Source organism: Pogona vitticeps, chromosome 1 (assembly GCF_051106095.1).
Source record: "Pogona vitticeps strain Pit_001003342236 chromosome 1, PviZW2.1, whole genome shotgun sequence".
Lineage (NCBI taxonomy): Eukaryota > Metazoa > Chordata > Lepidosauria > Squamata > Agamidae > Pogona > Pogona vitticeps.
Window position 1 is genome coordinate 87,198,634 of NC_135783.1, and position 1,030,237 is coordinate 88,228,870.

Sequence of the window (1,030,237 nt, forward strand, 5' to 3'; positions counted from 1 at the left end):
CACATCCCATTCTGAGTATGTGATGCGCTTGGTATGGGCCGTTACCCTGAGAGCTTTACAGTTTAATATTGTGGTGCATGCAAGGCACACCACGGGGCTAGACAATAGCGTAGCTGATGCCCTATCCTATCAACAGATTGACTGATTCAGGGAGGTAGGTCCGGGGGTCAATTAATACCCCGGGACATCACGACCCGAGGTTTGGAAAATTGGAGGGATGACAGCAACCGAGCGATAGGTTTGGCGTTGACACCACAGACACGCAAGGGGTACGCAACTGCGAGTACAGAGTTCCAGGAATTTTGATGTTCAATAGGGTTGGAACAGATTTGGCCAGCACCTGTGGAACATTTACAACAGTACATAGTTTACCTAAATAGGAAAAGGTTGTCACCTGGCTCAGTTCAAGGCAAAATGTTGGCCTTGGCCTTCTATGTCAAGATCCGGGACTACCAAGACTTTACCACAGACTTCTGCATTCGGAAGGTGCTGGAAGGGTGTACTAAGGAGAGGGTGTGATCACTGGATACTAGGGTGCCTATTTCTCCGGCAATATTGAAGAAAATTAATCATCAGTGGGGAAGCATATGTACGGATGCATATGAGGCAGCCTTGTTTAAGGCTGCAACTTTACTATCACTCTTTGGAGCCCTGCAAATAAATTAGGTGGTAGCTGGGAGCAAGGCTAACGCATCACAGGTGGCATTACAGATGCAAGATGTCTTGCTGGCTGAGAATACTGTTTTTCTACACATATGTAGATCCAAAGCTGAACAAGGAGGAAAAGGAGCAGATATTGCGCTGGGCAGATGTTCAGTAGAAGACATATGCCCCATTAGAGCCATTGCAGTTTACCTTGGGCCCTGGGGGGGGGGAACACCAAGGTTATTTCTTTTTGCATAGAGATGGTTCACCTTGACTAAATACCAATTTTGGACGTTAACAGATAGGGTGCTGCAGCAGGCAGATCTATCGGGTTTACACTTGGAACACACTCATTCCGCATAGGAGCAGCTTCTACAGTTGTGGCTCTCAGCTATGGGAGGCTGGGGCAATGGGCCTTGGGCTCTTTTAATTGTTATGTCCGTGCTCTCCCACAGGTTTAGGTTTGTTGCTGGTCTTGTTTCTTTCAATACAGGTTCAGTGGTCCCAAGGACAAGACTGTGTGTCCTGTTTATCGGTCACAGCTACTCATTTTGGGCAGCACATGATATGGCCAGATCGGTATGGGGACGCAATTTAGGCCTTGGGGCAATTGCTCAGTTGGAATGGACTGGACGTAGGGGCATGCTGTGGGATGGGTTCTTACAAGCAGTGTCTCACTTCCCTCATAGTTTGCTTCCTGATATATTGGTTGTGCATTTGGGAGGCAACGCCTTGGCTAAGTGTAGCAGCAAGTTATTGATAATTGATATCATACATTATTTGAGTTTATTGAAGGCGGAACACCTGGCAATGAGCATCTTGTGGTCAACAATAGTACCTCGGTCGAGCTAGAGAGTGAACTGTTCCCCACAGCGCATCAACACAGTCCTCAGAAGAGTCAATAGGGAAGTCTGCCGAGCCGTTTGTAAAGGGCTGGGAGCTGTCATTGAGCACCCTAATATTTGCTTGGATAGGCCTGAGCTTTTCAGGAATGATGGGGTACATCTGTCTGATCAAGGAGTGGTGCTGTTCCTACTGTGCCATGGCCAGTAGTGTGGAATGAAGTTGGGTCAGTGAGTCCTGGGGAGAGCACAAGGTTATAGCTCATCCAACCTCCCAGAGCTGTGGATTCTGAGATTACAGTGTGCGAGGTGGGGGAAGGATGTGCTGGGGCCACACCAAGGACCACCAATAGAATTGGGAGCTTCAGGCCCGGGGGTTGTCAGAGCAAGACCAGCCAGGGCTGTGCTGTCTATAGGACTGTGCAACCTTGGGGCATGGGACTCACCTGTTTTCATGAGAAAGGGGTCTGGTGAGACCCAGTTATACTCGTTCTGCACTATGGCAGGCCCCTCTCTGTTGTTGGAGTGTTGAAAGTATGACAACGATTAATAAAGCATGGTCCTGGTTTCCCCCATCACTTTGTGTCTTGCATCATTATTCTGGGGTGGTGGGACAATGGGTGCTGGAGAAGCAGGGACACGTGTAAACCATGCCTCCTACATCCTCATCCCACATGGAAATCAACAAGACATTTACATGTTTAATACAAACATCTGCACAAGAGTCCTGTTAAGTGTGTTCAATGGAATGCTGTTGGGGCCCTTCAATATGCGTTTTGGGTAGAATGAGAATTCTTGTTCCCATTTCTAATTCTGGAGCAGGAATGTGCTTATTTCATATTTACTCATGTGGTGCATAGGGGTGTGATCTTTAGAGAAATGGCTTCAATCCATGTTCATTTCTTGTGAATGCTTAAGCGTCTTTTAAACAACAAAAGAGTGCAGGGGAGGTGTAGATTCTCCCCGCTCCAGTGACTAGCTCTTCAATAATTATGCTTTTCATTTGATTAGAGCGTGTGATTTTTGAGTATCTGGCTTTTGCCATAACTGAACCAGATGTTAGACTATATGGGATATATAGTCCCGTCTATGATGTGTTCCTCCTTGCTTTCAGGTAGCAAGTTGCTTTTGCTTTCAGCATCTTCCTGGTTCAAATTACAGACTGGTTTTGACCATGTGCCAGATGTATACAAAACAAACAGATGGCTTTTATTTACAAGGCAGGTCCACCCACCTCCTTCCTAAATCTTCATGCTGGAAGAATAATAGACACATGTCTCCAACTGTAAGCCTGTCATTAGACAACATAATATTAGCACATTGCCATATATCTCCTCCTTCAAGCTTAATTAAATGTTGCAAAAGCAGCAAACCTTGTTAACCATTGCTTAATAAAACATGCAGACATTGACAGTGAAGACCCACATATATTTGAGATACCCAGAGTCTGTTTCCTAATTTTTCATCTTGTTTTATCTTCCCTTAAGGAACAGATAAAGGACAGTAGAATTAGTTGTCCACGTACAGCTCTTCTGAAACATTTTAACAGAGTTAAACTACGGGCTACTTTGGTGGGAATTAGACAAGACATGCATTGTAACAGGTTTTATACCTGTAACAAGACCATTTATGGAGATTCCCAGAGCTCAGTGACAGGTCCTGACTCCAGTGTGAGACCAAGATATAGAGGATTTTTTTCTAACATGTTCTTTAGAATTTGCACAAAATCCCTCTTGCAGAAAACTGGTGTCTCCTTCCTTTGGGCAGTTAAGTAACCCCATGACAAGGAGAAAAGGACTGACTGGCGGTTCCAGACCTGATTCCTTCTCACATACTCAACAAGGCAATGCACTAATCCAGGTACAGTGTGTTACACTGGTGTTTTAAACATCACGGCCACTATTCTGTTCACCACAGCCAGAGAGTAAATTTCCGTCTGCAAGAGCTTCTACCATCTCCAGTGCATTTTGTGCTTATTTCCCTAGTTCTGTGCAGCTGGTAGGAAGGCACAGGGCAAGAAAACAAGCGAACCTGGACATGAAAGTAAGGAACAACAGTGTTGTGGGTGGGGAAATGGAGCTGCACCAAGGCCAGGCAAGGCTGAGGTGTTTTTCTGCTGGCAAAAAGAAGCACCAGCCCGTGTCCTCCTTTCCTTTTCCCCACAATAACTTTACTAACACTTGGAGTTCAAAGTTTGGCTACTTGTTGCCTGCCATGTGTCTTCTCACTTACTGCAGAAAGTAACGGTTAAGTAAGCATTGGGATGATGCTGGTGCAAGGCGCCTCCGGACACCTCCTTACGCACAGTAAGGGATAAAATTCTGGCCCATGTTCACTTGTTGTCGAAAAAGAATACTCGTATTAGCAGCAAAAATTCATGACTCTGTCCTAGTTTTTTTATAAGCAGGGAATTTCTGTAGTCCTGGGAATACATCTTTGATAGGGACATGATCAAGAAAATTCACAAAGGTTATAAAAAATTAGTTAATAGCAACATCAATCACCAATTTATTAAGTCCCAAAGGACATATTCTAACAAAAGTTAAGCCCATATTAATTTCACTAGGACAAATCTAAACTGTTGTTTAAAAAAAAAAAAACTCCCACCATTTTAATGCAAACAAATAATAGTAACATCAAATCATAAATTAAATGTTTAAAAATACAAATTGACAAAAAGGAACAAAAATATATGAAGAAGAATATTAGAACACTATGACTCAAACTGTCTTCCCTAGTTAGGCCGGCATGACTTTCAAGGTGAATTGCCTGGAGTTAAGAAATCAACATAGCCATCATTCGTTGCATACTGAATCGTATGACTCAGCATGCGACTTATATTGTCTGCAATGATTTCTTCACTCAGGACAATTTGCCTCCAAAGTTGCACCGTTTGTGTTGCTATGCAAGAGAATTTTAACCCATACATATAGTATTTCTCCTACCAAATTAAGACAAATAAAAGTTTACAAAAATCCTATACAGACTTTGAATCTGGAATAAGTGCCTAAACATGGAGTGGAAGGGAAATAGCATACATGTATACCCACTGTGGTAGACTGTGTCTACCTTGAGCCAGCGACCTTAATCTGCTGTGGCAGGTGGTCTGAGCTGCTGTTGTTGGTTCAGTCAATCATCAAAATACTTCTGTACAGATTCTATGATATTTAATTTTTGTGTCATTAACTGAATTGACAAAGAATGAAACATTTAGTCACAGCTTTCCACATCCTTTTCCATATCTACTTATGGAACTAATGGTTGTGCCATTTCAGATCCCTGCCCTATCACTGTCGAATAACTAGAATACCACAATTAATTCTGTGTACAAGATCATACTGACAAATAGGCATATTTGCAATAACAACTAAATAAAGTTAGAATAGAAAGCCTGGCATAAGAAAACAACACAGGCATTTTACAAGCACGACAATTTCCCGAAAACTAACCTGCACACTGAAACTTTGTTTCAAATGATACGGATGACCATTTGCAAGAAGGATGATGTTGCAATAATGACAGGCAGTGAATGCCTTGTATGTAGTATGAGGGTGAAGGATATGAATCCTTTTAGGATAGCCTGTCCAGCCTTAAGACAAATGAGGCAACAGTGTTAGGGATCATGAAAAGGCAACAAATTGCTAATTCATAATTGGTTGTTATAGTTTCTTCACTGCCAGAAATCTGGACAAAACAGCTTGCAGTATTTTCTGCCTCCAGTGGCAAAATAGGCTGCTTGTTCCTCTGTACTACGTGCCATATTTGGGTATGTGGGTGTGGGTGTGCCATTTGCCCCTTTCCACCAGGCAGCAAAATGTCCTGTGCCAGCTCCAAACACTTTAAATCTTAGTTACATTCAGCAGACCATACTTCGGGGGGGGGGGGAATCCAGCAGGCCGACACAGCTGTATCCTCTGTTTGAGATTTATTCATAAGCCACAACAAGGCCCAACAATTATTGTGCAAAATTTTCTTCCCAATTCAAACCAGATAGTTTGTATGTTCTATGTGCTTTTTTGTTTTAAGTCATGCTGGAATCTATTCTGAAAGGAGAACAGGGATGAGGCAAAATGGGACCAGGGCACGTATTTGGCATGGGTAGTTCCCAAATATTTGTGTTTTGAATGGAAAACAAACAATTTCAAATGGCTACTGGCGCTTGCTTTGTGAAGAATTCCAGAACAGCAGTCTCTTGTGGCAGCCCTCCTGGCTTCTGTTACTGAAGAACTGGCTGATCCCAATGCTCTCAAGGGATTGTTAACAGTCAAGTTGTTCATACCGCATCAGATATGTGGTACATACTCTATTTTGGAGTGCTGTCTCTAGCAGACATTTTAAAAAGCAAGACAGGTGGGCAAGACAGTTTTATGATCCTGATGTGCTGAATGACTGCTATCTCTGGACCAACAACCAGAGAACCAATGACAAAATAATAGTTAAAGAAACAAAATTCAAGTATAACAACACAGACTGACTCCAGGATTAGCTGTAGGGTCTTTGAATATCCCACTGCTATATATGTTTTTTGCATTAATAATACCCCACACACACACATACCCATGAGTCACACATGTCGATTTCCTTTGGTAGTGCCTTTATAGTAATGTCTAAATGTCCCATATTATCCAGTTCTCCAATATGGGTACCTGTATGCTATTGGCTAAACACACTGAGTAAGCATCACCCTCAACCACTTTGGTCACACACCACTTCTCTCACTGGCTGTGAGATCGTCATAGAATTGGGGGAACTGCTGGAGCAGAGCGAATGCTTCCACAACTTTCCTTCTGGCCCATGTTCAGGTAACAGAATACTGGTCAACGTTGTTAACAAGCCGATCACACCTCCCTGCTTTCCATCTCCTTTCCCCCATCCAATCCAAGTAGAATGATGGAGGGATCAATAATGGACCGGTTGAGTTTCAGCCCATACAAGATACGAGGTGCTGTTTGACAATTGATTAATACAATGAAGGAAGAGGAATTAGATCATCTTGTTCTGTAGGAGTGCGCTTTCAAAGAGGTAACATACCACCAGTCTGGTTAAGAGAAATGTGCTTGTTTCACCAATAAAGGTGGATGTACTCCTGTCATGTTTATGGGTTCATGGTAGACCTTTGCCTGCCTTTGGAGGAGAGGAGATGGTTTTGGCCAACAGCATAGACACTCAGTATTTTTCATACTCCTGAGAAGCTGGAGAACATCCCTGAAAGAACATAAGGAAACAAATACTCTCTCTAAGTACACTAAAATCACAACTGCCATCCTTGCTCCCCATAGCATGGTAAAAGCTGAACTTTACACAATTAATGCATCCAATGTTTTTCTGTACTGTAACTATATATTGTGTCATCATGGGAGAGTCTGCTTTTTTCCAGTAGAGATGATCGTTATTCCTATTATTTGCTGGAATTAACAGACAACATATTTTTCCACTGACACACGTCCAAGAGCAGGAACGTTATTCTGGACTTGATTCTTGCAACTTGTTACAGAAAAATTTAGATACAGCATAGAACTAATCACAGGCCACATTTTGGAGCAGCTATGTTTGTGCTCTGGGGAGAACCACACAACAGCTGGAGTTACCTTTCAAATTTTTAACAGCTGCATCTCTCAGTACTAAAGAGATGAAGTACATCGAAGGTATCTCACTGCAAAGATGCCAGACAAAGGCTGAGTGGCATGAAGAATTTAATTTTCTGTACACAAGCAGCTTCTCTGAAATACGAAGAACTAGAACCACCCGCTACACTGTGATAATGAATTGAATTTCAATGAATTGTGCTGGAAACATATTTGGTGGTACTTTAAACAAGAAGGTAAAATGGAGGTAGATAAAATAGGACAGGTAGCATATGATTAGGAAGGAATATCAGGGGAGGGGAGAAGCTTTCTAAGATTTGAATCAAGATGGGCCATCTTGACACAACAAAAATCATGAGACTATGCTGCCAATCGATATTTTTCCCATCATAGCATTTTCTAATTAGCACAGCATGCCTTAGAACAAACAAAATATGTTTCCTTCATGTATGAGTAGATGCACACATGTGCATGCACAAATACACATATATATGCATGGAGAATAAACTCAAAAACAGCTGATTGATCATGAAGACATAGAAAACCCACTCCTAGCTTTTCCTTTATGATCAATCAGCTGATTTTTAGTTTTTGCTAGGCAAATTTCCCAGCTTTGCAAGTTTACAGGAATGCACAAATAAGGAGTCTTTAAAAAGTGTGTGTTCCTTTCAAAACCAACCCTCCTAATACCTCACTGTCTCTTGTTGAGAGCTCCTCTTCCTCCTCCTCATGTTTCATCTCATTTATTATGCAAGGGTGAACCAGGTCAGGATTCACACCTGCATTGGCCTTCCAACTCCAGTTCTCATCATTTCCAGCCAGCAGGGCAATGTTCAAGGACAATGGAGGTTGTAGTTCAACATTATTGTATTAGATGACAGATTTTTGCTTGTTTGTCTTTATTTATCTATTCACTCTGTATGCAGACCATGTAATAAGAAAAACCAGACTACATTAAGATGAAGAATGAGTGAAAATTAGTGGAAGACACATCAGTATTCTAAGATATGTGAAGACACCATCTTACTGGCAGAAAGCAACAGTGACTTGTAATGACTTTCAGAGAAAGTGAAAAAGGAAAGGGCCAAAGCAGGACTGCAGTTGAACATTAAGGCCATAATCATGACTACAGAACTACATAACTTTAATGCTGAAAATGGAGAAATTGAAATTGTTAAAGATTTTTTGTATTCTGGTTCAATCATCAACCAGGATGAAGACTGCAGCAGAGAAATCAGAAGACTGAGACCAATATCATCCACACTTTTGTATTTCCAGTGACCTTGTACAGGAGTGAAAGCTGGACAGTAAAGAAACTGACAGGGAAAAAATGTATTCATTTGAAATTTGGTGCTGAAAGAGAGCTTTACGGATACCCTGGGCTGCCAGAAAAACAAACAAGTGGATCTTAGATGAAATCAAGCCTGAACTCTCTCTGGGGGCAAAAATATTGAAACTGAGGCTGTCCTACTTTGGACACATCATGAGAAGGCAAGATTCTCTGGAAAAGACAATAATGCTGGGAAAGGTGGAAGGCAGCAGGAAAAGAGGAAGATCAAATATGAGATGAATCGACTCCCTGAAGAATCGACTCCACTGAAAGAATGTCCAGTGTTAACAATATGTAACATTATAACCAACTGCAATTTTAAAATCACAGAGTGGAAACCAAGAACAATAAGAAGGAATAAAAATGTAAATCCATTGCAAGCAGGGAGCAAATAAAAGTCTTGTCACAATAAAAAGGGTCTGAACCCTCCATAATCAGGAGTGGGCAATTAATTTCTATAAGGGGGCCACATGAAAAATCTGAACTGTGTTTGGGGGTCGAACCCACTTTATTTGACAATAAAATGAAACAGTGATGTTGTGATTGTTTTTATTTTAAACTTGTTAATCTTCACAAATACAAAAGAGTTTTTTTGCGGCATGTTAAAGATAAGCAACTGATCAACTTTAGACAAAAAGCTATAAATGGTTTTGATGTTCAAAACTGTCCACGGGCCGGACAGGAGCAGCTCGCAGGCTGTATGTGCCCCTCGGGCTGCACTTTGCCCAGGTCTGCTCCATATGTAGACTATCAGTGGGGAGGGTCTCTTGCTGGAGCACCACAAGAAGGAAGTCCCAATCTATCATCTCTCTACCAGTGTCACAATGTTTGCATCTTTTATGTCCTGTGGTACTCCACCTTCCCTCCAGCAGAGATGAAAGACTTCATACAGTTCGGTGGTGATGTTCACCTTACAGCACATCAGCACTTCAACAGGGATGTTACCCCTTCCAGGTGCCTTGCCAGAGGCAAGGGAATCCAAGGCCACTTTTATTTCTGCTAAGGCTGGTTTGCTGTCCAGCTCTTCCAAGACAGGTAGGCACTCAATGTTATTTAATGCTTCTTTGGTTACTACATTCTCTCTGGAATATAGCTCAGAGTAGTGCTGCACCCAGCATTCTGCTGTGCTCGGTCCTGGATGATCACAGCTGTAGCAGACTTCAAGGGAGCAGATTTCTTCTGCATTGGACCTAAGGCCTGCTTGATTCCTTTGATGTTACCTGTGTCCACTGCTATCTGTATCTGAGAGCAGAGCTGAAGCCAATAATCGTTGGAGCATCTCCTGGCAGCCTGTTGGACTTGGCTACGAGCAGCTCTCGTAGGACAGGCTTTGTATGCTGCTAGAGCTTTCCTCTTATCCTCGATGGCTGGCATTAACTCCTCCAAATGGGCTTCGAACCAGTCAGCCATCTTTTTGGTCTTCTTGCCAAATGTGGACAAGACGGTGTTGTAGACAGTGTTCTTGAAGTGTTCCCATCGTTCAGGTTCATTTACATTAGCCGGACCTGGAAGGGTTTCCTCAAGCACCTGGGCAAATCCCTTAACTTTTCTTGGATCAAGTGTCTTGCTGATGTCAATACGTGGTCTTCCTTCCTTTTTCATGTGATTCAATCTCTTCGTTTGCAGTTTTACTCTACTACACACCAGAGAGTGATCAGTATTGCAATCAGGATAAGTATGACTTGATAGGAATAACTGAAACTTGGTGGGATGACTCCCATGACTGGAATACAGCAATTGAGGGATATAAATTGATCAAAATGAACAGAGACAATAAAAAGGGAGGTGGAGTTGCAGTATATGTCAAAAATATGCATTCCTGCACAGAAATACAGGAGGAGGGGATTGGCTGTCCCATCGAGAGCATCCGGATCAATCTAGTTGGGGCAAAAAAAAAAAAAAAAAAAAGGAACTTGTTAGTTGGAGTCTACTACTGACTGCCCAATCAAAGAGAGGAAGCAGATGAAACCTTTTGAAAAACAAATCGCAGGGCTTTCAAAGAGACATGATGTAGTAGTGATGGGAGATTTCAATTATTCAGATTTTTTGGGAAGCAAATTCTGCCAAGTATGGCCCCTCTAAGAAATTCCTGGCTTGTGTGGTGATAATTTTCTCCTACAAAAAGTGGAGAAAGAAACTAGTGGCCAAAAAAAGGCCACTGTGGCTTCACAGAAAGCTTGGGGAGGACCTAAAAACCAAAAAAGACATGTACAGGAAGTGGAAAGAAGGCGAGGCCACCAAGGATGAGTACAGACATGTAGCAAGGAAATGCAGGGATGGCATTAGGAGGGCAAAAGCTGAGAATGAACTGAGGTTAGCTAGGGACACTAAAAGCAATTTAAAAAGCATTTATGTGAGTAGTAAAAGACAAACAAAAGACATAACGGCACAGTTCCGCAATAGAGATGGAAAAATGGTAACAGAGGACAAAGAAAAGGCAGAGATGCTCAATTCCTATTTTAGTTCAGTCTTTTCGCATAAGACAGACTATGAACTTCCAAACAAATTCGAAGTGCAAGCGGCAGGATTGTAGCTGGAGACTTATAAACAAATAGTCAAGGAATACCTTACCACCTTGAATGAGTTCAAATCACCAGAGCCGGATGAACTACATCCGAGAGTACTGAAGGAACAGGCTGAAGAACTCCATTATTTTCTTGAAATCATGGGAAACGGGTGAGATGCCAGAGGACTGGAGAAAGGCCAATGTTATCCCTATCTTCAAAAAGAGCAAAAAAAGAGGAATCTGGGAACTACAGGCCAGTCAGCCTGACATCAATCCCAGGCAAAGTTCTGGAACAGATCGTAAAGCAGTCATTGTGCAAGCACCTAGCAAACGAGGCAATAATAACTACAAGCCAACATGGATTTGTCAAGAACAAATCTTGCCAAAGTAACTTGATCTTGTTTTTTGATCAGCTCACCTACCTGATAGACAGAAGGAATGCTGTAATATATCTTGACTTCAGCAAAACTTTTGACAAAGTGACCCATGATGTCCTGATTAGCAAGCTGACTAGGTGTGGGCTGGATAGATCAAGTGTCAGGTGGACACACAATTGGCTACAGAATCATACTCAGAGGGTGATGATTAATGGATCCTTCTCTAACTGGAAGGTGGTAACAAGTGGGGTACCACAAGGCTCAGTGCTGGACTTGGTGTTTTCAATATTTCTATTAATGACTTGGATGAGGGAGCGCAGGGAATGCTTGTCAAATTTGCAGATTTGCAGATGGGTGGAATAGCTAATACCCTAGAAGACAGAAACAAAATTCAAAATGACCTTGATAGGATGGAGCACTGGGCCGAAAGCAACAGAATGAAATTCAAAAGGAGTAAGTGCAAAGTACTGCACCTCATAAAAAGAAACCAATTGCAGTTACAAGATGGGGGAATACCTGGCTCAGCAAAACAAGTGAGAAAGAGCTTGGAATTGTTGTAGATCACAAGATAAATATGAGCCAGCAATGTGATGTGGCCACAAAAAAGGCTAATGCTATTTTAGGCCACATTAATAGAAGTATGGTTTCCAAATCCTGTGAAGTGCTAGTCCCCCTCTATTCAGCACAGGTTAGGCCTCACCTTGAGTATTGTGTCAAGCTCTGGACACCACACTTCAAGAAGGATGATAACAAATTGGAACAAGTTCAGAGGAGGGCAACAAGGATGATCAGGGGGCTGGAAACCAAGCCTTATGAGGAAAGGCTGAAAGAATTGGGCATGTTTGGCCTTGAGAAAAGAAGACAGTGGGAGTGATATGATAGCACTTTTCAAATATTTGAAAGGCTGTCATACAGAGGAGGGGCAAGATCTGTTCTTGATCATGCTGGAATGCAGGACACGCAACGATGGGCTCAAGTTAAAGGAAGCCAGATTTCAGTTGAATATCAGGAAAAACTTCCTGACTGTTAGAGCAGTATAACAGTAGAACCAGTTATCTCAGGAGTTGGTGAGTGCTCCAACACTGGAAGCATTCAAGAAAAACCTGGAAAATCACCTGGCAGATATGCTTTGATTGTATTCCTGCATTGAGCAGGGGGTTGGACTTAATGGCCTTGTAGGCCCCTTCCAACTTCACTTTTCTATGATGGAAACTGAAAATTTTCCTACCAATATGAAAATGTATGCGGATTTATTTAAAGAAAAAAGTGATTAGATTGAAAGATTGGAACAAACATTTCAGAATAGGAGTATTTCATGGTCGATTTATATACAACTAGAAAAATGGACTAAGGAATGGGTAAATAAATATAATAAAGGTAGAGAATATACAAAGTATGAACATTTTTTATTGTCATATGAGGACATTTAGATGACTGACTCAGTAAAAGGCACTATGAGTAAAATTTACTTACTTCTTAATTTAGAGGAAGAAAAAAGTAAGAAAGAAGAATTGAAAATAGTGTAGGAACAAGACATTGGAAAAAGAATAAATGAAGAAGAATGGAGGAAGATATGGAAAATGAGGATTTTAAGATTTATGCCAGTGAGAATAAGGGAAATTTTTTTAAAACTCAGTTTAAGATGGTATTTAACACCGTTAAAATTAAACAAGATTAATGCCAATCATCCGAATGTCTGTTGGAAATGTGAGAATCACCTAGCAGATATGCTTTGATTGTATTCCTGCATTGAGCAGGGGTGGGACTAATGGCCTTGTAGGTCCCTTACAACTTCATTTTTCTATGACTCTATGATTCAAACAGAAACTGAGCTAATTTTGTTCCTTTTCTCTCTCCAGGCCTTTATTCCTTTAATGATCATTTTAATTTTTAAAATGTATACATTAATCAAAGAACGGCACAATGTGACCACCAGCTGATGTTAAAAAGGGATTTTCTGAAGTTTTTTAAAATTCAGAATTCAAAGTAATAGTGATGGACCAACATGAGGATGGGCATTAGCAATGTCTGGTGGTGAAGTGTGAGAGATAGTTTTATCTTGAGTCCTTGACCTGTGGGTTCTGCATACTTTGGGTTGACTGATCACCATGACAGGCAAAACGGGAAGGAATTTTCTCCCTCATTCATATAGGGATTTGAATTCAAACTTGTTGCATCTCTCAGGAGAACGGCACTTTCCATGCTTGGATTGATCGATCGATCGATCTAGCTAGCTAGCTAGCTAGCTACAGTATAGTATGAAATGTTTTATATAGGTATAATACACACACACACCAAAACAAAGATACCTTTATGAAGGCACAAGATAGCCACCTTTACTTTATTAAAAGTATTTTCAAATCTTCCCAGTCCAAGTCCATTTTAAAGATAAAGAAGTCAACACAAAGAGAGCAGAAGTCAGAAGAAGTGGCTCATCCACAGCAAGCACCAGAATGGAAACTGCACAGGTCTTCTCCACTGCTGTGGGAAGATTCTGCTTCTGTTTCAATCACTATCAGACCTACTTCTAAAACTGCACCACCAAGCTTAAATGAGTGTCTATATCTTGTATGCAAATATGTGTCCTCTTTCATCCTCTTCTTTTACCAATTGATATTGTATCATTGACTACCTTACCTTTCATCTCTCCTATGGACAGTCATTTAAAGGCCTTTTTCCTTTTGGAAAATACACCACTGAACTATTATTGGTGTTGACCATTTGTGTGCTTGCTGCTAAAGAGAACTTTGCAGGGAAGGACCTGCTTTGGTGATGGTGGCCCAAGTAGGGTTTTCAAGGTGCTTTACTGTAAACATGGACTTGGTTTTCCACTCTCACTCTTAACATGCTCTCTCACTCTTAATATCATCACATTGATGGAGAATGTCTGTAAGGAAGTTATCAGGTGGAAGCATTGGTCTTAGGTATTACAGTATTTCATCCTCAGAGGTATATTATCCTCTGCCTGCTTGGTTAAAATGTTCACACCCCTGTTTTTCACCATTTATTTCCTCAAGGGATCTGACAACCAGAATTTAACATAGAATGCCAATCCTTCAGTAAACCAAAGAAGCAAACAACATAGCACTGTCTAGTGTCAATATGGGTACTCAGGTCGATATCATCTGAGAGCAGACCAGGATTAATGATGGCTATATATTGAAGTGAATCAGGCAGACCTGGCCTGTCATGTGAAAAATGCTAGTACCAGGTGAGAGGTGACTTCCATAATAAGGGATACTGAGAAACAAAAACCTCCCCAATCACAGCCATTTGGGCTGTGCAAGCGTTCTCCATGAATCTGCATGGTTTGCAAGGATTGGCAAGGAATTTGAGAATGTTATTTTCAAAGAATTATTTCTTTTGTATCTATTGCTGGAGCTCCCATGCTGCTATTCAGTACACAATACGAGTCACATCTTCTTTCTTCCTAGAATGCTCAGCATCCGAAGCATCATTTTAAGTTTTGGAGAGGCTCGTACAAGCAACATGTCTCAATGAGCTGGGTCTCTTCCCATTTAGATCCTCCTGGATATGTTATGTGTTTGAACTCCCAGAATTGCCCAGCCTGGACATTTTAAAAGTCATAATCCAAAAAAAAGGAATTTTCCCAAGCAGTGTTCCAGCTACAAATTGAAGCACATATTTCACAGATGTTATTTGGTGTGGTTTTTTTTTGGGGGGGGGGTAGAGTGAAGAAACTGGCAGGGAGAGCCAGCAGGTGAGAGATGCAAAAGCCACTTAACTCCTTGACACAGGGCAGTGAGGAAAGTCAAAGAGAATGGACGGAATGCCCAACAGAGGGGCAAAAGTGTTTCCATCTTGGCGGCCATCGCCTCCCCCCATACACAGGTATGGACAGGTTTTATTTGACTGAAATCCTACAGCCAGCCAGAAAACCACAATTTCTTTGCAACTGCTGCTGTTTGATCACATAATGCAACCGGATTCTGGCCATCGTACCTCACATTTTTAAATGGCAGAGAGTTCTCAAGGAAAACTTTTTCTTTCCTTTTTTTTTTTTAAAAAACATGGCCAACAAGATGCCTCCAATGAACTGGTCCCATTATTGTGCCTGATGAGCCCCTCACCTTGTTAGTTCTGCTTGACCTCCCACTTGACTCTGTCACACCTCGCCTGAGAGGGAAGCCTGAATGGATTTCAGGTCTCCACTTGGGAGTGTTGAAGTGTCAGCCCTGCCATCCAGCGTGCAAGTGGCTGGTTCAAGGGATGCATGTGAAGGAGAGGGCACATTCCTGCCATGACAGATAACTGTCCAGCAATCAGAGGCAGGCTGATCCAAAGGTGAAGAGCAGGGTCAAGACTTTCGATTAAACAGAGGGAGCCTTTTGTAGAGCCTGCTGATGCTTCTGAGACAAAATGCTGGATGTTTGCCCTTCTGTCAACAGTGAAATGTTCCTCAATGAGCTTTTAGGTGATCAAGTCTCAAAGATGTATCAGGATTCTAAATGTATTTTTTGGAAAGTAAATTTTGCTGCAATGTTTGAAAAATGCTTTAGCACCAAAGATATTATTTCCTCAGATCTTTCTTGACTCCTAGTTGTACCATCAATAAAGCACAAAGCATGGTCTTATCACATGAATAGATTAGTCTCTGAGAATTAAATACATATATAAAATTGCTCTTCCTTCCTTCCTTTCTACACCCCTGTGATTGCTTGCTTCTTTATGACTTCCCACTTCTCATACATATTTTCTTTATCCTTGCAAGTTTCTGAATAGTGCTGTTGGATCAATTTGTCTTTCTCTTGGGATGAATGTTTCTGGGAAGATTTGCTGTCTTTGGGAAAATGCTTTGCAACATGGCAGTGAAGCCTTCAGGCAGGAGCTTACAAGGCCAGGTGCTTCATCATAATGCTGAAAACTGTGCAGGATGTAGCTGCTGCAGGTTACTCCTGCACTTGTTGCCAATTTCACGTCTCTGTACCACATACCTTTTGTGTACACAATACATGCTGCATGTCACAAATTGTAGCACAATTTATCTTATTTCTTACTTTCAAGAGAAAGTTAAAGCCATCTGTTAGATATGCTTTGACTTGGATTCCTGTATTGAGCTTCTAACTCTTATTATTCTATGATTCCTCAGATATAGAAACTGGGATAGGTGTGCTATTTAAGATACATATTGCTTCTACTGCATCTGTTATTTTAATTAATGTATGCATTGCCTCTGTAAATCACTCAAACAGTTGGAAAAGCAGCAGAAAAAAGGCTCATTCTCTCTTAATACTGCTTAAGCTTTTCCATTATTATTTTTTTCTGAACACAATGAGCTGATTTCCTTCTTGAAAGGAAAAAAAAACCTTTCCTTGTTACAATCTTAGCTAAACATCTCCCCTCCCCCTTACAATAGCTGTCTTCCAGCTCCTAACTGCGGGGCAGACCAAGATGTTGCACAGTTGAACAACGTGCAATCCTGCCAGGGACAATGCCACACAATGCCAAACAGAGCCCCCTTCCTTCTCATTGTAACTTACCTTGTTCCTGATTTCACTTTCTCATTACAGTAATATATATGGGGTGGGAAGAAGCAACAGGCCAACAGATGTTACGCTGTGCAAACCAATGATGAGTGAGGAAACAATGCTCAGAGGAAGTTGGGGAGACAAAGGAAGTGCGAAAGGACAATTATGAGAGGGGTGGGAGTTGGTAATGCATTCTAGCTAAGCACACAAATAAATTAGCAGAACAAGCAACAAACAAGACTAGATAAAATACAGTGCTGCACCTAGAATCTCCTATCTGAAATTAATTTTGTTCAGGAATATAGGATGTTGCTCTAAACACACTATTTGTACATCAGACTAAGTAGTGGCTTTCTACTTCTCAAACTCAGGATATCAGGAGTTGGCCACAGGAGTCAGACCAATCATCCATCTTGGTCAGCACATGAAATAGTAAAGTATCTTGAGCTCTGAGTGGAAAATTGGGGTAGAATGGAAGGAAGGGAAGGAGGGAGGGAGGGAGAGTGAGTGAGAGAGAGAGAGAGAGAGAGAGAAAGAAAGAAAGAAAGAAAGAAAGAAAGAAAGAAAGAAAGAAAGAAAGAAAGAAAGAAAGAAAGAAAGAAAGAAAGAAAGAAAGAAAGAAAGAAAGAAAGAAAGAAAGAAAGAAAACCATTTACTCCAACAGAATGAGGCTGTGCACATTTATGATTGTGTCCATGGTGCCCCATCTCTAGAAGGGATTTTGTAACTCTACTGCGCTCTGATGCTCCAAAGATTCAGAGCTGACTGGCTAGATCAGCTATGTATCAGACATAGGCAAGCAGGAAACCAACTCAGTCTTCTGTTTTCTGTATATTCAATTTTATTCTGGTGAACAAGCAAACATGTAGGATGCAAAAGGGGTTAATAGAGGACAATGGCTACAGAATTCATCTGAATGAAAATGGTGTGGGATTCATAACAATGAATGCTTTTTGAAGTTTCCTTTACCACAGTAGAATTGAGATCATAACCTTTTGGATTTTCTAGATCCAGAAAGTAAAACACTCTTTCTCTAAGTATGCTTTCAATGCACTCAAATATCAGCCCTATTTTGGGGTTTGAAAGAAATATCCATGAAACAAAATATATCCACTCCTGGAACCTTATCTTAACAAGCGGCAGAGAACTGTCTAGCCCACTATCAGCACCTTGCCAAAAGAAACAATGAGCCACCAAAGCAGACAGCCAGGCAAGTGCCAGTACAACACCCTCCCTAGAGAATGGAGGGAATGAAAGAGTGCTAATCATCACCCTGCAGGGAACGTAATCATCCAGAGGTAAGCCAGCGCAAGAAGCAGGAAGGGTGTTGGGCCGGATCTGAGCCCAGCTGCAGTTTGGCTCACGGTGACTGTTCCCACAGGCTTTGATCTGCATGAGCATATGGGACTTTCTGCCAACAGATTAACAAATTCACTGAATTAGGGTGTGTTTGTGTTCTGTGGGGAACACTCTTAATTTGGCTCCAATCACAGCCCTTTGTCTGATGTGGCAAATACATTTAATCCACATCTCTTCCGTGACTGGGTTGGCCATGTCTCTGTGCGCCTCTGCTCTCTCCTACCCAGGAGCTATATGTACAAGACAGGCAATGAAGAGTGGACTAGGCAATTGGCAACCCTTTGTCTACAGAGGTGGGGAAAAAAAATTCACCCTGCAGTGTCTGAAGTGAAATCTGATACCAGAAACTAGGGCCACACAAGCTTGGACTCTCCATCTCGAGGCATTATTTGAACTCATCGATTTCTAGCCTGTTCCTCCCCCACCCCCCGATCCTAGCCTCTCAAGCTGTGTAATGCCTAACCTGACAAAGAGTCTTGCTGGGCTGAAAAGGTCACCAATGTTTAATCATCTACTGGTCCAATAAAGGTCTTACCCAACCTTGTTTTGGAAATATGTTGAAAGAGCACACAACATTTTCCCCTTCTCTTTTTCATAGCTTGAGGTTCAGTCTTCACACCAGTTTTCCAGGAGTCAGAAGTCAGAATTTTGACAGCTATGTATACACCTCTTTCCTACAGCTCTTCAGGACCTTTGTGACGTTACTGCCCTGAGAAGGACTGAGAAAGTGGCAGAATGTAGACCCATCTTCATCCTGCAGGTAGAATCAGGAAAGACTGTGGACTCAAACAGTGGAGAACCGTTGCCAATCAAGGTAGAGTAGCTTTCTCTGCCTGGTGTCCTCAAGAGGTATGTGGTTACAACTCCCATTCCATTGGCTGTGCTGGCCGGGGATGGGTGAGGGAGGTGCTGAGCTACTAAATGGGCTGGAGGTCTGACTCCTATGTTTTCAGTGCACACAGATGTATGCGTGTATGCATGTGTGTGCACACGCATACACACCCACCCACTATCAAATCAATTCTGACTTACGGTGATTCTTTTTCAGGGTTTTCTAAGTAGAAAATACTCAGAGTGGTTTGCCATTCTCTTCTTCTAGGGGCATCCTGGGACTGTGCAGCTTGCCTAAAGTTACGCAGGCTGGGTTCTTCTCTCAGGAGGCACAGTGGGGAATTGAACTCCCAGCCTCTGGTTCTGCAGTCAGATACCAAAACCACTGAGCTATCCAGCCAGCTAGTTCTGAATATATAAAAGCAGAGCACAATCCATTCAGTGGCTTCTACTGGCTTATTCTCTTCTCCCTATAGTCCAGTAGAATTAGCAGATACCTAACGGGGAAGAGCTCCCATCGCTTGTCCCAGCTCCTGCCAACCTAGCAGTTAGAAAGCAAGTAAATGCAAGTAGATAAATAGGTACCACCTCGGTGGGAAGGTAACGGCATTCCATGTCTAATCACGTTAGCCATGAGAACACGGAAACTGTCTACGAACAAACACTGGCTCTATGGCTATGAGCACTGCCCTCTAGAGTCAGACACAACTAGACTAAATGTCAAGGGGAAGCTTTACCTAACAGGGAAGAAAACAGGACCACCTCAAGATACGTTTCTGCCTAAGGCAAAAGACAAAATGGCACTCCATAGAAGTTAATGGGACTGGCATTTCTATCTTACCAACCATGGTGACAAGACAGGACCCAAGGAGAATGGGCTTGCTTAGGGGGCAGGGGGCAGGACATGCAGCAGATATAACTCTGTCTTCCTAGAGGTCGCTGCTCACTGCCCCTTTACTATCTGCTGCCTGAGGCAGCTGCCTCACTCTGATTAGTGGCAGGGCCACCCATGGGGAAAAAAAACAGGAACAAGATGCAGAGAAGGATCAGCATGAGCCACCTGTTGATATTTTATTTGGTTTTAGAGCTACTGCCATCTGACCTACCCCCCACTTGTTTTCATTGAACCGTGGACTTGCTTTCTTGCCTTCTCTTGCCACCACAGTGACTGAGGCCTTCAAAGGATGGTGCCAGGGTAGTCAACCCTGGCACACGTAGAAGAATGGCTTTGCTAACTGCTTTGGTGGCAGGGGCTCACAATGCTTCTCCAAGGTTTGTGAAAAGGAATTGAAAGAGGTTCAGGGTTCAGCTCCATAGAAGATCTCAGGCCAGATGAATCACAGTGTCATTTTCAATCCAACTTCTGAGGACGGAAAATTAAAAATAAACACTTTAAAAGAGGAGGAAGAGGATGATTGTCCCCTATTTGAGTTCTCCAAGAAAAGCTACAAAGGGATCTTTCTTGGTTTCAAGGGTACAATGGTTTTGTACATGCAAAATAAAGTCATACTTGATTCTATTAAGATGCAAGCACAAGAAACACCTATCTTCTCCAAGACAGGGCTTTGGATATGTTTCTAGGAAAATATTTCTTTGCTTCTGTAAATTTGCTTCTTGCATTTACATTGCATACAGGATGTGAATGTAATTGCTAATAAAAATGACCTTAATAGAGATGGCTCTTGAGTAATTTCTGGTTTCCAGACAATCCCATCACATCTTAATGCCTTCTTATGAAATAATATTTCCCCCCCGCTGGCTAGGATTGAAAGTTAGACCTATGAAAAAGGAGGAGGAGAAGCATCCAGTAATGATAACAATTTCAAACATTAAGAAATAAATCATATGCTCTCTCTGTAATTAATTGAAAGCTTAACAATGCATGTTTTTTAACCCACATTAATAAAATTATAACTACTTAGAGAAGCAAAGTTTTACACTGTATATGCCACACCTCACAGCAGTACCAGCAACAAAACAGACAATGCAAGTGATAGTGGACATGGAATCATATATGTAGCCATATATTGTAGGCATTAATGCATGATATGTTTTCCAAGCCTAACCAACCCTGCTGAGCTTTGGTGTGATGGAGGACTTGTAAATAAATTAAGAAATCATCTACATCAGCCCAAAGATCCAAGCGGGAAAAAAAATGTTCCCTGATAACTTACAGTAATGCAAATAACCAGAAAACATGTCTTCCAGTAACTTATATAAATCTATGGAAGACTTTCTGAAAATGAACCACTTCCTTTTCCCTTATTTATTTATTTGAATTAATTGCTGGAATTTCATTGCAGGCAGGAAATTAACAGCACTACTACTTAATATTTTAATGTTATTTGTTGTGTATCATTGCTAGTCTCTATATAGGTTGAAATTAATATTCAATCTTCATACAAACCAAATGAACACAGTTTAGGAATTCACTGCCTTAGGGTCAAGTTTCTGTTTCAGGCTCCCGTCCGTAATGAATAACTAATAACTAATACAAAAGCTTGGGACATTACTTTTTAGAAGTAGCACATTACTTGTCACTTTTAAAGCATTAAGTATTACTGTTTATTGTTGCTAATTATTTATAAAATGCATTTTTAAAAAAAGCATGTAAACTTTTGACAATGGCCCCCTCCCCAAAATAACATTTTAGGAGCAATAAATAAACATTGCCCTGAATACTATTGACCATCCTTATAAAATAATAGGGATTACTGAGGTAATGAGTGCGCCTTTGAACCCACAGAAACCAAAACCTGAAGCTACTATCCTTATCCCTGTTATTATTATTTTCGTTGTCATTATTAATCAGGTTACAAAAATGTCACTGTGGCTGATATGAGGTTATGAAATGTAATAATGCCATGGCAAAATATTAAAATAGATTTCTCAAACAGAAAAGAGTAGCACAAAGGAAGGGAAACAATACAACACACACTCAGTCCAGTAAAATGTTTTGGGAAGTTGTTGTTCTTAAAATGTCTTTAGGTGCTTTTAAAAATAAAAACGCCACTTCATATGTGCTCACTCTCAGTGTGTGAGAAAAATTGTGATCCATAATCAATGAACTGAATGTTTTGCTGTAGAGGCCCATTAAAACCTTTTTTACTTCATGAGTAAATTTGTGTCTTTTCCTTGCTGTGAAGAGAGGTAAATGTTCCTCTCCTTACTTGCACATGGAATTAAAACTTGCTTCAACTCCCAAGGTAATGGAAAAGCACAGAGTGATTTCAATAAACATTGACATGGGACATTATGCTTTATAGGGAATAATGAAAATGTTATGGCAAGGAATCAAACCGCCTGCAAACGGACAACGTTGGTGGAACGGTTTCTCACCCATCCCTTTCAAAGGCATGTGACCAGTTTGCTCCCTTCCCAGACAGTCAGACATGCAGTAAAAAGTAACACCAGCCATGAGAATTATAAATGGGGGGAAAGGACATGTCTATAAACAGGGATAAACATCTTTCTCTAAGCAAAGCTGTCAGATCCATTTAAGCCGAGACCTGCATGTGCTTTTCCTCTGGGGCCCCTTTTTCCTGTCTGGGAACCATTGTGGCATTGCATGTCTGCTCCCAAGTGGCTACCACTGAAAGGTTTAGATAAGGCAAAAGGTTGCCCTCAATAGGCATCTAATCCTAGACTTGATCAAAATGGAAAGCTATACCAGTCTGACAAAGAAGGAGGTGCCAGTGGGGAAGTGAGCAGGGGTGGGAAGAAAATGGGGTTTATGTCTGCAGTCCCAGGCTTGCCTTATTTTATCTTCTAGGAAATATCAGTCCCTTCCAATCATCTAATTGCTTTCCTAGGTTTAAATGACATTTTCACAATATTCAGTAACATGGCAGCACTCAACCAACCAAATAGGCAGCTCCTAAGAATCTAAATAGACAGTAGATTTTCAAAATATGCACAATATACTGTACAAGAATGGTTAGGAATATGCTGCATTCTGAGCTTTTTTTTTTATTTGATGGTGGTATCTTGGATTAATGTCAGCAGCAGAATCCAACCTGTGCATACTCACATATGTAGTGCTCACTTCAGCAGCACATATACTAAAATTGGAACTATTCATTTGTGTGGACCTGGGGAGGTGTCTAAAGCCAACCAAATCAAATCATTGGTCTGTTTAACTCTGTATCATTTACAAGGACTGGTTGTGTCCCTTCAGGGTTTGAGTCAGGAGTTTTCCCCACCCCTCCTTGAACTAGTCCACGGCTGAACTTATGACCAAATTTGTTCTTCCTCAGAGGCCAAGAGGATACATGTGGGTGTACCTTCACAAGAGAAGATGTCACAAACGATGGCATAAGAAAAACCATAGTGGAGAAGATATACAAGAATTAGCCTGGATCAGAACTGCCACATTTTGGCCTCCAGAACCAGAGGCAGAAAAGGTACTTGCTAGTAGATGCTAGTAGAACTGTGGCCCAAAAATATCTTCCCCAAGCTCTATCCAAAATATACCTAAGTCCATTTTAGGAATTGTTCAAAACTATATCTAGAAATATCTTACTAAGATTCATTTATGTAGCAAAGGATTCACCAAAGCTCAGGATTAGGTTAATCTTAAGGAATGAATGGGTGCTATTGTGTTGAGTCATCGGATATGTAACATATAGTTTGGAATGGAGACTGCAAGGGAAACGATACTACACATTGTGTTTATAATTAGGAAAACATTCTTTCCTGTTGTCAAGATTGCATTCTTCAATCAAATCTCCACCTCCTCCTAATTGATGGTTTGAAGATTCCCTGTTCCAAACAGTGACAAATCTGTGGGCTCTCTATTTACATACCTGAGACAAAAAGACCCCAAGCTTCTTTTTGAAGTTAATTAAAGTTTCAATGGTATTCAAAAATTTCCGGATAAGACCATCTAGATAGGGTGTGACAATAATCTCTAGTACTTCCCTCTGTGATCTTTCTCAGACAGATCTGGAAGGTGCTTGTCCAGCTGGGACAGATAATCAGTAGAGATGGCACTAAAGAATACAGGAAGAGTGCTGGACTTGGTATTGCCTTCTTAGGTGAGTGCTATCAACTACACTTGTGAAGGTCCAAAGATTCCTAATCTCTTGCAACGGAAAGTGGCCAGCTGCCCCCTTCAACCTGAAAGGCGGTCTGGCCATCTTAGGTTCGCAGCATGTGTGTTTGAAATTGTCTACGAGCTCCTGGTTGTTTTGTGTGGAAAACATTAGCTAGCACTCTTTTAAAAAAACACCAGCAACTTGAAAACCACTTTTATATGCCAAAGGCAATATGAAACAACACATCCAACCTGCTGGAAAGTCACAAGGGATGTAGGAAGCCTGATTTCCCTTGGAGTGGATTTGGAAAAAACAAGGTACTGCCACATCGAAAATCCTGTCTCAGGTGCTTCCCAACTGAACTTCACCTGGTTGTAGGGCATGCATCAAGAGCTGTGTTGAAGATCTCACATTTTTGAAAGTAAAATGTCAGTAGGAAAGTCAATAGGTATTTTGGAGGCTTTCAAATGAGATTTTTATCGTCTCATTCATGGAATTTTACAGGTGATCCAGAAGTTATTGGCTGAAATCCTAAAGCATCGCTCCTCATGTGTAATAATAATGGTGTCAGAAGCAGCAAATTAAAGGCTTCCATTGCAATTTTAGGGGGCACACAGTTTTGTTCACATTGTGTGCAAGTTGTATGACCCCCAAAACAGCTTTAATCAGCAGCAATTAGCCCTTTCCACTAGCTGCCCTTGCATGCCTGTTGTATGACTTGGTGTGCAACTGAAAGTGAGAGAATTTATTAATTCATGAGAATTTGCTGTTGTGATTTGTGTAATTATTGTTTTTACATGCTGTTAAGTGACCTCCGATTTATGGCAACCCTATTAATGACTAATCTTCAAAATGTCCTGTTCTCCACAAACAGGCTCAGCTCAAACTCAAGCTTGTGGGTTCCTTTAGGGAGGCTATCAATCTCATATTTGGTCTTCCTCTTTTCCTGTTGCCTCCCCCCTTTCCCAACGTTATTGTCTTCTTCAGAAAATCTTGCCTTCTCACAATTGTCAAAAGTAATACAGTCTCAGTTTCATCATTTTTGCCTCCAGATATAGTTCAGGCTTGATCTCCTCTTGGACCCACTTGTTCATCTTTCTGGCAGTCCAGGTATCTGCAACATTCTCCTCCAGCACCATATTTCAAATGAATCAATTTTCTTCCTTTCAGCTTTCTTACTGTCCAACCTTCACACCTGCACATGGTGATCAGGAATATAAGAGCATGAATTATCTTGGTCTTAGTCTCCAATGACACATCCTTACACTTGACAGTCTTTTCTAATTCCTTCACTGCTGTACTTCCATCTCGGTCTTCTAATTTCTTGGCTGCAGTCTCCATTTGGATTGATGATTGAATCAGAATCTTTCACTATTTCAGTTTCTTCATTGTCTACATTAAATCTATGTAGTTTTTGTGTTGTGATTTTTGTCTTCTTCATGTTCAACCACAGTTCTGCTTTGGCACTTCCCTCTTCCACTTTCACTAAAAGCTGGTTCAAGTCATTGCTGCTTTCTGTCACTAAGATGGTGTCACCTGCATAAATGATTGATGTTTCTTCCATAAATTTTCATTCCTCCTTCATCTGAATCTATGTTCTGCATGGAGATTGAACAGATGGGGATAAAATGCATGCTTGTCTGACACCTGTGTCTACAGAAAACCATTCTGACTCTGCATATTCTGTCCTAATGGTAGATTCTTGTCTAGGTTATGCAGTAGGACAATCAAATGTAGAGGCAAACGCATTTATTTCAGATCCATAGAGTGCCTCATGATCCACATAGTCAAAGGCTTTGCTGTAGACTGATCTTCTTCTGAAATTCTATGGTGTGCTCCATTACTTGTAATATGATATTGAGTGCCTCTTCCATTTTGGAATCCAGTTTGAATATTAGACATGTTTTGCTCCATATAAGATAAAAGCCTCTGATGCAACACTTTGAGCATTACCATGACATTTGCTTGTATGGGAAGATTTGTGCAATTATATTGGCATAAATCAACAGTAGGAATCCCTGCCAACATGTTTAGGATACAGGGAGCAGTAAAGTGAAGTGTACTTCTAGTCCAAAATCTAAGATATGAGAAAAAGCTTGTCCCTAACCCTCTCAGAAATGCCTCTTCCCCTTTCTGTGCTTTCTCTCACTCTCTCTTTCTTTTTTCTGTTATCACCAGTGTTGATACAGGCACACAGAAGGCTGATTTATCAACGAGTTCTGCTGTTGGTCCATCTACATTAGTATTGCTCACACAGACTGGCTGTGGGTCTTCAGGGTTTCAGGCAGGAGCATTTGAAGCCCTTCCTTGAGATATGCTGGAGATTGAGCTTGGGGTATTTTGCATGCAAAGCAAATACTCTGTTAGTGAACTCCTTTGCCTTTACAGGCAATTGTCAGGTCCCAACGCCCCAGGCAGAACCCATTCCTCATGTTTGCTTTATCTCAGTCAAACATTTTTCCTAGGTTTCTGAAGAGCCTAGGCAAGTGTCTGGGATCCTCTGTTTTAATTTCCCACAATATTTCTGATGTTATGTCTCTCAAGGGCATTCTCATAATTTAGACTCTCACTGCTATCTGCTAATAAGTAAACCTTTTAAGGGGTCCCATCAACACAAGTAGACACCTTGCCAAGGACCTCCATTAATTAGAAGTACTTAAAGTTCTCTACATAAAGTCAGAGGCCTGCTTACTTCAGGATCCCATCTCTCCACACTAGGAATATGAAAAATAGTCGCTAAATTCCTTGTCTTTTTCAGCTTAGGCGATCTCAACATGATGGTAAACCACATCAAGGAATTTACAAGCTCTACAAGATTCCACCCCTGCAGTACATGAATGAGACAAGAAGCATTTACCCCCATGAAGGTTTCTACAATTCGACAAACGTCTCTGTGACAGAATGCACAAAACTAGTGTCCTTTCTAAGATGCAAACAAATGTACACAGCAAGCAAAGGCGGAGTGGCTAATTAAAAAGGCAAGGAAACCCATCCAGCCCATGCCATAACGTAGTAGCTATTCTGGCTTTGAGGAATTTACCAGTTACTTCAATTTGTGCAAAAACTTTTCTCACCAATGCAAGAAAACTTGTTGACAGTATCAGAAAATATCTGTTATAGTTGAGACCATTTTTGCAGTTTCTCCCCCAACAAGAAAGAATTTCTGTCCCTATTCCACAAAATCAAATATTTGAAACAGTTTCTTGTCTCTGGGAATAACACTTCTTCCCCATCCGCACGTCTTCTTCACTGTCAACAGTATTTCTACACAGAATAGGTATGTATTACTTCTTTTCAGAGAATAGTTATTTTCTCTTGTTGCTCTCCTCAGGATGCCCAGAAAAGACAAGAGGAACACTATAATGACAAGAAGCAGTTTTCACAGACTCTGTGTTAAAATACCATGTGCAAATTTCAAGAATACTTAATTGCTGTTGTTTTGTTAACAAGAACAATGAATTTCTGAGCAGTAAATGTGCAGACGCATATACAATTTTTATCAGCCATAAATTATGCTCCTTAGAATTTGTTAGAGTTAGCAAATAGACTGTCATATCATCATTTGTGGGAAGAATGGCAAAGTCAGGTCTCTCACTGGTCTGCTGACTCAGTACGTTCCCTGACCTTTGTCTGTAGTTTTAGTTAACGCTCTGTCAGTCTTCTGGAAATGTCTTTTGGACAAAAAATTGGAAACGTGACTTGCACAGACTCATAGAAGACAGTATTGTGTGGTCATGTTTTGTCAGCATGCTGTATTATATGAAAGAACCTCATGAGCTGTGGTGAATAAACTTCATCAACTGGCAGGCAGTTTGCAGAAAGCAGTTCATTATTACACAAGTGCAATTGAGGCCATTTAAGGATAGGAACATTATTCATGGAGCTTCCTATTGAGACCAGATGGCTTGAATGTATTTATCAATTATTAAATGCACAAATTACGTGAGGGAAAGGCTCTGAAACGGACAACAGTATGAACAGCAGTTTCAGAAATGAATGAAAACTGGCCTTCAGGTCCTTGAATATCTAATGTAATGCTGGGGAAACTTAGCTAAAAGTATTCTAAAAGTCAAATAAGAATTCTGAAATCATGCCAGATTAGTGGAAACAGTTGGCCAGTGTTTGCTATGGAAGCAGTAAAGATGAGTCTTACTTCTGGTTTCTATCAGTATTGCATTTTTCCCAGTTTAAGATTCAGATGAAAAAGTTTTGTGACAGTTTGCAACTTAATGGAAAAAATCCACACAAAAATCTGTCTCTGTGTTAGTTTATATTTTCCCATATGTACTAATTTTGTATGCATCTTTGTAATGCAATGCCATTTTTGTGATTTTTTTTTCACCAACATGCACATTTTTGTGCCCACTTTCCAAAAATATACACATTTTCCCTTACAAATGTTTACCTTAGAGACTCCATTGAAAAATTCTGAAAAGTGTGCCAAGAGATACAGTAGTTGCATTCCGGTTCAAATATTATTCAGGAAATGCAATAAGTTTTGTAAGTTTTTAATCAAAATCACATAGAACAAATTTCTTTCCCATGCCTCACTGCATAAAAGATTTCACTGTTAGCGAAGCAAGTATATAGACTTATTGTGCTGGGTCTAATTCCTCGGTTAGGGATATGTCATGTTTTCACTCGAATGTATAAAACCGGAGCAAATCAGAGACACTCATGAGATTCTAGGGTGGTTCAGGAGTGGGATAAAGAGCCTCTGGTCATTGCTGGAGTGGAGCAATACATTTAGGCATCTTTTGTTTTCTGTTGAGCATTTAAACATTTTAAAGGAAGCTCAGTTATTTGAATTGAGAAAAAGGGAAATTAGAAGCTGCTGACACCAAAGAAGAAGATGACAACTGACATCTGAACACCCCAATAAGACCCACGATTTCCCTTGGACACTCCAACATCTGAAGTACTAGCGAGGGCTTATGAGATCACTGAGAGGGGCACCTCACACTATAAATATATATATCCACTTGTAACAGTTTCACCAGTAATTTTGAAGAATTGCAGGGCAAAGTTCAGCAATTCTGTGGTTCAGCTGCCTTTGCATTCTAGAATATTCCTCTCCCCCTTCTTATTCTCAGCTTAGTTTTACCTAATACACTATCAATTGCATGCTCCAGTCTTAACCACTCACTTCTTTTTTTCCCTTAACAGTCAATCAGATGGCAGCGGCTATCTTCAAAAACAAAGGACAAACTATCACATTGGGACTCATTGTGGAAGGATGTTTAGTGCATTGGCTTTGAGTGGCTACATCACAATGATTTGGACATTAGGATCTGTCTTTCCTCTGCCCTGGCCACTTACTTCTTCCCGTTTTAAAAACTTGATGTCATATTGGTGCAAATATCACTGTCTGCTGGCCTTTCTGCCACAAGATGTCTAGGAAGTCAGCCTTCCTCTGCATAGCAGGAATGGGGACTTGCAACTCAAGACTTCCTGTCAAGTTGGACCTAGGTTGCATCTGTGACTTGACTTGAACTCAACTTGGGAGTTTCTGGGTGTGGCATTTAGCTCTGTTCTCACCTGTCCGTCACAGCTGGGCAGGGGAACCTTAGCCAATGAGAGGATGGAGGGTGGTGCAGAAGTGGGAGGAGCTGGGTTATATAAGGTGTGTGTGATGTGTGAGAGAAGAGCAGATCAGTTTGGAAGATGAGTGGTTAGAGAGATTGATAGAGAGTGAGAAAGAGCCTGTCAGTGAGGGAAAAGTCTGTGTGAGCTAGTGTCTGAGAAACAGTGATTGACTAATTGATTTAAACCTGTGATTTACTCCTTTTATTTTGTGTAATCAATAAACACTTTATTTGTTTTGAAAGAAACACTTGTCCTTTTGATTTTAAGGATAGGTTGGTGGCAGCAGTTTTGGTGAGAGGTAGTGAGCACTCTTAGAGGCCTGGATTGGTAGAGGCTTGAGAGTGGCCTGCTACACTGGGGCAACTTGAGATTTGACTCATGACTTGGATCCATTTGTCCGAGTTGCATTGTCAGGTCCCTATGGCCCCCCGCACTCCCACCAGTCTACTTGCTACCATTGCCACCATCTTCAAATGCAGCACACCAGAGGGCTTTTCATTAGTGACATTCTAACCTGCTGTACTCCGAGGGCAAGTCTTCTGACCTGCCTCTTCCTGTAAGTTGCCCTGATGGTGCTCTAGCATGCCATAGAGCACCATCACAGTGACTTACAAGAAGAGGCAGGTTGGAGGACCTGTCCTCGGAGTACAGCAGGCTAGAGTGTCACTATGAAAAATCCTCTGCCTTCCTCCTGCTTCAGTGGGCCTGTCTGTGCTGGCCTATCAGCTGGTCTGCACATGTGTCAGGGGAGGCACTGACCTGACTCCCGAATAGAGGCAGCAGCAATAGGTAGGCAGATGGCAGTGGGGCCGGGCACCCAAGTCTTTGGTCCCAAGCCTTGAGGGCAGTGCAAGCGACTTGGGACTTGGGACCAATGACTCAGACTTGGACTTGGGACTTGGGCCCCAAGACACAGACTTGGACTTGAGACTTGGGTCCCAAGACTTGCCTCCTTTCCTCCAGCTTCCTTGCACAGGATTTGAGGACATGTGCGAGCCTGAAAAGGATACTTGGAGATGAGTAACCTTAAAGATTTGCCTGTGCAGGATTTGGGGGCTAAGCAAAAAGACACAATTCTTTCTTTCTTTCCTGGCTCAAACAGAAACATAACCTTGGAGGTGACTTGATCCCAGAACTTAGAAGTTACATGTCCCATGATAGTTCACTCCACTCAATATTTAAGCTCTACCTTGTCCCCAGAATAGAAGGCTCTGTGCAGCCCTCCACCACCATCTGCAGATCTTAGCCGTATGCATCTCCCCATTTGTGAGATTAAAAAACCCCAACAAATACCATGGTCTCACACAAATCAGGGAATGGTTGGAATGTCTCCTAAAGGGTACATGGCAGGGCAGCCTTGCTTTCTGTGCCCTTTATTTGGGCAGGAATTGGGTTACAGGGCTTGCACACATCCCCGACTTGAAATATGTGTGGATGGGTTATCCTACAATGCTATATTCACATACCTTAAAATAAGCCTTATTCACTTGCATTTGTTTCATTAGCATGTACAGGTTTACACTGTGAGATAACCAGAGGTGTACTTTGCAGATGTAACTGCTTGTTGCTTCTGTTAGCGAAAAGTTAAGCTACTTCAAAGTCATCTTCAAGCTTCAGCTTTCCCATCTCTGAAGCCAAAGACAAGGAATACAGTCTATCTTAGAGTTTACTAGTTGCCAGATATATTCATGTTAAGGGGCAGGGGGAATAAAGAGGGGGAAGAAAACTCTCTTTTGATTGCTATAATTGCAGCCACATTCCTGCGGTAAACTCAAACGCTAGGACAGCTTGCCTGAAACAATGTTTCCTTCATACAGAAGAAGTCAGTTGACTGAGTTGTTATGTCTAAAGGGTGTGCAAATACCATCCAATTGAATCTGCTCAGATTTATTTGTTTTACAAATGGCAACCAATTCACTTTGAACTGATTTGTAGCCTGTCCAATTAGATACGCAACTGGATATTTAAAAGTATTGATGCATATTTGTATTTGTCTAAATAATGAAAAAAAATCAGGCAGAAATAAAGAGCAGTGTCCTGGGATAGCGGAGAAGTACTCAGTGCCATCAACTACTGCTTGACCTTCAGTATGCAGACAAAGCTCACACAAATTTCCTTCCTTCCTTCCTTCCTTCCTTCCTTCCTTCCTTCCTTCCTTCCTTCCTTCCTTCCTTCCTTCCTTCCTTCCTTCCTTCCTTCCTTCCTTCCTTCCTTCCTTCCTTCCTTCCTTCCTTCCTTCCTTCCTTCCTTCCTTCCTTCCTTCCTTCCTTCCTTCCTTCCTTCCTTCCTTCCTTCCTTCCTCAGACTTTTTTGCACTGGTAAAGTTTGAACTGATAGCCCCCACAGGTGTGAGTCCAAAAATGCGGGAGCTGCGAGGACTACAGCAAAGATCCAAAGTTTTTCAGATATTTTTTGAGCAAAAATTCTGAGATTTGCTTCTTCTTACTCCCATAGAAACAGGCCCCTCAGCAGAATTATTTCCAAAATTTCTCTTGGCTTTTTTTAATGAATTGCCACTGACAGAATGTCATTAAGTAGGAGATCTTGCTGGGGAAGCATATTATAGACCAACACAGTTCTAGTTCTTCTTGCTTACAGTGGCAGTACAAAAATGACAAATCCTTCATGTTGGTTGGGGAGCACAAGACTGTGTTATAGCCACTGCTAATGGTGAACCCTTTGTGTAAGAAATTGTTGGAGAATGTCTCCTTCTTCTGGAGAAATTCAGTGAAATTTTCCTACCATTTCCCCCCTCACATCAATAAAGTATTTGAAAAACCATTTGTGCACAGCTATACAATAGAACTTGCTGGTTTTCATCTAAAAAGCCCTACAGGCCAATGTCCTAGCTCCGACTTAGGCACATTAAAGACACGCAATGAGCAAGCAGGGGGTAAAATTTTAGTATAATTCCGGAAACAGAATCCTTTGCTCTCAGAAAAGAACATTATATTTAACCTTCTAATGGAAGACTTTTCCTATTCTTTTTAGTACAGTATATTAGAAGCCCACATACAATGGAAATATTCTTGCTCTCCAGGAGATGAAAGGAGAGGGAGTTTGCATGGCTTTGCTTTCTGAAATGTTTTCTTTTTAACCCAACCTCAGATTTCTCTCTCTCTCTCTCTCTCTCTCTCTCTCTCTCTCTCTCTCTCTCTCTCTCTCTCTCTCTCGGAGACTGCTGACTTCAATCTGAGTAGAAAAGAAATTATACAATTTCTATTAACTGCAGCTCGAGCATCCTTCTCTCACTCCTCCTCTCCCCCCACCCACACACATACTCCCTCCATTTCATAACAAATGACTTTTTTTCTTCAGTTTCCTGGAGCTGAAGCCAATGGCTTTACAGCTTTAGGGGCCATCCACAGACCATGAAGAACTCAGCAAGCATTTGCTCTTGCCCATTTCAGTTCCAGCATATCTGCCATTATATCAGTGGTGTCGAACTGTGGCCCTCCAGATGTTCTTGGACTATAACTCCCAGAAGCCTTCACCACCACCTCTGCTGGCCAGGATTTCTGGGAGTTGAAGGCCAAGAACATCTGGAGGGCCACAGTTCGACACCACTGCATTATATCATCCTTGTTAGTGGTCATTTCACAAATTGCTGTTGTGATACTCAGAACAACTTTGGTTGTCCAAGTTGCCTTTCATCATGGCTAGACCGAGAGCTTTTGCTGCCTGAGCCAAAGGATAAGATGGCCTCTTCTCTCCTGTCCAGGTACAGAGATTAACAGCTGAATCTGAGGGCCAAGCTCTATGATCCCACATATCTGTAAGCCATGGTTAACACCAAAATCATGTTAATGTCCAAGCCATGGGGCTCTAACAGATCTTTCTGGCTGAGAATTTCGAAATAAAGACCAACAACAGACACAAATCAAATGAATTGTCAAGGTACAGGAAGTGAGAAAAGCTCCTGTGATAATCATATGCTATCTGCTGCATTTTGTTTTTAAATCCTTCTACTAATGATGGGTTATCAGTAATGCACAGCACAGCCTAGCACTGGTTACTGGATAACTGTCTTCCAACATGCTTTGGTCAAAGCAGAACACAGCTCATTCAGGACAGACCATGTGGCATAACATGGTCTGTTCATGTGGAGAAGAGTTGGTCGCTCAGGAGGCGTAGCCAAAGGGTGAGGGGAATGTGGCCTCTTTAAGCATCTACCTAATGGTAGAGCCAGCCCTAACATCTTAAACCTATACAACACAGAAATCCACCATACCAAACATGGAACATCAGCATGGCCTGCCATATGTTTGGCAATCCACTTTTTATGCAATTCCTAGCAGATGGAGAAGACAGAAGGCTCGTCAGCACTATCGTACTATGCTATACATAATTAATAGGCTATATTTGGAGTGGTGTATTGCTAGTTGGGCAGGCCTTAGCCCAATCTAAACAGCTAGATTATCCCTATTAAATCCAGATAACTGCAAATGCTGGTTACAGAGTTAGGCTTCTGCTCCCATTTTCTCAGTCCCATCACACCACCCAATATAACCATCATTGTTAAGAAAATAAACTAGCTTGTACATAGATTGATCCCACATATCTGGCTAGTTGCTACCAGGTGACAAGAAAGCCCATGACTTGTTCAGAAGGTGCAATCTCATGCCGAAAATAAGTGCTTCAAACAGATACATTTACCTAGTGAGAGCGTGCAAAGAAATGATCACATGCACTTACAAACTGACGGCAGTGAATCTAGTAGTGAAAGTGTTGGTCTGGACCTTGAAGATCTGGGTTCGGGTCTCAGCTGAGCAATAAACCTCACTAGGCATTCCTGAGCTGGTCATTTTATTTTAGCCTAACCTACCTTACAGGGTCATTGTGAGAATAAAGTGTAGATGAGATTGCACTAAGCTCTTTGCAGAAAAATGAGATAGAAAAGTAACAGAGAGCCTGACTACACAGGGAAAAATTTGTGAAATGCTAGGGGGTGGGATGGGGGTGAGTGATTCCCTTTTTTCCCATTGATCAAATGATGCAATGGGAAATGCAAATCAGGCTAGAGTGCCCCATCCAAAGTTTCCCCTGCTTTCTAAAAGCCTTCTACTTTTAAAAAAATCTGAATCCTTTCAGATTGATTGCATGATTGCTTGAACTGATACAGAAATGAAAGATGAGCCAAGTGCGCGCACACACACACACACAGAGGAAACAGTGCTTTGCCAAAACACCTTCCCCCATGTCTCTTGCCTCATGCAAGAGGATGAGGTAAATGCATGCAATCTCTCTCTCTCTCTCTCTCTCTCTCTCACACACACACACACACACACACACACACACACACACACATCAAAGCAAGTGCACCAGCATTCACTGTCTTGCCAAAGCCTCTCTTCCAAGCCATCACAACCACCACTACTATCACTATGTCTCTTCCTCCTCCTCCAAGGTGGAAAGAGCTTTTGTTTGTTTCTGTATTTGTTTACAGCTTAATGGAGCTCTCCAGGTTGGCAAGATAAGAGGAAATGAGTAACTGAGGAAGGAAAAGCCTTCAAAGTCAGTTCCTTCAAACTTCACCACCTACAGGTGCTTCAATGGAACTGCAATAACAAAGCTTTTTCTGTCTGTGTAGCCACCTAAATCGAAGGGAACTGAATCCCACGGAACAATTTTACAGTGAGAGAATGTGAATGAATTTGCTTTTCCCTCACTGTGTAGTCACATACTAAGAACTAAAAATACTAATACAAAACATGATAGTTGATGTGAGGAAAGTATGTCAGCATAGGATTCAGAAGACCTGGGTTCAAATCCCTGCTCAATCATAGAAGCATATGTAAACCACTCTTTGAACATCTCAAATCCCTCAAAATTCCTGTTAGGGTCTCTGTAAGCGACCTTATGGCACATAACAATCAGAAATGGTTTAAAAAGAAGCAAGAGGCTGATTTTAAGAGAGGAGAGCAAGAATGTAGGATGGTATTCCTTTCAAAGTAACAGCAACTCTTATAGTTCATTCAGAGTTCTTACTCTACTGTTCATGGAATGTACTCTGCACTTGTTGAACCATCGTATTCAAAACAAGTATATACATTTATACATTGGAAACACTCTCTGGCCTTGATTAACCCTATAGTGACTGATTTCAGCACACAGACAAGTGTTAAGTAAAATTATGTACCCGTTTCCAAGAAGCTTTCAAGATACTGAAAAGTTAATCATCAGAAGGTTTAAAGCGGCATGGTAAGACTGACAACACATAAACGTGGTGGAGACCATGTAGTCTTCCAGATGCTGTTGTGCTCCCACCATATATATATATATATATAGCCTTTGGCCATGGGAAGTGTACTACATCAACATCTAAAGGGCCATATATCCTCCACCTCTGACATAAATTTAACTAATCACATAATTTTGACATTACTCCTCAATAACTTAACCACTGAGAACACTGAACTTATGTTGGCGTGTTATTTCAACTCTAGCTGGGATTTCCCCACAACGCAGTTTGACATGCAGCTCCACTCTATTGCGCTACCAGGATTCAAAGGCTAACATGTGGTGGAAAAAAATGCTGGCCTTTTCAGTTTCATAGCTGCTGAGATGTAACAGATGCTAAAATGAAACAATGGCCAATTTAAAATGACAGTTATTTTATATTTTTTGCAAGCAAGAAATAGCAAGCAACATCTAATCCCTCCTAACATGCAGATCTGATTTGTTTGGATTTGTACTTTAAGCTTCATTACATTCTTTTTCAAATGATGAAGCATCTAAAGTCCTTTTTAAAATTATAATAATGACAGTGCATTGCTAGATTAAGCATTTCATTCCCTCTATAGCTGCATCCAAAGGAAACTGTTGCTTTGATCCAAACATGTTTTAATACCTACACAAGAAAGCTATCGTAAGACAAAGAAAACAATTTAATTCTGTGGTCTGATCCTATATTGTCTGGGGATATGAAAATATCATTCTAACATTTACCCTGAAAAGGATTCATTCATACAGAAACCAAATGGAAAGGAAGTGGGGAGTTTGTTTGGCTCTAGCTTGTTAAAAAAAGAGAGAGAGAGAGAGCTTACAGGCACAACCTAATGCTGGCTTATTGGGTTGGATGATTCTTCATTGTATGAAATAACATCTTTAAGGAATTATGAACATTCTGGTGGCTTAGTATGAGCATTCCATTTTTGTTTGAATGAATTAAAGACCACTCATATGCATGTGCATGAAAGGCAACAGGAATAGATTTGGCATTTATTTATTTTAATTCAGTCTTCTGATGTTTACTTTCTGGCAATAAGAGTCACATATTATCTATTTTATTAGGAGAGAAATGGAATAAAAAGGAAGAATTTAGTGCTTATGAGAAGCTGCACTGGCAAGATGCTGCTGCAGATGTAGAATAGCACAGTACTTACTTACTTATTTATTTATTTATTTTATTTCTTTGCCACGTTTTTCCCTGTGAGGGGACCCAAGGCAGCTACAATTGCAACTGAAAACCCAGCTCTCAGCTTGCTTACTCTTTTTGTTGTTGTAACATGTATACCCCAATCTTCCTCCAGCAGTTCAAAGCAGCATTCATGGGACCCTTCCTCCCATTTCATCCTCAGAGCAAACCTATGAAGTAGGACAGGCTGAGAGTGTGCCACTGGCTCAGGCTTGTCCAGGTGCAGGGGGACCTGAATGCAGGTCTGTGATGGTTTGACTTTGGGCTCCTTTGTTCGCTCAAATAAATCAGGAGATTTATGTGGTTTTGAAACAGGTGTAACATTTATTGGGGTGTTCAAAAGGTAACCAGTGTCATTGTTTATCTCCTTCTGACAATGGGTCAGCAAGAGGGTTCCAGTCTTCATTCAGGAATGGGTTTCCTTCACCTTAATTCCATGGACCCAACCAGTCCAGCGATAGGTTTGGGTTTAGTGTTTGTCCTGTCTCACCCTCCAGCAGGGGCACAGTGTCATCGTCCCTGTTGTCCATCCACACGGGGTCTTGAGTGGATGTGTGTGTCTTCCAGGGTTCCCCCCTGTATCGCCTCATCCTCATTCCGCTCAGCCTTCATTTGAGTCTCTCTCTTCTCTCTCTTCTCTCTCTCTCTCTACCTTCTCCTCTTCTCTTAGTCTTCTCCTCCACTCCTTAGCCTCTGCCTCTCCCCAGTACGAGGGTCTGGGGGGAATCTCTCTCCTTTTCTGTAATCAGCCTCCTCTCTCGGGACTCTTAGTCTCTCCCACACTCCGATCCAGGGATGCTCCATCCAGACCCACTCCCAGCCTGGCGGCAACTGTTCTAAATAATATAAACAAACACACTTTTTAAATAATTTAAACAAATTACAATGTGTAGCAACTTAGCATATATATATATAAATTAGAAACAGTTCATTTTAAAATAATATTTATATAAAAACTATTTTAAAACATTTAAAAAGGTGTAAGTTAATTAATATGCATTCATGAGACACTTATTGCTTAAATGCCTGACTGAAGAGGAAGGTCTTTGCCTGACGATGGAAGGATAAGAGGGAAGGGGCCAATCTGGCTTCTTGGGGCAGTGCATTCCAAAGCCTGCTAACCCCACATAAAGCATGTTGCAGCAGTCCAGCTGGGATGTAACTAAGGCATGTGTCACCACCATGGCTAGGTCAGACAACTCAAGGAATGGGCACAACTGGTGCACCAGGAGTTAATTGTACAAATCTACTCCTGGCTGCTGAAACCTGTGCATTCCAGCTCAGAGTTGAGTTCAGGAGCACACGAAGCTGCAGACTTAACTTTTCAGGGGGAGTGTAACCCTATCCAGTACAAGCTGAATCCTGTTTCTTTGATTTGCCTTGTGACCGAACAAGAGCACCTCTATCTTATCTGGATTAAGTTCCAGTTTGTTAGCCCTTATCAAGTCCATCACTGAGAGCAGACACTGGTCTAAGCACAGAACAACTTTATTGGAATCAGATGGAAAGGAGACGTAGTGCTGCGTGTCATTATGGCATTGAAAGCCAAAACTCCAGACAACCTTTCCTAGTGCTTTGTGTAGATATTCAGTAACATGGGGACAAGGCTGAACCTCAAGGAACATCACAGACCAATGGCCAGGATGTCAAATAGGATTCTCCCAACACCACCCGCTGAGTCTGGACATCCAGGAAGGATCAGAACCACTTTAAAACAGTACCTCTAAGACCCATTCCAGAAAGGCACCCCAGAAAGATACCGTGGTTGATGGCACTGAAAGCTGCTGAGAGGTCCAGCAGAACCAGCAGGAACACACTGACCCTGTCCAGTCCCCAGCATAGGTCATCCACCAAGGTGATCCAAACTGTCTCCATTTCATAACCAGGCTTGAAGCCAGACTGAAATGGATTTAAATAATCTGCTGGATCCAGGAATCTCTGGAGCTGAGATGCGACAACACACTGCAAAACCAATATTCCAAAAAATGGAGATTGGCTGAAAATTATCCAGTACAGTGGCATTCAAGGAGCAGTTTTTTAAAACAAAGGTCTTACTGCACCTTCTTTAAGACAGTCTGGTACCCTGCCTTGTTGCAAGGAGGCATTCGCCACTCCTCTAAGCCATTCCGCCAGTCTCCCTCTGAAAGCTTTTATAAGCTGGAAAGGGCAAGAGTCTAGCACACTTGTGAGGGATCTCACTCCTCCAAAGATCCTGTCCACATCCTCAGGCTGCATCAACTGAAACATATTCATTATACCAGGACAAGAAGGGGCCAGTGTTACATCCACAAGGCCTGCATCAACGATAGTATCTACGTCAGAGTGGATTTGAGTGACTTTCTCTGCTAAGTATCTTCACAGCAGACCATTCAGTAATCAGTGTCCTTCCCCTGGGACCTTCTGTGCAACAGGACCTTCACCACCTGAAAGAGCTCTGCTTGGACATGCAAAGGTGACAGAGAAGAATAGCTTCTTTGCTGCTACCACTGCCACAGAATAGGCTTTCCAATGAGCTCTAGCCCATGTTCAATTGGACCTGCTCTGAGTTTTGCATCATTGTCACTCTATTCCGAATGGACATAGTAAATCTTCAGTTCTCCACAGGCCTCCTAGGTCTTCAGGACATGGTTGGAGGTATCTCCAGACCAGATTTAGGGGCCTGCAGGGAACTGGGATCTGAGCTGAGTACCTGCAGTTGTCCTCTCAGTGTTTGTGGGTGGAGGTCTCACCCTTCCACTTTGTGAGGATATGGCCCTGTTGCGTGGGCCATAGGCTACCCCTGAGAGAGGGATGAGGAAGAGAACTTCCTGCTATACTGTTAGACATCTTCCAGCGTAACCTTGCATTTAGCTTAATATTTCATAAGAAACTGTTTAAATTTAGCCCCAAGCAGAGATAGCATGAAATAACAATTTTGCTCTGTCAGTTAATTTGTACACAGTTCAAGTGATACACAGCTATAAGGTTAGCACCTCTCACAACAGATTTTCAGCTATATTTATTATCTCATTAATGGGGTTATTCACAAAGTAGTCTCTGCTTGCTGTGTGATTTGTTTTCTAGGCCTTCCTTAGAGACCAGCAGATGCAGCCCTTTACCTTGGGACAATGGATCTGGATCACAAGTTATGAGGCTTTTGGTAACAGCCACATATTGGCCGAATTCCTATGTTTTATCTGCTAACCTGCACTTCTGCTCTCTTTTAAGACATGTCTTTCAGTCTTCTACATCCAAAACTCCTTATTCTATTGGTCCTGGAGAAGAAGATAAGCTGTCAGTTGATGGCAGTTACTGGAGCAATGAATGCCAGATTTCCAAAATGCTGGATGTGACCTGTTGAGTCACACTTCAGATATGGCTATCCAAAAGAATATTCACAATTCAGAGCCAGGAAATTGTGTGTTTTAAACATTTTGTAGCCTATTGTTTAACTCTGTTATCTCCAATGTGTGAGGACAAAAAGCTAAGCACACACACAGGTAGTCTTCTTTCTTAATGAAAATACTACATCCACAAGAACAATGAAAAGTACAATCAGTCCACACCATAATAAATAAAATTGGGCGGGAGTGGGCAAACAGTCCTCGTTCTCTCCCCCACCCCTTCCTTTCCTTTCCTTTCTTTGGCCCTGGATTACTTCTACATTTTATTACATTTGAATAATGTTAATGGACATATATTAGGGAGGGAGGGAATTTAAAATGTTTGCATCTCACTTAAATCAACAGAATATGTATGAGTGTACCAACCACACTCTACGTGTGGTCCTCAGTGGAACCACGTTTACATGGAAGGAAGTGTGCAGTGGGGTCCCTGAAGGTTGTGTCTTGGGCCCAGTGCTCTTCAACCTCTTCATAAATGACCTGGTTGAGGGGATCAGAGGAGCACTCATCGAATTTGCTGATGACACAAAGCTGGGTGGAATTGCTAATAGGGTACTTTGGAAGATAGACTCAACATTCAGAAGGATCTAGACAGACTTGAACATTGGGACCTATCCAATAAGATGCAGTTCAGTGGTGGGAAAATTAAGGTCTTGCACTTAGGCAGGAGAAACCAGATGCACAGGTACAGGATAGGTGGTACCTGGCTCAATGATAGTACCTGTGAGAGGGATTTAGGTGTCCTGGCAGACTGCCACCTAAGGATGAATCAGCAGTGTGCTGCAGCTGCCAAGAAAATGTTTTGTCTATATCTAAATTTTCTTTTTAAAATTTATATTTCTATTAGGCCAAATATCAGTAATGAAACATATGAAATGAACATGAAATGAAAAAGCAACATTACAATGTAGATATATTTATGAATTGTTTTTTTAAATCAAAACACAATTCCTTCATTAATATAACTGCAACAAAACCTATAATTGGTATTCCAGTTTTGTGTTTCTGAACAACCAATGATTATGTTCCCCCTCATCAGCAAAAGGATTTACTGCCAGTTCTATGTACTTTTCTCGAGTTCAGATTCATTGCTATCTTACTTGTGCAGATTCATTACTGTGCAATATGGGCTGGACCAAGACTGACTTAAGAAGACAACCGGCTGTCATGGCCCATCACCAGGTCAATGTGCATGTGTATCAACAGAGGACTCTTCATGTGTTTTGTTGGAATGGGTATCCAATGCATTGTCATTATGCTTAGCTTTTCTCTAACTCAGAAAAGTATTGTTGAATGGCTATTCAAGCGTGCAGTGGAAGTAATTGAAATACACATACTTCACCACTGAGCAGTGGTGCTCTCTTCGGTCACATTTATCAGTGTTCTAGGCAGAGCTAGAAACGCTATGTTTTTTTTAAAAAAAATCTCATTGCATTACTCATTGCTCTTCAGCAGCTGTTACTGTTATTGTTCTTCAGGTCAAGTATACAACTTGTTGAACTACACATTGTTAACACATCAAGCTGTCTTTAGGGACTAGCCAGAAAAATTTATTTATTTATTTATTTATTTATTTATTGGACTTATATACCGCCCCACAACGCTACAAGCACTCTCCGGGCGGTTTACAATTTTAATTATACAGGCTGCACATTGCCCCCCCAGCAAGCTGGGTACTCATTTTACCTACCTCGGAAGGATGGAAGGCTGAGTCAACCTTGAGCCGGCTACCTGGGATTTGAACCCCAGGTCGTGAGCACAGTTTTAGCTGCAGTACAGCGTTTTAACCACTGCGCCAAATACATGGAAATGCTCTCTGGTTCTTTCTAGTGGCCAATTTCAATATTGCATCTTGGAAATTTTATGACAGTTTGTGCTATCTGCCATCAAGCTCCATCCACTTAAAGCTACCCTAATAGAGTTTCCAAGGTATGTAAGTTACTTAAGGAGTAGTTTCATCAGTGCCCCCCTTCCATGAGTTTCCATGACCAAGTGAAGATTCAAACCCACTTCTTTTGAATCCTTGTCCATCACTCTGTCCATTACACCACATTGGGCAGTTTGATAAGACTACAGAAGTCAAAGCCAAGAATACTTCTCATTACATAGGATTGATAAGAGAATGCCATATAAGAAATTTGTGTCAAAAAATCCAATAAAATACTTTAACATGTCCTTTAAAAGTAATTCTCGAAAGACGCCAACTGTTATTTATTGCACCTAAGGGACTTGAGTGTTATTTTTTCTACCTCAGAAATAATTGTAACTACTATATCAACAAGAAACACAAAGCAAAGCAAGAGGAGGAGGAGGAGGAGGAGGAGGAGGAGGAGGAGGAGGAGGAGGAGGAGGAGGAGGAGGAGGAAATTGTTGTGGGACCTTAAAGACTAAGTGCTATATTTTAATGTGAGCTTTTATGGACCATGTCCACTTCTTCAGACATGTCTGACAGGTCTGTTCCATGAAAGTGCATATTAAAATATAGCACTTAGCCTTTAAGGTCCCACAACATCTCTGTCTTTGTTTTCTTCTTTGCCTCCTTTTCTTTTGTTTGGTTTTTCTTGTTGGTATCCTTGCACAGACTAACAGAGCTACCACTTCCAAATCTGTAACTACCAGTCACATTATCTGTTACCCAAATGTAACTACATGACCTGCATCTAGTCACTTCCTAGCTCTGGTTCTAGTCCTCATCCAACCTGGTTAAATTATTATCGGGTAGAAAAGTACATCCCATACTATGATCTTCCCAGAATTAGTTTGGTCTATCAAGGTAAATGGAATGTTCCATGGAAAAATATCCAGGCTGTTTGAAATCATAGTTTGACTTCACTATTATGAAAACACCTCCTTGAGCAAAAAAAAGAATTGTCTCTGATGAAATCTCTTGCAGTGATCTCTCGTTGCTGTGATCTCTAGCATTTGAGAATGCTTCTTCACATTATTCCTATCTTATTATATGCCTTATAAGACATAGTAACTGGAATGTATTTTCTCTTATTCATACTCTCACATGTATTATATCGCGAAATCACTTTCAACTCTTCTGGAACTACTTCTACTGAGCCAGATGGAAATTGTAAGCACTGATGTTTTAGCTCCTTAAGTATGCTTCATTGTTCCCATGCTTCCAGCATCAGAAGGTTTTAGCAGCCACACTGGCACCTCATGTCATATTACATCTTATGAGGAATGATAAATATCAGCAGAGACTAAAAACTGTATCCTTTGTTTGCATATTTCTGTAAAAGTTCATAGTCTAAAATGCTTTTTTAAAAATTACCTGCATAGACTCTCTTAAACCTCTTTGAAACTATTTGGAGGATATATCCTCAAGGATATATATTCAGTTTATATGTAAACTCCAAGCATTACTTCCAGGGCCCCTACTGTAGGATGGGATACTCTGGGGCAAGGAAAATCCACCTTTCCGTAATTATTCTTTGATTATCAATACTGGGTCATTTTCAATGTAATAACAAGATTTTTTTCTGTTTCTGTGCTTGTCCACAGAACCCATATAGACCTTTATTTCTGCAGCTCATTCAATTAAAATAGGCTGAAATGCCACTCAAAATACCAGGATGGATGCATTTATTCAGTAATTAATAAATACTTTTAGACTACATGCACAAATAAATTTTCATTTTGAAATATCAGATATGTGAGTCAAACTAAATCACTTGCAAAGGAACCTTGCTGATTAAACATTTTATTGTACCCAGGCTGAGTGGCTCTAATATGTGCTTCATGAGACTACACTAAAAACTTCAGCTGGAACAGAACATGACCACCTGAGTATTGGTGGAAAAGGTATGTGTGACATTTCTACTGAGCCAGTTACACTGTTGTTGTTGTTGTTGTTGTTGTTGTTGTTGTTGTTGTTGTTGTTGTTGTTGTCGTCGTCGTCGTCGTCGTCATCGTCATCGTCATCGTCGTCGTCATGTGCCATGACAAAACTTGTCATTAATAGCCTCTTGCAAACTCAAGACCATGACTTCTTTTATTGAATCAATCCATCTTGTAGTTTATCTTCCTCTTTTCCTGCTACCTTCAGTATTCTCCAGCATTACTGTCATTCCCAGCCAGTTTCATTATCTGCTAACAAGTTTCTGAGGTTAATTCATAGTGCTGGTTTTCATGTTTAATGTTTAAAGCACAAAACGTATTGGGATTAAGTCACTCAAAGAATGCTGTTTTTCCTGAATCAGCTGTCTGTAATGAAAAATCTGTAAGAGAGACCCTTTTCATATATCTGCTTCTAAAAATAATGAGGTTCACAGCAAAGAAAAGAGAGCACCTTTTCTGCAGTGATTCCATATCACTGTGGAATGTTTTGTTTGTTTGATTGATTTTTATACCACCCATCTAATCCATTGGTTATTCTGGGCGGTTAACATGAATAATAAGAGCACAACAAAAACATTACATACTGTATTTTTCTGTGTATAAGATGATACTTTTTTCTAAAATAGAGTAAAAATTGAGGGTCATCTTATACACGTAAGTAAGGGGGAGGAAGGGATCAAAGGGCTGCAGGATCTCAGCTCTTTGATCATGCAGCCCTTTCATGGCTGCTTTACCCAAAGTAGGAACAAAGTAGACGGCCCCCATTTTTCTTATTTGGGGTTGGGAAAGTGGGGGTCGTTTTATACATCAGGTCGTCTTATACACGGAAAAATATAGTAGTCACTGGCAGCATAAAATAAATAACAAGTTAAATTTATTAATAAAACAATTAAGACATTTAAAACTTGTAAATTATCATTAAGAAATTTTAAAAGGCAATAATTAGATAAAAGGCTAATGCACTCAGGTCTTAATTTGGTGCATTCTGAAAGGCCTGGCAAAACAAGAATATTTTAAAGAGCTCTTTAGGACATCATAGAGATGGATTTCAAGTGGTAAATCATTCCAGCGGCAGGGCCCAACTCCAGAGAAGGCCTGTTTTCTTGTTCTCTCTTTCCAGGCCTCCTGTTGGGTCAGTACCCTCAGCCAGCCAACCTGCAAAGTGCTTGTAGGATGGGCAGTCCCTGTTGGGAATAGGCGTTCTACCATGTTTTGAGGGCTCAAACCACTTAGGGCTTTATAGGTTAATACCATCACCTTGAAGGTGATGTGGAAACAGACAGGTAGCTAGTCTGTTGGAGAATTATGATGATGTTTTTTTATTCCCTTCACCAGTATGGCCACTATATCCTGGGCCTGTTGAAGTTTCCACATCAGCCTCAGGGGCAGCACCATGTAGAGTGGGTTGCAGTAATCTATGCTTGAGATTACCAGTGCATGGACCGATATGGTGAGGGACCTGGTGTCAAAGAAGGGATGCAGTTGTGCAATGTGCCTTAGATGGAAATAGGTGCACTGGACCACAGACACTATCTGAGATTCCATCACAGTGCTGAGTCCAATAAAATGCCCACACTACAAATTTCATTCTTTGTGGAAAGAGTAGCCCCCTAAAAAAAAAAAAAGTTAGAGAAGCAGCAGGAGCCCCCACCCAGAGGACCTCTATCTTGTCCAGATTCAATTTCACCCTGTTGGCCTCCATCCATTCCAGAACCATTTCCAGGCAGTGCTCAAAGGATGGGACAGCATCCACTGTCAAATAGTGGAAGGAGAGACAAAGTAGGGTGTCATCCGCATATTGGTGACACGAAACTCCAAATTTCTGAATAGCCTCCCCTGGTGGTCTCATGTAGATGTTAAATAGTAGGTGGGAGATGATAGATCTCTGAGGGACTCCACAATTTAGTTGAACCCCAGCAGGTCCTATCATCGCAGGCATTTACAAGGTTGTAACTTTAGCCATGATGGCTGGGGGGATGCCAGGAGTTGTAGTCTTGGGAATAACATTTCCAAGCTCTTACTTGCGGGCAGGTGCCCTACAGAATGAGGTGATCTATGCTCCAGGGGAGGAGGATCCCAGAAAATCAGTGGAGGTATCTTGCATGAGCAGAACGTCTTCCCTATGTCAGTAGTTCACCACCTTGGGTCTCCTGGGTTGGGAGTTTTGGACTACAGCTCCCAGAAATCCCTGCTAATGGTGAAAACTTCTGGGAGTCTTAGTCCAAGAACATTGGAAGAGCCAAGATTGGGAACCACTGCCCTAAATCCTTCATTTAAACCATATATTTGGGGGCAGTTTATTCATTTTCATTGCCCGCTCTTCCACATCTAAATTAGAAGATCATCTGCTTTTGGTTGAAGGGTTTTTGTTTGTTTGTGCTTGGGGGTTTTTTTTTTTGTTTGATTGTTTATGTTTGGTGATCAAAAAGGTGGGGAAGAAAAACTGCCTGGTGAAGACACTTGATACTAATTTGCTGCACCAACAGCAATTAAACGCCAACTGTGCTGATATCCCCCAAACCACAGTAGAACACCACACAATGAGCTATAATGTAGCATCCCACAAATACTATGCAACAGCACAGGAGAAACAACTGCAAATGTTTAGGATAGGGGTGCCCGCTTTCTTTCTTTCTTTCTTTCTTTCTTTCTTTCTTTCTTTCTTTCTTTCTTTCTTTCTTTCTTTCTTTCTTTCTTTCTTTCTTTCTAATCTTACCTTTGTTTGTTTGCCTTGTTTGTTTTTGTCACACACAAATTTTACAAACTGCTGCACAACCACTGAAACAGCTATGGGTGTATACAGTGCCTGCTAAACAGGAAAGGAGGGGAAAAAACCTGGCCCAATTTGTCAAGGTCTGAATATGGCAGCACTTGTGAGTGGATGCTACAGACGTCCATGAGACTTTCTGGGCCCATAAGAAATGGCTGGGTCATAATGCTGCTATGCAAAAAATTTTATTTAGCAAGGTGGCACCATGAGGTTTTTACATCCTTAACCTAATGATGTTGTAGATAAAGCCAAAGGTGAAGTCAGTTTTTTCAGAGAAGGAAGAACGAGTAAAGAATCCGAAGCAGGACAAAAGCCAAGGGTCATGGGAGGAAACAATATGGTGGTTATTACAAAAGCAAACTAATATTACTGAATCGGGGTATTATTGGCTTTTCGGGTCCAAATCTCATTTCTTTGCCAGAATATAATTTTATTAGGTCTCTCCCACACAGCATCCTTGGACAGCTGCCCAAGGTCCCAGCTGATGCCTGTCCCTGAGCCTCTTTCAAGAAGCACTTGGTAGGCAGCAGTTGCCATTTAAAGTTTCTACAGTTTCATAGAATGACACTGCATTTGTCACATTGTGGGGAAATTATCTGGCTATTCAAAGTGCTGCTACTCAACTCTCATGCCACAGAAGGGGCATTTTGACAGTCATTTCACCAGTACAAGTCTTGCTTGTTGGGAATCCTATCAGAAAATGCACAAGGCTACAGTTATACTAAGTTAATGCTTCGTCATAGTCTAATGATTAGTATGTAGGCCTAGGAATACACAAGACCAAGCCATTTTTGTGGGGCATTTTCTATTCTTCAAGACAGGTAATCAAGACTCTAGTAACTATCTGATATGATCTATTAATTGTGTATAACTCTCTTCCAAGACGTTTTGTTTTGTTTATTTGTATTTTGCCTGTCTTCCAAGAGCAATAGAAAGGATGCCACTGCCATAAAGACAGCTTCTTGGAGTACTAGTCAAAAAATACAGTACATTTTTTCTCTCTTTTCATCATCAGATTTTTTTTGTGGAGGGAAGAAAGCTGGATGTAGTGAGACCATAAGAAAGTTACAAATGATGGCTACGAACATTTCCAGGGAGGAAATTTCCCTTGGCTAGCAACCAGAAGCATTATGCAGCTCTTCTGTCTTTTTCTAACTTAAAAGATGTTCTATGGTAAGGAAAAGAATTAAAATAGTAGGAGGAAAGCAGGGGAAGATTTCAAGTGGAGGACTGGTCACGCAAAGCTCCCATAAAACTCAGTGAATGAGGCACCAAGATGAAGGGATAAAAGCCTCATCTGGCGTTGCTCTGTCATCTGGATTCCCTGTAAAACTCTGCAAGTGAGACCAAGGAGTTAAACAATAGAAGGTTTGTCTGGAAGGGCCCTAAGGCTACTGTTTTAAAATGATACAACCACCCTTTAATTTAGCCAAATCACCTTTGGGCTAGTTCTGTTACTTTTGGTGAGAATGCCGTGATATTAGATAAACCAAGGCAAACTATGTCCAACTTTTCTCTACTCGCTTATTCAGATAATTTTTGAGTCACGAATTACATGTGCCTGTGATACGTGACATGAAGAAATTCACCAGAATCCTTAGATAGCTAACAAACAAGTCTGTTGCATACAAACACACAATCAAATGCCACATATCTCACAAGTTGCACTAATATGCACATTATATATATTTAAGTGCTCATCTGTGATTTCTGTAAGAATCAAGTATAAATGATATGGAGTTCCATTTACGCAAAATCACAAATGCAAAAACCAGCGTTGCTTAATATTTCTTACTATTCCTTATCAATTTTACATTGGTGCCCTCTCAGCTGTGCTGTTAAGGAATAGTCCTGTGTGGAACAATTGAAATGATGTCCAGCTGCTGAGGCCTTACACTCCAACTTACTCATAACAGAGTTTTGAGATCCCCTGCAGAGGCCTTGCTGCGTGTGCCTCTACCAAAAAGAAGCAGATTATATGGCATATTATGGAAATTGTCCAGGATGGGATTTGCCTCAGAAATAATCACAGATTTGGGCACATCGTTTACATCAAAGCTCATGAAACGGTTATGGCAAATCTGTGGAATTAAACACAAGGAAACCACTGCCTATCACCCCGAAAGTAATGGGTTAACGGAGAAATTCAATGGGACTCTGATGCGCATGATTAGGGCTTACTTGGCAGAGAATCCAAACAATTGGGACCAGAAGCTGCAATCCCTTTTGTTTGCTTATCGATCAGTGCCCCAAGCCAGTACCGGGTTCAGTCCGTTTGAACTTTTGTCTGGGAGAAGGGTGAAAGGGCCACTTGATTTAATCAAACAAAATTGGGAGCAGATCACCCAGGATGACCCACAAGATGTTGTGACATATATAGACACTTTAATGACTGACCTGAAGAGAAACCTAGAGCTAGCAGCAGAAAACCTGCAAGCTCAGAAAGTCAGAAAGAAAACCTGGTATGACCAGCAAGCCAGGGAGAGGCACTTTAACCCAGGGGAGGAAGTGCTTTGGCCTAGGCCCTGCAAAGAGAACAAACTGCAGCTGGGTAGCCCAGAAATAAAATACTTGGGTCACATAGTAGGGGGAGGAGTGATCAAACCCCTAGAGGCCAAGATAGAAGCCGTTCGTGATTGGCCCAGACCCAACACCAAGAAAAAGGTCAAGTCGTTTCTTGGGTTGGTGGGCTACTACAGAAAGTTCATCCCGAGGTTTAGCGAGATGGCGACTCCGCTGACCGATCTGACGCGGAAGAAGACTGATGACCGCATCCCGTGGACCAGCGACTGTGAGGAGGCGTTCCGGAGGTTGAAGGAGGCGCTCATCAATTATCCAGTGCTGCGTGCTCCAGACTTCGACCGGGAGTTCATCATCTACACCGATGCGTCTAACAGCGGGGTAGGAGCAGTTCTTTGCCAGGAGGATGAAAATGGTGACCAGCATCCAGTGTCCTACCTGAGTAGGAAACTCCAGAAAGGTGAGAGACATTTGGCAACCGTGGAAAAGGAGTGCCTGGCCATAGTGTACGCGATCCAGAAGGCCAAGCCTTACATCTGGGGAAGACATTTTGTTCTGTGCATCAATGTGACAACCCCAGACCTACCGGAGTGTGCCACACTTTAACTAAGCTGCCACCAACCATTCCCTATAAGGAGTCACACAGACCAGGAATGGATTTTAACAAATAAAAGAACAAGGTTTATTTAAATAACAAACAGGGTAAATAAAAAGATCAAGTAAATAAGATACTGTAACGTGGCATAGACTCAATCACAGACATACAACAGTTTGGTTCACACAGAACCCTTTAAAGTAAAGCACAGACCCTGAACCTATCAGTTCTGGCTACCTATAAAGAAACCTGAACCTATCAGGTAGGTACCAACTGACACACAGTTGTACTCAGTCTGACACACAGACTCCCACTCCAGCTTCTTCTAAACTTCTCCACACAAGCTCCACCTATATATACAGTACAGCACCTCCCCCTGATGTCCCGCCTTCCACTCCCCATAGGATGGAACTTTCCCTCCAAACCCATGACAGACAGGTACCATCAGTGCAGTATGTAACAGGTGCCCTCTCAGCTGTGCTGTTAAGGAATAGTCCTGTGTGGAACAATTGAAATGATGTCCAGCTGCTGAGGCCTTACACTCCAACTTACTCATAACAGAGTTTTGAGATCCCCTGCAGAGGCCTTGCTGCGTGTGCCTCTACCAAAAAGAAGCAGATTATATGGCATATTATGGAAATTGCCTCCTTGATCTGTCAAATAGCTTCCCAGAAGAGGCTTACCCAGAGCCATCTATAGATTTTTGGTATCAGGTGAAGATACCTTTTACTCAGAGAAGTCCGAGATTTTAAACAAACAGCAATCCATGCTGCTACTATGTGAGCTATGCTTTATTTCACAAACTGAGCTATGAAATAGTCGTATTTTTCATTCTCAACTTGGGTTAATTTGTTGAACTCAGAATTTGCTCCATTTACCAATTGAAATGGGATTTGAACTGGGTTATGCAAATATATTCCTATTTCTAGCTATAATACAAATATGTTATTTACCAAAAAGAATAACTTAACTGGTTTGAGCATATAAGCTGGCTATCTCTGTTTCCTCAGTCTACATAATTCTTCCAATGATGCAGGTGCAACCACTCTTCGTGGTGATTGTGTTCAGAGATGCTGTGGCCCATTCATCACCTGTGGTCAATCTTCTGGTGATGAGCCCCTTCATACTTAGCCTGGCTGGTACTTGGAGAGCAGACATACAGTCTCCCTCACAGCCATCCTTCAAACTTTGCCAGCTTGATATAACCTTCTAAAACATGTGCTCCATTAACACAGCCTTTGAGAACCAAGGTCACTTCTATGCCACAAATTGAGGCAGCAGGATAGAATTTTGTGGCAATCATCAGCATTGTCTTGTGGAAAACATTATTCTCACTCCCCTTTCTTGTGGATTACTGTTCACATGTTAAGATTTTCCTTAGCACCGAGGAAGATAATACAAATTGGTATAGCATGTGGTTAAATGCTCATCATATTCGGTCATCATCACTTAACATATGGTTGTCTGTAATTTCCCACTCTGTATTCATGAAGTCAGTATTTTAAATGGGTATACACACTGCCCCCCAAAATGTCTGCTTTAAAAATTCCAGCAAAGAAATACAGACCCCCTCAAGTGGAACAGAAGAACAAATATATGTATGACCCAGAATTCTGTTGTGGATGTATGCCACTAATTAACAAGTTGTTGCTCACATTCCTAGTTGCCTACCCAATCACCAAATTGACTCACAATTAGGAATGTGTGTGGCAACTTGTTAATTAGTGGCAATTTGCACCACAAATTATGCAATTGCGCTTAACACTGATGAAAATCCAGAGCAGAATGTTTGTCACCGTATCCCTTGGGCTAAAGAGGTAGTAGCTAACAACACCCAGCCTCTGCAGCTTCCCACAGTCGTAAGTGAACGTTGTCCACAGTCTGACCTTTTGCAATTATTTTTCATACGAAACTCTTTTCAGCACACTCATTCATTTATTTGGATGGTCATATGTTTGCAGTCAGGAAATATTTTTCATGGGAACTAGTATGAAGAATGCAAGGCTTCTTGTGTCAAATACATAGACTTAGATGCAATTTTTGTCAGGGCAGATTTATAATATGCGTTTAGGCTAAGCCTTCATATCAAAAATTGTTAGATTACTGTAAATGTGATGAGAATAGTTTCCTTAAAGGCAAGGGAAGGAGAGAGGGAGGGAGGGAGAGGAGAGAGGGAAGGACGGAAGCTTTTCACAAAATGTCAGCTTCTCATCTTTTCTGTCTGTGAGGCTCTGATATGCTTCCTGTCCTCCGTTCTCACTGTCCTGCACAAGGGCAGCTACTTTAGCAAAGCCATGCAATGTTGTGGGCAGACAACTCTGGGAGGTATCGGATGGGGGGAGGAGAGAATGAAAGCCTCGAAGGCAGCACAGAAGACTAACTTGCAGCTGAAGCTGCCTGTGGGTTAGCTGTGGCAGCTAAAGGTCCTGTGAAAAAAGGCTGGGCGTCCTTCAGTGGGTTGGCTGGCCTCCAAACAAGAGCCGTTCACAGGCCTTTTCTCATACTTGCCTGTTCTAAAGGGTCTAAAGGGGAACAGAAAATGAATTGGTTTTTTATTGACCTCAAAGAGATCCTTTTATGGGCAAGGCCTACGCCTGTCATTCTTATTTGATCCCACTCGAGAAGTTGACCTCTGCTGCCTGCGGAGTCTGCCCTTCTCCAGGCAACAGGTGACATTTCCAGCCAGTGTGAGCCTCAGAAGGCTGCCCCTGCCTCCTTGTGCTGCAAGTAAACCTAAGGTAACCTCATGACTGATCCAGCATTTAGCTTGAGCCACAGCCTAGGAGTACCAGAAAGCTGCCAAGCATGATATACTGTATCTGACGTAGAAGTACGTACGCTCTATTGTATTCATCATACCTTCCGAGAGAAGTGGCTGCATATACAAATTCTATCAAGTGTACACCTACACCTATAGTAAACTCTTACCAATGACAATATATGATGATAATGACAACAATGATAAAGTTTGATATCATAATGAGCTTAAGGCAGTGCACATGGCTTCCTTTCTTCTTGCACTATCATTAACAGTGAGAACTGTGTGTGAAAGATTGAGAGAGAGTGAATGATCCAAAGTCATCTTTTGTTGTTGTTAAGTGATGATGACAGAGACTTTTGGGTAGTGTGGACGGCATATAAATTAAATAAATAAATAAATAAATAATAATTTAGTCATGTCCGACTCTTCGTGACCCCATGGACCAGAGCACGGCAGGCCCTCCTGTCTTCCACTGGGTCAAATTCATGTTGGTCGCTTCGGTGACGCTGTCATCTAGTGAAGGTCAAAGTAGATTACAGTCGTGCCTCGACTTACGAACGTCCCTAATTACGACCATTTCGAGTTACGACCAGCTCCGGGCTCAAAATTTTGCTTCTACTTGTGACTGGAGCTTCCACTTATGAACAGAAAAAAGGCAGGGGAAAAAGGTGGGAAATTCAAATTGCTAACTGTAGGTGGCGACGAGGCTGCTTCTTTGTAGCTCTTTCGCCCCAGCAGTTAGAGAGTGTGTGATCAGAGAAGGCTTGAGACTGTCTCGCTTCTGCTTCTGAGTGAGTATTTGTGTGTGTTTGCAGGGAGGCTTCAGGCTGCCTGGTAAGGTAAGGTGCTGTTTTCTGCTTTTTAAAAACTGTCCTGGGTGTTTTTGCAAAATGGTTTTGAACTGGGGGGGGTTATGTTTCTGCGCTGTGATGGGTATTGGGGGGTTTCTTTTTTTTGTTTCCCTCCCCATTTCCATTGGGTCCTGGAGTTTTTTTGTTGCTTTTTGGAGCGTTTTTTCTGATTTCTGATGGGTCTTGGGGGTTTGTTGGTTGGTTGGCCCCCCCTTTTTTTCTTTCCCCCCCTTCAGCCGGAAGGGATTGATCATGTTTCCAATGAATCTTGCAGTGATTTTTTGGGGGGTGTGTGATTTTTTTTCCCTTCGGCTGGAATGGATTAATTGCATTTCAGTGCATTCCTATAGGAAATGGTGCTTCGACTCACGACCATTTCGAGTTACGTCCATCTTCTGGAACGGATTATGGTTGTAGGTGGAGGCACCACTGTATATTCTTAGTGTGTATTCATAAACAGTACTCCCTTAAGCAGTGAAAAGTATTTGCTTATCCAAGCATGCATTTTCCTTCATGTCTTTATTTATTTCAGTATGCTTGGTTCTATGATCAGTCACCAGAAGGAAAACATGGGCTTGGCTGGTTTATGAAACTGGGCTCCTTTAGGCTCTGGAAATCCCTTGCAAAGGAAGCTAAACTGGCTTACTCTGTTTTCTTTCAGCTGATAGCAAACATCTTTATATTGAAGTCGGTCTTGAGAAGATAAGTCCCAGCTTCATATTATATAAATCATCATCCTCCTCCTCCTCAGCTGATATTCTTCTTTCTCTGTTGTACAGTAGGTCTTCATTGCTGAACGGCCAAATTAGGTTTTCTTCAATTCAAATTAATAGGCAGGATAGCAAAACTGGAACTTTATTTTCTGAGGGAAACTTGCCTTCAGTCACTAGGTTGACCTGCTGAATTCAGTTTTTATTGATTTTCTTTGCCTAATGCTGCATCTAAAATGGCTCTATAAAGACAACTTAATTGTCATTATAAAGACTTTGTAGTAACATTATTCTCCACTTATAAGGAATCTGCGGGATTTGTAATGGACAAGAACAGTTCTGAGTTCACAGAGTGGCTTTGTGTTTTCAAAATGAAGGATCAAATTCTTGAAATGAAGACTGCCGTGCCAGGCAGATCACAAATTAAAATACTGTACAGTTTTTGAAAACAAAACACAAAAAGAAGAAGAAGAAGAAGAAGAAGAAGAAGAAGAAGAAGAAGAAGAAGAAGAAGAAGAAGAAGAAGAAGAAGAAGAAGAAGAAGAAGAAGAAGAAGAAGAAAAAGAAAAAGAAAAAGAAAAAGAAAAAGAAAAAGAAAAAGAAAAAGAAAAAGAAAAAGAAAAAGAAAAAGAAAAAGAAAAAGAAAAAGAAAAGAAAAGAAAAGAAAAGAAAAGAAAAGAAAAGAAAAGAAAGAGGAAGGATAGTCTGGAAGAGCAGTATGCTCATTTGACCTATCCTGGTTACAGGGCTGAATTTTACCCTTCCTTTACACTACTCTGTTGAAACTTAACACCCCTGTCCTACCCACTGAATCTTGTTTCCACATACAGGCCAAAAGTGTCTCATTTCAGAACATATGTATTATTCGTTTGAATATATGTATTATTTGTCTGAATATATGTATTATTTTATTTTTATTGTGTTTTATTTTATTGTCTTTTGATATTGTGTTGTTTATCTTGTTGTTAGCCGCCCAGAGTAGCCTGGTTGCCAGATGGTGTAACTCAAATAAATAAATAAATAAATAGATAGATAGATAGATAGATAGATAGATAGATAGATAGATAGATAGATAGATAGATAGATAGATAGATAGATAGATAGATAGACAGACAGACAATCAATCAATCAATCAATCAATCAATCAATCAATCAAAAAATGGATTACATTGGGCTTATTTTCACTTCTCATTTGTTCCAATGAGTAGGCTCATAATTTGTTATCCTATTCATGCATATGCGTCAGTTGTTGGGAGCAAGGGAGGTGTTTCTCCACCAATGGTGAGAACCAGATTGATTCCAGTGGCTTGTTTTGGCTGCCATCATTTTACTTTCCCAGAATACCTTACATATTCCATAATTCCAGAGCAATTTAAAGAGGGAGGAGGGAGGTGACTGCCATTACTAGGAACCTACACCTTTTCTGGCAGCTATCATTTTTTTCTTAAAATGGACCATTCTACAGTAATTAACTGATGGCCCTTAAAAATAGGTTACTAAAATCATATCTGTTCCTGCTATCATTGTAGGCATTGGGGGAAAGGAAAGTGAAACAGATGTGAAGAACTAACCAAAGGTGATGAATGACAAAACAGATGATTTTTCTGAAGGAATTTTGAAACAAATGACTACCACAAATGAATATAATAATGATCTGTCATGGTCCTAGGATAGACTATTGTCACTGAACTAGAAGGTGTCAGCGCAGACTTTTCTCAGTGCCTGTTTAACTCAACCCTTGTACATGACTCAAAGCTTTTCCCACTTATTCAGTGCAGACAATGGCTTTCTTTCTGTCTTTCTTTCTTTTGACAATTGTCCGGGCATTTCCTGTTTTCTCCTCACCCATGGCTTCAACCAGGGGTTAGCCCGCCCCAGGACTACAGGAAAGGAAGAGGTCTCCTGCTGAGGTTGTGCATTGTATCTGTGAACTGGTGGCTGCACTCATTTGTTATACTGTGATGGTGGGAGGGGGGGAGAGAGAGTGCTGTTGAGTCAGAGGGTCTGCGGTATCAATTGGACTGGGGAATTGTCTATAAGGAAACTGCAGAGAGACAGGCCCCAGTGGCTGCATCTGGCTGCTAATGAGCTTTCTGGTGGCAGCACCATTCTCATCAGCCCCATTTGTTTTTACAGGCTGCCCTTTGTTGACTTTAAGCTTGGGTGGCTCTTCTCCCCCCCCCCCCCCCGCCACACAGTACAAACATTCTCAGGCGTTAAGCTTTCCTTGCCTTGACTGCCTCCTGTTCATCTGGGACTGCGTGGGAGCTAAATTTAAACTTGATTGATAGCTTTTAACCCAGAGAAGGTCAGGATGCTGTTTTCCTTTATAATGTTTGCCCAACTCTACTCTCAGTCTCCCTTTCCATCCCTCCTTCCCTGCGTGGTTTTGTTTGTTTGTTTGTTTACAGTTCTCTTTAAGGCACTATCGCTTCCTTTCCAAAGGGCGGGTCTTGTCAAACTTCCCTCTGAAGGCTGGTTTGTCTTTGTAAGTTGTATAAAAAAAAAACCCACAGGCAATGTGTCCTCTGTAGCCAGACTCTAACCAGGATATCTGAAACCTTCTTATCATAGTGTATGGTAGACGCCACATCCACAAGCCTAAATGTTCCACCAGGCTGGTTACGGCTGGATACAGAATTGGATATGGAGTCCCTGAGTGTCTTTTTTTCATGCTCTCCTGCTCAGTGCAAAATGTCTCCCATCTTTTATGTAACCCTATGAGCAGCTTCATATTCATAGCTTTCTAGGGATGTTATGTCTTGCCAGCAAAGAAACCAGCAGCATCGTTCAGATTAATTGGCAAGAGGAAATGAAGCGAGAAGGTAGGACCAACAGAAGGGACAGCTCCAACACTGACTTTTACTAAAAGTTCAAGCTTTTTCCTTCATAGCACATCAAATAACACCAGAGCGATTCCCATACCTTGTCACTTTCCTCTGAAAGGCTGCACAATGAAATACATCAGATAGCCACAGCATTAAAAGCAGCCTCTTTGCCAGAGAACTGGAAGAGAAATAACTAGCAATTTTCAGAGGATTCAAGCAGAGTAAAGATAATTCAAGTTCCAGAAGTTCCAAAAGAAGCAAAAACATATACCTTTAAAAATATTAAAGAAGCATGCTTTCCTGTTGGAGCTTTTTGTTTGAGATCTAACTGAAAGCTCCCTAATGAGATGCTTCAACCAAAGATTTTAAACTGATGTGTTGGACACACATATCTCATGTGGAATTTACAGTTCCATCTTACCTTGCTGGCACTCGCTTTCAAGAGCCCTGGGCACCACATCTGGCCAATTTTTGGACTATTTGCCTTAACTCTGAATTTAACACCATCTTGGTTCTCTGATGAGTTCTGGGGAACTCAAAAGTTTGCCTAGTTTGTAACTTTTTAGTGATTAAATAAATTCTAATTCCTGTCACTGGATGTCCGTATAGACTGCTCAGCTCACTCTTCTTTCTATCAGCTGTTAGACTGATATAATGGGATATAAATATAGGGCAAGGCACTCTTTTTAAGCACATTGTGGAAATAAGAATTGATTGAATAACATGGTCAATGCCTTATATTAAAGTCTACTGAATTTTTACTAAGAAAATTATTTGATCCAGGATGCTAAGAATGTGGGGGGAAAAACCATGGTAAAACTGAGTATCAGACCCAGTGCCTGCCAGCACTGGAAAAACCGTTGGGCCAGAATGGGTCTGGAAGTTATGGAAGGGAACAATGATATATGGGGGCGGAGTGGCATGGTTAGAAATCTCTCAAGCTGGGGGTGCTGATTCCAAGTATTTTGCCGAGGAAATTATCAAAACCCAGAACTAGATCTGGCTAAGATTATCAACCAGATATCTGTCTTCCATCATGATAAAATATAAAATTTCCATAAATTAAGAAAGGATAATCTTATTTTGTTACCTGCCTAGAAATGTAACCAATGACACATTTGTCTGTGAGTGGCATGGTAAACTCTGCCACAATCACTAACTTATAATGCAATTCTACACAGTTTCTCAGAAGCAAATCCCATTGTGTTCAGTCAGATTTACTCTGAAGTAAGGGGGCATAAGACTTCAGCCATACTTATTATATTTATAAGTTACCACAGGAGCCTGTGGAACCTCAGAGCAACTTCTAAGAAAACTGCTAAAAATAATTGAAAACATTTCAACATTCCGAACATTGTAATAAAAGAAACATCACAATGAAATCCGGAGCTCAGTGTTATTTTTTTTAAAAAAGATTAAAACTGCCTGGGAAATCCTGAGAGTTGTAAATTTTTTTAAAAAAACTGTTTTCTAAGCTGTGACTAAATCAGTAGGATTAATAATTATGTTCCATCAGCTCATTTTCAACTTATGGCAACCATTCCCACAGAAGTGGTTTACCATTCATTTCTTCTGGGTCACTCTGGGACTGTGCAGCTTGCCCAAGGTCACACAGGCTGGCTTTTTTCTTGGGAGGCATGGAACAGAACTTTACCCCTAACCCTACTCACTGAGCTGTCCATCCAGCTATCCAACCAATTAAAGTAAATCAACACATCAGCAGACAAAAAAGGCTGAGAGCTAAGTTAGAACCGACCATTTGCCTCTCCTGCCAACAGATACCAGAAGGCGAAAGTAATGCTGGCCTGGTAAGTTTCTCTAGGGAGCATCACTGACAAAAATAGTCCCATCACCAGCAGCCCAATATCACCTAAATTGTTTCCAGCGATGCTGACAATGCACAGTAAGACAGTGACAGGAAAGGGGCAAAATCCAGTGCCATGCAAAATTGACCTTTGCTCAGGCAGTGGAACGTCTCCTTCCTTCCTGCATCACACAGTTCCACAAATGTGCCCTCAAGTTGCCCACTCCCAGCATCTAGCAAAAACTTTTTCACAACCCAGTACTTTGACTGAGTACAGATTTCACAGCTTTTCACTCCACATACCTCTACAACTCTCCTCATCTCACCACTGCTTAACAAGCTTACTAACCAAATTAAAAATTCTAGAGAATGCAAAAGTTTCCTATATGGTGATTGGTCTTGGCAGATGTATTCCTGGATCATGGATAGAGGTCAACGGCATACGCATAGTTTATAACTTTGGTGGGAATCATCATAATTTAGAAAAATGGAAGTTATTTTCCAAAGAGGGGTGTATCATGTTAGTAGGTGCATCCACAGCCAGTGCTGTGAAATGTGAAAATAACCTACTTTTTTCCCTCTTAAATACTTTTCCCTTCCTTTTTTGGTTGGTTGGTTAAATCTCAGAAGCAAAATCTAGCAGATCCCAATTGTAACATGGAGGAGGAGGAACAGAAGGAGGAGGAAGTAAGAATCATCCATGTTTCCATGTACCTCCACCTAGAATTACACTTATTATTTTGGATTCTAAAATCTAGATGTTATCATGATTTACATATGTTATAATTTAACTGAAGGAGTGCAGAAATCACTCTCTTTGCAGGGGGAAGTAGATAAGAGATCTATTAAAACTTGAGTTGGCTTAGCAAGTTCTTTGCCCTCTATTTCTTTCCATTCTAGGACTGTGATTTATAGCATGATGGGCAGCTTCTATGGGAAGCTGGTAATATACTTCAATATACAGCTGGTAATATACTTCAATATGAACATGTCCATAGATTTTACAGTAGCAATGTGGCATGATGTATGTGTTTGTGTGTCTGATTTATCCTTGAACATTTTCCTCCCTTTCTATTATTCTAATTATTCTATTATTCAATAAATAACAAATGGCTTCTCCAAATACGAGATGAAAGTGGTGATTTATTCAAGGACTTGATTTTATCATTAATAGTTTGTTGTAAAGCACGGCTGCCAACTTCTATGTGTATATAGATCAGAGACCTAGACCAAGATAGGTATCTATAATCACAGGAATTAAGGCCTTCTTCTCTTTTCCCTCCTTCTATGGCCACCCATGACATCAGAGAAAACTACTCAAGAGATATCCCAGCTTTCCAGATCAGGATTTGAAGGACACGGAGGTTTGTAGGAGGCAGGGAAAGTCATCAATTCTGAAAGAACCAGCATGACCCCACAGAGGTACACCACTGGGTTCTGGCTCTGGACTGTACTTCCCTGAACACTATATCTAGGAGCAGATCCAGATGAAAGGGGGCTCGCCCCCATATTTTGAGTGAGGTGCTCTCATTGCTTTGATCGTGGAGCACTTGTGGTTATACAGACCATGAAAGCCGATGCCTGGTAGTCTCATGTTGTTTTTCTGCTACAGACTCAACATGGCTGCCCTCTTGGAAAAATACATTTCAACTGCAATCCTTTATTCCATCAGAGTGGGACTAGACATGGTGTTTGCCACACCATTAATCATGGCATGATTTAACTCCCACAGTAACAATCTAAACCATAACTGCTCTTTTCAGCATTTTCTCCTTGCCTTAAAGGTATTACAAAGTACTGTATTATATAGAGAGTGGAATCGTGGCTACTACAGTTCTGCGCATTTAACGAAAGACACTAGAAGCTATGTTGTGGAAGTCAAAACAGATTCTCATATATAAATGGAGTTTTTCCTAATATTATCCACAAATTTCTCCTCAGCATAATTCCCCCCTCCCCTTCCGCTTTGTTTGTAGTCAAAATTTAGCTAGATGGACTGGCCATCTGGTGTAAGGCAGCTTCATGGAATACTTCTGTGTAGGTAGGCATTGGGATTTACTTAGAAAATTCGTATGGCACTTTCTGTTCCTTAACAGGAACCCAAAGACGTAAATGTGCAGAAGGTGGGTGTGACAGAGTGGAGTATGTGATTCAGCTTAAACATTATACCAAATCCTTGTGGCTGAAAACAAGCCACAACAGTCAAACCACTTCTTCCTAAGCCTCCAGGCCTCACTCTTGTGAGTTTTTTGTTTCTCTCTTATTGCACAGGGGAGAACATTCCTATGTGGAGGCTGGCAGGGCGAATGGATCTGAAGGTCTCTCATTTTGTCAGCTTCCTGTGGCCCTGGCTATTTTCCCTTAAGATGTATGTTAAGGGAGCGAGGGGATGAAAGAAACAGTGGAGAAAATCTGGAAACTGGAGAATAGTTCTTTCAAACAGTTGAAGGTGAACATCACTGTTGGTGTGCAGGAGTCACATCCATCTCACTATTGCCTCCATTTTCATGATTTTGGACATACTTTAAAAGCTTGCAAACCATATTCAGTGAGAGATTACCATACAGGGAAATAAAGAGAGATTATGGACAGCCCAGCAAATGCTATCATTCTACCTCCAACTCTTCAATCCTGTCGTCTTTTCCAAGCCAGCAAAAAGATATCTATAAAGGGAAGTCAGATTAACAGGAAATTTGACCAGAAATATGGCTTTTAAAAAAAAAAAAACATGGGCACTTCAGACTTCTCACCTAACACAAGAGCACACACCCATAGCGCGAAGCAGCTCCAGTGGTGTCGATCTGAAACAACAAATGCTAAGGGCAAAAGAAGTGCTGATATGTGGCTACTGATGTGATAATAATTACATGACATTTTTATAAACCTTATGTTGATAAAGAAGTTTCAATGATGTGGCAGGGTATTTTGGCCTGAGTAGAACCAACAGATTATGCTGCAGTACTTTAAAGTACTTGTTTACTTATGTTTTAGCCCACCACAATGGCATAAAATTACATGTTCAGAAATAAATCTGTGATTGATTTCCGATTCACTTGCTGAAGCCAATGGCAAGCAAACTTGGGGAACTTCCTGGAAGCCTTGGCTTACCAAATAGAGACCTGAATCCAAATTCATTCCTTACCTACTGCCCTGGAAACCAGAGGGCAGGGGGAGAAGAAGGTTAGCTTATGAAAGCGTTGTGTGCAGTTGCTGTAGAGGTTCAGATCAGAGGTTAAGAAAGTGAAACAAAAAACAGTGGAAATACAGCATATAGCTTGATTACTGGAATACAAAAAAACTTCACAAAGAGAAGTAGTTTAATTTTCATGGTATGAAAATAAATAATGTAAAGCCATGGAAAATGCAACCACCTGTGCTGACAGATGCCAATTCTACTGTCTGACAGATGCCAATTTTACTGTCTGACAGATGCCAATTCTACTGTCATTGCTAATTCTTATAATGCAAAAACACACACACAAACAGCTGGGTCTGTACATGGTAGTAAAACATTTTTTATTAATGATTGACTGACTCACTCACATCTGAGATCTTCCATTCTGTGTAGATTGATGTGCTATTTTAACCCAAGGATAAGTAGCTAGACTCCTAAAATAAAATAAAAATGACCCACAAATGACTTTCAAAGGCACAGTTTATTTCCTTTTGTCTATTTTGGTACAAGAAGCCTACTATAAATGCTTTCTCTTTCCTGAATGGATAATGTTGTCATTCTTCCTGCTACGGCCTTGTTGTCTCATGGCTGGCGCAGGAAGTCATTTATCTTAGGTCATGTTGTTCAACAGTGATTCAGCTCCTGAGTTCTCCTCCTAACCCAGATTTCGCCTCAGTCATCTGTCACGTTTGCAAGCGCTAGCCTTCCTCTGGTTGTAGAACAAACAGGAAAGGGGGACTCCACTGTCTCAAAGGCAAGCCTCACACAATGGATTGACATGGGAGTGCAGGCAGGACCTTTTAAGTGTTCCACACAATTTCCCCACCATTGATGCTGACAGACAGCCTCCCACCAGTTCCCTAAGACAATCAGCATGCTACAACAACCAAGCACAAGTGGCTGGGAGGAATCATTTTTTAAAATTCTGTAACAAGATGGTGGAAATATTTCTTTTAAACAAACAAACACTAGGCAATTTTTTAAATCTACCTGCGACTTGCTGACTGGGTCACAAATAGTAGTAATTAAGAGAAGGGCCACATTCAGGTGACTGGACTTTGACTGAAAAGCTGGCAGTGCTGTGGAACACATCTCCTCACTCACTCTCTGGAGTGCACAACCATTTGTGAACAAGCAAAGCTATAAATGTTATGTCTCATCATGGATATAGGAAAGTGGGGTCAGTTTGTCAGTAAACATTGCACAAAACCCTTAATGTAATGATGTTCTTGTTTCTAAACATGTCCTCAAATATTACACATCGTTAAATACAAGGAGAGGCATTATTCTCTTACAAACAGATGCATATTATATGGGTCTGAGAAACATAAAACATATAATTTACTTTTGGAACATTCTTATACACTGTAGTATCCTAAGGGGGAAGAAAAGGTTCTCATGATACTCCTGTTACAAATAATGCAGGACTTTCCTTCCATGTCTGACAGTATTATGAACAGAAAGGTTTTCAAATACTCTTGGGTATTTCCAGCAGATGCTTTTTCCAGACAACATGCTCACTGTTGAGAAGAGAGAGAGAAAAAAGGAAAATGAAGCTGAAGTGCAAAAATAAATGCAAGCAATATCTGTTACAATGATATTGCAGTGAGATGTGCAGTTGTTCCAGATCAGCCTTCTCCAACCTAGCTCTCCAGAGTTATGCAACTACAACCCTCGTTATCCCCAGGCGCATAGTTATAATACTAATTTTCAGACAGAGATTATTTTATATACATATATTTGATATCTCTGTGTACTAGTAAAATCCTCTTGAGAACTAGCTCAAGAACCTCTTGAGTTTGAGATATTGGAACAATTTTTTTACGATGTTTTTCTATCCTGGTTCAAAAATCCCTTATATGTACCTCACAATGTATATTATTTCATACCCACATCAGGAGAACAAATTGGTAAATGCTACAAAGGAGGATTAGGATCTAAAGAACTGTGCAGTTAATTTGCCATGTGGCATGGCGCTGTTTGCTGAAAATAGTGAGAAATTGGAATGCATTTGTCAGTGGAATAAGGACTTCTTTCGAAAACAGCAACTTCCCATTCAAATACGTCCACCAGAGTTTGGGGGAAAATTACTTTCTGAACTACAACTCCAAGGATGCTTCAGCCAGAATCTTCTAGTGATCATGCTAGCTGAAAAATTTCTCATAGTTCTGCTCCAAAAAAAGTATGTCTTCTGTGCTCTAGCTTCTACATCATACCATTGTGTGCCTGCATACAACATAATGACATTTTGCCATGGGTATCTGATCCATAGGGTTGGCTGGATAACTCAGTGGTTTCAGTATCTGGCTGCAGAGCCAAAGTTTGGGAGTTCAATTTCCCACTGTTCCTCCTGGCAGAAGAGTCAGCCTGTATGGCCTTGCGCAAGCTGCAAAGTCTCAGAAGTGTCACCAGAAGAGAGGAATGGGAAACCACTTTGGTGTATCCTTTACTTAGGAAATCCTGGAAAGGGTTACCATAAGTCAGAATAGACCTGACAGTATGCAATTATTTTTATCTGATCCAGTCCCTGCAAATTCCGGTGTAGGGCAGGACTCAACATGGACTTGCCATTCTTAGCACCAGCTCCAGACTTTATCCAGTCTGAGTTCATCAAACTGATGTCTGTTTCCTTTAAATGGATACCAACAAGCAAAGAGAGTTAAGGAGGGGGAGGAATTCCTACAGTACAGATGAACTGCATTTTGGAAATCCCTTAGACATTCTGATGAAATGCTGAAGATGCAGAACTGGGGTGTTTCTATGCCAATGGAGGCTTCCCTCCCAGTGCCCAATACATATGGGAGGGCACGGGGATTTTTTGTTGGGAATATAGTTTTGGGAAAGGGCTAAACTATTCCCTCCCAACCTCTCATGGTTCAGATGCTCTTCTGGCTCCTTTATGTCTGGTGCTTACACTTCTTAAAGATGTGCAGTTATCCTTGCTTTCATTCCATTAATGTCATATCTGGTTTTGCCTTAAGAATGTACAAGAATCCAAACCAGTTCGTGCTAGTTCTTATCCAGCTCAGTATCCTCTCTGGCAGTTTCTGCATTCCTCAGAAATATTATCACTATGGTAATGTTGCAGTTCATACAGGGTACCATGATAAAGGACTTATTTCCCTGCCATTAATTCCCAGGCTCATGGATGTAATAAAACAACACAAATATCATAACCCAAACAGTTGACCTACATATATATCTAAAACATGTAGGCTGATTGTTTTTATTCTATAACCAACCTTGCCTAACCTGGGGCCCTCTGGATATTTTGGACTACAATTCCTATCAGTCCCAACCAGGATGAGCAAGGGGCTCATATATTGTTCTGACTTTGTAAACTATGATTTACCACATTGAACAGTCTTCTGATTGGATCAGAGGTTTATCTCTGTTTTATGAAGCCAAATTGATCTTTTTCAATAAATATTGTGGCAAGTTCCTCCAATCTGTTGGAGTGAATTATCTGGCATCTTGATTGAATAGTGTAATTGGGCAATAGGAATCAACTTCTGTGGGATCTTAATTTGGTTTGTTGATTAGTATTATTCTGGCTAAATTCCAGGAGTAAGACATTAGATAACCATTCATAATTGAGATATACAGATTAAGGGAAAAGGTGACATCTGATCTTTAAACATTTTACAGAAACATGCATTAAAGTCATCCAAACCAGGTGCCATGTGTGATTTAAAAATTTGAATTTATTCAGGTACCTCCTCAGATGTCACTGGATCTTTCACAAGAACAGTCTATGTGCTTTGGCTGTCAAATTGTTAATTTTAGTTTCATTAGAGTTTGATGTAGTGTACAATGAATATAATTTTTTTAAATTATTATTTATTTCTTCCAAGAAAATCCTGGCTTTTTCTCCTACAAAAACTAGAGACAGAAAGTAAAGGGCTAGCTAGCTCTGATTTGATTCTAACTAATAGAAACAAGTTGGTGGAGGAACTGGCAGTAAGGGGAAGTCTGTGCAGAGTAACCATGCTCTAGTTACTCTAAAATGGAAATTCTAAAGGCAAAACTACAAATAATTCCTACAAGAAATAGAAAGTGGGAAACAGCAAAAAAAGGCCAGTGTGGCTTCACAAAAGTCTCAGAGAGGACCTAAAAATATAAAAGGACACATATAGAAAGTGTAGAGGAGATCAAGCCACAAAGGAAGAGTGGCTTCCTTACACATAGTAAGGAATTGCAGGGATAGCATTTAGGAGGGCAAAAGCTGAGAATGATCTGAGGTTAGCCAGAGACACTAAAAGCAACAGAAAAGCATTCTTTGACTATGTACATAGCAAAAGACAAAGAAAAGAAACAGTGGCTCAGTTACTATATGGAGGTGGGAAAATGATAACAGAAGACAAAGAAAAAGCAGAAGTGCTCAATACCTATTTTAGCTCAGTCTCAGTCTTTCCCCAAAGGACAGATTATGGCCCTCCAGACAAATGTGAAGTGCAAGTGAAGGGCATAGGATTTTAGTTGGAGACTGATAAACAAGTAGTCAAGAAATATCTTATTACCTTGAACAAGTTCAGATCTCCAGGACCGGATGAACTCATCCAAAAGTATTGAGAGGAACTGGCTGAAGAACTTTCAGGATCACTGTCTATTTTTTTTTTTAATGTGGGAAATGGGTGCGGTGCCAGATGATTGGAGGAGGGCTACTGTTGTCCCTATATTTAAAAAAAGGACAAAAGGGAAGAACCTGGGAACTACAGACCAGTCAGCCTGACATCAATCCCAGGAAAAATTCTGAAACAGATTAAAAAGTGGTCACTATGCAAGCACCTAGAAAACAATGCAATAATAACTAGAAGCCAACATGGATTTCTCAAGAACAAATCTTGCCAAACTAATCTTATCTCATTTTTTGATTGAGTACCCTCCCCCCCCCCGATAGACAGAGGGAAAGCTTTAGACATTCCATAGCATAGTGATAGGTACTGTACGTTGTTCTCTTTGATATAGTTCCCAATTGCCTTTTAAACATTTTCTGTAGTTACTTTTCTATGTAATAAAACTGAGTTCAATGACCATGAAAAGGGCTTATAGGTCGTGGTCTGAAATGATGAAACGTTGCTTGGAATGGTGTGTGATCGGAAGCAGTTAGGGATCCAATGCCTGCTGGCCATGCATTGGAAACCACTATATAATCTATCCTTTAATAGGATTTATGATGTTTGGAAAAGGAAAAGTAGTCCTGAATGTAGTTCTTCTCTCCAGGTATCTTTCAAATTGAATTCAATGATGAGTTGTTGCAGCGAAGCATGATTTGGAGCTTTATTAATACTACTGTCCAAGGCACTTGCAGTTATATTAAGGCCACACCCAAGCAGGATCTCATCCTCCTTGAAGACAAATAGTTTTGACACTGTATCTCAAAGAAATGAAATCTGCTGCATGTTTGGGCTATATATGGATCCCACTGCTAATTTAACTTCACCAATAGACCTCTTTACAAAGAGGGAACTGCCATTTTAGTTTTTAAACTCTCCTTCACAGTAGAAATTTATCCATGGGAAGAAGGAGATTAGTACTCCACACAATTTAGAACATGCAGCTGAACGATAGGAGCTTAATCTAATTTGTGCTATAAGGGGCAATGAGTTTCTTTTGTGATTGGTTTCTTTCATCATTGGTATGTCAGGGCCTTCATGTTTTATTATGCTCTGGATTTGCCTTTGTTTAATTGAGGATCGAATTCCATTGACATTGGAAGTTTGTCACTTTCAGATCTGGCATCCTAATTTAAAATGGGAAGGTTCCTTGAGTTGACCTAGGAAAGGCTGTAATTTAAGCACCATAGAAAACTATTCAGATGTCCAGATAGTGATGAAGACAAAACATTTAAAACACAAAATATAATCTGTACCAGTGGGGGAAAAACATTTGTGGCTGTGGCGACCACCCACATCAATCATGCCATTCATATACATGAGCTGATTTGCATGAACCTATGAGAGGGCTGGAGAGGTGGAGTCAGCAACTACATGAGGCTTGGCGGGAGAAGGAGGAGTCAGATAGGGCTGGTTAGTCAGGGAGAAAACAGATACTGATAGAGATAGGGCTGGTTAGTCAGAGAGAGGGGACAGATACTGAGATAGATTAGGAAAATAGGTAGAGAAGGTGGTAATGGGATTGCAAGAGAAAAGAAGTATGTAAGTAAGACTTGGCAATTAAAGACTTGGCTCTTTAGGCAGGCCTTCCCTCCTGTCAATACTTGACTTTTACTTCTTACTTAATCTTTTGTTTCATATTTTCCATCTTGATTAATACAGTGGTGCCTCGCTTAACGGGCGCCCTGTTTAATGACGAATCCACATAGCGATGTGGATTTTGCGATCGCAAAAGCTATCGCATTGCGATGTTCCCTATGGGGAAAAATCGCTTTGTGATTTTTCCCCATGGGCCCCATTTTTCCCCAGCTGACCCGCGGGGGCTTCGGAAGGGCTCCCCCACGGTCCTCGCAAAGCCTCAGCCAGCATTTTCCCCCAACTGACCGGCGGGCGCTTCGGAAGGACTGCGGCCGCAGTCCTTCCAAAGTGCCCGCTGGTCAGCTGGTGGAAAATGCCAGCGGGCACTTCAGAAGGACCACGGGGGAGCTCCCCCGCGGTCCTTCCAAAGGCCCCATTTTCGCACAGCTGATTGGCGGTTCCAAAATGGCTCCCGGATGAAGAAAATGGCTGCCCGCAGTGTTTTCACGCCGATTCCTCGCTTACCGAGGCAGCGAAAATGGCGACCCTATGGAGGATTCCCGCTTAGCGGTGAGTTTACCCCCCCCATAGGAACACATTAAACGGAGTTTAATGCATTCCTATGGGGTTTTCTATTCCGTACAGCAATGTTTCCAGATAGCGACGTTTTTCCTGGAACGGATTAACGTCGCTATGTGGGACACCACTGTATTAATATTGTCAATGTATATCATTGTTTTAATAGTTTTTATGAATAATTTTCTTGTGAGCCTCCCTGAGTAGACATATGTCTAGAAGGGTGAGATAAAAATCTAATAAATAAATAAATGTACCGAGAGGACTGTTGATGATTTGCTTATGTATAATGTGTCTGAGAAACGTCTGTTATTATTCAATCTGCTTCACTTCAATAAATAAGTTCTGTTTCTGTTCACAAGACAAGTGTTCTGATATACATCATTTATATTGTGGATTGAAATAATCCACTGGGGGCAGCGAGAAGAGAAAGCGACGTGAGCTTTTGTGAGGGAAAAACAAGCAAAGACCACAAGGGTAAACGCCACAGTGGCACGCTAACCGTGGCCACAAAAGCCCCTCTAAAATTTGTCTGAAACAGCCCTTTATGTAATGAGTTTCGGGCTGCTATCCAAAGGACAAAAGCAAGGAAATGGCAAAATGTGGGATAATGTAGATGGGACAACAATAACATTCTTTTTATGCGTATACAGCAATACTAATACTGTAAATCTTGTGAGACCATTATTTATAAAATATGCAAAGAAGAACAGTCAGAAGTCAGAAGAATTCTAATTAAACAAAATTCTGACAGAATTAACAGTGTGGGGTGGACACTGTTGCATCTGGCTTGCCCTTTTTCTTTGCCACTCCATAGGAAGTACCAGCAGTGATAGAAAAGATTCCTTTTCTGGCAAGTTGGGAGATTATATACAAGGAGAGGAAGAAATCTCATGCCTCACAGGGTGAACTGAAAATGGTTCTTTTCCCATGACGATTAATAATAAGTTCTGTTGAATGCCCCATCTGTATGCGATTCCATTTACATATAAGAGGCTCATGAATGGTTAGTATATTTTGCCATGTTGCAAAGTTAAGGAACAAAGATCTTGAAGAAGCTACAGTTTATGTTTGCATTCTGGAACACAAGAGGATTCTTGTTTTTAAGAGCCACTAAGACAGCATCTTTCCTATGTTCCCTTTCCTATGTGACAACTATGTCACCAGACTTTCTGTTTCCCTTTACAGAAGGAGGAGAAATTGTGCATGCTGAAACAAAATCCTCCTTTGAAATATGCAGTCCAGGACACAACTCAATAAACAGTTGGAAGGTTAAAGCAATCAAATCAGTTGCAGATTCTGAAGAATTGACTCCTCTCACTCTCAGATTGGGGCATCTCTCTTTATTTTTGAGGAATTCGATGGCAATGTGGGCCTGAAGATGTGCCATTCAGCCTGTCAGATATTTTGTAGACTGTTGGTGCTCAATCCAACTCCAAGTTTTGATTAGCAGCATTTGTTAGCCCTGATAGTTTCTCCAACAGATCTATAACCACTGTTTAAAGAGGATTAATGGCAACAGGCCATTCTTGCAGAAGTTGTTTTATTTGTACAACTACCTCATATATTAGATCCAAGCTACCTGGAGGCTCTGTGACTAACATCTCCCCCACGATAGGAGAGTCAACTCTACCTGCTAGGCCTCTGTTTTGCAAGCGGTTTTTTGCTCCAAAAATGAGTCTAATGAAGCTTCTTTGATTTCTGTGGATTCCTGAATCATATTCTAAACAGTTCCTTTATTGTTAGAAGTTTCAAGCATTCCCCTTTATTAGATTAATTATAAGGTTTTCAGTGTGAGTCTCAGGAGATCAGGCAAAAAGCAGCCATTTTCTCAGTGTCATCACAGCAGCCCCTGCGAGACTGTATTCTAAAAGCATCTGGATGACACCAGTTTGTGTGAAGGCTGTAATATGCTGAAGGAAAATAATTAACACCATCTGCTTTTGCTACCAAACTCTTCTGACAAGCAAGACAGAATAGCCGTACAACATTTTTTGATGTAATTGCTACATTATGTATAAGGAACTGTTTGGGGGCAAGCACCCTGCCTACCCTCAGGTCATAAAATGCGGCTGCATGAAATGGAAGAAACTGCAGCTTTCCACAAGCTGGTATTTGCCAGGCCAAAGAAGCAACTTGACAGCTGCCTTTAACTCTGCCATGTTCAGATGGAAAGCTGCTTCATCCCTGTAGTTTTAAAGATGTGAAGGGAAATGGGTTCCATTAGAAGGGCAGGGATAACTTACATACATACACACCAGTGCTGTAAGTAACCGTGGGGGCATCCCTGGGTTCCCATGAGAAACTCCACAAATATTGCTTATCTGCGTCACAACAGTGTGCAGACCAGAGGCCAAGGCAGTTTAAAAATACCAGCAGTGCCACAGATTTCCCAGGCCATATATAGTTCACACATCTCATAGGAGAAGGAGAGAGTTACGAACACAGAGAGAGAGAGAGAGAGAGAGAGAGAGAGAGAGAGCACAAAGAGAGGGAATGCAGCAGGATGTGAACAAAAGCTAACAAAATATGCGCAATGCTGCCAGGACAGCTTTTTAGCAGAGTGTATGGTTTGTCTACGTTTTACAACAGACAGACAGCGGGCAGGAAGGAAGACCTTGTTTTCTGTAAATACAGAAGGAGACAATTACAACCACTCTTATTTTGACAACGGAAGGGCTTTCTGATGTTTCAGCAGTGATTTGCTCTTGACAGGGACAGGGTTTGAACTACTGGCTTTCTCAAGGAATCCTAGGAAGAAAGATTTGGGGGAAAGCAGGGGAAAGCAGTACAAATAGGTCCCTCATTTTGGTTCAGGGGAAAATTTGGATCTTCAAAATATATCATAATTTATTCTGAGATGATTTGTAGCCCATCTAATTCGATTTGTGCTCCAAATCAAAGGCACGCCTGCCAATACACCTCCCATTGACTATGACAGACTCTAGAGAGGGAGGAAACATGGTAAAGTCAAGCAACAAGCTTCAGAAGTTTGTATATTAAAGTTTGTTGCTGTTTTTTTAAAAAGACTGGAGTGATAAAACCAAATTTGTAATATTCCCTTCTGTCCACTCTGCTTTAGTCTAGGCCTCACACAAATTAGTCCAAATCATTCCAGGGCTTTGGGCTTTGGCCAGATCTTGTTCACAGCCCAGGTATTGGTACAATCCTGAATACTCCAGTGTTAGTTACTGATCTCTCAATCTCTTTTGGTTTTCTGTTGGAGTTTAAGATTTTCCAACCTCAACCCTTTATTTTTTAGCCAAATGGTTAAATTAAATATGAATATAAATGCAAAATTACCTCAACCAATCTACGTTATTAATTTGAACAAAGGGTTAAATTTAAAAATTAATAAATAAAGCAATGTTAAAGAAGGATGCATAAGGTGCTCCAATCTTTCCCCACCTTAAAGTGTGTTGGACCACAACAGCCATCATCCTAATCCACCTAGCACGGGATGATGGTGATTGTTGTCTAACACTTTTGCAGATCTGGTAACCTATTTTGAAAAGAAAGAAGTCTCTTCTGTGGACAATAGTTATAAACAGACACACATTCCAAGATAATGAGTGTAGCTGACATTTAAAATATTTGCTATTATACATTTTGGCAGATTCATCCATGTAAAATTTATACTTATTTTATTTCTCAAGGAAGTGGTGGAGCTATTTAGCATGTGACTTGGAAATGTACACAGGGATCATTTCTTGAGAATTAGCTTGCTTGTGAAAGGCACTGGATTATATACCCTTACAACTGATTAGTTCATTGAATTACAAACAAACCTATATAAACTAAGCAAATAAAGCAAGTAATCAAGGAATAAATTATAAGGCCATTTGTGGGACTTAGGTGTGTAAAGAAATGGCTGTAAGGAGTGTATCCTTTGTTTAAATCAAGGGCTGTTTGACTGGGGAACCTCTTTTGTGGTTGTGTGAGTCTGACACAGACTGGAGGATTGGGCCATAGCTTTTGAGGAACTACTAGCCATGGTTAAGGGCTAGGTAAATTAGGGGTCCTAAATCTTCTGAGAGAGTTTGGGATTAATCAGTTAAATTGTTGTGTAGCAGCCATGTCTGGTATATATATATCATATATATATATACCAGACATGGCTTGGTTGGTGTTTGATGAACCAAGCTTGGAAAAGTTGCTTTTTTGGATTACAGGACCCAGAAATCCTATAAGTTCTTTTGAAGAATATATTCTTCCCTCTGATCTCACATTCACCTGTTTGTATGGCAACCTTCCATGCTTGCTTCTTAGCATGGGCTAAACAGAGCACTTTATAATGTGACGTGTGGATGGATGGTCTTTTAGGCAGAACGCCTGGCAACAGTATTGAACCTGGATCTAAAATTTACAACTGGAAAAATAGGGAAAGGAGGGCAGGAACCCACCACTATCCATCCATGCCTGTTCTGGTGAGCCTTGTCCTTAGAAGTTTTCGCATTCAATGTGGCTTAAAGGCTTGAATATATCCAAAAAAGATCAGTTTGGAGAATGGCTTGTTTGCTTTGTTTTGTTCACTTTCACTTAACTGCAGGATCTGGGCCTGAAAGTATGTAAAATCTAAAACTAAAAGAAAATCCACCCTGCTCTAAGGAATAGATTGTCAGAGCTAGCTGTGAAATGTGCAGTTTTACATCTCACTTCAGTCACTGACGTGTTTGACAAACAGCTATTTTTTTTTTACACCATGGCTGAGCTGGGATATTAACTCTGATCTCATGCCAGGCACTTACCCACTAGACCTCCTAGATTTGAATTTCCAAAGGCTGGCTGGAGCAATTAATATGCTTTATCCATAAATAATTCCTAATGCAGGAGAAAAAAAAAAGATCCCTCTTGTGGAAAGAAGACAAGAAGAAAAAACCACACAGGCACAATTATATATCCCAAAATATTTGCTATAAAGTTGAGAAGTCTTTCATTTTTTTGTCCATGGATTTTGGTCTGACCATTTTAGGGCACCAGTTAGCAAAGAGTGGCTAAGCCTCCCACCTTTAATGAAGACCAGTGCTAATTAACTGATGGTAACATGTAGCTGTTTTTTGGCTGCCTGTAGATCTCACAGAGGCCATAACGGCTGTTGGTTGTGTAATTTATTGCTCTGGAAAGTACTTTGAGGTACAGTGCAAGGAGACTTGCTTGGGAAATGCCAATGTAGTGACAGGTCAGGGTTTTCCGTTGTTCCATAATTCCATACTTGCTACAAGTTGAAGTAATAAAGCACTGGAGATGCACGCTGGCTCAGAAATTAAAAAATCAGCTGAAAGACTTTGAAATGTATCCATGATAGTTTTAAGGGATGGGCTGTTCTCTCCAGGAAATGAGTGGGACAAAGGGAAAGAACATTACCTTCTCATTTGTTTTTTTTTCTTTTTCTTATTTTTAATAAGTCATTTTTAGATTAAGATACCATTTTGTTCCATAGAAAGAAACCCAGGAGAAACACAAAGAACTCCACTGTAAACAGGCTGGCAACTCTCTTGCAGGGCAGAGGAGTTTTGCATAGCCTATTTTAGGGCTTCTGGTTGTACTCTAGTTGAACCCGGTTAAATTAGCCATCCGTGATGCCACATTCCCTCTTTTCTACAGGGATAAAAGCTGCTGGACCAGATCCCAGTCTGCCGCAGATAGAGAGGTCACAGGATATGTTCACACCTCTTTGCTACTTCTAATACAACAATGTTACATATTCCAATGAATCTCTGAGTATGAGCACACATACATAGGCAAGTCACTTCCAGTCACATTTGGGTTTTTTTAGTTATCAGAGCTAACCTAATCATTTAGGGGCATTTTTCTGTGGATTCAGGTTTTATTATATCCCATCTGACACCCTACAGTTTTGTAGGCTCCTCCCCCATATCCGTCCGTCCGTCCGTCCGTCCGTCCGTCCGTCCGTCCGTCCGTCCGTCCGTCCGTCCGTCCGTCCGTCCGTCCGTCCGTCCTTCCTTCCTTCCTTCCTTCCTTCCTTCCTTCCTTCCTTCCTTCCTTCCTTCCTTCCTTCCTTCCTTCCTTCCTTCCTTCCTTCCTTCCTTCCTTCCTTCCTTCCTTCCTTCCTTCCTTCCTTCCTTCCTTCCTTCCTTCCTTCCTCTGGTCCCACCTCTGACAATTTGATAGGGAACAGAAGGGAGGCATAAAAATGAGAAATAAAAGTAAGGATGACCCAGTGATTAGTTGACAGGATGATCTAGTTCTAATCTTATATATGTACATTTTTAAAGGATGATGACTAAAGGAGAGGATAGGATGCAGTGTTCCCCCAATCCTGAATACTATACCCCAACTGCCTACATCACTGAAGCACTACCTACAGACATGCCCCACATCTTTACAAGAACATATCATTACTAGCTGCACTGAAAAGGGCCTGTTCAAATTGTTCCAGCTTGAAAAGGTAGAAGCCCCCCAAGCAGCAGAGAAAAAAAGCCACTCTGAGAGTGAAAAGAGCTGGACTGATTTGAATCAGTAAATGGTACTGACCATTATGTGATCAGTAAAAAAATACTTTGAATCCCCATATTTTATAAGAGGAGTGAATCCCACAATATTTGGCCATGCAGTCACAAAACTAGAGAAGATCTATTGAAATTAGTTGGTCTTCAGTTACTCATGATTCATCACCTAAATGGTGGTGATGGTGATGATGATATAAACCTTGCATTGAGCAAGCTGTGGAACATTTTCTCATCCCAGTGAGAACACCCAGAGCCAAAACTAGCAATTTTGGCACCTGGCACACACAGCATAAAATGTGCCCCACAAATCAACTTTGTAATTCATGGTGGGAAAATAGCACAAGAAGTAATTAGAGCACTGAACACTTGCCAGACTCTTCCCTCTTCCACAGGAAATGAAGCCACACCATGTATTGAGCCTGGGGCAAACTAGTTAACCAATAGGGGATGGCCTGATCTGGGTAAGCCAGCTTTTCCTCTAGATTAGCCCTTCTCAACAGGAGCCTCCCTTGGGGACCCTGGCACATTTGAAGGGGCCACAGGCTGGAAACAATTCTTCACACACTACCTTATAAGGTTTGTTATGTGGCTTATACAATCCTGATTCAGCCCACATTTCTTTCATATTATGTTTATGGCCATGACCAAAAAAGTCTGAGAATAGTTGTTCTAGATCAGTGGTTCTTAACCTTTGCTTACTCGGATGTTTTTGAACTGCAACTCCCAGAAACCCCAGCCAGCACAGTTGGTGGTGAAGGCTTCTGGGAGTTGCAGTCCAAAACTCCTGAGTAACCCAAGGTTAAGAACCAGTGTTCTAGATGATGATGATGATACCTCCTGCTCTTCCATGTCCATGCAGAGGCATAGTCTGTGGAGCCTCAAGCAGACCTGCTTTCTGATTGGGAAGACATAGCTTACTGTTTCCCAGGTAGACATTCCCTCTGATGTCCCTAGTTATGGCCCTGAGAATTTCAGTATATTCATAGTTAGCATGAGGATTTTAGGTTGCATGTGCAGTTCCTGCATGTAGTTGTCCTAATATGAAGTTCATTATTATCCCCTCCACCACTGAATGCAACCAACAGACAACTGCAACATGTCATTTCTACTTCTCTGTGTAAAGTTTACCAAATATATATATTTTTAAAAAGAGAGGGGCATGTGACATTTTTGGTCCAATACTGAGAACCACTGTAGAGTGGTAAGCCAGTATAGTTTAGCAGATAGAGTGAAGTGCTAGGGCTCAGAAGACCTGGGTTGAAATTACTGCTTGGCCATGGAAACTCACTAGTGGATGGCATTGGGTTAACTACTCCCTGAACATCTCACATATGTTAAAAACTCTATCAGAGTTACTACACTTTCAAATCAAGTTCAGAACAACATAACACTGACTGGGACATGTTAGAGGGGAGTCAAGACACATTACGGTAACAGAGAGAGAGACAGAGAGATTGTATTTCTAAAGGTATCAGATTTACTTACTGTGTAGGTTATTGAACAACCCGAGCCAAAAACCAGTTGTTTCTGGACACTTTGTCTTCATCATTGTATGACAGCAATACTTGCAAGTTGCAGCTATTTTTCCAAGTTGTTGTTAGTTAAAGCTGTTTCTTTCAATAGCCATAGGCAGTTCCATAAAGTAATGGTGTTCTCAGTTTGTATCTGCTGAGTCCCATTTCTACAATGCCAGAATAGTCTCATTTTGCCTTCACTTTGCTGTCGTTTGTAATGCTAGACGTTTATGCTGAAATTGTTCTGGACAAGTAAAGCATCTGTTCCAGCACCAAGATGTGTGGCAAAAGGAATGATACATAGGCACACTTGGATGTGTTGTACTGTGCATGAATAGAACACTGCACATGCATGGTAAATGGAATGTTTTCCCAGATGATTAGTTGACAAAAGCAGTCAGGATCACTCCACTGTGCTGTAGAGAGATTCAAATTCTCTCTTTGATTAATCAGCCCCCCCCCCAAAAGGGATTTTCTCAGAGATATGTTCCTCAGTAATCAGACTTTCCGATCAGACTTTTGTTAAATGCAAAATACATCTGTGAGGAAAATTGTGTGCTAAGGCAAAGAGAGAATTTACCCCTCCTGAAAGAGCATCTCTTCTAAAAACATGCTAAACATATTATCTAAATTGACTTGGAGTGTCATTGGCCAGAATCCACTTAGGGAAATTATACAAATAGTTTCCCCTTTTGGCAGAGTGTCTATCATGTGACCCAATGCAAACCTGTTGAAAAAAAATTGTCTGCTGTGTTGCCCAACTGGACATGAAGTGGATACACACACACCACCAAAGGAGGGAATCCAGTTGCATGATTACTATCCTGCTTTCAGCAGGATTCTGACCACTTAGTTCAGCAAGACTTGCTGAAATTGCTTGACGATGAGGTTTTTGCGATCGCTATAGTGATCACAAAACAATGATTCAATGGTTTTTTTTTTTCGTTTTACGATTATTGCTTCCCTGCTGCGGGAACTGGTTTTTCGCATTACGACGATTAAAAACAGCTGATCGTCAGGTTTTCAAAATGGCTCCCTACCGTTTTCTGGACCTATTTCCGGAAGACAGTGATGCAAAATGGCTTCTCCTATGGAGGATCTTCACTGGATGAGCGGGTATTTCCCCCATTGGAATGTATTGACCAGTTTCCAATGCATTTCAATGGTGTTTTTTTTTTTTTTGCTTGATGATAATTTCGCTTAACAGCGATTTGCCTGGAACGCATTATCGTCGTCAAGCGGGGAACCACTGTACATGCATGTACTGTGTAGCAGTGGCCCCCAACTTGGGGCCTCCAGATGTTCTTGGATTACAACTCCAAGAAGTCTTCACCATCTGCTGGCCAAGATTTCAAGGAACTGAAGTCCAAGAACATCTGGAGGCCCAAGATTGGGGACTACTGCTATATAGAATAGCAACTACAGATAGTTTAGGGAATAAAATTACCATGTTTCTCAACCAAAACTATTAAGAAACAAATATAAATAACCAGATCAAACTCAGTTTGGGTTTTGTTCACATTAGCATTTCATTACCAAAGAGCAAACGAAGAAAGTTAGAAGACCATAAAATAGGAAACATTCTATCTGGAAACGAATTACATTTAAACGTATTTATTCAACATGGTCACCATCTCTCCACCAAACTCATTCCATTCAGTAGCAAATTTCTTTTGGATTTTTTTAATATACAGAAGTAACTTTGAGATAGCAGGACTCTTACTGACATCATTTGTAGGAAGCCAACCTTATTCAAAAACAGGATGAGTTATTCATATGGTGAAGATTTAGTCAGTGGATGGCCTGGTCATTAGTTTGCCAAAAGGTCAGCCAATTTCTGTTATCTGAAGCAATTATGAATGCCACCAGCCTTAGCCTTGTGTCATTATTTGCCATCCCTCCATTGAGTTAAGTATAAAACAATGAACATGATTCATGTTGAAACATTCTTAAAGTATTGCTATAATCTTGCTAATGTCATCACTGTGACTTGTTAGTACACAAGATGCACCGTTACATATGATGTCTATGTGCCATTTTATCAGAATATAAATTCCTTCTGTTGGAATCATTTTTCTGCCAACAGTCTTGAAATACATCCTGTCCTAGGATCTTTATTATAAGAACAATTAGGTACATCAAGGTGAGATTTTAAAAAACAACAACCCAACAAAAACATACAAAATGTATCATGTCCATAAATTGGAGAGAGTTGCAAGGAATAAGACTCAGTTAACAAAATAGGTGAAAAAAAGAGTATAACTTTCTTAACAATAACATGCATAGTTTGCTGATTAGTCTTGTCTGATGATTAGTTCTTGCAGGTTGACTGGTGTAAAAAATGGCAGACACAACCATGGACTGCTGCCATTAGTCAACACCTTGGGCATGCAATGGCTATGTACCATTCTTGTTTGTGAGACTGCTTTAAATGTCCAAAGACACTTGTGGAATTTTGCCTTGAGATACACCAGCATCCACTCATCCTTGTCTATTCAAACTGAGTGAGCCCCTGCCGACATACCCCTGTTATGACTCACAAAATAAAAACAACACAGTTCTTCCTATCAAATACCTGCAAGGAGGGGGGAAATACCCTAAACCCTAAGATGAATTAGGTCCGTCCTCTCCTTGCCCTATACTTCACCCTGTATAACTATTTTATAAGCAACAAGATGGCCAAGTGCAGAAGCTCTGCCATAAATACACATGGGCCAGAATCTTCCTGGATCTGTGTGTTCACATTCTGAACAGATGCCATGTTCTATCTTCTGTATTGTACAAGGCACAATATCCCCTTATGATATGGGTTTCTTGACTTACCATAACATCCCTACAAGCTGCTCCTCACAGAACAGATCATTGAATGAAAATGTATCCAATAATTTCAGCTACTGAAATAGCAACAGTTCCCTGTTGAGATGTAGGGCAGGACTTCTTTTGGAGGCCTGATAGGAATGGACATTGGCCTTATTTCAGCCTTGTGTTAAAACCCAGCTATATACCTGGACTTTGAGGAGAGAGTGGTCATAGCCTTAAAACAATGTAAACTGCTTGATTTGGTAAACTATTTTACTTATTCTACCCAACATGAGACCTTTGGATATACAGTGGAAGGAGGTGGTGGTCAGAGTGGTCAAAAGGTGTTTCCTTTCCAAAGGATATGCCATGCAAACAGAATAAGCATTGCTGGAGCACAATTTTACCAGCAACAAATACTAATCAACAACAGTGGTGCCTGCTATAAAGCACATTGTGGAGTTCAGGCTCTTCTTAATAGGAGGCCCTGTGAAGTTTCCAGAAGTTGGTGCATTAAGGAATGAGAGTTTTTTATCCACAAAAATGACAGCAAATGACCTCATATGTACAAAAACATAAGCAAAAATGTCCATTCATGTGCCTCCAGTTTTTCTCCTTCATGACTAGCTTGACTCTCAGGAAGGGGGAAAAGCAAAAGCAGAAAGAGTTTTACACTTTATTCACTGCTGACCACCAGGAACATATATCATAACAATATGTACTTGACTGTAGGCCACATAAACATTGCTCTTTTATTGCTGATGAATGCTGATAAAGTGTTGTTTTGAATTATTCTGTCATGAAATAAAAACAAAAATACTTCCTGTGCATGGGGTATTACAGTATGTTCCAGAGTGCTCTCTCTAACCTGGACAAAAAACTTTATTTTTATATATAACAGATGCCTGCAAAATACTATCTGGCAATCATGTTCTCTTCCTTTTCCATGTGCCAGAGAGATAATACCGCATCTAAGCATCACATCCATTGTCACTGTGCCTGTTGCACGGAATCCAAACATGTGTGTTGTGAACATCTATAACTCTCATCTAATCAACAACGGTAATGAGCAGAGCTTAAAACAGCCACTGGCCATGGTGGCTGAGCAAAGCTGAAAAGTCAAACTAGGAGCTTCTTCTAACTCTGCTAATGTGAGTGACCCTACTGGCCACTGTCCCCATGAATTTTGCTTCCCCCCCCCAAACCATATGCTTCCATAGCACTGCGGTGCTATTTTTGTTTGGGAAGTGACATCTAATGGCAAATCCCTGCTGCTTTCCAGATCCCTGCTGTTTCACATTTAAATGATTTCTGCCTGACCATGTATTCAATTCTTTTGAAAGCATGATTGTGTACACAGTCCCTCAACTCTGGCAAGCTCCCCCTTTGAGTGCCAGTTCTTGAACTAGAGGTACAACTGGTTCTATGATAATTTGTACAGTGGGAAGGCTGTGCAGCAGGAGAATGCTTTTTAAAAATTCCCTTATTCTCAGAATAGGATACTGGCCATTGGATTCAACAGTGGCTCTTTCACAAGTGTGTCACGTGCCAAATTCAAAGTGTGAGAAAGAAATACAGTAGGGTATTATATATATTGTTTAACCATACATTCCTTACTTTGCTTAACACCTAGTTTGGTGGAGAAGCTAGTGAAGCACTTTGGGAAATGAAAAAACATATTATTTTTGTGGTGTTTGGTCTGGGCTAAATACAGGTATTTTGATTGACAAACTTTGCTTATCTATCTGTCTATCTGTCTATCTGTCTATCTGTCTATCTGTCTGTCTGTCTATCTATCTATCTATCTATCTATCTATCTATCTATCTATCTATCTATCTATCTATCTATCTATCTATCTATCTATCTATCTATCTATCTATCTATCTATCTATCTATTTATTTTATTTTATTTTATTTATATCCCACCTATCTGGTTGGATCAGGACCACTCTAGGCGGCTATATAGTCAGTTGTTGGAGGAGAGCTTTGAAGGTACTGTTGACTGCGAGAAACACAAATAAGTTGGTTCTAGAACAAATGAAGCTCAAACTCACCCTAGAAGCAAAAATGTCTAAACTGAGACTATGATAGTGTGGGTACATTATAAGAAGACAAGACCCGTTGGAAAAGACAATAATGGTGGGGAAATTTAGAGGCAACAGGAGAAGAGGAAGACCAAATAAGAGATAGAAGAAACCACGGCCTTGGGTTTGCAAGAGTTGAGTGGGGCTATTGATGATAGGAGGTTTCTGAGGTCACTCATTCATAGGTTGCCATAAGTTGGAAACAACTTGACAGCACATAACAAATGCATTCAGTTCTTTTCAAAGGTGGGAATTGCTTTTGCTTGCTGATCAGAAGGTTTTTTAAAATGTTCATTTTAGTATTCCATGTTCATACAGCTTTTTTTTTTTGACCCGATGATAGCATATGTGGATATATCCAGATGTGTGCACAGGGCCATGCTGTAGCAAATAAGCAGAAGGCTCCCGGTATCATAAGCACTGCTGCTTAGAAAACTATTAATGTTTTGAAGACATCATTTCAAATAGTTCTGTGTTACTTGCAATATTTCATGTGTTTACATGAGAACAGATTATTCTCAGCTCAAACAAAAAGAAAAGAAAAATGTTTCACTTATCATGGAAAGGAACAATCAGCACGATAGGAAATGCCCATGTTGACATACTCTCATTGGTGCCATTTTTTTTGATCCTATCAGGGAAGGAAATGACCTTACAAGTACAATTTACAAGCTTGGGTCAACAGCCTCTGCAAGGCAGCAGCCAGGCCAGGCTCCATTCTGATCTCTGTTCTCATTCAAAAAGACACTCATCTTCCTAGGGTTTTCACCTATCACTCACTTGTAGCCTGCTACTTCCAACTCAGTGCCCTTAACAACAAATCCATGCCTATATTTTGTTTTATAGCTTTTAATAAGATATAATCCTTAACATGTTGTCATTAAGATTCAACAGGGATGAATAAGCAATACTGTATTTCTTATTTTTCTTTCTTCATTTAAACCCTTTGAAGTTTAAAGAAACTGGGTCTTTCAAACCATACATTTACATTTTATAGTTTAACTAGAATTGGGTGGTGAGAGAAATCTACAGAAATATCCTTCTAGGGTGAAGAACAAGGACTAGGAGAATTTGGTTTCAAATATATCCCAGTGGAAGATCTATCTACTCCAGGGGTAGGCAACTTATGGCCGGTGGCCCACATACAGTATCCTGCACCCCATTTAAAAAACATTAGCTCAGAAAATACCTTTCTACCCTTTAAATGGAGCAATGGGAAACTCTACCATCTTTTGAGGGCTCCAAGCAACTTGTCTCCTACATCCCCCAATTATTCATTTGTTTGTTTGTTTGTTTGTTTCCATTTCTATACTGCCCCATTAGTGCGAACACTCTGTGTAGTTCAAACATATACAACAAAAATACAATATAAACCCTGTCACTAGCCAAACCATTAAACCCACCTTTACATTTAATTACACAAATTAAAACACATCTAAAAGGGCCACAACTGAGAAAGCTCAGTTCCTGATGCTAGTTCTTTTGGCCTCCTTGGGTGTCACAATTTTTAATATCAAGGACCATGAGGAGCAAGTGGAACAAGTAGCTATTTTGTGAGAGAAACATTCTGCCAAGTATCAAGTCATGTATAAGTCATGAACAGTACCTTGAATTGGGCACAGAAACTAAAATGAAGCCAATGATGTCATACCAAGACTGGGAATATATATACAGTATTCATATCTTCTGGTACTTGTGATCAGTCTGGCAGCCACATTTTGGACACGCTGAAGTTTTTGTACTGATGTCAAAGGCAGCCCTACATGAAGAGCATTATAGTAGTCTATTTTAGATATTACTAATGCATGAACTACTGTTCTAGGGCATTTCTTATCTAGGTAGAGGTGAAGCTGGGTAATCAGCCAAGGTTGATAAAAGGTACTCTTGGCCAAAACAGGTGTTTGTGCTTCCATAGAAAGAGGTCCGAGACTACCCCCAAGCTGCAAACCCAACCTTCAGGGAGAGTATAACCCCACTGAGGCCAAGTAAAATGTCCCTCTAACTGGTCCGACAATCCTCCCAACAGTAGGATTTTCATCTTATCTGGTTTCAGTTTCAGTTTATTGGCCTTCATCCAGCCCATTACTGACACTAGTCAGTGCTCAAGGACCTGTACAACATCACCTGTAGAGGAAGAAAAGAAGAGATGGAGCTGCGTGTCATCCACATATTGATAAATTGAAACTCTCCATATGACGTCTCCCAGCAGTTTCATATAGATATTAAAAAGCTGTACCACCTACAATTCACCACTGACAAAGGATTGGAACCACTGAGCAAGAGAGACTAAGTCCTAAACCTGATATCCATCTCAGAAGAGCCAGCTCCATTTTTTAAAAAAATGTCCCTAAAGGTAAAGGCTCCCCTTGACAATTTTGGCCAGTCATGTCCGACTCTAGGCGGCGGTGCTCATCTCCATTTCAACCCATAGAGCTAGCGTTTGTCTGCAGACAATCCTCCGTGGTCACGTGACCAGCGTGACTAGACACAGAATGCCGTTTACCTTCCCACCGAGGTGGTACTTATTTATCTACTCGCATTTTTGCATCTTGCATGCTTTTGAACCGCTATGTTAGCGGGAACTGGGACAAGAGATGGGGGCTCACCCCGTCATGTGGATTCGATCTTACGACTGCAGGTCTTCTGACCTTGCAGCACAGAGACAGTGGTTTAACCCACAGCGCCACCACATCTCAAGAAATGTCCACTAGAGGGCAAAGAGAAACTTTTTCAGAAGTGTTTGTAAGAAAAAAGGTTGCACAGGGGGGATGCAGCCCTCAAACAACCAAATGGGAGTATGCATGACCATTGGACCTCTACAGATTTAATCGTTCAGGCTGTTAACCAAATTTGTTATGCTCTTTAACTCTACATAGGCCTCCCTTGCTTTTATTATAAAAGAGCATGCTGGCTGGGGTGATGGAACTCATAGTTTAATATATCTAGAAGGCACTTTATTGGGGTAGGCAGAAATGGCTAGTTGAAGTGATATAAATAGCTTCCTCGTTTCTCCCCCCCCCCCCCCATGTGGGTATCATTAGCCAAGCTTGCTTTTATGCAGCTATAAAACAGCAGTTTGGTTTGGTTCCATCCCAGTTCTAATAAATTCAAAGCACTAGTGGACTATTGCCCCATTTGTGCTTTATAAACTAAAAGCAGATTTTCTAAGCATAAGTGTAGGTGCTGCTCTTGCTGTCCACCAATTCAGAAATGACCATCCCACCCCCAGATGTACTGCAGTGAGAAAGGTTTTGAGTACTAAATTGTACTAGGCCTCTCTATAGGGCATGGAACAGAAGCAGTAAAAATGATGGCAGCCTTTCTGTTTTAAAACAAACCATCAAAGAAAGATTTCTCCCAAATTTTGTGGCTAGAAGAGCTTAGCTCACTCACAACTCTTTGATGGATCCAGCAGATTGTGCTACCCTAATAAGTTTCAGGTTTTAGAAGATGCTATCAGCAGTCTTTTGTGCTTGATGATCATTTGCAACATTCCCACTGCTGATGACAAATAAACTGTGGGTGAAGAACAATAAGGAATTAAGGGGCAAAGAGTAAGTGGAAAGGAAGAATTTCAAGCCACCACTGTGTGGCAATAGGAGGAAAGAGATTAAAAGATATATGTTGCAGCTGGATTTTTTCAGCAAGTTAAGAAAGAAAGAAAGAAAGAAAGAAAGAAAGAAAGAAAGAAAGAAAGAAAGAAAGAAAGAAAGAAAGAAAGTTGCCATTCTGCACAGAAAAACATTTATTCCTCTGAAAAAAACATAACACACACTAGAAAATGTATTTTAAAAACAAAAAACCTCTATTCCACCGAATTGGAGAAGTGAGCAGTCCATCTTTACATCAAGTACTGTAGGTTAATTCAAAGGACCCCAAAAGGGACAAATGGGGACTTCCTCGTCATTTTTCTGTGAAACAAGAAGGGAGCTGCCCTAAAGCAGTTCTAAGAAAAGGCAGCTTAAATTCCAGTGAATCCTTCATGAAGAGGACATTTCAAATATGAAGAGACATACTAAATGGATGGATTATATATAGCATTGCCTGCTTGGCATTCCTTGATCTTCTCCCAAAAAATAAAAAAAAAGGAAAAGGAAAGAAAGAAAGATGTCTTTCAAAATGTTAAACCTTCTGAAAGGATGCCAGCATTGTAAGCCATAAATGAAACCATGTTTTTAAAAGGCTGCTAAGCATAAGTGTAGCTTTATGGCAAACTGGGCAAATGTATACTGATTTAGGTTAGAACAGAGATACTCTTGGCTTTCTGATGTGTCAGGTATAGGACTCAAACGAAATCTGTCCTTGGCAAACCTATTTCACTACAAATCATTCAGGAAGAATATTTTAAAAGGGCTTGAAAATTCAAGATCATGTTATGGAAATATGAGTAAATTTTCTGGATTCTTTTGTTTTGTCACTTGGGTTTTGAACTTCACTCTGATGTAGCATTTTCCAGGTTTTCCTGAGCAATCACCAGAACTGGAGCACAGTAAATAAAAGTATTAAAAATATATACGAACAAGCAGATATGTCCTTTCAGATGTGTCCTCCATCCCTTCCCTGCATATATTTCATCGAATTATTCGGTTGCTCCTACATATCAGAAGATCAATTTATATTAAGTTTTGTTTCAATTTGTAGATGCAGAAGTATCATAAATATCACACTCATGGTTCATGCATGGTATCCCAAACATGATTGAGAGGCTTGGGAAATCTCACACATGGACAGTAAGCTTGCCTATCCTCATTTATGGAAGGATATTAGAAGCAATAATTATCCACCATCCCAATGTATTTAAATCCTAAGCACATCTTAGATGTACCCTGCTCAATCTTCTTCACTGAAGTGCAGCTGCTGTCACTGTCCTCATCACCATGGTGAAGCAGGCATAAGAACATCTCAAAATTGCTAGCGCCATAACAGCTTTGAAAATATCAAATGCAGGCAAAATATGCTTGCAATTAACTGTGCCTCCTTCATAACTTTGTTGAAATTTCAGATAAGTTGGAATTTAAAATGAAGCTAGAGAGGAAGCACACACATTTTCTCACCATGGACCAGTCAAAGGCATTGGGGCCTTAAAAGAAGTGACAGCCAGAAGTAGGACCGGCTCCTTCATGAAATCTCTTGCCGATTAACCATTCTATTGGCAAAGGGCGCCATCTGTCCCAATGGAGAGGAATGACTTGCACATGTAACAATCCTAGCAAAACATCGAGAGGATTCGATCCTACGACTGCTGGTGCATTCTACTTTTACTGTATCTACTTCTGCGGTTTAACCCGCAGTGCCACCACGTGGAGCATCTTAGAGATTAACACATTTAATTTGGCACAAGATTGGGTGGGCAATAGTCCATGGGTGGCAGTAACTTTATCAGGACGAAGGGCGCGCGCAAATTGCCTGCAATGTTGTCAAATATTGAACAATATATTTGATACGGTAAAATGCAGTCCCCGTTGATCGCTGCGAAGCTGTAGCTCGGCTGTGGATTCTTGGATGACATGATGCCCGCGCTCTTTTCTCCTGTTTCACCCCTTCTGGGCAGTGGCGTTCCCATGCGCACCACCCACCTGCCCACGTTCACACCGGGGCTCCACGCGTCTCACCCGCGTCCTGTTCTCCACCCCGAGGTTGCCCCACACGTTCCCCACCCCGCAGGCTCGGAGAGACCCAGCCTGCGGTCTGTGTGCACAACCCCCTCGCACAAGGCAGGCCGCCTCCCCGCCGGCGCCTGACGACCTGCTTCGGCCAGCCACACCCCTCCCCGTCCAAGGCCAAAGAACCAAGCCAGAAGCCCGTGAGCCGTCGCCGGGGCCTTTCCGTGTCGGTTCAAAAGCTTCGGGGATTCAAATGGCTTCGGACGTGGAGCGGCTTGCTCCTGCTTCTCGTCCGCCTCCCTGAGCGCGGAAAGTGGAACCCGGCGGCCAACTTGAAGGAGGGGCGCCTTCTTTCTTTCTCTCTCTCTCTCTCTCTCTCTCTCTCCCCCCCCCCGCCCCCACCAAGCCCGCTCTTGTGAAGGAGTGCGGCTGGCAAGGACGCTGAGCAGATCCGGTAACAACGAGTGCTGGGGGGATCAGGAGGCTTCTCCGGAACAGAAGGGGCTGCCCCGGCGAGCGGGAAAATGGGCCGGGGCCGGGGTTTCTCACAGCCCGGGTCTCCTCACCCCCACCACCCCCGCTGTCGCCACTGTTGGGTGCGGCGTAGTAGGCGCGAGCCTGAGAGGCTCTCCTTTGGAAGGAGGGCTAAATGCGCGGCAAGCAGAAAAACCGGGGGGAGGGGGGGAAGGATACCGCCACATTGATTCACAGGAACAAAGGCATTTGAGAATCCACAGATGGGCAGTGCCTTCATTAAGATCAACAGGAAAAACATTTTAATGTATCAAACACATGTTGTCAGTATTTTTGCAACATCTGCACAATTTGCATTTACGGTTTATCAGGTTTCAGGCAATGCCAGACTGAGAAGTGCAGCTAATACTGCAGAAGACAGAATCAGGATGCAAGATGACAGTAACAGGTTGAAGAACTGGGGCAAAACAAACAACATGAGCCTCAACAAGGGGGAATGTAAAATTCTACAGTTAAACAAGAAAAATCAGATGCGCAAATATAAGATGGATGACAAATGGCTTGGCAATAGCATGTATGAAAAGAATCTAGGGGTCTTAGTAGAATCAACAATGTAACATGGAATCAGTAAAAGCAAATACCATGCTAAGTGACATCAAGAACAGTGGTGCAATTAAAAGAATTAGCAATACCATTGCATTCTACTTTTATCTACTTTAAGAATTATATCCACAAGCTGTAACATGTCCAGAGAAGGGAAACCATGGTAAAATGTCTGGAAACCAAGAAGAAAGGTTGGGGGAACGTTAGGAAAAGAGAAGGCTGAAAGGTGATATAGTAGCAGTCTTTAAACATTTGAAGGGCTGTCATATGGAAGATGGAGTACGCTTATTTTCAGCAAGCTCTGGAGCCGAAATGCAAAGCAATAAAGTCAAGTTACAAAAAAAAAGAGATTAGCAATAGTATGTATGATCTAGGGGTCTTAGTGCTCTCAACAGTGCTCTGTCTAGGGGATGGAACTGATAAGCTTTGGTGTCCCTTCTGGCTCTGAAATTCTCTGTTTCTACAAAGATATTGCTTCCCTGCACACTGCAATCTTTTAAATCCTAGCCTTTAAAGAACCACAAGACATGCTCTTTTGCTGCCACTAACATGGCCACCCCTTAGGAATTACTGGAAAATGCAGATTTTCCCCCTCCAGTATGTTCACAGTCTTGAGATGTAAATCGTTATTTATCATTGTGATAGATGGCCCCTGGCCAACAGAACAGTTATCTGGTGAAATACAGCTAATTGCAAGGAGCATTTTTCTTTTCTGGAAAACAACAAGTCCCTCAGTACTCATATGTATAATTCTCCAGAAAGATGGATAGTCTACAAAGCTGCAGTGAATATTTTTGAATGGTCCTAACAATGAGAAAATGTAATTTTCAGGAATATTGTACAACAGAATGCCAGGTAAATAACTACGTTTCAGGGAAAATATTAGGAGCAATGGTGGGTACTCATGTTAAGTAGAACAGAGTCACTGAAATTAATTATCTTGGTTCAGAAAATAGCCTGATCCTAGATTATAATGAGAAAATCTAGTTTTCTTCTGAAAATAAATGACAAACTTTACAGAGGTGAAGAAAACAAAACATGCTGAAAGGTTCTCACAAAATTATAATTATATCAAGAGATTTTTTTTGTATTTTTTAAAAGTAACCAATAAGAAACAGAGTTCCAGACTTCCAGCTTGCCGCTGCAACGAGACAGCAGCAGGAGGACAGAGCTCCATCTCCTGAGCTGAATTCTGACCTCTTTGGGACCCCCCCAGGGGGGTTAAAACCACCCCAAGGAGGTGGTGAAATGGGGGAGAAGCCTGTTGATCATGGAGGGGGGGTACAGTGGTTACCCACGTTTGATCCAGGAAACTCCCCAATCAATCAGCGGGTGGAAACAAGCAGCTGAATAAGCCTGCCTGCTAGTCATTGGCAGCCGGCAAAAGAAGAAGAGATAAACCAGCCAAATTAAACATCGTCGTTAACATTGGGTGACATACAAAAGCTTAATTATACTACTGTATAAATATCCCTGGATGGAATAATCCCTTTAACAGGAAAAAAAGAGGGTCTCTTAGCCCCAACTCTAAATTAAGCAGCTGTGGATCTGGAGAAGGGAAAAGAGACACAAAGAGAAGCAAAGAAAATGAATTGGACATTAATTAAACAATTATACTGCAAGGAAAGAAATTCTATATTACCTTTGGTGTTAAACTTAAGAAATTTTCCTCTTAAATTGTTTTTGCAAACAACGCTCAGAGTAATGTTTATCTACAGTGTTGGCAAATAGCCTAGAAACATGACCTTGAAAAAGCCTAGAAAGCTGATTTGAAACTATGTTTTGTCTTTCTTTTTTCTTCCTTTTCTGAGAACTGACTAAAACATAGACAATTAACTTTGGAAAGTATAATACAAACATCGAGTGAACGGGACTGCCAAAATACATTGGAGACTGGATTCAATTAACCCTAAAGGTCATCAACCTACTGAGGAAACTATTGAAGGAACTGGACTGACTGCTCTAAGCTACTAGACATTTTTCACTTGAAATACAAGTACCTGTCATCTGACCACATAATGTCACAACAAGGGAAATTCTGGGAGGAAACAAAATCTACCCTGCAAGCAATCTTAGAAATAGTGAGATTCCAGAACCAACATACGCAATCATTCACAGAAGAACTAAAGGAGGACTGTATTCAGCAAGAGACAGAAAATATCGAACAAATGTGAAGGTTGAGGACGATGTATGCCAAAGAAAAGAAGGACCGGAGGAAATCAGAGGGGGGAATTCAGGAGAGCTGGAGAGAATCTTAGCTGTGTTAAGGGAAGATAAGGGGGAGTGAGGACCAGCAGCGTTAAAAATATCCTGGAAGACCTATTCGAGATAGATCAAATTCATAAAGACCTATTGGAGATTGATCAAGTGTATAAAATGCTTTCAGATTACACAAACAATGGCAGAATATTTAGGGAAACAGAAGTAAGAACTGGGAAAATTCAAAAAAAGAGAGAAGGAATCACTTAGAAAAGATGAAAAAGAGGGAAATATTAAGGTGGCATTGTTGAAAGCATGTATTTATTTATTTAATTTATACCCCACCCATGTAGACACAAGTCTACTCTGGGCAGCTAACATCTGGAATTGTAAAGGGGCATATCTTATTGTGATTGGATTATTTTGAAACTAATGGTAGTTCCTCACATTTGCCGGGAAGAAGAGACTGAGACCGAATTGGAAAATTCTCATTTTCTACTTTATTAACACATGGAGTATCAACTATGATACCAACAGGGTCAAAGCAAGATAAACCTGGTAAATGTCCATAACTAGTCAATGCGGACCTTTCTTCTAACAACAGTCCATTCACTGTGGGGCTGGACCAAACCGTTCGCAATCAGTGATTTTGCACAAGGGAGCACTCCTAATCACGTATATCATGCCACAACACGGGTGACGTGCCCAATCTCCCTCCTTCAGTGGGATCGGGGCATATCAGCTTTTTCCCACATCCTTGCCTGTGCAGAAACACTATCACAGTACATTCCTGGGTTTTGTAAACCATTTCTCCTTCCCTTGGAACTTCTGGATTTGGGAGTAAACCTCCTACTTTCAGATTGGGAAAGTCTTTATTTATTTATTTATTTATTTATTTATTTATTTATTTATTTATCTATCTATCTATCTATCTATCTATCTATCTATCTATCTATCTATCTATCTATCTATCTATCTATCTATCTATCTATCTATCTATTTATTTGATTTATATCCCGCCCAACTGGTATCTTTATACCACTCTGAGCGGCTAACAACAAAAAATATACAATTATAATAATGTAGGTCACGTGCTTTCTCATACTTTTGATTACCTTTCTCTGATTGTACTTCTGTCTTGCTCTCTTGATTCTCGTTCTCCACTATTCTGCTCCAGAATCTCCTTTCTCCCACTTCTTTTATATCCTCCCCCCAAAGAGTTTTAACTCATCCCTTTTTCTTCCTTCTCCCTCCTCCACTAAGCAGAATTCTATGTTCTTCTTCCCTTCCCATATGTATGTAGGCATCAGGCTCGAAAAACTATGGTAACGAGCTCTGTATGGAGGACTTGGAACAGTGTCTAGTGTGGCTGAGGAGGCCAATTCGAGAGTGACAATCTCTTCCACACTGAAGACAAATCCAATCTGTCCCCTGTCCAGCTCCCTGATTTGGCCGGCTTCGGGACTGCCTCTTTGCCTCAGCCTGCTGGGCAAGGGTCTCTTCAAATTGGGAGAGGGCGTGATGTAACGCCTGCCTCCAGGCTGAACGCTCAGATGTCAGTTTCCCATCTGTTGAAGTCTATTCCTAAGGCCTTCAGATCCCGCTTGCAGATATCCCACACCCTTCCCATAACACTCGTCATTCCCAAGACACAAAGAACAAATTATTGCAACACAATGTTTAACAAGCATGATTAAACGTAGATTGAAAAATTAATGTAGATAGAGTGAAAAATTAATGTGTTTTTTAAAAAAGGAAACAAGTTTCTAGGGAGTAACCCAGCCAGCTTCTTGTTGTGTTTTGATAATACTTGAATATTTTGGGTTCATTCTGTTGGAGTTGTGAATTTTTGGTAAAATTCCTCTAGTGGCACAGCAGAAGTGAAGGGATTCCAAGAGCAGAACCATCTCATGTTGCCCGGAGTAATCTACCCCTTTTCTCATCAACTGCCATTTACAATCTCACAATAACACACTCTGAGGTACGTATTAATAGGAGAATTTTAAAAAGTATTATCTACAGATGAATAGTAAATTGACAGACATGACTACAGACTCAAGAGAGGGAAAAGGCACACAGAGGCGGTGATCGCTTTGAATTCAGAGGCAGGAGGGGACAATTGGTTAGTGCTGGATTGAATGACAGTCACCCCAGGCCAGAAAAGTCCCTCCCAGCGAGGATGTAAAGATTCCCAACTTAACAGTCATCACAACCCTCCTTTTAATGTTTTGCTTTCTACAGATTAATCGCATTATTAACAATGACAAAGCCATTAAGAAAAATCCCTTCCTGGTTTCTAAATGACCTAAATATCTGTAATAAAGAATGAAGTGCTTTGACGGAGCACAGTGCTAGGATCGAGTCAAATGAAGGCAAGGTCTTAATGCGACTCAGTAAAGAAGGTGCGGGGTTGGAATGGCGTTTGTGGCGCCCCATAAAAGATGCTGGGCTAAAACTCCCATCCGTCATTGTTTATAGGCCAATCCGGCCCCGCCGCCTAGCGCAGCAACCCCACCGAGGGACACCGACACCTCCTCCTGCTTCGCCTTTCGTCGCGTCCGTTACTTCTCATACTCGAAAAGAGAGAGGCGGGGGAAGAGGAACGAATGGAAGGCGGGGACTGGTTCGAGAGAGTGTCGTTCAGCCACAGAGCAGCGGATTGGAGGAGAGGCCCGGAAGCGGAGCTTGGCGGCCAATGGATGCTGCTTTCTCTTCCGTGTAGCTCTGCCGCGGAGGGCGTGTAGCTGGTCGCTGTAGCAACCATGGGGAGCTTGTTACAGTTTCTGAAGTTGGTGGGGCAGCTGAAGGTGAGCAGAGTGGGGTTCCTGTGGAGCCTAGGGAGGGAGTTTGGGGGGGGGGGGGTCAGGGCCGCTGGTGGTATTTTCTTTCCCTCGCGGGCGCTTGTTCAGGGGGCAGTCCTGGGAGGAAGGGACGGCGAAGCCCAGAGGAGGCCAGGCTGCAGCCCCAACCAAGCCCTGCGCAGGGAAAATGGGTCCCCCCCCCCGGGCTCCGGGCCGTGCGGCGTGGCCTTGGGCGAGCTTTTTCCTTTCCTTTTGCGCCTGGGCCCCCTTCCACGGCACTTGGGAGGGCTTCTGGGCCCCCTCGTGTCATTTAGGAACCAGGTCCAGGGATGCCCTTGGGCCTGGGGGGGGGGGAAGGAGGAGCGGCGTGGCAGACGGGAGCCGGGAAAGAGCGTGGCCGGAAGAAAAGTTGCGGAAGGACGAGAGTGACGGCTTAAGAGAAGAGCGACGCCGTGTGGATGAAGAATTGGAAGAGAAAGCGGAGGTGCAGGTGTATGTGGGGGGGTCTTCATGTGCACAATGCACAACGTTCCGTGCAATTGCTTATTTACTTACTTTCCCGCTAGCGCACGTGCTGCTCTGGGCGGTTTACAAGGTTTTTTAAAGTCTTAACTGACAATCGGTGCATAGTGATAAATTCAGCTTGGTGCTGCAAGGACTTGTTCACATGTTACACTAAGAACAGATATAAAGTGTCTGTACCCATTGCAATATATTGGTTGAGGTCCCGGTAGGATGAGGCAGTATGCATAATGCCTCTGGCTTTGGGGGCTGGGGGAAAACTCCGGGTCTGGCTTTTGCGGCCAAAAAGAGACTGCACAGGTGCATATTTAAATGTCTTCTGCCATGACATTTTTTTGTTGTTTTGAAATTCACTTTTAAATCACTAAGTATCTATTTCAGTTAATATAGATCTTAGATGGCTGTGAAGTACATTTTTGCAAGGTGTTTTTGACTGTGTTATTTAAACTGTTTTTGACTAGAGAGTGCCACGAACAGGCTGGGTATACAGAAAGGTAGCAAATCCAGAGAGTGTCTCGGATCATATGTACAGGATGGCAATCATGGCTATGGTAACCGAAGATGAAACACTCAATAAGGACAAGTAAGTGATGGTAGTATTTGTGCTTAGTCATTAAATCATGTCCGACTCTTTGTGACCCCACGGACCAGAGCACGCCAGGCCCTCCTATCTTCCACTGCCTCCCGGAGTTGGGTCACATTCATGTTGGTTGCTTTGATGACTGTCCAGCCATCTCGTCCTCTGCCGTCCCCTTCTCCTCTTGCCTTCACACTTTCCCAACATCAGGGTCTTTTCCAGGGAGTCTTCTCTTCTCATGACATGGCAGTAGTCATTCTTTAATTTATATGAGGAACTGTAATTATGATGCATCAATTGGTTCATTTGCTCCATCAGTTTGGTTCCTGATGGGAGCAAGTTAGCTGTTTTCAGGGGTAACTGGCTCTTTACACATAGCTATCTCTTTTTAGATCCAGGCTGATATATCTGCAGTAGTAACAATCAGTATTGTAACCTTCCAAAACCAACAATTAACAGATAAATCAGTCGTATTTTATTGACATAATATTAAGTCATTTTTTTCTCAGAAGGGAATTATCTGCTTGGAAAACCCTGAAAAGGATCGCCATAAGTCAGAATTGACTTGATGGCAGATAATCATTATTATCTGGATATGTTGAAAAAGCTGGCAGTTGTTTGATAACATTGACTTAATGTGTGAATTAGTAAAAAAAAAAAAAGGCTATAATGGGACATGTGTTCACTAATGTATATATTGCCCTAACACACCATAGTACCTATGCTGTTTGCTCTTACACGTCCCTAGCAGAATAATGGCCTTTATTTCTCTATTACAAGCTGAAAAATCCAAGCTACCTCCTTGAGCTTTATCCCTTTATTTTTTTGTATGTATAATAGGTACCTTGGAATAATTGGATTCTAATTAGCACTAGCCATTTTAAGTATAGAATTGGATGGTAAAACTTTCTCTAAGTTTATTAATATATTAATCATCACTTCTAGTTTTGTGAATGTAGTGTCAGCATAGTAAATTTGCATTGTAAGTCAAGGTAAATTCTAAAGTTCAGCCTGGAGTAGTTGATGGTTACAGTTTTGTCAGACTTGGTGTTGAAACTTACCAGGCTGGAGTATTAATACTGCCTAAAACATCATATAGGTGGTTAGCAAGCTCTTTATTAGAATAACTCTTATTGAAGCTGGAAATTTAGTTTTAAAACTAAGTTAGAATAGGGAAAAAAAACAGAAAACATGGAGCTTTTAAATCATACACTAAAACTTCATTTCTTCTTACATCTCTACCTTTTAAAACTCCTATCTCTAGTAGGAGTTCTAGAGTTTTATCAATTCATTGTAAAGGTTTGATGTTTTGAGAGCCAGTATGGTGTATGGGTTGAATGTTGGACTAGGGCATAGTAAAACATTCTTTGCACAGCTCACATTTCTTGAAAATGATTTGGTTCACCCTGACTTGGAAGTAATAGGACACTACATAACTGCAGTGTGTGGTTGTAATAAAAAATACCATGCTACTGTTGCTTTTGGATTTTTATTCATGGCGTAATACAGCCTCATGGTGCAGTGGTTAAACTGCAGTATTGCACCTAAGACTCTGCTCATTAGCTAAATTCAATCCTGACAGGCTCAGGTAGCGAGCTCAAGGCTTACTTAGCCTTGCAAGCTTGGTAAATTGAGTAGAATATGTAGCCTGCATAAGTGTAAACTCTCCAGAGTGCTTTAAGTGGTACAGGATGGTGTATTAGCAGCACACTTTGCTTTCGTTTTTTCATCTACGGGTAATAGAATGGTACTTGTATCACCACTTACATGGCGTTAACGTTTTCATTTATCATGCTTTATTGTCAGTTTGGAGTATTTTGTGGAACACACAATCATTGGGGGGATTTTTTCATACATTTGGAATTTATGTAAGATCAGTAAGTAAGACAGTCCCTGCCTGTGGGCTTATAGTAAAAGAAAATGGGATGAGATAGTAGTTCTCCTGATGACCAGCTGGAAAAAGTTGGGGAGAAGAGACTGATGGAGCTGGTCTGATTACAGCTGTTCGTTTGAATGACAGTTGTCAGGGGATTTAGCATATGAACTGGATCTAAAGTTACAAAGTTACTTCCTCTGGTTCAGTGATTATTACATCAGATGATTCTGTATTTGCCTGTTAGTAATCTTGAAATAGACAGACAATTACATCTTTAAAGATTTTTACTTTCTCAGATGTATTCGACTGGCTCTGGTTCATGATATGGCTGAATGTATAGTTGGCGACATAGCTCCTGCTGACAATATTTCCAAAGAGGAGAAACACAGAAGAGAAGAGGTCAGTATTGTGGCACTAACAGCAGAATAGCCAATAAAGGTCGGCAGGCCCTCATAGTGCTTTTTCTGGAATTGCTATGTGGAAACTATTTGACTAGTTTGACAACTTGTCTTCTCCCCCTCCCCCCCCCCCCCCAAATATATTCTGTTGCTCTTTCCATGAGTTATCTATAACCACACAGTACAAGCACTGACTTGTGTGGGACTTTTAACTTGATATGCATGCAAGAAGCCTTTAATATGTATCCACATAGGAGTGACTGTTATATGAGCTTGCACATTTTAAAACCTTTTTGACAAAATAGACCAAAGGTGTCAAAATATTCAAATTATAAAGTAGTGGCCACTAGAGGGCAGATGTTTCTTTTTACAGCAAGAACCTTGTTAAAGGAAATAAGATATATTTATAAAAACATAAAAATAATGGTTCTTTCTAGGAAAAAAATTCAGTGCAGATCCAACAATGCTCTTTCCCTGCTAGTGTGGCTGTAACATAGATGTATCATGATTCCAAACAAAGGGTACCCCACACAATCTGAGGTGGCATAATAATTATATGCCATCAAGTCTGTTCAGATTTACAGTGACCCAGGTCTTTTTAGGTACAAAACAATTATAAATGGTTTACCAGTCTGTCCTTCTGGCACTATGCATTGGGACTATACAACCTTCCCAAGGCTTCATAGGTGTGAGGGCACGTAACCCCATCATCCATGCACACTGGCTCATCTCTAGGAAGACACAGATTCAGACTCCTGACCATGGTCGTGCAATCGGGTGCTTCCACCTCTGACCTATTTTAGTTCTTCTGACCCTAATAGGGTTTTCAAGGTAGTGAGATATTTAAGGAGTGGTTTTACCAGTTCCACTGCCCCAGTGAGTTTCCATGGCTGAGCAGGAATTTTAACCTAGGTCTCCTGGGTTGTAGTCTATTACTCTACTCACTACACCACACTGGTGTCTAAATCCCAGATGACTGCTGTGAAAACTGAAATTATTGCTGTCTGTGTTGTATGGAAATCATAGTTATCTAATCATGTAATTCTATACTTTTTTCCATGAGCATTGGAGTTTCTCTGGAGAGAAGCTCTGTTATGGAGAGATCTTTAGTGATGGTTAACATTATTGTTCCAGTTGCAAAATGTTTCAAAGCAGTTTATTTTCTTCAAAAAGCAGAGAAGCACATTTTGACATCTGACTAATACCAAATGAAAAGCTGGACATTTCAATTTTGTTTTTAGGAAGCTATGAAACATTTGACCAAATTGCTGTCAGAAGATCTGAGAAAAGAAATTTTTGACTTGTGGGAAGTAAGTTTAAATATATAAAATTGTTAAATGTTGATATATTTTGTGCTAAGTTGAAGTGTTTCCAATTAGTACTTATAGAAATAAATCTATAATAGCTGCCACTCAGTGATGGGTTTGAGAAAGAAGGCAATAACACCTGGTAGACGGCTAGCCATCTGAGCTAAATATTCTCGGGTGTGGGAGCCACCCTATATTTTGCTTCTCTATTGTTGTATTGTGGCTGTATTGCCATGGAGCTGTCTTGGGGTTGGTGGGCTACTACTGGTGGCAGCTATATGGTCCATCTGAGATAGTCTTACCAAAAATGGCAAGAGCTTCTTAAAAGTTGGTGGCCTTATAGATGTATTTATGACAGTTAAGAATTATTTTCATAGATACATTTTGAAACTCTTTAAAGTATTAAAGGGTGTAATGTATAAACTTCTTCCTGTTTCTTGGAACAGGAGGTAAAGTGTCTTAGTCCACAGGAGTCTCGTTAACTGTGCTTCTAGCTTTCAGCCATGAATAGGAACACATCTTGAGCTCCTGGCCATCAAGAATTAAGCATGCTCCTTTAAGATGTATTTTAAAAATCCCGTTCCAGTATGCATAATCCAAAGCACTTGTGGCTTGTTTTAGGCTTACAGAATAACTGAGGTGCAGGTGAAGATTTCCTTCCATCTGCAGTGTGTCATACTGTTCATTTCAAGGGGAAGCAAAAACAAGCACCTTTGTCCATGAGCAGATAAGAGACAACACTAAACTGTATCTGAAATGCCTCCGAATGTTTAAAATGCTGGTATGAAGTATGGTTGAGTCACATAAATTTCTATACACAGATAAAACTTGCAAAAATGAGAGGTTTCAGTACTAGCAAGAGCCTTTGATTTTTACAATTATATTGATTTTTTTTAGCTAAATCTGGTTTTACCAATATTTATTCTTTTAAACACACTATATATGAAACTTGCACATCAGTGTGTACATCATGTGAGTAATCCTTGCCTCTCAGTGAGAGGGTTAATTAATTTCCTCTCTTGTACATCCCATTAGGAATATGAATGCCAATCTAGTGAAGAAGCAAGGTTTGTAAAACAGTTGGACCAGTGTGAGATGATCCTTCAAGCCTTGGAGTATGAGGAGCTAGAGAAAAGACCTGGAACACTTCAAGACTTTTATGACTCAACAACAGGTATCAGCCGTTTTTGTTTGGAGCACTTACATATGAAACTCAGTATTTATATTGTGGGATCTGCTGCTAAATGTTGCAATATGCTTGATCAATATGCCTGCCAATCACCTAATCATACAGTGGGGTCTTGACTTGAGAACTTAGTCCGTATTGGAAGGCGGTTCTCAAGTCAAAAAGTCTGTAAGTCAAGTCTCCATTGACCTACAGTGCATTGAAAACCGATTAATCCCGTAACAGGCCGTTTTTGTTCCATTTTGGTTTTTTTCGGGTCTGTAAGTCAAATCTCAGTCTGCAAGTCAAACCTAAATTTTGCGGCCAGAGAAGTCTGTAACTCAAAAAGTCTGTAAGTCAAGCCGTCTGTAAGTCAAGGGTCCACTGTATCTTAATTCACAATTTTGTATTCCATCCTCTCCCCAGTGGTTTAGAGCTGCTAGGAGGATTTTTGTATCCTTTTAAAAGCTTTTAATATGTTATTTTCCTCCTCCTGCAAACCTTGTAATTCCTTGAACATGTTGGTTCCTCCTCCATTATCAGTAGCCCTCTATTAATTATATACAGTACCTGACAATTCAGTATCTGAGTTCATGTTTTAAGGATGGACAAAATATGGCCCTCTAGATCAGCCCTAACCAGCAGTGGTGAAGAATTCTGGTAATTGCAGTCCACTGGGCTCAAGGTATTATTAATTATGTTGTCATAGTATGTAGCAGAGCAGGCAAAATGAAGACTGTTGAATTGGCTTTTGAATTGTTTTGTACCTGTTCCTTGTCTTTAGTGTAAGTTAAAAGATAACTGAAGGGCTAATAGCATACCCACTTGTACTTAATATATATTAAAAATTTAAAAATTCCTTAATAGGTTAAAACAGATATTTAAGCCAGTTTTAAAAATCCATTAAAACAGAGACCACAACACAAGCCAGTTCTAGAACCATTAAAGGCCATCCAAAACAATGTAGTTGTGACTGTGCACTGGAAGCTCATCAGGAATGCAGTCAGCCTGACATCATCTGGAAGAGAGTTCCACAGCTGTTATACTGTTAGGCCTGGATTATTATTTATTTATTTTCATGACGGCTACTACCAAGAATCCTCCAGCCAGAATTCTGGCACGTGTAGCCAAAAAAATCAAAGTCCTCAGAGGATCTTCAGTGCACACATCTGAGGCTCATCATATTCTCCTCCAAAGTCATTGCAAAGGGAGAGATTAAGTGGAACTTGCTGAGCTCCATAAGAACTACAAGGAGCTGTGGGACTGGTAGTTTCTCTGCACATTAGCCCTGCAATCTCCTATAGTTTGGATGGAGTTTAGCAAGTCTCACCCACTCTTTTCCCTTAGCACTGGCTGCAGAGAAGAACATGCTGGGCCTACGGATGATGTACTGAAACGCCTTTGAGAAATTACGTTTTTTCATTACAGATGACAGAGTTCTGGATGGGGAAATTCCTGGTGAATTGTAGTTGTAGAGAGAAAAAAGACCCTGAAAATCCCAGGCCTAAGTATTGCTTCAGAGAAGGCCCCAACTCATGTAGTTACCACCCAGGCTTTTTGAGGTAGTGGGACAGGCACCAGGGCCACCGTTGAAAATCTGAAATTACGGGCAGTTGCACTGTTTACCCTAGTTTAGCACTGATATTTTTTACCCTACATAAGATTCCCAAAATATGCACTTCTAGAAAGCAGGTAACAACTTCATATCAGAGCTCATAACTTGCTAGAGGTAGATTATGGGGTCCCCCCATCAGATATTTTGAACTACATCTTTATAATTCCTGGTGTTGTGAATTGCAATTCAAGGAGTATCTCTGCTTCTGCTACAAAGTGATACTCCACTGCTACCTGATACTCAATTGAAAGTGTGCAAAATGGGCTGAAAGGGTTAAGGAAATGACAGAATACAAATATGAGATGTTTAGATTTTTTTCATGCTGTATTGTTTTAGCAAAGAATACTTTTTAAAAAGCTTATGTAGGTGAGCAAGTCAATACTGCAACACACTGAAAAATAAGAATTTCTTATAGAGGAGAGTTTTTACGAATATCACTGCCATATTCTCAGACTGAGAAAGCATGTTAACTAACCATGATATCTTGATCTACAGGAAAATTTAGTCACCCAGAAATAGTCCAGCTTGTGTCTTCGATAAATGCAGAAAGAAGTACAAAAATAGCTGCGGCAAACAACGATCTTCCATCCTGAGTCACCTATGAAATGTATTTAGCTGTATCTAAAATAAATTATTTTATGATCCCTGTATTTGTGTGTTTGGCTTTGTGGCATCATATATCTGAAAACTATTTGTTCACCAAATAAAAAATGGCAACAAATAAATCTATTATATAGGAAGTCCGATATTCTAGCATTCCATCTCCAGATAACGGCAGACCATCAAGTTATTTGTCTGAGGTATTGGCTGAATTGCAGTTTGGAAGCTGCTGCTCTAAGACTATGGCTGAAATCCTGTTTAGCATAAGCCACAACTAGAGTAAGCTCATTGAATCAGTGGAATGTAGGGGGGGGATTGAGTCCTCAAATTTGATTCATTGGACCTACTCCAGTTGCAACTTCCTATACTAAGCATACATGTCTTTATTTAGCATGCAACTTATACACACACACACACACACACACAGAGAGAGAGAGAGAGAGAGAGAGAGAGAGAGAGAGAGAATTTCCCCAAAAATAAGACAAGGTCTTATATTAATTTTTGCTCCAAAATACATTAGGGCTTATTTTCAGGTTATGTTTTTTTTTCATGTGCAACAATCTACATTTATTCAAATGCAGTCATGTCATCTGGTTGTTGCACAATGAAGAGTGGAGTTTCACTTAACTGGGGCTTATTTTGGGGGTAGGGCTTCTATTATGAGCATCCTGAAAAATCATACTAGGTCTTATTTTTGGGGAAACAGGCCGCACACAGACACACCCCGAGATATGGACAGATATCTGTATTTCTGGACAGAAACATTTTTACATTTGATTCTGATTCTCCTAAGAAAAGACTACAGCAGAATGAAACATTTTGTATCTATACCCTAAGTCTAAGTGTGGAGTGCTATCTTTTTCAGATGACTAGTATTTTATTGAAACAGTTGTTACTATAATGCAAAATTTAAAAGCCAGTATTATCTGTCCTACCACAATATAAACCCAGTGCATGTAGACGAGATGAAAAAATGAGAAATTCCACAAGATTCCTCTGTGTTCCAGACAATTTCTGGTTGAGAAATCAAGATTCAGATAACTCCAAACAGATACTGTACTACAGGAATTATTAATAGCATCACACTGATTTAATCTAACCAGTTGTGGGGGGGGGGGGCAGATGCCAGAAGTCCTCAGTGGTAGAGGCTTTAGGTAGAAAAGCAGCTTGCAAAATTTATGGGTATTTAACATGTCCTAAATTAGGTGCAGAAATGAAAACTGTCTTTACTTTTGGAAGTTGTCTTTACTTTGATAATTTGATGCTCCACTTATATAAATTAAATCATGGGATTTGCAGTCAGTCTTGTGTTTGCCTAAATACTTCTGACATTAATATATCCACACAAGCACCTGACCAGCAAAGACAGGAGGTGCTTGCATAGCAGAAATCTTGTTACAATCTGCGGCTACTCTTAAAAACAGCAACTGTGGTTCTCCTTCCCACACAGGCAGTCATTCACACTGTAGGAAAGTAACATCACTTAAGTAGCCACCACAGGCATGTGACATTGCATATTCACCAAGTTACTGACTTCAGGGTTGTGATCTAGGGAGGCAGAGTACAATGGTAACACAGATCATCTTTAAGGAAACATTACCACTGGCAGGAGAAGGAGCTATTTCCTGTCTGTTTCTTATGGTATGCAGTTGGGGGTCTGTCTTAGTTATAGATCAGAGACCTTGGAACACTTGAAAAATGTTGACCCTTAAACATTGTAAAACTTTCCCTCCACTGGCCAGTTTAACAACAACAAATGGAATATTTTTAAAAACACAAGTCTTAATACCTCAGCTCTCTCACACCATTTACTTTTTGACTCTGAAAAGAATAGCAATTTGCAGATACTTGCGAGGAAAAGCTAGCTGTACTGGAAAGAGATAAGTGCTTTTGCTATGAAACCAAGAGAAGAAAAGAATTTACTGTGACTCAGTGCATCAAATGGAAAGGATAGAACAATAGTGCTTAGTAATCTTATGCCTTAGGCAATGGCATATCTGGTAAATAGTCTGACCTTTAAAAAACAACCAAGTACTCATATAAGAGAAAGCAAAAACTACCTGGTCACTTATTTGAAAAGAAACCATATGTTTTGACAATGAAGTATTTAAACTGATTACTCAGAAAAATTCAATATACACCTATGAACCAATTTCTGCAACACAGGTGGAAACCATTTTCAAAAGTCTTGTCCTGAAAAAAGCTGTGTGAAGTGAGGCCTTGAGCTTTTCCTACCTTATAAGACCCAACTTAATCCTCCATGGAATCATGTATGTAGGCAAGTGACCATATTACAAAGGAGAATTCTAAACTGAATAGTAAGTAGAGACAGCAAGCACCAATTTCTGTAATAACTACAGTTTTCTATTTTCTTCAGTCACAAGAGTCATTTGCAGGCATCTCCAAGTACTGCCTACTTCAATTTGTCTGTATCAGCTCTCTACAACCTGGTGCTCTGCAGATCTATTGGGATGGCTATACTGTCTAAAGATGATGAGACGTTTAACCAGATACTTTTAGAGAACACCAAGTTGGAGAAAGCTGCGTTCTGTCATCATACACCTACACATGCAGTCTTGTGGAGTAATAAACAAGAGTTTAATGTGTGAATAGGCTCTAGGTAGTGGAATGAGGAAAGGCAGGCTCTCCTGCAGTCTAGCACTGGAGTTCCTCTTCTGTTTCTGGGAGACGAGCGCTTACAACAGAACTCTCAGCACTGGCATGGGCAGCAGAACTAAGAACGTCTTCAAAACATCCTCCACTATGGATTGTCCCTCCAACCTTTGTCTGAAAAGAATAAGGGCAGTTAGTAAGTTATTCTGTCTAAATATATTAACTCATTTCTCCCACTTTTCTCAGCTAAACAATGCGCATTATAATCATGAGAATGGGAGTTGTGATCTTAGATGCTAAGAGAGTTCATTTGTGTTATTTTTTGTTTCACCAGCTCACAACGTAGCTAAATAGTGTTAGGTGCTTTCTGGAAGAAAAGGCAGAAAAACAACATCCACTTGCTTGGTGCTAGAAGGTAGGCTGAATCTGAGAATTATGTATTTCTATAACAACTACAAAAATGTGAAAGGCAAGGTGAAAACTAAAATATGCATATTAAACATCAGCATGGCTAAAACTAACTTTCTGTTATAGAATTGGTTCTGTTTCATTCTACAGCTCATAATAAATGTTTTCTAACATTAAAAACTGGTTGATGAGGTATTCTTAAAACTATACGCAAAATCAGTTTTGAATCCAGCTGCCTACTCTCATATATCAGTCTAAACTTCTAAAATCTAAATGCAAGCAAAACAGGAAAGCTATCCTGCTGACAAACATTATTATAAAACATAAGGTTTCAAGATTATCAGGTGACAGTGGTTTATAAATCTGTAGCGCTTAGTCTATTTCCAAGATTTATAAATTTCTAATAGCTCCTAGGGCAATACAGGAGGAAAACAGAAACGTTAGATTAATAAAATAAAAAAAATCCTTTGCAATGTCTGCCTATTTATGACAAGCTTTAGTGAACAGTAGGACTTACTTGTGAGTAGTTATGTATAGGACATTTGTAAACATTAAATTTGGCTGAAAGCTGAATGTACTTGAAAAATTGGAAAAATTATCAGGTGCTGAAAAAGAAAGTGAAGATTTCAGGGAAATCTAAGCAGCATTTGACACAAGTGCCAGGAGAGACTGCTAGGTGTTAACAAAGCCAGCTCCTAATACCATGTTTGTACCATAATACCTCTTGTCATATTTAATTTCATACAAGTTTGTCCCTTCTAAATTGAAAGCATTTCATGAGTATTTTGTTGCTTTCTGTGTTCTGAGCTCAGGCATCTTTCTTTCTAAACAATGTTGAGGTTCTCAGCTGGGTATCACAGACCAGTAATATGACCTTTACTTTACAAATGCTTAAAGTAACCTTTAACAATCTGTGGTGAGTCATCTTTCTTCTTTTGTTGTTATAATCAGCGTATTTTGGATCATATGAATACTAAACTGCGACTGCATTAAGGCTTCCTTAATCTTCCTGAAGATCATTGTAATTACTTGCTTTTAAATATGTTTACAAGGAATATAATACTGTCACAACAAATAAAACAGGCTTGGCAGAGTGCTTGTTAAAGAATGATGTAGTATGATTAATTCTAGTAAATGAGGGAGCCCTGAGTGTGAAGTGCACATACATGCATGTGTGCATCTATCTACACATGCATTTACTCTAAACTTATTTAATCTTGGCTCTTGAACATTGATGCAATCAGGATACTTAACACATGAGAACATGTTTAGACTTGGACTTTGATGATCCTCCAGAAGGAAGTTCCACAGTTATGGTCCAGCTCCAAGAACATCTGTTGCCATTACTAAGAGTAGGGGCATAAATTGTTGATTCAGAAAAATGCTCTGAATTGATCTGAGAAGTCATGATAAGATGAATAACAGAATGCAAGCACAGTAGTTGTTTGGCATTAAGAGTGTACTAACTTGTATACACCCCCTGGAAGGAACAGTACATAATTAATTTTAGCATGAGGTGTAGATACTCAGCCTTTTGCACTATGTTGAGCAAAAGATCCTAAAGAAAACCTAGTACAAACATATCCTTTCTGTTTGTTCTTATTCCTTACCTTAAGGCTTGTGACAGTTGTCTCAACCTTCTCCTCAAAGGATTTGAATGTAGGTGAATTCCTAAAGCAATAAAACCAAAAGAAACATTAACTTTCCTTAATGTAGTCATATTTTTCTTTGCTTCTCAATGTGGCCAGAACTGAAGGAAGGAAGGATGCTTGTCAGAATGCATTCCAGCAATCATAGCATGTACTAGTTTTATATATTTATATTTATAATTGATAAAAACACATAAAATAACTATGTGCAGGCCTAGATCTTGTCACTGTTTTTTCACACCAATTAAATCACTATGCGCTCTTTCAGTGGCTGCAAGAATTCTATGGTTGTTGTGGGTTTTTCGGGCTCTTTGGCGGTGTTCTGAAGGTTGTTCTTCCTAACGTTTCGCCAGTCTCTGTGGCTGGCATCTTCAGAGGACAGCATTCTGAAGCTGGGTATCCAGAGCACAGAGTGCTGTCCTCTGAAGATGCCGGCCACAGAGACTGCCAAAAGGTTAGGAAGAACAACCTTCAGAACACGGCCAAAGAGCCTGAAAAACCCACAACAACCATTAGATCCCGTCCATGAAAGCCTTCACAAATAGAAGAATTCTATGCTATGGAATAGATTCAATAACTGATAGTACAGGAGTTTATTTAAATCCATAAAATACTATCAAAATAATTATTAAATGATTTTGACTAAGATTTCTGCTCAACTAAGCTATTTTTGTTTTATTTCTGCAGCATTTGTTTGATTCATTAATAAATATTACTATCCTTTTCTGTTATCTTTTATTTCTTGGAAATTTTCGTATTGGTAAACTTCAGCCTCAAAATGTTTTCCTTCTGCTTTCCTGAAACAGGAACAGAGCGCTCTCTTTATGAGGACCTTATATCTTATTCTGTCACAAGTCTTTTTCTAACGAAATAAAAATACAGATCAGGGAAGGTTTAAAATGCCCAATTAGCATTCTTTTAATTTGTGTAGTTGCACATAATTCTTCCAAATGCTCACTAAACAGTAAAAGCAGCACGGTCAAGATCATTAAAAAAATAGTCTTAGTGCAAATAATGATAAAACATTTACCTCATAGCAGGCATACTTATGGAATGGCGGATAGAGTAACTGTTTCCACAGCATGAGACAAAAGAAAGAAAATATAAAACTATTAATATAGGTTTCAACTGACCAACGTAAATTTAGTTTATGTGCATATGTGCTTGTGCACACGTGTGTGCACTATATGCTGTTACATTGATTCCAATTTATGCAGAAACTTCTGGGATTTCTGGGGACAGCGAATCCTCAGAGGAGAGTTTTCCACTCAGGTCCTCCTTCTGGCGGAGCTGTGGGACTGTAGTTTGCCCAAGTCCACACAGGCAACAAGCAATGTTAACTCCCATCAGTGGGACATGCTGTAGGTGATCTCAGCTGGCCCCTCAGACTAACTGCATTTCTGGGAAAGAACAAGGCACATAACTCTATACAAATCAACAAAAAATTGCATGACAGTTTCCAAGAGCAGAAGAGTGAGAAGGGACTATGAAGATGAGGATAGGAAAAAGGAAGCACTAGGAAAAAGGGAGAAGAGATATCTTAAAAGAGGCAGCAAGGACCTCACAGACACTTTTGAGCACAGGATCATTGGTCCTATACATGTGTTATGTGTTGATCAGCACATAACACATTCAAGGTTTCTGAGACTGATCAGAAAGCAGAATATGAATCAGGCCAACATTCCACATATTATTTAAATATTGTATCTGTAAATCCATTTTCCATAATAATACTATGAGCTCTTGCCTAGTAAGTTAGTGGCTGAAAACAAGTCAACAGTTATGCAAAAGGCAACAGTTTAAGATGTAAACTGCTGTACGTTTAGTAAGATTTGGATTCATTATCTGATACATGCCAAGTCATGTCTCTAGAAATTGTGCCTTTTGTGTTAGCTGCACAAGATATCAGCCAGTGTTTGCTAATTAATTATTTAATAATTTGTGCATAGTTTCAAGTGCTGAAACTATGCATGCAAATCTGTGCAAGCATATCTCTTTTCCATATACAGAGGACAAAACTGAATGAATGTTGTCCTGTACTTTTATACATATCCTTGAATACTCATAGAAGTTTTTTTAAAATGGAACTGAGAAGTACATGTTTCTTCTCTCTAACTGATCTCCTTTATCAACAGCTTTGTTTTATACTAACATTTTAAAGTTTTCTTTTCAGCCTGTTTGTCAAGATGTGAATTTCTGTATGTATAGTGTTAATAAAATCCAGGTGCCAAATAAAAAATAATCCCGAAAATGAACATGCTTTTAAAATTGAGGCTTGAACAATAGTTTACTATAGTCATTCCAACACAAACAGCTGGCTCTCCAGCTGAGCAAGGTCACTCTACAATAATGTTCTTAACAGCTGAACATATTTTAGAGATTATAACAAAGCATAAACAAAGGATGTATGTCTTATAACTTGCAGTCCTTGTAGTTCAATTCCTTGTAACAACAACATTCTGGTGTTCCAGACCCTTGGAGTTACAGTATCCTGGAGCATCAAATGCTTTACTCCAGAGAGCCTTATTTCTTTAGGGCAGTGGTTCCCAACCTTGGGTCCCCAGATCTACTTGGACTACAACTCCCAGAAATCCTGGCCAGCACATCTTGTGGTAAAGGCTTCTGGGAACTGCAGTCCAAGAACATCTGGGGACCCAAGGTTGGGAACCACTGTTCTAAGGATTGCTAAATTTTACTCAGAAAAATAACATAATTGCAGTGGCAGCCTGCCACATATTAAGCTACGGACCCCTGGAGTGAGAAATTTCTGCAGGAACTACTGAGATTCCTATTTTAAAAAGTCTGGGTATTCCAGGCTTCTGAAACCCCAAGCTTTGTTGTTTATAACTGATAAAGAAAAGGTAATGGTTTGAATAACAGCCAGAAAAGATAGCCAGGGCAAGGAGCAAGGGATCCTAGGAAAGCAACATTTGAGGGGCAAAAACTGCCAGAGGGGGTGAATTTTTTCCTACCTGTTGTGAGTTTATAAATTTTTATGCTTTAGTTTAATCTATTAACTACCTAGCTTGTTAAGATATTTTCATAGATGTGATTAAAGTGAGAGTTCAATTTTTATAACTTAGAAGGTATGCCTTTAATTTTTTTAATATTTACTATTCTGTAACACTTTAGGTACAGTCTTATTATTATGGAATATATAAGTAACTAACAAAACTTTAAAATGTTCTAACCAAAATTAATATGATATAATGAAGTCATATTAATTTTGGTTAGAGCATTTTAAAGTCTTGTTAGTTATATTTTCCATTTAGTTCATTTCATTTTTATAGATAAGATTTTTTTTAATCATTAGACAGTCAACCACATACACAGTTTATATCTGCTTGCATGTGCCTGTTAAATAAAAAGAAGGCATTTTTTTGAACATTTGGTTTATTTGTCTTGCATGGAACAAATACATTAAAGGATGTTCAGAAGAACGGAGAATTGTACAAGATGCAGAGAATTCCTTTGGATCATACTGGAATCAACCTTTTTGAGATAAATACCAGCCGATACCAGGCTTCTGATTTTTTCCTGGGGGTCTATGAAGTTCTGTAAGACTCTTAGGGAGAGGTTCAGGTGTCAGTTTATCTGACCTGACACATTCACTTTCACTTCAGCAGATTGAACTTTCTTTTTGATAAAGCCCAATTAGCTTTACGTTCTACACTGATGTGTAAGAGACTAGAGAGAGCAGGTGGATTTAGGTAGCTTTAGAGAATAAGAATTTCTGTAACAAATTAAGATCTAAAATCATGATATGAAATTGTTCTAAGATGCTGGCTTGTATTGAAGCTAGTAATCATCATTCTCCAGTCCAAATTAAACAGAAAACTGTATTTGTAAACATATGGATTTGTCATAAGAAGCAAGGACAGGTTAAAACTTGGTTGTGTGTTATTATATGCCATCAAGTCATTTCAGCTTACAGCAATCCTACAAACCAATTGAAATCTCTCAATTTAAGACCATAGTTTCCATAGTGAATCAATCCATCTCAGTTTAGGCCTTACTGCTTTCCTACTGCTTTTCACTTTTCCTAGCATTATTGTCTTTTCCAGTGAGTCTTCCTTCCTCATGATAGGTTCAAAGTATCAAAGGCTCTGCTTAGTCATTTCAGCTTCTAGTGAGACTTCAGTAAAGTTCTCTTCCAACATCACATTTCAAACAGATTTGTTCAAAATATAAATAGATCTATTTGCTTTTGAGAAACACATTTTGAATGCCTTCATCATACGAAATGAGAACTAACCTAATTAAAATGCCTTATGGAGTTTTCTTCAGAGACTTAGTTTAAATAATAATTTCTAATCTTGCACCCCACAGAAGGAAAAACATATTGCATCGTTTTACACAAAACAAACTACATCAACTACAGCAACAACAGACATTTCTCTTACCCAAGTGAATATGACCTGGAAAGCCAGCATAAGGAAAAAGGAAGAAGAATTGATTACAGGTATATTGTCACTGAAACGATGTTTTAAAACTTGACACTGAATATGGAACATCAGGAAGAATGCATTATTTTGCTTAGTGTTCATGCACTAATGCAAAGCCTGCAAACTCTGACAACATCCAGATTGGTCATGTGGTCAGTAGGTATGTGTAGAAATGGTGTGTGTCTGGAGGCCACAAGAGTAGACCATCAACATTCCAAGTATGGAAGCAAGCTATTATGAAGATCCTTTTTGCCTAACTAGAAAACCCACAAAGACGGAATTGCTCAAAAGCTGAGAAAATACTCAGTTTTCACTTCACATAGTGGTATTTTCAAATTGCCATTTTTCATAATCTAAGTATGTGCATGCTAAATGCTGGTAAGTCACCTAAAAAACTGCTTGTAGCCATACTGAAAAATATGGTGAGCTCCTTGCTGCCACAACCAGCTGCAATCTCAGATTGGGTTGATGACAGAACATAATTCAGTTTGCAAATGTAGCTCCCAAAAGACTGCCAATTAGCTATGAAATTCTAAGTAATTCATGCCTATTACTGAAGCCATCACATTCCACATGCAAATTCATGTGCACAGAACTACTTAACATAAATAGCCCTGGTCCATGACTCTCTTAAAGAAGTGAAATGGAACAGAAAACACGTAATTATTATTTTATGCCTAAAAACCATATTAATATTTAAGGAAGGGTATTGAGAGAAGAGAATATACTGTATGTGTATCTCCATCTAAATAAATAATACACAAGGGATGTTTCAAAGACTTCCAATTCACTGTTTCTGTTCAATCAAACTGACTGCAACAGATGCAATTTCATGATTTACTGGTGCCAATTTACTTACAAGATTAATGATCAGAGCAGATTATGAAGCAGAATTAAAAGCAAGGGTGTGCTAGAAGCACTAGGAATTGTTTGCTGTGTGAGGGTTAATCTACCAAATACTGCTGCTGTGCATATCTTAATGCAATAGGACCTGTATTAAGCAAAATCAATTGGAGTAAATGGAAGTTGTGCAGTGGTGATGCTTGGTGGAGTTCACCCTTGGCAAATACAGTTTGATACAACATGTTCAGTTAGTGGTTTAAAAAGTGACAGTTCCTGCAAAGGCAAATGCCCTGCTGATCTAAACTAGATTAGCAAATAAATTCAAAAGCATGCTGCTTGTATACTGCCCATCAGCGCTTAAAGCACTCTCTCAGCGGTTTACAATTTTAATTATGCAAGCTATGCATTGAACACACCCACCCAGTGAACTGGGTACTCAAGTTACTGACTTTGGAAGGGTGGAAGCTAAATGAACCCAGGTGGTGAGCAGTTTTGGCTGCAATGCTGCAGTTTAACTACTGCGCCATGAGACCCCTTGGTGGTGGGAACCTTGTTGCATCCTGAACTTGGTTACTTCGTAAATAGTGTCAAAGAAATTAGAAATTGTTACCAATTTTTCATTCTTCATCTAAGGAACACATACTATTTTTGATTCGATAGCAAATGCTGCACTTCCTTATCTAATTAAATGTCTATTTAATTCCTAGCTTTTCTTTTTTGACATCTTCACCCTCATTTATTAAGGATCCATTAAGAATAACAGAGGGAAGAGGACCATTGCCACAGGGCTTCTGTGCCCAGTTGGAGATCCAACTCTCTGCATCAGCATCCCAAGTGAGAAGAGACAGTAGAAGCAAAAGCTTTTGCAGTGTTATATCTCCTATTGAATACACCTTGTAATGAGTGACTGAGTGAGAACCACTGTCTCTCACTCATTCACTACAAAGCCTTTAATCCTCCCAATGGCCACTTCAAGTTCCTTATGCCTGTGACCCTCCAGAACAGCAGAAACTTTCTTCTGGAGTCTCAAGTGCTTACTCTGCTACAAATCTAATGTGAGGGATACTGAGGCCAAAGATTTATGTTTGGGGTCATCTCTAGGGCAGGAAACCAAAATATGTATTTCCTCAGATTTTGCACAAGGTGTCTAGTCTTTCTACAAGCTTCACCCATTTTAAAATTTTAAAAAAAACCTCTCAGGCTTCATTTGTGAGGGGGGAAAAGCTTTAAGCTCAAGTATGCTCATAGTTTGAATCCCACCTCTTCACTTGGTTGTACCCACCAGTAAAATGTGACCCTCAAAATTTTTCAGAAATTGAATTTAGCTCTTGCTGTAATGAAAGTTATCTTTCCTGAAAGTTTGTCACGAAATATCCTTTACATTCAGATACATATAGTATTTACACTGAAATGATTTACTGAGGAATAAGTTACACTGAGTTTAATATTGTTTAGAGCAAAACCCTATTATTGACTTATGCTGGTATATGAGAACATAATCAGCAGCTTGTTAATGAGTGGCAGTTTACTGTCACAACTTATGCAATGTAAGTGTAAATTGACCAGAGGATTCTGATCATTAAATGATGGGCAGGTTTCACAGATTAAATACTGCAAACACTACTCCATTATCAGGTCTTATTTCTCAAACCTATTGAAATAAATCCAGACAGACTGCTCTAAATCGAACAATAAATGAGTGACCTTGACATACCTTGTTATGTATAGCACAGCTCAAACCTAAAGGCTCTGGGGACGAAGGCACAGGTCTGTATTGCCTTGGCCTCTGAACATTTAGGGGAGTTAAAAAGCAGTTATTGACTCAAAACACTAAGCAATGACTTCTTGGTCTAAATTTATCTTGCCAGGCTAATCATCAAGCTGTAATCAGCCCTTCAGTCTCCCTGCACAAAACCTGCCTTCCAAACTACTTTGGTACATTTCCCTGATAAATTAAATAAAAAATGGTGCTCTCAGATCCAAATTGGCAAGGAAGGTATTCTTTAGGAAGCTATGCTGTGAATAGTAAGCTTGTGAATGAAATAAAACAGACATGCTTTCTGAACTGTCTTAAATTCATTTTAAGTTTTTGACTTCAAAATTCTTCAAGAAGTCCATTTGTCCCAAGTGTGTGGAGCAATTCTGCAATCTTGTGAGGAGTTTCCTGTACCCCTTGGAGTTCCACTTACTCCCAATTTAAAAAAATATAAGGGATATGTTTTTGTTGCCCATTTGAGAACATGAGGGGCCTTTCTCAGTTTAACATTTAAACATTTCACCCTATTTTCAGTTAACTAAATCCACTGTAGCAACTCTTGCAAGTATATAATTACTCCATAGTTTTTTTTGGGGGGGGGGAATTAAGCAAATTAGGGGGTGCTCCCAGCAGATCTGAAAAACAGCTCTCAGTCCTGCTGAGGTTATCTACCCCTTAAAAAGAGGAAGGTAAGGAAAGGAGAGAAGGAATAATAATTGACAGAGAAAATGACTACAAGTTCAATGAGATAATGTGGAGTCCATTTGCTTTGTTTCAGCTGTGAAACAAGGAAATAAGAATGCCAGCATTAACAGATAATTATCAGAATCCTGAAATAAATGGAAGTAAGAGACAGGGATCTCCCCACTACCACCACATATTTAAGTCAACATGAGGTTTTCCACTACAGCCAGGAATGCAGATGCAACTTCCAGGCCATATATGATGTGAATCTGGATTTCTTGTAATTTTTGTTTTATAAATCTGTAGTTCTAGGATGCTCTTTTGAAAACTTAGAAGTAGCTCCCTGGAGGAGCCACTTCACTGAATCATCCTGTACCCTCTTAGTCCAAATGCCTGCCTATAATCAAACCTGCTATTAAGCCGTGGTAAGTGGGATGAGGTAAGGTGGATACAGATTTAAAACAGTTGTCCTATAACCCTGTAGGTCTGAAGAGTGCTTCTTACTAGTCTAATGCAGGGATATTCAACAGTTACTTCTACTTCCAAGTATCACATGCAGAAATCTATTTGCTTACTAGTCTAGGTGACTTACAATATAGCAATGAAACATAATTAGAATTCAATAAAAATCAGATTAAAATAAATAAAAAAAACCTAAACATGTAGTAACTATATACAAAAATAGCCGACAGAACAGATAGCAGCAAAACAGAAACAATTAAGAAAATAATAAAGTGATATCAATTCTGCAGACCAGTCTCTTGAAGATGGTGAAGAGAAGTGTGAAAGACAATGGATTGTTTAACAGAAATCTACTGCCTTGGAAATCTGAAAGAATATGACAATCACTGTATTGGTATTTCCAAGCATAGCATGGAGGCAAATATATCGTCTTCAAACATTTCTGGAAAAGAATTAGGTTAAGGCTTAACATTTTTAGTACCGTTTATGAAATGGAATTCTAATATTCTTCAGCTTTTATGGCAATGTGCTAAGATCTTAAATTAGAGATACTTCCTGAAAAAGTAAAAGTTGGCTGAACAAAAATTTAATTTACATCTCATAAGGATGTGATTCTCTGTGTGTCGTAGTGAATAGAGTAACACACCAGGACTCTGGAGAACAGGGTTCAAATGGCCATGGAAACTCAATGGGGGGGAGTGAAATTGGTAAAACTACTCCTTAAATATTTCACTTACCTTGAAAGCCCTATTAAGGTCATTGCAAGTCGGTTCCAACTTGACCACACAGAACACACACACAAGGATGTAAAATAATAATCAGGTAAGACATGACTGAATTTTCTCCTAGAAATGAATCCCACATTCTGTACCTCATATCTCCAAACTTCTTACTGATGACTGTTCCAACATTACTGATAGCTGCTGTGGCCTTTTGCCCTGCTTGACTCAGAGTCTCCTGTGTCTTCTTATATCTGAAATTAAAGGACACAGTATAAATATTCATTACAATATAAAACAAGATTTAGCCATTAAGCCACAGTAATAAAAAGTTGTCACTGCTGCATGTTAAGATTTGCCACCAAATCATCACTTTTGTATATGAAACTGAGATAGTAGAATGCTAAATTCACTTGACAGAACAGTATAAAAGTAGTATGTCTTTTAATAATAGTGTACTAAATCGTTTTTCAGTTGAAATTTGGGGTGTTGGCATATGGTCCCTGTAACTTGCCATGGTTAATTCTGGTTAACTGACAAGGTAGCAGTTATAACAAGATGAGATATAACAAGATGCTCATCTATAACAAAGCCACTAGCTGAAGTAAAATAATAATGGACTTATGTAAGGATCCATTAAAAATTGGAAATGCAAGTAAGAGGGAACATTTTTTGTGTGTGTCAATCTGCCCACTACCTCTTCTCAAACACTTGGAATTAATAAAAAAAATTGGACCATACCACGTAAGAAGGCAGGTTTTTAAACATCCCTTTCCATTGAAAATGTCTACCTACATGGACATAACAACATATTAGCAAGGTCAATGTGTTGCTGAGGGAAGGTTGAAGCAATGCTTTTCCACACACCAGAGCCCCCCAGACAGACACCACACTGCCTCCCATGCCCAGACCCTAAGCAAAGTACTTGCACTGTGCCCCAGCTTTCACACTGCTTTTTCACCTTGGAACAAATCAAGTCTCCGTCGTTCATGGTTGCTATGCACACAAGCTACTTTTCCCCCAGGTGCCCTGTACTTGTACTCAGGATGCTTCAGAAGAAAGACAGTCTTTGTTCACCAACTGTAGGGAAAACAGAACTTCCAAGAGAAACATTCTGCCTGTCGTGGTTCCATTATCATTCGACCCTGAGCCAATCAAAACACAGCTATTTGTGCCTCAGTGGGGCATCTCTGTTCAGAGGCATAGCTAGGCTGGGGAAACAGTTCAGCCTCATGTTGACAGCAGTAGGTGGCAGAGCCCATGGCCTGGCACAAAAGAAGCTGCTGCCTTGCGCATGCCTGGCACTGTGAAGTCACAAGTAGAGTCACTGCTGCTTTTGCCTGGACGACCTGTATGCCAGTGTGCTCACTCAGGTGTGTAGGCCATGGACCAGAACCATAGAGTGGAACAACAAATAATAACACTAACACTGGGTTTATTGATTGCAGCACCTCAAATTCCTGCAGCTGGGTATATGTAATTTCAATTGTCACTACTATGGGGAATAAACCGAAACTCTAGCAGAATCTATTTCATAATCTGACATTTACTATTCCACTGTAACAAAAAAGTGTGCTGCTTATTTGTTTACATCTATTTTGGACTCCTGGTTTAGGCAAGGTTGCTTCCTTATCTGTGTTTTCCTTATTCCTTTCATGTGTCAGAAAAGAGGTTTGCTTTTAAAAATATTACTGGGCTTTGATTCTTATAATATACCAAATATGGTACATTGGATCACAGTGATGTTGAGGGGTTTCCCTTTGCCCATGAGAGGAAGGCAAGATTCAGAACTGGACAAGAAGCTATGTTTTGCCATATGTGAGAAAAGTAGCCAACAGCAATTTTTTTTTAAAAAAGCAAAGGGTACACAAAAGCAAAACTGAGATTTCCCTGACTTTTTATTCAAAGTTTTTTTTAATAAAAAATAATTAATTTTTATCCAAAATATTATTTAAAGCCTCCTTGTATTTAAGTGAGATGAGCTGGGCCTTCAGTGATTATGAATGAGGAGAGGATGACGCACCAAGAAAGAGCTCTTGCTGTTTTGGTTTCTGTCTTGTGGGCTTGTTGCCTCTCTTTTTATTCTTGCATATTTCCTCATGTGGTTAAAGACAAAGTTTATCCTTCCCAATCCTTTATACCAATGTAAGTTAGAAAAACAAGGAAACAACTAGAATTATGTGATGCATTCCTCATCAGTAGGCTGTTCCAAATACAGTTTCTTTCTTTTTACATGTATCAACATTCCTATGAACAGTAATACTTGAAAAACCTCTAGGTGGCCCTCAGTACAACTCTAGGTATGTCGACTCTGAAGTAAGCCTCTCTGAATTCAATGGAACCCATCTGCAATTAAATGTATAAAAAGTGCAGCCTTAGGCTTTTAAAAGGTACAAATTCTTCTCAGTCATTTTGCAAGCCTTAAACCTTTTCCAAAGACCATTCCCTGAAAAAACAAAATGCATGAGAAATAATTCCTTTCTGCCTACATGTATGAATCAGTTCACTAAATATCATAAGGTGCTAAAAGGTAAAGGTAAAGGTTCTCCTTGACAGTTTTAGTCCAGTCGTGTCCAACTAGGGGGCGGCGCTCATCCCGCTTTTCAAGCCATAGAGCCAGCGCCTGTCCGAAGACAGTTTCCATTGTCACGTGGCTAGCATGACTAGGGAACGCTGTTTTACCTTCCCACCAAGATGGTACCTATTTACCTACTCACATTTACATGCTTTCGAACTGCTAGATTGGTAAGGAGCTGGGACAAAGTGACGGGAGCTCACTCTGTCACATGGATTCGATCTTACGACTGCTGGTCTTCTGACCCTGCAGCACAGGCTTCTGCGGTTTAGCCCACACCGCCACCATAAGGTGCTACAGTAATGCTATTTCCTGCCACCGAAAAAACAATACTGCATTCTTTTATCCATTTACTAGAGAGTAAGCTCACTATATTTAGCAAGATTAACTTCTAAGTAAACATGTATATGATTGTAGTGCTAACAAGTATATCCTTCTGCATTTAGAAGTACCATAATATCTAATTCTGGGGGGTCATGCTGCTTCTGAAAGCACCCTTAAAAAATCCCACCAGCATGCTCCACTCCTGAATTTCACTGACAAATGGGGGGAAAAATTAAAACATTTAAAAATAACAGTTTTGTCTGCTTTCAATGCAGGGGTTTGCCACTTATTTTAAGCGGCTTGTAGTAGTTCAATATTAGTTTTATATGCTTTGTTACGATTCAACTACAATGCATTTAAGGCAAGCAATGTTTCCCTCAGTTGCTCCTGAATTTCAGTATCAGGGACAGGGGGGATGCACCCCCACATCACCTGCTGCAATTACTCACCCTGATCTATATTTTAAGTCGTTTCTTAGCAGTGATGACAGAGGTGACCCAGTTCTGGACAGAGCCAACTGAAGACAATTCCACTATTCCAAGTGACCAATGCTTAGCTGCCTTCCTGATCTTATGTATCCTACCGCACATCTCTCTTTCTCTGCTTATCCTAACTCAGCTTTGTCTGCCCTCTCCTCTGTTCCATTAGCTGCCACTATTTAAGACTACTATGGCAGCAGTCGCCAACTTTTTTGGGACCGTGGACCAGCTGAGCCTCTGAGGAAGGCACCCCCCGCAGGTGCACGCACGCTCTCAGGCACATGGGGAAAGCGGTGGGGGAGCGCCCACCTGCCCACACCTGGCGTGGGTGCTCCCCCACCCCTTTGCGCATGCACAGGGGCACCTACCTGCCTGCCTGCCCACCCACCCACCCACCCCTTCGCATGGACACTCGGGTGCATGCGCAAAGTGGTGGGAGAGCGCCCACCCGCCAGCGTGAGCACTCCCCCACCCCTTCGCACATGGGCACCTGCACACCTGCCCACCCACCCCTTCCCGCAGGCACTCGGCACTCAGGCACATATGTGAAGGGGTGAGGGAGCACTCATACTGGCGCTGGCATGCGTGCACGTGTGCAAAGCAGCTGTGGGGAGGGGAGTGCATGCGGGGGGGGGAGGAAGTCTGTCTTCGCAGCCAATCCGGCTCAGGCCATGGACCTGGGGTTGATGACCTCTGTACTATAGTATGTAGTTTCCCCATATATGCTAGCTGCTAATTATTTTATATGTACTGAGAGATTTTATGTAGAAAACAGTAAAAAACATTACAATTCACCAGCACACTGAAGAGAGATCCAGTATAGAATTCTACTGCCTCTTTTTGTATAGTGTGTAGGAAGGCACCAAGACAAAGGAAACAAGAGTTAGCACCAAAGCACAAAAACAGGCTGTATTAAGCACATAGCAAACCACAACAGCGGAACGAATCTGTGTAAGCTTGGAACAGGGTTGGATTGGTTCAGATCTCCACAGAGCCATGAAAATTCACTGAATGGTCATTGCACATCTTTACCTGCCTCACAGGCATACATTATATGAGGATAAAATTGGAATCCGCAGTGTCCTTTACAGCTCCTTGGAAGAAATAGGGACACAAATATGATAATTAAAGAATGGTTGATCATTTAATTAACTTTGTTTAGTGTAATGGTTCTTCAAGGATTTCTTGAGGAAATCCAGACAACTGCTGAAAGCAGTTCTCTTAAATTAGCCACATTATGCATGGCATTTTTGAACAATCTTCTTAAAATCTGCACATGACTGTTTATAGGACATGCTCTGACTTGTTACACTTGCATTCTTCATCAGTGCTGCTAAGCTGCTTTAAAATCCAGAGATTAGATATTTCATCACTAATCTATTTGCTGAATATGCTTCATCTCGCAACTCTCTGTTCCTATTTACTGTCCAGCGGTATATACAGTGGGCCCTCGACTTACGAACTTAATCCATTCTGGAAGGATGTTCGTACCTCGAAAAGTTTGTAAGTCGAAGTACCATTTCCCATTGAAATGCATGGGAACGGAATTAATCCGTTCCAGCATTTCAAAAAACACACACAAAAAAACAAAAAAAAAAACATAAAAAATAAAAAGAGCAAGTCCCACGTTGGGACTGCAAAAACTATCTCTCTCACACACACAAAACCAGAGAAACATAACCCCCCAAGTCCAAACCCACCCTCCAAAACCCACACAGAAAAGTTTTTAAAAAAAGACTTACCAGCCCAAAGCCTGCCAGTGTTCCGCTGCCTCCACGCGGCTGGAGGTGAGCGGCCAAGCACCCGGCCAGCTCTAGCCTCCCAGTGCTGTATGAGCTTCGGTTGCTCCGAAGCCAAAAAGGCAGGGAGAAAGGGCGGGAAGTTCGAATTTCCTGCCCTTCCTCCCTGTCTTTGAAGCTTTCAAAGGGCTTCCTCCGATGTCGGGGGAAAGCCCTTTGAAACCTCTGAAGGCACCGATCGCGGCGGCAGGGACCTGGTTAGGAAACACTAAGAGATTCTTAGGGGGTTTTGTTTTGTTTTTTTAAAATACGGAAGCTTTGACATCTTCCTAAATTTCTTGCAGGATGTCACTTTAAATGCCAAGCTAATATTCTGTGAGGAGGAATTTGCACCTGCATAAATCCAGATTTGCCTTTTATAGCGGATGAGTAAAGAAGTCTGGTATAGAAAACAAAGGCTGGCATCTGAATGAGTTACATGTTATGTCAAACAGAATGGTGTACACAGTTGTTTTTGAGCCAAGAAGTAACCAACATTTTAAAACTGAAGAGGAGCTTAGGTGATCTTGTAGCGATCAAAACAAGAACCCAAACTTTATCAAAGTCAAGGACCTTTCCCACTCTATGCATACACTTCCTCTTCAATGCTGACATTATAATTAATTTGGCAATATAGTTTTCTAAATGAAGGATTTCTCTTTCAGAGACAGTTACTACATGATTTGAAAACGTATGGAATGAACATTTTTATACTTAAAACTTTAGGCCTTGCAAATTAAATTGCTGACAGAACAGAAGCAGCCTGGGATTTAAATAATCATGTTTCCCCACAGAGCGTACTGTGGAAGTCAAATGGAATTATAGTTTGTCCAAAGGAATTCAACACACGCTGTATTCAACAAACAGTGCTCATTGAATAATCCACCCTGTAAGTTCTGCTTCTTTGTTTGATCTGTGCATCACAGATGGACAGGTTCCACAATAAATATATCCCCAAATCATAAAAGGTATCCATACATCCTTGCCTTAAACAAACATGTTAAGTGTAACACTAATATGTAGCTGAGAAATTAATCCAAAATTCTTTCCATTGAATAGTGACAGTAATTATATTGTATTTTAATTGTATTTTAATTGTATTTTAATCATTTTATCTTTTATTGTATTTAACTTTAATTGTTGTGAGCCGCCCAGAGACCTCTGGGTAGATTGGGCAGCATAGAAACAAAATAAAATAAAATAAAATAAAATAAATTATAAGAGAAATGCTGTTTGGCTGAAGAGTGTTTTAATAGAGATTTTCAGTATTGTTATGTCTTTAATTGTTTTTTAATATTATATTTTATGGTGTTTTTAATTATGACTATTTGTGTTGTTATATAAATTAAAGGAAGGAAGGCAACTTCAACTGACTGTGAGCTGCCTTGAGCAACTTATGATGAGAAAAGTGGCCTATGACAGACAATGATGTCGAACCTTACTTTCTTGCCTGGTGTGTGTATCCCTCTTGCCTCAAAGAAGAGCACACTGCATGGCCCTTTCGTTTTATCCTTCCATTTGCTCTGTGAGATAGGTTAAACAAAACACAGGGACGTGTGCAAGGCCACCCAGTGAGCACCATGTGTCCATGGAAGTTGCAAATCAGGTCACTCAAGTCAAGTCCGGTACATTTGCCACATTATTTATTTATTTATTTATTTATTTATTTATTTATTTATTTATTTATTTATTTATTTATTTATTTATTTATTTATTTATTTAACTTATATGCCGCCCACACTACCCGAAGGTCTCTGGGCGGCTTACAGCATTAACTCTGAGGACCCCTGAAAACAGGACAAACAGCTACACAAAGGAGAAATGGTGAATATGCAGGAAATTTGAACTTACGCAGTAGTAGTTTGCACATCATGCCAGCTCTTGCTGAAGTTCTGTTTCAGTTCATTCATCAGGTTGATCCCCAGCTTTTGTTTTATTTCTACAAGATGCTTCTCTTTAGCAGCTAACACTTGACGCAAAGTTGCAATTTCATCCTTTAGCTAAACAGAATTAACAAACAAAAAGCTCTTCATTGTAAATGCAAAACAGTTTTGGTGATACACTTTCTTCCACAACAGAAAAGCGGTAATACAGGGCATCTTTACTCAGCTACCAAAAACTTAAGGCCTGATGCAGTAAAATACTTCCACATGTATTTCATTTTCATATTTACTAATGAAGCATTGTTTATGAAAGTGATTGTTACATTGGAAAAAAGAACACTATCAAACTGCATATTATGAGTGTCTCATAATGCTCAGGAGCATTTTGCTTTGGAGAAATGAAGAAACTTGCTATGGCTGGCATCTCAGCAGGAGGCAATGCACAATGCAATTCATTTACCTGAATAAACACTGAAGAAAACCAAAGGAAACCCTGCCACCACCCAGTAAGTTGGAAGTAGGGGAAAAAGCAGAATAATAAAAGAACTGAAGGGGTGGTAGGAATGCACAGAGGGAGAAAGTGAAGGAGGTGGCAGAGAAAAAACACCAAGCAGGAAGAAAGAATCAGGTGGCAGCTGAGAAGCAGCCACTGCCATTTATCCGCTTCTTTGGCACAAGTGTCCTTTGACCTGGAAAGGCATTGGATCTTGTAATAACACTCCCAAAACTATTATGTATGTCTCTCTGCTCTAGAATTGATCACTCACAATGGATTCTAGGGCAGAGAGGGGGTGTTGGAGAGGGTGTTTAGGACACAATCGCTCCTAAACGCCCTCTCCAGCACAGAGCTCGGCCTGCGTCCTTGTTTAACCAGGACCTATGACAATGAAGCAAACTAGAAGGCTAGAGAGCAAGTGGAGACGAAAACCGATGGTTTATAACCGAGATGCTGTCAGCATCTAACCTTTACCTTGCTAAGGTAAGGGCTGCTAGCAGAGTACATCTTGTTGACCGGATAAGCGAAGCTTCAAATCAGCAGGTGGAGCTTTTCCGTATAGTCCGCGACCTCCCTCTAGTATCTCACCAGACCAATTTGCAGCATTTAAAAAATCTAAAGTGGAGGCCATCCGTCAGGAGACCTCTCCTTTTTTGGACACAGTGGATCGAGCAGAGATGTCCAGTACTCCACCTTGCCCAGTGAGTATTGATTTCTTTCATCCTGTGACGCCAGATATTGTGGACAAAGCGCTTGATCGCTGTTGAGCCACCACCTATCCCTTGCCCCCTGCCCAGCTGAGCTCATCAAAGTAGCCAGACCTATAACAATGGAATGGGCCACAGCAATAATTAATGGGTCTTTCCTGGAGGACAAGGTTCCTCTTGCCCTCAAGGAGATACTCATTAGGCCCATAAGGAAGAAATCTAGTTTGGCGGCGGACAATATTGGCAACTACAGGTCCATCGCCAATGTTTCTTTCATTAGAAAAGTGGTGAAGAAGGTGGTGGCTGATCAGCTTCAGGTTCATTTGGATGAAACAAATGCCCTGGATCCGTTCCAGTCAGGATTCAGACCATGTTATGGTACAGAAATGGCATTGGTTGCCCTGTTGGATGACCTACTGAGGGAGGCCGACAAGGGTAAAACGTCTCTGTTGATCCTCCTCGATATCTCAGCGCCTTTGATATCGTGAACCACGGTATCCTCCTGAGGAGGCTCTCCGAGTTGGGAATTGGTGGCCTGACACTCGGCTGGCTCCGATCCTTCTTGGAGGACCGTCCTCAGAGAGTGCAGCTTGGAGAGAGGGTATTGGCCCCATGGAGCCTCAATTGTGGGGTTCTGCAAGACTCGATTATCTCTATATGAGGCCGCTGGGAGGGGTCATCAGGGGGTGTGGAGCATCGTGCCATCAGTATGCTGATGATACCCAGCTCTATCTACATCTCCTTTTCTATAGCCACAGTGGATGCCGTTCTGTCCCTTCAGCGCTCTTTGGAGACTGTACTGGAATGGATACAGGAGAATGGGCTGAGGCTGAACCCAGACAAGACGGAGGTTCTGAGGGTGGGTGGCCCCACCATCAGCAGTTTGGGAAACTCCATCTCATTGGGGGGGGGGTGTGACTCTCACTGCGAAGACTGAGGTTCGCAGCTTGGGGATCCATCTGGACCCGGTGCTCACCATGGAAACTCAGGTGGCGTCAGTGGTCCGCTCCGCCTTTTTCCATCTTGGCAGATTGCCAAGCTGCGCCCCTATCTCGATGCACTTGTAATCTTGAGGTTAGACCACTGTAATGCACTCTACGTGGGGCTACCTTTAAGATTGATGCGGAAGCTTTAGATGGTGCAGAATGCGGCGGTCAGACTTAGTGGGGTGAGAAAACATCATCATATCTCTCCCACTCTGGCCGCTTTGCATTGGCTGCCTGTTCATTTCCACGTCGATTTCAAAGTTTTAATGATTACGTATAAAGCCTTAAATGGTTTAGGACCTCGATATCTGCGGAACGCCTCCGCCCACCTAAATCTACCCATATCACTTGATCTAGTCAGGAGGTGCGACTGAGGAGCCTAACGCTGAGGGAGGCCCGAAAGGAAAAAACAAGAAACCGGGGCTTCTCGGCAGTGGCTCCTCATCTTTGGAATAACCTCCCTACAGAGATATGTATGGCCTCCTCGCTGGGTATTTTAAAAAATCAATTGAAAACCTGGCTGTTTAGGCAGGCATTCCCTCCAGGCACTACTTGATTTATTTTTTCTCTTTATTTTCCATCTTGAATGATTGTTTATTGTTGTTGTAAATCACTGTTACTTTTAAATTGTTTTATTTACTTGCTGTCAGCAGCCCAGAGTAGTCTATGACTAGATGGGCGGGGTATAAGTATAATAAAATAAATAAATAAAATAAAATAAAATAAAAATAATAAAAATAAATAAATAAAATCGAATGCTAAGAACAGTAACAGCAAACCTGGCATATTTATGTGTGCCTAAGTACAATCATGATGGTCTTTAATCAAAACACTACTCAAGGACCATGATTTACGTTTTTTTAAAAATAATAAATATAACCAGTGATAACCCCTTCCAGTCAATCCCTGATGTTTTCCTCTTCTCTCTTTACTGTGAGTCACTCTGTTTTCCATCTTGTTGCAGCTGTTTATTTATAATAATTAATATATTTATATATTTTATGTTGTACACCACCTAGAGTGGTCGTAACTGACTAGATAGGCGGGATATAAATTCAATAAATAAATAAATAATAATAATAATAATAATAAAACCAGTCTAAAATCTAGAACATAATGTAGAAAATGCCTATACCATGCAGTATCACGAAACACTGGTACACTGCTACCACAGCGAGAAAATTTAAAAAGTATCAAGAACATCACAACTGTGCCCGTGCAAATTTGCATATGACCATTTATTTAAAAGTATGCAATTTCTGGATTAACAATAAATACAGAAACAGCTGTGACATGTCTAGAACAGCTAGGCAGCAATAATAGTTCAATAATAGTTTCAATCAAAGGATCTTTATACATGGCTCCAGTGAGCTAAACACACTGCCATTGAATGGATCTGCATGTAGACATGTATGGAGCAGATGGCTGTGAAATAATCTTCCCTTTTAAGAGAAGCTTTTTAGGTTAACAATGCAGATCTGGCTCTCACCAGTATAAGCCAATAAAGCAAGAAGTCATCTTAGCAAGAACCAGCTTGGCAAAGGGCAAACATTTATTTCTACGTTGCTTATAATAAAAACATTTAAATTAAAGAGAGCGGTCAATTAATTTGTTCAAGTAAACCAGGACACTGCAGGGTGGGGGAAGAAACGAGTGGAAATAGCATTCACTGACTGAAACCCAGCAGTAAGTCGAAACTACAGTAGGCCCACTGAATCAGTGGGGATTTGGTGAGTTTGCTATTCTAATCACATACTGGATTTCAGCCACTACATTTTAAAATACTGTACCTTTGGAAAACCTGATCTAGTTTATTAAAGTAGTATCTTCTTTAGCTATCTTGTATAACAACTGTCATTAAATGAAATATATTATACAAAGAATAACATGAAGTTAAGATTAAAAATTTTAAAAGTAATTATATTAAGGTAATTCTATACATAGATTTGTCCAGCAAAGGACTGGTGTATGTGCACATATATACTGAAGAATTTAACTGTTAGTAGGTATCTGTAATTTTTATGTGTAAATAAAAAATTTCCACATAGATTGCATGAAAGATAATAGCTATATACATAGGATGAAATTATCTCCATTCAGAAGTAATAAATTCACATTTAAATACATTTAAAGAGCACTGAAATCTTCACACTCACTGTACAATTTGTCGTTTATTCAGCAACATAAAAATAATAGGGGAAATCTTTTAAAATGTACGCATGTAATTGTGAAACTGAGGTGAGGAATCTCCACTTACCAGAACAGATACAGTTACTGATTTTAGAATATTCTTAAGATGGGAGTGAATCTGTTCTAAGGAGTTTATTACCGAGATATAGAAATATTTTCAAAGCAATTGAGTATCAGTAGGCAAACAAGTCCCACTGGAAGCACAGCAATTACACTAAGGAAGCATGAATTCATTAGAGCTTCAGAAACTGTTAATTCTGAAAAGAATCCAAGAATTTTTAAATGCGAGTCCCTAACACAGTTCCTTGGAACCATATCATTATAAAAGATTTGAACTCTGAACAGTTTAGAACAGTTTTCTAAGGAAAGCTTACCTAGATTCCATAACTGCTAAGACTACAAAGTAATCTATACTGTGACATGTGCCTTCAGGATGAAGGCCTTAACCTCTGCTTACATCAATGAAAATGAACGGTCTGGTGATGAAGATTTATACAGTAAAACATAACACTGCAGATGCCTACTTTTCATCATCTCATTTCTTTACCTTTCTAAATGTAACTTTAAAAGACAAAGGTTAAGGAGAGGGATGGCAGGCAGGTGACCAAATAAATGGAAAGGTTATAATCAAAGTATTCTATTACATTATCAAAAACAGTGTTTGTATAAACAGAACTGAATATATTCTATATTACTTATATAATCAAATTTATATCCAAGCCCCTGCTCCTCCAAATAATCTTATGAAGTATATAAGGATAAAACATCGAAACATGCCCAATACCACAAAAGTGCTTTGTCTAAGATAGATTTAGTACAATACATTACTTTCTTAATAAGTCTATGTAAGAATATTCCTCTTCAATTAAGCCCCTCCTGATGTACACTATTTGGCTAACCAATCACTTTCTAATCAGAGAAAGGCTGAACTCAATTCAATTTGTTCAGAAACCTCTAGGTAGAAATAGTAAATCCTATAGATTATATATACAGTGGTGCCTCGCTTAACGATTACCTCATTAAACAATGAATCCGCTTTACAATTTTTTGCGATCGCTATTGCAATTGCAAAACGATGTTCCTATGGGGAAAATTCAATTCACAACGATTGGTTTCCTGCTTCGGGAACCGATTCTTCACATTACGACCTAAAAACAGCTGATCGTTGAGTTTCAAAATGGCCACCCGCTGTGCAAAATGGCTCCCCGCTGTGTTAAGGACGGATTCCTCGCTATACAGCACCAGAAAATGGCCGCCCTATGGAGGATCTTCGCTGCACGATGAGGTATTTCGCCCATTGGAACACATTGAATGGTTTTCAATGCATTTCAATGGGTTTTTAAATTTCGCTTGATGACGATTTCGCTTAACAGCGATTTTAACGGAACGCATTATCGTCGTCAAGCGAGGCGCCGCTGTAATTCGACAGGTATTCATGGTACTTTATTTGGACAACCAATTGCAATCAGTTATTTGCTCAAGGACAATTATATGGTGGGGAGAAATGGTTATTTCCTGACCAAGATGTTATTTAAAGATGTTATAACCAAGGTATCAAAGAATATTACCTTGTCAAGTTCAGCTTTTAACTCTTCTCGTTCTTCTTCAGAAATCATGTTTGTAAGATAAACATCAGTAACTACTTCTTCATCTGCTTCACTCAAGGCTTGTCTTTCCAACAGAGCTACAAAAAATAAAGATGACAAAAATGTGTAGATATAATTCTGAAGGTAAGGCAAACTTGTGTGGTAAAAAACAATTCAGAGATGTCTGACAATTAATGTTTTCCTGAAGGAACTTAAAACTGGTTTGGAATTATCTTTAATTCTGTCTCTCAAATTTCCTATTCTCCCGCCCCCTCCGAATTAACTGGATTCTTAATGGTAAGAAAAACAAAAAAGCCAAGCTGGATCCCTACCATTGCCAATTAACAGCAGGTCAGGGTGCAATGGTGGGAAAGACCTCTGCCTGAAGTTGTCTACTTCAAGCAGACAACTTGAAGTTAAATCCACCCTTTAAGCCAGGGTGGATTAAAATCAATGATTAAAAAAAAATTAAATCAGATTTTTAAATTTTAAATCAAATTTATTTGAATGAAACTCTTTTGGAGGAAATATCTATCTAAAGACAGTTTCTTTTTAAGTTAGATTATAGTTCAAAGGTTATTCAGCATTAAATAGAGGTTACTTATGGAGCATGAGGATGTATCTTCATACAATATAGATACTTCTGGTAAACTAATTCAATTAATCCATATTATCAATGCTAACATGCACTTTTCCACAGTAAAAAATGTTTTAAAAAAAGTTCAGGAAGACCTTAATCCCATTGTTGTTCTGTGAATCTATGTGCAAACAATGAACATACAGTGGTGCCCCGCAAGACGGGCACTCCGTTTAATGACGAAACCGCTTGACATCGATGTTTTTGCAATTCTCGCAAAGCGATGATTTTTTAACAGCTGATCAGCGGTTTCAAAATGGCCGCGCTATGGAGGACCTTTGCTGGACAGTGAGCTTCCAGCCCATAGGAACACATTAACCGGGTTTTAATGCATTTCTATGGGCTTTTAAAAATTGCTTTACGACGTTTTTGTTCTACAGCGATTTCGCTGGAACGAATTAACATTATAATGCGAGGCACCACTGTATTACAGTAGGACAATGGTATCTGTTGGGGTTCAGTTCCAAGCCTCCCTGCGCATGCCGAAAAATGCGGATGTAACGAATGCTATACACTGCATGGGCTTTGGATCCCTCTAGTGGTCACTTCTGGTAAATACACCCTGGAAATACATATACAATAAATGCATATTTTGTGGGGGGGATTAGTATTTTCAGAAAGTGGAGAAGAGAATAAATGGATTTTGATTCCGTGGATGGGGAGGGGGTTCCTAGTGCACTTTGAATGCTAGGTTTGAAGACTGGAAGGAACTTACACTGGTTTGATTTTTAAAAAGATACATTGTTTAACCACTTCACTTAATAAACATTGATGTTTAGGCAAATACAAGAATATGTATGCTATATAATGTTACTGTTTGGTTACATAAAACAATTTAAGCAGTTGTCCAAATGTGAGTGATTAACCTATTAAACTAACATCTGTTCTGATATACAGTACAGTGGTGCCTCGTATAACGAGTGCACCGTTGAACGATGAATCCGGATTGCGATGCGGATTTCCCCATCGCTAATGCGAGGGCATGCTCGCATTACAATGGGGGAACAGCTGTTCAGTGGTTCCAAAATGGCCGCCGGAACACAAAAAATGGGTGCCGGTACACCCAAGATGGCCACTGGAACTCTCAAACTGGCCACCGGTACAACCAAGATGGCCGCCAGAACACAAAAAAAGGCTGCCGGTACACCCAAGATGGCTGCCGGAACACAAAAAATGGGCGCCGGTACTCCCAAAATGGCCACCGGGATGCTCAAAATGGCCGCCGGTACACCCAAGATGGCTGCCAGAACAAGGGAAAACATCGGAGAACGGTGAGTTTTGGGCCCATTTGGAACGCATTAAACTTTGTTTAATGAGTTCCAATGGGTTTTTTGGATCCATTTTACGATGTTTTCCCATAGCGAAGGTTAATCCGGAACGGATTAACCTCGCTAGGCGGGGCACCACTGTAGTTGTTTTACTAATCTGGCAGGTTATTATTCTAAACATGAAATCTTCAACTGGTTGCAAATATTAAAGTTTATAACTACCATCAAGAATGAGTCTTTTACATTTAAAATATTTAAATTTAATCTTACTGCCTAGTGATTTAAATTGATTTGCTACAAGCTATATCCTGGTCAGCAAGAACTCATGGCCAGCAAATTACAATAAAATCCCAAAGTAGAAAATACCTAACTCTTTACCAATCTGAATACCACATTTACAATTTGTACAAGATAATCTGACACTTGCCTCCTTCCTCTTAGAATAAACAGGGAAAATACATAAATGGAAAATCAGATTGGTCTAACAGATAGTGTTTGGCTGGGTTTTAGGAAACCCAGTCAGGTTCAAGTATTCAGACATGAAGTTCACTTGATGTCCCACAGTGAGAGAAGTCATGTATGCTCTTTTCACATGCTGAAGGAAAGGTAGAATATAAATGTTGTTAGCAACAACAGCAATAACTGGTGCATCCATGTATAGTAGATGATATGTGAACACAAAATGCTGAACAGAAAGGTGAACTTTGTAGGTTTTTACTCATGGTTCAACAGCGGTATGCAAGCCAAATTTTTATTTCACTGAATACCATTTCACATCACTGGAAACATACCTTCAAATTGTGCATGGGAACTAGAAGTCTGTAAGAATTCAAAGACCCCAAAATTACCAAGGTACATTAACAGAAAACATCAACACAATATACCTTTGATGAAAAATGTAGACTAGCAGCATTTAACCAACTCTTACATGCATAACAAAGTGAAGTATACCTTCAAAGAGTCACTTGTTTTATTATCTGTTGTGATTACACTCTAATGCCAACAGAGATAAGAACACACATTTTATCACAATTTTCTTTGCCAAAAAGTTTAGTGAAAACATTAACTTTGCATCTCAAAACACTTACGTTGTCATTATACTGGAGAGGGTATGTTTGCCTACTGCTTTCACAAGAAAAAGCCATTTCAAATAGGGTTTAAGGAATATTTGTTGTATAGTAATGATCATTAATCTATACGTGGGACAGGAAACTACAGTTAGAACTGGATAAGGAACAACTGATTGGTTCAAAATTGGGAAAGGAGTACGACAAGGCTGTATATTGTCCCTCTGCTTATTTAACTTATATGCAGAATACATCATACGGAAGGCTGGACTGGAGGAATCCCAAACCGGAATTAAGATTGCTGGCAGAAATATCAGACCCTAACCAACAACCTCTGATATGCAGATGATACCACTCTGAAGGCAGAAAGTGAGGAGGAATTAAGGAACCTTGTAATGAGGGTGAAAGAGGAGAGCTCGAAAAACAGTCTGAAGCTCAACATCCAAAAAACTAAGATCATGGCCACTGGTCCCATCACCTCCTGGAAAATAGAAGGGGAAGATATGAAGGCAGTGACAGATTTTACTTTCTTGGGCTCCATGATCAGTGCAGATGGGGACAGCAGCCACAAATTAAAAGACACTTGCTTCTCAGGAGGAAAGCAATGACAAACCTTGATAGCATCTTAAAAAGCAGAGACATCACCTTGCCAACAAAAGTCCGAATAGTCAAAACTATGTTTTTTCAGTAGTGATGTATGGAAGTGAGAGCTGGACCATAAAGAAAGCTAATCGCTGAAGAATTGATGCTTTTGAATTGTGGTGCTGGAGGAGGCTCTTGAGAGTCCCCTGGACTGCAAGGAGATCAAACCTATCCATTCTAAAGGAAATCAACCCTGAGTGCTCACTGGAAGGACAGATCCTGAAGCTAAGGCTCCAGTACTTTGGCCATCTCATGAGAAGAGAAGACTCCCTGGAAAAGACCCTGATGTTGGGAAAGTGTGAAGGCAAGAGGAGACGGGGACGACAGAGGATGAGATGGTTGGTGTCATCGAAGCGACCAACATGAATGTGACACAACTCCGGGAGGCAGTGGAAGATAGGAGGGCCTGCCGTGCTCTGGTCCATGCGGGTCACAAAGAGTCGGACACGACTAAACGACTAAAAGACAACAAGAATGGTTCTAACACGTATTGAGAAAACATGAAAAACACAACAAAAATCAAAAGAATAATGGAAATGACTAACAAATGCTTTGCAAATTTATCTTTAGCGACACAGTCTGCAACTTTCCAAACAAAATCTCTTTGCCTAGAAAAAATCCCAGAACACTTTGGAAAATTTCAAATTACTCTAAAGGTGTCTATTTCTGCTTTTGAGGTTTTTTTTTTTTAACCTACTCCGTTTGCTATTATCTCTTATTAATTGAATAACAGGCAGAAACAAAGCATATAGGTTGAAGGGCAAATTAAAGTGAAAATATATTTCGCCAGAATACCTGTCTTCCCCTTCAAAAAAGGAGTTTCAGAAAAACATTTTTGAAAGTTTTACTATTTAAAAATTACATTTAGGTCATCTTTAGGGGGAGGGCATGCAGTAGCATCATGTAAACATGTCCCATCCACTTGTACTGTGTCTTCCAGTTCCAAATTTAATTTGCAAGTGGCTTCCCTCTCCCTGTAGAGTTCCAGTGTTTCAAAGTAAAGCTGTTTTTCTACAGGAAAAAAAGCAACAGGGACTGTATTCTTTATTCACTTAAAGCATTTTTATTCTGCCCTTCAGCAGAAAAGCCACCTAATTATACATAATACACAGATAGCCGTCCCTGCCTTCAGGTTTACAGGCTAAAAGACAGAAAAAGCAACGGTGGGACAGGAAAAGGGAAAATTAAAAGATCCATCTACCAGCTGTTAAAGTTACCAAATCCTTCTAAAAGGTGTATTGAATATGAACATTTGAAAAAGAGAAACAGTCAAATGGATTGGACCTTTTAGGTAGACGAAGCCCTGCTTCCCACTGGTAGTAGTTACAAGAAAAGGATGGTAGAAACCAAGTGAGGGTGCAGTCATGTGTTGTAATACTCCTGGTTTTCCACTGGGTTTAGCACACTTGAAAACAATTTAAAAATTTCTGCCTACAGGATGTACTGAACAAATAAGCACAGATTTTTTGGAAGGTCAGGAAGTGAATTATTTTAAACAGCCATGAGAGGGTTCCTTATTTTAACTCAACAGTACAAGTATTGGATGCCAGTATCATGGGTTTTGGGCTGCAGAGAAACCTTGCAGTCTAATCTGGTGTGTGTGTGTGTGTGTGTGTTTTTTAAAAAAAATCTCTAACAATGCTATTCCACTTTGAAAAAATAATTTAAAAATTAAACAAATATTAAAAATAACACCACAGTAGAGCAAAAGAATATAGAAAGAAATCAAAAATAGGTTGCATGGTCTCCTGAGAAACAATACAAATGCAGAAGCAGGCAATACCTTTATTAGATCACTGGGAAAAAATCAAGTAGATTGCAAGGTTTCAAGAGTAACATATTCCATTTCCCCCAGGCAGATTCAAAAGTTTCCTGGAGTGGTTATTGTAGTATGTGCCAGGTAAGCATTCTTGAGCAGCATGTAAACAACTTGTGGAGTGGATGGGCAGAAATCCCCCATCAAGTAGCATTAAATAGCATCTTGGAATATGTAATCCCTTCAAACAAAGTCACCAAGCAGTCTGCCTCCCTACTATAGCTTTTCCTTTAAAGCTGTAGGCTCCTATATAGTCAGAGAGGGGAGAGCAATACCCTCTCATGGCAGGCCTCCATCAGAGAACTTGGAATAAGATTGAGTTTAACCACAAAGGAAGGCCAATTACCTTTACAGCCAGATTACCTAGTGGGTGTTTTCTTTAGTGCCCAGTACTGCTCAGCTGGTGTCAAAAGTCCATGTTGTTTGTTTCCTGACTGGCTATTCAAGGTAATTATCTCTGTCCCAATTCCTTTGACTCTTATGCTTTCTCCTTTCACTATAAACTCTGAAGGGATTATTTCTGGATGGCATAATGTCACTTGAGAGCATGAGTCTTTTAGAGCTTGATATTTAGTTTCATTTATATCAATTGTATCCCCAGAATATTTCATAAGTTCCTGATTATTCTCAATCAAGTAACAGTGGAGGATTTGCACTACTGGGAGTTGTTCTTGTTGCTCTGGGTTTTCTGCTCTGCCACTAACTGTGGTTGCCATGGCGCCTGCTTCGTATTCTCTCACTTTTTCCTGAGGCATCCGGGCATATATTTCAGCGAGTTTGCCACTAATTTGGGTCCTTAAAAGGATCATTTTATCAGATTCTTGGATTTTATAGTCCCAGCAGGCTCTCTCAAACAGAATCAGAAATGCCTCTGGATTATCCCCCTTTCTGAATTGTGGGAATTTCTTAAGGTCTACTTTTAAAATCTCTTCACTTGCTGAATTGTTATTATTCTGATTTAAGGCTGTTCTCTCTAGTTGCCTCATTCGTAATTGATGTTCCATCTCCTTTTCCCTTATGGCCATTTCTCTGGCTTCAGCTCTTTCTTTTGCTTCTGCCTCTACCCTCATCTTTTCTTGCTCCATGGCTAATTGTCTGGCTTCAGCCCTTTTTCTGGCCTCTGCCCTCAATTGTGTCAGTTGATATTCCTTCTCCCATTTCCACTTTTGAAACTCCAAGGAGGTTAGAATAGCTTCTCCTTCTCCCTTTGAGGCATCCTCCTCCTCCTCCTGAGTAGCATCCTCCTGCTCAGCTACCTCAAGAGTACTTTCCTCTTCGTGAGGTAACCCTTGTCCTTAAGGTACCTTCATTGTTAACTTCTTCCCTCTCTTAGGAGACATGGCTTATCTGTGTTCTCAGATTCAAAACACAAGCTTTGTTTTAAAAAGGACTTAATTTTTTTTTCTCTGTGCTAGGGAGAGATACTTAGTAGCTTAGACAACCTGCTCTAGGCTTGCTTCGCTACTTTGTTATTCCAGGCACCCTGCCTGAGCTCCTTGTGGGATACACTGTTTCTTTTTGTTTTTTGCTTTCAGCCACACACTTACAGGTATTACTGTTTATTTTTTTCAGTTTCCAAGCTTCTCTGCTTGTTCTTGTCCCCCTCAGACCTGTTTGACCCCTGGCTTCCGCTTCTTGTTCCCTCAGCCCTCTCTTCTCAGAGCCTAGGACCCCAAAGCTAGCCCACTGGTCTTTCACAATCTTGAGGTAAACCTTAAACTGTTGAATTTTCCCTCAGAGCTTCCCCTTTTCTGTAGTCTTTCTCTGGTCTGCCCTCAGGAGTCCCTTTTTAAGCTTTTCAACAAGCTACTTTCAAGGGTCCCACCCCTACCCTGAGACCACCAGACTACTAGGTTCCCTAAGCTCAGGAAATTCAAGTTTTCTTTGGTTTACTGTAATCTTTTGGCTCACTGGATTATATTTCGAATCCCACTTTGCTGCCACCACTTGTGGCGATCCCCCTTGTGCCCTTTATATCTTGCTGCCACCAGGTATTCTCTTAAGACCAATTCAAATCCCACACACATATAGGAGCTGATCATATAACTTAGGAATCAGGGGTTTTCAATTAAACATTCTTTTATTAATGAACAAATCATCAGGAGAATCAAATATATAACTGTTTCAGGTGTTCATGTATAACAAATCATGCATTCAATCACTGGTATTTCTTATATTATGTTTATGAGTTCATTCCTGCTTGCTCAATGTTTTACTCTTTCAACTTCGTTTCTCAACCCCTTTTTAGCTATTTCTAAACCCTAGCACTCTCTCCACATCTTCTTGTCCCTACTTCTCTCTATCCCTATCTTATTCCAACTCCATTCTAACTGTCTCTTCCAGCTGTCTGTCATTCTGACTCCGCCCCTCCTGCTCTATCCTTTGATTGTCATGCAGGAATCACGTCAAAGACGCTGTTGAAAGAAAAATTGTCTTCAGAAATGAGGACACTGATACCGGTAAGGTTGCTGGGTGGAATATGAGTGTGCCGTTTTGCGGATTTAATGGAGATTGTCCATTACCTCGTCCGTTTTAGTAATGAAAAGGCCAGCACCATCAAAAGGAAGGTCTTCTATCCTTGCTCTAGTATCATCTGAGATACCTGCCTGTAGCGTTCACCCTTATTATGTTAAGTAGTTATGAATATTCATGTTGTAGGCTAATGTTGCTGAGAGGCGGAGCTGAGAGATGTGTAATAAAGAGGCAGAGTCAGAGAGTGAGTCAGTCAGAGTCAGAGAGAGTGGAGAAGGAGATAGAGTGTGGTATTTAGGAGATCTGAGTTGATTAGAGTGAAAAGTGAATAAGAACTGTGATGACAAATAGAAGGTAGAGATTGATGATAAAAGAAGTTACCTATGATTAATAATTGTGGCGATCCCCCTTGTGCCCTTTATATCTTTGGGCTCCACTTTGTTTGTTATTACACTTTTCCATTGCTTACCATTCTTTCTAGCATCTTCTTTTCTAGCACCTAGGAGCTCTTCCTCCCTTCTATAATCTGGTTGATGATAATAGAAGTTACCTATGATTAAAGGCATTTTATTTAAAAGACAATGAAGTTTGGACCTGAATCTTCATCCTTCCATAATTAATGTTGATTTAGTGATGAACTGGTAGCAGTGGGGGGAAAGGAGTAGTGGTTTGCCTTTGTGTGCTCTGTGTTTGGGCAGTCAAGCAAGGGGCACGAGGGCGAATGACGCCACACTGCCAATCTCAGCCAGGCATGGCGCCTCAAGGCAATAGATGTGGACATAGCCTTAGAGGCAGCGTCTGCGGTATGGCAGGGAGCAGTTGTTTGCTGTTTAGCTAAGGCTGAAGCCTCGGCATGGATGTTCAGGGCTTTTGTCTTGGTGGTGTCTGGAGCCACTTGGATGATAGGTAGGATCCTATTCCATAGATGGCGGTGGTACGCCCCCATAGCAGCTTGGTAGTTTGCGACCCTCATGATAAATGATGTAAGGGAATATAGTTGTCTTCCCAGAATGTCAAGTTTCCTTCCTTCTTGGTAGGTGGGAGCCACAGATGATTTGTTACGTGCTCTTGATTGGATTCTACAATAATTGAATTTGGTGTGGGATGTTTGGAAAAGAAAGCTGTGTCGGGGCTGTGAGTTTTATAATGAGTTTTTACTCATTGTGAAATCTGAAATGATGAGGGGGGGTTGTCCCATGATTCCTATACTAGATCGAGCATGGCCGGAATGAAACTGAAACTAAGAGGTGGTGTTTTTTCTTGATTAAGATAATCGAAGAATAGGTCCTGTTTCCGAGGCGGTGGTTATTCGATGTTGAGTTGTAATGATTTTGCAATTTGTATAACCAGCTGGGAATAAGATGTGAAATCTTCTGATGGGGATGGAGGGTGGTTTTCACCATCAGAACATGGAGTAGGTAAATTAGAGGGTGATTCCTGGGACATACCGGATGTTGAATCTTGAGTGGAAAAGGATGATTGTGAGGCTGATCGGTGTAGTGGTTTGGTCACCAGTGCCGATGGTAGTGATGGTGGAGATAGTTGTGATACTGGATGTTGTTTGATGTCAGGGGAGGAGGTGGGGGCCCTTTGTAGGTGGTGATGACTTGGAGAGAGGTAAGGTGTCGAGAGTGCTTGGAAGAGTGCTTAGCTCATTTGGGTTGCGGTTGAGAATCTGGTACTAGGAGAGTACGTTTGAGGGCCAATTTTGTAGGGATCAATGTATGGTGAGTCAATATTGGGTATGCTGAGGATGAAGTGTGTCGATGTTGTGGTGGTGAAGGTGATATGGAAGGTGAATATCACGGTGGAGAAGTATATCTCACCCTCCTTGGTTCATAATAATATACCTGTTCAGTCAGGTCTTCAGAATAGTAGGGATCATAGTGATGGTACCGCTCCCCATGGTCATCTCTAGTTGGATACCGAGATGGTTCAGGATAATAGTAAAATTCCCTGTGCGAAGGGGGATATTGGATTGGAGAAAGGTGTTGTCTCTTTGTCCTATGTTTGCGGAGAGAGTGATGTGACGACTCCGAGCCAGAGACCTGAATAAGTATCACCCACCCTGATGATCTAGGGCTTGAATGGGCTGAGGCTGGGCTGGAATGAACATCAGCCAGAGATAGACCAGTACTCAGCAAAAGGCTAGCAATGGAGGCTGCAACCTGAGCCAATGTTAGAGTTGGCTTATCTCTATCCTAGATCAAACCAAGGGCATATCTAGATGACTCGAGGATGGGTGATGGGATCACCAGTTGAGGTAGATCTATATGAGTCAATTTTGTAGGCTTCTTAGTTTTCGTTTCTTCTTTCTTTTTCTTAGACGAGTAATTGGGACAGGTTTGGGTTTTTGATGTGGAGGTCAAGGTTGACTTTGAAGTGGACTTCGAAGGGTCCTTTTGTCGAGGTGACGGAGTTGTCGGGCTCGATATCAGGTGAGAGGTTTCTCAAGGTTCTGGATGCGGAGTTGGAGAGGTTGCTGGATCCATGGAGGTCGAATTAAGAGACCTTTTTCAAATGTAAGAGCAAAGCCTTTGTAGGTGTAGTTTAAAGCGGGCTTAGTAAGCTTTTTGCACTTGGGGCAGGAGTGCATTTGGTGTTCTTCCCCTAATCAGAAAAGTCAACGGTCGTGACCATAGGTAAGCGGGATCTAATCTGTGCAAAGCACGCACCGCTTGAAGGGCCCTGGGGGGCATAAAAGGTAGGGGAAAAGGGAAGGGAAAGGTGGCGAGGGAGGGAGAAAAAACTGCAGGAAGAAGAGAAAACGAATGGAGTAGATAAAAGAAAAAAGAAGCAAGTAACTTACAGAGGAACATCCAAAAAAGAGATGACTGAAAATAGCTAAACTGGTTTAAAGGACTGATCTCAGTAATTGCTCTAACGTTCTGAAAGAAGTCCAACCGAAGCGGCAGCAAAAAGAAACTGAGAGGACTTTTGGAGGGCGGAGCATGTGCTCCATAGGAGAACGTCCTACTAATCACGTGTCTTTAAGCTCTAGAAACTTCTGAGACGTCCTGTGCAGGGGCAGAACCCATTTGTGTGCATTCACAGAGCCACGAAGAAGAAGCATCATTTATGCACATAACATACTTGCGATATTGAGATCCTAAGCTAATAAGATCCCTTTTCAAGTATCATTCTCTAGAACTGAAAAAAAATCTGAGAAATGCTTCAGCTAGGGCCAGTTTCAAATATGAATTAAAGTTAAAGCAAATAAAAGTATGTCAAGAGGCTAACATGTACTTATGTATGCATTGTATTATATCAAGTTGATTCTGATGTATGGTGACCCAACGTTTTCTAGGCAAAGAATACTCAGAAGTGGTTTACCATTCTCTTCTTCTGGGGATGTGCAGCTTGCCCAGACTACACAGGCTGGCTCTTTTCCTAGGAGGCACAGTGGGGACTTGAATTCCCACTCTCTGGCTCCACAGCAAGATACCTAAACCAGTGGTTCTTAACCTGGGTGATATCACCTCCCAGGGAGTGATTTCATTTTTCAGGGGAGCAATGGAACAAAAAGGGGCAATGCAAGGGTGAAGGAACAGAAGGGGGGCGATATGGGGGCGATGGAGTGAGCCAAACCTGAGAAGGTGGCTGCAGCTGCAGTGCTGGCAATGGATCCGGCAGGAGGATCCAGAGCAGCTGGTGCTGGCAGCAGATCCGGGGCTGCCGCCCTGGTGCTGTCACAGGGGCGATGATAACTTCCTCAATGGCTCAAGGGCACATTAAGAACCACTGACCTAAACCACTGGGCTATCTAGCCAGCTAATATGTCCTTAGATCCCATTTAAAAAAACAACTGGGAATTGTAAACAAAATTATGCAACGTTTAAAAATAATATATTTAGAGCTAATATTTATAACTTAATAAAAATATTCTAAAACTTTTTTCATTATATACACTAAGACACAAGATTCTGAGATGTGACATTTTACAAATTTTAAATTAGTTTAATAAAAATAGATAAGTAAATGTAAGCTCCTTATCTCCTTATGACTGATTGCTTTCAGTTTACAGAAACCAAGGCAATGTGAAATTTTCCTATAAAACTGAAGAAATAAAGTATATATGGTATAATTATGAGGCTTCTATTTCTATTTTTCTTCTTTTATTTAAAGAATGTCACAACATTCAAACAAAAACTAGCATGCCATTTGAAATCTACTGGACAGACAAACCAGGGTTAAATCCAATAGTAGACCTCCTGAAATCAATAGAATATATTTTACTAGGAAGTAACAACTCCCATTGATTTCAATGAGTCTACACTAGTAGGAACTAGCACTGATATTAGCTCATGGAAGTTAAACCATGCCTGGCCAAATTTTAGGTAGTTAAGATTCCAAAATATGTGAAATATAAACATAATTTATACATTTTTAAAAAATAAATATTTCAATACATAAATATTCAATAAACACCGTGTCTCTGGTCACCCACAACCAGGGGCATGAATTCAACATCACAAGTGTCAAAGGTGTCTACTTGCCTCCAAACACAACATCTCTAATTCAGTCTCTAGGTCATATGCTTTGCAGATATGTTTTGGAGGGCATAAGAGTTATGCATGGATTTAGAACTACGTGTGTGTGTTTAGTCTTTTAGTCGTGTCCGACTCTTCGTGACCCCATGGACCAGAGCACGCCAGGCCCTCCTGTCTTCTACTGCCTCCCGGAGTTGTGTCAGGTTCATGTTGGTTGCTTCGCAGACACTGTCCAGCCATCTCATCCTCGGTCGTCCCCTTCTCCTCTTGCCATCACATTTTCCCAACATCAGGGTCTTTTCCAGGGAGTCTTTTCTTCTCATTAGATGGCCAAAGTACTGGAGCCTCAGCTTCAGGATCTGTCCTTCCAGTGAGCACTCAGGGTTGATTTCCTTTAGAACTGATAGGTTTGTTCTCCTTGCAGTCCAGGGGATTCTCAAGAGCCTCCTCCAGCACCACAGTTCAAAGGCATCAATTCTTCGGCGGTCTGCTTTCTTTATGGTCCAGCTCTCACTTCCATACATCACGACAGGAAAAACCATAGCTTTGACTATTCGGACTTTTGTTGGCAAGGTGATGTCTCTGCTTTTCAAGATGCTGTCCAGATTTGTCATCGCTTTCCTCCCAAGAAGAAGGCGCCTTTTAATTTCAGGGCTACTGTCTCCATCTGCAGTGATCATGGAGCCCAGGAAGATAAAATTTGACACTGCCTCCATATCTTCCCCTTCTATTTCCCAGGAGGTGATGGGACCAGTGGCCATGATCTTAGTTTTTTTGATGTTGAGTTTCAGACCGTTTTTTGCACTCTCCTCTTTCACTCTCATTACAAGGTTCTTTAATTCCTCCTCACTTTCTGCCATCAGAGTGGTATCATCTGCATATCGGAGGTTGTTGATATTTCTTCCGGCAATCTTAATTCCGGCTTGGGTTTCTTCCAGTCCAGCCTTCCGCATGATGTATTCTGCATATAAGTTAAATAAGCTGGGGGACAATATACAGCCTTGCCGTACTCCTTTCCCAATTTTGAACCACTCAGTTGTTCCATGACCAGTTCTAACTGTTGCTTCCTGTCCCACATATAGGTTTCTCAGGAGACAGATAAAGTGGTCAGGCACTCCCATTTCTTTAAGAACTTGCCATAGTTTGCTGTGGTCCACACAGTCAAAGGCTTTTGCATAGTCAATGAAGCAGAAGTAGATATTTTTCTGGAACTCTCTGGCTTTCTCCATAATCCAGCGCAAGTTAGCAATTTGGTCTCGAGTTCCTCTGCCTCTTCGGAATCCAGCTTGTACTTCTGGGAGTTCTCGGTCCACATACTGCTGAAGCCTACCTTGGAGGATTTTGAGCATAACCTTGCTAGCGTGCGAAATGAGTGCAATTGTACGGTAGTTGGAGCATTCTTTGGCACTGCCTTTCTTTGGGATTGGGATGTAGACTGATCTTTTCCAATCCTCTGGCCACTGTTGAGTTTTCCAAACTTGCTGGCATATTGAATGTAGCACCTTAACAGCATCATCTTTTAAGATTTTAAATAGTTCAACTGGAATGCCATCACCTCCACTGGCCTTGTTGTTAGCCAGGCTTTCTAAGGCCCACTTGACTTCGCTCTCCAGGATGTCTGGCTCAAGGTCAGCAACTACATTGTCTGGGTTGTCCGGGATATCCACATCTTTCTGATATAATTCCTCTGTGTATTCTTGCCACCTCTTCTTGACGTCTTCTGCTTCTGTTAGGTCCCTCCCATTTTTGTCTTTTATCATGTTCATCTTTGCACAAAATGTTCCTCTAATATCTCCAATTTTCCTGAACAGATCTCTGGTCTTTCCTTTTCTGTTATCTTCCTCTATTTCTTTGCATTGTTCATTTAAGAAGGCCCTCTTGTCTCTCCTTGCTATTCTTTGGAAGTCTGCATTCAACTTTCTGTAACTTTCCCTATCTCCCTTGCATTTTGCTTCCCTTCTCCTCTCTGCTATTTCTAAGGCCTCGTTGGACAGCCACTTTGCTTTCTTGCATTTCCTTTTCTTTGGGATGGTTTTCGTTGCTGCCTCCTGGACAATGTTACGAGCCTCTATCCAAAGTTCTTCAGGCACTCTGTCCACCAAATCTAGTTCCTTAAATCTGTTCTTTACTTCCACTGTGTATTCATAAGGGATTTGGTTTAGATTATACCTGAGTGGCCCAGTGGTTTTTCCTAATCTCTTCAGTCTAAGCTTGAATTTTGCTATGAGAAGCTGATGATCAGAACCGCAGTCAGCTCCAGGTCTTGTTTTTGCTGACTGTATAGAGCTTCTCCATCTTTGGCTGCAGAGAATATAATCAATCTGATTTCGATATTGCCCATCTGGTGATTTCCATGTATAGAGTCGCCTCTTGTGTTGTTGGAAAAGAGTGTTTGTGATGACCAGCTTATTCTCTTGACAAAACTCTATTAGCCTTTGTCCTGCTTCGTTCTGAACTCCAAGGCCAAACTTCCCTGTTGTTCCTTTTATCTCTTGGCTCCCTACTTTAGCATTCCAGTCCCCTAGAATGAGAAGAACATCTTTCTTTGGTGTCAGTTCTAGAAGGTGTTGTAAATCTTCATAGAATTGTTCAATTTCAGTCTCCTCAGCAATGCTGGTTGGTGCATAAACTTGGATTATTGTGATGTTGAATGGTCTGCCTTGGATTCGTATTGACATCATTCTATCATTTTTGAGATTGTATCCCATTACAGCTTTTCCCACTCTTTTGTTGACTATGAGGGCTACTCCATTCCTTCTACGCGATTCTTGTCCACAATAGTAGATATGATAATCATCTGAGCTGAATTCACCCATTCCTGTCCATTTTAGTTCACTGATGCCCAGGATGTCGATGTTTATTCTTGCCATCTCCTGTTTGACCACCTCCAGCTTCCCAATGTTCATAGATCTTACATTCCAGGTTCCTATGCAGTATTTTTCTTTGCAGCATTGGATTTTCCTTTCACTTCCAGGCACGTCCACAGCTGAGCGTCCTTTCGGCTTTGGCCCAACCACTTCATTAGCTCTGGAGCTACTTGTACTTGTCCTCCGCTCTTCCTCAGTAGCATGTTGGACGCCTTCCGACCTGAGGGGCCCATCTTCCAGCGTCATATCTTTTAGCCTTATGTTTCTGATCATGGGGCGTTCTTGGCAAAGATACTGGAGTGGCTTGCCATTTCCTACTCCAGGTGGATTGCGTTTAGTCGGAACTCTCCACTATGTCCTGTCCGTCTTGGGTGTCCCTGCACGGCATAGCCCATAGTTTCTCTGAGTTACTCAAGCCCCTTCGCCACGACAAGGCAGCAATCCATGAAGAAGTTTAGAACTACACAGGGACCTAACTCCATTTATATTGAAGGGAGTAGTCTTATACACACTTATCTGGTGCAACCCTGCAAAGAACAGAATGATAGAGATATACTGTACACAGGATTGCATTATTGGTGCTGGGCTGTCGATTAAACTTACTATTTAATGCATCTGGATTTATTAGGTTAATGTCTTTTCTTTGTTTTTAATTTAATTTAATATTTTGTTTTGTTTTTCTGAAAACATAATTGTCCTGTACTGGCAATTCTACAGTGGATCAAGGCTGTTTTGGGGATGTGAAAGCAGTCAAACCTCATCTAAACTTCTTTACTGAATAAAGAAATGTGAATAAACCAGAACCAATTTTAGAATTGTTCTGCTGAACTTCTTTAATATGACTCACTACTTTTGTGTGTGTGTGTGTGTGTGTGTCTGTCTGTCTGTCTGTCTGTCTGTCTGTCTGTCTGTCTGTCTCTGTGGGGGGAGGGCATCAAACAGCGTTCCTACCAAACACCCAAGTCTCTTCAGCATGTCTGTGGGGACTGTAGCCAACTGGATCATTTTACAGATAGAAGTACTGTAAAATGTTACCAGGAACATCAAAAGTCAGTACCCATTACAATAGAGCAAAATGCTTCCTGCAGTACTATTTGGTTCTAAAATGTTTTTACATGTGATACTAGAACATATGCATATCTGTCTTCTGTTGTACAACTTTAGGAGTTAAACTGTGCTTTTTTCTCCTTATTTGAAATGCAGTTTTATGCTAGTCATTTATGCTCATATCTTAGCTCTATCACAGTACAGTACTTAAAGTTTTATTTACACCCTGTTGAGAATTCATATTTTGTTTAGCCAGATCTCTGGCTAAACAGAACACCGAATTTATTCTTTGCTCTGATTTCAAAAGATGCTGCTTAGCAACAAGCAGTTCAGTTCCTAAATCCTAGCTCTCTGTGTGTGTATTACTCTGACCTTTAGTCTAAAAAGGAAAATAAAATGTCATTAGGATAGTGTGTCATGAATTTCCATATTAGAAGGACCAAAATGTAACTACAACATAGTCATAAAACACAGAATAAGATACCCATCGTAGCAACATACTGTTGCAACATCTTAAGCTTGTTCAGACTGTGGAAATAAAACTGGTACAGTATTTCAATTTTCTGTTGGTTGCTTCACTGATTAAGTCCAACTAAAAGCAGAGCCATATATTCAGATCTTGGCTCCTTGTGAAACGGAGCAATGGATCAGATAAATATCTTCAGCTGTTTCACTCCCACAAATAAACACATCTCTAGGCATAAGCAACGTTGCTGCACTGCATGGAACACTTGTTCGAATCAAAGAAAAATACGGGCTCCATTGCTAGTAGCATTTCTCATGCTTGTGCTTAATTTTTTTCTGGAACAAAGCTAAGGATGAATTAGCCAGAGAGGGATCTCAACTGTTACTTCAGTCTATTTATTTTGAGCTCCGATTTAGCACCTGTTTCAGTTCAAATGAAGAGATGGCAGGCTTGAGAGAACCTACTGGGGGAAGAGGCTTGTGCTGGTTTCTGAGACAACACTGCTCTATTTAATAACTGAGAAATTTTATTTTCCAAAGCAAAATTATGGTAATTTAAACCAAATGGTTTATACTGGGCCAATATCCTACTGGATACTGCAGTTATGGAGTTTTGTTGACTATGAGGGCTACTCCATTTCTTCTATGCAATTCTTGCATAGTAGATATGGTAATCGTCTGAATTGAATTTGCCCATTCCCATCCATTTCAGTTTACTGACGCCCAGGATGTCACTGTTTATTCTTGCCATCTCCTGTATGACCACATCCAGCTTACCAAGGTTCATAGATCTTACATTTTTCTTTGCAGCATCGCCCTTTCCTTTCACTTCCAGGCACATCCACAGTTGAGCATCCTTTCGGCTTTGGCCCAACCACTTCATTAGCTCTGGAGCTACGGAACTTGTCCTCCGCTCTTCCTCAGTACCATGTTGGATGCCTTCTGACCTGAGGGGCTCATCTTCCAGTGTCATATCTTTTAGCCTTTTGTTTCTGTTCATGGGGTTTTCTTGGCAAAGTTACTGGAGTGGCTTGCCAGTTCCTGTTCCAGGTGGACCACGTTTAGTCTGAACTCTCCATTATGACCTGTCCGTCTTGGGTGTCCCTGCACGGCATAGCCCATGGCTTCTCTGAATTACTCAAGCCCCTTCACCAGAACAAGGCAGCATTCCATGAAAGGAATTCCAAGTAGATGCCAATAGATAATACAATATAAGTGGGTAGATAACAGCAGGAAGCACTTAATACAAAATACAAGAATTATTTACTACATATTAATAAAATATTTCTAGTATCTAGGTTTGGCACCCAGGAGCAAGAGACTCGGAGAGTGTTAGGGGAAGGCATAGGAAGCATTTCCCAACCACAGTGCACTAACCTCCTGGACATAACCCATCCAGGCAGAGAAGGCAGTATGACACACACACATACACACACCTGTGGGTAAATAAAAACTCCTTCACAAGGATAATCAACATTGTAAGCAAAGGGACATTATTGCTGCACAAGAGACTGTAAAACCTTATTTCACAATTAGATATTTTGACTACGACTCTGTTCAGACTTTTCACATAAAACACCAATGTGAGCATGTTTTAAATGTTTTATTTGTTTGTTTATTTATTTAGCTTGTGCAAAGAGGACCCAAGACTTCCTTCTGCAAGTGGAAGTACGAGAAGAATAAGAGACAGTTCATCCTTGCACAACACCAAGTCTGGGAATCCAGCATTAATACACTGGTGGAGTGTTCCCTTCAGTTAGCACTCCATGGGATCCCAGCCTTTATATATATTTCAAAAAGTCAATGATAGGTTATGAGTGTTTGATGAAGAAATATGGAGCTCAAATGTTGTAGGAATACTGTAAAATGTGAAGTTCAAATTTTCTATAAAGAACACCACAGGCTGACCCAGCTAACATATGTTCTTCCCTTGCTGCCTGAACTATATTTCTATTTCTCTCCATCACACTAAAATCTTCTCTCTTCACCATCATTTTTTACACCTAATTAATGCAGAAAGTATGACAATTTAAACAGCATGAAGAACCTGTTAGAAAGCACAGAAAGAATAAAGAAATTTTGGGAGGAAGGAAAGAACCCTACAGTTTCTAAACAGCTGTTCAATTATGAGAAGTTGCTGAATGCTCTTACATTCCTTTCAGCATTTTTTGTTGAAATGCCACCTTTCAGCAGTACATACTAAAGGCAATTACACAATTTCATTTCTTTATAGGCAGTGCATAGACTTATTATACTTCTTTCCTACTGCTTAAATGAATATTTGAAGTCAATGGATCTTTAAAAGAAAATTGCCACTGCTTTGTTGGTTCAATGCTAGAATGATGTTGTGAAGGTTGAGGAACATTTCATAATGCTTCTGAAAATACTCTGTTTCAGGGCTACACAATTTTCTTCATTGCAATAGAGGTCATTAAAGAGATGCAGGTTCAGTTCTCAACAACAGCAATTAGGCTTAGAAAGCGTAGCTGCACTAAAATATACGAAGTAGGCTTTATTCCACAAACATTTATTTATTGTTAAATGTTAGCCTTTGACTATCAGTTCCTTTGGGTGCAACACACTAACATGGTTAGCCTCTAGCAAGAGGAAGGACTTAGCTTGGGAAGGAACATTAAAATTACTATCAAAATCACTTTTTTCAGGTTGAAGAAGTTACTCTGAACTAAGTTGCTCTTCTCTTATTTCCAGGAAACGATCAATCAAATTTTCGTAATGGTACCTTTAAACTTACTAACGGAAGTAATCTTATGCAAACTCAGAATATATCAGGGTTGGCCTTCTTTTGCTGTAGACTGAAGCTGCTGCCTCAGGTGCAAAGTTGAAACACTGGGGCCAGGAAGCTACTGCTCCTGGGCTGCTAGATCCCTGTCACTAACTTCAGATGCTCAGTACAAGAACCTCCCTCTTCTCTCCCATCACAAATGAGTGGCAGCACTGGATAATGCTATATTACTGTTGTTCTTCTTTCCAGTCGATACACATACACACCACTTTAGGAACAGAACGCAGAAACTACCTACAGTGTCTCCTCTCCTGCAGCATACTGGAGGGGCAAAGGAGAAAAATTGTTGGGATTTTCTTTCCTTCATTTGCTTCCCCACCACCACCCATTTTCTTGCTTCTGACAGCAAGTTTAAACACCAACAACAAAACTGCTAATTGCTGGAGAGTACACACACAGCAATGGCTAGCTATGTTAGCTTGTTGCCAAAGCAACTACGAGCAGTGTCGGCTTGTGCATTCAGCCCATGAAACTGAATTATCCAAGAACCCCTTGTGTAAAGAAATCACGTTCACACTACTTCCTAGGAAAATAAGAAAGTTTGTGCTTATTAGAAAAATACACTTAGGATAGGAAAGGTGAAAGAAGTCCTAATTCTAGCTAGCCATATTGCTGGTGTCAAGAGACTTGAGATGAACTTTTCATCTCTAGAGAACAAAGGCAAGATGTCTTTTGCTTGAAGGGACAAGAGAAAGGAGTGAGAAGGATGGGCATTTCGTGTGTGTGTGTGCATGCGCGTGCACACACATACACACACTAAAACTCCCAAAAGCTTTCACTACCAGCTATGCTGGCCATGATTTCTGGGAGTTGTACTCAGAAAACATCTAGGGACCCAAGATTGGCAACTAGTGTTATAGTAGTTAGTTGAAGTCTACCTCTCTCAGAGTGCCGGTCACTGACATCGAATTGGAAACCTATAATAATAATTTAGCTACATACAAAATAATCATTGTATCTGGATTTTTCAGGATAAAGATGAACTTTGCTAATGTTTATCAATAAAGATGTAAAGTTATGACAAAAAATCTCTATTATTACAACAGAAACGTTATCCTGTAGTCTCAAAGCACAGTGAGACAGAAACGGGGCTCACAAACCAGTGTGAAGCCTATCATTATATAACAACAACAACAACAAGAAGAAGAAGGTATGGTTTTCTAGGTACAATTTAAAAAATCAGAGTCACCACTTGCAGATTTATAACTTGGTAACCAATGCCATCTGCCACCACCACCTCCATAGACAGAAAGAAGTCCTAACAAAATTCCCACCTTCATACCTGGCCCTTTGAGGGAATGCTATCCAATCCAACACCAGTCTTATGCTGTCACACAGATGAACAGGTTTCCATACTTGCAATACTCCCATCTGACCTGAATTAAACCCCAGTTTGTTTGCTCTTACAGTATTCATACCCAAATTGTCCCCCAGTCCCATTCTGGCTAGGTATCCCAAAAGAATGCCACAATTGATGGCCATCTGTTCCTCAAAATACCAGGACTTTGACAGACTCTATGACATTAACTGTCTGGCAATACATTCAGTGGACAAGGCCCAATTTTTTTTAATAATAATTGTGGACTTCATCATTCACTACGGTCACCAAGGCTGCATTTGTCCTAAAACCAGGTCAGAAGCAAACTGGTAATAATCCTTATCACCCAAACCCAACTGGATTTAAGAAGCCACATCATTATCTTACTCACACCACTGTCTCACTCCAAATGGTAGATTAGATAACAGGCCCAAAATCAAATTTTGCTTTTGTTTCTGCCAGTAAGGGCTTTACGAACTGCCACATCAAAAACAAGGGAACTATACCCTCCTTCAAATAGGCATTAATCACTTCTAATGGAAAGCCCAGTCCTGTAAGGACATGGCTCTACACAGCAGGACATAAACCACAACTTTCTAAGTAACTTGCCAACATCATTAGGCTGCATAAGGTAAAAGTATCCAAACAACATAATTTTATTTATCCTTGTCGCTGTCAAAACAACAGGATCCATCTTAGAATGGCTAGAAGGGAATGTGTCACCAAAACAGGATAGAAATATGTCACAGTGAGCCCTTGAAGGTTCCATTTGAACTCCTCCTCTTACAGAGAAAAGGCTTTTTACCACTTGAAAAAGCCCTGCTGATTTACGCTGTACTGCATACTGTAATGCATTGGTGGTGAAGAAATTACTGGCAAAAGTAACCCTAAGATGGTTTGTGATGTGTGTTGGATGATTTGCATCGTGACCTTTTCATTTTTCTAGTTAATTCTACAATTTCACACCCCTCAGGTTCTCAAAATGCCAAAACACTGAAAGGTTCTGTAAATGCAACTTGTTGGCCATTTACTCAAGAGACCAAAACACCCATGTCCCTTATATTAACAGATCTCATTATTTGGGAAACCACTTTATTTATGTTCATCATACTTCTGTGTTTTGTCTCATAATGCTATTTATCTTCAAAATCAAAAAGCAGATGAGGGCTTTTTCTCAGAACAACAGTGTAAGGTGATAGGAAGTGTTAAACACCATCTGTTCTGAACTGCTTTCCTTACAGATGCTGCTGCAGCTACTATTCACTGTCAAATCCCTTCTGAACTACTGTGACCCTATAAATTAAGGACCTCCGAAATGTCCTATAGCAATAATCTTGCTCATGCCTTGCAAGTGAAAAACAATGGCTTCCTTTATTTAATCAATCCATCTCATACCAGGTCTTTTTGTATTCCTACCACCTTCTACTTCTTTTCACTTCCCGTGAGAGTTCAGGTTTGATTTTAACTAGAATAGATTACAGTAATTTATATCTTTCTCTCTGTGGTATTTATAAAACCTTCCCCCACTACCACATTACCGTATTTTTCGCACCATAAGACGCACTTTTTTCCCACAAAACAGGGGGGTGGAAAGTCTGTGCATCTTATGGAGTGAAGAAAACAGATTATATTTTCCTGTTTTCTTCTCCTAAAAAATTGGTGCGTCTTATGGAAAGGTGCGTCTTATGGAGCGAAAAATACGGTATACATTCCTTCCCTCCCTCCCTCTTCATTGCCCAGCTTTTCTGTCAATACATCATATTTAGGAATACAATAATATGGATGATCTTGGCATTCATTTAGTTCCTTCAAATCTGACCTTCAAAATCTCAGTCATCTCATTTCTTAACTGCAGCCTTCATTTAAACAATAACTGAACTGGGATGTAGAAAATCTTACACAATAACATTTGCATTTTGAACATTAAAGCTGTGCAATTCTTCTGGTATCATTATTCTGACTTCTTTACATTCAACTGTATTCCTATTTTGCACTTTTTAATTTCATTTTTATCAACAGTCCTTTCAAGTCACTGCTATTTCTGCTAGTAACATGATGTCACCACTGTATTTTAAACAGCTGGTGTTTCTTCTACTAATTTGTGGTGTCCTTTTATCTGAATCTTATCCAGCTTTCCATATGAAATTATTAACATTTTAAAAACCATGAACCTTTCTGTTCTCAGGTATCCTGTATCTGTCATGTCCAGCTGAGCCCAACAGGTCTTTCAGCTGAGACATGGCATTCAATATATTTCAGTCAGAAGTTTTTGGATTAGTTACTAAAGCCATGAGATGGAATTCTTTGAATGCCAGAAATATCCGCCAGCTGCAGTTTTTGGTAATGAAAGACTTCCCTCTTCCATCCTGCTGCTTCCACAGCTTCTATGTGATAAAAGGGATTACAAGGGAGGTGGAAAATCTGTGGGACAGAAATAGGAAGTTTTAATTACCAAAAATTATACCCTGCTGGTAAAATCATCACCCTTCTCCAGGCATAAATGACACAAGATTTCAGTCATTACAAACTGACAGGCTCCAACATCTACTCCAGATTAACTTCTGTCTGAAATATCTTGAATGCCACATCTGACCTGAAAGGCCTATTGCACATGGGCCCAGCTGGACATGATACAAGATACATATATGAGAACAGGAAACTCAATGGAATTTAAAGAATCAGTAGCTTTATGTGGAAAACTGTATTAGATTCAGATAAAGGAGGACAAATTGGTAGAAGAACCATCGGTCTTCTGTAGGCTTAGTTATGCCAACAGGATTTCACCCAATATATTTCCAACTCTATTTTGTGATGAAGTTAAATATTTTAGGGTAGCAACAATTTCCTATATTACTGATCAATATCACTAACAACATTGGAAGATGGTTAAAATGAAATCATTATGTTTCAGTAAGAGTTTGTTGAATTATTAGATAAACCAAGAAATGTAGTTCAAAATTCTTTCCTTTTTTAAATCAATTTCTTCCCAGCATTACACGAAAGGCTTAAGACACATGTCTGTTAGTTAAAAACAGTATAACTTAAACAGTATATAGTAGTAACACTTTCCTCTCCTTACAAAACACTGAACAAATACAGTATTAAATTCCCTTTCAAAGGCCTTATGTGATTTTTCATAACGTATAGAAGGCATGTGAGAAACACAGGCACTACATATATCCTGTGTAATCCTCCAAAATAAAGTTTAATTACTAAGTCATTGTGCTACCTCTCTTTGCAAGTGGTGAACTGAGAGTGCTCTAATTTCTGAGGATTGTTTTGACAATAATAAATACAATATATAGAGTAGAACCATAAAGTTCTATAAAGTGGGAACAAGCTATGGCAATGCATTTATGCACTACAGTGGACCCTTGACTTACAGACGGTTTGACTTACAGACGTTTTGAGTTACAGACTTCTCTGGCCGCAAAATTTAGGTTTGACTTGCAGACTGAGATTTGACTTACAGACCAGAAAAAAACCAAAATGGAACAAAAACGGCCTGTTACGGGATTAATCGGTTTTCAATGCACTGTAGGTCAATGGAGACTTGACCTACAGACTTTTTGACTTGAGAACCGCCTTCCAATATGGATTAAGTTCTCAAGTCAAGACCCCACTGTAATCTGACTCTAACTGGGGACAAAAGGCTAACACAAAGGTGTCAGTGAGCAGCAGTGGGTAGCTATTCCTTGTACATGTATTTCAATGCATACTGTAAGAACAAGGACTAGGTCATGTCGTCCCCAAGGTTTCAGAAATGCAAGAGTGGGTGATGCCTTTGATTGGACCACCAAAAAAAAAAAAAGAGTAGCAAACTTTCATGGATGAAATCCACTTCCTAAGGCTACGCACACCTCCTTCATGGACAGTGCAGAAAAGCTGTAAATGAAAATCCAGAAATTGATTATACAGGTCTGTGAGAGATGATCCAAGTCTTCTTGAGGCTAGGCTTCTAGTGTATCTGCATCAAGGTTTGGAATTTTTACACCCCTGCTCTTGAGACCATAAGGCTGCCAATTACCCTGTTATTATACAGAGAGAGAGAGAGAGAGAGAGAGAGAGAGAGAGAGAGAGAGAAAGATTACTTGAAACATAAAGTTCCTTTTTAGCATGTATTGCAGTAGGCAGCAATACATTAAAAATGGCTGTGGATCAGCTAAGTCTTCTGAGAAAAAAAAAGTATAGGGTCAGCACTTCCGCAAGAAAAATGAAGCAGCTGCCTCAGTCAGTTTCCACGGGGCAAAGAGCTACATGTGTCACCACCACTTCTGAAATAAGACTCAAGGACCCATCTGTACTTACCGTAATTGTCTACCATCTTATCTACCACAAGCAGCAAAAAAAAAAAAAAAAAAAAAAAAAAGGTCTGGGGCTAGCCCTGAATGATTATGACTACAGAGCCTCACCTGGGACACACAATGGTTTTTGTGATGTTTACCCCTAAATTGCATCTGTACAACTTCCCATACACTTAATTCCACCTTTAACAGATTTTCAAACATTACAGTGTCAAGAGTACATACTCACACTTCCAGCCTATGAATAATTACTCAAAAAAATAAAAATAAAGGAAAGGAAAAGGAAGAAAGACACGGTTGCATTTAAATTTAACACTGCTTCCTTTGGAACACACACACACCAAAAAACAAACAAAAACATACTGAGTGGGACACTGTGTACATATGCACATAACTGGGACTGGTAATAACCATGTCTCCATAGTGTGTAAGCAACGATCAAACACATTTCTGCATTTGCTGGAGCAAAGAATGCACATGAAAAAATAGCACATGCCCTAATTATATCCCAGCTGGATTACTGTAAAGCGCTCTACGTGGGGCTGCCTCTTAAAAATGTCAGGAAACCTCGGGGAGTCCAAAATACAGCAGCCAAACTGCTGACAGGGACTCGTTACAGGGATCACAGGGAACCCACTCTTACAGCAGCTACACTGGCTGATGATCCATTTCCAGGTGCAATTCAAATTGCTGGTTTTAGCCTATAAACCGCCTGGGTCCAAGCTATATCAAAGACAACATCTCCCATTATGAGCCAGCACAGGTATTAAGATTCACCCCCCCAGAAGCCTTTCTCATGGTCCCACCATCTTTACAGGTGCATTTGGTGGGGACACAGGAGAGGACCTTCTCTGTTGCTGCTCCCATATTCTGGAACTCCCTCCCACAGGAGAACAGACTGGCCCCATCTTTTCTGCCCTTTCACAAGCAGGCAAAAAGCTTTTTCTTCAGGCAGGTTTTCCCTCAGTGATTGGGTGCCTAGGTCGGATTTTTAGTGCTTTGAATGTGTTTTTAGTATTGATTTTGTTAACCATTTCTCAGAGTGGTATTTCTTTGATCTTTTTTTAATTTTGTATACTTATTGTATTGAGCTTTAAACATTGTTTTTAATGACGTAAACCACCTCTGTTTACTCATTTTGTTTAGCTTTAAATACTGTCTTTTAATGATGTAAGCCACTTTTGTATGTTATTGTTTTTCGCTTTAAATATTATCTTTTAATGATCTAAGCTGCCTTGAGTACTTTTTAAGGAGAAATGTGGGGTAAAAATATTTAAAACAAACAAATAAATACATAGTGTAAAATATAGTAGCTTAATCACTTGGAAATAAATACAGTTGAGTAACATAGGCTTTACTCTGATTTAAATATTACCAGGATTTATCTGTGAAATAGTGTCAAATAACTGAGACACTATTTATTGAGGCCAATAATTTTTAAAAGATCAGCTTGAGGAAAGCCAATTCTGTTGTTCCCCGGACTAGATATCAGCTTATGTTTTAAATGTCAAGGGACTTTTAAGAATCAATTCCCATCCTCTGTTAGGGAGAGATTTATAGTGTTCTTTTTCAGAAAAATATCTAATATTTGTCTATGGACTCAGATCTCCTATACTTGAGACTTGTTCCTACCACATTACATGTTTAAATGAACACAAAAACATTCCTCATCACTTTAAAAATGGTATCTAATAACAATTCCTTTATTTTGTCAGCCTAGAAACTGAATAGAATGTATGTGACTGACCCAGTCTCGGGAAGAGGATTATAGTTTCCACTGAGGACAAAGGTCATTAAGAAGCAAAAGCTGCATGGAAAAGCCCTAATTTAACTAGAGATTCCACCACTAACAACAGGCATTTTAATGTTCCAGCTTAAAGACATTAAAACATGTAGTAAATCTGGCATATAAAAAGAATTAGCCAATATAGAAAACTGTTGGCCAATAAAGAGGAAAAATAAGTGAGATAATAAAGTAAGAGGAAGGGTATATGGAGGAATAGATTTTAACATATATTATCAAGTTTTGTCTACATTGTCGAGTCTGTTGCACTGCAAACCCCTAGACTGATAATACAATGGCTTTCACAGAAAGATATTTCTTATGTGCAAGCAGATGATTAGGGGAATAAAACCACAGAACGCATTTTTAATGCCATTTCATCCTCTAAGCCTAAAACAGCTTTTAAATGAACATGTCTATTGCATTCCTTGCATTTCATACACAAAGTCAACAAATGAACTTTTGTTCTGCAAGCAACAGGTATCCGATCAGTCCTTCACATTTAAGGAGATAACAGAATGCCAGTGAAAAATGCAAATATTTCTAAAGGAGATTTGGAGTAGCATTGAAACTTGGACTACTGCATACAAAATTGATCGAAAAAGTCATTATTTCAATTTCAAATGCAAGTAAAGAAGAGAGGTAGGAATGGCAGAGAAACATTACTGACTCAGAGATGGAGTATAGATCTTACACATATTGCAACTGAGATAACAATAAGGACACAACACTACTGCTGTTTATAAAGGGCATAAGTCCCACTAAACACACAAGGATCTACTCGTTTTACAAGTTATACCTTTCCTATGTACAGTATATAACTTCGGATGCTCCAATGAAAACAAGTTCTCAGAAACCATGCATTTGTTTGAGCTGTAATTGGAGGAAGGCAACCTTTCATTTGTTTTTGTTTTTCCTACCCAATAATCTTTAACTTTATTAACTTGGCAATATTTTCGCAAGATCACAGTCAGTCACTCACGCAAGGCCATCAGGTGTGCTCGGCTCCCAGCTCAAGTACCTCCAAATGATGTCGGATAATGACAGTTGAGCAACACCTTGTAGCCCGCCCCACAACTTACAGATGTCAAAATATACCTTGAAAACAGAGGTTTGCTTTCCCTCTGTAACCCCAGGAAGGCATAGAAAACAAAGGTAGTTTACATCCTAAATAAATGAATCATTTTTAGTAATGTTTATCATCATCATTATAGGTATCATCACCATTATATAGCCATTGGGGGTGTATTCCCAAAACTTTTTTATTTGCTCTAATCTTGGCTTCAAATCCCGAAAAATCACTAGACAGAAACTCTTAAGGGGGGGGGGAATTGGGAAATATAGAAATTACAGGAAAGGGGGAAAGGTGATCAACAGAACTGGGTGACTTCGCCCAACATCTGCCATGCGAAAGAACTAACCTTGCGCCTGAGCTTCCATTTTTTTTTCCTCCCCTCCACCAAGCCTCCTCTTCCCCTTGACAGCGCCTTGCTCCGGGGGAGCCTCGCTGCGCGTCTCCGCCAGCAGACGGCCACGCCGCAACTGTTGCTCCGGCGATTTACCCGCCGCTACCGGCTGGCGCTCGCTCTCCGCACGGCCTGCCTGCGCCCGCCTCCTTCGTTCTCCCGAGGCCGGGAAGACGCTTCAATATTATAGCGCCACCTGCCGGTCTCGTTCCTGCTCTGCACTTAAAAGCGTTCTCATCCCTCGGCGTTACCTTTTCCCGCCTTGAGCCTTGTCCTGGGCGGGGTGTTTATAGAGTGCTAATACGGTGGGCAAATGCTCGCGTGTGTGTGATGAGAGGGAGACAGACTTAAAACTGTAGACGAAATACGCCTTCGTATGCCTCCGGCGCAGCTTCTCACCGTACAGGGCCCCGCGCTGAAACTGGTTTGCAAATCATCGTACGTTACGGGAGAGGGTTTAAAATTGAGAAGGAAGGGGAAGCTTCCTCTTGCCGGCATATTGTGACATACATACACACACACGCTCTCCTTATCGCACCTCCCACTTCAGTTGAACTGAAGAAAAGCAGATGCTACTCCTTACCACACAGCCCTACCTTGCCATCTTGGCAGTTAAGGCTAGTGGCAGCATTGCCCGCTCCCTCTGCCCTGAGGCGTGAACCAGCAGCCAGTGAATAAATCAGAGCTCTGTCCCGGGCACCAAAATTTAGAGGGCTCTGAAATCCCCTCTTGGTGCCTCTGTATTCTATTTTTTTAAAACAAACTTTTCCTTTCTTTTGACGGCTTACCAACGAGGAAGAGGTTGTGGTGTGGCCTCAAATTATTATTTTTAAAGAGAAATTTTGTTTTCAAACCTGGGTACTTAAGGGGAGGAAGCAAGAGGAGTTGTGTTTGTTTTTCTCTCATTTATCAGTAGATTCACACCTAGATTTCAGGGCCCTCTAAATTTTGATGCACTGGATAGAGCCCTGTCTTATTTGCAGCCTGCTGTATACTGTACTATTTTTTCTAGTGTGTTTCTTACCAGTTTATTGCAAGCTCCTACACTATTTGAAAGTCTTCTCTCTCCTCCCTACATAGAACTTGCCGCTTGTGATTTTAACCATTCCCTCACACACAGAAGATGGGGCAGTTTCACATGTCACTCCTACCGTGTTTCCCCGAACATAATAAGACAGGGTCTTATATTAACTTTGCTCCAAAAATGCATTAGGGCTTATTTTCAGGGGATGTTTTGTTTTTTTCCATGTACAACAATCTACATTTATTTAAATAGTCATGTCATCTTCTGGTCCTGCACAAAGGTAGAGAGGATGGGGTTTCACTTGATGGGTTTATTTTTTGGGTAGGGCTTATATTACCAGCATCCTGAAAAATCATACTAGGGCTTATTTTCAGGTTAGGTCTTATTTTTACAAAAACAGGGTATGTCATCCCGCCTTTAAAACTTTACTGCATAGGGCACTATCTGATCCAGACATGCAGCTAAAATATACCAGACAACTGCAATTTATTCAGTTGAGCATCAGTTGAGCATATTAACATTTTGTATGACTTTACTCAATATATGTATAACAGCAAACTTAATGTTATTGTAAATAAACATCCAGTAGTTTCTTTGTAGTATTTATAATCTTCATTTTCCATTTATCAAATGGAAAAGAAATGGCCCAGCACAGAAAACAATTGAACCTGTTGTGTAGTAGTGTAAAATAAATGATGGATGTTACAGCTTGCTCCAAACATAAAATTAGGTGATGGTCTTCTTAGAATGGTATTTCAAAAGCACTTTGTAAGAAAGAAGACAGAAATGCTATTGTCAATTCTAACACCCGCTGCTCCACATCAAGGAGCCTTCCACAGAGATATACAGTACCATTGTCTCTAAGCATTCTGAAATACTGTAAATAATTTTATATTGCATCTTAATTTCTTTGCACAACGTACAGTATGTCCAAGGCACTCTTGATTTCCTCTGTTTGAAAACATTTAACTGAAATCTGTCAATAAACTGTTTTTTGAATCTGAATTTGAAGCTGATGACATTTCGGCGCCAGGTCAAAACCTTCCTGTTTCAAATGGCTTTTAACTGAAATAATATCAGCTGTAGGTCTGATGGCAATTTTTAGAATATATATTTTAATTGCATTTTAATTATTTTGCCCTTTTATTTTGCCTTTTTATTGTATTTTAAATGCTGTAAGCCGCCCAGAGACCTTCGGGTAGTGTGGGCGGCATATAAGTTAAATAAATAAATAAATAAATAAATAAATAAATAAATAAATAAATAAATAAATAAATAAATAAATAAATAAATTTATGTGGAAAATAATTATTAAGAGCTTTCTTGGATTAGTTGGTCCCACTGTGCTTTTTCATTTAAATCATAGTGTTTAAGTACATTTATGGAATCTAAAATACCTAGAGGTTGCTACAACATTTAAAAATAGTATGTAATATATAAAAACAAGTGACTACAGTATATGGAAAATATATGTATACAATGTATGTAGAACAAAATTAAATATTTCATTCTATGCAAATTTAAACAATTCTGTTTAATTAAGTATTCCTTACGTAAAATTAATTTGCAGTGCACATGAATTCCCAAACCCAAACATAGGCACATGTTAATTAATATAAGCAGATACTTCTGGAGTTTATTCTGATACCCTGGGAATTTCAATGTATTGCAGGGTATGAGTGACCCGAGTCTAAATGCCACATAAAAACGTTTGTGGGTACAAAACTAAGTGTACAGTATTCCATGATAATCAAACATCTAAAGCCTGAAAATGTATGTTCATATGAATTGGAATGTTTTGTTTTGAGTAGCTGACCACTTTTCTTTTTCAAAGAAACTCTGAAGGAAAACAGCTGCTTTATTTGCAGGAAGATTTAGAATAAATGGTCATGTGGGACAGTTTTACACTCAATAATTAAATAGGTCTCAGATAAATGTTTCCCAATGATGATCCATTCTTTATGCCAAGTAGCCTCGAGACAAACAAAGAATATCACTTTGCTGGTGCTTGTAAGCAAATTTTCTGCACAGTGTACTTTCTGCTGATTTATTAACTGCCAAGAAGAAAGAAAAGGAGGTATGTTTTTTTGTTTCGAATGGTTCCACCGTATAGCAAATCTTCTGCCATTTCATAGCAGGCGAAAAAATAGCTTTCCACATTTTCTCCAGCGTAGAAATATGGCTCAGTCAGTGTTGTTAACACACTGTAACACAGAAAAAAACTATGACCAAACTTTTAAAGTGTTGGCAGTTTTAGAATGTGGGCAATGATATACTTTTCAGCCCCACAAATGAACAGCATTAAGATGACAATAATACTGCAAGGCTGTCTTTAATGAACACTCTAGTCCAGTGATGGTGAACCTATGGCACATGTGCCACAGCTGGCACACAGAGCCCTTTTTGCGGGCATGCGAGCCATAAAGTCGCTGGATTGCTACTCCCCCCCCCCCACACACACAACCAAACCTCAGGAGGCGGCTGCAGCCATGGTGCTGACACTTCAACAAGTGGCGGGCTAGGATTCGGAACAGCTGGTGCTGGCAGTGGATCCAGAGTGGGGTCTCGAGGCACCTCTGTGCCCAGCATTCCCCCTTCTGCCACCACTTCTGGTTCCGCCACTGCCACTTCCAGTTCCGCTGCCATTGCAGCCTGCTGCAGCCTGCCACCTGCTGTTTTCCCCCCTGCCCCAGTTTGGGCTCTAGAGCCCAAAAAGGCTTGCTGCCACTGCTCTAGTCTATCCATGTACTACTCTGTTCGTGTTTAAGTGTCAAATTAATAATTATTTATTAATGCTTAAGCTATCACTATTTTTATATCTGTTTCTTGTTATATTAACACTTCACACTGGATTTATTGTAAAAGAATTGTTCTGCTAATGTTAAACTGAAGGACAGCATAGATACAATTTTAAAAAGCACTTTGACAGAATTAACTAAACACCTTTGCCAATATAGCTTCACAAAATATGAATCTCTGTTCATGTACCAATGTTGCATGCTGAAATCTAACTGTAATACAGTACTCAATAATATAGAACAAAATGATCCATTAAAGTCTAATAAGTATTTATGAAAATGACCCTCCCCATATAAACATAAAATAAAATTAAAACTCAGATCAAACATTATTCAGATCAAAAGTACTTTATTGAAAACACTAATGTGTTCGTATTTCTCAAACCACTGTGTAGCATAGTCTTCTCATCTTTTTACAAAAAGAGGAATTTTATTTTGTCTGACTTCTTCAGTTTTTTATATATAAGCTTATCTATTTTAATAATTTCTACCTCCATAATTGGCAAAAACCTTTTTTTAAACTATCCATTTTGTCTATTTTAACAATATTTACTACTTACTTCAGTGATTCTCACAACAATTTTCTTCACATCAGGAATATCCGATAACAGTGCATTCTCTAGCACATTACTCCTTATTACTTATTGTGATCCAGTAACACATTTTAATGGAAATATGAAAAAGGTTTTTAACTCTTTCATAATCAAGACTGGGGCATTTATTTACTTGCATCATTTACTGAATGGCTTTTATCAGTTTTTTAAAAATGAAAAGAAGTAAACATAAATGACAGTGAATCTACTAAGTCTATTTGTATTTCATGGGATTATTCATAGGTATATGTACATCATACATTATAATAGTTCCTTTACAAATATGTGCAAATAGAATTTAGTATGAGCTACAGTATGCTTATACAATTACTTCTCATGAGTGTTTTAACTCCAAAATCATTTATATAGCAATCTTCTAAGAATGACTATGTTAACAGAAGACCAACAACCATTCTTCAGTTTCCATTAAATAACATAAATATTCTTCAAGGTTTGTATATGTCCAAAACAATATTTGTAAGGAATCAAATCTTGTTTAAGCAAATTAGTATCTTCCAGTACAGTGATGCCTCGCTTGACGATGTTAATTCATTCCAGTGAAATCGCTGTAGAGTGAAAAAGACATCAAGCGAAATAAAAAAAACCATTGAAAACCGTTCAATGCGTTCCAATGGGCGAAATACCTGCTTGTCCAGCAAAGATCCTCCATACAGCAGCCATTTTCTGGTGCCTGTAATGGGAGGAATCCGTCCCTAACACAGCGGGGAGCCATTTTCTACAGCCGGTGGCCATTTTGAAACCCGACGATTTTGTAAAGCAAAAAATCGGTTCCCGAAACAGGGGACCGATCAACGTTAAGCAAAATTCCCCCATCTAAACATCGTTTTGTGATCACAAAAGCGATCACAAAAGCTTCGTTAAGCGGATTCGTTGTCAAGCGGGGTAATCATCCAGCAGGGCACCACTGTATTGACTATGGTATCTGTCACTTATTTGAGATTCTTCATTGACTTTGTCATTTTGGAGATTTCATCCCACTTTTCTGATGGACTAGATGAACAAAATGCATGCCTTATTCTTAATGCTGACATTGCTTCATCCAGCTGCAACATCTTAATGGAAATTTTCTTTCTCAGCAAGCTAAACAAAGAACATTGTGAATGTCAGTTAGTGATGTTGCCTGAATGACAAACTGCTTGTCTCGCCAAGCAAACCATTTAGATAGTGTGATTACGGCCTACTTCTTTCTCATAGTGAAAGAAAGAAAGAAAGAAAGAAAGAAAGAAAGAAAGAAAGAAAGAAAGAAAGAAAGAAAGAAAGAAAGAAAGAAAGAAAGAAAAAGGAAGGAAGGAAGGAAGGAAGGAAGGAAGGAAGGAAGGAAGGAAGGAAGGAAGGAAGGAAGGAAGGAAGGAAGGAAGGAAGGAAGGAAGGAAAGGAAAGAAAGAAAGAAAGAAAGAAAAGAAAGAAAGAAAGAAAGAAAGAAAGAAAGAAAGAAAAAGGAAGGAAGGAAGGAAGGAAGGAAGGAAGGAAGGAAGGAAGGAAGGAAGGAAAGAAAGAAAAAAAGAAAGAAAGAAAAGAAAGAAAGAAAGAAAGAAAGAAAGAAAGAAAGAAAGAAAGAAAGAAAGAAAGAAAGAAAGAAAGAAAGAAAGAAAGAAAGAAAGAAAGAAAGAAAGAAAGAAAGAAAGAAAGAAAGAAAGAAAAAGAGCAGCTATGATCTGGGTTCATATCACAACAACCAAAGAAGTTGGTTTGGTGCTCAGTTTGGAGCTCAATGCTCAGTGTCTCCTTTTTCTTAAGAAAAAACAGGTGAAAAGTCCTAATCCTATTTTTAAATAACATGGTTAATTTAATATGCAAATTTTATCATTACAATGAGAAGGAAATTTTGTTTCTTAGAATAAGTGAACAAACCTTTGAGGGTCAAAGATATACTTGAATGAGGTCAAAAGGTAATAATTATTTAGATTTTTGGTACACATATAATAACTGAAAAAGAATTCTGAAAAAGTAGAAGTTTGGTGTACTGATTGTTTCCACGTTTGGCAACTGTTTTCCATTAGAAGATTTTCTCCCTCTCTCATTTCAAGGCTGCCTTTCTCCTGATAAGGGGACTCAGATACATATCTTACGAGTATTCTTAGATTCATCTTATCAATGAAGTCTCAGGGTGCTTTTGGTCAGTTCTCTTGATCCATCAGCTGTGATCATGGTTAGGAATGGATAAACTAGTCACAGAACTCCCTGGACTGGTAACGTCCCATCTAGGTTACAGTAATGCATTCTAAGGGGCTGGCCTAACAAATGCAGAAGCTACAGCAAGGGCAACATGGTGGAGGGTAAACTGCTATTGAGAACATCAAGCAGAAATCACTGAACAGTGGTTTTAAATTCCATTGGCTGTCAATGTACTGCTAATTTGACTTCAAGGTGTTACTGATTATGAAAACCTTTATTTATGGCACTTATATTTCAGGAAGTTATTTCCTTTTTCACACCTTCCCAAGTTTTCTAATCTGCTTGAGGGGGCTTTCTGCTGTGTCCCAATGTTAGGAGTGGTACATGTGGTGATGCAAGAAAGTGCCTTCTCAACTCAGGCACCCCAACTGTGGAATGTTCACCCTCCAGAGCAGTGGCTTCCATAACCCTAGTGTTCTTAGACTGCAATTCTGAGAAAGAGCAGCCAGTACAGTTAGTGGGGAAGGCTTCTGGAGTTGCAGTCCAAGAACACCTGGGTTACCTACGGAAGGGAATCGCTGCCATAGAGGCCTGACCGGCACCAGCACTAGCTATATTTTGACAACAAATTAAGATGTACCTGTTTATTCAAGCACTTGGGTTTTAATAACTATAGCTTGGTTATAGGGTATTAGTCCAGATCTCATATTGCATTGTGTATTTTTGCTGTTGGTTTTCATTAATGAAAAGCAGCCCTCATATCCATTTATATAATGGGGTTATATAAAGTTAACTGAATGAATGAATGAATGAACGAACGAATGAATGAATGAATGAATGAATGAATGAATGAATGAATGAAATTACATATGCCAGTATTTAGGCTGAGGTACATGCAATGTGAAAAAAATAACATATTCTTCCTATCCTTCTCTCTTTCCTGTGTTACTTTTCACAGTCCAAGTGACTCTATCCACAGTCACTCTATCCACAACAGCTTTCAAAAGGCCCCAAATCTGTTTATATAATACATGGACTTGACAATAATTTCTCCATGTAAGAGCTTTGTTTGAGCTTGGCCTAGAACTGATTTATTGCCACTTCCCTCATTTCATGGTACAGACTGAACTAACATTTACCTGCTTCTGTAGATCAGATGCAAGATCAATCAGCAGAGATTTATCTCTTTTTAACTCCATATTGTCTAGTTCCTCTTTGTCTAATACAGCTCTAATTTCAGTTATTCTGCTGTTCATGGTTGCAATTTTTAAGTCATGAAAGGTACTTCCCTTTTCCAAAATGCTAATCTGTGAGAAAACCACAAACAATAAATAAATAAGGAACAGAAACAATAAAATCTCTCAAGAGTAAATGTAAAAAACATAATTAAAATGCTCCACAGATGTTTTGGACTGTATAGAACAGTGGAGTTGAAACAAAAGGGTATGTTTGTTATATATTTTCAGTGGAACTGAGATCTGGGAAGTAAGACACAGGGTCAAGATGATGGTGATCAAAATCCACAGAAATCTAGAAATCCCCAGGTGCTCTGGAAAAGATGGATGAGATACTTTTTTTTCTTTTTTGATGCCAAATGTAGGTCTGATTTCTTACAAGGCTATCCGTAGGTTTGCCTTCTTACTAGTTCTATGCACAGCCCTGTCATCTGCGCATCAGTACCACAGCGCTGAAAAGCAAAGGATCCATTAATAGAGTGGCAGAAGCAATATGGCCTCAGTGATCCTCTAAAGTGTGTGATATTTGATCAGACTTGGAAATTTTAGTACAGTTCCAGATCTTTCCAAACTCTCACTGAAGCTGGACTATTTGTTCCTTACCAATGAACCAATAATTTTTTTTCAATTATTTTCAGGAGAATAAGAAAATGTGAGGAAAATCTGCAGTCATACAACCTTATCTTGAAGGTCTCGGAAGGTACTCTCCTCCTGCTCCAGGAGTTCTTGGTACCTCTGAATCTCTTCCTTCAGATGATTTTCATGATCTTTTACTGCAAGGAACTGCATGATACCAGCAGAAAGGGCTGTATAGCTCTCCTCCTTGAGTACTCTCTCCTGTAATCAGTTATAAAACAAGGATGTGTAAAAAGTGGGATATTACAGTTCACTCATATAGCTCTTGAAAGCACACTACCAATCAATGAAATGGTGACAAGAGCAAAAATAGTTTAAAAGCAATGGGCTGAAATAACTTAGTCATGGAACTGGCATTTGTTTATAATATATTTTTCACTTCAGGTTCTATGTCAGTGTCTGAGGGTTCCTTATTTTTGGTGGGAAATGACAAGAGAGGAGATTCTTTGAACAAATCTTTATTAACAAAACTACTGGGTCTCTCATAACTTCAACAGGATCAGTAGGTTCAACATTAAGAGGCAAGTCAGTCCAAAACAAGGGTACAGTATTCTCATAATTGTCTCTTTTCACCCGAAAGATTGGCCAAAGCGTTCTAGATCCATAGGCTTCCTCAGACAGTCACTCCTTATCACACAGATTGCCCCACAGCAGGGATGGCGTGCTCATTCTTCCTCGGGTGGTTTCTCGTGGGGTTGGACCAGTCTTCCAGGGATCCTGTCCTTGCGGGTATACTAAAACTGTTCATTCTTCTGGCCCCAATCCTTCAATAATTGGTTTCTCCTCTCTGACCTTTTTATTTGTCTCCTTGAAGTCTCTACTCTTCAAACATATCCCTTTCTGTGAGATTTGGAACACTCTCAGTTCTCCCCCCTCTTCTATCCATTCCTCTTCCCAGACCACCACTTTCCTCATTCCTACCCATTCCTTTCCCTCTTCCAACCTTAAGAAAACATTTACCTCCTTTCTTTCTCTCTCCTGACTCCTCCCCCTGTCCTCCTGCCTTTAACCCTTTCATCTTCATTATAACTTTCACAATTTCCCCTTCTCCAACTTCTCTATCTTTCATAGACACTTGAGGGGACAGCTCACTCTTTTGTTCTTTTACATCTTCTTGTTCACAATTTATTGTACCTTATCCAAAGTCCTCTTGATGTAAAGCAGGATATAAATATTCTATATGAATATGTTGTCTGACTTGTCAATACTAAATGACAGTGAAAGCCTTGCAAAAGCATGTATACAGAACTAAAGTCAAAATCTGGGTGGCACCTGCATCCTAACTGACTAAATAAAATTGCTTGAGATAGACATCAGAAACAATGTAGAATTAAAGGAATCCATATTAGTGGGACATGTGGATTCTTTGAACAGTGTAGTCCATAGTGACAGACAGCCATTTGCTATGAAAGGTTTGGAATCTGCTCAAACTATCCCATAAATCAGTTTGGCTTACATTTTCTTTTCTTGATTCTTGGTACTTGAATTGTGCTGACTGTATGACATTATCCAATACTCACGGGATGTTTTCTTTCTTTGCCTCACAGTATTATTTAAACACAGACTGAATGTGCATAACTTATTTAAAAGTGATCACATTTCCACCCCTTGAGAGAAAGAGGAGGAATGAATATTCAGATGGCCTATTTCTATCAGTGGCCTTCAGAAGTTTACTGATTCCTTATCATATTTTTCTGGATGATGAAAAATTAATTGTAGAAAATGAAACTATTATGAAACCTTTTTTTAAAAAAACCCTTCCCACAGTTAAAAAAATAGTTCTCTTATGTTTCCCAAGAGGGAGCCATGTTAATCTGTTTCAGCAAATGTAACAAAAAATAAAATCAAAGTTACAGCACATTCAAGACTAACAGATTTACTTCATTTTGATCTTTCATGAATTGCAGTCTACTTCTTCACACAGATTGCAACCCATGAAAGCTCACATTGAAATAAACCTGTCAGTCATTAAGATACCATAATACCTTTCTCATGCACAATTGCACACAAATCTTAAAACTGGTTGGCAAATTGCTCCTTTCCTTACTATCTCTCTTTGCTTGTTAAGTTCCAAGAGCCTGGATTGCATCATGGCATTCTCCTTGGTCAAAGTTGCATAATCATCCACCATTTTGCTTCTTAACAGCCGATCCTGTTCTGCTAATAGCTCTCTCTCACGTACTTGTTGATGAAGAATAGATATCTCATTCCTAATTGAAAAAAATTTGCATGTTTAACCAAACAGAATAACATTAAATGAATTTCTAAAGCAGTTTGCAACAATGCAAGTTATACAATCTATAATAACAGAGAATTTATCTAATTGTATGTCTCTGATTTAATGCAGGAATTGTGAAAGCTAGCTATCCGAAAGTTGGAGACCCTAGAAGTGTCTGCATTTGTTACAAACAGTAACAAATGGAGGATATACAATGGAGCTCGCAAAGGCACAATGCTCTCTTCCCCCAAAACACAGGCTACTTCTGAACCATAACACCAAAGTATTGCTATTATTATGCTTGTTTTTCAGCATTCCTGGTACCTGGAGATGGCTCAAAGGGTTAAGCTTAAACATTAAGAGAAGTCATAAAAATCTGAGGGTAATATGACATGTTTGCAAAATCAGTTTTTAAAAAAATTCACGAAGCACATTAATAGCCATCTGCAATTGTTTTAAATTGGTAACCAAAGACTTTGGAAACAATCCAATTGCTGAAATTAGAATGGGGAAGAAGATGATCTAATTTTGCTTATATATTGTTTAAATTTCTTGCCTTAATGTTTGATACTTTGCAATTTTTGTACTTTCTGTACTTTTGAGGTTGCTTGTTGATGGAATTCTGGTTCTATTGGGTATGATTTTCTTTGTTGCTTATCCAGAAGTAAAGTATCCAGCACATGACAATCAACTGGTTTTTTTTTCTCAGTGATATCTTGCTTCTCCCAAAATATCACTGAGGTTTTATTTTTTAAAACTACAGGAGGCTGGTTTTATAATATGGAGGAAAAGATATAAGTAATTCATAGGACTTGGCCAACTACTGAAAAATGAATCTTTGCAATTTAGTTATGCTTGTTGATGCTAGTTTGGAGCATTTAGCTGTAATATGAATTGCTTATTTAAATTCATGACAGGCCCTACATATATCACTTACACCTGTTTCATGATTGTCCACTGACAGTGCCTAGTACAAACAATGTAGTCTTGGATTGTGTGTATTAATCCCTCAGTTTTAGCTTGACAATGGCCTAATTCAAGCCACTGTTTGATTACTGCTTATTGACATTATCATCCAAGAGGTAACTGGGGTGCTGTCTATGTAATGTTTTCTCAAGCCATGCATCTTTGCACTCTGGGATTTCCATTAATGTAGGTTCATTCTTACTTGCAAGTTGTACTGTTAGTCCTTTCTCATTTTCTACCATTCTCTGATGAAGTGGAAGTACTTCTGAAGTTTGACTAATTGACCCATACAGAGATTCTTGAGAACAAGCCTGTGACTTATTTTAGCATTGTAAGCTGCAGAATGTACAGAGGATTTGATTCACTAAATCCTCATTGATTTAATGGGCTTACTCTAGTGCAATGTACTACGCTAACAGAATTTTGGCCCATATCTATATACAACTTAACTTTTATAACTCATTTTAACTTATCTATAATATAATAGATATTTATTTCACATATTTATTATATAATCATGTTAACTATGATATTATGGAATAAAGTAAATTATTTTTTACTAAATAGACTCTATTTTAATATGCCAAGCATAATAATGTTATGCTAAACCAGGTTATCAGGTTATATTCAGGTTCCTAAAGTAACAAAGTATTTTTCAATCTGTAAAAGATTGTACTGCTTGTATTGTATTTTTTTTTTTCAATGATTCTGGAAGTTTCCCTTTATACCTTAAAAAAGTGAAGAAAATATTTTTTCTCATACCTTCAACATTTCCAGAAAATTTACATTGCCATGTCATCTGTATGAGAGATCAGTGGATCCCTCTAGCTCTGTTCTTCACACATTTCATAACTAGGCACTTAGAGCGATTTCCATGATACTTGTGTACCATAAATTACTACCTAGGACTTTCCTCTTAATTTTTGAATACATCTGCAGGGTTGAACACAATACTACCTTAACTAGTCTGCACCATCTCTCAGATTCATTAGTTATTACCGTAGTTCATGAGTAATGTGTTCTTGCATTGCTGCTGTTTTTCTGAAGATTTCATTTTCTATTTCATGCACAGCAGACTGCACTTTCAAGAACTCCCTTCTCTTTTCAGAAAGCTGAAACTTCACTTCGTTCTGCAGTTTCACCTGTTGCTTCACCTTGATTTAATTGCAACATGTAAGAAGAGATCAACATTTTGAAGACAAAAGAAAATCATTTCACTTTTATTTTCAAATACAGTCAATTTAAACAGATAGTTCATCACTTTTAAAGCATGTAGGTGTGTGTTATATGCAGTCAAGTCAGAATAAGACTTTCAAGGTGATAAACACATTTAAGGGGTTATTTTACCACTTCCATCCCGGTGAGATTCCATGGCATTTGTTGAACTGAGTAGCAATCCTGATGCTTTGTCTCTCCCTTGTTTCATTTTGCTTGGTTTACTTGCTTAAAAGCATGTTTGCCAAAATATTATTTGACTCATTAATAAACTTTTTAAATTTTTTTTATTTTTTATCAAGAGGGGTGTCAGAAAGGAAAAGGGGAGTTGAGATTAAAGAGGAAAAAGAGAAACAATCACATACTAACATCCATTCTATACCTATTGCCATATCAAAATTCCATGTTTCTCTATTTACTCTTTTTTGCCTTCTGGGTTTAAGTTCTCATTTCAATATACAGTATGCTATTCATACGTTGCCTGTTGATTTAGTCCACTTATAAAATAAGTCCCATCTTTCTCATTAATAAACTTCTGGTGTGAGATATATTGGTGCTTTCCTCTCCTCACAGTTTTGTTGGTTAGACTGGCAGGGACTCTTCTATAGTGTGCTGGAAGAGTACTGTGGCTGCAAATACTGTTATGCTTTAGGGACTGGTTGGTTTAGATCAGAGGTCCCCAACCCCTGGCCCCCAGCCTGGTGCCGGTCTGTGGCCTGAGCCAGACTGGGCCGCGGAGACCTCCGCACACACTCAACCCTGTACAGCCAGTTTGTGCCTGTACGCACCTGCATGAGCGCTGCACCGCCCTTTGCGCATGCACATGAGCAAGTGCGCTCCCGCACGAGCACTGAGCCACCCTTTGCATATGCATTCACCAATGCGAGAGAGCTCCCTCCTTCACACATGCACATGAGTGCAGGGGGGTGCCCTGCCTTCCCCAGCCAGTCCGCGGGGCTATAAAGGTTGGAGACGCTGATTTAGATGACTCCAAAATCCCTTTGTACTCTTGTTTTTATTAGGTTGTGTAGATGTACATTAGTATTAGTGCATAAAGGTTCCTGCTTTATGCCTTACGGCTTCATGTAACACTAATATTCTTTTAAAGAAATGAACAATATAAAAATTTGCAATTACTAGTAATAAAGCGATCAACATACCTTTCCTTTCAACTCAATAATAGCCTGTTGTCTATTACTCAAGCACATTTGTTGCTGTTCCAGTTCTTGCTTAGCTTGTAATATCTCAATTTCTTTTACAGAGACTTCTCTGTCCTTTTGTTCCTTTCTTCTCTTCAGTTCAACTATTTTTTCTACCAAAGTTTGCTTCTCTTTTGAATAAGTTTCTAAAGGAGTTTTTAAAAAAGCAAAATCAAATTATATCCATATTTTTGCAGCACAAGTGGGAACTTATTTTCAAAGTCTAGAATTGAAAGTTCAAATAAAACTAGTACATTTAAACTCACACAAACTGAAATTAATCCAGAGCCATATATATATGAATGTCTGCTGTTCTCTTTTATACATATGAGCAAAGTTGGCCTTGGGGGAAGTCAGAATTTAAAAAATTAGTTTTATGTTAATGTTTTCAAGCATCATCCAATTGATCTACTCATGGCAAAATAGAATTTGTGACTGTTTATGTGGTCTTGAAGCAAGCCTCAAAAATATCTCTTCCATTCATAGCAAACAGAAATACAGTGGTGCCTTGCTTAACGATGTTAATTGGTTTAAAAAAAAACATCGCTATGGGAAAACATCGCTAAGCGAAACACCAATTCCCATAGGAATGCATTGAAAACTGGATAATCCATTCCAATGGGAACGGATTACCATCCTTAAGCAAAAATCGCCAAAGGAAACATTGCTAAGTGAAACAATGTTTCCCCCACTGGAATGCATTGAAGCCTATTTAATGCATTTCAATGGTTTTGCGATGTCCGTTTTTGCTATTTTTAAAGTGTCTTAAAATGTTCAAAAACTGTTTTAAATGCTTGGAATTGTTAGTGCACCTTGTAAAACCTCTGCAAACTTAATTTGGCTTTGTTCTGACTCTTCGTTAATTTTTGGTGAATTTCCCCCCCCCCCCATTGCAATGCATTGAATGTGGAATGCATCAGATGTGGAAGGAAAGTCCACCACTGTAGTTGTTGGGCAAGTTCTGGAGAGACAAGTAGTTGTTTCCTCTGGCTGTCGTGAATGGGGTTGAAGAGAGACAGAAGCCAAACTTGTAAGGACCACATTTTTAACCGTGCATGAGACAAGGCGGGTGTTGTGGATGCCATGAGTCCCAGAAGATGTTGTGCATGCTGTGCAGAGACAGTTCTGCCTGGTTGAAACTTGCACACAGCGATCCTTATTTTTTGAATGTGCTCTGAAGGAAGAAACACTCTGCCTAGGGTGGAATCCAGGCTGGTTCCTATGTAGTCCATCATTTGGGATGGTTCGAGAATTGATTTCTTTGTATTGATTGTGAGACCAAGATTCTTTAGAGTTTGAAGGATGAATCTGGTGTTTTTGATGGCTTGACATCTGGATGGGGAAACTACTAGCCAGTCATCTATGTACGGGTAAACTTGAATTCCCTGAAGGCGTAAGTATGCTGCCACTGGTGCCATGCATTTTGTAAATGTCCTTGGTGCCGTCGACAGTCCGAAGGGGAGAGGCAGGTATTGATAAACAGTTCTCTGAAATACAAACCAGAGGTATTTTCTGTGGTTTTGATGGGTTGTTATGTGGAAGTAGGTGTCTTTGAGATCTACCACCACAAACCAGTCCTTTTTCCTTTACAGGTGAATGATGGAGTCTAAGGTGACAATTCTGAAGCGTTTTGCGTGAAGGTAAGTGTTCAGCATCCTTAGGTCCAGGATTGGTCTGATTCCTCCGTCCTTCTTTGGGACAGCGAAGTAACAGGAGTATAACCCATTTTTTACATCATTTTGAGGGTCTCTTTGAATGGCATGCTTTTGTAGGAGAGTCTGAACTTCTTCCTCTAGAACAGGGGCAGAGGGTGTGAGTTTGACCTGTCCTAGAGGAAGATATTCTGTAAACTCTAGTTGGTAACTGAAGCGAAAGATGTTTAAGACCCAGGAGTCTGTGGTAATGTTTGTCCAGTTCTGTAGGAAAGGATGGAGCCAGGTTGGTTGATCTTGTCCAAACAGTGTTGTTGGGGAGTCAAAGATAATGTTTCGATTTTTCACAGGTGGTTTGTAGGATTGCCGGCGTTGTGATGGCTGAGGACGGAAGGCAGATGAAGAAGTTGCGGCTTGAGAGGATCTGGGTTGACCCTGAAATTTAAAAGGATGGAAAGATTGTGAAGATTGTGACTATTGTGAAGACTGGAAGTACTGGGAGTATGGTCTTACGCCATTGGTATTTGTTGAATCTAGGCTGTTGCTGAACAGAATAAGACTTGGCTGTTTTCTTCATTTTATGTAGTTCCTCCAGGTTACCATCAGTTTTTTCATTAAAGAGGCCATGGGCATCAAAGGGAAGAATCTCTACATGAGTCTTAACATCGTCCATAATTGTAATAGCCCTAAGCCAGGCATGTCATCTTAGTGCAGTGGTCAGGGAACAGGGGTAAATTACCCCAAATAGGGTAAAAATGAAAATCCTGGGGGTAATGAGGATGTGACCCTAACCCCCTTCCCTCCTCCTTCTCTTCTGCCCAGAGGGGGGTCCTCAGCAGCCCAATCGCCCCCTTACCACCCCCTTTTCCAGCCTGGCTGCAACCAAACCATGGCGGATGGTGGCTGGCAATGGGCCCCAGACGGTGGCATATGGCAGCCGAGGTGGCGGCAGGGCTGGCCATGGTGGAGGTCAAGGCTGGGGCGTGTGGCTGGAGCACCCCAGCCAGGAGGAGCCTCTTCTTCCAGTGCTTGGAGAGGTGGATTGTGGCAGAGGAGGGAGGGTGCGGCCATGACGGCAGCCCAGGCCAGGCTCAGCCTCCTGGCGCTGGGCCACTGCCCCATGCCTCGTCCCGAGATGAGCCTGTCGGGCAGCAGCAGGGCTCACCCGGCCTTGCAACTTCCTTCAGCGGTGCCTGGAGGAGCCTCTTGCCCTTCAGGTGGCAGCTGTCACAGTGCTTTGATGACAAGGCCCACGGCCACCCCGGCGAGCAGCCGTCAGAGCCAGTGCCAGAACAAGAGGTGGCACTGGGTGTCCCCGGAGGGCGAGCCACCTGTTGCTCTTCGACGGCTGCCCAGGAGCTGCCCCTGCGGGGCCAAGGACTGAGTTTGGCCCTGCCAGGCAGTGGTGGCGGCCTGGGCAGTGAGGCTTCGGTGGTGGTGCTTGACTGGCCGTGTGTGATCAAGATCCTTCCTTTCAAATCAAGAGGGTAATGTTGGCGTATATAAATTTTTTAGGGGGTAAAAAGTTAAAAAGTTCCCTGACCCCTGTCTTAGTGTAACAGCAGACATCAAAACCTTGGCAGCAGCATCTGCTGCATGTCGAGATGCTAGTCTTTGATGTTTAGAGACTGTAAGGGCTTCCTCATAAGTATTGAGAAAACCCTGTCATGTATCAACTGGAGTTTGTTTAAGGGCTGGGTGAACTCGCAGCCATAGTTGTTTCTGGTAGGCTCCCATAGCCGTTAGGTAGTTGGTAATTCTGAGGAGGAATGCAATTAAGGAATACATCTTCCTGCCAAGAACTTCCAGTTTTCTTCCTTCTCTGTTGGTAGGTGTAACATGAGCCTTAGTGGAGGGTCTAGAAGAACTTGTTTCTACTATCAATGAATTAGGGATGAGGTGTTTTAAAAAGAAATTGGTACCATCTCCATGGACACAATATAAATCTTCTGTTCTTCTGGACATGGGTGCAGATGTGGATGGCTGATTCCAGGCATCTCTTATAAAATCCATAAGGGCAGGAATAAACGCCAGGCTCAGTGGTGGGGTTCGTTCTTGATTTATATCACCGAAGATAAGGTCCTCTGACGGCGGGTTGGACTGCTCAGTGTGCATCTTAAGTGTCTTGGCCATTCTGGACACCATCTGCACATAAGAAGAAAAGTCCTCAGATGGAGATGAGGGATGGGGGTCAGCTGCATCTGACTCCATTATTTCTCCTGGTAGCTCATCAGCAGATGGCACATGTCGATCATCATTGTCAGCGGCCGAAGAATCAGCAGAGAAAGCTTCCTCCCTTTCTGATGTCGAAGGTGAGCGCTGTCTCTTGCGGTGTTTATCGATGTTGAGAGCTGCAGTTTTAAGATGTCGAGAAGTAAGCACAACTGTTGATTCTGAGAAGGGAGGTACCGGGTCATGTTGAGTTTTGGTCATTTTAGAATTGTGTTTAGGCTTCTTTGTCTTATCAACATTGATAGTCTTTCGACATTGATGGCGGGGAGGAGACGTTGAAGAAGAAGGCAAGGACATTGAGAAATACGAACGTCTCAATCTCATTCTCTGTCTGTGATGGTCAGTAGATGTTGAGGAAGAGTCTGTGTCAGAATAGTCTTGTCGACGTCGATGTTTTTTTCGCTCAGTCTCGGTATCATTAGAATCATAGTATTCCTTATGTCGATGACGAGACTGTCGATGGAAGATATATGTTTGGTCTTCTTTAGTCGTATACGAGGTAATGATACCGGTCTCAATGCGATCAATGCCAACGAAGGAGCCAAAGACGCCCACCCGGTAGATACAGGGCTATTCAGGCCAGAGGCCAAACTCGCCATAGCATGTGCGAGTTGGCTCGGGGTCAGCGATATTGTGCCGACCGGAACAATATGCTCTGCTTGTCTAGGAGGTAGCGAGGTAGCTGCCTCAGACAGTGACTCTCGATCTCGAGAGGAGTCCTCAAGAATTGGTGAAGGCACCGATGCCGAAACAGGAGGTAGTTGTTTGAGAGAGTCCTTCGATTTAGCCGAAGTATTTGGCTTGGCTTGTTTACTAGCCTTGGCAGAGGTGGTAGAAGGTGCCTTCGACTTTGAGGCAGATGACTTCTTCAAGCCTGAAGATTTTTTAGCAGGCTTATCAGTGGTCATAGTAGAGGGCAACTGAGGAGAAACGGTACGAGCCTCAGAGCGTGGAGTGGCAGAGGGTGAAGGGATTTCCATTTCAGATGGTTTAGATGAAGACAGGGTCTTATCCCACAAGTATAGTTTTATTCTTTGTTGACGCACCTTGATCGCAGCTTTTGTAAATTTTTTAGTGTTTGCAGTTGTTTGGCTGATGGGATTCAACAAGGCGAAAAAGACAATAATCGTGACCATCTTGAAAGGGCAATTTATGGGAACAGACGATACAGCGACTGAAGGGACCAGATCAGGACATAAGCGGGTAGGTAATAGAACAGTCTTACTGTTTGTGGAATGGTGAAGATGAGTCACACGGTGAGATAAAGAGCAGGAAATTGGTCTGGAAGCAATTAATCCAAAATGGAGGCAATAGAGTAGTCGAAAGGCAAACCTAGGTCAGGGCAACAGAGATATTAGAGGAGTCAAAAACAGTCCATGGTCGAAAAAATACTGAAAAAATTCAAGAAACTAGCAAAGCTCAAGCGAGAGGTTCCTAGCTACACAGTGGTAAAATGGAACTGGGGGCTGAGGTGGGTGGAGCATGCGCTATAGGGGCAACTTAAACTTTGTTACCTTTCTCTTAGAGCTCTGGAATATTCCGAGAGGTCCAGTGCAGGTGCTGATTTAACCCTTTTGTGTGCATTCACAGAGGCCACGATGAAGAACACAGTGAATGCACCACAGATTGGATCCATGATAGCTGGTCATGCTCTAGGTTCCACTGAAATTCATGTGAATTATATTATTCCTGACTACCTTGTTGCATGGATTCCAGTGGGTCTAAAGCACAACTAAATTAATCTGGGTTTTAGTAGATGTGGATGATTTTAGAACACAATGTAAATCCATCAATTTAAAAATGTAAAATAGAGAGAAATATACAGATAATTCAGCAGAGATTATGAAGAGAGGTAAAAATAATGATGGTATTTAAATTGGAATCAACTGATGGTGAATACAAGGTTTGACACTACAGTACATGTTTACTGACTTTTTACAATACTGCTAATGAAGCCAACAACAGAAGACTACCTTTTGAAACAGAAATTGCAAACAGTTTCATAATGAATACATAATGAACATAATAGTAATACTATAATTAAACAATAAACCACATCAGCATGCATCTCCAAAAGAGCGATGGAAGGCTCTGCAGTACTATTGCCCAGTGATGTGATGCAGGGCCTCTCTACAATTCTTCACACTATTTTAAAAGAACAATTCTCTCATGTTCCCAACCTTTCCAGATTCATGCATGCTGAGCACTACAAAGAAAGCACTTATAATAACAGTAAATTAAAAGAAAAGAAAACACCAGAGAGCCATTTGGCTGTTCTATGCAAGATCTATCACCAAAGAAGGACATTTTCTGCCACCCTGGAGCGACTGCACAGAAAACTCCAGAAATTTCTCTATCTGGCCGAAATTGTTTTGCTTGTTTTGCAATTAAAATATTTATAACTTTGATGTAGAAGGACAGTGGTTTCTTTGTACCTTTGATAATGCTGCCAAAGAATTTGAAGTATGCAGATGTTGTCCCAGTATGCAGTGGGTGATTCTGCCAGTCACTCAGTTCTACCCTGCTATTGGGGCATTATTGTGCATTGATCACTTCCTGCCCCTCCTCTCTCTTGTGTGCCTTCTTCCTTGAAGAAGGGCCCTCTCCATGATGGAGATTGCCTGAGTACATGCTATCTGACTGTTCTCTCTCCATCCATGCCATCCAACTTTACAGGGTGGTTTACCCAGTTTAGAAACGGTCTTCAAAGCTAAAGAAACTTACTTGGAATTTGTAAGACAAATTCCATTGGTTTTCACTCAAATGCTATATTTTGACCTTTGCTACTGAAATAAAGTCTGTAGTTAATAAACCTTTTCTAAAGTTATTACAAGTTAACTCATGTTTTTTGACTCTTAATTTAGCTCACTGGTACTTAACCTTGGGTTACTCAGGAGTTTTGGACTGCAACTCCCAGAAGCCTTCACCAACTGTGCTGGCTGGGGTTTCTGGGAGTTGCAGTTCAAAAACATCCCAGTAACAAAGGTTAAGAACCACTGATTTAGCTCACTGAAGATAATTGGTCAGAACATACAATGATCTCTATAACAAAAGAAACGTAAGGATAGAAGTGAAGCTGCCATATTGCCTTCTTCTCAGTCGGCTGTGCAAGAGGTCATATAATATATCCATGACTCTCTGACAAAATCCTTCCCTCCACATTTAATGATAGGTCTAAAACAACTTGCCAAATTTTTGGGCTTTCATACCTTTGTTGTTGTTGTTTAGTCATTAAGTCGTGCCTGACTCTTTGTGACCCCATGGACCAGAGCACACCAGGCCCTTCTGTCTTCCACTGCCTCCCGGAGTTTGGTCAAATTCATGTTGGTTGCATTTGGATATATATATGTGAATAAATATATGATGTGGGGTGGAAAGGAGGTGGAGGTTCAGAATACTATAAAACCTTTAAATCAATATTGATCCCTAAATTAAAAGTGCTTTATAATGAAATCTTGGAAGGAGAGAGAATACCAGATTCATGGAAGCATTCATTGATAACTCTTATCCCAAAACCTAATAAAGATCTAACAGACCCAAGTTCATATAGGCCTATTTCTTTACTAAATCAGGATGCAAAGATATTTACAGCAATACTTGCAAATAGAATTAATAAATTTATTATAAAATATATCAAAGAGGATCAGAATGGTTTTTTGAAAGGTAGGCAAATGGAAAACTTAACTAGGAGGGTTTTGAATATTATACACAATATAGAAAAAAATAAACTGAAGGCAGGCATTTTATCATTAGATATATTTAAAGCATTTGATTGTGTTGAATGGCCAACATTAAAGACTTTGTTAAAGGGTTGGGGTTTTGGAAAAAAGTTTAGGGGGATAATAGATCAATTATATTTAGAGAATACCTCTGTAGCAATAGTTAATGATGGGATGACAGATCAAATAGCTCTTGGCCGGGGTACTAGGCAAGGTTGTCCTCTCTCTCCAGTTCTGTATTGTCTGGTTATTGAAATGTTGGCAAATGTAATTAGGAACGATGACTTAATTGAAGGTATAGGAGAAAAGAAGACAAAGATTAATTTATTTGCGGATGATTCCTTATTGACAGTGAAAAACCCGTTAGAATGTATAGATAAAATTAAAACACACTTAGAAAAATTTGGAAAAATAACCGGATTAAACATAAACTGGCAAAAATCTTATTTAATGTTGTTTAATTATAGTAGAATAGAACAAGAAAAGTTTACTGAAAAACATGATTTTAAAATATGTAAAACAATTAAATACTTAGGAATAGATTTAGCGAAAAATATTCAAAAGATAAAGGATTATAACAAACTAAAGGAAGTAATTAATAAGAAACTACAAGAATATGATAAGTTCAAGTTATCTTGGTTTGGAAAGATTGCATTGGTAAAAATGAAAATTTTACCAAAAATGAATTTTTTATTCAGAATGTTACCAATGCAGTTAACAGAGGATGATTTGAAATATTGGCAAGGAATAGTTAACAAATATTGTAATGAAGGGAAGAAATCTAGAATAAATAAAAAGTATTGGTATAAAACAACAAAAAAAGGTGGTATAGGTTTACCAAATATAAGAAACTATTATTTAGCTAACCAACTGAGGTTTATTGGTGAAATTATATATAATCCGGAAAGGTTAATTTGGTGGGAAATGGAATCATCAGAATTACAAGGAAATATAGAAAAATATTTATTTGCTAAAGGTAAGAAAGACAAAATAAGTCAAGTTAATAATCCTTTTTTAAAGACACTGTTAAATATATGGTATAAGTATAAAAAGAATTTATGTTCATCATACTCTCCATTTGGATTAGTGACAGAAATAGAAGATTTTCCTACCAATATGAAGGTGTATATGGATTTATTTAAAGAAGAAAAAGTGATTAGACTGAAAGATTGGCTGTATAAAATGAGATCGATAGACCAAATGAAACAAGTATTTCAAAACAAGACTATTTCATGGTTGAACTATGTACAACTGGAAAGATGGACTAAGGAATGGGCAAATAAATATAATAAAGGTAGAGAACACACAAAATTTGAGCAATTTCTATTCTCATATGAGGACATTCAGATGAGTGACTCAGTAAAAGGTACAGTGAGTAAAATTTATTCACTTCTTAATTTAGAGGAAGAAGAAAGTGAGAAAGAAGGATTGAAATTGGTGTGGGAACAAGATATTGGGAAAAGAATAAATGAAGAAGAATGGAGGAGGATATGGAAAATGAGGATTTTAAGATTTATGTCAGTAAGAATAAAGGGAAATTTTTTAAAACTTAGTTTAAGATGGTATTTAACACCGGTAAAATTAAACAAAATTAACACCAGTCATCCAAATGTCTGTTGGAAATGTGAGAAAGAAGTTGGTACATACTTTCATATGTGGTGGGAATGTGAAAAGGTACAAAGTTTTTGGAAACAAATTTTCAAAGAATTAAGTTGTATCTGTGGAAAAGATATAGAATGTAAGGCTGAGATTGCTTTGTTATCAATATATGAGAACGTGGAATATGACAAAATGATTAAAGAATTGATAACTAATCTAATAACAGCAGCTAGATTGATTATTGCTAGACAGTGGAAATTAAAGACTGAATTACAAATTGAAGAATGGTATAAAGAAATATGGAATATAGCATTAAATGATAAATTAACTTGTAATTTAAAGATGAAGAAAGGAGAGTTGAAAAAGAACAATTTTTATGTAATATGGGGCAAATTTTTGGAATATGTGTTAATAAGGGGGAAAGGGAGAGCTCCAAATCAAGAATCTATGCAGTTCTGGAGAGGAGGACAATAGAAGAAGAAGAATGAGAAGAAGAAGAAAAAGAAGAATATGGCAAGAGGTCCCGTATATGGTGGTGGGGAACACTGTTATTGTGTTGTAAGTGTATATGTTTTATGTATATGATTTGTTTTTGTTATAGTTATAAGTAAATAAAAAAATATTTTAAAAAAAGAAACTAATTCATATTGAAATACGCCCAAATCATTGTTTTAGAAACTTTATTCTGCTTAATTATATAAACGACTGAGAAGATGAATTAAGTTATACAAATATATATTGATATTTCCAAAAGGCAGAATGTGAAGCAGTAATACAAAACGTGACCACATGGTGAGGCTATTTTTTCAAAATTAGAAGGAAATTTAAATTATTAAACCTGATTCTTATACTTAACAAGAAAACAAGTGCTGTGCTATTATATTTTCACATTCTTCAGATTAAACCTCTTTTTCATCTTCTGTATCAGATTACTGTCATGTTCTCTAGACTGCTATCACTTCTTCATTTAGAGCTGACTGGCTCATAAGTGACTACTCAGACATTAAAGATCTTTTTTTTTGTATTGTATTGTAAAAGGTCCTCCAGGCAAATGATTTGCATGAAGAATGAAATAAGAATATATTAGATTCTTTGTTTTTAAATACTTTATGACACTGTTTACAAGATAGGAGTAGAAGAGGGAAATTGAAAAGATAACAGAAGATTAATACAAATCTTTGTCACTGAGCTTTCTCTGGTTAGAAAATCCTGCGTATTTAAATATTTACTTTCATTGATAAAGCTTCTGAATCAACAGGTATGAGGAAGGGAATATGCCAGTACATGATGTCTAACTATTTCAACCCCAAATAATGTTGCTTCCTGTTTCATTACCTTCTTGCAAGTATTCTCTTCTCTCCACCTTCCCCCAAAGAAACATCTAACATTAATTAAATCTCCCCAGACCACACTTCAGGTAACATATGAAATCAAACAATATGGCAAAAGCTGTTTCTTGATATATAAAAATAAAGGTAAAGGTTGCCCTTGACATTTAGTTCAGTCGTGTCTGACTCTAGGGCACAGTGCTCATCCCCGTCTCCAAGCCGTAAAGCCAGCGTTTGTCCGTAGACAGTTTCCGTGGTCACGTGGCCAGCGTGACTAGACACAAAACACTGTTACCTTCCCACCGTGGTGGTACTTATTTATCTACTCGCATTTACATGCTTTCGAACTGCTAGGTTGGCAGGAGCTGGCACAAGTGATGGGAGCTCACTCCACTGCGTGGATTCAATCTTACGACTGCTGGTCTTCTGACCTTGCAGCACAGAGGCTTCTGTGGTTTAACCTGCAGCTCCACCATGTCCCTTTTAAAAATAGCTGACAATAAAAATAGTTCTCTTGGGCTGCATTCCCAGCAAGTTTATCTGGGTATACCCTCTATTGTACACAGGATATTGCATTTCCAAGTAAATATATACAGGAAACAACAGTTAGTTATTAACTCTTAAATTAACAACAAAAAACCCCCACATTTTCCTTCTATTATTTTATGTTACTTTCATTCATATATAAAATGCATTTCAAGGTGGCATTCACAATAGCTTCTTCATCATAGCAAACTTGGTATTTCTTCTGAGCTTGATATATAACCTCACAATACAAGATGGGGCACAAACAAAATCAAAACCCAGAACATAATAAATAATCCAGGACTCCAGAATTAGTAAATTCACACTTAATATCATTAATAATTTGAATGTGATTTTCTGGAAAAAATATTAAAATAGTTGGAAAAAAGATGGTGATCCTGCACTTACCACTATCTTATGCTTGGATTCCCACTTTAATTAGACTCTTTCCCATTAATTTTAATGTGATCAAGAATTCTCTGTGTGTGGTGGCGTTATACAAGGCAGCCGTCTTTTTAAATTCCAGATATCATATTGAAAATAAGCAGGAAACTAATAGTACATGTTCCATAGAAAGTGGGTTTAAGATTGCTCTGCTTATGAGATATGTATGTTGATCTTCCTTTATGATTAGCAAGAATTCAAAAGAGTACATCTAATGATGGAACTAATTCCCTCAGTGGAACGAGCAAGGCTATCTCCACTCCCCTGTCCCCAAAGAGAGTCTTCTGTGCATTCCCAACACCTCCTACAAAGCTGGTTTCCAAGTCCTGCAAAAGAAAGGGGGGAAAGTGCAGCACCAGCACCATGACAGATAAAGGCCATAGCCTTTTATCTTACTACTGCAATCTCCCAGTGCCAAGGCCCTTCACTTCTAATTGTGTTTGGAAATTAAACATCACCAGAAATTTCAATGGATTATCATGAAAAAAACAACAACACAAGGGCTGCAAGCAAGCTATTATTTAATGATGTTGAAAAAAGGTTACCATCAGCCACAGTGATCTGGTTGCTAAGTCGTTCTCTCTCTAACTTCAGCATCTGCAAACCACTTTCTTTTCTCTTAAGTTCTAGCTGAAGGCCATCAGACTGAGACTGTAGTTCCTATAAGAGAACAAAAATATTGGCCAAAATCTTGTCATAAATTGTACTAAAATAAGCCCACTGAATCAGTGGAGATTTATTGCGTCAACTCAGTGGTAAGTTCCATTGACTCAAATGGGCCTAACTCTAACTGCACCTTAAACTGCTAAAATATGTCACAGTTAAGAGTAGGGCCATTTGAAACAGTGGACCTTATGGAGGAACAAGTGTGATTTACTATGCTAAGGAACAGGATTTTGGTCTTTGTACAGCAAGTTAAATTGATTTTAATGCTTTCAGTATTTTTTTAATTTTAGAAATGGATATTGAACTGAGATTGGAGTGGGCAACATTTAGTCCTTTAAATCAGTGGTCCCCAACCTTTTCCAAATTGTGGACTGGGGGGTGGGCTCCGTGTGCAGGGGGTGGGGCACGCTTGCATGCATGTGCAGATGGGCACTCGTGGGTGGGTGAAGTGCGCTCCAACGTATGCATGGGGTGTGCTCGCTGGTAGGTAGGGCATGGTCACGTGCATGTGCAGATGGGCGGGGCACCTGTGTGGCGTGCCATGTCTGCATGTGGGAAGAGTGCATGTGGAGGGGGGTTGGGAGATCTGTTTCCATGGCTTGGTCCTGCCAAGGCCACAGCTTGGTACCAGGCCGTGGGCCAGGGATTGGGGACCCCTGCTTTAAATATTTAAAATGTACTGGGAAGGTAGACTATTTTTCACAAAAACTTACACTGAAATAAATCAGTTGGCTTTGAAGGTGACACAATATTTTCACTTTCATTTTTGTTTCTGCTACACAAATTAACACTGCTATTTGAAAATCTCTTCAGATGTCATTGGACCAGGACTCCCATCGCATCACATCATGTACCTAAAGCTGATAGAAGCTGGGAAGCCCACATCTGGAATTTCCCAACCTAATTATTTATTAACTTCCTATGCACCTTCTGGATGCCATCCTCTTTTTTTTTAATCACACCACTACCATTTTAGTTTTTGTCTGTTTGAATTTGGCCAGCTCTATGATGGGGAATTGCCACTACAAGCTGCCTATTATGTATGACTAATACACTGAATTGGGTGTTCCTGAGAATCTAACATTATGCTGCATCTGTTTTTCTATCCCTAAGATGATCAGAAAAAGAATTCTACATATATAAACAAGAAAAGTAACATAATATCTTTTAAAAGATACATTCAGTTCCCATTTAAATGAAAGTGAAAAGCATGCATTGGTTATGCTATGATTCTTACAAATGTAGATGAAGAAAACTTTTACCTGTACTTTTTGCCGAATGTGCTCCATTTCAGATGCAATGCGAGGTTGAAAATTAGTGGCTTTTTTAGCCTGTTCACGAGTAATAATAGCAAGTTAAGGTCAAAATGCACATGCAATAATATCTGAAAGAGTGTTAGTTATGTCTATCATTGTTACTTACCAAACTACAGTGGTGCCTCGCTTAACGAGCGCACCGTTCAACGACAAATCCGCATAGCGACGCGTTTTTGCAATCACTAATGCGATCGCATTGCGATGTTTAGATAGGCCAAAAATCGCATTGCGATGATCAGTAAGTGTTTCGCTTACCGATCTTCGCATTGCGATGTTCTAGAAACAGCTGATTGGCAGTTCCAAAATGGCCACCGGAAGAATAAAATGGCCGCCCGCTCCGTTTTCACACCCTGTCCTCGCTTACCGAGGCGGCGAAAATGGCGGTCGGATGGGGAATCTTCGCTTACTAGTGAGTTTTCACCCCATAGGAATGCATTAAACGGAGTTTAATGCGTTCCTATGGGGTTTTCAGTTCCGTTTAGCAATGTTTCCGGACAGCGACGTTAATCCTGTAACGGATTAACGTCGCTATGCAGGGCACCACTGTATAATTATATGTATCTATTTTATATTGATTTGGTTTTACTGGTCTTTGACCGTAATAAAGTATTCATTCATTGTTACTTCCTTTATGTGTGGATTCAATTGGATAGTCATGTGGTTCTTCTTTATCCCTAATAACTTCACCAGACACCATTTGCAGTGGTAATGATGGAACATTTATTTCTGAACTGTTGAATAAACAATTATCATGAACTGGAACATAGTCTTTTTCACCTCTCTCCAACAGGGCAGAAAGGGCCTTCCAATCTTCTAAAGTGAAGGTTACCGTAACTAGAGTTCCATGGTCCTGGCTGCTCGGCTGGTGACCATTCTTTCATCGTCATCCCTGTCTGTATAGGCAACAGGGGCATGGATACGTCTCGAAGGAAATCTTTCCACTTGGGATGTTTCCCGTGTACCACCGTCTCCTAAGCCCTCTCCACTCTGGCCTCTTTTTCATCTCCCATGCTCGCAATTCACTCCGTTCCCACCCTTTCTTTCTCCTCTCTTAACCTCTTCCTCCATTCTCTTGCTTTTGCTTCTCCCCAGTAAGATGGTCTAGGGGGATTCACTGCTCTTTTCCTATGGTCTGCCTCCTCCCTGGGCACCTTCAGTCTCTCCCACTTCTGGGTCCAAGGATCTTGCAACCAGATCCATTCCCAACCTGGAGGCAATGTCTCTCCTTTCTCTATCACTTCTCCTTCTCCTGCTTCTATCTCCTCCCTCTCCTTGCTTTCCTTTCCCACCTTTCTTAAATGTTCTTCCCTTACTCCCATCCCCCTCAAGCTCTGGGATAGTTCTTCCTCTTCTGCCCTCTGGAGGGACTCCTCTGAGGTTTTTTCTGGAGGCATTGTGAGTCCATATTCCCCTTTTCTCTCTGTGTCCTTTGTGGGGATGCGCAGGGCTCCAGCGAGCGGTGATCCCGCCTCACCTTTTGGCTCATACCTTACAAGTGTTTTTCAGTCAGCATCCATAAAATATTTCCTCCCAATATGCCCTTTTCAAGTATTATTTTCAATATCGCATTCTTATTCCATTAGGGCCCAAAATCTGATTGTACAGTAGGAATGTCTCTGGTAGCAGCAGATTTCTGCTGAGTAAAGGCTTCCTGTTGCAATTTTGACCCACATGCAAAAAAGAAGCCTTTATTAGGAGCAATTTGCTGCTGCCGATGCCATAATTCCCACTGCATAGCAGACAGAGCTGAGCAACAGGATTTTAGTTATTCTTTAGCTGACTGGCTTAGTGCCAACAGCAGATAGTACTGTGGAGGATATAGAAAGTTGGCTTCCAGTTCAAGGAAATAAATTTGCTGTTGAAGGTTCTTGATATACTCAGATTCTACATTTGAAGCTGTACTGTCCATATCTAAAAAACAAACAAAATAAGCTCCCACAGATGCACTTTTAAACTATCAAGCAGAATAAATTCAGCAGTTAAGATCTAGCCAGGGGGCCCTTTTGAAAGAGCCGTCCCTTAAGGAGGTAAGAGGGACGGTTTGTAGACAAAGGGCCTTTTCGGCAGCTGCCCCCAGACTATGGAATGCCCTCCCGACTGAGATTCGTCTGGTGCCGACGCTGATGACATTTCGGCGCCAGGTCAAAACCTTCCTGTTCCAGAAGGCTTTTAATTGAAATAATATTAGCTGTGGGTCTGATGGCAATTTTAATTGTATTTTAATTGTATTTTAATTATTTTATCTTTTACTGTATTGAATTTTAAATATTGTAAGCCGCCCAGAGACCTCTGGGTAGTGTGGGCGGCATATAAATTAAATAAATAAATAAATAAATAAATAAATAAATAAATAAATAAATAAATAAATAAATAAATAAATAAATAAATAAATAAATTATTATTGAAACTTATTAAAAAGTTGTCGTCTAAATAAGATTCTTCATTTCAAGTGCAATATACTCATAGATCCTTTTCACCACTTTCTTCCTACATACAATTTCAATTCAGGTTATCAAGATTCAGGGTGGATTTGATTTTCTCACTTTAAAAATAGTAAATCCTATTTTTAATTTTTTTTTAATCATCACTTTTAATCCACCCTATCAGGATTGGAGTTCCTTACTGTTCTCACTTGGTGCCCTCCACATGTGCTGAACTATAATCCACATCATGCCTAGCCAGCACAACCATTGGCATAAAGGTGGGGAATGCTATTTTATAATGGTCCACTCTACAAAATGAAAATATATTAACATGCCAACTGAATCCGACTAGCGCCTACAGTTGTGCCTCGACTTACGAACGTCCCTACTTATGACCATTTCGAGTTACAACCAGCTCCGGCCGCAAAATTTTGCTTCTACTTGTGACTGGAGCTTCCACTTACAAACAGCAAAAGGCAGGGGAAAAGGCGGGAAATTCAAATTTCTAACTGTAGGTGGCGACGAGGCTGCTTCTTTGTAGCTCTTTCACCCCAGCAGTTACAGAGTGTGCGTCAGAGGAGGCTTGGGACTGCCTCGCTTCTGCTAATGAGTGAGCATGCGTGTATGTTTGCAGGGAGGCTTTGGGCTGCCTGGTAAGATAAGGTGCTGTTTTCTGCTTTTTAAAAACTGTTCTGGGTGTTTTTGCAGCATGGTATTGAGCTGGGGGCATTATGTTTCTGTGCTGTGATGGGTCTTGGGAGGTTTTGTTGCTTTTTGGAGTGTTTTTCCCCATTTCTGATGGGTCTTGGGGGTTTGGTTGCTTTTTTGGGGGGGTTCCCCATTTCTGATGTATCTTGGGGGTTTGTTTGTTGGCTCTTTCCCCATTTCCGATGGCTCTTGGGGGGCTTGGTTGCTTTTTGGGTTTTTCCCCCATTTCCGATGGGTCCTGCATGCTTCCCTTACTTTTTCCTTTGTTTTCTTTGCATTTCTGACCCGCCCCTTTGTTCTCTGTGCATTTCCGATCTGCTCCGTTTGTTTTCTGTGCATTTCCAATGGGTCTTGCATGCTTGATTGCTTCCCCCCTTCGGCCGGAAGGGATTAATCGCGTTTCCAATGAGTCTTGCAGTGATTTTTGGGAGGGGGTGATTTTTTCTTCAGCCAGAATGAATGAATTGCATTTCAATGCATTTCTATGGGAAATGGTGCTTTGACTTACAACCATTTCAAGTTACGTCCATCTTCTGGAACAGATTATGGTCGTAAATCGAGGCACCACTGTACTTGAGTCAAAAGGTTTTGGACGAATTGTGGCTTTGCAATCACCTGAGCACTTCATACACAAGTTTTAAATGGAGCCTTGTAACCAGTAATCCATAATACTGCATGCCTAGCCAAATGACTCCAAATAATTATTAAGTATATCACAATGATTCTTAGATTTAGCTGTTATTCTAGTTCATTAATCTAGAACAGGCTTGTCCAACCCGTGGCCCGAGGGCCGCATGCGGCCCAGGTCAGCTCGTAATGCGGCCCAGTGCAATTTTTTTATTTTTAAAGAAATTCCAAAGTTTCAAGATACACTGCCAGTGCTTGCGTCAGGAATGTGGCCAGGGCATGTCACAACAGTAGAGGGGGAGAGAGGGAAGGAAGGAAGTAGTGGGAGGGAAGGAAGGAAGTAGTGGGAGGGGAGGGGACAGGGGGGCTGCGTGACTGCATTGCACCGTCCCCGTCAATAGGTGGACCCCCTCCCGGCCCCATAAAGCCACCGGAGTTGAAGCTGGCAGTCTCTGCTATCTGAGATCGCAGCTGCCAGTAAACGCGCTTGGAGCGGGGCTGTGGAGGACGGCTAGGGCTGCGCCCCCATGCGGCCCAAACCAAAGGTATGTGCGGCCCAAACCAAATTTTCATCTTATAACGTGGCCCAGGGAAGGTGAAAGGTTGGACACCCCTGATCTAGAAGTAAATGCTACTGAAACTATGACTCCCACATAAAGCTCACAAGCAGGAGTGATACTGTTACACGCATATATGTCCTTTCATACTACTTTTTGTTTCCAAGCTGAAAATGAAACAGAAAATACACTAAAAGCTAAATAAAAGGGAAGTCAACACAGAAAATTAACTAACAAAGGATTGCATAGTATATAATTGTGCTGTGGGCATATAAGGCACTCTCTGTTCAGGTTACAATAGAGGATGGAAAAAAGGCAGCAACAGAATTAGTTTAATACTGTACATTAGACAGTTGGAAGCCTTACTGAAAAGCTGCACTGAATTAGTGACTGCTTTGGTAAGTCATTTCCAGCACCGCTTGGCCTCTTTATTACTATGGATCTGCTCATCTAATAAACTCTGGATGAAATTACGAAGTAAACCAAAAGAAATACAAAATATTTCCCAGTACTGTATCTAAAATTTTACATTTTCAGGCAGAAGTAATCAAAATCCCCCAAATTCCATCCTTCAGTGAAAGACGTGTCCAGTTATAATATGAAGCAAACTACGAACCAGGCATGCAGGCATTATTTCCTATTTATTGGCCTCAGCATAATTAATCACACTAAAGAAAGCTCACTGAATCAATGGGGATTTGGTGAGTTAACTCCTCTAAGCTTTATTGATTCAAATGGGCCTGGATTTGCAACTGACTACGTATTGGATTTCAGCCATTTTTTATGCTCTCAAAAAATCATGCTCATTTGAATCAATAAAGTTTACAGAGTTGATTCACCAAATCAAGTCTGCAGATAGCCTTGTTCTAGTGTCATTTACTACAATAAGCAACAGGATTTTGGCCACTACTGTATATACATTTATATCCACATTTCCTTGAAGGAAGCATACATGCTCCTAACTCATTTGAGTTCCCACAACGGCTTGTAAAATGATTTAGGCTGTGTGACAGTGACTGCTATAAAGTCACCCAGTGACTATCATCAGAATACAAACATGGGTCACCCAGATTTGAATCTCATACTCTTCAACACAGCAGTACAGTGGCACAATGGTTTCATTATCCAAGAAGTTATTCCTAATTTCCATTCAAAAATGAAGGTATGTTTAAATAAAGTGGTTTAAATGTATGCACACTATTCTGCCATGGACACTTAAAATTTTATCAGCAGTGGTGTCTACTTAAAAACAGTGCTGTAGAGGAGTTAGGTCCTGCAAGTCAAAGTAACTTTTTTTTTCTAATTACAGTACCAGGGATAATGATGTCTATAACTCCAATCAGGCATGCCTGGTCCCTCTGAGTTTAGCTACAGTCCTCACTGTACTTCTGGACTGTCCTTAGTGGATTGATTGTAGGGTCAGACATGACAAGTGCTAGGAATTTACAATTTACCACTACAGCTCATAACTGAGTTCAGTAGCAATTACTCCTTGTTGAGTAAGAACAGGATTATACCATTACATGATTTTCCATTGAGAACATGCAGATTGGACAAATTTGGATTATTCAGAGACTGAATTTTTATTAGCTTTACACTCAGCGTTTTTTTTAAAGGATCTCTTTAATAAGAGACCAACATGCATACATATTAAGAAACAACCAATACATCTTTAAAAAACAAATTCCTGTCCTGTTTTTGTTCAGATATTTTCTAAAGGAGACATGTGAGCCTTCCCACTTTTTCCTCACAATTACTTCATAAAGTAGATTAGACGAAGAACCTTTACCACAATGAACCACTCAGTACACTTTGAGTGCATATTTCAACATTTAGCCAAACTCTTCTCTACTGTCCTACACAATTGAAACACAATCTTTGACCCTAAATGGAAGATCAGAGGTAGCGTCTAATACTTTGCCCAAAATCCAGCACTATGGTTTGATATCACATGCCACTGGAGTTGGGAATTTCTCCCCTCCTGCTATATGTCTGTGCTGCTGAAAAAACCTGCTCTCAAAAGATCTTCCAGCCCTCTGGAATAAGGTTTCAGAGGGCCTTGAGTGTGCAGGAGGAAAGAGCCATTGGCAGTTCTAGCAGAAGCACTGGGATTCAGCCGAAGTACACCCTTGCATTGTGACAATTTAAGATAGCTTTTGTTTGAGAAGACGTAATATCTAATCCCTTTTAAGTGAAACATTATGAAAACAGCACACGGATACCCATTCATTCATTTATTCATTTATTCATTTATTCATTTATTCATTCATTTATTTATTTATTTATTTATTTATTTATTTATTTGATTGATTGATTGATTGATTGATTGATTGACTGATTGATTGACTGATTGATTGATTGATTGATTGATTGATATCCCGCTCATCTGGTATATTTATACCTAGTATAAACCAGGGGTTATACCTAGTATAAACCAGGGGTTTATACTAGGCTTCTTTTCGTCCTCTTGGCAGTTGAGTTATTATTCAAATTCTCATTCTCCTCATTAGAAAGCTTTTCCAGGCGGAGAAAGTACTGTTAAAACCTGATGCCTGGAATGAGGAATTGTCTCCATTCCCCCCCCCCGCTTTCCCTCCCGCTTCATACTCACGAGCTTCAACTCACGACTGACCGAAACACAGATCCGGTGATGACACATCTGTAAAACGTGCACACTAGACAGCAAAGAGATGTTTTGGGAAGCGCTGTTTCGGTTGCAAAGTTTCAGAGGCGGAAAAGAGAGCACGTGCGAAAGCCGATCAGCTCATAAGGGTTGCAAAATAAACAGATGCGGTTTTCTTGGCAGAGATGATAGGCGAGCAAAGTGGACTCGAGCGTTTTGCCTCCATTGCCGGAAGCCTCTTTTATGTCGTTCAGGGGACTGCCTCCCACCCACCAAATCTGAGTGCGTAGTTTATGGAAAACCTGAGGGGGACGCGCGTTGTGTGTGGGGGGAACCAACGGAAGGCCCCCAAAGCCTCACCTCTTGGGAGTCGGAGGCCCAAGCGCTTCTGCTCCGACCGCTGTGGTTTCCACGGCAACGGCCAAACTCCAGAAGCAGGCCTGCGCCCTCCCGGGGAAACCAAAGGCGCAGAACCGAGCGAGGGCCGCGCCGCGAAAGAGGAAGGCGGATTGGCCCGTTCCCCCGTCGGAACCCGTGACCGGGATTGGAAGAAGCGGGGCGAGCCCCGGTCGCCGCTGCCACAGTTCTGAGTTGCCGGATCCTGAATCTGTCTCTTAGCAACTGCCGTCATCACGGCTTCCTTGCAAAGCAAGGGTTGCCTCCAAACCCTGCTTGGAAATCCCTTTCCCACTAATTCCAACGAGAGCAAGTTGGTTAAACATAGCCCCTCGAGGTTAAACCCCTGGGCGAAGCATATTATGCAAACAAACAACAGCAAAAACAAGGCAAAATAAAACTAAAAACGTCCTAGCACCTTAAAGACTAACTGCTATATTTTAATACTATGAGCTTTCGCAAGGCCAGTCCATTTCCGCAGACACCCAAGCAATGCTTCTCAGTCCGTTCAGTCCTTACGGGATACATTGCAAGCTACCCCCCTCCCCCCCCCTTAATTTAACAGGCTATGTTGCCTGTCGGCCAATAGCCCTTTTGTTGATTTTGTTGTTTAGTCGTGTCCGACTCTTCGTGACTCCATGGACCAGAGCACGCCAGGCCCTCCTGTCTTCTACTGCCTCCCGGAGTTTGGTCAAAGTCATGTTCGTCACTTTGATGACACTGTCGAGCCATCTCATCCTCTGTCGTCCCCTTCTCCTCTTGCCTTCACATTTTCCCAACATCAGGCTCTTTTCCAGGGAGTCTTCTCTTCTCATGAGATGGCATTTCTTTTATGCCTAAGGGCCAAACTGTATAATTATAATTGTATTTGATGCCCAGTTATTTGAAGTCTGTGAAACACTGTCTAAAACAAAGTACAAGCAAGTCCTTGCTTGAATGTGTTGTACAGTATTTTCATCTCTCCCAATCAAAAATAAATCCGTGAAATATGTTGTTCAGATTCATGTTGCAGATATAAAATATATTCATAATTTAGAGGCAGTTTCCCCAAATTGTTCATGAAAGTATGCAGGCGTGAACATTTGTAATTAATTTATTGCAAGTATTTATGGAATCTAATTACAAAAATATGATTTCTTTCAAACAATAAAAGTAAAAAAGTGAAAACAATTACTAGGCAATAAAATCAATTAAATTAAAACGTCAAGACAGTAGTTTCTCTTTAAAAGTTTATTATGCTTACATTTCTAAGAAATACCATAATCCATAAGAGTGCCAATTTTAAAAATCCACTATGAATACCTGTGAAAACTCCATATATAACATTCCCAAGATACAATTTTTGCATCAAATTCATACTTTAAAACATTATACAATCTCTAGTGGCAATTTGATCAAGTTTCTTCATTTCCACCATAAAACACAATTAGGAGAAATTTATTAAGAAAGAATGCATTCTAAGCACTGAAACACAATTTGCTCCTACATTATTAACTTTACCATCAGCAACTACTGATATTCATACAGTAACACTTCATTTCTGCAGCTGCTTATCATGAATGCAATTAGGTTTTCAGACTGGAAATGCAAGACACAATGTAATTGTAACTAAACAGCAGTGAGGTAACTAATTTTGTAAGAACAGTTATATCATCAGTTAACTTCAAGAGGTCCTGTCCTGCAGGACACACACTGGCAGGAGAATGCTTTCCCTTGGGTTAATTTTGTACATATGTGCACAAATAACCTGTGTAGTATCTATCCAGTGGAGATATTAGATTTACATTCATCAGGACTTGTTTTATTCAGTATTACTACCATTCACACTTACACAAGAAGACGTAAGACAGAGTGTGTAGGCCATTCTTAAATAAAAGGCACCTACTGAACAAGAACAGACAAATGTTACAATGTATTTTTGACACGTGTTAAAGCCAACATGGAAAGAATAAATAGCCACTGGCATTAACAGCCCAGATGTTTCAAACCATGCTTGGAGAATACTAATATACTACAGCTGTCTCTCTTTTCTTGCCAAGCTCCTACGCAGCTAGAACACAGGAAATCTGCTGCTGCTTCAACCATTTGAAATATTACCTAAATTAAAACATTGCTGTCAAAGTTGAATGGCTTTTACCTATAGATATTAAGCTCAAACAGCCAAATGAACCTTCAGTTTACAGAAGCAATATTCCATATGCTTGGTATGGACAAGTAACGACTATCATATTTATGAGCAGCTAAATGTTTTTGGAATGTGAATATTGGAGCAAATAGAAATTTGGTCTGATTCAGCAAAGTAACTCATCTAAATAAAAATTTAAAGGAACTAAATATTTATTAAAAGCATCCACACATGTTCAGTACACATAGCCCAATGGTTTAGGTGTTTGGCAGCTGAACCAGAGGTTGGGAGTTTGATTCCCCACTGTGCCTCTTTGATAGAGACTGGACTCAATGATACATAAGAGTTTCTTCCAGCTCTGCAGTTCTAAGATTATGACGAAGATGATGATCATCATCTTCTTCTCCTGTTTACTGCTCAGTAGGTTATGAAACTCTGGACCTTGGATTGTAAATAACAACCGTCCCTCTGATACACAAATAATGTTAGAATTTCCCTGCTCATGCAAAGGCCTAGAAGAAAAAATGTTGGTAATATCCATGACCATAATACCGTCAAAAGGCCCAATTTGTCTTCTGTGATTCCAAATTCTACATTTCTTGGTGTTTATCTTGTGTCTCATTTTCTCAATTAAGCAATTGAGAAGACTGGGAGCACATTTTACGTTCAACGATTTAAGCAATGCATAACATCTGACAAATTTTCTTTTTGTTGTTTAAGTCCCACACAAAATAGAAGTAAACAGCTTTACAGAATTTTAGGCTATTTATTCATTCTATCCCGCCCTTTTAGACAAAGTCTACTCCAGGCAGCTACATGGTAATTAGATAGTTAACAATGACAATCACTGATAAACAATATTTTGTTAAGAGTTCTGTCACTTCTGACAATATTCAAATTGGCCAAATTAAACATTTTGGGCAAAGGAATGGTTCCTTCAACTCTTTAATAGCTGCTAGATGAGCAAACAAATTTATATACAGTGCTGCCTCGCTTAGCGATGTTAATCCATTTCAGGAAAAACGTTGCTAAGCGATTTCATTGCTAAACGGAATTTAAAAGCCCATAGAAACGCATTAAAATCTGTTTAATGCGTTCCTATGGGCTTAAAAACTGACCTTAAGATCCTCCATAAGGGCGGCCATTTTCAGTGCCTCTAAAGCGAGGCAAAACAGTAGGCGGCCATTTTGTTTTTCCGGCCGCCATTTTGAAACCGCCGATCAGCTGTGCAAAAAGGGTCGCTTTGCCATGATCGCTTCCCCGCGATCATCGCAAAGTGATTTTTCCCCATAGGGGCCATCGCTAAGCGATCGCTCTGGTGATGGCCAAAACCCCATCACTAAGCGATTTCATCACTCAATGGAGCGATCACTAAGCGAGGCACCACTGTATATATATGTGTGTATCTTGGAGTATGTTCTCGGCTTACAATTCAGCAGTCTGTTGAATAGACCTATATATATATGGGATTTTTAAAGGTTTATTCAACAGACTGCTGAATTGTAAGCCAAGAACGTACTCCAAGACACTGACGGAAATCTAGTTGTAAGTCACAAGCAGAGTAGGTCAATGGAATCAATGGAACTTACAGAGGACTTGACTCACCAAATTCCCTCTCATGTAATGGGCCTACTCTAGTTGGTACTCACTAATGAATCTGAGCTTTTAAAAGCTAATATCACATTCAAATATTTCACCAGTAAAATGAGATTTAAGAGGAGGGGATTGGAACAGACAGTTCATTATTCATATCACAATTTCATACTTCATTTCCATTTCTGATCAGACTGCAAGATTTTCTAAAATAATACCAACTTGCATTCACTGCTAATATTACACTAGTGGAATACAAGGCACCCCATTTTTACTGATCTTGGCACCTCCTGCATTGTTCTGAACCTGTAGGACCAGCTTTTTGGGAAAAGGGAGCTCCATCTTGCATGAGCAGAAGTCCTTTTCAGCACTGTAAAGACAGCACTGGATCCTTCATTTCCTGAACAAAATAGGCAACCTGTGCCCAGATCACATACTCTGTGGTAGTCTTGGACACCTGTGTCAATCTAAAGGGTACAAGGATCAGTGTTGAGTGCAATCCTATACATGTCTACTAGGGGCTATTCTGAATTCACTAGGATTTAGTCCAAGGTAAATGTGTGCAGGACTGCATTCCAGTGTGTATTTAGTTTTGGCCATTGCTAGAATCACTTTGGAGGAAAGTCTGCCTTACAATTTTTAGATATATTTAATTCAGTCTACAAAGCACCAGCATATTTGGTAATGGGAGTGTATGTGTCATGTTTCTAACATGCAAAACAAAACGGAAAGAAAACTCATTGGATGGATGCTCCAACAGACCTTAACATGGCAGGAAGCAGCCAGAAAGCTTGGAGAATACTGGAAAAACTGAACAATGATCCAAACAAAAGGACAATGTAAGCAAATATAGCCACCAACCACATATTCCTGGCAGGGAAGACCAACCAACACGTAATAAAAAATAAAACATCAAAGAGATGTTCAGTGTGAATCCAATGGATTTTCTGCTACATTCATATAGGTAGAACTAAAAGGAAGCCATAAGAAGATGTAGGAATGACAGGACTCAGTGATATCTGAATTCAGCTAATTAAACATTTTGGGTCAAAACACAAAGGAATGCTTCCTTCAACTCTTTAATTGCCGATTGATGAGCAAACAAATTCCAAAAATATGGAAGAAGACTAAAGTAATAGCTGTATTGAAACCAGGCAAAGAACCATCAGACTAAAAGCTACAAGTCAATCTCCCTACTAGGCCACTTATAGAAAGTGTTTAAATAAATATTAAACTGTATAGACCCTAAAATGGAACTTCTACTAATGCCAGAACAGACAGAGTTTAGAACTGGCAAGAGCTATATGGCTCAAATCTTAAACTGAGCTTATAGAAGATGGGTTTGAAACATGTAAAATAACTGGAGCAGCATTTGTTGACCTTACAGTGGCATATCACGCTGTCCACCATCAGATGCTGATCAAAAACTCTATTTCCTTACTAAAAAGATCATGGGCGAACAGAAATTAATGCTGTTCTACTTCAGAACTGAAAATTCTTTGTTGAATTTCCGCAGTAAACACAATTGCTGGAGAAATCAAAGGAACAGTTTCCTGGCTACTTTTTAAAATGTATACAGGCGTTTAACCAACATTGCCATACTCCAGGAGTTTCGTCTATGCTGATGATCTTGCCTTGACAGTCCAGGGGAAAATCTTTGAGGCCACTGATTACCAGCCAGCCTCTGCATTAGAGGATCTTTCCCTATATTATAAAAAACAATGCACTGAAACCAAGCCTTTTAAAAACACAGGCCTGTGCCTTCCAGAGAGGAAGTTCTGAGTTAGGTGGGAAAGCAAGACTTTGTAACATCACTCTATCTGAAAGTATTTGGGTGTCACTCTGGATCAAAACCTGACCTACTTAAAAAAAGGTCTAAACACTAAATATAAAGTTGCTGTTAGAAATAACGTACAGTACTTAGGAAACTGGCTGGGTCAGATGGGGTGCACACTCAGAAAATGGAAGAACAGCTTTGTCCCTGTGCTACTCCACAGCAAAATATGCTTATACTGTATGATATAAATCAGCAAATGCCAAACAAGTGGATGTTGCTCTTAATGAATCATGCAGCCTGAAAGCTACCCACAATGGAAAAAGTATATTATTTCACTGGCATTGACCCACCAGAAGTACGTTGAGAGGTACTAGCAAATCATGAACGAAATTAAGGCAACACAGCACCCAACCCACCCACTTCATGGACACCAACCCCTTAGATGATGGCTAAAATTGAGGAAAAGTTTTCTGCACACATCTCAAGCTTTAAATATTAAACCAGAAGAGGCTAGGCTAAACCTATGGAGAGCAAAAACAACACATCTTGCCAAATAGATGAATGCCAAAGAGCATATCCCACCATGATAAAACTCTACCTCGACCATCTAAAAGTCACTTAATGGACTTCCAAACGAAGTAGGAAAAATCAAAGAATAATCAAGTAAAATGGGGCTATTTAGATACTGGACAACTTTTCTGTGACTGTGGAAAAATTTGATCAATACAGCACTTACATGCATGTAATTTGTGCCCCACCACATGTCCAAAGGAAGATTTAGCAAATGGCCAAGGTAACACTATCGAAGTAGCCTGCTTCTGGTCAAAAATAGTCTAATTCTCTTAACATTTTAACTTGTTTTTAATTTTACCTATATTTCATATACATCCATAATTTTAAATTGTGATGTGAAGAAACAAACATGCAAAACATTTCAGTCACTAGATAAGTGAATGTGCCTTGTGCTACTGACGTATGGCAATCTTGATGACTTTTCTGATTTTAAGCATAGTGCAGCAGGGACATGCAAAGATCAGGTGAGATTGATGCTTATTCCCTTCTACTCTGCATAAAGCAGCCAGTGCAGATAATTTTGCAATATAAAGGCCAGAATCCTTGTAAAAGCATAAACTGGGGCAGCAACTTGATACTTGCATTGGTTTGTCAAGTGTCACTCTTGCAACTTAGCACAAAATTAAGAATGTGAGCAGCAATTCATTAATTAGTAATTACCACCATGATTTACACACTTACACTTACATCAACATAACACAATTTTGACCCATCTGTTATAAAAAGATTGTGGAAGAAAAATAAGTAATTGTTTCTGAAATAACACAGCCAGCCAGGAATAGTTCTTTATTTTTGCTTTTACTACACAAAATATACCATTTGATTTTTTTTTTATTCAGCACAAGTCAAGTCTTCCACTCCTCAACATAAATCATTTCTACTGTCCTACTGAAGCTTATAATTAATTCTGTATAGCTCAAAACCACAGTAATTCCAAATGTAATTTCACTATACTCCAATATACATTTTAAATAGCCTTTTTTCTCACAAAGTCAAGTATACTTTCTTTAGAAACATCACAGAAACTGAGAAGTGAGATTATGGAGACAATACATAAAATTGGCAATATTTGACTGATGATGGCACACAGAACAAAATACAAGTTTACCTCTTTCTCCTTGAAACCTTCAGATATGACTACAAGTGCAGGTGCACATTCAAGTAATAATTAAGCGTTTTACACTCTGATCCAGCAATCTTGCTTCACCATGAAAGAATGCACACAAATATCTACCTTCTAAATAGATGACAGGTAATAACTTTTACAAACTCACCATCTAGTGATGGAAAGGGGAGCCTAGAATATCCCGCAATGAACAGTGCTGTCAGATCAAATGACACTAAATTACTAACCATCTGGAAGCCCGTGCAAAGAGTACAAAAGACAGGGCTTCAACCCCTTACACAGAATCCTTTTGACAACATGGGGGGGGTCACATCTACAAGGACAATATGTACACCGAAGCCTGTATCAAGCATGCAACACCCTTGATGGACTGAGATATCTCAGGTATGAGAGAATGATACAGGCACAACCATATTTTCAAACAACAGATCACCTGACATATTTTCAGACTTTTAACAAGAACAGTCAATTGTTAATCTGCCTTCATCCTTAAAATAAATCCCCAAAATGTATCATAAGGAAGAAAAAAAGAGAGTGGGAAACACTGATGCAAATACAGTTGATTTTCTCCCCCATCATCAAGAGGCGCTATGTTTTTATTAATTTATGACTTGTCTTAGCAAAGATTTTACCACATTAATGAAGCAGCATTATTCTTGTGATTACAACTATCCATTATTAAAGCAACACATTAAAATTATTAAAACATTAAAAAAATAAATTGAATGGCATTAGAAAAATTGCACTAGAAAATCTTAGCTGAGAGGCTGCATCTGAATGCTGTTCTGCTGTAGATATCAGATTTTTAAAAGTTATTGTTTATTGGTGGCTAAAGCTACTTTGTTTACTGATACAGAACAGTAAACCTCCTGTCTGGAAGTTGAGTCATAGCAACTAGACATCTTTCACTGCACATCCAAGTAGCTTCTTCAGTCTGAGGAGAATTGGTAGGAGATCCCTGATATGTCCTCCATGTTGGTTTTACTTCCCCCTTGTCTGAATAGGTTCGTTACGATCTCCTCCTACCAACTCTCCTCAGACTGAAGAAGCTACTTGGATGAGTAGTGACATGTTTCAACCTAATAAGAAAGAAGTCTAGTTGCCATGACTCAACTTCCAGATAACCTCACCTGAAAGACTGAGAATCTTCAGAAGTAAACCTCCTGCTTAATGAAATGAGTTTCAAGCTGATGACGTCAGCAGTTTCTTCATTAAAACCAACTTACTTCAATCCAAACATCTACTTGCAATGCTAACACAATTATCTTTATTTTGCAAATATCTGAATACATTGGAAAAAAGAGGTACACCCCAACAAAAACTTTGTGGAGCTTATGCATGCAGGTGTTTCACCATGAGGATCAAAACACACTGTATAAATGGTCTGTGATGGAACAACATTTCTCAGACTTTTCTTCATCAGTGTCAAAAGGCAATGCATATCCCAAAATGAGAACTTTGACCCATTTAAATAAGATCTTGATATTTTACTCAGTTTTCTACTGATAAATTACATTATAAAGATAAATAAATTAACTATTTGGGAGGAAACTAGAAGTGAGATTCCCTTCCTGTGTGCCTGCTGCAGTCAGAAGCATATGGATAAATCTCCTTTCAACTAGATTAACTTATTTCATTTGCAAAGCAACAGATAAAACGGAACAGGATACAAGCTGCATAAGGTCAGCTGGAGCCTGGCTTGTAACATTCAAGAGATTGTTTGGAAAAAAATGTTTAACAAGGCAGTTTTTTCCCAGTACACGGATAATCAGGAACCATTCAAATGGCAGTTAAGTGAATATCTTGATGTATTATTAAAGCTAATTTAAGAATAATATTGGAAAAGGCACATTCATATAAAACTAACTCTTCATATTATACACAGTTGTCTACATCTGTTTATTTAATTTAAATGCACTAAAGCAGTGGTTCTCAGCCTTTGGCCCTCCAGATGTTTAGATTTCAACTGTCAGAAGATTTAGGAGCATAGGTGATGGACAAGGATAATCGGGGGGGGGGGGTAAAAGATTAAGAACCAATGCACTGAAGAGTGGCCACAAAATTTGATTGATTTCACTAAAACTGAATCATATTGATTGATGCAAGTAATGAAAATTTTAAAATGGCATGCTTTGTATTAGCAAGAAGCATAGACAGGCATGTATATTATTGGCAAATACAGTTGCATCTGCATCTGTACACTATCACTAAGTTTATAACATGCACCCTTGCATTTTCTCATACTTTTCATTTATCTCAATATTCATATAAACAAATTCAAGGCTTGGGATAACACACAAAGTTATCTGAAATGTAATAAATGAGCACCATTATGTGCTTTTATCCAGCAAGGGTGATACTCTTACACAATTATGCGTCCATGAAGAAGACTGCCTTTGACGGATGTGACACCCCCCACACACACACACAATGAAGTGATGCATGAACAGGAAAACCTGCATCCAGGAATATCACATAATGTTCCTGGAGTGTGTATGCACACTCCTTATTTGACACCGTTGGCAGTGTCCATTCTGGCTCTGGAGGGATGCAGAGAGGGCATGTTTGGGGAAGGGAATCAGTCTTCTGCCAATTGGTGACAAGTCAGTGTTGAGACCTGAAAGTGCTCACTCTCTCTTGGCCCACTAATACGTAGATCCCTGCATAACACTTGGCTGTTGCCAACGTTCCCTCAAATCTTCAGCCCTGCAGGGTGGGGCTCTGCCCCTCACGTGTGTGACTCCCCTCCCCTCCCCTCCCCTGACTCTGCCTCCCACATGGGGTTCCGTTGTGACCAGAATCAAAGGGGCTGGAAATGATCACTGCAGGTGCGTAGAGGAGCCCTGCACGAAGGGGATGGGGTCACGTAGGCAGCTGCACACCTTAGAGGGAACCTTGGCTGTTGCACTTTATGCTACAAACTGTACGGAGTGTGTTTCTCCCTCAAATGTAAAGCAAGAGCAAAAAAAATACATGTAAAAACATGAGTGGAAATACCACATGGTACACATCAGTTATTTTTTAAGTCAAACAGAGACTTTGACACTGCTCCAATGTGTCCTGCACTATAAAACACCGGATTTTATGATAAAACCTGAATCCTTGAACATTGTTCTAAATATCAGGAAAAAATCTTCACAAGAGTAGTTGACATTATAACGAAGGATTAAAATCCCTGAGTAAACCAAAAGACACCAGTTTGGTTTGAGGAAACACAATTATTAAATAGGGCTAAGTAAAACAATACCATCATTTAAAAAGTTTAAGGCAGCAATCATGTTTGAAAGAGAATGTAATAAAGCAGAAACATATAAAACAAGATAAAAGGTTTGTAACAGCATGTACATGGAACTAGATTTAATCAGGCTTAGACCAGACTCCCTGAAATCAATTGGATTTAGGTTGGTCATGACTAACTTGTCCCACTGATACCAGTGGATGTACTCTAAAACATGGCGGTCTGAAGTAAACCCATAAGTATGGATACAACAAACAACTCCCTTTGAAAGAAAGATTTCTTCCGTCAGGTAGTGACTTTGGATCAACCATAGATTTTCCACTGACTGAAAGGGGAGTAGGCAGTGATCTTTCGGTTATGCCCTCCTATGCCCTACATACAGTTTCTTTATGTCCCTTGAAAATCTGTTCTGGAGGGTTGAGGGACCCTCCAGAATAGATGAGGTGGTGAAGCTCAAAAATGCAGAGATAATAGGAGTTGCACCTTTCCTCTTTCAATCGGAGTGTGATTTCTCAATAAAAGTCCACTTTGAGATGAATCTACTGGTGCAGCAAAAACTCTACATCCACAGCATGTTAGAATTTTAACAGAATGACTTTACTCTGAAATTGAATCTTAAATTTTATGTAGTCTTTTTAGTAAGATGAATTTTGGAATCCACCACAAGCAGACTATTTTTAGTCAATAAAAATATACTAAAGTTGACTACTGTTAGGTAGTCAAGTAGCAAGCTGTCTGAGACTAGCACGTTAGGGGCTGATGCTTTGAGGTTCAACAATTCTCATTATGTTGCATTGACATTTGCTTCATATCGATTAATAAACTTCACTAATATGGTAAGATTTTAAAAACATAACATACTTTGTTTGGTGACTAAAGGACATGGGGCAAATGCTCCACTACTGCTGTTAGCAGTATCATCTTAGTTTTTCAAACAAAATCTTTAGTACTTTAGTGTCAAGGACTGCATTCATACAAAGAGATGGATCTTAAGTTCTCAAAAGCAGAGCCCTAGCTAAAATGAAGAAGGTAATTTTTGTTTGTTTCTCATACCCTGACAATCTGCTCCAGGTGACTGGGTGATCTCCCAGATCATAGATTAGGCAGTCCCAGAGACTGTGATAGGTGAAGGAGTTCTGCTGGATTAAAGACCCTTCCACACACCGAAGGCTTCCTTCTAAATTTGGAAGGCTACGTTAGGGATCCAGCTCACATTCTGATTGTTTCTTAACATGATTTTTCTCCAATTTTATTTTACGTTAATATTAGTTTCTTTAAAATCTCCTTAGTTCATTCTTTTCCTTAATGTTATGTTTCCCACATGGTAATTCCAGCTGAAGTTTCTCAAGTCAAAAAAGCCAAAGAATTATGTATCAATAAAATCAAATAACTTTCTGTGGAGCATAACATTCCAGAAGTGACATGAGAACTGAAATGTTAATAATGCAGCCTTTATGTCTCCATGAGTCAACTCAGATATCCAGCAGTGTTCTTCACATGTCAAGGATAACCCCCCCAGGCCTTGGAAACAGACACAACACAAATAAGATCATACTTGAGTTGGATGAACATACATACAAATACATTTGCAGTATGTATTCACCCAGTACTCACCACCCTTTCAACTTCTTGGGGCAAGAACAATGGCTATCAGGCAAACCAGGACTCTCACAAATACTATAGAGGTGAGAGAGCTGCACTGCTCTTGAGGTCTAGAAATTCTCCTCATTGTGTAAATTACTGGTATGCTTCTAGTTGGGGCTATGTTTCAGTGGCCTTTTATTAAGGAGGCAGCCCTGAACCATTCCTCGATCTTTCTGTTTTTTAAAAAAACAAACCCTGACAATATTTAGATATGTAGTGATACATGGAAAGAATATATTTCTAGGTTGCTACACAACTAATTGCTATTTTTCTCCCAACTGCACAGTTCTGAAGAGTCCAAAATACACTCAAAGCACTACATAAGGTGTTTGCCCTGATTTTGGCCACATCTGTAGCAGCTACATTGTATCCAAATATGATTAACTTACAGGTTTATAATAATTAGCATATGCATGACAATGCTTTTATGTCAAATTCCACAGATAGTCATACATGGCAGGTTTTTTACCTCTTTCCCTATCTTACTTCAATGTAGTTGAAAGTTAAATGAAGTAGAAAGCTATTAGGTTCATTAAATGGTATTCACAATTCAAAAGCTTTGAAATAATAGGTGCTGCCACAGACCCAAGGCAATCATTTCAATTACATTGAAATCAACTGAAAGTCATGCTTTTCTAATAATCTTTCATCCTATTCCCTTTACAGTACTGGATTAACAGTAACTACTAATACACATTATTCAGTATTTAGGGGCAACAATGTACATATCAAATACAGTACTACTGTGTTTTCCCAAAAATAAGACAGGGTTTTATATTAATTTTTGCTCAAAAAAGCGTATTAGGGCTTATTTTCAGGGGATGTTTTATTTTTTTTTTAATGTACAACAATCTACGGTTTATTCAAATACAGTCATGCCATCTTCTTCTGGTTGCTACACAATGGTGGAGGATGGGGTTTCACTTAACTAGGGCTTAACTAGGGTAGGGCTTATATTACGAGCATCCTGGAAAATCATACTAGGGCTTATTTTCAGGTTAGGTCTTATTTTCGGGGAAACGGGGCACTGAATACAGCACCTGACAATATGCCAGTCATAAAGCCAGCCACTGAAACAACATGCCATCTTCACTCAAACCTGCATCTACACATTTCCCCAAAAGGCCTAGAATTAAGTCAGTAACTAAAAACATTTTGCAGAGTAAAATGTTCCATTTATGGGTACATCAGCAGATGTAGAGGTACAGTGCAAATACAGGCTGCCAAGAAAAATGAATTTGACCTATACCTTAGGATGGATTAAGGAGGTTTAGAAAAACAAAACATTTTTAAAAGTTGAGAACCCTCCATTTTGTTTGAGGCACCGGAGCAGAGAAGTATTCTGGCCTGTCTCTAGTAGTGTACTGTGCAGAAGGAATGTAGTAGATTCCCCTTTAATTCTCTGCCAGGGCTGTGAGTGGTTTCAGGACAGTAAACCAGCACAATACTGCTGCACTGCATGAATTCTGCATAAGCTTCGCAGGACCTGCTCCCTTCTGATATTTATCCATTCACTCGTACCAGGGCATTTCTGTCCGTGGCCTTTTCCTCTTCTTTTTACAAAGGCAATAGATAGGGAACACAAATAAACCTGCCAAAAATAAAGGAAAATACAATGCATTAACATTGGTCTCTTGGCTGAATATATCTATTTCTCCATCAAGGCTAAATCCAGCGTCACACTAGTGTTTGTGCACCTCCTTCTCTCTCTGCAGCCTCCACACTCTCCAAAAGCTAGCTCCAGAGGGATTTCTAGCCCTGTGAATACCTTGGGGGGGGGGAAAGCAGAGTAGGGACTACTCCTCTCTCATTTTGCTAACAGAAACAGTTTTGCTCCAAGAATTACCCCACTGGATCCTAGACCTAGGCACAGTAACACACATTATTCTGTGCACACTAACACGGCAACTAACAACTTACATAAAACACAATCCAACACTCCCTTGCCAGACCTAAGATCTCAATTCTAAGAGACAGGTAGCACCAATGACTGGCTAAAAGCAGCTTTTAATCTTATATGTGCATTTCAGAATTTTGCTGAAATGTACTATCTATTGGAATTATGAGTTCTGCATCACTATCTTTTTAGTTCTTATATCTACTGATATTTAAGATACCTGAATTACAAAGTTTGCTCCTGCTGCTAGGAGCACCCTGAGTGGCTTTTTGCTCATGAAACAAGATTACCTTTTATGACCCCACCCCAGCATATATGCTAAAAAAATGCGGGGTCAGAGAAGAAAGAATTGGCAAAAATAATCTCTGACTCTTGCTGACAAGAGCTTTTGAAGAATCTCAGCTTTTTCTATTAATGGAAACCTGACTAGGAACCAAACCAATATATTTGTTGTTCTGTTTATCTGTTACATGAACATTATGTACCAGAGAATTTTGAAATCTCTCACTTAGCTTTCTACCTTCTTGAGAAATATTTTTTCCATGGCCTCCCATTTGATCCCATTAAATTACATACTCACTTATCTCGAGAAACCTCAAACCCTTTCTTTCTCTTTTCTAAGACCTCCCCTTCTGATTATAATTTTTCTCGAATAAAAAAATACCTCATAAGTCAGAATAAAATCCTTCATAACTATCATATACAGTGGTGCCCCGCATAGTGACGATAATCCGTTCCGGAAAAATCGTCGCTATACTGATTCGTCGCTATACGGGGTGTATACGGAGTGCTCCCCCGCGATCATCGCAAAGCGAATTTTCCCCATAGGGGCCATCTCAAAACGATCGCTCTTGCGATGGCAAAAAGTCCATCGCAAAGTGATTTCATCGCTAAACGGAGTGATCGTTATGCGAGGCACCACTGTAATACATACATTTCAGTCTTACCTATTATAACAGCTATGGCTCCTATTACCAGTCCCAAAACCAGGATCACTGGCGCAATAAGCAGCTTCCCACCTAAAAAAAAGAACGATAGATGAAATTTCAAGAACATCTCCATATGAAACGAATGTTGATTACTATTACAAGGATACAAATTATTTATAAGTGATCAGATATTATAAATAAGTAATTATTCAACAACTGGGAAGGTTTTTTTCCCCCCAGAAATGAACTTTCAATTGCATCTCTGGAAGACTGCACTGAATGGAGCTCTGGTTTGCAGACTGATAAGATTGATATGGAACAAGAAGTAAGCTAAGGCTGAAAGTTCCAACCAAATATACAGTAATGCGGTTCTCTGGCCTAAACCCAATTACTAATCTCAACTAGAGAATATGTACTGGTTCAGTGGCTGAATAATGAATCAATGTTTATATAAATTGCATTGATGCAACTGTTCTAAGTAGCTGGGACAAACTACGGAATTCAGGCCATAAGTCCTGTAAAAAGTAAAGATCAATATTCAAATAGTACAATGAATAGAAGATTTTTACTCTCAGTGTTAATAACAACAAATTACTTTTTGGATTTCTGTAATACCTAATGAAACAGATTTTAGAAGTTAGCATTCCAAGCTCTGCATAGCAGTTCCAGGGATTCAGAGGCACTTGGACTTAGAAACCCAACACTGACACAGAGAGACAGGTATTACCATATAGCGGCAATGGTGAACCTATGGCACGCATGCCACAGCTGGCACACGGAGCCCTTTCTGCTGGCACGTGAGCGATAAGTCGCCGGATCGCTACTCCCCCCCGGGCAGCCAAACCTGAGAAGGTGGCTACAGCCGCAGTGCTGGCACTTCAGCAGGCGAATCTGGAGCAGTTGGTGCTGGTGGTGGATCCAGAGTGGAGTCTCGAGGCACCTCCATGCCAGGATTCCTCCTTCAGCTACCACTTCTGGTTCTGCCACCACGGTGGCACACCTGTCCCCCCCGCCTCCCCAGTTTGGGCACGCGAGTAGACGCGAGCCTTTCTAACCATCAGGGTCATACCCATTACAATACAAGAGAAGTGCCTGAAGAGAGGATTTGGAAACATATAAACTAGCAGTGTATGTGTCCATGAAATGCAGATATGTATGTGTGAACTTAAATTTTTAGTGTTGTTTTTAAAATCGGAAATTCTTCCCACCTCAACAGAAACGGTCCCAAACAATAGAACTGCTGGGGTCAGGATTCATTTGTCAATACTTTGCATTCAACTGACCATTCAGATTGATATACAAGAGGCAGGTTGCTCACCAAATGTATATTTAGCAAGCAAGAGGATGCCTTTTGAGAAAAACCCACTAATATTTCACTAGAGCTTAAGTGCTGTTGTTGTTTTTTTACAATCAAGGTATCTCTGGCATTTCCCATCTATGCAGCAACATCAAAGTAGAGGGAAATTCATAATGCCTATACATTTCATTATGTATTTTAACACTAGACACAATTTAAACTGTATATAAAACATCACTTTCAATATATGTATATTTTCAGTAGTCTCAACTCTGGCTACATAGTTATACATATATTTTGCTGAACTAGTAAGTGGATATTTCACTCTTTCACATGTTTTCATTGGTTCCACCAATTACAATGTATGAATCACATTGGGACCTGGATGCAGCTTCAGCCATATGGAATCTCTTGGCTGACTCTTTTAGCAGTGAAAACATCAGTTAAAATTGGGGAGGGAGCACACAATAAGGAAAAATACAGTGCATGACTTGTTTTGCCTCCTTATGCAGTACACAATTTGTCATGCAGCATGTGATCTACTATTTAATTCACTTAATTGGATTCAGATGATGCTGTAATGATTTAATACATTTAAGAGAGCCTCATTTTGCCTCTTTCCAAGCAGTCAGTGGATTTGCAATCCATGCCAGAACATGGCCAAATCTGGAACAACCTTCTCATCTCCCAAAGCAGCTGGATAGAACTCAACTCAGCTGCATTTTGACTTAGCTTCTCCAACAGCTTTCCTGTATAGTATTTTCTAGGCACATTAGGCCACAATTTTCAATGTATGGGTACAGCAGAAGATGGACCACATTGTAGAAACCAGGCTTCTCTTTCAATAACTTGCCTCAACCAAAACCTGTTATTGCAATTTATACAAAGAAGCTACGTTATACCTAAAAATGAAAACCTCCATCAATAATTCAGTTAATACAACACTAATTTTGTAACAGTACAGTCAGAAGATCCATTATGTGTTTTATTGGATTAACATATGCTCTATCAGCCTATGAAAAAACAAATGTAATTACCATTGTTGCAACTACCACCATTACTTCCTAGTGTAATAGACACGACATCTAGCCTTCCTAAATGTCGTGTCACCATCAATGTGACTCTAAAAATATGCCTTTTGCTTATTCTCTTTATATTTCAGATTTTAAGCATCTGTAGCAATCCTAATTATTTAGCCTATATTCAGAACATATCATGCAAAAAGCTTTATCAGATTCAAATAAAGACGCAAAAAAACTGATAGAAAAAAACCTGAGCAATATCTGAAGATACACAGATAACATATTACTGGCAGAAACAGCAATAACTTGAAATGACTCCTGATGAAGGTGAAAGAAGGGAGTATAAAAGCAAGATGACAGCTAAATATTAAGAAGATAAAAACAATGACTATGTACAAATTATATAATTTTAAGACTGACAATGAAAAAATAATTGTTAAAGATTTCCTATATCTTGGTTCAATCATAGGTCAAAGTGAAATTTGAAAATGAGTGAGACTTGGAAGGGCAACAACGAAATAGCTAGAAAAGAGTAAAGGTATGTTTGTTGTTGGAGACTAAGGCCAAGATCATCCATTTCATGGCATTCCTGACTATTATGTACAGATGTGAAAGCTGTACAATGAAGAAAGCTGGCAGGCAAAAATTGATTGATTTGAAACGTGGTGTTAGGGGAGATAATGTATACCATGGTGTAGCGTTCTCTATTTATTTGATCTATGGTCTATGTTATGTAATATAATGGTTTATGAATACTAATGTTGCAGAGAGGCGGAGCCGAGACAGATGCTATAAGAGGTGGAGCCTGAGTCAATATTTCAGTCAGAGAGTGTGAGATTAAGAGAGTTTTAAGAGTATGTAGAGAGAAGGAGACAGTGTAATAGAGAGTGTAGTTTTGGGAAATTCTGAGGAATGATTAACTACTGAAGATATTCATGAATCAATCTATGTATTCAATAAATCAAAGTTTTATTTAAAAGAACTTGAAGTGTGGAGCTGAGTCTTTCTGAGGTAAATGGTGATTTAGAGATCACCTGGTGGCAGCAAGTGGAAAGAGTGAGGTTTGGTTGCCTTCGTGTGCTCAGGCGCCTGAAGGTCAAGCAAAGGGGCACAAGGGTGGACGCCACACATGGACTCCCAGAAAGACAAGAAAATGGGTTCACATCAAGCTAGAATTTTCACTAGATAAAATTAAACTGAGGCTATCATACTTTTGTACATATGAGAAGCCAAAACTCACTAGAAAAGATAACAGTGCTTGGAAAAAGTTGAAGGGTGCAGGAGAAGAGGAAGACCAAATATGAGATGGACTGACTCAATAAAGGAAGACTGTGAGACTAAAACAGGGCTTTTAGTGACGGAACATTTTGGAGGTTCCTGACTCACAAAGTTGCCAGAAGTCGGAAGTGGCTCAACAGCTCATAAGAAATGGGAAAGTGCTGTACAAAAGAGAATGTAATTCATTACAGTATAACAACATTGTCTGGAAATTCCCTTTTAGTCCTTTCTTAATAACTCTGAACCACACACAGGAAATCATCATTTAAATTTACATGATGGATTCCTCACAGTGTTCCATGTTAAATTGCTTCCTGTAATAGAATTTGTGAGTGTTAACCTTCTCAGACTTCAGAGATACGCACAGGAACAAGCTTGATATTAACTTTTGCTTCAGGCCTGTTTTCCATCAACATCTAATAAGATCTTTTTCTTATAATCCCAGTTTTAAAAAGCATACGACAAAAATGTTGGCCAAACTGCGCTGAATAATATTAAACCAATTATTTAATTTACACTTTTTTTGTCTAAAGATTTTAAATCAAAATACCCTGTTTTGAAACTTGTGTCTTTCTAAAAAAAAATTACTTCTAACTGGGTATTATAAAAATCAAAACATACGAGGGTTTAAGCCCAAGGTTAAGGTTTATTGGACACTATTGCCATCCAATAAAGGTTAAACTATGACCTGTTTTAAGCATACATTTGTGGTTTTGAATACGCAGATTAATTTTCTGGGCCACACAAGGGAAGCAGGCTCATTTTGTGCAACATGGTGGCAAATTCTACAAACCAAGTTCATTCATTTTCTTTTGGAAGATAGTCTTAACATAATACATGTGTCGAGTGAGGAAGCAGTCATCAGAGCAGCAAGCACCCCCTAAATGCCCCAGCTGCTGCTTACAGAAAAGAAATAAAGTTTGGAGATGTTTTTAACCTTTGACCAGCCAAGCCTCCTGTTTCTTGAAAAATAATTAGTTTGCCTGAGATTTCTTGCATTGTTCAGAAAAATTCAAACTCAGAAATACACTTTAGAAACATTGTGGGAGCTAGATTTCTAGCTTATCTTCACTGTCTCCTGGTTCACTGTTGCAGCTTAGTAGCCTAGCAAGGAGGTTTGGTGGCTTTTTAGCTTTCGCAACCCTTTTCTGAAACTCTTTGTATGTGCACTTTCCCCATAGAGTTATTTTGTCTCTTTAACAATATCTAAAGAAGCAGTCATGTTAATATATATCAGCAAGCTGGCAAAAGTAAAGGTGGGGGAAAGAGTGCAAAGGGCAAAATATCATAGCACTTCAGTAGACTTCACAGACGTTCACACTGAAACAAATCTGTGTTTGCCAAGGGTCCTACAGTACAGTGCCTTCTCTGCATTTTTTGTCTCTTTACCACTCTCTTATCCGTTTGAAACACATGTTGCCAAGTTCTATCCCAACATCACTTTGAGAATCTGGAGTATTTACACCATAATTCCAAACAGGCAATTTCTTTTAACTGGATACTCACCAAATCCCAGCAGAAGATCTCAAGCAGTGCTTTCAGAAGCTTCTTCTATTACCTCATGTCTGGTTGACTTGTATAATGAAATCCATCTTTGTTGTACAGCAGGGGTCTCAAACATGCGGCCCACGGGCCATTTGCGGCCCGCCGGACAATAATTTGCGGCCCCCGCCTTGCCTGCCCCCCCTAAAGCGCCCACGTGTCCTCTGCTGTCAAGAGTGAAAAAAAGCTTCGCCTCGCTCACCGGCTTTGTCCCAAGACAGTGCCTCTTGCACCCTCCATCCGGAACTGCAGTCTGCCAGCCAGCCCGCCTGTCTGCTGGCGGGCAGGCTGCAGTTCTGGATGGAGGGTGCAAGAGGCACTGCCTTGGGGGAGAGCCAGCGAGCGAGGCGCGCTGCCGGCCCTTTTCTCCGAGCGCCTGAGCCAAGCTGCCAACAGCAGCTGCCGCCGCCACAGCCTCTTCCAGGGAAGCGGCTCTCTGGCCCTCTTTCTCTCTTGGCACCCCCAGCACCAGCCTGGACAGCAGCCGTCTCAGCACATGGCGGTGCTTCCTCCTCCTCCTCTTCATCCTGCTTCACCCACCTCAGCTCTGGAGGCTGCCTGGGCTGGCCTCGCAAAGTTTGCTCCTCTGTCGTGGTGGGGGTAGCTGCTGCTGCTGAGTGCGCCTTTTTTTGAGGGGGGCCCTCAGAGGAAGGTTGCCGGACCTCCATGTGTGTGTGTGCGCGCATGTGTGCGCGCGCGTGCACCTGTGGGGGGGCCCAACCCATTCTGTTTAATTTCGTAGGTACTGGTGGGGGCTTTTCTCTTTTGGCAAGGTGAATTCTGTGATGGTTTTTTTTTTTAATGTTGTGCCCTCCTCCCGCTGGCTAGGTGGTTGCCAGCATTCCCACCCTTCTCTGCTTCTTCATACTGCTGCTGGTGGTGGTAGTGGTGGTGAAGAAGGAGCTGGAGGGATTCGTGGCTGGCGACGAGGGCTCGCGCCCTCTCCTCCTCCTTGGAGCCCCAGCCGGGCTAAGGAAACTCCTGGGCAGCTTCCTCAGGCTCTTGCTCTGCTTAGCGGAAAATCTGATACGGCCCAGCCTCACCCAGACTGTGCCTCCAGCGGCCCCCAGGTAAATTGAGTTTGAGACCCCTGTTGTACAGGCTGTGCTTGTTTCTATGTGCCTAGTATAACAAAACCCTTCCTTCTGACACTACCACCTCATCTATTGGCTGGAATGTTCCTACTCCTCTGCCTGTCTAGCAGCTCCTTCCATGAATAGTTCAATCAATTTAACAACCTAATTATACCTTTTGAAAACCATACTACTAAGTTATCCAATATCACTGATTCTGTTATCACAGAGAGAGGGGGGTAGGGAGGGAGAGGGGAGAAACACAGTGTGGTCAGCCCTTTTATCACTGGAGTATTAAGATTAAGAAAGCCATTATCTAATTTTCTGATTTGTTGACTAAACTATCACAAACAAAGAACGCTGAATGATGAGTAAACACCTTGCAGACATCACAGAGTATCTCCAACCATCCTACTAAGAATTTGGTTTGGGTTAGGAGAGAGGGTTTGTTTTTATTGTCATTTTACAGTTGCTCTGCATTCACTTGACAATACAATCCTCCACAGGTTTGCTGAGAAGTGTCTACCACTGGTTTCAATGGGACTTGCTTTCAAGACTGAACATGAATATAGCCTTTAATTAAAAGCTCAGCTGGAAAAGAATTTCGCCATGCCATTTTGTGGGATGTAATTATTAATGGAAGGAGAAAACAGGAGGGTGGAGTATTTCATTTTCCCATTCATCACTTTTCAGGGATCACCACTGGTTAAACAACAATCCCTTAACACTCTTAATTAAAGAAACAGAGCGAAGATATAAGTGGCACAAAGAAGAAAGCATCTTCCTTATTATTCTTAGACAAAACTGGCATTTGAAAATTGAACCCTGAGGGTATTTCCTATACCAGCCAACCTACGTAGGGCTCATTAGACTTTACACTTCGCATGCTCATTTCAATTTTAAAAGAGATGTGCCTGCACTAGAAAACAGACATGACAGCAGTCATGGGCTAATTTGTCTACACAAATTATCCATATGGGCCACTCAGCCCATAGCTCACAATGCATAAATAAGCTCATCATGTTGTGCAACTCAAAGCTTTTTGTGACACCCAGCGCAGCTCCAGGCACTAGCATGGTAATGCTATAGTGTCAGGGTTCAGTTAGCCCATTCATGTGCAAAATCCATACAAAAATGGGCCATCTCAATATGGTAGCCCGCCCTACCATACACAAGCCATTAACATAGTTGTAAACTGGGAAGTTTTGGAATAACTTCCATTTACTTCAAGATAATTCTAGCTCCAAGCAGAATTTAACTGTACCAATAACGTGGTGGCGCTGTGGGCTAAACCGCAGAAGCCTGTGCTGCAGGGTCAGAAGACCAGCAGTAGTAAGATCGAATCCACGCAACAGAGTGAGCTCCCGTCGCTTCATCCCAGTTCCTCGCCAACCTAGCAGTTCGAAAGCATGTAACTGCAAGTAGATAAATAGGTACCATCTCGGTGGGAAGGTAAAACAGCGTTCCCTAGTCATGCTGGCCATGTGACAACAGAAACTGTCTTCGGACAGGCACTGGCTCTATGGCTTGAAAAGCGGGATGAGCGCCGCCTCCTAAAGTCGGACACAACTGGACTGAAAATGTCAAGGGGAACCTTTACCTTTACCTATAATAAGAATTATTATTAGCAAGGAGAGAGAAGAGGGCCTTCTTAAACTAACAGTGCAAAGAAAGAGAGGAAAATAATAGAAAGCGAAAAACCAGAGATCTGTTCATGAAAACTGGAGATATTAAAGGAATATTTCATGCAAAGATGAATAGCAGGGACCTAACAGAAGCAGAAGACATCAAGAAGAGGTGACAAGAATACACAGAAGAATTCTACCAGAAAGATCTTGATGTCCCAGACAACCCAGATAGTGGGCATTAGAAAGAATGGCTAGTCAATGAAGGCCAGTGGAGGTGATGGCATTCCAGTTGAACTATTTAAAATCTTAAAGGATGATGCCGTTAAGGTGCTGCACTCAATATGCCAGCAAGTTTGAAAAACTCAGCAGTGACCAGAAGATGGGAAAAGATCAGTCTACATCCCAATACCAAAGAAGGGCAGTGCCAAAGAATGCTCCAACTACCATAAAATTGCACTCATTTCACACGCTAGCAAGGTTATGCTCAAAATCCTCCAAGGTAGGCTTCAGCAGTATGTGGACCGAGAACTCCCAGAAGTACAAGCTGGATTTCGAAGGGGCAGAGGAACTAGATACCAAATCGCTAACATGCGCTTGATTAAGTAGAATGCCAGAGAGTTCCAGAAAAACATCTGCTTCTGCCTCATTGACTATGCAAAAGCCTTTGACTGTGTGGACCACAGCAAACTATGGCAAGTTCTTAAAGAAATGGGAGTGCCTGACCACCTCATCTATCTCCTGAGAAGTCTATATGTGGGACAGGAAGCCACAGTTAGAACTGGATATGGAACAACTGATTGGTTCAAAATTGGGGAAGGAGCACGACAAGGCTGTATGTTGTCTCATGGCCACTGGTCCTATCACCTCCTGGCAAATAGAAGGGAAAGATATGGAGGCAGTGACAGATTGTACATTCTTGGGCTCAATGATCACGGCAGACAGTGACAGCAGCCATGAAATTAAAAGACTCCTGCTTTTTGGGAGGAAAGCAATGACAAACCTAGACAGCATCTTAAAAAGCAGAGACATCACCTTGCCAACAAAGGTCTGCATAGTCAAAGCTATGGTTTTTCCTGTAGTGATGTACGGAAGTGAGAGCTGGACCATAAAGAAGCTGACCTACCAAAAATTAATGCTTTCGAATTGTGGTGCTGGTGGGGACTCTTGAGAGTCCCCTGGACTGCAGGGAGATCAAACCTATCCATTCTGAAGGAAATCAACACTGAATGCTCACTGGAAGGACAGATCCTGAAGCTGAGGCTTCAATACTTTAGCCATCTCATGAGAAGAGAAAACTCCCTGGAAAAGACCCTGATGTTGGGAAAGTGTGAAAGCAAGAGGAGAAGGGGACAACAGAGGACAAGATGGTTGGACAGCATCGTCGAAGCTACCAACATGAAACTGACCCAACTCCGGGAGGCAGTGGAAGACAGGAGGGCCTGGCATGCTCTGGTCCATGGGGTCACGAAGAGTTGGATACGACTAAACAACAACAACATAATACAAGAAGTGCCCTGCTGGATCAGGCCAAGGGCCCATCTAGTCCAGCTTCCTGTATCTCACAGTGGCCCCACCAGATGCCTCTGCAAGCACACATGACAACTAGATACCTGTCTCTTTATACCACTCCCCTGCATAGCCTTCCTTTTAAGCCTGGAATAAAATACACATCATTTTTGCATGCCACAGATGCAGAAAACTATGGAATTTGGCTCCAAGTAATTCTGAATAAAGGATCCACGTTGTTGCCAATTTCATGTATTGTCAACCACAATATAAAGCAGCATTTTCTATTCTGATGAATTATTTGATTCAATTACACCTTGAGAAATCCCAAACTTATTTACTTGTAGTGTTCTTGATTTTAAATGTATTTATTAATTGCAATCACATCACAGAACATATTTCTCCAGAATACTTTTATCACACACTCACCACAGACAGAGCCTCTCACTAATCTCCTTAAATGTGGTCTTTCAGGGAGGTAGCGATATTTGCATCCAAATATACTGAGGTTTGACGTATGATCTCCAAAGAAGCGGAGTTGGCGGTATCTCTCCCCACAGCGGTAACAGAAATTAGTGTTACACTGCGAACAAGTCATATGATCGCATCCTTCTGTTCTCTGGATATGGATCTTTGCAAGCAAATACAAAGAGGGGAGGGAAGACGAGAACAAAAGTTATTTTTTAAAAAAACAATTGGTCAACATTTATTTCAATGATCTGATAACACACATTATCCAGTATTTATGTCCTTGAGAAAAGCTACTGTCTTGTCACTTAGGAGCTCTTAGTGGAAGCTCTTTAATTCCAAAATGGCCTGAGGCAAATTTCAGTACTGGCCATTTAAGGAATCCATCAGTTGCTTTATAATACAGAAATAAATGCATGTTTAGAAATAGATCAAGTTAATTTTCAGAACATAAAAGAAACTTCACAGAGCTCTTTAGCTGCTAAATTATTTCTTACACATGGCCTGCTCAGATGTATAGCGCAGCTTTTTCCAGGAGGGACACAGACAGATAACTAGTTCTGCATTACATGTTCAGTCTTCAATCTCCCCAGTTTAAAGGGAGATATTTTGATCTAAAAATGTATTAAATACAATGTTGTATAGTAAAATGTCTGGTATAACCTGAGTCATGTACAAAGTGGATTCAGCTCTACCAAGGTTAAAGACTTAATATTGTGCAGCTGGAGAAAATGATGTAATCTTATGTAATGTCCAAATGATGTAATTAATGTACATTCTGATTGGTCCGTACATGTATAAAAGGCATGTGTAAACAGGACCTGTTATCTGCTGTAAGTCAGCTCATTTATTTCTATATTGCATATTCTATCATGTCATGTCATGCTGCTGGTTTCATGTCTGAAATCTAAGCTCTCTGTAGACATTGCTGATTTTTACTCTCTCAGTGTTATAGGGTCATTGCAGCTATATACAGTGGTGCCTCGCTTAACGATTGCCTCGTTTAGCGATGAATTCGCATAACGATGTGTTTTTTTTAGAAAATAAGATGCACTGTATAACGATGTTTCCTATGGGCGATTTTCGCTTAGCGAAGTTTGGGACCATGCTTCGCATAACGAATGAGATTTTAGGTCCCCTGCTTCACTTAACGATGTTTTTTTTTCAATTAAAAAAGTGTCTTAGAAGGGTCAAAAACGGTTCTAAATGCTTGGATTCGTTAGAGGACCCCCTAAGTCATGTGCAAACCTGATTTGGCTTTGATCTGACTTTTCGTTAATTTATGGTTAATTTTTTTTTTGGCCCATAGGAACCAATGGACCTGTCAAAATCTGACAGCTCCATGCTTTCCTATGGGGGAGAAAACAATTCGCCATAAATTAATGAAAGTTCAGATCAAAGCCAAATCAGGTTTGCACACGACTTGGGGGTCCTCTAACGAATCCAAGCATTTAGAACAGTTGCTGAGTCTTCATTAATTTTTTGTGAATTTTTTCTTCCCCCATAGGAAATAATGGAGCTGTCAGATTTTGACAGCTGTCAAAAGTTGGGGGGAAAAAATTCACCCTAAATTAACGAAAAGTCAGATCTAAGCCAAATTACATTTGCACCCGTTTTAGAAGGTGCAGAAGCTATTCCAAGCATTTAAAACCATTTTTGCCCCTTGTATGACACATTTAAAATTGCAAAAATTGACTTCGCAAAGCCATTGAAATGTATTGAGTCAGCTTCAATACATTCCAATGGAGGAAACATTGTTTCGCTTAGCGATGTTTCCTATGGGTTTTTTCACTTAACGACGGCAATCCGTTCCAATTGGAACGGATTAACCGGTTTCCAATGCATTCCTATGGGAAATGGTGTTTCGCATAGCGATGGTTTCACATAGCGATGTTTTTTTTGAACGAATTAACATCGCTATGCGAGGCACCACTGTATTTCCTAACTCTGCTTCCATCCAGAAACTTAACAAATTCTTTGGAAAGCTTGTTGCCAACCAGGTCAGACAAAACTGGTTCACATGGACCAGTGGTCTGACTAGGTAGAAGGCAGAGTCAGCAACCAGAGGTTCATGTTTCTATAGGATCAATGATTTGTCTTACAAAGTAACAAAACGCTTCCTTCCCTAGGTTTCAACAGAAGTTCAGACAACAGAGAAAAAGAAAAAAGAAGACAATGACAGGATAATACGAGAAGAATGTTTTGGGTTAGATTCTAACCTAATTGGGTTTTGCTTCTGCAGGAGAGTTTGGTTTGGTGTCTGCAGGTTTTAGTTGTGATGAATGAGATATTGTAGCAATTTCGCATTGCCAGAATTTTGCATTGTGAGATTGCTGGAACTTACAGGATGGATTCATTTTGTACTTTTACAGGTCTAACACAGCAATTCTATTCATAAGTACTCAGAAGTAAGTCCCAATGAGTTCAATGAAATGTTAATAGGGGTTCGTATACCTGTACCTGAAAAAAAAGTGCTGTATCGCAGTTTTATTTTTTATCAGGTTCACTTAAGCACCCATCTAAAGACATTTGTGCCCTATGTATTTATGTAGGTGACTATATATACATATTTTATTCTGTACTGCAATGGTTTTAAAAATTTTTTATCTCAAGCTCCTTTAGAATTAAGAGAACAAACTTTCACAAAAATATTTCAAATCCCATCTTCAGCTGAGCTCTCTGCACGTGTACGATGCTCCTCCTATGAAGGCTGCAAAATATATCATGTTTGTTTGATTAAAAACCCATTATTAAAAACAATTTTAAAAGGTCTTACTGGTATGACTTGATTTATGATGCATCTCATCCCTACCCTTAAGAATTTCTACTCTCCGAAATACATGCCTTACAAGGGCAATGCTGTCAGGAAGGCCAGTAGTGAAAGTGTAAAGTTTACCAACTTTAAATTGCCATTTTTTTGTTCTCTAATCATCTCTAGCCAGATGTGTCAGCATTCTAAGCCTCCAGAGCTACAATGAAACCCAATTCTTGGGAGAGAGCAGCAGTTACACAGTTGTTTAGGAGAAGACTGTTCCCTCAGTATCGCTTACAGGATGAGAAACAAACTTCCTCTTCTGTGCAACTATCAAAGGTATAAGTGCCCTGTCCTCTTTTCCATCTAAACACCTTGCTCTCTTGCAGGGTATTTCCAGTGTACTAAGGTGTCAGAATGTGAATAGGAGTACCTACAGAAAACAAATAAACAACGTTGAAAATACTAAAATATCTACGTTCAACATGTGTTTTCTGTCTTTCTGTACATTCAGAGAAGCACACAGAAAATGAAACACATTCTACATTTTATATTAACTAATTCATTGTATTAAAGTGGTTCTAGTTTTTCAAACTTTGGCTGATTCAGAAAATGCCCCTTATAGTCTGGGCATGGTAACTCACACATAATCTTGAAAAGTATGGATTTTATTTTTATATTTTAGGATTCTAGGCTTCATAGATATGAAGTGCACATGGCCTGAATGCTAACCTACCACTCTGAGACAAAGTATGTCCTTGATGCTGGACATGAGTGCATAAGGTACATGCATAGTCATGTCCAGCATCAAATCAAGGCTGGAATTGGTTGAAGGAGTGGCACTGGTGAGAGAAGTAAGGTCCAGTTTGTGCCAAGGACCGATGCCAGAAAACTTGGTTTTAGCCAGCTGAATTGGCAGAACAGACAAAGTCATAAACCAAGGAGTTGATTAAGTTGGCACCAGAGAAGGCAAAGTAGATACAGAAGAACTGGCTGAAGGACCCTTCTTGTGTTTCAATTTTTTTGGCTTCAATGCATCAGTATCAGCCATAGCAGAAGACCCAGTATGCAATGTATCACATCTTCTCTTAGAGTGCTTCTTATCCCTCAGTGGTAAAATGTCTTTGCCCATGTCACAGGATGAGGAACCAGAGAAGAGGGATTGTAATACAACATCAGAGCTGAGTTCAGTACTAGTGTTTTCTTTGGCAATACCAATGGCACTTTTGGCTGTGGAGACTGCTGAAGTCAAAGCTAAGACCATATGGAGGATCCAATTTTGGCCAGTTAAATCTACCACCCTTAGAGATTTTCCCCAAAAATAAAGAGTAAGGTCTAATTGAAACCACAGCACACAGAGCAAGCCTGAGCCAAGCAACCCTCACCAAGGCAAAAGAAGCACTGAGATTGGCCGTCAAGAATGGGAAACTTTCCCTCTCTTGTCCATACATTTTTAAAACAAGGTTGATGAGGCCATGAAGGCAGACAAACCCCAAAAACAAAAAATGAATATGATAAAATTTGGCCAAAGACCAAGAAAAAATACAAGAGAAAAGAAATTAACTTAGCCCATAGCTTAAGAATATAAAACTATGAAAATGCATTTAACTGTGTCCACAACTAACTCACTCTCATGATGGATGAAAAATAACTGAGAGGATCAGGTTTGGGTGTGTGAGATGATGTATGGTAAGAGTAGGCATGACATCCACCAAAACTGGTTAGCTAGGAATTTTCTGGAAAAAGCCTCTGTGCAGGTGCAGACCCATTTTGTGAGTCGCAGAGACCATGAAGAAGAATACTGCATATCTGACTATAGATCCTAACATAATTTAGAAACCATTATATTACAGCAGGGATGGAAATCACATGGCCTGGGACCACATGAACCCTCCTCCACTGATAAAGTACACAACTAGCCAAGAATTTCAATGTAATCCACTGAGTCAATGTAATCCACTGAGTCAATGTAATCCACTGAGATGCTATAATTGAGTCTGATCCAGGAATATACAACCATACTCATCTTCTACAGTGGTACCTCACTAGACGACGACCTCGCAAAACGATGAATCTGCATGACGACAAGGTTTTGTGATCGCTATAGTAATTCGCAAAACAATGATTCCAATGGGTGGATTTTCACTTGACAATGATTTGGTCCATGCTTCACGGACCGTTTTTTCACAAGACGACATTTTTACAGCTGATCGGCGTCTTCACAAAATGGCTTCCCTATGTTTTCGGGACCCGTGCTTCGCAGGACAGCCATTTTTACAGCTGATCGGTGCTTCGCAAAATAGCTGCAAAACGATGACGATTTTCCCCATTGGAACACATTAAACAGGTTTCAATGCATTCCAGTGGGAAAACAGTTTTCGCAAGATGATGATTTTGCTAAACAGCAATTTTCACGGAATGAATTATCATCGTCATGCGGTGCACCACTGTATTTCTGCTCATACATCCTTAGTCTTCCAAGGAGATGATGATGATCATAACAACACTTTCCAAGTCATAAAATCTTGAAACAGCTTTGACAAAACATGATATTGAGAAAGAATAGAACTTGAATTGATTTGGCTGAAGTAATTCCATTGGAAACATTCTTAATGTTCTAACCTTTATGCCTTACCAGACCATCTCTGAAGACAACTCACATTGAAATATAAAGTCTTTCAGGTGCAACTATATTTTTGTGTTGTTTTTGCTTTGTGTTGTTTTTGTCTGGATATGTTTATCAGACCAAATGATCTTTAGCTTTCTCTACCAGCATTCTACTCAGTTTAACATCCCATAATTTAAAGTTAAAGGGAAAAAAACAGCACTAAGGCTACTTTGCAAATAAAATTATGCTCTTCCAGTAGTAGACAAGAACTGGTTGTTTAACTGGTTGAAGAGAAGCAGAACAATCATTTAGAGGGAAATTCCCAAAGAAGGAGATTTCTGTGACCTATGATAGACATGCAAATGCCACATTTTCAGTAAATACAAGACATATACAGAAAAGCAATGCTGCAATTCCAAAATGTCAGTTTCATATCAAAACAAAGTGTTCCAAAATGTATTTTACTTCCTTTTTGTGCAGTGAGAATGCAAGTTTGTAAAAACAAGCAGAACCAGTTGGTTGAAAGTGTCAGAACTTCTCAAGCGTACAGCACAATACATCTTTCAATATACTGAGCAAAGCTTTACTTGACAGAAATGATTTCACTAAACATGAAGTTTCTTTTTTGTTAATCCCAATTTACAGTGGAATTAAATGTTGTTTTTAAATATCTATTATTCTTATAGAAAAATCTATAACTCCTTATTAACAAAACTGTCCACCATCAGCTGTTTTAACCATACAGTGGTGGAGTTAAATGTTAATTCACTTGATTCTTCATAGTATTGAACTATCAGATGCCATCTATGTGGTGTACCATCAACTGTTCAAACACTGTTCACAATTTTCAATATTTTTTGCCCCTGGGTTTAAGGGTGTATATTTAGTAAGCTCCTTAGCTTTAATGATTTTTACATAACAATAACAACAATGGGCTGTCAAGTCAATTATGACTTACTATGGTCCTTTGCAGGGTTTTTTAGATACAGAACATTCAGAAGTGGTTTACCATTCCCTTATTCTGGTGTACTTTGGGACTGTACAACATGCCCAAGACCACCTAGGCTGGCTACTTTGATGAGGAATCAAACTCCCAAACTCTGGCTTCATAGCCTGTTACCCAACTCACTAAGCCATCCAGGAAGCAGTTTTTACCTAACAAAAATCAACTTCAATATTCCGATTCGGAAACATTTTTATTTCTCTAAAGGAACTAAAATTTAAACTGTGAGTGACTGAACTGTCAGGAAAGTAAATAATGCTGTTGTAGCTGGCATTAAAAGATAATAATACAGCTTTAAAGAGTATGCTTTCAAAGAAAATAAGACTGCAATCAATGTAACCACATACACACTCTCTCTTTCTGGGTGCTGCTTCAGTTGCTGAGATTGTCTACCATCATGACATATCTCCACCTACTTCTCAATTGTGTGGATCAACTGTTCTCTGTAAAGGCCCAACCTGTCTCTGCTATTACTAATTCAAGGTCCAGCTTCTACCTCATTCACATTTATCCTTCATCCTCCCTTCAGAGATGCATTGAGGTATATTATATTTGTCATGACAAGACATATAATTTAAATTTTTAATAATCTTAAATTTATTGATAAGCTTATGTTTCTTAATAACCAACTCTCTTTCTTTTTGTTTTCTTATCTGATTAAATATGACTACTTTGTTCTTTATCATATTTAATCTTTTTCTTTTTTTATGTTTGTATATTTTTGTTCTTAGCTTTAATTTTTCCCTTTAATGTTGTGACCTGCCTCTTTTCACTCGTTCATTTTTAGCTTTAAATATTGCCTTTTAATAATGTTAACCACTGTTGTATACTCATTGTTTTCAACCTTAAATATGGTCTTTCAATGTTGTAAGCCGCCTTGTGTTCTTTCAAAGGAAAAAGGTGGGAGTAAAAATATTTTAAAGTAAGTAAGTAAGTAAGTAAGTAAGTAAGTAAGTAAGTAAGTAAGTAAGTAAGTAAGTAAGTAAGTAAGTAAGTAAGTAAGTAAGTAAGTAAGTAAGTAAGTAAGTAAGTAAGTAAGTAAGTAAGTAAGTAAGTAAGTCTGAATTCCATAGGTACAAGCCAACAGAACTTTCTTCAGCAAAGTCCACTCATTTAAACTAAGATTTTACAGAATTTCCTGGCTGTCTTTCTGCCCTGCATCTTTGAAGAATAAACTTGATCTATTTGTTCTCTTCTATAGATACAGTACACATTTTAACTCAAAGGAGAAAGCTACTTGGCATATTTTAATTAATACTTCCCTCCCACAGTATTCATATGTATTCATCAAATGAGATGTCATCTGAAATCCCTCTGTTTCAACAGGTAAATCAGAATTGGTGTAAGTAATGGCTAAGAAATGAGCCATATCTAGTTCAAATCAGTTCCCAGCCTTACATATGTTAGAAATGGCACTAATTTAATGAGAAACAATAGGTTTTAATGATCCATTTCACGTCTTCACTTAGAACTTTGACTGTTCTAGGATCCCTTTTAGGAGTCAATGAAGACAAGAAAAGAAGAATAAGCCATTCCATGTTTTTTTATTTTTTGCAAACAAAAAAGGACCATCCCTAGTGTTGGCATGCCTTCCAAGTTAGCATACCCTGTAATGACCACTGCTCGAATTTGGTTTACAATACCAAGTTGTGTTGTGATATCATAGATGCAGAGAAAACAGGGGTACAATAATATACCAGGGTATGAAGTGTCTGCTGTTTAGCTGCTGCAATCAAACAGACAACTATTTTTAGCTAACCTTGGTTCATGGTTGCTATGAGAATACATATACAGTGGTGCCTCGCATAACGTTTGCTTCGTTTAACGTTTTTTTCACTTAACGTTTATTTTTTCAGAGTCAGATTGTGCTTCGTATAATGTTTTTCCCTATGGGCGATTTTCACATAGCGATTTTGGGACCATGCTTCGCTTAACGTTTTTTTTTTAAGGTCCCCTGCTTCACTTAACAATGTTCATTTTTTCAATTACAAAAGTGTCTTAACATGTTGAAAAACAGTTTTAAATGCTTGGAATCGTTAGTGCACCTTCTAAAATGTGTGCATACTTAATTTGGCGTTGATCTGACTTTTCGTTAATTTTTTGTGAATTTTTTTCTCCCCCATAGGAAACAATGGAGCTGTCAGATTTTGACAGCTGTCAAAAGTTGGGGGGAAAAAATTCACCATAAATTAACGAAAAGTCAGATCAAAGCCAAATTAACTTTTGCATCCGTTTTAGAGGGTGCAGAAGCTAATCCAAGCATTTAAAACCATTTTTGACCCTTTTATGACACACTTAAATTTGCAAAAATTGACTTTGCAAAGCCGTTGAAATGTATTGAGTCGGCTTCAATACATTCCAATGGAGGAAACATTGTATCGTTTAACAATGTTTCCTATGGGTTTTTTCGCTTAAGGATGCCAATCCGTGCCTATTGGAACAGATTAACCGGTTTCCAATGCATTCCTATGGGAAATGGTGTTTCGCATAAAGTTTTTTTCGCATAAGGTTTTTTTTTTTTGAACCAATTAAAAACGTTATGCGAGGCACCACTGTACTCAGCTGGTCTTGGAGAATGTTTCTGGAAATAGGGAATTGGCTCTACAGATTTCAAAGATAGATGCATTAACATACTGCTTTAGAATAGGGATGGCAAGCATATGGCCATATAGATGATGTTGAGGTACAACTCCCATCAGTCTCTCCCATTGGCCACACTGTATGCAGCTGAAGGAAGTTACTGTCCCACCTGGAGAACCTCACATTCTCAATCGGGGCTATATGGCTCCCTGGGGGCCCCTGGCATATTTGAAAAGGACCACAGGCTGGAAACAAGTCTTCATACATCACTTTATAAGGTTTCTTATGAGACTGATTCGGCCTATATTTCTTTCATATTGTGTTTATAGCCATGGCCAAAACAAGGATGAAAATGGCTGCTCTGTAACGTGAATGATTTGTATTTAAAAAGAGGGACACACAAAAGTTTAATGATCTTTTGTGGTTCCCTCTTTTGCTTAACTTTTATTATTTATTTACCCCGCACCATCTGGCAACCAGGCCAATCTGGGTGCCTAACAACATAATAAACAACAACATTAAAACACAAGAAAAATAAATTAATTAATACAAGCCAAATAGGGTAAATTAAAACAGATGGCAATAAAGGTGGTAAAAAGGGTGATGGAGAGGATGACAAAAAGGATGGTAAAAGGGAGGCCAAGATCTTAATGCTCAGGGAAAGCCTGGCAGAAGAGCCAAGTCTTCAATGCTCGTTTGAACCCATCCAGAGAGGGTGCCAGGCAGATCTTAATAGGCAGATTGTTCCATAGGCGGGGGGGGGGAGGGAACCGCCAAGAAGGCCCAGTTTCTTGTTCTTTCCCTCTGGGCCTCTTTCGGGGTCAAGGCCCTCAACCACCCTGCCTGTGAGGAATGGGTATTACAGACAGATCTGGCTGGGAGCAGGCATTCTGATAGGTACCGAGGTCCTAACCCGTTTAGGGCTTTGAATGTTATCATCATAACCTTGAAGTCGATGCAGAAACGAACCGGTAGCCAATGAAGGGCAGCCAGAGTGGGGGAGACGTGCTGGAATTTATTCAGTCCAGTTATTAATCTGGCCGCCAAATTTTGGACCAGTTGGGAGTCTCCACATCAGCCTCAAGGGTAACCCCACTACTTCTTTCACTCTTTGTATATCTGATTGCCTGACACATTTTTTTTCATCCAATATTATTGAAAGGGATATTATAAAGACATTGTAGTGTGAACAATGAGGTTTCTTGGCAGTCAATCAGAAGGTCCAGTGGAAGGGGGAATGCTGAATTGGCACAAGAGCCTGGAACCCAGGCAGAAGTTTTTTGGGTTTTCCCCCCCGTTTCATAGTCCATTGCTACATGTTTGCCTGTCTCTTTCTTGGATCCTTTCCCTGTTTGCCTTGGGGATGGGTGGTAGGTTCCCCATTGCTTTGGATTATTTTTTGCTGCTGTTAGGCTTACACAAGGCATAGACAAGACACTAATTCAGAGCTAACTGACATTTTATGTAGACTATGTCTTAAAGGCCCATTTTGTGTCATCTCCATAGCATGGGAACAAAACACTATGGCACAGCTCCTTTCCTCCTCCAACATTCTTTCCTGGAATTAATTTTATGTTTATTCCCCCCCCCCCCCGATTTCTTTGTGGACTTTTTCCTCTTTCGTGTCTTGTTGTTGTTTGGTCTCTTCCTTTCCTAAATTATTTTTGCTTCTGCCTGCTGGATTCAAAGAACAGAAGACAAGAGAAGGCACCAAGCGTTGCTACTATTACATGCTGCCAAGTCACCTACAATTTATGGAGACACTATGAATGAGTGATCTCCAAAATGTCCTGTTCTCATCAGCACTATTCAGCAATTGTAGATTTAAGGCTGTGGCTTCCTTTATGGAGTCAGATACTTGGTCCTGTGTCTGCCTTCAACTCTTCCCACCATTTCTTTTCCAGAAATCCTTTTCTTTTATGATGTGCCCCAAATATGATAGCTTCAGTTCTGTCACTAGTTCTTCCAGACAAGGTTCAGACTCAAACTAATCCAGGACCCACTTGTTCATTTTTCTGGAGATCAAGGGCATATGGAAAGCTCTCCTGCAGCATCATATATCAAACAAATCAATATTTTTCCTGTCAGCTTTCTTCCATGTCCAGATTACACACCCAGACACAGTAATTGGAAATACAATAGTGTGGATAATCTTGGCCTTGGCCCCCAGTGACATATCCAGTGACACATCCAGTGACACATCATTGTCTAATTCCTTTATTGCTGCCCATTTAAATCTCAGTCTTTTTCTAATTTCTTGGCTGTGGTCTCTCTGGATTGATGACTGAATCAAGGCATACAAAATTTTTAACAATTTCAATTTCTTCATTATCAACATTAAAGTCAAGTGGTAGAGATGACATAATCTCGTATTCTAGTTTTGGATGGGAAAGTTTATTGTAGTTTGTTGGCTCTATTCGCTTGTTTGCTTTTCTTGGGTTTTGGGAAGAAGGCCATGGGTATTTTTTGTTTTATATATATATTTTTCTTGAGTGTGTGGGTAGGTGAATTTTTTAAATTGTTATTTGGTTAATTTACTGTGTATTTAATCTGTTAAAGGTGTCTATTTTGGTGGAGTTTTTGATGTTTTTTCTTTCTCATGTAGTGATGACTGCTTTTGAAGTACACTGGTTCTCTGTTGCCCTGCCTCTGCTTTTGGGAGTATATTGATTCTCTGTTGCCTTCCCTCTGCCTTTCTAGAGTAGTTCTTATGGGTTTTAAGGACTTTTTGAATACAAGGAAACCCAAAATGTAAACCCAAACAAGTGTCTGAAAGTGGCTCTTTGTGTAAAATGAAAATACCAGTGCACAAAAAATATGAAAACAAGAAAGGTATCCCCTGTGAAACTAAAACAAATACAATTTTTACCACATGTCTTTACCCTCACAAATCTGGCATGCACCTACAAATTTCAGTAAACTTTCCCTATACAGTCTGAACTAATGTTAAAGGGACTACATGATCATTGTACAAACTTAATTGGTTCCAGAAGATGATCGTAACTCGAAATGGTCGTAAGTCGAAGCACCGTTTCCCATAGGAATGCATTGAAACACCATTAATCCATTCCAGCCAAAGGGGGGGGGGGGAAATCACATACAAAAAATCACTGCAAGACTCATTGGAAACGCGATTAATTCCTTGCGGCCGAAGGGAGAGGAGAAAAGCAATCAAGCGTGCAAGACCCATTGGAAATGCACAGAAAACAAAGGGAGCAGGTTGGAAATGCACAGAAAACAAAGGGAGCAGGTTGGAACTGCAAAGAAAACAAAGGGAGCAGATCAGAAATGCAAATAAAACAAGGGAAAAGCAAGAGAAGCATGCAAGACCCATTGGAAATGCACAGAAAACAAATGGAGCAGGTCAGAAATGCACAGAAAACAAAGGGAGCAGGTTGGAAATGCAAAGATAACAAACTGAGCAGATCGGAAATGCAAAGAAAAAAGGAAAAAGCAAAAAACCAAACCCCCCAAGATCCATTAGAAATGGGGGGAACCAAAAAACAAACAAATCCCACAAGACTCTTCGGAAATGGGAAAAACACTCCAAAAAGCAACCAAACCCCCCAAGACCCATTGGAAATGGGGGAACCAAAAAACAAACGACCCCCCTAAATCCATCACAGCACAGAAACATAACCCCCCCAGCCCAAAACCACACTGCAAAAACACCCAGAGCAGTTTTTTAAAAGTATAAAGCACCACCTTACCTTACCAGGCAGCCTCCTCCGATCGCACACTCTCTAAGTGCCAGGGCGAAAGAGCTACAAAGCAGCAGCCTCTTTGCCACCTACAGTTAGCAATTTGAATTTCCCACCCTTTTCCCCTGCCTTTTTGTGTCTGTAAGTGGAAGCTCCAGTCACAAGTAGAAGCAAAATTTTGCAACTGGAGCTGGTCGTAAGTTGAAATGGTTGTAAGTAGGAATGTCCATAAGTCGAGGTACCACTGTATGTGATTTGCGTATTTGGTTCCACATTATGTATGTTATACTGCAAACTTGTGCATTAAGTATTGCAGTATGACACAAAAGTGAGTAACCCCCTCACATTTCGTAAATATTTCATAAATATTTTAGTACATCTTTTCATGTGACAACACTGAAGAAATTACACTTGTGAATAACATGATTTACAGTCATTGTCACATGACACAAGCATGCATTACAGCCGACTCCTATCCCTATTGTAACTCTAACCTTCTCTACAGCCTTGAACTTACATATTGCCACTTCTTCCTACACACGAAGGCAACTTGCAAAGATGATGAAGCAATGAAGGCAGCAATGTATAAGCAGGTAGAAGACTGTGAGATAGACAGACTACCTATTCGGGACAGGATTCTCTTCCTTCGGTAGGATCACCTATTCTTTTGTCCTTGAAACCCTAGATCACTTAAGCAGATTGTACAGCCCTTTTATCAGCTTTAGCTGATATGCCAGTTGTGGCTGTTCTTGAACAGTGATAGCTTGACTATAGTGATTTAGGCACTTTAAACCACAATACTGGACTACTGCTATGTGCTCTACATGGTGCTATCGTGAAGGTTGGTCCAAAAGCTGCAGCTGGTACAGAGTACCTCCAATAGGCTTCTGAATGGTGCAATCTACCAGGAGCACTTAATACTACTGATAAAGAAAGTGCCTATTGGCTGCTTATTTGCAACCAGGCCAAATTTAAGTTATATTATTAGTTTCTCAAGCCATAAACAACTTTGGACCCAGTTATCTGAAAAATATATATTTTCCCATAAAAGGCCAAATGATTCTTAAGATTATTTGAAGAGGCCCTCCATATTGTGTCAAATATCCTGTAGTCTGCTTTACAGTTGTCTGGAGCAGGGCATTTACCATGGCGACACCCATTAAGTGGGAATGTCTTTCCCCTCACAAATCTCTCAAGCACCTGAAAAAAATTTCAGTAGACTTTCCCTATACAGTTCAACCTAACATAAAAAGAACTACATGATTATCATATGTGATATGAGTATTAGGTTCCACATTATATGTGCCATAATGCATAGTTGTGCATTACGTATTATATATTATACTACTGTTGTACTTTGCCTTGGAATTTTTCAGCATAAAAAGCATGTGAATATTTAAAAATACATAAATGTCATCCTTTTGTTTTCCATTAAGCATGGGTCCCCTTTTTGCTTGCAAACTTCCTTCCCTTCTTTCAAATTTAGATTACTGGCTTCGTGAGATAAGACTTAGTTCAACATGCAACAAAATTAGAATTTTTACAAATGAAATCGTGTCTCCCATGAAACAGACATTCCATAAACTTCAAGCCTACTCGAGGCTCAAGTTGTGTGTTTTGTACTAGCAATGGAGTTTGTTTGTTTTTTTCAGTTTTGTTTGGTGGTGGGTTTTTTTTTTCTTTTTCTTTTCTTTCTCTTTTTTTGGCTGGGAAGCAGTAAGGTTAATAGCTTCAAAACTCAGCAATTCCGCTACAAACAAACAGAGGATGATAGATAAGCACTTTCTGAAAGAGCAGCTATGTCAGCAGATGATGGGGATTAAGTTCTCTTGAACTTAATTGGACCAGTAATACTGCCTTAGTCAGCATGAATTCCATTAGGTGACATTGCACATACATCCGAGCTTGGAAAACTTCACAGAATAGTCAAACACTGAGTGGAAAAAACAGATTAATGAGGACTTCCTCACCTTGCATTTTGGACACTTCTGAGCATTTCTTTGTCCATGTTCAATTTCATTGGCCCAGTGACGTAACAACTTGTCCCCCTTTTTGTACTCTCTGCAGTTAACTCCTTCGTGCCAGGGAGAATGGCACTTAAAACACCACAAGAATTGGCAGGTTGGGCACTGGATCTGTGTACATAAAAGCACAAATAACAGTACAGTAAATGTGAATAGAAAACAAACAAACAGACCAACCAACTCTGACCTTTTCACATTAATTAGCACTCCAGAGAGAGACAGGATAGAAGACTATGACACAGCACATGAACTGCTGGTGTCATAAAAGAGAGATGCAAGTGAGACGCTCTAAAGAAAAGGGAAGGCTGATACAACAGGGTGTAAAAATTTGTTGACAGCTCAGTCTGAGCAAAAAGTTTTCTTTAATCAGTGGTGTGTGCATGCCAATTTTTTATTTTGGTCAATTCATACCCATAATAACCACAGCTGTTTCCAATTTCACTTCCTTTGCAATGCCTCTAAAACCACAAATCAGTTAAGAGGCTTCTAGTTCAGGAAACTTCAGGAACACAAGCATAAGCTGAAAACACTCTAATTATTATGCAACCACGCTCCTTAGCAATGGGTAAGTGAAGACACAATTTTCAACCCAGCTTCAGGTATACTAAGCACTGTTATACAAGAATTCTTATAAAACTTTTTATTCTTACCACAAATGGAACCTGCAATAAGTAGTGCCTGCAGGAGGTTCTGGCAAGTCTGAAAAAAAATGTTATTTTTCTCCCTCTTTCTTTATAGAACATCTCTGTATGCTGCTGGAAGGCTTTCTAACAAAAGAGCCATCTGTCTCTAAACTGAACATCAGGATGCTTATTATTTATTTATTTATTTATTTATTTATTTATTTATTTATTTATTTATTTATTTATTTACAATGTTTTTATCCTGCCTTTCTCTTCAAGAAGGGCCCGAGGCGGCTTACATCATTGAAAGACAATATTTAAAGCTAACAACAAGAATGCAAATGCCAAAAAGAATCAAATGGATACAGTACTGAAAAACATATGCAACACCAATACATACTCAAAGCAAAAGGTATAACAATCCGTTTTTTATAAACCCACTCAGGTAGTCAGTCATTAAGGAAAAGCTTGCCAGAAGAGAAAGGACTTATGGAAGTCGTGCTTGTGGAAGGACTGCAAAGATGGGGGCAGCCTAGCCTCCTGTTGGAGGGTGTTCTAGAGTATGGAAGCAGCAACAGAAAAGGGCCTCTCCTGTGTCCTTATAATACCCAAGGGGTTGAACAGGCCAATTTACTTCCCCACCCCCTATTTCTCTCCCCCCCCCCACAATCCATTCAACTGCCACCTCTGCTACTCTGTACGTACTAGAGCAGCCTTCTCTCACATGGGGCCCTCCAAATGTTCTGGACTATAGCACCAATCATTCCTGATTACAGGGAATACTGGCAAGGGTGGTGGGAGTTCCTAGTCTCACACACTGGGGAGTACCGCATTAATTAATGCTATTCTAAGAAGCTCACATCCATACTGTGCTCTTTGGAGTGTTTATCCTTTTAATTTACACACGTATGAGGATGTGTACCTAGGGGCATCCCTGAGTAAGTGGAACTCACCCTGTTTATTTCTGAATCATTTTGAATGGTCTCCTTTGTCTTCCAAAATCACCCACGTTCATTATTAGGAGAAACAATGACTTCACATGAAGGGCATTTCAAACCCAATGCTCCTATGATACTGACAACTCAAAAAGGTTGGCTGTCCCACAGCAACTGCCGCCCCAAATTAATTATATTTTTAAATGAATACGAAGAACTTTCCAATATTTCAAAGTGTGCTATTGACTGCTACCCACAACAAACACAAGTAATGTGTAAGGTTACTATATTAAATAACCCCAATAACGTTAATGGCATTACTTGTATGCTAAAGGTCTTTTAGCAGTGTCCACATAAGATAGATGTTAAACGAGCACTCATGCTTATGAATAGATTGATAATTTCTTAATTCATACAAGTTTTCCTAATAGGTTTTAATACTGCCTATTAATAATGGTGCTTATTTATTTTTCATGCTCAAACACTGTACCATACCTTACGCCTCTCAGAACTGTGGTAGAGTGTACAAAATAAAAGGTGACCTAGTTTCCATGGCTGAGTATCTGCCAACTACAGACATGCAGTTCTCCTTGTCCTTCTGCATTTACTTCTCCATTAATGAAAGAGAATCCTGTAGAGTTAATAACAGTACCTCTTTGCTAGATACTTCAATAGTCACTCTCGGTGTTCTGTTTCTAAAGTATGCAAACACACAAAGCCTTCCCACTCCATCTATAATCTGCTTTTTAACCATCACAATATATTTTACAAAATGCACTTCTACTTTTTTTTCTATAACAACCTGAAATAGTAACTTTGCTCTGCTGATTCAAATATTGTTGCCGCACTGATTGAAAACAGAAGTAATGAGACAGAGTGATCTAGTATGCCATACGGTCCTAGTAATAAATTATGGCTGGTATTTTATATATGACATATTTTGGGTTCAATTAGCTGCTCTCTCTTTTGTGCTTCAAAGGAGGAAGCCTGAATGAGATTCCATCAGATCCCAACAATATCCATCTAACTTTTAGCTTGAGCCTTGACCAATTCTTATTTAACTCACAGGAATTTCAGGAGCAAACCCTAAGTCGGTATATACTAGCATGAAAAGTAAGAAGCATTAAAATTTTATAGAAAAATAATCAAAAGGAACCCAAATTCATTACATATCCCAGCTCCAGACACTGACTACATAACTTGAATTCTGAGGCAGAGATTTAAACATAAACATGCAAGATGCCTAATCATTACAGTTTAGCCAGCACCCTGTGCCCGCCCGCCTGCAGACCAGAAAAAAAAATGGAACAAAAACGGCCAGTTACGGGATTAATCAGTTTTCAATGCATTGTAGGTCAATGGAGACTCGACCTACAGACTTTTCGACTTGCAGCCACCATGCCAATACAGATTAATTCCATAAGTAGAGGGTCCACTGTACAGAGTGGAAAAAAACCCCAAATGGAACAAATACGGCCGATTATGGATTAATTGGTTTTCAATGCATTGTAGGTCAATGCAGCCTCGACCTACAGATTTTTCAACCTGCAACCACCGTTCCAATACAGATTAATTCCGAAAATCGAGGGTCCACTGTACTGTAAACAGTGTCACCCAATTAAAAATGACCTGCTCAGAATGACAGTCTGTGAATTTCGTTGTATAGTATACTGTGTATATACTTACAATGACAATAAATTATATTATTATATTATTATATTATTATTATATTATTATTATTATTAAAAGCATTAGACATTTGTAGCAATATCATTCACAACAAGCAGAAGTAGATTAGCTATGACTTTTGATCATAGCTCTTTCTCCATGTGTCCAGCATAAAGTTGGTCAATGACCCCACTAGGCAGATCCATCCGAAAAGGTCTCACCTCTACTGCCTCTCTTCAGTAAACCTTGTCAGAGAATCACATGATATTTTTACAGTAAGTGTCTGTGTGAACTGAACTGGCATACTGATATGGATCTGACTGCAGGTGAAGTGTCCACTCACTGTACTACCAACAGGAAGACATTACAGTATAGTCTACAGAAATAACATATTAGATGCAAGCCATATTTTACACACACAAGACTTGGTTAGGTTTTGGGTTTGAGAAGGGGGCAGTTGTCAATGGTGCACAATAGTTCCTGCCTAATCCATTTCTTAAGACACTCGTTTTCAAATTAATTCTTCTAGATTGCTCTTCAAAAGGTTACGTCTATGCGTGCTTGGAGGGAACTCTAAGGCATCCTGAGCTCCTGTTCCTGCCTGTCATGCAGTAATGATTAAAAAAAAAAAGACGTTGACCTTTGAAATACTAGTGACTGCATGCAAATGACTTAGTTTAGCAAGATGCACTTTGTAAAGTTCATCCGAAAAAATGTTGTTTCAGAACAAACACACCTAGCTGCTTAACGAATAAGGGACAATAAACAATGGCAAAACAGTGATTATATTTTCAGATATAAACCAAGGTGGACATATATTACATATACAACTGTATCTGATACTTCTGCTCTAATAGTATTTTTATTTTTTTATTTTTTTGAATGAGAAGGAATACACACTAGCAGTTAAGTATGAATTTGCACAAGAAGGTAGAGCATAAACTTAGTGTAACTAAATACTTGAGTAGAAATACAGGACATGAAAATATTCAATCTGATGGTTGTTGTAGGTTTTTCGGGCTGTTTGACCATGTTCTGGAGGGTTTTCTTCCTAACGTTTTGCCAGTCTCTGTGGCCGGCATCTTCAGAAGAAAGGAGTTAGAACTCTGCCTGACACAGAGAGACCTCTATCCTGAAAAGTCATAAATCTGGTAAAAAGCTAGCAAAAATCTGAACAAACATACCAATACCAGCAGTTTCATATATCTTTAAGAATCTGTTAGTAGATATTTAATCCAGTTATTGCTAGCAGTAGCAAACTACTATATATTCAAAAATCAATAAAGGTACCCATGGCTAATAATTTATCAGTGACACAACAAAGTATTGAGGGAGAAATATACTGTATGCTATACTACATATACAAAGCCAACCTCTAACTTGACATGATGGCCTTTCTGGCAAGTTGACTCCAAACAGTTCTTTTCACTTTGTTATATTTCTGTGTCTTTTACAGAATTACCCAATAACACAAAGTATACAGAAACAACTGGACAGCCTGACTGGACCTGAAGAAGAGGCCTCATCTGAGTTTCTTTTTAACAGGCCATGCCAGATAGTGAGTGTCAGAGGTGTACGTAACTGCTCTTCCTGGCATAACTGCAAGGTACTTCCATTAAAAACAAAACAAAACAAGCAGTTGTTGGTATTTGGCCTGTCAGCCACGCTACCTAAGTGACCATTCTGCTAACTAAGTCTGCAATTCTGAATCTATATACTTGGAAGCAAGCTTCACAGAGCTTAATGGAACCTATTTTGGGGCAGACATGTCTGAAGATTGCAGCACAAGACCATCAGAACCAACAATAAAAAGAGAAAGGATAACTCATAATTTGTGAGTAGATCAGGAAGAGCCTAACTTTCCAATCTGACATCCCTTACAACTAGTAACCTCCACAGCTAAGTAACACCTATAGAAAATGAAAAGAGGGACCAGACATGACAGTGCAGCAGAAACAATCACTGAAACGCATGATGTTATCGACAGAAGTTAGGAACTGCCAGCTTTTGTGAAAGATTTCACACGAAACTAATGGGTCAACTATGAACAAGGAGGTACAAAAAACAGAAGTGAATATGTTACCTGGCCAGTTCTTCTGGGAAGGTAACATATTGTTCAGACAAGGGGTATGAAACTACAGATTTGTATTCTAAAAGCACAGCTTACATTAAGATCCAGTAAGAGAAGAAAGCCCATTTAATGCCCACCATATCCTGGCCTACTTTTTCTGCTCACAGCTGTGCCATCTAATCCATAGCTCTGGTGAGCATGCTCACTTTGTACTTGTTCTCCATTTTTGTAGGGTTTGGAATGTGGCCTCTCTTCCTGAAGGTTGTAAAGTGCTTGCATTGAGGGCATGGCTTGGTGCTTGAGCCAATACGGCCAAGTTCGAGGAAGTACTTATATTTGATGATGTCATCATGTGGCAAGTTGAAAAGGACAGTTGTTTCATCCAGATGCTCACTGCACTCTGTTATTGGACAAGAGATGTCTGCTTGCCCCACCTGCACCTGTATATGAAAGGAAAAGCAATGGTCAAACACTGCACATGATAGTAAGCTGTACACAACACCAAAGGCACACAATCCTAACACATGAGGAAACCATCTCTCTGGAAGTTATTAATAGCTTAATAACATTTTTTCTATGAGGCAAAGTACATATTAAATTACAGTGTAAAGAATGAAAAATTGCTAGAATCCATTTAATGTCATTATAGAAAAGTCCTTAACTAATTCCCACTTCTAGACAAGATACAGGAAAGGGACAGGACAGGAGAAGAAATAAGTTTGGGTTGTTGTTTTTTTGGTTAATGATCTGATGTACTGCTGCTTTATTCACAGATTAAGAAAGTAACACAACTTTTATTAGCAATACCAAATGCTTATGGTTTTCTACATAATTCACTCTTATTTCTTGACTAACATGAAGTTTTTCTCTAATGTGCTTTGGTTTTATTTTTTAATAAACTAAACAAATCAAGAGCAGCCAATTATTTACACCTTTAAAAGGACCCCTGCTCTTTCACAACAAAACCTGTGAATAATTAAGAACAGAAAGAATGAGTGCTAAGGAATTGGAGGCTGACCTGCAGCCTAAACAACAGAGCTTATTTTGTAGGCATTTTATCTGTAATGCAAACATATACTGAATTTTAAAAAACCACACACACATAAACTACTTATATTTCTTACTTGAAAAACATTTAAGGAGTCTACATTTTGATTAGATAATGTTACATGCATATGGCCAAACCCAATTATTAGTGTCAACTAAAGTAGACCCATTGGATTCATGGGACTCATATTAGTATTGAATTAACAAATCCCATTCATTCAACGGATCTACTTTAGTTCAGCCTAACGGCATTTAGCCCATAGTCCTCTACAATTAATGTGGAGACAACAAACTTGGAAGAAACTGTATGACTCTTATCAGTGAGGCAAGACGAAACATACAAATTAGACTTCATGGAAAGCTAACAACATCATTCAAACCAACTGCAGATTATGATCTGGAACAAATTGAAAGCTGTTATCCAAGTGTCCAGAAGGAAACTGATCCCACAATAAAATAGGATATGTTGATAGGTCCAAACTTTCTTGGAGAAGCTTTAAGTGTTCCAAAAGAAATCTCTGTGCCACAACATTTGAGTGTCCTGATGATTTAACCCTACAGAAGAGGCTATGTTTAAAACAGAATATGGAGAACCAGATCTCCAATTGGCAAAAGTGCCAACCAAAGGTGTCAGGCAAGGATGTATTTTATTTCATTTTCTGTTCAATCCATATGCAAAATATATCATACAAACAAGTGGATTAGAATCAGATGAAAGAAGAGTGAAAATTGGTAGAAGAAACATCAATTTCAGAGATGCAGATGTCATTGTATTAAGTGTGAACTGTCAAGTTAATTCCAACTTATATTACTTGCAGAAAATACTATACCAAGTGTTATGATGATTTCAGTACTATGTGATCTACTATTAAGCAGGAATAGCTAATAAAGAAGTGGATGCGTGTGTTGATTCACTAAGCCGATTAGTCGTTCAGACTAGTAAAAGGTGGTCAATCAACAAAAGCATCAATAAGTTAGTTAGTGGAAAATGCACACTAAGTCACCACAATCCAGATGTTTCCTTTGTTAAGAATCCTCTCTCCCCTGTGGGGTCAAACAAGCATGACATTATTTGGGTTTTTATAAGTCCTTGTCGGGGCAGCTGACAAAATATTTTCTTTTGAGCTTTAGTAATGTTTACACCCTCAGCTGTCTTACTTTAGGAATTTTTCTCCCTATGGAAAGAATATGGATTTTTTTTAAAAAAAAATCTGCTACTTAAAGATAATCTGAGAAATACCTCAAATGTGCAGACTGAGAATTTACTATTTTCTTCCCTATAACTTGATAGACAACAGACAGAAATTAAAAAAGAAATAAAGGGGGGAAGAGACAAAAAACATGATGGCACCTTAAAGACTAATTTATATTTTATGTGAGCTTTTGTGGGCAAGTTCACATCATCAGACATAAGACAGAAATCAAGTTACCTTACATTATCTTTTAACTTGGCAAGCGTGAATTGATTAGTCAAAAGGGAGCTGAACAGTATAAGCTTAAACATCCACTCAGGAGTAAGTCTCATTGTACTAAGTGGGGCTTCCTTTGGAATAAGTGGTTATAGCATTCAGACTAATTCATCTTTTCTTTAGAGATAATTTTTATTCTTAAGAATATCAGATCTTTCACTTAAGTAAAAAAAATTATCAGGAAGTGCGTAATCAATATATACGTGATCAATACATACAAAATAAATAAAATACAACAGAGCTATAAATATGTAAAAGGTAAGTATTTTTAAATTTTAAAATCAGAAGAGTTTATCCACAATGCTTGCATGTATAATCCCTCAATGACCCAGAATAAGCACCACCGAAGCTATAAATACGTAACTTTAAAGTTTTTAACAACTAGGACATGACAGAAACCATCTTTTGTTAACATGGTGCAGTGGTTTAGCACTACAGATCTCCTTTGTTTATTTGATAATTTCACCCTTTTCTTAAAAGGAAGCTTAGAATATCTCACAACACTTGATCTATCAACAGCTGTTAGTTGTGGAGCTGTTATAGTTCAGTAGACGGGAGTGCCTGGATATGGAGCCAGGGAATGGAAGCCCTAATTTATATGGTTCCTCTTGGCAGAGTCACCAGGTCACCCAGAGTATGTATGGCTGGTGGGAATTTTGCATCCTGCCACCTTAAGGGACAGATGGGTAAAAAATTTCTGCATACTTTATACCTAGAAAATCCTGTGAGGATGGGTCATGAGAAAGTGGTACTGACTTGACAGTACAAAATTCTGTCTGCATAAATACATAAATTTCGAGTGATGTTCATATTGCGATGAACAAAATGGCAAAACTGAATTACTCCTGCAATTCATATTGTATGATACAACTCTACATTTCTCACTGCCTACATCTGGAAATCTTACTTCTGAGTAAACTGAGGATGCTTGCTGCAAACATTTCATGCAGTAGCTGATTATATACAATTTTGACACAGGAATTCGAGTTCTGATTTTTTAAAATCTAGAATCAAGCAGTTACACAGCTTTGTCTCATATATGCCAGAAGCACACTTTCAAACACACACTGCACTTCTCCAACAGCTCTTTTGTACTTGAGGAGCTCCAGTGACTAGAGAGATCTTCCTCCTGGTTCATCTCCCTCCTTTTTGAACCCCAGACTTCCTTTCAACTGTCTTATCACTTGGGAAGCACACTTCCATGACAAATATTTGCTACCCAAGGTAACAATAAAATCCTTCCATCAGGCTGAATGATTTGAGATGACAGCAAAGCACAGCAAATTGTTAGTTATTTAAGTTGCCTGCTCACTGCTGGTGCTAGACTCCCCCCCCCCATGGAGAGGGTGCTTCTGCAATTTCTTCATTAGGTGTCAAAATTGCTTGATCACCTTGTCTATAAAGAAGTATGACTTGGAGGGGAAGCTGCTGTTCTACCATGACAGGAAGCATGACTTCTAGGGCTGCCCTGCTAATCCCTTAGGGTTAGGGCCAATTACAGAGCCCAGAAATTGGGGAGGGGGGGAGAGATAACTATGATTAAAATTGAAAGTGAAATGTATGACACATTCAACATCAAGCTGGTCTTGTTGTGAACAGTAAGACAATCAAGAAGTATTTCCTTTCCAAAATGCACCCAATGTTTAAGCCAAAATAAGTCTGATTGAGATCAGGTACACAGTGCTCATGAAACACAGCACAAGAAAAAGGGAATGCTGCATGGAACCTCAGCTGCAAGAACACCAGATTCGCTACCTATAAGTTAATGATTTCCAGTTGCTTTTTGTAATATCCCCATTAAAAGTTTTATCTGAGTAACAAAACAATAAACATTCAAACATTTATTAGGCCAGCAAACAGACATTTCCTTGACAACTTTGATGAGTTAGAATTCCTCATAGCATTCAGTCAGCACCACTCCACCCCTCCCTGCCTGTGGGATGAAGGACTATGTTCTAAACCAGTCACACCCTGCCCCTGATTTGGTGCTGTAGTGGGCCACTCTGAAGCCTCTACCAATACAGGCCTCCTAGAGTGCTCACTACTCTTCTTCTACTGCTGCCACCAAAGTTTATTCATTAATCAAAAAGGACAAGTGTTTCTTCTAAAACAAAAACTGTGTTTATTGATTTGACAAAATAAAATAAGTAAATCACAGGTAGTAAATCAGGATGTAAATCAAGTTTCTCATTTAATGTACCTCACACAGACTTTTCCCTCACTGACTAACTCTCACAGATCTATCTCACTCTCTCCAACAAATTATCTCATCTCCTCCCACTCTCAAAAAACCCCAACTGCCTTTCACACATCACACACACCTTATATATTCCAGCTCCTCCCCCTTCTGCACCACCCTCCGTCCTCTCATTGGCTGATGTTCCCCTGCCCAGCTGTGATGGACAGGTGAGAGCAGGGCTGTATGCTACAGGTGCTTTTCAAATTAGTGGGATTACAACTCCCCAAAACACTGGCCACATTAGCTGGGGCTAACAGGTGCTATTACACACACAACTGGACAGCAAAAGAAAGGGAAAGTGAAGCTGTGGGTGAGCCTCCCATCCTCTAACTATGTAATAGTTAATACCAGCTTTAATATTACCAGCTTTAATATTAAAGCTGGTAGCTTTAATATTAAAGCTACCAGTTTTCAGCCACAAATTAATGCATATAACACAAAGGCCAATATCCTCAAGCTGTGCCAGCAGAAGAGGACTGACATCTTTGGCAGTGACAGATTGCCACTACTTAAAAAGTTTGCTTTTTGGTATCAGGATGGATACTACTCAGGCAGAATAATGTGAAGTTATATGCACTCTGTAAGTGAAAAAAGAATTTGCCTCTCATGTCCCTCCCATTGCACAGGCAGTGCTACACAACTCAATGTCACTATGAGTATTGTGACTGATTAATTCAATGTCCCAATGAAACTGATATTCTACCCTCCTGAACTACCTCACAAGGTGACTGTTAGGATAAAATGGAAACAAAACCAGATGGATGGATGGATGGATGGATGGATGGATGGATGGATGGATGGATGGATGGATGGATGGATGGATGGATGGATGGATGGATGGATGGATGGATGGATGGATGGATGGATGGGCTTATATTGAGGGTAGGGCTTATATTACGAGCATTCTGAAAAATCATACTAGGGTTTATTTTCAGGTTAGGTCTTATTTTCGGGGAAACAGTGTATGTGTGTGTGTGAGAGGGGGGGAGAAATATAAATGTATAAATGTACTAGTAGAGAGTCACCATAAAGTACACAAGCAACCACTGTAACAACCTCATCGATCCTAGTTCATTTTCACAAGAGGAAGGAAGCTAAACATGGCAAGATGGTACATTAACAAAGCTTCTTATCTGTAGCTGAAAACTGCAAAAGCCTCAAGCTAATTAATTGTTGGAAAGATTCCTTCCCACCTGCTGAGCCCAACAGACAGGCATTAAAGGAAAAATAATATCTGGCTAATGGTTGGCTGGAAGAGGTCTGCTAAAGCAGTGACTCAACTGGTAAATTGCTTAGAATTATGCCTGGTTTTGCTGGCAGAAAGATCATACTTCTCTCTCCAGCCAATGCTGGCTTCTTCCTCGATTCTGACCATTGCTCTTATACAGTGGTGCCTCGCTAGACGATGATAATCCGTTCCACTGAAATCGCTGTTTAGCGAAATCGTCTAGCGAAAAGCATTTCCCCATTGGAATACATTGAAATCTGTTTAATGCGTTCCAATGGGGAAGAATCGTCGTTGTCTAGTGAAGACTGGCCATAGGAAAGCTGCTTTGCGAACCGCCGATCAGCTGTTTAAATAGCTGTCTTGCGAAGCTTAGGTCCCGAAAACACCCGTTTTGCGAGCACGGAGGGAGCTGTCAAAATCGTCTAGAGAAAATTGGTTTGCAAAGTAGGGACCAAACATTGTCCAGCGAAATTCCCCCATAGGAATCACTGTTTTGCGAATTGCTATAGCGATCGCAAAAAGTCAATGTCTAGCGAAAAAACTGCCATGCGGGTTAACTGTCTAGCGAGGCACCACTGTGCCTTTTTAATTCTGTCACTTAGTATACTGATTCATTACATATTTACTCAGGAACAAGGTGGTTGATTTAAAACACTATTTAAATTTTTAAAAATGGTTTTGTGGACAATTTAAAACATTGTAATGACCAGATAGGCGGGGTATAAATAAATAAAATAAAATAAAATAAATAAATAAATAATAAAACATCATTTAAAAAAAATTAAATCATGATTTAAATCAATTTTATTTTTAAAAAATCATTGACTTTTATTGACCCTGCTCATGGTCATCTAATTATTTTGAAAAATGATTGCATGTTGTATTAATGCAAGAAAAAATGTTTTCAAAGCTGGGAGTGGGCTATTATTTCCATTTGTATCTTCCCACTTATTTCAGATTGGACGTTCTTAAGCAAAGACTTGACTTCTCGTGCTTTTTAAAGCACCATTTACACTGCTATGAAGTGTTTGCATTATAAAACTTTACAAGCACCCAATGCTGTGATGAAGAATACTGAACAACATACAGTACATCATCAGAAGCATATTGTAAAGATTGGATTTTGTGTACCTTAGTTTCATATTTTTGGTTTTGAAACTCCAGAAAAAGGATGCTGAAGTCCTTTTAGATTTGCCCAACAACGCACATTTAAGATGTTCCTAGCCTTACTTCAATGAGCTTCTTTCTGTCTCCATGGTTCTTGCATTAGACCTATTATTTGCTGCCAGCAGCTTTTTCTCTTATCCGATACTGAACCACAGTTGAAATCTAATAAAACTTAAGACATATTTTATGAGGCTCTAGTTTCTAATTTACAGTCTTATATTACAAGAAACTCTTAACTTCTAAAAATTAAAGTAACTTTTAATTGGCCTTATTGATTTTAATACAAATATGATAATGCAGTTAAAAACCTTTGAAACAATTCACCATGGAATTTATTTCCCATTAAACTTACAGCCTCTCCCTGCCTCCCCTCCATTGCCCAGGTATCTCTGCTACAGGTTTAAGCAATGTAAAAGGTAAAACAAATTCTGGTCTTAAAAATATACTCTATTTAGGCCTAAGACAAAGTGCCTCAAAAACGGGATTAACATAGCCTTAGTTGAAGATGCTTCTCTTTCTCGTCCATTCAGACTTCATATGTTGATGAGATTTCAAGTTGTCCTGCTTCTCCATCAAGTCTGCCAATCCTCTACAAACAGTATAAAAACTGCCTTTTCACCAGTCATCCAGCAAGAACCCAGTGACTTCCTACCACCTGCTTCAAGCCTGCATATGACTGACACAGGCTTCCAAGAAAGATGCTTACAGAGTGATATCATACAAAACATTCTCCCCATTCTCTGTGTGAGGGCTTCTGCTGACTGAGCACATGGCTATATAGTGAGGGAAGTGCCACGATTCTGCACTTCAAGGATAACTCAAAGAGCCGGCAGCTTGGTACTTGCCTGCCATGCAAGCTCATCCCAACTTCAATGTAACACACTGCATAGGATGTTCTGTAGCAAGACAAACCTCTATGGAAAGTGAAAGGTGTGGCTTCACAAATCCTTATGAATATAGTGGACTTTTCATATTCTCCTCACACACATGCACATGCACGCACGGACACAGAGAGAGAGAGAGAGAGAGAGAGAGAGAGAGAGAAGGAGAGAGAGAAAAAAACAAATATCCAAATGCGACCAATGTAGGGTTGCCAGACATCAGGCAAAAGGAGTCAGGCCTAATGTCCTCCGTCCAGCAGGCAAAGATAAAAACCTTTTAAATGTCAGGCTTTTATATATTTTATGTTGTAATTCTGGATGAGAAGGGGAGAGTTGGAAGGACACTCTCTCCCCCTGTCTTTCCCCACCCCCGCCCGCCTGCCTGCCCCCATTATCTTCTGGCGGCGGAGGAATGCAGCCCTCCCTCCCTCCCACCACCACTGCTTGGCGATCCGCCATGCCTGCCCAGCCCATGTGGAGCCCAGAAAGGCAGTGCAAGCAGAGCACCTCCCACTGAGCCAGCAGCACCCGAGCGCATCAATGAGAAGGCGAGCGCCTGGACTGTGTGTGTTCAAAGTCCCTTTCGGGGACTCCAACTTCCACACTCCCCAGCCTTGAACTTATGACCCTCGGGGGAGATGAGGCTCCCTCGTTCAGCTTTGCCTGACGCCACTTTCCCTCTGCGTGCGCCAAAGTCCTGTTTGGGCGTCCAGATTAGCAAGGTTGCCTCTGAGCCTGTGCAGAGTGTGAGCGGTCGGGGGATGCTGCAGCCGGGTTGAGCAGGGTTTGGGTACAATTGGCTGTTTAAATAATGTTTCTTGGTATTTTGAAAAAAAGCCTCCATTGAATTTATTTTTATTTTTTAGCATGACTATTTCTTGATTGGTTCACTAAGAGACATTTATTGGCAGCTATTGTAATAAAATTGCATTGACTGCAGGTTTAATCTGGAACAATTCAAATGAAACATTCAATACATCCTCCTCTGTCCTCTTTTTTGTCTTTCTATGTCCCCCTTTTGGTACCCATGTATCTGGCAACCCTACACCTATGGCAACATACACACGTTCTTAGATGTTTGCAACAACTGGAACCAATGAGTTCAACACACTGAGTTTCGCACCTTATCTAACATACAGCGAAAATATTCTGTATTGATGTGAGTCACTTTGCTTTGTGTACAGAGATGCCACCATTGGTCTTTAGAATACTGTACCTCTTCTCCTGCATATAGAGGAGGAGGAGGAGTACCACTTTTCCAGCCAAATATGTAGAAGCAGAACAGGTCATATTTGGCCCTCAGCCTCATTCAGACTCCCTCTTCAAACAAAAAGTTCGGATGTTGGGCAACAACAAACTCTCTCAGTCCAGCAACCCCTCTGGGCTGAGAAGAAGAGAAACTGGTGGCACAGGAGAGACTGAAACAAATAGACAGATAGGAAGAATGGAAAGAATCAGCCCAGTTGTGGTTCTGGCACCAGCCACTGCTGCCAAACGCTATCCAAACAGATCACCCCATTCCCCTGAGGTAACATGGCTCTTGATAGGCCAAGGTAGAAGAATGTATATAATTCCATTCAAATCAGCTTTGGCGCCTCATGGCACAGTGACTAAACTGCTGTCCTGCAGCCAAAACTGTGCTCACAACCTGGGGCTTAATCCCAGGTAGCCGGCTCACGGTTGACTCAGCCTTCTATCCTTCCGAGGTCGGTAAAATGAGTACCCAGCTGGTAGTGAGAAGACAATGTGTAGCCTGTGTAATTAACTTGTAAACCACTCAGATTGCTTAAGCATTATGGGGCGGTATGTAAGTAGCACGCTTTGACTTTTTGCTTTATTTTTGCAATAAGATTCTTTCTATTAGCTGTGGTTCCACATTATCAGAGTATATGTTCATGTTAAGGAAAGGGGGCACTGTCAGACTCCCGAACAGAAAAAAGAAACTTAGGGCATGATAGCAGAGAGAAACAGACGACAATTTGGACTTCTTGCAGAGAAATCCAGTGCAATTTATTTCCTGGCAATACAGATGCTGGGTTCGCACATAATGCACTGAAAGCGAGCTTCAGAACAGCTCTGATCTAGAGCTTCTGTTTAGTGGGGGGGGGGCAGCTAGGCTATAGCTCTTGTTGAAGAACTGCTGGTTAGCTCAGTAGCTTAGGTCTCTGGCTGCAGAGCCAGACATTGGGAGCTCAGTTCCCCACTGTGCTTCCTTGTGAGGGGCTGGGCTTGATGATTAAAGCAAGCCCTTCTGGTGCAGCTGTCTGGTCACATCCTCAGCTGTTCTCAGCACCTTTCCCTGTACAGTATATTGTTCCAAACACTGATGTGGGTTCCTATTACAATCCTTGACAAGAAAATGCTACTAAAGCAGTTATCATTTGGAATCTAAAGAGTATGTGTACACCATATAGTTACATCACTTTAATATCCCTAAAGGTTCCATTCTATGGAAACCCTGGATTTGTAGTTTGGTGAGTCACTTAGCAGCTAATTCTAAGTACAAGGGAATGGACTTGCGTTTTCCAGCAAAGAAGGCTAGGTCCCAAAATTCCACAGGACTGGCACCATGACACTTATCAAACTGCTGTAACTATTTAAAACAGATATCCTTCTTATTCAGTCTACTATCTCCCTTGTTCTTCAGTTCCAGCATGCTGGGAAGACAACTAGTCTGTCCATACCTATAAGCGAACACCGAAAAATTTCTTTAATTTCTAGAAGACTACAAGTGCTGACTAATAAATCCACTTTTTCAGTTAATTTGACAAAGCCAACTGTGATCAAGTGAAGTCACAGCCACTTCACAACAGGCCGCAGGTGCACACTCCTCGGCAGGGAGTCCCTACTGAGAACAATCTAAAGAGACCTTTGCTTGGTCACGAGCACACATTGCTAAATTTAAATACTGTACTGTACACAAAAACGTTACTACCTCCCTGTCTAATCCCATGTAATGATAAGCAGAGATGTGAAATGAAGAGGGTGGGGAGATGGGAAAGAAAGGAACAAAGCATTTTCTTCTGCTTTCTTTTTTCAGAATCCTTGAGGGCGAAAAAAAAAAAACCCTACTCTTTTATTTCAGCTGGATGGGAAAAGAAGAGTAATCTTGCTCACGAGCCTGGGTTAGACGCAGCAGTTTCTAACTGCCGAATTTTTCCTATCAATATCTCGCTGCTCCTTTGTTTGGAAACAGCTGTTCATGCCCCAAGAATAGATCATTTATTATACTGTGCCCTCTCTTGAACAAATAAAGTATGTGGCTCTGTGCATTACTGTAAATATTGTTCTCTCCTTCCTAGAACACTGGAAGTCACAAGTGGCTTACAATGCACTACTGATCTATTCTACAAGATTGGTGTGAGGATGACTGAAAGATGGTCACTTAGGTATATGAAGCACTCTGAACGCTATAAAACACTATACAAAAGTTCAAGAATGTTGCTCTTTAAGACACATAACACAAAGTAAGAAAACAAATAACAATCAGGCTATAAAACGTTCAGCTGACTCATATTCACAGCATAATTTGTTCTAACTCTTCAGAAACATGACTGATAAATTGTGGCTCTCTGCTTGTTTTTACAAAAACAATTCTCTTTCATGATTTTTGTTCTTTTTTAAAAAAACCCTACACACTACTGGATTGTTAAAAAAAAATTCTTTCTGTTTGATTAACTACCTAAGAACATGGCAAAAATATTTCCACACTGTGCCATTTCCCTCACTGCTATGATGTTTGGAAGGAGAAAAACCCAGCCAGCAGAGACTGGGAAATTTTAAACAACAAAATGAGGAAGTGACTGTATCAGTGGACATTATCAGCAAGTCTACATTCCAGCAGACCTGAAAGACCTGAATCTGCTATCAAGCAATGAAATTTGAAGAAAAACCTCAAGATAAAAAGGAGAAGGAATGGTAGATCTAGAATTAATATAACTTAAAAATGGAGCATCAGGATTTTCTTCCAAAACGAGAGAGCAAACCAACTGGAAGGCACTAAAAAGGCATTTAATCCAGATCCACACCCCAGAGCAAGACCTTCAGTTAAAAAACACCACATCTCATAAACCCTTCTATATGCCATTCATGCTACAGAATTAAACAATAGTAAATAAATGGTAAAAAGAAACAAATTAGAAGCAATGTGGGACACAAAATTCACTGTAGATTTGAAAATGATGAATTTGGGTTCAAGACCTGTAAAGGCTTACTCAATTGCTTTGTATTTAGCTTACTCCCCCTCACAGATATTACGGTTGATGTACTATGCTGACAACATTCACCACACACATACACACACACACACATACACACAGGTTGCTTTCTTCCCTTCTTCCTTTCAACGCCCTTTAGCGTTACATCCTACCTTTTATACTACAGGCTTGCAGACAGTGGCTACCTTATTACTATTCTCTGTAAGAGCTTTCAGGAGAAGAGCAAGGTAAAATGCTTTTAAATAAAAATACAATAAAATTTTATATAAACGCCACAAAAATGACCAGCAGCTTATCTATAACTAGTCTTCTAAATGGAATACATCAATAGTATACTAGAATTAGCTTCTGCTATCTTAAGCAGTATATAGGCCAGGCACCTATTGGGGTTGAACTCAGTTTTGTACTATAACATCAGCACCTTATTCAATATAGAGTGACTTTCCCACCATCTTCCCAGTAGAAAACTAATGAGGTTTTACTGGTTATACTGTTGCAGTGTACCCTGGGAGATCCAGGCTCTCACTCCCCACTGAGCCATGACACTCATCAGATGACCTTGAGACAGCCTCACATACCTAGCAAGGTTGCTGTGAGTATATGTAGCAAGGAGAGAGAGGTATGTGGCCTTGAAGTGCACTGGAGGAAAGTTAGTTGCTGTGACACAACAACAACTAACAACAGCAACAACTAATGCTTCTCAAGATCTTCAGGCATGACCAGCAAGGAACTCGTCTCTCTCTCTCTCTCTCTCTCTCTCTCTCTCTCTCTCTTTCTCTTGCCTGCGGAAAACTTAATTGTTGTCCAACAATAATAAGTTGGACAACATCTCAATTGTGTGCCTGGTCAAGTACCCAACTGCACAACTCAGATGCACTGCAGTCGTCCATTAGCCACTATTAGCTACTTAACTGCAAGTTACATAAACCATACATGAACACCAATACAATTTCCACCACTTTGTGATATTATATCCTTAAAAAGATGCTGTGACTTCTGCACTTTTTCTTCTCCCTGTGTCATTATGATTACCTACAACTTCCATATTTTACACCTCTATTGATTATCATAAACACAGATTTTAGAAAGATGCTGTTTTGACTATATGCCTCGAAAGACAAAGGTCAAGTCAAAAAAAGGAAATACAGTACCAGAACTCTCATGCAAGTATGTACAGCATTTTAAAAAGTATACTGTATTTTTAATGTGTAAAAATACAGATCATTGTACAGGATATCACTGAGTATAAGGAGGTGTATTCAGATTGTGTAAAGCACAGCTTGTTCAGTAGGATCTAATTTGATTTGTTTTTTTACATTCAAGCTCACAAAATATGAAGAGCTTATTCACACACACACACAGAGGCAACCATTTGTTACTTCTTACATTAGCAAATAAAGAAAAAGACAAATAGCTCCTTCTGACTAATTGATGAGTTATCTGTTCAGGGCACCACCTCCAGTGGGCCAGCTAGCTTAGCTTGAGATAAGAAATCAGCTGTTACCAACCAACATTCCCCCTCCTCAAGACATTAGGTTAGGGGAAGGGAAAACAAATGGGCAGCTAGGCCCTCTCCTTTGTGACTTTAGGCTAGGCTGGGAAGAAGGGAAGGAACAGGACTAAGGGCAGGAGAAAAGGTATAGATTTGGTGTCCTGGGCAGGAAACAGTCATGGGAAACAAAGCTAGGTGGTGGGTAGTGTGAAAGGTCTGAGTGAAAAACTCAGGAAGTAAAGACAGAGGAATAATTACTCCTGTTAACCACATAATATTTACAAAGGAAAAAAGTTAAGAGGTCTGGATGGAAAGATTTGCTTGAAGACCAACTCGAGGAACTGTGATTTGACCTTCCAACAAAAAGACAACATTGAATCCTGCCAGGAAGCTGCATTTTCCTGCCTTAATGCCCTTCCTCCTAATCTCGAATATGAGTTTAAGAAGGTGGGGTAGTGTAACCTTTATTTGCCCGGAGAAAGGCACTCTGCCCATGTTCAGAACCCGAATATCATGGAGCCTAGAACCGGGTTCACGAGTTCTAGAGCCGGCTTCACCTGGCAGCTCTCGAGCGGAGCTGGAGAGAAAAGCAAGAGAAAAGCATCAACTTGCACGCATACGGGCACAGGCGTCGTCGGGAGAGCACAACCCGGGGCACACACCGGGGAGCTCGGCCAGAATCAAAGCAAAACAGAAGAGCTCGCCTCTCTCCCGGGCAGGAGCCGAGATCAGGATGAAGACCGCAGGCCTGCAAGGCTCCATGATGGCCTGCAAAGGGGGCGGGGGTAGGGGGATCGCATAGCCTTGGGGAGAAAAAAAAAGGAATTAAAAAAAGAGGGGGAGAGGGGAGGTCAGCGAGGCAGCCACGCACCGACCTGGGAGCTGAGATAGCGCTTGAGGCATTCATCGCAGACGGGCTTCTTGCAACAGGGCAGGGGCTTGAGGGGCTTCTCCTCCAGACACACGCGGCAGGTCAGCACCAGCAAGGGCCCGAAATCCCCCGAGATCAGTCCGGAGAAAGGTTCAGGCAGGAGGTACAAGTCCACCTCGATGCCGCCGCCGCCGCCGCCTTTCCCTCGCTCCCCTCCTCCTCCGTCTCCTTGCAGAGAGGTCGGCGGCAAAGCGACGGAGCGGGGATCTCCTGCGTCGCCGCCGCCGCAGCCTGGATGGGGAGAGGCCGGCGGGCCGCCGGGTCGTCGGTCACTCTCCACACAGTAGACCGTGCAGTAGACGGGCCTCAAGGGAAGCCGGCGGCTGTTGCTGCTGCCCTCCGCCGAAGGTGGACTCTCCTCCAAGGGAAGCCCGGCGCTGCTACTGTTGTTGTTGTCGCCGCCGCCGCCGCCGCCCGCCTCTCGGCCTTGCGGTTCCTCAGGTGGCGGCGGCGGCGGCGGCGGGGCTGCGTTGTTCCCCGATGCCCTTCTGCTCCCTCCAGGCGGCGGCGGCGGCGGCGGCACTCCCGCGGCCGGGAGAGGCAGCTCGGGGCTGGCGGCGGTCTCCGGCGGCGCGCTCTCGGCGCTGAGCTGCGTCCCCATCCCCGCCGCCTCTGCACCCGCCTCCGCCGGGGCCGCTTCCCATCCAGCTGCCTCCCTAAGGCCAGAGCCCGCACTACGTCCCGCCGCGGCGCCCGTAGGGGCTTCCTGGGGCTCAAACGAAGCGCGCCCGCTCCGAGCCTCGCCAAGCCTTCTCCGCACGTACGGCCCAACGCCCCGACAGGGACCGCCTCATCCTGCCGGGCTAGCCGAGTTCAAAGAGGACTAGCCCCTCCCCGCGCCTCACGCACAACACACACACACACACACTCGCGCACATACACACATACGGAGCCCGACACGACCTACCTCCCTACCTCCGGACGGGAGCGCGTCATGCGCACGCCCCGTCCTGGCTTTCCTGAGCCGGGATTGAGTCTCAGGGCCTTTGCTTTCTTTTCTTAGTCACTCGGAATCCTTTCAAACTTCCTATCTTCCGTTGCGGGGCACGAGAATTAAATCTACTGCAGGTTAAGAGTTCTCGGTGACCTTCAGCTTTCTCGGTTTTTATTTTCATTTAAAAAAAAAAACACCTTTCCATGACGACGTTATGGAGCGAATTTGTTTGGCCGTTTGCCCAATGTGGAATGCGATCCTCTGTGTAGTTGGCGAGGTCAGTGGCGTTTTCTTTCTAAACTCAAACAGAGGCTAGTTGCGGTGGAGGTGAAGCCGGCAGACGCGCCTTCTGCTGGCTGATGTTTGGGTCTACGGGGCAGAACTGCTGTGCTGACTGAGACCAGGTGGCAGCAGAACGAACAGGGGGGAGGAGGAGGAGGGTGTAGATAAGAGGAGTTGCTGCGAGGATCTAAATCCCTTTTAGCTCGAAACTAGAGTCTCTCTGTGGCCATAGAGTAATTTCCAAAACCATCCAGGCTAAGTAGGGCTGCCCTTTAAGTTTGCTGCAAGATCATGGAAGCCTTACTGGTCCACCCTTTGCGATCTTCTCCCCCTCCCCCCACTTATCATAATTAGTTCTCATTATTCGTTGGATTCAGAAATCCAAACTAGTTGGATTCCAAACTAGTGATGCCCTTATTATTTCAGCCTAAAGTTTAGCTGAACTTAGGATAGTCCTAAGAAACTCCCAAGTCCTATAGGCTGTGGGTTGGGAGTAGCTTGGACACAGCTCAGCTGATAGTCAACTACAGTTGTGTTCAAAATTATTCAACCCCCAATGCTGTAAAGGGGTTTAGGGACTATAGTGTACATTTGGAATTGTATTCAGAATGAAATCCTACAAGGACGTTTTAAAGAACCAAATGCAACTAAAATAACATCAATTGTTTATGTAATACAGTAGTAAATGTTTCTTTTGTGGTTTCTTCATTGCCACAATTATTCAACCCCTTAAAGACTACCACTCTGAAGAAGAGAGGTTCATTCAGGTGTTTTCAATCAGGTATTGAAAACACCTGTGGATGTCACCGAGCACCAATCAAGCATAATAAGCACCAATTAGGCAGCTTTAAAAGGACTGTGATACTCAGCTCCTTCTAGACATTTACTGGTGTGGTTACAAACATGGTGAAGTCAAGAGAATGGTCCAGGAAGACAAGAGAAGAGGTGATTTGTCTTCACAGGAAGGGCAATGGCTATAAGAAGATTGCAAAGAAGTTAAACATACCAAGAGACACCATAGGAAGCATCATTCACAAATTCAAGGCAAAGGGCACTGTTGAAATGCTACCTGGTCGTGGAAGAAAGAAGATGCTGACTTCGACTGCTGTGCGCTACCTAAAGCGTAGAGTGGTGAAAAGTCCCCGTGTGACTGCTGAGGAACTGAAAAAAGATTTGTCAGATGTGGGTATAGAAGTTTCAGCTCAGACAATAAGGCGCACACTGCGTAATGAAGTTCTCCATGCCAGAACCCCCAGGCGCACCCCCTTGCTGTCTCCCAAGAATAAGAAGAGTCGACTGCAGTATGCCAAAAGTCATGTGGGCAAACCACAAAAGTTGTGGGATAGTGTTCTGTGGACTGATGAAACAAAATCAGAACTGTTTGGGCCCATGGATCAATGCTATGTTTGGAGGAGGAAGAACAAGGCATATGACGAAAAGAACACCTTGCCTACTGTGAAGCACGGCGGAGGGTCAATAATGCTTTGGGGCTGTTTTGCTTCTGCAGGTACAGGGAAGCTTCAGCGTGTACAAGGTACCATGAATTCTCTTCAGTACCAGGAGATATTGGATGAAAATGTGATGCAGTCCGTCACACACCTGAGGCTTGGGAGACGTTGGACCTTTCAACAGGACAATGATCCCAAGCATACCTCCAAGTCCACTAGAGCATGGTTGCAGAGGAAAGGCTGGAACATTTTGGAGTGGCCATCGCAGTCACCAGACTTAAATCCGATTGAGAACCTCTGGTGGGACTTAAAGAAAGCAGTTGCAGTGCGCAAGCCTAAGAATTTGACTGAACTGGAGGCTTTTGCCCATGAAGAATGGGCGAAGATACCCGTAGATCGCTGCAAGACACTTGTGTCAAACTATGCTTCACGTTTAAAAGCTGTTATAACTGTAAAAGGATGTTGTACTAAGTACTAAGATTGAATGTCACTTGGGGGTTGAATAAAAACTAATAATGATGTGAGCACAGAAAAGACATTTGTGGTTATTTCATTATAAACTTAAGGTTATATTTCTCTGACCTACAAGTGCCTCTTTCATGTAAATGTAAGCAAGATGACTGAATGATCAAAACCAATGTCAAAATGGCCAAAACATTCAATTTCAGTGGGGGTTGAATAATTTTGAACACAACTGTAAGAGGAGTTGCTGCGAGGATCTAAATCCCTTTTAGCTCGAAACTAGAGTCTCTCTGTGGCCATAGAGTAATTTCCAAAACCATCCAGGCTAAGTAGGGCTGCCCTTTAAGTTTGCTGCAAGATCATGGAAGCCTTACTGGTCCACCCTTTGCGATCTTCTCCCCCTCCCCCCACTTATCATAATTAGTTCTCATTATTCGTTGGATTCAGAAATCCAAACTAGTTGGATTCCAAACTAGTGATGCCCTTATTATTTCAGCCTAAAGTTTAGCTGAACTTAGGATAGTCCTAAGAAACTCCCAAGTCCTATAGGCTGTGGGTTGGGAGTAGCTTGGACACAGCTCAGCTGATAGTCAACTATGCAGGATTGTGCCCTAACAATGCAATCCTAATTTAAAGATGTAGGAAAGATGTAATCCAAGTGTTCTTCGATTTCACCACTAGCTGTGCTGGCTGGCATTAGCCAAGGTTGGAAAACCACTGTAGGGGATCGGACTGGGCTGTGAAGAACCCTCTGTTGCTCTCAAAAATCACTTCATACCCTCAGAAATCCCCTTTTCCTTGAAAATCTGCCATCAGAAATGCCTTACTAAATGTAGGTCTAGATGGTTCTATGTAATTTTCAACATTTGTAGGCTGGGAAAGGCTATATATCATAAGAAACGGAAAAAAAATACATCTTAGTTCAGTCAGTTCAGTTCATGACTGATTTTTTTATATTGTACATCTATATTAGCCGCCTAGAGTGGTCCTCACCGACCAGATAGGCTGGGTATAAATTAAATAATATATATATATATTCCAAGCTGCAACTTTAGAAAATGAAAGTAAAGCTGATCTGGAACCTCTTGGAAGAAATACTGTAAGTCACCAGGAGTGGATGGGCTGCTGATAGAACTATGTCAAATTACAGAGACTAAATCTGTAAAAATTCTAAGAATAAGCCAACAGGAAAGGCAAACAAATAATGGATCACAAACTGGAAACATTGCATGTGCATTCCAGTCTTCAGGAAAGGAGGACCATTGCATTGATTTCCCATGCAAGTATAGTGATGCTTAAGTTGTTGCAAAAAAGACTTTTATCATATATGGCATGATATCCTGTTGTTTAGCACAGTGCCAGAGAAGGCTCGTTTGACCACTGAAAGTTACAGAGGAGTTATCTTACTAAATCCCCACTGATTAAATGGGCCTACTCTAGTGTAACTAGCTATGCTAAGCAACAGCATTTCAGCCATGAAGGAAGAAATGCCTGAATATTGTAAATAACCATCAGCTACTGGAGTGCAGAGGATGAGATGGTTGGACAGTGTCACTGAAGCTACCAACATAAATTTGACCCAACTCCGGGAGGCAGCGGAAGACAGGACAGCCTGGTGTGCTCTGGTCCAAAAGAGTCAGACATGATTTAACAACTAAACAACAAACAACAACAACTGGAGTGCACCAAAGAAAATTCAAGCACATTATAACTGACTCTGCACAGTAGTTGGTCCCGCCTTTCTATGCCTCAATACCAGTTAACCTCAATTAGAAAAGTGCTTGTGTAAAGCATAGCTATGTCCCCAAAGATGAAAGAGGTGCCTGTTTTCCAAATTCTGTGGATTATACCCATAGTTATAGTTTGGGCTGATCTTGCTACTTTCTACTCTCTTGTTGTTAGACAACAGCAGTCTTAAAGGAAAACAGTTGGTAAAAATCTGAAGAAGTGGACTTGATTCATGAATGCTCACATGAAAATAGAAGTTAATCTTTAAGGTGCCACAACTTTTTTGGTTTTGTTTCTTGTGTGATATACTCTTTCCTGGTTCAGACATTTCCCACTTGCATTTTGAGGCATATGTCATTTAGATAAGTCTTTATAATTAATAGAAGAGTGTACACTCAGTGTCATATAAGACACTGGTTCTTAACCTTGGGCTACTCAGGAGTTTTGGACTGCAACTCCCAGAAGCCTTCACCACCAGCTGTCCTGACTGAGGTTTCTGGGAGTTGCAGTTCAAAAGCATCCGAGTAACAAAGGTTAAGAACCACTGATATAAGAGATTTCAAGACTAGCACACAAACCAACAACAGGAATAAGAAATACTCATCTCTTTTAGATTTCTGCCTACGTATATGCCTTCAAATCCATGCCCATTCATTATTCAAATGGAACATTGTTTGGGTTTCTATCAAAAAAAAAAAAATAGAACCTTCTGTTGTTGCAGTTCAACAACTCTTAGGCTGTGCTATGGCTAATGTCCAGCCTGGGTTGTCTTCAAGTATCTGGGAGGTTGCCATACAGAAGAGGCAGCAGACTTCAGTGTGTAGAAATTGCAGGAAGCAGATTTCAGTTAACCATTAGGAAAATGTCCTTATAAATAGCCAATTGGCAGTGGTATAGAAGAAGGTAGCGAGTTCTCCTTCAATAGAGACATTGGAGCAGAAGTTGGACCTGCTTCAACTAGAAGACTGGATGTAGCTAAATGATTTTTGACGTCCATTCCAACTCAGTTGTTATTGAAATCTAGTAAAGCAGGAAAAAGGATGAGACTCTGACTTCATGGGTTGCTGACTTCCTGACAAGGCCTTACTCCTGTACCTTTAAGAACAGTCTCACATTGAAGAATGTAGGCAAACAAAGCTGTGCCTGGAATTAGGATAAAGGAAGAGCTATATTCAAACTGCTGTTAAGCTAGTTTTTTTTTTTAAGTTGGCATTACTACTTAATGTTGACATTAAGAAGCATGCATTGTTTGTTTGTTTGTTTGTTTGTTTGTTTGCTTATTTATTTATTTATTTATTTATTTGCAAGATTTTTTTAGCCATGCCATTACCACTGATCTCTGAGCAGTGTATTTATTTTATTTATTTTATTTATTTATTTGATTTGTATCCCGCCCATCTGGTAGGTCAGTACCACTCTGAGCGGCTAATAGAACAATATGTAGAACAATATTAAAACTTTAAAAACATTAAAACCATTAAAAATAGGCAATATTATAATAATATCTTATATTAAAAACAATCATTCAAACATTAATATTAATAAATCCTGCTGCTCATATGGCCAGCTAAAGCATACTATCCTGCTGCCTAAACAGAAAGGTCTCTATATGTGTTGTTTAAAAAAAATCACAGGTTGAAATTCTGTAACTTAGCACAATAAGTGATTACTAGAGTAGGTCCACTGAATCACTGGGTATTTGGTGAGTCAACTCTTGCATACATTTAATTGATACAATGGATCTGCTACCTTACTGCACTAAGCAACAATATTTCAGCCAATGTTTCTTTAAAATGTGAGGAACTTGTTGCCAATAAACAGTGCTGTATTATTTATTTAAAATATTTTTGTCCCACCTTTCTCCTTAAAAAGAGTCCAAGGTGGCTTCCATCATTCAAAAGACAATATGTAGAAGCTCAAAACCTTAGGTATACAAATATTTAAAAAGAACATTTGAACATGCTTGCAGAAACTGAGTATATAATATATTCAAATAACATGCATGTGAACTACACTTGTATAGTCTGTTCAGAATATAGGAGGGCCAATAAAAGCAGTTGCTTTGGTTCCTAACAGAAAGCAATCCATTTGTGATCTACCGTTGCTGCCCCATGTTGTTTGAGAAGCCAAGGAGTAGCAAAACCTGCCCTACCTCAAGCTTAAGGGTGCCAGGGCAGATACACTGTGAATGCTGGCATGGTTTGCTTTGGGGGTAGAAAGACTTTGTTGTTGGACTCTTATCTCCTGTTATTCCTGACAAATAGCCATGATGATTTTCCACGTCTGCCTTACTAGCCAAGCTGATTAGCAGTTTCTGTGAATGCAGAGGTGTTCAAAAAGGTAAAGGTTCCCCTTGACAATTTTTGTCCAGTCGTGTTTGACTCTAGGGGGCGGTGCTCATCCCCATTTCCAAGCCATAGAGCCAGCGTTTTTGTCCGAAGACAATCTTCTGTGGTCACGTGGCCAGTGCAACTTAGACATGGAACGCTGTTACCTTCCCACTGAAGTGGTCCCTATTTATCTATTTGCATTTGCATGCTTTTGAACCGCTAGGTTGGCGGGAGCTGGGACAAGTGACGGGAGCTCACTCCGTCATGTGGATTCAATCTTACAGCTGAAGATCTACAGACTTTACAGCACACTGGCTTCTGTGGTTTAACCCGCAGCGTCACCACGTCCCTAGAGGTGTTGAGCTCAGGTCCAGTTCAGGAGCAATTGTGTTTGTTCCTTTAGCAGTCCTGCATATAATTGAACTAAATCTTATGGGATGTCAGTGTGATTTCTGCAGTCAGCCTAATTGTATCTAATGGTTAGAGTCTTTTAAAATTAAAATGCTATCAATAGTTGATGGGCAGTACAGTCAAACTAGCAGCCAAATCTGTAAAAGTGGTATAAATAATATAAATTAGATAATCATCATCACCATCATCTTAGAACTGCAGGGACCCTATAGATCATTGAGTCCAGCCCCTGTCAAGGACGCCCAGTGGGGAATTGAACTCCCAGCCTCTCCCTAAATCACTGAGCTACCCAAGTTGAAGAATAAGGCCAGTATTTGCTGGGCTGTTTAGGCCACTTACCCAAAAATAAAAATAAAATAAAGCAGATTATTGTAGAAACATTCACTTTCTTCTAGATTTAAGCTGCTTAGCCTTAAACCTGAAGAAGCAGATTCTGTTTTGGGGTAATTATATTTTTTAGATTGTTTCATTTTATATTACACAGATAAGATAAATAAACTTTATTACTGTCTGTGACTATGTGTAGGCATCCTTCAGTCTCGAGAGACTATGGTAACGTGCTCTGAATAGAGGTCTTGGAACAGTGTCTAGTGTGGCTGAGAAGAAGGCTAATATGAGAGTGACAATCCCTTCCACACTGAAGACAAATACAATCTCCCAGATTTTGCTGGTTTCGGGACTGCCTCTTTGCCTCAGCCTGCTGGACAAGGGTCTCTTCAAACTGGGAGATGTCATGATGCAACGCCTGCCTCCAGGCTGAACGCTCAGATGTCAAGGTTTCCCATCTGTTGATGCCGCTTGCAGATATCCTTGTATCGCAGTTGTGGTCTCCCTCTGGGGCGATTCCCTACACTAATTCTCCACACAGGAGATCTTTTGGAATCTGACCATCAGCCATTCTCACGACACTCCCGAGCCAATGTTGACATCACTGTTCCAGTAATGTATACATGCTAAAAATTCCAGCTCGTTCTAGGACTACTCTGTTTGGAACTTTGTCCTGCCAGGTGATGCCAAAAAAGCATCGGAGACAACACATATGGAACGTGTTCAGCTTCCTCTCCTGCAGTGCACAGAGGGTCCAGGACTCACTGCAGTACAGAAGTGTACTCAGGACACAGGCACTATAGACCCGGACCTTGGTATATATTAAGTCTGTGACTATTAGTAGAAATATAAACAAACCATAAATACATAAAATGTGCTATTCCAAGGACCTACATGACTATCATCCTAAAAACATAAAAATAAAATAATTAAATGTTTCCTAGTGTGTTCTCCTTTTAGGAAGTTCCAGCTATTAACTAAAACTAATTACAGTGGTGCCTCGCTAGACAATGATAATCCGTTCCACTGAAATAGCTATTTAGTGAAATCATTGTCTAGCGAAAAGCATTTCCCCATTGGAATGCATTGAAACCTGTTTAGTGCATTCCAATGGGGAAGAATCGGCATTGTCTAGCGAAGATCGGCCATAGGAAAGCCGCTTTGCGAACCACCAATCAGCTGTTTAAATCACTGTCTTGTGGAGCTTAGGTCCCGGAAACACCTGTTTTGCAAGTGCAGAGGAAGCTGTCAAAATTGTCATCTAGCGAAAATCGGTTTGCGAAGCGGGGACCAAACATTGTCCAGCGAAATTCCCCCATAGGAATCACTATTTTGTGAATCACTATAGTGATCGCAAAAAGTCAATGTCTACCGAAAAAACTGTCATGCGGCGTAACTGTCTAGTGAGGCACCACTGTATTACACAGAGAAGAGACATGGCAGGTTGAATTCAGCAATCGAATTTTTTGTAAAAAGTTCTCTTTATATTCTTGTGTGTGTGCATGCACATGGGAGATGTTGTTGTTTAGTCATTAAGTCGTGTCCAACTCTTCGTGGCCCCATGGACCATAGCACGCCAGGCCCTCCTGTCTTTCACTGCCTCCTGGAGTTTGGTCAAATTCATGTTGGTAGCTTTGATGACGCTGTCCAACCATCTTGTCCTTTGTCGTCTTTTCCAGGGAGTCTTCTCTTCTCATGAGATGGCCAAAGTATTGGAGCCTCAGCTTCAGGATCTGTCCTTCCAGTGAGCACTCAGGGTTGATTTCCATCAAAATGCATAGGTTTGTTCTCTTTGCAGTCCACGGGACTCTCAAGAGTCTCCTCCAGCACCACAATTCAGAAGCATCAATTCTTCGTCGGTCAGTGTTCTTTATGGTCCTGCTCTCACTTCCATATATCGCTACTGGAAAAACCATAGCTTTGACTATGCGGACCTTTGTCAGCAAGGTGATGTCTCTGGTTTTTAAGATGCTGTCTAGATTTGCCATCGCTTTCCTTCCAAGAAGCAGGCGTCTTTTAATTTTGTGGCTGCTGTCACCATCTGCAGTGATCACGGAGCCCAAGAAAGTAAAATTTGTCACTGTCTCCATATCTTCCCCTTCTGTTTTCCAGGAGGTGATGGGACCAGTGGCCATGATCTTAATTTTTTTGATGTTGAGCTTCAGACCATTCTTGCACTCTTCTCTTTCACCCTCATTAAGAGCTTCTTTAATTCCTCCTCGCTTTCTGCCATCAGAGTGGTATCATCTGCATATCTGAGGTTGTTGATATTTCTTCCGGCAATCTTAGTTCCGGCTTGGGATTCATCCAGTCCTGCCTTTCGCATTATCTATTCTGCATATAAGTTAAATAAGCAGGGAGACAATATACAGCCTTGTCATACTCCTTTCCCAATTTTGAACCAATCAGTTCCAGATGGAGGGTGCAAGAGGCGCTGTCTTAGGAGAGAGCTGGCGAGCGAGGTGAAGCTTTTTTTGACTCTTGACAGCAGAGGATGTGTGGGCACTTCGGGGGGGGCAGGCAAGGTGGGGGCCACAAACTATCATCCGGCAGGCCGCAAATGGCCCGCGGGCCGCGTGTTTGAGACTCCTGCTTTATAGCTTTTTGAACTGGTTGGTAGGTAAGTGAGTTTCTCATTGGTAAGTTTCTCATATGCCTGATTCCTGTTGTGGTGGAATAATTCTCTGATGCCTTGCTTCTGCTTTTTGGAGTACTTCTAAGGGAACTTTAGGACTTTTTGAAAGCCAGAAAACATGAATGGGGAAGCACAAAGCAAATTACATTAAAGAAGCCTTTTCCATTGATGTAAAAATAAAAGAAGAGTATGTGAAAATACAAAAACAAAAGAGACATCCTCTAAAAGAAACCAACATGAAAGATACACAGCATTTTCACAGTGCACCTCCATAGTCATTCAAAGTGTTGATAATGTACTGGCAATGAGTAGATGCAAATAAAGTAGTAGTATTTCAGGAAATAGTAGCTTGTGCCAAATGTCTGTCTACAAAGGACTGTAGACAGAGTCAGCTTCTATATACATTTATCTCTGCCAGCCAAGTTTGTATGTTCCCTGAGCACTATTTTTACTGAAAAGTGGAATTAAAACACAATTCTTAGGTAAAATAAAATAAGAGGGGACAAATTAGAGATAGTAGCAGCAACATTTTATTCATAATTTTCTCTTTCTAGAGCAACAAAGTTCTGCCCCTTCTGTTCATAGCACTTCACACATCCACCTTTCTGCAGAACTTTCACACATCCACAATGTATGTTATTATTGTTATTTATTCAATTTATATCCTACCTTCTTCCCTAAACAATGAGGTTAACTAAAACTGGTACAGATAAAAACAGAAAAAAGTTACAGTAGAATATATATACAGTAGTTGTATATTAGAATGCAGCTTATCTGACAGCTCATTTGTCAAGAAAATACAGAACAAAGCCTTTTCCTCAGTGGTCAATCAGTTACCAAAGATATGCCTGAATAAAGCCATCTTTGTCTACCAGTGAGGGATAACAGGGAGATGCCTGCCTGGCCTCACTTTGAAGGGAGTTCCACAGTTAGGAGCAGCCACTGACAAGGCCGTTTCTCAAGTCCACATCAGATTTCCATTGTATGTGTTTAAAATATTGCCTGATCCTACATCCCACCACGGTGGGAAGGCAACAGCATTCTGTGTCTAGTTGCGTTAGCCACGTGACTACGGAAGATTTTCTTCAGACAAATGCTAGCTCTATGGGTTGGAAACGAAGATGAGCACCGCCCCCTAGAGTTGGACATGACTGGAGAAAGTGTCAAGGGGAACCTTTACCTTAAAATATGTAAACGTCTTCTTTATTCTGGGATCATATTTTGTGGCTTGCACAGTATGCTAGCTAGGTCTAGGGCTACCAAGTGTTGGCATCACACCTAAAAATTTCTCTGGATTTCATGGAGAAGGACTGAACATCTCAGAATGAGTGTACAGAATCAGAGGTATAGATTTAATTGTTAGTTTTGACCACTGCTCATCAGATTCTAATCTGTGCTTCCTTATACATCTGTATAAAGATGTATAAGGTGTATATTGCAATATGTGGAGTAAGGTATGCTTGTACTAGGATAAACAGTTGTCTTATACAGTGGTGCCTCACTTAACGATTGCCCCGCATTATGATGAATCCGCTTTACGATCGCAAAACAATGGTCTAAATGGGGGGATTTTGCTTAGCGATGATCGGTTCCCTGCTTCGGAACCAATTTTTGCTTTACGATGATCAAAAACAGCTGATCGTCGGGTTTTCAGAATGGCCGCCGGGTGCTTGAAATGGCTCCCTGCTGTGCTTAGCGATGGATTCCTCACTATACAAGCAGCAAAAATGGCTGCCGTATGGAGGATCTTCGCTGGACGGTGAGTTTTTACCCCATTGAAACACATTGAATGGGTTTCAATGCATTTCAGTGGGGTTTTTAATTTTGCTTTACGATGTTTTTGCTTAATGGCAATTTTTCTGGAACGGATTATCATCGTTAAGTGAGGCAGCACTGTACTTTTTTAGGGAGTTCTGGTTCTAATGATTTGTGTACCATATCATCTGCTTTGCACCTTACATCCAAGATAAGGCTTAGGGTAAGAACCTGAAGAAACTTGCCAGCCCTCCTGGGTTAACTGAGACTACACCTGAGGGAATGCAATCTCTGAGAACTTATCTAAAATTATATGTACTTACCTTAGATTTCAAATACTATTTTTAAGACTGGTCTAATCTATGCTCTTGCATACAACCGGATCGGCTACAAAGCAATAAAGTATTCAATTATTCATAACTAAACTTCTCTTGGGTTTGTTTGTTTGTTTGTTTAATTTATATGCTGCCCACACTACCCAAAGGTCTCTAGGTGGCTTACAACAATTAAAATACAGTAAAAAAAGATAAAACAAGTAAAATTTTGCAGAGGGGATAAGAAGCTAATAGACTAAACTAGACCAGGAAGTGGTCTGACCATGACAATGGGGTCACAACCAGCCCCTCCATATCTTCCATTCCCGTTGAGAAAACCAGGTCCAAGGTACGGCCCTTCTCATGTGTCGGGCTGATGACACATTGAGACAGCCCCATGGTTGTCATGAAGTCCTGAGCTGCCCCAGTCAAGGCAGCCTCAGCACAGATGTTGAGGTGCCCCAGAACCAACAGCCTGGGAGTTCTCAACACCAGGTCCAAGACAACCTCTGTTAGCTCAGACAGGGAGATTGTTGGTACACAGCAAGGTGGGCGGCACACCAATAGAATCCCCAAGCTGTCTCGTAAGCCCAGTAGAATCCCCAAGCTGTCTAGGAAGCCTGGTGAAAGAGATAGAACTCTTACAGACTATAGCAACTCCTCCTTCCCGACCCTCCGAGTGACATTGGTACTGGACTGAGTACCCAGGCAGACACAGCTGGGAGAGGGAACACCACCCTCCTCTCCCACCCAGGCCTCAGTAATGCACGTCAGGTCAGCACCCTCATCCAGAATTACATCATAGATGAGGGCAGTCTTATTTTGTACTGACCTGGCATTCATCAACAGCACTGTGTGGCTTGAGGGTTTGCTGACATGGTCACCTGATACCATCTGGTTGGGGGTAGGACTAGAAGAGGGGATAGATGTAAGATATCTAACCTCTCTTCTCCTACGTGGGCATGTTCTACCCCCACCGCAATTCCTTCCCCTACCTAGCATCACCATTCAGTTTGTGCACTGAATTATTTTTACTGGTGGAGTCAAGATGCTATTAGAGAACCTTGTTTGCAGTTAATGAGGCTGAGGAACTCTCGTTAGTATTTTAAGATCTCAGAACTAGTTCAGAATTAGGAAAACTGTAATACATCTGAACCAGATGTATGAATCTACATCTAAAAGTTTTTTTAAAGGAAGAAAGTAAAGAGAGGTGAGATGTAAACCTAATTTATTTTTAGTCTGTGAACAAGTCCTTCATCAAATGGAGAAGTTCTGGAAGCCAATTCACAACTTGCTTCAAAACGGCACCTTTTGATAATGTAGCAACAAAATCTAAGTACTATCAACAATCCTGTACATTCCATGCAAGTAAACCCTAAACTCACTCATATTTGGTTTCTCCAAGGCAGCAGCTGAAACTGCTCAAATTTCTCTAGATTCCACAGTAACAATGCCCTCCTGTTTACAGTACAGCTTTCTTTGCTGAACAGGGATCAAAGAGCCTATGTCCATTCTTTACATTGATACAGAGATTAAATGAGATCAGTAGCAAGGTAGCATGACGTGTGGGCTACCACAAGCAAAGTCAGTGAAGGAGGTATGTGCAGCCAACCACAACTGGAAGGATTAATATAGTGTGTGATGGGTTCAGGAATCAGAAGAAGAAAGAGAAGATCACTCGTTTCAAGGAGGAAGGAGGAAATCCTATGGCCAAACATGTTTGAACCTTCCTCAGGAGAAATGGCAGTTCTGAAAATGGGCTGGTGTAGGGTCAGGGCTAATCACCTAGAAACACCAAAAAAAAAAAAAAAAAGCCACATTCTTTGTTTTATTTCCGCATATCATCTCTTGTTCGATTATGTGAACCTGTGTAAATACGTCTCTTCTGGCTCAATGACAGGAATGATTTCCTTCTTTGCACTTGCAGGAAAAATAAGTCAGAACAGAGATCAGGGATTTAGGGTTTGCTTCATGAGAAAACACTTTTAATACAAGTAGTATACGCATGGGAACATTAGTGTTCATGTGAGCTATGTGGACGTAGGTTTTGTGTATAGGATGTAGGCTGCATTAACAGCACTTATGCACCAGACAGCTTGTATCTATTCAACTTGGATCTGCATGAAAGTTGGAGACAGGGTACATATTGTAGAGCTTGAAAAGGTTACATTTTGGACTACAACTCCCAGAATCCCCTAGCCAGCATTTCTACTTGCCATGCTGATTGGAGGAATTTGGCATTTGTTATCCAAAAATTTTAGCTTTTTCAGTCTCTACAATACATTTATGAACTTTCATCCTTGCTGCTATAATCAGAAATGCAGACATTAGAAAACTGATTTGATTTTTGAGTACAACTACCTAGTTCATGAAGAGCTTGGAACATTAGCTTTAAAAAATTCATTCCCCTAAATATCAGAAATGAGATTAATTCACTGTTGTTACATTTTTTTAAGATGAAATAGTTTGGTTCACTGAATTAGTATTAATTAGTTTATTCATTAAATATTTGGTCCTGAAATTAATAGTAGTGTTTACAAAGAATGGCCTGTGGGTTGTTCCTACCATTGACCCCCTAAGAGTGCATTTGTTACTGGCTCCTTTGTTACAGTGCTCTTTTTGTCATTTTGTAGTTGCCTCCCCCAATCTGGCATTCCCACCCAGCCACCCAGGTGGGCCTTAAACCCGAAGAAGTGTAATTGTTGGCAGGGGATGATGAGGAAGGGGTTGCTAACACATCCAGAAACAGTCAGATTGGGAAGGCTGTATGTCTGAAGCTGAGGTGAGTGATCCCAGGGAGCTTGGTGATCAAATCTCCCCTCCCCGTACCCCAGGTTTCTACACAGGCCCTCAGAATGACATTTGTCAACCACTTTGTTAAAAATGTAAGTATGGAGGCCAAAATCTCTCTCTCTCTCTCTCTCTCTCTCTCTCTCTCTCTGCCTGCCTGCCTGCCTGCCATAAATTATCAAAAAAATTAATAGTCTTATTTAAAGGTCTTATAAAATTAAGACCTACTATGGTGGCCTCATAGGGACAGTGAAAATACATCCAAGGGACTACAGGGCCACACAATTCCTACCTTTAGTTTAAAGTGTGGGACCAAAAGCCTGAGAACTCATTTTACAGCTTGGTCGGTCACATTTTGGCCGTGATCTGCATCATTCTTCCCTGGACTCCCTTAGCTACTGTTCTCCTCCATGTTCTGCTGTCCAGAGACAGGTATGTGGAGAGGCAGTTCCATACTATATGCACAAAGAAAGAGTACACCCAAGTCTTATAAAGGAAAGTTTATTTTTCCTTACCAAGAAGCATCCAGACAGATAGCTATTCTTTTTCCAAGGGAGAAGGTGTCACTGGAAAGGTCTCTCCATAAAAAAGTCTTTACTCCCTGTAAAAAATAGCAAATAAATAGGATATCTCAAAGTAAGCCTCGTTTAAGCTTATATATGAATTCCAACAAAGGTCAAATGCAAGACCAAAAGCTCATATTAACTCTAAAGAGAGAGTATTAGGAAGTTATTATAATTTCTCTGCACCATTGTTTGTAGAAAATGCGTAACCTGAATCATCATTGCATTGCTGGACTAGCTAAAATGAACTCTAATCCAGTTAACATAATATGTCCACAGACTTTCTTTGTTCTCAGAGCAACCAGGTGGCCAGCCGGCCAGACTGAATATGTGAAGACAAAGAACTCTTTAATTTTTGTTTCGCTCTGAATGGCCATACGGAATAAAGAGCCCTATATCATTTTAAAGAACAAATGACTTGTAAAAACCGTTTGTGTTTTTATGAAGAACACTCATTTTTCTCTTCTGTGACAGTGTATACATTTATGATGAACCATGTTCATGTTTGTGAGTAAAACCTGAAGCAGATAAGTGAAGAATCCTGTATAGTTCAAAAGTATATTACATATGTAGCTTTCTTTATTTTCACATCTGTTTAAGGCAATAAACACAACTGAGGGCTTCAAACTAAGATCACTATTGAGAGTCCCTATTAAGATTAAATTCTATTATTTCAGTGCTCACATTCTAAGTTTGAACTGTATGTGCTGCTCATTTTTCTTATTCTTTCTTGCATATAAGAGTAAGCATGTACTCATGTTGTACCCATGTTTATCATTCTTATACTATGTATTCTGTATAGGTCATATCAGGTTTAAATGTCAACATGGTTAATTCTGTTCTGATTTTAAATTCCTGTCTAAATCAGTGGGAAATGGTCTTAGGGCTCCCTCTTGTGTACATTTTGTTAGCATAAGAAAACTGTTTTGTTGTTTAGTCCTTAAGTCATGTCCGACTCTTCATGACCCCATGGACCAGAGCACACCAGGTCCTCCTGTCTTCCACTGCGTCCAAGAGTTGGGTCAAATTCATGTTTGTAATTTCAATGACACTGGCAAACCATCTCGTCCTCTGTCGTCCCCTTCTCCTCTTACCCTAACACTTTCCCAACATCAGGGTCTTTTCCAGGGAGTCCTTTCTTCTCATGAGATGGCCAAAGTATTGGAGCCTCAGCTTCAGGATCTGTCCTTCCAGTGAACACTCAGGGTTGATTTCCTTCAAAATGGATAGGTTGGTTCTCTTTGCAGTCCAGGGGACTCTCAAGAGTCTCCTCCAGCACCACAATTCAAAAACATCTTTCTTTGGTGTCAGTTCTAGAAGGTGTTGTAAGTCTTCATAGAATTGGTCAATTTCAGCCTCTTCAGCATCAGTGGTTGGTGCATAAACCTGGAGTACTGTGATGTTGAAAGGTCTGACTTGGATTTGTATTGAAATCACTCTATCATTTTTGAGATTGTATCCCAGTACAGCTTTTCCCACTCTTTTGTTGACTATGAGGGCTACTCCATTTCTGCTATGGGATTCTTGCCCACAATAGTATACATGATTATCATCTGAAATGAATTCACATCAGTTCACTGACGCCCAGGATGAGGTATATTACTGTATATATAGTAAATTTACCTCTGTGACATCAATTCATTTCTTAGATCTTTTCCTACTTGATAAAAACACATGTCTATTCTTTTGAGAGTGAACTTGAGTAAACGAGTACGCACATGAGAGGAGCCAAAACAAATCTTTTGCAAAAAAAAAAAAAAAAAGAGTGAGTGGGGGGGTGTTAGAAGGAGGCATGGTATGCAGGAATCCAGGAGAAAACTTGTATGCATGTGACTGCGTGTGTGTGGTGTATATGCAGAGACTCACTACACATTTTTAAAAACGATGTCCACATTTAAGTCAAATATGTTTTGCTCTGTTTGTCACCTGTGTGAGTTCTGGTTTTCCATAGCAGTCAGTAGTCTTTCTCTGTCATATCCAAACAATTAATTTTCAAATCAACTTTAATAATAGACTTGTCTTACTGGCATCTAGTTCCCATTTATACTGTTGGGGCAGAGGCACAGCTATCTCCTGTTATTCCAATTTTACATCAGTTCTCTGGTTCAGTTCTTATCCAAACACTACTTTCATCCAACTGAGTTAGCACACAGACCAGTCCCCCTATTATTATATGTGGCCATTATGGTAATCTAATCCTGCTTTGAAGTGGGGCTCAGGAGAGCCCTTTTGACCCCCACTGTGTATTGTACCAAGGACCAGCTAATAATGAACTGTCAAAAGACCTAAATCTTAGTTTTTCAGCAAAAGATCTGTAAAACATAGGTATCAGATTGACAGCCATGATATTGAACAGATGACAATATACAAATACTCGCTTGTAGTTTTCCAGTTTGCTCATATCACTGGGAATTTTGATTTAGTTGTTGTCATTCTTGAAAAGGGCTCACAGATCTCACCTGACATAAAGGTCTTCCACAGCAAGGTGATAGGTCAGCTATCTGCTATGCTTATATAAGCTCTGCCTTAAGACTCCCCACCTCCCAGAAGCAATACAGTCTGAATTCTTACAAAGCTCATTTGGCATCCCATGCTACATCCCTAATGTCTTCCTTAAAGTTGAATCAAGGGTGGTTTTGGTTGAAGCTCTTGTCTGATTCCCATGATTAGCAGCTGCTGGCTCAGGTTAAAACGCACCCCCCCCCTTGGGTTAACCCTTCTGATTCTGTTAAATAAATGCCATTCAGGTCAAGTGACACCTGTTGAGAAGAAAATATATGATGGGTTTGCCATCATCCCTCTGCTTTAGTATCCATTCCTACATATTCCTTACTCCTAATGTACCTGGTCTTGTCCGTTGTGCATGGTTAAAACAGCTGAAAATATGTTACTATATTGCCCATATTATAAAGACATTTGCTATCTCTGTATTATCCTGGCTTTAACAGTTTCCCAGGCAGACCTGATAAATTTTGTATTCTTCCTCTCAACCTTCTCTAATGAAACTGTACTTAAGATGTGAAAGTTTCCCACATTGGTGTGTTCCATAAGGAAGTGGTTGGTTGAATCTCTTCCCTCATTATGACTATAATATCAGGCACAAGTCTGTAGTGAGGTTAGAAATTCATTTCTGTATGCATATACCTTAGCTTTTGTTTTCACTGGCAATTGCACCTTTCTTGCCTGTACTTTTAGTGGCTGATTTACAGTCTTAACAATAAAGATTGATTGGCAGAGCTGAGGCATCTCTAGAGATGGACGCAAGGGGTCAGAGATGGCATGAACTAGAACAAAGAATGGAAACAATTTGGCCACATTGCAGCAATTTGACCACTGTTAAAACTAAGGCTCATAGTGAAATAAAAACAACTTGAAAAAAACACAAAGCAAAACGAAACAAAAATCACTTGATTGATATCAACAGGTGAAAATCTGATCCCAACAAAATGCTAGCCTTATTCTAGTACAGTGGTGCCTTGCATTACGACGTTAATTCATTCCAGCAAAATCGCTGTAGAACGAAAACATAATGCGAAAATAAAAAGCCCATTGAAACGCATTGAAACCCCTTCACTGCATTCCAGTGGGCTGGAAACTCACTGTCCAGCGAAGATCCTCCATAGGGCAGCCATTTTCGGTGGCTGTCTTGCGAGGAATCCATCCCAGAAAACAGTGGGGAGCCATTTTATTTACCCGGTGGCCATTTTGAAATCGCCGATCAGCTGTAGGAAAATCGTCCTTTTGCGAAGAATCGGTTCCCAAAGCAGGGAACCGATCATTGCAAAGCGAAAGAACCCTATTCAGACCATTGTTTTGCGATTGCAAAAGCGACTGCAAAAACGTCGTAATGTGATTTCGTAGTAATGCAGGTCAATCGTAAAGCGAGGCACCACTGTATGTAATTTCTATCCAGATAAACTCACTGCACATCCTTGTCAATTTTTACATGTGGGAAATGACAACTGTGCAGAGGAGTTATTCTTGCTCATGTGTAAACTCACCACATGAGCTAGATCAGTGGTTCTTAACCTTTGTTACTCGGATGTTTTTGAACTGCAACTCCCAGAAACCCCAGCCAGCACATTTGGTGGTGAAGGCTTCTGGGAGTTTCAGTCCAAAACTCCTGAGTAACTCAAGGTTAAGAACCAGTGAGCTAGATCACTAGAAAAATCTTATGGAGCTTTGTGGTGCAGTTGTTAAAGTGCGGTACTGCAGTCAAGACTCTGCTCATGACCTGAGTTCAATACTAATAGGCTCAAATAGTTGGGTCAAGGTTGACTCATCCTTCCAAGGTCAGTAAATTGAGTACCCAACCTGTTGTGGGGCAATGTGTAGTCTGCATAATCAAATTGTAAACTGCCTGGAGAGTGCTACGGGGACAGTGTTAGAATGCAACTTAAACATTATAATCTTTTTTTCATTCTAAAATATATATTTCTATTATACGTTTATGATCCTGAATTTTGTATTTAATTCTAACTTAAGTATTTGCCTGCAACTTAAGTTCAATTTTCATATGTTTTTCATATATTTCAAGCATTTATACCTATAGCCTTTTCACAGTTAAGGGAATGATATGTATAAACATTTTTTGTGACTACAACTTCTCAAAAGGTTGCATGTTTTTCACTTACTCTCAGATTCTTATGCACAGAAGCAATGTGGATAAATAAAGCTCGTAGAAATTGGCAGTCTGATGTTGCCTCGATAATTTTTCTACCTGGGAAGCCTAGGTATATATGGCAAGGGTGCATGGAGAAAACTTATTTTACCATGACTGAAACAGTAGTTTAATCCCATCCTCTGATAAGGGATGAAGTCTTTAAACAATGAAGTAGTTTCTTTCTACCTTAGAGATCTTTCTATTCAACAGCCCCACCTATAATTGTGAACCCAGGAAATAATCTTGAAGGTAGAAATTGCTCGTCTCTTCTCGCTCCAAAACAGACAAGCACCTCCAGAAGTAGGGACTTATTTTTTCTTTACTGTATTTTTGTCACTCCTCCAGGTATCTGCCCTCCTGCCAAATATCTCCATTATTCACCATGCACGTGGAATATTGTCACTAACAAGGTTGTGGGTTTTGACCTAGAAGGGAAAAACTTAAGAAAAGGAAGGGAAATAAGGAAACTATATGCAGTGTTTCAGCTGCAGGTGTTAATATTTGAAAGAGGGCTGGACAATTGTCTGCTATTCAGAGGAATGCTGGAAAAGAAGAGTTTTTATTCAGAAACTGGTAAAAGGATAGGTCAAGTGGATATGATATGAAACAAGGACTAACTGACTGGATCTCAATGCACCTTAAAAGGGCAGCACTGCAAGTTTTATTATCCTGCATGTTGGTCTAAAATTCTCATTAATGGTATGTTTCGCCAATAGGTGGCACTGGCAAATCAGGAAATGTTATGTCACCTATTTTGTCAAAACAAAACTAAACTAAAAACAAGAAAAATCCACTGAGTTGCCAAATTCCTCATTTACAATGAGGCAATTTAAATATTACTATAACTAACAGTATATCACATTCTAGCATGTTTTTTGGACACTCTTACAAGTATATTTTGTACCAAACAGAGATCAGTTATGATTAGGCTTGTTTGCCTGATCCCCATGCATATACAGTCATTCTATCATGAAAATTAGGGTTGCCAGCATTTGTACTGTTTTGTCCCATGCAGGTGTTGAGTTTGGAATTTAAATTAAAAAAAAAACATTCCATACCTTTGGTAATATTGCTGTTAGAAGGAAGAAAAGTCAAAGGGAAAAAAAAGACAATGTATTTGTGGGGAAAAAAGACAATTGGAACAAATAGCACCATACAAAATGAAGAATAAATTACATTTCCAAAAGCAGAAGTAGTAAACAACAACAACTACAACTACAACTACAACTACAACTACTACTACTACTACTACTAGTAGTAGTACTAAAACAGAAATAAAAATATTAAAGTTAAAATTTAAAAGGGTTTAAATTTTTTTAAAAAATAATAGTTTAGTTTAGTCTTGCTTTAGTGCAGTGTAGTGGTTAGAATCGCACTACAAAAAGCCAATGTGGTCTAACAATTAGGAGGTTGGGCATCTAGTTTCTAACCTCCACTGACCCTTAAGACTCACTGGAGGATCTTCAGCCAGTCACTCTGTATCATCCTGACCTACCTCACAGGGTTGTTATGAGCATTATGGAGATAGAAGGGAGGAAAGGTAGTCAGGTGCACCCACCACCTTAAGCTCATTAGAGGGAAGACAGAATATAAATATAACTTATAAATAAATAATAATAATACAAAACTAAAATGGATACTCTGCCCTTCAGTAGACATGTAGAATTCTTGTGTAAGAGTACGTACCAGACAGGTTCTTGTGGAAAAGCAGGGTTCTGCATTTTTCCCCCACACCTAAAAAGGCCCTCTTTCAATTGCCACCTGACTAACCTCAAATGTAGGAACACGTACAAGAAAGACTCCAGTGATGATGCCTATCTATTTACAGTCTGATGTGGAAGAAGACAGCAAATATGTACTTGAGGTATCCATTGTATCTTAGGCTAACAGAATTTTTCTGACAGCTCCTCGAGTGCCAGGTCTTCTTTGTACCCAAGAACTCATGAGTGCTCCATTGATAGTAAATCCTGACCACACTGGCTCCATCTGTCCATTCCAACCTGACCATAATCAGAGGTGAGAAAAGTCTTCAGGTAAAGTCCATCAGATATCACATTGCAGTCATCTAATTTACAACTTGCCTTTGCTTTGGGACGAATGCAAACAACCATGAGGGGTATGCTGTGCCCTGATTTGCACTCAAAGCCCACACAACAATCATGCTTCTACAATCATGTATGCACTCAGTTCTAAAAGTGTAACAATATTTCAGTAAAGTGGTAAACCAAGCTGAGTGAGAGAACAAAGAAAAAGAATTTTGCATTATATTTGTAAAAGGCTGCCTAAATAGCAGCACAACACACACTCTCTTTTCTACAGCTCTGTAAAATGGCTGGTGGAGTGGCTGCAAGAGGATATATATGCCATGCAGTGACATCCTGAGCACTTCAATGACTGGAGTAATCAAGGAAAGCTTTGGGCTTTATTGTAAGGTTCAGCTGTAACTTGCCTTCTCCTTAGCTCAAGTCTACTGTATTACTTTCAATGTCCTCCTTCCTAAACACAAATCTCAAGACATACAGCTGCCCTGGAATCACTAGGTACTCCCAGGCTGGCTCATTTTTGCACATTTGTCCAAAGGCAGTGCATATCTTTAGTTGGCAGATTGCTAGCAATTGCTTGTTGTCTTGGCAAAACTGGAAGACAAGAGTGGGTTTTCTTTCTGTATGCTTCCCTACCCTGTCTTTGCTTTTCCCTCCTTCCTTCCCTCCCTTTTTGCCCTCCCAACTCCGGAATAAAGACGCGAGACAGTGATATGGGTTAAATATGGGCCACACTTTATTGATATAATTCAAAATTCAAAATTTGCCATCCTTTGGCAAAAAGAGAGGGGGCCTGCTATAGTGCGGAAAAGGTAAATGGCAGGGGTATCCAAATACCCCTTGATCAAGAAATGGGCAAGTCCCCTGCCCCAAGTTCCAGCGGTCTGAAGACAGCAGGAACCTGGCCAGCCACTAGTACAGTGGTACCTCAACTTACGAACTTAATCCATATTGGAACGGAATTTGTAAGTCGAAATGTTTGTAAGTCGAAGCACCATTTCCCATTGAAATGCATAGGAAAGCGATTAATCTGTTCCAGCATTTCAAAACAACAACAACAACAACAAAACACACAAAAATAAAAATACAACAGAGCAAGTCCCATGCTGGGACTGCAAAATAAATAAATAAATAAATAAATAAATAAATAAATAAATAAATAAATAAATAAATAAATAAATAAATAAATAAATAAATAAATAACAAAACAACACAACCCAGCACAGAAACATAACCCCCCCAGTCCAAACCCACCCTCCAAAGCCCACCCAGAAGAGTTTTTTTTAAAGGACAAATGTGACCCTTACCCGTCCGAAGCCTGTGACCACAACCACTCGGAGGCTTGAGGCCTGGCCAGGTTTATTTAGCTGCTCGCCTCCCACCTCGCCTTCCACTTGCTCCGTGCCACCATCTGTGGGCCGATGGCAGGAAATTCAAATGGTGGAGGGTGGTGAAGAGCGAGCAGGAGGTGAGCTAGGAGGCGAGCAGCCAAAGAAACCTGGCCAGCTCAAGCCTCCTGGTGCTCCGCTGCCTCCACCGTGACCGGGGGCAAGCGGCCAAGCACCCAGCCAGCTCAAGCCTCCTGGCGGTGGGTGAGCGCTGGCTCTGATTGTGGACCCCCAGGAGGCCTCTGGAGACTTTCAAAGATGCCGATCGCGGTGGTGGGGGACCCCCAGACGGTCTCCAATGGCGGCAGGGAAGCCCTGGGAGACCTCCCAGGGTCCCCCACCAACATTGGGGACCTCCTGGGGGTCCCTTTTCCTAACTGTTGGGGCAAAAGAGCAGCCTCTTCGCCACCAACGATTTGAATGGAACAATAAAAAGGCAGGGGAAATTTGAATTTCCCGCCCTTTTCCCCTGCCTTATTTTCATTCGTAGGCCGAGGCTCCATTCACAAGTCAATGCAAACTTTTGCAAATGGAGCCGTTCGTAGGTCAAAATGTTTGTAAGTAGGGACGTTTGTAAGTCGAGGTTCCACTGTAAACACCCCTAGACCTAAAGCCATCTTTAGTTGATGACGGTTGGTCTGGAAGTGGCCCAGCGCATCTTCCCACCACAGGCACTGTAATCGCATGATCCGCAGTGCCGGGAGGTCGGATGCGCTGTTGGCTTACCTGAAATTACATTGGGACACACAAAAAATACCTGTTATTTCCGCACTACCCATCACAGCATAGGGACTAGCCATGCTATGTCCCTCTCATACACTGAAAATAAAAATATCTGCCAAACTCTAGATGATCCTTTGAATTCATTTTTTAAAAAATATCTTACTGAGTACAGATTAGGAAATATTTCATGCATGCTTTGCATTACTTAAATTCTGTGTCACCCAACGAGAAGAATCTGGGGAATTTGTTTTCAGCACTTTGATTCCGAGTTACCTTTTTTCTCTCTCTCCATATTCTGCCATGCAGTGCCATGTCAAAACAGTCATTCACATTGTGTTTTTTGGGTGTGGGTTGTCTTTTGCTTTTTTGGAGCTTGTGTGAGCTGAAGAAAAGCAGGCAGAAGAAAGATAAGATACTCCTAGCACCTGAACAAGCAGTCTATAGACCAGGATTAAGGTCTCTTGATGGAATCAAGATTAAAATTTATCAAGAAATTCAGACAGCATTTTTCACAAGCATTGTTATAAGCATTACTTTCTGCCTTCTGGGGCATAAGGAAAGTACATCTCCAAATATGGATATAATTGTTGATGTGAATACAATGAAACACAATGAGATAGTTTTGCAGTGCTTGAACTGGCCTGCTAGTGACATAGGATGGAGGAACAGAGGCCAGTTTTCCTCTACTCTGTCTCAGCTACAAGTAATTGTGTACAGCTACTATACTACCCTGAATGCACCTGACCTCAGCTAATTTAGGAAGCTAAGGAGGATCAGGCCTGCTCAGTACTTGGGTGGGAGACCACTAAGAGGTCCCATGGATCTCCAGATATCACTGAGAAAGAATCCTGGTTGACATGTCAGAGCAGGAAATCTATAAATTATAGCTGTATCCTGTCCAGTCATCGCCAGTGTGGTCAGTCAAGGAATGTGAACTCTGAGACCATGCTGCTTGATGGAATACAGTTAGCAAGCTAAGTGGCAGTGCAGGAAATGTGTATAGTCTTCCTGTACAGTGTAAACTGAAATAATGTACACAAAGCAGCTTCTGTAGTTATGCGGGCGGGGAAACGTGTTTTCTTGAGTGCCAAGTTCCACACACCTGAATAATAAAGACACAGTAAAAACTGAAATAATGTGACTATGTTGTATCTCTGAGGAATTAACAGCATTTACCTGAGATACAGGTTTTAAAGTAGTTATTTACAAGGCTTTTGGTAGGGTACTAAAATTGTGTTAAGAGTTATATTGTAAATAGCAACATAACAGGACTTGACACTCTTTCTGAATTCTAATTTCCCTATTAGGTTGCTTCAGCTGAGAGAAAACATTCAGCTTCCTGCTGTAAATACATTTCCCAATGATCACTTTGAATATTTAAAACCCAGCAAAGTGTTTGTTCCTGACTTCTGAACAAACAACATGAATGTAGCAGTCCCTGCATATTTACTGATCCTTTCTTGCACTTTTCCAAGAAATGAGCTAGCTATTAAGTTCAGAACAGCAATTTAAATGTGCAGGATACAGCCCATTGAGTTACATTGGCAAGAGTGAGAAAGTTCTGGTAGTGATAGAGGAATAATACTAGGCTCCAGTGTGGATTCCATTATTTGTGTGTTTCCTTTGTCATTGTTTTTAAAATAAAATTGTGTGTTCTAGTGTGTGGAAACGAGGAATGTGAATGTGTAGTCCACAACTGCATTTTGTTAGAAAGGAAGAACGCCTCTATTTAGGACCCACCACACACTGTTTTGATGAGAATTCATAGCTGCAAGAGGACAATAGTTAGTATGCTGATCTCATCTTATGGACTGAACAGTGTCAGCCATCAGTCAACCAGCTGGTTATTCCCAAACCACCAAAATGTTGCCCTTTTTTGGACTACAGCTCACAGAATTCCTAGCCATCATGGCTTGCTCTACTGCAAAACGGCAACTTATCTGGTATCTGGCCTTTCCTGCAGTAGACCAGTTGGCATTCCTCCCTGACTCTTTCCTTAGAGCCTTTCCTCTGGAGATCACAAACATCCAAAGCATATGTGACCTTGCCTCCCCTGCTTTTAATCTGCCCATCCTGGGAATGAGATGAGACAAACACCATCAGGCAAAATGTCTGTCAGTGTTTTGTTTTTCTTTTCAACACTTACAGGCAGCAGTAGCATAAACTGGACGCACAAGGATGGTTTGTAGGAAACTATAACATCTGTACTTGTAAGCTGAGTAAAGCAACTGAAGACAGGCTTATAGGAGACCGAAGTGGGCTGTGTTGTGTGTTACGTGCCATCAGGTTTGAACTGATTTATAGTGAGCGTAATAGGATTTTAAGGCAAGTAAGATATTTAAGGAATGGTTTTACCAGTTCCACATGTCAAGATTTGAACTCAGGCCTCTTGAGTCCCAGTCCATCACTCAGGCCAGTACACCATACTGGATACTCCGCTGTGTGGACTGTAATTTGCCACATACCCCGACTTGAGAAATCTGATGCACCGCTACTGAAGCTAAAGGCATGGTTACACTAATGAAGTAAATTGCATGATGGATTTGGGTTTTCAAATGCAGTTTAAAGTCATGTTGATGTGGTTCCTGTGTCTGTGTGTGCATCCTCTTTGTAAATCTTTTAATCCATTTTTAAGATGCATTCTGTACACAGACTTTTAGAATAATTGCATTTGAGACTTTGTCCTGTGCCCACCTGCCCATGTGTTGGCTGCTGCAGTGTTATTTTTATATTTTTTTTTTAAAAAAAATTCTTGCAATCTGGAATAGTGCTAGAAGAGAGTGAGAGATAGAAGGAAATAACTAGGCTTCCTAAGGGCATGGGCTGAAACTGACCGGAGGCATCACTAGGCTTGTGAAGAGGCAAGTGTGCACACACAGAGGAGCTGCAGAAGGAATGAGTAGCAAACCTCACAGACAAAATCTACAGTGAGAAACATTTGCATATGCCAAATCAATTCAGATTAATCTGACTTAAAATAAACAACCCTGGAAGATTAAAATACCCCACTTTCCAGCAAAATAACATAATTCTCTGTCAGAACAATCTGAACTTCTGTGTGTGTCATGTAGTCACCTTTAAAAAATCAGTTTAAACCATGCTAAGTGCAATTCAAATATGGGTTGCTGTTTTTTCCTAGTGTAACCATGGTCTAAGCTGGGAGGTTATGATTGTCTGGACAAGCCTTTAATTACAACTAGAGGGTTCCAAACAGTATGGATAGAGTTTAAGAAACCCCTAAGGTATTGAGAATAGCATTTGGTTTCAGTAAATAGGATTCTGCTATAATTAAAGCAAATTTGCTCATACAAAAGCTCCATGGTTTCCCTGTAAAAACAAGAGATGTAATTACCCCAGTTAATTGGCATTCCAGCACTTAACTCCTCTAATCAGCCATTTGTGCCGGAAATACCTTCATGGCATCACAGATGGGTTTAATTTAGATTTTGTGCTTCATTTTTAATGGCAAGTTCCAGCTGACATTGTATTGCCTAAATTTTTACACAGAATATATCTGGAGGTCTCCAGAATCTTGTGAGACTCACTTTGTGTATCAAAATAAAGGAAACATATAAAATGTGAAGGAGTAACTTGCACATCTCACCTGCAATAAGCTGTAAAAGGTCCAGATGAATCTGCAAATAATATATGGTGCAACATAGATTGGGAAAGGAAAGGAGAGGGAAACACATTAGAAGCATGAAAACTGGAAGCAGAAATACTTGTCTCTCTTTTTTCACGACCGTCTAACGTGTGCAGCCAAAATGAAGCAAAAACTCTCTTCAGGTATGAGCAATACCTTGTTAGATGCTTCCCAAACATCCTAGAAATGCATGTTGCTGCTTTGTTTAACATTGTAATGATGGCTTAGAGTAGTTCAGGCATCCATTTCCCCCTAGAGAGAGAATAATATAGGCACAGAGAAAATTTACAAATTGGGACATGAAGCCATAAAGAGAATACATTACAGGATGGTTTTTCTGCCATTGTAGTTCTAAATTAGAACATAATGAACACACTGCTTAAATGGCTTATTTTTCCTTACTTCCTTTTCATTAATTGAATTTATTTTTGTGTTGCCGTCCCCATTTCCCCCACTTCCTCTCTTCTCATTAGTCTTTTTCGGGTTTGTAATGCTCTTGTTAAGTACTTACAATCCCGTTGTAATCAGTGGCTTCAGCATTTGTAGGGAAACATTGCTGAGTTGTCAGCATGTTTTCAACTTCATTTAAAATGACAACCTAGTAATCAGCCACACTGTGCAGCATGAGAGCTGTTTGACTGAGGACAGGGAGGGGAGAATCAGTGTTCATTCTTTGCGATTGAATTGTCTCAATAGTGACCTGCATATTTGTTTTCTAAGCAATTTGAGGGCTTTGATCAATGTGTTTTGGATCTCTTTAGGTTAGTGGGATGATCCATTCATAGCGACTTGCAAAAGCTGTTAACAGTTGGAGGTGACTGCAAAATAATACATATTTTTAAGAATTATTGCTTGTGCTTTAGTTTGCTATTATTAACTGTATTACATTGGTTTCTTTCCCCCCCGCATGCCTGTGATTGTATGTTGGCATAGACTTAATCAATGAACATGAGTGTTAAATAATGTGGCAACGAGACAACTATCACACAAAAGTTGACCGTTTTGGTATTTTTCAGCTTTTCTATAATATACAAGGTGAATGAATCTATTTGCAATTTGGACTGATAATGCAAAGTGAAATTATTCTGCTGTTGAGACATTTGAGAGGTGAAACATCCTTGGGGGGGGGATTTTCTGCCCCAGAATCCTCCGGGGGGCTGCAAAGGTTGCTGGAGAAGAAATGAAAATTTGAAATTGAAAGTGGTTTATTGAAATGAACATTTCAGCTGTTAAACTTTGAGGGTGTTGGGGGGCAGCCTATTTAAAAGTAGAATAGCTGCTCCTAGGTTCCAGCAGTTGGTTGGGGAAAATCATTTTTTGAGACAGAGGGCTACATAATCTGATGGTTGTTGTTGGTTACAAAAAACAGCCTAGGGCAGTGATGGTGAACCTTTTTGGGCCCGAGTGCCCAAACTGGGGGAAAACAAAACAAAACAAAACACCCAGTGGCCGGTGGTGGGACCGGAAGTGGTGGCGGAAGGTGCCTCAAGACCCCACTCCGGATCTGCTGCCAGCGCCAGCTGCTCTGGATCCTGGCCCGCAGCCTGTCGAAGCACCAGCAGCATAACTCCAGCTGCCTCCTCAGGTTTGGCTTGGGGGGAAGTAGCGATCTGGCGACTTATGGCTTGCATGCCAGTAGAAAGAGCTCTGCATGCCAGCTGTGGCATACATGCCATAGGTTTGCCATCGCTGGCCTAGGGGATCTGCGCTTTGCTCATCTCTGTCTTCAGTCCAGTGGCTAGTTCCAACTAGAATGGACATATTGAATCAATTGAAGAAGGACAATTAGAGCTGGTCACAAACTGCCAGTTTGGTGGTTTGACACAGTTTGTTTTCCAGCTGTACAGCTGATCCGTGGTTTGGCACCCTGCTTCAGTTCCCTGCTCCATCTCCTCCAAGGACTTTCTTCAAGTGGGCACCCACTGGAGGTGGAAGGGTGCTGAACCATGGATCAGCTGTGTGTCTGGTAAATAAAGTGTGCCAAACCCCCAAACTGGCAGTTTGTGCCCATATCTAATGGCAAGTCAACTGTTATGAAAATTCTAATGATTCAATGGATCAAGATTTACACTTAGATTTAGGCCCATCTTTCCACATAGAGGATGTTGGAAAGGACTTAAGTCTTGGTGATGGCCAATATGCTTTGCATGCTGTGATCCCTGTCCGCTCCCCTTCCTCCTGTTGTGACAGCAGGGTGTGAAGATGACTCTGACGCATCAGGTTTTTCAAATAACACATCTTTATTATTTAACAAACTTTTGTAATCTTTGTCAACAACAACATCAACCTCTTGCTTTGCAGAGATGGCACCAAACTTTTCTTTCTCAAACAGTAACAGATTCCTCTTCAACGGGAGAGGCGAAGAATTCAAAGCATGATCATACAATTTTGACTCATAACACATACCATCTGCTGCTATCAGTCTTGGCCTCACTGATGGGGTGAAATATCCAGCCCAACTGTGGTTCCCATACTCGTTTGCCCAGCATAGGTCTTAGGTTGGGGCAAAATGGACTAACCCCCTGGGGTCTCCCAGCTCTCACTGTACCTCAATTGCGTTCCTTCCATTGTGTCTCTCTCTGTACTCAAGCTTTATCTTTCTTTCTATCCTCTCTTCTTTGTCTTGCCCCAATATAGAGGTTTCTTATATATTTGTCTCTTCCACTCCTTTTCTGCATACTCTCTCAGTACCTTAAATTCTACCCACTTCCCTGTCCAGGGGTCTTCTTGTATCAGATCTACCAACTCCTCTTTTCCCTCTACCTTTTCCATCCAACAGGCTTCTCCCTCCTCCAGATCTACTAACTCCTGCCCCTCCTCCTTTTCCTTTTTATCCTTTTCCTCTTTTCCCGCCAAAATAATGCCTCCTCTCGCTTCTGTCTCTAAATACAATTCCTGTAAATCTTTCATCACATTTGTCAGTTGTCCCTTGGTGTTTCCTCTCCATGACATGGGCAGTACACCACTTTGACCACCTCTGAGGGTGTTCCCAGTCTCACAAATACATAATACCCCAGATTCTACCTTCGTACTTTCTACTTAAAATGTATTTTACATTGCTATGTTCTAAACCTCCCAGAAGGTAGGTAGGTAGGTAGGTAGGTAGGTAGGTAGGTAAATAAATAAATAAATAAATAAATAAATAAATAAATAAATAAATAAATAAATAAATAAATAAGTAAATAAGTAAGTAAGTAAGTAAGTAAGTAAGTAAGTAAGTAAGTAAATAAATAAATAAATAAATAAATAAATAAATAAATAAATAAATAAATAAATAAATAAATAAATAAATAAATAAATAAATAAATTACAAGGTATCGAATGCTAGGCTAGATGAACAAGCAATGTGGCTGTGTAAAGGGCTTCCTACAGTATCTTCCAGACATATCTTTCTTGTTAATATCCATGAGGCAAGAATAACCCTTCCTCACTTCCTGGTCTCCTATTTTCACTACCAGATCATTCCCAGATGTGGCTTCAGGTATATCACAAAAATTAGTTCCAACTGATGTCTAAGATGCAGAGCATTATGTCATATTATCTAGAAAGGAAGAGCCAAGAACATGTGCATCTCTGCAGCAATGCTGGAGGAACACTTAGTACTGTATTTATTGTCTTTGGACAGGAGCTTCTCTGTGACCTATCCTTGGTCCTGAAATCTTATTTCCCTTGCTTCATTGTGACTTCTGCACTCTAGATAGCCTGCCTATTTCTGATCCTGACCTATGGCAATTGTGGAATGCCTTAATCCTCAGGACAGCAAATTCATGTTACATTAAAATGTTTAAATTTTCCTAGTATGTAATACCATTTGCAAAACAAAGTGTGCAGGAGGCATACATTTCAAACATTTGTATTTAGCGTGGGGAGGAATGCTGTTTTAAAATGCACATGAAAATATGCACATATTTTCATGCAGATTAAGTATCAACAATTAACTTTTTAGAAATAACTAAGCACGTTTTTCAGGTGGCAGATAATAATCCAGGTAACAGTTTTTCCCCTCAGGTTTAGAAAGCCCAGAAAGCCAGGCTGAGTGATACATTTGTGACTGCTCTTTGGACTTGTTCCTGAAGCCTAACATGGTAGAGAGCATTTGGCTTTGAATACTGCTTGTGGAGAAATAGAAAATGTAGGATGCGAGATGCTTGGAGCAACAATTAGCAGTGGTATTGTGCACATAAATGTGTATGTTTGCAACAGTTAAGAGGAAGATCGGTTTGAGCCCTGAAAACTTGGAATTACTGTATAGTAGTAGTATACTAAAGAACACACTCTCACTGGATAGCTCAGTGAGCTGGAGTACAAGAGTTCAATTCCCTACCATGCCTCCTGAGAGAATAGCTAGAGTATGTAGCCTTGGGCAAACTGCATAGTCCACCAGAGCCACCAGAAGAAAGGAAAGGCCAACATCTTTTCAGTGCTTTATGTCTAGGAAAACCTGGCAAAGGTTGCCATAAGTCAAAATTAACTTGACAACATATTTTATTATACTAAAGATCCAAAGCCATTCTGATTCAGCCCCAGTGCTGATTCCCAAGATGGGAAAGGAACATGGAAGAGTAGAAGCTCAAGAAGTAAAGTGTGCTATGGCTATAGAAATAGATAGTCGTGACAATATATGAGATATAGAATGCTGCCATTTGCTTCGTCTCAGCTTTTATCTCCTGTGCAATGTGCTTGTTTCTTCTACTTCTTCCCTCGTTAATCTTAGTTACTTTTGCTTTTATAGTAAGGTTGCTCCCCCCTTTTGCTGGGGTGAGAAGATTTAGGAGCCATCTGAGAACCTGGTTCTCTTTTGCTGGACAAGAATTGGACTCTTGTGCTTTCCTATAAACCTGTTTATGCATCAATTTACAGGTTAAATGGAAGAACTTGCCCACTAAGGCAAGATGCAATTCCTTTGATATATAGCCATTACAGTTAAGGATGCCATGAATGTCTACAAAGACAGAATTTCAGCTGAAGCCGATTAACGTTTTGCAGCTTGTTCAATTAACTTTGCTGACACCAGCCAGGCAGTAAAGAGATGTTAAGTAGGCATATACAAGATTCTCCTCCACCCCATTCTGTAATTACTGTACATTCATTTCCATTATTAAATATCCTACCTTTTTCATTACTTACTTTGTTTAAAAAATTGTATTCAGTTCTTTATACATTGATTAAAGTTCTGCTGATTGTAAGCATTGCTTACTTCTTTTGGTCTGTTATTTAATTTTCTTTTTCTTTTACTGTTTTCATTTCAATCTATTGGAAGCCACCAGCATTTATGTGGGTGCTGCCATTCCCTGTCAGGTCCAACACACCTGCAAAATATAGCAGGGCCAAGCAAGATTTTATGCAGGGATGGGCAAATTGTAGTGCTTCAAATCAACCACCTTTCCGACTATTGGCTATGCAGGCTAGAGCTCTTGGGAGTTTAAATACAACAAGTTGCCCATTTTTGATCCAAACCAAGGGTTTCCAGCCTGGCCTTCCTAGATGTAGCTGGACCACAGTTCATATAATCCCCAGCCAGTATGGCCTGTGCTCAGGTATAGTAGGAATTTCACACTCATAAACCAACAACATCTGGTGTCCCCAGGTTGAACCATTTCTAAAGCATATGGGAAAATACCTGGCAGATACCAGGAAGCAGCTATTGAAATCAGTACCAATGGAGTAAGTAACAAAATGATATACAGTGGAAACTCTACTTGCGAACGTCCCTACCTATGAACAATCCAACTTACGAACAGCTCTGTTTGCAAAATTTTGCTTCTACTTGCGAACGGAGCTTCAACATATGAACAAAAAAAACCATGGGGGAGGCAGGGAAAGCATGAAATTTAAACTTTCAGTTGACCGTTGGCCAGTGAAGAGGCTGTTTGTCTGCTACCTCGCTCGTCCCAGCGATTAGAGAGTGGCTAGAGAGAGAGAGTCTTCAGACTGCCTGGTACAGTACTGTCTGGTACTGCCTGGTACTGTACTGTACAGACTATATTTTTTTTTGCTTTTTTAATTTTTGATTTTTGGATTTTTGACTTTTTTTAAACAGAGAGACTGCCTGTTCTGGGTGAGTACATACACCGTACAGTATTTACTGTACTGTACAGGGTTTTTTACAGCTTGGTGGGGGGAGGGTAAGGCTAGGTGGGTGGGATATGTTTCTGTGCCCTGATAGGTATTGCAGTGTGGATTTAAAATATGAAAAGTAGACTGTAATATTAAATTAAAATTCAATATGAAAATTAGACTGTAATTTTAAAATGTAAAATTTATTTATTTATTTTTGCATTCTGTGGCTTCTAAGGTTTGTGTACTGTGACCTCTCTGTTGTTTTAAAATGTGTGGGTTTAAAACATGTCTCTTTTTTTCCTTTGGGCATCTGTTTGCTGTAATAATGGTTGCTGGGTGTTGATGCAGACAGACTATAAAATGCAGTTTAGACTCTGTTTTGGGGTTGAGGAGTTCTGTGCCAGAATAATGCTTGCTGGATTCTGTGGCTTCTACGGTTTGTGTACTGTGACCTGTCTTTTGTTTTAAAATGTGTGTTTAAATTGTGGCTCCAAGGTCTGTCTCTTTTAAAATCAGAAAACTGTGGTGCTTGTTGAGGCAGGCAGGCCTTAAAATGGAGTTTTAAAATGGAGTCTATGGTAGACTCAAGGCTCTCCCTCCTTGTCTTCTTTCTCTCTCTCTTCTCTCTTTTTGTGCTTAACAGCACAACCTTTCTCTGAGGGGTCTGTGTACCCCAGTGACAACCTTCTTTCTTTCTTTCCTCCATTGTTCCTTCCCTCCCTCCCCTTCCCTCCCTCCTTTCCTGCACCTTTTTTGACCTAAGTTCTAGCCAGGCCGGGCGATTGAGGGGCCTAGCGCTGAGGGAGGCCCGGAAGGAAAGAACGAGGAACCGGGCTTTCTCGGCAGTGGCCCCTCACCTCTGGAACAACTTGCCTGTAGAGATCCGCCTGGCTCCCTCTCTGGATGTCTTTAGAAGTAAACTTAAGACATGGCTATTTAGGCAGGCTTTCCCTCCTGCTGTATTTTAATATCTACATTTTTACATCTTGGATTTTTGCATGTTATTGCTTTGTTTTTAAATTTTGTTATGCCGCCCAGGGTAGACTATCTGTCTAGATGGGCGGGATATAAATCTAATAAAAAAAATAAAAATAAATAAAAATTCAGTGAGTTACAAATGAAACTTGGATTGAAATAAGCCTGCTTGTTTCAAATTATTGTTATTGTTTTATAAAACCATAGCAGTAGAAACAAGAAAGTTTTCCCACATCCCTTGGTCGCTCCCTTCCTCCCTGACTAAGGGGGAAAGCTACAAAAATAATGTTCTGGTCTCTTCCTCTTGTTTTCCTCAAATTTTCAAGAGTTCAAGCTCATCCTCATTCAGTGATGCCATTTTGTACAATGTGTCTTATGATGAAAGTATAGAGATACCATACCGAAAATGAACCCTTCACATACCTATTTCTTACTTGAACACTTTCAGTGAGGTGCAGATAAAAACTGTACCAAACAGGGACCATTTTCCAATGTTTCACCCATAATGAAACAAATGTACTTAAAAAAAGATGGTGGGATGCTAGATTGGAGATTGTGTTGGGTTGCTCAAAAGTGTACTCCCTTGCAATGGCCATAACATTTTGCATTATTTTTAGGTATATATTGACCTTTTGGGGACAATTCCTTGAGATGCAAAATAGCTCTTTTTCTGACTTTTCAGATGGCCACCAAGAGGTAAAATAGATTGCACTGAAGGTAAGAATCTTTGAAGCACTGGCTGGATTGCACCAACTCTCACAGTGTGGACGGGCCCTAAGGGTAGTTTCCAAAAGTAATGGAAATTATGCAACATTCACTAGGAAAGGGGAGGGTTGGCAAAATAAACCCTAGGCCATGCTGGGGGTCTCAGAGAGAGATTCCCCGCCCCCCCCCCCGGTATAACAGAAAATCAACACATTATGCTTCCCCCCACTGTTCCATTTCTGTAACAAGAAAAGCCTTCTCCTCTTAAATTTTATCCTGCTCAAGACCAGGGGGAAATGTTGGCACCCTGATGTCAGACCCAAGCCTGCATTTCTTTCTCTCCTGTCACTTCAGAATTGTACACAGCCAAAAGTGCTACAGGAGTTAAGTAATCAAATCATATACCATCTAGCACAAAAGAAATTATCCACATGTGTCCTCTTAGATAAATACATTCCATACTTCATTTTACACTGATGTGCTTTTATAGCTGTAACTCTGATAACAGCACTCACTCTCTCATACACATATGCACACATACACACAGAATTATTATTATTATTATTTTGCAAATTGTTGCTGTCACCAAAAGGTGATGGACTGATCCAATTAACCAGTATGCCATTTAAAAGAGTTCTGTGGGGAGCTGCTTGCAAAAGCCATGTCCTCCTCAGACTCTCTTGAAGGGTTTGCATGGTCATTTCCCCTCATTTTCTTTACCGTTTAATTCATAAATACTTGAAAAATATTCTCTTCTTAGCGAGTAAAACAAAATATATAGATGTGCTCATATTTACTACCTTGCTGATTTTACAACGAAGGCCTTTTCATATCTTTTCTTTACATTTTACCTTTCCTTTTGAATAATGATTTTTTTTATTAGTTTCAGATATTTTAAACAACAGAAGCTGATAACCTCTCCCAAGAGTGCAGCATCTCCAGTGTTAAGTCTTCATCATTGTTTAGGCTGACCTAGTGCTGCCTTGATAAACTCTCCCGAACCATTATGAGTTTCCAGATCTGCTGCTACTAGGATGTGTGGAAGGCTCACTAGCAGGCCACAGGGAGAACTCCCACCGACACTCACTCAACAGGCCCTGTGCCATGGCTGCCGAGGTTTGAATAAGAAGACGGGTCATAAGACACAGCACCGGTGCTTTGATCCCTGCCTTACTCCAAATGGCACAATGGACCCAAATGCATGTACCCAATAGCAATCTTCTCAACTCCGCCGCCACCACCCCGGCTGCACTCATGATCCTGTGTGATGATGATGACTCCTCCACATTTTATTGTAAGTAGAGAGGACTGGCTGAATAGTTCATTCGTTCAGGTATCTGTCTGTGGAGCCAGAGGCTGGGAGTTGAATTCCTCCCTGTGCCTCCTAGGAAAAGAGCCACCCTGTGTAACGATGGCAAGCTGCATAGTCCCAGGATGCCCCCAGAGGAAGGTAAACCATTTTCTCACTAGAAACCCCTGAGAAGGATCGCCATAAGTCAGGATTGACTGACACCATGCAATTATTATATTACAGGGGGCTGAATTTGAATAACTCATAATTGCATGTTGATTCACAAGGCATCATTTTCATCAAGGTTGACATCAGGTTATGTGAGGCCTGTAGAAAGCATAGTGTTTGGTTCACTCGAGTCTCATGAGTGATGTAGCAAAGACCATCTTTACAAAACCTGCTGGAGTTCTGCCTCACATTTGCTGACTGTTCTTATTAGTTTTGGGGTCCTTGGCAACTCTGTCCCCAGAGCCTCTCAGATCTGGTTTTCTAACCATTCCTGGATTTTCTTTTCATAATTATTTAAAGACTGGACCATTAGCTAATTCTCCACATTGAAGCCAACAACACTAGCAAATGACTTTCTTAGAGCTTGAAATATTATTTTTTAAAAAAGTAGTGTGCTAGGCATTAATTGGTATTTTGCCAAGAGTAATAACCAAAGCAAAAGCAAAAGCAAAGCATGCTGCTTATATACCGCCCCATAGTGCTTCAAGAACTCTCTGGGCGGTTTGCAAGTTAATTATGCAGGTTACACATTGCCACCCCCGGCAAGCTGGGTCCTCATTTTATCGACCTCGGAAGGACAGAAGGCTGAGTCAACCTTGAGCCGGCTACCTGGGATTGAACCCCAGGTTGTGAGCACAGTTTTGGCTGCAGTACAGCGGTTTAACCACTGTGCCACGAGGCTCTTGATACGTCAGGAGCAGTGATTTAGAAACATTGCTTTTCTTACTATATATTGATTTGAATAAACATTATAAATAAAAAAGGGTCCTAAATCCCCTTAAATTGCCCTCAGAAACAACATTTTAGAAGTAACAAGTGAGCATTACCTAGGTAAAGGTAAAGGTTCCCCTTGACAAATGTCCAGTTGTGTCTGATTCTAGGGGGCGGTGCTCATCCCCATCTCCAAGCTGTAGAGCCAGCGTTTGTCCATAGACAGTTTCCATGGTCACGTGGCCAGCGTGACTAGACACAGAACACTGTTACCATCCCACCATTGTGGTACCTATTTATCTACTCACATTTACATACTTTTGAACTGCTAGGTTGGCAGGAGCTGGCACAAGCGATGGGAGCTCATTCCGCTGCGTGGATTCGATCTTATGATGGCTGGTCTTCGAACTTTGCAGCACAGAGGCTTCTGCAATTTAACCCACAGCACCACCACATCCCCTAGTGGGTAAATAGCCCTAGTGCTGGGCTATTTACCCAGGCATTTTCTTGACAATTTTCCTGGTTAACACTATTGTTTAGCTCTGGTTTTCAATCACTTGTTTTTAACAGATTTTATAGTTTTAATTTTTAAAATTTTTATTTTATCCATTTTAGCTACAGTTTCTATTGTAAAGTGCTTTGACATTTTTTAAAATGAAAAGGATGAAAATAAATTTAAATCAAATAAATATATTAAAATGTGACAATAGCATTTTGCAACAACATTGCTATATCCGTATCATACCAAAACATTATGGGCAATATAATAGGGTGTTATGAGATCACAGATGGATGATCACTTAAGCATTTTTCCTACTTTGGCAGGCTCAATTTGAGTGCCTAGTGTTGTGTTTCTTTCAGATGGATTGTGCAACTGGTTGCATGATCAGTTGTGCAACCGGGGGGGGGGGTAGAGAAATGCCTGTGCAATTGCTTTTATGTTCCATACAGAATACTGGCCAATGTGCAATAGCATGAGTTGTCACGTTCCATGTAAGCTCTGGGCATACTACTAGTCTCAACAGACAGCTAAATTACAATGCTTTATAACTGGGATACTAATTCTATTTTTGACCTCCACTTTGCAGAAACCTTATTTATTGTTTTGCTTTAAGGAGTTTATATTCTATCATTGAATAAAATGCTTGGGGCAATCTATAACATTTGAAAAAAACAATTAAAAGACTTATAAATGACACATATTAAAAGAGTAAAATCAATAGAAGTAGCATAAATGCAACAAAACAAAGCAAGATCAGACTAAATTCAATTAAAATCTAGTAACTATTTTAAACCCCATTTTCTCAGGACCCATATATCTTCCCATTCCTTACTTTGAGATGACCAAAATGAATTAAGATTTTCCACCATGAACAAAAGGGCTGCTTTTATTTGTAAAAAAAACAAATTAAAAAAAAGGGATCCAGTAGATGCTTACCGCTAAAGGAAAAGATAACTTTTCTCATTCCTCTTTCCCCCTGTAGTTCTGCTTGTGCTGCTTCCCACATTGCTTGAAACATAAAAGGGGGAGAGAGGAATCAAATAAAATTTCTGGCCCAGATGCCTAAATCAAAGTCAGAACACAATCCACAAACTACAGTGGTTCCCCGCTTGACAATTACCCTGTTTGATGATGAAATTGCTTGACCATGAGTTTTTTGCAATTGCTATAGCGATCGCAAAACGATGATTCAATGGGGTTTTTTTATTTGACAACGATCGGTTCCCTGCTTCGGAAACCGGTTTTTCACATTACGATGATTAAAAACAGCTGATCGTCGGGTTTTCAAAATGGCTCCCCGCTGTTTTCCGGACCTATTTCTGGAAGACAGCGATGCAAAATGGCTTCCCCTATGGAGGATCTTCACTGGACGATAAGGTATTTCCCCCATTGAAATGCATTGGTTTTCAATGCATTTCATTTTTTTTTGCTTGACGACGATTTTGCTTAACAGCGATTTGCCTGGAACATATTATTGTCGTCAAGCGGGGCACCACTGTACAAGTTTCTGCTAGTGTAGGAAATGCTGATCTGTGGCCCCCCCTACTCTGCCCTCTGAGAAAAGAGGTGTGTGGTGGTGCTTGCCAGCTCCGTCGCTATTGTTACTGTACTATCCTTTCGATGCAGCACATTCATTTTTAAAAAATCCACTTCTGTCCCTCCTTTCATTCAGCCCTGCTGTTGACTCAGGTGGTCTCTGAGATCCACCTAACCCACAATGCCTGGCTCTGAGGATCTGTCAGAGCCAAACATTCAGGGCCTAGCTGGCTCCACAGAGAGTAACACTGAGTAGTCTGTGAGCCCACTGCTACTGTATGCAGAAGGCAGGCAGGTGGTAGCACAGGCTGAGATAAGACAAAGGTGTGGAGTGAAACTGATGACAGGGAGCTCCCAATAATGAGGAATGGCACCATCTGCCGTTCCTGGTGCTCCACCACCTGGGATGGCGGTTTCACTCTAGTTATCGACAGCCTCATCCTGGAAGTGTTGCATATGTGTATGAATATGATTAAGAACAGTCCTTTGTGTCCCTCTCTTGGGTTTCCAGAAAATGCCACATGTCAGGACCTCATTTTTGCAGCACAGTCTGCTTGTAGTCCAGGCATAACAAAATATAAGCTCCATCAGCTGCGTTTAGTTCCACTGAGGATATATCCACTGAACCCAGGAAATTTCAAATACTACAGATGATGCATCAAACGTCTTACATTAAACATGAGTCTCCAAATGTATTTTGTTATTGTAATTTATAGCTCGGCACAAATGTAAGAACTATCTGGATGCATAAATGTATTAAAATCTCCCCTAGGTATTTGACTATATCATCTTGTCCCATACATAGTATTTTTCTTATTCCTTGTTTCAGTTGCAAAATATGATCGGGCTACTAAAATGTAGGCTAATGTATGGACAGACAGCTGCTAAAATAGATAAATGGTTCTCAGACTAGTAAACTGAAGGAATGGAGTTCAGAGTGCCTGAAATAGTTTTTGATCCCTACCCCCCCCTTTTTCTAGAAATACAGACAATTTAATTCTGAAAGCCAGTGTTAATTTATTTGAACGAAGAATCTTGGTGATGACATAGTGACGTGGTAGATTGATGTTCCAATGCTCTTTGTATTTGAGGATTAAAAAAATGTATGTAGCCTATTTTTTAAAGAAGTGGTCTCTCAAGTGGTAAAAGATGTTTGTCATCTTTGGTAATGTTCGATGTTATTATTGGTCACAGGACAATAAGTATAGCTTTACTTGCAAGTCTGATTGCAAAATGACATGCTCTTTGAGGAAATCCTGTTGTGAAAAAAAGAAAAGATGAATTGTAGGAAATATACATTCCCCTTAATATCCCTCTTGATCTTCAGAGGACATAACTCCAGAGGTTCAAAAAGTGAACATTAAGCAAACATTATGGAAAAGGAGAAGCCCGTTGGCTGAACTGTATAATCACAGGGTTGAAGGAAATCTTGCAACCCCTTTGTCCAACCCCCTGGAGAAACTCCAGTGTCCCATACCAATAGATGCCTAGACTCTGGTAGGAGACCTGAGTGAAGGAGAGCCATCGACCCTGTATCATTGTCTTTCCCACATAAGTTGGATTTACAGTGGTGCCTCAACTTATGACCGTCCCAACGTATGACCATTTGAGTTGTGACCAGCTCCAGCTGCCAAATTTTGCTTCGACTTGCAGCCGGAGCATCAAGTTGCAATCAAAAGAGGCAGGGGAAAAGGCGGTAATTCAAATTAGAGGGCTAACCGTTGGTTGGCGAAGAGCTTCTTTGTAGCTCTTTCGCCCCAACGGTTACAAGAGTGTCTGTTGGAGGAGGCTTCAGCTGCCTGGAGCTGCTTTCCGCTCCTGAGTAAGTACATTTACTTTGTTTTGCAGTGTGGTTTGGGTTTGGGGGGGGTTATGTTTCTGTGCTGTAATATTTTTTGTGTTTTGGTGTGTTTTTTCCCCCAGCCCCATTGCGTTCTGGCTGGCTGTGTGTGTGGTGTGTGTTCCCCCCCAGCGCCATGGCATTCCACTGGGACTGGCTGTGTTTTTGTGTGTGTTTGTTTTTCGGCCCCAGCACGTTCCTATGAGGCTTACAGTGTTCTAGTTTTATTTTATTATTATTATTATTTTGGTATTTTTCTCTCTCTCCTGGAATGGATTAATTGCATTCCAATGAATTTCAATGGCAAATGGTGCTTCAACTTATGACCATTTTGAGTTATGCTCATCTTCTGGAACAGATTATGATCGTAAGTTGAGGCACCACTGTATAATATGCTTATATTAGACTTTAAAGTGCAAAATATACATAAGCTGTAGTCAGATCACTCAAGGCTTTCTTTATTTCAAAGCATCTGAGAAAAGCTGCTGATTTGATTACACTATTTTCTCCACTAAAAAACCAGCTAAAGCTTCTATCAGACCAGCTTGAAGGAGTGAGGGAGACTATGTCATATAGGCATTTATACCATCTACCAACCCCATAACAGCTGAAACTGTTTGTTGAGAAAACTGAACTAAAGGAAAAACCTGCTGTCCCAATGCCACTTGCACATTAAATGAGCATTCCAGCAGCAGCTTTGGACTAAAGAAAAATATGATTGGAGGTGTCGCATACTGTTTGGGCAGCCTATTTTGTCAAGAATATACCTTCCATTGGATGTGAGCAGGCAACGTGCATGAACTCTGCCTATTTTTGAAGCCTTTGCCATACCATTGAATTTTTGGCTATACGTTTGAATTTCAGAAGCAAAATTATGCTTTAAAATAAGGTGTGTGCTCTCCGTACATCTTGTTTTTAAATGCTTTTTTGCCACATTGAAGGCAGCATCAACAGGTACAAATCCTTACGGACTTGAGACAGAGGACAACAAATCCCTTTACCCCTGGATAGATTGATGGGAGAAAGCACAGCATGGGCAGTTAGCAGAAATGACCTACTTACATACACTCACTGTATGAGTGAGTCTCCTGTCAGTTTTCTACTAACTGGACTTTGAGACATGATATGATACTGTGAGGAACTTAGGGGAGGTACACTGACAGCACCCACCAGCAAGGAATGAAAATTCTCTTTTCCATCATGCTATAATAAAGCAAAAGTTCATGGGATGTGTAGCTATGTATCAAGACACATGTATTTCTAAAGCATACGGTAGAAGGTTCACATAAAAAATATGGCATGGACCGGCAGTTATCTTATTTTGGCACATTCACATCAGGGTTTTTTTTTAAACACAAACAACTGTATTTAGAGCAAGTGATCAGACAATGAGCCATGAAACATCTAAGTTCTTTCAAGATCTCTTTCTTAGTGGTTGAATGTAAACCAAATCCCCCCTCATATGCAATGGGGAAAGCACCATGACGGCAAAGTTAAACTTTCTAATTTATGAAGGAAATTCATAACGATTTCCAGTTCTTTCTACTGTTTCTCGGGCTTTCTAGGGAAAAAAGAAAAAACTCCAACAGGGTGAAAGTATTTCTACTTATAGAGCGAAGGTTCCTACAGTTATTGCTGCATGATGCTTATATGAATTAGTCTACTGAAGGAAATTAAGAGATTAAAGATCACAGGAATATCTGTCCACATAGCCTGTTTGTTGCAGGAGATGCTTAGAACACACATCTTAGAATGGGTCATCTCCTCAGTGTGGAAGCAATATAAAATTGGAGCCTTGGATTCTTACTCAGAGTCCAACTGTTCCCAGGATAGAACCTATTCCAAGACCTATGCACAGAGCAGCTTTGTATGTATGTGTGTGTATATATACACACAAACTGGCAATGGAGAATATCAGGCAGAATACAGGAGCAGATGAAATGCTAATACTTTCTGCATGACTCCATGTAAGTGACTGTCAGGAACATTGGGCCTCACATTTTTACAAAACCATGACGCAGGAAATCCCGCATTAAGAAATCACTGCATAGTCTTGTTGGCTACTTCAGAAAAGGCCTAACTCCTTCCAGTTGTATCATGTCATGCTGCGGTCACTTTACAAGGCCAAATCTCTATTAAGCATTAATAAATATAGATGAAACTTCGAAATGGTTGTACAGAAATGTGCAAAATGTCACATTTGGCAAAGAACATAACTGAAGATATTTCAGATTTCTAAACAGCCTCATCCTCTAGTAAAGGCGGGGGCTTGCATTTCAATGAATGAATATTACATTCCAACATGCCCTTCTCCTCTTGCCTTTATACTTTCCTAACATCATGGTATTTTCAAGGGATTCTTCTCTTGATATGGCCAAAGTACTGGAGCCTCAGCTTCAGGATCTGTCCTTCCAGTGAGCACTCAGGCTTGATTTCCTTTAGAATGGATAAGTTTGATCTTGTAGTCCAGGGGACTCTCAAGAGTCTCCTCCAGCACCACAATTCAAAAGCATCAATTCTTTGGGGGACAGCTTTCTTTATGGTCCAGCTCTCATTTCCATACATCACTACAGGAAAAACCATAGCTTTGACTATGTGGACTTTGGCATCACTTTCCTCCCAAGAAGTAGGCGTCTTTTAATTTCGTGGCTGCTGTCACCATCTGCAGTGATCGTGGAGCCCAGGAAAGCAAAATTGGTCACTACCTCCATATCTTCCCCTTCTATTTGCCAGAAGGTGATGGGACCAGTGGCCATGATCTTAGTTTTTTTGATGTTGAGCTTCAGACCATTTTTTGCACTCTCCTCTTTCACCGTCATTAGAGGTTCTTTAATTCCTCCTCACTTTCTGCCATCAGAGTGGTATCATCTGCATATCGGAGGTTGTTGATATTTCTTCCGGCAATCTTAATTCTGGCTTGGGATTCCTCCAGTCCGACCTTTCGCATGATGTATAAGTTACATAAGCTGGGGGGCAATATACAGCCTTGTCATACTCCTTTCCCAATTTTGAACCAATCAGTTGTTCCATATCCAGTTCTAACTGTTACTCCCTGTCCCACGTATAGGTTTCTCAGGAGATAGATAAGGTGGTGAGGCGCTCCCATTTCTTTAAGAACTTGCCATAGTTTGCTGTGGACCACACAGTCAAAAGCTTTTGCATAGTCAATGAAGCAGAAGTAGATGTCTTCCTGGAACTCTCTGGCTTTCTTCATAATCCAGAGCATGTTAGCAATTTGGTCTTGAGTTCCTCTGCCCCTTTGAAATCCAGCTTGTACTTCTGGGAGTTCTCAGTCCACATACTGCTGAAGCCTGTCTTGGAGGATTTTGAGCATAACCTTGCTAGTGGGTGAAATGAGTGCAATTGTATGGCCATTGGAGCATGCTTTGGCACTGCCCTTCTTTAGGATTGGGATGTAGACTGATCTTTTCCAGTCCTCTGGCACTGTTGAGTTTTTCAAACTTGCTGGCGTATTGAGTGTAGCATCTTAACAGCGTCATATTTTAAGATTTTAAACAGTTCAACTGGAATGCCATCACCTCCACTGGCCTTGTTGTTAGCCATGCTTTCTAAGGCTCACTTCACTTCACTCTCTAGAATGTCTGGCTCAAGATCAGCAACCACACTATCTGGGTTGTCCGGGATATCCAAATCTTTCTGGTATAATTCCTCTGTGTATTCTTGCTACCTCTTCCTGATATCTTCTGATTCTGTTAGGTCCCTCCCATTTTTGTCCTTAATCTTGTCCATCTTTGCACAAAATGTTCCTTTAATATCTCAAATTTTCCTGAGCAGATCTCTGGTTTTTCCTTTTCTATTACTTTCCTCTATTTCTTTGCATTGTTCATTTAAGAAGGCCCTCTTGTCTCTCCTTGCTATTCTTTGGAAATCTGCATTCAATTTTTGTAACTTTCCCTATCTCCCTTGCATTTTGTTTCCCTTATTTTATTTATTTATTTATTTATTAAATTTATATCCCACCTATCTGGACTACTCTTCTATTTTTAATTTACTTTAGTGGATCACAAAGATTAGCAGAGAGAGAGGTGGAAACTATCAATCTACACTTCTAAACACCTTGTTAAGATAGCTGTGCTGCAGCCTATCAGATTTGCAGGAGACAGGGCTATGGTATTTTTACTTTAACATGTTACTTTAACACGTCCTTGTTACTGATTTCCTCTTTGCTTGCCTCCCCCCCTCCAGCTGCTCTAGCACTTTAGTACTAGCAGAAGCCTTTGCTTTAAGAAATGATCTGGAAATGAAGGGGTGCTTGGTGGTAGGAAACTGACATCCCCCCATAAATGCTCCTTTGTTTCCCCTCTCCCCACCTCAAATGAAGAAGATGGGAAAGCCAGCTTTTAGTCATCCATTGCACCTGCTTAGGTGATCATAATCTGAACTTATGTGAATGCATTCAGTTTGGGGGGGGGGGAAGTGGAAGCCCCAGTGATAGAGGGGAAAATATGGATGAGGGAATCTCTAGGCTGATTCACATTGCTTTGTACTCCATGTAGTCAGTGGAAAATAATGTGAACCTGACTGTCCCAATCTTGAAGCATTTCACACATTAGTTGTTAGTGCAGTTGCACCGTTCATTGAAGGAAACTGTTTGGTTGTGTTGTGTTCATATTGTTATTTTAGCAACTTGTTCTTAGAACACAAATAAAACACAGAATAAAATTATCCCTTTAAAAACTAACCTTAGTCCACTAATCATTTAAAAGAAAGCCTGTCTGAACAGAAAGATCTTCATCTCCTTGTGGAAGGACAGCAAAAATCTGGCCAGCTCCCATGAGAGGGAATTCCAGCAACAGAAATGGCCCTCTTCCATGAACCCCACAAAGGTGGGAAGGTAGTGGGACCAAGGTAAAGGCCTCTTCTGATGACCATAATACTTAGGTGGGCTCCTAAAGAAAGGTTCAGTCTTTTTGATAGCTTGGAACCAAGCCATTTAGGACTTTATAGGGTAAAATCAGCACCGAATTGTGCTTGGAGGTGGATCAGCAGCCAATGGACCTGCTATGAAAGGGAAGTTAATACAGTTTGTTCCCTTTAACCAGCCCCAGTTAACAATCTGGCTGCTGCATTTTTAGACCGACTGGTGTTTCCAAAAACTTTCCAGTGGCAGCCCCACATAAAGCATGTTACAGTAATCCATCCAGCCAAGATGTAATTAATCCATGTGCCACCATGGCCAGATCAGACCTCTGCAGAATGGCCACAGCTGGTGCATTGGTTTTAATTATGCAGAGGCACTCCTGATCAAAGCCAAAACATGGCAATCCAGGCTCAGAGTCAAATCCAGGGGCATCCCCCTGAAGCTGTGCACCTGTGTTGGAATGTGCTGGCAGGAAGTAAAGGTACTAAATGAGTGTATCTATTATTTGAAAAAAGAAGAAACTCTTGTACAAACTTTCCCTGAATGACATAACAGCTAAGGTGATGTAGACCGGAGTATATTTAGAAGTCCCTTGTTTTAGTGATTGCTAAATATTCCTTGCCCTCTGTTTAACCTGTCTATATGCTGTATTTTTGACTCTGGGAGGCAGTGGAAGACAGGAGAGCCTGGCGTGCTCTGGTCCACGGAGTCACGAAGAGTCGGACACGGCTTAACGACTAAACAACAACGACATGTTGCATTTGTAATGCGCTACGTGGGGCTGCCTTTGAGGCTGTTGCGGAAACTTCAGGTGGTGCAGAATGCGGCGGCCAGACTCCTCAGCGGGGTGAAAAAATTCCAACACATCTCACCCACTCTGGCCGCATTGCATTGGCTGCCCATCAGATTCCGCATCGACTTCAAAGTGTTGACGCTTACGTACAAAGCCCTAAACGGTTTAGGGCCTCGATACTTGGCAGAACGCCTTCTACCACCAAGATCTACCCGTGTCACTCGCGCGAGCCAGGAGGTGAGGCTGAGGAGCCTAACGCCGAGGGAGGCCCGGAAGGAAAAGACAAGAAATCGGGCCTTCTCGGCGGTGGCTCCTCGCCTCTGGAACAACCTTCCCCCTGATATTCGCGCGGCCCCCTCGCTCGGTATTTTCAAAAAGCAATTAAAAACATTGATGTTTCGGCAGGCCTTCCCTCCTAGTTAATTCCTGATCCCCTTCTCTTTTCTTTCCTAATGTTTTAACCCAATGGTTGAAAGTTTTCTATTATGTAACTCTTTTGTTTTTATAGTGTTATCCCATGTTGTAAGCCGCCTAGAGTGGTCTATCGACTAGATAGGCGGGATATAAATAAAATAAATAAATAAATAAATAAAATTTGTTTCTTCCTCTATGGCCAGCATGACCTGTTTAAAAGCTAAGAGGGTAATCATTCTCAGGATTAAAGATATGACAAAAGAAACAGATTTCCCCATGATGTATTTTCAGCAATGCAAAACAGATGACAGTTGCAGTATGAAATGAGAGGTAATGAACTGCTTGGGGCACATAAGTTTATATGCCTAGTCACAAGAAACAAAATGCATCATTTAATCAGTCTCGGAATTCAGTTCTGGAGTCCCTTGCTAAAAATGTTCACAAATAAAAATTAAGTCCTTAAAAGTTAAAAACAGGGGAAACCCAAAGAGGAGGAACTGAAAAATGCAAGGGAGGAACTAAAAACTCACAGACTATTCCTGGTAGCAAGGGTCAGTTGGAGCATATGTTGTCTCAGCTTCTCCTGCCGCCTTTTCAAGATGCAAGATACTTAAGTCACTAATATCTCAACTTAAGGGGCTTTGTGTTACCATGCCAGTAGCAGCAGGTTGTGATGTATATGTGGACCCAGGACACGTGGACTAGCCTCTAGGCAGAATAAAGTAGTCACTTTAGGCATCAAATGAGGGCAACGAGTTATCATAAGATGGAACTAAGTGTTGTGCAACCTACTCTACCCCTTGTAAGTTAGTCTGATGATTACATTGTCAACAGGCTCAAAGATTCAGCTCATGTGAAGATTCTTTACATGTAATGGGCTTAGAAACATGCTATTTTGTCCTTCAACCAGTAGAATGTCTAGGGCTGATTCTCTTTGGAAACTGATTAGGATATAATGGTGCCTTGAGCTCAGTGGTGTCCATAGGGCACCACCAAGCTCTGGCCTCCAGCCCTTTCTGCAGAAATTGATATCAAGTGGCTATCTGGTCTAAAGGAAGTTTGAAATCCTAGCAAGAGCTCCTCCAGGGTGTACATCAGTCACTAACTATTCAACTATCTTATTTAAGGTGTATCTGTGCTATACTTTTGTAGCAGTTTTATTTCACCATGAATTTTGGGAATTGCAGCTTGGTGAGGTCCTTAGACTTCTCCACCACAGAGCTCTAGAGCGGTGATCTGCACCCTTGGGCCTCCAGATGTTCTTAGACTTAAACTCCCAGAAATTCTGGCCAGCAGAGATGGTGGTGAATGCTTCTGGGAGTTGTAGTCCAAGAACATGTGGAGGCCCAAGGTTGGGGACCATTGCTCTATAGCACTCCTCCAAACTACAGCTAAGAATTCTTAAGCATGCCCCCAAACTACATATCCCAGGATTCTACAGACTGTGTAGTGCAGATACAAGTTTAGGCTCTTTTGAGGATACCGTATTAAAACAGATATCAGTCAACAGCAGTTACTTAATGCAGTACTTAGCACGGAAGGCTAGCATAAACCTAAATTCACTGACAAAAAAACAAAATAAAAAAGGAGACATTTTAAATGGCAGTGAGTCTATTACAGTCAGCCTTGTAAAAGAGGCCTTTTAGTGTCAGTAGATAATGAAAATACCAGTTACCTATGACTGAGTTTAAATGATGTCACGACCCAGAAATTTCCGTTTGGTGCTGACATATCTGTGTGGAGCATAGCTCAGAATTGCCTTCCTGTAAATATAATATAATTGTTCCTTTTAAAAATATTTTGCCTCCTATGAGAACCATAATCCGGGCAACTTGTGTGGAAAAACAGCAGCAGTCCATGAAAAGCTTGGAAACCTGTATTTTTCCCCATTTATTTTCTTAAAATGCAAATTACACTAGTCAAAAAAAATTCACCTTTTGTTAAAAATACATTCAGAATTAACAAATGACTCTAAGGAAGAAAAAAACCCAAAGACATTTGGATTGTTAACACTTGCCTGCCGAATATTTGGATTTATAAGAACAACAAAAAGCCCAGTCTAGAAAAATAACATTCTTCACTGGGTTTTGAGGAGGATACAGCTGTACAATTCAACAACAGTATATCAGATATTCTCAAACTACTGTGCCCTAAAACTCTTTCCATAGATCCATTCATTTATTTGCTGTAGTAGTTGACAGCCTTGCAACTTTTGGCAGTAGTGATTTAGATGCAGTGCAAGCAAGAATGAAGGCCTAACATTGTTTTTGTGTCTGTATGTTATTCCTGTATACCCAGCAGCATGAGCTTGCAATGCAGAATTCTTATCCTAATGCTTCAGAATTCTCCCAGCACTCTTGCAATGCAGGAGGAGAAATCTTAACCATGTCCTGCGTCCCTCTTTTGTTTAGGTCACAGCAGGACTGTTAAGTCTTTTCATTTCAGGTGTGTTCCTTAGAGAAGGACACCTGCCATGTTCTTTATTGGGTTTTTCTTCTCACCTCATAGAGCACTAATCCCAAGCATTTCTGCTGTTCTTCCTGCCAAAACTAGTATAGAAGTGAGGAGAATTCTTCCTTCTCTAACATCTTGCAAATGCAGACAGACACGCAAACACACTCACACTCACTGTTAGGAGGAAGGTTCTGCAATTCACATCTACACACATGGAAGAAGGGGTGCGCCTATAGAACAATTTCAATAGGTATTTCTGCAACAGAATGAGAGGCCACATAATTGGAAGTCCCTTTTGAAATGAATACCTGGCCCTGGTGGGGAAAGACACACAACTACACTCAAGTAGAAACTTCTGTTCCGCTTCTTCTCTCCTATTCTCAATTTTTTTGAAACTTCCCAGCCAGGTTGAGAAGGCCTACTAGGTAACGCTCCCCAAAACTGATGGCACTCAGTGGTCATGCTTGATTCAGTTTGCTTGAATCTAAGGCTGCAAAATTTTCCATACTACATATGAAGGTTTCTCAGTTCTTGGACTGATATGAGAATGCTTACAGGTCTGGCAGTGTTGAGAAATGGGCATAAAACTTAAGAGAAATAGGGGGCCATGCTCCCCTCTTCTAGTTCAGTTTTGTGCTATACTGGATGCAATTGCTTGTGCAAAACATAGAAGGATATATATGCTGAAGGCTATACTTTCTAGGGAAAATCCTGTTTACAATATGCAACAGCAACAGGAAAACTGTGACCTAAAATGGTGACCAGGCATGCAGTACTGGGGATAAGGAAATGCTTTAAGCCTTTTTGAGCCTTTTGAATAAGGAGGAAGCATGGACTGATGGCATGCCCCTGGTTAGTTCCTCATGTTCCATAAGCCTCACAAGGATTGCTGAGAGAGCAAAAGCAGGCAGGATGTTGCTACTGCTTCACATGTGTGAGTATATGAAGAACAGATATATGCACACAATTTTTAGAAAGATGGATGTGTGCAGTATTTTAGAGAACTGCTATATATGTTACATAATTGATGTTACAAAAAATCCCTGTGTAATATACCGCTTTAACAGATCTGATACATGTAAGGACCTTCATGTCAAGACATATAAATACCTGTAGAAATCTTCACATGTGCTCATCTTTTAACAGGCTTTGTCCTTCTCCCTGAGTGGGGATATAAAGTCACTGGAAAATCATTTACTAATCCAGTTGCTTCACAGGTCTAAATGGAAACCTAGACATGGATTATGACCCTTCAGCCACCTGCTCTGCAGCTAGTCCATCGCTTTTCTCACTTGAGTGCACGAGATCAAAACTCCCAACAAGTGATATTAAATACAGCCAATGTGCAAAAAACAACCACCAGGATAAAGGAGACAATTTTCATGCATCATATTCCAGATTAATTCCACTGGCAGCAAGTTAATTTCAGGTTTATAGAAGTGGCTTTGGGCTCTAGTAAAAAATGGTGAACTGGCACACAAATAATGTGATGGCTCACCTTGAAAACCTATACCAGTATGACATCATTGATGAAAATAATATTTTGATAAGGGTACTTGATCTTAGCAGATTTATTGTTTTGATATTAGCAGTGGTGTTCACCATATTATGTGATGTTCCTGATTATTTTAATGTAGATATTCTACCACCGAATGCTAGCATCAGGAATCTATTTTTCTTCTGTAATGAATGTATGTTATGTTGTTCACTATCCACATTGAATTTTTGTGTCATAGTACATCCATGCAAAGATACCAAAATGTGCGTTGGGTAGTGATGTGTGGGGGGGGAGGTAAATAGATTGATGCACATAGGAGCAAACAATGGGAGTTATATGGAGGATGATGGGTTTTACAGGCCACACAGAAGTCAAATGTTTGGCAAGTGTAAATTGCTTGAAGAAGACTTGGTGGGCAATTTGCCCATGCCAAGAGGAACCTATCAAGTGCAGCTGGGTAATATGTTTATGTAGGTTTTAAATAAAGAAAGGAGAGCAATTCAAGTTCAAAAAAAGCCTGAGCAAAATTCCCTTCTCAATGAAAAGCCACTGTAGTGGTTGAATATATAGCTCAAATTCAGAACAAACAGACGCTTCTAGGATTCAAGAGTATTTCATGAAGACACTGACCTACTAGTAAAGTTTCCAAAGGCATCTTCTTGCCAACTACATAACAGCACAGTTTTTTTTCAGCCACAATAATACAGGAAGATAAGATACACATTCTAACACACAACAGGTTCCCCCAAATACCACAAAAAAGGTCTAAAAAATGCCACCAGCGCAACTACTCCCACCCCAACTAAAAACAGAACCAAACCCAGAAAGGATATTATATGCTGCATTTTTCTTTTAAAAAAAGCTCACTTACATAGGATTTTCCAATGGAATTAGTTATAAAAGAGTAAACATAGTTAATACATATTCAGTTGGCCTCTGTTGATAGAAATATGCAGATGTCCCCATCATTAGTAAAAGACATGTTAGAGTCATTTATAAAAGCACCTACAGTGCAGTAAATAAAAACAGTGGGATTAAGGAACACTGTTTTTGTGGTTTCTTACAGATACTAGTTTACTAAGAGTTCCTTTTCCGGACATTTTTCAACAGTCCAATGAGCTTCAGTTCCTTCAGAAGTATTTTCAAAATGTTTACATCCCAGACATTCTGGAGGCTTCATAGTAAAACACTTTTTCTCTGAGAGCAGAGAGTTTTCTTACACAGCCAACTCTGGAACTGCTGGGGAGCAGAGTCTATTACCTGACACAACCTTTGACATATTTTAGAATTAATGAACAGCTTGGTTGAGCCTAAAGGAAGTTACTTCAGAAAGCCCACATCGAATTTCTCTGATGTGCAACTGAGGCTGGGTTAAGGCAAGTATGTACTGTACAGCCTTTAGGACAAGCAACTTGCTGCCTATTGACTTCTGTTTCAAGGTCATCACGGTTTCTTTCTTGTTTGTTGACGAAGAAGACATGGCTCCAAACAGAGTACAGGAGAGCCTCAGTAAGAATCAAAAAACGTATGTGATAATTTCACAATTCAGAGACGGGAGCAATAGAGAGGAAAGTAGACAAGTGACCAGAAGATGGAGCCACTGTTTCTTCTTTTAAATCTTCCTTCTCTGAACCTGGAAAATCCAAGGTGGGAGAAAATGGATCTTCTGTGTTGCTTTCGGCATTTGTTAGAAAGAAAGGCTTCTGTCGCTGATTATTTTATTATATAGTGGATGAGAAGTTAAAACTTCCCTCATTCTTTTGCAACCCTCAAGAAGGCCATGCCAGATTAAGTTCTTGGACTGGTCCTACAGTCCTCCAACTGCAGGCTTCACTTTCCTTTATTTTGACCTAAAAAGGAGAGAGAAAAAAGAAAATGATATTTTGCCAGCATCATAAACATGGTTTGTACTACCATATTTGAGTAGCTCTCTACCTTAGCATGCTTAAATATACTGAATTACATTCATATTCTTTCTTATGCTAGCATTAGTATAAAGACTAAAAGAAAAATGTTTAGCATATTTTATTTTAAAGTGCATTTGTTTCTAATCCAAGATTTAAGCTTTATTCAATGTACAGTAATGAAAGGAGAAAAGACACACTAGGCCTACCACCCCACATCTTTTCATTGCCCCTCTAGAGATGAAAGGCAAGTTTCTGAAGGGGAGCAGCCTCCTCTGTCCAGGCAGGCTCTTCATGCATTTTAAAACCTGAGGAAATAAAGATGTTACATCACGGAGAGATTCCCTAGATAGAGGAGTCTCTCCCTTTGATGTTGCAGATGAGTGATGAGGTAGTGCACTCTCCCTTTCCATCATGTATGTTCTTGTTATATGTCCTTAAGTCACTTCATATTGCCATGCACCCTTAAGTGAGTTACATGGGTGACTCCACGTTTCCTGAAACATTCTGTGATATTCTGTCCACTGCAATGAACTGGATCAATAATACTTTTAGGAGACACATTGTTTAGACATAATTTGAGGCTAGATGTGGGAGTGAACCAATTATTTCAGACTTCACGTTGCAATCCAGTTGACTTTCAAAAAAGAAATACCTATTACTTTAGATGCAGCATATTTGCTTATTCTTCCATTCAAACGTTTTGACTGAGGTTCATTTTAAATAATCCAGTGTTGCAAAGATACAGGAGAGGTTTAATTGCCTTTGGCACGACCAATTTCACATTTTTTTCTTTCCAGTTGACATCCTAAAAACACCATTATGCAACTGGATAGAAATAGGTGATTTCATCCCAGCAGAATGCTATGGACAAATGTATTGGGCATAAACCTGTCTTTAAGTTTTTCATGCATCAAAATATACTGGATGATGCTGACATTTGACTGATCATGACAGCTGGTGCACTATCTTCAGTATCTTAATAGATGCCTAAGGCAGTACTTCAGAAGCCCTAAAGGGACTGAGGTGGCGGGGGGGGGGGGGGAAGCAGCTTTCAAGCCCTTCAAAATATAATGTGTCTCCCGGACCCTATCCTTTCCCCTCCCATTCAACTGATGACTGAGGTCAGAAATGGCGAATGGCTGAGGGTCTTCCTAAGTTCAAGAGAGGAAATGCATTTGGTCCTCAAGTTGTAGAGCTCAAAGCCAACAGGAGAGCTGTATGTGTTGCTCTCCTAATAGCCCATCTGAGGGAATTTATGTGCTTAGCACAGGTTGCCTATGCAAAATCAGAAAGCAAACATGCTTGACATTCTGCAACACAAAATGGGTGAAGGATGGTACCTCTGCCTTGAAATAAATGGACCTCTGGCAGGGAAGCAGCATAACTCATTCCCCTGGCAGAGTAGTACACACATGTCTTGTGTGTGCATGCTTACATTTGTGTTGTGTGTTCTTTTCAGCAGAACACAGATTTTATTGTCAGTGGAATTGAGCCCTCCTTTTCCTCTGGTCCTATTTTCTGCCCTGAACTGTCAAGGTCTTTGTGTAAATAGAGAATGTAAAAAACACATAGAGACAGACAAAACCCCCAGTAATATGGGACTTGGCTGGAAAATGCTAAATATCAAGTGAGAAAAATACAATGGTTTACATCTGAGGTACTTAAAAAGGACACAGGACATCTCTTATGCACCTGTACTTCAGAACATGGAGGTGGGAGGAAGCTTCAGATCCTCTCTGTGAATGGGTTATTTTCAGATACAGAAAAAAACTTCCTTTTTTGGACTACAACTCTCAGAAACTGTTGGCTGTGGGGCTCTGACAGCAGAGAATCAAAACAGACGTAAAAGGCACAGCATTTCAAATGTTCTCACTGGGCTTCCTTTTTCTTAGCTATAAGCTTCAAAATGTATATAGACTTGTTTTGCCCTTCAGCTTTCTTCCCAGCCAGGGTTGGTAAGCTCTGTAAATGCAATCAGCTACTTTCAAAGCAGAGAACATAAAAAAGAATGGGATAATATCTCAGCTAGAAGGCTCCATATGTTGATGGCAAGGTATACTATATGAAGAAAGAAATGGGATTAGAATTGCTCTAAGTACCCAGGAGCCACAAATGGTGACTGGAAGAAATAATATCTTGTAAGCGTACACCACTCTGGCAAAAAACAAAACAAAAAACCTTTGGGCACACACAGACATAAAGCGGTATTTTGGAAAAGGCACCACATTCCACAAACATTCCTCAATACCCAACCTATAATTTCAAGATCACTTATTAATTACCAGTTTGATTTGCACCCTGAAGTAGGTTAAGGCTTATTCAAAGACATGGGTGTGGAGAGGACAGTGGTGAGGCCATTGCCCTCCTACTCAGGGCCTGGGGCATGGACCAAGCGACCTGATGGGAATACTGAGCAGTCAGGAGATCTGGAGGGTGAAGGGGAGGATTCAGGAAAGGAGGAGAAGCCCCACTCCCAGAAACTTGTGTCTCAAACCAGGGCTTTGTTCGTGGAGGTGGTGGTGGAAACCTGGTGGAAGAAAGAAATGACTCATGGAGGAATGGGGGGAAATGGTTTGCACATGTGGGGATATAAAGGCAGTGTTGCTACAAGGAGAGGAGAAGAAACAGGTAGAGAAAACCTGTCAAGAACAGAGATGCTAGACCAAAGAGGTCAGGGAGGCAAGTTCTGTTTCAGCCAGGAGAATGGAGGAGGACCCAGAGGAAAGGTTCTGGGGGCATGCTTAAGAAGACTTTTCAGAGGTGCATCGGGCCAAGGAGTCTCCAGAAGAAGACCCAGAGCACCCAGGGGAATGGAACTATATCTATAAGGAGGACATGGGAAGGGGGAAGTTGATAGCCCCTAAAGGAAAACAGCCAATCCTTGAGAACTGATGGCCACCTGTCTCTTGACACTAAAGGGGATGCCAGTGCCAGGAAGAGAAGAACTGAGTCACTGGACCGGGGCCGCCAGGAATCTCCAGGGAGAGACTCTCTACATTATTGCCTCATTATGGGCACACTGACCCTTGTTGCTAAAAGTAGGTCAGTATCAACAAAACCTTGGAACTGGGGTGCAAACTGATGGACCACCCACTTCCCCAGTGATAAGAACTAGGATCATTGGAGAAAACCACTATGAGCAGGAAACAGCTTGATATCAATCAATCAATCAATCAATCAATCAATCAATCAATCAATCAATCAATCAATCAATCAATCAATCAATCAATCAATCAATCAATGTACTTATAAAGGATTTATTAGATACTCGGTATGAGATGTGAATGCTTCTCTACATTATTTGTTTTAATATGATGTAGTGCTTGCTGCCTTGATGGAAGGATAATAACAATAATAATTGTATGCCATCAGGTTGATTCTGACCTATGGTAACTAGAGATGGGGACAAATATAAAAACAGATTGGCTTTTTCAACGAAAATATACATACATATTTTATTGCTACGGCATCGAGCCATACAAAGTTGAATATGACAAAAATAGCAGATTCCTTAAATATTCGTCCCTTCATATTTGTGGGTCCCAGAGACCCCCCACGAATACGAAGGGATGAATATTTACCTGTTTTTATTCATCCTTTGTATTAAAAAAACCAAACAAACCCATTCTGCCTACCAGCCAACTCCCCAGCCTACCCTCCCACCCCTTCCTCTCCCTACTTTAGCCCTCCCCCTCCCCCACCAACACTCCCTTCCTATTAAAAAACAACAAAAAACACCATTCTGTCTACTGGCCACCGATCAGCTGATCAGAAGATCAGCTCATCGGCAGCCAGTAGGCAGAATGGGCTTCTGTGCCCTGTGGTAAACTCTCCTGGGGGGACCCATTTTGTGGGTGAATAACTTGGATGTCTCCAATCTTCACCAAAGTTGGCAGGTGTGTCGGGGAAAGACATAGGAAGCTCTGTTATGATTCCAGATTCTCTAAGTACCTGGAGGAAGCTTTCCTGGGGGTGTCCTCTTTGTGACTATATAACTCAGGGGTCCGTTATCCACTGTTAACCAAACTTTCAGAAGTTGTAGAAAAGTGTCTGAAGAAGCTTCCCTGCAAATGTGTTGTCTCTAATTGCTTAGGGGAGCAGTTTTTATAGCAATTTAAAGTACAGACAATTCATCGAAGAATATTCATATATTTGTATTCATTGAGTCATTAACCTTAACGAATCATGAATCAACATTAATCACCATTTTTAAAATTTGTCCCCATCTCTAATGGCAAACCTTTCCATGGTTTTCTAGGTAAAGAATACTCAGAAGTGATTTGCCATTTTCGTCTTCTGGGGGCACCCTGGGACTCTTCAGCTTGCCCATGGCTACATAAGCTAGCTCTTTTCCAGGGAGGCACCGTGGAGAATTGAGCTCCCTACCTCTGGCTCTGCAATCAGATACCTAAACCACTGAGCCATCCAACAGAAGAATATACATATAAATAAATATTCTGAATAGTGGCTACTCCTCTTCCTTTTCCTCACAGTAAAGTCAATCCAATCCTTTCATCCAGGTCTTATGTGCACTGTTAGCCACACGTAACCATCTCTATATTCAGTGGAATATGTGTGCATATATGCACGCACCTCTTAATGGAAGTACAGAACTCCAGTAGAAACTCCATGCACACAGCACAGTCTACACAACCAGTTTTCAGATCAGATAGTATATAGTCTGTGAGCTCAAGATAGTAATCAACCATTTGAGATCTCAGACATTAGCCCTATTTTACTTGGCCACTGTTGAAGCAAATTGCCACTGACACAAGTAAAATCTGACTTGCCTAACAGGTATGTCATATTGAGACTTGAATTTTTAAACCATTAAACCAAACATTAAGCATGACAAAAATTTTATAGAATAGAAAGGTAACGAAAGGCAACATTCATGCTGAAGAGTGCTGCTTGAATGAAGATTACCCACACATTCTGACTATCCGAAGTGACACCATATTTCTTTTACCATCTTTTAATATGCCTCAGGCAACCAATATGACATAGCAGAAGTTAAGTACTCACATATACATGGGCTGAAGCTGTAAATGGGAAGTCTTCTGCGGGCCTTGATAGCCATATGAGTCAAATCCACCTATGAAATCGACTGGAAAACAGAAAGGCAGTTGTTTGCTGATGTCATTCTCAGAAGACATAATACTTACAAAAACCTCCACAGAGATAACTTGAGTCAATCCTACCCCCCTCCTTAACCCTGTATTAAAGTGGAACTGGCTGACTTCGGGGAGTGCAAGCCAAATGCTACATCCTTACAGCATTCACGGGGGTGGCGGGTGGCGCGGGAGGCAAGGCTTCAGCAGAATGTCAACCACTGGTACACAATCATTTCTCTGTACACCAGGAACACAGGGTAACACACTGCTCTGGTTGTGTGTGAAGAGCCCACCTGACAGAAGCCTATAAATCACACCTTTGATGGAGGCTGTTCCTTATGAAGATGTGCTCAACATGTTTACAGTGGAGTGGACATAGCTTTCTACCCATGCAAGCACCAAATTGGCAGAAGAGGAATTCCTCCTGTTTGTATGGAGAGCCTACATGGCAGCTAAATTGTCTTCTTTGCTGACTTGCTACTTTCTGCACATGGAAGGTGAGGAAGGGGCTAGCCAGTCCTCTCCAAGTGGGGCGAGTCTATCCAGTGGAAAGGATTTCAAAGGAGTATACTTAATTTTTCTGTAAACTGTACAGTTTGAGCCCATCAATAAGGGCACTCTCCTTCTCAGCTTTGCAGAATTTTTGGTACCCAGATTAAACTAAAAGTTGTGGGTGGCGTTATTTCTTACACTCTCAAATTCTTTGCCAATTGTCCTTTCTGCTGGGCATTTTATCCTGGCGCTATCTAAAAGGTCACAAAAATTGTCCTGTGGCTTTTACATTCAGATAGTTTTGGCATGGAATGAATAAATAGGGCTCATTGGCCAATGACCGCAGATGGTCTAAATCCTAAACCAATTCATCAAAAGCACTTTCGGGATTTATTTGTTTCTCTTACAAGATTATCATCATTATCACCTGCCTCCACTACCGTTGGGTCTCTAATTATATTTCTTCAGGAATGAATCTAAAAGTACAGAGACATAATCCTACTGATGTGAAACATCAAAAGCTCAGCAACAGTTCTTTCCAGGAGAAACTATCTTACATTTCATGCTACCCAATCATAAACATGCTTGCAGTAAATCCTCTGGATTATTTCTATGAAATTTACTCCTTTGTGTCCAAGACTGTAGCATTTGTTTACAAGGTATGTAGATTATTGTGGCACGCTAGTGCCTAAAAATGCAAGTTGCTGCTAACTATAGCTACACTCATTCTTCCTGTACCAGATGGCCACAATGGCTGGGAAACTTGCTTTGCTGTTACACAATGTTTTTCTCAAACACCAGATCATATTGAATAGGCTGGCAAGCACTCTGCCCATTGCAGCATTCTAGCAAGGACACAAACATTTAACACCTGTTTGTTCCAGCTGGAATGAATACAATATTATCTGATTGCAATGATCATTTATTTGTCATAATGAAATATTAATATGTCTGCAGTTTCTTTAGAGAAACCATAATTATGCCCCGCATCACCACCACCACCAATTTGAAAAGAAGTAACAGCTTTTTAATTTTGGGTATCTGCCAGATGTTTCTGATAAATAGTGAGTGTGATTAAAAATAAAGATGGAATTGAAAAAACATTGTTGTTTTTAGACGTACCAATGACTGTCACAGTGCTTATTTTTGGTATTTACCATTATGCCTTGGTTAATATTGTCCTTTACTGTTAAAGAAAATAAATCACGGCATAATTGTGTTATTTGTGGAGAGTTTTTGTAACATATTGCTAATTTGGACCTGGGGCTCTCTTGACATGATAGAGACAAGGGTGAATTCACCTTACTATAGTTGCGGTTTTAGAAGAGGTAGTCATGTTAATTTGTGCTAGCATATCAGGCCAAAAAAAGAGAAAAAATACCTATTTTAATTTGTGCTTTCATGGACAAATCCACTTCCTCAGACAGGAAGTGGACTTGTCCACAAAAAAATGACATTAAAAGATAGCAATTAGTCTTTAAGATGTCAGAACATTTTGTCTTCTTTTTTCCTTTGTTTTGGCCTGATACACTTCACCTAACAAGTTTGCGTACTGATTGTTTCATATAACAAATGCAGCATCTGTGATCTTTCCATTTGGTAAAGATCTGATGCACAGACTCTCGCCTTGTAAACTGAATGTTGAATGGACATTTCAGGTAGTCTGTGTTAGGTGATGATGGTTATAATCACCTGAAAAATGTAAGTGAACATATACAGCTTGAGGGCCAGAAAGGCTAGGCTAAACTCTAGATTTAACTGAGCCTTTTGTTCAATAAATCCAAATAATAGAAGGTACTTTTGTCCTTACTGCAGCTGCTCCTGCCCATTTTGAAACATCTCACACTTGCTGATAAGAAGAAAACAAAATGCTTCCTATGCCACTAATGGATTTCTATTCATGTTCTTTGCGCAAATAGTATCACACCTTACACACTGTGGTTTGCCATTTTTCTGCAGCTGCTTCCTCCTAGCACTCTGAAGGCTGTATCTTGATTCTAGAGTGCTTCAAGAAATGTTAGGCAGTGCCTGCAGCTCCTGGACCTCTCCCCTTGGTAAATAAATGCATCTGGTGAACATACTCTGTAAAATGGATGTTGCTAATCACAACTACTTTTCTACTTGTGTTTGTAAACAATACCACCCCTCTGAAAATGGCAGCTATGCTGCTTGAACAGAAAGGGCTCATTTGGCACCAGTGATTAGAGGACCCTTCACAGAGAATAGAAGGTAGTCAGTCCACTGTGGGGTGAGAAAGAGGAGGGAAGGAATAATTATGGTATCATTGCTGGAGTAGAAAGCAGTGTAGCCAGTGATGGGTAAAGCTATGGGGGGGAGGTATACTTCAAGGTGGGGGATGGCTATTTACACACATGCAGGTAGTCAGGGAGGCAAGTGAGCATTCACATATATACACACCCAGGCATTCGCTCAGACACTGATTTGCCCCCACCCCTTTCATTCACTTCCCAGTTCCAGTGAACCTAAGAAAAATGCACATTGTCCACAATGTAGAAGTATTCCTGCCTGCCACTTCCTCCTTCTCTCACCTCTTTTTGCATACATAGAGGGGGGGAGGGGAGAGGGAGGAAGGGAAAGGGAGAGAGAAAGAGAGTACATAAATAAGCCTGAGAGGTGAACAGGAGGGAATCACCTGCCCTGACTCTCCACTTGGGATCAGAAGGCAGGCAGGAGTGGGCTGATAGGACACAGAAGTTAAGTTGGGGCAGTGGCCCAGTTGCCCTTATAGATAAGCCTCCACTGGACCCATGTCATTCTAAGCCTGGAAGAAATATTTTAGTAAACTGCCCTTTACTCCTTCCACTCAGCATCACTCTACATGGTGAGATGTATTTGCCACTGTTGGACTTGATCCAAAGGAACATCTCCATGTCAGTGTTAGCCACTACTATAGAAGAAGCATTTCTGTAACTGGCTTAGAGAGGTTAACATATATTAAAGTATTGTTTTTTGTGTGCACAACAACAGGATGTACAATACAGATACAGTGGTGCCTCGCTTAACGATTGCTTCGTACAACGAAAAATTCACTTAACGATGGCTTTTTCGGAGCGATCTTGCGCTTCACTTAACGATTTTCCCTATGGGCGATTTTCGCTTAACGATTTCGGGACCATGCTTCACTTAACGATGAAGTTTTAGGTCCCCTTGTTTCGCTTAACGTTTTTTTTACAGCCCCGTTTTTGCTATTTTTAAAATATTCTAAAATGTTTAAAAATGTTTAAAATGCTTGGAATCGTTAGTGCACCTAATAAAACCTTCGTTAACTTAATTTGGCTTTGTTCTGAGTCTTTTTGAATTTTTTGTGAATTTTTTTCCCCCACTGAAATAGGCTTCAATGCATTTCAATGGGTTTCGCTTAACATTTTTTCCTATGGGGATTTTCGCTTAAAGATGGTAATCCGTTCCAATTGGAACGGATTATCCGGTTTTCAATGCATCTCTATGGGAAATGGTGTTTCGCTTAAAGATGTTTTCACATAGCGATTTTTTTTTGGGAACCAATTAAAATCGTTAAGCGAGGCACCACTGTATTATAGAAATATTCACACATATGATTTTCCAGTAAAATTTAGATGGACAGAACTTTACTGTGACTGAGGGTGATTTCACCTAATTTGCTTTTTAAAAAGTGTAGATTAATAAAAGATCAATAAAATAACATCTATATCAAGAGATCAGAGTAAATATGAAAAAGAACACTACAAGAATTGTAGTGCCAAAGTATAATTTATACAGTATTCTGATGAATTTAACATCCACATAAGGAACAGATATCCATTATTAAATTCAACTGACTGTGAAGCAGAACCGTATATTGAAACCAAAGCTTCAAAAGACATCTTCCAGAAGATCCAAGAAATCACAGGGAAATTGAAGCCTAGATTAGTAATGCTGAAAGACCAATAGGGAAGCACACTATCTGATCAAGAGAAAATGAAGAGAAGGTGGAAACAGTGTACCGAAGAACTATAAGAGATAGAAAGATGACAGACTCATTGAAGATGAACTCTATGACAATGAACTTGCAGTTCTAGAAAGTGAAGTGAAAGTTAATTTGAAAGCACTGGAAACAAATAATTCACCAGGAGTAGATGGAATACCGAGCGAACTATTTCAAGCAACAGTGACTGAATCTGTTAAAATACTGATAAGAATGTGACAACAAATATGGAAAGCAAAACAATGATTTTTGGAGTAGGAAGTAACATGTTGAAGCTGGATTCCAAAAAAAGAAATGCCCACTGGCTACTGTAGTGCATGAAGGAATTTAAGAAGTAGATCAATCTATGCTTCATAAATTACATCAAAGCCTTTGACTATGTGCATCATGAGAAATCTTGGGTTGTTCTGAAATAAATGGGTGTGCCTCAGCACTTGATCATCCCAATGCATCGTCTATATTGTGGGCAAGAACCTATTGCTAGGACAGAATATGGAGAGACAGAATTGTTTTCCATAGGGGAAGGTGTCAGACAAAGGCATGTTTCATTTCCTTCGCTGTTCAATTTGTACATCAAACATGTACAGAAAGCAAGACTAGATTCAAATGAAAGAGGAGTAAAAATTCTAGGGAGAGAGTACTTGGAAGTGATTTACTATTTCCTTCTTCTGGAGGCACACAGGCTCGCTCCTCTCCCTGAAGGCTACGGCTGGGAACTGAACTCTGAACCTCTCACTGAGCTTATCTAGCCAGCTAATGTAATCTATACAGAGCTGTATGTATACCCCACTTGTATGAGGATGCATGGAGTGAAAAAAATAATCATAATGATCAGTCTTAGACCAAAATTAGGTCAGTGTTAGTATTCAGGTTACCTTATCCATTTTAAACATTCCAGGAAGACATGGGCACACTTACACACAGTTTATGATTTATTTATTGGATGGAAACATCACCTTTCTCCCCAATATAGGACTAAAAGCATCTGACATCTCACTTTTGAAATGGGATGGCGTAAGTGATAATTGCTGATGCTACTAGTTATTTATGTTTAGAAATACAGATGTATATATTTAGAAATATTTCTAAATCAGAGCTCTTGTATTGTCATATAAATTCATATCTTTTCTGCTGTTCCTCTGTAAAGGCATCTACTAGCAAAGGCCAATCAATCAATCAATCAATCAATCAATCAATCAATCAATCAATCAATCAATCAATCAATCAATCAATCAATCAATCAATCAATCAATCAATCAATCAATCAATCGAATGTCAGGACAAAATAAATTCGATCACAAAGAAATCAACAGAATTTCCACTAAAGTAAACATGCAGAGGGCTGGGCTCTGTATTAGATCAGCTTTCCTTATACTCTTCTGTTCATTTTTGACAGTCGACCTGTATTTATTTTATTATTAGAAATTTCATATGGCATCAAGAAGAAAAAAAATCCTCATGCATATTTCAAACAATATGGGCCCCACTGAGGCTCTATAAATGAACAAAAGTCTCCCTAAATCAACAGTGCACTAAAGGCTTTACTAGGTGTGTGCATTCCAGATTTTTGGGCAACAAATCCCATAATTCTCATTTCTGCGAGTCCTACCTGCCAGACTCAAACCTTAACTTGGGGTACCTTTTCAAACAGGAAGTTATATCTACCTGAGGTGCAATGCCTTCCAGCTGTGCCTTCTCTCCTAGGGAGCACAATTTAGCTATCTGTAACATCTGGGTCTGGTAGGTAAGACTCCTGGAATTGAGAATTCTGGAATTTGTAGTTGAAAAAAAAAATCTGAAATGCACATTGCTAGCTTTAACTCAGAGGTTAAACACAGAGGGCTGACAAGTTAAAAGAGGACGATCTCAGAGAGGATAGTCATTCATTAAGAAATATCAGTGAGCCAGTAAAGATGTAGCAAACGTATGGTAATTCTAGAGCAATTTTGCAGGAAAATAGGGCTCAAACTAGACAACAGATTAAGAATAACACTAAAAGCAAGGCTTCATTAAAAGGTGAAAGATGTTTGTTTATTGAACTACAGAGTTGTCTTAGCTTCATGTTTCCAATTAACTTGCGTTTAATTTGTGATTGGTTAAAAGGAGGCAGACACAGGCTTAATTTGCAAGTCTAGTTGCTCAGGCAAGAGGCTCTGAAGATGCAAAAAGGGGAAATTTTGCAGAAGCAGGAAATACACATTTTCCTTCACGTATGATTTCACACTTACTTTCTGAACTGGAGCATGAAAAAGGTGAAGGAAACAATTTGATGAACAAGGAGTGGAGAAACAACAGTGAGCATGTGACAAACATAAACATTAAAGGAGAGAGGACCCAAACACTTGATCTGCTTGTGTGCACTATTATATGACATTTAGGTATAAGGCACAGAGCTAGATGTGGAGGTTTGCAATGTACCATGTTTTTTTTCTGTTCTTCTGCTTTTATCTTGCTAGAATGAAAACAAACGACATCCCCCCCCAAATAGCATAAACACCCCTTACACATATCAAAAGAGTCATTTTGAGTCCCTGCAGCAATATATGATGGCAAAACAAGCAATGTACATCAGACCAAGTTCTCTGTCACCTCTGAATGCAGAAACGATGCCTTCATGCTCCACTTGGAGTTTCGCCATGCCCAAAAGTATGTATGTTGACTCTGTGCCTTCCGTGACATTTCACATTTGTGAAGTAGCTGCCGGCATGTTGAGAAGCATGACAAATCCCCTGTCATCCCCTTCCAGTCAACTGTTGTGACCAAAACAGTTACTACTCCTGGCAGCTACAAGTCATTTCCTTAAACGTGTAAGGTCTGAAAACATCTTAAATGTGGTAGCTTTTTTTTAAAGGCCTCTTTTTTTTTGGATCAAATCAATCAAATGAAAAAGAAGTATTCCTTTTTTAAACAACAGTAAATAGCATAGTACTGTTAGTGCCTATAAAGTGTCAGTTGTGGAAACATGCTGAATTCACTGCTTTAAATCAAAACAAAATACAGTATATGAGAAATAGGCTTCAGGAGAGAGGAATGAGCAGTGTAGAACTGGAAAAAAAATAGGGAAACATTTTTCCAGAAAATGGAAGGGGCAGTCTTGCTTCTGTTTACTAAGATATCTATATCTATATGCATACGGATATGTGGTGCCCAGTGTGGAATAGAGGACAGAATAATAGACTAGGACTCGGGAGAGTTGGGTTCAATTCCCCAGCTCTGAATGGAAACTCACTGGGGGGGTGGTGGGAGAAACTGGTAAAACCACTCCTTAAATACTTCACTCGCCTTGAAAACCCTCCTTTCCCCTATTAGGGCCGCAATGACTCAGTTCTGACTTGATGGCATATAACAACAACAATTTTTGTACAGTATATGACAGGTACCAAAGTATATGTGTATGTGTATATGTGAGTATGTATGTTTCAAAGCAACACTTTTATCCAATAGTAAGTTTCATTGAACTCAATTGGATTCCAATTACATATGTAAATAAGCAGATGTGCAATCCGTTACTCTACTGAAACCTAAGATGAGCACTTCCTCCACTAAGGAAGGTAGGTTGTTTTCCTCATCAGTAGAGATGTCATGCACACACAAGAGTTCTACCAACACATTCCACGCATTATTCACAACAGCAGGTAATAATGCGAGTTGCCAGGGAACGTCCTTTCCCCATCAATACCATTATCAGAGTGCAGGAAACATGCAGTTTTCTAACTACAAGAGTGTTATGTAGGGAAAAGATATTTGCAATAAATAATGCCCAGCTGCACATTACTTCCCAGATAAAATGATGGTCTGAAAAGTCATAGAAGTCCAGGTAGTGTTGGAAGGGGCCTCAAATGTCATATACCCAAACTCCCTACAGTTGAAAACACAGCATCTCTGTCATGTATTTCATGCAAGCCGAATGGTTTCTAAAAGCAGGAGCATGGCAGTTGGAGAGTTTACTCAAGCAAATCCAAACAAGAAGCAGGTATCCATGCACCAGTAAATCTAAAAGCAGAATCCAAAAGCAGTTCAGGTCGAACATGGAACAATAAGTACGATCTGGTAGCCGGCACAAGGTTCACTCAGTCTTCCATCATTCCGAGGTCGGTAAAACCAGTACCCAGCTTGCGGTGTGTGTTTGTGTGTGTAGCCTGCATAATTAAATTGTAAGCCTCTCAGAGAGTGCTTTACGCAGTATATATGCAGAACACTATGCTTTGCTTTTGACTCTCCATTGCCTTTTCAGCAACTGGCAGTCCTTTAACTGTAAGGACTATGGAAAGAGAGATTACAAACCTCCATTCCCTGAAGTGAAACCTGATATTATTGGATTGATTCTTCATGTCTGCAATCTCTATTTTGGAACCTTATTTTAAGTTCAGTCACTGCCCCTTCAACATCAAGCTATGATCATCCTCATCCTAATCCTCCTCCTCATTATTATTTTATTTCTCTCTTCTGTCTCTAACGGGAAGATCTGCATTGCCCACCTTGATGAAGAGTTTTAAGGAAAGTTAATGAGAGGGGTGAGCTGGCTGGATAGCTTGGTGGGTTGGGAGTTTGATTCCCTACCATGTCCCCTGGGGAAATAGCCAGCCTATATACCTTTGAGCAAGCTGCTGAGTCCCAGAGAGACACCAGAAAAAAAAATTGTAAACCACTTTTGAGCAATTTATTTCCAGGAAACCTTGTTTGTACACAATATATAGATAAAATGGAAATGGGAAGGAAGTTACAATATAAAGGATGGAGAAAAGGAAAGTAAAATAAGGATTTTTAGTTTAATAAGTAAGGAATTCAAAAATTCTTGCATCTATTTCCTTCTTTACTTCTAAATAGGCACAAAGAGAAGGTGTAAAATTATGGATAGATTGTTCACCTTCATTTTGGTAAAGCTTTATATTTAATCATCTTCCACTTATGTTTCCATCTTTGATCTTTTTAGCTGCCACTCTGGAATGTTGATACTTATTTTAGGTTATAGTCTGACAAAGCCATAGCAGTTCCTAAGGAAACTGAACATTGAGTGAGCCCATGACAGATACCTTTCCAGTGGGTCCTTTTGAAGAGAAAGGTGGGGGAAAATTTTTTAAATAAATAAATAATAAATAAAAAACTACTTCACCTTACGTCTCACTTCACTTTAGGATGAAAATAGTAGTTCAAAACATTATTAATGGCATGAAGACCTGTCATGCCTGCCCTACCCCAATCATGGTGACATTCCCACTTGCTCACATTCATTATGCATGGTTTCACTGACTGCTGAGCATTTAGCCTATTTCCATTCATTACAGGTGGGGTTCACAGATGCAGGCGGCTATCAGATGAGTAATGCCTTCCATGAGGGCCCTGCCATCTCTCCATAACGGTTTTATCATGTTGTTCTATGGGAGATGGCTTTTACCCATTATGAATGGCTTGAGGACTCCTTTCTATCGACAAGGTTTGGATTCCCCAGAATATATTCTCAGAAGCTTCCAACTTCAGGCTTCTCTGTGTGAGAGGATTTGTGGATCAGACTTGCCCAATAGCCATCCAAGCTCAGTGCACAGTACCAGTGGCTTCATGGCAGTGTCTTCCAGGGGCAGACATTCCTCTGAAGTATTTCCCCTTTCCTGGTGACTGTTTGTGGCTTAATATGTCCTCCCTCTAGGCTCTCTAGGTCACCATGGGAAGGCTAGTCCTCCCTGAGAGTGGAGGCCAGCCCTCTTGACCATAGCTACGATAAGGCATGCATCCCTAGGTTGAAAAGGGTGCCAATGGCTAGCTAGGCTTGCTCCACAGAGTCATGTTGCTTCTTTCCTCACTCAGCTGCAAGTCCAATGACCCCCTACTTCAATTCTCCTCCTACTCTCCATGTTGCCCACTGTAGCTGCAGCCCCTATGTGTTGCTGGACAAAGATGCGTACCAGTCTAGGTTGTCATTATGTCTAGGAGCTACTGTGCCCTGAAGTTGCATTCAAGCCTCCTTGTCAGTAGCTCTGTGGCCAGGATGAGTGGCAGGCCATTCCCCAACACTACAAAATTTCAGAGAGAACATATGCAACATGTAAAAATATCAAACTTTTTCTTTCCAAACCCGATACGGGTTTCACCTGGGAAATTTCTAGGTACATTCTCAATAATGTGGCACCATCATTAAAATTGTGGAGTTGCCATATAGTTGGAATAACACAAAAGGACATATTTCAATATTTTTAGAGATGTATCCATGTTAGTATGTTGTGACAAAACAACAGATGTGTGTCACAAAGAATCTTGGGGAACCTTAAATATTAGTGGTTTATTTTTTATAAGCTTTCATGACTGTAGTCCACTTCATTATATTTATGCAGCATTACCTTAGTTAGGGATATGTGGAAGCCCCCTGACTCATTCTATATCCAAATAAAAGGCATACAGACAGGGTATGTAAAAAGCCCATACCCTTTAAGAGACATTCCAACGCCCTGTGACATTATCTCCAGATTTCCATTAAAAATAAATTTCTTGTAAATAGGGGAAACTCAAATGGAAATGATATGGGGAGGGCAGAGGGGCTATGAAATGGCCTAATTATACGAACTACCCACTCAAAGCCCAAATAACATCCTTCTACAATCTCATACACTAATTTCCCCCTATGATTCCTCCAAGTTGTCCTCACTTTCAAATGAGCTTTTACTCCTGGAAAATAACAGTGGGTCACTCATCAGAGATTCCTACAGCATTGTCATGGATCTACCACTTTCACGCATCCACCATTTTTCTGCCATCAGTGGAAAAAACTGACAGCAAAACCCTGCAGGTTTCGTTGATTCAGTTATGTTATCCCCAGAAAACTGGAGCATTAAAAAAAAATCATTATCAGCTCATATATATGGGCCAGTAATATAAATAGCTATTACGTGTGCTTCTCTCCATATTTATGCCCTCAGGTAATCCTAAGGTTTGGCAGAGATGTAGAGAATAAACCAAGTCACTCGGTAATCTCTGTGACTGAGCAAGGATTTGAACTTGGGTCTCCCTATTCAAATTCCAACACTCTAACCATTGCACTATACAGGCTCCCTCAGCTCAGTACTTATTATAAAAATGGTGTCAAGTATGATCATAAGAATTGTAACAACTGCATGCTGTCAAGTCAATCCTGACTTACAGCGGCCCTTTTCAGGGTTTTCAAGGCAGTGAGTATTCAGTAGTGGTCTACCATTCCTTTCTTCTGGGGGTATCTTGCAACAGTGCAGCTTGCCCAAGGCCACACAAACTGGCTCTCCTGGGATGCACAACAGGGAATGGAACTCCCAACCTCTGGCTCTGCAGCCGGATTCTTAACTTACTGAGCTATTCAGCCAGCTATGAAATACTGTACAGTGAAAGGGAAAACATTGCAAAAAGTTAATGAGCTTAATTTGCACATAATGCAAATTTGCAGAAATAGGCATACTAGGCTGCTGGAGTTGGAGAAGTAGAATACGACAACCTTGCGTATGGGCCTTTTAAAATTTCCTTGGAAGGGTTTGCATTTTGACAAAGTGCTCCAAATATATTTGGGGGGGGAAATGCAGGTGGTTGCAGTCAGTGCTATTAAAGGAAAATGAAAGTAAAGTAGGATTATTGTGGCTCTAATTTAAAAAAATGTTAGTGAAACATTGCTGGAGGGCACTTCATTACTGCAGGAGTACATAGCTAAAGCAGATGGAGGGAAGCTCCAACAGAAGGAAGAGAATTCAAAAGCAAGAAAGTATCTATGCAGTAGTGAATTGGCTTAAAACTTTTTACTCAGTAAATCCTTTCTCTTTTGACTTGGCTATATACGAGTTTCTGAGAGTCTCCCAGAGAAATGTTGTGCACTACAGAATTAAGTTATGCTCACAGACAATAGCAAGCCTTCCTGGGCTTCTAATGTTGCCACAGTTTGTGGTCATGTTCCATGACACTATTATTTGGCAGTTCACCAGCTTTTGTACGTTTTTTTCCCATTGTAATAGGATAAAATGATTCTCACAAGGTTTAGTTACAGGTCCTAAGAGGTTTAAGCAAAAATATGCTGGTATTTTTTTTATTCTACTCTTTTCAGCTTGGAGCCTCTGGAACTCAAACTGAAATGCAACCTCTGAGGATTTATCTGAAATTGAATTGCAGCTCTTGGGCTGAAAGAAGTTCTCTACCCATGTTCTCAGATGGACATTCAATTCAGGGAAAGCATCAACTATAAGTCCATTGTATCACCTTGAACACGTCTGGTCTCATCTGATTTTAGACGCTACTGTAAGCAGGATCAACCCTGCCAATTACTTGAATGGGGACCATGAGGGAATAATCTAGGAATCTCAAGGTAAAGTTAGGAAAGAAACCTGCCTGAATCCCTAGGGAATGGCTGCTAGTCAAAGTTGACAGTACCAGACTAGATGAGCTAAGTGCCCAAATCAGTACAAGACAGCCAGCTCCCCATGTCCCTGTATAAGTGCGCTGGAATGCACCAAAGCCCCTAAAGTAAAGGTGAACAACTTGTGACTTTCCAGATGCTGCTGAATCCATGCAATCCCACATTTTTGCCCATGCAAGCTAAAAGTGATGGAAGTTGCAATCCAACAGCTATAGGCAACTCATGAATAGAACTGGGATGTATAGCTGACCCCAAAACTGTGAGGGGGAGAAGTACTCCCCACTGCTCAGGTGAAGAGCTACAACCACCAATGGCATTTGCAGAACTGTGTGTTGCTGATCCCCATCATATAGTTTCAGACTACAAGGGAAGAAGTTCATCTCTGAGTAGAACAATCTGTCTTTCAAGGATGCTTGTCCACCATTGTGAACTTCAATAAAGAATCTCTGGTACATGCTCAAGCGTCCCCCAAAACACTATTTTGTTTTAAAGACACTGATTTATACAACAAGGCTGAAGTTCATAAAATAAAAGAAGGATTAAATCAAATATTTGTTAAATGTTGGCCAAAAGTATATTTATCTTCATCACTGGTGAAATTAACTGATTCTTAAGTAATATTGATATATATTAAATTATTGTGGAATACGGTTAACCTGAGGAGTATCTCATCGTTGGATTAATTTTTAAAAAATTGTCTACTTTGGTTCTTTCCTGAAAGAAACTAGTCCACCAGTAGTACTTAAACAGGGAGTAAGGAGGCAATATGGTCAAATGACATTTTAAGAAGCAACTGCCAAAACTCAGTGGTTATATAATATTTAGCACTTATGATATATGGATACACATAGTTAGAGACTGGCTCCTTTAGGGAAGTGGAAACCAGATGATGGTACAGTAACTTGGTCCATTTTTGTTTTAGTTGGCCCATAGTTAGAAATATGAGAAAGGAGGTTAGATACCGTACACTTATCCCCCTTTCTAGCTCTACGCCCAGCCAAACGGTACTACGTGACCATATCAGCCACTCCACGGGCCACATGGTACTGTTGGTAAATGCCAGGTTGGCAAAAAATAAGACCGCCCTTATCCATGATTTAATTTTGGATGAGGGAGCCGACCTGGCATGCATCACTGAGACCTGGGTGGGAGAAGAAGGAGGAGTTCCTCTATCTCAGTTGTGCCCCCCGGGTACTTGGTCCAACACTGGGGTGGCCTGGAGGGTCGGGGAGGAGGCGTGGCGATAGTCTACAAGGATTCTTTCCACTTTTCCAGACTCCCTGTCCCCTTGGGAAATAGTCCAGAGGGCCTATATTGTGTGTTGGGCTCAAGAGACAAACTGGGGATTCTGTTGGTGTACCGCCCACCCGGCTGCTTACCAACAGTCTCTCTACCTGAGCTGAGAGAGGTGATTTCGGACCTGGTGGTGAGGACTCCTAGACTTTTGGTACTGGGGGACATCAACCTCCATGCTGAGGCCACTTTAATAGGGGCAGCTCAGGACTTCATGGCCGCCATGACAACCATGGGGCTGTCTCAACATGTCATCGGCCCAACTCATGAAAAAGTCCATAAACTTGACCTAGTATTCTCAACGGGACAGGGGGATTGTTGTCCAGATGTGGTAGGTTTATCTTTGACCCTGTTGTCATGGTCGGACCATTTCCTGGTAAAGTTTAGACTCTCTGACACTACTATCCTGCAGGAGTGGGGGTAGTAGTGGCAATTAAAATGAGACCCCGGAGACTTATGGATCCCGAAGGATTCCTTAATGCTCTAGGGGAGTTTCCAGCTGTTATGGTCGGTGCTCCTGTCAAAGCCCAGGTTGCTTTGTGGTATAAGGAGATGGCCCAGGCGGCTGACACGATCGCACCTAGGCACCCTCTCCCTGCCCGCAGAACCTATATGGCTCCATGGTACACAGAGGAGCTTCTAGCTATGAAACGGTTGGGGATATGGCTTGAGCGCATATGGAGGAAATATCGCTGCGACTATGACTAAACACAGCTTAGAGCCCATTATTGGGCCTACTCTGTGGCGGTATGGTTGGCAAAACACCAGCATTTCTCCAGTCGTATTGCTTCCTCGGCATGTTGTCCAGCAGAAATATTTCAAGTGGTCTGGGACCTTCTTCAGCCTAATGGTTCAGTGGAGGTCCCGGACTGCTCAGTGCCTCGCTGTAACGAATTTGTTACATACTTTCAGGGAAAGATTGCTCATATTTGTAGAGTTGGACTCCACGATGCAGAGCCTATGGTTGTATCCTGTGCACTGGATTTATGTCATAATTTATTGGATGAGTTGTTACGACCCACAGATGTGGACAGGGTGCTTGGATCGGTTCATGCCACCACTACACAACTCGACCCTTGCCCATTATGGCTAATAAAGTAATCTGCCAGGGGAGTTTGCACCTGGATCCTGGAGGTCATCAACTCCTCGTTAAGAGAGGGAGTGGTCCCTGCCCCATTAAAGGAGGCAGTGATTCGCCCACCTCTGAAAAAACCTAATCTGGACCCAGGTCTAGTGATCAACTACTGACCAGTAGCGAACCTCCCTTTTCTGGGCAAGGTGTTGGAATGTGTGGTGGCTGAGCAGCAACAGACTCTCCTGGATGAAACGGATTATCTAGATCCATTTCAGTCGCATTTCAGGCTGGGTTATGGGATGGAGACTGCCTTGGTCACCATGTTTGATGACCTTTGCTGGGAGAAAGACAGAGGGAATGTATCCCTGTTGATTCTCCTAGACCTCCCAGCAGCTTTCGACACCATTGACCATGGTGTCCTTCTGGGCGGATTGGCTGGGATGGGAATGGGATGCACCATTTTATGATGGTTCCGCTCTTACCTGGCTGATCGAGTCCAGAAGGTGGTCTGGGGGACAGTAGCTCTGATCCATGGCAGTTGCTTCATGGGGTTCCTCAGGGCTCTATACTGTCTCCCATGCTATTCAGTTTCTACATGAAACTGCTCGGGGAGGTCATTAGGAGGTTTGGGCTAAGGAATCAGCAATATGCTGAAAACACCCAGCTCTGCCTCTCATTCTCTACCAATCCAGGTGTGGCAGTCGCCGATCTGAACTCGTGCCTGGACTCGATAATGGACTGGATGAGGGTCAATAAACTGAGGTTCAATCTAGACAAGTTCGAAGTGCTGCTGGTAGGGGCTCTGCCAGATAGGTTAAAGGGCCATTTCCCTGCCTTAGATGGGGTTACACTCCCCCTAAAGGGCAAGGTCCACAGCTTGGGGGTGCTCCTTGACCCCGGTCTGAGCTTGGAAGCCGAGGTGGACTCAGTGTCCAGGGGTGCCTTCTTACAGCTGTGGAGAATATATCAACTTTGCCCTTACCTGGAGAAGCGAAGCCTGGCAACAGTCATTCATGCACTGCTAACAACCAGTCTGGACTACTGCAATGCGCTATACATGGGGCAGCCTTTGAAGATGGTCCAGCAACTGCAACTGGTACAGAACCAGGCTGCACAGTTGGTAAGTGGTGCCACAGCATGGACTTATATCATGCCAGTTCTGAAAAATTTACACTGGCTGCCAGTTGCTGCTTGGGTCCAATTCAGAGTGCTTACTTTGACATATAAAGCCCTAAATGGCTTAGAGCCAGGTTACCTAAAGGACCTCCTTCTTCCATACAAGCCTGCCTGTCCTCTAAGATCAGGCCAGGAGGCCCTTCTGAAGATGCCATCCTTGAAAGATGTGAGGGGGATGACATGTTGAAATAGGGCTGCCTTGGCTGTTGCCCCCCAACTTTGGAACACCCTCCCTATAGAGATCCGCCTGGCTCTAACACTTGGCTTTTCGGCGCTAGGCCTTTCTGTTTAACCAGCATTTTAATTAAACAGTATTCTTTAGCTGGCCATATGAGCAGCACGACTTATTAATATTAATGTTTTAATAATGGTTTTTAATATAGGATATTTTATAATATTGTCTATTTTAATGTTTTAAAAGTTTTAAAAGTTTTAATATTGTTGTATGCCGCCCAGAGACCACTGGTATGGCGTGGCTAAAAATATGATAAATAAATAAATAAATAAATAAATAAATAAATAAATAAATAAATAAATAAATAAATAAATAAATAAATAAATAAATTTTATAGATGGCCTAGGACAGATGGCTTGTGCTTCATCCCGCAGGTTTTCCTAGGGGGTGCTCTTCCACTTGCTCCACAAGCTGCTTAAATGGGTTCACAAATGTTTATACATTGGAGAGTAGGGCTTTCCACCACATTCCCATTACCCCTTCCTACACATTCATTGTACAGTATGTGCAATGATAATTATGCGTTCCTACAAATACTAATATGAACTAAGCTTGAGGCAAACAGCTTTCCTGGTGCTTCAGAAATCTGTTTGCTTGCATCTTACCCAGTGTAGAATAGTTTGGGGATAAAAAACAGTACCTCTGCTTATTTTTAACAAAATCCCTACCTCCTTGTTTACTTTATTTAACATTTTATCCAGCCTTGCCTTCTAAAGTTTTCTATGGTTAATAAAACAGTATGAAACATAGTAAATAGATGGCTGCAGGCCAAACATGGAAAAGTAAAAGAAGTCAACCCTCTTCAGAAACAAGCTAGGCCCAAATGTCTTTCAGTACATGTGAAGCATTAGAAGGCAAAGGTAGAGGCAAACCTCATAGGTAAGCATATTTCACAGAATTAGAGTCACTACAGAAGACACCCCACAAGGTATCCCAGCAGCTAAAACAAAGGATACTCTATTAACTCTAAGCAAAGCATTCATATTTGTAAAGGAATATACATACTCTGATTTGTTCCAGGAAGCCAGTAGGCCAATCTTCCTCCCATCATCGGGTATTCAGCTGTAAATTTTAGCAGGCCAAAACTCAGATAAGAGTTTGTGAAAACAGAGATGTGATTTTTCTTGGCTAAGTGATGTATTTTTAAAAGAAATAATGAATAAAGGAACTGGATGCTACTTTAGTTGCATCTAAACAATATTAGCTTACTAAATTGTTACATTTGGGGGTGAATGAGAGGTGGGAGAAATACAGCAGCATGCAGCGAATAGATGCAGAACTGTTATGGCCATTGGGATGTGTGCACCCACGATCCCCTATTCAACTTTCATTACGACACTTCAAGCTCCCGTAATGCAAACCTGTGAACCAAACATTAGTTGTGTTTTAAGTGATCAGGTGGGCCATGGAGCAGCGTTCTTCATTCTCACCATTATTCCTCTGTTGAATGTAATTCCCCCCCCCCCCCCGGTCTCTCTCAGGTCTGATCCACTGACTTGTCTGACGTACATATGGTAACCATGGTTGGACTATCTGGTTTCAGAGCACTGGCTGAAGTCTTAGGGAATTGCTATGCCTATCTAGATCTCCAGGCAGGAAGACAAATCTCAGGGCAAATGTTGGTGGAGAAAGCACAAATCTGATTTTTCTGTGTGAGATGTCTCTATAGCCTGGGTATGCATCTTCGTATACAGTGGTACCTCGACTTATGAACTTAATCCATATTGGAACAGCAATTGTCAAAGAGTTCGTAAGTCGAGGCACGATATCCCATAGGAATGCACTGAAAACCATTTAATCCGTTCAGGCTGTTTTTCGTTCATATGTTGAGGCGCTGTTTGTACGTAGAGGCATTAGTTCCCATAGGAACTAATGCAAAGCTGGTTAATCTGTACCACTAGGGGGAGAATTTTTTTCTTCTATTTTTTCTTCTTTTGAACTTAGGTCAAAAAAGGGCAGCAAAGCTTTTTTTGTGTTTTTCTGCATGCAAGTTGAAGCAACATTTTACGAATGGAGCTGTTCGTAATTCGAAACGTTTGTAAGTAGAGTCGTTTGTAAGTCGAGGTGCCACTGTATTCCTAGCAGGCACTCAGGTAGTAGCATCGCACCTGCCCTCAATTTCAGGTTTTAGCCTAGAAATCCCAGAGGATAGGATGCTAACGACCTGGCAACCCTAGCCACGACTAGAAATACTTCTAATTCCCAATTCAGGACCCCTGACTCATCTCTGGCCTTTAAACCATCGTTGGTTAGGATTATGCCTGTACTAACGAACTCACAAAACCATGTAAGGAATGGCCACAGAAATGACTAAGAAAAAATGGCCAGGGATTAAAAACGACTTTCAGTTATGGCCATTACCTCCCCAGTCTTTTTGAGCTGAATTTTTTTCTATAGACCAGTAGTCCCCAACCTTAGGCTTCCAGAGGTTCTTGGACTACAACTCCCAGAAGCCTTCACCACCACCTCGGCTGGCCATGATTTTTGGGAGCTGAAGTCCAAGAACATCTGGAGGCCCAAGGTTGTGGACCAGTGCTATAGACCACTGGTTCTTAACCTTGGGTTACTCAGGAGTTTTGGACTGCAACTCCCAGAAGCCTTCACCACCAGCTGTCCTGACTGGAGTTTCTGGGAGCTGCAGTTCAAAAGCATCCGAGTAACAAAGGTTAGGAACCACTGCTATAGACTATACATTCTATTGCTAAAGGAGTATTACAACTGCTTGGGACATCTACAGCATATTCTACTGTGGATTCCCCTGTGGGCCTGATTTAAATTTTATTTCAAAAATTCTTTCATGTCATCCAATCATGTGACAGTCAAAGAAAATAACTGGGGCTAAAATCCTCTTAGCTGACCATGATCTGGCATTTTTTTAATTGCTACACAGTTATCCTAAGATGACAGCATTGTTTCTATCAAAGCACTGCGATTATTTAGACGTGTTTGAAATATAAGCTTGGCAGTTCCCTTAACAGGCAGCAATGGATGTTTAGGGAGAGACAGACCAGGTAAGAAAGGAGAAGGCAAATTAAAATATAGGAGTCCTGTGACAGCACCATTTTCAGTGTGAGAGTCTATTTATTAATATTTTTTTCTTAGCATAGCTATGCCTCTTAGGAATTTCCTTAACATCAGCTTCATTAGTTAGGAAGGCAGCAATCCATAACCAATTTTCTTTTCATGTTGCACTTGTTCGGATATAAACCCAGCCCTTTTGTTAAAAACATTTGCAATTAATCCTTCAAACAAAAGAAATGCAAATCTTACTGTCTCCCCTAACCAAAATCATCCAACTCAAGGCCCTGATCACCATCTATTATACGCTAAAATGAATTGAAATTCCCACTTTGAGCCTAACCTAATTTTCTACTGATAATAAGCATGGATTCCCAGAAGCACACCATGCATCTTGATAGTAACATCCTAATTTCCCTTCCTGGTAAATGTTTTAAATAAGATTTTAGCACCAAAGGAAATTAACCTTTAAATTAATTGTAATTATAAAATGCCACTGCTGATTTTGTCTGCAGCCTAATTGCTTGCTATTATTTAAACCAGCTGCACCTCAGCAGAGCTTTTAAGTTTCCCAGAGTTACATAGCACCAGCCAATCATGATGTCTGGATCTGTTTGTGACCAGATTGGTCTGTTTGTGGTTCTGTGAATATCAGAGCAAGATGTTAAATTCATGTGACAAACAAAACTGAGACTGCCATCACTGAGGACTGCGTGGGAAACATGTCACGTGAATACCACAGATATTTCTACTCCCCCCTCCCCCCGGGAATGTTTTTTGAGAATGCTTATCATCTACAGCTACTCAATTTTTGCAGTGTGGATGCAAATCGCAGTTGCACATCCCATTTGTGCCAGATTAATTATTCATCCTGCTCCTCATTTAGGAACACAGGCATCTCTCTTTGGATCATTATGCACAATAAAATGATCCCAGAGCTTTCACCTTGCATGGAGAAATGGCTGGAATGGAAATGGTTACACACAAGTTCCCTTTCCACCCATCTATTCAAACTGGCAGCCTCTCAAGGCTGCTTGTTAATTATTAAAAAATCTGAAGAGTATTTTAAACCTACTGTGAAACATTACTACTGCCCCTAACATTAAAGCATTATAAGACAAGTGAGTGCAAAGATGCCTGCTTAAGGACTATTTGTCTGTGCCTCTGGGACTGGAAATGCAAATATGCATAACTGTGCCCTATGAGAATGTCTTTTTTTTCTGCGAACAACAGACTGCCCTCTTGCCATATTGCAAATGTCCCTGTATTTCAAAAGCTCTTTTTCCTTGAGGCCTGATAACAAATGTCTTGTCTGAGAAACACTTGTTCAAAGACCCCTTTGGATGTCCAGAAAGAGTCATGCTGTTTGTTTGAGCTCCTTGCTCAAACAAAAACTTCGTAACTATTGTGGATTTACCTAGATTCTCCCCAGATAAGCTGGAAAAAACACGCTTACAACTCACACCACTACAAGTAATAATAACAATACTTGACATTTGTAAAGTACTTACTGTTTTCTCAAAACTGCTTTGCATGCACTATTCTGTAATACTTACAACAGCCCTCTGAGGCAAAGTCGTTACCACCGCCATTGTGAAGGCTAAAGAAGGGGCTAAAGCTTGAAGGGAATTGCTAGCCTCATGCCATCTGAGGGTGACATACAAAAGCCAGGGAATATCTTAACTGCAATTCTGTTTCCTTGGCATTATGCTACCCTTGGCAAAATACAGGAAAAATAGAACAGATCAAGCCCTCCCACTGCTTATCATCTACATGTAGTATGTGAGAAGATGAATTTTGTGATGAGATGGGTTTTTAAGTTAAAATCTTTTAAAGGCATATGGGTTTTGTAATTATGAAGTGAGCCAGAGAGGTTCCATTTTGTTTCTTTGTATATAATATCTGTGCTATGCTGACAAGTTGTTTTCTAGGCGAGCAGAGAGCATGTTATTCTGAAGGCCTGAGAAGGACTCGGTGTGATTAGATAGATGGAAATTGTTGTGGCTCTTTGAGAAACCACCGTAACCCAAATAACATCTGCTGTGTATGAGAAAGAATTCATGTGATGTAACAGGACTGTTTGCCTAGTAACGAACTCTGATTGGATGACATCGTGGGAAGGTGCATTAGGCCCTTGCCAGTTACTCTTGAAAAAGGAACTTTTTACCTATGGACATTGTCTTTCCAAGACCGACCTTTCAGTGATTCGTGACCTACATTTCAGCCATATGGGACTTACCCTGATGTCTTGAGAGAGAGTTTGGTGGCCTACCTACATGGACTGGTTTCTATGCTTTGCTGGATTACTTTTGGACTCATGGGATTTTTCCTAAGGACTGTACATGGACTATTTTCTATGGACTGTTACCTATGGAATATTCTTTATGGACTTCTTTTCTTGGAATACTCCATATGGACTATGCTCTTGTAATTTTGTAAGGACTATGGTATATTTACTGGATTTTACTTTTCTAAGGACTATGGGACATATAATGGATTTTTACTTTTGTTTAGGGATTTTTATTCTATAGTATCACTGAGGACTATAACCTTGTTATAACCAACTTGGATTATTTTGTTTACTATTGATTTCCTGGACTGGAACTGTTTTTATTCATCTTAATGGTTTTTAGGTTTTTGAATACTTTTATATTTTTCATGTTTTCTTTGCCTCACTACATCTGTGTAACTAAACAGCACAATGCTAGATTATTTGTTTTGGTTTAATTTGGCTTAGTAACATGCTTTTTCTTTAATAAAATAAAGATTATAAAACTCATTTGGTTTCCTGAACAGTACACTTGTCATAGGGTCATCTGAGAGTGCTGCCTCGGCCTAGCTTACTTAGAGTCCTGTCAGTGGTGCAAGTTAAGTCTAAGGACTACAAAGCCCACTTGACCTTTTCACAATAATATCTGAGAGTACCAGGGTGTTCTTATGTGGGCAGACTTGTGAGAAGGAGTGTTGTAGCATGGCTGGCTGAATTGGACTCTTTCAGCTCATTTTAGCATGTGCAAGCTCCTGATTGCTCTCTGTCCAAGCGTACACGCGTGTTTTCGAACCCGTGTTCGTCACAAATTTAACCTTAGCTTTAGAATACAACACATTTAGAGAATTCCATTGCAAATCAATCAATAACATGGAAGCATACTTAAGAGCTTGAAAAAGTCACTTTTTAAAATTGTAACTCTCAGATAGTCAGTTGCTCTGGTAGTTCAGAGATTATGGAAGCTGTAGTCTAATAAGGGCGTCTTCCAAACCTTGGAACACTCAGAGTCATTTTAGTGTCCTACTCTCCTCGGAGGGGTATGGAATGAGGTTGAATCATGACCACTGGTTGAACACAAAGGGTCATTCACTCTTCTCACTCGTTCTTCTTTTTTACATGAACACCTTATGTGTATCCAGGTTTAAGGACAATGCACTGTAACTGCTGAAACTGTTCACTGATCTCTCTCCCTCTGTTCTGTCTTTAAGTTCTGTGGAAAGGAAGCCACAGTTCATTACCAGCTGCTATTACTTGGAAGCTCTCCCAGAGGCATGTCAACTTAGGACCAAAGCATATGAGCTGGCAATTATAAGGTGAAAAATCACCATCCCTGAAGAGATATTTTTCGTCCAAGCTGCCATGTCCGTGCAGTCAAGTTGGAAACCCGAAGCCACTGTTTACCTCTCAATAACTAATCACTGAACAAAAACTAGCTAATGTGTAACTTCTAGAGCTATAGAAACATCATGCTGGGCTACTCAAACATTCTTTACCTCTGAAGGAAACTCTGCTTCTAATTGCAGAGCTGTGCTTTGTCATTTAAAGCGGTAGGTGGGATTGCTTTTTTTTAATCATCCTTAGGTAGGGTTTGGCTTCAGCTGGCCTTATGATGAGGCCATAAAGAAATGTAGGGGACTTGAAGGCAATGGCATTCCCCCCCTCGGCTCTGTTCGGTATCTGGTAGCATAAGTGGACAGACATTGGATGTGGGTAGAGAGAGAAGAGAGCCAATTAATCTTATTGGGATGTGAATCAACAGAATTGGCCTATGAGAATGATTAGCAGAATAGTTATCAAGCCAGTTGTATCCCTCACCTTGACATCTTAGAAGAAAAGCTAAGAGCAGGGGTGGCGTTTTCATGTTGTCACAGAGACAAGGCTTAGGATTGATGCCTACATCTGGGCTCACCGATTGTGATTCCTAAGTGATATGAGGGGAATCTTGCTAGATAAGTCCAAAATCTAGACTAAACCTGACTAAGCAGGTAACATGGCAATTCAGAATGAAGGGGAAAGAAACAGGTTTTTTTGCAGCCTAAGGGAATGGCAGTACATACCTAGATACTGCAGTGCTTCCCACCATACACCCACCCCAGATTTATGCCCAGGCTTTCAAGCTACAGTACTTCATACAGACAAGTGAAACCTTCTGAAATCTTCTCTAGTGCAGTTCACTCTGAAATTTGTCTCTCTGCCTAGAAATATAAGGAAGATAGCAATTCCTTAAGGATTCAGGCTATGACTTGAGATCAGGCAACTCAAAACAATATGGTGTGTACTGATTAATTGCATGAGGTAACCAGGGCAAGACTTGTGGGGAAAGGCCTAGTTTGTTCCAGCCTCAAACTGAGGTTATGATGAACCAGCAGACTCCAACCATTGTTGTAAATTTACTGGCTCCCTCCATTTGTAGGTGGAATGGGAGCATTGTCAGAGGCACACTCTGATGGATAATCTTTGCTGAGATTTTTTAGGAATGCTTAAGGCATGATTGATTGACTGATTGACTGACTGATTTTTCTGTTTGTTCCCTCCCTTAACCACTGCAAGGTTTTAAGCACAAATTACTTATGGCGACTGTTCTGCCAACAAAGCAGTGGCATATCCCTGGTACCATTACAATGTGAGGAGAGGACTGCTCCACTAATCTAATTTTAACAGTTTCCTATCAAAGACTTGCTAGATCAGTGGTGGTGGTGGGGAATGTTCAGAAGGGAGAGCGCTTTGAATTTGCATTGCAGCTTCAGATATATACATGCAACAGTTTGGTTCAGTTTCACTATGCCTTTCACTGTCTCAAGGAGCCATTAAAAGGACCAGAATAATGTCAGCAATAGCCTCCGCATAGCATTCTAGTTCTTTGGGAGAACATTTTCATGATCTTGAATTATTCTGGCCACATAAAAGGATCCCCAAGGGGGAAAGATGATGCATACAAAACAGAACCATGGATCAAATAATAAACTATTCTTTGACGATGAGATGTATGCTGTCTGTTTTTGGTATCTCTTTTTTATATCTTAGCTTTACACTCTGAAAAGAAAAAAAGGACCCGTGTCCCATATTTTATTTCCAGCAGTCTGGCTGACTGTGTATGCCCATAATACTGATATTATGTAAAAGTCTGAAATACCACCTACAGAGTAAGTCAAAGCCCCAAGGAAATTGTAAAGTGAAATGCTTACTTACATTTACACAACACTGCATAAACACAACCAACCCTATATAACCAGTCCAGAGTAAAAAAATAATATATGGCAAAGAAAGGAGCAGGTATGCACTGACAAATTCTATCCTTTGCTCAACATGCATTCCGGGGAATGTAAGAACTGACCCACTCCACCCGACTACAGCCTCCATGCATGAGTTTATTTGCACTGTCAGACATCCTGCTTGATAACCAGTGATGTATATTGTTTGCACATATTTATTATTTCTGTTTGTATTTGATACACCGTCCACCCTTGAACATGTTGCTAGGACCACTTCCAAAATTTAGGATTACAGTATTAAATAAAGCAACAAACAAAAGCATACATACACAAAACAAAACCCCAGACAAAACAGCATCAGAGAGCAGGGCAAAAAGTAGCCACCAGAATGAAAAACACACAGCAAGTAGCCTCAGATCAATGAGTGAAGGATCAAAAAAAATGTATATCTGATTTTCTTTTTAATTGAAAAAAAAACCAAAACCAACGACCGTGGGTTGCCACTGAAATGACGTCAAGTTAGGCATCAGGAGAATCTGCCCGGGGAGAGCATTCTGCATTCCTCCTGCCACAACCGCACTGGACATTTCCTCTGTCGATACTGCAGCCCAGACAGTGGCAACACCTCTGGAAGGGCACGTGTTGGGGGCCTTAATGTATAGGTAGACAAAAGCAATTTCTGGTCAAACTAGTACCAAACCATGAAAGACTTAAAGATCAAAACCAACATTTTAATATGGCATGTTCTAACAATTCTGTTGAACATTGCCAGCCCTCCTTCATCTCTAATGGTGGTTGTGTTCAATACAATGTCAGTTCATAACTAAACAATAATATATACTCAAGTGTAGGTGATCTGACAAGTTTTACCATGGCCTGGGTAGATGAGCAGGGTAGGGTTGATTTAACCCAGTTTTGTCCACCAGGTTATTTGATTGTGCACCATTTTAAATTGGAGGGCTGGGAAGGAGGAATTGTCCCCCATAAGGATTCAGTTTTATCACAAGAAGATCCATTTGCCGTGGCACCAGTTCCAAGGGTCTGTACCGACTGTTCAGCCAATAAGATGGAAAATATGTATTGCTGGTGTGTTTTCCCATCCTGCTGCCTAGCAGGTTCCCTGTCCAGTCTGGCTAAGGTGGTCTTGTGGTGGTGGTGGAGGACACAGGATTGTAGTTTTTGGACCATCAACATTCACATGACAACTAGCTTCAGAGGAACAGGATTTCCTAGTCACCCTGCAAGCAGTGGAGCACTTTCAAGACACCACTATCATGACACATTGACAGGTCATCCCCTGTGTCTTGTTTTTGTCACTGTGCAGGGACTGGGACTGCAGTCATGGCAGTACTTGGAGTGGTATCCATAATATCACCCAATCAGGTTAGTGGGATCTGGTTCAGGTCTGATGAGGTGAACATGACAATTGGATTTGTCCACTCCACATATGGACACTCGATCCTTGTCCATCAGAGCTAATAAGATCCGGTACCCAGTAATTTATAGCTGGGTCTAAGGAGTGTAAACGCCTCATTATGCTATGGGATGGTGCCTGCCATTTTGAAAGAGGTGGTGGTGTGTCCCCTCCTGAAGAGGACCTTCCTGGGCCCAGATGTAAGTGAAAACTACCATCCCATTAAAAATATCTTTTTTTCAGACAAGGTGACGGCTGGTCAGCTTTGTACATCGTTGGCAGATACTAGTTGTCTATATCCCAAGAACTCTAACAATCAAATGGGACATATAAAGCCTGAGAAGAATGAGGAACTTGTGATGGCTAGATTGGTTGTGCAGTTACCCTGCCTGTTTTACATCTCCTTCTGCTTGGTCGGGAGTTGTTTGGGGGTGGAATGAGAGCTTACGACAAGCAGGTTCAACCCAGCAGCAAACCTTCATGCCCACTAAGTTCTGCTTCCTGGATCAGTGTTCCAGTTACCCCACCTTGCTTACAACTCTGGCACCTCTGCTAGACACAACTGCCTGATCCTTAAGATCTATTGGGGAACCTTTTCTCCCTATCTCACCAATCGGTGCAGTACACTTTGTGGGAATACAAGAGAGCCCTTTCTCAGATGTAGCACCTCATTTGTACAAAGCCTTCCTCCTGTTCCATTAATTTAGCATTGTTTCTGTTCCAGCATTAAATTAAACCCTGGCTATTCACTCCTGCATTTGGCATGTAGGAAGGTCACAGCTTCATTTCCAAGACTTCAGTTTTGCTGATTTATGTTTTCTTTGAATTTAAAATTGTTTTAAAGTGTTCAAAATATTTCAATTGGCCTGAACATATGTATTGCAATTGTTTTAGGTGCTCTTAATGTGATTTTATTGATAGCATTCCACTCAGATCTGGGGTGTAAAACTAGCATTTAAAGACACCAGAAGCAAGTTAGTGGAAAGTAATTTGTGTAATCTGTGTTAAACTGGAATAACTGCCACTCTGGGACCTGCACTCACTAATCACGGTTGTGATTCAAAGGCTCATAATTAAATATAGGCATAGACTGAAATATGGGAAGAAATCTCTGTCCTAACCACACTTCAACTCCCTCTAGCTGTACAACAATTTCACCAAGAACACAATCAAACTCTACAACAGTATGAAATGGTATGAAACTCAGTATCAAATGGATATTTACTAAGAAACTGTAATTTTCATCTTCCGTGAGCTTGATATTGGGATCTCATCAACAACTTAATAAGAAAATTGGTATGGTGCATGCTAAATATATTCTATAATTTTAAAAGACACACTGTGGGACAGGCGAGGGTCCCCCTGCCCATTGGTGTGGGTTCTCTACCTCCCCAAGAGCCAAGGTGAGCTTCCCAAACTGCAAGCCGGATGGGAGACAGCATGTTGTCATGATCCTGAGACAGGGTGCTAGGTCAAACTACTGGTACCACCTGAGGAAGCTGCTCGGGTCTGTCAGGACCAAGAGATGGGAAGCTTGCAGGTTCAAGAACCACCACTGAGCCTCCCACAGGCAGAGGAAGCAGGAAGGGCAAGCAGTCCCATGGCAGAGACCTTCCTGTCAACCTGCCAACAAATGTGGAGACAACAAGCATCCCGCTCCTCCCCACTCCATGCCTCGCGATACAGGAGAACCCAGCAAGGTTCTGGCACGGTTCTCTTGAGAGGACTATCTTCCTTACAACTTAGTGGCTATTGGTAGAGAGTGGGGAGGTATATCAGAGGAAGGGGCCCTCACCACATGCCTCCAAGGACAGCTGATGGCCAGCATATAGCACCCAGGTTGTGACACCCCATGCCTGGAACACCTGCGAGGTGTCCTAAATGGGTAGAGGACATGAGGCACCACCCCTCGGAGTGAAGAGACTCTGTAGGGTCTCACTTGCCAACTCCGAGGACTGTGGGAGTGACCTTAACTTCCTGGCCCCTTAAAGGTTTAAGTCTTATGGTTTGGCCTGGTTGCCCCTTTAAAAGTTCTGCTGCTATAATGAAGAGCCTTTTCCAGCAACTACTCATTGTGTTGCTTTGGGGGGGGGGGTAGGGGTGGCAGCTCCCACACACTTGCTGTTCCATCTTCTGCATTTTTACTCCAAAGCAACTTGAGCTTAAGTGCACTTACTCTCTAATAAAAAAATGGATTTAAGTCTTCAATGGGATATTTACACTGGAATCCTAAGCATTCATCTATGAATAAGTACCAGTTAAAATGCATAGGATTGTCCTGTTAAAAGTATGCTTTAATGACTAATTAAGCAACGCACACACAGAGAAAGAGACAATATACCACGTAAGTCCTGGCAGCGTCAGGATAAGTCCAGGATGGTGGGCATCCTCTGAAATTTGGGCATGTTGGACATATCTGTCCTGGTCTGTGAGCCACCCATGGGTCCTGGTTTCCAGCATGCACAGTAGTTACAACTTGTGCACATCTATTCAGAAGGAAGTTTCACTGAACTGTTAAGATTGTGACCCTAGTTATAGCCAGATTGCAACATTAAATTGATTAGTTCCTTCTTAGCCTTCCTTCAGTTAAAACAAGATAAAAATTGAAAGGAAGTTATGCAGAGCTGCAAGCAATGATGCAACATACCAAAATGCAATACAAATGATATACTGAATTTTTCAAAATTTTAAATTAAATATCACTGCGTTGAAGAACACAGTTTTATTTGTCCAAAAATGGAGACAGGAAAGCTGAAGTAAGATATACAACTCCTGTGAACCGAAACAGTAATTCCTGGGCCAATCACAATATGTCTCTTCGGATAGTCAAGGTGGCATTCAGAGCATGCCAACTTTGCATCCGTTCTTCTACCTAGGGCAGAGTAGAGTCACAAGGGAAAGAATTCAGTGAAACAGCAAGCATTTTCTTTTAATTTTGTGCAATCTTCCAATCCCACCAGGCTGTTGTTTTATTGATGACCCTCTAGAGCTTTTCACTAAGTAACTAAATATTTAATGATGATTTGAAAAAAAAAACACCACATATTGGATTGTAGGATTTTCTTGACATACAGCATGTACAGGAAGAGTCAAATTGCTACAGAGTTTAACTGATTGAATGCATATTTCAAAGTAACCAAATTAACTGTGTAATTTTAAGAAAATGCGGTCTAATAAGATTTACGAAAACAAAAACAAAATGTTTGGATAAGATTATATCCCACCAAGGAAAGATAGGTGATGACATTTCAGTGACTTTAAATTGTTCCTGCTAATAATTCTAGCTACATTACAATGGGGATAGCTTTATATGATCAAACTCAATAGAAAGTGATGCCAAGCAAATGGGACAGAACAACATAGACCTCACAGAATACATCTCCCCCTCTTTAGTAATTTCTTTCCTTCCTTCTACCTTGATATCTGGTATTCCAACTGCATCACCCAAAGAAGTAAAAGTAACCAAGAACATAGGACTGTGAATTATTTTTAAATGGACTGTTGTGCTCTGTTGTTTTAAATGTGTTTTAAGACTGATTTTAGTTACCATTTTAATATAATACTTGTTTAATTTCTTTTAAATATTTGTATAATTACTATTTTAGCTTTTAAATACTGTTTTGATTATGTAAGCTGCCTTATTCTAAACAAACAAACAGACAAACAGACAGACAAACAAACAAACTCTGTGATATTTCCATCTTTCTGAGGGAATTACTGGATAGCTCAATGGTTTAGAGCAGCGGTGCCAAACCTTTTTGGGACCATGGACTGGCTGACCCTCCAAGGAAGGCAGGGCCCCCCTGAAGGTGTGTGTGTGTTTTCGGGCACATGTGCGAAGCGGTGGAGGAGCACCTGCCTGCGTGAGCGCTCCCCCATCCCTTCGCATATGTGCAGAGGTGCCTGGACACCCGCCCCACTTGGGCACTCGGGCACATGTGTGAAGGGGTGGGGGAGTGCTCACAATGGTGCTGGCATGTGCACACATGCACAGCTGTGGGGAAGAGAGTGTGTGCGGGAGGGGGAGGTCTGTCTTGGCAGCCCGGTCTGGCTCAGGCCGTGGACTGGCACCGGGCTGCGGACTGGGGGGTTGACGACCTCTGGTTTAGGGAGTTCAGTTCCCTAATCTGCCTCCTTGACAGGGGCTGTACTTGATCCATAGATTCACTTTCATCTCTGCAATTTTTTTATATTATTATTATTATTATTATTATTATTATTATTATTATTATTATTATTATTATTATTATTATTATTATTATTATTATTATTATTATTATTATTATTATTATTATTATTATGTTTCCCCCAAAATAAGCCCTACCCTGAAAATAAGCCCTAGTTAAGTAAAACCCTGCCCTCCACCAAGGATCCTCCCAAGCTCCCAAGAGAGACTTAAAACTTCTTCCCCTCCTCTCCCACTTCCCTCGCTTGCAGAGGGGCCGGGCAGCCAAGGAGGAAGGAGCTGCACACTACCAGGAACTTGCTTTTTGGCTGCTAAATTCCCAACAGCTCTTGGGGCTGGCGCCTCTGCAGTGTGCACGCTTCACCCCCTCCAGCGTGCGCCCAGGCGAGGCTAACAAAGCACAAGGTTGGAGGGGGGAAGGCAATTTCGGAATTCCAGCCCCCACCAGCCAGTCCGCCCCCTGCCCTGCCTTTATTTCCCCCCTCCCCTCTTTATCCTACCATAACTCTTTCAATCCTCCTCTTGTTTGGCTCCCTCTGGCTCCCTCTTTGGTGCTGGGTACTGCTGGCAGGGCCACATGTTGAAGCAGCTGCTGCCCTCAACTGGGCTTGCGGGCTTCGGACCCCGCCCCCTCCCACACCATGCCTCCCCCTTCACTGCTGCCATTGTTTCCCTCAAAACATGCCCAGTGCCCGCCAGCCCCAACGGGAGCCTCGGCCCAGGCACCGCCCGCCACTGGAGGAACGCAAGCCACCACCAGCAGAGGCACCCCTGGAGGAAGTGGCACCAGGTACATTTAAAGAAGGGGCAGGAGAATGGGAATAAATTAATAATAATAATAATAATAATAATAATAATAATAATAATAATAATAATAATAATAATAATAATAATAATAATAAATAAATAAATAAATAAAATAAAATACTGTATGGTAATTGAATAAATTTAGATTGTTGTTCTTGAAAAAAATCCCCTGAAAATAAGTCACAATGCATTTTTTAAAAGCAACAATTAATATACTGTAAGACCCTATCTTATTTTGGGGAAAACACGGTATTATTATTATTATGTTGCACCCTTTAACAGAATAACTACTGAACTATAACTCTTACTATATTGAGAAATTTGTTAACTGTTGGTCACCTGCCCTGAGTTTTTAAGACAGGATATGGACCCAAAAAGACAGATCAATTCATGTTCTGCTCACACTGGCACTTACTTTGACCATCAAATATAGGTTTTTTTAATGTTGGATTCTGCACCACTGCTGACTAAATTTCATCACAACAAACCAGAAGCTAAATGTAAATACAATACGTGAAAAGAAGTGGCCTTTAAATATTCATGTATCCTGCTTCCAAATATCATGAATTCCCCATTTTTCCTTCTCACAGCTTTAGGTGTTAATGAGAGCTGGCAAATAATTCTAGTTAGATAACGAGCAAATCACATGTAGTCCAATGTAATTCAACTTAACACATGCTTACACTTCTCTCAGTGAAATTAATTAGGTTTCATAATGTTTAACATGTGATTACTGAAATATTCTAACAAAAATATTATGTTTTCAGGGCAAAACTAGGCATCACATTCAACCCAGGGGTACTGCTGAAATGGCAGTATTTTTTCACTTTCAGCCTATGCACCTACCCATTTCAATAACATGTAGGTACATATATCTGTGTTATAACATTATTACCTTAGTCATTTCATGCATTATCTAACCCAGCACTTTCACCTGGACTAGGGGGAGAGCCTAGCCCCCCCCAGTGTATTGTCACTTTCTGCACATGAGCAGTGATGAGTCTACAAAGGAGAGATTCCCGCTTGCATATACACTCTGTTCATGAGCAAGAACCCAGAGCAGATACAGGTAGATGGTAGAGAGGCAGCACAGTCTTGATTTGTGCTTATTTGTTTTGTGTTACTCATGTTTAGAATATCTCTGATGTATAACTGTGATTTATTTTTTAAAGCAAGAGAAACTGGTCAGTGAAAATGTGAATAAAGTTTAACTGATTGATCATGATAGTAGCTAAAGCAAAAGAATAGACATCATTATGCAAAAAGTAAGATTAAAAGGAGACAAATGAAAATTATTGAACTGTATTTGTGTTGTCTTTTGTACTCAGCCATTGTACATTGAAGTAGGAGAACTCAAGCATATTAATTGTCTGCTTAAAACTAGCAGATTCCTCCTGGCTTTACCTCTCTGCAGTGAAACTATTGCAATGAACTGATGCTCCATCTGTACTCCCCCCAAAAAACAACATCGTAACAAACCCCATATTCAGTTTACAAGAACCTTCCCTACAGAATAAAGCGTTGGAAGGACAAGGAAGAGTTAGTATCAGTCATAGGTAGAAGCAATAAGACTTTGACTTGCGAAGAACATTTGGAGGCAAGGGCTTTACTGTTTCATTGCAGGAAAGAAAGTCATTCTAAAGCTGCATTTTTATCACTCCATCCATTTGCTCTGAGCACTGGTGGCCTTTTAAAGATCCAGGATGCTTGGCAGCCTCTCTCCAACCCCAGCCTATTTCCAGTTTTACAGTATGACAAAGTATTCTGAATGAAATCAGAGTGAGATGGATGAGCGAGATGCATGGTATGAAAATGGTTTCAACTGGCATGTAATAAACCTTTAGTACTTACAGCTGTCCTCTTCTTCGGTGATACATTTCACAACATAACAGGCGTAGATGAATCCTGCCAGCTTAAACAAAACGGAACAATATTAGATATATAGTAAATGTGGCTAGAATCTTCAGCAATGGTTTGTGTTCTGGGTGCTCTTGACACTCAATTAATTATGCCTACATTTGGTTATAAAAATTGCAACTCTTTAACATAATTATATATTTGCAACAACCACCACCCTCCCAAAAATTAGTTTCTAGACTGGCTTTATGGGTATATTGCAGTCTATCGAAGTTCTTATTTAAATTCACCCATTTTAATCTGTCACTTAGGCCAATAAAGATGTGTATGAGAAGGACTCTTATTATTCCTACAAGGGTCATTCCACATAAAGTGCACTCCAACAGAATATTATTCCTTCCACATCTTCAAGCCCCCAGCCAGAGGCAATAGCACGTTTCCTGCCTAGATATACTAAACAGGCGAAATTTTCCCCTCTTCCCCACCATGCTTTATAAATATCTGTTTGGATTTGCATTACATATAAGGGGGGGGGAGAGAGAGAGAGAGAATAGCCTAATTTTTTTTGGATATGACAAAGATTTAACAAAATTGTTTCCTAGTAATTGTTTTTTTCCATTTTAAAAAATAATACTGTTCAATGAACAGATGTTAGTCCAGTGATTCCCTAACTTGGGTCCCAGATGTTCCTGAAAGGGATACAACGCCCAGAGGACCTGACCTTTGGCTGGGCTAAGTAGGTCTGCTGGGACTTGTAGTGGAAGAGTGCCTAGGACCCCTCAGTTTGGGAACCACAAAATCACCAGTCTCAGCCCTACAGTTATCTAAGGAAAACAATCCTGTTCTCCCATGTTGTCAGAATTACCAAGATAATGCACATGAGTTGCTTTGAACACTAGAATATCTTCACAGAAACATAGCCTCCTAGAAAAAAAAAGGTAGGGTCCCATCTCATGCGGAGAGTCTCCATCATTTTTTAAATTTGTATTGACAACCCTTGAAAATAACAAAAATAATAACAGGGATTATAATACAAGACAAGTATACAAGACATATAACCCATTTAATCATATAATCACATACACAACAATGAAGAATTTCCATAAATAGCAAAGAATTTCTTCTTCAGACCTGTTTTTTCTCGTGTGAGCAAAATAATGATGGAATGATGGGTCTAGAGCACTGAATAAATATGATTATGAATACATGAATAAGGTTACTGTTGTACTGGCACTGTGTTGCAAAGGCCATATATCATAAATGATAAAGTCTAAAATCTTTAAAAATCTCAAAAACATGCCCTAAATGGGGGAAAAATTGGGTTGAACTGTATTAGTCTCCACTGGTTGTGGTGCTTCCCCATCACGTTCACCCATAGGAATCACTGTGTAAGGGGAAATGTTGGATTTTTCTAGATGGAAAAAAAAATCTATCTGTAGTCCGGTTTATGCAGGAGAGTTTAGTAATACCCTTTAAGCATACATTCTAGACAGACACTGTTTCAGTTGTCACATGAAACCCCCCAGGTCATATTACACATTATATATGATGAGGTAGTAGATGTGCTCCCCTAACTACAGTCTCTGCATATGTCTGGCTGACCATGATGCCAAGGCTTTGTAGAATGTGGTGGAAAAATATAATATCTCTACATCAGAAATATAGCCTAACCTAAACGACAGGTCTGTGCTTTTGCTGTATTTGTGGACAACCACATGGAACTATTAAAACAGATAAAGGTTTTTGACATACAGATTTATCACAATATGCTAAGAATTCCTTGAGTTGAGAGGGTGGTCCTTGAAGAAGTACTATAATGAGAGAATAAGGACTAAGGGATCATAAAATACAAGAAATGTAGAAAGCTTGAATATTTCAGTGATGCAATGAGAAACCCAGATTGTTACAGCTGATCATTGAAGGTAAAATAAATGTGAAAAGAAGTGCAGGAAAGAAAGTATGCCATTCAAAATCATTATTTAAAGCACTTCACTCAATGTTAGTGTAGCCATAATGGTGTCCAACCTCTTACAGGTGAGAAGAAGACAGAAATGCAGAATCCTCACAAGGCAATACAAAACTGATATGTACTTCTTTTGTCAATAACATTTGAGTGGAAAGATACTAGGTTATCCCTAAATTGTTCCAACATGGTCAGATTGCTGTGTTATTCTATTGAATCATTCAGTTCTCCAGAGGATTCTTGGAAACCAAAGATTTTCTACCACCCTGCTTCTAAATGACAGCACTGCCCCAAATGGAAACTTTTATTTGAAGTGGCTCTGTACTTGTGTTGGAAGGACACAAAACTTTAATCCACCATGGGGGATTTGGGACCTTAGCATCCATTTTAAAAAACAAAATGCTCTCTCTCTCTCTCTCTCTCACACACACACATACACACAACACACACACACACACACACACACACACACACAAAGAGAGAGAGAGAGAGAGAGAGAGAGAGAGAGAGAAATATCACAGGCAAAAAACAAATTAGGCATTGGACATTTTCCCAGATTTTATTTGCAGTTATTAAGATAAATAGGGAAAAGGGAAATAAAAAACCGCAAAACTTGGCAGACAAGTGTACGGATTATGAGATTTTGCTTCACATATCACATGGGAAAATGTTGTTCATTGTCGGTGAAAGGTCATGATGATACTTCTGTTGGTGTTTATTGAGATCAGCACACTTATAGTAGGGTACTTAATTTGATTTTAAGTACCCACGTTCCTGTGGCAGTGGGAGATTCTGATTTCAGGGTTCCTTCTGTGAATGCATGTTTTAGTCTGCATGCTATGAGAGTTATCCATGGTGCTGAAGCTATTTTGGTAAAGCATAGATGAAAGCTCTGAAAGGCTTGGCAGCCTCCACCCCCACTGTTACTTTTTCATGTACACGGCACAGATTATATTTCCATCGGCACTTTACTGTGTGAGCATATGCACAGCGTAAAAAACTTCAGAGATTCTGAATTTTAAATGCAGCACTATGCCAGAAATACTCCAATTCTCCTCTTTGTGACCATTGCTTTTACATCAGAATGGGGCATCCCTTCTCCTTTGGAACTCCACACATGTATCACCTACCGGATCAGACAGATGGTTTTAATGGTGCCTGATTGGAAAGCTGTATTTTCTTCACAGGATGCCAGCTGAGTTCTGCATAGCACTAGCTCCCAACCAGCGTATGGAGACTCGCTGCTGGGCCTCAGCAGCACAGCTTGTCAAGCATGCCTCAAAACAGAGCCAATTATAATTGCTCACTGAAGCATCCTTTTCATTGCCATTTCTCAGCATGAGGTGGGTGCATGGGGTCTGGTCTGCAGAGGAAAGGTGCTCTCTGACCTTTACAGCCATTCTGAAGAAAATGTTCCACATCTCTGAGATGCAGCCATTGGCAAAAGTAGTAAATTAGTAAGGATGTGCAATGCAGAGTGGTGGGAGAAATCCCCACACTAACTAGGTTGGGAAAAAAACCCATCAGAACTCCGTTGGATACTTTTAGGAACAATTTATTATATGACCTTGAGCGAAGATAAGTTGCAAACCATGCTATGCACATCCCATATGATGACCTAGCCTAAACACCACCTGAACGTGTAAAAAGCATAGAATTCATCACAGAACTAAACACAGACCATTTATCTCCAGGCTGGCTTCTGGCAGCTGGGGAGGGATCTTCTAATGGTAGATGCTGTGATTTTTATTATCATCATTTTCTTAATTATATGCTTTTAAATGTTTCAAAACGCTTTGAAAATTTGGTAATTGCTTTAATATGATAATTTGTTTCCTTGGGATATAATTATTATAGCTTATTGTGTTTTTAGATGTTGGGTTTTTTAAGTCATTGTAAGCCAAAGGGTGAGATACGAAATGAGTGAATGAATGAAAGAATACCAACATGCCAAGCGGTGATAGAGAAAAGGACTGAGAAAGAATTGCAGTAACATACTACCATATTATACATGGTGGCTGGTGGCACAAATGCTAAGTATTTTAATGAATAAATGCTTACATCACAAAACGTTTTTCTATCCTTTTTTTAAAAAAACATTCCCAGAGTATATAAACTTGATGAAATATGCACATACGTACAGAGAAAGAACACACTTGGTATCTATCTACCTGCCTTCTAGGTTAATGTCTAAAATGGATGGCATGAATAATTTATTTCACCTCTTGGATGATGTAACTGTTGATTCAATACCTTTTGAGGCATGAAATGCAGTGATGTATTTGTTGCTCAGTGGACCCTCTTGCTAAGACAAAGTCTCCATTCAGAAATTCTTTCATGCCATTCTGGTTACAGACACAATGTTGTCATTAAGTAATTATTGCTCTCTATCAGATGCTTACTGGAATGGACCCCAAAGTAATGGCCAAATTAGCTGTCATGGCCGCAAACCCTTTTGCTTAAAACCAGCGCTGTCTGAGCACATGGAAGTCAAGGAAGAGCACCTCTGAGCACATCCAGAGAGGAAAAGTTGGTTCGCTCTGCTTCTTATCCTTAGTGCAGTCTATTTTATCTCTCACTTGAGCAATGCTTCTGCCCACACTGACTGATGTTTCCTCTCCCATGCGAAGGGTCCAGACAGGTCTTTGGATCACTCCAATTTCTCTCCCTTCAGATTAATGACATTCCCCTTCTCATCCCCTTCCCTGCCTTTTCCTGCAGCCATCATTCAGCACGTTGCAGCGACTTTCTGTTGTTGTTAAAGAAAAGAAATGACACAGCACAACAACAAGGCATTTACCTAGCATGTACACATAATATTGCCTATATATCTTGTTTAGCAGTGCATCAGTAGGAGAATATACATTAAAACATTATGAACAGTAGAAGGGATGGGAATAGAAGGGGCTTCTCCCACATTCCTTTTAATGCCACAACCCACCAAATACATCACAGGGCTGTCGCCTCAAATAATACCAGCCACAGCTCTATTTGGGTGTGAATTAACCACCCACACAAGCTACAGAACAGGCTAATCAGGAGCATTCTCATTTTCAGCCCCAAAACTGAAACCCTAGTGCTGTGCCAAAAGGGAATGGGAAAGCTCTAAAAAGGGGTGGGATGGATCACTCTTAAGTGAAAACAATTTACTGTCTCCTAGAATGATAATCAGTCACTAAGGAGAAGCTTGCCTCGGGACAAAGATCTTCACTTGCTCAAAGAAAGCCAGCAAAGATGAGGCCAGGCTGGCCTTCTATGGGAGGGAGTTCCAGAGTCTGGGAGCAGCAACAGAGAAGGCCCTCTCCTGTGTTCCCATCAAATGCACCAGTGAAGGTGGCAGGATTGAGAGGAAGGTCTCTCCTGATGATCTTAACACTTGAGCAAGCTCATAAATGGAGGCACTGTCCTTGCAATAGTTTGGATCCAATTTTATTTGAATTGTTCCCAGAAACAGTTCAGTGGGTAGTGGAACTGCTGTAATGAAAGATTATGTGATCCCTGTAACAAGCCCTAGTTAACAATCTGGCTGCAGAATTTTGGACCTTCTGAAGTTTCCAAGTGCTTTGTTCTTACCGCAACACTGCACTGCTCCTTTTTCATCCTCTAATTGCTACTAAACAATAATTCTCTTTCAAACTCTCCCTCTTGCACTCTATTACTTTTCACTGCCTGCCATCCACACTGGAACCCTGCTCGCTCATCCTGCCATGCAGCCCTATTCCTTCTTTAACTCCACTGCATGACTAGATTATCTAAAGTAACATTGCTGTTATTCAGTGTTTTTAAAAATAGTGGCAGTGGTTTTTGTAGTAAACTGCAATATTGCCACATGGAATTGAAGACTTTGAACTGCTGAGAAAAACTACAACAAATGCAAATGTAGATGTTGTTCTCTTCCTTAACTACAGTGCCTCAGAGAATGGCACTGCAGTGATGCAGGCTTTTTCAAAATAATTGTGGTTCAGTGCTAAACAGCGATATTGCCAAAAGCCATATGGAAGTGAAGACACTATTGCTGATTAAAACCATAGCAGAGGAAAAGGCTACTGTAGCTACCAGATGTTTGGATAGAGGTTCCTCGCCCAGGTTTGGGCAGCAAGTGTTAGTTTATATCCTGCCTTTCCCCTCATAAGCTCAAGGCAGTCATAATACTAAACTAGCAAACAAAGCAAAGAAAAACAAAATGAAAACAAAGTAGTGGAAAAATTGGAAAACAGGGAAGAGAACATTTGCCCTTGTGGAGGTAGACGACCATATAGAACTGGAAATCAAAATGAGGGAATATCAGAAGAAAAGGGAGGAGAGATCACTCACACACTACACGGCGTCAGAGAGGACACACTAGTTGGCATCATTAAACCTAGTGGTACATAGATACATGTGAGTGAAGTTGAATAAATAAGCATGAAAAGTATCAGGATTTTTTTTTAAAAAATGTCACAGCTCTAGAAGAGTAAAAAACACCATTGATATAAAAGAAATTGGGACAACAACTTTATTTGGATTCTGCAAATTAAATTTATGACATGAATACCAAAACCGTGCAATGGTGTGAAGTAGATGGTAGGTCTGGAAGAGTCCTATATTGTTAGAACTCTTTGAGAAAGACATATCTTTCTCAAACTATTGGGGGGCAGCTTCCTTTATGAACAGGAAGCTAGGGCAGAGCTAGCCCTATGCCAGGTCGCAAGCCTTCTAAGGTAGGTATTTTTCTCCAAGTGAGCTGTAGATGTGGATCTGTCAGGTAGAACACTCAGAATTGAGAATTATGGGATTTGTGATGCAATAAATTAAAAAAACCCAAACCAAACCAAAAAAAAGAAGGTATTTTTAACCATTATTATTAACACCTTGAATTTGAACTGGAAGATATTGGCAGCTAGTGCAGTTCATTGGGTGTTATTATGTGCATATTTAAGGCACCCAACTCCAAACCTGTTAATAACCTCACTGCACAGTTTCAAAATGGTGTTAAACAACAAGAATAGAATGGAACAGCAACCTGAAGTACCTGACTGTATCGCTTCTCATAGATCTAGACAGAAAATATTCAATGTTAGAAATTATCTGGAACAAACTTTGTAGATAAAAGTGAAATGACACCAGTGTGCCTCCAAATCCTAATACATAAAAATTAGCTCAATAAAATAGGTGATGGTATCAGAAACTAATCAAAGATTGGGGATTTTGTTTGCATCTGGGCAGCACATCTATTTTCTGCAGGAAGCTCTCTTGCCTCTCTGACCATTCTCTTGCTACCACTTGTCAACCTTGTGCACAGCTTTCTGGATCTCCAGTATACCTCCAAGTATTGAGTAATGTCCAAGAGATATATTTTATTATATTGTTTTTATTCCATTTTTTATTGTTAGCCACCCAGAGCAGACTTCGGTCTAGATGGGCGGGGTATAAATTTAATAAATAAATAAATAAACAATTATGACCCTACTGACTTTTGCTTTCAACTTCATTTTTACCAATCACCTACTTTTTCATAAGTTTCTATTTCTGAGGTACAATGTGATTATGTTGGACTTCCATGGCAATTTGGCACTTATATATAAATTAAATGTGAAAGCACTATGGTTATGTATAAATTAAATGTGATAACACTGTCCTTCTAAATGGTTCAAGAACACTCACTTTGTGCATCTCAGCTGTATCCCTTCTTCTTCTTCTTCTTCTTCTTCTTCTTCTTCTTCTTCTTCTTCTTCTTCTTCTTCTTCTTCTTCACCCAGCACTCAGCTGGGGGCGTATCCTAGTGATTGCACCAATAAGATGCCCAGTTTCTCACAGTCACAGTATTATCAGGTTGGCAGCATTCCATTCTTGAATACAGCTATCAGGTTTTATCTATATTTCCAATCAGCATGGTTGTGGCATACTGCTCTATGACCCATTCATTCTTAATCGAAGCCTCACATACATGATGGTATTTCCCCAAATGCAGAATTCCCTTCTTCCAGCTTTCAGGTAGTTCTCTCACGCACACAGGAAATGTTATTGAGGAAGACAAGGAGGAACTAAGAAGACATATCTTGATGTCATATGAGACAGTGTTACAAGAAATAATATATTCTTGGATATATCTGGGTCAACAATACTGAAACATTTGTGTTATAATTGGAGCTAAATTGCACTCTCATTCATAGCTAACTCTACTGGGAGGCATCCACACTTAGCAGGGATGAGAATTCTCTGCATGAACTAACAAACACTGGAGCAGAGAACCATTATTGATAGCATGCAGTCTTTGCCACATGAAGCTATTATTTCCTTTACTTAGGTAACTAAAAGACAGAGGGATGGCTTTAATAAACATTGATTCTTTTCTGCTTGTTTGGGTTTTTTTAATTATCAATCACTAAAACATGGTTATATATTTTATATTATTTATTTATTTATTTATTTATTTATTTATTTATTTATTTATTTATTTATTTGATTTATACCCCGCCTATCTGGTCCAAACGGACCACTCTAGGTGGCTAACAACCATAAAAATAATATAAAACAACGAAAACAGACAATTCTAAAAAAAGAAGGCACTACATCAAATCATATAATACACAAAACAAAAAACAAAAACAAAAAAGAGGGGGGTCAAGAGGAGTATGATGGAAAGGCCTGCCGAAACAACCATGTCTTCAATTGCTTCTTGAAGACACCCAGCGAGGGAGACCTGCGGATCACAGGAGGTAAGTTGTTCCAGAGGCGAGGAGCCACCGCCGAGAAGGCCCGATTTCTTGTCTTCTCCTTCCGGGCCTCCCTCGGCGTTAGGCTCCTCAACCTCACCTCCTGGCTCGCGCGGGTGACACGGGTAGATCTTGGCGGGAGAAGGTGTTCCGCCAAGTATCAAGGCCCTAAACCGTTTAGGGCTTTATACGTGAGCATCAACACTTTGAAGTCGATGCGGAAACGGATGGGCAGCCAATGCAAGGCGGCCAGAGTGGGTGAAATATGTTGGTATTTTTTCACACCGCTGATTAATCTGGCCGCCGCATTCTGCACCACCTGTAGTTTCCGCAGCAACCCCAAAGGTAGCCCCACGTAGAGCGCATTACAGTGGTCTAATCTGGAGATTACGAGCGCATGTACCAAGGTAGTGAGAGCCCCCACATCAAGGTAGGGTCGCAGCTGGGCTATCCGCCTAAGGTGAAAAAAGGCGGTACGGACCACCGACGCCACTTGGGACTCCATAGTGAGCGCCGGGTCCAGGTGGATCCCCAAGCTGCGGACCACATCCCTGACGGGCAGGGACACCCCCCCAAAAGAGAGGGGGTTTCCCAAATCCCGAACTGCGGGGGCGCCCATCCTCAGCACCTCCGTCTTGTCCGGGTTCAGCCTGAGCCCGTTCTCCTGCATCCATTGCAGTACAGTCTCCAGGCTATTTATTTATTTGACTTTTATATCACTCATCTGGCTGCCAAGGTCGCTCTGACCAGTTTACATCATTATAATGTAATATAACATAATAAACAGCCATTTAAAAACATTAAACATAATAACTATCAACATCAGAAATAAACATATACGGAAAAGAACATAAAATTAACTAGAAATAATTTAAAGCAGGCAAGATGGCGGAACTGATAACATAAACACTGGAATAGCCACTGTGTTATGATATTATAAGGCATATTTTCAGTGATTGTTTAAAAATTCCTAGTGGAGGGGCCAGGCGAGTTTTGGGCACCAGTTATAAACACTCTCCAAAGAGTGTAACAAATTGCATGATATTACTGTGTACCAAACTAAATTAGCATTCTATGAGGCAATTCTAAAAATGGGGCAGGCCCCCCAAATTATAATTTTTAAATTGGACTTCAAATCAGCAGCAAATATGGCACAGATGTAGCAGAGAAATGCCCTTACTCTGTGCCAAATTTGAGGAAGTCTAGGCAAGGAATTTCAAGTTATGCTTTTTTTAAAAAAAACCTGTTTTACCCATCCCCATGCAGAAACAAGCAACCAGAAACACCCCCAGATTTTTTTTAATCAAATAACTTGAAAATACCAATCTTGCTTATCTTGAAAGAGAATGGTCGGCCTACCCTACTTTTTAAAAAACTATTTGTATAGAAATCAGCCTGCAGGGGCTAAAATGCTGATCCTCCAAAAAGACCTTTCTTATAAACTGAGCATGTGTGGAACAAGTGTACCACCAAGAGTGTTCCAAAGTAGAGACACAGTTGTAGTGTCATGGCCGGGAAGGGAGATGCTTAGAGGGCAATGAAAGGTCACTGAACCAGCCCAAAAATATGTATTCTTTGAATAATAATAAAACTACAGGCTTGCTTTAAAGGAAGTAATGGAGTGACAGTTGTCCAGAAGGGGAACATTTTGCCATGTATCTAATGGGAATTACCATACAATTCTGTAAGGCATATTTAAAACATTTCAGGATTAGAGCAGCTGTGTTTGTCCCAGCCCTGAGAGCTTTCAGTAAACATTCTCTCAGGATTTCTGAAACCAGGATCCTGACAAAAGTCTTCAAAGAGAAAATCAGCTCCAGGCAATATGAAGTTTTGACTCTTTCAGTCAGGACCCAATTATCTGACTCTCAGGAGGAGAACTTTTTAACTCTTTGGTCAAACAGGCATTGGTGCTTGGAAAGAGATTCTGTGTCTTGTTTAAAATAGTTAAAATGTATTTTAAGAAGAACAGACAATAAATATTCAGAAGCCCCTTTGTTTAAGCTGTGAAATGACTGTTTTTCCTTTGTTTCTAGGAATGATTTTACTCACTATTAGTAGAGTTTTGGTCCATATATCCTGCTAAAGTTTTAACTGTTCCATCTGTCTTGTCACTATACAATTGTTGATTAAGGAAAAACTCCAAAGATGTGATGTGTCATCAAGTCGCTTCTGATATGTGGTGAGTTTACGATTTGATGGCCTCTAAAATGTCCTATCATTAACAGTTCTCCTCAGCTCTTGCAATCCAACACTATCTCATGTTAGGTTGTTCTCTCTTCCTACTGGCACCTTTTCCTAGCAATATTGCCTTTTCCCATAAGTTCTGTTCAGGATGGGCAAACTAACAGCTGTGGATTCCTTTATTGAAACACTCTATCTCACATTAGGTCTTCTTCTTTTCTTCCCAACCCTCACTTTTCTGAGGAATATTGAGTGTTGTGGTCAGTTCTATATTTTCCTTCTCCGTGCAATGTACTCATTTTTGTTCTAGTGAGACTTCAGGCTTGACTTGATTGAGCACCCACTTCTCTGCCTTTCTGGCTGGCTGTGGTATAAGGCTCTCCAACGTCACTTTTCAAAGGAATTAATTTTTGTCCCTTTCTTAATTCTTTCCTTCACATAGTACGGATGATTTTGACCTTGATTTCTAGTTACAATCTTTGCTAACTCACAGCTTTCTTGGTTTTTTTTTTTATTTCAAAAGGTGAGGGGATATCTTTCAGAAAACACACATTGTCATCTTAGAATCACATAATAATTGAATTGGAAGTGGCTTCTGGGATTTCCTCTTGCTTGGTGTCTCTTGAGTAGAGATATATGAATATGAATACCCGTACACAGCTGGAGTTAATGAGGTTCCGGCCCCAAGCATCCGCCGCCACCACTAGCTCCACTCTTTCTTCCAATTGCTCTGGAGCATGCGGTCGGCTAGCCACTCCTGGCAGAAGGAGGGAAGACAAGTCTCCTTGCAAGGCTGACAAGTGGCTAGCCGACTGGGCGCTCCAGGGTGATAGGAGGGAACAGCAGTGCTGGCGGTAGCAGAGGATGTGTGAGTGGATGGTCTGACCCCAGGGGCCAGACCCTTATTAACTCCAGCTGTGTGGTGGTATTTGCATTCGTATATGAATATCCCCATCTCTAGTAATTAGCACAAGATGATATTCTGTAGACCATTCTTGACTGCTGCAATTGGTGTTGTCAACATTCAGGCTGCCAACTGCAGGCACAGTATTGTCCAACAATACTAGGCATTTTGCAGCATTTTGAATAGAGATGGGGGTATTCATATTCGCATACGAATATCCCTCCACAGGTGGAAATAACAAGGGTACAGCCCCATGGGGCCAACTGTCCACTCACCATTCCACCACTGATGCGAGCTCAACAGCACCTTCCTATCGCGCTGCTGTCTGCAATAGATTAGCCATTCCTGGCAGGAGACAGGATGACAAGCCTCTCTGTCAGGTCGCAAAGTGGCTCATCTATTGCAGACAACAGCGCAATAGGAAGGTTCCATCGAGCTTGCCTCCACGGCAGAATGGTGAGTGGACAGTCTTGCCCCATGGGGCCAGACCCTCGTTATTTCCACATGTAGGGGGATATTCGTATACGAATACCCCAATATCTAATTTTGAATCATGGATACAGAAGCACAGTAGTCATAAATCAGAGGTTTTTGAAGAATTGAATTAGTGAGAATCTTCTTTTTAACAGAACATGCTATACTCTGGTTTCTTGCAAAAATGTCAAACATTAATATCTGATTAGCTAATCTTCTCTCAGCACAGGAAATCTATCCTAGCACAAATTATACATACTGCTAACATTTTAACAATGTTCATTTGTACTCTTTCAGCTGATCTGGGAAACTAATACATTTCACGGCATTTCCGTAAATGCTCTTGCTGACTAAAGACATCTTTAAATAACAACAAAAACACTATTCTCTAGATATTAGAACAGATAAAATGGGAAATATGTGTCACAAAAGTTTTATAGTGTCATAAATTGATGTTTGTTTGTGGGGACTGTGCTAAATGGGGTGAAAATGTCTGCATATTTATAATGTCACCATATAGTCAATTACTGTATGATCAAAGCAGCTACCTGATAACAGGACACAACTAGAGTGAAGGAAATGCTCCTCTTTCCTCATTTAATTTACATTGTTAAATACTCAAGAACAAACTGGTGCTGTAGTGTTGACATGTTTCTTGACTAGCTGGCTGGGATGTCCTTGGGAAATAATCCCCCTTTAAAGCAAAAATGACCCTTTAGATTAAAATGTTCCTTACAGGTGGGGAACAGAAAAAGTTAACTGGGGTTGGGGAAGGGTGCCCAGACCTACATGACCGAAAAATGTAATGTCAAAGCAGATTAATTAACACTCAGCAGCATACACCATTCCCTTTGCTCCGGAGTTAACATGTAGTAAGGCATGGCAAAACAGCCCCCAACATTGCTTCAGAGGAAAAGAAAGGAACAAACTGAAAAAGTAGTCATTTAAAACCAGAGTAGGGATGATGTTGTGTGAAGCACCGGCAGTGACTGCAGGCTGAAGAAATACTAAAAGGGATGTGTAGGTCTGTTCCTAGTCATAAAAGTTTCATCTTGAAATCATTCATTCGTCCTGGAACTTTTCATTGGTGAATATTCAATATACTTCTCATAAGAACACAGAACACATGGGAGTTAGGGTCTCTTAGAAGAATCAGGATCCACAAAACAAACCTCTGCATCTCTGGGATTTATTTCATCTAGTTCTTTGATCAATGTTGATTAAAGCTCACCTTTACTATTTTCCTTTATCTAATAAGATGTGTGTGTAAATTTTACTTTTTTTTGGACTACAGCTGATCACCATGCTGGCTAGGGCCACGTTGGCTATAGAATTCTGGGGGTTATACTCCTAAAAACTATGACTGAAAATCCTGTTGGGACATTTGTCTGTGGAAGAGGGATGGCATTACAACAGGGGGAAAGTTTGTGTAGTTACAATGCTTTCCCCTTCTCTCTTGCAGCTTGTCTGACTTGTGAATAATCTATTTCATCACATGCAAGCCCTGGAAGCCTCAGAATGGAAGAAGGAAGTCTTTAAATGATCAAAAATTATCTCCTGCCAGAATATCAATTGGTAATGAAAGATTTTCTCCTCCTGTCTTGCAGCTGTCATGACTTCTGTGTGATGAAACATATTATTTGCAAGTTGAATTAGATGCTGAAGAGAAAGGAAAGATCTTTAATTCCTACAGTTCTCTCCCTTCTGGTGAGATCATCACCTTCTACAAGCCAGGACTTCAGCCAATGTTTCCAGTATGAGCTACTTTATTATTAGTTCACGCCCAGCAAGGGACATCTAGTTGTTTTTTTTCATGACTGTCCATGCTGAAAAGCAGAGACATTGATGGGTAAATATATGTGTAGGGGTAAATATTTCAGATACACAATATTTTCAACATGAAAGCAATTTCAGCAAAGTAGACCTCTATATTTGGGTGTGTGTGGATTATGTCACAAGTCTCAAGTTACCTCTCAGATTCTGAGTCTGATGGGGGAAAATGCCACCATTAGAAAGGAGATAAGGAAAGTGAGAGAAGGACCTTTTCTCTGCCTTAGAGAATTATCCTAAAGGTAGCAATGCTGCCATGGAAACACTAGTTACTTTGAGAGCTTTCCTGAAACCTCTGCTCCTCTGGTAGAGAACGTGATGGTTCGAAGAAACAGAGTAAAACCGTACTGCCTAGATTCAATCCATATCTCCACAGCTTTGAGGGCATCCAGACATTATTGAAATAAAGTAAAAAAAGAAACTTGGTTAGTTACAGCTGGCCCAGAGAAGAGGGAACTGGTAATTGCATTCAGGCACATCAAAATTTTGTTCTTTTGCTCTTAGATATGTCCATATGCGCATGCACGCAAACACCCAAATTTGTTACTGGATACATACTTGACAGAGCTATCGTTAACATTTGTACCACATATCTCTATGGTATATCTTTGGATATGTTTGCCACATTCATGTGTTACATGTACAAGTTTACACATAGGTGTACACCAAAATACAATGTGTGGATGCACTCTTGCAGGGACTTGGAGGTTTGCAAACAAGAGAAAAGCCACTGGCCGTAAGGTACCTTAAGAGGTTCAGCACTTGTCAGGGAGACAAAAAAATAGTTTTGTGGCACCTTTAAGACCAACAGATTTATAATAGCATGAGCTTCCGCGAACATACAATTCGCTTCCTCAGATACTGTATGTCTAAGCATCTGATAATAGCTGATAATAAATAATATAATAAATGAAATGTTTTGCCTTAAAGGTGCCATACAACCTTTTGTTATTTTGCTCCAACAGATTTACTCTGTAGAAATTACCTCGGCAATGTCATTGACAGTCGTCTCCCAGCAGTGAATCACCCCTTTCCCAAATATTCCATCTCAAAATACTCAACAGATGTTTCAAAGCATAAATGATTTAATCTGTGTTACCAAAAACAACAAAGGACTGGCAACAGATTTATTATAGTATATGGTTCCATGGACTATAATCCTTTTTGTACTCAATGCATGGTTAAGCACCATCACATCATAGTCTCCATGTCTGCCCCATGATGATCACAGAGAGTAACCATCTCAGTGGATAATATCTGAATGGCAAATAATATGGGTGTGCCATTTTAGTTAGATAATCTCAAGATTAGACTACTGCAACACACTCTATGTGGGGCTACCTATGAGGCTGTGACAGAAGCTTCAACAGGTCCAGAACATGGCGGCCAGACTACTGAGTGGAGTGTATAAATGTCAACATATCACTCTAATTCTGGCTGCCTTGCACTGGTTACCTGCCCATTTCTGTGCCAGTTTCAAGGGACATCACTACCGGGCAGAACACTTACTTCCAACAAGATCTGCCAATCCTACAAGAGCATTCCAAGCAGGCCAGCTGAGGAGGCTAACCCTGAGAGAAGCCCTGGGGGAGAAGATGAGAAACTGGGCCTTAGAAGCTGCTCCTCGGCTGTGGAAGGAACTCCCCCCTGCAACTCGCTTCACCCCTTCAATGGTGATATTTTTTAAAAATATCACTAAAACCTGATTATTTAGACAGATGTTTGAAAACATCATACCTGCAAACTCAGCTGAGTCTAATTAGCTTATCTGGCCAACGTCTACCATCTTAAATGTTTTAAATGCTTTCAATAAATGTTTTACTTTGATGCCTTTTTATGCTTTGAGTTTATTGCTTATTTGTATTTTATTGCTTCTATTTTTTTATGTTAAATTGTACTTGGTGGTATTTATATGTTGCAAACCACCCAGAGTGGTCTTAGTCAGATGGGCAGTTTAAAAATAAATAAACAAATAAATCAATAAATGAGATCCTGCCACTTGTTCAAATTGTAAAGGGACCCTCTCAGAAGTGGCAACACTGACTGCTTTAGATCAGCATTTCTAAAATGTTGGCTCTCCAGATACTTTGGCAGTCACCTCCTAGAAGCCCTAACCAGCATAGCCAGTGATTAGGATTCTGGGAGATGAAGTCTAAAACATCTGGAGGAGAAAAGATTCCTGCCATGAGAGCAGCCTTCACAGTGAACAAGATCTCCAGTACAGAATTTCTTCCAATGTATAGGCAGTAGTCTTATGGACTGTGCCAATTAACAGTCTTACTCTGTGTCTCCATGAGGTGGACAGGTTTACATTTTTGGACTCTTTCTTCACTGTGCTGCTTGGGGAATTCTGGGAGTTGCAGTTCAAAGCCACTAATCTGTACATCTCTATTTCATGAAGTGGCAGTCACTTGGAGGAGATGCCAAACAGGTTAAAGGAAGAAGCAAAAGCAACAAGCTGAAATTAAGATTCTATTCAACCACATTACCCAGAATTTTCAAGAAAAACATCATTATGGAAGTTGAAATAATGCTTGAAATTTGCTATGAACTCCTGTGTGATTTTACAGGGCAAAGGAGTGTAAAGATTTTGGATATGGGATTGTATATGTGCCCAGATCACCTCCCAAACTTTGCTCTACTCCTGTTGCAGACAAACCCTAATCTTTATAATCTTACAGTGTTCTGCAAGTGAGAGGTTTTTTGTGAATCTAGACTTGAGTATACTTTGGAGTTACCAAGGTCATAAAGTGCTGTGACCACAGTAAAACAAAATCAATATTTATCAAAATACTGTCTCACTACTTTCCTTGACCCTCTTTATGGAGACAAATTGTTTTCATACACTGAAAACACGATCAGATTAAGTGAGAAGCTCTATATGAAAGCACATAATTCTTATATATGCTTTTATTTCCTTTTAATACTCAAATGATGAATTGATCATCAAAGGAAGTAATGTTATGAAGTAAGACAGCCCAGCCAATGTATTGAAGCAAAGAAGAAAAGAGAGCCTGAATGGACCAAGGAGGTTAGATGAAGGAGCTGAGGAAGAGGAAGCTCTGAAAATGAAGATGAATGACTTGAAGAATTTTGAAACAGAAACAGTCTTGACGTTCTGTGAAGATGAATAATGTTTATCTCCTTTAATAACTGCTCTTTGATGCCACTTCAAAAAGGAAAAAGAGAAAAAAGGAAAAGGAACCAACCAAACCCAACAAAAATAAAAACTCAAACCAAAAATAAAACATCAAGCCTACCAACCAAAACTATGGCTTTGTATATTGAAATATTTACGGTATGGTGGTGATTTACTTGCCACTCCTCATCACATAGTCTAACAAAAGCAGCACTTGATCATTACAGTTGTGGAGGTGGTGGCAATCTAGAAAAATATATAATACAAGCCAGCTGCAAGAAAAATGTTTTTAACTAGTCTTTTCTAGGGCAATTACACACACATGTGAAGTGTTCGGCCTCCATTTCATATTAGCCAAATTGCTTAGGAGAGCAATCTTTAGATCCATGTCAGTCCTGAATAAATTTCCAGTCTAAATGTTTTATCCTGTATCGCTGGTGTTAGCTTTCTTTCTTTGTTTTTTAATTTTTAATTTATCACTGTGAAATAGCTATTCTGCCACTTTTTTCTGTTTTTGATTTATATATTAGTTGAATGCATTCTTTACGTACCGACTAGAAAAGGACATGAATCCGAAAAACGGTGATTCATTTTGTTTCATGATGCATAAAGGTTTGTCAAATTACAAATTATGAATTTTTTTTGACAAATCAATGAATCAATTTGTCAATTTGTGTTTGACTTTAAAACCCTATAAAATGGCTCCCGAATGCCCAGAGAGACCAAATTCACAGGGAAGATTCCCCTGACTCTCCTCTACAAGCCCTGCAAACTTGGCCAAGTTTGCCTTTCACACCTCTGAGTTAAAAACCCACAAAGGAGCACACATCCACCAGGAAAGTTCCCTCCAGGCACCTAGAGACATCAAAATCACAGAGAAATCTCTACTGACTCTCCTCTACAATCCTTCCAAGTATCACAACGATTAGGTTTCAGCCATCTGATTGACCCACAAATTGGGTTCCCCAAGAAAGTGTGTCTTTTAGCAACTCACTTGAGAGTAACCTAATCTTCGCCAAATTTGGAGGGACTGTAGAGGAGAGTCAGAGGAAGCTTCCCTGCAATGTTGATGTCTCTAGTTGCATGGGGGCCATTTTATAGACAAATGAATCAACAAATCAAAAACTGCTAAAAATTCATTGATTCATAGTCTTCAGGGGAATTGATTCGTAAAACCTGAATTAGTGATTTTTGAACAAATTTGGTGATTGATTTTTAAATTTGTGCCCATCTGTAGTGCTCACTATCCAGAGTTCTTGGAGAAAGCCAGGAAGATTGCAGGGTACATAGAACTCTATCTTTCAACAGCTAGTGAGTTCACAGAAAATAGCAAGGATGCTATTTTCCACTGTTTCTTTGTGGCCTGGCTTTCTTTCCATTTCCTACATGTGTCCTTTTGCATTTTCAGGTCCTCTCTGAACTTTTTGTGAAACCACAAATTATTTTGTTTTGTTTTGTTCTTGTTGAAATAATGTGTAGCTATCTCTTCAAAATTCTCTCTTTTTAGAAACTCCTACCTATTTTGAACTCCTTTTCTTGTTGGGACCTTGTTGGGATTTATTATTGTGTTTATTAAAATTGGTTTTCCTAAAATCTAGTGTACACGTGCCACCATTATTTTAATCCAGATGCTCTTGATGAGATAGCCAGGCTCATCCTCCTGTATTTCTGTGCAGGAATATGATTTTTTTAAACATAGTATGACTCCACCTCCCTTTCTACTATTTTCTTTTTGAACATTTTACATTCTTCAGGTGCCATATCCCAGTTGTGGGAATCATCTCGAGATTTCAGTTAACCCTATCAAGTCATATTTACCCTCCTGAACTAAGATTTCCACTTCTTGTTTGTTTTTCATACTCCTGGCATTTGTATATCAATACTGCTGATGAACTGATTTGTCACCTGGTTTCCTTCCTAATTTTTTTATGAAGACTATTACTGGGCCCCACTAGAGTTCTTTGCTCTGTTCCTCTTATTGTGCACCTCCCTCCCCCTTCCAATTCAGTTTAAAGCCCTCCTGATGAGGTTCTTTGTGCTGTAGCCAAATACATTCTTCCAAGTCCTTGTGAGTTACAACCCATCACCTACCAGCAGTCCATCTTCCAGGAAGTGAACCTTGCTAAAATTACTGTAACTACTGCCATTCCTTCTCTCCTTTCCACCAGCCCATCTCTCTCTCTCCCTTTCTCTCTCCCAGCCAAAGCCCAAACCCTAGTCATTCTTTGGGAACAGGACAGAGAGTGGGCATTGCTAACGCCTATCAAAAATGTGCAAATATTGCTTTCATTCTGATGTCTTTTGATGTGTGTGTGTTTGTTCTACTTGTTTTCATTTTGGGTTCTTTTGAGTACAGGTCCTTTCAATAAATAAAATACAGTACTTGAATGTTTTGGGTTCATTCATTATACTCTTTCTATTCTGGTTTCTGGCATTAGAGCCAACGAAGCCCTACAGAACTCTCAAAACTGGTTAAAAAAATAGCAGGGAGAAGAGAAGACACAATCATTCATGAGAAAGAAAAATCAATCATCTACTAATAGTACTTTAAAGTTCACATTTATCAACACATCCTCCTCCTCCTCCTCAGTTTATCAGCAGTATTAGAAAGAGAAATCAAAATCATTCACATAATCAAAATAAAATGCATACACGTTGACTAAGGGTGACATAATCAATCCCCCCCAAACCAAAGCCTCAAAATATGGTAATTGGGGAGGAAGGTTTCACTAGCTTCAATAGTGTCTCTTAAATAGTGCAGGCAGCAGTCCACCAGGTGAAGGACAGGTTGCCAGGTACTCCAGGCAATAATAAAGGAAATGGGTAGGGGAAAGCCCTCCAAAAACAATAGAAGTAAAAACAAACAAAACAAAATTGGAGTAATCTGAAATAAGAAATATGAAAGAAAACCATACATTTTCTTAACCTCTGTTTTGGATTCCCACAGCTTTTATATTTCAGAGGCTCTCCATTGTAAAGCAATGAAAAACTGCAAAAATGAACGGTTTCTTTAACTTTTTTTTCTCAATTTGAGTTTCCTAGAAGTTCCATCCCTGATGTCTGCTGTTGTCAAATTCTCAACGCAACCATATTGACTGAGCCAATTTAAGCAGACAGGTGCTGAGTAGTTCTGTCATGACCATATCCCATACTTTTTGGACATTGCAGAAATACTGCAAAAGGGAGCTTTGAAATATAGAATGTGGGTCTTTTCTCTGCCCCCTGCAACACACTCCAAGGGGCAGGATATAAAGGCATGGAGGACAACGCCTGTCTCTGTCATTTTTTTCTTCAGCAGATTTTGAGAAGTAACCATTCACAACTCCCCTCCCCAAGTCTCTGCGAATGTTACAGAACAGTTTAATCATCCAGCTTTGGTATCTGACTGCCTTGGGCAGTCTGAGCTTTTCTTATCATTATGTCTCACTGTGTATCACCTTCTCCTAGCAGCTATAGGATTAGGATAAGAAAAATTGGTTCTTTATGCTGGTACAGATCTGACAAAACCACCTACTGCTACAGCCCTCCAAATAAACACCTTGCTTAAAAAAAAACCCAACCACCTGGATTAGATAAAACTGATTATAAATATTAGGCACTTATTTGAGGTCCTGTGGATATACAGAAGATCTGCATATTCTGAGGACCATTTTTAAGGGAGCTATTTTTGATGGCAGGAAGGAAAACCTAAAGCTTTTTGGTAAACAAAGCCAATTTTGACCAAGTTCCCCTTTGCATCTTTCACATGCATGAAACCCATAGGGTGAGAGATTTGCATATGAGTGATAGTAGCATTGTTTTCAAACATCCTAAAACCATTACAACAGTATACAGTGGGGTCTCTACTTAAGAACTTAATCCGTATTGGAAGGTGGTTCTCAAGTTGAAAAGTTCTTATGTTGAATCTGCATTTCCCATAGGAATGCATTGAAAACCATTTAATCCGTATCTGCTCTTTTCCGTCCATAGAAACTACAGTGGAACCTCTACTTAAGAACTTAATCCGTTTTGGAATGGTGTTCTTAAGTTGAAACGTTCTTAAGTTGAAGCAAAATTTCCCATAGGAATGGACTGAAAACCAATTAATCCGTTCTCGCTGTTGTTGTTTTTTTTGTTATGTAGAGGTGCGTTCGTACATTGAAGCATTAGTTCCCATAGGAACTAATGCAAAGCTGGTTAATACGTACTCTACCACTAGGGGGAGAATTTTTTTTTAACCTAAGATGACGTAAGGTTAAAAAAAGAGCAGGAAAGTTTTTTTTCCCTGTTCTTATCTTGGATTTCTGTTCTCAAGTAGAAGCAAAATTTAGCAAATGGAGCTGTTCTTAAGTTGGATTGTTCTTAAGTAGGGACGTTCTTAAGTAGAGACCCCACTGTAGTGCCCACAGGAGGAAGTGGACAGAAAGGCAGTTCATGCATTGTTAGGTTCAAGCCCTTTTTTTAAATTCAGATTTTAGTGGTAGATGGGGTGGGTGGTGGGATTGGTGGGAGGTGTAACCTCAAAGTATTTGAGAGGGGAAAGCACATCAGTTCCATTGCAACTACTTGCAAGCCCTGAAATCTGATGGCAGCTGCAGCAGGTGGGTGCTAGAGCATCTTCTGCTGAGCCTCGCGAGGCAGTGGAGACAGAGCATCTCACAGGGTTTTGTTGCTAAAGGAAGTGCCAGGAAAGGCAAACCGAAGGAAAAACTACCCATCTTTTTGGAAGCATGGCTGGTGTTTATGATGACTGATGTGGTGGTAAGGGTGGGCCAGAGGACCCACAGAAAGTAGTTCAAAAGCCAGGTGTGGCCAATTGGCTAAGTACTGCTCTCCACTGTTTTCAGACATACCTGAGAGAATCCTGAGAAAACATTCCTGGAAATGGCAGCTCTATAATGGTTCCAGTAAATGTGCCAAGTATTCTCCATTATACTACTACAGTGGTGCCTTGACTTACGAACTTAACCTGTAACGGAATGGTGTTCGTAAGTCAAAACATTTGTAAGTCAAATCAGCATTTCCCATAGGAATGCACTGAAACTCGATTAATCTGTTCCGGCTGTTTTTTGTTCTTATGTCAAGGTACGGTTCATAAGTCAAAGCATTCGTTCCCATTGCAACCAATGCAAAGCTGGTTAACCCGTCCTCTACCACTAGGGGGAGAATTTTCTTCTTTTAACCTAAGATGAACTTAGGTTAAAAAAGGGCAGGAAAGGAGGGAGGGAGGGAACAATGGGGAAAAGAGGGGGAAAAAGAAAGAATATCATCACTGGGGCACACAGACCCCTCAGACAAAAGAGAGAAGACACACAGAGAGAAAACAATGGGCGAGAGTTTGGAGTCTAAAACACATTTTAAACCCACACATTTTATAAGACATTTTAAATCAAACCAAACACCTTTTAAACAACACACCTTTTAAAACCAAACACATTTTAAACCCACCCATCAAAACCTTTTAAAACAAAAGAGAGGTCACACCACAGTACACAAACCCTAGGAGCCACAGAATCCAGCAACCATTATTCCAGCAAACAGACCCCCTCAGCACAAAAAGAGAGCAGTGAGAGAAAGAGAAGGGGGGGGGGGGGAAGAAAGAGACTTGAGTCTAAACTGCATTTTAGAGCCTGCTGCACCAACAACCAGCAACCATTACTCCAGCAAACAAACCCCCTCAGCACAAAAAGAGAGCATAGAGAGAGAAAAAAGACAATGGGGGGGGGACTTGAGTCTAAACTCCATTGTAGAGCAAACCAGCCAGCACACACCCTTGCAAAAGGGTCTACAAGACCCATAAGAGCAAAAACCAAGGGAGGCATGCAGGAACCATTGCAAATGCACAGAAAACAAATAGAGCAGATCAGAAATGCACAAAGCAAAAAGCAAGGGAAGCATGCAGGAACCATTGTAAAAACAAACAGAGCAGATCAGAAATGCAGAGAGAAAAAAAGGAAGCATGCAAGACTCATCAAAAATGGGGGAAATCCCCCAAAAGCAACCAAACCCCCAACACCCATCAGGAATGGGGGGGGGGGAACAAAAAAACCAAATTCCCCAAGACCCATCAGAAATGGGGAAAAACACTCCAAAAAGGAACCAACCCCCCATCGGAAATGGGGGTTGGGAAAAAAACCCCAAAAAACAAACAACCCCCAAGACCCATCACAGCACGGAAACATAACCACGCCAGCTGAAAATCACGCTGCAAAAGTACCCGGAACAGTTTTTTAAAAGTATAAAGCAGCACCTTACCACACTCTTTAACTGCTGGGGCAAAAGAGTCTAAACTGAAAGAGCTACAAAGAAGCAGCCTCGTCGCCACCTACAGTTAGGTATTTGAATTTCTTGCCCTTCCTTTTTTTCTGTTCGTAAGTCAAAGCTCCATTCGCAAGTCAAAGCAAAATTTTGCAAATGGAGCTGTTCGTAACTCTTCAATATGGTGACATACATAAAAGACATGCCTGTAATACTTCAATTTACTGTATCACTTGATAGTAGCTGATCACAGTTCATGGAATAAACATAGTGATATCACAGTGTGACCTGTTTGCCCTATGATTATGCCATTGAAGAAAATAAGCCTGTTGTGTTAGCTTCAGTCAGAATGAATACAAAGCAAGCGATGAATTCTACTCAGCTCATGTACAGGTTTATTTAAGAATCAACTCCATGCCAAGTAAATGAGAATAGATTTGACATGAGGATAATGTCTGAAAGTAGTTTAGAGATCAACAAAGTCTACAGCCTGCTAACCTCAGTGTTAAAGCCTCATATTAGCTATATGTTCTGGTGATGTATTTACTCTGTTAAGAAATGGGAAGGGAAGATACCCCTTGCAGCATTTGGAGCTGTTCAGGGGTTGTAGCATTTATCACCACTGTCTATACTGTCCTTCTGAACACTACTTACAGCAGCGGCAAAGTTTTTTAACTAGGGAGAGGGAACAGGCAGCAAGCTGGATAGGAATTGTTATTTGAAAACATCAGAATTCTTAACTGATTCATCTCCCCCACCTTTTCTTGAACATGTTAGCAGAAAACTCATGTCTCCTGTTTCTGAGAACAATTTTCACAAAGTTCTGGGTCACATTACAATTAAATGTTTGTACTTGCCATGTATGTGAAAGAAATGTAGCAGAACATTAAACACTCTAGGTAAACAGTTTATTGTATCTAATTTTTAAAAAAGCAATTTGAGACTTAAAATGATCAACTCGTTCCATCCAATAAAATTGAATAGATAATAAAATGTTCTCAAGGCAGTAAAAACATAAAGGTGCGAAGGTCCGTTCATTATACCACCCTACCAGGCCAGACCCTCCTCCTCCAGAGTCCCTGCATCAAGCCATTAATCTTGGCAGGCACTGGCTATAGTGAAGTCTATGAATCTCTATAACTAGACTATATATGTGCATGCACACATAAATTACAACATATGGTGTTTCTTGTCGTGGGAAAGTTTTTCTTTTAGTAGCTATTCTTTCTTTAGTACAAAATAAACAGAAATTCATGCATAAAGGAAGGAAGGACATGACCAAGTGAAACACTGAGATAATTTTTTTTTAAAAAAAAAATCTGCATATTTTGAGAATTTTTTTCATTTGGCTCATTTTTACTAATGGCCACCCTCACTAAGAAGTTGTAGAGGGAGGGAAAAGCTTCCCTTCTCATCTCTGGACTAAGATTGCTTACATATCTCACTTACAGCATCTGGACTTGGTATGAGCTGTCAGTATGTTCCACTTTGATTGAACAGATGGACAGGCCAGCAGAAAGCTCCTTCCAAGGGATATTGAGAGCTATTATACTTGCATACTTTCTTGGTTGCTGTGAAAATTCTGGTGTCCAGAGAGTAACACATATCTGTTGACTACAAGAACATGTTAAGCATTTGGAAAGGAGAGAGATTGGTTTGTTCTCCTATAATATTTGTTTAAAAGGGCTAAACTGACTGTCAGCAGTGGAGGCCCTAACTTGCCTTGCAGACCACTTCAGAACCTTTCTTGACTGTCTGCACATTCAGCCTCATGAACAACTGAATAAAGGTGATCAAACAGGTTCTTACAAATCCTACCTGACAAGATGAGTTGAAAATCACTCTTAAACAATGACTGATTCCTTCACTGATTCCTTTTCAGTCTGATGAAAAACAGTGTGCTCTGATGATAGTTAATGGCCTTCAGCAGCTTGAAGCTGAATGACAGCCCGAGCACTGTAGGTGGTTGTGATAATATAACCCTAATGTGATTCTAATAAGAGTGATGCTGTGATTGGCTCGTAGTGGCTGTTATGACAAGACCAGTTCAGACAGTACTTTAATGAAGGGCTCAGCTGACATCAAGTGCTCTTCAAGAAGTTTATTATTATTATATGTACTATTAATAGGTTAGATTAATAGTACTATTAATCTAACCTATAAAGCCCTACATGGCTTGTGTCCAAGCTATCTCAAAGACCACATGGAGAGAGGTGAAGAGCGGTGTGCCCCAAGGATCTGTCCTGTGACTGGTGCTTATCAACCTGTTCATAAATGACCTGGAGGCAGGGATAAGCAGTGAGGTGGCCAGGTTTGCAATGACACAAAACTTTTCCAGGTGGTGAAGACCAGAAGGGATTGTGAAGAGCTCCAGAAGGATTTCTCCAAACTGGGAAAATGGGCGGCTAAATGCCAAAAGCATTTCAATATAAGAAAGTGTAAAGTAATGCACATTGGGGCAAAAAATCAAAACTTTATCAGCTACAGGGTTCTGAGCTATCTGTGAAGGATCGGGAAAGAGATCTTGGTGTGCTGGTGGATAGCTTGATGAAAGTGTCAACCCAGTGTGCGGTGGCAGTGAAGGACAATTCCATGCTAGGTCTCATTAAAGGGGATTTAAAATAAAACAGCCAACATTATACAGTGGTGCCCCGCATAGCGGCATCAATCCATTCTAGGATTAATGTCGCTATCCGGATTCGTCGCTATGCGGGGGGGGGGGGAACCCCACAGGAATGCATTAAACTCCGTTTAATGCGTTCCTATTGGGGAAAAACTCACCACTATGCGGGGAATCCTCCCTCCGGCCGCCATTTTCGCCGCCCGGTAAGCGAGGGCAGGGCACGAAAACGCTGCGGGTGGCCATTTTGCTGACCCGGTGGCCATTTTGGAACCACCGATCAGCTGTTCCCAAAACATTGCAATGCGAAGATCGGTAAGCAAAACGCTTACCGATCATTGCAATGCGATGTTTTGCCTATTAAAACATCGCAATGCAATTGCATTAGCGATTGCAAAAAACGTGTCACTATGCGGATTCGTCGTTAAACGGTGCGCTCGTTAAGCGAGGCACCACTGTAATGCCATTGTACAAAATGCTGGTAAGGCCACATCTGGAGTATTGTGTACAGTTCTGCTAGCTGCACCTCAAAAAAGGCATAGTGGAACTGGAAAAGGTGCAGAAGAGAACCACTAAAATGATGGCTGGTCTGGGGCACCTCTCTCATGCGGAAAGGCTACAGCATTTGGGGCTCTTTAGTCTAGAGAAAAAGCACATGGGGGCAGAGATGATTGAGACATATAAAATTATGCAGGGGATGGATAAAGTGGATAGAGGGAAGCTCTTTCCCCTCTCATGCAATACTAGAACCAGGGGACATCCACTCCAATTGAGTTTTGGGAGAGTGAGAAGAGACAAAAGAAAATATTTCTTTACCCAATGTGTTGTTAGTCTGTGGAACTCCTTGCCACAGGATGTGGTAATGGCATCTGGCCTAGATGTCTTTAAAAGGGGATTGGACAGATTTCTGGAGGAAAAGTTCAATACATGTTACAAACCATGATGGGGATGTATAATCTCCAGACTTAAAATGAAGGTACCCCAAAATGCCAGATGCAGGGGAGGGGGATCAGGTGACAGCTGTCTAGTTGTCTCATGTGCTCCCAGAAGCATCTGGTGGGGCCACTGTAAGATACAGGAATCTGGACTAGATGGGCCCTTGGCCTGATCCAGCAGGGCTCTTCTTACATTCTTATGTTCACATCTCCCTTTATGAGCCTGGTTGAGTGTTTAGATCATCAGAAGAGGCTTTTCTCTCGGTCCTGCCACTTTCACAGGTGCATTTTGTGAGGACACAGGAGAGGGCCTTCTTTGTTGCTGCTCTAACACTTTGGAACTCTCACCCACAGGAGACTAGACTGGCCCCATCTTTGCTGTTCTTCGGCAAGCAGGCAATGACCTTTCCCTTCAGGTAAGCTTTCCCTCAGTGATTGACTGACTGAGAGGGATTTTTAAATGGATTGTTCTGCCTCACTGCTTTGAATCTGTTTTTAGAATTGCCTTTGTTCACCATTTCTCGGAGTGGTATTTGTTTGATCTTTTTTATTATTTGTATACTTACTGTTTTTAGCTTCAAATATCATCTTTTAATGATGTAAGCCACCTTGGGTCCTTTTTAAGGAGAAATGTGGGGTAAAAATATTTTGAAGAAAGGAAGGAAGGAAGCAAGCAAGCAAGCAAGCAAGCAAGCAAGCCACACTTATAAAGATATACTGGAGAATCACATTGTTACTTACTGTACCTGACAAGACACTAATTTGTTTGTCAGGAAGTATAGTGTCAGATTGTTCTGTTGAAGGGCATCACCCTTTGAGCCTGGTGTGAGAGGAGGCCCTAAGGGCAAATGGTCAAAAGAGCCTATAGTCTCCAGAGAAATTAAAGTGGCAAAGATTTTTTGGTTCAGGAATCCAGCAACCCTCTCTTACTGGCTGTGGGGATGACAAATGAGAAAGACAGACAGTTCTCGGAAAGGCCATGTCCTTAAAATCTGCATCATTCCAGCCAGTTAAGTGGACAAGTTATTTCTGACAGTTTATGAGCCTTGTTAATACAATGTGATGTCTGGGATGTTGCCAGCAAGGAGGATCCAGGGAAGTCAAAATTAGACTCTTGCCTGTCAGGCGTAAGAGACCCACTTAACATCAAATGTGTCATCTGCAGCAGACTTCCACTGCTGACTAAATCAGCAGTATTATCCAGTAGCTTTCCGACTTAATGCATTGCTCATTTATCTGCCCTATATGCATAGGTATATGGGTCCAAATTCTCTGGAGAGATATAAAATCCTAATCCAGAGGAACACAGAAAGCTGCCTTATTAGTTCAGAGTGATCTACCAGCCAAAGTTTGTCCTCACGGACCGATTATCAGCAACACTGCAGGGCTTTCAGACTGACATCGTTTCCAGGTCTACCTCACGATTCCATAGATTGATCCCAAGAGTTACTGCTTGCAAAGCATGTGCTCTACCACTGACCTACACTGGGATGAGGACACAATGCATTGTGTATCTACCATTATTGGCTGCAAATTGTTCATATTTCACAATTTAGTACTGTACTATTAATCTTACTTAGAGGTAAGAGTGGCAAATGGATCTCCAGCCTCTGGCTCCACAGCCAGATACCTAACTCACTGAGCTATAGAGTTTATAATAATAAATGGGTCTATAATAGAGTCTATAATATTAAATGAAAATGTGTTTCTACCTGCCTATCTGAACCATGACATCTAACATATGGTACACATATGAGATCCCATGGACACTCACTAGAGGATCATATGGGAGTTGTCCAAAAGACAGGGATGTAGAATTTTCCCCTAACTCTTACTGTGAGGCAGCTCCTCCCTCTTCATGTGCATACAGTGCCCCTCAGGCATCACAATAGATGTATCACCAACTGTGGCTTCACCCATGTGGGAGTGGGCTAAGCAGTTCAAGGCCTGAGAGCTGTGTAACTTTGCTTGAATGCTTTAGCATCTCCATCTAGGGCTATTCCAATCCATGTGAACTTGGATGCATTTATTGCTGTTAAAGTACTCCCCCCCCCTTATCAATGTTTTTTAAAAATGTTTTTAAAGTTGCATTTTGTTTTAATAAATCGCTTTCATTTTTGAACTTTATTTTTATTTAATTTTATAATTCTTCCACTTGAGTGTCTTTTCTGGGGTGAAAGCTGGAGTATGTACAAAGAAACAAAGGTTGGCCAAACTACTGTATTTTTACTGTAAAATTATTTACTTAGGTTCCAGAGTTACAGTGGTGTATATTCCAATGAACTAACTGGGATTTAATTTTGAGTAAATATCAACTTGATAATCAGTCATATTATGGGAACGAATATAAAAACCAATCAGGATATTTGTTAAATATCTCTGATTCATCAGATATTCATTGCTTTGTATTCCTGGGGTCCAGAAACCCCAACGAATATGAAGCAATGAATATTGTTTGTTCAGTCATTTAGTCGTGTCCGACTCTTCGTGACCCCATGGACCAGAGCACGGCAGGCCCTCCTATCTTCCACCGCCTCCCGGAGTTGTGTCAAATTCATGTTGGTTGCTTCGATGACACTGTCCAACCATCTCATCCTCGGTCATCCCCTTCTCCTCTTGCCTTCATACTTTCCCAACATCAAAGTCTTTTCCAAGGAGTCTTCTCTTCTCATGAGATGGCCAAAGTACTGGAGCCTCAGCTTCAGGATCTGTCCTTCCAATGAGCACTCGGGGTTGATTTCCTTTAGAATTGATAGGTTTGTTCTCTTTGCAGTCCAGGGAACTCTCAAGAGTCTCCTCCAGCACCACAATTCAAAGGCATCAATTCTTCGGCGGTCAGCTTTCTTTATGGTCCAGCCCTCACTTCCATATAACACTACAGGAAAAACCATAGCTTTGACTATTCAGACTTTTGTTGGCAAGGTGATGTCTCTGCTTTTTAAGATGCTGTCAAGGTTTGTCATCGCTTTCCTCCCAAGAAGCAGGCGTCTTTTAATTTCGGGGCTGCTGTCTCCATCTGCAGTGATCATGGAGCCCAAGAAAATAAAATCTGTCACTGCCTCCATATCTTCCCCTTCTATTTCCCAGGAGGTGATGGGACCAGTGGCCATGATCTTAATTTTTTTGATGTTGAGTTTCAGATCGTTTTTTGCACTCTCATCTTTCACACTCATTACAAGGTTCTTTAGTTCCTCCTCACTTTCTGCCATCAGAGTGGTATCATCTGCATATCGGAGGTTGTTGATATTTCTTCCTGCAATCTTAATTCCAGCTTGGGATTCCTCCAGTCCAGCCTTCCGCATGATGTATTCTGCATATAAGTTAAATAAGCAGGGTGACAATATACAGCCTTGTCGTACTCCTTTCCCAATTTTGAACCAATCCGTTGTTCCATATCCAGTTCTAACTGTTGCTTCCTGTCCCACATATAGGTTTCTCAGGAGATGGATAAGGTGGTCAGGCACTCCCATTTCTTTAAGGACTTGCCATAGTTTGCTGTGGTCCACACAGTCAAAGGCTTTTGCATAGTCAATGAAGCAGAAGTAGATGTTTTTCTGGAACTCTCTGGCTTTCTCCATAATCCAGCGCATGTTGGCAATTTGGTCTCGAGTTCCTCTGCCCCTTCGGAATCCCGCTTGTACTTCTGGGAGTTCTCGGTCCACATACTGCTGAAGCCTACCTTGTATGATTTTGAGCATAACCTTGCTGGCGTGTGAGATGAGTGCAATTGTCCGGTAGCTGGAGCATTCTTTGGCACTGCCCTTCTTTGGTATTGGGATGTAGACTGATCTTTTCCAGTCCTCTGGCCACTGTTGAGTTTTCCAAACTTGTTGGCATATTGAATGTAGTACCTTAACAGCATCATCCTTTAAGATTTTAAACAGTTCAACTGGAATGCCATCACCTCCACTGGCCTTGTTGTTAGCCAGGCTTTCTAAGGCCCACTTGACCTCACTCTCCAGGATGTCTGGCTCTAGGTTAGCAACTATATTGTCTGGGTTGTCCGGGATATCCAAAACTTTCTGATATAATTCCTCTGTGTGTTCTTGCCACCTCTTCTTGACGTCTTCTGCTTCTGTTCAGTCCCTCCCATTTTTGTCTTTTATCATGTCCATCTTTGCACAGAATTTTCCTCTAATATCTCCAATTTTCCTGAACAGATCTCTGGTTTTTCCTGTTATGTTATTTCCCCTATTTCTTTGCATTGTTCATTTAAGGCCCTCTTGTCTCTTCTTGCTATTCTTTGGAAGTCTGCATTCAATTTTCTGTAACTTTCCCTATCTCCCCTGCATTTTGTTTCCCTTCTCTTTTCTGCTATTTGTAAGGCCTCGTTGGACAGCCACTTTGCTTTCTTGCATTTCCTTTTCTTTGGGATGGTTTTTGTTGCTGCCTCCTGTACAATGTTACGAGCCTCTATCCAAAGTTCTTCAGGCACTCTGTCCACCAAATCTAGTTCCTTAAATCTGTTCTTCACTTCTACTGTGTATTCGTAAGGGATTTGGTTTAGATTATACCTGAATGGCCCAGTGGTTTTTCCTACTCTCTTCAGTTTAAGCTTGAATTTTGCTATGAGAAGCTGATGATCAGAGCCACAATCAGCTCCAGGTCTTGTTTTTGCTGACTGTATAGAGCTTCTCCATCTTTGGCTGCAGAGAATATAGTCAATCTGATTTCGATGTTGCCCATCTGGTGATTTCTATGTATAGAGTCGCCTCTTGTGTTGTTGGAAAAGGGTGTTTGTGATGACCAGCTTGTTCTCTTGACAAAACTCTATTAGCCTTTGCCCTGCTTCGTTTTGAACTCCAAGGCCAAACTTCCCCGTTGTTCCTTTTATCTCTTGACTCCCTACCTTAGCATTCCAGTCCCCCAGAATGAGAAGAACATCCTTCTTCGGTATCAGTTCTAGAAGGTGTTGTAAATCTTCATAAAATTGTTCAATTTCAGTCTCCTCAGCAATGGAGGTTGGTGCATAAACTTGGATTATTGTGATGTTGAAAGGTCTGCCTTGGATACGTATTGACATCATTCTATCATTTTTGAGATTATATCCCATTACGGCTTTTCCCACTCTTTTGTTGACTATGAGGGCTACTCCATTCCTTCTACGGGATTCTTGCCCACAATAGTAGACATGATAATCATCTGAGTTGAAATCACCCATTCCCATCCATTTTAGTTCACTGATGCCCAGAATGTCGATGTTTATTCTTGCCATCTCCTGTTTGACCACCTCCAGCTTCCCAAGGTTCATAGATCTTACATTCCAGGTTCCTATGCAGTATTTTTCTTTCCAGCATCGGACTTTCCTTTCACTTCCAGGCACGTCCACAGCTGAGCGTCCTTTCGGCTTTGGCCCATCCACTTCATCAGCTCTGGAGCTACTTGTACTTGTCCTCCGCTCTTCCTCAGTAGCATGTGTTACATACAGCACTGATGTTACCTGTCTGTCATGGGTTTGGAGGGAAAGTTCCATCCTATGGGGAGTGGAAGGCGGGACATCAGGAGGAGGGGCTGTACTGTATATATATGTGGAGTTTGTGAGAAGGAGCTGAAGGAGAAGCTGGAGGAGAGCTGAGAGAAGAAGCTTGAGTGGGAGTCTGTGTGTCAGACAGGGTACTACTGTGTGTCAGTCAGTACCAACCTGATAGGTTCAGGTGTCTGTATGGCTAGCCAGAACTGATAGGTTCAGGGTCTGTGCTTCAAGTTAAGTGTTCTGTGTGAACTAAACTGGGTGCATGTATGAATGAGACTAAGCCACGTTACCATATCTTATTCACTTGATCCTTTTATTTTTCCCTGTGTGTTATTTAATAAACCTTGTTCTTTTATTTGTTAAAAATCCATCCCTGGTCTGTGTGACTTCTTATAGGGAATGGTTGGTGGCAGCTTAGTGAAACTGTGGCATATCCCAGTAGGTCTGGGTTTGTCACAGCATGTTGGACGCCTTTTGACCTGAGGGTCCCATCTTCCAGCGTCATATCTTTTAGCCTTTTGTTTCTGATCATGGGGCATTCTTGGCAAAGATACTGGAGTGGAATTGCTGGTTCCTACCCCAGGTGGATTGCGTTTAGTCAGAACTCTCCACTAATATAACCCTTTTATATTCATCCCTTTGTTCCCTATCTGTTTATGCCCCCACAGATCAGCTGTTCCTCAGGGGCATAAGCAGAGAGGGGTTTTTCCCTTCGGGGCACAGCAAGAGAAAGATAAGAAAAAAAACCAACAAATGACAAACTGATTTGTTGTCTGTCGGGTCACAATTTGTGGTTCTTGACAACCCACAAAGCAAGACAAAGTGCCATTTTGGCACTTCGTGCCCATCTCTTATTATAATTAAACGTGTAGCACTGAGACATTGCTGACTGCCATGAATAATCCAGATTACTGACCAAGGATGCAATCAAGAAGGTAGGAGGCAGCAAAGGTGATGGAACCAAAACTGTAATAATAAAGGGAAACAATTTGCAGAATGGCACCAAGCAGAGTAGGAAAAAAAATCCCATACAAGTTGTTTTGGATTTTAAAAACATCTATCTCATTGAAATGCAAGGTTCTGTCCAAAATACAGAATACAAAATATTCATTCAGCTACAACAGTGCAGTTGTGTGTCTGCACATCTAGAAAATCTTCTAATATTAACATTCTGTTGAGCAGTAGTCTTTTGCTTTGCGACAGACATAGTGTCCACCAACCTTGTCTTAATACCCCACTGTTCTTCCCTGCCAAAATAAAAAGTATAGAGGTGCGTGTGTAATAATAGTATGCTGCCAAGTCAATTCTGATTTATGGCAATCTTTTTCAAGATGTTCTAAGTAGACAGTTTTCAGACCTAGGTAGTTTATTATTCCCTTTTTCTGGAGGTACCCTGGGACTGTGCAGCTTGCCCAAGGCCACACAGGCTCTCTGTGGACATAGTGGGGAGATTCATAAGACAGAGCAAATGGAAGATAGCTATTATGGCTAGTGGTATGTTTGCATTTGTGTGTATGTGTTTTTGTTTGTGGGTGGGTGGATGTAAGAGGAATTGCATTAACATGCCCAAGCTGAACTGAAGGTATGTGACCTTACTACAGCTGGATTCATTGTCTTGACTGAATCAAAGGAGAAATGGGATGATTTAATTGGCAGAACATAAAAGAATGCATTATGACACTACAGAGTAGAGTCCAAGTCATGTAGCCATATTTCAGACAGATGATCTGTGCAACTGCATGATAAGAATAAATACCAGGCAAAGCTAAGCTGTAAAGCTACTCACGAGACAGGGTTCCTTACCTTATTTTTATATAGAGAAAGGGGAAAAAAATCTATGAATCTCTTTCTAAGAGGCAGTGGGAAGATCATGCAACTATGGAATTAATTTGCATGAAAAGTTGGAGGAGGACATGGTTACTGATCAGGTGTCAGCCTGCCTACACTCTTCAGAGCATTAAGCAGAAAAAGCACATTATGGATTAACCTGAAGCTGAAGTATGTTCAGAAATTCAATTTACAGCTGTATGTATTGTAAAATATGAGAAGATCATCTGAGGTGCCTTCCATTTATAACATATAGTCTTAATACAAATACTTATTTACACTGAGTACATTTCTGTAGCCATTTGTACCTCATTTTATCTCAAACAGGACATGGCTTGAATGGTGGCGGCTGGTGTGATCTCTAAATAATTACTATTCTATTAGTTTTCTAAGGAAATTAACTCTGAGTGCTCACTGGAAAGACAGATCCTGAAGCTGAGGCTCCAATACTCTGGCCATCTCATGAGAAGACTCCCTGGAAAAGATCCTGATGTTGGGAAAGTGTGAAGGCAAGAGGAGAAGGGGGTGCCAGAAGACGAGATGGTTGGACAGTGTCATCGAAGCTATCAACGTGAATTTGACCAAACTCCAGGAGGCAGTGGAAGACAGGAGGGCCTCGCATGCTCTTGTCCATGGGGTCAAGAAGAGTTGGACACGACTTAACGACTAAACAACAACAAATTAGCTTTCTGTTACCTTCCAAGAATGTTAGATGTTGGATAACTGGCACGATAGCAATGGATCAGTTTGATGATAAATATAATTGAAATATTTTCCCATCAACTAACTTTTCATATTGAAATATTCTTCCTATCAACTAACTTTTCACAAGCCACAAGGGACCATAGGTGTGGTCAGCCACAAAACAACACAGTTCTTTCTGAATCCAAATGTTTAAAATATCTGAAGTAGCAGGAGGATTTTTCTGTGTACTTTCTTCTGTAAATCTGAATCTACCCTCATATCAGGTTCACATCCCAGATCCGTGCAGCCAGAGTTGACATCAAGCTATTTTGTGCATATCCAGCAAGATATGTTCCCCTATTCTAGTCTAAAATCTGCCTGTGAATTTTGTATGAATACAGAAGTCTATTTAAAGCATGCAATTAGCTCATTTGCATTTTTTGCCATTAACTAATAATATCATTTAGCATGTTTCCCCAAAAACCATAAACAGTTACTGTTCTATAATAAACAAGTTATGTTTCCTATATACTAAGCAAATTATGGTTACTACACAGTGCAGAAATAGAATTACATAATATTCTGAAGACTATAAAAAAACTAACAGCAAACCAGGAGAACTGTGGACTGAAATCAGAGATACTCTCAGGAAAAAATTAAAACGACTGTTCCTGTAGATAAAAGAAAAGAAAAGCCCTGATGGATAGCTAAGGAAATTCCATCTGTACTAACAGCAGATGAAAATCAAAATAAAGTGTAAAAAAAGGCAAGAAACCCAAATGCAAATTTCTCAACAACTTGTATATACAGACAGCAGTTATTGCAAGGAAATAGAAAAGAACATCTTGATTATTCTTTGTTCTTCCTACTTTGCTTCAAAGGTGGACAATGAAGAAACTGAAATTGTTAAAGGCTTTCAATATCTTAGGTGAATCATTAATCCAACTGGACATTCTAGCCAAGAAATGAGAAGATGATTGACACTTGTAAGGGCAACTATGAAGCAACTAGAAAATATCTTGAAGTGTCCAGATGTATTGCTGGAGATCAAGAGCAAGATTACCCATACAGTAGAACCTCGACTTACGAATGTCCCTACCTACAAACATTTCGACTTACGAACCACTCCATTTGCAAAAATTTGCTTTGACTTGCAAATGGAGCTTTGACATACGAACACAAAAAGGCAGGGGGGAAAGGTGGGAAATTTGAATTTACTTTACTAACTGTTGGTGGTGAAGAGGCTGCTTCTTTGTAGCTCTTTCACCCCAACAGTTAGGGAAAGGGATGCGCTGAGGGTAGCTCAGAGCCAGGAGGCTTGAGCCTCCTGGGTGCTCTGGCGGGAGCAGCGGGTGGCGAGGGTTTCATATGGTTTCATGGGATCAACATATGTTGGAAGTGGCTGAATGGCACAGAGCAGCTACTACTGACATGGGATTTGCCTTTTTCACTGCATCACAAACTGAAATTATATTTTCAGAGAATGACGCATCATAACACCAAGATTGGTAAACTACAGTGAGTGCCAATCCCATCAGTGTATATGAGAAATCTGTGGTTTTTTGTGTTTTATTTATTTATTTTGCTTCAATGTGTATCGTTTCACATTTACACTGAATCTCATTTCCTACATTAATATTATGTTTTCAATGAATCTAGGCAGATGTGAGATGAAATGGACCATGCAAATCTAACCAAATGAAAATTTCCCTGTGAACTCACAGCAAGAGCCATTTGCATTTTTGTCAATGCACAAGGAAGATGAATGATGCTTTAGCTTAACCTCAAGTCTGTCATGGTTCTAAGCTTATTTCAGGCATTTTGGCAGTAAAATTATCCCATCATCCTCACTAGATCTCCTGCATTTATTTACTGGTAACGTAGGTTTTTAAACTTGGGCTGTAAAGATGTCATCTGTGGTATTTTGAGCAGTGTAGCCTGTATATAATTAAGAAATCAATATAATTGCTCTCCACATTATTGATATTGTTCCAAAAATCAGCAAAACGGTTGGATCGCCAACCTGTTAAGCCAGCAGAAATATTGTTACTGATTATCCTGTGATAATGCAAGCTTCTATTAGGGTTTCATAACATTCATTATTTGGTCATTTACAGATGAAATGGACTCTCAATATGGATAATATTACTCTTAAAAATGACCAGAAGTTAGGTACTAGGATGATAAATCCCTGCCCGTCATGACAGTGAAATTAATTCCAAAATAAATCTAAATCTCTGTGGGGCCAGCATGTGCCCTACTGTGCCAGGTGTTTGATGCGTCTGATCCAATTTCCTTCTATTGTAAAACAGGTCTCATTGGTTTAAGTGTTGATGTGATTAGCTGATTTGGTTCCTTGCTTGGCAGCTGTATTCACAAGCTGTTGTCCAGCTATATTTCCTCCTAAACCATTTTTCCAAGCAACAGAAATTGCACTATCATTAGATAAATGTAAGTATAACAGAGTTATTTTGCCTTTAAGTTCCTCCATATGTGTGCTTTGTTGCTCTAAGCAATTTGAATGGCAGAAGAAATTTTAGCTGGGCTTTTAAAAAAAGCTATCAGTAGGCTTTAAAAAAAAACTACACATGACCTGTTGTAGATATTATTGCTAGGCATCACTTTTGTCTAATTATAGCTGGATAGTGATAATTGGCCTGTACCCTAACTAAAAGAAAAGTGAGAAAGCAATATTTTATTATGGGTACAGCAGACAGTGTGGGTGCTAATCACAGATGATACATTTGAACCATCAGATAACCAGTGACACAATAATACTGCCCTGTTTTTTATCTTAGGATGGATTTTAGTAAGACTTAAGTCCCTTGTAAGCAAGGACTTAAGTCTGGACTTGAACATGGATGAGATTTACGGCAAGGATGAATTGTATTGGGAGATTATTATATCATGTATTTCCTAGTGGTACATTGATGTTCCCCTTCATGGATTGCTGCCTTGTTCTGGTGAAGGGGCTTGAGTAATTCAGAGAAGCTATGGACTATGCCATGCAGGGACACCCAAGACGGACAGGTCATAGTGGAGAGTACCGACTAAATGTGATCCACCTGGAGCAGGAACTGGCAAGCCACTCCAGTATCTTTGCCTAGAAAACTCCATGGACAGCAACAAAAGGCTAAAAGGTATGAGCGGAGGACAAGTACAAGTAGCTCCAGTGCTAATGAAATGGTTGGGTCAAAGCTGAAAGGATGATCAGCTGTGGACATGCCTGGAAGTGAAAGGAAAGTCCGATGCTGCAAAGAAAAATACTGCATAGGAATCTGGAATGTAAGATCTATGAACCTTGGTAAACTGGATGTGGTCAAAAAGGAGATGGCAAGAATAAACATTGACATCCTGGGCGTCAGTGAACTGAAATGGATGGGAATAGACAAATTCAATTAAGACAATTATCATATCTACTATTGTGGGCAAGAATCCCGTAGAAGAAATGAAGTAGCCCTCATAGTCAATAAAAGAGTGGGTAAAGCTGTATTGGGATACACTCTCAAAAACGACAGAATGATTTCAGTACGAATCCAAGGCAGACCTTTCAGCATCACAGTAATCCAAGTTTATGCACCAAGCACTGATGCTGAAGAGGCTGAAATTGACCACTTCTATGAAGACTTACAACACCTTCTAGAACTGGTACAAAAGAAAGATGTTCTTGCCCCCTTATAGGGGACTGGAATGCTAAAGTAGGGAGTCAAGAGATAAAAGGAACAACAGGGAAGTTTGGCTTTGGAGTTCAAAATTAAGCAGGGCAAAAGACTAATAGAGTTTTATCAAGAGAACAAGCTAGCCATCACAAACACTTTTCCAACAACACAAGAGGCGACTCTATACATAGAAATCACCAGATGGGCAATATCGAAATCAGATTGATTATATTCTCTGCAGCCAAAGATGGAGAAGCTCTGTACAGTAAGCAAAAACAAGACCTGGAGCTGATTGTGGCTCTGATCATCAGCTTCTTATAGCAAAACCCAAGCTTAAACTGAAGAAAGTAGGAAAAACCACTGGGCTAGTCAGGTATAATTTAAACGAAATCCCTTACTAATACACAGTGGAAGTGAAGAACAGATTTAAGGAACTAGATCTGGTGGACAGAGTTCCTGAACAACTATGGATGGAGGCTCATAACACTGTACAGGAGACAGCAATAAATTCCATCCCAAAGAAAGAAAGCAAAGTGGCTGTCCAACAAGGCCTTACAAACAGTAGAAAAGAGAAGGGAAACAAAATGCAAGGGAGATAGGGAAAGTTACAGAAAACTGAATGCAGATTTCCAAAGAATAGCAAGGAGAGACAAGAAGGCCTTCTTAAAAGAACAGTGCAAAGAAATAGAGAAAAAGAATATAAAGGGAAAAAAACAGATTTCTGTTCAAGAAAACTGGAGCTATTAAAGGAACATTCTTTGCAAAGATGGATATGATAAAGGACAAAAATGGTAGGGACCTAACAGAAGCAGAAAACATCAAGAAGAGGTGGAAATAATACATAGAGGAATTATACCAGAAATATATGGATGTCCCGGACAATCAAGAGAGTGTTGTTGCTGACGTGGTGCCAGACATCCTGGAGAATAAAGTCAAGTGGGCCTTAGAAAGCATGGCTACCAACAAGGCCAGTGGAGGTGATGGCATTCCATTCGAACTATTTAAAATCTTAAAAGATGATGCTGTTATGATGCTATACTCAATATGCCAGCGAGTTTGGAAAACTCAGCAGTGGCCAGAGGATTGGAAGAGATCAGTCTACATCCCAATCTGAAAGAAGGGCAGTGCCAAAGAAGGCTCCAACTAACATACAATTGCACTCATCTCACACGCTAGCAAGGTTATGCTCAAAGCCCTACAAGGTAGGCTTCAGCAGTATGTGGATGGAGAACTCCCAGAAGTACAAATGGGATTCCGAAGGGGCAGAGGAACTCGAGACCAAATTGCCAACATGCGCTGGATTATGGAGAAAGCCAGAGAATTCCAGAAAAACATTTATTTCTGCTTCATTGACTATGAAAAAGCCTTTGACTGTGTGGACCACAGCAAAGTATGGCAAGTTCTTAAAGAAATGGGAGTGCCTCATCACCTTACCTATCTTCTGCGAAACCTATATGTGGGACAGGAAGCAACAGTTAGAACTGGATATGGAAACACTGATTGGTTCAAAATTAGGAAAGGAGTATGACAAGGCTGTATATTGTCCCCTGGCTTATTTAATTTATATGCAGAATACGTCGTGCGAAAGGCTGGACTGGAGGAATCCCAAATCAGAATTAAGATTGCCAGAAGAACAGCAACCTCAGATATGCAGATGATACCAGTCTGATGGCAGAAAGTGAGGAGGAATTAAAGACCCTCTTAATAAGGGTGAAAGAGGCGAGTGCAAAAAACGATCTGAAGCTCAACATCAAAAAAACTAAGATTATGGCCACTGGTCCCATCACCTCCTGGCAAATAGAAGGGGAAGATATGGAGGCAGTGACAGATTTTATTTTCTTGGGCTCCATGATCACTGCAGATGGTGACAGCAGCCACGAAATTAAAAGATGCCTGCTTCTTGGGAGGAAAGCAATAACAAACCTAGACAGCATCTTAAAATGCAGAGACATCACCTTGCCAACAAAAGTCCGCATAGTCAAAGCTATGGTTTTTCCAGTAGTGATGTATGGAAGTGAGAGCTGGACCATAAAGAAGGCTGACTGCCGAAGAATTGATGCTTTTGAATTGTGGTGCTGAAGGAGACTCTTGAGAGTCCCCTGGACTGCAAGGAGAAGAAACCTATCTGTTCTGAAGGAAATCAACCTTCAGTGCTCATTGGAGGGACAGATCCTGAAGCTGAGGCTCCAATACTTTGGCCGTCTCATGAGAGGAGAAGACTCCCTGGAAAAGACCGTGATGTTGGGAAAGTGTGAAGGCAAGAGGAGAAGGGGACGACAGAGGACGAGATGTTTGGACAGTGTCACCGAAGCTACCAACATGAATATGACCAAACTCCAGGAGGCAGTGGAAAACAGGAGGGCCTGGTCTGCTCTGGTCCATGGAGTCACGAAGAGTCAGACATGACTTAACGACTAAACCACTGATTCTTAACCTTGTGTTACTCAGGAGTTTTGGACTGCAACTCCCAGAAGCCTTCACCACCAGCTGTCCTGACTGGGGTTTCTGGGAATTGCAGTTCAAAAGCATCCGAGTAACAAAGGTTAAGAACCACTGGACTAAACAACAACTTTGATGTTGCATCAACTCCCAGATAATCTATGTCAGAAACTTTCCATCAAGTCCTTCTACTACTCTACGTGGCTAAGTATCCTGCTTTAAAGAGTATATCTATTTTGACATTTGAGGTGATAGCTCTTTGCTTGACATCATCTTCTTCTTGAAGAGCTGTGGAGTTCAACTCCAGTTCAAAGATTTAAAAAGTGTAAGGAGGGATTGCAAGGATTTCACAGTTAGCATCTGGATGTCTGGTTCTTGGCTTCCTTGCTTTTGTGAGATGTATTGTATTTGAAAACACAAAGCAATCTGTAACTCAGACATCTGTCTTGGAGAGATGTCTGAATTACAGCCAGCCCTGTATTTTCAGAAATACAGACTAGCCATTGTCTTTCTTATGAGTAACATTACATGTAACCTGAAGCCTGTATGGATACCAATGATTCATCCAGTCTGCAACTTCCATTTTGGGACTGAATTTAACTGTAGATTTCTGTGTTATAATATGTGGCTTAATTGTCTTACTTTTCTGTTTCTTGTCTCTTCCCACACAATTTTATACAACTGAGAATTGAAAAATCTGCATGTTTGCAGCATTTTATTTAGTCCGAATACATCTATGAGCTAACCATGTACTTTAATTTGAATACATTGAAATTAATAACCGGATCAGCCTCTGGTGCAAATCTCTAATGATCCTCCTAGTATTCAGCCATGTTTTGAAATTTATTAAAGGAAGGTATATATCACTCATGTATGCTAGAATTCTCAAAGCAATGTAAAGCAGCACTGCAGTATCTATGGTGGATATGTCCAGACCCCCCTGTGAGTGCTGAAAAATGTGGAAGTATCAAACACTATAATCACATGGTTTCTGGCTTCCTCTAGAGGCTAATTCTGGTAAATACACTCTGGAAATAATACAAATATGTACATATCTGGGCCTTTACTGCATTTTGTATTTTCAGGCAGTGGATCAGCAGACACTGATCTCACAGATAGTTACTGTGCAGTAACATCCAATAGAATCAAAAGAATTTAAAAGCAAAACGGAAATACAAATGTTCTTTAAAAATTAGATTTTAATAATTTTAAAAACTCAGTCAAATTGATTTCTCTTGTTCAGCAGTCAATGCACTGCTAAAGTCTTGCCTGGGAAGCCAGACAATTTCATGCAGTTTGGTTTCATTGTCTTAGAACTGTGGATCAGACAGATAGGCACACATTATTTATGATTATACACAACTTCAAGTGAGTTATAAACCCATTCTTTCAGTCAGTCTCTTTTATAGAAAATATTAATTTGCATGAAGACTTTGCTTTTGGCATGCAATAGTAAACCTTAAAGAATGCAAAGAGCCCATTGTTTTTGTTTGTTTGTTTGTTTGTTTTGGTCTACTTATATTGTTTTTCCAAGGACAATTGACAATCTGTAGGTATCTCCCACCTTTGGCTAATGCATATCAGAAACTGAGTAACATTTAGCACTGTAGATTACTCATCTGACTCTGATCCTGCAGAAATTAGCTCCACAGTTCTTTCTGCCTAATCCAGTCCTCCTCAAATTTCTAATTTCAAAATCTGTGAAAGGCACACTTTGGATGCTCCACCAAATTTAAAAGGAACATTTGTAATTTATTTTCTCTGCCCAAACACATCAAAACAATCCATGTTGTCAACCAGGCCCAAAACCTCTTATTGATCTTGAAAAAATACTAGAACTGCTGTGTGATATGCAAGCAGCCTGTGTGGATTGCAATGGCAGCTGAAATAGTAGCCAATTAGATTTATATGCATATTTTGGGGAGAAAACTGGCTAGTAAAATGTGTCACTGATTTGCAATGCCTTATTAAAGACAGGCATTGCCTTATTAAAGACCGGCATATAATATCAAAAGCAAACCTTGACCAATTTATGCCCGAATTTACTTACCCTTTTCTTAACATTGCAAACTATAGATCCATCCCCTGCCCCATGAGAAGATCATTTCAAAATCAGTTACAGCCCTTGCCCCTCTGATCACTCATGATAGCAATACACAGAACGAAAGATAAGTACATTTAAACTGAAACAAAAGGAAGACGCTCCCTGTGGTTCTGCCGGTATCTGCCAGATTACATGGTTCAGTAATTTCTTACCAATGCAGTGAAAAACTTCATCAGAGGAAGGGTTTATGCTATTCTGAGAGCTACAAATGAAAAGTAATTGAGTTCATATGCTGTAGCAACACAAATCAAAAGCCATAACATTTGTATTAATTGCAGCTAGGAGGCAAGGCTTCGGCTAAAGAGAAGATAGTAAAAATACAATAAATCTTGAAGTAGGATTTTGGAAGGAAGCCCGGTTTCTTGCCTCTTACAAGTCTGATCATATACGCTTTTCAAAGTAATTTCATTTAAGCAAAATCAGCTTGAGCCATGTATCTGAGATCTTAATTTGACGTGGTTATTTCCCCGATCTTATTAATTGAAGTGCTGAGACTAAGTACAATTTTACTATTTATAAAATGAACGTGTTCCCTTAACTCCCTCTCCAGAACCTTTTCCAGCACTTCTTCCTCTCTGCCATTTCAACATTTGTTAAGATGTAGTAAAGATACTTCACTTTCACACAGTTAGTTTAGAAGAAAAGGTTCCAATCGATTGCTTACGTGTTGTAGAAAAACTAACCTTTTCATAGATTTTTTTTCATGAGGCATAATTGTGAAAATATGCCATCTCCTTTTTCTCACAGTTCCACAAACCAGTTGTTCCAAACCACTAAGTATTCTAAAAGACTGTGTAAATAACATTAAATAATCATAAAGGATTTTAAATGTCATCTGTCTTTTTAATTGCTTAATGGAGATAAAAGTGGGGGGGATCAGAGTGATGAGGTGTTTAGCTGAATTTCTGAAGCATACTAGCTTTATTTTATGCTTCACATTATGGGAGATGAGAAACATACTTAGTTGGTCTGTAGCCATTCTGTACTTTAAAAAGTATTTGTATGGGACATTTTTATTCCCCAGAGTCATATTCTGCTGCTGTATTCAAACAGAATGGGACCTCCAAAATAAGCATCTTGTGACATTGTCACCTGATAAGTGGTAAAGAATTTCTAGATGTCAGCAACTTTCAAATTCAAAAAAGGGACACACACAGAGAGAGGCTATGATAACAACTGTTGCGACATTTTGTTTGTCATGAGGTATTTTTTGTTTTTATATACATATATGAGATCCTACTTTTTGGTAGTTCTCAAAAATATTAGCAACCCAATAAAAGCCTTATTCAGTCATAAAGTATAACACCCGAGATACTATTACTGTTTGTACAATTTGCAGTACAGTGGACCCTTGACTTACGGAATTAATCCATATTGGAACAGTGGGCACAGGTTGAAAAGACCGTAGGTCGAGGGTCCATTTCCCATAGGAATGCATTGAAAACCCATTAATCCGTAACCGGCCTAAGGAAAAAAAAAATCCCGGGCTTCCAAAGCTGCACCCGCAGCCCTCTGTCCATGGGGACAGGAGGCAAAGGGAAGTGGGGGCAGCTTTGGAAGCCCGCAAGCCAAAAGCTGCCCCGACCTCCACGCTTGTTGCCAGCTTTCGGCTTGCTGGGCTTCAAAAGCTGCACCCGCTGCCCTCTTGTCTCATGTCTCCAGTGCCCTCTGCCTGGGTGTTATACTGTACTTTATGACAGAATAAACCTATGGACCCTCGACCTACAGCAGACGGCACAGGGGACAGGAGACAAGAAGGCAGCGGGTGCAGCTTTCGAAGCCCAGCAACGGGCACAGAGGTCAGGGCAGCTTTTGGCTTGCCAGCGGGGGCGGCTTTGAATTTCCCACCCTTTCCCCCTGCCTTTCGTAGGTTGAAATTCCGGCCGCAAGTCAAACCAAAATTTCTGTTTTATATTGGAGTGAAGCAGAGTAGCTCTGGAGATTAATCAAAACTTAGTTGGTACATGCGCTCGTAATCTCAAGATTAGACCACTGTAATGCGCTCTACGTGGAGCTACCTTTGAGGTTGCTGCGGAAACTACAGGTGGTGCAGAATGTGGCAGCCAGACTACTTAGTGGAGTGAAAAAATACCAACATATCTCACCCACTCTGGCCGGACTGCATTGGCTGCCCATCCGATTCCACATCGACTTCAAAGTGTTGATGCTTACGTACAAAGCCCTAAACGGTTTAGGGCCTCGTTACTTGGCGGAACGCCTACTCCCACCAAGATCTACCCGTGTCACTCGTGCGAGCCAGGAGGTGAGGCTGAGGAGCCTAACGCCGAGGGAGGCCTGGAAGGTAAAGACAAGAAATCGGGCCTCCTCGGCGGTGGCCCCTCGCCTCTGGAACAACTTACCTCCTGAGATTCGCGTGGCCCCCTCGCTGGGTATCTTTAAGAATCAATTAAAAACATGGCTGTTTCGGCAGGCCTTCCCATCAGATAATCCCTGACGCCCCCTGACGCCCTTTTTCCCCTCTCACTTTGTGTAATGATTTACTATTTAATAATTGTTTTATATATCAATTTTATTGCACTATTTATGTTTTTAGCCGCCTAGAGTGGTCCTGATCCGACCAGATAGGCGGGATATAAATAAATAAATAAATAAATAAATAAATAAATAAATAAATAAATAAATAAATAGATAAATAAATAAATAAATAAATAATTTGTTCAAAAGTGATGATTAATCAGTTCAATAATAGAAACATTATATGTGAGGAGGCCATCAGTCTCAAGGGTTCAGAATGGAACTTCAGTTAAGTGGTTGCCCCGCAGAATGATCCATATTCATATATACACTGAAAAGCCTTCAATATCACATTCTTCAATTTATTTATTTTAAATTCTTCCACTTTCTGGAAAAGCTAACATCTTCTTTGATCTTCCTGAGAAGGCAACACACACACACAACTGCAGTGCAGACAGACAGACTGGCAGATCACTCTGGGGCTTTTGAAATCTGCTTTGACACTCATCTTAGAAGTATGCAAGAGGAAACAATTCAAACACTTTGAGGGGCTTTGAAGGAAGCAGCCCTCCAGGATATCTAACAGAGGAGGCGTGCGCTTTCACCCTAATTCACTTTCATCACTTTGGTTGTAGCGAAATTTGAATGGCTCTCTCTAGGCCTTATCAAAAACAGGGAAAGGAAGACCAATCGGCTGTCACTCTCTGCAGAAAAAGAGATACTAACTTGTCAAATGCTACATCAGGTAAGGTCTCCCTGATGAGCTTTACTGTATGAGAGTTGGAACGACATACACTTAAGCACTCATTTTTGGTGTTTTCCACAGTGGAAGGCAAAGGTTTCTTTTTGCTGTCTTGTTTTATGGCAGCATCTGACATATGGCTCTGGTGGTGCTCAATTACACATTTCTCTTCCACCTCACTTAGCTTTTTTTCATTTATTTGCCATCTGCAAGCTTTTAACTCAAATTATGCTTTATTCATCTTTCCACAAGCTCTTGTATTATTAATTTTTATCTTCAGGGCTGAAGAGGGAGGGGGGGGGGAAAGGAGAATTTGTTCCATTATTTGCAAGGCAAAAATATTTAAACAGTACAAAAAGATATAGCTTTGGTTTATTTCTAATGGCAGAGTGGCCGGCTTCACAATTCTAACAAACCCTGAAAAAAGGTTACTGAAGATTACAGCCATTTGATTCATTTGTCAGGCTGGCAAATCCAATTATACATTCAAATTATGACACTAAATTGGTGTAATTTTTATAAAGTGATAAATGGGCACACCAAGGAAGAAACACTAAAGAACTTGATGCCAGGCATCCAAAGAGTGATTGATAAGGGGTATATTATTTGGAATTTGATGCACATGAGTATATCTTTCTTTTCCCCATGATCAGTACTGTCAAAGTAAATGACACATTGCCTAGGTGTCAGTACCTGGGTAAGAGAAGAAGAAGATCCTTGCCCACCCGCTTTTGTTCTAGTAGCTTTTGACCTGTTGCTTCCTAATTTAAGCCAGCCTGGTCTTCACTGGAGAAGATGCTAGACATTCTGAACACACACTCCTCATATTACAATATATAATACTTGGCCCTTTCACAAAGCAATGCTTCACAATGTTACAATCTAAATGCACCCACAAGGTACTTCAGTGGTCTGCATGGTTAGTGAGGCACCTATAAACTTGATGAGTCATCATGCTGCTGACAGTGACGGCTACAGAAAAACATCACCTGGGATGAAGGTATGCTTATGCTGCATAAAAAAGCCATCAGCCATGGCTTTTTTTTTGGGGGGGGGGTAAATTAAACACTTCTGATCCCCTCCCAAAAGTTCCGAGGCTGGGGAAAGCAGTGGAGGACACAGGATACGGAGAAAAATATTTAATGTATAAAATTGCTACTGCCAGGATGATTTTACTGACAGGAGCCATTTTTTTGAAATTAAAAACTTGCCCTAGTGGCTTCACCACAATGAAAAGGATCCCAGGGGAGCCTTGGAAGCTTTTTCTGAGGGTGGGGAGGGAATCAGAAATTTTTATTTTACAAAAAAATAATAATGCCATGACTGATGACACCACCAGCCTTATGCCGTGCATGTTCCACTACTCCATTTCAGTCACTGATTTCATGGCAGCATTTCACATGTGACAGGACTCTGAGCAGTGTTGTATTTTACATATAGGCGCTGAACAGAGAGAGCAGGGATTAAGATCTGACCAGCAAAGTATATAATTATGCCCACCTTGACTTAGAATCCTACAGTAGATTAATTGATTGATTGATTGATTGCCTTTTTATACAGCCCTACTTCGTGAAAATCTATTACTCTGGGAGGTCTCACAGCACAACATAAACCATTCCACACACACACACCCTCAAGCCATGAAAATAAAAAATAAAAAAAGGTTTATAGCTGATATGTCCAGATTGGCTGCAAAAACCTATTTTGGAAGTCTGCAGACTTTCCCCTAGTGAGTCTCTTTAAATCAGTGTTTCCCAATCTTTGGGTTATGATACCCCAAAGGGTCACAAAATCTTTTCTAGGGGGTTGCAGGCTACCTTATATGTGTTGTAGCCCTTGCTAACATTTTTTCCTTGACCTTTCAGAGCAGGATATTAAAGTTAGTGTCGATGTGTATGTATGAGAAACATGTGCTTTGGGAGAGAAGGAAGTCTCTGCTTTCTGAGAAGGAATGACTTTACCCCATTAAAAATGACTTTTTATGCATTTTATGGGTTTGCAGGTTACATGGCTACAATCAGGTTGCAACTTGAAAAATGTTGGGAATCACTGCTCTACATCAAGAACTAGTTGCCCAAGGAATTCCAAGATTAATGGAGATTAATGGCGATTAAATAGATGGGCAGATAAGACATGGGGAAAGGAAGTCTAATGAAAGATAGCTGGTTCAGTTGCCTCCAGCCATTATCAATCAATGCTACAAGCAGAGGTCAAACAATTTGTACTCCTCCTCAGAAGCTGCCCCTTCTTCCTTTTTAACTTTTTTTTTGTTTACAATATCATCATATTTGATGCATAATAACACAAGCAGTAGCATAATAATGGTCACAATGTTGTAATAATTAATATTACTGTGTACTTCCTCAGTATTTGTCATTAGAAACCAGTGTTGAACAAAAATGGCTCTGCAAAGCTGCTGAGCTTGTAGTGTTCAGATCTGGAATGCTGACATGCCACTCCGCAAAATCCTCCCTGGTGTGTGTCAGCCACCAAAGAAAGCCCTGTTCTTGCCAAATTAGCACCACAAATAATTTGATCAAAGGGAAATGTGGTGAGTGTAAGAGACTACAAGGAAGAAGCTGATTCCTAAGATAGCTAGAGCACAAGCCATGTAGGGATTTTCAGCTAAAATTGGATTAATATTGGAAGGCAATGGGGAGATGAAGCATCCAGCTTCCCATGCTCTCTTACTCTGAAATGCTGAAGGTTGACAGAGCAGCCTTCCTTAAAGCACAATTCAGAACTCTAGCTTTCCTGGACATACTAAACAATGTTGTCAAAAAGACTCCTAGTTACTACTATAGGCTGGCCTTTCACATAAAATGGCAGATGAGGAAACATGCCTTTTTCGACTATAAAAAGAGGCATTTGGAAGTATTTTGGGAGTTGCAGTAGAGAAAAGAAACTTTCCCAAGGTCTGATCCCAGAGAATCTCATGTCTCCAAACAGCTATCCAGCAACCTGTCTATAGCTGCCCTTAAGAGTCCTTGGGAGCTTTTGAACGGAAAGCTCATGATCAGGGAGTTTTGTATGGGAATGGGGGAAAACGTAAGAGAAGGAGACGCTGTGACTGTTGGCTTGAGGCTAACTTTTAGGTTGTACAATTGCCTCCATGTGCTTTGCTCAAAGCGCATGGTACAGAAGAAGAGCTACAGCACCAAGGAAGTGAATGCTGAAAGTAAGTGAGTCCTTGCTTCACCTGGAGAAGGGACTAGCACCTACCAGTCTGTAGCTGCATTTGGGAGCTTGTGACCAGGAGAAGCTCATGATAAAAGAGAAATGTGACATGTAGTCCTGCTTCTGTCAGGAACCATACGGTATTTTTGGAGCCACAGAATTATCAGGTTTTTCCCATCAACTGTAATTCTGAGCCACTGCTACAAAGACTCTTGAGAGTCCCCTGGACTGCAAGGAGAACAAGCCTATCCATTCTGAAGGAAATCAACCCTGAGTGCTCACTGGAAGGACAGATCCTGAAGCTGAGGCTCGAATACTTTGGCCATCTCATGAAAAGAGAAGACTCCCTGGAAAAGACCCTGATGCTGGGAAAGTGTGAAGGCAAGAGGAGAAGGGGACAACATAGGATGAGATGGTTGGGCAGTGTCATAGAAGCAACCAACATGAATTTGACCCAACTCCAGGAGGCAGTGAAAGATAGGAGGTCCTGGCATGCTCTGGTCCATGGGGTCATGAAGAGTTGGACACGACTAAACGATGACGATGCTACAAAGACAATGGTCCCAGGCCCTCTCCATGAACTTTTGTTCACTGTTGCTGGAACAAGAGGAGACTATAGAGGAGACTGCAAATAGAAGAATTCTTACCATTTCCCAGAGGAGGGAGAGATGTATGGTGGCAGTGGGTGACTCCCTACTGAGCGGAACAGAGGCAGCAGTTTGTAGACCCAGCAGGATGTCTTGGGAGGTGTGCCATCTTCCTTGTGCAAAATGCAAGATACGAATCAGCTTGCCAAGGCTCATCAAACCTACTGAACAGCATCCCTTCCTTATGATTCACATGAGAACAAATGATGCTGCCAGACACATTCTTCAGTGCATTCCAAGTGACTATGAGGGTCTGGAGAGGAAGGGAAAAGGTGGGTTCCCACCCCCCATTGCTTCTTCTTGTTTAAGGTTGTGTCTGAGGAAGAGAAACAAAAATGCCGGAAGTCAACAAATGGTTGTGCAGATTTTATTGGCAGGAAAGATTTGGCTTCTTGGCTTCCTGCCTGCACTTCCTTGAAGTAGAGTACCTGGCAAGCAATGGACTGCATCTTACAGAGGGTTGGAGGAACATATTTGCTAGGTGTCTTGTGAACTTGGTCAGAATGGCTTTAAACTGAACACTGCCAGGAAGAGTAGCCTTATTCCAGAGGATAGGGAGACAAGTACTGAGGACAAGAGTGTCAGTGAAGCATGTAAGTATACTATCAGATTATGGTAAAAGACCATCATATGGAGAAGAACATACAACAACAAAACAGCAAGAAGGAAAGTCGCATGGTTCCAAATGCCTCTATACTAATACACAGAGCATAGGTCACAAATGAAACGAGCTTAGCACAGAAAGGTAAATATGGTTTAACAGGCATTACTAAAATGCTGTGGGATGAGACTTGTGACTGGAGTATAGTTAACTGAGGAGCATACATTATTCATGAGGAACAGATAAAACAGGAAGCGGGAAAGAGTAGCACTGTATGTGCAGGATTTGCACAACTGTGAGGAGATCCATGAGTTGTAACATGGAATGCTGGTGGAGAGCATTTGGGTTAAACAATCAAAGGGTAGAGATACAAAGTGACATCATTATGGGAATCTGCTGTAGACCTAGATCAGATTACCAAACATTCAAAGACAAGAGGCATAGTAATAATGTCAACTACATTGGTAGTGGGTTAGTTCTTTTCTGACTTGCAGTGGAATTGCAGGTAATCGGGAACAAAAGTCAAGATTGATTGATTGATTGATTGATTTATATCCCGCCTATCTGGTAACATGACCACTCTAGGTGGCTCACAACATCATAATACAATAATAGAATAATAACAGCAGCAATAAAAAAAGAATTATTACAATCAATATTAAAAAACACCAAGATGGGAAAAATGAAAAATGAACTAAAGGAGGAGAGAAGAGAAAAGCAAATATTAATTGGAGGGGAAGGCCTGCCTGAAGATCATAACATTGCTCCTCCTCCCATGTATAAAGTGGAACAAACTTGTTTTCTGTAGCTCCAGAGGACGGGATCTGAACTACTGTACTGTATTCAAATTACAACAAAGGAGATTTTGCTTGAGTAGTCTTGTGTTTAAGAAATGGACTGCCTTGGAAGTTGTTGGACTCTTTTCAATTGGAGGTTTTTAAACATTGTGTTGATTGCTACTGACCAGGGTTGCTTTATCTTTACCTGTTTGAAATCCCTTCCAGCTCTACAGTGCTATGGTTCTAATAATCACCTTCAAGACTAATGATCCCCCACAATTCATAATGTCAGCTGAATTCTGTCAGCAGAGTCTGGGCTCATCTTCAGTGAGAATGCATTAGTGAAAATACTAGTGGTTTGTAATGCCAATAGCTTCAAAATTCACTCATGCTGGAAAGTCTCATATATGATAAACAACTGTCTACTGCTACTGTTATTGCATACTACCAGCAACTGCAATATATTGTCGCATCATGTCAGCTTCTTTATGTTTCAATAGTTCTTCCAACTCCCAACCTCACCTTTATCTTTATCAAAGATTTCCTAAGAAGTTTTAGATCCTAGTGACAATATCCATCACAGGCATTTGTTTAAATGGATTAAAACATTTTTTAAAAATGAAATTCTTATAGTCTTATTATGCAAATGGAATTTTTTAACCTTCCCATTTTGGGAATCAATGGTCTCTAGAACAGGGGTCTCTAAACTACAGCCCACGGGCCATATCCAGCCTGCCTTGCTGTTTTATCCGGTTTGTTCCCTTAACCCTGTGTGCGTGGGTGTGCATGTAGGGGTGTGTGCATATGGGAGTACAGCAGTGCAGCTGTCCGTGCATGTGGGGTGTGGGAAGAGGTGTGAATGCATGCATACAGGTGGGGGTGGGGTGGGGATGTGGGCATGCATGCAGGCATCCATGCATGTGTGTGTGCATGTAGGGTGTGGGGGTCATGCATATGTGCATGTCCACATTCCTATTCCTTTGGCCCTCTAATATCTTCAAAGTATCCGGTGTGGTCCTCGGGGTCAAAAGTTTGGAGACCCCTTGTCTAGAATCTCCCTACCAGGAAAAGGAAAAACTATTTAAGAAGACCTGAATGTATGTTCATGAGGGGACATAAATACAGTAGTGGCAGCAGCTCATTGTCATTAATATCTTTGCACTCAGGCATACATGCTTCTGTTGCTCCCAGAAAGGACAATTAGCTGAGCCTATACTGAAGTACTGTAGTCATGAACAAATAGTTTAGAATTCAGATGGCAGAACTCTAATTGTACACACATCAGTTTTTATATGCAAATCTTTGCCAGGTCTCCTAACTGGTCCAGTAAAATTTATAATGTGTGTTTGACACCTGTCTAGATATCTAGATTAATACCTGCCTCTAGTTTCAACTATCTCAGCCGTAGGAGGAAACAGCCATTTCAAAGTGTTAGCAACAGAGGCATTCAGATAGAATCAATTGTGGTATATACTTGGGTGGGTTCATTTTACAGAATTCATTTCAGTGTTGCTTCTTCAGGTCTGTTGTTTTGGGGAAGGACAGGGAAGGAAGAGAAAAAAGGACAGATAAGAGTAATATAGTACAAAAATAGTGAAGGTTATATGCCTACATAGAGGAGCCCCTCATTCTAAAGGCAAAAAAGCACAGCTCATCCACAGAAGATAGCTGAAGTAGTATTATATAGGGTTAAACAATAGAGCACTCACAAGACAAACTGCAAATTATATCTTAGGAAGGGAGAAAGTGTGAAAGATGGGACAGGTGGAAGCCTAACAATGAATGCTGCCTGCTGTCATCTCATCAGAGTCCTTGACTCTCCCAGTTTAAAAGCATGGGCCTCCCAGTAGTCACTCAGGCATCCCTGCTTCCTGCTTCACAGACTCCATCTCCTGGAAATAGCCTGTCAGGTCCCATCTGCTTTTTCTTTTGTGAAGTTGCCAACCTCCTGAGAATGGGTCCTCCATTCCTATCTCTTCACTGATGCTGGGAAACCAAAGGGGAATAACCTCTCCAATCTGCCAGAAATTGGTTTTCTGATATCAAGGACTTTGCCTCAGGGAGCTGCAATCTTCAGTACTTAGATGAAAATTAGATTTGTAAGTACACTGCTTTCTTTTGTTGTCTAGCAGAAAACACTGTGTTTGCCTGTTCCTAGCTGTGTGGGTGGAAAGAACTTATAAGTGAAATAAGACATTAATATGGAAAATCTTGCAAAACAAACATTTATTATGGCAGCAATGTGATCCAAAGAAAACGGGACATGTAAACTTCCTTAATGTTTTCCTCTGTCTTTTCCACATCAAATGACAACGTTTGCTCCAGTTTCAAGGACTGAGCAAGTTTAGGGTACCAAAATCAGTTGCTATTATATTTGTCAGAAACCCCGAGACCATTAAACCTGTATCCTATTAGATATGGTAAGGGCATTAATTACACAAAGCATTCATTCTGATTGGTTTATCAAACAAAACAGCAGTGTCTTTAAGTTTAACATATGTATCTGCTGTAGTAAATCTACATGGTGTTTTAAAGTTATAAGGAGTGGAATCTTAATTGCTAATTCAGCTTTGAGTCTTTAAGCAACCTTTTCGGCCCAGAAAATCTAACATAATCCTGGCCATATCTTTGTAATTCTGGCTGACTTCTCACTCTTCTCCTAGTGCGTTCTGCATTTAACCTTATACTCTTTTAGTATGATGTCACTCTTGGATAATTGTAGTCAGGTATCCTGGAACTTTAGGCAGTAGTATTTAGCTTCAGTGAATGTCAGAAAGCTGAACTATTTGAAGTAATAATCCATATATATGGTAACCCACCTGTAGTAAGGGAATATTTTAAATGCTCAAAGTTCATGTGCTGAAGCTCTCTCTATCTCATGTGATTTGCAAATTACAGTGGTACCTTGATTTAAGAACTTAATCTGTATTGGGACTGCATTCTTAAGTTGAAACGTTCTTAGGTCGAAGCACCATTTCCCATAGGAATGCATTGAAAACCATTTAATCCATTCTGGCTGTTTTTCGTTCTTAAGTCGAGGTGCTGTTCTTAAGTCGAAGCATTAGTTGCCATAGGAACTAATGCAAAGTTGTTTAATCCGTATCTATCACTAGGGGGCTATTTTAATTTTTTTTCTTCTTTTGACGTAAGATGAACTTAGGTCAAAAAAAGGGCAGGAAAAGTGTTTTCCCCCCTCTTTTTTTGGTTTTTAAGTCGAGGCTCCGTTCTCAAGTCGAAACAACTTTTTTCGAATCGTTCTTATGCGGGGACGTTCTCAAGTCAAGGTACCACTGTAGATTGCTTTGCTTTGTGATTGGTCTTTGGGAAGTAAAAATGGGCTTTGTTTGCAAGTCTTGTATATCAAGATGGCTGGGGTATAAATTTAATAAATAAATATGAAAGTCTTCCTAAATCACTTTTCTAGAACACTAACATGATTTTGACTCTAATGACATATTGTTCAATCCATGGTGTTCAGTTGCATTGTGGATGAGAATTCCCAGAATATACAAATCAGCATGGCTAGTGTTTATGCTAGGGCATTCTGGACGTTGCTGTCTCTCCCAAAACAACTTATCTCCTATCTCTCTGTAATTTATTTCGAGTGGTGGTGGCGATGGAAGCATATTAATCATGTGATCAAGTGGGCTAAATTCCAGAAAAACTTATGCCAAATAAAACTTCTTAGACCTGAATATTGTTTGAAACTGCAGAATGTGATGCCTTATGAGCATAGTGCCCCACACAGTCTCCAATTTGCTGTTGTAGAAGCTGGAATCAAACTGCTTCATCAAATGGAGCTTCTGCAAAGAGGCAATGAAACCTCCTTGTATAAAGTCCAAAATGCTCAGACTGCTTGCGTGATCCTTTTGCAAGCAGATGTAATGAAGATGATTCTGTCCCATGTTTTTAAAGTACCAAAAAATAAAACTCTTTGTTCTTCTAGTCACATTTAACACCATGTGAGAGAGACAGTATGGTGTGGCTTAAATCCCTGCTTGGCAATGAAAAATCATGGATTTCATCCTTCAATATTTTACATGTCTGGAAATCATACTAGGATCACTGTAAGTTGGAATTAATTTCACTGCACCTAACACACAACTTCATGTAAAAGACAACATATTCTGGCCTGTTGAATCAGACCCAAAGCTTTTCTAGTTGCATTCTCCAAGGAACAGACAAGCCCTTTAAAAACAGGATAGGAGGTCAAGAATTCCTAGTAGCCCATGCTAGTCCTTGAAACTCTCAATCTTCTTTTAAAGCCATCCAGTGTATTGATTATCTTGTAGCAACGAATGTCATGTGTTAACTATGCTCTGTGCGAATTTTGTCTGTATAGAATGTCTTCTTTTTACCTTTTCTAAAGGCACCAAAAATATGTACACATAATCTCATATTACACACTTTAGGAAGATAGTTTTGATGTTTCTGTTCAGAAAGCACTATCTCTTGGTGGGTTATTTTAAATAAAATGATGGGCCCGTCTTGTCATAAGTCAATGATGTTCTATGATTATCGGTTTATCGTGCAGTTTTCCGTTGACAGTTTGTTCAATTCAGTGGAATGGATTTAAAAAGTTTCGGGGAACAGATATGTCAGGAAGTAAATTTTTAGAAATAAACCTATGTGAATGGTTGGATTTTGACTAGAGGGAAATAAGAACATCTTACATCTAAGGTGTTAAATCTTGGAAGGGGAACTGAATGCCCAACCATAACAAGCACCATATTGATGAGAGATTTCTTAAATGTTATGATGATGTAATGATCAAAGATACAGTAATCTCAACTCCTTCCTCTTCTCTCTCTCCATATTTTAGGAGCATGCTCATTTCTTCTTGATTATACATGTTTAGATACCATGTTTTATAAAACAAATATGGACTCCCCCATTCAACACCTTTTCTAATCCTGTATTTTAGAAAGAAACACTGTATGTTATCACATAACTAGTAATCTGGCAAAGAAAGATAACAATGCTGTTCTGGGAGACATAAGAGTAAGCAACAAGGAGAAACGACTTAGCTTGAGCAATGACTTACTAGCCTTTAGCCCCAGGATACTTTTACAGTGCTATACCATTGCAATAAAGCAGAGGGATAAATTTTCAAGACAGAGCACAGCTTAGTACTTTTCATGTCCACAATCAATGCTATAGCCTAGTCTCGATGAATTTCAGTTTTGAGGTCAGAGTAAACATCCATACGAATCATGCTGCAAAGCTAGGATCCTAAGCATACTTAATTAAAAATAAGGTCCAGTGGCTGAAATCCTGTTGCTTAGTGTAAGACAACTTGTAACCTTTGGACCATTTCTCCCTCATAAACAAATCTACGCCACTGAGATTCTCACAGTGCCAGTGTGTGCGCACATCCCTGAGAATCATGGTAGGGATTATCTGTTTATTGAGGAGGATTGAAATGAAAGTTAAAATCTGGTTTACACTATGCAACAGGCTTTGGACAAATGCTTATTGAAGATTGGCAGAGTGTATGACTCAAATGTAAATATGAAAAATAAAGAATAAAACAAAACATTCATTGTCAACAAATTAACCATGTAAAGGTGCAGTCCTTCCCAAGACTACTTAAATCCCAATAAAGACAATGGCAGTTAAGCCATTTGTCTGTGCACAGGTTTGCAGTCTGATTCACACATTCCCCTTGATCTCTGCCTGAATAAGGGTGAACAGATTGGTATTTGCCCTGACCTGTGCCTCTTTGAAGATGCTCTAGTTCAATCTTCGTCTGGATTCATGACTGTATTTGTCCAGTTCTGGGCAGGTGGGTGGGAATACAGTACATCACAGAAGTGAGTACATCTCGTCACATTTCATAAACATTTTAGTATATCTTTTCGTGTGACAACACTGAAGAAATGACACTTGGCTACAATGTAAAGCAATGAGTATAACAGTGTAAATGTGCTGTCCCCTCAAAATAATGCAACACACAGCCATTAATGTCTAAACTGCTGGCACACCCCGAAGTGACAATGTCCAAAATGGGCACCATCTGAACCAAATAAGTTTATCTTGGTCTCACTGGACCACAGGAGATGGTTCCAGAAATCCATGTCCTTAGTCTTGTCTGCTGCAAGCTGTATGTGGGCTTTCTTGTGCATCATCTTTAGAAGAGGCTCCTTCTGGGATGACAGCCCTGGAGACCAATTTGATGCAGTGTGAGGCATATGGTCTGAGCACTGACAGGCTGACCCCCCCCGACCCCTTCAACCTCTGCAGCAATGCTGGCAGCACTCACACGTCTATTTCCCAAAGCCAATCTCTAGATATGACACTGAGCACGGGCACTCAACTTCTTGGGTTGACCATGGCGAGGCCTGTTCTGAGTGGAACCTGTCTTGTTAAACTGCTGTATGGTTTTGGCCACCATACCGAGGCTCAGTTTCAGGGGTTTGGCAATCTTATAGCCTAGACCATCTTTATGTAGAGCAACAATTCATTTTTTTAAGATCCTCAGATAGTTCATTACCATGAGGTGCCATGTGGAACTTCCAGTGACCATTCGGAGTTAGTGAGAGCGATAATGCCTTTTCCCCCTTCACACCTGAGACTTGTGACACTAACTCGTCTCATGACACCAGGGAGGGAAAACATTTACTTGGGCCCAATTTGGACATTGTCACTTAGGGGTGTACTCACTTTTGTTGCCAGCAGTTTAGACATTAATGGCTGTGTGTTGCATTATTTTGAAGGGACAGCACATTTAAACTGTTATACCAGCTGCCAGCAGAAAGCCCCAATCTCAGCAGAGAGCAGAATGGTTGAAGGATTTTAAAGGGTAAAGGGCACAACCCACTTTGATCTCGTTAAAGTGGCAGTACATGGAGTTTGTTCTCCTTGATACTTTCTGTGCTTTCCCTCTCACTGAATCTGACATCATTGGTGCTTCAGCCACAATATAAACTTTGATGTTTTAACCAACGACTTTGCCTTAGGAAAGGCCCGAGAAAGCTTCATTTCTCAGGTACTCTCCTCCCCTGATCCAATCAGCTCAGTGCCTTCCTCAATGCCTTTCCTGCCCCTTTCTCCACTTCTGATTGTGAATGCTGGATTTAAGATGAGGGATCCACAAGGGCATTGCTCCACTCCACTGATTCCTCTTAGCTGTTTGCTCTACCCCATGATTACCACTTAGACACTATATACACAGTTGTCCTTCTTGATTGGTTGGGAAATGGTCTGTTATGACTTTATTTGGGTTATCTAGTATGAAACAACTGTTGAAAGGATGTATTAAACACAATATTGTGTATCTGTTATTGTGGCAATTTCAGTTTATTCAGTGTGTGTTTAATGGCATGTTGTTTGTATGGATATATTCACTTTCTATTGACAGATGTGTCAATGTGTTCCGGAATGTTCATGTATGGTGTTAAATGCTGATTGGTTGGTGAGAATTAGTGGGGGATGAGGTATGTGAGAACTGGATATTGGTTCTGAATCCAATTTGAGAGGCACTTTGGTTTTTTCAGCAGTATAGAGTGATTTGTTTAACATGGGGGGTGTATATGTGGTGACATAATATAAGCTGTAGGTTATTTTTACTCCTGTTATTATATCTAGAGATGGCTGGTTTACATATCTGGCTGTGCAACAAGAGGCTGGGAGTTCAATTCTCCACTGTGCCTCCTCTGAGAAAAGCCAGCCCATGTGGCCTTGGTCAAGCTGGAGAGTCCCGGGTCACCCCCAGAAGAAGTGAATGGTAAACAATTTCTGAGTACCCTCTACCTAGAAAGCCCTGAAAAAGGTCACCATAAGTCACAATTTACTTGATGGCACATGGTTATTATTATATTATACTTAGAAACTTACATTTTCCATCTTCCTACCTACTTGCTCTTTCAAAATAATTTCATTTCCCCTCTAAAATAAAAATCTTTTCATTATATAATTTTAATTAGATTTAACAAAATTCATAAAACTCCATCCCATGTGCTAGCAGCCTACACAGGAAACTTAAGCATTAGCTTCATCGAGGCATTTTTTTTCCACTCAGCATCAGAATACTAAACAAGCTCATGGTCACAGGTTGTATAATATTTTAAGTAAAATCTGCAAGGTCAAAGTGGCACTGGCTGGAAGGCACAATTAATGGAGGCAAACTCAAATACTGGGAAGGTTTGGTAGGGGGTGTTCTCTGGTAAAACACCATAAATGGTGGCACGAGTTAATAGGTGATTGGTTGTGTTTACATTGAGCAGAATGTGAAGTGTTAATCTCACTGAATTGTAGGATTCCTCCTTAGGTTGTCAGAAAGCTATCTTTGATTACCAAATGTAGGTAACAGTAGAAGGCGCTCAAGAAGAAACTAAAGAAACAGCATTTCCAAGTTCTTGTCAAGGAATGCAGATTCCTTTATGGTGGGAAATTCTCAATAGGCACAAATTGCCTTTCCAGGTTCACAGAAGAGAAGCAGACAGCCTCAGACTTGTAAATCCTAGATTGCAGAGACTGCAGTAGAGGAAACTCCATCACAGGTGTTTGAGGAGCCAGCCCTTTAGAACAGTCCCTCCTCCTTCCCGAAAAGTGGGGGTAAAGCTTTTTTGACCTATAGAAGTAGAACTAAATCAAAACTCTAAAATCCATAGATAGGCAACACTAGGCCTGTAACCTGGGTCGAAGGTGACTTGACAGCACATAATAACAACCGCTGCCAGGATGGAGCAACTTGGGCTTTGCCCTGGGCACCAGAATTAAGACACACTGATATCTGCAGATTAATTTATTAGGAAAATAAACAGTAACATCTACTGGACATATTAACCTTCCTTCCTTCCTTCCCTCCCTCCCTCCCTCCCTCCCTTCTTTCCTTCCTTCCTGGGAGAACACCACATTCTTGCTCTTTATTTTTCCTGGTATTTGTAATGGGTTTGCCACCATGCATCAGAGTGGAGTGGGTGGGAGATGGAGCTGATTGCTCTAGACAGACAGACAGACAGACAGACAGACAGACAGACAGACAGACAGACAGACAGATGTCTCTTTCTCTCGGATTTTATAGAGATTTTCATCTCTATACAGTAAAAAAGTATGTTTTATAGAGTATATGTGTATGAATGTGGAAGTCAAATGCATGCCCAGGTGTTTAAAGCCATGGAAAATTGAAGTTCAAACAAAACTATTGCAATGAACCAAGTATAAATTTTCCATAGGCTGGTTCCTGATGTCAGTCTCTGAAGTGGTGAAAATACTTCCTGCTTCTTATCAGCTTCTGTTGATTGTCCACGTGTGGCACGACCTGGCTAGGATATGCCTAACACTTATCAGTTGGTAATCTCTAAAATTGACGGTTGTTACACTCTCTACATAGGGCTGCCCTTGAAGTCAGTACAGAAACTTCAGTAGGTCCAAAATGTAGCAGCCAGATTGATTAGAGATGCCAACACATATCCTCAGTTTTGGTACACTTTCATTGGCTCCCTATTAGTTTTCATGCTCAAGTTAAGGTGCTGGTTGTCACCTATAAAGTCCCTAACAGTTTAGGACCTTGATACTTGAACACCTCTCCCACAAAATAGCTACCCAGCCCAAACACTCCTCACAGTCCTTGATGTTAAAATCTGTAACTCTAAGAAGGCCCAATAACCCAACATAAGGAACCAAACTTTCTTGGCCTTGACTCCTTCCCTCTGGAACAACATTACAACAGAAGCTTGCCAGATACCATATCTCTCTGTTTTTAGGAAAACAATTAAGACTGAATTACATAAAGCTGCCCTCTACTGGTGTAAATATTATCCTGAGATGTTCAAATGGGCTTTAATTTCTGTATTTTTATTTAAAGGAAGAATTTTGTTTGTTCGTTTGTTTGTTACTAGCAACAGGGTTTATTGTATTCTATTATATTTTTGCATTTCTTATATAGTATTTTATGATTTTGCTATATATTATGTACCACTCAGAGAGGAAGTTTTATCAGAAAAAGTGACTTTTACACAAAATTACAGTTTTGTGTAAAGCCAAAATTGCTTTATACACCAGAAGTCTTGCTTCCAAAGCAGGAGATGAGAGAAGAAACAAGAGCTTCCTGAAAGCAATAAGTATTTGCACTTCAGAGACAGATACAACACAGCAGTCTATAGACAACTTGCTTTAATCAATTACTCTCCGTATTGCCAGGATATTTATGCACTTTACACTTTGTAAGTTCATTACCTGTGCTATTGACAGTTCGAAAGTTCATTACCTGTATCTATATTCCGCTCCACTTGTGCAACCATGTTAAAATATATCTGGTCAGCCTTTTTAAGCCTGGCATTGTAATATTTAAGCTGCGATTCTCTGTCTACTGACCTTACAAAAGGTAATGGGATATATTTCTGAGTATACATGTGAAAGGCTCTGTTAAGGTCTTTTCTCTTAGCGCCCATGAATTATCCTCTAAGATCAAAACTGCATTGATCTTTTAAGTGTGATATGATTAAAGAATATATTTAGGGTCTTTCCTGAAGAAGCTGTGAATATTTAGGTATCTTCCCTAGATAAATAGAATTCTCTAAGTATACAATCTCTCTCTCTGTCTCTCTCTGGGGTATGATGACGATATTCTACATTTCTGGAAAGTGGAAGATGGGCTATATAAATTTGCATTTCATTACGAACACTAGTTAAGGAAACAATTTTGTTAAGTAATTTGGCATTTTTGAAATACTTGAAGAGTGATAGTCAGAAGTGCCAATGCGTTCAAGATGGCTTACTCCAGAGAAGAATATTTAGGATTGCTTTGTTAATTATTTATTTGTCACCACCACTTTTTGGGAGAAAATAAATAGGAGGGATAGCTCTTATTCTTTTTCTCTATCAGTTGTACAAAGGTAACTTTGAATAGAGAGATTTCAATCATAGCAGGGGCAAGCAACTTCCCTTGGTGAGCACACTGAATACTTGAACCCATTTGCATTGCCTCCTCCATTTGCCAGTCACTTCTGTCCTTGAAAGTACCACTTTGGGACAATGGATGGAGGTGTCTTACTGGGATGGATTCCTCCTCCTCTTCAGAAGAGGACCAGGATGATCCAGACCAGCCAGAGGGCACAGGGACAGATGCTCAGTGAGAGGAGGAGGAAGAAAAGGAAGAGTTGATGAAACACCCCATGTTGGAAAGCCAACACTATGTCAGCAGGTACAATCAGGGGAAGATCTTAAATACCTGTGGCTGGAGTGGGTGCAGCTGAAACAAGGAGAGGACTAAGCTGAGAACTGTAAACCACCTTCCCAGTCAGAGATGCTTTGCTAAAAACAAGAATTTCTCACGTTACAGCTGGTTCTGGACATTGCTGCTTTGGATTCCTTGTACTTTGACCTGGCTCATCTTTGACTCTTATTTATTGCTCACAGGTGACTTTCTGGGCTAACTCTTGGGTCTGAGATTGTGGATTTTTGATTGTGATTCCCTTTCTTGCCCTCCCTATTCTGACTTGTGAGAAGCTCAGCATTTCATCTGTATTGGACAGGTAAAACTGACCTTGACCACATGCATTGTTGGCAGCACACCTGGTCAAACACAACAGAGGGAGTGGTTATGTTTGCTTTAAAGAAAACAATGCAAAGAGCAGGCATCCTGTTTTAAAGCTGAATCACAATCCTTAGGAGCATGATTTTGGTTAACAATAACAAAGACTTCATTCCTGCAGATCTCGTTTCAAATGTGCCTTTTCCACTATTACAGAACTGTCAGATTTTAGCAGCATGAGGACACATTTGGTAACAGTAGCAGGGGGTATATCCATTGCACCAGTTATGCTTGTCTCTGCTGCCACCACCACCGAACTATTGGAATACAGAATTATGCTGCCTGTAAGTCTTCGTAAAGACCTGTACTCGGTGCACGCAGTGGAAAAACAGGTGGCCCAGTCTTGTGGATTACATATTACTGCATGCTTCCATCTGTTCTGTGAATGATAGATCCTGCTGCTTTGTGCTGTAATATTGCCTGGCCAATATTCTGTAGTTGAACCTTCCACAGATATCTTACTGACAACTAACATTGACTGCAATGCTTACACAGAGGTAGCAGAGTCTGACACTTTAAGGAAAGTGCATCTAATCCACTGCTTGAAAACCACAAAACCTTCCCCAACTGAGGTATGACATTGTTTTCCTCTGTTTCCTCTCAAATTTCCAAGCCTCTGCTTTGGGTGAGGGGTATGGTATGGAGAAAAACCTGGGGTGCATGGGTGTCTGAATAGCTGTCCAAGGTTCTTCTTTTAAGTGGATCCAGAATATCTCAGGTTTTTCATTCCTTACTTTTATGAGCATCTTATAGCCCATTGTTTGATGCTTGCTTCTCGTGCCTTGGAATTTCTGCTCTACTGCACCATTCATTGGCATTGCTAAGTGTTTTGATTACTGGTCTGAGTAGTTTATGCTGCCTCAAAGAACAATCCAGTTTTCTGATTTCCTTTCCTCAGGCCAGAGCAGAATGTTCTTCACACATCCAATTCATCTCTAAGAAAAGAAGAGAAAGGGTGAGGAGTCTCACCTTCCTTCTTGCGTTCTTCCTTGCCTACTGAACAGCTCCTCAGAATGAGTCTTTCATCTTGTTTGCATTTATTGACTTCTGGCTTACATGAGATCCTTCTTTTTGCTTTTAATGTAGCTGCAGAAACTATTGTTTGGATTTTCTGCAATTAACCACCAGCAGTAGGAATAATATTGTTGCAGCTTTATTGATTTTATTCATGCTAGATTTGAACTTGTAGTCTAGATACAAAATATTCCACAACAGGTGAAACCAAAATGAAAATAATACTAATTGTTAAATAATTATTATTATTATCTTAAATTTGCCTGAAATGCTTGCACAGACCAAGACAGTTACCTATTCTAAAAAATATCCCATGTGGTCATTTGGCTGTCATGGCTGCCATTTATGTTATCATTTCCACAGCTCACAAATTAAAACACTCTCATAGACAGTTATTTTCTTCAGCAACAATGTTTGAAATGTGAAAAACATACATATATGCACAGGGAATATTCCAATTGCTCTTTTTAAAAATTATGCCCCATCTGTTGGCCATTGGCACAAAGAAATGTAACGACATATCACCTTGACTGGGGAGAGAAAAGCATCCCTCTCCACAGTTAAATTTTTACTGCTGCCAAATGCCATGACAGCTTACATCCTATTCTCAGATTTGCAGCTAAAGCTGTTGAGTTACGAAAATTAAAATGATTGCAGGCAGGGCCATTCAGAAAAGGAGCAAAGAGTTCCGCTACCTTTAATTAGTGCAGAGAGGAGAGCATGTCGGAACAGGAAGCCTGCTGATGCAAAGCTACGAAAAATGCCTCTGCTGATATTCTCTCTAACACAAAGCATTCAGATGTCCTCATCTGCATCTAATGCCCCCCCCACCGCCACAGCATAATGGGTGAAAGCAGGTGACTTTAACTGATGTGTTGCACAAGGAGTGGTTTGCTTCAGTTCATCAACCCTTTTTCCTTTCCCAGTTCAGCCACCCTTTCATGCAAGTGCAGCCTCCAGCCAAGAGGTGCTTTGCATAATCTGTGCTTGTTTTTATGCAGCATTAAGCCATGGCTGATACCTCTCTTTCTGACACACGGTATCATTCTGCAGCTGAAAATATGCCCTTGCAGCATGCACACATTAATGAGATCTTTAGAATGTAGTGTGTGAATCCTAGTTCCCTCCATAGAGGGAGGGTATGCCCATCTTATTCCCTGGCAGCTGATACAGAGAGGCATAATGCTTCTGCTACTGGAAGTTACATACAGTCATCTTGGCCATTAGATGTTGATGTCCCTTACTGCCATGAAGTGTTTTAGGATTAGGGATACCCTGTTGAACTTTCTTGCAAGTACAGTGGAGCCTCACTTAACGATTACTTCACTTAATGAGGAAGTCGCTGTATGATCGCTTTTGCGATCGCAAAACGATGGTTTAAATGGGTTTTTTTGTTTAATGATGATTGGTTCCCTGCTTCAGGAACCGATTTTCGCTTTACGACGATCAGCAAACAGCTGATTGTCGGGTTTCAAAATGGCCACCGGCTGAAGAAAATGGCCCCCCGCTGTTTTCTAGGATGGATTCCTCACTTTACCGAAAATGGCTGCCATGTGGAGGATCTTCGCTGGACGAGCAGGTATTCAGACCATTGGAACGCACTGAACGGTTTTCAATGCGTTTCAATGGGTTTTTTATTTCGTTTGACGATGTTTTCGCTCTACAGCGATTTCGCTGGAACGAATTAACATCATCAAGCGAGGCACCACTGTAGTCTCTTCTTGAGCACTTCTTTAGGACATAGAATTCATAACTTCATAGCTATACCGTATTTGGTTGTTGTTGTTTTTGTTACCTGTTTTATATTTTCAAATCTTTACAAAATTAACTCTGTTTCAATATTTATTTTAAAGTTTAACTTCTCAGAACTGAGAGAGTGGTACTTGTGCATTGTGTGGAGAAATTCTTTTCATCTCTCCTGAATCTTCTACCATTTAGGTTCAGTGGATAATCCTGGCTTCTAATATTATGACAGTGTTATGAGTTCTTCACACAATGCTTTCCTTCCTTTGCTATATTTTTACCATGTCACCTTTTAGTTGTCTTTCTTCCAAGAGAAGCAATCCTAAACACTGGGTTGAATTGGGTTGCAGATCTAGAATACCTCTTCACAGCTTTTGTATTAGATCAGTGGTTCCCAAACTTGGGTCCTCAGATGTTCTTGAATTACAACTCCCAGAAATCCTGGTCAGCACAGCTAGTGGTGAAGGCTTTTGGGAGTTTTAGTCCAAAAACATCTGGAGACCCAAGGTTGGGAACCACTGCATTAGATCAACAGGGACAGTTTGAAGCTGAAAAGCATGGAGAATGGGGTTGGGCAGGAGGCTGTGTGCATACTCCTTGCACACTTAAGCCCATGCATGTTAGGCTGATCATCTGTAAAGTGCTTCAGACACTGAATGGCCGCAAAGCAAGTGCATCTGGGTACTACAATGGCCATAGAAATAGGAGAGTTTCTGACCAATATGGAAAAAAATGACTACATTTCCTTGTGTATTTCCTATGTGATTTTATGTGTGTGATTCTGTTAATTACAGCCGCTATTTAAACATTAAGCCTCTAATACCACTTCCTTTTTTCCTAGTAATTGTGAGGTTGAAAGCTGTAGCATTACTTCAGGACTAGATGTCTTTTAATAAAGACAGTGGGATAATTCAGTGGTTTAGGCATCTGATTGCAGAGCCAGAGTCTGGGGGTTCAATTCCCCCCTGTGCCTCCTTGACGGGCAGGACTTGATGATCCATAGATTCCCTTCCAACTCTGCAGTTCTAAGATGATGATGATTATGATGATGAAATTCTTAATGTACCATCAGGATTTGCCACCTCCTCTCGATTGAATCTTGTTTATCATATATATGATCTTTTCGTTGAAATCTTAGACATAAAACATCAAAAAGGTCAATTTATGATGAAGCATATAGACCTGGATGTTTGAAATGGCACCCTAGACTCAAGGAGCTAATTGCTTTTTTCACAGCACAAGTCTCTTAAGTGCTCACAATGCAAATGGACTTGTACAGGAAAGGGGGAGGCACCGATCTGAATGCATCTATCTTCTCCTTTCGAGCCCTGCTGGGATTTCTTTGAGATGAGTAATGCATAAAGAACAAGAAATCACCTGGAGCCTGTTAAAATTATAATCAAGGGAAAGGTGGGGGGCAGGAATCCACAATTATGACAGTTTTAATTCGTCTGTCTCTGTGTGGCCACTCCAATTCCAATCAGCTGTTGTATTCACAGGTGCATTATTCTGGGGCTGGAGATGAGAAAGTCTTCACTGAGCAAACATTCCAAATAGCAATATGTCTCAGCTTGCTTATCATTGCAGCTTTAGGAGACATTTATTTGTCAGTAAACAAAATAAATGAAGACCACATATTGCTGTGCAGCACATATCTAGGTCTGTATTGTGTTCTGAGTTGCTGAATGATCTCTAGATTTGCTTCCAAAGGTCAGTTTTGCATTATGCCCTATATTTAACAGGGGGAAAAATCATATAACAGTGCAAGCCTGCAGCTTGTTAATTAGATTCTAAAAAAAGTGGCACTTCACCGTAAATAGAAAAACACATAAATAAACCAACAGCTTCTTCTCTTGTGTGATTTTACAGTTCCTAATAAAGCAATTTGCAATTTAAAAAAAACCTTAATTTCATCTTGGTTTTTATTTCAAATTTCAGTTTGTCAGATTGAGATATGTAATTTAAAGTGAAATTATACAGACAATGAATAAAAGATTAGAGCAGTTAAATAATGCCTATACCTGTATAAGTTTGGCCTACTGAATATTAACTGCTGAAAATGCATGCTATCTCATAGAATCAGAAAATCATAGAATAACGGAGTTGGAAAGAGCCTATAACACCATTACATCCAACCCTCTGCTTAATGTGGGAATCCAAATCAAAGAAGATCTGACAGATGGTTGTCCAATTTTCTCTTGAATGCCTCCCTGTCCAGAGGTAGTTGGTTCTATTGTTGTACTGATCTAACAGTTGGGAGGTTTTTCCTGATATTCAGCCTAAAGCTGTCTTCCTGTAACTTGAGCCCATTATTATGTGTCCTGCACTCTGGGATCATCAAGAACAGATCCCGATCTTCCTTTGTATGACTACCCTTCAAGTATTTGAAAAGTGCTATCATATCTCCCCTCAGTCTATAATAAACAGGTGCCAAATCTTTATTTACCAAAACAAAGGCAGAATTTTGGAGTCACTATAATGATAGAAATTGAAATTTGACTCAAAATGCTTTAGGACCTAACTGGACATTATACACAACGTGAAAGAACAGCTAGTGGTACAGTATTTGGTCAGAAAAACTATCAAGAGATACATAGGTGAAAACTCTTTCTTTGTCCTCTCCAGATAAATTTTCACCATGAAGGAATTAAGAAGGTGGCCAAATGTTGTCAGCATCTGTGCATATTTGCATCATCTGTCAGAAGAACTTGGGACATTTTCAATTAGATTTCAACCCTGTATAGCCATATGTGGGACTTGTGGAAGTGCACTGGCTTCAGATGGTCTCTCTACACATGGGTGCTCCACCTCGAGTGCCTTGGTGCTGATCACACCCAGCTTGCCCATTGATTGGGGCCAGGATGACTCCGCTTCGGAGAGCACTTGGGGAGGCTTGGGCCAACATTGTTGACTAGGACACCTGTCAGGCCTGAACTTGACACAATCAAAGGAAGATTGGAAAACGGTGAGGAGGCACAACCCCTGGACCAGTGAGTGGGCCGACCTGCACATCCTTCCCAGAGGAGGTAGCCAAGCTGCAGAGGGCTGACACAAAGTGATGGAAAGCCTGCCGGCTGGAAAACCAGAGGTGGGCAGCAACACAAGTGCCACAGCCACCCAAAGGGGTCAACCAGCAAACCATCTGATGTTCCAGGGATCTGCCACATGGACTTGACCACACTCTGTCAGCTTCACTTCAGTGCCTAAGAGGGAGCCCTGTCAACCTGGCCTTTGAGATAGTGGACATGGTAGCATTCTGACCCCAGGAGGTTGGAGGACCTCTTCCAGCAGCCCAGAGTTATGCCAAGGCAGCCACACAAGCCTCCTGTTTACGAGGGTGAGTCTTGGTATTTGTGCAACATCCTTGCTGCAGCATCCCTTGCTTGGCTCACCTGCATAGGATATTCAACCTGGTGGAAGAGAAGGGCTTACACTCTGCTACTCATAAACAGCTCTAAGAGTCATTATGGACTGTGGTTGGGAGGACTAAATACTAACAGGGTAGAGGCTCAAAGCTGGGCAAGTTGCGAACATCGGATAGATCTAGTTGGCAACTGGTCTGTTGGCCACACCCTTTAAATTAACATTAAAACAATAAAAAGGCTAGAGAGCATCTGGAGAAGAGCCCTGACGGAACCTAATTTAAAAACAGAGGATCACCTCTAATCTTTACCTAGCTAGGATAAAGGTTGCTAGAAGAGCATTCTTCGCTGAACGGATAAGCGAAGCTCACAACCAGAAGGTGGAACTTTTCTGCATAGTACACGATCTGTCCAGAGTTGGCCACAGTGATAGGCCTCCCTCTAGTATCTCCTGTGACCAATTTGCGGCATTTTAAAAATCTAAAGTGGAGGCCATCCGCCGGGACTTTGATCCCTTTTTACAGACAGTAGATCGAGCTGAGATGTCCAGTGCATCATCTTGCCCAGCAAGGCTAACTTGATTTCAACCTGTGATGTCGAACGAGGTGGACAGGGTGCTTGAGCGCTGTCATGCCACCACCTCCTCTTTAGACCCCTGTCTGACCTGGCTCATCAAAGCAGCCAAGCCAGTAACAACAGAATGGGCCACTGCAATAATTAATGGGTCTCTCCAGGAGGGCATGGTTCCCCCTGTCCTCAAGAAGACACTCATTAGGCCCATTAGAAAGAAACCTAATTTGGCAGCGGATGAAACTGGGAATTAAAGGCCTGTCACCAATGTTTCTTCATGAGTAAAGTGGTCGAGAGGGTGGTGGCCGATCAGCTCCAGGCCCTCCTGGAGGAAACTGATGCCCTTGATCTGTGACAGTCAGGCTTCAGGCCGTGGCATGGTATGGAAACAGCACTGGTCACCCTGCAGGATGACTTCCTGAGTGAGGCGGACAGGGGCAATATGTCCTTGTTGGTCCTCCTCGATATCTCAGTGGCCTTTGATACCATCAACCACAGTATCCTCCTGGGACATTTCTCTGAGTTGGGAATCATGGCGTGGCTCCAGTCCTTCTTGGAGGACCATCCGCAGAGAATGCAGCTTGGCGAGGTAACTTCCACTCCGTTGATTCTCAATTGTGGGATTCCACAGGGGTCGAACATCTCGTCAGTGCTATTTAATATCTACATGAGGCCGCTGAAGTGAGATCATCCTAAGTTGTGGGGCCTGGTGTCATCAGTACGCTGATTACACCCAGCTCTACCTCTCCTTTTTTTCGTACTGCAGTGGATGCTGTTCCGACTCTTGAATGCTGCTTGGGGACCATTCTGGAGTGGATGAGAGCAAATGGACTGAGATTGAATCCGGACAAGATGGAAATCTTGAGTGTGGGCAACCCCAGCATTGGTGGGTTGGGAAACTCCCTCTCCTTTGGGAGAGTGACTCTTCCTATGAAGAGTGAGGTTTGCAGCTTGGGCATCTGCCTGGACCTGGATCTCACCATGGGAACCCAGTTGGCATCTGTGGTCCGGGCAGCCCATTTCCATCTTCGGAGGATTGCCCAGCTGCATCCCTATCCAGACGCAGGGGCACTCACAATGCTGATTCATGCCCTCATAATCTCAAGAATAGACTACTGCAATGCTCTCTACGCGGGGCTGCCCTTGAGGCTGATGTGGAGACTTCAACTGGTCCAGAATTTGGCAGCCAGATTAATAACTGGGGTGAAGAAATCCCAGCAAATCTCCCCAAGTCTGAATGGCCTTCATTGACTACCGTTTTGTTTCCGCATTGACTTCAAGGTTATGATGATAACATTCAAAGCCCTAAATGGTTTAGGACCTAGGTACCTATCAGAACACCTGCTCCCAGCCAGATCTATCCATAATACCCATTTTTCACAGGCAGGGCAGTTGAGGGCCTTGACCCCGAAGGAGGCCCGGAGGGAAAGAACAAGAAACCAGGCCTTCTTGGTGGTTGCCCCCCCAACCTATGGAACAACCTGCCTACCTGGCACCATTGCTGGATGGGTTCAAATGAGCACTGAAGACCTGACTCTTCCACCAGACTTTCCCGGAGCACTAAGATCTTGCCCTTATTGCTATCTGTTTTAATTTCTCTGTTTGTTACGTATTAATTTATTTTTATCGTCTTTTTAATATTATGCCTCATATTGTTGTTAGTCGCCCAGAGTGGACTGGTTGCCAGATGGTGCGGGATATAAATTCAAATAAGAAATAAATAAAACTTCACATTAGTTAACAGGATCCTTAGTCCTGTCATGGAGGGAGCAGCTGGGGCCACTCACATCATTATTTGTTAGTTCTGCTACAAAGCTTAGCCATAATCCATTGAAAATGGCTGGAGGTTCTTTTCGGAAATGTTGTCATCTCCTATGAAAAGCACCCTACCTCTCAGCAGTTTTTCAGGAGATAGCTGAACAGCAGGGGAGGGGGGGGATGGTCACAGAAGTGCCTACATTTCTGAAGGAACTGGATCAACCCACTCTGTCTTGCCACCATAGCACTTCCTTACAATATCGAGTTCAAGCAACATGATCCCACATGGTTCTTTCAGGTAATAGAAGTGTTCTTTTACTTCTGGTATCAAATGACTCGGTTTTGCTCAGACATTTTGTTATGTAGTCTAATCAGATTGGCTGTGGGTTGCCATGATATTATCATGTTTGCTACATGATTTCTGTAGTACAAAAAGAAAGTGAAAAAATGGCAATGAAACTACACTTTTGAAAAAGGATGCTGAAACAGGGACTGGGAAGGGGGATTTGATGTTTCTCGAATAGCCATCTATTATCCTAAAAATGGGCTGGGGAAGATTTATTGTAGTTCTAAAGTGCTGTTAGAGGTGCTGAAGTTTATTTAACCTCTATCCCCATTACTTCAAATGGGTGTTATTCAGCATTACCTTCTGGAAGGCCTCATCACAACCACCAGCTTACTCTAATACAAATTGATTCCAATCTGCCTCAGATATAATTCTATTATCCTCATTTTGGGCTCATGTTTCTCATGACATCCCTATCTAGTTTCACTTACTGTATTGACCCCACTGCAGTTCTCTGTTGTTCAAAAGGCATTCTTTCTGCCTCCAGGGCTCAGCACTTAATATACTTGTTACTTAGATTTATTTCTTTACAATCTTCTCATTGACTTAAAATGGTAACCCTCAACTAATTGGGTAACACACTGGTTTTAAATACATTTTTAAAATGCAACTAATTATAAAAACTACACATGGCAAGTAACTTGTTAAGAGACACCCTCACTCTTCACACGCATCAGAGATAAAGCCTTTTAAAAAGGCAGAAAAATATGACTAGATTTTTCTTCCCAACTATTGTTTACATTCATATGCAAATTAATTAATTAATCAATACTCAGTTACAATTAATCAGGTAAGATTTCTTTAACTGGATGACTATTTATTTTTACATATGTACACAGTACTTCAAGGATGTGCAAATTGTGGGCCAGGGGCTAAATATAGTCTGCAGGGGATGAAATATGGCTCCCAGTACCCTGCCTTCACGCACTCCCAAAATTTCAAAGTAAAAATTGCTCAGAAAGTACCCTGCACAATTTCTAGGATTGTGTGAGGAGGAACGTGTTTTCATTTTGGATCTCCTCCTAATCTGTTTAAGTCTCCCCCACCCCACCCCCCAAAAACATAAGCCACTTAATAATAAATATATGTCTTCATCTTGATTCCAATGGATGGTTATTCTTCGGAGTTTTCTAAGGATAAAGTGTTCAGAAGTGTGTGGTACTGGTGGAAAGACACATAATTCTGTCAGCTACACATGCTCTGGGTGACTTTGGCTGGACTCCCTCCCAAGAGGAACTGTGGGAATTTGAACCCTCAGCCCCTGATGTCAAGGTGTGCCAAAGCAGCGGAGCATACCATCTCATATGTCACTTGGAACAGCTCAAAAACAGCTAAAACATAATGAAGCCACTCAAAACTTGTTCAGGTTGTTCAGTATACTTTTTTACAGAAAAAAAAATATTTTTTAGGTAGGAGAGCTATGTCTCCTTTCTGCTAGTGGAATAGTTTAAAAAAAAAGAACTGAGATTCTAGCTTTTGGGACCAAGTATAATGTTCCAAATATGCTGATAATAGAAAAACACTAAACAGATTTATGAGATCAAACCACTAACTACTACTTACTAATTGGTGTAATTTGCTTGGAGTTGTTTGCCTTTTCATGAACTTGCATCATTTTGTTTCCTGCAGTTTTAGAATTTTGGTTTCATGGCATGTGCTCTATTTCATCCTTCAAACCCCAGTGGCATTTTTCTAAACTCATCTCTTGTCCTGCTTATGTTTGCATAACTGTGTAATTAATCCAATGTGTGTGTAATTAACTACATTTTCTCAGTACAACATTATCCATCCTTGTCTTCCCTTGCACATCACTGTATCTATTGCCTCTCACTCTCGAGGCTGATATTTCTCCTGTTTTCTATTATTTCTGGAAGTGGCAGGTGATCTCCTTCTCTCTCCCTCACAATTCTTTATCATACAGACACATACCTTAATATTAAAGACGTAAACTGTTTCATCCTCAAACAGTGAATGGGAAAACTCTACAAGATCTTTTTTGTTGGAGAATTTTTGTAAGTGGGTTTCATATATTCCTGTAAAATGCAGTGTACTGAAAAATGAAATCACTTGTTGAATGAACCAATAAAAGTAATAGTAGTTGATGGCATGTTTATAAGGATTTAGCAAATACTTGCATGTTTTCTTGGATCGACATTTTTTAAAAAGTGTCTTGAAAATTCCAAATACACCACCAGAAAAAATAAACAAACACTGTGAGGCTTTTCAGTTCCTGTACAAAAATGAAAAGAGCAGCATTGGTCCTAACAGTGGCTGTTATTAAGAAAAAAGTAATAATTTTGTTTAAAAAAAACCTCTCATATTTTTGTGCACCACACAAATTTTTTTGCACAAAACACAATGGCTTTATGTTAAAAAAGAAAAGAAAAACATTGGTGTTTAGAAAAAATATATAAAAATAATGCAGTCTCATAATTTCACATAGTGGTGACAAAACTTTTGTTTATGTTTTTGTGATAAGTCTGCCTGGCCTGTAGCGGTTTGCTGTGTCTGGGTGCATAGTTTCAAATAACAATAACAATAACAATAACAATAACAACAACAACAATAACAACAACAACAACAACAACAACAACAATAATAGTAGTAATAGTAGTAGTAGTAGTAGTAGTAGTAGTAGTAGAAAAACACAGAAAATAATGAACATGCATCACACACTATATAAATTGATGTGGACAGATTTTATTTACCACAAAAAAGCGGAGGTTGTGGTTTACTGCAAATACAGCAGGTAGTAGAAGAGGAAAACAGAAGCTTAAATGATTATATCAGTTCAAGCAGAGAAAAATTACTTAAGGCAGTGAAAAAGGAGAATATTTTGAAAACAACATAAACAAAGGCTCAATATAAGAAAAAACAAGTTGAAAATAAATTAAACAGCTGGAAAAATAAACCACTACATGGACAACAAGGGACGTGGTGGCGCTGTGGGCTAAACCGCAGAAGCCTGAGCTGCAGGGTCAGAAGACCAAGCAGTCGTAAGATCAAATCCACGCGACGGAGTGAGCGCCCGTCGCCTGTCCCAGCTCCCACCAACCTAGCAGTTCGAAAGCATGCAAATGCGAGTAGATAAATAGGGACCACTTCGGTGGGAAGGTAAACAGCGTTCCGTGTCTAAATCACACTGGCCATGTGACCACAGAAAGATTGTCTTCGGAGAAACGCTGGCTCTATGGCTTGAAGAGCGGGATGAGCGCCGCCCCCTAAAGTCGGACACGACTGGACAAAAATTGTCAAGGGGAACCTTTACCTTTACCTTTACATGGACAACACATGAGAAATATTGATGGAAAGCATGACCATAATCCAACATGGGCATGGCTAAAATTGGGAACCCTTAAGTAAGAAACCGAAAGCTTGATTTTTGCTGCACAAGAACAAGCACTCCAAAGCAATGTGATGAAAGCTAAGATCCAAGGAATTAGTGCTAACAGCAAATGGTGACTCTGCCAAGAAAAAGATGAAACTGTGTCACACCTCATATGCGAATGTCCAAAGACTGCACAAACAGATTACAAAATTAGACATGATAGAGTGGCAAAATTATTGCTCTGGTCATTATGGAAAAAAACTTTAAAAAACACACAACTTGCCAGCCTTCAAAAACCCATGGGAACATCAGGTAGAGAAAGTGTCAGAAAATGAGGAAGTCAAGAACTTGTGGGATTTCCAGATGCAAATGGATAGACACTTTTAACATAACATACCAGACATAGTCGTAATAGAATGAAGAAATGTCTGGATCATTGACACTGCAATTCCAGAGGATGCCAGGGCTGAAAGTAAAGAATTGGAAAAACTAACAAAGTACAGAGGCCTGGCAATCAAAACATCCCGCCTCTGGAAGAAACACACTTCAGTGGTCCCCGTAGTCATTGGGGCTTTGGGAACAATATCAAGAAACTTCACACAGTACTATAAGCAGTTGCAGATCTCAGAAATCACACCATCAGAGTTACAAAAAAACCCCCAGCAATATTAGGAGCAGCACACATACTGTGCTGATATTTAACAGATACTTTGGTTTTTGGTTAAAACTTGTATCTGTTATATACAGTGGTACCTCGCAAGACGAATGCCTCGGGCAACGAAAAACTTGCAAGATGAAAGCGATATTTTCATCTTGTGAGGCGCGTTTTCCCATAGGAATGCACTGAATTTTATTGAATGTGTTCCTATGGGCCAAAAAACTTTGAAAAAGTCACTTACCAGGTAGGGAGCTGGGGAAGCACCATCGGAGGACTGGCGGGGATCCCCCGCAACCATGATTGGTCCCCTAGATATGCTTAATGCTTTATGCCTTTTAATGCTACAACTGTATTCTAATGAATCTACTTTATTTTCTTAATAAAAACAAATATAATTCTTCAACAAAGGACTGGTCTCTTGAATAGCAGGACTTACAGCTAAATCCAGTGGAGATTTGAGAAGGTCACTGATTGCTACTGTAATATAGAGTGGTCCTACCTGGCCAGTCGGTGGTGCATTCTAAGGAAGGACACAGTCAATGGTTTGTTGCTTTGAAAGTAAGCAAGAGATTCTTTTTAAAGTTGAGTTTGTCCCTGAAGCACAAACTACACACTTCTGAGGCCTAAAGGACCTACCTCAGGTAATAAAAGTAGTAGTTTGGCATCCACAGTGACTCCTCGCCTGAGATCATTATCTTTTTAGGGAGAGGTGACCTGGTGTTTTTGAATAATAATAATTAGGGAGAGCTTTCTTGCTACTGGCGAATTGCAGTGTGTGATTCATCTTTGGGCTGAAAAGCAACCGATATATTGGTTACACGTTTGACACAGCAGCTTATTAATTTGAGTTATGAAACTTCTGAAGGATTATTTCTAACTGGTACAACTTGACTCCAAACATTGAGCTAGCTAATAGTTAAAATTGCTTCCAACTTGAGAAAAATTCATCTTAACTCAAACCAACACTTGTTCTTTATATGTAAGCATCAAGACCAGTGAGATCAAATGGGGATCTTTTGTTTCTGGGCATTCTGAACCCCACAGCAGACCTTTTGATGATTAGCAAACTGTCTGGGAACAGAGAATGGCAGTTGTAAATACCCAGTTCAATTATATTGGTGGCCTAGGTTTTGCTAATTCCAATAACTTCCTTCAAGAACTGCACTATTGGGACTCAGCAAACTAAAGGTCTGCTATTCAGGTTATATTTCTGAGATATGAGGTGATTCCTGAACTTAACCAAAATATTTCTGCATGTTTGTAGACACTGGTGCATAGATTCTGGTATGATTCAAGTGCCTTTAACAATTTCATGTATGGCTGAATTCCAAGATTTCATTTTGTTACGTTTTGTCACAAAATGTATGAATAACAACATTAAGTGAGAATATTTATTTTTTGAGAAATTCTTCGTGTGCTGTCACAGTCAACATAAACAAAGCAAAGAGCAGAACAGCCAGCAATTATGCCTTGTGTTTTAGGGTAGGAATAAATTAGAAAACCTAAAATGTCAACCTTAGAAAGGACCCAAAATTTTGTGCAAGTTATTCAAGCAAACACATTCTGACCACAGCACTATGTGCAATGTGGGAATTAGTGACTGGTTTCATTGCAATGATTTAGCTTTAAAAAAACACTTGCTGCCCTATTCTGTTCTGAGGCACTGTGGTGTAAGTGGGATAGAATTTTTTATTTTGACGAGAGTGAATTTTTTTGAGCCATTCTTCTCAGACTTAATATAAATCTCACCAGATTTTGAACCTGAGAGCTTTCTATCTTTAAAATAAAAATATTAATGATAAAGGACTGCCATCAAAACAGAGCTAACGAACGGATGAGTGAAAAAATTTTAATAAAGCACCAGAAATATTGATTATAATGAGAGTGCCAAATGAGAGTGAATTGGGTGTGACACACCGGAGAATATTTATATGTCTGTCAGTCATTTCCTTTTGTCTGCTTATGCCGTTCAACCTTCTCCTTGCTTACTTAATGGATTTGTTCTATCACCTATCAATAGATGCACATATATGCTAATTTCCTGAATTAAAAAAAATCAATTCAGCACTACCCGCATTATTGTTAGAAGATGCTTACATTCCACTGTAGCGCACTGTGGCATATTTCCTCTTCTGAAAACATATGGCATTATGTGCATAAAGACTACTCTGGAGATTTACTGTAATTATGTCATGATGTGCTTATTGTTATGGATTCGACAGCCTTTCTTGTGTTTCTACCTGCTTTGTCTGAGAGCAGCTGCTCACTTCAAGCTGCCTGCCGCTGCCTGTTTCCAGCAGCAGAAGGAGAATGACGGAATGCTTCCAAGGGAGGATGCCATGACAAAAGGAGAGGCAACTTCAATCTATGGCGGAGAATGGATGCAAATCTAGTTACCAGGCAATAATTTACTGACAAGAGGCAGCAAAAGAAGAAAAATCTTTCCAGTCTTCAAGCAACAATGAATGGTCTCATTTACAGTAGTTCATGCATTTTTGTGGAAATAAGAATGAGTTGGTACTCCTGGAAAGTCATCGTGGTGATCTCTCTCTCTCTCTCTCTCTCTCTCTCTCTCTCTCTCTCTCTCTCTCTCTCTCTCTCTCTGATTTGTCTCTCTGTGCCATAGTATAAAGAAGGGCGAGGAACTTTGATATGTCTATGGGCTGCAGCCTTTCCAGGGACACCAAACTTTTGCAGCAACTGGGCAAAACCATGGCAAAACACCACAAGCCATTTTTTAGAAGAAGAAGAAGAAGAAAAATCCAAATTAGTGTGTGACAGACAATGCAGGAAATCTAATTAATTTAAAAATCAACATGTAAATTTCAGCAGCAGCAACTGTAGAGCATGCAAGCTTATAAAGAAACAACAACAAGGTGCTTTGGGAGAAGTCTAAGCCCTGTGGTCTGAAGCCATAGGAATGAAGCCCAAAACTAGGGTTGCTCCGTTGGCCATATCATATTCTCCGGGGTTTCAATTTCAATGCCTGGAGAATGGATCCCCAAACTTTAGCCTCAGAGTCGGGGCCTGAGACTTGGCAAATGTAACTACTCCCCCCCTTTCAAGGTAAGAGGTGGGGGTCCTTGTGCTCAGGGTGAGGCAGCAGAGCCAGAAGCCGTTTAGTTACAATACCCAGAAGGTCTAAATGCCTTTGAAAATAAATAGGCGAGCAATCACCCCCTCTTCATTAAATGCAATAAGATTTACTTCTAAATAAATATGCATACATAGGATTGTGCTGTTACGTACATTAATTTAATAGTCATTGTAGCACAATTAAACCAAGCAAAAATATATAAACATATATAAACATTTCCCATATCTGGGAGCACAGAGTGCTGTCCTCTGAAGATGCTGGCCACAGAGACTGGCAAAACGTTAGGAAGAACAACCTTCAGAACACAGCCAAAGAGCCCGAAAAACCCGCAACAACCATTTCCCATATCATCCACTCATATAAAAAATCCAAGAGCCATCTTTATCAATCAAGTCAAGCCTGAACTCTCACTAGAGAAAAAAAACTAGTAAAGAGTATCTTACTATGTACATATAATGAAAATTCAGAACTGACCAGCAAAGACAATATTTCTGGATAAAAGGGGGGAGGCAGGAGGAACAGAGAAATACAGTACCTAATATGAGGCAGATTGTCTCAATAAAGGAAGGCATAGCTATTAGTTTGGAAGACCTGAGCAGAACTTACTCAAAAAGACAATATTGCTAGAAAGGGGAAGCAATAGAAAGAGAGAACAACCTAACATTAGATACTGTTGGTTTGCAAGATCTAAGTAGATCTGTTAATGATGGGACATTTTACAGGCCATTAATAGGCATGGCAGCTTTGTATCTGTATCCCGGGGGATACAAATACAAAGTGTGGCATCACAGGTGCCACAGAGGTCTGGGCTTTGCATGGCATGCGCAGCCATTGTCAGTAACATTGCACCAATTGTGGAAGTAGCCTGTCCAGAGCTTTGCCACCTCCCTTCGCTGCTGGCCATTCCAGCGAGGAGGCGGGATGACAAGTCTCCCCACTCAGCCACCGAGTGGTCAGCAGCACAGGGAGGCAGGGAAACACTGTCCGGGTTCTTTCACAATTGACATGATGTTACCAACGATGGCCATTTGCACCACATGAATCCCAGTGAGTGGATCAGCCACTTCTGGGGGGGGGGGGAGTCAAAAGGTCCCTTCCCAAGGTGACGAATACAAATATCCCATCTCTAGTCATTAACTCATATAGTCACCATGCATCAGAAATTACTTGATGGTACATAACAAGATGGGTGGAATAGTTGAAATATACTGTACTCTCCAAAGCTTTGCTACCACCAAGAGCATCCCTAGCCACGAAGCAAAAAACCCCAGTAATTTCACAGCTTCAGTGAGTGAACTGAATAGTTCTCTATTATTTTGAAAAAAATGTCTTTTAAAATGTTTTTACAACCTGAGACAGAATCTCTTTTCTAGTACAAATGCCTGTTCGGCCAGGAAGGAGTTAAAACATTATCCTCCTGAGAGTGAGCTAATGATCCTGATTGACAGGGTAAGCATTTTTGATTGTCCAGATGTGAAGCTGATTTCCTTTTTGAAGCCTGGTGTCTGAAGCCTTGTTTCAGAACTGTTTATCAAAAGCACTCAGGGTTGGACAAATACCACTGCTCTGTGCTTCTGTAATGCAAAAATACTTTGAATATGTCTCAAAAATTGTATGCTAATTCCCTGGAGATACCTGGCGAAATATCTATTTCTGGAGGTATGTCACTGTGTCACTTTCTTTAAAGCAAGTTTTTTTTTTTACTCTTCACAGAAAATCTGTCTCTTGACTGTTTCTGTGAGCTTTCATTGCCCTCCAAACATTTCCCTTTTCAGCCACAAAGTTGCAACAATGCATATACTTTGCAATGCTCTTGCTGATAAGTCTGTTGTATGCAAGCTCAGTTTATAATAAATCAGTTGTTTTTTTCTCTTTTGAAAAGGAATTTCAAATAGTAATTTGAAAATCCTTTGCCCCAACTTCCCTAAATTTGGCACAGAACAAGAGCAGAAGTTCTATAACTGTACGAAATTTACTGCTGATCTGAAGCCCAGTTTAAAAGTTATCATATTTTTTTGTTTGGGCTGCCCCCATTTTTAGAATTGCCTTGTGGGATGTTGATTTGCAATGCCAGCATAATAACATCTCTGCACTCCCATGAAGTGATAACGCTATCAGTCCAAGATTTGTCTCCCAGAGCCCTAGGCATGAATTCACTGCAGAGCTGACAAGACATGTTGACTTAACGCCATGCATTTCCCATCAAACTCAATTTGAAATAAAAATTCCTTTGTAAAAGATCAAGGGCAGCTTTTGTATATGAAGTTCTAAAAAAAAAGGTTTTGTGGTGACTGAGTAAATCAGGCCTCATAAACAACACATTTGCAAGACTAGGTGAAAAGATGTTTCCTTTCTGGTGCTTCCACCACTAATGATGTGCTCCTTAATATTACTGTCAAGCAGAGTCTCTGACATACAGTATGCTCTGAGGCAATGTCAACAGTAGCTGAAAGCAGAAGCGGGTTTTTTTGCTAAGAAGAAATGACACTCTCATTACATTATCAGTGTGTTGTGGCTCATACCCTTCTTCTGTTGTACTAATTTTACTCATTCTGGACTGAAGAACTAATCTTTCTGCACCACCTATCTGTATCACTTAGAATCATTTCTTCTTCTTTTTATTTTAAAGAATGGTATTGATTCAACAAAGAGCTCTATCTTAATCAAATAAGGTTCTTTTTCCCCACTAGGCCCAGTGAGCCCAAACCTGATTACAAAAGATTTTGGTTCATTTAACCTGACAAATTATTACTAGTCTGTTGATTCACAGAAGGCTACAGTAGTTCCTCTTTGATACATTGTCAGAAAATTCTCCAGATAAACTTTCACTCACAGGCTTCAGATCTCTAATATGTACATCTCTCTTCCAAAAGTCAACATGAAAGCCATTCATTTCAACAAGGATTGACCAATATGTATGGATAGCACCTGTTGTTTGAAAACCTCTACATGCATTTGATTGACAGAAATGTAATGAAAATTCCTTCTAGCCAAACAGAATTCTACCATCAGACTCTTCACCGTTTGGTTGTTGTAGTGCTAATTCTTTTCTGAGCAGGATTAACAAAAAGTGGCAGCGCAGTGACATTCAACTGAAGCTTGGTTTCTGATGGTTCACATGCTAGAGCTACAGTTCTGACATATTAGACTTGATCCCAAAAGAGAAAACAGAGTATAAGGCCGTAAAAGTAGAACAATAATCCAAAATACAGGTATAGTGATCAGTGAATCATGCAGCATTGTTTACTGGTCCTTGGATTGCTACAGAGGAAAGACAACAAAATTTTCCTCCATTCATACACACAGTGGGGTGGGAGTGGGAGGATATTTTCATCAATTCCTTAGTTTAGTAGTTCTAAAACTTGATGGACTTCAATCCTCCAAAGTGCCACACCACAGGATTAATGGTCAGGGATTTTGGAAGTTGCAATCCAACAAGATCTGGGTACCAAAAAGTGGAAACCATTGCCTTAGTCCCTAATCTCAACTAGAAATTCGATGGATGGTCCCTCAGCTGGAAGCTATTCTATCTGAACCTCTGCACCTCTCATGTAAATACTGCCTGGTGAGGCAGGAGACAGAATTGTGGTAGCAGAAGTGGATAAGAGACACCTGAGCAAGAACATAATTTTCGATGTACAGTATTCGCGAAGTCTTTCAAGGCTGGGATCTAATGGTTGTTGTCGGTTTTTCGGGCTCTTTGGTCGTGTTCCGAAGGTTGTTCTTCCTAACGTTTTGCCTGTCTCTGTGGCCGGCATCTTCAGAGGAGTGCTGTCCTCTGAAGATGCCAGCCACAAACACTGGCAAAATGTTGGGAAGAACAACCTGCAGAACACGGCCAAAGAGCCCGAAAAACCGACAACAAGTAACAGAATTTTCCTCTCACTGCTTTCCTTACAACACAGTCTTCCATGCTGGCTCTTTGACTGCTAGGTTTGTTTAAAAATAATAATACCTTTCTTAAAATGGTTACAGTATCTTTTTATTCCAATTAGAATCGTCAGCAGGAATCAGAGTCACAGGATCAGAGAGCTGGATGGGAACTGAATCTATGTCTAACTAGGACCCAACTACTATAAGGAAATAGTGCCTAAGCAAACGACTAATCAGTCCATTAGGATGCTCATACATCTGCAATGATCAATGAACAAATGGTATACAGATCTGCATTTCATATCTGCTTGCTGTATTTTACAGAATAAAAACTTATCTTTACTGGTGATAAGGCCCCAAATTCAAATAATGTGCATTTATCTTCAGTGCACTGTCAGTGACACAGAAATGTCTTGATTTATATCTGCGATTCCAACAACTGTTCACTGCACTAGAAATTGCTCTGCTCAGGTGAACAGATGTTATTGCTTCTGAACTAGGGACATGTATAACCTGTGTGATTCTAAAGCTATAAAAGTGATATGTGAAATGATGTAAAAAAACTCTTGAAGAAAGAATACTAAATAATAATAATTTGTGCTAATATTATGGATGGGAAACCTCAAACCTTGGAGCTGAATGTTACCTGGGATCCCAATAAGCCTTCCTCCATATGGCCATACTCCTTTTCCCATCATGCCAATGCTTAGTTTCTCAGCTTTTCTACAAGTTTTTTTTAATTGTTATAGAGCAGTGGTTCCCAATCTTGGGCCCCAAAATGTTTTTGGAATACAAGTTCCAGAAATCCTGGCCTGCACAGCTAGTGGTGAAGGCTTCTAAGAGTTTTAGTTCAAGACCATCTGTGCACCCAAGGTAGGGAACCACTGTTCTAGCAGTAAGGCAAAATATCCTGGCATTTTCAGTTCCCTATCCTACCTCATTATGGAATTTGACCCCATTAACATCTTTGAAATTCAATTTGGACCTCCAGTTGAAACAGATTTCCTATCCTTACTCTAGCTAATCCTCAATTATGATAAGGTATGGACTGCCATGTGTTTCATGCTACTGAAAGTTCTATGTTTATATTTTTATAACATTCTACTTGCTTGAAAAAACTGTGGGGGGGGGAACCTTAAGGTTCTAGAAGTCAAAATGATTTTTGCAAAATGCTGCTTAGGTTCCTTAGCCTTCATTTCTGCATATCTTTAGTTCAGAACATATCCTTTCCATTCCTTGGGAGAAAAAGAGTTTAGAAAGTAGGGGACAATATTTCATCAAACAGTATTAGAGACCAGCAGTACTCCATCAGATCACAAAATCCATTGACAATTTTAATTTTTAGAAGTGTTTTTCCCAGTTAGTGAGCAGCAGAACTGCTTTTCTAATTCTTCTTTTTAAAAATCTAATGTATCTGAGAGTTTGTTTTGAGCAATGCTTACTGATTCAGCTTTTGCATTCATTTTTATACACTTTGTCAAACTGTACAGTATAACATTAAACACAAAAGAAATAAGAGAAATAAAAAGAATATAAACAATCAACAAGTATTATGAAACTGAGTTCAGTTTTAGCTTTTGCTTGTGTGTCCCCAATATGTTTTTCCCAGTTGCATTATGCTTTCAACTTTGTTGAGGTGACCATTGCTTCTACAAGAGGATAGATTTAATAGCAGCTATGTCAAGATGAAAATGTTTCTACTGTTTTCAATATGCAAAACATATTATTGAGGACAGCCCTACAACCACTCAGTCCCAGATCAACTTAAATTCAATTGTTAAATCCCAACTATAGTAGGACCACTGGATCAATGGTATGTATATGAAGTATTGAATTATCAAGTCCCCCTTTGATCCCACAGGCCTACTTGGAATTAACAACTGGATGTAGGTCCTAGGCTAGATATCCAATGTGAGAAACTAACAACACATTTACAGAGTTCCAGATATAAGACCTGAAAAGTTCTTTGCTGCTTTGTAGCTTGGAATTTCGTACCAAACACTTTGCTCTGGTTGGCACACTGAAAACCAAACCAGAAATTATCTCAGAATTTTTTGGTTCACAAAGCCAGAGGTGTTGACAGCAGCAGTTTTGGTTTTCAGGAAGATCCAATGCTTGTGCACTATCATCCAATGAAATGGACACTGGTTTCTAAGTTCTGAATAAGTCACTACAGAACATGTTATTTCAGACCAGTGTTCCAACAGTCTTTTAAAAGATGGGGTGCCAAGGTACATGCTCAAGGGGTGGCCAGTAGTGATTACATCTTTTCCAGCTGAAAACTGCATAATGGAGTGAATATCACAAAAGATAAATGCTTCTTCATACACTTCAGTCTTGGTCAAACTAAAGGTAGAATCTAAAAACATAACCAACATGCACAGGCTGTTGAAAAATAAAGCCTTAGAACTGGTAGGTAGACACCATTAGTGATACTGAGAAGAACAGGTTGTCAAAGCTGGTTGATGTTGTGCCAGAAAACTGGAGAAATTGACATTGTTTGTTTCCCCAGAGGGAATGAGGAGCCTATCACTGAGATACATTCAAGAACACCCACAATCCCGGAAAGCTTGTGCTAAGGTAAGCTTTCCAGATAAAACTGTTTTGACATCAAGGTGCTTTAGTTACATTATGTTGATGCCACCAGACAATCACTCATTTTTCTCTCAAAATATGGTTGAAGACAAAGCAAACACACAAAAAGGCAATTGTGATTGAGGATTAAAAACAACTCACACTGCTGATAATGAAGTTTTGAACAGTAGCAATGGTTCAAGGCTCACTGTTGTGCAACCTGTTAGTAGTTCTTGAATACACAACTCAGCATACACATAAGCTTGCTGTATAGTGCTAAAGAGTCAGCATTTACTGTAAACATCTAGCATTGATACCTGATTACGGGATTTGTTTTTTAAACACAAAGGAAGGTTGGTAATGGTATCATGGCAATTCTTGTAATGTATTTGTTTCAGTGCAAGAGAAGAAAAATTGCAGCCGCTATAGAGCATGTTATATAGGAAAGCACTCATAAGATCAATACAAAAATGCCCAGCCTTTACATAAATTATTTTTGTTGGTTGGACTGTTGTTCTTACTGATGACAAATTTACAGCATATGAAGAGAGGACTTTTGCCAACTGTGTTTTTTTCTTTCTGCAAAAATAGTGTTGAATTATGCCAGGTAAAATGGACAACACATTTATTTATATTTACATTTATAGAAGAGGGGGCACCTGAAGGGCAGGCAATATATTAAGCACATTTCCTTCTTTCTGATAGCACAATCCAAGATTCTTCTACCAAAAAGACTTTGCTTCTCTATAACACGAAATCCTGTGTCGCTGGCCAAGCACTGAGATCTGGCAGGGCCCCCCTGCTCTGTGACCCTCCCTTTAGTAGAACCAGAACATTACATGTAGGGTTCACGTATTGCATGTCTCCAAACCTGGGTAGTCTGATTTGTACACTATGCAAATTATTATAAGACAGTCTTCTTTGCATATCATGATTCAAATTAATATATTTTTTCCACATTATGAAAATATAGCTCATTAATTGCTGCACTGTTTTTCTACTTGTGTGTTTCAGCCTACAGTAACCAATGATTTGACAGAGCCAGCATAGTGTGATAATTATGATTGCCCAGCCTCTCATGAAATCTACTTTAGAGGGTTGTTTTCAGACTAAAATGGGAGGAGAACCATGTAAAGCAGCAATCTAGACAATTGGTGCATATAAATAAATTAAAAATAAAAATTTGCCATGCATGCAGGTGATGTTCTCATGAGGTCGCTCTTGTCTTTGGCATCAGATTTTACTGAGGGCAAAAATCCCATTCCTGAGAATTCACAAGAATTCTCCATGAGTCTCACATTGTCATTGGATTTTCAGGGAAATAAATGTGAGGAAAATCAGGATAAATGGTGGAAATCAGGAGAAAACCTACCATTCTTTGCTGTATTTGACCAACACAAACACACAGACGTACAAACAGGTGCCATTCCAATCCTTACTAAAATTCTACCTCTATTATTTGCTATTTTGTTTCACTGCTATTGTGATAATGGAGCAGGACATCAGACTTATAGCAGAGCTTGAACATGTGTTTCTTGGACTACACTATCCAGAATCCCTACGCCAGAATACTGTAGTTGCTAACCATGTTGGCTGGGCGATTTTGACAGCTATACTCTAAGGAAGTAATTTTTCCAAAGGCTATCACAATGGCTTTCCCCTACTCTAGGAGGTTCACTATCATGTGCCTGATCTCATGATTACTTAGGCAAACAGCATAAACAATGCTTAACGGGCGCCCCGTTTAATGAGGAAACCGCATAGCGATGAAGTTTTTGCGATTGCAAAAGCGATCACATTGCAATGTTTCCTATAGGGAAAAATTGCTTTGCGATGATTGGTTCGCTGTTTCACTTACCGATCATCGCATAGTGATGATTTTCCAACAGCTGATTGGCAGTTCCGAAATGGCCGCTGGGTAAAAAAAATGGCCACCCGCTGTGTTTAGGGATGGATTCCTCGCTTACCAGGCAGCGAAAATGGCCGCCGTGTGGAGGATCTTCGCTTTAAGGTGAGTTTTTTGCCCATAGGAACGCATTGAAGGGGTTTCAATGCATTCCTATGGGCTTTTAAAAATCGGATAGCGACAAAATAGCTTTGCAGCGATTTTTGCTGCAAGGATTAACGTCGCTATGTGAGCCACCACTGTACTTCTCTAACAGTTAGGAGGTTTTTCCTGTTGCTTTTAGAATGGCAGAATGGTTTCCTATCAGAAAAGAGTTCAGACAAGGAGACGTTTTATCCACTTATCTGTTTGATCTGTACACAGAATATATAATATAGAAAGTCAGACAAGATTCAGATGAAGAAGCAGTGAAAACCGGAGGTAGAAGCATTAATTATTTAAGATATGTTGATGACACCATCTTACTGGTAGAAAGCAGTAATGACTTGAAATGACCTTCAGTGAAAGTGAAAGAAGAAAGCACCAAAGTAGGACTGCAGTTTAACATTAAGACAAAAATCTTGACTAAGGAAGAACTGCACAACTTTAATGTTGACAATGAAAAAGCTGAACTAGTGAAAGATTTTGTATACCTTGGTTCAATCATCAATCCAAATGGAGACTTCAGCCAAGTGAAAAGATGTGTCAAGGCAAATCAAGATCAAGATCACCCACACTCTTACATTCCTGATCACCATGCAGAAGTGTGAAAACTGGACAGTGAAGAAAGCTGACAGAAAAAAATTGTTTGTTTGAAATATGATGGTGATGGAGAGCTTTGTGGATTCTCCGGACTGCCAGAAAAACAAGTGTGTCCTAGATCAATTAAACCTGAAGTATTTGTGGAGGCAAAAATGATGATACTGAGGCTGCTCTGCTTTGGGGACACCACGAGAAGCCCAGATTCTCTGGAAAAGACTACTGTGAAAGGTGGAAGGCATCAGGAAAAGAGGAAGACCAAGTATGAGATGGATTGACTCCTTGAAAGGACCACAGGCTTGAGTTTACAAGAGCTGATCAGAGCTGGTGAGGACAGAATATTCTGGAGATTATTCATTCATTTTTTGTTGTTGTTTAGTCGCTAAGTTGCATCCGACTCTTCGTGACCCAATGGACCACAGCACGCCAGGCCCTCCTGTCTTCCACTGCCTCCCAGAGTTTGGTCATTCATTCATAGGGTCGCCATAAATTGGAGGTGATTTAACACCAAGTAACAACAACATATTACAGACTCCAAGCAAGATCACATCTACTAACTAAAAATTAGACTTACACAGAAGAAAATAGATAAATTACAACAGTAATGCAACATAATTGTTCTTCAATTGTTGGGAGAATAAATTAATTGCAGATAAGATATGTGCATGTAGGTATTTTCAGTTTTTGTGTTATATTTGCCCCTACTGTCTACCAAAAAAATCCAATCTAAAGTTATCCAAAAGCCGTTACACTTTAAAAAATTCTTTCACCATCATCATTATCATCTTAGGGTAATGATCATGGCATTGACACTCTGTTTTAGATATATACTGTATATATATTTGGCCAGTTTGATACACACAATGAGAAAAAGGCTAAAATCAGCAGTCATCCCTTTTCGAAGTTATTAATTTCATCATTTCATTGTCAAAAACTGCAAAACAAGCAAGGATTAATGGCAGCAGGTTGCTATTTAAAACAGGAGATTACAAAAGTCTGCAAAAGAGATAAAGGACTCTTGCTGAGTTTTATGTTATATATGAGTTACCCATATGTACCACTGAGGCTAATTCACTGCTCTGTTTTTACTCACTTGCTAATTTTATCAAGTGTGAGATGTTAGCAATTTCTATGTATGATTTTTAGTGTTATAATCTCCCTTGATAATTTATTTTATCTTTAAAAAGGTTAATATAAATGTAGATTTTATTGTGGCCATTTCTGAACAGTAGGAACCTTAACTTGCTTTGTTTGAAAACATTCCCATAAAACCTCATAAAAATATGAAAACCTTGAGTCTCCAACAGATTTATAGCACAATTATTGTTTTTCATTAAAACACTCCCCCACCCCACCCCTTTGCATGTTAGCATTGCTCTATATTTGGAATATGATACCCAGTTGGCTGTGCTATATAAATGACAAGTAGAAACAGCTCAAGCTTAATTTGTTAGTGTAAGATGCATGCACTTACCAGTTCAGGGGTGCATGTAGCCAAAATTGCTCTGGCTGAAGGACAGGTAATAGGTTTATAATTATTATTTACTAAAAAATTGACTCTGTTCACTCTGCTGTGCATTTTAGTTGAAAAAGTCTTATCCTTTCTAAGACTAGTGACATGGACCACTCAGTTGTTGACTGTTGGAACATTATTTAAACCCTAGCATGCTGTCTATGGTTTGTGTAACTGGGAAGGATTTTTCTCAGCTGAGGTGACAATTTATCTACCCAGCACTAACCATTTGTCCTTTCCAGCCTTTGAATTCAAAGAGAGCCCTGCCTCTCTGCTGAGTGTTTTCCTCCACTCTCTTTCCACAGCTGGAGGCAGTTGTTTGTTGCTGTTGATCTGTTCAGTTGTTTACTAAGTATGAGTGCTGTAGAGAAAGCAGCATATATGTCTGTCATTACAAATAACTGTAAGTAAAGAAATGTTTTTATTATTTCTGCTACAAATGTTTCAGGATGAGTTAATGAGACTTTAAGTGCTGGTTAATGAGAAAGGAGTGGACTGTGGGAAACTTGTAAATAGAGATGGGGATGAATCACCATTTTGGCGATTCGTCCTGCTTCCTGATCTGTCAAAGTTGACAAAGCACGAAGCTCCTCCACATGAACCAACGAAGCATTAATCGATTTGTCACTTTGTCAGGGTTTTTTTTAGACAGCCAGAAGCTGTCTTAAAAAAAAGAAGCTGACCCCCGCACCCCCACAGGCTGCCTCCCTTTCCCCTTCCCCTGTCGCTTCCCTACCTTGGCTGCCGCAGTCTGTGCTGCTGCCACTACTACCACCACCCATGGCAACCTGCACCATGGCAGCCTGTGCAGTCTCCATCCACTGCTGTCCGCTGTTGTGGCCTCCGCAGCTATGGCCTGATGTAAAGGAAACTGGCTGCCCATTGCAAATATGGTGGCTGCAGCTTCTTTTAGGGCAGGGAACCTGCAGCCACCATCTTTGCAAAGGGCAGTCCGGATTCCCTTAAGGGAATTTCCCCAGAAATTCAGGACTCTGCAACACTGACTTCTAAAGTCAAGCAGAGATTCAGACTGGAGGAAAACTCAGTCCACAATCTTATAGAGCCACCACCTAGGCAAAGAATAAGCTCTTTTGTAAATGGTTTTTAATGTCTCTCTTTTTCTCCTTCCTTGTTGCAAAGCCACTGCAATCAGATTTAAGCATTTAGTTGTAGATTTTAGTACTCAGGGGCCAAATCCTTCTGGATATCTGGATATGTATAAAAGAAATCATGAAAGTTGCTGCAGTTAATGGATAAGGTGCTGGTCATATGGAGCTCTAGTGCCTGATCATGTAGGCAAGCAGATACCCACTGCATACCTGTCACCACATCAATTAGCTACAATTAGCCATGGCAACTTCCACAGTTCATCTTATCCAAAAGAACTGTGGCCAATGACAAACTTTTACTGGAGTACATATTGAACAGTGATTTAAACACACACACACACACACACACACACACACACACACACACACACACACACACACATACATATTTATATTACTTTTGTTGCACAAAGCTATTGTTAAAGACCTGACGTGCATAAACAGAGAGATGTTATTTTGATGGAATTTTATTTATGCCTGTTCACTCAGGGGGATTTGAAAATGAAATGGTGACTTTGAAACAGAGGGGTTAAATCAATAGCCATTAAGTGAATGAAGACATTTTAATATATGGAGCAATGTGAGTTAAGATCCTTTTATCATCAAACCAGCTCATACTCTGGACATTTGTTTTGGTCAATCAAAGAGTCAAAGAAAGACAGGTGTCTCTGTCATTTTACAGTGTCTTACATGAATGCAAAGCCAGAATGATTCATGATCAAAAGAAGCAGTATAATCCTATACATGCTTAGAGATTCAATTAATCCAACTGAACTCCAAGGAAACCCTGGTATAAATGTACATAGTAGTCTGTTACTGTAAAACTGGAAGACTTACCATACAACTACCAGATCTTAGCCAATAGTCCTCGGTTTTGCAGGTGGGCATAAACGCTGTGTGTGTACTGTGCAGTTTGCACCCTCATACTTGCCTTCCAACCTTCAACTGACTAGTATTCTGCACACACTACTGTCCTTTATATCCTCAAACGGTATTGCAGTGTAATCCTTTAATAATCCCATAATGAAGGCAGATGCTTAAAATGACAGATTAGTGCTATTGTACTTTGTTGGTGCTGAAAGAGGAGACAATGGAATACTTACTGCAAGGAAGATCTGTAGAGAACTGTGAGCTACTTCTATATACTGGTATTCAAGAACACACCCTGAGACAGTGATGTAGCGATGGTCTTCTGGTGCCCAGTCTGGGGCTGGAGTCACAGATGTCACTGTGCAGCCGGGCCCATTCTCCATCCACCAAGATCGGTGCATTGAGATATTGAAGGTCAATATAAGATCTGTTTCCTGACAAAAAGAAACAGAATACAAATCACTCTAAGGTTGGTAGAATTAGGCAAGACAGCAGAACACTTAGTATTGTACCACGCTCAACACTAACATTCAAACTGGAATATGCACTTGGGATACAGATGTCAGCATTTCAATTGCCACAATCCTTTGAAACAGGCTGACACTTCTATAAAAAGTATAATATGCACGCCATCACAACCACTTCCAGATCTCGACATTTCCCCTCCAGCTTTCCCAGAATGTTTACATATAGACCTATGATTTTCTTAATTCTTTTCTGAAAGCGCTATCCCAAAGTGTTGCGTCTGTCTCCTGTATTTGCATGGACAACAGAGTCTGACAACAGCAGACACATTCAACAGAAAGGCGTACCTAGAAGAAGAGAACCACCACATGTTCTCCATCAGATGCACACAGATACATACAAAGAAAGAAAGAAAAAAAACCCTTCTCTTCTCAGGAATGGTTTTTCAGCACCTAATCTTTACACACACACACACACACACACACACACACACACACACACACACACGTGTGTGTATATATACGTATGTATATATATGTATGTATGCAGGTGTATATATGATGTGTATATATGTATGTATATATGTATATATATCATGTATATATATCGCCACGACAAGGCAGCTCTATATATGTAGAGCTGCCTTGTCATGGTGCAGGGGTTTGAGTAATTCAGAGAAGCTATGGGCTATGCCGTGCAGGGACACCCAAGACGGAGAGGTCATAGTGGAGAGTTTGACTAAACGCGATCCACCTGGAACAGGAACTGGCAAGCCGCTCCAGTATCTTTGCCTAGAAAACTACATGGACAGAAACAAAAGGCTAAAATTTATGATGCTGGAAGATGAGCCCCTCAGGTTGGAAGGTGTCCAACATGTTACTGAGGGAGAGCGGAGGACAAGTACAAGTAGCTCCAGAGCTAATGAAGTCATTGGGCCAAAGCGAAAAGGACGCTCAGCTGCGAACGTGCATGGAAGTGAAAGGAAAGTGTGATGCTACAAAGAAAAATACTACACAGGAACCTGGAATGTAAGATCTATGAACCTTGGTAAGCTTGATGTGGTCAAACAGGAGATGGCAAGAATAAACATTGACATCCTGGGTGTCAGTGAACTAAAATGGACGGGAATGGATGAATTCAATTCAGATGATTATCATATCTATTATTGTGGGCAAGAATCCCGTAGAAGAAATGGAATAGCCCTCATAGTCAACAAAAGAGTGGGAAAAGCTGTAGTGGGATACAATCTCAAAAACGACAGAATGATTTCAATACGAATCCAAGGCAGACCTTTCAACATCACAGTAATCCAAATTTATGGACCAACCACCGATACGTAAGAGGCTGAAATTGACCAATTCTATGAAAACTTACAACACCTTCTAGAATTGACACCAAAGAAAGATTTCTTCTTATTATAGGGGATTGGAATGCTAAAGTAGGGAGCCAAGAGATAAAAGGAACAACAGGGAAGTTTGGCCTTGGAGTTCAAAATGAAACAGAGCAAAGGCTAATAGAGTTTTGTCAAGAGAACAAGCTGGTCATCACAAACACTCTTTTCCAACAACCCAAGAGGCAACTCTACACATGGACATCACCAGATGGGCAATATCGAAATCAGATTGATTATATTCTCTGCAGCCAAAGATGGAGAAGCTCTATACAGTCAGCAAAAACAAGACCTGGAGCTGATTGTGGCTCTGATCATCAGCTTCTTATAGCAAAACCCAAGCTTAAACTGAAGAAAGTAGGAAAAACCACTGGGCTAGTCAGGTATAATTTAAACGAAATCCCTTACGAATACACAGTGGAAGTGAAGAACAGATTTAAGGAACTAGATCTGGTGGACAGAGTGCCTGAAGAACTTTGGATGGAGCCTCATAACATTGTACAGCAGGCAGCAACAAAAACCATCCCAAAGAAAAGGAAATGCAAGAAAGCAAAGTGGCTGTCCAACGAGGCCTTACAAATAGCAGAGAAGAGAAGGGAAACAAAATGCAAGGGAGATAGAGAAAGTTAGAGAACATTGAATGCAGATTTCCAAAGAATACCAAGGAGAGACAAGAGGGCCTTCTTAAATTAACAGTGTAAAGATACAGAGGAAAATAATAGAAAAACCAGAGGACTGTTCAAGAAAATTGGAGATATTAAAGGAATATTTTGTGCAAGGATGGACATGATAAAGGACAAAAATGGTAGGGACCTTACAGATGGAGAAGACATCAAGAAGAGGTGGCAAGAATACACAGAGGAATTATACCAGAAAGATCTGGATGTCCCAGACAACCCAGAGAGTGTTGCTGCTGACCTTGAGCCAGACATCCTGGAGAGTGAAGTCAAGTGGGCCTTAGAAAGCCTGGCTAACAACAAGGCCAGTGGAGGTGATGACATTCCAGTTGAACTATTTAAAATTTTAAAAGATGATGCTATACTCAATATGCCAGCGAGTTTGGAAAACTCAACAGTGGCCAGAGGATTGGAAAAGATCAGTCAACATCCCAATCCCAAAGAGGGGCAGTGCCAAAGAATGCTCCAACAATCACACTCATTTCACATGCTAGCAAGGTTATGCTCAAAATCCTCCAAGGTAGGCTTCAGCAGTATGTGGACTGAGAACTTCCAGAAGTACAAGCTGGATTCCGAAGAGGCAGAGGAACTAGAGACCAAATTGCTAACATGTGCTGGATGATGGAGAAAGCCAGAGAGTTCCAGAAAAACATCTACTTCTGCTTCATTGACTACGCAAAAGCCTTTGACTGTATGGACCACAGCAAACTATGGCAAGTCCTTAAAGAAATGGAAGTGCCTGAGCACTTTATCTACCTCCTGGGAAATCTATATGTGGGACAGGAAACAACAGTTAGAACTGGATATGGAACAACTGATTGTTTCAAAATTGGGAAAGGAGTACAACATGGCTGCAGATTGTCTTCCTAATTATTTAAGTTATATACGAAACACCGGACTGGAGGAATCGCAAGGTGGAATTAAAATTGCCGGAAGAAATAGCAACAACCTCAGATATGCAGATGATACCAATCTGATGGCAGAAAGTGAGGAGGAATTAAAGACCCTCTTAATGAGTGTGAAAGAAGACAGCACAAAAAATGGTTAGCAGCTCAACATCAAAAAAATTAAGATCATGGCCACTGGCCGCTCACCTCCTGGCAAACAGAAGGGGAAGATATGGAGGCAGTGACCGATTTTACCTTCTTGGGTTCCATGATCACTGTAGATGGTGACAGCAGCCATGAAATTAAAAGACATCTGCTTCTTGGGAGGAAACCTCGACAGCATCTTAAAAAGCAGAGAACATCTTGCTGACAAAAGTTCGCATAGTCAAGCTATGGTTTTTCCAGTAGCAATGTATGGAAGTGAGCGCTGGACCTTAAAGAAGGTGGACCGTCAAAGAACTGATGCTTTTGAATTTTGGTGCTGGAGGAGACTCTTGAGAATCCCGTGGACTGCAAAGAGATCAAAACTATCAATTCTGAAGGAAATCAACCCTGAGTGCTCACTGGAAGGACAGATCCTGAAGCTGAGGCTTCAGTACTTTGGCCATCTCATGAGAAGAGAAGACTCTGTGGAAAAGACCCTGATGTTGGAAAGTGTGAAGGCAAGAGGAGAAGGGGACGACAGAGGATGAGATGGTTGGACAGTGTCATCGAAGCTACCAACATGAATTTGACCAAACTCCGGGAGACAGTGGAAGACAGGAAGGCCTGGCATGCTCTGGTCCATGGGGTCACGAAGAGCCGGACACGACTTAATGACTAAACAACAACAACAAATAATTTTTAAAATGTTTAACTTATTATGTTTTTAATTCTATTCTTTCAATATTGTGAGCCGCTTTGGGTCCCCTTATCAGGACATACACAACCTATAAACAAACCAAACAAACAAATATTATCTAAATGATTCTATTATTTTTATTATTAGCAGCAGATCTACAGTTATTTTTTTCATGTGCACAAGAACTTGTGCCCTGTCATTCTGGTGCAAACAGTGTACGTATCTAACAACCGTTTAACACCAATAAAATGCAGTTTGATTACTGAACAGAAACATTAGAATAAAACCAGACAAGTGTAGCAGATAAAACAGTGATGAAATATTTTTTTGATAAATATGCAAGTAACATGTGGGGGGTCAAGGGATTTTCAGCGCAGCAGAAGGCAGGAGCCCAGGTATTGCCCTTGTGACGCTTCATGCCACCTCTCATTCAACTGATCACAAGTTATTTGGAGAGAGGGGAGCGGCAGATGTAACTGAATTCCATTTTTTTTTTTTTTTTGGTTACACACAATATCTAACTAGCAATTGCGACTGTCAACAACCGTACTGTTCAAACTCTGCAAATACATATATGTTCTGGACACAGCTTATGCTATGCTAGTTAGTGACAAAAAGAAAGGTTGATCCTATAGTACCAAAATCGTGGGTTAATCTATCTCTGCTCCCATTGATTAATTTAAAGCCTTAATATTTTTTCAAGACAAAACACCATGTATCACTTATATACCGCTATTTGTAGCACTGGCTGATCACTTTTTAGTGGACTCTAAGAGTGTATACAGTAAAAAAAGGGAGCATCTCCCCTCCTTTGCTGAGTAGCTGCCATATGTTTTCTGTTTTTAACACCTGTGTTTCAAACAGTGCTCAGAAAAACAGCTGCCTTGAAGCTGTAGAACTTAACAGGAAGAGTTGATACATGTTGGGCATGTCAGTGTTGTATTCTTCCCAGCGTCCATGTCGAAGATAAGTTTATAATCCTGATTCAGCAAACTGTTGCTTCCTCTTCAGGACACAGAGTTGCATCTGTGCAAGTTTTGTTTATTGCCTATGAACAAACAGTGAATCTTCTGCAATTCATGGCGATACGTGAAAGCCATGCTAATGAAAATGAGCAAATCAGACTAGAGTTAGCAAATAGCTCAAACATGAGGAGCAGGTGAGTGGATGGAGATGAACTAAAAATGCATTTTGCTTGGCATTGCCATGGTGACAAAAGATCACTGGGGACAAGTTAAGAGTGTGTTTTTTCCAGAGGAAGTACATGGAGTTGGTTGCTCAGAGATACAGCCTAAATCTATACTACTTGTTACAGCAGTTTGATACCACTTTAACTGCCATGGCTCCATCTTAGAGAATCCTGAGGTTTGTAGTTCAGTGAGATATTTTGAATTCTCTGCTAGGGAGATCTAATGCTGTAGCCCTTTATACAAGGCAAGTATATATAGGGCATATAATTATCAGGCAGGTATGTACTGTATATATACACCTCTCTAAAGTAATATGACTGAGCAGACAGATATAATGTAGACATCAGTATAGATATGATGAATATAAATGGCCCTTTCCCCGACACACACACACACACACACACACACACACACACACACACACACACACACACACACACACACACACACACACACACACACACACACACACACACACCCCTATAGTTAATAAAAGTTGCTATATGGATATGGAAGAGATGAGATTAACAGAATACAGTGTAAGATCTATTCACCTTCTATTTAATCTAGTTCAGATAGGAATCTATAATTTGGTCCAAAGGTCTTATAGTACAATCATTTAAACATCTATTCAAAAACATATCTTACTCCGTGGATATAGAATTGTAGTTTTAGTTTCCTTGTAAGAAAAGTGATTAGCCAATTGCTGAGCAATGAAAATAGAATATAAATGATTCTACAGCTGTTACATGGAAGTAAATTTTACGGCTTTGTTATAGCAGTTGCCTGGCTCCTTGGACTTGACATTTGCTTCAGTTAACATGTGAAATATCTTAACAGCCAAGATGGCAAATTGCTTTGTGGCAAGGTTCCGCTTTATAAATATTGTATTAAGAGTTAATAAATAATTGATCCAAGTTACAAGCATATTAAAGATATAACCGTGCTACAGAATGCTTGAGTGGATGGGTCCTCAAACTCTGACATCACCTTGGATGGGTGCGGAACAAAATGTTCAGAATGGAAAATCCCAGGGAATCTTTAGAAAAAGAGAAGGTTGTTTCACTGGCTGCTAAAATCTTAACTATGACAATAATCCAGGGAGAAGCTGACTATAGGAACAGCTGCCTGCAAGAACACTGGAGACTTACAACAATACGTTGAGCCAGTTAGCAGGTTAAAGGAGATGCTATGAAGTCTTCAGAGCAAGTAGCTACCTACAGCTTTCTATGAAAATCTTCCCAGTTGAGGATGATTGTTAAGCCAGACATAGGGCCTGTCCAGATGGGTATACAGATTGTTGTTTGGATCACTGTTGGTACAGTTTGGTGTCAACCAAATTACTGTTGGTTCGGTTTGATATGAAATGGAACAGTGGGCGAAGTTATCAGACGTGACAATCTTTTGACATAATAAATGGGTTGTGACATTAAAAGGGAGAAGAGAGAACCCCCCCTCTATTTTTGTCTTTTTTTTAAAAAATTCCCTAACTGATGTAGTTCAATTCTAATACCATGCTAGCTTGATGCATTGCTCTTTTGATATACTTATTTTATTTAACAAAGGAAATTCAGTGCAGCCAATTGAATATTGACCACAGGAAAAAATGAGGAAAGGGGGCTCTGTTGACTCCATGGGCTCCCCCCTCCCCAAGGCAGCATAACCTCAGCAGAGCCCCAGCTGAGGAGAAAAGGGGGGGATTATCTCCCATCCATCTGCCCAGTGTTTTCCCCTCATGCCACCACTGCTACTGTTATTGCTGCATCCTTACATGTGAAACCAGGTAAGCTTACTCAAGAGTAGAGATGGGGTATTCATATATGAATCTCCCCGCACAGGTGGTGTTAATGATGGTCCATCTCCATGGGGCCGGACAGTCCACTCACCAATCCACCGTGGATGCGGATGGCACAATTCTGCCAATGGCTCTGCAGTGGGCAATCTGCTCACCACTCTTTGACCTTGCAGCAAGGCGTGTCTTCCTGCTTCCTCCCAGAAGACGTGAGTGGATTGTGCGCTGTGGAGCCATTGGTAGAATCACGCTGTCCACGTCTGCGGCGGATTGGGGAGTGGACCGTTTGGCCCCATGGGGCTGGACCCTTGTTAATGCCACCTGTGCAGGGAGATTCGTACATGAATACCCCATCTCTACTCATGAGTAATGTGGGTAAACTTGCTTGTGAGTAAACTGACAATTCAAAGATCTGTATGGAGCCTTCTCCTGGGAGAATAAACATCTCCAGTGTAAACAGAAAGTTTACTCAAATAAAAGATAAAAGAGATTGCACTGAATATAAGGACTTTTTAAGGTGAAGCAATCTGCTTCAAATTCCCTTGTCTGGAAGAGGCCCATAGTAAGTTGTCAATGACTAATTGCAGTGAGTTGGCACATGGAATGCTATAAACATTAAAAATCAAGTTGCGTTTATTAAAATCTAAACTGAGGGATACTAGATGCCTTCCCAGAAGAAGACCATTCTTGTTAGTTGTGGGATAAAGATTATCTATAACTGATCACTTATAGCCCTTGATTCAGTTGTTAGCACATGCCAACATCAGTCTTGGAACTGAATGCAGTCACTTAGAGCTTGTAGATCCCCATGAGGTTTGGCTCCTGGCCTTAAAACTGTGTGCAGCATATAGTTCTTTATACCAAGACATACAGTGGTGCCTTGACTTATGAACGCCCTGACCTACGAACAATTTGACATAAGGACACCTCTGGCCGTAAAATTTTGCTTTGATTTGCTTTGACCTACCAACAGTTAGGAAAAGCCGGCGGAGGAAGGCCAGGTAGGCTCCCAGAGGGCTATGGGGGGGGGCAGTGATTTCGGCCCTGCTGGGCCTGCGCGGGGGTGGAGGAAGGCTGGGATGGGTCTGGGAGGGCAAGGGGGTGGCAGTTTTGGCCCCGGGGGGCCCGGACGGGGTGCAGGAAGTCTGGGAAGGCTCCAGGAGGGCAAGGGGGTGGCGGTTTTGGCCCCACTGGGCCCGCACAGGGGTGCAGGAAGGCTGGGAAAGGTCCGAAGGGTCAAAACCGTGGGCCTGATGTCAGTTACAGAGGCCTCCTGGCAGCGGCAGTGGAAGCCTGGGAGGCTGATGGGGCTTTGGACCAGTAAGGTGCTGCTTTTTAAGAAAGTTTTTGTTTTGTTGGTGGGGGTGATTGAGGGTTGGTGTTGTGTGTTTTTTTTTTTTTTGGTGATTTTTGTTTTTTGTTTTTTGCAGCCCCAGGGGAATTCAGTGGTTTTTTTCTTTTTGTATTTTTTTCTTCAGCCGGAACAGATTAATCAGTTTTCAATGCATTCCTATGGGAAATCGTGCTTTGACCTACAAACGTTTTGACTTACTGCCACCGTTCCAATACGGATTAAGTTTGTAAGTCAAGGCATCACTGTACTACTAAGGAATTAAGCTGTGTTGTTACTGAAGGAGTATCATCTTTCTTGAGATAGAACTGCCATACCACGGTGTTGCAGCATAGCTAGGCTTTACTCCACAGGCCTTGAAAACTTACTATGAAGTTGAATGTGGTCAGGAGCCAAGGTCAAGATAATAACACTGCTTGTCTGATAATCACTAAGGCTTTGATCCCAGTATTTGAGACCAGCAAAACAGAAGGAATATATTGAGCCCAAAGGGCAAACAGAACCAACCGATGAGAAGGAATTTCCATATTCTGTACAATGGGAAAACCCCAGAATTATGAAGTCTTTGAAACAGTTGGCTTTTCTTTTGGAGTGCCAGAAATCTTGCCTCTTGGATTCATGCTGCCATTTCCACACCATGCTGTCTGAGGGCAGCATGTTAAATGTTAAGAGAAGGGCAGGATGTAGGTGGACTCTGAGAGCCTCCTTTGACTGCAGTCTCCATGCTTAGGAGCTAGAGGCTTTTTTTTTTTTTACATTTTATTATTTTTTATAACATACATACCTACAAAAAACCACAAAGAAATACCTACAAAACAATAACACATAAAACTAACAAAACATACAAGACTAACAAAACATACAGGCGGGGAGGTATTTCCCATACCAGCTCATCTATTATATAAATTCTGATTGCAGGAATAATATATCCGTGTGCATCTGCACATGTTATATTCCACATCCCTATTTTGTGTATCTAATTAAGTATATAATATCCTAAATTTATAATAAATTTTGTAAATTCCCTCATCTGCATTACCATCCATCTGACTCTCATCATGAACATTCCTCATTTCCTCTTAAAAATTACTTATCGACCATAATATCCACACAGGCCTGTTCATTCATCGATGATCTCCATTGTTTTATACAGAAAACTATATATCCAATCTTGTCAGTATAATCACTCTTATAGTTCACACATATTTGATATTTCCATATATGTGCCTTAGAACAAAACATCCAATATTATTATTCATCATAATTTCTAAAGTTCATAAGTCACATACGTTTGTCTAACCTTAAATTTCATGTCTGGCCGAATTTGCTTATAATATATTAGTCATGTGGCTTTATATAATTATATATATCTTAAATCAGTTGATTTCTATTATTTATTCAGCAAGTAACTTCCTCCTTTCTGATTTTTATTTATCAGCTCCAGTGTCATCACACCGGGACTGGCTTCTCTAATCTTGTCAATCTTGTCACTATTATAATCACACATATTTAATCTCTCAATATACGTGCCTCACAAACAAAGTGTTTTCCAGTTTTGAAATGCCATCTATAATATTTCTTTAAGATATTTTCTATACGGTTGACTAATTTCATCCCAATGTGATCAGTGGTTTGGTTTTGGAGCAACGTAGTGTGTGATCGTAAATTTCTGCCCTCAGCTTTGCCCATTTCTCCCCATTTACATTCTTTCTTTTCGGAACAGTCTTGATATACATTCTCCCTTCCCCACCCCCCCCTTTCATCTTTTTAAAGCATCTTTTGAAAAGAAGGAATCTTTTTCTTCTCTCTCTCTGACTCTGGTTTCTCTTCAGATCGTATAAATCCTTCGCCTCTCTCTGACGACAGCAGCTGTTCCATGATAGGTCTGTCCTGCTGTGAGGCAATTTCCCTCTCTGACATTAAAGGCTGTTCATTAAGGATCTGGTTAAGTTATTTGTCCTTGCTTTCAATCTTTTCGCGCAGAGCAAAAAAAAGTCATTTTCAAGTCCATTCTGGTCTCCTCAAATTGCGTCTCCAAATGATTATGTTAATTTGACATTCTTGAAGAAGTCCCTTGATATAATCCATTGTGAGTTCCCATGATGATTCTCCCCCTCCTTCCATGTCCGCAGCAGTCAGCAGGTTAATTACTCAGATTTCCCACATGATTTATTAACTAGTCCGCACTTAAAGTCTTACGAGGGGAAACCCCATGGATGTTATTTGATTTACAGACCACCTTGTAACCAGATACAGAGTCACTTAGGTTACTTATGCAGAGTTATTTAGAGTTCCTAAGTCCTGACTTTATACATTTATGAGAAGCCAGTTTCTCCGGGAGTGAGGGTTAAGAGAGAAAAAGAACAAGTTGGTTTCGTTTCTGAGCTGTGGCATAGTAAAGAAAACTCCAATGTTACAGGAATCAACAAAGTTATGCCGCTTGAGATCTTCCTTCGCATCAGCTTTCAAATAGCAGATTTGATCTTTTACTTGCTGTAGCTTAGCAGCAGATAATTAATCTCTGTTCTGAAGTCAGATAATAAATCTCAATACCTCCCCTCTCCGAGCAGCTAACTCACCATCATGGTGACTTCACAAGACAGATTGCGTGTAGGAAGGGAACTCTTCCGAAAAACAGACTGCCATCTGAAATTCGGCGGTTCCAAAGCCCCCACTTGCTACAAGTCCCACTCTCCTGTAGAAACTTGCCCCCCTTTCTCCAGGGGGGGTCCTCTGACTCAAAGTAAACCCAGGGGAATCCAGAGCACTGGAATTTCCCCTGTTCTCACTGCTCGTTGCTCCTCCTCCTTCCAGGAGCTAGAGGCTTTAACTGTCCAGTAATCCAACAGTCAGACCACACAATGAGGCAAAAGTGCATTTCCTGTACAGTGGTGCCTTGCTTAACTATGTTAATTGGTTAAAAAAACCCGTCGCTATGGGAAATCATTGCTAAGCGAAACACGTTTTCCCATAGAGATGCATTGAAAACCGGTTAATTCGTTCCAATGGGAACAGATTGCCGTCCTTAAGTGAAAATCCCCATAGGAAACATCGCTAAGCGAAACAATGTATCCCCCATTGGAATGCATTGAAGCCTATTCAATGTATTTCAATGGTTTTGCGATGTCTGTTTTTGCAATTTTAAGTGTGTCTTAAAAGGTTCAAAAATGGTTTTAAATGCTTGGAATCATTAGTGCACCTTCTAAAACGTGTGCAAACTTAATTTGGCTTTGTTCTGACTCTTCGTTAATTTTTGGTGATTTTTTCCCCCCCACTGAAATGCATAGAACCCGATTTTGACAGCTGTCAAAATCGTGTTCAATGCTTTCCAATGGGGGAGAAAAAACATCGTTAAACGGGGAACATCGTTCAACGGAGCGCAAAATCGCTCCAGAAACCTCATCGCTAAGCGAACACATCGTTAAACAAGCCAATCGCTAAGCGAGGCACCACTGTAATTTCCTGTCTTTTTAGGCATACTACTTTTCCATTCCTATGTGTCTAGGATATTAGACATGCAGGCAAAACCCAGCATTTCCTAATTGACCAAAACCTAAATGAAAACATGTGGATTTGCCAACTGTGGACAGCGACAAGCTCACGGTACAGGAAACACAATTTTTCCCCCTCTTAGGGCAACTCTTGTCTTAATGACACAGTGACCATATTGTGTAGTTAGGCCCTCTGCTTTTTCCATTCTTTTACATTCCAGGATAAGAAATCAAAAGTGTCAGAGGACAGTCTTTCTTTTCTGAGGGAAGGTCCAGAACATCTTCTTGTCACTCAGTCTAAGACTTCTGGTGTCTTAGCTATTTCTGGTTTGGCCATAAAACAGGGGGTTTGTTTTACAAGCTAGGTAGACTTGTTTTCATGAGCAGCTGATGGAAGAATCCCTGGGCTTATAGACGTTGTGGTCCACTGGTTGAGAATTGGGGAGGAGTGGGTGGCCCTCACTGTATTGTTGTGCAAAATAGTATCTGACTAACACAATCTCTCTCTCTTCCTCTCCCTCTCTCTCTCTCTCTGTGTGTGTGTGTGTCTGTGTGTGTGTGAAAGAGAGGAAGATTAAACGTAACAAAATTTCCTTTCTATTATTTTCTAGTTATAAACAGAAAGTTTATTAAAACAACACAGGGCATTTTAATTCCTCCTACCCTCCAGGCACTGCCCAGAGTGATGAAATACTTGCATTACCATGGAAAACTAAAGTCAATGCAAGCTGTAAAATGCAGCCCCACAACAGTCTAACACTGTGAATATGCCATCATCTTCCATTCTGCTTCTGAAGAACAATAGAAGCCCCTATCTCAATATTTTATATCTATTTAAGAAAATAATAATAATCTTGATCCATGGCGTATGGTAAATTCATGACCAAGGACATAGATTATAATAGTTTAAAATTTAAATATGTTATTAAAAATAGTAAGATGCGTTGATCTATAGTATGTCACATTTCCTATCATAGATCTAGATGCTACACATTTTTATTCATGCAAATAGATGAAAGGATAATCATTCTCATCATCATCATCATGATAATTACAACTACTACTTCTGGCGCCACTGAGATACAGCAATGTGATTTAAAGTACAAATTAATTAATTCAAAATAAAGTGCCTTGCTATAACACAGTAACCTTGGTAAGAAAATAAAACTGTAAAGGTTAACATATAAAAATAAGACCACTCTGCTACCACGGTCACTCTGGTGCAAGAGTACAATATCAGAGTATTTGTTTATTTTGTTTTATTTTACTTTTCCTTCAAGGAAATTAGATGACTTTGTGGGTAGGACTGTCAGATCAGTAGCATCCTCCGTCTTGAGACCACAAAGGGTAGGCCCTTGTGATGGCACAGTGTCAGATCTTCATGATGTTGCAGATGTTGGACATGCAGGGATTGAGAGGGAAGATGTAGTTGCATCTAAGCCAGCTGATTGAGGAAATGGGAAATCCACGTGAAAAACAGCTAAATTTCCTAATATGGCAACCCAGAATCATAGGGGAAATACACTTTTTGACAGCTAGACAGGTAGCATAATGCACCTACCAGCTGGATTCCCACTAGAGATTTTGCCCCAGAGAGCCTTACCCACAACACACATGATACACAAGGAATTTTTTCAGGTCCAATGATGCTGTTGAGTCTTTGCAAGGCTCACCACCAGCTCCATGGGGAGCTTCCCTCCCACCCCAGCCAGCACTATTGCTTTCTGTAATCTTTGCTCTTTCTGTAACCTGTAATTAGAGATGGGGATATTCGTATTTGTTATTTCACTTTTTCTTCAAGGAAATTGTGAAATGAATTCATATTCACATCGAAGGATATGAATGTCCCCATACAGCTGGAGTTAATGAGGGCCCAACCCCTAGGACCGGACCATCCACTCACGTGTCAGCCAGCAGCAGCAGCCCCTCTCTTCCTTCCAATTGCTCCGGAGCGCCGCTCGGCTAGCCACTCAGCAGCCTTGCAGGGAGACTCGTCCTTCCTCTGCCAGGAGTGGCTAGCCAACCAGGAAGAGAGCGGTGACCAGGAGCGACTGGAAGAATGAGTGGGGCTGCCGCAGCCAGCGGATATGTGAGTGAATGGTTTGGACCCAGGGACTGGACCCTCATTAACTCCATCTGCACGGGGATATTCATATTTATATACAAATACAAATAACCCCATCTCTACCTGTAATCTGTTTGGCAGCTGAGATGGGTGTATCCAAACTGACTGAGATTTCTATCTAGATAAGTCTTGTTTTTTCACTGGTATGTCAGAACTTCCATTATCTTTACAGTGAATATTCTCAGGAAGATCAGTCTGCACACCAGCTTTTAAGTGACTGAATATATATTTTTAAAAAGAACAAAATGAGCAACAACTATTCAGCCACCAGCTCTTGATTCCTTGAAATGAACTTTAATAAGAATGACTTGTGAAGTAGACAACTAGAAAGAGAACTTTATTTCTGAATGCTGAATTAGTGATTTAAAACTTTATTTAAGAATTTGCCACATGGTAGATTTACTATTCTAATTGTGTTGTCTGTGTCAGCTGCTTAAATTACATTTTCAGTAGCTGATTTGGCCCTGGGAAATGCAGAAATGTGGTTGAACTGTCTCCTAGGGCTTCTTATACTAATTTTTTTTTGTTTGTGTTTAGTGCTACTGCAGAATTAGAGGGAATACTGTGTCAGAGACTTAGAAAATCAATGCCTTTATTACTTTGAATTGGAAAGTTGGTGTACTCAATAAGGCTCTGACTGAGGAAAATGCTATGAAGTGCTTCATTCTTTCATTTCATTCTGAGTTTTAGAATCCTGGGAAACAGTGTGAAATGTGAACTCAAAAGGAGTAGAATTAATACTCTGTTGATGTAATTTAGTAGAATGTAGTGAAATAGATTGCATGGTAAGGATATATGCTTCTCCAGTAAAGGAAGTGTATCACTCCAGACAGGAATGCAAAAACATTATATCTATGAAATTATTGGGAATAAATTATAAACCCTTCTTATGGAATGAAATTGTAAGCAATCTTGCTTGAGCCTCTTCACATTAACATAACTTTTATTTTGTTTTAAAAAACAGGCAGATAATTCACAGCCCTGATTGGAAGTGAGAGCACATCCAATTAAACCTATGTGGGGACGATGGCTGTATATAAGAGGTGGGGTTTCAAGGAGTTCAGTACACCCTTAATTCAACTGAACTTGTAAAAAATATATATATCTTAAAAAAGGGTGTTTTTTTTTTTACTGTTGGAGCAAAAGAGACAACATACAATGTTGTTGGGCTATTATTATTGTTGTTGTTGTTTTATTTATATGCCACATTTCTCCCAAGAATGGATCCAAAGCAGCTTACAACATTAAAACTCACACGATTTTAAAACACAGTCAGTTAAATATTAAAATATAAATTAAACAATATATGATTTAAAATACAATTAAAAGATTAATACATGAAAACATAAAAAGGATTAATATTACCTACTAAAATGGGGTCCAGTCAGCTATAATTTTTCAAAGCCTGGCTGAAGAGATGGGTCTTTAGCTTTTTTCGAAAGAATAATAGGGAAGTGGCCATTCTGATCTCCCGAGGGAGTTGTTTATCCGAAAATATTTGCTTGGATGTAGCTCTAAGAGTTAAATTATACCTTCTCATCACTAGTTACAAAGCTCATATGGCACTCTGCTGTCCTAACACAGAGACCGAGAAAATTCAGTTATCAAATAGGATAAATCAAAACATTCCTCTGAGAACTCCAAAGAGTACTCTAAAATCAATCTTTATTTCCTATTATTGGATAACCCATTCTTGGACCAAGAATTCAATTTTTGAGTTTCTGACCAGAATATGCACCTTACAAAACTGCAATATCCTCTTCCATAAAAATGAGAATGTGCAAAATCTCATTCCTTGGATTAGTGTTTCAAACTCTATAATGGATTGGTCGAAAATTTTCCAGTTTTTGAAGCAGAAGTGCAAATGTGGAAAAATAAATGGTGAATAGTTTCTATTCTATTTATTATTCTTAATATAGTTCCTTTTGTTTCTGTCCATGGAGTTTCCTTGGCAGGAATACTGGAGTGGCTTGCCAGTTTCTGCTCCAGATGGATTGCGTTTAGTCAGAAATCTCCACTATGACTAGGGTTGCCAGATGTCTGGCAAAAGGAGGGCATGTTCTCCTTTTTAGCCTAAAGTCCTGCGTCCGGCAGGCAAAGTTAAAACCTTTAAAATGTCCAGCTATTGTCTACGTGGCCTTCCTTCTCCTCCTCCTCCTCCTCCTCTTTGTCTTACCCAAGGAAAAACAAATGGTTTGGAACTAAGGAGACACTGTAATGAAGAATTATTTTGTAAGGGCGGAAGGGAGCCCATCACGGAATCACAACGTAGTCTTTTTTTTTTTTTACAGGAGGAAGTCTTGTGATTACAGGGTGCCTGTTTCATTTGTTGTCTCCCCGATTGCTAGGAAGGAGGCTGATACCAGTTGCTCAGGTCAGGTAAGAAACGGGGAGGGGCAGAGGCGCTCTTCAGAGTTGGGCTTCCTCCTTCAGCAGCAGCCGTCATGAACCAAAGGAGTGATTCTGAAGAGAAGGGTGTCTTTCAGAGCTTGGGAACCTGTGGCCTTCCAGATGGTGTTGAAATCCAATACCTGCTTTGACAACATTAAAAATCTGCTAACGGGGAGTATAGAGCAACTTCTGGAGTATCTAAGCAGGGAGATTGTACTTTTAAAGGAATATATTTTTGTGCAAGCTGGCAGCCTAATAATTACCAGTTGCTCTATTTCAACTTTGTTGGTGATATAATATTTATTTTTATTTTTTAACATGACTGTTTCTTGGTTGGTTCACTGAGACATTTATTGGCAGCCATTGTAAAAAATTGTAATTTAATCCCGAACGATTCAAGTGAAACATTCAATACGTCCTCCGCTGTCCTCTTTCTATGTTCTCCTTTTGGTACCCATATATTTGGCAACCCTAACTATGACCTGTCCCTCTTGGGTGGCCCTGCACGACATAGACCATAGCTTCTCTGAATTACTCAAGCCCTTTTGCCACGAAAAGGCAGTAATCCATGAAGGAAAGGGAAAAAACCAGAGATCTGTTCAAGAAAACTGGAGATACTAAAGGAACATTTTGTGCAAAAATTGACATGATAAAGGACAAAAAATGGTAGGGACCTAACAGAAGCAAAAGACGTCAAGAAGAGGTGGCACAGAGGAAATATACCAGAAAGATCTGGATGTCCCAGACAACCCAGAGAGTGTGGTTGCTGACCTTGAGCCAGACATCCTGGAGAGTGAAATCAAGTAGATCTTAGAAAGCACAGCTAACAACAAGGCCAGTGATGGCACACCAGTTGAACTATTTAAAATCTTAAAAGATGATGTTGTTAAGGCATTACACTCAATATGTCAGCAAGTTTGGGAACTTGCCAGAGGACTGGAAAAGATCAGTCTACATCCCAATCCCAAAGAAGGGCAGTGCCAAAGAATGCTCCAACTACTGTACAGTTGCACTCATTTCACACACTAGAAAGGTTATGCTCAATATCCTACAAGGCAGGCTTCAGCAGTATGTGGACTGAGAACTCCCAGAAGTACAAGCTGGATTTCGACGGGATAGAGGAACTAGAGAACAAATTGCTAACATGCGCTGGATTATGGAGAAAGCCAGAGAGTTCCAGAAAAACTTCTACTTTTGCTTCATTGACTATGGAAAAGCCTTTGACTGTGTTGACCACAGCAAACTATGGCAAGTTCTTAAAGAAATGGGAGTGCCTAACCACCTTTTATTTATCTCCTGAGAAATCTATATGTGGGACAGGAAGCAACAATCAGAACTGGCCATGGAACAACTGATTGTCTCAAAATTGCGAAAGGAGTATGACAAGGCTGCATATTGTCCCCCAGCTTATTTAACTTGTAGGCAGAATACATCATGCGAAAGGCTGTACTGGATGAATCCCAAGCCAGAATTAAGATTGCTGGAAGAAATATCAGCAACCTCAGATATGCAGATGATACCACTCTGATGGCAGAAAGTGAGGAGGAATTAAAGTAAGAATCTGAGTCTGAGTAAAAGTGTGAGAGAGTGGAGAGGGTGGTATTTGGGAGATCTGAGGTGTGATTAGAGTGAAAAGTGAATTAGAACTGTAATGACAAATAGAAGGTTGAGATTGATGATAATAGAAGTTACCTAATATCAATATTCAATTATCTGTAATCAATAAAAACATTTTATTTAAAAGACAGTGAAGTTTGGACATGAATCTTCATCCTTCCAGAAGAAATGTTGATTTAGTGATCAACTGGTGGCAGCGGATGAAAAGGAGTAGTAGTTTGTCTTCGTGTGCTCTGTGTTTGGAGGGTCAGGCAAGGGGCACGAGGGGCAAACGCCACAGTAACGTCCCCCAGGAACAAGGTGCAGATGCACCATGAATATACCAGTGCCATTTTCTCACACTAATAAATACAATTGTTTTTCTTTCCAAACTACATCTGTAGGTTGTTATAAATGTAATCTCAGCTGTAAATTGTAAGTGACAACTAGATGTGTTGTTTCATTTTCTTGTCCTGGAGTCTTATAGTATATTGTTCCTGCTTTGATCATTTGTTTTTTTTTTTCAATTCGTTGGGTGGGTAGAATAGTTTATTTATGAAAAGCCTGCTGCAGATCCATAAGTTTTGAGTTTCATCTCATGATTTAAAAATGGCTGAGAAAGTGACAATTGTTGTACATCCTGGGAGATGTACAGCCCCCACACATGTAAGAGGTTTCCCTTTATTCAATAAATCATATGATCCACACACTTCCACTACAACAACGCCTTGGGAACTGTTGTGTGCTCCAGATTCTGAATGATGCAGCATTGACATTAGCAGAGATAGACTCCAAGATATTTTTGATAACGGCACCTTATACAATTCCTCTCTTACTGCGTATAAACTTGCCACTATTCTTTTGATCCCGCAACCAGTCTGCTTCTACTTGGTTTTCTTCTTCATGATTTTATGCTAAAGCTTTCCAGCTTTGAGAAGTTACACTTTTATACAGTACATGAAGCTTTCCAGTCTTTTGAGCCTGTTATTTCATTAGACATGAATAAATTTCAATTGACCATATACAATGCTGAAAGGCTTAGCATGCCACAACCTGGCCTAGGTAACCTTGTCAATGAAACCATCAAGCTTTTATTTGGATAATACCCCATCAGTATTCAGATCAGAATTTAATGGAACAGTTGCTGCTTTTTTTAAAGGCTCAGTTCTATAAAACATGTGGAATTAATCAGAGAAAATGGATCTTACAGAGAAGAGGGAAGATTTGTTCCCCTTTGTTGCTGAATATTATTCAAAAAACAGGAGGAGGCCCATAAGACACCAAATGGGTTTTCTCTCTGTTCACCCTTTAATGGTTCTCAGAGTTTGCTCTTCTTGGGCATAATAATTCATCTGAAAAGATGGATGTAGGAGAAGGAGCAGTGTCTCTTTTACTGTATTAATCACGTCTCTTTTTGTGATTCATTCATATTCACTTATAATGTCGCCACACTGATTTCATCGCTAATGTATTTTGTTCTAATGAATTTTAGAGACAGCCTTCAACAGACTTCATATTACTTTTATTCTAAACATTTTGCCCTGTATCTTCAGACTAGCATGCTTTTTAAAAAGAAATCATATTTATATTTGAAAATCTAGCTGTTATCTGGTATATTCATGTACAAATGTGAAAGGCAAACTAAAGTAGAAAGAATCTTAAATGGCTGCTTGTTCTAGAGTTGCTTACTTTGGCCCAAGGAGAATGAAAGTGTAACTTTATACTGTATATCACTGGTCTAGTTTGTAAATTCTGAAGAAACACAATTTCAGTGAAGTGTGTGTGCTGTCTTCATGTTTCTCTCCACACAAAGGAGAGGTGGGTTTCTTAAATGGAGATCAAGAAACCCATGGTCAATGTCAGAACAAGGGATGGAGAGAATCAGCGTGCCTTCTAAAGGGTCCAGGGTAGGTTGTCCTGATTGGCATGCTCAGAGTAGATTGGGGACTTCTTCACACCCCCTACTATAGAAACCCTACTACTCCTGTGACATTCAAAATGAGCTGATGCCTAAACAGCTACTGAAAAATCTGATATTGAGTCCATCCTTGCCTCTCTTTCATTGCAGACAGAAATACAAATTTATTTTTTTAAAAATTTTTTATTTAACTTATATGCCGCCCACTCTACCCAAAGGTCTCTGGGCGGCTTACAACAATTAAAATGCAATTAAAATAGATACTCTAAAACTTGCCATCAGGACCCACAGTTGATATTATTTCAATTAAAAGCCTTTTGGAACAGGAAGGTTTTGACCTGGCGCTGAAATGTCATCAGCATCGGCGCCAGATGACTCTCAGTCGGGAGGGCATTCCAAAGTCTGGGGGGGGGGAGGTGCCGAAAAGGCCCTTTGTCTACAAGCCATCCCTCTTACCTCCTCAAGGGATGGCTCTTTCAAAAGGGCCCCCTGGCTAGATCTTAACTGCCGGGTAGGCTCATATAGAAGGAGGCAGTCCTTCAGGTATCCAGGCCCAAGCCGTTTAGGGCTTTATATATCAAAACAAGCACTTTGAATTGGGCCCGGGCAGCAAGTGGTAACCAATGTAATTTAATTAGAATTGGCTTGATGTGTTCCCTAGCGGCCCCACCACTCACCAGCCGCGCAGCTCGATTCTGGACCAGTTGCAGTCGCCGGCCTGTCTTCAAAGGCAGCCCCATGTAGAGCACATTGCAGTAATCTATGCGAGATGTTACCAGTGCGTGTGTAACTGTCATGAGAATCCGCTTGTCCAGGTAGGGCCGTAGTTGGTACAATTTCCACAGCTGAAGGAAGGTGCCCCTGGCCACCAAGTCCACTTGGGCTTCCAGAGTTAGACTGGGGTCCAGGAGCACCCCCAGGCTGCGGACCCTGTCCCTTTGGGTGAGTGTAACCCCATTCAGGGCAGGGAAATGGCCCTCCAACCTGTCTGGCAAAGCACCCACTAACAGCACTTCTGTCATGCATACATTTGGGACTTAGCAGTGAAGAATGTCTCATTCCTCGTCTGATCTTGCAGACGGAATACCTTGGACTGAGAACTGATGACTCAAAAATTATCTGTCTTCAGAGTTCATGCAGCTAAAGAAGTCAGTAGTATTTTGTTGGATGTTTGTTTATTTCAGTCTTTAATTTCAGTTAAGGTCTCTTAAACAACAAACCCACCAAGATATGTGTGGAAAACAAGCCTCAAAAACACATAACATCTCTTTGATACCACAAAATGAATGAATCGAATGAATAAATGAATAAATTATTTTTTTCCTTTAAAAATTTCACCATGAGAATCATATTGAGAAGATTTTTTTTGTTAGTTCTCCTTTTATGCCATGAGGACAAAGATTTACATTCCTATGATACCTGGTCTACACCTGGAGACTGATACTGAAAACAGGGCCTGAACTGAAGCATAGTGAAATAAATAAAATAAAATATAAATAAATTTTTTTGACCGGAGCTGTTTGTAAGTCAAATTGGTCATAAGTGGCACGTTCGTAAGTGGAGGCACCACTGTAGTAAAATTAAATTACGTAAGCCATTCAAACAACAGCAGTTGTAGAGATGAATTCTATTGTTTACCTGAAATAAGATGTTCACAGAATGAACACCAGTGTTTCAAAGAACAGATACAGTAAAAAATTATTGCTCAATATTTGTGAAAATTATTAATTCTTCCTGTCTTCTGTTGTATTTAAATACAATCCCTAGGTTCTTAATTGCATCCTGTAAGAAAGGCAGCTTTTTGCTTAATTGCTAATATTTTAAAAAATCTAAAGTAGGCAGACTTATTATTTTGCTTAGTGTTTTAATGAAAATGCCACTTAAGATATTAAACTGCTGCCTTAAAGCATTGCAAACTCCATTTTTCCAGGTGCGAAAACTGAGAGAAAATGATGTCTTCCTAATGGCCACCCTTGCGGCAGAAAGAAACCTCAGGGCCCTCTGTCTTCCTGAGTTTTCAAACTTCTGCCAGAGGAGTCATGCAGGATTGTGTTGCTTGAGTGAACACTAGTGTGGCGCAAACACTGATCTCCATGAAGAAAACCCTCCATGTCGCACAACAGCAAAGCCTGTGATCTCACATAATTATGGTGGAACATTCTGATCAGCAATAGCTCAGCTTTCCTGCATTCATTAGTTATTATTGGTTCTGTGCGTGTGGGCGAGGCAACCCACAGCCACTCTGTATGCTTTTAACACTGAAATATTTATTTCATCAGAGGACAATGAACTTTTTTAAAAACAGGTACTATGAAACATACATACGTACATGCACACAGACATATATTAAGTGTATGAAAGCCAGACTAGACATATTTAATGGCTGCAGACACATAATATTGTATATCTTATTTCTAGCAGCTTCAGCCAGGATTAGGATGGCTATGTCTCATGCTTCAATAGAAGACAGTGCGATCAGACAATAGATGAGATTAGGGAAAAGAACATTAAGCAATTGATGTTATCTTTGAATGTTTTAGTCCAGAAATAAAATCTAAAAAGTAGATTTTTAAAATCAAAATTTTAATTGTTCTACAATTTCTTCTAAATGATGACTTGCAAAATTATCTCAGAGCATTTTGGATCTCTCTTCATCAGTGTGACCCCCCCCCCTTGCCTTTGGGTCCTAAATGACCAAAAATATACCTATTCCTTTAAACTATTGCATAAATTTGACTTTCTTTAAAAAAACGTGTAGCATTTTATTTCTCCAATGAAAGCTACTCATTACGGATGGCTATCATGACTACAATGTTAATAGGTACATGGTTTATCTCATGGCGGGAGCCCAGTATTCTCAGGCCTTTAAGGCTGACAGTCTTGGTTTGCATGCAGATCTGTGTCTGGGGCCAGGTTCAAAGCCCCACTGACCCATGAAACTTAACTGGGTAAGCTTGGGACAAACCCCAACCTATGTCAGAGGGCTTTTGTGTGGATAATTTGTGGAGCAGGAAGAAAGTCATGCACATGGATTTGAGTTCACTGGAGAAAAGATAAATATAAATATAGCTAATAAGATAATGGACAAAATAAATAAACAGGAGCCAGAGCTTATCTTACGTAGTTCTCAAGAACACCTTCGTATATTTGGCATCCTCAGCACAGAACATACAGAGGCTACAAATTAAGAAATATGGCCCAGATTTGTGCAGACAATTGAATACTCCCTTAGAGTACCTGCGCAGTGAGAGGGGCATTGAATTCCATGGAGGAAGATTTCCATGTTAAAATAAATGTATGATGATAGTGCTTTTTGCAGTTATTGCTGGATCTGGTGCAAAAAGGAAAATTCAAAGTACAGTAACATTTTTGAGAATGTCTGTGGATCTCAAGCATATCTTTGAACAAATGATTTATTACCTTTTTAAAAAAAGAATCTGCCAATAGAAGTAAAGAATAAATTGTTTTATGTTAAATAAAATAAAAGACTGTTTTCATTTGGAAAATTACAGTATCTATAATTGTGGTTTTCTGAGTATAATATAGACACCTTTTATGATTTTTACAATCATATCTTTCTTCTTGTGTTTAGAGCCTCCACATTAAAGTAGGCACCATGCTGTTCTCAACATGCCCTACTCTTTGTAGACTGACAAGAGGCTCTGGTTTCTACTGTTTATGAATAAACTGCTCTCTCTGTTTCCCTTGATCAGATTGACAATTATATTAAATTTCATGAGATTCTACACAGAGGCAAAAACAAGGCACTTCTCAACAAAACCAGGGCATGAAACTCAATTCATTGCTAGGTATGTTTTAGCTTCAAAACAGTTTGTGGAGTTTAAAGCTATTGCCAGAGTCCTCTTAAATCAATCAATGAATACAACACACTTCCTGAGTTAAAACTTAATGCTCCAAAAGGGGAAAAAAAGATGGTTGTGTGACAGATGGAGATGGAGCATTCTTATTGTCAGGATTTCTATTGATGATGACTTCACTTGTCTAATTCTTCTCTGTGACTTTTTAGTATTATTGTTGTTGTGATGATGATGCAGTTATGTCCACTTAGGCCCCAGGTTTCCAAAGAATGTCAAGCAAAAGGAAAATGAAGAAAAAAATGAGAGAAAAAGGAAAGAATGTACCTTGCAAACACAAAAGAATATAAGCATGGCCATGAATACATTTAGGCTGGAAATTAAATTATGTCTACTCATTAGAAGAGTGAAATTCTATAAGAACAATTGTTAAAATCATTTGTCAGGACAAGGAATATAATTAAGCTAATGAGAAAGTCACAGAGGGAGAGAATCAAGTTTAATAAATTTGAGAGGTAATGTATAATGAAATCTTAATCTGATACCTCAGTAATCTTATGTTAGAATCTTAAAGGATTTGTGTCTTTATAAAAGATTTTTGAGGAGAGATATTTCTCAGAACTGGAAAAAATATATCAGAAAACATCTTTTGGCACTGAGTGAGTATAATACATTGGCTAAAATCCTATACTGCAACCCCACATGTGCAATGGGGATGGTATCAGATTGCTGCTGATTAAAACCTTTATTTGGTGATTTGAGTGTACATACAAGTTTGTTGCATTAGTGTATAAGTTGTGTGCATTCCAAAACTGAAACTTCACAAGTTTTCCTGCCCAGCTAGTGTTCTTATTATTGTTCAGTGTTTTGTGGAAGGTGGTAGACTGAATGTCCACAGGACCATTTTAGAAAAATCTTGCAACACTACACTAACACTAGCTCTGTTTTCTGGCAATTGTACATATTTTGTTAACACTTCTTGCATATGACTAAACCCACCTCATCCCTCATGTCCCTTCTTTACCCACTTTTTGGCTTTTTGGGTGGCAGACTAGTTCAGAAGATTACGCTGGCCCCAGATCTCTGAGATCTGCCTGCAAGAGAGGACTTTGTAGAAAAAAAGGTATTTCTGTTGACCAAAGAAGATTTCTGCTAGCATAAGAGTTTGTGCCTAATTCAAAGCCAGAGCCAGATTAAGACCTTGAGAGGCCCTAAGCACTGAAAAGATTATGATGCCCTATGAATATAACATGAGACGGGCCGCATGACCTAAAACAATCTGTATAACACATACATTACAGTGGTGCTTTGACTTACGAACTTAATCCATATTGGAATCGTGGTCATAAGTCAAAATGTTCGTAAGTCGAATCACCATGTGTAGCATGTGGCAAAAAAGAACTACATATTGTGAACAAAATCATATGTACAATCAAATTACTGGCTTCCAGCCAGACCTTGCGCTTTCACACTTTGATTAATTTAGACAGATTTTGTCAGAATCTATAAAGTGAGAAGCTCAAACAAGAGCTTAAAATCTCTTTGGGGGCATTTTTAACAGTGGCTGTTCTTTCTTTGGTTTGCACATGTAGTGCAGACGCCATGGGTCTTAAAAAACCAACAGCTCTTTTTATCCTTATCCCTACCCAGCCTCCCAAAATACAGAAGTAAAAATAAATAAATATATAAATAAACAAAGCCCACCAAGCAATGATGATGATGTAATCAGTTCACTCAAAGCATGAGTTTTCTCGCTAGGTGAGACCTTATACTTTTTAGTTTTTACTGGTACATACTCAATTACTTTAAGTAAGGAGGTAGTTTCTTAGTGTTCCTGAGGGAGGGAGGGAGGGAGGGAGGGAGGGAGCGATGACGGTGAGGGTTGGATGGATGTGGTTTGTTAAGGAGGGTGCACCATTTGCACCAAGGTCAATGGAAAATCCAGCACTGAAAAAACCTCTGTGGTGCCCCCTTCCCTTGCTACTATCCTAAACACGTGCTTATTTTGCTTAACGGTTAATCCAAGGCTGTTCAAACCCCCTATAATTGATACACCTTTGTGGGCACAGTGTTTCTCAGTCTTTCCAAACCAATGCTCCCCTTTTGATTAAAATACAGTGAAAACCTCATGCCTCCTTCAAACCTGCCTGCCCTGATATTCTTGTTTTTGAAATAAGTGACAACATATGTAAATTGAGAACACATTTGAGGGAACATCAGGGTTTGGCACCAGGTGAGTGGTAGATGGGAGAGGGCACTGAGTAAGTACAGAGCAGCACTACGCTGCACCAATAACTCAAAAACAGAGATAAAGGGAAGATAATAGGTGCACTACTCTATGCCACAGAACAACATGCACAGTAATAAAGCAGTAAGTGTAATCGTTTCCTCCCATATTTGAAATAAAAAGTTATAATACTGAATATATTTTTCCAAACTACTCACAGCATATCTCATACTTCCCTGGGGGAGGGATAAATCCCACAGGTTGAAAATTTCTGATCTAAAATCAGTAGTAGAGAAGATTCCAGTATGGGCATGGTTTTGAAGTCTATAGCTCAGCATTGACAATGCGCCTTTAGAGGTCCAATTTAAAGCATCCACTGGGAAGAAATGAGAAGCTTGCATCTTCCTAGTAAAGGCTATTGAACATGATCAGACCCTCTGCAGAGTAGAGTTCAGAAAGGGTTAGGGTTCCTCTTTTCTGGAGCAATAGCCCATCCTTTCTCTGTCCCTACTCAAAAACAAATCAAAACACTGGAGCCTTCAGCCTTGAAGAACATAGAAAAAAACAATGAGGCTTTTAGGAAGCACTTAATGTGCAATGTAGTATTTAGCATAACCAGTTAAATTTTTTTTAAATAAGGAACCCATTTATTGTAGCAGAAGATTTCTTTTTCTCCTTAGGCTGATAAGCCTCGCCAGATGCTTCTGTCAAGAAAGGAAATGTTTTTACAGTGGTTGCACAAACAGAATAAACCAGAAAAATAACATTATTTCAGATAAATGATCAATCTCTCCATAGTCCTTGACACTCATTTCAAAGAAAATTTCTGCTGGGCTACACCAGGAAGTCTTTCATGCATGTAATAGAATCAAAGAGGTCCATTATAGTTCCAAATTGGCATGATCTCTGTTTATCTCTGAACTCTCTTTCTCTCTCACACACACACAGCAGGTCCGGTTCCTGAGCACCCAGATGCTGTGAAAAGCTGAGAATCTGGTGTAAGACAACTGAGAGACTTCTTTCTAGTTGATGTGAACACTTTTTTCCAGGTGTGTTTTTATTCTATAAAGTTCACAAATGTTGGTATTACATTAAACATAAAAATGCCCAATTTTAAACTAATTTCGAATCTGGCCTTGGTAACATTTCTTCTCTCTCTCTCTCTCTCTCTCTCTCTCTCTCTCTCTCTCTCTCTCTCTCTCTCTCTGTGTGTGTGTGTGTGTGTGTGTGTGTGTGTGTGTGTGTGTGTGTGTGTGTGAGAGAGAGAGAGAGAGAGAGAGAGAGTTTTATAGTTTTCCCAGCTTGAACGCAAATCTTACGAGATGCACATGAACTTTTATCTTTGAGACTACCTCAATATTTAACTCATTATAGCTAGTTATACATAGATGTTGGGGTGCTGAATACCAGAAGTTAAAACAAAATACTTTGGATAACTTCCTCCATGGCCTTAAACAGAACCTAAACATCTTCCAGGCTCTTTTTAGATGCTGAACAATAGCAATGATAAAGATGCCTAGGTTGAAACACATGTTTATGGTGACCTTTCAGATGAATGTCCCAGGGCTTTTCCAAAGACACACTGTGCTACATGGTAGTAACCAGCAGCCCTTCCCAAAATACCCAAGGACAGAGCTTGGAAACATGACTTTGTTGGACTGCAACTTCCAGAATCCTCCCAGCTGGCATTTATAGGACATAATCACTCCATCATTTTAAATATAATAACAATGTCACTATGCAAAACAGTCTCTTTGAGCCCCTTCCCTTTCGGGGATATGACCCTCAGGATGCTGTTAAATCTGAAAAAATGCCCATCATCCCCTCTGAGATTGATGCTTCTGTATTGTAGAGTTTTATGATTCTACAGTCTCTATGGAAATGCAGGGTGGAATGTAGGCTTTCTGCAAACATCAAGTAGCAACACCAACCTCACAAGACAGGACATTTCTTTTAAATTCAAGCAACCATGTTAGACAATGCAGATCTCCTGCCCCAGCTCATAAACAAATATTGTATGCGGAACACACATACAAATGCTTTTGTGTTAAGCCAGTGAGTCCTGGCAGCAGGTGGAAAAGGGGGACGGGATGGGTATTGAGGCATTAAAGCCACCATACATGATGAAATCAATTGTTGTCCTCCATCACTACTTCTTGCCCTTCGATTTCTGGAAACCTGGAGAAGTACAGCAATTCCCTAAGACTTCAGCCAGAGTCTTGAGACCTGGCAATCTTAAGTAATGGCAAATTTCTCATAGAAAGTCCAGTCTTTATACCCGTGGGTGCATTCCAATAAATAACTGTTGAAGACTCTCCGCATGTGATTTATTATGATTATGTTGTGAACCACTCAGTGTTTGCAGTATGGGGTGGTATATAATTAGAAATAATTTAAAAAGTTCTGTATCTTGGTTCAGACATCAATCTAAATAGAGATTGCTGTCAAGAAATCAAAGAAACCTGAGACTTGAATCAGCAGCTATGAAAGCATTGGAAAAATGCTTCAGAGTAAGAACATGTCACTGAAGATCAAAACCAAGTTCATCTATACTATAATAATTTTACATTAATATGTATGGGACAATGAAGAAAGTTGGCAGGAGAAAAAAATTCATTCGAAATATGGAGTTGAAGGAGAGATTTGTGGATATCACAGATCATCAGAAGTACAACTAAGTAGGTGCTAGATCAAATTAAGCCTAAACTCTCTCTAGAAATAAAAATGAGAAAACTGAGGCTATCATACTGTGAACACATTATGAGAAGACAATGATGCTGAGAAAGTGGAAGGCACCAGGAAAAGAGGAAGACTGAAAATGAAGAGGATTGAATCAATAAAAGAGTCTTGAGTTTGCAAGACCTGATCAGGACCGTTAATGATAAAGCTATCTGAATGTCATTAGGGTAGCTGACTGGAAAACTCTGAGTTAGGTATCTGGCTGCAGAGCCAGATGTTTAGAGTTCAATTTCTCCCAAGAGGATAGCCAGTCTGTCTAGGCTTAGGCAAGCTGTATGGTCACGGATCATGAAATGGAATGGGAAACCACTTTTGAGTATTTCATATTTGGAAAGCCCTGAAAAGGATCACCATAGTTCAAAACTGACTTGATGACATAGAATTCATTCATAGAGTCACCACAAGAGCAACTTGATAGCAGATAATAAAAGTGCAACCAGGTGGTCTTAAAAAAAAAACTGTCCTGAATCTTGCCCGATTCCAAAGCTGAGCAGGAAGCACCAGGGATCTCCAAGTAGGGCTAGAAAAGAATCCTATCTGAAACTAGGAAGAGCTGCTCCCGGTCAGAGCTGCCAGTACTGAGACAGATGGACTAATGGCTGGATTCAGTAGAACCTAGCTTCATGTGTTCTGTTGGCAAAATGGTCCTTGTAGCCCATGTCAGAAGTGGGTAATCAGGATAAAGAATATAATATTATGCTACCTCATAATATTTATTACCTGTATCTATCTATCTAATATTTATTATATGTGTGTGTAATAAATATAGTGATTATATTTCAGTGTATTAAATAGGATATGTTGCATTTACACACACACAAACCTCCAGCCTCCTACTTGGGAGCGACCCCATTGACCTCAATAGGCTTTTCTTCTCAGACACATATATAGGATTGCCATATAAATGAATGTTGTTTCTCCTTCTGAAAGAATAAAGTTCAGTATAATTTTTTTTGTGATGATGGAAACGCTCAAAGGAGAAGGGTGTGTGTGTGTGTGTGTGTGTGTGTGTGTGTGTGTGAGAGAGAGAGAGAGAGAGAGAGAGAGAGAGAGAGAGAGAGAGAGAGAGAGAGAGAGAGAGAGAGAGAGAGAGAGAGAACTTGGAAATCTGCTATCTCCAGGCCATGCTCTAAAGAACATGATCAAGGACTCAATTTTACAAATTGAAGGTTGCTTGAAAGTGGGGAGAGAAGCCGATATTAATCCAATTTGAGAAATAGGCTTTCATCTATTCTACAACACTGCCAATCCACTACCTACCTATCAATGAAGGAGCAGATAAATAAACACAACAGCAGAAGCAGCAAGACAGAGTAAGAGCTGCGGAGACCTGGCTTTTACTGTGTGGAATTCTATACATATGTCAAACCTATGTTTATGATTTGTTCTTGAGAGCACACAAGCACCATCGTATCAAGCCCATAGGGCAAGGGCCCTTTGAAAAAGAAAAGAGGATAAAAACACCCATTGACAATTATAAACCAAGGCCACAACTGTTTTTTCCGCTGACTCTAGCATGCCTTTACTATGCTTGAATTATACCTCATTTATAAATCGTAGCTTTCAGCCTTTATAATCTAAAAGAACTTTATAGTAGAAGCAATTGGCATCAGTGGGATTTCAGTGAGAAAGCTCAGGTTAGATATTATGGCATGATTTTCCCTACATGAGAATGTTGTGCCATTCTTGACGGGATCCCATGGGAACTCTATTGCTTCCCTGCTCTATTGCTTCCCTATTACTACCTTCCTTTAATCTCTCTCTCTCTGTCTGTCTAGTATTTCTAGCCTCTCTTGCTCCATGGATATATTTTGACAGCATGATGTAGCAATTAAGAGTGTTAGACTAAGAATGAGACCTCGATTAGAATCCTGATCTGGCCACAAAGTTCACAAGGTGACCCTAAGCTTTGGGGAGGAAAGAAACATTACTATCATGTGCCATAATGGAATCTATTCACATACAAATCGCTAAGTTCTTACAAGTGGAAGATTCGTGCCCATGCCAAAGTAAAAGAGAATATACATTCTAGTCTTTGTTTTCTATACAGTTGTTCAAAAATTCTTTTTTAATGTTGCTTTTGTTAAAAATGCACTGTCTGGTATCAGCTGGGATTACTTGAGACAGAATTACAAAGCAGACTGCCATAGCAAGTCAAAGAATATAAAAAGAAACACTTAGGTCATGGATATACAAATGTTTGAATAGTTTATAGCTATAACCTATTGTTGATCTCTTGCTACAAGCAATGTTTTAAGATTTCAGGTGCTGAAGAGGGTAGCAAAGTTCACAGGAAAGCCCACTCTTGGGTACATTTGAGACGGTATTATGGAAGATCTTCCTCTTTCAATAGCATTTCTTTCAAATGCCTTTTCTAATATCAGAAAAACCATAGCAACTGTGCTGGTACAAGTTACATAATCTCTTTTTTTTTAAAGCATGTGGCAAATATTATTGTTCTAAGCAAAGAGCAACCAAGTCATTTGGTTGTTGAGAATAATGGATCAGTTGTTGGCCAGATGTATAGGTACGCTCAAAGCACAATCACATGGGAGCAGAAATATTGGTGGCTGGTCAACTGTCCACTGACTCACATACTTTGATTTTTCTCAGATTGTATCCCACGTTCTTTGCAAGACTGTCCTTTTACCTTTTTCTTCAATACTGACAAGCTGCTATATATTGAGGTGGGCAAAACATAAGCATGCAGCTCTTTGCTAGTGTTTGCAGCTCCTGGACCCTCCTACCCCATTGGTGAAAATCATATAACTTCTGAAATAACAATTGCTCTCATTTAAAGCCAGGTACTGCTCACTGAGTGCTCACTGGAAGGACAGATCCTGAAACTGAGGCTCCAATACTTTGGCCATCTCATGAGAAGAGAAGCCTCCTTGGAAAAGACCCTGATGTTGTGAAAGTGTGAAGGCAAGAGGAGAAGGGGACGACAGAGGATGAGATGGTTGGACAGTGTCATCGAAGCAACCAACATGAATTTGACACAACTCCGGGAGGCGGTGGAAGACAGGAGGGCCTGGCATGCTCTGGTCCATGGGGTCACAAAGAGTCAGACAAGATTAAACGACGAACGACTGGTCCATGCTTTACTCCAATGGACCGGTTCGGGGGTGCGGGCTCTGTGTCCAGGAGGGTAGGGGCACCCCTGTGCTCATGGGTGGGTGTGTCACGCTCACGGATGGGTGTGTCGCACTCGCAGGGTGGGCTTGTCGTGCTTGTAGAGGGGCGTGTTGTGCTCATGCACATGCCCGCAAGTGTGACACACCCACCAGCGAGTTCGACACACCCACCTGCAAGCGCAACACACCCATCCCATGAACATGACATACCAACACGCCCACTGGCAAGCATGACACATCCATCGTGCATGTGGGGGGGGCGGAGATCCGTGTCCACGGCCCAGTTCAAGGAAGCCCATGGACCAGCACTGGGTTGCGGACCGGAGGTTGGGGAACCTTGCTTTACTCTACATATATCTTGGATGCTTTTTTTGGGAGGGGGTGTTCCCTCATCGTAAAAAACAAATATCTGGCCACTTATAATTTGAACTTCAAAATTCTTTGGGTGGGGGCGCAGTATGTGGAGAGTGGGACCCAACCCTGGCTGCTGGGCCTGCTCTTGCACATGCTGTTATGTGACATGTCAGTTCTGCTGATATGCAAGACGGTCCAGTAGGATGTGCAGGAGGGGAGCAACCTATTTGTTTGGGAGGGTATTGTGGGGTGGAGGACTTTTGTTTCTACCAATTGGAAACAAGGTATTTCCACGATGTGTGATTAAGGGCTCATCCATATAGGGGTGTTGTCTCTGGTCATTCTGGAGTTCTTTGGGGTCTTTTTTGGTTGCAGATTTGAATAAATTGCCTTAGTGCTTGCAACCACGCATGGGAAAAAATATTTGATGTACTGAGGCATACTGAGTTGTCCTGGCATCGCCTATCTGAAAGCATCTGGAATTGCTCCCTCAGATCTCACTCCCAACATAGAGTGCTCTCCCTTTTCTCTGTCTTCTCTGTCCTCTCCTCCATGTACTTAAATCACTTTCACCTTCTTACCATGTTTTCTTCATTCTTGGGGCATTGAAGGTGTAAAGCCTATTTCCCAGTTGTGAAGGCTGCCCCTTTCTCTGGATCGTGGAAGTACAATAAACAAAAAGGGGGAAAGACAAACAAGACTGTGCCTATCAGTCTCCTTAAAAAGATGGTGATTGTGGGTCAGGGAGTCACTGTGGGCATAAAACTAGCACCTTTATTGCCTGAGGTAGGTCCTTCAGGCCTCAGATGTGCATAGTACAAAGCCCATGGACAAGCCTGATCCTAAAAGTAACCTTTGTTTACTTTCAAAGCAATAAACCACTATGTGCTTTCTTAAATAGCACAACAGCCTTGCCAGGTAGGACCTCTAAATTTCCAGTAACAACATAGTGACCTTCTCAAATGCTCATACTGGATTTAGATGTAAGTCCTGCTGTTTCAAAAGACCAGTCCTCTGTTGAAGAATTATATTCATTTTATTAAGAAAATTAAGTAGTTTCATTAGAATACAGTTGTAGCTTTAAAAAGCATAAGCACTGGCATATCCATCTTTTACAATGATTAAATAAATCTACTATTTCCAAGTAAAATGAGAACAACTAAGTCTATGCTAAGTAATTATCTTTGCTGTGACTACATGTTCGCACCTAGACACTGGGCTATTTCTCTCCCTTCTTCTTAAAAAAGCAAACCTCTCTCCTTTCACATTCCACAACATCCCCCCATAAGCGAACAAACTCTTTACATACATGAACAACCATTTTTCTACATGCTTTTGGACCATCCTCTTTACGACACTTCCAAGGTGTTAACCAATTAAGCCTAAGTGGGTGTAACACAGTTCACCGCCCAGATTTCACATGAGAAGATTCCAAAGCCAGGTGGCTTATTTTACAAGCTCAGTGGCTTGTCTCCCCTTTCCTTAACTGAGGAACTCTCTGAAACATGAACCAAATAGAAGGAGATGGACAGATTAGTTCATTTCTAAGAAGGAACTAAAATCCATTACATCTTCAAAGAAAAGAGTGCAACACATTCAGGTTACTGCAAAATAGAAAAATCACAGAGACAACTTTAAATTTTAAAAATGTAAAAATTGTGCAAGAATGTATAATCAGCACAACCAAACAGAATCATAATCCCTGAAGCCATTAGCTTTTCAAAGCTCTGATTCTATTCACAGTATCGAGCTGAAGTATGCTGCTTGCCCAAGGCCAGGTTGCCCCTATCCAAAGGAGGCACAGTGTGGAATCAAATCCCCAACCTCTGGTTCTGCAAGGAGATACCTAACTCACTAAGCTATCCAGCCAGCCTGACCTATACGACAAATAGAGGGGGGGAAATGTGAAAGGAGGACCACCTAGCTCTGCCCTGTCTGTTCTCACCTTCCTCATGTGGAAAGCAGTACACTATGTTTAACAGATGAAGTTCCTATTAGTGTGATGGCTTTCCAGGGGCGCATGATCTTTTGAGTTTACAGGTCCCTTTTTCAAGAGTCCTTTGAAAGCTTCCATGCAAACAGAGATTGCTTCTCTCTCCGTTTCCATATGAAGAAAGCAGTGACACAGAAAGACAGGCCTAGGCTATCCACTGCTCATGTCCTGGATAAAGCAAGCTGAAGAATGCCTGAACAGGGCTGTACTTTTTCACCCAGGTAGACAAGATCTGACTGCAGAAATTTCTTTCTTTTGAAAAAGATATTTTTATAAGTGGAAACAAGCTGCTGAAAACTGTGAAGGGCTTTAAAAGGTCAAAAGCAGCACTTTGAACTGAGCCTGGAAGTGATAAATCTGAGCCAGAGTAGCTAGCAGCACACCCGAATAAAGTTAACAATACGCAGTCTTTAACACTGTAAAGCACCGCAGTTCTTTCAGAATAATTTTGTTCAGAACTACTCATGTATTTTGATGTCTCTAATGCATCCAAACCTAATATTAAAAACCATGGTTTTGTAAGTAGCTTATTAGATATCCCACTGCTCTTTGGTGGTGTTATTAACATTTTTTCCTATTCATGTAATCGGTTATTATTTCATTACTGATGGGCTTACTTTTTACTCTTGTTTCACATATTTTGATCTCAGCAGATAATCAGGATGAGGCAGGATAGAGGAGATACTTTATAAAGAATCTTAGAAAATGTATCTGAACAGAACTGAAGTTGTATATATTAAAGAATTTCCAAAAGCTGTTGATTAATAAATAAAGAAAAAATGTCAAAATATTCCTAACTATTGATGCTTGAATACAGTATTAGAAAGAAAGAAAGAAAGAAAGAAAGAAAGAAAGAAAGAAAGAAAGAAAGAAAGAAAGAAAGAAAGAAAGAAAGAAAGAAAGAAAGAAAGAAAGAAAGAAAGAAAGAAAGAAAGAAAGATGCTATTTCCTTCCTAGCACGTAATAGATAACAAGCAGGTATAGAAAGCCAGTTTGGGTCTGAGTGATCTAGATTCAAATCAGCAACTGCCATGTCTCTTGCCCCCAGTCTGCATCCTTGACAGCTAATATGAAATATCTCCCAGAATTGTTAGTAGAAATGCCGATAAGTACAGAGGATGGGCTTCATAAATGGTTGTAATACTGTAAAGCATAAGAACACAGCTTGCTAACAGCCAAACTAAATGCTTCCCTAATAAAATGGTTTAGCATGGAAGCAAGGAGTTCAAACCTATCCGTTCTGAGTGCAGTGAGCACTCAGGGTTTATTTCCTTCAGAACGGATAAGTTTGAACTCCTTGCTTCCATGCAAAACCATTTTATGGACAGATCCTGAAGCTGAGGCTCCAGTACGTTAGCCATCTCATGAGAAGAGAAGACTCCCTGGAAAAGACCCTCATGTTGGGAAAATGTGAAGGCAAGAGGAGAAGGGGATGACTGAGAAGGAGGTGGTTGGACAGTGACGTGTTCCCCCCAGTGTCCCCTGTGTGTTTTCCCACAAACACAGGTCCACCTTCAGACACGATGTACTATTTTCTCCCTTTACATGCTGCCACCAGTGGATCTTTATCCACACTGTACTAAATATGTATCTTAGACCCGGGCTGCCAAATATAACAGGTTTATTTATTGTTTAATGGGTAAATCACACAAGTAAAGTCATAAATATTCTTTTATTGTTCAGTCATTAAATTTGGATAGGATTACACGTTTGCTTGTTTGTAATCATTCACATTAACTACGGTAACAATATCTATTTTCTATTACTTTTATCTCTTATCTGTTCTCTAACACACACCAACTTTCCAATCTGTCTTAACCCTTCAAAACCTCCTCTCTAACTCCCCTCAGTCTCCAACTGTTTCTCTGCCCCTCCTCTCCTGCCATAGGCTCCTGCCCTAGAACTCCATATGATGGACAGGCATGACTTGGGCATTCTGCCACAGACATTGTCATTGAAGCTATCAACATGAATTTGACCAAACTCCAGGAGGCAGTGGAAGACAGGAGGGCCTGGCGTGCTCTGGTCCATGGGGTCACAAAGAGTCAGACATGACTTAACGACTAAACAACAATAATAAAATGGTAAAGCACACATCTGAACTATATCGCCAGTGTACATTACACCCTATATTACAGCCGGACCGCTCTAGTATGCCCCTTCACTGAGGTATCTAGGACTTGGGAAATCCAGGTTCCAGTCCATCCAGAGTCATGAAAGCTATGCAGTGGTCATGGCCCAGTAACTCTTCCTCAGCCAGACCTACCTCACATAACTATTATAAAGCAGCTGATGAGACCTACTGTATGTATGCTGCCTTATGCTCATCAGAAGAAAGGTAATTGATGCAACAAAACTTCACATTGTCCATTTTTGTTTTTTCCAAGAGTATTTTCACTTTTTCCATATAATTTTATATAATACTGTAATTAATAATTCCATGGCACCCAATCAATCTTGACTTACAGTGACTCTTGACAGAGTTTTCTAGCTATAGAGTACTCAGAAATGTTATACCACTCTCTTCATCTGGGGGGTACCATAGACCGTGTAAACTTGCTGTTCTACCAGAAGGCACCATGGGGAATCAGACTCTCCAACTCACTGAGTTATCCAAGAGATTTTGCTTATTTTAAACCGGGAATGGCGGTTCTACTCTGAAGAGCAATATCTGTAGTTTCCGACTTTTTTCTGAGTCAGTTTTCTGTGCTTCTTCCATGTAAACAGCAAATCTGAAACGCATGCACTTTGTAATCTTGGCACAAGTCTACACGAACTTTATAGAGGCAGTGCTCTTAACATGCCTTGTACTTAGTGAGACTAGCGATCACATACCAGTGTTAGTTACTTGAAATAGCTGAGGCCTTCTCACACCATTTTGCTCCGAAACAGTTTTATTTCTTTTATTTCTACAATTTATTTCTTTTATTTCTGTTTACAATTCTATTTCTCCTTCCCATCTGATTCCAAATAAGTTATTATGTACCAGTGTCTGTTGTCAATGACAGACTAGACAAGAGCTAACAAACTGAAACATAATCCAGATAAGATAGAGGTGGTCAGTCACAAGACAAATCAGGAGAAAGGAGTTCAGCCGGTACTGGATGGATTTACACTCCCTCAGAAAAGTCAAGTTCTCAGATTGGGTGTGTTCCTAGACTCAACCCTGAGCTTGAATGTGCAGGTTTCAGTAGTGGTCAAGGAATGCATTTGCACAGTTAAAGCTGGTGCGCCCATTCCTTGAGATGACACATGCTTTAGTTACATCCCTGTTGGATAACTGCAATGCACTCTATGTGGGGCTGCTTTTGAAGAGTGTTCAGAAACTTTGGCTGCTTCGAAATGCTGCCTCAAGACTGTTAGATAGTGTTGGTTATAGGGAGCATGCTATTATTAAAATAGCTTAATAACTAACAAGTCTGTTTCTGGGTCCAATTCAAAGTGCTAGTTTTAATGTGTAAACCCTTAAACAGCTTGGATACAGTTTATTTGAAGGACTATATCACCTTGTATAATTCTCAGCTTTTATGATCTTCTGGGGAGGGCATTCTCTTGGTTCTAGTAACTTCCCCAGTTCATTTGGTGAGGAAGAAGAGAGAGCCTTCTCAGTGGCTGCTCCCAGGCTTTGGAATATAATGTCACGAGAGGCCAGGTTGGCCTCTTCCCTCTTGTCCTTCCGTTGTCACTCAAAGACCTTCCTCTTCAGGAAGACTTTTAAGCAGTAAGTTATCTCAGGAATGCTGGTTTCTAACTAAGAGATTTGTAAATGTTTTCACATTACTTTTAAATATGATTTTTAATACTTAATAAATGTCTGTTTTTTAAAATATAATATTTATACACTATATTGTTTTTAAATATGTTGTTTTATCTGTTGTGAGCTGCATTAGATCTCCCCTATGGGGAGGGCTAAATAAATAAATACATAAAGTAATAAATAAAGTAATAAATAAAGTAATTAATTAATTGCTTTATTTATTTATTTATCCTTCCCCACAGGGGAGACCTAATGGAGCTCACAACAGATTAATTAATTAACCCAATCATAAATAAGCAGTCTTTTTGACCATCCTAAGCACATGCCAGAAGGGACATGGTGGCACTGTGGGTTAAACCACAGAAGCCTCTGTGCTGCAAGGTCAGAAGACCAGCAGTCATAAGATCAAATCCACGCAACGGAGTGAGCTCCCGTCACCTGTCCCAGGTCCTGCCAACCTAGCAGTTTGAAAGCATGTAAATGTGAGTAGATAAACAGGTACCACCATGGTGGCAAGGTAATGGTGTTCTGTGTCTAGTCGCGCTGGCCATGTGACCATGGAAACTGTCTATGGAGAAACGCTGGCTCTACAACTTGGAGATGAGGATGAGCACCACACCCTAGAGTTGGACACGACTGGACTAAATGTCAAGGGGAACCTTTACCTTTTCCTTTAAGCAAATGCCACAAGTGATTCATAAAGGGTTAGAGCGAGACAGATTCTTCAAACAAATGGTCATTTCTTTTGAGTAAGACTCTATTATCACTGCTTCCTGGGATGAAGTTAAAATGATAGTTCAGTGGTTAGGCATCTGGTTGCGGAGCCAGAATGTGGATGTTCCCTACTGTGCCTCCTTGATGGTGGCTGGACTCAGTGATCCATAGGGTCCTTTCTAGCTCTCCAGTTGCAAGATTATCATACATTCCTAGTTACAAAGGAAAAGGCTAGTACTACAGTCTGCTTTGTTGCACAATAAAATCCTTCATCAAGAAATTTTATAGCCATTCTGTCATCTTAAACTAATTATGTTCTTCAACCTCAGCCACTGACACAGGAAATTCAGCTTAGTTATTGAGTCAAAGAAATTGTCAAGCTTCTCCCCACTCACCCCAAATAAGGAACACTTATTAAGGAACTTGCAGTAGCTATAATAAATGGATATTATGTTGGCCCAAAATGTGAATCTTGCAGCCTTTCACTCCCAGAGGGAAAGCAAAGCAAACAATGGCCACTCTTTTCTGCATGAACTTTCTTTGCACATTTTTTTTCTTCAAGGACGTTCATGAGAAATTTTTCAAATGTCTCATGATCATTTTTCCAGAACAAATGCCAAGCTGGGGATAACCATTACAAAAGTTGCCCAGAATGGCACCTTTTCTGTGAAGATTACCTGGAAAGGGCATTAAGCTTTGCAGAATTTGGCAGTTTCCTGCACAGAACAACAGAACAAGTAGAAGCAGAAAGCAAATCCCTCTCCCTGTCAAGGAAAAAGAGATTGGAGCTTCTTTTTTGGAAGAAGCTAGGAATCGTGCTGATGCAGGGGTGATCTTTGGCTGAAGTCTTGCCATGATGAATCCTAGAAAACTGCTCAGAAATTTTGTGAATATCCGTCATGTCCTTGCTGGTAATGGAGTAATGTGGAAAAAAAATAATTAAAATCGAGTGGATATGGCACAATTACCACTCGGTTTTCATAGAGAAGACATGATCTGCTACCTTTGAGGCACCAGAGGAGGCTTGTTCATAAATCTGTAGGTGTTCTGTGATTATGCAGCTGTTGCACTTCTGGAGCACTCTGTGATACTGAGGTACTGTGATACAACATGGCAGCCCATCTTTACACAGAGTTTGGAGAATATTGGACACACCCCACTTCCTTCAAAGTGAGTATGTTCTACAGTGGCGTCTTCCCTACTGCCATGAATTCACTCCTCCTTAAAAAATTTACTTGGTTAAAAAAAACACCATCTTACAATGACTGAAATCATGTTGTTTAGCATATAAGTCTCTTTGGAGTAGTCTCATTGAATCAGTGAGTCAACACCTCCATAGGTTCCATTGATTCAAATGGTCCTACTTTAATTTAGTGTACTAAGTTGCAATTAGCATAGGCTCAGTTGAATCAATGGAATTTATAGAGGAGCTGACTCAGTAAATTGCCACTGATACTCCAGCTGTGACTTATTCTGCTAAACAACAGGATTTCAGCCAGTGTATCATGGGAGGAAGAGGTGCGTTGGAGGAAACCACTGTCTGAGATGTTCCTCTTTTACCTGATCCTCTGAGTAGTGTTCTAAGAGAGTTCTGAGGAATGCCCAGAGAAGGGAGTATAACGAATTCTGTGTCCAAGAACTACCCTCCAATGTCATGGTAATGAATATAAGCTAACTTTTACAATTACCGTCACTGTTAAATTTTAAGTGTATTTGAAATATCTTTAAATGGACATTTGACTACTCTATAAAAGTTTGCAGGCGTTCAGAAGTGGAAGTTAAAGATTTTTGAAAATTATAAATACTTATCCCTAATTTATTCATAAGGAATTCTTCAATCCTTTCTCAGGCTATTTACAATTAATCCCTTGATCAATAATATAAAAATATTACAAATGATATTCATTCCAAAATATTAGTTGTAAAAACTGTTACTGAACACGTAGCTTTACACTATTAACACTTAGTGTATTATTACTTCTACATTTACCCAAGTTTATACTATGTTTGCTCAGTATAAATGCATAATACAAACTCTTCTGAGCTTTGTGGATACCCTGGATTGCCAGAAAGACAAACAAGTAGGAAAGCTGGAAAAGATAATAATGTTGGGAAAGATGGAAGCAACAAGAAAAGAAGAAGACCCAATATGAGATGGATTGACTTCCTAAAAGAATCCACAGGCTTGAGTTCGCAAGAGCTGAGCAGGACAGCTGAGGACAAGACATTTGGGAGACTGTCCATTCATAGAGGCATATATGTCAGAGGCACAAAACAGTATCATAAGGTAGCTCTCATAACTCTGATGAGAGTTCATGTGTTGATGAACTTTCATCAGAAATTATATAGAAAGTGTATTTCTCATTCATAGTCACTAATAGAAGTGTGTTCCTTTATGTTTTAGACTACAATTCCCAAAAATCTCCAAGAATTTTGGGAATTGCAGCCCAAAAACCCAAATCAGAGCACCTGTAGATTTTGCCCAAGAGAAGGGCTTTCAGGTTATTTACATGCATCATTAGCTTCTGTTTCATGTTGTGGGTTTGTTAAATAAAATTAAAGTGGTGTTTCCTGAGAGTCGTAGTTCTTTGGGAGGCATCCTCTATAGAGACTAATGGACAGTGAGGCTACAATTCCCAGGAAGCACCTTTGCAATGCCATTATTCTCTATGATTCTATAATAATAGTTAGTTCTGGTCGGTTTAAGTTTTTTAAATACTATATTATTGTTAAGATATATTTTGTTATCTGATATTTTTTTAGTTATTGATTATGGGATAGTATTTTGTTTCTAAATGTTATGATAGTGATTCTGAGCTTCTACAATGGATTGGGAAAATATATTTTTTTCTTTTGGGTTAAAAATCAAATAACATAAAAATATGGAAAATATATTGCTAGAGATGGGAGAGAAGTTTGAGTTTTATAGTGTATGTGTGTGGCTAAAATAGCAATGTACAGCACTCCTAAGACACTATCTACTATTGCAAAAGCTTCAGCAAAGCTTCCAGATCACAAGAACATCAAAAGCAAATAGAATCCCGTTTGTCATGGCAGCCCCTCAGTAACCTAATTGCATGACGGATCCATCCAGACGGAACTTGAAAGAGGTTATCATGAGTGAGATGGAGTCTCCTAGGAAACAGATGATACTATTGGAAAAAATAGCTTTTATGTCTAGAAACTGGAATGTCTGCAATTGCTGTCCAAAGCAAAGATAGCTGGACATATATGTAGGCAACAGGAAAACAGAACATTCCTCTACTATTATTTTGTAGGAAAATTATTTTAGCAAAATATTGACATCTGAAATATTATTTTAATATTTTATCCCTTAATTATTTTTTTAAATTATTATTATCCCTTCCACTTAAAGGAAAGCATTTCAATAATTGTCCATTTCTACAGGAGGATCATTATTTAATTTTTATAAAGCAAGGATCAATAATGACTATTCTATAACTAAAGACATCATAACCTAACAGTGCAGTTGTATGAACCACTGAAGTCACAATACAAGGGACTTCAGTAGCATTATCAGATGGCCCCCAGGCAACAACAACAATAATAACAACAACAACACATATACAAGTTTGGCATTGCCATGGCAGGTACGACCACTATTTGCAACTGGGTTCAAACCTGGGAAGGAAACCAATATTGTCAGAATACTATTTGTTGCACTTCATTGTTTATGTGCAAAGCAATCCATCTGAGAGCTTCTGATGTACAATAGAAATATTTTAATGAACAAAGAACAACAATAAAAACGTCATTCTAAATTACTTTGGTCATTTTGGAATCAGAAACACTGGAACTCCTGGAAGACATATGGGCTCATATGGGAACCAGAAAGATCCTAAGCATAGCCCTTTTTAATAATGTGCACACTGGTTTACTTCAAAATACATTGAAAGCTTTCCTGGAAAATGTTTGAAAAATCATTTTAAGTTTTCCTTCAGGAGAAGAACGTTCACATTTGAGAAATAGCAAAGAAGCCTAAAGATGAAACACAAAACGCAGACCTTGCTAGATGCAATCCAAAAGTCTGCTTCCATAGCAAAAATATTCCTTATGTTAGAGCATGGGGCAACTGATCAGGAGCCGGTTGCTAGAGAAAAGAGTGGGCTAAGAAGCTTGAGAACCAGTGGGGATCACAACAACCATCTGGAAGATGAGTCATGGGAAACTGGGCTTCTTTCTCACTAGGCTGAAATGTTTCGCTCCTCAGCCAAGTAGCTTCTTCAGTCTGAGGAGAGTTAATAGGAGACCCCTGATATATCCTCCTCATTGGTTTCACTTCCCCCTGATCTCAGTAGGCTCGTTAGTTGGACAAAATAAGGGGGGGGGGTTGAGTGAAAATCCCACTTCTGCAGTCCTTCTTCACCCATCGTCATGGGCCATTAAAAATCATTAACAGCTGTCTTTCTGGTGTGTGTGGTCCTGATCTTTCCAGATACAGCTGAAATGGCAGCATGATAAATAGGAGACGGATCGTATCTTAAGGCCTCCACCCTTGTTCAGTGTGGGATTTTCTATATGTACGTGTATGGCCTGTGTCTGAGCACCACTTACTTCACTTACAGAGGTGACATTTACAGACAGAAACATGGCTGTCCCATGGGTTCCCCAGTGTCTCCCATATATACTTTTACACAGAAGAAGTGGGGAAAAGGCACTAAACACCTTCAGGGGGATGACTCCAACCCATTGGTTCAGGTATGTGGATGACACCTGGGTGAAGACCAAGATTCAGGAAGTACAGGCCTTCACAGACGACATAAACACAGTGGACCCAAATATCAAGTTCACCAGGGAAGACGCTAAAGACAACGGGCTGGCTTTCCTGGACTGTGCAGTAGGGTCATAGGATCCAACGGCAGGTTAGAAATAGGAAACCTACACACACTGATCAATACTTGTTCTTTGACTCTCATAACCCATTGCAACACACACTAGGGGTCATCAGGACGCTAAACCTCATATCAAAGGGTATCCTCACCTCCACAGAAGCCAAGAAGAAAGAACCCGGACATCTGAAGACATCCCTTAAGGCTTGTGGATATCCAATATGGGCCTTTAACAAGACAATGTCCCAATCCAGGAGGACAATGAAACAATAGGATTTCAGCCATCATTTAATTTCTAAAGTTTAACCACAACAAATTAATTCTGAAGCTCATTCTTCAGGCTCTGCATTATAGATAACCCATGAATAAAACTGAAGACATGTTAAAATCCACTAAACACCTGACAACAGAAGCAGAAAAACTGACAGGTACAGTGTTCACTGCCAGGGCTTAGCAGGGCAGATTTTGCTTTGACTGGAAAAATGAGAAGTGTTTCCAATCAAAATAAAGCCTAGATTCTCTTGTATTTTAGCAAACTCCCTTTGGAATCTGTTTCTCCTTCTCCTCCTCTTTGAAACAGAGGCTGAAATCCTGTAGACTCACTTACAGATGATGTCAGTGGGAGGGGGCAACTTTTGGTCATGAAGAATTCCTGTCTTACTTTCTGTGGCTTCTCCAACTCCTGTGTAATCCCTTTCAGTGTATGGAAGCTGGTGGAAGAATTGCATATGATTTTAAGCTGGCCTTCCTAGCCTGAACAAAGAAATTCAATTCAATCTCAGTTTCTGTTGTTATATGCCATCAAATGGTTTCTGGATTGTGGAACTCTCATGAATTAATGACCTATGAAGAAAAATCTAGTCATCAAGATCCCTGCTCAGGTCTCACAACTTTAACGGCTGTGGCTTCCTTTCTTGAGTCAACCCATTCAGATTCAGTAGAAGAATGAGAATGATGAACCAGAGAGTAAAACACATTATAAATAAATGTTCATTAATTTTACATTTGGTTTAAAATGTCTTTTCCCCACTTCCAGGAGACACTATAAAATAGATATTACACCTAATATCCATAAAAAGCAATTGACATATAGCATATTAGAACAGACTGGCTATGCCTACCAAACACAGGATATGCAACTAATTCAAACCTCTCTGTGGTCACAGGCTCACGGCTATGTTTTAGTAATCACAAATAATATGTTTCAATTATGCAGTGTGGCTTTCCTTTTGGCTCTTTTGGAGAGCATTTGGCAGATAAGGAAGACTTAATAAGCTTGGCAATTGATTACTGTGATTCTGGCATGGCCTCAATAAAGCTACCAATCTGGCTGCTACAAAGCCAAGCTTGTACATGGCATATGCGCCACCACGAGCATAAGTATAGAACAAAAACTAAAACATATGTGAATTTAGAGGAATCTGGTGTGCCCTTTTTCTTAACTTAGGGGAATGGATAGTAATAAAGTGCAATGAGTCACTTTAGAATTCAATGAAAGAACACAGCGATGGGTCCTATTTTGAGACCTTATGCCTTTTTAGCCCCATGCAATGTATAATCTGCTGCCAACATGGAAACAAATATTTACAAGGAAATGGTCGTTAAATGTTGGTCAAGTCCGAAAGGGCTAATTAAAAGGACACTTACTAAAAGAAAGTCTCATATTGAACTTTCCCCCTTTGAAACATGCCTGTGCAACCCCACACATTGGAGATCATTAGATCTCCAATGTGATCAAGGCTATTTCAAACCCAATGAAAACACAGTCAATGTAGCAACTCCAGGGTTGTTTTGCAACCATTTGTATCTCAATTCCAGTCTCTTTATTTGGAACGTTTAAGTGAAAATGCTAGAACACTCTTCTACAGTTTAAGTGTAAATCCTGAGGTGGGTGGGGGGACTTAAAAGTGCAGTCTGTACAGTAGCTTCATACAAAAAGGACAATGATACATACTTAAGAGCCAATATGGTGTAGTGGTTAGATCAAGTGTAATTTCAGAGTAAGACCAGGAAGATCCAGGTTCATATCCCTGCAGAGATTGGTAACTATACGGCAGTCACCATAACTTATAGAATTGTTGCAAGCAGTGGGGATCCATGGGGATCCTAATAAGACAAGTATAAATATAACACACTGGCTAGAATCCTGTGGGCGTTTCTGCAAGGCTTGCTTATAACAAAGGTGGATTATGGAGAAAGCCAGAGAGTTCCAGAAAAATATCTACTTCTGCTTCATTGACTATGCGAAAGCCTTTGACTGTGTGGACCACAGCAAACTATGGCAAGTTCTTAAAGAAATGGGAGTGCCTGACCACTTTATCTGTCTCCTGAGAAACCTATATGTGGGACAGGAAGCAACAGTTAGAACTGGTCATGGAACAACTGAGTGGTTCAAAATTGGGAAAGGAGTACGGCAAGGCTGTATATTGTCCCCCAGCTTATTTAACTTATATGCAGAATACATCATGCGGAAGGCTGGACTGGAAGAAACCCAAGCCGGAATTAAGATTGCCGGAAGAAATATCAACAACCTCCGATATGCAGATGATACCACTCTGATGGCAGAAAGTGAGGAGGAATTAAAGAACCTTGTAATGAGAGTGAAAGAGGAGAGTGCAAAAAACGGTCTGAAACTCAACATCAAAAAAACTAAGATCATGGCCACTGGTCCCATCACCTCCTGGGAAATAGAAGGGGAAGATATGGAGGCAGTGTCAAATTTTATCTTCCTGGGCTCCATGATCACTGCAGATGGAGACAGCAGCCCTGAAATTAAAAGGCGCCTTATTCTTGGGAGGAAAGCGATGACAAATCTGGACAGCATCTTGAAAAGCAGAGACATCACCTTGCCAACAAAAGTCCGAATAGTCAAAGATATGGTTTTTCCTGTCGTGATGTATGGAAGTGAGAGCTGGACCATAAAGAAAGCAGACTGCCGAAGAATTGATGCCTTTGAATTGTGGTGCTGGAGGAGGCTCTTGAGAATCCCCTGGACTGCAAGGAGAACAAACCTATCAGTTCTAAAGGAAATCAACCCTGAGTGCTCACTGGAAGGACAGATCCTGAAGCTGAGGCTCCAGTACTTTGGCCATCTAATGAGAAGAAAAGACTCCCTGGAAAAGACCCTGATGTTGGGAAAGTGTGATGGCAAGAGGAGAAGGGGACGACCGAGGATGAGATGGCTGGACAGTGTCTGCGAAGCAACCAACATGAACCTGACACAACTCCGGGAGGCAGTAGAAGACAGGAGGGCCTGGCGTGCTCTGGTCCATGGGGTCACGAAGAGTCGGACACGACTAAACGACTAAACACACAACACAACCAATAAGGTGGTGGGTGCCCAGTGTAGTGCAGTGAGTGGATAAAGAGTAGTGGTCTAGGACTCGAGAGACATGGGTTCAGTTCCCCAGCTCTGCCATAGAAATTCCACTCCTTAAATACTTCCCTTGAAAACTACAAGTCAGTTCTGACCTGATGGCATATAACAACAATGGTGTAACAGAGCCAGTCTCACTCACATGGTGGTCATGTAGCTGGTTATGCAGCTGAGTTGTTTATAATCCAAAATATACTTTGCTCTTGGATCTCAATAGAGTAAACCTGACCAGGACTGTGCTCTGAAGAGGAAGATTTCTCAAATCCTTAATAGCAGGTAAACTGAGCTTTCTTATGTACTGTATGATAATGAATACAATTTGTCTTGTTTCCATGCTTATATATTAATGAGTATTTTTGTTGGAATGTGCAAGAAATTCATTGAATTAGTAGTTCTGAATGAAAATAATTACCTATTCTGTACCTTGCAACATACTGCATCCTGCCTGATGAATCTTGTATATTTGCAAGGCGTGTGATGAAATGCGAGGAAAATTCAGAGAAACCATGTGTATATTTCGAAAAACATGTAAACCCAACATGTATACCTTTGAAAAATTTGCACTATTATATTACAGTGTAAAAGACTTGTACAAGAATTGCAAAAAATGTAGTTAAAATGGACACTGAAATACATACAAATATATAACCAAATATATTATATAAATATATACAAATTTAATATGGAAAAAGACTTACAATCTGCTAATAAATATGATCAGAAATTAATAACTCAACTAGAGTGTGAAACCCTCCAAAGGGATTTCCCTCCTCCATACTTTGCTCTATATCAGGGGTCTCAAACATGCAGCCTGAGGGCCATTTGCAGCCCACCGGATGATAGTTTGTGGCCCCCACCTTGCCTCCCCCCCAAAATGCCCATTCAACCACTGCTGTCAAGAGTCTAAAAAGCCTCACCTCGCTCGCCAGCTCTTTCCCAAGACAGCACCTCTTGCACCCTCCATCTGGAACTGCAGCCTGCCAGCCAGCCCGCTGTCTGCCCGCTGGCAGGCTGCAGTTCTGGATGGAGGGTGCAAGAGGCGGTCTTGGGAGAGAGCCAGCGAGTGAGGTGCGCTGCCAGCCCTTTTCCCCTAGCGCCCAAGCCACCACCAAGAGATGCCTGAGAGTGGAGCTTGCTCCCAGTCTCTCCTTGAAGAGCGCCTCCAAGCCGCCAACAGCAGCTGCCACCGCTGCTGCCTTTTCAAGGCAAGTGGCTCTCTGGCTCTCTTTCTCTCTTGGAGAAGGAGCCGGAGGGGGTCGTGGCCGGCAATGACAGCTCGCGTGCCCCTCCTCCTCTGAGCCCCAGCCGGGCTAAGGAAACTCCTGGGTGGCTTCCTCGGGCTCTTGCTCAGCTTGGGAGAAAATCTGATGTGGCCCAGCCTCACCCAGACTCTGCCTCCAGCAGCCCCAAGGTAAATTGAGTTTGAGACCCCTGCTCTATATATTGAGATTAGAATATGTAGTTCAATAGGATTTTGGTCTGTCTTTTGGGTGTATTCCTACTCTGGCTGGGCCTCCAGGTCTCTCCCAATGTCCACTTCTCCTTGGAACACCTCTTCTTGTGGTTCCTCCAGTGTCACCCCACTTGTCCCCTTGTTTTCCAGCTCCCTTCTCCTCTGCTTTCCTTTGAATTTCCTCCACCTTCTTCATTCTCCTCTGTGGGATACCCCTTTTCTCCTCTTACTCCCCTCTAACTCTTTCTATCATCTCTAACTCCTCTTTTATATTTTTTTTTTATCCCACAACTCCCCTGCTCCTCTCTCAGGGGTCATTCCTTGAGGGAGTATAGTCTCTAAATCCCATGAGGTACAGTGGTGCCTCGCAAGATGATTGCCTCACAGGAAGATTAATCTGCAAGACGATTGGTTTTTGCAATCGCTGTTGCACTTCGCAAGACGATGTTTTCTATGTACGATTTTCGCAAGACAACGATTTTTCCACTGGAATGCATTAAATAGATTTCAATGCATTCCAATGGGGAACCGCATTTTGCAAGACGATGTTTTCGCAAGACAGTGTTTTTCATGGAACGAATTAACATCATCTTGCGAGGCACCACTGCACTTGTTCCCCTCCATTCAGCTCTGGTTAGGCCTCATCTTGAGTACTGTGGCCAGTTCTAGTTTAAGAAGGATGAGGACAAACTGGAATAAGTTCAAGGGAGGGCAACAAGGATGATCAGGGGGGTGGAAACCAAGTCTTATGAGGAAAGACTGAAAGACATGATAGCTCTTTTCAGATACTTGAAAGGCTGCCTTTATCAAGTGGAAGGATCTCTTCTCAGTCACCCCAGAGGGCAGGAAGCTCAAGTTGGGCTCACATTACAGGAAGCCAGAATTTGGTTGAATATCAGTGTAGCAATCACCCTGCCTTGGCTCAGGTAGAATATTATTTGCATGTACCAATGAGAGCTGTTGGGATACGGAGCCAGAGAAACTAGAAGGGAGGGGTGAGTCAGAGTCTAGTCAGTTCAGTCAGAGAGAGTTAGAGAATAAGTTAGTTTGGTGTCTGAGGCAGACAGTGTTTAGGGAGTGATGAGTCAGAGTGTGACTTGTATTAATTAAGCTAGAAGAGGTTAAAGTAAAATACTGAAGCTTTGTGTAACTTTAAGAATGTGCTTTAAAACTATTCCTAAAACAATGTGTAATCAATAAACCTGTTTCTATTTAAAAGTTCAGTACTGAATGGACCTCATTCTTTCATAGGAAATATAGGTTGATAAAGACATCAACTGGTGGCAGTGAGGGAAAGGGTGTATTGAGATACCTGCAGGAGCTCTGTGTTTGGTCAAACAAGCAGAGGCCATGGGGCAAACATCAGAATCAGGAAAAAACATCCTAGCTGTTAGAGCAGTACAGCAATGGAATCAATTATCTTGAGAGCTGGTGAGTGCTCCAATACTGGAGGCATTAGACAACCACCTGACAGATATCCTTTGATTTATATTCCTGTATCGAGCAGGGGGTTGGACTTGATGGCCTTATAGCCCCCTTCCACCTTCATGATTCTACGATCCTTCTATTCCCACCATGTCTGTATTTCCTACACTTTTGTGACCTATCTGTTATATTTCTCCCAACTCAGTTGGTGAACCAGAAGTTGGGAATTTGGTGAATTCTATGAAAAGGCAAGATGGCCTGCTGACAGGGACTCTGTTGTCCCTGTCACTCCTGATTCTCACAAGTAGTAAGATTAATGGTTTTTCAAATCCCTACTTCAGTATTGTTTACTTATTTAGTAGACACTTATATCACCTTTCTGCCAGTGGTCTGGGGAACAGAAGACAATAATGAAAATGAACACAAAAAACAAACAAATTGAGGTAACAAACTTTACAAAAAGGGTTTCCTTTTAAGTCGTATTCTGAGAAAGTAAGGACTGTTTCCAGGAAGATAGCTGAAGTGTATTTTCCAAACCATATAGGAGAGGTCCGTGGCCTGAGCTGGACTGGGCCATGGAGACTGACCTCCAGCCCCCCTGCACGCACTCACATCTGCACAGCTGCTCTGTGCCTGCGCATGCACTCCCTCACCCCTTTGCGCATGCGCATGAGAGAGAGCGCCTGCCACAAGCATTTGTACATGCGCACGAGCACACACACACTTACATGAGCACCCTCCTGCTCCTTTGCACGAGTACGAGCACTTTCCTCGTGCATGCGCATGAGTGCAGGGCTGCCCCGCATTTCCCAGTCAGTCTGCGGGTTTAAAAAGTTTGGGGACCCCTGCCTTATAGAACCAGTAGCCATTTCTTTGAATGGATTCCTATAGAAGCCCTACTTGCACCTTCCAAAAGAGTACATGCTTATTTTGAAATCTGAAGTTACAATCCCTGTTCCTTCTGCAATGCAAAATATTGTGTGTATTTAATGCAGCAAAATTCAAAAGCATTATTTCATTTTATAGCATTTTTTTGTTTTTATCTAGAAGAAGTACAGTATAATCATTAAATAGGTCCATGTGAAATTTGTATACTGTATACTGTTTGATAATGAACAACCTGATGGGTGCCAAATTCCAGATGTTCTGGTTTATAAAGTCTTTGGGTCCTCAAATCCATTTAGTATACAGCATCCTGAAGGAACTGCTGATGATGGCAGGGCTTGTTTAGCATTTTTAGTGCAATAATAGTTCTGCAATCATCCTTCACAAGAAATTAAAGAGAGTGAGAACCTTCGTCCTACTTGGCCTAGTATCATCTTGGCTTAGAAATAAACTAAGCTGCTTCCCAACAAATTGAGAAATAAAACTACTGATTCCTAGTCAAATATGGATGAGTTGCCCCCTTCCACCAAACCAACCCCTTCTAATGTCAACCCCAGATATTATGCCTTCATCCTTTAAATCCCCCTACCTTGAATGAGAGAAGAAGAGAAGCCCCCCTACTAACTCTCTCCCCAAAGGGAGAGTGCAAATGGGGAAATCGACAAGAATTTAAGTCTAAACCAGAAATGTGTGAGGGGAATTGTGTTATTTCCTTTGCATTTGAGGTGAGCACTGCAAATCTGAGACCTGTGTTTCTCAGCCTGAAAGCAGTCTCCCCAACAGCATCTTTATATGATGTCAGCGGTCCACATATTTTATTTCCTTGTCCAATATTTGAGGTGGCATTGAGAGGAAATTGGTTCAATTAAATGGAAGGCTTTTGCCAACATGTTTATTGAAATGATTTTTTAAAGCCCTGTTGTGGAACTATAGTGCTTAGCTGATGCAAGTTTATTTCATAGTTAGAACACCACATATTTTTAAAATATGTGAAGCAAGTATGGGGGGGAGAGCAGTTTGTCTAAGCTACTGTCTTTTTAATTCAAAGAATCTATAGAAATATGTTTCTGAAGACCTACTATAAACATTTTCCATTATCTCTTCCTGCAGAGGCAGTGTAATGCTACTACAAAGCTGATGTAACATCACAGCTTGTGCTATTGCACTGGTGCAGTCATTGACATGCTGCATTGTCAGCATTTATTCTGCTGACACAGAGAAAAAGGTTGAAGAAGTTGCATGCTAGTCGTGCTTTAGAAAACCACTCTGTTTTTAAAACAATGTCTATTATTCTTTATAGGGAAATGGAAATATTTTAATATTCCTCAAAATACATACATATGTAAAAACTATATTGGCCATAGTCCAGATAGCTTGTGCTAGAATGTTTATGTCAACTAGGCTAGAGCTCCTGAGTCAAGGACTCTTCCATAAGTAACTGACTTGGCAAGTTCAGCAAGTTTACCCTTGCTGGGAGGAACAATTAGATTTAGTCTTGAAGGTGCTATTACTACCCCAAAGCTCCCAAATGCTTCCCCAGAGCAAAAGAGAGCCTTAGGGAGTGCCAGAATTTGAAAGAGACACTTTCAATTAGTTTAAACTAATTACTTCTAGCACTGGATCAGTTTACCATGATGTAAATTTACACAACAGGATTTTGCCTTTACAGTATTCTTTGTCATTCACATCTGCTGCCAATCTGTGATTGGGCTCAATTCAAAGAGCTGTTTTTAATATTCAGATCTCTAAATGGGTTGCAGCCCTGTTGCCTGAGGGAATCTTTCCACCTTTACCTATTAGGTCACTTCTGTAATCCTCTCAGGTTTTACTCCACACACCCCATCAAAACAGGAAAGGCAAATGGCTACAGTCAAGAGGGCTTTTTGAGTGTTATTTTATTTATTTATTTATTGGATTCCACACCTGTGGAATCTGCTTCCCCAAGAGACTCACCTAATGTGAACATTATGCTCTGCTTAGCACTAGATCAAACACTTTTTATTCTTCAAGAAATGTTCCTTTATTATGTGATGCAGCATTTTAATCCCTGCAGTTGGCTTTAACTTAGTTTTATAACCTAGTGTCTTTGTTATCATTGTTTTATTGTTTTCAGTTTTTAATTTACCTGTACACAGAACTTCAGTGATTCTGTGGTCTAAAAGTCTTTTTAAAAGTAACAACACTGTGTTCCCTTTATTGTCCTGACAAGCAATGAGGAAAAGCTTCCTTGCAGAACAGTCTACCCACTTTTGTTTCGAAGGAAGCTGCAAACCCACACAAGGTGTACAGGGGAATAATATTCACCAGATCTGCTACTGTGTTGCTGCTTCATTCCCTCTATCCTATCATGCCCCAATTTAAAATATCTTTTGAGGCAGTTAAAACCGAAGGCCTATGAGCTTCAGGCACCTGTTGGGAAGAAAATGAACTTTCAGTCAAAGCATATTTAAATAGCAATTATTTTAAGACAGTGGTACTGTTACTGGTCTTTTATCCTAAGTACAAGAAACAAAATGACATGCCATTATTATGAAAATCCTACCTCCAGTCTGTTACAGTCAGAGATTCTGTTCAGTCAGGACTGATTGGGACTAAGCAATATATTTTAAATATCATAATAGCCTGCGTTTTTACAGGTGCAGAAAAGATAAAACTGTAGTAGTTTGTGGAAGGCACAGCTAAAGAAAGTGGATGGAAGAAGAGATTTCAATGAGAGGGAGGCTTAATGGATAAAGAAGAGGGTGTCTCAATTTACCTGGACTGGGGACTCACGAGTCACAACCACTGTCGATTCTGACTTAAGTCAGTCTTTTTAAAAGACTACAACCTGACTTGTGACTTGGAACTATTTGCCTGAGTCACTTTGTCAAATCCCCATTAGGGATGGGCCTCCCTGCCACTGCCTCCATCCTCACAGGTAGCAGGCCTGGTTCTCTTCCAGAAGCCGGCTGCTGCCTCCGGCTATGCACCCACCACCCAGCTGATAGGCCAGTGCATGCACAGAGGCAGCAGGGGGGCGCTTCCTGGAAGAAAAGCTGTGTGAGAAGCTCCTGCCCAAGGCCGTTAGCTGTTGTTTGTTACAGTGAAGAGCAAACTCTCCTGGCAGAGAAGCAGCAGCTGCCAGCAGGTGGGGGGACCTACTCATTCTGTATTTTCCCTTAGAGTTAGGGCATAGGTTCAAAGACTTTCTCTGGTCAATCCTAGTAGCGATTAGGTAACCAGTATCCTATCTGAATTCTCACAACATAAGATATAACCCTTGCTAAATTAATAAAATAGTTCTCAAGGCGTTGCCTTTAGGCTGTGCTGGCTGGGACACTGGTTGTCAACACTTCTTTGTTTTCTCTCTGAAGGCTAATAGCCTTCCCTTAGTTCTGTAATCACCCACATCATTCCTTCCTTTGCTCTGTGATCACCTACAAAGCTGGACCTGCTGCCTTTGAGGATGGCAGTGGCGGCAGGAGCAGGTAGGGAGGCCATTGACTCAAGACTGTGGACTTGGGGCTCTGGCCCTGTTATGAGTTCTGCCGAAGAAGATCTGGAATATGAGGGGTTAATTACAGCTGAGGAGAATTCTAGGCAATCAGGATCACAGGCAGTTGAATCACCACAAGATTCTCCTCCCCCAGTAGCCAGAGTAAGGGACAAGCTTAGTCAAGGACTCATTACACGGGGATCCGAAGCCTGCATGAATGCTTCCCATAGGAACATCAGGTCGACCAGACCTACTAGCAGGATGAGGTGTTTGCTATAAAATCTGCACCCAGATATTAACAAGCTTGTGGAAGCAACAAGTCAAACCTCTGCCTCGCATCCACGCTCCTGACTATCTTGAACCTTGTTCTCTGGACCCTTGGCTTTGGACTCTGACCCTGGACTGCATTGTGTGATTTGGTTTTGGACCCTGACCTCAGATTACGGTTTGTGATTTGGATTTGGCATATTGATATCGGCTCTGCATTCTCTAAACTTCTGACATTGGACTGGCTTATCGGACTTTGCTGTTGAAACCCCCGGGAACGTGACAGGCCCGAAGACTGGCACTTACACTCAGGACTTGGGCCCAGATACTCTGACATGGGGCCGAAGACTTGCCAACATCTCTGCAACATAACCAGACAAGCAGACATGGTGGCTAAAACAGAAGAGTTGGAACCATGTAACCAGTACAATAAGAGTAAGTATGAATGAAGAATGAAAAATGGTCAAACAGTGCAAGATTTTTTTTTCCCTGCATGAGAGCAAAAAGACGTGCACTCTTTTGGTCAGCATTACAATTCCCCATTATCTTAGATAACAATATGTTGCGTAAGTATCAATAAGTAGTGATTTATCATATGCTCACAAGAATGGTTAAAACAGAAATATTTTCCCCATTCATATTCATATTCATTACAATTTACTTTATAACTGTTCTGAATAGTAGATCCTTCAAGTGTTTGTTCATTTGTTACATAGAACTTTTGATACTCATGGAGCACATCGAGTCCCTTCACAGTATTTGATTGTGGTTTCCATATTCTGCAGTTTCTTATATGTCCTGAACTGAAAATGTATAGTTAAATGACACCCAGATTGGTGTTTCCCCACTCCTATACCAGGAACAGTGGTTGTTAACCTTTCCTTGATGCTCTAGAGATGACATGCTGCAAACTTACTTCTTCACTTTTCCACAATTATTTCTGGACTGAGTTAGCTCTCCATTTCTTCATAGCTACTCCTTGGAATCCCTCCAATGGTGATGTTTGGCTTTCACTTTCTGCCTGGATATTTGCTCCTGCAGAATCCATCTTCATTTCTTTTGACCTCTTCCATTACATCATTCCAACATATATATTTTTCTGGGTGTGGTAATAACTTCACTCCTCCCCAATACAGAATCAGCAGATGCTTATAGCAGTCTCTTGAAGTCAGCAACTGTTGCCCTTCCATGATCAGTTTCTGCTTTCTTTCCCTCTCTTTTTCTGAAACAGAATTTGTTAATGAGACTTTGAAGCAGAGCAAAATCAACAGATTGGGGGGGGAGCCATCTTACAGAATGAGACAGTAGAGTTTTGTTTCTGCAAAGAAAACTGTCCTTGTGTTGGGTTTATGGCTGGTAACAAGAAATCTTCATCATGGTCTCCTTGAGAGCAATTGGCCATGGTTACATGGCGCTCTGAAGCAGTGTTAAATTCGTGATAAGCTCATGGTACCTTCCTTGAGGGCCAGTATAGTATAGCTGATTTGAGTATCTGGGTTCAAAATTCTAATTGTGCCATGGAAACTCCTTGTGGATTTGGCAGTAGCAAATTACTCTTTTAGAATGTCTCCTACTTCTTGAAAATCCTGTTGGGGTCATCATAAGCTGGAAGTGACTTGATGGCGCAGAACAAGAACGACTTCCTCAATTTGGGCAGGGTCATTATTTTCTTCCAAGCTGCTATTCAGACTAGTTTGATCGTGTGGATGAATACGCTCCTGTCATTTCCCTGCTCCCCAAAGCAGATGTATCATCACAGCATTTGATGATCCATATTTTCCAGTCAACAAATAACTAGAGAATGTTTTGAAAAACAGTGTCAAAAATTGATTTGTGTTTGGGTGAGAAGTGGGTAACTGATGGAAAAAGGAGTTTGGGTGAGAAGTGGGTAACTGATGGAAAAAGGAGCCAGGTTCTATGATTTTGCCCTGCTTGATCTCTCTTTGAGAATGGTAGTGAACATAAGAGAGTATCCTGTAAACCACTTGTTCTTAACCTTGGGTTACTCAGGAGTTTTGGACTGCAACTCCCAGAAGCCTTCGCCACCAACTGTGCTGGCTGGGGTTTCTGGGAGTTGCAGTTCAAAAACATCCGAGTAACAAAGGTTAAGAACCACTGCTGTAAACCATCTTGACTTCCGCCATTAGTATTGTCAGCATCCAGGCTACCCTTTGCTATGTAAAGGTTGGCATTCTTTTTCCTGCTGGCAACACAGGCATCATATTGTACAGCAATCTTTGGCCATTTCTTGGCATTTTGAATAATGGATACAGAAGCACAACTATCCCACATCCATAAACAGGTTTTTTTAAGAATTGAATTTTTGTGCATGTGTATACATGTATGCATTTAAAAGAACAACTTCACTGACAGAGTCTACTTTCCAGCTTAACTACCAGCAATGTGCAAATTGCAGCAGTTTGATTAAACAAACAAACAAACAAAACACCAGTAGTCCCTGAAATAAATTGGGAGAGATAAGAGTCATCTGCAGTCTTCAAATGATTAAGGAATTTAAGGAGAGATTGAAGTCAGAGAAGACTAGCACATCCTGCAAGAAGGCCAGAAGCAATGTCAGAAAGAAGAAATGGAGTCAGGTAAGAACAGGATGTGTCTTGTGACTCCAGGCTCAGACCTGTGTCTGGGAAGAACTAAGCAAGTAACTTTGAGTTATGAAGCTATAATTTTACCTTGGTATTCTGGATGTAGCATTAAATCAAGTATGCTGAATTCACATAGTTTATTTTATCACCTGAACCCCTGGATAGAAATGCAGTGCTATAAATCAGTTACTTGCTGTTTATGCTGCACCATATTTATATTACTAGGGAGCATTTGTTCACATCCTACCTGACTTATATTAACTCACTTTTGAACTCCTTGCCTCTAAACATGGAAAGTATTAAAGCAATAACGTAGAGTTTGGCAATCCTTCTGAAGTGTCTGTGTATTTTTTTAAAGAAAAAGAGAGGACTTTATTAATATAGCAGGCAATGCAAAAGTACTTTCAATGACAGGCAGACATACAACTTCCATTAGAATCAGCAGGAGATGCTGGGTTACATTCCATACAACACACTGAAATTTGAGCGAGAAGGCTTTGGTATAATTTAAAGGCCAGAATCCTGGTAGACTCACCAAGGGCAGAAAGACAATCATGCAAACAGTGTGCACTACAGTGGTACCTTGCTAGATGACGACCTCGTAAAATGACAAATCCGCATGACGATGAGGTTTTGCGATTGCTATAGTGATTCGCAAAACAGTCATTCCAATGGGGGGTTGTTGTTGGACGATGATTTGGTCCGTGCTTCGCGGACCATTTTTTCGCAAGATGACAATTTTTACAGCTGATCGGCGACTTTGCAAAATGGCTTCCCTGTGTTTTGGGGACCCATGCTTCGCAGGACAGTCATTTTAACAGCTGATCGGTGCTTGCAAAATGGCTTCCCTATGGGCGATCTTCGCTGGACGACGACTATTTTCCCCATTGGAATGCATTAAACTGGTTTCAATGCATTCCAATGGGGAATCGCATTTCGCATGATGATGATTTCGCTAAACAGCTATTTCTATGGAATGGATTATCATCGTCATGCAGGGCACCATTGTATTTTGCAAGCTGTCCATTGCACATTCAGCTGGGCCCTGGTTGCAACACTAATTGTAGGACAAACCATAAAAACCACTTGTAATATTGCTCTTAAGTATACTGTTGAATCCAACAAGAATGTACTGTAGGACCATGTAGATAATTGGTCTGAAAAAAAGAAAAAGTTAGATCAGGGGTGTCCAACCTTTCACCTTCCCTGGGCCACATTAGAAGATGAAAATTTAATTTGGGCCACACATAAAATAAAATAACAGTAACAATACCTGATCATCCAAAAAAAAACCCATAGAAAACATAGTTAACATATTAAACTTACTTGGAAATGAAGTTAGTGAGATGTTTGACATTGTTTCTCAGCCACCAATGCATCCATATTTGCTTTGATGGAACTTGTTGCAATTCTCAGTGAGTGCTCAAGGTGCTCATCAGATATTTTGGTTCTAGTTTTATTCTTTGTTTTGCTTCATCTTTGAAAAGTAAGGTTGGAAAGTGAAGGGTTCCAAATAGCCAGCCATGACTTATTTGAGGTTGCTCAGTTCCACCACCCATCTCTTCATGTGTGCTCCTTATTTTGTTTGAGGAGTGATATTTCCTTTCTCATCTTTTTCTCCTCTGACATTATGCTGTTTTTCTACACACACAGGAATTTCCTGGTGGTGCCAATACCCCTGTTTGGTGTGTGGTGGTGGCTCATTTGGGTTTAGAAATGTGTGTGAGCAAACTCCTCTCTTCTGAAGACCAGAAATAAAATATTAAATGTGTATCAGGTTTGGGAACATGTGGTGCCACGGAATGTTGCTGGGCTCCAATATCAGACAATCTGAACAATCGAAATGAATATTTGAATTTTCAATATTTTTAGCCATAACTGAAACTGCTCTTACTGTCCTCTGGCTGCCCTGTTGGTGGGAAAGACTGTGGTCTCTCATCAAATGGCTTCACTGGTTACAGTTTTAGCAATGTGTCATGCTGCATCTATTTTACCATCATGTTACAAATCTCCGAAAGCTTATGAATTGTATAATGAGTTTTTAGTGGTCTCTAAACTATCGCCTGCTTCATTGACTATGCAAAAGCCTTTGACTGTGTGGACCACAGCAAATTATGCCAAGTCCTTAAAGAAATGGGAGTGCCTGACCACCTTATCTATCTCCTGAGAAACCTATACGTGGGACAGAAAGCCACAGTTAGAACTGGATATGGAACAATGGATTGGTTCAAATTTGGGAAAGGCTGTATATTGTCCCCCAGCTTATTTAACTTATATGCAGAATACATCATGCGGAAGGCTGGACTGGAGGAATCCAAAACCGGAATTAAGATCGCTGGAAGAAATATCAACAACCTCAGATATGCAGATGATACCACTCTGATGGCAGAAAGTAAGGAGGAATTAAAGAACCTTGTAATGAGGGTCAAAGAGGAGAGTGGAAAAAAGGTCTGAAATTCAACATAAAAAGAAAATAAGATCATGGCCACTGGACCCATCACCTCCTGGGAAATAGAAGGGGAAGATAAGGAGGCAGTGACAGATTTTACTTTCTTGGGCTCAATGATCACTGCAGATGGTGACAGCAGCCACTGAATTAAAAGACGCCTGCTTCTTGGGAGGAAAGCGATGACAAACCTTGACAGCATCTTAAAAAGCAGAGACATCACATTGCCAACAAAAGTCCAAATAGTCAAAGCTATGGTTTTCCCTGTCGTGATGTATGGAAGTAAGAGTTGGACCAGAAAGAAAGCTGACCGCCTAAGAACTGATGCCTTTGAATTGTGGTGCTGGAGGAGGCTCTTGAGAGACCCCTGGACTGCAAGGAGAACAAACCTATCCATTCTAAAGGAAATCAACCCTGAGTGCTCACTGGAAGGACAGATCCTGAAGCTGAGGCTCCCCTACTTTGGCTATCTCATGAGAAGAGAAGACTCCTTGGAAAAGACCTTGATGTTAGGAAAGTGTGATGGCAGGAGGAGAAGGGGACGACAGAGGATGAGATAGTTGGACAGTGTCATCAAAGCCACCAATATGAATTTGACCCAACTCTGGGAGACAGTGGAAGATAGGAGGGCCTGGCGTGCTCTGGTCCATGGGGTCACGAAGAGTCAGACACGACTAAACAACGAAACTATTGCTTATTTTTACATTTGCATTTTATTTTGTTTGGACCACAGGGCTAACCATTACTTCGTAGTAGACTGAAAGATGAGGATGATGGGAGGGAGAACAATTGTCTTGTCCGAGGGGGGAGCAAAGGAACTGGTATGTGTTGCCTGTATGTCAGCGTGTGATGGACAGGGATGGGAGCGAAAGGAAAACCTGGCGAGCCTGCAAACCAGTTTGATCGGAAGTGACAGCGGACTTGGAAAAGATACATATGAAAAGTGAGCTTAACAGAGTGATGGATAAGAAGCAACACCGGGGCGGAACGTGGCACGGGACAGGAGGGAGTGAGGAGAAAGCAGCTGGCACTAGCTTCTAGAAAGGGCAAAGAGACTTGCATACAAACGCACACCCGCCCAGCAGCTACCTGAAGATCCAAGCCTGTGTTATAGGGATGATAGGAGCTTTGAGCTCTTTTCTTCTCGAGGGACACCATCACACCCATGCACGCGGCAGAAAGATCCGCCTTCTGGGGCGCCCCCTCTTTTGAGATCCCTCACCAAACCTGCATTGGGGGCAGTGAATGGGAGAAGGCGATGGGGGATGCCCAACCATCGCACACACAACTGCAGGGAGCCGGGAACTCAGGAGGGAGGTCTCATCCGTGGGAAGAGGAGGAGGGCGGAGGGAGGGAACAACAGAAGGAAAGAAGCGTGCACGCAGAGAAGAGGTGGGACTGGGTGGCTGGTTGGCGGCCGCTAGAGCACGAAGGAGGGAGACAAGGATCCGGAGGCAGCTCCTCCTCCCTCTGGGATGGGAGGAGAAACGCCGTGATAGCCGCTGCCCTGGCGGGAGGTAAGGGGGAGGGCCGGAGAGGGAGACCTGAAGCTGGTTGAGCAGCCTGGGTGCTGGAAGGGTGGCGGCGGGGGGGATCTGGGCCATGTTCCACCGTGGGTCATGACGCAATCGACCCGAGCCCTGTGTCTCTGGGACAAGGTGGGGTGGGAGTCCGTTTTGCAGGAAGCCTCCGTTTTGGCACTAGACTGGGAAGGGCTGGGAAGGAAAGGATTAGAACCCAGCACTGCGTTATAGGGCAGTGCAATATTTCTTTAAAAATAAAAATTCCCACTGGGCCGCATTACGACCTGAGCTGGGCCGCATGCGGCCCGGGGGCCGTGGGTTGGACAGGCCTGAGTTAGATGGATAGATTGATGACTGATTAATAGAGTGAATTATTGTGATGGCATCTCCAGGTTAGAAAGAGGCATGTACCCTCAAAATACGACAATTCAAAATAGATTAATCACCAAAACATAATACAAAAATTCTAAGACAATAGTTTATAAGTATCAGTCACAGTATCATCAACAATTCTGTAAGGCTCATTAAGGATGTGAGGGAAATGCAAATTAATTCACATTCTCTCTGTGAAATCACATTGGAGCATTTGGCTTCTTTTTGATATGTCTACACAGGTTTCTTTTTAAAAGCCTTGGTATTGCAGTTCTAATTTGAAATGCCTGTAGGGGGCACAGTTCAAAAGAATTACCTTTAAAAGGCTTTTCCTGCCTCAATGACTCTGTTCCCTCCTCATTTTTGCCAATGAGAGAGTTTGTTAAACTGTAAAAGAGCACAAATAAATACACAGGAACTCTGCCCACCCAGGAGAAGGTGTAAAAAAAATGTCTTGAAAGGAAAAGGCTTTAAGGTGAGTGTTAGTGCTGCACATGTGTGCATGCGCAGGGTCTGTGCATGCTCTCCTCATCCTCTCTTGTGAGGCAAGGGGGAAGGTGTTTTGCCCAAGAACCATTTTGTGTGTGTGTGTATGTGTGCAATGTTTTAAAAAGTAGAAAGGTCTCTGGTAGGAAGGAAAAACTACAGATTGGGTGTGTCGTACTCTGGAGCAATTTGCATTTCCTGTTGTGTCATGTGACCAATGAGAAAAAAACAGAAATCACCCCACCCCAAACGTACAGCATTTCTTGTGTAGTCAGGCTTCAAAATAGCTCAGGGTCTCAAGGAACAGCAACAAGTGAGCTTGAGGGATTGCACTGGAGGAACCATGCAGAGTTTAGTTGCAAAGGAAAGCCATAATCATGCTGCCAGCACAATGAAGTTGTTCAAATAAATACTTCTATCAATGATAGCAACACTTTCATATTGAAATCCAGACTTTATGAACATTCCATGTGTAGAGAGATTCAGATCATGCTATAAGAGAACCAAAACTCTACCACCCAATATAACTGCGATGGATGAATGGATGGATGGATGAGCAGGTAAAAATAACTGTTCCTTAAAACTATGCCACTGTGCATGTGCAACTGAAATTATGCAACAATTCCAAAGAACATATGATCTAAAATCCTCAGATCTTTACAACTATAAAATATTAATTAATACGTGTATGAGTGCATAATATCACAATGCACAGATGTACACACAGATGGAAACAGAAGGAAAAGTTGGTATCCACTTAGGTTTTGTTCCATTTTGTCTAGGTATTGTAGAATTTCAAGGATTCTGTCTTGCTAACAATACCTGTTTCAGGGGATAGCAGTGCTGCAGCTATTTTGCCTGCCAGAATATGATTCCCTCCATCCTCCCCCAACTCCCCAAGAGACAAGACAACATCAATGGATGTCCATCAGCTGCTCTCTCTGTATTTTATGTATCTGCTGGCAGACATTTCCATTTGTCAGAAGCAACCTCTTTCCATACCACAAGGGAATTCACTTACATTTCCAATAAACTACTGTGCTTGATGCTTCACAAGAACTGTCCAGCCATTTACAAAGGTGAAGCAAGGAGAATTTTCAATGACTATTTTAGAAAAAGGATTGAAGGAACTGACAGTGACCCAATCTGACCCAGTTTATGCCCAAGCACCATGAATACTTTAATCCATCTTGTATTTCTGGTTCAAGGAAGAAAGAATAAACATAAAATCAAACTTTCCATCAATTACGGTTAGCCAGTAGCCATCAATTTCAGTTCAAGATTTAACAACAGATTCCTAAAATACAAACATATACTTGCTACTCTTGCAAATGCAATGTGCCTGCCTGTTGAAAAGCATCATACTTTTATCGTTTGTGTAGAGACATTCAATTCTTAAACAAAACAAAACACCTATGGTTTATGAATAGGAGATATTGTGCTTCTGCATCCATGATTCAAAACATAAGGAAATGGCCTGCATAATATCGTGCCCATGTTGTCAGCAGGAAAAAGGATGCCAAACTTTACACTTTTGTAAAAGTATAAATAATTTAAATACATTAAAATAAATACATAGTAAAGGGCAGCTGGAATGCTGATGACACTAAGGGCAGCAGTCAGGATAGTCTATAGGATACCCTCTTGGTCTTACTACCATTCACAAAGAGACACCAAGCAGGGGAAGATCCCAGAACTTGTCTGCTTTTTTCCTCACCCAACTACAAAGCAATTGTCAGGGCTGTTTTCCAGCAAATTATCTAGGTATCTGTTGCTTGGCGCCACAAAGTAATCAAGATACCTAAAAGAAATATGTTTTTCATATTAACAGCATGCACTCATGTACAGTACATGTCTGTCCAGCTGGAAGGTATTGGATTTTAAAACACACACCCCCGCCAATTACATGAATTTGGAGTGCTTCTGCCCTGTGCAACCTGGTGCACAGTACACCCGGCCATCTGTATTGCAAAAGAAGTCTCAGCCATGTTCCTTGATGGATGGTGCTTTTCTACTCAAGAGTGGAGCACAACACATCCAGAATCTTAGAGAAGCTTTAAAAAAGGTTAGGGGAAAAAAAGCAAAAAAGCAAAGTGTGCTGCTTATATACCGCCCCATAGAGCTTCAAGCATTCTCTGGGCGGTTTACAAGTTAATTATTCAGGCTGCACATTGCCCCCCCCCCCCCAGCAAGCCAGGTACTCATTTTACCAACCTCAGAAAGATGGAAGGTTGAGTAAACCTTGAGCCAGCTACCTGGGATTCAACCCTGGGTCGTGAGCACAGTTTTGGCTGCAGTACAGCAGTTTAACCACGAGGCTCTTTTAAGGTAGAGCTATATGTTACAAAACCACATTTTAAATCACTCCCAGGGTGTGTGTAGGTGTGGGAGTTTGCAAAACAATTCTTACTGGGGATTTATTTGAACCTTTGGGAAGGAATTGAAATAGCTAAAAATTGGGCATCTGATTGATTGTCTCTTTTGGATTTAAAAATTTATGCTAAATCAAGTCCCCCACCACCACATTTTTATATTTGCTGATTTGCTGGTCTAGCTAAGATAAATGGAGCAGCAAATATTGTCAGTTATTCTCTCAGTCTCATCCTTAATGCTAGAATTTATAAAACATCACAATGTTTTTGAAACAATAGCAGCATCTAGAACTGGCCGGGGGGGGGGGGGGGACAGCAGAAAAGATCAACTTCATTTCATTCCATTTATTTATTTTAAATATTTTTACCTGACCTATTTCCTTAAAAAAAAACCCAAGGTGGCTTACATCAGTAGAAGATAATATTTAAAAGCTAAAACAGTAATTAAACAAATATTACAAAAGGATCAAACAAATGCTACACTAAAACGGTACACAAAAACATATACAAAGCAACAAGGCACAACAATCCATTTAAAAACCTCTCTCAGAATACTAGTCACTAAGGGAAAGCCTGCCTGAAAGCTGGTCTGCTTGCAGAAAAACAGCAAAGACGGGACCAGGGAGTTCCAGAGTCTGGGAGCAGCAGCAGAAAACTCCCTCTCCTATATCCCACCAAACACACCTGTGAAGGTAGTGGAACTCAGAGAAAAACCTCTCCTGATGACCTTAACATCTGGGCAGGTTCATAAAGGGAGACAAGGTCTTTGAGATAGCTTGGCCCCAATCTGTTTAGGGCTTTATAGGAAAAGCCAGCATTTTAAATTGTGCCTGAAAACAGATTGGCAGCCAATGCAGTTGTTATAACAGGAGAATTATGTGATCCATGTAACCGCCCCAGTTAACAATCTGGCTGCAGGAATTTGGACCAACTGAAATTTCTGAACACCTTCCAAAGGTAGCCCCACATAAAGTGCACTACAGTAATCCAGCCGTGGTGTAATTAAGGTATGTGGCCAGATTAGACTTTTCCAACAATGGACTTCAGCAAAGAAACAATGGACTTCTTCCCAAAGAAAGGCAGTGCCAAAGAATGCTCCAACTACCGCACAATTGCACTCATTTCACACGCTAGCAAGGTTATGCTCAAAATCCTCCAAGGTAGGCTTCAGCAATATGTGGACCGAGAACTCCCAGAAGTACAAGCTGGATTCCGAAGAGGCAGAGGCACTCGAGACCAAATTGCTAACTTGCGCTGGATTATGGAGAAAGCCAGAGAGTTCCAGAAAAATATCTACTTCTGCTTCATTGATTATGCAAAAGCCTTTGACTGTGTGGACCACAACAAACTATGGCAAGTTCTTAAAGAAATGGGAGTGCCTGACCACCTTATCTATCTCCTGAGAAACCTATATGTGGGACAGGAAGCAACAGTTAGAACTGGACATGGAACAACTGAGTGGTTCAAAATTGGGAAAGGAGTACGACAAGGCTGTATATTGTCCCCCAGCTTATTCAATTTATATGCAGAATACATCATGCGGAAGGCTGGACTGGAGGAATCCCAAGCCGGAATTAAAATTGCAGGAAGAAATATCAACAACCTCCGATATGCAGATGACACCACTCTGATGGCAGAAAGTGAGGAGGAATTAAAGAACATTGTAATGAGGGTGAAAGAGGAGAGTGCAAAAAACAGTCTGAAACTCAACATCAAAAAAACTAAGATCATGGCCACTGGTCCCATCACCTCCTGGGAAATAGAAGTGGAAGATATGGAGGCAGCGACAGATTTTATTTTCCTGGGCTCCATGATCACTGCAGATGGAGACAGCAGCCACGAAATTAAAAGACGCCTGCTTCTTGGGAGGAAAGCGATGACAAATCTTGACAGCATCTTAAAAAGCAGAGACATCACCTTGCCAACAAAAGTCCGAATAGTCAAAGCTATGGTTTTTCCTGTCGTGATGTATGGAAGTGAGAGCTGGACCATAAAGAAAGCAGACCGCTGAAGAATTGATGCCTTTGAATTGTGGTGCTGGAGGAGACTCTTGAGAATCCCCTGGACTGCAAGGAGAACAAACCTATCCATTCTAAAGGAAATCAACCCTGAGTGTTCACTGGAAGGACAGATCCTGAAGCTGAGGCTCCAGTACTTTGGCCATCTGATGAGAAGAAAAGACTCCCTGGAAAAGACCCTGATGTTGGGAAAGTGTGATGGCAAGAGGAGAAGGGGACGACCGAGGATGAGATGGCTGGACAGTGTCTGCGAAGCAACCAACATGAATTTGACACAACTCCGGGAGGCAGTAGAAGATAGGAGGGCCTGGCGTGCTCTGGTCCATGGGGTCACGAAGAGTCGGACACGACTAAATGACTAAACGAACGAACGAACAAAGAAGGTTCCTGAGGCAGATTAGAAGGAAGTTAAGAGACCTCTGTGCTGTGAATCTGCAAAATCCAAATTCTAAATCTTCCACTACACATCGGCAATCAGATTAATCATTCCGCAGAACAGAGACTAGAAAGCAATCTTCCAATTTCTTCCTCTACAGATATGCTGCCTAAATATTTTTCAAAAGAAATCTGGTTTTCTAACGTAAGGGGAAACACTCTGAATATATACCTTACAAAAACTGTATACTAATTCCCTGAAGATACATGGCAAAATGTCCAACTTTTTGGAGAACTGTCACTTCTTTAAAGCAAACCTGCTTTTTTAAAGCTATGTAAAGAATACCTATTTTTGAGCCTGTTTCTTTCTTTCCAAATATCTCTGTCCTTACCTACGAATGTATACAGTACTGTACTTTATTTTGCAAAGCTGTTTTGGCAAGCACATACTGCACATACTCAGTCTTATAACACTGTGGCTTTTTTCTCCCTTTGAAAGACTTTTTTTGAGGGCCAGTATTTCAGCTCCTGCAGCCTAGATTATTGTTAACTTTAAAAAAAGCAGGTGAGGCAAATCATTATCTTTCAAAATAAAGAAGACTGGCATTTTCAATTTATGTAATCTGTTTTAAATCTGGGGTCATTTCAGTTCACCTATTTCTGGGGAAGTTTTATCTGTAAAAAATATTAACCCCAAATCAATTTGCCTAAAACTCCCCAGATTTGGCACAGAACAAGAACAGAATGCCTGCTACACCAGAAAACCAGTTTCAAAGTTATAATTTTTTGTTTGGGTTTCCCCCATTTTTAGAATTTTTACAAATGTTGATTTGCTCTGTTGAACAATAACGTAGCTGCATCATTGTGCACCTGTAATAGATAGCTCGTGACCAGGGCAGGGAGGGCGCTCCCTGAAATTTGTGATGATGTGCCCAATCTAAAAGCCACCTCATGTTGAAATATACCAAAGCTGAAACTAGTGATAATGAGGTATCAGAATAATTTCAGGGCTGGGCCATAAGCATGGATTTATTTTAGCAGCAGTTATGGTCTACTTAATAAAACTGCTGAGATTAGCATTTCAATTTATGTTTAGTATTTCTGTTTTTAAATACACTGATCCATGCTGGGTTTGTACAGTGGAAAGAAATGTGTTTTACAACAATAATAAATGCATTAATAAAAATAATAGCCATCATGATTAAGTTGACTACACTGTCAGGAATGTTGTCCCGAGAACAAGTGTGAACAGATGATGGCTTTCTCATAGTTTCTCCCAAACTACTAAATTTCTTCATTGGGAGAATAACTGCCCACACACTCCTTTCCTTTTGCCACAGGCAACGACATTTTTATCTTTGTAGACTTTTGGTAACAGGACCCACTTGCTGCAGAAGGGGCTTTTAATGGGTGTCTGTTTTGCTCCATTTCTGTTCTTTTAAATAGATTTCTATTTAATTATCCTTCAATATTATAATTTGCCTGTGCTATGACTTTGCATCCTTTTACATACATCTTTAAAAAGTTCCTCTCTTCATCTAACTGCCTTGAGTCCCAATTTGGGGAGAAAGGCAGGGTATCAAATAAATATATAATAACTAGACCTCACTTGTAATACTGGCACAGAAGCACAGAATCATCAAATAATGAAGGGGCCCATAAGGTCATTGAGTCCAACCCCTTGCTCGGTGCAGGAATAAAAATCAAAGGATATCTGCCAGGTGGTTATCTAAGTTTCTCTTGAACGCCTCCAGTGTTGGAGCACTCACTGCCTCCTGAGTTAATTGATTAGTAAGGAAGTTAGAGAATTAGGAAGTTAGAGAGCTGGCCCCCAAAGACAGAGAGAGAGTTCTGAAAAAGCATTATTATGTGGAAAAGACAAAGGACAGTATGAGGAAGACAGAATCACAGATGACAGGCTGAGTAGTAATCTGAGTACAGTTGCTTATGGCAACCCAAATCTCAGATTATGATCCTACCATTCTGTCATGGCAGAACTCCTAACAGTACAACATGACAGAAAAAAAAAATGAACTGAAGCGATAATCTTTCGGACATCTCATGATAAGACAGGACTCACTCATCAGACTAAGGAAAAATGGAGGCAACAGGAACACGAGATGGATGGAATCAATGAAGAAAACCACAGCTTTTAGTTTGCAAGACCTGAGCAGGGGTGTTAATGATAGGAACTTTGGGAAGTTATTAATTTATACGGCTGACAGAAGGTATATATGACTTGATCACACATAGCAACAAAATAAAATAGGTGTTACCAAGTGTGAGCACTCTGTGTGTGTGTGTGTGTGTGTGTGTGTGTGTGTGTGTGCGCGCGCGCGCGCTACAGCCCAATTAAAGAACCAGTTACTTGGTTAGTCATATGCATGGGGTTTCAAGGTCCCCCAGGTCAGAGAGGACCATACTAACCACTCAGAAACCCTGCACTAATTGTCCTGGTATGGCTGAAGTCCAGAAGGGCCAATTGTGCTGATGATTGGGGCCAAAGCTCCTGGCCAGTACCCTCCCAACACATTACTCCACCTTGATTAAGCACTGCTTCTATGGCAGTGGTTCTCAACCATTTTCAAGTCATGACCCACTTTTATAACAGCCAACAAAACACACACACACACACACACACACAAACACACACACACACACACACACACACACACACACACACACACACACACACACACACAAACTTTAATATCTCCAAACACACACACACACACACACACACACACAAACTTTAATATCTCACTCTGAAAGGTCAAAGAATAAATTATTTAACAAGGGCTACAGCACATATATCGCAACCTAAGACTCTCCCCAAAACACTTTCTACCCCTTGGTGGGTCACATCCCGCAGGTTCGGAAACACTGTTCTAGGGAGTTACTAAGCTCTTTGAGTCTTATGCCAACCCTGTAAGGTAGGATCACCAATACACCCCCAAAAAATAGGCTCCTGGCAGATATTAATGAAGTTAAGACCTGGTTTTAAGTACCAACAGCCTTATCACTGTGAAAGAACCGAACAATTTTAAAAATTATATATTTTATTAAAGATGGGAATGAAGTCAGAAGAGCAAAACTTCAAAACAATTTTAACAGTTACAGAATAGAGAAAAGATTATGGAGCAAAATAAGCAATTGAAAAGGTGAGGCGAAAGTAATTACAGAACAAAACCTACAAGAAAATAAGCTAGCTAATCTATGCATATATAACATTATTTGTTTTATTCATATGGCACCTTTCTTCTGATAAGAGGACATCGCAGCATAGCTTCAGCATAGTTTCAGAACATAAACAAAATGCATGTCTTGTAGCTGAGAGCAAATGAGCATATCGTTCTCCTAAGAGATAACTAGGCTAAGCAAAGTAAGTTACGTTCCCATTTTTATACCCAAAGTTCCACTTTCCAAACTCTTCCAGAAGATCTGCCAATCAGGCATGAAATTTCCCAAATTTTCACTTCTCCCCCCTCCCCTCACTCAGCTCAAAACTGTCTAATTAGATCAGTACCAAGGAGTGAGTTCATCCTGGCCTTTAAGTTCTCTTTCTCAAAGAGGTAAGTAAGTTGTAGGTGTTACTGCCTTCTAATTACCAGTGGGCATTCCCTCCTTCTCTCTTAGTTAGCTCATCCTAGAAATAAACTACAAAGCCTAATTTTCAAAAAGAACAATAGAGTTGGTGATATATCATTTCCCCTATTTCTTGACATAGGGAACATTTAATTGATTAGTTCTATTTGCATGTGGGTATGCATATTTTGAAAGCAAGATATATACTTTTTTTAAGATAATGCACACATGGGTCAAAACAGGTACCATCATATACTTTCTCAAACTATTGAAGATTGAATGACTTTATTATCCATTCAAGAACATGAACTCAACCTTTAAAAATTGCATCCTTGGTAGTTGTATACACATTCCCTTAGAGCCTTTGTAACATTATTCTTTCACAGCAAAACAATATCGGGCACCATAAAGACTAATAGAAGAAGCATTTTGATCAGATGTAACTTTGAGAGTAAATTCTGTTTGAAGACCATGGGTGTCAGAGACCATAGTAAATTGGTCCTAGGATGGGTTGTGGGGGATGTAAAGACTTTACAATGGTGCTGGGTTGCCTTGTCTTCTATGACTGACATCTTCTAACCTTAGATGCTGGGTTTACAAAATTATGAACATCTTAGGCTGTAGATTACTTCACAAACAGACTATTTATGAAAGACTCTGTCATACTGTGGCTTATGACAAAAGCTATAGGATAAGGTATCATTAAGGGTGCAATCCTCTGGATGAGAAATCTGTCCAATTTACTCAAAGACTTGCCAGGCTTTGGCTAGGTGGGTGGATGGATGAATATATATATGTTTATTTCTGGCATCAGTTTTTCACGGCTAACAAGTTTTGATGCAAGAGACCATTCAGCTATGCAGTTTCCAAGGAGCATCCTGAAGAGGCATAGCAGCTGTACTATATATTTTTTTTAATCTGAATATATACAGTAGATTGGTTCTTTGGGTTCTTTTTTAAAATGCATCTTTTTAAAGGTCGATGCTTACTAACATCATATCCTTTGCTTCTTTATAATATTGAAAGAGCAACAGCACTGGAATGAGAAACTGTAAAATAAACACACACATCTGGAAACGCACAATTACCATGACTTCGAAATGAAAGGCAAAGGATGCAAATACCCGTGCTCTATAAAATGTCAAGTTCAACGCCTTGCTGGGAGCTAGATTGCTTAAAGTAGTTAGCCTTTTAGTGCTAAGAAAATCTCTTAACACATAAAGGACAGCATAATTGTAAACTGTATAATTGTATTAAAATCAAGCTCCTAACATTTGTGATGGAATGTATATTTGAAGCACCCCCCTTTCCCCCAATTAAATGCAAGGGAAAATGTCACAAAGCATAAATGTCTGCTGTGCTAAAGGTCTCTGATCAAAGATTAAGAATCAGGATTCTTTATTCTCAAAGAGATCAAAACAATTTCCTAATAAAAAGACAAATAAGCCTTATTAATGTATTCATTCTGTCCCTTTCTGCTTGTTTCCCCTATTCTTAAGCCCACGATTCCCTAGGAGTCAGAAGTGAAGCAAACGTTCTTTTTCACATCAAGGCATGCACAGTATCTTGGGGACTGTTATTGTGGAAATGGTGAAAAGGTGTCTGTGTTCCATTTGTGGGGTTTTTCTTCCCCCAGTTAAGGAATATTCCTATTGCTGCAAAAGTGTTAAGTGTTCAAATCAGTGGAGTTTCATGTCACACATATCTGATGATTCACATTAAAGAGTAGAATAAATGGCAGTAGTTTGTGTTCTTGTCTTTCAAGTAGAGCTGGGCTGAATCTTTCCATTATCAATGTTGTTGTTGTTTAGTCGTTTAGTCATGTCCGACTCTTTGTGATCCCATGGACCAGAGCACGCCAGGCCCTCCTGTCTTTGCATTATCAATAATATTTGACAAACACACAAGAAATGTGTTTGGCAACTGTTTTAACTACATAGGATTGTGTGCATAGTATTGGTTGCTCATGTTTTTAACATAGTTAAACCACTTAAATATGCAGTCTATATGTGCTTTGCTGATTAACTAACCATATATCAGGTAATGAAAAATAAACCACTCTGTAACACCAACAACGTAACTGTAGGCATTCAGAGGTAAGCCCCACTGTATCTAGTTGAAGCTTACTTCAACATAAGATTGCATGCATAGGACTGGAGCCTTAAAAGACAACATTAATACAATAGGGGGCACAGATATCATTGATAAAACAGGGCTCCTTCAATTGTGTGTGTGCACATGTGTATGTACATGTGTGTGTAAGTTATTAATTACACTTAGGTTAAGGATACTGGTGCATATTTAAATTGGGAGGAAGGGCCCAAAATTCATTTTCCACATGGGCCAACCACAAGTGATAGCTGCCATTGCCTATGAGCCAAACAAGACAAGACATTTAGCCTGTATTTAGAAGTTAATAGTGAGCCTGAATAATCAGGCTTGCAAAGTAATCCCATGCTTACCTTCCAGTGACCAATCTCAAACAAATTTTACTGGAATGCAAGATAAAGAGATGAGTGAAAGCATGTGTTTTGTCAGACTTCTAGCCTTCTTCCCAACACCAGGTTGTTTTAACTTTTTTGTAGTGTATCACAAACATACAACTCAGCCAGCCAGCTTCTTCCTAAAAAAAGAAGTATGTCGTCCAATATCCCTTAAATATCAATTTTACTGAACCAAACTCAATTTTAAGAAGAAACAATGCAAACAGAAGCTAAAGCAGCTTTCTACTTTTCATACTGTATAGGACATCCTAGTACCTCAGCTATAAACTCCTGCATTTTAAATTGGCCATACTGAAAATGAATATTTACAAACAGCTGTTTGTAAATCTGGTTTACACCCACTTAAACATACCTTCCAACCTGACACAGCAGAGTCATACATGAACTTTCTTATGCATTACTATGATTGCTAAGTTTTTATCTTCATTTTTCTTCTCAGTCACCTCTTACATATGCTATATTTACTGTTGTACAGAAACAGGCTTTTCTATGTGTTGTCCCATGGAAGCAAGAAAGACTGATCAGCAGCCAGCATGACTTCGAAACGATGATAATCTTGCACTATAAGTTGCCGCAAAGGCCAAAGACATTTTCAGTTATCTGTCTTTTCATCTGCACTAAGGACAGCTTTACAAACATAATTATTACACTGAAACAACCTTGCCTTCCAAAGTCCTAGGTTACTGGCACTGACTGGGTTTGCATATGCAAATGTAATTATTTCCTGTTTGAATAGAAGGGTGGCTACAAACCCAGACTCCGTTTATATGTGCTGAGCTTTTTATTCATAATTCTCACTACACCACTGTATTTCTAAAAATACCTGCAAAATTCCAACTAGTAATAACAGCTCCTGGATTTAACAGCACAAGGACACCAAGACCATGAAAGCTAGCTGGCAGACAATTGGCCTTCCCTACAAATGCTCCTGTTAGTCTAGATAGGGGAAAAAACCCTCCTCTTTTTGATGTTTATTCTATATCCTATTCTTTTTAAGCAGCAGATTAAGGCAATTGTACAAAAGCAGTGAGACCATCCAAAAAGAGGACAGTGGCTGGAAAGCGGAAGATTATGAATTAACAAGAAAAGGAGTGCTTAGAAGACACATATGTACCAAATGGCCTGACTAGGAACTGTGAGCTTTCAAGGTTGCATGGATAGAGATAAAATACTGGAGCAACTCATCTCTTTATCTGGAATAAGAACTGGCAGCCAGCTCTGAGCTCAGGCTGTATAACACAGCAGGAGATTAGATTTTATTTTATTTTATTATTTCACTAACTTAATTCCTAATACAGTCCTTAATTTCTTCCATCTTTTAGGACATCACTAAGGAGGAAAATCTTCAACAGGTCAGGAAAAGGCAAATATATCCTTTCCCCTTTCCCCCGTTTCGTCAAGTCCAATTCCAGGCCGACTAGAAACATGAACAAAAGGATTTGTAGAGGATGAGGGTTTTGTATGCTCCACTGAGGGATGAGTACAGTATTTTCCTGCCTGAGAATGAGGAAGATGGCACTTCCTTTCCACACTATACAAAATCTTATTGGGCATACAGTTGAAACATTCTTCAAGACTGAGAGCCATATAGAGCATCCTCCTTTCACCTGAAGACGACAGGCTAGCTTAGAAGGTGCAGGGTAAGCCTTCCGGCGCACAGCTCTCATCCTCTAGCACACGGCTGGCACCTCCCAGCATCTTCTGCCTAAGGACTTGTTCTCTTTTTGCCTAGCAGCAGGGTCAGCCCTGGTCCCATATGTACAGTGAAAAGTGGTGTAACATTTTTTAAAAATGCAGTTTTTAAAAATGATGTTGGAGTCAAGTTACATTGTATCCATTAACTTACCAGTAATAGAGTAGCTTTTACTATGATGATTGCTACACAAACTTTTGTATAAGTCCCCATTCCTGTTTGGGTCCTCTTGTCCACTTCATGATCAAATCACCAGCGATGTTACATAGCATGAAGCTTCATTTCTTGTTTATCTTTACTCTGAAGAAGTGGTTTTCTGCCAATGGTAGAGATACCACTGCTACAGCACAAAAATAGTCTAGGTGTGGGTATTTTTGTAACAACTATTAAGAATTCTCCGTCTTTCAATCCCTAGATCCTCTTGTTCGTAACTCCCCTAACATGGATTATGTGCGGCCTTTTGGCATGGCTGTAGTAACTTGGGATGAGCCAATAAGCACTGAGGTGGGGAAAATATGCACACAATGATACCTGTGCAGGTGGCCTCCTTTCTGCATTTAGCAGGGTGTGAGATATCTGAAAAGGATCAATCAATGCATGGCCACTTGCCTGAAAGATATCTCAGGAAAGGGGAAAAAATTGTTTACCTAGTTACCACTGCACAGAGTTTTTGCCCAACAGAATGGTGGCCTCGATACTCCTCTTAACTGTTCCCATCAACCAATTTTGTGTAACAGATAAATATAAAAACCAAATGTCTACAAACATACAATCTCAAGTTCTTTGGCACAGTGATTGATTGGTCTCAGACACAAAAGGCTGAGAAACTGGGATCTAAGGGAAGCAGGGCAGAGTCTGAGTGAGGATTCCCATAGGCAAGGAAGGAAGATTTAATCCTGCTTTCCCTCGCCCTGCTGCTTCCCTCCTGAAATTCACCACCTGCCCCGACAACATGAAAGTGAAAGAAACAAAAGGTACCCCAGTGCACTTTGGAAACCAGAGATCCATTAGTTATGGGCCAAAACACCTATTTGACATCTGATAACATATTTGGAATGCCATGAGAGCATGCTGCATTTTAAATGAGGCACAGAATTGCACATCCTTGTATGCTTAGAGCACCATAAACGTGAAAAGCTTTGCCCAAAGGTACATGCCTTTTATTTTTAATGTGATCCAATCGTTGATAGAAGCCTGTTATCTTAAAAGGGCAAAATGCTACATCTCACTGAACACAGTGGCATAAATATTTTAGGTACACATAACTGTTTTGCCAGAACGTTTCTGCACATGATGGTTTTAGCTTTGAAGCACATATGTGCAACTCATATTTCAGCTATGGGGAAAATGTATATGTCCACTGGATAACAGAGCACGGGGACATTCAGGAAGACAAGTAAATAGCAATTATTTAACAAGTGACCAGCTCAGTGCTCTAGCTAATTTTGAACTCCCTTGTTTAAGTCCCTCAAGGGCATGCTTTAACATTCAGTCTTAAGAAGCATTAGTAGAGCCTCTTATTATTTCTGTCAGCAAGTATGTCCTGCCCAGAGTCACTTAGGCAATCAATGTCAATTTATACTAAAGAGTTGCAGAAGCTAGAGAATCCGTTATGGACCTTACTTCCAGGGAACAAAATTACACTTAATTCAAAGGGTGTTATCAACCATTTTTTGCCTTAAACTACGTCGTCGTATTTCCACCATGGTTTAAAAACAACACAGCAAATCAAAACAGTAGAGCGTTCCATGAGGTGACACTAAGGATAAGAAGAAATATTGCCTGTGTCTCATTGATGGTTAAGATAAACTGTTGTGAACATGGTGAGATAGGCTAACAAGGATCTCCAACCACTGGAAAAGCTTTGGCTTGCATCATGGGAATAAGATACTAAAGAAATTATATTCTGTTGTGGTTTCCACAATTTGCACAAAACATTGCTAGTGTTTTCTCTTTCTGAAGCAAAGGACACACACCAACTAAGCACAAACAATAGGGTGACTGCTCACAAAGATGTAAACCGTGCATCTAATGTTTCTGTTTTTTTAAAGTTCATTCAAGAGTGAGTCAGCAATCATCTGTGTTAGTATTTAATTTTACAGAATCTCTCTCTCTCTCTCTCTTACACACACACACACACACACACACACCCCATACAAATGTGAGAATTGTTTTCAAGACTATGGCCCACTCTCATTTAGCATTCATGGGCAAACCGATTTATGATTCAGATCCTCAGGGGGCATCAAAACACATTATTATGCCTGCATGGAAAAAGTGGTACAGTGATTATACTTTAATTCAACCACATTTCCATTATACAAGTCAGCATATGTGAACCTCAGGCTCATGAACTTCCTCCTCCACTCCTCCTGAATGACTCTGAGAAGGGCATCAGAGCTTTTCTTCAACTTTTAAACAAACCACAGTGTCTCAGCTTGTCTAAAATTTTCTCAAGGAGGCCACATTACTATAGGAGAGTTAACAGCAAATTTACAGATTCCCATCCATGACACCTTTACCAGAGATATATAGTAATTGCTCTGATGTATCCTGTACCTCATGAACAAGGAGTTCAGGTTTGGTGATCCCAACCAAATCTTGTGGCTGATAGTTTGCCAGGCTTAGTATCCAGACACATTTGTAATGTACAAGATCTGTCTAGCTGCTGAAATCCATGCTGTATTAACATTGCTATGTACTTGAATTTCTAAGATAATTCTGTCTTGCTTTAGTTGTCTATTCTGTGCAATTGACAATTCATTCACATGCAAAAGAAAACAATTGAAAACAATATCCTTTCTCCTGTGTTTACTTGTTCTCTTGTGTGTTATGCGCCATCAAATTATGTGTGATTACAGTGACACAAATAGAGTTTCAAGGTAACTGAAATATTTAAGGAGTGGTTTCAGCATTGATCCATCTAGTACAGTATTGCCAATTCCAACTGGGGGCTTCTTCAGGATTTCAGGTGTGACTCTCAGCCATTCCTGAACATGATGGAAATTGAAAAGAAGACCTTCTGCATGTAAAGCATATGTATGTACAAGCTTCTTCTCCTTCTTCTTTTTTAAAAAGATGTATCTACTCACATGCCATGTGCTGCATTAAATAACAACATGTCATAGCTAAGGCAAGCTGACAAATGTTCATCAAATTTTCATGTGACCTCCTACCTCTGTCTTGGTTATCTTGAAGGGTGATTTTGATGTGTGATCCTTATGGCAGCAGATGACAATGTTCAGGAAAGACTACTCGGCTAAAGGTTAGTGCAGTATGTTATTTCTTATGAATGTGCTAACAGAATTCATAAAAAAAAGAAAAGAAAAAAGAAAAAAAGAAGGTTCTCTAGCAATCTGAGCCTATTCAGCCAAATAGTTGGAGGAATTATGCAGAAAGTGTTCACCCTTTTAGGTTGATAATACAACGGCAGTCTTCTCAGCATTTCTCCTTTTGTTCAACAGCTTCATTAGCGATCTGGCCTTGCCCTGAAAGTACATTTGCTCTCATTCCTGGCCAAGGAAGCTGACTCTTATTTGGCTTCCTGAACTTTCTTTGTTAGCTACCTCTGGAGCTCACAGGCAGCCCCATAGCTACCTTTTATGATTGTTAGCTGCTTTCCTCTAACCCCCACATGACCGCTTCACAAACCAATCTGTCAGGCAATATCACAGCACAAAACAAAGCACAGGCACTGAGAACTTTTGATTCTTATGCCACAAGATCAGACACTGAGTCTAATTCATGTCCAGCTATGAACATGACTGATTGGGGACAGAAGACCTTGCCACAAAACACCCCTTGCGCAATTATCAGTTCCTGGACTGAAGTCAAGCTTGATCGCAAGGAGATAAAAGGTACTAAAATATATAGATACTCATCTTATATAGAGATATGATACCTTCTCATAACTCATTCTCCATAAGGGATAAAATCATCCATTGCTCAGTTGATCGGAGAGCAGCTAGCAATATATGAGCCAATGACGAGGTACATATTTCTTAGGTTGCAACCCTATTCCCATTTACTTGAGAGTCAGCTTTAATCTAGCCTGAGGCAGAGAAGCACCTGTCACTTCCTTGGTAGTAAATAAGGCTAGTCAATTTATTTTGACATCTGTGGCAGAAAACCCCACAAACATCTCTCCCTTCCCTTAGCTGTAAAAATTCAGTTTAAAAAAACTCTAACCATTTGGGTCCCCCCCCATGACAGCCAAAGGCAGCTGTCTGAGGCAGGTGCCTCAGCCTATCTACTGGCCCCTGTCCCACTGAACTCAATAGGACTTATGTCTGCACAGGTATGTATGTATAAGATTGGTCTGTTCAGTGATATGAACATCTTAAATTCCTTCTTCAGCTATAATACTGCAACTCTGGACACTCTTTTTAGGGGGAATTTATGGTGGCCTTTTGGCACAATGTTCAAAAAGGATCTCATCTTTGTTAAACACACCTTTGCTCCACTGAATAGCAGGTATTAAATTATGAAAAGAGGCCACTGAAGACAGTTTCAACTCAGGCAGTAAAACTATTCATTTCAGAGTGTTACAAAAACTAGGAACACCTTTACATGGAATGGCTATACTTTTCTGGATAATCAGGATTCATTTATAAACATAACTAAAAGGATTTAGCATTGTGCTATTGGTTGTTGGGTTTCTTTTGTCACATAGAAAATATTTAGGCAGTGTGGTTGCTTATCAAGTAAATTAAGAATGTGCTTTACTTTAGACAGCAAGTAAATTGAAAAGGAAGGGGAAGCAACCCTTTTGTTCTAGTGCACACAAAATACAAATGCAATTTTAAACACTGTTTTCCCCAGGCATATGTAAAAAAATTATGATAGCTACTGGTTTGTTGCATGGTCTTTTGACAATTAGAAGCACTGGATGGGGTAACTGTGTCCTTTTGAACAATGAGCCATTGTTTCATGCTTGCTCTGTGTGGGGATGTATATGTGTACCCTGAGTCTCAAATGGGAAAAGAGATATGTTGTAAGCTGTGTTGTGCACATGGGAGAGTCTTATGTCTGGCTCCAGAACAGAGAGCAAGATAATGTTGTACATAGTTTGTCCCCCACTGTGGGGAGTCCTAAAAAATTGAAAATCCCATCCCTCATGTTTGGACCTTACTTATATTCAGTGCTTGGAAAGTTAATTTCTTGGACTATAACTTTCAGTATCTCTGTCCATTGTAGCCACAGAGTGCCAAAACCAATTTCTAAATCCTGCTTGTAATTGGCATTTGATACAACCAAGCAATGACAATTACAATCATACCATAAACATGTCTTGAAACTTTGTTTTACTAAGAAGAAAAACCAACAACAACATGTCAGTGATTTTGACATGCTTCAAAACTGCACCTTTCCTGTCATGAAATATAGGCAGTTTATATAATTTTCTTGTTCAAGACCTTCAGGCAACAATTCTACATCTGCTTTATTGAGGAGCAATAGTTTTTTCGCCCATTTTCACTTCTAATATCACCAAATGGCCAATATCAATCTGTGATGATGACATAAAGAGGAACCAAAAGGCAAAGTCTCGAGGTTGTTAGGAGCGTTTATGTCAACAACGCTGTTAATGTAGCACCAAAGAGACCCATCTGAAAGCCGAAAATTCAGCCTTCTCTCTACATATATGTGTTTGAGGATAGATTTAAACGTACTCTATGGGCCTGATAGTAATAGATTCATGTTGAAAAAGAGAGAAAAAGTTTAGAACTTTCAACAGGTATATATATTGGGCCACAGTTCTTATTTTAGTACAAGACAAATAGTGCAAAATAAGAATAGCATTACAGGGAAATGACGTGTTCCATTCCCCTGTCATTCACACTCTCTCTGACTAGAAAATTGCTCAAAATGATAATGGATAGCCCAGACCTAAATATTACTGGTACAGTGACCTCAGCTCAGTCAAAAAATGGCAGCAGCACAACCGTAGATTGTTTTCCTGAAGGTTTGCTTCTTGACAATACTGTAGAAGAGTTAACAATGCCTGTTAAAACTTTCAACAAGATTGAAAGGGGGATATTCTTTACTTACTGCTAGTGGAAATTGGGGCTGTCTTCCCTTCACATTTCTGCATTGTGCCAAACACCCTGCTTCTACATGGATTCCTAGCCCTCCAGGTGCTTCAGGGTGTACAGTACTAAAGGTATGGGTTTTAGTAAAACAGACAGAGTTCTTTGGAAGCAGCTACCAATATTGGCTGAAATTCTGTTGAAGTTGACCTAACATGAATTTGTGGCTGCAAAACTGTGTAAGGCATTTACATTCAGGCAGTCTGCATTGTGCAATCAATCATGTGATTGGCATGCCATGAACTGTAAAACTCATCTGTAAATATCACTTGGGTGTGATTTTCCATACCTTCTGAGTAACTTTGAGTTATGCAGGTGTAGCTGGAATAATTGGAATGAAGAGGGAAAAAGAGACATTTACTACATCTTTGGTAAGATCCAAACAAGCATCAGTTATTACTACTCACAAACAGCTTACATAGACAGAATGCAAGAGGGTGCCACTTAAGTTCAAGTCATCAATATTGTATTAATGAATTAATTATCCTTCTGGGAAGGTGTATTTGGAGAAGAAGCAAATCAATGTCTTGACTACCCTTCATAACTTTAAATTCTGTGAAGCAAACCAACTATAGATGATCCTGGTGAATCATCCTTAGTTTTTCCTACCTACAGAGCTCCACAGATCTTGGCTAGCTTTGGTCGCCAGCCATGAAGATCATAGTATGTTTTGTCTCCCTCTCTTGTTCTCTTTCTTGAGCTTTATAATACTGACCTATAATTCTGAACAGTAAATGGAAATATTACCCTCTCCCAAGCAGACAGATTCAAATATTTCTATTGCCTTTTTAAAAAATGGCAGGTCAATCTACTAACAATATACAAATAAACCAAGTACCTATAAGATGAACAAAACACAATCTACCAGCCAGCAAGCAGTCTTCATTTCTAATTACTGTATATAGGTTTGGAGGAACTTTGTTGTCTTACATCATTTAATGGCATGGTCTGAAATTGTAAATAATTTATCACCCCCTCCCTCTCCTCCAAAATAAGTAAAATGATTATAGAAATAAAGTTGAAAGGCTCAATTTGCCTAGTTAAGGTTATTGTTCAACTTAATTATGGTAATGTATGGGTGCATTTATTTGTAAAATAAAAAGGCACTGCAGTAGTCTTTTGGCTGACAGGCTTGCAGTGAATGTTTTAACTAAAATACATTTCGTTTTCATCATTAAATCATTAAATTTTATGAGTCTATTACGACCAGTCTTCTTATTATTCAAAATATAACATGTTCTCTACCTCAAGCCTGGGAACTCAGGAGAGATTTTATTTTTATGTATATGGCATTATTTATCATTTTCTATAAACAAGTTATAAACAAAATAAGCTCTGTGGCAGCAATTTTATTTTAGAAAAACAATTTACCTGCATTTAGCTTAGGAACACAGATATGCACCACAGCCACGCTATGAAATGACTCTCACAATTCAAAAGATGCAAGGGATTCGTGGGAAATGTTTTGAAGGGAATCAAAAATATTTTTGTTTTTAATTCTCAATCTTCCAGGAGTAGTATATCAGAAAATAAATTATTTATAATGTTTTAATGTGTGTAGAAAAATGTGCTGCTACAATCATGAGAACCAGACATCATGGCTGTGAACACATATTGGAAGCGCACAGGACCACTTTAGGCAAGTTCACACCATCAGATTAAGAACATGGCTAGAATTAAGTGGTATTCAGATTCTCCTTACCTGGTTGAGTTTAGCACATGAAGGCAGAACTGCTCAGTCTCAACTCCTCCATCGCTACCTTCCTCATGTACAAACTGATGAGTTCATTAGGCAAAATTCTGGGAGTCCCAGCCCACAGACACCACAAGTGGTATGGAAGCAAAAGACTGACACAGCCATGCAGCCTCGGAAATAAACAAGTGAACCGTATTTGTGAGCTGCTTTGGGTCCCCCCTTGCTGGGAGAAATGCGGCATCATCATCATCATCATCATCATCATCATCATCACCACCACCACCACAACAACAACGACAACAAACAAACAAACAAACAAACAAACAGACAGACAGACAAACAAACAAACAGCAGCAGCAGCAGCAGCAGCAGCAGCAGCAGCAGCAACAACAACAACAACAACAACAACAACAACAACAACAACAACAACAACAACAACAACAACAGTAAGTGTCTGCAGAGGTGGGTCTTTGGAATGGAACGACTAGAATTCAGCCTAATGGAAAATTCTGGAAGGTATAGTCAAAAGAAAAAAAAAGAATGACATATTCCTAGTGATAAGTCTGAAGACAAGAGGTTGCTAGTTCTACATAAAGCAAAAATCCTGGGATTTTACTAGTTTTTTTTTTGTTAATGCAGAGAGCCTCCACTACCAGAGCCTCTCCTTTTCATTTGTTCCTTTCTGTGACAATGGAAAGGGATGGTTAAATAGGGAAATAAAGCCAGAAAAGGGCTTAGACCTATACAGAACTGAACACATGGATAACCTAATTTTGGCTTGTTTTAGAACGGAAAAAATCTGCTTTTCACATAAATCATGCAATGAACTTGATTCCTGAGAAGGCAATTACTGTACTACTAATTTTCACACCAGTGATCCACATAATTCTCAGGTGGACTCAGATATTTTCTTCACATCCTTTAGCACCTTAAACTTAACCACCATGCCTTAGTGCCCTCAAAGGATAACCACTTCCCAAAACCTCATCCAGATATTGTGGGGCTGTTTCTTCTATTCTCCTCTGCCCCAAGTTGGTATCTTTTATTCATCAAGTTTTTGGTGAAAGGGTTTTTTCTATTTTAGTGAAAAACTTTGTTCCTATTGGTAGCATGCAGCTTCACATGACACGTGTGTGTATTGCTTTGTAGTCTATTTTACTTCTTAGTTACACATAAAATAAATAATAAGGAAAGTTTAATTTAAACAAACAAAAAGAGTTTATTGTCAACCACACTTAATTGTTACAAACGGAAAGGTAAGTTCTAAGGTATAAAGATGAAAACAATAGTAAAATGTTAAAGTATTTCTTCTGCAATTCAAGATCCAAATAATTTCTTTGCAGACACTCCATCTGATACATACATTCTGGGCTCTCTAGACATACTTTTCCTAATGAACTCCAACACAGAATACTCCTCTTTACTCACTCTAAAAAGAGAACTTTTTTCTTTCTCCCTCTCAGCTTTTATTTCTTACTCTGAAGCTGCTCTTAAAATTGACTTACAGACCAGCCTCCTCCACACTACATTCCAGTCACACCTACCAATCAACACCCAATCTTTCAACTATCAATCATGCTAACAATCCACCCCTACATGTAAACAACTCAGGGAATCAAAACTGTTCACTTACAAACACAGTATAGTTAATTAAAAATAATATATACATGGAGGTTTAGGAAAGGGCAGAATCACCACAAATCAGATTTGTGTCATTGAAATCATGCAATAACTGTACAAATAAAATCAGTTTGCAGTTCTCTCAGAAGTGAACACATGATTGAAAACCAGCAAGATTAAAAATGTACACAGACTATTTTAACAAATATGGAGAGCAACAGAACAGAACAAACTAAGAGCCCATCTGGTTCAGTAGGTTTTGAACAGAATCTCACAGCTTTCTAACTGGGATACAGTTACCATGAAAGCATCTGATCTGGTTTGAAGGTCTTATACTCAGGAGCTTATGGGTTGCTCCAAAAAAAGAGAGAAAATACTGTCAGCACAGCTTTCATATTCGTTGTACAGCTGGCAAATTCTTACCACAAGTTAGTGATCAGGAGTCAAATAGAAACACATTGACTTATGGGACTGAGAGTTCTGTGCCTTTAGTTTCTAAAATATTTATTATAAAGAGGTAGCAGACTGGTTGATCTAAAAGAGGGATAGAACTTACGCTTCCTTGCTGTGGGGAGAGGTTCCAAGGGAGTTGGAGTACAAAGAAGAAGAAGAAGAAAAAGTAACATTTCCAAACTATGAGTGCATGAACATCCTATGTAGCAGGCACTTATCTTAGAAGAGGCATTCCTCATGTGCAAAGAGTATGGAGTATTTCTTTATTTAAAACTGCCATTTTCATGCTACTGAGCGCATAGGATTGGGTTTAAGGTACAGTAGAGTGAGTTATTTTTAAAAAATATAATCAAACATACAAGGGTTAGGAGACAGCAGAGGGACAAGTCGAGGAAACCCATTATGTTTCTATGTATCCTATATCCACTGCTTCCTTAATCAAGGGATACTTTGTCCATTGACTAAATATTTAAAAAGTGTTTAATTGTTTAATCAGTTAAATATTGCTGCTCTGGTTAAATACTGCAGCATTAATTGAAACACAAGGAACATCTGGCCCATTAGAATTCTGCGCCTTTGACTGTCTGGCACAATAGGTTGCTTTTACAGAGTTGGTTGGAATTCTTACTCTCTAACATGCATTTTTAGTAAATTGTGGTTGGCCATGAGCCACTTCCTTACTAAATACTGTAACTTACAAAATAAAATACATCTCGATATATTCTGCACCAATAGCATGAAAAACCCTGGGTCCTTTTGGGGAGACAAGCAGAATAGAAATATTTTAAATAACATAAATAAAATAAATTTTAAAAGTATCACACTTAGACTTGACAGAGGTGCAACACTGGAAACAGACTGGTAAAAGAAAGTAGCTTGTAGTACTCCAGTAGACAGGATACTTTTGACCTGGAAACTGAAAGCTTACAACAGTAGTACCATGTGGACAGCTAAGTCCTGACTTTCTGTGGTAAATGAGAAATTTTCTTCCCAGCATAAGACAGCAGATTTTGAAGGTTTTAAAAATTCAGATGGGGAACCAACTGATGATTGAAAATGAGGAACAAGGGTTGCTTGCGGGTGGGTTGGTCAATGTAAAACAGATTCTAGACTGATTTTTGTATATTTCTGTAAATGCACAAAACATAAAACTCAATACACTTTGCCTTGTGCCATGGCCTACTAAAAAGCAATATCACTGGCGGAGCTGTTTGTAGTATTTGATCAACTGGCCTGTCGTTTTGTGCTTGCCATGTTCTTTCTCTTCACAAAAAGAACGGACACTAGTTATTCCAAAAGACATTTTGTGAAAATTCTCAAGAGCACATTAGAAAAAAGTGTCTGATGTCTCCGTGTCATTCTGGAGGGGAGATCTTATGGGTTTGGAAATATCTTCAACAGGCTGTCATGTCAGGCTGAGACAATCTGTCTCAACCAAAATCTCATTAACAGTGAGATTTTTTTTCACTTCCTTAGTGTCAAGCTCACATTTCTGAAAAGAATGTCCCAGAATACAATACCACTATAGAAATTTCCTGAAGCCCCTAGTCTAACTTGTAAGATGGGGGGAACTAAAAAACAAGAACGTCAAAAAGGCATCCACACTCCCTGGTCCCAGGTTTTATGAGTCTTAATTACACCAACTAACTATTGGTAGTGTAGGAAAATTTATTGGCTAAAAACCCTCTAGCTATGCAGCAGAAAAAAAGTTCAGACAGGGACTTGCAGAGCAGAATTAGCTTCAAGTCTCCCCACAGTAGACCACTTTTTATTGCTTAGTTCTCTTCAATTGGAACTTATTGTTTCTATAACTCACTCTGAAACAGTGGTAAGAGAAAGAATAAAAAGCTCCATTTACTCACATTTCTGAATAGATCAAAAACATAGCATCTTGCAGGAAAAATAATGACTGGTTACATGAATAGAGTTTAACAGATTACCTAGTTGCATAGTTTGCTTACTAACTACATGACTGACAGAATGCTGAGTCTAACTGATTTCTGACTCCTTAAAGAAAAGAAGGGGGAGGGAAAGAACTCTTGAGGAGAGAGGTGCGGCTCTCTCCAAAATCTGAGGCAGAAAGGGAAATGGTTGTTGTAGGTTTTTTGGGCTGTCTGGCCGTATTCTTGAGGTTTTTCCCTAACATTTCACCAGTCTCTGCAGCTGGTATCTTCAGAGGACAGGAGTCAGAACTCTGTCTGTGCTCTGGTGCAGTTTTGTGGGATAGTTGAGTATTTGTAGCTGTGGGATCAGCTTTTTGTCCTTTCAGGAGATTGGGTGATTATGGTAATCAGCGTGTTTTTTGTTGTGGGTGTATTGTTGTGATAAGGGAGAGAGATGATCTGTCTTTGTGATTGATGGGTGTCGTTAGCTGGCCTTTTGTTTGCAGTGACCAATGGTCCTTGTGGCTGGGTAGAGTTCGTTGACTTTTTGCAGGCTGTGTTTTTCAGTGCTGGGAGCCAGGCTTTGTTGAGTTTAAGACTTTCCTCTTTTTTGTTGAAGTTCTGCTGGTGTTTGTGGATTTCAATGGCTTCCCTGTGCAGTCTAACATAATGATTCCTGGTGTTGTCCAGTACTTCAGCATTTTGAAATAGAATTTCATGTCCAGCTTGTTTCAAGGCATGTTCAGCTACTGCCGATTTTTCTGGTTATTTTATTCTGCAGTGTTTCTCATGTTCTTTGATTTTGGTGTGGATGCTGCGTTTTCTGGTTCCAATATATACCTGGCTACAACTGTGAGGTATCAGGTATATTCCTGCAGTGGTGTCACGTTCCTAGGGGTTACAACAGCCGAAGTCCGATAAACCAGTCCAGGGTCAAGAATACCAAGAATGCAAAGCCAATGTCCATAAATCAACTCACAGAAGGAAGTCCAGTGTCAAAGTCCAGAGTCCGATACACAGCGTAGTCCAGAGTCAGAGTCCGAAGTCCAATACCGGCGTAGTTCAAGGGCAGAGTCCAGAGTTCAGGGTCAGGAACACGATACAAGAAATGTGGATGCAAGCCAAGGTTTTGACTCCTTGCTTCCACAGAATTTCTGGCTTCACTGGGAGCTGTTTTATAGTAAAATAGCTCCTTGAGCTGCTGGAAAGCTTTCTATCCTGTTAATACTCAGGACTAGATGCATGTAGGTTTCTGTGAACAGCCTTTGAGTGATCCTCTGATCTTCTGGTCCTAAGTCTTTCCCGAAGCCTGCCCCGAAGCTTGTCTGCTGTGGAGGGAGAATCTGGAGGCGGTTCAGGTGTTTCTGATCTCTCCACATTCTCTTCAGCCACAGTTAACCCTTCGGGTTCCAGATCTTCGGAAGCACTCATGACAGTGAGGGGGGTCCCTTTTGTCCTTTGCTAACTGTAACATTTGTTACATTTTTGTGGTGGGCCTGAATCCTCTTTGTAGGTTGTGTTTTTTCAAAGGTTTCCACACGAAACTTCAGTCCACGACTTCTTTGGTGTATGGCAGAAATACTTTATTTGTGTGTGGTGTTTTTCCTCTTCAATTTGGTGTTGTTTTCTTGGTTTGATGGCTCTTGTGATTTCATTCTTGGAGTTGGGCCTGTAGGGCCCAATTCAGATGGTTGAGTTTGATGCTAAGAAATTGAGCTTCACAGTTCCAATTTGCAGTGTTTTGATTATGCTTCTTTTTTTCGTGGGTGGTGGTTGGAATTTTTGTGTAGGTACCGGCCTGTGTGGGTGGGTTTTCTGTAAACCTTGTGTCCTAGTCGGAGGTCAGGTTTACGTATGACCATGACATCTAAGAAAGGGAGTTGGCCCTCTATTTCTTTTTCCATGGTGAATTGTATATTACGGTGGATGCTACTGAGATGGTTTAGAAATTCTTCCAGTTTTTCTTCACTGTAGTTCCAAACTGTGAAGGTGTCATCCATGTATCGGAACCAGACTGTGGGTGCAAAGGGAACCGAAGCCAGGGCCTGTTTTTTAAAAGTTCTGACTTCTGTCCTCTGAAGATGCTGGCCACAGAGACTGGTGAAACATTTGGAAGAAAGACCTCAAGAACACAGCCAGATAGCCCGAAAAACCTACAACAAGCATTGGATCCCAGCTGTGAAAGTCTCCAAGAATAGAGAGGGAAAAATGTATTGCTGCTTGTATTGATTGACAGTTATCCCAGCCCAGAAATGTTTCCCGCAGCTAAAACCATGTAAAGCATCACATGAAGGTTGTTAAATTCCAACAGTGATTCCGCATCAGCATCTTGCTATTTTAATCTGTACCAACTGACATTTTGTGATCCTGGTGGCAGTGGTTCTCAGACATTAAAGACTCCCACCCGTCTTATGGTCCCTAAAGGCTTCCCCAGATGAATGGGATCCCAAAAAAGTCACAGATTTCTTTGAGAAATTTTTAATTCACACACCCACACAAAAAGACTGCTGCTGAGGACATCATCAGCCTTGTGTAGCAAAATGTTGTGTGGCAAGATTTCAACCTTGCCTTTATGGCTGTTTGTCTGCCTTCTGATGCACATTTCTAGTGTCTTATTTCTTTGCTATCACCTAGACTGATAAAGGATAGTGTAAACATCTATTTACAATTTGCCAGTCACAAACTGGTGTTCCTTATGTTCTTTGATTTGTTTCTATTTTTCTTGCAAGATTCTGGAACTGATGCCGTTAACATGATCCTTACTGACTGATAATATTTTAAAACAAAAGCATTTTAAAAATGAAAGAGAAATAAAGTGTTATATCTAGCACTTGTGTGCGTGGAATGTTTGCAAGGGGAGGGGAGAGCAATAAAGATGTTTGCATAACTATCTTAAATCAATGAAGTGTGTTTAGTCGTTTAGTCGTGTCCGACTCTTCGTGACCCCATGGACCAGAGCACGCCAGGCCCTCCTGTCTTCTACTGCCTCCCGGAGTTGTGTCAGGTTCATGTTGGTTGCTTCGCAGACACTGTCCAGCCATCTCATCCTTGGTCGTCCCCTTCTCCTCTTGCCATCACACCTTCCTAACATCAAGGTTTTTTCCAAGGACTCTTTTCTTCTCATGAGATGGCCAAAGTACTGGAGCCTCAGCTTCAGGATCTGTCCTTCAAGTGAGCATTCAGGGTTGATTTCCTTTAGAACTGATAGGTTTGTTCTCCTTGCAGTCCAGGGGATTCTCAAGAGCCTCCTCCAGCACCACAATTCAAAGGCATCAATTCTTCGGCGGTCTGCTTTCTTTATGGTCCAGCTCTCACTTCCATACATCATGACAGGAAAAACCATAGCTTTGACCATTCGGACTTTTGTTGGCAAGGTGATGTCTCTGCTTTTCAAGATGCTGTCAAGATTTGTCATCGCTTTCCTCCCAAGAAGAAGGCGCCTTTTAATTTCAGGGCTGCTGTCTCCATCTGCAGTGATCATGGAGCCCAGGAAGATAAAATTTGACACTGCCTCCATATCTTCCCCTTCTATTTCCCAGGAGGTGATGGGACCAGTGGCCATGATCTTAGTTTTTTTGATGTTGAGTTTCAGACCGTTTTTTGCACTCTCCTCTTTCACTCTCATTACAAGGTTCTTTAATTCCTCCTCACTTTCTGCCATCAGAGTGGTATCATCTGCATATCGGAGGTTGTTGATATTTCTTCCGGCAATCTTAATTCCGGCTTGGGTTTCTTCCAGTCCAGCCTTCCGCATGATGTATTCTGCATATAAGTTAAATAAGCTGGGGGACAATATGCAGCCTTGCCGTACTCCTTTCCCAATTTTGAACCACTCAGTTGTTCCATGACCAGTTCTAACTGTTGCTTCCTGTCCCACATATAGGTTTCTCAGGAGATGGATAAGGTGGTCAGGCACTCCCATTTCTTTAAGAACTTGCCATAGTTTGCTGTGGTCCACACAGTCAAAGGCTTTCGCATAGTCAATGAAGCAGAAGTAGATATTTTTCTGGAACTCTCTGGCTTTCTCCATAATCCAGCGCAAGTTAGCAATTTGGTCTCGAGTTCCTCTGCCTCTTCGGAATCCAGCTTGTACTTCTGGGAGTTCTCGGTCCACATACTGCTGAAGCCTACCTTGCAGGATTTTGAGCATAACCTTGCTAGCGTGTGAAATGAGTGCAATTGTACGGTAGTTGGAGCATTCTTTGGCACTGCCTTTCTTTGGGATTGGGATGTAGACTGATCTTTTCCAATCCTCTGGCCACTGTTGAGTTTTCCAAACTTGCTGGCATATTGAATGTAGCACCTTAACAGCATCATCTTTCAAGATTTTAAATAGTTCAACTGGAATGCCATCACCTCCACTGGCCTTGTTGTTAGCCAGGCTTTCTAAGGCCCACTTGACTTCGCTCTCCAGGATGTCTGGCTCAAGGTCAGCAACTACATTGTCTGGGTTGTCCGGGATATCCAAATCTTTCTGATATAATTCCTCTGTGTATTCTTGCCACCTCTTCTTGACGTCTTCTGCTTCTGTTAGGTCCCTCCCATTTTTGTCTTTTATCATGTTCATCTTTGCGCAAAATGTTCCTCTAATATGTCCAATTTTCCTGAACAGATCTCTGGTCTTTCCTTTTCTGTTATCTTCCTCTATTTCTTTGCATTGTTCATTTAAGAAGGCCCTCTTGTCTCTCCTTGCTATTCTTTGGAAGTCTGCATTCAAGTTTCTGTAACTTTCCCTATCCCCCTTGCATTTTGCTTCCCTTCTCCTCTCTGCTATTTCTAAGGCCTCGTTGGACAGCCACTTTGCTTTCTTGCATTTCCTTTTCTTTGGGATGGTTTTCGTTGCTGCCTCCTGGACAATGTTACGAGCCTCTATCCAAAGTTCTTCAGGCACTCTGTCCACCAAATCTAGTTCCTTAAATCTGTTCTTTACTTCCACTGTGTATTCATAAGGGATTTGGTTTAGATTATACCTGAGTGGCCCAGTGGTTTTTCCTAATCTCTTCAGTCTAAGCTTGAATTTTGCTATGAGAAGCTGATGATCAGAACCGCAGTCAGCTCCAGGTCTTGTTTTTGCTGACTGTATAGAGCTTCTCCATCTTTGGCTGCAGAGAATATAATCAATCTGATTTCGATATTGCCCATCTGGTGATTTCCATGTATAGAGTCGCCTCTTGTGTTGTTGGAAAAGAGTGTTTGTGATGACCAGCTTATTCTCTTGACAAAACTCTATTAGCCTTTGTCCTGCTTCGTTCTGAACTCCAAGGCCAAACTTCCCTGTTGTTCCTTTTATCTCTTGGCTCCCTACTTTAGCATTCCAGTCCCCTAGAATGAGAAGAACATCTTTCTTTGGTGTCAGTTCTAGAAGTTGTTGTAAATCTTCATAGAATTGTTCAATTTCAGTCTCCTCAGCAATGCTGGTTGGTGCATAAACTTGGATTATTGTGATGTTGAATGGTCTGCCTTGGATTCGTATTGACATCATTCTATCATTTTTGAGATTGTATCCCATTACCGCTTTTCCCACTCTTTTGTTGACTATGAGAGCTACTCCATTCCTTCTACGGGATTCTTGCCCACAATAGTAGATATGATAATCATCTGAGCTGAATTCGCCCATTCCTGTCCATTTTAGTTCACTGATGCCCAGGATGTCGATGTTTATTCTTGCCATCTCCTGTTTCACCACCTCCAGCTTCCCAACGTTCATAGATCTTACATTCCAGGTTCCTATGCAGTATTTTTCTTTGCAGCATTGGATTTTCCTTTCACTTCCAGGCACGTCCACAGCTGAGCGTCCTTTCGGCTTTGGCCCAACCACTTCATTAGCTCTGGAGCTACTTGTACTTGTCCTCCACTCTTCCTCAGTAGCATGTTGGACGCCTTCCGACCTGAGGGGCCCATCTTCCAGCGTCATATCTTTTAGCCTTTTGTTTCTGATCATGGGGCATTCTTGGCAAAGATACTGGAGTGGCTTGCCATTTCCTACTCCAGGTGGATTGTGTTTAGTCGGAACTCTCCACTATGTCCTGTCCGTCTTGGGTGTCCCTGCACGGCATAGCCCATAGCTTCTCTGAGTTACTCAAGCCCCTTCGCCACGACAAGGCAGCAATCCATGAAGGGGAAATCAATGAAGTACCTTGCTTTAATTTGCATCCACCTAAGGAAGATGGCCCAGTATTCTCAAGCAAAATACAGACAAAATACAGAGGATTCTTCCAGAGCTAGGAAATACCTTTTAATTTCATTTCAGAACAAGTTCTGTTGTGCAGTAACAAGATGAAATGAGGTTATGTTTTTGCTTGTAACAATCATGGCTGTACAGTAATTAATTACTTTTTAATGGAACCAGGATGAGTCTCAGTTTGTTTTTCATTATCCGGGGGGTGGTGGTGGCCGTTCCTTTTGTAGAGTTCCTTTGTATAGTTACCATCAGCTGCCATTGTGGTGGAGGCATTGCAGGGAGAAGGGCACGTAGGAGAGAGAAACAGAGCAGTGAGAAGCGTGATGGGAAGGAAATGCAATCACACACATACTTCCTTGGGTTGGATCATGTGCTGCTTCAGCCTCCAGACCTCTTTCTCCCATTCACGCTTTGTCCTGAAACAGATCTTCTTACTCCTGCCTCCTCCTAGTCTCCCCAACCATTTGTTTGAAGTTCCTGTTGAGGAAACACTGCAGGACCGAGCAGAACAGGACTGACATGAAGAGGGGAAGAGCATGTGAGAAGAGGGAGTACTTCGGATCTGTGGCCTAGGCAGGCACGGCACTGGACCACTAATGCACGTGCAGGCAAGGTGATCTTGTTCAAGTTAGTTGTCAGAGAGCCTGTGCCATACAATGAGTCCAACTTTGACTTCTCATATAAAAGGCTGAGACAGAGGCATTGGAAGGGTGGGATGCATAGGGAAGGCTCTCTGATATACATAGAATCCGCCTTGCTTATCTCTCTGAACATGTAAGGTTAATTTATGAGGCTTTTCAGCAATTCTCCCAGCCAGTCTGGCACTCACACCAATATTGATATAATTTTATACTCAACCTGCTACATATATTCAGGAAGTCAGGTGGGTGGAATTATATATAATGATACCTTTTTATGATAGTTCAGCTGTCCACTAAATTACTAGTCACAAGAAAAGCCTATCGACTCCTGGGTGCCCAGTTTGGGATTTTGAACCACACAACAGTTTTTACTGGTGTAACAGAACTTGAAACAACTGCTCTCTTTCCTCTGCCTGACTCTCCCCCTGGGGGTTTAAGTATCCAGCACTAACGCCTTGGGTGCTGTATGTCCAAGTGGGATCTCCATTGACTTCGCTGGGGCCCATAAAAATGTGACAGGGGAATGAGTCCCAATCTGGGTTGTAGTTCTGTTAGTGACAACTGCTAAAGGTGGATGAAGTGGACTGGGGTCCTCCAAGGTGATCCTCCAAGAGCTTCTTCTCTAGCTTCTGTTGGTGCTTGTGCCTCCAGCACCGGAACTACATCAGGGTGGGCTCCTGTCAGGTGGCAAGGATGCCAAAGATGTGATGATATAGGACTCACAGCTGGATTTGGTGTAGGGGCCTTGGGATAGTAGCCTCTTCCACACAAGGCAGTGATCCAGTATTCTACCCATTGGGGCAATGAAGCAGCTCCCTGAGGATACTCCTTCTCCTTTCATCAAATATAATCTTAGAACTGCAGGACTGGAGAGGATCCTATGGACCATGGAGTCCACGCTCTGTCAGGGAGGCACAGCGGGGAACTGAACTCTCAATCCCTGGCTCTGGACCCATATACCTAAACCACTGAGTTATCCAGTGAATTTAAGTAATTTGTACAGTTCCTTTATTTATTTATTTATTTATTTATTTATTTATTTATTTATTTATTTATTTATTTATTTATTTATTTATTTATTTATTTATTTATTTATATCCCGCCTATCTGAATCACATAGGACCACCCTAGGCGGCTTACAACAACGGCAATTTACAATAAGATTAATACAATTTTAAGGTAGAAGAAAGGCAAGAACGAAGTGAAACGAAGACTTAAGAGACAGGGAGGAAACTGACAGAAGTTTTGCCTGTCCACTGAAGGTAGAAAAATACTTGATGGCACTTGAGTTGCCCTCTGCCCGCATACCAGGTCAAAGTTCTTTGTTTTCTTGACTTTCCCATGTTTTTATTATTCAGACAAATGCAAATGCTTACAAATACTTTGAAATATTCGGGCACAATTTGAGACAGGCCTACCAATTGTCTCAAACTGGGTTCAAATTGGATTAAATCTGTTCCCCTCTCACACTCTTCTCAGGTAATGCAGTTTAGACTTGATTATGCCCTTGCCACTTCACAAAAGATCATGAAAATTATACAGTTAAGGGTTTTTGAGAATTGTGTTTGATTCGTTTTTCGATAGGAACTTTCCAAATTTTACCAGCATTTTCATAAATTCAAAGAACTTGAGATCCTACAAATCTGAACATGAGAGAAAGCAAAACAAAACAAAACAAAACAAAACAAAAAAAACACAACCTGCCCGTTTGGGAAGAGGGCTTTGATGTTTAGCCATTAAAAATCTGGGTATCTGTGTGGCCAGGCATGTTGGTGAAGTTGAATTAGTGCTTGCCATTAATCTTCAACAGCTACACAGCAGACAGGTTTAGCATGAGCATACTGGAGACAGCTATACAGATTGACTTTGGATGGTACAGATGGTTGAGAATTTGATTCAGTTCATTTTTATATAATTTGTAGAAAATCTTCGTAAATTCTACATGAAGAACTTGAGATTTTAAAAAAATGAATATGAGAGGAAGTGCAACTGAGTTCTTTTCATCCCTTTAGAATAATTCTAGTGAGAAAATGAAGGTGACTGAAGCCTGTCTCTTAGGGAAAGAAATGTCAAGAAAGTGATTATATAGATCACAAACCCTCTAAAAGCATGACTTCCACATTTTATTCCTCAAGTTTGTGTATCTCAAGAGTTCTGGTGTGCATTTGGAATGAATAAGTAAGAGCTCCTGTGACATGTCTAGTAATGCCCCTTAGGCTTCTTAGAAACGAGAAGCTTGGATCTGTTGTGAATGAATCCATGCAACACTTGCACTGATCGGAAATATATGGCCTGAATCCAAATGACAGTCCTAACCAGAGAAAGTAGAGAAAGCAGTTAACATTAATGTTAACTTAGCATTAAGCAGTTGATTCAGTGGGTCTATTTTAGCTGGGACTAAGAACTGAATTTGGCCCTTCAGATCCATGTCTAGGACTCAGACATGAGTGACTGTAGGATAGTGGACACTTCAACCTAATCTCTGAAATATTTCGTGCCTATGGAGAAACTATACATGAGGTATGTTAATGAGTGCATTCAGAGTTAAGCCCACGATTTGCATATTTGTAGACAAAGTAACTCTACAAATATGCAAAGAAGAAATCCAGTTGTTTTTTAAACAAAGGCTACATCAAAAGTGGCATTTTAGGAAGACAGAAGAAATTAGCTGCTTAATCCAGGATTTCACAATTATTTCTGGTCGGCCATTTTAAAAATGTGTACATTTTCAGCCTGCCATGGTTTCAATAAAGGTTTTCATCCAGATGAATAATAAAGGCAGTGAAGGCAGAAGATTCAGTTTTGCTATCTGTGGATCCATATAATCATTCTTCTGGCATTTCCTTCCCTATCAGACAGGCTTCAGTCACCTTCATTTTCTCACATTTCTGGCTCAAAGCTTCAGGGGGAAGCTGTGCATGTCACTGTTAAAGGAATTGTTCAAGACTTCATCCATAATTTTTTTCTTACAGAACACATCTCCTTGGAAGCAACAGTTCTCCTAGAAAGAAAACAAGCTAGGCATATACATTCGTTTCCTGGGATGTTTGAAGTTATTTAAAAGTAACTCCTACAATACCATCAGAAAAAAATAAAATAAAATGAAAATAAATAAAGGAAGAAGGCTGTACATTTCAAGAGCCTCTCTGAGGAAGAAATTGAAAAAAATTGAAATCTAACAGTCAAGCTTAAAATAAATGCAGATTCAGAATTTCAAATAAAAGATTATTTTAACAAATGGATACCTCCAGTTTATGAATGAGGGATACTGTACTTATACACCCACAATTCAGAAAGCCAGGAAATGACCTTATACGGTTACACAATATTGTGCTCTCCTTGTCAGCAGGAAAAAAAGATGTCAGGCTTTATATAGCAAAGGGCAGCCTGAATGTTGACAACACTAATGGAAGCAGTGAAGATAGTTTACAGTAGTGTTTTCAACATTTCCACTTTGCAACTCCCTTTTATAATAGCAAAGTCACATGTGACTCTATTTGCATAAAAAGGACCTTTCTAGGCAGCTCCTCCCTAATGGGTAATGGGGCGGAGCTCAGTATCTCGTGCAGACAACAAGCTATGACAAAGTCCCACCTTGCTGGATCTTGCGAGGCTTTGGCCAGCTGTTGCCACTTCTTCCTCTGGCTGGCAGCAGTAGCCACCATTAATGCTTGCTGCTTTGTTGCTGCTGCTGCTACCATGAAGGAGGGAAGCAGCCCTTAAAAGAGCCTTTGCTGCTGCTACTGACCGCTCGCCACTGTGAACATAGTTCACAGTAACTGAGGAGATCCCACAGAAAACACTTCTTAAACCCCTAGGGGGTCCTAACCCACAGGATGGGAACCAATGGTCTACAGGACAACCTCTTCTGCTTACTACCATTCATGAAGTAACACACACAAGGGAAAATCCCCAAAACTGACTGCTTTGTTCATCAGTTAACAACTTCTCATTCAAACAAAGCAGTTGTCTGGGTTTTTTTTTTCAACAAGTGTGGCTTGTCATAATTCTTGTGGTCATATTTTTGTGCTTATTTTTATATCCCGTGGTGTACACTTGTTCTATGTTGTTTCGTTCTATTATATATGTCATCATTTCTTGGCAGCTGCCTTGGCCATCTATGATATGAAGAAGCCCTGCGAAGGCTTATTACAGTTCCCCTGGGCTTTAACCTAATTGTGAGAAGCTGGAATGGCAGCTGAAAAGCCTGCTCACTGCCATACATCTCACCTCATAAGTAATGGAAGTAGAAGACTCCTGAACCTCACAACAGAGAAGATTCTACACAATTTCTTCTCCTGTGAAATTTAATTAAAGGAAACCCTTAACTTTCAGGATAACTAATATAAATGGTGTAAGTGAGCATAAATGTTAACAAATACATTAAACATATACAGTATGGCACACTAATACTGAAAACATCGGAAGAAAGACTAATTATTTTCATAGAATCATAGAATAATTGAGTTGGAAGGGGTCTATATGGCCATTGAGGGCCGTAGTGGTGCTGCGGGTTAAACCGCAGAAGTCTATGTATGGCAAGGTTGGAAGACCAGCAGTCATAAGATCGAATATACACAGCGAAGTCAGCTACCACAGCTTGTCCCAACTCCTGTCAAACTACCAGTTCGAAAGCATCTAAAATGTTAGTAGATAAATAGGTACCACCATGGTGGTAAGGTAACAATGTTCTGTGTCTAGTCGCACTGGCCACGTGATCACAGAAACTGTCTATGGACAAATTCTGGCTCTATGGCTTGGAAACTCCTAGAGTTGGACACAACTGGACTAAATGTCAAGGGGAAACTTTACCTTTGCCTATAAGGCCACTGAGTCCAACTGTCTAGTGCAAGAATCCAAATACAGTGGTGCCTCGCTTAACGCGCGCACCGTTTAACGAAGAATCCGTATAGCGATCCCTTTTTGGGGATCGCTATACGGATCTGCCCCAATCGCCACACTCGCTTTGCGACGATTGGGGCTCCGGCGGCCATTTTGGAGCCACCGAACAGCTGATCGGCGGCTCCAAAATGGCCGCCGGATGACCTGAAATGGCCCCTATCAGTGTTTTCGCGCCCTCCCCTTGCTTACGGAGGTCGCGAAAACGCTGCGGGGGGGCCATTTCAGGTCATCCGGCGGCCATTTTGGAGCCGCCGATCAGCTGTTCGGCGGCTCCAAAATGGCCGCCGGATGACCTGAAATGGCCCCTATCAGTGTTTTCGCGCCCTCCCCTTGCTTACGGAGGTCGCGAAAACGCTGCGGGGGGGCCATTTCAGGTCATCCGGCGGCCATTTTGGAGCCGCCGATCAGCTGTTCGGCGGCTCCAAAATGGCCGCCGGACGCGAAAACATCGCTGGAGGGGTAAGTTTGCACGCTTATTGGAACGCATTAAACTAAGTTTAATGCGTTCCAATAGGCTTTCCTTACCCGCACAGCGATGTTTTCGTATAGCGAAGGTTAATCCGGAACGGATTAACCTCGCTATACGGGGCACCACTGTACTGTAAAAGAAGATCTGACAGGTAGTTCTCCAGTTCTCTCTTGAATGCCTCCAGCACTGAAGGGGCCACCACTTCCTGAGGTAATCAGTTCTACTGTCATACTGCTCTATCAGTTGAGAAGGTTTTTTTCTGATATTAAGCCTAAATCTGGCTTCCTGTAGCTCAAGCCCATTATTATGCATCCTGCATTCTGAGATGATTAAGAACAGATCCTGCTCCTTCTCTGCCCCTTTCAGATGTAAGAGTTAAAAGCAGAAAGATAAAGAACAGGCAGAGCTGGTGTTGTACTTCCAGATGCATACAAAAATATAGTTGGGTTTGTTGGTGTGTATGTGTATATATATACATATATATCCTCTCCTATTTTTGAAAAAACACGGAAACATTACTGCTTCCCATTTCTACATTTAAATCCTCAATTGTTACCAGTAATATCCAATTTATTCTCTACCTTTCATTGATCTTGGCTGTGGCCAAAGGGGAAAATCACCTTTTAGGATTCTGAGATGATTGTCATAGCAGAACTGAGACTGAAAAGGCCAATTAAACCTAATTGTAATAGATTATGAGCTGCTTATTAATCCTAATGGGCCCATACTGCCCATCAGGTAATAACCGCTAAGTGCTGATTTAATTGTGGTCAAAACTTCAGGTGAGATTTAAAGTGACCCTAGGTATGACAGGTTGATAATCCTTCCATTGCACCTTTATTAAAGCATTCCAATTTACATACGCAATTAATTTTGCAACAGTTTATTAATATTAATATTGCTCACCAGGCTTATCCTTTCACTCAGTTGTCAATATTAATCCTACATGGGCTACAGAACAGGTGCCCAGTAGTCCTTGGCGCATATAGGTCAATGGCCACTATACATACATGCATCAACATGGTTTATTTGTGTGAAATCAAGTATGTTCAGCAATAGCTGTTAAATTCCTGATTAATAGGCATGCAGATAATTTGACAAATATTCTTATCACCAGGGTGCCTTTATTTATTTATTTATTTATTTATTTATTTATTTATTTATTTATTTATTTATTTATTTATTTATTTATTTATTTATTTATTTATCCATCCCGCCTATCTGGTCGGGTCAGGACCACTCTAGGCGGCTAACATCTAACTGATAGCCTTTTAAAAAAAATCTCAATAACCTAGAGAGACAGGACAATCCCAATCTAGCTATTTTTAGAAAAGGAAAACAGAGCAATTGAAAAACTATATTTACAGAGACAATGGCCAAAATCCTGTTGCTTACTATAGAAAATCACACTAGAGTAGGCCCACTGAATCAATAGGGATTTAGTAAGTCAACCTCTCCATAAGTTACATTGATTTAAGCAGACCCACTTACTAAGCTAAAGCAGGTCACAAATGTCATAGGCCAATTTGAATCAAAAGAAGTTAGCATCGCACAGCGTGCTACTCCTGTCCTCTACAGATGCCAGCCACAGAGACTGGCGAAACGTTAGGAAGAACAACTTTCAGAACATGGCCAAAGAACCTGAAAAACCCACAACAAGCAGAGGTTAGCAGAGTGGATTCACTATACACAGAGCCAGTACTTTCTCTAATACTTATTCAACAGAATAGAATATAGCAGCTTTGCCTCAAAGCATAACCTTAAGACAAACCCACTCTGTTCCTCAGCAAAAATCACAGAAGCCAATTCCTAACATACCCATAACTTAGATGGGCAGTGGACTACGCAAATCAACCCAGCTTTCTTTTTCTTTCATTTGATGGTTTTGCCCCAAGCGCACACATTAAAGGCATTCCTTAAACTACATTATCCATGGGACACTGTATCAGCTTTGTGGACGCTGTGTGTGTTACACTGTTTTTCAACTCTCTTTACAGCTGTAATTTTACTAAATGATGGATACAACCTTACTACTGACTAAAGGATTGAATAAAACAGGGCTTTTACATTTGGCCTCATATCTCTTGTTTTCAAAGGTTATTTTTGTGTGCTTAAAAAAAGGAAGATACAACCCAAGACACTGGATATGATAATGGTGCAAATATCCACTGAATGCCACCATTAGAATTTAAATAGAATAGAACCAGCCAGTTCATTTCACTGTAGACTGGGACACATTCAAATACTGTATAAGCCTCAAAAGACTGATCCAAAATGAGCAATTGCCTGAAATAACTGTAGTTCAGTATATTTACTTAATGAGCCAAGAAACTACAGTAGTCATTCACTCCTAGTTAAGTGTATTCAGGATTATAATCATAATCTACTGCACAAAAGACCAGATGGGAAACAGTTAATTTATTAAAAGAATGGCCTCTGCTGCCACCTGAGCATGCATGATAACACATTGCTTATACTGACTAACAAAATGTGGATTTTTGAAGTCACTTGCAAAGAATAACAGCTCTGGACAAAGCAATTACAATCCTACTGAGGTTGTACTGTTAATGTGTAGCAAATCAAGCAATGAACTTTAGATCTCCAAGGCCAATTACTTTTGTGGGAGTTTGTGATGAACATGTGTTAATAAAAATACTATCTGAAATATTAGCATTAAGTTTTAAAACCATTTGAGTACTACTTATGGGCTGCTGGAGGCCATTTCTATGAATACAGATAAGTGATTCATAGAGCAGGGTCTTATGCAATCATGCTTAAATTGCTACACAGAGAATCCCAAGCTGCATAGAGGAGATGGTATTATTTTAACTTCAGCTTTTTTCTTTTTGTAGATGCATATTATTTTAGTCATCTTCCATTCTGCTGCACAGTTGGTCGAAGTCTATATTTTCTGCATCATTACAGACTCTGCTATTGTCTTCCTAGGTGGCAGATTTACCAGCCTTGAGCAATCTGAAGTACCGGTATGTATGGCTGAAATTTCAAAACTGAGAGCATCTGGAGAATAATATACAGCAAATACAAAGGATCACTAAGAGCATACATACATATATGGAAGAAGGTTGTTTCATGGGTATGGATGGGAAACCCCATTATTAAGTTTCACTTTCATCTCCAGTTAGGTTTTTTAAAAATCTCCAGTTCCTTCTTTGCTGGATATGAAGAAATCTCTAAATTTTGATAGATTCTTCAATCAAACTAAAATAAAACTGATTCCTAAAATTAAATGTGAAAAGTTGTTCTCAGCATGAAGGTAATATGTGGTGTCAGCCTGTCATATAGGTATTAACAATGAGAAGCTGTTCATGAAAAAGAGGTGATAACCCTAATCCAACACTATGATTGTTGAATCCATGGGGATTCAAACCCAAACATTCAAATCCGTGGATAATCTGCTTGGTTCTCCCATCACTGAATTCTTTAAATTCCTTCCATCCCCAATATGAAGAACTCTGCACATTTTGGTACATTTTCTTCAAAACTGAACTGGAAGAAAATTCTCCCTTCTTTACAACTGACTCAGCCTCACTTCACCCATGTCTGAAGCAGCACATAAAAGCTACTTTCCTATCCTATGGTGCCTCGTGGTCAAGGGAAGAATTTGGAAACAACCACCACACAGATGAGTCTAGGTGCGTGGGCCTTTACCACTGAATTGCCACCTGATATGGTATTGCATTACATGGAAGCATTTTTCACATATGACTGAGGTCTCAACTAACCACGTATTTAAAAATGTAGGTTCACTATTTTACTTCTTTTTTTTTTTTAAAAAGTGTCCCATTACTTTAATAAAGAAGTGTTAGAAGCTTCAGAGAAGAAAACCCTGTTTGTGGTTCCTTCCCCCCCCCCAAAAAGATGGAGAAAATTGGGCTTATCGAACTACAGAATTCCACAGCCAGGACTGCCACAGCAGGGGTTCAAGGGGATGTGTTCTAAAACCCCAATTTCCCCCCTATCTCCAGTTTTTCCAACTGCACATTATAAAGCAGGACAAAGTGTGGCCCTCTAAGTGTTGCTGGACTGCAACTCGCAGCATTCCATACCATTGGCTATGTAGGCTAGGGCTGCTATAAACTGAAATCCAACAGCATCTGGAGTGGTGCACTTTGCCTGCATCTCTGCCATAAAGGCTATGGTAGTATCCCTGATGTAGCAAGTAGTATCAGCACAGTCCTCTGCATGTGTTGCTAACAATCCTGATGAGGCAGTAGGCAGGGCCCAAGGGCCACCCTGACACCTTCCTTCCCAGAAAGCTGAGGAGTTTTTGAGGCTCGTAATGGGATGTGGCTCTGAATGGAGCAAAGTAAAAATCCTAACAAAACCAAAACAAGAACAAAAAATATTCAAAGCAAGAGCATGGTGTCCCCTTAAAGGCAAGTGGATTTACCTCAGTGCAAGCTTTTGTGAATTACAATCTATCTCCTCACACATATTAACTGAAATATTTAATGAAAGGTGGACAAATACACACACACACACACACACACACACACACACACACACATTGAAATAGATTAACACCATTCTCTTTCAGAATCCTATTTAGGTTATCTCAAACAAAGCAAACCCTCTATATTTAAAAAGGGGTCTATAGAACAAATCTGTCAATACAATTTTATTTTGTGCCTTCATTTTTTTCTGTTCTAGAAATTTACTTAGTAAATTTGAAAAAATGCAACTGGAAAAAAATCATAGAAGGTGGAGTTGGTGTATGGTTTCCATAGTTATATCAAATGAAAACCTTTTTCTGGCCCAAAATACTTGGCACATAATACTGTTAATGATCAACAAAACCAACCAATACGACCTGGGGAAATAATGAAATGTGAACGATTTTTTAAATAAATATATTAGGCGAGCACTATCAAACCACAGCACTTTTAAATCTCATGATTTATTTGGGAGTTGTGCATAATTCAGCTGAAATCAATGGAAATTAAAAGTGCTTAACTTTTACTAGATGGTGCACATTGTTGTAAAACCTTGGTAAGTATTAATTAATTAAATATTGATACAATCCAATATTTTCAAGGTTGCAACTTTAAAAAATAAATAGAAAGCCAAGCCCAGAATTTGCCCTGCCTTGACAAGACAATTTCATTTTAAGTATATCAGAAACACTAGTTTGCAGAACTTTGAAATACATTTCACTGCTGCCAGTAGAAAAGCAGTATGTTAATATACAGTTTTCTAAGGCTGAAGTCTCTATATTGACCCTAGGCTCTAATATTTAATGAGGAAAAAAAAGAGTGCATATACTCAGAAAAGAGAGATCTGAAAGTTAAAATGTGATAGCTACACACATAATTTTGGACTGGAAAATATTTGGGTTGTTCAAAAGCGATAAAAAAGCTGATTCATATTGATGATTTCCCTTTCCTTTAAGGCATGCTGAGTGAGGGGGTAATTTGAAAGCCTTTTATGAACTTGGATTGCATTATATTCTGAGGATTTCAAAAGAAGGGGCATACGCGCCTGTGAAGGTAATTCGAGATTTGGAATGAGCACTTTTCTTCTGGTTCTTCTGTTCTCTAGATGCACGTAGCAAAAACCTTAATCTAGTTGTGCCATTCCACAATGGAAGCAAATCTGTCAGCGTAACTGAGGGGGGGGGGGGAGATTTCCACAGCTGGGAAACATGCTATTAGACAGAACATCTAGAATTTTAACACACACACACAGCCCAGCTAGCGTGGCTGCTGGCTGGAGGATCCTGGGAGCTATAGTCCAAAAAGAAACTTTTCCAAGCTCTAGGAAGGAAGTCATGCCTCCTGAAAAGCTGCCCTGGAGCACTGGAAACCCTCAGAGCCGATTTTGATGCATCATGAAGAGCAATGGGAGGAAGAAGGAAGAAGTATCATTGGATGAACAGAAACACAATTGCAGAATGTTAGAATTGTTCATTTGTACCTCATCTTTCTCCCCAAGAGGATCCCTAGGCAGGTTACAATATGAGTAAATACAAAATGTACAATACATTATTATAATATTAAAAAGAAATTAAACAAATGATGTATAAAAACCATTACCTAAGTACAGTTCAAAACAATTCTAAAAACGCATTAAAAAGATTTTAAAAGCCTCTTCATAAGCTGTCGGTTACTGACAATGCATCTGCCTGAAGAGAAAGGACTTTGCTTGCCCGCTGAAGGACAGCAAAGAGGGGGCCAGTCTGCCTTCTTGTGGGAGGGAGTTGGAATCAGTAACAGAGAAGGCCCTCTCTCATGTTCACCAAACACACCTATCTGGATGGTGGCATCGACAGACAGGCCTCCTCTGATTATCTGCTATATATGGTGGGCTGAGCTTAGTTCGCAGTTTAGATTGTGCAAAGGGACCATAGAGGAAGCACATGTTTTGCATGTGGAACCTCCCAGGTTCACGCTGTAACTCATATTTCAAGATCACACTCCACCCTGCTTCCTCATACCTTGCAGAGTATTCCAAATAGGAGGTGCAGGGGGTAGTAAGAATTAGCAGTAATTGCCTATCTTGACAATGTATGATCTGAGTTGGAAATATTCCTTAATTACAGCTTCTTAGATTTCAAGGAAAGAATAGACCCATGGACAAAATGTACACAACATTTAAACATTTTGCTCTAAGGGCCGTTAGGGATATTTCTGTGAAGGTTTGAGAGGTTGCAGCACCTCTGGGGCCCACAGATCTTCTAAATATTCTCAAGTTTTTTTAAAAAAACTGGCCACAAGAGAGTGCAAGTGGGTGTTTTAAATTTTTTTAAATAGTTACAGCCCATTGTTCAGTTATCAGAAACCCACTGTAGCAACCTTTAAGGTGCAGAAAAATGGGATACTATTTTTTAAGATATACAAATTAGTTCCTTTTGTCCTCCCTCTCAGACTGCTGGCAAATCTGATAAACAGTCATTGATCCACTCCTACTTCCCTTCCGTGCCTACCAACCAATTCTAAATCAAAATGACCCTGCACATAATGGGTTTCTGTTTAAGCTCATTATTATAGAGCTTTCTAGAATGTGCAGTGGAATCAAATAAATCCAATAGTGATCTTTACCGTCTCTTCCCTCAAAGACAACGTGCAGCCTTAGCTACATTTCTAGATGTGTCACAAGCAACATGCCCTCTAACTTTCAGCTCCGTTGGGTGGGGCTCTGCCTCTTGCATGTGCCTTTTGCTCCTAGGCGTCCATGCGTGACTCTGCCCCCGCCCCCGTGGTGGGTTCTTTTGCAACTGGAACATAACATGATTGCTGCATGGAGGGGGAAGACAGCTGCGTGGAGGGAGGCAGAGGTGTGTGCATGTGCACATGCGCCCAGCTTAGAGGGAACCTTGGTGACAAGCCTTGCTATCATATAGATTCTCAGAGAAACTCAAAGCTAGGAAAATTACCAGCTGAGTTTGATTCCAACCACTCTTGTTTACATGGCTTTACATAAGAATAATTAAATGTCATGAAATCAGTTTGGACTTATGGTGACTCTGACCATGGTTTTCAAGACGCTCAGAAGTGGCTTACAAGTCCCTTCTTCTAGTGGCACTCTGGGGCCAACAGCTGGCTCAAGACTGCATAAGCAAGCTTTTGTTCTACAAGCCACAATGTAGAATCTAAACTCCAAAACCTTGGCTCTTCAGCCGAGTGCTCCATCTCACTGAGCTATCCCCAAGTTTAGAAGACCTGATGACCTCTCCAGGTAAATTTGAATAAAATATTTAACACAGAGCCAGTTTGGGACCTTGTTACCTGATGCAGCATCTTTCTCTAAGATGGTCCACCTGGGCCACAAAGCCAGATGTCGCGTTTGCAGGTGGCCACCCCGAGAAACATTTTGAAAACTACCACCAGGAACCTGGCCTTCTCAATGGTGGCCACAATGAATGCATTATCCACAGATACAAGCCAGGCCACCTCCATCTGGTGGTTGCCGCACCTCAAAGAAGACATTGTGGAATTGGGAAAGGTGCAGAAAAGAGTGACTAAAATGATAACTGGGCTGTGGTATCTCACTTATGAGGAAAGGCTAGTGTTTGAGGCTCTTTAGCCTAGAGAAAAGGCATCTGAGGGGGGACATGACTGAGATGTATAAAATTATGCAGGGGATGGATAAAGTGGATAGAGGGAAGCTCTTTTCCCTCTCATACAATACAGAACCAGGGGACATCCACTCCAATTGAGTGTTGGGAGAGTAAGAACGGACAAAAGAAAGTATTTCTTTACACAGCATGTTGTTAGTCTGTAGAACTCCTTACCACAGGATGTGGTGATGGCATCTGGCCTAGATGCCTTTAAAAGGGGGTTGGTCAGATTTCTGGAGGAAAAGTCCATCGCAGGTTACAAGCCATGATGGGGACGTATAATCTCCAAGCTTCAAAGGAAGGTACCTCCAAATGCCAGATGCAGGGAAAGGATATCAGGAGACAGGTTTCTAGTTGTCTCGTGTGCTCTCAGAGGCATCTGATGGGGCCACTGTGAGATACAGGAAGCTTGACTAGATGGGCCCTTGGCCTGATCCAGCAGGGTTCTCCTTATGTTCTCTTATCCTTGCGAAAACAGGTTAAAACCGTACTTTCCAAGATGGAAACATCTGACCCATGTAACATGTACATGTACTCATGTGCTGAGTTGTACTGAGTGGATCTTGATTTTGATTTACTATCCAATTTTCCATCTTTTCGGGGGGAGATACCTTGGGGTTTTAATGCTTCTTGCTTTTCTAGTTATGTCCTTTTGGCTGGTATTGGGTTGTGGTATTTTAATTATTGTTAACTACCCAGAGTAGTGCCCTGGTACTAGATGGGTGGGACATAAATGTAATAAATAAATAAAATAAGTATATTTGGAAGGAGATATTAAGAAAACTCACAGAGTCAGAAATGCTTAAGCAACAGCAACAAAAACCCAACAAAAACCATATGGAAATGTTTCAGCAAAAGATTATGCTTAGCAGTAGCACCTAATGTAAGAGATGAATGCAGATAATGTAAGCAGTTGCATGGTATTTCTGACTGACGTTCCTTCTGCTTGAGATGGCAGTACATTTCAAAGACAAGTATTCTTGGCAAAGCCTCTTTTCTTTGGGGATGCAGGTGGGCACATTGCTATATGCATAGTGCTACCAAGAGAGAAGGCAAATGACAAATGTATTGGCCAAAAAGATAAGGAAAATCTAGCAGATTGAAGATCCTTTTGTTTCGTTCCACTGGAGCTATAAATAAGAAGCGCACCACAAATGCAGTGCCAAACAAACCAAGCAAAAAGTGAAAACACCAGAGAGAAAGAGAGAGGTTTGTGGTTTACAAATGGCCTTTTTCAGAGAGATTCAGGCTGACACAAAGGGAGCATTTCTCAGCAAACGACAGAACACTTTCACTGCGTTCTTTCTGGGAAGAAGGTTATATCAAATATTCATGGTAGCTTCTTGTCTATACAAGTCTGGTCTGATGGAATAATTGGGTTGGACTCACCTGGCACCAAATTTTCACCCTCCCCCCAAGCCAATAAATTTGTGGCTGTCGGAGGGATAGGAGTTGATGGGAAATGATAGCCTTATTGAGCTGCCTTGCGAACTGTGACTCATTTGTTCTGAAGACCCAGACTGACAGACCTCTCATTTCTCCCTTCCAGCAAAACTGAGCACAAATCCCTTTATCATTTTTCTTTGTGACAGTTTATCAGAATTTTGGAATTTTAAATGAAGTTGCAGAAGGTGGTGACAACAACAATGACTTACATACAATCCCAAATTACAAAAGTGCTGCCCCTGACCATAAAACTTTGAGACACATCATAAATAACAATTTCAGCCATGTGTTTTTCTGTTTGCATAAGAAAAACAATAATAACAACTCAGAAGGCACTCCTTTCTCTTAAGTACTGGTAACCAGCACGTCTCTTTTGGGATATGCTGGTTACATGTTGCTTGCATTATTAAGCAGTAATTAATTTCTAGCTGTAAGGGTTTATGGAGTAGTAGCTGATGAGGGGAAAATCTTTTTTTAATCAAGGGGTTGGGGAAGAACTTTGACTTGCTGAAATAACATATTGCAGATTTATGGTTATTTTCCTATGTTTGCAATATTTAATGCAACAGTTACGAAGCAATAGCATCTCTCTCTCTCTCTCTCTCTCTGTGTGTGTGTAAACATATATGTATGTGCTTGTATGCATAGTGCACATATGTGTGAAGATGACTGAAGCTGTTGCATCAAAGGATATTTAGGAGCCACTCATTCATATGACAGCACTCATCCAGAGTTCACAAACCGGCTTGCCTAAGAAGGCAAGAACAGATTTTCTCTCAAAACACCAACCATGAGCATCTTTGAAGTCGTTCTCATGCATACACAGTAATGATAGTTTGCAGATACAAAAACAACAGCACTTGTAGCAGTAATATAAGACTTGAAGGAAAGAACAAACAGTCATTCCTGTCCAACTTATCAAAAGGTGACAGGGCGATTCCTGTCTTGTTCAGTGTATGAAAAATGTATCCTACACAATGGAACTCTTCAAACACAGAACATCATTAGATAACAGATTCAGGGCTCAATTAAGTATGAAGCATGATTCAAAGCTGGAGACCAAACACTGAGTAATTATCCAAGAAAGCCTGGGGTGAAATGAGGGCCTCTTACGCTTCAAAGTGTTCACGGTGTGCCAGGAGTAGCACAAAATGCAGAAGTTGACACGGTTCTTGCCTACAGGGCTTACAATCTAAGATGTACAGAGCAAAGGTGAAGGGGGGGAATGTACAGCTTGACAACAGAATGGTTGCAGAGTGAACAGGGAAGGGTTAATGATTAGCAGAAAAGACAAGGTTTCAGCAGCCAGTGAAGGCTTCAAAAATATTTTTGTAGTCCATGCTGACTCAGAATGCATTATACGATATTTATGATTTTGTACTGGAAAATTAAAGGGAATGGCACCCTGTTCCCAGAGGACTCACAGTCTAATTCTGATGCTCATAATATAATTGTGAAACCAACTATTACCATAATGTATTTATGGGTTTCAGACTCAGGAACAGATTTTGTACAATATTGTGAATGTTAAAAAATAGATGATCATCTGCTCCCCTTTGATCTTGAACACTGAAAAATCTTTGATGGCCATTTTTGTGCTAATAGAAGATGAAGGGTCATGCCCACCATCAGCCTTCAAAATTCTAGACAATGAATCTAAAACAACTCTGATAATATTTCCCTAATGAGAAACAGACTCCTGTATGAGTAACTAACATAATGGTAATTAAAAGAAATAGTTTAAGAAGAGAGGTAACACTAAACACTTAATGGAAATAATAATGGTGGTGTACAATGCTTTAAGGAAATAATATTGCAGTATACAACAGATATGCAAATGAGGATGCAGATTTAGATGGATATCCTCTTTTACTACATGTTAGTAGTAAAATGCTATTCTTAGGTAGTATACTATTTTTAAAGATAATATACTTGTGCTAGTTTAATATACAAGTATAGAGCTATACAATTCTTTTGAAAACCTCTGGTATACGAATGTGGAATATTATGCTCGCTCTTTCTCTGTGTAAATCTTTTGGAGGGACCCTGTAGTTCTGAACTTGTGATGCATTAATGCATAATGACAGGTAACACACAAAAACAGACAGTGACCAAAATCTTGTTGTGTTGCTCCACTGGTACCATGAGAGTGAAATCTCCAGTAGCAGAAGATTGCCACTACTTAAAGAATCCCTGCGTCAGTTTTGAATTGCATACAACTTCATCTTATTGCACATGAGTTGCAAGTCACCTAAAAATGAAACAGGAATTCTTCAATTAACTGCAGACTCCTATTACCAGTGAGATCACTCCCATTGCCAGCAGAGCTGTGTAACAGGATACTAGCCATGTTAATGAAAACTACAAGTATTTTCTGTTACTTCCAGGCTATGGTCCATAACAGAATTACTCCTGGTCAGAACACAACAAATGGATTTGAAACTATGAGGAGGAGGAAGGAAAAGGAGAAGCAGCTGAAACATCTAATTCCACCAAGATAGGAGGCAACCTTTAAGCTACATTTCTTTTAAAAATGCCTCTTGAAAACCAGCATGGGCCACCTTCAAACCAACCTCTTTTACAGAGCTTCAGATCAGTCTGTTGAACTTTTTTATGAGAAGAAGCTGTAGAAAGCACTACTGAATTTTTGGTTATCATGGTGGAATGGAGTGATCAAGCTCAGCCATAAAATAGTAGTGTTCTAGTAGCGCTATAATTTTTTGTTGTTGTTTAGCCATTAAGTCATGTCCAACTCTTTGTGACCCCATGGACCAGAGCACGCCAGGCCCTCCTGTCTTTCACTGCCTCCCAGAGTTTGGTCACTTTGATGACAATGTCCAGCCATCTTGTCCTCTGTCGTCCCCTTCACCTCTTGCCTTCACACTTTCCCAACATTAGGGTCTATTCCAGGGAGTCTTCTCTTCTCATGTGATGGCTAAAGTATTGGAGCTTCAGCTTCATGATCTGTCCTATATAATTACCTCCTATATAAGTACCTGTTATAAATAATGATGCTAAAACACCAACTCAAAGAGATCAAAAATTGTTTGGCTTTCAAATTATATCAGACATGCTTAGGTAAAATGAATGCCTAGACAGCCAATGGCCATAGATTTCTAAGAGATTAAGTCTTAGCTATTCCTATGTTAATCTATCACAGAAAAAGCAACACCAAGGAGCCTAAGGGAACCTTGAAGACCAGGAATAATGTCCCTAGACATGATCTGTTCTGGAGCTGGCATACAAGAATATACCTTGATGCAGGCACTCAAATGGAATGTTAAATCCAAAAGGAATCCCAGCCAATAACTGTCATTAATTTTCCACTGGGCTGGGAGCCCATCCTTCTTCCCAATATCCTGACCCTTGTGGATTATTGAAGTGGAATTTTGAAAAATGTAAATTATGACAAATTGTGACAAATGTCCAGCTGCAAAATAACAGATAATTGCTGTGTGTTTGTATAGTAAAATGAAAGAAAAATTGCAATGGGAGTCATCTAGTAGTTACAAATGGCCTACCAGAGAAACATGGAAATGGGAATATTCTGAGCCAAATTATCCACCAACCAATAATCTATGCCAAACTAACATAATTTCTGCAATCAGAATAAATGACACATACCATGTAATATGCTTTCACTTATTTTGCATTAATTGTATTCTGGCTATATTGTGATGATACCAATTTATTTTGCCAAGAAATAGTTGATAAAACAGGATAAATGAATGGGTAAGTATGCATCTATACCTATGGGGAACATTCATCATTAAACCTAAAAATCAGTTATGCTGAAATCAAGTGGAACATACATTACTTGTGGCTAACACGTCTTATTCATTTTAGTCGGTGTAGTCAAGATGGACAAATATTGGGTTTAACTCTAAATCCACATCCACTACAGAGACAAAAATCTCCAAAATGTGACTATGCATCATCCTATGATAAGAGATTATAATAATTATGGTTTTGATCCTGTCTTCCAAGAGTAATTTTAAAAAATTCAATATATACATCATGAGGGTCCAGGGCAATTAACAGTTCACATACAAACACTATAAGAATTGCAAGTGACACTTATCTAAAGCAACACATATTTACAATAATAGATTAAAATGTCTGCTGAAAATACAGCAAAAGCAGTTCAAACAGGCAGATCTTAGTTGACAAGTGAAAGATGAAAGTGTAGAGAACAGCTAGGTCTCTGATAGAAAGAAGCTTAAAAAATCACCCAGAAAGTTCTGCAACATTTAGTAAACAAATAGATTACAATGGAAGGATCTATTTGATCCAATTGAGAGTTTCAGCAACTGAAAAACAAGTAGACTTCTTTTGCTGATCCCTCCTCTCTGAGTTCTAGTCAAGGCATACTCTTGCTGGCAGAAGATGAGGGGCAGCTTGTAACAATACCCCTCTTCCTATGCCACCCCCCCAAAAAAAAACCTACTGCAGAGGACCAACAGCACACGCATCAGAAAAGATTTTTAGAAGATGCAAACAGACCACAGGGAAGAGGGGGAAATTGGTAAAACCTACATCTCCCCTTCCACCAAGGACGCACATCTCCTGAATTCCATACAACGAACATTCCTCCTTTGAGGAGCAAAGATTGGCTTCAACCCTAGAACTGGAAATCAGATAACCCAACACAGAGGTGTTGTTTGGGTGGCATCCCTGTGGACACCATGTTGTAAGAGATAACCCCACTGTAAAATGAAATCAGGAGAAATTGAATAATGATCCAGTAAATGGCACAGCAGTTGGTTACACTGCACATCTAAATAAAATAGTAAATATTAGTAAAGATATGCATCTGTATCACATACTGCAAATAAACAGCTCTATCTCTGAATAGGTATGGAGGAAAAGAAAAGATAAATATATGCCACTAAAGGTATTTATGGGATACATTAAACTCTCTCTCTCTCTCTCTCTCTCTCTCTCTCTCTCTCTCTCTCACACACACACACACACACACACACACACACACACACACACACACACACACACACACAGAGGGGGGAAGGGAGAGCAAGAGAGATTCTCTTTCATAGAGCATTCACCCTGCAGTGCACAAAGAAGCAAACAGAAAAATATTTCTAGTAATAACTTAACCAGGCTGATATTTTACTGTCCCTTTTATCTTTGTGTTTGATAGAAGTGTGAAAGCAGTTAGTGCAGTTCCACTGCTTGTGAAAAGGAAGCCCTAAAGGCCAAAAGAGATACCATAAAGGAGATGACAGCTGAATGGGATCAAGGCAGAGTTGTTTTTGTAGTTTATGGATGTACTGTTGGTGCTTTTTGAGTATCATACATTGGGATCAATGAAGCTGAATATAAAGTACTGAAGTTCTGGAGCAGGTGGAAAGCTGCCTGATGAGTAAAAAAAAATTGGAGAGACTGACATATATGAAGAATAAAATAATAAATTTCAAAGAAAGGAAAGCTTTTGAAGTATTTTGAAATGCAAGGATACATTAAGGCTCCTTGAATTGGGGATGGTACTGCTGCACTAATCTAGATGAAGCAGCCACAAGAAGGGTGGGGGAGATTTAGAACAGAGAAACAGTGGGGAGGAAAAGAATAAATCAAATGGAAGGGTAAAGAATAAGTTGCTTCAGCAGACTGGAAATGGAACAGCTTTTCCATCTCATGAGTGTCTTGAGGCAGACTGATATCATATGGGGGTTGGAGGAACAGTACAGCTGAGGATGGACACATTCTTGGGAATAAACCCCACTAAACTAAGTTCAACAACCATGCAGTCTTTGGGTGGTAAATTTTAATCTGTGAGTCAATTTAAGGTCATAAATGTTTAGATTTTTAAGACATTTTGATTCTGATACACCACTGGAACACTAGCCAGAATCCTATTGGGAACTTATACTAGCAAGGATTTATGCAGGGGCAGGGAAATCATTACAAGCCGCCCTTACCTTCTGACATCAGGAGTATCCCTGGAGCAGAACTCCATGTGTGACTCTGTAAACATTGCAGCAAATTGCCACTAATTAATACATCCCCACTTATGTTCCAGGTTGCAGTGCCAGTTGTGTGATTCGCATACATCCAGGAATGTAACTGGCAATTTGTCACCATCATTTGCACAACTACATTTACAGTGGCATAAATCTGCAACAGGATTCTGCTCTCCTAATTTAAAACTTAAAATGCATTATCTTGGTGAACAAGGGATGGATCTATATATACAGTGGATATAAAAAGTTTACACACCCCTGTTAAAATGTCAAGTGTCCGTGATGTAAAAAAAATGAGACAAGGAAATCATTTCAGAACTTTTTCCATCTTTAATGAGACCTATGAACTGTACAACTCAGTTGAACAACAAACTGAAATCTTTTAGGTGGAGGGAAGTAAAAATAAAAAACTGAAATAATGTGGTTGCATATGTGTGCACATTCTTATACTAATATTTTGTCGAAGCACCTTTTGATTTTATTACAACACTCAGCCTTTTTGGGTTTGAGTCTATCAGTATGACATATCTTGATTTGGCAATATTTGCCCACCTGTCTTTGCCAAAACGCTCCAAATCTGTCAGACTGTAAGGGAGTCTCCTGTGTACAGCCCTCTTCAGATCACCTCACAGATATTCAATCGGATTCAGGTCTGGGTTCTGGCTGGGCCATTCCAAAATGTTAATCCTCTTCTGGTGAAGCCATTCCTTTGTTGATTTGGATGTATGTGTTGGGTCATTGTCATGCTGAAAGATGAAGTTCCTTCTCATGTTCAGCTTTCTAGCAGAAGCCTGAAGGTTTTGTGCCACTATTGACTGGTATTTGGAACTGTTCATAATTCCCTCTAGCTTGACTAAGGTCCCTGTCCCAGCTGAAGAAAAACAGCCCCAAAGCATGATGTTGCAACCATCATGCTTCACTGTGGATATGGTGTTCTTTTGGTGATGCGGAGTGCTGTTTTTGTGCCAAACAGATCTCTTGGAATTAGTTCAATCTTGGTTTCATCAGACAATAACACTTTTTCCCCACATGCTTTTGGGAGACTTCAGATGTGTTATTGCAAAATTTAGCCGGGCTTGGGTGTTTTTCTTTGTAAGAAAAGGCTTCTGTCTTGCCACTCTACCCCACAGCCCAGACACATGAAGAATACTGGAGATTGTTGTCACATGTACTACACAGCCAGTACTTGCCAGATATTCCTACAGCCTCCTGTAGGCCTCTTGGCAGCCTCCCTGATCAATTTTCTTCTAGTCTTTTCATCACTTTTGCAGGGACGTACAGTTCTTGGTAATGTCACTGTTGTGCCATATTTTCTCTACTTGATGATGACTGTCTTCACTGTGTTCCATTGTATATCTAATGCTTTTATACCCTTCTCCTGACTGATACCTTTTTCGCAATGAGATCCCTCTGATGCTTTCCATGGACCATGGCTTCTGCTGTAGAATGTGACTAAGAAAATGTCAGGAAAGACCTACTAGCACAGTTGATCTTTATTTAGGATTCCTCAGAGGCACTTTAAATGATGGCAGGTGTGTACTGACTCCTACTTAACATGAGTTTGAATGTGATTGTTTACTGCTGAACACAGCTATATCCCCAGTTATAAGAGGGTGCGCACACAGATGCAAGCATATTATTTCAGTTTTAAATTTTTACTTCCTTCCACCTAAAAGATTTCAGTTTGTTGTTCAACTGAGTTGTAGTTCATAGGTCTAATTACACGTGTAAAAAAATCTGAAATGATTCATCTTTGTCTCATTTTTTTACATCACAGACACTTGACATTTTAACAAGGGTGTGTAAACTTTTTATATCCACTGTAAAAAAGAATGACAGCATCACTGTCACTTAAAATACTATGGTGAGATTTTGGTAGTATTCAAATATATTGACTGAAATCCTATTATGCTGTTGTGCAAAAGACGTAATATTGGAAGCCAATTGTCTAAAGCTGAGAAATAACCATAGATACTATCTCTTGCATGCTGAGCCCCACAATGCAATACGCAAGAGGCAATGCCTACAAAGATTTCCTAAATTGAAGCAATTCCCCTCCAAATGGGTTAAAGATAGATAATTAGTCAATAAAAATGCTTAGGCTGATTGATACCCTAACAGAAATTAAATACAAAAGTCATCTTTATTTTTATTTTTTAGTTCTGTTTAACAACAACAACAAAAGAGTTAATATCTGTGCCTGTCTTGCCATTTCATAATAATGCTGGAGACAGAAGCAGAAAGGGCACTGTTTGCATCTTCTCTTTGCTACACAATTAACAGTATGCAAATTAGATTACTAAAAAAGGTCAAAAGCACCGGGACACTAATCTAGAGTAGTCAGTCTATGCCAGTGGAATATAAAAATGCAAATAATAATACAGTTGGGGCAGTGTTGCAGGCACATAAACAAAGCCATGGCCGAGACATGAAAAGTGGGGAAAAAAGGACAAAAAGTAATTTAAGGAGGAAAAGCTACAGCACTGAATCGGTAAATAAGAAAAAGTAGAAACTAAGTACACTGCACAACCAATAACTGTTTAGATTATTAATCCTTTTTCAAAATACATTCAATCAGCATATGAATAAGCTATCATTTTAATAGCCAATTTTATGTACGTGAGAGAGGCATCGTATTAATTATTACAGCCAGATGCATGCCAGTCATGTGTCTAGTCGCACTCCCAGTGTGTTCCTGGCAACTTGTCAATTAGCTATAAATAACAGCAGCAACGTATGTGATTCTTCTTACACATACATAAAATTTCAACAGGATTTCGGCAGAAGTTGAATCCAGTTAACACAACTGACAATTAAACAAATAGTGAAGGATTTCGGTTGCAATTCTGTTCGTACCTGGAAATAAGATCCACTGAATTTAGGCTTAGTTCTCAGTAGAAATATACAGTACAAGCTTTCATTGCTCATTATTTTGATGAAAAAGGGATGCTGACTAAATGCTTACAGTCTCCAGTGCATGTAATGACATTATTGCCACATCATCAATACCCAAAATTACACAGCTATGAGAAGGAACTTAGAAGTTTAAATTGCAGAATGTTAAAACAAACCTCCAAATCTACATTTTCTCATGACTGAATATAAAACAAAGAGCTGATAACTGTGGTAGGATCCACATCTGACAAGGACCAGATTCATATATAGTATATACTACAAAAATGGTGGTTCCCTTTTTTTTAATGTATATATTCAGGTTCCTCCCTTTTCTTGCACTTCGACTACTGCTTGAACAGTTGTGAAAGACTCAAACAAAAAAAATGTTAGAAATGAAAACAAGGAAGGGAAGTACAGGTCAGGTGGCCAAGGAGACCCTCACGGGACTGATAGGCAAACAAACTGGCATTCTGCTGCTGGCAGAAGAGGAAGGGTAGTGAAAGATTAGTGCTAGACATTCAAGAATGCTGAGGGAAACTGCATAGGAAGAGGTGCTAGAGCCAGAGTGGTGGAGGAACCTGTATAACAAGTTTTTTTTTTTTTGAGTAACAGAAAAGATACTATTGGTAGTGACATAAATTAGATGAAAACATGGTGGTATCTTAAAGACTAACCACTATATTATAATGTGAATCTGAAGAAATGGACTTGTCCATGAAAGCTCACATTAAAATATAGTACAGTGGTGCCTCGCTTAGCGATTGCCTCGTTTAACAATGTATTTCGCTTAGCAATGAGGTTTTTGGAGCGATTTTGTGCTCCGTTTAATGATGTTTCCTATGGGGAAAATTTGCATAGCGATATTCGGGACCTTGCCTCGCTTAGCGATGACAATTTTAGGTCCCCTGTTTCGCTTAGCGATGTTCCGTTTTCGCTATTTTTAAAGTGTTTTAAAAGGTTCAAAAACGGTTTTAAATGTATGGGATCGTTAGTGCACCTTCTAAAACGTGTGCAAATTTAACTTGGCTTTGTTCTGACTCTTCGTTAATTTTTGGTGAATTTCCCCCCCCCCATTGAAATGCATTGAACCTAAGTTTGACAGCTGTCAAACCTGCAGTTCAATGCTTTCCAATGGGGGGGGGAATTCGCCAAAAATTAATGAAGAGTCAGAAACTGTTTTAAATCCTTGGATTCGTTAGAGCACCTTCTAAAACGTCAAAATCGGGTTCCATGCTTTCCAATGGGGGGGGGGGGAATTCACCAAAAATTAACGAAGAGTCAGAACAAAGCCAAATTAAGTTTGCACACGTTTTACAAGGTGCTCTAACGAATCCAAGCATTTAAAACAGTTTCTGACTCTTCATTAATTTTTGGTGAATTCTCCCCCCATTGGAAAGCATTGAACCCAATTTTGACAGCTGTCAAAATCGGGTTCAATGCTTTTCAATGGGGGGGAAATTACCAAAAATTAACGAAGAGTCAGAACAAAGCCAAATTAAGTTTGCACACGTTTTACAAGGTGCTCTAACGAATCCAAGCATTTAAAACAGTTTCTGACTCTTCGTTAATTTTTGGTGAATTCTCCCCCCATTGGAAAGCACTGAACCCGATTTTGACAGCTGTCAAAATCGGGTTCAGTGCTTTCCAATGGGGGGGGAATTCACCAAAAATTAACGAAGAGACAGAACAAAGCCAAATTAAGTTTGCACACGTTTTAGAAGGTGCACTAACGATCCCAAGCATTTAAAACCGTTTTTGAACCTTTTAAGACACACTTAAAATTGCAAAAACGGACATCGCAAAACCACTGGAATGCATTGAATAGGCTTCAATGCATTCCAATGGGGGATACATTGTTTCGCTTAGCGAAGTTTCCTATGGCCATTTTTGCTTAAGGCCGGTAATCTGTTACCATTGGAATGGATTAACTAGTTTTCAATGCATCTCTATGGGAAAACATGTTACGCTTAGTGATGTTTTCCCATAGCGATGCTTTTTTGGAACCAATTAACATCGTTAAGCAAGGCACCACTGTAGTTAGTCTTTAAGGTGCCACAATATTTTTGTCTTTCTTCTTCTTCTTTTCTTAACTCACTATATGTAGGTGAACTTTTACATACAGAAATTAACACAATGCAGTGATATAAACATGCTTAGAGGAGAATGCCTAAGCCTACTCCCTCCAGCATTGATTTCATCATTGGGCCTTATGCATCCATCCCTGGGCCTTGGAGAATCACACTCATCTCTCTCATCACCCAGCATCTTTCTGGCATAATTCTTTTCCCCCTGAAATCTGAAAAAAAAGATTTATGCCCTTAAGTGGGGCATGAAGGAAAAGAGAAGAAAAGAATAAAATTTTGAGGTGTGTGTTGCATGGGGAGTCAGACTGGGCTTTTGATAGCATGACAAAATGGTCACCCAATACCTCTAAAGGAAATAAGAGGACTTTTTCAGTCTTCCCCCCGCCCCTGGTATTTTTAACATGGACGTGTAGGGACGCTGGAGAGGTCTCAGTAGTACTGCAGTCATTTAGACTGTGGGGCAGCATGCAGTCTAAATAATTGTGAAAACTCTTCTGTGTAATGGTCTTAATACAGATGCTTGATCAGGACATTTATAGATCACTAAAATAAATGTATCTTTGGACCTCTTACATGCAGTTTCACTGTTATTATATGTGTGTAGTAGAGCCTACAATCAATCAAATATTCATTGTAGGCAAAACAGTACTCATCTCAATGCCCAAACTTGATTTAACCCTCAGATGTGAACATGCCCCATATACGTGCACCACAGATGTAGGTTTGTTCATATTAACAGTGTTCCTTTGATTAGATCTTTCCACACTAAAAATGTAATTGATAGTTTATTTGGTTAATGCATTTTTCACCATCTTTTCAACCAAACCTAATTCACCTATACGTACAGCTTTGGTATTATGAGAGACCAGTTCTTATGCCCAAGAGAGTCTTCTGTCTCTTTTCATAGGTAAAGGTAAAGATTCCCATTGACATTTAGTCCAGTCGTGTCCAACGCTACGGGGCGGTGCTCATCCCTTTTTCCAAGCCGTAGAGTCAGTGTTTGTCCGAAGACAGTTTCCGTGGTCACGTGGCCAGGCCTGGTTTGTTTCTAAGTACTAGTCCCAAGCACTGCTTAAGCCAAAGCTGCTAGCAGTAGAATCTAGATATGCTGAAATAATTTATGGTGGCAAGCAGTTTCATGACTGTTTTCTAGTTATGCAAAAAAAGTATTTTTTATGAAGTACTTTCACCTCTGTGTTTGACATACCACATGCATCAACATCCAGTATGTTAACATACTGTACTCAAGTGAACATAGTATTTATCTTCTAATAATACATACACATATCAGTGTGAGGGCTTTACTATTATAAACCTCAAAAGCCCTTTACTTATAAAAATGACACCCATTCAGCTGATGTAGAAGTGTTGAAAATTGTTCTTAATCTGTTATTACAGTGCAGTGGCCCTCCTCCATTGAAACTATTGAATCATCAGCTGAAATAGGACAAATTATCCATCTGCAAGGAAAGAACTGGCATTGAGGAGGGCTGATTTGAAAATAGCAAGTTCCAGGTTTGGTCTGAGCTATGAATGGTTAAATTAGATGTTGAGAGGAATGTATTCTTTCTCTGATTAACCCTCTTTCCATGAGATTTCCTCAGAAATACATGGTGTAACAATGAAACTTGTAAATTAAGCCCAAATGTACTTTATAATTATCAAGCACAGAGAGAAACTTGCTAAATAGAAGTTCTCTAGTTGAAAAAGTCATGTGCTACAACAAACCAATGTGTTTCCCCATTTAAGGGAGCACCTCTTCGTAGAAAGGGCTAAGCATATTGTGTGATTTGACCTTTTATGTCTTTTACTCCACACTTTTGTTATAAGATAAACAAGGACATGTAAAATATCTTGAGAGCTTCCCTGAGGAGAAAGTATAATAGAATCAGAGAATCAGAAGGAATAATATGTATGGTACATTTAATTTTGTTCTGTCTTTGTAGTTGGTGATTCATAGTTAATATAGGAAATTAAGTATACACAGCAGAATGTTCAAGTGTGCTGACAGGAAGCTGATAAAATCATAATATGCATATACAGCTAGGAAGGTGTCAAGCTGCACCTCTTGGATTGCTAGCCTTCTCTGATATTTACACAAATCATTGTAATAACTGTTTCAGCATAGGAAACAGTTGCAAAAAATAAACATTTATTTTCACTGAAGTCTACAGATTAGTGGTAAAAGTTACACTGCTGAAGAATATTGGATAAACTGGATTTGTGTGTAGCTATTAAATAAGTTCTATTTTGTTGAGATCAGCCCTTTTTAAAAAACTAGTTATTTTGTATCCCAAATAATTCTTTCAACTCAACAAGGAATTTCTGTCACATACTAAAAGCAAAACAAAGTGTGCTGCTTATATACTGCCCCATAGTGCTTTAAGCATTCTCTGGGCGGTTTACAAGTTAATTATACAGGCTACATATTGCCCCTCCCCCCCCCCAGCGAGCTGGGTACTCATTTTGCCAACCTCAGAAGGATGGAAGGCTGAGTAAACCTTGAGCCAGCTACCTGGGATTGAACCCCGGTTTGTGAGCACAGCTTGGGCAGCAGTACAGCAGTTTAACCACTGCACCATGAGGCTCTTATTAAGTGATATCTCATTTGCCTCAGACAAATCCGGGTAGGGATAGAACCCCAGTTGACTCAAGGTTGACTCAGCCTTCTATCCTTCTGATGTTGGTAAAATGAGTACCCAGTTCACGGAGGGGGGATGTGTAGCCTGCATAATTAACTTGTAACTTGATTTTTGCAGGCAAAGATGAGAAACTACAACAGCTTCCTCCTCACCAGTGATGATGATGAAGAAATTCATAGTATTCTTCATAGTGTATTCTTGAATTAGTAAGCATGCTTTTGGGGTGGGAGGGGAAAACTGAACATTTTATGCAAAATTGCCCTTCTGGATAATTCTTTTTTAAAAAAAACCCCACACAATTTGTGCAATTGCACCAATACTAAAAACTGCCCCAAACTTTGATGATTGCTGCTTTACTTAATCTAGATGTGTCACTTGAACCTTTCTGAAAAGCCACTAGTCCTTCGGTGTTGCCTGTGTCTGCATATGCTTTGCAACATAAAAGAAAATAAAACCAGAAACATTTTGTGAAAATATGGAGCCCTTTAGATTTGAGGAGGCATAACTATTTGTCTCATTCTTTTCTGGAGATGAGACATTTCCTAGGGCTCTGTAAAAACATTAGTTTCACTAATTTGGCACAATTGGCAGCATCTACCTGGTGAATAAATCAAATTATAACTCCTATCTTGTGCTAGACGAGAGGCTGCTATGTCTCTGTGCTGTTTCTATCCACCCCCATAAGCCAAAAATAAACTCCCATGTTTCAAGCAGGCAAGGTGTGGGGTGTGTGGGTGAGCAATCACAGAGTAAATGACAACTTTTTGGTCTTAAGAGCAAAGGTGTAAAAATTCCAACTGGACTACAAATCTGCTCAAGATAGCAGCCTCAAGAGGACTTACATCACCTCTCACAGACATGTATTTCAATTTCTGGACTTCTGTTTACAGTTTTTCTGAATTATTCAAGGGGGGGGCTTGTGCTAATCCTTAAGAAGTGACGTTTTATCTATGAACACTTGCAATTTGTTTAATTTTTAGTGGTCCAATAAAAGGTATCACCCACTCTTACATTTATGATTACAAAGACAGTCAAAACAAAATTCTCTTTGTAAAACCAGGGAAATTCAATAATTTAAAAAGCTGGCAAGCAAACAACTTGCCAGTTCAAGACCAGAACTAGCATCATGTTGGCTTGAGCACTTAGACAGGAAAATGGAGGATGGAGTTCATCAAGAATGGTGTTATGCAATATCATAAATTGTGTGTGGTTACAACCTCACATCTGAACACACTTGTTGCAACTCCAGATTAGGAGGGTGGTGTCTCTGAGACCATGGGAAATGTTTTGTATCATCTTGGTTTCATTCTGCTTTATGAGGTGGCTGAGCCTTCCTGTATTGCTACAGGAATCCTCCTATGAGTTGACCCATGCCTCTCTGTTGCACACATCAGCATCTGGCAAGATTTGTTAACAGTGGGAAAGGGCCCTCTCATAGCATTCTTTACCAATCTTGTGCTGGCTCTCCATGATGGGAGGTTAACACTACAGTGAGACAGAATGACAAGAAAGTTTCTTATTCTGGATTTGAATTGCAGTCTGAAGAGATAGTGATTGGACAAATCTTAGTGTTATCTTATTCTTTGCACTGCTAGGTTGCTGTCCAAAATGTTATGTTTCTGTATTGTGCTGTTGTTATGTGTTTTGATGATTTGATTTTGCAGCCCCAGCGCCTTCCGATAGGGCTTGCTCCATTGTTTATTTTTGGTTTGGTTTTGTTCTTAAGCTCCAGCACCTTCAGGGTTTGCTCTGATGTTTTTGTTGTTGTTGTTTTTGCAGCCCCAGCACCTTCCAATGGGGCTTGCTCTGTTTTTTTATTTCTGGATTTTTTTAAAAGCCCCAGAGCCTTCAGGGCTTGCTCCGTTGTTTATTTTTGGGTTTGTTTGTTTTTTAAAGCCCCAGCACCTTCAGGGCTTACTCTGTTTATTTTTGGTTTGTTTTTTGTTTTTGCAGCCCCAGCACATTCCTATGGGGCTTGCACTGTTTTATTCTGGGGGGAGGGTTCTTCTGGAACGAATTAATCGCGTTCCAATGCATTTCAATGGGAAATGGTGTTTTGATTTATGACCATTTTGAGTTATGTCCATCTTCTGAAATGGATTATGGTCGTAAGTCGAGGCACCACTGTATTTGGAGAAGCAACACATATAGAAGACACTGTTCTCTTCACACTATCACTGTCCTTGTGAAGAAAAAGATGATGGCTAACTTGCTTGTTTGCTTCACATGTTCAGAATAACCGTACACTGAATGGCTTGAATCAAAGCTATATTCTGTACAACATGTACAGAAGAAAATAATTCATAGGGGATTACTGAAATTAAGATAGCATCAATATAATTTATGGTGAATTAGCTATGTCTACTTTATAATGTCTGGGGAAAAACGAAGAAAATAAGATGCTATTTTTGTACCTTCACTGCTTACTACATGGAAGAAACCACATGTCCTGAAGCAATTCCCAAGAGATCAAGAGGCATGGAAAAAATTTCTACAGAAAATTGTTGATTGTCTTTCCTTTTAACTTTACAGGCATTTGGTATAGATTGTACTGTTTGATACATTCATCTGCAGCAAGCTGGAAGCTCTCCAAATATAGGGCAAACACTACACTTTGGTAAAGCAAAAACATTTGGGATAATGCCGTGTAATTACTGAAGCTTTTCCTGTTACATTAAATTCAGACATATTAATGTAATGTAATCATTAAAAACAACAGTCTCATTTCTAATTAGATATGAAGAGCAAAATAGACACATATAGATTTTTTTTCACCATTTACTTAGATAATCCACTTTTGATAATATACTGTGAAAATTCAGGTTAGAACATTTGAGAGATTTATTTGAAAGTTTCGTAACACAAGCAAGAAATCAAAGTATCTACTCCTAACAAGTGGGTATTCCATCAAGAGTTCACATTTATAAAACCAAGAGAGAATGCAGAGACTCAGTAATTAATTTAAAGGCCAATGTGTGAATTTCCGCATCAGCATCTCTGTACTGTACAAAGTAATAAAAAGACAAGTGTGCTTCTAAATGCAACTGAATGGCCAGTGCAGAAGCTGTGAAAAGAATTTAGTAATTTGTGGCCAATACCACTGTATTCCCCAAGAGTTTAAGTCAGAAATCTGAGATACAGAGAATGGATGGCAATACCTGTGTTTCAGAATCAGAGGTGCTTCCTCCAACAAATTTGTGTCCATGGGGGAGGCATGCATGCATTAAAAAAATACTCCAAAAAAGGAGAGTCGTAGAAATAGAGAATCAATCTACTTTCAAAGCAGACAAGAGTAGAATGAACATCAACAAGCCCAAAACAAAAGAGTTCCACACCCCAAAGCAAAATATACACATCTAACCTAATAAATACACACCAAATAACCTTTTTTTAAAAAATCAACAAAACAGTGAAAGTGCCCCCTGCAACACACAGGGGAAAAATAACCCAAAGGGGGAAAAAAAAAAACAGAAAAAAACCAGACACAGCCCCCTCTCCCCAAAACTAAGGAGAGTAAGGAAGCAAATAAAGGCAAAGAATACAATCAAAGCACTCACATGCCCATAAATCAAAATTGTTAGTTCATGGGGGAGGGGGGTTGTCTCTCTGCTACCATTTTATATCTTCCTTTTCTCTTCTCTTCTTTGAGCCCAGCACAGGAGTAGTCAGACATCAAAAATAATCCATGAAAGGAAAGGACCGAAGATCTGGAAAAAAAAATCCCCAAAGAAATCAGGGGAATTTTTTTTAAAAAAATTAATCCCAGGAGGCAGGAAAAAACCCAAGATCTAGAGCAGGGTCTCAAACATGCGGCCCAGGGGCCATTTGCGGGCCCCCAGATGATAGTTTGTGGCCCTCGCCTTGCCTGCCCCCCCAAAGCGCCCACACATCCTCTGCTGTCAAGAGTAAAAAAAAAGCCTTGCCTTGCTCGCCGGCTCTCTCCCAAGACAGCACCTCTTGCACCCTCCATCCGGAACTGCAGCCTGCCAGCTGGCCCACCTGTCTGTCGGCTAAGGAAACTCCTGGGCGGCTTCCTCGGGCTCTTGCTCCGCTTGGCGGAAAATCTGATATGGCCCAGCCTCACCCAGACTCAGCCTCTAGCGGCCCCCAGGTAAATTGAGTTTAAAACCCCTGATCTAGAGGCAGAGGCAACCAGGCAAAACAAGATGATAATGCCATAATGAACATGAAAAGCAAAGAAAGATAACTCCCAGTGAATTCCAGCAAATCTATACCCCTTCCAGCAAATCTATCTATCTTCATCTTCTACATCTTCTGATTGGCTGTTGACAGCAGCGCTTGGTACACTACTTGATGATACATTTCTCAGGTTATTTGACAGGCAAGAGGGTGAAAGAAAGGTTAAACAAAAGAGAAACACACACACACACACAGAGAAGAAACATCTGTGCCCTTTTTTTTCACTAACACAAGACATTTGTCTTTAAGATACTCTCTATTTCAGAAATCAATGGAAAAATGGAAAAACAGGGGGGAAAGAGCCTCATTTGTGTTTTTCCCCTTTCATAATACACAAAAGTCCCTAGCAGTTAGCACAAGGAACTTGGCAATGTAAAATCATGGATAAGATATTGTAATTCATTACTGAAAAATGGATTTAGCTTTTGAAATATATCTGACAATTTGAACAGACAAGTGTTCAACAGATAATTTCCCAGACAAGTGTGCATTGAATTCCAATGTCAGGTTAGACTGCTGTATTCACTTTTCTGAGAACAAAGCCATACTGACTTCACTAGGATATAGTTCTGTGGAGGACTGCATTGCTGCTGCCTAAAACCAATTTTACTTACATCATTTATTTATTTATCTTATTTATACCCCGCCTATCTGCTCAGAACGAGCACTCTAGGCAGCTCAGTAAATGCAAAGTGCAATTCTCATGCATTATATTAATGGTCAATATCATCTTAGTATAACTTACATTGCATAAGCCAGTTGATGTCATTATCCAGCAATGAGAATATTTAATTTAAGTTAATTGAAAGCTTCTTATACTTCCCTTTCAGATTCTGAAGGTCCCCAGGGCTCCCTTTTGCTCTGGGAATGCCTTTTGGAACCTAAGGAGGGGTGGGGCTTAAAAAGCCAAAAAGTGCCTTTTGGTTGCTGCCAGCCATGTAAAGCTGCACAAGAGTTTTTGGCCACTATGTTACCATACACTGCTTCTTAATTATATTCCAGAACATTGTCTTTCTCAACAACCATATATTTTCTGTTTCCTGGAGAGAAACTTTTACAGTCCACTGAAGGATGATATGTCTGTTCTTTGCTACCTTACAGTTGAGATAAAGGGGCTTCAGGGTGATGTATAAAATTATTGCTGGAAAACAGTATATAAATGTAACACATTTACTGTAATACATGTAAGTTTGACACAGACATGTAATCCCTACGCCTTCCGTATTTCATATGGTTGACACTGAAATACAAGATAACGATTACATGTTTACGATACTCGTAACAGATTCATCCTAGTCTTGTTGTTTTGACATTGAGGATTTCTAATAACATTGTATGAACTGCTAGGAAATCTGCTCCTAGAAAACTATGGAAGGATAAGCTCAGAAGAAACAAACACACCCTTTCCCTACTTATTAGAGAAGTCCCACATGAAATTATTGAATAAAATTATTCTGGAGACCCTGGAGGTAATTGGCAGTTGTTAAGTAGAGTATAAACACAACTATAGGATATTATTATCCTCGGTAAAAACTTCCACTGCACTTTTCGAAGAGCTAATATGTGAGTGAAAACTCGTATAACCTTCCATCTACATGGAAATGTATTCAGGAACAGGCCACTAATGGACTTTTGTGTTACTATGGATTTTCTAGTGCCATCTGCATTCTTTCTCATACAAAGGAACCATGATACCAAAGAAGAGAAAAAGATAGACTCACAGCAGATGCTTTATTTTTCTTCTACATGTGTCAACTAGATTTAAAAAAACCTTCACGGCTAAGAAAGTGGCATTTCTTCCACATGCAATAACCTTAAAATATTGTAAACCTGTACAGAAAAATGCCATAATATTTCTAATGTTACTAAATGTATTTTTGCACTACCAATACAGAACACAGCTATAGCACAATGTACATGAAACAAACTGCCAAGAATATAGCCCTAGGTAGTATCAAAATAAATAAATCTAAATAAATCATAAATTCTGATAATTTTTCACTCTTTGTTATTTAAGGTACAAAAATATTTTCCCTGTAGAATCACTTGCACTTAATTAAGACTTACTTCTTAGCAATTCAGATTATTTGAATTGGATTATCTTTTTAAAAGAATAAGAGAACAATATCTTTACATTCTTAAAGATACCATTAAAAAACGAACGCATCTGGGCACCCCACCTCTTACACCACATCTATTTCGTATTCACCTGTTTCTCTTTATAATGGCTGATTGTTACAATGTCTTGTACATGTTGTCACGTTTCAAGTCACATTGGACATTTCAACTGGTGTGATATATGGTGCCAAAAGTATTGGATTGGAATAGAACATTATGGTCATATTATACCATTATTAGACCATCTTCACTGGCTCTCAGCCTATCTCCAGCTCCAATTTAAAATGTCAGTTTTAGCCTATAAAGCCACTCATGGCTATACTTCTATTTGAGTAAAACTGTCAGGTCTCGGGATGGAATGGAACATAATATTCCAAGATTTGGCTGCACCACTAAACCGAAAGGCCCCTTACATTGACAGCACCGTACTACTATTAAACGACGAACTGGCAGAACTGGGGCACAGTAGGGTAGGATCAGAGCTTAATCAGAATCATATGGTTCCTTGGAGTCTCCTTCTTCCCCAATAAATGTAATATTAGGTCTGTAAAAGGAATATCACTGGAATGAATGGAAAGCCCCCACAAGGGCAGTGCTATAGCAGCAAGAGGTGTCTTTAAAACCAACACGCACATTCTGAGGGGTAAATTTCCCTTTCCTTCCTTCAAAGAAATCTTAAACACATGAGAAAGTACACCATTCAGAATTTTTGGCTTGCCAACAAACCACACAGAGCACCAAATGGGGTGAAATCAGTCCAGACCTATTTCATACATCTACGTATCCTTGTTCATTCATGTTACTAATGGATTGTTTGGGGCATTGATTTTGGCTTGGATACTAGCCATGTTCTCTATAGAATTCTGATTTTGTATGGAGGAAACACTAAAATGTCAACTTTACAAAAATGAGTCACTACTAGGTCAATTCAATAGAGCATAGAATGTTGATCTGTTTCCAACTTGGCTGTGTGTTTGAATATGAGACGGTTTTGATCGGATCTAGATTTGTGGTAATTCTAGTGTTGTTTCCCCATAAATGAAGAAGCACTTTCCACTGGCAAAGGAAATCAGAATCCGGAAGAAGTTCCTGTCGGTGAAAGGGCATAGGACAATTATTTTTATTCCCTTCTTTTTGTTGCATCTCTTCTTTTTGTTGCATCACCATGAGAGTGACCATCAAATCTCCAGAAAAAAATGGCCAGCCTACAGGAGATCATGGTGGAATCAGTGAAAATAATTTCCATGATTTTGCCCATTTGATCATCCATTTGTTAAGAATTCTCCTCCAAGCAACTGCAGTTCCTCATCTAAAATTAGAAAAAGATGTAACCACAAAAGTGGATACAATTTCTGGTCAGAAATCCAAGCACCTTTCAGCTTGCCAAAACAAACAAACAAACAAACAAAAAACAAAAACAAAAAAAAGGTAAGAAAAAATGTAAGTGTAAGAAGAAATATGTTTGACAACATTTGCATATTCTTTAAAATATGTATATTTTAGTGATTAACCCAGTAATGGGCTCATTTTAAAAAATGAACACAAAATGTGTTCAGATATATTTTGTAAATATGGAACCAGAATGGAATTGAACTGAAGGGGGGGGGAGCGGAAGATGTCTGCCATTGGAGAGACTGTTGGATCCACTGCTGAGCTTACTTTCAGCAGCCTGGGTTCCCTTTGCCTCCTTCCCAAAATAATGCAAGACACTTTGAGTTTCACAAGAGCCTCCCTGGAGGGGAGTGGGGAATGAGCAAGCTATTTAATGGGTGTTCCTCCCTCACTCCGTCCTCTTTCTTGCAGGCAACAGGAGGAGGATGGAGCTGGCCTGCTGGCCTGCTCCTTTCAAGCTGCATAGCTTGTGTTGGCTTCAAGGAAGGGAAGGTTGCATCGGCACCCTCCCACGGTTTGCTTTGCATTTATACAGCTCTGCAGTCTGTTACCAGCAGTGTAATTAATCTCTTTTACATTTATAATTTAGTTTCTTAATTTTGTCATCAGTGGGGTAATGGGAGACAGCGCAAGGCGGAATGGGTGCTGCCACTCGGGCCTTGTCAGGCAGAGGCCTGCACGCCCCTTTTGCCTTGTCGACAGTGTGTAGGGAGATTCTTCAATCAATTTAATATTTTATCAACAGAGGAATATGATTTAAGTAAGTGCAATAAATAAATAAGCTGGAATATAGCTCAGAGCTTACTGATCACTGTAAAGCAGTGGGACATGGTTTGGAAAGTAGCCTGGATCAGCTGTTAGGCTCTCAGTCCTACAGGGGGGCAGGCTTGGGAGCCAGCGGCGTGCTTTAGAATAGCATATTGTTTTTGTTTATTGTGTATATATTTAAATTAATTGCATTAAGTCATTGATTGGCATTGTTTAGGGGTTTTGAATTTTAGTTATTTTATTACACATCACAAGTAGGGCTAATTAAGCCGACTCCCCCTGCCTTTTTGGCCCAGAAATTATTAACCAAAACAAACAAACAAACAAATAATTGGAGGAGGAATTAAGATTCATAATAAATAAATAAATATATAAATTAATATTAAATATACTGTAATTATAAAAATAAATAAATAAATACATAACATATATAATTATTCAAAAAATATTAATAGTATAGTGTACTGATATACAATAAATAAATAAATAAAATAAGTAAGTAATACATAAATAAATAAATAAGGAAAGGTTGCAGCTGTGTATATACATTAGCCTACATAGTGAGCACTTGTCGACCAGCACCAATTGGGGTGGTACTAGAATTTTAGAGTTTAGTTCATGGTAAGAGTGTGGGAGGCTAGGCTAACTGTGTGAGTTGGGCATGCAGAGGCTCGAACTAGGTGGTAGCAATGGCTTCCCGGAAAGGCCAGATTAACAGAAAGGACAAGTAGCTTCCTAAGAAGTGTGCAGCTCTTCTTGTTACACCACCTCAGTTATTCTCAGACAAGGAGTCTTGGCCTATTTGGCAACAGCTGCAAGAAAAAAAATGGCTTTAGAAGCTAAGCGAGCAGTGCAAAAGGCCCATCAGCTTAGTGGAGCACAACCACACCATTCGGCTAGCGAGGCCAAGAGTCATAGAAGGGCTAGGCTCAAGGCCATGGCATATAACCTGATGTCTCAATTTGCTGCTCTAGAGGCAGACCGGCAGGTTCCTGGGTTGTCCAGAAGGGAATCAGAGGAGTCTGCAGTAACGCCAGAACATCAGAGCGGGGATGAGGAGAGAGAGGCACAGATCCCGAAGGTATCTCGACTGTTGGCAGCAGCTCGGAGTTGTCAGGAGGCCATGGGAGTGGCGGTACCAGGTTGCTAGCAGGGCAGGGAGGAACATGATGTGATGCTGCCTGTGTCAGTTAAGCTAGTGGTGGCACCGGACACAACACTACCTGCTTGGCCTTGGCCTGCGTATGGTCTAGGCGGCTCACAATTCAATACAGCGTATGAAACGCAGGGATTTAGGGCCCCAAGCAACCCTTGGCCCAGTACAAGTATGCAGATAGGTGGCTGGGCAATGCCAAATCCACAAGTTTTGTTTCCTGTTCCAATGAGCTCGACCACAGGTGTGGGGGTGTGGCCTTACCCATCAGTACCTGATACTGGGTATGGTACAGTCCCTTTGAAGGCTTTGCCATTTGGCAACCATGCTATGCCTTTGCCTTAGCCCTGCCACCAAGAAAAAATATGGAACAAAAATATATTGACGTTTTTGAGTTTTTGAATAAAAACGTAGAAAAGAAGGACCTTGATAGGGATGATGAAAAAGATAAGGAGATAATAGAATTAGACACTAGCAGCAGACTTCCAGATTGCCTGATGGTAAACTAAGGGACCTTTAAGCTAGGATTGCCTTGACATCCCAAAAAGGATAGGTGTCATTGAAAGAACTGCAGGAAATACTCGGGCATCAGTTTGCATGCAGGGTGGTGGTGCCAGGGTTGCGCACTCTGGTGCAGGTTAGGTGATAAAATTAAAGGTATTCTTTGTCCTTTTCATAGGACAAGAATCAAACGGGGTATGAAGCAGGATCTACAAGTTTGGAGCCAGTTTCTAGATACGTTTAGCGGAATTTCCTTTCAGAGGTCTGAGATAAGTCTTAAGGTGAGTTCCAGGTACAGACAGATGCAGCTGCTTCCCTAGGTTTGGGATCTATTGTAAGGGCAAAGGGTGTGCGGAGCGTTGGCCTGAGGATTGGCTCCTGCTGGGAATTACTAAGGACTGGACATTTATGGAGTTTTTTCCCATAGTCGGGACTCTATGGCTGTTGGCTCACAAATGGGCTAATTCAGTGGTATGTTCTGGTGCAATAATCAGTTAGTGGTGTGCATAATAAACAGCCTCACCTCCCACTTGGAACGCATTATGGCATTGGTGCATGCATTTAGACTGCATGCCCTGAAATACAATACTGTATTTTAGTTCAGGTGAAACACATCCCAGGCTTAGATAACACTTTAGCTGATGCGCTCTCACACCACCAGATCAACTGGTTCAGGGAGTTAGATCCAGGAGCCACTGAATTCCCAGAGATTCTTTCCCCAGAGGTCTGACAAATTGGTGTGACGATGCTGTATGAGCAATAAGTTTTGGTCTTGGCTCCGAGGACACGGAAAGGGTGCTCGGCAGTGAGCAGAGTTTCAGGAATTTAGAAACTCAGTGGGTTTAGAGCTGTTCTGGCCTGACCCAGTAGAGCACCTTCATCACGTACATACATAGGAAGGGACTTGTGCCAGGTTCCATACAAGGCCAGATGTCCGTGTTAGTTTTCATGCTAAGGTTCAGGGGTATCAGGACTATACCTCTGCTTTCTGTACACAGAAAATGCTTGAGGGTTGGGGTGAAGAGTAAGGTCAGGTTAAGATATAGGGAACTCATATCCCCATATTATTAGAAAAATTTGCAAACAGTGGGCTGCTACCTGCAGGGATGATTATGAGGTGGTGCTGTTTAGGGCGGCACCATTGTTGGCAATTTTGGCGCATTAAAATTAGTGAAGTAATAACCGCAGGAAAGGGCGATGTGACTAAACTTGCATTACAATGACAGGAAGAGAGGACAATGGACAAGACGGTTCTGATTCATATTTGCCGATCCAAGGCTTATCGCAGATATATCAGGACACTCCCTCATGTCTAGGCAGCTGCCTGGCTCTGTTTTGTGATTGCAGGTCCAATGATAATGGCAAAGAGGTGACACATCACAATTATCAGCCACAGTTATGTTCTGGGAAGCTTGATAGGGAGCCAGGTCTGCCTGAGGCTGTAATCTGGGTCTTTCAGCGCAAACCCAGATAACCTGGAAGGGGATCCAATGAATGCAATGGGACCAATTTGGCAGAGTTGCTGCATTCGGACTGTATTCCCCTGATGTGTTGCTAATACATTTGGGTGCTAATGATCCAGCCAGACATGAGGAATGGCTTTGATCTTGGACATAATTCACAACCTAAAATGGCTGAGGGTGGCATGTCCTGCTATTGAGCATTTTATGGTCTACAATCATTCTGCGGCATGCATGGATGACAATGGCGGCATGCTCTGCTATTGATCATTTTTGGTCTACAATCATCCCGCGGTGTGTGTGGATAGCAGTGGTGGCATGCCGTGCTATGTGCATTTTTGGTCTACAATCATCCCGCAGCATGCGTGGATGGCAGTGGTGGCATGCTCTGCTTTGAGCATTTTTGGTCTACAATCATCCTGCTGCATGCGTGGATGGCAGCGGAGGCATGCCCTGCTATGAGCATTTTATGGTCTACAATCATCCTGTGGCATGTGTGGATGGCAGCGAAATGTGTCCAGCGGGTTAACACGGCACAGAGGCATGTTAACAGGGAAGCACGCAGAGCTGTTTGCAATTGCCTTAGATCGGTGATCTGTCACCAGGAGATCTGCGTGGATAGGCCTGAGCTCTTTCGGAGTGATAGCGTGCTCTTTGATTGAGGCATAGATGTCTTTATTAAAGACATCAAGGAGGCCCTGCTTTTGAAGCTTATGAAGCTGAACGGCAGGCATGGAACTTAGCGTCACTAGTCCCTATGCTGTGGCAGGTAGTGCAGATAAAGCAAAAGCAAAGAGTGCTGCTTATATACCGCCCCATAGTGCTTCAAGCACTCTCTGGGCGGTTTACAAGTTAATTGTGCAGGCTACACATTGTCCCCCCCAGCAAGCTAGGTACTCATTTTACCGACCTCGGAAGGAGAGAAGGCTGAGTCAGCCTTGAGGATAGGTTTCGGCGAATCCCGTTACAATCACAGGTAATGTATAGCTCATCTGACCTCCCAGTGCTGGATTGCGTGATTACAGTGCTTGGGGAGGGAAAGGCTCTGGGGCCACACCTGGACCAACAGTTAACAAGCAGAAGGTGGCTTGAGGTCCAGGTGTGGTCAAATTTGGGCCAGCCAGATTCTCGCTATCTTCATGCCCATTGTCTTTACAAAACAAATGGGCAAGTCTCTAGCCCCAAGACCGTGAGGACTTGGGGCTAGAGACTCACCCATTTGTTTTGTAAGGGGTCCGTTGAGACCTCTGTGCTTAAACCTGAATTCCGCACTACGGCAAGACCCCCTTTTTACAGAGGGCAAGAATGATAATTTAATAAAGTGTGGCCCATGTTTATCCCATAATACTTGTCTCGCGTCATTATTTCAGAGTACAGTAAGGGGGCAATTGCTTATTCTGGTCTATAACAGAAAAGGGTACAAAGATAAATATGAATTGTCCATGAGGTACTATTCTCCAGTATCTTTTTTTATTGCTTTATGATCTAAACATCAGGCTTCTGTCTTTCTTCATCATTTGCTAAACCATATACTGATTTGGTACACAACTATAGCAAGACACTTGCCAAATTTTCTACTCTTGCATGGACTGGGAAGGAGCTGGAAAAACTACATTGCATAGATCATAAAACCAGTCAGTTGGAAGGAGAAAGAGTGTAAGCTATAAATAATTAAAGTAATCTGCAATCATTCATGATTGCTTCTAATTGCATGCATGCCATTTTAATCACATTATGTTGAGTCAGGTAAATAAAAGAGGTAGAATGCTTTAGCATTCAAAATCATATTGCTATTTTTCCCCATTTCATAAAACTGCTTCCTTTTTTAAAAAAAAAATATCGTTGTTCAGACATTTGGCAGCAAAACTGCCTGCTATGGAATGGAGAGATGAGAAAGATAACTGCATGCTGTTTAATCCATATACCACACCAACTACCCCTCTTCCCCTCCCCTTTTTCTTTTTGGCAGTGCAGTGCTAGCCTGAATACATTTTACAGTGATTTGAATGTGAGATGGTAGCCTTAGAGTACTAAGATACTAAAAATTATTCTTCACCACATATTGGCCAGTACAATAATCCTTCCACAACAGACCAAGTAATAAACCAAATACAATCTTTTTTCCCTTGTTAGTACGGACCATTCACTCTGTTGCATTGCTGTTGCCAAAGGTGATTTATAAAAGAAACATGGCAGTATTCGAAACATATAAAATTATTTATACAATTATTAAAAATACAGCAAATTTGATCTAGAGGTCATGAAAAAAAGACTCCCAGAGAATCAAGAGAGACATCATTGAACGAGGCTGTGCAATGAGATTAAAGAATACTTTGTGTGGTCTTCTGGTTCCTAACTCAGCCAGAGACTGGGTGCACTGCTCTACAAACACTCAAAAGGATTCTAAGGAAATGGTGAATCACTATGGGGAGATGCAATGCTAAACATGATAGACAGATATCCAACAGTGTTATTCCTCTGCTGCAAATAATTTTGTACACAAATGACAGTGGAACTGGAAGACCAATTTTTTTTTTGTGTAGTTACACAAATGATAGTGTGACTTAAGGACCACTTGAGCCCCAGTCCTATTGCTTGCACAGCTACAAAATAAATGGAATTCTGCTAACAATCTTTTCTTCTGCTCCCGCTACATTGGATTTAGGTCCAATATATCATTTATAAAGTATTTACCTATGGCCACTCAAAGGTTTTGGGCATCTTTGCTGAGGGAGGCTAGAATGGTCTCCTCCTTATTATATCTTTCTCTTGGCAAGAAAAAAAATATTTTTATTCAACTGCAGCCTTCTAAGGACGGCATCTGAGCTGGACGTGTTCTTTTTCATTTTTAATGTGACTTAGTATACTCTATTTGTGACTGTCCAACGAGGCCTTAGAAATAGCAGAGAGGAGAAGGGAAGCAAAATGCAAGGGAGATAGGGAAAGTTACAGAAAGTTGAATGCAGACTTCCAAAGAATAGCAAGGAGAGACAAGAGGGCCTGCTTAAATGAACAATGCAAAGAAATAGAGGAAAATAACAGAGAAGGAAAAACCAGAGATCGGTTCAGGAAAATTGGAGATATTAGAGGAACATTTCGCGCAAAGATGGACATGATAAAGGACAAAAATGGGAGGGACCTAACAGAAGCAGAAGACATCAAGAAGAGGTGGCAAGAATACACAGAGGAATTATATCAGAAAGATGTGGATATCCCGGACAACCCAGACAATGTAGTTGCTGACCTTGAGCCAGACATCCTGGAGAGTGAAGTCAAGTGGGCCTTAGAAAGCCTGGCTAACAACAAGGCCAGTGGAGGTGATGGCATCCCAGTGGAACTATTTAAAATCTTGAAGGATGATGCTGTTAAGGTGCTACATTCAATATGCCAGCAAGTTTGGAAAACCCAACAGTGGCCAGAGGATTGGAAAAGATCAGTCTACATCCCAATCTCAAAGAAAGGCAGTGCCAAAGAATGTTCCAACTACCGCACAATTGCACTCATTTCACACGCTAGCAAGGTTATGCTCAAAATCCTACAAGGTCGGCTCCAGCAGTATGTGGACCGAGAACTCCCAGAAGTACAAGCTGGATTCCGAAGAGGCAGAGGCACTCGAGACCAAATTGCTAACTTGCGCTGGATTATGGAGAAAGCCAGAGAGTTCCAGAAAAATATCTACTTCTGCTTCATTGATTATGCAAAAGCCTTTGACTGTGTGGACCACAACAAACTATGGCAAGTTCTTAAAGAAATGGGAGTGTCTCACCACCTTATCTGTCTCCTGAGAAACCTATATGTGGGACAGGAAGCAACAGTTAGAACTGGATATGGAACAACTGATTGGTTCAAAATTGGGAAAGGAGTACGACAAGGCTGTATATTGTCCCCCAGCTTATTCAACTTATATGCAGAATACATCATGCGGAAGGCTGGACTGGAGGAATCCCAAACCGGAATTAAGATTGCTGGAAGAAATATCAACAACCTCCGATATGCAGATGATACCACTCTGATGGCAGAAAGTGAGGAGGAATTAAAGAACCTTGTAATGAGGGTGAAAGAGGAGAGTGCAAAAAATGGTCTGAAACTCAACATCAAAAAAACTAAGATCATGGCCACTGGTCCCATCACCTCCTGGGAAATAGAAGGGGAAGATATGGGTCCCAGCCCTGAGAAAAAGGTGATATATTAATAAAATAAAGTTTTGTTTGAAATAGCATAACAGTATCATGTCATGCAGACTCACAATAGCTTTGAGAAGCATGAGTACCTCTATTCCCATGTTCACGTGAAGGTGATTGCAAATCCATTCATTTAGAATGTGGTGTTGGAGGAGAGCTTTATGGAACTGATAACCAGAAAGGTGAATAAGTGGGTGCATTCACTCAAAGCAAAATATGATTAAACTAAAAGTATCACATTTTGGGCATATCGTGGGAAGGCGTGGTTCACTGAAAAATCCAGTAATACTGGGAAAAGTTAGAAGCGGCAAGAACCAAAAGAAAACTTATCATAGGATGGATTGACTCAATAAAACCACAGGCTAAAGTTTTGACAGACCTGAGCAGTGCAGTTAATTCTAGGTCCTTTTGGAGGTACTGATTCATAGGGTCATCTCAAGTCAGAAGCAACTTGATGACACTTAAAAGCAACAGCAGTAGCAGCAGCGGCAGCAACAATAAAATGTTTCTGAACTATACTGAATACTGAAGACTATCTATCCTACACCAGAACACAGACAGAGTTCTAACTCTTGTCCTCTGAAGATGCTGGCCACAGAGACCAGCAAAACGTTAGGAAGAAAAACCTTTGGAACATGGCCAAACAGCCCAAAAAACATACAACAACCTTTGGATCCCGGCCATGCAAACCTTCGAGAATACATTATATTGAATACCTTTCAATGTGTCTTTGGGGCCTTCCATATGCATAGTCCAAATCACTTGGAGAGCTAATGCTCCCCATCTCAGCTGGATTATATGATGCAAACTTTTTGGTTTGCAACCAAAAGTGTCTGGTGCTAACTTCTAATTCCCCCTCTAGCTGCAGACCTCATGCTCCACTCCAGAAGATGCCATGACCCTTGGCAGTAGCTTTCTAGAATGCTACTCTAGGCCTCAGCACAAAAAGGTTAGTGCATGAACAAGGTGCCCAAATCAAATATCCTTATAAGTTACACAAGGAACAGATTTTGTGGTGAGATTTAATCAGCAAATCAATCAATATAAAATGAATGGAACCTACCGTATTTTTGCTCCATAAGACACACTTCCCCCCCCCCAAAAAATGTGTGTGTGGGAAGTCTATGCGTCTTATGGAGCAAAGGTGGCGATTTCGCCCCCGCTGGCCCCATGGGGGGGGAGCGGCGCAAGGGTCCGAGTGAACCTTCCCGGACCCTTGCGCCGCTCCCCCCAACCCCCACAGGCCCAGCGGGCGCGAAATCGCCAGCTGCTAGGACCTTTTCTGAGCCTTTCAAGCCTCAGAAACGGTCCTAGAAGCTGGCGACTTTTCCTGTGCTGGCCCCGTGGGGGTGGGGGAATGGCGCAAGAATCTGAGTGAGCCTTCCAGGACCCTTGTGCCGCTCCCCCCACCCCACGGGGCCAGCGTGGGCGAAATTGCGAGCTTCTGGGACTCTTTTGAGGCTTGGGAAGCCTCGGAAGAGTCCCAGAAGGTAGCGATTTCGCCCCCTCTGACCCCTGGGGGGACAGGGTGAGTCTCTAAAGGGTCCTTGAACACACCCTAGGACTCTTTAGAGACTCACCCTGCCCCCTGGGGAGCAGAGGGGCCAAATCGCCACCTCCTGTGACTCTTCTGAAGCTTCCCAAGCCTCAAAAGAGTCTCAGAAGGTGGCGATTTCGCCCCCTCTGACCTCCCTCAGGGGGCAGGGTGAGTCTCTAAAGGGTCCTGGAACACACCCTAGATAGATAGAAATCAATGACTTCTAAAAATCACATTGATTTTTAAAAAGCATTTTTATTTATATAATAACAAAATTTATTTATTTATTTATTTATTGTATTTATACCCCACCTATCTAGTCATTTTGACCACTCTAGGCGGCTTACAACATCCATTTGATTTTTTTAAAATCATGATTTAAATCAAATCCACCCTGCTCTTCAAGCATTCAATAAAATCTTTTGAGCAGAGTATTAAACTAGCCCACTCCCTCTGTCCTAGCTCTCATGTGTGGAGAGTTAAAACTGAAGAGGAAGTATGTCTCTATCCTATCCATATGATCAGCAAATCTCCAAAACCTCCATGAGTGCAATCCCATGGTGATACTCCATGTGGAGAGCCTGCCTTTTTTTGGTCAGTTTTAGCCCTTTAGGGCTAAAGTGGACAGAGCCTATTCTGTATGCTCTACCCACCCCTAAGATTACTCCTTTATTAAACATTGGAATAGGACTAGCTACTTTCACCGGCCAATCATTGATATTATATATAATAAACAGTCCCATGCTAAACATGCTAGCTGAAGGACAGTCCTCTTGAAATCAGTCCCCAATTTGTTACATGCAAAAAAAAAAAAAAAAAAAAAAGTCCAATATTTCTTAAGGCTCTTTTTATTGATTCCTGAGCATTTGACTGATGTCCAAATGTTTTAGAAAGAGACAGACATTATTAAACATCAACATAGGAACAAACTATAAACTGCAATTGGGCTTTTAAATAACAGTTTAGCAAATCCAAACATAGGTGCAAATACTATGAAATATTGAATTATTAACTACAATTTTAATTATTTTTCAATGACATATGAATATGTAATTGGATTGCAGACACTTCTAAAGCTCTAATTAAAGTTGACTCAGATTGTCTGCTGAAACTGGCACTATGTTTGTAGAAGTCTAGGATGGGCTTCTCAAATAGTGTGACATTTTACTTGAAATGCCAAATAAAACATATTGGTGAAAATTCTTACACCTCCTCAGGACTGAATTTTTTTTTCTTCTATTAGAAGAGAATCAAAAATTTTTTATAGGGAAGTAGAAGTATCACAAGATGAATGCAAGAAGCCAACTGGAATATAGACTTGTAGAAAGGGTACATGAAAGACAGATGAAATGTTTAGTGAAAAAGGTCAGATCTGGTCCCCAACAAGTCTATGGCTTCCACCTGGAATTTTAAAATATTCCCTAAAATACCTAACACACTGGCATTATTTATTCTTTTAACCTTTTTTGTAACATAACAATGTTGGTATCCATGCAGCTTTCAGGAATACAATGTTACTAACTAGAAATGGGGATAAATTAAAGAAGAATCATGATTTTTGTAGAAACCACTGTTTTGCCAAATATTTGTCCCTTCGTATCTGTCAGTTCTGGAGACCCTGACAGATAGAAAGGGATGAATATTTACCTGACTTTTATTTGTCCCCATAGATAGAGAGGGAAGACTAGGTTGCTGGAATGGTGGCTTCTGTTCTGGCAGCTTAGCTGTTCCCTCTCTGCCTATGGGCCTGCTGAACAGCTGATCAGTGGGCTGTAGGCAGAAAGAGCAGGCTCCGCTGCCTGAAGAGAAGCCGCCGCCACCATTTTACAAAGGGGCAGCCTGGTTTCCCTTAGGGCAGGCTCCAGTTTCCCTCAGGAAAAGCTTGATGAATCATGAACCAAGAGGGTTCATCCCCATCCCTATTAGTAATGCATTACTGTTATTTTAAAAGTATTTTTTCAAGTTAAATCCTTTTAAAATATAGAGAAATGGCAAAAAATAGCCACTCTGACACCACTTTTTCATATACACCTGTTTGGGATGTAATCGTTAGGGATGTGCATGCTAAAAATTCATTTTTAATTCATTTCATCTTCTTTCAGGGGAGGTACGCTTTCATTTTCAGGCCATTCATTTGCTGGTTCCCTTCTTCTGGAGCCACCCTGGACTGTGCAGCTTGTCCAAGAGACCACACAGGCTGGCTCTATTTACAGGAGTCGTAGTGATGAATCAATGTCCCAGCCTTTGACTCCATGCCCAAATGCCTAAACCTTGGAGAAGTTCATATCTTTCATGTTCTTTAATTTTTGTTTTTAATAATTAATTTTCTGTCTGACACTCCTCCAAAACCCCTAAAACAACAACAACAACAAAAACAGGACAAGACAACAGACACAAATAAGAATGGAACAGGATTGAAAAAGATAACAAAGGCATTGAATATTCCTAGAGACACCATTGGAAGCATAGTTCACAAGTTCAAAGTTAAAGGAACATTGGTTACACTACCTGGACGGGGCAGAAAAAGGAAGCTATCAATGGCTGCAACCAGATTTCTAAGAAGGCTGGTTGAGAAAAACCCTTGTGACTGGAAATACACTGCAGCAAGACTTGGTGGAAACAGGCACTAAAGTTGCAGTTTGCACAGAGGGCATGTATCAAACGCAGAAGGTTTTCATGGCAGAACTCCAAAGATGGACACCACTGCTGTCCCAAGAGCACAAGAAGAGTCAGCTCCAATATGCTCAGAATCATATGAATAAGCCACAGAAGTTTTGGGAATCTGTTCTGTGGAGCAGTAAAACAAAATTGGAACTTGTCTGCCTGATGGATCAGTGGTATATCTGGAGGAAGAAGAATGAATCATATGCTGAAAAGAACACTCTGCCTACAGTTAAAGATGGTGGTGGCTTGGTGATGCTCTGTGGCTGCTTTGCATCCTCTGACATTGGATACCTGCAGTGTATGGAAGGAAAGATGGATTCACTGAAGTACAGTATCAGGAAATCCTAGGAGAAACCATCATGTCATCTGTGAGGAAGCTGAAGCTTGGGTGTTATTGGACAACCCAGCAGGACAATGATCCCAAGCATTCCTCAAATTCCACCAAGGCTTGGTTGCAGAAGAAGTCCTGGAGATTCTAAAGTGTCCATCACAGTCACCTGACTTGAACCCCATAGAAAATCTCTTGTAGGATTTGAAGAAGACTGTCACAGCACGCAAACCCAAGACTATTAGTGAACTGGAGGCCACTGGTCATGAGGAATGAGGTAAGATTCCTCAGGAACGCTGCCAAAAGTTAGTGTCTGACTATTCATCTCATTTGCAGCAGGCCATAACAGCAAAAGGGTGCTCTACTAAGTACTAAAGCTCCTTGCTATGAAGGGGTTCTGTGCATTTTCCCAAATTTCCTCTTGCTCTGGTCTCTGGAACCCCTTGTAGGTAAGGGAACTGTGACAATTGCCCCACGTCACTCCTGTCACTCATAGTCAGGATCTCATTTGCATCAGCCTATGAGAGGATTGGGTGGGACGTGGTGGCGCTGCGGGCTAAACCGCAGAAGCCTGTGCTGTAGGGTCAGAAGACCAGCAGTCGTAAGATCAAATCCACGCGACGGAGTGAGCGCCCGTCGCTTGTCCCAGCTCCCGCCAACCTAGCAGTTCGAAAGCATGCAAATGCAAGTAGATAAACAGGGACCACCTCGGTGGGAAGGTAACAGCGTTCCGTGTCTAAGTCGCACTGGCCATGTGACCACGGAAGATTGTCTTCGGACAAAAGATTGGCTCTATGGCTTGGAAACGGGGATGAGCACCACCCCCTAGAGTTGAACATGACTGGACAAAAATTGTCAAGGGGAACCTTTACCTTTACCTTATGAGAGGATTGGAGGGGCGGAGTCAGCAGATATATGAGAGATAGGATAAGAGAAAGGTGAGAGAGAGATAGAATTTGCAGAGGGATAATGAGAGAAGAGGGAGAAGGAACAGATACTAATAGAGATAAGCTGGTCAAGATAAATAGATAGGGCAGGTGGTGATTGGTTATGTGGCAAGATATATGGTACTTTAATGATTTGATTGTGTACGATGAATATCTGAAAAAACATCTGTGATTATGATTGAATTTGATACACTTCAATAAATAAGTTCTGTTGGCAGTTACCAGACAAGTGTTTGACTAAAGTCTTTCATATTGTAGAGAAAGGAAATCCACTGGTGGCAGTGAGGGAAAGAGAAGACTGAACCCTTTGTGAAGACACAACACATAGGTGCATCAAAGGAGTGAACGTCACAGTTGGTGTCAGCTGGTGGAATGACATAGCATGAGCTCTTTGTTTGGTGAAACAAGCAGGGGCCACATGGTAAACGTCACAGGAACATATTGTCAAACAGTCATGGGATCACCATACAGTATTGTCTCCATTCAGTTAGTTGTTCAACATTCTACATTCTATATCAAAATCAATGCTTACTATATGCTTTCACTTAATAGGAATGAATAATATAGATTGAAATCTAGTTCTTCCTTACCAGAACCCTACAGATTTTCAGCTTGCTGATTAACCACAGGGACAATCCTGCTAATTTAGCCACATTCAGTATCAGTGCTTTCAACTGGTGATTTAATCACATGCTTCAGGCTACAATCTTGTAATTTGCTTGTGAAACAGTGCCATTTAACTAATGGAGATTTACTTACAAACAGATGTGTATAGGATTGCACTGTGGATCTTTCTTATCAAAACCAGTGGCAACTAAAAGTGCTCAGCTTTGACTGTATAACAGCCATGCTAATAATGCCAAATTGCTAATAATTTCCACCTTCGATTGAATGAATAAAGACTGTTAAATATACTTTATTCTGGGAAAAAACTATTTGCCTTTACTTAACAATGTCATCTGCCATATATGAAGGGATTTTTAGGACTACTTTCCTTTACTGTATATAAGAACAGCAATGTCTTTTGCAAATAATTACAAAAAAATGCTAGCTCTACGCAATTTATTTAACATTATTCATCTTTTCTTTTTATTAATGGAAACAAATACTGTAAATATAATTACTTAATATACAATTAGATGCATTTTCAGAGATCAAGATTATTTCTGAATTTCTCATTTTAAAAATTTGAATAGCTTTCTGATACATAAATCTGCAAAACATATTTGCTTTCTTAGAAATAGGCCTTTCTACTAAAACATCCTTGTTACAATGTTAATACATTTAATTATTTAATATCAAAGGATACATTTTTGGGGTGATCAAGAAAATATGTGTATTTCCTTAGAAAACCTCATTTAAACAAATTTAAAAGCTTTTCTGATGCATACAGCCACACATAAATATTTGCTTACAAATAAACATTTTTGGGAAATGTCCCAGTTACAGTCATTGTGCCCATCTCCCATGTAAATTTTGATAGTCATCTTCATACTTGAATGATGAACATTCCTCCTGAGACACCCTATCCACTCCCTTCTCTTCGAGGCAGAGCATAACTAGCAATTCTGACCCCTGGGGCAAGCAAAAGAAAATGTGCCCAACAAATCTGCATTGTAATTCTTGACATGAAAATAATGCAAGTAGTAATTACAGTAATGAACATCTTGCCAGCATCCCTTCTTCCTCAGGGAATCAGTGGCACTATCAGATATACCTCTCCCAAAATAAAAAGGGAGAGAGAGAGAGAGAGAGAGAGAGAGATTTGTTAAGCACACCATGTACAGTGGTGCCTCGCTAGACGATTACCTTGCAAAATGATTAATTCGCAAGAATATAGCGCTTTGCAAAATGGTTTTCTCTATGAGCGATTTCCGCTAGACGATGTTTCGGTCCGTGCTTCGCAAGATGTGGTTTTTTTTGGGGGGGGGACTACTTTTCGTAAGATGATGGTTTTGACAGCTGAGTCCGCGCTTTGTAAAATGGTTTTTTAAGGGACGGTTTTTCGCAAGACAGCGATTTTGACAGTTGGGTCCATGTTTCGCAAAACGGTTTCTCTATGAGCGATTTTCGCAAGACGGCGATTTCCCCCCCATTGGAATGCATTAAATAGATTTCAATGTATTCCAATGGGGAACCACATTTTGCAAGACGATGTTTTCACAAGACAGCGATCTTCGTGGAACGAACTAACATCGTCTTGTGAGGCACCACTATATATTTATAAGCTGACTTTGTCTACAGAGGCCTAGGCAAACCTGACCTCTCCTGCCTTGGTATACCAACATCTTTACTTTACACAAACACACACTCCCATGGCCTGGTGTACCAGTTGTACAACCAGCAGAAAATTAAGTCTGCCCTGGATGCCATGGTCTAATGTTATCTTTTCCTATGGTGGCCAATGCACTTTGAAAAAAAGGGCTGTACCCTCTAAATTGAGTGCCCTGGGACATAAGCCCTTGCTGCCCTGCCCAAGCTAGGGCCCTGGCTACAAGTGCCAATTCAAGTAGTGCCTATTCAACTTCTCAGGAAAAAAAAGGTTAATTTCAAGTGAGACAAGGGTGAGATGGCTAGCCTCTCTTATCTTTCAATGTTATCCTCAGACTTCAGACTACTATACTATTCTCCATATGCAGAGAATGATTAGAATGGGAAGGGACTAGCTTTTCATTTTCATCATGCTTCAAATTAACTCTTTTTTTGAATATGGCTACATACTATTTTGCACTCTATAAACTAGCCTACCTTCAGGTACAGTGAAGGATACTATCCCACCACCAAAGTTATTTTTGCAAAGAAAAATGTACATTAGTTTAGAGAGCAAAATACTTGGGACTAGCCCTCATCTAGAGGGGGAAAACAATCAATTTCCAGTGTAAACCAAGATCAAGACTTGTGCAAGCTTCCAACTACCCACAATCAGGATGACTTCGACACCCCTTTGTGCTCTTGTGCAAATCCCATGCATTTCGAAAAGGTTTGCAAAAGAGAGTAATCTGGTGGATTATTTTCTTGAATTATAGAAGTAGATACAAAATTTAAAAGATAATTCAATTGTCTGGGAAGAGAGTCTAATTTAAATATGTGAGAAGGAAATATTGTAATAGATCCCAATAGCTTCAGTTTCATACCTTATGATATTTTAAAGTGCAAAACCCAGGAGTCATGCAATTATCATTATGTTCTTATTCCTGTAACAGGTTATATGTGTTAATGAAGAAAAACTAATTACACATCATCATAATCAGTTACCTAGCAAGCCTCCTCCCAAGCCTCCCTTTCAAACAAATGGCTGATTACATCAAAGCCCACCATGTTTTCCCATAATTAAAAATGAAAAAAGCTTAATAACCCAGGAAACAGCAAAAATAACAAAAGCTTCAGCTTTACACAACACCGAGCATTTTCATCTTTATTGATTGGCCCAGCAGTTTTGCTCACCTCTCTATATTTAATTTCATGAAACTATTTTACACTCTTCTTGGATTAGAAAAAGTAGCACAGTCTTAAAGTATCTAGTAAGCAAAGCATCTGCACAATAAGAATGTGACAAATACAAAATTCATCACTCTTGGCTATGTTGAGACGCCTCACCAAAACATCTGCAAGGTTTCTCAGCTTCTTATGAAAACAAGAACAGATCTCACTCACTCCTCTCCTTTTGCTTTCGTTCATGTTTCAGCCTTTCTTCTGTGTTGGAAACTGGCAAATTCTGTGCAACTTAATGCCCTTTCTGGTGAATCTTGCATAGAAAATAAGTCATTCTGACAGGAACAATAATAATCCCACACAACTTGGTCTTCCAGGTGCATCCTGTGCCAGAATGATCCCATTGTAATAACTAATAATCTGCATAGGTTGAAACATATATATATTTGCAAATATCCCTGACTTTGGGACTTTTGGTTACTAGTCTTCTATCACATAAAAACATCACCAACTCTTCAGAACAGGGTTGAACACTTGCTTAACAGGTCAGCTGGAAGAAGAATAGCAGCAGATAAACAAGACACTAACCCAGTGTAAATATACAGTTTTCTTCTCGAAATAAGTCACAGCAGAATGTGAATGACTTACCCACTGAGGAAAAGTCAGGTGAATAAAATTACTTATTGCTTTAGAATTGCTGTATTAAGTCAGCTGTTTCAGAATAAAAGTGCTTTGTTATACTGTTGCTTGTTGAAGAGCAAACTCTCAGTATAAAACCAACAATCAAGTACACTTCTGTTCAATTCATAAGGTTACTTAATCAACCAAGTTCTACCCTCAAAACACAGAATCCAATTTCTTTACAAATACTGTAGATATTTTGGTAGCTTGGTAAGTGGAATATAATGCTATACCTGTTAGAAAATGTTAGAGTACCAACAACAAAATTGTTCTCCAACTGGTTTTGTTTATTTAGGCCGCAACCAAGGAAAGGCAGTTTGCAAAGTTGCCAGGTACACCAATCAGTTAGATTACTGAAAGTAGGGAGGGCAGTAGGAAGAGTAAACAACCTAACAAGATCCTGTTGTTTTGCAAAATTGTTGCAGAGCTGTTAATGACATGATATTTTGGAGGTCATTAAATCATAGTTATCACATATCAGAAGTGACTTGATGGCACATAACATACAGTGGTGCCTCAACTTACAAACGTCCCTACTTATGACCATTTCGAGTTACGACATGCTCCGGCTGCAAAATTTTGCTTTTACTTGTGACCGGAGCTTCCACTTATGAACAGGAAAAGGCGGGAAATTCAAATTCCTAACTGTAGGTGGCAACGAGGCTGCTTCTTTGTGACTCTTTCGCCCCAGCAGTTAGAGAGTTTGCGTTGTCGTCATCGGTTTGGGACTGCCTCCTTCTGCTTCTGTGTGTGTGTGTGTGTTTGCAGGGAGGCTTCGGGCTGCCTTGTAAGGTAAGGTGCTGTTTTCCGCTTTTCAAAAACTGTTCTGCGTGTTTTTGCAGCGTGGTTTTGAGCTGGGGGGGTTATGTTTCTGTGCTGTGATGGGTCTTGGGTTTTTTGTTTGTTTGTGGTTTTTTCCCCCCATTTCCGATGGGGTTTTTTTATTGCTTTTTGGAGTGTTTTTCCCCATTTCCAATGGGTCTTGGGGGGTTGGTTTGTTTTTTGGTTTCCCCCCTTTCCGATGGGTCTTGGGGGGTTGGTTGCTTTTTGGTTTTTTTTCCCATTTCTGATGAGTCTTGGGGGGTTTGTTTGTTTGTTGGCTTTTCCCTCCCCCATTTCAGATGGGTCTTGGGGGTTTGGTTGCTTCTGGGGTTCCCCCCCATTTCTGATGGGTCCTGCATGCTTCCCTTGCTTTTTCCTTTGTTTTTTTTTGCATTTCCGACCTGCCCCCTTTGTTCTCTGTGCATTTCTGATCTGTTCCATTTGTTTTCGTTGCATTTCCTATGGGTTTTGCATGCTTGATTGCTTTTCTCCCCCCCCCCTTCGGCCAGAAGGGATTAATCGCATTTCCAATAAATCCTGCACTGATTTTTTGGGTGATTTTTTTCCTTCGGCCGGAATGCATTAATTGCATTTCAATGCATTCCTATGGGAAATGGTGCTTCGACTTACAATAATTTCGAGTTACATCCATCTTCTGGAATGGATTATGATCATAAATGGAGGCACCACTGTATTTGGATTTTTTTGTCTTAATTACAAGACATTTGTATAGCTAAACTAAATTTGGCAGCGGACGATATTGGCAATTACAGGCCCGTTGCCAATGTTTCTTTCATTAGCAAAGTGATGGAGAGGGTGGTGGCTGACCAGCTTCAGGTGCACTTGGATGAAACAAATGCCCTGGATCCATTTCAGTCGGGATTCAGGCTGTGCCATTGTACAGATACGGCATTGGTTGCCCTGTATGATAACCTATTGAGGGAGGCCGACAGGGAGAAAAACGTCCCTGTTGGTCCTTCTTGATATCTCAGCCGCCTTTGATACCATCAACCATGGTATCCTTCTGAGGAGGCTCTCTGAGTTGGGAATTGGCGGCCTGGCGTTTGCTTGGCTCCAATCCTTCTTGGAGGACTGTACTCAGAGAGTACAGCTGGGGAAGAGAGTCTCGGCCCCATGGAGCCTCAATTGTGGGGTCCCGCAGGGCTTGATAATCTCCCCAATGCTGTTTAATATCTATATGAGGCTGCTGAGAGGGGTCATCAGGGGATGTGGGGCATCGTGCCATCAGTATGCTGATGACACACAGCTCAACATCTCCTTTTCACCAACTACAGTGGATGCCCTTCTGTCCCTTCAGCGCTGCTTGAAGACTGATCTGCAATGGATGCAGGAAAATGGGTTGAGCCTGAACCCAGACAAGACGGAGGTCCTGAGGGTGGGTGGCCCCACCATCAGCAGTTTGGGAAACTCCCTCTCATTTGGGGGGTGACTCACCGCAAAGAGTGAGGTTCGTACCTTGGGGATACATCTGGACCCTACGCTCACCATGGAAACCCAGGTAGTGGTCCGTTCCACCTATTTCCACCTTTGGCGGATTGCCCAGCTGCGCCCCTATCTTGATGTTGGGGCGCTCACCACCTTAGTGCATGTGATTGTAATCTCAAGATTAGACCACTGTAATGTGCTCTACGTGGGGCTAACTTTGAGACTGATGCGGAAGCTTCAAATGGTGCAGAATGTGGCGGCCAGACTTCTTAGAGGGGTGAGAAAACACCATCATATCTCTCCCACTCTGGCCACATTGCATTGGCTGCCCGTGCACTTCCGCGTCGATTTCAAAGTTTTAATGATTACATACAACACCCTAAACGGTTTAGGACCTAAACGGTTTAGGGGAACACCCTCTCCTACCAAAATCTACCGGTATCACTCGATCTAGTCAGGAGGTGCGACTGAGGAGCCTAATGCCGAAAGAGGCTCGGAACGAAAAAACAAGAAACCGGGCCTTCTCGGCAGTCGCTCCTTGATTATGGAATAATCTACCTTCAGAGATCCCTATGACCCCTTTGCTGGGTATTTTTAAAAGCCAATTAAAAACCTGGCTATTCAGGCAGGCCTTCCCTCCGTGCACTATTTGATCTATCTTCTTGTTTTTCCATCTTGAATGACTTTTTATTCTTGACACTGATGTTATTTTAATTGTTTATTTTGTATGATGTACACCGCCCAGAGTAGTCGAATGACTAGATGGGCGGGATATTAAATAACTAAATAACTAAATAACTTAATAACTAACTAAATAAATTATAAAATGGGTGCAATGGTTGAAACTATGACAGCAAAGTTCTGCTAACATCAAGTAAGACCATTCCTCTCCACAAAGCAAAACAAAGTAATTTCTTCTTTTAATATATTTTAAAAAATATTTTTAGAGCCAAATACAGAATCCTTTTGACAACCATGAATGCTTGCTTGACCAGGAAAGAGTTTAAAATTTCTCCTCCTGAGAGTCAGCTACTTGTCTCCTGACTGGCAGGGTAAAAAATCCAGATTGCCCTTTCTGGCTCAAAAGTTACAACAATAAATTAAAAAATTTTTAACTTTGGAACATTTGTGCTGGTATGGCAGTTTATAAGAAATTCACACTATCTCACCTTTTTGAAAGGCCTTTTTTTGAGCATCAGTATTTCACCCCCTGGAGCCTGGATTCCTTCCAAATTAAAAAAATAGCAGCATGGAGTCAGGACCAATCATTCTTTTTCAGGACAAGCAAGATTGGTCTTTTCAATTTATTTGATTTGCTTTAAATCTGTTGACAAAAAGTCACTGGAGCTGCATAAGATATATCCAACATCTATACCTAAAAATTATCAGTCTAAAACTGACTAAACATCACCAAATTTGGCACAAAGCAACACCATACTCCCTATATTTAGTATGCAAAATTTGGTGCTGGTCTGAAGCTTGGTTTCAACATCATAATATTTTCCCTGGGTGGCCTTATTTTAGAATTGCCTTAAAGAATGCTGATTTGCTATGTCAGCACAATATTATCACGGCATTCCTGTTGAGAGATAATGCATGCACATTTTGCTAACTTAACTGACATCCTTTCAATTAAACATTTTTTAATTTCTCCTAATATACAAATAGCAGGCTTGGATAAAAACATTACAGTAATTGAGGCACAACAGAAAAGAATTATGGAAGCTGAAATGAGATTTTTTTTCTTAATTCATGTTAAAAACAATCCAGTAGCGCTTCTGGAGTGGAAGGAACAGTTGACAGGGTGCTGCTGTTGCCTGGGGATTCCTGAATGTGTACACGGCCCTCATATTTTTCAGGGAGGCACTTTCTGTGTCCCCATGAAATGACACTGATTTAGGAAAACAGAAGAGAAAAATGCATAATACGTGAAATTAAAAATGTGTAAAATGTAATTTGTAAATTTATTACATATACATCTTCGGATTATTAACTGCAGTAGTTTAGGAATATGCTAACCTAGCAAACTTTGGGGGCCCGGAGGCTGTTTTCCTAGCCCCAGGATCCAGTAGGCCAATAGAAAATCTCATTTGTGGCTTTAAAAACATTTCTTTTCAACCTAAAACAAGGTACAATTCTTCCTTTTTTAAAATCATAACATTTTCTTTCTGGAAGGTTTCAGGGACAACAAAATATATCCTTGAAGGCTGCATGCTGTGTTAAACCTTAGAATTACAACACTAGAACAAAGAAGTCTCTTCTATTTGTATCTAGGCTAGTAGGGTGCACACTCTATATAGGTATTTGAAGCAAATAAAATCAACTCTGTTTCTCAAAGATGTAAGAGCCTGTTAGGAAAGTTGATTTACATGTAGCATAGGATTGTTTAAAGTTTTACATGCAGAGGGAAGGCAGGAATAGAGCTAGTGAACTGAGTTTAACACTTTATTTGGTCATTTAGAAAATTAGACAAATTAGAAAATGTTCAGTTAGAAATAAGTCCAGAGCTAGAAGTCTGAACTCTTTCTCTTAGAGGCCTCGAAAATGCACAATTATGAATGTAATTCAGGGTTGTGGCACAGGCTGGGGCAGCACATGGATTCCCACACACCTGAAGTGAGAAGTGAAGTAGCATCTCCACACTTTTGTCTGTAACCTGGAGTCATGCTCCCTCCATCAGGCACAAAACCAGTGCCAGCGGTGGTGGCAGTTGTGCCACTCCTGCCACTATGACCCTTCTCCCATTCTGCTCCCTCATGCTTGATTGTGAGAGGTTCCTCAAGCCACAGCTCTGTGGCAGAGGTCCCACCACCACCAAGTTGCCTGTATGTGATTGTTCTGGCCACCTCTCTCACAGTGCCTTGGCTTCAAGGACCCTACGCAGTCTGGTATTATTAAAAACCTGGTGAAATTCTGAAAGCTGCCAGGGAGGAGTGTTGCAATCATTGTATGTTGCCTTTAGGACTATCCTTTCTCTGATCTTTTTAATCAGACATTTATAACTTCTTATTCTTTCTTTTGCTAGTGTCTGCAATTGAGTTATTGAGATAGTAAGCGTCAGTTAAGGAAAACCAAACAATAAGGGACAGTCTACTATGAGGATACTTGAAACTAGTTCTGCTCACTCTTCTACATAATTTTTAAATTTTTAAGACAATAATTTTCACACTCTGCCAATAAATAGTTGGCCAATTTTTCAGCTCCCAGCACTCTGCCGCCTGAAGCAATTGGTTCTGTTTTTCCAGTGCCAGGGGCAGACCTGGACCTGGGCAGCAATCTGAGGTGAGCTGGAATCTGGGAATCAATAGTCATGGTCACTGAAAGCCACTAAGCAAATAAAGGCAAAGAGCAAGCGAGAGAGCAAGTCAAAACCAAATGGCAAACCAGGAAATACAGTCAAACAGCAAATGAAAGGTGAAGAATAACGAAGCACTTGCCAGAGGACAGGAATGCTGGGTTGCCAAGCAAGTCTCAGCAAGAACTGGAAGACTTCTATATCCTTCCTGCCTGCAAAGTTCTGATGGTCAGCCAGGGTAGGCTCAGTCATTCTGGAGGGTTTGTTGCTAAGAAGTTGCTCCCTGGAGTCCAGCGGTTCATCACCCATAAACAAGACCTGCACACCAGATGTAACAACTCTTGACAGTACAGTATAACGTTTGAGGAAGTCCATAACTTTCTCAAATTACTGGGCTGATATTGGGCGAGTATATCTGAACTGGATAGCAAGCTGTAGGAATTGGTAGGTTTGTTAGATGCTTTAGTAGCATTTTAATGCAGAATTCAACAATATATTTACTCTTAACTGCTACCTACACTCAGATTTCAAGGTTGGGCATCTATACTAGTTCCAATCCACAGTCTGCCATGTATACAACCATTTCTAACAGAGCATGAATACTATTTTTCCTCTGTCCCATCACCTTTAAGTTCTCATTATCATATCAATTAGTAGTTGAGAGTACAAAAAGAGGAAGCATTCATGAAGGCTTGCCCAAATATGCTGTATCTACAGTAATAAGGAATTTAATTTTGTAATCAGCTGTATTTTAACTGGAAAAGATGCTGAGGTTAAAAAAAATCTGCTGCAAACCAATTTATCTGGAACCATAAGCATGCTTAATAGTATCTACCCATGAAACTACCTTCAATATAACTCTGCACTGCTGGATGCCAGCACTATTTTCAATTTTCATTTGTTAGATATATGATCAACCATGTCAAATCTGCCCTGAGTAACAGAAGTTGGAAAAAATAAAATGAAGTCATTTACTTAAATGAGCTATTTGTAAAAAAATAATAAAAAAAACTAAAAATCCTGGTCAGATTTTATGCTCAAAGGCATTCACCTACAAAGTTAACTGGATCCTTTGAGAAGAAAACTAATTTAATTTCTCCTTTATCTTAACAGAACATCTGTTAAACCAATATCCAAAGAAAGTAATGTGTTCAAAATTAAATATCCTGCAGGTAGCCTTATTAAAATACATGCAACACTGAAATTTAACCACTAACCACTGCATTATAAATGTGAAACCACAACAATTCAATTATTTCTCTGATGGATAGAAAGTTAATAAAGGTCCAATACACTAATAAGTGCCAAATCACTCTTGTAGCTAATACAGAAGGATTAGTACAATGAACAAATTGCTGCACTGTCATGTTAAAAAATTAATTCCTTACCTTTTACACATTATGAAACACTTATTATTTTAAGTAGTGTGTTAAACATCCTTTTGAAATGTCACATTTAACTGACTCATTATTGAAAATTTAATACCAAGTAGCCAGAAGTGCTGTCTCAGATATTTCTACGGCTTTCAACACACGCTGTGTATGAAAATCTAAAATGTGAATTCTAATTGCCATTTTGCAGCTAAGTGACAGACAAGATGTGTAAACGAAAAAGGGCATGAAAGTATGTCGCATGGAGAGCAATGAAACCCGCAAGTGCAAAGTTTCAGTGCTGTGACCATTAATGCAGCCAAGCTGTGCCTGTGGCTTAGGAAATGGAGTGAGGATTTAGCAAGTCCAACTCCCAAGATTTAACAGGAAATTCTTAGTGTGTAGGGGTACCCCACACATCCGTACATACAGAGCAGGGAGAGGTTGTTCTCATGACTGTCCTCTTCCATGTCTTGAAAAAGGACTGCATTTCAAAATGGAGTGATCCGTAACCAGGACCCTGCCCAGCCAAATACAGTGATGCCTCGCATAGCGAGGTTAATCCGTTCCAGATTAACCTTCGCTATAGCGAAACATCGCTGAACGGGACAGGGAAAGCCATTGGAACGCATTAAACATCGTTTAATGTGTTCCAAAAGGCTCCTTTACTCACCGTTCAGCGAGGTTTCCTATGGCCGGCAGCCATTTTCGCGCCCTCGTTAAGCGAGGGGAGGGCGTGAAAACGCTGCGCGCGGCCATTACGGAGCTGCCGGCGGCCATTTTGTCCGCCGAACAGCTGATCGTCGGGCTTCGTTTTGCGAAGATCAGTAAGCGAAACGCTTATCGATCTTCGTAAAGCGATTTTCACCCTATCTAAACGACGTTGAGCGATCGCATTAGCGATCCAAAAAAACGGATCGCTATGCGATTTCGTCGTTATACGGTGCGCTCGTTAAGTGAGGCACCATTGTAGTACCAAAGAAAGTTCAGCCAAACAAGTTATGTGGTGCACCAAATGTTAAATAAAATAGAAGATAGAAAACTCTGCTACCGTGGAGGATAGCATCACAATCAAAACTATTGTTTAGGAAAGCAGTTTCAAATATAAGAAAATACTTGTCAGCAGCAGAAACATCACTCCAAAATGGTCAGAATATGAACCTGAACATGCAAGCTTCTACTTTTCCAAAGTAATTTTCTCTCCATGCTCTGCAAGTCTTTACTTAATATTAATTAGGAAAACAAAACTAATCCTGCAGACTAGCATGCTCAAAAGAGAAAGCAATATTAATACCTTAGGTTAATAAGGGTTTATTCAGAATTTTGAAAAAGACATGTAGCCAGCCTCAAGTTAGGGATGGAAGGCAAGTTTGTTTGCGTGTGTTTGTAGCTCTGTGTGTATGTGTGTGTGGCAATGGTGAGTAGACTGCTCCGTCAAAAGGGACATCGTGTTTGTCATTGAAGACACACAAAATTATAAACTGTGTACCTCTAAAGTCTCCAGATAATATGGAAAACCAGGGATACTGAATCATAGGGTGATACCGCCTGGAAACAGAGTACTGTATCTAGATGTATTTTTAACTTCCTTCAATACTCCTCTTACTCCTCTTATTTTTACGTGATTTCGAATATGTTGTGTTGATGACTGGATTCATCCTGCTCAAAAGTATTCAAATTAATTCTCCACGTAAGCCTTGGCTTTGCTTTAGATCAGGACCCCCTGAGTATTTCCCTGAGAACTAAAATTGAGAGACTGCTGTTTGCCATTTCCTCTGACTGGTTTGATTTTGAATCCAGCTTCAAGTTTGGGTACTACATCCAGTGGACAACACAACTGATGTAACTTCTTTAAATAACACCCTGATTTTGAAAAGTGGCAACAAGCAATCTGAGTGATTTCATTTAATGAAACAACTCAGTATTCTATAATACCATAAACTGTTCCTTGACATTTATTATCTCAAAGTGAAGACTATTTGTCTCCTTGGAGCAATTGTTTATTTTTAATGTACTACAGTTGACTTGCTATTGCCTGTGCATATAATTGTTTCACCTGCTTATCTTTAACACAGAGAATGAGAGATTGATGTGCTTTCAACAAAAGGTTGCTGAAAGCACAAAAATATCATTAAATCTAAATTATAGCTTTGAACATCTTAGGAAACTTCAGCTTGTTCAGCATTCATCTCTGGATTTCTGAACAGTAGATAGTAGATTAGAGGATGTCATTTGTATTTTTTGATCATCTGTACTGACTACCACTTTGGGGACAATGAGTTTGCTACATTGCATCCTCATATGATACCTTTTAGAGGTTTTGGCTGGGAGGAAATTGCAGTGAATGTAACACCCAATAGTTCCCTCTCTATCTCAGATTCCCCCCCCCTTTTTTTTTAAGGCATCAGGGTTCAGTTCAGTGTAGTCTTCTCAGTGTATGAGTTACAAAATCAGAAGTGAACAGTTAAGAGTGAAGTATTCTGTCAGCAATGTGACCAATCAGTTAGTTAATAATGAAGCAAATTAAGCAGTTAAGCTCAGTAATGTAACGAGTTAACATTTCTACAAAGTATGATGTTTGCAATTATAGAAGAACTGCAGGTAAACATAGGCATTTTATTCTTCCTTACCAAAGTCTCCAAGTAAATGTATTGAAACAAATAAGTGACAGTTGAAGTGAACTAATAAACAAGGAGTGGTCTATTAAGGGAGACTGTAGTTCAGCCTGTTCTGTATGTAGGTTTCTGACCAAACCATTTTTATCCTCTGTGTAATCATTAGAAAGAGATTTTAATAGAATGCACCTGGTGTTTTAGCTCTTTAAAGACCCATCATGTTTGGGAATAAAATCCATCTCAGAAATTAGTGATCATCAAATGGACTGAGGTAGGTAAAAGAGATGGGTCACAGCAGCCAGGCAATCCCTTGCATTGAACAGATTTTGATTGAATAATTTGATCTCATAATAGATCATCCTGAAACTGATGTGTGAATGGTTGAATGGTGGCTGCTGGTACTAGTGGGGAAACAGTTTGAAGCATGGAAGACCATCTTTGCCATCTTCATCCTCTTTTTGGTATGTAAACAGAAAATTTACCAACTGATCGCATGAAAGAGGAAAGAGGAATGCTACACATATAAAGCTCTGATATCATATAATTAACATTAGAACAGTAAAAATATAAGAATTATTGACAGAATGAAAAATATCAACATAAAAACATACAAAAAGCAGGGGAATGCATCTATTTGCAATATATCAGGAATACATATAATAAAGCAGCAAAAAGAAAAAGAAAAGCTGTGTAGGAGAAACCCCAGATCACCTAGTCACAAGAGTCTCCTTATAGAGCCAAGGTCTGATTTGGTAGGGCTGAATGAAAATAAACTCCAACAGTTGCTCCATCTAGCTTATGGGTGATAAAAAATTGGGTACCATTGAGCCAGTATGTCCAAGGGGATGATGGAATTCTCCAGCCTTCCAACATTCTGGGAGGTGGTGGAGAAAGATATTACCAGAGATTGTCTTATATGAATTTAGACTCAGTGAAGATGGAGTTAAGCTATGTTGCTCATTCGCACTCATGGCTGATAGAACCAATGGGATAAAGAAAGATGATTTCTGACATTGTCATATGTGAAAATCTGTGCACTATGCCTCTGCCATATGACTAAGGATAAGGAGAATTTTCTCTGGTCAGTACTTTAAAGCAAACTCACCAAATTTTTGAAGCAAACTCATTTTCTGAACTAATACATGAACTGGAACACAATTTACCCTTTCAATTTTGTACCTCTCCTAGTTTTGAAATGTAATGTGGCCTTTATCTCAAATATTAAATATGAAATCCATATATAAGAGAAGTTGCATGTTAGGGCACATTGCAGATATCAATAACTGCACCATTTATATGGTCTAGAAATCATCACTACTGATATGGAAATTGGATGAATATATTTGTGAATAGACATATGAGAAACTTTTGATTTTTTTAAATCAGAAAAATTCAAATTTCATGCAAGTATCAAGTAGACATGTACTTCTGACGGCCCATTTTAAAATTAGAAATACATTTTGTTAAGGCAAATCTGTTCCTACTGCAAAGAAGGTATCAGCTTGGTGACCAACACAGTATTATGTGCCAAGATATGTTTTATGTAATGTGTTTTTGCAACAGCAAACACTATGTGCATAGGACTGCTTTCCAACACTGATCTTTCGTCTTCCTTTTTGCCATCAGATAACTTGGCCATCATAATTCTGACAGGCTATGAAAGCTGTGGTGTCATGGAGAAGACATTAGCAGTGACATAATGACATGAAATGTTCTGAGTTCACTGCCAAACTTCAAATGACATATCTGTCTCAGGCTGTAATGTGATGTGAACGGCTCTGTGTGGCTGTTCGTTCACAGTCCTTTAGCTGCTTCAATCTCATGGGGAGGTGGTAATCGTATCTTCTGAATACCCCATTTATCGTTATCTGAGCTCTTTCACTTCAATGAAGAGCAGCTGTAAAAATGTCATGACCTCTGTGACAAGGGAGGAGCAGCCATTAGTAAACTTTCTTACAGAAGATATCACTGTGCAAAAAGAATGGCAGAAAGGAGGTGTACACTGGCACGAAGAGGAGGGGCAAGCTGCAAAACTTCCTCCAACCCGAAAAAAGTATTTTATGTGATAGAAAGCTATATATTACACATACAGACATTTGCCCAGTTGCTAGGCTGCAATTTTAACTTACAATTCCTAAAACTATCTTGTACACGATTATCTCCCATGGTTTACAACCTCACCTCTGTCCCTGATAAAAGATAGAGCTCAGCTCTATGCTTCCCTAAAGGTCACTTTTTATTCTCTTGTGAAGGGTTAGAAGGTAGAAGTGAGCCGTCCACAGAAATAAAAACAAAAGACAAAGACAATGGAAGGAAACAACAGGTTAACAGTAAAAGTGGCGAAGAAGACAAGAAAGAGTTAATAGAAGGAGAGGGGGAAGGGAAGGTAGAGGTATGCTTGGCTGAAGGAGAGTGGGAGGAGTCAGAAGTGACAGTTGGGGAGGAGTACAAGGATGAAGAAGGGGTTGCATGGTTCAGTTCGGTGGTGAAAGCTTATGAAGAAAGGAAAAAAGAGGAAAGAAGGAGAGCATTCGAGAAAGTTAGATTTCAAGGGCTAGTGAGAGACTTTCCGAATCTAAAAGTAGGCGGTTTACTGCCTAATCCTCCTGATCCTCAAGGAATACCTCACCGAATAACTGTCAGGGAGTGGGACGTGACTGTGGCCCCAAGGGAGGTTGAGTTAATAAGAGCTAGGGAGAGTGCCACAGCATCTCTGCCTGAAGGTCCAGATGCAGGAGGATGGATCCGTCATTGATGCTGTGGGACAATCTGCGCGGTGAAGAGTCTCCCGAGTCCTTGGATGGCGCCCAAGGAGCCACATGGAGGGCCACCCCACTGACTCAATGGGACGTTAACCACAGTTTGAACATTAATGTTAACGGCCAGTTGCCGGTGTTGGAACCGTTGTTGTCATTTGAAGAAGTGCAGGTGGAAGTCAAAGAAAGTAAAAGTTCCGATGTTAAATGCAAAAAGACGCGTCCGTTATCATTTTGCGCCGCCATGGAGGGGTTGCCTGAGGGAAATAACGAACTTTTTCACATCTCTATTTACATCTAATTCAATGCAATATCTTTTTTTAAAAAATTCCACAGCCATTTTCAAGCAGGAGTGCTATTACATATTTGCTGTTATAGTTATTCCCAGCTGAAAATTCAGGTAAGGCAAAGAATTAAGTGTGAGATCTTTAACACAATCTAACAAATGCTCTTCTAGATGAAATCCACAATTTAATCTTGTTGCTAGCCTAAACATACTTCAAATGCGCACATAATAATTTCTTGGTCAAGACAGTTGCTGGTTAGTGTGAGGATGGCAGTGAGAGTGAGACCCTACCCACCTGAGAACTGTCTGTCCCACTTACAAGGGAGAAGACAGAACCTTAGAAAGAGAATGACCTGGTAAGAAAAAGGAGAGAAGCTAGAGATGGAGAGAAAAGAAGAAGGATCTTAGAGGAAGGGGATGTAACTAAAATAACAGAACAGGTAGAACAAGTAGAATTAAACGGAGAAGAGGTTGGTGGAGAAAAGGGGCAGGAAAAGAGGGAGGAGGATAAAAGGGGTGAGAGGAAAGCAGAGGAAATGATGTTACCCTCAGGATGGGAATTGATATGGACGGAAAACCCTTGGATGAGTAAGTGGGAAAGATTCATGGTTCCACGTGAGGAGGCAGAAAGAAGGAGAGGAACAAAAGTGGTGAAACCTTCTTTCTGGAGAGAGAAAGAGACCAGGGAATGGGGGATGCAAGATAAGAGAAAAGAGAGCTAAAATAGAGAGGGAAAAGAGAGGAACAAGCAAGATGGAAACGGACATATGGGAAGGAGAAACCCTCAAGCCTGGACCCTGGGAGACCCCAATATCAAGAGAGAGACTACCGGGACCATTCAACCTCCACCAGATGGGAGATGCCTGGGATGTTATTATTCCCTGAATCCTCTGAGGAGGCAGAGAGAAGGGCATGGACAAATGTTTACAGACTTTGAGTTAAACGTTTCAGTTACAGTTCAAGATAATAATCTTTTTCAGTTCCTTGTTGGGTACTGAAGAGTATGTTGGATGTTAAAGTGAATGCTGCTAGCTTTTTTGGATGTTCCAGAAATAAATGTTGATGTTTTGAATGCAAAGGACATGCGTGCGATAACTGATCTGTACAGGGAGGAGAAGCTTGGACCAACTAGTGAACCCTCACAGTTAGCAACTATGTCAAAGTTCTTTCTGAAATTTAAGATTAGTTTTATCACCATCTCATTAACTTTCTGATTTCTGAGGATATAATGAATTGGTGATAATCATCAGATACAGCTCAGCATTAAGAGACAACATTATGTCCAGGAAATTTCAGAAATATGTATTGATAAGAACCTACTGGATGCAACAAATCAGAGTGCAGGGCCAGCTGTTTAATATCGATCCTCAAATGCAGGGCTGCCCATACCTTTACAAAAAGTGAAGCAACTGTTTCAGGCTGGAGAGCAGGGAGTGGTCCTTCTCAACAGTCTCTCTTTGACAGAGGGTACAGTCCATACAGCCTATCCTTGGATTCTTAAACTTTGTTGCTGGTGCAGTGGAAGATATGATTCCATCACCAATGTTGAAGTAAGGTATAACTACCCCTCGAATTAGCTTTCAATTACTCAGACTTAACTTGTGGCTTGAACCCAACCACCCCTTCCATTTTTCTAGGAGGAAAAGCTTGTTTTTAAAAGGGACTTAGAACTGGAACTTGAGACTTTGTACCAAAGACTTAGATTCTGACTTGGTACTTGGTACCAAAGACTTGGACTCTGAATTGGGACTCAGACCCAAAGACTTGCCAACATCCCTGCCAGTTAGCTTCTGCAAATGGATCAGGCAAGGAATGACATCTTGTCCTCTAGCTCAGGCAGCAAAACATCTGGGGCCAGGTTTGTACAAATAGAAGGCATCTTAATGCTAGTGATGGACAAGCAGAATGATGGAGAGCCTGTGGTGATTTCAGTGTGAGTGTGGTATGTCTGATTTATAATGTGGCTATATTGAGATTTGTATAGATTTATGCAGGTTGGTACTGCATGCATGGAAAGGATGCTGGAATGATTGACAGATAGTTGTTGGAATGCCTGTGTAGAGGGCTAGGGGCTTATTGGTTGGTGAGAATGAATATGGATGAGATATAAGAAAAGTGGCAGTTGATTTTGTCAGTTGGTTGGAGACTCTCTAGAGAGGCATGTGTTTTTGTTTGTTTGTTTTTTGTGTCATAACAAGTGGTCTGCTCAGTGAGGTCTGTGTGCAAATATGGTTCCGTTATTATATCCAGAAACTTAACTTCCCTTTTCTCTACCTTCTTATTATTTCAAAATAAATCCCTTCTGTTTTGACCAAAATGAACTCTGCTCATTATGCTCCTTTTAATTAGTTCTAATAAGATTCATAGCAGTCAATCAAGGCATTACTCTCAAGTGCTGGTAGGCTACACTGGAGACTTAAGCAGTAGTCTCATCAAGGTGGTTAAGTACAGAATAAACCAATGGTCAGGTCCTTTACGGCATTTTAAATAAAACCTGCAGGGTCAAGCTAAAACTGGCTGGAAGGCTCAATTAACAGAGGTGAGCCTAAATACTCTGAAGGTATTGGAGGTGTTTTTTTCTGGTAAAACACCAGAAAAGGTGGCACAAGTCAATAGGTTGTATGGTGGTTGATAGACTGGAAGTGTTAATCTCACTGAGGTTTTGTAGTAAGCTAGGGATGTGTCTGTGGTTTGTCACTGAGTCCCTATGCATGATCCAACTACCACAAAAACTATCACTTCCAATGCTGGCAGTATCTTTGCTGTGAGCTGTTTCTGCATACTAGTTCAACACATAGATCAGTAAATTTCTTTGTACCATCACAGGTCATATACATGAATACAGAAACACAGAAATGTACACAACAAGTTTAGACAAATTTTTTTTGAGAAAATCATCTGCTATTGCTGACAATCCAAACACATGAAAGCCTTACTCTGTGTAGTCCTCAACATAGGAAATGTTATAATAGCTAGTCTCTACCTGGAAGCTGTTTCAAGTACACCACCTTCAAAGACTGAGAGACAGACTAGAAAAAGATCAAGGAATGCCCTGTAACATTCTCTGTCTAGATAGAAATAATATATGTTCTTGTACATCCAGCAAACAGAAAACAGAGCTTATAGGACAGACCCAAATAGCTGTGGTTTTGCATATATTTCATTCATGCTGTGCATTGACATTTTAATTTTAGCTTAAGCATTTTGATTTTTCATCTTCTTCCAGGAATGTACCTCACTGAGGAATGAAAGCACTTCAACAATCAAGTAAAAAGATTAGGTGATTAGAGGACATTAAAAATCTACTTACCAATAAAATGAGAATGCCCAAGAAAATATGACTCCTGAATAGTCCTAAAGCACATGTATTTCCCAACCAGGGATGCCAAAATCAGTGTGCAAAATATTGGACAAAACATTAAGCGGAATGTGCATTCTATGTGTAGTTCATATTTGCTTCCGTAAAAATCCTTTCTACGAATTATGTCCCAATGCTCAAAATCCAATGATAAGTTTCTATAGGACCTCCTGCCTGTGACAGAATTGTTGGCTCCTTCCTGTGTCCTCCCCAACCTGCTGATGCACATTAGAAGCTTGCTCAAGAGGAAACTCCCTGGAAGGTTTTTTGTGGAACTACAGTAGGCTACAGCAAGAGGTGGGAAAAAAAGTGAAATTTCTATTCCACTGGTGCCGGCACACAGCTGAATCTTGGAATGGAAACAACAAAGTAATAAATTGCATATTACTAAATGCACCTGAATTTATCTTTTAAAGATAACTGTTATGATATTCTAACTATGACATTCATTTATATAATGAAAGTTGTATTTTTAATGCTAAAAACTATTGTAGGTTTCTTCTTCAAAGCCCATTAAAAATCCTTCTACTGCTAAATATTTATTTTACACCTACAATATTTCTGTAATAATGTACAACACACATTGCAAGGGCACACATTATATTCATCATTCCCAAATTGATTTTTTCAGTTAAGCAATAATGAAGTATAAGCATATAAAAGAAGACAGCCTTATATTTGGGGTGTTTTGACATCAGATGGCTTAGATATATCAGATGGCAAATTACCTTTGATAAGTCCCCAGCCTCCAAGTAGAAGCAGATAACAAATACGTTCCATGTAACCCAAAGGACTAACCAGACGGCGTACTGTAGAAAAAGAAAAGCAGAATAATGCATTAATAATTCTGATATCAGCTGTGTTTAAATAATGCTTAAACTGAAAATCTTAAGCAGACGCCAACCAGCTATTGTCAATACACTGAGGCTATGCTTACAGAAGAAACAGGACAAAAATCTTTTATCATTCCACTAGATAAAAACTATTTACAGACATTGGTTTTAGAATTTTTGCAGAATTATTATAATGCTTTGTTAAAAAGAAAGGCAAGATCTGTCCGAGGATCCAATAAACATTGCGGATGTATTTCTTTGGATCATATTTTAATATGAACCCAGCTAATTTGTATTTTCCAAATCACTCTGTGAACCAAAACATTGTATCTATTATTTTGATTTCTATACAGTTTATGATAAAAATTCTTCAAGAAAAAATAGTACAGGGACATTTAGATATCAGGGAGCAGCTTATGCAAAATGGAAAATGAGAAATCAGTTTTTCCCCATCCTTTGTGTTCAGGATAATACTGAGGATCTAAGTAGTTGTGTTAAAAATATCTATATCTCAAGTTTTCATAAATGTAGAAAAAATCCAGAAATCCAGATGTCTCATGAAGTTGCAGAAATTAGGTCCATAAAGTGTTCCCAATAATTTGAGGAGGACAGAGGGAAAGGCTGTCTTTCTTTACTTCTTTATTATATTTATATTATATAATTAAGTTATACATTAAATGATCATTTATGTTGGCTCTATTGTGTTCCATGTGGCTTCTCCTGTACAAATACGTTAATATCTGTATTTATGGCACACTTTTCTATGTATGTTGTGATTTATTGCTTAAAAACAGTCAGGTGTTGAGTACACACATACACAAATGAACCCATAACCACATATTTCTATAAGAAATGAAGACAAATAACTTTATGCTAATATCCCTCATTTTCACGATAATAAATTTGATTACACAGGACCATTATATCACTTCAGCAGAAAACTTGTTTCAGAGCTACTATAAACACAGCCATACAGGTATGCTTCCTCATTTTCTTGTTTAAGAAGCCTTTGTTCCTGTATGCATGTTAAATGTTAACCCTATTCTGTGCTATTATATTCTATTTTGTTAATTTTCCCACAAGTTATTGTGAAATTCTTTTTCCTCAGTTGGCAGCTCTTATTCCTAAGATTATTAGTGAAGTTCTGGACACACTGATACAATCTTCTTCTACTTTAATGTACACCTCATGTAAACACAAAAGATCAGTTCTGCTCTCTGTTTCCCAAAAAAGAGAGAGGGAAAAACCTCAATCGCCCAAGACTAAGCCCATTAAGCACAAGACTTTCTTCCCCCCAATACAGATCAACTGTACTCGACTAGTAAAGATTAAAAATGTTGATAAGACTATATTACAAGTCTGTTATTTGTACATGTTGAATTAGTGCAATACACTGTGGCGAATTACACTATATAAATCTTGCATGCATAAATCACCAGCAGGATGCTGCCCACAATTTATTATCAAACACTTCTTGTTTCATTTGAACTCAAAAAGCATGGCTAATATATGATGTGGTTAAAACAAGTTAAGTTAATACCATGGGTTATATATCTGGCTAGTTGCAAATAATATTAGTTAAGATCAACCATAGTTTGGAAGTACTGTGTTTCCCCAAAACTAAGATAGAGTCTTATATTAATTTTTGGTCCGAAAACACATTAGGGCTTATTTTCAGGGGATGTTTTATTTTTATTTTTTCATGAACAACAATCTACATTTATTCAAATACAGTCATGCATCTTCTTCTGGTTGGTGCACAATGGTGGAGGGTGGGGTTTCACTTAACTGGGGTTTATGTTTGGAGTAGGGCTTATATTACGAGCATCCTGAAAAATCATATTAGGGCTTATTTTCAGGTTAGGTCTTATTTTTGGGGAAACAGGGTGACACTGAACTACTATGAAGAAAGACTGCCTTTTTATACTTTCTCTAACAGTAAGTATAATTTCCCACAAAACTTTTCCTTTGGGCCTTCCTATTGTATTTTTACTCCTACATAAATAAAGAAAACAAACAAATTATATGCTTAAGTATTGCTGGAAATGAGTATTATTTAAGAAATACAAATTTAATTTATTTCAGTGGATCTACTCTAACTGAGATTAAAACTGGATTTTACCAAGAGGGTTTCTTTTCTTACATTATCTTCCACTGAAAAATGGGCAATACACTGGCTTAGCTCTCTGTCTCCATCTTAGCTCTCTGTCTCCATCTAATGAAGTCATTATTCAGTTAACATTTGAATCAAAGCCTTCTTCTTTCAGAGCCACCCACATGTGTTAAGCTATATTATACAAGCTGCAATTTATAGACTTGTATTTTGTGACTAGAGCTATGGAAAGGTTCCTTAATCTGGTTCAGGATCCAGTTCCATGACTCAGATTCAGATCTGCTTGGTTAGGTTTAGATGCAAATAAAAATTCAGAAATCCAATCCTTCACATCTCCAATTTGCACTGGGAAATTAAAACACTAAAAGCTTTTTTGTATTTCCATACATCTTTAGGAAATATAAAGAGGGGGGTCTCCCATTCAGAGGGAATTATTCCTGCTAGAGTGCAGAAAATAGGTCCAGAGTTTCTTGGTATTTTAAATCATTCTTTAAAAATCACTATAACTTAAACAAACAAACAAACAAAAAACCCAACAACCACATAAGTATACAGAAGCTGGAGGGCACTATAGCCCCCTTCTGGCAAGTTTCATCCAGTGGATCTTGTGGTATCTACCTTTAAAATTTGATTTAATATGATAATCTAGGTATAGTAAATACAAAGCAGAGCAAAATTATTTCAAAAACTGACCGGAGAGTGCTAATTAGATTTTTGCCCAAATTGTAAAATAAAAGCAAGAGATAGGTGGGGAAGGATATCACTACCTAACATGTTAAGATTTATACACAATAAACACAGAAGAACAGTAACAAGGCTACAAATGAACAAGAAAGTAAGGGGAAATAATCAATTATATATATATATATATATATATATATATATATATATATATATATATATATATATATATATATATATATATATATATATATATATATATATATATATATATATATATATATATATATATATATATATATATATATATATATATATATATAGATAGATAGATAGATAGATAGATAGATAGATAGATAGATAGATAGATAGATATATAGATATAGATATAGATAGATATAGATATAGATATAGATATAGATAGATAGATAGATAGATAGATAGATAGATAGATAGATAGATAGATAGATAGATAGATAGATAGATAGATAGATAGATAGATAGATAGATAGATAGATAGATAGATAGATAGATAGATAGATAGATAGATAGATAGAACAGTCCTGCCCCTCCAGTACTGCTGTCTTGACACAATCAACAAGGAGTTCAAAAAAAGGAGGTTCCTGCTCACAGGAGCACTCTTCACATAAGCAAGATTTTCCAAGATTCCTTGCTTGCATTTAAAACCTACATGTGAGTCGGAATCTCTCTTCCTCAGACTCCTCACTGATTACATGAAGAAAGAGACAGCAGAAAGGTTCAGGGATAGGAAACTGGATTCAATAAAAGCTGAATAATGCTAGAAATTCAAAGTGATGAAAATGGGCACATCTGACTTCTGGATTACAGCATTTAAATGCCTCTTCAACTTCATGCTCTAAGTAATCATTCTGGAAACTCAACTCTGAAGGTCCATAGCAAGACAATGAACCATACTAATATTTCCTATCTCTAATTAGAGCTACATTTTATGAGAGATCTTCAAAGTCTTCGCTCCCCCCTCCTTTTCTAGAGAACTACATTATCTGACAGCAACCATCATGTAGATTACAACAGCCACAAATCGATAAGGTCTTTGTGACAACAGGGAATTTTTGTTGCCAATTCCAGTCCAAAGAGTCATCGTGTACTTTTCAGTGTCACAAAAAAGTCATAAATTTGGCAGATTCTGGGAGAGGAGGGGAAGATCTATGCATCTCTTTTAATCCTGCAGTCACTCCAGATCCAATTCAGATGTGGCCAGATCTACACATCAGACAACAAGAAGGATTAAAAGGGACATTATGAGCCCCACGAACCCTTATCAAATTGGGGGTATTCCCTTCTATTCTTTGTTCCAAAAATGAGGATGCAGGTGTTCATAACCAAATGGGATTTATTGAAAGTGGGGGAGTTCAACAACGTTAGCAACGGCAAATGGTCCCAAAATAGTTTCTGGCACTGTCTGGTAGTACAGTCTTTAAGTCTTTCAATTCAGAGTTCTTAACCACTGTAGTCATTGTCACCAGAGGGATTTTCAGTACCAGTGTTGCCCATGGAGCCATCCTGATTGGGCTGTACAAGGAGTTACACAACATGGAGGGCTTATAACACTGGGGGAAAAGCTTGCTTGTCTCTGACTTTTGCTTCCTGCCCCCATGTTTCTATTGATTGACCCTAACCCTCTTGCAGCTCCTGGCCTGCGTTGCTGTCAGTTTCTCGGAAGATTGCTCCTGGGCTCAGAGACATCTCTCCCTCCTTTCCTGATCATCTCAATACAACGGCCTTGGGGGCGGATGCAGGCTAAGATGCCTCTCTGCTTCCTCTTTGGAGATATATGTGGCTCAGGGTCTTCTGGGATCTCTATACCAAAATGATAGGGCTCTTCCTCAGGGCTCTTCATTGCATCACCCCAGGTTACCTCTTCTTCCCATGCCTCTTCTTCCACCATCACCCCAGGGAGTTTGCACAGCTTAGTCAACCTTACCCTTATCCTTCTCTTCTCTCCCCTCTACTGCCTCCAATCCCTCTTTTATATCTCTCATGCCTCCTTTTTTCCATCTAGTGTTTGCTCCTCTGCTCCTGGGCTCTCTTCATTTCTCAGCCTTTTTTTTTTACCTGCTCCTTCCTGTGTTTCTAGATGAACTTCTTCCTTCTTGTCACTTCCTGGGGCCTTCCAGGGTTTGAGGTTCTCCTGGGGAATCAAACATCTCCCAGGTCTGCAGGGGAGCTCCTAGCGGCTGGTCCTGGGGTAAGGAGAGATGGCCCACTGCATCACTGTCTCCATCCTTACAGACATGTGGATCTGGCCCTGAATTTGCACACATATTAAATGTGGAAGGCATAGGACCTGGCATCTCCATTAGAAATATTTTCCTAGACACAAAATATATAATTTAAATACTCACCAGAAAGTAATTACCTTGTCAGTGAAGTGGTTGGTACCAGAAATACTTTGTACTGCTTTCTACATGGATGTTGCACAGATCTGCCAAATATAGTGAATAGTATACCACCTAAACAACTTTTATTACTGAATATGTAACAGAAAGTTTACTTACTTATGTATTTAATTCAATGTTTACCCCACCCTACTAGTGGCCAGGCCATCACCCTGTGTGGCTTACAATAAAAGCATCAACAACATAAACTAATGTTCAATAATAAACATAAAACAAAAGAGCAAACAAACACCAACTGAAATACAATCTATACTAAGATACAATATGGTGACAGATCAATCAACTATTAAATAATAGGTCATCAAAAAAACAGAGGAACAAGAACAAAAAAAATTACATTAAAGAGGGACAGGAGTACAGAAAACCTGAGAAAAGAGCCAAGTCTTTACTTTTTTCCTGAAGCCAAGGAAGGAAGAGGCCTGATGCACTTCCACAGAAAGGGAATTGTACAACATGGTGGCCATCACTGAGGCCCGGTAAAGCTACTGCAGCCCCATTCTTCCTTCTCTACTTACTTCCCTACAACATCAATAGTTGCCATCACATTCTGTCCAACTCATATGGTAGTAGTACAAAATTTTACTGAAGAATAAAAGGATCTAAATATACTGTTTCATACTTAGTACAGTATATCACCAGATCAATGCCTGAGACCCACTAGGTACTGGTGAAAATGTTGTATCTTGTGTATTAAACTTTAAACTAAAAAACTCTACCACTCTAAAGTATTTAATTGAATGCTTAGTCTGATAATAGGGCCATTTGTACTTGTTACAGTATAACCACAATATAAACACATTCAGATGTCTCTGAATAGGTAGCCCTGAAAGGAGAAAGGGATAATGAGAAGTCATTCAGTGGATAAACATTCCCATGGGTTTACATTAACATGGAAATAAATCAGTCTCTAAGTCAGAGCTTTCACTTTATTAGACAGGTAGGTAGGTGGGGTATATGAAGTGAAAGAGTCTTGTTCATATGTGTAAATTCAACAGATGTTTAAACCAACAATGGAGGAGTATTTTATCAGGAACCGGAAGGGAGAGATTATATAATGGGAAATGATTCACAATACACATGCCCTATGTCATGCACATGAGAGATTTGAATCTTCCTATATGTCATTCTTAGAGACATCACCTTGCCAACAAACGTCAGAATAGTCAAAGCTATGGTTTTTCCTGTAGTGATGTACGGAAGTGAGAGCTGGACCATAAAGAAAGCTGACAACCAAAGAATTGATGCTTTTGAATTGTGGTGTTGGAGGAGGCTCTTGAGAGTCCCCTGGACTGCAAGGAGAACAAACCTATCCATTTTGAAGGAAATCAACCCTGAGTGTTCACTGGAAGGACAGATCCTGAAGCTGAGGCTCAAATACTTTGGCCATCTCATGAAAAGAAAAGACTCCCTGGAAAAGACACTGATGTTGGGAAAGTGTGAAGGCAGGGGAGAAGGGGACGACAGAGGATGAGATAGTTGGACAGTGTCATCGAAGCGACCAACATGAATTTAACCCAACTCTGGGAGGCAGTGGAAGACAGGAGGGTCTGGCGTGCTCTGGTCCATGGGGTCATGAAGAGTCGGACACAACTAAACGACTAAACAACAACATATGTCATTCTTGTAAGTGAGAATCAAAAATGTTCTTGTTGGGAAATATTGCAAGAGGCTTCTATGCATTTTTTCCATTGCTGCACATTTGTTTCACAAAAAATTGGCAGAAGCATTTTTAAACACAAAATCTATTTTGTATAAAAGCCACAATAGTCAAAACCTTTTTGTTTTTGTTTCCTGTTGATGATAGTGATTTTAAAAATTGCTGGTCTTTTCACTTTCACACAAACTATCTTATGACGGTTGATCATTTCTTCAATGTAGTGCCTCAAAGTGTTGAAATACCCTTTTTGCTGATCACAAGTATATTTGCAAAACTTAACTGCATCCTTAATGTGGATTGTAAAATGCATTTGGACTGCAACTGCCATCATCCCTTGCAACTGGTTATGCTTGTTGGGGCTGATGGAAGCTCAGGCCCAACAAAATCCACAGATCCACAAGTTGGCCAACCCTGTACCAGGTACTGTAATATCTAAGCTCTGGAAAATTAACAGTCATCTAGTGCGGCTCTTGTTCTTGGGCAAGTTACTTAATAAGAAACATAAATCCTGTGGCAACCAACCGTATGAAAGTGGATAAAAAGTTGTTTATACATCCAAGTAAGCATGAAATAACCACAATTATATGAACAATACCAACAGATGCTCTCAATTGGGCCTGTATTTTGAAAATGCTCAGACTAAGAGCATTACACTAAAATGAAAACTGATCACAATAGGTGGAAATACTTTATGTACTTGAAAAGTTTGTTTTCCTAAACAGAAACACTTTAAAAAATGGCAAACTCCTTTAGCCCAGAGGAAGGCATGCATAAACAGCTGCAGTATCATAATGCTGTACAATATGTGTCTCCCATAATCCACAATACTTTCTTCTCACATTTCTTTTGACTGTTTTATCACTTGAGCTCATCTTCTATGTATTTGATCTTTATAAGCAGAATAAGCAAATGTAACACTTGCAAATACTGTATATTCTTATTCTTTTCCTTATTCTCATCACCACCACCACTACAATCTTCTGTTTTAAATATTTACATTTCATCTTTCTCCTCAAGAGGACTCAAGGCAACTTATCATCATTATCACTCTCATCATCCATCACCATCATCATCTGCTGTCAAATCAATTCTGACTTAGGGCGTTTTCCAGGTAGGTAATACTCAGATGTTGTTTAGTATTAGGCATGGGATATTTCTAATCGCATCCCTGGGGATACAAATACACGTATGGGCAACACAGGTGACTGCGAAAACTGGACCCTCCCTATCTGAACCAGCAGGTCCATTCACTGTGTGTTGCGTGGTGTGTGCAATGTGCATGGCTGACATAATTCTTATTGCACCAATCAGGGAAGCAGTCTAGCCAGTTTTCCTACATACCTGCATAACCAACTGCTCAACAGCTGAGTATGGAGACTTGTCATCCCACCTCCTTGCCTGAGTGGTCAGCTGTGTGGAAAGACAGGGAAGTGCTGGCTTGGCTACTTCCATGGTTGGGGCAATGAGAATAATGGTTGTTGTGGGTTTTTTGGGCTCTTTGGCCGTGTTCTGAAGGTTGTTCTTCCTGACGTTTTGCCAGTCTCTGTGGCCGGCATCTTCAGAGTCCTCTGAAGGTGCCGACCACAGAGACTGGTGAAACGTCAGAAAGAACAACCTTCAGAACACGGCCAAAGAGCCCGAAAAACCCACAACAACCATTAGATCCCGGCCGTGAAAGCCTTCACGAATACAATGAGAATAATGCTGGCCATCTGCTATGCAGTGAGTGGGCCTGCCGGTTTGGGGGGGGGGGGTCCAGTTTTCCCAGGCACCTGTGGTGCTGATATTTGTCTTCATATCCCCAGGGATATGAATATGAATTTTTATTTATTTATTTATACCCCCGCCTATCTAGTCGAATGACCACTCTAGGCAGCCCCATGTATAACATACCCTCTAGTTTTCAGTCCCACTGGGCAGAGCTCTGCCTCTCCCCTTCGTGTGTGTGCAACTCTGCCCCCTTCATGCATGTGGGGTTCCATCATGACTGGAACCAAAAGGGCTGCACAGAGAAGGAGGAAATCTGTGTGGAGGGAGGCGGAGTCACGCACCCGCATGCAACTGTACACCTTAAAAGTATCTTTGCCCATGTCTATTTGCCATTCCATTCTTCTGGGGACTTTCTGGGTGGCCAAGCTGGTCCCGCTGTTGCTGTACTTCTGCAAGCAGGCCTTTCACTTCAGTTCTTTTAATGGCTTCCTTTTAATGGTTTTTTTTAAAGAGACAATTGTATTTCTGTTGGTTTTCAAGTATTTTAATACTGATTTTAGCTAGAAGACGCCCCTGTTGGTTCTGCTGGACCTCTCAGTGTCTTTCAATGCCATCAACCATGGTATCCTTCTGGACTGTCTCTCTGGGATGGGACTTGGAGACACTTTTACAGTGGCCCCAGCCCTCCCTGGAAGGGAGAACTCAGAAGGCGATGCTGAGGGACTCCTGTTCAACACCCTGGCTGCTGGCCTGTAGTGTCCCTTGGTGTTTTGTTTTTTCCTCCCATTTGTTCCCCCCATTTACAGCCATTCTGTGACAAGATCTTATGAAGCTGTGCTAGAGTATATCCCATTCTACCCATTGTACAAAATTGTTCAAACACTGCTTGGCTCTTCAGAAACCCCGAGAGTAATACAAATAGTCAGTACAAGAAACAGATATGTAGTAAGGAAAGAATCAGTGAATCAGCTATTTCTGTACCATTTGTCACAAAGAGAATGATGCTTCCTTTGCATTGCAAATGTCAAAATGTACAACAGCAGTTTAACCAAAATCGTAAAATGAGAAGAGCAAGCTGCTTTTATCTTTCTTAATAGAAGGCAAAATGTCTTTATATCCAATTTTTTGGAATGGTTTTCCTTCCAGAGTTCCTGCTTCTAGGAGTGAACAATTAAAATAAAAACAACAACCAGCCCTCTCCTGAAAATTTCAAAATCTTCTATTTAGAATCTCTGGCATAAGAGAAAGCTAGCCTGTTTGAAAATTCACTTGTTCAAAATGAAACTTAGATTCCATCTCCAATGATGGCAGAGAAAAGTATAGTTGTGGTTTTGTAAAATGTGAATGTCTATCAGTAAAAGGGCTCTGTCTTGAAAAATGATAAAAAGCCAACAGTCTGCCACTAGCGAGGGGGGGGGGGGAATCTCAAATGCACTGTGAAGATGAGGCAGCCCAACCCAATGAGCTTCTGTATACTGGAGATCTGGCATATCAACACTGCTCAGCAGGAAGCTTAAAAAGATTTTAAGACTTTTAAAGCCTAGCTCAGTCAATTATTCAGTCAATTTACTATTGATTGAATAATATTCAGTCAATAGTAATTTTGGTTGCAGTTCAACCTGCGGAAGTGTCTCTCAGAGAATTTAGCAGATGAGATGCCCAGAGTTAATCCCTTTGCTCTATTTTTAGTGTTTTCCCCACCAAGTCCAGGATCATTCTCTCTCCCCCTCACACCCACACATACACCCCCCCACACACCATTCTTTTAATTGTTTACAAATTTAATTCAGAGTGAAGCTGGCATTCCTGTAACTACAGATGCATAAGCTTAGCCACAGGCTGGGAAATGTGCCATCAGCATTCACGCTTGGTGCACATACACTGTCTTTTGGCTCTGTGCACTCATGTCCATCTGCTTTGATGGGCTTGTGCCTGTTCAGTCTGTTGGAGTGTCTGACTGGGTCTTAACGCCAAATAATGGCCTTTGACCAGCAGCATGCAGAACCTTGCCAGGAAGTTGCTTTTATGCTGTCAGGCTTGAAATGCTAGCATACCATGATTCTTTGTATCTCTCAACACCTACTGTAGCAAATGCATGCACCAATTCATTTTAGCATATCAAAGTAAAGATCCTCTTAAAAGGGCAAAGGTTCTAACCCGGGTGATCCCAGCCATCTTTTCTTATTAGGCAGAATGAAATTAAAGTGGAGCAAAATTAAGACAAACAACAAAAGATAGATGATAGAAAGGGGAGAGGAAACAGTGTTGGGCAGTACTACATGACAATGTCTGCAAATCTCACAGCATTTACCTCATGCAGGCACTGTACCAAACTTTAAAATGCAATGGCTATAGGGGTGATAAGGCATTTTTGTCCGCAGAAATCTCTTCTGCCTGCAGAAACTTCCTTTTGCTGGCTGAACTTTCTTTGGCTAGCTGATTTCAAAGATCTGTCAACACAGAAATTTGCTTGTGGAACTGCTCTGCTTGTAAGATCTGCTAGCAAATGAGCCAAGGTTGGAGAAAGGAGAGCAAGGAAGAAGATCGAAAGATCCATTATCCCAGGGCAAGAGTACCATATTTTTCCATGTATAAAACAACCCATTTTCCTAAAATAGAGGGAAATTTGAGGGTCATTTTATACACAGAAGGCAGCAGCAGGAGATGGAGGTGGAGGAGCAGCTGTGCTCAGCCACCTCTCGCAGCTGCTCATTGACTGCTGCCTCCGCCATCCAGTCGCCCCCTCCAGCGCCACTGCCAGGGCTTACCTCCAGCTCACATCGCCGCCTTGTCCCCTGCCTGAAGGAGACGATCGTTGGAGGAGGCGATCCAGTGGCAGCAGTCAATGGGCAGCAGTGATAGACAGCTGAGCACGGCCACTTCTTTCCTCAGTCTCCACCTCCTGCTGCTGCTGCTGCAACCTCCTCCAGTGCCACTCGCAGGCTCAGCAGCAGCAGGAGGAGGCAGAGACTGAGGCAGAGGAGCAGCCGCACTCAGCCACCTCTCACTGCTGCCCATTGAATGCTGCCACCGCCACCAGATCGTCTCCTCCAGCGATCGTCTCCTTCAGGCAGGGGACAAGGCGGTGGTGTGAGCTGAAGGTAAGCCCCGGCAGTCGCACTGGAGGAGGCGAGTGGGTGGCAGAGGCAGCAGCAGGAGACTCCTCTGCATCCAGCAATGGTAAAAATTAGAGGGCTGTCTTGTACACTGGGGGGTCGTATACACGGAAAAATAAGGTAGTCTTGGAACTCAGCACAGCTTCAGCTGACTTAGAATTGGTGAGCTGTCTCTTGGACATCTTGGTCAGATATGATTGTGTTTTTACTTTGGAATAAATACAGTTTAGCTGAATGGGAATTATCTGTTACATACAGCACTGATGTTGCCTGTCTGTCATGGGTTTGGAGGGAAAGTTCCATCCTATGGGGAGTGGAAGGCGGGACATCAGGAGGAGGGGCTGTACTGTATATATATATGTGGAGCTTGTGTGAAGAAGAAGAGGAGAGCTGAAGGAGAGCTGAGAGAAGAAGCTGGAGTGGGAGTCTGTGTGTCAGACAGGGTACTACTGTGTGTCAGTCAGTACCTACCTGATAGGTTCAGGTGTCTGTATGGGTAGCCAGAACTGATAGGTTCAGGGTCTGTGCTTTATTGAAAGGTGTTCTGTGTGAACCAACCTGGTGTATGTATGATTGAGACTAAGCCACGTTACTGTATCTTATTCACTTGATCAGTTTATTTTCCCTGTGTGTTATTTAAATAAACCTTATTCCTTTGTTTGTTTAAAAATCCATCCCTGGTCTGTGTGACTTCTTATAGGGAATGGTTGGTGGCAGCTTAGTGAAACTGTGGTATATCCCAGTAGGTCTGGGGTTGTCACATTATCTACCTGCACAAAGCATAAAATTTAGCTATATGCTACATATCTCACATTTTTGCTGAAATTGTCAGACATAGATTGTGCCGTTAGTTTGATTTGCTGGAGCATTTATTAATGCTTCCAAAAAAGAAGCTGATTACTGATTCATGCCTATCACTGGTTCTAATGGCACATTCAATAGCAATAGAAACCCTGGTAAGGCAGAAGTACACTGGAATTCAGTTGGGGGCAATTTACCACTCTTGGGCCAACATGCGCTATACCACTCCTTCCCACTGAAACTGGGAGATGCTATGACTTCTGGGTTTTTTAATGAATGCTGTTTTCCTGTCTCGAGTATTTTAATTACTGCCATCACAACTAAATGGGGCAAAAACCAAAAGGAACTTGGTAGTTGGAGTCTACTAATGACCAACCAATCAAAAAGAGGAAGCAGATGAAACTTTTGAAAAACAAATTTCAGGGTTTTCAAAGAGACACAATGCAGTAGTGATGGGAGATTTCAATTATCCAGATATTTGTTGGGAGGCAAATTTTGCCAAGTATGGCCCTTCTAAGAAATTCCTAGCTTGGTCTCCTACAAAAAGCAGAGAAAGAAACTAGAGGATTTGCTATCCTTGACTTGATTCTGACCAACAAAGATGACTGGGTGGGGGAACTGGCAGTAAGGGGAACTCTAGGTGAGAGTGACCATGTCCTTCTAGAATTCCTGATTTCAAAGAAAACAAAAACAGAGTGTAGCCACACAGGTGTGCTGGATTTTAAAGAAGCCAATTTTAATAACCTAAGAACAAGGTTAAATAAGGTCCCATGGCAGGAGATCCTAACAAGAAAAGGAGCCCAAGAAGGGTGGGAGCTTCTAAAAAAAAAAAAAGAAATTCTAAAAGCACAACTATAAACAATTCCAACAAGAAAAACATGGGGGAGGTGGCAAAGAAGGCCAGTGTGGCTTCACAAAAAGCTCAGGGAGGACATAAAAACCAAAAAAAAAGATTTACAGGAAATGGAAAGAAGGCCAGACCACTAAGGAAGAGTACAGACAAGGAACAAGGAAATGCATGGATGCCATTAGGAGGGCAAAAGCTGAGAATGAGTTGAGATTACTTAGAGACACTAAAAGCAATTTAAAAAGCATTTATGTGAGTAGTAAAACAAAAGACATAACGGCACAGCTCCGCAATGGAGATGGAAAAATGGTACCAGAGGACAAAGAAAAGGCAAAGGTGCCCAATTCCTATTTTAGTTCAGTCTTTTCCCATAAGACAGACTATGAACTTCCAAACAAATTGGAAGTGCAAGTGGGGGAACAGGATCGTAGCTGGAGATAGATAAACAAAAAGTCAAGGAATACCTTACCATCTTGAACGAGTTCAATTCTCCAGCGCTGGATGAACTGCATCCGAGAGTACTGAAGGAACTGGCTGAAGAACTCTCAGAACTGCTATCTATTATTTTCTTGAAATCATAGGAAACGGGTGAGATGACAAAGGATTGGAGGAGGGCCAATGTTGTGCCTATCTTCAAAAGGGCAAAAAAAGAGAGGAACCTGGGAACTACAGACCAGTCAACCTGACATCAATCCCAGGCAAAATTCTGGAACAGATTGTAAAGCAGTCATTGTGCAAGCACCTAGAAAACAAGGCAGTAATAACTAGAAGCCAACACGCATTTGTCAAGAACGAATCCTGCCAAACTAATTTGATCTCGGTTTTTTGATCAGGTCACCTCCCTGATAAACAGAGGGAATGCTGTAGATATAGTATATCTTGACTTCAGTAAAGCTTTTGACCAAGTACCCCATGATATCCTGATTAGCAAGTGGGCTGGATAGATCAAGTGTCAGGTGGATACACAATTGGCTACAGAATTGTACAATTGGCTACAGAGGGTGATGATCCTTCTTTAACTGGGATGAGGTAACAAGTGGGGTACCCCAAGGCTCAGTCCTGGGCCTGGTGTTCTTCAATATTTTTATTAATGACTTGGATGAGGGGAAAGTGTGATGGCAAGAGGAGAAGGGGACGACCGAGGATGAGATGGTTGGACAGTGTCATTGAAGCAACCAACATGAACCTGACACAACTCCGGGAGGCAGTAGAAGACAGGAGGGCCTGGCGTGCTCTGGTCCATGGGGTCACAAAGAGTCGGACACGACTAAACGACTAAACACACACACACTGGATGAGGGAGTGCAGGGAATGCTTGTCAAATTTGCAGATGATACCAAATAGCTAATACCCTAGAAGGCAGAAACAAAATTCAAAATGATCTTGATACGACCATGCTAATGCTATTTTAGACTACATTAATAGAAGTATAGTTTCCAAATCCCACGAGGTGCTAATCCCCCTCTATTCAGCACTGGTTAGGCCTCACCTTGAGTATTGTGTCAAGTTCTGGACACTACACTTCAAGGAGGATGCTAACAAATTGGAACAAGTTCAGAGGAGGGCGACAAGGATGATCAGGGGGCTGGAAACCAAGCCTTATGAGGAAAGGCTGAAAGAATTGGGCATGTTTAGCCTTGAGAAGGGAAGACTAAGAGATGATATGATAACACCTTTCAAATATTTGAAAGGCTGTCATACAGAGGAGGGGCAAGATCTGTTCCCGATCATCCCGGAGTGTGTCCTTAAAGGAAGCCAGATTTTGGTTTAATATCAGGAAAAATTTCCTAACTGTTAGAGCAGTACAACAGTGGAATCAGTTATCTTGGGAGTTCGCGAGTGCTCCAACAGTGGAGGCATTCAAGAAAAACTTAGATAATCACCTGACAGATATGCTTTGATTGTATTCCTGAATTGAGCAGGGGGTTGGACTTGATAGCCTTGCAGGCCCTTTCAACTTCACTTTTTTATGATTCAATGATTCAACATTAGGGCAGAGGCTAAGCGGGACAGGACCTGGAGCCTGTTAGCCATGTAACTTACAACCCTGTGATAATGGATAAAAGCTTTTTGTTGCTTTGGCATGCCCTGGAAATAAAATGCTGTGCACCATGCACTGCAATGATGTATTTACATATCGTAAAACCCAGTGGGTTTTATTATTGCTTCTTTTACTGTGTTAATTGAATTATTGGCCCTGTAAACCATATTGGGAGGATGATAATAAGTAATGTGGGATGTTTAAATAGCCCACAGTTTTAAGCAGCTCATGTGTCTTCTACTGGAATAGGATAGATTCTTCCAAAAAGCACACAGGAAAATATTAATGAGGTTCATGGAAGCTCTCACAGGTATGGTTGTAAATCTTTGCTTGTTGCTGTCCTCCTGACAAATCTTGACAGCATCTTGAAAAGCAGAGACATCACCTTGCCAACAAAAGTCCGAATAGTCAAAGCTATGGTTTTTCCTGTCGTGATGTATGGAAGTGAGAGCTGGACCATAAAGAAAGCAGACTGCCGAAGAATTGATGCCTTTGAATTGTGGTGCTGGAGGAGGCTCTTGAGAATCCCCTGGACTGCAAGGAGAACAAACCTATCAGTTCTAAAGGAAATCAACCCTGAATGCTCACTTGAAGGACAGATCCTGAAGCTGAGGCTCCAGTACTTTGGCCATCTCATGAGAAGAAAAGAGTCCTTGGAAAAAACCTTGATGTTAGGAAGGTGTGATGGCAGGAGGAGAAGGGGACGACCAAGGATGAGATGGCTGGACAGTGTCTGCGAAGCAACCAACATGAACCTGACACAACTCCGGGAGGCAGTAGAAGACAGGAGGGCCTGGCGTGCTCTGGTCCATGGGGTCACGAAGAGTCGGACACGACTAAACGACTAAACACACACACGTCCTCCTGAAGGGTGAGGTGTTTTGTGGGCCTTCCGAGTGAACAATGTTTTGTGCAAGTTAAGCAAAATAACTCAAATAATACTTTAATTTGACTAACACTTCAGTGCAACTGATATACATTGTACAGAATGATGATGGCAACTTTTTTGTGTTGTGGACTTTCCATCGTTAGAAGCATCATAGGTTTTTTCTTTTTTAAAATCATAATTAATAAAGCAGTTCTCTCTGTGTGTTTGTGTGTGCGCACGCACACATGCACATGTGCGTGTAGGTGCCCGCATGCATGTGCACTTTGCCTCTGAAAGTGAAAGGATATTAGTTCTGTGCCTTAATTATGGAGAAACTGACAAGAAGACATAGCACCCCTTTGTCTCATTCTCTCCTGGAGACAAGGAATCTTGTGGGGCTTGGATAGTCTTCATCAAGGTATTTCACTCAGTGGAGAAAGCCAAAACTGACAAGAATGAATTAGGGTAGCAGTCTTTGCATCCATGCTCAAAGGAATACAGAAATGATGTAGGATGCACAAAAATTTATTAGGCAGTTAATATTGATGAACAGAGCTGTTAATTTCAATTGCATAAATGCTGAACATGGATTCTCTGATTGAGCCAAACAATTGATGGAAAGATTCTAAAACAGTTCTGTTTAGCAAGACTGATATTTTCAACAGCTCATTTAACAGTCTATTTTAACGGTATCCCATTCTGATACTAAACTGCATCCATTACTACAGAATTTGTTCTCTTTCATCTATTTGAAGGCATAGCCTAGAGTGGTCCTGACCCGACCAGATAGGCGGGATATAAATAAAATAAATAAATAAAATAAATAAATATTTCCACACAAACATTTACCAGAGCAAGAAGCCATAGCCCTAAGACTGGCACACTCCATCTATGCCTGTCATCCTGGTCCTGGGATCGACATATAGGATGGCCAATTCTACTGGAAATCTTTCTTTAGATGATGATGCAACAACACCCCCCCCCCCCCAGTTTTTGGTGACTTTGTAGACAGATCCTAACAGTTTTAGGCATATTTAATATACAAACACTGGAATCCTATTGGGGTTTGCATAAGATTTGTGTAACTTGTGATAACTGCAATTCACTGACGAGGTAGAAGGGCATATTTCAGATGCACAATTGGGCACATTATTAGGCACATGACTGAGATGCATCTTAAAGCCAAGTAAAGTGTGCTGCTTATATGCTACTCCCCATAGCACATAAAAGCACTCTCGGGGCGGTTTGTAATTTAATTATGCAATACATTGCCCACCATTGAGCGAGCTGTGTACTCAATTTACTGACCTCAGAAGGATGGAAGGCTTGGTCAACTTTGAGCCTGCTACCTGAGCCCCTCAGGATCAAATTCATATTGTGAGCAGAGTCTTGACTGCAGTACTGCAGTCTAACCACTGCATCATGAGGTTTCTTTGCACTGTGAGACTCCTAGCATGTGACTGAAGTGCATCCTAGCCTCAGTTAGATGTTGCAAGTCACCCAAATATTATATAAACATCAGGAGGGCTGGGGCTAGAGTCCTACATAAAAGCTACTTTTCAACCTGTGCTTTAAAAACAAAGAAACTGAAGATGAAAATAGTTTTATCACTGGTAACACTAAAAAGTGGCTGAAAAGTGCTTATCTATGATTAGGTGCATATGTACACATACACTGCAGAGAAGAAACACTTCTGCAAATGAAAGTCTATTCACTGCACTCAGTCAGGGGCTCCATTTTTAGAAAGAAGTAGAGAATTTCCAGTCTAGATCGGGCTTAACTCCCCTGTTGTAGATTGTTGTTAAGACATTTTCTAGCTAGCTACACCCTTTGGAACAGAACCTGCAAATGGCCAATTTTTCAGCCAAAGACTTTGCTATAAGAGACCAGTCCATTGCAGTACATGTATTAATGTTAGCCCACTGTTCTATGAAGAAGCTTCAAGATCTGATTTCCTCCCTATGGAAAATTTACTGAGTTTATTTTTAAAATGCATATTAATCAATTCATATTATGTCCATTATAAAATAGTTTTGCTGCTTTTCTTAATCAAAGAACGACAGCATTTAAATCCCTCGTTGCTTCACATCTGCTCTAAAAATAATTAAAAGCATTTTTTAAAATCTATGACAATATAACAACAGTAAATAATCATCTACTGTTAAGGCTAGGAGCTGGATGGGAAAAACCAGGCAAGCACTATTTATCTTCTCTTCCTCATGTTGTAAACTCCTTTCATTTTTTAAAAAAAGCTCCTTTTTTTGCTCTAATGTCTTTGAAAAAAAAACTTTATCTTTAAACTTCTGTCACTTTTGTGGCCACATGCCTGAGCCATTTGATGGCTGTATTGATTCATCTGCAAGCACTACAAACATACATTTTTCCACTCACAGGTTCTACAGCAATTTAGAAGCACAAATTAGTGACTGCCTTGTCAGAATTCTTACTAGAAGTTGTAAGGATTTCCCTTGTCTCTTCATAGTTGCCTTGTTCTGAGCTGAAGATTGCTTGTTGTGTTTTTGACACTTTTATCTTTAATTTGGAAGGATGTTAATTATTACTGTTCTTGTAATGGGGCTCCATGGTCTGATGCTTAAACAAGGAAAGAATTTTGACACATAATGGTCTCTTTGTCAAACAGAACAGAACAGTCCAAAGCTAAGACTCACTTTAGAATAAGAAATTGTCTAACACGTGTTCCACATTAAAAATAAGTGTAATGGCATGCTTGAGACAATTGTCTGTCAGTGGTTAATAGATGAATCTGAATTTTTTATTGGAGGAGGCTGGGGGAGATGGAGGCTAGATTATTGGGTGACAGATATTGTAAACAAGGTCTTCAAAAAAGGGCTGACTCAGGATTCTCTAAGGTAATCATCAGAAACCTTTCTGGAAGAGTTTCAATTGGTTCACCTATCCTTTTTAATTGTTGTTCTTGTTTAGTCGTTTAGTCGTGTCCGACTCTTCATGACCACATGGACCAGAGCACGCCAGGCCCTCCTGTACAACCAGCTATTTCCATCGGCTCCCTCCCTCTGATTTTTGTCATCTCTGGAGATTATGATAGTGCCATCCAGATTCTCCTGAACACCTGAATGACTTACAGGGTTATTCAAAATTAGGTATCATTGGCCAAAATCCTGTTGAGGACTTATGCCACATAGTGCAATTGGCAGAAATCTCAATGGGAGACTCAACATGACACAGACGTTAAAGAGGGATTGGCTATAGTGCATTGTCTTATGACTGAGCCTATGCTTACTTTTCCTCTTGCAGTAATACGCCAAAGAGATGTATGTCAATTATGTTATTCCATTTTGTTGTTGTTTAGTTGTGTCTAACTCTTTGTGACCCCATGGACCAGAGCACCCCAGGCTCTCCTGTCTTCCACTGCCTCCCAGAGCTGGGTTAAATTCATGTTGATCGCTTCGATGACACTGCCCAACCATCTCATCCTATGTCATCCCCTTCTCCTCCTGCCTTCACACTTTCCCAACATCAGCGTCTTTTCCACAGAGTCTTCTCTTCTCATGAGATGGCCAAAGTATTGGAGCCTCAGCTTCAGGATCTGTCCTTCCAGTGAGCACTCCGGGTTGATTTCCTTTAGAACTGATAGGTTTGTTCTCCTTGCAGTCCAGGGGACTCTCAAGAGTCTCCTCCAACACCACAATTCAAAAGCATCAATTCTTCGGCGGTCAGCTTTCTTTATGGTCCAGCTCTCACTTCCATACATCACTACAGGGAAAACCATGGCTTTGACTATTCGGACTTTTGTTGGCAAGGTGATGTCTCTGCTTTTTAAGATGCTATTGAGGTTTGTCATTGCTTTCCTCCCAAGAAGCAGGCGTCTTTTAATTTCAGGGCTGCTGTCACCATCTGCAGTGAGCATGGAGCCCAAGAAGGTAAAATCTGTCACTGCCTCCATATCTTCCCCTTCTATTTCCCAGGAGGTCATGGGACCAGTGGTCACAATCTTAGTTTTTTTTTATGTTAAGCTTCAGACCATTTATTGCACTCTCCTCTTTCACCCTCATTACGAGGTTCCTTAATTCCTCCTCACTTTCTGCCATCAGAGTGGCATCATCTGCAAATCTGAGGTTGTTGATATTTCTTCCTGCAGTCTTAATTCTGGCTTGGGATTCCTCCAGTTCGTCCTTTCGCATGATGTATTCTGCATATAAGTTAAATAAGCAGGGGGACAATATACAGCCTTGTCGTACTCCTTTCCCAATTTTGAACCAATCAGTGTTTCCATATCCAGTTCTAACTGTTGCTTCCTGTTCCATATATAGGTTTCTCAGGAGGTAGCTAAGGTGATCAGGCACTCCCATTTCTTTAAGGACTTGCCATAGTTTGCTGTGGTCCACACAGTCAAAGGCTTTCGCATAGTCAATGAAGCAGAAGTAGATCTTTTTCTGGAACTCTCTGGCTTTCTCCATAATCCAGCGCATATTAGCAATTTGGTCCCTAGTTCCTCTGCCCCCTCGAAATCCAGCTTGTACTTCTGGGAGTTCTCAGTCCACATACTGCTGAAGCCTACCTTGTACGATTTTGAGCATTACCTTGCTAGTGTGGGAAATGAGTGCAATTGTACGGTAGTTGGAGCATTCTTTGGCACTGTCCTTCTTTGGGATTGGGATGTAGACTGATCATTTCCCGTCCTCTGGCCACTGTTGAGTTTTCCAAACTTGCTGGCATATTGAATGTAGCACTTTAACAGCATCATCTTTTAAGATTTTAAATAGTTCCACTGGGATGCCATCACCTCCACTGGCCTTGTTATTAGACAAGCTTTCTAAGGCCCACTTGAAAGGTCCTTTTTAATTATGACCTTCAATTTTCTGATGGCAAGGGAAATTAACCAATGGCATCACAAACCCACATTGTCTTGGATAAAAGGGATTGTCTGGACTCTGGGTTGAGGCCTAGTTTGGGGCAGAAACTGCCTTGGTTGCCTTGGAACTTAGTGGTAGGCAGTAGATCTTTGTTGGTTCTGATGCTCAGCACCATGTTTGGCTAATATGGTAAAGAGATGCAACGTGGTGTTATTATTCGATTGAGCATTCTCAGGTGTTTATCTTAGAAGACTAATTATTGGCTCCTTGGCCTTTAGTGTATTGGATTCTTTAGTGCTGTTGTTTGTTTGCAATGTTTCTAGATACCTACACAAAGTTTCAGCAGAAGGGCTTGTAGAGTTCTGGGGTTGGGTGTCATCAACCAATTTCTACTCTTCAACTTTCCAGTTGATGCCAAGGAGGGTGTGTGAATCCTGAACCTTTCTTTGGATGCAGTCAGTGAGTGAATGTAGATTAATACACAGAAGGCCAATCCAGGTTTAGCATGCAAGTTACAATGCTCTTTGTTCCAGCACTGCTTTTAGGAGCGATCAGGAATGCCTTTGCCCAGTTTCAGGTGATGCACTCCTGAGTCCCTTCCTTGCAAAGAGAGATTTGGTTACAGAGATCTACACCTTACTCACCTCATATTATATTACTTTAACATGCTCAACATAGGAATTCCTTTGAAAAGTGTTTGGAAGCTACAGCTACTGCAAAATATAGCAAGCAGGTATATTTACGCTGTGTGCCTTTTATCAATGAAATAAATTGTGAAACAGCTTCATTGGGTTTTTATATCTTTCCATACCCAAGTCTAGGTGTTGTTGTTGTTTTCCTCTTGTTGTTGTAATGTGAGTGCTAACTTATTGATTGGTTTGTTCTAATATGCAATGTGGCTTGTCTGTTTTGTATGTAGGATACTGTCTATGTGTATGTATTTCCTGGCCTTGGGGTGCATCTTTGTGATTTGCCTGTGATAATTATTAATTCTCTGAAAATCATTTGTTTTCTCTCTGCAAAATCGATGTTTTTTTCTTTTTAGAGGAAGCATGTGATTTGACATTTGGGCTCAAATGTCACTTCTAGTATACATCGTGTTCCTATCCATTCTCATCAGTGTTTTCTATGAAACAGGCGAAGGCAGAATTTAGAAGTTTTTTTATTTTTATTCCCCTGACCCCAGTGCTGTCCCATACTTATGGGCAAGTTTTAGCCTTAGTTGTTTGCCTTCTATGAAATTGATGTTGTGTGACTAGCCATGTGCCCTGTGGCAGCTAGAATTGTAATTAGCACAATCTTTTCCCTTGGCAATTATTGTAAAAGGCTCCACAAACATTCTTTTAAATTTTCAGACATGCTCATTGGCTGAAAAAGTTTGTGATCCTCTTGCCATAATATTTATAAAGAGAAGCTGAAAATAATTTCTTGTAGACCTAAATCCTACTGGTAATCCTAACTACAGTAGGGTCACTGAATTGTTAGAAAAGATTTAAAAGAACAGTAACAAAGCTGTTCTCCAACAAGTTTCTTTATATAAGGCCATGCATGGAATAGCACAGAGCAATGAGAGAGTGAAAAAGTCTCTAAGTGCAAAGGCGGAAGTCATACAGAAGCAGATTTTATAGTTTAACTCATCTTAGTGCATCCTTGAACTTCTCCCTCTGTGGTTATGGCTTGCACTTTCTTTCTCTGACACTGTCCTCAAAAGCCTATTTTAAGTTCCTCTTTCTATTCTTTACAAAGTCACAGTCATCCTTGCTTCACCTTTACTGGCAAAACCAATCTCTTGCTGACACAAAGATCACATTTGAGCATTATAATTGCATTTCGTATCAGGTCCAGCGCATTTGTTGATTATTGAATATATGATGGATTAAATTCTTATTTCAAATTCAACTCAAATACATTTATTGTCATTGTAAGTATATACCTAATATACCAGACAACAAAATTCACACATGATCAGTTGTTGAGTGGTGATTAAAACCTATGTAAATCCCATTGACTCATTTGGGACAATAAACTGAATTCTAGCCTTGATCTGTATGATATCCTTCTGCCAATAACTACTGCATGAATATAAATATTGTACTATTGTGTGTATTTACATAACACAGCAAAATGTAAGCCTGGATTGATTATAGATTTTGTCAAGATTTTTTGCCTGTTTGCTATAAAATTGTTAGTTTTCATGAGTGTGGTGGTACAATAATCCACACCAATTTATAAATGTGTGTATCATTGTACATATTGTACTATGGTATATTATGGTGAAATGTCCAAATTAGTACTTTCCCAGAGTATACAAAATACTGTCTATTTATGAAATTAGTTACCACCACACAGGAAACAAAGTTTGAATGGTTTATCCACTATTTTAAATTCCACAATCCTTTTTTAGTTAGGATCAGCTATCTGGAATAAAATCCTAACCTAAAATAATTGCACTGAAAATGAAAAGGCAACAATAACAAAGAGAAGGAAAAGAAAAGAAAATACATAAAAATAAACACAAGAGGCAATATACTGGATGTAGCTGCAAAAAGGAAGATGTTATAAGACATATCACTTTCTCATTTTGCTGACTTCAAATTTTATACGGCACTTGCACTAGTGTAATGAGTTCTGTAGCAAATGCTACTGTGATTAGATTGGATGTGGCAGAATGGCCAAAGATTGAAATATTTGGTCATGGAGAATTTGCATAAGTGAGCACCGCAAGGGAGAGAGACTGAACTAGTGTGTCTCCTCACTTGCCAAGGTTTTGCTACATATGTTGAAGACCAAGAAGGGTGAAGGCCTGCTGAGTTAATGTTAAGGGGATGAATCCATGATTCATTTTTGAATGCCCCCAGACGTAGCTTATCTCATGAAAACTAATTTGACTTGAAGGAAAACAGTAAACGTGTTTATTACAACAGTTCTGCACTCACAACATCACAAAATCCCAGAAAGCCAGTAATTACTTACTAAGCAGACACTAGGAGTAATTTAGACACTGTTACATAACAGCACTGATGTTACCTGTCTGTCATGGGTTTGGAGGGAAAGTTCCATCCTATGGGGAGTGGAAGGCGGGACATCAGGAGGAGGGGCTGTACTGTATAAATATGTGATGCCTGTGTGGTGAGAGGTAGATGCTGAGACAGACTGTGAGACACTGGGTTGGGACGAAGCAGCAGCTGGGGAAGAAGAAGCTGTTGTGGGAGTCTGGGTGTCTGACAGGGTACTACTGTGTGTCAGAGTACCAACCTGATAAGTTCAGGTGTCTGTGGGTTAGCCAGAACTGATGGGTTCAGGGTCTGTGCTTTAAGTTAAAGGTTCTAGGTGAACCAAACTGTATGCTTGTGTGTGTGAGAATAAGCCACGTTACTTTATTTTATTCACCTGATTGTTTTATTTACCCTGTTTGTATTTAAAATAAACCTTATTCTGTTGTTGTTTAAAAATCCATCCCTGGTCTGTGTGACTTATTATAGGGAATGGTTGGTGGCAGCTTAGTAACTGTGTGATAGATCCCAGTAGGTCTGGGTTTGTCACATTGATTGGTGTCCAGCGTGTGGGATACGACTGGTCCAGTTGTCCAGCGGTCCAGCAAAGCCTTGGCAAGTGTGCCCAGAGCAAGGGGGGTCTAGTCAGGGACAGTCTGAGGCGCGTAGGTAATCTTCTAGGTGTACCTCACGGGGAGGTGCACTAGTAGAAGAACGTGCCAACTGGGGAGACTTAGATTAAGGTGCTCTGAGGCAGCCTGATTTTGGCGGGAAAACGCTGAGGCAAAACTGCGTAGCAACAGTGAGCTAGCTTGCCAGCTGAGAGGCCCAGCAGAGGGGGGTAGGCTCTGACTCGATACTGTTGCAAATTTAGTGCTGAAGAACAGCAGCAATCTCTGGGGAGAGCTGGTTCTGAGGCAAAAAGGAAAAAAGTGGTCGTTTTATTTTGAGGCTTGACTTTTTAAAGCAGCCTGTTCTGAGGGGGGGGTTATGCCCTTGACTCGAAGCCAAGTAGCAGAAATGAGTGAAGTGAAAGACCCCCAGATTGACCAAGGTTCTGAGGAGGAATTTGGCTCAGTGCAAGGTGACAGCACAGGAGAGCAGGACCCAGAACTCAGAAAAATACTCCTAGCCCAACAGCATGAGCTGAGGGTGAGGGAAATGGAGGAAAGATTAGAGAGAGAAAGAAGGGAGGAAAGGGAAAGGCAATTTGAAATGGAGCAAAGGGAAAGAGAGAAACAAAGGCAATTTGAAATAGAGAGATTGGAAAGAGAAGAAAGATTGGAGAGAGAGAAAATGGCGTTTGAATTAAGAAAACTGGAACTGATGAACCAGAACAATAATAACAATAGGGATTCTGAGGGAGGCCAACTGTCTAAAGCTGACCTGAAGAAATTCCCTGTGTACCACAAGGGAGATTGTCCTGAGGTGTTCTTTTCCTTAGTGGAAAGAGCGTTTGTGGACTTCTCAGTGAGGGAAACTGAGAAGATGACCATCATGCGTTCTTTAATCAGTGGTAGCCTGGCTGAGGTTTATGCCGAGATGCCTGAGGAACGGATGAAAGATTTTGCAGAGTTTAAAAAACTGGTGTTCGCAAGACATGGGATAAATGCAGAGCAGCTGAGACAAAGGTTCAGGTCCCTCACCAAGAAGCCAGAACAGACTTTTACCCAAGTGGGGGCCCAATTGGTGAGGCTGCTTGAGAAATGGCTGTCGCAGGAGGGAACAGAGACCTATGAACAGCTTAAAGACTTGATAGCCCTGGAACAGTTCTATTCAGTCCTGCATGGGGAATTGAAATTCCAGGTGAGGGAAAGGAAACCGAAATCTGTGGCAGCAGCCGCAGAGATCGCGGATTTTATCTCCCAAATAAGAAAGCCCTTGGGTGAGGGGAAATCTGTAGGTAAACCCAAAGAAACCTACAGCAAGTACTCTCAGGGACCAGGGAAAAGCCAGCAAGGGGGAGGGGCCCATGGTGAAGGGAAGCCCTCAGGCATGAAACCAAGCCCTCAGAATTTGGAGGGAAAACCCAAACAAGAGGAGAGAGAATCAAAATACACCAGAAAATGCTATTTCTGTCAGGGAAAGGGTCATCTGATCTCAGAGTGTGAGAAATTGAAGCAGCTAAAAGGAATGGTGCCTCAGAATTCTAGTGGGACCAAGCCAAAAGCTGTGTTCTGTGTCCAGAAAGAGCAAGGCTCAGTGTCACAGAGGGAGCCTGTTGCCATAGCTACTCAGTCTGGAACAGCTACCTCTGCTGATCAGGCTGAGGAAAATGGTCCTCTGGTGGAGGTAAAGCGCTGCTTGCTGATAAAAACAGATTCTCAGTTGTTTGAGACAGCCGGGGTGGACGTAGGAATACTTGACCGTCAGTATAGGGGGCTGCGGGACACTTGTTCCCAGGTAACCCTGTGCCATCCCGATATCATTCCCCGGGAGTTTATAATCCCAAATGAGAGCATAAAGGTAGCAGGTATTGAGGGGCAGGTAATCTCTCTGCCAGTAGCAGAGGTACCTGTCAACTTTCAAGGCTGGAGGGGAGATTGGCGGATAGCGATTTCATCTACTCTGCCAGCAGCCGTGCTCGTGGGAAATGACCTGGCTGAACATGTGAAAAGGGTGCTAGTGATTACACGCTCACAAGCCACCACGGGGGCAGTTCAGGGGGGTAATGATGAGCCAGAGGCGGAAGCAGAGGGGAGTTCAGAAGCTGTGGTGGAAACCTTAACCACAGACAGCAGATTTGGACAGGAGCAAAAGGCAGACGCCACTCTCCAAAAGTGTTTTGAACAGGTGACTGACGCGCAACTAACACCTGAAACCCCAGTGAGATTTCTGGAGAAAAAGGGGATTTTATATAGAGAAACCCTGAGGAATATCTCAAAAGGGGGAGATGGGATCAGAAGTCAACTGGTGGTACCTGAAAAGTATCGCCCCATGATCTTACAAAGGGGTCACTCTGACATGGTTGCTGCACACTTAGGGGTGAAAGGGCCCCTTGATTTGATCAAACAAAATTGGGAGCAGATCACCCAGGATGACCCACAAGACGTTGTGACTTACATAGACACCTTGATGAATGACCTAAAGCGAAATCTAGAGCTGGCAGCAGAAAACCTGCAAGCGCAGAAGGTCAAACAGAAAACATGGTATGACCGCAAAGCTAGAGAGAGGCACTTTGACCCAGGGGAGGAGGTGCTTTGGCTTAGGCCCTGCAGAGAGAATAAGCTGCAGCTCAAATGGGCAGGACCATATAGGGTCATTTCCAAGATGTCAGACCTGAACTACCTAATAGAGCAAGAGGAGAACCAAGCAAGGAGGGTGGTTCATGTGAATGCCCTAAAACCCTACTACAGAGGGGAACAGAGGGTTCTATTTGTTTGTATTTAAAATAAACCTTATTCTGTTGTTGTTTAAAAATCCATCCCTGGTCTGTGTGACTTATTATAGGGAATGGTTGGTGGCAGCTTAGTAACTGTGTGATAGATCCCAGTAGGTCTGGGTTTGTCACAGACACCATTTATCCCTACACACAAAGTCAGACTCTTCTTACTATGACCACTTTTAAAGACAAGATAACTTCTATGTAACAACAGAATCTTATATGCAGACTATTATCATGTATAAAGCTACATAATGCTAGAGCTCTAGGGTGTGGTCTGAACTGAACAGATTCGCATTCCGTTGGTACTCTGTACATTTATATCCAGTCTGTGTTGTATCTCTTGCTTATTGTTGCAGAAAACAGTGTCATTCATCATGATGATTAACATACCGTGTTTTCCCCAAAACAAGACAGGGTCTTATATTAATTTTTGCTCAAAAAAATACATTAGGGCTTATTTTCAGGGGATGTTTTATTTTTTCATGTACAACGATCTACATTTGTTCAAATACAGTCATGTCATCTTCTGGTTGCTGCACAATGGTGGAGGGCGGAGTTTCACTTCACTGGGGCTTATTTTTGGTCTAGAGTTTATATTACGAGCATTCTGAAAAATCATACTAGGGCTTATTTTCAGGTTAGGTCTTATTTTCAGGGAAACAGGGTATATTTGCATTCTTAGAATTTTCAGAAATAATATCTTTTATCTGAGAATTAGATTTTTTTTAGTTGCTAAATAGCCTGCTTATAAGTCAAGTAAAGGTCCCCAGTGGAAGATGGGGAAATGTGCTTTTCTGTATACTGTACATTCACAGATACATTTTCCCTTACTGACATCTGTGTGGCCAGAGTCTTGGTTGTCTGTTGTCAGGTTAAGGGTCTCTGATTTCTATTATTCCCTATCATTCAATCATCACACACAGGCACATAAACGGAGAACAGGGTGCTACTAAGTAACATTGTAGGTGATCCCCTTTGAACTAGTGATTCTGAATGCAAGGTTAAGATGTTGAGGTGAAACCATCAAGCCTCTGCCCTTTTCTAGCAAAACCAAAGTACCCCTCTTTAGTGTTGCCTCTACTCAAGCAGAGTTGTGGAAGCTATCAGTATCTTTTCATGTCTTTTGAGAGCGAATGTCTTTTCCTAGGCAATATCAGATGTAGAATCTCTGGCCAATACTGTACTTTCTGCACAGCCATCTTCTTAAATGGCTACACGAATGGGACGAACATGACCTGCACTAAGAGGCACCAGAAATGCCAGTTCCAGTGGAATCTGAAATTCAGCCTCAATAGATGCCCAGGAGGACGCATATGATCATCTGACCCCCAAGTGCTTGCTTTTTCATTGACTCATTCTTTCTTTCCATGCTTTCTTGGAGTTGGCAGAACCAAGGTGAACCTAAGTAAATTTGGGTTTTACACCAACACATTTATTTCTGAATCTAGAAAAAAACAAGCACCTTCACATTACCACGGAAGAGTTGGTGTTAGCTGCCCCCCCAATGCTGTTGATATTGCCTGCTATTTGGTGAAAATTATCTTATTAATTGTACTCTGGTGCTTCTGACAAACAAAGAAAGCGTTCTTCCAATTTAGAAAAAAAAAGTACTCCTGTTGTTAATTAAGAATTCTTTCTCAACATGTGGTAAAAGAGAACAAATGGAAGTCAAGCAGCCATGATTTTTATTCTAGGAGAGATTGAGTTGATTGTGAGGCAAATATGGAGGAACTTGTCCATCTTTCGCCTATAACTACGACTGATTTTGGTACTTAGTACAATTAGAATAATTAGATTCCTTGCTACTAATGCAATAATGTGGAGAGCTCAAAGGACCAATGTTTGGGATAGAAACCTGAATTTACATTGATGCATAGAAACTGGAGCAAACTTTGGAATTTGGATAATGATAGAATTAAATGGGGGGAAGAGAATAAATAACTGTAAGGAATGCAGTTATGGTGTACAGAAAAGTATCTGCACAGGCAAATATAATTTTGGCTAAGATGGAACAATAACAATTGCTTTAAAATATCTAGTATCAATTTATCATGTACGGATAAAACGGTATGGGTAATGGAGACCAGCAGTCTCTGATAAGGTTTGAAAAAAATATAGAAGTAATCGTTTAAAGTCCAGCCACTTCCAGATGCTCTAGATGTCACATTGCTAAATTTCTATCAAAATAATCTCTTAAATTTCCCTATTGGTAAAAAAATCTCCATTTTTAAGGTGGTTTCAAATCTCACATTTACATTTTGTCTATTTTCAAATCTCCTACTTATGTTTCTTTCTAGTCCTACCTGCTGTGGGCTACTAAAGTCACTGTTCAGAGAATAATCTGTGCCTTTTGGAGAATGGGAACATGCAATCCTGCACTTCAGTGACCAAATTTCCAAATGAGCCGAATTTGGCATACATGCCATTGGTTGTTCATCAGCTCGCTTGGCCATTGAAAGATTCACTCTGTTCCTGCCTAGAGTTGGCTTACACAAGGTTTACACAAGGAAATCTACCTAATCCTAATCCCAGTGTGGTTATCTTGCATAAGAAGAGCCCTGCCAGATTGGATAAAAGAACTCTGCAGTCCAGAATCTTTCTTCAAAGCATCCAGTGCTGTTGGCAAGACTTCAGGCAACCTACTTTCCTGATAGGTCCTCTGCAGCATAGGACCTCCACAGCTCCCTTGTTTCCTAAATCGTGCTCTGTAGGCTAATTCAGGAACTACAGTCCCTGCACAGTACACAAGACCCTTAACTTCAGACTTTGTTGACTTCTGCACAGTTCTGCCCAATCTTTTATTAATTCTTCTACTTGGAGGAAAAACAGAGAGTCACATTTTATTTTCTTGGCTTAGGTATTCAATAAAATATTCACTCAAACAAATGTTGTGAGGGGAAAAAAGAGAAAGTCAGACACATTTGTCTCAACCCTAAATATTTCTTAAACTGTCTTTCAAAAGAAGGAGCCCCGTGTAAGATTTTATTCTGGCAGGAACTAAAGAGATGCTCAGCAAAACTGTTCTGAGAACAAATCTGGATTAACTAGTCATGAGTTAGTCCAATTAGATGTAATTAGAAGGGAAATTGGAACAAGAATGGCAACTCAGGGTCTTTATTTTGCAAAGACAACGAGTTGGGTCCCAGTGCTGGAAAGATCTTAGCCCAGGGCAGTGTCTTGATTGTGTAGAATTGTGTAATTTTTCCCAGTACTAAGATCATTTAAACAAAAGTAGTGGACTGACCCACAATAATGTCTTTTAAAACAAGGATTGCTACATGGGAAATAATTCCATTAGTATGCAGGAAGCAAGCTCTTAATTGCAGTTAAAAGGTGTGAAATTAGCCTGCAATTCTCCAAATGATGTCTGTATGTGTAATTTATCGCCTACTAGTAGAGGTGACTTTAAAAAAAATGCAAATTGCAAAAATAGAGGGACAAAAATGAGGTCTTTCTCTTAAAACATGACTGTTTGTTTAAGCAAAAAGAACTCAGCACATTATTTATAAGAATATATGGTGAAATCTTCAAAATGTACCAATATTGTTTAAGCCATCATAGTATTTTTATCATAATATCCCTTAAAAAAAAAGAAGAGGAGCTATACTGTAGACCTTTGAGAGAATCTTCCAGCAGCAGTAATCCTAACATACTGTATTTTGGGAGTCCAGTTGCAGATGATACCTGTGATAATGGTTTTACTTCCTTACCAACAAAACTTTCTTTTGTCCTACACTTTTAGTGAATGCAGGATGTAAAAAAGCAAGATCACATTTGTGACCCAGCTCTCTATCCCCATGTATTCCTTTGTACGGGCCAATGGAATCTACACAAACAAAATCTGGCCACACATAAGCAAAATCTGTGTGAACTGAAAACACAAAAAAGGCAGATACACTCAACTAAAACCAATGGCCGATTGCATGGTAGCACCATTCAGATATCCACCTGAATCTCATGATGTCAAGAGTAGGCATAATGGAGGCAATACGATTCATCCATGAATATCTGGCTATTGTGAGAACTGCTGAGACAGTAACAATTGTGCATGCTTTCTAACACTGGATATCAGTGGGAGGGAAGGTAGAAAACAAAAAGGATACTCTCCATTCCCACTAACCTATTGCTGAAGTTTTTTTTCCTGCCTCTCTCTCTCTCTCTCTCTCTCTCTCTCTCTCTCTCTCTCTCTCTCTCTCTCTCTCTCTCTCTTGCTTAACTTTATTTTGTTTGTTAGTCTCTCTCCACCCTGAGAGCATGGAGGGTCTGTCTCCCACATGGCTGAGAGTCATCTAGACCACTGGTTCTTAACCTTTGTTACTCGGATGTTTTTGAACTGCAACTCCCAGAAACCCCAGCCAGCACAGTTGGTGGTGAAGACTTCTGGGAGTTGCAGTCCAAAACTCCTGAGTAACCAAAGGCTAAGAACCAGTGGTCTAGACAGCAACTGTAAATAAATATACAATACCTTATTTTCTACTTTAAATGCTTCTAGAGTGATTTTAACAAATTGCTTATCTGTTTTGGGGGGGAGGGGTTAGTGAGCTGATCTCTTCACATTTCTTACTCTGCTAACTAAAAGGGAATAACCAAAATAATTTTCCCAGTAAGAATAAGAGTTTATAATCAAGCAGACCTTACTTAGGGCCTTCTTCTATTGCAATAAATAATTTTTATGTTCCCTGCGATTGAAAGGAATTCACATGATGTCATTGCACCTCTACCCCAGTTGCTTGATGCATGTTGATGGAGCTTAGGCTCTGTCAGAGCTGCTCCTCTACCAGCCTCTGTACATGAACATTAGCTCCACTGCAAATTCTAAAACATTAGAGGCATTTTCTGAAATTGTAGAAAGCTCTGTGGCAAAAAAATTGCCACCAGCAGTTCTCCTACTAGTGACAGGAAACCTCCAGAAGGGAGGTTCTGCATATGTATTAGTGTGGGTCAGAGCCATCTTTTGATGCTCTGGATCCCAAATGGCTCAGTTCCCCTAAAAAGATTTTCTTTACATGGAATGTGAGCTACAGGGACTTTTTTTTCCAACCCAAATTGATCTTAACACCACATATCACAGTCTCATAGTATGAATTAGCAATATCATAGGCATCCTTCAGTCTCGAGAGACTATGGTAACGTGCTCTGTATGGAGGACTTGGAACAGCATCTAGTGTTTTGACGCTGTACATGAAGCTGGAGTGTCCTCTCCAGGGCACGAAGCCTGGGTAAAATAATGTGGAGGATAGGTTGTTACCCAACCAGCAAATCCCCCCTCTCCATGTCACTGAAATAGTCCAATGGAAAGGCAAGAGCCAATACAACTGGTTCCAGCAACGTCGCAGGAGTTGACAGAATGACACGAACTGCCTCCGGGACTCCAGCTCCGGATTATGTAATATGTACTGACCATATATGCATACAATAGTGTTTTGTATACGAGGAGGTGCATGAATTCACCACCCCAAAAAAACCACACCTTTGTCCATGTACTTGGTGCTCAATGTTATATTGCACTTAGGGTAAGCGGTCCACTCTTTGTTTACTTGCTCATGTTCAGTGCAGGCTGCTTATGAAAGCACAGACTTTTAAACAAACATAAAACTAAGAATTGCAGTGACAGATCTCAAACCATGCTCTTTTGACAAAAAACTCATAACCATAGCCAAATGTTTCTCATTTGGTGCAAGGTTATGCTAAGCTTTTCACCAATGTTCATTATTTCCAAACTCCACAGAGAGATAATATATGATAGGCCAATAAAAATGCACAAAATTAGTGTGCAGGGGCACAAAAACTATTCAAACTTTTGAGAATATTTCTTTATTAGGCAAGATGTTGAAAGTGAAGGGGAAAGGAGATGGGAAAAGGGGAAGGCTGATCTTATGTCTCGCTGTATGCATGTTGTTTCAGGATATTAAAGAAGAGGGATCCAAAGAAATGGATCCCATCAAGTGAGAGAATGGAGTTAGATTTCACTTGGGATGGCCCACAGACTCACTGGGAACTATGAAGTTAGAAATTTTAGGTTCCAATCCCATCAGTGAATTCAAAGCTGCCACATAGGGCACCTCTGCTGATGCTCTGCAAAGTGATACTTATGAAGAGATGTTCAGAAGCAGAACAATTATTCACATGCAACTTGATGTCAAGGAGATGGACAGGACCGGAATACAGGAATACCTGTATGGCAGTGGTTCCCAACCGTGAGTAATCTAGGTGTTCTTGGACTGCAGTCCCCAGAAGCCTTCACTACTAGCTATGCTGGCTGGGGTTTCTGGGAACTGCAGGTCAAGAACCCCTAGGTTAGCAAAGGTTGTGAACTGCTGCTATATGGGATATAGCTATATAGGCTTCTGTCCTACCCTTCGACAATGATTCTTAAATGTTCATTATACACTCTATTTTTATTTGTACCTAAGTCTCTCAGTTTTGAGTACTATTTTGGCTGCCTAGAGTAGTCCACCACGACTAGATAGGCGGGATATAAATTAAATAAATAATAATAATAATAATATTTTGTGTGGTCACCTCTAGTGCACGGGGGACTCATTTTGAAAGCATGGCTCAAAATATGGTTTATTTACATTTCACTAGGTGTCCTTTCCTCAGAGAGGTGTGCAGATTTGTATGCTTGGACTGCGAGCTCCCAGAATTTCCAGGCAGCTGTGTACCTCCATTTCCTGTCAGCTCACTCTCATCCATCACTAAGACTTCTATAACAGTGATTTTAAAACCTGGAGTCAATTTCCTGGGTTAAAATGTAAAATGCCTGCTGCTTATTGGTATTGCCCAAAAGAAACCGAGAGCACTGAAACATGGCAAGAATCAGGAAATCAGAGAGGGGTGGAGAGGTAGGTAGGTAGGTAGGTAGGTAGGTAGGTAGGTAGGTAGGTAGGTAGGTAGGTAGGTAGGTAGGTCGGTCGGTCGGTCGGTCGGTCGGTCGGTCGGTCGGTCGGTCGGTCGGTCGGTCGGTCGGTCGGTCGGTCGGTCGGTCGGTCGGACGGACACCGCTGGTGTTTACGGTGGGGTGGTACAGTGATGGTGGGTTCAGTGTTACATATTGTATTTCAAACATTCCTATACTTCCTTGCAGTTGTAATAGAAGCAGGAAGACATCTGTTGATTGTTCTCCATTCTGTGTTATATTATGTGCTGTCAAATTGTATCCAATGTACAGTTATCCAAACAGAGTTTTCAAGATATGTGTAAGATATTTAAGGAACAGTTTTATCAGTGTCACCAACAGTGAGTCCATCCATTGACTCCATCCACTACACCAGTGGTTCTTAACCTTGGATTACTCAGGTGTTTTTGGACTGCAACTCCCAGAAGCCTTCACTACCAGCTGTGCTGGCTGGGGTTTCTGGGAGTTGCAGTTCAAAAACACCGAAGTAACCCAAGGTTAAGAACCACTGCACTACACCACCCTGGTTCTCATACTCTACTATCTCTATGTTCCTATCTGCACAATGGCCTAGTATAGTGCTATTAAGTGTAAGAAATCAAAACTGGAGAACTAGCAATAGAATTATTATTTGACTGGTACATTAAATGGTACTCAAATTATAGAGGATCCTCAGTGAGAAAAAGCAAGCCCTGGAATATTTTCCCCCTCCCATTAAAATAGAATAGGCATTGAGATATTGATGAAATAAGAATTTACTTGTACAGTATATGTCTTATGTTTGGTATCCTCATGAGACCCATTCAGGCCTTTTCCCGCTCTTTACATTGATTTAATCTCTGTTATGCTAAATCTTATATTATTATAAGTAATATAATTGTAATATTACTAGCGGCAATAGCATTATTAACAATAATGAAACGTATGCCCAATACTCGAAGGCCTTCCAGGCATACGTATGTACATAATTGAAATGTAGATAATGTTCAATTAATTCAAAACTGAAGAAATAAAAGAGATTAAACCCTGAAAAAACTTAGATATAGAATCTCAGCTGTACATGTTAGCACAAATTTCTGCTAGTAAATCAGATTTCAGATGGGCATGAGAAAGCTATGGTTTCCAAGGATTTCTAGCAATTCATTCCAAGAGAATCTTTTACTGGACTATAATATAGCCTCACAAACAGCACATGTACCAGTTAACTCATAGTGTAGCAATGGTTCGCAACCTTGGGTTCACAGAGGTTTGGACTAAAACTCCCCAAAGTCTTCACCACTAGCTGCGCTGACCAGGATTTTGGGGTGCTGTTGTCCAAGATCATCTGAGGACACCATGTTGGTAAATACTGAGATAGAGCGTTGTGTCTTTTTCTTTCTAAAAAATTATTCAGAAGTACACACTTCAGTACTTACTGCAGCTCTCTCTCAACAGTACAATAGAGATGAAACAATGCTACATAGTGTTATTAGTGAGTGCTGTGTTGAAAATGTCTCCCATGAGAATTTCAAACATTTTCATTCAACTTGATAGAAACTAAATTCCAATTGAAATAGTTAAAGATTTTTGTATTCCTTGGCTCAATCATCAATTCAAATAGGGACTGAAGCCAAGAAATTAGAAGAAGACTTAGTCTAGGAGGGCGGTAAGGAAATGTCCCTGAAGACTGAGACCAAGATCATCCACACTCTTGTATTTCCTTGAAAGGGTATGAAAGCTGGACAGTGAAGAAAGATGACAAGAAAAAAAATTGACTTGTTTGAAATCTGATGCGGGAGGAGAGCTTTGCCAATGCCTTCAATTGCCAGGAAGGCGAACAAGAGGGTCCTAGATCAAAATCAAGCCTGAAGGAGGCTTGGAGGCAAAAATGTTGACACTGTTTGACTTTGGGTCCATCATGAGAAGGCACTTTTTTCTGGAAAAGACAATAATGCTGGGAAAGGTGGAAGGAAGCAGGAAAAGAGGAAGACCCAATATGAAATGGACTAACTCCCTGAAGGAAGCCATAGGCTTGGGTTCACAAGAGCTGAGCAAGGCAGTTGAGGACAGGACATTTTGGAGATTGCTCATTCATAGGGTCACCATAGGTTGGAGGAGGGCTGCCAGCTTGACTGGCACCTAATAACAAATTTTCCAAACACATGACTACAAATACAGTAGCAGCTGTGGCAATGTAGAAATGTCCTTCATTTCCTAAGTTGTATGGCTGGTCACAAGATTAGGTAGATGAGTGAAGATCTCTATGTCATTCTGTATTTACTGTTTTAAGTATGGAAACTTAAACAGGATACTGGCCTAACTATGCAAAACAAAGTAACAACTGCTGTGCATAGCAATAGCGGTGTGCAATAAGCCTTTCAGACATTTCCACCCTATTTGTGAGCAGAGAAATGGGGACAAGGTGTTATATGTGGCTCCAGGCAAAAGAAGAGCAATAAGGGGCTGCCGGAAGCTACAGAGGTTATTGTGCAATGGCAAGCAAGGCACACTATATCCTCCTCAACCAAACTATTAAGTACTGAACTTCATCCTCACTCACAAAAAAAATCTCTAAAGTTCTCCTTTGAACATTTTTGAAGGGAATGAACAAGATACCACCTTTACTTGAAAGTTCTCCATTACAAAGACAATACAGTCTTGTCTATGAAGCAGTTCTGCCAGCACATTGTCCAATAGTGGCAAGAGGAATTGTGTGCTTCTTGCTGGGCACTTACACAGAAACAACTTTGTGCCTGCATAGACAAAACAGTTTCTCTGACATTCATTAGAATTATTTTTTGTTCAAGTTCTTTCCAAATATAAAACTTGCAAAGATAAAAACCAAGTCACAGTAAAGATGTTGAGGAAAAAAATGTATTTATGTGAAGGAGTGTATAAAGAGCCTCATTGGGAAGCATTTATAGCACATCCAATACCTGCTGAATTCACAGAATGTAAAATGCTGTTTCACTTAGATCCTTATTACTTAGGTTTGAGATTTATTTATTAACTGCATGTAGCCTTATCATTTGAGCCTGTGCATAGACAATAGCCCATAAAACAAATCTCTAAATAAATGGCACAATTGACAGATAAACTATGGAAATGGTAGAAACTGAAATGTTGGAAGATCTTTACTGCTGCATTTTACAACCATCCATGCTGTTTATCTTCCTTTTCAATGTCAGCTGTAAAATGTTTCTTTCTTGGTAATAGCACTCATGACAACAAGGATAGTTTGAAAAAGTAATTCACTGGGTTTTTGTTGCAGACCACTAGGAAGGTGAACAAAATGCTGAAACAATAAGTACTTTAAGGCAGAGGTTCCCAACCCCCAGTCTGTGACCCGGTAGCAGTCCGCAGCCTAGGCAGGATCGGGCTGCGAACACAGATCTCCTGGACTGCCCGCAAGTGCTCCCCACGAGCATGCCACGTGCATGCAAGCGAGCGCACTCTGCCCCCTGCAAGCACCAAGCCCCCCCTACAGACACATCACACACCCCAAAAGCATGCCACACACCTCTGTCGGCGCACCATGCTTCCACGAGCATGCCATGCCCCCTGCACAAGCATGCCATGCCCCTCCAACCGGTCCGTGGTTGGGAAAAAGTTGGGGACCGCTGCTTTCAGGGATCATGACAACAAGATTTACAAGGAACTTAGTTCATAGGTTTATGGAGGAAAGATAGCATAGAAAAGCAAAATTAAGGTAAACTAGCCAGCAGTTTTCTATATAAAATAACATACTGTGGCTACAAACCAAAAGGCTCACTGAGTACCACGTAAATTGTCACAGCCTGACATCAAGACACACGTTTAAATATTTCTTTGATATTAGCACAAAATATGCTTTTTAGAATGCATTTTAATACATTTTTGGAAGCAAAATCTGCCATAACATTGGGAGAAATTCAAACCACAATAGATAGTTCAGGCTATAAATATTCTGTTGGTATGCACCAGATTTGTTCCTGTTTTTGCAAAGCATCTCAAACATCTCTAGTTGCTGTTCCAATTACTTTAACAATTTTATAATCTTCAGCAAAACTGTAACTTGTAGGCAGATACAAGGCTGTATAAACTGGTGAGATTTACTGTTAGTTTTAGATTCAGTTGGTTTTTGTTAAATACATTTCCCCAAATTTGAAATTCATATTCAGAAAGGGGAAACACTTGAGGCTAGAGATGGGCATGGCAATTTGTGCCGGTTCATTTATGGACCGAGCAGGTATTCAGTGTTTCAAAGCCCTGCCTCCTCCTAGTGCTGCTGGAGGAGGCAGGATAGGGAAGCCAGGCCACTTCCTCCTAGGAGCGCCTGCTGGAGGAGGCAGGGCTTTAATGTGCTGGACACATGCAATTCATGCCCATTTCCACTTGAGACAATTCTGTCATCCAGTCTTAATCAGTCCTCCACTCTTGTGCAGGCTCAAAATTCCAGCAAGTCTAAACTCAACCAAGTAGTGATCTGTCCATATCAATAGAACTATAGAGAGATTTTTGACACTCAGACCACTTTCATCCTGTCCAACACATAAAACCAGATCCAGAGTCTGCCTTACTACATGAGAGGGGCCAGATAGACCTGTGATGTAATGAGCAGTTCCTGATAATGCAGCTGGGTATGATCGAAGTCCTCCAGCATAACAAACCATGGGGACTCCAGCACCATCTGAGTTCAAATAAGCTAAGGAAGGGAATCTGTTATGCAGCAAAGTATATTGTACACTAGCAGAATCCTAATGCTGTCCTGAGTACCCAGCATCAGGTACGTACACTCAAAGCCAAAAACCTGTGGAACAGGGTGCTTGGTGAGGGGGATAGTCACAGTAGACCACTGCTCCGTTCTAACTCCCTGCTTCCAAGGTCTGGCTTGCTGCAGCACAAATAATGTAGGTGGGCAGAGTATTGATTCCCTCACTTCACTTAGCCAGGTTTCTGGTAATGTTGGCCATGCCAGCCTGCTCATCTAAAATCAGGTGCTGTCAAAGTACCTTCACCAGGCTATTTCAGCTGGAGACAGTTTGAAGACAACCAGCATCACCTTTCTCCCTTCTTCCATGGCTGTATAACTCTTTCCCCTTTCCATGTCTCCATCTGCTTGCAATGGTTCCAGTGTCTAACCCTGCTCTCTCATCGTCTTTCCTTCTTTGTGAACACATTGCTCCACCCGCAGAATGACATCCCAACAAGAAGACCCTAGGCAAAACCCTAAGTCAGGCAGGCAGATGAACAATAACACCCTCCTCCATTTTCTTACAGTTTTATCTCTGGTCCTAGCTTTCATGGCATCAATAAAGTGACTCTTCCCACAGGAGGTCATCTTATATTCCACTCTCCAGAGATGACAAAAATCAGAGGGAGGGAGCAGATAGAAATAGCTGGTTGTACAGGAGAGCCTGGCATGCTCTGGTCCATGGGGTCACGAAGAGTCAGACACAAATAAACGACTAAACAACAACAAAAATGCCATAATGAGGGTCTAGCCCTCAGAGGAGAAATGCCCTGATCTCAATAGGAGCATTCCCTTCCCACCAAATGCAATTAATTATGGCTTTGATTTAAACCACATAAACATTGACAAAGATAATCCAGTAATATAAAGATTTTTTTTACTGCATATATTCATGGAAGGACAAAAGCTTTTTAAAGCTTCAACTGCCTAATAAAAATGAAGCAAAACAGAAAGTGACATTGTTAAATTAATGAATAATAGCCTGCTTTTGCATTTGAAATAAGCAAACTATACTAATAGGAGACAAAAAGGTTCTAAATAAAACCCATACAAGATTTTTTTAAAGCACCCTGTCATAGCATGTTTATTTGAAAGTAAGTCAACAGATGTCAGCAAAGTTTTCTTCTCAGTAAGGGTGTTTAGGGTTGCAGCTTAAAACTAATTATGACAATTTTTAATCTTATCCCCCAAATCCATATTAGCTACTAAAATTCAAGCAGTGATCTGCATAGCAGTAGTTAAAGCATCATCTTACAATTTAAATAGAAAGGTAGACTAGTTTAACTGCTAATCTCCAGTTGAAGGCTGGGGATTTACTTGCTTACTTTCCATGACTAAGAGGCTTGAAAAAAGCTCCATAACTAAAGGTTACTTGCAGTGATAAAGCTCTTTGGGTTTGAACTAATGTTAATAGGATAAAGAGGCTCTGCTTTTACATAACCAAACTGGTGCCATTTAAAAAGGAACTGCATCAATGACAGAGCTCTGGCAGAACCCATTAATATCTAGTCCACAAATCCAGTGGCCATTTGAAAAAGAGTTACTCAAGGATCCCCACCCAGGAGACAAACAGCAGCAGATGTTTTGCTACTAGTGGTAAGATACGGATTCTTTGATTGGTGATACAAAAATAAATTGTAGATTTTCTGATAGTAAAGTTTTACAAGTCCTAATATCTATCAAACAGATCAAGGGTGGCCAGCTTCCTAGAGTCTGGAAGCATTTTTGCCTTCCCCAGGATTTTGGAGGGCCGCTTCACACTCTCCAGATTTTCTTTTGCCCCAAATCACAAACTGTACCCCAGAAGACTCTGGTGGGTGCAATTTGCCATTTAGATATTTTACCTCCTGTAACCTCTTCTAGCTTTAATGGGCTACAAGCCAGTGTGGTGTTTCAGAGTGAAATGCTCCTGTGAATATGCTTCACATCAGTGCAACTAAATGGCTTTATTCCGTAAAAGCACTGACCAGGATTTGGGCCAGAGTGGGGAAAGGCTTTAGGGACAAAATGAGCACTGCCAATTTGCTAAACAACATTAGCAAGAAGTCACTGTTATATGTGCATATAAGGAGCTTTTCTACATGTCCATACTCACTGGCTCCAACCTCAACCTATGCATGCTTATGGAGAGTGTGCATGCATACACTATGGTCTGTCAGCACATTTACTCTATTTATTGTATGTAGGTTGAATTGAAGCAATTTATGAAATTCTGCTCCCTACCATATCCAAATTCTGCTGCATATGAACATCTGAAAAGAGCTGTTCTGTTTCAGCCTAGGTACAAGCAACCAGCAACTGTGACAGAATGAACTCTGAAGAGTATTACTTTGGACAATATAATGTAGCTGGGATTTGAGAGAGACAGGGTACCTGTGAACTTTGCTGTGAAGCGTATGAGGTAACCCTGAGCTGGTTACCGTCTCTCATCCAACCTCTTAGTGTTGCTGCCAGGCATGTCACCTTGAGCTCACTATTAGAAAGGTAAATGTAGCTAATAAACAAGCACAGAATAAATAATGAGATTCAACAAGTTCACAAATTATGAAAAATGAAGAAGTTTAAACTTGCTAGCCCATTAAATAATAGAGATCTTATTTTCATTACAGTGTTTAGAGAATACCAACAAGAGTTCTTTCTAGTCCAGTCGAATGATATCTTCATCCTTAAGTGACAAAGCCAATAACCTGTAAAACACCCACAAAGCTCGCTTGATCAGTGCTTTATCAAGTCCAAAGTGCAATACTGTACACAGAGAGAGAGGGGGGGGAGGGGGGAGAGAGAAAGAGAACACAGAAGGAGACTGCTTGTAAAAATGCCAAGCACCAACAGTTCTCTGTAAGGGGTGGTTTTAATGGATTTATTCTAAAGAAGGAAGAATGGTTCTTCCCAGATGCTAGGCACAGATGGGATCTCCATCCTAGAATCATAGAATTGTGAAGTTGGAAGGGGCCTATAAGGCCACCAAGTCCAACCATAAGGCCATTAAGTCCAAACATTTGGAAATGAAATCATGACTCATGAATTTGTAGTAACATTTGTCATCCAAGATGATTCTCAGTCAAGAATAATAAGCAGGAAGCAAAGAGTTGGGATAGGGCTTTACCACAGTATATTAAATTTGGATTTCAGAAGAATCTTAGGGTTTTTTCAGTAGAAAAAGTTAGAAAACACATACTTCTCACATTAGTAAGTATGAAAATCAACACAAAATGGCACATCAAATGTAAAACTGTACTGAGCAAATCTGACAGCATTTCCTGAAAAGTCATCATGCTGAAAATACTACAGATTGTGTTTTAACTGATCAATTTACTATACACTGTGCTTATGCAAACTGGTTTGAAACGCAACATGTGATAGAAAAATGGGACTGTATCATATATCACCCTGTGTCTGGTAAATATAGCTTTCTATGGACCCAAGGATATTTACACATGGAATAATGTTCTCTAGTCTAGGACATATGAAACATGTGGTCTGTTCCCAGGATGTTGATGGGGTGTTAAGGACATGACTTGGACATAGACATGTTGCATGTTCAAGATATTTTCTATCTAAACACTGTACTCACACATACATGGCTAGTAGGCCATAATGCAGGACAGACATTCCCATAGCGTAAGGATGAAGTGCATTTCCATATGCAGCTGTACCTGAACTATCTCCCAAAGTGTTTGGCTTTATTTTTGACTCTAGGGCTTTTAACTCTGACTTTGATTTGTCACTAGCATATACTTCTAAGTTTGCAGTTGTATCCACATTCCTTGGGAATAAGCCCCTCTGAAGCAAATGACATAGGATCAGGCAGTAGTTATCTTTTTCTCAATGGCCAAATTTTCTTGGGCAGCTGCACCAGCATAATGTGATGAATGGGCATAACTTTTGGAGGGGAATTGCTTTATGTGAGTTGGTCGACTCAGTATAGAATAGATACTATCTAGGATACTTATTAATTTAAGGCAATTTGCCTCTGGAACTTGTGCCATTTGTGTTATGCCAACATAACTATGCAACAGGATTTTGACCTATATTATCTATCCTAGTTTCGACTGTACAGCCGGCTTCTTTCAAGATTGCTTGGCTTTTCTATGGCCTATATTTTTATTTTCAAATAAGGAGTCAAATTGTGTTTCTCTTTCTTCTGTGAAAAAAATGTCACAAATGACATAACATTTCAAGAATGTTGCATTAAAGGTCAATTCATTTCACAAAATAGTATTTGAATTTTCCCACTTTCTCTTTAAAAAAAACCCTGTCCATAAATTTAAGTGTTTTAAAATCAATTTTCTATTTTACTAGATATTATAAAAGAATACTAAACATACCAAAAAAACGCAGAGGAAAACTGATATATCTATAGAATCAATCCCAAACTTGTTCCATGTTTTTAATTTTAAAATTTTACCATTCATGGCAAATACAATATTAATTATACAAGGTTAATGGTACTTACTCCTGTTATGTAGCGATGTCTATACTGGATGGTTCCAAATAAGCCAAGTATGACTATAATAATGTGTACAAAATTTGCCAGGATTGGTGCCCACTGATAACCAAGGAAATCAAATATCTGTCTCTCCAGCACACATACCTAGGATTAAACAGCAACAATGTGATTAGAATAGCTTGAAGAAAAAAAATTCTTTGAAAAATAATAAATAAGTAAATAAATACATAAATGTCTTCTCTATTCAATACCACCACTAGAATACCACATTTTATTTTACTGAAAACAGTGTATCATTCATAGCAGGGGTGGGCCACATCAGCCACATGTGTCCCAGGGCCATTTTCACAGTCCCCTGGCATTCATGCCCTCCTTTTTTTTTAATTTAGGGAGGGGGGAAATGTTCTTTTGTGTCCTCTGTTGTAGAAGGCATTTTAACTATACAGTGTTTGAGAGGCCATTTTAAAAGAAAAGAAAATTTGGCACTTAAACTCATTTTTAAATTAAAAAAAAACAATTATAGCAACCTTTACAGTACATAACCACCATTTTGACTGTTAAAATAATAATAAAAAAAGAGGAAAAGCAAATTAATTATTTTATCACAGCCCATTTGGGCTGCTGGTAAATTTGAAAAATAGCTGTTGATTGCACTGAAATAGCTCACCCTCTTTCATAGTGACAATCCAATGAGAAGCTGATGAGTTGCCCTCAGTTAACACATTTGCATGGGCATTTTTTTTTGTTGCCAAAATACAGATTTCATTTAAGACATTATCCAGTGACATGAACATAGTGCTTAAAACATTAGCACTTGTCACTAACAGGAATTCTACATGAAGGTAGCTGGCTGGCTTAGAAGTTCAAGGAAGAATAGCACAATGGTTAACCCTAAATTTTCCACTTCAAATGCATGTTTTATTTATGCTGACTTCTCCTTTCTGTTTTTCCAGGGCTGTTCTATAATATAATGCAATGGGTAATAGAAAAAAAGGTTTACTAATTACCTACACATACACAAATCAGCAACCAAATTGGACACAGTGCCAATCGTGCAATTAGCAATTGTGCGGAGGGCTTTTAAAAAGGCCCTTGCTACAGTCTTCATCAACATCTGTTTCCCCAAACCTGTTATATGTATATTATGAAAAAGACATCCACTGGAGCAGAAAGGATCTTTTCCTCACAATGTAAACAGCACGTAAAGTGTGGTGCAGGTAAGGACCACAGTAGAGGAGAAAAGATTAGAGCCTCATATTCCAATGGCAGCCTCTTAGTCTAAAGGACAGGGTGTGTGGGTGTGTGAGTGTGAGGCAAACTGTGCATGCTACTTATTTTTTTTTAAATCTAGTCACCCAATTGCTAATTATGCGGATGACGCCTTGTTCAGTTTGGTCCTCACTCTCTTCTAGAGCTACTTTCCTCCATTACTGTTTTTTTTAATACAGTACATGATTACCTTCCCATATTAAAAAAAAACAACCCAGGAAATTTGTGATTCTTTTTGTTTAATGGCGAAAAAATCAGACACATGACTTTGGCTTAGGAGCAGGACCCTGCACAGTTGGAGTTGGATGAAAAGAACCCTTTCCTGGAAGAGATTCCAAGGTCTGGAATGTGTCTCAAGCAATGTGTTCTGCCTCACTGGAGTCCTTTAAAAGCTGACGCTGCACTCATGGGCCATTTGTAGATCTTTAGGATTTATTTTGTATCCACAGTAAATATTACTTTATACAGTCAGATTCATAAATTAAGAACGCTTCAGGGCCCCTGATTCTAATGTGCTGGCAGAGCTGGGATATCAATGGGAGAAATGAAGGCACACTGACCAAGGTAGGAGGTTGACAGCAGGGAGCATTCTCTGCTTCTGCCCATGGAAGGAACCTTTCCTCCATTTTGAGCAGCAGGAAACCAAGCCTGGTCCATGCAAGACCTGCTTAAGGCGAGCCAAGGGTTTTTTTGTTTGTTTGTTTTTTCGCCTACTCACTTTCTGAATTTCTCTCTCTTAATTTCTGTGAGGTAAGTGTGAGAGAATGCCTAATGGTGGTTTACAAAAGTGTTCCCTATAATCAGATCTATTATTCTTGAAGGTGCTACAAGGCTCTTTGTTGTTCTTCTTGTAGACCAGTGGTCAGAGAACAGGGGTAAATTACCCCAAATGGGATAAAAAATGAAAATCCTGGTGGTAATGAGGATATGACCCTAACTCCCTTCCCTCCTCCTCCTCCTCCTCCTCCTCCTCTCCTGCCAAAGGGGGGGGGTTTCCTGGCTGCTAAGCCACAGCAGATGGCGGTGGGCAATGGGCGCTGGTCAACAGCTTACGGCAGCTGAGGCGGCAGCGGCAGGGCTGGCCATGGCAGAGGGTGAGGCCAGGGCGAGTGGACAAAGTGCCCCAGCCAGGACGAGTCTCCCCTTCCAGTGCCTGGAGAGGTAGATTGCAGTGGAGGGGGGCGGGCGCAGCCATGATGGCAGCCCAGGCCAGGCTCAGCCTCCTGGCACTGGGATGTCGACACCGCCCCATGCCCTCTCCCAGTTCCCAGAGGAGCCTGTTGGGTGGCGGTGGCGCTTGCCTCGCCACACATCTTCCTTTGGTGGCACCTTCGTGCCGGCCAGTCAGGCCTGGCAGAGCTACTCGCCCTCCATGTGGCAGCTGTCACGGCGCTTCAACGGCGAGGCCCATGGGAGCCCTGACACCGCTGGTGCTGGAGCGGGAGACGGCATTGGGCACCCCTGGTGGGCGAGCCACCTGCTGCTCTTTGATGGCTGCCCAGGAGCCGCCCGCCGGTGGAGAAAGGGAGCCGCCCCGCGGGGCCAAGGACTGAGCGCAGCCCCACCAGGCAGCTCGGGCATAGGCAGCGAGGCTTCAGTGGCAGTGCTCAACTGGCTGTGCGTGACTAAGATCCTTCCTTTCAAATGAAGGGGGTAATGTAGGCGTATATAAATTTTTAAGGGGGTTAAAGGTAAAAAAGTTCCCTGATCCCTGTTGTAGACTAACAGGGTTATCTTCTCCTCAAGATCCCATATCTTGTACAACTGGATGGTAATTCAGATATCAGATATTGTTTTTTATTCCCTTAAACCATGAAGATCTCCCTGTATTGCAAAGTCTACAGGGAAGCTGTAACTGCATTCAAGGGAACACAGTTAAAAGGCTCCAAGTAACAAGGAAGCACTTCTTACTGTGTTCAGCTTTATAACCATATTCAGACACAAAGCTCTTTTGCAGACTTTGCCAAGAAATATGGGGAAGTTAGGAAAGGAGGGGACAGGACTACACTGGGCATCCCTAGCTTCTTTTACAAGTTGATGGATGGCTATGCTGTGTTCAGCAGTATTAGCCAGACCACACTTTACCAAAACCTGGTGTGAGGGAAGCTAGGAATAAAGTGAATGCTTAAAATTGGATTTGAGGCTAGAATTTAAACAGAGCTGTTCCAAGATAATATCCACTATATATTATTTGATCTCAACTGGACTTTAATTGGATTTTCAGAAACATTTGGACAAACTACAGGGGATCTTCAATTTAGAATAGCTGACTTTAAACACCCCTACTTTTACTAGAATTCCAGCATTGACTTATGTCCTAGCATCCTAAAACCAACTTTACAACCACAGTAAACAGACTGTAAACTAGCATTTACATCACCAAGCATGGCAGTAAAATAGCAAAAGTCAGAGGAGAGCAGCCAGCCAGCCAGCAAGCAAATAAAACATGATGGAGAAGTGTGGAGACAAAAGAGGAGTGCCCAACAAAGCACTTAGAGAAAGGAGGAGGGATGGAGAAAATGGAAGACATCAGAGCTTGGAGAAGAACACCCAAAAGGCAAGCATGAGGGCATGTGAAGGAGGAGTGAGAAGACAGAGGAGGGGAGAGGGGAATGACTAGCAAAAGAAGCAAGTAAAAGAAGGGGTGATGGTGAAGAAGACATCAAAGATGTCATTTGTAAGACATGAACGTTCTCAAGACCCAACCCCCTATTTTAATATTGTGCTTAATAGGAAAATAGGATTTCACTTATTTGTGGCTCATCTTACAAATGTCCGCAGAAAACTAATTAGGTTTTATGTGTGTGGCGTCTGCTGAATTTTAAAGGTTCTTAAGAAAACTGAATAGTGAGAATACATTGTTTAGAGATGGCCACATAAGGATTATGGAGAAAGGTAACAAAAGATAAATCCCATTGAGTGCAGTGGATGTGCATTGCATTCAGATAAGAAAGGACTAAACTGAGTTGCCACTTGGGACTATAGTGCAGATTAATGTGAACAGCATTGAGAGATTATATCATTCTTATTCAAATGGCATAATGACCAATATGGGGATTCATTTACAAAGGATTTAAATTTCAGTTTTGAAGAGGACCCTCCATACTAACAATAAGCTCTTTAAAGTATCTCAGCAAGTAAAGGGTGAGAAGGAACCCCCATCTAGTACATAACCTATAACAGCATGGATAATTTACAAGGCAACACTACAGCAGGTGATAATGCTACTAATTATATAGAGAGCATGAAACTAATTATGTGGAAACTGCAGTGTTGGAGACAAACAGCAGCACCATAGGCAACTATATACACATGGAAAACCAGACAAAGCAAATTTCATCATGCCTGAAACTTTCACAATGTTTATTTAATGAAATCCAACTCAGAGTGTCCTTGTTTCAACTTCTGCATGCTAACATCAGATCAGGTACTTTGAGTACCACTCCCTTTCCCCATTTTTAAAGAGTCTTTTTAAAGGAGGGGAAATAAGAAAAAATATCAGAAGAATTGAAAACCAATCTTTAGAAATACTAAGCTGAAAACAGGAGATACATTTTATTTACAATGCATTTTATTTACAATTATTTATTTATTAGTTGAAAATGCAGTGTGGTGTAGTGGACAAGTGACAGACCAGGACTCAGAAGACCTGGACTCAAATCCCCACTTGACCACTGAGGGGGTTAGAACTGGTAAAACTGTTCTTTAAATGTCACACTTATTTCAAAAGGCCTATAAGGGTTGCTATCAGCTAGTTCCGATTTGTTGGCACATAAGATTTATCACTTGCGTTTATATTACACCTTTCCTCAAATGAGATCAAAGTTCTCCTCCTCCAGAGGTATAACATATATAGTAGATACACAATATCAAAGAAAGGTCAGGTAGAGAGGAAGTGGCATGCTCATGGTCCCTCAAGGAATTTCATGATTCAGTGGGATTAGAACCTTCACCCCAAAGTCCCAAGGCAACACTCAAGCTACAACACCACATTGATTTTGCTAATAATATCTTTTTTACTCTCCATAGTTATCTCATGAGCACCCACGAATCAGTTTTCTAAAGGTAAAATATCTAAGCATTTATCTTGTCAGCCTGGAACCCTGGTTTGCAATTTTTGGGAACACATGCACAAATGTCTAGATTCTGTGAGTGAACCAAAAACAGAGGAGTAAGCAATCATACAAATCTTGAAGGAACCCAGAGAAGTATATATAACCCCTACCTTCTCTCAGTGGTATAGTAACCAAAACTGCTTCATAAGGGTTTTTCTTACTCTAATTTATATTTAATCCAGAATTCTCAGTACGCACATCCAAATAGCACTATTTCTGAACTGCATACATACAAATGCATTATGTCTTTCAAGGGCAATTTCAATTTGAGCAATAGCCTAATGAAAATCAGACTCCTCAAGAGAGTTTTATTAGTTATGTCCTTTAAATCCTTTCTAAATTAAAATAAAATCAGTAAACAAAATTAATTATTCTAGAGATACTTAATCTCAGGCATCAATATTAATTTTTAAATTAACTAACATGCATACATTTAATTGATCCATTGTCTCTTATGAACAACGTAAATATTCACAGAGTATTTCTGGGTAGAGTTTTCCATTTGAACAGAAATAACTTTTCCTCTTCTGGCTCCTATCTTAGACTTTTGATCTAGTCTGAATTTATTGTCAAACTCCACATTTGGCAATTCTATTTCATACTTACTGCTTACCAACTCAAACTTCAGGTATATTAATAAATGTTTGAAGGCTCTGCATATACTGTATAGGTTAAACTTATAGAAAACTTGCATAGCAATGATAAGGAATTTTTCCAAGCTATGTCCCTAACACAGTAGTTAATAGTTGTGAATCATGTTTACTTCCAACTTTGCACCTACAATCTGAAGTGGTGTGGTCTCTCAGTTCATCATGGTGGATTTATCACAGGTACTGCATGACCCTGTGCTTTGGCTCTTATAAATGTTGGCCTATATTCATAGTAGTTCCAACTAGAGTAGAAACAATTAAATCAGTTGCCGAAGAGTCAGTGAATATACATATAAATCCCTCAGATTCAATGGGTCTACCTTAGTTGGGAGTACCAAAGGGATTCAGACTGCTGTTGTTTAAATAAGGTTTGAAGGAACTTTTTTAAAAAATTTCTTCACATATTGCAATATCAGATGTGTATTTAGGGAATGCATTCATTAAGAAATCATAATAATGGAGTTGTGCAAGTCATACAAGGTGTGCAAGCTGTACAATTTCCAAAAAGACACTAAGATAACAGCACAAGAAAACATCATCCTCCCACAGGGTGAGGAGAAAAATGTACAAGGCGTTGTCCGTTTGTGCAAGGACAAGACAAGCAAGAATTTACATCCACTGCAAACATCCTGCCCTGATACCAAGCAGTAGGCGTGGTCATCACAGCTCTGAGTGCTATTTCCCACATGGTTCAGACACTTAATTCAGGTAGTTCAGTTTGCACTTTTATTTTATGCATGCACATTTAGTGCTTCTATATATGAGCAAAGTATATGTTTTATTCGTAAGGTTGTGAGGTAGAAACCTGATCATAAAATGTGCCAGCTGCTAAATAATGCATTAAGGTATATAAATTGTACCCACTGTGTCTCTGTTAGTGATATGAGTTGGCAAGATGACAGTTTCATATAGTAATTATGGTAGCTAGATAAGCAATGTGAGAAGCAACCTCTGTGTCAATGGAGTTACTATTGTCCCAAATGAGAGTACTTGTTTTTTGTTTTGTTTTTAATAAATGCAATACTTTGGAAGGTAAGGGTGTGGGTATTTTAGGGGGGGGGGTCACATGCACTGTTATCAATGGGAAAAATTCAGTGGGGGGTGGCAATCATGTCCTTTTGGGAAGAAAGGTGAGACAGAAATATCACAATAAACTAAATAAATATAAAAATTATGGTGCTAGTCTGCTGCAGCACAGCCCAAGAGTCTTGTGGTGCTATCTTAAAAATGAATCAGGTTTTTTTGGGGGAGCTTCATGAAATGTCAACTGCTAAACTTGTCTGAGTGAGTCATCTACTCTAGGTCTCTCTTTGTCACTCTCTGATTCCAATTTATCTTGTATCATTGGGTTTGCTATTGTGTTGCTGCTCACTGGTTCTGTCAGAAAGATACAATTAAAGGTACTGTGCAATATATGAGGAGTTATGAGTAATGGAGTGGGTAGTGAGCATTGTGTCTTGAAAAAATTATACCAAGGGTTACTGATCAACACCAGAAGCGAAAAGGTAGCAACAACCTACAAATAGCCCTCAGCAGTAATTTATTTTATATAAATATTTGAAAGAACATCTAACAATTTTACAATGTGGAAACAAGCATATAGCATCCTTACAATTCCCATGCATACGTCTTTGTTATTTCCCTCTTTGTTTCTCTATGTCCTCTATCATCTGATCTTCAACTTTCTTGGCAGGTTTTAGTTTCAGAAATGTTTCCTATTCTGCAGAATATTTAAGTGATTATCAGCTCTTATGGCTGCATAAAAGTATAATCAAGTCCTGGAGATCTGCCATTTTTCCTTAGCTGTTTTGGATTCCAGAGTTCTGTATTTCTGGTCCAGTACTGACAGTTGATAGAATGAATTCTGTTTGTCCATTATCTTCAAATATTTATTTAATGTACTCACTACCATTATTTTATCCTTCAAGTATCGAGAATTATTACTATCAGTAGTGTGAACTCCCACTTTAAAATTTTGCCTATTGCCTCCTTAATATTTTAAAGGACTTAAGAATCTTTCCTGGATTTTCTATTTCTGTATATTGTTTGGATTACTATTTTTCTTTGGCTTTCCGTATTTTGATTTGGGTATTCTTACGTAATCATAGGATCATGGAATAATTGTTGTACTGCTCTAACAGTTAAGAAATGTTTCTGATATTTAATTGAAATTGGGTTTCCTGTATTGGGCTTCCACTATTATGTCTTCTGCACTATTCTTGATCTTAAGAACAGATCCTGCCCCTCTTCTTTAATAAAAACCTTTAAAGTATTTGAAGAGTGCTATAATATCTCCCCTCAGTCTTTTCCCTCCCTTCAAGGCTGAGAAAAGCCCAGTTCTTTAAGCCTTTCCCCACAGTTTGGTTTCCAATCCTCTGATCACCCTTGCTGCCCTCTGAACTTATTCCAGTTTGTCTGAATCCTTCTTAAAGTGCAATGTCCAAAACTGAACACAGTAGTCAAGATGAGGCCTAGCCAGTGTCAAAGAGAGAGGAAGTAGCGCTTCATGGAATTTGGAGACTGTACTTCTGTTAATGAAACCTAGAAGACCATTTGCCTTTTTATAGCCACATTTCACTGTTGTCTCATATTCTGTTTATGAGCTACAATAATTTTAAGGTCCTTCAAACCTTTTCATTTTGTTGTTTCAGCCCAGTGCTCAAGCCTATCAATATTTTTTTTTTTGCACTGTGTTTCTCTCTTCCCTATTAGCTATTTCAAGTTTGTGTCATCCACAAATTTGATAAACATTCCTTGCACCCCCATCATCCAAGTCATTAACACAAATCAGTACTGGGAATGATCGCTGTGGTACCCCACTTGTTACCTTCTTCAGCAGCAGTAACTGGAGCATAGACTTGAATGATGGTTATGTTGGTAAGTTTTCCACAAAGTCTGACTGATATTATTTGAGCAGAACTTGCATTATAGCCCCTAACTTCCTGTGCTACATCTTGCCTCAGTATTAGAGGCACTCCATTTCTTCTGAATTTGTCATTTCTAGAGTAGAACACTCTGTAGTTGTCTGACTGTTCCAGTCTACCTTAGTTCACTGCCACCAAGCACTGCAATGTTCATATGTTCCATTTCTTGCTTTATAGTTTCCAGTTTACCTTGATTCATATTTTTCACATTCTATGTTCCAATTGTATATGTTGCTTCTCCATTAGAAGTTTTAAAATACGGGTTGGCTGGATGCCTGTCAGGGATGCTTTAGCTTCAGATTCTGCACTGGCAGATAGGGGTCCTTTCCAGCTTTAAAAAATTAACTGTAAAAATTCATAGGATAAAGTTAGTCTTCTACTGAAATAGCAGGGCTCAAAATGTGCTTGAAAGTAATTCTGTCTTATTACTTGCCAGGGGGAATTATATATATCTGAGCTTCAGTGTTCCCTAGCAAAAATGTACAGGGGCCTTTATCAAGATAAATGCTGACACAGTTTGTTGTCTAAAAAACTGCAACTTAGACAGGAATTCTTGGCATAGACTCTGTGGTCAGCCTCGGGAATGTCTCCTAACATCCAATTCTGCTCTATGAAATATAAGCATTTATTGGTTGACACTGATTGGGTCTTTGTCCTGCTCTACTGCCCATTTGTGGAGGGGGGAGTGTTTGGTCTTAAAATATAGCACCTTTCCACAGTAAGAAACTCAGATTTCGTTTTGCACCTGCAGACCATCTCAGTGTAAGGTTCGTAAGATGAAGGAGGCAATTGGCCTCATCTAGTGCACTACCCTTTTTGGACTTTGTTCTGGTTTGCAGATCTCCAGATTCCAGTAAAAACGTAAAGCAGATCAAAGAAACTTGAAATCCGACCATGCCCCAAAATAATTTTTTTTTTTGAGAAGAGGCAATATTAAATTGAGAAAGACAGATGTGCATGGATTCAAGATTTTTGCCATCTATTTTATTATATTATTCACCTTTTTCTTACAGCTATGGGCATGGGGGTGGGGGGAAAGCAGGCTACATTTGCTCAATAAAACTGGAAAGTCATTCTGTGTACTCAGAGTACATTGTATCTGGGCCAGTCATCAATCAAGCTATTGACTACTGTCTTATTTCAGCTTTTGACACCAGTTCTATAGTAACATAAAACAGAAGTGTATGCAAAATAAGGAGTAATCAGAAGATCACAGTAAAGTCAACAGTTGACTGTTGCAACATTCCTACAGTATTGAAACATGAGATTACTGAAGTAGAACCATCATAGGAATCACTCAGTGAGACAGACCCTTAAAGCTGCCCATTCCCATTCTTAAGAAGATGTGTAGAGGAGGGATGGTAGGGCACAAGATGTCTTGGAGTGATCTGGCTAGATTTGTCTGTACAATGGTACTACCCTCCTTTTCTTAGGCATCCTTCAGTCTTGACAGACTATGGTAACATGCTCTGTATCAAGGACTTGGAACAGCGTGTGGCTGAAAAGGCCAATTTGAGAGTGACAGTCCCTTCCACAATGAAGACAAATCCAATGTGTCCCCTGTCCAGTTCCCTGGTTTTGCTGCTTTTGTGACTTCCTCTTTGCCTCAGCCTGCTGGGCAAGGGTCTCTTCAAATTGGGAGAAGCCGTGATGCACTGCCTGCCTCCAAACTGTACGGTCAGATGTCAAGGTTTTCCATCTGTTGAGGTTCATTCCTAAGGCCATCAGATCCCGCTTGCAGATATCCTTCTATCACAGCTGTGGTCTCCCCCTGGGGCGATTTTCCTGCACTAATTCTCCATACAGGAGATCTTTTGGAATCCGACCATCAGCCATTCTCACAACATGCCCAAGACAACGTAGACGTTTCTGTTTCAGTCATGTATACATGCTGAAAATTTCAGCTTGATCTAGGACTACTCTATTTGGAACTTTGTCCTGCCAGATGATACCAAAAATGTGTCAGAGACAACGCATATGGAACGTGTGCAGCTTCCTCTCCTGCCATGCACAAGGGGTCCAGGACTAACTGCAGTACAGGAGTATGCTCAGGACACAGGCTCTATAGACCTGGATCTTGGTAAATGCCGTACCCTCCTTTATCTCTTTTGTTAATGACCTTCAAAAGAGAGCAGAAGCTATGGAACCACTTGGTAGAAAATTTAATGTGACATACTCATTAAAATACTGCAGTTAAGAAAATGGGAAGGTAACATAACACATCAGTGCCAGTATTTTGAAAATGGGTTAGATGCTCTTCCACCTGATATGCAGGAATGAAATTAATGTAAATATTATAAAATTTTAGAAGGGAGCTTGAACTCTATATTTTCTAGCTCTCACTAATATACAGTAACAAGAGTTAGATGAATCTATTATAGAAACAGCATCTTGGAAAAACCAGCCATGTGGAAACTATTCTGTATGTTAGATCTTCAATATTGCTTATTTGCAATTTCCATGCTACAGTGCTTGTAATGCACAATATCGTCTTTGAGATACAGGGAACTAGTCGTTTCTATTTGATATTTGATTTCCTGTTCATTAACAACTGCAATAACAAGCCAAGCACAAATTTAATGAGACATGCTTGCATTCCACAGTTACATCCTAGAAACTAGAGACTGAATCAGTAAGCCTACAGTAAGTGATACATACCAAGGAAATATGAAACTTTATCAAGATATGAAGTATTTTATCATGGGCGGCATCAAGCTTAAACCTCTAGTATGTAATTCTAGTAAAGTCCTATTCATGTGATTTTTTTAATGGCAAATGATTCAGAAAAGGGAAACATAACATCAAAAGCAGCATACTTATTTTTGGTTTTTGTGGGTTTTTCGGGCTCTTTGGTCATGTTCTGAAGGTTGTTCTTCCTAACGTTTTGCCAGTCTCTGTGGCCGGCATCTTCAGAGGACAGCAGTCCTCTGTCCTCTGAAGATGCCGGCCACAGAGGCTGGCGAAACTTTAGGAAGAACAACCTTCAGAACACAGCCAAAGAGCCCGAAAAACCCAAAACCATTAGATCCCGGCCATGAAAGCCTTCGCGTATACTTACCGTATTTTTCGCACCATAAGACGCACTTTTTTCCCACAAAACGGGGGGGTGGAAAGTCTGTGCGTCTTATGGAGCGAAGAAAACAGATTATATTTTCCTGTTTTCTTCTCCTAAAAAATTGGTGTGTCTTATGGAGCGAAAAATACGGTATTTTTGTATGCGACAGACAGTCTGACTGTCTGTCTGTCCCATACATACGCATGCACACACACACACACAACATATACACAAACATTGTGCCTTATCCAAAGTACACACAGAAAGCTGAATCTGGGTGAAATGTGACATACATGAAATCGTTCTGTTAATACACTATGTCATTAATAGATGAAGGGGGACAAATACCTCCACGAGCTACCTTATTCCCTTAATCTACAAACAAGAAGTATCAAACATATATACAAGCAAGCGGAGAATCTCCTAAATCTGACACTGGTATGGCACTGAGAAATGGGAGAAGGACAGAAACAGAGTGGTAGAGGGGACAGAAACAAATTTGAGAGAGTAACAGTAACAGTGGAGACTTAGTGGCACAAACAGTGATGTACCAGCCTTGTTATAGTTCAAGGAGGTATAAAATATCATGCCACTTGAAGCTGCTCGGTTTTCCATCTTGCTGAAAATGTTTTCCCTTTTAATACAAAAGTCAAGTGCATCAGTGACCCATTAAGTCTGCTGCAAGAGAAACATGCAGTTGTCAATACAGTACTTTAAAAAGATGTTTTTGAGGTATTCATTAAACTTTCGGAGAGGTGGTTCATGTAGTCAGCTGCAATACACTAAGTATTGAGACAGTGACTGATCACATATAAACGGAGGCAGATGCTTAGTAAAAATATATTAAAAACAGGACTATATGTGTGCTTGTGTATGTGTGTGTTATGCTTTTTCTATATAAACATTTATTTATTTATTTATTTATTTATTTATTTATTTATTTATTTATTTATTTATTTTTATATATATATAAAACACACATATATAACAACACATAAGCAAGAAATTGTTTTGGCCACAGGAAATAATTTAGAAATACAGTGGTGCCTCACACAACGAGCGCCCCGTAGAGCGATGAATTCGCTCTACGGGGACGTTTTTTCGATCGCTAATGCGATCACAGAGCGACAGCCCCCATGGGTGAAAATCGCAGAGCGAAGGGCGGTAAGCGGTTCGCTTAATGACCTTCGCTTTGCGACCCGCCGATCAGCTGTTCCGTGGCTACAAAATGGCCGCCGGAAGCCCCAAAATGGCCACGCGCAGCGTTTTCGTGCTCTCGTTAAGCGAGGGGAGGGTGCGAAAATGGCTGCCGGCCATAGAGGAACATCGCTGTACGGTGAGTAAATCAGCCGATTGGAACGCATTAAACTAAGTTTAATGCATTCCAATGGCTTTTTTCTTTCCGTACAGCGATGTTTCACACAGCGAGGGTTAATCCGGAACCCATTAATCTCGCTGTGCGAGGCACCACTGTAAAATGTTTTGATTCACAAAACAGAGTTAGAGGTAATCAACAAAGCAAGTAACTTTTGATTTTTCCTACTGCAAGAGCATTACTAATATCAACAATTGTATGTGACTACTACTAATAACGCGGAAGATAGGAGAGCCTGGCATGCTCTGGTCCATGGGGTCACGAAGAGTCGGGCACGACTAAACGACTAAACAACGACTACTAATATCAATCAAATGTAGAAATGCAGCGATTAACAGTCCTGTTTTAATGCCTCTATGCTATGATATATTATTAATGCCTCAAAATCCATTGTTGTATGTTAACTGTTTAAGCACAAACAGTGTTCAAGAGTGTCAGGAGCTTCAGGAATTGTTCTTTATAATAGAGGATTAGATAAATGCATGGGAGTTAGAGCCATCAATAGATCCTAGCCATGACAGCTATGTATCACTTTCAGCATCTATGACAGAATGAGACGGCAGGAGCTGTTGCACTCATTACCAGCTGGTGGTTTTTCCATATGCATCTGCCTGGATACAGTGTGAACAAAATGCAGGGCTAGAGAAGGCTCTGGTCTGATCTGCTCTTCCTGCATTGCACTTTCTAAGACAGCCCCACATACAGTGCAGTACAGTAATTCAATCAGGGTTAACAAAGCCATGTGTCAGTGAGGCCAGGTCAGACATCTACAGAGACAGGTGCAGCCGGTACACTAGTTTTAACTGAACAAATGCACGCCTGGCCACCACTGGTATCTGGGCATCCAGGCTCTGAGATGGAGCCAGGAGCACACCCAAGCTGCGCACCTGTATTCTCAGGGGGAGTGCAACCCCGTCCAACACAGGGATGCCTATTCCTCAGTCTGTCTTTTGAATGAACAGAAGCACCAGTTTATTCACCTTCATCCAGTACATTACTGACACTAAACACTGATTTAGAACCAAAACAGCATATTTGAAGTGAGATGGAAAGGAGAGAAATATTGGGTATCATCCACATATTGATAATATCTATTTTAATTGTATTTTAATTGTTTTATCTTTTATTGTATTTAAATAGTTGTAAGCCGCCCAGAGACCTTTGGGTAGAGTGGGCGGCATATAATTTAAATAAATAAATAAATAAATAAATAAATAAATAAATAAATAAATAAATAAATAAATAAATAAATAAATAAATAAATACTCCACACACAGAAACCCCAGAAACTGCATCCAGCAGTTTCATGTAGATGTTAAAAAGCATAGGGAACAGAACAGAACCCTGATGGACACAACAGGCTAATAGTGGTTTTGCTGTCCTTGGAAGATGTAGCATCATCAACAAGGGATAAGAAATCAAATGAAATAAAATAAAACAAACTTTCGCCAGCTCTGATTTTTTGTAAAAAAAACTGATCATAATCCCATGCACTTGAGAGTAAGTCCAACTGAATACAATGGCTAGCATTTTAATAGTTATATCTAATGGAATGACATTCGTTGACTATGCAAAAGCCTTTGACTGTGTCGATCACAGCAAACTATGGCAAGTCCTTAAAGAAATGGGAGTGCCTGACCACCTTATCCATCTCCTGAGAAACCTATATGTGGGACAGGAAGCAACAGTTAGAACTGGATATGGAACAACTGATTGGTTCAAAATTGGGAAAGGAGTACGACAAAAATTTAACTTATATGCCGAATACATCATGCGAAAGGCTGGACTGGAGGAATCCCAAACTGGAATTAAGATTGCCAGAAGTATCAACAACCTCCGATATGCAGATGATACCACCTTGATGGCAGAAAGTGAGGAGGACTTAAAGAACCTCTTAATGAGGGTGAAAGAGGAGAGCACAAAAATGGTCTGAAGCTCAACATAAAAAACCCTAAGCTCATGGCCACTGGTCCCATCACCTCCTGGCAAATAGAAGGGGAAGATATGGAGGCAGTGACAGATTTTAACTTCTTGGGCTCCATGATCACTGCAGATGGTGACAGCAGCCATGAAATTAAAAGACACCTGCTTCTTGAGAGGAAAGCGATGACAAACCTAGACAGCATCTTAAAAAACAGAGACATCACCTTGCCAACAAAAGTCCGAATAGTCAAAGCTATGGTTTTTCCAGTAGCAATGTATGGAAGCAAGAGCTGGATCATAAAGAAAGCTGACCGCCGAAGAATTGATGCTTTTGAATTGTTGTGCTGGAGGAGGCACTTGAGAGTCCCCTGGACTGCAAGGAGAACAAACCTATCCATTCTAAAGGAAATCCACCCTGAGTGCTCACTGGAAGGACAGATCCTGAAGCTGAGGCTCCAATACTTTGGCCATCTCATGAGAAGAGAAGACTCTGTGGAAAAGACCCTGATGTTGGAAAAATGTAAGGGCAAGAGGAGAAGGAGACAACAGAGGATGAGATGGCTGGACAGTGTCATCGAAGCTACCAACATGAGTTTGACCAAACTCTGGGAGGCGGTGGAAAACAGGAGGGCCTGGCATGCTCTGGTCCATGGGGTCATGAAGAGTCAGACACAACTAAACAACTAAACAACAACAAAATGGAATAACATAATTGACATAAATCTCTTTGGCTTATTACTGCAAGAGGAAAAGTAAGCATAGGTTCAGTCATGAGACAATGCACTATAAAAAATCCTCCTTAACTTCTGTTTCATGGCAAGTCTCCTATTGAGATTTCTGCCAATTGCACTATGTGGCATAGGATTTTGGCCAGTGAGACCTAATTTTGAATAACCCTGTAAATCATTCAGGTGTTCAGGAGAATCTGGATGGCACTATTATTATCTCAGTATATTCCAAATTGCTGTCTTGCATTTTTAAAGGTCTGGGCAGTTGTGATTTGTTGGTTCCTTAATCGCAATTGCAATGCCAGCCTTTCACATGGAAAATGGTGGAAAATGCTAACGACTCACTTCATGATGAAGTCAGCAGTGGCAGATCAGTCCTACATTTCTCCTGTCTTAGTTTATCACATTCAGGGTTCTACATCATCAGAGTTTGGAAAAGTTACTTTTGAGAATGACACCTCCAAGTATCCTCCAAACAAAAATGTGGGATTCATGCAACTAGAATGCAGAACTGCAACATCCCCAAGCACCATAAATCAGGCATGGGACTCACCTGTGTGGAACAGGTATCGTGTCTCAAGCTTCCTATGCCAAAAGTCACAGGTAATGGAGGTGCAGAGCATCTTGTTGCCTCTCGCAAAGGCAACAAGATGCTTTGTCAAGGACTGTAAAGGAGGCTACACTCACATGAGACAAGCAGCTTGACAACATGCGAAGCACTTCACCACATAGTGCTTCACTACAGGATTGCCTGCCAAGGATGTCTTGCTAACCATGGCGAGCGACATCATTCAAAACCCTTTCCTTAAACTTTATGCTTCTAAAGTTAGATTTACAACTAAAAGACAGAAGACAAACATGTACACCAGCACCACAGGACAATAAGTATATATATCAACTCTTAACTCATAGTAAATTTCATGGTCTTTAGAATAGCTGTATTCTGTGCCGAAACTAGCAATGAAGCACGGGATTGACAACACTCTTATTACAGCCATGACTGTGTGGGAGTCTCTCAAGGTATATTCAGAGAAGGCCACTTGCACATATAAGGTGTCTTTATTGCATGTACCCTTTTGTTGGATGTGGTCGTGCAGATGCAGAAGTTTGCTACATGTGAGAAGGGTGACTCCCCAAACTGCTAAGAGATAGTCTGACAGTCATGATTACCAGCTGGGTACAGGTGTGTAAGGGAACTGATTCTAGACCTCTTCCCAGATGAAATAGGCTCCTCTATAATGCCCATAGACCTATCTAAGCAGTGTCTACAAGATAAAGACGAAAGAACATTTTACACCAATTAAGCATTTTCCAGCTGGATTCTACTAATCTGAAAGAGAAGGCAAAAAGAGACTATACTATATTTCCTCTAATCATTTATTATAACTTGATTCCTTGATTAAAAAAATCTAATAAAGGGCAGTGAAACAAGAGCTTGTAACACTATCACCAAGCACAATTTTCCATACTGCACTTGGCATCATAATCTTTGCTGTCTCCACCTCCCCGCCCTCACCACCCAATTTGGCTTCTTTGCTTCAGTGCTCACAGCAATTCCCCTTGGAAGGAAGAAGAGAAGAAGCTATAATCTCGTGCTGCTGGAAACTATTCTCTGTCAGAGTTTTGCTCCTGCCAAATAAGTGCCATAATTCAAGTGGCACTTGCCAGAGTTCTAGCACAGAGATGTGACCATCCCCCCTCCTCTGTTCCTTTGTTTTTGCCATACCTCCTGTGTTCCAAGGGGGTGATCACCTTGCTGGCTTCATGAAATCCAAGAACTCATCAGTAATTACTATGACAGACTGGGATGCAGCCAACAGTTCAGTGGCAGCAATTTAAATGCTGCCTGTCCAAAACAGCAGGATCTGCTAATTTGTGGCACTGGATATTTTGTTGTATGTAATAATCATGGGCCTTGTCACAAACTATGAAAGGCAAATTAAATTGCCGGAGTCTGACTCTTCCACAGTGCCTATCAGGGAGGAAAAAAATGCTAATGCTGAAAATTTCAGGTTAGCTGCTTAAATGTGTCCATTTTGAGTACTCCAGCTTGTTAGTTAATGACCCTCTCTGAGTGGTAAGAAGCAATTATCTACGCAATCATGACCTGCAAGAAGCTAGGTGTTTACAATTGTTTTTGACCCATTTAACATGGGCTAGTCTAGGAAAAGAAAGGCACAAGGGAAATCTAATGTTCCATTTAAGTTCCTAAGTGGTAGAAACTCACAGCAGGTACTAACAATATAAAAACCATCCTGATAGTTGCAAGGGAGGAAGTTGCAAAGACCCTCTCAATAAAAACTTGAGATAATGTATACAAACTATTCAGAACACAATCTTAGAATATTTACCCCAAGACAAAACTATTCATGAAAAGCAAACCTACCACACCAAATGATTGTTCTTAAGCCTTTAATGATCGAAACAAGGAAATCCATAGTTTAATATCCTATAATTCACTGATAATTTGGAGGGGTTCCTGGAAAAACTGGATACCCAGAGAAGAATTGAGGAAAGTCCATATATCATGTACCAGCATTAATAAGGAACAAAACTAGGGATTTCAGATGTACTGAGTCTGCAGACAGATAACTGAAAGAAAGTAGTCATTTCTCAAGTTCTAGCACAGCTCCATCCTCCCTGGCAGCCCATTGGTTCTCCTGCCTTGCTGGTTACTCTAATTCAGTGGTTCCCAACCTTGGATAATCCAGGTGTTCTTGAACTCCAACTCCCAGAATAGGAAGTGGCTAAGGCTTCTGGGAGTTGCAGTCTTAAGAACACCTGGGTTGTCAAAGGTTGGGAACCACTGCTCTAATTTATAGGTAGGCAAATTTGGTTGGTCCAGGGGTCAGTTTTCTGCCCTTGGAACCCTGTGTAGGCCACAAGAGTTTGCCAAAAATGCCAAGAACAAGATGAAACACACACAGGGTGGATTTGATTTAAATCAAAATCAATTTTTAAAAATCAGTGATTTTCATCCACTCTGCACAAACCCCGCAACAGGAAATGACAAGCAATTTATATACAATTTTGAAGAATGTGTATTTTGTGTACGTTATGTTAAACAGTGCAACCTGTAACCTATTTAACAGATGAATTCTTGTCCTGTTAGGCTTTGAGGAGTTGCAGCACAACCTTTTGTTGAGAAAAACAGGTCTGGGGAAGAGTTGGGAGTGTAAAAACAGTCTGGAGATGTATGTAACCCAAGGGGTTTGGGTTACATACTGCATTTTGCCCACCACCATTCCAGTTCTCTTGCACAAGGTATGGTGAGGGTTAAACCAGACAATACCAATATAATGTGTTGTGCAGAGGCACTCCCCTCAAGTACTGCGTGCCCTTTCTTTCTCATATAACATGATATTTTATGCAAATACACCTTGCTTTTAGAGTGCCTTATTTTGTGACTGGTCACTTGAAAGGAAACATGGGCTGAACTTGCCATTCTGATGGCTGAGCATGTATTGCAGAGAAAATCCCACTGTGGGAGTGGGAAAAGGTTAATTGTGGGGAACACAGCACTCTCCCTGAAATGTCCTTTAACCCTTAGATTCATCCATAAGATTCTCTAGCTGTTTTCTTAATGGAACTTCATGGCACAGCAGTTCAACTGCAGTACTGCAGTGAACACTTGGCTCATGACGTGAGTTTGATCCCAGAAGGTACAGATACATAGCTTAAAGCTGACTCAGTCTCTCATCCTTCCGAGGTCAGTAAATTGACTTCCTAGGTCATGGAGGGGGAGAGCAAAGTTTAGTCTGCACAATTAAATTGTAAACCATCCAGAGAATGCTTTAAGCACTATGGAGTGCTTGCAGCCCCCAGTTTTCGGACCCAGTATCATTCCCTCTATCTGCCACTGAATCTACCTGTGAACTCTCATCTCAAACCACTGAGACTTGTACTTCCAACATCCCCCCAACAGTACCTTCCCAACGTTAAGAAGATATGTAACAACACAATAGATACAGTCAGATTTCAAGTTGCAGCTTTGGGTCACATAAGCAAAATACTGAAATTTGCCCAGTGTTTTGATTACCCTCTAAAACTCAACCCGGGTGTTCAATGCTGTGGAACACAGACCAGTATTGGCTCTGAGAGTATTTCACTTCCTACCAAGTCATCTTTATTGATTTTTAATAGGTTTTTAGGCACTGGAGCACTGTGCATTTGCCAATGGCAATCTAACCAAGAATCAATTAAGTTAATTGAGTTGGGTCACACAGATAACTTAGTATTAGGGCCTAGAGCAAAACCTATTTCTGAGACTCATGTGCAGAGAAAATGAGATGACACACCTGGAACTCAGACCAATATTGTTCACCTTGTTAGCTATAAACCTAAACAAAAATGCCCAATCACAAAAAGAGTATTGAGTGGAAAAGTATGTTCATTCACCTTCCTTGAGAACACAACTTTGTAAGTGACTGGACAACAAAGACCAGGAGACCATGACATCACAAACAGAACTTAGAAAGGTTTTGGAGACTCCAGCTCTCAGAATCCCTCACTAAGGATGCCTAGTTTTCCAGACTCCGATCATTATTTATTAACAGCACAGAGGGATGGGAGAAACAGAATGCTGTCTCCCTCTTTGACATGATTCAAACAATGGGAGGAAAGTGCAAAAATCCATTTTCCTGTTCCCATCTTATCTCCTTGAGTTAATTCAGCTCTACACAGTTAAGGAAAATATTGACACCACCTGGGCATGGATGAATAATTAAATTTCTGGTTGTTTTCCATTTTACAGGTGTTCACTCTTGAGATCTGGAACTTGAGTCATGGCAACTAGACTTCTTTCTTTTAAACCAAAGCGTGCTGCTTATATACCGCCCCAAGCACTCTCTGGGCGGTTTACAATTTAATTATGCAGGCTACACATTGCCCCCCCAACAAGCTGGGTACTCATTTTACCGACCTCGGAAGGATAGAAGGCTGAGTCAACCTTGAGCCGGCTACCTGGGATTTGAACCCCAGGTCGTGAACACAGTTTTAGCTGCAGTACAGCGGTTTAACCACTGCGCCACGAGGCTGAAATGTTGTTAGGCTGAAATGTTTCGTTTCTCATCCAAGTAGCTTCCTCTGTCTGAGGAGAGTTGGTAGGAGACCCCTGATATATCCTCTGCATTGGTTTCACTTTACCCTGGTCTGAATAGGCTTGTTAGAAGGACAAAGGACTGGGGTGAAGGACAATCCCACTTCTGCAGTCCTTCTCCACCCATTGTCATGGGTCATTAATGGTCATTAACAGTGGTTTTTCTGGTTTATGTGGTCCTAATCTTCCTGGGGGTATATGAAAGGGTAGAATGATAAATAGGAGACAGATTGCATCTAAAGCCTCTACCCCTGTTGAGTGAGGAATTTTAATTCAGACCAGAGGGAGGTCAAAGGATGGGGGGTATACCAGGGATCTCCTAACAACTCTCCTCAGACTGAAGAAGCTACTTGGATGAGTAGTGAAATATTTCAACCTAATAAGAAAGAAGTCCAGTTGCCATGACTCAACTTCCAGATAACCTCACCTAGATGATTGAAAATCTTCACAGATATATTTCAATCTTGAGACTATTGGACTGCACTCTTGATTTGCCCATGACCACAATTTATTTTAAACCACATAAAAGTCTAATTTAAATAAGCATATATTTGTGAGGGGAAATACTCCATGTCTCCACAGAGGGCTGTTCGCCTCAAACCCATGTCTGTCAGTGGACTACCTGGAGACCCCAGCAGTCGTGCAGCCTGAAGGTGTGAACATCAGGACTGGGCCACTAGGTGAGGGTCTAAAGGAGGATGAGCTGAACTTAGAGGGTGGAGTTGGGGCAGGTGCAGAATGATGGGGCATTTAATATTTAAATATTTTATTAGACTTATATGAACATGTCTACTCTGGGCGGTTTACACAAAATACAAAAACCAAAGAAACGAATATAATAAATGAAAACTAATGCATTAAAAAAATGAGGCCCAATTTTACTACAAGAGTCCAAGATGGGGAAAAAGGAAAAAGAAGAGGTAAAGCTAAGTTATGGTTGTTGGGAAGGCCAGGTCCTTAATTTGCTCTTTAAGGCCCTCAGTGAGGGGGCCAGGCGGATTTCTGTTGGTAAGTTGTTCCAGAGACGAGGGGCCACTGCCAAGAAGGCCTGTTCCCCCCCCCCCCTTCAGGCCTCTCTCGGAGTTAGGCCCCTCAACTGCCCAGCGTGGAGAATGGGCAGAACTAAGTGGAAGAAGGCACTTTGCCAAGTATTGAGGCCCTAAACCGTTTAGGGCTTTGTATGTAATAGTCAGCACCTTGAAATCGATGCAGAAGTGAAAAGGTAACCAGTGTAAGGCGGCCAGGATGGGGGAGATACCTGGGCCCTGGATACCTGAAGGACTGCCTCCTTCCATATGAACCTACCTGGCTATTTAGTTCTAGCCAGGGGGCCCTTCAGAAAGAGCCATCCCTCAAGGAGGTAAGAGGGATGGCTTGTAGACAAAGGGCCTTTTCAGCAACTGCCCCCAGACTATGGAATGCCATCCCGAAGGAGATTCATCTAGCGCCAACTTTGATGACGTTTCAGTGCCAGGTCAAAACCTTCCAGTTCCAGAAGGTTTTTAATTGAAATAATATCAACTGTGGGTCCTGATGGCAATTTTTAGAGCATTGTATTTTAAATTGTATTTTAATTGTTTTTATCTTTTTATTGAATTCAAATTGTTGTAAGTTGCCCAGTGACCTCTGGGTAGTGTGGGCGGCATATAAATGAATGAATGAATGAATGAATGAATGAATAAATGAATGAATGAATGAATGAATGAATGAATAAATAATGTAAGCAAACTCTAAATTTACTTTGCAGAAGAATGTAAGAGAGACCCTTCTGGATCAGACAAAAGGTGTGTCAAGTCAAGTATTTTGTTGATATAGCAACCAACCAGATACCTAAGGGAAACCTATAACGAAGATATCAGTGCAATGACATCATCCTATTCATACTCCTTGGCAATGGGCACTCAGAGACATAACTGAAGGTAATAAACAGCTATTTTCAGTGGTGGCCTTTGAGAGCCTTATCCTCCATGGATTTGTCCCCCTCCCCCTAGACAACATCTTAAAAAGCAGACACATCACCTTGCTGACAAAGATCTGCATAGTCAAAGCTACGGTTTCTCCAATAGTGATGTATGGAAGTGAGAGCAATGTTTTGCAATGTTTTCACATAGCGACGATTAATCCGGAAAAGATTAACGTCGCTATGCGGGGCACCACTTGTACCTGGTACATAGACTGCACTATGAACTTTATCAAGTAACTCCATGATCTTAATCATTTTTCTAACTGCCCTCATATTTACCTGCAGTTTGTATTCTTGAAACTTGTCTTTCTGTAACTTGAAAAACTCAAAATATTAATTAATTGTGCTTTGACTGAGCCTAGCATTGGGATGTTGCCAAGGACATAAAATATGCTCAAAATTTTCTGTTCTCATTAATTTAGGTGATACTAAATCTCCCATTTCCCATTAATCTCTCTACGCACTGAGATGTCTTGATGAGAAGTTTTCAAGGCCCACAAGGTTCTTTGTGAGAATGAGCCCAGAGTGGATTTGATTCAAATCACATTGTTATATCACAATTTAAATCATTATTTGAATTTTTTAAAATTTACTTTTATAATTTAAATCACTGATTTTTTTAAATCCACACTGAGTGAGACAAGGAATACTATTTTATCATGTCAGAGTTTCCATCATTTGTGCACATTCTCTCTGCTTCTCAAAGTCAGAGAAGACTAGTTTTCTGCAAAAGTACAGAAACACAGAGTAAGTGTGGTAGCTAACTGAGGGGGGAAATATGGAGGGACCCAATAGGGATATGACAAATATTATCTTGGGTTTTTTTTTTCCATTTATGTCAAATTTTGAGATTTTGCCCCAGCAGGGATTCCCTCCAAAACTGACATAGACAACGCCAGTATTTCTCTGCCAGCTGTGGAGAAAAATATGGTTTCCTATAGAACAAGGACAAGCACTGCAGAGTCAGTCGAGTACAACTCTGTGGGAAAATCCTGTATACAATTCCCCAGAACTGTGTAGAGGATTTGCTCAGGAAGAAATGGCCATGATTTTGCTAGCTGGGAAATGCCATTGAACACATGAAAAAAAGGAAGAGAGTCTTATGGGCAACTAAGACAAGAAACAGAAAGATTTACAACGCTATTCTTCAGCCATAACCAGACCAGCAGCCATCACCATTTTTCTCAATTTACATCATCGAAGTATTGTTTTTATTTAAGTGTTATTTGCACAAAACTGCTTAATTTGCACAAAATTCATTCTTATTCTTGTTTTCTTCACTTGTTCACAGTACAACAAATTACCTTGCTGCACTGTAGGTCTAGGAAAATGAAATTTCAGTTCCTCATCCTCTCATGCATGGACAAGAAATGGAAGTATTTACATGGCTCCACAACTCATTTGGAGGTGCAATGTATTGACTGCCCTGGTACTTGTCCAGTACTCTCAGTATAGGCACTCTACCCTCTTAACGGCTGGAAAACAACTAGTGTCACTGATAATTACTCAGTGCTGGAAGGAAGGAAGAACATTCTACAAATAATGCTCTTCTCTCTGGTAGTCTCAGCATTAACAAATAACAGCAAGTTACTGTGCTTCAGAATGAGATTTCATAAAGAGCACTTAGTAGACACTCAGCATAAAAAAAAACCCACAGCAGATACCATGGTAATTACACATTAGAGATAAACATGCCAGGAAGAGCTGCCCTAATAAAATCTCCATTTTGGCAATAGAACCAAACCTTCATAGAAAGAAAATTAAAGAGATGCTGTGGAATCTGCAGCAGAAACTGGATATAATTATAAATGACGAGTTAATAAGCTGCTAGAGGAATGTAAACTGGCTGGTAGTCGCTCTCCAGGAATTTAAGCAGGTCTCTTTCTGGCTGAACCTGAGAAGGCCTGAGATTCTCTTGTGGTCTCCTTCCCAAATCCAAACAAGCCTTACCACACTTTGGTGTTTAAATCAGATGAGATTAGTCTGCTGAGAGTGATATAGCAGCCATTTTGATATGCATCTGCTGGTCATTATTTTGTTGCTGCAGGCTGCAGATGTCTAGAGCATAGGTCGGGAAACAGGGGTAAATTACCCCAAATGGGGTAAAAGTGAAAATCCTGGGGGTAATGAGCAGAGTGCTACCCCCTCCCTCCCTCCCACCCCCACCCTCTGCAGTCAAACCTCAAATTGTAAGCGCCTCTCTCTGTTACTTCGTTCATTGCAGCAGGGCACTTCTAAATACTCCGTTCTGTTAGAGATCAGAGAGATAAGCCTCCCTAATTGGTTACAGGTGGGGATTAGCCCCGAGCAATCAATCAATCCGGGGCTTCTGAATGACTGCTTCCTCCGGAAATGAATGCGAGCAAGCAGAAGGCGGGAAAGGAGCAAGCAAGGGAAGGAGGGAAGAAAGAAAGGTGCAAGAGACCGAGGACTTCATCAGGCTTATTTAAATGTATGTAATTGTAGAAAATGGAGGGAGGGGGGAAATGGAATGTGTGTCTCTCTCTCTCTCTCTCTCTCTCTCTCTCTCTCTCTGTGTGTGTGTGTGTGTGAGAGAGAGAGAGAGAGAGACAGACAGACAGACAGACAGACAGACTCAAAACTGAAAATGAACAGGCAGTCAAGCAAAAGAGAAACTGAAAGGGTGGGGGATGGGAAGGGTGGCTTTTTAAGGTGCTGTCTGGGTTTATCATTGCTTTCCTTCCAAGAAGCAGGCATCTTTGAATTTCGTGGCTGCTGTCTCCATCTGCAGTGATCATGGAGCCCAAGAAAGTAAAATCTGTCACTGCCTCCATATCTTCCCCTTCTATTTGCCAGGAGGTGATGGGGCCAGTGGCCATGAACTTAGTTTTTTTAATGTTCAGCTTCAGACTGAAGCCTGCCTTGTAGGATTTTGAGCATAACCTTGCTAGCGTGTGAAATGAGTGCAATTGTATGGTAGTTGGAGCATTCTTTGGCACTTCCCTTCTTTGGCACTTCCCTTCTTTGGGATTGGGATGTAGACTGATCTTTTCCAACCCTCTGGTCACTGCTGAGTTTTCCATTGATGATGATAAAAAAAGCACACTGGTCCTTTGATATTGGGCTGTGGCACCAGGGTGTATGACATGAGCTTTAGCCTGGTTTGTTCCTTTTTGCACACCACACATAGAATGATTAAAGTGGTACAGAAATCCCACCCCCCCAATTCTGCGTTGGCTGTGTCTAGCAAGCATGTCATTGCTAGGACCACTCTGGGAGCCACCGATGATGATTAAATCCTCTGCAAGCTAGCAAGAATTTAATGCAACTTGCTAGGCACGTTGGACACCTTACTACTCCCTATACCACACCATGGCTGGAGTGCAATGTGTTCCAGCAAAAATAGTGCACATCTTTATCAAATTTGGTGCATCCTGCTAGATCGGTATACAGCCTGTGTAGATTCGATAATATTTTTAATTCAAATAATGTATGATTTCCTTCCTTTTGAATCAAGGGGGTAATGTCGGCATATATAAATTTGGGGGGGGGGGTAAAAGGTAAAAAAGTTCCCTGACCCCTGGTCTAGAGACCGTTTTCTCTTTATTATTACTTTTATATGTTTCGATGGTGGGTCTTAACACTGACAAAACATTCTGGAGTAGAGATCTGAAAGGAAAATGAAGAAATCAATTCTATCCTGCATGCCTGAGAACAAATTAACACAACAAATCAAGTGTTTAAAAAATCATCAAGCTCATCACTCTTTCCTTTGTGTATGATTTCCTCTTGTCCATTTGGCAAACAACTAGTTCCTTACCTTTTCTGCCCTCCTCCCAAGCATTTCTTTGAAACAATATATTCAACTAGTACCTTTCTATGTATTAAGCCTCTGATATAAATCAGTTATTTCATGATTTATCTCTTTTGTATCTAATTAATTATGGCAACTTATTGTTTTGATGCTTCATGTCTATTTTTATAATTTTGATTTTGAATAATTTCATCGTGCATTTTATTTATATTAATAAAAAGAAAACCCCAGCATACCTGAGAAGTATAGATAAAATTATCCAGTATATAGAGGGGTAAGCCTTGCACAGGAAAAAGGAAAAGAATGGAAAGTAAGGCTTGTCTTCCTAATTGCGAGTTCTTTGAAAGTGTGAATAAACACAGGATGACCTGTGTTTACAGGCTATTGTTTACTTTGTCTTTACAAAAAAGCTTTTGACAAGGTTTTTCAAGACATGTACTTGATAGAACCTGCACTGGCTGATACAGTATAGAGATAATATCCTACTTGTATGGTATTAATTAGGGTTCTTGTTGTTTAGTCGTTAAGTCATGTCTGACTCTTCGTGATCCCATGGACCAGAGCATGCCAAGCCCTCCTGTCTTCCACTGCCTCCCGGAGATTCGTCAAATTCATGTTGGTAGCTTCGATGACACTGTCCAACCATCTCATCCTCTGCCATCCCCCCCTCCTCTTGCCTTCACATTTTCCCAACATCAGGGTCTTTTCCAGGCAGTTTTCTCTTCCTATAAGATGGCCAAAATATTAGGGCCTCAGCTTCAGGATCTGTCCTCCCAGTGAGCACTCAGGGTTGATTTCCTTCAAAATGGATAGGTTTGTTCTCCTTGCAGTCCAGGTGACTTTCAAGAATCTCCTCCAGCACCACAATTCAAAAGCATCAATTCTTCGCGGTCAGCCTTCTTTGTGGTCCAGCTCTCACTTCCATACATCACTATTGGAGAAACCGTAGCTTTGACTATGCAGATCTTTGTCAGCAAGGTGATGTGTCTGCTTTTTAAGATGTTGTCTAGGGGGAGGGGGACAAATCCATGGAGGATAAGGCTCTCAAAGGCCACCACTGAAAATAGCTGTTTATTGCGTTTAATGCGTTCCTATGGGGCCCAAACTCACCGTTCAACGAAAATCCTCCATAGCACCGCCATTTTCGCACCCTCGGTAAGTGAGGAAACCGCGCAAAAATGGTTGCGGTAGCCATTTTGGAACCACCGATCAGCTGTTTAAAAAACATCGCAATGCAAAGATCATCGCAAGGCAATGTTTTGCCCATTAAAACATCGCAATGTGATCGCATTAGCGATCTAAAAAATAGATCGCTATGCAGATTCATCGTTAAACGGTGCACTCGTTATGCGAGGCACCACTGTATTTCAATCCCCCTTTGTTATGTAACTCCAAAGATTATCGTGGTAATCTTAGGATAGTATCCAATGCAATATATCAGATCAGAACAAGAAGGGAAGGAGACCAGAATCTCCATGAACACATGGTGGTTTTTCTTGTTGTTGTTGTTTTTATCCCTGGCACTGGCTCAGGACACTCATTTACCCTCTACAAGTATCATTTGACATAAGTAAATGCTTTAGACATTCCAACAACTTTCACAAACAGAATAATGAAGAATATTAAAATGCTTGGCTTTGTTGGACAGGACAACAAGACTCAAAGGCTTAGCACAACTCTTGTCTCTTTACATACCTGACTTCTTCTGTGGTGCCTTCAATTATTCTTACTGAGATTCCTGGCCTTTGTAGTGAACAGAAGGCACAAAAAGATAACTGATGTCTCCCTACTTGTTCCCTTAATAAATGCCCTCTGCTACAAAGACCTGGTGTGCAGGCAACAAAATGGGATTCACTTATCAAGCCTCACACTCCATGCCACTAGAGAACCAAGCTAAGTTCTGATAAGGATTCCCTGGACACTGTGACAGAATTCGTTGTCCTTCTCAGAAGTACCAGGCACATCTGAAAAACAATGTTCTAACCAGATAATGAAAATAACAAACATCATTAAACAATTGTTTTGTTTTACTTTTAATCCATTCCCACCCCATAAGCCATTTTGGATAGATGGGAGAGGGGGAGACAGAGTGCAATTATTTATAGCTCCAAACAAGGAAACGGCAAAAAAGGGGAAATACCTTTCTGAATTGGGTAAATATAAAACAACGTTCAATCTGCAATCAGAAAATCCATGTGTGATTACTTTGATGCAACAGTCAGCATCTATTCGTAGTGATGTCTCTCCATTTTCCTCTCCTACCACCCAACAACCGAAGTGAATGGCAAATATAAAGGCAGCAACTGTAGGAAATCTCAAAATATTCTTATATTCAGAGAGGCCAACAGATCCATAACTAAATGCATATTTGTTCTGGTAAGATTAGGAAAGATGTTCTGTTATAGATAAAAGCTTATTTCTTAAAATGCTTTCCTAAGAAAATTGATCATTTCCCTCCTTCGATTGTTACAGCCACAGGGTGACTTTTAATATTCTGAAATGTTCTGGTTGCTCCTGGACAAAATCCTTGGCTAAATCTGCTCCATATGCAGACATTTATAACTGACAAGGGATGTTTACATTGGCAAGTCACTTTTGATGCTACCTAGTTTTCAAAACAAACATACAAACAAAAAACTGGCAAGGATACATACAAATGTAGGTTAGCAGCTACTTTAGAGTTGGCAAAGAAAAAGCTCCTGCATAAACTTTTGCAATCATATTTGAGGGGAGTTTCATATCTTGCAGGCATCTCCCAGTAAAGATGATTAGTATATTCTCCATGAATGGCAGAGACTAAAATAATTGAGTTTGGAAAGGTGACCTAATCCAATGAAAACCTAGACCAACTCTTTGCCAATATTGGAAGTCCTAAAGATACCCTGATAGGAGGCTGCCAGTGGATAAAATACAGTATTGCAGTCAAGCCTCCACAATCAGAATTCTATCCCCATGGGTTTAGGTAGCTGGCTTGAGGTTGACCCAGCCTCCCATCCTTCTGAGATCAGTACAGTGGGGTCTTGACTTAAGAACGGCTTCAGTTAAGAACATTTTGACTTAAGAACCACTCTCATAGGAAAATATTGACTTGACTTAAGTACTTAGATTTGAGTTAAGAACTGAAAAAAAACCCACGTGGGAGGCAGGGAAAGTGCAAAATTTGAACTTTCAGTTGACTGTTGGCCAGTGAAAAGGGTGCCTGTCTGCTTCCTCACTCCTCCCAGCGTTTAGAGAGTGGATTGGGAGACAGTCTTCGGACTGCCTGGTACTGGACTGCCTGGACTGTATTTTCCCTGCCTTCCCTGAACCTTTCTTGACCTAAGAAAAAAAAAGAAACAAAATATCCCCCTCTAGTGGTCGAAGGCAGAATAGCAGCTTCCCATTAGTTTCTATGGACGGAAAAGAGCAGATACGGATCAAATGGTTTTCAATGCATTCCTATGGGAAATCAATGCATTCCTATGGGAAATACAGATTTGACTTGAGAACTTTTTGACTTGAGAACCGCCTTCCAATACAGATTAAGTTCTCAAGTCAAGACCCCACTGTAAAATGTGAACCTAGCTCACTGGACTGGGGGACAGGGAGGTTGTTTGCATAATTACATTGCAAACCGCCCAGAGAGTGTTCTAGCACTATGGGGTGGTATATAAGTTACAACAACAACAGCAACATTTAGCCATTCCTTTAAAATCTCCACTGGAAGACTGCTAGAGTGCAGGCCGTATAAACATAATCAAGTACATATACAGTTGTAGCTACTGTAGGTGTTGTCCAGACACTATTACTTATTGGAATACTGATTCCCAGAGACATTTCATAGATAATTGTGATAAATTTGACTAAACTTTTTTAAATCTTTGAATTTAGATAGATAGGCATCTTTAAATTTGTCCCTTTAGGGCATGGTAAATACACTCGAAATGAATGGATTATATACGTTCTTCATTTAATTCCTCTTCATATGCCTAGTAAATATCCCATAAAGTCAATATGTGTTTCAGAAATTTATACAGGCTTCTGCATTATCTCAAATTTCTATGAAGAGAATGCAACTTGCATTTATTGAAGGTTGATTTGGTTTTCCTGATCTTAGTTTATATCATCAGGTATATCTGCTAAGCTGCATTGGAACTATGTTCCACAGTCAAATTTATCCATCTTGAGCCCTTCTCAGTAATTCATTTGTGTTGTTTTCCTTTTCCCCTATTTTACACTTTTTCTTTTTCTTTTGCATTGTTTTAATTTTGTGTTTGAATGTATTATATCTTCATTTTAGCTTGTTTTCCCTTACTTTTAAGTAATCAATAAAAATTTTAAAAAGACAGTTGTAGCTACTTTGTGGTGTTGAAGTTTATTTAAAATATTTTATGCTACCTTTCTCCTAAAAGATCCAAGGCAGCTTACAGTACTAAACAAGAAAGTTTAAAGCTGAAAAAACACAAATAAGAACAGTATTAAAAACACAAATAAAACAACAGAATAAAATAATCCCTTCAACGCAGACTCTGTTGGGGTTTCCAGTAGCATTGTGAACTGGTTCTGATGCAAAAAAGGGAAGGTGACCAGAATCTCCATACATACATGTTAAAGTGCAAGTATAGTATCCGGTAGCATCTACCATATGGTAACCAAGCTGCTAAGCCAAAAATGTGAGAAAACACAGTGCAATATGAACCCTATATTATCTTAGGAAACCCTGCACACACCTTGCATGATGGGAGAGTCCAGGAGATATTCCTGACAGCAAAGCTGTCAATCTCCACAGTTTTTGTCATTGGATGACAGCTCATCACAAGCCTTATTAGTATGTTTTTGTGGATGAATGTTTGGATTAAATTCAACATTCATTTGAAGGACAAAGGACACTCATTTGATGACCAAGATGTACTAATTTTGGACCAAGAAGATAGGTAGTTTGAGAGAGGGGTCAGGGAGGCTATACATGTGCCTATACCCCCCATCCTTTGACCTCCCTCTGGTCTGAATTAAAATACCTCACTCAACAGGGGTGGAGGCCTTAGTCCAATCCTTCTCCTATTTATCATGCTACCCTTTAATCTGTCCCCAGATAGATCAGGACCACACACACCAGAACCAGAAAGACCACTGTTAATGACTGTTAATGACCCATGATAATGGATGGAGAAGGACTGTAGAAGTGGGATTTACACTCACCCACTCCCATCCATTGTCCATCTAACAAGCGTATTCAGACCAAGGGGAAGTGAAATCAACGTGTAGGCAGGGGTCTCCTACCAACTCTCCTCAGACTGAAGAAGCTATTTGGATGAGTAGTGAAATGTTTCAACCTAATAATAATCAGAAATAAGTCCAGTTGCAATGACTCAACTACCAGATAACCTCACCTGGATGACTGAGAATTTTCACAGACTACTGAACTCTTTAATCACTCAGTGTGTGTGGAAGGTTCCTATCTGAGGTCACTGAAGTCACTTCATTTCCCCCCCCACTCTGTGTACAAATAGTGTTTTCCCAAATTTTTGGTTTAGCTCCTTGATTAGCATATGATGCTACAAAATGTAATGACTCTTTTGTCATAACAGCTAGATTTTTTGGGCTCAGTGTTTAAGTGTATACTGTATTTTTCCGTGTATACGACGCCCCCATGTATAGGATGCCCCCCACTTTTCTAACCTAAAATTAAGAAATCTAAGTGGGGCTTAGCAAGTGTAAGGGGAAAGGGATCAAAGCACTGCAGGTTCACTTTGATCCCTGCTTTCTCCCTTCGTGCTAAGCCTCGTGGGGCCTAGCAAAAGGAGGGGGAAAGGGATCAAAGCTATCCCACAACTGCATTATTGTTTTGATCCCTTTCCCCCTTATACAGCCATGGGATTGCTTTGATCCTTTCCCCTACACTTGCTAAGTCCCATGGGACTTAGTAAGTAGAGGGGAAGGCAAGGATCAAAGCCATCCTACAGTGCTTTGATCCCTGCTTTCCTTTTGCTAAGGCTTAGCAAGTGGAGGGGAAAACAGGGATCAAAGCCTTGCAGGATCATTTTGATCCCTGCTTTCCCCTCCACTTGTTTTTTTTCTCTCCTCAGCTTACTTCCATGTATAAGATGGTCCTCAATTTTTAGTCTAAAGATTTTAGTCTTATACATGGAAAACTGCAGCACTTTGGGTGTTTCTTGTGTTGACTTTGGGTACTCAGTTATGTTACATTTTAAAACAATAGGGTATGTCTGTATATGTCCCACATACCCCCGTACTATATTTAGTGTATTTTTCTTTGGTGCTATCTGAAACAGCACAGAATTTCTACACCAAATATTTGTTCTCCTTTTGTAGTTCATGTTCTTCTTATTTGGTTTTTTCTTCATTAGGTGTGCTAATACTGCACTTTAAAAAGGAGCCTTTTTAAACCACACCAGAAGTGCTTGAGAAAATTAAAAATAACAGCATGTGTGGGATTATGCCAAAAGAAACTCAGGCTACACAACCTGATGATCTCATACAACATGACTACATCATCTGAACCATCATCTTGACACAGTGTGATGCAGTCACAACCATTTCAACACTTCAGCTGTAAGAACTGAAGTTTTGCAGAAGAACTCTGGAGATGACAATGACCTTCTTCACTACATATGCCTTCTCCTCCTCTTCTAGAATCTTCTCCACTCTTTTTCTTTTCCTTTCTCCCCCATTTGTTTGCAAGTTTTGCAATTTAAAAGGGCTTTCAGCTCAATCAAGAACATAAGAGGGGGCATTTAAAAATAAAACAGGTGTGTGATTGTATAACCGTTTCATACTACACAACACAGCTACCTCACACAACCCCTACATGCTTTAGATAATCCCCTACACTAGTCATCTAAAGCAGCAGCTTGATGTAGTGTTGTCCAGTAGCAAGCTCTGCTTCCTATCTTGCTCTAGGAATTGCAGGTTTTTCAGAAATAAAATTTTGGGTTTCACAAAGACACCTCTCCAATACAGCTGAAGTTATGATCAGTCTAAATGGAAAAATCTAGACTATCAAATCCCACTGGGAACTTGTTTCCTTTCTTACATACACTGTAAATTGTGATTCCTGGATTCTCTTTGTAGTTTAGGGCACTGGCTAGTAAAATATTCATTGGGCAAGGAAAGAGGGAGATGCATAGCACCTGATGGCTGATGTTATACTTGATGTTACATAAGGAGCAGCTCTAATCATGCCAAGAAGGAAGATATTCACAAATCACTTCTAGAGGCACTTTCCACAATGGTCACAATGGGAACTGTTCAACCAATTCTGCAATTGAACTACACAGTCCATACTGCCTTGGCATAATGCCCAGCAAATTTACACAGAAGTAATTTTGTCTTTGTCTCAGGTAAAGAGTTTTGCTTACTATGTTGCTGCTGCCATTTGAATCCACTCCTCTTCTAGTAACATGCATGGGGAAAATACCTAAGAATATCTGTTCTTGTGCTAAGCGGTGAACAGTGGTAGCTTAAAAGAAAGGGGGGGAAAGGGGGGGGGAAGCAGAAAACAAGCAAACTCTAAACATGGCTGGCCTCTAGACCTGAAAAGATCTAATCTAAAATCTAGCATGGTGAATTTTCCCTTTGAAGTCCACCATGTTGGTAAGTTTCATAATGCTCTGTAAAACCAACTCAAAGTTTCAGCCATTTTCATCTCCCTGATCATTATGTTCTGGATATTCAGAATCCTCTAAATTGTGATGAATCTCGGTTGAGTTTGGGTCAGAAAGAGTCTGGAAAGTATCTGGTTGGATTGGCTCCTGATCCATGCACAAACCTTGCCATTTTGTTTTGGTTTATGGAGCCTCATTATTATATACTTTCTCAACTGTTGTCCATCATGGTTTATTTGGGCTATTTAAAGGGCAATTGATCGGGTGGATAAGGGAAAGCAGTGAATATATTATTTCAGGCCACAGGCCATCACACAAGTACTCTTCTCAAACACACACAAGGGTTTATGCGCCAGCCTAGCTGCAGTAATTTCATTAAGATGAATTATATGAATCTGAAGTAGCTAAACTAGCAAAGCCCCTTTCTACACTTTGTTAGTTTAAATAGATATTCTCTCTAATAATGTTATCTTTAGACTATATTATTCAGTCTCATGCAAAAATGTGTGACAAACGGAGTAACTTTCAAAAACAGACGGTGGTTTCTTCAAAAACACAGCCCCAGAGATACGTTTGCTGATGTTCAAGAAATGTGCGTCTTAGTTCTTTGTAAGAAAGTTAAAGTAAATAGCACTACAACGGGTCAAAATGAATAATGTCTCCCCAACTAAATTTTTAAGCTACTGATATCTGTGCTGAGAAGGCCAACATTAATTCAGTACAAAGGCTAAAATACCAGGCAGGTTTCATCAATCACAAAGTAATGAAAGCTAAAGAATATGCCACCCAGTAAGTGCATCAGTGGTACAAATATTTATGATATTTTATCTTACTAGAAAGTAATTTTATTAGATACATATTTCACAGAGAAAATGAAGGTTTAAAATGGATGTACAAAAGATTCAGCACTTTGAAGATAAATATTGTCTCATAACCATTATAGTAATATGGCTTGGCAAAGGACTGAATAGTTTTCTCTGCAGAAGACAGAAGGATATAGATATAGACTAGAAAACACAATTATTATTGTTGCACCATAATTTACTACACATAATTCTGATAATCCCATTGAGCCTGGTGATACTACTTCAGGGTAAATGACAGCTTATAGTTAAAACAGCTAAGACTTTCCTGTTCAGAGCTATGTCTTTTGGGATGAAGATGAAATAATAGATTGATGTGACAATGGAATGGACTGGGAGGGAAAAATGGGGGGGGGAGGGACGCACCATAAACATACAGATTTGTTTATCTCTTTGTAGGGAACAGCCTATGTAAATTCAGTCAGCGTCCCTTTCACTTTCATTTTTCTGCATTTCTGAGTACAGGAAGAGAAGGAAAAGAAGTCTGACAAGGACTCAGCTATGTTCTGTCCCCAAAACCCATAAAAACCTCTATGCTAGTTGACCTGGAACAGGAGATAGTTCTCAAAATTAGGTGGATTATGCCCCAATAGCCCATTCCTTCCTTCCTTTCCTAAACTGTAAATTTCCCTTCATCTATAAGGCATTCTACAGCAGAGAATGTGATATTGTAAAAAGAGAATGGATTGAATCACTTGAAAAAATATACCCATGTAACTGCACCAATGTACATTTCAGTGGTAAACAGATACAAGTTAAGAAGTCAGTGTAGGCATTTGCTGTTTCATGCTGAATCACACAACTGGTATGCTACAGCAAATGCTTACACCAGCGTTATGACCTGCAGCAATTCCTAGCTGAGAATTATGGCAATGCCAGCAAGTGTGACTAATAGGACTCTGTCTGATGTAACAACATTTACCTTACAAAGTAAGAGGCACGGCAAACATTCAGCAAGTGAGCAAACATGCAGATTAATTGAATGATAATCTAATAATCTTAACATTTCAATTTGTTTTTAATTTTACCTACATTTCATATATTTCAAAAGAAAGAAAGAAAGAAAGAAAGAAAGAAAGAAAGAAAGAAAGAAAGAAAGAAAGAAAGAAAGAAAGAAAGAATTGGATTATTCCGAAAAATTAAAATACATGTGTGAAAAAGGCTGCTTTTATTTGGTGCTGAAATGAAAGCATGATTGTGAAGTGAAAGAACAACACAAGATTAACTAAAGAAAGAAAAACTGTTGAATTTGCTTCAGATAAATTAAAATGTAACTCATTCAAACCAGTAATAAACTATGAAATTGGCCCCAGGATGTAAACCTTGCATAAGTTTGACTGGAGTGTTATTGTATGATTATGTAAATCTTATTTATTTATAAATAAATAAATAAAATTACTGTCTTTATTTATTCACACATAAAATTAAAATGTTATCTGCTTTAGATTGGGGAATTACACACAATGCACTTTATCTGTTTATCTACATAACTTTTCCCTTTCTCCTTCACTTTAGAAGGCAATAACAATTCTTGAAATATACTTGCATTTTTCTAACATTATCACACAAATGTTTAAAATTATTTTTTACATTGTAGATGAACAAGAAAGACAGTATATGTCACCCATTTTTAAGCCCTACAGCAATAATTACTGTTAAATTCTGCTGCTTCTTTAGTGCATTTACATAATTGTATGCGAATTTGCATGATATACTTATTAAGTGAGAAATTCTGGACCATTCCCACACATTAAACGAGATTTTAGCTGCCACATAGTTTGCATAGGCATCTCATAGTGTCAGGTTTGTTTCAGAATTTAAATGAAACTTCATACACTATAGCTCTGCAATAATAAATAATAATCAGCTTTCACATGCCATCTCCACAGAATTAAGAGAACATAATAACCTTATTATGGGAAATAACTAATATATACCTTAGGCTTAATTTTACTAAAATGTTTGAAGAATGCCCAGTTGAATAAAGAAAAAGGAAAGGGAGTTCATGACTGTGAAGATCATTCAGGAAGGGAGGCAGAGACATTGCTGAGGAACATAATGGAGCTCTCTACCTTAAGCAATTAAGAAGAGAATTCTCAAGACCAGCCTGGACAAGGATCTCAAAGCAACTGTAAACAGACAAGCTATTTACACAAGAAGTGAGCCCCTCCAGAAGTTGTTGGACTGCAACTTTCTTCTTCTGTCACCACTGGCTGTATTGAAGTTGCACTTCAACAGCAGCTGCAGGGTGACATATTGTCAGATCCACACAGTATTTCAACACCAGTCACACAACATACATGATCTGAATGAACAAGGAAAAGGAGAGGGAGATAGACAAGATGTAAATCTAACTCCCAAGGAACATTTGGCAGCAGCAATGCCTAGCAGCAATCACTTTAGTAGTGAGGAATATAGATGCATGAATGCAGTGATAATCTTAGCAGTCTTCTGAGTGCTGGGACCTGGAGATAATTTAAGTCTTGCTGTCTTCTAAAAGTTAACCAAAATTTGTATAGCTGCCTTTATGACACCTGCATGAGTACATGACCTAGATGAAGGATGAAGTGGAGAGGAGGAAAGCAATGTGTGTTCCCCTCGGCTCACTGGAGGAAAGGAAGGATGTAAATGTAGTAATTTCCTACAATGATCTATGGATGTGGATAAATGGTATGGGTGTGAGATCATTCAAGTCTTCAATGTAAGCTTTGGTGTATGTGACCCAGATTGGGCATTCTCTGCTGCCCTGCAAATGATGGATGGGTGAGGGCGCAAATCTGCAATACAGAGGACAAAATACGAGAGTTGGCCAGTGACATCATTAACCTAAATATGTTTGCCCTGGATCTATAAAGATAAGTTCATTGGGAAAAACCTCAGAATACAGCTCAAGTTTTGGAAACTGCATGAGCAGATTTTGGCAAATGGATTTATTCAGCTTTAGGATTTTGTTCCAGCTTTCACTTCTAGCATAAACCTTTTGCAAGGATGTCAATGGCAAGGGAGCTATTTTTATTTTAACACAGCACATGTAGTGTTCCATATGCAGGAGAACTTGGCAGTGTTTTATCCTATCAGCACAGGGATGCTTTAGGCATGTAAAGGAGATATTCTTATGGTCAAGGGAGCACTCCCCTTTACAGAATCAAATTAGACTGCGGGGTGTTCTTATCTTACGATACCCAAGTGAAATGTTACATATGCAAAACGTCTGTTCCACCCCTTGCAGCCAAACAGAAGTCCTTTATAACTTGGAGAAAAACATAGGAGAAAATGTTAAACACCCTTTCTGCCACTGCTGCATCTATTTAAGAAATTAATAAATTAGCCAAAGCTGTTATTGATTAAATAATGAAACATGTGCATATTGAGCCACATAATGTGTTGCTTGGCCATAAATTTGATGTTTCTCATGTTTTACATTTCCTTCAAATGGTATTTAAAATAGAAGTCCCTTACAATGTGAGTACTGGGAGGAAGAATCAACAACTGTGTGAGTTTAACTTATAAATTTCATCCAATTTAAATAAAACAAAGCAAAAAAACAAAACAAAAAAAGCAACTCCACCCATTTCACCCAAGTTTTCTCTTGCAATTCCTCCCACAAGTAATAATAGGTATGTGTCAAGGGGTTGTCATTGGCACCCCAGGCAGATTGTCTGAGGTCATATCTTCTGGACTTCTAGAAAGAAAGGAGGAAGGACAATAGTGCTGGCAAGGGAGTTGACTGATGAGGGCTACTTGTGAGAAGACATAAGGGGAGGCCAGAATAAAGAAGGTAGACTGGGAGGACCCAGGGACTTCCTTCAGGGAAACAGATGGCGAGATGGAAACATTGGGGGAAGAGAAGATGTGGGGAGAGGTCACTGAGTCTTGGGATTCCCATTTTTAAGTCTCTGCTTAAGTAGCGACTGGGAAGAAGAATCGAAGGCTGAACTCCTTGAGCCCCACCTGTTGGGTAGAGGAAGGAGCTGTAGATGAGGGACCCTGGGGAAGGAACTCCAGGAGCTTATCACACCTCTATCACAACCTTGGTGCCTATATCACCGAACAGGAGCAACAGCACCCACTCTGACCCAGCTCCAGTGCTGGTGAGGAATGCCAACACGAGACAGAAGAGACTCAAGGAAGAGTAGAGGAGCAGGCACCAGTATCTCCCTCCTGGCTCTACTGGTCATCCTTGAGAAGTCTTCAGCCAGGTCCAAGACTCATCCTTCCCTCTCATTTCAGAGACCAGGACTCTCAGGGCACCCTGTGGCTTTAAAAGGGGACCCTCTTGAAAGGAATTCTTTTGGGGAGTTGTTGCAGGAAACTCAACAGTCCAGGAAGCTCCTGGAGAGAGTTAAAGACAGTGTTCATGCTTCTGTTGGTTCTTTGGTTGCAGTAAAGTCTGTTTTTGGATTCTTGCAACCTGAAGCCCAGGGAATTATTGCTGGGAGACTCACACTCCTACTATGGATATGGTAGTGGTAGGGAAAGTCATGAAGACCTCTGAAATTTGTAGCTACCTCTAGAATTGAATTACCATTCCTGGCAAGCACTGGTGACTGGGAACCAGAATTTGTCACTTCTTTTTGCCTTTCAAATTACTCTGTGGGAGTATAGAGTGGGAAGACATCTACAAATCCCATGCCAATGAGTAGGAAAATACGAACCTGTGCACATTCAGTATTGTCCTTTCCAGTTACAAAATGAGTAGAGTGGTCTCTCCTGTCTCTGAGAGCAGTCCACAGCACATGCTACCCTTCCTCCTTCTCCAAGTTCACATTTTGAATGTGTAATTCACTCATTTGTCCCCATCCCACTGAAATAAAAGATGAAGGGAGTCACATCTCCAAACACAGTCCAGAAATATTTCCAATGCCTGACACCTTCACCTGTTTTGTAGAGTCAAGCCAGCAAGGAAGGAAAATCAGAACCAAGTAAACATAAAGAAGCAAACAAATCTTTTTTTAAAAAAATCATGTAGAAAAAAGGAGCAAACAAGGAACCACAGACCAGTCAGCCTAACATCAATCCCAGGGAAAATTCTGGAGCAGATTGTAAAGCAGTCAGTCTGCAAGCATCTTGAAAACAATGCAGTAATAACTACAAACAAACAATCTAGACTAATCTTCTCTCATTTTTTGATAATTTAACCTCTCTGGTAGACAGAGGGAATGCTGCAGACATAATATATCTTGACTTCAAAAAAGCCTTTGGCAAAGTGCCCCATGATATTCTAATTAACAAGCTAACTAGATGTGGGTTGGATGAACAACTGTCAGGTGGATACACAGCTGATTATAGAATCATAATCAGAGAATGCTTAACAATGGCTCCTTCTCAAACTGGGAGGAAGTAACAAGTGGAGTTATTTACTTCTGTCATACTATCGTAGCACCATTGAGAGTGTCCTAACCTATGGCATTCTGGTATGGTTTGGGAGTAGCTCTGTAGCGGACAAAAAAGCTCTACAGAGAACCATTAAAATTGCCCAGAATATCATCGGGCTACAGCTACCAACCCTGGATGACATCTTCACATCCCGCTGTCTAAGGAAGTCACACAGCATCCTGAGAGACTCTTCCCATCCTGCTTATAACTTTTTTTGAACTGTTACCATCTGGCAGAAGATATAGAACAATTAAGACTTGGACCACACATTTTCTCAATAGTTTTTATCCCAGAGCTATAATTGCAATTAATAATGAGCTTAAAGACCACCAGTAGTGAATAATTAGTTGGACTGTGTTACTTGGCCTGCGGTGTAGATGTTTGTATTTTTAGTGGGGGATTTTTTAGTGGGTGGGGAGTGTTTGGGGAATTTTATGTTTGTGCGTGTGTCTGGTCTCTGGGTGTCTGTGAAGTTCATTGTATGGGTATACTGTGTATATACTTACAATGACAATAAATTATTATTATTATTATTATTATTATTATTATTATTATTATTATTATTATTATTATTATTATTATTATTATTATTATTATTATCGAATTGGATGAGGGAGTGCAGGGAATGCTTATCAGATATGCAGATGACACAAAATTGGGTGGAATAGCTAATACCTTAGAAGATAGGAACAGAATTTATAAATATCTTGATAGGCTTGAGCACTGGGCTGAAAACAATAGAATAAAAGGGTTAAGAGTAAAGTTCTACAGCAAAGAAAAAACCTCCAAATGCACACTTACAAGATACAGTGGTGCCTCGACTTACAAAAGCCCGTACATATGAACATTTTGACTTACAAACAGTTCCATTTGCAAAATTTTGCTTCGACTTGCAAACGGAGCTTCGGGTTACAAACAGGAAAAAACCGCGGGGAAGGCGAGGAAAGTGGGGAAAGCAGGAAATTTGAACTTTCAGTTAACCGTTGGCCAACAAAGAGGCTGCTTGTCCGCTACCTCGCTCGCCCCAGTGGTTAGAGAGTGTGGATACGGCGAGAGATGTCAGACTGACTGGTACTGCCTGGTACTGTACTGTACGTTCTGTATTTTGGGGGGCTTTTTTATTTTTGGATTTTTGACTTTCTTTTTTAAAACAGAGAGACTGGGTGAGTACACTGTATTTACTGTACAGGGGTTTTGCAGCTTGGGTTTTGATTAGGTGGTGGGGTTATGTTTCTGTGCTCTGATGGGTCTTGCAGACCCTTTCTGCAAGGGCCTGTGCTGGCTGGTGTGCTTTAAAATTGAGTTTAGTCTTTTGGTTTTAAAATCAGAAATGTTTTGCAAGGCTCAGTGCTGGCTGTTGTGCTCTAAAATGGAGTTTAGACTCAAGTCTCCCCCCTCATTGTCTTCTCTCTCTCTATATGCTCCCCAGCTGCTTGGTATGGTTTAAAAGGTGTTTGGTTCGGTTTAAAAGGTGTTTGGTTTAAAACGTGTTGGTGTAAAATGTGTGGGTTTAGCATGTGTGGGTTTAAAATGTGTTTTAGACTCAAAACTCTACCCCCCATTGTCTTCTCTCTCTTTCTCTCTGTTTTCTCTCTTTTTGTGCTTAAAAGCACAAATCTTTGTCTGAGGGGCCTGTGTGCTCCAGTGATGGCCTTCTTCTTTCTTTCCTCTTTTCCCCATTGTTCCCTCCACCCCTCCTTTCCTGCTCTTTTTTAACCTAAGTCATGTTAGGTTTTTTTTAAAAAATCTCCCCCTAGTGGTAGAAGATGGATTAACCTGTTTTGCACGAGTTCCTACATACTTAACAAAACATACTTAACAAAAAATGAGTTCCTTACATACAAACAAAAAACAGCCGGAAAGGATTAATTGGGTTTCAGTGCATTTCAATGGAAAATGCTGATTCGACTTAAGAACATTTTGACTTGCGAACATCTTCTGGGATGGATTAAGAAGATGGTTGTAAATCAAATTGGTTGTAAGTCAAAGCTCCATTTCCCATAGGAATGCATTTAAACCCCATTAATCCATTACGGTGGCAGGGGGGGGGGAATCACCAAAAACAACAACAACACTGCAAGCCCCATCAGAACACACTGGGGCTGGAAATAAAATTGCCAAAACACCCCACTAAACTCAACAAGTCCCATTGGAATGGGCTAGGGCAACCCCCCCACACACACACACATACCAAAAAACAAAACACAGCAAGCCCCATCAGAATGTGCTGGGGCCGAAAGGGAAAAAAAATCAGCAAGCCTCAGTGGAATGCGCTGGGGCTGGAAAAAGCACACAAAAAACAGAATAACACAGCAAGCCCCATCAGAACGCACTGGGGCCGGAAAAAAGAAATTGCAACAAAACAAAACAAACCCTCAGCAAGCCCCATCAGAATGTGCTGGGGCTGAAAAAACACACCAAAAAACAAAACAACACAGCAAGCCCCATCCGAACACACTGCGGCCAGAAAAAAAATCACCAAAAAAAACACAAAACAACACAGTAAGCCCCATCAGAATGTGCTGGGGCCAGAAAAAAATAAAATAAAAAAATAAAATAAAGTAATAATAATAATAAACCTCAGCAAGCCCTATTTGAACATGCTGGGGCCAGAAAAAAAGCACACACACACAAAAAAGACAACACAGCAAGCCCCACTGGAACACACTAAGGCCAGAAAAAAACCCACACACACCCCAAAAAATATCACAGCATATAAACATACCCCCCCAGCCCAAATCCAGACTGCAATACCCTGTATGTACTCACTCAGAAGCAGAAAGCAGCACCAGGCAGTCCAAAGCCTCCTCCAAACGCACACACACTAACCATTGGGGTGAAAGAGCTACAAAGAAACTCTTCATTGACCAACGGATAGCAATTTAAATTCCCCCCCTTTCCCCCCACCTTTTTTCTGACCGTAACTCAAAGCTCAGGTCACAAGTCAAAGCATAATTTTGTGACCGGAGCTGGTCGTAACTCGAATTGGTCGTAAGTCGGGACCTTCATAAGTCGAAGCGCCAATGTAGGGGATATTTGGCTCAGTAATACTACAAGTGAGAAGGATCTTGGAATTGTTGTAGATCACAAAGTGAATTTGAGCCAACAGTCTGATGTGGCAGCAAAAAAAAGGCAAAGGCAAATTTAGTACAGAAGTATAGACTCCATGTCTATTCGCACTGGCCATGTGACCATGGAAACTGTCTATGAACAAACGCTGGCTCTACGGCTTGGAGACGGGGATGAGCACCGCACCCTAGAGTCGGACACGACTGGACTAAATGTCAAGGGGAACCTTTACCTTTCATAGTCACCGAATCCTGTAAGATACTAGTCCCTCTGTATTCGGCACTGGTTAGGCCTCATCAAGAGTGCTGTGTCCAAATCTAGACACCACAGCTTAAGAAAGATGCCAATGAACTGGAACCAGTTCAGAGAATGATAACAAGGATGATCTGAGGACTGGAAACCAAGACCTATGGGGAAAGAACTGTGGCTGTTTAGCATTGTGAAAAGATGACTGAGAGGAGATATGATAGCACTTTTCAAACACCTGAAAGGTAGTCATACAGAGGAGTGGCAGGATCTGCTCTCGATCATCCCAGACTGCAGGACACTTAACAATGGATTCAAGCTACAGGAAACCAGATTTAGGCTGAATATCAGGAAAAACTTCCTTAGAGCAGTACGACAATGGAACTAATTACCTCCGGAAGTGATGATCACTCCAACACTGGATGCATTCCATCCTTCCAAAAGTGCTAAATTTAGTACTCAGCTCTCTGAGGAGGTGGGGAAAGTGCAATATGTAGCCTGCATGTTTAAACTGTAAACTGCTCAGAGACTGCTTTAAGGACTATGAGGCAGTATTTAAGCAGCACACTTTACTTTGCTATATGTAACACAATGAATTTGGTTTGACAGATCAAGTGACAGATAGGTCTGCTATTATATTATTATAACATTATATTATTATCTATGTTACTTGGTAGTCCTTTCAGTCTTGTTGTATGAAAAGCCATGCAATTTTAAAAGAAAGAACACGCAACCTATATTACATATTCATTATCCGTATTAGAAGAGAAAAGAAAGTACTATTAAAAGCAAGAGTTAATTGTGTCTACTTTCCACATATGACTTTTCCAATTGGATCATTATCTTTTACAAACATGTTTTTATAGCTCTGCTCTCTTCCCACCATAACTCTTAAGCTACTTCTATTAGTTTCCAGGATTACATTTTTTTTCTTGGAGTCAAATATTCAGTCAAAATGAATATTCAACAAAATGTTCAACCAGAAAATTAAATCCAACCTTAACAATCCAAGGGCACTTGTAATTTATGGACCACTGGCTATTATAATTAAAATTTTCAAAAAATGAACTAGAAAATTACTTAACTGTGAGAACAGCAGCTGAATGCTTTTTCTAGTTACTTTCCTAATCTATCTAAATTAAAAAACATCAGAAACTGTACTGATGGAACTGCAGACAGAAGACACTGAGCAAAATCTGATACTATTTTTAGATTGCATTCTCCTTGACATTTTAGGACAACCCACTTACAGAACAGTTAAGTAATAACAGAAATTGTGTGCCCCCCTCCTGTGCAAAGAAGGATGTGTCAAAAGTCCACTTATCTTGCTACACTGGCACAGCATGGCTGGTCAAGAGGAAGAGTGTGGGAGGTCAACAATTATGAGATGAAGACTGATCAGTTATAAGAGCCAAGAGATTCTCTGCATACAGCTTTCTAAAGGTATTTCTAAAGCCGCCTAGAGTGGTCTTAATTGACTAGATAGGTGGGATATAAAATAAATAAATAAATAAATAAATAAATAAATAAATAAATAAATAAATAAATAAATAAATAAATAAATAAATAAATAAATAAATAAATAAATAAATTAGGGATTGCCTCTTTTTTAAAAAATTTCAACTCCCAGAATTCTCCAAAGAATTCCCCAGACAGGTTTCAGGGACTTCCAGCCCACTGACCCACACCCATAGATACCTACATTTTGCTCACCTGGACCAGGGCCTATCACCAAAGCTGCATGGCTGTCTCAGGCCTTGTTTCCTGTTGTTCATATGCAAAAAACGAAGCTCTCGTGGTACTTCCCAGGGGTTGTAATTCTTTGTGAGACACTTTCCATTGAACTAAAGGATAGTGAGACTATTACATGTGCTTCAAAGTCCAGTGACACTACACAGTATTACCAACAAAAGATCAATGCAATACAGACTGAAAGTATTAATGTACATGAACAACTTATACTGTACCTTAAAAAGTGGTTTTTTAAAGTCATTTCATCATTGCTATAAATAAGAGTAAAGGACTCAAGAGAGAAAACAGACTAGCTTAAGTCCACAAACTAAATAAAAGGTAGAGGTAGGATCTCATACGCAAACAATAGACTAATGTTCTGACTCACAGCTATCAGTTGTTTCAGAGTAAAGAAACCAAGTAAGGTTGTATGAAGAGCCCTACTACATTAGACCAAAGTCTATATAGTTCATTATCTTAATGGTACTTTGTTTCTTTGGTTGTTCCTAGAGACTGCTGCATCCTAATGGTTCACTGGAGCCTCAGAGCAATCTTACAGCCTTAGCTATTACCCTAATCTCTACATGGAAAAAAAAGAGATGGCCTGAGCAATTTATGGCAATACTACCAGCTATTTTAGGTTTGTCTCAGAATTATTCCCAAGTAGGGTATTCACAACCAATTAGTTATTGCCCAAAATCGCTGTTCCAGCATAGATGGTACAGGGTAGGTATCTTCAGGTGTTGATGTACTACATTTGAGGTATCCAGCATTGCTCCCTCTTTCGTTCATTTCCCACATCACAAACAAGCTACTTCAAATTCATTCAGTTACTTCAACTAAGTGAAAAGATGTATTTGATTGTGTAGTTGTAAGCAAGCTGTCTAAACTGCCTCATCACCTGAAGTTTCCCAGAGTCCAAGGGGCACCTCAACACCAGAGAGGGTACTGGGAGCAATTCTGGCAACTGCCTGATATTCCTCACCATTACATAATGCTTGGATCCAACCCATTACGGGTTACAAGTCACTCTGTGAAGGATATCTCTGAAAAGTGGACAATAAAGAGGTTGAATACATTTAGTAATCCCCAAAAGTCAACAGGATGCCACCTGGGAATCACACAAGTAGGACATGAAGATAATATTCCGCCTAGAGTGGTCCGAGTTGACTAGATAGGCGGGATATAAAATAAATAAATAAATAAATATTCCATGTTGGGAGGTAATTTGTTACAGTCAGATTTGTTTACTGATCTGTCTGTATAATGGATGGCAATCAAAAGGGGAAAAATACTTGACAGGTTTTACCCAATAGGATTTTGGTCTTCAGTTGTTATATTTACTTTCTGCCTTGCCTATGTAGTCCTCATTTAACATTCTATCATGTTGGCTCTTCATATTATTGGTTCATTATGATGTTGATTCCCAATTAATTTTCACACAATTCATGTTTCTACCCAGATCCCCAAAACAGAAGTCCCATTTCAATTTACTGTCCCCAGATTAATTCCTTATGTTTACATCTTTTTCTTCCATATAAAGAAATAAATTCACTTTCATAATAATATTAATAATGTAATGAGGCAAAATATGTCACCCTTCTTTCATATTCAGTTTTTGTCCTGCCATTAAATCAATCTGCAGTGCATTCACACTTTGGAGTGAGTGGAGGAGGGCAAAGCAATATTTTTGTAATAATAAAAAAGCAGTCACAGGCCAATGAGATGCTGGCCACACATCAGTGTCACTAATGGTAAATTAATCCCTTCTCTCAGCACTCTTTGTGATTTAACATGGGGCTTCATAGTAACTTGTGGGAGCAATTCATGGGCACATTGTAAGTGGTATATTGAGGGCAAAGAAATGATAAAATCTTCAGTGATTTTGGTCACTGGCAGTGTGTCATGCTTTGGGAAAACAGAACTATTATGAGTAGCTACTGTTAGCTACTTGTGACAAAAGGGAAATGCTGGCATAACTTTATCAAGGGAGGGATTCATATAGCCAGAAGATAAGGTGAAATGTCAAAATTCCTCTGTCCAACTATGAAATGCTACAATTTTCTCAATTGTATCGATGAGATTTTTTTAACTTGCAAGGTCAGTTTTAATTGTATAATGAACTGAATTTGTACCTCTAAAAGCCAGTGGCCAAAGCATCCATGAGACAAATGTGACTGGACAACAGAACAACCACCACTACCAGCACCACCTTAGAACTGCAGAGGTGGAAGGGATCCTATGGATCATCAAGTGCAGCCCCTGACAGGGAGGCACAGCAGGGAATTGAACTCCCAACCTCTGGCTTCACACCTAAACCACTCAGCTATAGCCTGAACGAACCAAACTCTGCTTATTTTGCAATCTTCCCTCCAGCAACCGGCTGGTTTCTGCTGAAAGAGAAAGCTGGGTGAGATGAATTAGCAGCCTGTTTCTACACTATCATTCTCAAGTTGTTTGTTTCTTCTTTTCATTTAGCATGCATAATAATCCTAAATGTATTTTCTTCTAATACAGTCCATCATAATGGCGTAGCAGGATACTAAGTTGCTATGACTCACCCTAAGCATCTCTTCTTTAGTTCAGTTGATCAATCAGGACAAAGCACACAACTGTGTCAAGCTAATTCCATAAACTGCTGCTTAGATTTTAAAGGTGGAGGGGGTGGTAACAGATGCTTAAAACCATGGCTGGTATACTACCTGTTTTTTTTTTTTTTTTAACTGCCAAAATCCATTCGCAGTATATATTTGTTGAATGATATTGACTTGCCAACTAATCCATAAACACTAGGAAAGCTGCGAATGGGTAACTTGAAAATGAATCTGAATTTATGGAATAATTCGCTTATTGCAGCATATTGCTAAGGCGCAATCATGAATAGTGATGCTTTCATTATACCACATGCAAGGAGTGCCAGCAATGTTAATGGAAAGATCTCTTATAATGATGTAGTTCATTGCAATTGAATATAAGAATGCACAACTCAACAGATGCTTGGCTACCTTTTCACTGGGAAGGTGCCCAAGGAAGATGTCGTACTATACCTGGGTAGCTGATTCAGTATGGGAAACCCTGAATGTTTCTTCATGTTTACTTTAAATTTATTTTTTGTTTTGTTCTGTACAACATTCTTTCCTTCTTTCATTTTGAATCAGGATACTGTTTACTCTTTTCTTAAATAAAGCTAGCGCTTTGTGAAGGGGGCTGTTGATTTGTGGTCACAGAATGAATATACCTGGGGATTAAAGAAGCAAATACAGCAACAACATTCAGTAAAGTGTGTGATTTCATCCATAGTGTGAAAAGATGCTTTTTCAGACCACAGCTTCCAGGGTCCCCAGCCAGCATGGCCACGCTTCCGAGTTTACTTTTAACAAGCTCTGCAATTGTGCCACCAATCAACCATCCCTAACACCAAAATCAATACAAAATCCAAGTTGTATGAATTTCTGTAGCACATATGGGCAGAATACATGGCACATGGAGGTTTGGAACACACCAAAAATCTGATGATAGATGGCTTCATTATCTTGTGCTTTTTAGTCTAATATTGTTATGATGGCAGTGAACTACAGTTGATGCACTATTTTTAAAAAGTACAAAATTTCTTTTTGGAGGCAATAAGGTAACATATTGCAATAAATTCACTTGAAAATGACATACATAAGGACTAATATCTTTTCTCTTCAATCTTAACTAGCTTCCTAGACTATTGTGCAGTGCATCCTTCAATCTATTTTTTAAATCCCTGCTGCCTCCTTGCTATAGTAACAAATGTTGCTAACAAAAAAAAACCCATCGATGCCTGCTTTGATTGACCCAAGTCCCTGACTGACTCAGGGATATCTGGTTGTTCATGTGGGAAGTTTGAAAACAGAGGAAGATCTTGCCTTTAAAAGATTATTAGATGGATTGCAGTGGCTGCCTATAGGGCATCAATGGGTGATTGCCAAAAATAAGGACAGTCCTGAAAATATATCTTTTTTACTTTTTGAAATATGGTCTTTGTGGACTAGCATGTGGTTCAGTAGACAACATCTAAGCCAAATGGACAAATAAAATTCTGTGACCCGGCTGCTCCCTTCTCATAAAAATGCATACTTAAATTACATGTGCTGTGCATATTCATTATCATTTTCACCCCTTCTGTTTCTATTTCTAATTGAAAAGAATGAGATAAGTCAAGGATAACACAGACCTAACCAGTATAAATAGAGGCATTTGAAATGATTTCTCTGGGGAAAGATGCCTATTGTAAACTAACCAGATCAAGGAATTAGTTTGTAGTACCTGTCGCATGTATCGACTTGGGTTATCAACACCACAGTCTCGTAGAATCCGGTCAAAAAAACCAGCCTGATCTTATGCATAGTTATTTGGAAATAAATACTGTACCATGGTTTAGCTTCACTCCCATGGAGTTTCAATCATTACATGGACATTGCATCCCTTCTGCTTTGTGCCAGAGTGAAGATATTTCCTCAATGGATATTTCAGTCAAAGCAGTGGCCATGCTTTTTGGAGATTCTGTGAGCTGTCTCCCTCCCCCCTGGCAAAAAACAAAAACAAACAAACAAACAAACAAACAAAAGAACCCACCCTTTTCCAGCCTCTGTTTTTAAAGAAAATCTGAGCGGCCATTTGTCAGGGAAACTTAGATCACACTAAGAAGAGTATTGGAGTAGGTGGTCTAAAAGCTGGCACCAAGCGTAGGATTTCAGGACTGTTTTAGTCCTCAAAGGGATTGATGGCTGTGCACAGAAATGCAGCAGAAGTATTGGAAAAATAATAGTGTATTTTCTTCAGTAGGGAGAAGATGTGACTACTCTTAGAAAGCAAGGCAGCCACACTGAAGACCAAAAATGTTCAGCACCTGCTTTACAATCTAGTCTGTCACTAGGTTCCTACTGAGCACTATACATGTTAGTCATTTTTCATGTATTTCAGCTCTCATGGAGGCGTCCAAGCAAAGTGTGTAGGATGGGGGCAGCAGTTTCTTCACCCAACCATATGTCTGCTGGTCTGTGTACTGCTAAACTAGATATACACAAACAAATATGTACACCACAGGAATGAGAGAATCACCATCGTGCACAGCATGGATCCACTGAGTTCACAGTGGGAAGTCAAAAGATGAAAAAGGCTTTTAAATTCAATTCTCTTGAAACCAAGTTAGTCCATCAGTTCTGGACATGTAGAAGCAGTAATACAGGTCACACACTTTATGGCACGGAGATCAAAGAATTCTGCTGGATACTATGAACTGTGTTTGAAGAATAAATGTGTTCAAGGCAGAAGTTTGCTATACAGCAATCAAAACAATTTGCCTTCATAGTACTAAGTTTACAGGTATAGTAAGTATTACTACTGAGCAAAAATTAGGGTTGCTAAAGAAACATTCCCAACCTCAAATTCAGATAAACAAAAGCATGACTGAATATTGTGATTTTCAACAAAGTTATCCTTTTATTCCTGGATTCGCTGGTGAATGATCGTGATTTTGGTAGCTTATTTCCTTTGTACATCTTATTTCTCAAAAGTGATTGGACAATGTCCCTCATTCATGCCACATAATGGAATTATTTCTCTCAAATCTCTGAGTAATAGTGTGGCTCATTCCAGCCCAAACCAACGGCAAAATTGATCCTAACAGGTATGCCACAAAGCACACGGCAGGTAGGTCTATTCTCCCAGCACTGTTGCAGAGACCAACCTAACATTTGTCGCTTCTTTTTCCATGACCAAGTGCTCAACCCCATCTTTCCAAGCTATCTCTTGTCTCCTCATCCACAGTAATGGAATAAAGAAAGAGAGGAGAGTCTGACAGGAGAGAAAGGAAAACTACGTTTGTCAGCAGTCCTGGCATCTGGGTGGCTAACACAACAGCATGCCATTTCTTAGAGAAAATATAAGAAAGAAAAGAGTGGGTGGGGTGGGGGAGACTTTGGAAGTGGGAATGCAAGGCTTTTTTAGTTGACTAACCCTTCAGGCATCAGGAAGGCAAGGGATGCAGCAGGCTTACATCTATTATATAGAATTCCATAGAGTTGGCCTTTTGGAAAAATCTACCTTATTTGTGAGCAGAGAAATGGGAGGGGGCACAACGTCACCAAACTTCTTTTTTTCCAATTTTTTTTTTACTTTTTTAACATGAGGGGTGACAAAGGAAAAAGGGAGTTGGGATTTGTGAGGAAGAGGGGAGACAATGACATATTAATATCCAATCTATACCTATTGCCATGTCAGAATTTTAAGTTATTCTATTTACTCTTTTCTGCCTTGTAGATAAAGTTCTCATTTCAATATATATTGTTCAGCTACTGCCTGTTGATTCAGTCCATTTGTTAAATAAGTCCCATCTTTCTGTTGCCTGTTGCAGGGGTTGATCTTTCATGACTTCTAATAAGATATCCATTTTGGCTATTTACCGTATCTTTTCAATAAGATCTTGTTCCGGTACTGTCGAACTTTTCCAATTTCTAGCATACATAATTCTGGAACGTCACCAAACTTGCTCCTCTACCAACTGTCATCCTAAAGCATTGTGGCTGTGGAGGTAGAAAGACAGCCACTAAAATGGTGAAGACCTGCTGGGAATAATTCTATAAAGCAGCATTCTGTTTCTCAGGATTTAAAAAAGAGAGGAAAATCTCAGGGGGAAAAAAGTATCCTAAGAATTTTTTTTTTGTCAGGTTAACATAGATAATGTTTTGCCTCTTCTGCAATTGCTTATAAAACAGCTTAGGAAATCTAGTAGTTGTGAAGGAGGTTTTAAAACAGTGTTTTAAAACTAGGAAAACAGTAAAACTAGTGGCTGTGCCACAAACTGACCTCCAGTTTCCCTGAACTTTCCTTTCTCCATAAGAAAAATCCATTTTTTTTTCTCTTTCAGTCTCAGGGCCCTTTAAAATGAGTTACCTTATAATATATTTTCCTGGGATTTAACTGAGTATGAGAAGCTAGGTGGCCAGTATAATGAAAGAAAATACATGCACTCATGCTTCCTACCCCCCCCCAATATAACACCTGCCATGTTTGTTCTTTAAAATGATGTTCCAAGCTCTCCCAAATATAACTATTTTGCTGGTAGGAGTTATTGGCTTAAATCATGTTAGTGTTTTGTGCATCTAAAAGTGAAATCACATTGCTGCTGCTATCTAAAAAGGTGCCAGTTGCCTTTCTATTTCTGCACCTGTCATGTGATTGGGCATGCAGCTAGAAATACAACCAGCCCCTTTGTTAATTAGCAGTTATTAGCCACCACAGGTGATGTGACTTCACTTATGCATATGTAAATTACTATTAAGGTAAAGGTTCCCCTTGACATTCAGTCATGTCCGACTCTAGGGTGTTGTGCTCATCCCCATCTCCAAGCCGTAGAGCCAGTGTTTGTCTGTAGACAGTTTCCGTGGTCACGAGGCCAGCATGACTAGACACAGGACACCATTACCTTCCCACCAAGGTGATACCTATTTATCTACTCGCATTTTTACATGCTTTTGAACTGCTAGGTTGTCAGGAGCTGGGACAAGCAATGGGAGTTCACTCCGTTGCGTGGATTCGATCTTGTGAACTGCTGGTCTTCTGACCTTGAAGCACAGACGCTTCTGCGGTTTAACCCGCAGCAGCACCACATCCCTAAATTACTATTAGGATTTTGGCTATGGTACTGAAAATAACAAACAACCCAATATACATTTACAGTACTTTGAATTAATCTTCATTCAGTTCAATTGCCATAAAATACAAAAGGCTAAATCTAATCCTGCTTTGAAGCACTAAAAGGTTTGTAGAAGTGGGAATCAGGACACACATAGCTGTTCTGGAGCAGGCAATAAGAGCCACACATTATAGTGATATTCTCATTCTTTGGATCCAGACACTCCAGTTTCACTCCTGTTACAAAAGTGTTTGGAAATTTCTCACCAAGGTGTCTTATAGCAGCAAGGACAACCTAAATCAGCAAGGAAGAGGAATTTGGTAAGTATTCCTCACATCCTTATTCATGAGCAGTTTTCTCCCACCATCACTTCGATTTCATTAAATATGAGAGAAGAAAATGCATAGTACTTAAAAATGCTCTCATTTTTGCAACAGATAATAAATGTGATTTAAAAGACCCACAAAATACAGATGGAGAAGATAATATAGCTATAAGGACGAGATGGCGGAACATTTAGGTATTTGATTAGATGAATGCAAGAGAAAATTGAAAGACCTGAAAATATTAACTATCCTTTTATTTTTCAAGGAAAGAGTTATTTTTGAAAGATCTAAAATAATCAGAAATTAAATCTACAGAACATGAGTCCAGCGTTAAAACTTAAAAACTAGATGATGTTACAATAAATAATTTTATTACATTAAAGCAATATTCTATTATTTTTAATCCTAGCCTGTTTTCAATATAAGTCATTTCAGTTTTTGAAGGGTTTCAAAGTTATGGTACCTTAAAAAAAATTACCATCCACTAATGGATTAGAGTCATCACACAGACAGAAATGTCGAGTTTCAGACACGGAGCACTGGACAAGTTATCACGTACGCGGGAGAAGGGGGGAGGGGAATGCAATTACAACAGTCTTATTATGGGGCAGTGATTTTTTGTTCTTCCAACTTTTAAAGAGAATAGGGGCAAAGCAGCAAACAAAGCAGGAAGGAAGGCCTATTAATGAAGGATTTGTTCCAAGGGACAGATTCAAATTTTGGTGACCTGCTCTCAAAGCAAATGCTTTTCAATGAGCACTGATTTTCTTTTCAGCCTGAAAGCTCATCATATTTAGTTCGGGAACCAGTGAGCAAAACTGGAATTCAGCTTGCCACATCTTAAGTAATAAATCAGAAGAGAAGACCTTACAATGTATGCCACCGGTGTGTTTTTTTTTCTAGCTAAACACAGATCTCCTCCAGCCATCTGAATTTAAAAAGAAAAGGCAAGATAAGTCCATGACAAAGGTCAAATGGAGCTGTTTGCTATCTTTTGCTCTCTAAGACAAATTATAAAATGGCGCCCTCTGGCCCCTTTCCACAATCCAAATGGAGAAGCTGACTAGACCAACAGTTGAATCTTAATTTAACACTGGCAGTGTTACACCATCCTTAATCAGAACTAAACGTAGCAGTGTAGTTTAGGGACATTCAGCGGTACAGTTTACTACCTTGTCATCATTTCTCCCTCCCCTCAGCATCTGCTGCATGAAGCCCCTGCCTCATTCTGCCAAATGGTGGGGCTGGCCCTAAAGGAAGGTTCCCAGGACACTGGGGCCACCTTCTTCCAAATAGGCTTTAGCAGTAGAACTGTTGTGTTTTCCAAATTAAGCATTGCTTCTAATCTGTAATTGAGAAATTCAGTTGAGAACGTTTCTCAATTAAGCACTGTTTCTCAGGAGCGATGCAATCGTTATATTTGCAGCTATGTACTCAGAAGCCATGTCTGAGTCTTCTATACCTGGAAAACGTTTACTACACATTCATACCAAGGAATGAAAATTTACATTTTTCATTCAGAATCTTAAAGTATACAAAAGTATTTATGTTTGAAAATAAGATAGGGGACAGACCCATTTACAGTATTTTTATTCTCTTTACGTGTTTTAGTTTGTAAGTGATTCTTTGTAACAGTGAGTTTTGAGAAATAAGACTACATCCTAAACAGGCCTGTTAAAAAAAAGAGGGGTTAGGGTATCAACTTGCTCAGAATAAATGTAAGGTTTGCAGAAATGCAAAAAGGCTCTAAGAAGGGGAAAGGACATTTCCTGTTTTTTTACAATGAGGATCCTGCATGCTTAGTGGCAAAAGAACACAAAGCATTTTAGGGAGGGCAAGAGGTTCATAGATTAGATGCTGGATCTGAGTATCCTGAAGATGGCATAGCTACCTAAGTGAATCCTAAAAACAATCCCGCCATACAACATATGACAGTTCTATGTTCAGGGGTCCCTCTCTAGCCACTCAGACTACCTGGTTTGTCCTAGTTGGATTGAAGATTATGGAACCAGCCTAGCACTGGTGCCTCCCAACATCCAAGTCATCCCCGATATGGCAGTGCTTCCAGAAAGTCCAAAAATCAAACAAGGCAAGGCACTTAGAAGCAATATGCCCACCTTGCAAGGTAGACTTGCCAATACACCCACAAAAGTATCAAAGCTCTTGGTACAGCTAGTCAAGGCAAGAACTAGTTTTAGTACCTCAAAACCTCTGAGCCAAAAACCCAGACAGTTGGACAGATTTTTTAAAAAAACATTAAAGATAGCAGAAAGACATAAAGGCAGAAAGTTTTATATAGTTTTGAAAAGCAAAAATACAGTTAATGCGAAGGCAATCAAGAGAAAACACCAGAAAACAACAAAGGTAAATTAATCTGCCTAATACTCACACATTAGCATAGTTCTGAGACATACACAGAGGGCATCCTTCCAGGGAAGGCCTCGTGGGACAGCAACAGAACACAATATCTCCTGAGAGGTAAAGCACACGAAAGTAACTTCTCAACCCCTTTTTATAATTAAATGTCTGGCTCTAGACCTTTCCAGGTGGTCTACCAATCAAGCTTCGAAGTCTCTCAAATGTTCATAAAAGCCAGAGCACTTCCTCCCTTCCTCCCTCCCTTCACACAGATTAAATCATCTTCCAATGAGTGCAGCACCAGGGGATTGGGTCTCTCACAAGCTGCAGGTATTACTTCTCTTTGTTACTGAGCAGACACATTCTCAGCCAGCTTTTTCCAAGCACTCACAGAGCACCCTGATTTTTCAAAGTGGATTTCATCTTCTCATATTTTTTCAGTTTCTCTACACAGGATTGATTGATTGATTGATTGATTGATTGATTGATTGATTGATTGATTGATTGATTGATTGATTGATTGATTTTGCCACCATCATTCATTTCCAGCAAAAGAAATGATTCCTGAAATTTTCAGGATTACGGACCTTTTATTTTTTTAGAAACTTTCATTCCTCCACACCTCCCTCTTATAACATGCAGTCCTTTTTTAAGGAAAAAAAAATCATTTAATGAAGAAACCATCTCAATAAAAATATTTGAAATATTTTTAAAAAAATACAAATAGTTTTGTCTGTCACAGAACATTAATGAAATATATATGAGAAAATTACTAAAACTGATAGAATTGCTATTTTTTCTTTCTTTCATGCCCTTGCCACTTAGGGAACCAAAGTCTTTTAGGGATTTAACAAATACTATTATGCATATATATATTTATTTCCCTACCCATGGCAGCTTACAACATTGTCAGACAACATTTGAAGTTAGCAAATTAAAAGATAATATTAAAATATTAAAAGAAAAATCCCGCCCCCCAATATTTTTAATGATGAAGTTACCAGAATTGGTCACTAGAGGAAGCCAGAGACCACTGTATGTATAGCATTCACTATTATAATAGTGTTCTGCATTTTTCTGCATCCAAAGGGTATGTGTGCTTGGAACTGATCCCCCTGGATATAGGAGTCCTACTGTATATATTATGCCTGTTACATTTTAAAGCATTTTTCTAAATGATGCATATTCAATGTGGTGCACAGAATGCCAGCTATCGGAGTTCATGCCGCAGTGCAGCCAAGTTATATGATCAGGCACATGACCACACAAAAGGGACACCTTGTCAAGTAGGCATGAAAACTTATTCAGCTCTGTACATGTAAATATCGAGGACACTGACCACAGCTTTAATTAACAGCTGAATTTGAGATAACAGCTAACAAGAAGTCCAACCCCTATGCATAGCCACTAAGAATGCAATCCTATATATGCTCAATGGGGCTAACCATATTGGGCTATGTCCAATAGTCATCCTACCAAAAGTAGAACCACTGCAATAAATGAGACTTAAAGTAGTTGTTTGGTGCAATGCTTAAGATGAGTAAAACAAACAAACAAATAAAACAAAAAACACCACCCCATCCTCCATGGCTACACACTGCTTACTAGGAATGTGCTCTCAATTTTCTTGTTCTCAGTTTTCTTAGAAATCACGAATCACCAAAAATAGAATCAGTAGATGGCTTTGCCATTTTGTAAGCTGCAAATTAAGTAAAGTGTCTGCATCTCTTAAATTGCCACCTCCAAGAAAAGGTGCCTCGTTTCCTTTACCTGCTTTTCACTGCAAGAGCCCTTATTAAGAGTTATGTACCAGTTACTTCTTTTGGTTTAGTTTAAAGCTAACGTTGATGACAGTACACCAAGATCTTAGTTGCACACATTTTTACACAGTACAAAAGCATGTATTTTTCTGTATTTTTAAAAGTGCTCCACAAAAATGTAAGGACAATAAAGAAATGGTGGGGAAAGGAGCTATTCAGCTTTCAGATGTAGATTGTCTGCTAAAATGCAACATCAGAATTGGATTCACCATAGTCATACATTTCACTCCAGTGGGAGTTTATTTTTAGAGTTACTGCCTTAATTTCCTTTCACTGGTGCTTACTTATAGATTACCTTCTAAATCAGTGGTTCTTAACGTGGGCAATAATGCCCCGCAGGAGGCGATTTCATTTTTCAGGGGGGCGGTAGAACAAAAAGGGGCAGTGTGGGGGTGAAAGAACAGAAGAGGGCGGTAGGGGGGCGCTGGAGTGAGCCAAAACTGTGAAGGTGACTACAGCCGCAGTGCTGGCAGTAGATCCAGTACTTCTGCTGCCGCCAGATGATCCAGCTCTTTCTACCTGCCACGTCTCACCTTTCTCCTTTAGGGGAGCACTGAGTGTGGATCGGGTAGAAGGAAAGGGTCCCTTGGGTTCTCATCCTCGCCCCGTGAAGCGCTGCCTCGCACCCAGGTGGGAAGGGAGACTAGGTAGGTAGGTAGGTAGGTAGGTAGGTAGGTAGGTAGGTAGGTAGGTAGGTAGGTAGGTAGGTAGGTAGGTAGGTAGGTAGGTAGGTAGGTAGGTAGGTAGGTAGGTAGGTAGGCAGGCAGGCAGGCAGGCAAGCAGGCAGGCAGCCAGGCAGGTAGGTAGGTAGGTAGGTAAGATATCATCACCTCAGGGAGGGGGCGATGATAACTTCCTCAATGGCTCAAGGGGGCGTTTCTTTCAAAAAGGTTAAGAACCACTGTTCTAAATCAACAGATTTGATACACCCAAATTATAAAATGACTATATAGATTGTTTTGATACTGCTTGGTGCCCTTTTGTTTTCTTTGCTCTTTGTTCCTATTTATTCATATAATTATTTTTCTTGTTCTTTGTCATCACTCTCATTGACTCAATTTGCTCCCACTGCAACTGAATGCATTTTACTATTTTTATGGGCAGTCATTACGTCATTGCATCAGATATGGTATTAAACCAGCTTCAAAATCAAAAGCTACACTAAACTACATTGAACAGAGTAGGGAGCAAACTGAAAAGAAAAAAAAGATAGCCAGAGTGAGGAAGAAGAAATAAATATGTGCAGAGGAAATAAGAAACACCATTCTATTTGCAACAAATATGAGAAAGGGAAGTGCTATTTTGAGACCCATAAAAAACCCAGGCTCAATCAAAGTGTCAATCAACACTTTGACAGCTCAAAACCTATATGATTCTCTGGGTCTACTCTAGTTGAAAGAAACAGTTTGATTTAGCTTAGTATGGTTGATTATTTCAGCACCACCCTGGTGATTTATAATACTGTACTGAATACAGATTTCTGTACATTTGTATTTCAAGAATTTCCCTAAGATCCATTTTGAGTGTACTTTGATCAGGACTGGTCAAATAGATCCGGGCTGCACCACACAATGAATTCACAACCCTTTGTTTGTATAAACTAATTCCTGTTTATTTATTTTAATAAAAGTACTGTGTATTTATTAGACCACCCTTCACACATAGTCAGGGTAGGATTATGAGATAAGCAGCATCTCATCCCTTGAGAATTCAGGGCCAAAAGATAGCTCCGGGATGAGCTGGGCAGGGAAACTGGGGTGCTGCCTCTGATTGGGTGCCCACCTGAGGAGGTTGGACTGGGAAGCTCTGAACACCTGTTTGGCCGAGAAACAAATCAGCATGGACTGCCACTGAGAAGGTATAGCAATTCCCTAAAACTTTAGCCAGTACCCTGGGATGCTGTAACCCTAGTTATCAATGCATGATAAAAAGCATGAATTACAGTAATTGTGCTAAATACAGTTTTCTTCACTTTTCTATTTGGGGCCTGGTTCAGTGCCAAATTCATATTGTGCTTACTGTACAGTATGTGGCTTTCTTCTTGGCATCTTTATGCCAAATTACAAATGCAGAAGACATAATTTATACCTTAAATTTAGCACTCATATGTTTTCCCTCACTGGTTGTTGTCAGAAAGAAAACCAGTCCCTTCCCACACAACAGTTATTGCCCCATAACTTCCAAGTTATGGCAACCCTATGAACCCTATTAATGAGAGGGCCAAAAGGCCCTCTCATCAATACTCCTGGTCAAGTCTTGCAGACGCAAGGCTGTGCCTTCCTTCCTTTACTGAGTCTATCTATCATGTCTTAGGGCTTCCACTTTTCCTAGCCTTATTTTCTTTTCCAGTGAGGGACATCTTCTCATGACATGCCCAAAGTACAACAACATAATTTTAGCCATTTTAACTTTTAATGAGAGTCCAGGCTTCATTAAATATCCAAACCACCTATTTGTTTTTCTTGTGGTCCACTGTACAGTGATGCCTCGCTTTACGATTGCCCCGCATTACGATGAATCCGCTTAACGACAATCGCTTTGCGATTGCAAAACGATGGTCTGAATGGGGGAATTTCGCTTTGCGATGATTGGTTCCCTGCTTCGGGAACCGATTCTTCGCAAAAACGACAATTTCCCACCAGCTGATTGGTGGTTCCAAAATGGCCACCAGGTAACTAAATGGCTCCCCGCTGTGTTTAGGAGCCATTTTTCGCAAGACAGACACCCGAAAATGGCCGCCCCTATGGAGGATCTTCACTGGATGGTGAGTTTTTAGCCCATTAGAATGCATTAACCTGTTTCTAATGCATTCTAATGGGCTGTTAAATTTCGCTTTATGATGTTTTTGCTTAACAACGATTTTCCTGGAACAGATTATCGTCGTTAAGCAAGACACCACTGTAGCTGTAAAACTCTTCTCCGATACCACATTTCCAATTAATTAATTTTTCCTCCTGTCACCCTTCTTGCTTGTCCAACTTCCTGTACAGTGGTGTTTCGCATAGCGATCACTCCGGATAGCAACAGAATCGCTTTGCAATGGATTTTTTGCCATCGCAAAAGCGATTGCTTTGTGATGGTCCCTATGGGGGAAATTCGCTTTGCAGTGATCGCAGGGAAGTGATCATTGCAAAGCCCCCATTTTCGGCCAGCTGATCAGCGGTTTCAAAATGGCCACCGGGTAAACAAAATGGCCGCACACTGTTTTCAGGCACGGATACCTCACTTTAGAGGCACTGAAAATGGTGGCGCTATGAAGGATCTTCGCTTAAAAGTGAGTTTTTAGCCCATAGGAATTCTTTAATCGTGTTTTAATGCGTTTCTATGGGCTTTTTATTTTCGCTTAGCGATGCTATCGCTTAGTAGCAATTTTTCCTGCACGGATTAACATCGCTAAGCGAGGCACCACTGTACATTTTAACTGGTCATACCACAGCATGGATTATCTTGGCCGTGGTTTCCAGTGCTGAAACCTTATATGGACGGGTCTTTCTTGGTCCCTTCAGCACTACCCTTCTGAATCTTAGTCTTCTGGTGTCTTGGCTGCTGTCTTCATTTGGTTTGATGATTGGGCCAGGCTAGTTCTTCTCCTGGGAGGCACAGTAGGGAATCAAACTCTCATACCTAACTGAGATCGCTAATTCATCGGGTCACCATACTAGGGTGCAATTCCCTCACATACTCTTGCTTTGAAGTTGTGCCAGGAGATATAGTTCTCTTTCATTTAACTGCCCATGCCGGGAGTCAGGTGTGGTTCATAGGAAATGCCTTAAGAAGGCCTTTCCTTCCTCAGTTACTAATTTCCTCACCTTATCTTTAAAAAAAAACCTGTTGCTGACTAGGAGAGCTTCATTAAGCCATAAATAAACAAGCAAGGAGGAACTACAGTGGGGTCTTGACGTGAGAACTTAATCCGTATTGGAAGGCGGTTCTCAAGTCAAAAAGTTCTCAAGTCAAATCTGCATTTCCCATAGGAATGCATTGAAAACCATTTGATCCGTATCTGCTCTTTTCCGTCCATAGAAACTAACGGGAAGCTGCTATTCCGCCTTCGACCACTAGAGGGGATATTTTGTTTCTTTTTTTCTTAGGTCAAGAAAGGTTCAGGGAAGGCAGGGAAAATACAGTCCAGGCAGGACAGTACCAGGCAGTCTGAAGACTGTCTCCCAATCCACTCTCTAAACGCTGGGAGGAGTGAGGAAGCAGACAGGCACCCTTTTCACTGGCCAACAGTTAACTGAAAGTTCACATTTTGCACTTTCCCTGCCTCCCACGTGGGTTTTTTTCAGTTCTTAACTCAAATCTAAGTACTTAAGTCAAGTCAATATTTTCCTATCAGAGTGGTTCTTAAGTCAAAATGTTCTTAACTCAAGCCGTTCTTAAGTCAAGACCCCACTGTATGCCCACAGAGGAGGAGGAGGAGAAGGGGGAGAAGAGGAAGTGTCTTGGGAAAGAGGCTTTCCTGAGACAATGGGTGCTGGTATTTCTTGTGTGTGTGTATGGGCTCTCCACTTGACCTCTCTTGTGAGGCAAAAGGTGAGGGCAAATGTACTTTAGCAAAGCTGTGTGTGTGTGTGTGTGTGTGTGTGTGTATGTGTGTGTGTGTGTGTGTGTGTGCATGTGTGTGTGTGTGTGTGTGTGCGCACGCGCGCACATGCGCGTAATGCCCTCAGCTTGTCCTCGCTTTCTGCATCAATTCAAGTAAGCACACCTGAACTGATCCAAAAGGATGTGTACTTTTAAAAATAGAAGCCTCTCTGATGGGTAAGAAGCTATGGAGTGCGGACAGGGGATTCCTGGCTGATTCCCATCTCTTGGTGCATGATATGATCAACAAAAAATGTGAATTGGCCCACCACAAAACCATTAGTATTTCCCACATTTTGCATCAATGTGGTCATCCTCTCACTGAGCTGATCAGCTAACTTTTTTACTCTGCTTTTTGTATATTTAGAGTTAAGCACTGTGCTAATCAGCTACTTTTTTTACTCTGATTTTTGTACGTTTAGAGTTAGGCAATAAATAGCCAGCCACATGCAAACTGATTGCACGAACCTGACCAATTCAGAAGAGAGCACAGAACTGCAGTTCCCAGCATAATAAAAGGAAAAAGGAAACAACAATTGTCATGCTATATATCATATTTCCCCAAAATGTTTAACAATTTTCAGATCTTCCTATCTGCTGTTTTACTGGTTTTCCTCTTTCCTGTTCTTATTACCATATTTTCCATTTATAACAGGCCCCCATTTATAAGACACCCTCCCCCCAATTTTCTAACCCCCAAATTAAGAAAACGTAGCTTTGAGGATTCAGCCTCTGAGCTCAGAACATCAGATATTTTTGGTCTCTGTTGAATCTTGAGCCTACAGGCTCCATGTCCAAGGAGGTGTGTTCCAATTGGTTTGTTCAGGTTAAGCTGATGTCAGTTCCATAAGGCTCCTGAAGGGAAGAAGCTAAGTCTTCTGACTGTAGGAAACTCAGCCTAGTGGCTGAAGGGAGTCTGTTTACAGAGGCAAGGTATGTGCCGTTTTGTTCTCTTCTCAGCTTACTTCTGTGTAAAGGACACCCATCAATTTTTAGGGTTATGATTTTAGGGAAAAGTAGCATCTTATAGATGGGAAAATATGGTATGTTCTTTTGTATAGTACCCTTTCCAGAACTAGAGCTGGCATGTCTAAAGATGAAAAAAGCATTTAACCTTGCCTTATGTGTAATGGCCAGCCAGATGCCCTGGGGAAATAAAAAAACAGAGGTGTGGGAGTGGTGACAAGTCACCACATCCTTTGTTCCCAACATTTGTCAGAAATGTGAACTTAAAATAATCCAGAGCATTTTTTGTGTCATGCAACATTCTGATGACTCCCATCCTGACTTTAAATGTATGTATGAAAGAATCTGAAGAAGAAAAAGAGGGATCCCAACACACGCACACCCCAGCATCAGAGGCATTAAACAAGATGTTTGGAGGATGGCAGGAAATTGATTGTCTGTAATGAAGCTAGTCGAGCTTGGCAGCATTGTTTGCTTAAGCTCTTTTCTTCTTTTGCTCTTTATCACTGCTCATTTGTTAAAGTATGCCAAGATCAGAGGTTAATATTGTTACAGTTTTCTATCTTTCAGCCAGAGTAGAGAAAGCACTTCTGCGAAGTTGAAACTCTTCTCTGAATATTTTAACCATTATTTCCTCTGCCCCAATAGGTTCCAGTTTATTTCCGTTTTTGTCCTAAATGCCTTTGTCTAACTGTGAGGCTCTAACAGTATCATACTGTATGTCTTCATTTTTAACACAGATTTCAATTCACAAATGTATAAAGTTTAAGTTAGTCTATAACATGATTTGGCAGTCTAGTGGGGTCCATAGCCAAAATCCAATGCACAACATTCAACAACACTAAAACCTTAGACAATCATTGAACTGGCACACAAGAGTTCAAACCTCTTCTTACAGAGAAGGGTAGTTTTTTCTTGCTCTCTCTCTCTCTCTCTCTCTCTCTCTCTCTCTCTCTCTCTCTCTCTCTCTCTCTCTCTCTCCTGCAACATCGCTGGAACCAGTTGTGTTGGCTCTTGCCTTTTCATTTGACTTTTTCAGCAACATGGAGAGGGGGGATTTGCTGTTTGGGTAATAGTAAATGCTCTAAACCTGAGATAAGCTAAGAGGGATCTTTTCCATACCTTAAATTCTTATAGCCATAGACTAGGAAGTAGGGCCATGGTGTGTCACATTTCTGAGAAAACTCTGAAAGTAAATGCATCTTCTCTGAAGGAAAAAAGATATTCATTTGTTTCCTTGTTCTCTTCTTTGAGAAATCTATACTCTATTTAGTTTTGTTCAAATGTAATCCTAGAAGCCTCCCCAGATGGTTAATCTTTATAGCAATACTTTGAAAAACTTCGTTCATTGATGTAAGTCAATTACAACTTTTTCAGGGATCATGTGAGTGATATGGTTGCCAAGAGAGTTTGATGCACCTTCTATCGGTTCTTAAGCCTCTTTTATTTCTTATAAATCATTGCTCTAGTCATCATTTTTCTTCCACAGTTCCTATCTCTCTTCCTATTCACAAAAAGAAACATTAAATATTGCCTTTCAGAAACTGGGCCTATTCAATTCCAAATGTTGGAGACGTCAGTACAAAAACAGATATTTATGTCAATAATACCATTGATGACAATAACAAAAACTATTCCAGAAAATAGTATGTACACAGAAACAGACAGGTTTCTGTATGGTGGACTCAGTCTGCAGCACAGTAGAATTTATGGAGAAACTATATAAACAAATAAACAATCAGCTAAACCTGTTTATTTGTATCCCTATTGCTGAAAACAGCTACAAGACTACTAAGGAAAATTAAAATCATTATACAAATACAACTGAGTCTCCTTTTCTAGTCTGGAATTGGTAGGAACCAAGCTGTTTTGGAATTCCATATAGTTTTAAGCACGCAGTATCTATCTGTGTAACATTTTTTTAAACAAATAGAATTAGACATCACTTTTACACAAAATGTCTAGAATCCTATTGCCAATTTATGCTTGCATAAGTGAAATCACATAAGTGTTAGTGGCAAACTGCCACTCATTAATGAGGTACTGATTGCATTACGGGCTTGTGCCCAAAATATATACAGTTTCTCTTATGCAAGCATAAATTGGGAATAGGCCCATGATTCTTTAGTCTATAAGCACAGTGCCTAAAATTCTGCCTATTCGGTGGTCACAATTTCTTTCTTTTTGTCTGATTTTATTGATGGACATTTAGTAGATGGGAGGAGCTCTGTCTGTGGGCTACATTTTGCCATTTGATTTACACTGTACAAATTCTTCCTTATAAGTATATGCAGACTATCAGCATTTTGCACACTGATAATCCTTAATTAACATGTAATTTAATTTCAACAATAATTACCACTGAAAATAGTCTAAAAGAGTCAAAGTCAAGCCAGTTCTAGAAACATTCAACCAGACAGGGAGGGTCCAAAAAGGATAGTCAGGCAGTCTAAAAGTTGTAAATAACAAGCCATCAGCAGGAAAGGTAAAGATACAAGTCAATCCGACACCAGAAAAGACATCTCTCATCAACATACCATCCTAAGATGGGATTTACTATAGCTGGGCTGCCTGAACCCCACCCTGAACTCATTTGTCCTGATAGTCCCTCCAGGAGGAAGAGCTTTCTCCCAAGGAGGCCCCTTAATCTCAAAATAACCCCTTTTCACAATCCCAGCAGCCAAATATTTCATTTTATAGTCTCTCTCTCAGCTTGTGTTTGAAATCTTTGGTATCCACATAGTCCAGCATCCTCCATCTCAGCCTTAGAGCCACTCTCACCTGGGGTTCAAGCTCTGGCTCCCTTGAAGTTTCGCCACCACTCCAGTTTCCTAGAATTCTGATGATCTGTGGTTCTTCTGGATTTGGCAATTCTACAAACCTGCTGGGTTCAAGATGTTTTGGCTCATTCTCTCTGGGTAATGCCACCTGGTGATGGTATGACAGAGATCAGCTTTGAAATCCTCAACCAGACACAGAAGCTCACTGTTGGGAAGCAATAGTAGAACCACCTGAACATTGCACATATCTTGAAAAACCTATTGCAGTCACTGTACGTTGGAAGTAACTTGACAGCATGCAACGATATATCACAAGGGATTGGCTCCTAAGACATTTCACATTGGAAATGATCTGGAACTGATGTTGGTAACCTGTAAGTCACCTTTGCCCTTTCACAAATAAATCAAGTGGACAACTTTTCTCAGGAACCCGCTCCCCTGGATCAAGGACACTGAATAATAGACTGCTTTGTGACCTTTCTATACAAGAAAATACAAATGCAGCAACATTTCACCTTTTGCTAGCCAGTGGGGATGACAATATTAATGGCACCATTAGCCAAGCCCTGCATATCAGGTGCCTCAAAAGAAGCTAATACTTACTGGCACCATCATTCATGAGGAACAAAGCAAACAAAAGAAAAATAAGGACAAAGGGGAAGATCAATTAGACTGCTCCCTTACTTTTCAAGGAGGCAGTGAAAGAAAGAGGACCAAGGCACTTGTAGACAAGTTGATGCTCATGTGCAAAGCATGTGTCATTTTGATCGCATAGACTGGAGGCAGTCTGCTGGGATCAGTCAAGTACCTGCATGGCTATTATGTAGGAAAATAGTTGTAGGGCCCCATTTCTGAAGCAGCAGCTAGCAAGAGATCTTTGGCATGTATTCTCGAAGGCTTACTCAACTATCCAACAAACAGCAACAGAGCATGGACTGAGTTCCTACTCCAGCCCTCTGAAGATGCCGGCCACAGTGAATGGCAAAACGTCAGGAAGAACAACCTTCAGAACAAGTCCAAAGAGCCCGAAAAACCCACAACAACCATCAGATCTTTGACATGTTTAAAAGGAAATAGCATTTGAGCAAAGTAAAAACAAAAACATTGAGTACAGGTGATAGTTAATCCCATCCTCAGCAGAAAAGAATCTTTCTGTCCCTTAGGACGGTGGGCTCTAAGCTCAGAAGGCTCACTTTGTAGGGTCTTTATAGTCTCACTCCCACATTGTTGCTTGGCTGGGATTAATGAAGGCTGCATATTTATTTATGCTGGTCATTCATTACATGGCAAAGGATCATACTATACATTCAACAAAGTACACTTTTACTATTTTTTTTTTTTAATGTGGAAAGATGCAATGGGAGTCTTGGTCATTATCTGCCGTCTGCTTTCCTGTTTGGAGCCAGGAAAACAAGATGAGGATGAAGAATTAATTGAGAGAAAATGTTTTTTATGCAGCATAGCAGAGCCAGCAGATGGTATTCCATACTCTCCTAACTTCTTTAGTGGAGGAACCTCATGCACTTTACCTCCTTGTATTCTCCAGTTAATATGCCAGTAAGTAAGACCAGCGGCATTAGTCAATGCAAGGAGAACCTGTTCACTCTGAAACTTGTGCACATGTCTGCTGACTCTTTTCTCTGAGGCATCTCATCTCTACCACCTATATGGCAGGCAGATACAGTGGTGCCTCGCTTAGCGATTGCTTCGTTTAACGACGAAATCGCTTAGCGACGACTTTTTCGGAGCGTTTTTACGCTTCGTTTAACGATGGTCCCTATGGGCGATTTTCACTTAGCAATGGTTGGGACCATGCTTTGCATAGCGATTAAATTTTGGGTCCCCTGTTTCGCTTAACGATGGTTTAAACAGCCTCATGTTTGCTGTTTTTTAAATATTTTTCTGTTATTTATAAAGTTAAAGTTTACTGTTTAAAATGTCTGAAATCATAAAGTGCACTTAATAAACCCTTTGTTAACCAAATTTGACTTTGTTCTGACTCTTTTTTAATTTGTTGTTGTATTTTTCCCCCCATTGAGATTGGGGAACTGCGTTTTGCTTAGCAATGTTTCCTATGGTGATTTTCGCTTAAGGATAGCAATTCGTTCCTATTGGAACGGATTATCTGGTTTTCAATGCATTTCAATGGGAAACCACGTTTCGCTTAGTGATGAAATTGCTTAACAGTGATTTTTGGAACCAATTAACATCGTTAAGCGAGGCACCACTGTATAGCACAGCCTTCTCCACATTGCAAACAGCTGTTGGTGTGGAAGTTGGCCTTTGCATGGAGGGGGAAAGTTTACTTCTGCTTGTTTTTGAAGGCTATCCCAAATGCGCAAATCACATTTTCAGGATAGCTCATGTCAACAATATGTGAATTAGGGAGAAAGAAGGTTGTCAGGTTCCCCAGTTCCCATTCTTTATCTTATAACTGATCAACCCTATCTTATATTAAAAGATGTATGCCAGCAACTTTTCATTTTATTGTGTTATGGACCTCCATGGTTCATTTGTTCTTTTGACCTTTTCTTACTTTATGCCTAATTGAAAGGCTTGTGAACGAAAAATCAACTTTCTTCTGACTCCCTGAAATGCTTTTTTCCTTCAGTTTTGACTAGCTTCATTTTCTTTTTTTAGAAATGAAATGTAGCAGCTGCTTGATTTTTTTTTAAAAAAATACCATTTGTCTATGGCTGCATTTTCCATTGATAGCATAATATCCTAAAGCTTGTGCAAAAGTCTTTTAATGTATTATAAATCAAAATAAAAAATAATAATAATGAGAAAACAATAACAGCTAACAGCACTTGCTGATTTCGATATTGTCATTTCAATTGTGTATGGAAAGTATTAAAAAGCATTATTTCAGAAAATCTGGAATAATCCATTAGAGTAAGCACCCCAATTCTGCCTTTCACAACTATCATGAAAATTTAAAAGGCACTTAGAAGTCTATCCAGATACAACAAGTTTAAAAAATTCAGATTCTAAAGATGAATACCACAAAGTAGTACAAACTATAGTGATATATCACAGGGATGAGCAATTTCAGGGGGTCTTGGCCAATTTTCCATTCAAGGATTCACTAGCCTCTCTAATGAGTGGAATTACAGAAAGCCAAAATGCAACACTAATTGCTGTTAAATTGACCCCAGCCCCTGCAGTTACTTTTTTTAAAACATTCAAATTTGGGAGAGAGGTTGGGATCTCTGCATCCTGTTCTACTGCAAGAGCACCACTCTTATTTGATTGCAAAAAGAGCCAACCTCTCCTTCCATTAATGGAAAAACATTTTCCTGATTTTGGCTTTTTTAAATGGTAACATCTGTGGGCTGTCAAACAGGCTTGAGGGGGAGATTTTGCCCACCTTGATACATTCAATGAGCAAGCCTTATTTGACCCGTTCTGATAAATGCATTCTTTTATTGGTGATCTGCTACCTACTTTTTAGTTCCCTCCTTTTGCCAAAATTCAGCAGCATTATTCAATCTGAATTCCCACCTGACAATTTTTAGGATCCACTAGACAGCTGTCACCCAGTGTCACTGGTAGTTGTTTTCCTAAATAATTTCTGTAAGTCAGTCATTCAAAAACTACAGGAACCAACCATGCTGCTTTTCACAGAGTCATAACAGCACTGCTATTTCAGGGCTGTTTTTGTGGGACCACGAGATGCAAAAACATGATGAAATCTGTCAGTATTCAGTTTTCCATGACTTCTCTCCCATGACTTCTTGTTCACTGTTCAGATCTGCAGGCCCACCAGGATCACTGGTGCTTGCACATCCGCTGACTGCTCACAGGGTCATGCCAATCAGAGTAATAGTTACAGTGAGTTCTGGCTGCTTATTGATAAATGCCACTTTTGAAGGATTTACGATAATTCAGGGAAACTATTTAACCGAAAATCAAAACTGCTACTGGACTATTGATTTTGCACAAGCCTACATCATTATTGCTTCTGACAAGTCTGGTTTGTGCATTCCTTATTGAATTTGTGGTACTATTGAATAATCCTGCATTATTATGCTGAAGCCCTCACCGATACAGTGGATGTATTACTTTTTGAAAAGCTTTAAATGATTCACTCCAGAATATTATATTTGTTTAAGCTGATCATATTCAGTCTTGGCAAGCTGCCTTGTGCAGCTGTATCTGTTTTCCAAGTTAATAAGAAATCTCAGTTTTCTGTGTGTGTCCATTATTGTGGCTGGATGCAAAATAAATGCTTGATGTGGAACATTTTTAACTGTTTCTTTCTTTTTTTTTTTTTCCCCTTTCCACTGAATTTTACTTTATTCTTTTTTTTTGAATTTTTTTTTTTTATTAACTATAACAAAAAAAAATCATATACATAAAACATATACGCTTACAACACAATAACAGTGTTCCCCACCACCATATACGGGACCTCTTGCCATATTCTTCTTTTCTTCTTCTTCTTCTTCTTCTTCTCATTCTTCTTCTTCTATTGTCCTCCTCTCCAGAACTGCATAGATTCTTGATTTGGAGCTCTCCCTTTTCCCCTTATTAACACATATTCCAAAAATTTACCCCATATTACATAAAAATTATTCTTTTTCAACTCTCCTTTCTTCATCTTTAAATTACAAGTTAATTTATCATTTAATGCTATATTCCATATTTCTTTATACCATTCTTCAATATGTAATTCAGTCTTTAATTTCCACTGTCTAGCAATAATCAATCTAGCTGCTGTTATTAGATTAGTTATCAATTCTTTAATCATTTTGTCATATTCCACATTCTCATATATTGATAACAAAGCAATCTCAGCCTTACATTCTATATCTTTTCCACAGATACAACTTAATTCTTTAAAAATTTGTCTCCAAAAACTTTGTACCTTTTCACATTCCCACCACATTTTTAACTGTTTCTAAAGGGACATAAATCAGTCTATGCATCATTTTGTAATAAGGCCCACAAATAAGGCCATTATAAGGCATGTGCGATGCTGGAGTTGCAGCACAAAAAACTAGAGTCATTGCCTTCTTGAGTATAAACGCAGGTGAGATGTTTGCGAAATCCTGAGCTCCATTGTGGCCAGGATAAAAGTTAGCAGAAGACAAAGCCTATCAAATGAACATCACATCAGGGAAATAAATTCTCCCCAAGCCAAGTGCACACCATAGCAACAACCTTCACATTTCTGATCATTGTCTACTATAGTGCAATAATTGCCCTGTGCACTTCTTTAAACCAGCTTGTGATACAAACTGGCCTTCAGCTTAAAAAATATTGCTAACTAGTAATATCAAAATCAAATTTCTTTTCATATATTGGTCATAACATGAGTTTAAAACTGAGCATTCAAAGATGAAAAGACTGTTCTGTTCAGGTATCTTGGCCATTCAACATGTACAAAAGCACAGAAGACCTTTATCTGATGTACTTTGGATTCTTTGAATAACAGAACCACTATCCTCTTTACAAAATGCTTTGATTTTTCAGAGATTTTGCAAGGACCGGGAATATAAAGCGTTACACATTTTCCATTTTAAAGTAATTAGTGTTTATATCTTTCAGTGAGAGACAGTGCAAGTTGGCAGAGGCTCAGATATCTGGCATCAATATTTACACAGGAAATCTGGAGAAAATTCTAAATTATCAATATCTATGGCTAGAACTACAGAATATACATAATGTGTATACATATTTACCTTCAATTATGATCTGTGACATAGATCAACTGCTTTCAATTATAATTTGGTATAGATAGAGACAGGTTTGTCAAACTATTTGCTGAAAAAGATACACTTCAAGAATCCCCCATCCAGCATGGCAAGAGTTGTTATACAGTACTAAAAAATTAATTCCCTGTTCATTTCCTGGCTCGGTTTAAGTTGTTGGCTCCTAATATTAAGGGCACTAAAGCACAGAAGCTCACAGCGAGGGTCCAGGGGCTATTTCTGCAGTCCTCTGGATCTTCACATGACAGCCCCCCCCCCGAAATGTTGCTCTCAAAATGGCAAATTGTGTTCTCATTTATCTTCTAAATACAATTGTTATCTTTCAAGACCATATATTACCCACCTTGGAGAAGGATGAAGTGGGTTGCAGAAGGTTTGGCGGTCCCTATGGAGGGGAGGTAGCATGCCTACCTCTGAACTACAATGATCAACAGCATCCCAGAAAAAGCAAGGGATGCTTAAAGTTATTGTGTCTTTACTCCTTGGAGAAAGGAAAGGTGTTTCTGGCACACCCTGCACTTCTGCACATATATACTGGCTGGATGTACACATAAAGGTTGTCTGAGCACATTTCTCAACAACATTTCTCTTTCTTAAATTGTCCCTTGTTTTAATGTATACTGACCCTGACTATTACTCATTCTACTCTTCAAAAGATTCAGCAGGGATGGGATGGGAATACTACTGATTCAAACCAATCGGCTTGTATACAGTGTAGTATACTAGGACCCTGATATCCACAGGAGATAGGTTCCAAGCCCTGCCTCACAGATTGCAGACGCTGAAACACACGGAATGCTATTATAATAGCAAATACTAAACATAGCATGGCCTCTGATTCCCTCTTGTGGAGAGTTCTGGTAACTTCATTGTTAAAATATATGTTTGGGGGATTTTTCATTTAATATTTTTAATATTTTCAGACAGTGTATCAGTGAATCAGCAGATACTGATCCCACAAATAAGGAGATCCAACTGTAAATATATTTCTAATCATACCACTCTAATGTATGAAGGGGAAATGAGAACAGAACCAACTGGAATCCATTTCCTATCACCAGATCTTCCTCTTGAATAGATGATTAGCACAGCCACAGCTGCTGACTTACATGGGTAATTGTGAGTTAATATTCACAGATATGTTACATCTTTGTGTGTGTGTGTGTGTGTGTGTGTGTGTGTGTGTGTGTGTGTGTGTGTGTGTGTGTTCTCAAGTTGGGACTGACTTATAGTGACCCTAATAGGGTTTTCAAGATAAGTGAAATATTTAAGGAGTGGTTTTACACAGCAAGTTTCCATGGCCAAGTGAGTATTTGAACCCTGTTCTCCAGAGTCCTAGTCTGTCACTCTATCCACTGCACCACATTGGAAATATCTGGTTAGATAAGGACATACGTGTGGTGCTAAATGTGTCCATTTATTATTATTTTAATTCATATTAAGGAATTTTAAAAATAACCCTAAGTATAAATTTATTTTAAAAGCTGTACTCCCACATTGCTTAAAATACAGAGCAAATATTGTCACAATAATTCTTCTTTTATAAGCTACCTGACTTTTGACGTTCAATTTAACACAAATGAAAATAAGAATATCTTATTCTCTTGACAGTCTATGAAAAGACTGATGCTTTTCCTATTTAAAATAAATATTTTGACTTTAAATACATGAAAAGTTTATAGTTTTCTTCCCTCTGCTCTTTAAGTCACTTCACAAAAGCAAATATGCTTATCTGAGTAATTACAGAGATTGTACTCTGTTGTTTAGCTGTAACAGCAATTAGTGCAGCCAGTGTAAAAAAGAGGGAATAAGCAACAAAACATTTTATCACTCATTCTATAAAGAGTTTCCTTCTCGGAACATCTGAACTGGAAAATCATGAGTCAGCACTTGGTTTTGTATATTGGCTATGTTCCCTAAGGCCCTGTTGCTGGCACACATTTGCTTTTACCATTCATTATCTCAGTTTTATTCCTTTGAACCAACATGGTGACCTGCAGTAAATAAATTCAACTGAGCACTACAAGCCTACAATAGTCCCTTACAACAGCAAGCAACAGGGATTCAATAAGCCCCCCAACTGGAACACTCAGAAGGACTGATGCTGTTGCAGTGACATAACTACAGAGGTGCTTTTGAGGTATTGTACCCTTGTCCTCAAACATATTGGCTGGCTTTGATGGCAGAGTGAGGCAGCAAAATCTCACAGCTCAGTCCTGATTGTGCAATATGGCAATAGGTTTCTACCTGTAGCAAGAATACTACTGCCTAAGGCTATCAACACATGTAACATGTTTGGTTGCAGCTGAAAACAGAGGAGCCATGTATATTCAGCTTCCTCATAGGCCCTATGGAGAGAAAATGTATGCTGTGATCTCATGCTGGGAATTTCTGGGCTTCTGCATGATACCTACTGGAGTCAGGGCACTGTTAAAAAACTTGAGTTCTAATGACGTTTATGTCAGGACTGGGATTTAGGCTGTTGTTAAAGATACAAATCCTTATTTGTTTTGTCCTCATAGAGTAAAGAAGGCCATGTAGGATTTTTTCTTCTTCTTGCCACAATATTCATTTCCATAAAGACTTTGCACATTTTCAAGACTCATTTTTGCACAGTCCGAAGCAGACACCAAACTGCAAATGGTAAGAACACTTATATTGTGACACAGACTAGGAAGAGTAGTAGCTTGGATTGTTGTGATCATTCAGCATGTTGTATGTGTATGTTTACCCTCACTGAAAGGAAAGGCATTTTTGTGCAAATTGCAGATAACACAAACAAAAAGTACACTTAATGTATCAATCTTGCACTGGAGGGGAATGCTCACATGAGGACTGGAGAATTCTGGATAGCTTGTCTTCATTTAATTTGGAGCAGTGGTGACATTTCATAATATCCCTAGAAACTGCCTAAGGTGCATTGAGAGCTGGGAATCAGGAACAAAAATCTGCATTGGATCAAAGTCCAAGAAGCACGTCAAATCAAGAACCCAGAGCCATGGGAAAAAGTAGGAGCCAGCAGCAAGTGGGAAATTAGATGTCCATGGTAAAGTGTGAACTCAAAAATACAGAGGAATGTTCTACAGGCAAGGCCCTTTTATAACCTTTTCTGTCAAGGAAGCGTCAATGTCCAGTTTGGCTGGGCTAGACAGGATCAATCTAGGATTTGAGGAGCAATGTTTCTATCTGCCATTCAATGGCTCACTGCATAGGGCACTTTGAACCTTATCAGCACTTGATAAGTGTTTTGTATCAATAGATTTTACTGGTGACAAAGAAAGAGAAGAAGAGGGAAAGACTGTCCTTGCCACATATCAGTTACAGGCAAGATCTCTGGGCATTTGCCCTTTCTTGGCAAATGAAATCATTCTACTAAATCTCTACAATGAGTACTCTGTGTTAGAATGTCACTGTGTATTGTATCTATATCAATGCCTTTGTTCATGCAAAATATAGGTGGTATAAAAATAGTTCCTGTCAGGATAGGTTTTGAGTAATTTCTTATTCTGCATTAGACTAACTTCTAACTTCCCTCTCCTTGTTCCTCCTCTAACTGTGCCTTCCCCTTCCCTTACTCCATTGCTCAGTGAGATACCTCAATGCATAAGGACCACAGAGACATCAATAATCTTTGCTTAGATCAGTGGTTCTTAACCTTGGGTTACTCAGGTCTTTTTGGACTGCAACTCCCAGAAGCCTTCACCATCAGCTGTGCTGGCTGGGGTTTCTGGGAGTTGTAGTTCAAAAACACCTGTGTAACCCAAGGTTAAGAACCACTGGCTTAGATCAACTCTGGAACTCCCTGGGCCAAGTGGAGTGATGACCATATTGGCCATGGATAGGAACTAGACATAGGCACTTTGTATTCATTTCCCTGGGGAAATGAATACGAACTACAGCACCTGTCCTGACCCAATCCTGCCCACATCCCCAAGCACTGACAGGGCCACTTATAGGGCTCTGCGGGGCTCTCAGCACTGTTGTTATTGTCACACCAATCCCCAAAGCAGCCCAGCTGGCCCTTCCCTGCCTCCCTATGAAGCTGACCACTATGCCGCCGAGACGGGACAGGAGTCTCCCCACCCCCTGAATGCAAAGTGCCCACGTCTAACAGGAACAGATGCAAAAGAACCTTTGATTGTGCTAGTGTCTAGGAGGACATGTGGCAGTTGCCAAATGAGGAATCAGCACACATATACTGTACAGACATGGATCCATATGGTTAGCATGTCTCTACTGAAGAATGTGTTTGTCATTAGTACAATATAGTAGCATAACGTTTGCTCTTTGTCTAAAGTATCATAGATAAACAAAAGGTAGCATGAAATGAATGAGCAACTGTGATTGGAGTTCATTAATAGGAATGAAGTCTACCCTCTCAAAATCAGCAGGTCAGGTACCATTCAGAGATATGCTACTACGCTGAATTACAACTTTCAAAGCCCTAAAATAGCTTTTAAGATATAACCTGTTTTGCAAGTGTCATCATCCTGGAAAATTATAGAAGCATGCATGCCTCTTATGAATTCAAGCATCTGTAAAACACTAGGAACACTGCTCCACAAACAGGGTGTAAGATCAGTTTAATTGGTTATTCTCACCAAGCCCTTCAGTGTTACAATTAGAAAAGACAGACAGACACAAAATGCCTGACATTCAAATTTTAAACCAGGTAATTTATCATGAGGGTTATAAAAGACAGAAAAACTTTGCAAAGTGGAGCAAACATGCATTTTTAAAGAAAGAACAACCTTCTTTCTGTCTTTGAGGAGACTGATGAGGTAAGGGGATACAGCTGTTTTGTTTAATGTGAGAAGTGGATCTCATTAAAATCTTCAAGAGATGTTATCAGACTATCCCTGTCTTGATGCCTCCAAAATGCATTTCTTAACAACAGATAAAGATCATGAATAAATTACTTTAAAAAAAGAAACATAGGAAATAAAGTGTTGCTAACCAAAGAAGTATAAAGATTTATGAAAAACATATTTTTCACAGTAACACTTTCTGGTTAGTATTTTGTCATCAGCGAGGGGCAAGGTCATAGTGCTGAAAGCAAGCAATGACCTTCATTTGCTACTAATGACAGGAGTAGTATTAAAAATGGAAAACAGTGGCATGTTCGCTATTCAGTGGGTTAGCTTTCCATTCTTTTTTTATTTGCTTTGAACTATGATAGAACTGTGTAAAATCTGGCCTTGTTAACTCTTGGCTGAAAACCACAGGATGCAGGAGGGTTGCAACTGGGAATGTAAGAAACACAGTGGTGAGGGTAGGATAGAAACAAACAGTTGGAATGTTTATATGACAAATACATAGACCACCCCTGCAGTGAATAGCGAGGCAAAATATCTTTATTCACTGCACCCATGGGAATAATGAGAGTAAATAACCGGTATACTTACTTGCTCATTTAGTATTGAAGAAGCAAGTTAACACATAACTACATAACTATGTGCCATCAAGCCAATTCTGAATTATTGCGACCCTTCCCATGGTTTTCTAGGTACAGAATATTCAGAAGTGGTTTGCCATTTCCTACTTTACCATTTCCTGAAGGTGCTCTGGGACAGGGCATCTTGCCCAAGGCCACACAGACTGGCTCTTCTCCCTGGAAGAATGGAGTTCTCAACCTCTGGCTCCACAGCCAGATATTTAACTGACTGGGCCTTCCAGCCAGCTTACCATGTAACTAGTCAGAGTGAAATAGCTACTTGATATTGATAGTGAAAGCAGTAACCAACAAATCAACCTCTCTAGCCTAGCTAGAGGAAGTGTATCGCTACTTCTGGGATAAAATGGCATGGAGCAGCAACCAGAAGAGATAAATTTCTTCTACCACTTTAGGAACAAAAGTTTGACAAGCAATAAGCCCCAAGGCCTCTCTCCATTAACTTTAGAACTATCTCTCAAGAAAGCTAGATGAAGAAACCTACTCCAGGACTACATATCCTCTAAAGTTATTTCCCTGAGGATTCATGTTCTTCTTCACTAAACATTCTGAGAAGGACTGGCTTTGATCATAGCTAAAGTCTTTTCCAATCAAAGCAGGTTTCTGCCATCACAGAAGAGGTGGCCTTCCCAGCTACACAGGATACTCTTAGCATGTACATTAAAATGTATTTCTAGTGCCAAATTTGCACACATGGGAACAGGAACTCAGAATAAGAGTTCCAAGATAAATGGTGCTGCTTTTCTTGATTCTGTCCTATTGGGGATGAGGGGTGCAATTCCATATTTTTAATTGTAATTCAATATTTACTTCAGCAGGTATGTTGAAATAGTGACAAATAGTTATGTTGAAGAAGTAAAAAAGACGCCTTTCAAGTCAGCCATTATAATAATTATACCCGAAAAAGTATATGAATCATGCAAATAAAGTATGTAAAATATGAGGAGGTAAAGGAATGAATTTTAGGAGGGAACAAATGTTTTTGGAAAATGGAGGGGCTGCTAAATTTATAGCATTACATAGCACTCAGATGTTACAATGCACATTTTATAAGCAGTGTTTTAATGTTCAATGTTATTATTATTTATATACATCTGTATATACATATTTATTATTTATACATGTCTTTTTCCATGGTACACTTTAAGAGAGAAGCGTTTTTACATGTATGGCTTGCTGCAGAAAAGATTTCCTAATGTAGTCTTTAATTTACACTGCTCTCATACTGCTGTATACATGTGTGACTGTCACCACCTCCACCCAGGCTAGGGGTGACTGGGAGGGTCTCCTCGATCATAGACTCTCTGAACTCCTGACTCTTGTTGCTAATCAAACTGGTCTTTATTAGGATAGGACAACAAAGGTTAATTGGTTGCCTAGTTCTCCCCCTTCCAACAGTCTGCAGGGGTAGGCTTAGAAAACCACACTAGCCCATGCTGCCTTCAATTCTCAGCCAGGCCTGAGTTCCAGTTACTGGGCTGGCACAGTCTCCAGGCCATGGCTGGGGTCTAGTTCCCCACACTGACCCCAATCATCTCATGCCCTTGAGTTCCTGGGTCCATTGCATCTCTAGAGGCTCTGTCATAGGCCTCCTTCTGCTACTTCCTCTGTCAGGATCTCATTTGGGCTGAGTTGGGGCCACCGGCTCAAGGCTTGGAAGGACATCTCTGTCTCTGTGGGGCAGGCCTCGAAGGGCTGAAAAGCAGCACATCTCCACTGCATCCTCTCCCTCTACCCAGGCAGAACTAGATCCATTCCAAGGATCCTGTATTGCCAGCAGACAGTCTTTCCCAAGGGTGCAAAAGATGGGATGAGGCTCTTCCACCACCTCTACCCACTCCTCTCCCTCCTAGTCTGTGGAGGGTGATGAGTTCCTCTCTTCCTCCTCCTCCTCCTCCTCCTCCTGCTTTAAACCCAGGTCCCTGCAACCCTATCCAGCTTCTCCCCCATCCCTAGGTGTGCCTCCTCAGCCTTTGTCTCCTTCCTTCCACCAGGGACCTCATCCTTGCTCTCTGTGAGTTTCACCCATCTTGTCACAGGGTGAAGTCTGCCAAGGGATGCAGATCTGAGACAGATGGCCCACCAGGGGAGTGTCCCCCTCATAACCACTTATTTCATTTTTATGTATTATGTGATGGCAAGATTCAGAAAAAACAAGACAGGGAGGTTGAGATCAAAAGCCAGCAGAAAAATCTTCAACCATCACAGAAGACAGATGCAGTTGAAAAGCGAATTGTAGAATGTTAAATTTGTAAATATTTTGTGAAGCTTGTCTCTCTAAATAAGTGTTTTAGAGTTGTAAATTGTATTCAGAGGTGTATGTTCATGAAGAACATGAAGAAACCAGACATTATTAGTGAATCAAATTTCCCATCCCTGCCCCATCCCATAAATCACCTCCAGAGGCTTGAGGAACAACCTTGAGAATTGGAAGATGTATGGTGGGCTCTTTTAGCCTTTTGTTTCTGATCATGGGGCGTTCTTGGCAAAGATGCTAGAGTGGCATTGCCAGTTCCTACTCCAGGTGGATTGCGTTTAGTCGGAACTCTCCACTATGTCCTGTCCGTCTTGGGTGTCCCTGCACAGCATAGCCCATAGCTTCTCTGAGTTACTCAAGCCCCTTCGCCACGACAAGGCAGCAATCCATGAAGGATGAATACACAGTGGAAGTAAAGAACAGATTTAAGGAACTAGATTTGGTGGACAGAGTGCCTGAAGAACTTTGGATAGAGGCTCGTAACATTGTACAGGAGGCAGCAACAAAAAACATCCCAAAGAAAAGGAAATGCAAGAAAGCAAAGTGGCTGTCCAACAAGGCCTTAGAAATAGCAGAGAGGAGAAGGGAAACAAAATGCAAGAGAGACAGGGAAAGTTACAGAAAATTGAATGCACACTTCCAAAGAATAGCAAGGAGAGACAAGAGGGCCTTCTTAAATGAACAATGCAAAGAATTAGAGAGAAAAAATGGAAAAGGAAAAACCAGAGATCTGTTCAGGAAAATTGGAGATATTAGAGGAACATTTTGTGCAAAGATGGACATGATAAAGGACAAAAATGGGAGGGACCTCACAGAAGCAGAAGACATCAAGAAGAGGTGGCAAGAATACATAGGGGAATTATATCAGAAAGATTTGGATATCCCGGACAACCCAGACAATGTAGTTGCTGACCTTGAGCCAGACATCCTGGAGAGTGAAGTGAAGTGGGCCTTAGAAAGCCTGGCTAACAACAAGGCCAATGGAGGTGATGGCATTCCAGCTGAACTATTTAAAATCTTAAAAGATGATGCTGTTAAGGTGCTACATTTAATATGCTAGCAAGTTTGGAAAATTCAACAGTGGCCAGAGGACTGGAAAAGATCAGTCTACATCCCAATCCTAAAGAAGGGCACTGCCAAAGAATGCTCCAACTACCGTACAATTGCACTCATTTCACACGCTAGCAAGGTCATGCTCAAAATCCTCCAAGGTAGGCTTCAGCAGTATGTGGACCGAGAACTCCCAGAAGTACAAGCTGGATTCCAAAGGGGCAGAGGAACTAGAGACCAAATTGCTAACATGTGCTGGACGATGGAGAAAGCCAGAGAGTTCCAGAAAAATATCTACTTCTGCTTCATTGACTATGCAAAAGCCTTTGACTGTGTGGACCACAGCAAACTATGGCAAGTCCTTAAAGAAATGGGAGTGCCTGACCACCTTATCCATCTCCTGAGAAACCTATATGTGGGACAGGAAGCAACAGTTAGAACTGGATATGGAACAACTGATTGGTTCAAAATTGGGAAAGGAGTACGACAAGGCTGTATATTGTCACCCTGCTTATTTAACTTATATGCAGAATACATCATGCGGAAGGCTGGACTGGAGGAATCCCAAACCGGAATTAAGATTGCAGGAAGAAATATCAACAACCTCCAATATGCAGATGATACCACTCTGATGGCAGAAAGTGAGGAGGAATTAAAGAACCTTGTAATGAGCGTGAAAGAGGAGAGCGCAAAAAATGGTCTGAAACTCAACATCAAAAAAAAACTAATATCATGGCCACTGGTCCCATTACCTCCTGGGAAATAGAAGGGGAAGATATGGAGGCAGTGACAGATTTTACTTTCTTGGGTTCTATGATCACTGCAGATGGAGACAGCAGCCACAAAATTAAAAGACGCCTGTTTCTTGGGAGAAAAGTGATGACAAACCTTGATAGCATCTTAAAAAGCAGAGACATCACCTTGCCAACAAAAGTCCAAATAGTGAAAGCTATGGTTTTTCCTGTAGTGATGTATGGAAGTGAGAGCTGGACCATAAATAAAGCTGACCGCCGAAGAATTGATGCCCTTGAATTATGGTGCTGGAAGAGGCTCTTGAAAGTCACCTGGACTGCAAGGAGAACAAACCTATCAGTTCTAAAAGAAATCAAACCAGACTGCTCACTGGAAGGACAGATCCTGAAGCTGAGGCTCCAGTACTTTGGCCATCTCATGAGAAGAGAAGACTCCTTGGAAAAGACCTTGATGTTGGGAAAATGTAAAGGCTAGAGGAGAAGGAGATGACAGAGGGTGAGATGGTTGGACAGTGTCATCAAAGCAACCAAGATGAATTTGACACAACTACGGGAGGCAGTGGAAGATAGGAGGGCCTGGCATGCTCTGGTGCATGGGGTCACGAAGAGTCAGACACGACTAAATGACTAGACGACGATGGTGGGCTCTGGGGTGGTGGTGAAGGAGATCAAGCAGACATCTAGCCGTATAATGTTGGACTTAGCCCTATGAAATATTTATTGTGGAGGGGAGCAGTCCTTGACTAATGTAGATATTTCTGATTCAACAAGAGACTAAGCACATGATCTTCAACCAGAATTTGAAGGTACAATGAAGTTGTCAAGTTTTCCATAAGAAACCTCCCTTCAGTATCGAAGACATGCATATAATTCCAGGCTAAATCTAGGAACATTCAAGAAGCATGAGGACATATATTAAAATATCATAAAATGATACTTTAAGACTCAAAACACAGTGCAGAAGGTCAAGAATGTTAGTACTATCTAGCACCTACAATGCAGCAAACTGATGTCATGTAACAGTACTAAAAACATTGCCTCTTGATCAATTTTACTGAGAAAAGGACATAAAAGTAATAAGGCAGATTCAAGCAACTGGAAGCTGAGAAAAGCAACATGCTATAAAGAAATAATTCAAATTTAGACAACAACAAAAATAAAAAGAACCCGATACATGTTATAGGCAGTGGCCTGGAAATGTGCAATAAAACTAGATGCCTTTTTTTAAAAAGGAAACTTTAGCTGTATTTTATTATAGGGAAAACTGCATTCCTTACCGATTAGGTACAGCCAGAAAATCATTAAAGATTTTGGACTTAAACTCCAAGCCACGGAATATTCTATTTTACTTTGTTGATTGCCTGAGACAGATATTATGCCTCAGAAGCTTTGATAAAGGTGCTAGACAAACAGCAACAGAGAATAATGTATGTACTATTTTGTAAAACAGGTCCAATCCATTTACACATCTCTAAATTTGGTCAGAATGGAAAATTACTTTGGTCTCTCTTCTTTGGCTTCTCTACTAATTCTGTCTTCCCTCCTCCCTAATGAGCTGTTGTAATCTGACAGCTACTAGAGTGAACATTGAGATGGAAATTGTCAGCAAATTTTAATCCAGCCATTGGAAAACCATTGTCCTCCAGCATTACATCTGTGAGATGGGAATACCAGTAGACCTTTCAGCATCATTGTAAGAAGTTACCAAAATAATGAATCTGAGACAATTTAGGAAAATCTCGGTAACTGCAGGCATGGCTGCTAAGATGATTATGATGATCACCACTACTAAGAGTTATCTATAAAGTCCTGCAGGCATGCTAATCACACACAATAGTGCTGAAACACTAGCTAAAGGATACAAAGAACAGAATCGCAAGGTACTATTATTCAAATAATCAGACACTCTTCCATACAACCACTGTGGGTGGATGAGATGGAGTTTTATCAGTCAAGATACTATTTCTCTTCTCTGGGAACAAGCAAAATAATCATTCATTTAGATTTAACCTAGATCCTCAAAGGCTTTTTAAAGAACTCAGTAAGCTATGTTGTAACAAATCGAACTGCTGACCCTTACTTGGTTATAAGAATTGTCTCTGAATGGTCTTTAGGGTCTTCAAGAAGAGACAGTTGTGGATCATATACTATACTATGTACGGCTTACAGAAAACGCACAGTACAATGCACAGTACTAGCATACAGCATCTCAGATTTGTACTACTGCAGCCTCTATGTGATATGGCTAATGGAACATAAGTGAATCTACAAGTGAACAAGAAAAGATGCTGGCAGGTTTACATTGTACACCATCCTCTATATTAAGCTATATTCCTGAACATTTTGTAGTGGCGACATAGTAAACTGTAGTACTGTATCCCTTTCCAGTCCACCAGTGGGAAATGAATCTACAAGTGAACAAGAAAAGATGCTGGCAGGTTTACATTGTACACCATCCTCTATATTAAGCTATATTCCTGAACATTTTGTAGTGGTGACATAGTAAACTGTAGTATCCCTTTCCAGTCCACCAGTGGGAAATATCTAAAATGGGTAGACAAAGATTTCCATTTGGTAATGGCATCTCAGTCAACAGTCTGTACCGATTCGAGTTATTTGGCTTGGAGTATCAACAGGCTTGTTTATAGCCTGTCAGTACAAATGGACGAAAGCCATAAATCACCCATCACAAAGGGATACGGTCTTGTTTCTGCTATATGTGGAGCAGTAACTTAAAGAAGAAAAGCTTTAAATTCAATGTCTTGAGCTCCTGAGCCAGTTGGTCCCTAAAGCCCTGTCTTTAATAATAAAGAAGAAAGCTCCACTGTTGACTTCTGTGACCTCACATAAAATTTAGTCTGTCCAGTTTCCTTTCCAATGACTCAGAGGAAACAGTTGCAACATTTTAAAGCACTAGAGTTCAAAAACTACAAATCTTAAATGGAACAGGACAGGTTTCCCAATCTGGCTATCAACTGCTCACACAATTTTGGAGGCTGCTTCCTATATTTGCAGTTACATTGGCAAAGTGCCAGACAGAAAGTCCAGAAAGCAAACCTGCAATAGTGGAAACTGCTACTGTGCAATCCAAAGGGGGATAGGATCGGGCACGAGCCTCTTCTTTTGGCAGAAATCTCCTTCCTTGCTCTTTAGCCAGCACTCTCTTGCCAGCTGATCTCAAAGATCTGCTAGCAGGCCAATCAGCTGACAGAACTGCTTTGTTTCTAGAAAAGCACCTCCCCCAAAAGGAGCAAAGAAGAAATAGTGTAAGGACAGAGTTGGTCACACCAGATCCTAACCTAATGATAGACCCTCAATGCTGCCACGAAGATGAACCAAGTAAGGGTAGTGGCCTAGGAATTTCCAGCACCTTTAGGTTGGGTGATGCTGGGGATTCAGTAAAGCTTCAGCAGGTTTCACATTGGCTCATCTGGCCTTGGCCATCAAGGAGGATTGCATTCTTTGTTACAGAATCAAACATATCACTGTGGCCTTTAAAATACGTATATTTAAGTCAACAGAAGACACAGACTAGATTTATTTTATTTATTTATTTGTTTGTTTATTTTATATCCCGCCTATCTGATCATTTAAGACCACTCTAGGCGGCTAGGTCTAGGTCTACATCCTATAGCTAATCTCATCTACTGCAGATTCAATTTCTTGAATGGTCAGTCAAAATTTCTAGACATTCCTTTGAATTGGTGAGTTGGCTTACTGTATTTGTGACTAAGGAAATATAAGCATTTTTAGTAGATTACAGGCATAATTATGGGTCATTAAGATTTCTTTCTGACATTTGTAGATAGCAATGATCAAATTAACTTACTCGCTAACTCATGTAATCATTCTAATGATGGCTGCACACAGAAGCCACATAATGACATTTTTCAACCTGCTGGGCCAAAATTTTGTATCTTGATATCTGCAGAAAAATCACACAATTAATATAGTGAACACAACACACCAAATGTTTCAGCTTCAATGTTGAATTAAAAGTGGCTCCCACATCATACCACGGCATCTATAAATTTTCATTTAATCTAGACTTCCATTCTCTCTTTACCAGACTATCCAGTAATTTTCCTTTTACTGCACTTCTGTTCAGAGGTATTGAAACACTGTAACAAATTAATTCCCATAAAATGTTATGTGATACTTCTCAAAACTTTCAAAAAAAGTTGCCATAATTAACAAGGAAAAGCTACTAGCTCTGGGTTTCATATACAGCACCATGGTGGTGCTTTCTTCCAAATGTGTAAAGCAATGACTTTAAAAGGTCCTGTAAGTAAATATTATGGCTAGAATTAATTTTTATATGTCTGTGTATGAAAGAAAAGATGCTGAATTAACAGCCTCCCAAATGACAGCTTTGACAGAACTAAATCCTGTACTTCTCTCTTTAATTGTTCTCTGTCTAGGGATTTCCTAACATTGGCTCCACACCTCCACACATTCAGCACAGCTATTATTACTAAGAACACATATCTAAAATGCTTTTGATTGATCTTAGTGCTGACTCTGGGAACTGACTGAAACTGGTGATCTGCAAGGGATATGTAGGTCCAATGAAATTTAGGAATTTATATATGATTTTTAGTATTGTGTCCTGAAAGGTAATGGAAACCTTGTTACTACTGTTGGTAATGTTGTTTTGGTCAATCATTGCCATTAAAAGTAGCTCTGTCACATGCTGAGAGAAGACCTGAGCAAATGGCATTCTTGAAAGTTTCCCAACAAGGTCACCTCAGTGTATGTCAGGAAGGCAGTACTGCAACATATACCATCTTTGCTTATTTTGCTGTAGTGTATTGTATCATTTAGAGCAGGGACAGCCTCTGTCAGAACTAGGACAGCTCCTTTTCTGATTATGCAGCACAGCATAAATTTACTGGAGCTGATAGGTTTCCAGTAGAATTCATGACTTCTGAGATTTAATGTGCAATGCTTTAAGATACAGGAAATATGTACACTTATTGTTGTTTTTTTTCCCACTGACCAAAAAAGGCTATAGATTACATCTATAAGTGGCTGGCCAATTTGCATAGTTAGGAAAGAACTGTGATAGTTTATTTTTAGAGGCACAGAAGCTCCTGTCCAGGAAGGTAATGATCATTTACTACTGAAGTCAATTTAGTTCTAACAAAAGATTTACGGATGCAGAAATAGAGACTCTGGATGAGAAGCAAAACCCTTCAATGATGCCATTACAAGGTACAGTATGAATATGATGCCAATGGGCTCACCATACACTTCTATTATAGTGCCCAAATCTAATTTCAAAGGACAACTAGTGCCTTTAGGAGACTTAAGAGTGAGTGATCTATTTTCCACCTGCTTGAAAATTTTCAGTGGCTCTTGTGAACTTTACCCTGGATCAGAGAGGCCCATGCAAATCATTGATTGTCCTTGTGTGGGTGAAATCTAGGAGGGTCAACTGTGCTGATTGATGGTGGGGAAAAATCTTCCTATCAAGTACCCTCCCAGCACATTTGCCCACCATGACTAAGCAGTGCTTCCAGAAAGCTACCACAAGCTTAAAGTGCTTGCAATCTTATGTCAACTCTACAAGGGAGGAATGCCAAGAAATACCCAAAAAACACAGACTCCCCATAGATGGTCAAGGTGAACCTGGCTTTCGTACCACTAACTCTCTTAATCTAAAAGAACCAAACAGCTGTTCAAAAATTATACATTTTATTAGTTTAGTTAGTTTAGGCATCCTTCAGTCTTGAGAGACTATGGTAAGATGCTCTGAATAGAGGTCTTGGAACAGCATCTAGTGTGGCTGAGAGGGCAAATTTGAGAATGACAATCCCTTTCACACTGAAGACAAATACAATCTGTCCCCTGTCCAGCTCCCTCATTTTGCTGGTTTCGGGACTGCCTCTTTGCCTCGGCCTGCTGGGCAAGTGTTTCTACAAAATGGGAAAGGCCATGATGTATCGCCTGCCTCCAGGCTAAACGCTCAGATGTCAAGGTTTCCCATCTGTTGAGGTCCATTCCTAAGGCTTTCAGATCCCGCTTGCAGATATCCTTGTATTGCAGGTATAGTCTCCTTTTAGTAAAAGCGGTGAAAAATCAAGAGAGCAAAACTTCAAGATATTTTCAAGAGTTACAGAACAACCAAAGGAGCAAAATAAGCCACCAAAGCACTGAGGCAAGAACAATTCTAGAGCAATCCCACAAGAAAATTATAAAGTTAACCCATTCTAATATTTACATCCTGGTATAGCCTCAGAGCATATACAGAATGCAGCTTGGGTAGCAAAGTAGCAGATGTGCATAGCACTCTCTTAAGCAGTTTTAGTCTGTGTTAGTCTGTGCTAGCAGATCAGGCAAAAGCAAAAGAAAATAAAAAATTAAGAAGACAAAAGTGTTTTGGCACCTTAAAAACTAACTGCTATATTTTAATGTGAGCTTTTGTGGACATGTTGGAAGTGGACCTCTACACAAAAGCTCACATTAAAATACCGCAGTTAGTCTTTAAGGTGCCACAATGATTTAGTCTTCTTTATTCTTTATATTTCTTTTGATTTTGCCTGATATTCTCCTAATAGATAGCCAGACTAAACTAAGTAACTTCTCTACCCATTTTCAGACTCCAAATTCCAGTTTCCAGACTCTTCCAGAAGATCTGCACATCAGGCATCGAGTTTCCCTGAGATTTCACAAAGGAGTAACCTCTTTCCCCCTCCCCTCACTCAGCTGAAACTATTCTAATTAACTCAGTACCAAGGCTCAGTCAGTCTTGAAGTTTCCTTTCTCACACAGATAAGTTGTAGATGTTTGCTATTTTCCAATTACTGCTGGGCATAGCCCCCTCTCTTGGTCAATTCATTTTAGGTATGAACTAAAGGGTCTGGATTTTCCAGAAGAGCAAAAGAAACCATGAACTCTCATTTTCCTCATCTCTTGACAACAATTTTGTACTATCTCAATACATAGTTAGCATTAAGGGAACTTTATGCAAATTGTAACTTTTATTCCATAATACAAAAATTGCCAGTCTTTCAGATCTTGTTCCTAAACTACTGTCAATAAGTAAAATGTCAAAGGATTGTGAAGGGACGTGGTGGCGCTGCGAAGGGACGTGGTGGCGCTGCGGGCTAAACCACAGAAGCCTGTGCTGCAGGGTCAGAAGACCAAGCAGTCGTAAGATCGAATCCACACGACAGAGTAAGCACCCATTGTTTGTCCCAGCTCCCGCCAACCTAGTGGTTCGAAAGCATGCAAATGCAAGTAGATAAATAGGGACCACCTCGGTGGGAAGGTAACAGCGTTCCGTGTCTAAGTCGCACTGGCCATGTGACCACGGAAGATTGTCCTCGGACAAATGCTGGCTCTATGGCTTGGAAACGGGGATGAGCACTGCCCCCTAGAGTCAAACACGACTGGACAAAAATTGTCAAGGGGAACCTTCACCTTTACCTAAAAGGATTGTTGCAACTCAAACATCCTTATCATAATCTTAACCTATCTCCCTGAGTAATAAGATCATTAGGAGAATCCTTTCTTTCTGCCCCATCAGGAAAGGATATGAGAGGACCCTTGGGGTGGCTGCCCTCAGATTACTGAATTCTCTTCCAAGGGAAGCTTGTGTGGGTGCCTCCCTGTTGGCTTCTTTAAAGCATTTTTTCAATTATTAATTAATTGTGGGTTTATTTATTAAATTATTTATTTATTTAACTTATATGCCGCCCACACTATCCAAAGGTCTCTGGGTGGTTTACAACAATTAAAATACAGTAAAAAAGATAAAACGATTAAAATGCAATTAAAATATATACTCTAACAATTGCCATCAGGACCCACAGTTGATATTATTTCAGTTAAAAACCTTCAGGAACAGGAAGGTTTTGACCTGGCGCCAAAATGTCATCAGCGCCAGACAAATCTCCCTCAGGACAGCATTCCATAGCCTGGGGGCAGCTGCCAAAAAGGCCCTTTGTCTACAAGCCATTCCTCTTACCTCCTTAAGGGACAGCTCTTTCAAAAGGGCCCCCTGGCTAGATCTTAACTGCCTGGTAGGTTCACATGGAAGGAGGCGGTCCTTCAGGTATCCAGGGCCCAATATGTTTAGGGCTGTATATGTCAAAACAAGCACTTTCAATTGGGCCTGGGCAGCAACTGGTAGCCAATGTACTTTACTTTACTTTATTTAGACTTATACCCTGCCCCTCTACACAAAGTCTACTCGGGGTGGCTTACATAAATGATAAAATACAATAACATGCTTAATAATACCTAATAATAAAACCAACTAACTAATGGATATATACATTATCAAGATGGGGTAATTGAATAGAAGGGGTAATTAAATAGAATTGGCTTGATGTGTTCCCTAGCGGCCCCACCACTCACCAGCCGCACAGCTCAATTCTGGACCAGTTGCAGGTGCCAGACCATCTTCAAAGGCAGCCCCACATAGAGCGCATTGCAGTAATCTATATGAGATGTCACCATTGCGTGTGTAACTGTCATGCGACTCCAGGTAGGGCCGTAGCTGGTATAATTTCTGCAGCTGAAGGAAGGCGCCCCTGGCCACCGAGTCCACCTGGGCTTCCAGAGTTAGACTGGGGTCCAGGAGCACCCCCAGGCTGTGGACCCTGTCCCTTAGGGGGAGTGCAACCCCATTCAGGGTAGGGAAATGGAATCTACTGAAATAACTTTTAAACTAATGCTTTAATACTATTGTGTATTTTAACAATATTTTTAATATTAATGTTGTTTATTTTAACAATATTTTTAATATTAATGTTGTGTATTTTAACAATATTTTTAATATTAATGTTGTGAGCTTGCTTGGATACTGCCAGGAAGAAAAGTACGATATAAATTAAATCAGTTAAGCTGGGTATCGGTATTTCCGCAACCTTGTCATACTGAAGGTCTGAACAGCACGCTGTACACACTTTAGAAGAACAACTTCTGTAATTTACCCAGTCAGACCACGGAACATACATGCCTACAGTTTGCAATACTCTGATATATACAATATTTTGATCAGGGTTGCAATATGGATTGTTTAACTAGGTACTACCTAGTTTCTAATCATGTCAACAGGTATCCATTTTTATCATTGGCCCATATTTATTTAAAAAACAACAGCAGTAAAAAGAATCGTTAGCTTTTATAGGAGTGGGGACATGGGATAAAATAGGCAATTAAGTTTTCATTCTTTGGTTTGGCAAGAAATGAATATGTCAGTCACTACCTTGACATGTGTTTAAGTAATTAGTAGAGGCTCAGATATATGACTAATATTGTTCACAAATGCATAATTTGAGAGGGGAATAATCCTCCCAATTATATGGGTAAAAGGCATAAGATGGGTTGAAAGTCTTAGCCTGTTTGAGGTCTGCAAACAGTGAACAGAAAGCAGTAGAGACACAAGAAAGGAGGGAAGTAAATGCAGCAAAGAGAACAAAACAAGGTTAAAAACTGCTAGTGCCATAATACAACGAGGATAGCAAAATGTTAGTTTAACTGCAGACTTAATATGGCCTTCTGCTGTCCTTCTAGAAAATTTAAGTTCCATTTTTTCTACTATAGGCATCTGGGAACTGAGTCAGTGCTGACAGAGGAACTGGGGTAAAAAACAGAAGGATACTTTTCTAGGACCTAAATGAAGTAAATACTTGCTGTGATTTTTAAGATTTCTCAAAAGTTGTTTTAAACAACAAAAAGAAAGAATAGAGTCCCTTTGGAAGAACTAATTCTACCAGTTTAGGCCACCTGGCTCTGTAGAATTGGAAACTGGTAACTTTTATTTTGGTATATCTTGTTTGGGCATGATTTATGGATGTAGGTCTTTTCTGGGGGGGGGGGGTGTACCTAGTTCTTGCATCACAAGTTCTGCATTTTATGTGAGAATTGATGCAATCAGCACATCTACCATGATGGTTAATCAGGAGGTGTGGGATGGATTTGCTACTCCCTCAGAGGAAGAAGCTTGGGAAGACAGAGCCAGGTTCTCTGGTAAATACAAATCTGAAGTGTTCCTACTTCTGGTGAGTGAAGAAGTTTTAGGGAATATTGCTCTATAGGATATTTGTAAACATCTGTGAATAGGAGCCTTGTGGCACAATGGTTAAACTGAAGTACTGCAGTGAAGACTCTGCTTATATGACCTGAGTTTAATCCAGGACTCAGGAAGCCAGCTTGAGCTGGACCTTCTGAAGTTGGTAAATTGAGTACCCAGCCCATTGGGGCAAGGGGTAATGTGTAGCCTGCATAATTAGATTGTAAACCACCCAAAGAGTTATTTAAGCGTTATGGGACAGTATATAAGTAGCACACTTTGCTTTCTGCTGAATAAACTCAATGATACTGAGCAGGGGTGGCCTAAGATATTTCGCTGCCTGAGACAAAATAGTAAAAGCACCATGCAACAACCTAAGCCAAGGTGCATAGTACCCAGACCATCAATTTTATTTTGGCACAGGGGACAGAACATCCCTTAAGCAACTCACCTTGTCCCTGGTAGCAACTATGCAAAAAGCAACAAATAATAATTTTAAAAATTGCTGCTCTTATATAACAGATAAAATGTGCCTACATGGTCATCTCTAATTTATATTGCTGGTCCTAACTTACATGTGTTACTAGCAGCAATCCGGAACCACAAACACTCTGTAGATAAAATACTGATCATATATTTCCCATAACCATTAAGAACAAGTATGTAATATTAAGAATTATGCAAACTGTGTTTTGTATATGTTACATATATTAATGGAGCATTAAACTGCATGATCAAGATAATATCTTTCTCTGTTGTTACAGAAAGACAGAGGTGCTTAAAAACAGTTTATAGTGGAATCTGTTTTATCCATTTAAAGTATTTAAAGCAATGGTCTAGAATTACGTCTTTAAAATCCTTGTAAAGAATGTCCTATTTAAAATGATGGAGATATATATAAAATTCAGCCCATCAAATTACTTGATAAGACATGCAAGATTCACATGAAAATGCAAACTGTATGTAAACGGCTACTCAAAAAATGGCTTCCAGTATCAATAAATAATGAAAATAATAAATTAGATTTTTACAAATGCACCTTATGTCCAGAGGTACATATACATATTTAAAATATCTACAATGAATAATTAATTTAAATAAATAAAAAAAGACAAGATCAAAGCCTCAAGGAGAATACTTTCTGTACATTTTGTCTGATGCCAATTTGTTACGGTTTTCACAGCATTGAGCTTACAGGAAAGTATTTACATACTACTGCTTTTGCTGCTAATATTTATTGTTTTGAGAACCCATTTCACCTAAGTGCTGTGCCATGTGAAAAACAAATGACTGAGATAAAAGAGGGGCTGTTGGGTGCTGTATCATAATTGGGAAGGATATCTGCATAGCTGTGGGTAATCATGAGCATTACAAAAATAAGGTTCAACAAGAGAAAATTGATGCAGGTGAAAAACAGCAGGTAACAATAAGATAAAAGAGAATACAAGAAGAGAGCAGAAAGGACCAGGAAAAGATAGAGAGAATGGGAATGAACATGAAGACATTTAAAAGCATCCTCAAATGAATAGAAAAAAGGAAAGAAAGCCAAAGAACAACTGTAAAAATGATGGTGTATTGAAAAACATATGTATTGTGATCCAATAGTGCATTTTGGTCTTATAAAATCATTGTGCTAAGTATGTCACACAGGAAGAGTCCACCATTGCAAATTAATCCAGTCATATTTAGTTCTTTGAAATGTTCACTAAAGATTTTTTCCTTACTCAGGTCACCCAAATTGTATTTTGTCTATATGGCATGTGGGGGAGATGCTGTATCAGCTGAAGAGGTGAGGCTTGGATATCTGTGCTTAACTGTCACAGAAAAGCATTTTCTATTACCATTAGGTTGCATCCAATGAAGCAGGCTGCAGTCCACAGATCCAGAACAATCTGGATTAAAGTATCAGATGAAAATATAGTTATGCAAAATCAGATACAGTTAATCCTGCATAAAACACTGCATCTGCCCCTAATCTTCCACTAGCCCTCTAGTTGAAGCTTGCTATGCTCCAGCTGCTTAGTTTAAAGATTGAGAAAGAAAGATATATCATCATCAATCATCATCACCATCTAAGAAATGTAGAGCTGGAAGGAATCTATGAATCATTAAGGTTCCTGAAGACTCAAGGGAATGTGCAGGAGAACATATCCAGGAAAATCCATATAGGAAAATCAGAAGGAAAATGTAAAATAAAATAATCAGAATCGAGATAAACTAAGGCCCAAAAGCCCCAGTGCAGTCAAAATCTGTAAAAGTAAAAATTAAATGAGAAAAATTGAAATGAAAAGCATATGCATGTGAGCATGAATATACTGGTAAGTGAGTGTGAATGAGAATGACTCTGACCCTGAGGTTCCTTATCAGAAGCAACAAAGGAGTTTTATTTCATTGATGCTTCTAAGTTTCTAGCATTCTGGTTGCTCCTAAAATTCATTTCTGTCTTGGTAGATGACAAGTTGGGAGAAAAAGTTCATTGCACTACGTTTCTTTATTCCCAGAAAATAAATAGTTCCTTTATCCTGTGGCATAACACGACATTTCACAGGCTGGCAAGATTATGCTCAAAATCCTACAAGGTAGGCTTCAGCAATATGTGGACCGAGAACTCCCAGAAGTACAAGCTGGATTCCGAAGGGGCAGAGGAACTAGAGACCAAACTGCTAACATGCGCTGTATTATGGAAAAAGCCAGAGAGTTCCAGAAAAATATCTACTTCTGCTTCATTGACTATGCAAAAGCCTTTGACTGTGTGGACCACAGCAAACTATGGCAAGTCCTTAAAGAAATGGGAGTGCCTCACCACCACATATAGGTTTCTCCCGAGAAACCTATATGTAGGACAGGAAGCAACAGTTAGAACTGGATATGGAACAACTGATTGGTTCAAAATTGGGAAAGAAGTACGACAAGTATGTATATTGTTTCCCTGCTTATTTAACTTATATGCAGAATACATGATGCGAAAGGCAGGACTGGATGAATCCCAAACTGGAATTAAGGTTGCCTAAGAAATATCAACAACCTCAGATATGCAGATGATACCACTCTTATGGCAGAAAGTGAGGAGGAATTAAAGAACCTCTTAATGAGGGTGAAAGAGGAGAACGCAAAAAATGGTCTGAAGCTCAACATAAAAAACAAAAACAAAACAAAACACTAAGATCATGGCCACTGGTCCCATCACCTCCTGGCAAATAGAAGGGGAAAATATGGACCCAGCGACAGATTTTATCTTCTTGTCTCCATGATCACGGCAGATGGTGACAGCAGCCACGAAATTAAAAGACTCCTGCTTCTTGGGAGGAAAGCGATGACAAACCTAGACAGCATCTTAAAAAGCAGAGACATCACCTTGCCGACAAAGGTCCTCATAGTCAAAGCTATGGTTTTTCCAGTAGCAATATATGGAAGGGAGAGCTGGACCATAAAGAAGGCTGACCACCAAAGAATTGATGCTTTTGAATTGTTGTGCTGGAGGAGACTCTTGAGAGTCCCCAGGACTGCAAAAAGAACAAACCTATCCATTTAGAAGGACATCAATTCTGAGTGCTCACTGGAAGGACAGATCCTGAAGCTGAAGCTCCAATACAGTGGTCATTATATGAGAAGAGAATGACTCCCTGGAAAAGCCCCTGATGCTGGGAAAGACTGAAGGTAAGAGGAGAAGGGGACGACAGAGGATGAGATGGTTGGACAGTGTCATCGAAGCTACCGACATGAATTTGACCAAACTCCGGGAGGCAGTGGAAGACAGGAGGGCCTGGCATGCTCTGGTCCATGGGGTCACAAAGAGTCGAACATGACTTAATGACTAAACAACAACAATAACACAACATGACCAGAACATCTTATCAAGGTACACTCTAGACCTGGAGCCATACAAAGTATCCAATTTTGTGGCCTGTCCATACTGTTCCATTGTCTTCCAACAGGGCTAAAGCCTTATTGCCACAGCAGTCATGCATTTGTTTGCCCCTTCAATTTCATCATATAAAAGTCCAGTCTGAGAGAAATCCTTAGCTCTTTTTGCCAACAGGAAGCAATCTACAGTGGGGTCTCTACTTAAGAACTTAATCCGTATTGGAAGGTGGTTCTCAAGTTGAAAATTTCTTATGTTGAATCTGCATTTCCCATAGGAATGCAATGAAAACCATTTAATCCGTATCTGCTCTTTTCCGTCCATAGAAACTACAGTGGAACCTCTACTTAAGAACTTAATCCGTTTTGGAATGGTGTTCTTAAGTTGAAACATTCTTAAGTTGAAGCAAAATTTCCCATAGGAATGGACTGAAAACCAATTAATCCGTTCTGGCTGTTTTTTTGTTATGTAGAGGTGCGTTCGTACACTGAAGCATTAGTTCCCATAGGAACTAATGCAAAGCTGGTTAATACGTACTCTACCACTAGGGGGAGAAATTTTTTTAACCTAAGATGACCTAAGGTTAAAAAAAGAGCAGGAAAGGTTTTTTTTCCTGTTCTTATCTTGGATTTCTGTTCTCAAGTAGAAGCAAAATTTAGCAAATGGAGCTGTTCTTAAGTTGGATTGTTCTTAAGTAGGGACGTTCTTAAGTAGAGACCCCACTGTATCATGTCTGTGAAACAAACCAAAGTTTCCTTCAGTGTCATTCAATAGGAAGGCTACTCCACAGATCAGTAGTCCATTTCATAGGTCATATAACTGTATGCCAGTCCAATCCACATGGCCACAAAACTTCTGACCAATATACCTTTGCACCCTAAAAGTTGGTCCTAATTAACACCATGCTTTTCATCTGTGAAACAACTGGCGAATCTAACTATGCCAGATTAAGATTGTCATAGGGGAAAAAATTAGAATCGGGCCTCATCTCTGAAACAACTTACCTGTAGAGATCCGCCTGTCCCCCTCACCTTTAAGACCAATCTGAAGACATGGCTATACAGGCAGGCCTTCCCTACAGCCATCACGAAGCATATTTTTCCTTTCCTTTTTTCCTTTTCTTTTTCCATCTTGGATTCTGCTGTTAATTTGGGTTTTATTCTTAGTACACTTATACTTTCATGGTTTTTAAAAAATATTTTGTATAAACCACCCAGAGTAGACACGTTTTAGATGGGCAGTATATAAGTTTAATGAAATAAATAAAAATAAATACGTGAGGGATTGATCCAGGCCACACTTGGGGCAATGAGCTCAAATGGAAAAGATTCAAAGCCCTCTCTGATCTGAACCACCCCAGAAAAAGTGTAAAAACCTTGCCATCAGCTGTCAGAATAACACTAGTGGTAGCGTTCCATAAGCAACACTATATTCAAACCTATTAGAAATTGCTCCCCATCCTACACCTTCCACTAGTAGATATGGAAGTTTAAGATGACTCTGTAAAGAGACCTTTGAGAAGAGTTGTTAAGATTTAGTCAATAGGTTTAACTCAAACAATGTACAGCCATATATGAAAATAAACAATATTGCACTCATCTATAGAGCTGTTCATAATTATGCATGTGTACATATTTAAGGAAAAAAATTGTATCACCATCAATAATAGTAAAGGATAGTGAATTGATTTTAAAGAGAAAGGTGAGATTGTCAGAAAATAAGAGTATTTCAGGCTTATAAATGATTACATTCACATGTCAGAATCTGCAGAGACTGGCCTAAAATTACTGTGCATCAGTGGATGGCACTTCCTATCTTTAAATGGATTCCAAAGGGTCCCTTTTAAGCAGAAGCATACCACTTAATGTGCCCAATATTTAAGTTGGAACTTTTCCAACATAACTACAAAAAGACTGCCTGATAAGACAATCAGGCTGCTCTTGAGTTGCAAACATAACAGTTAAAGATACAATGCTGTTCTTATTATTCTATTCAAGAAATGAAGTGCCATTTTTAATTGTTAGACTGCCTGGAACCTATTTCAATCAATTAACATCCTTGTTACATTGTCACTCCATCTGGATAGCAGTTTCTGGCCAGCAAAAGACAATAACTCACTCTAGCAAAGATACACTTTGATCTACATTGTTATACATGCAAATGTTTAATTTGCACAAGGATTCAAAGTAGCACAAGATAATTATTAGATTTTTTCTTCACCTTTTATTCAAACATAACAATAACCTGTTTGGCACCAGGCAGCATAAATGCTTCCCTTTCTGGAGAACAACATAAGGGTTTCTGCATTCTCAGAAGGAAAGCAATAGCTATGCATCCGTCTCCAAGGTCATATGCAATTCCATAAACATGCTACAGTGTTTGAGGAGAATGATTACTCACACCCTGATAATTAAATAAACAGAAATGAATCTATAAATGAAGCATTAAGCAAATGCAACTTGGGCAGTGTTGCCAGTTGCTGAGTGCTTTTTGACAGAACCCAACTGCAGTCTTGCATGAAATAATAAAACATAAACAGTATCCACTTTTGAAAAAAAGGTAATTTAGCTGTAGATTTACAAGGAATTTCAAAATGTTTATTTACCGCTGGTATATATAGACACCTGTTTTATTTTTCACCAAACAAAATAGAAGCACCACTAGTTCCTTTGCAAACCTGTAGAACTGAGATACCGCACCCACATGTTTCATTTTCACTTGAGCTGCCCATACAATTTAGCTAACTAAAACGATTGGCATAAGTAACAGCAATATCCTGCCACCACCATTTCTCCTCAGTCTCGTAGACATTCACCTCTCTTGAAGGACAACCTGTGCTGGACAAACTGGGCATGAGATCTTTTGATTTCTTGGACTACAAATTTATTTATTTTTATTTATTATTGGATTTTTATCCCACCCTTCTAGACAGAAGTCTACTCAGGGCGGCTCACAATATATTGTGCACAAGCAAACAACAATTAAAAACAACAATTAAAATCTATAATAATACTATTCTCCATTCTGGGAGTTCCACATGACAGACCCAAATCTACAGAGACCTAGATTTGGCACCTGCCCTAGCTGGGCAGGCTTTGGGGCTTAGCATAGGCCTAGTTCCACCTTAGATTTCTGTTTAGACTTTATGTTCCTCTACTTCCAGCTGATAACTTCTTTTCCAAGCAGAAAGCTAGGGAACAGGTAGCCCTTTGAGAAGCCACAAACCCGTCTCAGTTAGCTCCTTCTCTATGCAACCCACATTTAAATGTTTCTTTGGTTAAGCTAGTCCCTTACAAGATTGGCTAGAGCAGAACAACTATTCAAGACGCTGGACAGAGTTTGACAAAAGGTGGAGCAGATCATCAAGAAAGCTGCTGTCTCCGCAGCAAGTAGCCTTCAGCAACTGAGTTGTTGGTCAGCTTAGATTAAAATGTAAATCCTTGCTTGCTTTATTCTTACATGAAGAACAAGAAACCAAAATACAGTATATTCTCCTTGCCTAGCAAAAGGCCCTTTGCAGCATGCTCAACAAGAGAAGAGAATGAGAATTCATTTTGCAAGAATTAAGCAAAATTATACATGTAAAGTTATGTTTAATGCAAATTGTGCAAACTGTGCAAAATGATAACAATGTTGCTTTATTGCATGGACTTTTTGGATCAGAGTTAATGTTTGCATATATTTTCCATACAATAAAGTAGTTGTCCTATGCTTTCTCTGTGTTTGTCTTCCTTTTCAAAGAGAAAGAATCCTACTTTGCAAAGAGGTATCTTACTTAAATCATAAAGACCTTCATGACAACAACAAAAAAGCATTCCCCTCTTGCTGTCTCATAGGGTTTGAAAAGTCCTTGTAAATATGTCCTGTTGGGTTAAAATGGCTTAAATTAATGAGAATTGAGAATTTTGTGAGTGTTGCTTACAATCCTACAGAAGCTCTGCCCTTGAACCAGTTACTTGCTCCAGCCCTGGAAGATCCATGCCTTTTCATATGATCTCAAATTCATTTGTTTTTGAAAGGACAAGAAAGGGAAGACTGGGCAAGACCTGTTTTGGGAGTGGCAAGCAAAGGCCTCATTCATGGCTGAGGGGAAGCCGGCTTGTGGGAAGTGGGGTAATTTAGTATCTCCTGTGGAGTAATAGTACACCTCTGGTTTGAGGTCATGATATCACAAATTACTCTGAATGTAGCTGGGGAAGCTACAAAGTAATGACAGGAATAAATAATGTTTTCATTAATGTTCAGTAAACAGCTGGTGTTCCCAGAAATTACCAGAGGAAACGGACATGGCTTCCAAAGGCCAAACTGCATTCACATGCTTTCCATTACACAAATACACAAGAATCTAACAAAATTGCTCCTAAATCATACCAAAGGCCTATCTAATATAACAGGCTGTTCTCAAAATGTACAACCACTCAGCCATTGGAAGCCCATAAACAGGACATTAAGTGCAATTGCACTTTCCTGGTCATGATCCCCAGCAACCTTGGTATAGAGGCATAACTGGGAATTGTTATAAAGCTGTTTTGTGCAGGTGCATACATTAACAATGTGAATATCTGCAATCTCTCTTTCATGCCATCCAAGAAAGTAAGAGCACATATTGTGGCTTTGCAACATAGGTTTTCAAGCAACAATTAGTTAAAGCCCCTTGATGGGGGAAGTGCTGCTGGATCCTATAGTCACAGGACCCTCAGGGATCAAGGAGGGCAGACTTTGACATTAGGCACTGGGGAGGAGAGCAGCCTAATTTTCCACATGACGGTGGCTCTGAAACATGAGTCAGAATTTCCCCCTATCTATTGTGGATGTTACTGGTTGAAAGCATGAGCTCAGATAAATGTTCCCAGACATAATGCTCTGCTGCTCCAGATAAGAGGCTTCTTCAGGAGTAGGAAGTGTCCTTGAGAGAAACCTCTTTCTCCTGAAACTGAGCTCTACAACCACTGGCCAGTTGTCTGCAGCTGAGCTCTAGCAGCACTGTTTTATAATCCTCAGACAACTGAGATCCAGTGGCATTTATGTGAAGTTAGGACTTCCCCTTAAACCTAAGGTGCGTAACTTTACATGTTCTTATGCAGAATTGCATTTTAATCTAATGTCCGTTCACTCAAGTTGGAGAAATCCTTTGATCCCTGTTCATTTATGAAAAACTTCAAAGGCAGTGGACTTGCTGTGATAGAGTTGAAGCAGTGTGGGATATGTAGTCAGAGAAATGTAAGATGGAGTCAGACAGGTTCTGTGTGAAGATGTTTTGAGAGACATTGGAATGTGTTTTTCAAAGTAGTGTATGAGAGTGTTTTTCCGAAGACTGGTACTGCATGATTCGTGATAAAGCTGAAGGTCAGACCAAGGGACCCGCGAAAGTCTCAACATTCTGAGCTAACTGGAGAAGAGATAAAAACGTGGGAATTGAGGACAGAGGAAGGTGTTACAGCCTCTTGAGGCTAATTGGTTAACAGCCATGAAGTGTCAAGAAGAAGGGAGGAGTTAGAGAATGTAGAAAAGATGAAAGGAGAAGTGTGTGAAAGAGAGCTTAGCTACAGCTTAGCTAGTTGATTTCTGAAGCAACTGAGAGATGATGATTCTTTCTGGAATGTGTTATGTAGTTGAATGGTAAAGTATGTAATTGCTATGTAAAGGAGGTAGGGTTAGCCCACCTTAGCCCTGCTTAGTAGTGTTTATTATTTTAATGGGGGTTAGTTATTTTTGTTTAACTGTAATGATCTTTGGATATGTTCTTTATGCTAAAGTTTGAGCAATGTAAACTGATCCTATGAAACTCTATTTTTCTAATAAAAAATAATTATAAAAATTCTTACAAAGGATTGGTCTCTTGAACAGCAGGGTCTGGCTAAATCTAGGAAGGTGGAGAGGGCCGCGAACTAGCTATCAAAGCCCACGTGTCTGTACTTGCAAAGAGCTGGGTAAAAGTAAAGTGTTCTTTTAAGGTCAGACTTGTTCAAAAGGGCTTATGCTACGCACTGCTGAGGTCTTGGTACTTGCCTCAGCGCAAAGGTGGTAGGTAAGTAGGAATTCTCTGTCCGAGTGCTAAGCGCTCCTTAGGGAGGCTTGTGCACCACATATGCTACAAGTTCTTAAAGACTTCCACTGTTTATATTCATTCATTGTAAAAACTATCCTCACTGCTCCATGTAACAGTACTACTACTTGTTTTCAGACATTATAATTCTGTCATAACTCTATATACGTTTCATATTCTCAGATCATTTAGCAAGGGTAGAAAGTGAGGGGCCTTTAAGGCATTTTGGGCAGAGTTTGTAGATAAGCACAGGAAACGGGCTTTCAGATACTGTTAGGCCAGGCCCATGGAGTTTCTCCCAGTTTTCTTATCTCGTGAGCTGTTTGTTACGTGTGTTCCTCACATGTTTCTAAACTTGGATGTTATTAGAGACCCCTGCACCCTCCTACTTTGATTCACATACTGCAAGTGCTAAAGTACAAATGCATTTTGCAACACTGGGGTCCCACCTGTTCCCTTTCTTGGAGAAGACTCTTTGAAGTGCAGAGTGGGTTAGCATTTGTCAAGAAATAAAGGGAATTTGAAAGCACGTGGAGAGAGCCTTTCCCCTCCCCCTCTTTTGTCCTAACTCCTGTACATGGGTGTTGTTGTTTTTTTAATGTGACAAACTTCTTTGTATTTGTTAAATGTGAAATAAAGTGAATAAGACTTCTATGCCTTTGCATCTATCTTTCTGATTTTCCCACTTGGGCAGAGGGCTGTAGTGGGTGAAAATTCTACAACATTCCCAGTCCATCGTAGTATCCCTTCACCACAGCCAAGTCCATTTCTACTTCTACTTTTCATAATTACACAGACCTAATACAAATATGTGACTTTATTATTTATTAAATATTTACTGATTGTACTTCTATCCTGCCTTTTTTGCTACAAAGTAGGTCTGCAAGGTGGATTACAACAGAATAAAACAAATTAAAAGTACTAAACAGAAAATAGCTTCAACCATAAAACTATTAACAATGAAATCATCACAATGAATATTCAACATGTATTATATATTAAATTTAAGAACCAATTTAAAGCGATATGTCTTAGTACCCTTTTTGAAAGCAGTAAAGCCGGGAAATGATCTTACCTCTGAGGTGAGTTCATTCCACAGTCTGACAATAACACAGAAGAAAGCTCTCTCCTGAAGATCTAATCATTTAAAAAGGTTTGTACAGAGCTAGCCCATTCCTAACATAGCCAGTCTTTGTTTAGGCCCCAAGCCCTTAAATGGCTAAAAATGACACCTTGAGCTAGGCCTAGGAGTCAACTGGTCTTTCAGTATCTATCATCTCAGTATCTATCAACCTATTTTTGATTTGGGACTTTTTAGAAATATTAACACACCAAGCAATTTGAGCAGGATGGTTGCTGGATATAAACATATCTAGTGTTTTAGGAAGATGTTCCTGCACATAAGCACATATAAGACTTTATCAGGACGTTTCAAGGTGTTCTAAACATTCTTTGCTGGGAAAAGATTAAACAGCACTGTTTTTGACATTTTAGACAGGCATGCTATTACTACACCATTCAAGGAATCCCAGGTGGTTCCAGTCCTTTTTAGATCAATAATTCCAGAGGCATATTTTTATTCTGATTGCTTTTTTTACAAGTTATAATTACCAAAAACAGCAACAGAATGAAAGAGAAGGGACTCTTGATACAGAGCGAGCTAGCACATGCAAATATTTTATAAAACTCAAAAGGTACATGCAAATGCATAATATTCCAGTAAGCTGGAGAAAAGAAGCCTGAAATCTGTGCATACATTCCTAGGAGTAAACTGCTCTGTGTTCAATATGCTTATTTCCTATTAAATTTGGATAGGATAAGGTTGCATGGCAAGTAAAATAGCAGCAGCTGTCACTTTGCCATGTTTATTTATTTTCCACACAGTCCTCTAGGCTGCTTACAAAATTTAAGCAATCATTGTGACATTCTGCAGATATAAGTCAACAACGTTATTATATTAATGTCTCCCTATGTTCAGGCTGCTTCGTGAAGCTGTGTGGAAGTCTGTAGTATTAATTAGTTCTGCCACCTGATAAAATAGTGCTGAATATGAAGGGAAGAGGAAACCATTGTCTTAACTCTATAAAGTATATTACATGACATTGAAATATTTGTCAGAGGAGACACTGTTCTGACAACTATTAGCAACATGTTTTCTTCCCTAGCTATGGGTTATAGTGCAAATTACCATTGTTTGATTAGGAAAAGACTGTTAGGAGTTTCCTGTATCATGATGTATTATTTTGGCATACATATGGGGCAGAAAAGACTTTGTTTTTCCATGCATATAATGGTCTTCACTAATGCTTGTTCCATAGTGTATTCACTATCCCCCTGTATACACAAAAGCCCCATTGCTTTCAAAGGGTAATTTCTTAATATTGGCAATATTAATGTACCAGATCTTTGCTTTCAATTTGTAAAGGGAAAAATAAGCATTTAGTTGACATGAAAACCTCTCTGTAAAACTGAATGGTATCTTAATTGCTACTCTTTGTAGACAGTTGCCGTGTAGACATACTGCAGAGACAGTTGTGATTATATAACAGGGAACACAAGTTGTCAATGCTTTGCCCTCATTTTAAATTGATGTGGAAAGGAAGGGAATGTCATACTGTTGAAGTAACCAAAAAGACTGGGCAAATAAAAATGATTGTATTATTATGGGCAAATTAATCCAGAACAAAAATCAATGACATGTTGGATAACTGAAGTGAGGAAAAAAATCTAAATATCATAGAATCATCGTAGGGTTTGAAGGGACCTTGGAGATCTTTTAGTCCAACCCCCTGCCCAAGGTGGGAGACCTCATGCCATCCTGGACAGATGGCTGTCCAATCCTTTCTTGAAAACCTCCAGCGATGGGGCACCCACAGCATCTGGAGGCAAGCTGTTCTACTGATATACACCTTTGCATTCTCCTTCGAAAATGCAGCAGATTTATGAAAGATGTGAACTATATCAAATAGCTGGTCATTTGGAGACCTTGAACAGGTATGAAAATTACTACACAAAATCTCTACTTTGAAAATTAGCACAATCATGTTAGTTTTAACTCCAGTTTTAGAAAGCTGTTGCTGTGCTAGATAAGCAAAGAAATTTCTCTCTTTAATTTTACTGGTGTGTGTGTGTGTGTGTGTGTGTGTGTGAGAGAGAGAGAGAGAGAGAGAGAGAGAGAGAGACAGACAGACAGACAGACAGACAGACAGACAGACAGAGAGACAGAAAGACAGAGAGAGAGAGAGAGAGAGAGAGAGAGAGAGAGAGAGAGAGAGAGAGAGAGAGAGAGAGAGAGAGAACAGAGCATGTAAAAATTAGAACACAATTCTTTCCAGTACAACCTCTGGTAATTTTTTCTGAACAACTTGTAAAAGTTTTGAAAGCTGTGGAAGAACATTGCATTTTGAGGTTAAAATATTAAAAAGTTGTGTAAAGTGTCCAAATATGTTGAATGATGTATCACTGTTGAAGTTATAGTATTATAGTATTCATTCATTCATTCATTCATTCATTCATTCATTCATTCATTCATTCATTCATTCATTCATTCATTCATTCATTCATCTTATATATAGGCTGCCTTTCTCCTGATAAGGGGGCTCAAGGCAGCTCTCGGTCCCTGTTGGCCTCCCTCAGAAGGTCATCCTGCAGGGCAACCAATGCTATTTCTATACCACGCTTGAAGCCCAACTGGAATGGATCAAGGGCATCGGTTTCCTCCAAGAGGGCCTGGAGCTGATCGGCCACCACCTCTCGACCACTTTATTTATGAAAGAAGCACTGGTGACGGGCCGCCAAATTAGGTTTCTTTCTAATGGGCTTAATGAGTGTCTCTCCTTGAGGGCAAGAGGAACCATGCCATCCTGGAGAGAACCATTAATTATTGCAGTGGCCCATTCTGTTGTTACTGGCTTGGCTGCTTTGATGAGCCAGGTCAGACAAGGGTCTAAAGAGGAGGTGGTGACACGACAGCGTGCAAGCACCCTGTCCACCTCATCAGACATGACAGGCTGGAAGCAAGTTAACCTTGCCGGACAAGACGATGCACTGGACATCTCAGCTCGATCTACTATGTGTAAAAAGGGATCAAGGTCCCGGTGGATCGCCTCCACTTTAGATTTTAAAAATGCTGCAAATTGGTCACAGGAAATACTAGAGGGAAGCCTATCACTGTGGCCAACTCCGGATAGATCGCATATTATACAGAAAAGTTCTGCCTGCTGGTTGTGAGCTTTGCTTATCCGGTCAGCGAAAAATGCTCTTCTAGCAACCTACCCTAGCTAGGTAAAGGTTAGACATGATCCTGGCGGCTTTTAGGTTAATTTCCATTGGGGCCCTTCTCCAGATGCTCTCTAGCCTTCTCCGATTATGCTTCATGGCCCTCAGCTGCTGGTTAAACCAGGGGGCTGGTCAGGCTCAGCAGCGGAGAGGGCATTTAGGTGTAATCATGTCAACTGCCCTGGTGGCAGCAGTATACCAGCCATCCACCAGAGCATTGACAGGAGCGCCAACCAAATCAGCCGGAATCCCCCGCATGGTATTTTGGAATCCATCAGGATCCAGTAACCTGCAGAGGTGGACCATCTTAATGGGTCCAAGCTCCCTGCAGGAGGGAAGTGCCACTGAGAGGCTGCATTTAATTAGGTGGTGATACGACCGTGACAAAGGGGCCGATACCAAGTCAGCCACCATCGGAGCACACTCTCTCTACTTGGCAGCAAAGACCAGATCCAGCACATGGTTGCCCACATGGGTAGAACCATTGACTTCCTGGGTCAAGTCCAAGGAAGCTATGATTTCCAGGAACTCATGAGCTGGGCTGGAAACCTCAGCCTCCGTGTGAATGTTGAAGTCCCCTAGAACCAATAGTCTGGGGGACCTCAACAGCACCGTGGAGATGAAACCTGCCAGCTCCGGCAGGGACTGCACTGGATCACCAGGAGCGCAGTATGCCAGCCCATTTCCAAAGCCATCCCTGGCCCCAAACGATACGTGGATGGCCTCTAGACCCGGTCTTGTCCCTGCAGAGAGCCTAGCAGCCTCAAAGATGTCCTTACAAACAATGGCAACTCCTCACCACCACCCGGTCTGCCCTGGTGTTGGATGGCATACCCAGGTGGATATATGAGGGAAAGAGAAGCTCCACTCTCAGCAGCCACCCACGTCTCAGTTATGCAGGCCAATTTTTATATTAAAAATACAATAAATTACAATATTAAAAAAACTAGGAAATAAATAATCACACAAAAATAATTAATAAATTGATACAATTTAAAAACTGCCACCGGAAAAAATAACATTATTCATCACTAGAAAGCCTTTCTTCATCAATCAATGGGCATTAAGCTGCTAATTATGAGAGCTAAAAAGTTAGTTTTAATAGTGGTGTAATATTTATTATGTAATTGTGGCCTTATGTTGGCATCCTACTTACTGCCAGTAAAGGCACACATTATGAGCTCAACTACTTTCCAGGTAGGGCAGACACTTAACTGTACAGGAAAATAAAAATGTTCAGTTAGTGAAATACCAATTTGTAAACAAACTGTTTAGTCATATGGCTCATAATTGAAGATCATAATGTTGTAGCTCAATAAGATAAAAGGACAGTCTTCATAAGGGACGAAAATCCTGTATTTCATGGGATTGGATTCTCACGCTGCAAGTAACATTTTCACAGTTCTTGAAACTTTTTCATAGAAGGAACATACCGCACCATGATAACTCATACATTTACAATACTTAAAAGGGCTTTTTTGAGAAATTACATACTGCAGAAAGGAATGCACACCTCTTAAAATAAAAATATAGCTGAAATCCAGAAATGGGAAAAATACACAGATATATTTTACTCAATGAAAAAAAACATAAACCAGATAAACACACACATATAAATAAATATGTATATTAAACAAAATGTACAAATAAATGGGCCAAAGGGGAAACCCTACTCACAAATCATTTTTTTAATTAAATGAAAACACAGTCGGATTTGTTGAAAGTCATTTGGCCAAACCCATTTTGCTTTGTTTAGTAAATTACACTAGAAAAGGCCCATCGAATCAATGAGAATTTAGTGAAACAAGTTCTCCATAAGTTCCATTGATTGAAGTGGGCTTACTCTAATTGTGACTTACTGTGCTAAAGTAAGTCTCAGTTATAGGCCCACTTGAATCAGTGGAATTTATAGTGGTGTTAACCCAACAAATCCCCATTAATTCAAGTGGGCTTACTCTAGTATGATTTATTACACTAAGCAACAGGATTTCGACCATGAAGCTTAAGCCTCAGATATTTTCTCATCTCTCACACTGATGCTGTTCAAAGTCAGTTAGAACCACTCGACTACAGGAAGCTGATCAGTTCAGGCACAGATGAACGTGTGGAAAGACACATAAAGAGAAGAGAGCTGCACTGCCTAACAGAAAAGGCAGAAGAAAAGAGCCAAAATCACGGAAGGCAGGGAATGTGATCTATTAGGAAAGGAAGACTCCAGAGGCAGTTCTGAAGTGAGGCTTCTTGACAGCTGATTAACAGAAAACAACTGGCCTCTGGTGGAGGGTCTGGCTGGCTCCTGTCCTAGAAGGCACAGGAGAGAGTCAAACTTGTGACCTTCAGTTCTACTGCCAGATGCTGCTAACCACTGCTCTTCATGTCTTTCTTACATGGAATAAAACATGGTAAAGGGCTGATATATGACTCTTCTCAGTAAGCACAGTGGTTATGAGGTTGAAATTATAACCTCAAGCCCACTAATTTGCTACAGAAAAGCACAAACCAAACCAAACCAAACCAGACCAAACCACCTACCAGCAGTAGCAGCAGCAATACTTTCAAGGTAATTCTTTCCAATTCACTGTGTTCCTGTAAAAACTAATATACGATCTCATGGGATAGTATTTTAGAGATGCACTCTTTGAATGATTAGCCCCTCTGTAAATAAAGTTAAGAAATCTGAGGAATGGGAAAAGGAACTCCTTTTATGGTTTTGGATTTCTGACATGTGCCTGTTTCACAAGAACAATTCTATTTATGGCAGAGATAGTAAAGACAGTCACTCTTCTACAACTTTAATAAGTAGAAAATTCTGTCCATATAATCAATAATTATTTTGGTTACAAAGGAGAATAGATTTTTTTCACAGAATTTTAGTAGTTTTCCATCTTGCCTTCTATGTTTTGTTTGTTTTAATAGCTTATAATGGGGCAAAAACATTAGAGAATGAGATGACTTGTTCACTTGCTTGAAGCCATACCCAGAAAAAGAGAGTCAAGTGCCATTAGAAGTATGTGTGGGAGTGAAATAAGTGTTGTATGTGCAGGTATAATGCAGAAATAGAAGAGATTACTAGCTACCCTTCCTACTGTGCCGACAAATAGATGTCTACATTTTCAGTGTCTAAACATTTTCAGTAAGAAAGTATGTGCAGAGTCCACCCTCTTTTCTCACATATGAGGGGAGCTTCTAGCACCCAAATAAAGTGACAGGAGCACGGTGATCATCTCAGGGTTTTGCACAGATGACACAAACTATTCTGTGCTGTCAGCTACTGGCTGACCAGTTAGAACATACTCTGCCACAGCAAACCGCTCATGAGCACCCTATTCCTACAAAACCCTGCAAAGGACTGTCAAAAGCCAGGATTGACCTGATGGTATGGAATTATTATCTTGCTTTTCAACATTGCTGGTGCTTGGGGGGTGGGGGGCTGTGAAGGAGAGCATGTTAGTGAGCCATCCTCAATCAGGAGGCGCCCAACCCAACGACCAGTTCGTGACAAGCCCCAGAGATGTACGGAGCGGCGAAAACCCAAGGGCGCCCTTTTGAGCCTATGGCTCTGAAACCAGTGCAACCCATTACAGTAGATCAACGTATGTATGAGCCGGGCACCAGACTAAAAGAAGGCAAAGATGGAAGACCAGTGTGTTTCGATTACGGGCTACTGGGACACATGAGACGGGACTGCCCAGGGACCAATTGTTCCTGGGTAGGGCAACACATGAAATTGATTACTATATCTGGGCCTGAACATGCAGGTTGGGAAGTAGAAGTGTGGGTGAATGACGAAAAGAGATTGATTGATACAGGATGTGGCAAGACTTTGGTACGAGACTTGAGGGGGGAGAAAAAGGAGGAAGGACTAGTGGTGAAATGAATACATGGTTATGTTAAGACTTATCAAACAATATGGGCTGAAGTGAAAGTAGGAAAAGAAACATGATGAATGAAAGTTAGGGTGGTGTCTGGATTATTTCGGGAAATGTTGTTGGGGCAAGACTGGGTGGGGACCAGCCCTGTGTTTGGATCTAGAGAAGGATTACAAGGAGACTGTGTAGAAACTGTAGATGAAAGCGATTTTTTACAGGAGACATCGCGTGAACAAACAAAAGTTTGGCGGCAAGATGACCCTATTCTACAGGAGTCTCTTCATGGAGCTCAAGAGGCGGGAGCCATAGTAAGAGGGCAGAAGGGATTGGAAATACATGAATGATTGTTATACTTGGTAGATGAGGAAGGGGAAGGCCCATACAAACACTTAGATATTATTTATTAGGAACTCCTTTCAAACTCGTCACAAACCATGCCCCATTGCAATGGTTGAATAGGATGAAAGACACTAACCCTAGGTTGATGTGCTGGTACCTGAGACCCCAACCATATACATTTGAAGTGCAGTACAAAAGGGAAGTATGCTAATGCGGATTATTTTCCCCGACAGGGGGACAAGGGCGCAGAAACTGAAGAGAGAACGGCCCACTCATCGGGGAGGGGGCGTGTGAAGGAGAGCATGTTAGTGAGCTGTCTTCAATCCAAAATGTGCAGGAGGAAGCTTGTGGATGTGTAGAGGGGATACTCATAAATATAGAAGAAGAAGGGGCGACAGAGGAAAGCAATAGAAGTGTGTTTATCAGAAGATCAAGGGGAGGAGAAAGGGGAGAAGTGAGATTTGATAGTATGGGAGGAGGTGATAAAAGAAGGGGGTGATGCGCGGGAATTCAGAATTGAAACAGACCAGATAGAGAAAGGGATGAAAGATTGCGCGGTACAGACAGAAAGAGAAGAAGCAGCTTCTGGTAAGGTCTGTAACTTGTTAAAATTTGAAGACTGGCGGAGGATTGCTGCCAGATCCAGAGCTACCCAAGGTGGAGAAGAAGGGAGAAACATTATTAGAATGGACTGTGGTAGTTTACCCTTGCAACCAAGGTGGCGGGAGGAAAGTGATTCATCCCAGTCCCTCTTACAACATCCCACCTCTAGAAGGAACCTGGGCGGGACACCCTTGTTGTGGGACGGTGTGCACAGTAAGGAGTACCTCACTGAGAGGGATGATGGATCGCAAGTGCTTTGGTCCAGTCCCAATGTGAGAAGCAACATATTCACTCCAGGAACTAAAGTTTTGAGTTATAAGACGTTGTTGTTCAGATCCATTTAATTTGGTTACTCTTGACATTGAAGTTAATAAAGTTGAACCGGATGGATTTTTGAAATCGCCTCCATCTCTTATTCCCGCCAAAATGAGGGAACCGTCACCAACTCTTGAAAAACCTGATCACAGGGCAGAACCAAGAGTCAAGCCTAAAATAAGGAACCAGGTTCTAAAGATTTGTTGGTGAGATATCTATGGAAAATCACTGATTTTTTGGCTTTGAGGACATGCAATCACAGCTATTGCCATTGGTTTCAATTGGCAACCAAAGATTTTGGAATAATTCCAGTTGCAGCAATTAGCATGGGGAAGAGGATGACATAATCTTGCTTCTATTCTTTTAATTTCCTGCCATAATGTTTGGAACTTGGCAGTTTTGTAACTTCCCTTGTTTATAAGGTATATTTTCCTTTGTTGTTCATTCATAAGTTTAATGTCTGATTATTAAAATCAATTAGTTTATCAGTGATAACTTGCTTGTCCCAGTACACTACTGTGGTTTCATTTTCTAAAACTGGAGATGGCTTGAATTTATAATATGGAAGAAAAGATCTGAGTAATCTGTAACATTTAGCCAATGATTGAAAAATGTTCTTGCAACTTGATTATGCCTACACTTTGCTGGTGCTAGCTTATGGCAACTACCTATGATGTGATTGCTTTATGATGATGATGATGATGATGATGATGATGATGATGTGTCAGAGCATATACAGTACATATCACTCATACATTGCTTCATAATTAATTTTGATGATATCTAGAGAAAATAACTTGGTTCTGGACTAGACATATGAATCCCTCAGTTTCAGCCCAATGACTGCCTAATTTATATAATAGGTTCAATTGTTGGAGATAACTGGAATACTGTCCCAGGACTATCACTAGTACAGTCTAGCTCTTCTGCCTCCAAAGCTTTTAAGTATTTACGGGCCTATGCAGGTTTTGTGTAATAATCTGCTTCCTGAAAGCATACGAAGCAGGCATTCTGTTTCAAGGACACAACTGTGTATGAAAAGTTAAGGTGTTGAAAAACAATGTATAGAATTTTAGTTAAATTTTTGAAAATTTTTGAAGCTTTTTCTTTTGGACTTCTTAATACAGCAAAATACAATCTATTGATATAACCCACTGTAGCTTTTTGGGTTTTGGTCTTTGTTTATTACCTTTGTGGTCATTAAATTTTAATTACAGAGATGTTGATTTGCAGTGTTTAAAAATAAAGGACAAAATACCCTTTTTTGGTACATGTCAGAAAGTTTGTCATTTAATCTATTAAGCTGCAGCCCTATCTAGGGACATATTTATTTTGTTTTGTCAGACACAGAATTCTGACATCTCTGTATATGAGAGAAATAATTCATGGAGCTCTTTTAGATTATTCCAGTTTTCTTTTTGTGTGGGTCTTTTCAGAAATTGTGGGTGTTGTATTTCCATTTTAATTGGATGAATTTTAATGTTAGTTTTACCTCTAAAAGTATTTCTCATATATCCATATGACAAGAATAGATTAACAATATTTTCAGTCATAACAGTCTTACATAGAAAAATATAGTTTGCCATTTAACTCCAAGCAACACAGCTTTGAACTACAGTCAAAGTAAGAAGTAGTCTGAAAGGATCATGAATGCTCATCAAGGATTACAAAGAAATAGCCTTTTCAAAAATAGTCAGGAATAACATATCGCAGCAAACTGAAAAGATAAATCTCAGACAGTAGTAGGAGAAAACCAATTTCTCTGTACCTTTGCTTGGAAACAAAGTAACTTTGGCATTTGGCTATGGAGCCAGAGTTTAGGAGTTTGATTCCCCACTGTACCTTGTTGACAGGGGTTGGACTCGATGATCTATAGGGTCTCTTCCAGTTCTGCAATTCTAAGATGATGATGATGATGATAATTCCATACAAAGATCCACTTTAGCAATGAAACTAAAAGGAGGATGCCCATATGGTGAAGAGATGTTAACATGTCCAATGAAATCCTAACTCAAAGATGCATCAGTTCTTGCAGAAAATACAGTAAGTTCTTATTATAAGTAAAACCCTCTTTTGCCAGCTGATCAACAGCCAGCAGATATCTTCTGGCAGAAGAAGGAGAAAAGTGAAGGAGGAAAAACAGATGGGGTTACTAAGAGAGAACACTGATTTACACTTGATCCTAATTACCTTCAGCCTTGGGACATAGCTACAATGTTGGCACAAAATTTGGCCAAGGTAAAGGTTGTTGTTCTTATGAGCCATCAAAACGGAACTGACTTACAGTGACTCTAATAAGGATTTCGAAGCAAGTAAGATATATAAAGAGAAGCTTTGCTGGTTGTACACCCCCAGTGAGTTTCCATGGCTGAATGGGGATTCCAACCAGACCCCTTGAGTCCAACTTGGCAACTCTGTCCACTACACCACACTGAGCAGTTTTATATAATTTCACATAGCTCCAGGTTAGGAAGGCTTTGGATTCAGCACAACTGCAGCTGGATGCATTTTGGCTCATCTGGCCCTTGGCCAGGTATGATTGCAGTCACAATCACAAAGCAAAAAATAGAATTGAAAGAATATATGGCATCATTTTGCACAGAAAGAAAGAGGTACAGGGGGGTCATTCTAGATGTTTCAAGGAAACATTTTGGCTATCTAAAAAGTACATTTTTAGGCAGCAAATTAAACAGCAAATATTAATCACGGCTCTAAAAGATTTTAAGCTGTTATGGTTAGTATGATTTCTCTCTGTCTCTATCTTTAATCAAAGAAAATAGTTCTGTTTTATCACTGATTTCCCTAATACGCTCGGGCTTGGGTATACCCTAATAAAATAGATTAATAATGTTTCCTCCAATTACAATGTTGTAAAAGTGATGTGGAAAGATTTAAATCTAAAGATGTATTCAGAAGAGGCATATTATATGACAAGGAGTTTAATGATGGGATTAGCTCTGCATTCTTCAGGGCATAAGAAAACCACCTTAACTAATGTGGACTTTATTAGTTCAGCCAGTATATTATAATTTAGTGACTTTCTACAGAACTGATTTGAAAGATGTACTCATCAGCACTACATTGCCACAAAATCTGGAAGTATAATTTGCTTGCTTGAGGCAAAGCACTTGGGGTTTCTTTCAGGTCAAGAAGGTACAATGCAAATGAATGCGCTAAAGGTAACAGCAAAATTTCTGAGAGACATGTTTTCATTTTAAAAGCCTGAAGACGAAGTAGAAGCAAATAACATGAAACCAATTCCCTTGTGCATATTTAGGCTACAATTATATCCCTGTATACCTAGCAATAATCATGGAATAATACACAAACACACAAAATTGTACTGCTAGTGTCTTTAATCTGCCTTCAAATACCTAAGGTTGTGATCCTATGCAGACTTACAAGGGACTATGCCGCTCTGAACTCCACTGAGGAGTTACTTCAAGCAGACAATGCGCTGAGTTGCACAGAAAGGGCCACATTAGACATTATAGATAACCTGCCATGAAAAGCGGGAATTCCTTAAGTACTGATAATATGTGACTGTCACAACAGGAGCTTTCCCCATCTCCTGCAGTTTCCAAATTAGCTTGCCTTGTTTTGTGAAAGGGTTTCAGGATATAAGCATGTTCTTTGTTGGCAAGTCTGATTTCTCAGACAAGAAAGCCTACCTGAATGATCTCCCGAGAACACTACCACAATTTCACCTCTAATAAAATGTTATGTGCAACCCATACTTTGGACCAAAATTCCTTAAATATGAATAGCAGGAATGTCCTCAAAAACTTTGCCTTGTACACAATTGTTAGTCCCACCTACAGCAGATCCACTGAAACACTTGCTGAATAGGAAGTAATTCAACAGTTTAGATACATTAATTATCATTAAGAGTCTATTCTAATTTCCACTATCAGTTGAGTTTAGAACTGTGAATATATTATTTTTTCACATTGGTCAAAATCCTGCTACTTATATTGCAATTGACAAAACGACAATGAAATGTTAAGCCACTGACCATCCATCAGCCTGATTTAAAATGTAAGTATGGCATTATATGGGAAACTAATGTTATTTTGTATGTTTATTTTGTATGTTGTAGATGAGAAAGGCATACTAGTAATAGAAACAAATACAGTACAAATATATGCACTTTCAGCTATGCCTTTCTAAGAGCATATCATATAGAAATGTATTTTTATAAAGAAAGGGAAAAAAATTCCCTATATTGCTGGCAACAGTAATAACATTAACAAAACATCTACAAAACCAAAGGAAAAAGAGAAATCCCAAAGTCTGACAGAATACTGTATTTGATCTGGAACAAATCAAGATACACCTCAATGAAGGATAACCAAATATCCAAAAAAGTATCAGTTGTGGTTGTCATTTCATCTAAACGCTGAAAGAGCTCATCTCCATTCTCCAGTGATTTTCCATGGGATTTGAACTCAGACTTCATGAGTCCTATCTCCATCACCATATCCACTATATCATTCAGCCACCATCCACAAAATAAGATGATCCGCTCAGTTCTTTAGTCCACATGTCATTCCATACATTATTCCAACCTTGTGTAGCCAATTTATTGACCAGCATTAGTTATGGTGCCTTGTCCCCTTAAGTACAGGTAATTGCCCAGTTAACTCCCCTTTTCTTCCTCTTTCACTAGGATCTCCCCAAACTCTCACACACAGGATGACTGTAGGGTTAACAATCTTGCCAGGGAGTCTTATATAATAACTGTTAATGAATCCTTATTACTTTACCAAGAATTATGTGGGTCTGCAGATGGTTTCAGCAGTCAGGGTGGGGAGTACTGTATCACCTTAGATATGTATGTGCTTAAGAGAATTTTTATTCTGAGATTTCCCAGCACGTGCTAACCCCATTAGCTGAAGTGAAGCATTTGCATCATCTGGTGGAACTCTAGGGGCAGCAGCACAGATGCTAGCATCCCACTCACTGTTGTCCAGCCAGCTGCTGCTGCCACCAGTCCCTTTTTAACTTAAATGGCCACTTGCCCAACTTCATGGTGCAGCTGTTTCCTCAGCTGGTTATTGGAATAATGCTGAGTTTCCAGGATCTTTTAAGGCACTGTGGGAAGGATGACACAGGTACTGTATGTATGTGTGTGTATGTGGGTTGCTTGGGGTTTTTTTTTTCTGCCTTGCCTTTTCAGAATGCCCTTGTCCCTAAGGACCTCTCAAGCCAGGCACTACTGTATTTCAATATGTGGCCGGGAAGCAGCCACAATGTAGAGATGGCCAGACAGCAATTCAAGGAAAATAGGAACCACAACCAAACATGATGCCAAACATGATAATAAATTAAAATACTGGAAATAGTAAATAATGGTCTGTAGCTGGGTCTGGATTTTTAAAATAGAGAAGGAGAAGGAGAAAGAGAAGAAGAAGAAGAAAAGTGGACAATCCCAGAATAACCTCTACTGATCTTTATTTCCTACACATGCATAAGATATTACAGGATGCAACCCTTTTCTTATTTCTCAGGGACTATAAATATGAGTAAGAAAGAGACCGTCATGTAACTTGGAGAAGATGATTCACAGCTTTACTTTGCCCTTTGTGTCAACAAGGTTTTTGATGCCATTTATGAAAGTCTAACATGAGATTTTTCAGCTTGCACTCTTCTCTTATAATATAATTGCCAAGACTGTGCTCAAAAGAGGCCTCTTGCTGGAATATCAGTGTTATTGTGGATCCTGTACTTGGCTCAAATCAGAAACATGAATCTTAGTTTCTCATCAGGGTTTAATTCACCTCACAGATCTTCAGCTTTAGTAATATGCCAGAACAAACAAAAGTTTAGAGAGAGAGCACATCCCATCCAAAAATCACAGGAGAAAGGAAGAAAACAAAATCTAAATCAATTTCAGTTTTCTCCCAATGAAAACATCAGTAGAACTCTCAATATCCAACTTATAATATCCATCTACTGCTTTATCAGGAACTTGAACATTCCATCATATTTTACTAATAAATCCTTGCTGTGTCTCTGTATGGTAAGGCAAGCATATTTTTCATTCCATAAGAAAAATAAGACACAGAAGGTTTGACTTTAGACATCCAGCAAAATGATGGATGCATGTGGCCTGTGTCTGCGATGGGTATTTTTCAGTAGACTAGAAATACTAATTTAGCACATCCTGTACCCACAAGTTGTGCAACACAGTTTTAGATCACCATACTCTCCTTCTGACAGTTCCACTCTCCAATAGAAGGGCTGGCCATGCCTACTATAGTTTTAGCATAAGGAGTCGGGTTTTAGTTGGTTTCCAAGAGGTCTTTCCCCTGATTTACAGATTTGCCTTTGAAATGCAAAAATGGGAGCATGAGAAATATACTTTCCTGAATCTAAGGACATGTAGTCGAAGCTGTCATTTCAAAGGAGTGAGGTCTGTAATTAACTAGCTGTGAGTTATCTGACAAGGACAGAAGTCTTAAGGTAAACCTTCCTTGTTGAAGGTGAGTTAAATAAACACACCGCTATATATAACAGGATCATAGAGTAATTGAGTTGGAAGGAGCCTATAGGGCCATAGAGTCCAACCCATTGCTCAAAGCAGGAATCCAAATCAAAGCAGATCTGACAGACAACTATCATTTTTTTCTCTTGAATGCCTCCAGAGCTGGAGCGCTCATCACGTCCTGAGGTAATTTGTTCCATTGTTGCACTGCTGTAACAAACAGTTTCTCTCTCTCTCTCTCTCTCTCTCTCTCTCTCTCTCACACACACACACACACACACACACACACACACACACACACACACACACACACACAAATCACAATCCCAGTGGACTTTCTCACCTCACTCAAGTTCCTCACAATCGTGATTGGCACCATACATACACCACCAGAATTAAACAGAGTGCAAATACCATTTGTTTCCACACACATCTGATGCGACATTGCATTTATGAAAATCAATTTATTTCACAGAAACAAGATCACACTGAGAAAATGTTATCATGGGAACAATGCTGTTTCTTCTGAAATGTCTCCTGTTTGAACTTCTGTCTTCAGCATTTATTCAATGATCAAATACTATAATCTGTTTTACTTCAGTGACATTTACACTTTCTCTTCATCTGCACAGTTGTCCATTTTTATGGGCTATAGTTCATATTCCTTTACACTCCCAAAGCTGAGCATTCTACTGCTCCTACCATTTCACACAGAAGATATTTCTTTCCCCAAAGACCATCTCAGTTAAAACACTTGTTACTATAAGGATGGAGATTTTAGCTAGTTGGGATATGAGTGGGGTAAACAATGTGCTCATGTAGCCATAGCAAATGCACCAACCTTTAAAACTAAAACCCTTACAAGCCATGCTATGTTCTAATAGCAGTTTTTTTTTTTTACAGGGATGCAGTAATAAGAGCTGGTTTAAGAAATCAGCACTTGACCCAAGGAATCTGATCAATCATATTCTTGAATCTATCATTCTCAGCTAATGGTGCCACGGAGGTCCATTCCCTCCCCCTAAAACCAGCCCAATCTACTCACCAGGCTACATGCAGTGCTGCACATCCATTGGTGGTGACACTGTGACAACTGTGCAAGTAGCCTGACTGGCTCTGCCCTGCCTCTCTGCACAGCTGACCATTCTGATGAGCAGGTGGGATGATAAGTCTCCCTGCTCAGCTGTTCCGTGGTTGGCTAAGCAGTAAGTTGAGGCAGAGCTGGGGGGGTATTTCTGTGATTGGCCCGATGTCACAGCTGATGGACACATGACGCTGCCCAGAAAATGGGCTGGGCTAGCTCTGGGGGAAGAGAATGGACCTCCATGGCACCTGTGGTGCTGTGTTTCATATTTGTCTCCCCAGAGATATGAATCTGAAACTCCCATCTCTAATCCTGGATCTATCCTACAAAGCCTTGGGACCTATAGCTTAGTGAGATATCTAGAATTCTTTGCTATCTCTCAGAGCACTGTACTAGAACTTCCAAGTAGAGAATTTTTTCCAAGCACCTTTTCAAAATATAAATCCCAGGATTCTGTAGAGTGGACATGTGAAGAATACTCATTAGAGTATTAATTATTGTTGATTTCAACACTGTGACACACCTTTTGGAGAAATTTCTAAGCCATGTGAAATTTCTAAGCCATTTCAGAGCAAAAGCATGAGGAACAACAAAATGATTACTCTTTTTAACACTAACAACTTAATGTCTTCATGTCAGGTTTTTGAGCATATAATTTTGTAAGAAAATACTCTTTCTTCTTTTTAATATTATCTAACTAATTATAGTACTTTATTTATTTATTTATTTATTTATTTATTTATTTATTTATTTATACATACATACATACATACATACATACATACATACATACATACATACATACATACATACATACATACATACATACATACATACATACATACCCTGCCTATCTGGTCATTGCGACCACTCTAGCATTATCTACTTCAAAGTGTTAGCCATGATACTTCAAACTGAATATGTCAAAGTGCTGTATTTCAGGATCACTTGCAGAAATAATATCCAGAAGCATTATCTTCTTGCATTGACCACTGATGAATACAAAATAGACATGAGATATTCATATTCGTCTCCCATGAATATCAGAACCACAGCTGAGTGGGGAGACTCATCATCCCATCCCCTCGCCGGAGTGGTCAGCAGTGCACGGAGGCAAGAAAGCACCAGCTGGGCTGCTTCCATGGTTAGCACATCATGAATGCCAGCCATGTACACCGCGTGGTGAGTGGTTCTGGGAGGAGGGCCCAGTTTTGCCAGGCATCTGTGGTGCCAATATTTGTATCTGTCTCCCCTGAGAAACGAATAAAAATATCCCATGTCTAGTACAAAAATATTTGCACTGAAATTCTGCTAGAGGCTCAGAAGGATTCCCTATTAAATTCAGTGAAATGTATTCCCAGGTAGTTTGTCTAATACATCTGTGCCCTTCCACAAACTGTGTACAGTGGTGCCTCGCTTAACGGGCACCCCGTTTAACGACGAAATCGCATAGAGATTAACTTTTTGCGATCCCTTTGCGATGTTCCCTATTAGGAAAAATTGCTTTGCGATGATCGGTACCCTGTTTCACTTACCGATCATCGCAAAGTGATGATTTTTAAACAGCTGATTGGCAGTTCAAAAATGGCCGCCGGGTAAAAAAATGGCCGCCCGCTGTTTTCTGGGAGGGATTCCTCGCTTACCGGGCAGCGAAAATGGCCGCCGTATGGAGGATTTTCGCTTAAAGGTGAGTCTGAAGCCCATAGGAACGCACTGAAGGGGTTTCAATGCATTCCTATGGGCTTTTTAATATCACATAGCGATGAAATCGCTTTGCAGCGGTTTTTGCTGCACCGATTATCGTCGCTATGTGAGGCAACACTGTATATATGTACTGCAGCCAAGACCCCCAGATGGTTTCTTCCACTTGAGATTTTCCATTATTATGTATTGGTAAACTTGTATTTTATTAAGCCTGGTAATTCAATCATTGTCATCATCCTAGGACTGCAGAGTTGGAAGGGACCCTATGAATCACTGATCCAGCCTCTGTCAAGGAGGCATAGTAGGTTATCAAACTCCCAGTCTCTGTTTTTGCAGGCAGATACCTAAACCACTAAACTATCCAGTAGTTATTTTTGTTTCCTTGAAAAATACTTCCTCTGGTTAATGTATGCTTCTGTATCTGTAATTCAAAACGTCAGTAAATTGGCCAACACTGCCTTTTAATACTGTGCTCTGCTCAGCAAGAGAAAAGGGCACAATAAATGTTGAGAACATCAATATGAGTAGCAGCCAATATGATATACATGATCCCTTCCTGTGCTCTATGTGGCTTCTTCCCCCCTTCCTCTTTGTGTTTGGGTGAAATGCAGAAAACTAATAAAGAAGGATTTTCTCGTGCTTAATGTCTCTTTAGGAACAACAGTGCCCAAGACGGGATCATGTAGACCATTGTGACTGCTGGCAAGTAGTATCATCAACATTCATGTGGTCTTTGCTATGTAGATATTTGTTTCCTCCTGCCAGCAATGTGGCCATGTTATTGAAGACTGCTTCCTGGAGTCTCAAGTTAGAAAAACAGAAGCATTATCCCACATTCCTTAACCAAAAATTTCCTGAAAGATTAATGTACTCTGATGGCAGAACTTTCCATTTAGTGAAACTCAAAAATGCTGGCTGCAGTTTTCAATGTGCCAAAAGATTTTTTTTTATACTACATACTACACAGTCTGATACCACTTTAACAATCATATTTCTACCCTAATGAATCCCGATCTTAATTTGGTGAGGTATTGTTAGAAAGCTCTACTGCAGTACTCTTCAGAACTGTAGTTCTTTAGCAAAAACTCTTAAGTACCTTACCAAATTACAGATCCCAGTGCTTCATAGGATTGACCCAGTAAATGGTTTTAAATTGATGTAACTGTGTAGTGCAGATATACATACTGTACCTTGAGACTGTTTTGATTACCTTCATGGATGATGTACAGCCCCTTCTGATGTCTGCCAAATGTTTAGCAAACACTTTTTGCAAATTCAGAACCTTGTCATGCATTCTTTTTATATGTCATGGTTTTGTTCGCATTGTTTTACAATACAGCTCTCAATAGCACAGAACATTGCTTGCCTTTGCAATTATAGGTTAATAATTAATTAATCAATTATTAAAGTATTTCTAACCTGCCTTACATTGCCAGATTTCAAGCTGGTGCAAGGAATTCCATACAATATCCAAAAGCAATTCAGAATATTTTAACCATTTTCAGAAAACACCTTGAAATTATTTACCAACTCAAGAGACAAAAGAACAGCAAATCCCAGGATTAATATTCTTGAGTGCCATATGCACAAGTGAACAGACACTCAGGTTTTAACTTGACACTGTAATTAAGGCAATAATGATAAAATAGCTGAGCTTATGAGGGTGCTACATCCAGGAAACTGCTCTCTTGCATTTCCATGTAGTGCACTCCTACCAGTGGTGGGGCATTGGCTAGCCCCTCCTCCAGCAGATCTTAATCATCATTCAGGTACATCTAAGCAACTACCTGAAATATCAAGGTCCCAAATCATGTGTATCCTTGGAAAGTCATTACAAAATCTTCAACTAAGATTGGAAGTAGGCTGGCAGCCAGTGAAATTTTTTTAAAAAAAGAATCAGTGTCATATTATTGGCTGATAAAACTGAGCAAAACCTGAAAGAGGCATCTTGTCGTCCTGTCAGTCTTATTCTGTATACTTTGTCCATGCTGCCAAATGCTGTCAGAGATTGTGAATGCTGCATTTATAGCTGCACTGTAAGTACAAGTAATCCTGCTTTTAATGTTGAAAATTAAATGGGTTTTTCTCCCCTAGCAGACAGTGAAATATGAGTGGCCACAGGCTGCATCTTACATTAAGAATTTATTTCCATTTTAAGTATTTATTCATTTTAAAAGCTATACCATTAGGAAGACTTGAAGAGGGGAAATATAACCAGCTGGAGGGAAACAGGTTGCAGTCATCTCAAAGGAATTAAAAAATGCCAGGTGCCAGAATCAAGCAAATTAGGCATACAGATTGCAAGAGCATCTTACAGGCTACAGCAGAGTTTCAATCAGCACCAGCCTCCACCTTCAGAGGAGATGACAGGATAAGCAGCTCTGGGAATCAAAAATAAGCAAGGGAGGTTTTTACTGCCTTGTTGAACCAGCTTTCCTGGGGGGGGAGGGGAGAGACCAAAACAACAACAACTAAAAACACATAAGAAACACCACCACTTTCCTCCTTCCAATAAATGCAGAACTTACAGATGAAGAGTTTCACTCCATTACAGTATTATTTAGTGATAGCTGATTGCTTGCGACAGCACAGGCAACTCTGAGGGACTAAAATGCACTGTGCCAGCCGTCACAAATATGCTGGTGCTCTAGGGATGGACAAGCCTGTCAGTTTCTCTTCTTCCACCTTTGAAATGTGGTAAATTCTCATAAAAATGAACAGAAAAGAAAATCTCGTCCATCATAAAACTCAATTTCAAAGCTCTGTATGCTGTGGGCAGAAAATATGAGGACAATATTCCATTAAGAAAGTTATGTGGGATTAGCTGTTTTTTTGAGAGACATTAAGGAGAACAAAGTAGTGCTATTGGTTGTTGTGGCTTTTTGGGACTGTTTGTCTATGTTCTGGAGGTTTCTTTTCCTAACGTTTCGCCAGTCTCTTTGGCCGGCATCTTCACAGGACAGGAGCTAGAACTCTGGATTCTAGCTCCTGTCCTCTGAGGATGCCAGCCACAGAGACTCATGAAACGTTAGGAAGAAAAAGCTCCAGAAAACAGCCAAACAGCCCCAAAAACCCACAACAACCATTGGATCCTGGCCATGAAAGTGTTTGAGAACACAAAGTAGTACTGTGATAAGATATAACCTTTCCATTCTTAAATGCATGTCTAGTTTGACTCCAGAGTGCACTATTGGTATTGTCTGCAGCCCCAAAGGTTGAGATTTCTGCCCAGTAACCTGAAAGCCAGATGCTTAGCTTCAACTTCATAATTTAGAAGAGCAGCCTGCAATGCCTTTCTTCAAGAGTGACTTGCACTGAATTCAGTGCAACTTACCGTATTTTTCGCTCCTTTCCATAAGATGCACCAATTTTTTTAGGAGAAGAAAACAGGAAAATATAATCTGTTTTCTTCGCTCCATAAGACGCACAGACTTTCCACCTCCCTGTTTTGTGGGGGAAAAGTGCGTCTTATGGTGCGAAAAATACGGTACTTCTGAACAACTTGCAGGAATATCAATAGCCAATCAATCACCTGAGAATATTTAAAAGAAATTATTGATTCCTTGCTTTTCAGTTCATAAATATAATGATTAACAAAAATGAAATTAAAATCATAATCAAATACTGTATGTATCTCCAAATATGAATGGTGGGGGAAAGAATTGGTAAAATACAGAAATTGAAGAGAACCAGAAAATCATGCAATAATCACATTGAAGGGCTGCCTGTATAAAAATAGTTTCAAGAGATAAAAAAGAAGCCTCTTTATATGTCATATAAATGAATATTCAAATCAAAGAAAGAATTACACACCATGATGTGCAAGAAACATAACAACCTCATATCATTTATTGAAAATGGTGTAAGTTGCTGGTGACATTATTAGAGTCCAAAGAGTCAACACTAGCTTAGAGATCATTTCCAATAACTTTGAAAGCACATCTTATGAGTGTGCCATTTCCCAGCTTTCATGTCAAGAAAAGAAAGTGTGTTAAAGAACACTGTGGCCTCTGAAGTTGAAGAATATGAAGCACATATTCCCCTGAGGTAACACACTTTCAAAGCTCCATTATCACAGAGGTCCCAAGTATGTAACTCTTGCCATCAATCTGAACGGTTGTTCCTGTGGGACGCTGCCTGTGGTTTAGACAAAATAAGCAGCCACCAAGTTGCGAGACAACAAAGGTAATACTTTTCCAAAATCAGCATGTGACAGACAGTTGGGATGTCTCCTGATACTTTTATGAACTGTTTACTTCAAGAAATTACAAAGAAACATAGTGAAATGTTTCTATCTCTAATGAAATTCCTTTATTCACTTTTGCCTGCATGGAAAACATATTCTGTATATGATTTTTTTTCTTGAAAATTGATTTTTCTTCTTGAAAATTTCCATTTCACATTTTTTTAAGACACATGAATATAAATTACTAGAAGAACAATCCTACTGCATGGTTAGAGAAACTGAGATCATTTCCACGCAGATCTGTTTCTCAGGTTAGGTATTTAAGGGAAAAATATATACACTGGATAAATTGGCTGAAATCCCATAATCAAGTTGCAGCTACAGTATTCTCATTGAATCAATGGAACCTTACATAGGTGTTAGCTCCTCAAATTCCGACTGACTCAACAGGCCTCCTCCAGTTGTGACTTACTACTGGATTTCAGCCGGGGGGGGGGTTAACACTCCATAATACTGGGAATGTCCATGATCATAATTTATACTGAGTGGTTAAGGAAAGGTGGCTTATGTGAAATATGCAGAAGGTCATTCCATCCAATTTCCATATGATTCTGTGAAGTGTTTATAGTATACTCTCGGTCTGTACCTCTCCCAAACAAATCTGGTGAGACTGTGAAAGAAACTCATCTCAGTGACTGCTTCCAGACTGTGGAATACCCTCCCTTCAGAGGCCAAATTGCTCCCCTCCCATTGAAGGTATCAGGCAAAGAGGAATACCGAATATGAGATGGTTTGACTCAATAAAGGAAGATACAATCTTGAGTTTGCAAGAACCGAGCAGGGCAGTTAATAACAGAACATTTTGGAGGTCATTCACTTATTCGTAGCATTGCCATAAGTCAGAAGTGTTTTGAGGACTCATGATAACAACTACTCCTGAGTCCAAGTCCCTGGGAGTCTAGCAGCTGCATAAAGTGGTGATAATCTTCCTTATTGCCCATAAGCAGCTATCTTCTATGTATAAGCTCCTAAAGCATGGATAACTGAGGTTAGGCATCTTTGTCTGGGAGAGACCAAAAGTCAGTGTATCAGATTTGTATTCAGACCAAGAGAAGTACAGTATATCAAACTGAGAGGAGATGTTGCACCATAAACATCATTTGAGATACCTATGTCCATGATGGATCCAGAGCATGGATAAGTATATTTTTGGAATATAACCCCAGAATCCCCCAGTGAGTGTTGCCAATGGCCATGCAGATTGGGGGACTATGGCAGATGCCATTAAAAAAAACAAGAACATTCAACAAAATCTGGGTGGCTCACTGAGCATACCTAGCCAACTATTTCCTTCCTCCAGAACACTGTAGTACTTCCCAGAAATAAATGTTCACCACTACTTTCCTGCAACAAAACCTATTGATCCTGCGAAAACGTCCACTATAAATATTGCAGTCCATTTATGAAATTACAGAATTGCAGAGTTGGAAGGGACCCCAAAGGTCTAAAAGAAATGCTAGTCCTAAAGAAAGTACTATTACTTCTCCTGATCTAGACACTATACTTTTGTAGATTCAGAATCATCAACCATAAAACTCCAAAAAACAAAGTTTGCCAAACATATGGAAGGAGGTTCCAAGCCCACAAAGGAAGTGGCTACAGGTTAACATTTCATTGGCTATTTTCCTAAGCAGATGCTTCTGCTTAAAAATTTAAACATATCCACCTGGGATTATATATTATTTTTCCTAAGTGCCTGTGTTCAATTAAGTAATGACAGCTCCTTACATAAATTTACTGAGACCATAAGAGAAATGAAGTTATCAAAAAATGCTATGTCAAACGTTCTTGATCTGATACAAAGGAGATTAGTACATGACATTAAAGCAGAAGGAGAACTACAGCACTAATACATCACCTAGGTTTCCTGCTGTCAAACAGATTAACAAGGAGACAGAGCAATAACTTATTCATGCAAACACGCTTATTTACTTCATTAGATAAATGCTTGGTGTATTCGGGGTTTTTATTTTCTTTTGGCATACAGCATTAAGTGCTGCTGATTCTTTTTAAACGACCTTGCTATTGGGTCTATAAACTACCCCATGAAAGCAATTGCTTCTACGGAACTCCAGACATTTGAAACACATTTTGCCACAACTACATGTAACCACATGCCAATATGCAGACACACTAATTCTGGCAAGTGATTTTTCAACCACTAAACCAGTTATTATGACAACAGTCGATAGTGCCCAAGGGGACTGCTGAACTTGATGCTCAGTATAGTACTGCTTGCTGAAAAGGATGATCACTCCTATTATTCTTCCAAAGGAAGAAAATAAAAATAAAGTCCTCAGAGAGCTGTTTACAATATTACTGATGAACTGCTTCAAAGGGATGGAGCACTTAGATATAAATGTGATATCCCTGTAAAAAGCAATAATCTGCAATTTTGAAAAAAAACATTATTTAATTTTGAGAGGGGATGTCTATGAAAAGATTCTGATTTACGACATGTACACCGGGTAGACTACCTTAGCCACCTGAAAATTAATACTTCAGTCCTCGGGCTATGGATTTGATCAGTGACTGAGCCAATATTTGTAATTACCTGTTTTGATATCTGAGTATGTGTAGTTTAATCTCACCTTAAGTATGAATTGGGCACCATTTTTCCTGGAAGTTCTTTCTTGATCAAAATGTCTGAAGAGATTCTGCTCATGCACAGGGAGTACTCATCAAACCAGCTGTTCTGTAGAAGGACTGCTCCTTGTTATTTTTTACACACTAGAACTTTTTTTAAAAAATTGTGCAGTGTGTGAGTTGTGGGGCATTTGTCTGACTTCAATGAGAATTCTAATACATTCATCCTTAGTGTCTGGGTTAGGGCTGGAACCAAAATATAAGGCAAACCTGTGCTTCCTGATCTCCTTAAGAATTCTAAAATCCCAGTAAATAATTAATACTTATTAACAATAAGTAATTAGTTTCTCATTATTTCCACAGCTACCCAGTCTTTAATTTAAAAAACAAACAAACAAATACAATATGGGATTCATAGGCTTCCTTCTGTCTCGAGAAACTATGGTAACATGCTCTGTATGGAGGACTTGAAACAGCGTCTAGTGTTTTGATGCTGTACGAGAAGCTGGAATGTCCTCTCCAGGGCACGAAGCCTGGGTAAAATAATGTGGAGGATAGGTTGTTACCCAACCAGCAAATCCCCCCTCTCCACGTCACTGAAATAGTCCAATGGAAAGGCAATAGCCAATACAACTGGTTCCAGCAACATCGCAGGAGTTGACAGAATGATATGAACTGCCTCCGGGATTAACAATATTAACAATATTAAAACAACCATGAATAAACTAGCATATGCAGAAATAAAATGATAAAATCCTGATAATCAATCAAGGCACAGCAAACCTGTCCTATTACAAAAACCTGGGTGTCTGGCATGCTTTTGAGAGGAGAGCAAACCAAAATGTTTTTTAGTGCATTCCAAATTAAGCATTGGAATACACTTCCAGCTTTTAAAGGCAACCTCGCCTCTGGAACAACCTACCTCCTGAGATTCGCGTGGCTCCCTCGCTGGGTATTTTCAAGAATCAATTTAAAACATGGATGTTTAGGCAGGCCTTCCCATCAGATAATTCCTGACGTCCTCTTTTTTCCCTTTCCCACAACTTTCCTATTCTATTTTAGGATTTTTGGTAATATAAAACCGTTTTATATGTATATTTATTGTATTATGTGCTATGTTGTTAGCCGCCTAGAATGGTCCTCACACGACCAGATAGGCGGGATATAAAATAAATAAATAAATAAATAAATAAATAAATAAATAAATAAATAAATAAACCTTGTGCAAAGCTGATCTTGCATTGCAAATAAACATTCTGTGCTTTTGCAAAGTAAAGTATTATTTCAAATGCACTTCTAAAAAGTTGTCAATGTTCCTGAACAAGGAACAAATCATTGCCATCTCATCACAGTCACAGTTACGTTGAATCAATTATTGATAAGAATTTTGCAAGTGACAGCAGGCTGTGTTACCATCTGGTGTCTGATGATGAGTTGTGCATGTTTTCATTAAACAAAAGACCTTGTCATCCCCAAATTTAGAATCACTGTATTTTTGGTAGATTTTGTGGTATTAAAATATACATGTGCATATGTGAACACATGCAGATAGATACACAAACAGTGCTCAACAGATTATTTCATGTGAGTTTTTGAGTCCAAAGCACTCATTCGAAAAGCCATCAATCTTATTCTCATTTGGTTTCTCATTTTATCGCAGGCATTCTCTTTCTGCATTGCCAAAAAATGTTTTTCTGTGCATTTTTAGAATAGATTCACCATAGTTTCACATTCATTTTCCCCTCCAAAATGTACCACAGTCATTGAAACAAGATGCATGCCAATCTCTATAGAAGAGCCTCGTGGCGCAGCGGTTAAACCACTGTACTGCAGCCAAAACTGTGCTCACAACTTGGGGTTCAATCCCAAGTAGCCGGCTCAAGGTTGACTCAGCCTTCTATCCTTCTGAGGTCGGTAAAATGAGTATCCAGCTTGCTGGGGGGGGCAATGTGTAGCCTGCATAATTAACTTGTAAACCGCCCAGAGAGTGGTCCGGTGGTCCAGATAGGCGGGATATAAATCAAATAAATAAATAAATAAATAAATAAATTGAAACACTATGGGGTGGTATATAAGCAGCACGCTTTGCTTTGCTCTCTGCTCTTTGGCCTCTACAAGTGCTTTGAACAGTGCAGTAAAAAAAAAACTATAGTTAACACAGGTTAAAAAAGGTTCATGAAGGTCACTTAAGACTAGACAAAAATATGTTTTGTACATAGGTAAAGGTTTCCCTTGACAATTTGTCTAGTCATGTTCGACTCTAGGGGGCGGTGCTCATCCGCGTTTCCAAGCTGTAGAGCCAGCATTTGTCCATAGACAGTTCCTGTGGTTAAGTGGCCAGTTTGACTAGACACAGAACGGCGTTACCTTCCCACTGAGGTGGTACCTATTTATCTACTCACATTTTTACATGCTTTCGAACTGCTAGGTTGGCAGGAGCTGGGGAAGCGACGGGAGCTCACTCCGTCGCGTGGATTTGATCTTACGACTGCTGGTCTTCTGACCTTTCAGCACAGAGGCTTCTGCGGTTTAATCCACAGCGCCACCACATCCCTACAAAAGTGTAGATTTTACATCACTTAATTTGCTTATACAATGTATTTGATAGGTACAAAAATGAAGAAGATCAAAGCCACAGTTTAAAATATCTGTAAAACCTAATAATATAAAGCACCAGAGAGAGAGAGAGAGAGAGAGAGAGAGAGAGAGAGGAAATAGCACCCAGCCAGTTGAAAGTATATAAAAAAAACTCTGACTAAATAAAAAGCTATTTCCTTGCCAGAGAAAAGAGAAGAGGCCTGCATAGCCTCCCATGGGTCTGAGACCCTAGGAACAGCCATTGAGAAACACATACTCTGTGAATGCAAATATTTACCTTTTTTATAAAATTTTGGATTTTTCCCATGATAGACTATTCTCCGAAATCATTAATGTTTCATATTGTTTTTACATTTCTGTGTTCCTGTGTTCTCCTAAGTGCAGTTAACAGAAGTCAAATTCAGCTGTGTTATAAGAGGAAAGAGGCTGACATTTAGAGTAATCCTTGAACAGTCATTTACAATTTCGGGAGAATGATTTATCAGGCAGCACAGACCTTTATGTTTATAAACATTATCTTCTTATATGTGTTAAGCATTATCTACAATAACAGAGAATCCAATCCTTTAAACCTGGAAGGAGCTTTTCAAAATCCTTGCACAGACATCAGCCAGCAGGCAGTACTAAAGGTAGATTACTCAGCAGTGAAGAAAGGGGATTCTTCCTGGACTTAGGTTAATTGGCTGATGGAAAGCTATTATAATGATTTCTTAAAGCCAGCTGTGACGATCAAGAGTCTGACCTCACAAATGTTTGTGATGTACACCCTTCACCCCCAAGGCTGTTCTTAACACACAGCTACCATTTTCAAGTTATTTAAAGGAACCTCTCATCCTAAGCACACATGAATACATACAGACACACAAACAAAAACGTGCACATGCATACCCTTCACTGACAGTTTTGAACAACATTCTGGTGATGGCAATACATGTCAAGTTGATCTGTGAAGAGCTCTTCAGATAAGATTCCACTTATTTATACATAGTGCTCCATTTTAAAAAAATGTGGGCTGGTAATAATTTGAAAAGCCTAAAGATGTCATGCAAAAATGAAGCAGATTCAAGCACATATTCAAGAGGTGCCATATTTGTCATTGCTAATGCTGTTTTTAAATAATTATAATTAGTATTATAATTTAATTATGTAAATTACATTATTGGAAACATCATTGACTGGTTTCTACCAGTATGTTTCATAAACGAACCTATAGCCTGATAGATAATGGACTATGCATAGTAAAATACCCAGTGTGGTACAGAGGATGAGTGACAGAATAGGACTCTGGAGAACAGGGTCTGAATCCTCACTTGACCATGGAAGCTCACTGGGGTAGTGGAACTGATAAGACCACTCTTTAAATATCTCACTTACTTTGAAAGTCCTATTAAGATTGCTATAAGTTGATTCCAACTTGACGGCACAGAACACACAAAATACTGTATAGTATATGTTTTTAAAAATATTTCCTTGCACGTAATAAAATTTGCTTCAGTTAGAATATCAGAAGGAGTCTTCCCTGCTGGCTTTGGCTATGACACATAGCATATCTTTACTGTCCTGCTGAAAGATACTCAGAGTTGGTATCCTTAGAGAAGCAAGATGTATAACTGGGGCTCAGCCTCTGAGAATGCCTTTAATGTTTGGCTTATTGGAAACCAGATCCTGGGTCCAAATTATAAAATGTTTTCCTGTGCCTCCATTTTTCACCTGAGCATCCTATGTCTGTACCCTGCAGTAAATTGTCACTTTTGGTTCAGCATACAGTTAATTCTGGGCAACCACAAGAATTAAGAGTACTATCTCAAGGACCATGTGATACTGAGCAAACACAATCTTAGTGCAAATGGGACACCTGTAACCTATTCAACAACTCTGAAAACATCTCAAGATGGTAACGCCTTTTTGATTGTTAGAATCAATGTTTTGCTTTCAGCAATTCTTTGGGGGTAATTATGGGGAATTTCTCACCAGCAAAATGATTGCCTACATGTGGTTTTGAATGAGTCATTTGGCTATAATATAAGCTATGATGATCAATTAAAACTTGTCTATATTGTATAATCTCTACAAAGCAACATCCCCAAAGGTACTTATTCATATACTATAAATAGATTTAAAATGTTTCCTGTCTCTGATCCCAATATAAAAGCTGCATCCATATTAGCTGATCTAATTATAGCACTTTATTTATGTATCAGTTGAAATCATTGTGAAAAACAGACGTTTCTCTATTTTCTCTGAAACACTTCTTCAAACAATTAAACACATGACAAAGAGTATACACATTTCTACAATAAGCAATTCCTTATGTACAAACACATGAATACAAAATAATTATCTGATTTAAATATGAACACGTATATTATCAAATTTCTTCCTTCACAGAAATTACTACAGATAATGTTAAAACTCAGAACTACATATTGGAGAGTGTGTAGCCATTTCTGCTTCCAATCTGGATGGTGTGGCTTCTGTTCCAATAGGAATATAATAAATCACAAAGGGGCATACTATTTGTTTTCATTATCAAGTAACCTGACATGAGGAGACCTCCGGATTTGCTTGTATCTTAAATCTGTTCAAAAATGTTTCATCCAAAGCAGTGGAAATTTAAGACAAAGAAACTTAGCCTGGACTCTGTAAATAGTACGGCTCTCTTACCTTTCTAAGCCAATCTTAGCCAACCAAATAGGTTTTACTTGATTATTCAGTCAAGCACATATGCACATTTTTATTTTACTGCTATTTTTTTCCATTTCCAACTAGCCTATTTTTAAACAGCTCTTTGATGTTGTGAGGCAACTGTGTGTAGTTTTGGGTTTAAATTGTATTTGTAGTTATGCAGCTTATGTATAACAGTATTATTGCTGTCTAAGTGAGGCTTACATCTCGGTATCATGTCGTTTTTATTGTGAAGGGAGAAACCTGCATAGAATCCATCTGTTTCCATCGGAATTGACAACCTTTTTCTACCTGCAGCCCGATACTTTAAAAACCTGTAGGTAGTGCTGGGAAACCCTTTCAAGGGCTGGATTCCTTTTAGTTTTCATCAGGTAACATGTAGTTTTTATTGTGAAGGGAGCAGACCCAGGGCTCAAGGAATGGATTATGCCAGTGCCAGATTTCAAAACAAATTAAATAAAAGAATTTACAACTTCAGATCATATGAGAGCTCTAAACATAATCCCCCAAATTCTGGCAACAAAAGGCTCCAATGCTAGAAATTGTTAGATATGGGTTATCCTGTATAATAATTAATTAACTGAATGCTATCAAGTAAATTCTGACTTATGGGGACCCTTTCCACGATTTTCTACATAGAGAGTACTCAGAACCATTCCCTTCTTCTTGAGTTACTCTGGGACTGTGCAGCTTGCCCACAGGCTGGCTCTTCTCCCAGGATGCAAAATTGGGAATTGAATTCCCAACTTCTGATTTTGCTGCTAGATACTGAGCTATCCTCCGAGCACTCCTATATAATAGTTCCCAACAAATCCCCATGTGTGGAAGCCAACTTAAGGGGATTCTGTAACAACAGTTAGAAAGTTTATTTCCTTCTGCACTATCTCTTATTTATTTAAAATATCTTTATCCCTTCTTTCTCCTCAGAAGGACCCAAGGTTGTACTGTATCTGAAAATCTTTTCTTAAGCAGTCAATCTGTTTTACATTTTTACATGCATGCAAACTTATCCTTGTTTAACAACCATAAACTCAATGCAAGGCAGATATAGTGGTGCCCCGTATAGCGACGTTAATCCGTTCCAGGATTAACGTCGCTATATGGAAACATTGTAAAGCAAAATTAAAAAGCCCATTGAAACGCATTAAAACCTGGTTATTGCGTTCCAATGGACTAAAAACTGGCAGGGACAGGGTGGGTGGGGGACCCCGAAGGCTTCCAGGCAAAAGCAGTGAATGTAAGTAGACCCCATAATGTAGCCCTTCCCTCACCATACAGGAGAATCCAACAGTGTTTTTCAGGGCTAGGCATGTATGTTATGTTCTATGCCAATATATTACTGTTTGGCAGGATGATTACACCCAATGGACTAGTGTATGAAACTGCAATCTTCACACACAGACAGAGAGCGAGAGAGAGAGAGACAGAGAGAGGGAGTATAGAAGGGGAGAAAGAAATCAGGGAGGACCTTCTTTGGGTCTACAGTTTCACAATGGGAAATTCAAAATACAATTCTACAAGTCTTCCTTTTCCCTGTATTTCCAATAGCAAACTAAAAAGCAAATACCCGAGCCGCTGCTGAGCCATGCTTCAGCAGCGCCGATTGTCTTTGCCTCCCTCCCTGGAGACTCTAAGTCTCACGAGATTATCCCGGGAGAAGAGGGGGGAATGATGAGCTATTTAAGGCCCCCCCTCTCCTCCCTCTTCCTTGGCTGGCAACAGACATGGACGGAGTTTCTGCTCGGCTGATTTTTCGCTGCATAGTTCCTACGAGGCCTGCACAGCTCGGAGTTCAGGACAGGGAGGTAGCATCGGCTCCCCCCCCTCCACGGTTCAATTGATCCTTAATGGGATCCTTATTTTATTTAATTGATTAGCTTTAATTAATTATATGTATTTAATTTAATTGATTCATTGTATTTAATTATTAGCTTGGTAAGATAAGGGGGAGGCGTGACCGCACAGTCTGCACATAGCATGATCGGATCTCTAATACTGAGGGACATTTGCCTGGGGCTTTCTTTGCACTAGCCTTTGGAGGTTTAGAAAAAAAGAGGAAACTGAGAAAGGACAACTGTCACACACACCCAGTTCCCCCGTTTTTTCTTCCACACAACCCAGGTTCACTTTTGGGTATGCCATTTACTTTTCAACCCTTTCCACTGCCAGCTGGAGTTATTCCTCACTATATCAAATATGACTCTTAAATCAGTGTTATTCCATAAAACAATGTTTATTTAAGTGTTTATAAGTAAATCATACAAAGTAAATCATGGATGGTCTTATTTTATTCATTCAATCAACAGTGCTTTGGTAACATTTATATTTGCTTAGGTAGAATCATGTTAATCAAGGTATTTATTCATTTCTTATCTTGTTCTCTATCTCTCTATTCTTCTCTAACACAAGGCTGGTCCTAACTGCCTAAACTGCTTCTCTTTAACTGATATCCTTAACTGAAGTCCTTAACTCTAACTCATATCCCTAACTCATCCCTAACTGATCTTTAGCTGTCTTCCATTTCTCTTATATATCCTTAGTTCCGCCTCTTCTGTTCAACCATTGGTTGATCTATCAAGGTTCTATTGTGATGGACAGGAGTGGTTACTGACCTGTCTGTCACAACGACGGTCTGTACTAATAACAAGACTAAACATACCGAGGTATAAGGAACAACGGAAAAGGGATCTCATCATCGTAGCAGTTGATGGAGCGCCTTATTGTTAAGGGGTTTGGGTGGGTAGCAGGTGGCTCTGATGTGTGAAGGCCATTCAGATCCTCAGCTGTTTGGCACTCCACTTTACACCCCCATGCTCCTCCCTCCTTTGTAGGGAGAGGGCTGAAGCTCTTGCGCAGCACAAATTCAACTTGCACCATGTGCGTGGCAGTTGGGTTGAGGCGTGCTTACTTGGTGGCTCGAACTAAAATAATAATAAAATAAATAGGAGGGGAATAGCAACACTTCTAAACATAATAAAATATACATTGATAAATATTTCTGAGGTGAATCATGCAAGATTTTATCAACTTGTTTTCAATTGAGAGAGATATCATATTAATTGCAATAACTATAATAGGAATAATTAATTGACTATAATTCATTGATAAGACAATTGATATACAGTGGTGCCCCGCATAGCAACGATAATGCGTGAAGCAAAACAACGTCGCTATACGGATTCGTTGCTATGCGGAAAAAAAGGCCATAGGAATGCATTAAAACATGTTTAATGCATTCCTATGGGCAAAAAAACTCACCTTAAAGAGAAAATCCTCCATACGAGAGCCATTTTCGCTGCCTGGTAAGCCAGGAATCCGGGCAAAAGCACAGCGGGCGGCCATTTTATTTACCCGGTGGCCATTTTGGACCCGCCGATCAGCTGTTCTAAAAACATCGCTTTTTAACCATTTAAATCATCGCAATGCGATCGCTTTTGCAATCGCAAAAAATCGTCGCTATGCGGATTCGTCATTAAATGAAGCACTTGTTAAGCGAGACACCACTGTATTTTTAAATATATTATAATTACATAAATAGATAATTTATTCATTCATTGAATCATTGTAAATTTATTAATTGGTTTAGTTGGTTGATAATAATAATAAAGTTGGATACTTATGTTTTAATTACAGATATACATGGGTAATTAAAGCCTGGGTAATATTTTCATAAAATATTGACTATTAATTGATAGCTGGTGATTATAATTAAGAATTTTTTCATAAGATCCAATATAATTAATTTCATTAAATTAGTGACTCTATTATAGCATAAATAGCTATAGCAGGAAAGTACATCCTTGTACATCTGTGTTACATAGGAGCCCCATTTATTGGTTATTATAAAACAATAAATATTCATTTTGGCGCCCTTGGGATTAGCAAGGTAGTTGCTTCTGGAAGGGGGGACACGTCCAAGGCAGTGTTGCAATGGCAGGACATTAGGGTAGTGGACGGATCAGTTCAAATTCATATTCGGCGATCCAAAACCAATCAGCAAGGTAGGGGAGCTTACATTACATTGGTGCATTGCCACATCAAAGATATTTGCCTGGTCGGAGCCACAGATGCATATTTAGGGGACAGGAGCAAGGATATTTCTTTCAGCATAGGGACGGTTCCCCATTGACAAGATACCAGTTTTGGAAACTGACTGATGTTGCACTAAACAAGGTGGGTGTACAAAGATTGAGATTCGGTACACATTCCTTTAGAAGTGGTGTGGCATCCACTGCACTGACCCTAGACTACAACACAGATGAAATTAAGCGGATAGGACGGTGGTTTTCATCTACCTACTGTAGGTATATTAGGACACTTCCTAATGTCTAGGCAGGAGCCTGGTTCTTTTTTATCTTTGTAGGTCCCATGGTGGCGGCAAGGAGACGGCGCATCATGATCGTGAGCCACTGTTATGTTTTTTTGGGCAGCTCACTATGCGGATGCATCCCCATGGGGAAGCAGTTTGGGCCTGGGAGCCAGAGCTCATATTGAATGGAAAGGGCTGCGTGGAATACTGTGGTGCCAGTTGTATGGAGCCGTTGCTTTTGGACAATTTTGCCCAGATGTATTGGTGATACATCTGGGGGGCAATGATCTGGCCAAGCGTCGTGGAAAGGCCTTGATTCTGGATGTGCTGCGTGATCTCATATGGTTAAAGGCCACGTACCCGTGAGCACTGTTTGGTCAACGATCATCCAGCGGTTGGCATGGAGGGATGCCAGGAATATTTTACCCATTAACACTGCTCGCAGGACTGTTAATGGGGAAGTCTGCAGAGCGGTGTGCAGCAGCCTTGGATTAGTGATTGGTCACCAGAGGATCCATTTGAATAGTCTCACGAGGATATCCCGGGAGGAGAGGGGGGAACGTTATTTAATGGCCATCCCCCCTCTCTCCTCCCTCTTCCTTGGCTGGCACCCACCTGCCTGCCCTATATTCTAGTGTGAGTTTACCTGGTCGCCTTTGGGGCCAGATAGGAATTTTTGACCCATATCCTGATGAGCTTTTCTATGCGGAGATTTTTCGCCTATCCCACACTAGAACAGGTGTGCTGCCATTTTGAGAGGTGGAATTTGGTCACACTGGCAGGTAGTGCGGATAAAAAAGTTTTTTGTTGAGTCCCATTGCAATCTCAGGTAAGGTATTGCTCATCTGACTTCCCGGCGCTGCGGATTGTGCAATTACAGTGCTGGGGGGGGGAGATGCACTGGGGCCACACCCGGACGAACAGTTAACTAGAGAAGGTGGCTTGAGGTCTGGTGGTGGTCACATTGGGGCCAGCCAGGTTCTCACTGTCTTTACAACAGCGAGAACTTGGGGCCAGGGACTTGCCCATTTGTTTGTTAAAGGGGCCGTTGAGACCTCTGTGCTTAAACTTGATTCCGTACTACGGCAGGACTCCCCACTTGCCAAAGGATGGCAACAATTATTATTTCAATAAAGTGTGGCCCATGTTTCATCCATAATTCTGGTCTCACGTCTTTATTTTGGGGTAGGGTGGGCAATAAATAGCAAATTTAAAGTAGCTATGTCATCTATGAAAAGTAATAAACTTCTGGTTAGAGAAATATCTTCACCAGATCACAAACATGTTGAGCTTTCATGTCCTCCAGAACTCTTCTACAGGTACAGACAGTAAAAAAAAAAGTCTGGGGACTGTGGAAGTAGCAAAAGTCCAAAACCCCAGCCTAACTAGTTCCACTGTCCTACAAGACACAGATTACAGATTCAAGGAAGAAGAAAGGCATGTCAAGTTATGTATTTACACTTTTCCTCCTCTCTGTAGACAATGCCCATCTATAATCCTGATCTGTGTATTGCCTTGGTCAAAATACACAGGCCCCTGAGCTGACCTCAAGCAAAATAACAGCAGCAGCTTGGTAGTCCTGGTGTCTGCAAAAATGGATATTAAATATATGTGTCTCACTATGTGGAAAAATTCAATCAAATCCAAACAACCATATCTAGTGAATGGGATACAAGCCTCATTAAAGTTTAATGGGAAACCAAATTCCTGTTTTGGCAGATCCTGCACCAGGCAGTTTGTTCAGTATTCCCAGTAAAAAGCAAGCAGTAGCCAATGATTCATATCGCCTATCCCGATATGATTCATGAGTGGAGAAAATTCCAGGGCTAAGCAATTTATACACGTGTTTTGCACCATCTAACCCTGAAGAAGAAGTCTGGAGATCTTGGAGGTTTGTCACATTTGTAACACTCTTGTGATCCAATAAAAGACATTGGTCAATCCTGAATTTTGTTCCTTCATCCTGTGCATTTTCAAAGGGCTTCTGTGTTTGTCCTCCTTTATCTTTTTTCCCCCTGAAGAAGTAACTACTTCATCTCAATGCCACTGAAGAAATCATGAATCTAACATATCTAAAGCCAGCTTTGATCAACCCATGGAATACTCTGTGCCATGTTTTTTTATCTGCTAATACCGGTGGTAGCTTTCAGCCCACCCAGACACAAACATAGTGAAGGCTTTCACTGCAGCAGAATTCCTGCCCATCAATTTAAGTTTCTCCTCACCAGCTGACAGAAGACTACTTGTTGCTATATCTTAAAACTGGGATGCAAAAGCAGGCTGAAACAAAAGAAATATTTAGGGCTTATCTTAACCCACCCACCCCCAATGTATGTATATAAATTTAAGGCACACATTACATTGTTTTCTTTTGTTACTGCTATTGCAACTATCATGACAGTAGTTTAGTGTCTGTGATATTCCATTTAGTTGGAGTTAAATATTGGGTTCCAAAGCTGGATCCCCAGATATTAGACTACAGCTCCCAGAATCCTTGATCACTGGGCATGCCACCTGGTGCCTCTGAGAGCTGAAGACCAACAACTGGAGAGCTGTTTGAAAACTATTGGTATAGAAGTAGAAGATCTAATGAAGTCTGCAAGTTTAATAGATGGGGGGGCTCCATCTAGTGGGACAGACTGAGGCTTTTATATAGGGATGAATTCTAATCAATATTCAGTCCCACCTAAACAACTTTTAGCTGTTATTTGGCTTATTTCGTGGTACAAGTCACAAATTTGGGATGCTGTGCAAGTACAACTACTATTTAACTTAAGCCTCTGGATGCTAGCATAGAGAATCCTAGGACTCAAGTGTAAGTGAAGCATTTGATCTAGCCACAGCTAAATACCAGGACCAGCTGCCAACAATGCCATGCTCTCTTTTGCAGTGTTGTAAAAGTGGTTTGCAAACTACATCCAAGAACTTACTGTTAGCATGTGAAGTCTGTGAAGTCCTTTTTACAATGAAAGCAAAGGGAAGTGGACATTCTGCATTTTGAGACAAAGGACATTTGTAGCTGAGATTATTTGTAGCTGATGCCCTTTATGATTCAGATCTATCACTGTGTATGTAGCAGCTCAAAAATGACCCTATTGTTAGCATATGCTTCAGCCAAGGATCATACTTCAAGGTTATGAACAACACTCACTGAAAAGAAAGACCTGCTTTCCCCAGAGGTGCAAATGGGACCATTTCAGCATACTCTACCAGGCACTTTATATGGTTAGGTTGCTACCACTCCTAAATGACTGATTTTGTCAAAGACCCTCTTTAGCTGGAGGGCATTCAGAGATATATTTGCTGGTAAATGGGTTAATGGATTTGGGCTTTGAAAAAATGGACTTCTTTAAATGCTTATAGTATAATGGATAGTTAGCGATATGCATATTGGTAAACAGAAGTGAAAAACAAATTAATTGGAAGGTATAGAGTTTATTGTTTGTTTGCCATTTGATAGATAGATCTCATTATTTTCCATGGATAGACAAAGCCATAACAGCTTCCAGAGAAAGGAGAAGTGGCAGCCCCAGGAAACTGCTTACAGATGGACAGCCAGCAGGCTAAAAATATTACTTCTGTCCACCTCATCAATAAACCGGCTCCATGCAGAATGGCAATTATTCTTTTCCTGCCTGGGCTGCCCTTTGTGAGGCATAAAGACTGTTATTGATAATAGGAGGATGTACAACAGAATACATACAGTAACACAGACTCATTTGCTACGGTAAATCTATACTGGGTAGCTGGGTAGCCTTTTTATGCCATTATTTAATATGGCAGCATGCACTTGTCAATGTCTAAGAGGATTATGCTGATCTTGTATTTTGTTACTAACCTGTTAATGATTAATGATACAGATTTATTATTTGCCTATATTTAGATACAGAGTGTTCTACATGATAAAAGTGCTACCATCTTCCCAATGCCCTTTTTAACTTCCACATTTTAAAGTGGTACACAGACAAACCTTTATAGTCTTTTCTATCTAATTGTTCAAAGGGACAGAGTGGCTTCACAGAGCTGGTCAGTTCAGAATGCTAAATTTTGTAGGGCAGTCTACAAAACTGAATGGCATGGGATTCACAAAGCAACTCAAATAATGCCCTTTGTTGCACCAAACCATTTCTAAAGTGTTCGAACTGCACAGACAAAATAAATTCTTTTCATTTGTTTATTTATTTGTTCATTCATCCACCCATCCATTCTACTTTCATACTACCTCATTAGAGCAAACCATTCTCTGGATGGTTCACCACATGCAATAAATCATAGAGTAAGAACACAATGGAATAAATACAATAAAAATACAAAAACTACAATAAACTGATCTTAAAACATTTCTAAGACAAAATATTCAGATTATTACCTGGCTAAGTCTAAGGCTTTTAAGAATAGAATAGTCATATCACTATAAATATGTTGCCCTTGTAAAGATTTCAGGTTACACAAGAGAGTTAGTTAATTTCAACAACGGGTTGTAATCCTGTGCCCATTTGTCTAAGTGAAAACAACATTTAACAATGGGAGATTATCTTCTGATGAAAAGAAGACAGATTTGGGCTGTAGGAGCAACTACTCCATGAGAAAAATGTTCATCTCCAATATCAGATTGTCATAAACAGTGAATGTGGGAGTGCAGGTGCTCATCATGGAAGCCACCATATCTGAACCTTGCCGTAGTCCAAATATGCAGGAAGTTGGATATGTGCATATTGGTGAACAAGAAGCCAGTCTTTTGAAACATTAGTGGTACTTAATTGCTCATTCAAGAAGTTACCATCCTCAAATACTGTACTTTACATTTTAGGAAGAATATCTTGGAACAATATAAATCTTCCAGGAGAATCTACAGTTTGGACATTTATATGACACATTAGATGACACCTTTACAGTACTGTGCAAGCATGTCTGTAGATAGGATCCTTCCACTAACATAACAGTGTGTGTGTAATTTCCTCTTATTCCCCTTCTTCCTTGTACTTCTTGGATTTTAATGGACGGCAGAAGAAGCTGCAAATTATTTTCCCTTTCTCTTCCAGCTTTGGAAATTTCCACTGGATCAGAAATTTCCACTTTTTGCTGACAGAAGGAGTTCTTCTATTCATGAAGCTCTAAATCTTTGATTTCTGTCTTACAACCTCATCCTTCCACTTCAGGCATCTCCAGACAATGACAGGACCACCCAATTTATGGGGTTTCCTCATCCAGGCCACATCAGCATTACAGATTTGGAAGGGAGCTCTTCTAATCCAATCCTCTGCTGCTGTAGGAGATCCACACCAGAACATCTCTAACAGATGCCCATTCAATCTCTGTTTAAAGAATCTCCACCATCTCTTACCATCAGAACTTCTTCCTAATGTTTAGCTACTATCTCCTTTCTTGCAGCTTGGATCTACTGGTTCATAAACTGTATTTTGGAACAACAGATCACAAGCTTGCTCCATCCCTTTTGTGACAGCCTTTCAAATATTTGAAGATAGGTCTTAGTCTCAATCTCTTCTTCTGAAACTAATCATACTCCCTCAACATCATTAACACCACGGTTTTGAGCAACTATAGACTGAAATCCCTTCTGCAGTCTAATTCAGAAACTACCACAGTGATCAAAGAGGCATTTCTCATTTAAAAAGTGATGCAGGTCATTAAATACTGGCTGACTATCAAAAGCCTTCTGAATTTTAGTGGACAGGCTGTTTATATGCGAAAAAACATTAACGTCTGAATTATATAACTTGTCAATTGCTAAAGTCCTGCATTTGTATATAATGAGAAGCAGTGCTGGCATAATATCTTTATCAACAGCCTCAAGTTTAAGAAAATACATTTCACATCACACTTTTTCCCAGTGAAATATTTCATTATTTTAGTAAAAAATCTCTGCCAATTTTAAATGAGCATTTATTTCTGCTCTAGTTTGATGCAAGCAGATAGATGGAAAAAGATATTCATTAAAAGTTTATTCTAGCTTTACAATTTATATATCCAGTTTTGTTGAAATATGTATTTGGAAAAATTGTAAACACATAGTAAGAGTAACATATAAAACTCCACTTAACTGTAGGTCCCACTGAGCTTGCTTAAAATCGACTTTAGTTAATTATACCTGGGATTTTCTAAGTTTTGTAGTTCTTCTGTAGTCATGTTTTTTTGCCTTCTTCGTATTCAACTGCAGTCTTGCTTTTTTCACTTTCACTAAGTGTTCCAAGTCATTGCTGCTTTCGGACAGTAAGATGGTGTCATCTGCATATCTTAGATTACTGATGTTTCGTCCACCAATTTTCACTCCCCTTTCATCAGACTCTGTAATCGTTCCCACATGATCTGTTCTATGTATAAATCGAACAGGTAAGGGGATACAATGCACTCTTGTCTGACACCTTTACCTATAGAAAACCATTCTGTCTCTCTGCCCTAACGGAAGTTTCTTGCCTACAATCCATGTTATGCATTAGGAAAATCAAGTGCTGATGCACACCCATCATTACTCATGATCCACACAGTCAAAGGCTTTGTTATAGTCTATAAAATAGAGATGGACAGAATTAAAAAAAACAAATTGCTAAATGCATCAGAAATTGCTAATTTGTTGTTTCATATTAGTCAGAAGTGATGTATCAACGTAACAATGAAATTTTAGCAAATTTTGATTCACTTATTTTTTTAACTATAAAATTCCCCCCCTCACCTAGAGATACCAAAATTGCAAAAATACTGGTGCACTCCAGTAGCCAGCAGATATTTACAATATGATCTCAAGTGCCTCTTCCTTTTTGGAATCCAGCTTGGACATCACACATTTCTTGCTCCATATAAGGCAAAAGCTTTTGTTCCAACACCATGAGCAGCACTTTGCTTTCCAGCCTTCACCCAGTACATACCACCAAGTCCATTATCTACAGCCAACCCCCTCAGATATGTAGATTTGCTCAGAATCAGTCAAAGCTCATGCATTTAGAGCAGATGTTTTTTGCGGAAAAGTGCTGAAACAGCAAATTGACAGAGCCAGAATGGTGCCTATGAACAACCTACTACAAGACAGTTACAACAGAAAGAATGACAGGACACAATCACTAAGACATATTATCAATGGCTTGCAGCCCATTCTGGATAACAATACTTTCTTCTCCCAAGCTTTGGGAGCCCAGTCAATACTTTTGTACAAATAACCTTTTCCTACAAACAACTTTAAACAACTATTACACACAACAGGCAACACAAGATGGAAACAGAGATAGGAACTTATCACAAATCTAGATGTTCTCCCCCTGTCTGCACCTTCAAGACCCTCAACAAGGTGAGCCACAACATCAGGGGCTCATTTACTAGTTTATCCTCTGACGTGATTTATTCCATTTTCAGCTACCAATGTTCTCTCTGCTTTCTACATAAGACAATTAGGAAAATCACTGGGGGGAAAAGGCATCAGGAATGGGAACAGAGAGAATATAGTTTCAGAACACTTTTTCCAGGACATACTGTAATGGATCTCGCTGTAAGTTTTATATAAAAATAGAATTTCAAAGAAGACTAGAGAAAGAAAAGAAGAAGAAATTGGCTACATAAACACGTTCCAATACATCCCTATAGGCTGAATGGAGATCAAGGCTTCTTAGCACACTACATATATTTAATGACCCAGCCTTCTGTAATACCTTATGGATATGAAACAGTTGACCCCCTTGACAGACTCTGATGCTTGTCCTAGAAAAAATTCTTAGCATTCCTGTGACAGCCAAGTTCACCTGGCTAACAACTGGCCAAGACCTGCTAGTTAAAGTCATCAGTAACTTGATAGTCCCATTCCTGCATTAACGAACTTTTGTCACTTTGGTTGTTGTAGGTTTTTCAGGCTGCTTGGCCATGTTCTGAAGGTTTTTCTTCCTAACGTTTTGCCAGTCTCTGTGGCCACATCTTCAGAGGACAGGAGTTAGAACTCTGTGTTCTGGTGTGGTGTCTTGGATAGCTGAGTATTTGTAGCTGTGGAAATTGGATGATTATGGTGATCAGGGTGTGTGTGTTTTCTTATGGGTGTATTGTTGTGATAAGGGGGGGGAGATGATCTGTCACTGTGATTGATGGGTGTCGTTAGCTAGTCTTTTGTGTGCAGTATCACTTTGTCTATTGTAAATATCCTCATCTGGTCACGGGGATAGGTACAAAAATTCAGAGCAGCTGTTTGCACTCCTGTGTCTAAGGAAGTGGATTTTGATCCACATAAACTGACAAATAAAACCATTAATCTTAAAGATGCTGCAGCATTTTGTGTTATATTTCTTCTGTCAATTTATTTTTCATATGGCTGTTTTTAAGGTCCTTTTGTTTAGATACTTGACATAACAAAGTATATGTGCACTTAAATTTTAGAAATTATACAAATGTTTCTTCAGGGACCTATCCTTCATCAAATACTACTAATTAGGAGAATGAAACTGCAAGCCTAAACAGATTTTACTTCAAATTAAGCATCAGCGATGGCAGTGAATGCAGTGGGATTTACTTATGAATAAACATGAATGCAGCTGTATTGTATCATACATCTTAATGGCCTCTTACCTAACACTTAGACCCCTGAACTCAGTGTACTTATTTCCAAGTAAATACGCAGAAGGCTGAGATGTAAAAATGTGATAGCATTCAATATAAATTAAACAAAATAGATACTGGTTTTGTGCAGCTAGAGGAAAACTATATATGAAGACGAATAGGTGAGTGTTATGCCTCACCCAGGTGAGTCCTCTTTCAAACAAGGTACAGGAGTGTTAAACTATGCCAGAGGAAGTCAGGTCAGAGTAAACACTGACAGATGCTGGTGGTCAGGACAGCCAGGAGGTTGTTCTGACCTATAACAGTCTAGTCACTCCCAGTCTAGGTGGCAGCAGATAGTATAAGTAAAAGTAGAACCAAGAACAATCCAGTCTTTTAAAGGGTCCTGGTTACCAATCAGAGGCATGGGGGCAGAAGAGAAATACTATGTCTAATTCTCCTTCGGGAAGCCTTGGTGCTTTGCTGATAGCAATAACATGGGCATCAGACTCCTCGATTGTATTGTATATTAGTGCTTCATTTCCATTCTCCCTCAACACCTTGACTGGAAAGATTCCTTGGATACAACCTCAGATTGCAATTGACTTTCCTACTGGACTTTTCTCTGGATTTTCCTGCAGCACACACTCATACACAATGTTGACTGATTTGTTAGCAGATTTACATCAACAACTTGTGACTTGCTGCAACAAATAATGATATCCCTGCATGATGGTAATATATTTTAAAGGTAGATTCTAGCCCTATTCAGGCATTATTTAACCTGCTCTCATCCAACGAGCTGGGAAAGGTCCAGTTCCTCACCCCTTACTTGTTGGTTTATCCATGTCAAAAGCAAAAGAGAAGGTCATACTCATGTAGGGTCTCTATGCAATTATACATTATGATTTTCAAGTGTTTTTGCTTGTGTGGAGAATGTACTCATGACTAGGAACCTGTAGATATGTTCCTCTTCACATGAAGAAAGAATGATGGGGAAAGAGGGGCTAAGCTCTCTCCTGCTCGCATTGTAAACAAAAGGAGGGTAAGTGATGCCTAAATAGAGTTTATAGTAAAAAATTTAAAAACCCCCACAATATATGCTGTTGTTATGTGCCTCCAATTTATGGAGACCTTATGAATAAGCAAGCTCCTAAATGTCCTGTCCTCAACTGCACTGCTCTTGTAAACTCACACCAGTGGCTTCCTTTAGGGAATTCATCCATCTTGTATTTGGTCTTCCTCTTTTCCTGCTGCCTTCCACATTTCTCACACTTATTGTATTTTCCAGAGAATCTTACCTCCTCATGATATGCCCAAAGTAGGAAAGTTTTAGTTTCATCATGTTCACTTCCAGAGATTGTTCCGGTTTGATTTGATCTGGGACCCATCCATCTGTTTGTCTTTCTGGCAGTCCAGAATATTCACAAAGCTCTCTTATAGCACCACATTTCAAATGAATCATTTTTTTCCTATTATCTTTCTTAGCTATCCAGCTTTCACACTCATACATGGTGATCAGAAATACAAAAGTGTGGATTATATTGGTCTTCATCTCCATTGACACATATTTAATGATCTTTTTTAATTCCTTCATTGCTGCCCTTCCTCCTAGTCTCAATCTTCTTCTGATTTCTTGGCTGCAATTTCTGTTTGGATTGATGACAGAACCAAAGAATACAAACAATTTTTTTTTTTGAATTTCTAATAAAAGTTCTTGTGCTATGCAGTAGAAGTATACAGGCACACAAAAGAGTATAGTTTCAAGTTCTCTAGATAGTCCACCCCTTTCTTATTAACTGACACTTAATGTCTTAGTAACTCTTATATACTTGCAGAAGAAAGAATAAAAATTTACCTATAGTTGTGAACAAATGAACAGCAAACAAACAACTGCCTTCAACAGACTAAAGAGAGTGTAAAGGAGTACTCAGCAGTGAGTTGGAGCTTTCTTCAAATCCAGAGAAAGGAGGGAACAATTGGTTAGTGCTGGATAGATTGACAGTCACCACAGACCAGAAAAGTCACTCCCAGTCACTCAAACCACAGGCAGGCAGCATGCGAGGTTGTAAGAATTCAAACAGTTTTTAGTACTACTGCTTTATTTACACCACACACCTATATCTTATGGCTGAAATCCAGTAGTAAGTCACAACTAAGAACAGGCTAATTGAATCAGTGTGGATGTAGTGAATTAACTCCTCTGTAAATTCCACTGCTTCAGTGAGGCTACTCTATTTGCAACTTACTATTGGATTTCAGCTTATATGAGAAAAAACAGCATAGATTGCCTCAAGAATTGGTACCTGGGTAAGGATGGGAGGAAGTACCTAGGGGAGGTTTATGATGGTGGGTTTGGTTTATTGATAAAATAGTGGAAACTAAAGAGTATTATTTATACAGACCATACTCGTTGGAAAGATGGAAATGGTCTCCGAAAAATTAAAATATCGAATGTTGGAGACTTTGTCAGATAAAGAATGGTAGGTTACCCTGCAAATGATAATAATAACAGGATTTCGGCAGGTAAATAAGCATCTCAGCCAGATGGAGGATTTGATGAAAGAGAAGTCATCAGATGTTAAACAACAGTTAAATGAAATTGTACTAACTCCAGAACTGCTTTTATTGAGTGTGATGCCAGGTAACATAGATGGGATAAAGAGCTACCCAGTGAGCTATTTAGCTACAACAGTCAGAAAATGTGATGTTAAAAATTGGATTACTGTCCTGGATTCATCCTTCTCTTCCAAAAACTGAAAGAAAACAGAGCCACAGAAACAAGAGAAGTGTACTGAGAAAATATGGGAAGTGACATAAATGGATACTTTTTCAGGCATACTGAATGTATGTCCAAGACAGAAGGAAACTGAAAGAGGGGATGTATTTTACAAATGGTCTTGGTTTCCTGATAGTGTTGAAATAACTTAGATTTTAACTAAAACATAAATGTAAGTTGATAGCTAGACGGTAATCAAATAGTTAAAAAAGTAGAAAGTTGATTTGTTATTGAAATATGAATAGATTGGATGATTGCATACTCTGTGTTCTCCTATCCTTAAAATCTTTTCCCCTCCCTTCCACTTCCTTTTACCTTTTGTATTCCCTACCCTATTCCTAGTAGTTTAAAAATAAAATATTTTTTAAAAAAAGAATTGGTACCACCCAACACCATTTCTGCCTGGTGTTTCTCTCATGTCTTTGTTCTTGCCCTTAACAATGGGTAGGTTTTACAAGATAACATGTCTTCTGGCCAATGAAATTCAGCATTCTTACAAGCTGTCTCTACAGCTGATACTGTACACTGCATGGTACAGAAAAATTGCTTGTGCTCCTTGGCTGAAATATGATATGAAACTCTACATTTAATTTTATGTACTTCCTCAGTAGCTTCCATTATTCTTTTCAGTGGAAGGTGAATTATTTAGATGAGTGGAAACAACCTTTCTTTCAAGTTTATTCACATGTATGTGATCAAGAGTTAGTGTTCTGAGCCTGTGAGGAAATTTCCTTGGAGATTCCTAATCACCTTTAGAAGGATATTCTAATGAAAATCTATTCATCTCAGGATCTTTACAATGTATCACTTTTTACAGGATTAAATATGTATCATTTTTACCTTAGGAAGTAATAAAACCATAAACCTCTCTAAATAAGATGGATTCTGTAGAAGAGACTCGAAATCTGCCTTATGAAAACACAGAATATATTCAATTTATGATATGATTATTCTGTATAATGACCTATTGGGTTTACTTATGGGTCTTGCATCATAAATATCAGTTCTTAAGCAAAGACAACTTACTATTGTACTTCAGGACATTAATTTCATTGCTTATGATCTTAATTTATCATCTGGTTGATGGAAAATAATTCTTACTGTGCTACTGACACATTGGGCCAGAAGGTTATAGAGCAAGAAGTTTCAAAGCAAATGTTCATAATATGACAGGTTCAAGTTCTAAAGCTCATTTCATTTTTCCAGCAAGAAGAATAGAACTGTAGCATTTAATTTTATGAGGGTTAAGTTTAGGTATCTACCTTTTGTGCTAGTGGCCAGCCACGGAGTATAACAAGCACTAATATAGTGAGAACCTGGTAGGATGATATGAGACAATAACTATCTTTTCACACACACACGCACATGCACTCGCGCGCACACACACAAACACACACACAAGGAAGGCAGAAGAGTCTAATTATAATGTGATGATTTCTATTTTTGGCTAATTCTGATTAAAGGTCCCCTCACCATTCTAGTCTATATGTCTGATCAGAAGGATATAGAAGCCCATACCACTAGGGAATACACTCTGCCCTCCTTTTTTGCTAGACCTATTCCTACTGCATAATCCATGAGAATTATGATATTGGGGATGGGATTTTTTTTTTATTTAATGATTTTTCACTCCCAAAATTGGGTGGAACAACCCAGACCAAATTATAAGATTGGGAGCCATCAAACCAGCAGGAGGTAGAGCAATTCTCATCCTTCTGCGCTATTTCTATGTCCCTTCTTTGCACACTTAGAAAAGTGCTCAGCTACTCTCTGAGGGTTGTGAGGATTTCCCGGAGACTCACAAGGTGCATGGGTGAATGAGTTCTGATGGAGGCAGTCGCCACAGAGAATGCTTTGGCCAGTCTGCCTTCCACCTTTCTAAAAAGACCAACTATCCTTGGGGGGGGGGGGAAGGAAGAGGGAGACAGAAAGCTATATGGGAAGGGCATTCTCTTAAAAAACTTATTCACTGAATAAAGAAGGAAATGGGTTGCTAAATCCTTATTTTCCCACATTTTACTTGCCCCACTTTTTTCTAAATATGACTCATGGTTCCACCAGGCACACAGCTGTCTGTTGGAACTGCTGTGTAGCTCAGTAGTTTAGGTATCTGACTGTGGAGCCAGAGATCAGGAGTTTGATTCTTCATTGTTCCTCGTTGACAGTGGCTGGACTCAGTAATCCATAGGGTCCCTTCCAGCTCTACAATTCTATAATAATAATAATAATAATAATAATAATAATAATAATAATAATAATAATAATAATAATAATAATAATAATACAACTATTATTATTATTATTATTATTATTATTATTATTATTATTATTATTATTATTATTATTATTATTATTATTATTATTATTATTATTATTATTATTATTATTATTATTACCTTTGCAGTTTGTCCCATGTTTCTTAATGAACATTTTGTTTTTTTCTTAGATAAACAGCATTATTGCTAATTCTGATTGCATGAATATCTGGTACATTTTTTCATCCCCCAGAGATGTATTTATTTATTTGTCATTATTTCTCCATGTGGATTTTTTTGGCTCCAAACTACATCATGTGAATTTTCTTTCCAGTCCTCCCAGAATACTGCTAGATGTGTGTCTTGAGAGCATCAATCAAGATATATACAGTGAAGTATATGAGAGTGTGAGAGTGAAAACTTTTGTCTCTTCCCTCTCCTGGTTTGCACTGCTACTAAAATAACAATAACCTTTCTTTCACATATTTTTCAAGGATCTATAGCAATTCTACTATAAGATCAGTTGACCATGTAACTAAACATGCTTTGTATTATACTGGTAAATCATTTCAGCACTAATATTTGTTGATGTTGCAGTTTTTAAAAAAGAACTTTAAATCAAGAGCTATATAGAATGGAAACATGAAATACTTCTCCAACAAATTTTTTGGGGGAAATCCATTATCTGAAAACTCTAGTTTTAAGTGAAATGACCGTTCCAGTTTGCAGCTAAAATTTTCACATTACAGTATACTGATACTGTGATAATTCCTTTCACTCAATTTTTTTTAAAAAAAATTACCTTAATTTAAGAACTATAGACAATGGAAACACAAAATACATATAAAACAAATTTCTTGGTAAATTCATGTTTCCAAAATTGTGGTTTTAAGCAAAACTGCTGCTCCAATTCATAATGTGAACAAATTTTGAGCTGCACTGATATTCTGATGAGCCATTTTAGTTTGATATTGGTTGTCAATTTTTTCTAAAAAGATGTTGAATCAAGAACTATATGCAACAGAAGAAATATATTTACAAGAAAAAAGTAGTAAATCCATGGCTCAGAAACGTGTAGTTTATATCTGTGCACCAGGGCAGGCAGCAGGTAAGCAGAAACAAAGTGGAAAAGAGAGTGTGAAGGATGGAAAAGAGGGTAGTGATATTGGCAAAGGAGGAGGATGGGCAAAGGTGAGAGGAAGGCTAGGAGGAAAATGTTGATAATATCACCCTTGGTGTAGACAGTTTAAACAGAGTATCCTTGGCTGAATGATACATGGCAGGATGAATCATACAACTGTATGATTTGCAACTACGCACTATAGGGAGTATGCATCAATATGGATCACTCACCCTATTTGGTCACAAACTGAGATACAGGAGTGAATCCAATAGACAGAAAAGTGTAAAGACTCATTTTTTACTAAATGAGACCCTCCCTTTTTTTCTTTTTTATTACAGTGGGCCCTCGACTTACGAATGGCCCTAGATGCTAACGTTTTGGATTACGAACCCGATCTCATCGCAAGTAGCAGACCCCTACTTGCGAACGCAGATCGAGTTATGAACCAAAAAAGGCATGGTGGCATGCAAGCCCTGGGAGACCTCCCTGGGGGTCCCCGTTGCCGCGATCGGTGCCTTCTGAGGTTTCAAAGGACTGTCCCCCGACATTGGAGGAATCCTTTGAAAGCTCCAAAGGCAGGGACGAAGGGCAGGAAATTCGAACTTCCCGCCTTTTCTCCCTGCCTTTTTGGCTTCAGAGGTTTCAAAGGGCTTCCTCCGATATCAGAGGAAGCCCTTTGAAAGCTCCAAAGGCAGGGAGGAACGGCAGGAAATTCGAACTCCCCGCCCTTTCTCCCTGCCTTTTTGGCTTTGGAGCCACCGAAGCTCACCCAGCGCCAGGAGGCTAGAGCTGGCCGGGCGCTTGGCTGCTCGCCCCCAGACGCATGGAGGCAGTGGAACACTGGCAGGCTTCGGACTGGTGAGTCCTTTTAAAAAAACTTTTCTGTGTGGGTTTTGGAGGGTGGATTTGGACTGGGGGGGTTATGTTTCTATAGTTGTGTGTGTGTGAGAGAGAGAGAGTTTTTGCAGTCCCAATGTGGGACTTGCTCTTTTTATTTTTATTTTTGTATTTTTTTAAAATGCTGGAACAGATTAATTCCATTTCCATGCATTTCAATGAGAAATGGTAATTCGGCTTACGAACTTTTTGAGGTACGAACGTCCTTCCAGAACGGATTAAGTTCGTAAGTTGAGGGCCCACTGTACATGTTTGGGGAAGATCCTGATTAAATACAGTGGGGTCTTGACTTGAGAACTTAATCCGTATTGGAAGGTGGTTCTCAAGTCAAAAAGTCTGTAAGTCAAGTCTCCATTGACCTACAGTGCATTGAAAACCGATTAATCCCGTAACAGGCCGTTTTTGTTCCATTTTGGTTTTCTTCTGGTCTGTAAGTCAAATCTCAGTCTGCAAGTCAAAACTAAATTTTGCGGCCAGAGAAGTCTGTAACTCAAAAAGTCTGTAAGTCAAGCCGTCTGTAAGTTGAGGGTCCACTGTACCCCTTTCAGCCAACATCACACAGTTTAAGCTTCAGTAGCAAAAGTTCACATCAGCCATTTTAATTTTAATAGTGTACCTTTACATCCACAGTAGAATTTTCTAGTGAATAAGGTTCCATTCTGAAAACGGCATATCAACTTTGATTTGTTTAAAAGTGTGGGTAAAATGTAATTCCCTGAAATATACTGAAAGACTATAATCACCCTCACCATGAAAGAACCACTTAGCCTCATTTTTAAGCCCTTCAGCTGCACAAAGGTTACTAGGTTACCATCCCTGTTTTTCTCTTAGTTAAGTATTAAGCTCTTCTGCATGATGCTTGCTGCGATTGTTCAGAAAAGGGCAGACAAGAACAAAAACAGATTGAAAATGTGGGCATTCTGTATAAAACCTGCAAGTACCCATACTCTGAAACACTTTCAATAGAAGTGAACAATAATTGTTTATATTTAATCTCTATTTATAATGAATCACTAGAATCCTGTGTGATCTTTGTAGTTATTATAATGACCACGACATATATGCCAGGATATTTGACTAACTTCTTTGTAGGCATACTAGTTTTAGGTGGAAGAGTAGTGGCTGGGCAACTTCAGTTCAAACCTTATAAAATCTAAATCCCTCTCCACGAACATTTTTGGTTTTTTTTTGGGGGGGGGTTAAAAGAATGTTGAGGGACTGGATGTACAAATTGGATAATGACCAGGACTTAGCTTTAATAGACTCTTCAAATTTTTCTCACTGGTACCATCTGCTGAAAACAAACCACTCAAGGATGCAATATTTACATGCACTTACCTTTGCCTCCCTGAGAACCGCATTCACAGAAGTTTGTTTTCAAACCATGCCAACTGCTGTCTTAGATGGCAGGTACATGAATGTCCCTAAGCATCTAAGGCTGTGTATTTGCAGAGCAGGTGAGACAGAGGATGTTGTCCAGTATTTTCTCAACTGTCAGCTCTATCAAAACCCTAGAGAAAAATTCCTGGGTAACATTTTGGCTGCCCTACAGGAGGAAAGCCCTCAGATAAAGGTGATCAGGTTACTTTTGGGCTGTGACCCATATGTTACATACAGAACACTGCTGTTTGCAAAAGCGGCCAGAAACATCCACGCTAATTTCCTGAGAGCCACTGCAATAAATTGTGCAGGGGACTCTGAGATATGAAGCACCTCTTATTATTTTATATGTCTGTGATTTTATCATGATTTTACTTGATCATATTTGTATTTTAAACAATTGTGATGGCTTTTAGCCAATACAATAAAATTGAACTTGGAATACTAGTTTTAGGCTCTTAATCCAATGCACATTTTCCTGTGAGTAAGACCCATGAACACAGGGGGATTTACATTTCAGTACACACAGATCGGACTATACTGTCTGCATGAATCCCACAGTCAAAAAAATGTTTATCTTTCGACTTTCCTAATTGTGAACAACCATTTACTTCAACAGTAACAAATACTTTCTATCTCTTTAAATTTCAGATGGTTTTTGTTTGTCACCTTATATACACACAAAAGTATCCGTTTTCAAGCCAAATAAGCAGACAGGACACCACAGCACTACTCTCCAAATTTCATAGGGCAGGAATATTTGGAGAAGGCTCTTTAATGATGGGTGTAGCATTTAGGTAGGTTTGTCAAAGAACTCCTTAGTTTAGAAAAACAAAGCAGAGGGAACAGGATTACATCCTGGCTTCTCACAGAATGGACATTAACAGTAGAATGGGTTAACTTCTAAATCTATCAGTTCCAGAGAGGAACTCTTGTTGCAGATGCAGAACTCTGCTTCCATAATACTGGATGGAGCCCCATATTTCAGTTTAATAATAATAATAAAAGACTTTAAAACTCCTAAGTACTTTGGGATCTCATTACCTGAGAGAGACTACCTCTCCTGGTATGCACCATTGTCCTGTGATGGGTCCAGCATGTGGAGATAATTAACCCTCCAAGATGTGTGGGGGGAAACTATTTTAGATGGCCAGAAGAACAGGAATATGAACATGATCACAGTTATATGAATAGGCTTTAAAACTTCAGTTTATATAATTTACTAGTTCAACCAAGAACATAACTAAGAAGGATTATACAATCTGATTCATGCATCAGATGCAGCGATATATAATCATGACCAATGATCCGGTTACATAATACAATTCCATATATAATACCAAATAGTAGTAGTAGTAAACACTGCCAGTTTACTAATTAAACATATATTTTAAAATATGTGAAATATATTGTTAATAAACATGTACAGCACTATACAACTGAAGTAAATTACTACAGATAATTAAACTGTATACGTATTGGTCTTAATTTATAGATAGGTAAATTAGTATTCATAAAACTCACATATAAATTCATGTTGCCATCACGCACTGTGAACATAAAAACTACAGTCCTTTAACAGTTTTGTAGACACACCTGAAGCCACTCCCAATCTTCTGAAAATGACACAAAAATCTACCAAGCATCAAAAGATATTCATGCTTTTGAACCTGTCATGGATTCAGTGTTGTAGATGAACACAACATTTGTGTTACTTTCAATAGGTAAAAGCAGATATTAATATTATAGTTCATTTGGCCCCTTTTTCTTGCAGTCTCCTGGGGCAGTGACACAGATGAGCCAAATTTTGCCACATCCATTTTTATTTTAAAATCGCCTTTCTGAAGCAGGATTCTTAAAAAAAAAAAAAAGCATGCAAGTTTCCCCACCACATTTTTCTAAACGCAGCATTTTCTATAATTCCCTAGGCGTTCAATGCTTTTTGAAGACGTGATACTAGATCATTTTTCAAAGGTCTTAAATCACCTTTCCTGCCTCAACTGATCTGCAGGGTTATCTTCAAAAATGGAATCACATAAGTTTCTGCAGTCTATAGGGTACGAAAGATGAAATTGCATCAACTGCATGGTTACTCATTGGTTGAATCATGGAGACAGAGAATTCAGGTGTCAAAAGAGAAAAAATACAATGCCACACTTGTACTTCCATGATTCAGAGGACTACATAATTAAGGGATGACAATACTGTAAATGAAAACCATGCCATTCAAAATACTGTAGCAAAGAGAGATGGGAGGACAAACATCTCAGAACCCCACAAATTTCAAGGATGTGCCTGGTGAGGGAAAGCAATATGTGGCAGCAATAAAGAGAGAGAGAAAATGAGCATATATGAATACCTCCAGGTCAGTTCTAAGCAACACTAGTTGAATTGATCTTTGCACTTCTCTACCTCAGATTCTTCCAACACCAGATTCAGTAATTCAGCATATCTGATAACTATGTGTGCTGCAGCTTCGTCTCCTACTGGAAAGCTGGGGCAACATCTGGGAAGGATGTTGAAAAGAAGAAACAGCAAAAAAAAGTTGGTAGTTAAGCCTATGGGATCGATATGTAGGCAGCAAATAGAGACAAAGGTGAAACAGAATGTGACAAAATGTCACAAAATATACGTAGATATAAAATGATTTATTTAATCTCCTGCCTAGCACATTCATGCCTTGGTTAAAAGAGAAGTCCAACCCAGTGGTTTCAGTTAGATCATGAATACAAAAAAAGCAGATGGATATCCATATCACTACACACACCAAAACACAAATGATGTGAGAAGAAAAGCTGCTTACTCTGCAACACCATGGAGTGCTAAAGAACAATGACAAAAATATGCAAAGAGAAAACATAATCTATTTCTGGCATTTTCCTTTTATCATCTGGAGGTGTTTGAACTAGAAAGGGTCCTCTTAAAGTATATGGTTTACCCCATTCTCAAGGAAGGCAAATGCATACTGTCCCACATAAATGATATCTGCTCATATCTGAACCTCTCATTCCTAAGGTCTGTGAATAAAAAGAATAAAAATTCAGCTCATTTCCTGATAGAGGAGGGCCTGGAAGATTCTTGGGAAAGGACAATGGAGCAAGGTGAGGCAGTGACTAAATAGCAGAAGTCAGCATAGGATGAATCATGCAAATGTATTGATCACCAGTTAGCATGAACACCATAGTATAGCAGTATAAAGTTCTAATAAAAAAGTACTCTTGCACAGAAAAAGCCTTTTCAAGATACAGTCCTATATTCACTTTCCTAAGAGCAGGTCCAAGAACTCAGTAAGTACTGCTGGCATTTTTATAGCACCATACTATATACTGTATATCTTTAGGATTCTCTATTTTTAGCAGACAGAACTCATTTTACCACAGAGAAGGAAAAGAATTAGTTTTCAATATATATTTGTGCTCTCCTTTGTGGCCTGCATATGGAGTAGCATTCCAAAACTGTTTCGCAATCTGCTTTCTAAAAATAGGGATGCAAAAAAATCTCACCATTAACAAGAATGTCAACATAACAAACATAGAGGATAGCAGGGGTCTTGCCTTCAGACCAATGGCAGTACAGTCCATATGGGTTCTGAGTAGAGATGGGCATGAACTGAACCACCAACCAGAAAAACTGACAAATCAGGCTGGTTCATAGTTCATGAACCAGTTCAGGGATCCTGTTTTGATGGAATGAAATGAAGCATCACACTTTCTTCCCCTTGGTGCTCTGTTTTGTGCCTCCCTAGCTGGTCATGCCACCGCAGTGGTGGCGGTGACAGCAGGAGGAGGACCAGGTAAAGAGGTGACAGGGCAGTGGAAAGCGGGTGGGTAGGTGACACAGGGCGGGACCAGGTAGGTTCCCCACCCCAGGCACCAACCAGAAAAACAAAACGTGAACTGGTTCATTTTTCTAGAGGTTTGTGGGGTTTCATGATTAGCTATAAACCAGCCCAATTCACTGTTTTTTTCCCCGGTTCATGCCCATCTCTTGTTCTGATTTCAGATTTACTCCCAGATTTGCCAAAGTTACCCACCCCAATTGTAAACTAGCCTATAATCCAAAACTGTTATGGATTCCAGCTGTTCTCCTCCCAAGCTAGTACTGTCGGTGGTCAGGAACCGAACAATGCCAGGCACACTCTAGATCACATGTGCCAATTCCCATTACTGGGTAGTATGGTATGCAGTTGATCTTGCTCAAATGAGATTTCTTGCAAATACTCTAAACTAAATAAGCATTACATTAGTAAAGTCAAAGTGAAAGAAAATGGGGGGGACTTCATAAAAGAAATGCATTCAGACACACATCCAAATAAATAGTTTGTTTCCAATTTGTTTTAATCCCCAGGAGTATGCAATCATTTAGTTTAATTAAAGCCAAAGAGAAAATAAAATAAAAGGAAAACTTCAGATAAACAGAAGTATATCAGTTCAGCCCAATACATTTGAAATAACTTTTTCAGTGGCTCTTCTAGCCTCAACCATCTTGAGTCCTTGGCGTCTAACTCTATGACAAAACATTAACTGACCGAACATTAAAAATTCAGCTCATTTCCTGATAGAGGCGGCCTGGAATATTCAAAGGAAAAGTGATTATGGAGCAAAGTGAGGCAGGGACTGAAGAACAGAAGTCTGCATCAGTGAATCATACAAATGCTCTACTGATCAGCCATTACCAGTACAGTATAGTGTCAAAAGGTTCCCGTAAACCCTTTTGACTGTGCCAGACGAAACTAATATGGAAAGATGCATTACATTTCATTGAATACCTCAGCAAATGTTTTTTCCCCCCTCTTTCCACATTAAATGCTCTTCTAGGCAGAGATTTTGTTCTCTGCAACATCCTTATGATGATTTTGGTATCTTTCCTGCCAGGACACAATGTTCACCTTGTCTTGGTTAGAACAGTGACAAGCAAAGACAAAAGCCAAGGTTTTCTGTGCTTTTTTTGTCCTTCTATGAGGAAGGGCTTAATTTTCATTTCACTTTGGTCCAGGAGGGTAATGTTTAGTGCTATGATGCTCCCCATTCTTCATTTCTGAAGTCAGAGCTTCCCAGTCAGAAGCTTCCAGATATCTCAATTAGATTTTTTTTTAAAAAAAAAAGGCTCCTAAGGAGAAGCTCCATTTGTGATTTCTTTTTTAAAAAGGGGAGGGAATTAAAGATGTTCTAGGGGAATTTAGGTAATTTTCAGACAAGTGGGTGGATATTCGTTTTCATGTTCAGACACACTGGTTGGAAACTTTAATTAGGTTCCAATTATGTATAAAAACATCCCCCGCCTCCAAATAAAAGCTCTAAAAGAAAACCTCTAGCATGTTTTGAAACTACTGCAAGTTTTCTCAGGGAAGAAGTTGGCAGGGAAGTGACTTCCAAAGATGCCATTTGGATGCAAATCCCAACAAGCCCCATATACCTTTGCACCCAACTTGTATTAATGGGGAGAAACAGAGGAGGGACTTTTTCACCATCTGTAAGAGCCCTGAGATAACTATTCAGCTACCCCATCACCCTGTAAAAGGTTTTCTTTCTTTCTTTCACTTACTCGTGATAATCACTGATAGCTTTTTTTGACGCAAACAGAGTTAGATATTAAAATGTTGTGATGTATTGCTGTGGCCATCCCATTGCATGAGGCTGTTCAGAGAACCATAAATAAGATATTAAAGACATCAGGAACAATACATCTTCCATATTTAATCCCCATAAATTTAATGTATCCACAGCTCTCTATATCATGCTGTAAACTAAACTCACTCTTGAGTTTTACAGCCAGCAACCTCTACAATATTGAGAGAGAGAAAGTGCCCCATCATCAAGAACATTTATTTCTCTGCGACCTGTCTTCTTGGAACTTGCTGTGTTTTACATATCAAATGCAATCAAAGCTACAAAGAGAGTAGATACAGAGATTATTTTTAAAGTAAACTTTCTTCACTGTGATTGTTTCCTTGAAAATGCAGTTTCACAAAACTCTGACTCTCCAATGAGTAAATTCTATTTGCTAATGAAACCAGTGAAGCCACTCGCCAGCCTCTCTGCATACAAAAGGTTCTCCAAATTATCTATCTAATTTGGGCTGTGTTGCTCACTGCTATTGCCTTTTGACTATTAAAGAGAAACTGACTATCCATGAAATATAGGCTGACCAGTTTCCCCCTGAGAACACCATTTGATAACAGCAGAAATGAAGCTTTGATCCTCACTTTGATAGTGCATCAGTTGATTTTAATACTGAGTAGCAAAATGGTTTGATTTATAAACTTTAGCTGATGGCAAGAAGAGAATACAAGAAGGAAAACATATGAAAGCTTCTCTTTTCTTCAAAGGCTAATCTTTCTAAGGCTTTCATTAGCCATTAAAAAGAATTATTTGAAATAGATAAGAAATGGATTTGATTATACCGATTGCTATGGGGTGATTACATCTCAGTTTTTATGAACACTGAGGAATTAGTTTGCTGTCATTATATTTACAGAAGGTTTGTTGATAAAGAAACAAACAGTATATAGTCATGTAAAAAAGATTATCAGAAACACTGGTCATTTGGCTTGTCAGATAAAATAATAATAATATTTCAGATGTAGGCACACATGGAGATAAAAGTGGCTGCTTCCAGAAGATAAAGTCATAATAGTGTTAGGATACAAATCATTGTATTTTATTTTAAATACCATAAATAGCACACTTGAACTGTTGAGATACAAACAGTATTACTTAAGGGTAACAACTATTTCTAAAACACAGGCTGGGATGAGGATGCTGTTGTCAGAAAAATCTAAGGGTGTGGTTACACTGCTGATTTGTATTGGTTTCAGCTCTGATGTATTTTAAATCAATTTTTCAGCCATGTGTTTTTTGTATCGCTGTACATGTTCACTTTGAAAATTATTACTCCATTATAAAGTAGGAATTTAAAACTGCTTTGGAAAACTGTATGTGAGTTTTTTAATTGTTTCATTAACCAGCAAGTTTGGGGACTGTGTGGTTTCCACTGTTGCCAATCCTGGCACATTGCTAATGAGTGCAACCTTCTCTTTCCCATTTGTTTTCAATGTTGTGTAGTATTTCTTCAGTTTTCAGGCATCCTTTGGAATGTGTGCATTTCTCTATTTTTAAAAATAAATTTTAAGTGACATAGGACATGGTGACATTACCTTGAGTGGGCAGACTTCAGTGTCCCTGCTGTCCGAAACCTGCAACTTCCCAAAATGGCAATATTCAATATGACAGGGGTGTGCACATTGCCTGAAACAATTCATAAAGAATCGATTTCACAAGCATGTTAAATTAAAAAGCCCCTATTGGCCTCTTTTTAAAAAACTTGTTTTGCAAAAAAGAAAATAAATTTTAATTGCGCAATTACAATTCAAAAGCAGTTCTTATTGTCAGTGTAATTGCCCCCTAACACACAGAAGACTTAATTCACATTAGAATTAAAGGGACTATTGGAGGCACACAAAAATGAACATAAAAATAGGGAGACTATGGCTATTTTTAGCGATGTGTCACTGCAAAACCTGGTGGGGAAAAAACAGACTTCTCTGTGATTCAAGATAATTTATATACTTATTAAAGATACTAACCCATCTTGTGCCATGCTCCAGAATATGGGGAGACCTATGTCAGCTGTAGAGCTGGCATAATTCCCCCCCCTCCTGCTAGAACTGATAGGACAAAAGCAGGCAAATACAAAAAGAAGACATGGTTCCCTCTCAATTTCTGATTCTGTCAGTGTGACCTAACTGAACCTTGGAATGAACGGTTCTTTGGTCTCTGTTCCTATCACTTCTTTCCCAAAGAATGGCTCAGCCTAAATCCTAAGTGTTTCCACTTGGGCAACACTGTTACCTTGGAAAAATGGCTATTAATAAGTCTAATGGAACAGTTAAATTACTGGGATCTACAGAAGGTTTTAACTTCTAAAAATAGGGAATTGTCATTACACAAGGCTTATATATAGTAATCAACAAGTCAATGTTTTCAATTATTTTACCCAACAACTAGTAATATATGTTTAAATTATGGTTGAATGTTAATTGTTAATCCATACTAATTTTAAATGGCTGCATTATTACTTCTATTAATTGACTGATTGATTGAGTGATTGGGTATACAGTGGGGTCTTGACTTGAGAACTTAATCCGTATTGGAAGGCGGTTCTCAAGTCAAAATGTCTGTAAGTCAAGTCTCCATTGACCTACAGTGCATTGAAAACTGATTAATCCCGTAACAGGCTGTTTTTGTTCCATTTTGGGTTTTTTCTGGTCTGTAAGTCAAATCTCAGTCTGCAAGTCAAACCTAAATTTTGCGGCCAGAGAAGTCTGTAACTCAAAAAGTCTGTAAGTCAAGCCGTCTGTAAGTCAAGGGTCCACTGTATTTATATCTTGCCTTTCTCCAAGAATTATGACTGAGGTGGCTTACAAAACTGAAACAACAGAAAATTAATAGATATTAGTGAAAACATTAAAATAAGACTGATTTTTTTTGCAATATTAAAACACTTGATTAAAAATACTAACATTCATTCTATGAAAAATTAATGTGTTCTTCTATAGACCAACCATATGCAATGAGATGATAAATTTCATGTTATTACAATCGATAGTGTCTTGCTGGAAACTATCATGGTCTTTTCATCATAAACATGAACATCAAGCTTTCAATCAGAAAGTTCCTGAAGATTTTCATTACCAGTTTATTCTTAGAGATTTTATCATAACTATAATTTTAAATGTTAACATGTTGTGCAATTCTTCCTCATTGCTGTGAGAACTTTCTCTTTAATGGTTAACCAACTATAGACCCTTGGCAGATCTCTTATCTTGATTTCTCCGAGCATCTGATTTTCACTATGATAGATGATGAAAGTCCCATCCTTTGCAAACTTTTCAAGAGGTATCTTCAGATATTTTCTTCAGAGATATCTAGTTAGTACTATCATTTTCCATATTCACATAATATACATTGTTTTCCAAGACAACAAGTGTTCCATAAGTCTGAGACTTTTATTATGCTGCAGAGAGGTCAAGACTGTACCTAAATATGAGCACTTGGCATGGACCCAGACTATGGTTGATGGAAGGCTTCATTCCAGGGCATTACTGGGAAGTGCCATTTGCTTCAGCTGTTGGATCAAAGGGTACAGGAAGGCAGCAGGAAGCAGAGGATGGGAAAATTCCTGCACAAGGATCTTCCCATATGACTAGGACAATACAAGAGGAAGCCACTGGGGACAAGAGAAGCCTGCAAGGAGGACTGAGGGAGAACAAGAGTGAGAGTGAGAAGGACTGAGGTATAAATGGAAAGTTCAGCTAAGGCAGAAGAGCAGGAGAGGAGAGTCAAGAAGTAGTTGACGCCCCAGAATGGGCACGTGAGGCCAAGAGTCTTCCCATCTACATATACTTGTCAAGCCTTTCTGTAACTGGTGAGCCTTCTGCAACTGAACTTGGGACTCCCAAAGGCAGGAAGGGTTGAACTCTTTGGTTTATGTCTGAAGGATACAAGCCTACAGTAGGATAATAGAAAGATGCATGTAGGAATCTAGGGGCAATTTGGAGCATTTCAGTAATTATGTTGCATTTCAAAAAAAGGGAACAAACCAACTTGTCACGCAGTGGACCAAACAGCAGGTTGAATGCCCATCTGACCACACTCATGTGTACAGAGTCAGCACTGAGAGACTAGAAGAATCAAAGAGAACAAGACATTTTTGAGAATGGTGTATTTCTCTATTATGGATTATTGGGCTTTGTTTCATTTAGAAGGGAAATTTCATTTGGTTTTAGGAATGAAGACAAAGCTAGAGGTACATGGGAAGGATGTTATTATAAGAAGGAACATGGAAGAAGAGATAGAAGTGACACCTTATTCTGCAAAGGAGTTTCAAGTAGAAGATTGGTCTTACTTTATACTGAAAGACCAAGTTTTAAGCAGTATGACCAGTCTTACTCCATGGTAGCCATTACAACTTCTGCTTAACATAAGATTCTTGTCCATAGACATTTTTTTATACTATTGCCCTGCTTCAGGTAAGGATGATCCCACTTGTAAAATCCAAGGATCAATGCTGCGGAAGCCACACTCAAGATTGCAGTGGGATTAGTAATCAAGCCAAGATCAAATAGCAACACCTTGCTGGAGACGCAACTGCTCCAAGAAAAGAGGTTCAGATCATCTCCTCATTCGGCAGACGATAAGCTTTTTTTTTATCTCCTTAGCTATAGATGAAGGTCAGGCAATCACCCAGATACAGATATGAGCTATTAAAGCAGATAACCAACAAGGAGAATCACCCAATAAAAAGAAAATGCAGTCCAAGGTCAGGTAACAATTGTACATTTACAGCAAAAGGCATGGTAGGTAGGGATCAGCTGACATGTCTCCACATGGCTATACCTGCAGGCATTTCATCATCCTGACTAAGCCATGACTAAGGCTTTAATGAATCAGTTGCCTGAGGCTTTCATGCCTGTACCTGCAGGCATTCCATCACTAAATCTCTCTGGGAAAAAGGTCCTTCACTGAAAGAGACCTCTCAATCTCAAGGGCCCTGCTCATTCTTCAGGAGGTCTGGCTTGTAGCCATCTGCTTTTCCTAATGGTTTCTGCCCCAATTTTCTATTTTTAAGCACTGTTGCTTCTAAGAGTAGGAAGGAATCTCAGTCTCTCTTTCAGACAGAACAGCCAAGTTCTTACCCTCAGGTGTGTAGCTGTTTGTTCACCAGGGTCCAGAGTCTGGAGAAGTTCAGGGCCCCCACATTATGCCCTTCCTGGAAGGCTTTTTCTAGCTGCAGAATGACATCAATAAATGAAAGCTGCATATAATAGCCTCTTTTCCAGCAGTTTTCAGCCAAGGAAATCTAAGCCCCACTTGTGCCTTGCTCATAATTCACAACTCGTAAGAGAACTTGCTTCAGTTGATCTACCACTTACATGTTTAGTAACTGTCTTGCACTTTCCTCTGCTTTTCATCAAAGTAATCAAATCCCATGGATTTCTAATGTTCCATTCCTATTCCCACCTAAAGATATCTCCTTACACTTTTATTTAAAAAATAATAATTTGAAATACCATCTATTTCTTTGAAGGATAAATTTTTCTTTACAGTAAAACAGTATTAATACTGCAGAATCTTTAAAGATGTCGCAAATGGAATTTTGTAAGCATAAATAATATTTAAACAAAACAGTTAAATTCATTACAGGAACATTTAAGTGTAATAAATATTAGTCAATGGCAGCATTAAATTTCAGTACCAAGTAACTAGAAGTATAAAAATAAGGTCAAGAAAAAAGCCTGGATTATTTTATTTTATTTTATTTATTTATTTATTTATTTATTTATTGCTTACCAGGTGTCTAGAAAACATCAGAAGTATATAAGCTTTATTTTCTTGCTGTTAACTGAGTTGGCCTTGCAGACAATATTAGAAATAAAATATAAAAAATGAAAGATGAAGCCATTTCACAATAAACCTAAGCATGCAGTTGCATTATTTCTGTTTCCTTGACAACCTGCCAACATTTCATGACCCAAGAAAATTCCCAACAGAGTTGCTGATCCAGATGTTTAATATTTCAGAGGTCTGTTTCCCATTTGGGTGGAATGGCATTTGTCACTAATGACTGAACCATGAGCAAACAGCTCTCTGTCCTCTATCTTAATGTGCCAAGTGTGATGTGATGTCAGCGTTGTTAAATTAACTAAATCACCTCAGATGCCTTTCAGTCAAATAACATTGAGAACAAAGGATAAAATACACCACTTGCACAGAAAGTGATTTCTTTCCTGCATCACCTTGGTTATCATTTCACACATTCTTCTAGTTTATTACAAGCAGAGGCCAAGTAACATTTGCAAGTTATTTAAAAATGATACCATGTTATGCTAACTACTGCAAAATATTTAACTAAGGCACAGATAAATGGTTTACTTCATTACTCTGTAAGCAGTACCACTTGAGAAATAATTCTCACAGCCACATAATATTTCACCAATACACAATAATTTTTGCTTATGAAGCTTTTGCTCATCTCTAATCTCTTTGCATGCCAGTTCAGTTAGAACACCACACCTATCCATGTTCTGAACAAATAAATGATGACATATAGTTATATATTTTAGGTTTAAACTCACAGGAAAGCTTCTAAGAGGCATTTAACCCTCCAGCACTCACTTGTCCTGTACACATCAGCATCTTTTCACAAATTTAGGCAGCTACTTCACTGTACGTCCTCACCTGATATGCAATAAAGCAATATCCATTAAGGATATACTGATCTATAAAGTCTACATCTGCGGGCAACCTCCCTTTCTTGCCTTCTCAGTCCATTCCAAATTCCATCATAAAAAAGGGAGAACTGTACCTTTCCTGGTTATTTATTTTAAGAAAGATGTACACATTTGCATGCATGTTTTAAATAATTCACTTGAACACATCCTGCTAGTTGACTAAACGATATTTTGTGCACATTTGAAATATGCAATTTTTTCTGTGTAAACTACCTATCATAAGTATGGTGTCCACCACCATAAGGATTCCAGAGTGCAAATTGTGCCTACCCTATAGACAGTGCATAAAGTTCAGATGAAGAAAACTGATCGACCCATGGACTGACATAATTCTTCCAGTCCGTTCCCAGGAGAATGCAGTGAGTTAAACAGTTCAAAGACAAGGGAGTTACGTTCAGGATAGTCTGCCTAGCTACTAGGGTACAGATAAAGAATGTTTGTAAAGTCATGGTTGTTGTGGGTTTTTCAGGCTCTTTGGCCATGTTCTGAAGGTTGTTCTTCCTAATGTTTCACGAGTCTCTATGGCCAGCATCTTCAGAGGACAGCATTCTGAAGTGCTGTCCTCTGTCCTCTGAAGATGCCAGCCATAGAGACTGGCAAAACGTTAGGAAGAACAACCTTCAGAACACAGCCAAAGAGCCTGAAAAACCCACAACAACCATTAGATCCCGGCCGTGAAAGCCTTCGCGAATACATTTTTGTAAAGTCAGCTGGATCCAGCCATCTCAAGCAGAGTCAATACCTCTGTGTCACTTCGTCCAGATTGTTTTCTAAGGGGGGGGGGGACTGACCATTCTCCTACTCATTTTAACAATGTAATATATGATGGCAGTATTTTTGCCAATATAATAGCCTTTGTATAAAGGCCAATGCAACCAATAGGTGCTCTCAGATAAACAAGCAATTTATAAATGCTTCAAGAAGTATTGACTTAACTGTAAGAAATACTGTAGGATGAAAAGGTTCAGCAGAAGACTCTGTAGTGAGAGTGATCTTATGATCTCACAATATGGGTACAGCATAGAAAGAGGACTGTATTTTAATGTTTTGTTTGGAATTACAAAAGACTCCATGCCCACTGATTTTTGTCAAAGGAAGGCCTTACACATCCCTTCCACAGAGTTATTTTACATGCTATTCAATAATTTCACTTTTTTTAACCTAGAAGTAAATAACTCGATCTTTTTCAAATGCTGAGAAACCTAAACTAACAAATTTCTCTTTCAAGGCCCAGGGATTTGAGAGTTTAGCTCTTTAAAAAATCGGGTCTGAATCCCTGTCCTTTCCATCTCATTTTTGATGAGCTCCTCACCTTTGACACAGGCATGGAATGGAGATGCCAAGTTGCCTTCATGCTAAGAACAGCTGAATTCACTCAGTGCAGCTGGTGATGAATTTCATTTCAGTTCTTTTTAAAGGAATTAATGAAATGTCTAGAATGCCCTCCTATTCAGGCAGAAAAGTTGTTTAAAATTTGGATGTGGGAGAAAATGAAACTGATAGATTTTTCCCATCCCTGTATTCACATTAACAATGAACACAAAATTCCTCTACAACAGAACAACAGGAATAATCCAGTCTTGCTTAACTATTCAATCTTTGGAAATGAAAACCATTCCTTGAAATGTATACATAAATATGTTTAGAAAACTACAAAGAGGAAGTAAATATCTGCTGTCTGGGAGGAGCAGGGAAAAGGTAACCAATATTCAGAATAGGATTTCACCTTTGGTTTTTACCAGTGTTTTTACCAAATCCGAGGATGTGGAAAAAGGTGAAGCATAAAATGGAGAGGAAGGAAAACAAAAACCTCCTCTAGAGAGTCATTTGTTTGATACATCTTCTTAAAAACTGTTTGAGAAGGAAGATAGAGGAGAAATGTGATTCTATAATTCACTATGTCAGGGACAGAAGAGATTTGCTCAGAAAAGTGAATAGGCTCCTAGTGATTAATGAAAATCAGTTTGCACCACTGAGCTGGAATTCATGGGGAAAACAGAAATGAAGCATGGAAATACCTTCAAATAGGAGGTGTGCCTCTCCAAGGGGAGGGGGAGGGAACTTTAATAAGAAAAATGGTGGAACCAAAAGAAGGAAAACAAATAAGCTTAAGATGCACTGAAATAAGCTCTGGTCTGGTCATGCCCATTTGGAGTTAGCTGTGAGCTTCATCCATCTCTTAGGCAGGTATACACCCTTATTTCCTGACCCAAGGAAGGACATAAAGATAACTCTAAAAGGACTTTAAAGCACAGGTGAAACAGATCTACCATTTCACTTGGTAATAAGAAATATTTTCTTAAAGCAAATATAGCTGAATCTGTTTCCTACATTTTACATTATTTATAGATGACTTAAAATTAAAGGAAGGAAGAGATAAGTTAAAAAATACATTTAAAATCTGCTTTCTGTTTAAATTATTTTTTTTCAGTACCAGCACAGAGTACTGAAACAGTACCATGTTTCCCCAAAAACAAGACAGGGTTTTATATTAATTTATGCTCCAAAAATGCATTAGGGCTTATTTTCAGGGGATGTTTTATTTTTTTCATGTACAACATTCTATATTTATTCACATCCAGTCATGTCATCTTCCGGTTGCTGCACAACAGTAAAGGGCGGGGGTTCACTTAACCAAGGCTTATTTTTGGGGTAGGGCTTATATTACGAGCATCCTGAAAAATCATGCCAGGGCTTATTTTCAGGTTAGATCTTATTTTTGGGGAAACAGGGTAGCTATGTATGTAAAAATGCAACTAAATGCAGTGTAGCTTTTGACAGCTACCATTTACTTGCTGTCTTCCTTCAGTTGTACATCATCTGCTAGGTATTTTAAAAGAATGGCATACTAAGCACTTGCAAAATGCTGAAAAATAAACAGATTTGCAAAACATACATACTAAACAGGAGAATAACTGCAGCTTTAAAAGAAACATATGTGACACAGTGGTCTTCCTGACATCAGAGCCTAAAAAGGGCAGCACCCACTCAATGACCCTTTACCACATTTTTTCAAGCAAAAAAAAATAGGTCAACTGAAGTTATACTATCCCCTGGAGATTCAGGTAAATACATATATAATCATATCATACTCCAATCCTGCTGAACAAATGACGTATGTTTAAATATAAAATACTACTCTTGACATTTCCAACACAAATATCTAAGTGACAGCAATGATTTGATATTTTATCATGCTGAGTTTGACTTGTTCTTTCCTAAATTCCCTACTCTTCAGCTGGCTTGGAAGAAAGTCTGCTACTGTTTATTTATACAGCATATCTTTTCCATTTCTACAGTTAAAATAAGCTGGTTCCCTTCAAAGATATATAATACTTCCAAATCGTTACTCATGTCCAATTCTGCAGGCCAAACTATCCATTTGTCTCAACTTCCTCAGCACCATGGTCTCGATTTTTTTATCCCTGAAAATCCGAAAACTTGTCCTGTCCGTACCCTTCCTTTAACTTACGAAGAGTTCTTTGTTCTCACTATGTGCAGTTCACACTCAACCCCCGGATAAAGATTCTCAACCCATTGATAAAAACCAGACTGGAAAACACTTTGCATGCAATTAACCTTCGAAAGACTTACTTCTAAGTAGACATGCGTAGGATTGCACTGTCAGAAACCATAGAAAATAAGTGGAATTGCTAGATACCCCATTGCTATCCTATTTTCCATTTATCTGGCTGGAAGATCCACTGAACTCCCCCAGGGGGCTAGGTTTCAACCCACCCACCCTCCATAGGTGAAAGCCATACTTTTAAGGCAGGATATTAAAAAGTAGCTGGGCAGTCAAAAGTTTTTGTTTTGGTTGCTGCATATTATTTTATGTATGCTTAAATTGGTTTATAAGGTTTCTTAACCAATTGTTTTAATACTAATGTTATTTTTTTTTTTAAAAAAAGATATCTTAGCAGTTTTGGTATCTAACTGTGGATCCACAAGTCGGGAGCTCAGTTCCCCTCTGTGCTTCCTTGACAGGGGTGGACCCAATGATCTACACCACTGGTTCTTAACCTTGGGTTACTCAGGAGTTTTGGACTGTAACTCCCAGAAGCCTTCACCACCAGCTGTCCTGACTGGGGTTTCTGGGAGTTGCAGTTCAAAAGCATCCGAGTAACAAAGGTTAAGAACCACTGATCTACACTATAGAGTCCCTTCCAGGTCTACAGTTCTAAAATGATGATGATCTATCATGTTTTCTCTGATTTTGTCTTTTAATAATGTTATTACGTCCTGCCTTGGGTCCTGTAATTGAGAGAAAGGCACCATAGATATAAAATAAATAACTAAAGAAACCCAGTGGACATATAAATGACAGTGTTCTAATTTACTTTACTCTCAATTTCATCCATAAAGATACAATTTAAAATTGGGGCAATACCCACCTTTTATAATCTTAGAATTGCAGAGCGGAAAGGGACCTCATGGATTATCAAGTCCAGCCCCTGTCAAGAAGGCACACTAGGAAACTGAACTCCCAACATCTGGCTCTGCAGCCAGATACCTAAACTACTGAATTATCCGGTTACCCAGGTGCAGTATAACAATTGCTAAATGTATCTCTGCATATACTCTCCTCAAACAGGTGAAAGGCAATACTGTAGGTTAAAGACACCAAAATCTCCCAAATCCCGCCAACCCCACTGGCTATGGGATCAAGGTCAAAAGATTAGGAGGACTGACCATAGAAAAGAGATTTGATGCATGCGTAGAAGACAGAAGCTGTAGCACAGGAAGTAATGGCTGGTGACTGACAAGAATTCAAAGAAGGACTCTACAACCAGCTGAGACACAGCTCTTAAGGATTTCAAATTTCCCAACATGGGTCGCACCCATTACCAAAGCATTGAGCCCTGATGCAGTAACAAATTCTGACTGCCTAGTCTCATTTACAGAAAGATTTTCTATGTATCCAAAGCCAGGCTCCACAGTGGAGCACATGTGACTACTATCTCCTTCTCCAGGTAGTAGACCATTTAGGAAGGAAAAGTAGCTGCCTGCAACCTCTGCTTCTTAAACTCCCATATTTAGCATAAGGGTGAGATGGAGTGGATGGAGATCCAGCAGAGAACACAGCAAAAGGGAACTTCACAGCCATCAGTGCCGTTTCTCAGGTTGGTCTTCATTGTGATAAAGTAATACAAATCAGTTTACAATAATCTCCAATTTAATATGGAACCAAGTTAAATTCCAACTTATGTCTACCAATTAATGCATTAAAAACATAATTAATTAACACGATGTTAACTTTCCATTACTCACATTACAAATGAATTAAGCTAATTCAGTTTATTTCTGTTACTGTTGATCTCTGCTACAATGGTTTCTGAACATCACAGGAAGAGGCAGAGGACATGAGAGAAATGTCAACAGGATGGAACCAGAACACTCAGGTTTGGGGAATGGAGTCCTTCTAGAAACTATGCATATATACCTACTCTCCTTATTATATCAATCTACATATCACAGGATATATTTCTGTTAATAAAGCCCCATCTTTTACATTTCACTCAGCACTGACATCATGTATCACCACTACATTGTGTTTTCTTGACCTTGCAGATGGCTATGCAGTGTACGAAGACATCAATAGCAGATGTAGTTCTAACACAGAGATAAAATATTGTGATAAATTACAGATATTGTTTCCTTCCTGTCTAGCAGCTTCCTAATGGGATTTAAATTTCAAACCACTGGATTTAGATAAGACTGCAACATCATCCATTTCCTTCAACCCTTTTAATGTCTTTAGATATTTTCAGAAGTGTGGTGACCAAGGGCACTCTTTCGCTTTTCTGAAGGTTGTTGGAAGGCCAAGATTATCTTAATCATATCCATAAGAACGGCTTATTGAAATCAAAGTAATTTATGTCTAAGAAATGTGTTTATGATCTGTGTGAAATCTCATGATTTTACATAGTTTATTGCCACCAGCTATGTGCGTCCACATTGGCCCAATTCAATGAGGACCTCAAAGTCAATGAAATGTGTGGCTATAACCTATTCTTAATGGTATTGAATTTCTACTCAGAAGCATTGAAATCCTGCAGATATTATGTTTATAAATTCTTGAACAATTGTTTAACTTAGTAACTATTTTACCATGCATGCACACCAAATGTGGTAGTCTTTCCCCTGTCTTTGTGTTACATGCATCAGATTTATGGCAACCCTATGAATGAGTGATCTCCGAAATGTCCTGTCCTCAACGGACCTGCTCGGCTCTTGTGAACCCAAGCCTATGGCTTCCTTTAGGGAGTTAGTCCATCTCATATTGGGTCTTCCTCTTTTTCTGCTTCCTTCCAACTTTCCCAGCATTATTGTCATTTCCAGAGAATCTTGCCTCCTCATGATGTGCCCAAAGCAGGACAGTCCCATTTTCATCATTTTTGCTTCCACACACATTTCTGGCTTGATTTGCTCTAGGACCCATTTGTTCATCTTTCTGGCAGTCCTGGGTATCCACAAAGCTGTCCTCCAGCACCACATTTTAAGCAAATCATCTTTTTCCCTGTAAACTTTTTTTACTTTTCTTTTTTTCCTATCTAGCTTTCACACCAATACCTGCTGACCGAAATACAAGAATGTGAATAATCTTGGCCTTGGTCACCAGTGACATATCATTACACATAATGATCTTTCCTAACTCCTCCACTGCTGTCATTCTGAGTCTCAGTCTTCTTCTGATTTCTTGAGCAAAAATAAAACAGACAAAAGCCACAACCAACTGGAGTTGGTTTCAAGGGGACTGTGCCTGTGGATCATTGATTTACATAATGCATTTCCTCTTACAACCCCAATTGCCAGAGATGTTAAAGAAGAGTTACATATATAGAGAAGATGTGAACACAGACATGACTATGTATATACCTGGCTTTAGAGAGTGAGTGTAATTTGGTAATAGGAGATCTGCTTAGCATAGAGAAGACCCCAAATTTAAATCTTTGTATTCCCAGCTAAAAGAACTGCAGATAACAGAAATATCCCTACTTCCATCTTGATTTCCAGTCATCTCCAGCCCTGGATCAATCACCTCACTTACCCTAAGGTAACTTCATATGTCTGGAAAACAATTTTACTTAATTTCTCTTTCAAATCATCCCACCTCATTAGTTTTTTAAAAAAAGAGCTACATCAATAGCAATTTTTAAAAACCCATTTGTTCCTTGTCTAAAACAGGAAGACTGATTAAGAGTTTTGTGGCATTTCCAGATTGGAAAGTTTATCAAGCATGTGAAAAGTTCCATACCTCTTCAGTCACTTTATTTTTCTTAAAAGAGGATCATAGAAAGACAAGTATATTCTAGGTTCTCCACAGTTCACTTAATGATATCAAAGAAACATCATGTAGAGAGAAGGAAGGAAGAGCTAGCAGGATTCACACTCCAGCTGAAATGGCTGCTGAGTAGCATCCCCAAGGCTGTGGTTGGGAACACTGACTTCCTACAGAGAACAGAATATTGAATGTCCCCAGCACTGAATAGCAAGGGAAGCGTCTCATTAGGATTCTGCAAGCTACATAGAACTATGTGGAAATATCACAGAAAGAAACTCTGCAGACTTTATTCTGTGATTCTTGAGGTGACATGGACCTGCTCTCATGGGCCAATGGCATTCTGCAGTGCCAAACTCAATTTCAGTAGGTTTGTCTCATCTGGCAGGTGTGTTTCTCTGGCTTCCTAGCACCAAAGCCTACTTATCCACATCCTGCCTAGCAATTGGTAATTCACTAATTGGCATCATGCAATGTTCTACAGAAATTTCTCAGTTCTTTGCCAGACTATCCAGAGATGATACATAAATATGATCTCATTGAAAGCACAAGTTCAAGTAGACATCTTTCAGTCTTTACTTCCTTGAAATATTAAGATAATGGCTGAAATCCAGCAGTAAGACAACTAGAACAGGCTCACTGAATCAGTGGGGATCTGGTGGGTCGGCATGAGTTCCACTGATCCAGGTCCTCCTGGCTTCCACTGCCTGCCGGAGTCGGATCTAATTCAAGTTGGTTGCTTCAATGACACTGTCCAACCATCTCATCCTCTGAATCCCCTTCTCCTCTTGCCTTCACTCTTTCCCAGCATCAGGGTCTTTTCCAGGGAGTCTTCTCTTCTCAAGAGATGGCCAAAATATTGAAGCCTTAATTTCACGATCAGTTCTTCCAGTGAACACTCAGGGTTGATTTCCTTCAAAATAGATAGTTCTCCTTGCAGTCCAGGGGACTCTCAAGAGTCTCCTCCACCACAATTCAAAAGCATCAATTCTTCGACAGTCAGCCTTCTTTATAGTCCAGCTCTCACTTCCATACATCACTACTAGAAAAACCATAGCTTTGACTATGTGGACTTTTGTTGGCAAGATGATGTCTCTGCTTTTTAAAATGCTGTCTAGGTTTGTCATTGCTTTCCTCCCAAGAAGCAGGTGTCTTTTAATTTTGTGGCTGCTGTCACCATTTGCAGTGATCATGGAGCCCAAGAAAGTAAAATCTGTCTCTTCCCCTTCTATTTGCCAGGAGGTGATGGGTCCAGTGGCCATGATATTCTTTTTTTTTTATGTTGAGCTTCAGACCATATTTTGCGCTCTCCTCTTTCACTCTCATTAAGAGGTTCCTTAATTCCTCCTCACTTTCTGCCATAAGAGTGGTATCATCTGCAACACCTTAATATTTGACATCAAAATGAGGGTTTTGGCGATAGAGACAAAATAAGACCAAAAGGACCTTTTAAAAAGGCAATTTCTTCAGAAGCTTTTTAACTGCTTTCTTTGAAGACATAAAGAAAACAAATGTTTTTCCGCTCAGAAATTGGTGAGGATTTGGTCTGTCTCTACCATTTGCAATGGGTCCTTATCAGGCAAAGCTTTTATAGATGGGTGACAAACAGCGATTAGTGTTAACTTCTATAAAATGTAGGTGAACAAGCAACCACTGAAAGTTTGTGCAGCCATTTCCTTCGTAGAGTCAATTATTAAAACAACACAACAGTGGAAATAAAAGGAGAATCTGAAGGACCTCTAAGGCATTTAGTGCTGTCATTATTTCTGGAAGGAAAATGAATCTGCTAATGAAAAGTGAAATATGGTTTTTGAAACTCCCTGAATATCTGCTGTAGACGGCCAGACTATGAAACAGAGGGAAGTGGACCAGGGACTTGCAAGAGAGAGAAATAATCTGCATGTGTATATATTTGCTCAACTGATATCCCTCCTTCTCTCAGGAATGGGACTCAATCTCCCTTATGATTACATAAAACTGCTCCACCCTGCATTTCTGTTAGGGAGATGCCTCCACTAGATCCAAAGACCTGCTGCAAATAACCAAGAGACATTTGAGGCAAGATTAAGATTATTTTTTAAAAAACAAATCTTGTCCTTTACAAAATAGGTAATAAGAAAACAAAAAATGAAAATCTATTTCCTTTGAAACAGGATTGGAATTTTTTCCCATGCTTTGCTTCTTAAATAAATTGGAATTAAGACTTCACTTGAGCGCACTAGCTTTCCAAGGCAGTCTTCCACTTTCAGCAGAACAGAACATTGTCCCTCTCCATCCTGTTGTAGCTTCAAACAGAACAATCATTATTTGATTCCCTCAACTCATTTTTACACTGTCAGTTGAGACCTCAAATCTCAGCTGCATTGCAGAACACACAGAGTAACATGGAATGAGTTCAAAACTCACAAACGGCCCAGTTAACAAAGTATAGCCAACATTCACCTACTATGGGCAGTAAAGGCACAGCAAATTCTTAGGAGTTCATATTTGTACTGATATAAACTTCTGTTATTAAAAAATATTTAGTCACACTTGCTTAATTCATTCTGCCAGCACAACACCCGCCCCAACATTTCAAGATTGAAATATCTTTTTGCAGTACCAACAAAATCACAACAGGGAAAACAGACAGGCATGTATAGGCAGAACCATATGTATTCAGGGTTGTATAACTTTTCAGCAGGTTGGAGCACTTGACTGCATAGCTGGAGGTCAGCAGTTTGATTCCCCTCTGTGCAAAGCACCCTATGTATCCACAGGGAACTCAATGGACTTTCCATTCCTAAAGTGGCTCCACCACCCAATCTCCCCAGCATGTCCTGTGGGTAACCAGTATGGGATAGGCAAAAACTCAATTGCATACCTACTAAATACCAATCTGGTAGCACAGGCCAAAAATTCCTATCTGACCCCAAAGCGACCGCATAAGCTGAACTGGACCCAGGGTGGGTTTCCACACTTGAAAAATGACTGACTGCAGGCTGGTGAGCCTGAAACGTGGCTCAGCTAGTCCCACCTCCAGTCAGACACATGTCAGATGCTGATAGGCATCTCTACCTGCCCATCTCTTCTTGGGAAGGGCAGGCAAAGAGTCCCCTTTGGTGCAAGAGCTCATGCTGCTGAGACAATGTAGGAGCTATTGTCAGAACTGGATAGAGTTCCTTGTGGAATGCTGTGCTTTAGGCGACTGCAGACATTCCACCATGACACACGTGGGTGTGGGTGTGCGTGCATGCGTGCGTGCGCGCACACACACAAAAGAGAGAGATTCTGGATTTGCCCTGACATCCTCTCCCTGTGCAACAATAGCAAAGAAGTGTTCCTTTTTTTTTTGTGAAGAAGCTCTGTCCAGATGAATACCAAACAGAACTACTTTGGGGTTGCCTACCCAAAAGCTGCTCCTAGTATTCATAGGTAACAGTTAATAATAATATGACTTTGTCCTTATGGAGCTGATGAATTCTCGGTGTTAAAAAATGGAGCGAATTGTTATTATATACAAGTTACATTCAAAACCCTTTATCTGTGAGAAGGATATTATTGTGTGTAAACACACACTGCACACAGCAAGACCTTCAGACAGGTTGGCTCTTTAAAACCTCCTTCATCTGTGCACTCAAGGAATTCATTATTTTTATTCCCCTTAGTTCCTGCAACCTTTTCAGGTTTTAAGAGCTTATCTAAATGGAAAGCCTTCTTTTTGCATGAAAAGGTCACTGGAGTTTTTCTTTGCACCAAAACAGACTTCTACATTTCTTTAAAACAGCATGGAATCTTCAAGGAATTAGAGTTTATATCTACGCTATGGAGAGTTCCATTATGGAAGTCTAAAAACTCATATGGTTTATCCTGAAGTATCAACACAGTTTTCATTTTAAGACACGGCATGCTCCAGTATTCAGACCCAGTGGGCTACCCCATTAAATCCATTAGCAGCTGTTGTGGCTAGCTGTTTTGGCAACTGTATTATGTAGAAAGAGGGGGAAATTCCATTTAGTCAGTTTTAGGCTTACTTGTATAACTTCCTTTGGTTTTGCACTTCTTCTTCTAGCCAGTGCAAAGCTGACCACAGAAAGGGACACCTGGGGGAAAGCGCAATGGGTACAGGTGGTAGCAAATGCTACACATACCAGGTGAGCAATAAAGCATACCTCTGCCACCATCCACATATAAAATATGCCACTTTGCAATCTAATACAGATGCCATCTCACTTAAATAGGCACATGCGAGACTGAAAGCAATGATAAGGTTGTACACAGAGGGCCATAGAGAACTCCCACAGAGATGGCCATATGCTCTGTTTCATGCTTAGGACTTATGAGAATATCTTGGATAATTGGATCACTCTAAAGAATGCTTTAGCTATTTTAAAACAAGAGATAATCCACATTGCCAGTACGATAGCCAATTAATTTCAGATGCCTTCGAGGCTAATGAAGCTATGGATTTATGTGCTCTTCCTACTGGAATTGAAGCATATTTGACTTCCTTTCTTCCAACCAGGATTTTGATACTAATTACAGATGGACCGGTGACTGCCAGGAAGATGGATAGCATACTCCTTAGCTTGAGCACGTTAGAGTAATACAAAATGGATACCATAGATAATGAAATGTTCGAAGCAAGTGACAAGCAGGTAAAGAGTAAAATCGTTTATTGGAACAGCATTGCTGTCTAACAGTGGAGAAGGCTGAAGGACATGGCTTACAGACATTATTTCAAAACAAGATAATCAATATCTTCACTGCATGTATAAATATGCAAATGTTCAAAGCAAGCTTCCTAATTACACCCCCTTTTTCCAGGCAGTATTACTGAAAGCAATTGTTAAGGCCTATCATATGCCCAACGTCTGAAGTACATTCCCCAATAAACATTATCAGCATGAGCAGTGCCTAAATCAGATTATTTTTAAAAGTAATTTGTTCTTGTAACTTGTTATAATATTTAAAAAATAAACTATTGTTATTACTTCTTGCAATGATGAAAGATAACTTGTTTGTGGTCTTCCATGCTTTTCTATTTTATTTTTTAACTTAGGATTTATAAGACACTGGCATGTTCTGATTGATTTTAGCTATCTCAATATGATGATACCTCTTGATAAGGAATCTTCAAGCACCTCTTCTACTGCTTGAAATAATTAAAAGTCAATGTAAAAAAGATGCGGAACAATCATTGTCATTTCGTGCAATTTGCATTATTTACATTCAAAGTTTGTGCCACAATTCTTACTCTTCTCTTGTTGAAAATTCACAGGACCTCAGCCTCTCTTGGAAAAGGAGACACATTATGCAGTTCCTCATTCTCATACACAAGGAAGAGACAACTGAGGAGTTATATTCCTACTCCATGGATTGAATGTTGGATATTATTTACATTTGTTACATAGTTTCTTTCATCATATATAATATTGTGTTCAGGATGTTCGTTTCTTCTTTCATAATTTAAAGCACTCACTTGACCAATCGGTGACTTTTGACTACACAAGAATTCTGTTTTTAACAGCTGAACTAGCTTTCCTATTGAAAACTGGATTGCAATCTTTGGTTACAAAAATACTGAAATTCAATTTCCTTCCTAAGGATTAAAAAAAAAAAACCTAAACAGAGGAGGCAAAGGATAAAACTAGAAAGAATCTGCCAGTTTTCACATAAGTGAATGCATTCATTTTGCCCTGCTTTTTTTTTTGAAATAAGTTTGCAACATTACAGTTTATGACTTTAAAGTGTTAATGATCACATATAAAGCCCTAAATGGTTTGGGACCTCAATATCTGGCAGATCGTCTTCTCCCACCCAGATGTACCCGAATCACCCGACATAGCCAGCAGGGACGGCTGAGGGGTCTGACGCCAAGGGAGGCCCGGAAGGAAAAAACGAGAAACTGGGCCTTCTCGGCGGTGGCCCCTCAGCTGTGGAACACCCTCCCTACTGAAATTTGGCTGGCACCCTCGCTGGCCGTCTTCAAAAGCCAACTGAAAACTTGGCTATTCAAGCAGGCCTTCCCTCCAGTCAATTAAGTGATGCTTCTTTCTTATTTCTTTCCTTTTAACTCGTGCTATCTTGGGACTCTTTGCTTTGCTTTAAATTGATTGTTAAAATTGTAAGTTCTTTGATTATATATTTTTCTGTTTTTATCTATGTAAATAGTGTATATTTTAAATTGTTTGCTATTTGTATGTTGTGAGCCGCCCAGAGTAGACCACGTCTAGATGGGTGGCATATAAATAAATAAATAAATAAATAAATAAATAAATAAATAAATAAATAAATAAATAAATTATTACAGTGGTGCCTCACATTACAACGTTAATTCATTCCAGTGAAATCGCTGTAGAAGGAAAATGTAGTAATGAGAAAATAAAAAGCCAATTGAAGCGCACTGAAACCCCTTCAATGCGTTCCAATGGGATGGAAACTCACCGTCCAGCGAAGAACCTCCATAGGGCAGCCATTTTCAGTGCCTGTGCAGCGAGGAATCCGTTCCAGAAAACAGCGGGGAGCCATTTTATTTACCCAGCGGCCATTTCGAAACCACTGATCAGCTGTCCGAAAATCATCGTTTTACGAAGAATCGGTTCCCGAAGCAGGGAACCAATCATCGCAAAGCGAAAAACCCCTATTCAGACCATCGTTTTGCGATCGCAATAAGATCGCAATAAGATCGTAATGCGGTTTTGTCATGATGCGGGGCAATCGTAAAGCGAGGCACAACTGTATTCAACTTCACAGATACTAAGCATGTTGTCAATTTCATTTCAAATCTTAGCATGCTAAACATGTGTGTGTGTTCAATGTTAATAAGCCTATGTGAACTTTACCATTTATTTTGAATATTTTGAATATTTCTATATCACCCTTCATCACGATATTCTGGGATGCATAAAATGCGAAAAAAATATTATCTATACAGTGGGGTCTTGACTTGAGAACTTAATCCGTATTGGAAGGCGGTTCTCAAGTCAAAAAGTCTGTAAGACAAGTCTCCATTGACCTACAGTGCATTGAAAACCGATTAATCCCGTAATAGGCCGTTTTGGTTCCATTTTGGTTTTTTTCTGGTCTGTAAGTCAAATCTCAGTCTGCAAGTCAAACCTAAATTTTGCGGCCAGAGAAGTCTGTAACTCAAAAAGTCTGTAAGTCAAGCCGTCTGTAAGTCAAGGGTCCACTGCATAGTGTAAAAAAGACAACAAACAAACAAACTCCATAACCATAACAAAAGAGATAACTACACGCTGTACTGTTAACATACAAAAGGTCTTGGAATAGTGCTGCAGTAGGTTTTCAGATACAGGCAACTACATCAGCAAAGCAGAGATGTAATTCTCTGTTTGTCTCATCCTTGCATGCAACTACAAAGAGTCACAATACTACTCTCTTTATCTGGAAATTGAGTCATGGCAACTGGACTTCTTTCACATTGGGCTGAAAAGTTTTGCTGCTCATCCAATTAGCTTTTTCAGTCTGAGGAGAGTTGGTAGGAGACCCCTGATATATCCTCCACGTAGCTTTCACTTCTCCCTGGCCTGAATAGGCTTGTTAGAAGAACAAAGAATGGGGGGACAGTGAAAATCCCACTTCTGCAGTCTTTCACCACCCATTGTCATGAGTCGTTAAGTCATTAACAGTTTTTATGGTGGGTGTGGTCTTGATCTTTCTGGGGACAGATGAAAGGGCAGCATGATAAATAGGGTACAGATTGTATCTAAGGCCTCCACCCCTGTTGAGTGAGAGATTGTTTATATACATACACGTATGGCCTCCCTGATCCCTCTCTCAAACCACCTATCTTCATGGTCCAAAATGAGTATGTCTTGGTCATCAAATGAGTGTCCTTTGTCCTTCAAATGAAGGAACACTGCTGACTATGGTCCTGAGCTGTTTCCCCCCCATTCTCCTGTTTAGTGGGAGCTCTATATTTCTCCAATGTAGAGCTCCGAACACTCCTCTTTGAAGCAATGCAAACTCACAAGCACACTAAGGCAGAAACTCATCCACCAAAAAAAAAAAAACCTGGACACCAAAACACAACAGGAGTGATATAATATATGCGGTCCAATGCAAATAGGAGTGTTCAGAACTCTACATTAGAGAACTTCTAAAACTCCATTTGAAAGATCACAACAAATTGTGATTGGAAAAAAAATATTCTTTCATTCTCCTCTTTTCCTCTTCAGGTCAGTTCCCATAATATCCAAGGAATTTCCCTTATAACTGATTTTTCATTGCTCGGCACTCCCATGAATTCTGTTGAACAATTTCACAACATGTACATCTTGTCCTCTCTTCTTATTGGACTCAAACATGCATGTATCTCAAAAATGACATTTCAACAAGAAAAGTAGCTTTTCCTTATATGACGCTGATTTTTCTCTGTATAATCTTTTTATGTGTTCATTTAACACTTGCTTGTTTCTAGAGGCTTTTATAATGCACAGTGGTTTCTTTTATTTAAACTGTGATGCCAATACTTTTTAAAAATGTGTTGGCATTACAGCTTCAGCAAAGACACTTCTACCAATATTCCAGACAAATATATTTTCTATTAGTAACGTACACTGAAAACTAATTCCCACAGATTGAGGTTAAGTCAAGCTAACATCGAAAGAATAATGTTACCTGACATGCATGACCTTTTTGATTAAAACAACTTGTCTCTTTTTCAAAAGGCTGCTATTATGTCTCATTAAGCACTCTCTCACACACTGTCTTTCGAAATGCTGTGCTATACAGTTCCAATTCTTTTTACTGGTAATATTTTAGCTTTTTGCAAGATAATATGATAGCAATGGCACATTGTAAATAATTAACAACAGTTCAGGATTAAAGTAAACAGGAGACCTTTCACTGAACCACACTGATAGAGCTACACCTTTCTAACACTTATGTTATTCCCTTCCCCGCTCAGTCTGCTTGAACTCTCTCACACACAAACTCTGTTTTCAGATTCCACTAAGTCTGTATTGGCAGTCTACATCAAAGTACATCATTATTCTGCATTAGGATACTTTCAGGAATGCTGTGGCGTTTTAGACAGCTGTACCCAATCCAGAGCTAAGACATAAACTATTCTCCCAGACTAGAAATGCAAAGAAAATGTTGTTCGTAATTCACATGGACTTAGGTTTTCTCACAACATGACACAACCACTCAGGAAGGAATTTTTAAGCCCTGGAAGATTTCTCACCTCCATGTAAGGACAAGACAATTATTTTTAATTGAGATTTCTACAGTTTTTTTCACAGCATGTCTGTGCTCAACAATTGTGGTTTTTTCCTTTGTGAAGCTAAGCTTACAAACACTACAAACAATAGACAAAGGACTTTTCTGTTATTTCTTCACCCTCTCCAGTCTCTGTAATGTCCAGCCTGAAGATAATGATGAGTACTGCAAGACTCAAATGTGTCTGTTTGTGAGATTTTGCTGGTCTGATAAAAGTATCAACCAACCTTTTTTTCGGATTGAATATATGGACCACACAGCTTTTTTTTCTTTTTTGTTAGACAATGCACAGGATAGTTCCAGTTTTTTAAAACTCCAGACAACAAAGCAACAGCTTTTGAAATTTTGCACAAACACACAAGTACTAATTGGAGCCAAAAGAAAAAGTCTTGCTCTCTTTCTGGTGGCAGAAAAAGGTTGTGGTTCCTTTTTAGCAGGTACAACAAATCAGGATTTACATCCATAGTCTACAGCCTAGGTTCCCAACCTTTGTTACTCAGATGTTTTTGAACTGCAACTCCCAGAAACCCCAGCCAGCACAGTTGGTGGTGAAGGCTTCTGGGAGTTGTAGTCCACAACTCCTGAGTAAACCAAGGTTGAGAACCAGTGGTCTACAGTAGACCCTCGATTTACAGATATTTTAACTTACAGACTTTTCGAGTTACAGACTTCTCTGGCTGCAAAATTTAGGTTTGACTTGCAGTCAGAGAATCGACCTACAGACCAGGAAAAAAAAATGGAACAAAAACGGAACAAAAATGGCTGATTATGGATTAAATGGTTTTCAATGCATTGTAGGTCAATGGAGATTCGACCTACAAACTTTTCGCCCTGCAGCCACCGTTCCAATACGGATTAATTCCGTAAGTAGAGGGTCCACTGTATCTGGTCCATTTAAGAGTGGTAATTAATAGGGATGTGCATGGGAAAAACTTTTGGGTTGGATTCATTTTGGTTTATTTTGTGGGGTGGAGTGTCTCATTCATTTTCAAGTCTTTGGGGTACTGGTCCTTTCGTTAAACACAAAAAGGACTGGCTTGTTTGGGTTTTTCCATTTGTATCTCCCCATTTATGTTCTGTTTGGCGCTCATCTTTTGGAAATTAATGAAAGTATCTGAAAGCAAAAGTAAGAACTCTTTTATATTTATACAGAAAGAAGTCTTGACCCTGTTAGTTAATATGTGCACACTACGTTAGGATAAAATGGAGGTACTACATTGTCATAATGGATGCCCTATATCTAATGAAGTGAACTACAAGCTTATGTCAAACAAAAATGTTAACCTTTAAGGTGCCTCTGAACCTGTTATTATTTTTTTCTGTTAAGAACACCAGCAGTCTTGATGGGTTGGTTCAACCTCTCCTAGATGAGATGGCACCACCCTTCAAGTGACAGGCAAAGTTCCCCTGAATGATGAGATGTTTGCTAGGAGTGTCCTTTATCAGCATCAAGCAGATAAAGTCTTATTTGCACAGAGTAAAGTTGGTTTCATTCACCAGTGTTTCTATTATCTCCTGATGGAAAAATTGTAAAATACTTTAAAAGGGGCTGTTTTTAAAGAAAATATTATTTGGAAGTTTTAATTAGTCCAAACTGTGGCTGCCACACTCACAGGTAACTCTCAAACTTTTGTCAGTGGCTTCCTATTTCCTTCTGATTTTAGCTCTGGCCTTTAAAGATCTAAAAGGCCTTTAAAGGTCTAAATCAAGATCTACCAGGAATTAAGATTTGTTGAACTTTTGTGACTGTGCATAAAGCAAATTAAGCATGAAAAAAACCAACAACATACAGATTATAAATAATATTCTCCTTCGATATACACTATATATCAGTCAGTTATGACTGAGATGGTAGATCTTGTTCTGTTATACTGTTTATTTTATAAAGTTACCCAGAATACATATATTCCTTCTATAATAAAAAAAAATTCCTAGGCAAGTCTGATAAGTATCATGTCTGCCTCCTTTTTACTGACTTGTCATGTGAAGTTACATCTAAGGTTGAAAAATTGCATGTCCGACTGGAAAGCAACTGGTAATTCATTCTACCGGTCCTATCAGGAGCATGCTATCGTTGCGTTGCATTGTAGCAGTGAGGTTTTAAATCTATCCCTGTGTTCAATATTCTTTTATTTGACAGTATTGTTGTTTTGTTTCCAACATATTGCTTTTAAATGGCTGACCTATGGTTGTAATAAATGCATCTGAATCTGCATCAAGGCCAACCTGACCACATATTCTACTTTACAGAGTCCATTCTTCTAACTGAAAAGCAGTCAATCCTGTGTTGAAATCCTCTGGCACCTAAGGCTGCTCAAATGAAGTCCAGTTTAAAGAGAAATCATAATTATTAATCATCAAAAGGGAGAGCAGGTACTGAAGTTGCTCATCAAGAGCTAGCATCTCTTCAGCAGGCTATGTAGGCACACCAAGTAAGTCATATTTGCTCATGGCAGATTATCACATCTGGCAACTATCTTTCCCTACTATGGAGATATGGGCAGGTTTTTCTATTTAAACCACAGTAACTGTCTCCAAGTTTGAATGTGTTATGTACAAATTACATGTAGGTAGATGTCATGTGAACTCCCGTCGCTTGTCCCAGCTCCTGCCAACCTAGCAGTTCGAAAGCATGTAGAAATGCGAGCAGATAAATAGGTACCACTTCAATGGGAAGGTAACAGCATTCCATGTCTAGTCGTGCTGGTCACATGACCACGGAAACTGTCTTCAGACAAATGCTGGCTCTATGGCTTGGAAATGGGAATGAGCACCATGCTCTAGAGTCGGACATGACTGGACTAAATGTCAAGGGGAATCTTTACCTTTACCTAGATGTCATTTTTTTAGGTATGTGTCCTCCAAACTGGAGTTCATAAGCAACTTACAATATGGTCCTTATCTTGTTAGCTGTAACAAATCAAATGAAAGGGGAGGAAATCACAATTCCAGTTCCCACTACTGCTCTGTGTCAGCTCTTTTCCTAAGGAAGACAGAGAGCCCTCGCACAGTCACATATTCAAGATACATGTAATCAGCTAAAAATGGAATGAAATGCTGTATATTTTAACAGATTAACACTGTCAGCTTTGACAGTGTTAAGAAAGCATCTATCTAACCTACAGCAGGAAACAGTCCTCAATACTTAGACAGTGTACCTGTTTTCACATCTTCCATCAGTAAGTCTTCTAAGCAGCTTGTTTCCTAATATTTGGCAGTATCACAATATTTTCCTTCCACAATGGCACATTTCCATCAACAGTATGTGCTGAAATGTTTTGTGAAATAGTTTTATTTTCAGAAACATAAACAACAATGAGGTTCCGGTTATGTTTCCATTGCACAGCTGCAGTTTTCCACAAACAGATGTCAACACAATGAAAATTTAGAATCTTTCTTTTCAATAATGTTTCTTTCATGCAATGGTAGGCAAAATATTGCCAAGATAGGAATATCTATGCAAACCCAGTACTCAGATATTTAAACAGTGTTTAAATTAGAATACATTTATTCAGTGAGGACAAAATCTTTGCTGGAAAATAAGAGAATTTTAATAATGTATACTTTGGAATAGGGAACACACCTCATGTTTGCATATAACTAACCTATAGTCCAGCAATGATTTTTAATATATATATATAGGTTAATATATAGTTTATATATAGTTTATATATATAAACTATTCTTCCTATGCTGTTAATGGGCTTGTATTCTATAGTGCCATGTTACTATTGTACAAGTAGTCTATAATACTGCAATATAATATTACCTTGTTGTGATACATACATTATGTAAGGAAAATATTGTATTCAAAATGTAGAAGAAAAAGAAGATTACCTTCTATGGACTCTCAGAACTAAATTTCTATGATTTCTATTGACCACCATTTTCAGAGTCATCTTTCATACTGACATGTGTCAAGACTTGATTTGGCCTGACATGAAATTTGCATTGTAATAAGAAAGTTCATTCATTTTGAGCACTTGAAGAGAAAAAGAATTGGAAGATCAGCCATCTCCTCAGTTCTGGGATCTCTCAACACTGTGCAACACTGAGATCAGCCATATCTTCAGTATTGTAGATGTGACAACCCCAGACCTACCGGGATATGCCACCCTTTAACTAAGCTGCCACCAACCATTCCCTGTAAGGAGTCACACAGACCAGGAATGGATTTTTAACAAACAAAGGAATAAGGTTTATTTAAATAACACACAGGGAAAAATAAAATGATCAAGTGAATAAGATACAGTAACGTGGCTTAGTCTCAATCATACATACACCAGTTTGGTTCACACAGAACACCTTTAAATAAAGCACAGACCCTGAACCTATCAGTTCTGGCTACCCATAAAGACACCTGAACCTATCAGGTTGGTACTGACTGACACACAGTAGTACCCTGTCTGACACACAGACTCCCACTCCAGCTTCTTCTTCCCAGCTTCTCTCAGCTTCTTCTAAACTTCTCCACACATATATACAGTACAGCCCCTCCTCCTGATGTCCCGCCTTCCACTCCCCATAGGATGGAACTTTCCCTCCAAACCCATGACAGACAGGTAACATCAGTGCTGTATGTAACAGTAGATACACTTCCTCTCCCCAAAATGAATGCCGTTGATAATACTGGCAACAAAGATAATTTGTATTCCTGGTTTTCTTAAATTTAACAGTGAATAAATGTACCAATTCGGAGTTCACCATACACAGACCAAATGCCTTTGTAAGGAAGGATAAAAGATATGCAGTTTTTGCGGGGGTCTTCAAAATACAATATGGTGACAAAATCTCATCTCATTGCTCCCTTACTCTGCCTTCCTTTTTGGAGTGTTGGGAGGAGATTAATTATATCTAACAGTAGGTACCAACAAGTTGCAGTTAGGAGTCCTGGATAAGGAGTAAGACGACAGTACAATGTCCTTCCTTATGATGCTCTCTCTTATTCACACGATTCACCTCTACCCTATTTCTCACGCTGGAAAAGAGGAGGGGGAGAAAGAGAATGAAGAACTATGTGAGGAGGATGGCAGTGATGCTAAAGCTCCATAGTGTTGCAATAAAGGCTTTTACCTTATATGAGAAATCATAGACTGAGAAATGCCTGATATTCAAACCGGATTCCAAAAAGGAAGAGGCACTTGAGATCATATTGCAAATATTTGCTGGAAACTGGAGCACACCAAAGACTTTCAGAAGAAAATCAGTCTATGCTTTATAGCCTACAAGTGTGCCTTGATACTTGATTGTCCTGACACATAACCTGTATTGTGGACAAGAAGCTACTGTTAGGGCAGAATATGGAGAGACAGAATGGTTTCTTATAGGCAAAGGTATCAGATAAGGGTGCATTTCATACCCTTATCTGTTCAATATATATGCAGAACATATGTAGATATGGCGATGGCACAGCCCCTACTCGTTTTAGAACAACGGTGAACAGATGTTTGAAGGCTGTTCACTGTTTTGGGACTGTGACCAACCACCAGTATTGAGGTAGTCAGATTAGCCGGCCCTCCACTCTGAAACTGGTGTTGTTGAATGCCAGGTCTGTGTCTAATAAATTCCAGATAATTCATGATCTTATTCTGGAGGAGGATGTAGACCTGGCATAAATAACCGAAACTTGGATGGGAGGGGAAGGGGGTGCCCCCCTGACCCTTGCCTGCCCTCCCAGTTATGCTGGCCAGCACCAGCGTAGACTGGAGAGGCAGGGGGAGTAGCCATTTGTACAGAAATACTCTGGAGGTTACTAGGTGCTTGTCATGAGTGCAGCCAAAGATCTGGAACCTGAAGGGTTAACTGTAGCTGAGGAGAATGCTGAGCAATTAGAAATACAAACACCTGAATCACCTCCAGATTCTCCTCCTCCAGCAGCCAGGCTTCAGGGAAGACTTATGACAAAAAAGTCAGAGGATTGCTTGAAGGCTGCCCAAAGAAACATCCAATCAACTAGCCCTGAGTTCTGACAGGATGAAAAGATTTCCAGCAGTTCAAGGGGCTGTTTTACAGCTCTCAGATGTTTTACTATACAGTGGGGTCTTGACTTAAGAACGGTTTGAGTTAAGAACATTTTGACTTAAGAACCACTCTCATAGGAAAATATTGACTTGACTTACATACTTAGATTTGAGTTAAGAACTGAAAAAAACCCACGTGGGAGGCAGGGAAAGTGCAAAATGTGAACTTTCAGTTAACTGTTGGCCAGTGAAAAGGGTGCCTGTCTGCTTCCTCACTCCTCCCAGCGTTTAGAGAGTGGATTGGGAGTCTTCAGACTGCCTGGTACTGCCTGGACTGTATTTTCCCTGCCTTTCCTGAACCTTTCTTGACCTAAGAAAAAAAAGAAACAAAATATCCCCCTCTAGTGGTCGAAGGCGGAATAGCAGCTTCCCATTAGTTTCTATGGATGGAAAAGAGCAGATACGGATCAAATGGTTTTCAAAGCATTCCTATGGGAAATGCAGATTTGACCTGAGAACTTTTTGACTTGAGAACCGCCTATAAATACGGATTAAGTTCTCAAGTCAAGACCCCACTGTATAAACAGCTCTCAGACGGCTGAAAATCTGTGGAAGCAACAAGTCAAACCTCTGGCTTATATCCACGCTCCTGACAACCTTGAACCTTGTTCTCTGGACCCGTGACTTTGGACTCTGACCCTGGACTATGTTGTGCATTTTGGTTTTGGACTCTGACCCTGAACTATGTTGTGTGTTTTGGTTTTGGACTCTGACCCTGGACTATGTTGTGTGAGTTGGCTTTGGTATTTGGATATTGGCTCTGCATTCCCTGAATTCCTGACATAGGACTGGCTTATCTGACTCTGCTGTTGTAACCCCAGGAACGTGACAGAGCTCCACAGTGGTGAAGGCAGGTTTGGAGGCTGTCCATGTGTCGATGGGGGCCAGGGATGGTACTGGGATATTACTGGGTTACTGCGCTCCCCGCAACCCAGCCATTTCCTTACCAGAGCTGGTGGGCTTTTGTCTCCACGGCACTGTTGGAATCCCCGAGGCTTTTGATCCCGGGTGATTTCAACATCTATGTGGAGGCAGAGATTTCTGGTCCAGCTCTTGAGTTCTTGAAAACCATGGCTTCCTTGAACATGTCCCAACATGTTAATGGCCCTACATACATGGGTGGTCATACGCTAGACCTGGTGTTTTCCACTAAATGGAACGAGTGTGGTCTGATGGTGACTGACCTTGTGTGAGTTCCCTTCTCATGGTCAGATCACCACCTAATAAAATGTAACCTCTCAGTGGCTCTCCCTCCCCGCAGAGAGCATGGATCTATTTTAATGGTCCACCCTCAAAGGCTACTGGATCCTTTAGGATTTCATGAGAGGGATTCTGGCTGATCTGACTGGTGCTCCTGTTGAGGCTCTAGTTGATGGCTGGTTTACTGCCACCACCAGTGCTGTAGACACGATTGCTCCTAAATGCCCTCTCTGACGTAGAGTTCGGCCTGCATCCTGGTTTAATCAGGAGCTATGAGCAATGGAGCAAAACAGGAGAAGGCTAGAGTGCAAGTGGAGATGGAGCCTGACGGTTTATAATTGGAAAGCTGTCAGGGTTGCAACTAACCTTTACCTTGCTAAGGTGAGGGCTGCTAGTCAAGCTCACATCACTAACCGGATAAGCGAAGCTTCAAATCAGCAGGCAGAACTTTTCCGTATAATTTACGACCTATCCGGAATTGGTCTAAGTGATGGGTCTCCTTCTACCATTTCAACCGACCAATTTGCAGCATTTTAAAAATCTAAAGTGGAGGCCATCCACCGGGATCTCTCTCCTTTTTTGAATACAATGGATCGAGCAGAGATATCCAGCGCTCCGCCTTGCCCAGTGAGTCTTGATCTCTTTCAGCTTGTGATGCTAGATATTATGGACAAAGCACTTGATCACTGTCAGGCCACCACTTCATCCCTTGACCCTTGCCCGGCCTGGCTAATCAAAGCAGCCAGGCCTATAACAATCAAATGGGCCACAGCAATAATTAATGGGTGTCTCCTGGAGGGCAAGGTACCTCTTGCCCTCAAGGAGACACTCATTAGGCCCATAAGGAAGAAACCAAATTTGGCGGGGGACGATACTGGCAATTATAGGCCCGTTGCCAATGTTTCCTTCCTTAGTAAAGTGGTGGAGAGGGTGGTGGCTGACCAGCTTCAGGTTCATTTGGATGAAACAAATGCCCTGGATCCATTTTAGTCAGGCTTCAGGCTGCACCATGGTACAGAAATGTCATTGGTTGCTCTGTTGGATGACCTGTTGAGGGAGGCTGACAGGAGTAAAACCTCCTCCCATCTAGATCTACTCATAACACTTGCACTAGCCAGGAGGGGCAGCTGAGGAGCCTAACACCGAGGGAGGCCCGGAAAGAAAAAAACAAGATACTGGGCCTTCTCGGCAGTGGCCTCTGCCTATGGAATAATCTCCCCTCTGAGATTCACTTGGCCCCTTCGCTGGGTATTTTCAAGAGCCAACTCAAGACCTGGCTATTCAGGCAGGCCTTCCCTCCAATCACCATTTGATTTATCCCTTTTTTCATCTTGAATGATTTTCTTACTGTTGTTAAATTGGTATTATTTGATTGTTTTTATTCAATTTTATTGTGAGCCGCCCAGAGTAGACACTGTCTAAACGGGCAGGATACAAATTTAATAAATAAATAAATAACAATAACTTCATACAAAAAGCCAGACAAGATTCAAATGAAGGAGGAGTGAAAATTCATGGGAAAAACATAAATAATTTCAGATATACAGATAACACCATCTCACTGGCAGAAAGCAGCAATGACTTGAAAGTACTTTTAGTGAAAATGAAAGTGTCAGAGCAGGACCGCAGAACATGAAGAAGACAAAAATCATGATTATGGAAGAACTACAGTAGTAACTCAGTTTGTGAATGCCTCAGTTTACATAATTTTTGGTTTACGAACTGAAATCTATAAGAAATAAAGCCCCGGTTTACGTTGTTTTCTCCCCCCCCCCCCGCACTACGAAAGGGTTTCCCCAGGGTGCTTTGTGCCTAGTGCCACCCCTTTTGTAGAGCAACTGGCGTTTCGGTTTGGAAACTGAATACCAAGGTCACTGGGAGAGGCAATGTGTAGACCTTAAAATTAAATTGTAAACCATCTAGAGAGTTCTCTAAGCAGTATAAGCAGCACACTTTGCATTGCTTTGAAGCCTACAAGATTCATGGTGTAAGATTCTTTCAAGTTTCTGAATTCATGTGAGGCTTTGGCTATGCTGTCAACCTGACTCATTTATGTACATTTACTGAAATTCCAGATCTTCAGCTTGGAGCGTTCCAATGTTCTCCTATTGCTTCTTCCACCTTTTTTTTCTTAATAATCAAAATCTTTTTTAAAAAATATAAAAGCAGCACAATGACTTTTAGTTGTGAGATTTTCCCCTGGAAGCACTCTAAGAAAACAAGCAGTATTGGATTGTGACCATAACTACATTACTGCCAAAAGAACTATTTGCCATATATAAAGAAAGATATATTTTTAAAGGGCAATATGGCTCTATGAGAGGGCTGGAGAGGCGGAGTCAGCAGCTACATGAGGCTTGGCTAGAAAAGGAGGAGTCAGATAGGGCTGGTTAGGAAGATAGGTAGAGAGGGTGGTAATGAGACTGTAAACTGAGAAAAACTATGTACTGAGGGAACTGATGACAAAATGCTTGTGTACACTTAATAGCTGAAAGACTTCTGTTATTATTCATTCTGCTTCCCTTCAATAGATAAGTTCTGTTTTGTACACACGACAAGTGTTCAGACATATGTCAATTATATTGTGGACTGAAGTAATCCACTGGTGGCAGCGAAGAGAGAAGGTGACGTGAGCCTTTGTTTGAGAACAGTAAACAGGGGGCACGTGGGAATCACAACATTTGCCCTTAATGTTCTTATATGGTTAATATTAGAGATGGGGTCATTCATATTCATATATATATAGCTGAGTAAGACAGCAACACTCTGGGAGTGATTGGAAGGATGAGTGAAGCTGTGCTGCCACCAGACACAAATGGACAATCTGGCCCCAGGGGCCAGACCCTCATTAAGTCCAGCTGTGCGGGGGTATTCATATTCGTATATGAATATCCCCATCTCTAATTAATATATTTCCAAGTACTATGTAAGTCAAAAGACTTTTAGAATTCACAGAAATGAAAAACCTGCACATTCCAAAACAAATGCACAAAACTACAATCCACTGGTATCTATGGGATTTACTAACCCAATGAAAGAATTTAAGCTACAAGTGTTATCAGAATCATAACACACATTTAATATATTAAACATATGAAAACACTATGTTTTAACTAAATGGGAATAATTTTGTGATAAAACATGGATGTGGTCATTCTAAATAATCGAGGTCAGGTAGTCCCAGAGCATAGTTCCCAAGCAGCCATGGGGTATGGGATTTGATTTCTTTTTCTCCCTTTGAAATGACTGAGGGAAAATACTCATATTAGCCTCCGACTGGCATGCATAAGAGGTGATCCTGGTTCTTAGGTGGAAATGTATGTGCTTTAGAGCCAGTGGGCATATACCTGTCTGTTTCGGGCACCTACCACCATCAGCAGATTCCACAGAATATCCATAGGCATAACTGGCCTCTGAGGATGCTGTGTCTTCTGCCCCAAGATAAATCATCTTCATATTAAGAATCTATCATCTAGCCTCTACAGTCAAGAGAAGTTAAGGGCTAGGGCACACTTTTATTTTGCTTCTATCTTTCCACTTGCTATTTTAACTTTTCTGCCTTAGAGCAAAGGACATATTATTTTCCATGTCTCTCAGATCTTACTGCTATCCTCACTCGCTTTTTAGCAAGATTTTTGCTCTATAGATTCAACTGTAAAAGCAGTCTGACTTCAATTTAAAATAATCGACATGAGGCTATAGCTCAAAACATTTTATTTCCTCAAACCTTACATTTTTGATGCCATCAATCATGTTCTTAAGGTTTTAGAAGTGATTTCAAACTCAGCTCACTTCCCAGTCTAGGTACCTAAATCTGAAACATGTAGACACTCTTTAAGACTGATCTAATTGGCATTTCTTTTTAGCTCCCCTCTTTTTTGTTGTTCTTTTTCTCTCGCTCTCTCTGTATTGTTACTGTCTTTTTTCAAAATACAGATAGATAATATTGGTGCTACTGCAGCTTCTGTCTTTACATTTTCCTAATATCTTAGATTACTAAATCTCATCTTTTTCATCTTTTTAATATTTTAAAATAATTTTTGTCCTGATTACAAATGTATCCTGTGTTACAATGTAAATGTACATACTTCACTTTCAAATCTTTTCTGAATCCTTCTATGCAAACCTAAAGAATATTGCTTGTATATTATTAAAATTATAATTATACACACTTTTCTTGCTGCTGTTATGTTCCATCAAATTGTTTCTGACTCTTGGTGAATTAATTATCTCCAAAAGGTCATACAATTAAAAGCCCTGCTCAGATCATACAAACAAAAGGAAGTATTTTATTAAGACAATCCACTTCATGCTAGATGTTCCTCATTTGAATCTTGTCTTCTCATGGTATGCACAAGAGAAAACTGTCACAGTTGGGTTGTTGTAGTTTCTAACAAACATTCAGGCTTGCTTTGATGTAGAATATGCTCATTTATCTATCTAGTTAGCCATGGTATCTGAAAACCTCTCATTCAACAACACATTTCAAATGAATTAATTTTTTTCTTGACAGTTTCCATTTTTCGAATTGTCAACATTAAATTCATGCATTTTTTCTGTAATCATGATTACTGTATTCTCAATCAAAGAATCAAAGAAAAGTAAAGTTGGAGGGGGCCTACAAGGCCATCAAGTCCAACCCCGTGCTCAATGCCCGAATACAATCAAAGCATAACTACCAGGTGATTATCTAAGTTTTTCTTGAATGCCTCCAGTGCTGGAGCACTCACCAACTCCTGAGGTAACTGATTCCACTGTGGTACTGCTCTAACAGTGAGGACATTTTTCCTGGTATTCAACCAAAATCTGGCTTCCTTTAATTTGAACCCATTGTTGCATGTCCTGCAATCTGGGATGATCGAGAACATATCTTGCCCTTCCGCTGTATGACAGGTTTTCAAATATTTGAAAAGTGTTATCATATCACCCCTCAGTCTTCTTTTCTCAAGGCTAAACATGCCCAGTTCTTTCAGCCTTTCCTCATAAGGTTTCGTTTCTAGCCCCCTAATCATCCTTCTCGCCCTTCTCTGAACTTGTTCCAGTTTATTAGCATCCTTCTTGAAGTGCGGTGTCCAGAACTGTTCAACTGTAACCCTAACCCTACGGTTGCACTTTCTTCCTTTATGTTCATTGATAGTTATTTCAAGTTATTGCTACTTCCCTTCAACAATATGGTGTCACCTGCATATCTTAGATCACAAATGTTTATTATGTCAACACTCCATCTTCATCTCTTAAAAGTCTTCATTTTCTTTCATCTGCTTTCTAACTTCTCTTTTAACTGTTATACACTTCCTCACTCTCACTATTCTCTGATAATGTCTTAACTTCAATGGCAACTGGTTACACAACCATTTAAAAGTATACTCTATGGCAGTTTCACATGAACTCCCCTGAGTTTTTGAAATGCACTTCCATGTTTTATAAACCGTTGAAAAGTACATTTCTTGAACAATCATGGAAACAATATTTGACAGTGCTAATGAAATCTATGATTGATGTAGAATATAAACTTCTGTGTATTGTAATGTTGACATTTATGGAGCATACGGCAGCACTGAGACATCTTCTTGAGCTTTGATTGAAATGCAAGCCAGACAAGATCTGTCTTCTCTTATGCTATGCTATTCTACCCCTACTAGACAGCAAGAGACTAATATAAAGGATCTCTCTAGAAACCTCTGCTTTTTCCATCCTTCCACAGCCAAATCAGTAAAATAAGTGCTAAGGAAATGGTTGGTGGGCATCAGATGCCCTGAAAATATTTTCCAGGGCACATGAATCCATTATACACAGTATAATGCTGTAGCTATCTCTCCTTGCTAGGACTTGTGCCTTGTATAACAGTGATATTGCAACATCATAGACACATAACCAACAAAAAAGAATGGCACTAAAGTCACAACATTCAGCGGGGAGAGCGTACAAAACTGGACTTGCCCATCTTGAACACTAGGAATGGATGTGTTGTCATACAAATAGGGTGAAAGACTGTTTTAGAGCCAGTCTCTGAGATGCTTAATAAGGAAAGGATTCTGCCAAAAACTTGGCTGCTGTCCATTGTGAGAAGGAGATGAGTTACAAGCACTGTAAAAGAACTAAAATTTTAGCAATACTAATAGTGCTTTACATCATGACCCTTCCTTCCTGCTGCTGTAATCCTCCTTTCCAGTAGAGGTAAGCAAAGCCTCTAGCCTTTCATAACAATCTATCCACCTCTGCTGCCTGATTCATGGGGGGGGGGGAGCATATAGGAAGATAATGAATGGCATCTATACAGGAGCAAAGTTTGCCAGCTCTGCTCACCCTGCCCAGGAAAAGAGCTTTGCTGATCCCCTCATAAGAAGAGAAGCTGATTGAAAATGATTAGAATGGAAGTAAAGACACGCACCTCTGCTCCAGAGGGAGCTTTATCCAGGAAGAGAGATCCCCCCCACAAGGGAGACATCAGCACTACTGCCAAAGGTGGGCCTGCCAAAGACACCACTGAACCAATTAGTGACATTACCTGGACTGTCCGCTGACACTACCTAGGCTATGCCAATAAAATCTGTCGTGTAAAGCATAAACGAGCAGAAATAATAACTCAGTATATTCTCAAAAATAGTCAACATTTCAGCAGAACATTAGAGAGCAGAAGCAATCAATGTAAGACAACCCTTTCCAGGGAGTGAAGTTTATGAAGATTCATTGCAAATGAACTATGTAAAAATGTGAGGCTAAGTCTAAACTGAATATGCTAACTACAAATGTGGGAGTTCTACATCTGAAAAGCCATGATTCTCCAACCCTGTTTAGAGGTTCACCAGATTTTAAAAAAATCAATCTCATCTGCAGTGCTACATGAAGGAGGAACAAGATGAGGGACATCTCTCAGCAAGATGGAGAGAACCAGACTCTGCAGTTCACCAAAGTTTCCTTCCCCTACAGTTGCTGTTGCAGACACATGAGAGGTAATCCACAATGCAATTATCAGTAAGAAGTTTCCTCATGTCTTGAGAAGCACTCCACAAAGGGTACACCAGGTACACCCCAGATTGGCTGTAGAAAATAATTTATTTCTGAAGCATGTTGCTCTTTGAGTGGAAAAAAAGTACTCCACCTTTTACTGTAGAAAACAACTCCATGAAAACTCAGTTCTGATCTTTTCTTTTTATTTGAAGAGCTGACACTAGAGAGGTTCCATGTCTTGCTGCTATAATCAGTCACTGACGATATGATGTTATCAAAACAGATTGAACAAAATAATTTAACTATATAATACTATGCAATGAACTAGTCCTACTCTTACATCTGAGGAAGTGGGCTTGTCCATGAAAGCTCATATTTAGACATGGAGATGAACATAAAAATGAATCAGGATATTCATTAAATATCACTAATTCATCAGATATTTGTTGCTTTGTATTCTTGGGGTCCAGAGACCCCAACAAATACAAAGCAACGAATATAACCCTTCTATTCGTTCCTTCATTCCCTATCTGCTTATGCCCCCGCGGATCAGCTGTTCCTCAGGGACGTAAGCAGAGAGGGATTTTCCCTTTGGGCGGCTTGCTAAAGCCTGCCCAAAGGGATTCCCACCCCGGGGCTGGGGGATGGCTTGGTTCCCCTTTCCTTTTCTTCCTATTCCTGTGCAGCATAAAAGAGGAGGGAAGGGATCAAGGTGATCCACCAGCCACTGCAGCCCACAGGGCTTAGCAAAAGGAGGGGGAAAGGGATCAAAGCGCTGCATTTTGCAACTTCGTGCCCATCTCTACTTATTTAGCACATACTAAAACACACACTGCAAGTCCCATCGAAACACAGAAACATAACCCCCTGCTCAGCCCAAATCCAAGCAGCCACAGAATTTAAAAAATGCTTAAATGACACATTGCAAGACCCATCAAAGCACAGAAACATAACCCCTCGCCCAGCCCAAACCCAATCAGCCACAGAATTTAAAAAAAACATTCCTGCGCTCCTATTAGGTTCTGAGCTGCTGCTGATCTAACAGGAGGTGGAGCTTCAATTTCAGCTCACCTCCTGCTCGCCACTCATCTGTCCTGGCACAAAACACGTAATGAGCTTGATTCAAAGCTATCCTCCAACAACCTACTGCATAACAAGTACCAACCCCCCTGGTCCTTGGGAAAATGGTCTTCAGCTGAACCAGCCCCTGGTGCCAAAAAAAGGTTGGGGACCACTGAATAGGGAAATGGGAAATTTCAGACATCTGAACAATAAACTCTGTGTGTGCATTTTATTGATGTATTGTTGGATAAATAACTTTTTTGTATTGTATACATGTAAGATGACTACTGAAATATCATAAATATCACTAGAACAATAATGCACAAGTTACTCTGCCGTATTGTCCTCACTTTTCTTCTATTTGCCTGGAATTATTATTCTAAACCTACAAGTATTGTTCATATGCGGCAAGAGTTACAACACGACAGAAAAATTGTACGTTTTCAAAATATAATCCCTTTCAAAGCTAAACTTTGGGATACTGGCTAAGAAGAGAGAAAACACTGTTATAATTTTATGTTTTTAATGTTTTTACTTATAAATCAATACCAGATTTCCAACCACTGGGATGGATTTCTGACCATTTAGACAGATGGCTGCAATTTTGCTATAAAAGCAAAACACCAAACCAAAACAAATACCCTTCAGTAATCCACAGGCTTATACCCCTTCTGGTATCAGGCTTTAATACAGCTATGAGGAAGATAAAGGGTTTTACACCAAACTTTGGTTCTCTACATATTTCCTTCCCTTGCTATTTTGAAATAAGAACTTAAATTTCTGATCCAGTTCCAGATATTCTTGATGTATCTGTAAAAGAACATTGTCCATCACAAATGGTATGGATGGCAAGAGTAAGATGTCTAGGTGAAAAATCATATCTGCCACACAACTTTCAGAAACCCATCTTTAGAACATATTCTCTGTTGTTCCAGAAGGTATTTTGGATCCACTTTAAATCACAAGACTTAAAGATCTCTGGTACATCATGCTGAACATAGTTTTTCAGTCACCCAACTAGGCATCAAGACAACAATGCTCATTTCGTGCTTGAAGTATGTGCTTGTAAGTCACAGGAGATGACTTACACAAAAAATGATCGTAGCCCCCAACCCACCTACTCTTTGCATGAATAAAGTGCACATAGATTAGGGCCAACTCATCCTGTATCTTTTTGGAGACATTCTAGCCCAATCCTTGTTCAGCTCCATTCTTTATGAAAACTCTTTGGGAGGGGTTAATGGGGACATGCAAAAAGCAAGGCCTGATCACAGACAGAATGATGCAGACAGGGCATAAGGGGACTAGTGGCAGCTTAGAAAACTGGGCTGTTGTATTCTCTCCTCTTTTTCAACCACCAGAAGAAGCCCCAGTAGGATTCCTGAGGCAGCCATAGGGAAGAAAGTGCATGAGGGACTTTGAAAGGGCCATGGGCATATTTATTTTTGCTTCTTAAAAAGCCAATGTATGAATCCTGTTCTTCTACATGTTCTGTCTATGCTCTCTGCCCCTTACCCTTCCTGTTGCCTGGGTCTGGAATCAGTAGTGCAGTGGTCACAAGATTTTGATGATCTAATCCAGCCATTCTCAGCCAGGGCCATATGGCCCCTTATGAGTCCCGGAACATTGAGGGAGGCCACAGACTAGAAACAATTATTCACGGAGCACTTTATAATGTTCGTTATGCAACTATACAATCCTGATTCAGCCTATGTATCTTCCATATTGTGCTTATGGCCATGGCAAAAAAAGAGCTGAGAATGGCTGAATCAAATACCGTGGGGCCTCGACTTACGAACGCCCCTACTTACAAAAATTTTGAGTTACGAAAAGCTCCGGCTGCAAAACTTTGCTTTGACTTGCAGCTGGAGCTTCGACATACGAAAGAAAAAAGGCAGGGGAAAAGGATGGGAAATTTAAATTTACTAACCTTTGGTGGTGAAGAGGCTGCTTCTTTGCCCCAACGGTTAGGAAAAGGGGGGCTCAGGGCTGGGTGCTGGTGTTTTGGAAGCCCAGGAAGCTGGCACCCTGTGCTGCGGTCCCTGCTACCCTCTGCCTCCCATCCCCGCTGCCACTATGGGCGATCTTCGCTGGACAACGAGGTATTTTCCCCATTGGAACGCATTAAACCATGTTTCAATGCATTCCAATGGGGACAGGGTTTTCGCATGACGATGATTTCGCTAAACAGCGATTTCAATGGGACGGATTATCGTCATCATGTGGGGCACCACTGTATTCCATTTAACACAACGGATGTTTGGGGGTACCATTCTACACTCTCCATGCTTCAAAGTTCTTTGATCCATCCATGGTTACACCAGAAATACACAAGATGTAAGTTCCAATTTAAGATCTTTTAAATTGTTTTTTAAATGAACCTGTTCACTCCTTCAAATGATTGGCTGCAATTTAGCGTACCCTCAAGAAGCTGCAAATCTTTGCCAAGGAAAAAGGAGACAGGGAGGACCTCCTTAGGTTCTGAGAACTAGGACTTCCATCACCTTTCTTCACACATCCACTTCTCTAATAAAAGTATGTGCTTCCTTCTCCAAAGTGGGAAATGTGCTCATTCTATGTTTCAGAAGGGATAAATAACTCATATGCCACTGCATGCTTACTCTTCAAACGTAACAGTGGCTTTCGGCCACATTCACAGCCACTTCTATTTCTTCACCGAAACTCTATAAATGCTTATGTAGCGACAGGAGTGGCTACATTAATGCAGGGGAAGTGGAATCACCCAGCTAAAAATATCATTCAAAAGCCACATAGTACATCACTCAGTTTGATATCTGTGTATTTTTATCTGTGATAATTATCAAACTATGTTGCAATATCTTTTCAATATTTCCAGTTGTCACAAACAAAGAACAGGATGCAAGGAACCAAGGTGGTGCTCCTTTGATCACTGTTTATTCTTTTGAGAGAGGGAAGTAATGTATTCGTAACTTTACTGTGTTACTTGGACTTAAAATTATTTTAATGGCCTATGTTACATTTGCTTTTTAATCTGTAGTTTGCATGCCAGGTTTCTGAATGACACAAGTTCTAATGTAACATATTATTGTATGGTGGCTCTGTGGAGGAAAAGCTAAAAAGAAATCTGACGTATGGTCATTCTGTACTTGTAAGAACTATATTAAGCATGGCATGGCTAATCACCTTTGAATGACAGCATCCTACTTTCCCTACCTCCACCTTTAACCCAACAGTTCTCAAACTTTTCAACACTATGCAGAATTTTCCATTTTTGAGAAACCTGAACACCTCCCTATCTCTCACTTATCACTATCCAATCTTCTTCTATCAAAAATGCATAATTAGATTAAAAATAAAATAAAAACTGAATAAAAGTATTTTAAATGAAAAACAACAGCAAATAATTTTTCTTCTCACAAAACCTTAATAAAAATAATATTTACTATGAGATACAGCAGGAACAAAATCAATTTAATCTAAGGATGATGAAAGTCTCTCAGCATCATACAGTTCCTTGGAGTTTGTTTTTTTAAAAAAAAAATATTCATTTTTAATGGGAAGAGGATTTGTGGGGGCTGGGGGAATAGATATGGGGAGAGGAAAAGTAAAATTCCAGAGAGTGAGAGAGTACTTTTATATCCACTTATACAATTATACTAAAAGAGGAAGATAACAAAAACAACAGCAATAAACAATTTAACAGGTTTTGCCAGAATTGCTATAGTTTACTAGTCTCTCCATTCCCTGGTTGGACCTTCACATCCTTCTTTTATCTAAGCTTTCCAATCTATATTTCGCATCCAGCTGTAAAATCATTCCCAGTTTTTGAGTCCTTTTTGAGATGACATTTCATTTAGTGCTTCTGTTAGTATGTCCATCTGCGCCACTTTCAGTATCTTTTCTGCCAGTTCTTCTAGGGACAGTATTTCTGCTTTCTTCCAATATTTTCCATATAATATCCTAGCTGCAGTAATTACATGTATTATCAAATATATCATTTCTTTATCTAAATTCTCAGGCATAATATTCAATAGAAACAATTCTGGTTTAAATGGTATCGCACAAGACACGATTTTTGCAACATTTTACAAACTAATCTCCAGTAACATTTTGCTTATCTACATGTCCACCAAACATGATAGAAAGGACCCTTGTGTATTTTACATTTCCAACACTTGTTGGAAACATTTTCATACATTTTAGAAAGTTTTACTAGAGTCATATGCCATCTACAAAACATTTTTTTCTTTGAAATTTACTCATTTTGTTTTTGTAAGTTTAATATTATTCTGCCAAATTTGTGTCCAATGGTCTAAATCAATAATGATTAATATTCAGTCCCTAGGAGTTTCTTCGTGCTCCTCATGGGGACACGATTCAATCTGGGAACCAACTCACCAGTCCAAGACTTCCTGACAAATCCATTCCACATCAATATTCTTAATGCTTAATCCATTCCATACTAATGCACTTCCAGCCTCACGAAAAACTACTAGATCCTGGGTTGCATTTGGACAGTTTTCTCTCTTCTATGAATGCATCAAACATCATATGTCTCTGCTCTTTTTCTCATTGTCTTCCCCCCCCCCAAAGATGAGCCAGCTATCCTGTTCTTAATTCACTATTTCCTAGTTTCTGAGCCGCAGGTGCATTAAATAATTAACTAATGTATATCTTGTCTCTCATTCGAGGAGCTAAGTTTGCACTGCTAACCTTTCCATCTTTTTTCAGAAGCAATAGCTCTGATCCCTTCAAAGTTCTATCCCTTACATTTTCAAATACCGTGTTTCCCCAAAAATATATTGTATTGTATTAGGGATTAATTTCAGAGGGTGTTTTATATTTTTCATGTACAACAATCTACATTTATTCAAATGCAGTCATGTCTTCTTCCAGTTGCTGCACAATGGTGGAGGGCAGGGTTTACTTAACTGGGGCTTATTTTTTGGGGTAGGGCTTATATTACAAGCTCCCTGAAAAACCACACTAGGGTTTATTTTCAGGTTAAGTCTTATTTTAGGGAAAACAGGGTAGGTGTCCAAAGCAGTTAACAAGAAATGATAATGGTAGTGGTGAATACATCCTATATGCTTTATATCCTATATATCCTTTCATATATCTGTCATTGACAGTTTTCTTTCATTTACACTTCCTTTTTGCAGCCAGGGGAATAAGTCACATTACATCTATATTTTGTCTTGAGTAGTGTGCAGTCCTACGGACACTGCAATGCCTCTGTCTTGGCTAAGTGCTTGCTGGTTAAGTTTGTAATGTATCAGTCAGGAGAGGAAAGGGTGATATGGCACTTTTAATATTTTAAAAAAGTTCGAAATTAGTTTTAACCTGTCTGTGGCACAGTATTGCTGCAATTTACATCATACGTTATAGACAAAAAGATGGGCAGATCTTTAGACTTGTATTGATACATGATACTGTTTTTGTATTTTTGTTCAAATAACTACTTAAGAGTGAGGAATGAAAAGATATACTGTACATATTAGTCCACCATTGTGAGACACACTAGCAAAATCTAAGCCAATTTCTGCTATGCTTTTGTTAACCTCCTGCCTTTGGCCTTTCATTGAAACACTGAAATAATACAGGTTCTGGACCTCTCGTGGCATATATTTTTATATCTACTATTTAAGCCTATAGTTTAAAGAAGAAAAAATAGTGAGTGGTCTAGCCACTGCAGGCAGTAAATCTTCATACAGAACAAGTCACAGCATGACCAGGAGTTGTTCCCAGAAATGTAAACTTTGTGAAAAGTTATGGGTTTGCTTCTGCTCTGACAGAAAATAAAACATTAAGGACAAAAGCGGTGTGGACCTCAGTTACAGTAAAGCCAGTAAGTAGATCAAACAGGTGGCTTCACAATGGCCTGAGCAATATTCCAAAAAATCATTTTGGGTCTCAGACATCCAAGTACTGCACCCTCAAAGTGCATCCACCCAGGAAAGTGCCCTTTAGCAGTTGGCTTCGTGAAAACCAATCTTCACCAAAGTTGGAGGGGTTGTAGAGTAGGGGCAGGAGATGCTTCTCTATGATTCTTGTGTCACTAAGTGTTTTGGGGGAACTCTCCTAGGGGTCTGTCTTTGTGAGTATATAACTCAGACATCTGAAACCCAATGTCCACCAAACATGGAAGGATTGTAGAGGAGAGTCAGAGGGAGCATCCCTTCATTGTTTGTGCCTGGAGGGGTGTGTTTTAGCCAAATTAATTGATGAATCAAAAATTGTTAAAAATTCAGTGATTTGTATTTGTCGGAGCATTGATTTGTACAAATACAAATCGATGAATTAGCGTTTTTTGAATGAATTTGGTGATTTGTTTTTTAATTCTTGCCCATCTCAAATTGCTATCAACAAGGAGCACATGCATTTAATCCTGACCTAAAAAAGCAAAAAAGATGTAATGAATGGAAAAATAAAGCACACAATGTTGGCATATTGTGACATTTAGCATCTGCAATGCCCAGGTCTGCTTTTCTTCTCTTGGGAGTACAAATTGATTTGTATTCTCCAAAGCAGAACTTATTTATTTATTTATTTATTTAACTTGTATGCTGCCCACACTACCCAAAGGTCTCTGGGCGGCTTACAACATTTAAAATACAATAAAAAGACAAAACAATTGAAATACAATTAAAACTTTTCATTAAAAAGGAGATGCAATTGTTAGGAGTCTTTAACTTGAGTGCTAAAAATGCTGGCTTTTGTTGTGGTGCTGGAAATTATTTTATGGAATTAGCTTCACACTGCATCCATAATGAAAAAAATATTTGATTCTTAATAGTAACTGTTTTTGCTCATTGTCAGCTTTGCCCTATAGGCATCTGCCCAGTTTTTCAATCTTTTGTCATCAGAAATATTGCAGATGTAAGCTGCTCCAAACTTACCTACAAGTCTTCATAATGGGAAATTAAGCATTAATGCTACAAATTAATACATGGTTGAAAAACCAGTCATAGCTTCAGGGCAAAAACTTGCACTGAATCACATTGAAAAAGCAAGGAAAAAAATATCAAAATAGCATCTGGAGTTCTGCAGTAGTATCTTATCCAATGTAATGTCCAATGTCAAAATTCCCCCTACTTGCTAGAGAGGTCTAGGATTTTCAGGAAAATTACTTCTGGCCTCTGGTAGGGATATAAATGTGTCTTTACATTTATCAAAATAGTCAGATAGTTTCAAAAAATATTGTCCTGGACACAACCCACAGTTATTCAGTCGTTGTGATCTCCAGAAGGTTTGTTACATTTATTTCCTTTTTCTCTTCAAGTTTTAACAGTGAACTATTTTCAATAACTGTGTGTGTGTGTGTGTGTGTGTGTGTGTGTGTGCACATGTGCATGCATGTGTGAAAGAACATGTTATATCTAAATAGCTTAGCTAAATACTCACCAGATCAGTCTGCAACTTTACAAAGAAAGCACATTAAGAAATTAACTAGACAGCTTAATCATTCATGTTTTCTCACCAAGAATGGTATTTAACACATTCATTCCATTTTAACAGCTATCTCCAAAGAAACCTTAAGGCATTCACTTAGAAACTGAATTACAATCAGACATGCCAGAACAGTTTAATATGTACTAACGCTTTAAAGCACATTCACACAGATGTCAGAACTGGAGACACTTTTTCTGTCCTATCTGAGAAAACACGTATTAGTTGCTGAGATCCCTAGTCATGTCCTCTGCCACAGTATACCCATACAGAGCATAGAACAACTGTATGGAAAAGACACACAAAGGTCGGGTGGGGAGGGAGAGCTTGCTTCAGAGTAGAAGCAGTCCTATAACTCTGTTCCTTTGACTATTCCCTTCCAACTCTATATTAAGTTATGGCAGAAATCCAATACCAAGTCACAACTACAGTAGGCCCATCGAATCAGTGGGGATTTGGTGAATCCATGTACATTTGATGGCCTACTCAAGTTGCAACTTACTAATACTGCTGACTGCTGTGATGTTTTAAAAGCTTTCATATCCTTCAATGCTGTTGGCTAACTCAGAATTTTTTTAACTTTAATGTTGTAGAAGAGTCAAAGGGTGCATTGATAGTGTTATGTCTTGACCAAAGTCTCTGATATTATTTGATTCTATCTAAATAATGTATTTTTATCTTCCTGGTCACTGATGATGATGATGATGATGATGATATTATTATTATTATTATTATTATTATTATTATTATTATTATTATTATTATTATTATTATTATTATTATTATTATTATTATTATTATTAAACTTACTAATAGATTTCGGCTATATCAGCTGCAAACCTATGTGCCCGTTAGGGAAGTGATTTATTAATGACACATACACTTCAGATATACGAAGGGACATTGTGCAATGCTCTCTAAAGTGTCTTTAGCTCTTTCCATGTCAAGGTAATGCAGCTTCTACTTCCATAAGCTATTTGTGTTCATTGTCACCAGATCCTATTGTTATTGTTATATCACTGCATACTTTAGTATCTTTCTATTATTAGCAATTTATTATTTATTTTTGCTTTTTATTTCCCAGGTAATTATCATACAATATTATAAAATACTGCCCAGATAAATCTTATACAATAACATAAATAAAAGACGCAGATGAGCTGAAACCTGAAGCAAATGGGACATATTCTTCCAGCCAGTTCTTAGATTAACTATTAAGTTCAGTCAGTTAAACTGAAATTCAGGAAAAGTAGAATTCGGTTTCGAACAAAACCAAAAGGATAATAAACAAGTGGAATCAGCAGGACCCTGTCTCCACTAGATCAATAACTGCTAATTCACTTATCCAGTGAATGAAAATACGCACTGAAATATTAAATGAAAATCCCGGACCTACAAATACGAATGTAAGATGTAATTATCGAACTCTCAAGTAAACTGTCATTTTGCTTGGACTTCTGGCAGCTTGAGATAGCTTCCCTCCACAGCAGTGTTGTAGCTGTAAAACTCAGAGCTGGATTGGCTGGTCAGGCAGGAGGAGGATTAGAAGCCTTAAGCCAAACTGCTTCCTCGGAGAGATTTTCCACCTCCTGCTTCTTCCTGTCTTCCTGCCAGCACTTTCCTCAAGACTTCTACGGAAACAAGGAAATGGATCCTTAATAGTCTTTGAAGAAAACCCACACAGCTGTTGAGATTCTGTTTGTGTGTGTGCGCGCTTGCATGCAGGAGAGAGAGAGAGAGATGGTCCTCTTCAGGCTTCAGCACAGGAAGGAGAGAGAAAAATTCAACTTGCCTCTTATAGAGGCTCCATTGAGATGAAGGTACAAGGGAGGCCAGGGTCCAACAGACAGTGAAAAATGCAGATTATAGTTAACACAATCGGGGGGGGGGGGCTTGGAACCAATCCCCCACGGATATGGGAGTCCTATTGTATTCCAAATCTGTGTATACCTATACAGAAACTATAAAGAGCAGATAATACTACTACCACTAAACATTTGGGCTGAAACTATTGTTAGTGACAAGCATCTCTCCTGTCAGGAATTATTAGCAATTAAATCATATACATAAATAAAATAAAGCACGAAGTATTATCTAAAATATTCTGGGTTTACATAAAGGAAACAGATAATGGATATAGGAGATCTGCGTGTAAAATCTACCATCAGGATTCAGTAGGCAGGAAACTACAAGTTCCATCTAATAATTTACATTATAACCTTCTGTTCAAACACCAGACAGATTAAAGAGAGATTTAATTTGTTGCCCAGTGGATGAATAACCTGACTGAACAAAAAAAGAAAAGGTATGAATTAGATTTAAATGAAAGCTGGTCGTATTGCAGCCTGTTTTCACAGTGCAGTGATAATTGTAGCCAAAGGATGAAAAACAAACACAGCTTTATGTCACCTTTATGGCCTTTTCAGTACAATTTGCTTCACAGTCTAATAGTGCCACAAACATTTATTGACAAAATTAAACCCACAGTATTTATAAAGCTACATGTGCTACATGGGCCCAACAGATCACTTTTACCTGAGATTTTACAACAGATAACAGAATGCATATCGGACGCCTTAAGCAACATACTTTAGTCCTATAAACATATACTTAGAAGTAGGTCGCCATGAACACAGTTAGACTTATTTCTGAATCAGGAGAATTTCACCCCACAGGTTTTTACTTCAATGCAGCGGTCAGGGAACTTTTTTACCTTTTACCCCTTCCAAAAAAATATATACGCCAACATTACCCCCTTGATTCAAAAGGAAAGAAATCATACATTATTTGAATTAAAAATATTACTGAATCTACAAGGCTGTGTACTGAACTAGCAGGATGCAGCAAATTTGATAAAGATCTGCACTGTTTTTGCTGGAACACATTGCACTCCAGCCATGGTGTGGTACAGGGAGTAGTAAGGTGTCCAACATGCCTAGCAAGTTGCATTAAATTTTTGCTAGCTCGCAGAGGATTTAATCATCATCAGTGGCTACCAGAGTGGTGCTGGCAATGACATGCTTGCTAGAGACAGCCAACGCAGAATTGGGGAGGGGGCTTTCCCTACCACTTTAATCATTCTATGTGTGGTGTGCAAAAAGGAACAAACCAGGCTAAAGGCCATGTCACCCACCCTTGTGTCATAGCCCAATATCAATGGACCAGTGTGCTTTTTTTATCATCATCGATGGAAAACTCAGCAGTGCCAAAGAATGCTCCAACTACCGAACAATTGCACTCATTTCACACGCTAGCAAGGATATGCTCAAAATCCTACAAGTTGGGCTTCAGCAGTATGTGGACCGAGAACTCCCAGAAGTACAAGCAGGATTCCAAAGGGGCAGAGGAACTAGAGACCAGATTGCTAACATGCGCTGGATTATGGAGAAAGCCAAAGAGTTCCATAAAAACATCCACTTCTGCTTCATTGACTACACAAAAGCACTCTGCTCATTACCCCCAGGATTTTCACTTTTACCCCATTTGGGGTAATTTACCCCTGTTCCCCGACCTATGCTTTAATGATTATGATTAGGATTTCTATGACCTAAAAATGTCAGAAATATGCAAGAATTAATTACCTTAAAGTTAATGTGACCAATAAAAACCAAAAATATGACTTTACAATTTTTCTGAAATTAGCTCCCAATTTTTAAAACCTGTGCTTATATACACATTTAAAAGTTAAAATGTTTATTCGTCTTCACTTCCCGTGCAGAAGTGCTAGTATTGAAGGAATCGAACATTTTGAGAGTAAAATGGTCATGCCTGGATTTGTTTTCATCAACAGCAGAATTGCATTGGATGATCATGTGCATCTTGAGGTTATCAAACTCAAAATTCCTTCATTCTGTCAGTACATTCTTGTATCTGGAGAAATTGTTCAATATCACAAGAGGTTATAGGAACAAATGGGGGGGGGGAACCTAACTCATCTGGAGAAAATTCTGGATCAATGTCATCAAATTTTGCTTCAAGTCCATTTAGTATGTTACTTATTTTGCAGTGTTGAATAAACCAGATTAGATTGCAGCACTCTTTGTAGTTAGTAATCACTGATTTTCTTTAGCCACTTTCCCTTCTGCTCTCTTTAAATCACCCTCATTTGTTTCACAATTTTCACTGCAGTTAGATTTTATATACAGTGGACCCTCGACTTACGAAATTCATCCGTATTGGAATGGTGGCTGCAGGTCGAAAAGTCTGTAGATCGAGGCTCCATTGACCTACAATGCATTGAAAACCAATTAATCTGTACCCGGCCGGTTTTGTTCCATTTTGGGTTTTTTTTTCCGGTTTGTAGGTCGATTCTCCGGCTGCAAGTCGAACCTAAATTTTGCAGCCAGAGAAGTCTGTAACCCGAAAAGTCTTTAAGTGGAGCCATCTGTAAGTCGAGAGTCCACTGTACACGTTTCCTGCCAGAGTTTCAGAAAAGGAATTTTGCACAATCTTGATGGAGGAAGATGTACAACGGTCAGATTCTTTTAGCTATCGGCTGCTTGGAATCATAATTTGTGGAATAATACATAGCAACATCCAGCCCAGTCCTTCAACACATTACAAAAGGGTTAGGGAGGGAAAGCCAAAGTGGGAGCAATTTCTTTGAACATTTATACTCAAAGTAGAGCTATAATTAACACTTTTTCCCATTTGAAATGATCTTATCTACATCAGGATAGTTGCTTTAAATCTCTTTGACCACTCTGTGCAAACTACGTGCAAGGCACGTGATAAAGATCATTTTTGGAGAAAGAAGTTTTAAGTTCCTTGGCTGCCTTTGTCATGTATGGAGCAACGTCTGTTAGAAAGAGAAAAATGTTTCCCTTTTTTATACCACCTGGACAGAACAGTTTCTTTCAAAGTTTCATCTTTGAAGAGCATAGCCATAGTGCAATTGTTTACTTTTTGTAGAGTTTCACATGTTAGAAGAAATACTTCACCAGGCTTGTCAAATTTCACAAGGGCAAAAATAACATTAGATACATATCTTCCATTTTACACCACTTTTTTCTCTATTGAAACCCGTATCTTATTGCTGTCAACAAGAGATCATATCTTTCCTAACACATCTTCATTGCAGGCAGATGTGTAATTTTTCCTTATACAGTAGTTGATTCATTTGAAATCAGGTGACTGGTGTACTTCTCCAAGAAATGACTGAGGCTACTACTATTTAATTTTTTAAGGGAATATTTGAAGTAACCATCATTGCACAGAGATCCTTACAAAATTCTGAGTGCACGTTTGATGAACCTTCAGTTGAAAAAGAAGCTTTCTTGAGGGAATTCAATGACCAAAATATTGCATTTATTACAAAAGTAAGTATAAATATGATGTAACACTTTAAAAAGGTCAAAATATTTCTAGGCAAAACAAAAACAGAATTCTCACCAGATTACTCATAGACATGTTTTAATTTATTTACAGCTTCAAATAAAGGTTGGAGAAAAAATCACATGATATAGAAATCCTCGCCCTAGTAATAATTAACACAGACTGAGCCGGATACTATACAAATCCTTTGCTTTGGTCTTCAGAGCCAAGGTGGAAGAGTAGTTACGTTGTTGAGTAAAGAATACCAAAGATCAAGATCAACTTTTTTATCTAAGCCATAAAAATCACTAGGTTCAAGATCAGTTTTGTCTACTGAATAGCAGCAGTTGTCCAAAATTTCATAAAGAAATCCTACAACTAAACTACCACCTTTACTAAAATAATGATCCTTGGGAAAGTAAAACCAACCATCTTCTTACTCCATTTTGCCCATTACACTTATAGTATCAACCTGGCCAAGGGTGGATGCCTGTAGTACTAAGAGTGGTGAAAATTTATCTGAGATACGAATTATGTTCCATCACTATTAAATGAGATAAGGGTGTGCACTGAAACATCATCTCTGGATCTTTTCAGCTTTAACAATCTATTATGTTGCACCATATAGTCCTCTCTTAGGCAAGGAGTCCCAGTGTGACACACTGGCTTTGTGATTTGCTCAAACATGGTTACTCATCCAATGAAGCCTTTTCTCAGAAATACAGGAAGATGTACTATGAGGGGCTAAAATATGAATCCTCATTTCCCTTTTTGCTTACAGCATTTGCACTCCAAACAGAGCTCACGTCCAATGTTTTTGCCAAGTTGTGACACTGAACTATTACTTTTTAGAGGAAAACCTGACTCTTTAGGAGGAAATCTAAAATTTATAATATACAATAAATACTAAACAAGAAGCCATTTTCACCTTATCAACCATTTTTCAAATCTTACCAGCTGTATAATATCTTTTCAGAGTTCACCATCTGAAGATCTCACTTCAGCCATTAGGTGCTAATCAACAAACACAGCCACCTTCTCAATTTTTCATCACTCTATTACAGAATAATATTTATTGTAACATGTTACTTCCATTATTATAAAAATAAATCTGTTGATTGTTATTTAGGGATATATATCCAGGAAAATTCTGTAAAAACATACTGTATGTTAGAGATAAAAAATCTTTCAGGAACATACCTGGCTAGGCTTGAGGAATTTGATGCAAAAGCATACTAGCATAGGCTGCTTGTGAATCACGGTCTTATCCAGACCAATATTATTTACCAGTATCTACACCAGTATGACCTACACTAGCATTTGTGTCTCAGTATTATCTATACTCGAGTGTGGAACCACTGGCCCTCAAAACGTTTGGGACATTAACTTACAGAAGTCCCAGCCAGCACAATCTAGATCATAGTTTCCCACCCCGGTATATAGTTACAGAAAAGGTGTACATTTCGAAAGTGACTTGCCATAAATAAAGAAATATACATAGGTATTATGAAGATTTTTTTTTAACTTACAGAAATTTACCTCTAAAAGTTATGGACTCTGTATGCTAAAGAAAATGTCTATAGAGATTTCCTAACTTGAAGCAATTCACCTCTGAAAACTATGCTTTTTGTGTGAATAAGCAACTGGATTTTGGCCAGTGATATGTAGTCGCTCTCCCGGATAATTTTTTTTCTGCCTAAAGATATGAAGGACAAGCAGATCTCTTGCATGGAGAATGCATGCTCTGCCACTGAGCTACAGTCTTTTCACAGTATCACAGAATAATATAGTTCGCTGGATACATTATTTTCCTATCTGGGTGGCACAGATACAAGTTATAGAGGCCTGGCATGAGCAAGACATAGGAATGAAAAGAATCACATTGGATTTGACATTCTTGATTTAAATAGTGCTTCTGCACTTTCCAAGGTACAAATCCAGTTTTCCTCCAGACTTGCACATTTGCAGGGCGTGCAGAGTGTTTCAGAGAATTAAAGTATGCTTAAAACTATAAACATGTTTTAAATTGTGAACAGCTAAGATGTGTACATTGAAAAAGCACTTTAGTAAATAGAGAATATTTGTGAACATTGGATAAAGTTTGTTAACAAATGTAAATGCACAAAAATGTATACAATTTTCAGTGCTGGGAGGGGGGAATTCTGATAACTTGAGGTTAAACAAGAATAGAAAGAAAATGTAGGTGAGACTCAAAGAAATACAATTAAATTTGAGAATGATTGGTTTCCCAAGAGGTTCTTTTCTAGATCCCTGGTGACACTGCACATGTGATGCAAATCTATATAATCTAATATATTAAAACTAGTACAATAGTGCATTTTAGCTTAGAATAACAGTATTTTTATCTTTAGTTAATCTTCAGACTTTTGCTTTCTTTCATTTCAGCACTATCTCTCTGAATTTCAACTTAATGTGAAACCTTTTTCCCCACTGAAATATCTGTATTTTGTTAAAAATCTTATTAATGCAACCATACAGTCATTCACACCTCCAACCTCACAACAGAGGTGGGGAGGAGAGGGTTTTCTCCTCTCCTTTCATCTTGTTCCACATCTCAGTGTACAAATGCAATAATAGGAGTAATGAATATTTAGCTGTTTCATTTCCATTTTATGCAGAGAGTTGGCATTTGATAATCAAAACCTTCCAATATCTTCATTTATACTAAATTTTGCAGCTGACGGTCCTTTCTTTCAAAAGAAAATGGTGCCAACATGCTGTTCCAACATCTGCATTGCTTCCTTGCTTTATCTTCAGCCACATTATACATATTCTTCTATGTACAGCTTGAAAATGAATGTGGGGTATTATTTGATACTCAAAGTTAAAAAATGAATGTTTTTTAAAAAAGCCAAATAAGACTGAAAATCTGTGCATGCCTAACCCATGTACACAGCTATAATACCATCAATCCAATTGTTCTTTTCTGTCCTGCAGAGGGAAAAGATAACAAAAATATTGAAAATGTACGGTCACTCAATAATAATGGAAAAGATCTTGATGTGTGCAAAATCAAGAATTTATGCTCTGAGAAATGAGCAAACATCAGCACTTTAAAAAAATCAGTAGGAGTGCTGGCGCAAGTACAGATTTAACTTCTGAATAAAATACCAGTGTATGAGCCCATATGTCATCCCCTCTGCTTCTTAAAGCTCCTATTGTGGCCACAATAAAATCCTAATGCCAGATTAGTTATTGACAGAGCCGGTACAAATGTGTTCCACGTAAATTTGTCTTCTGGAATTTGGTGTAGTTTTGTGGGATTACAAAATACAGATCCATCAGTGAAATCTCTTTTCATCAGTGACATGCACCTGGAACAAGGTTTTGCATTTCAAAACAAGTTTATAAATGGAAGGATTCTTCCCCTTTGCTACGAAATTTTGATGCAGCATTCCTGAGCTGAATGTTGGCCCAGAAGCATTAGTTGCAGGCCTTGCTTGTGCTTCTTTTAGAAACCACTTTAGCTTCACAGACAATCACAAAAGCATCTGTTCAGCAAGGAGTTTACTAGGCAACCACAGTAAGAAAGTGTATGGTGAGCTGAGCTGAATGTCTATCCATTACTTCTTAACTGAATATTCTTCTAAAAATGTAAAGAAAAAATATATTATTCTATATAAAGACATTTTAAAAAAATCATAAATAGATCTATATGTAAAATAGAACTTTAAACATAAATAGCTCATATTATTTGTGAAGAAAATACAACCTACTGCTCCTTTATTGCCTCTGCTGGTATCCCCTGCCCTAAACTTTTAAAATATACAGTTGTGTTCAAAATTATTCAGCCTGCAATGCTGTAAAGGGGTTTAGGGACTATAGTGTACATTTGGAATTGTATTCAGAATGAAATCCTACAAGGACGTTTTAAAGAACCAAATGCAACTAAAATAACATCAATTGTTTATGTAATACAGTAGTAAATGTTTCTTTTGTGGTTTCTTCATTGCCACAATTATTCAACCCCTTAAAGACTACCACTCTGAAGAAGAGAGGTTCATTCAGGTGTTTTCGAACAGGTATTGAAAACACCTGTGGATGTCACCGAGCACCAATCAAGCATAATAAGCACCAATTAGGCAGCTTTAAAAGGACTGTGATACTCAGCTCCTTCTAGACATTTACTGGTGTGGTTACAAACATGGTGAAGTCAAGAGAATGGTCCAGGAAGACAAGAGAAGAGGTGATTTGTCTTCACAGGAAGGGCAATGGCTATAAGAAGATTGCAAAGAAGTTAAACATACCAAGAGACACCATAGGAAGCATCATTCGCAAATTCAAGGCAAAGGGCACTGTTGAAATGCTACCTGGTCGTGGAAGAAAGAAGATGCTGACTTCGACTGCTGTGCGCTACCTGAAGCGTAGAGTGGTGAAAAGTCCCCGTGTGACTGCTGAGGAACTGAAAAAAGATTTGTCAGATGTGGGTATAGAAGTTTCAGCTCAGACAATAAGGCGCACACTGCGTAATGAAGGTCTCCATGCCAGAACCCCCTTGCTGTCTCCCAAGAATAAGAAGAGTCGACTGCAGTATGCCAAAAGTCATGTGGGCAAACCACAAAAGTTGTGGGATAGTGTTCTGTGGACTGATGAAACAAAATTAGCACTGTTTGGGCCCATGGATCAACGCTATGTTTGGAGGAGGAAGAACAAGGCATATGACGAAAAGAACACCTTGCCTACTGTGAAGCATGGCGGAGGGTCAATAATGCTTTGGGGCTGTTTTGCTTCTGCAGGTACAGGGAAGCTTCAGCGTGTACAAGGTACCATGAATTCTCTTCAGTACCAGGAGATATTGGATGAAAATGTGATGCAGTCCGTCACACACCTGAGGCTTGGGAGACGTTGGACCTTTCAACAGGACAATGATCCCAAGCATACCTCCAAGTCCACTAGAGCATGGTTGCAGAGGAAAGGCTGGAACATTTTGGAGTGGCCATCGCAGTCACCAGACTTAAGTCCGATTGAGAACCTCTGGTGGGACTTAAAGAAAGCAGTTGCAGTGCGCAAGCCTAAGAATTTGACTGAACTGGAGGCTTCTGCCCATGAAGAATGGGCGAAGATACCCGTAGATCGCTGCAAGACACTTGTGTCAAGCTATGCTTCACGTTTAAAAGCTGTTATAACTGTAAAAGGATGTTGTACTAAGTACTAAGATTGAATGTCACTTGGGGGTTGAATAAAAACTAATAATGATGTGAGCACAGACATTTGTGGTTATTTCATTATAAACTTAAGGTTATATTTCTCTGACCTACAAGTGCCTCTTTCATGTAAATGTAAGCAAGATGACTGAATGATCAAAATCAATGTCAAAATGGCCAAAACATTCAATTTCAGTGGGGGCTGAATAATTTTGAACACAACTGTAGCTATGAAAATATATCATGCTGAGAATAATTTGCTTCCTTGTACAGCAGGCTTATCAGAGAGAAAAAAAAGGAAAGTGTGCTGCTTATATACCGCCCCATGGCACTTCAAGCACTCTCTGGGTGGTTTACAAGTAAATTATGCATTGCCCCCCCCCAGCAAACTGAGTACTCATTTTACTGACCTCGGAAGGATAGAAGGCTGAGTCAACCTTGAGCCGGCTACCTGGGATTGAACCCCAGGTCGTGAGCACAGCTTTAGCTGTAGTACAGCAGTTTAATCACTGCGCCACGAGGCTCTTGAGAACAATGCCCAGTAAAGTTTGCTTCTCCTTATACTGCTGATTCATTTACACATGCTTTGTTAAGACTAGATGATGCAGAAACTGTATGAGTGATTTCAAGCATCCATCATTTTAATTGGAAAAGAAAGGAAACATCATTTTATCACATAGGAACTCAAGTCATTGGACCAATGAAGATGCACACTGATGAAACATTCTCTCATAACCCTCAGTAGTTCAGTGCTAGAATAATGCATTATACCATTACTTTCCTCTTTGCCCTTTAATGAGCTCAAGGCTAAGTGGGTACAGAAACATAAAGAAACTACAGTAGTACAGAGTAAATCTATGCCTGTCATAGAACCTTCCCATCATCATAGGTGTCCATGATTGTCAGGTGAGCAGTATCCCATTTTGTAAGATTTCAGGACCAAAATCTGAGGTCAAGGGCAGGTCCTTGTGATTTTAAAGAGAGAAGGGCAGGCAAGGGTTGGGAGGACAGTACACACAACATACAAAAACCTTTGCACAATATTTTCCCCTGGATGGAAACTTTAAAGTTACCTCACAAGCAAAAGCTGAAGTGCTATGCCTCTTACACTGAGATATTTCTTCCCAACTGGAAATCTGGGAAGCATAGAAATTTCCTCAGTCTTCAGTCAATGCCTGAGAATTACCAACTCTTTCAGTGTTAGTTTTAAATACGCAACACAGAGGCATGCAGCTAAAAGCAACCTAAATCACCAATTATGTTAGTACAGTTCACTGTTTACATTATCTAAGGGTGTAATTACATTAGTGAAATACATTTGGTGATGGATTAGAGGTTTTGAATTCTGTTTAAAGTCATGTGGTAATCACTTGATTTTTGGGTTGGTGTATGTATCATCTTGGGAAAACTTTTAATCCATGTTGTATATTAGTGGAGGGTGCTAGATGGACTTTTTGAACTGTTGTATTTGAGACTTTGTCCTGTGCCTGCCCAGCCTTGCACAGCCTGCCTCTCACATCAACTAGGCACTGCTGCTGTGGTGTTATTTTTAATTAATTTTATTGTTATTTCTTGTAATCTGGCATAGCATTAGTACAGAGCAACAGATAGGGAAAAAAGGAGGAAGACAGAGAACAGGGACTGAAACTGACCAGAGACACTGACAAGGCATGCAAAGGAGGGAGAGGCACACATACATATTCCAGAAACATGTTGAGACATCTGCACTTCTAGGCTAGCAATGGAGGGAGACACACACACACACACACACACGCAAGGTGCAGAAGGAAAAGGAGCAGGGAAGACACATCAGTGAGTGGCAAACCCTGCAGACAAAATTTACCCTGACAGATGTGTCCACATATAACAAAACTATTGAAAATAAATCAGCTTCACAGGCAATTTAAAATAAATGACTCTCTTGCAGCCAGGTAAATTACCTCGCTTTCCAACCAAAAAAATGCTACCCAAGCAAAAATAAACAAAAATAAATCCACAGTTACATGTACATAATGCCACCACCATTTTAAAAATCAATTTCAAACATGTTAAACCCAATTCAAATATGTTTTTTTCCCCAACTATATGTAACCATGTTCTAAAATAAACTTTTATTTTGTGTAGCTTTAAAGATACAAACTTTCTTCTAAAGTTCATTATGTTGAGAAAGTAACATGATCAGATTAGGTTCACTGCCCTACTGCTAGATGTGTACTTCTTTCCATTCTTGACACCTACAGCTGTCCAGAGATATGAAACGCACTCTCTGCTAAGCTGTTATCAATTACCACTCTCAGGGCTTCTAGGAAGGGTATAAAGATGCATCTCTTCAAAATGAACTTTCAAATTGCTTTAATGTTTATTGATTAGTGATGCTAAGGGTATTATTATTTAATTTGTCTTTAGTGATAATTTTTGTAACTTCTTTTGGGGTTCTTGCTTTTAGTAATGTTATTAGCTATCTTGATCACTAGTGAAAAAGGGAGATAAAAACACATGAAAATAAAATAAAATAGTTCTAAATGAAATTAAAAAGTTCTAAGCCAGCTATTCTTTTAGTTTTATGATATTACCATCAACCAACAATTCTCATATATAATCACACTCAATTATGTTAGAACATAATACTTATTGAAATATTATGCTGAATGTATGGAAAAAAGATTTCTTGTACTATATTCTGATCTGTACATGTTCAGTCTGCCTTCTTCACAGATTCTACAAATTTTGAAGTTGAAGGCTCAGTACTATGGGGCTTGGAGCAGAGACAGAATTCAAGCAATCACATCCTCTTTTCATACATTCAATCAAATATGTAAACATAGGTGTCCAGAAAATTTAACTACAAAATAAGGAAACACTAGCATAGCAATTGCATAAATATCAAATTTTATGAGGCCTAGAAATGCTCAGTTCCTTTGGATGGAACACATAATAGCTGTTTTATTTGTTTGTTTTGTTTTGTTATTTTAGTTTTTGAAGGCTTGTGAGCTCTTTTTAGAAGCCTTGCTGAATTGCCAACTAATTGCATTCACACTATTTGCCATATCATCAACAAGGAACTTTTTATGGCTCGATGCAAATAGATTAAAATCAATTAAAGAGATGAGTCAGTTTTTTCATGTATTTTTATTTTGTCTGACAGCTGTTTTCTGAGTCCCACAAAGCCTGCATATGAAGCAGATAATCCCCTCTGAATATACCAATTGTTGTATTTGTTACTTCTTTTATAGCAGACCCATTACATAAAAGTGAAGCAGTTCAAAGTGACAGCTAAAAACTCTCCCCCTCATGCCTCAAGACATTTCTAGAAATTGCACAGTCTGCTGTTTGCATTACCATTCCAAGACACAAGTGAGCTCATTAAAACTAAAGTCTGGTACTAAATTAAAAAGTGATGCAAATTGGCTAAAGCTAGAAGCCACACACTAAGTATATGTTGCAGCAACTAAGCAAAAAGAGGAAATTGGAGCAGGAAAGTTTGAAAAATGTATCACTGAGGGAGCTCTTTGTGTCCTGTTTTCTCAACTGCTGTGTTTTCTGAAACTCCTCTGACAATACCATTATGGCACCTCGCACTGGCAAACAGCAGCTCCCTGTAACCATTTTCAGGTGTTCAACACATCTCTAGTGCCATTCACAACACCTATGAGCATGATCAACAAGTGTGAATTTGTTCAATCTTTGGAGGGTCTTGGTAGTCAACCATTATTTAGGATGACAATTTCTTCCCTGAGTTCTCAGCTGGGCACAGAGGAATCAAGAAAATGAATGGGTCAGCCTTTACTTAAAACCCTGTTTTAGAGACATTCTGGAAGCAATTATAGTTTGAGAAAAGGTGTGAGAAAGTGTAGGAGAGTGATAGGATTGCCTATCCAATTCAGCACAAAGATCCCCCTCTGAGAGAAAGAGGATGGTAGAGATGCTCTCGTTCTTCGGGAACTGGAAACATGTGATTATCTAGAAGATATTTTTGGCCACTGCTAGTCAAACAGCAACTCCATTTTGTTGTCAGAACCTATTGACAACTTACCCGTAAGCAACTCAAAAACAGGGAAAATGGGAAAGAAATATTTTAATAAGAAAGAGAAACAAAATACAACATGGAAAAAATATGTGCTTCTGAATTTGTATTAGTTCTCTTGCTAGCATAAGGCAATTGGCTTCTCTGCAAGCTGCTTTGAGTTAAGTTGATATCATAGGCAAACCTTGTTGGCAATCCGCTGTATGGTAAGAAGTTAGCGAAGGCACTTCCTGTTGCATCAAGTGCCTATCCTAATTTCTTAACTTTGAGTACTTTGAGCAGTTCACCAGCAAAACTGATGCCCAATGGGGAAAACCTTAATAGAATTTTGGGCAATAGACAGAGATAACCTGGTATGAAAAATTTGACAGTGACAGCAGGCTAAATAAATAAATAAATGAACAAACCCCAGGCCCTCAGTAGACAATTCCTCAGCTGTATTCACATAAAGATCTTCTCTCCATGATGTTACCTACTACAGACCTCAAATGGAAGACCACAAAGAGGGCAGGATGTTTAAAGATCATATTTATTTATTTGTTTATTTGTTTATTTATTTGTTTATTTATTTATTTACTCACTCACTCACTCACTCACTCACTCACTCACTCACTCACTCATTCCCTGCCCATCTGGCAGCTAAGGCCACTCTGGGCGGTTTACAATAAACAAACCATCTTACCATTCAGTCAGGCAAATATGAGACAGGTAATCATTATCTTAATTCTTTGTTGCCCTCTGTTATTAAGAAATTGACAGAATATGGATTGGGGAACTTTTCTGGAAAATCCAGTGCCTGGGAATGGCTGGGAGAAAGAAGGGAGGCAGTTTTCACTCAAAAAGGAATGGAGGAACTACCTGTGATTTTTTCCATTGGGCTAAGACTTCAAGGCTGTGTTAGCTTGACTTCAACTATGTTGAAGGGAGAAGGGCAGAGACCTCTCTTGTCTTCATGAACATTTGAGGGAATTAAAATCCTGATTGATGAGCTATATCAAAAGGTCTGGAAAGTGATGAATAAGGTATAAAAATAAGTCAAAATCTGGCTTCCTGTAACTTGAGCCCATTGTTGCATGTCCTGCACTCTGGGATGATCAAGAACAAATCTTGCCTCTCCTCTGTATGACAGCCTTTCAAGTACTTGAAAAGTGTTATCATATCACCCCTCAGCCTTCTTTTCTCAAGGCTAAACATGCCCAATTCTTTCAGCCTTTCCTCATAAGGCTTGGTTTTCAGCCCTCTGATAATTCGTCTCGCCCTCCTCTGAACTTGTTCCAATTTGTTAGCATCCTTCTTGAAATGTGGTGTCCAGAAATGGACACCATACTCAAGGTAAGGCCTAACCAGTGCTGAATAGAGGGGGACTAGCATCTTGAGAGATTTGGAAACTATAATTCTATTAATGCAGCCTAAAATAGGATTTGCCTTTTTTGTAGCCACATCACACCGTTGGCTCATATTCAGCTCGTGATCTACGACAATTCCAAGAATCTTCTCAGTTGAAGTACTGCTGAGGCAATTTATTTAGCTTTCTTAGTCTGTCTTTTTGGCTAAAGAGTGTTGGTAGTACTTAAAGCTAGGCCTTGCCTTGATCATCTACTGGCAGCCTATATGTTTTGTGGGTGTGTTGCCAGTTCCAACTTGCAGGGTTGGCATATGAGTCAAAGCACTTAACCTTGAAGTTCCTGTAACTCCCTGGAAGCACTGTTGAGTCAGGTTGGACTACAGTATCGAGAGGTTGCCCTGCCATCACCACATTTATTTTCCTGGCCTCACCCACTCCAGAAACAACAGGATGGTCACGCCGATAGAGGGACCAGAGGGATCCAATCATTGACTCGGGGCTTTGGCAACTTGCCCGGATTAACGCGTGACGTCGGGTGGCTGGACGCAAGGATGGCTAAGGGGCGTGGGCAGGTCAGAGGGCATTTAAAGGTGGTTCCCCCCTTTGTTCTCCAGCAGCCATTGCTGAACTGGCAAGGGGGAAGGTAGCCGGTCGTCCTCGATGCGAGCAATTAAGCACGTGCGCACACGGAGATGGTTTACGGCCGTTACCCCTCTTCCAGAGCAGTGTGTGCAAGAGCCGGGCATTGGTTACGAGCAGCAAACCAGGGCGCAGAGAAGGGCGAGATGCAGCAGAACAACAGATAGGGAGGGGAGCATCGGCTCCCATTCCACGGTGATACTGTCGGCAGGCACCCCCCCTGTTAGCTTTGATGGGAGGGATAGGAACAGACAGTTCACGGGGCCAGAAGAGGACATCCCCTTAGCTTCAGGCTATCCCCACCCCCCCTTTTTCCACCCTCCCCCTGCGCGCCCAGCGCAAGAGGCATTCTTGCTGCCCACTCCTTGTGACGCCAGTGGATTCCATTCCCTCCAGCAAGCCAGGAATTTGCCCCCTTTAGTCCTCCGTGCCCAGCACCTGATCAGCGGCGGCGGCGGCGGCGGGGGGGATCGGAGGTTAGCTGCGGGAGTGAGGGAGCCAAGCGACTTACGTGTGCATGTTGTGCCTTTACACCAGACCTCCACCCAGCTCCACGTGTTTACCCAGAGGAGCAGGGATTTAGCTGTGGGACGCATTTGCCAGGTGCAGGGCGCTTTAAATAAGTTTTTTTTTTAAAAAACAACCCTTCACCTTTTGTTTTTTCCCGGCGTCACGTGGTTTCTAGCAAGGAACCAGTGACATTTTAGTGACGTCAGGGGCTTCCCCAAGCCTTGGGAGTCCGTCCTTTTTTCCCAACACATCAGTTGAGCAGCCACAGGGCTTGGGGTGTCGGAGGTGCTGATTGGGAAGGGGAGGGGTCCAGTAGGCTTTTCCATGCAGCTGCTGTGGTGCTTTCCCTCACAACATCTGATCAGGGTGAGATCTTTGACTCAGAGGGCTCTCATCCCGATCAAGCTGATGTTACCAGCGCCACGTGGTTTGGGAATCCCTCTTTGTTTGCCTCAGTAGGCAGCCTCAGGGGGCGGGGCCAGCAGCCTACAGACCTGGACGAGCCCTGGCAAGCTAAGAGATAGCCTTCTCCTTTGGGCTGAGGGAGAGTAGATCCTCCCCCACGGTACCGGCAACTTAATTTATTAAAAAAAAAAAGGCCTCCAGCAACAATAGAGTAATTTTTTAAAACAAACAAACAAAAAAGCAAATTATTAAAATAAATAAGTATATAGATAATTCACTAAAAAGAAAGGAAGTAAAGACAAAAGGGGGGAGCCAAGGCGCACCATAGACTATTTGCGAGACGGGCTCGGCCATGGCAGCTTGCAAGGGACAAGGAACAACCCAGAGAGGAAAACAGCGCGCCAGGAAGCGCCCAGTACCCGAGCTTTCCCCTCCTCAGTCTTCATCAGATGAGGAATCACGGCCAATATGGCAGAAATTACAGCAGAGGATGGATGCCTTGGGAGGGGCACGGGCGGGTCAGGCACCCGCAGCCCAGGGTAGAAGGCAGCCACGCAGGTCGACCAGGGATGCCAGGGGGCACCGGAGGGTGAAGTTGCGCGCCCTCGCCCAGGATATTCATAATAAACTTGCGGTTTTAGAGGCGGAGCTGCAGACGGATGATGCGAGCGAGGATGCTACAGCACCGTCAGAGCGGAGCACGGAGACTGAGGTCCCTACTGCCTCAGAGTCTGAGGCATCTTCAGCAGCGGCATGAGGCAGTAACGGAGCACCGGGCGGGGGCAATATAGTGGAGACTCCAATGCTGCAGGGATCAGGTGGGTCTTCCTCATAGAATATCACAAACCCAGATCCCCCATCAACAGGAGGTGCATGGCCATGGGGTGGGATCAGTCAGTCGGCGCCTGATTCAGGGGCCAGGCAGGCTGCAGCGAGCGCAGACGTGGCAGCACAGGACACATCCACAGTGACACCGCCGCACAGTGTGGGGGGCGGCCAGGTAGCAATTTCGGCTGGTGTTACACAATGAGCAGCAGCACCAGCTCCACACACAGGCTCAACTGCTGGAGCACAGGGACAGGGAGCGGCCGCTCCGCTCAGGGGATCAGGTAGTGGCACGCAGGCAGCAGGCACAGGGCAACAGACACCTACATCACAGGAGGGATGTAAGTTTTTAGGCCACCACCTGACCTTGGCGACAAAGGAAAGGATTTGGCGAGGCGAATTCCTTGATTTTTTTGAGCTCTTGAACAAGGAGCCTGACAGGAAGGAGGGAGAGAAGGAGGACGAGAAGGAGAAGGAGAGGAGGAGACGTAAGAAGCCAGCACAGACGTGGGAGAACTGGCACCCCAGATTTGTGATTTACGGTGCGGTAATGGTACAGGCGCAGCCCGGGCGGGCCGCTGCATTGTTCCATTATTGGGACATTATATACTGGGCGTATAATGATTTTGGGGGCCAGGCCTGGATAGAGTATGATGAGTCTTTTAGGAGGATGGCTGCTGAACAGCCTTAGTTATGGTGGGACGAGCCCCTACCGAGGTTATGGTTGCAGGTGATGGCACCCTATGCAGGTGACAGGACGGACACTGGGCACCTGCTCCGGAGATCTACCTCAGCCCCCCGCCGGAGTGCGGGGCAGGTGGTTCAACCCCGCTTGGTGTGCTGGGAGTACAACTCCAAGGGTGTCTGCTCAAGAAAGCAGTGTAGATTTAGGCACGAGTGCTCGGTCTGCGGGGGCCCTCATTCTTGCTCCAGCTGTTACCAGGCAGGGTCATTTAAGCAGGCTGGGGGAAGGAAACCTGGAGGCGGAAGCAGCAATCCGGGTAAGGGGCCCCACCCCAATTAAATTAGAGGTTCTTGAGGCATGGCTGAAGGAGTACCCAAACAAGGCAGATGCACAATATTTGCTGGCAGGTTTTAGGGGAGGCTTCAGGATACCAGCGGAGGGTGAACGACAACCATATTTTTTAAAGAATCTAAAATCGATACAAGGAAGGGAGAAGGTGGTGCAGGATAAAATTGACAAGGAGGTACGGGAAGGAAGGGTGTTGGGGCCTTTCCCTGAACCGCCTTTAACCACTTTGAGAGTGTCTCCCTTAGGGGTAGTTCCAAAGAAAGCACCTGGACAATTTAGATTAATCCAGCATCTGTCATTTCCGGAAGGGGCTTCAGTCAATGATGCCATACCTCAAGAATTTTGTACAGTGTGATATACGTCTTTTGATGAGGCGGTCCGGATGGTCCGCCAATGTGGTGTGGGAGCAGAGATGGCGAAGTCTGATGTCCGGGCGGCGTTTAGACTTCTGCCAGTTAACCCTTTGGACTTTGACCTTTTGGGGCTCTACTTTCAGGGCGCCTATTACGTAGATCGGGCTTTACCGATGGGCTGTTCTATTTCTTGCTCTGCCTTCCAGCGCTTCAGCACTTTTGTTGAGTGGAAATTGAGGAGCAGAGTCGGGTGCAATAGCACAGCCCATTACCTTGACGATTACAGTGGTGCCCCGCATAGCGAGGTTAATCCGTTCCGGATTAACCTTCGCTATGTGAAAACATCGCTAAACAGAACATAAAAACCCACTGGAACGCATTAAACATTGTTCCAATGGGCCCTAAACTCACCGTTCAGCGAGGATCCTCCATAGGGGCGGCCATTTTCGCCGCCTCGGTAAACGAGGAATCCATCTAGAAAACAGGGGCAGCCATTTTGGAACCGCCAGTCAGCTGGCATTTCCCCCCAGCTGGCCTGTGGGCGCTTCCTAAGGAGCCTCCCGAGGAAGAGGAAGAGGTGAAGAGGGAGAGGAAGAGGTGAAGCGGGAGACAGGGAGCCAGGCGCCCGGCCGCGCTGGGGCTCGTTCCCTCCCTCCTTCTTCCTCCGCAGCCCCGGAAAGCACCAGCCGGCCGGTGGCCAGCCTTTGGAGAAGGGGAGGAGATGGAGGCGGAGACGGCGAGCCAGGCGCCCGGCGCGCTGGGGCTCGTTCCCTCCCTCCTTCTTCCTCCACAGCCCCGGAAAGGACAAGCCGGCCGGTGGCCAGCCTTTGGAGAAGGGGAGGAGATGGAGGCGGAGACGGCGAGCCAGGCGCCCGGCTGCGCTGGGGCTCATTCCCTCCCTCCTTCTTCCTCCGCAGCCCCGGAAAGGACAAGCCGGCCGGTGGCCAGCCTTTGGAGAAGGGGAGGAGATGGAGGCGGAGACAGCGAGCCAGGCGCCCGGCTGCGCTGGGGCTCATTTCCTCCCTCCTTCTTCCTCCACAGCCCCGGAAACGACAAGCCGGCCGGTGGCCAGCCTTTGGAGAAGGGGAGGAAGTGAAGCAGGAGACGGGGAGCCAGGCGCCCAGCTGCGCTGGGGCTCGTTCCCTCCCTCCTTCTTCCTCCGCAGCCCCGGAAAGGACAAGCCGGCCGGTGGCCAGCCTTTGGAGAAGGGGAGGAGATGGAGGCGGAGACAGCGACCCAGGCGCCCGGCTGCGCTGGGGCTCATTTCCTCCCTCCTTCTTCCTCCACAGCCCCGGAAATGACAAGCCGGCCGGTGGCCAGCCTTTGGAGAAGGGGAAGAAGTGAAGCAGGAGACGGGGAGCCAGGCGCCCAGCTGCGCTGGGGCTCGTTCCCTCCCTCCTTCTTCCTCCGCAGCCCTGGAAAGGACAAGCCAGCCAGTGGCCAGCCTTTGGAGAAGAGGAGGAGATGGAGGCAGAGACGGCGAGCCAGGCACCCGGCCCTTTCCCTTCCCGTGCCACCTCCACCACCCCAGGAGGAGCGAGCCAGCCAAAGCACCGCTCGCTGCCGGCCCTGGGCTGAGCTCCCGCTGTCTCCTTCTCAGAGGAAGAAGAGGAGATGGAGCGGGAGAAGGGCAGTCAAGCGCCCAGCCCTTTCCCTTCCCCCGCCGCCTCTGTGGCCCCGGGAGGAGCGAGCTGGCCGCCCACCAGCTTTTTCGGGCAGCTGACAGGCGGGAGCTTGAGAAGGACTGCAGGGGGAGCCCTCCCCCGTGGTCCTTCCGAAGCCCCCGCCGGTCAGCTGGGGGAAAATGGGGCCGGCGGGGGAACATCGGTATGCGATCGCATTAGCGATCGCAAAATCCGCATCGCTATGCGGATTCATCGTTAAATGGGGCGCTCGTTATGCGAGGCACCACTGTATTTGTTTTGTGGGGAGGCGAACACAGAGAGGTGTAGGTACATTTTGGACAATTTTAGGAGATTGGCAAATGAGCTCGGGCTTCCTTTGGCCGAGGAAAAAACCGAAGGACCGGCTACGACCCTTACTTTTTTGGGGATTGAGCTAGACTCAGTCCACCAGACTTCCCGGTTGCCGCAAGGAAAGCTTGAGGACCTGGGGAGGAGAGTAGAGGTGCTCATGGGCAAGAAAAAGGTCACCTTGAGGGAGCTGCAGGAGATAGTAGGCCATCTCAACTTCGCATGTAGGGTTGTGGCTCCGGGCTGCGCCTTCCTGCGAAGGTTGAGTACAGCCATGAAAGGGTTGTGTCGGCCATTTCACAGGACTAGGGTTACGACAGCGATTAGGGAGGACTTGGAGGTATGGAAGCAGTTTTTGGTGGAATACAATGGAGTGTCCTTTTGGGGAAGCACGAGGCTTCTCAGGGCCGAGTTCCAAGTCCAGTCCGATGCAGCAGGTTCAGCAGGCTTTGGGATTTACTACAGAGGCAGATGGTGCGCGGGCACCTGGCCAGTAGAGTGGCACCAGACCGGGGTCACTAAGGACTTGACGTTCCTGGAATTTTTTTCCCATAGTGGGTGTGCTGTCGCTGTGGGCTGAGGAATGGGCCAATTCAGCTGTGCATTTCTGGTGTTAAAACCAGGCAGTAGTGCACGTAGTTAACAACCAAACTTCCTGGTCTGAGCGAGTCATGGCCTTGGTGAGGGCGTTCACTTTGCGGGCATTGAAGTTCAACATATTAATGTCCCTGGCATTGATAACAGCATAGCGGATGCCTTGTCACGCCAACAGATGCAACGGTTCAGGGAGCTGGACCCACGGGCCAGCGCGGATCCGGAGATTCTTCCTCAGGAGGTTTGGTCAATTGGCGTGAAGACGCGGAGAGGGTGATAAACATGGCCCTGGCACCCAGGACAAGGAGAGGGTACTCAGCAGTGAGTAAAGAATTCCATAAATTTAGAGAGTCAGTGGGCTTGGACCAAATTTGACCTGTCCCAGTCGACCATTTACAAAAATTTATCATTAGCCTGCACAGACAAGGCCTGGCCCCAGGAACAATACAGGGCAGGCTTTCGGCATTGGCTTTTCAGGCCAAGGCTAGAGGCTTCCACAATTTCACTTCCGATTTTTGCATAAGAAAGATGATTGAAGGTTTGTCCAAAGAGAGGGGCAGGGCCATGGATACCAGGGCGCTAATATCTCTGGAGCTCCTGAAGGGAATTGGCCACCAGTTGGGAACCATCTGTCGGGATGAATACGAGGTGAGCCTGTTCCGGTCAGCAGCGTTGGTAATGTTCTTTGCAGCCCTCAGAATCAGCGAAGTAGTTGCTGGAGGGAAGGGTGATCGGTCCAGAGCTGCATTGCAGATGGCTGACGTTCAGACCGAGGATGGCGCCATGCGGCTGCATATACGCCGGTCCAAGACAGACCAATGGGGGAAAGGGGCCTGGGTGACGTTGGCCCCATGTCATGATGTAGGTTTGTGCCCAGTGCAGGCTATGGAGGAATACCTAACTAAGAGAGGGGCGGAGCCAGGATACTTGTTTATTCACAAGGACAGCTCCCCCCTCACGAAGTACCAATTTTGGAAGCTGACTTAGGAAGCATTGAGAAAGGAAGGGGCCCAGGGACAGCGATTTGGCATGCATTCATTCACAATCGGGGCCGCATCAACAGCGGCGGTTCTCGGCTATCAACCAATGGACATTAAGCAGATTGGCCGTTGGGCGTCGAAATCTTACCGACGTTATATCCGGCCGCTACCTAACGCGTAGGCAAGAAGCCTACTTTGTTGTGTCTTTCAGGTGCTCCGCGGGTATGGAGGAGGAGCCACATCATCATTATCGGCCACAGCTTCGTGTTCTGGGCAGGGAGATATGCTGCCACATCCCCATGCAACCTGGGCCTCGATGACCGAGCCCTTGTGGAGTGGAAGGGGCGCCGCGGCATGCTGTGGAGTCAGCTTTGCCGAGTGGCTGCCTTTGGTAGGCAACCACCAGACGTGTTATTGATACACCTGGTGGCAACGATTTGGCTCAGTACCCAGGAAAGGCACTCATCATCGATGTGGTGCGTGACCTCAGTTGGCTGAGGCGCACGTATCCAGAGATACGGCTGGTGTGGTCGACCATCATCCCTCGCCGGATTTGGAAAAGGGCGAGACACTTTTGGTCTGTAAACAAGGCCCAGAGGAGTGTCAACAGAGAAGTCGACAGAGCAGTCTGTGGCAGCCTAGGTCAAGTGATCGGGCACCACAGAATACGGCTCAATAGGCCGGAATTGTACAGGCCAGATGGAGTGCACCTGTCTGAGCGTGGGCTGGACATCTTTTTGGAAGACGTCAAGGGGGGTCTGCTGTGCGAGCTGCAGCAGCTCGAGGGGGAGCATGGGAAATAGTAGGCTATTCCCATTGCTGTGGCGGGTAGTGCGGATTCAAAGGTACTGGATATTGTTTTATGGGGTAGTGGCAACAAATTCCAGCGCGTCTGGACCAGTAGCATGCCCGGGTAGGCAACCGCGGTGCTGGAAGGTAAAGATGCGCTGGGGACGCTACCGGACCCGCGAAAGGTACAGAGAGAACAAAGGGGTCCGGGGAAATTCGGAGACCATCAGTTATTCCATGTTGATAACGAAGGGAATAACTGAGGCCTGAGCCCAGCCTTGCAGCTGGGCAAGAGCCAACCTATTACCCAGTGAGAATGTGAATCCGCACTACAGCAGGACCCCCCTTTTTCCTCAGAGGATTAGCATGTTCATGGAATATGAATGAATATTAATAAAGTGTGGCCCATGTTTAACCCATATACCTGGTCTCGCGTGGTTATTCTGGGATAAGTTGGCAATAGTGTTGCTGAGTGATTGGAGCAGACCTCCCTGATTGGTATCTTTGACACCATCAATCTTTAGTTACAAATTATTCTACAATATATTGTGTAATCATTTGCAAGCTCTATTAATTTTCAAAGGTCTTATCTGCTTGCCTCTGAGCTGGATTGTAGAATACAAGGAATGATCCTATGACAGCTACAGTGGGGTCTTGACTTGAGAACTTAATCCGTATTGGAAGGCGGTTCTCAAGTCAAAAAGTTCTCAGGTCAAATCTGCATTTCCCATAGGAATGCTTTGAAAACCATTTGATCCGTATCTGCTCTTTTCCGTCCATAGAAACTAACGGGAAGCTGCTATTCCGCCTTCGACCACTGGAGGGGGATATTTTGTTTCTTTTTTTCTTAGGTCAAGAAAGGTTCAGGGAAGGCAGGGAAAATACAGTCCAGGCAGTTCAGTACCAGGCAGTCTGAAGACTGTCTCCCAATCCACTCTCTAAACACTGGGAGGAGTGAGGAAGCAGACAGGCACCCTTTTCACTGGCCAACAGTTAATTTTGCACTTTCCCTGCCTCCCACGTGGGTTTTTTTCAGTTCTTAACTCAAATCTAAGTATGTAAGTCAAGTCAATATTTTCCTATGAGAGTGGTTCTTAAGTCAAAATGTTCTTAACTCAAGCCGTTCTTAAGTCAAGACCCCACTGTATATGAGGGGAAAGAATAGTAATGTCTTTCTAGCTCTTTTCTCCCACCACAGGAAATCGTAGCCTTTTGTGTGCAATCTTGGCATAATTATTGATGTGCTTGCAGTTCATGTTTTGCTATGAAACAGAGGAAGCTGCCTCACACTTTGTTTCATATACCTTACTGGCTGACAGTAATCTCCCACAGTTTTAGAAAGGCTAGCTTGCCTAGCAATGCCAGGGATCTTTTGCAAGCAAAGCATGTACCCAGTCCCTGAGTTATATCTCTTGACTCATGTGAACACAACATATTTTGCACACTTCTAATGTACATATTTATGTACTACTGACTTACTGAACACAAGTCCCTAGTACAATCTGTGGAAACCAGTTTAGGGATGCCAATGAAACCACCCAAACCAAGCAGAGAAATGAGCCCAGAGGCATGAAAACTTTCAAGAACGTTATCAGTACTTTATCCAATTATTTCCCTCACTGTACCTCACAAATATTCCTGGGAACACGTTCTCAAATTAGAAATAACTATCACCAAGAAGACAGCAAATCTTTCTCTTTTCAAAAAACATGACATCTCAGCTTAAAGGTAAGACATAAACCCTATGGAATTCTGAGATTCCTCTCTAAATATTAATTGAAAGATTAGTCCACCTTTTGTACAGACTGTACGCTGAAAAAAATCTGAATTGAAGTCAGAAATCCTTACCCATATATTGCAGAGATCTGTGACTAGAGTGGCTTCCTCTCAAACACTACTTGATATCTCTGGAATCAGTTTCTGTACATTTGAACTAGCTTTTTTCCTTTTTTCCTAAACTGAATTCTCTAGTCTTGAATGCTTAACTGCAATTGGAAACATGTTCAAATTAAAGGGAAAATAACATTATTAATTATTTTAAGGAGAAGAAAAACAGAGGGAAAGGATTTGATTATTGGTTTCTTGGTAGCGCAGACGATTGCAGAGAGCCATGGCATACTGGGTTTGAATCTGGATCTAGAAAAGGATAACTATCTTCCTCTCCAGATAAGGGCCATTAATCTGTAAACAGAACAATAAAAATCATATTCTGTATTTCCAACTAGAAGGTTTTATACACTGCTACTTAATTCTTTTCATTTTAGCAATTTACCAAGTGTACATGTAATAATTTATTAAGTCTTCAAAAACAAGTTCAGAAACCATTCACTATTAGCCTCATGCTTTTAACTTTTGAGCAAAAGAAGCACTGCATTAACCATCCAACTTCTTCCCATTGCGTAACTCAAAGAGATTTAGTATGTGTGCTTACTTGGAAGAGTCTTGTTTCACACATGAATCTGCAGAAAAATCAATGCAATCTGCATTAGAATACAAGGACTTCCTCAAGTGACAAACTACTTTTTAATGATCTCCTGTTGGGCATTTTTATTTGTTTCCTTGCTGAAATGTTACATCAGAGCCAGTAATTCTTTTTTTCTCTCTCAGAAAAAGCAGCTTGTGTTTTTGCCAGCCTAAGCTTTTATTTTTGCCTTGACATTTTAAGACAGCTCTCATAAAGAGAAGGGCCAGGGAAAATTCTAGAGGATTTTGGCCAAGCCAAACCAGAAGACCTACACTCTGCAGGAGCCAAGAAGCATGGGAAGGTAATATTTCTATTGGATCACAAAGACGGGAGCTATCAGTCCCTGTAGGATTTCTTTAACCTGGGCACTGCTGTGCTTTAGAGTAGGAGGATGGGAAAACTTGTAAAATGATCATTGTTGGAATCTGAAGGTGAAAGTATCTCTTATAACTGTCCTATATTTAGGACAGAAGATAAATGTAACAAATTGAATGTGGAAGAAGCTGACACAGACAAATGTATCCTACTAAGTTAAACAAAGTTCTATCTCTTATGACACAACAAGGACCCAACACCGGTTTCAAGTTTTGCCCCTGAAATCAGAGGGAATGGGAAACTGTCCTGGCAACCTTGCTTCTGACAGGCCCCTCATCTTTAACATCTCAGTGGCAGGCCCAAAGCAACCCAATTCTCTCCATGCTAGGAACTGCTGTACTTATTTTATTTTGCAGATGCAGTGGAGAAAGAATTTCAGTTTAGTTTATTTTTTATGAATTCAACGTTTCCAAATGTCTTTGTCCTCTATAACCATCTGTGATGCCTATAACAAATTTCCACTTCTGTATTTACTAATCTCAGCAAAAACAATACATGCACAGAACTCCAAATAGTTTAGGAAACAAAGTTTGGGACTTAAATAAAAAGGGCAATGCTAATTGTTCACAAAGTAAATTGTATATATCCACCCATTTGTCCAACACACAGCCCAATGAGGAGTAAAGGTGCTGAATAGAGACGGGAAAAAATCTAAAAACAAACCAGGTAGTTCATGAAAAATTGTGGTTTGTTTGTTCAGGTTCATTAAAACTGACAAACTTGAACCAAACTGAACCACAAACTTTTTTGCAGTTTCACAAACTTTCTGATTCGTTCCCCCCTGCCTCCATAGCTTGCCCTCACCCCTTCCCATTGCTCCCCCCCCCATCTGGTCTTGTTGCCTTCTCCTCTTCATCCTTCATTGCCTCCACCATCTTGAGAGTCAGCAGCCCATATTTCCTTCTGGAAGCCGGGCTGCCTGTCTGTGCATGGGTCCACCTATCATTTGATAGGTGGCACATGTGCAGAGACAGTAGACCTGGTTTCCAGAAGGGAAGCTGAGCTGCTGTCTCTCAAGATGGTGGTGGTGGAGGAGGAGGAAGAGGCAGGACCAGGTGGGGTTGGGGCGTTTAGTTCCTCTCCCCCCAACATGAATATTTTTTTAAAAAAACCAAACCAGTTCATGGTTCATTTTAAAGAAAAGTTTGGATGGTTTGCGGTTAGCCATGAATCAACATTTTTCTGGTTCATACCCATTTGTATCAGTAAATAAATGACCATAGAATTCCAATTGACTGCAAAATTCACACTAGAAGTTTCTCCTAAAATTGCATTGTTATCTATTTTTTATGACTAGCAGTGAGACTGAGTGAAAAAAAAGAGTTAATTAAGAATATGTTTATGGCAACCAGATCAGTAACTGCAAAATATTGGAAATCTAATCATAGGTTTCAATTAAATGATTAATACAATGAAGTTTGGGAATTAGCAATTAATGACAAGCTGACATGTGACATAAGATTTTTAAAGGGATTTTTGAAGGATAATAAGTGTGCTGATATATGGCAAAAATGGATCTTGTATTATTGAAAGGGGAAAGCCAATTACTCAAACAAGACATAATGTTTTTAACCATATAAGAACTTCTCATCATTCAGTTAACAAAACCAGTAGAATCTTAGAAAGAGAAGAAGGGCTTATGCTGAAGACCCAGTTAACTGCAGAAAGATATGACATCACAAAGGGAAGTGGAAAGTGCTTGAAAATGAGGGAAGAGAAGCTAAGGTGGTTTCATTTCATATTAGGACAGACTTACAGTAGCCTACAGACCATTCATCATCCTTGTTACCACATAAAGTACTTCCTAACAAGCTTGAATGACTACATTCACACTTCAAAACAATTATGAATCATTTATATGAACATGCAAGTCCCCATTTTCATCTTCTAGTTTTGCCCAAGCTAAAGCATCACATGGACATGGGAAGCTGCCTGATAATCACTCAAAGTCTTTGCCAGACTTGTTGACCAAACATATAGGTCAGACTTGTTGACAACAACTAACAGCATTGACTCTCTAGGATTTCAGGCATACATATATATGTATATGTATTTTCTACAGCCTCTTTGGAGATGCAGCAGATTTAAAAGGAAGTCTTTTGTACATATGACATGGGTTCTACCACTGAGCTACTAATGATAGCCCAGGGCATAGTTAGAAGAGCCAAAGAGATCTATGAAAATAGATTTCTGGACTTCAGTGACAGTTGAGAATAAGTAAAATCCACTGTTTAGCAAACAAGAAGGAAATTCTGCAAACTGCATTAAGCTTGCAAAACCCTTTTAAAGGAGAAAGGTGGAACAAGAATATATTAAATAAGTAAGTAAGTAAGTAAGTAAGTAAGTAAGTAAGTAAGTAAGTAAGTAAGTAAGTAAGTAAATAAATAAATAAATAAATAAATAAATAAATAAATAAATAAAAACTCTTTAAAAATAACTAGAATTTGCAAATGCAAAGGCAGATTTTCTTGTAGTGACAAGAGATTATTCTTCCAAGTCAGCCATTCAATCATACTTTCTCTGAACTGCTAAACTATAGCTAAATAACATTTCTTCATATTCCACCCCCACTTCACCCCAAGTTATCCCACCAAGCATATGTTGCTGATGTAGATCCCAGGAGAAGAAAATGATTTCTCCTCCTTTCTCCCAAATTAGCACCATAAGCCTAAAGGTTCAGAACTACATGGCAGATGCTCTAGGTCCTAGATTGCATATGTATATCATCATTTCAAAACTCATCATAATAAAAACATCACATTGTCAGGGAAACAGAAAGTAAGTCATGAGAACGGGGTGGGGGTGGAGGCAAAGTAAAGTGTGTTGCTTATATATCATCCCATAGCACTTAAAGCACTCTCTGGGCACTTAATAATTTAGTCATGCACATTGTGCTCTGCCGCCCAGAAAGTTGGGTACTCAATTTACTGACCTTGGAAGGATGAAAAGCTGAGTGAAACTTCAACAAGATACACAAACATAACCTCAATTACTTATGGCCCTTACAAATACTTTAAGCTAGGGTTTTGGTTAATAATTACACATTCTCAAGTACAAACTTCACAAGCTATTACATTTCAGTTATATGCATGTGTATTTTTAGTCACTTATCACTAAAGTAGACAAGTAGAAATGATACCATCTGTATTTAAGAAAGGCATAACTAAAAATAAATATGTGATCAATTGAATTATGAGATGCCTTATAGTGTGTTATAAAAGTAAAAACACATGTTTTCTAAAGATGTCCATAGCTGCTACAACATTATCACAAAAACCTATTCATAGAGGCTGTAGACCACATGCATGTAATGAAATGGGGTAAATGATAGAGCAGCACCCACCCAATTTTGTTAATAAAGATAAGCTTCTTTTTTGTTGAAGCTGTGCTGGTGTTTGTGGATTTCAATGGCTTCCCTGTGTAGTCTAACATAATGATTGCTGGTGTTGTCCAGTACATCTGTATTTTGAAATAGGATTTCATGTCCAGCATGTTTCGGGGCATACTCGGCTACTGCCAATTTTTCTGGTTGTTTTAGTCTGTAGTGTCTCATGTTCTTTGATGCTGGTCTGGATGTTGGGAATCAGCCAATCTCCTGAAAGGAAAAAAACTGTTCCCACAGCTACAAATACTCAACAATCTCACATACATCAGAACACAGATAAGAGTTCTAGCTCCTGTTCTCTGAAGATGCCGGCCAGAGAGACTGGCGAAATGTCAGGAAGAAAAACCTCAAGAGCACGGCCAAACAGCCCCAAAAGCCTACAACTATCTTCAAAAGGATTATTGAAAAAAGTGACCAGCTGGTACTTCAGTTTTTCCTTTCTTAAGCCTGAAAGTATTCCAATTTGTATTTTGGCAGCAACAGTTTTTGGGGTTGACTTGTGGTTGAGTGGGGCTCAAGAAGGCTTAGAAGGCTGCAATTAGGACTAAGAGGAGCCACATATGATCACACTCCTGATATATGTAACATTAGAATATCAAACTGAGGGGTGTTTCCTAACTGAACCATGCATTTCTTTGCAAATAAATTATATAGCTATTATACGATAAAAAAAGATTGGTTTTTCTGCAGAACAACTGACTATTCAGCAACAGAGGGGCTACATCCAGCTTTGTATTCACCAAGTCAGGCCACTTTCAGTACAAAACAAGATTCAGCATGAATATCAAATGATGCAATCACTGTATAAAAGAGGAAAGAAGATAAATAGTATTCTTTATATAGTTTCCAAAAAAATGTACAAGTGTGAAAGCATCCTGAATATTTCTTGACTCACCTTCTAAAGAAAGAATTATACTGTAGCAATATATTAAGAATACATTAAAATGACGTATTAATGAGAGAAAAGGCAGTTGAAATTACCATTAAATTTTAATGGTGAATCTGAAAAATTAAATATGCAAATATCATTTACACTTATTAAGAAGCGTCTGAAAACTATATCCATGTATCTGAAATACTTTCAAAATCTGAAAAACAAGAATAATGTCCTTCAGATCTTCAGCGCAAATCTTTTATACCTATTTTCATGGGTAAAACAGTACAAATGTGAGCAAGGAAGTTTAGTTAGCAACATAAAATGAGACCCAGAGTTATATGTGAAGTTAAAGATGTGCATGGTTGCTCACAAAACAGATTGCTCCAGTTCACATCTTACCACCATAGCAGACCCAGAAAAAAACTCACTAAAGGTTGTGGCACTGAGGACAGTAGTGAGAGAAGGGAACTGTTCAAAATCATATGCAGGTGCATTGTACAACTGATGCTGTCCCAACTAGAATGCCTTTAAAAAAGGATTGAACAACAGCAACCATGATTACTTGTATGACTACACTTCTTAAGAATGTTATCTCATATCAAGATAATATAGGAAGGAAGGAAGGATAAGTATTGGAATGTAAAGTAAGGGATACATTTGAAAGCTATAACATGTTGAACTTAATATGCAATTTATATATAGCAGGATCAACAATCTCTGTAGATTATGTTTGTTTGCCAAAGACTGCTGATTATGATGCAACCGAAGTCGAAGATTTCATCTGTTTTATCAGGGAAATTCAAACACATTCTAAACTAATGGTTGTTGTAGGTTTTTTGGGCCGTTTGGCCGTGTTCTGAAGGTTTTTCTTCCTAACATTTTGCCAGTCTCTGTGGCTGTTATCTTCAGGCATTAGAACTCTGTCTGTGTTCTGGTGTAGTTTGTGGGACAGTTGAGTATTTATAGCTGTGGGATCAGTTTTTTGTCCTTTTCAGGAGATTGGGTGATTATGGTGATCAGAGTGTTTTTTGTTTATTTATTTATTTATTATTTATTTAACTTGTATGCTGTCCACTCTACCCAAAGGTCTCTGGGCAGCTTACACTTATGGGTGTATTGTTGTGATAAGGGGGGGGAGATGATCTGTCACTGTGATTGATGGGTGCTGTTAGCTGGTCTTTTGTGTGCAGTTTAGAATCCTTGTGGAGTCTAAACTCTTCCACTAAATAAAGGTTGGCCTTAAAAATCTATGGCTGGATTGTGTCCTCGTTTATTTGAGAAGGAACTGCACAAGAAGTGCTGATCTACAGCTGGGCTTCACCTACAACCTAAAAAAACAAATCCACATCGTCATTTAAGAAGTTCATGGATTTTTTAAAAAAAAAATATTATGTTTCTGAAAGTGTATCTCACTGCGCAGTTCTGTTTCAAGCATTTTACCTAGGGAATTACTATTTCCAACAAAAAAATAATTAATGCTATAAAAAACCTGCTTGTTAGCAAGTGATTAAGGCTAACGGATTTCTAATAGACACACACACAATAGATATCTTTAAAATGACAGTTTTAAGAAAAGAATGGCATTACAGTTTGCCCATATCTGCCTCCAATCCCCCCCCAACTGTGATGTCAAAGAATAAACACACTGAAATATTTCAGAAACATAAACACTTAAACATTAAAGAAATTAGTTACCTGAACCATTAATTAGTTACTCACAAGATCTGAGAATGCATGCAATGAAACACTATGACCAGTTATTGGTAGGTAGGTAGGTAGGTAGGTAGGTAGGTAGGTAGGTATGTATGTATGTATGTATGTATGTATGTATGTATGTATGTATGTATGTATGTATGTATGTATGTATGTATGTATGTATGTATGTATGTATGTATGTATGTATGTATGTATGTACACTTCATTACTGTCACCAGCTCAGCATCAACACAAAAGTATTAACATTCAGCTAACACACAAGTCAGTCTTCTGTACTCTTGCACTGTATCAAATATCTTAAACTACCATACCCATCAGCCTAATGGGTAGTATCAGGCGTGATAAATTAACTATTATAGCGACAGTCCCTCAAAACAAGAAGTGATTGGAATTACAGGCAAACTACCACAGAGAAAAATACACTTTCAGCTAGAAAATCAATAAATTTCTCATACAACTCAGTTATAGCCAAGATAACATAATTGTATAATTTGATGGGGGGGTGGAGAGGCACTATCATAGAAGAGCAGAATGTTGAAAGATGATCTCACAACTTCCAGCTGACCTAATGCCAAAGCAGCAAGGAATGAAAACTGACTTTTGGCCTAACAGCTTCACACAGTAGGAAGGAGAGCAAGGTGCAGCACTGATAGGAGCTACTGTAGTTAGATTACCTTTTAACATTTTAAGAATTCAAGGGGAGAAAAACGACTCTTATTCTAACTTATCTGAAGCCATGTCTGGCAAATTCCAACTTATTAGCAGACACCTGGTCAGTCTTTAGGGCACTACAATCAAAATGGCAGCTGCTGAGGCTGTCCACTTAGCACACTGGCAGATATTAATGATAAACTTCCAGGTTTGAAATTGCTTTGGCCAATCCTCAAACACTTCGTGTTTAAAACATAATTAAGAAGGATTTCCACTAATGAATTCTAAGCTGGAACCCAAAGAAAGAAAAAACAAAAACACATACACAAGAAAACATAGACCTTTAAAGAATCAACAGACTGATTCCAATTGTATTTGGAATTTTTATCCATCAGAATATATAGCTTAACACCATCACTATGATTTTATTCTCTCTCTCTCTCTTTTTAAGGCACACAATGAAAAATCGAATAACTTGCCAAATCAGGCTAAGGCTTCAATATGTTGACTGAAGATAAGCAAAAATAAAATCCATAATTGGGCAAGAGAGCTTAAGATGCTTGCCGTACTGAGAAGAGCACAATATCAGAACAATTCTCAGCATATTCTTCAGCCTGGTTCAAGCCTAGCTTTGCCACTGAAGACACAGACATGCATATTGGTATCTCAAATGTCTTATAATTCCCTCCTACCTTTCAGACAGAATATCGTATTTTTCTACTGTAAAGACTTTCTGCTGGAAAAATCGATTTATTTATTTCTTGTGCATTTTTTTTAAACTACAGAAATTTGAAATGACGTTTACTAGTTAGAAACCTACCTTTCTGGATGGCTGAATATGATGGACCACTAGCTACAAAATTTTCTTTAAATTGCAAGTTGTAAATAATGTCAAGCTTGACTTGAGGCATAGTTTTGGACAAACAAGTGAACAAATCAGGAGTGTTTGTATGACTTCATGTAACTACAGGATAGAGGAAGGAACCACGGTTTACCCCTGGGGTGAAGCAACAGCACAGTTAATCCTTTTGTAATTTTAAAGTTAAAAGGATGCTCAGTGATTTGAAGAAAGAGAAGGGGAACATGAAAAATGTACAGTAGATGCTACTGCCCAAGGAGAAAACAAGTAACAGCTGAATCCCACAATAAAGCGCAACATCTCCATTAGTCCCTCCAACCACTTGAGGTGCTAGAAAGCGCTCCTACTTAGGTTACCATACAATATATGTACAACCCTTGCCGCCACTCTGTCATTTTTGCAGATCTATAGGCTGAAGAGATAAATTTGTGCTGCTCTTTAGACAGCCCTTTCACATTCTGTACCGTTTTCTCTTTTTTCTCACTGCTAAACTTTACTGAAATATGACTATGCTATTAGGACTGAGTATGTGGGAGAGATTGTGGAAGGATGAATATTGTATGGGCTGTATGGGTCACATACGTAGGATGTTAGGGTCTATATCCTTGCAGCTGACTTATTTCTTCCTTCTCGGTTTTCAATTTTCAGTTTAGTCCTACAAATACTGATTGACTGCTGGCCTTTGTGCTATAGGGTAACATGGACACCCTCCCCCAAACATGAGGAACTGCATACCATATAATTAGCTCCTTGATAATCACTGGCATAAATTCTCAAAAAGGTTCTGGCATTAACACAGCTCTACCATTTAACCAAAACTGACAGCCCTATCCAGCTGTCTCAGGTCATAGCCGTTCAAGCTTTCACCTGCTGGCAGGGCTTTTCAATCAGGGACCCAGACATGCACACATGATGTGAAAAACCCAGGAACACAGAATGTCTTTTTGAGGATACAAGGGGGGCTAGCTCCAACCTATACGCCCTTTATCTAAGTATAAGCTAGGTCAAGTGGATTCAGCACACCCTAACTTGACATATCTGACTCCAGTCCTCCTACTGATACGATGAAAGAATATAGGCTACTAGCTTCTGCTTAGAGCAAGCAGAATACCTTTTTCTCACTTGCATAAAATAGTGATAGAAGAAATGGTCTATTCCCCATTTCTATTCACTCATAACTATTGTATCCTGGTTTTGTATCAAACTGTGCTGGAGTACTACAGGATATGATGATGCAAACATTGTCACATTGTATAAGAAGAAAGGTGATGGGGCGATTGCAATAATTACCATGGCATCTCTCTTCTCAGTATTGTAGGGAAGCTGCTTGCCCATGTTGTGCTGAAGGGACTCCAGGTGCTTGCAGACAGAGTCTATCCAGAATCACACTGTGGATTTCGAGCTTATAGATCCACCACTGACATAGTATTTTCCCTCAGACAGTTGCAGGAAAAATGTAGAGAACAACGACAGCCACTCTTTGTGGCCTCCATAGATCTTACAAAGGCCTTTGATTTGGTTAGCAGGGACGACCTTTTTAAAGATGCTGTCAAGGTTTGTCATCGCTATCCTCCCAAGAAGCAGGTGTCTTTTAAGTTCATGGCTGCTGTCTCCATCTGCAGTGATCATGGAGCCCAAGAAAATAAAATCTGTCACTGCCTCCATATCTTCCCCTTCTATTTGCCAGGAGGTGATGGGACCAGTGGCCGTGATCTTAGTTTTTCTGATGTTGAGTTTCAGGCCGTTTTTTGCACTCTCCTCTTTCATCCTCATTACAAGCTTCTTTAATTCCTCCTCACTTTCTGCCAGCAGAGTGGTATCATCTGCATATCAGAGCTTGTTGATATTTCTTCCGGCAATCTTAATTCTGGTTTGGGATTCATCCAGTCCAGCCTTCCGCATGATGTACTCTGCATATAAGTTAATAAGCTGGGGGACAATATACAGCCTTGTCATACTCCTTTCCCAATTTTGAACCAATCAGTTGTTCCATATCCAGTTCTAACTGTTGCTTCCTGTCCCACATATGTTTCTCAGGAGACAGATAAGGTGGTCAGGCACTCTCATTTCTCCTTAGAGAAAGACTTGCCCTAGTTTGCTGTGGTCCACACAGTCAAAGGCTTTTGCATAGTCAATGAAGCAGTAGTAGATATTTTTCTGGAACTGTCTGGCTTTCTCCATAATCCAGCACATGTTAGCAATTTGGTCTCTAGTTCCTCTGCCCCTTTGGAATCCAGCTTGTACTTCTGGCACTTCTCGGTCCACATACTGCTGAAGCCGTATTTAAGGACTTGTAGGATTTTGAGCATAACCTTGCTAGCGTGTGAAATGAGTGCAATCGTACGGTAGTTGGAGCATTCTTTGGCACTGCTTTTCTTTGGGATTGGGATGTAGACTGATCTTTTCCAATCCTCTGGCCACTGTTGAGTTTTCTAAACTTGCTGGCACACTGAATGTAGCACCTTAACAGCATCACCTTTAAAGATTTTAAATAGTTATACTGGAATGTCATCACCTCCACTGGCCTTGTTGTCAGCCATTACAAACTGCTAAATTTGGAAAGAAGCAATAGTCCATTGCCAAGTCCATTGTTTGTAATGGTCTATTGCCAAGAAGCAAAAGACCATTACAAACTGCTAAATTTGGGGCTTCAAATCCATCCCCTTCGTTTTTTCTCACTTCTCTTCTGTTTTTCTTGAAAATCCAGCCTGAATGTCCAGAAAGCTTCATAACGTAAATTTTGAAATCTGCAAAGACCATTACATTGACAAAATTTTTATTGGTCATCAAGGAAGAGATGTTACTCTAGAGCAGCTTTCCTACTATCATGCTATTCAGCCTGGAGGTGACGGCAGCTGTAATCTAACATGCCTGGAAGCCAACAGGTTAGAGAACGCTACCATAGTGTAACTTCACAAGTAATAAAGGTGCCTGTTATAGAATTACCTTATAAAGCCAGTCAGATACTTCTTTACATGTCAGTCAAATTAACAAGCTAGAAAAATAACTTCAAGATAACTAAACTAAACTGGGAATTAAAAACTACCCTGAAGATGAACATAGCCCAACTCCTAGTGCCCATTCTCTGAAAGTTTTCATTACATGACATCAGGCACACTTTCAAAGTAACACACCTACAAAATTCACATCCACAGACTTCTTCTCTTGCCCATTTCCATATCTGATCTGTCTTCACTAGGTTTTTTACTCTGTTTTTATAGTGATGAAACCCATCCCTTTTCTAGTGTCAGTCCCTTTTCTGTGGATTTTGTGCACATATTTTAAATTACACACATTATTTGAAGGTAAACTAGGGTAACTATCTGAGCTTAAACTTTTTCAATAAACTGCACTTTAAGCTATTCCTGGTTTGGTCCAGTCTGAACGTAAAAAAACTGACGTTCTTTTAGAAACAGAGGCTTCCTATCTCCTTTTCCTGGTTGGACTTCATGGAGGAGAAGGGGGAACTGCACAAGCTAGTCCAGGCTTGTTAACTTACTGCTAAATCAATTGTGTTCTTTCTGAAAACAGTCAGTGATTCTCTACTGTAGAGAAAGAGGGCTGATGTTGTGCCTATTTGCCAGCTGAAAAGCAACTGTGCTTAACTATGCTTACATGATGAGAATGTTGTCTTAGTCTAACTGTTTCAGTGTTTGAACTATGCCTCAAATGTTATTCAAATACAGCAGGCAATAATTTAGCTTTCACATCCTGCCACAATTGCACAGAATTAAAATTGCATAAAGAGAACACACATCCTTCTGATCATTGTCAGTGCAAGTGGACTGAGAAATTAAACTCTACAACATCCTTCAAAAGCGCACCACAGAAAAAGAAAAATACCTGTTACACCATAACCTAAGTGAAAGCAAATATTCTATTTCTATCCATTAGAGACACTAATGTCCTCAGATAAGTAGGGTCAATTGAAGTCTATTTTAAAATGAACGGAACCTTCTTGTCAGGTTTTATGACAGGAAAAAAAATAGTTAAAAGGGTATTTTTCCCCAAGGCAGTTTTCTTTGTCAAATTCTAAACCATTCTAAAGAGCTAGAGAGCTAAGAAATGAAGAGCACAAAATGTTCAAATTACAGGCAATGAAAATTACAATCCGTCACTGGTATCAACAATTGCCAGAAGGCTATATTGTTTAGATACCTAAGGTTTATGTTTTCTGAAAACTCAAGCAAGATTGGAAATAAGCATGTTTCTTTCAGACAAAGAATAATAAAAAAAGAAAAGGTTGAAGTAACTAAGCAGAGAGGTTTCAGAAAGAGAGGCGATTATTTTACTTAATCAGTCTATCATGGTGTCAACTAAAATCACACTGGAGTTTTTGAAGGAAGAAGGAAGAACAGCAGAGGCAATAATGGGTACATAGGTCTGGAGACAGACATTTGAAAGTGGTTTGACAAAAACCAACATCCACCCACCCAACCCCACTCAATTACTAACTCACCCCATTTTAAATGAGGTTTGCTGCTTCATTACCATGACAAAAAACTGAAAAATGTAACTAAAATAAATAGCGACACAAACAGAAAGACTGCGTACTGCAGAGGAAAATACAAGTCCATCGAACCTCCTTTAAACCACTAGGGGGAAAGTCTATCTCCAACCTGAAATCAAAGAGAACTATACTCTGCTTTGTGGCTTCACCAGTATTGTTTGCCTTTGCAAGTAACAAGACAACACTTAACTCTTAAAAACAAAACAAAACCTGGCACAATAATGGTTGGTATGAAGGCTGTTCCATTAGCTACAAAAGAACCCACAATAATTATCAAAGAGTAATACCTTCAGTACATTTTAAATGCCTGATTATTCAAAATAGCAATCCCCGAATTTAAGAAAGCTTTTACGTATGTCAGATAGGTTTAATGTACTTGCATCTAAACTACTAGAAGGTAGATATCAGGGTTCGCTAGTCACTAATCGCACGTGCCCCTGCAATGAGGTGGAAAGTATTAATCATGTCCTCTTAAAGTACTCCTTCTATCGAGATATTTGGAGGTATCTCCTCCAGCCTATATTGCAACAATTTCAAGGGAAGTCCAGAGAATTTTATGTTGTGCTCTCACTATCGGACGAGAAATCCGATATAACTAAAGCAGTGGCGAAGTTTTGTGTGGTAGCAATGAAGTGTCGCTGTTCCCTCCTTGCACCGATTAAAGCAATGCCAGATGTTCAGTAATGGTGTGTACTGGTCACCTTATACGTACTTTATATGCCACACTACTTAGGATGATGAGACTGGAGCTACTACAAAGTTTACTGAATTGATTTCCTGATCTCCTCAGTCCTGTGAAACTATGGAGATCCTATAAAATTTAGTCACATTGCAATTGGTTGTAAATCTGCAATTGTATTTTTGTGTTATACCAATATTTGAATACATCTGTTGGTCAGTGACCATAATAAAGATCAATCAATCAGAATCAATAAATCCAAGAGTATACTGGGAATAACAATGGCAGCTACAATACAGCCAAAAATTTAAAAAAAGAAAGAAAAGGCAAAATTGGCAGCTTAGACACTACTCATCGCAAAGTACAGTGGTGCCTCGACTTACAAACATCCCTACTTACCACCATTTCAAGTTACGACCAACTCCGGCCACAAAATTTTGCTTCTACTTGAGCTTCCACTTACAAACAGAAAAAGGCAGGGAAAAAAGATGGGAAATTCAAATTTCTAACTGTAGGTGTTGACGAGGCTGCTTCTTTGTGGCTCTTTCGCCCCAGCAGTTAGAGAGTATGCGTCAGAGGAGGCTTGGGATTAGCTCCTTTTGCTTCTAAGTGAGTGTATTGTGTGTGTTTGCAGGGCGGATTCGGGCTGCCTAGTAAGGCAAGGTGCTGTTTTCTGCTTTTTAAAAACTGTTCTGGGTGTTTTTGAAGCGTGGGGTGGTTATGTTTTTGTGCTGTGATGGGTCTTGGGAAGGTTGTTTGTTTTTTGGTTTCCCCCCCATTTCTGATGGGTCATGGGGGTTTTTTGGTCCCCCCCATTTCTGATGGGTCTTGGGGGGTTTGGTTGCTTTGGGGTTTTTTTCCCATTTCCAATGGGTCTTGGGGGTTTGGTTGCTTTTCGGGGTTTTCCCCCTTTTCCGATGGGTCCTGCATGCTTCTTTTGCTTTTTCCTTTGTTTTCTTTGCATTTCCGACCTGCCCCCTTTGTTTTCTTTGCATTTCCGAGATGTACCAGGAGATCAGGCACAGGTATTAGGTCTTCCAGTTAACAGTAAGAGAGCTTTAATTTTTTTCTCTCACTAAGATCCACATTATTTGCATGATGCCTCTGCAAATGGTGCGGCTAAAAAATATTGTAAATAAATAAATAAATAAATAAATAAATAAATATACTGTCTTTTCATACAGCAATTGATTGGCTAATTTTTTTAAAAAAGGATGCAACACTTGCATTCCTTAAAACTCCATACCCATTTTGCACAATTTGTATAAAAGCATTACTTGTGCCATTTTTCCAGTTTGAAGGGGGGGGGGGAAAACAAACTTCATTCTCTTCCCATACTTTGGAAGTGGAGGGCTGGAGCAAGAATGAATTCATTAAAAGCAACCAGTAAGCTCTATTCACTTTAAACCAAAGACTTATTTCCTTGTAAATCCTTTTTTTCTACTAGCATTCTCCATAGGCATGCCAAAGCACTAAGAAAGAGCCAGCTGATTTGCCAATAATTAGGAGAAATATGCTGCAGCAGAAAGACAGGGTTTTATTGGTAAAATGTGATTATGAATAACCTTGATCTATAAAATCAAATGATTTTGGTTGTTTCAGCTGAAAAATTTAATATTCTGCTTTTATTATTTCACCTAAAATAGCACACTTTAAAAATAATATCAAATTCTCTTTTCTTGGTGGCAATAATTGAATGTTTTCCATATTCTGTTCATTCTAAAGGCTCAACAGCTGGATCTTTAATTATTTTATAACACTATAATAATACAATGCATATCTCAGCTGTAGGTGCCTCAGGCAATCTCTTAAAAACACTGTTACAATAGTAACAGCCTCTGTTGATTTTTATTAGATAACAAAAGGCTGCATAAACACCAGTATTCATCTCCTATCGCCAAGATATGACCACAGGGCTCTGTATAATGTTTTAAGAAATGCTCTTTATTTCTCCCTTGAAACACTCAAATTATAATCCATTTTCCAGATAGTATACTCTAAACATCTTTGGGGGATAGGTCTACTGCCCCTTCTCCTCAGAAATATTTGTCACATGCTAATCATTATTGAGTGTATCTTAATTTACCTTTTTAGGTTGAATCTCATTATCTTTTAATACTGTTAATGCCTCTATTTGTATTCCTCATTGATGTTCAGAATGCTTACAGGCTATGTATGATCTGACAAAACGAATTAATAGGCTGTTTACCATTCCTAAATCATTAATAAAGAAAATGTCCCAGATTTCTTCCTGCCTTATATTCTTCCTCTGAGAAGCAGTAAGATTGCTCATTTTAGGGATACTATACCCGCTGTATGTCATGTTATAAAAATTAATTTTATGGGATTGGATTCATAGCCTGATAGTCTTCTTTATTTATTAGGGTTTTTTTTATTTTTTAATGCAAAGTTTTCACCCAGGTACTACAGCAAATACAACTATGGAGGTTTAGGTAGAATTAGCTTGAAAAACATGATTTGGACATGGCCGACAATCCAGAATACGAAACCATAAGCTCCCACCAGATGCTAATCCCCACAATTCAAAAATAATAATTGGGGGCGGGAATAAATCTTTCTAAAAAGTTCCTGGAAAAGTATCATATCTACTACTGTGGGCAAGAATACCGTAGAAAAAATGAAGTAGCCCTCCCAGTCAAAAAAAGAATGGGAAAAGCTGTACTGGGATACAATCTAAAAAATGACAGAATGATTTCAATATGATTGACAGAATGATTTCAATGATGCTGCAAAGAAAAATAACGCAGAGGAACCTGGAATGTAAGATCTATGAACCTTAGTAAGCTGGATGTGATCAAACAGGAGATGGCAAGAATAAACATTGACATCCTGGGCGTCAGTGAACTAAAATGGACGGGAATGGGCTAATACTATTTAGACGATTATCATATTTACTATTGTGGGCAAGAATCCCGTAGAAGGAATGGAGTAGCCCTCAAAATCAACAAAAGAGTGGGAAAAGCTGTAATGGGATACAATCTCAAAAATGATAGAATGATGTCAATACAAATTCAAGGCAGACCTTTCAACATCACAATAATCCAAGTTTATGCACCAGCCACCATTACTGAGGAGACTGAAATTGAACAATTTTATGAAGATTTACAACACCTTCTAGAACTGACACCAAAAAAAGATGTTCTTCTCATTCTAGGGGACTGGAATGCTAAAGTAGGGAGCCAAGAGATAAAAAGAACAACAGGGAAGTTTGGCCTTGGAGTTCAGAACGAAGCAGGACAAAGGCTAATAGAATTTTGTCAAGAGAACAAGCTGGTCATCACAAACACTCTTTTCCAACAAAAGCGGTGACTCTATACATGGAAATCACCAGATGGGCAATATTGAAATCAGATTGATTATATTCTCTGCAGCCAAAGATGGTGAAGCTCTATACAGTCAGAAAAAACAAGACCTGGAGCTGATTGTGGCTCTGATCATCAGCTTCTTATAGCAAAACTCAAGCTTAAAATGAAGAAAGTAGGAAAAACCACTGGGCTAGTCACGTATAATCTAAACCGAGAAGCGGAGCTTCATTGCGGTGCTGTCAGCAGCTTCCAGGAACAGTTCCCAGGAACAGCTGGAACCGCCCGGTCTGGGATCCCTCTAGAAACGGGAGATTGGAGGGGAGACCAGGAGTAGTCTCTCTGAAGCAGCTGGTGAGCAACGGAAGGAAGAAGATTGGGCAGCAACACAGTATTTCTTCCCTCTGGAAATTCACCCGAGCACAGATCAGATGCAGGAGCCATTTTGGCAGTGAGCTGTGAGTAACACCCCTCCCACCGAGAAGATAAAAACAAGCAATACAGCATTGAAAATATACAATAACAAAGTTGAAGCCTTTGATTTATGAACAACCCCATTAAGCTAAAAAGAAATTAGAGTGAATATATTTGGCTGAAAGAAGATAAGGAGCGGCGAGTTTTGCTTACCAGCCTGCTTCTTCAAAAACGAAACTGATTCTTAAGCAGCAGGCTGGTTCAAGGCTGAAAGAGTGACAGTGAAACTGGAAAAAAATTTGTTTCTGGAAAATATCCCAGAGTGAAATACCACTGGACAGGCTTTAAGAGACTGAAATTTTTTGAATGCTGTTTAACCTGGACATTTCTCCCTAGACTGTGTGGGACTCTGATAACAGAATCTTCTTGGGTTTTTGGAGAAAAAGGAATAAGCTTTTGAAAGCAAGAAAATGGACTGTGATTCATCATTGAGATGACGTACGCGACTGGACTGAGGAGCTAGGAAAACCAGGACTGGAGTTTTTATCATTTATTGAATCTTTGGATTAATGGAAAGAACATTGGACGGATCATAAGGATATCTACTGGAGAGACTGCCCCCCTGTGTCTGCTGTTTAGTCTGGATTATTTTTGGATGGACTGTGTGGGACTCTGATAATATTGCCACGGTTGTATTTTAAATTGTTGAGCTAAAAATTGATTTATATATTATAATATCGGTGTAAGGATGGGAGGAAGAACCTAGGGGAGGTTTATGATTCTGGGTTTGGTTTGTTGATACAACAGTGGAAACTTCGGAAAGATATTTGAGGGTTGGCCACTTTGGTCAAGGATATAGTATTATTTATACAAACCCTACTAATTGGAAAGCTTGAAATGGCCTCTGAAAAATTAAAATATCAAATGTTGGGGACTTTGTCTGCCCAATCTCAAAATTTGGGAATAGTGGCACAAAAGTCAGATAAAGAATGGGAGGCTGCCATGCAAAAGATAATAACAGCAGGATTTCAGCAAGTAAATGAGCGTCTTAGCCAGATAGAATATCTGATGGAAGAGAAGTTATCAGATGTTAAACAACAGTTAAATGAAACGGTATTAACTCCAGAACTACTTTTATTAAGTACGATACCAGGTAACATAAACGGGATAAAGAGTTACCCAGTGAGCTATTTAGCTACTATAGTCGGAAAATGTTATGTTAAAAATTGGATTACTGTCCTGGATCCATCCTTCTCTTCCAAAAATTGGAAGAAAGCAGAGCTACGGAAAAAAGAGGAGCTTACTGAGAAAATATGGGAAGTGACAGAAATGGATACTCTTTCACGTGTGCTGAATGACTGTCAAAAGGAAATTGAATGATGGGATGTATTTTACAAATGGTCTCGGTTCCCAATAGTATTGGACTAACTTAGATTTAAACTCAAGTATAACTGTAAATTGATAGCTGGAGGGTAATCAAATAGTAAAAAGAAGCTGAAAGTTGATTTGTTATTGAAATATGAATAGATTGGATGATTCTATACTTTGTGTTCTCCTATCCCTCTAATCTTTTCCCTTTTCCTCCACTTCCTTTTACCTTTTGTATTCCCTACCCTATTTCTAGTTAAAAAAATAAATATTACAAAAGGTGTAATCTAAACCAAATCCCTTATGAATACACAGTGGAAGTGAAGAACAGATTTAAGGAACTCGATTTGGTGGACAGAGTGCCTGAAGAACTATGGATGGAGTCCTGTAACATGGTACAGGAGGCAGCAACAAAAGCCATCCCAAAGAAAAGGAAATGCAAAAAGCAAAGTGGCTGTCCAGTGAGGCCTTAGAAATAACAGAGAGGAGAAGGGAAACAAAATGCAAGGGAGATAGGGAAAGTTACAGAAAATTTAATGCAGACTTCCAAAGAATAGCAAGGAGAGACAAGAGGGCCTTCTTAAATGAACAGTGCAAAGAATAGAGGAAAATAATAGAAAGGGAAAAACCACAGATCGGTTCAAAAAAATTGGAGATATTAAAGGAATGTTTTGTGCAAAGATGGACATGATAAAGGACAAAAAGGGTAGGGATCTCACAGAAACAGAAGACATAAAGAAGTGGCAAGAATACACAAAGGAATTAAACCAGAAAAAATCTGGATGTCCCGGACAACCCAGAAAGTGTGATTGCTGACCTTGAACCAGATATCCTGGAGAGTGATGTCAAGTGGGCCTTAGAAAGCATGGCTAACAACAAGCCCAGTGGAGGTGATGGCATTCCAGTGGAACTATTTAAAATCTTAAAAGATGACGCTGTTAAGGTGCTACACTCAATATGCCAGCAAGTTTGGAAAACTCAGCAGTGGCCAGAGGATTGGAAAAGATCAGTCTACATCCCAATCCCAAAGAAGGGCAGTACCAAAGAATGCTTCAGCTACTGTACAATTGCACTCATTTCACACACTAGCAAGGTTATGCTTAAAATTCTACAAGGAAGGCTTCAGCAGTATGTTGTCTGAGAACTCCCAGAAGTACAAGCTGGATTTTGAAGAAGAACTAGAGACCAAATTGCTAACATGTGCTGGATTATGGAGAAAACCAGAGAGTTCCAGAAAAATATCTACTTCTGCTTCATTGACTACACAAAAGGCTTTGACTGTCTGGCCCACAATGAACTATGGCAAGTTCTTAAAGAAATGAGAGTGCCTGACCACTATATCTATCTCCTGAGAAATCTATGTGGGACAGGAAGCAACAATCAGAACAGGATACGGAACAAATGATTGGTTCAAAATTGGGAAAGGAGTATGAAAAGGCTGTATATTGTCCCCCAGCTTATTTAACTTATATGCAGAATACATCATGCGGAAGGCTGGACTGGATGAATCCCAAACCAGAATTAAGATTGCCGGAAGAAATATCAACAACCTCAGATATGCAGATGATATCACTCTGGTGGCAGAAAGTGAGGAGGTATTAAAGAACCTTGTAATGAGGGCGAAAGAGGAGAGTACAAAAATGGTCTGAAGCGCAACATCAAAAAAAACTAAGATCACGGCCACTGGTCCCATCACCTCCTGGCAAATAGAAGGGGAAGATATGGCAAGATATGGCAAGATTTTACCTTCTTGGGCTCCATAATCACTGCAGATGGTGACAGCAGACACAAAATTAAAAGACATCTGCTTCTTGGGAAGAAAATGATGACAAACCTAGACAGCATCTTAAAAAGCAGAGACATCACCTTGCCAACAAAAGTCCACATAGTCAAAGCTATGTTTTTTCCAGTAGTGTTCTATGGAAGTAAGAGTTGTACCATAAAGAAGGCTGACCGCCGAAGAATTGAAACGTTTGAATTGTCGTGCTGGAGGAGACTCTTGAGAGTCCCCTGGACTGCAAGGAGATCAAACCTATCCATTCTGAAGGAAATCAACCGCGAGTGCTCACTGGACGGACAGATCCTGAAGCTGAGGCTCCTATACTTTGGCCACCTCAGGAGAAGAGAAGAATCCCTGGAAAAGACTCTGATGCTGGTAAAGTGTGAAGGCAAGAGGAGAAGGGGACGACAGAGGACGAGATGGTGGGATAGTGTCATTGAAGCTACCAACATGAATTTGACTATGTGAATTAGAGGCAGTGCAGGAGGGCCTGGTGTGCTCTGGTCCATGGGGTAACGAAGACTCAGACACAACTTAGTGACTAAGCAACAATATATATTATGAAGAAAGACCAATACTGTGCTGCATCAAGCTACCATATCTTTAGTTGAATTGCCTGAAGGTCCCTACTTAACGACCATTTCAAGTTATGACCAGCTCCAGCTGCAAAAGTTTGCTTCTACTTGCGACTGGAGCTTCTACTCCAGTTTCTTCCCCTTTTCCAATGGTCTTGCATGCTTTCTTTGCTTTTTCCTTTGTTCTCTTTGCATTTCCAACCTGGTCCCTTTGTTCTCTGTGCATTTCCAATCTGCTTGGTTTGTTTTCTGTGTATTCCTGACGGGTCTTGCATGCTTGATTGCTTTTCTTCCTCCCCCCCCCCACCTTTGGCCAGAAGGGATTAATCATATTTCCAATGAGTCTTGCAGTGATTTTTTTTTTGGTGATTTTTTCCCTTTGGCTGGAATGGATCAATTGCATTTCAGTGCATTTCAATGGGAAATGGTGCTTCAACTTATGTGAACATTTTGAATTACGTCCATGTTGCGGAACATATTATGGTCGTAAGTCAAGGCACCACTGTACTGTGAAAAAAACACTACTGTATCCTAAGCCTGACTTGTCTTGCAGAGAAACGCTTAATTAAAGCAGCTCAGAATTAATTCCAAGGAGTCTTTGATACAGTGGTCCCCAACCGTTTTAACTCCAGGGACCGGTTGGAGAAGGCGGGGCATGCACCCGCACTCACATGCACGAAGGAGTGGGGGGGTGCTTGCACACAGGTGCTCACACTCATGCGCATGCACAAAGGAGTTGTGGGACACTCAGGAGGCACTAGCATGCATCCGCAAAGGGATGGGTGGGGTGCTTGCATGCACACCCGCACAAAGGGCATGCGGGGTGGGTGGGTGAGAGATTTGTCTCCGCGGCCCAGTCTGGCCCAGGCCACAGACTGGCACGGGGCCATGGACCAGGGGTTGGGGACCCCTGCTTTAACAGATATGTGAAAAATAAGAGAAATTAACTGTGCAGTAACAAATCTATGGGAGAGAATATCTTTATCTTAAATAGGATACTACAGATGATTTGTAAGCAGATTCATGCATTTTAGAAAAAGAGAATGATTCTGTTAAAATATAGGTTTAAAAAAAACACCTGCTTAGTTCCGTTTCAGAATCTTTATTGGCATACAGTATAAGAGAGTGATATACGGTAAAATGATAAAAAGCATACATGCCATATATGCCAAGAGATACTCAGATGACATTGTTAGGGCTCAATGGTGTGTGACAGCATAATGTGATGTCTCTGCATGATGGAATGGATATATCTGGCTGTTGTCTGGGTACGTTTCTTATTAGTGCCACTCAGCAGGTGCTAGATTTTATCCAGGTCGCCCCAGCCAGAATAGGAGAAAAGGAAGGGGCTCAAGTATTGCAAGCAGATATCCTGATACTACATACAATAAAACAGCATGTGCTGCAATGATTTATCCGCTCCCTGGCCACAAGGGCACACTCTCAGCTTTGTGGGTTATCCCCTAAATCTGCCCTGCACCACGTTGGAAGATACAACATTGCACCTAGCAAGGGTGAATACCTAGCAGTCTTTGGGATGACCTATAATAAAAATAATCTGGTCTCCTGACATGGGAGAGGGGAAGCTGGAAGTACAGCAAAGAGCAAATATTTAGTGTAACACAATGCAGGGTTTGCCCCTCAATATCCAATACTCTATTTTTGATTATACAGAATACCTGGGATTGAGGTATTGAGCCCAACAGATTTGGTGACAACCCAAGAGTCCTTTTTTTTTTTTTGATGAATAGGGCCAGACCCTTTGGAAATACATTGTCAGATACCTGCTCAAATCTAATAATTTGTTAAAAAGTCAATTTTGGAGAAAGAATCTATTATTTCTTTAAAATATGTGGAAAATCTGAATTATTATAAATAGGCTTAGAATTAGAACAGCATTTGATCCTTACATTAAAAAAATAAAATTACCCAAATGTTCATTCTTCTCAGCAAGAGACAAATGCTGAAGTATAATAATGGCATGTGACTGTTATCTATGCTATTATACTATTGATTGTTGGCAAACACAGCTGCCTTGGGCAAAAAAACCTTCAGCTCTTCTGGGGCTGAAAAGAAAGATTAGGACTGAGAAAGCAAACCAAGTCACACACCTGCACCATTATCTTATTCTAACTAAATTATTCTAACCACTAAAGGAACTCAGATCATGAAGAGTACAAACTTGCTTGTCAAATACTGGAGCTCTCGAAAGATTCATATTATCTGATTTGTGGATAAAGAAAATCCTATTTATAGTGTTCTATATACAGAACTCATATAGTTAAAGAGGGAGGAGGCTGATTTCTGTTTTGGGGCTTTTGTATTATAGGAACTCTGATAATAGAATCTGATAATAGTGTTTCCAGTCCACTGTGCAAGGAATACGAATATTTTGTTTTAGTTCTGCATTGTTAACTGCAAGAGGAGAGTAATCCTGTGCTGACCCCTGGTACTAACTCTCAGATTATGTGCCAGCAGAGATTTCTACATCCACTATCATCCTGGAATAGTTGCCAGTTTGCCTATACTGGGCCGTTTTGTACAGACACTTCGAAAGTTGTGAATCATTTGTAATCCAACAATCCAATCATGTAAAAATTGTGAGAAAACAAATACACCATTTTTTAAAACTTCATGTTCTAATGTGAGTCTAGATGAGAAAACAGCAGCAAAGCAGACCATTCCCAAATCTATCTAATAAAGTATCTAACAAAGCAGAAATCACATTATCCTTACCCATCTGTTCCTTGCACCTAGGGACAAGAAATGTAACATTCACCTCACTAGCAAGGATGGAGAACACCTTCTTGGCACTCTTGATATTGAGCCAAATGGTGTCTGACCCCAAAATTAACTGTTTTGTTTAAAATTACCCTATTATGTCAAAAAAAGAGAGAAATTCATCAAATTGTACGGATCACCCCAAACTAAGTTGACTATTCCTTTATTTAAGAACCTGATGCACTACATGCAGTAATTGCATCAGCCAGTTCTTTAGAGCTTGCTATGTTTATGTGTGCTTTATTTCTCAAAAGGAAAAGCCACTAAGAGACATCATTTCTTGCTGGGAGAGGGGCTAGGAGGAGAGAACACATCTCACTCAACTGGAGATGAGGAATTTCATGAGGCTTGAAAAACAACAAGAAATAAAGGCATTAGCAAAAACTACTTTCATTGCCACACTTTACTGGCAAGTTTCTCCTACCAATAATTTGTGTATTGTTATTTCTCAACTTCTGTAAAGATTTTAATGAGGTCCTCAACCAAATTTACATAAAATCATAACAGGTAGGGGGGAGTTTTCATGTTAGTATGTTTAACAGTTATTCAGCATGTTGTAATGGATGGAGTGATGGACTACAACTCAGGAGGCCTGGGTGTGAACATGTGCTCTTCTATGGAAAGTCACTCAGGGTATGGAACTGGTAAAATCACATTTTAAATATCTCACTTACCTTGAAAGCCCCATCAGGCTTGCCATAAATCAGTTTCAACCCAATAGCACATAACAATAATAACATGTTTAATAGATTTTTGGAATCTTGGAATACAGAAACAAATTAGCTAGTTTATGAGACATTACTTGTACTACCTCATAAAAGGTAAGATGAAGAGTTATACAACATGATGCCAGATTGTTATTCTAAATTTAGAATTATATGCTTCCTTTTAGAATACATGTCAACAAAAGGCCAACATCCCCATTGTGCCCCTTTTTGTAGATTTTGGTCTTATTTTGGTCTTCTTCCAGAACTGTTCCCCCAAATAGTAAAAGACATGTTTCAGCATATGACTAATATTCTTTATGCATATACCTTGCATTTAGCACACTTTGATTTGGAAGCTAAACGGGGGATTAATGTGCTAGTCCAATTGTTAAAGAGCAGATCTCATTGTGGGAGGGAGAAGGATCTGATTGGAGGAAATATTCATTCCCCTTAACATCCACTTTGACCCTCAGAGGAAATGATTATTGTCATGTTCAGACTTACACATACTGCTATATAAGCCCATTACAATATTACATATTTCATCTGCTCTTTCCAGTAAGTAACTCATCAGGGTGGGGTACAGGATTCTCTCACCACCACTTTTATTCTCAGAACAATTCTGAGAGAGACTAGTTAGATTGACTGCAGAATTCACAAGGCAAACCCCTTTGTGTTCAGAGATTGTTGTGCTGGATGTATTGCCCCACCATCTGCATTTTCAACTCCTCTAAAACCCTTATTACTCTCTCTATTTCGCAGTCAAGGTGTTACAACCCCCTGCTTATCTGAAATGTACAAGTCACTATGGTTCCCCCCAATCACCCTAGAAGGCTACAGTTAAATGAAACAGGCAGCACAACACAATGCAAACAAGCAGCATCGTGTATTGTATGCAACAGACCCACTGCTGTGCAGAAACAAGCAACACACCCATGTAACTGGCACTTCAACTTGTATTGCAGTTGCTACAGGAGCACAGAAGAATACCAAAAGCAACTTCTTACTAAGCTATTATAGCAACTCTATGAAAAAACAAACTACAGTGTATCTATCTCTAAGCCATAATCAGCTAGATCAGATATGTTTGCTTTTAACTACTTAACCTTGTCAAGACTGTCATTTCAGTCACTTTCACCTGTCACAAATTTGCTGTGACACATGGATGCAGCTAACTCCACATCAGAGAAATTAAACGTGGTTATTGAAAGTAAACTTCGAACTGCTCACATTAAAGAAATGCACGAGTACAACTCCACCCTGTAGGTCTTGTCTTCAAGCAGAAATTATCCTTCCTGTAAAACATACACATCCTAATAAGAAAAGATGAATGAGTCAGGCAATATTTCTAAATGCAGTTACCTGGGGGGAGGGGGGGTAGAAGTGAACTCCACTAATTTAAATGAGACTCATGAATATATGTATATAGAATTTTCTATGTGACTAAGAATGGGACTAATAAAATCTGTAATTTGTACACACAACTCTTTTGAAAGCATTACAGCAGGTAAGTAAGCTTCCTGTTCCACTGGGCGAAAATACTTGCTTTTCCTATTCACCTTACAGACAACCTCAATGTTGCTCACCTGGCAGAAAGGTATGAGGCTTAGCCAGGCCTAGCTGCACCCAAGCTTGCTGTTTCTGCCCAAGTGCCAGCTGGGAGCTTTCTTTCTGAAAAGGGAGATAGGTGGCTCTAGACCTAGCTAAGATCCAAAGCCTTCCCACTGAAGCCTTTATCCCAGATAAGCCATATTTACATGTCTGTAAGATGTCTGTCTGGTAGGTAGAACTTCCAGAATGGGCAGTTACAGGTTTTGTAGTTCAACAAATCCAAAAATTCCATCCTTGTTCACAACATTTTTTTTGTTCTTTGCAATTTTCTGAGTCTCATCATGCCACAAATCCCCACAAAGACTTCACCCTAAATCAGCTCTGTATAAAAATGTAACCATGCACTCATACTCCCTCTTTTTTATCCACAGTTCCGTATAGAAAACTGCCAACTTCTATGCAGTATAATAATCTTTCCACTGAATTCAGTATAGGGAAAATGCCAAACTACTAACTTTCAGAATCCTTTGCAGAGTGCTATTTCCTCTGCCCCTTTCAGGTGAATATAGCATACAAAAGAAAAAAACATCATTCAGAGAAATTGTGCTGTCAGAAGAAAAACTTCTTTTCCCCTTGGTGCCTCTCCAAAAAACAAGTGGCATGATTATCACATCCCTACATGGGATAAAATTTGCTATGGCTGAAAACCAAAAAGAAGGGGAAAATTGCAGAATGCCAGATATTGATGAGATTTATTTCTGTCTTTTTAAATAAATGTTTGGTGAATGCCTGCCAATTCTGATCTATCTATTAGGATTTCTTTGCCCTGCCAAAGAGCATAAAACTGTGCAACTGATATGTTCAATCTTTAGACAAATCTCCTTGCAGAGAGAGACCTCTAAATTATTTTTAAAAGTCTGCTTAATTCCCAGATTCCTCTCAAGCAGGGGATAGGCAGTAGTTTTATGAGAGGTGAGAGTGGTTTGAGTAGAACATTGCTTCCCACAGTTCCCATTGTCAGGCTTGATTGAACAGGCTTTATAGGTTTTGAAACACCCTGCAAATCCTATGTTCCATCAGTACGGTGGGACAAATATATACATGACAAGCAGCAATTCTGTTTCTTAAAAGTGCCAAAATATATTAGGTCTTAAAAACTAGGTTCAAGAGACCCACCTATCTGTCTCCTTCAACACTATTTTAAAGATGGAATAAACTTCAATGTCTCTGAAACACATAAAATCCAAAAGGTAACTAAGGCTGAAACCACCATGTGACCATTCTAAGGACATTTTTAAAAAAATAGATTATTGTATATTTTCAAAACATGGGGGAAATGAACAGACAGCACATGTTTGTGAAAATAAATAAACACCACAATTTTCACTAACATCTACCACCCTCTCTTTTGTCATCTCCTTTTCTAGATATAGAACAGTTTTCTGATGATACAAAAGGCTTCTTACAGACTAAACAGAGGGAAGAGGCAGCAGAGCCTGCCTCAATCACCAGTCAGCTCTAACTACAGTCTATCTATAATGCCTGTTTCTGGTTTCAAAGTGAAAAAAAAACAGCAAACAAATTTAAAGCAATTTTTTTCCTTTAAATCTCGTAACTGTTATAGTTTCTTGCCAGGGATCAAAGTGTACCATAAAAGAATAGGATCTCTTATATTTAAGGTTGACAATGTGGATACAGATCCCAGTGGTTTAAAAAGAATTTTCCAAAAGTTACATTTAAACTCTTACGTGTTCCTATCTATATGGACTGTTACCCGGCAGAACCAGGTGATAAGAATTATAGTGCTTTCCAAAAAGCCACATAAGGAGCTTCTGTGCACACAGTTTTTTTTAATGCTATCTGAAAAAAGTCCAAATACCTGTTCAATTTTTGCTGTATAAGTCTTAATTTTAATATGAAGGGCAACTTGTTTAATGAATGTTCTTTAGACTGTTGTCCACATTTACAACTTCAACTTTTTCTGCCCACTATGGTTCAAATCTACTTGTTAATCAGGTGCCATTAATTTCTTACAATTTTGTATTGTAGGTATAGGGTGAATATTCTGGAGAACAACAAAAGAAATCTCTGAAATCCTATACAAATTTAAGTGGCACTATAAAGCCACTGGGGTATTTCAAGAATGTCAAAATAAGTTCTTCTATATCTATTTAATTAAATAATTAATCTTCTAGTGGCCAAAGCTTTTTGTCCACAAGGTTTCTTTTTAAGAGGCATACAGATCAGACTTTAGGTGTGTCTTCACATCTTTCCAACTATAAATTAGGCACAGGAATTGTGAAAATGATTTTAGCAGAACAAAAGTTAGATTTCAAGATAGCTTAGCCAGGAGTCGGATCATTGTAAACATTTGCCCTTGAATAACATGGGCAATCACAATGTTCTAAGTCATATTCTGCAGTGGGACCAATTATTCCACCTCCTTCTATCAGCAACTGGGCTTAAACCCTGCTCTAACAGCAAATTTTGTCTGAATCAAGGACAGGGCAGTGCTGGTTCCAGATTTTTGTGCCCCTGGCTTATCCCTTTCTTTAAAAAAAGGCATATCAACTATCCTACAATTGGGAGGTCTCTCAATTCATACAGGAAGAAATTGAGCCATATTTCTCTCTATTTTGTCTGAGGATGATCATATGCCCAGATCCCAGAAATGTACTGAGGGATCATTAATTTTGGTGATGCTTACCAGAGATTTAAGAATTAAGGCAGAAGGTTGCTCTATGAAACATGTCTTCCAGTTTTGAAAAGAAGGTTTAAACAAAGAGAGTTTAAATATGTCTCCTATTTTTCCCAATCGACTATGTAACTGGTTTTGCCAACATTTTTACAATAAGATGTATTTGAAGCTTTCCATAAAAATAAAAACATCCACATCCAATTATAGAACTGCACATTCAACAGCTTTACATTTCATACAATGTATGCCACATGCTTGTTGCAATGCAGAGAAAAAGACCTTTATCACCATGTTAGAAAATATAGATGATATCAGACATCCTGTCATGCACCATGCTGAAGCAGAAATGTCCGAGAATTTTATCAATTTCTTAATATAACATAATCCACCTTAAATATTGATATTAGATATAATAAAAGCTTTCTAGTCTATCAATATTAGAAGAATGATGCATTTAACAGCAGTGAGCAAAAAGAAAAAGAAAGAAAAGAAAATCATTTCACCTTGTCAAATCCTTTATGCATGTCCCAAATAGGAGTTGAGTCTTACTTGTATTTAGACAAAGCAATCAAAGCAATCAGCTGGCAGATGTTACCAGATCCATGTCATCCACTAATGAATCCAAACTGATTGTTATGAATTATAGTCTTCATTACTCTTTGAAATCATTCCACCAAGATGTCAGTGAGTATTTTTGAATCTTGATTTGTGAGTCAGATACCTTTGTCACTGTCACATAATATAATCTTTGCCAGGTTTATGACTGTATATGGGCTTTTGCAGGTGGAGAGATTCTGCTCATTAACAGAGAGACCTGCTTCAGATACTGCAGTAAACTAGAACTCCAGGAGAATCCTGTCGTATGGCCCAATAGCAAAACATTGGTGCATATTGCCTGATCACTCCTGGTGCATACTGCAACACTTAAACAAACAACAAGCCTTTGGCCAGTGGCTTGTTTGCTGTAAGCATCCTATCAGCAAAATTTGCATACTTATGACCAAACATGGGTTCTATGGCTTGCTAGCAAGAGACAAGCCAAGATCCTGCTGGGTTCAGACATGATGATAAACAAAATCAAGGACAGAAGGCTCATGGTCTGCTTAGCCATTACCACTTTCAGTGTGAGCTACGGGCTAATGTACCTGGCTTTTATCTCAAGAAGGTATCCAGAGGAGATAACATACAAGTGTTGGCTGATTGCTGGAGATTTTGGAACTGGTAGTTGGATTTGGAATCCTCATCAGCAGGTCTTGGGAGGGCTGTTTACCATCGTCACTACCTTGCAAATGGCCAGAAAGGGCTTAGGTCTGTATGTGAAGGAAATGCTAAACATGGCTGGGAATATAACTCCAATTCTTTGCACACAATTAAACTGATTCTCATAGAGGCATTGAATATACATAAACCTCAGTTTATCTCCTCTATAAGAAACAGCGCTATTCTTATGCATGCCTATTTGCATCTACAAATGCATCAGAGAAGAGTAAATAACCTATACAAAAGCAATTGTTTTGCAGTAAGTGGAGAAAGATGTACAGCTGTTCTGTGGGATATACCAGTCTCTATTAAGAACATTTTTAAACACACATGTAACATACAATCTTGCAATTCAATAATCTGGGATTTAAATCTAGCCTGTTCCAAATTATTAATTTATTTTAATGCAGTTTCACATTACCAGGGAACTTTTCCAAAGGCACAGCTGTGATCTTCCTTATGTAAATGCTCTAAGGGAAATCTAGCATCCAAATAAGTTATAAAATGGAGGTTTATGCATTTAAAATATAATAAGTACTGATAACATAATTCTGGCCTCTTGTTTTGTTAGTTTTGAATGCCTCAGTGCAAATCAGTCATTCTACTCACATTTTATCCCTTTGCATGGCTTTTTTGGAAACTTGCTTTTCATATAGTAAGGTAATACTGTAGTGAACTTAACCCTTTTAAATGTATCTCAGACACTGTTAGCCTTATAGATAATACCAGAGCAATACAGCCCCAGAAAGAATTTAGTGCTGGGAAACTAGAGATACGCAGTTTTTTTGTTTCTAGACTATAACTCCCAGAATTCAGTAACCAGCATTCCTGCCTGGAAAACACTAAGAACTGTATACAATGGAACCTTGACTTGCAAACGTCTCCACTTGCAAACATTTCGAGTTATGAATGGCTCCGTTCACAAAATGTTGTTTTGGCTTGCGAAAGGAGCCACGACTTGTGAACAAAAAAAAAGGCAGGGGAAAAGGGCGGGAAATTCAAATTCCCTCTGCCTTTTTTTCGTTCCATTAAAACCATTGGTGGCAAAGAGGCTGCTCTTTCACCCCAACGGTTAGGAAAAGGGACCCCCAGGAAGTCTCTGGTGGCAGTGGGGGACCCCAGGAGGTCTCCCGGGGCTTCCCCACCGCCATCAGAGACCTCCTGGGGCTCCAAATGCAGTGGTGAGGGAGCAAGTTTAAATTTCCCGCCCTTTTCTGTCACCGCGATTGGACCCCCAGGAGGTCTCCCAGGGCTTCCCTGCCACCATCGGAGACCTCCTGGGGGTCCCCTGCCACTGCCATCAGTGAATTCAGGCTTTCCCGGGGGGTAGACCAGGCCTACCAGGGGAAGCCCTCCCCTGGTAGACTGGGCTACCAGGGGAGGGCTTCCCCTGGTGGGCCTGGTCTAACCCCCAGGCAAGCCTGGTAGACTGGGCCTACCAGGGAAGGGCTTGCCCTGGTAGGCCCGGTCTGACACACACACCCCGGCAAAGCCTGAAAACTATCAAACAGAAAACTATCTTTATGTAGATTTTTCCTCTGAAAGCATTTCATTAAAATAAATGTGACTTAAATTTAAAAAAAATCTGATTTCTTTTTTAATCACCGATTTTAATCCACTCCTTGTTTTCTTGGTGCTCAGTGCCTGTCTTTTGAAACAAACTTGTTTTGAGTTTAACTTCATTTATTGCCTCTCTTTCTCTCTCTTTGTGTGTGTGTGTGTGTGTGTGTGTGTGTGTGTGTGTGCATGCGTGTGTACGTGACAGAAAGAGAGAGAGAGAGAGAGAGAGAGAGAGAGAACAAATCCATCCTCACATGCCATCTTCTCTATACTGGAGCCAAATAGGTACCACCCTACATAACAAGGCTGCTCACAAGTAACTGAGCTGGAGAAAACATCTGTGGCCTTCCATGTACCGTCAGACTGCACTCCCTTGGTCAACCTAGCCATTGATAAAAGATGCTGGGAATTAGTCCACTAACATCTGGAAACACACTTTCCTATTCCTCAAGTTTAAAACATATACAGTATTTTCAGTTTAGTGTCCTGACTAGAAATCACACTTGTTTCAAACTTTAAAAACAAATTATAAACTATTTTTTTATAATCAGCTTCCATGTGGAATAGGGTCCAACGTATTACATCCAGTTTTGCCGAACTACTTAAAACCTGCCTATGTCTCTTAAACTGAGAGTTATACAGCTTGCCAACAGCCATAATACAGATTCCAGTACTGTGAATAGCAAAATTTATTTTTTTTTCTCTCAGTATATTTTAAATTTAGTACCATGGGTCATTTACACTAACCAAGCTTTTATATTTTATAGTTCAAACTATTTTCACATTACTCATTAACAGTGTATATTATAATCATAGGTTCCATGATCAACTTTGTAACATAATCAGTATCGCTATCTGACATGTAAAAGTTTTGCTTCCATGATGATATTCTAAAGAGGGCATTTCTTAGCAGGGATAGAATTACTTTCTAAACTAAACTCTAATCCCAAACATATTTATGAAAAAAGGAGTATGCACAAAATACATGTAAATCTTAAAGTGCAGTTTAAGAGAATGAAAACTCAGATATACCCATTATAATCACACTATCTTATAATGAAACACTGAAATGAAACAATCTAACAAAGCCAGCAGGAAACCAATGTTTCCTTAGTTGGTCTTGGCTATCACATTTCAATGACTGCTCTAGGGGCTGAACCAACTGAGAACTTTAAATGATCAGGCTGAATTTAGGAAATTACTTTCACTCTTTTAGCTTTAGGGGGGGAAATGGTAAAGCAGTCTGCTCCACTGATATTCTATATAATAATTTTAACAGAGTGCTTTGACTAGAATTTTCCTTTTTAAAAAAATAATAATACAAAGAATAACATATTTCTTGTGTGAAAACGTATGGCAAACTCCTCCCATATTGTACTGAAATGTGAACACTGAAGGAATATATATGCTCTCCTTTCTTAAAATCCTATCACATGAAGCTTGTGATATTACATAGCTGAAAAATGCCCTTAGCAACCCAGATCACTCAAGCTGTAACCTGACAAAGAAAGCGTGGCGATGCTACTTTAAACATAAGTCCACCCAGTCAAAACTCAAATGCTGCTGAAGCATCTTCATATGAACATCTCCCCAGGCATTTCAAAATTTCAGCATAAAATGACCTACACTGTATGGTAGGCAAAACACACTATGAAAAGTAATCATTTAAGTTCTCCATCAAGTCAAGAATGTCTGTCTGTCTGTCTGTCTGTATCTCTCTATCTCTCTATCTATTGAGCTTATATGCCACCCATTTAGACACAGTCTACTCTGGGCAGCTCACAAAACGCAGAATAAAAACAATTAATATCAAATAACAATTTACAGCATTTACACAGAACAAAGTAGATAAGATAGATAAAAAGTGGAAGTTACGTAGTGCCTGGAGGGAAGGCTTGTCTATATAACCAGGTCTTGATTTGGTTGAGACTTCCGGTTTGACGGAGCTGAATTCGAACCTGTTTGGGACACACACACACCAGAAGTTAAAACCACCTCAAAGAGGTGGTGAAATGGAGAAGGCTGTTGATCATGGGGGTGACAGCGGTTTTCCCCATTTGATCAAGGAAACTCCTCAATCAACCAGTGGGTGGAAACAAGCAGCTGGAAAGCTTGCTTGCAAGTCCTCAGCAGCTGGCAATTCAGAAGCAATAAACCAGCTTAATTAACATCATCTGTTATCATTGGGTGAGAAATATTTTATAACTATATGGCTTTATGACTATCCCTGGATAAGACAATTCCCTTTAACAGAAACAACATCTCGTATCCTCAACACTTACAGAACAGTGGTGAAGCTGGAGAGAGGAAGAGATGCAAAGAGACACAAAGAAAATAAAATGGAGACTAATTAGACATTTAATGGAAAGAAGGAACTTTGATATTATTTTGGTGTTAGTAACTTAAGGAATCTTTCTCTTATTAGTTAACAACCTTGGAGTTATACTGGTTATGTTTTGGCTACAATTATCTACAGCGTTGGCAAAAAGCCCAGAACTGGTGAGTAAGTGACCTTCACCCTCCAAGCAGAGGAAATTCTTCACCTCTGAGACTGGATTTAAGTTTAACCCTAAAGATGTTCAATCTACTAAAATGGACTTATGGAAGCAAGTATAGATGGAATTGGAATGATTACTACTAAGTAACTGGACAATTTTTACTTGGAATACAATTGTTGGATATCTGGGACATAATGCTATAACAATAAAAATTTTGGGACGAAACAAAATCCACCCTTCAAGCAATCTTAGAAATAGTAAGATCCTACAATAAAGAGGCAAAATTATTCAAGGAGCAGCTAAAGAAGCACTATTGTCAACAAGAGACAAGGAAGAATGAACAAGGAAATGAGAGTGTGGTGGATGATTGTAGCAAACAGCCCTGCCCTCACCTGTCCAGAAGGAGCCAATGAGTGCATGGAAGGCGGAGCCAAGGGAGGAGGGAGCTGGATATAAAGACTGATGTATGGAGTCAGAGAGAATCTGGGAGAAAGAGACTGTGTGTAACTTGAAAGTGGCTAGAGAGTGAGATAGGGAACTGTAAGAATATAAATTGGAATAGAGAATTAACAGAGTTTTGAAGTTGGATCTGAATAGATTCAGATATAAGTGACTGGCAACCTGTGATTGATCAAATGAATATTTATCATCTAATAACTTCCCTGATCAAATAAAACTTAAGTTTTAAAAGCACACTTGTCTCCATACATAATTGATATTAAAGCATTAATATCTGGTGGCAGCGAAGAAGGAGGAAGTGTGAGAACCTTGTGAAGGCCTGGGGGAATAGGGGCTTCAGAGGAAATTGCCACAATGATGTGTGCCACTCAAAGGAGGGGCTGGAGGGAACTAGAGGAGAACATTCAGGAGATCTAATTTTAACCATGGAGCCGAGCAAAGTTTTAAGTGTCCAAAGGGGAGATAAGGGGAGAGAACCAGCAGATTTAACTAAAAATAGCCTGGAAGATCTATTGGAGATAAATCAAGTGCAAAAAAATGATCACAGATGGTACAAAGAATGGCAGCATTTTTAGAGAGATAATAAGAAATGGGAAAAGACAAATAAGAAAAGGAGTTATTTAGAAAGACATAAAGGGAAAAAAAACACTAATGTGGACTTCAATGTGGAAAATATGTACAGTGGTGCCCCGCATAGCGACATTAATCCGTTCCGGAATAATCATCGCTATGTGGAAACATTGCTAAACGGAACGGAAAAACCCATAGGAATACATTAAACTTCGTTTAATGCGTTCCTATGGGGCCCAAACTCACCATTCAGTGAAGATCCTCCATAGCACTGCCATTTTCGCGCCCTTGGTAAGCGAGGAAACCGCGCGAAAATGGTTGCGGCTGCCATTTTGGGCACCCGGCGGCCTTTTTGGAACCGCCGATCAGCTGTTTAAAAAACATCTCATTTCGAAGAACGGATTAACCTCGCTATGCGGGGCACCACTGTATACTGCTCTGTACTGAGCTAAGGTGACTCTCCACTTATAATCTCTGTGATCCTAGCCAACAGAGATCATATAGCAAGGAAGATTAGCAAGGATCCAGGCATGCACGCCTCAGCTTTCCACTGACACATAATCTTTTGCTCAAACCAAGAACAAAACAAGCCAACACAACCCTTTATAGCCTTCTTAATTGTCCTGGAGAAAAGTCAGGATTCATCATAAAGTCAAGTATACTTCAGAAGCACTACTCTCCTGAATGGAGAAATGACCCTTAGAGAGCCATGAGAGGTCTTGATGCATTGAGCATTTGAGGCTTAATGTAGTGGGAATGAGCACCCATTCGTCTCCAAAGAACTAGAGGAGATCAAAAACTAAGCTCTTCCAGTGATTGTGGGACTGTAGATGAGTGTAATATCAGAAGACTCTATCTCTTCTCTTCCGGAAGTGGGGCAAGATTCGTAATATATTTGGGCAGGCTGTCAAGGCAAACCAAGAGTTATTTACACTAGAGGTGACATCATCTAATTATACAGCCAAAGTGATTTACTCTCTGGCCTTTCAACATCATGAGAGGTAATGTTGTCCTGTTAGACATCACAAGGATGTCTGCTCTCCACTGACACTGCACTGCAAGGGGAGGCAATGGAACAACCATTGCAACAGGAAGGAACGTATCTCATCACACTGACAACTCAGTAAATATCACTGTCTTATGCACTGCACTGTAGCAATTCTATAATCACTTCTCGCTAAGAATGGCCAGATAAAGGGGAATGGAGCCAGGTTGGCTAGGCAGTGTGGGAAGAGGTGCTTCCCCGTGAAGCACAACAAATTAATACTTCCACCATGTTCATAGCAAATCCTACCAAAGCATTATTGGCACTGTGCCCCATTTTGCACATGCCAAGAAGGCTGCAATCTGCCTGTAGTCAGCAAAGAGTCTGGAGCTTGTTTTAAAAATTGTAGTTAATCTGTTTTTTGTTTTTTTTTGACATTTTTAATTGCTTTTAACATTTTAATTCACTACAAGATATTTTCAGAGCCCTGCTCGACAGAACTGCTTTGGGCGCCCTCCTGGGCAGCTCCTGTGATAAATGCTCTAAATAAATAAATACAAACAAATAAGAAACAAATAGACAAAGCTTATTGTGGAAATAGTTCAAATTAATGAACTACCATATTTTTCCGTGTATACATAACCCCTACTTTCCTAACCCAAAATTTAAAAATTTAAACTTGGCTTGAAGGGTTGCTCACGCGAGAAGGAGAATCTCCTTCTCGTGCGACTCTTCCACAGCAGTTGGAGAAGGAAAGTGTCCGGGATGACATCAGCACAACTTGCAGTCACCTGCAGCCACAGGAGCAGTATTGTCGGTGGTTGCGAAGGGACCCCCTCCTTCCCACCGAGCGGAGGCAGTGTGGCGCATTGGTTTGCGCCTGAGCCCATCAAAGGCAGTGCCGAGACCTGATTGGTCTCGGGAGTGATGGTTCAGGTGGTGGGCCTGGCTCAGCTTGGCGCATCCCCTCGCCCCACCCGGACCGGAGGCAGCAGCTCTCAATTGCACTTTCTTCCTCTTCCTCCTCCTCACCGGGCTCTGTGTGAACAGAGTGAGGCAGTGGTGGCAGCAGCCGCAGAAGCAACTGTCCACCATGCGAAGAGCCGGGGGAGCTCCAGACCTATCACTCCCTTCTCCGCCTCTTTCTCCAGTGGCAAAGATGCTGAGTCGACTGATGAGCAGCAGCAGCAGGAACCTGGACCTCAGAAGGGAGTGCAGGCCAGTGCTGGGTGAGGCCCTGGAAGGTGCTGTTGTGCTCAAGAACCCCTTCTGCTGCAGCAGCTTGCAGGAGCCTCTTCTGACCTGGGGCACTGTGCCCTTCCATCAGGAGGCACCTCTGGCAATTGCAGCAGCAGGAGCGGGGCCAAGTCTACTGAAGGAGGGTGGAAACTCCCGGTCTTTTCCTCCGATTTTGTCCCAGAACTTCTCTGCAGGCAGCACCAAGTTTGTGGTCAGTGGCTCCGAACAAAAGGGAGGCGTAACCTGTGTAGCTCTTGTATAGAGTGAGGAAGTGGTGGTGGGGCCTCCCTCAGCAGGGATTGTCATGCACCCCCACACATTAGCAGGAGAAGCCGTGAGAGTGGGGGTCGCACAGAGCAGAGGACACCTCCGGTCAGTCCTGCACGAGTGGGGGACAAACCCTCCTCGGCTGGCCTGCCATGCACCCTTCATGCCATTTGGTCTGAGCAGCATTCCACTGCACCTCAGCTGCCCTCTCCCTCCTGGGCTTTGGCTGCCCTGTGATGAGGGAAGCCTGCTTGCAGAGACAAGGTATGGGCCATTTTGTTCACTCCTCAGCTTACTTCTGTGTATAAGACAACCCTCAATTTTTAGTCCAAAGATTATAGACAAAAGTATCCTATACATGGAAAAATACAGTACTTGGATGAGACATGAGGGTATACATCTTCAAAACACTTTTTTATGTGTTTAAATTCGAAACAAATATTTCCCTTTGATTAAAACACATGTAGCAGCTATGTTTTTGAATTGTGTATAGAATTGACTTGATGGCAAATGATTATTATTATTATAGAACTGATGACCAAGATGCAGAGATAACAAAAAATCCATTGTGACTAAAATTCTAGTCAGTAGCATACAAACAAGACCTTTGTGCCTGACAAGACAGTTCATTTCATGCTATCTCCAGTTTCCTATTTAAGTAGCTTCAGTGCTATTTCATGACATGTGATGATTTCCTAGGAGTGCTCAATATTCAGTGTAAAGGGGCTTGTGAGTGCCACTCAGTAATTAGCATGTTAAAGGTATATTATGAAAGTTTAAGGTGGGAAGTGTTTTTTATTTACAGACAGAAGAGGAAATGATTATTTAAAATTGAAATATTAACAAAGATTATTTTCTTAAACAGAAACTGTGTTCATTTCTTTTTATCAAATTAATTCATATTTATTTACTCACAAAGCAAAGAGATGAAATAAAGAGATGAAATACCAGCAGCAAGATTAAGCTAAAACCATTTTAATCCATATAAATAGATTTGCAAGGGGATGTCAGTGTGGGTAGTGTAATACATAAAAGAGGGCCTGAGATAAATTAAATGTGTAAGGTCAACCAAGTCTCAGGAGAAGGGTGTGGACCTGGGAGATTAGCCCTTTCCCCAGACTCTATAAATTTAGATGTATGATGGATTAGCCCATATCATCAGTTCCCATGACTTCACTGCTGTGAGCCGATGATGTGGATTCATCACAAAGCCAATTCCTATCAAATTTATGGGTCTCAAAGCCATGAGTAGTAAACTTGAAGAATCACCAGCCATCATAAAGGTACTTAAAAGAGAAGGTGCCCATCAACCTTATAACTTCCTGACTTACCTACTTAACAAATATGGGAAACTTAAGAAATTCAGCCAAATAAATAGGTCCTGGTCCCCTTGACTTTGCCAGCCACCATTTCAACCCAATTAAAATGTCCTAGACTTCCATGACTGAACCCAATATAGACCAGATTTGTTTTTCCTAAACTGATGGTGGGTAGGCCAGTGTCAAGCGAAAAATTCTTACCCAGTTCCAAAGCAACCATACTGAAGGCCTTAACAGCCTTACTTTGTACAGTACACCACTCAGTTTTCTGAGTAGTTAACAACAAATCCTAAAAGCCATAAATGAACTCAGCAACAGTAAAATAAATAAATAAATAAGGAAGAATGTAAATCAGCAACCATTCAAAAGTAGATGCAAGCATACACTTATGAAGATTGGAAACAAACTTTGTTCAACTTACCTGAAAATGATTTTAAAAAATGAATATTTTACATAGCTTGATAAGTTAACAGATTACCTCGACTATGCTGTTTTGCCTTGTTTTCCCCACATGGTTAACAATATATCTAAAGACAGTCATCAGTTCAAATTTTTTGGTTGACCGGCCATATTGTTTACTAATAATAATCGTGTGCCATCAAGTCAATTCTGACTTATGGCTACCCTTTTCAGGGTTTTCCAGTTCCTAGTGTCCACAGTGCAGATCTGATGAACATCTTATTTCAAACATTTCATAATTGTATGTATCCAAAGATGCAGTTTGAAATAATGCGGAATCATATAGCATATCAAAGACTTAATAAATTTATTATGTTCTACCTAATACAGAATAGATACTTTGCAACTAATAAGATAGTTCCAACCAAAATAAGACAGACACTTTCCAAACTGTCTACCAAATTTTCATTTTCTGCTTTGTATCCAATACAGAGCACGCCTAATTACCTAGATATTGACATCTGTATTCAACCCAGCAGAAAACAAACAACCAGGAAAATGTTGCATTTGAACTGATGATTTATGAATTAAATATAAAACCAACCATAAAATTTTATTGAACCTTGCATATAAATCCACATGAGTAAAACCAACTTGCTACGAGTCAATTAAAGGTTTTACTATGAAATTACTACCTTCATTGTACATTTTAGTCATCATCACAATTCATAAACACACTGGAGGAAATAACCTATTTAACACCCAAGTAGGCCAGTGGGCTATTGAAGTAAAAATTGAGAATTCCACTGATTACTGCCAATTTATTGTAAAGAAGTAGGTCTCTTTTTATATACAACAGTCTCTTTTATAAATCCTTTAGCTGGATATTGTCTATACTGTACTAAATAACAATGGTACAGTAAGAAGGAAAAAATAATTATAGCTCACAACTTCTGCTATCAATCGCTTCAACCTTTTTTCTGGTAACTTGCCATTTGGACACATCCAATCTGGGCAAGCAGGAATGTGAGCTCAACCAGCAGTCTGCACTGCAGGAAAGCATACACACAGTAAATAATTAAGACATAAGAACAAAACTGTTAAAAAAGAAGTCCACAAAACCTATGCATATCATCTGCTTGGAAACATGGTAGAAATATACCGCATATAAATTCAGAGTAATTGGTAAGAATCCTTGATAATCATGCAATCACATCACACAACAGCAAACGTATTGTAATAGCAATAGCTATGCCATCTAAAGAAGTTTCAGTTTCCTCGCACGATAGCACAAAATGCTGCATTTTTGCCAAGAATAAAAGCATTCTGCAAGACAAAAAAATTTACCTTCAAGAGAACAGTGAGTTTTTATACCAGAAATGACAAATATGTATACATACACAAACGAAATCTAGTCATGCAGAAGAGATTGTAGGGTAGCCTGTTCTTTTAAATATTCCTGGTGTGGAAATCATCATAAGATACTGCAAGCAGTTAAAGGATAGCAATGGTTTGAAGAGTATTTCCCGGGCATACGAAGAAACTAGCAAATGAAGTGTTGGTATCAAAGGAGAATAAACAAAAATGTGAAGAAAAGAAAAACGGGTGCAATACTTTTCTTCCTTAGGCAACAAGAAAAAAACAATCAACCACACAAAAGTCACTCACATGTCACTTTTTTAACTATAAAAATTACTCATCATCACTACTAAACAATCCAGGACACAGAGGAATACCATTTTTGTGAAGAACACAATGGAGGTAAATGGCAGACTGCAATGCCTTCTGTTCTTATTGCCTGAAAGAGAGTTTTCACCTACACACTTCTTCATCTGTTTTTTTTGGCAATACATTGCTAACACTTCCCTCAAGCAGCTGCCATTCCCCAATTTATAACTCTGTAAAAATCAGAAATGGGAAATGCCTTTTTAAAAACCACCTCTCCCACAATTCATCAGTGAAATGGACAGTGAAATTCTGGGAGCTATGGGGAGGGGGAATTAACATTTCTCCATGTCTACTGAAAATACATATGGAGCGATGTGAGATGTTTATGGGAAATCTAGAATAAGAGACTGGTTCACAATGAAAGGTTTCAGTATTCTCTTCTATTTCTTCCAAATCATCTCCATGGGAAGCAACTTCTAATTAACCACCGGACTATTTTGCTTAAGTCATGTCCGACTCTTCGTGACCCCATGGACCAGAGCACGCCAGGCCCTCCTGACTTCCACTGCCTCCCAGAGTTTGATCACATTCATGTTGGTAGCTTTGATTACATTGTCCCACCATCTCATCCTCTGCTGTCCTCTTCTCCTCTTGCCTTCACATTTTCCCAATATCAGGGTCTTTTCCAGGGAGGCTTCTCTTCTCATCAGATGGCCAAAGTATTGGAGCCTCACCTTCAGGATCTGTCCTTCCAGTGAGCAGTCAGGGGTGATTTTCTTCAAAATGGATAGGTTTGTTCTCTTTGCAGCCCAGGGTTACTCTCAAGAGTCTCCTCCAGCACCACAATTCAAAAGCATCAATTCTTCGGCGGTCAGCCTTCTTTATGGTCCAGCTCTCCCTTCCATACATTGCTATTGGAAAAACCATAGCTTTGACTATGCAGACCTTTGCTGGCAAAGTGATGTCTCTGCTTTTTAAGATGCTGTCTAGGTTTGTCATCGCTTTCCTCCCAAGAAGCAGGCGTCTTTTAATTCCGTGGCTACTGTCATCATCTGCAGTGATCACGGAGCCCAAGAAGGTAAAATCTGTCACTGCCTCCATAGCTTCCCCTTCTATTTGCCAGGAGATGATGGGACCAGCGGCCATGATCTTAATTTTTTTCATGTTGAGCTTCATTTTTGCACTCTCCTCTTTCACTCTCATTAAGAGGTTCTTTAATTCCTCCTCACTTTCTGCCATCAGAAATGCGCTCTACGTGGGGCTGCCTTTGAAGAGAGTCCAGTGGCTGCAACTGGTCCAGAATCAAGCTGTGCAGCTGGTGAATGGTGGGGCCACTAGGGGACATATCAAGCCGGTTCTGATTAAATTACATTGGTTACCAGTTGCTGCCCGGGCCCAATTCAAAGTGCTTGTTTTGACATATAAAGCCCTAAACAGCTTGGGCCCTGGATACCTGAAAGATCGCCTCCTTCCATATGAGCCTACTCGGCAGTTAAGATCTAGCCAGGGGGCCCTTTTGAAAGAGCCGTCCCTCAAAGAGGTAAGAGGGATGGCTTGCAGACAAAGGGCCTTTTGGGCAGCTGCCCCCAGACTATGGAATGCCCTCCTGACTTGAGATTCGTCTGGTACCAATGCTGATGACATTTCGGCGCCAGGTCAAAACCTTCCTGTTCCAGAAGGCTTTTAATTGAAATAACATCAACTGTGGGTTCTGATGGCAAGTTTTAGAATATCTATTTTAATTGTTTTATCTTTTTTTGTATTTTTGTTGTATTTTAATTGTTGTAAGCGGCCCAGAGAACTTTTGGTAGAGTGCGCAGCATAGTACGTACGTACCGACATACATACATACATACATACATACATACATACATACATACATACATACATACATACATACATACATACATACATACATACATACATACATACATACATACATACATACATACATACATACATACATACATACATACTGCTGAAGCCTACCTTGTAGGATTTTGAGCATAACCTTGCTAATGGCTAATGTGTGAAATGAGTGCAATTGTACGATAGTTGGAGCATTCTTTGGCACTGCCCTTCTTTGGGATTGGGATGTAGACTGATCTTTTCCAATCCTCTGGCCACTGCTGAGTTTTCCAAACTTGCTGGCATATTGAATGTAGCACCTTAACAGATTTTAAATAGTTCAACTGGAATGGCATCACCTCCACTGGCCTTGTTGTTAGCCCTGCTTTCTAAGGCCCACTTGACTTCACTCGCCAGGATGTCTGGCTCAAGGTCAGCAACTACATTGTCTGGGTTGTCCGTGACATCCAGATCTTTCTGATATAATTCCTCTGTGTATTCTTGCCACCTCTTCTTGATGTCTTCTGCTTCTGTAAAGTCCCTACTGTTTTTGTCCTTTATCATGTCCATCATTGCACAAAATGTTCCTTTAATATCTCCAGTTCTCTTGAACAGATCTCTGGTTTTTCTCTTTCTATTATTTTCCTCTATTTCTTTGCACTGTTCATTTAAGAAGGACCTCGTCTCTCCTTGCTATTCTTTGGAAGTCTGCATTCAGTTTTCTGTGACTTTCCCTCTCCCTTGCATTTTGTTTCCCTTCTCTTCTCTGCTATTTGTAAGGCCTCGTTGGACAGCCACTTTGCTTTCTTGCATTTCCTTTTCTTTGGGACGGATTTTGTTGCTGCCTCATGTACAATGTTACGAGCCTCCATCCATAGTTCCTCAGGCATTCTATCCACCAAATCAAGTTCCTCAAGTGTGTTCTTCACTTCCACTATGTATTCATAAGGAATTTGGTTTAGATTATACCTGACTAGCCCAGTGGTTTTTTCCTACTTTCTTCAGTTTCAGCTTGAGTTTTGCTATAAGAAGCTGATGATCAGAGCCACAATCAGCTCCAGGTATTGTTTTTGCTGTTTGTATAGAGCTTCTCCATCTTTGGCTGCAGAGAATATAATCAATCTGATTTCGGTATTGCCCATGTGGTGATTTTCATGTATAGAGTCGCCTCTTGTGTTGTTGGAATACAGTGTTTGTGATGATGCTATTCTAGCATTCTAATCCCCTATAATATGAAGAAATCTTTCTTTGGTGGCAGTTCTAGAAGGTGTTGTAAATCTTCATAGAATTGGTCAATTTCAGCCTCTTCAGCATCGGTGGTTGGTGCATAAACCTGGATTACTGTGATGATGAAAGGTCTGCCTTGGATTTGTATTGAAATCATTCTATGATTTTTGACATTGTACCCTAGTACAGCTTTTCCCACTCTTTTGTTGACTATGAGGGCTACTTCACTTCCTCCACGGGATTCTTACCCATAATAGTAGATGTGATAATCGTCTGAATTGAATTTGCCCATTCCCATCCATTTTAGTTCACTGATGCCCAGAATGTCAATGTCTATTCTTGCCATCTCTTGTTTGGCCACATCCAGCTTACCAAGGTTCAGAGATCTTACATTCCAGGTTCCTGTGCAGTATTTTTCTATGCAGCATTGGACTTTTCTTTCACCTCCAGGCATGTTCACAGCTGAGCATCCTTTCGGCTTTGGCCCAACCACTTCATTAACTCTGGAGCTAGTCATACTTGTCCTCCGCTCTCCCTCAGTAGCATGTTGGACACCTTCCAACCTGAGGGGCTCATATTGCAGTGTCATATCTTTTAGCCTTTTCTTTCTGTCCATGGAGTTTTCTTGGCAAAGATACTGGAGTGGCTTGCCAGTTCCTGCTCCAGGTGGATCACATTTAGTCAGAACTCTCCACTATGACCTGTCCGTCTTGGGTGCCCCTGTACGGCATAGCCCATATCTTCTCTGAATTACTCAAGCCTCTTCGTCATGACAAAGCAGCAATCCATGAAGGTGCCACCAGGTTACAACTACATACATTTGCTTGTTAACATCTCATTTATATCTGAGATTGGGAACCTAAATTAAACAGAGGAGTAAGGTTGCTGCGGAACATGTCGTTGTCTGTAGTAAAAGGGCAGGCGAGGGAGCACCCATTCACTCCTCATACAGAGGTCAAACTGGACAGGCAGGTGAAAATTATTTCAATACTACTGAGGGGCTGGCATCTTCCACCATGCCTGATACAGCAGGTCCCTTCAGTAAGGCTGTGTGGCATACACATCTCTGTTCTCTAGTAGAGAACAACAATCAAGAGGAGGTGCTGGCTTTGCAAGATTGGGTGAAAATTCAAGACCATCATTGTTTACATATCAAAATCAAAGGAGGAGAAAAATAACAAGTGCTTCATTACCATAAGATATAATTCAAACTACAGCGGTGCCTCGCTTAGCGATGTTAATCCGTGCAGCAAAAATCGCTGCTAAGCGATTTCATCGCTAAGCGATATTAAAAAGCCCATAGAAACACATTAAAACACCATTAATGGGTTCCTATGGGCTTCAAAACTAACCTTAAATGAAAATCCTCCATAGAGGCGGCCATTTTCGGTGCCTCTAAAGCGAGGCAACACAGTGGGCAGCCATTTTGTTTACCCGGCGGCCATTTTGGAACTGCCTATCAGCTGGCTGAAAATGGGGGCTTTGCGATGATCGCTTCCGCACGATATCGCAAAGCGAATTTTCCCCATAGGGAACATTGCAAAGCGATCACTTTTGCAATCGCAAAAACAGCATCACAAAGCGATTTCTTCGTTAAACTGAGCAATTGCTATGCGAGGCACCACTGTATATGTTTGTGAAGTTCCAACTACACTATATGTTTATGTAGTTACATTACACTATATGTTTATGTAGTTTTACTATATATAAACTATATGTTTATGTAGTTCCAAAAAGGCCACAGCTGGGCAACTTTTTTTCAAATACATCTCAAGCAAAACCCAGCATTTTAGATTATTTCCCCCCTTACATGACACTTGTTGAATTTCTACTGAACAAAATAAATGTCATGTTACCGGGGGTTACAACAGCCAAAGTCCAATAAACCAGTCCAAGGTCAGGAATACCAAGAATGCAAAGCCAATGTCCATAAACCAACTCACAGAATGCAGTCCAAGGTCAGAGTCCAGAGTCAAATACACAGTGTAGTCCAGGGTCAGGAACACGGTTCAAGGAGCGTGGATGCAAGCCAGGGGTTTTGACTCATTGCTTCCACAGTATTTCTGGCTGACTAGGAGCTGTTTTATAGTAAAACAGCTCCTTGAGCTGCTGGAAACCTTTGCATCCTGTTAATACTCAGGGCTAGTTGAACGGATATTTCTGTGGACAGCCTGTGGCAACCCCAGACCTACTGGAGTATGCCACCATGTATTTATGCTGCCACCAACCATTCCCTGTAAGGAGTCACACAGACCAGGAATGGATTTTAATAAATAAAAGAACAAGGTTTATTGAAATAACAAACAGGGTAAATAACAGAATCAGGTAAATAGGAAACTGTAACGTGGCATAGCCCCAAACATACACATATAACAGATTGGTTCCCCCAGAACCCTTTAAGGTAACGCACAGACCCTGAACCTATCAGTTCTGGCTACCTAGAAAGAAACCTGAACCTATCAGGTATGTACTAACTGACACACAGTTGTACTCAGTCTGACACACAGACTCCAACTCTTAACTCTAAACTTCTCCACACCAGCTCCAAATATATATACAGTACAGCTCCTCCCCCCTGATGTCCCGCCTTCCACTCCCCATAGGATGGAACTTTCCCTCCAAACCCATGACAGACAGGTACCATCAGTGCTGTATGTGACACCTCCCCTCTTTATAAGTTGTTTTGCAGGGGAAAAGCTAAAGTGCTTTTCTCCAAAAAAACAACCAGGATCAAAACACAAAACATTTATACATTATAATACAATACCATACTTACTCACTCTAGGTCAAACATCTCAATTATGCCTTTAAACATTAATATTTGCAATACATTAAGTTACCTTTATTAATACAAACCAAGCCTGTTCAATAAACAGGTACATTTAACTTTTGGTCACCAAAATATACATAGTCCATGGTTTCTTCGCCGTCTTCACTCGTCGGGTCTTCTTGACAAGGCGTCAGCAACACAGTTCATTGACCCTCTGACCACCTTCACTTCGAAGTCAAAATCTTGCAGGTTTAAAGCCCACCTCATAAGTTTACTATTATGGGTTTTCATTGTCTTTAACCACTGCAGTGGTGAGTGGTCAGTGCACAGAACAAAATGTCTTCCCCAGATGTAAGGTTTGACCTTCTGAATCGCGTATACTATGGCCAGGCACTCCTTTTCCACGGTTGCCAAATGTCTCTCACCTTTCTGGAGTTTCCTACTCAGGTAGGACACTGGATGCTGGTCACCATTCTCATCCTCCTGGCAAAGAACTGCTCCTACCCCGCTGTTAGACGCATCGGTGTAGATGATGAACTCCCGATCGAAGTCAGGAGCACGCAGCACTGGATAATGGATGAGCGCCTGCTTCAACCTCTGGAACGCCTCCTCACAGTCGCTGGTCCACGGGATGCGGTCATCAGTCTTCTTCCGCGTCAGATCGGTCAGCGGAGTCGCCATCTCGCTAAACCTCGGGATGAACTTTCTGTAGTAGCCCACCAACCCAAGAAATGATTTGACTTTTTTCTTGGTGTTGGGTCTGGGCCAATCACGAACTGCTTCTATCTTGGCCTCTAGGGGTTTGATCACTCCTCCCCCTACTATGTGACCCAAGTATTTTATTTCTGGGCTACCCAGCTGACACTTGCTTGCCTTCACTGTTAGCCCTGCTGCACTTAACCTCTGCAGCACTATTTCCAGGTGTTTCAGGTGATCTTCCCAGGTATTGCTGAAGATCCCTATATCATCAATGTAGGCCACAGTAAAGTCACTGAGCCCTGCTAAGGTCTGGTCCATCAGCCTTTGGAATGTGGCTGGTGCATTTCTGAGACCAAAACTAAGGACTCTAAACTCATATAGACCGAAAGGGCTGCAAAATGCGGTCTTTTCCTGATCCCTGGGATCAATCCTTAATTGCCAGTAACCCTTTACTAGGTCCAATGATGAAATGAACCGACAACCCCCTATGGTTTCAATCAGGTTGTCTAGCCTGGGCATTGGGTAGGCATCAGGAGTGGTTACGCGGTTTAATTTCCGGTAATCTACACAAAATCTAATGCTCCCATCAGGTTTGTCCACCAGGACTATCGGAGAGGACCAAGGACTAGAAGAGGGGACGATTATGTTCTCCCTAAGCATCTCGTCCAGCTCCTTCCGCACCTTGTCCCTATAGGGTCCCGTCACTCGGTATGGGGATACTGCTTGCGGGGTTGCATCCCCTGTGTGGATCCAATGCATCACTCCCTTCACTATCCCCGGCTTATTCGAAAAAACCTTATGATATTTCGTGAGCAGCACTTTTAGTTCTTGCTGCTGGTCTTGGGTGAGTGCAGGACTGATCTTCACCTCATCTGGGTTGTATTTCACTTCCCCTCTACCCTCCCAGAAGGGTAATTCAGCTTCCTCACTCTCAGCTGCTTTTATCGCAAATAAAACCCTCTGTTTCCCTCTGTAGTAGGGTTTCAGGGCATTCACATGTACCACCCTTCGTGTTTGGTGTTCCTCCTGTTCTATAAGGTAGTTCAGATCTGACATCTTGGAAATGACCCTGTATGGTCCTGACCATTTGAGCTGCAGTTTGTTCTCTTTGCAGGGCCTAAGCCAAAGCACTTCCTCCCCTGGGTTAAAGTGCCTCTCCCTGGCTTTCTGGTCATACCAGGTTTTCTGTCTGACCTTCTGAGCTTGCAGGTTTTCTGCTGCTAGCTCTAGGTTTCTCTTCAGGTCATTCATTAAAGTGTCTATGTACGTCACAACATCTTGTGGGTCACCCTGGGTGATCTGCTCCCAATTTTGTTTGATTAAATCAAGTGGACCTCTTACTTTTCTCCCAAACAAAAGTTCAAATGGACTGAACCCGGTACTGGCTTGTGGCACTGATCGATAAGCAAACAAAAGGGATTGCAGCTTCTGGTCCCAATTGTTTGGATTCTCTGCCAAGTAAGCCCTAATCATGCGCATCAGAGTCCCATTGAACTTCTCTGTTAACCCATTACTTTCGGGGTGATAGGCAGTGGTTTCCTTGTGTTTAATTCCACAGATTTGCCATAACCGTTTCATGAGCTTTGATGTAAACGATGTGCCCAAATCTGTGATTATTTCTGAGGCAAATCCCATCCTGGACATATACCCCACCAAGGCATCTGCCACTGTGTTAGTTTCGATGTTAGTCAAGGGAATGGCTTCGGGGTACCTCGTGGCATGGTCCACAATGGTGAGAATGAACCGGTTCCCCCTCTTTGTGGCCTTGGGCAAAGGTCCCACAATATCCACTCCTATACATTTGAACGGGGTGTCAATCACAGGCAAAGGGCACAACTTCGCTTTGGTCCTGTCACGGTTATTCCCCTGCCTCTGACACACATCACATTGTTTACAGAACTCCTTGATCTGCTTCCCTATTTCAGGCCAGTAAAAATTTTGTGTGATTCTCTGCTGTGTTTTGTTCACCCCTAAGTGCGCAGCAAACATGTCAGAGTGCCCCCTTTGTAAGAGCATGGGGCGATACTTTTCAGGGACAACTAGCTGACTTCTGATCCCATCTCCCCCTTTTGAGATATTCACCAGGGTCTCTCTATATAAAATTCCCTTTTTCTCGCGAAATCTCGCTGGGGTTTCAGGTGTTATCTGGGTGTCTGTCACCTTTTCAAAACACTTTTGGAGAGTGGCGTCTGCCTTTTGCTCTTGGCCAAATTTGCTGTCTGTGGTTAAGGTTTCTACCACAGCTTCGGGACTACCCTCATCTGCTTCCACCTCGGGCTCTTCAGTACCCCCCTGAACTGTCCCCGTGGTAGCTTGTGAGCGTGTAATCACTAGCACCCGTTTCACATGTTCAGCCAGGTCATTTCCCACGAGCACGGCTGCTGGCAGAGTTGATGAAATCGCTAGCCGCCAAACTCCCCTCCAGCCTTGAAAGCTCACAGGTACCTCAGCTACTGGCAGTGAGATCACCTGCCCCTCAATCCCTGCCACCTTCAGGCTCTCATTTGGGATTATATACTTCCTAGGAATAATATCTGGATGGCACAGGGTCACCTGGGAACAAGTATCCCTTAGCCCCCTATACTGATGGTCAAGTATTCCTACGTCCACCCCTGCGGTCTCAAACAATTGCGAATCTGTCCTCACTAGTAAGCAGCGCTTGACCTCCACAAGAGGACCATTTTCCTCAGCCTGATCAGCAGATGTAACAGGTCCAGATTGAGTAGCCATAGCAACAGGCTCCCTCAATGGCAAGGAGCTTTGCTCTGTCTGGACACAGAACACAGCTTTTGGCTTGGTTCCACTCAAATCATGAGGCAAATTTCCTTTTAGCTGCTTTAATTTCTCACACTCTGAGATTAGATGGCCCTTTCCTTGACAGAAATAACATTTTCTGCTGTACTTGGAGTCTTTCTCCTCTGTTTTTGGTTTTCCCTCCAAAATCTGAGGTCTTGGTGGTTTCATGTCTGAGGGCTTCCCTTCAACATGGGCCCCTCCCCCTTGCTGGTTTTTCCCTGGTCCCTGAGAGTACCTGCTGTAGGTTTCTTTGGGCTTACCCACAGTTTTCCCCTCAGCACCTAAGGGTTTCCTTATTTGGGAAATAAAATCTGCGATCTCTGCCGCTTCTGCCACCGATTTAGGTTTCCTCTCCCTCACATGGAACTTTAGTTCCCCATGCAGGACTGAATAAAACTGTTCCAGCGCTATCAGGTCTTTGAGCTGCTGGAAGGTCTCTGTCCCCTCCTGAGACAGCCATTTCTCTAGCAACCTCACCAGTTGGGCCCCCACTTGGGTAAAAGTCTGCTCTGGTTTTTTTGTGAGTGACCTGAATCTTTGCCTCAGCTGTTCCGCATTTATCCCATGTCGGGCAAACACCAGTTTTTTAAACTCAGCGAAGTCTTTCAGCAGTTCCACTGGCATCTCTGCATAGACTTCTGCCAGGCTGCCACTGATTAACGATCGCATGATGGTCATCTTCTCAGTTTCCCTTACTGAGAAGTCCACAAACGCTCTTTCCACGAGAGAAAAGAACACCTCAGGGCAATCTCCCTTGTGGTATACAGGGAATTTCTTCAGGTCAGTTTTAGACAATTGGCCCACCTCAGAATCTCTATTGTTATTATTGTTCTGGTTCATCATTTCCAATTTTCTTAACTCAAACGCCATCCTCTCTCTCTCCAATCTTTCTTCTCTTTCCATTCTCTCCCTCTCTAATTCCATCTCAAATTTTCTCTGCCTCTCCCTTTCTTTTTCCTCCATTTCCCTCACCCTCAGTTCATGCTGTTGGGCTAGGAGCATTTTTCTGAGTTCTGAGGTCAGTTCTCCTGTGCTCTCATCCTGCACTGAGCCAAATTCCTCCTCAGAACCTTGGTCTCCCTGTGGCTCTCTCACTTCCCCCATTTCTGCCATCTGGCTTCGAGTCAAGGGCATAATCCCCCCCCAGAACAGGCTGCTTTCAAAAGTCAAGCCTCAAAATAAAACAACGACTTTTTTCCTTTTGCCTCAGAAACAGCCTTCTATAGACTGCTGCTGTTCCTTCAGCACCAACTTGCAACTGTTGCCAGGCAGAATCCACCCCCTCTGCTAGGCCTCTCAGCAGACAGGCTAGATCACTGTTACTTCACGCAGCTTTGCCTCAGCCCTTTCCCGCCAAAACAGGTTGCCTCAGAGCTCCCTAATCTAGTTCCCCAATCTGAGTTGCACGTTCTTCCACTAGCCTACCTCCCCGCGAGGTAAGCCTAGAAGATTACCTACGCGCCCTCAGATTGTCCCTGACTAGACCCCCCTTGCTCTGGGCACACTTGCTAAGGCTTTGCTGGACCACTGGACAACTGGACCAGTCGTATCCCACACGCTGGACACCAATCAATGTGGCAACCCCAGACCTACTGGAGTATGCCACCATGTATTTATGCTGCCACCAACCATTCCCTGTAAGGAGTCACACAGACCAGGAATGGATTTTAATAAATAAAAGAACAAGGTTTATTGAAATAACAAACAGGGTAAATAACAGAATCAGGTAAATAGGAAACTGTAACGTGGCATAGCCCCAAACATACACATATAACAGATTGGTTCCCCCAGAACCCTTTAAGGTAACGCACAGACCCTGAACCTATCAGTTCTGGCTACCTAGAAAGAAACCTGAACCTATCAGGTATGTACTAACTGACACACAGTTGTACTCAGTCTGACACACAGACTCCAACTCTTAACTCTAAACTTCTCCACACCAGCTCCAAATATATATACAGTACAGCTCCTCCCCCCTGATGTCCCGCCTTCCACTCCCCATAGGATGGAACTTTCCCTCCAAACCCATGACAGACAGGTACCATCAGTGCTGTATGTGACACAGCCTTTGAGCGATCCTTTGACCTTTTTGTCCTAAGTCTTTACCAAAGCCTGGCCCAAAGCTTGTCTGCTGGGGAAGGAGAATCTGGAGGCGGTTCAGGTGTTTCTGATCTCTCAGCATTCTCTTCAGCCTCAGTTAACCCTTCTGGTTCCAGGTCTTTGGCTGCACTCATGACAATAAATCATTTTCATTTCTTGACCTTTTAAAAGATGCTTAGCAAACCAAATTTTATCTTGATCAACACACCTATTTCTTGAATTCATTATGCTGCATTCTTAAAATACTGAATGCATTTGTTCTTGAGTTTGAATGCTTTTTCCATTGCTAACCTCTCCTGGAGGCTGGCAACCAGGGAATAAAATGAGTCATCTGACAGTTGGGCTCCAGAGCTTTGCCTTCTCTACCATGGTATCATCACAAGCTTGAGAAATCGAGTTCAAGATAGAGTTCTTGGATTCTGTTCAACATGCAATACCAACATGCTAGGCCCCATGGTACTGACTTGGCATCCAGTTACAACTATATCACGCCCTGTAAAACCAGTGGCTACAGAGCTCATTTCTCAACCCAAGCAGCTTGTCTAGAAACATATGGGTTCTACTAACTACATCTCCATATTCCCAAATTCTGTCTCACATTTTGATCTCAGATAACGTGGGAACACACTTGCTTCTAGTCCTTCCGATCCAGATTTTCACTTCTTCCTCAACTTGGATGACACACTTGCATCTAGTTTTTCTTATTCTTACATGCTTACCATTCAGCCATTATGTGTTGTGGTCTAAGGCCCTTATTCTCAAGCCTACTGCAACCAACTCCTTCCCAGTGCCTTTAGTTAGTTAGGCATCCTTCAGTCTCGAAAGACTATGGTAGCGTGCTCTGTATGGAGGACTTGGAACAGCGTCTAGTGTGGCTGAGGAGGCCAATTCGAGAGTGACAATCCCTTCCACACTGAAGACAAATCCAATCTGTCCCCTGTCCAGCTCCCTGGTTTTGCTGCTTTAGTGACTTCCTCTTTGCCTCGGCCTGCTGGGCAAGGGTCGCTTCAAATTGGGAGAGCCCGCGATGCAGTGCCTGCCTCCAGGCTGAACGATCAGATGTCAGGGTTTCCCATCTGTTGAGGTCTATTCCTAAGGCCTTCAGATCTCGCTTGCAGACGTCCTTGTATCGCAGCTGTGGTCTCCCTCTGGGGCGATTTCCCTGCACTATTTCTCCATACAGGAGGTCCTTTGGAATCCGACCATCAGCCATTCTCACGACGTGCCCAAGCCAACGTAGACGTCGCTGTTTCAGTAATGTATTCATGCTGAAAATTCCAGCTCGTTCTAGGACTACTCTGTTTGGGACTTTGTCCTGCCAGGTGATACCAAAAATCCTTTGGAGGCAACGCATATGGAACGTGTTCAGCTTCCTCTCCTGCCGTGCACAAAGGGTCCAGGACTCGCTGCAGTACAGGAGTGTGCTTAGGACACAGGCTCTATAGACTTGGATCTTTGTATGTGTCGTCAGCTTCTTATTGAGCCATACTCTCTTTGTGAGTCTAGAGAACATGGTGGCTGCTTTGCCAATGCGTTTATCCAGCTCGACATCCAGAGAGAGGGTGTCAGAGATGGTTGAGCCAAGGTACACAAAGTCATGAACAACCTCCAATTCTTGTGTAGAGATGGTAATGGAAGGAGGTGAGTCCACGCCCTGGCCCATGACTTGTGTTTTCTTCAGGCTGATTGTTAGTCCAAAGTCTTGGCAGGCCTTGCTGAAACGATTCATGAGTTGTTGGAGGTCTTCAGCAGAGTGGGCAACGATGGCTGCATCATCTGCGAAGAGGAAGTCCCGCATGCATTTCAGAAAGTACTACATTTCATAGAAATAATGTAATCCTTTATTCTTAGTATATAAAAAGAATGCCCAGATCTTAACAGCTGGCAGGATCTGGCCTACACCGCCCTGGCAGCTGCAAGATTGCGTCCAGCCTGACCCAGGAATGGCCTGGTGTTTGCAGGCTCAGGCCCTGTCCTGTGTAACAGCTGCTGTTACATGAGGCTCACCTGGAAACTTGGAAGGCCTAATTAAGGAGTGGTCCTCCCTCCCAGAACATGGCTCAGCAACGAAGCTTGTGCTGTGTCTTGTTGCCCCTGAGCCCCTGCTATTTCTGTATCTGGACTCCAGAGTTCCTGCTCACTTCTACATCTTGGTGCCTTGTTCCAGCTCTGTGCCCCTGGTCCCGAAACCTGGTTCCCAGTCCAGTGCTCCTGCCTCTGCTTGGTCATGCCAGCTGTGGACTTGATACCCTGTGTGGTGGACTGGGTTCTGGTGCCCTTGTCCATGGTGAGAGGCTGCTTGTGATATCTTGGACTTTGACAACAGCCTGCAATATTAAGCCCTCTAACTTGAAAGTAAGCCATACTGACACTATGTTTAGAATGTAGTTACTTGCTTATGCTGGCATAGGTTAGATTGTATAAACCTTAGCAACAAATTGCCTCTAGCTACAAAATTGTCATTTGCATTTCTTGCTGCTCCCCAGTCACAATACTTGGCATATGACAAGAAAAAAAAATAGACTTCATAGGTAACAAAATGCTGCTGAGATTTATACCATTTGACTAATGCCAGTGTAAGTAAGTAACAGGATTCTGGCTCATCTCGCATAGGTGCTAGTACTACGCAGCATGCAATCATGTTTTGGCAGACAATACAGATTCTCGTGTCAAAATATGAAGTGAACATATAGCACTCTTGTTTTCTTCTACAGGAGTTGTATAATTAACTAGATATGCTTAAAGGTATTTTAGAGTAACACTGCTGTCTTCTTTCCCTGCTCCACCTAAAATACTAAAAGTGAACACAAAACAATATTTACTCACAGTCTGAAGATTGCTCCATGTTCAATGGCAAATGTTACTTTGTCCCATTTTCACTGTTGCAGGTGTAGATGGTGAAAATGGGGAGAAATATTTCTGCAATTTCAGGGGAAATTTACCACAAACAGCAAAGACAAATGTCTTCTGCTTTGTGTCCATTGAAGGGTGGCTATCAGTTTTCCACAAAAAAAATTCTATGCTACAGTGCTACGTCAACTCATTAGGCACAAATGGGATCAATTTAAAGGGCTCATTTAAGATCAACTTCTGGATGGCAGTTCTACTGCAATTCACTGACTTGCCATTTAGCAGCAGTGCTTTCATCTTGTAAAGCTAGGAACTAAATTGGAAGTGAATTGTGTTTCTAATTCTCCTCAAACAAGCACCAAATACTAATGCTGCTCATTGTATAGAGTGTTACAATGGGTGCATGGGAGCACTGTTTACATAGTAGTACTGTACTTGAACCCTTCTCCTGAGAAAACTTTTTTGAGTTTTATCATGCATATCTTCTACCCATTGGATCTTGCTGTAGAACAACACACCCCTTCACTGTGTGGCCCAGACTGTTTGCAAGCCACAAAAACCTGTGTTGAATGCTGCCTGTATTTCTGTTCAAGGAGTCATACCTCTACCTGCAGTCAATTCCTTGTTAAATAGTGAGCCAAAGTGATCAGTGTGGAAGGATGACCAAGTAGCACTTCAAAGTGAACCAACCTGAACTGGTCATGGATCAGATCACAGTTATCTTTTGAACTTTAGTCTTCACTGAATTTTGTAGTGCAATTCTTACAATAGGAAGTAATATATGTAGAAATGAACAGGCATTTAGAAATGTTTTTAAAAAGAAAATAAGCTCAAAATAGTATGAAAGTATGATTTAAATAAAAACATAAATTCAGTTGTAAACACACACACACAGCCAGAAACAGGATGGGGATGAGAATGAGTAAGTATGAAACTGACATTGGTCAGAAATAAGATTTGCTCAGTTATCTCTATATACTACTGGAGGACACAATTTTCTAGCAGCATAATTTTGGGGACATATTACACACAGTGGACTGAGTCTATGAGCCGTACCCATGTTATTGATATGTGTGAGGTGTTATCAATGACTGGCCCCATGATTAATAAAGGCAGCTGCATTGGATGCTTTGAGAATTCCTCAGTATTTCTACGTCGACATATGCTTCTGCAATGTAGTTTTGCTTTTACTACTTGCTGAGCATGGAATTATGACTATATGCCTCCATTAGTGCTGGAACTGCCAGCACTTGACAAAAGGTATTCAATGTGTACTTCAGATTCATTTTTCCCCATAAGACCATTCTGAAAGAACACTGTGTGTTGGCTTTACTTGCTATCTACTGAGCTACTGTAAGTACTTTAGCATTTAATTTTGATGAGGATGCCTACACAGTCTAAACAACATTTTAAATAAAATATATCTTGCTGTCAGATGTTTATTACCTTAAATATTGCACAAAGCAAAATGCAGTGAAAGAAAGAGAACTTTCTGAAAGAAAAAGATAGCAAAACATAAACAAAAGCATTTGGAAGTACATTTTAGACTTGTGTCATGAGATTTCTTAAAATTATATTGCACCATAAATACAGAATATGAATGACCATATAAGACCAACATAGCAAATACCTAGACAACAGTAGATTAGTTTAGTAAGATGAGCCCCAATGTATTAGCATAATTTTGTATACATTATCAGCTCTCTCAAGAAAGTGACAGAAATAGTGCTACAAAGAAGCAACCACTGCATGGACAAAAGCTTACTGTCACTTGCAAATATAAATAAAACAGAAGGAAGTACTCTAAGGAGCAGCTCCATCTTCAAAACTATCTTTTTAATGAATACATTTCTGTATCATTTATGATAAAAATGATAACAGAAATTTTCACAATAACTCTGAAATGTAAATAAGTGGCATGATTTCCTGTATTACAAACAGGCACACTGATGTAAAGTAGATTGCCTAAAACTATATAGTGAGTTCTGAGCAGATATTCACATTGTTTGCTCTTACCCACCAGGCTGCAATCTTGTGCCTGGCAGTTGGGCTTTTAAAGAATGTAGCAGTCCTGTCTTAGGCCAGAAAGACAGGATGGAATAGAAGAAATTTCTTCTGCCCTTTCCAGATGAATCCTGCATAGGAAAGATGCAATTCTGTACAGAAACCGTTACAATCTTCAACTACAAAATTACTGAAGAATCCCATAAGATTTCCCAGGAGAAAAATCTTGTGCAGGTAAGTCTCATTGTGAATTGAACAGTTTTTCTCTCTAAAAGCCATAGACTGTGAGATTCACAACCATGCTATCTTAGTGTCTGTCTTCTGAAAACATCCTTTTCTAAAGAACTGGATGTTAACATTATATGGTGAACATGTAAGTCAATGTTTGCAATAAAACCTTGACCAAAAATAATATAACCAATGTAATGATGTCACATGGCCAGGGCTTGAAAAATTTTAGAATGTCTCACCAGTCAGTCAAAAATTTCACGAGTCAGCATGACCGGAATATAGCCTTGCAATTTATGTTTAAACTCAAATTTAAACTAGGCACTTTCTACATAACAATGCGTACAAACCCAAAATAAATATACCCTGAGACTTGGGTTGTTTTATTACCTGCATGCTTGTGGGGTCATCAAGCTTGTATTTTGAATGCCTTTCTTTTGAATGTCTCCAGCAAAAATAAAACTGAAAGCAAAAGCGCCCAGCCTCTTAAGGAGCCAGTTCATTCGGTTGAAATTGGGAGCAGGGAATCTGCACATTCTCCAGCATGGGACTACTCTACATCCTCCTGCAGAGCTATATATCTATGTGCCACTCAAACTCTCTTCTCACAAGAGGGCTGTTTCTCCTTTTGCAATGGGAAGGGTGGAGGACTGTAGGATCAGAGAGGGGGGGAGGGAGGGAGGGAGGGAGCGAGCGAGCTGTGGCTCGTCAAGCAACTTTTTTTCACTCGTCACAGATGAGTGGACAAGTGGATTTTTCAAGCCCTGCACATGGCACTAAGCATGTAAGGAAAACTTACCCATGCAGAGTTTAACACTGCTTTAAAAAAATTAAAGAAAAGAAAGAATAAAAGAGGGAAAAGACATAATGTAATCGTGGGCTAGGTGTATACAGTGGTGCCTCGCATAGCGACGATAATCCGTGCAGCAAAAATCGCTGCAAAGCGATTTCGTCGCTATGCGATATTAAAAAGCCCATAGGAATGCATTGAAACCCCTTCAATGCGTTCCTATGGGCTTCAGACTCACCTTTAAGCAAAAATCCTCTATATGGCGGCCATTTTCGCTGCCTGGTAAGCGAGGAATCCATCCCAGAAAACAGCGGGTGGCCATTTTTTTTACCTGGTGGCCATTTCGGAACCGCCGATCAGCTGTTTAAAAATCATCGCTATGCGATGATCAGCAAGCGAAACAGGGTACCGATCATCGCAAAGCGATTTTTACCTATTTAAAACATTGCAAAGCAATTGCAAAAAGTTAATCGCTATGCGATTTCATCGTTAAACAGGGTGCCTGTTAAGCGGGGCACCACTGTACTATGTTCATTCTGTGTCCAAAAAATATTTCACTTGGAGCTGACTTCAGTATGCATAACTGAAACAGTGAGATCTGCCCACTGAATAGTGGACGATGTACATGGCAATTTGAGACTGCAGGCATTATGTATGGCATCATGGTAGTGTGGCCAGTTACAGATGTACTGTAAGATGATCCAGTTTAAACGACACGCCAATAGCATAGAAAGTCTCAGTTGTAAATTACCTCATGTCCCTAGCATCATGTTAAACTAGGTATTTACAAGCATGTAAGGTAACATCTGAAAACATACCTCTTGCTCTGAAACATCTGAAAAAGAAATAAACATAAATAGCTGCTTTACTGTTTTACTCCTTGTTCAAATCTTAGAAAGGCATAGATTAAATCAGACCACTTTTCCTCTTTGCACTATGATATCCATTTTACTTGATGGTAAACAAGGCACCAATCAGAGATTTTGTTCCAGCACTTGAAACCCCCGGCTCACATCCACCACCAGAGACACAAGATAAATTTGGGATCTTCTGAAGATCACAACCTTCCTCATAGGTCTTTGGACCACTTTCCAATTATTTTACTCAACCACAATTTATATGCAAGAAAGAAGAAATCAAGGAAAATATAAATACAGTGGTGCCCCGTATAGCGAGGTTAATCCGTTCCGGATTAACCTTCGCTATACGAAAACATCGCTGTGCGGGGCAGGAAAACCTATTGGAACGCATTAAACTTAGTTTAATGCGTTCCAATAAGTGTGTAAACTTACCCCCTCCAGCGATGTTTTCGCTCCGGCGGCCATTTTGGAGCCGCCGATCAGCTGATCGGCGGCTCCAAAATGGCCACCGGGTGACCCGAAATGGCCCCTATCAGCGTTTTTGCGCCCTCCCCTTGCTTACGGAGGTCGCGAAAACGCTGCAGGGGGGCATTTCGGGCCATCCGCGGCCATTTTGGAGCCGCCGATCAGCTGTTCGGCGGCTCCAAAATGGCCGCCGGAGCCCCAATCGTCGCAAAGCGAGTGCGGCGATTGGGGCTGATCCGTATAGCGATCCCCAAAAAGGGATCGCTATACGGATTTTTCGTTAAACGGTGCACTCGTTAAGCGAGGCACCACTGTACGTTTTTAAAAGACACTTGAGAGACACAGGACATATGTGCATATTTTACCTTGAACATTCAACAAAGTTGTAAACTGATAAATATTTCTCATAAGTTATGAATTCAAATCAAGAAATTATTAAAAATGTGTAAGGATAGAATTCGTGGAAAGAACTATTCACTGCCCATATTTACTTTTTAGTGAGCAAATAGGCAATTTCATCATTTTCTCCAGCAAGGTATCAGAGATGATGGTTTCTATATTACTGGCAAATAAAGAGTATATGGCAGATTTTAACCAAGTATTCATAAGAGCCTTTCCTTTGCATTGTTTCATAAGAGCCTTTCCTTTGCACTGTTTGGAAACCAGTAAACTAACATTCATATTGGTCCAATCTGTACTTACATGGTGGAAACTAATTTAAAAAACAACAACAATTAGCTGATTGTTGTAGGGTTTTTGGGCTGTTTGGCCGTGTTGTGGAGGTTTTTCTTCCTAACATTTTGCCAGTCTCTGTGGCCAGCATCTTAAGAGGACATTTCTTTATCTACAATCTCAGACATAATACAGTGGTAACTTGATTTACAAAGTTAATCCGTAATGGAATGGTGTTCATAAGTCAAAACATTCGTAAGTCAAAGCAGCATTTCCCATAGGAATGCACTGAAACCCAATTAATCTGTTCTGGCTGTTTTTTGTTCTTATGTTAAGGCACGGTTTGTAAATCAAAGCATTCGTTCCCATAGGAACAAATGCAAAACTGGTTAATCTGTCCTCTACCACTAGGGAGATAATTTTTCTTTTTTTAACCTAAGATGACTTAGGTTTAAAAAAGGGAAGGAAAGGAGGGAGACACACAGAGAGAAGACAATGGGGAAGGGCCAGAGTTTGGAGTCTAAAACACATGCTAAACCAACACATTTTAAACTCACACATTTTACACCAACACATTTTAAACCAAGCCAGCACAGACCCTTGCAAAAACTTTTCTGATTTGCAAGGGAAGCATGCAGGAACCATTGCAAAAACAAACGGAGCAGGTTAGAAATGCAAAGGGAACAAAGCAAAAAAGCAAGGGAAGCATGCATGAAGCATTGCAAAAACAAATGGAACAGATTAGAAATGCAAACAGAACAAAGCAAAAAAACAAGGGAAGCATGTGTGAAGCACTGCAAAAACAAACGGAGCAGATCAGAAATGCAAAGAGAACAAAGCAAAAAGCATGCAAGACACATCGGAAATGGGAGAAAAAACTCCAAAAAGCAAGCATCAGAAAGAGGGGGGAACTAAACACAAAACAAAACAAATTCCCCAAGACCCATCAGAAATGGGAAAAAACACTCCAAAAAGGAACCGACCTCCCATCAGAAATGGGGGGGAGAGACCCTAAAAACACCCCCCCAAAGACCCATCACAGCACAGAAACATAACCCCTCAAGCTGAAAATCACGCTGCAAAAATACCCATAACAGTTTTTTAAAAGTATAAAGCAGGACCTTACCTTAGCAGGCAGCCTCCTCAAATCGTACACTCTCTAACTGCCAGGGCAAAAGAGCTACAAAGAAGCAGCCTCGTCACCACCTATAGTTAGCTATTTGAATTTTCTGCCCCTTTTCCAGCCTTTTTTCTGTTCGTAAGTCAAAGCTCCATTCACAAATCAAAGCAAGATTTTGTGAACAGAGATGTTCGTAACTCAAAACATTTGCAGGTCAAGGCATTCATAAGTCAAGGCACCACTATACTCAATTAACACAATTCCAGTTTAAATATCTCACAAAGTACAGTACATTTTTCCAACATTTTATATACTAATCTGTATGCAAAGCTGGAGTGTCCTCTCCAGAGCATGAAGCCTGGGTAGAATAATATGGAGGATAGGCTGTTACCCAAGCTGCAAATCCCCCCTCTCCACATCACTGAAATAGTCCAATGGAAAGGCAAGAGCCAATATAACTGGTTCCAGTGACGTCGCAGGCCTTTGGAACTGCAACAGAAGGTGTCTATCTCCGGACTAGATCAGATGGAAAGCTCTTTAATCTCCCTAGATTGAGAGCAAAGACCAAAGTCCAACTGAAATGCATGTGGGACTTCTTCTTTGATGATGATGCAGCCATTGTTGCCCACTCTTCTGAAGACCAACAACACATGAATCATTTTAGCAAGGCCTGCCAAGACTTTGGACTAACAATCAGCCTGAAGAAAACACAAGTCATGGGCCAGGGTGTAGACTCACCTCCCTCTATTACTATCTCCATGCAAGAATTAGAGGTTGTTCATGAATTTGTGTACCTTGGCTCAACAATCTCTGACACTCTCTCCCTAGATGTCGAGCTGGATAAACGCATTGGGAAAGCAGCTACCAGACTCACAAAGAGAGTATGGCTTAATAAGAAGTTGACAGCATACACCAAAATCCAGGTCTATAGAGCCTGTGTCCTGGGCACACTCCTGTACTGCAGTGAGTCCTGGAGCCTCTGTGCATGGCAGGAGAGGAAACTGAACACCTTCTATATGCATGATCGCTGACACATTTTTGGTATCACCTGGCAGGACAAAGTTCCAAATACAGTAGTCCTAGAACAAGCTGGAATTTTCAGCATGTATACATTACTGAAACAGCGACGTCTACATTGGCTTGGGCAGGACATGAGAATGTCTGCAGTCTTTACAGGAGACCAGTCATGAAAACAGGATCTACAAAGCCATCCTGTTCACTCACTTTTAGGGGGTTAGGGTATCAGTCCACCACATACCACGAATTAGAACTACTGCAGCAAACAGTGAAGTACTCTGGGATAAAGGAGATGAGATATTGCCTCTCACCTACTTATTTGTTAATATTTATGGATATACTGAAAGCCTTTACATGTTCTTTGTGCTTCTTTGGAACATTTATCTTTATTAAATATACTGTACTGTGACTGTCACGTCAGTCCATCCTATACTACAGACTTGCTGTCGCTCCAGCAGCTTCTGCTGCTCACTGTACTCTGCTAAGGTAAAAGAGCTGGATCCCACAGCTCTTTTCAGGCAAAGAATGTAACCTGTTTAATTGACTAAGTAACTTCCACTGTATTTTTATTCTATAGTTAGTTTTATTTAATCCTCCATTGTTACTTTAAAACTAAAATTTAAATTTTATAAAATCACCACTTGCCAGTAAAATTGATATGAATGGATGAAACTGATTTATTGAATTTCCTCTGTGATGAGTTTAACTTAATAAAAATATGAAACAGAATATTTTCTCATTTCTTTTAAACCCAAATTTAATCCATATTCAGTATTTGTTCCTTTCCACTCCTATGATGACCACTTTGGGTGTGCTGCCCCTTAGCATTTGACCAACATGAAAAATGTTGTTCTAAATTATGTTCAACACTTTAACTGAAATTAATGAAAACTGTCTGTACAGAGGTTCCACTTGGTGGACCACTTCTCTACTAAGTGGTATATAAATATTATAAATAATAAACAAATTAACAAATGGAAAATATAAGTAGAGTGGGCAGCTTCCAATACTGCTCCCCTTGAACCACCTAATTTATAAAATTGCACATTCCTCAAATACAGGAAAAATGGTTTAACTACAAAGCACAGTCTTTCCTTAGACCATATTGTGCATCATACCAAATCTTGATATTTTGTACCAATACTTTGCACAAATATATAGTGAAACAGTTTAGCTGAAATCTTGTTGCACTGCTAGGCAAAGGCAAAACTTCTGGAGGCGAACTGCCTCAAGTTAAGAAATCTCTGTGGACATTATCTGTTGCATGCCGAATCATAAGTAACTGAGTCTTATGATTCAGCATGCAGCAGATAATATCTATGGAGATTTCTAACTTGAAGCAGTTTGACTCCAAGTTTTGCCTGTGTGGCTGATTCAATTGATGACTGGGACAAGGGTAATCTCAACAAAGTTTCTTATGGGAACTATTACAAACTCATCCAAGAACCCATGAATCTTTAAACAGATAAAAATGAAGATAAAGAGTTTATACTCTTCAAGATAACATGGGTTAAATAATGTTTAAATGGTTTCTTAGATTCACTTAAGATAATAAAGTTCTGTTTAGTTAAATGTGTCATTGTTTTACAAATGATACAATACAGACAATCATATACAGTGGTGCCTCACTTAACAAGGATAATCCGTTCCAACGAAATCACTGTAGAGCGAAATCCTCGTTAAGCAAAAATAAAAAGCACATCAAAACGCATTAAAACCAGGTTAATGCGTTCCAATGGGCTGAAAATTCACCGTCCGGCGAAGATCCTCCATAGGGGCGGCCATTTTCATCGCCTGTAAAGCGAGGAATCCGTCCAAAAACACAGCGGGGAGCCATTTTACATAGCCGGCAGCCATTTTTAAGCCACCAATCAGGTGTTTTAAAATCGTCGTAATGCGAAGAATCAGTTCCCAAAGCAGGGAACCGATCATCGCAAAGCGAATTTTTCCTATTAGAACATAGTTTTGTGATCGCAAAAAGTTCATCGTATAGTGGTTTCGTCATTTAACGAAGCAATTGTTAAGCGAGGCACCACTGTATATTGTAAAATATTCATGCTAGCACTATCTCCTCCACATATTAGATGTCAGACATATCCTTGAATTGCATAAACATATCACGAGATATCACGAGATTTTTTTCTTAAAATGGCAAGTTCTAAGGTATTGACTTCAGCAATAACATGACAATGAATGAATGAATAGAGGTATCTAATAAAAGTAATATGCTTAACTAGCTTTAGCTCAATTTTATACTAATGTATAAAGCAGAGCCTGGAAAATGTGAGCATCAATTGTAAGACCCTGCTCGCATCAATTGTAAGACCCTGCTCAGCTACTTGAACCCAAACTGTCTTTACAAGTAACAATTTCTCTATTTTTTATAATCCTAGAAAGTGAAACCAAGTCAGTTGCTATGACTTTCCAAAGAAGTGCTTCCAAACCTTGGGTCCTAGATGTTCATGGTCTACAACCCTCAGAAATCTTGGACAGTACACCTAGTGATGAAAGCTTCTGGGACTTTTAGTCCAAGAATATCTGGAGACCCAAAGTTGGGAACTAAAGAATCCTGAGTGTGTTAGAAGGAATTTTACTCCCCTACAAACTTGCTCCCAGACTACATTAAAATAAAAACATGATATACTAGTGTAAAGAGGCATTGGATGAAATCAAGAGCTAAGTTGAAACTACAGGAGGTCCACTGTATCACGGGAACTTACAAGGGAGTTGACTCACTAAATCTCCACTGATTCAATAGGCCTACTCTAATTGCAGCTTTCCTATTGGATTTCAGCCACTACGTGGTAGTGAAAAGTAAATCAGCTGAAGTATTTTTTAATTAGCTATTGTATATATACTTACACCTTTACATAGTGCTTTGCTAAAACAGAGGAATATCCCTCTATTCAGAATCCCTGTGACCTGGAGGAGAGACTGCAGAGAAGAAGTTGATCACTAACTTTAAGTTGGGAGAGGAGTCAATAACTGTCAGGTTTACAGATGTACACCACAGCCCCTGTGTACTCCTGAGAAGTGACACTTTGTGTGGGTTTTTAGCTGGGAAGTCCAAACGGCTTTTTTTCAACAGCTGCATAGGGCAAGAAATATGAAAAGGGGCTTGTACTTGCAACTAGTTGAAACTATTTACCCTGCTAGAAGACACAGCATTTTAAGCCCACCTAGTCACTCTTCAATTTCTTAGGGATAATGAAGTACAGTACTTCTGGAGAGAGTTTTCCAAACTCTCTTGGAAGAGCAAAAGAAGAGTGGAAACTCTAGAGAGGAAGAATAATATGTACAGGAAGCAAGCACTTGGAGGACTGTGACACAAAGAAGCAGAACTGTCCATGGAGGTACAGGATCAGGACCAGTCCTTCCCCATGGACAGGGATTTTAAGTCACTGAAACAGAGGAAGATGTTCCAGGCCCTTGCCATGACAATGATCCCAAGCTTCAGACAGCACAGAATTAGACTTCTATGGATGAGAGTATTTCCACCAATTCCCATGTGGAGGAGACAAGTGGTGGTGGTAGGTGATTCTTTCTTTAAGAGAACAGAGGCAAGGACAGGATGTTTTTGGATGTATGCTGCCTGCCTGGTGCTAAAGTCCAGAACATGACAGAGAACTTGCCAAGATTTGTTAAGCCCATGAAACATCTCCTTTCTGACCCATGGAAAAAATGATGTTGCCAGACATGGCTTTCTATTAATTCCTGGTAACAATGAGATTCTGGATAGGAAGGTGAAGGACTTTGGGATACAATTTTTAAAAAAAAAATTGGCAGGGGTTACTCTTTCCTGTTAAATGTCTTGAAAAATACTGGCTCCTTCAACCATGGTCTGCATTTCCATGAAGAAGGGTTCCTGGCAAGTGATGTGTTGCACCTTTTAGGAGCTGGAAAGAATGTGTTTTCTAAGAGTCTTGCATATCTCATCAGGACTGCTTTAAACTGAATCACAACCTTGGCACATGTGGGAATGTTATTGATGTAGTATGCCCTGATTTCAGCAAGGGCTTTGACAAAGTGTTTTGTGAGATCCTTGTGGCTAATCTGGAAAAATGTCACTTAAACAGTGCTACTATTGGGTGAATCCACAGCTGATTGATGTGTCATACCCAAAGAGGGCTCACCAGCAGTTCATCCTCCTCCTGGAGAGAAGGCACAGGGTTCTATCCAGGGCCTAGTGTTGTTTAACATCTTTATAAATGTATGTTGTGAGCAACCCAGAGTAGACTATGTCTAGATGGGCGGCAAATAAATAAATAAATAAATAAATAAATAAATAAATAAATAAATAAATAAATAAATAAATAAATAAATAAATAAATAAATAAATAAATAAATAAATAAATAAATAAATAAATAAATAAATAAATAAATAAATGGCTGGGATGAAGAAGCAGACAAAACAACTCATTAGATATACAGTACATATGCCACTGAACTGGGAGATTGGTGGACTGGAGCAAAGTGAATGAAATGAATTTCAATACTGGAAAAGAATCAGATTCACAAACTTAGCAATACTAAGAAAAAAAGATTCTGGTAGTCTTATTAGACCACAAACTAAACATGAATCACAGTGTGATGTAGCAAGGGAAAAAACTAATGCAAAATTGGTCTATAACAATAAAAGCATAATGTCCACATTCAGGAAAGTAATAGCATCTTTCTATTCCGCTTTAGTCAGACCTTATCTGGAATACTGTGTCCAGTTTTTTACAGCATCATTTCAGAAGGATATTGACAATCTTGAATATGTTTAGAGAAGGCCAACCAAGATGGGGAAAAAAATCTTCTAACCAAGCGCTGTGAGGAATGATTGAGTGATCTGGGTATGTCTAGCCTGGAAAGAGAGAAGGCTGAGAGGTGATATGATAGATGATCATACAGTCTCACGTTTATGTCTGAGGAAGTGGACCTGACTCATGAAAGGTCATGTTAAAATATATCAGATAATCTTTAAAGTGCCACAGCATTTTTGTCTTTTTATTTCATTTTTGGTTTGATCTGCCAGCTTTGGTTTATCAGTCTTGTGTTCAGATTCAATTATTACCTTCTGCAGGATGTCAGCACCTTCTTGCTGTTCCTGTAAATTTGAGATTCCTGCATTGGTCAGTTTCCAATGCAGGATAGCCCATTGGTCAGTTTCCAATGTATGTTAGCCCTGTAAGAACCTGAAACTGACAAAAAGAGCTGATAAGAAAGCCCACCCAGCATGACATCAATTTCTGTACAGTATCTAAGGAATTCTCGCACAAGATTCATGGGAACTAACCAAATACCTTTTGCTGAGCAGTGAATCCTGGAGGAAAGAAACAACAACAAAAAAGGCAGAAATCCTTTAGAAAGTTGTGGGCCTAAGCATCTATAATCACAGCTTTACCAGAGCATTTTACCCCTTACCTTGCTAGAATGGGATTTTACAATTGGGTGTTATATGACTGTATTCCATATAAGATGGCAGCACTGTTGAATGGAAAGTCTACTGACTGTGGTTTGAGGTTTGCAGCTAGTTTTGAGGAGATTACACATCTCCTGAAGAGGTACATGGTTTTGTGTCTCTAGCTGAATGGTTTTGTCTCTAGCTGAATGGATATTCCTAGAAATGCCTTTTTGTTGCTTAGCCTAGTTCAACGAATGAAATCCTACCTGGAAAAAGTGAACACGGCCTTAGTTACACACACTCCTTATAACTAGGCTGAATTACAATAACACTGTCTGCAGAAAATTCAGCTAGTAGAAAATTCAGTCACCAGAATGCTTCAGAGGGTTAAGTGGTTTGATCATAGCACACCAATACTGCATCAATTACCTTGGCTAGTTATACATTTTCTGGCTCCATTTAAGGCCTGAGCACTTTGGTACTAGTTTATCTGACAAACTGTCTATACACCCATGGACATGCATAGATCCCAAGATTAGCTTCAGAGGCCCTGCTCTCAAGCAGATTGCTATAGTCAATCAGGTTGGTGGGTACCATTTCAAGGGTGGCCTCTCATCTGTGGAACTTCCTTGCCTGAAAACTCCACCTCTTTCCTTCTCTTACATTCAGAACAATTTTTTTTCTGGATGTGGTTGGCAAGTACATACAGGACAACTTAACAGAACTATGGATCAATTAATTGCACATGCCATGATGGAGTGTTTGAGGGAGGGAACGTCAGGAAGTTTGTCTGTGCTGCTCATGCAATAAAATGGATAACAGCATTTCCTTTTTTTTCCCTTTTCTTTCTTTTTTTTGGGGGGGGGGCGCAATATCAGTTCTCATAAGTAGCCACCTCTCATGTTAATGACTAGGAGGAATCAAGTGCTATTTAGAAAATCATTTAGATACAATGATTTAATCAATGCTATAAAATTATTTCCTCATTTTTCCATACAGATTTTAGAAGGAAATAATCAATATTACAATTCATCTTTCATGATTCAAATCAACAAAACCAGGTAGCAGCCATGCATTTGTGTTAACGAGAAAACAGAGAAAGGAGTACCATGCAATCCATGCAAGCGTCTGCCACATGCATGGCAAACCCAGAGCAGCAATACGTGAGCCTCTAGGTTCCAGAACATAGAAGGTGCAAGACCTCCAATAATCTGAGACATTTAGATTCTATTTAAGAATAAACCATCTTTGACATATAATTGTTCACAGTTATACTCTATATTATAGCCACATTCTTTGACTTTCTCCTTCAATATTCTGTAACACATAAATGTCTTCCTATCCTACCCTGTCATGAGGAGAGAGAGATTTAAAAGGTCAGAATCCAGGCTGATTCAACTGTGTACTTTATTAGAAACTGGATGCTGAAAGGAGAGGATACCACCATGCTGTATAAATGCAGACTACTATGAATTGGTTTAAATTCACTCATTCACTTGAGTGAGATATAGATTAGAGCAGGTATGCAGGATTACAACCAATATTCTCCCTCTCTTTAAATACTTCTGTAATTTCATTTGACAAAACTATTTTTACATCTTTAATTTTGTTAGCAGGTGCTTCATTTTCTGACTGTGAAAAGAATGCACAACAGTGAAGCATACTAAAAGAGATACAAGGACAATCTAATCTACCCTCCCAACCTCAGACATAAACTTCCACATACAACCTGCCTACCAGTCACTTAGTGAGACAACTCAAGAAAAAAAAATCATGTCCCTCAGGGTTGTACTAGTCTTGCCTAGAAGCCCTACCAAATCAAACAGGCCCATGAGATTGCCAGTGCTCAGTCTTGTAGTAGTTAAGGTAATTAGGGTAATTTGAAATATTCAACACAGAAGCAATTGTAGTCATGCATACTCAGAGAACTACAGCCAATAGTGAGGCAGATCTGTACAACATGCATATTTCCAAAGATTTTTCACTTTTTCACACTTTACATTCTAATGTGTACACTTAAATTGACACTGTGTTTGAAGCAGCTTCATCTTTCCTTAAACTTCTCCAGTTGCAGTAACAAATACATCTGTTAAGCACTGGCCCAATCCAACATGAACTTACAAGTGACACCTTGCACACAGCAGTGACACAGAATCAGCAGTTCATTCATCGCAAAACAAATGTTCTTCTGTAATTTTACCCATGTTCATAAAGTCTGCTTCAGTAATTGGATGGATATACAATGCATATATCTGTGTTGGGTTATAAAATAATTAAAGCATACAAACTGTCACCATGTCCTGTAATTCATGTCCCACAAGACTTATTTTAAAAAGGAAAAAAGACCTGTCATGTATTGTTGGAATGCAATATTTATATTTGACTTATTCTAGGGCCCAAAAGAGCTGAAGTAATAACAGTACGGCATATTTCATATGCTCCAATATTAGGTTGTGTTTTTTTACTCACAGAGTGAGTCTTACAATTTACATTGCTTTATAGAGCATGAGAAAATATATTTACGTCTTTGACCTTTTTTTAACTCATCCCACTTCTAAGGTAATATTAACAGGAAAAGATCAATCTGAGGGGAAATAACAGAAACTGTTGTGGTTACCATTACATATGCTTTGGTTCCTAGACTGAGTTTATAAGCAAGGGCCACAAACCTTATAACAACAAAGGTTAGAGACACACCAGGGGAGAGCTCTATTGTCCCCATCTAGGTTGCTTGTAAAATATCTACTAGCATCTAACTACAATGCAGGACAGATTACTCTTTGGCCTGATCCAGCAGAATAGTTCTTGTATTTTGACCAATGTCATTTACAATGCATAGAAAATATTATACATAACCTTAAAAAAACTTCAGCTGTACACATTATAGTTTAAATATCTTGTAACCTGCTTACATTTGTTTCTTTAAAAATCCACTTATTGGGGACTTGGGTTGAAGAGTTCTTTTGTTTTCAAATGGCTTGCACATAAATAAAACAAGTACACAAGAACAGACAACTTCTGTAAGGAACAAGGTTTTCCAGTCAGGCAGAATGCTTTTCACTACACCTACATCACCCATACACCCTGATGATGGATGAATTGAAGCTTAAATAAAGATCACACATATGTAGGTTTTACAGCAGCCATAAATCTCACCCATATATCACTGCTGGTTACAAAACAAAAATTAAAAAATAAAAACTAAAAAAAAAAAAACCAAACCCAACTAGTGGCTGTCTCCTGTACTGTCTTTTAACCATCTGTCTTTTATAAGGAACTCAGTGGTACCTTGGCTTTTCAGAAGATGTACTGCCACTATTTCTGTATTTTCTCACTTCTCAAGGTTAATTCTGTTAACAGCTTGATCCTGTATCTTTCCACTTGTTCTAATCTCCCTTCTCCAAGGTAAAAATGAATACAGGATTGCAGCCTTAAAAACAACCCGTTTCATAATCTCTTCTGCCAAAGTTGATTCGTTCTGACTAAACGGAACTGAACTACAGCACCTTTGCATTCTCCTGGGGCAGGGGATTTAACAAAACTCCCAACTCAAAGCATGCTATATATCAGCTCTGCAACAGATTTCTCTCCCACTCCTTTTTTCATTATAGGGTCGCAGAAGAGTTAATCTACAAGACAGGTGAACTTGGAGTAAAATTATCAGAGTTTCGACTGCATACACACGTCTCTAATTTAAACTCCACCACTGCTTCTCACCTGACAGTCGGAGAGTCAGCTCATAATCCTGACTCAGTCAAAACCTTCCCTCTCTGTAACTTCAAGTCTCCACCTCGAGCCTTGCTGGAGAGGAGCGAACTTTTCATCCCTTGGTTGCAAACTTATCCCAGACCTCTGACCCGCCGCTCCATCCGCGGCATTATCACCGGGGAACTACCCTCCAAAGCTTCCAGATTTATCTGATTTCTAGGCCTGGCCCCGGAGAAGTTTTCAGTCACATGACCAGCCAGCCGGACCTTGCGCCTGTTTACAAGCCCCCCTTCCATTCAATGACACGCGTGCCCAACTGCGTGAGCCTGGAGTTGCCACCAAGTTTGTTCCCCTCCCCCCATCCCCACGTGAATGCAATTAAGAGCGTCCCTATCACAGCAGCCCTTAAATCCGGTTACCTCAGAATAGCTCCCACTGGAGCCAGTGGAATTTAATTCGGAGTTGAGCGCATGCAAGGCCATCATATTTAAAAACATCTTTTCCCCCCGTAGCACTCCTCTGCCTCCCTGTAGTCAAACCACCGTCGACTTCCGCATATCTTTTTTTTAAAATCGGCATTTTCTTCCAAACGGGGCACAATACTCAAAAAACGCGAACAAGTTGCTGCTTTGAAAATAAATAAATAAAGCCTTTCATTCCACGGCACCCCGCGCCTCACTTACCAGTTGCATGCCACAGATGAAGATGAGCGTGCACCTGCCGCTGCAATAGCCCATGGTTCCCGAGACCCCCTCGCCGCAGCCCCGCAGCCCCACGCAGAACCCAGCCGTATCCAATCAGACGCCGGGAGAGGCTCAGCCAGCCCGAACAGGAGGACTCCGGGGTCTCCTGCCTGCCGCCGCCGCCGCCACGAGCACCAGCGGCGCGTCCCGGGAAGTGACAGGCATTAGGATCGCATTATTCGCAGCAGCAGCAGCAGCAGCAGCAGCAGCACCGCCCCGAAACCTCACAACCGCCTCGGCAGCGGCGACTCTCGTCGTGCGAAGATGCCTCCGCTGTCAGCAGCAGTGGGAGGACTAGCAACAGCAGCAGCAGCAGCAGGAGGAGGCGGCACGGCGGGAAGGATGGATGTCCCGGAAGTCAGCCCTATTGCCCGCGGTTCCCCAAGGCATTCGGCGGCCTTTCCAAGTTTGCGCGCCTCCCCGCCTGAGCTCCGGGCTCCAGCCATCCAGCCCCTTGGGCAGAGAGAAGGGGAAAGGAGCTCAGCTCATTCTCGCCGCTTGGGTTTCCCTCCGGGTCTCTCGCCAAGTCCCCCCCCCCGCCAGCCCTACCCCTGAGCAGCCCTCCTTTTCTTCTTTATTATGGTGCTTTTGGGCCTCCGAGGAGCGCCAGCGCCGCCGCCGCCGCCGCCACCCCAGAGAAGCCTCTTCTCGCAGCTTGGTCAGGTACCCTTTTTACAAAAGCGCCAGTGTTTCCATGCGATGGCTGAGGAGCGGTTATTCCCAATGCAGCACAGCAACAGAAGGAGGAGGAGGAGGAAGGAGGGAGCTGGCTGCTGCTGCTGCTGCTGCTGCTCAGAGGCATGACAGGCGCTGTCTCTCTCAGTGTTTGCAAGGCAACGGCTGCCGCCGCCGCCGCCGCTCTCGCTTCCTGCTCCTTCAGCCCAGCTCGGGGAGGGGGAGAGTGGCTTGCAAGAAAGGAAATGTGGAGGCGGCGGGGGGGGGGAAGAGGAGGAGGAGGAGGAAGACCTCCCCAGTTCCCCCCCGTATGACTTTGGCTCTGCTCTAGACTTCAGGACGCTCTCCCTTATCACGAGGATACAGCCCAATATAAGCCCTCAGCGGCTTGGCTCGCTCTCATCTCTCCCCCCCCCTTCAACACCAACACCCTCAGCAATAGCGCAAACCTCTTTGTATCCACCCCCGCCGGCGTCGCTGAGGAAACCGCCGCCCTGAGGGGGGGCTGCCCCCCCCCGCGCGCGTGCTTTTTGAATGGGATTTCACACGAGAGGCGAGGCGGGGGAGCGCGCGCGGAAGAATTGGGGGCGAGGTGTGGAGAATAGGCGAGGGTCCGAGGGAAAGAGCGCGTTGGTGGAGGGAAGGGGGTTCTGGAGGACGAGGCCGCCTGGTAGACCACAGGATGCTTTCCTTGGTTCTGCTTGGGCTCTCCAACTCCCCACCACCCTCTCCTCCTCAAGGCTTGGGGAGTGTGTGTGTGTGGGGGGGGCTCTGCTTCTGGAGGAGGATGCAGCGAAGAGGTCGCGTGGTACTGATGAGGAGGGAGGATAGTGCGGAGTTCTCTGCTGCCGCCTGCTGGGCCTTTGTGGGAAACCAGGGCAAGAAAGAAGAAGAGAGAAGGCAGGGCCTCTAGGGAGGTGACCTGCAGATTGGGGTCAACTGTCCAAACTTTCTTTTTGGCTCTGGGGCGCCTAGGCGGTGCCCTGGCCCTCCAGCATTTAACTAAGGAAGAGAAGAGGCTTCTGCCTCTTCTCTCCAGCGCACCCAGGCAGTAAGCGCACCCATTCCCTTTTAAGTGTTACAAGACAGGCAAAATGTTAGCAGTGTGAAGCTGCTCCTTGCATTCACCAGCCCTGTGAAAGGTCTCTCTGAACAGCCAGCTCCTAAAGATGCTATTTTGGGAGAGATGGTAACCCAAGTCGTAGAAGCACGAGACAGTTCCTGATAACCAGAGCCAACCTGTTCAAGCAATTACCAATAAATACATTCCATTACAGCCAAAATGTTCTCAGAGATACATGGAGGCTTCAGAGAATTGATGGCCATTATTTTAAACTGTGGACATTTCTTTTGATTGTTGTTGTTGTGAGCATGTTTGCTCTGGCCTTCCCATGAAAATGTTCCCAAAGCACCTTTCTTGACATCAATAAAGTGACAGCTAAATGGTGTTGTTGTCAGACTTGGGAAACATTCAGCCCTTCAGATGTTGCTGGAGCACAATCTGCCTCTCCCCCCTACTGCTGCTATTTGTGCTGGCTACAGCTGGTGGGAATTACAGTCCAACCATATCTGGAGTGCCCAGTATTCCCCAGCAATCTTTTATGCATGCCATTACTGTAGACCAGTTGCTGAGGGACAATGGTATGAAAAGTCTATTACATTTGTGATCTTCTTGTGGGCTCCCTGGGGCGGAGGGCTGATCACTAAGAAAGAAAAGATACAGTACAGGAGCAGATGGGTTATTTGGTTTTATAGTATTGTGAACAGCCAGTCGTTTCCAGTCTTCAGGACAAAAGCAGCATCTATACCATATAAGTTGGTGGCAAAATATTGTTGTTTAGTCATTTAGTCGTGTCCGACTCTTCATGACCCCATGGACCAGAGCAAGCCAGGCCCTCCTGTCTTCCACTGCCTCCCGGAGTTGGGTCAAATTCATGTTGGTAGCTTCAATGACACTGTCCGACCATCTCATCCTCTGTCATCCCCTTCTCCTCCTGCCTTCACACTTTCCAACATCAGCATCTTTTCCAGGGAGTCTTCTCTTCTCACGAGATGGCCAAAGTATTGGAGCCTCAGCTTTAACCCTCAGTGAGCACTCAGGGTTGATTTCCTTTAGAATCAATAGGTTTGTTCTCCTTGCAGTCCAGGGGAGTCTCAAGAGCCTCCTCCAAGTAACAGTTAATGAGCTAAATCATATATTAAAGACTGGGGAAATTACAACCTAGACTAGATATGGAGAAATATGTGGTCCTCCAGATATTGTTAAACTGCAGTTCTCATCAGCCCCACCATAAGTTAGCTGGCAAGGGATAATAGGAGTTCCAGCCCAGTAACAGAGATAGGGGTTACATGTTACCCATTCATCTTCTTAAATTATTTATTACACTGGGGAACATACCAGCTTGGTCCCAGTTCAAACCCAATTGGTGTTAGGCTTGGCTCAATGCTGTAACTCTTTTTTTCCTCCCTCTGCCCCCATCTCACCAGTCTTTTTTTACTCACTTAAGCTGTACCAGCTTCACATACAATTAAAAATGCCTTAGTGATCTACCCACATGCTCTTTCCTTTCATCTGCTCTTCCCTTTTTTTCTTTCTCTCCTTCATTTTCCTCTACTGAATCTTCTTCCATCTTCACCAGTAGATTCTCTGAATTCTAGGGTTGTTCTATTGCCTCCAAGGCAGTAACAACATGTGTATACTATGCTAATTATTTGTTCCTTGTACAAGCCATGCACTCAGTTGTGTGTGAGTTGGCCAGCAAGCAGCCTTACACTAATTTACCACTTTGAAGCACCCCTTTCAACACCACTTGATAGGAAAAACCAGGGATATAAATCCTTGCTTATTGTTGTCTTGCATGGGAGAACAAGGAATTGAAAAATTACTCTCTCTGTTCTGCAGAAGAGAGGACTTTGATGGGACTTTTTGTTGCACTTTGACAGGGAACAAGAATTTTTCTGCAAATTAAGGAGAATTGTGCAAAATATCACTTTAATGAAAACAAGGCTTAGACATAAATAATACAACTTGAACAAAATGATAGTAATTAGTGCTTTGGTACATTGGCTTTTAAGGGTTAAAAGCATTTAAAAATTTCCTTTAGTTTGACTTCTGTTGCAAATTTTGCAAGTGTTGATCCTGCTGGTTCAATCAAAGAGGGGTTATTTGCATGTTTAAATAATTAGCTAGTCATTCTGTGCTTCCTGTGTATGTGCTTTGTTTCTGAAAGGGAAGAAACATTAATTTTATGCAGACCCTTTGTGTAGATTTTGGAGGCTCTAGCAAAAGTAGCTATCCTTGCCTTGCTTTCACCTGGAGTTGAGGAATCTCACAGGGCTTGAAAATGCTTCTTCAGGGTCTCAGCTAATCAAGACAGATCTGTGAGAATGAATAATTTAATGAGGATTTTCTATACCTCAAAGAAACAGAAATTTGAATTTCCTGATGAGCTTTGCATTTAATGCTCAGATGTACATTTTGTGGCCAGAGGAATTTTGTGCAGCTCCATGATGCCATTTCCTTACCACCTTTCCAAAGGACTCCAGTGTCTAACAGCTGAAGGAAATGTAGATATGCAAGACGTATAGCTTTCCACAGTGGGGTCCATAGAGCTTGAGAACTTGTTTTAACCATCAGGATCTTTGAATCAACACTTGCAAATTTGCAATAGAAGTCAGCCTAAAGGAAAGATTTTCAAATGCACATTTCAGAAATAGAAAGATTATGTTTGAACACATAAAGCATATCCTATGGCACATGCAGAATGTGTAAACAGCTTAACAATGTTGTTAAAAGTTACACCAGTCCACTTCAGAGCTGGAAAATGTTTTCAGACCAAGAAATCTTCATGTGATGTGATATACAGCCTTGGAAGACAATACTTGCAAAATCATATCATGCAGCTATTATAAGCAACCTCCCCTGTATATTCAGAATGTGACTATGTACAACTACTAGGTTATAAGGTTCGTTTGTGCACTAGTGCATATGCTTTGAAAAGTTAAAACAGAAAATAGCTGTAATACTAGCATGGGGAGATACTTTTTAAAGGCCCCCTTCTGTTATGTTTAGCATTTCTATGCAAAACATTAAACCAGTGAAAGGTGTTCAGTTATCTGTAATAGTCCTCCTGACAGTGGGCATAGTGTGTACAACAAGACCAAGAAAACTTCATATAAAAATTGTAATGATGTTTAATAATTGTTTCTTAAGGACATTAAAATTCCTTGAACAGTTCCATACTGATAGAAGTAACAGATGCCTGCTCTAGTGTTAACAACAAATTGTCAGGCTCCAGGTAGAAGATCTACCTCAACAGCCCCTTCTGCAGAAGGTTCTATTTTAAGAACAAGAATGCCCTGGTGATCTGAAAATAACTGAAGCAGAATCATCCCTTCATATGTCAACATGTTCAAAGTCTGTGCCTTGCACATAGATAACTCCACTAATATGTTACATAATAGGTTCTGTTTTCCAGGCACCAGTGCATAGAGACTATGCTGCAAATGAACACAATATAGGAATCTGTTTATGTAGTATGGAGGTTAGGGCCAAACTGTAACACTCAATTTCCATGTTTTGGCATGTTCTAGCCTTTCTGCAAAATCAAAAGCATGCTGGGGAAAAAGAGTTAATTTGTAACTATTAAATGAAAACAGAGAAGGACACAGAATCTAAAAGGCTTTTGCTTACATTTTATGTTTTCTCTTCTTGCATTACTTTCAGGGATAAGGTAAGTGCTTACATAGAAGAAGGAAGGGAGATCTCCCATAGTGAATGGGCACCTGCCTTGGGACTGTTGTCTAAGCCCTTCCTTTGTCTGCTCAGGAGCAAAGAACTCACTTGGAGGCCGGGATGAAACAGGCATTTGGGACAAACCACTAGGTGTCCCTTTTTTACCCCCAGTTTGTTTAAATTAAGAAGATGCTAGGTAGTGCAGATATTATTATTTTTTAATGGGAATCAACCCTGCCCATGTGTGAGTTTCTTCCAGGGATCATGGGGATACAGCTCAACCCTATCTCTGATAGGATAAGTTCTGATATTATTTCACCACTCCAAAAGCATTCGTATTAGAGATTAGAGAATGTCAGTAGGACTTCCATCTTTGAGGGAGTTGCTGACTGCTACTGCCACTCTTTCTGATCATTCCCCCACCTCCATCCTCTACTGAAGATTTCTGCTTTGTTCTCTGTATCATGGAAACATTAAAAAAATTAAACACATAGCATGTAACAGGTCTTCTGCTTAATCACAACAGAAAAGCTTTTCCTGTATTTTTTTTTAAAGTGTTAGAGTGACTTTTATGCAAGCATCTGTGCAAACACTCTTGGCAAAAATCATATTTGGTTACACAACTGTGGCAAGATGATCTTGCTCATATTTACCGCTGTCCAGGCAGATAAAATGAAAGACAATTTGCAAAATTAACTATTTTAATATATGCAGTTTCTTTAATGGATATTTTGTTCTACTTATAGTGGTGAAGGCAAGGGTAGTTCTGCATAGCAGAACAAGTAATCCAAGCATGTTTAGCTGTACTTTTGTATCAGTACCTTGTCTATGCATTTTCAAACCTGTGCTAAGCAATCTGGTCAACATATTTGTCTATCAAGGTGAGTATGCATTGCAGCCAGTGACGCTACTTGTTACATGACACATTCAGTCTAAGAAGTATAGAGGAGGATATAATTTATGTTCAATTACCATGTTTGTTAGTGTCAGAGACTTGGTTGTGATTTGGATCCGTAATCCACACCTTTGGATTGCTTCTGCTAGAGAAGAGAGGAAGTGGTTTCTCTTGATTTCTTGTTCCCCAGGTGTCACTAAAGAATGTTCCAGATTGCTGGAAGAACCACTCAAAGCAATGTCTCATTATTAGGCATTCATGAGGAAGAAGTCATTGCAATTGTTACATGACTATATATATGCATGACTGTATAATATATAGTCATGTATGCCTTATGCATCCGTGTGTGTGTGTGTGTGTGTGTGTGTGTTGGCTTTTTAAAACCTGATTTAGGGAAGAGGTGAATTATGAGTGAAATATGAAAAAAAAATCAGTGAAATTTTACATTTATGTCACCAGCAACTGTATTCTGGTAGTCTCCTGTAATATTATTGTACTGTTTATGCATTCATGTATGACTGTAATAGTCCTGCGCTATCCCTGAACTTCATTGCTACCAGACTGTGTCAGATGCCTTTTTTTCATCCTGAAGGATTTCAAGGCTTGATTGCCCAAATGACAGTTTACTTATTTTACTGTCACAGACTTTTCTGAAATGCCATAACAAGTTGATTACAGGGTTCATATTTTGCATAGTGACAAAATCATCTGTCATATAATAGTCTGATGTCTCAAATCCATTTAGCTAAGTAACAGTTCCTACTGAAAAAAAATAATGATATTCAGTGAATTAAAATGGCTTTATAAATATTTAAATTCTTTATGCAGGGATTTGTTTAACTAAATAGCAAGACATGTTAACTGCCACTTTCCCCATGAAATCATACCTGGATCAAGGAGACCCAAAATAAATACCTATCCTTGAAGGCAAAGACAAGTCATTGAAGAGCCAAGTCCATTTCTGAAGGCTACAAAACAGATATACCTTGACTTGTTCATTGCAGTAGAATTAATTTAAAGAAACCTCGGAGATGTAGCTGGGATACATTAAGGATATCCCTTTGGCTTTTGAGATGCTTTGGAGTTTAGCTCCCATAATATGATTGGCCACACAGGTTGGAACTAATAGGGGCTGAAATTCATAATGGGCCAAGGTTCTCCATCCCTGATTTATATAAGAATGGGTCACTTGTTTGCTTCTGAGCTTTTCTGAGGGCATAAATTGAAGGAAGGGTGGAGGAAAGGCAAACAAAGCGGAGGCCCTTAGACTCTTCATATGTCATTACAAAGTAAAATACCTGGATGATAATACAGATGATAATACAGAATTGTTCTTTTTGCCTACCTTTAGTGGTAGGGCCTCCAGACATTCAATCTGGTGTGGAAAATTTGTGGCCATAACACTTTAGGAACCCAAACAGAGAGACCTTGCTTTTAACTCTCAGCACTTACGACAGTAGTTAGGAGTTGGCTGTTATTTTCTTTTCCACTGCAAAGATTCAAGAAAGATTACAGTTAAATCTAAAGGACCAATTTTTTAAAAAAAATCCCGCTAATGATTTCATTGTATGATTCCAGAGAGCTAGAGTATTATGCAGCAATCTAAAGAACAACTTGCAATTTTAATAGGGTTTGTACTCAGAAGAAAGAGAATTCATATTATCAGCACTTTACCTGGAGGATGGATATCACTGCCTTTGGTCTTGCTTTATAGCCTTATTCATATTTAGTAAGGAAGAAAAAAATAGGATATGTGATTTCTGAATTCTTAAAGCTAGATTGGATAGCTCAGTGGGCTGAGCACCTAGCTATGGAGTCAAAGTTTGGGAGCTCAATTTCTCACTGTGCCTCCCAGGAGAAGAGTCAACCTATGTGGCCTTGGGCAGGCTACATGGTCCAAGAGCACAATAAGATGGCATTGCTAAACCACTTCTATCTATCTTGCACATAGGAAACCCAGAGAAGGGTTGCCATGTGGCAGAATCTACTTGATGGCATGTAATTATTATCATCATTATTAATAGCTGGAAGGGATTTGATAGGCAAATTGAAAGGTGCAAGATTCAGATCATGAAAGCCGTAATATGTTTTATAGACACAAAGATTGTTATTTCAGAGCTCGTCGAGTGCATATTTTTAAATGAAAAGTGTCTGGCAGACTGACCACCATATATTTTCTGCTCGATATATATAATCAAACTTATCAGTGCAGCCTCACTAATGATTATTTGACATTATAGAAGTGAAAGGATCAAATAATGAATGGAAACCTCATTACTGAAAAGCATGTCATATGAAGAAAGGTTGCTAAACTGGTTACGCCTAGACTGAAGAAGAGCAATCAGGATAGCACTTCTCCAGCTTTTGAATAGCTGTCAATAGAAGAGGGCAACCCTAGACAGAAGGACTGTCTCTACTGGAGGATAGATTTCACTTGTGTCACATGAAAAACCTCAGTAGCAACAGCTTAAAAATTCAGCCATATACTAAAGCTTGCCAAACAGGACAACGTAGATAATAGTCTTCTCTACTTTGACACCTTTTCCCACTGTTTGATTCTAGAATAAAGTTTAGTAAGTCTACCATTTGTTCATAGCCATTTGTACCATTGTATGAAAATTGAATCATCTGTTCTTTTCTGGACAACCACCATATCATCCTAAACACCTCACCTTGGCTGCTTTCGGAAGCTCTGCAGGACTAAACCTGGTTAGTTCTTGGATGGGAGATCCCCAGGAAATACTAGGGAATTCCAGGTAGGAGAAGAAGACAATCCTGCTTCAAACTCTAGAGAGCTGCCAGCAGTTGGTGTTGACAACACTGAACATGATGGAACAAGAGTAGTAAAAGGTACCTTCCCATGTGCTTAAACTCAGCTTTAATGTTGAGGTCAGCTAACATGTCTTTCTGTAAAAACAATATGTTTAAAAGACCCGAGCATGTTTGCAAACCCAGACATGAGAATCCTTAGCTTGTGCAACCCAAGAATACACACTGTCATCATTTAACAAATTTATTGCAGATAAATTATGTACAAGTGAAAGGCCACAGCTTCAGTTGGTTACAGCAGAATAGTACTGGCACAACATGAGGAGTGGAGTGCTCCATCAGTTATACCCTCCTGCCAGCCAATACAAAATACCACATGGTTGATGGGTAACCAAGGATTGGCAACCAAAGCTGAATATGCCACTCCAGGCATGTGACCATTTTGCTATTTCTTTGTGTGTGTGGTTGGGTGGGTAGGGGTAGGTACTTTCCTGTTTGACAGATACTTTAAAACTATTATTTGGTCAATTTACTTTGTGTATTCTGCCAAATGTGCATATTTTGGTGATTTGGGGGGGGCGGCTTTAGTCAAATTTTGATGTTTTTTTGGGAAGGCTGCTTTATTTGGTTTCTGATGTTGTCAGTTGTATTATTGCCTGCTTCTGGAGTAGATTGAGTTTCTTTTGCCTTGCATTCATCTATTTGGGGTCGTTTTTACAGTTTCCTTAGGGCTTTTGGAAAAGTGACAGAACATGAATGGAGAAAAAGATAACTGGTGCATGAAAATTAACTGGTGCGTGGAAAAACACAAAAATGAAAAAGGCACCCCTCCAAAGAACCCAGAATGAAATAAAAATAGATTTTTTTTTGCCATTCACATTCTTACTAAATAGTATTGTGATATATTCTCCTGTTCTGAAGCTAGATAAAGGCTTATTGGTACTGCAGTAATTGCTGCTTCTCACCATAATAAAACTCCATTATCTTATTTTTATTTCTCAAAAATCTTTCAAGATGCTGCCTATTTTCAAGTGCATATGTGACTATGAATTGTGTTTTAACTCTGTTTTAAGTTTTTAGTACTTTACCACAATCACCATAATCAAAGTCCTTTACCCAACATTTCTCCCACCTGTCTTGGACTTTTTTCTTCTTCATCAAACTTCAGAGAGTGAACACTCAATAGTGGATTTGCAAGCAGAGAGCAAATTCTAACCAAATGCTGTCAGAGTAAATATGGCTGCTCTGCTGGGCTCTGTTTGTTAGTGGGAACAAGACCCTGTTCATGTTTCTGTGGAGAGTGAGTCCTACACTGTTAGAAGATGCTTTTCCAATAGGGTCCTCTTAGAAGCTGACTTTCTTCTCCAAAGAATGCTGCTTCTGCTGCTTGTAGTAGGGATAGGAAAGAATTTTGATTCAGCAGTCTCTGAAAGTAGCATTTTCAAACCTTGAGAATTTATACTTTTGCTAGGCTTTAGGGACATTTCAGTGAAAACATACATTTTAAAAATATGCATTTTTTTTTTAAAAAAGCTAAATTGTGTACAACTGAAAAATATATACAGTACATAAACTTTAGAGCAGGCTTGTCCAACCTGCGGCCCGAGGGCCACATGCGGCCCACGTCGGCTGATAATGCGGCCCAGTGCAATTTTTTATTTTTAAAGAAATTCCAAAGTTTCAAGTTATACTGCTGGCGCTCGCGGCCGGAATGCAGCTGGGGCACGTCACAACGGTAGGGGAGAGAGAGGGAGGGAAGGAAGGAAGGAGTGGGAGGGGAGAAGAGAGGGGGGCTGTGTGACTGCATTGTGCCATCTCCGTCAATAGGTGGACCCCTCCTGGCCCCATAAAGCCGCCGGAGTCAAAGCTGGCAGCCTCTTCTGTCTGAGATCACAGCTGTTGGTAAGAGCACTTGGAGTGGGGCTGCGGAGGGCCCCTCCCCCCATGCGGCCCAAACCATATTTATGTGTGGCCCAAACCACATTTTCGTCTTCTAATGTGGCCCAGGGAAGGTGAAAGGTTGGACACCCCTGCTTTAGAGATTCAAGAGATAGCATGCATTAGGTGAAACACTTAAATACATGTACAAAATATAGAAAATGCACCAAAAAGGTGTATGAGTTCTCAGTGAGGAAATAAAAAAACAACCTCACAAACTAGTATGAAACAAAAATGGGGGAAAATGCAGCTGCAATTTGGAGGAATACAATAAGATTGAGAGTGAATATTTTTCACATTTTTAGTATACAGCCCTGCTTCTTGTGACAATCCTTTAGGAAGAAACCATGTGACACTGTACATCTTTATTCTGTACAACATATGGTAGCCAAAGCAGAGCAGAGTAGGTTTGCATTTTGTCACAGCAAACCACTGTGGCTTGAATGCTGAGATAATACAATGTGCTTGCAACAGAAGTTTTTCACTTCTGTTTTTTAACTATGAAACAGTTTGACACCCTTTCATGGAATGTCAGTTTGTCATAATCTCTTGTAAAATGCTATTACTACTGCACTTGAGTTGGGTGGCCAGAAGTAGGTATTCATGCCTATGCCCAGAGGTACTTTTTTTTTCCTTTTTCCTTTTTTCCCTTTCCTTTCCTCTCCACTCCCCCATAACTGCTCTCTGACTGAGGCAAATCACTTGAAATGACACAGGGAATAAAGCAGTCCTGTACATTAAATTACATTATTGATATTTTAATATGAATAATCTTTTTTTTTCTTTTAAGCAGAATAATCTTTTTGATGGTTCTCTTTTTCTTCATTTTATAAACAACCAAATCTGACTATATTTCTTTCTTTGATTTCTCACGGCTAAATGTTCCTCAGTTTTCCTGATCTAAGCACTTTCTGAGGGGGGAAAAGCTTAAAAGCTTTAACGTTTTGCTGTCAAAAACTAATGATGTATCTTGACCCTCTAGAATCTAAGGGAAGCTAGCTGTCTTTAAAAGATGCCAATGGATATATTATAAGCACTGTTTTAGATATAAGAGGCTGTCTACCCATTATCCTTGCCAATTACCTAATAAAATGCATCATACAGTAAAGTAGCTTATGGATTGAAGCATTGGCAATTGCTTTCATATTGCCAGCTTCTCTAAGTGCCCTTTGGTTAAGTGGCTTTATATGCAGATTTAAAAAATAAAAGAAACCTGTAGCCAGAGTGATGGCTATATAGATAAATAGACTCTAGTATTGGAATTAGGATAACAGTGTACCAGATGGTCCATCTCTTGTTTAGCTAGCTTCTGTCTCCATGCAACATTCATCATGGTTGCTTGGGATACCATAACTGTCCTTGGTAACGGCCTCTGGTCTTCGCAGCAGCAAGGCCCATTTTCCAGTTCAGGTGCAGTCATTCAGAAACAGCCACTCCTCTTGGCCCCTTTCTGGCAGACATGAGAGGCTGAACACAGAGTGTGATAAAACAACCAGTGTTGCCATGATTGTCTTTTTATTGATATTTGAACCAGATTTTTACAAGAAAACCACTCGGGGCACTAGATTTAATTGTGACATTGATAGGCTTCCTTACAAGTAAATAATCCAGAGCTGGGGGAGGGGGAAGGACACAGGATAGTTCAAAATCTAAATAGCCCACTAGAAATTGAAAAACATATACAGTGGTGCCTCGCTTAACGGGCGCTCCGTTTGACAACGAAATCGCTGGACATCGATGTTTTTGCAATCGCAAAAGCGATTTACTCCATCAGAGCTGGGAAGAATATAGAGCGGGTGACCCTGAATCAGTTATCAAATACGTAGATAAGTTGGTGAACTCTTTACAACAGTCTCTGGAAACAACAGCAGAGAACTTGAAGAGCACTCAGGAAAATCAAAAACAGTTGTACAACAGTAAGGCCAGGGAAAGAATGTTTAATCCCGGAGAAGAAGCATTAATGCTAAGACCCATTAGAGGAAACAAATTACAAGAAGCATGGTCAGGTCCATATAAGGTGGCTCTCTAAAATGAGTGATGTGAATTATGTACTTTAGAGGAAGGGAGAAGAAGGCAGAAGGGTTGTACACATGAATATGATCAAGACATATTATAGAAAGGAAAAATTTGCTTTATATGCCATTAGAGAGACTCCCAATGAAAAACCTGAATTGCAGTGTTGGAAAGGAAGGGATGAACCCCAGTACAACCCTGAGGAAGCGATTGTTAGCCCCGGCTATGGAGCCAGAGGCTGGGAGTTCAATTCCCTATTGTGCGTCCTTGACAGTGGCTGGACTTGATGATCCATAGGCTCCCCTCCAGCTCTGCAGTTTTAAGACTAGGACTATTCGTTTAAGAACTTGAAGTATTAGATGCAGGGCTTGCATCTTTCTTAAAAACTAGCCAGGCCTTTTTGCACTGGCTGCATGTACGTTCTCCTTCTCAAAGGGAATGGTCATCAAAGGCATTGTGCACAAATTATAGAGATGTTGAAGAAGGAATAAAAAGCTCTTTGTTTTGCTCTTGGCTTGAGGTAAGGAATCTCATCGGACTTGACACCTCATGTTGAGAAAGGCTAAATCAACAAGAATGAAAAATCAGTTGGTATTCTTTTTATTCCTAGAAATAAGTCCATTTATTCAGGGAAGAGGGGCTTGGTTTAGCTTCCAAACCAATCTGATGCAAGAGAGAGGGAGAGGACAAACCTAGCTCTTCTCCGGGAATGAGAAGTTTGTGAGGGAGTAAGCATTCCGTAATGTATATGACATTCCCCTCAACCTATTTTCTCTGTAGTTGGACTTGGTACAATTGGATTCGATTGAATTCCTGGATTTCTATTCAAAAGAAAACCTTAAAACTCATGTTGTGTCTGTAAACTGACAGATAAAATAAATTACTTTGTTGTGTGAATCCATCCTCAGATAACAAGCAGAGCATGATACTTTCTTAACTTGGAGGTTGTGGTGCTTCATTTATCTATTTTCCTGTAACTCTGGACATATTTTCAATTCTGTCTTTCCTTGTTGAATATAATTGACCAATACACACTAGAGTCCTGATATTCCTCTGTGTACTAGGGTAAATGAATAAAGAGCAAGAAATAATAAAATAGGAAAATGCAGAAAACTAGAATATTCCAGTTACTGTCTTGCTTCTGGGGTGGGATTAGTTTCAGGGCCACCAAGCAGAGGGTTATTGGAATACAAGACAAACCAGGTGCAGGAGATCCACATTTAGAGTCAAAACATTCCAAGTTAAGCGAGTCCAAGAATCATACAAGCAAACAAATCCAAAAGTAGAATCAGGCAGTCCAAAAAATCTCACGCACCAAGGAGTCAGCAGCAGGTTCAGTGTACCAGGTAATCAAGTATCCAAGGATACACCTGTTACATACAGCACTGATGTTACCTGTCTGTCATGGGTTTGGAGGGAAAGTTCCATCCTATGGAGAGTGGAAGGCGGGACATCAGGAGGAGGGGCTGTACTGTATAAATATGTGATGCCTGTGTGGTGGAGACAGAAGAAGCTGGGAGACACTGGGGTGTGACGAAGCAGCAGCTGGGAAGAAGAAGCTGTTGTGGGAGTCTGTGTGTCAGACAGGGTACTTCTGTGTGTCAGAGTACCAACCTGATAGGTTCAGGTGTCTGTTGGTTAGCCAGAACTGATAGGTTCAGGGTCTGTGCTTCAAGTTAAGGGTTCTGTGTGAACCAAACTGTATGCTTGTATGAGTGAGGATAAGCCACGTTACTTTATCTTATTCACCTGATTGTTTATTTTTCCCTGTGTGTATTTAAAATAAACCTTATTCTTTTTATTGTTTAAAAATCCATCCCTGGTCTGTGTGACTTATTAAAGGGAATGGTTGGTGGCAGCTTAGTGTAACTGTGTGACATATCCCAGTAGGTCTGGGTTTGTCACATTGATTGGTGTCCAGCGTGTGGGATACGACTGGTCCAGTTGTCCAGCGGTCCAGCAAAGCCTTGGCAAGTGTGCCCAGAGCAAGGGGGGTCTAGTCAGGGACAGTCTGAGGCGCGTAGGTAATCTTCTAGGTGTACCTCACGGGGAGGTGCGCTAGTAGAAGAACGTGCCAACTGGGGAGACTTAGATTAAGGTGCTCTGAGGCAGCCTAGTTTTGGCGGGAAAACGCTGAGGCAAAACTGCGTAGCAACAGTGATCTAGCTTGCCAGCTGAGAGGCCCAGCAGAGGGGGGTAGGCTCTGACTCGATACTGTTGCAAGTAGTGCTGAAGAACAGCAGCAATCTCTAGGGAGAGCTGGTTCTGAGGCAAGGAGGAAAAAAGTGGTCGTTTTATTCTGAGGCTTGACTTTTTAAAGCAGCCTGGTCTGAGGGGGGATTATGCCCTTGACTCGAAGCCAGATAGCAGACATGAGTGAAGTGAAAGACCCCCAGATTGACCAAGGTTCTGAGGATGAATTTGGCTCAGTGCAGGGTGACAGCACAGGAGAGCAGAACCCAGAACTCAGAAAAATGCTCCTAGCCCAACAGCATGAACTGAGGGTGAGGGAAATGGAAATCAGAAGAAAAGAAAGAGCTGAAATCAGTCAGGCAGAGGCAGATGCCAAGAAAAGGGGAATGGACATGAGGATCAAACAGATGGAACTGAAACTCCAAATTAGAATGGTACAATTAGAATTGAAGTTCCTAAATAAGTTCATTAACAATTTATCAGTGGAAGAAATGTCAAAGAAAGAAAAGTATGAGGCTCAGGCCAGACAAAGGGAGCAAGATCTTGAAAAATATAATCAGCAAAAAGACATTAAATTAAAAGAAATCAGAGATAAGACGGAAGAAAAAGTAAAAGAGATAAAAGCTAGGGCTGAGGAAGAAATTTTACAGATCAGGGCTGAGTTTGAGGCCAAGCAAAAGGAGCTGGATTTGAGAATAAAAGGAAAAAGCCAGCAAGGGGGAGGGGCCCATGGTGAAGGGAAGCCCTCAGACATGAAACAAAGACCTCAGATTTTGGAGGGAAAACCAAAACAAGATGAGAGAGAATCAAAATACACCAGAAAATGTTATTTTTGTCAGGGAAAGGGTCATCTAATCTCAGAGTGTGAGAAATTAAAGCAGCTAAAAGGAATGGTGCCTCAGAAGTCTAGTGGGACCAAGCCAAAAGCTGTGTTCTGTGTCCAGAAAGAGCAAGGCTCAGTCTCACTGAGGGAGCCTGTTGCCATGGCTACTCAGTCTGGAACAGCTACCGCTGCTGATCAGGCTGAGGAAAATGGTCCTCTTGTGGAGGTAAAGCGCTGCTTGCTGATAAAAACAGATTCTCAGTTGTTTGAGACAGCAGGGGTGGACGTAGGAATACTTGACCGTCAGTATAGGGGGCTGCGGGACACTTGTTCCCAGGTAACCCTGTGCCATCCAGATATCATCCCTAGGGAGTTTATAATCCCAAATGAGAGCATGAAGGTGGCAGGGATTGAGGGGCAGGTAATCTCTCTGCCAGTAGCAGAGGTACCTGTCAACTTTCAAGGCTGGAGGGGAGATTGGCGGCTAGCGATTTCATCGACTCTGCCAGCAGCCGTGCTCGTGGGAAATGACCTGGCTGAACATGTGAAACGGGTGCTAGTGATTACACGCTCACAAGCCACCACAGGGACAGTTCAGGGGGGTAATGATGAGCCAGAGACGGAAGCAGAGGGGAGTTCAGAAGCTGTGGTGGAAACCTTAACCACAGACAGCAGATTTGGACAGGAGCAAAAGGCAGACGCCACTCTCCAAAAGTGTTTTGAACAGGTGACTGACGCCCAGCTAACACCTGAAACCCCAGTGAGATTTCTGGAGAAAAAGGGGATTTTATATAGAGAAGTCCTGAGGAATATCTCAAAAGGGGGAGATGGGATCAGGAGTCAGCTGGTGGTACCTGAAAAGTATCGCCCCATGATCTTACAAAGGGGTCACTCTGACATGTTTGCTGCACACTTAGGGGTGAAAGGGCCCCTTGATTTGATCAAACAAATTTGGGAGCAGATCACCCAGGATGACCCACAAGACGTTGTGACATACATAGACACCTTGATGAATGACCTAAGGAGAAATCTAGAGCTGGCAGCAGAAAACCTGCAAGCTCAGAAGGTCAGACAGAAAACATGGTATGACCACAAAGCTAGAGAGAGGCACTTTGACCCAGGGGAGGAAGTGCTTTGGCTTAGGCCCTGCAGAGAGAATAAACTGCAGCTCAAATGGGCAGGACCATATAGGGTCATTTCCAAGATGTCAGACCTGAACTACCTAATAGAGCAGGAGGAGAACCAAGCAAGGAGGGTGGTTCATGTGAATGCCCTAAAACCCTACTACAGAGGGGAACAGAGGGTTTTATTCGCGATAAAAGCAGCTGAGAGTGAGGAAGCTGAATTACCATTCTGGGAGGGTAGAGGGGAAGTAAAATACAACCCCGAGGAGGTAAAGATCAGTCCTGCACTCACCCAAGACCAGCAGCAAGAACTAAAAATGCTGCTTAGTAAATATCAACAGGTGTTTTCCAACAAGCCGGGGATAGTGAAGGGAGTGATGCATCGGATCCACACAGGGGATGCACCCCCGCAGGCAGTATCCCCATACCGAGTAACGGGACCCTATAGGGACAAGGTGCGGAAGGAGCTGGACGAGATGCTGAGGGAGAACATAATCGTCCCCTCTTCTAGTCCTTGGTCCTCTCCGATAGTCCTTGTGGACAAGCCTGATGGGAGCATTAGGTTTTGTGTTGATTACAGGAAATTAAACCGTGTAACCACTCCTGATGCCTACCCAATGCCCAGGCTAGACAACCTGATTGAAACCATAGGGGGTTGTCGGTTCATCTCATCATTGGACCTGGTAAAGGGATATTGGCAATTAAGAATTGATCCCAGGGATCAAGAAAAGACTGCCTTTTGCAGCCCTTTTGGTCTCTATGAGTTTCGAGTCCTGAGCTTTGGTCTCAGAAATGCACCAGCCACATTCCAAAGGCTGATGGACCAGACCTTGGCAGGGCTCAATGACTTTACAGTGGCCTACATTGACGACATAGGGATCTTCAGTAATACCTGGGAAGATCACCTGTTACACCTGGAGTTAGTGCTGCAGAGGTTAAGTGCAGCAGGGCTAACAGTAAAGGCCAGCAAGTGTCAGCTGGGTAGCCCAGAAATAAAATACTTGGGTCACATGGTAGGGGGAGGAATGATAAAACCCCTGGAGGCCAAAATAGAAGCAGTTCGTGATTGGCCTAGACCCAACACCAAGAAAAAAGTCAAATCATTTCTTGGGTTGGTGGGCTACTACAGAAAGTTCATCCCGAGGTTTAGCGAGATTGCGGCTCCGCTGACCGATCTGACGAGGAAGACGGCTGATGACCGCATCCCGTGGACCAGCGACTGTGAGGCGGCGTTCCAGAGGTTGAAGGAGGCGTTAATCAACTATCCTGTCCTGCGTGCTCCAGACTTCGACCGGGAGTTCATCATCTACACCGATGCGTCTAACAGCGGGGTAGGAGCAGTTCTGTGCCAGGAGGATGAGAATGGTGACCAGCATCCAGTGTCCTACCTGAGTAGGAAACTTCAAAAAGGTGAGAGACATTTGGCAACCGTGGAGAAGGAGTGTTTGGCCATAGTCTACGCGATCCAGAAGGCCAAGCCTTACATCTGGGGAAGACATTTTATTCTGTGTACTGACCATTCACCATTGCAATGGTTAAAGACAATGAAAACCCACAATAGCAAACTTATGAGGTGGGCTTTAAACCTACAGGACTATGACTTTGAAGTGAAGGTGGTCAGAGGGTCAGTGAACTGTGTTGCTGACGCCTTATCAAGAAGACCTGAAGATTGAAGACGGCGAAAGAAACATGGACTATGTGTATATATTGTGAACAAAAAGTTAAATGTACCTGGTTTTGAATTGGTTTGTATGAATAAAGGTAAATGGATGTAATGTATATGGTAAATGTTTAAAATGCCTAATTGCTATGGTTAACTTAGAGTAAGTATAAGTAAGTATTATATGGTATGTATAACTGTTGTTGTGTGTTTTATCCAGGTTGTTTTTTGGGAAAAAGCACCTTAGCTTTCCCCCTACAAAACAACTTATAAAGAGGGGAGGTGTTACATACAGCACTGATGTTACCTGTCTGTCATGGGTTTGGAGGGAAAGTTCCATCCTATGGAGAGTGGAAGGCGGGACATCAGGAGGAGGGGCTGTACTGTATAAATATGTGATGCCTGTGTGGTGGAGACAGAAGAAGCTGGGAGACACTGGGGTGTGACGAAGCAGCAGCTGGGAAGAAGAAGCTGTTGTGGGAGTCTGTGTGTCAGACAGGGTACTTCTGTGTGTCAGAGTACCAACCTGATAGGTTCAGGTGTCTGTTGGTTAGCCAGAACTGATAGGTTCAGGGTCTGTGCTTCAAGTTAAGGGTTCTGTGTGAACCAAACTGTATGCTTGTATGAGTGAGGATAAGCCACGTTACTTTATCTTATTCACCTGATTGTTTATTTTTCCCTGTGTGTATTTAAAATAAACCTTATTCTTTTTATTGTTTAAAAATCCATCCCTGGTCTGTGTGACTTATTAAAGGGAATGGTTGGTGGCAGCTTAGTGTAACTGTGTGACATATCCCAGTAGGTCTGGGTTTGTCACAACACCTCCAATGGCTTGATCTCTCAAGTGAAAGAGGTTTTTTTATAGCTAGGATGCTAGATTATCTGGCACTCATCTGAAGGTGTTTGGGCAACTAGAAGAACTCAGTTGCTGGCTTTGGCTTGTGTTTCTCCTTGGAAAGAAGGGTCCTTTTCTACAGCTCAGTAGTTTGCCCAGGGGCTTTAAGCCAGCGTAATGCCTCCAGCCTGTGGCATACATATGTGATAGGAGAGGTCTAGTCTTCTCTGACTCAACCTCAGAGCTGCCTTTACAAGGGAGTGCAGGATCTTAGCCTCCCAAAGATGAGCTGCTATCTGAGGACGTGGCCTCCCAGAGTCTAGTGGATCCAGCGATCTTATACTCCTATTAAGTTCTAGCTCACCCTCATTGAATGATGCATCCCGTGATGGCTGGACACAGAATGTAAAATGAAAAGTACAAATTGTTCCAGGTGATGATCGAAGCAAAAAAAAATAGGGAAGGAAGTGGAGAACAGAGAAGAAATTACTTACTTAAGAAGTTTCTGCAGCACAACATCATTCTTTAGAACTGCTGGATCCAAATCAGAAAAGCTATCCAAGCTCCAGCAGGAGAATGGGGGAGAAGAGGAGTTGCTTCTCTCTAGAGGCTTGTGCTTCTCACTACCCAAATGCGGTATCAACTTTTCACTTCTCTTCCTCATGCTTCTCTGATTTAATCTGTGCGTTTCGCCAGAAATCAAAGGCCTTTCTCCACTTTATGTGGATTAATCTGCTTGTTTGTGCTTGGAAGTATTTGTCACCCATTTATGACATTCAAGCAACTTGAAACAGTTGCCATTAAAACTTTTCTCTGACAACTAGAGATGGGGGTATTCATATTCAGCTTCCCTGCCAGACCGATGAGTGGCAAGTCAACTGTGAGCTCCAGAGCGATTCGGAGGGAGTGTGGAGTCAGTGGCAGCAGGGGGTGGGCCCTCTTTATATCTAGCTGTGCAGGGGTATTCATATTCATATACAAATACGAACACCCCCATCTCTACTGACAACCCTACAGGATCCCTTAACAAACACTGATTGACCATGGCCATGATGTTCATTTTTCTTTTCCATTACACACTTTGCTTCCTTCATTGAATGTTTGTCATTCATTGCTGCTGCTGTGTGCCATCAAGTCACCCCCTCTAATTTATGGCAACACTATGAATAAGCAATTTCCAAAACGTTCTGTCCTCAGGTGCCCTGTTCAGCTCCTGTAAACTCCTGTGACTTCCTTTAGGAAGTCAGTCATTGCTGCTTGCAGTCAGTAAGATGGCATCTGCATATTTTAAATCATTGATGTTTCCTCCACCAATGTTCACTCTTCCTTCATCTGTATCTAGTCTGGCTTTCAGTATTGATTGATTGATTGATTGATTGATTGATTGATTGATTGATTGATTGATTGATTGATTGATTGATTGATTGATTGATTGATTGATTGATTGATTGATTGATTTATTTATTTATTTATTTATTTATTTATTTATATCCCGCCCATCTGGTATATTCTACCACTCTGTGTACAGATTAACAGATAAGGGAATAAAATGCACCCATGTCTGACACCTTTGCCTATTGGAAACCATTCTGTCTCTCCATGCTTTGTCCTGATGGTAGCATCAGGACAATCAAGTGCTGAGGCACACCCAGTGTGCTGGGGCACATTTCTTGCAGAACAACCATAGTTTCTCATGATCTACATAGTCAAAAGCTTTGCTGTAGTCTATAAAGCATAGACTGATTTTCTTCTGAAATTCTTTGATTATCTCCTACAGCCAGAGGATATTTGCAATATAATATTGAGTGTCTCTTCCTTTTCAAAATCCAGCTTCAGGCATTTCTCACTCCATATAAGGTAAAAGCCCTTTTTATCTCTACGTGACAGTCGCTGAAAAAACTATGTTTAGTGTTCTGGCACTTCTGTCCCATGTTTGTACTGATGTCTATGCATCTGAATAACTCCATGCACCTGAAGAAGTGGATTAAAGTCCACAAAAACTTAGACTAAGTAAAAGTTGTAAAGAAAACTTTTGCCCTAAGACAACTGTTGTAAAATAACTCACGTGGTTTTGGCTAATACTGGTTTGACTTAATGGGTGACAGTGGCAAAAAATTCGTTTATTATTCATTATCATACTTTCAGACATACTAGTTAGCATAGCTGAATAGCTGCATACATTTATTGTAGCTGGAATCCAAAAGTAAAAAATAAATCCTGCTAAAAAGCAATATTTGTTTGGTTGTTTGTTTGTTTGTACCACCTCATTAGTGTTGCCATTTTCTGGCCTGTTTACAATATGCAATAAAAACAATACCTCATGGTTAGCATTGTGGTGCAGTGGTTAAACTGCTGTACTGCATCCAAAACTGTGATCATGACCTGAGGTTCTATCCCGGGTAGCCGGCTCACGGTTGACTCAGCCTTTTATCCTCCTGAGGTCAGGAAAATGAGTACCCAGCTCACAGGGGTGGGCAATGTATAGCCTGCAAAATCAACCTATAAACCACCCAGAGAGTGCTTTAAACCAGGGGTCTCAAACATGCAGCCCGGGGGCTGTTTGTGGCCCGCCGGATGATAGTTTGTGGCCCCCACCTTGCCTGCCCCCCCAAAGTGCCCATGCATCCTCTGCTGTCAAGAGTAAAAAAAAGCCTTGCCTCGCTTGCCAGCTCTCTCCCAAGACAGCACCTCTTGCACCCTCCATTCGGAACTGCAGCCTGCCAGCCAGCCTGCCTGCCTGCTAGTTGCCAGGCTGCAGTTCCGGATGGAGGGTGTAGGAGACGCTGTCTTGGGGGGAGAGCCGGCGAGCGAGGTGCACTGCTGACCCTTTTCCCTGAGTGCCCGAGCTGCCACTGAGCGATGCCTGAGAGCGGAGGTCACTCCCGGCCCGTCCTTGAAGAGCGCCTCCAAGCCGCCAACAGTAGCTGCCACTGCCGGCGCCTCTTTCAGGGAAACGGCCCTCTGGCTCTCTTTTCCTTTAGGCACCCCCAGCACCAGCCCGGCCAGTGGCCGCCTCAGCTCCCAGCGGTGCTTCCTCCTCCTCCTCCTGCTTCAGCCACCTCTGCCTGGGCTCGCCTTTCAAAGTTTGCTCCTCTGTCGTGGTGGGAGCAGGTGCTGCTGCTGAGTGCACCTTTTTGCGGAAGGTTGCCGGACCTCTGTGTGTGTGTGTGTGTGTGTGTGTGTGTGTGTGTGTGTGTGTGTGTGTGCGTGCGTGCGTGCGTGCGTGCGTGCGCACGTACCTGTGGGGGCCCCACCCTGTTCTGTTTAATTTCGTGGGTACAAATAGAGACTTTTCTCCTTTGTAGGGTTTTTGTAGACTTTTTTTGGTAGACTTTTCTTCTGTGAGGGTTTTTAAAAATTTTATGTCATGCCCTCCCCCCCACTAGGCAGTAGCCAGTGCTCCCTCCCTTCTCCGCTTCTTCATCCTGCTGCTGCTGCTGGTGGTGGTAGTGAAGAAGGAGTCGGAGGGGGTCATGGCTGGCGACGAGTGCTCACGTGTCCTTCCTCCTCCTCCTCCTCTTCAGAGCCCCAGGTGGGCTAAGGAAACTCCTGGGTGGCTTCCTCAGGCTCTTGTTCTGCTTGGTGGAAAGTCTGATGTGGCCCAGCCTCACCCAGACTCTGCCTCCAGTGGCCCCCAGGTAAATTGAGTTTGAGACCCCTGCTTTAAGCACTATGGGGCGGTATATAAGCAGCACACTTTGATTTTCTCTTTATAATAAACACTATATAATATATGCAAAAATTACAATTAAACCCGGTTAATAGCTGAAACTACTTTCAAATAAAAATACAGAAATTAAAACCCATTTGAACATCTCAAGAGAAATTTACACTAGTAGAAGACGGCTTTGCATAAGTTGGTCTTAATTAGCTCTCTAAAAAGCAGAGCGGGGTTGTGCCTAGCAAACCTCTGTAGAAAGCTTCTTCCAGAGGAAAGGGGCCATGGCCAAAAAAGTGTGGCTCATCTTTTAATTTTTTTAATTTCTTTTTTTGCAGGATTGTTATAATTCTTAACATCAAGGACTGTGAGGAGTGTGTAGGACAGCTAGCTATTTTTTTGGCAGAGACATTCTGGCAAATATCGAGGTCTTAAACTATTAACTGCATTTTGGAAGAATCTGCGTGACTCAGAAATGTTTTCTTGGAAAGGGAAGAAATAAAAGCCTTCCAGATTTATTGTCTATTCGCTATTTCCTGGTCTTGAAGCTCAATATCCCATTTGTATGTTCAATTAGTTATGCAAGGTATTCTCCCTTCCCCTTGTTTTAGAAGAACTGTGTCATAAAGAAGGTTGGTAATTATATATAAAAGGATTGGTTCTATAAGGAGATGGTTTAATTCTTCTTCCATAGCACAGTTTTAAATTGTACATATAATTACTTTTAAAAGATAGTTCACAAATTAAAATGTCAACTGAAAACAGAAAACCTTTAAGTGCTGCATCAGATCTTATCTCATCTACAAATTCACCAGACTGGGTAGTTTGGTGATGGGACACACTGTAGCTGATAGTTGTTTAATGGCAAATGAAAGACATGGAGTTAGTTTTGGATATATTGCTCCCTCATTTGATACTGTTTCGAGGTTTTCATGCCTTTTTTCCAGTCAGTGTTTTGTCAGTGTGCCAGAAATTTGTCAGTTATAAAGTCAGAAATGAATAGAGTGAAGTGTTCTGTCATCAGTGTAATCAGTCACTTAATTAATAATGAAGTAAATTAAGCAGTTGAGCCCAGTTATGTAACAGGTTAACATTGTTTTTATATAAGAAGAACAGTGAGTAAAATAAAACCTTTTATTCTTATTCATACCAGAGTTTCTGAGCGAATATATTGAAAAAAAATAAGTGCCAGTTGAAGTAAACCAACAAATAAGAAGTGGTTTGCTAAGACAGACTGCAATTTCAATCTGCTCTGTAGGTTCCTGACCAAAACATTTTTATCTACTATGTAAATAAGAGGAAGTTTAAAAAATGTTGTAAGCTACACTCAATTTCTATGCACCAATTCTGCCAAACCAACCTGAACAGTTAGCAATCACTTCTGTTCCTCACTAATTTACAATGCTCAGTATGGACCACATGGCACTGTAGACCAGTTAGCAGCCACACAACTTCATGGTCTTAAAACAGGCCGCAGTGCTCCTATACCTTCAGCGCTTACCAGTGAGGATGCTGAGCCCCTTCCCTCTCAGTGACCCATAAGTGTCAAACTAGATACTATGCTTCCCCCAAGTGATAAATAATGCCTCCATCACAACAAACAATTTTCTTCACCTATTATCTTACCCTTTAATATCCTTTGTTCTGTCATTAGTAATTGGAAAGTATAGCCACTGTCTCTCCATTTCAGACTTCTATATCCAGATGCAATATCTCTATCTTTTATTGAACTGTTATCAGAATTCTTGAGCTGTGACTATGAGTGCTTTGAACATTTTGTTTCCCAATAACAATAACTATAAATGTTATACAATTACTTTCCAGTTAAATTTTTAATTGCCCACCCTCTCTTCCTCAGCGTCTTTCCTGAATTGGGGTAAATGACATTTGAAAGTTGGGAGGGAGGCAACTGTACACTCAGTGGTGGTTGAGTAACCTGAGCCTTTCTGCCTTCAGAAATGAAAGAAATGAGAAAGATCTATAAATGCCTTTTCCTCTCTGGTACAACAGAGTGTGCAGGTTGCCCCTCTTCGGAGAGCCATCAGTGTTAGTAGCTAGCTAGCAGCCCCTGCTCAATCCCCTCCCTTTTCTCAAACATATCTTCATGCCTCATAACCGGTCTGTGGGACAAACAAGTGAAGAACGGATTTGGGTACACCAAACAGCCCATTAATTTGCACAGCTGCTTGACAGACATTGTCATCATGGAGAGGGGGATTTAGCTAAGGCTGCCATCCTGTTAAACTTGCCAATCAACTGAATATGGCCAGAGATAAAGATGTGAAACAAATCCTGGGGGTAGGGAGAAAGCTATTGTGAAAATCATGAAATATATGCGGCAAATACTGTATATATTTACACCACGGAATGTTTAAATTTGCAAAGTGCTGGAAGAAGAGATAGAGACGGAAAGGCTAAAGCTTTCCTAGTAATGAGTATTTTAATATGTCTCCACAAAGCTTTGTAAATAATGTAGTGGCATAATATTTACCGGTTAGTTGCAACCATTATTTTCCAATAAAACAGAACATTCTTTCAGCTGTCATATAAAATGTCTTCAGTCATTAGTTGTCTTCAAGCCCATTTCTTGCAATACATGTATCATTTCAATATGATGTAAAAATCTAGAGTGTCTCAGGGGGAGAAGAGGGAAGGAAACCAGTGGAAGGGGAGCAAGCATGGTTTCATCTCTGCAGTTTCACAAAAGTTTATGCATTTCCCCTGCTGAACAGGCTTTCATGCTCTTCTATGCAATCTGATGCAGGCCTATTTAGAATCATTGAATGCACTGGGGCTGCATTCTCAGGTGCAGTTCTTAGATATGATTGATTACTTGATTGTTAGTTACATTATACCACAGCTTTCAATGAGCTCAAACTGACATAGGCCTGTCCATGTTGTGCTCCCAACTGCCCTGTGAAGTAGGTTGGGCAGAGAAAGAGAGTGAATAGGCCAAAGTCATCCCGTGAGTTTGATAGTATTGTGGGGTCTAGTACTATAACTTGAGTGTTTCAATTCCCTATTTATGACAACATATTGGCTCTTAGTTTTGACTGAAGTTGTTAATCTCTGTCTGGGCTGTACGACTTCATACTGCAGTTGGATGTTCACATGATGGAATGTTTTCTTGGAAAGGGAAATATTGGTGGAATATTATCCCACCACCACCACCAAAAACAAACAAAACAACAACATGAAAACAGAGATATTACTGGATGTCAACTCTTCTATGAATTGCTTGATAGCAAGGGATCTCCAAATGCTCCAAGTTCTCTGCAGGTATTATCCGAAAACATTATCAGCCTTTCAAATCTTGGCAGATCAACCATTTTTTTTCTATCTTAGATGTCAACATTTTTTTTTATTTGTCAAGTATCCTGTTCAATATTTGTATGGATATTGAATTTCATTTGCAGAAGCTGCTTCAGAGACAAAGTGCATTGTACATGAGCTAACATATGACCAACATCCTCTTAGGTCATTACAGCGACTTCTGCAATTGGAGTTTCAAATGCATTAATTAACTGACCATTCAATTTATTTCCAACATGTCAAATCTGCATTTTCCTTGATCCAGTTTTTGGTTCTCTTCTTGACACCTGTTTAAAATTTCATTATAAATTGGTCATTGTCCATGCAAGGATATCTTTTATACAACACATGACACCAATTGATAATATCATGCCTCTCAACTGTGATTTGGATCACTTTTTGACAGACATCTGGAGCTGAATAGATATTGCATCAGTCTTTTAAAATGGTACGGACAAAAGATATATTAATATATACAGTCAGAAACTTTTGTCATCCAACTACTGACACTGAGGACTATATACAGTTCTGTTCCCATGAACCTCATAATGGTTTCTTCTGCAGTAAAGAGTAGTTCTTAAAATTTATTTTCTTCATGTGCTCTCTGATCCCTGCTAGGCTCGTCAGCTATAATTGTTGGATTGAATTATGCTTTAAATTCTTTTACCTATCACTTTCAGTTTGATTCAATTCTTTCTGAATATTATACTGGCAATTTCCCCTATCTTCTAGCACATTTGGGCAGTGGAGCAAAATCTCTCTCCAGTCACTGCCAGATTTTGCAAGGAGCAAATCAAATGAAGAACTCAAGATACCAATTAAAAAACTGAGTGCTTTGTCATCTCATTTATTTATTTATTTATTTATTTATTTATTTATTTATTTATTTATTTATTTATTTATTTATTTATTTATTTATTTATTTATTTATTTATTTATTTATTTATTTATTTATTTATTTATTTATTTATATCCCCCCTATCTAGTCGATAGACCACTCTAGGCGGCTATCTATACATGCCTTGCAATATCTTTGTCCTTCCATGTTTTATTGATTTTGCCATAATACATTTGATTCTGATTGATTCTGTTTTGTTTAATTTGGAATATGTCTTTAAGTTCCAGTTTCCTGCTTCAGATATATACAAACACCACAGTGAAGACATATGGAAATAGGGTAAATAAAAGGCTACATCCTTTTCACTGCAAGGATGAAGTGAGAAGTTTCTCAAAGCAACTGGCTAAACTGACAGACCTAAGCCTTGGAGACTGTGCACTTCCACTTTCTAACTACTAGTTTCTAACATCTGCCATAAAAATGTACCTTGTAGGACAATGTACTAAACCTCTCCTAGCCTAAATGTTGACCATCCTTGGAAATGGAAGGCAAATCAACTCATACTAAAAGCTGTGTGATAGGGCTGCAACAGTCAAAGAACTAAAAATCTGTATTCGCGAAGGCTTTCATGGCCGGGATCTAATGGTTGTTGTGGTTTTCTCAGGCTCTTTGGCCATGTTCTGAAGGTTCTTCTTCCTAATGTTTCACCAGTCTCTGGCCAGCATCTTCAGAGGACAGTACTCTGCTGTCCTCTGAAGATCTGTCCTCTGAAGATGCCGGCCACAGAGACTGGCGAAACGTTAGGAAGAACAACCTTCAGAACACGGCCAAAGAGCCTGAAAAACCCACAACAACCAACAACTAAAAATCTACCAGACTGCATCTTTTCAATTACAAGCAGAGCTTCTTTAAGAGATAAAGGGCATTTGGTTATCCCAGAACAAGATTATTCTCAGCTCTGTATGTTGCAAATTGTTGTGGGTGTTTTGGTGATTCATCAATGCAGGGTAAACAACAGACTTCATTTTTAGTTGATTGAGCAGAAGGAAATCATCTTCAGATCAATAACACTCTATCATCCTTAGCTTCTTCTTTATTACATTTTCCCATCCTTTAGTATGTTCTGATACACAACATGGTGCTTGGGTGAGGTCGGGTATATGTGTTTGACATCAGCCATAACTTTGCTGAAGACCCCTGAAGTGAAGATCTGCTCTTTCCAGTGGTCCTTAGGATATGTACCATCCCTGCAGTCACAAGACTGCAACCTAAATCTTCTTTGAGTTAATTGAAATTGCTGCCAACTTGAAAATAATGAATATGTTACATGGTTTGAAATTCAGATTAATTGCTGAAAACAAAGGGTAATGATAAAATGAAATGAGGAAATGGCACTGGAGTTAGTGATAGGTCAATCTTCTCTAACATCTTCATTTATTATATAGAAGGTGGGTGTAGACAGACCGTTAATGAAATAGCACAATGTGCTAAATTAAAGATTGCATATGCTGATGAAGAGAAGGGAAAGACAAACATGAAGAGAACCAGAATATTGAGATAATTGCCATTTATTTTGGACAAATGTCTGTTAATTCAGAATAATAGTGCAAAACAGAATTGTTTAATAGAATGGATCTTCATGCACCCAGCATGATAAAGTTAAAAAGAAAAGTTGCCAGACTTCATCATTTGTTTTCATCAAGAAATGCTCACATGAAACATGGTTTCCTTTCAGGATGTTAGAAACAGCAAGAAAGTCAGATCTATCCATAACGGATCTGACTTCCCATGATGCCCATGAACACAGGGTGGGAAGACCTCTGTACTGGCTTCTCACATTTACAAACATATGTACTTTATTACTAAATATTTACAAAGAAAAGTCATGGTGTAAATGGCCCAGATAGTGGAGCACCAGTCAAATTGGAGAAGAGCCAGGCTTTGTGATCTTGGGCAAGCTGCACAGTCCCAGAACACCCCCAGAAAAAGAACGTGCTAAAGCACTTCTCAATACTTTATGCCTAGCAAACTCTGGTGTGATCTGGTTCAATTCCTTTTTCCTTTTCATCTGAATCATGCTGGATGGATGAGTCAGGACGCCATGAGTTTCTAACAAAAATCCTTTCTTTTGTGATAACTTGCTTAATTCTACATTAACAGCAGACTCTGTCTCTTGCTTCATTTCCTTTTTCATTAAACCATAATACCCCCCCCCCACACACACACATTCTAATTGCATAGGAGTAGAACTCGGTAACATCACCTCTGTAGAATGCCCGATTCTTCAGGTACATCTGTAGCTGACCTTACTGGGGACGGTGGAAAACCCAGCCCACTTGTGGTTCCCACACTTTTTTGCCCAAGTTTGGTCTCAGTCTTGGTCGGAAGGGACTCATCCCACGGGTTTTCCCACGATGGTCTGGACATGGCTTGTTCTCTCGTCTTTGTGCCTTCTGCTGCTGCCACTCTCAGAACTTTCTCCTCTGTTCCCTCTCTTTCTTCTCCCCCCAGTAAGGTGGCTTTCTATAAGTCTTTCCCTCCATTCCTTTTCAGCATAGTACTTCCTAAGGACTTTAAGTTCTGTCCATTTCATTGTCCAGGGGTCCTCTTGTACTGTTTCAACCCAGTCATTTTTCCTTTCATTTTCTTCCTTCTCCAACCAATAAGCTTCGCTCTCTTCACTCTCCAACTGCCACCTTCCCCCTTTTTTCTTTCCTTTTATCTCCCTTTCCCACCAAAATGACACCTTCTGGCTCTTTCTTCTCTTGTTCTTTCTGCCCTTGCTCTTCCAAACACAGTCCCTTTAGGTTCTCCTCCAGGGTGGGCATCTGTCCCTCAGGGCCTTCAGCTGAGGAGGTAGATGGTACACTCTGAAGAGTGCCAATTGGGGTACTCCCAGTCTCATAGCTGGCAAGTTACAATCACCTTGATGACACAGAGTTACTGATTTTCTTAGTAAAAGAACAGCATTAACAGAGCAATACTAATTTGCTCAACAAAATCAGGATATATGGAATTTTACAAATTTCTGGGGGGAAAAAAGGAATCAGAGACAGGAAAGGCAGCACAGCAAAGTAAGGGTCAAAGAACAAGCAAGTTCATACACTAACAGAAATAAGGTGGGAAAAGAGGCAAATGTAGCAAGGAACCAGTTCTTCTGATTGTTTTTTAAAAATCTTTCCATGTAAGAATATGCCAGGGTACAACATTCTTTGAATATGGTTTCTGAACAGATGACCACGGTGCTGATGCCTCAAGAGCTGAAATTATATTATAGAAATATATTACTGACAACTGCAGGATGAGCTTTGTTAGCAGAGCTTCGGGAAAAAAAACAGGAAGAGTGAGTTGCATTTGGATGTGGTTTTATGGTACTCAAATTGCAAAAGCCTATGGGGCTCTTGTGTACCAAAACTGCTGAAATTGAATTTAAGCCTGAGCAGATAAGTCCATAAGTAAATAAGTTATGCTATAATGGTCCATTAGCATAGAACAATATGTTGCCTTTTAGATAACTTTCATTTTCCTAATTAGAAAATTGCAAGCATATGAAATCCTTCAGAAAGACAGTAACATACATTGGTTCATAGTCAATTATTTGAATGTGCCTTGAATCTGTCCATGTTAAGCTGTCCTGAAACTGCATCAGTCACATCACACATGTTATCTGTCTGCCTGAATACAAAGCGCAGGCAGCCACAGTTCAACACAGGCTTGCATGACTTTGTTACTTCAGTTTGTCCATTTTCATAGACAGCTATATATTTCCAAGATAAAGAGAGCAGTAGATGTCAGTAGCTGCTCTCTAGAGACCCCAATTTTACAGCCTCATTAGCATTATCTTAATTGGATGTCAAGCAGGTTAGAATTGACTTCTTAAGTGAATGTGAAAGGCAGTGAAGGGCAACTGATGTGCTCTCAAAATGTCACGTTCCTAACTCATAAGGTATGATATGCAGGTTAGGAAAAGATGGGAATCTAGATAGTTGGAGAGGGTGGAGTAGAATGTACTTTTTCTGTGTTACTTATTTTGTATAACTTTCTTCATATTTCATTGTGAAGGGAAAAGAGGGGGGCATTCCTTTGTTTTGGAGTCAGGAAACAAGATTTCAGAGCTGTGAGGGAAAATCCCTAGCTCTGCTGAATAGTGAATAGGAAATAGTTTGCTTAGTATACAGTACACTGTCCTTCACAGCTTCATGGGCAGGATGAATATTCTTGCCCTCACAACCTGCTGTGCAATGGCAATGGGGGAAAAGGGAGGAATTGGACATATACAGGCTTTCAGTCTGTTTACACAAGGACTAAAAAGGTGGTGGAGCTGAGAACATTAAGTCCACCATCTCTGTCTTTAAGAATTCTGCTTACAAACCATGATAAAGCAGGTTTATGAGTCATGATACATGACTGAAAGCTCTCAGCTCAACATAGGAAAGTCAAGTGCTGAGCATGTGAATGACACCTGTGATTGGGGATTTTGTCCATATCTTCACCTCCTAGTGCCACACCCTTTCAGCCTTCATGTGAACAGTCTAAACAGTTGCATTGTGAAGGCTTAAACTAGAGACATCTGCTTCTGTTGGGCCTGTCCCTAATGTCCACCTGTCAGTTCCTTGACCATGATGTGTTGACCGACAAGATCTGCAAGGGAAGTGACCTGAACCCAAGTAAGGCTCTAAATGTGATCATTATTTCTCATAAATCTGAAGCCATATTGAGGCTTGATCCAACACACAAACATGAGAGTAACCAGCCCTGCCCTCTCACTTCTCACTTCTTTCTTGTGGAAAACAGTGTATTTGGAGATAAAAGTTTCTTATTCATATGGAGATGTTCCATATGATGAAAAACCCCAGTTTTTCAAGATTCTTGTTGATGTGGAGGTGCTTCATACCACCAGCGATGTCTCCTTTGTAGACTCATTAATTTCCACGCAAAGAAAGTGACAACAGGGTCAAGTTAGATACTCATCTGCTAACATTCTGAATAAAAGAGGTTGGATAATGCTTGGATCAGACTATAGTCACTGTGATTTTTGTATACAGGGAGGGTGTTATATAAGAGACAGTAGGGCAATCAAAATTCCTTTTCATTTCCATACACTTTTATCTCAGAACTTTAGGGATCATTTTACATATTTTGCAGAGCAAATGCGAATCTTCCACTAAATCAGGAAATCCTGACTCCTTGTTCCGTGTAGAACACATGTTTGCAAAGACATTTACCACATTCACACTTTGGGTTATGCCTGAAACACCTTCAATACTTCACATATAACTTGTGAAGAGTGGATATTTCTGCCAGACATCAACAGTTCACTTTTTAGAGAAACATCTCATTAGAGTTACATACCATATTACATCTCTCTTCCAGGTAGTTCTTCAGCTGACTTCAGGATGTGGACCAAAGGTCTCTTTTATGACACAATGTAAATGCTTATGGCTAAAGGATAGAGCCACTGGTGTAGACATGATGTGTAAGTTTCATTTTCTTATAAAGCTGGCATGTGGTCTTCTACTGTATTTGACACAATTTCACCATATTGTAGTCTTCTCACCTCTAATTTGGGAAATATTAATACCCAGTTCACATGGCTGCTGGTAGGATTAAATAATTTTGATCCAACAAAGCACTTAAGAACATAATTAATCAGAGACACATAGGTAATCCTAATGACCTAAAGTGCTTTCCTGGATTGTAGTTTAATTTATTAATACCTGCTTCACAGGTAAAAGGTTCAAAATACTGTTAAGAGAACATCAGTCTACAGGCTTCTGTCTCTGAGACAGAAGGTACAAAAATACTATTTCTGTCTATTCTTGGATTCAGAGAAACGATAATGATACTAGCCTGTATGTTTTCATCATACTGAGTTTCAGGAAGAAGCTTCTAGTAGTTTTACTAGAGGTAATGTTTTGGCTTATTCCTAATTCTACATGGCTCTAGTTCATTTCCAGAAGGCTAGTGGTTGACGAATATGTAAACAGAATGCTGTCCTAGATCACCTTTTAGGTTTGCCTCAGTAGAACCCTTCTTATTTTCTGCTCTGCTGATATGCAGTTATAGTATAGCAGGTTTATGCTTCAAGCATAGAAATGTTGTTTCCGTGAGTTCCAAAGGTTAACCTATTGGAGAACTAATTATAGAAAATCTTGCACTGGTGTAAAAAGTTTCAAAAATCTTCTGACTTCTTAAAGTCCCTTGATTCTGTAGGCCAGATCAGACATGTGACACCTTCATACCAATGCCTAATGGGTGACTACTACTGATCCTAAGGTCAAGAGATGATCATAAAGACACAAAATGTCTATAAAAGGCAGTTTTCCTATGCAAATGTACACTGTTGCCACAATGTGCACAGTATTTGAGTCTCTGTATAGACCCTTTCTGAGATTTGATCACACAAATTACAGTGACCTCACAAACACCCCTAAAACAGATCTAGTTACTCACAGAAACACAACTCCTGCTTTCTGAAACTCCACATTTATTACTAAAATAGTACATATGAAAAGTTATCTTTGAACAGCTTCACATGTTTTCCAGACATGAGCTTATCTACTGTACATGTAAACATTCAGAAACCATTTGATTCTTATTTTAAGAATTTAATTACCAATGCAGATGTAAATCAATCTATGAACAATGCAAATATCCCTTATTGCTTCATAGTATATTAGACTATTTTATGTCCATTACATCTTGGGAAAAGTCAACTGGACAATCAGGGTTTAAAATTGCAATTCATATATGTTCAACACTGACCTCAAGTGGCTATTTTTTTAGAGAGAAGGGTTTATCACACAAAGATCAGAAGGGAAAAATTCTATATTCTCAATCACTCCATTGATGACTTACTAGAAGAAACCTATCTATGCTGGTTTATAGGACTACAGTGCGAAAGCATCTGGAAGGCCATACATTCTCCACCCCCCACTCTACAACCTCTTAATTCTTTGGATCATGAATTAGTTTTGTTTAGTACGATCATTAGGCATCTCCTGAGATCCTAACAAGAGACAAAAAGAGTATGCACTTGACAGAATATCTACACAGTGTACTTGACCCAGCTGAATTATTCAGTCCCATTGAAGAGAAGTCCATTGTTTCCAAAGGGAACTAACCAGCATGATTAACTTTTAACGAAAATGAAGCCAAAAGTCAATACCGTACTGAATTTACATTGAGCGAAAGGTCCTGCCAGTGCATAATGTAAGACTATGCCATTTGCAGAAGCATTGCCTTTGGGCAAGCAATGATCTCCTGAAACAATCCCACTCTCTGCTTACGCAATGGTAATGCTTGTGAAAGTCGAACAGTCTCATGTTGCTACACTGTGAGAATTTTCCTCTTAGTGGAAGCTCAGCAGGGAGGAGTAGTGGGCCTTGTGCTTAAATTTCAGCAGCTTCTCCCAATGATTTGTGGCTAGTGAGGTTATGTGCTCTCCCATCTGTGTTGCTTTGGGCAAGCTGCACATTCCAGAATGCCACTAGATGGATGAGGTGGTAAACCATGAGTACTTTATACTTAGAAAATCCAACAAGGGTTGCCATGAATTGGAAACAATTTAAAGGGACATCAACATCACCACCATTATCATTTCTTTGGTCACACACAGAGAGCAAAACTGTAAAACTGGGATAACCCTGAAGAACATTTAATTTAACTTCCATATTCACTCAGCCCCAACATTTATTTTAAATTTATACAACTATATGGCCAGAAAGCATTGTACTGTAGGGAGAGGCTATTGACTGGCTGTTGCTTATTTGGATAAGAAATCACTGCTATTCAAGACCAGAGGTTGTAATGCTGTACATATGTTTTGCTAGGAAGGAGATAATGTCACATTATTTCGCATATAAAAGGGGATTGGCTTGGTGTCTTTCAAAGAATAAAGTTCTCATAGCGAATTTCAACTATATCTTCTTTGTTGTATCGTTCATGGCAGAAAAAGACAGGGAGAACGGCTAACCAAAATGTCTTTATTAACGCTGATGAGTCAATTCTCCTCTGCCTGATTTGGAATGAACTCAGTTCATAATACCTAAAAAGACACACCTCCTTCGCCTCTTTCCACTTCTAATCTCTGTTCTGGAATTGAATCAAAAGATAATATGTGGAACGAAGAGGCCCAACACATCCCTTTCTTGCTATCCTCAGGTGTGATCTGGAATGGAAGGGATGGATACAGTGATAACAACAGGCAGATCTCTCTGTAGGCTCTCATAGCCATAAACCAGGGCTGCCAAATCACAGGTAATTGCTCTGCTTCCCTACATCCTCCGGCAGGAAAACCAGTCTCAGGATTCTCAATGCTTGAGGAAGAGAGGCTATTGCCTGGGATTCTAGCAAGCCTACCTGAGGTGTGTAGTTTCCAGGCAGCATGGAGAACTGCTGTTTTCAGGGTGTGTGTTGCTTGGCATACCTCAGTTTAGGATGCTGTGTGGAAGGGAGGCTCATATATGGCTGTTGTATTAGTCACCAGCTGGGTTTTGAGAGAAAAAGGTTGGCTACAATGGATGAGGCATGTGTTGGGCATTAGCAGTTTATTAAAACTGTATTGGCTGTACACCCCCAGTGTGAAAACTTTGGAAAAAACCCAATTATACCTAATTTGCTAATTAACTTTACTCAGCATAGTTTAGCAAATAGAGTGATGGACTAGGAAGCCTGGTTTTGAATTTCTCTTCAGCCATGGAAACTCACTGAGGGTATGGAACTGATAAAATCAGTCCTTAAATATATCACTTACCTTGAAAGCTCTGTTAGGGTTGCTATAAGATTTTCAGCTTGACAGCAGATAATAACAAATTAACTTTACTAGGACATCTTGAGCAATAAACCTGTGAGATGCTAAGTATGACCTCGAGGCTCTGGCTAAAGAAACAAGATGCAAGGAGTCATTCTCAATGAATTATCTTCATGTTAGAAAACCAGAGCAGTATCAAGTGATCCCTATATAAACTTGCCACATCACTAAGATCAAGTCCTTCATCATATCCTGTGACTTTAGGGACAACTTCATTTTCCATGTTCAATAACGTAAAACCATTTTGCTGCAGACTTTTGAATTTCTTGTAAAATTATCTTTTGTTACACAGTAGAAGTACAGAAATCCAGAGATAATAGCTACAAGTTCTCCAGAGCTCATGTCTTTTTTTTTTTTTATTAACTGGCACTTCAGCCTCAACAAGTGACTCTGAGACATTTGTAGGAGAAAAAATAAAAATGTTTCTTTACTTACAGTTGGTTGAATTTATAGACTTGTCTATGCTGCTTTCTTTACTGCAATATACTACATAGATCAAAAGCTGTTATGAGAAAGATTTGTCTTTGTCACAGCTACACAATCACTAAAGTTATCCTTCAACACCACATTTCAAAAGAACCTATTTTTTTCTGTCACTAAAATTTTGTGCTTCGTCCATTCGTCAACTTTGATAAATGACGAATTGTGACAAATCACAGTTTTTCCTATTCATCGCTATCTCTAATGATGAAGTGTGTCACCAGCTGAACTTGATCTTTGATGCTGCTGTCATTTCTGAAGCTGAAATGCTGACAGTGTTACAAACATAAGGAGATGATTCATAAATGCTGGTATTAAGGAGAAGGCTAGGAAAATAGTTGACATTATTTGCTGTTCCATTGATCTTGACACAGAGCAGCAAGTCAGCAAACAGTGAAAGGTGTAGGTGTTGAACTTAATCCAAAAGACATAGCCAAGTAGGTGCCCTAATTCAAGTCATTTCATTTCCTTCCTTTACTTGGATTCAAGTAAATCCCCAATAAGCATCATTTTGCAAAGGAAGATCACACCTGAGAGTGATCTGAAACCAAGTTTTGTAGCATCTATGCCTTCCCTTCAGCAGCAATAGTGTTGGAAGTGGTAGGATTATTCAACTTTGTTTGCACAAGTAAGCTGCAATCAGAAGACCCCATCCTCCTCTATCTGATGGATTCAAGTAGATTTACAACTTTTCTCTTTTTTTCAGAACAAAAACAAATACAAAAATACAAAATACTTTCTATACAGTCTAAACTACCGTGCACCCCATACCCACGGGACATCTTGGAGCAATACTTTTAATATGAACTTCCTTTCCAAAACTGTATTGATTGTTGTTTAGAGGCTTTCCCCTTTCCTTTCACTAATACAAATTCAACAAATCTACCCCAAGTAGCATAAAAGCTGCAATCAGGAGATCCCATCCTCCTCTATGTGATAGATTCAATTAGATTTAAAATTTTTCAATAAATATTTCCGTGTTCATTTCAGATTGTCTCTGATGCTTGAGTCAAAGGTCCAACTTCCACACAGCTGGTATAAAATTGAATTAAAGCTTAAGGAACACAGGATTTGCTAGAGTGAAATGACTATTCTGTAGCCCAGAGAAGCCATCTTGCCAGTGATATCAATATTACACAATGGTGGTGCAAGAATACTGGTAGTAACCTATTAGAAAGGTATGCCAATGTGTTCTGTCATTGCAATGGAATTTAGTTATTCTGCTTTTCATCCAGAAAGTGTAGCGTGAGAATAGAGTTGCACTGTTACCTTGTTTCTGATTTCACTGGCAGCAGAAGTTAACTGTTGTGTAGTAGAAAAGGGAATAAATTGAGCTTACTCCACAAAGGCAAGTGTCATCCACAAGCAAACACGGAGATCATTGCCTTATCTTGTTTATATGTTCATTTATATAGATAGTACATTGCTATAATCAGATGTTTTTATAGTCATGGCAACCAGTTCATCAATAGGTTGGGAGCGCATTCCACGTTACAAGAGTACTGATATATTTGTGTATTACACATTCGTATTTATCAGATAGTGGGAAATATTGCTTTACTTATATCGGTAAGCATGCTGAATGTGCAAGATAGTTAAGTTGCAAGAGAAAATGAATGGCACTCCATCTTTTCCAATACTTCTCACAATTGAAATATCTTGGTAGCTAGAAGTTTGCACATGCAAACTTCCATCAGCATGAGTATGAAACATATTTTCTTTCTTGACAAATAAGCTTGAATCACAAAGCAAGTTCTTTCACATTTGGCACTTTTAGCTGAATGTTGACATTGGTAGCATAGAGTACATCAAATCTTCAGAATCACATTCTAGTAAATTCTTTTTAAAGTTAATGGTGCAAGTCATACATCAAGTTTACTTTCCATGCATTTGTTTTTAACAATTCTTGTGGATTTAGTGCTGATTTTGACACCTGCCTTCTAAGGAGGGCATTGTTTTATTTTCCCAAGATAATTTGAACATATGTTTATTTTGATGCCCCTTCCTGAAAATAATACTGTGGCTGTTAAAGGGCATATGCCTTATGGTGCAGTGGTTAAACTGTGTTCACAGCCCGGGGTTCAATCCCAGGTAGATAGTTCAGGCTTGACTCAGCCTTCTATCCTTCCAAGGTCAGTAAAATGAGTACCCAGCTCGGGGGAGGGGGGAATGTGTAGCCTGCATAATTAGCTTGTAAACTACCCAGAGAGTGCTCAAGCTTTATGGGGCGGTATATAAGAAGCATGCTTTGCTTTTTGCTTTATATGCCAAGAGAATCAGTCCTGCTGCTGGTAAATATAAGGCTCTAATGGTTGTTGTGGGTTTTTCAGGCTCTTTGGCCGTGTTCTGAAGGTTGTTCTTCCTAATGTTTCCCCAGTCTCTGTGGCTGGCATCTTCAGAGGACAGATCTTCAGAGGACAGCAGAGTGCTGTCCTCTGAAGATGCTGGCCACAGAGACTGGCAAAACGTTAGGAAGAACAACCTTGAGAACACGTCCAAAGAGCCCGAAAAACCCACAACAAACATTACATCCCAGATGTGAAAGCCTTTGTGAATACAAATATAAGACTCCTTGAGCAAGTTACTATTTAATAAAAAGCTGAAAGCAATCCATACCCATTCATCAAGTTCTTCTTCGAAGACCATAACGGTTGAACTGATTGGGCTCTATCAGGTTCATTGTTGTATTCATTTTGAACAGATACATACCAATAAGTGGAAGGAAGGGTGTAAAGCTTGAAACAAATGCAGAAAAGTTCTCAACTTGGATGGCCAATGGACACATGAATGTATATCAGAGCATTGGGGCTACAACTGGCCCCTTGCAACTTTCTGCAAGGGGAAAAAAGGTACAAACATCTTTACCCAAGTATGTTAAAAGAGAAGGAGGAGGAGGAGGAGGAGGAGGAGGAGGTTGTACAGGGTGAGAATATTTGCAAAATGTCTCTCTTCTCAATGTGGATCAGTTCTATTTATTCTTCTTTGTGATTTCATTCCCCCACTGATCACTTAGAGATGAAATACCCTTGTACCATTGGCAAGATGAAGTACCTTTGCCTAACTTTTTCAACTGACTCTTTGGCTTGTGTTTTTCAGCAGTATCCTGCAGGTCTGTGTAACTGCTAAGCGCAAATAGATGGGGAAGCGTCTAGATTTTAGTTCAGGTTCTTTTAATTTAAAATGAAATAAGCGTGTTATTAACATTTTCTCTTGTTTATGGATGATGTTGACTTTAAAACACCACTGAAGATTGCTTAGCATAGCTTCAATGGTTAGTGAATCCCAGCTGCCACCGAAATGGCAACACTGTGTGCTTTTGAGAAACTGAAACATGACGTCTCAGAAGCTAGAATTTTTAATGAAATTGCCAGTTTAAGCATCATTTGAGGAAGACTGCTGGACTGTTGCAATATACACAAAAAGGCTGCATTTTTAAAGTAAAAATGAAGGATCAAAAGATTTGTGGTGTGTAACTACAGTTTTAATAAAATGTAGCTTAACTACTAGTACCCCTTTAAAAACATGACCCTTGCTAGAAATTTTGTTTCAGAAAGTTTCTTTAAGGACATTTAGAAACACATAAAAAGTCTGCTTGGCACAGGAATGCTCGGGGATCTTTTTTTCCTACACAATGCTTACTATTTTCAGTAGTACCATTCATATCATTTACTCAATTTCCCGCCCCCCCACACACACAGATGCGAATCATCAGATAGTCTGTTTCATGTTTGACAATGTTTAATAACTGACTAGGAGATTGCTCTCCAACAACTTCAAAGGGCAAAAACTCATCTGGAACAACCAATAGGACTAGAACAGAATCTGTAGGTAGTGTCTGTCCAACTCTCCTTGGTTCTGGGTGTCTGTTCTTGGGACTCAGTGGGGGAGGTTGATAAGCAGTAGTGCACAAGGAATTGCCACAGATATGATGAACCCATTTACCTTCACTCTCCTCCTCTTCCACTTTCTCTGCCATCTCTCCAACCTGGGAATGACTCCCAATTCCACTCAACTCCATGTTCCATCTTGAAAATGGGATTGGGCCTCACAGGCAGCTTGTTCAGTCTCCCTCCAACATCTCTCCCTTCTTTCTCACTCTTTTCAGTTTCCTGGGAGTTGGTGATGGTGCTGACGCTTGGCCTCCCCTTCAGGGACTTTCATATGAACCCATCCCCCTATCCAGGCATTCACCCAATCCCACCCTTCAGGGAGTTCAGATTCCACTTCCCCCTCTTTCCTCTCTAGGTCCCCTCCCTCTTCTTCTTTAAACACATTATTCTCAACATCTACTATTCTTATGCTGTCTCCTTCTTCTATCTTCTTGTTGGCTTCACTGTCTGTATTTCATGCCAAAATTCTGTCTCTTCTGTCTTTATTCCCTTGTCTGATCAAAACTCCTCTGCCTTTGCTCTTTGCTCTATTCTCAGACTTTCAGGTGTGTCATCCACATCTATGGGGAAGCTACATGTTTTAAATTCCTCAATCTCCTGAAGAGGAGGGGATGGAAAGCCAACAGGAGGACTGTCCTCCTTGTCCTTTTCCTCACCCATTCATTTTTTTTACTGTGGTTCCGTCTGCTTAAAACCTTGCCCAGGACTGTAAACTCATAAAAAATGTGTCCAATATAATTTTCTATCCCTGCCTTCATGGATTTCTATGGATTCTGGACTTTTAAAGACAGACACCATTTGGCTGAAATACCCATTGTATTCAGTAAAGTATAGCCTCACATATATTCTTGTAGAAAGCAAGTAGGGACAGGGTATGTATGTGTACACACATACACATGCAAATGTGAAATGGTTGTATGTGCTCAGAAAAAGGGTATTTTGGTTGATTCTTGCTACCAAAAGAATCTCCTTGAGATCCTTGAGATCCTTTTGGTAGCAAAGCAGCAATATTTGTATCACCAGTAAGAATCATATCTGCTAATGGAACAGGTGAAGGAATAAATTCAGCAACCCAGGAACTCTCAAAATGCACAAATCAATGACTTACAAGTTGTCTTGCCCATGGTACTTTCTCTAGGTAGAAGTGAAGGAGGTATGGTTCATCTCCCTTCCACCTGTCTGTTGTAGGCTATTGTAGGCTAGTGCCTGGTGCTGCTCAACAAATGTAGACACTTAGCAAAGCAACAGTGGACATTTGAATGTAAGATGCATCATAGCCACAGACAAAGAAATAGACAAAACTGGATCCAAGAGTTTGTGGAGTCACAAGCAACAAGAGCTTCAGCTTCACCAAAGGTAATCTTGTTTTGTCTCCCATTCTCCTACCTAATTGTATTAGCAACACTTAAGTCTATGGGGGTATTACTCAGAAAAGTGTTGGCTTTTTTTTCTAGGGCAAATATAACCCTTCCCCAAGCATCCTTGAACAGTGAATTTGTTTTCCAGTGAGCTTGTGACCAGTCCCCAACTCTGCTTTGTTTCAATCAGGAGAAAGAGGCAATTTAGCAGCAAGCAAGTCCCAGCATTTTCATGGTGGACATCCTTGGATATACATGCCTTCCCTTCATTCTGCTTCAACAGAGGTATTATGCTGCTGCTGCGGTGGCAGCAGCAGCAGCATCACAACTGGGCCATTGTATCAGATACCACATCCCAATGAGAAATGGGCCTCTGCACACTTCTGACCAACCAGAGTGAAGAGAGCAGACTCTGGCAGCTGCAGGGGAGTTGGAGGAAAATAATGTGAAGAAATATGGCTACACTGATATTGGAAGCGTATGAACAAGCATGCCTATGATTGGGCAACCTACCTATCCCTGCTATTAAGCCTGATGACATGAATGATGCATACATGTATGCACAATCCACAATTCTCCACATTTGGTGGAGAGGGGAATCATGATTCTAATGTCTTGATTTATTTCTGCAAATGTGGAAAGTCTCTGGTTTTCTGCCACTACTGGAGGTCTATGTGCCTCTCTTCATACATCTTATTACATCACTGTTGTTTTATCCACTGGCAATATCCTACCTCGGGGATCAGAGGCTGCATGTCTTTGAGTGAAAATTGTTAGTTGGGAAACCAAAGAGGATGAGAGGTACTACTCCCGGGCTTGAAAAGTTCATCTGCTAGCACTCCCTGATTCCCACACCATTCACAGGCGAAAAGCCCCACATAAAGTGAGGTACCCCTTTCATTCTTCTGCTTAGATCATAGTAGAAGTGCTGCTGTTTGATTCAGCTAAAAACAAAGATTAGCAATAGATCCTCTGAGCATTTGTGATATTCAAATAAAATGCTCTGAATATTTTTTTAAAAAAAACTGTGGCATGTCAAGCAAATAATAGCTTTAAAAAGGCTAATCAGAAACATGGCTGTTAGAATGACAAATTGCTTATTTCATGTTCTTGATTCATATATCATCATATATCAATGACTAATTTGTGAAATGCCTTGCAGTCTTTGATTGACACTGAGTGACTAGCTAGCTGTTGCTTCAGTAATAAGACAATCACAACAATCTCAAGGGTAAGAGAGGTGACATTATACAACATTTCCTATTTATGTTTGGATCAGCATGAAAAAATAATTTTCCTCTATATAATTTCACCTGGATTTATCAGCTGTTCTCTGAGAATATGTGCTATTTGTCATTTCTTTGCTGTTAAGGCATTAAACAATGTTATATATAATGGCATTAATTTGTTATTATTCTGAAACAAAAATTCCCTTATTAGTAGGCTAGATTGTCAATATAGTGATCCCAGTTGGGTACTATTCAAATGTCATTTTATTAGGAGCAGAAAGTCATTTGCATTTTACTTTGTGTTACCTGATACCTCAGTAATAACATTAATATTGGCTAGTAATCCAGGGCTGAATCCAGTTATTAGTTCCAAGTAGAGTAGAACTGGTGAATCAAAGGAACTTAGTAAGTCAGCACTTGTATATGTTCCACTGATTCAATGAGTCTATTCTACATTCAAATAACAATTTATGTCACTCTGTTTCATTGTAAATACATTGAGATGGTTCCAAGTTTGGTTGAATAGGAAGTGACCTTTTCCTTTAGGACTCACCATTCCTCCACTAAATATATTCCAGTAGAATCATCAAATAATTGAGTTAGAAGGGGTCAACAAGGCCATCACATCCAACTCTAAACTCAGTGCAGTAATCTAAATCAAATTATATCTCACAGACAGCTGTCCAGTTTTCTCTTGAATGTCTCCAGTGCTGGAGCGCTCAGCATCTCCCAAGGTACAATTGGTCCCATTGTCATACTGCTGTAACAGTTAAGACAGTTTTCCTCAATATGGCTTTCTGTATCTTGAGCCTATTATTATGTATCCTGCACTCTGGTATGATTGAGAACAGATCCTGCCCCTCCTCTGTATACCTTTCAAGTGTTTGAAGAATGATATTGTATCTCCCCTCAGTCTTCCTTTCTCAAGATTAAATATGCCCAGTTCTTTCAGTATTTCCTCAAAAGGCTCGTGTTCCAGTCCCCTGATCGTCCTTGTTATCCTCCTCTGAACTTGTTCCACTTTGTCATCATCCTTCTTAAAAGACAGTGTTCAGAACTGTTAAGTACTTCCTTAACTTGCTAATTCTTCTTCCACAAAAGGCTGTGCTTGCAAATACAAGTACTTCTATGTCTGTTGCCACATATTGCTATCCATTCCAGACAGAGCCAATCTTCACAGATCTGAACTACTGGCATGCCACAATCAGGAAGCATGAATTATAGCTGCATGCAGAATGAAGAAGAATAGGATGTAACAAACACAAGTCTGTCCTCAGTGGGGAAAAGTGTCCTGACACATCAAAACATCTCCCATTGCAAGATAAATAAATAAATAAATTTAAAAAAATCAACTGCTCTGAGATATTTTGCTTTTGCCCAACAAAGAAAAGGTTGTGTATGTGTGGGTGTGGGTGTTAAGCAGCAGCAACATTAGCAAAACACACAAAAAGGTGTGAGTTTTTTTAATATATAGAAAATTTGTCTTGTCTATATTTTTTTAAAACTAGATACATTTATTGTAGAAAACTTGTGTTGTACTCATGTTTTAATTAGAGAATTTCATTAAACACAGCACCTAAGAGTAACATTTCATCTTAAAATTGAGGGGAAAAATCTAGCATTTTCATCCATATAAAGGTGTTGGGGGTTAGGCCTAACAGGTCTGAATTGTTCATTCAAATTCAAAATTCACAAAATGCTTTCCCCAAACTTCATTCCATTTTAACATGACAGCACACAACAATGCATTGGCTAAAATCCTGTTGCTTGGTCTTGTACATTACAACTAGATTAGATCTATTGGATCAGTGGGGATTTGGTAAGTCAGCTCCTTAAATTCCATTGATTCTATGGGCCAACACTATGTTAAGTGACAGGATTTCAGCCACTGTTTCAAGGAAAATCCATTTTCTCCCAGCAACAAAGAGCGTAACAGCTAAACTCAGATGGAACAGGGTAGTTTGAGGAAGATGGCAAATGCTGTCATTGCCTGGCGAATAAAAAAAAGTCTTAGTATTTTGATGCATTGAGCCCCAGCTCCAGTATACCACAGCTACTAGTACAATGGTATGCTGAGTCTATTTATTGCTCAACTACATCCCTGATCTGCCAGCAGTTTCACTGAATTGACATATTGGTGGTTTCCCACTTTTTAACAAATCCCCACCCTGTTCCCTTGTATATATGATAACCTGGTTAGTTTCTCTCCCCTGAACCACCAAGTCTGAACATTAAAAAAACATTAAAACATAAGCTTCAAAGAAGCACTCTCCATTTAAATATCAGAAAGGAGAAGAAATAATTAAGCAATAAAATAACAGCAGGGCAACTATTACAACATGATAATAATTGCCCTGGGTCTTTCAGTTGTCTCTAATCCTTGCTATAAATAAGATAAAAACAAATACAGAAGCTTCAGTTTGGCACTCTGTTTTCTGTTTTATAACTGGGGCATGAAGGCAAAGAAATACACTATGACGAACATCAAGGATGCTCTCCTGGAAAATGAGCAGCTTGGAGATACAAGAGGTCACCAGTTTTACTGAAGCAATTAAAATATATCTCTCATACCTGAGAGTATCTAGCATTAGATGGAAGGATTCGTGAGGCTACAGCCTAATTCTATATGCATTTCTTTGAAAGTGACATGGAAGTTTATGGCACTTGTTGTGCCATGAATGCACTTAGAATTCACACAGCCTCATATTCTTATTTTCATACATCTACCAAGGAAGAGAAGGAATTTCTTTGTGTCTTCTTACAAATGCAGATCCAAATCACCATTCTCCTGTGATGTGATGATAAATTGTGACTGTAGGATGCCATAGTGATACGCACAAGGAGAAGCCAAAAAACTACAGTACATAGCATAATACCAGATTTAACAAGATCAGCTGACACAATGTCTCAGCTCTCCTCCCCTTCATTCCTGGTGCTTTTCTAGTTATCATAGTCTTCTGATGTTTAATGGCGAAGCAGGGCCGAAGACCCTATTACCACCACCACTTCTGCCCTTGAACAGCTCCTTAGCAATTTTAGGAAAACACACAATTCCATCATGCGTTATTCATATTGATAAAGTGTATTCAGAATGGTTGGTAACTACATAGGGAACTGACCACTTGTTTAGTCCATCATGGGACTGAGATTCTGTTTAAATATTGAATCGGATAGTATGTTTCTCTCGTTTGTTTTTCTTTAAGCATTGAATTCATATTCTCCTATTTTTCAGAATAATCAGAAAAAAGAGCAAGAGCTAATGTTGTTGTTTAGTCGTTAAGTCGTGTCCGACTCTTTGTGACCCCATGCACCAGTGCACACCAGGCCCTCCTGTCTTCCATTGCCTCTCAGAGTTTGGTCAACTTCATGCTGGTAGCTTCAATGACATTGTCCAACCATCTCGCCCTCTGTCATCCCCTTCTCCTCTTGCCTTCACACTTTCCCAACATCAGGGTCTTTCTCAGGGAGTCTTCTCTTCTCATGAGATGGCCAAAGTATTGGAGTTCAGCTTCAGGATCTGTCCTTCCAGTGAGCACTCAGTGTTGATTTCCTTCAAAATGGATAAGTTTGTTCTCTTTGAAGTCCAGGGACTCTCAAGAGTCTCCTCCAGCACCACAATTCAGAAGCATCAATTCTTCGGCGGTCAGCCTTCTTTATGGTCCAGCTCTCAGTTCCATATATCACTACTGGAAAAACCATAGCTTTGACTATGTGGACCTTTGTCTCTGTTTTTTCTTTCTTTCTATTATTTTCCTCTATTTCTTTGCACTGTTCATTTAAGAAGGCCCTCTTGTCTCTCTTTGCTATTCTTTGGAAGCCTGCCTTCAATTTTCTGTAACTTTCCCTATCTCCCTTGAATTTTGTTTCCCTTCTCCTCTCTGCTATTTGTAAGGCCTCGTTGGACAGCCACTTTGCTTTCTTGCATTTCCTTTTGTTTCTGTCAATGGAGTTTTCTTGGGAAAGATACTGGAGTGGCTTGCCAGGTCCTGCTCCAGGTGGATCACATTTAATCAGAACTCTCCACTATGACCTGTCCATCTTGGGTGTCCCTGCACGGCATAGCCCATAGCTTCTCTGAATTACTCAAGCCTTTTTGCCACAAGGCAGCAATCCATGAAGGGGGCAAGAGCTAATACCTCAATCTAAAACATTTATTCATTCTCTATAACACACATACTGCCTAGTCAAACCCTCCAAATTTAAATCTTCCACTCATTTACACCTGCTAACCTATTTCCAAAATTAAGTGGCTTGAAACCTACTAGGTATGTTTACTGTTACCGAAACTCAGTGATTTTCAGAGCCATTATCCCATTAGCCAATTATATGACTAAACTTCAGCTGCCAGGGGTTAGTTTCATTCAAAAATAGAACCATGTCCAACTGTTTCTCTGTCTTTACACTAGAAGGAATATCCGTCTCTAGCTAGACGAATTCTAGAGAATGAGCAAGTAATCTTTTATGGAGGTGAAACACACCCCCACAGATTTTGAAAACAACTTGCTATTAACTTCTTTCCCCATGGGTTTCTGCATTACTACATTATGTATGATTATATGATTGCTGAACAAACATACTGTATGATCACTTAACAAAAGATACACCTTCTGAGGCATAACTGTAACTACTTTAGCATGTTTTATAGTTATGGGAGGTATGTTTTCAGCAAATGGTGGAACATCACCTGGTTCAAATGCTGCCTGTTTTCTTGTGCCCTGAGTATTGCTGGGATCAAGGGGGACAATAGGGGAGTGTGTTTTGTAACACAGGCCAGTGGCTTGCAGCATGCAGACTTTTCTAAGTTACAAGAAAATTAAATTTTAGTTATTTCAATGAAATGGAAAAGTTTAAATGTGTGGATTTTTCCACATTGTAGCTATAATTATAACAAATTACTTTGGGAAATTAACTAGTTGAAATAATAATTACACTATACTTCGAGGAGGAGGAAGGGGTATTTTGCAAGCTCTGGTTGGCAAGTTATAAAACTGTCTTGAAATGGATTACTCCTGTTCTTACAAAAAAGTCTGGATGAAGGTAGCAAAAGCCACAGTCTTGTGGCACCTTAGAGGTTAAAAAAAGGCTTTGCCTGGGTTAGGAGGCCATTACACCCAGGCTGCGAACCTCATCCTTAGCAGAGAGAGTAGCCCCCCCAAAGAGAGGGAGGTCCCCAATCTACAGAGGCACCCTTCTTGTCCAGCTTCAGCATCAGTCTGTTATCCCATATCCACCCCAGCACATAATCCAAGCAGCACTCAAGGGATGGGATGGTATCCTCTGCAAAAGTGTGGAAGGAGAGATAGAGCTGGGTATCATCTGCATATTGGTGACACAAAGCTCCAAAACTCCCAATGACCTTCCCCAGTGGCCTCATGTAGATATTGAACAGCATTGAGGAGATGATCAACCCATGTGGAACCCCACATTTAAGAGTCCAAGGGGTAGACATCATCTCCCCAGGCTACACTCTCTGAAGACAATCCTCTAGGACAGGGGTCCCCAACTTTGAGCCTCCAGATGTTCTTTGACTTCAACTCCCAGAAATCCTGGCCAGCAGAGGTGATGGTGAAGGCTTCTGGGAGTTGTAGTCCAAGAACATCTGGAGGCCCAAGGTTGGGGACCACTGCTCTAGGAGACAGGACAAAGTCAGGCTGCCAATCCCCAATCCAGAACGCCTCCCCAGGAGGATACCATGGCCAACAGTATTGAAGTCTTCTGAGAGGTCGAGAAGGACCAGCAAGAACATTTTGCCTTTGTTGGTCTCCCTCAAAAGGTCATCTTGCAGGATGACCAATGCCATCTCCATGCCATGGTGTGTATAGCCTGAACTTGGACCTGAATTAATCAAGGGCTTCAGTCTCCTCCAGGAGTGCCTCTAGCATCACCCACCACCCTCTCCACTAGCTTGCTTTAAAAAAGGCACATTGGTGACAGGTCTGCATATTGTAAACTGTCAAGTCAGGTTTTTTTTATGAATGGACCCTCAAGGAGAGACCCATTAATAATAGCAGTGACTCATTCTTACTGGCCTGGCAGCTTTTATGAGCCAGGCTAGTCAAGGATCTAGGGAGACTGTGGCGGCCTTGCAATGGTAAAGTTTCTATATCACCCAAATCCTGGGGTGCATCATCATGAAAGTGCTGGCCAGTGTACACACAAACACACAGTAACATTGCACTGGAAAGTGAATGTTTTTTTAAAGATTCAGTACATATAATATGGGATGCATAACAAAGAGCCCACAATATTTTACATAATCGCATGCTGGTAACCTTTTTTCCGTTCTTTTTTTTTTTAAAATAATCTATTCAGTTCTTAAGAGTGGTGGGTGACACAGATATTCTGTAAGTGTAGCTTTGTTAGGAACTGGAATTTCACAAATTCTCAATCATGCTGGAGGATCTAACCTATATTTAGTTCATGGAATTATTCTGCAGACAGACAGACAGGCTCTCTCTTGTTATTCTGAATAATCTTCCATGGACTGAAGCTTACTTCTCTGAAAAATGTTTTGACTGTATCTGAAAAAAGTAAGCTGCCATTCATGGAAGATTATTTATAACAGTGAAAGAGAGAAAGATGTATATGAAGAAGTGGCTACCATCATTAAAGTTTGTCCAAATAAAATGCATTATTCTTTAAGGTGCCACAAGGCTTCGTTGTTTCTGTTCAAAATGGCTGCTACTTTGGTTATTCTTCATGAAAGCAGACAGTTTAAACATTTTTATGGCTATGGTACTGCTTTACCTAAATTAACTTTTCCTGCTCAGCCTCTATGATATTCCTTGTCTAGTGAAGCAGTCAATATGGGCCCATTCTAAAGAGTAGCAATATGTAAGCATTAGCAAGAAATCAAGCTATTCTAATGAATAGATTTCTTCCCTGGTGGAAAGCAGAGAACTGCAGATGGTGCAAAATAATCAAATTACTCAAGAAAACCTTGTTGTATAGAGATGTTTTCTTTCCACATAGAATCAGTTAGGGAAAGGCAAACTTTATACACAGAGACCACATAAGCATTGCTATAAGCATGCATTATAACTGAGGTGAGGAGGAGGGACACCTGGAAGGTAACGTAATTAATATTATAGTTGAGATGAAGCATGAAACAAAAACAGCAGTTAGGTTTCCATACAAAGAGGAAGAAATAAAAAAGAGGGGAAAGAAATACATCTTATGAAAATTAACATTTTAAAAATGTAAATGTGTTGTAGTTAGTACAAAGCATGGGATATTTCTGGGTTCAAAAAACTACAGTACTTGCCGAATGCTCCAGCAGATAACATTTTAAGCTAGCACATATTACTTGCCTATCTGTGACAGCAATTTGTACTGAGACAACAATGACAGCTGCAGCATGAGCAACAACAACAAAGAATCAACTTTCAAAAGCTTCCCTACCTACTGATGGCAATTCTTACTTACTTCAAAGTGACCAGGTAAAGGGGCCTTTTACCACCTTGTTCAAAGCTTCCCCCCCCCTCAAATTTGTTGAAAAAGCTGTGTTCATAATGCAGATTGACAAGTAGATATTACAGTTTTAGACACTATATAAACAATTGCACTGAAGGAACATTTATTCACAAAACAAATGCAGGAGCAGGTGAAACCATTAATTGACCATTAAGAATACAGTATAAAACAAAAACACAAAGGACCATTATCAAGCTTTCGGTGACAAATCATGTTCTTCAAGGCTGTGCATTAAGTTCTTGTGCTCGGTTCCAAACTTGTGTGCTGTTATTAATGTCCCAAAGCCACATGGCTCATGGTGTGGAGGTCTGGTTAGCTTCTTTGATGGAAATAGCTGCAGCATCACCTGCTTCTGCATTTGGATTATTTCCACATCCATGCGGCTTTTTCCTGATTTATTCACAAAGGGGTCCTTTGGGTGTGTTTGTGTTGTATACTCACTGGGTACAAGAGTATATTTTAATTATTATTTCCTCTCCAAAACAGAAACAGGAAGACAATGAGATAACACATTACATTACATTTTGGGGGATTCTTATTAGGTTGCTTCTCCATGTAGTCACTGCTGCTCTTACTCAGACACCTATCCCACCTCAGTGCAAATAGGCACAAAGAATATTTCCTTGCATATAACATTTACATATTTACATGTAAGTATGTATGCATAATTTATATTCAATACGCATAAGTTTGCAGACTGAGAATCACTCCACCTCCAGAACAGGACAGTATATGTGTGTAATTTATTTTATACTATTGAGATCTAAGTCTTTGATTATGATCACTGGCTCCTTCTGTGACAGAAAGACTTGTGCTACAGTATGTGGAAATGAAATTCCTAGTACTTTTTTGTTTTTTGTTTTTGTTTTGCTAATCACCATGGAAACTCGCATTTATTTGATTAAAATTGGAGGTACTCAAGATGCTCGAAAGCATTTTAGGATTTAGGATTGAAGAGATTTTTACAGAGATTATACTTTAGCTCAGTATTTTTGGTCAATAACCTTTACAGATATATTACTCTAGGTGAATTACACGAATAAATACTGTGATCTCCCTTGATTGCTTCAGATCGTATTCAGTTTTCAAATAAGAGTTTATCTGAATTGGAAATCCAGGTTCAGAATATTTATATGTCATGTACATTTCATTCCTTGTGTTTCTTCTGGGAAGGCTGAAGGTTATCTTCGTCCTTCTTCTCTCTGTATTTCTGTTAAATCTTACTGCACATTTTTAATCTTTTAATAAAGATGAGGAATAAATGGCTTCTCATCTAAAATATTATCTAAGTAAAGAAGGGAAACGAGTATCTATCCAATATGATGTTCCATATGATTATCTGGAGTTGTGTATCTGTAGAGATATCTATTTAAGAGACTCTTGCAGTCACATTTGGGAGGTGGGGATGGGCTTAGCACCCACTTACACAGCAGGAGAGATGATTTGATTCCTCTGTCAAACTAAAGATGTAGCATCCATTCTATGTACATCCATCTGAATCTGTGGTCAGAATCCAGTTTACTACTGCATAACCTTAAGCAGCAAAAAACACTAATTAGCTATACCTTCGTGAAATCCTTTGGCATGTTCCAGTTGTTTGACTCAGCACATGACTAATAATTCAGTCAGGGTTTCATTAATTTGAAGTTATTTGCTGGTTGAAGTTATGCCATTGCACTCAAATTGGTGTAAATATCTAGTCAGATTCTGCCCTGTGTACATAAATTGTGTGTGTGTGTGAATGGATGTATAAGATAGACAGATCTGTACACACAGAGACATATAGACAGAATATTATTACTACTAAACACTTACCAAGTGCCTACAATTTCCTAAACTATTTTCAGATTTTACAGTGTTGTGTGCAGGCTCACCATGTGTTAGAAGCAATACTAAAGGAAAAAAGATTTTGAGTGTGAATAATTTACTTGGGGGAAAGCAGACAGTAGAAAGAGGATGAATGCCAATTAGAGTACAGTAATTCTGTTTTATTTATTTTGAAATAAAGCTTTAAAAACTGAAATCAACAGGAAGGACGTGTAAGAAGGCCATTAATTAGAGGGAAATGAAATTAATGTATTACACTCATTAGTATACCATAGTTTAGCTTGTAGGGCAATTAGGGTAAAGCAGCCTGAATAATTCACTATGAAGTGCTAGATACAGTCCAGATTTTCTTGGAGGGTGATGAGAAACCTGAAAGGCTTCCACACAGGCTATAAATAACAGTTACAATGCCATAACTATGTCTTTTCAAGAGCTGTGAATGTGATCACACAGGGATCATACATGACCCAGTTTGTTTGGCAGTTTCAAAATCAGGTATTTGCTGGTGTCCTCTGTCGAAATTACTGTAGAGTTCCATACTGCTATGGTCAGTTATCTCATTGCAAAAGTCCACATTGCACTTCGAATCAGTTCAGTTTCCAACAGGAAGACAACTCCACCCTACCGTGTTTCCCCAAAAATAAGACAGGGTCTTATATTATTTTTTTCTCCAAAAAACACATAAGGGCTTATTTTCAGGGGATGCTTTATTTTTTTCATGTACAATCTATGATGATTGAAATACAGTCATGTCATCTTCTTCTGGTTCCTGCACAATGGTGGAGGGCAGGGTTTCACTTGACTGGGGCTTATTTTGGGGGTAGGGCTTATATTACGAGCATCCTGAAAAATCATACTAGGGCTTATTTTCAGGTTAGGTCTCAATATCGGGGAAACAGGGTGTTTATATTCCCCTCTTCCCTAACAATTCCCTCCATCCTCTTTTTAAAAAATTAATTTTCAGGTTGCATAAGGCTCATCTGATAGATTTGACAAACATTAGGAAAAAATAGAAAAAAAATGTTCAGACAAGAGGAGACGAAAAGGACTTGCTTCAGGGGATTTATCCTGCGGTGGCATTGGACTCCACTGAAGACAATCGCCAGCAAGGCCTGCGACTTCCCATTTTGATTGAGACAGATATTTTACATGCCAAAAAATGGAGAAAAGGGCTGCCAGCTGAATTGATGCAAAATAAACTACCCTCTGCCAGCTGAACAAAAAGTAACAAATATCCATGGAAAAGACCAGACTCTGCCCTTTAGCTTTACGTCATGTAGGCAATGGTAAATAGTTTGATTTTAATAGGGCCTAATCAGACTTGAACTGCATGGTAAATTGCTATCTAGCTGCTATACTTTGCTTCTTATACTTGGTAGGTTTGTACTTAAGGTCTCCCAAATTTGATCGGCCCACTGCTATTTATAAGATTGGTTGAAGGCTTCCAATTATGTACTGTACATAATTGTGCTGTAGCTAAATGCTTAGGAAGGCCAATGACTGAAAGAGTGTTGCACAACTACACATTCATAGCACAAACCTGTGGAAGGAGTGGGAAAGTGGTAACCACAAAGGGCAAAAGCGCTATTCACAAAGCAGTTTGACATGACTGTTGAGTGACAATGACAACATGAACCACACAACTGATGGCATTATCAAAATGCTGAGCGGCCTGAGTATACTGCCCAGTGCAGTTATGTAGGCAAAATTTAACCTTTTGCCAAAATATTAATAAATAATATGTCATCAAGTCAACACTGATTTATGGTGACCCTTATCAGGGTTTTTCAGGTAGACAATACTCAGAAGTAGTTTACCATAGGAAATAACGAATAGAGAAAATATGATGGCTAAGAGAGGTTTAAAATCCTGGAAAGCAACAAAGCAAAGGTTTGTCAACATGTTCATATCCTTCCAGCTTCTTCCAGAACTTGCAAGTGAAACTCAACACCTGGTAGCCATGAGGAAATGCAAGATTAATTTTTACTGTATAAAGTGTAAGCTTTAAGTTCATGAAGGGGAAAAAAGCGAATGAAAATGCTGCCAAAATGCTTTTGGGTATAATACAATTTATATGTATGGATTTTTCATCACTGTCATACAATGCAGACATTCTCACCATCTGTAATGGGAAGAGGGGGAAGTCCCTTCTGTGTCCATCCTACACGGTGTCTGGTTCTTGGTAAGTTTTAGTTCCTCTTCATCAACACTCTTAAAAAATTTTTAATAGGCATGCAGATGGAGGATACAGCAGTTCCTGTCAAACTGAATTCCCACTGCTATCCTGTTATCACATTTTCCACTAATACCGCCTACTATTTTCTAAAAGCACACACTCTCAACAACAATCTGCCTGCATTACAATTTAAGAATTTTTCTTCATTAACCTCCCTCCAATGTAATTTCTAGCAACAACTGCCTCGGCATTTGTAATTGCTTTTCTGTATCCTTTCTTCACAGTGCCTGTAGAGTGAAATGCTGATTTTGTAATTACTGATATGCTGAAATAATTATTCCTAGCCCTCCTTACTCTTGTGTTGCTTCAACACCCGTAAGTGTCCAATTCTTAAACTCTTGAGGATTCATAAATAACTACATATCTTTAATTGTTAACCCAGGCTCAGGGGAAGTACACATATAATAACCGTTAGCATTGAATGGAGACTCTTGAGTGCTCAGTTATGCATGCTTAAGTCATTGTTAATAAATTCCCTAATACTTTTCAGTATATAAACAAAGTGCTTTACATGACATTTATTTCATTTATCCTCACAAGCCTGCCGTTTACATTGAATTAAGGATGGCAATGGAGGACAGAATCATGCTCATTTCACATTTTAATGTAGTCTTACCCAACTTTGCACTTAGTCACCAGTACCTAAACTAGCAATCAGTTATTTTTCAAAATTCACACTTGTCTGAATTTTTGCAGTGGAATTCTCAATACAAGAGAATGTGTCCAATATGAGTTTATAAGAGGGAAATCTCACACACACACACACACACACACACACACACACACACACACACACACACACACACACAAATTGCAAAAGTTTTTAGGAGCATTGTTGCAAAAATGTGTACATTTGAGAAAATAGCATCCAACAATATACATCTTTGGAGAAAGGTACATGGCACTGTACCTTTTTTTAAAATGCAACATTTGTGATTACCTGAATCTAAAATTTGAAAAACGAGAAATCAGAAGTAATTAAAGTGGTTAGTTTTAGCAACATCTAGATTGTATTGATAGCAACTCATTAGCCTTGACAAAGGAAAGTAGATTTTAATGTGGATTCCCAACATTCACCACTATATATGGTCTGCACTGATATTGGCCCAGCCATATTCGGCCAATCTGCACCACACCACCAAAATCCTGTTGTAGTGTTGTCTAAGATCTGTTCACCACAATTCTGCTTTTAAGCCACAGTATGTATTATTGCTTTCCTGTACGTGTTTATGTTGGAAGGCAGGGGACAGCATTAAAATCCCATCATAATTTTAGATGCACAAGAAAGATTTCATCTATTTGATCTCCTCCCTTGTTCTCCCCATCTTCTATTCCTAATGCAGTTGCAAACAGTTGTGCTTTTTAAATTGTAATTTGCACTGTGGGGCATGTATTAAGGGTGTGCAAAATGCAGCCATGGGTCCCCGCGTGGCTCCCAGGGCTCTTTTGCTTCCAATCAGACTCTTCCACCCTCTGCCAAAAAATAGATTTCCCTCATTAAATAATAGTTATCTAATAGTAATCTTAGAAAGTGACCCTACCAATCATCAGATCTAGCCTCTGTCAAGAAGGCAGTGAGGAATCAAAATATCAACCTCTGGCTTCATAAAGGTAAAGGTTCCCCTTGACATTTTTTAGTCCAGTTGTGTCCGATTCTAGGGGGCGGTACTCATCCCGTTTCCAAGCTGTAGAGCCAGCGCTTGTCTGAAGACAGTTTCCGTTGCCACGTGGCCAGCGTGACTAGGGAACGCCGTTTTACCTTCCCACCGAGGTGGCACCTATTTATCTACTCACACTTGCATGCTTTTGAATGGCTAGGTTGTCGAGGAGCTGGGACAAAGAGACGGGAGCTCACTCCGTCGCATGGATTCGATCTTATGACTGCTGGTCTTCTGACCCTGCAGCACAGGCTTCTGCGGCTAGCCCACAGCGCCACCACGTCCCTTTGGCTTCATACTAGATGCCTAAACCATTGAACTAAGGTGAATTGCTGCTCCTGAAAAATTCCAGGGAAACAATAACCTTCTGAATACCTTGTGAGGCCCTCTGCACCATTCAACAAAATAAAGCACATCTTTTTTTTTCAAAACCTGGATATCCAGTTACTTCCATTGTTGTTGTTTTGTTGCATTCTGGGTGGTCTCTGCATTACTAGAGGACCCTGGGGGCATAAAATTGACTCTGGGAACTGCCTAGTCCTTATACATATATAATCAAATGGAAAATAATATTTATGATTTTCATTTGTCCTCTGCTCCTTTGCAAATATTACCAGTGCTATTGCTATTTAAATAAATAAGTATTCTGTTAAAAAAGTGGCCAAATATGGGACTAAGTATGATTTAATCTGTAAATATATTTTTATATAAATCAGTCCCTAAAAACTATAGACATGATGAGTGAGGGTGGATTGGAGTGTAAGAAAAAAGAAGTGAATATGTTGGGCCAGAGATTTTGTTGCCTGAACATCTTCCCCAGAGCCTGACAGTACTGTAGGGAAAAATCAGGAGCCTGTGTATGTCACAGCTGGCATTTATCCCAGTTAAGGGTTAATTCCAGAATAAAATCAGGCAACCATTTCCAATCATATCAACATTCATCTGAGTATCAAGGTATAAGTATTTTGACTGTTGCAATAATTCCAGGCAACATCAGCTTGTCTAGTTCTACAAGTTTGTCTACATTGCTTCAACAGTTTGTTTATTTATTTATTTATTTATTTATTTATTTATTTATTTATTTATTTATTTATTTATTTATACATACCCTGCCTATCTGGTCAATACAACAACTCTAGGCGGCTTCCAGACAGGTAAAATACTGTATAACATATACATATAACAAAATAAAAATATACAAGAATAAGCATCAAACTATAAACAATGAACAATAAGAAATAAATTCTCCAAGATGGCAAAAAGACAGAAAATAAATTTTTAAAAGAGAGAAAGATTAGGTGGTATCTGTAGGGAAGGCCTGTTTAAACATCCATGTTTTTAGATGGGTCTTAAAAATACCCAGCGAAGGGTATTTTTAAGACCCATAAACATAAACAATACTGCAAAGCTGTGAAAATACAAAAGTCTATCGAAAATGGTAGGCTATTGAAAATGGTAGGCACAAATCTGGAAGCTGAGTCTTGGCAACTGGACTTCTTTCTTGTTAGTTTGAAACATTACGCTACCCATCCAAGTAGCTTCTTCAGTCTGAGGAGTAAACGTTGGTTTCACACACACCCTGGTCTGAATAGGCTTGTTATAAGGACAAAGGACTGGGAGTGAGGGATAATCCCAGTGCAGTTCTTCTCCACCCATTGTCATGGGTCATTAACAGTTGTTAACAGTGGTCTTTCTGGTGGGTGTGGTCCTAATCTTTCCAGGGACAGATGAAAGGACGACATGATAAATAGGAGACGGATAGTATCTAAGGTCTCCACCCCTGTTGAGGGATTTTCCATATTGACATGTATGGCCTCTCTGACTCCCCCTCTCAAACCACCTATCTTTTTGGTCCAAAATGAGTACATCTTGGTCATCAAATGAGTGTCCTTTGTCCTTCAAATGAAGGAACACTGCTGATTGTGGTCCTGAGCCATTGCCCCTCCTGTGCTGGGCCATTCTCCTGTTTAGTGGCTGTTTGGTTTCTCCAGTGTAGATCTCCGAACACTCCTCTTTGCATTGGACCACATATACTGTATTGTTCCTGTTGCATTTTTACAGGAAGCCAGATTTCAGCTGAATATAGTTCTGCATGTGGAAAAAGAGAGGGAGAGAGAATGTGTGTACAAGTGTGATTCAATTCTTCAAAATACCTCTGGCTTATGAATGTGGAATATTGTGCTTCTATATTCACAATTCAGAATGCCAGGGAATGGCTCAATGTTGCTCCTTTGTATGAAAATATTTTAAAAGTGCTATCCTATCTCCCCTCAGACTTCTTTTCTCAAGTCTAAACATGCCTAGTTCTTTCCATCTTTCTTCAAAGGGCTTGATTTCCGGTCCCCTCATCATCCTTTTTGCCCCCTACTGACCTTGTTCCAGTTTTTCTGCATCCTTTTCAAAGTGCAGCATCCAGAACTGGATACGGTACCAGTGCTAATCTGAGGGGAACTAGTACTTCCCTAATCTGAGGAAATGCATTGCCAAGTTTCAAGAGGGTTCTGGAAACTTCTCTAATGTTTCACATTTCTCCATATTTCTTTCTTTTTAAAACTAATGTGAGATTAATGTTGTTTTATTGTACTCTTTCCAAAATGCTTTTTAATTTATTTTGCTTAACAATTAACTATCTAAACACTGGTTAAACATAAGGCTCACCTCTTCTAAATGTAAAATACATGACTATTGTTCACTCAGTATTAACAAAAAAAAGTTTTCTTGTATTTTCAAAATTCACATTTTCCAGAGCTGAATTCTTGCACTGAAACCTGGATTGGAGATGAAACCAACAAAAGACTCTGACTCATATCTACATGTGCAGCTAGGTTTTCAGAAATTGTTTCTCTACAGGGACCGGAAGGTTTATAAATCTGTTTTCTTATCGATGACTGTAAAGTCCATCCCATTAGTATAGATCATGTGAAGAGCTATAGTAGTGTAAAGTCTATAGAGACTATGTACACAGTCTGCATGGGAAACATATGATTGGTATTTAGAAGGTGTTTCAGCAGTGGCTATTCCAGATACGAAGGATTTGCTTGACAAGATTGGCAACTGCATGTTATCTCCTAAAAGCTGGTACAGCTCTATGTGTGTTCCCAATTTTTATACAAGCCACCTAATGCAAAATTTTGTTTGTAATGCAGTGCGATGTTAAGCTAAGGTGCCAGCAAAGTGAACCTGTAATTACTTCCATCTGCTGCTTGCCCTCCTGTATTAACTTTTAGGTAAAGTGATTTCTCCACAGGGATCAGAGGAGTTAAGTCATGTTATTTACGTCACAGATTTCCATTTAATATTTTTCATAGCAGTTTCCACTAGGGAAAAACAAGGAATTCTAAGGGGTCTGAGGTCTCCAATAGAATTCGCATCACTCATACAAAATTACAGTTTTAGTGAAAATGAAAATATGCCTTTATATTTAGAAAATTCATAGCCTGAGCTAGGAATGATCATCATTTAGTCCTGGATGTTGAGCCAGTGAGGACTTAATTACATGTTTTCACTGAAAAAAAAGCCACGAAGTTACATTGATGAAAAGATAGAAGCAACAACCATTCAAATGCTCCCTAATTAGTAGTAACAGTTTTCATATGACACCAAATTGGTTTCATTTCCAAGAGAGATATAATTTTGCTTGTGCAGACAAGTTTCCCCAGGCCTTAAGTCTGGAACTGGATGTGAAAAGTCTTTTTTTTTATGCTGGTGATGTGGGATAAAATGAAATGCAGTTGAAAGTGGGAAGGGAAAAAAAATCTGCCCATTTATCTCCACGTTTCCTTTTTCCTGTGTTAAATGGAACTTATTCCAAATATTGAGAATTTCTTCCAGCAGTAAGGTTGGTTTATTTTTAGCCTTTAAATTCAAATAATGTTTTGCACACATTTCTGTGTGCATTTATCCCTAGACTAGTATTTTTGTGTGCAGTTTTGCCCAATAAATATACTGTATCAATATAATAATAATTCTGTGCTGTCAAGTTGATTCCCTTTCCAAGATATCCAAGGTTTTCTAGGTACAGAGATGTCATAATGGTTTACTATTCCCTTCTAATAAATAATAATTGTGTGCAGTCAGGTCAATTCTGTCTTGTGGAGACCCTTTCCAGAGTTTTCCATGTAGAGAATGCTCAGAATTGGTTTACCATTCCCTGCTTCTGGAGGTGCCCTAGGACTGTGCAGCTTGCTCAAGGTGGCACAAGCTAGCTGTACTCTCAGGAGGCACAGTGGCGAAGCAAACTGCCAGCTTCTGGCTCTGCAGCCAGATGCCTAAACCACTGAGCTATTTTACTCATCTATCCTTCTCTGTAAGCAATTCTGATGTAATACATTTTGAATGATGCTGTACTTTCACTAATATTGCACAGCTTTGTGTGTTTTGTCCCCTAATGTATGCATTTTTTTTTTGACTGGAGGGCTACTTTATAAAGTCCTGAGATGTGCTCATTTTCCAGCAGAGTTTCAATTTGCCTTTTGGCTTAAAAATTACACAATTAGATAAGTTCACATTAAGCTGTGACTCAAACCAATTTCCCCCTATTGCTAACTGGAAAGACGGCAGGGTGCACCATCTCAAATTACTGCACAAGAAAAACAGCTTTGAAATTCAGAAACTTCCACTTTATCTCTTTCGTGTATACTCTGCCATATATATGACTGTATATGTGGAAGGACAGAAGGTTGCTTGGAACTCTGTTTCACAGATTGAGTGATAGGGATTCTCTAAACCATTGGTTTCCAACTTTGGGTCTCCAGATCTTCTTGAACTAAAACTCCCTGAAGCCCTTCACCACTAACTGTGCTGGCTAGGATTTCTGGGTGTTTCCTTCTGATAAAATATGAGCCCCAAGGCTGTGAGTCACTGCTCTGGATTCTCCAAGCAGTTTCACATTGCCTCTTCAACAACCTTTGTGTGGCTTCTAGATTATGTTCACTTAACACTGAAAAGGTAAATTATAGCATGTGAATGATAAGCAATTCTGTGCATGCATTTGCCACATGCAGAATGCCAACATGCACGGCGATTCACCATAATGTGCCTCTGTTTGCACAATTGCTTGTTTGGAATTGAAAATGACATGCACCAAAGTTTTCAAGATAGCACAGATATTCAAGACCCTCCCAGTCTCTTTTCCTCATGAGAAAAGGAGGAAAACGCAGAAGTATGAGAGTTTAAAAGCGATTTCCTGTTAAGAGTGCTGCATAATGAACAGGAGTAGGTTAATAGGTCCCTTTGGTGAGATGAAGTGAAATTAGTATGCAAAAATGTCTACACACAGCAAAGGAGGAAGTGCAGCTCCATGAATGAATTTGGAGAATTAGGTTAGAGAATTAATATTGCAAAGCAGGACTTGGCCATTCAGAACTAGATTGGAAGGTATTCCCTTTGCAGGAATAACCCTATCTATATGTATTTTCTAAATAAAATGGGCATAGTTGTGTGCAATTTGTATCCGTACTGGGCTGTAGCTTATTATGATGCACATGAGAATGGTTTCATTATAGATCAAATTTGTTTTCACAACATTGTCTATGCATTCTGGTCTGCTAGGGGAACCCTAAATATTTAAGCAAACAAAGACAACATGAAATTTACGTGAAAATAGAACTTAGGAAATGCTTAATCTGTTTTCAATGCTAAGGTTTTCACAAACTGTGACTGAAGCCTATTTCTGCAATCATGGAAACCAATAATTTAGAATAAACAAGCAAATCCAGACACATGCCAATATTCCTTGTGATATCTTATACCCTGATCACATGAGGGAAATGTTCTCTAGTTATCCCCCAGTACTGCCATGCAGATATCTCATGTCCATTGTGCGCAATGCATTTCTGCAGAAGCAGCCAGTGCCACAGAGGACAATTCCCTAAACAGAACCCCCTTCCTCATCAATGTTCCCTCCGGTTTTCAGCTCTCCACTCTCCTGCCACAAACAGGTCAGTCCTGCTACACACATGGGGCTGCCCCCCCCCCGTGTGGGGTCCCATTGTGACTGGGGCAAAAGGGGCTGGAAACAGTCCCAGTGGGTGCACAAGGGAGGATGAAAGCTGTGCAGAGGGGGTGGAGTTACACGCGCTTGTGCAGTCACACACCTTAGGTTTTCAATATGTGAGATACTTGAGGAGTGGCTTTACCAGTGTGACTCCCTTGTGAATTTCCATGGTACAAGCAGGGATTGGAATCCAGAGTGTCCCAAGTCATAGTCCAACACTCTGTTCACTACACCACACTGAATCTCCTTACTTCTGTTACATTCTCCGTATGTTGTAAGTCTATATACTGTTGATCTGAATTTTAATCTTCAATGCAGTTCTTGTTGTTGTTTAGTCATTTAGTCGTGTCCGACTCTTCGTGACCCCATGGACCAGAGCACGCCAGGCCCTCCTATCTTCCACTGCCTCCCGGAGTTGTGTCAAATTCATGTTGGTTGCTTCGGTGACACTGTCCAACCATCTCATCCTCTGCAGTTCTAAAGTAATGCTAATCCTCACAGGTGAGCATCTTGGTTTCTGCAAGCATAGTCAATGAGTACTCATAAGTCTAATGTCAAGATACCACATTGTGTATATGAATTCTTGATAATTGTTTTTCCTCTGTCACAATGCCACCATGGTTTAGAGTGCCCATTGTTCCAAACAAGGGGTTGGAAACTTCTTTCAGTCTAAGGGCCAAATCTAATTTCAGAGACATTCTTGGGTCTGCATTAATTGTTGAGAGAAGTAATAGGAGGTGGGACCAAAAATACAGCTCAGTTTTGCTTGATGTTGTTACTGACAGTAACTAACCCTTGGTACCTAGCATGGTGCAGTGGACACAATGATGGTTTCTCTTACCTTGAAAACCCTGTTATTAAGAAATATTATCTATAATCAAGTCAGTTCAGACTTACAGAAACACTGTCCAGGGTTTTCAGCATACAAAGTACTCAGGAGTGGATCACAAATTCCTTATTCTAGGCATCTTCACCCAGGGCTACATAGGCTAGGTCTTCTCCCAGGAGTCATTGTGGGCAATTAAACTTCTAATCTCTGGCTTTGCAGATGGATGCCTAACTCACTGAGGTTTTTTTAGAGTCACTGTGAGCTGAAATGACTTTTAGTGAAAGTGAAAGAAGAAAGTGCCAAAGCAGGACTCCAACTGAACATTAAGAAGACAAAAACCATAACTACAGAAGAACTACACAATGTTAACATTGACAATGAAGAAATTGAAATAGTTAAGGATTTGTAACAACCCCAGACCTACTGGAGTATCCCACCCTGTAGTTATGCTGCCACCAACCATTCGCTCTACCAAGTCACCCAGACCAGGAATGGATTTTAATAAACAAAAGAACAAAGTTTATTGAAACAACAAACAGGGTAAATAAAAGGATCAGGTAAATAGGATACTGGAACTTGGTATAGTCCCAATCATACACATACAACAGATTGGTTCCCACAGAACACTTTAAGGTAACACACAGACCCTGAACCTATCAGTTCTGGCTACCTAGATAGAAACCTGAACCTATCAGGTATGTACTATCTGACGAACAGTTGTACCCAGTCTGACCCACAGTCTGACCCACAGACTCCAACTCCACTTCTCCACGTCAGCTCTCCTACGATGGGCTTCCCCCAAATATATATACAGTACAGCTCCTCCCCCCTGATGTCCCGCCTTCCACTCCCCATAGGATGGAACTTTCCCTCCAAACCCATGACAGACAGGTACCATCAGTGCTGTATGTGACACCTCCCCTCTTTATAAGTTGTTTTGCGGGGGAAAAGCTAAAGTGCTTTTCTCCAAAAAAACAACCAGGATCAAAACACATAAACAGTTATACATTATAATACAATCCCATAACCCATACTTACTCACTCTAGGTCAAACATATCACTTATGCATTTAAACATTAATATTTGCAATACATTAAGTTACCTTTATTAATACAAACCAAGCCTGTTCAATAAACAGGTACATTTAACTTTTGGTCACCAAAATATACACAGTCCATGGTTTCTTCGCCGTCTTCACTCACTCTTGACAAGGCGTCAGCAACACAGTTCATTGACCCTCTGACCACCTTCACTTCAAAGTCAAAATCTTGCAGGTTTAAAGCCCACCTCATAAGTTTACTATTATGGGTTTTCATTGTCTTTAACCACTGCAGTGGTGAGTGGTCAGTGCATAGAACAAAATGTCTTCCCCAGATGTAAGGTTTGGCCTTCTGAATCGCGTATACTATGGCCAGGCACTCCTTTTCCACGGTTGCCAAATGTCTCTCACCTTTCTGGAGTTTCCTACTCAGGTAGGACACTGGATGCTGGTCACCATTTTCATCCTCCTGGCAAAGAACTGCTCCTACCCCGCTGTTAGACGCATCGGTGTAGATGATGAACTCCCGGTCGAAGTCGGGAGCATGCAGCACTGGATAATGGATGAGCGCCTCCTTCAACCTCTGGAACGCCTCCTCACAGTCGCTGGTCCACTGGATGCGGTCATCAGTCTTCTTCCGCGTCAGGTCGGTCAGCGGAGTCGCCACCTCACTAAACCTCGGGATGAACTTTCTGTAGTAGCCCACCAACCCAAGAAATGATTTGACTTTTTTCTTGGTGTTGGGTCTGGGCCAATCACGAACGGCTTCTATCTTGGCCTCTAGGGGTTTGATCACTCCTCCCCCTACTATGTGACCCAAGTATTTTATTTCTGGGCTACCCAGCTGACACTTGCTTGCCTTTACTGTTAGCCCTGCTGCACTTAACCTCTGCAGCACTATCTCCAGGTGTTTCAGGTGATCTTCCCAGGTATTGCTGAAGATCCCTATATCGTCAATGTAGGCCACAGTAAAGTCACTGAGCCCTGCTAAGGTCTGGTCCATCAGCCTTTGGAATGTGGCTGGTGCATTTCTGAGACCAAAACTAAGGACTCTAAACTCATATAGACCGAAAGGGCTGCAAAATGCGGTCTTTTCCTGATCCCTGGGATCAATCCTTAATTGCCAGTAACCCTTTACTAGGTCCAACGATGAAATGAACCGACAACCCCCTATGGTTTCAATCAGGTTGTCTAGCCTGGGCATTGGGTAGGCATCAGGAGTGGTTATGCTGTTTAATTTCCAGTAATCTACACAAAATCTAATGCTCCCATCAGGCTTGTCCACCAGGACTATCGGAGAGGACCAAGGACTAGAAGAGGGGACGATTATGTTCTCCCTAAGCATCTAGTCCAGCTCCTGCCGCACCTTGTCCCTATAGGGTCCTGTCACTCGGTATGGGGATACTGCTTGCAGGGTTGCATCCCCTGTGTGGATCCGATGCATCACTCCCTTCACTATCCCCGGCTTATTTGAAAAAACCTTATGATATTTAGTAGCAGCACTTTTAGTTCTTGCTGCTGGTCTTGGGTGAGTGCAGGACTGATCTTCACCTCATCTGGGTTGTATTTCACTTCCCCTCTACCCTCCCAGAAGGGCAATTCAGCTTCCTCACTCTCAGCTGCTTTTATGGCAAATAAAACCCTCTGTTCCCCTCTGTAGTAGGGCATTCACATGTACCACCCTCCGTGCTTGGTGTTCCTCCTGTTCTATAAGGTAGTTCAGATCCGACATCTTGGAAATGACCCTGTATGGTCCTGCCCATTTGAGCTGCAGTTTGTTCTCTTTGCAGGGCCTAAGCCAAGGCACTTCCTCCCCTGGGTTAAAGTGCCTCTCCCTGGCTTTCTGGTCATACCAGGTTTTCTGTCTGACCTTCTGAGCTTGCAGGTTTTCTGCTGCTAGCTCTAGGTTTCTCTTCAGGTCATTCATTAAAGTGTCTATATACGTCACAACATCTTGTGGGTCATCCTGGGTGATCTGTTCCCAATTCTGTTTGATTAAATCAAGTGGACCTTTTACCTTTCTCCCAAACAAAAGTTCAAACGGACTGAACCCGGTACTGGCTTGGGGCACTGATCGATAAGCAAACAAAAGGGATTGCAGCTTCTGGTCCCAATTGTTTGGATTCTCTGCCAAGTAAGCCCTAATCATGCGCATCAGAGTCCCATTGAACTTCTCCGTTAACCCATTACTTTCGGGGTGATAGGCAGTGGTTTCCTTGTGTTTAATTCCACAGATTTGCCATAACCGTTTCATGAGCTTTGATGTAAACGATGTGCCCAAATCTGTGATTATTTCTGAGGCAAATCCCATCCTGGACATATACCCCACCAAGGCATCTGCCACTGTGTTAGTTTCGATGTTAGTCAAGGGAATGGCTTCGGGGTACCTCGTGGCATGGTCCACAATGGTGAGAATGAACCGATTCCCCCTCTTTGTGGCCTTGGGCAAAGGTCCCACAATATCCACCCCTATACATTTGAACGGGGTGTCAATCACAGGCAAAGGGCACAACTTCGCTTTGGTCCTGTCACGGTTATTCCCCTGCCTCTGACACACATCACATTGTTTACAGAACTCCTTGATCTGCTTCCCTATTTCAGGCCAGTAAAAATTTTGTGTGATTCTCTGCTGTGTTTTGTTCACCCCTAAGTGCGCAGCAAACATGTCAGAGTGCCCCCTTTGTAAGATCATGGGGCGATACTTTTCAGGTACCACTAGCTGACTTCTGATCCCATCTCCCCCTTTCGAGATATTCATCAGGGTCTCTCTATATAAAATTCCCTTTTTCTCGCGAAATCTCGCTGGGGTTTCAGGTGTTAGCTGGGTGTCTGTCACCTTTTCAAAACACTTTCGGAGAGTGGCGTCTGCCTTTTGCTCTTGGCCAAATTTGCTGTCCGTGGTTAAGGTTTCTGCCACAGCTTCGGGACTACCCTCATCTGCTTCAGCCTCGGGCTCTTCAGTACCCCCCTGAACTGTCCCCGTGGTAGCTTGTGAGCGTGTAATCACTAGCACCCGTTTCACATGTTCAGCCAGGTCATTTCCCACGAGCACGGCTGCTGGCAGAGTCGATGAAATCGCTAGACGCCAAACTCCCCTCCAGCCTTGAAAGCTCACAGGTACCTCAGCTACTGGCAGTGAGATCACCTGCCCCTCAATCCCTGCCACCTTCAGGCTCTCATTTGGGATTATATACTTCCTAGGAATAATGTCTGGATGGCACAGGGTCACCTGGGAACAAGTATCCCTTAGCCCCCTATACTGATGGTCAAGTATTCCTACGTCCACCCCAGCGGTCTCAAACAATTGCGAATCTGTCCTAACTAGTAAGCAGCGCTTGACCTCCACAAGAGGACCATTTTCCCCAGCCTGATCAGCAGATGTAACTGGTCCAGAGTGAGTTGCCATGGCAACAGGCTCCCTCAATGGCAAGGAGCTTTGCTCTGTCTGGACACAGAACACAGCTTTTGGCTTGGTTCCACTCAAATCATGAGGCAAATTTCCCTTTAGCTGCTTTAATTTCTCACACTCTGAGATTAGATGGCCCTTTCCTTGACAGAAATAACATTTTCTGCTGTACTTGGAGTCTTTCTCATCTGTTTTTGGTTTTCCCTCCAAAATCTGAGGTCTTGGTGGTTTCATGTCTGAGGGCTTCCCTTCAACATGGGCCCCTCCCCCTTGCTGGTTTTTCCCTGGTCCCTGAGAGTACCTGCTGTAGGTTTCTTTGGGCTTACCCACAGTTTTCCCCTCAGCACCTAAGGGCTTCCTTATTGGGAAATAAAATCTGCGATCTCCGCCGCTTCTGTCACCGTTTTAGGTTTCCTCTCTCTCACATGGAACTTTAGTTCCCCATGCAGGACTGAATAAAATTGTTCCAGCGCTATCAGGTCTTTGAGCTGCTGGAAGGTCTCTGTCCCCTCCTGAGACAGCCATTTCTCTAGCAACCTCACCAGTTGGGCCCCCACTTGGGTAAAAGTCTGCTCTGGTTTTTTTGTGAGAGATCTGAATTTTTGCCTCAGCTGTTCAGCATTTATCCCATGCCGGGCAAACACCAGTTTTTTAAACTCAGCGAAGTCTTTCAGCAGTTCCACTGGCATCTCTGCATAGACTTCTGCCAGGCTGCCACTGATTAAAGATCGCATAATGGTCATCTTCTCAGTTTCCCTTACTGAGAAGTCCACAAACGCTCTTTCCACGAGGGAAAAGAACACCTCAGGGCAATCTCCCTTGTTGTACACAGGGAATTTCTTCAAGTCAGTTTTAGCCAGGCTGCCTTCCCCATTCCCTGGGTTCCCCTCATTATTATTGTTATTCCTATTTCTACTCATTATTTCCAGCTTCTTCAGCTCAAACGCCATTCTTTCTAACTCCAACTGTCTCTGTTTCTCTTCCCTTTCCATTTCAAATTGTCTTTGTTTCTCTTCCCTTTCTATTTCAAATTGTCTTTGTTTCTCCCTTTCCCTTTCCTCCATTTCCCTCACCCTCAGTTCATGCTGTTGGGCTAGGAGCATTTTTCTGAGTTCTGAGGTCAGTTCTCCCGTGCTCTCATCCTGCACTGAGCCAAATTCCTCCTCAGAACCTTGGTCTCCCTGTGGTTCTCTCACTTCCCCCATTTCTGCCATTTGGCTTCGAGTCAAGGGCATAATCCCCCCAGAACAGGCTGCCTTCAAAAGTCACGCCTCAAAATAAAACGACAACTTTTTTCCTTTTGCCTCAGAAACAGCCTTCTATAGACTGCTGCTGTCCCTCCAGCACCCACTTGCAACTGTTGCCAGGTAGAATCCACCCCCTCTGCTAGGCCTCTCAGCAGACAGGCTAGATCACTGTTACTTCACGCAGCTTTGCCTCAGCCCTTTCCCGCCAAACGGGTTGCCTCAGAGCTCCCTAATCTACTCCCCCAATCTGAGTTTGCACGTTCTTCCACTAGCCTACCTCCCCGTGAGGTAAGCCTAGAAGATTACCTACGCGCCCTCAGATTTTCCCTGACTAGACCCCCCTTGCTCTGGGCACACTTGCCAAGGCTTTGCTGGACCACTGGACAACTGGACCAGTCGTATCCCACCGCTGGAGACCAATCAATGTGGCAACCCCAGACCTACTGGAGTATCCCACCCTGTAGTTATGCTGCCACCAACCATTCGCTCTACCAAGTCACCCAGACCAGGAATGGATTTTAATAAACAAAAGAACAAAGTTTATTGAAACAACAAACAGGGTAAATAAAAGGATCAGGTAAATAGGATACTGGAACTTGGTATAGTCCCAATCATACACATACAACAGATTGGTTCCCACAGAACATTTTAAGGTAACACACAGACCCTGAATCTATCAGTTCTGGCTACCTAGATAGAAACCTGAACCTATCAGGTATGTACTATCTGACGAACAGTTGTACCCAGTCTGACCCACAGTCTGACCCACAGACTCCAACTCCACTTCTCCACGTCAGCTCTCCTACAATGGGCTTCCCCCAAATATATATACAGTACAGCTCCTCCCCCCTGATGTCCCGCCTTCCACTCCCCATAGGATGGAACTTTCCCTCCAAACCCATGACAGACAGGTACCATCAGTGCTCTATGTGACAGGATTTAATATATTTTGTTCCAATCATCAATCCAAAGGGACACCGCAGCCAAGAAATCAGAAGAAAACTGAGACTCTGAAGGGCAGCAATGAAGGAACTAGAAAAGGGCATCAAGTGTAAGGATGTGCCACTGGAGATTAAGACCAAGATCATCCACATTCTTGTATCCCCAATCACATGTATGGTGTGAAAGCAGGATAGTAAAGAAAGATGACAGGAAAAAATTGATTTGTTTGAAACATGGTGCTGAGAAGCCACTAAATAATGGTGTCAGACAGAAAGAAGGGAACTGGCTTCTAGAAATGCCCAGAGGGTAAAACCAAGGACTTGGGAGGATCCTTGACATTTTTTTTAGTCCAGTCGTGTCCGAATCTAGGGGGTGGTGCTCATCGCGTTTTCAAGCCATAGCGCCAGCTCTTGTCCGAAGACAGTTTCTGTTGCCACGTGGCCAGCGTGACTAGGAAACACCATTTTATCTTCCCACCGAGGTGGTACCTATTTATCTACTCGCATTTGCATGCTTTTGAACTGCTAAACTGGTGAGGAGCTGGGACAAAGCGATGGGAGCTCATTCCGTCGTGTGGATTCGATCTTACGACTGCTGGTCTTCTGACCCTGCAGCACAGAGGCTTCTGCGGTTTAGCCCACAGCGCCACCACATCCCATAGGAGGACCCTACCCCTATGTTATTAGTGAATGTGAAACAGAGAAAGGGAAAGAGATTTAATGCAGACCTTAATTTTAAGGTGAGAAGCTGGTGGGTGGAGAATTTTGGAGGAGGCAGTATGAGCTGAGGGATGGCTCATCAAATATCTCATCCCAAGGCTAGCCATACAAATAGCCATAACAAACAGCCAAACCTCAAAACCTCAAAATGGGCAACAACAATGCTTCCTTCCTGAAAGTGTTCCCATTTAGTATGAGCAGCCTTTACATACAGTACTTCCCCCCTCTGATAACCTGCAGACAAGGCAAAAAGTAGCTGACCAGGCAAAAAGTAGCTGACCAATTTGTTTCCATATCTGGGACCATATGAAAGGAAATGAACGGAACTGGCTTAACAGCAATGTATTGTGCACTAGAGAGAAAAAAGGTGGTGATGACTAATTTGATCCACACCTTACAGGATCATGTTTGCTTTCCTGTGATGTTTAAAAGAGGGGTGTGTGTGGCAGGATGAATGTCTAAAGCAAGAATAGAATCTATTCCAAAACATTTCTGATGAAGAGGCTGACTTGGTGATACTGCAAATAGACACAATGCAACATAAAGTCAGACTTTCAAGAATCAAACTTGAGCTGTAAAGACTCCTGAGAATGTGGAGCTTTGAAAGACAAAGCAAAAAGATCAAATCCAAGGCTGGTAGGTCTTTCCGAGGTGGAAACAGAGGTGATCTGCTGTTTTTTAAAAATAGATTTCTTTGCAGTGAGAGATCTTTGAGCTTCCTTTGAGTGACAAACAGCCAGATATGGAAGCCCCCACTGGCAAATCATAAAGAGCAGCAAGAAAAGGAGAATGGCTATTTCAAGTTACGAGGAAGATTTTAAATGTTTTCCTCAAAATGAGTAATGTGAGTTTGATTGTTAATATATTACATAGACAAATGGACTCAGATGAATCTGACCACGGAAAAAGTGGCTGAAATCTAGAGCCTGAAAAATGTGCAAGATTTTCTTATTGCAGTTTTGGATTGATGGGACTCCTATGTAGAACAAACTGCAAGCAATACCCAGAATTTCATATGGGTAAAAAGCATCACTCAAAAGGCTCCTTGAAGATAAGTCGAGAATAGACTACATTTTCTCCATACTGTGCTGTCCCTGTTTACCATTTAAGCCTTTTGGCATTCTGTGTTCATAAGATCAGCCTGATGTTCTTTATATGGAGCCATTGATTTTGAATTCAGAAGAGAGTCTGAAGGCATACACAAACAGTTGTTAAACTGTGTGCTTCTCAGCTGGAGCTTAGTCTGCCTTTAAGGAGTAAAATGTTTCTCAGGGGGAATAGGGTACATTTGGTTCAATATTAAAGGAAAGAGAATGCATGCCAATTTCTTCCTCTTTCAAATACAAACATAACCAGCTAGTTTCAAGACTGTCCACAGGAATTCTCCCAGCATTGTGGAGGGGTGGTATTTTAGCATAATTTATGCATACAGCATATGGTACAACACATAGTCCATTTTGGGGGAGGAAAGAACTTACCTCTTCCTGGATACACAGGGTTGATTTCTCAAAGGTTACATGTTAATGGCAAATGCTTCATTTCTGAGTATACAGTGCTCCCATATCAAAATAATTGAACTTCTGGGGGCTACCGTTAAAATATTGGAGTGACAAAGTGTGACTGAGTGGCCAGTCAAGGAGACCTGAAGTCTGCTTGTCAACTGTGGCTCTATGGATCTTGTTGGACAGCAGCTCACATCAGCCATGTGGTTGCTACCACATGTCATGAAATCACTTCTGACTTATGGCAACTTTATGGAATAGTGACCTCCAGTAAGTCATATCATTGATAGTGCTGCTCGGCTCTTGCAAATTCAAGGCTGTGGCTTCCTTTATTGAGTTAATACAGCTCACATTTGGTCCTTCTCTTTATTTCAAATTATACCAGCATTATTGTTTTTTTCCAGTGAGTCTTATCTCCTCATATGCCCAAAGTGTGATAGCCTCAATTTTGAGCTCTGCCTTAGAAGCAAATCTTTGCTTCTAAGGCACAGCTCAGGCTGATTTGATCCAACCACTTGCGTGTCTTTCTCATGGTCTGTGATATCCATAAAACTCTCCTCTAACACCATATTTTGAATTAATAGTTTTTTTTTTCCTGTCAACTTTCTTCACTGTCCAGATTTCACATGCATACATAGTAACTGGAAACATAACCATATCAACAATCTTGGCCTTGGTCTTCAGTAACACATTTCAGTAAGGATCTTTCCACATTCCCTTATAGCTACCCTTCCAAATCATGGTCTGCTTCTAATTTCTTGGCTGCAATATCTGTTTAGACTGATGATTAAGTCAAGATATAGAAAGTCTTTAACTATTTTCAGTCCTTCATTGTCAACATTAAAGTTGTGTAGTTTTCTTGTAGTCATGATTTCTGTTTTATTTTCAGCTGTGTTCTCTGATCTTCCTCAGTAGTGGTTTAAGTCATTGCTGCTTTCTACCAATAATATCTATCATAAATGTTATTTTTTCCATCAATTTTTATTCCTCCATCATAATTTAGCCCATCTTTTCTTATGATATGTACTGCATATGGATTGAACAATGGCTGCTCCGCAAGGCCGGGAGCTGCCAAGCTCCCCCATTTGGAGGAGACAAGATGTTGTGAGGCTTGGGTATGTGGGCTGGAACAGAAGCCTTAAAAGGTTGCCCAAGCTGGCATCACTCTCTTCAACTCTGAGCAGTTGGATGGGAAAGCTGTATGGATTAGGCCATGGTGGTTTCAATTTCGACCACATGGCCCGTGTCAGTAAGCTCAAAGAGGACTTCGAGGCTGAGTGTCGGCTCAGCCTTGTAGTTTGGGATGGCTATTTGGGAGCAGGGAGAGCCTTATTAGGCCTCCCTTTATAGGTGTGTTGTTGTTTTTTTTTTAAAAAAAGGGCTAGGGATTACTTTGTGATCCATTTATTTCATATTGTTTTTACAATTCACTCTACAGTGGACCCTTGACTTACAGACGGCTTGACTTACAGACTTTTTGAGTTACAGACTTCTCTGACCGCAAAATTTAGGTTTGACTTGCAGCCTGAGATTTGACTTACAGACCAGAAAAAAACCAAAATGGAACAAAAACGGCCTGTTACAGGATTAATCGGTTTTCAATGCACTGTAGGTCAATGGAGACTTGACTTACAGACTTTTTGACTTGAGAACCGCCTTCCAATACGGATTAAGTTCTCAAGTCAAGACCCCATTGTATATGACGTGGTGGCACTGTGGGTTAAACCGCAGAAGCCGCTGTGCTGCAGGGTCAGAAGACCAGCAGTCGTAAAATCAAATCCACGCAACTGAACTCCCATCACTTGTTCCAGCTCCTGCCAACCTAGCAGTTCAAAAGCATGTAAATATGAGTAGATAAATAGGTACCACCTCGGTGGGAAGGTAGCAGCATTCTGTGTCTAGTTGTGCTGGCCACATGACCACGGAAACTGTCTTTGGGCAAACGCTGGCTCTATGGCTTGGAAATGGGGATTAGCACCGCACCCTAGAGTCAGACACGACTGGACTAAATGTCAAGAGGAACCTTTACCTTTACCTATATTGTTGGTGCTTGGCCAAAGGATACGGGGGTTGTGACATGGGGGAAGAGTGATACAAGAACTGCAATGTGTCCCCCCCCAAACTACCCACCCTCACCCCATGTGGAGGCCTAGAGAGGGAGCTGGGCTGCTTTTGAGAGGCTGCGGCCCCTCAATAAAATAAAATAAAAAAAGAAGAGAAGAAAGGGGGAGGGGCCGCAGTTGGCTAGGTAATTTGATCAGTTGATTAATTAGTTCATCAACAATATTGAGATAACTTGATTGAGTATCATCAAGGCTAATAATAGTTTGAAATAATAGCATATATCTCATGAAGTCAATTCAGTTGGTTAATAATATGGGGCTTAAGAAGAATCAAGGAGGAAAGAAGAGGAAACAGCGTGCTAAATGCAAGGCACCCCCACACTCACCCCCAGCCATTTTATCACCCCCAGATGATGAGGATTGGCCTGATTACAGGACGATATGGGAGAAGGTGAGCATGTGGGATAGGGAAAGGACACATATGAGGGGTGGAGATGGGGTTCCAGCAGTGAGAAGGTCCAGAAGGGAGTCGAAGGCACAAAAAATAGCCAAGCTTAAGAAAATGGGTGATCTCATATTATCACGTATTGCTGTTTCGGAGGTACCACCCAGGTGATGTATGTGGTGATTTAGTTAAACCCCCCCCCCACTTTTCCTGGATGATACCAGCTAGTTTACAAAAATCACAGAAGAGTGAATTTGAAAGTGAAATTGAAAGTGGGGCAGGGTGATGATTTTGTACCCGCCTATGTTTTGCTCTAAAGCGTTGCCAAGGAAAATACTGTACATCTGTCTAGCACCCATAATAATCCTATCCTCATTGAAGCAGTATAACCTGGAGGAGGATTACATTACAGGTGATGCGAAATTAGTCAGAAATAATAGCAAACTGTTTCTTAGAGGTCATAGATTTCTCTTTTGATGCTGTAGTTCTTTTTTAAAAAGCAAGCAGATTTGAAAATATCTTTTTAAAAAGTTCATTACAGTGTTTATAAAAACTGCTAGGTTAATTATACATTCAAGCATTATACATATAATCATTTTAGCAGTGAAACCTTCAATGTTAATGACTTTCACTGTAGTTTGCAAGATAATTTGGAGAGAGTTTTTTTTAACATGGATGTTTCAAAGCATCTGGGATTCTCAAAATGTCCTTTGAGCTTAATATACTGTATGAAGAATTCACAGATTATTATTCTTGATGTCAGTTTAATATTGAGTAATAGCCTTGCCTGGTAGTAACCTCATAAATTAGATAGACTTCAATAGCCAAAATACAGCTGCAGAAAAAATCATGGGCAGAAGGGCAATTGATCAGTGTTTTTTTTTTTCTCCTGCAGGTTCTCCATTACATGATGGGGTGCTCCTGATTTTGCTACCCATGATGGAGATCATATCTGGTGGTGGGGATGCTTGTGTATTTGTCCTCATCTAAGCATGTAAGTGAAATAGGATTCTGGTCAAATATTTTAGCAGGTACAGGGAGGGCTATCACTACATTTGGTGTAGAGTTGCATTCAAAGAATTCTGTACAGCCTGCCCTGTATGTACCTTTTATGCTGCAAATGCCATCCTGTGATGGTATAACTACAGCCTTGTCCTAGAGTGTTTACAGACGTGCCCTGCTGCATCGCAGGGTAGCTGCAGTTCTGATCACACAGTAAAATGCTGAGGCTGCTTCATACCGGTAGCAATGGCATAGTGCATTACAATCTTGTTCATTGGCACACCAATAAATTCATTGTCTGATCCAGGTCTCACCTGTAAGTCATCAACTGGCATGATGGTGGTGTGCACGAAAGTGTGAATCCGTTGATCTTTCTGAGTAGATCAAAACTGTTAAATCACAAGCTAGAAGCACCCTTTTCCTGCATCAGGTAAACTATTACAGTGCAATCCCCCTTCCTCCTGATGCTGCTTGTCATCAAGCAGATTTGAAAGATTTTTAAAGTACAACAATAATTAGGTGAGAAGAAATGATTATGGAATGGATTGCACAACCCATGGATGAGAGTGACACTTTTCAGCCTCATTTTTAAAGCCATGTTACTTGCTAGGGTTACTGGAAGCAGTGGATATAGTGGCAGGACTACATAGCACATTAGCCTGCCTTTTGAGGATCTCTCCTCCATTCATGACATGAGGAATGGGAGTGTGATCCTCACTGCTTAAACTCTCTTGTTCATTCTACTTTCAAAACCTATGTGAAAGAATAACCCTTCCTGTGATTTCAGATTGTATCATCAGAACTGCCATTTATGTACTATAACTGAACACAGTGGGCAGTGTAGAAACTAGAGAAGTCACTCTGTGGGACAACGTATACTGCTGACATATGGGAGTTGTAGCTGAAATAGTATGCTTTCCAAGCTCTGGGGCTATGACTATGGGATTGACTCCATGTGCTTAAAAGCTTTTAAACAATAGACACCTATATAATGATGGATTTAGGAATACATAATGTACAAAAGAGCAATCACACCCCTCAAAAATATCTTTAAAAAGTTTGATCTTGTGATGAAAAATAACATGATCAACACTAGAATGGTTTTGATTCTTTCTTTCTTTTGATTATAAGGTTCTCTTTTTTTCTTACCTAAATTTTTTAGTTTGATTGATTTAATTCATATTTAGCTCTTTTGCAGTGGAATAGTGCAAAATGCATGTGCTCATTTTAACAGCCCCATACAAAGCTCACTAGAGACAGTCTGGACATATAGGGAGCTGAATTAATCCACAAATAAGGAGTAAATCTTTTGTAACATTAACTGCAATTGAAGACCAAACCTCCCTCATATACTTTGCATTACAATGGGGATAGATCGCTGTTCATGGGAGAATCAATTTTTCTGCCACTTCTCTTTTGTGTTTTAGATTGTATGTTTCAGAAAGTTCTCAATTTGTTTTGCACTAAGGAGAAAAAGAGGTGGGCCCATGAAATGAGCTGGAAGAGAACAAAAGACTTCGGTAAGGAATGTGCAGCCATTCTTTCCCTCAATGAAAAGCAATAGGTTCAGACTACTGGCGAGGTGTGTGTGTGTGTGTGTGTGTGTGTGTGTGTGTGTGTGTGTGTGTGTGTGTGTGTGTGTGTGTGTGTGTGTGTGTGTGTGTGTGTGTGTGTGTGTGTGTGTGCGTGCGTGTGTTGCAGAAATAGATGAGGGGTAAGTAGAAAAGCCCACCTCACCAGGTTGCTCAAGGGCCTGTGGCAGTGGGTGTGCTTTTCCTATTCAGAAGGAAGGTTGCTATCCATAAAAGAGGCCACTGGCCTACTGTTTTGGAGTAACTGAGTTCTTTTCCTCCTGTTCATTGGCATTTTGTGTGCCGTTTTTCTTTCCTCCAAGACAAACAGAGGCTGATGTCTGTTCAGTTTGAATTTGGGGAGATTTAGTGGCATGGTTTCAACATCTCAGCCATTAACACCTGTGATCTTTGTGTTAAAAATAAAAAGTGTTCTGAAGAGATAATCCAAAAAGGAAGTCAGAAGAAGAATGTTTCGGAGTTCTTCTAATTTGTGTTAACTTAGTTGGAAATAATTACATATGGGTGAGATTTCTTGAATGGGGGATTTCTGGATATACATCACAGGTTAATGCCAGTGTTTACCACATGAGGGCACTTTCTAGGGATATATGTGCCCTGGGAAATTGACCTAATAACACACATCCCTTGCTCTGACTTTGTCAAGTTGAAATGTAACATAAAGAATCAGTATTAATTCAGAATGTAGAAAGTTGCTTCTGAGAAGAATGAATGTAATGACATTGTGAAATAATCTCTAGCTAAACATTAGCAGAAGGATGATCTGAGACACAAGAGTGTCATCCTATCACTACTCAGTTATGAATGTTTTTAGCAAGCCACAATATTTGTTCTTCAAAATAACTTTCTAAGCTTTGTATGTGATTTGGCTCATCCCTAAGTCAGCTATAAAGAAGAAAGAGTAAAGAGGGAGAGAGGTCAATCCTTAAGTGAGTGATGAGAATGGGGTGGAGGGAAAGAGTGTGTTTCATTGTCCATAACTATATCTACAAAAGACAGCTTTTACTAGCCAACTAAGAGATTAATTGTTCAACTGTTTGTTGTTATGTGATATCAAGTTGCCCCTGACTTATGGCGGCCCTATGAATGAGTGATCTCCAAAATTTCCTGTCCTCAACAGCCTTGCTCACCTCTTGCAGACTCAAGCTAGCCGCTTCATTTAGGGAGTCAATCCATCTTACATTTGTTCTTCCTCTGTCCCTGCTGCTTTCCAGCATTATTAATAAAACTAATAATAATAATAATTGTCCTCTCCAGAGAATCCTGCCTTGTCATGATGAGCCCAAAGTAGGACAACCTCAGTTTCATCATTTTTGTCTCCAGAGATGGTTCAGGCTTGATTTGCTCTAGGACCCACTTGTTTGTCTTTCTGGCAATCCAGGATATCCGCGAAGCTCTCCTCTAACACCATATTTCAAGCAAATATAGTTTTTTACCCTGTTAGCTTTGCTGGCTGTGCAGCTCCAGTGGTTCCATTTTAGCCACATGTGGAGCCTCAACCCAGTGTTATTCGTAGTTGGAAAGCATCCTAGCCCTGGCCAGCTGGGGCAAAAGCCTTGCTATGGTTTAAAAAATGGCATCTGTGCACACTTTTTAAAACTGCACCAGGGTTTGCATTATATGAAATGGTCAAAGTCACTGGGACACAGCGTCAGTCCTTCCTGAAAGGATAGTTTGCCTTTGCTAGTTTTAATCTCACACTACTATTTGCAGAACAAAACCATTCCCCTAACATTGCAGCAATGTTTTGGGGGTGCGAAATTTAATTACTCTTTTCTCTGTAATTTTGGAATGGAAGGGAATGTGTCCCAGCATGACTTGGTTGAAGAATGCATGGATCGGTGCTAGAATTTAGGTAAGCATCTTTTTTGTTATCTAGGCAGCTGGGCTCTGCTTTCCATATTCCTGTGCTTTGCCAGGAGATATAGGAAATACTACCTTTTTATGTACTACAAGTCTGGTTTCACATTTCAAGATAGCGCCAATCAACCAATCAGTTCTCAATACTGAGAGAAGATAGCATGAAAGAACAGAAATTAAAATATATCTGTTGGGGTTGGTTTTTAAGGGAAGGGAATGGATTTCCCCCCCTCTTGTTTTGTGTATTTTTGCTAGTTTACCCTAATCTAAGTATACGAAGTGATTACCCCACACTATCATATATAAAATCTGTCATACCTTAACAGAAAAATAGTTGTGATAACAGCATGCTAAGTGGTGTGATAACAGCAACTTTTACTCCCAGGAAAACTGCATACAGAAATATTCTTAAAGGATACTTGTTCTTCCATATTAGCTGCAATAATAAAAACTATGTGGTGTCAAATCATTTCTAACGTACCCCTTTCAGGGTTTTCCAGGTAAAGAATACTCAGACGTGGTTTACCATTCCCTGCTTTGTGGGCTGCTTTGGCACTGTGCCACTTACTGAAGCCCACACAGGCTGGCCCTACTCACAGAGTGGACAATAAGACTCACAATCTCTGGTTCCACAGCCAGATACCTAAACCACTGAGCTCTCCAGCCATAGATTCTGCAAAAGAGCCTACACTTAATTCTCATGCACCAAGGTAACCTTACAGTATATCAAGTGCACAGTACTTTCTGACTTTAAGGAGAAAGCCAGCATATTATGGGTTTAAAAAATCCCACATCCAAAGGAATCTTTGTGTATGCTTAACCAAGTGTATTCTATCTTGACATCCTGAGCTATAATATCAGATAAAATAAAATAAAATGGAGACGCTAACTCCTGACCCCAATAAATTCCAAGGCCCAACGATGAAAGAAAAATGTCAGTGCCTCTGAATGAGGACAGCATACTGGCAACCAAAGTGCATCATTTCTATTTTCCTGTATACTGACTGACTTTTTTAAAAAACCAACAAAGCTTTCCAACAGGAAAAATCACTAGATTTGTTTGGACATCTATTGTCTCAATTATTTTATGTTGCAAGGAGAGAAATGTGCATGACAAGCAGCTAAAACCTAGGAACACTGTTTACAAACAGGCACCAATATTGTGCAATGGCTTTTATTGTATTTTTATTGTAGCCCTGCTACCCTATACCCTATACAAAAGATGAAAAAAGCAGTGGGATTATAATGTCTTATTGAAGGGCAGGAGGGTTAAAAAAATCCACTTTCACATTGTAAAGTTCACTAAACTCCCTCCGTGCATCTAGAGGTTGAACAGCCAAGGTTAGGTGCCATGTCATATCATAGCTGTTCATCCACTTTCCAATCACCCACATTTTGTATTTTTGTGTGAGGCTAATGTGAACTAGTCCAAATGCATGGCTTGGATCTTCCTTATACTTGATTATAAAATTTTATCCAGTGGTCCCAAACCCATGCTTTTGCAAGGTTACTGTTCTAGCACATGCTTGCATGCTTTGCCAATAAGTGTGTACCATACCAGTAACATACCAGTAACAATAACATACCAGTAATATACATTAACATAAATAACTCTACAGTGACATACAGTAACATACATCCACTCTACAGACATGACAGTAACCTTGTAAAAACAGAAATGTATATGTACAAGAAGAGAATTAGACTACTAGAATTTAAATTAAAATATATCAGCCATAGAAAGGAAGATAGTGACCAAATAACCTTAGTAGGATGTTCAAGTGCTGTTGATGGCCAAGATTAAGACTTCTGCTCTCCCTTCTTATGGGTCTTTATGGTAGATCAGAACTGGAAAGCCTTAACTAGGTGAAAATTTCAAATACAGCACTATATTCCAACAAATTTTCAAATGCAAATATTAACATCAATGAATGCGAAAGGCAAAGACTGTCCTCTGTAAACCAGGACATATTCCCCCACCTAAGTACTGTGCATATTAGAGTAAAATACAGTATGTTAAAACACTTTGTGTCCTAAATTATTACATCATTTTAGTTCCTTAGGTTTGAAATTTACCAAGGTGGTTGTCATTTTAAATGCTTAACTTGATAACCATAAAATTAGTGCTTGTTCTTTCCCCATCTCACCCCAGCCTCTGCTCTTAATGTTTTGCTTTCAACTGAGAGTTTGTTTTAAAGACATGAGGAACAAGTTGGAAAAGACAGATTTGTTCCTGTAAATTGCATAATGGCCTTTTCAAGTGCATCAGAGAGTTGACTGGATGTATATTGGAGTGTGGTCAAGAATCTGGTGACTGACAATCACAAGTGGTGACATATTGTTCAGGGAAACTAAATACACAAGCCAAACTGAATGACAGGGCCATTAAGAAAGCAGTCCCCCTCCCGCTTTCTCCCCTCTTCCTCTCTTTAAATGTCCTTTATTCACTGCCCTTCTTCAGAACAGCTGCAACAGTCCTGGGTAGCTGAGGATCTGCTAAACTGCTTCTCCTATTCACACTTTGAAAAGACCACAAGTTGCCAAATAAAAAAGTGCAAATTCTTCATTCAGATTTTTCAATGAAAGAGTGAAAAGGGACTCTTAACTCTGGCAATTTCAGCTCTGACCTTGAGCACCTCATGCAGTCCAGAACAAGGTCAACTTTTTAAATGGCTCAATCCTCTTCAATCTCTTTCTATGAAAAAATTCCAAGCCAGTTTCTCAAGCCAAAACAACCATATTTCAATTGGGTGGGGGTGGGCGAGGGGGCACACTACATTGTGTAGACCCACAATATGTCCATCATTCCTACGCTATTAAATACATTCGACTTAAGTGTAGCAGCTGAGGCCCCGGTCACACGAGGGAAATGTTCCCCAGGAAGATGGTTGCTCCCCCCATCATATAATGTACAGTTTATTTTCTACTCCCTGGGAGGGTTGTGTTAATTTGTATCTGTGTTATATTGGTGCATTCCACTTAAAGGTTCCCAATGAAGGCGCTAGACAAATACTGTATTGGGTGGGAGAGCATGCCACAATGCTACCGCCAAAAAGGCCCGGTTTCTGGTTACTGTTTTCTAGGTCTCTCTCGGGGTCAAAACTCTGAGTCGTCCAGCCTGGGAAGATCTTAAAGGACTGGCAGATCTGGTCGGAAGGAGGTATTCTGCCAGATAATGAGGTCCCAAACCATTTAGGGCTTTGTATGTTAACACCATTACCTTGAAGTTGGCAAGGAAGTGAACAGGTAAACAGTGCTGGGCAGCCAGGGTGGGAGAGATACGTTGATGTCTTCTCACCCCACTTTGTAGTCTGGATGCTAAACTCTGGAATTAAAAAAATTAGAAAATTTTGTAAGAATTTCAGCTGTAATTGGAAGAGTTAAGTGTGAGATGGGGAGGATCTTCAGAGATCAAGACAAATGGAAAAAAACTGTGTTTAAACACACAAGATTTTGGGGGGTAACATGGGAGTGCTCGGCTGAAACTTGGCACTTAGCATGTAAGTTGCAACTACAGTAGGGCCACTTGAATCAATTAAATGTTCAGAGTTGACTCACTAAATCTGCACGTACTAATAGGCTTATTGTCGTGTGATTTTACTGTGCTGAGCAACAGGATTTCAGCCATTCAATTTAAATTTTATTTAACTATTAGAAATAAGTTGGGGGGAAAGAGTAGTTCCAAATTAAGTTGAAATTTGAACTTTTTTAATCTTATCACATGGAAGCAAGACCTGAGAATCACCCTTTGTTTCAGATAGTTTATCATGGTGCAATTTCACCTGGCTTTCCACCCCACCCCATCCCCTTATTGAATATTTATATTTATTTATTAAATTAAAATATTTCTATGCCACCTTCCTCCTAAAGGATTCAAGGGGGCTTACATTATTATATGGAAAAGAATAAGAAGGAAAGGTTGAAGGCAGCCTCCTCATCTAGTCTCTTTTACATGGTTTTCCTTCCAGAGGACAAGGAAGTTACAGGTGCTGGGCCTGGCTTTGGTATAGATGGAAAATCTCTCTGTGGGAGAGACAAGTAACTCAGTCATTGTTACCAGATCAGGGTAGCCTGGTGTTTTTAATCAAGGGTTCAGTCCATGATAAAGTGCTGAGATCCACAAGAGGTAATTCTGAGCTTTGTGTGGCTTCCCCTTTTGAACAATACATGTGCCAGCCATCCCTTCCCATGTAGCTTCAACCATCTCCTTGTGAAATATTTTTTTTCTTCTCTGTGTTCTCCTGATCGTGCAAGCTTGATCTCGTAACTTTGTGGTGAAATTTGGGAGACTGTGATTCTTTTCCCCAGAAGTGCTTTTCCCCCCTGGTTTGAGCATAGGATAAGAGTAGCAGCTGGACCTTTAACAACTTCTGTGCATATATCTAGAGTTTTAAAAAGGGGGATGTCACTTACGGTAACTTTTTAAATTGCAACCTTAGAGATGAAGTAGGTGTTAAAACCAATTAGAACACAGTCCTTTCTAGGGCTGCTCAGAGAAAGAGTCCTCTGAGTTCAATGGGGCTTACTGTCAGGTGGGTGGTTTCAATACTGCAGCCTTAATTAATTATGAATCTTTAAGAAGGTTGCCAAGGAGTTGTAGAGCAGCTTAGTAAAGCAATGTATATAACAGACAATTTAGTAAGAAAAATTTAACAGCACTCTTGTGCATGTCTACTCACAAGTAAATCCCACAATATTCATAAAATGTGGTTTACTTCCCAAGTATATGCATTTGGATTGCACTTTATTGCCTAATCACTTTTGGTCTCCTTGGCTCCGCAGAAAATACCTCCAAAGACTAATTAGTATAAATGCATTTTATATGTTTTTTAACTTGTTTTAACTGATGTAAGCCGCCCCGAGTAGACGTTGTCTAGAGGGGCGGGGTAAAAATCGAATAAATAAATAAATAAATAAATAAATAAATAAATAAATAAATAAATAAATAAATAAATAAATAAATAAATAAATAAAATGTTTTCCTTTCAGTTTACAGAAAAATAGATAAAATGCTAGGAGAAAAATAGATTATATAGGTAACTAATAAGTAAATAAACTTATATATAGAAGTAAGAATACAGTAGAATTTATTTCTGAATAAATCTGCATTGGTTTGCAATATTCTGCAACTGCTATGAACAATCTTCCTAGGAGTAAAGCTCATCGAATATCAAAGGTAAATTCTTGATGCATGTACAAAGTACATAATTTTAAATTCATAGTGCAATCCTGGGGTGGGGTGGGGACTTCATTCTTTAATTAACCTTAAAGCCTTATAAGCAGCATGTTTTAAAGTGGAAAGTTGAAAATTTTAAAATCGGCAGATACGAAGGAAGGGTTAGCATGGAACTCTGGTCTTCTTTGCATCAAGATGGTGGAACGTCTTCACTGGGCCCCACATAAAAACTCTTCATTTGCCTCAGAAAACTTAATTTTGAGTCTGTGGGACTGTTGCTCACATCCCCTTGGGAATCACGGGGCAAAGTCCTGTTGCATAAAGTGATGCTGATGTACGACCAAATCTGACTGGCTTACAACAATTAAAATACAGTAAAAAAGATAAAACAATTTAAATATATACTCTAAAAATTGCCATCAGGACCCACACTTGAT

At 40.3% G+C, this 1,030,237-nt stretch overlaps 5 protein-coding genes and 8 long non-coding RNA genes across 28 annotated transcripts; 8 read left to right on the forward strand and 5 right to left on the reverse strand.

The window, feature by feature from the left end:
* The first annotated feature begins 18,736 nt into the window (after positions 1-18,736).
* On the forward strand, positions 18,737-29,934 carry LOC110077571 (uncharacterized). 3 transcript variants are annotated; one of them, XR_012087302.2, is made up of 5 exons: positions 18,737-18,982; positions 23,221-23,367; positions 23,903-24,000; positions 26,759-27,277; positions 29,167-29,934. It is a non-coding gene; the product is annotated as an uncharacterized LOC110077571 (long non-coding RNA). The 3 variants fall into 3 exon arrangements; XR_012087312.2 differs by lacking the exon at positions 23,903-24,000; XR_013540636.1 differs by lacking the exon at positions 29,167-29,934 and having other exon boundaries at positions 26,759-28,573.
* A 63,483-nt stretch (positions 29,935-93,417) lies between these two features.
* On the forward strand, positions 93,418-101,677 carry HDDC2 (HD domain containing 2). The gene is made up of 6 exons (XM_020790739.3): positions 93,418-93,573; positions 94,551-94,672; positions 96,839-96,941; positions 98,182-98,250; positions 99,283-99,421; positions 101,523-101,677. The coding sequence occupies exons 1-6, from the start codon at positions 93,529-93,531 to the stop codon at positions 101,618-101,620; spliced, it is 576 nt and encodes a 191-aa protein (XP_020646398.2). The 5' UTR covers positions 93,418-93,528; the 3' UTR covers positions 101,621-101,677.
* Positions 101,678-104,203: 2,526 nt separating this feature from the next.
* On the reverse strand, positions 104,204-156,945 carry TPD52L1 (TPD52 like 1). Of its 6 annotated transcripts, XM_072997147.2 has the most exons (9): positions 156,611-156,945; positions 128,193-128,308; positions 122,214-122,362; positions 115,359-115,460; positions 110,701-110,715; positions 107,328-107,366; positions 106,259-106,319; positions 105,166-105,253; positions 104,204-104,414 (listed from the first exon to the last, which is right to left on the reverse strand). In XM_072997147.2, the coding sequence occupies exons 1-8, from the start codon at positions 156,627-156,629 to the stop codon at positions 105,200-105,202; spliced, it is 555 nt and encodes a 184-aa protein (XP_072853248.2). In that variant the 5' UTR covers positions 156,630-156,945; the 3' UTR covers positions 104,204-104,414; positions 105,166-105,199. The 6 variants fall into 6 exon arrangements, with proteins under 6 accessions (XP_072853248.2, XP_072853251.2, XP_072853238.2 ...); XM_072997150.2 differs by lacking the exon at positions 110,701-110,715; XM_072997137.2 differs by lacking the exon at positions 105,166-105,253.
* On the forward strand, positions 104,346-115,200 carry LOC110077564 (uncharacterized). The gene is made up of 4 exons (XR_002300304.3): positions 104,346-104,436; positions 104,575-104,655; positions 110,627-110,759; positions 112,293-115,200. It is a non-coding gene; the product is annotated as an uncharacterized LOC110077564 (long non-coding RNA).
* A 7-nt stretch (positions 156,946-156,952) lies between the features above and the next one.
* On the forward strand, positions 156,953-166,790 carry LOC110079216 (uncharacterized). The gene is made up of 3 exons (XR_012086243.2): positions 156,953-157,093; positions 162,286-162,837; positions 165,080-166,790. It is a non-coding gene; the product is annotated as an uncharacterized LOC110079216 (long non-coding RNA).
* Positions 157,496-191,885, reverse strand: LOC110079215 (uncharacterized). Of its 8 annotated transcripts, XM_078383385.1 has the most exons (11): positions 191,455-191,510; positions 191,083-191,146; positions 185,977-186,067; positions 184,103-184,181; positions 182,720-182,834; positions 170,637-170,821; positions 169,261-169,415; positions 167,125-167,287; positions 165,120-165,278; positions 164,346-164,513; positions 160,807-161,636 (listed from the first exon to the last, which is right to left on the reverse strand). In XM_078383385.1, exons 3-11 carry the CDS (start codon positions 186,063-186,065, stop codon positions 161,556-161,558), a joined length of 1,194 nt encoding a protein of 397 aa, XP_078239511.1. In that variant the 5' UTR covers positions 186,066-186,067; positions 191,083-191,146; positions 191,455-191,510; the 3' UTR covers positions 160,807-161,555. The 8 variants fall into 8 exon arrangements, with proteins under 8 accessions (XP_078239510.1, XP_078239511.1, XP_072853180.2 ...); XM_078383384.1 differs by lacking the exons at positions 160,807-161,636; positions 191,083-191,146 and adding an exon at positions 157,496-159,883 and having other exon boundaries at positions 191,455-191,885; XM_072997079.2 differs by lacking the exon at positions 191,083-191,146 and having other exon boundaries at positions 191,455-191,885.
* Positions 191,886-198,329: 6,444 nt separating this feature from the next.
* On the reverse strand, positions 198,330-251,443 carry RNF217 (ring finger protein 217). The gene is made up of 6 exons (XM_020794098.3): positions 250,787-251,443; positions 236,378-236,611; positions 230,821-230,985; positions 216,168-216,369; positions 206,411-206,482; positions 198,330-205,157 (listed from the first exon to the last, which is right to left on the reverse strand). Exons 1-6 carry the CDS (start codon positions 251,441-251,443, stop codon positions 205,078-205,080), a joined length of 1,410 nt encoding a protein of 469 aa, XP_020649757.3. The 3' UTR covers positions 198,330-205,077.
* A 29,430-nt stretch (positions 251,444-280,873) lies between these two features.
* LOC144585978 (uncharacterized) lies at positions 280,874-296,986 on the forward strand. The gene is made up of 2 exons (XR_013540637.1): positions 280,874-288,314; positions 289,583-296,986. It is a non-coding gene; the product is annotated as an uncharacterized LOC144585978 (long non-coding RNA).
* Positions 296,987-301,088: 4,102 nt separating this feature from the next.
* On the reverse strand, positions 301,089-946,489 carry NKAIN2 (sodium/potassium transporting ATPase interacting 2). 2 transcript variants are annotated; one of them, XM_020794094.3, is made up of 8 exons: positions 945,493-946,489; positions 642,435-642,572; positions 598,777-598,857; positions 435,364-435,564; positions 343,542-343,602; positions 327,790-327,846; positions 310,102-310,183; positions 301,089-305,019 (listed from the first exon to the last, which is right to left on the reverse strand). In XM_020794094.3, exons 1-8 carry the CDS (start codon positions 945,544-945,546, stop codon positions 305,010-305,012), a joined length of 684 nt encoding a protein of 227 aa, XP_020649753.2. In that variant the 5' UTR covers positions 945,547-946,489; the 3' UTR covers positions 301,089-305,009. The 2 variants fall into 2 exon arrangements, with proteins under 2 accessions (XP_020649753.2, XP_020649756.2); XM_020794097.3 differs by lacking the exon at positions 327,790-327,846 and having other exon boundaries at positions 945,493-946,485.
* On the reverse strand, positions 832,323-932,954 carry LOC144585979 (uncharacterized). Its single transcript, XR_013540638.1, has 2 exons — positions 932,734-932,954; positions 832,323-835,924 (listed from the first exon to the last, which is right to left on the reverse strand). It is a non-coding gene; the product is annotated as an uncharacterized LOC144585979 (long non-coding RNA).
* On the forward strand, positions 933,224-944,317 carry LOC144585981 (uncharacterized). Its single transcript, XR_013540640.1, has 2 exons — positions 933,224-934,240; positions 934,391-944,317. It is a non-coding gene; the product is annotated as an uncharacterized LOC144585981 (long non-coding RNA).
* Positions 946,490-959,984: 13,495 nt separating the features above from the next.
* LOC144585980 (uncharacterized) lies at positions 959,985-965,101 on the forward strand. The gene is made up of 2 exons (XR_013540639.1): positions 959,985-960,492; positions 964,660-965,101. It is a non-coding gene; the product is annotated as an uncharacterized LOC144585980 (long non-coding RNA).
* A 43,258-nt stretch (positions 965,102-1,008,359) lies between these two features.
* LOC144585983 (uncharacterized) lies at positions 1,008,360-1,022,763 on the forward strand. The gene is made up of 3 exons (XR_013540641.1): positions 1,008,360-1,008,479; positions 1,021,066-1,021,164; positions 1,022,600-1,022,763. It is a non-coding gene; the product is annotated as an uncharacterized LOC144585983 (long non-coding RNA).
* Positions 1,022,764-1,030,237: the final 7,474 nt, after the last annotated feature.

Excerpts from the sequence above, each read along its gene's own strand:
- TPD52L1 (XM_072997137.2), bottom strand. Across the intron at positions 122,363-128,192 it reads TAAAAGCTGAACTTGACAAG|CTAAAGGATGAAATTGCAAC; the intron begins GTAATATTCTTT and ends AATTCTGTTTAG. Across the intron at positions 106,320-107,327 it reads ATAAGTATGCCTGCTATGAG|GAATTCACCTACATTCAAAT; the intron begins GTAAATGTTTTA and ends TTATTGCTTTAG.
- HDDC2 (XM_020790739.3), top strand. The coding sequence starts at position 93,529 with ATGGGGAGCTTGTTACAGTTTCTGAAGTTGGTGGGGCAGCTGAAG. Across the intron at positions 93,574-94,550 it reads AGTTGGTGGGGCAGCTGAAG|AGAGTGCCACGAACAGGCTG; the intron begins GTGAGCAGAGTG and ends GTTTTTGACTAG. Across the intron at positions 99,422-101,522 it reads CTTTTATGACTCAACAACAG|GAAAATTTAGTCACCCAGAA; the intron begins GTATCAGCCGTT and ends CTTGATCTACAG.
- RNF217 (XM_020794098.3), bottom strand. The coding sequence starts at position 251,443 with ATGGGGACGCAGCTCAGCGCCGAGAGCGCGCCGCCGGAGACCGCCGCC. Across the intron at positions 216,370-230,820 it reads AGAAGTGTCCAAAATGCAAG|ATCCATATCCAGAGAACAGA; the intron begins GTGAGGAAGTCC and ends TTGCTTGCAAAG. Across the intron at positions 206,483-216,167 it reads AGTGAGAGGCTCTGTCTGTG|GTGGGAAGCTGCTTATTGCG; the intron begins GTGAGTGTGTGA and ends TCTTTTTTTTAG.
- NKAIN2 (XM_020794094.3), bottom strand. The coding sequence starts at position 945,546 with ATGGGCTATTGCAGCGGCAGGTGCACGCTCATCTTCATCTGTGGCATG. Across the intron at positions 343,603-435,363 it reads CTCTACAGATCTTCCTTGCA|CTGGCAGGATTCATCTACGC; the intron begins GTAAGTATTCCA and ends GTTTTGTTTAAG. Across the intron at positions 310,184-327,789 it reads GCTTCCTGGAACAAATCAGA|TCGATTTCATAGGTGGATTT; the intron begins GTATGTATATTC and ends TCTGTTTTCCAG.
- LOC110079215 (XM_072997079.2), bottom strand. The coding sequence starts at position 191,725 with ATGACGGCAGTTGCTAAGAGACAGATTCAGGATCCGGCAACTCAGAAC. Across the intron at positions 170,822-182,719 it reads CCAGATCACTGTGGCTGATG|AAACTTATTCAAAAGAGAAG; the intron begins GTAACCTTTTTT and ends AAACTCCTTTAG. Across the intron at positions 164,514-165,119 it reads TCCGAGACCTTCAAGATAAG|ATTAGCATTTTGGAAAAGGG; the intron begins GTTGTATGACTG and ends GTTTTCTCACAG.